The following is a 1,153,433-nucleotide window of genomic DNA, read 5'->3' as shown; positions in this document are numbered from 1 at the left end:
GGCGTCTTCTTTCCTCAATGTAGAGCAGACCACGTCAAGAGAAACAGAGAGAGTAGATGAGGTGTTTGGATATGCAGGAAAATCTCTGCTGGATGTGGAAGGATCCTTTGGGGCCTTGGACGGAGGTGAGGGGGGAGGTGTAGGTATACAGGTTTTACACCTCTTGTGGTGGCAAGGGAAGGTGCCCAGAGTTCTCTGGTATGTGTATACAGCACTCTGAAAGACCACACAGTCTTACTTTGTTACTCATGTTTAGAGTCCCTTGCATCTTTCACTTAAATTTAATTTTGAGTAATTCCCTCTCATGCTCCATAGCGTTATAAACCCTTTATTTACACTAGGATGTCCTTCTCACTGAGTAGCTCTCTACTTCATTGTTTCATTTCTTCTCTATTGAGTGTCAGTCACATTTTTCTCTCTGCCAACAACAGAGTAGCAATATAATCAATAATATATTCATTTCTCACAATGGTACAGACACCTCAATACCTAGTGATGGACTCAATGGGACATGAGGAGATACCAAAGAGTTATCCTTTGCCTTCTGTAAGAAAATGGAAATAACACAGCAGAAAGAATTGAAGTGGTGAGCCAAAGCAAGATCTGAAATTGTTCAACTCATATTTCCCTTTTTATTTGTACTTTAGCTGTTCTGTAAAGCTTCACAACTCGAATCAATTCTTTGCATTTTTCAAAATTGAAAGCCAAACCAATGTAAGTGCCTGAAATGTAAAGTGCTTTAATGTGATAAATGTGGAGTTAGAGCACATACTTCAGTGTATGAGAAATTGGTTTTGGTCAACTGGTTTCCCAAGGACCAATTGTTCACAGTCCAATTCACGACTTTATTTGAACAATGAGGGATGCTGGGAGGAGTGTTATGAACAAATTGCAAAATGTTACACAATATGAGAAACTGCTTAGTGCACAGAAATAAAGCACTTGGCCCATTCAGTGTTTGTGCTCTACTTGAGCCTTTTGGGTCCCTTCTCCTTCATCTAACCCCATTAATGTATCCTTCTCCTCCTTCCCAGACAGGTGCTCATCTAGCTTCTCCTTAAATGTCTCTATGCTATTCAAATACTTCTTGTTGTATTGAGTTCCACACTCCCTGAGTAATGTAGCTACGTCTGTGCTCATTTCTGGATCTTTTACTGGGAACTTGGACTTGTTGACTCCCTTGGAAGTGTTAAGAGCTTCTTTGTGTTAAGTCAATCAAAGCCTTTTATAACCTTAAAACTTGCTTCCTGACCACCCCTTCCACCTCAATTTTCTATTTGTTACAGATAAAAGTCCAAGCTTGTTCAATCTTTACCAAGGGTTAGGACCTCTCAGTAATTCTTCATTACCTCTGCATCCTTTCTTTGAAATAAGCTGTAAAATATCTTCAGCGACACACCTTATTTTCATTTTTCAATAATACATTCCACTGGTTAAGCAGTAGAAACAATGTCTAGGTGATTTTATTTCACAAGCCCTGTGCTGTATGTCCATCATTTCCCCACATTATTATGTAAAATGGTTACAGAAATTTCACTGAATTTACAATAAAGCCCTTGCCACAAGATAACTACAGATGGAAATGGCCATTCAGCCCTCCTTGGTTGAAAGATGCAAGAAGACTCTAAAGTGCCCACTGCTGCATCCAGTTGGTCCTTAAATGGTTCCTTAGTTTTACTTCGACAACAGCTAAAGATTAATTGTGTGCATTCAAACTGATTTTTACTGCCATCCTGAGATACTAATTGCTAAACTCCAAACAGATTTGATAATCTTACTGTCCCATGAACAGCATTTGGCTACAGTTTGAAAGTAACACCTGCTATATAATTAAACCTAACTACTATTCGAGGTGATAAAACCCCTTGTCCACGGCAACCTAAGGACTTTTCTAGTAGTATCCTTACCTTTGAGCCAGGACCCCCAGGGTCAAGTCCTACCTGCTTCAGAGGTGTAATAGCATTCCAGAACAGTGTGATTAAAAATGTATTTACGATAGTCGCAGCTCTCTGATGTACATGTAATTACCATTTTCTGACAGAGCTAGTCTGAATACAAAAGCTCCAACCAATTCCATATTGGCTTGACTATCAAATTCAAATGAAACTCAGGCCTCAATATTTGTGGAAACTTTGTCATCATTCTAAAATGTGATCAACCAACACTCTACCTGTCAGTTGACTGAAAGTCAAAATCATCCCCTTAATGCATGATTTCAGATTTGAATTTTGCCTTTGATCCTGTTATCCTTTACTCATACAATTACAATTTAGTTTAATGTTCCAAATTTACCACCCCCATATTGTTTGCTCTCTTATATTCATCAATAAGACCACTGGTTAAATGCCACATTTCTCTTCAAAAGTATCAAACTTATTTGAACCCTCCTCATGTCAGATCATTGACACTACAGAACAGCTATCCAGTTCTTTCCACTACCTCCCATTTCATAGAATTGCTACTGTGTGGAGATAGGCCATTCGGCCCGTTGAGTCCACACCGACCCTCCAAAGCCCCAGATCCACTTCGCTATCCTATCCCTGTAACCCTGCATTTCCCATAGCTAATCTGTCTAATCTGCACATCTTGGGACTGTGGGAGAAAACCCAAGCAAACAGGGAGAACAGCAAACTCCACACAGATGGTCACCTGAGGGTGGAATTGAGCCCTGGTCTCTGACAATGTGAGGCAGCAGTGCTGACCACTGAACTACTGTGCCATGAGAGATTCAAAAATGGAAGGTTCCTATTGAGTGTTTAGCAGTCTCCTCTAAAATTGGTTTTGGTCCTTCCATTTTGTTTCTCAGCTTTAATAACCATGGCCGCCATCCAATGAGGCAGTATCGGTGCTGCTGGTGGCATGTTGAGGTTGTCCTGCTCCTTAATCATCCTTTTTGTTCACTATTGTGCAAGTTAAATTTCAAGATTCAATGCTCTCAAAACAAAAATCTATTCACATGATTAAATAAGATTTCTAGCTCACATATTGGAGTATGTAAAGATACAAGAAAGCACAGCGGCAAAATGGTTGATAGTCATCTTTGCCATTCAATGCCAAATGACATAATGTACAAAACTAAAACTTAATTCAAAGCCAACAGATCCAACTAGTCTGTGCCAGTGTCCACATGAAGTAAATCTCACCCCCTCTATATCTAGCCTCCACTTCCTTCCTCTCCCCCCTGTGCTTACGTAGCTGCCCATACACTGAATCCATGCTATTCACCTTAATCACTCTTTCAGATAGCATGTTCCATAATATCAACACCTTCTGGGCAAATAAGTTTCTCTCGAATTCCCTCATGCCTTTACTGGTATCATAAAAATTAAGATGCATTCTCAGAAGCCTGCTGTACTGTGACACACTAACTAAGGCTGAAAAGAAAGACTTGCAAATAATCTGAGGTTTCACCTCTGCTGGAATTTGTACTATTTAGCCATCCTTGTTGCTCAGCAATCAGAACTGGACAGAATAAGCTAATAAAAACATTAGGAATAGGAGCAGAACAAGGCTATTCTATCTCTTGAACCTATTCTGGCAGTGATTATGTTTGTAGCTGATCTTCTACATCAGCCAAGCCTTTTAACATGTTCCCTAACTCCTTTAATTCCTCTGGAGTGGAAAAACCTACTGATCTCTGACTTGAATACTCAGTATTCATGACTCTTTGATATATTGAATTTAATCCTTTAATATGTAAAGTAAAATTGCCCTCGTCCTACTCTCTCATTAGAGAGACAACTGGTGCCAGTTCAACCTGAGGGTCACCATACCTCAGGCAAGGGAGAGGTTGAGAAAGAGAGTCCATGGTAACCTCAGCTGGTGTAAGGATTGAACCCTTGCTGTTGGTAGCACTGCATGTTGACCAAGCTGACTAACCCCCTGCTTCATGTGATGGCAATTTTTTTTTGTCATTTTTCTTATTTTGAGACTGTCACCTTGTTGTAGATGTCCTAGCCAGTAGAACAATTTCCTTATATACCTTGCCAATTCCTTAAGAATTTTAAAATTTTCACTGAGATCACTTTTTTTTTGGTGTAAAAGGAATTAAGGCATGGTCAACTCAATCTCTCTTTAACAGGTCAACCTCATTGTTCCAGGAACCAGTTTTGTGAAATATTGTAGCAGTCCTTGTAAGATAAAATGTTTCTCACTCTAACATTACCGATTAATAAAGACTAACATAACTATTTCCTTTCCTAACATCATTTAAAAGTGTCTCACCATAGAAAACATGTTCTGTTTTCAAAAGTGGATAATTCCATATTTTCCCACAATACATTCCATATTTCATGGTTTTTGTCCAGTTGCTTAACCTTTCTATAACATTTTGCAAGTGAACTGTGTTCCCATCCCAGTTTACTTTCCCCAATTAACCATTTATTCTCAAAGTTTTATCCGACCAGCCCACCTTGGCTTTGGTTGTGAATCCATCAAATTTTATTCCACAATTTTGACTGTCTAATTCCATATTTTATTGACTTTTTGGATTGTTGTTCTCCACAAGTTGATATATTTATTATTGAGTGCATTAAGACTGCTAGGCCTCAAGTCAATTTCCCACTTACTTTTTGATGAATTGGCACTTTGCCCATGTTCCAATGCGCCTACTTTACATTGGTTGGCGATAAATATAATCTGCCATTGTTCCTGCCAGGCACATCTTGTCTTGCTCATTTTAACATTTCTCTGCTGTCTTCTTCAATTTCTCTGAACTTCTGATTGTGGTAACCCTTGAGTTTCTATTGAGTTCCTAAATTCAGGACATGGGTGTAAATTTGAAACATGAATCATGTCAAGCCTGACCCTGGGCACAATCCCCTCAGTACCACCAGCGCACTGAATTTGATCTCCAAGGTGTATGTATTAGCCTTCAATTAATTTCTTAACCAAGTCAAAACCTGACCTTGGAGGCCCATGGTTTTGAGTCTAATTAGTACTTCTACCTGTGGAGGAAGGAATGGCATCAAATGCCTGTCAGAAGTATAAATATAGAATGTCAATGCCACTATTGTATATGTCTGACTAACAGGATTGGATGTTTTTGAATATGTGACCAGGTGTGAACACCTTGGTCCACTCCTGTTCCTCTCCCAACATCACCCTGCACCCTTACGGCACCTTCTCTTACAATCACAAAAGATGTAACCCCTGTCCATTTAATTCCTCCCTCCTCACTATCCACGGACCCAAACATACCTTCCAGGTGAAGCAGCATTTTACCTGTACTGCATTAAATCTGGTTTAGTGCATTCGCTGCTCACAGTGTGGTCTCCTGCACACTGGGGAGACAAAGTATAGACTGGGTGACTGCTTTGCAAAACACCTATGTTCTGTCTGTAAAAATGACCCTGAGCTTCCAGTTACCTGCTACTTCAACACACCACGGTGTTCCCTGACCAACATCTCTGTCTCAGGCTTGCTGCAGTGCTCCAATGAAGCTCAGCACAAGCTGGAAAAACAAAACCTCAATTTCTGCTTAGAGACCCTGCAGCCTTCAGGACTCAATATTGAGTTGAGTAAGGTTATGGCCTGAGTACCTTCTCCCAAGTGCTTACTCCAATCCTCACATACCAGGCCTTGTCATCACAAGGGCTGTAACTACAAACATCCCAATTTCAGCCACTAATGGTCCCCATTAGAAGTTATTGATTCCCTCAGGCTGATTTTCAACCATATCTTTATCAACTGTTCTTCTCTTTCTCTGGGCTCCATCACCACCTCTCATTTACTCCCCCTCCTCCCAACACCCCACCTTCAGCATATATACTAACCTTTTCCGAGCTACAATCGTTTCTGAAGTAGGGTCATTGGACCCAAAATGTTACCTTTGCTTTCTCTCACAGATACTGCCAGATCTGCTGAGTTTTTTCAGTAATTTCTGTTTTTCATTATGATTTTCAGCATCCACACTTCTCTTGTTTTTTTGAGATATGGGACACTTGTCTTTATTAGCTGAGGCATAGAGTTTAAAAGCAGGGAGCTTATGGTGGAACTCCATGAAACACTAGTTAGGCCACCATTTATTGTAATGACACTCATTGTCAGCTGTTCACAATGCTGTTTGTTCAAGCAGTCGGGAAACATTTATAAAGAGGCTAGAGTTTTAACCAGGAGGGTTATATGTCAGTAGTTCATAGTTTATACCAGTAGCGAGAACCGATTTTTTAATAATCAACAATAATTCTTGTTAAATAGAGAAGCCCAGCCTGTGTTTTTTTTATTATCTAAGTCAAAAAAGCAAGCAAATTGGGAAGTTTTACATGTTTTTATAAAAGCTTTAACCTTTGTGATTGCTCCAGGAATAGTGGGACATGATTTGAAGTGAGTTATCCCAGTGAGGTGTAACATTGATAAATGTAATATTTCTGAAGAAGGGTCACTGGATCTGAAATGTTCATTCTGCTTTTTCTCCATAGAAGCTGCCATACCTGCTGAGTTCTCCCAGCAGTTACCTTTTCATTTTCTGAGAAGTAATACTTCTTTTGTTGATGTAGTGCTGGATAAAGTTGTTGTGTTGATGTTCTCCTGTTGGGATTTATGGACTGCTGTAAACCAAGGGCATCTTGTTATTGGGTTTCTGAAATGTAAATTCCACAAAGGAATGGAAGGTCCATGTTGGGGATGCAGGTACTCCTTTCAACTGAAGTGAAGTCTCACCGTGACGTTCCTCTTCCTCTGTTCAGTTTCAGCTGGTGCATGTGGCCTCCTCATTCTCCCAAGGTGGCTGCTGGATTTTCAGAGATCGTGCTGGGTCCATTTATTCAGAGAAATTGAGATCAGACTCGAGAGGGTAGTGCTGGAAAAGCACAGCAGCTCAGGCAACATCCAAGGAGCAGGAGAATTGACCCCTGTTGAAGGGCTCTTGCCCGAAACATTGATTCACTTGCTTTTCGGATGCTACCTGACCTGCTGTACTTTTCTAGCACCACACCCGTGACTCTGGGCCTATTTATTGTCAGGTTATGAAGGAGATAGCACAAAGCCACAAGCAAGGAGATCCTCTTAGGTAGACTCAGTACAGAGATCCTCTGAGTGACCTGCAGGGAGAAAATATTCAATATGGGTGTTCCCCACAATAATTCACTGGTGAAAGGAATAAAGATAATCAGCAAAAGTCTTAATCAGAGTTAAGCGAGTATATTGAGAAGGACTAGGGAATTTAGTTAGTTCAACAAGAAGGATTCATTTATGTAATTCATTCATTGAAGTGTATCAAGGAGATAGTCTGGACTGAACCAGGCACACAGCTAACATGCTGATGTAGCACAGACACAGACCACACAGTGCATCTATGGCTTTAACCAATAATAACCTCTGAGGAGAAAGTGAGGACTGCCAATGCTGGAGATCAGAGTCGAGAGTGTGTTGCCAGAAAAGCACAGCAGGTCAGGCAGCATCTGAGGAGCAGGAGAATCGACATTTCAGGCATAAGCCCTTCATCAGGGATGAGGCTTGTGGGTCGGGGCTGAGAGATAGATAGGAGAGAGGTGGGGTTGAGGGGGAAAGGTAGCTGAGAAAGCGATAGGTGGATGAAGGTGAGGGAGAAGGTGATAGGTCAGAGGGGGGAGTGATGGACAGGACTGTCCAGCTACCTGTTTCATAGCAGCCATCCTATTGCCCTATCTTGGAGGCTTAGAGACTGTAAAACTTGCTGACTATTGGGAGGATAAAAGCAGCATGAAAACATTGTGAGCATTGATAAACTTTGATGGTCTGGATGTTCAATGCCCATCAATTAAGTGTCAGCACTCATGGTGGCGGTTATACTCCTTGAGGGTGAGTAGCCAAATGGATGCAGTCAATAGGACAGATGGGAAATTGAGATGTGTTGCCAATGCTGTCAGCTCTTGTCAGGAAGGATCCCATTCAGTGGAAAAGAAAGGACTTTGATGATCTTCACAGACATTGAAAGCGCCCCATCTGGTTTGAGGCTCCAGACCTTTGCAAAGTAAGGGACCACAGCTCCATCTCTACCTTCTACGTAAAGTGAAGTCCTCTGAGGCACTTTCTCTGGCTTGTTCCAAAATAAGAGGGATACTCCTGGAGGGTGCAGGTCTTTCTAAACTGAGCCCTCCTTCTCCCTTCTGTCAGATGTTTTCCTTCTGTTTCTTGTAAGTCCCACTCAGGTTTCACAGCTAGTTACACTGCTGCTACAGTGCCCGTATCTACACAAACCTGTCTAATTTTCTGCCATTCTGATATCAGCAAAAGCCTCCAAATTCCTCCAGCAGTGCATTGCAGTGCTTCATGCAACATTTCTGAACACTCGGAAGCCAAAAGCTATAACTTGTGGAGAAACCCTTTAAAGAGCCTCAGAATAAGAACCACTTTGCTTCCTCGCGCACATTTTAGGAGTGAAGAATGAGGACATTGCTAGCTTATTCTTTGACCAGTTTTAGTATTCTGGCAATTGTCAGTTTGCATGACCATTCAGTGGCGGCAGACACATGTTGGGTTGCTCCCTGTTGACTCATACCATGCCAATCACATAGCCAGTGGCCCAGTGGCACCTCTAATGCTACAAATCTGCAGGTGGTTGACTTCCCAGAAGCCTTAGCTGGCCAAACTACTCATCATCTTTGAATATGCTGCCATGGGCACATAGGCAAAGACAGATATGCCACGCGAGTCCTTACAATCATTAAAGGTTATTCTCCCCAAGCAATATAATTTTGGCATTTCTTTGCTGAAAGAAAGCTCTCTTGTTGCTCACTGAATTGACTGCTCTTAATTTTTGTGGCCAGCTGATTTGAATAATTATTCATAGCCGCTTGTCAGCTTTGGCCTTGCGCGAGAAGCAAGTTGAATCAAGAGAAAACAAATTAATTGCCTCAAGCCTTTTCCACTGGAGAGTGGAGGTTGGCCAGACCATCAAAACCATTGAAGTTGAGCCACTGCTGGAAGGGTAATGAAGCAGAGGAGCCAGTTTGTGAGCAATAAAGCTCTGTAAACAACTGAGCAATGTGACTTGGTCATTTCTTTGTTAAAACTGGTTGAGGGCTGTCACAACACTGAGAAAATATGGACTGCTCATTTTTGAATTCCATTCCATGGTTTGAAATGGGTTTACATTGTGGCTCAGTGGTTAGCACTGCTGCCTCACAGCACCAGGGATCAAGGTTCGATTCAAGCCTCGAGCAACTGTCTGTGTGGAGTTTGTACATTCTCCCCGTGTCTGCGTGGGTTTCCTCCGGGTGCTCTGGTTTCCTCCCACAGTCCAAAGATGTGCAGGTCAGGTGAATTGACCATGCTAAATTGCCCATAGTGTTAGGTGTATTAGTCAGAGGGAAATGGGTCTGGGTGGGTTACTCTTCAGAGGGTCAGTGTGGACTGGTTGGGCCGAAGGGCCTGTTTCCATATTGTAGGGAATCTAATCTAATCTAATCTAAAAAAGAAGACAAGCACTGTCTTAAAATGGCTGCATCAATCACCTGACCACAAAGCTTTGTGAGACCAATCTGAATTAAAGCTACTTAAACTGAAATTACCACTTTATTAAAAAGTACCGAAGCCAGTCAGCTCAGTCAGGTGTGAAAAGCCTTCATTTCAGATTTTGGTTTCTGAGTTTCTGGGAATTTTCACATATTGGAGATGGAATATCACATACAATCAGCAAACCAAAGAAAAAACTTCCACTGACAGAGGAATTTCTTCAGGCAGAAGAGCAGAAGAGATGAACCAAAGGATATGGGGAGAAAGGGTATTGAGTTGGATGATCAGCTGTGATCATATTGAACAAGGGGGCAGACACAGGAGGCCAAATGGCCTACTCCTATTTTGATATTCGATATTTCTCAGTTTCTATAATTTCTGACTGTTGAACTGTGACCAGCTGAATATAAGTGCTCTTTCTGCTTCTTGAGATAGAAAAGTGTTCAATCACAATTCTCATTAACAAGGAACTTCCAAACATCAAAAACTCAAAGGAAACCAAAATACTCACCACTGCTGGTGATTCAAGTTACCAATTAAACAATCTTAGTCTCAGGTTAAAACTTCATGCTTCAAGGTACTGTAAGGACTTAAAACTTCTTTCAGTTTCCTTTTTATTGGACAATCCCTTTTTAACTTTGCATATGTTTGACATCATATCACAATTATTTTTCTTGTATTTAGCAGACAATAAAATTGTTCTTTCTTTCACTCAAGAAAACCTTCTAATTGGCTCTTTACTGTTTCAGTGGAGGTTAGTGAGGCACATTTGTCACTGGCAAGTGGTATACCCTCATACCAAAAAGTACATTTTTGTGGTTAATCAGAGAGAACAGCTGATCTAGTCTTTCTCACAAACTTACAAAACAGAAACTGAAATAGACCAGTTAGCCTCTTCAACCTGCTCAGTCATTCAATAAGATCACAGCTGGTTTATTTATCTTTTGCATTCTATATTCCCATTTACCTCTGATAATCTCTGAGTTAACAAAAGCCCTGGTATACAATAATCTGTTTGTCTGTTTGTGTGTTCATGTGTTTAAAGCCAATCCTGCTGTGACCACCTTGAGACATGGCAGTGCAGTATCTCTGGATTGTAAGGGTCTATGCATACAGTGTACCTTAGACTGCTTGCTCCTTATTTCTAAGTGAAGCTCTTAAACTCCTTAAGCACTATAACACTCCCTTATTTATGTCTGTACATAGTAGGTTATCAAATACAGGTCTTAGTGTTGTAGCTAAGACCTGTTTGTAGACATGCTCATTCTAGACTGGTATGGTCTCTCTTCATGATGTCAGAGTCATGTGATAAATTACCTCATGTTGATTTTTATGGTTCACATTGTACCCCAAATCTGTTCTGAAATTATGTTCCATAAAGCCAAAATCATATCATTTTTGTGTATTGTGAGGTAAAGTGGAGTCAGCACTAAATCCTGAGATACACCATTTTTAGTCTTTATCTAATTCAACTACACCTCCTTACCCAAATTCTATGGTTTTTTTGTCTGTGACCAATCAGTCACACTTGCTTTGTTTATTTGATCAAGGATGTGAGCACAGCTGGCAAAGTCAGAATTTATTACCCACCCTGAATTGTCCTCGAGAAGGTAATGGTGAGCCTTCTTTGCGAACCCTACATTTGGAGTAGTATACGTATATCCACAGCGATGTAGTTTGGGAACTTCACGACTTTGCTCCATCAACCACAACGAAGAAACAGCTATATATTTCCAAATCAGTATGGTATGTGACTTGGAGGTACTCTTGCACTTGTGTCTATTGTCTGTTCCAATCTAGGTGATATAAGTCATGGGCTTGAAAAGCAAGCAACTATGCAACTCTAGTGCAACCAAGGTTTAAGATGGTGGATGGAGTGCAGGTCATATGAATAGATTTGTCTTGGCTATTATCAAGAACTGCAGATGCTGGAGGAAAAAAAGCAGAAGAGATGACCTGGGGTTACAATGAGAGGAGAGAGACTCACTGAGATCCTGGTAGGGAAAGGAGGAGAACTTCTTCAAGGCATGATTTGGAGATGCCGGTGTTGGACTGGGGTGTACAAAGTTAAAAATCACACGACACCAGGTTACAGATGAAGGAGCGATGCTCCGAAAGCTAGTGTGCTTCCAATTAAATCTGTTGGACTATAACCTGGTGTTGTGTGATTTTAACTTTCTTCAAGGCAGGAGGCATCCTTGGAAGAGGTTTCGCAATAGGGTTGAAATCAACCAGGAAAGTCAGTTTCATAAAGGTGAAGAGAAATTGTGCATGTTAATATTGAAGTTAGTTTTATGGCTTCCTCAGCATTCTACTTAATATGCTATCGTGTTGGAATAACAAACTATTAATTTTTGCTTTGCATTCTTCTCCCAGCTGTTACTTCATCCCGACAAACAAAGCGTGCAGAATGTGAATTGTTGGGAGGATTCTAACAGCACTCTGAAAGTATTTGACTGTACCTTTCACATTATACACACAATCATATTGGGCCCATGGTTTGGGCAAGATACTCCATCCTGGACACTTAGAATAAAATGATCAGACATTACGTCAAGGGTTATTTCCTGCACCATTTTTAACTCGAGTTTCCATTTTAAACTCGTTGTACACTTGTTCACTAATCTGTTCAACTTTGCCGAAAATTGACTTTTTAAAGCTTTCCGAAGGCTGAAACAAGGCAGTATGGTGGCTTAGTGGTTAATACTGCTGCTTCACAGCGCCAGGATCTGGGTCCAATTCCATCCTTGGGTGACTGCCTGTGTAGAGTTTGCATGTTCTCCCTGTGTCTGCATGGGTTGCTGCTGGGTACTCTGGCTCCCTCCCACATTCCAAAGTATGTGTAGGGTTAGGTGGATTGGTCAGGGTAAAATATGAAGTGTTCAGGGATGTGTATGTTAGTTGGGTTAGCCATGGAAATGCAGAGTTACAGAGACACGGTAAGGGTCAGTGTGGACTCGTTGGGCTGAATGGCCTATTTCCACACAGTGGGGATTCTATGGAAAATTTGTCTCTGTTTGCAACTGCTAACCTATAAGTTACTACATCCCTTCAAATATCAGTTGATAGCCAAATTTCCAATATTTTTCATGAGATTAGCTGCTCTCCAAAAACCATCTGTGCTAGGAGCTTGTGTTTATCTTTCAAATAAGCTACTGCCACTAAATAATGTGCATGACACAAAGTGTTATAGAGTGCTGGAGAAATGTCATTTTGGACTTGAAACTTTTACTCTTGGCAGAATCTTACAGCGGTCTGAATGATATGGACAATGGCAAGGTTTGTAGCAGAATCAGATGTGACATGGTGAAGCCTATCTCAATGTGGGGGGAGGCATACTCACACTAGCTTTTATGCTTTTCACAATTACTATAGTGAGATTCTCACTAAGTGGCAGTGGCTGTGTTTTAACAGCCTAACTCACCTCATTAATTGGCAGTCTCCTGTCTTCCCAAACTCACCAGAAAAGCTTGACAAGGAAACCAAAGCAGAGCTTGGCAGATTCAACTCTCCAAATGACCTCCACATTGAAAACTGGGCAATAACATCTTGGGGCTCACTCTATGGGCATTGGCCACACAGACCCCACATCTATGGACATTAGCATCCAATATGTACCAATCTATAAAAACACTTATGGCACATATAGTCAGAGTCATACAGCACAGAAACAGACCCTTTAGTCCAACCAGTCCATGATGACTATGATCCCAATTTAAACTAATCCAACTTGCCTGCCCCTAGCCCATATCCCTCCAATCCTTCCCTACTCATGTACTTATGCAAATGTCTTTTAAACCCATATCCACCATTTCCTCAAGAATTTCAATCCACACACAAACCAGCTTCTCTGTAAAAAAATCGCCTCTCATGTTTTTTCAAAATCTCTCCTCTCACCTGAAAAATGTATCCCCTAGTCTTGAACTCCCCCATTCTAGGGAAAACAAACTCCCATTAACCTCATCTATACCTCTCATTATTTTATTACCTTCTTTCAGGATGCCTCTCAATCTCTTAGACTCCAGTAAAAAAAGGTTCAAGCCTATCCAGCCTTTCTTTGTAACTCAAACCTTCCATACCCTGGCAACATCCTGGTAAATCACTTCTGAACCTTTTGCAGTTTAAATATATCCTTTCCCTAACTGGGGGGCCAGAACAATACGCTCTGTACTTCAGTGTCACACCTTGGGTTGCATAGGCAACTATCATTATAATGTTGCAGCAAAGACACTGCACACTCAGATCATAGACCAGACCAGGCTACCTTTCTGGGCTCTTGGCTTATTGGCTCTGGGCCTATGATGATCATTGCATCCCTTGCACTGCCTTACCTTGAATTTTTGTCCCTCTGTCAGAGATGCTTGACTCATATTACTGCTGCCTTGCCATGCCATTTAGTGCTGACACATGTTCAAAAAACAGAAGTTCCAGCCATCTATTTCTCTCCCCACAAATGCTAATGGACCTGTTGAGTTTCTCCAGCACGTTCTGTGTTTATTACAGTGTGCTCTAAGTTAGTTTGAACTTGTAGATGATTAAAGGTCTTCTTAGAAGCAGAATTAGGTCTCTAATAATTCTTTGGTAAGTTGCTTTTACGTAAGTGTCAATTTTCTCCAGATTTTTAGAAGTTTCTCTCTACAGGTCCAAATGAGTTCTCTCACCATATCTGACCAATCTTGCCTCATTAATCACCCATGCCACCCCTTTGGCATCCCTCCTGTCTTGATTTTACCCCCATTTTTCAATCATGTACCTAGAACAACTCGCCACTGCCAGGGTGTTTGGAATAGGACAACATCCTGGCACTAGTGCCATCTTTAAAAGTTTGGTGTGTGTTTGGATAGGTTCTGTTAAACCAGAGCTGCCCTGCACTGTTCCTGAGATTTGTCCCAGACCTGGCAGATAGGGTATAATTAGCACCTTGCACTACAGGCAGGAACTTGGTGGTCCTCATGGATGGTATATTGCAGAGGAAGAATGTTCTTCTCCCCCAGGACTGGCAGAGGATACCACAACACCAGACCATGTCAGCCTGGTCTGTGGCTGCTACCTGGGCCAGTGCAGTCTCAATCACCCCATCTAGTGGAATGCCCAGCACAGTAGGAAGAAGGACAAGTATCACCAGCTTCTCAGTGATACCTCACACTCACCCTATCTCTGCTGCTGCACCCACTACCCAGCATAGCTCATAGTCTACTGCTTCACTATTACCTCCAGCATCTTCCCTCATTGTCACCCACCCAACACCCCCAATACACATTAACCCTGCATGCCCTCTAGGCTGTCTAATCATTCATTTGGGAGACCTCCCCACCTGCATCAAAAGTAACGACTGTCCACTCACTTTCATCTTCCTTAATAGTTGCCTCTCGCTCTTTCGAAAAGGAAATCAGTGGAGTAAAGGGCAGAAAGGTTATGGCAGGTTGCTCAAAGTTCAGCTCCTCATTGCTTATAAGAAGAGGACCATGCCTCTGACTGCTCACTGAACATGCCCAACCCCTGAGGAAGGGTCATTCCACCCGAAATGGGAACTCTGGTTCCTCTCCACAGATGTTGCCAGACCTGCTGAGTTTTTCTAGCAATTTCTGTTTTTGCCCCAGGACTGGGATTGGAGGCTGCTGTTAACCTACCCTGCCAGCACCTCTGAGGAAAGGGGCCTTGATTAAAGGCTGCAATCAACTGTGACAAGCTTCTTGGCTTTGTATCTGTATGAAATGGCACTGCAATACTGTGAGCGTGGTATCCCCAGCCACGGGGAAGAGCTCAACAAGGCAAGGCAAGGGAAGGGAGGGATTCTGTGAGCATCCAGCTAGGTTCAAAATGAATGAGTGCTAAGGGAGGTCGCACGTATCCTGAAAATGCAGCCTCAGCAGTTTATAGCTTGGGTATGCATCTCTCTTAGTGCACTATGTTCTTGCTGCAGCATTACAATAGTTATCACTGCTCCCTGAGAGGTAGCATTAACCTGCAGGAGCGTACTGTCAAAGAATGGAGAGAGCAGGACTTATACACTTAATGGTAAAGTACTGGAGAGTGTTGCTGAACAAAGAGATCTTGGAGTGCAGGTTCATAGCTGCTTGAGTGTAGAGTTGCTGTTAGATAAAGAAGTGAAGAAGGCGTTTGGTATGCTTTCTTTTATTGGTCAGAGTATTGAGTATCGGAATTGGGAGGCTGTACAGGACATTGATTAGGCCACTTTTGGAATATTGTGTGCAATTCTGGTCTCCTTCCTGTTGGAAAGATGTTGTAAAACTTGAAAGGGTTCAGAAAAGATTTACAAGGATGTTGACAGGGTTGAGGATTTGAGCTACAAGGAGAGGTTGAATAGGCTAGTGCTGTTTTCCCTGGAGCGTCAGAGGCTGAGGGGTGACCTCATAGAGGTTTATAAAATGAGGGTCATGGAAAGGATAAAAAGATAAGGTTCTTCCCTGGAGTGGGGGAGTCCAGAACTAGAGGGGATAGGTTTTGGGTGAGAGGGGAAAGATTTAAAAGGGACCTAAAGGGCAACTTTTTCACACAGAGGGTAACATGTATGGAATGAGCTGCTAGAGGAAATGGTAGAGACTGGCATAATTACAGCACTTGAGAGGCATCTGGATAGATACATGAATAGAAAGGGTTTGGAGGGATATGGACAAAGTGCTGGATTAAATTAGGTTAGGATATTTGCTTGGCATAGATGAGTTGGACCGAAGTGTCTGCTTCCGTGCTATACTTCTCTATGACTCTGCGACTTTCTGTGCCAAGACAGTTCTTAAGAAGCTCACAATGTTGGATGCCAATGTCCATGGTGCATGTGGTTGGTGCACGATTAGTGTGTCCCAAGATGCTGCAGCGTTTCCTAGACAAGCAATAATTCCCCAAGATAGGCAACTCACCTCACCTCAATGCCCAGAACTTCATTATAAGACGCAACGATGCTACCAACATCAAGATACACCTCGTTGGATTCCTGACATGTTTATGCTACATAGCTCACATCATTCAAGCCTCAGTAAGATTCTGCCCTAGGACTTTGAATTGTCAAGTGCTAAATATGAGATGGATGTGAATTTCTATTTTTGCAGAATCCTGACACCACTTTTGGCAGGGACCATCCTCCAGCTCAAAGGAAGAGGATTAATCCTGTTCAGTTGATCCAGATACAGTTATTCGTACTTTTGAGTTGAGCTTCCAACATTAGGGATATCCGATTCTTCAAGGACTTGACAGGTAGATGCTGAAAGGTTGTTTCTGCTTGTGGGGTCAACCAGGACCAGAGGGTATCATCTCAGAATAAGGGGTTACACATTTAAGGCAGAGATGAGGAGCAATCTCTTCTCTCAGAGAACTGTGAATCTGAGGAACTCTTTACCACAGAGGACTGTTGAGAGTGGTTTGTTTCGTATATTCAAATCTGAGATTAACAGATTTTAAATCAGGCAGGGAATCAAAGTTACAAGGAAAAGGCAGAAAAGTAGAGTTGAGGATTACTATATGAGCCACGGTTAAAAATCACACAACACCAGGTTATAGTCTAACAGGTTTATTTGGAAGCACCAGCTTTTGAGGTGCTGCCTTTTCATCAGGTAATTGTGGATCAGGACCAGAAGACACAGAAGACCAGAAGAAAAAAAATTCTTGCAAAAGGGTTACAGTGTCATGGAGTTGTAATGATAAATTAAACAACGTTAGATTAAGAATGGGATATGCTAGTTTCGTTTTTTTTTGATATTTAAATCCCAGAATTCCTTTTAAGTTATATTCTCAAGATAGCTTCGGCTTTTCTCACAGTAGGTGCCATCTCAGCTCAGACAATGCATTAAAAGTGTGAGGTTAAGGTCTGTCTGTGTCCTAAAGTTCAATCAGACTGTCAGACTGGTACTATTTCTAAAGTGAAACTTACAGAATCTTACATGGATTAATGCAGTTTTTCAGCAAAATAAAATGTAATTCTGCAAATATAAATTCACCCCAAAAACCTATATGTATGCAAGTGACAGAAGAGGTAGAGTGAGTGTCTGCATGTGAGTGTGTGTGTGGGTGTGAGTACATGTGAAAGAGCGTGTGTAAGCTTGGTTAAGTATCTGTGTGAGAGTGAGAAGATGTATGTGTGGGTGTGAGTGCAGGGGATGAATGTATGTATGAGAGAGAGCTTGTGTGTGAGAGAGGGTCTGTGTGAATGTGAATGTTGGAGTGTGTGTCTGTTGGAGTATGTGTGTGTGAGAGAGAGCAGTGGGGTCACGTGTAGTGCCATTAAACCCAAGATCCTGGTTGAAGCCTTCCCCTTGGGTATCCAACTTGGCTATCAGCCTCTGCTTGGCCACTTTGCATTGTTGCTTGTCCCAAAGTCCCCCTTGAAGGATCATCATCCGGAAGACCGAGGCCAAATGTCCTGGACCAGTGAAGTGGTCTCCAACTGGGAGGGAACACTCCTGCCTGGTGATTGGTGCGTGGTGTCCATTGTTGTTGCATCTGCTGGGTCTCGCCAATGTACCTCAGGACATCCTTACCTGCAGCGTACGAGATAGGCAAAGTTGGCTGAGTCACATGAGTACTTGCAGCGTACATGGTGGGAGGTGTCCCTACATGAAATGGTAGTATCTGTGCAGTGGATGCCGTGACAGGGTTTTACAGTGTCCTGAAGACTGGGCAGTTTGTTGCGAACAATGATCTGTTTGAGGTTTGGAGGATGTTTAAAGGTGAGAAGTGAAGGTGTGGGGAAGATCTTGGAGAGTTGCTCATCCTCATCGATAATGTGTTGGAATCCGTGAAGAACATAGTTTCTTGGCTCCCGGAAAGTACTGGACAATGAAGGGTACGCTATCGGTTGCAGCCCGTGTCTGTCTCCTGAGGAGGTCATTACGGTTTCTCGCTGTGGCACTTCGGAACTGGCGGTTGAGCCATGATCTCATAGAATGGTGGGCTGAATGGTCTACTTCGGCTCTTCGGGCCTTTCAAAGCAGTAGAGATCTGGCAGGTTTCCAATGTTAATTGTTATTTAACAGGGATTATGTTAATATTCCATGACATATGTTAAGTTTTCCTATGTAGTTGTTCTGCTTTTTTTTAATAAAAAGTGCTGGCTTCCTTTTACTTTTTATACATTGATCTTTAATATTTTCATATATTTTTCTTTTGCTGCGACATGTGAAAACAATTTCTACTGTCAAGGCGGGGACAGGGATGCACATTCTATGCAGACTCTGGAACTTCAGGGATGGGGTTATGCATTCCATTACCACTGGGTTTGAGTGCCCTGTTCCCTGCTGTTGGTATTCTATGGTCAGTGAGGAAAGGCCTGTCTCAGTCAAAACATGCAGCAGCTTTAGCTGCGTGAGCTGGTGTTGGGCATGGGAGGGTGGGCAAATCTATTTTCAGCCTTCCTGCAATCTATCAGAAGCACTGCTGCTAAGATTAGCCCCTTCCTAAAGCCTAGAGGAGAAAGTGAGGACTGCAGATGCTGGAGATCAGAGCTGAAAATGTGTTGCTGTAAAAGCGCAGCAGGTCAGGCAGCATCCAAGGAGCAGGAGAATCGACGTTTCGGGCATGAGCCCTACCTGATCTCTCAAATCGTTTCTCTCACTGCTCCTCCCATGTTGCATTGGGAGCTCTCGACATAACCTAGAAAAACTCTGTCCTTGCCTATCAGCTGCTCTCTGTGATGTAGTAGCTCTGGGTGACGTTCCAGCAGTGGCTTCACAGTGCTAATGGGACTACAGATCAGCTCTCTAAAGCAGTGATTCTCAAATGCTTTTTGGTCCTGGCCCCCTTAGGAGCACTCCTGAGGTTCCAGGGCCCCCCTATCAAACAGGGATACAACATAAACAGATATTATTATTGAACACAGAGAAAAGTTGAACATTCCGATATACTGGATAAAACTTAAATAAAAACTTATGAAGTTAAACATTTATCAGGCCTAATGCGATCCTTGAGCTTGGCACTTTTCTGCAAGTTTTGTGATGTTGGGCTCCAAATTTGGTTTGGCTCGGGCATTTCATCGGTTCAGTTATCGGGTACCCCATAAAGCCTTGGGGCTCCCCTTCTCACAGTTTTCAGTCTGTGGCCCCCTTCAAATGTGCCTGGGCCTCTAAGGGGGCCATATGGCCCCCATTGAGAATGGCTGATCTGAAGCACAACTCCTTGCCAAGAGAGGAGCATAGGCCCTGCCTCCAATCAATGAAATTTCTGCAGATAAGTTGTCAGCATTGCAGGTGGCTTCCCCTCTGAAAGATTAGCTGAGTGGTGAGAGGTGCGGTAACTCAGGTCAATCCGACCCCAGCAGCTGGTAGAATTCAGTTAATACATCTGGACTATGAAACTACTCTCAGCAATGGGCACCATAATTAATTATTGAATAAAAAAGCTCATCTAGTTCCTTAATGTCCTTAAGGGAGAGGAACTCTGCTACCTTTATCCAACCTGGTCTACATGTGACTCTAGATCTGCAGATGTGGTTGATTCTTAACTCAGAAATGGCTGAGCAAGCCACTCAGTTGAAGGATGGGCAACAAATGGGAATCTTGGTGACAAGACACGTATCCCATGAAAAGAAAACAAGAAAGAAAATCACGGCATGTACATGACAGCAGCAATGTATCTTAAAATGTTGTCAGGCACTCAATGAGTGGTGATTGAGGAAACTAGGGCCTGTCAAGTTTACTTCACTGTATTAATGCAGGTTTTGAAAATACAGGCAAGGCACTCTCTGATCAATGCATTTATGATTTCTCTTATCTTCATTTCTTTGTAGTTTCAGATTTAGCTTTTTCTAATATTCCTGAGTATTAGAATGTGTTGAACTGAATAGATTCCATTGTTGCTTCAGAATCAAGTACCACAGTTCTGGATGTAGGTTTGCTCGCTGACTTGGAAGGTTCGCTTACAGGTCTTTCATCACCATACTAGGTAACATCTTCAGTGAGCCTCTGGATGAAGCGCTGGTGGCATGGCCCGTTTTCTCTTTACGTTTTTAGGTTTCCTTGGGTTGACGATGTCATACCCTGTGGTGACAACATTTCTTGTGGTGATGTCATTTCCTGTGGTGACAACATTTCTTGTAGTGATGTCATTTCCTGTTATTTTTCTCGGAGGGTGGTAAATGGGATCCAAGTCAATGTGTTTGTTGATAGAATTCCGGTTGGCATGCCATGCTTCTAAGAATTCTCGTGCATGTCTCTATTTGGCTTGTCCTACGATGGATGCATTGTCCCAGTTGAAGTGGTGTCCATCCTCATCTGTATCCTTACATACAGATGAGGAAGGACACACCTTCAACTGGGACAACACATCCATCCTCAAACAAGCCAAACAGAGACATGCACGAGAATTCCTAGAAGCATGGCATTTTAACCAGAACTCTATCAGCAAACATATTGACTTGGATCCCATTTACTATGCCCTGAGAAAAAGAACAGGAAATGACATCACCACAGGAAATGGCATCACCAACCCAAGGAGACCTAAATACATAAATAGAAAGTGGGCCATGCCACCAGCGCTTCATCCGGAGGTTCACTGAAAATGTTACCTAGTATGATGACAAAACGTCTGAAAATGAACCTTTCAACTCAGTGAGCAAACTTACATCCAAAACCTCAACCTGAGCTACAAATCTTCTCAAAAGCCACTAAGTACCACAGTGCTTAGTGACTATGATTACAAACATTATATCAGTAACACAACATGCGAGGTACTTCCAGATGGACCAGAAGGATATGCCAACTTAACATTGCTAAATTAAGACTCTATAATGATAAATTCAGGCAAGTTAAATGCTGTTGTGTATGGCCCATTGGGAATTGGACATAGAACTCTGAACCAAGGTTTAATAGAGGTACAGGGAGAGAGAAAATATCTACCCCATCAATTGAGTGCAAGTTGAAATTTGGTTTTAAGAGATGGGTAGAAAACAGTTAGAATATTCTACATTGTGCTCCCAGAACCCCAAGAATGTTCCTATAGTGAATGTGGGCTCCATTCTAATTGCAGACTACAGCTCAGTTAAAAGGATTCCATGGGATAAATAGACCCAATTGATATGAAGCATCAGAAGGTAACAATAAAACTCAGCATGGATTTGAAAGGTGAAATGAACGCATCTGATGGAATCTGACAGCTTGCTCTTACAGTTTGTGAATAATTTAATGACATGTTTGGCAGCAACAGCACATTGCCCAGATGCAGGCAGGTGGCGCATGACAGACGGAGGCAGCGTATCAAAGTTCAATTTATTGCTGCAAACACCAGCCAATGAGCAGTGGCAGAATACAGACAAGATGCCAAGCTGTGTTACAGCGATGTGAGCAGCTCATTTGTCAAAATGGTAAAAAGGAGATACATCATAGAGTGAAAAGCATCACAGCTTGAAGCTTTGTTTACTGAAACAGGAACAACATTTGGAAGCGTGTTGAAGGACACCTGTCTAGAATTTGGAAACTTTCTCACCATGTTCCATTCTTTGTGACTCTTTTTTATGGCTATTTTATAATTCAGGAATGGATCTGCAGTGCTGGATATTTTGATTTCCATGGCCACAAATTCAAATAGTCACAACGATGGAAGATGGGGAATGAATTTGAGAACCTTTCAAGCAAGAGGAAAGAACCACTTCAATGGAAACCTCAGGATTTACAGCTGTCACCTTCTAATGTGGAGATTTGCTTATAACTAGAGACAGATCTTTACAAGTCAGCAAACACTCTGACGGACTCTGCGGGTTTTTCGAGTGCTCATTACATCCTTGGCATGTGGTACTCAATTCTGATACCGTTATATTTGTTGTTTACACCAACATTGTTCTTCCAGTAACGTGAGAAATAAACAATTTTTGATGGAAGTACAGCATATGCCATTTTGTTGATGTTGCAGGGTTGTTGCTGGCATCAAAGCTGGCACCACCTTGGCATTGTAATCTGAAAGAAGGAACTTGCATTTGTAACTTCGGGAAATCACAAGGCACGTTGCCATCAATTAAGCCATTTTGAAGTGCAGATAATATTGTAGCAAAGCACTTTTAAAAATATTTAAATAGCAACTTCTGAGCAACAGGGATTAAATTACCACAGTGTCTGGTTAGTGATGTCAAGGATTATACAAAATAGTGACCAGAACATCAAAAGGGTTCTCTTTGTCGTTACAGATGCAATGGGCTTCTTTTCTAGTCCCATCAAATAGGGTAGACAGAAACTCATTTTAATATCTCACCCCAAATACGATATCACCAATAGCACAGACTCCCTTCATGTTCCAATGAAGTATACATTGCACAAATGATATGAATTGAAGATGCTGGTGTTGGACTGGGGTGGACAAAGTGAAAGATTACAGAACTCCAGGTTATAGTCCAACAGGTTTATTTGGAAGCACTAGCTTTCAGAGTGCTGCTCCTTCATCAGGTGGTTGTGAAGCAGGACCACAAGGCACCATGCACAGATCTCTGGAATGTAACTTGACCTATATCACCTTCAGACTCAAAGGCGAGAGTGCTTTCACTGAACACCTAAATAATTCCAGGATGGGTGACTTATGCAGAGCAATCTCCTCTTCATATTCAACAAATACATATCAGGACATTGTACAATGATGAAAATGATAGTTCTCAGATTGAACTGGATAATTAGTGCAGAATCTCGGTTTATACTTTAATTTATTGAACAAGGAGAAAAAGAAAATATGATTGGCTTGACATTCAAACTCACTGTTATTGTTCATTATCTAAACATAAGCAGGGCTATGGGGAAAAACCAGGGCAATGATAATAGGTGCATTGTTCTTGCCGAAAGGCAGTGCAGAGGCGTGGGCTGAATCACCTCTTTCTTTACTCTAACTATTCTGTGATTCACTAAGGATGCATAAATTGTCAGCATGTTCTATCAAATCAGTTTATCATTTTTCTGCTTAAGCCTCCATTAAATTGATTTTCTCCAGTAGTACATGCCGAGATTGTTATTATTTAATTATATAACTGTGGAACATGAGTCAGTGAAATATTTGTCAATTAGAGGCAGACAGAGAAACGACTCCAAGACCAAAATTCATTTCACTTTGATGTGATGTGGTTGTCTATGTACCGTATACCTCTGAAGCAAAAGCAAATGGAAACCTAAAATAAAACTAAAACTGAAACAACACAGCAGGTCTGTCAACATCTGTGAAGAGTTAACATTTTGATGCCCATTTGACTCTGCTTTGGAACATTGAATGTTTGAGGGAGAGTGATGTTGAACTCAAAATGTTAACTTTGCTTATCTCCCCTGAGATGCTGCCAGTAAATGACAGGACCCTTAGAAACATCAAAATACTCAGAGATCTAGGCATACGGTCCATCATTCCCTGAAAGTGACAATACAAGTGGATATGGTGGTAAAGATGGCATATGGTTTGCTTGCCTTCATTGGTCAGGGCATGGGGTATAAAAATTGGCAAGTCATAGAACTTTAATGAGGTCACATTTGGAATATTGCGCACAGTTCTAGTTGCCACACTACCAGAAGGATGTGGAGGTGTTGGAGAGGGTACAGAAATGGTTTACCAGGATGTTATCTGTTTTGGAGGGTGTTAACTATGACAAGAGACTGGATAAACCTGGTTTACTTTCACTTCAACATTAGAGACTGAGGAGCAACCAGAGAGAAGTTTACAAAATGATTAGAGGTTTGGATAGAATGGATAGTGGGAGTCTTTTCCAGGGTATAAATGACAATTACTAAGAGACATAGGTTTAAGGTAAAAGTGAATAAATTTAAAGGAAATGTGAGAGGTGAGTTTTTTTACACAAGGGGCTGGTAAATGCCTAGAATGTGCTGCCAGAGGAGATATTAGAAGCGTCTACAATACCAACATTTAAAAAGCATCGTGACAGATACATGAATAGGCAAGGAAGAACGGGATATGGACAGTGTTGAGGCAAACGGCTTTCAGTTAGAGAGGCACTGGCTTGGGCCAAAGGGCCTGTTCATGTGCTGCACTCTTCTTTATTCTTTGTTCACATGTCAGGTATTGTGCATTAAAATCGGGGGAGGCCCTTCAAAACTATAGAGGGGATAATTTTTAAAAATTTAGGACAGTAAAGAGGAGCCGCGAAATATCTTTGGCAGACAGGCTCATGGAAAAACCCAAGCTTTTTATAAGTATGATGAAGAGTAAGAGGATTACCAGGGTAAGAGTGAGACCTGTTAGAGACAGAAAGAAAATGAGGACTGCCAGTGCTGGAGATCAGAATCGAGAGTGTGGGGCTGGAAAAGCACGGCGGGTCAGGCAGCATCTGAGGAGCAGGAGAATCGACGTTTCAGGCATAAATCCTTCATCAGGAAGGGTTTCTGATGAAGGGCTTATGCCCGAAATGTCAACTTTCCTTCTCCTCGGATGCTGCTTGGCCTGCTGTGCTTTGCCAGCACCACAGTCTCAATCCTGTTAGAGACAGAGGCAAGCTTTGCATGAAGGTCCCAAATGAATACTTCACGTCAATATTCACAAAGGAGAAAAACATTATAGCTGGGAATTTCAGTTGAGATGGTGAGGTTCTAGAACAAGTTGAGATTAATAAGGAGGAGGTGTGAGATGTTTTAGATTACTTTCAGTGTGGAAACAGGCCCTTCGGCCCAACAAGTCCACACCGACCTGCCAAAGCGCAACCCACTCATACCCCTACATATACCCCTTACCTAACACTACGGGCAATTTAGCATGGCCAATTCACCTGACCTGCCCATGTTTGGACTGTGGGAGGAAACCGGAGCACCCGGAGGAAACCCACGCAGACACGGGGAGAATGTGCAAACTCCACACAGTCAGTCGCCTGAGGCGGGAATTTAACCCGGGTCTCTGGCGCTGTGCGGCAGCAGTGCTAACCACTGTGCCGCCCACAGTGGGCATGAAGGTGTACAAATCCCCAGGGCCTGATGAGATGTATCCCAGACTGCAATGGGAAGCAAGGGAAGAGATTGCTGAGTCTTGTTTATGGCATTGTGGTTGGAGTGCCAGGCCTCTCGGAATTCTCTGGCAAAGACATGCCTGGCACTCCAACCACAACGCCATAAACAAGCACATAGATCTAGATGACATCTATCAACCCCTCAGAAAACGAACAGGAAATGACATCACCACAAACCTCAGGAACCCCATCCAGGAGAAAGATATAAATAGAAAGCAGGAGACAACAGCTTCGCTTCACTTGGAGGTCGCCACTGATGATATTACCTAGCCAGGTAATGAAACATCTGGATATCAAACCTACAGCTCAGTGAGCAAACCTACACCCTAAACCTCAACCTGAGCTACAAACCTTCACAAACATTGGAGTAGTTGTTGAGGATGGTCTCAGGTTACAGTCTGATATTGATCAGCTGATATATTGGACAGAGTGATGGCAGATGGAATTGAATCCTGATAAGTGTAAGCTGATGCATTTTGAGAGGGAAGGAAATACAAAAAGAATGATAGGTCCCTAGAGAGCACCGAGGGAGAAAGGGACCTTGATGTCCAACTCCTTTGATCTCTGAATGAGTCAAAACAGGTAGACAGGGTGATGAAGAAGGCATATGGGGTGATGGCCTCCATCAGTCAAAGTAAAGAATATAGGAGAAAGAAAGTCTTTTTACAGCTTTATAACACACTGGTTAGGTCACAGATGGAATACTGTGTGCACAGTTCTGGTTACCATGCTTTTGCAAGGGTGTGACTGTACTGGTGCAGAGGAAATTCACCAGGATGTTGCCTAGGATGAACCGTCTCTGTTATGAAGAAGGACTCGATCACATTTGATGTCTTGTTTTCCTTGGAGCAGACAAGGCTGGGGGGCATCTGGTTAATATATACAAAATTATGAGAGGCATAGACAAAGTGGATTGTGAGAATCTTTTCCCCATGGCAGTCATGTCTAAGACCAGATGGCATACTTTTAAGTTGAGGAGTAAGTGGTTTAGAAGAGATATGAGAAAAAAAGTAATCACCCAGAGGGTGATAGATATATGGAGCGTACTGCCTGAGAGGGTGTTAGAGACAGGTATTCTCGCAACATTTATAAAGCAACTGGATGAGCAGTTAAAATGTCAGGACATATTGGACTATAGACCAACTGCGGGTCACTGGGATTAATGCAATTTGGTGTTTGTTGGTTTGCATGGATGTGGTGGGCCGAAGGGTCTGTTTCTACACTGTAGGACTCTATGACACAATGAATAATACCAGCTTAGTGATTCTACGTCCCAAGAATGAATACATTTATGGAATGTAGTAATTGAAACACAACAAAACAGCCATGGCTTTCTTGAATGGGAAAACAAGCTCAAGGGGCTGAGTGGACTCCTTCTGCTCCAAATTCTTATGTTTGTAGGTTAAAAAAAACAATAAAACTGACCAGTGAATCCTGCACTGATAACATGTTTGTGAGGAATATAAATTCTTACGGGAACACCATAAGACATTTGAGAAAGGTTATCCAATTTCTGTTAAATGAGAGAACATGTGTTAGAAATTAACAAGAATTCTGTTCCCTTGCACTGAGAAATTAGACATAATTTGCGTGAATAACAGAGTACAGAAGGAGAAATAGCTGACATCTATCAATTACCCCAACAAGAAGAAAAGCCTGTGGTGGTACCACAATCCTGTTCAGATGATGTGGCAAGTGAAGAAGATATGGGAGGTTCTACACCATTAGGTGATTTGTACAGAATAAGTGTCAGTGTTCAAGATTGTAGCACAACATACTTCATCATGGCCAAAACAGTGAAGAAAAGGCCTGTTAAAAAGTCATTGCACATTTTTTTCCCTGCATGGCTAGAGGCAGCAGGCAAGAAATGGATGCAATGCCAATATGTTTCCTAGTAGGGACAGTGAGCAGAAATGTGCTCACACCACCATTCCCTCTTCAATTTGCACTCACCAGATGGAATCATCTATGATTGATACAACAAGGTTAGTCAAGTGGATAATATGTGTTGCACAATGCACAAAACAGAGAGAGGAAAAAGATTAAGGAGGTAGAGTGGGATATTGTTGAACGGTGGGTGAGGAAATACCTGGCTGACGATCACTCAAATGTTGATCACACGGTGCTGGCACAAGAAGGCCCTTGGAAGGGCATTAAAGACACCCTAGGCACCGCACAATGTAGCAGATGGCTGAGATGTGGCAGAGTCCAATACCATACCATTCAGCAAGATCAGACGGAGCTTTCAGGAATGCAGAGCCAGCTGCAGGCAAAAGCGGCTGTAGGAACCAGAGGCATGGAAATAGAAGCATATTAGAAACAGGAGTAGACTGTTCAGTGCCTCGAACCCATTTGATTAGGTCACAGCATATTCCCTTCAATGCCGTATAATCAAATTTATTCAGCTCCTTCATGCATCAACTATCAAAAATTGACTTCAGTCTTGAAAGATTTATCTGCAGGGTCTACAGCCCCATGGCTAAAGATCCCTATTTTTATTATTTTTTTCAGTGTTAAAAAGCTACCTAATTAGGCAGCACGGTGGCACAGTGGTTAGCACTGCTGCCTCACAGTGCCAGAGACCCAGGTTCAATTCCTGCCTCAGGCGACTGACTGTGTGGAGTTTGTACGTTCTCCCCGTGTCTGCGTGGGTTTCCTCTGGGTGCTCCGGTTTCCTCCCACAGTCCAAAGATGTGCAGGTCAGGTGAATTGGCCATGCTAAATTGCCCATAGTGTTAGGTAAGGGGTAAATGTAGGGGTATGGGTGGGTTGTGCTTCGGCGGGTCGGTGTGGACTTGTTGGGCTGAAGGGCCTGTTTCTACACTAATGTAATCTAATCACTTTCAATTATGCAGGCATAGTCACAAGCATTACATTAGTTGTAATGAAAAGGAGAGAATGGGACCTATTGATGCTGAAATTTTAAGGGAATTATTTTGGGGGATTTTGCAGGGGAGACTAGCTCAATAAATGAAGCTTTCAGTGGAGCCATGCGCTAACTGAGGTCACTGATCAAATGCCTTTGGAGGCTAAAGATCACATTGAAGAGGTTTGTGGTTATCTGCGACTAATAAGTTCAACCTGAGACCATTGCAGGAGTTCCTCAGGGCAGCTCTGTGACGTTCATCAAAAATTTCCCCACACCAGAGGGTCAGAATTGACATTGTTCCCTGATGTATCCAGAGTGCTCAACTTCATTGGTAACCCTTCCAGCAGTGCAGGGACAGATGCTGACCTGCAATAGGAGAACAAGATCCATGTTTGACCTGAAGCCTTCCAGCCATTGACAGGGTTTAAGTCAGGGACGTCTGCAAATGTGTATCAGTTACTTGGAGTGATGCAATTACAGCAACTCTCACAAAACGTGACACCATCCAGAACTGAACAGTTCATTTGATCAACAGTCCTGTCAACTGGATTCACTATCCATTTCTTCCATCACCAGATCACACCGCACTTGTTATATTTTATGAAATATACTGATGAGGTGCACTGGCTTTCTTTTTGCTGGTAGCATAAAGTTGGACTTGAATAATAAAGATTTCCTGCAGATTTGGGATCGCGTGCGACTTTTGCTTTTAAAGACAAATAGAAGATTTCAAAGGATTGTACCTTTGAATTACATGGAACATTTGATTTGCTACAATACGATTGGATATGGCATTTTCCCTGTGGTGGCCTGGAAACCCACGTTGCCTCATCTTCAGGAAGTTCAGTCCTCTCCTCAGGAATTTCCAATTCTCAACCCTCCTGAAGAGAAACTGTGAAGGACACAGCAAAGGAGATGACTGGATCAAGGAACTATCTAAGCAGCTGATCATTCCCTTCAGCAACTTGGTGTCTGTTGCAATTTAATTGAAATGTGGAAGTGAGCACTGTCATCCCCCCATCGCCAGTGTTAAAAGCCAAACTAGACACTATGTCTCTCCGAAGGTATATAGTCTTTGAATTTGGAAGGTTGCTGTAAGTATTGGTGGATGAATGAAACATGCCTGAACCTTTCAAATAAAGGCTTGCTATGCAGAGACATGTACATGCAATGCCACTTCAACTTAATGCTAGGACAGCGAATTCCCTCTCACTTGGAATTTTTTGCATAGGTTAACACGAGGGGTCATTAAACAGAAGTGGGTACTGCAGATGCTGGAGATTAGAGTCAAGGTTAGAGTGGTGCTGGATAAGCACAGCAGGTTGGGCAGCATCCGAGGAGCAGGAGAATCGATGGTTCGGGCAAAAGCCCTTCATCAGGAAGGGTCATTATACCATTTGGCTCCAAGCAGTTGTGGAAAACCAGCAACATAATACCATAGAAACTGTGTTCACCTTTGCAATAAATTGGTGGTGAAAATATGAATCAGCACATTTTCCATTTATCGCCAGCCCTCCCGCTCAGCCGTCATGGAATTATTGGCAGAATATTTTATGTGGGAGCCCAAGAAGGTCTCACACACAACTGAAAGCCGTATAACACTTGGTTCTTTAAAGTGGTGGAGCAAGAGTGTTTATTACACATCTCTCACACATTTGTAGTTGGTACAGTTCCACAAACACTTCAGCATTGCCATTTTCTAGAAACTGTAATTGTGCCTCTCCTCCAGAGTTCAATAGCCTGGGTTTTATCCACTATCTTTAGAGTCAAGTATTGAGCTGCCGTCACCTATCTCCATATCATTCCGGTATCAAGATTGGGTAACACATTTTCTGCTGCTCACGAGCATTCTCTCCTCTGGCTGGTATCATCCACACTGACCAGTTCTGGAGAAGGGTCACTCAACCAGAAACTCTAACGCTAATTCCTTTCCATAGATGCTGCCAGACCTGCAGTTGGTACAGTTCCACAAAGCCCCTGAGTTTTTCCAGCAGTTTCTGCTTTTGTATGACCTATATTGATCTGTACATCAACACGCACAAAAGTCTGTGAGATCTCACCTCCTTCTGCCACCACTTGCCTGAGATCTTCCATAGGGAGTTCTAGACTACCTTTGGTTGCTGCTGATATTTAAGTCTGTCCATTCTACCACCTTACACAGAAACTAATGGCTGAACCTTACTTATTTTGATTGAGTGTCAAATGTGTGAGTTGGTTGCTGAGCAAAATGGAGACTGCTCCCAGGCAGCAGCAAGCCAAAGTCAGCAGGTACCCATTCTGACCACCATGCCAAGAATTCTGAGGCTAGCTTTGGAAGTTTTGATACGGTAGGAAGGTGAATATTAGTGAGAAAATTGTGCCATTAGCAAGCAAGGTTTTTAACAAGCAAAAATCCCCCTCAATTGATAATTTGTTGCTTCCCAGTGAGAAACTTGTCATCAGCAGATGCATAAAAGATGCAGTGAATTGCTTTTGATGTTGTGAAAAGCCTTGCCAATCTCATGATTCTGCCACAAATTTTTCTCAGGCCCATGTCATCCAGGTCCCTATGGTATGCGCTGAGTGTATTTCAAACATTACTAGTGCAATATAGTTTTTGGGTGGTTATAGATCACAAAGAGGGGAATCTTCATTAGAAACCTGTTAAATGACAAAGTTAATCTGAAGTCACCCTCATACACAGCGGTACTATGAATTCATTGCTACCACACTTGCTGTGTGCAGGAGAATAAAGTACGTACAAGAAAAACAGCTTGGAGAACTCAAGAAAAGAGTAGAGAACAATAAATTAATTCAAGCCTGGCAGAGAAGTGTGACTGCAGTATCAGATTATGAAAAGGAAAGTGCCCTTTACCAGAAAGGTCACTACTGAAGTGGTCCACAGCAGAAACAGATACATCCAACTGAGTTCTCAAGCGCTTACAATCACCAGTCAATTGTAAACTGCAAATTTCTGGCTCCCAATCAGAAAAAAAAAGCACAAAATGGCTGGCTTTCTTTCTCTATTCCTTAAAGATCGTATTGCATCTGTGACAAATATATTCAGATGATCCCTGGACTGTTTTATGCATCCATGAGTGAATTGATCATGGTTTTAATCACAGAGAGTTGGAGGGCTTGCTGTTTTATAAGAACAGAATTGCACATTTGAATTGCATGAATCTCACTATTCTATAAAAACCAGTGAACTAAAGCTATGCAACATAAATACAGGTTGCCTGATACAACTAGTCAATGTTGAGCCTTGTAACACTTTGCTTCCCTAGTACTGTTGGTATATCTTTCAATTCCTTTCTCCTTCATACATTTATCTAATTTATTTCAAATGCATCTCTGTTATTCACCTCAACCTTTCTATATGGAACCAAGTACCATTCCGCATTCTAACCAGCTTCAGGGTAAAGGGTTTTTTCTTGAATTCCTAATTAGATTTGCTATTAACTGTATTGCTTTTACAATTGTTAATTGAATAAATTTAGGAATGAAAACATCTTTCTGCCAATCCTGTCATATCCCTTCATTACTTTAAAGATCTCATAACCTCTCAATTTCTTTTTATTTGAGAAAACAATTTCAATCTGGTTAGGATTTCTTGATAGTTATAACCTTTCTAATTCTGACACTCTCTATGTAAATCCTTATTGCATCTGTTCTAGTGCCCCTGTTGGCTATATACAACTTAATTTGAATAGAATGTGTTTAAATGATTGGATTGCACAGTTAGACTTGATGCAGAGTTGATGCGTAATGTATATTCAATCACAGTAACATTTAGATGTCAGAGCTATTGGAAGATGCTTTGTTGTACTTCATTCTGATGCTTTGATTATTGCAAACAGCTGCATTACATGTTTCAAAATTCCTCTTCAGTTCCCAGGCCAAAGAAAGGTCTCACCAACAACACCAGGACGTCTATCACATTGGGGTGGAGAGACAGTACGTTGGACACAATCCAGCAGGAATGGGGATTGAATCTCCTCACATAAACACCAAACTGATCCACATTCTGCCATCCAGCCAACTAAGCAAACTAATCCCCCAGAAAGAGTCTGATGTGCAGTAGCAAAATACATTTCCACATGTTCATTGTAGACACACCTTGTGTATAGTGATGGTGGAAACTTCAACTTTGTTTCTATGACATGGTTATCCAAGAGTTTTTAATGTTCCTATCACCAATCATCCATTTCTTCAGAAAGATAGAAAACAGAAATAGGAATAGGCCAGTCTGCCCTTTGAGGCTGCTCTGTCATTGAATATGAAAATGGCTGATCATTCAACTGGAACCTTGTTCCTACATTTTCCCCATACTCTTTGATCCCTTCAACTGTAGAAATTATACCCAACTCCTTCTTGAAAATATTCAGTGTTTTGACCTCAAATGCTTCCTGTGGCAGAGAATTCCACAGACTCACCACTCTCTGGGTGACGAAATTTCTCGTTATTGCAGTCTGAGATGACCTATCCAGTATCATTAGACTAAAACTCTTGGGTCTGGATGCCCTGATTATTGGGAACAGTCTCCCTGTACTTATCCTATGTGGTCCTATGAGAATTTTATAGGCAGATAATCAAATTAAAGAATACAAAAGTAAAATGTTCAGACCTTACATGTGCTTTGAATTACTGGGGAGATTGAAGAGCCTGCTGCTTTCTCCATGGCAATGCATGAGCCATTCAGAGTCAACCTTCCAACCAATCTGCTGTCTTTATCCCTGTGATATAACTTGCGATCATTTGAAGCTTGACATTCTTGCGTTTGTCCTGATGAATGTGAGACAAAATGTTTCAGCAACCCTTCAGCAGAATTTAAGTTTTGTACCACCAATTATCTGTTAATATCATTTATGTTAAATGTTGCATTGTATCATGGTCTGAGTTTTAATTCTTTGGTAAACCTAGAATTTATCAGAAAATGGAAAGTGATGTTTTATGGAGCTTTACACCTGGCTTTTAACAGCCTTAAGGCTGGAGATTGCATGGTTTCTGAGTAGTGGTGTTGCAAAAGAGTAACATTGTGGGGTTCCACAGAATGGGCGGACATGTTACAGTTGGGTGCATCATAAAATCCAAGAATCACAGGGCAGTTACAGCACAGGAGGAGCATATACCTCTCTTCATACACCAACTCAGTTTATTGCACTCACCCACTCTCTCCTCTGAAGCCCCACAGGTATTTGGCATTCAGGAGCTTCGACAATTCTGATTTGTAAAACTCTGTTTGAATCTGACTTCACTGCACTCTCAGGTAATGCATTCCAGATCCCAACCTCACTGCCTGAAGATGTTTCTTTGAGTTTTGCCTCTTTTTTTGCCATTCAGCTTAAAATGGTATTTTTGATTATTTTGCCATTGCAGAGTTTTTCCCTGCCTAATCGCTCTCGACCTCTCATGATTTTCGGCACTTCTATCAAATTTTGTCTCAACCTCCTCCCCATGAATCGAGGTCCCTTATTGCTGGAACTGTTACTGGCAATATTTTCTGCTTTGTCTGACCCCTTTCCCCTTTGCAAAAACAGTGGCCAAACTTGGACACAATGCTAAAGCTAAGGCAGAACCTCAGCTTTATAAAGTCAAAGATTAGTTCCTTGCTTTTGTACTCTATCCAGATCAAACATATTTAAAATGCAAAAGCTTAAACATCTGAGCTGGATAAATAGATTGCAAGTTTCTTTATAGTATTAAACTAATCATTGATTTGGAATTCCACCTCTGAATGTAGAATCCCAACAGTGTGGAAACAGGCCATTCACCTCAATTGGTCCACACAAACCCTCCAAAGAGCATTCAACCCATACCCATCTCCCTATCTTATATTTCCCATGGCTAACCCATCAAGCATACACATCCCTGAACACTATGGGGCAATCTAGCATGGCCAATCCATCTAACCTGCACATCTTTGGAAGGAAACCAGAGCACCCAGCAGAAACCTATGCAAACACTGCATAAGACAGTCACAGGAAGGTGGAATAGAACCCAAGACCCTGGCACTGTGAGGTCAGAGTGCTGACCACTGAGCCACCCAAATTCAAGAATTATCTAATACTCTTATTTCCAGCTCTGTAGTTGTTTATATTTCTTTTACTGTTTTTAGATTTTTAAAAAGTTGTAGCAGTTTGTTATAAAAATTCATCTCAAACCATTTCAGAAATTCATATCCAACACTTTCAAAATATTTTCAAAAAAAATGGTGTTGTATCATTTTTGCAACTGAATGAATGGAGAGAAAATTATTGTCATAGAGTCATAGAGATGTACAGTACGGAAACAAACCATTTGGTCCAACTCGTCCATGCCAACCAGATAACCTAGCCCAATCTAGTCCCACCTGCCAGCACCCGGTCCATATGCCTCCAAACCCTTCATATTCATATACTCATCCAGGTGCCTTTTAAATGTTGTAATTGTACCAGCCTCCACCACTTCCTCTGTTAGCCCATTCCACACATGCACCACCCTCTGCATGAAAAGGTTGCCTTTGGGTTTCTTTTATATCGTTCTCCTCTCACCCTAAACCTATGCCCTCGAGTTCTGGACTCCCCGACCCCAGGGAAAGACTTTGTCTATTTATCCTATCCATGCCCCTCGTGATTTTATAAACCTCTATAAGGTCACCCGTCAGCTTCCAGCGCTCCAGGGGAAACAGCCCCAGACTGTTCAACCTCTCCCTGTAGCTCAAAATCCTCCAACGCTGGCAACATTCTTGTAAATCTTTTCTGAACCCTTTCAAATTGCACAACATTCCTTCTGATAAAAAGGAGACCAGAATTGTATGCAATATTCCAAAAGGCCTAACCAATGTCCTGTGAAGCCTCAATATGACCTCCCAACTCCTGTACTCAATACTCTGACCAATAAAGGAAAGCGTACCAAATGCCTTCTTCACTATCCTATCTACCCATGACTCTACTTTCAAGGAGCTATGAACCTGCACTCCAAGGTCTCTTTGTTCAGCAGCACTCCCTAGGACCTTACCATTAAGTGTAGAAGTCCTGCTAAGATTTGCTTTCCCAGAATGCAGCACCTCATATTTATGTGAATTAAACGCCATCTGCCACTTCTCAGCCCATTGGCCCATCTGGTCCAGATCCCGTTGTAATCTGAGGTAACCCTCTTCACTGTCCACTACACCTCTAACTTTGGTGTCATCTGCAACTTACTAACTGTACCTCTTAAGCTCACACCAAATCATTCATATAAATGATGAAAAATGGTGGACCCAGCACCAATCCTTGTGGCACTCCACTGGTCACAGGCCTCCAATCTGAAAAACAACCTTCCACCACCACCCTCTGTCCTCTACCTTTGAGCCAATTCTGTATCCAAATAGCTAGTTCTCCCTTTATTCCATGAGATCTAACCTTGCTAGCCAATCTCCCATGGGGACCCTTGTTGAACCCCATACTGAAGTCCATAGAGATTATGTCTACCACTCATCAATCCTCTTTGTTACTTCTTCAAAACACTCAATGTTTGTGAGACATGATTTCCCACGCACAAAGCCATGTTGACTATCCCTAATCAATCCTTGCCTTTCCAAATGCATTTATATCCTGTCCCTCAGAATTCCCTCCAACAACTTGCCCCGCCACCAACGTCGGTCTCACTCGTCTATAGTTCCCTGGTTTGTCCTTACCAGCTTTCTTAAATAGTGGCACCAGGTTAACCAACCTCCAGTCTTTGCTTTGGAGTTTAAAGATAAATAAGTGAAATTGAAGATGTGTAACCACTAGCCATTCATTTTCATTTCCTCACCTGTAGATCCTACCTATTTCAAGAGAGCTAATCCCTTACTGAAAGCACTTTCACATTTTAAAGATATATTTGTACATGTGGAATGGGTATAGTTAGCATTTGTTTCCCAGTCAAACAGCCCTTGAGAAAATGTGGCTGAGCTGCCATCTTGAAATGTGACAGGCCACGGAGCATTGGTACATGCACAAAAAAAAAGTGAGTTCCAGGATTTTGAACCAATGACTCTGAAGGAACAATGAGATTCTTCCAAGTCAGGATTGTCTGTTTAACCTTGCCCTTTTTATCTCAGTTACTGAAAGTTACAATGCTCCAAAAAGTGTTCTAAAAGGTATTCAAAAATTAGATATTTCACAAGATGCATTGGGAGAATCGCTTGTTGCCAACAATGGATGTGAGTTGCTTATCAATTTCCAAGGCAGAACAGCGAGCTGCTTTTCACTTAAACTTTCCAAAAGTCATAGAATCTCTACAGTGTAGAGGCAAGCCATTCAGCCCATCAAATTGATACTGACACTCTGAAGATTATCCCACTCAAACCCAACCCCCTACTCTACGTTTCCCATGGCTAACTCACCTGGCCTGTAAACCCTGGACACTATAGGCAATTTAGCAGGGCCAATCCATCTAACCTGCACAGGTTTGGGCTGTGAGAGGAAACCGGAGCACCTGAAGGAAACTAACGCAAACAGAGAGAGAATGACTCCACACAGTTGCCTGAGGGCAGAATCGAACCTGGGTGCCTGTTGTTGTAAATCACTTAGCCAGAATGCTGTCCCTAATAACTTTTCAGCTCAATTTTATATCACATCTTTGAAAAACAAAAGTGATTTCACTTTGCTGTATTAACTCCAGCATTTAAATGCAACTTACATACAAATCTTTTCAGTGGAATAAGTGTCCTGAAAGATGGCAGTTTTCTTTCGTGCCAATCTACAATTCCATTCTGTAGTGCAGCAATGCAACCTGTAGAGTTAAGGGTTAATTCGACTTTTACTGCAGGAATAGTGACTGAACATTTGTGAAAAGTGCTGTACCATCGTGATAACATAGAGCCTGTAGGGTGTGCATTAAGAGATCCTTTTGTTACCATCTTCTGCATAATGTTCAATAAAGTCTGCTGCTGTTCATGCACAGGAGTGTGGATTGTAGGCTATCTACAAAAAAATGTGAAGCCACAACTTAACATGATCATATGGATGGACGAACTCTATACAATGTGTTCTTACAGCAGGTTGCATTTTCCTCAGTGCTACAACTGACTATATGAAGACAGGCCATCATAGCCAATGCCAGGCCCTTTGAAATGGTTGATGATGTCTTGGCCAGTGCCGCTAGATAAACAAAGCTGTGTCTCGTCTGCTCTGGCACAACTTCTTTCATGCAGAACCGCAAAAAAAAAATGCAGGTCATGCTGAGGATTGAAATACTTCCAGCATGAGTTGATCAGACTGTTAAATTCCACAATGCTACCATCAGGGGTTTGCTGGCACAGGCTGTGGAATGGCCATGCTTCTACCAACAGAACATCTGCTCTATTGAAGTATGTGACCTCTTCCTTGGCTGATGTAGAGGTACAGGTACAAACAGAACAGCAGTATGGAGCATCTTTCAGGCAGTCTGACCTGTTTAATATCTTTTCGCACAGGTCCGTGTTCCTCCAAACACATCAGCACAGGAGATCTCTTTTGGTAAACCGTGTAGTGTGAATAAAATAGCTAGGAACAAAAGTAAATGAAAGACAGCTGGTACAAAGACTCATGGGAGATCAAGTGCCAGCAGAGAGAGAGAGATAAGAAAAACAACTTTGAAAATTCACGATCAGGACTTTTAAAAATCCTGAGAATCTGCTCCGTGAAACCTGCACCACCAAAACTTCCTTACACCAAGTTTTCATGGATATACTGTAACATGAAAAGCAAAATGTCTGCTAATTGGGGCACAGTGCAACTCAGCAGCCCGAATGCACAAACAAATATAGCACTGACCTGCTTTAGATGGATATTTCATATATATGTCTGTATGAGGTCCCAGCTGGCAGATTCAGCTTGATCCAAAACCAGTGGGAATCTTGTGACACTGGCTCACAGGAGATCTGCTGCACTGATTGCTTAACTTTATAATGAACTGTGACAGAAGGAACATGGGAATGAATCCGAATCGTCAAGCTCCGAGAGAAGTGAAACAGAAATGAACACTTCCACTATTTGAATGGACGGCAGAATCTTCCCAACTCCTGAATGAGGTGGGCAATGGTGAGAAAGTTGGGCAAACCAAATGAGATGTCCATCGAGACCATTCTACATGTCGAGATCCAGCATCACATTTCCCAACCAAGTGTTGGATGTCAAAACAAGACTCTCGCTGCTGAGTAACAAGAGGCCTATTAACATGGATTATCACTCTTTGTTACCTGCATTATTAATTAAACTTGCCTCATTAATGAGCAACTTCTCATTCTCCGACCAGCTACAGAGAAATGAGATGCCGCAAATTTCTGACTTGAAACTCTGAGTGGGTACCTAGCAACACCAGCTCACTGCTAACTCCTCCTGATCTACATCTTGAACATCTGGCACCAGCATCCCAGAGTACACTTCATGGGTAGTGACTGCTTAGACCCCACATCCACAGCTCGTGCCATCCGCTATGTGCCCATCTCACCTGACCCCTCATGGTACATCTCTGATCCAATTACAGTACAATTGTGAATGCCAATGTCCCACTTTGGAATGTACTAGCAACTATCATTGCAATGCTGTTCCTGGGCTGCTTAATGCACAGAGAAAGGCACCCAGTTAATGGATTTGACCAGGGAGCTACTCAGAGATCCTCATTTATGCTGCCAGTGCCCATTCACTTTCTTCCCACTTGAAGGTTTGTAACTTCTTTGTTTTGCTTTGCTATTTTGCACAATGCCCCTCAGCCAGAACTACCAGTACTTCTGCCTTGACTTTTAGAGCAGACACAAAGCCAGGCAGCTTGCCATGGTTGTCAGTTGGCCCCAGTCATTGGGATGGACGTTTGACTCCATGTTAATTTTACCCGTGCACCATGTGTCTGCACCAAACACTCTCCATGTGCTTCTGCAAATGAGTAGTCCTTAGTCTTTAAACGTATAGTATACTAATCCAAGTGGCAACCTCATACCAGGCTGGCAGGGTTTGATGTTGTGCCATCCTCTGCTGGTTTTGGGGAAGAGGATGACCCTTCTCTGCAACATAGCATCTGCTAGGACGTTGTCAGCAACATAGAGCACCATTTTCTCCTCCATTGCTTTGATCAGTATCAATGCCAGGAACTGTGCAGGACAGCTCCACAATGGTAGTGTTGCATCAGATACACAACCAGGTTTCAAAAGATGGCGCCAGTACCAAGGGTCCCAGGACATCCTGGTAATGGTAAATATTTTCACCAATGGCGAGTGGGAGAATCAGGCGAGCATCAAGCTAACAGAACATTCTTGGAGCATTGTAATTAATGGCACACATCCAGGATGAATAGCATGAGAAAACCCGTTGGGTCTTGCAGAGAGAAACCTCCTTCATGAAACTCAACACTTAACCAGTATCTGATAAGATTCAGACTGTAGCATCTCAATAACAGGAAATGACTGAAGATCGGAATAGAAAACTGGACTTAGCATAAAATTAGTTAACTTCTTGAAGGTCTGTGGTGTTGATAAGGCAGTTATAATACCTGATCTGTAACTGGTGAAGAGTATCCTTTACTATAGGATACGCAGGCAACCTAATTAAGTGAATACAACATTATGGAAAGAGATAGATAAGGTGAGGACTACATTTTACTAAAGTCAACCTGCAAATATCCCTTTAGAGAGGCAGACTTCCATGCATCCATGGGTGGAAACCCCTAAGAAATACTCCTGTATGAGCAGAGAGGAGTTAATGAGACTGAATGGGACTTCTTTCACTTATTGATTGCCAGCCCTAGTGCTGGAAAAGACCAATGACTCAACAAGGCTAGGTAAAGGAAATAGTACACCTACATTCCCTCTAAAACCACCAACACATCACTCACGGAATTATAGATTGGCTTCAGTACATGCTGCTTTATGTTTCAGGCTGACTCTGAAACTTGTTATTGGTGATGAATCCATCCTTAATGGGAATTTCAACAGAACAAAGTAATAATGCAGAACTTCAATCAGGTAACTCGTGGGCAGAGGACTGAAAAAGAAATGCCCCAGCAAAAATGGTATTCTCTTCTGTATTTTCATGATTAAATTCTTTTAAAAATGGACAACATTGCGAGATTAATAGGATGACCAAGGCTGATCACATGATTGTATTTCCAGAAGCTTCCGAGCTCCCTGTATCACATAGATGTTCCAGCTAAACCTTGCAATCAGTTGCGGATAAAGGAACACATCAAGACCCGTGATGTTAAAATGAACATTCACAGTTGCCTCATCACCTTACAATGGAAACTTTAGTGGGGGGAGGGAAAACTACACTTAGCCCACTGAGGTGGCTCAGCAGCAACCTCTCCTTGTCACATGGCTGAATTACTTAAATATACAGTTCTGAGATTCAAAATCAGGTTGGGTTTGACTTTCAGAGTGAAAGCAGGATTCCAGGTTGAGTTGGCAGTCTGCCTGTCTTGAACTTGACACCTCTGTCTCTGTTGTTGGATAGAAAGAGGCCTAGACCTCGCTCGCCAGAAGGAAAGTGACTGGGCTTACCTCACCATGGAAACTATTATTGGTCACGGACTTCTAGGAAGTTGTAACTCACATGAACTGCTGGTTTTCATGTGCCTTTGAATCGAGCAACACTTATAATTTATAACCAAGCTCCTAAGCTGTCTTGTATTTCTTAATTTCCTGAGTGCTTGTGTATTTGTATAAAGAACAATGAAGCAATTCCCCTACATTCTGAAATATTTTATTAATATCCCTGTCTTTAATTTCACCTTACAGGATTTTGCTGTGGGTTTATCTCACAAATTCAAATCCGAAAACAAAGATTTGGGGATCATGCCTTAGTCTGCCTCAATAAGGGATGAGCTAAAAAGGGAAAACATCAAACAATGTATCACTGTCTCATGCCGAAGAGGGGAAACTTAATCAATATTTAAATTCAACCCCATTGTTCTTTTCTTTGTGGGGCATGTACCTATGTGGTAACCCTTGTATTTTATCTTTTGTCAAATATGATTATGTTGAGAAGTTTATACACAATGCCTAAGGAAGGTAAGTGCCCAAACAGCACTTCAGTGAGTTAAGTGATTATGAGGAGCTGGTGAGAAGAAAGGATGTTCAAGTTATTGGACACAGTGACTTTATGATGGCATTGGGAATCTAAGCTGAAAAGTTTAAAATTAAAACTAGCCGAGACACTAGCCTAACCTGCATGGCTGGTACAGTTGAAGTCTTCAAAACAGCAATCCATTCTTTGCTATTCTTGTCGATAAGTATTAAATATCCCTGACTATGGAGGCTGGAAGGCTCTGGTAGTTTAGCTTCTGGACTGATCCTGACCTTGCTTAGGCCTGTGCACTCCAGCCTCATCTTCTGGGAGGGCTCCTCCTCATTGTCTGTCTGTCCACTGTCCCATTATGCATGATGTGTCCATTCCAGAGGCTCCAAAGAGTTTAGAACAGTTCACTTTGCTGCACTTTGGAGGGAGAAAATGCGGATGGAGATCGAGTTAAAAATAACTTTGAATTGTTGCGTACTGCAGTTAAGATCCAAGTTCTGGAAATGCAGAATTAGATGGTGCAACAGGTTGTACTTGTGTTTGGTATGGAAAATGCTGTTCACTATTAGCTGTCGGATTCTGATACTGAATTAATTTAAGTGTTCATAGTCATGTTCCTGCTGGGCACAGCTCCAGAGTGCAATCTGTCTTTAATCCAATAGGAATTGTCACTAAATTGTCAATCTCATTCGCAGAAAACAGAGTTAAGGGAGTTGTGGGAAATGAGGATGTTGAATTGGTGGCCATAGTTCGATCAGCCATGTTCTATCCTCTAAATCAATAGGTTGTGGTTTCAATTCCCAATTCAGAACTTAAACATAACCACAAAGTCTGTTGCTCCATTTTGAAAAAAAGCTGCACTTGTTGGTGCTGTGTTTTGGATTTGCCTAAACTGATTGGATCCCTTGCTGCTACCTTGAAGTGAAATTGTGAAGTTATCCCCAAAGTCCTGGTCGGTATTTATGCCTTAATCAACATCACAGGAACAGATTGTCTGCTGATGATCACATTGCTGTTTGTCAAAGTTTGCAAATGTGTTCAAATTGGTCACCATGCTTCCTCCATTTGGCAACAAATGACTACACTTCAAAAGTGCTTTACTGTCTGTGAAGTGCTTTAAAGCACCCAGTGACTACATTTGAATGCAAGACTTTCTTTCTGATGCAGTTAGGATAGTCTTCTGAGATTAAGGTTGAAAGGTTTGTTAGAGAACAGAGTGAACTCTGTATTAGAAAGGTTATAAGAGCCTGAATGGTGTGACTATGGTGGAAAATATGGCAGAACCATGCAAGATATCCGGTGAGGCGTATTTCAACACAGGGAATAGTTCACTGCATCTTTTAACTAGGTTTTGGGCATTGAGGTTATATTTCTGCTCGGCTGTGGTGAGTTACTAATTAAGGGGGATTATTGATGGTTGACATGTTATTAACTGCACATCTCACCTCATTAATATGAAGCTGCCAATCTTCCTACCTGCCATGAGTAAGGTAGACACCAAGAATTCTTGACCTGAAGTTTGAGCAGGTACCTGGAGACTTGCACTCATGAATGTTACTCAGCATGAAACAGTATTCCAGGGTATGATCCAAGGGACACCAGCCACACACAATCCTCATCCATGGACAGTGGCTTACGATCCTTACCAACCCTATAAAAGCCTCCTGCCACCTTCCCAGTTCAGATGCTTAGCAAGTTAAAGAGCTTTATTTCAGGGTACACTGAGAGCTGACATTGAAAGGCTGCTACACGACTCTTTGCGCACAGGGACACACACAGTTTATGGATTGGATCAGGCTGGATCTCAGAGCTTCTTGTCTGCTTTTATCATACTCAGTCACTTTGCACTTACCTGCAAGTTCACAGCTTCCATACCTTGCCTTGCCAGGCTTCACCTGGTAGTGCATTGGTCTTTCAACCAGGGCTCAACAACTATCAGGACTGCTATATCGACCTGCAGTTTTGTGCAGACACACAGGGGGGCTGGGACTCTGTCCTGTAGGGGTAATCTTGCTGAATTGTACACGGACACATCAACTGAACATCTACAGCGTGGACCAGATGACTGCATGTCAAAAATGCTGCCTGTTTATTCAATCAAATGGTCATGTCAGAACATAGGTAGGCCTAACATATAATGAATGGCTGTGGATCCTGGGATTGTATTTGTTCGAGTAGATTACTTACAGTGTGGAAACAGGCCCTTCGGTCCAACAAGTCCACATCGACCCGTCGAAGCGCAACCCACCCAGATCCATTCCCCTACATTTACCCCTTCACCTGACACTACGGGCAATTTAGCATGGCCAATTCACCTGACCTACACATTTTTTGGATTGTGGGTGGATTTTCATCTTCGACTCCATTTCCTTGGAATGAGGGAGGCACAGTCTTGACACAGGCTCTGTATGTCCTTTGGATTCTGAGATGAAAGTATACCCATTACTGAAACGGGAGCTGAGGGGAAGCCATCCTGTCCTGGTGGCTGTGAAGGTTGAGGCCATTTGAAAATTTAAGCAACTGGCACTTTCCAGGAAGTGACAGGTGATCTGTGTGGGATCTGTCAGAACATTGCTCAGAATTTACAAAACACTTGATCTCTGTTTCCAGGTACTTTTATGGTCTTTGGGCCTGATATTCTCTCTCATATCTTCTACTCTGGATTTCTGCACACACTATCAGCTTGGCCCAGTTGGATAAGAAACCAAAGACCTGGCTTCTAACCTGCCCCAGGTTTTCAGGGCTAGGCATTGGTCAGTTGTACCATCCATCAAGCTGCCCTTCTGGGTGTAAGGATTGCTACCAGCCTTTCCGTCAGGGTTCACTCTGCGAAGATTTACTGACTGTATTTCTTGCCTAGAATGTGTTAATAAACTCTCAAAGTCTTTAATCGATATGGTACACAAGCAACATTATTTTGGTGAGAAGTACAAAAAGAAAAGTTAGAGATTTGAATAGGAGACCAATGGCTTTTGATGTCCAGGTGGACTTATTGCCACCAGCATTCTAATAAGCAGCAGAAAGCTCAATAACTCTGGAGTTCAGAGCCCTGGAGTGCTGGAAATCTATATCTTTTGATTGCATCAAATCCACATTCCCAGAACATGTAAGTTCTGTGGACCAGACCTCTTGTGTGCTGAACTTAGTAAGAATATCTTAATAGGAACACCTTACTATGAATTATTCACGATTTTGTCCCTAGATTGGATAGTCAAAGCTCCCAAATTATGAGAAGCTGTCATCTCGGGTCTCTGTCAGGGCAGAATATTTGAAGGTTTATTTAAAGTAACAAGCACAAGCATCTCATTACTCTTCCCACACTGACAATGTCGGAGAACTTTTAAATTACTCCCTTGGACCACCAACTCCTCAATTAATGAACTATTCTGCAACCTGAGTGTACCGCATTGTCCAATTAAATCAGTGCCTCTGAGCTGTTCCAATAGTTCAAACATGTAAACTGAAAGTATAATACAAGTGTCAGGATCGCCTTACTCTGTGATGAGATTGTTAACCACAACTAGGATGTTAAAACTAACCTCAATACCAGAGGATCAGGGGAGAAACAGCAGTCAGAAATCTTGTTTCTGAGCATTGTTCAGTAACTGTTGCTGCAAAGTACATGTGTACATTATCAAGTAAAGCTGAGATTGACTGATCTTTCATGTTTACATTTGATTAAACAGCCTCCTGGTGATAATCGCCTATCTAACGTGGGTCTTGTGTTTTGGGACTGCATTCTAATTTACTGCAATTTTCTACATAGTCTTATTTAGCATTTATAGCACCGAAATAGGACTCTTGGCCCCATTGATCCATGTGGCTCTAACACCTCTCGCAAGCTTCCTCCCTGATTTCTAAACATGGTATTTATTCATTTCTCCCTCCCAAGTTTAGCTTCCCCTCAAATGTTGGTCACGACAACTATTCCCTGTGCTAGTAAGTTCCACCTTCTAGTCACTGTCTGGAAAATAATGAATTCCCTACTGGATTTATTACTGACTATGCTATTTTCCCTGGTTAAAGACAGATGGGTAACCTTTTGAAGTTTATAAAAACATGAGGGGCATGGATACAGTGAATATCCAAGCTCTTATTCTGAGGTTAGAGTTGTCCAAAAGTAGGGGGCATAGGTTTAGGGTGAGAGAGGAAAATGTAAAAGGGACCTAAGGAGTAACTTTTTTCACACAGAAGGTGGTGCATGCATGGAATGAACTGCCAAGAGGAAGTAGTGGAATTTGGTACAATTACAACATTTAAAAGGCATCTGAATGGATACATGAATAGGAAGGGTTTGGAGGGATATGGGCCAAATGCTGCAAATGGGACTAGATTAATTTAAAATATCTGGTTGGCATGGACGAGTTGAACTGAAGGATTTGTTTCTGTGCTGCACATCTTTATGACTATGATATTCTCAAAGCCTCTGGTCATTTATGCAATGAGAAACATTGTAATGCATTTTATTGAAACATATCCGTTTGCAATGGGGAGGGCAGCAGTGGACCAGGAAGCCACTTTTAATTGAAGTAGAATTCGATGGGGTTTACTAACTCAGTCTCTGCAGCAGCAACTTGCTTCCAGCCTTCCTGAGCAATCAGAGAATGTGGATGGAATTAAACATTAAATCTATCAATAGGTCAGTTTCCCTGTAAAGTTACCCCCAACTTGACTATACTTTAAATGGATTCATGTGGCTTCAGCAATAACAGAATTGATTGGGATCTTGGGAGGCTGCCTCAGATCTCAAATTCAGACTCAGTGCTCCTGTTGTGGTAATGAGTGTTACAACACGAAGTAAACCCTCCTGCTTAATTTAAAACCAGCAACACAGAAAAGATTTATCCCATGCAGGAATCTGTAAAAATTCGAGTGGCCAAGAACGTTTGAAAGTAAAAATTAGCAACTTTATTTCTTAAAGTATAACAGAGAGTAATTAACTAACCACTATTTACAATTTCTTCGTCTAACCTATCTTTTGCTGTCTCTTCTATAATACTAGCCTGATAAAACTCCAAGTTAAGATTTATACAACAACACTTCTTATCCCAAAACCAGGCAGCTTTCGTTCTTCTATTTGGATCTTCCTGTGTCCTCTTTTCTTCTTCTTAGGAATTTCTGCATCGCAGGTTACTGATCAAAAAGGTACCTTTATTAGAGAGCTACTTTCAGGCAGTCTGTTTACATGCTGGTCGTTGCAGTTCTCTTCTCAACTGTTCAATTTTCCCCAGTCTTATACCTTCAAAGCGTCGGATTGTGTCATTGGCTTTTAAGATTGTCAATATACTCAATTCAAACTGGATTGGAGTTTGATATTTTTCGGGATATAACTTAAATTGATTGGCTGAAACTGAGCTTGTTTTTGTCTCCAGGCAATGAGCTAAACGAGTTGTTTGATCAAGTGTTACATTGTTGCCATATTGCTGTGTCCGGTAGTTCTGCTGCTTTTAACTCTCTTAAAGTACACCCACATCTTCATAGCTGAAGTGAAGAACTGAAGTGATGGTGATGTGGCCAAAAACAGGAGATAGAACATTACCCCATAAACCGAGCAGACATGGATGGAAGTGGCCAGCAAACATAGAGTTTAGATTAGATTAGATTACTTACAGTGTGGAAACAGGCCCTTCGGCCCAACAAGTCCACACCGCCCCGCCGAAGCGTACCCACCCATACCCCTACATCTACATCTACACTTTACCTAACACTATGGGCAATTTAGCATGGCCAATTCACCTGACCTGCACATGTTTGGACTGTGGGAGGAAACCGGAGCACCCGGAGGAAACCCACACAGACACAGGGAGAATGTGCAAACTCCACACAGTCAGTCACCTGAGGCGGGAATTGAACCCAGGTCTCCAGCGCTGTGAGGCAGCAGTGCTAACCACTGTGCCACCGTGCCGCCCACTACAGTTCCTGTAATTTGGAGATGAGATGCAAGACCCTTTCAGGTAAACTGTCAAGAGAGCTAATTCTCTGACTGTACTGCCTATGCTGAAAGTCTTGCCTCCTTCAATCTGGATCTTCTCATCCATCCCATCTGCCCTGTGGTGTAGTATATGAGAGAAGGTAACTCCTGTTACACATTATCTTGCCTTGTTACTGCTGTGAGAAAGTATGTCATTGTTATCTTCTTGTTGTGGGGTGAGAATCCTGAAGTGAGGGAGATGTGGAGAAGGAGAAGGTTTCAGAGGCAAAGGACGGGTGTGCCTTTCAGAGCTTCCCCTTTGCCTCTCATCCACGCCTGCAATCCCGCCTAGGTTGAGGCAAATGGGGTCCCCCGCCAAGCCTGTGGATGGATCACAATGGTTTCCCAGTTGGGAAACTAGCCAGCTTCCTCACCCACCAGGAAGGAGGGCAATCAAGAGGTGGTGAGTTGAAGTTCTTAAGCAGCCAGTGGTTGACGATTTTAAGAGCCTGGTTGAGGGGACATGAAGGCCATGCTTTTCCATTCAGACCCAATTCACTCCAGGATTTTCCCATCACAGCAGCTCTCTTGGCATGTCCAGGGAGGGGAAAGCCATGCCCAATGTCTGAGACTCCATTATTATCAAATCTTACAGTAATGGGAGGAGGCCATTCAGCTCCTCGGGCCTATTTTGCCATTGAGATCATGGCTGATCTGTGGTCTAACCCCATATACCTACCTTTGGGCTATATCTTTTAATATTTTTACTTAACATCCTAAGGTGGAAATATATCATCATTCCTTCACTGTCACCGAGTCAAAATTCTGCAGCTCCTTCTCTCACAGGTTTGCGGGGGTACATATTACTCAAGGACTACAGCATTCTGGGTCTACCTAAATCAAATGGACTGCAGCAGTTCAGAATGTAATACACCACCACCTTCTCAATGGCAATTAGAAAGGAGCAATAAGTGCTGTCTAAGTTAACAATACTCGCAATTCATGAAAGAATCAATCAACTCCTGATACAGTTCAGACTGTTCATATAAAGTGATTCAAGCACGATTTCTTAAAGAATACCATTTCTCACCTTGTGCCCATTTGAATAATTCACTTTAACATATATTCTCCACTTTATATTTTATAGCTAGCTTACTATCCTATGTGGATAGTCCCCAGACTCCACTTATGCTAACATGTAATTATAAAGGTTAGATTCAACTAACAAAGGGTAAACTCCCAGAGGTACAGTTTTTTTGAGTAAATATTTCAACTCATCTAAAATGTTAATTAGGAGGGTTCCAGGGTGGGAACAGTTATTAAAGAGAGCACTTTGGCGTGCCATATTAGCTTTTGAGATGACAATTAGATGTGGTCCATAGGTATTTCTCATTTTTACGATATAACAGTTTTCATTCAATGTGCCCAACAGGGGGATTAACAGAACAGAAATACAAATACTTAGCTTCACCGTGTCATCGAGATAGCTTTTCTTTCAAAGTGGCCGTTTTGATTGGCAAATTGATTAGTTAGTCCTCAGCACACAGCTTTGTGGAGCAGTTCGAGGATAAAACCTGCACCTGGATTTCCCTGTCATTTTCCCTTGACTGTCATTCTGAGAATGTGGGGAAGATTAAAGGCTCCAAATTGGCTTACAATCATGTAGAGAAGAAGTTGTAGCAGCCAATGGAAAAAGATCCACCTGACCGTCTTGGAGTTATGCTTTTAAGACTTTCAATGACAGTAAGAATAATGGGAAATAAAGCTTAAGACTGAGATGAGGAGGAGCTTGTTCTCTCAGAGGTTTGAGCCTTCAGGACTCCTTGCTACAGAGAACTATGGGGGCGGAGTCCTTTTGTATATTTAAGATTGAGATAAATACATTTTTGATCAATCAGGGAATCAAGGCCTATGAGGAAAGGGCAGGATAGTGGATGTGAGAACTGTTGGAATAGCCATGATTTAACTGAGTGGTGGGGCAGGCTCCAGAGGCCGAATGGCCTACTCCTCTTCCTATTCTTTATGGTCTTTTGGCCTTAAATGGGTTTGGCTGTGCAAAATATTTTGTCTCCATGTAGTCCATGTTGATATTCATACTTTGTTTTACCAGGGTGTTTGCCAGAGCTGGAAGACATATATTTTCACATGCCAAGTCATTACATCCAGAATCTGTGAAGTTATGGTCACGAGTCATGCTATTGCTTCACTAGGTTTTCGGGGCTAAACCCTTAATCATCAACTGTTTCTTTCACTGGAGTGACTGATGACACTGAGCTTGAGTAAGTGTAGATCCCTGAAATCTATAATAATTGTTTGTGAAAACAGTTACTTAGCATGATACTGGAAGAATGACATATAGTTCTCCCTTTGCACTGCCGTGAATTATTTGTTTTCGCAATCATCATACCCTCATAATTGGCGCCCAGTCTGCCCAAATCTCTGTCACTTCCCATCTGATCCTTTCCTTTACTACTCATTTACCCTTTCCATTGCCATCTACTTTTCCTCTTGCTTTAACTTGGCTGACATTTCCCCTCCCCATTCCCACCTGAATCCAATTGCTCTCATCCTGGAGAGGTCATACCATGCTGTCAATTTATATTCTATTGTATCTGAATGCCTAATTGACAAACTGCAGGAAATAAATCAGCATTTGCATAAATGGTTATCTATACAGATCTGGGAATCTCTGTCATGAACGCTGGGCCATGGTGAGAGAAGAGCAATATGTTGGCCACTTGAGCAAAAGGAACTTGGCAAGGGCTGTCAAAAATGATGCCCTGTCATTGTGGGGTGGGAGAATAAGGCCCAAAAAGGGTGCTGAGCAAAAGGAAGGTAGATACCTAATATTGATTTTCATCAGCAATTAGCAACAGTCTGACTGATTACTCAAAGCACCGATTGTCATAGTGGCTCCTAATAATTTACATATTTGACACCTCAGACGAGACTGAGATGATAGAGAAGAGATTTGGTAAGAAAATGTGGCTGGGCAGGATACAACTTGTGACAATACTGTAGCTTTAAGAGGGTATTTTTGCCTTTTTTTCCAAGAGAGGTTGAATGAGATGTACAGAACTGTCTGTAAGAAAATAAACAGCTTGTGATGCTTTGGGTTTTTTTTAAAGTTGGATTAATAGAGACAGCCTGACTGGGTGTGACCAGCTCTCACAGACCAGGTTTTCTAGTTTTTTTTAAAATAGTTTTTCCGTTTAGCTTTAAGCTGTTGCTGTTGTGGGATGAAGAGATAGAATTGATCTTTTCCCTCTCTTGGTTACAGATAGAAGCTGGAGTTTCTCTCTGCTGCTGGGTTATCTGTAAGGCAAATCTATTTTTCCAAATTTTCCTTTTTTTGCCAAGGAGTGTGTTTATGGAACGTTATATATTGGAACAGTTAATTTGTAATTGTTACTGTATTTATTATTCTGTTAAGTGTTCCAATAGAATTAAATTATTTTAAATGATTCATTCTTTGTTTGCATTTAACTATAGCGTTTAAATAAATTGTATTTTCCTGAACATAGAGTAGTTTAACCAGTCACATTGCATCTGGAATATGGCACTTCACATCTGCTTAGAAAATAAGAAAATGTTAGGGTCTAGGCTACCTTCTTAAAATATTTTGAGGGAGTCTGGTCTGCTCCATAACAAACTGCCAGGCTAGAATGATAGCTGCTGATTTTCTTTTTCCTCCCAATCATAGAATAGAATTAGCTTTACTGTCACATGTACTCAAATGAGTACAGTGAAAAGTTTGTAAGTTGCTACTTACAACACCATCTCAGGTGTTGGGTACTTAGGTACAGTTAGGACTTAGGTACAGTTTCTTCAATTACAATGTCTTAGAATGATACAGAAATAAAATGTCCAACATTGCAGAAATAAAAGTTCAGAAACAACATTCTTCCAACCTAGAACACGCTGGCACCTAACCTCTAGTCCACACTGGGCCTTTGTTCCAGATTGTGCTGGGTTTCATCTCAAGGTTTATGAGACTGGGAGATCCACTCGGAATCACCTCAAGACCGGGATCACTAAAATGTTAGGCAGTTAACATGGATCAATAAGCAATGCTAGATTTGATTGTTCTTATAAAGTGTTATAAACATATAATATAACTTTTGAGATTAATCTTCAAAACCTCCACCACCTGGAACTCAAGAGCAGCAAATGCTTTGGGACGCCACCAGCTGTGAGTTCCTTTTCAAGTCTTTTACATTTCTGACTTGGAATTATACCACTATTCTTTCACTGTCACTGATTCAAAGTACTGCAACTCCCTTTTTGACAGCAATGTGAGCATACTTACACCCCAAGGACTTCAGCAGTTCAATAAGGCAGCTCACTACCACCTTTTCACAGACAGCAATGGATGGGCAATACATACAGATGCCTACATCACAAGAACAAGTAAAAGAAAACATAGGGACATAAAACTAGATGTACAGGTAGAGTGCACACGGTGACTTTAAACATCTCATGATAGCAACAAACAAATGTATTTGTCGTGTAACTTTAACCACATTTACATAACTCAATCAGAACTGCAGAAAGAATTATTATCCAAATTGATTTGATTTATTGTTGTGGCATGTACCTGGGTACAGTGAAAAGTTTTGTTTTGCGAGTAGTGCAGGCAGTTCATAGCAAACAAGGACATACAAATCATAGGGTGTTTAGACAGAGCGAGGCACATAAAGTTAGGACTGCACAGGAGGGGCACAAAAACCAGATCAATAGTAGGTTTGAAATTAGAGAGGTCTGTTCAGCAGTCTGATAACAGCAGTGAAGAAGTTGTCCTTGAACCTGTTGGCATGTGTTCAAGTTTCTGTATCTTCTGCCTGATGGAAAAGATTGGAAGAGTATGTTGTGGTTCTGTTCGCCGAGCTGGGAATTTGTCTTGCAAGCGTTTCGTCCCCTGTCTAGGTGACATCCTCAGTGCTTGGGAGCCTCCTGTGAAGCGCTTCTGTGCTGTTTTCTCCAGTATTTATAGTGGCCTGTCTCTGCCGCTTCCGGTTGTCAGTTCGAGCTGTCCACTGTTGTGGCCAGTATATTGGGTCCAGGTCGATGTGTTTGTTGATAGAGTCTGTGGATGAGTGCCATGCCTCTAGGAATTCCCTGGCTGTTCTCTGTTTGGCTTGCCCTATAATGGTAGTGTTGTCCCAGTCGAATTCATGTTGCTTGTCTTCTGCGTGTGTGGCTACTAAGGATAGCTGGTCATGTCATTTCGTGGCTAGTTGGTGTTCGTTTATGCGCAGACTCCTGCGACCACTAGGACTCATAACAGTACACAAACCAACAGCCACGCTCAGACAACAACTCACCAGAACGAAGGACCCGATACCCAATATGAGCAAAACAAATGTAGTGTACAAAATCCCATGAAAGGACTGCACAAAACACTACATAGGACAAACAGGAAGACAGTTAACGATCCGTATACACGAACACCAACGAGCCACGAAACGACACGACCAGCTATCCTTAGTAGCCACACACACAGACGACAAGCAACATGAGTTCGACTGGGACAACACTACCATTATAGGGCAAGCCAAACAGAGAACAGCCAGGGAATTCCTAGAGGCATGGCACTCATCCACAGACTCTATCAACAAACACATCGACCTGGACCCAATATACTGGCCACAACAGTGGACAGCTCGAACTGACAACCGGAAGCGGCAGAGACAGGCCACTATAAATGCCGGAGGAAACATCACAGAAGCGCTTCACAGGAGGCTCCCAAGCACTGAGGATGTCACCTAGACAGGGGACGAAACGTCTGCAACACAAATTCCCAGCTCGGCGAACAGAACCACAACAACAAGCACCCGAGCTACAAATCTTCTACCAAACTTTGAATTGGAAGAGTATGTTACTGGGATGGGAGGTGTCTTTGATGATGTTGGCATCCTTTCTGCAGCAATGAGAGGTGTAAATGGAGCCCATGGATGGGAGGTTGGCTTCCGTTATGGTCTGATCTGGGCTGTGCACACAACTTTCTGTAGTTTCTTACTGTCCTGGGCAGAGCAGTTGCCATTATGCACCCAGACAGTATGCTTTTTGTGATGCATCTGTAGACCTTGGTGAGGGTCCTTATGAACATGTTGAATTTCCTTAGCCTCCTGTGGAAGAAGAGGCAGTGTTGTGCCTTCTTGACCATCGCATTGATGTGGGAAGTCCAGATTGTTGGTTATCGTCACTCCTATGAACTTGAGGCTTTTCACCCTCTCCACCTCAGCTCCATTGGGCAAGATAGGGGCATTTCCCCTCCTTTCTTCCTGAAGTCAATGATCAGTCCTTTTGTTTTGCTGACACTGAGAGAGAGAATGTTATCATTGCACCACAACACCAAGCATTCTATCTCCTTCCTGTATTCAAAACCCTGTGTCTTTAAATTGGAATCTCTTTCTTTTATCAGTCCTCCTGGAAATAACTTATCTCGAGGTTACTCTGTTTCTACCTACTGCACAGAAAAAGAGCAGAGGAAATAAATCCTTGTTTTTATTACAGCATCCGAGTGGCAGAGTGACAATGCAGATTATTTGTTTTGACGGTCCTGGATGATAAAAATAATGAAAAAACACGAGTCTGTTCTAGTTTAGAAATGGTTGTAGATAACAGATGCAGAAGGTATTTTATGTCTCAGAGTAAGAATGATCAGCATTCTCTCTCACGAGGCTTGTAACTGTCACTTGTGAGTTTGTCAATCAGTGACACTTGTCCTGTTATTTATTGGATAGAAGCTGTTGGCCTGTCCAGGTCTATTCATCAATCTATTCATGAGAAAAACTTCTGTGTTCACAAATGATTTGCTCCCAACATGATAGTCATTTTGAGAAATGGAATCAACCCTGCATAGCAATGGCTCAGTGCACTCTCTGGAAAGTATGGAACCAGGAGGGCTTTGGGTTTGGAGTCAGGCCTGTGTTCTGTCCGGTAAATCCAACAGATTGGCAAAGTAATTAGGAATAGCTCCACTTTCTTTGAAAGGTTTTGGTTGAAGCAAAGCAACAAGCTGATTTAGATTAGATTAGATTACTTACAGTGTGGAAACAGGCATTTTGGCCCAACAAGTCCACACCGACCCTCCGAAGAGCAACCCACCCAGACATTTAAGTAGGATTTATTGGAAATGATTGGCCTTTTGAAGGACAAGGCTTTGGGATCACTGCAGGGAAAGCACAAGAAAGGCAGCTCTCTCACTGGAGCTGGCTGTTGGCAAATCTGCCTTACTTCATCTCAAGTGACCTCCACTTCTTTCAACATCTGCTGCCTCTGGTCTAGGTGCTGCTGTATCCCATTCCAGGCTTGTGTTCCTCATCAGGAATCTCCATTGGAAGGCCATCCGCACGGATAGCATTATCCTGCACACAATCAGAAATCTGGAAGCCTTGTGGGGTTTGTGCTGAAGAGGTTATCCAGATAGTTGGAGATCATAGAGTTTCACATTTTAAAATGACAGTGCTAATCATAAACCTTAGTGGAAGGTGATTATTTTGTTCCCAGAAAGTCACTTCACTTTCCTTCTAGAAATTAGCTGAGACACTGCAGTCCCTCAGGATGTCATGACATCTACCAGCACATTCAGCATTAAGATGAATGATATCCCAACAGTATGCTGCTTACCAGAGTAAAAATCCTTCAAAGTCCAAGCAACAGAGAGGTGAGTTGGACCTTATTCCTCAGGAATCAAGAGCTCTTCGCTCCTTACTGAATCCAGCCATACAGTAAATCCCATGTTCTTCCCTTGTTTTTCCTATAGTGACTGTCTAAAACGCATGAATGAGGGATGAGTGCATTAAAAAGACTGTCTGCAATGGGCTGATCATTTGCTTGATTGGCACTGCACAAATATTGACTTCCTCTGCCACTGACACTCAGTAGCAGCAATGTATACCATCTACAAGATGCACTATAGAAATTCACCAAGCATCTTTAGACAGCACCTTCCAAACCCATGACCACTTCCGTTTGGAAGGACAAGGGCAGCAGATACATGGGAACCTTGTCACCTGCAAGTTCCTTTCAAAGTCACTTACTACCTGAACTTGGAAACATATTGCTGTTCTTTTGAAGTCACTGGGTCAAGATTACCAAATAGTATTGTGGGTCTATCTAAACCAAATAACTGCGCCAATTCAAGAAGGTGCCATATTCCCAACAGCAGCCAGGGATGGGCAATAAATGCTGGCCCAGCCAGGGACACCTACATCTCATAAATCAATAAAACAAAAATGGCTGATTGTCGAACAAGTAACCAAAATGCTGGAAATCTGAAGCAAAAACAGAAATTTGCTGGAAAGTCTCAGCAGAACTAGCAGCATCTGTGGAGAAAATACAGAGCAAACATTTTGGATGCAGTGATACTTCCTCAGACTGATTATAGAACCTCCAGCTGTTGTCTGAAAGGACCCTTATGTGTGTGACAGTGCATTCCACATGGGATGGGAAATTTCACTATAGCAGAAAGACAAACACTAAAGTTTTCCAGGGAAGCCAATTATGCTGGACATCTTCACAAGAGTGACCTGATCCTTATGGTCTCACGGAGGGGTAGATGATTTCATTGGTGAAGTTTTATCCCATCTGCTGGTTTCAAGTCCCCTCCATTTGTGACTCCTCAAAGAAGTCACACAGGGGAAACACACAGGAGCTGTGACAGCTGAAAGGAATGAAATTAATTCAACCAGACAAAACAGAAAGGCAACTTATCGCAACCTTCCTGTCACACCAGAAGTAATCTTTGTAGCTCACCTCTAAGCCCTCTCAAGCAACTATTGTAAGATGAATTTTATCATTTCTCAGCTGCATTTCTGCCTTTGTGCTCAATGCTTACAGGCTTTCAGTGTCGGAATGGAAGAAATACTGTCAAAATCAGTCAACTATAGATCGAACAGCTCACCAATTAGACACTAGTTACTTTTCTTTCTCTTTGCAACATAAATTCCACAAATGTTAATCAACAGCTGAACGAGGTAGCACAGAAAAAGACATATAGAATAGGATTATCAAATGGTTGAGTGGGCATGTACACCTCCTATTGTGGTGCTGGTCTATATCAGCAAGAAGTGACCAGGTTTGATCACGAGACAGTGCCAAGCGAACTGGTCTTAGCCAGGTTTGCTATAGGTAATGGTATTAATTGGACAAGGCAAAATAAATTTCAACTCTGCTGACTAATATTGCTGTATGGGTGTGCCAAATTATTGTTGAATGGTGTGTGGGTGTACCAGCTCACTTTGGATTATGGGTATGAAAACACACATTGGGAGGGGGATTTGAGAAGATTTGTAGCTCACGTTGAGGCTCTGGATATAGGTTTGCTCACTGATCTGGAAGGTTCGTTTTCAGATGTTTCCTCACCATCCTAGGTAACATCTTCAGTGAGCCTCTGGATGAAGCACTGGTAGTGTAGTCCGCTTTCTATTTTTAAGTTTGGGTTTCCTTGGGTTGGTGATGCCATTTCCTGTAGTGACATAATTTCCTATGGTGACATCATTTCTTGTTTTTCTCTCTCAGGGTGTGGTAAATGGGATCCAAGTCAATGTGTTTGTTAATAGAGTTCTGGTTGGAATGCCATGCTTCAAGGAATTCTCATGCATGTCTCTGTTTGGCTTGTCCTAGGATGAATGTGTTGTCCCAGTCAAAGTGGTGTCCTTCCTCATCCGTATGTAAGGATACTAGTGAGAGTGGGTCATGTGTTTTTGTGGCTAGTTGATGTTCATGTATCCTGGTGGCTAGTTTTCTGCCTGTTTGTCCAATGTAGTGTTTGTTATAATTCTTGCAAGGTATTTTGTAAATGACACTAGTTATGGTTGTTGTCTGTATAGGATCTTACAAGTTCATTAACTTCTGTTTTAATGTGTTGGTGGGTTTGTGGGCTATCATGATGCCAAGGGGTCTGAGTAGTCTGGCAGTCATTTCCAAGCTGCCTTTGATGTAGGGGAGAGTGGCTAGGGTTTCTGGGCATGTTTTGTTTGCTTGTTTGGGTTTGTTGAAATTGCAGGACTGTGTTCATTGGGTACCTGTTCTTTTTGAATACAATGTGTAAGCGATTTTCCTCTGCTCTGCATAATTCCTTTGCTGCAGTGTGTAGTGGCTTGTTGAAATAATGTTCTAATGCGGCTTCATTTGTGGATGTTGGTGGATCCAGAACACACTATGGTGTATGGCTTTACCAGCTCATCATGGTGTATGGGTGTAAGAGCTCACTAGGGTGTACGGATGCATCGGCTCACTATGGTGTATGGGTGTGCCAGCTCACTGCAGTATATGGCCCAGGATGAGGGGCCGCCACCTATGCACAGATGGCCAGAGGTGGCAACACGAGCTGTGGACCTCATTAGACCAGCAAGGTACCACAAAACAGCATGGAAATGGTGTCTGGAGGCACCCAGATGGAAGGGCAGGCTGTAGCGGAGCAGACGGCAGACAGTGGGGAGGTGCAGCAGCCGATCCGAGCTCCTTCAAGACAGACGGGGGAAATGGAATTGGAGGGAACAAAGGAGGCAGAGGATTGGATTACTGTCAAAAGCAGGAAGAGGAAACCTCACAAAGCCACCTAGCGAAGGGGGAAGCGACACCTACACGACAAGGATACAGCCAGCTCTCCCGACGGTGAGGGACGTCACCAGAGGAAGAGACAGAGCGCCGTGGGGAAAAAGGAGGGCAGCACCGCCCAAACAGGAAAAGAGGATCCCTCTGAGGGGATGGGTAAAGGCCTCCCCCCCCACCCGGTGAGAACCAAGAGGTACCCACCGTCCCAAAGCTCTGGGTAACTGGGAGCAGCGGTCCTATGACAGCCCCGCTGTCAGACAGAGAACTGGACTGTGCGGACCCTGGACCCGACCCGAAGATACCAGAGCGGGAAAATGGCCCCAATGTGGAGCCGGACGGCTACCTCAGCCCTGGGAGGGTCCAGCAGTTTGCCGTCACCACGGGGATGCACACAGCTACCCCAGAGAGGCAAGACCAGCAGCAAATGAATGCTGGTAACCTCGTAAATTGTTAAAATGGCGATAAGAGTTGCCAGCATCAATGTGTGTAGCATCAAATCGGCTACGCGATGTGTTTCTACGATGGCCTTCCTGGCCAATGTTAAAGCCGACGTCCTGTTTCTGAAGGAGTGTGGGATACCGCACCTCAGCAACTATAGGAAATGGTCGAGCTTGTGGGCCCGTGGGCCGTCAGTTTGGTTGGTAGGCAACAATAGCCGCACTTCCGGCCTGGGTATCCTGTTGCGAGGAGGCAACTTCACCATCTCCGAGGTTAAGGAGGTGGTGGCGGGCATGTACAAGAATGCTCCCCTGAGACTGATTAATGTGTACGCCCCAGTGGGTAAGAGTGAACGGTTGGCTGTCGTGCAGCAGCTTCCACTGTTGCTGGCTACGTCCAGGCCGGTCATTCTGGCCGGAGACTTCAACTGTATCATTGATGCAGATGGACGATCCGGCGGGGGGGACAATAAACTGGACGCCATGTCCAGAGCCCTGATGGACATGGTAAAAGATGCCAAGCTGCACGACGTCTTCAGCACCCCTGCAGATGGAGCGCAGTGTAGATAACCCTGGTCACGGGCAGACGGGTCTATCCGCTCAAGGATAGATTACCTGTTTGTGTCCCAAACGCTCTCGGTCAGATCCACCGACATCAAGCCGGTGTTCTTCTCTGACCACTGCCTCCTGCTGGCCGACTGTCACCTACAGGACGAGCAGCGGGCTAGTAAGGGAATGTGGAAGCTGAACACAAAGCTGTTGACCCTGGGAAACATTGAGGAGCTCAAGAGGGACTACGCAGGTTGGAGAACCGTGAAGCCCCTCTTTGAGTCCCCAGCGGACTGGTGGGAAACAGTAAAAGGGAACATCAAGAGGATCTTCATCCTCCAAGGTGTTCAGGAGGCGAGAGAGAGGCGGGGAAAACTGTCCCAGCTCCAGGAAAGTATGCAGAACCTGCTCCTGCTGCAGATGATGGGGGTCGATGTCACGAGGACCTCAAGGAGGTGAAGGGCCAGCAAGCCTCGCTCTTTGCCTCGGAGGCCTCCAAGATAATCTTCCGGTCCAGGGTCCGCTCGGTGGAGCAGGACGAGACGTGCTCACGTTTCTTCTTCCAGAAGGTGCACGAAGAGAGCTCTGTGCTCAGCAGCCTGAAGGAAGAAGATGGCTTGATAACATCATCTCAGGCTGACGTCATGAGGATCAGCAAATCCTTCTATGCCAGCCTGTATGACGCGAAACCAACCGACAGCGCGGCCTCCCAGTCGTTCCTGTCCTCTATCACGGAGGTCTTAGATGACAGAACACAGGAGAGGCTGGACCAGCTGCTATCTCTGGATGAGTTGACCAAGGCCATTGAGTCCTTCGAAAAGAATAAAACTCCCAGAAGCAACGACCTACCAGTCGAGCTCCATTCTGCTCTGTGGGACTTGATTGGCCAGGACCTGCTGGAGGTGTATGTCAGTATGCTTCGGGCAGGTACCATGAGTGAATCCATGAGGAAAGGCATCATCACCCTCATCTACAAGTGGAAGGGGGAGAGGGAGGAACTCAAAAATTGGAGACCAATTTCACTGTTGAATGCGGATTATAAAATTCTGTCAAAGGTAGTCACCAACCGGGTCAGGTCTGCTCTGGGTTACGGTGATTCACCCTGACCAAACCTGTGCTGTACCGGGCAGGAAGATCACTGAGAGTCTCGCACTCCTCAGGGTTACGATCGCCTACATGCAGGATAGAGGGTTGGACACCTGCCTGATCAGCCTGGACCAGGAGAAAGCCTTTGACAGGATATCACACAGATATATGAGAGATGTTCTCTCCAAAATGGGCTTTGGGGATGGAATCTTCAATTGGATCAGACTGCTCTACACCAACATTGTCAGTGCAGTCTCAATCAATGGGCGGGAATCAGATAGCTTCCCAGTCAGATCTGGAGTCAGGCAGGGCTTCCCTCTCTCTCCTGCCTTGTTTGTGTGCTGCATAGAGCCATTTGCCAAGTCCATCATGAAGGATGCGAGCCTGAGAGGGGTGACTATTCCTGGCAGCGGGGGCCTGCAGGTTAAGGCCTCCCTGTACATGGATGACGTCGCCATTATCTGCTCAGATCCGCTGTCCATGCACAGACTCATGTGCATATGTGACCAGTTCGAACAGGCCTTGGGAGCCAAGGTAAACCGAGGCAAGAGCGAGGCCATGCTCTTCAGGAACTGGGCCAACCAATCCTCGATCCCCTTCACCGTCAGGACTGACCACCTAAAGGTGCTGGGTATTTGGTTTGGGGGGTGTGCGCCAAGTCTTGGGAGGAGCATATCAGCAAAGTGAGGCAGAAACTGGGCAGATGTAAGCTACGGTCTCTCTCCATCACGGGGAAAAAAACCTGGTCATCAGGTGTGAGGCACTGTCATTGCTGTTGTACGTGGCACAGGTCTGACCTATTCCCAGAACCTATGCCACTGCAGTCACCCGGGCCATCATCCAATTTATATGGAGGTCAAAGATGGACCGGGTCCGAAGGGACTCACTGTACAAAGATCTGGGCAATGGGGGAAAAAATACCCAATGCCACCCTCACCCTGATGGCCACCTTTGTGTATGGCTGCATCAAGCTGTGCATGGATCCCCAGTATGCAAAAACCAAGTGTCACCTCATACTGAGGTTCTACCTGTCCCCGGTGTTGCGAAGGATGGGCCTGGCCTCGCTGCCGTGGAACGCTCCGAGTAGTTGAACCGTTCCGTATCACCTGTCCTTCGTGGAGAAATTTATGAAGAAAAACACCTTTGACCACAAATCCATCAGGAAGTGGTCAGCACGTAATGTCCTTGAGACCCTTCGGTAAAAAGAGAGGGCGGATCCTGTCGAGCGGTTCCCTGAGCAGACTGTCAAAGCCATTTGGCAGAATGCCTCATCGCCAGAACTTTCCAACAAGCATCAAGACGTGGCTTGGCTGGTGGTGAGAAGGGCTCTGCCTGTGAGATCCTTCATGCACGCCCGGACTCTCAGCCGCACCGCACGCTGACCTCGAAGCAGCTACGGCGGGGGGGGGGGGGAGGTGAACGAGACTGTCACACACCTCCTTCTGGAATGTGCCTACTCAGAAGAAATCTGGAGAGGAATGCAGTGGTGTTTGTCAAGGTTCGTCCCGAGCAGCGCCATGACGCGGGACTCCGTGCTCTACGGCTTGTTCCCCGGGACTCACACCGAGATGAACATTAACTGCGCCTGGAGGATCATCAACTCAGTGAAGGACGCTCTCTGGGCGGTCTGAAACCTGTTGATCTTCCAGCTGAAGGAGTTGACCCCGACTGAGTGTTGCAGACTGGCACATTCCAAGGTCCAGGACTACGTGTTGAAGGACACGCTAAAGCTTGGGGCAGCTGCCGCCAAGGCGCGGTGGGGAAAGACCACGTGTAACATCTGTCTGCCTAAGAAGAACAGGGGGCCTCACGCAGTCATTTGGGCTTCGCTGATGCCTCAGCTAAATATATGGACATATGATTGATAAATGTACAGACCTGTATATACAAATGATAAATTCTGATCTCTGTATGTAAATGTTTACGTATGTATGGCATGACCAACTGTACAGACCATCAAATTATTATTTTATGAATAAAGTATATTTTTGAAATTAAAAAAAAGCTCACTGCAGTATATAGGTGTACCAGCTCACTACAGTCTATGGGTGCACCAGCTCACTACGGTGTATGGATGCACCAGCTCACTACAGTGTATAGGTGTACCAGCTCACTACAGTGTATGGGTGCACCAGTTCACTACGGTGTATGGGTGCACCAGCTCACTATGGTGTGTGGGTGCAACAGCTCACTATGGTGTATAGGTGTACCAGCTCACTACAGTGTATGGGTGCACCAGCTCACTACTGTGTATGGGTGCACCAGTTCACTACGGTGTATGGGTGCACCAGCTCACTATGGTGTATGGGTGCACCAGCTCACTACGGTGTATGGGTGCACCAGCTCACTACGGTGTATGGGTGCACCAGCTCACTACGGTGTATGGGTGCACCAGTTCACTACGGTGTATGGGTGCACCAGCTCACCATGGTGTATGGGTGCACCAGCTCACTATGGTGTATTGGTGTACCAGCTCACTACGGTGTATGGGTGCACCAGCTCACTACAGTGTATAGGTGTACCAGCTCACTACGGTGTATGGGTGCACCAGCTCACTACAGTGTATAGGTGTACCAGCTCACTACGGTGTATGGGTGCACCAGCTCACTACAGTGTATGGATGTGCCAGTTCACTGTGGTGTATGGGTGCACCAGCTCACTACTGTGTATGGGTGTGCCACTCACTATGGTGTGTGGGTGCACCAGCTCACTACGATATATAGGTGTACCAGCTCACTACAGTAGATGGATGTGCCAGCTCTCTATGTGTATATGTTCCAGCTCACTACAGTGTATGGACGTGCCAGCTCACTGTGGTGTATTGGTGCACCAGCTCACTACGGTGCATGGGTGTGCCAGCTCACTACGGTGTATGGGTGTGTCCCTCACTATGGTGTGTGGGTGTGCCAGCTCACTACGGTATATAGGTGTACCAGCTCACTACAGTATATGGATGTGCCAGCTCTCTATGTGTATATGTGTTCCAGCTCACTACAGTGTATGGACGTGCCAGCTCACTGTGGTGTATTGGTGCACCAGCTCACTACGGTGTATGGGTGTGCCAGCTCACTACGGTGTATGGGTGTGTCCCTCACTATGGTGTGTGGGTGTGCCAGCTCTCTATGTGTATATGTCTTCCAGCTCACTACAGTGTATGGATGTGCCAGCTCACTACCATATATATAGGTGTACCACCTCCTATGGTGTATGGGTGTGCCAGCTCATTGTTATATATATAGGTGTACCACCTCCTATGGTGTATGGGTGTGCCAGCTCACTATTATATATATGTGTACTACCTCCTATGGTGTATGGGTGTGCCAGCTCACTATGCAGGAAACTCCATAGTTTGTTTGTTCTAATCTGGTGAAGCAAAACATCTCCTTTATCAAAATAGAGGGTCTCTTATAGTTAGCAAGGTATTCTTTCTTCCGCATTAGGTTACAGGTTCCATTAACATTTCTACAGAGACATCAAGGTGGGATGAATGTTAGATCTTGCACTCCTTTGAGATTCTAAACAGTTCTGCCCATATGAAGGGGAGGTGAAGGCCTAATTGGTAGGCTATTAATCTAGAGATCCAAGAAATATTCTGGTGACCTGCATTCAAATCCTACTGTGGCAAATGGTGGAATTTGATTTTGGTAAAAAATATGTGGAATTAAAACTCCAATTGCTGATTATCAGTGGAAACCCATCTGGATCACTAATTTTTTTTAGTAAAGAAAACTGCTGTCCTTACCGGGCATGACCTACATATGAGTCACGATCGATAGTAATATGCTTGAATCTTAACTACCTATTGGGCAATTAGGGATGTGCAATAAATATTAGCCTACCCTGGAAAGCTTACGTCCCAAGTCTGCATTTTTTAAAACAATGTCCATATTATATCACCAATAGGGGGTAGTGTTTGTGTTTGTGGCATTCCTCGGAAATAAGCCTTTTAGATTCATATGTAACCAAGTTGATTTTTATCATGTGTGTATCTGTGTTATTGGTTGACTCAGCTTTGGTGCTAACTCCCTGATTTGCATAATACTGTGCCAAGTCACCATCCAGATGGTGTTGTGAATGCTGGGGGCACACCATAGGATATTAACATCCAAGAATGGCACTAAGAAAGATTGACAGCGTAGGGGCTCAGAAAAGGAGTGAAAATTAAAGTGAAAACATTGCAAAGTTCCAATAACAATGATGGTCTTTAACACCTGCTGGTGAATGTTAACATCAGAAATTGCTGGAAATATTCAGCAGCCTGGCAGCTTCTGTGGAGTGAGAAACCACGTTATTAAAACTGACAACATTTAAACAAAATTGTTCTGATTTTTGATTGTTATCCCAGATATCCAACAGCTACAATATTTTGATTTTCTAAAGGGGCTATAATTTTGATAGAAAGCGCTGCAGTGTTACAGATTTTCTTGTGAGTAACTTTGCTTTCACTTTGTTTGATGAACCGAAGTAGATGCGGACTTCTCGCTGGCAGAGCTTAAATATATTCTTCAATTTCATGCTCAGGTAGCCTCGCCTCACCTCAATAAGTCATAAAAGTAATTTAAAGATACTTCTATAATATTACACAATAACATATAACGAACAATGCTTTGAGCAATATATTCAAGAAAGCTTAAGCTGAGCTGAAAATTGCTCTCAGTGATTTTGGGATTCCGTTTCACTTTTGGTTTGGTGGGTGAAGGAGACGTTGACGATGTTGCTTTGCTGTACAGAGAGGGAAGGTCTCAGGCTTGGTATGAGCTCTGTGCTGTTAAGAATGTAAAATCTAGGAGGAGGAACAGGCATTCAACCCCCTCTGCCACCCGATATGAGCATGGCTAACTCACTCCGATCTCAATTCCACTTTCCTGCCTGCTCCCCATAACCCTTGAAACAGTTGCTCATTAAAATCTGTTTATCGGTCCATTAAATTTATTTGGAGTCCCCACATCAACTGCATTCTGGGGTTGTGAATTCCACAGATTCCCAAACCCTTGAGGGAAATAATTCACCATTACCTCTGTTTTAAATCTGCCAACCTTTAGCCTAAAACTCAGACTTCTCATTATAGATAACCCTGCTTAATTATAGATCTACACTGCTCAATCTCTCCTCATAAAACAAGCCTTTCAATTCTGAAAATAATCTAGTGTACCTTCTTTGAACTGCCTCCAATTCATTTGTCATTCCTCATGTAAGGGGACCAAACCTGTATGCAAGTCTCTACATAAGGTGTCACCAGTACTTCATACAAATGCAATTACACTTCCCTACTTTTATATTCCATTCCTTTAGCAATAAATACTAAAATTTAACTTGTCCTTATTACCTGCTGTACTTACATTTCAGCTTGTTTTTATTACCATTACCTCATTTGAACCTAGGGCCATCGTTTCCCTCTTCTTGTCCAATGCAACATTATCTATCATGGTTTCTCTCAGTTTTCATCATTGGTCAGAACAAAGTCCTAGGTTAATGTTAAACACCATTTATGAAGGCTATTGAACCAACACATCCCGTGCTGTATAGGGTCTAATCCCAAAACAAAAGAGTGATATGTGACTACTGAGATCACAGTATGACCACATCCTACCTTAGAGATTCATCTACATATTCATTCAATCCCACGTTCTCTATATTGACATTTTTTTCCATTTTAATGGTATCATGTGTTGTAAGCAGAAACATTTTGCCTTAGTATTTCAATAATATCTTGCCATTTCTTAACTGTTTAAAACTGTCCATGTGGATATTATGTTCATAAAATGTAAAATATTTGTAAAATAGCTATTGCTAAATAAACATAAAATATTGCTTTCCTCAAAAACTGAGTCTTTGCTCAACTTTTTCTCTTTGACTTGCAATATGTAAAGTTGACCTTAACCTCTGAATTGAGGCACTGCATTGACATCTTCCCACAGAAGGAAGAACTGTGACATTCTCAGGCACTTCACATAATCATAGCCCTATACAATGGCCAGGGGAAGTCAGTTTGATTCAACACTAGTTATTTCCTCAGAAATCCCAAAGTTACACTTCCTTTTTATATAAGTTTAACACTTATTGTTTTACAACAACTGAACTTGAACGTTGCTTTCAAGCAAATGACCAGAACTTGGAAAGTTGAACACGCAACTCAGGGAACTCTAACTTCAAAACCCGACATGAGACAATCTCTAAGATGGTTAAAATTGAAACTTTGTTCTGAAACAATGCACAAAATTAATGATCAAGCAACCTCATAACATTCCACGACTGATTCCCTTAAATTCTATTTGTAACAATGCCTTTCTGTTTCAAAACTTTCATCAAATTATCTCACCTGCCAGTTTGCAGAAACTTGGATCCCAAGATTTAAGTCCATTTGATGTAGGGGTATGCAGTGGAGTTATGAACTTGGATGTACAGGCTTCCTGAATACCCCACAGATCTTACTGACTGACCAGTTTTCTGAGGGCAGATTGGTCACCCTTGTCAGCCTGTAGATATTGTTGCCCAGGGTAACACTTTGTAAAGACATAATGTTAGGAACTTCATTAAACTCCATAAGATGTCATACAGACTTGAATGAGGGTAAAGCAAAGTATTTTAGCATGTCATGGAATGTTGACATGTATTCAAAGAACTCCTAATAGATCTTGTACCCTTGCCTGTTTTATAGATATAATTTGTATGGCTTATCATGCAATAAGCTCCATCTTGTTGAGGTCACATGGGTCATCAATGGTTCCCTCCTCTACCAATGGAAACCAAATCCATTTTTAACAGAATCACAGCATCATTATAGTATAGAAGGAGGCCATTTGGCCCATTGTGCCTGTTCTTCACCGGCTCTTCAAATGAGCCTTATCAGTGCCAACGTCCTGTTTCTTCCCCATAGCCTCACATATTATTTCTATCCAGATAATCATCCCAGGCCGTCTCGTTAGACCCAGTCAAAGAAAAGCAAAATAGTGAGAGCATTCTTCTACCCACAAATGTCACACATTTGAGTCTGGTTGAAGTCAGGTTTAAAATGTTATAAGTTTTAGTTTGATACCTGATATTATGTTAGTTTCTGAGAGTTCTAATCTCTTTGTCAAAGCTGCCACCGAGGAAGTTAATCCTTGTGCAGCAGTGAAGGGATTGGGATAAAACTGATATTGAGTAATCATGCAAAAGGAATAATATGGTTCTTATTTGTAGAAGTTGGTCATCTATATCTCATTGGTCTAATTAGTTGAGATCTTGAGATTGAAAGAGTTGAAGCAAACTGTTGCGAATTTTATGACATTTCTGAAAACTAGATTGAGGTTACGTGACTGCTTTTCCCAGTCTGCATTAGGCAAGAAGCCTTCGATGTCTCTTCACGGATTATCTCAGACCGACTCTGAGTGACTGAGTAACATCATCACTGTGGGTGCTGTCAATCACACTTTCATTTGTTAACCCTTTAGAGCCATACACAGCAGGTGATTGCAAATCTGCGACCTGTTTTACAGCCCACTCACTTTTCTGATCTGGAATTCTTCCTGAATGGGTGACAAGTTTAGATATATTTTGGTTACTGGTGTTGCCCCTGCTGGAGACGAAGTTGTTCTTAGCTCAGGTGGTCAGCCTAGTGTCTGAATGGAGTAATCTTGATATTGTTTTTCCCTCACCATCTCATGTTTTGATGTCAAGTGACAAAGAAATTGTGAACAGTCTGCAGGGTGGACCTGGATAACGCTTTGGTCCTGCTGTTTTGTGTCACCAGAGTGCACCTAACCCATTGCTGTGGAAATCCTTCGTGCTACAATCAATACTTGCAAGTTCCAATTTTCTCAAAAAGAAAGCATCTAGATGTTTATGTTTGCAGATAGACCCAGCTCCTCCACAAACCAGTTTTCATAGATGAATGAGAAACTAATTTTAAGCATCTTCAGATAAGTATGGTCACCTGAATGATTATTCCTGTGCCACCTCACAGTGCAGAGTCATAGAAAAACAGTCAATATTTTCTTAAGGAGAGTTCTCAGTCCATCAAAGATCAGCATCATAATGGACAGAAGCATAGTGTTCTTTCTTGCAATTTTTAGTTTTGATTATTTATACTTAACTCTCTCTACAAGTCACTGGAGACACTGGTGTGGAATTTTGCATCCCATCTCCCCTCCCCAACCATCCTGTGTGCAGGTGCCAGCGTGAAGTCAGGTGTCTTAGTGGTAACATTATGCCAATTGCAGGCCCACTACCACTTGCATTTTAATGGCGCCCTGGGAGGAATTCAGCAACTTCCCAACCCTGGGACAAATCAAGCTCTTAAGCCATCTTGCTCCATGGGAGGCCTTCTCCAGCTATTGCTTGTATTTTACGAGTGCTGGAGGGTCCAGACCACACTGGAACCTGACCGCACTGGAAAGGTGGGGGGGTGGGGGGAGGTGGAAGAGGGGATGTCTCCAGCGATGAAACATTGTGCTCAAGGAGTGTCTATCCACGTTCAACCGTCCCTGAAGCAGTGTGTGATCTTCCTTTCTGAGCCCTTTCCCATGTACACCTCCTAAGGACCTGCCAGTCTGCTCTGTCCAAAACCCCAAACGTGCCTTTTAACTTGGTTCTGGAGCCACTTGTCATTGGGGGTCTATCCCTGTAGTCCAAACAGTGCTACCTTTCTCAATGAGACTGAGAGACTAGAGAGCTGGGGGAGGTTGGTTGCACAATGGTAAAGATATTGGACTAGTAATCCAGAATCCCAAGTTAATGTTCTAGGACTGAAAACAAAAAATGTTGGAGGTCACAGCAGGTCAGGCAGTAACCATGGAGAGTAAGAACGTTTTGAGTCTAGATGACTCCTCATCATTTCAATATCTCCAGTAATTTGCTCCTACTTAATGTTCTGAGTTAAGGCAGACAGTGAAGTATGAAGTTAACAACATAATCATGAATAAGCAGCTAGTCTCTAATGACAGGTCTGTAACCAGTGTTTATTGTCTTAAAAATGGTTCACTCGCACTTGGTTCACTAATGTTCTTTAAGGAAGGAAATCTGTTATCTTTTATATCTTGTATCTGTTATCCTTAGCTAGTCTAGTCGACATTTGACTCCAGATCCACATCAATGTGACTTTTAACTGTCCCTTTGGTCAGTTAGGAATGTGCAGTAAATGCTGACCCAGGCTGTGATTGCATGAATAAATCAAACAATCTTTTTGGCTGGTAGTTCTAACTATTGGGACTTCCTCCTAGATCACTTTTAAACTGACACAGGGCTTTTTGACATAGTAGAGGCAGCTCATCACAAACTTTTAAGATGGGACTGGGGACACTTCCTCCATGTAGAATTCAGACGATGGTTCTATAATTGGCAACTGAACCTGTTAACCTGCCCAAAACGCTACTTCTGTGTGAGCTCAAACAGTGAGGCCTGAGGGATGTTTTAGGCAAAGGGGCATCAAAACAAATTTACTCTCACTTACTGGCCTTTTATCAATATTATGGCCCATTTCTGAAAATTATGGGTGACACTCAGAAACAATTGTTTAATATTTTAATCAGTTTAGCAGATGATATCACAACTCAAAATAAAATGTCTCAGTTCCTGAGGAAACTCACATCATCAAAAAAGAATTCGAAATCTGTCTTGACAAATTAATTTGGATCTTAAACTGCACGGCTGATTTCCTTCGAGTTAATTCTGATTCTTAAGTGACTGATTATCAAACAATACCACAGTTTCTCAAAGCAAAGTATAAATTTCACAAACAGCAATGCTGTTAGATTCACAGTCCAGACTCAAATTGATAATCCCACATAAGATGGATGAGCCTCAACAAATTCTGTCAGTGTTGAGATCAGAAATTTCCATTCTATCTGGAGTCAGATCAGGCTGTTTACATTGAAGAGAAAGGTCAGACAAGCTCATCAGATTAATTTTCAAAATGATTGTTGTTTGCATTCTTTTATTTTCTTTATAATTATAGCTGTGTATTTTTGTACTTTGGCTTATGCCCTTCTCATTGTCCCCTCACCCCCTGCTATCTCTTTCATTAACACTCAGCCTCAAAGGGGTTTATTTATAGTAAGATGGAGTGTAATATATGCACTGCATTGATGTAGTGCAACCTTTGTTGACTGACATTAAACAAGATTGATTGATTGTCATGCAGCCCCTGTTTATGGTATTGACTATCTCTGGATCTTCTGTATCTTTCAGCGTGGTTACTGAATTAACATATGCTGATGTCTTTCATGTGTTTCGCAAGCTTTCTTGAAAATCCATTATAATGGGTTCCAAAATCTGATAATATGATTAAATGGTAGATGCACATTTAAAGCATTCTGGAACCATGCTAAAGCATTCTGGAACCATGCTAGGTTTAATCCTTAGTTTCTGCTCAGCTGGCTGGTCCCTGCTGGAAATGATCAGAGCAATGCTATGTAGGGAAGGAGAAAGAAGTCAGTGAGGGCTCCACCAGCTAATTGCTAGCCAGAGATCTAAAGGATCACACAACACCAGGTTATAGTCCAACAGGTTTATTTGGAAGCATTAGCTTTCAGAACACTGCTCCATCATCAGGTGGTTGTGGAACTACCTGATGAAGGAGCAGCGCTCCAAAAGCTAGTGAGCTTCCAAATAAACAGGTTGGACTATAACCTGGTGTTGTGTGATTTTTAACTTTACACACCCTAGTCCAACACCGGCGTCTCCAAATCATAGCTAGAAATCCCCTTCCTATGTGCCTTGCATTCAGATAAACTTTAGCCTCAGCCGTGATGACCTTGAAAATTGGTTTGGAGATGCCGGTGTTGGACTGGGGTGTAGAAGGTTAAAAATCACACAACACCAGATTATAGCCCAACAGGTTTAATTGGAAACACACTAGCTTTCGGAGCGATGCTCTTTCATCAGGTGATTGGCTTCTTGCCACATTTCATACATTTGATTAGTACATTCTCCATTCAGCTCAGATTCACTGGAACTTAAACCAATCGAGTGTAATTGTAAAAGTGTCACTAAGGTCTGAATCTTACAGACTAGTCACAAACTACACGTTACGTCGGATTTGGTGCAGTGACAATATGAGCTATGAGTAAAAAGGAAATGCATTACAAGGCAGGGGAGGCTAAATTTTATCTGAATGCAAGACACATAGGAAGGGGATTTCTAGCTATGATTTGGAGACACCGGTGTTGGACTAGGGTGTGTAAAGTTAAAAATCACACAACACCACTTTATAGTCCGTCATCAGGTGATTCATCAGGTGACAATCACCTGATGAAGGAGTGTCGCTCCAAAAGCTAGTGTGCTACCAAATAAACCTGTTGGACTATAACCTGGTGTTGTGTGATTTTTAACTTTGAAAATTGGAGAACTCACCAATACTCACTGACTTGGCTCACACACATGGAGTAGGAGAGACATTGTATCACTGCCAGCTACTGTGGGAACAGCTGTAGCAATCCTCCTACATTCCCAGCTAAAATCAGTATCATTGCACGGAACAGTTACTAGAGCCGTGACCCAAAGCTCAACGACATGACACCAAGCTAGGTGATGTATTTGCTCACTGAGAAACCCACGTACATTACCTGAAAAGAAAGACTAAGAGCAGAATCTTACCAGGCTCTGAGTGACGTGGAGTCTGGCCCGATGAGTGGCAGAATGGCCAAAACATTCAATGAGGTCCATTTCAATTTCAAGATCATCTTGCCATGTCTTCTATGCTTCAAGTGGGCGTGGCAAGATTCTGGTCAGGGAGTTGTGAATTACTAATCGATGATTATTTCTACTGATAAAAGCCATTTTAACAGTCCAACTCACAATGCATTGGATTCCTAGCAAACTTGCTGGACAAACTAGCCATTGGGAAACTTGATATGGAAACCAGAGCGGGTTCATGGTGGGTTCAACTCTCTTCTTGTTCCAAAAGGTCTCCATGTTGGTCATCAGGTGGCAACGCTTTGGGCACACATCATGGGCAACAGCCACATACACACATACCCCATAGCCATGGAAACTGGCATCTGACCTATGCCAGCCTCTATGAACCATCATGGCACATCTCTGATCCATTTACAGGACACTTCTGCACTTCAATACATCACTTCGGGTTGTACCACCAACTCTCTGTAATGCTACAGCAAGATCATTGTGTACCCAGGGACACACATCCATCTCCTAGTCTGGGCTCAGCTGTATCTCCAGGCTCTTCGCTCACTGTTATAACCTCACTCACTCTGAGACAAATGGAATCTTACTGCATCCCTGCCTTGTAATACATTTCCTTTTTACTCACAGATAAATAGCTCATACAGTCACCAAATCCGACGTAACGTGTAGTTTGTGACTAGTCTGTAAGATTTAGACCTTAGTGACACTTTTACAATTACACTCGATTGGTTTAAGTTCCAGTGAATCCGAGCTGAATGGAGAATGTACTAATCAAACGTACGAAATGTGGCAAGAAGCCAAACTATAGAAAAAAATTATATTGCCCTTATAGCAGGAGGAATTAAGAGCTTTGCAACTAATTAAGAATTCTTGAAGTGTAAAATTGCAAAAATAATTTGAACACAAAAGCCAGGTGAAAATTTTATTGGGTTTCCAATTCAACCTTCAGATAAAAACTGAACATCATTTATGTTTCCAATTTGAGAACCAATTGCTGTTCACAAATCCAGATGTCTGAAAAACCATTACATTTCTATGGAACAGAAAGTTCCAGAAGCTGCTGAATCCCAATGTCTGCTCCCAATCTCTGGGCTGTAATCCATTTCTGTTCCAATTTTAGCTTCCATGACTCTTCAGTTGAGTCCCTTTCCACTGCTGCTCAGAAAAAATTAAAAGTATTATAATAAAGAGAAGATGTTTCAAAATTAGTTGAGGCATTTTGATTTGATTTGATTGGATTTGATTTATTGTTTTCATATGAACTGTGATGCAGCGAGAAGTATTGCTTTACATGCTATCCAGGCAAATCATACTGTACATAAATACATCAGGGTAATTAAACAGAGTGTAGATTATAGTGCTATAGCTACAGAGAAGGGTCAGAGAAAGATCAACTCTAATGTATGAGAGGTCCATTCAAAAGACTGATAAGAGCAGGGAAGAAGCTGTTCTTGAATCTATTGGGAAGTGCTTTAAAACTTTTGTATGTTCTGCCTAATAGTGGAGGGTGGGGGAGAGTATAACTGGGGTAGGAGGGGACTTTGATTATGTTGGCTGTTTTCCTGAGGCAGTGGGAAGTACAGATGGAGTCAATGAATGGAAAACTGGTTTGCATGATGGACTGAGCAGCGTTCGCAACTCTCATAATTTCTTGTGGTTTTAGGCAGAGCAGCTGCCAAGCCAAGCTGTGCTGGCCCCGGATAGGATGCTTTCTATTACACATCTATAAAAATTGGTAAGGGCCGTTGTGGACATGCTGAACTCCCATAACAAAATGAGGAATATTAAATTTTAAACTCTACTGAAGATAACTCTGCAGAATTTTTTTCATATAGAACACTGTAATACAAAATAATATTAACTGTGCAAAAGTCCTTTGTTCTGAGTCTCAGAGACTTCTCCAATAACAGATACATTCTGAGTCTTAATTTGAGCAGATTGTCTGTATCATAATGGATCTACCAGAGTTAAACTGAAACTGTAACTGAAACAGTCTTTAGGTCATGTTGAATAAGGAGAGACGGCATGGTGGCTCAGTGGGGTGCCACAGTGGCTCAGTGGTTAGCAGGGACCCAGGTTAGATTCCTGCCTTGGGCAACTGGCTGTGTGGAGTTTGCTTGTTCTCCTCATGTCTGCATGGGTTTCTTCCAGGTGCTCCAGATTCTTTCCACAGTCCAAAGATGGGCAGGTTAGATGAATTGGCCATGCTAAATTGCCCATAACGTTCAGGGTTGTGTAGGTTAGGTGTATTAGCCATGGGAAATGTAGAGTAATAGGGTAGGGGAAAGGGTCTGGGTGGAGTATTCTTTGGGGGGTTGGTGTGGACTGGTTGGGCCGAATGGCCTGTTTCTGACTAGATTCTATGACTTCTATGAAATCCTGCCAGTTCTTCTTTGACAGTTCCCTGAAAGGCAGTAAAACTGGAGACTTTTCCCCTTTAGACTCCTTACAGATCAGGATCGTTTTTACCTGGTCATCAGCATTCAAGGGCAATTGGAAAGGGAAATAAATGCTAGCCAGCCAATGATGCCCACATCCCACGAGTTAATAACAGAAATCTAACCAGGCAGCATTATCTGACACATCATCGGCTGAGTGTGTCTCAATAACAAAAGCTTCCACGTGTGTTTTGCAAACAATCCTTTCATGACTCTGACTTGATAAAATTATAACAAAATCAGATACTTGAAAACTCTTCATCTCTAGTATGTTCTTGCTGGGGTTTATAGGACTAGGAATTCGGTCCAGACCCAGACCCATTTAACTCTATCCCTCTTAAAAATCTAGAGCGTAGACCAATGTATGGACTGGAACTTGAGATAGAGGCCCAACTGGGAAGGAAGGGATGTCAAGGCTTTGAGTCTTCGCATCCATGACTTTGCTATTGAATGGTCAGTATACTGAGTAAGAAGAGACAATCAAACCCAGCAGCAGGTGGAATTGAAATCAGGCTGTAGAGTCTTCCTCCAGAGAATGGTATCATTACATTCAGGAGATTGCTTCTCTTTCTAAAGAGAACAATGCGAAATTTATAACATGTTCATGGATCATGGTGCTATTTGGTGACTGCCAATACAATCTGGCACCTCCCTCCTCCTCCTCACTATTCACAGCCTGCCCTTCCATTATTGGTGAGTTTCCAGGATACCCCCAGATCTCCCTAATTGAGTCAGCATTTGAGATAGCTGTTGATCCAGTCCTAATGCTTATCACGACATTAAAAGTCTGTGCATTTTCAGTCTGTGAATATTTTGCTGTGAATTGTATTGAAATTTATGGTAAATACTGCTATGTTTATATTACTTTACAATTGTAATTGTGTTTATTCACATTTGCAAATAAAGTACAATTCCATAATCATTCATCTACCTTTTCTTCGCTTACCTATTGTCTTGGCATTTTAAAATGCTTCTAATGCTGATTTATTGCTAATTGTTGCACAGTGGACATCTGATGAAGATGACACATAGATTATGACTGTAGCCACAAGGTATCAAGACAGCAGCAATATTTTATTTATATTCATAAATACAGCACATAACTCCAAGTATGGATTTATTTATGTAGCTACAATATGAAACACCTAGAATGTATTTCTTTGTTGACCTGAAGTGAACGAGGAACATCATTTATTTATATGCTTGATGAGATTCAGATTGTCCTTTGGTGAGAATTCAGAACACATGATAATTAATCAGCAGCTCATTTGACACACATTTGGAAAGCCTTGCAGAGAATAAACAGCTAACTTACTTACTGTTGAGTGTTTTGTGTTATACTGCCTTTTATGCTTGAGAAAAGAATTTAAAAGGCGACATACATTTATTTTGTTACTTTAGATATTACCTTGGATCGTTTTCTGACAGTTAAGTTAGTCAGCTCCTCTGCTCTATAACTACTATAGGAAATAACACAGTTAATTTTCAATTTTGGTAAATATTAAGTGGGAGGATAGTGTCTGGATGAATTACATCAGTGATAAAAATACAAAAATGCTGCAAGTATACAGCAGTGCTCACCACATGGAAGGGAAACAAGGGGGAGGACCTTCCTAGTCCCTGAATAATGTGGGCAATGTGAGAAAATTGGGAAACTGGCATAAGACAGCCAACATTGAGCTTCATGATGCACTTTCCAACCAAGTATTGAACAGTGAGATAGGATTCTTATTAATGAGGCCTATTTGAATGCATTAACAACACATTATTACCTAACATTTCCTCATTAGTATGATCCCACCTGCCAGATAGAAGCTAGATTCATAGATTCAAACTCCAAAGGAAAGGTCCTTTGGCCTGTCGAGCCTGCACCGACATAACTACCAATAAAAGTACACTAGTTCCAATCTCCTACACTTGTCACGTATCCTTAAATGTTGTGATATTTGAAGTGCTCATCCAAATTTTTTTTAAAAGGTTGTGAGGTCTCCAGCCTCCATTATCTTCCCAGATAGTACATTCCAGATTCCTCCAGCCACTGAGTGAAAATGAAGCAATTCCTGATGTGAACACCAGAGCGGTTACCAGTTTCCCGCTTCAGATCTCTAGCTTGAACACTTGGCACTAACGTCTCAGGGCATACTCAACGGGCAGTGATCCACACATCCTCTCACCGACGCCCCTCCCTTCCCCCACCCCTCCCACCACCCCCCACAATATCCACAAACTTTGGCATCTGACATGCAAAAGCCTTACTGCATCATCATTACACCATCTCTCAACACTGACAGTGTGGTTCTACACTTCAATGACGCATGTTGGACAGCACTGGCCCCTTTCATTCAAACCCTACTGCAAAGACACTGTGCATGCAGGGAGAGCACCTAACTCACAGATTGGCCATTCTGCAGCTTAGGGATCCTCGCTTGTTCTCTTAGCATTCACTCGCTTTGTATCTATTTCAATAGTTACAGCAACCCTGCCTTGCCTACTCGCACTTTACACCCTCAGACGGAACTTAAAGGCTTGCAGTACTTCTGGTTTGTTGCTGCTTAGCATAGACACGAGGCTAGGCTGTCTGCAGTGATCAGTCAAGTTGCTGCATGTTATTTTATGGCACCTTGTAATCTCATGCTTACAGCATATGTCAGCTGCCTATGTGGCAAACACAATGCATGTGCTTTAAACAAATAGCCATGTGTCAAAGGTTAAGTGGGGGTAGACCTTAGTCAGGTTAAAGGGGGCTGCTGACAATCAGAGGTTTGTTACACTACACTGTGGGGAGTGAGTCACAATCACTTCTCCAGCTCCAGTGACTACAGTCAGGAGATCAGTCAGGGATCTGGTCAGTCATCATTCAGAGCTGTCTGTCCATGTCAGTCAGGGCATGGGCAATGGACAGTCCTGGGGTCAGCTGGCCAGCCAGCTATGCCAAGTCCCATAAGTTATTAAAAGGAACCTACCCAGGTTTGTATATGAGTAGCATTATCTCATCCTTCATCAGCTGTGATGGCTATCAACAACAAAGTCTGTTTTCCAAACAATCCTTTCATGTCTTTGATGTAGCAAGAACAGATGAATGAAACCTCTGCATTTCCAGCATTTTCTTGCTGGAAGCAATGAATAAAAGTCCTGGGGAATTATCAGGAACAGTATTGTATTTGGGAAGTTGGGGAAATCAATGTTAGGGATTGGAGACAACAAGCTGAGATGCAAAGCGGGCAAGTATACTGGGGGGGAGGGGGGAGTTACAAGAGTGGAAGGGGATTACAGTACATTGTAGGATATGGGGTACTGTGGGGCAGTCATCACCACTGAGCCTCATGGAGCGTCAATGCAGCATGATGATGAGCAGAACTAAAATGAGCCCCAGTTCAGAGGGTAATGATGAGAGCTGTAGATGTCTGGAGGATAAGTGATGATGGGTGTCCAGTGAGTGCCTGGAAGAAAGGGACAGAGAGTTTCAGGCTGAGTCTGAGACCCACTATGTAAAACTCAACCCGTGTTGTCTACTATGTTCAATTCACTTGATTGACAGATCTGGCTCTCTGATCTCTGTTGTCAGTTACATAATACTTACACAAAATCAAAAACATCTCACGTACTTTCAGTTCCTGCTATTGACACTGAAAGAGTTTGGATGATTGGCAGTTTTATTGCCTTCTCGTTAAAGGTTGTGTTTTAATACAGTGAGTATTAAATAAATGACAACTTTTACAAACCTTTTTTCATTTAGACATATTGTAGTTACTGCAGGGTTTGTTCATTCTGTACCGGTTGGATGCAGGTTCCTGATCCAAATTAGCCCATGCTCTTACAAAACACCCTTTGAAATGGAAAGCCTGGTATCACGAAAACTGGAAATAGGAACCAGCCACAATGTTTATAAGACTCCTGAATCAGAGCGTCTTGGTGAAAATCCAGGCTGGAATCTTTGAACTTTGAGTAGTTCTATGTACTTCACTTGTTAAGTGCTTACATTAACGCTAGACATTATTATAAGAAATATCTAAAATGTTTCACAACAATATGCAATTGAGGAATGTTGTGAAGCTTAGATTTGTTCTCTGTGGAAAAGAGATTTTGAAATAATTTAACGTTTAAAAATTGTGCAAGTGTTTGAAAAATCTAAATTGTTTATTTTGGCAAAGAGTGAACTACAAAGAGAATAGTGGTTAACAATTCAAAAGCTTATCGTGTGGATCAAGCAAAACAGTTTGACAGGAATAGTAATGGGTAAGACCATTGAACTGGATTACAAGATCAATTGAAAGGGTTAGAATGGATTAATGAACTTGGGGCTTTAGGGTGATTCACAGAATTTGGATTACCAACTATGAAGGAATTTAAATGGTGAATTCAGGTGAGTTTTTGCAAATATTTATTTATTTTGTGGCGTGTGTACTTCACTGGCAGGGCCCAGCATTTATTGCCCGTCCCTAGTTGCCTTTCAGACAGTAGTGGTGAGCTGCCTTCTTGAACTGCTGTGGTCCACCTGCCGTGGGTTAACCCACAATATCTATAGGGAGGGGATTCCAAGGATTTGACCCAGCGTCAGTGAAGGAATGGCCATATATTTCCATATTAGGACCTAGAGGGGAACTTGAAGGGGTAAGAAATATCGCAAAGATAAGACATCAGATGATTTTCAGTAATATTACCAATAGAGTCTTTCAAGAGTCACTCTTCCTACTACGCTTTGATTTATTGCCAAGTACTGAAGGATTTTTGTTATGTCTTCTCTTTGCAGGCTGCTGACATGTTTACATGTTTATGATATCTATCCCAATCACTATAATTCTTTGAAGAGTCACATTCACTATAGGTTTTCCATTATTGCAGATATCATTGATTTTTTTCTTAGCTCCTGTCAAATCACAGTTCATGATCATCCTGGATGTATGGGATTCCTGAACTAATGGAAGCACTTAGTGTTTGTTTTATTGCAATCCTAATTGACATCTTTTCCTGGGAGATTACATGCTTGACAAATGTGGCTACATATTACAGAGAAGATCCAGCTCTTTTGATTTATCAGGGCAGTTTTTTATAGAACAATGGTTGTTCAGAGAGGTGGTATACAATGCTGCGGTTTTTGGCCACAGTTTATCTGTAACTAAACTACTTAATTAAATGAATGACACAGTGACATTATATGGCGAGGTCATTTCTAGTCAATGCATAATTGGGAAGTGACATTTCGTCGTGTTTGATTTCAGCTGATATAAGATTTTCTGGAGACCAATCTAAGTTGGTTGGCAATTCTGTTGAAATGTTTTTCAGCTGAATGAAGTCAGCTTTTGATCAAAACCATTGTGAAAAGGGCTGCAGTTTCTTTTCAAGAACTTGGCATAGGTTAGATGCTCATTGTGCATTACCAAAGACAACGAGGTGAAAAGAACAAGGCATAAGAGATGAAAAGAAGCAGCAGCAGCATCATTGATGAATATCTATGCCACACAAAAAGAAAGAATTGCGTAATGATTCTCACGGAGTGTCAGAAGTTGTGGTATTGAACTTGTCAAGAAAATCTTTAATAATACCAATAAGAAAATGCAGTTATCTTTGCAACTGATTAGTTTAAGGAGCACATCTGTTAGTGTATATTTGTTGGGCATTGTCCAATTCATGTGAAGGTACATGGGGCATCTGAAAGGCTGGGGTAAATGTGGTTGCCACTTATCGGTGGGTGTGGTGATGCAGTAGGAGCTTCCTGGAGGGTGACATAATGGAAGGTACAGGAAGTGAACAACAGTTCCCCAGGCTGGCGAGATTGTTTCTGAAAGGGTGGGATGGTCGGGATGGGGATGGCAAGGAAGGTTGGATGAGATAATGGAATTGGCTAAGTGTGACAACTATTTGATACAATATATTGTGTACAAAAATGACTTTTGTGCTAAAAATGAAGATCTACTAAATTTGAATGAGAAATGTTTTAGTAAAAATTAATAGGGTGCATCAGCAGTATCCCACCAGTGGATGGGTACAGAGCTCCTGCTAACAAAGACCTATGTTTAGTAAGGAAGGAGTAAAACAGGTTCAAAGAGCAGGCAGTGCTGGTATACTCTGCAGATGAGGGTTGCACACACTCCTCCATCCAGTGAGATATGCAGGGCCCCAATAATCAGGGCCATGTCTCCATCATTCATTCAGATCCAGCCTCAGTGTGTGCACCAACTCGGTGAAGGTGCTGGGTGACCAACACATTACATTAACAAGGGAGTGTCTGCTGTCTTCCAAATCCCCTCTCATCCCAAACCCACATCAACCATGAAACTTATCATTGTATTCAGTACAGTCCATTGTAAACTTACAATAACAGATGATGAAGTGGTAACAAATGTGGCTCACTTTTTGCCAACCCCTTCTCTTTTAAGTCATTGCTACTGATTTTTCCTTCATAGAGCTGCCAGTGTTGAATTTGCAAGCACCAATGGCATGGTGCAACTCGCTTTTGAACAACATTTGGATCCTAAGCACCTTCTGTCTGAATGCATTCATCTATTTGTCCTCTCAATGTCCCAGCATCCAGCACTTTCCCTGTCACATTGATACTTACTCCACTCACGCTGGAGTCTGTCCCAGTCATTGTCAGTCATAGTGTCTTGTGAACAGCAGGAGCTGGCTGGGAACTCGGAAGAATTCCCACTGGCCTCTGCCTGGTTGCCCTGTACTCCCCAGGGTCTCCATGTCCTGTTTTATTTTGCATTATTCTGACAGCTCGTTCCCACCAATCACCCTATGTGGAGACTCACACTATTAAACTTTGACTCAACTTTCTTCCTTGTCCCTCAGCCCCAACAATACACATTAACGGTGTCCTTTAAATTCTCCATGACCATGAAAGCCATGATGATGGTCACTGTTAATTTTGCCCCTCCCATACCCTACTGTACCCTTCAGTGCTCTTCTGCAGTACCCTGTCATACCTTGATGATTTCCCCCATCACCATCCTTGTCCCTATTTCAACACATGCCTCTGCTTTTCCCCTATCAGCCTTGATTGCTGCACCTCCTTTCTGGCAGTGAGCTTTACTTGTCCCTACAGCCCCTCCTTGCTATTTCTCACCATCAATGAATAGACTGCATTTGCCCCAGATCTCTGAGCTTGTTCAAAAGACAGCACCCCTAAGTGTGATGACCAGATCCTTGATCACTCTGTGCAGCTCCCTGACTGACAATCCGCCATTCCCTGACTGCTAGTCATGGAGTTTCAGGACAGACCATTGTGATTGCCCACTCATTCATTCTCAATGGTGGTCCCTCCCAGACAAGGATGACTCTCTTCCACTTTCAGGATGAGTCCGTATGTGGCCGTATGGTTCAATGTGACTTCCACAGATTCTGTTTCACTTGGGGGCAAAAAGTGGTCATGGGAAGGAATGGGTTGGGCTTTGATGTAGCAGAATGCTTCTTTCGCTGTTTTTACCTGGCTTCTACATTTTTCTGAGGTGCTGAATGCATTCCCAGATGCCCCTCCTCCATTTGGATAGTCTTAGGCCAGTGATTCCCAGGTGTCTGTGGGAAATGCTGCACTCTACCAGTGAGGCCTTAAGGGTATCCCTGAAGCACTTACCCTGTCCACCTGGGCATCGCCTGCCATTTCCGAGCTGGGAGAGCAGCTGCTTGGGAGGTCTTGTGTCAGTCATGCAGACAACATGCCCAGCCCATCGCAACCAATCAAGGGTGGGCAGTGCCTCGATGCTGGGGATGTTGACCTGGTCAAAGAAGCTGGAGTTTCTTCTCTCCTCCTGTGGATTCACAGGAACCTGCGCAGGCAAGTTGTTGCTCCAGTTTTGAGGTGTCTGCTGTGTTTGACGTATCCCGTGAATGTGCCCAGTTTGAGATGTACAGTTAATAAGGTCATTAATAAGCAATATGCTCCTTTAAAAGGCAATTTGCCACTTCCTTGATAGAATCTCACCTCAACACCCGAAATTTGCTCAAAATATGCAGTGAGTTTTTCCTGGAGTCGACTAGGCCTCACTGGATTTCCTGTACAACTCTGCCACCTATCCTGACATTGCTCACATCATTCAGGCCCCCATATGATCGCTAAGAAACTCGAACCCCAAAATAAAAAGTCTTGCCATAGACTAAGAAAAACAATTAGAAAACTGTTTAGTTCAATGATAATGTTAAAATTACAACAGGAAGTTTTGAAGAGAATAAAGCATAATCAATTGTGATTGATTCATGAGTGGAACAGGGTCAATGTCACCTCAATGTATTGGCTGTGCTGGACTACACCTTCCCTTCTTCAGACTGTGGCTGGTAAGATGATCTGAAACTTTAACAATTTTCCACAGTAATTGATTTTAATCACTCTGAACATTCTTGCTTCGCCCTGCAAACTTTTAAAGCCTGAGCTGTAATTGACATTGATTTGAAACTAATTTCGACTGAGTTTAAGCAAATTGTTGCAGCAGGAGATGCAGCCCTGGGCCTGAAGCTCTGGGTTCAATGGACTCTCCTGGTCATTGATAATTAATGCTGGACTCATTCAACCACGGCTTTGTGAGCACCCGGGAATCTGAGGGCAATGTGATTACTCCTCCGTCCCCCTAAACAAGTGAAATTGGCAGCAACTTCCAACTTGAAGAACCCAGGGCATTGATATGGGTGAAGAGACTTTTCAAGTATTTTTCATTTTTTTCATTGCTCAGACCTTTCCGTACAGGATATCATGCTGAAGTTGTCCAGGACATTGGAGATAGTGAGGATTGCAGAAGCTGGAAAGTCAGAGTCGATTAAATGTGGAGCTGGAAAAAGCACAGCAGGTCCAGCAACATCAGAAAAGCAGGAGAGTCACTGTGTTTCAGGAAGGACCCTTCATCAGGACTCAATGCCTGAAACACCGACTCTCCTGCTCCTCTGCTGCTGCTTAACCTGTTGTGTTTTTCCAACTCCACATTTTATTGACAGGATATTGTTGAGCCCTCTTTTGGAATATGTGTCTAGTTCTGGTTGCATTGATATAGGAAGGATATTATTTAGCTGGAGAAGGTTCAGAAGGGATTTACCAGAATTTTGCTGGGAATGGAGGGTTTGAGTAAGAGAGGCAGGATAGGCTGGGACCTTTTTCACTGGAGAATAGGAGGTTGAGAGGTGACCTTAGAGAAATTTATAAAACAATGAGGGGTATAGATCAGGTGAAAAGCAAGTCCCGTTTCCCTAGGTTTGAGGATTTCAAGACTAGAGGACATACTTTGTGAGGTGAGAGGAGAAAGATTTATAAAAGACATGAGTTGCATTTTTTTACAGAGAATGGTTCATGTGTGGAATGAACTTCCAGAGGAAGTAGTGAATGTAATAACATTACAACATTAAAAATAATTTTGATAATTACATGAATAGGAAATATTTGGAGTGATATGGGCCAAGTGCAGGCAGCTGGGACTAGTTTAGTTTGGGATTATGATAGGCATGATTCCTGATGAAGGGCTTAAGTCCGAAACATCGACTTTCCTGCTCCTCAGATGCTGCCTGACCAGCTGTGCTTTTTCGACTCTGACCTCCAACATCTGCAGTCCTCACTTTCTCCCATTATGACAGGCATGGTCTGGTTGAACCGTAGTGTCTATTTCCATGCTTTATGACTCTATGACTCTAAGTAGCGTAGAATACTATGTGAGTATAAAGTAGTTATGGCTGAAACATAGTTGCACTTAAAACATTGGATTCTACTGTGCTACTTGATTTTATTCTGCCCGCACTAATCTGTTACCTGGGCTAAAATAAAACTCAAGACATTAGCTATAACAGTATTGGTAAATACAAAAAGGAGTATGGGATATGATAAAGAGGAATAAACCATTGTTTAGAGGGTAGAGAGGAATGGTCTGTCAAATGCTAAGCTTTCCCTTGAGATTAGATATTGACTAAACTATACCAAGTCCACTGACTACAATCTAAAATGTTTATGATTTGATTTGCCTGAGCAAGATCGCATTATTTTACCCCTTTGTTATGTTATTTTTACAGGTAAGTCTGATATATCTCTTCACAGACTTTGCCAATATTCCCTCTAAGTTGCATGGTAACACAAATAAAATGAAAGTTCATTCAAGGCTGAATACACTTCAGCTCCTCTGAGTGACTACACATATTTATTCATAAAAACAAACGTAAAGGGCCCATGCTCTTAAATGAATTGGCCACACACAAAAAAAAACAAAATTAGGGGGAGATTTGTACTCCATCTCATCTACATAACCTCCTTAGGCAAAAGCTCACTAATAGTCAAAGAAAATTCATGTTTTATGCATTCATTTACCCAAGCGCTTACAGCTTCCATGGTGTGGTACAATATGTTGAATTGTCATTCCATGTTTGTGATGTCAATTCTGGGATATTTTCTAGGGTCCCAGTGATGCTTGACAGGAGTCAGACAAGTCCCACAGTGCAGATAGAGATCATTTAGCCCATCGAGTCTGCATCTGCACTCCAGAGCATCCCACCCAATCCCTGCATTTTTAACATGGCTAGCCCATATAGCCTGCACATCCCTGGATGCTACAGACAATTTAGCACAGCCAATCCATCTAACCTGCACGTCTTTGGACTGTGGGAGGAAGCCAGAGCACACAGAGGGTACCCACACAGAGACGTGGATAACATGCAGCATGGTTTCCAAATAGACAGTCACCCAAGGGTGAAAGTGAACCTGGGTCCCTGGTGCTGAGGTAGCAGTGCTAGCCACTGAGACACTGTGCTGAGTCTCAAATCTCGGTTCTCATTGAAAGGCTGCTTACGGACAAAGGGGGCACTCATCCCATTCGATTCAGGATGGCAAGCTGGATAGGCAGTAGGAAGTCCTCCACAGCACTGAGAGAGACGCAGCCTGCAGTTCAGAGAAGGGACAGAGGAGCTGGGGAGCTGGATTTAATGGAGCTTGCTGACTTGGGAAACATGGTCAGGAGGCATAATGTGGGAGTGGGATTGGTTGTGCACCCCAGTCCTGCTGAGGGAAGAGCTGACCCCAATGAAAACAGCGGCAGAAATGAGCTGATTAAATGTTCAAGTCAAGTGTGGGCTCAGTTCACTTTCAAACTGTTGTATCATGGCAGGGAAGATGGATAAATGAATGGTTTTGAATGTGAATTCTTTTTGAAGATCATGACTGTTTTGCCTCAGGAATGATGCAGATGAGAAGCCGATCAAATCTTTTTTTAGTTGTGTGTGACTGATTCACTGAAGAGGTTGGGCCATTTGTGCAAAATAAGATGGTCTCTCAAAAGGGCTACCTTATGGTCAACCTATGAATGAAGTCTGGGCATTTGGATTAATAGATCATTATTCCTGAGATACTAGGATTTGGTTGTAGCTCAGAGATTGTCCAGAGCATCCATATGTTTCCTCTCACTTTTGAAAAGTGCCCAGGAAATCCTACTGGGCCTGTCACTGCCCTTGGTGAGGTGGGTGGAAGTTCCTCCTTCAAGGTGCTTGTGTTGAGGACCTGGCTTTGGGAAGTGGTTGCTGACTGAGATTCACTCCCACTGACATTACATCCAAATCCACTCCCCCCCCAACTCCTCCCTCACTGGTGACACACACTGTTGTGACTCCTCATCCCTGAAATAACTGCATAGAGGCTGGGTCCCATCACCAAGTCACCCTTTATCTACCAGTACACAGTACACTGACTGTGGCCAGCCAGCTCAGAGTCAGTCCTCAATTGAGGAGATTCCAATCTCCTGGTTAACTTGTTCAGTCAAGGCTTTCCTGATTGGCCCAGGTTAATGACCCCAATCAAGAAGCTAGTAGTCAGTGAGGTCCACCTGGTCCCAATCACTACAATATTGTCCTGAGTCACCTGTTGAATGGGTCAGTAGTTGATCCTTGGCATATGGCAGATACACTACCAACACTCACCACTGCTTCCACTGGCATTGATTGGCATGAGGTTTTTGATCTTATTTATTATTGTCACATGTATCTGAGTAGAGTGAAAAGCTTTGTTTTGTGTACAGTTCAGACAGGCCATAACATACAAAGTGCATGGAAGTAATAGAATAGAGAGAAGGCACACAAACAGCGAGATCAACATTAGGTTCAAAATTTGAGGGATCTATTCAGAAGCCTGATAACAACAGGGAAGAAGCTGTTCTTGAACCTGATGGTACGTGTGTTTAAGCTTTTGTACTTTCTGCCTGAAGGTAGATGTTAGAAGTGATTATAACTGGGGTGGGAGAGCTCTTTGATAATGTTGGCTGTATTTGCGAGGCAGTGAGAAGTGTAGATGGAGTCAATGGATGAAAGGTTGACTTGTGTGATAGACTGGGCTGTGTTCACAACTCTCTGTAGTTTCTTACAGTCCAGGGCAGAAATTTGCCTCACCTCTGATTCATTGCCAGTTCTCATGGGAGGGAGGGGTATGGGATTTCTGCTGCCGTCATCTCATATCCGGAGAAGGCCAATGCTGACTATCTAAGTGCCTTAAACATTATTGTACCAATGTCCCGTTGGTTCTCCAGCCAGTGGGTAGAACCTGTGTTAGAATCTCTAAATCCTAACACGAACTCGAACCCTAATGCCTGCCCCAGGTGCCGCAAGATGGATGTGCCCATTTAATAAAACCTTGCATCTGGGTAAGTTACCTTGTACGTTGGCTCCAAGAGAAGAGGAGAGGGAATGCTTAAATAGTGAAACCAAAGGCTGTCTAAGGCCACTTTCTTTCACTGCCCAGGTTTTGGCCACTGCAGGGACTGTCTATGCAGAGAGATGAACTGTGAGGGTCAAGGGCCTCACTCCTACTTGAGGATGGGAAGTCCTTCTGTTCCCAATCCAGCCTGTTGGTGATTGGCCCAGAGCTTGGACCATGCTAACAAATCAATACACTGGGACAAACTGTCTCCAGTCCCATCTCACCAGATGATGGAAAAATTCAACTCGTCATGTCTTCTTATGCTGGTTGGCAGTGCAAGGGTGGGTCTACCAAAATTAAAACAGTTCAATAAAATATCAGCTCTCAACCACCATGGTCTTGTACCTATGGGTTTAGGAATTAACAGGAATGTTTCAGTTAGAAAGTAAAATGGATGTTCAAATTAATTCTTGTAGACATTTGATTCTGTTTGGATTAGTTTGCCCTGAGACAATTCTCCAGACAAGGCCAGCAAGCAGCCTAACCTGCAGTTCCTCACTTGGATTTTCTTTTAGCATGTTTTATGTATAATGTAATTATTCACTAAGTAAAACAACTGGTTGAAATAGTATTAGAATTACCATCAGTGGTGCTCCATGTGTGTTTGTAGGTTGCTTTCTAAAGTTTCATGGGCACTGGGTTTGACTTTGTTATATTTATTGATGTGTTGGCATTAGAATTAAGAACCAATATTTATTGTCCATTCCTAACTGCCTTTAAGAAGATGGCAATTAATGCAAGTTAGTGGCCTCTTTGGCAATGTCAAAAGGCAATGTCAGAAATCACATGCTTTGCTGTGGATCTGGAGTCACAGGTGGGTCAGATCCAGATAACGATGGCAGATTTCCTTCCCTGAACAATGTTTTGGAAGTCATTGGAAGTTAGGAACCAAGAAAATGCCGGACTCTATCCAACCAGATTAATTTTGTATCTCACTTCACTGATGTCTCCCTGACTGCTAGGGGGTGTGAAGAATCAGAGAGAGATACTCTTTCCTAGCAATAGGAGGAAGATATCTGCAGCAAGGACTTGTGGGTGGATGTGGTGGAAGTGGCCAGAAAGAGAAGAATGATATCATGTTTCTGGATTTAGTGCTTTAATGTCTGTAGGTGAGATGAATACAATGATTCACCACGTCCTGTTCTGTGTATCACAGATGGTTGCCCACATGGAAAGGATTTATGATCATTCTGACTGTGCACTGAAACCAGATACTTGTACTTTGGTGGGTCCAGTGAGAGAGTTGGGTTTGGAGATGGCTCACTCTATAGGAATTAGGAACAGAGTTGAGAGGCTGACAAAATTCCGGATGTGCTGCCTCAAAAGGTGCCTGAAGAAAATCCTACGCCTGTGCTTCCTAGCGGCGACTCGGAATGACTGTCCATAGTGTAGCGATGGGTAACCAGTTTAAATACTGGCAGTTTCAATTAAAGTCAATCTTCCAGGTCCTTTGGCTGTTGGATTAACTCAGCAAGTTTCCCCAAAGGGAGTTCCTAATTGGCCACCTCTGAACTGGCTGTTTCTGATGTTTAAGTCCCAATCATAAAATATGGTCAATGATACCTAAAGGTAGGCAGTGAAACCAGTCTGTGGAAGTGCCTGCTCATTCTGTCCTCACCTCACAGTGACAAAGTTGACATAATTTCCAGCTCTGGCAAGCAAGCCAACGTCCCCCTGGTTTATCCCTGCCAATTGGGATATTATCCAGGCCTCTGTGAAATGGCTGAGACAATTCACAGGCAAGTAAGGTTAACAACAGTGATGGTGCTGACAGCTGTAGAGAAGGTGTGGCCATTTGGTCCAGCAGACAGCAAGACTTCTTCTAGAAACCTATTGGATATCATCTGATATGAGATCTCGAAGCTTCCTGAGATACTGGTGCTCAGACATGCCAAAGAAATTGAGCCTTGGCCTGAAGAACTGTATCATGGGAAATGTTTCTTGCAAGTTGTGGCTTTCTATCCATCCCCTGGCTCCCACATTCCTTTTCTGCCAATCCCCTCTTTGCTGGTCCCTTGTGTGGAAAGTTTGAATATTACATAAGGCTCGGATTGGACTTGGCAGTGTTGCCTCTGTGAGTGGAAAGTCTTCTGGCATTTAGTTGGTAAATTCCAACAGAAGGTCACTTGCTTGTCCATTGCAGTTTTGGCAGAAGAGTCAGGAAAATCCAGACACTATTTCCCAGGGGTTTCCACAGCTTTTGCTAAACTTCTAAAGGACAAGCAGAAGAACCCACCCAAAACGATTCCATCTCAGACGTAAAATGGTTGCTTAGCCAAGTGCCATAGCTAGCTTGAACCTGTTATGAATAAGGACCATTTGGAGAGGCAGAGAGAAATTTAATGAGGAAATAATTTGTGCCATTTTGTTTTTACAACCAAATTTTTGTCTCCTTAGTTTGTCTCAGTGCCCTTATTTTCTATAAGGAATGAGAAAAGTACCCTTAGCTAAAGGAGTTAAGAAAGCACAAGAGTTCATTTTCATTCTGTGTGGTGCACTTGCATTCTGATGTCAGATCACACTACCTCAGGGAAACAATCATTCAGTCACATCAAGCAGATAAAACAATATCAGAACACACTGAGAGGCTTTGAATCTTATTACCAAATCCAAAATCAGCTCCATGTAATGCAAATGTGACTGAAGAACCCCTGCAGTGTGTGAAGAGAACAGAGCAGATCACAGGTTCCTTCTCAAGAGGTAATCACTTTCACATGTGGAAAGTGTATCAAACCTATTCCTCCCTCAAAGCAAAAAAAATTCTTTGTGCATTTAAACATAGTTGTGGCCTTTAAATATTTTGAGTCTCTCAAACACAACTGACAGCTATTTATGTCTCACCTCTATATTTTTGTGACCACCCCCAATAAACAATACAATTCTAATATATTTGAAGTACAATATGTAGATAGAGGTGCCTCTACATATTGTGCAAATAGGCCACTCTAGTATTTGACTGAGACACAGTCCAGGAAATTGTCTCTACTTTCATCGATTGGGCAAGTAGAGAAGAGGATGTGGTAGTACCATCACAGGACTAGTCATCCAGAGACCCAGGCTATTCCTCTGGGGCTTAAATCCTGTGAAATCTAGTGGAAGGCATGGGTTTGTCCAGCTGCCTCCACTCCAGTGCATAGTCATATTCCCTTTAGTGCCCTGTGTAAAGGGATTAGGAAGGGACAGAGGGTAGGTGCATTCCCCTGGACTAGATCACTCTATTAATGCTCCTATTTACCTGTTAGGAGCTTCAACTCACTTATCACAGGACTACACTGATTCACAACTGAAAGTAGCATTTGGAATCCTTGTCAAATACCCTTATTTTATATTGTTTCTCCTCCAGCCTTTTCATTCCATTCAATGTGATTTGTCCTATAAAGGATTAGCTGTGCACTCCACATTTAATTGTTATTCAGTGGCTCAGTGGTTAGCACAGCACCAGGGACCTGGTTTGATTAAATCCCCAGGCATCTGTCTGTGTGGAGTTTACACATTCTCCCTGTATCTGCGTAGGTTTGCTCCAGTTTGCTCCTACAGTCCAAAGATGTGTAGTTGAGGTGGATTGGCCGTGCTAAACTGTCCCATAGTATCCAGGGATCTGCCAATTATGTGGGTTAGCCATGGGGAATGCAAGGTTAGAGGGATGGGGGAGGTCTGGTAGGGATGCTCTTTGGGGGATCAGTGAGGACGTTATGGGCCAAATGGCCTGCTTTCATACTGTAGGTATTCTAGAAGAAGAACTTTGTAACTGGACCTGTGCCATTTTTCGATTGATTCAACCGTTACGGTGCTGGAGTTACAGTTTGGGGAGTTTTGGGTCAAATCACTGCAGATACCTGGGCCCTGAAACTTTAAACTTGAATGTAATACTAACTACAAATAATGATAACAGCTTGCAAAAACAAAATCACAACTGTGGCCAACCTGGTTCTGCAATATTTATGAACAGTTAAATGCGCAAAATCCACTCGATTTGGGCATAAAAAGCTGTAATGGGAAAAAGCTGAAGCAAAAATTGTGTCAAAAACATAGCAACAAGAATTCAAGTGAAGATAATGTCCTCAAATCCAACAGTTTTAATAGGAGAGAAATAAGACAGAGACACCAATGTTGATTTAGAAATAACACACCGTTTGTAAATTGCAGAGCAGAGTTGGCTTTCTCAACAGCCAGAGGGTTGTGGGGAAGGATGGAATATAAACATAGAAACATCAAACAATGGATTCCCAACTGACTGTGTTCCTTACATTTGTCAGGACTTCTGAATTCTTAGCCTTGGCCGTTTCTTCTGATCCATCTCTACACCCTCCTCATCACCCTATGTACAGAAATATAGAAAGACGTACAGTACAGAAGTTAATCTTGTATATTATTTCTAAATAGTCAGTCAACAATGAGTTATCAATTCCAATCCCATTTTTCTGCTCTTGATCTATAGACCTGTGTGTTTTGGCACCTCTAATCCATACACGTATATAGCTAAGCAAAACAGATGTAAATGTAGAAAAACCATTATGGCATATATTCATTCTAAATTCCCCCTCAAAAGCAAACTGATTTCTCTGGTTACATTCTTTTGGATAAGGTGAAGAGGGTTTTATGGGTTATATCATTTAGTCCTCACAGAATCTTAAATAACATTTCTCAACCTTCACTTTTGCAATGAAACATACTCAATTAACATAATCTTGATTTATTTTATCATCCCTGTTCCTTTGCTGTAAGGGAATAGTTGCATCTCAGTTAATGCTCCTCTGAAATGTCTTCACCTTTTCCTCTCCACCTCAAAATGACCCAGCCGACATTGAACCTGCTGCTAACTTTGGTTTTGAAAAGTCAACCAATGGCAAGTGGTCAATGAGATAGGTTGCTGCCATCAACTGAGTCTTAAGGAGAAGAATCCCTTGTCTTGAACAATATGTAGTTTATAGCATGATAGCCATCACTATACATGATATCAGAAAAATAAAAATAAGGCTGATTCTTAGGGGTTTTTTTTGGCTAGGGCTGAGTGACATCGAGAGCTTTGGAGGGTTTTTCACACCAAGGCCCAGCAAGGGTAGCATAATGGTTAACACTGCTACCTCACAGCACCAGGGACCCAGGTTTGATTCCAGCCTCTTACTACTGTCTGTGTGGAGTTTGCATATTCTCCCCATGTCTGTGTGGGCTTCCTCTGGGTACTCTCATTTCCTCCCACAGTTCAAAGATGTGCAGGTTAGGTGAATTGGCCATTCTAAATTTCCCATAATGTTCAGGGATGTGTAGGTTAGGTGTGTTAATCATGGGAAATGTAAGGTAATAGGGTAGGGGGAATGGGTCTGGTTGGGATACTTTTCGGAAGGTCGATGTGGACTTGTTGGGCCGAATGGCCTGTTTCCATACTGTACAGATCCTATGAAGTTCTTTTGTCATATCTTAACAAACTCATTGCATTGATTACCCATGTCACAGTCTCTCAAATCTGATTCTGGATTCGTCATAATGCTGCAAAAGCTCTTGATGAAGAGTCATGAAGACTCAAAATGATAGCCTGCTCTCTGTCCATGGATATTGCCTGACTCACTGTGATCTCCAGCACGGATTGTTTTCGGTACAGATTCCAGCATCTGCAGTAATTTGCTCCTGAATTGCAATTGATGCCTTTGCAAAGATAACGTTTCAAGGTAAATTTCAGTGGGCCATATAAAATAGATGGGAAACTTGGTATAATAACTTATCGATATAACAATGCTGTATGTACACACTGTTTAGCATGATATTATGTGGCCTCTATATTGGGGAGACAGGCCGCCTACTTGCGGAACATTTTAGAGAACACCTCTGGGACACCCGGACCAACCAACCCAACCACCCCGTAGCCCAACACTTCAACTCCCCCTCCCACTCCACCAAGGACATGCAGGTCCTTTGACTCCTCCATCGCCAGACCATGGCAACACGACGGTTGGAGGAAGAGTGCCTCATCTTCCGCCTGGGAACCCTCCAACCACAAGGGATGAACTTAGATTTCTCCAGTTTCCTCATTTCCCCTCCCCCCACCTTGTCTCAGTCAAATCCCTCGAACTAAGCACCGCCTTCCTAACCTGCAATCTTCTTCCTGACCTCTCTGCCCCCACCCCAACTCCGGCCTATCGCCCTTACCTTATCACCCTCACCTTAACCTCCTTCCACCTATCGCATTTCCAATGCCCCTCCCCCAAGTCCCGCCTCCCTTGGCACACTTTCCTCATTCCTGAAGAAGGGCTCATGCCCGAAACGTCGATTCTCCTGCTCCTTGGATGCTGCCTGACCTGCTGCGCTTTTCCAGCAACACATTTTCAGCTCTGATCTCCAGCATCTGCGGTCCTCACTTTCTCATCGCATGATAGCAAACAGGTATAGGTTACATTAGGAAGACAAACAATGTTGCAAAGTTCACTGGGAGAACTTCACTTGACAAGATCCCAAGTTGCTCTCCCTCGCTTCTACCCAAACCTACATGATATAACAAGATTGGGTGGAATATAACGCAGTCTCCAACATGAACCTTTTCAGAACAATTAGTTTACAGGATATACCTTATGGATTGGCTTCAAAATTGATTATATTGTCATTACATTATCATAAGAAAACTGTGGTACTGGATATAAGTTTGCTCACTGAGCTGGAAGGTTCATTTTCAGACGTTTCATCACCATACTGGGTAACATCTTCAGTGAGCCTCCGGACGAAGCTGTGACACTCCTTAAGCACCTCTCCCCCTCCCCACCACCTTCATTTCCTTTTCAGTCTGGAGGTTTTTGAATGCCCGGATTACATTGGTAAGCTACTATTTCCTGATTTATCTAATTTTCTTTTTTATTCTTTTCAGATGTAGTTGGGTTCTGCCTTTCAACCTTTGCCCTTAGCCAATTTGTTCCCCAATTTTAAAGAGCTGCAGGCAGATCCGTATGGTTGTTCATTTGTATTGGCTCCATACCAATCCTTAGCTTAATATGTTTATAATAATAAACACGCTACACCCTAAACTTTGAGCCAAGAGTCTTGCGTCACCACTCCAATGTGTTTGGAGCAGATGAATCGGCATCTGGCCAAATGTGAGTATTCACTCTGGTAAGAGCTTAAATTATATTAATGAGCTTAGCAAACTTTAATTAAAACAGCCTGACATTGTTTCTTCTAATAATGCAATGAAACATGCCATACATATGAGAAAAGACCATGTAACAAGGTGGGAATGCATTTGTTGGACTCCTCCATCATGACAATACATGACATTTACTTTGGCCTTGATATAATTTCTCAAACTCTGAAATGCCCTTCAGCAAATATAAAATGGAACCCATATGCTGCATATTTTCAACACTCAGACACAATCAGCTTTTAAGTACCAGCAGCTTTTGTATATATGTTCTGCTTAAACGTAGCATTTAAGGAATAACTATGATTCAGATTTTCCTCCAATTTCCTCAGTGAAACCTTTTTCTCTGCTTATTAAGGCATCATCATTAGGATACAGTTTCATGTCTATTGGCTTTCCTTCGGGTGCCTCAGTCAAATGTTAGCTCTTTGTATGAGGCACTATTTAGTGAGTGCTCGCAAATAATTTGAACATGTTGCATTTGAGTTGAGTTTAACCTTGCTGTGTTTATCCTTGTTTATCCATATCTGTGCAAATGCGATGAGATTAATTTATGGAAACTGGTTGGCATAGACAAGTTGGACCAAACAGTTTGTTTCCATGCTGTACAACTTAATGACTCTAGTTAGTCTTTCAAATTCAATGATGCCAAGTTCCACGATGCTCGGCTCCCATCCTAGCCTTCTTTGTTTTAATAAGTTAGTTCCACACACAGAGTTGGGTAATCAGCTTGCGTTCCTGTTTATCTATATCTGTTTGTGAATCATAGGGCTAAATAAATCCTCAATTACTGTACTTAGCAAGCTTTAAGCAGTGACGAATCATTCATTCCTTCTGATTCATTTGAGAAAAAGAAATAATTATTTTTTGAGAAATGATCATAATAGTGGCTACCTCACAATTTTTTCAGTTCAGCCTAGACTCAATATCAAGTGTTTGTGGAAGCTATGTTACTGGAACCAGTGAGGGGTGTTATTATTTTTGCATCTAGTCCCACTAGGCTCTCCTTAGACAATTGTGCCAGTTGACATGATATGACACCATAATGTGGCAAACTGATGATCTGCCACTATTATCCTGTGATACTTACGTTAGCTGTCATATCAGATGAATGTGACACGGGTCATGTAGTACCGACGAATGCACACTTTTATTGCGGTGCCTAGTATTTTACATGAGTACGTTACAAACATAGTCACTTCTATATTTGGGCTTTAGCTTAGCATTCTGGATGTATTGTAGCCTACTTCCCTGACCATGCCATACTTCAATAGGATAGAGCTCAGTAAGATGGAGACTGAGAGCTTTATACCATTCAGTCACGTGCCATGATGTGATGATGTCATTCTGAGCATCTCCTTAAAAGTACATTGCATATTTTCTGTGAGACATAACAAAACACCGGACACAAAATAACTGAGCTGCACTGGAGAAAATGGTTCTGTCTCTGGGGGAACAGCAAAGCTGAAATGGATAATGCTCCACTGATCAATTAGTTAATTATATTATCATAAGTCTGTCCTGTTTTATTTAATTGTGCGATGAATCCATCTTTACTGATTGCAGTCATTGGAACAAAGGCCAATCTCATTGGCTATAAGATCCTTGACTGAAACTGTTAACATGGGCCAATTAGGGAGCCCCCGTTGACAGATACAAAAGAGGAGATTCAGAGATTCTCCTCAGTCCAGGGACTTGCTTTGAGCTGGCTGGTCAGAGCCTATATACTGTGCAGATATAAATAAAGGATAAATTGGTGATGGGATACCAGCCTCTGCATGATTATTTCACTGATGTTATCTAGGTTTGCATATTTATTCAAAGTTACTTTTCATCCACCTTGCAGCTCAGGTCACTGAACATAGAATAAATCTATCTTGATCAATGTATACCTGTGTATGCTGATTTGTGATGAATTTAACTTTAGCTCTTTTCAAATTAAGATTAGTTCTTTACAAATTAAGATTATTTATAGTGAGCAACATCACATATTCTGCCTCCGCCATAATCAACACTCAATGTTTCTGAAGTCTTATTTGGCATGGTCAAAGGTTCTGTATTTCCACACTTAACTTCTGTTCCATTTAAAAACAGACAACTTTGCTTGACTCAAAATGGCGGAGGCTGATCTTATGATCAGTCAGAAGTTTCTGAACCATCTGTATTTTATAGATATGATAGCTAAAGCCGATATGAAGGATTTGAAGCTGAGCTGCCCACATTCAGCCAGCTCTAGGTTAAAGAAAACCTAAAAATGGGTGTAAATGCTCTTACAGTAAACTCTTCACCAACAGGTGGAAACACGGATAGATGAGGTAAAGTTACACCAGCAGCTTAACAGCATTCCAACTTATCCATCAAAATGGACCCTCAACGTTTGAAATGCCTGTCTTTGGCACTTGACTCAAATCTGAATGTGTTGAACTGCTAAAATATACAATTCTGGGATTCTAAGTCAGTTGCTTTTTGACATTAAGGGGGAGAGCAGCACTCTAGGATGAATTAGCAGCCTGCCTCAGACTTTCAATTTCTGTCACCAAGCTGCTGGCTTGAAGTAAAGTTATATCTTGCCAACAAGAAGGAAATCTACCCAGTTAAGCTCATCGAGAAAACTAATATCTCCCAGAAGTTATAACTCATGTGAACTAATTTTCAATGCTTTTTAATTTATCAAAACTTGAAGTTTATTCTCTCTCTCTTTCTTAGTTCCTGCTTGTGTGTGTGTGTGTGTGTGTATATGCACCTGTGTGCATGTGTGTGCCCTTGTGTGTGTGCATGCGTGTGCATATGTGTGTGTATGTGTGTGAGTGTGTGCATGTGCATGTGTATGTACGTGTGTACATACACCTCAGTTTGGGCAACACCTTTCAGCTGGCTTCAGTAAGAGAAGTGAGTAAAAAGGAAATCAAACAATATCGCGCTATCTCAGACTTAAAGTGGAAAAGCCACCATAATTTAAATTGACCCAATTCCTCCTTTTGTCCACAACATATTATTTAAAAAATAAGATGAGAACTAAACAAAGGGGTAATAACTAATATCATAACTGCAACAAATGTTTTAACAGGGGGTCCTATCCAACATGCCACTAGCCCATCCCCCCACCCCCCCGCTCCCGGGGTTGGAAGCAAAGTTGCACACCAGTTGCACACGGCAGGCTCCATGTTATCAAAGCAGTCAAAACGTCGGATGTGATTAAGCTATCTGTTTAGTGACAGTAATCTGATCATTAGTACTCCAAACAATTCTGTTAAACACCAAAAATACCAGAGGATCCACGATTTCTTTTGTCTCTTGAAGTCAACATTCATTGAGCCATCTCTTGTTGGATACATTCACATTCTCAGGATCTCTTAACTCTAAAACTGCATTCCTCCCGTGGTCATCCCTTTATCATGTAGGCATTATGTTACCTACTTATGTTCAGAATGATATAGATAATGTTTCCTAACCCTGGTACCATTGGGCACTCTTTGGACTTAACCTTTCACGAGACTTACTCGTTTCAAACGAAACTAATTAAATGTGTCTTATTTTTATCCTTTTGAAAGGGTGTATTTTTTATAATTAAAATTTCAAAAAGATAATCATAAAGCAGAGCAACATCATAAATAATATAAAAGGGTTGTATTAAATGTAATTGGGTTTGTGGAGAGTATTGATAATTATATTTCACATATATAACATTTAATAATATTAGACATCAGAAATGGTTCATAGATATGATACATTGCACAGTACTGAAGAGAAAACTAATTTGCACTTCCTAGAATGAATTTCTAAAAGATAGATATGCAGATAAATGTTCCAGATATAAATTTTAATTGGCTAACTTGTCAGTGAGAATATTTAAATCAGCAGACAGAGTAATTTATATATCTTGAGTTTGTACACAAGTGCACGCCTAACTTCTTGCAACACCATTTTACAAGTTAACTCGATAAAAAAAAATAGAGATAAAATTTAGAAAGGAACATAGATTGTGAGGAAGTGCAATGAAGGGCTGCAGCTCAAACAATCATTCTTCACCAAAGTAAATGGTATGTCATTATAACATCAAAGTGAAATATAGAACAAAAAAAGACCTTTTGTTCCATTTCTACAACCACATGCAAAGAATTCAATCTCGTAGGAACAGTGACAGCATGGGGTATGAAAATACCATTGCTGAATGGTATGAAAGTTATGAGATGGGTTCCTGATGATGGAAATGGTCACCAAAAAAGGGGAAGGCAAATGGACTAGAATCCCACTCTTCTGATTAAGAGAAATAAAATTTGTTTAAAAGCTTGTTCAGAACGTATTGAGAGGGAGAGTGCAATATTTAAATCATGGGTTCCTGATTATTGGCATCATACAGAAGTGGGAACTATATATTATTGATAGCCACTCACCCAGTATTCATTATAGGAAGGTCAAAAGAACCATGACATTGAAATAGAGATGAAAGAAAAACTTCCAAGAGCTCTGCACTCACACACACTTCACATTAAAACAATGCTCATAGAGAAAACCCATTCAAGATTCACAAATACACTCAAGGGGTCAGTCTGTGGTATAAGCTAATGTCTATTTCTCTAACTACTTCAATGACAGATAATCCTTTAAAAACCTCTTGAACTTTCAACCAAAAGATAAGCAGAGACTCTTGCCGAGATAACAAAAGAAAATTGAACCATCTTGCCTTGACTTTCAATGGCATCAATGAATATGCTCTAGTCAAAATACCTTGATTTGGAGATGCTGGTGTTGGACTGGGGTGTACAAAGTTAAAAATCACACAACTAGTTATAGTCCAACTAAACTTCCAAATAAACCTGTTTGATTATAACCTGGGGTTGTGTGATTTTTAACTCAAAATACCTTGGTTACAATTGACATGAAATTAAATTGAACCTGTTTTATAAATATTGTGGTTAAGTGTGTAAGTACAAAAATTGGGAATTCCGAGATGAGTAACTCATCTCCTGACTTTTCAAGGCCATCTCTTAGGAACAAGTCAGGAGTGAGGTGGAATACTCTCCATTTTCCTGGACAAGTGCAGCTTCAATACCACACCAGAAGCTTGGACGTGATTCCGGACAAAACAGAGCAACTGATTGACCACCGTCCCCCAAACTAAGTAGCATTCTTTCGACTACAAATGCACAGTGGGCAATATATATGCAAGCTGTAGAATAGCAGCTCAGCAAAACTCCTTCAATAACAGCTTTAAAACCTGTATTATCTGTCACTTAGAAGGATAGAGGCTGTAGATATATGGGAACATGTAGGTTCTTCTCCAAGCCACATATCATTCTGACTTGGAACCATATTATTGTTCTGTCACAATCGCTGGACAATATCTTGCATCTCCTTCCCTAGTGCCACTCATCTGAAGTGCTATGTGTGATGGTTTCTTACAGAATGGACTCCACAAAATTTGTGAGATGGTTTAAATGCCTTATGCCCACAATGGAACTGGTAAGAACGGAAATGCCGAATAAGTGAGGAGTATAAGCATGTTTATCATGTACCAATGAAAATTGCTGGAAATGGAAATTTGGTTAGGCATCCGGGAATTGGGTCCTACCTTCATTGTTAAAAGACACTGAGTCAGAAATTCAGCGTGAATTCCCAAACATGGACTGTATAGTATATCAGGTAACAGCTTTCATAAATATTTATTAATTCCACTCATTAAGATATTGAAGCATAACATCTGAACTTGCATTGATCTTCACATCTCAGCCAACAACCCAAGGTCCTCAGTTATTTTCCTCCTTTTTTTATATCCTGCTCCAGATCATCCAAGCATGTTGCAGGAACTTAGACACCAAAAGATCTCTTTGACCATTTCATTGAGTTAAAATTTATGACTGCACAAAGTAAAAAGACAAGACATTTGACCCACCAATTCTGTTCCAATGTTACTTTTCAACTAAGTCATCCAGTTTAATTCCAGACCCCTGGCATTCTTTCATTTTGTGAATAATAATTTTTAATTCTCCAAACTGCTTCATAAGTTCCATTGATGCCTAAGTTCTTGAGGCACATTTAGATGATCCAGGGCAAGATAAAAAGCTAAAATGGAAGGAGGAAAGTGTTGGAGGACCTTGGGTTGTTGGCTTATCTTGTGAAAGCCTTCATCATCAACACAGTGTTAGAGATCAGCTGGTGTTGCAGAGAAGCCCCAGTCTGGTATTGTAGTCTTAAGCCATGCCTGCTGCAGGTGAAGACACTGAGCTAAGACGCATTCTTCATTGGTCTGTATTTTTCTTGCATCTTCGTCTGAACTGGCTGATCTTTTTGTTTCTCCTCACCTTCTTTTGATACCTTCCAAACATTCCTGAGGTCACAGTTATCAGTGGCTGTTTTCAACCTTAACGCCTGGAAATGTTATCTCTCACTTCCAGGTGTCCTTGTCTGGACATCCAGCAAGTCATAACCCAGTGACCAGACACCATATAGAAGATATTTGACTACGCAGTCTTCATTCAACACCGATGTTGTTGTCTTAGTCATGGGTGTATGCAGAAGGAATTAGCATGTTCCAAGTCCTTCAACTTAGTGACTGTGTCACCAAGGATCTATCTGAGACAGTGAAGCTGGAACCCATTCAACCTTCTCTCTCTCTCGCCTGCCATTTATTGTCTGAGTTTTGGATTGGGGTTGCAGTGATATACCTCTACACATAACCTCTCCTATTCTCCACCAGTATCCAGTTGATCGAGGGCTAATACAGTGCAGGAAATTTCATGCTTTGATTCCTCATTTGGCAGCAGAGACTTCATTCATTTGTTTTACAGCTTTCTCTCCTTCAGCTGCTATTTTGATGAACTATGAATCTGTAACCACCAGCAGTCTGCATGTCTAGTCCATTTTAACCTTGGCACGTTGCATTCCCGTCCCAGTAGCATATATCAAAATTTACATAACTTTCCATCTTTTCTTTTAATGAACTAATTTTGTCACCAATCTTCTCACCTCAATGGCCTCTCTGATCATCATAGTCTGGCAGAATTCTCCCCTCCCCCCCCACCCCCGATATGGTGGGAGAGAGGGTGAGATAAGGGTAATCATTGGGTGGTTGACCCAGGCAGGATACTTTCCTTCTTCTTGTTACCTCACCAATTAGAATCTGGATGAGAAGGTCCATTCAAGGTTTTTTTTTTGTGTGTGCGTGCAGATGTGAGACACAGTGAAAGACACAAAGTGCACAAATCTTTATTCAATTTTCCACCACCAGGAAGATAGGAAAACACCCGAGTGGCCAGTGACAAGCACTGCCCTTCTCATCAAAGGGCAATGCTGTGTGAGCAAAACAGTGGAGGGGAGGGTAGGGACTAAATCAAAATAGAGTTGGACGGGGAAATAATACACTCCACTCCCTGCGGCGCCCACCTCTCCCTGAACAACTCCAGGGTGTTGGTGGACACCGCGTGCTCCTTCTCCAAGGACACCCGGGCTCTAACGTAACCCCGGAAGAGGGGCAGGCAGTCGGCCCTAACGACCCCCTCCACGGCCCGCTGCCTGGACCTGTTGAATCCATTCAAGATTTTATTGACTCACCACCAATAAAGGGCCTTAATGGTCAATTAAAAGCTTTCACTTGCCCCCTACCTAATTAACTGTCTCCTTCGAGATCAAGAAAGGTGTATAGATTCCTGATTGGGAAACCAGAGTGACCTGTCTGCTAAGCTTCAGTGGGGGGATAGCTCTGATGGAGAGAAAATTAGAGGCATGGATGGGGGGATGGGGGGAGAGATGAGGTGGTGGTATCTGGAGGCCAACTCTATCATTTCCTCTGACCTCTTTGACCATCCTCTCACAGCAATTCCTACCAAGAATAGGCCTCTGATTGGCTGGCAGCTTCTGCAGCCTGGGATACCTGTGTCAAGGCTAACTATTGGCTAATAGACTTATCCATCAACACTTAACCTGCTATTCGGAACACTGTCGAGTGAGTAATCTCCACTTTTAGTTGCCACTTGACACACTCATCCTCACCATACTCAGGGGAAAATCACACCATTGTTGTCACCTCCTGTGACTTATAATCTTGGGCTCATCACTCAAGCCTTTCTTTTGAATAAGTTAAAAGACTTTGTAACAATTTTTTTCCTCAGCATCAGATCCAATTTCCAACGATTTTGTGGGCAAAAATAAATACTTCTTCTGACTGTAGGACTGTTCATGACATAACTCTTATGAACCAGGTCCTCTGCTAACTACTCATGTTAACAAACTGGATTACACTGTCAAAGATTGACCATGAACCACCTTGGAACTAAAATTGCCTTTGTCACCCGTGAGATTCTTAATAGCCTGTTGTTTATGATATAGTTTAATTAATCACTCCAATTAATCACAGTCTAAAGTAGTGACCGTTCTGGGTAAAAGAAATGGAAATAGCAAAGAGTTCCTCCTTTCATTGGGGGCTGTAATCTATTTGACTAGTTAACCCAGTTCATACATTACTTTGGAGTAACCTCAATGTCAAGATTTGGAAAATAAACATTTATCAGTGCCATTCTAATGGCTTCACTTACAAAATGAACAAGACCTTCAAGGAAGGTGGAGAAGGAAGGTTGTCAGAGTTTGAAAAACACGCGGGCTAGAAAGGTAACTGATGTGCTCAGTTCCTGATGGTATAATCGATTGTGTGTCACTACTGCTCTTGCCTGTTTTTCCCACACGATTCTAAATTGAACTCAATATGCCAGCAGCATTCATGAGAAACACATGTGATTTTGCAATGGGGAAAACACTTTCACTGGTGAAAATTGCCTTCAGCTGACAATGCTGCAGTGACTAACATGCTATCTAACAGTCTCCTAGATAGAAAGAGAGGCTCTATATCATGGTCACTACTTGGCTGTCATTGCCAGCGTCTGTCTTTTATCATGACTTCCCTGGATGGCTGCATCTTGACCAGCCTTCCCACTCTGGCGCTGCCTGCTGGTGGTATACTTGATCAACAAGAGTCCTCCTTTCTCAATCCTCTCCTCCTTCTGAGCTTTCAGAAATATTATCTGTGTCAAACATATGAAACTTGGAAGAGGGACAGTGCTGTGAGAACATGTGTGTCCATGCTTTCACTCACAGAATTTATGAGCAGTGGGATTTTCAAACCCTTCTATTATGCTCAAGCAAACTCAATTCGCCACTCTCTGTCTGCAACTCCTCAAATTCCCCCAACCCCACTTCACACAAACACTTCACGCCCCCAACTTGTGAACCTGGTATTTTTTAATTCTTGTAGGCCCCTGCTGTTATCTTGAAGGTAGATGTAATCATAAAATGTTTCCCATTAATAAGTATTCATGACATACAAGCATATTATAGATACTGTGGTGAGCAATTAATGCTGTCCAGCCAGTGACAAGATAAGACCATAAGATACAAGAGCAGAATGAGACTGTTCAGCCCATCAAGTCTGTTTCACCATTTGATCAAGGCTGATATGTTTCTCAACCCCATTCACTTGCCTTCTTCCCACAACCCTTGATCCTCTTACTAATGAAGAACCTATATCTGTTTTTAATGGCTTCGCCTCCATAGCCTTCTGATGTCCATATCTTATGAACATAAATGAAAAGATTTCAACTCAGCACAGACTGGCATGAGTCTCAACACACTTCAAACATGTTGCTGTCTTCATCTTGACCTTTCAACTACTGTTTGGATATTAAAACTTTTAACACCTGCCTAATTCAGTCACCTCACTCACCAAGTTTCCCTCACTTGCAGGCTCACCACCTTCCCCAAACAGTTTTCATTTTGTTGTGTTTTACATGATCAGTTTGGTTGGCATATTTAAGGGTGGTATGGTTAGCACTGCTGCCTTACAGCACTAGGGACCTGGGTTTAATTCCACCCTCGGGTAACTGTCCATGTGGAGTTTGAACGTTCTCCCCGTATCTGTGTGGGTTTTCTCTGAGTGCTCTGGTTTCTTCCCATAGTCTAAAGATTTGCAGGCTAGATAGATTAGCCATGGGAATGCAGGGATAGGGTTGGGGGCTGGTCTTTGGAGGGTCAGTATGGACTCGATACGTGAATGGCCTGTTACCGCCCTGAAGGGATTCTGTGATGAGAATAAGTGGCTGTGGATAGGTAGAATTGTACAACACTGCAATGTAGCAGCTGAGGTTCAACCTCTTATGCTGTCTATAGAAGCCCACATATAGAGGCCCTAACGCTGTAGAAGAAGGGAAGATGGGTTGCAATTAGCTCCTGGCATTGCATAAAATCAATACAGAAAGCCACATGAGAAATAAAAGAAGCTGTCAATAGCAGTGATGATTAAGTCACCAACTGACAGTTTTTATGTTTCATCAGGATTTGTATTTTTTTCTGCTTTGTTTGCAGAGCCTGGCTGAGTGGAAGAGGTCCCTCTGTTGTAAATTTTTAACGGAGTTCGATTATTCACATTTTTTTGGGATGGATCCATGTGATCAATGTGCAGACTGAATTCACCAGTCCTCTGCAGAACCGTAAAAATATTAAGTTCCATCACATGGAATTGGATCAGCCTCCAGACTCTGTAATTACCTCCGTGCACTCTGAAACTCACATGTATTTTGACATTGGTGCATTCCCAATGGAGAAATCCAATCTTAACTAACGAGCAAGATGGAAGGCGATACAAAGGCATGTCATTTTGCTTTTATCTTTCACATGATTTGGTGGTGTAAGAGGTTGAGTCAAGGAATTCCAGAGGTTCTATATAGCCCATAGCATGGAGTCCAATTTTCAGGCTTCTTATGCCTCTGAGACATCTGTAAGAGAGAGGGGAATTTCTATTGTCTGCCAACAATTCATTTGATATTCTGAGTCTCAAGTGACAGCTACTTCTTGCCAAAATAACAGGTCACTCAATTTGTATACTACAGACAGAGCCCGGCAGCAACAGCAGGGCAGACATGTGTTCAATCAGATTGCAAGATTTCTGGTTGTTCTGGGACTAATCACTTGTTCACATGTGTCTCTCAGACCATCTGCCCCAAATCACGACAGCTTTCAGAGGCAAGGCGCATTCTGTGAATTACAAGTGCTTTGTAAATCCAAGTCCATGTTCATTCTTGTTGCTATTTAAGATTGTTCAGCTTAAAGATTTCTTACAATATTTAATTCTGCATGGTGAGTTGATATTCTATTAAGGCGTGCCTTTACTGATGGCAGGATGGGAACTGCCCTGGATCGCTACTGTAGCTGGTTCCCATTTAATGTAATTAGATTTTTTTTTAGATTACTTACAGTATGGAAGCAGGCCCTTCAACACAACAAGTCCACACAGACCCTCTGAAGAGCAACCCACCCAGACCTATTCCCCTCCATTTACCCCTTCACCTAACACTATGGGCAATTTAGCATGGCCAATTCACCTGACCTGCACATTTTTGGACTGTGGGAGGAAACCAGAGCACCAGGAGGAAACCCACGCAGACACGGGGAGAATGTGCAAACTCCACACAGACAGTTGCTCGAGGCGGGAATTGAACCCAGGTCTCTGGCGCTGTGAGGCAGCAGTGCTAACTACTGTGCCACCGTAATATTCCTTGTTGCATTGTCCTCATATATATTCTCATGGTCCTAACCTCCAAGTGAGTGATATTCAATTTCATAATCATATTAACCCCATCCAATTGATCCTCATCGAAGGACAGTTTATGATCTTCTTACTCACCATGTTATAACTGACAGTCAGATTTTGTAAAGCACAGCAGACCACCACCATTGTTGACACCATCTGTGGTGTGTAATGCAGAGCCCCTCGAGAACAGTCAAACCAGTGGAAGTGGAGCAAGCCAGTGATGGGTTCAATTATCTATCAGTTTCATTACTGCCTCTGATCTCTTTTGGTTTTTTTTGCTCGATCTCCAGTCAAAGTTTGGTGTCTAGCTGCTTATACCCAGGTCTAAGTCATTTATATCTCGAGATTACAACTGCACTAAATCCCAGGCATCAGTCAGGGTGTGGTATCTGAAAAAGAAATTGACAAGGACCAAAATAATTACTTCAAAACTTGAGATTTCTGTGGATAGATTTGGCAGCATCTGTGGAGACAATGTGACTGATGGAGGTAGTGAGATTTGTTTAATTGCGCCAGTTGGATTGGCTATGCCTGAGTGTCAGATCTATTAGGTCTGAGTCAGAATATTACATTCGTAACTCTCATCTAGAGATTCTACTGCAGTTCTGAGAGAATGTTATATGAATGGAGGCTAAAATGAGGCCCTGATTGTTTGCTTAGTTGGGTGTAAAGGATCCCATGTTATTAATTTGAAGATGAGAAAGGGAATTGATTTGAGTGATCTGGCCAACATTTATCCCTCAATCAATATCACTAACACAGATGGTTTGGTCATCATCACATTGCCATGCATGGTTTATGTGCATAAACTAGCTGACCTGTTTCCTATGTGAGAACGGTAACCACACTTCAAAAAGTGTTTGATTGACTGTTGCATGCCTTGGGATGTTCTGAAATCACGAAAGGTGCTATGTAGATGCAAGACTTTCTTTTCCATATTTTTCTAGGTTCTGTTACAAGCAATTTATTTTGTGCCTAATCATAATCTCATTCTGCTTGAAAATAAATGCCAGTAATTCAATGCTGCTTTTCCTGGGTAAATTTTATGTTAATCCATCAAATTCTTAAGTTGTTAATCAACGTTTAGAGCAATAATTGTGTTTATACAGAAGAACAAATAACCTTTTAGCAACTCCAAAATAACATGTAAGAAAGCAATTGCCATGAAATTCTCTTACCTCCAGCTTTCAAACTCTGTGTTCATCATGACCTTACTCAGTTTCCTTTGTTTTGTCTGTACTGCTAAAGTCATTATTCGTCCTTTCATATCCATTCTATATGCTTTCCCAACAAACTATTTTCATATTTTTTCTAACAACCTTAAAAGTAATTACTTTTCCCAGAGATACTTGTAAAATGTAAAAGAAAAGAAAATCACCATTGACAGTGCTTTCTAACTTATATTCCCATGTGATGTCATGTTCTATATTGAATGGTGTTCTATATTGAATGGGCATTCATGTAGCTTTTGCAATGCAAAGCAAAGATCTGGCGGTTTATAGTTTAGGATGTTGTACAAACAATCTGTGCTGCTGCTCATCACCTTGCAGAAGCTCTCCAGGATATTACTCAGTATATGAGGTAGGTATGCTGCCTCCATCTTCTTTCACACTGGGAATTACAGGATCTGCTTGGTCCAGCGTGGTTGAGGAAAAATACTTGCTAGTCAAATGTGAAGTGACTCTTGTCTTAAACATAGAAACATAGCAAATCGGTGCAGGAGGAGGCCATTCAACCCTTCGAGCCTGCACCACCATTCAGTATGATAATGGAACTTCAGATTCCAATTCCTTTCTTTCCATGTCTCTTGATCCCTTTAGCCACAAGGGCCATGTCAAGCTACCTCTTGGATGAACTAATGAACTGGTGCCAACAGCTTCCTGGGGGAGAGATTGCCATAGGTTCGCAACTCTCAGGGTGAAGACATTTTTCCTCATATCAACCCTGAATGGTTTACCCCTTATTCTTAGACTGTGACCCCTGGTTCTGTAGTTCTCCAACATCAGTAACATTCTACCAGCATCTAGCCTGTCCACCCCCATCAGGATTTTATATGTTATGAGATACCTCCTCATTCTTATAAATTCCAGTGAGTGCAAGCCCTGTCTATCCAGTCTTTTCTCACATGTTGGTCCAGCCATCCCAGGAATCAGTCTGGTGAACCTTTGATGGGCTCCCTCATTAGCAAGAACATCTTTCCTCAGACTAGGAGACCAAACCTGCACACAATACTCAATGTGTGACCACACCAAGGCCCTTTATAACTGCAACAAGACATCTTTACTCCAATCCACCCTACCAACACAAGGACAGAACGCCCTTGGTGCTCACCTTCCACCCTACCAACCTTCGCATAAACCAAATCATCCGTCGACATTTCCGCCACCTCCAAAAAGACCCCACCACCAGGGATATATTTCCCTCCCCACCCCTTTCCGCCTTCCACAAAAACCATTCCCTCAGTGACTACCTGGTCAGGTCCACGCCCCCCTGCAACCCACCCTCCCATCCTGGCACCTTCCCCTGCCACCGCAGGAACTGCGCCCACACCTCCTCCCTCACCTCCATCCAAGGCCCTAAATGAGCCTTCCACATCCATCAAAGTTTTACCTGCACATCCACTAATATCATTTATTGCATCCATTGCTCCCGATGTGGTCTCCTCTACATTGGGGAGACTGGGCGCCTCCTAGCAGAGCGCTTTAGGGAACATCTCCGGGACACCCGCATCAATCAACCACACCGCCTCGTGGCCCAACATTTCAACTCCCCCTCCCACTCTGCCAAGGACATGGAGGTCCTGGGCCTCCTTCACCGCCGCTCCCTCACCACCAAACGCCTGGAGGAAGAACGCCTCATCTTCCGCCTCTGAACACTTCAACCCCAGGGCATCAATGTGGACTTCAACAGTTTCCTCATTTCTCCTTCCCCCACCTCACCCTAGCTCCAAACTTCCAGCTCAGCACTGTCCCCATGACTTGTCCTACCTGCCTATCTTCTTTTCCACCTATCCATTCCACCCTCCTCCCTGACCTATCACCTTCATCCCCTCCCCCCACTCACCTATTGTACTCCATGCTACTTTCTCCACACCCCCACCCTCCTCTAGCTTATCTCTCCACGCTTCAGAATCTCTGTCTTTATTCCTGATGAAGGGCTTTTGCCCGAAATGTCGATTTTGCTGCTCCTCGGATGCTGCCTGAACTGCTGTGCTCTTCCAGCACCACTAATCCAAAATATTTACTCCAATAGTCAAGTGTGTGGTGCTGGAAAGGCACAATAGGTCAGGCAGCATCCGAGGAGCAGGAGAATCAACATTTCAGGCATTAGCCCTTCAATTCCTGATGAACGGCTTATGCCTGAAATGTCGATTCTCCTGCTCCTTGGATGCTGCCTGACCTGCTATGCTTTTCCAGCAACACAATCTCGATTCTGATCTCCAACATCTGCAGTCCTCACTTTCCCCTTACTCCAATACTCAAATCCTCTCGCTATGAAGGCCAGCATGTCATTGGCTTTCTACATCAAGATGTAATTTATTATATGATAGCAATCAGGCACAAGTTGCACAGGAGTGATAGACACTATTAGAACCTGATAGTAAATCATTCTTCAAAATCCTCTGCTATTCTCCCACTATGTCCATATATCATCTTAGTGCTTAAGGCACTCCTCAGTATTAACCCTTTCAGATACTTATACCTCTTTGCACTAAAAGAGACTGCCAAAGGTGTTGATCAATGATTTAATATTCTCAATATCCCAGCCACAACGAGGAAACGAAACACAGGAATAAGGAGGAGTTGTCAAGAGGAAAAAAAAATTGTTCAACTATCAATTTGCAGAATAGCTGGTATCCTAAGGGAAGTTGAACAAGATCTTATCTGATGAACATGGACATGTTCTACAATTTACTAAAGGAAGTCACACATGTTAACATTTTGCCCTTTTGTGTTTTTAATTAAGTTCTTTCTTTAGTTGGGCAAGCACATACTTAAATTTTCGAAACTAGGTGTTTGTGAAACATTCAACCTGTGGTAATGCTACACTGTGAGAAAGGTCACCATCCAATGGGGTGCTGCCTTTCTGAATTGTTCTCTCTGGGTGAAAATCATTGAATTTGGCTCAGTACCAGAATAGATACTTGTAAGATTGTAGAAGCAAAAAGTTGCATAAAAAAGACCCACAGGGAAGCTTATTTCCTGCAGAGTCCAATTGATGGGCCAGAATCAGTTCCATCAGTAAGTAAATTGTCAGATTATGGGAGTACTGATGTGTCCCTTTCTAATTCTTGAATGAAAGCATCATGTTCCTACAGATACCTCATGGAATATTGATCTTATCTTCTATTATCGTTGTGATATTTCTAACCGAAACTTTACCCTTACGTTTCCCTCTGGATTTGTATCTGTACTGCTCATTACAGCTGATCTTCATTTGAATGATGGCAGGAATTGTCCTCAACCTCTCGCTCCTGATCTGCCTTAGTAAATTCCATTTGCCTAAGGGTGGGATTGAGTTTCCTACATTCATAAAGTCAACTGAATCTTGATGTTTTACTTCAATGCTGTAGAATAGCAGTACTAGAAATTAACACTAACTTATGAAACTGTAACTTAGAGATGGTACCTGAAACAAACAACAGACTCGATTTTGCATTCCCAATACAGTACACATAGAGATCGCGAAAAATGCTGGAATTCTTCTACAGGGTTGGAGTTCCATGTTGGATTTACCAAAAGAAATAGGGGACAGGTATAAACAGCACTGTGTAAAGACTGCTAACTTGTGGGATTGATAGGATAATGATGGAATTGTTAGAAAGCCTAACATTTCCACAAATACTGCACTTGGCTTCACTTGCACTACATACATGAATGACAGTTGGAAATGGGTGCTTATAATATTTGTGGACATTTCAATTTATTATATGAATGTCACCAGCTTTGTAACCTCTTCTTTATGAATTTTAGCCCATCCAGTGCTTTAACTATCTTTTTTTTTTCACTAGGCATTTGGCAGCATATTCTTCCTTGGTAAACTCAGATGCAAAACTTGCATTTAGTACTTCAGTCACAACCTCTATCTCCATGCATTCATTGTTTTTTTTTGTTGTTATTCAGTATTGATCCTCCTATCATCTTTTTAACAATTTGTATGCCTACAAATGATGTTTTGATACCCTTTTTATGTGAGCAGAGCCTGCAAATCTCTGCTCATACTCCCTTTTTGTCACTCATAATTCTTTCTTTCACTTTCCTTCTGAACATGCTACACGTGGCCTGGTTCTCAATTATAGTATCAACCTGACATCTGCTATGTACATCACCTTATAACTTGCTGTCTTTTTTAACAACAGTGAGTTGTTATAGAATGGAACACACTGTCTGAAAAGGTGGTGGAGGCTGGTTCAATTCAGACAGTCAAGAGGGCATTGGATGAATGCCCTCTTGGATAATCGTGGGAGAAAGCAGAACATTTGAAATAGGCAATGATACTCATTTGAAGATTTGGTGCAGACACAATGGACTGAACAGCTACCTTGTGCACTGTGACACTTCCCTGACAGTTTTGCACCTCTCCATACTTAACATGCATAATTGCTCCCTTATAACTTTACTGTTCAACCTATAGAATACTGTTAAATCTATAGAAAATGAGGACTACTGGAGATGGTGCTGGAGATCAGAGTCAAAAAGTATGGAAAAGCACAGCAGGTCAGGCAGCATCCAAGGAGCAGGAGAGTCAATGTTTCAAGCATAAGCTCTTCATCACGAATTTGGGAGGGTTGGGAGGGGGAGTGCAAGGGTGCTGAGAGATAAATGGGAGGGGGACAGCACTGGAGGGGAGGTAGCTGGGAATGAGATAAGTAGATGAAGGTAGGGGTGGTGATGGTGATAGGTCGGAGGGTTGGGTAGAACAGGTAGGTGGGTTAGGAAGATGGACAGATAGGACAGTTCAGGAGGGCGGTGCTGAGTTAGAGGGTTGGATCTGGGATGAGGTAGTGGAGAGGACAGATTAGAAAACTGGTGAAATTGAGGTAGACAGGTAAAGTCATCACAGTTTTATCAGATTATTGGGCTGCTGAAATTGCCCAATTTTCTGTGCTCCAGAAAATGGCTTTGGTCCAGTTGAAATGCATCCCATGAATTAGATCTATGTCCATAGTTAGACAATGAGAACAGGCTTAATCTCTACTAAGAGCTAGAGATTTGTACCAGCGAAGGATAGCACGATTATGCTATATCTCACTCTAAGAATTGCATTTTCCCCTGCTGATTTAAATTTCACAACAAAGTAAATGTGAGTAAACAATCTTGAGTATTAACAAGAATATATGCCATTTTGAAAATTACTTCTATCCTGGAGTGGCTTCTGAAAAGCTGGCAAAAACAAAGTTCACAAAACAGCCTTTTGCTTGTTAAGCACGTGTTACAGGTAATCAACAACAGCTGGTGCAGAATTACATGAGGAGAAAGATAAATGCAAAGTGATTATTGAATTCCAGGTCAGAGCTGCTGTCAATCTATTGAACTGATGGAAATAACTTCAAAGTATTACTACAACCGCAAAGATACTGAAATGATAAGCAAGAGATTACCTGATAAAGTAAGAGAACAACAAAGTGCCTTGGCAGCTAATCGCAAATCTCATACATAAATTGACTTTGCAATTCCCTCAATTACTGTGCTGATTGTGCTCTTACTGCACAAATAATATCCCTTCCTTTCTTAGATCTTAATGAAAGCAATATCTTCTATTTTATCAGCAGTCAAATAGCTTATATCATAAAATGTCAGCCTTTGGCTCAGTGATAACAACTTTGTCTGTGAATAATGGTGGTTGAGCCCCACTCTAGACTTTCCTATGTAATCTGGCCCCTGAGACTTCAATGGAGTAAAAAGGTAGTGCTGTATTGGTACTGCAATGAGTGAGCTCCTTGGGTGATTCATTGAGTGAACTATTAAACTAAGCTCTCTTGACAAAAGACCAGAGTTCCCCTTGTCTTGTGACCAGAATTTGTCTTCCAGTCAAAACAGCTACACCAGCTTATTTGGTTATTACACTCACTGCTGTCTGTGGGACTTTGCTGTGTACTAATTAGCTGCCAACTTGCAGACAAGACAACAGTAACCACATTTCATTTGAAGATGCTAAACTGGAAAGTGCTTTGAGACTTCCATGATTTGGAGATGCTAGTGTTGGACTGGGGTGTACAAAGTTAAAAATCACACAACACCAGGTTATAGTCCAACAGGTTTAATTGGAAGCAAAGGAGCGTCGCTCCGAAAGCTAGTGTGCTTCCAATTAAACCTGTTGGACTATAACCTGGTGTTGCGTGATTTTTAACTTTGAGACTTCCAGACATTGTGAGAAGTGTAATATAAATGTAAATTCTTTCTTCTATCTGTTTTCTGCATGTGTTTAATGACATCAGAAGAAAGCATCAGGAACAGGGCGACAGCAGTCAATGGAAGAGGATTAGATTCAAAGATTTTCAGAAGAATCACAAACAAATTTGAGTAATTTAGAATTGTAAACTGACCACTGTTAACAGTATTGTAAGGGAGTATTGGATGGCACAATCGATAAACTGGAGGTATAAGTTTGATAGGCTGAATGGCCTACTCCAGTTCCAATAACTCACTGACCTGTTATATTTGGGTTTAGTTACATCTCTGAACTGATGGAATGAAAGTGATCTCTGTAAACCTGAATGCAGAAAAGCTGTAAAGTCTCAATTCACTTCTTTATTGGTGTCATAAAATCATAGAATAGAATCCCTTACATTGTGGAAGTAGACCATTTGGCCCACCAAGTCCACACCAACCGTCCAACCAGCATCCCACTCAGACTCATCCCTGTAACCCTGCATTTCCCATGGCTACCCCCCCTCCCCCACCTGCACATCCGTGGACACTGTGGGCAATTTGGCATGGCCTATCCATCTTACCCTGTACGTCTTTCGACTATGGGAGAAAACCAGAGCACCCGGAGGAAATCTGCACAGACATAGAGAGAATGTTCAAACTCCACACAGACAGTGATCTGAGGGTGGAATCAAACCTGGATGTGAGGCAGTAATGGTGACCACTGAGCTACCATACCACTCTTAAATATGAGCTGCCAGAGAAAGTGGTGGAGGCTGGTACAATTGCAACATTTAAGAGGCATTTGGATGGGTATATGAATAGGAAGGGTTTGGAGGGATATGGGCCGGGTGCTGGCAGGTGGGACTAGATTGGGTTGAGATATCTGGTCGGCATGGACGGGTTGGACCGAAGGGTCTGTTTCCATGCTGTACATCTCTATGACTCTATGATTCTATAAGCCGAGTGAAACAGTGAGGTCTATTTGTGCAATAGTCAGCACTATCACTCCGAGATTACAAGATAGTTAACATTGAAAATGCCGTTCAGCTGCCCACCATATGGCTGTTTGTGAAACATATCAAGAAAGAGTAGAAATTCCCAGTAATAGACACACACACACACGTTTTACCTGACCTCAAGACATCTGATCCTGGATGTGAATTGCAAGAATTGCTCAATTTTTGAACATAAACATGCTTCAACTTAATTAGAGCACAACTTATGTATCTTGTTATCTATTCTTCAATGATAACAATGATTAATTTTTCATTGGCTTTACAACTGTTCCATCAAGAGCAGCAGTCAAAACATGTACTGGTACTAACTCATGCCTCTTAAATTCACAATTTTATTCATGCATCTATGGAGAGACATTGAGGATTCATCAACTGAACTTTGAACCAGGCGTTAAGTTCACTGAATATTACTAAGCTACCCACTAAGATTAACAGGTATTTTTGTTCATTCTGTCTAAACAATTGTACAATCAAACCGTTTACCTTGCTCATTTTTACACTGAGGATCACAACTCAAAGTTCATTACTCTTCGCACACAATTCACTCTTAATTTCCATTGGTATGGATTCTTGTGTTTTCGAAACACAATTTTAATTCCCATCTCCCCTGCAATTTACTGAGAATGTATGAACCGTTGCTCTATAGAACAATAAAACTTTAGATTGCAGAAGGAAGCCATTTGGCCCCTAACATCTGTGCTAGCTCTCTGCTTCTGTAATTCAAAACCAATTCTAGAACTTTACTTCCCCAAAATTTGTATCACCTGGCGGTTCAGTGTTTCAGCACATTTCCCTTATAAGTTGGGATGATTAAATTACCCATTGTGCCTTGCTCTAACAACAGTCTGTAGAAAGCCAATACCTCCAGCATCAATCCTTATATTGATTTCTAAACTGGAAGAAATAATCATGATGTCTCTCAGAGGCATACGTCATTTAAAAAATTTAGTGAAATCTCACTTCAGCCTTTCTGTGGTAATTGTCCCTGAATGCTGAGTCTCTCTTTGCAGCTTATTTTTTAATATTTGATAAAATGTTGGTAAATCTGCACACACATCTTCTCTACAGTGTTAAAACCCTTTCTGGAACTGAATACCCAGAACCACATATGTGACCCAAACTGTAGCTTTTTGCATGCATACATTTATTATGATCCCTTTAATCATGTATACTCCCTCTTCTGCCTTGAAAGCAAAGCCATATTTCCGTTGTATTTTCTTTTAAATCAAGCTCCCAGAAACAATTCGATCAAAACAAGTGCAATTATTCCTCTGTGAAGGGAATACAGAAATCCCATCATCTTTTGAAGATGAGTTTTCAATAATTCTCCATGAAAAACTTAAAAACAGTTTGTCATTTACATGCAAATATTTATTTCACAACTTTCAGAAAAGATAATTAATTTCCTATTGCTTAATAATCATGAAAGTTAAAACTTGTAGTAAAGTTCCTTTGATCAATCCATTGAAAAAGGCAATTAATTACTGGTTTAAATATCTATGAAAGTTTAATTCTGATTATTTGCATGCTTTCCATTAAAGGCATGATACCTTCAAAATGTGAAAACTGTAAAACAACAAAGGCTTTTTAACCATAATGTTCATCACAGCCCAGCCGAATGTGATGGATTATGTTACCACTTTGTACAGCCACCCCCATTCAATCTGCGATCATGACTCCAACCTTTTAATGGCCTGCCATATTAACTCTCCACCTTGCCCTCAAATTGATGTTTCTGTCCTTCAGCCTCCCGTATGCTTAAGTCTTAATCTTATTTTTTACTGGCTTTTGCTTTTGGATGGGAGCTGTTCACCATTCTGTCAGTCTCGGCCTCGCTGGAAGTTTTTTTTTGTTTATTTTCTTTACTTACCCCATTACCATTCTCTTTGACTCTGCCTCTCCAACTATTTTATCAATTAATGTCTCCCACCTTCCACCCTATCACAGACCTTTTCTTTGTTTTCCCTTCCACCTTTCCAAGTTGACCTGCTTAAAACTTAAACTGTTTCAAACATTTCCCAGTTCCGATGGAAAGTGATCAACCTGGAACATTAACTCTATTTTTCTCTGTCTTGATGGTACAAAATATAGACTATTCAGCTTGAAAACCTTATCGACCAATTTAAAGGCCTTGAAATTTGGGGTTCATAGAAAAGTAGGTAAAATCAGGTGGGACAATTTAAATTGGCCACCAAAGTCACCTGACCTGTCAAACTCACAGGAACGTCTAATGGCTGACACTTACTCTCACACCCAAAAAGGTTATCCAAAGGTAACTACTTACCACTTAAATTTATCATCTGGAATGTATAACTCACAATGAGACCTTTGTCTCAAGATTTCTCAACACCATGTATTGCTGGAATGAAGACTTAAATCCAAAACTCATTGTACAAAGAGGAGAATTGCAAGGCCTCTGCCTATATCAAAGGATAACAGAGTAACTCTGATAACAAACCATTGAAACCTGTATGGGACTCAGGAAGACCTTAACAATTGTAAAGTACTAGATATGTAATGCAATGTCTGTCACAGATTCAGCCAAGGAACCTTTTGGAAATGTGTACAAGAACCTTAAAGAGAGTTTCTGAGAGCATTCTCAGAAGTAATTGAAGAGCAACTACCATCTCTCCCTTTTATCTATCTGAAGTAGTTGTTACCTAATTTCCACACAAAGAATTAGAGAAGGTCATCAAGAAACTAATCATTTTCAATAGTTGGTATCAATGACTGCATCCAAGGTAGGAAGGATATTATTAAGCTGGAGAGGGTTCAGAAAAGATTTGCGAGGATGTTACCAGATATGGAAGGTTTGAGTTATAAGGAGAGGCTGGGAATGTTTTCACTGGAGTGTAGGAGGTTGAGAAGTGACCTTAAAGATGTTTATAAAATATTGAAAGGTTAATGGTAGTTGTCTTTTCCCAAGGATGGGGGATTTTAAGCTCGGAGGCACGTTTATAAAGTGAGAGGACGAAGGTTTAAAAAAGGCATGAGGATGGTTCGCGTGTGGAATGAACTTCCTGAACAAGTGGTGGATGTGGTTACAATGTTTAAAAGGCGTTTTGCTAAGTACATGAATCGGAAAGGTTTGGAGGGATTTGGACCAGGAGCAGGCAGGTGGGACGAGTTTAGTTTGGGATTATGTTCAGCATGGACTGGTTGGACCAAAGGATCAGTTTTCATGTTGTTTGATTCTGGATTAGTGGTGCTGGAAGAGCACAGCAGTTCAGGTAGCATCCGAGGAGCAGTAAAATCGACGTTTCGGGCAAAAGCCCTTCATCAAGAACATAGTGGTGCTCTTCCAGCACCACTAATCCAGAATCTGGTTTCCAGCATCTGCAGTCATTGTTTTTACCTTCATGTTGTGTGACTCTATGTTAAAATGTTTTACCTCAAATACTCCAAACTGTACATTCTTTTACCTTCCTTTGTGTTGGACACTCTGCCCTTTAACTTGATATTTAAATATTGACCCAAGTCAGAGCACAAAAGTAGTATGTTGCATTTTCAAAATATTTTGCTCAAGTTGAACAGTTGATAAATTTGTTCTATTTTGACTCATGAAAACATCCTCACAGCAAAATAGCTAATTACATTTTAAATTAGCGTTATAGGCTCATAAAAAAATAAATCTTTGTGGTGACAAACTGAGGAGGTTGAACAGAGGGGTGTCAGTACAGCTCCTCTTCCTGGTCATACCAGAATACTGCCTGCCGATTATCTCCAGCATTTTTCTACTTTTACTGCAAATTTCTAGTACTTGCATTATTTTGCTTTTGCTGTGATTGATCTTCTCTGAGCTGTAAGCTACACTTTCCAGTGTCATCATTGCAATAACAAGTACCTGAGCTGATTTTCATCTTCTTTGCTGAATTCAGGCATTAGTGCTACAAGTTGCTAACTTGATTAGCTTCACTACAGTGTGGAAACAGGCCCTTCAGCCCAACTAGTCCACACCGACCCTCCGAAGAGTAACCCACCCAGACCCACTCCCCCTAACTAATGCACCTAACTCTACGGGCAATGTAGCATGACCAATTCACCTGACCTGCACATCTTTGGACTGTGGGAGGAAACCGGAGCACCTGGAGGAAACCCACGCAGACATGGGGAGAACGTACAAAATCCACACAGACAGTTGCCCGAGGCTTGAATCGAACCTGTGACCCTGGCGCTGTGAGGCAGCAGTGCTAACCACTGTGCCACCGTGCCGCCCTCAACTTGATTGGCATTGACTAGCTAAGTAAGGTACTCAGATAAATTCTTTGAATCTATGTGTCACAAAAACCGCACATTTACCCACCAAACAAATAGTTTACTAAGTTATAAAGCATTCTGTTCTTTGGGCACTTAAAGTGTCATAGCTATTTGAATCAATTTTTAAATCATCTCTCTCAATGCATGATCAAAAGAAGCCTGCAACAAGTTTCAGCTTTCATGTTTATTATGCAACAGGATTTTAATTATCTTTTCTGGACGGTAGGAAATAAATTAAGTATTTGCATACAAATGAAAATGGCTATGCAAATTCTTCAAGATGCAAATTCTTTAGATTTTAAAGTAACAGAGAATTGAAAACTAATCTTCTATAGATGTTGGGATTTGCATATTCCCTTGACAAAGATTATTGCACTTGTCTTCCTTGCGTTTGAAATTTTGATTAAACAAAACAAAAAAAACTTGGCTTTGGTTTAGAGACAGCAGAAGCAGCCAGTGTGTTTTATCAATCTGTTCCCCAACCCCAATCCCCTTTCCACTGAAGACATTGACTCACTGGGCCAGCATGATGGCTCGGTGGTCAGCACTGCTGCCTTCCAGGTCATTCGATTCCAATCTCTGGTGACTGTCTATGTGGAGTTTGCACATTCATCTCATGTCTCTGTAGATTTTCTCCTACAATCCAAAGATGTTCAGGTTCAGTGGACTGGCCGTGCTACATTGCCCACAGTGTCCAAGGAGATGTAAGCTAGGTGGATTAGCCATGGGAAATGCACAGATATGATAGGAGAGTGGGTATGGTGGGATACTCCTTGGAGGGTCAGTGTAGACTCGATGGACTGAATAGTTTACTTCTATAACATTCTATGATTTATTCTGTGGCTTAGTTCCATTGGTTCGATAGCCTACGTTCTGTAGCATGTACTTCAGTGATCAGATTAATGTGACAGTGTTAGGAATAGTCAGTTTAATTGCATCCTATTTATGGGCCCCCATTCTGGATCTCCAATGCTGCCCATCACTTTCAGCTTTGTTTCTTAGAAGTCACCTGTACAATGGGGACAGCAGGTAACTATCCCAGTTTGAGGCTAAACAAAGGAAAGATGCAGCTCTTGGATAGATATCTTTGAGTGACACTCATCGTCCTTCCTCTTGCACAACTTCGATATTTTGTTGGTATACTCATTTTCCAAATGAGAAAGCTACGTGAATAACTCGGATTGTGGGATGGGTATATCCACCACAGCTAACTTCATCTCCAAGTAATTATTCCCATTGAATTTAGGTGCAGGAAGTCAAGAAACAGGTAGAAAGTCTTCCTCAGTATAAATTAATTTGTGCATCAATTCCTTTTAGACGACCACAGCAACTAACTTAATGATGCCCATTCTGCAGGGTGTATTATTTTTAATCACTGCTCAATTAAATATTCCCTGGATTGAGCACGTGGAGACTGGAAGATCACTTGTTAATTATTTATTATAATTTCACCAAATGTTGGCCTCACTGGCATTTGTAAGACATTTGTAGTTGCCCTTGAAAATATGGTGGTAAACTAATTTCTTGCCTATTCACTCATTGAGGAGAAAAATCAGGTAGGTCCTAATATGTGTTGAGAGTGTGGTGCTGAAAGACACAGCAGGTCAGGGTCTGCGGAGCAGGGGAATCAATGTTTCGGGAATAAGCCCTTCTTCAGGAAGGGCTTATGCCTGAAATTTCAATTCTCCTACTCCTTGGATGCTGCCTGAGCTGCTGTCTTTCAGCACCACACTCTTCGACTCTGATCTCCGGCATCTGCAGACCACACTTTCTCCAGGTCCTGATATTTGTATGTGCTCCTTCTCATGATAAGGCAATGTTTTACCCAGACTCCCAGCAGATATACAGGAAGATCTATAAATACTTTTCAGCGCAGTTATAAAGAACAATATCACATGTGTTTTTAACATTAAACAGAATGCATGGTAATACCCAGGGAAAGGATTACTGCAAGATGCAGAATAGTAATAGAATGGGAAGGAATAAAACATCTAGGATCATTTTCTTATCTGGTTCATTTTCTAGTAGCGGATGGGAAAAGGAATCGAAATGGAAGGAGATAATGTTCACAAATCAAACCTTTAAACTGACCAATAGTTGTGTTTTCTCTCCTATGCAACTAAAGACACTAGAGAAAATAAACACTATCTGTTGAAGCCTCAAGCCTGACTGACTCTCTCACAGCATTGGTGCCCCATCTGCCTCCTTGCTTCCTCTTTAAAATCTGGCACCAAATGCATCATGGCATATGGCATTAAATTTTGCCCAAATTTCCAGAAGAGAAATGTCTTGCGACCAGACAAGGAAAGATCACCTTAACAGCCAAACGTTCTTGCTTCAAATGATCAAGCAACCAGCTCAGTACCTCCACTAGGAAATAACGAAAGAGAAATGATTTTAGAGTGGAATTGGCATTTAATTCAATGGGTCTTCATGCAAAAAAAAAATGGTGACATGGGTATCCTGCTAGCTCATCAGCTTGTGGGTGAGACACCCACTGTCTCCATTAAAGGCTAGCACTGGAATCCCATAGATGGTTTTTAAAAGATTACTAGATATTGGCTGAATGATTTTGCACAAGTTGGGGGGTGTATGCATTGTGAAGGAACAGTACAAGTGACCTTTGCAAGTTCTGAAAAAGAGGCAACTCAATGTCTGCACCTGATAGTTGTGTAATTTATTACCATAGATGTTTCTCATAGCAGAACACACTTGATCATACCTTTGAATCTCAATCAACTGCAAATCTTTTGATGGGTTGTGCAGCTACTGTTTTGTAGTCGGCAAAATCCAAAAGCATGCTTCCAATGAGGTCTCCAGTGAAGACAGCAGTGTTGTGTTACCATTCTGCCTTCCTCAATCTTTGGTTTTACCTCGGCTCTCTGTATTGTTGGTTTGAGTATGATGTTGTAGATTTGGAAAAATGCCTGGGTCACACCTGCACTAAAGCAGCATCCTTTGGCTGCATGGTTTGCTATTTTTGAAGGATACTCAATGTTCAGACCATGCAATCTTCTCAAACCCTGCTGAGGGATCACACTGAGACAGCTGTTCCTTTGGATTTGGGGAGTAAACTGACTTGAGAATTTGCCAATTGTGCCGTTCACCTCTTCGATTGCCTTCTTGCAGATCCTCTTCTTTCTCCACCAGGCTAAAACAAAACAGTCGCAGGCCAAATGAATTTCTCAGTTATTCCCAAGGGCTAGTCTACACAAAAAAAAGTGAAAGATTCTAAGTTTTTAAATATTCTTTTCCTGCTTTAAAAATGGTCATAGCTTTCATTTTTTAAAAAACTTACAAAACAACTTAAGTAAAAATAGAATTAAATTATGGAAGCACTGAGCAAAACAGATAGTATTTGGATGGAATCCTCCCAGCTACTGAATGTCATGGATAATGTAAGGACATTGGGAAGATTGTGTGTGATCAGCAGTAAGGAGATCCCCATATACTCAACTAAAAGTCTAATTTTTCAAGCAAGTGTTGAATGCCGAGATGAGATTCTCGCTACAGAGCAGTGAAAGGCCTATTTGCATGCTTCAGTGTCCATGTTATTGTATCATCTCACCTCCTCAATTTGCAGTTTCCCATCATACTTCCTATCAAACAGATACTAGATGGTGACAATTTCCCACATGAAAGGCAGGGCGGTTACTGGGTGACACCAGCTCACCAATTGCACCTCTGGCTCTTCATCAGTCATAGAACATAGAACATAGAACATAGAACATTACAGCGCAGTACAGGCCCTTCGGCCCTCGATGTTGCGCCGATCAAAGCACCCCTAACCTACACTAAGCCACTATCCTGCATATACCTATCCAATGCCCGCTTAAATACCCATAAAGAGGGAGAGTCCACTACTGCTACTGGCAGGGCATTCCATGAACTTACGACTCGCTGAGTGAAGAACCTACCCCTAACATCAGTCCTATATCTACCCCCCCTTAATTTAAAGCTATGCCCCCTTGTAATAGCTGACTCCATACGTGGAAAAAGGTTCTCACTGTCAACCCGATCTAACCCCCTAATCATCTTGTACACCTCTATCAAATCACCCCTAAACCTTCTTTTCTCCAATGAAAACAACCCCAAGTGCCTCAGCCTTTCCTCATAGGATTTTCCTACCATACCAGGCAACATCCTGGTAAACTTCCTCTGCACCCGTTCCAGTGCCTCCACATCCTTCCTATAGTATGGCGACCAAAACTGCACACAATATTCCAGATGCGGCCGCACCAGAGTCTTATACAACTGCAGCATGACCTCAGCACTCCGGAACTCAATTCCTCTACCAATAAAAGCCAGTACGCCATATGCCTTCTTCACTGCACTATTTACCTGGGTGGCAACTTTCAGAGATCTGTGTACATGGACACCAAGATCCCTCTGCTCTTCCACACTACCAAGTAGTCTACCATTAGCCCAGTAATCCATCTTTTTATTACTCTTACCAAAGTGAATCACTTCACACTTAGCTACATTGAATTCCATTTGCCACCTTTCTGCCCAGCTCTGCAGCTTCTCTATATCCCGCTGTAACCTGCCATATCCTTCCTCACTGTCTACAACTCCTCCGACTTTCGTATCATCCGCAAACTTGCTCACCCAACCTTCTAACCCTTCCTCCAGGTCATTTATAAAAATGACAAACAGCAATGGTCCCAAAACAGATCCTTGCGGAACACCGCTAGTGACGGCACTCCAAGATGAACCTTTGCCTTCAACTACTACCCTCTGTCTTCTTCCAGAGAGCTAATTCCTAATCCAAACCTCCAACTCACCTTCAATGCCATATCTCTGTATTTTCTGCAGTAGCCTACCATGGGGGACCTTATCAAACGCCTTACTAAAATCCATATATACCACATCTACCGCTTTCCCCTCATCTACCTCCTTAGTCACCTTCTCAAAGAATTCAATAAGGTTTGTGAGGCACGACCTGCCCTTCACAAAACCATGCTGACTATCCTTGATCACATCACTCTTATCCAGATGTGCATAAATCCTATCCCTTACAATTCTCTCTAAGACTTTGCCCACAACAGAAGTGAGACTCACTGGCCTATAGTTACTAGGATTATCCCTACTCCCCTTCTTGAACAAGGGAACCACGTTTTCTAGCCTCCAGTCCTCTGGCACTACTCCTGTCGACAAAGAGGACACAAAAATCAAGGCCAATGGCTCTGCAATCTCCTCCCTTGCTTCCCAGAGAATCCTAGGATAAATACCATCAGGCCCAGGGGACTTATCTATTTTCACCCTTGCCAGAATTTCCAACACCTCTTCTCTACATATCTCAAAGCCATCCATTCTACTTATTCGTGCCTCAGTATTTATATCGACAACAATGTCCTGTTCCTGAGTGAATACTGACGAAAAGTATTCATTCAGTGCCTCCCCAATCTCTTCAGCCTCCACACGCAACTTCCCATTACTATCCTTGATTGGACCTATTCCTTCCCTAGTCATTCTTTTATTCCTAACATACCTATAGAAAGCCTTAGGGTTTTCCCTAATCCTACCAACTAAGGACCTTTCATGTCCCCTCCTTGCTGCTCTTAGCTCTCTCTTCAGGTCCTTCCGGGCTACCTTATAACTCTCAATTGCCCCTATTGAACCTTCACGCCTCATCTTTACAAAGGCCGCCCTCTTCCGTTTAACAAGGGATTCCAACTCCTTATTAAACCACGGCTCCCTCACACGACCCTTTCCTCCCTGCCTGATAGGTACGTACTTATCAAGGACACTCAATAGTTGCTCCTTGAACAAGTTCCACATATCAATTACTACTAAAGTCTCAGGGCATGCCTCATGGGAAATGACCATAGGCACCGCAGTCTACCATAACCCCATGCAGCTCCCCCTCAGCAAAGCCAGGTGCCAATTACCCTTAGTCTGACATGTCTGGGGCAAGTTGATAGAAACTATCCAGGACAGCTGCAGGCTACCAGTGCTTGACCAGGTGAACACAGCTAGGCTTGCAAGATGACATCAATCCAAGGAATCCCAGCTGTGGCAAGTGGAAAGTGAGATTGGGAAGAAAAAGATAAGCAAGAGGAGCAAGTAAAGGATGTAAAATCTTGATGAGAATATCTTTTCGATTCATCTGCCATTTAAAGCCAGACTTACACTATGGAGGTGTACAGCACAAGTCCAGAAATCTCCCAATGCAGCAAAACTGTTTCCATGGAAACACACATGATGGGAGAGTGCCGAGGCAGACTAGCTAAAGACTTGCCTCAATTCAAATCAGCAGCCTTTACTCTTGGAGACTCGGACACAGTTCCATGAAATTTGTTAGCCCCTCAAATTCTCAGCCTCCAGTCCCTCACTGCACACATCCTTAAGTCCTCTCCATGTCACCTCATCATCCATATCTCCTCATACCAAAACCCACTAACCCTGATTCCACTAGGAGTACATATCAGGAGCGATGTGGGGATCAGAAAAAAAGACTTTGAACAATCTAATAAAGCTTACACTCATACAGTAAATAAACTCTCATTTTGAAGATCGTATGAGGAGAGGCTGAGGCACTTGGGGCTGTTCTCATTGGAGAAAAGAAGGTTTAGGGGTGACTTGATAGAGGTGTACAAGATTAGATTAGATTACTTACAGCGTGGAAACAGGCCCTTCGGCCCAACAAGTCCACATCGCCCCGCCGAAGTGCAACCCACCCATACCCCTAACCTAACACTACGGGCAATTTAGCATGGCCAATTCACCTGACCTGCACATCTTTGGACTGTGGGAGGAAACCGGAGCACCCGGAGGAAACCCACGCAGAAACGGGGAGAATGTGCAAACTCCACACAGAGAGTCGCCTGAGGCGGGAATTGAACCCGGGTCTCTAACCACTGTGCCACCGTGCCGCCCACGGTGATTAGGGATTTAGATAGGGTTGACAGTGAGAACCTTTTTCTGCGTATGGAGTCAGCTGTTACTAGGGGACACAGCTTTAAATTAAGGGGAGGTTGGTATAGAACAGATGTTAGGGGTAGATTCTTTACTCAGTGGGTTGTGAGTTCATGGAATGCCCTGCCAGTATCAGTGGTGGACTCTCCCTCTTTATGGTCATTCAAGCGGGCATTGGATAAGCATATGGAGGTTATTGGGCTAGTGTAGATTAGGTAGGCTTCGGTCGGCGCAACATCGAGGGCCGAAGGACCTGTACTGCGCTGTATTTTTCTATGTTCTATGTTTTAGAATATAAAACAGATCAGTACAGCACAGGAACAAGACTTTGGTCACCATGTGCTTGCCAACTATGATGCTAAACTAATTCCTTCTGGCTGCACATGGTCTATATCCCCCTACTCCCCACTTGTTTGTGAGTCTGCATCTGCTTTTACCACCTCCCCCAGCAGCAGGTTGCAGGCACTCACCACCCTCTGTGTAAAATACTTTTCTAACACATCTCCTTTAAACTTTCCCTCCCTCACTGTAAACCTGCGCGCTCAAGTATTTAACATTTCCACCCTGGGATAAAGACTCTTACTATCCAGCCTATCCATGCCTGTCATTGTTTTATATACTTCTGTCAGGTTGCCCCTCAGCCTCCGATGCTCTAGCAAAAGCAACCCAAGTTTGTCCAATTTCTCCTGACAGCTAATACAGTACAATCCAGGCAACAGCACCTCTTGCAAAGCCTCCTTATCTTTCCTATAATGTGGTGACCAGAACGGCCCACAATGCTCCAAATGTGGCCGAACAAAATTGATTTATGAAATCAATTAATGATTTGAAATTCCTTCAATCTGCTTGAAAGACAAGCAGATTTCTGTTTAATAATCACATCAAAGACAGCTGATTCTTTACGAGCCTCACATCTGTCAATCAAATTTTAACTTAGCTCTCTACTGGAACAAATAGTTTCTGAACTTTATGAACTCAGGAAAACATTTGTAATGTGCTCAGTTATAACAATAGCCCAATGTTAGCAATAAAGTCTGGTTTTAATTCCAAGTCTAGATATTAATGGGGTTTCTTCTAAACTGCATCAGATTGTCTGTCAATCTATGCATTCCAGCAGCATTTTAGTCAGATAGCTGCCTAGATTATATTTTAAAGGCTGGAAATTTAACTAACTTCATGTCATGGAACATAAATTGATCTTATTTACCCTTCAGGGGTTTAGGTTTGTGTTGCTTCTGTAAGTCCCTGATTCCCATTAAATAAAAGCAAATTACTGCGGACGCTGGAATCTGAAACCAAAAGAGAAAATGCTGGAAAATCTCAGCAGGTCTGGCAGCATCTGTGAGGAGAGAGAAGAGCTAACTGACCCTTTGTCAAAGCTAAAAAAAGGGACAAATAGGGAGGTATTTATACTAGGTAAAAACAATTACTGCAGATGCTGGAAAACAGAGTCTAGATTAGAGTGGTGCTGGAAAAGCACAGCAGTTCAGGCACTGCTCCTCAGATGCTGCCTGAACTGCTGTGCTTTTCCAGCACCACTCTAATCTAGACACAGGTGTTTATACTAGCCTGAGAGAAGGTGAGTCATGGCTCCAGAAGCAAAGGTAGCAATAAAGAGATGATAATGACAGTGCATAGAGAGATTATAGGGAGATTAGGAGCTGTGAATGACCATGGCTGAAGCCAGTGCTATGTGACAAAATATGTGGGGGTTGGGGGGGAGGGGTGAAGCAGAGGCAAAATGGAAAACAGGGGAGAAGGGTAGCAAAGAGGAAAGAGGAGAGAAAAAGGTGATGAGAGAGTGGGGAGTGAGAGAAAGAGAGACAGTCAAGAAATGACAGGTACAGAACAGTGAAGAAAAAATAGAAAAAGGGAAATAAAATAAATGAAATAAAATTACGGATCAGAATGACAACCGAGGGGTCGAGATGGGATAATCATCTGAAGTTGTTGAATTCAGTGTTGAGACCGGCAGGCTGTAACGTGCCTAGTCGGAAGATGAGATGCTGTTCCTCTAGTTTGTGTTGAGCTTCACTGGAACATTGCAGCAGGCCAAGGACAGACATGTGGGTACGGGAGCAGGATTGGGTGTTGAAGTGGCAAGCCACGGGAAGGTCTGGGACCTGACTGTGTACAGACCGAAGGTGCTCAGCAAAGCGATCACCCAGTCGGCATTTTGTCTCTCCGATATAGAGGAGACCACATTGGGAGCAACAAATGTAACAGACCAAATTGAAAGAGGTACAAGTGAAACGTTGCTTAATCTGAAATGAGTGTTTGGGGCCTTGGATGGTGAGCATGGAAGAGGAAATATCCATTACAAGCCCACTGACTCCCACAGCTATCTGGACTACAGCTCTTCTCACCCAACGTCCTGTAAGGACTCGATCCCTTTCTCTCAGCTCCTTTGCCTCCACTGCATTTGTTCCGATGAGGCCACTTTCTAAAGTGGTGCTCTTAATATGTGCTTCTTCTTCTCTAACCGTGGCTTCCCACCTACAGTTGTTGACAGGGCTCTCGACAGCGTGAGGTCCATCTCCCACGCCACGACCCTCACCCCCTCCATCCCCTCCCAGAACAAGGATAGGGTCCCTCTTGTTCTCACCTTTCACCCCACCAGCCTTCACATGCAAAGAATAATCCTCCGCCACCTTCACCAACTCCAACACGACGCCACTACTAAACACATCTTCCCTTCCCTCCCCCTGTCTGCATTCTGCAGAGATCATTCTCTCCAGGACAACCTAGTCCCCTCCTCTTTCACACCTAACACTTCTCCCATCACACACAGCACCTTCCCATCACACTTAACACTTCTACCATCACACATGGCACCTTCCCATCACACCTAACACTTCTACCATCACACACGGCACCTTCCCATCACACCTAACACCTCTCCCAACACACACGGCACCTTCCCATCACACCTAACACCTCTCCCAACACACACGGCACCTTCCCATGCAATCGCAGAAGGTGTAACACCTGCCCCTTTACCCCTTCAATGCTCACCATCCAAGGCCCCAAACACTCATTTCAGATTAAGCAGCGTTTCACTTGTACCTCTTTCAATTTGGTCTATTGCATTTGTTGCTCCTAATGTGGTCTCCTCTATATCGGAGAGACAAAATGCCGACTGGGTGATCGCTTTGCTGAGCACCTTCGGTCTGTACACAATCAGGTCCCAGACCTTCCCGTGGCTTGCCACTTCAACACACAATCCTGATCCCATACCCACATGTCTGTCCTTGGCCTGCTGCAATGTTCCAGTGAAGCTCAACACAAACTGGAGGAACAGCATCTCATCTTCCGACTAGGCACGTTACAGCCTGCCGGTCTCAACACTGAATTCAACAACTTCAGATGATTATCCCATCTCGACCTCTCTGTTGTCATTCTGCTCCGTAATTTAATTTAATTTATTTTATTTATCTTTTTTTATTTTTTTCTTCACTGTTCTGTACCTGTCATTTCTTGACTGTCTCTCTTTCTCTCACTCCCCACTCTTTCATCACCTTTTTCTCTCCTCTTCCCTCTTTGCTACCCTTCTCCCCTGTTTTCCATTTTGCCTCTGCTTCACCCCTCCCCCCTATCCCCCACATATTTTGTCACATAGCACTGGCTTCAGCCTTGGTCATTCACAGCTCCTAATCTCCCTATAATCTCTCTATGTACTGTCATTATCATCTCTTTATTGCTACCTTTACTTCTGGAGCCATGACTCACCTTCTCTCGGTCAAGTGTAAATACCTCCCTATTTCTCCCTTTTTTTTAGCTTTGACAAAGGGTCAGTTAGACTCGAAATATCAGCCCTTTTCTCTCCTCATAGATGCTGCCAGACCTGCTGAGATTTTCCAGCATTTTCTCTTTTGGTTCCTGACTCCCATTCTCAGCTTGGGACATGAAAATATGGTCTTTTTGAACTTAATACCCACTTTGGCCTAATTAATTTCTAACGGCCATGCTCAGCCTGAGCTTGTGATTCACAATCCGTCCTCTTTCACCGTCAACAAAAAAGGGATTTTCTGAAAGTGGGAACTTCTGGTTTGGGGTCCCACCTGTAATTTCGAAAGATCTTTAGAGTCAGGTTCAACTCTGCAACAATTTGGCATTGTGCACATTTGTTTCTACGAAATGAAAATTAGTGTATTGTAATTTGATACAATATTCCCGATACTGTGGGTAGATTTCATGCCTCATGGTATTCACATATTGAGTTTACTTTTAGAGCATTCACTTTAAATTGGAGAACTCCAGCTCCTGTGACTTTAATGGTTGCAATAAAGCATCCATCAGTGGAAGAGTCATTCAAGATTATAACATCAGTGGAGCAGACACATTTGTAACGCTTTATTGCTCCACTTGCTTCACGAAAATAATTTGAAGTTTCACCAAGATACGTGAGTTTCTGATAATTACAATTTTCAATTTCTCTCCTTCTAACATGAAGGTGGTTTCCTTTTTCACTCCATCTAGATAGCAAATGTTGGTGAGTAATTTAAGATTCCCTACAGTGTGGAAACAGATCCACACCATCCCTCTGAAGAGTAACTCACCCAGTCCCATTTTCCCTCTGAATAATGCACCTAACACTATGGGCAATTTAGCATGGCCAGTTCACCTGACCTGCACATCTTTGGACTGTGGGAGGAAACCGGAGCACACCCACACAGAAAGAATGTGCAAACGCCACACAGAAAGTTGCCCAAGGCTGGAATTGAACCTGGGACCCCGGTGTTGTGAAGCAGCAATGCTAACTGCTGAGCCACCGTGCCACCCCAACCTTAAAGAACTTTGTAGTTAATTTTAAACATTTTTAGACTTGTTTTGAAAGCATTCCAAGATCTCTCCATCCTTTATCCCTTTCACCTCCTGCACTGCTCTCTGGGATATCTCGGCTCCTCCCAGTTCTGGCCTCCTGAACATGGCCTCCTGAATCACTTTAATGATTCTGTTGTTTCACCATAATTTCAGTAGCTTGGGTCCAGAGAGCTGGAAGTCCTTGTGTAAGTCTCTGCACCTCTCTTTCCTCCTTTAAGATGCTCGTATAAGATCACCTTTAAACTCTAGGTCATTGTTCTAGCTGGTGTCAAATTCCTTTTTTGTATTGACCCTTTAAATGTTTTTTTACTGCATTAAAGGTGCTGTATAAATGTAACCTATTTGCAAGCCTGATTAATTTCTTACACAGATTTGCAAGAGTGGGTAGAATACTGAGTCACAACTACACATCCAAACATTACTCACACCTTCTGACCCTTTGACCCAAATGCTATTCATAAACATTGAATGTCCTGCATGTTTGCATTAAAGCTTCAAAGGGGTAAATCAGTTTCGAGACCCATAGGAATTTAGGGGCAATTAAATTACTGGTGAAAATAATTATTTTGACCTTTTACCCATCTATCAATTCCTTCACCTCAACATATATCCATTATTATTTGTTAATTCAGACCATTACACCCAGACTCTGGGACAAAGTTTCCCAATATTTGATCGTTTCAGATAGGTTACCTCAAATGCTTAAGTCCCTAGATAAGCAGTGAAGAACTGGGACTGCTTAGACTATCATAAGAACAGAAGGACATCACTCAACCCACTCAAGTCTTCTTCACCATTTAATAAGATCATGGCTAATCCACAACCCCACTTTCCTGCCTTTTCTGCATAACTCTTGAATCCCTTACTAAACCAAAATCTATCTCTGCCTTTAATTGATTTAACAACTCAATCAGTACAGAGCTCTGTGGCAAGCAATGCGACAAGTTCAATACTCAGTGAAGAAATTCTTCTTTACCACTGTCCCAACTTGGTGACCCCTTATTCTGAGATTATGCCATCTGCTCCTAGACTCTCTCACAAGCAGAAACAACCTCTCAAGCCTGGCAAACCTGCTAAGAATCGTATATGTTTCAATAAAGTCTCCTCTCTTTTATCTAAACTCCAGTACTGATGAAGGGTCACTGGACCGAAATGTTAACCTTGGTTTTTCTTCACAGCTGTTGCCAGACCTGCTGAGCTTTTCCAGCAACTTCTGTTTTTGTTTCCAGTAAGTATTGACTCCATAATATTCAAACTCTTCATCAATCCACAACAGCCTAGTGAATCTTCTCTGAGCTACCTCCAATTCCAGTACTCTCATTCCCTTTGAAATCAAGATCAACCATTCATTTGCCTTCCTTATTTGGTGCTCAACCTGGATGCTAGCCTTTTTTGATTATGCACGAGAATTTAAAAATCCTTCTGTACTGCAGCTTTCTTTAGTCTTTCTTCATTGAAGTATTATTTAGCTCTTCTATATTTCCTGCCAAGTGCATAACTTCACAATTTCTTACTATATATTCCATCTTCTAAGTTTTTGCTCTCTCATTTAAACTGTCTGTACTCATATGTCATCCTCAGTATATGCCTTTTCAATAGACAATAGACAATAGATAATAGGTGCAGGAGGAGGCCATTCTGCCCTTCGAGCCTGCACCACCATTCAATATGATCATGGCTGATCATCCTCAATCAGTATCCAATCCCTGCCTTATCTCCGTAACCCTTGATTCCACTATCCTTGAGAGCTCTATCCAACTCTTTCTTAAACTCTTTCATCTATTTCTGAGTCACCTACGTATTTTGTTTCCTCTTTGTTACTACCCTGTTGTCTCGATTGGATGCAGAGAGGCTTATTTAAAAAAATGATCCCTTGCCTTCTGCATGTCTTTCTTCAGACCCAAGTGAAACTCTTTTTTTTAAATAAGCAATTCAACAAAGCTTTGTTGCATTAACAAAGGGCGAGGTTATTAATTGCTAAACATGAGGAGAATGTGTAATACAACAGATATGTACACAGATTAGAAATAAGGGATGAGTCCAAAAAGATGAAAGTTAAGAAAAATATATATCAATCATTCTCACGATTCATAGCTTGACAGGTTGGTTGACATTCTATTATTCTATTTCGTTTCAACCATGACTAAATCCCAGCATTCAACGTGAGACAGAGTCCCTTCTTTTGTCCTGCTTCCTTTTGTCTGTCTTCAGTGGGAGATTCCCCTTTACCTGCAATGCAGAAGTGACTCAAGGAATGTTCTTCAGCTATGACCATCTCAGTAGGCTGGTATGTGTGACTGTTCAATCCCTGCCCTCATGTATTCTCTAAAGGGAAAAACATAAAATGTATCTGCAGTTTGGGACATAATCGAAAGGGAATAGCTTGCTGTTGAGTGGAGGTACGCCCAGCAGTGACCGTGATCTGTTGTGACTAAAAAGTTAACAAGGGACTGATTTGCTTATCATAAAAAAACTAAAAGAACTGTGGATGCTTTAAATCAGAAACAAAATCAGAAATTGCTGGAAAAGCTCAGCAGGTTTGGCAGCATCTGTTGAGAAAAATCAGAGTTAACTTTTTAGGTTGAGTGTTCCTTCCTCAGAACAGTTTGCTTGACCCAAAATGTGAACTCTGACTTCTCTCCACAGATGCTGCCAGACCTGCTGAGCTTTTCCAGTAATTTTTGATTTTGTTTCTGATTTAAAGCATCCACAGTTCTTTTAGTTTTTTTATTGCAAGTATATCAGTCCCTTGTTACTTTTTAGTCTCAACAGATCACAGTCACTGTTGGGCCTTAACTTTCCCCCTTTTTAAGGGTTGTTTTATGAATTTTCCTTCAGATATTTTAGATGTTTCATGTGCACCTCTCCCTCAATCACTTAACTTACTCTCTCACTCCAGACAGATGCTTAATCTGCGAGTGTGTTTGGCCCCATCAGTCCTCACAAAATACTTGCTGGATTTTGAAGTTAATAATGTCCACAGAACTTCAGGAGTCTGATCCACTGTCATGACAAGAATATCTTTTCAAATTACATCCAAATTTTCAGGTTGCACGGGGAAGTAAATCATTCTTTTGGCATTTTATTGTAAAGTTTTGCAGTGTTTAAAAAAAAAATTCTCATTTAGAGCTGACTTTATAGTTTTTTAAAATTGTTTTACAGCAGATGCTTTAAAAACAGAACCCTTTGTCAATTGCAAATCCTTAAACATGCTGTGCCTTTTTGTGCATGAAATGTTAAATGAATTGACATTTAAAACCTTAAGATTGAAAAGAGTAAATGCTGAGTTTAACACCTACTTCATGCTTAATCGCTTACACTGAATTATCCCCCTACTGCTTTTATGTTTGAGGGTACTCTAATGAGTGTTCTGGGAAATGTTAGCATTACTTGACATCATAAAATGACATAAAATATAGAACTCGGAATCCACACAGCCTAACTCAAGCTTCGTCTAATCCTTCCTCATCTGCTCTGTCAGTACTACCCAGTTATCTTTGCTCTTTTCCCTCATGGTGTTTCTCTATCGTTGGCATCAGTATGGGTACAGAAATCAGAGAATCACAGCACAGTAGAAGAGGCTGTTCAGTCCATCCTGCCTCAGCTAGCCTTTGGAGCATTTTGACTTTGGAGCATCCTGCTTTTTGCCTGTAACTCGACATCTTGTTTAGATTTAAATAATCACCTACTGATCTTGTGAATGTCTCAATGGAACCTACATCCATTACACCTCCAGGCAACAGTTTCCAAACCCGAACTAGTCACTCTGTGATAAAGTACACTTACCTTGCATTTGCTTCATTTGCAAAACACTTTAAACCTTGACCAAGTGTGAACTGCTTTTCCTTATCTATTCTGCCCAGGCCCTTCATGATCTTGAAAATCGTGATCAGACCTGGTCTTAGCTTTCTCCACTCCAAGATCAATAATCCCAATGCATCCAATCCTTCCCTGTAACTGAAGTTGCTCTACCCTGGAACTATTTTCCGAAAGCTCGTCTGCATTGCTCCATCATATTCACGTCCATCCTAAAGTATGGCACCTAGAAATTAGTCAACAAAGATGTTGAAATCCAAGACTGAGGCATTGGAGAAGATAGGTAGAAGTGGATACTGCAGATGCTGGAGATTAGAGTCAAGATTAGAGTGGTGCTGGAAAAGCTCAGCAGGTCAGGCAGCATCTGAGGAGCAGGAAAATCGACATTTCAGGCAAAAGCCTTTGATCAGGAATTCCTGATGAAGGGCATTGGAGAAGATGTTCAACTTAGCGACAAGCCTCAGTCAGCCCAATTTTGACCAGCAGAGGGTGTATGTAGAATAGAAGGGCACACACTGAGATTTGCAACTTGTTGTTTCTTGGCTGTGTCCCTGAGATTGAGAATCCAGCTCCTGCTTCTTCTAATCACTGGAAGAGAGGGTCCATCAGGCAGCTCCTTGTGCTTTTTACTGACTGTGGATCTTTTGTCTTGCCTCCAGAGGGCATCAGAGCCCACATGAGGGAGTGTTATTCCACTCTTTTCTCTCAGCAAATATCAAATGAGGAAGCCCACCAAGTTCAGTGGGAATGAGCTGCCATTGTTGAGCTTAGAAGCACAAGGACTTGCTGTTCATCCGAGCCTGGAGGAGCTGGCTCTACCAAATCTCCAGGACCAAGAAGGATGGGCTGACTGAGGATTTCCACAGGGTGTTCTGGGATATCCTGAGGAACGACTACATAGCTGGAGCCATCCAGAGACTCCTGGCTATGGTATCCACTGCCCAGGCTGCACGAAGAATCGAGGCGGTGGGCTTCCTGACAAAATTATCCCAGTCTGTCCAAAACTTGGCCTTGACCCCAGATATTGAACCCTCCATGGGACCTGGTGCCTCACAATCTGAGCATCTTAAGGAACTTCCATCCATGCCCTTCAATATGACATGGAGGTGCTTCCCGTGTGGGCTGCAGCTACCTTTCCTCACCTTTTTCCACTGTTCAGCTACACCCTGGTATAGCAACCCAATTTTCGAGTGTTGAAGAATACCAGTGGGAGGATCTCCATAAAGTGCTCCTCCCTCCCTCCATCCATTCATGAGGTTGAGAGCATTTGTACTCAGGCATCCCATGCAATGGAAGGTGAAATAGTTTCACCACGTGCCAGGCCACAAGTAGTGTTTGAGGACTGGGGAAAATGGTATTTCATGTTTATTCTGAATGCTATTGCTTGCAGCTCCTATTTAGTTTCTTAAAGGGCCTGCTTTTAAATCTTTGGTTGCATGTTAACCCCATGATCCTACTCTTTGGGCATTCTGTGCAGAGAGGGGATGAGCAGATCAGAGAACCTCATCCTCATGGATCTTGTCAAGTGTCCATCAATAGGGACAGACAATGGGCCTTGGAGAGGGGTGTAGTACCCAACTGTGTGTCCCTCTTTCCCAGTTACGTCTACACTCAGGTGTCCGCTGACTCAGGTGTCTATGGTCCTCCAGCACCATAGAGGCATTTAAAAACCAAAGGGAACTGCAGGGTGAGGGTGCATCAGCAGCCTGAATCACCATCTTTCACTCAAACATAGTTTTCTATTGACTGTTTGATTTTTGTTCATTACAGGATTCCACCACAGGTGAACTCAATTGATTAAGTTTTGTTTTAAACTTCCAAAAAGGAGGATTGTTTCTCCTCCAACCTTAGGGTTTGAAAGAAAAACAGAAATTGTTGGAAAAGCTCAGCAGGTCTGGCAGCATCCGTGGAGGGAAAGCAGAGTTAATGTTCCGGGCCCAGTGACCCTTCTTCAAAACTGAATATCTGCTGAAGATGGGGTGGGAGGGAGGAGTAGCCGATAGGTGGAAATGGAGCCCAGAGAGAAAACTGAAACTGGGCAGACAAAGGGTAAAGGTCAGCCTGGGGAAACCAATTGCTGCCAGCAGGGACCATTGGTGACTGACAATGGGCTGTGTGTGGTAGAAGTGAGAGTGCGGTGCTGGAAAAGCACAGCAGGTCAGGCAGCATCTGAGGAGCAGGAAAATCGACGTTTCAGGCTGGAGTCCTTAATCAGGAACGAGGCTGGGAGCCTCAGGGTGGAGAGCTATCTGCTCCTCAGATGCTGCCTGACCTGCTATGTTTTTCCAGCAACAAACTCTCAACTCTGATCTCCAGCATCTGCAGATCTCACTGTCTCCTGTTTGTGGTAGAAGCCCATGTGATGACAAGGTCTGGTGTGTGGAGGTTAGGGTCATATGGGAGAAGATGCTTAGGCCCTAAAATTATTGAAGTCAACATTGAGTCCTTAAAGGTATTGGGTAAGTTAACTCTGCCTTCAATCCACAAATACGAACAGACTTGCTGAGATTTTCCAGCAATTTCTGTTTGTGTTTTCGATTTCCAGCATCCATGATGCTTTGGTTATTTTTCGATTTAGATTTTATTGTCATGTGTATTCAAGTACAGAAGTCCAGGAGTACAGTGAACAGTGTACAGTGCCAACATTCCCAATGCCATCTTAGGTACAAAAGTAGAAAAATAAAGAAACAAGTTGAAATGTTCAACAGTGCAGTTCTTCTTCATATAAAGTAGAAAAATAAAGAAATAAAGTTAAAAGTTAAACGTTAACATTCTTATGGTGGGGGTTGATTAGCAGTGATTGAGCTGCTCAGATGCAGCCCATATCGCCTGTGTAGAGGGCAAGGATCAAGGTCCTGCAAAAAACACAGGCTGTCCCAGAAATGCCCATTGTCAGTGTAGTGAGCGATCACAACATCTGTAGCATTGTAAACTCTGATAAGTAAAAGCAAACATTCCACAGATAACATAGAACATAGAACATTACAGCACAGTACAGGCCCTTCGGCCCTTGATGTTGCGTCGCCCTGTCATACTAATCTGAAGCCTCCCACCTACACTATTCCATGTACGTCCATATGCCTGTCCAATGACGACTTAAATGCACTTAAACTTGGCGAATCTACTACCATTGCAAGCAAAGCATTCCATACCCTTACTACTCTCTGAGTAAAGAAACTACCTCTGACATCTGTCTTATACCTATCTCCCCTCACTTTAAAGTTGTGTCCCCTCGTGTTTGCCATCCCCATACTTGGAAAAGGGCTCTCCCTATCCACCCTATCTAACCCTCTGATTATCTTGTGATTATCTTGTATGTCTCTACAAGATGGTGGAAGAACATCATTTGTGAAGAAATGCAGATCTGCAAGATTCCCTCAATCAGTCAAAACATATAAAAGAATGATACGTTTGGAAAGCAAGCATTCCCACCTCCTTCTTCACCACGGCCACCTCTCTAATCTCCCCCCTCACCCCTTCCATTAGTTCAACCAACAGTTTGGCTCTTTGAGAAAACTCACTGAAAACATTCTTGTTTAACCCAGTGAAGGCCATCAGTTCCATAATGGATCGGTAATAGTAAAGGTTAATGAATACTGTGAATGCTGGAAATCTGAAACACAGAGAATGTTTGAGAAACTCAGCAGGTCTGGCAGCACCTGTGGAGAGAGAAACACAGAGATAACATTTTATGTCCGGTATGACTCTTCTTTGGAACTGAAAGGAGCTGGAAAATGCTGTGTTTGGTGCTGCAGCTGGAGGGTGAGGAGGAGTGAGTGGGTTAGTTTCTGACATAGTTCATAGCAAAAGACAAAAGGCAATGATGAACTGTGATAATGGTGATCACGGCAATAATGCAGCAATAGATAAATAGAACAGACAATCTGAATAACAGCGACTGGACTCAAAATATTAACTCTGCTTTCTCTCCACAGATAATTTGCTGAATTTTTCTAGCAATTTATATTTTTGTTTTTCCAGTTCCCAGCATCTGCAGTTTTTTTTTGTTTTTGTTCTTGTAAAATAGACATAAAGGTTAATTTGAAAAGGACAAAATGGGCCTGCTCTGCTGAGAGCAAAGTCAAGAACACATTAAATCAAGGCTAAGGGAGGATGGGGGATGTAAGAAAAACAAAGTACAGAAATTGTAGAAATCATTACCGAATCCTTCAGGCTATAAAATGCCTATGCAGGAAATCAGGTGTTGTTCTTTCAGTTTGTATTGAGATTAATTTGATTTGATTTGATTTATTATTGTCACATGTACTGAAATAGAGTGAAAAGATTATTTTGCATTCTAACCAGACATATCATACCTTATATAAGTACATCAGGGTAATAGAACAGAATTGAAAAGTATGGCACTGGGAAAGGATCCTTCCACATCCGGCAGAGATTTTCCTGCACATCCAAACAACTCATCTAATGTGTCTATTGCTCTCGATGTGGTCTCCTCCACATTGGGGAGACAGGACACCAACAAATATTTCAGAGAACATCCCCGAGACACATGCACCAAACAACTCCACTGCCCTGTGGCCGATCATTTCAACTCCCCCTCCCACCTCGCCAAGAATCTGCAAGTCCTGGGCCTCCTCTACTGCCAAATCCTCACCACCCGACACCTGGAGGAAGAAGCCCTCATCTTTCGCCTTGGGACCCTCCAACTACATAGCATCAATGTCGCCTTCACCAGTGTCCTCATCTCTCCTCCCCCCTACTGAACTGTTCTACCTGTCCATCTTCCTTCCCACTTATCCACTCCACCCTTCCCTCCGGCCAACCTCTATCACCTCTCACCTGCATCGACCTAATGCCTTCCCAGCTACCTTGCCCCCATCCCTACCCTCCTTTTTATGTCTCAGCCTCCTTCACCTCCCACACATTCCTGATGAAGGGCTTATGCCCGAAACATTGACTCTCCTGCTCACAGATGCTGTCTGATCTGCTGTGCTTTTCCAGCATCACACTTTTTGACTCTGATCTCCAGCATCTGCAGTCCTCACTTTCTCCTAATAGAACAGAATACAATATGTAGTGTTACAGCAAGAGACGGTGCAGAGATAAAGCAACTTTAATATATGACAGGTCTGTTCAAAAGTCTGATAACAGCGGGGAAGAAGCTGTTCTTGAAACTGTCAGCATGTGTTTACAAACTTTTGTATCTTCTGCCTGATGGAAGAGGGTGGAAGAGAATATAACCATATTCTGGTCATGGCCAGAAATGCTAACATGGGAGCAACATTGAAATGGCAAGCAACAGGAAGACCAGGATCATTTCTACTGACTGAGTCTGCAATGCTGTCACCCAGTCTGCTTAAGCACCCTTAGTATCTAACCCACTCACTCCTCCTCCTGCTTCCATCCTGATGAAGGGCTCTTGCCCGAAAGGTCAATTTTCCTGCACCTTGGATGCTACCTGACCTGCTGTGTGTTTCCAGTGCCACACTCTTGACTCTAATCTCCAGCATCTGCAGTCTTCACTTTCACTTTTCAGTTCCTTTCAGTTCCAAGGAAGAATCATACGATCTCGAAACATTACCTCTGATTCTCTTCCCCGCAGTTGCTGCCAGACCTGCTGAGTTTCTCCAGCACTTTCTCTTTTGATGAGGGAATGCTTTTTGACATTCGAAAGCCAATTCTGGCTGCTTGTTTCCACTCCATTCTTTAAATGTTAAATTATCAGAGCCCTTGCCTCTTTATTATTGGAAGGAGCTGATTTGCAGAGCTTTATGGCAAAACTGCTGTGCTCAATAAAAACCCAGCAGTGGATTAATTAGATGATGTACAATATTCAAGTTTATTCAGAGATCTTGATGGGGCACCAAGGCCCAGACTGTGACACCACGAGTAGCACAGAAGACAGGTTGAATAAAGACACAGCGGTTGTCCAATGTCATACATAGGTGCTAAAAGCCTGAACCTCCTTGGGAAGTAAAGCTGATGGATGTGAGGGGTTTGCCAGTTTAAGTGCAGGTAGCTGAGTATGGAAGCGAGTTCTTTTCAAAGGTGGATCAGATAGATTGTCTCAAGCTGTGCATTTGCAACTTAAGTAGTCCTGGAGAGAAAAGCTGAGACTGTACAGGTTCAAAAAAATAATTCCAGGAACCGCTGTGTTCAAATCTCACAATTGTATTCAATAGCCCTCGAATAATTATGTAGCTTTACGCAAGAATGAATTTCTGCGGGTGTTCAAAAGTTTTTTAAAGGCTGTAGACTAAGTGCTGTACATTATAAAACTGTGAGGAGACAGCAAATGTGGCCTTCTTTGTGATAATACAACATTTTGATACTTAATAACTTACTGGGAATTTGTAAAAAAATTCACAGATGTACATTCATGTATTTTAATAAAATCACGAGATTCAGAACACAATGTTTTATGGTAAGGAACTGTTACCTGAAAGAATAGAATAGTTTATCTATTTCTTTGTTCTTCTCTATGACTCTGAGAGATACATGCACCCTTGAGCACCATGTGGCAAGTATTGATATTATATGCTATTACGGAGATAACAGTATTGTAAGAATAGAGTGTGATTTGAATGAATCCTTTTAAATCAAATACTTTCATTCCCTAAAGGAAGTAAAGTTTTCTCGACTACACAAGGATTTGTCAAAGTGTACGCTGCAGTAAAAACTTCCAAATCAAACAGAAAAGTTAACAGTTTGAAAACTGGACCGTCTTTGTGATCTAAAAGGTAAGAGAATTATGGGTTACCATTGAAACAAAGGGCTTAATATTTAAAATATTAATTTGTTTTTACTGATCTGATAAGACTTAACTCCACTTTCCTGCCTTTTCTCCATAACAGCTGCTTCCTTATTGATTACAAAGCTGTTGATCTCAATGATCCAGCTTCTACAGTCTTCTACAATAAATAATTCTACAGACTCACCACCTCTTATTTTGAGATTGTGCCTTTTGGTCAAACCTCTCCCACAGGAGGAAATAAATTCTCCTCATCTCTCCTGTCTAGTCCCCTAAGGATCTTACACGATTCAATAAGGTCCCCTGTCATTCTTCTAAACTTCAATGAATACAGGCCCACATTACTCAATGTCTTTTCATGAGACAAGTCGTCTATAACTGGAATCAACCTGGTGAATCTTCTCTGTGGTGGCACAGTGGTTCAGTGGTTAGCTCTGCTATTTCACAGCACCAGGGACTGAGGTTCGATTTCACCTTCAGGTCACTGCCTATTCTCCCCATATCTGTTTGGGTTTCCTCCAGGTGCTCCAGTTTCTTCCCACAGTCTGAAGATGTACAGGTTAGGTGGGTTGGTCATGCTAAATTACCCATAGTGTCCAGGTATGTGCAGGCTATGTGGATTAGCTATAGGAAATGCAGGGATAGTGTATGGGGATGTGATGTTCTTCAGAGAGTTGGTGTAAGCTGAATGGCCTGGTTCCACACTCTCGGGATTCCATTCTATGATTCTCTGGACTGCCTCCAATGCCAATATCTCTTTCCTTAAATAAGGACCCCAAAACTGTTCTGTGTTCCAGCTAGTACCTTGTATAGTTTCAACATGACCTCCTATTTTTACACTGTATTTAATTTAATTTGAAACAAAGGCCAACAGTCCAGTTGCCTTCACTAGGACCCACTGATGATGCATGTTAGTTTTTGCGACTCATGCTTGAGGACTTCAAAAATTCCCAGTGCTGCAGATTTCTAGTCTTTCCCCACTAAGGTAACCTTTAGTTCTTCTATTCCTCTTTTCAAAATGCATCTGCCACCTTTGTTGCTAATTCACTTCATTTGTCTATATATCTCTCTCTCTCTCTTTGTATATATCTGCATCTTGCCTTCCCACTGACTGTGTGTCACCCACAAACTTGTCTCACAGTATATTCACTTTCCTCATCCAACTCATTAATATGTACTTTAGATAATACATAGGTGGTTTGATTTTATTTTTTCATGAGATATATGTGTCATTGGCAAGGCTAATATTTGTTGCCTGTCTTAGTTGTCTTAAGAAGGTAGTAGTGATCCATTTCCTGGATCTCCTGCAAGTCCATCTTGTGCAGGTATATCTACAAATACTGTTACTTTGATTCAGTGACAAGAAAGGAATAGCAATATAGTCCCACGTCAGGACAATGTGTGACCTGGAGAGCAATGTAAGATGGTAGTATTCTCATGTATCTACTGCCCTTGTCCTCCTAGGTGGTACGTGAGGACACAGTGAAGCCACAATATCTGTTTAAATCACAAGACTGTTTATATTTCGAGGTTGTACTATTAGAGCAAGTTACATGTTTGGAAAGTGCTCGAACAAAAGAGGCTTCACATATTGCTATAGCGTCTCTTGTACATGACACAGATTTCTGTCATCCAGTGGAGGGAGGAAATGTTCAGGGATGGGCAGCCATTAAACACAACTACTTCATTGTCCTGAACAGCATTGAGCTTCTTGTGTCTTGTTGGAGCTGCACCCATCCAGGCAAGTAGGGAGTATTCCATCCCACTCCTAACATGTTCCTTGTAAGTGGTGGACAGGATTTGAGGAGTAAGTGGGTGAACTACTTAACACAAGATTGCCAGTCTCTGACCTGTGCCTGTTGTATTTATATGCCTGGCCCCATTCAGTTTCTGGTAAATGATAACTCCCAAGATGTTGATAGTGCCACTGAATGTCAAGGGGGCATGGTTAAGTTTATTTTCTTTGCTGCAGATGCTCATTGCCTGGCAGTTGTGCCGCATAAATATTACCTGCTTCTGAGCAGCCCGAGCCTGAATTTTATCCAGGGGTTCTGCTTCATTACCAGTGGAGTTATGAACGATAATGAGTGCTATGCAATCATCAGTGAAAATCCCAACTTCTGACCCAATAATGGAATAAAGGTCTTTGGTGAAGCAGCTGAGAATTGCTGGGCAGTAGACACTATCCTGAGGAACTCCTGCAGTGATCTCCTGGAGTTGAGGTGATCTTCTCCCAATAATCACAGCCACCTTTCTTGGTTTGGTATGACTCCAAGCAAATAGAGTGATTATGGTCATTCAAGCGTATCCATTTTCAGCTCATTGCTATGCCTGCTCTAATAATGACATAGCACAGTTAGACATTTGTATTATTCAAATAGATATCGTAGACAGGAGATTCTGTGGTCATGAACGTGACTCCCGGATGATTGGAACCTCCTTAGTGCAAATAATTTGAATGGAGCAGATTTTGCCAGGAAGGATTTCTGACTCAATATGTAGATAGGCCGACTAGAGGGGAGGCCATATTGGATTTGGTGCTTGGCAAAGAACCATGCCAGGTGTCAGATCTCTTGGTGGGAGAGCATTTTGTTGATAGTGATCACAACTCCCTGACCTTTACTATAGTCTTGGAGAGAGACAGGAGCAGACAGTATGGGAAAGTATTCAATTGGGGGAGGGGGAATTACAATGCTGTTAGGCAGGAACTTTGGAGCATAAACAGGGAGCAGATATTCTCAGGGAAATGTATGACAGAAGTGTGGAGGTTGTTTAGGGAACATTTGCTGCGAGAGCTGGATAGGTTTGTCCCACTGAGGCAAGAAGGGGATGGTAAGGTGAAGGAATCGTGGATGACAAGGGACGTGGAATATCTAGTAAAAAGGAAGAAGGAAGCTTACTTAAGGTTGAGGAAGCGAGGGTCAGCAAGGTTGAGGAAGCAAGGAAGCTAGAGGGTTACAAGGTAGCCAGGAAGAAACTGAAGAATGGATTTCGGAGAGCTAGAAGGGGGCATGAAAAAGCCTTGGTGGGTAGGATTAAGGAAAATCCCAAGGCGTTCTACACTTGTGTGAAGAACAAGCAGATGGACAGAGTGAGGGTAAGGCCAATCAGGAATAGTGGAGGGAACTTGTGCCTGGAGTTGGAGGAGGTGGGGAGGTCCTTAATAAATACTTTGCTTCAGTATTCATTATTGAGAGGGATCTTCTCATTTGTGAGCACAGTGTGATGCACAGGCTGATACACTAGAACAGGTTGATGTTAAAAAGGAGATGTGCTAGTAATTTTGAAAAACATGAGGATAGATAGTCCCCTAGGCCAGACAAGATATACCCAAGGTTATTATGAGAAGATAGGGAAGAAATTGCTGTGCCTTTGATGATGATCTTTGTGCCCTCACTATCTACTGGAGTAGTGCCAGATGATTGGAGGGTGGCAAATGTTATTCTCTTGTTCAAGAAACAGAATGGGAATAATCCTGGGAATTACAGACCAGTCAGTCTTACGTCACTGGTGGGCAAATTATTGGAGATTATTCTGACAGACAGGATTTATGGTTATTTGGAAAAAAAATAGATTGCTTAGAGATAGTCAGCATGGCTTTATGAGGGGTAGGTCATGCCTCACAAACCTTATTGAATTCCTTAAGAATGTGACAAAACACATTGATAAAGGTTGAGCAGCGGATGTGGTGTATATGGATTTCAGCAAGGTGTTTGATAAGGTTCTCCATGGTAGGCTCATTCAGAAAGTAGGCGGGTATGGCGTACAGGGAAATCTGGCTGTCTGGATACAGAATTGGCTGACCCATAGAAGACAGAAAGTGACAGTAGATGAAAAGTATTCAGTCTGGAGTTCGGTGACCAGTAGTGTTCCACAGGGATCTGCTCTGGGACCTTTGTTCTTTGTGATTTTTATAGGTGACTTGTATGAGGAAGTAGAAGGGTGGTTTAGTAAATTTGCTGATGACACAAAGGTTGGTGGCTAGTATGGAGGGCTGTTGTAGGTTGCACTGGGACATTGACGAGATGCAGGGCTGTGCTGGTAGGTAGTACATGGAATTCAGCCTGGAAAAGTGTGAAGTGATTCACTTTGGAAGGTTGAATTTGAATGCAGAATACAAGTTTAAAGGTAAGATTCTTGGCAATATGGAGGAGCAGAGGGATCTTGGAGTCCATGTCCATAGATCCCTCAAAGTTGACACTCAAGTTGATGGGGTTGTTAAGAAGGTGTATGGTGTGTTGGCTTTCCTTAGTGGGGGATTGAGTTTAAGAGCTGTGAGATTATGCTGTAGCTCTGTGAAGCCCTGGTTAGACCACACTTTGAATATTGTGTTCAGTTCAGGTCACCTCATTATAGGAAGGATCTGGAAGCATTAAAGAGGGTGCAGAGGAGATTTACCAGGATGTTGCCTGGACTGGAGAGCAAGTCTTATGAAGAAAGGTTGAGGGAGCTAGGGCTTTTCTCATTGGAGCAAAGAAGGATGAGGGGTGATTTGATAGAGGTGCACAAGATGATGAGAGAAATAGATAGAGTGGATAGTCAGAGAATTTTTCCCAGGGTGGAAATGTCTATCACGAGGGGGCATAATTTTATGGTGATCGGAAGAAGGTTTGGGGAGATGTCAGAGGTAGGTTCTTTACACACAGAGTGGTGAGTACATGGAATGCACTGCCAGCAGTGGTGGTAGAGTCAGAGATATTAGGGATATTTAAGTGACTGTTAGATAGGTACATGGATAATAGTAAAATGAAGGGTAAATAGGTTAGTTTGATCTTAGAATAGGATAAAAGGATGGCACAACATCAAGGGTCGAAGGGCCTGTACTGTGCTGTACTGTTCGATGTTCTATGTTCTCTCTTCAGTGTGCACTCATCTGCATTTCTCCATTTGTTTTTTTTCTGACATTAGCCAGGGACTCCTTCAGAGAAACCAATCCAGATTCATCTAACTTCATTTCTTGTCATGAAAATTAGAACAGTTTGATAAATCTGTCGGCAAGAATAATTTATGATGACATTACCTTCCCTTCAAATAATAAGTGAAAAAATTGAACTCCTTAAGCTTTCTGCCTCAGGATAATGACTATCTCTCAATGTTGTTTTGGTCAAACTCTGAATATCTCATCAACAAGGATTCACCTCCCCCAACTTTTTTGTTTATTGTACTCCCAGTTGGGCACTAATTTTCTCACTTTCCCTATCCAAGGATTCACCAGAAATCTGTGTAGCAAACCCTTTGATTCTTCTCCCAAGGACATCCTCTCCCCATGCGTTTAAGCGGTGTATTTTGCCCAGGTTTCTTTTGTGAAGAAAGGTTGTGAAGAGGTCCCAGACTGTCTGCTCCAAAGCCACTAAAAGTAAATAGCTTGTGAGGCCTTGGTTCTTTTTTTTAAAGTTGTAACAATAGAAGCAGCCTGAATGGGTGGAGTCAAGCTCCCACAAAACCAAGATTTTTAGTTTTAGTTTTTCAGCCGCAGTTGCTAGGGTCTTGAGGCTGGGTTTAGAAACTGTAGGTCATCTTTCCCTGCTTCTCTCTCTCTCTCTCTCTCTCTCTCTCTCTCATTCTCTCTCTGAGATTTCATTTGATGTTTTTCCTCCCAGACTGGAGAATTGCATGTGGGCCAATCTGTTTTACTGAATTCGTCTTTGTCAAGGGTGTGTTGATGTGATGGGCAACTATATTGAAACAGTTACTATTTTATAGTTAAATAGCCTATTATTCTGTTAGGTTTTCCAAGAGAGCTATGTTATTCCAATTTCTTCTTTCTTTTGTTGTATTTTAATTTTGGTGTACAAATAAAGTGTGTCTTGCTTCAAGGCTAGCAGCTTGATCAATCAAATTGCATCTGGAACACAGCCTGACACTTGTCTTTAAAATAAGAAAAAAGCTAGGCCCTAGGCTAATCTCCGTAACATGTTTTGAGGGAATTTGGTCTCGTCCACAACATTTGTTGGCTCATCTGACTGCTCAAATGTCTGCCTCTTTAAGAACTTGGAGTAGAAGTACTTGCAGACAATCCTTTATCCGAAATTCTGAAATCCGAAAAGCTCCAAAATCTGAAGTATTTATCCTGAAGTTTTTTTCTCATTAACAAGGTTGTTTGGCGTGCAAACAGTTAATGCAACTCCACACCCATTCGACCTAAGTCACTCAGATGTGATTTAGAGGTGTGGCCAAGCACTGGTAGGAGTCAATTCTGTCTCAGTGCTCTCACTCAGTGGGTCTGCTGATCAGTAACTTTTTTATTTTACTATGAAAATGTCATTAAATTCTTTATCTGAAAAATTCCAAAATCTGAAAGACAGCAGGTATGAGAGTTTTGGATAAACAATTGCTAAAGTAAACATTGGTCCTTTAGAGGATGAGAAGGGGCAGTTAGTTACGGATATGAGGAAATGGCCGAGGCATTGAACAGATATTTTTTATCAGTCTTCACAGTAGAGGACTCTAAAAACATGCAAGTAATTGACAAAGAGACAAAGGTAGTTGAGGGCCTGGAAGCAATCATCACAGAAGAGGTAGTGTTGGGCTAGCTAATGGAGCTGAAAAATGTGTTGCTGGAAAAGTGCAACATGTCAGGCAGCATCCAAGGAGCAGGAGAATCGACATTTTGAGCACAAGCCCTTCTTCAGGAATCCTGCAACAGAATTCCAGCAACACATTTTTCAGCTCTGATCTCCAGCATCTGCAGTCCTCACTTTCTCCAAGCTAATGGAGTTAAGGATAGACAAGTCTCTTGGCTCCGGTGGAATGCATCTCATGGTGCTAAAAGAGATGGGGGTAGAAATAAGAAGTGCACTTGTGGTAATTTTCCAAAATTCGCTGAGCCCTGGGGCAGTTCCAACAGATTGGAAAATAGCAAATATGACACCACTATTTTAAAAGGGTAGTAGACAAAAGATGAGTAGTTATAGACCAGTGATGCTTGAGTCTATTATCAAGGAAGAAACAGCAAAGCATCTAGATAGATACTGTCTCGTTGGGCAGATGCAGCGTGGGTCCATGAAGGGCAGGTCATGCTTAACTAATCTTATACAATTCCAGACATCCTCTCTCAAAATGGTGTACCCCACCGCTTTTTAAATTTACACAAACTCACTGTAATAAAAATGCATCGAAGAATAACTGTCAAATTATGTCCACGAAGGAAAAAAAAAGGCTAAAAACTTTCAAATTATCCCAGGTGACAAGACAGAAGGTGGAGTTGTCATCTGTTTTGAAAGTATAATGTAGAGCTATAATATGTTTCTGTGTTCCTAACAATTCTCATATTTGTAATGTAACAGTTGGTCCTCTCTGGTTGTCTCAATGTTGGTAAAATTATCACGAGCGTGTTATATTGAACAGCTGGATGGTTCAGTTTAATGTTTGAGCTTGGTTTGGGAAACTGTGACTTCATTTCAATTCATGAGATTGAAATTTAAACATTACAGCAGTCTTTATATTATCAGTTCCAAAACTGTCAGAAATTGGTGTAAAAAGCACTTATAACACAAAGAAAACAATTGGATTCTCAATGAAATTATTTGATTTATTTTCTCTCATTTAAGATTTTCTTTTCAATTTAGATTTTCTTTCATCTGGAAGTTTTTTTTTGTTTGCTGGATACTATTGTCAGAAGTCAGCAGGGCTCCAGATCATCAGTCAGGCAACCACTTCCCATCTGTCAGCGAGGATAAAGAGCCTTTAATGGTAACCTCCCTGTCAGGGGGTAGGAGTGGGTCAACTACAGTGTCTGGGGTTGACATTGGGTATGGGTGCAAAATATCAGGATTAGGCAAATTAGCTACAAACATTCCTCCTTTCCCCACCTTTTCAAATGTTTACACACAGGTAGTCAGTGTGCCAAAAGGTAGAACATGGTCAAATTAATGTCTCCAAGTTGCGGTCTAATGATATCAGTTTAATTTTGACTGGGACTATGAGGGAGACCTGATTAATGTGACTTCCATTTGCTTAACTGAAAGAACAGATGATGGTTCCCATAGTGATTGTAATGAGGTCAGTCAGGTGGACCTCATAGAATATGAGTTTCCCGATTGAGGCTGTTAATTTGGTCCAATCAGGGAGCCCTGGCTGACAGACATTAACAGGAGTGTCAGACATCCTGTTCAGTCGAAGAGCTGGTTCTGAGGGAGCTGGATCAGTGTATTTAGCTTCAAGACTGATAGTTGGAATAAGCGAATTGCATCTGGAACATAACACCTCAGGGTGACTTGGTGTTGGAATACTGATATCCACCCCTACATCCAGAGCATGATTCTGTGTTTCATCTCCCGTCTAGCATGCAAGATGTCATTAAAAGGCAAATTCATGATCTTCCCGCCATACCATAGCAGGTGATCTGATGGTATAACAATATCTTCATCTTACTGAGTCCACTTGCTGCATGACGTGTTGAGGGAAATATGCAAGAGTTGACTTTGAATTGTTTAGCTTGAGCCCAAATGCACAAGTGCCTGTGATTGTCATAGATATCAGATACCAGAAGCTATGATCATTGAATCCTTCAGAGCTACATTTCCACATCTCATTTCTATGTTATGGGAGCTAATATATGTCCCTCTCGATCCATTGCAAGTTACCTACCAAAGGTTAAACAGCCCATTCCTGCCCTTAAGGCAGATTCTAATGACAGATACTCCTGATCCACTTCTCTGTCCTCGACATGCTATGATCCTCCAGCGAATGACTGCTAAAACTGAAGGAACAATATCATCTGTGTTTTTGTTTTTGCTGCTGTTTACCAATCATTTACTAAAAATGTTACTTAACTCTGTGATCAGCCTGCATTGCTCGCAAGACAAAGCTTTTCACTGTGCCTCAGTCCACGTGACAATCAATTCAATTCAATTCAATTCACTTAATTCAATCTCATCTTCAGACTCGTCACCTTACAACCTTCTAGAATCAATATTGAGTTCAATGCCTCACTCCAATTTCTTCCCTTTCTTTTCATTTTACTCGTTGCATTCTCTGTCACTTTGTCCTCTGTCCCCTCCCCCCACTCCAGTGGGACCACCTGCTCTTTCCAGTCTGGTAGTTGGACACATCGTTGTTCTGCCTTTCTCACATCCTGATCACTTAATCCACACTAACAGCACCCTTTTCTCACCCAGCACTCCATCCTCAAACTATAGCATAAATACTGCCCCCTCCACACCGTGCCAGCTCTGACAATGAGACATCTAAACTCGACACATTAGCTTGCTCTCTCTCACCGATGCTGCCTGACCTGCTGTGATTTCCAGCACTCTTTGTTTTCAGTCTGGGTGTGCAACGCTGAGCTGTTTATAAAGAAACAACTCCATTTACCATATCATGTCACATCACCTGCTGCCCCTTCCTATCATCCAGGAACCCCTCACACCCAAACCCAGTCCTCTATTCCCAACAGGCCTTCAGTGTGTTAGCAATACTTTACCGCTAAGAACAACTCTAGATTTGCCAAACTCTTTGACTGATTTTGATGACTCACAATGTTCCCTGCACACTCCCCCCTTACCTCCCCCCCTTCCTCCTCTCCTCATTCATATCAAGGTCTGAGTCTCAAAATAAAAAGAATTGCTCTATTACAGCAAGATCGTAAAAGAAAAGTGACCAAAAAGCTCCAGCAATAATGCTTTATAGTTCTTTAATATTATGGAAATAGCTCAACAGGGAGTGTGTTACAATGTAATCTGGTCCATTTGCATCCCATCCTTGCTCCATGCTAGTTTAATACATTGACTGCATACAAACAACAGTCACATGTGCACCTTCTGTTTGCAGACCTGGGAAGGACAGCACACTGGTGTTGTTAAAAAGCCGATTGCAAGACCCTAAATGTGACCTGAGAGTCAGCCTACTCCCACACCGAATAATGTTGAAGCCTCAATGCCAAGTAATTACAATATTGTCCCTGATAATAGAGCATTTTTATTTCTTTTGAAGGCATAAAACTAAAGCCCTTCCTGATCTGATGCTCCCTGGCTCCAAGGACAGTCGTTGGTCCCATTTGTGCTTCAGAACTGCCTCTAAGAGCCAGACTGGAGTACAAATGAGGTATTAGCATGGGATTCATTCTAAGGGCAAGGGAGTGAAGCAAAACAATACAAAGATTTTACAGATACCCAGAATGCTATGATTATGACAGTCAGCACTTGAGCTTCATTCACAATTACTCTGGAAATGACAATGGTTGTGAGCTTATGTAATGTAGGATAATGTTATGCTTAGTACACTGAATATTTCCTGGTGTGTTTGATGGTTTAGGATTCGTGAGTCTATCATTCACATTATCTTCTTCCCTTCTGGAATTCATTTTCACAGTTAGACATAATTTGGCAATCCATTGGAGAGGTTTAATTTTCTTTTTTGTCTGTGAATACAAACATGAGCTAAAAACAAAACATTTTCTATTTCTAGCACCTAGCACTAAGAACTTTGAGCTCAGGTACTCCGTTGTTTGATGAAAGATGGAAGATTTGGTTTCTTTGTGCCTCAGGCCTGCCATCCACCTGCTGCAGCCAAGCTCTAGCCTCTCTGAAGGAGAGTGTTCATTTATTTATACATGGGTCGCTCTAAAGCTAACGGTATCCTTAATATTAGCCCCCCCCCCCACTTTCCTCTAGGATATGGTTCAAGAAACCCTTTCCCTCGCAGCTCACATGCAGCACGTATAGCTCCCAATTGGAGGAACTCCTTTATCATATTAGTTTTGGAAACATTATCCTGATATAAACTGTTTTGTGTGTATGATTTTTAATGTTAGCTGTAAGTTTGGATTTCTGGCTTGTAGTTAATAATTTGTTGGGTTTTCTATGTGACTGAAGTTAACAATTAACTTGTAAGTCTTTCTTTTGTTTACAATTTCTTTAAAAAAAAGATCTTTAAAGTCTAACTTGTAGTGTGAATGCATTTTGTGCACTAATGCACTTTATATCAGAGTAATGCAACCTGGCATAGTAAATACTGAGGTCTCAAAAGTTTCTTCAGATTATTCTGGAATCTGCGATTTTTATGCTTCAGAGTAAGTCAGTATAGTTCCACTCTCTCATTAGAGAGAAAGAGATGACTGCTGTTGGTTTAACCTAAGGGTCACTACAGCTCAGGCAAGGGAAGTGAAGGAGAGTCCTTTATGATAACTTCAGCTGGTGAACTCACAATATTGGCATCATTCTGTGTTCCAAACCAGCCATCCATTCAACTGGGTAAACTGATTCCTAAGGTAAGAGAGAGAGAGAGAGAGACAAAGGATTAGTCCTGTGAAGACATTGGAATAGGACAGCTGTTTAGAAATTGAGCTGAATACAGCAGTTAGATCCTTAGTTAGTATTAGTCCCAGACCGGGTAATACGTGGAAGTTGTTGCTTAAGTTGTTTGCATTGAAGGTCAATTATATGATCTTGACAGGAAGTAGCTATCTGCAATTCCAGGTTAAAATTTAAATTCATAAGTGACAAACCCACCAAGCTGTTTGATATAGGAATTCTGCTGAGCATTATTAGAGTGGTGCTTTGCACACTATTGGAAAGCTGTTTTGTTATTTCTTAATTTATAAAGGAGTGTTTTGGGATTAATCAGAATATGCTTTTATTGTGTGTTTAAATCTGTGAGCTTGTATTATAAGTAGATGGCTTGGTTTATTCTATTTTATCTCTGTTATTTTTGTAATAATCTTCCATATCGTTGTTAAAACAAATCATTCAGTATTGCATGTTTATCTTTCAGAGAAGGACCACTTTGTTGAACCCAAAACAAATAAAAATATGATCTATCAAACCAGGGTCCTGTCTGGGTCTGACCCGTGCAGGAATAATATCAGCTGGGATGGTAACACTATAGATAGGTTAAAGGATCACGCAGCAAGTTCTGACCAACCCAACTAGGCTACACGGTTGAAAATGATCTGCCGGAGAGGCTATTGGAGGCTTTGAGAGAGTGGGCAAGTTTGAAGAAGCAATATCTATAATCACATCAATAAACTGTGAGATAAGAATAGTTGTTTGACAAAATGACTGAAAGACGCAAAGCTGTTGCCATGGTGACTCACTCAGGTTGGCACTATCCGAGCTTCCACTGCCTAAAGGTAAATGAAGAATTTTAGCCATGGCAACATCTTGTAGAAGTTTCAGTGGATAGCATACATCATCAACCATTTTAAAGATTGCAAAATTGGTGATTTTCTTTTGTCGTTAGAGCATAAGTTTAGGAATGGGGGCATACAGCCCTTGTAGCTTGTTCTGACATTCAATAAGATCTTGGTGGAAGTGTACCTGAACTCCTGCTACCATCACTAACAGCCCTTAATGTTCTTAGATTAGATTAGATTAGATTACTTACAGTGTGGAAACAGGCCCTTCGGCCCAACAAGTCCACACCGCCCCGCCGAAGCGCAACCCACCCATACCCCTACATCTACCCCTTACCTAATGCTACGGACAACTTAGCATGGCCAATTCACCTGCCCTGCACATCTTTGGACTGTGGGAGGAAACCGGAGCACCCGGAGGAAACCCACGCAGACACGGGGAGAAGGTGCAAACTCCACACAGTCAGTCGCCTGAGGCGGGAATTGAACCTGGGTCTCTGGTGCTGTGAGGCAGCAGTGCTAACCACTGTGCCACCGTCCGCCCAAATGTACTTGGCTATCAATCACTGCTTTTAAATATATAATTTTGACAGCTTTCTAGAGGGATCGAATTCCAGATTTCCACTAGTTTTTAATGTGAAGAACTGTTTTCTGACATTGCTGTTAAAATACCTGGCCCTAATTTTGAGGATGTGCCTTTTACTCTGACTCCCCAACCAAAGGAAGTTGCATTTATCCATCTCTTGCCTCCTTTGATAATCCGACACTTCTCAATAAGATCACTGTTTCCAAGGAAATTTTCCATCCTCAAGGAAGCACAAGCCTAGTCTTCATAATGTATTCTCACAATTTAACCCCTGTTTCATATTTGGTGACACTCTGGTGGTCTGCTCTGCAAGCCCCCTGCAATATATTCTTGCAGAGGTTTAATGATCACTGTTGAAAGCAGGACTCTACCAGAGTCTAGCCAAAGTTCTGTACAGCTATAATGTAATTTCTACCTTTTGTATTCCAACCCTATTGAGATCAAGTACAATTTCCATTTGTCGTTTACGCTGCCTTGTGTACCTGTCCACTGGCTTTTGGTGATGTCTGTACTTGGGACACATCCAAATGCGTATTCAACTTTCCCATCACTTAGGAAATACAGCATTCTTTATTTTAGGTTTAAAATGAATGGCCTCACGCAGTCCAAAATTCACGTCCATCCTCTACAGCTTTGTCAGCTCAAGTAATCTATCAATGTCCCTTTGCAATTTTCTCCTTTTAGCTGGCCTATTTACTATGGCCCATGTGAAACCTAACTCCATGTTATCAGCAAAAGTCACCCAAGTCATTGAGATATTTACTGAAAAATTGAGTTTTCATCATAGATTCCTGAGGTGCACCACCAGTTACACCTGCCAATTTGGGTTGCTGCATTACCTCCAATGTCTGACTTCTATTTCCCGTCAATCCTCTATCATAACAAACAAATTTACCAATCCTTCCTATTCAATTACTACCTCCAGTTCCATGTGATCTAATTCTTCTTCGTGGTCTTCAATGCGGAGTCTTGTCAAAGGCTTTCTTGAAGCACATATAAACAATATCTACACATACATTCTTATCTACCGTAGTGCTTCATAAGTTCAAGGACATGTTCTCACGTGGTTTAGAAATCCATACTGGTTCTTTTCAATCAACTCATGTTAGTCCAAATTTTACTCCATCATCCCTAGCAACAAATTGGTCAGTGCATTGAGTGTAGGGATTGGGATGTCATGTTTGATGCTGTACAGAACATTGATGTCGCCACTTTTAGAATATCCCATTCAATGCTGACTCCCTGATATAGGAAAAATGTGGTTAAACTTGAAAGAGTTGAGAAAAAAATTACGCAGATGTTGCCAGGATTGGAGGGTTTGTGTGAAGGGGGGAGGCTGAGTAGGCTGGGGCTATTTTCTCTGGAGGGTTGGATGCTGAGGGGTGACCTTATGAAGATTTATAAAATCATGAGGGAATGGATAGGGTGAGTAGCCAAGGTCTTTTTCCTAGAGTGGAGGAATCCAAAACCATAGGGCATAGGTTTAATGTGAGAGGGGAAAGAGTTAAAAGTGATCTGAGGGGCAACCTTTTCATGCAAAGGGTGGTGTGTGTATGGAATGAGCTACCAGAGGAGGTGGTGCTGACTAGTATAATTCAAACATTTAAAAAGCATCTGGATGGGTAAATGATTAGGAAGGCGTTGGAGGGATATGGGCCAAGTGCTAGCAAATGGGACTAGATCAGTTCGGGATGTCTGGTCAGCATGGACATGTTGGACCGATGGGTCCACTTCTGTGCTGTATAACGCTATGCATCTATGAACTTCCCTACTGCTGGCTTTTAAAACTATGCACCTAATCCCTATTTCATGTCTTACATAAATAATTAAGTGAGTTTGGAAATGTTCCAATCTGAGGAACTAATTCTGCAATCAAGAAAGTTTTGGAGGATCATAATTAACAAACTAACAATTTCCTTATCTATTTATTTTGATGCCCTTGATTGGAGACCACCAGGTCTGGGCAATTTGACTATTTTTAATGTCATTATTTTCTCCATTAACTTTATCTTACTTAATTGAATTTCATTAGTTTTGCTTAATGCAAGAGTCATAATTAGTTACAAACAACAATACCTGATTCGAAAGCCAAAATAAAAGCCTTGATGGTTATTCTTTGTAGGTGTTGGTGCACTACCACTCCTGTCTTTTCGATAATATCTGATGGAAAACAACGCTCAATCATAGGCAAAATGGGATCTTTTTATTTGATTTGATTTATTATTGTCAGATGTACCTAGGTATAGCGAAAAGGTTTGGTTTGTTTTGCGAACGAGGAACACAAAGTTACAGCTGCAAAGAAGGTATATAAAAAGGAAGATCAACGTGAGATTTGAACTTTGAGAGGTCCATTCCAAAGTCTAATAACAGCGGGGAAGAACTTGTTCTTGAACTTGTTGGTCTGCATGTTTAAGCTTTTGTGTTTTCTGCCTGACAGAAGAGGTTGGAATAGATTATAACTGGGTGGGAGGGGTCTTAGATAGTGCCCTTTCCGTGGCAACAAGTAGTGTCGATGGAGTCAATGGATGGAAGGTTGGCTTGCGTGATGGACTGGGCTCTCTTAACAACTCTCTGTAGTTTCTTATGGTTCTGGGAAGAGCAGTTGCCATACAAAGCCATGATAAATCTGGATAGTGTGCTTTCTATGGTGCATCTGTAAAAGGTGGTGAGAGTCTTTATAGACGTTTTGAATTTCCTTAGCTTCCTGAGGAAGAAGAAGGTGCTGAGAAAGGTGTGGTGCAGCCTGTTCACAACTGTTTAGACATAGTAAGAATCCTTGAAATGTTTCCTTTGTTAAACACTCTGTGTGGCTAAGCAAACAATATGCAGCAGGAGAAGAAATATTTGTGTAAATTGTTGGCGATATACTAATGACAATGAGCCTCCGTTAGTAGTTCATCATATCCTCTACTCACAGGATTTAAAGGTGGTTGGGGGGGAGGGAGAGGGGTGGGTAAGAGGTAAGAATTAAGTTGATGCAGTCAGGACATCATCTCAAGGCATTCTAACCCACTTTAACCACTATTTTCATGAGTCTGCTTATGGATAATTATAGCTTTTAACGAAGAGGTTTATTTTAAAATATTACCTTTGTGAAAGCTTTTGCTTCTCAAATTGAGAAATGACAGTTGAAAATAATAAAATAGAAGAGAAATGAAATGTTGGTTCAATAGCTGTCTGGTGGTACTTTTGCAAACCAACTTTCAACTGATTTTTTGAAAAGCATGCAGAAACATAACATGAGACTTCACAAAACTACAAAGTCCTGTCCAAATAAGGAGTGGTGGTCATGCTGATTGCAATGTTCTGTGTTTAAAACCTTTGAGATCACTCAGCCTAGTTTGGATGAGGAAAATCACCAGATACAATGGAATATTGGTAGTGTCCATTCACTTCCGTCAGGATAAGAAGGGACATCTGGTTGCCATTCCCTCAGTGAAGACTTAGCATCAAAGAGTCTGTGTGAGACTTGTCTTTGTACCAAAAAGACTCTGAATGCACCCATTGACAGAACTCAGTGAATTGAATCCAGCAATCCAATCAAGTTTACTGAAGTGGGCAGTATATTTGGTTTTCAGGCAGTTAGCCCAGTTTGGGAAAAGTTAACTTAATCTCATGCAAGAGTTGTTTTCTCTGACATGCAAGTGTTTTAATAAAAGGAAATTTGAACTGCAGTGCTTTGATGGTCTCGTGCCCCTGGGTAACTGTGTTTCATAAGTAATGAATTGGTCAGAATTGTCCATAAAGAATGTTTCACAGGCAACACATCGTCTCCGGGTGCAACTGTTCTTGTGGGTCTTCTAGTCAACAGCACATCATCAAAGAGTTGAGCTCATCCAAAACTTGGTACCTGAAATCCTTTCCCTGTCATCCACTAGCTTTTCACTTGCAAACATGCCTTCACTTCTGAATCTCCTCCATTCCTTTGACTTATCATCTGTTCATTTAAATTGATCTCTGTTTCATCTTTCCCTATCACCAAAACATCATGTAGCATTCCAAATCCTTAACTAGCTAGCCCTCCTAACTTGCTGAGTTAAACGTGAATGACTGTGCATTTGACCATCACATTCATAAGCTTCCTGCCTCAACTATTGTACCTCTTCACATCAGCCTCCACCGTCAAAAACTCATCTCTTCAGTCAAACCTTTAATCATTTGTTCTATTATTTGCTTCTTTCGGTCCAACATCCATTTCTTCCTTTATACCTCCAGGAGGTAAGTTGGGACATTTTGCTATGCTAAACATGCTATTTAAATGCAAGTCGTTCCTGTTGTTAATGACCTACTCAAATAAGGAGTCGCTGCTGAGACACATTGACATGGAAACTGCTTACTTAGATATGGTTCAATAATTTTGAAGCAATGGAAAAATCCTAGGAGATCAGTCATTTTAAATGGCCAAATAGGTTTGGTTTTATTTAGTCATGATAGCTAGCTCTTCTGGATTAACTAAACGGTGAGGGAAATGTCAGTTAACAGTCCTCATGTTGCTTCCTCCAGGAGACCCTACAACCAAGGAGTCAGACCAAGGTTCTGCAAATCTGTCCCATCTAACCTGTGAATCATAACCAACTGCTTCCCCATCAACCTATTCCCACTTGATTTGATTTGATTTATTTATTGTTACATGTATTTAGTTACAAATTACAATGGAATGTGTTGTAAGGTGATGCCACACTCTGGCGCCATGTTAAAACACAGCAATAAACAAAAACATAGGATACAAAGGCAGAAAAATTAAGAAATAAATATTTTACAGTCCTTCTTGTTAAGTGCTCGGCCATGGGCCTGCTGACCAGGCTTGAGACCCCTTTGCAGTGCCTCTTTGCACCATCTTGCCTTCACCAATACGAGTCCTCACTGGGTCTTGCCAATGCAGATGCCACTGATGCTGATTCGATTCCCTACAGTGTGGAAACAGGCCCTTCAGCCCAACAAGTCCACACCAACACTCCGAAGAGTAACCCACCCAAACCCTATATTTACCGCTGATTAATGTCCTTAACACAATAGGCAATTTAGCATGGCCAATTCACCTGACCTGCACATCTTTTTATTAGAGTCATAGAGCCGTAGAGATGTATAGCATGGAAACAGACCCTTCGATACAACCCGTCCATGCCAACCAGTTAACCCAACCCAATCTAGTCCCACCTGCCAGCACCCAGTCCATATCCCTCCAAACCCTTCCTATTCACATATCCATCCAAATGCCTTTTAAATGCTGTAATTGTACCAGCCTCCACCACTTCCTCTGACAGCTCATTCCATACATGTACCACCCTCTGCGTGAAAAACTTACTCCTTAGGTTTCTTTTATATCTTTCCCCTCTCACCCTAAACCTATGCCCTCTAGTTATGGACTCCCCCAACCCAGGCAAAAAACTTTGTCTAGTTTTCCAATCCATGCCTCTCATAATTTTGTAAACCTCTATAAGGTCACCACTCTGCCTCCGACACTCCAGGGAAAACAGCCCCAGCCTGTTCAGCCTCTCCCTATAGCTCAAATTCTCCAACCCTGGAAACATCCTTGTAAATCTTTTCTGAACCCTTTCAAGTTTCACAACATCTTTCCGATAGGAAGGAGACCAGAATTGCACATAATATTCCAACACTGGCCTAACCAATGTCCTGTACAGCCACAACATGACCTCCAAACTCCTGTACTCAATACTCTGACCAATAAAGGAAAGCATACCAAACGCCTTCTTCACTATCCTATCTCCCTGCGACTCCACTTTCAAGGAGCTATGAGCCTGCACTCCAAGGTTTCTTTGTTCAGCAACACTCCCTAGGACCTTACCATTAAGTGTATAAGTCCTGCTCAGATTTGTGTTCCCAAAATGCAGCACCTCGCATTTATCTGAATTAAACTCCATCTGCCACTTCTCAGCCCATTGGCCCATCTGGTCCAGATCCTGTTGTAATCTGTGGTAACCTTCTTTGCTGTCCACTACACCTCCAATTTTGGTGTCATCTGCAAACTTACTAACTGTACCTCTTAAGTTCACATCCCAGTCATTTATATAAATGACGAAAGGAAATCCACACAGACACAGGGAGAACATGCAAACTCCACACAGATAGAGGCTCAAGGCGGGAATCGAACCTGACTCCCTGGCGCTGTGAGGCAGCAGTGCTAACTGCTGAGTCACCATATCACCCTGATGCTGCTGGGTGCCACGGTGGCACAAATTCAATTCCACTGCCGCCATGATTCTACTTCAGGCCCGCCTCGCAGTCGCTGCTGGTGCCACAGGGTCTTGTACTAGGCCCAAACCCACCTCTGCCACAGCAGCCTATGAGTTTGCACTGCTAGTTCTGCTCCAAGCCAGGATAGGCCTTCTCACCATCCCTGCTAAGACCAAGACTAACAAGAAGTAAGTCAAAAGAAAAGGAAAATAAATGAGATAAAAAAAAGGAAATGAAAAGAAAAGCGAGCGATGCTGATGAGCTCCAGGCCCCACTACTATCTTACAGGAAGTAAATTCTGTCAAGATCACACATCTCTATATCTAAACATCTCTGCCTCTCTAACTTCACTTACATAGCATCAGTAACCTCACTAACATACCTCTTCTAACCTAATATCTCCTAATGTCGTTTAGTGTTATATCTTGCTTCATGATGCTCCTATGCAGCACACTGGAACATTAAATTAAAGATTCTATACAAATCTAAATTGTTGTCCTTATTTCAGACAAACATGGATCCAGGGGCTTGAATTTCAATGATGAGGTGAAATTAATGGCTCTCAACATTAAAGAAACCCCCTCCAGCTGAAAGTACCTGTGCAGTAAGTACAGGGGAAACTCAAAACTCCCATCCAATGTGCACATTTTCTTAGACACATATGGATATGCCTCTGAACTTCATCACTAGTTCAAAAGCATTTTAAATAAAAAGATGGCTGGCAACAATTCAAGAGTTCCCATCATCAGCTTTCGGATTAGACAATCCAGGGACACCCACAAAACCAAGCACTTGACGTTTAAATAGCAACTTATTAGACTGAGCTCAAGGACAAAGACTTAAGTAAACGGTCAGCATTTTTTTTCAAAGGCAAAAGGTTTGAATGACCTTGTGTAACTATTGACAGACAGAAAGGATCTGTGTGATTTCAAATATCCAAGCTTGAAAGTGAACCAATGCTTGAGGCATCACACCTTTCCATCTTGTTGCTTTCCATAACATGCGCTTGAGAACCTGACAGATCTTACTGTGACATCTATATTCTGTTCAGTCATGTACCTTATTTCAAATGAACCATTTTGTTCCTTTGTACAGTTACTGTTTGTTAATGGAAGTTTTGCGTGCATCAGCTGTGAAGAGAACATAGAACATAGAACAATACAGCACAGAACAGGCCCTTCGGCCCACGATGTTGTGCCGAACTTCTATCCTAGATTAAGCACCCATCCAGGTACCTATCCAAATGCCGCTTAAAGGTCGCCAATGATTCTGACTCTACCACTCCCACGGGCAGCGCATTCCATGCCCCCACCACTCTCTGGGTAAAGAACCCACCCCTGACATCTCCCCTATACCTTCCACCCTTCACCTTAAATTTATGTCCCCTTGTAACACTCTGTTGTACCCGGGGAAAAAGTTTCTGACTGTCTACTCTATCTATTCCTCTGATCATCTTATAAACCTCTATCAAGTCACCCCTCATCCTTCGCCGTTCCAATGAGAAAAGGCCGAGAACTCTCAACCTATCCTCGTACGACCTATTCTCCATTCCAGGCAACATCCTGGTAAATCTTCTCTGCACCCTCTCCAAAGCTTCCACATCTTTCCTAAAGTGAGGCGACCAGAACTGCACACAGTACTCCAACTGTGGCCTAACCAAAGTCCTGTACAGCTGCAACATCACTTCACGACTCTTGAATTCAATCCCTCTGCAAATGAACGATAATACACCATTGGCCGTCTAACAAACTCTATCCACCTGAGTGGCAACTTTCAAAGATCTATGTACATAGACCCCAAGATCCCTCTGTTCCTCCACCTGACTAAGAACCCTACCATTAACCCTGTATTCCGCATTCGTATTTGTTCTTCCAAAATGGACAACCTCACACTTGGCAGGGTTGAACTCCATCTGCCACTCCTCAGCCCAGCTCTGCATCATATCTAAGTCCCTTTGCAAACGACAACAGCCCTCCTCACTGTCCACAACTCCACCTATCTTCGTATCATCTGCAAATTTACTGACCCACCCTTCGACTCCCTCATCCAAGTCATTAATAAAACTTACAAACAGCAGAGGACCCAGAACTGATCCCTGCGGAACTCCACTTGTAACTGGCCTCCAGGCTGAATATTTACCATCTACCACCACTCTCTGACTTCGACCGGTTAGCCAGTTTTCTATCCAATTGGCCAAATTTCCCTCTATCCCATGCCTTCTGACTTTCCGCATAAACCTACCATGGGGAACCTTATCAAATACCTTACTAAAATCCATGTACACTACATCCACTGCTCTACCCTCATCCACATGCTTGGTCACCTCCTCGAAGAATTCAATAAGACTTGTAAGACAAGACCTACCCTTCACAAATCCGTGCTGGCTGTCCCTAATCAAGCAGTGTCTTTCCAGATACTCATAAATCCTATCCCTCAGTACCCTTTCCATTACTTTGCCTACCACAGAAGTAAAACTAACTGGCCTGTAATTCCCGGGGTTATCCCTATTCCCTTTTTTGAACAAGGGCACAACATTCGCTACTCTCCAGTCCCCTGGTACCACCCCCGTTGACAGTGAAGACGAGAAGATCATTGCCAACGGTACTGCAATTTCCTCTATTGCTTCCCACATAATCCTAGGATATATCCCGTCAATCCCGGGGGACTTGTCTATCCTCAAGTTGTTCAAAATGTCCAATACATCTTCCTTCCTAACAAGTATCTCTTCTAGCTTACCAGTCCGTTTCACACTCTCCTCTTCAACAATACGGTCCCTCTCGTTCGTAAATACTGAAGAGAAGTACTTGTTCAAGACCTCTCCTATCTCTTCCGACTCAATACACAGTCTCCCACTACTGTCCTTGATCGGACCTACCCTCGTTCTCGTCATTCTCAGGTTTCTCACATACGCATAAAATGCCTTGGGGTTATCCTTGATCCTATCCGCCAAGGATTTTTCATGCCCTCTCTTAGCTCTCCTAATCCCTTTCTTCAAGTCCCTTCTGGCTATCCTGTATCCCTCCACTGCTCTGTCTGAACCCTGTTTCCTCAACCTTATGTAAGCCTCCTTCTTCCTCTTTACTAGACATTCAACCTCCCTCGTCAACCAAGGCACCCTCACACGACCATTTCTTTCCTGCCTGATAGGTACATACATATCAAGGACACGTCGTATCTGCTCCTTGAAAAAGCTCCACATTTCCACCACATCCTTCCCTGACAGCCTATGCTCCCAACGTATGCTCCTAAATCCTGTCTTACATCATCGTAATTTCCCTTCCCCCAATTGTAAAATCTACCTTGTTGTGCGCATCTATCTCTCTCCATAACCAAGGTGAAAGTCACAGAATTGTGGTCACCATCACCAAAATGTTCACCCACTAACAAGCCCACCACTTGTCCCTGTTCATTACCGAGTACCAAATCCAATATGGCCTCCCCTCTGGTTGGACAATCTACATACTGAGTTAGAAAAGCTTCCTGGACACACTGCACAAACACCGCCCCATCCAATCTACTTAATCTAAAGAGCTACCAATCAATATTTGGGAAGTTGAAGTCGCCCATGACTACGACCCTGTGGCTTCTGCACCTTTCCAAAATCTGTTTCCCAATCTGTTTCTCCACATCTCTGCTGCTATTGGGGGGCCTATAGTAAACACCCAACAAGGTGACTGCACCTTTCCTATTTCTGACTTCAGCCCATACTACCTCCAGAGGCAGATCCCCCTCAAACTTCCTTTCTGCAGCTGTTAAACCATTTCTAATTAGCAATGCCACCCCCCCTCCTTTTTTACCACCCTCCCTAATCTTACTGAAACATCTGTAACCAGGAACCTCCAACAGCCATTCCTGTCCCTCATCTATCCATGTTTCCGTGATGGCCACAACATCGTAGTCCCAAGTACCGATCCACACCTTAAGTCCACCCACCTTATTTCTGATACTCCTTGCGTTGAAGTATACGCACTTGAGCCCATCTCTGTGTCCGCAAGTAGTCCCTGTCAGTGCTACCTTCTCCACAGCCTCCCTATAGTCTTGGGCATCCTGACACACAGCTAGCTTACTTGCTGGACTACAAGTCCGGATCCCATCCCCCTGCCAAATTAGTTTAAACCCCCCCGAAGAGTGCGAGCAAACCTACCCCCCAGGATATTGGTGCCCTTCTGGTTCAGGTGCAACCCGTCCTGTTTGTACAGGTCCCACCTTCCCCAGAATGCAGTCCAATTGTCCAAATATCTGAAGCCCTCCCTCCTACACCAGCCTTGCAGCCACGTGTTCAACTGCACTCTCTCCCTATTCCTTGCCTCACTGTCACGTGGCACTGGCAACAACCCAGAGATGACGACTCTGTCTGTCCTAGCTTTTAGCTTCCAGCCTAACTCCTTGAGCTCTTGAATGACCTACCCACCCCTCTTCCTACCTATGTCGTTGGTGCCAATGTGTATCATGACTTCTGGCTGCACACCCTCCCCCTTAAGGATTCTGAAGACACGGTCTGAGACGTCTCGGACCCTGGCACCCGGGAGGCAACAAACCATCCGAGAGTCTCGCCCATATCCACAGAACTGCCTGTCCGTCCCTCTAACTAGAGAGTCTCCTATAACTAGCCTCTCCTCCTCTCCCCCTTTCCCTTCTGAGTCTCAGAGCCACAGACCCCTTCACTGCAGCTTACACCTGCAAGGCTGTCCCCCACAATAGTTTCCAATGCTGTATACTTATTTTTTAGGGGAACGACCACAGGGGAACCCTGCACTGCCTGCTTCTTCCCCTTCCCACCTCTAACTGTTACCCAGCTACCTCTGTTCTCTGGCGTAACCATGTCCCTGTAGCTTCTATCAATCACCCTCTCAGCCTCTCGAATAATCCTCAGTTCATCCAACTCCAGTTCCAGTTCCCTAACTCGTTCGGTGAGGAGCAGGATCTGACTGCATTTCTTGCAGACGAAGTCGGCAGGAGTATCAGTGGTCACCCCTCCCTCAAACATCCTGCAGGAGGAACATTCCACCGCCTGCGCTGCCATGACTGTACACTTTGTCTCCAAAACAAGAACACTGAGTCACTTACCTGTGGACTTTAAAGTTAGGTTAAAGGAGGAGGGTGGGAGGGAGGCCCTACGAAAGTAGGACCTGGGGTCTAGAACACACCCACTCAAATACTAATCACTTACCTTCCCGACAGCTCTGCGCTCCAACCTCATTGTAATCCAGAAGTAACGTATCTGGCAGTGTATTGGTATTATTACAGCCATGCACACAGCAAGGTTATGATATCAGCTCTGGGCCATGCTACTGATTAAATGGATATTTTCAAGAAGAGGTAAGTTTTGCATTGTGTGTAAGAACAAAAGACATAGTCCACGAAGGACAATAGGCATCTCTTTCCATGAAAGAGATATACAGTTGGTTGGGGTAAGCTAAGGAAGCAGGCCTGTATGAACTGCCACCATCAATAGAGAGATCAAACCCATGCTGTCACTTTATTCTGCACGTGGTCTAGTTTTTTTTTGTCTTTTTTATATAGTGTGGAAACAGGCCCTTTGGCCCAACCAGTCTACACTGACCCTCTGAAGAGAAATCCACCCAGACCCAATTCCCTCTGACTAATGCACCTAACACTATGGGTAATTTAGCATGGCCAATTCACCTGACCTGCACGTCTTTGGACTGTGGGAGGAAACCCATGCAGACATGGGGAGAATGTGCAAACTCTACACAGACAGACCCCCAGGGCTGGAGTTGAGCCTGGGACCCAGGTGCTGTGAGGCTGCAGTGCTAACCACTGAGCCACCATGCCATCCAATTACATGAGTTCACCGAACCCTATCACATGGTGAATGTACAGGATTTGAAATTAGCTTATAGGAGTGACAGGTGAAATCAAACCGACAAGGCTATCTAGGGTAAAATCCAAACTTCATGATCTCTACCAAACATTTACTGATCAGACACTGACAGGTTTTAGATTAAAAGCTTCTCGGGCTCATTCCTATTGGTGTGTGAACTCTTACTTTCACATCTTAGAAAACTAGAAACCAGTATAGGTTCTGGCATCATGCTTCCTATTAAACCTCAGAGCACATTGTCCATTCCCCAATCTGCAGCAGATATGGATTATTGTGCTCAATGGTTTAATTGTCCTGTGTTTGATCATGAGTCCAGGAACTGACCTGTATGCACAGTGTTTGATTTGGTTTGATTCAGAGAAAAGTAAACAGACACCATGGATGTTCCTTGAACCTGAGCTGTAACCATGAGTATAAATATTTTTTGAATACAGAATATCTTAAAGCAACATAAATAAAACCTGAGAAATCCACTGCTATATCTACATTGCCTCTGAGGAAAAAACAAATATATATAACACATATTACTGATGATCAAAGCTCTTTTATGGCCTTGTAATGAATATAAGTCTCTGAACTGCACCAATGTGAAATGGTACATTGAATGCTTAAACACCAGATATTGTGCAAACACTCTTCCATGAGTCTTTTACAAGAATAAGACTTATTTCAGATTAATTTGTCCTAGGTTACCACCAATCAACATTTAAAGTGTTATTTTCCCTGGAGTGCCAGAGTCTGAGGGGTGACCTTTAGAAGTTTACAAAATCATGAGGGGCATGGATGCAGTGAAGAGCCAAGGTCTTTTTACCAGGATAGGGGAGTCCAAAACTAGAGGGCATAGGTTTAAGGTGAGAGGGAAAAGAGTTAAAAGGGACTTAAGGGACAATTTCTTTAAGCAGACGGTGATGCGTGTATGGAATGAGCTGCAGAGGCAGTGGTGGAGGCTGGTACAATTTCAACATTTAAAATGCATCTGGATGACAGTATGAATATGAAGGGTTTCGAAGGATATGGGCTGAGTGATGGCAAATGGGACTAGATTAATTTAGGATATCTAGTCAACATGGATGAGTTGGACCAAAGGGTCTGTTTCTATGCTGTACATCTCTATGACTCTATAAGTGTACTGACAAATCCAGTTTGGGAGATCATTCCAAACAACCTGACATTTTTATTGTATTGGAGAAGATACACTAAGATCCATTGGTGACCTAGAATGTGTAAAATAATCATTCAGTAGAGCAGTAAGGAAATACACAAACTCAGGATGACTCTTGGCCTATGATGGGTTATTAATTTCGGGCATCAAAACTGACTTCACCAGGTGTTATCAAACGATTTCTGATTGGCTAGTATTTAATGGAGGTGTGTGTGGAGGTTTGGGGTTAGTGTCTCACCTGCTGACTGGTAGCCAGTGAAAACCCTGTAGCATCTTTCATTGGGATTGTCCTCCATATTAATGCTACTTAACTGAGCAATGGTGGGCCTTCCTTGGGAGCAAGGAGCCCTGGAGCAAATGTGCAATAGGAGGTGCCACTTAATTAATCAGAGGTTAGCACCTCTTTATTGCTCAGTATGGCCAAGAGGAAGGCAGTGGCTGCACCTGGTATTACACCTGTTCAAGGCCCAAGGTCACTGAGAGTCCCATGTAATGATGGGTTAGTGGGGTGGTGTCTCAGTGGGGGGGGGACACACAACAAGAGCAAGTGTATCTCTCAGTCACATCACCTTGCTGATGTTGGTCCATTGATTGAACACTGAGTGCTCTTGAATCAGGCACTCACTTTCCCCTACCAGGCCTCTGTCATGGTGGTTCCTGTACATGTTAGTGTGAATGCCAGAATATTTAATGGTCTCAATGCTCTATGTATGCCCTTCCAGAATGGACTTAATTGGGCAACGGCAAGAGGGCTGAGGAATACATACTTACCATCCTACAGCCTGATTAAATACCAGCCATCAATTAACACATGTACTAGGAATTGTTTCTGGAAATTTTCTCAGTATAAAAACATCAAGTAAGAGTTGGAAAAATTTAGTTACAATATACCCAAGTAACTTGCAGTTTCTTACTGGGTACGATGATTGAGCAGTTGGGTCATCGGGCATTCGTGGTCAATAAGGAGTCAATGAATGAGAAATACATCCCTGTAGTAGAGCAAAAAACAAGATGTCACGTGGAAATATCACCCAGTATTCAGTTCTGAAATAATCAATGGAGTATAACTAGTGGAGAATCTATCACTACTCATTTTCTGTGACTGAGTTGGATTTCCACTCCACATGTCTCAAATCATCAAATTTTAAAGCATCACACTATGTCTGAGAGAGTTCCCCATTTAACCTAGTCCATCATTGCTTCACTTCCTGTTTTAAAAATATCCACCTCTGTTATTGAGAGATTAAAGATTCTCCTTCCATCTCTGTTCTTTGTGGGACTTACCATAGCCTATCAATTTTATGCATACAATCTCCTCCAGCTCTCTTTATATTTAGGTTTCCTTGAATTCATATCCTCTAGCTACTGCATAGTTGACTATTGGAAATGATCATGCAAAATCTCTCATGACATAGTACACCTCTTCACTCTTACCTTTCATGCTCCTGTTTCACCATTCTGTCCTTGCTTTCATCCCTAATAATGCAAGTGAATCAATCTCTAAGATATCCATAAATTTGAAAAGTTTGAATCAAAGATTCCTTAAAGTTTTCTGTCAAAAATAAAAATAATGAGTCAAAAGGAGGAAAATAACAAGATAGATTTAATAAATTGAAGAAAATTTCCCACAAGTTGTTTAACATTTCAAATGAAACATTTTAAAGTCAAATATGTATTTCCTTTGTTGTTTAATTCCTGAAAATTTCATAAAATATAATAAACATATATTTAATTAGGTTTTAGTCAACACAATTTATAACATCCATCCCACAACATTTATATTGTCCGCCTTTATTTATTCACTGTACTTGTTGTAATCATATAATTCATCTCCAAAATATAATTGACAAAAGAATATGATTAGTATTTTTTCGCAAATGGAAGAAATACATCAAACACAATGGTCAGGGATTTTATGACCAGCAGTTTCTTTCTGTTTAATTTTAGATATGAGTTTAATTACATTTGATTTTATACATTAATATTTATTTGATGGAAAGCTTAATGCATAATGCTGACTCTTTCTAAACCACCAGAGGGCACTGCCAACAATTGATACACAGCTCACAAAAGATATGGGGAGTGATTGCCTGTATATCAGGTAAACAAAACATTCCTTGGTGAACATTATTAGATACGGTGTAATGAGGATGCCTTCCCCTATGGCTTCTTGAAGATGTTTCTCTCAGATCTGTTGATGTGTAGAACAAGTTTTGCTGTAACATGCTGTAGTTTCAATTTCCTTAGCGTTTTTCCTTATCTGAAGGCCCTCGATTTTGCCAGAACCTGATTCCAGACTCAGTTATTGTTCAATACCCTGTGTAAAATGCCCACAGCTCTTGTGAAAAGGTAAAGTGTGTTTGCAGTATATTTGCAGGGGCGTCACTACTCAGACAGAGAAGAAATTGTAAAAAAAAGGTTAATATTGGATTATACTGGAGCCACATTTTGACAACAATCAAGACAAGTTAGACCAGTACATATCATTCACAAGTTTTATTGTTTTTTTCCCCTTCTTGGTAATTATCCAGTATTCACTCATGTGGACTTTCTCTGGATAATAATCCGGGCCATACCTGGACAGGATTGGATATCTTTGTGCAAGGAATTACAACTTAATATATGCTATCCAAAACATTAGTTTATAAAAACCAATTGGTTAGATTATTAAAACTATGTTTAATGGTTCTAAATATATTTACTCTGCTAAAATGTAATACAAATTGGTTTATTATGCCTTGATCTTGGATGTGACCTGTTAATGGAAATGGAACTGCTTCCTTTCATTCAAATGTATTAATGCTTTGAAAGAAGAGGGACTAAGGATGGTTGAACACTGTCACTCAAACTGCAGAAATTGTTTCAGAGCCATTCAAATTAATGGGATGAAATCCTGTCTTGTTGCCTGTGTAATGAGGCTGGATAGTCTCCATCTAATCTGTGATGTGGCTTACCCATAGCACAACATTGATTCCAAGTTGAGATGACTGATGAGAAATGGAGAATTGCTTTGCTGATGTAGGTTTTGATGGTGTTCTGAAGTTGGGTATAGTGTTTGAGTGAGGAATAAAGAAGCTTTACTGTACTGCTGTGCGTATTACCCGGTGTTTGACACTGACAAAAGAGGAATGATTTCAAACACAATTCCAGAAATACTTTTGCAGCAATAATATGGGACTTTGCAATTACTTTGAATACAAGCTTAAATATTGATGTTGTTTTCGAATTTGGATTAGAATCTGCCCCAGACACTGCTATTTACCAGATGGAAATCTGCATAATTAATTAGATTAGTTTTTTTTGAGGAAGAGCTGTTTCTCAAGAACGGGTCTGAAGTGTTGGATAATTTTCAAAACTGGATTTGAATCTTCTTGATTAAAAGGTTGTTTACAACACATCAAGGATCTTTGTGAGCTTTTGAAATTGAATTTTCAAGAATTTGCATGTGCTTCAAATGTAGATATTTTTCCACTGATTAAGAATGTCTGTCATGGGGACTGGAACACTTCTCCCTTATTTTAATCTGCTCAATTGTTCTTGTTTCCATTGATTTTTATCTACTCTGGTATGCTTACTGCTCCTCACAATTTTCCATCCTATTTCCGCTCAAAATCTACTATCCTACATATTCCTCCATCTCTAAATAGTTGAAATGAAAACTCAGTCCATCATTCTTTAATTTTTGACTCATTCTTTGCCAGTGACTTTTCCCCAAATCTCTCTTCCCTCCATTTGAGTTTACGAATCAAGCCTTAAATTGTCCAACAATTAATAATTGTTCCACTTTTGCCTTCTCTTATTGTTTTCAGCTTCCTTGGTCTCTGAAGTTGCATCTTATACAAGTCCATCAATATAAAACATCAGATTTAAGCATTTATAGTTTCAATTAGCAATGGGCAATCGTTATCCAAGCAACGTCTCCATCTCTAAAACTGCCATAAGACCAAGCTGACAAGAATGGCCTCTTCCAACACATCGTTGAACTAAATCAAGCAGAATTATCAATAAAATGCCATTGTTGCCCAATTATTCATTAACTAAGCCTTTAGGTGGCACGTGCGCATGTGTGTGAGAGAGTGTACACATGCGCACATGTATGTTATTTCTGATTGCAAAGAATGGAACCCTATAGATTTCATAGGTTTTAAGTCTGGATATTAATACAAGTGGCTTCCAATATGGGGATTTATGGAATACTGTGAACCGAACTGACACGCACTGTGCCTGTTTTAATTCAACAAAATAGGTTACAAACATTCTCCAGTTCCTTTCTCAGGACAATGCTTTGACCAGAGTCAAGCTGCATGGTTTAAAATTAAACAAAGCTTGGCAATTAACTGTCAGTCATCACCTAACTGGTTCACTGTCCACTATCAATCAGAGTCTATTTGCCAAAATGTCAACCTTCTCCTTTTCATGTTGCTTTTACTTCATTGCTTGTATAAATGTCGTTTTCCCTTTACATGATGGGGAAGTGCTGGTGTTGGATTGGGGTGGACAAACTTAAAAATCACACAACCCCAGGTTATATTTGGAAGCACTAGCTTTCGGAGTGCTGTTTCATGATGAAGAAAAAGCCCTTCGAGAGCTAGTGCTTCCAAATAAACCTGTTGGACTATACCCTGGTGTTGTGTGATTTTTAACTTTGTCCCTTTACATTAGCATTCTTGCAAATTGTCCTGATGAGTGCAAGACAAAAAAACCTCAATAAAATGTTTTCTTTACAACAATCCTTAAGTTCTGCACTACTAAACGACTCAATAATTTATTAGGTTTTTTTTGAAAAGTAAATTGTTTCACCAGGAGAGTTGTAACAGGGAACAGGTTCAAAAGGCACTCATCATTTAAATCGCAGTCTGTGATCCTAGTCATTGGCAGTAACTGGAATCAGGCAGCTAGCAAGGGATGAACCAGTAAACTGGAGACAGATGCTATATGGGCCTGTTGTTTATTACACTTGGGGGTTTGCTCTGTTGCCAGGTTTTCTACTGCAACAGGGTTTGAGGAGCAACAAAAGTTCATATTATTGGAGAGAATAAAGATACAGCTCTCAAAACCATTGCTCTGGCCATCGCAACGATCAGAACCATAGCTAGAACTAACATAAGGGCTGGATGTATTCTTTAACCATGATTTTAGCTAAAGCAGGGAAAGGGACTGCTGTGAATCATATTATAAGCTCCTGAAAAATTTATCTGTGTTATAGGTAGAAGCTACTTAATTTCTGCTCCTGGGTTTTACATTTGTCTGGAATTTAGAGATACAAGCACCGTATGAAAAACTCACACTAGGAAAGAACGCCAGTACAATGACTCACAGGCACACAAAGGAGATGGAGCTCACTCTACCACTGAATGGAGCCTCTCTCTGTGCTGTGCTTGTATCAGTTATCCTCTGGCATTGAACCCAAAATCAGGATGATCCTGGCATGATATTAGTAGGAAGGACTTACAGTGTCAAGTTTACTTCTGCACAGTGTTTGCATTGAACAAAGTCCAGCAGTGATTTGACATTTGCAAATCTGGTATATTAGGTATTTATTTTCGCTACTTTAGTCCATGTTTTATGTAAAAACTTTGTAGGAAACACAAAATGTGTTACGAATCTGACATGTAATAATGACTAAGCTGGTGCGGCTATTTGTGAATTCATTGTTTACATAATGGAGTTAGATTCAAATAATAAGGAAAATACACATGCAGTTGATCAAGAGTTTTTGACCACAGACTTTGGTGATATCTAGGAAAGTGAGGGACAGGGGTACTTATTTCCCAGGGAAACTGACTGCCTAAATGTCTGTCTTGTCACCAGAGGCAATGATTTATATTTGATACCACCTTTGCTCCTTGAAAAAGCTTCTTGGAAACACAACTCATGAGATAAAGACATGATTGGGCTAATCTATGGCATTCCCATGATTGAATATCTAACTAAAGGCCATATTGAAGAGAAATGAAGGTTTGGAACTAAGTATCGCCTTCCCACTTGCCTGTAAAATGTGCTTCTGTGTGTTGAGATAATAAGACACCTCTAGGCTGTTCGTTTTCTGCCTTTATGCCAGTACAGTACCATTTTCACAAACTGCCAATACATCATGTTACCAAAGTTTACTGGATTGTATGGCAATAATATCACTGGATTATTGATATTGCCATTGGTTTAATGATAATATCACTGGGACTGGTAATCCTGAGGACAAAGTTAATGCCCTGTGTTCATGACTTTGAAACTCACCACAGCAACTGGTGGAACCTGAACTCATGCAGTTAATAAATTCAGTTAATTCAAACAAAATCTGGAATTGAAATTAAGTCTCAATTTTAGTGATTGTTGTAAAAACCCATCTCATTCCATTAGTTAAGGAAATCTGCCACCTTTTGCTGATCTGACCAATATGATCCCAGTTCTAAGTAGTGGAGGCTGGTACAATTACAGCATGTAAAAGGCATCTGGATGAGTATAGGAATGGTTTAGAGGGCTACGGGCCAAGAACTGGCAAATGGGACTAGATTAGGTTAGGATCTGGACGGCATGGACGTGTCGAACCAAAGGGTCTGTTTCCGTACTGTACATCTCTATGATCCTACGACTTGAAAAGTGCTTGACTCTTAACTACTCTCAAGGGCAAATAAGGGCAGGCAACAAATGCTGGCCTTCCCAGCAATGCCCAAAGCCCATTAACATATCAAAACCCCCCATACTTTGCTATTGCTCCACCAAAGTATTGTTTGGCTTGACCGGAGTCTTGCTCATCCAGAGAGCTGTCAGGGAAAGTATTTACACAGCTCAGCATCAGATGTGCATTACCATTCCCCACTGAATTCACTGTATTAACCTCCATACCTCATCAGGTGTTCGTCCCCGATGAGGGGTTTCACCATTTTAAGTTTATGACTGCTGTAATTTATTGATCATTGCACAACGAGCAGTAGCTAAGGGATGAAAAATGGAATATTTCACTGAAACTTCTGTCTGTAACGTAGAAAAGGCTTTTGAGGCTGGGATTTGTAAAGTAAAAAGTTCATACTTAAGTAGGTAAATAATAAGATACATCAATTGTGATGTGAAAGATCACACAACAGAGAGATTCTGAAGAGAGATGCGACTGTGTAGACCTTGAGCTATTGCTATTCTTACCTTGTGGTACATAGGTATCGCTGGCTGGGCCAGAATTTATTGCCCATCCCTAGCTGCCCTTGAGAAGGTGATGAGCTACCTTCTTAAACTGCTCCAGACCATGTGCTGGAGATAGACCTATGGGATAGACCTTTATGGAGGAAATTCTAGGATTTTGACCCAGTTACATTAAAGGAATGGTAGTATTGTTCCAAGTCTGGATGATGAATGGCTTGGGGGGGATCTTGTAGGTGGTGCTGTTGCCATGTATTTACTGTCCTTGTCCTTCTAGACAGAAGTGATCGTGGGTTTGGAAGGTGCTGTCTGAAGATCTTTGGCAAACTTATTTGCTTTTAATCCATGGAGCCCATCATGGCTTGCCAGAGCTCTGAATGATGCACAGCACAGATCCAAGATCAAAATGAGGTCGGCAACATTGTGGAGAAAAGCTAGTTCCAAGAGCGTAGCTTGTAAAGAGCGATAATGGTATGATGTATCCAATTTAAAGCACACTATTGTGGATGCGATGGAAGCCTCAATGGGATGAGCCAATTTTTCAAAAGTCTAGTCACAACCCGAATAAAGAGCTGGCAGTTTCTGACAACTCAATCAGTAATTCACCGAGTGCAAATGAAATCTTGGAGAACAGAGATCCTCAGCTCCCTCCGAGAGAAATAAGAACAAAATTATGGAGATGGGTGAAGCTGCCACATTGTTTGCCTCTGTGAGGCAGAGATAATGACAGATGCTTGGATGAAAGAGGAGTGGAAGATGTAGGATAATGTAAATATTGTAAGGAGACAGCAATTCAGAGAGCTGAGAGTCGAGTATGGGGTTAATATTCAAAAATCAAAATAGTAAGCTACATCAGTAGTAATGACAGAGACTAAGTGATAGGGAACCTATGAGGAGAGACGTTGTTGTGTAGACCTCATGATAAGTAAATGAGTATTCTTAATTTAAAGAATGTTGAGTACATTCTAACATTAAACACAAGAAATCTGTCTTATTCCTTACCAAACATCCAGGAGTTGGTTATCTCAGTTGGCTGGATTGTTGCTTTGCAGAACAGTATGATGCCAACAGTTCAATTCCCATCACTAGCTTAAGGTTACCATGAAGGACTCTCCTTCTCAACCTCTCCCTTTGCCTGGGGTCTGGTAGCCCTCAGGTTAAGCCACCACCAGTATCTTCTCTCAAAATGAGAGCTGCCCCTATGGTCTGGTAAGACTATGGTGACACATGACTGTAATAACAGAGTAATGAGGAGAATAAACTGGAAGTAGAATCACAGGTTTGAAACTATCTGGGACATTTTTGATTTTCACCTTCATTTTTTTCACTTGAGTGTGAAAAAAACAATGTGCACAAATTGATATGATTAGAAGTCAGAATCTTCACTGCTGTTTAGAACAGTGAAAACACAAATAATGACAGACTGAATGCTTTGTTCAAATGTTTTGCTGAGAGGGGGAAATAGCATTGTGCAACGCCGCAGCCAGCCAGTCGAATATTTTGGTGTATATTAAATATCAATCGATAAACATCAGCAGGGGGAGTTGTGATGCCATGCCCTGTCACATGACTTGGAGAAACGGCTTGGTTCTGTCTGTCATAGCAGAATGTATTCAGTATGAAAACAACCTGTAATTCTGTTTGCAGTGTGTTCCACTTTCCCTTTGTTTTGTATGTGAGAAAATAGCATGCCCTCAACACAAAGAATAAGGAAATCAGCCTTTACCAGTCAAATATATAGCTTTTTAATTTACTCAATTTCTTCTTCCCTACTCCTCTCAGACTCTATGGTTGCAGGTTTTGACCTTTTGTTGAAGTATCTCAAAAAAAAACTGCAGTGCTTTAATGAGTTTTCAAGAATCTAAACAATGTCACACAACCTACACAGAACTCGGGTGAATCTCAATGAGATGCAATCATCAAAATTAACTTGACTCTCTGAGAATTCAACCAATATCATTTGCATTCGCATACTCTAAAAGTGGATGTATATAAAGTAACATCTGAATACTTATATAGCACAAGATCATTGAATCCCTACAGTTTGGAAGCAAGCCATTTGGCCCATCATGTCCACACCGACCTTCTGAAGATATCTCACCACCTTACCCTATCCCTGCATCCCTGCATTTCTCATGGCTAATCCACCTAGCCTGCATATCCCTGGACACTATGGGCAATGTAGCATGGCCAATCCACCTAATCTGCACATCACTGGATTATGGGAGGAAACCAGAGCACCTGGTGGAAACCCACACAGACATGGGGAGATTATGCAAACTCCACACAGACAGTCGCTCAAGGGTGGCATCAAACCAGTGTCCCTGGTGTTATGAGGCAGTCATGCTAACCACTGAGCCACCATGCCACCTGGGGGTGGAGGGAACAAATTCAAATGGGAAAAATATTATGGTGACTTGGGAAGAGAATTGTTTTTATCGTTTATTCTTTCATGGAATGTGTACTTTGCATTTTTTTTACCCACTCCTTATTGCCCCTTAGTCTGAGTGGCTTGCTTAGCTATTTCACAGTCACATGGATGAATGTTTATGTTCCAAAAGGCAAATGCAGCCTTTGATTGTTTGATCTCTGTTCGCTTTTGGTATTGGCAAACATTTTGAAATGGTTGAACTCCATGTATAATGCCACATTGAACAATAATTAGATGGTGGGTTATGGTGGGCATTGGGGTCATGGTGGCAGTGACTCAGAGAGGTTTGTAAGATGGGATGTGGCTCAGGATAGGAACAGCTAAACTGTGTGGATTAAACAGCAATAAACGTAAGAACATGCAGTTGTATTTGCAAGGAGTTGTCAGCTGTGCCACCTAATTTGCAGCTGCTATGCCACTGTATTGGTGATGAAGAGCACCTCCAGGATGCCAACATTTGACTGGGTGCTAGAGTTCCATGACAGCAGCAAGGGACAATCGTGGGGCGGCAAACCAGGGTAGCATCAGATGAGAGGACCACCATCGGGGCATGGTACCTAGATAATGAGGAACATAAGGGATGATAGCACAAGGTGGGCCTCAAGGAGCCAGACCTCAAGAGGAGAAACCTCCATGAAGCCCAATGGAAATGACACTTGGCATCTCTCAGATGCTGGAGATTAGAGTTGAGAGTGTGTTGCTGGAAAAGCACAGCAGGTCAGGCAGCATCTGAGGAGCAGGAAAATTGATGTTTCGGGCAAAAGCCCTTCATCAGGAATGACACCTGGTAAAATTCAGCCGGATTGCACCAGAGTCAGAGCTGAGACCAGGAAGCTGAAGCCATGTAAATACCTACAGATGATATGCTCCAGAGAATGTTTAACATGCATTGTCAAGGTAAATTGTAATTGTACCTGTAATTTTAGTCATAATTTTAAGTGGAACACCACAGCATACCATAAAAGCTCAATAAAGTAGATGCTCGAAATCTGAAATAAGAACAGAAAGTGTGGGATTAGCTCAGCAATCTGGCAGTGTCTGTAGAGACAGAAATAGATTTTATGTTTTGAGTTTGAAATTACTTCTTCAGAACAGCATACTACATTTGATTGAAGGGAATGAAATTATACTGCACTTTGTGCAACGTGTTTGAATTGTTGGACAGTGCATTCTTTTGTCAATTTTATGAATCTTTTTTTAATTAAAAAAGATAGCATTTGACTTATCTGGCCATCATAAATCAGCAGCCCTAAGGTTATGTCCAGTTGGATACAACATCCTAATTGTTATGAAACAGCATCTTATCTTACTCTGTGTGAGCATATCAGGGAATATTTGCTTGTTTTGTTAATAAGATAAAATGCTCCAACAAGAAATGGCTCTGTACTTTATCATTCATAACTATAATTAACGTAACAAACATAAATTCTACTTTATTCAGGCAATGATGTCAGTGATCAAAAACAGCAACCACAGAGTAATGGAGAAAGGCTTCAAGTGGTTGCACAGATAGAAGGGGGCATAAAAACTTGACAACTTGGTATTTAGGAGTGGAAATGTAACACTCCCTTTGGTGTTTGATTCTGGGAGTTGTCCAGCATCAGCAATATGTAACCAGAGAGCTGCAGACATTCTGACGACCCTGGCTCATAATCCAGCTCATATTCCAGGCTTTACAAATGCCAACAGGTTGATGTATTTGGCTGATGATGTCAAACATCCCTCCTGGCTCCAATCCCCAACACCCCCCCCCCCCCCCCCACCCACCCCCACCTTTAGCTTTCAGCCTTGAGCAGGAAACCTGAGGCCTGAAGCTCCTTGTGAATGAGAATAAACTTTAGATGTTTTTCCCAACATTTATGGATGGTAAATACTGATGCATTCAATGAGGGATGAAGTTTAAAGACTAGGAGAAGCTGTCCTGTTGGATTGTACTTCAAGGCAGCACTCAGTTTGGTACAGAGTTAAGTGGTTAAGAAGTCCCCAGGGTTGTGCCTGTCATGTAGTGAACTAATTAATCATGACCAGGTCAGCATTTAAAAAACCATGATTTCCCTGGAGCATCCCTGGAGGCTGCACTCATAGAGGTAACTGCAAAGTGTTGATCTCATGTAAAATGACACTGCAATCCTCCATACTAATAACCATGGCGGAGAAATCTGTTGAGGCACTGCCAATAGCTCAATAAGCTATCTGAGGCTCACAATTTCCTTCTCAATGCAGGGCTCCGAAAGTGAACAGTTCTGATACAATCAATCACCCCAAGGGGCTTTACAAGGGGAGAAACACAAACACAATTTGACACTGACATACAAAAGAAGAGATTAGGATGGGTGACCGAACCCTTTGTCAAAGAGTTAGGTTTTATGGAGTGCCTTACGGAGAAAGAGGTAGAGAGGCAGAGACAGTTAGGAAAGGAATTCACAAGCTTTAGACCTTGGGAATCCAATCTTGAAACAATTGAAATTGGGATTGTTCAAGGGTTACCATAGTGCCAAGGTGATTAGGCTGGAGGAGATTACAGAAGTAGGGAAGGACAAGGTCATGGCAGGGTTTGTTTATGGAATCACCATAAGTCGTGAGTACAAGAGAGATGGATAAGAGGGACGTAGTGTTATGGGACATTGATAGCAAAGCTCTGGATCATCTTCAGTTTGTGGAGGGTAGAACGAGGGAGGCCATCTAGAAATGCATTGGAGTAGTCAGGTCTACAGGTTTCAGACATACAGAGGAGGATTTCAAGTAAGGACGGATTTAAATAATGTCTATGAGGTGAACGTAGGCAGTCCTAATGACGGTGTGGATACCTGGAGAAGGTGTATTTCAGGGACAGGTTATTTTTATTCCTGTATGGGATGTGGGCATTGCTGGCAAGGCCAGCCTTTGTTCCCAATCCCTAGATGGCCTTGAAATGTTTGCCTGTCTAGGCCCTTTCAGACAGCAGTTAAAAGCCAACAGCATTGCTGTGGGTTTGGAGTTACATGTAGCCAGCTATCTTTCTGTAAAGGACTTGAGTGAAGTAAATGGACTTTTACCACAATTAGCAATGGTCACATGGATGCTACAGGCTAGCTTTTAATTGAATCTATAGGCCAGTGAGTGGGTAAGTTGTTGGAAGTGATTCTGAAAGATAGCATTTATATGCATTTGGAGATAATTAGGGATAGTCAGCATGGTTTTATGCAAGAGAAATCGTGTCTCACAAACTTGATTGAGTTTTTTGAGGCAACAACCAAGAAGGTTGATGAGGGCAGAGTGGTAGACATTGTTTACTTGGACTTTAGTAAAGCATTTAACAAGATTCCACATGGTAGACTGATTAGTAAAGTTAGGTCACATAGGATATAGGATGAGCTTGCCAATTGAATTGGCTTAATGGCGGGAAACAGAGAGGGCTGTTTTTCAGAAAGTAGGCCTGTGACCAGTGGGGTTCCACAAGAATTGGGTCCACTTTTGTTTGTCATTTATATAAACTATTTAGGTGAGAATATAGAAAGCGTGGTTAGTAAGCTTGCAGATAGCACCAAGGTTTGTGGTATAGTGGACAGTGAAGATTACAAAGAGATCTTGATCAATTAGGTCAATGGGCTGAAGAGATGGAAGTCAATTTGGATAAATGGGATGTATTTCACTTTAGTTAAAAAAAGACAAGGACAGGACTTGCACAATTAAAAATAAGTCCTCGGACAGTAGCACAGAGAGACCTAGGGGTTCAAGTACATAATCCTTTGAAGTTTGCATCACATATAGATGGAGTGGTTAAGAAGGCATTTAGCACGCTTGCCTACATTGCTCAGACCTTTGAGTATAGGAGTTGGGATGTCATGTTGAAGTTCTCCAAGACCTCTTCTGGAGTACTGTGCCCAGTTCTTGTCTCCCTGTGGTAGGAAGAATATTACTATGTTGGAGAAGGTTCAGAAGAGTATAAGCTCTGGGAATGCATCCACATGCTTTCCCGTCACAACAGGATTCCTTCATCGTGAGATGGATATAAATCTGTGACAAGCAGGTGTGGGATTCATCTGCCACTAGGCAGATGTTATGATGGGAATATCTCTGTAGGAAGGCAAACACAAAGAGACTGAGAGCTGGGATGACCCGTTCTGAAGAAGGGTCACTGGAACTGAAACACTGGCTCTGCTGTCTCTGCACAGATGCTGCCAGATCTGCTGAGTTTTCCAAGCACCGTCTGCCTTTGTTGCTGTGATGATCTTGGCTACCACTGACAAAATGGCGAAGGTCTTTGTTTGCTGAGAAGGAGATGATGTTCTAGTAGGCTGTGAGTGCCAGCAATCAGCTAATGGGTAAGTCTAAACATCACCCAGTCCACATCCTCCCAAGGCAGTGGAGTGAGTCACTTCCAAGAAGACGATCCTGTGCACCGTGTATTCAGGGCGTGTCCCCTCTGAACTGCAGGCTTGTACCTGTCTCCTTTGACTGTGGGGCTCACAGCTAACTGAAGAGAACATTGCTGCTGCTGTTGCTGCTACTGCTGCTGATCTTCTTGGTTCTCCTGTGATATCCAAAATTGATCTGCAAAATGGCCCTTCTGTTGCAAATGTTGATAGCTAGGAATCAAAGGCAAGAAATATGGCATTTCACATGATTGGCAACACCTCCACATCAGGGAAAAGGACACTCTCAGAACAAGTCCTGTAAGATTTTAAAAACCCTTTCCATTTAAGCAAGGAAGCCAATGTCACATCTCAAAATAAAACAAAAATCCTTACCTATTCATTTCTTAGATCTTTGTTGTCCTATCAACTTGCCCCCTTAGTTTGTTTCTTTTTCTGGTGAGTTCCCTGAAGTCCAGGGAACCTTAGTCACAATCCAGACTTAAATCTAATGCTAACCACCATTCTGCAGCTTTAAATAGGTGCCCTCCAGAGATTTCTCTTTCCTACACACACCACACACATACGAAACACTATACACACATCACACATGCACACTCATGCACAAAACACTCATGCACAAAACATACCACACACAGAACACACACAAACACAAATACGCAAAATAGACACAAAACACACACACAAAATAGACACGAAAAACATACACAAAACACACACACACAAAATAGACACGAAACACATACACAAAACACACACACAAAATAGATACAAAACGCACACACGCAAAATAGATACAAAACGCACACACACAAAATAGGCACAAAACACACACACACACAAAATAGATACAAAACACACACACACAAAATAGATATAAAACACACACACAAAATAGATAAGAAACACACACACAAAATAGACACAAAACATTCACACAAAATAGGCACAAAACACACACACACAAAATAGACACAAAACATTCACACAAAATAGATACAAAACACACACACAAAATAGATACAAAACACACACACACAAAATAGACACAAAACACACACACAAAATAGATACAAAATGCACACACACAAAATAGACACAAAACATACACACACAAAATAGATACAAAACATTCACACAAAATAGATACAAAACATTCACACAAAATAGATACAAAACACACACACACAAAATAGACACAAAACATTCACACAAAATAGATACAAAACATTCACACAAAATAGATACAAAACACACACACACAAAATAGACACAAAACATTCACACAAAATAGATACAAAACATACACACACAAAATCGATACAAAACATTCACACAAAATAGATACAAAACACACACACACAAAATAGACACAAAACATATACACACAAAATAGACACAAAACACACATACACAAAATAGACACAAAACACACATACACAAAATAGATAAGAAACACACACACACAAAATAGACACAAAACACACACACACAAAATAGACACAAAACTCACACCCACAAAATTGGCATAAAATACACACACACAAAATAGATACAAAACACACACACACTAAATTGACACGAAACACACACACACTAAATAGGCACAAAACACACAAACATAACACACAAAACAGATATGAAACACACACACATGACAGAACAAAACAGACATACACACACAAAATAGACATATACAAAAGCAGACACACACACATGCAACTGAGTTATAGTCAGCATACTCTTCTGACTTCCCAACATGTTGCAAGTGCTTTAACTTGCTGCCAGTACAGAAAGTTACCCATCTTGACAGACACAAATAGACACAAAACACACATACACAAAATAGATAAGAAACACACACACACAAAATAGACACAAAACACACACACACAAAATAGACACAAAACTCACACCCACAAAATTGGCATAAAATACACACACACAAAATAGATACAAAACACACACACACTAAATTGACACGAAACACACACACACTAAATAGGCACAAAACACACACACATAACACACAAAACAGATATGAAACACACACACATGACAGAACAAAACAGACATACACACACAAAATAGACATATACAAAAGCAGACACACACACATGCAACTGAGTTATAGTCAGCATACTCTTCTGACTTCCCAACATGTTGCAAGTGCTTTAACTTGCTGCCAGTACAGAAAGTTACCCATCTTGACAGATTCAAATCCACAGGTCCCCCCCCCACACCCCCACCATCTTTCATGCATAGCAGTGTCAGAGATAAGTGCAGACTGGAGGATAGATGTAAGTTATAAGCTTTTATTTTCCTTTGAAGTTCAAGAAAATTCTTTGAAACAGTCAGGCAACTCAAACCTTAATAGTCTTCACACCTTGATAGGTAATCACTTGCAACTGTCAGTTCACCATTAGCCCTCTTGTTTTAATACTTGAATTTAATTGGAAGAGGCATTTTAGTATGAAAAAATGCTGCACTCATTAACATTTTCAACATGCTTCCAAACATCAAAGCACCTTATCACGACTGATTCCAGATCAAAAAGAATTTCACTGTTCCCTCCCTGTCAGCTGTCTTCCTTTTGTTTCTCCTGAACAAAACATCTCCATTTTCAACCTCATTTGTTTGAAATTATAGAAACTGAAAGACAAACATTTCAATTTTTGTCCCAAAAACCTTCACAGTTTTGAGATTGAATATGTAGGTCAGGCTGCAGTTGGTGCATAAACAGCCTATCAACTGCCAACTTACTATAACTCAGTGGAAGTGGCCATTTCCAGAAATGAATTTCCCAGCCTGCTCCAGATGTTAGATAGAGAAAGATAAACTTGTTTCTTTTGAATTACCCACAAAGACTGCAAGTACACAGCTTTGGGATGTGTTGTACACTAGAATCTAGAGGCCCAAGCTAATTTGAGGCAGCATGGTAGCTCAATGGTTTGCACTGCTACCTTCCAGCACCAGGGGCCTGTGTTCAATCCTCGCCTTGGGTGACTGTCTGTGTGGGTTTGCATGTTCCCCCCTGTGTCTGCGTGGGGATTTCACCAAGCGCTCTGGTTTCCTCCCACAATCCCAAAGATGGGCAGGTTAGGTGGATTAGCCATGGAAAATGCAGGGTTATGGGGTCTGGGGTGGGGGGGGGGGGTGCTTTTTGAGGGTCAGTGCAGACTCGATGGACCAAATGGCATCTTTCTGCACATTTGGGGCAATTTCTTTACACAGAGTACAAACTTCCAGAGCAAATGGTGGATGTGGATACAATTAAAACGTTGAAAAGACATTTAGATAAGTCCATAAATAAGAAATGTTTGGAGGGATATGAGCAAAGCTCAGGCAGCTGGGACTAGTTTAGGTGGGATTATGGTCAGCATGGACTGGTCTGTTTCTGTGCCGTATGACGCGATGTAATAATTCAGCAAACATGGGTTGAGGTTCCACTGTGGGAAGTGAATTTTAAGTTCAATTTTTAAGAAAAATCTGAAATAAAAAGCTAGCCCAATAGTAACAGTGTAACCACTATCAAAAAATATCTAGTTCACAAATGCCCTCTCGGAAAGGAAATCTGCCATCCTCACATGGTCTGATTTCCAGGCCCACAGTAATGTGGTTGACTCTTAAATGTGCTCTGGGAAATTTTGGATGGGTAATAATTGCTGATCATAGCCACATCCCATGAGTACATCAGTAAAATTGTATTTGAAAAAAGAAGGCTGCATGGTGCTTCCATCGCAAAGTAAGAGATTTCATTTTTTGGTAAGAAATTGTTTGATGCAAAAACAGAAAGGTGAATGGAGGCTTTGTCAATGAAAGAGTCTGTTAAAGAGATTTTAAGGACACTACAGCAGTTTGGTTATTGCTTGGAAAGATTTCATTGAATAATCACATCTGCATTTAACGTCTGAATTACTGGACAAACCTGCTCAAACATTTGAACGAATATTGCAATTCCTTGGTCAGTTTGATTGAAATAGGTCAACAGCAGGACCTTGCTCTCTCAATGTTGTCTTTAGTGTGGGCAACTCTGTCCGACCAGCAGCAGGAAGGAAGCAATTGAACATGCATGGTTACTAGACATGTGATTGGCTGACTATCCATTTCCAGGGATTAATATACACCTAAAAGCACTGTAAGTAAAATGCAGAATGGGGATTGGGCAGGTGAGCTGCTCTCAACTCGAGAGTTAGTGTTGGCATTAAAGTCCATGTACTTTTGCAACAGTTCCTCTGACAGCATGGGGAGAAATCCCTCTCAACGAGGCCGCAGTCTTTGCCACAGTGAGTACCACCATGCACTGAAAGTGCTGATCTAAAAAATTCAGTAGTGAGTTCACTACACATTCATTGCAACATGGATTTTTTGGAACGAGCTATGAAATATGAAAGAGAGGCTAAGAAATTGTCATTTGAGAAGGCCAAGCTGTTCATAGAGTCCCTACAGTGTGGAAGCAAGACATTTGGTCCAGTGAGTCCACACTGCCCCTCTGAAGAGCATTCCACCTAGACCCACACTCCCATCCTATAACCCTGAATTCCCCATGGCTAACCCACCTAGCCTACACATCCATGCGCACCACATTGGAATTTAGCATGGCCAATCCACCTGACCTGCACATCTTTGAACTGTGGGAGGAAACTGGAGCACCCGGAGGAAACCCACACAGACACAAGGAGAAATTGCAAACTCTACACAGGCAGTCACCCAAAGTTAGAATCAAACCAGGGTCCATGGTGCTCTGAGGCAGCAGTGGTAAACACTGAGCCACCATTTCACTCATAACTATTTTCACTCGAAGGAAGGGAAGGATAGGAGCAATTGTTATTTTTAAATGCACTTTTTAAACCTTCTTTACTAGCTTGGCATGCTCCCTAACGGTTTAGTGTATTCTGTTTGCTGTTTTGGTATAGGTTATGTCTTTGTATTGTGGCAGCCTTGGGACTTCTGCTTCTGCTGGCCTGGAGATTATGAGAAACCATGGATGTCTTCAATCAGGGTTGGAAGTGGAATTTTAAACAAATTTAAAATGCCCTGTGCAATATAAAATGAGATGAAAAGCAGTCATTTTAAAGAATACTGGATGATCTCTTTCCAGGCCAGTTAAATTCTAGCTGCTTGGTCCATGATACAGTCTTCATGCTGCTATCAATTATTCAGCATTTTGGGTGGGAGTACTGTGGGTGTCAGACCATAGAGGTTTCAGGGAGTGCAAGGATAGGAAGGGAGGTCCAGGACTTTGAACCAGTGTCGGCGAAGGAAGGGTCAGGATAGTGTGTGGCTCAGAGGCTTTAACTTGCAGGTAGCGGGCAAATGGTGCCTTCTTATGCTACAAAAAAATCCTGGAACACTTTATTATTTTATGGGTGCTATATAAATGCAAGGCATTGGAGTATTTTTGCATGCGTGAACTTCAAGTGAGAACAGAATCAGATTTATTTGTGTGATGAATTGTCTGTTAACACCCCCATTTCTAGGGGCACCCAAAAGGAGTTGCCACTTGAGTGAGGGACTGGAAGTTATTCATTGGCCCCGAGATCACAGCAAGTTAGCAGAAAAAGCATTGGGCATTTCAACAGAGACCACATTTTAAAACCTAGTATTTTAAATACAGATCGGATTATCCAGATATATTTTATTTGATGACTTGCTGTGGATGACATTGACCAGGTCACTATTATTGTCTGTCTGAGTTGGTTTCAGAAAGTGGTCGTGGGTCTGCTTGAAATGTTTATAATCCCTGCTTTACCGGTGGCTCCACACTAATATTGATAGGGAATTTCTGGATATTGAGCCTCTATTAATGCAGAGTAATATATGTCTCAATCAATGTTCTGAAGAAGGGTCACATCAGATTTAAAACATTAAATCTGTCTCTCTCTTCACAGATACTATTAAGATCAGTTGAATTTCTTCACCTTTCTCTGTATTTGTTTCAGATTTCCAGTACCAGTGGAATTTTGCCTTTATATATGTCCCTCCCCACTCCTATCTGCATTCCACAGGGACCATTCTATCTGCAACTCCCTTGTTGGGTCCACTCTTCCCACCCACCCCCTCTCCACACCTGGCACCTTCCCCTGCCGTTATAAGAGGTGCAAAACCGCACCCACACCTCCCCTCTCACCTCAGTCCAAGGCCTCAAAGGGTCATTCCAAATCCAGCAAAGATTTACCTGTACATCCTCCAATCTCTTTTACTGCATCCGATGCCCTCAATGTGGTCTCCTCTACATCGAAGAGTCCAAGTGCAAACTCACGGAACAGGTCATGGAATATCTCTGGTCCATAGGCATCAACCAACTCTACTTTCCTGTGGCTATCCACTTCAACTCACTCCATCTCACTCCCCTGAGGATACATCCATTCCGGGCCTCCTCCACTGCCTACACAAACCACCTGCAAACTGGAGGAGAAACACCCCATCTTCAGTCTCGGGAGCCGACAACCACACAACATGAGCACTGAATTGACCAGTTTCCATATCTTCCCTCACCCCCCCACCCAAGACACTGATCTGCCCCCTTGACCTGTCCTACCTGTCCATCTTTCTTCCCACCTATCTGCTCCTCACTTCCCACTGACCTATCACTATCACCTCCTACCTTCGCCCACCCATCACCTACCTTTCCTCTGGCCCCATCCCCCATTTATCTATCAGTTCCATTCCCCCTCCCCAGTCTGAAGAGGGGCTCTGCCTGAAATGTCAACTCTCCTGCTCCTCAGATGCTGCCTGACCTGCTGTGCCTTTCCAGCACCGCACTTTATCAACGCTGACTCTCCAGCACCTGCAGTCCTCTCTTTCTCCTATATGTCCAAATCGGATCACGTGATTTGGATGAGAACTTAAGCTAATGGTATCCCAAAGTTTTCCATTAGATCATCAGTACTAATTTCTCCTTATTTGGCTTGGTGCCACTTTTTGTTTTATAATGTTCCTGCGAAGTGCTTTGGGATGTTTCACTCTATTAAATGTGGCAGCAAAGTGGTAGTGCCACGAGACTAGTAATCCAGCACACCAGTCTAATGCTCTGGGGACATGAGTTCAAATCTCACTATGGCAGTTAGTGAAATTTGAAATTAATAAAAATGTGGAATAAAAATACTAGCCTAATGATGTGAATGTAACCATTGGGAATTGTTGTCAGATCCCTGGTTCATTAATATCTTTTTGGAAGGAAATCTGCTGGCCTTGCCTGATTTGGCCTATATTTGACTCATTGTGATAGCCCTTTAACTACGTCTTGCCAGTCATGGAGGGGCAATAAGTATTGTCTATAATAGGGATGCCTGCATCCTATGTGAATGCATAAAATAAATAAAAATAAACGTAAGTTTTTGTAATTGTGGTGTTCTATTTCTTCTTTCTAGTAGAGTTTATTGGGCAGGGGACAGCTGTTAAGATATTGCATCCTTTGAAGAATTCTACTGTAATTACAATTTGCTGAAGGTGAACACAACAGAGAGACCAAATCAGATGGTAGGGACGCAAAGCAAGTTCATCCAACCCGACAGCAGCTTTCAGGAAACTGGCTCAGCTGAACCAATCAGCTTTATTGCTGCTTTATCACCAGAACACTGAGTGAAACCATGTACTCAAAACAGCAGAAATATTTTTGTTAATGTTAAAAAAAACACACAAAACAAAGTGAAGAACAAAACTAAAATGTTATACAAATACATTCCTTATTCACAATTCACTTTATTCCATGATTTCAAAATTCCTTCCCTTTTTCAGTTGCCCCATTATAAACACTACATGCTTCCCAAAACAACATTTAGCACTACCTGAAAACTTCTCTGGTACATCTCAGTTTCTCACCAATCCTACTGACCATGGGTATTGTTTTGGTTTGTGTTCATTCTCCTGATGTCTCATTGATAGAGACTTGTTGTCCTTGTGAAGGTGGTGGTGAGCTGCCTCCATGAAATATAGTTCATGTGGTGAAGGCACACCCATTGTGCTGTTAATTCAAGACTCTTACGACAAAGAAGAATGCCAATCATTCAGTATGTTCGGCCCTTGCACCTGCTTATTCCCGATAGCCAAGCCAGATTCTCCACTTCAAATAAATGGCCCAATTTAAAATTAATTCACAAGACTTGGGTGTTGCTGGCTGGGTGAGCATTTATTGCCCATTGCTCCTTGCCTTTGGGAAGGTATGTTCAACTGCATTCCTGACCTGCTGCAGTCCATCTGCTGTAGGTATACTGACACTATTCACTGGGGTTGTGTATTCAAAATCAAAATAGAAAGCAAGGAACAGGTTTCTGTACTCAACAAAAATGATTATTTATGATAAGTAATTTGACTCTAACTGCTCACATTTTATAGGGCCAGGCAATACGTGGTTCCTACACATAGGGTTGCTTGTACTGGACAGAGTGCTGTTTCTCAGTCTTCATTCTCTGGAGTCTTTCAACAAATTGCAGCTGGTACAAGGACCCGTTCACACTTTTAAAAGGTCTCGGTCGTATTCTTTGAAAGTGTGGGAATTACAACAACTGCTGGAGGAAACATATGATGTTTTTCTCACATTTAAATTAGCTCTTTCTGCAGAGAACAGAGAGAGAGGAAATCAGGGCTTGTGCCTGAAATGTCAACTCTCCTACTCCTCAAATGCTGCCTGACCAGCTGTGCTTTCCCAGCACCACCGGGAAAAGAAAACCCTCATAATTAGTGATTGTATCATCAGCATTAAATTGCCCAGTAACAATTCTCCTCTGTACTGGGGAGAATTGTTTTGTCTCCATTTCACTGAAGCCCCTTCTCCCTGGTACCATTCTGGAAACTTCCTCTTCAAAGACAGTTATGCAGTGTGTTCTAGGAGTTTGACTGAAATAAATAAAACACAGCAATATTTGCAAAAATCAGAATGATGAATAACCTGGAGCATCGTCTGCCCTTGTTTCTGATGTGCTAGAGGACCTGGGTTTGGTCTGAGATTTTAGTGAATTGTTGCTGTGCATTCTGTGAATGATACCCACTGCAGGCAGAGTGTATAGGCAGTTGTTGTTGTGGATGTTTAAGCTAGTGGATAGGCCTGCAGTCTTGCTTTCCCTTGAACAGCATTGAGCCTCCCTGGCTTTAATGCAGCTGCACCTATTTAGGCAAGTCGAGAATATTCCATCACATTCCCAGTCGTATCTTGGCTTTGGGAATCAAGATGTGAGTTACTTGGTGCAGCATACCTACCCTCTGATTTGCACTCATTGACATGGCTTTTAATGGTTTGACTGACTGAGTATCTGGTCAATGATGAGCAATGCTTGCTCTAAGTGGTGTGGGCAGACAGATGTACGATAACCTGGAAGATCAAAGTGGCAACACAAATATTTTAAAGGAATAACAGATATAATCCCTAAGATATTGATGTTTTTCCCGCTATGATTTTTGCTCCTTTATTTAGTTTCTTAATAAACAATAACTGCCCTTGTCCAGCAGAGTCCTCAATGTATCACATCACTTCCCACTAAATTCAATTTGTGATTCCTTTCTAAGCGTTAAATGTATTGACCTGACTCAAGCAAAACTGCCCTGAATCTGTTGGCTTGTCATTTCTCAGCACCTTCCTTTTTGTCAAATCAGCGTATGCCAGATGTCTTTCAGAACTGAACAGTCTCTTGTTGTCTAAAATAACAGCAGCTCTTTTAGATTCACTAAAAGAGCAGAAAAATATCGACACTGAAAATCTGAAATAAAAATAGAAAATGTAGCGAATGTTGAGACAATATCTGTAGAGACAAAACAGAGAAAAGAACTGTCTTATTTCAGTTTCCTTTGTCAGAAGTGCCATCAATAATATTCACTTTTAATGTGAAGCTTTGAATTGTCTCAAATACAATATCATAAACTGATCGTCTGCTTTACCACTTTAAATTTCTCCCACCTCATCCCTATTGTACTGAGCTTTGCTGAGATATGTTTTCATTTAACCTTTAGCCCCATGCACAAAATATCAATCTTCATTTTAGAAACTGGACAGCAAGAATGTTCTAACCAAGGCTGATTCTGTCTTCAGCTCAATGTTCACAAGTATGTTTCAACTGAACAAAGCCACAGCAATCAGGAAAAGAAGCTGCTTGCTGCTTCCTTTGCTCCCTGCTTAGAAACACTGAGGCCCAAGCTAACCCCTGGCCCAGCATTCTGGAGAAGATATGTGAACTCAGCACAAATGGACAGTGGAAGCTGGGACCTTTAATGGACATGGTACCAAGGAAGTAATGCATTTATGCTGGGACACTGGAGGTTTATTTAATCAAATAAGCAATCTCTGAATATCATACACAAGCATTGCATGTCTCGCTAAACTGGTTATTAATTTATAACATTTGATTTACAGCAGTCTATGTGCAATACTGAATGCTCTTATACACTAGAGAGCTATTATAATGATTTGTTAAGACTATCAAAGCTATAGAGAAGAGCTCTGTTGTTAGGGCTGCTTCACAATGCCTCCAGGCACTGTTTCACCTATTCTGATCCAACATTCACTATTCAGATTTCAGTAGACCTGTTTCCATATTCTGCCAGGGAAATGACCATGCCTGAAGCTGCATAATGGAGACTGCAGCAACCTCGCTCCAGGAGCCGACAATCGAAAATGGAAGTTGTATTAAAGTTCCTTATTTTAAGGTAGTCCAAAGATGTAACTTTTTTTCTCACTTCTCTTCAGCTCCATAAGTTGCTGCTTCATGCGGAGATTCAAACAAGCTACAGATTAATAGACCTCTTAGCCTAATTTTCTCATTTTAAAATTCAGATCTATTTTGAACACCTTGAATGTTTTTGACAACTTCTTTTGGCAAATTACTCCAAACAGTTTTTACCTGTCAAGAGGAGGGGTTCTTCCTGGTACTTAAAAGCAATTCCCTAAATGCCAGCAACTCCCAGCTACAGCAGTCATATGGCTATTCCTAATGTTTAAGTCTAACTAATGACAATTTATCTGTAGGAGGCATTGTCTTATCTCAACTGTCATTGCAGCCCAACATCTTTTGGCTGAGGTGACTGGATAGCATTGACATGCAATATAGGTTATTTTAATAAAGGCTTGAAATTATCAATTATATCAGTTATCGAATGGACACGTTTAACTGTATTCTCTAACACGAGTCTTACTGATGATTTGAGGCCATTGGAAGAATACTTTTTAATGCATAAGATAGCTTTGTGGAAACATTATTTCAGTTGCATCTCATGACAGGTGTGTGTGTGTTGTGTGTGTGTTGTGTGTGTCTTTTCTCACATATTCCTTGATAGAGCATTTTCAGTTGTTGCAACCATATAACATTCTCGGTCTAATTGTATTACTACAGAATGATTAGATTAGATTCCCTACAGTGTGGAAACAGGTCCTTCGTCCCAACAAGTCCACACCAACCCTCCGAAGAGTAACCCACCCAGACCCACTTCCGCCTGACTAATGCACCTAACACTATGGGCAATTTAGCATGGCCAATTCACCTGACCTGCACGTCTTTGGACTGTGGGAGGAAACTGGAGCACCCGGAGGAAACCCACGCAGACATGGGGAGAATGTGCAAACTCCACACAGACAGTTGCCCAAGGCTGGAATCGAACCTGGGACCCTGGTGCTGTGAGGCAGCAGTGCTAACCACTGAGCCACCATGAAATCTTTTATGAAATCTGGTAAAATAAGGTAAAGCATTAACTTTTATTTAAGAACAGAATCAACAACAACAAAATCTTTACCTTGAAGACTTGGTTTTTCTATGAGGCTAAAAGACAGCAACACCACGATCATATCATGAGATACTCTATTAATACCTGTGGTGATGTATACTGTGCCTTATTGCAAATCATGCAGTAAGGCTAATAGTACACTTTAAAGCCCCTGTTATGGGAAGAGAATCTTTGTAAATTTGTAAAAGAAAAGACAGCCTTTGGGAATCTAAGCCACTAGCTGGGCCTGTGTAGCCTTGTGTTAACCATACACTCAGCTTACGCAAGGGCATACAATGCCAAGAGCCCCATGGCCCGAGGATCCAAACCTGCTGCCTTAGTCTGCTGTTTTGTTAGGTTCTGATACTACCCAATCACTCTGTGAAGAATGAATGGAAGTAGATTTCCTTACAGCTCCAGAAATGACATGGAGGAGTTCTCTGGTGTTTCCCAAAGGGATGACAGACCATTTCATTTCCACAGCCAAAATCCTTACCATCTGGCAGGTAAGGTGTCAGTCCAAAAATGACATTTATCCGTTTGGTGCAGGGCAGTATAGATATGCATGGCTTGTCCAGAAATTTATCGAAAGGTATTCAAGAAAGCTTATATTTCTTATTTGATTCTGTGTTGCACCATGTAGAGAAATTGACAATAAAATTGTCAAAGAATGTTAAACATAAAGAAAGCAAACGTTATAAAACTAAGGCTTTAATTCCACCTGTGAACAATCTCTGTCCATTTTAGACTTGGTGAAAGTTGACTTTCGGCATAAATTTCCAGAAATGATGAGTAAGTTAAGGGTTTTGTCTTATGATGCATTGGTACTTTGTTTAAATTGTTTTTTTATTTGATTCTGAAGGTTGGCTTTTCTTGCTCTCATGCTGACTATTGCAAGTAAAATAGTTTTTTTTCAAAACTGAATAAAACTTTGGCTTCATCTATACATTACTATGAAGAGATTTAGTGGCAGTTCCCAAATTTTGGGAATGTAATGAATGCTCTTTACTGGTATTGGGTGTCACATTAATTTCCATCTGCCTGGAACCCACATTCAGCTTTCCAATTCAACTGTGAATATCTTGCTGAGATACTTATATATCAAAATCCAGAATGACCTGAAAATTGACTGAAAGATCAAACTGTGGTCCATTATCTGTCAGGGATCCTATGTGTAGCAAATACTTCATGCAAGATCCTGACAACTATATCAGTGCTGATGGTGTGCAACTTTTCACTTCTATCCAATATGAAAGATAATCGACGTCAATGAGATATGAGCATCCATCAAAAGTGAATAGTTTTTTTTCACCTCATTCTCATGGTCTCATGGGGTAAAGCATGAATAGGGTAAAGATATAAATTCTATTGCCCAGGGTTAGAGAGTCCAAAACTAGATGGCATAAGTTTCAGGTGAGATGGGAAAGATTTAAAAGGGATCTAGGGGACAAGTTTTTCACGCAGAGGGTGGTGCATGTATAGAATGAGCTGTCAGAGGAAGTGGTGGAGGCTGGTACAATTACAACATTTAAAAGACATCTGAATGGATATATGAATAGAACGGGTTTAGAGGGATATGGTCCAAATGCTGGCAAATGGAATTAGATTTATTTAGGATATCTGGTCAGCATGGACGAGTTGGACTGAAGGATTTGTTTCTGTATTGTATATCTCTATGACTATATGAGTCTAAATGATGGATATCACTGCTTTCGTTGCTCAAACCTGTGAATGCGACAAATTTCACAGTTAGCTAAAAGGTTTCCAATCTCTTTTGGAATCCCTAGCCACCACATCAGTGTCCAAGACCTGAATCTGTCCTTGCTAATCCCCACATGTCCCTGGCATTTATTTCATCCTGCACTGACACTGGAATGATCAACCTTTCATCAAACACCAATAAGTTGTTTACAATCATGAAATGCTACTGATGATCAAAGTGGGTTTTCATGGCCAACCTCCTGGGCCTTTTGTCTAGTCAATCTTCTCCACAACGGCAGTGAATAGTAAAACACTCTCAGTCTCTCTTCTGTTTGGTTGAGGCTATTTTGCCTTGTTGGCCACTGTTACATTGTAGCTCAAATTAGCTTTAAAGCTGTAAGTGGAAATTATTCCTGGGTTCACTGGAATTTATTCCATACAGGTAGCTCAAAGTCCAAGTATCATCGTTGCCACCATGTCACATGAGGATGCACTGCCAACATGTGACTTGGTAAATAGCTGCTGCCATCCCCTTTTTTGACTGGGTCTGCATAACTTACTCAGTAGAAAGTGACAGGGGAAAATCACTGGGTACTAATGAGAAGAGGGTCTTGTCTTAAACAATATGTAGTTTATTGCATGATAGTAATTAGGTAAGATCTTAAGATGTTCTGTCTTTCCCCACTCAAGCCCTTATTGCATCATCAAAAGTTAAATGGAGCTTACTACTGTATACAGCAATGACACTTTCAGAACAATACCCTATACAACAATTACTGACTTCCTCACACTTTAAGTGACATTGAATTGAAATATGTGCCACAGGCCTCCCTTGGAGAAGGAGACATTCACTGGGGTCCTTGCAAATATGCTGATGGGTGACCCAATAATGTGAGCAAAGAAATCAGACTATCATTGACAATATTTTGGCAAGTTAATTTTAACTTTAATGGCAGTGTACTGAGAAAATTGGACTTAAAAAGAAAAGCAAATTGGAAAAAAGGCTTCTTGATTGTCTGAGATAGTGCAAACCGTTCTCAGCATTCAACATCAGTAACATTTCGACTAACTGTTCCACTTTATGACAATTCCCTACATATTCAATATGAACATATTGCTGATCTGCCTTGAGGGATGTAACCAGAAGAATGTGTATTAGAAAACAGATGACTGGAACAAAAGACATCTGATTTCTCCAAAGGACAGGACATAGTGTGCTTCTTTAAATCTTGAAACAATATAATTGTGTGATAAACAAAGAATAATGAGCCTGTTACTACTGCAAGGCCTTGTTAAGCAGATCTTGCATCACGTGTTTTAATTTCCTCTAAAAGCAATGGGACTGTTAATAACTTATTGGGATCTAAAAGGGACAATTCTCCTATTGTACCATCCACCTACACTGACCTGAACCTGTCCCGATTCAAGGTTCAAATGATTTTAAAGAGGCCAACCAGAATGTTTCTAGCCCTGAAGATTGTCTTATCTGAAGAGATTACCTTGGGGAGGCAATGAGACACTGGATGGGTAATCCAAAGACCCAGAAAATACCTCTATGAACTTTCATGACGCATCTATGAACTACTTTTCTCAGGATGTCAATGATGTACCTTGGGTTACACCAGTAGCTATCATTGTAATGCTGCATTGTAATGCTGGACACTTTGCACTCAAGAGCACACACCCTGCTGATTGATTGGACCAGGCTGGGTCTCTGGGAAGGCAGAGTCACTCACCCTGACCCTATTTGGATGGTCAAAGCATCCCTGACTTGTTTGATTTGGTTAAAAATTACACAACACCAGGTTATAGTCCAACTGGTTTATTGGTAGTACAAGCTTTTGGACCGCTGCTCCTTCGTCAGGTAACTAGTGGAGCAGGATCATAGGAAACAGAATTTGTAGCAAAAGATCATAATATCATAGAACTGATGTGATATATTGAACAAACCTAGATTAATGTTTCATCTTTTATAATGGGTTGCAGGTTTCAATTCATTAAAATGCTAGTCCCAGAACTTCTTTCAAGTCACATTCCCAAGATAACTTAATGTTTTATAAAAAAAAGGTGACACCTCAGCTTAGACAATGCATTAAAGGTGTGAGATTAGAATCTATATGTGTTCCAGACTTGAGACAGACTGGCTCTATTTCCAAAGTAGGAATTTATAAAATGTCAACCTGGTGTTGTGTGATTTTTAACTTTGTCCACCCCAGTCCAACACCAGCATCTCGACATCTTGTTTGGTTTGATTTATTATTGTGATATGTACAGAGATACAGTGAGAAGTATTATTTTAAGTGTTAACCAGATAACTCACACCTTACATAAGTACATTAGGGTAACAGAACAGAATTTAGAATATAGCGTTACAGCTACAAAGAAGGTGCAGCGAAAAATAAACTCTAATATTCATAAGTCCATTCATCAGGTCTGATTACAGCAAGGAAGAAGCTGTACTTGAATCTGTTGGTACTTGTTTTCAAACTTGCCTTTTTGCGCATTGGGCCCTTAGACAGAGGTAGCTGTGTAATAGCTGTGAATCATTATTAATTGTCAAAAAGTGGGTTGCTGGAAAAGCACAGCTGGTCAGGCAGCATCCAAGGAGCAGGAGAGTAATCATTTTGGATAGAAGCCCTTCGTCAGGAACTTGGAGGGAGGGCACAAGGGGGCTGAGAGATAAATGGGAGGGGGTGGGGCCACGGAGAAGGTAGCTAGGAATGCGATAGGTAGATGCAGGTGGGGGGTGATGGTGATAGCTCAGAGTGGAGGATGGCCTACCATCATTAATTGGTTAATTCGCCATGAAAATGCCTCTGCTAATCACAGTCCACTGATCAACAAATGAGCACTGTCTTCTCATGAATATAAATACTGGCTTTCTCCTTGAGGTGGTAGTCTTGTGAACTGTCCAGGATGATTATATAACAAAAAGCATCAATAACATGTCATTTTTTCAGCCATACTCCCATTTTGTACTACCTAGTTGTTTTATAGAAGGTAGAGGATGGTTAGAGAATTAGAGATATATCAAAAGATCTAGCTCAGTTGATTTTTACATATGCCCCTCTGACTACAGTTGGAGTCTCATAGAAACCTCTTGATTTTTCAAGCTAGAGTATTTTATAGATTGTTGCTCAATGTAACCCTAATTTCTAGTTCAAATGATACAATAGTTCACAGTTAAACGCCCAAATAAAGAACTGAAACATGCATTTGGGACAATAGAAGTTAATTCTGTTGAGCATTGTGATACCAGTTCAATTGTCCAATGATCAAAGCTGTAAAGTGAATCTGCATCGATGTTGGTGAGCTAAGGGACAAGCTAACAGTGCAGCCTTCTGTAATCAAATAGTCTAGTTTCAACCTTTTGATGCTAACGATGTGGGTCAGCCATCTGGACAAAATACCCAAGAATTGTAACTTGTAACTATATCTCAGGATTCAGAGAAAATGGAAGGTTATTTGGGAGAAATGCATTTACAGGAAGATGCAACAAAACAGTGCAGTCCAGTTTATATCTTTTCAACAAAGAAGTGATGTAAAATAGTTACTTTGAATTCATTATGAAATGAGACATTTTATAAGTGGAAGCAGTTCAGGGGCCTCAACTGTATTCAACACGAAAGACTTTCTAGACTGGGAGACCAAGATGGGGCTGAGGCTTTTAAATGGAAAAAGGCAGGTAAAAGGCTTGAGTTATGATATCTGCCATCAACACAGTTGGAAAACAGCATGAGAATAAACAGACTGAAACATATCAGAAACTTTAAGGGTCAACAGCTGTGCATGAACTGTCAGCTTTTATCTGCGCTGAATTCTGTTTGTCAGATTCCAATACATTCACCAAAAAAGAACAGTTTCCTTCTCACTGGTGCATTGACCTGTGAAATACAATGTGGAACAGTTGATCCTATTTAGTAATTTTAGCTTAGTTATTGAAGTTGCTGACAACCAGTTGGAATGCAGGTTTTGGTTCTAACCAAAATTAAGTCCAATAAAAAGCTAATATCAGGAGACAGGAAGCCCAATCCCAGTTTATACCCTGACTCCACAATATTACTGGAACTTGGAAAGATAGTGCAGATTAAATTAGGAAACTTTGCATCAGATTGGGTAAAACCCTTGTCAGTCGCTTCCTGTGTCCCTCATTTGAATCGTATTTAAAGTTTGTTTTATGTTAATCTTCATCCCAAATTTCTTGACTGCCGCATTGCCTAAGTTCATTCGAAGTATAAGAAAAGTACTCTATTAGTATCTCTACAACGATAGATTTAAGGTGGAATTTTCCCTTCCTGAGATGCAGTTGGAGGGGAAGCTAATGACCTTCATTCAGGCAGGAGAGAATTCTGGCAGCCTTCCCAATGCATAAAGTAGAGTTGCCTTACTGCCATGTTGGGGAAGGTTGCATGTTCATGTATTTCTGTGTAGTCAGTATTCCTTTAAGAGACATATTCATCACTGCATCATAGCACATGACCTGAGGGATTCATCTTACCTTGGATCATTTGAATCATCTCATCCCAACAGTGTGGGAGCAGAGGCCATTCAGCCCATTGAGTCCACATCAATCCCCCCCCCCCCCCCCCCCAAGAGAATCCCACCAGATCCATTCCCCCATCCTATCCCTGGAACCCTGCACTTCCCAGGGCTAATCCATCTCGCCTGCACATCTGAGCACTTGGGCAACTTATCTGTTGTATCCAGTGTAAAGCCCAATGGGAGACCACTCGGATGCTTAATAGGCACAAAATCCAGTAGGTTTCTCCTTTCACAATGGTGAGCAGATATACTTGCTGCTGCACTTAGAAATAAAGTGGCAAATAATGTTCGTCATCATAAAAATATAGTTAGTCAGTGACATGGTTTCCCAGAGTGGTATACGTTGTGTCTCCTTTTTTGAGATACAGAATCTCCAGCTGCCCTTACACTTTTGGGCACAACCTGGTAGCGAATCGACTTGGAGGCCAATCTGAAGTTACAACTTTTATCAAAATGAAGGGATCTGCATCCCTGAATCCATCCTGTGCTGGTAAGAATGTTTGAGTCAGACACAGCTGTCACATAGCACATGGGTTCTGAGGCAAGCTTACAGACAACAGACACCTGCCATGGAACAAAACTCCCTCGCATTGAGGGAGCCTGATTTGCCGCCTTATGGTTTTTCAATCTTGATGGTACTTTGAGTCCCAAACCTCAGAAATATATGACCTGTTGGATCAGTCCGTGCCAATTTGCTCTTGGCCACACAGTGACTTCACTGAACTGGTCACGATTAACAATATTTTCAGCTCCAAGATCAACACTATAAGGAACTGTACTGATTGTTTAGATTAGATTATTTACAGTGTGGAAACAGGCCCTTCGGCCCAACAAGTCCACACCACCCCGCCGAAGCGCAACCCACCCATACCCCTACATTTACCCCTTACCTAACACTACAGGCAATTTAGCATGGCCAATTCACCTGACCTGCACATCTTTGGACTGTGGGAGGAAACCGGAGCACCCGGAGGAAACCCACACAGACACAGGGAGAACGTGCAAACTCCACACAGTCAGTCGCCCGAGGCGGGAATTGAACCCAGGTCTCTGGCGCTGTGAGGCAGCAGTGCTAACCACTGTGCCACCGTGCCACCCACGGTGTCATTGTCATTGAGATCTGGTAATGCTAATTAAAACTTTCTTTCCAAATTCGATGGTTGGATAAAGGTAGGCCATGCTTGATTTCTGAATGGTATTAACTGTTTTTTCCATCACCAAATCATCCATGTTCAGTATTCGGAAATGGGTTGGGGAAGTAAGAGATATTGGCCAATGCAGGCAGTCAATCCATGTAATATTTTATAAATTCCACTTTGGAAATAGAACCAGTCTGACTCAAGATTTGGATACAGACAGACTCTAACCTGACACCTTTAATGCATTGTCTGAGCTGAGATGTCATCTTTTTTTATAAAACCTCGAGAATGTGAATTAAAAGAAGTTCTGGAATTTACATATTAACGATCCGAATCCTACAACCCATTCTAAAAGATGAAAGACTTAGCTGCAATCTAGGTTTGTTCAATATATCATTTCAGTTGCATGACACTGTAATCTTTTTGCCATAAATTCTTATGGTGGCTTATGGTCCTGTTCTTTAGCTATCTGATGAAGGAACAGCGCTCCGAAACCTAATGCTTCAAAATAAACCTGTTGGACTATAAACTAGTGTTGTGTGATTTTTAACTTTGTCCACCCCAGTTCAGCACTGGCTCCTCCACATCATAGAATCTCTAAGTTAGCACATTAATAGTTTTATTACAGTCAGTCCCAGCTCCTGTAGATTAAGGAGAAGGAACAAAAGCAATCTGCGTTTATTTTTCTCATCGCTCCTCTTCCCCATTGGAGCATTCATGGGTTGCTGGACATTAGCTCAATGTCTGTGAGATATCGGCTGTCATTGAATTGTCCACTAACACCCTTTGGGTTTTGCCAGTATATTCAAGTCAAAGGCAAAAGTGAGGACTGCAGATGCAGGAACCAGATTTTGGATTAGAGTGGTGCTGGAAAAGGACAGCAGGCCAGGCAGCATCCGAGGAGCAGGAAAATTGAGATTTTGGGCAAAAGCCCTTCATCAGGAATAGAGGCAGGGAGCCTCCAGGGTGGAGAGATAAGTGGGGGCTGAGGAGAACTCACCAGCAGAATTATAGAATAGGAAGAGTTTACATATTCAGAAGCTGAGAACAAAAGAAGAATTTAATGGAAAAATGTTTTCTTTTCCACAACAGTACTTTAATTCTTAAATTAGTGGTTCTCAAAACTTTTGGCTTGGAGGGTCCATTATTAACTATATCGGTAATCATAGATCTCAACAGATTGTTGAGATTGTATGATATACACATTATGAAAGTGCAGTGTGTGTGACAGTGTTTTAACAGTTCTTCAATTAAAATAGATATTTATTTACAGATACAGATTTAGAGATGTCTGGAACTGCTTCTCACTGCAAGATCTGTTTATTCTTGGGAGTAGGTCCAGTGAGGGCAAGAGCCAGGGACAAGAGAATATGGGGAAAACACAGGAGGCCAGCAGCAGCATAGGGGTAATGGAAGACAGGGGAAGAGAAGAAGAGTAGAGAGAACAAGAACTTGGTGTGAAGAGGTGGGAACAGGAACACATAGAAAGCATGGCCCTGGGTGTGGAGGAATACAGCAGTGAGTACTGGTGGAGCCAATTTAATCGTGGAGTCACAGAGTCATTCAGCATGGAAACAGACATTTCAGTCCAACTAGTCCATGTCTCTACTTTTTGGGTGGAAGTTTTGAGTTCAAATTCTGCCTCAAGGAAGGTGCATCAAAATGCAGCCACACAGGTTGACCTACAGGTCATAGGTCTTTCTGGTAGGTTTCTGGCAGAGGGTAAGGATGGGAGAGTTTCCATTTCAGCCAGAACTGGATGTGAACAACAGAGCAGCAGCCTCCCTTAGATTTAAAGGTTCCACATGCAGGTTCTTACAGTGAGCAAGCCTGATGCTGAGGGACTACAGAATACACTGGAGGGACAAGGAGAAACAGGAGGGCAGGTTGGGTGCTGCATGACACATCTCGAGCCATTGGTCTTCTGCTTTCACTTTGCCAGACGATACCCATCTCTGAGGCAGTATCACAGACTGTCTGGAAAGTCTCTGCGAATCTAAAATTTGTGAACCGTACTCTTAAATAGTTCAAATAAGGGAAGCCTCCTTGAAAGCAGAATCATGGCAATGTGATGCCAGGATTCTAGACAGAACTGGCACCTTTAAACTTTTCACAGCTTACTTCAAAAATAAATAAATAGCACAAACGCAAAACACAATCAGTGGGTCACTTAATCTGCCAACTACATTTTAATACAAATAGAGAAAATTAATGCTGCAGAATGCCAAGCAGAAATGTTTTTAAATTACATGCTGACATTCTAGGCTTGCAGCCCACAGCAAAGGAGATTATGAATTTTGGACTGCACTGTATCTGCTGCACTGTTTGTGATGCTGCCAGACAGGTTAGGAAATACAGCCATTGACATTATGTGAATGAGGCTTTATGAGGCCAAGACAGATGCTTTAACTTCCTGTCAAATTTCAATTGAAATGTTCACTTATGAATGTTCAAACAGCAATAAAATATTCATTTATTTGCAATTATGCTTCTCACAATCAATGTTCTTTTATTTTCTGCTCAATCTGCAATGGCATCCCAGATTAAAACAAAAACCTGTTGATGCTGGAAACAACAGAAATTGCTGGAGAAACTCAGCAGGTCTAGCAGCATCGAGGGAAGAAAGCAGAGTTAATGTTTCAAGTCTGGCGAGAGAAGATGACACAGATAATCTGCTGACTCATGACAAGTTGGCAATTAAGACTGCATTCAGAAATAATCTCCTGAAGTAAAAGGTTAAGTGCAGGAAAAGCTGTGATTTAACTCCAAATGTAAGAAGGAACAGGGGAGCTACTTCTGATAAGTCGGCAAGCCACAGACTTAAGTTCAAAAGAGTAATCGATGTTGGGGATGAAAGGGTCTAACGAATCATCAATAATGTTACACAACAAACTTGAAAGAGGGAAATTTGTGGAAGAATCAAACACCAGAACAATTTCAGTAGAAATTCAAAGAAAACTCTGCATAAGGATCGGACCCTGGACATTTCCCAAGACAGATGCTGTTGGTGAAATCTTAGCTAAATTTCACCATCAATCGGATAATATTGTTGAGCTGTGAGGCTTAGTTTGTTTTCTTGTCGGATCTTATTCTGATTGCTACAAACAATAACTGTTAAATTATTGTTAAAGTACATGATTGTCTGTAAGATTTAATAAGTAGCTGAATTAAAGGTAACTTGTGGTAGTTTAGCCACAACACCAGGCTTCATTATCTTTGGGTGATATGCCAGCTTTAGATAAAGAGCTAGAGTTTCACAGACACATGGAGAAGTGTGTATTCAGCAGGCATGACTCTAGGTGTGTGTGACTATTGATATCTGGATGTGAGTTAATTGTGTAATTATAATACTTTTCTTTGCTAAAGAAGACTTATCTGATATTTTAAAATGAACACTGAATCTTACAAGATGGGTTCCAGAAGTCATATAGCTGCTCTGACTTACAGCCAAAAAAATAATTAGACTGAGATGTTATTCCACCATCAATCAGAAAGGGAGACAATTAGTCTTCCATTATCTCTTGGACAGAGTAATGCATTCTTGTGAATGTGAGAGAAATTAAAGGTTCTGAGAAAATTGGAGGCTGGAAGGGCACAACGTCAGAGGCTGAGGGGTGACCTTATAGAGGTTTATAAAATCATGAGGGGCATGGATAAGGTAAATAGATAAGGTCTTTTCCCTGGGATGGGGGAGTCCAGAACAGAGGGCATAGGTTAGGGTGAGAGGGGAAAGATTTAAAAGGGACCTAAGGAGCAACTTTTTTATGCAGACAGTGGTGGGTGGATGGAATGAGCTGCCAGAGGAAATGGTGGAGGCTGGTACAAATACAGCATTTAAAAGGTGTCTGGATGGTATATGAATAGGAAGAGTTTAGAGGGATATGGGTCAAGTGCTGGCAAATGGGATTAGATTAGTTTAGGATATCTGGTTGTTCTGGACGGGTTGGACTAAAAGGTCTGTTGAATTTGAATTGAATTTATTGTCGTGTGTACCAAGGCACAGTGAAAAGCTTTGTCTGGTGAGCAATACAGGCAGATCACAGAGTTAAGTAGCATAGATAGTAAATAATAGGTAAACAGCGGCAAAAACAAAAACACAGGTACAGGTGAATGTTAAGAGTTTGTGAGTCCATTCAGTATTCTAACAACAGTAGGGGTAGAAACTGTTAGAAAACTGTCTGGTGCATGTGTTCAGGTTTCTGGTCGAGGTTGTTGAGGTTGTAGAAAAACATTGCTAGGATAAGATGGATCTTTGAGAATGCTGGCGGTCTTTCCTTGACAGTGGGCCAGGTAGATGGATTCTATAGATGGGAGGTCAGCCTTTGTGATTATCCGGGTTGAGTTCACCACTCTCTGTAACCATCTCCAATCTTGAATGGTACAGTTGTCATATCAGATAGCGATACATCCAGACAGAGTGCTCTCGATGGCGCACCTATAAAGGTTGGCAGGGGAATTCGCCATCATGCCAAATTCCCTCAGCTGCATGAGGAAGAAGAGACGATGTTGAGTCTTTGTAACCAGTGAGTTCACATGTAGAGTCCAAGAAAGCTTGTTATGGATGACCACTCCCAGGAGCTTGACACTCTTCACTAGTTCCACCTCTGTGTTGTTAATGTGTTGAGGAGCATGAGTAACATCCCGCCAAAAGTCAATAATGAGTCCCTTGGTTCTGCTGGCATTGAGAGCTAGGCACTATTTTTCCAGGTTTTCCACATTCCATTTGTAGTGTATTTTGTCACCATATGAGACTCGACCGACGATGGTGGTGTCATCAGCGAACTTGTAAATGGCATTAGCCTGGTATTTGGTGATGGATATACAGTGAGTACAGTAGGGGGCTGAGTACGCACCTCTGGGGGGCTCCAATGTTGAGTGTTAGTGAGGATGAAATATTGTCCCCGATCTTCACTGATTGTGGCCTGTGGGTCAGGAAACTGGGGATCCAGTTGCAGGGAGTGGAGCTGAGTCCACAATCACTAAGTTTAGGAATCAGTCTCGAGGGGATAATAGTGTTGAAGGCTGAACTGTCATGAATGAGTAGGATTCTTACGTAGCTGTTCTTGGTGTCAAGATGTTCTAGGGAGGAGTGAAGGGCAAGTGATATGGCATCTGATGTGGATCTGTTGGTCCGATAGGCAAATTGGAGTGGGTCAAGAGTAGTGGGAGGCTGGAGTTGATTAATGCCATGTTCAGCCTTTCAAAGTACTTCATGACCACAGAAGTTAGGGCCACTGAGACAGGCTGCATGAGCCTTCTTAGGCACAGGGATGATGTTGGCCTCTTGAAACAGGCAGGAACAGTGGCCTGCTGCAGGGAGAGGTTGAAGATGCCCGAGAAGAGCTCTGCCAGCTGATCTGTGCATGCTCTGAGTGCACGGCCTGGCACTCCGTCTGGTTGCATCGCTTTCCTTGGATTCACACGAAGAAAAACTGATCTGACCTTTGATGCAGGGACTGTTGGGATAGATTCATCAGGACTTGTCGGAATGGGTGTTACCTCTCCGCCAAAATTCTGCTCAAAGCGAAGTGTTGAGACTATCTGGGAGGGATATGTCATTGTCTGCTATCTTGCACTGTCTCTTTTTAGAACCTGTGATGTCATTTAATCCTTGCCATAGTCTCCAGGTGTCTGTCTGAGTCTCTAGTTTGAATTGGTATTGGTACTTGCTCTATGAATCTAATAAACTCTACTTTGTGGAACAATAATACACTTATCATAGTCAAAAGCCATGGCACTGGAGAAAGCACAGAAGGTCAGGCAGCATCCCGAGGAGCAGTTGAGTTGACATTTTGGGCATAAGCATCAAACTTATCATGACGCTTATTTTGCTTTGGTTATGATATGATAGACTGTGAGGCATCCTTTTGTCCAAGAGAGGAACAGAATTAAAAACTTGAGTCCAGCAAGGCTTTCCCCAGTCTTTTGTCTTTATATTCCCCACTCTCATGAAGTGGGAGTCCAGCGTATCAGTACCAAAGGTAAGGCCGAAGTATTTGCAACAACCTTCAGCCAGAAGTACTGAGTGATGATCCATCTCAGCCTCCTGCAGAGGTCCCCACCCATCACAGAAACCAAGTCTTCAGTCAGTTCAATTATTCTACATAATATCAAGAAATGGCTAAAGACACTGGATACTGCAAAACCTTTGGACCTTAAAACATTCTGATAATTGTACAGAAGACGCGTGCTCCAGAACAATACCATACCCTAACCAAGCTATTCCAGTACAGCTACAACACTGGCATCTACCCAACAATGTTGAAAATTGGCCCAAATATGTAAAGTTTACAAATAGTAGGACAACCTAACCAATTACTGCCCTGTTGGTCTACTCATGATATAAAGTGATGAAAGGTGTTACCAATGCTGCTATCAAGCAGCACCTGCTCAGCAATAACCTGCTCACTGATGCCCAGTTAGCCTGGCATCAATAGCCTCAAACACACAAAAAAGAGCTCAATTCCAGAGCTGAGGTAACAGTTACTGCCTTTGACATCAAGGCTGGGTTTAACAAAATGTGACATGAAGGAGCCCTAGCCAAACTGGAGCTAATGGGAATCAGGCAAAAACTCTCTATTGGTTGTGCGGGAAGATGATTGTGATTGTTGGAAGGAATAGTCTCAGCTCCAGGACATCTCTACAGAAGTTCCTCATTGTAATGTCCTCAGCCTAACTGTCTTCAGCTTCTATATCAATGGCATTCATTCCATCATAAGGTCAGAACTAAAGATATTCACTGATGAATGCACAGTGTTCAGCACCACTCACAGCTCCTCAGATACCAACGCAGTCCATGTCTAAATTTAGCAAAATCCAGACAATATTCAGGCTTGGGATGAAAAATGGCTAGTAATATTCATAACAGGCAACTGCTAGACAATGGCCTTCACTAACAAGAGAGAATCAACCCATCACTCTTTGATAATCAATCCTATTACCATCATGTATCACTCAACATTAACCAGAAACTGAACGGCTCAAGCCATATAAATACTATCACTACAAGGGCAGGTCAGATGCTAGGAATACTGCAGTGAGTAACTCACCTCCTGACTCCACAAAACTACAAGTGTTGGAATACTCCATACTTGCCTGGATGGGTGCAGTGTCAAGAACACTTAAGAACACCATCCAGGACAAACCAACCTGCTTTATTGGCACCATGTCCACAAATATCCATTCCTTCCTTGACCGATGCTCAGTGTAACATCTACAAGTAGAAATTCACCCAGATGCTTTTGACAGCACCTTCCAAATCTATGACCACTACCATCCAGAGGACAAAAGCAGCAGAATCATGGGAACACCATCACCTGCAAGTTCCCCTCTGAGCCACTTATTCTCCTGACTTGGAAATATATCACAGTTCCTGCATTGATGCTGAGTCAAAATCCTGCAACTCCCTCCCTAAAATCAATATATCTACTTCAGCCGTTTAAAAAGCTCACCCCAACCAGATTCTCAAGGGTGATTAGAGATGGGCAATAAATGCAGGCCAGTTCAGAGATGACCTCATCCCTTGAATTAATTTTATAAAAAGATACCATACAATAAATCCTGACATAGGTCAGGCATAAAATGGCAATAAACTGAATTTACTTTCATCATTTTAAATATCATTTATTTGTATCTACATTTAATTTCTGTGTCCATGTCTTAGGAAACAATTGTATCACATTTTATGCAGTAATTAGTAGCAATTATTATGTTTTAAACTAAACTTTGAATATCTGCTCGTCCAAAGCTTTGTGGCTTGTAACCTTTAAATTTTGGAGCATTTGAAAAGTTAAAAAGGACTCTCCAAATTAGAGTTAACGAACCACACTGTGGACACAGTGATTATGGTCATGTCAGATGCTAGCAATGAGTCCTGCTGCAGGGTGATCAATATAATTGTGATGTTGTTAGTGTGAAAAGCATATAATGCTGTGGGTTTAGGATGTAAACCATATATCTACAAAGGTAAAGTTTACTTGCCAAGAGTAATAGGTAAAGAGGTTATAATATTAAGAGACACAGGATCCTCTCAATCTTTGATATTGAAAGATGAGGAGATAAGTACCTCTGAAGGTCTACCATCCAAGTGAGATAATCTAACATTTTTATGTTGTTTTGTCTGGGAGGTGACACTGTGAGCATTAACCACTCCTGTCACTGTCTCCCTTTCCCTTTTTGACCAGATTTAACTCCCCACCCCTCTCCCCACCCACAGTAGAAACATGGGTTCTCTCTACTTGTCTAACTAGTACCTTGAAAATCACTGAAACCTAGAGCCCTTATGCTGGTGGCGATGATATGTAGAGATTATCCAGGAGCTTTCAGTCCCTTAGTGCCACTTAGCTGTTATAGGGAATGTGTTTTTACAAGAGAATAGTCATCTTGGTCCACTTGGGACCTGATGTAATCATGGGAAAGATGTGGATGCACCAATTCTTCATGGTTAAAAATCACACAACACCAGGTTATAGTCCAACAGGTTTAATTGGAAGCACTAGCTTTCGGAGCACCACCACAACCACCTGATGAAGGAGCGACCCTCTGAAAGCTAGTGCTTCCAATTAAACCTGTTGGGCTATAACCTGGTGTTGTGTGATTTTTAACTTTGTACACCCCAGTCCAACACTGGCACCTCAAAATCATTCTTCATGGTGTTCATCTCATTCTGAACCAGTACGGGTATACCCCACACATGGCCTCCAATGTTCTGACAAGTCTTGCCACATCCTGGGTGATTTAGTTGACAATTCCTGTGTGCACCAGACCAGAATGACTTCAGGTTTGACCCCTAGTCTTCATCGAGTTGGTTTGACCTCAGCTGCAGTGGAACTGGATGGTGAGGTGAGAAAATATGCACAGGAATAAAACTAGGGACTTCTGCTGACAAATGGGTATTTTGTAAGGGACTGAGAGGGTAGGTGGCTGGTATTTACTGAATAATAATCCAATTGATATTATGTATTACAACATTGATATAAGATAATCCACTTATGTAGAGATAGCCAAACCCTGCATATCCCCATGGCAATGCCCTGAAAAATTGGAATCTATTTGAGAATTAAGACTGACAGTTAACTGTTCTTTCTGTATCTCCATGCCAATTATGATTCAACCAATCAGCATCCTCTTCTCATTCAGTATAAAATGATGTCTCTTTTTCTTTTCCCAAGTCTGTTTCTTGCATTTTTGTTTTGATGAGTACAAGAAGAAAAGCTTTACCTTCTAGTTTCATTTTGGCAATGCTTAGATTCTGTATGAACAAGCATTTAAAAACATCTGCGTGGAGTGTAATGAGAATGTGGTACTGACTACTACAAGGAACAGCTGAGGTGTATAGTATAAAGGTATTAAAATGGAAGCTAGATTAGAACATGAGGGAGAAAAGAACAGAAGGATAAACAGAGTCAGATGAAGAGGGCTCATGTGGAGAAGAAAGACATCAGCATACATAGTTGGGCGAGATGGTCTATTTCTGCATTGTACACTCGATGTTGTAAATTTTATCAGACCCCAAGGGGGCAGACTGGCATTCAATATCATTGAGACTTGTTGACATGGACCCATCATGAGGCATTTTGCTGATGGTGGGAGTGAACAGGTTACCTAGCCAAGGAAGTGGACAGTCAATGACTATAGTTAAAGGCCTAGTCAAACTCATTCTACATTATCATCTGCATATTGCTTATGGTGGGACAGTCCCACTCCTCAACCATCCGCCCCCGGCCCCCTCAGTAGTCATGGGCAGGAAAAGCATGACCCACAGCCCTGTCAATTTTCCCCAAAGGGTTTTCGCCACCAACCATGAATCTTTCAATGTTACCCTGGGAGGTGAGGTCTCTGCATTCTTCTGCAGCTGTCACTTCTTCAGAGTTGCCTGCTCTCTGATCAGCCTGACTGTTTGGAGAGCTTGCCCAATATTATTAACTGCTGTCCAGTCGACTCAATACGGGACCAGCTAAAGAATTTGACCTCGACTGAGTGTCACAGACTGACACATTCCAAGATCCAGGACTACGTTCTGAGGGATGCACTAAATCTTGAGGCAGCTGGACTAAAGCACAATGGGGAAAGACCACCTTCTAAAATCTTTCTGCCAAACTAAATGAAGGTCCGTTCAATTATTGGACCCTCCTGGTGTCACAAATATATGTAAATACTATCTTGCATAATAAAGAAATGGTTTTGGATTTGTTGTGGAGAAAGGAAAACTCCAATGTTAATTTGATTTCCATATGTACAGAACTGAACTGCTTTAGTAACTAGATAAACAGACAAAAGGTTTTTTTTAATGAACACAGTAGATTTTGCAAAAATAATAGGAGGCCATCTGGGGCAGGCTTGTCGGGCAGCACCCACTAATCGCCAGTGATGGTCTCAGAGCTACTGTTCACCCCACTACCAGCCAGAGAGGGTTTGGGAGCTACTGTTCACCCCACTACCAGCCAGTGAGGGTTTGGGAGCTACTGTTCACCCCACTACCAACCAGAGAGGGTTTGGGAGCTACTGTTCACCCCACTACCAGCCAGTGAGAGTTTTGGAGCTACTGTTCACCCCACTACCAGCCAGTGAGGATCTGGAAGATACTGTTCACCCCACTACCAGCCAGTGAGAGTTTTGGAGCTACTGTTCACCCCACTACCAGCCAGTGAGGATCTGAGAGATACTGTTCACCCCACTACCAGCCAGTGAGGATCTGAGAGATACTGTTCACCCCACTACCAGTCAGTGAGGATCTAGAAGATACTGTTCACCCCACTACCAGTCAGTGAGAGTTTTGGAGCTACTGTTCACCCCACTACCAGCCAGTGAGGATCTGAGAGATACTGTTCACCCCACTACCAGCCAGTGAGGGTTTTGGAGCTACTGTTCACCCCACTACCAGCCAGTGAGGATCTGAGAGATACTGTTCACCCCACTACCAGTCAGTGAGGATCTAGAAGATACTGTTCACCCCACTACCAGCCAGTGAGGATCTGAGAGATACTGTTCACCCCACTACCAGCCAGTGAGGATCTGAGAGATACTGTTCACCCCACTACCAGTCAGTGAGGATCTGGAAGATACTGTTCACCCCACTACCAGCCAGTGAGGATCTGGAAGATACTGTTCACCCCACTACCAGCCAGTGAGGGTTTTGGAGCTACTGTTCACCCCACTACAAGCCAGTACCAGTGAGCTACTGTTCACCCCACTACCAGCCAGGGAGGATCTGCGAGCTACTGTTCACCCCACTACCAGCCAATGAGTGTCAGGGAGCTACTGTTCACCCCACTACCAGCCAGTGTCAGTGAGCTACTGTTCACTCCACTACCAGCCAGTGAGGGTTTGGAAGCTTCTGTTCACCCCACTACCAGCCAGTGAGGGTTTTGGAGCTACTGTTCACCCCACTACAAGCTAGTGCTAGTGAGCTACTGTTCACCCCACTACCAGCCAGTGTCAGGGAGCTACTGTTCACCCCACTACCAGCCAATGAGTGTCAGGGAGCTACTGTTCACTCCACTACCAGCCAGTGAGGGTTTGGAAGCTTCTGTTCACCCCACTACCAGCCAGTGAGGGTTTTGGAGCTACTGTTCACCCCACTACAAGCTAGTGCTAGTGAGCTACTGTTCACCCCACTACCAGCCAGTGTCAGTGAGCTACTGTTCACCCCACTGCCAGCCAATGAGTGTCAGGGAAATACTGTTCACACCAATGAAGACATCAATATCCTACTCCCCTATTCATATTCATCCTGATATTTACATGTGTCTTCAAAGCAATGAAGGCCAATAAAGCTGTTGATGAAATCTATGTGACAGGGCAAACTTGCTGACTTTTCGTAAGGCATTTAGTGAAGCAAAAAGGTCACTCGTTACGTAAAACAATATTATTAACCTTGCTGGTAGTTTAAACCTGAGTCTGATATATATTTTCATTATGATAGTATCCAAATAAACTTCACTCCATTAATCAATTTCTTGCAAAAGCAAAGTTCAGTATAATATAAGCTCTTTTCCCCTGTGGAAATGGGAAATTAGTCTAACCATATACTCGATGACGAGCATGCAGGCACAAAGTAAGATATTAATTTTTGAGAAACAGATCAGGTCTTGGAAGTCTGATTCTGCATTCTTGTTTTATTCATTCACAGGATGCGGACGTCGCTGGCTGGACCAGCATTTATTGCCCATCCCTAATAACCCAGAGGGCAGTTAAGAGTCGACCACATTGGCGTGTGTTGGGAGTCACATGTAGGCCAGATCAGGTAAGGATGGCAGTTTCCTGCACTAAAAGACTTTAGACATTCATAAAGGCATTCTATTAATGCTTCCTACCCCCTTCCTACCCCACTGAATTTGCAGAGCACTTGTTGCTGTGGTTCAGTGAGACTCCTAGGAGGTGTTAATCTGAAATTGAATGATTCACCCTTGATTCAGAGATTAACTTTTTGAGTTGGACCCTGTGTCTTTGTAAAATGGGGAGCTGAGGATATGCTGGGTAAGCTCATTTTTATTTGATATTTTCAATCTTCTTTGCTTTGAATCTTTGGCTTTTGCTGTAGGAGTCAGACTTGAAGTATTGTTTGTGAATTAATTTGCCCATTTTATTTCATAATCCTTTTGACACCATGAGTGAGGGTAATGGTATGACATAACGTATTGGTGAACTATTTGTGTATTCTTTGAGAAGTATGTTCAAAATAGCATTCCACTTCACCAAGGTTCAAATTCATCATATATTCTTTGTCTGGCAGTAGAGAATTGCTTCAAGTTGAAGCTGTAGACTAATACACTGGAGCTCTGAGTGTTGGAAGTTTGGCTCTATTTACATTTATATAGGTACATCTCAATTCCATCAATCCTGTTTTCTGATGCATTCCCAAAATGCTCGCTCCCCAGAAATAGTTGATTCAAGAAGGTGCTTACACAGTGGTCCTCCAACATTTCATCAAGCTTTGTGGGAACACAGATCTGGAATACATTTGTTTCAATCTATGATGAAGAAAAGCTAGCTGATCATACGTGAGGTGGCAGTCAGGACATCACAAGAGAGCAAACACAGTCACTTGAGTTTCAGTGGCCCCTATCATTAACTACTGAATTATGAGCTTATTGAAATGGATGTATACTGGTTACAGGTGAGAATAGGCTTCAGTTTGGTTTTGGTGGTTAAACAGACTGCCAGACCACACTGTCTAGGTTCATACTAGACAATAGCACTTGGATGAGGTACTAGCAGGAAGTCAAATCCTATATATTATACTCACCTCACCGAAGGTCAATGCTTCTAGAAGTGGAAAGAAAATAGAGCGTAAAAGTTCAAAGAAACGTGTAAAAACCTTAAATATCTGCAACTCTACATCCTGTTAAATTTGAAGATCATGAGTTGAGAGTGTGGTGCTGGAAAAGCACAGCAGGTCAGGCAGCATCTGAGGAGCAGGGAAATCGAAGTTTCGGGCAAAAGCCCTTCATCAGGATCATGAGCCCATTCTCGTCATTTAAGTGTATAATCCAGACTGGTGGCTCCAGTTTTGTACATTTCAAACTGTTTTTGGATATGTTGCAAAACCAGCACCTTTCTCTGTCACCTTGTCGATTTAAAAATTTCCACAGCACTATTTGATGAAGAGCAGATTAATTTTCTGAATTGACTCACCAATAATTGTCCCTCAACTAATGATAGGGAAGTAGAGTTCCTGGCTAATTATCTGATAGCTATGATTTGGAGGTGCCGGTGTTGGACTGGAGTGTACAAAGTTAAAAATCATACAACACTAGGTTATAGTCCAACAGATTTATTTGGAAGCACTAACTTTCTGAACACTGCTCCTTCATCAGGTGATTGTGGAGTTTGAAGTATACTCCACCTGATGAAGGAGCAGTGCTCTGTTGATTCTTCTTTTAGGAATTTAGATGGTGCTTTCTCTTAGACATAGAGGAGGCTGTGAGAGGCAACGATTCTCTCTTGAGAGCTGAGGACCGTTAGCTGTGGCGGATGGCAGCTAGCTCAAGAGTCTTTGTCCAACTTCCCTCTTGTTTATACCCTTCATGACACATCAATATTTCTTAGAATAGGATTGGTCCTATGTTGTCAAAACCATCAGGTTTAAATTTAATAGACTTTCGGTATTTAAGTGCCTGATTCAAATTGATCAGCTAAATTCAAAAACCTGTCATCCTGGTAAAAGTCCTGCTGCTTGGCCTGCCTACTGTCAATACCTAGCCGGTCTTTTGATACAAATGCTTCAGTTTGGGCTCTCTGTGTACGAGCAAACTTTCAAGCCGCTACTCACAGACATCTATTTTAAATCTCTGGACACAGAAAAATCACTATCTTTTAAAAGGGACCACACAATGCTTTCCCCATTTCACAATTTTACAAACACCAAATTCTAACTTCCTGCCTCCCAATCCACAATTATTTTACCCAACTTCACAACACAAGTGAAAGGAGAACAAATTAATTTTTGTATTTCTTCTAAAATAAGTAATAATTTACCCACTGAATTATTAATTTGATGATGTATTTTTATTATTGACTCTTCAATAATTCTGTCACTACTTCCCTATGTGACTAAGTTGAAACCAGATACCCAGAGCATTAATATCTTTGCTATATTTTTACAAATGATGTTGTTAGTCAGAAACATTGTTTCTAGTTCTGGTCATCAAACCATATGGAACATATTGGACAAATTCACCTGGACCATCTCAGATCGTGCTCCCATGAGGAGGTTGAACTGTTCGTCAACTTCACTACCTCCTTTCATCCCAACCTCAAATTCGCTTGGACCATCTCAGACCATTTGGGACACCAGCCTTCTCTTCCTGGACCTCTCCCTCTCTATCTCCGGCGACTGACTAACCACGGACATCTACTACAAACCCACTGACTCCCACAGCTACCTGGACTACACCTCCTTCCACCCTGCCTCCTGTAAAAACACCATCCTTTATTCCCAAGTCCTCCGCTTCCACTGCATCTGTTCTCAGGATGACCAATTCCACCTTAGAAAATCCCAGATTGCCTCCTTCTTCAAAGATTGCAATTTCCCTTCCAAAGTGTTCGATGATGCCCTCCAGTGCATCTCCTCCACTTCCTGCACCACTACGCTTGAACCCCACCCCTCCCAATGCAACAAAGACAGAACCCCCCACCCCGGCACTTCTCTTCCACCTCACCAACCTCCGTATACTTTGCGTCATCCTCTGCCACTTCTGCCACATACAAGTAGACCCCACCATTAGGGATATATTTCCCTCCCCACCTTATCAGTGTTTCAGAGAGAGCTTTCTCTCCACAACTCCCTTGTCAGATTCACGCCCTCAACCAGCCCTCACCCCACTCCTGGCACCTTCCTTTGCCACCACAGGAAGTGCAAAACCTGCACCCACACCTGCCCCCTCACCTCCATCCAAGGCCCCAAAGAATCCTTCCATATCTGACAGAAATTTACCTGCATCTCCACAACTATCATCTACTGTATCCATTGCACCCAATCCTCTATATTGGGGAGACAGGACGGCAACTTGCAAATGATTTCAGAGAACATCTCCGGGACACCCACACCAACCAACCCCTCAGCCCCGTGGCTGAATACTTCAACTCCCCCTCCCACTCCACTCAGGACAAGCCGGTCCTGGGCCTCCTACCTCACCAAACCCAAACCACCCGATGCCTGGAGGAAGAACGCCTTATTTTCCAACTTGGGACCCTGCAACCACAAGGGATTAATGTGGATTTCACCAGTTTCCCCTTCCCCCCAACCTTATACCAGATTCAATCCTCCAACTCAGCACTGCCCTCTTGACCTGTCCATCATCTTTCCCATCCATCCGCTGCACACTCCTCTCCAACATATCAACACCACCCCCACCTTCAACCATCTATCACATTCCCAGCCACCTTTCCCCTAGCCCCATCCCCCTCTCAATTATCTCCTAGCCCCCCTCGGCCCATAAGGATCATTCCTGATGAAGGGTTTATGCCCAAAACATTGATTTTTCTGCTTTTCCGATGCTGTGTGACATCCTCTCGACATATGAAGGGGTGGTTTAATCTTTGTTAAGATATGGAGACGCAGAATGAAGGCAATTCAATAAATTCAATATTAACTTCTGTGTAACAGCTAATACAGTTGGTTTGTTCTATTTTCCTTGATATCGATGTGCCGGAGTTGGACGGGAAGGTGGTGGGGGTGGGGGGGGGGGAGGTGTGGGGTAGCAAAATCAGAAGTCACACAACACCAGGTTATAGTCCAGAAGGTTAATTTGAAATGACAAGCTTTCAGACTGCAGCTCCTTTGTCAGGTGAAGCCTTTTTTTCCTGTTCTTCGTGTGCATGTAGGTGGGGTGGTTCCGTGATCTTGTCTGCCTGGCAGTGTCTCATAGCTGGTCCACTGTGTCCTGAGGGCAGGCTGAGAATATGGATTCTATCCTGAATTCAAGGTTGCGGCATCTGTTGTAGAGCTGGTGTATGAGATGGTTGAGGAGTGTTATGGACCAGGCCCGACCTTTCAAAGCATTTTTAAGCAGGTAGCCCAGACCGTAACTTTGCTACTTGTTTTAGGTAAGTGTACAGTGAATATTCCTGGAGTGAATCAGCTGGTCCAACTGCCAAGTTTTAATCAGAGGCTTAGATAGGTTGGACAGTAAGAGCCGTTTTCCTGGGATGGTGATGGCTAGCACTGGGGGACATAGCTTTAAATTGAGGGCTAATAGATATAGAACGGATGTCAGAGGTAGCTTCTTGACTCAGAGAGTAGTTAGGGTGTGGAATGCACTGCCTGCAACAGTAGTAGACTCACCAACTCGCAAAACGGCCCCAATCAAACCCATCCTAGTTGGTGCCTTGGGTCATTTAGAACGTCCCTGAAGAAACCAAGGACAATCTAACCTTGTCAAAGGAACAGGAGTATGTGCAAGGTGTGACCGTAGAGTCTGTCAGTGCAATCCACGTTGTGGGTTGACTTGAGTGAGTTTGTGATCTGCAGTCCTTTCTGGATCTTCTCTGCTTTCTTGCACCTTCGTAGAAACTTGACGTTAAGGGCTTTTAAATGGCCGTTGGATAGGCATATGGATGAGAATGGAATAGTGTATGCTAGATGGGCTTCAGATTGGTTCCACAGGTCAGCGTGACATTGAAGACCAAAGGGCCTGTACTGCGCTGGAATGTTCTATTTTCTATGTTCTAAACAAATAATTTATTTACAAAATTACAGAATGAAGCACAAAGAACAGAAAATAGAATACGGGATAACTTATCTATCCAAACCCGACAGACTATCCCTGACTTAATGATGCTGTTGAAAATGTGTTGCTAGAAAAGCACAGCAGGTCAGGCAGCATCCAAGGAACAGGAGAATCGACGTTTCGGGCATCAGCCCTTCTTCAGGAAAGGAGAAGAAGGGCTGATGCCCGAAACGTCGATTCTCCTGTTCCTTGGATGCTGCCTGACCTGCTGCGCTTTTCCAGCAACCCATTTTCAGCTCTGATCTCCAGCATCTGCAGTCCTCACTTTCTCCTCCTTAATGATGCTGTTACAGTGATACTTGCGACAATCCTCATAAACAGACCCCCTAAGCACAAAGATTAAAAATGACACAAAAAGCTTACAGTTTTCAAGTCAGAGGAGAGAGTGCAGCAGCCTTTTCCACACATCCCCTGCTGCAATGGAACCAAAAAACTCTAATATAAATGAAGGCTCGCTACACAGCTAGCTGGCTACTCCCCTTTGATTATACCAGATTCTTTAAGACATGAAAGGCTTAGGCCGGAGGCATTATCTGTTAGGAATAAACAAAAACGGCCCCAATCAAACCCAGCCTAGTTGGTGCCTTGGGTCATTTAGAACGTCTCTGAAGAAACCAAGGACAATCTAACCTTGTCAAAGGAACAGGAGTGTGTGCAAGGTGTGACCGTAGAGTCAGTGCAATCCACGTTGTGGGTTGACTTGAGTGAGTTTGTGATCTGCAGTCCTTTCTGGATCTTCTCTGTTTTCTTGCACCTTTGTAGAAACTTGATGTCCGTGTTGACCTGCACGATCTTCTTGGTGATCCTCTCCACTTTGAGCGGGCAGTTTGTGGTCTGGACAGTAGCCATGATGTGGAGATGCTGGTGTTGAACTGGAGTGGACAAAGGAGCAGTGCCCTGAATGCTTGTGATTTTAAATAAACCTGTCAAACTATAATCTGGTGTCGTTTGTCTTCTGACTGCTGTTCTATTTGCAAAAGAGGAAACCTTGAGGTGACCTTCAATAAAATTCTCAAGAAAGTGAAAAGATTTGATGAAGTTCAGCTGATTGAATTGTTCACAATGACGAAGAGCCCAATACCAACATTCTGACTAGCCCTTGCTATCTTCCAGGCCTCCTCAATGTGATAACATTTACCGACTCATAGAATCATAATGATGCAAGGTACAGAAACAGACCCTTTGGTCCAACTCGTCCAAGCTAACCAGATATCCTAAATGAATATTGTCCCATTTGCCAGTATTTGGTCCACATCTCTCTAAACCCTTCCTATTCATGTACCCATCTGGATGCCTTGTAAATGTTATAATCGTACCAGCCTCCACAATCTCATCTGCCAGCTCTTTCCACACACCCACCACCCTCTGCATGAAAGAAAATTAGCCCTTAGGTCCCTTTTAAATCTTTTCCCTCTCACCTTAAACCCATGCCCTCTAGTTTTGGACTCCACTACACTCAGAAAAAGACCTTGGCTATTCACCCTATTCATGCCCCTCATGATTCTATAAACCTGTATAAGGTCATCCCTCAGCTTCCAATGCTCCAGGAAAAATAGCCCCAGCCTATTTAGCCACTTCCTTTCGCTCAAACCCTCCAACGATTGCAATGTCCTTGTAAATCTTTTCTGCATCCTTTCAAGTTTCACAACATCTTTCCTGTAGCAGGGAGACCAGAATTGGGTGCAGTATTTCAAAAGTGGCCTAACCAATGTCCTGTACAGCCACAATATGACACCCCAACTCTGATACTCAATGCTCAATACTGATTTTAAAATAAAGTGACCCCCCCCCCCGCCCCCCACTCCTGTCAGTACAAGAATGAGACTGTCAATTCAATCCTGCTCTGAGGCAAAAAAAATCTTTCCCACAAAATACAACAGACAGAATGCTTTCCTTTAGCAACAGCACTGAGGGGGGAAGAACAATAGACAGGAAGGAAGGCTCACCACCACCTTCTCAAGGGGCAGTTAGGGACAGGCAAGAAATGCTGACCCAGCTGGAGGATTGTGAATTTGTGGAATTCTTTACCACAGAGGCCTGTTCCAATTCGTTACCAATTGCTTTAAACTATTGCTGTCCAAACTGCACTTTTTTTTGTTTTCCTTCTTTTTTATTAAACTAAAATCCCATCAGTTATGAAGCACAAAAGTTCTTCAGTTAATGAAAACACGTACATTTAATTTGCTAAAATGAGGAGACCCAGAGTAAGGAAGAAAATGAAGTAGGACATTTTCATACAAATGGTCATTTGCTTATTGGGTCCATTACGAGGGAAGGTCATTGATACAATGGGTACCTCACAGCGCCAGAGACCCGGGTTCAATTCCTGCCTCAGGCGACTGTGTGTGTGGAGTTTGCACATTCTCCCCATGTCTGCGTGGGTTTTCTCCAGGTGCTCTGGTTTCCTCCCACAGTCTAAAGATGTGCAGATTAGGTGAATTAGCCATGCTAAATTGCCCATAGTGTTAAGTGAAGGGGTAAATGTAGGGGAATGGGTCTGGGTGGGTTGCTCTTCGGAGGGTCGGTGTGGACTTGTTGGGCCGAAGGGCCTGTTTCCACACTGTAAGTAATCTAATCTAATCTAATTTACTCTAATAGCTTCAAGATGTACTTCTGCAAAGATGGGATTGTGAGAATGTGGTAAGGTAACAAAAATAGTAATTGCTGGAAAAGCTCAGCAGGTCTGGCAGCATCTGTGGAGAAAAATCAGAGTTAACATGTTGGGTCACTCGACACAGTGCTACCAGACCTGCTGAGCTTTTCTAGCAATTATTATTTGTGGTTCTGATTTACAGCATCGGTTTTATATGTGGTTAGGTGAGATTGATCTGCCAAATGTTGGTGGGCTTATTAAAGCAAGTCAACTTGATCCTAACAATTTAAATGCTCTTAAACTTTGTGATTTGATGTAAATATTAAATGAATATTAATTTTTATTATGTGCAATGCAGATAATAAATTTTAATTCAAAATAATACATTACACATAATAAATAAATGAAGTGTTATTGTTAATATTAGGAGCCAACATCTGCAATTCTCAGAAAGATATTACATTTTAATGAATATCCTTTTGGGGCATTTTCTCTATATCTTGGAGAGAGGAAATCTCTGGCACATAATATATGGGTCCCATGATTTCACAGCATCATGACACAGTTCCTTACAATATGAGCAGGAGCTATTTTTAGAGAAAAGATATAGTTGGTCCTATACTCCACACCACTCCCAAACTTCACACCTCCCACAAACTATTAACTTAAGCTCCATCCAACTCCTATATCTACCCCTCCTCATCTTTCCTCTCCCATCTCTCTTTCACCAAGGTGTCATTCTCCAATGGGTGTTCTCAATTCTCCATGAGAGTGTAAAGGAGATCCATGTTTTCTTTATCACTTTGTGGAATCATAGAATCAATTCCTTGGAAGATTAACTCATTGTTGGAATGTGATGGAACCTTCCCATCATCGCTTCCATTTGAACTGTAACAATAATGAATATATTAGCTGGGAAGACCTATCAGGACTCAGACAGTAGCAATCCCTTGCAGAAACAGACCATTCAGTCCCTTGGATCTGCTCAGCCATCCAATAAGATAATGGCTAACCTTTTTGTCTTTCCAATTCCCCACATTCTCACCTGATAAACCCTGACTCTCTGCCTAACAAAAATCTATCCACCTCTGCATGAAAAATACTCACTGACTTTGCTTCCAACACTTCTGAAGCAATGAGTACCATAGTTGCACAACCCACTAGAGAAAACAAAATTCTCCTGATTGTTGTCCTAAAAGGGGATCCCTACTTTTAAAACAGAGCTGCCTAATTCTGGACTCATTCTTTCCATATCCACCTTTTCGAGGTCATTCAGGATCTTATACACTTCAGTCAAGACACCCATCTCCCTTTCTGAGCTCCACACAAACAAGTTTAGCCTGTCCAAACTATTGTTATAAAGCAAACTATTCACTCCAGGTATCAATCTGTGAAATGACTCTGAAACATTTCCCATACATTTGTATCCTTCCTTAAATAAAATGATCAAAACTGCACATAGGATTTGAAGTTTGAGCTCCCCAACTCCATATATATCAGACTATATAATTCTCATTTTTAATTCCATTCCTTTAACATTAAAGGATAACATACCATTAGCATTCCTGATGACGTGCTTTACCTGCATACTATCTTTTGAGACTCTTGTACCAGAAATCCCTTGATACCTTGGAATTTTGCAGTAGTTTTCTGTTTAAATAATACTCTGCTTTTACAGTCTTCTGGCCAAAGTGAGCAACATCACATTTTCCCACATTATTCTCTGGATGTTTGCCCACTCACAGCTTCTTGCCTTGTCTTAGTGTTACCTATGTATTTAGACACCATGCCTTCACTCCTCTCATCTTAGTTATGGATGCCAATTGGAAAAACCTGTGGCCTCAACACAAAGATCTACAGGACTTCACTTGCCACCATCTTTCCAGTCAAAGACCCATTTACGCATCTCTCTGTTTTCTGCCAGCCAGCCAATCTTCTACCCATTCTAACATGCTATGCCCACCACACTAGGAGCTTGGTCTTATGTGGCATCTTATCAAATATCTTCTCAAAATCAGAGTGTATGACATCAGTTGCCTCCACTTTATTCACAGCACATTATTCCTTTAAAATATTGCAATAAATTGGTTTAACATAATTTCCCCTTGATAGGAACCAAAACTGTTGTAGATTGTATTGAGTTTTCTCAATGTGAAGCTATAATTTGTTTGATGATCTCACACATTTCTCAATTGTCTTATAGTTTTCTGGGGGTTTTTTTGCCTTCCCAGGTTTCTTGAATATAAGGGGTCTTTTTTTTCTCTACTTGACAGTCTGATTGGATATTCTCTAATCAAAGGAAGTTTTGAATATTTTAACACCAATGCATCTATAGTCTCATTAGTCATGTCATTTATCAAAATGCTGGTCCTTTTTACAAGCTTACTATGCCCTTGAGTTTTTTCCCAGAGAGGGGGTAATTGGCCAGGCTCCAGCTTGGCTGCGTTTGAAAGGTTTATTAGAGCCCTTTTTGTTTACCCCTAACAGATAATGCCTAAGGCTTTCACGTTTGAAAAAAAACCCCAGTATAACCAAAGGGGCGTGGCCAGCTAGCTGTGTAGCTAGCCTTCATTTAGATTGGAGTTTTTGATTCAGTTCAGCAGCAGTGTGTGTGAAGAAAGGCTGTTGGGGTGAGTCCAGCCGGGTACTCTCTCCCTCTCTAACTTCAAGCCTGTAAACCCTGGTTTGTTTCATTTTTACTCTTTGAGTTAAGGGATGTGTTTATTGGGACTGTTGCAAGTACTTTCAGAACAGCATTATCAAGTCAGGATAGTCTGTTGGGTTTTAGATAGGATAAGTTATCCAGTATTCTGCTTTCTTTTCTTTGTGTTTCATTCTGCAATTTGTAAATAAATTCTGTTTGTTTAAAACTTGGCAGTCGGATCCACTATATACTTACCTCAAACAAACAACAAAGTTATGGTCTGGGCTACCTGCTTAAAATGCTTTGAGGGATCAAGCCTGGTCTCTAACACATTTAAGCCCTTAAAATGAAGTTCATCAAGGTATCAAGTCGCTGTAGTCTTACCAGACCATAGGGCTGCTCTCTCATTCCAGAGAGATGACTTGTAATTACTTAATCAGAGAGTCACCATGCCTCAGACGAGGGGGAGAGGTTGAGAAAAAGAGCCCTTTGTGATAACCTCAGAGGGTGATGGGAATTGAGCCCATGCTGGCGGCATCACAAACCAACTGTTCAGCCAACTGAGCTAAAGCAGCCCTCAAAATTGAGTCCCTTTACACCTGGAGATGTGACAGCTTGCAGCTCCATCAGTCTGCTTAGTTTCACTTCCCCTCTGGTTCTATTTTCCCATCTACCCCGTGTTTTACGACTATTCCTAAAATGCTGTTTGTACCTTACACCATGAAGACAGAAGCAGAATATTTGTTCATTTTATCAGTTACTTCCTTAATACACATGATAATTATTCATTCTCACTATGTAGAGGCTGCCCCTCAGTTTACCCACTGTTTTCCTTTTAAAATACCTGTACATGCGCTGGCTACACATTTTTACATTCCGAGCTAACTTCCTTTCAAACTCTAATCACTTCCTCCTTTTAATCATTCTCTGTTGTTCTTTATATTCTGACCTATCACTCATGTTTGTGAAATTATGCTTTTATGTTAAGTGTGATGTTTTCCCTAACTTCTTTAGTTAACCACGGCTGGTGGGTCTTTAATTTTTCATTCTAGTAGGAATATGCTTATTCTATTTATTCTGAAGTATCTCCTTAAATGTCAGCTACTGTCTCTCTTCTGATCTGTCCTCTAGGTTAGAATGCTAGTTCACTTTAGGTAGCACAACTTTGATGTCCACTTAGTTGCATTTATTTAAACTCTAGCTCATAAACTAAGCTGAAGCTGCTCCAACTTCAAACATTTATTGCAGCCATGTTTACTCTGGATTTCAATGGTGGCCTGGAGTTCCCATTTGCACCAGCCTTAACAAAACACCTTGGTGAAATTAATTAATTTAGTTATGTTATTGACCTGTGTCACCTTTTATATACTTGATTAACATCAACATGTTAATCAAGTATACCATGTTAAAACTTTGAATAGAAACGACTTTAACTACTCAGCAGAGACTCACCTAACAGCTAGCTCGTTTCACTGTAGAGCAAGAACTAGTTCCAATCAGCTCCAATGAGTCTTCCTGCCTTTCTTACTGCCTGTCATGGAGTCCCTTTCTTACTTGATCCTCAATAAATTGAAATTCTCACTTTTATTTTCCACTTTGATGAATTTTGTAGAAGAAATGAAGAACAAGCATGATCCTAAGAGGAGGTTGAAGAAAGCCAGTGTCCCACTGTCCCTAGGACAGAAGGCTTTTCTTCTGTAGACAGGGGTATCATGTTCGTAAGTGCTTAGGGCGAAGGTTGCTATGCTGCAGATGAGGAGATCTCTGGATCTGCAGCAAGCAGAAGGGTTGTGTCATCATCTACAATGGATTAAACATCCAGTTGAGGATCTATAGGAAGGTCTTGCATTGTATTCTGATCTGCAGATTGCATGAGCATTTCACATCAGCTTTGTACATGATTAACGTAAGGACTTTGTCAATAATTAGATGAAGAGCAAGGCTGCAATTGATGTTAAAAAAATGGCACATCTTAGATAGTTTTATATCCACCATGGGCCCAATCACACACTTCTCATCTCATTATCTATGCATGTGAGATGTTTCATGAAGTTGTTGACATATCATGTGGCAACAATAAAGTTTTCAGAAAAAAAAATCAGAAGTTGCTGGAAAAGCTCAGCAAGTCTGCCAGTATCTGTGGAGAGAGAGAGAACCAGAGTTAATGTTTCAGGTCCAGTGATCCTTCTTCAGAACAGTAACATTATCAGCTCTGGCAGGCCCCTTCCAGGTTTCCAGGCTTTGGAATCATATTAAAAGGCCAAAGAAATAATTCTTTGGATGCTGCAAGCCAGGAACCATCTCTCAGATATAGGGATCACACTTAGCAATGGGTTTGGAAGAAGCCAATGTTTACAGACACAGGTGCTGCTGGATAGGGTCACAGAGAGGATGTAAATCATCTTCCCATCTGACCATATTAATAGATCAGCCCACAACATACATGCAACCTAGTCAGAGGTCATAACATGTCCCGTGGCTTTCATTGTGGCCTCAGTTAAACAAAGATGATCGTGCAAGAAGCAAGTAAATATCTCCTCTGCTCTGTAAGAGTAAATGATCTGCTGTAGTCTTATTGAAAGACTTGGAGCATATTCAACTAGTAAAATGATTGGATGCATGTCAAATGGTGAATATTAATTATTCTCACATAATTTACCTGTCACACTCCTCTTCTGGGAGATATGGTCTTGTGTGTGATACCTTGAAACATTTCCCATGGTTCATTCTCTGAACAATCGTGTGACATTTTAATTGGTGAGACAGTCAATGGTCATCTCATTCTTGAACATTTACTCATGGTGCAACACGAATGCAAAATGCAACCTCAGCACTCTCTGATAGGATACCAAGACGTTATAAAGGACCAATGTGGTCTCATTGCAATGTGAATTATTGAAGGAATGATGATCAGCAATCTCTCATCAAAGGCATTTTCAGGATGTTTGACAACTTGGTAATCATTCTAAAGCAGTAACCTCCCTGAAATTACTCATATGTCTTAGGCATAAGGATCACATTGGCACTAACATGCAGTAAGAAATCTAATAGAGGTGCTCACTGTTTCACCACTGCTTTATCACTGATGTTGTTATGGGGGGAGCTTGGAGAGTGCATTTTACATTTCATAGAGGTAAGGGTATCAGATCCACAATAGAATCAACAACTGAGCTTTTTTATTGACAAGAGTAATGACCAGCAGTGCCGGAAATGAGTGAGACACAAAACTGAAGGTTGGTCATCCAGTGTGTAAATGACAGAAGAACTCACAATTGGGAAGCCTCCACCCAGCTCAATAATCACAGACACATCCGGGTATTAGTTTGCATTTGTCCTCTTGGGTTCTCTCACCCATTGTTCTGAATTCCTCTTGCCAAAGCTTCTCATCGGTCTGAACAGAAGGATCCTCACCCTCATCTTCTCCTCAGAGGATTCCTGTCTCTTTTCCATTTCTTCCTTATCCAATGCATTCCCCCCCCCCCCCCCCCGGCCATCTACTCAGATTGCAGAGGGCAACACAGCACAGTCATGTGTAAGATACCCCATCTGGGCAGAACTGAATGGGTCAGCCTGACTAGCCTAGGAGGGCCTTGGTCTGTTTGGGAAGTGAGGGCTGCAATATCCCTTTTCTCTGTATCTGACTTGATGATTTCTGAGCGATGTTATGAGTCACAATTGATGGAGAGTACCCCTTCACCTACCAGATATGGTTCTGCTGCAGAATCTTGCACTTCATTGGCACATGATGTTCTACTCCTTTGCCATGTACAGAGTGAGCATCAGTTGCTGGTAGCTGATTTTCTTTCTGATGTTGAACAATCTCTCGTCTCTGATTCCTTCTGGCCCTGTCTGATCTGGGAAGCAGAGGGAGGTTTGCATAAACCTTAGCATTCAGTGTGAGGTAGGTACCGATCCATGAGACAAATTACAGAGTGACAGTGTAGGCATTCCTGAGCCCTGACATCTTTCACAATAAAGTTCAATGTTAGACCCTTCCAGAGGGTACACTTGGGTCTGCATTACTGAACTGCTGTGTTGATGAATAATTTTAAGTGCTGTATCCTTAGTCTTGTAAGGTTGCCTTTTTGTATTTGCCCTCTGCCTGCAAATACACCCCAATCCTCTTCTCCATTCCACTCCATAATAAATTCATAGCAGGCTTGCTGTTTGTTGGGATACGGCACTGTACTGCAGAAGGTTCAAATCATGAGGACTGTGATTGAAAATGCTCTGTTACAATGATAGTAGTGAGCTATTAGATCACAAGATGGCAAACAGTGTAAGTGTTCATTATTACTTGTTTGAATCATATCATTTGAATAACAGGGACTTCCAGATTAACTGTAAATTGATGGCAGATAGTTAGCATTGTTTATTCGTTTGACTGATGATGATCATGGTGGTTCAGTGTTAGCACTGCTGCCTCACAGTGCCAGGGACCCGGGATTGATTCAAGCCTCAGGTGACTGTGTGGAGTTTGCACATTCCACCCATGTCTCTGTGGGTTTCCTTTGGGTGCTCTGGTTTCCTCCTACAGTCCAAAGATGTGTTGGTTAGGAGGATTTGCGATGGGGAATGCAGGGTTACAGGGATCAGGTAGGGGTGTGTCTTGTGGGATGCTCTTCAGAGGTTCAGTGTAGACTTGATGTACCGAATGGCCTGCTTCTACACTGTAGGGATTCTAAGAAAGTAATGGCCCCTCAGGGCCTCACACTCTAGAGCTATACTCTGATCCCTATAAAGCGCAAGTACCTACTCCTCCCAATTTCCCATTGGTTCCAGTTTTTGGACCTTATTGCACATTTGATTTTTGGAACAATGTGGTTCCATCCTTGCCTCTCTGTGAGTGACTTGCAGGCCTTGCTTGTGATTCATCATTTACCTCCTCTTCTTCCTGGCTCCTTTCTCAGTGCTGTGTTTGTGGCAACATTGACATTCTTATCGTTCTTGTGTGCCCCTCTATTTTATTCTTGCTGTTTTCATTTTACCCCTGGAAACCACCGTAGTTAAGGTTCCTTTACCCTTGCTACCCATGCTGCCCATAGAGGCCAGGATGAACATGACTTGCCTTGGCTCCTTGCATGCCACACAGCTTCCTCTGATATAACACCAGGTCCCATCCTACTATCCATGGTGGCCCCACTGTAATTATGTTCACTCCTACAGCGATCCAGTACAATGAGATCAAAACCCAAAGCTGAACAGCGTTCAGTCTCAATAATGCCATGGACCTGACCATGAAAAGATTCCAGATTACATGACCTATTTCCCTTCTACCAACTAATCATCTTTTTGTTTGATTTCTAGGCCTTGCAGTGGCCCATGCAATGGCATGAATCCCTGGACTTGAGTTAGACCAACATTATAGCAAATGATAGCTACATCTGGCTTTGTGCTCTTATGATGATACCTTTGCTTTTGAAGTTTGATGTAAGATAGTTGGAAAAATTAAGGTTCCAATCATCTAACTGAATCTGAGATTGCATGCTTGTGCCTACCAGTGTATATAATTTAAAAAAGAGATTTTTTGCCAGTAACCATTTTATGTGTATATCAGAAATCAACCTGTGGGTCTAACATTTCCTCAGAAAGGAACACATCTCTTTTGGTAGAACCTATTGATTAGACAGTACAGATTTTTTTTAACTTGTGGCTCACAGATTAAACTCTTCCACTGAGCCACTCAAAATGACCTGTCCAATGGATCTCTGCATTGCTGGCTGGATAGGGTTGGTATCATTGGGGAGCCTTCTCATCACAACACAGACAAGAAGCAGTGATATAATGGCAGCAAGTTCTCATTGTGTCTGTTGTCTCACTAGCACATTGGTAGCACTCTAAAAAATGAACTGGACTGAGTCAAAATCATTGGCCTGCCTCCAGGAGCACCCTCAGGTAAAAGGGTAGTTTTTCTCATGAAGATCAATTTGTCTGATGAACTCCACTGCCCTTGCTAATCTGAGATCACCTACTGACCATAAAACTTCAAACAGCGCTTCATCCAGCTGGGCAAGTGGGAGGACTTCATTGATAATACCAAAGTAGCGATCAATAGCTTTTTCTTATGTGTGGGTATTGAAACTAAAGTGAGTAAACTGAATTCATATGTAGATTGCCTATAGTTGTATTGAATGAAGAACAGGCTTGAGAAGCTAAAGAGATAAGTTTGTTCCTGTTCCTGTCAGGATTTGGTAGCTTCACTGATGTACTTTGAAATTTAGTAGATCACTTTTACAAATGTGTACTTTAACATTTAGGGTTGCTGAGACATTTTTGTAAAAGTTGTTTGTTTATTAGATGTTAGCACCATTGGCTAGGATGGCATGTATTGCCCATTCTTAATCACCCAAAGGACAGTTAAGAGTCAACCACATTTGTTGTGGATCTAGACTCACATCTGGTTAGGTAAGAATGCCAGATTTTCTTCCTTAAAGGGCATTAGTAACAGTTTATGACAATCGATTTTGTTGACAATGGTTGCGTAGTTATTCCAGATTTTAATTGAATTCAAATCTCACTTTTTACCACTGTGGGATTCAAATGTTATGCCCAGAATATAGCCTGGGGTTCTGCATTACGTGTCCAATGACTTTACCACTATACCACTGCCTCCCCTTGTAGCTTATTGTGGTCTATCAATGATTGACATCAGCTTAGGGAGCTCAATCAGGAATTGAGACTAGGATCTTAAGATTTCTTTAGTTTTTCATTGACTGCATTCAGGTTCCTTGCAACTAATGGAGCAGGAGAATCCTTTACTCAGAGAGTAGTAGGGGCATGGAATGCACTGCCTGCAGCAGTAGTAGACTCGTCAACTTTAAGGGCATTTAAATGGTCATTGGATAGGCATATGGATGAGATTGGAATAGTGTAGGTTAGATGGGCTTCAGATTGGTTCCACAGGTCGGTGCAACATCAAAGGCTGAAGGGCCTGTACTGCGCTGAAGTGTTCTATGTTCTATAATCAACATTTCAGGCATAAGCCCTTCATCAGGGTTTATGCCCAAAACATCGATTCCCCTGCTCCTCGGATGCTGCCTGACCAGCTGTGCTTTTCCAGCACCACACTCTTCAACTCTGAGCTCCAGCATCTGCAGTCCTCACTTTCTGCTTGGAACTAATGTCTATTTTAATGAATTTATTGGATGTGAAAACAGGAACATCACTTAGAGCCTGTGTGTCATGAATGGAGTAAGTATTCGATTTTAATTTTGAAATTTAAAAGTGATCAATGATATCAATTACTAAATCATCCTGCCCAGTAGATTAGGTTTTCGCATCAATTGCAGATTTTTACTTCTTCAAAAAACATTTAAAAGCAATGTTGCCACCAAGGACTTAAGTGAAGTTCAATTGTGGATGTTGAAATGTTGATGCATTACGCACTTAAATTGCAAAAAGATTCAGTGGTGCAATTGTAGAATTGGTCTAGCCAGGCTTTGTGACTGTAAGTAGTGCTTTTTATTTGAATTTTATGATATCAGGAGAACATGCTAATGGTTGAGGCTCTGATAGTTGTGATGGGAATCATTTGGAGTGATGAATTTAGTCCATTGTATGGCATTAAAGTGTAATTTGCCTTTTATTGTACTGGTACCAATACACTAAATGTGCTTAGGGAGGCCTCTAAGGCCTGGGACAGTCTATTACGTGTCGAGTGAAAATTATTACAATTTAGAAACAAACAACCTGAAAGCAAAATTGAACAAAATCTTAACTCCCAAGCGCAGGTGGCTTAGAGATCTGATAGAAGTCAAAATGCAACAAATCTGGAATAGAAACTTCCCACTCATAGGAAGCAGCTGGTAATGTGTACCTTAATATGAATCAATAATAAGGAATTTTACACTCCTTTCCAAAGGAGGATGATGGAATGAAAATGGATACTCTCTCAAGGTTAGAGTTACAGAGTTTACATTAGAGTACAGCAGATAGCCATCTATGTAGATCATGTTTAGGGCAAAGCTTACAGACATTCCTGGGAAATTTCACTGAACTCAGTCCACAGATGAAGTGGAGGAAGGCCATATACTGGAGCTTCACCTCACTTTGATTCAGATGACTTACAACCAAATTTCATTCCATAGTTTATGAAAAGTAATCTTCACACTTGTTATGTGAAGCTTTATATACCTCCAGTTCAGAGACTGCCTAAGAAGCAAGAAATACAGAAGTAGAGCACATTAGGTAGCACTACACGAGACTTTGATGCTGCTGCTAAAGTAATGGCTACCATCAGCTGCAATGCAATACGCTAAGGGATACTTCCATTTACCAGGTCACTGAAAGATCTTTTCTTGCTCTAGTTTTCAACACACACAAAAGGACACCACATTTCACTTTATTTGATGTATTTACAATTATCAACAACAGCTGCTTTCATCTATAATACTGATATCAACTGTAATATCATCAGAAAACAATGATATAACAGTAAAATATATTTCTCTACTTCTATAATCTTACAACAAAATCCTAAAACCAAGGTTAGGGCAAATACTGGAACTCCATCACCTGACCTTGCAGTAATTCATTTGATCAGCAGTTTGAAAGATTATTTTCAATTGCTAGTAAGATGACACAAAATATCTAATCCAAACATCTTCCAATGGAACATTGAACAAGCTTTCTGCATATGGGTAAAAGCCTTGTTGTTCTGATTATTCCTGTTGATTTCTGGAATGTATGTCTTTAAGTACAACTCAGCCAATGACCTGTACTGCTTTGTCTGATGTCAACCCATTGTGAGTAGGAAGGGCAGAGGATTCTGTGTTGAGTTTGGGGATTATGGAGCTGACAAGTGGTGTGATGGAAGAGTTCAGGCTGTTTCAAATCACCTCAATGCCCATCAACTTGGAAAGAGGAAAATACTCATGATTCCTGCTCCTGATTGCCATGCAATCACTCTTGCAAAAAGTGAGTAGAATCTTGTGGAGGCTATACGGGTCTCAACCAACAGATGAGGAGCTCCATGTCACTTACTTTTGGGAAGGTGTGCTGTATCTTCTTTCACTGACAGGCCACTGACAGACTCTCTCTTAAACAAAGAACCTCAGGGACCACCAAGATTTTTTTTTAGGTTAGATTAGATTACTTACAGTGTGGAAACAGGCCCTTCAGCCCAACAAGTCCACACTGACCCTCCGAAGAGCAACCCACCCAGACCCATTCCCCTACATTTACCTCTTCACCTAACATTATGGGCAATTTGGCATGGCCAATTCACCTAACCTGCACATTTTGGACTATGGGAGGAAACCAGAGCACCCGGAGGAAACCTACAGACATGGGGAGAATGTGCAAACTCCACACAGACAGTTGCCTGAGGTGGGAATTGAACCCGGGTCTCTGGCGCTGTGAGGCAGCAGTGCCAACCACTGTGCCACCATGCTGCCCATGCCCATACCAGTCAATTAGACATTTAATTGAATGGCAAAGCCACTGGCAATGATAACGAGCAAAATGACACCAATCTGAAGTTTAGGATTGTCACGAGACCCTGAACAGGGATGAGCGATGGGTGTCAGGGGGTCATGGTAAGGGAAGAGTGAAGGAGTCCACAACAAGTGCTGAGAGGTAACTCATTTTTGGGAATGAGTGTCAATGAATGAGGACTCTCACCCTTCTGGAAGCATCCAAGCAATCTTGACTATGTTTTTCTATTCTGTCCATCACATCGTGAGCCCACCCTTTGCTGCTGCTGCTGCTGCTGTGTTAATACAAGTGGGCGAGAGATGGCCCTCTAGTGGCTATTCTTTTCTCGCTTAAAGACCTCAATTGGTTTTAGAGTTAGAATGCCACCCCTGGGCTCTCTTAAGATGAAGGTGGGGTGTCCAGCTATCATTGTCCCACCTGATTAAAAGCATCTCCCTAGGTTTGTGGCCTATATGGGGATAGCAGACAAATGCATCAGTCCATACTTCAGTAGGTTGCTGGCCCTCACTACCTCTGCTCCTTTATGAAGACTGGGGAAGGAACACCAACATGATCAATGATCCTGAAATGTGAGGGCGAAGGAAAGAAAAATATATAATTCTTTCTGACTAGTTTGACAGACTCCTGACAGTGAGACATCTGCTGTGGAAAGCAATTTTGACATTTGGGAAGTAATTGTGCAGTTTTCACTCAGCCTGAGTCCCAGAAATAGCTTGATCTGAAAACTCAGCCAATTGTGGAAATAAAGTGGTGCTGCAGACTGTGGAATGTTCTGAGACACGACCTTTATCTTTTTGTTCCAATCTTTTAGAAATGAGAAAGTCCTTTCTTTAGTTCAAGAAGAGATGAATCCATGGTGTTTCCTACCTTCGATTTCTATCCAGTGGTAGAATTTCTCTGCTCCCTCATCTCTGAGTGCACGTGTGGATATTAAGTGGAGGTAGAATTATGCGAAGGCAAAACATACTGGCATTTTTCCACAGTCTTTTGAACCCTGATGTTGGCCCTGAGTGTTGTCCAGAAAGGGCCTGAGAGGGTTAATTTGTGACTAACTGGGGGAAGCACCACCCACTGTAATGATATAATAGAAAGCAGCCTGTCTGGGTGCATCACAGCATGGTTTGGCAACTGTTCTTTCCAAGACCGCAAGAAAGTGCAGAGAGTCGTGGACACAGCCCAGTCCATCATGCAAACCAACCTTCCATCCATTGACACCATCTATACTTCCCGCAGCCTTGGGAAAGCAACCAACATAATCAAAGACCCTTCCCACCCCAGTTATACTCTCTTCCACCCTCTTATGTCAGGCAGAATATATAAAAGTTTGTATACACTTAAGAATAGATTCAAGCACAGCTTCTTTTCGCTGTTTTTAGACTTCTGAACGGATCTCTGAAATTTTAAATTTAATGTTAATCTCACTCTCTGTGTGCTTTCCCTGCAGTTGTAACATTGTACTCCTTGCTCTGTTCTATTACCCTCTGCACTGTATGTGCTATGATCTGCTTGCACTGCATACAAAACTTTTCATTGTACCTAGGTACACATGACAATAATAAATCAAATCAAATCCAATCAATATCATGGGATTTGCACAGAATAATGACCAAGATTTCAGAGACAGACTTGAGTCTGGTGATCATCCATTGATCTCTATAGTAATGTATGGTTTACTCATGAAATCTTGTGCAGTAATACAATAGACATTTACTCATCAAGATTCTTCGAGTTAGATCAGAAACACGGATATCTTCGTGTTTGTGCTTGAAGTTGCAACATTGGAAGCACACTTACCAGCAGACTTCCCTGTGGTATAATCTTCGAGGAACTGACCTCCTAATTGGCTGCCTCTGCTCCTACCATCTTATTATAGATGGCAAGAGGATGCCCAATGAAGCTGAGCATGTCAGAAGATCAGCAGCTCTGAAGACTTGGCAAGTGCCATCCAGACAGTTGGCACTGATAAGGCAAGTTTGGAAACATGAGGGCACCATAGCATTGAGGCACCCACTGAAGTGTGAGTATGTATTCTGAATTATGAAGGATGAAGCTGTTCAGCCCGTGGGACAAGGGGGTGCATTTTGGTTGCAGGGTAAGGCCTTTCCTGCCAGCAACCCTTGTTTGGGGCGTGGAACCTCTGACACTGACTCTTTGCTTCTCCTCCCCACACCAACCCATCATCTACAACAGGAAGATGATCACCATTGATTTGTCAGTCACTGCACAATAGGAAACCATTCTTCCATTGCTAATATGCTGTGTTGCAAAATCCTCCCTAACTGAGACCTCAAACACATGAACTTACTGCTCATTTCCACAGCGCAGGCACACAATCTTAAACCACAGCCTAACCTTGGGATAGCTTCAGCATTGGAAACATATCTTATAGTCTGTGTTCTAACATAGGTCTTTTTAATGTAATCCATAATCACTTGTATCAATGCAATAAGTTTCATATTGTGAACTAAACAAGACTCTTGTAGTTAGAGCATAAAGATTGCTATCCTCATCCTCCATGCTAGATCACTTTCAGTTTGAAGGAGCCCACACTCACACACTGACTGAATGTATTACCAGCAGATACCTGAGGAGGAATCTTCACAAGAGGCAGTTTCCCAAATGGGAAACCATCCACAAGCATTTCCCACCCATTTTCCCTGCCCCACCCCATACCAAGTCTGCCATTATGGATCCAGGAAGACATAATACTTGTTTCTTCTTACACACTTAAAGAACAATTACTCAGCAAGACCGAGTGTTTGACACCCTTGAACCCCACTGTGCTACCTTTAGGAGAATGCATTGGAATATAAGAAGCTACAGGTGGTACCTATTTGTGTGGAAGCTTCACTCTCTTCAACCTTGGTAGCACCTCTCAACCTCTGCTCATTGCTACAAACTACCCCTTGAAAACAGAGACTGGGCAAAAAGTGGCGCCACACTTTGGCAAAGTCTCGCTGAAGCTTCTCCTGAGGCTGTTAAGAGGAAAGTTTTTTTTTTCTTTCCCCTGTAGATGGCAACAAGAGTCTATCCCAAAGTGAGGGATGCTGTAAGTCAGAGTCATAAAGTGTAGTGTTGGAAAAGCACAGCAGGTCAAGCAGCATTTGAGAAGCTGGAGAGTCGACGTTTTGGGCATGAGTCTTTCATCTATCCTAACTGATTCAAGTAGCCTCAACAAAGGGGGTTACGAAGAGTCAACTCAAAGGAACTTGGCTGAAATGCCTCAAGAAGATGAATGATCTACTACTCACTCCCCTAACTGTGTTAGTGTTTATACAAAGAAACACCTTGTTTATGAAGGAGCCAAGTAATTACATCGCGAGATATGCTTCATAAACATAGTTAAGATGGTAAACAGTTAGGTTTCCTTTGGTTTCCTAACAGGATTATGTCTCTGAACATAATTCCAGTGTTCACAAATGCAGAACAGATCGTGACAATGAAAGTAAAGCTGACCCACCTTAGAAGTTATTAGCAAACCTTTAGCCTGCCCTTAGGAAACTGATTTTTTGCTTCCTGCTCAATTAATTTATCCTGCTTTCCCTTCTAAAAGCTGTGTGCGGCCAGTGAATAATCCACTTGCAATAGTGATCTCACCCTGAATTAGGGAAGATTATGCTATGATAAAGCCCTGTTCCTTGATCATACTTTTGTGAGAGAAACTTGCTGATGCTGAACCTGTTTGATGTATATCAGTGCAATCTCTTGCCAAAAGGCTATCAGGAATGAAAGCGATTACTACGACCTGTGTTCCAAAAATAAAACCTGACATTTCCTTGAGAGCAAGCACCAATGAAAGCATGTCTGGTATACATTATCTCATATCTAACTGTAAGACCCTGGTTTCATCAAACATTAAATTAAATTAGAATCTGTTTGAAAAAGAAAGGAAGAAGAGTGAACTTTTACTTAGGATACCTTTAGGATGTTGCATATTGCTACCTAACCAATCAAGTCCCATTGATAAATAGCCACTCTTGTAATATTGCAAACAAAACAACTAATTCATACGCACCAAGTTTTTGCAAGTGGCAATGAGATAAATAACCAAATAATCTATTTAAATGGCATTGACTGAAGGCTAAATATTCACCAGATATTCCCCATCCATTCAATATAGGCATGGAATTTTTTTTCAATCTCCACGTGACCAAGTAAACAGTGACAGTTTCATATCTCATCCTAAAGATGTCATTCTCCTTCAGTATAGCTTTCCGTCAGCAATGCGCTGAAGTGTCAGCTAAAATTATATACTCCAGTCTCTTGAATAGTGTTAAACCCACATCATTCTGAGTCGTTAACAAGAGAACTACCACAGAACTAAATAAATATCCTTGTGTGTATAGAAGCAAAGAGACTACACATACAAACTAAGTTGATTACTAAGGAAGAATTCAATATTAACTTGGACTTATGTTCAGAGATAAATCATTTCATCATTAACCTTTTCCTAGAGTTTTTAAAAAAATGTTACTCTTAAGCAAATTCTCTGCTTTCTGATCTTAAAAGTTCAATGAGGGCTCAGGTCTCTGGAACCCCTTATCACCACTCGGCTTTCCATCCAGCAAAAACACAAGCTCAGTCTTCAGACTGAGTCATCTCTGTCCATAACTGGTAAAGAAGCAGTAATGGCTCATGAAGGTAGAGTTCAACTGTTTTAACTAAGAGAAAGTGAGGACTGCAGATGCTGGAGATCAGAGTCAAAAAGTGTGGTGCTGGAAAAGCACAGCTGGTCAAACTGTTTTAACATCCTGTAGGAAAAGTGAACTAGAATAGAAGGTAAGACAAATAAGTCTCTATTTTATTCTGTGGGAATACAGAGAAAAGGAAGAATAAGTAAAGGAGGAATCATCCTGGAGCTGAAGAAGTAAATGACAGAGAAAACTGAGCCTACATGAGTTAACAGTTAAAACCAAGCAACACAAAAGATTTCAGTTTTCAAAAGATCAATAAATTTGGAGTTTAATCTGAAAGGCCTGATTACATTCTACAAAATCTGAAGATCAAATACATTTTAGTACTCTGCTTTCTGAAAGTACAGAGTTACTAAATTGATTTCTCACACCAGACCATTTATTCAGGGGCTATCACAGTAAAGCCAATTGATCCACAGCATTCGCAAGGGAGAATTAATGAAGTATCTTGTGTATCCTTTAAGAGTTTCAAATTAACCAGTTTAAGCTGAAATCAGATAGAAAGGGAATGAAAACATATGCCCAGAATTTGCAATTTTGCAATCATACTGAAGCTGTCAGTATGACAGTGGTTATTGTGCAAAACTGTCAACAAGCTCTGACGTCAAAACATACACAGTTAAACATAGAAATTCATTGGTGCCAACAGTAATACCTTGTTCCCATGGGCTCCACAAAGGAATTAACACTAAATAAATGATTTGGCAGCAACCTCAATAGTTTAAGCACTATTCTTGTGATCACAAACCATTGAAAATGTTAAGTCTTGTAAAATGAGAAGTAAAGAAAGCTTTTAGCAGGGTACAATGTCATAACTGCTCTTGAGCATCTCTTTGACCCTGATAAATCAATTGTACAAGTTTGGAGCTGAATTCCATCAGAATAACAAATACTTTGTACATAATGCAAACCTCAAATGAAATCTATTTTCATGATGTAGCAACTTCTACTGTAATCCCACGCAGATGTTCAATTTTTTTAAAAATTCTGTAAAAGGATTAGAAAGTGAATTGTGATGCTTCCATTTTACTTCCTGTATTGATGCCTGAGAATTGTTCAATCTAATTGGATAATCGAGCTGTTTGCTGATGTTGCTGGGCATCGGGAAGCTGCATAAACAGTATTAGGCTGACAGCCATGCCGGGTTTTGTGCTGCAGTGGTAATCATCGTGACTCTGCATCAAAAGGCCCAGGTTCAAGTCCTGTCTGCCTCAGTGGCATGTAATACTATCTCTGACCAAGCTGATTAGAAAATATCCAGGAGAGAGAAAAAGAACACTTGAGGAGCTGTAGAAAATTTGTGGGTAATGTTTCTTGGTGTGAACAGCAAGCTGTACCATTGACCACAGAATTACAATTTCAACTGAAAGCTGTCATCAAAAAAAAACTTCTCCAATTGAGCTGATAAGTGAGAGTACAGTCATTAATTAATACCATATAATTGGAGATGTGTCATGCTCCCCCAACAAAGAGCTCTCCGTGATCACAAACAGGGTTCCATTATTGTATTTTTGCAACTCCCAACTTTTACTTTGCTTGAAATTGCTTTATTTATCATAGATGGTGACAAAATGTTGCAGGCTGACTGTGCTGATATTGATTACTTCCATTTCAATAGACACGGAAATGAGTGGCTGAAATGCTGCACACGGACTGAAGGTTGCTTCAGAATCTGAAGCAAATCAACTGACAATAAAGGAGAACAAAGTTCACACTTAAATAATAGTTGCTTTTACATTTAGGATGATGCTTTCAATTTTGAGGATAGTCGAAATTGAAGTCATGGGCTCCTGAACTCTACTATACACTTGCTCAGGGTTAATACTGGTCAAAATGTGCTGGAGTCTCACTGTGAGTCTGTTAGTTAGATATATTGCCATTCTTTGCATCTCAATGACTTTTTTTTTATTGCATTGCAGCCTATCTTAATGAACCAATCTTAATGTCACAAGGGCAGCAGAGTATCTGAGTGAAGGGCAGGGCCAGAGATTGTTCCTTAACCAATAAAACTTAAGGTATGAGTATGAAACAGTGGAACAACTGAGGAACAAACAAACTGAATTCACACCAAGGAGGAGAAAGTGAGGACTGGATGATGGAGATCAGGGTCGAGCGTGTGTTGCTGGGAAAGGAAAGCAGGTCAGGCAGCATCCGAGGAGCAGGAGAATCGACCTTTCAGGCATAAGCCATTCATCAGGAATGAAGCTTGTGGGCTCGGGCTGAGGGCTAACTGGGAATGGGGTGGGGTTGGAGGGGAAGGTAGTTGAGAAAGCGACAGGTGGATGAAGGTGAGGGAGAAGGTGATAGGTCAGAGGGGGCAGTGACGGATGGGTCTGGAGGGCGGTACCGAGTTGGAGACTTGGGACTGGGATAATGAGGGGGAGGGGAAATGAGGAAACTGTTGAAATCCACATTTATCCCAAGTGGTTGCAGGGTCCCAAGGCAGAATATGAGACGTTCTTCCTCCAGGTGTCGGGTGGTAACAGTTTGATGGTGGAGGAGGCCCAGGACCTGCATGTCCTTGATGGAGTGGAAGGGGGAGTTGAAATGTTCAACCACGGGGTGGTTGGGATGGTGGGTGCAGGTGTCCCAGAGCTGTTCTATGAAATTATCCACAAAAAGGCGTCCTGTTTCCCCGATGTAGAGGAGACCACATTGAGTGCAATGGATGCATTAGATGACATTGATAGAGGTACAGGTAAGTTTCTGACAGATGTGGTTGGATCCCTTGGGGCCTTGGACAGAGGTGAGGGGCATCGTGTGGGGGCAGGTTTTACATTACAATTCACACCAAACTGACCAGACGAAGAGAAACGAAGGGTTGGATTTCACCAGCTCAATGTTGGGAAATTGGTTCGGGCAAATGGCAAGTATGGGATCGTCATTGAGTCATACAGCACAGAAATCAACCTTCAGTCCAACCAGTCTATGCCAACCATAATCCCAAAGTCAACTCATCCCACCTGCTTGTGCTTGGCCCTCATGTCTTTGTTGAATCTTTCTCTTCTTATCTTAAAAATATGTCCCCTAGTCTTGAAATCCCCCTTCCTAGGGAAAAGTTGACTACTATTCACTTTATCTATACCCCTTATTATTTTATAAACATTACTTGGTTATTACGATCTCAGGAAAATATTCACAGCTTCCCAAGGTAACCAACAGCACCCACTCAGTGTGATGCAGCTGACAAAGGAGTAGGGAGAGGCATAACAGACAGAGAGAAGGTGGCAACTATTGATGTCAATGTTGCATGTAACCATTGTAACGCAGTATGTATAAATACCATGCACTTTATTGGGAAAGGTTCTAGGCATCTCTCCTAGGTAGTGTTAGTAAGGAGCCACTGTCAGCCCCAAACAGTGAGACCAGTGCAATAAATACAGCCCAAAGAAAGGAATACAAAGATTAGATTTAAGATAGTAAGATTATGGTTAGAAAGGGAAAATAATTTTAATATAAGTTAAAATTAAAACTTTAACTTATATCTCCTACTATTTACTATTCATACAAATAAGACACCTCATTTTAAATTGTATCTTTTTGCAGTAATTGTAATGAGGTTAGCCAGGTGAACCTCATAGAATATGAATTCCCTCATCAGGACTGTCAATCTGTTCCAATCAGGGAGCCCTGGCTGACAGACATAAAAAGCAGTGTAAGCACAGTTAGGTGGTAGTGTGGGGGTTAAAAAAAAATAAACAGGAGAGTCAGAAAAAAAGAAAAAATAAACAGAAAAGTCAGAAAAAAAGAAAAAAAAAGCAGTGTCAGACATCCTGCTCATTCTGAAAGCTGGCTCTGAGGGCGCTCAATCCATGTCAAAGATTCTTCACATATAAATAAAGGGTGACTTCATGGCAAGAATGGAGTTATTTCACATCCCTTCTGATTTTCATCACACTCTTTTGAGACATGGTATTACCCCATAAATTGGTCAGAGCTGTTTACCTCTGTTTCAGTGAAATGTTTCAAACCCGAGCCTGCATGTAAAGTTTTCAGTAGCTATACTTGACGTTCATGTTGAATGTGAACACTGATGTAATTGAATAAGGTTGTAAGTCTTTTTATTTGCTGTTGCAACTTTAAGCTGAATAGACTTCTGCAAACAGCTTTTGCTTGACAGACCATTGACAGGGATCTATCAACGTAGAAACATTTATCAAATCAAAACTTACTGCATTAATACTAAGCATTGGAGTTATCACGACCTGCTGCCATTCATTTCCAAGGGTTCAGTTCTGCTTCCCTCAATGTTGTGATACAAATGCTTTAAATCAGGTTTAGTCAATGTAGGTAGCGATCATTGTTTCATAAAACATGTTTGAACGGCTTCTCTTAAATTGAAAGTAGGCCATCCAAAGTCTATGTCAAACCAGAGTATACAATGTACAAGTGTATTTCTCCAACTATGTCCCTTATATCAATAAAACCAAGAGAAGATTGCATCATTTATTATTCCAGTAAGTCACATTCCCCAATACACTTGGTCAATAGAGAAAATGATCATGCATAATTCCTTGAAGAGGTGACAAGTAGGTTAGACCAGGGAAACCCAGTGGATGTGGTCTATCTAGACTTCCAAAAGGCCTTCAATAAGGTGCCACATGGGAGACTGCTGAGCAAGGTGAGGACCCATGGTGTTCGAGGTGAGCTACTGGTATGGATTGAGGATTGGCTGTCTGACAGAAAGCAGAGAGTTGGAATGAAAGGTTCTTTTTCGGAATGGCAGCTGGTGACAATCGGTGTCCCGCAGGGTTCAGTGTTGGGGCCGCAGCTGTTCATGTTATATATTAATGATCTGGATAAAGGGACTGGGGGCATTCTAGCGAAGTTTGCCGATGATATAAAGTTAGATGGACAGGCAGGTAGTACTGAGCAAGTGGGGAGGCTGCAGAAGGATCTAGACAGTTTGGAAGAGTGGTCCAGGAAATGGCTGATGGAATTCAATGTGAGCAAATGCGAGGTCTTGCACTTTGGAAAAAAGAATACAAGCATGGACTACTTTCTAAACGGTGAGAAAGTTCGTAAAGCCAAAGTACAAAGGGATCTGGGAGTGCTAGTCAAGGACTCTCTAATGGTAAACATGCAGGTTGAGTCCATGATTAAGAAAGCAAATGCAATGTTGTCATTATCTCAAGAGGGCTGGAATATAAAAGCACCGTTGTGCTACTGAGACTTTATAAAGCTCTGGTTAGGCCCCATTTGGAGTACTGTGTCCAGTTTTGGGCACCACATCTCAGGAGGGACATACTGGCACTGGAGCGTGTCCAGCGGAGATTCACATGGATGATCCCTGGAATGGTAGGTCTAACATACGAGGAACAGCTGAGGATCCTGGGATTGTACTCATTGGAGTTTAGAGAATTAAGGGGAGATCTAATAGAAACTAACAAGATAATACATGGCTTGGAAAGGGTGGATGCTAGGAAATTGTTTCCGTTAGGCAAGGAGACTAGGACCCATGGACACAGCCTTAGAATGAGAGGGGGTAAATTCAGAACAGAAATGAGGAGACACTTCTTCAGCCAGAGAGTGGTGGGCCTGTGGAATTCATTGCCGCAGAGTGCAGTGGAGGCCGGGATGCTAAATGTCTTCAAGGCAGAGATTGATAAATTCTTGATGTCACAAGGAATTAAGGGCTATGGGGAGAATGCGGGTAAGTGGAGTTGAAATGCCCATCAGCCATGATTGAATGGCAGAGTGGACTCGATGGGCCAAATGGCCTTACTTCCACTCCTATGTCTTATGGTCTTATAAACAACTGTGTGAATTCTAGTCAGCCCCACTTTCAGCAGTCTCTGCAAACATTGGAAGAATTCAGGTTTTTTAATCTCACATGTGTAAATTGGTATGATAGCCATTTTTCTGCTATCATACAATCCCTATAGTGTAGAAGCAGGCCATCTGGCCCTTCAAGCCTACACTGACCCTCTAAACAGCAGTTTATCCAGACCCATCCCCATCCATGTAACCCTACATTTCATGTGATTAATCTACCTAGCCTGCACATCTTTGGATTATGAGAGGAAACACACACAGATACAGGGAAAATGTGCAAACTCAACATAGCCAGTCACCAGAGGATGGAATCGAACCCAGGTCCCTGGTGCTGTGAGGGAACAGTACTAACCACTGGATCATCATGCCACCCTATCTCCTTGTTCCTTGGGTAACGTTTTTTTCTGGAGAGTGTCATTCCCAAAGCACCTACCTGATGAGAGCATGATGCTTGTTTTTTAGATTCAATGTCTTTGCTCGGCTGATGACCTCCAGACTGTTTTAAGTTATTATTGTTGTATGTTTAATTTAAGTGAATTCTGCTTTTCGTTCTATGCCTTAGTACCACTGCATATTTTTACATAGAGATTCATACTCTGATGACAAATTAGGCAGGAACATTGCAATCTGAAAAGATGTTCTACTCCTTTTATATCTGTTGGTTGCTGTATCTTCATTTAAGCTCCCACAGCTCCTTGGATTTATTCACACTTTCAGCTTTCCAATGTTTTTTACTGCGGCCATGTTACCAATCCAGTTTGTAGGAGCTGTCACTTTCTTGACCAGTCTTTTCTTTTCCAAATCCTCTATCTTATTTTTCAGGCTAGATTAGGTGGCAGCTGGAAGTGTCCTCGGCAATGCTGAGCTCGTCTCACACTCTTATCTACTTTGAGATGGTATTCAGCAGGAAGACATCCAAGATTTGTAAAAACGTCTTAGTAATAATCTTGGCTCTGTTCAACAGTCAATCACTTAGTGGCCTGCAAAACAATGCATATCTCTTCTGGCACATGCAAGGTTACTGGTTCAAGCTTTAGATTTGCTTCAGCTATGATGGCTTACTATCTGGATCTCCAGATGATCGTTCATCCCATTGCATTGGGCTCCTGCTTCAATTTCAATACACAGTTTTTTTTTGATTACTTATAGTGTGGAAACAGGCCCTTCGGCCCAACAAGTCCACACTGATCCTCCGAAGAGTAACCCACCCAGCACCATTCCCCTACATTTACCCCTTCACCTAACACTACGGGCAATTTAGCATGGCCAACTCACCTAACTTCTGCAGTCATGTTTTATATAAAATGTTTTAATGTCACCTCTTGAACTGAAACTCCTCTACTCAAGAAGTGAAGGTTGGTCAATTGATCTGTGTCCTTATTAATTCTGGCCAACCTCTTGTTTTTTTTTTGGTTTCTGCTCTTAATTATATTCTTATTACATTGTATGCATTTTTGACTAACTGACTAACAAAAAAAGTTGCTTGTTAATATAAACTATTTAATTGTACAATCCAAATGTTAACTAACAGAATGTACAGGAAATAAGATGCTAGAACTTCACATGTTATGGTAGTATCTAGCTTACTTAGAGACATATTACCTAGCTGAACTCTGTGCAATAATAACAACAGGTGAGTCCAGAAATACAGGAGGTTATTTGAAAATTAGCGATATCCCCCTGCAGAACAGAGGATGAAAAGGCATTTTTTTTCTCTGAGGTTTATACATCTTTGGAACTGTCTCTGAAGGCAGCACAATCAAATATCTTAAAGGTAGAGGTTGACAGGTTCTAGTTAAGCAATGGAATCCAAGGTTACTGCAAGGTGGGAATCGAGACTTCGAAATACGAGCCACTCTTCATTCTGACTTGGAAGGATATTGCTATTCCTTCGGTGCCATAGGGTCAAATTCCTGGTCCCACCCTCCTTAAAGACATTGTGGGTCTATCTAAACAGCAGTTCAAGAAGACAGCTCATCACCATCTTCTCAGAGGCAAATAGGTCTGGACAATAAATGCTGGCCCAGCCAACGATGCCTAAATCCTGTGAATGAATAAAAAGAACATATCAGCAATGATTATATTGAATGGAATAGCAGGCTTAAGGGGCTGAATGGCTAACATCTGCTCTTAATTCAGATATTTGTATGAAAATAAGACACTGAAGGTCACATGACTGTTATAATACAATGAATAAATGTATTTCTACCAACAACTTTACGCCAAGTTGCAATGAGGAGGGGAAGAACCTGTTTCATAATCGTATTTATTTTATCATGATGTGCCCAGCTGTATGAAAAGTTGCTGCAAATAGCTCTTGTACCATCTGCATTCAGCCTGCCTGGAAATCAATCCCTATGTAAATCAGTCATGTTGAGAATGCTGGATATCACGAGCTAATATTTTTCTGGTTTTGGACAGGTTAAGAGATTAATGCTCCTGGACAATTAATAATGAGGTTTCTATATTGTCCGCTGCCTTAAACAGTAACAGCAAGATGCACTTTTTAAAAATTCGCTCATGAGAATTGGTGTAGCTGGCTATCTATCATTTATAGCCCGTCCCTGGCTGCCTTTGAGAAATTTGTGCCGAGCTGCCTTCTTGACCTGCTGCAGTCCATATGCTGTAGGCAGATCCAAAATACCATTCGGGAGGGAGTTCCAGAATTCCGACCCAGTGATAGAGAAGGAACAGCGATATATTTCCAAAACAGGACAGTGAGTTGCTTGGAGAGGAACTTGCAGATTGTCAAGAATGTGGTATTAGAAAAGCACAGCAGGTCAGGCAGGAGGAGAAGGAGAATCAAAGTTTCGGGCATGACCTTTTCATCAGGAATTATGCCTGAAAAGTTGATTCTCCTGCTCCTCAGATGCTGCCTGACCTGCTGTGCTTTTACAGCACCACTCTCTGATCTCCATCATCTGCAGTCCTCACTTTCTCCAACTTGTAGATTGTGGTGACCGATGTATCTGTTGCTCTTGTCCTTCCAATGGAGGTGGTAGTGGGTTTAGAAGGTGCTGTCTAAGGCTCTTTGATGAATTTCTGTAACTTACCTTGCACACTGCAGCTACTGAGTATTGGTCGTGAAGGGAGTGGATGTTTGTAGATGTGGTACCAATCTAGTGGGCTGCTTTGTCTGGGTAGTGTCAAGCTTCTTGAGTATTGTTGGAGTTGCACCCATCCAGGCAAGTGAGGAGTATTCTATCACACTCCTGGCTGGTGCCTTGTAGATGGTGGACAGACTTTGGGGAGTCAGGAGATAAGTTATAAAGCACCTTTAACATTATAAAACATCAGTCAAAACCAATGCTTCACAAGAATGCTATGTAGCAAAATTTGACCACATAAAGAGACATTGGGACAGATATCTAAACACTGGTCAAAGAGAAATGTTTAAAAGAACATCTTAAAGAAGGAAAGAAATAGAGCAAAGTGATGAGGTTGGGAATGGAATTTCATAGTGTATGTCCTTGGCAGCCGACAGCATGGTCAGCAATGATTGAATAAATAAAATCAGGGATGTCTTAGTGAGCAGGTTTATCCATGGGAGTTGTGCTGCTGAAGGAGATCACACTATCACTCTGGTAGAAAGGGGGATAGAGATATTTATAAATAAAAATGAGAATCTTAATACTGCGGTGTTGACCTGACTAGGAAATTCTTAATCTGTAAAAAGTGTCAATGATGATGGGGAGATAGAAAATTGGAGTTAACATCACAATTGGATGAGCCATGATCTTACAGAATAGTAGTGCAGACTTAAGAAGCCAAATAGCCAACTACTATTCCTATTCCTGGTGCTCCTACGAGAAGTAGATCAGCAGGCCAGGGGATGAAGGGTGGATGGAACTTTATGGACTGGCAGCAAAGGTTTTGATCACCTCAAGTTTATGGAGAGTAGATGTGCAAGACCAGATAGGAATGGAATGGTCAGATCTCTATGCTCCAAGAATAATGATTTCAGCAGCAGGTGAGCTTAGGTAGTGATGGAGGAAAACAATGTTATGGAGATTCATTGCATTCTTCCTGTGGGCCCTCAAATGAATGCAACAAAGCATCTGATAACTGGAATCCTCTGCTCAACAATGCTCCTTTGGCCTCCTATCTTTGCAAACATCACTCCTGCATGCTTCTGCCTCATGTTAAAAATCCTCAAGTTGTGCAGCATCTCACTTACTGCTTCATGACGTTCAGCTCATGTAACTTTCATCTCCGTCCTCCATATGGAGCATACTTCCTGATCAAGCTCTACCTGGAGATATCTTGTGGTTCAAGGAACATGGAAAGTAACTGACAAATTCAGTGTGACAATCCCAATGTCAAATTGCAGGCTTTGAGCTGCTATGGTGAGAATAGTCCTTGCTAAACACGTTCAATACTAATCAAGCCCCTGCACAGATAACCTCCATCACTGGGGCCTCAGTACAAACCTATTATGCTCTTGTGGAGAGGCACAGGCAATACTGTTCATTACTGAGGAGTGTTGCCTCTGCAGACTAAGAGGAAACTAATCGTCCTAAAGTCAGCAAATGAGGAGGTATTCATTTAGCATCAGGGATTTGCATTAACTAAATAAAATACTGAGATGGAAATAGGTGGTCTTAGTGTTAATGCAGATATGTGGTCAGAAGCTCATGTCAGGGACAAAATGACATAAAACCTTGCAAACCTAAAGATCCAGGACAAGTCAGCTGATACGATTGGCATTCTGGATTAGTGGTGCTGGAAGAGCACAGCAGTTCAGGAAACATCCAAGGAGCTTCAAAATCGACGTTTCGGGCAAAAGCCCTTCATCAGGAATAAAGGCAGTGAGCCTGAAGCATGGAGAGATAAGCTAGAGGGTGGGGGTGGGGAGAGAGTAGCATAGAGTACAATAGGTGAGTGGGGGAGGGGATGAAGGTGATAGATCAGGAGGAGGGTGGAGTGGATAGGTGGAAAAGGAGATAGGCATGTAGGACAAGTCCGGACAAGTCATGGGGACAGTGCTGAGCTGGAAGTTTAGAACTAGACTGAGGTGGGGGAAAGGGAAATGAGGAAACTGTTGAAGTCCACATTGATGCCCTGGGGTTGAAGTGTTCCAAGGCAGAAGATGAGGCGTTCTTCCTCCAGGCGTCTGGTGGTGAGGGAGCGGCAGTGAAGGAGGCCAGGACCTCCATGTCTTCGGCAAAGTGGGAGGGGGAGTTGAAATGTTGGGCCACGGGCCGGTGTGGTTGATTGGTGCGGGTGTCCCGGAGATGTTCCCTAAAGCGCTCTGCTAGGAGGCGCCCAGTCTCCCCAATGTAGAGGAGACCGCATCGGGAGCAACGGATACAATAAATGATATTAGTGAATGTGCAAGTAAAACTTTGATGGATGTGGAAGGCTCCTTTAGGGCCTTGGATAGAGGTGAGGGAGGAGGTGTGGGCGCAGGTTTTACAGTTCCTGCGGTGGCAGGGGAAAGTGCCAGGATGGGAGGGTGAGTTGTAGGGGGGGGCATGGACCTGACCAGGTAGTCACGGAGGGAACGGTCTTTGCGGAAGGCGGAAAGGGGTGGGGAGGGAAATATATCCCTGATGATGGGATCTGTTTAGAGGTGGCAGAAATGTCGGCGGATGATTTGGTTTATGCGAAGGTTGGTAGGGTGGAAGGTGAGCACCAGGGGCGTTCTGTCCTTGTTACTGTTGGAGGGGTGGGGTCTGAGGGCGGAGGTGCGGGATGTAGACGAGATGCATTGGAGGGCATCTTTAACCACGTGGAAAGGGAAATTGCGGTGTCTAAAGAAGGAGGCCATCTGGTGTGTTCTGTGGTGGAAGTGGTCCTCCTGGGAGCAGATCCAGTGGAGGCGAAGGAATTGGGAATACGGGATGGCATTTTTGCAAGAGGTAGGGTGGGAAGAGGTGTAATCCAGGTAGCTGTGGGAGTCGGTGGGTTTGTAAAGAATGTCAGTGTCAAGTTGGTCATCATTAATGGAGATGGAGAGATCCAGGAGGGAGACGGAGGTGTCAGAGATGGTCCAGGTAAATTTAAGGTCAGGATGGAAAGTGTTGGTGAAGTTGATGAATTGCTCAACCTCCTCACGGGAGCACGAGGTGGCGCCAATGCAGTCATCAATGTAGCGGAGGAAGAGGTGGTCAGTGGTGCCGGTGTAATTACGGAAGATCAACTGCTCTACGTAGCCAACAAAGAGACAGGCATAGCTGGGGCCCATACGTGTGCCCATGGCTACCCCTTTGGTCTGGAGGAAGTGGGAGGATTCAAAGGAGAAATTGTTAAGGGTGAGGACCAGTTCGGCCAAATGAATGAGAGTGTCGGTGGAAGGGTACTGTTGGGGACGTCTGGAGAGGAAAAAACGGAGGACTTGGAGACGGTGGAGGGCGTGGGTGGTGTCTCGAACGTATGTGGGGAGTTCTTGGACGAGGGGGGATAGGACAGTGTCGAGGTAGGTAGAGATGAGTTCAGTGGGGCAGGAGCATGCTGAGACAATGGGTCGGCCAGGGTGGTCAGGCTTGTGGATCTTGGGAAGGAGGTAGAACCGGGCAGTGTGGGGTTCCCGGACTATGAGGTTGGAAGCTGTGGGTGGGAGATCTCCTGAGGTGATGAGGTTCTGTATGGTCTGGGAGATGATGGTTTAGTGATGGGGGATGGGGTCATGGTCAAGGGGGCAGTAGGAAGAGGTGTCCTCGAGTTGACGTTTGGCTTCAGCGGAGTAGAGGTCAGTGCGCCAGACTACCACTGCGCCCCCCCTTTATCCGCTGGCTTGATGGCGAGGTTGGGATTGGAGCAGAGGGATTGGAGGGCTGCACATTGTGAGGGTGAGAGGTTGGAGTGGGGGAGGGAGGTAGACAGGTTGAGGCGGTTAATGTCCCAGCAGCAGTTGGAAATGAAGAGGTCGAGGGCAGGTAATAGGCCAGCGCGGGGTGTCCAGGTGGATGCAGTGTGTTGGAGGTGGGTGAAGGGGTCCTCAGAAGGTGGGCGGGAGTCCTGATTGTGAAAGTAAGCTCAGAGGCGGAGGCGACGGAAGAATTGTTCGACGTCACGGTGTGTATTAAATTCATTGATACGTGGACAGAGGGGGATGAAGGTGAGTCCTTTGCTGAGGACTGATCGTTCGTCCTCAGTGAGGGGGACATCTGGGGGGAATGGTGAGAACTTGGCAGGGCTGGGAGCTGGGATCTGGTGTGGGTGTAGAGCTGGGAGGGGGGACGGAACCTGTAACTGGAGTGGGTGAGATGGTGGGGGGAATGGGGGTGGAGTCATGAGCAGGGGTAGTGTTCCCCTTGGGGTTCTGGGGGGGTGGGGATAGTGACAGTGGGGTCTGTGGGGGGCGTGTCAGCAGAATGAAGGTGAGTAGCGCTCGTGGGGGCGGAAGTGGTGGTGACCACGGCAGTAGGGGTGGCGGAAGTCACTGAGCATGTGGCATCAGCGATGATGTGAGGGGCGGAAGTGATGTCACGTGTGATGCATGAGGAATTGTGAGGGGTGGAAGTGGTTGTGGGAGTGGCCATGATGGGGGCAGAAGTGACATCGTCAATCAGCGTGGGGGGTGGCAGCTGCATCAGCCTCATGGCTAATGGCAGAATCGATTCTGAGGCCAGGGAAATCTTCTGGAATGTTTGAGGAGCACTGGTTATGGAGGTGGGTGGATAAAAGTTCGTTGTACTTACAGTTTTTGATGTTTGAGATGGAATTGAAATACTGTTTGTTGAGATTATGAATTCTCCTGAGGATGCAGTACAGAGTGGGTCCTTTGCAATTCTGAGAAAGTGTGGCCCTCAGCTGATGCAGGGCTGACTGGAGAGAGGTTAGGTGCCGGCGCATTGCTGCAAGCGTGGAGCGGAGGATCTTGAAGGAGAACTGTTGCTGGTGTTTTTGAATCTTTAGTCTGTACTGTTTGTCCTGTTCGGGTCCGAACTCTGCTGGTTTAAAGGTGGTCCGGAGTCCGTGTGGGATGAGTTGGTTCTGGAGGCAGGCACTGAGGAAGCAAATGTAGCTGTGGTAGTGAGTTTGTTTCACGACATGGTTGAAGAGCTTCAGGGCAGAGGAAATGACCTGGGAGTTGCAGTGGGAGAGGGACTCCCCCACTGGATATACAGTGGGGACGGTGAGTATCATCTACAAGAGGCACTGAGCTACTCATCAATGTGCCTTCAACAACACCTTCCAAGTGAATTCCTCCACCTAGAAAGCCAAGACCCCCATGAAAGCACCACCATCTGCAAACTCCCCACCAAACCAGACTCCACGCTGAACTGGGATTATATTGTCATTCCGTCACTGCCACTGTCACTGTATCAGGGTCTGGCAACAACCAAACAGCACTATAGGTATCCCTCTAACACATGGACGGAAGGGGTTCAGGAAGGCAGCTCACCACCACCATTGAGAGGCAATTCGAATGGAAAACAAATGCTGACCTAGCCAGCAATGCCCACTTCACTTGAATGTATTTTTAAGAAGCTATGAAGAAGAGTAAACATGAGGAAAAATCTAGTTCAGCCTCAGACAAATGATAGAGTAAGGGATGGAGTCAGTGGCAAGGTTTACTGTGGGGTCTCAAGGCATTGGCAGTGGTCTTCTTGAGATTTGATGAAAGAAAACTTTGAGTCATTCAATTCTGGATTTCAGAAGAAACAGTTTTGCAACTCAAGGCTTGGGAAGCGTCACAATATACCTTGAAGATGTGTAATGATGTTTTCAGTGTACAGCATCATGACTTCTGTGTGCTAGCAGTCTAAGGAGGAATCTGCACACTGAAGATCACTCTATACAGAGGAAGCTCCATTATCCGGCATTCGATAATCCGAATATCGGATTATCCGGCAAGATGGCAAAGTCCCGATGCTTGGCTAAATTATGTCATCCAGCATTTGAATATCGGGAATTCGGTTAACCGAACAAAATACTCCCCACCTGCGGCTTTTGGATAATCAATGTTCCTCTGTACATGGAGAACCGTTTCTGAATAAAGAATTGACATTGCGTTTCTGATCCTGTTCTTGAGTGGATGCTGCCTGAACTGCTGTGCTTTTCCAGCACCTTTAATCCAGAATCTGGTTTCCAGCATCTGCAGTCATTGTTTTTACCTTGAGTGGTCAGTGCCTTGTGCGGAGAACAAATTATCACCAGAGCTTAACAGTACACTGCAGAGGGAGTAAGAGATGTGGAGATGAGGTAGGATCAGGCATTGTCATCGCAATGGTGCATGATCATAGATTATACCCAAGGAGAGATCTTGAGGAACAAGAGAGGGAAGCCTATTGTGGGCAGGGGCAGTAGATGCAGGCCATTCTCCAGCTTTGATTAGATGGATAAGCATTAAACCACAATTCTGTCAACGTGAGGGAAGTTGTTGATCAGAAATTTGAAGGCTTGGCCATTGCGTTTGATGCACAGCTCCATTCAGTCATGCTAGTGGTGTTTTACATTCCATCTCATAAAGTAAGCAAACGATCTTACACACGCTGCAAAACTAGAAACATGCAGCATAAACATATCCTTAAATCAACCGTGTTGGTGGTAGCAAAGTCAATGCTAGGAATCCAACAAACATTATGAGGCTTAGAGGTATAACTGTAAATCTTTCATCATCAACCGAGTGCTTATCATTACCGAGAATCCAGATTCATGATCAGCACAAACCAATTTTGTGAAAGTTTCTCTTCAGATTGAGAAGTGTCTCTGCAAACTGAACACAATTCCAAATGAAGACATGCCAATTGCACAACCTGGATTTAACATCATGTTGTTAAAATGTACTTTGATGCCACTGACTGGCCGTTTATATTTGTTGTGCTGACTGGTGGCACAAATATGGGCACAACTTGAAGTTTAAGCCAAAACTGGTGAATAGTCAAGGAGCCTAATGTCAAGTAGCTGTCTACCTCAGCAGGCTGAGTCTGCTCTGTTAGGAACTGGTTTGTCCAGTAATGAGGGAAAAGGAGGGATTGAGTGAGATGAAAGTGGGTGGATGACTGACTATTCAACTGAGAGGCAAGGTTACTGAGGCAGGAATAGCAGACTGAAATGATGGTCTAACATGGCAACATTGAAAATGAATGCACAAAAGGCTGGCAATACGCAGCAGGTCCAGCAACATCAGAGGAAGCAGAGGTCAGTAACCTTTCATGAGAATGCTAGCTGAGTAGATACTGACTCAGAAATTATGATGGCCAGATAGTTGATTCTTCAGGGTAGATTGGAGTTGTGCATTAAGACCATGCAGAAATCCTGATGCAGCTGACTTGCAGAAATTGCTTGGGAATTTGCTGAGGCAAAATAATCCTGCTTATGGAATCATTCAAAAAAGTGCCTTGGATCTGAAAGTTGTTTTTAGTTATTGGTTAAATGCATGTCACACAGATCTTTTGGAAGGATTCTGGTTGTGAGACCTAGCAAAATGTCTTTGCAAACACATCTCATTAACTATCAAGTCCAGCCCTATAGTGTCCCTGAAACCTGATTCCAGCCCCATATTACCACACACAATTCCCAAAACAACTTACCACTCAGCAGATACCCGCAGAGAGAATGGCATCTCTTGCACCTGTGCTATCTACAGGGTATCCAGATGAGTATTGGCATTCTGAAGCTACCCTGCTCAGTCAAGGATATATCAAGATTTCTGAGAAGAATTCTCCAACCGGGACCTAGAGGTCCTAGTCGTCAGTGTGGTGCAAAGGAGAGGAGTCCTCTGGAAGAGGCCATGTTATCAGACTTGTTCCAAGATTGCCACATGGGTCAGTGCCTCATCCATCATCCAGAGGAACTTCCAACAATGCCATTTGAGGGCCAATGACATTCTCAACCATACCAGTGAAAATGCCACAATCTCCACTCTGCTACCTCGACCTCTCCCTCTCTTTGTTCCTGCTCCTGACTCTCACCAAGGTTCAACCTCTCCCACTGCCTAAAACATCTTTCCTCACCCACTCTAATTTACCAAATGCCCTCAGACTGCGAACCTTACGTGGCTGCCTACTCACTCACTGGGCCAACCTCATTAGCTTTCTCCCACATACACCAGCAGTCATCCACCCACTTTCAACTCACTCAATCCCTCCTTTTCCCTCATTACAGGAGAAACCAGTTCCTAACAGAGCAGAGTCAGCCTGTTGAGGTAGACAGCTACTTGACATTAGGCTCCTCACCCATTATGGAGACACAGCAACAGAATTCTGGGACCTCTCTGGCAGGAATGCTAGAACAGCCATGTCCTGCTAACTCAGTAAGTCTTTGGTTCACTGCACCTCTCCCATTAACTCTGCTGTCAGTGTTATTAAATGCACACCACATGAAACCATGACCTCAAAGCCTTGCAGCTACTACTGGATGTACACCACCTGCACAGTGGAAAAACCCAGCTCCTTCAGAGGCCACCATCTCAACATTTGAGGATGACAGTATTGAAGTCTCAGAGGAAGCTGCCTACATATACTCTCCACCAGTTCAGATAATCAGTGGAACCTAGAAAGGAGGGGAGCACAAGGTGGTCAGCACCTCACTGCAAGATCTCTGTGGTTGGTGAAGGAAGAATATCCCAGGCTGATGGCACTCGGAGCACTGCCAGACACCGGGCACTTGCCCAGCCCAAGGCAGGAGAGGACCCAGAAGTGTCAGCAATAAAGGAGATTGCATATATGCACAGAGAGGAACATGGACAATCTGCAGGTGTTGGGACCCAATGGCTCTCATTGCCCAGTAGCTGCAGCAGATTGGTGAGTTATGTAGTGTCCAGCTGCCACTATGGAAGAGCTCCAGAAAAGGTTGGCATGGACAACCCACCCAGCATTCTCAGAGTCTGCTGGAGAGGTGCACTCGCCTGCACTCCATTGCGCCAAACCACTGGGAAAACTCAACATGGAAACCTGGCAGCTTCAGTTTGTGGCACTTTTTTTGTTGAGATAATAGAGAGTGAATGAGGGCAATGCAGTTGATGTGGTATCGATTGATTTCCAAAAGAAGATTGATAAAGCGCTACAAAATTGACGTACCAGCAAAATTGAATGCAAGGGAAAGTGACAGCAATGTTTTGTAGAGATCTGCAGCGCAGAAAACAGTCCTTCATCCCATCAACTCTGCGCCAGTCAGAAGCAAGCCCTAACTATTCTAATGGTATTTTCCAGCACTTAACCCACAGCTTTTAATGGCTTGGGATTGCAAATATTGCAAATACTTCTCTAATGTTGTGAAGCTTCCTGCCTCGACCTCCCTTACAGACAGTGAGTTCCACATTCCTAACACTCTCTGGGTGAAAATGTTTCTCCTCACATCCTCCCTAACCTCCTGTCCCTTATCTTAAATCTTACGTTCCTGGCCATTCATCCTTCAATCAAGGGAAAATGTCTCTTCCTGTCTGCCATATCAATGCCCTTCATAATTTTATGCATCTTCGTCATGCCCCCCTTCAGCTTCCTCTGCTCCAAGTAAACAACCCCCTTCTGTCCAATATGTCTTCATAACTAAAATTCTCCAGTCCAAGCCACATCCTGGTATAGAACAAAAATTGGTTGTGTGACAGGAACTCGAGAGTCATGTTGAATGGTTTAGTGTCACAGACTGGTTGGAGTGTATTTCCCCAGAGTCAATACGAAGATTACTGGTTGATATTAAAAATGACCTTAACTTGGCTGCTATGGACATGCCTTTGATCACAAAATTTACAGGTGACACAAAATCCAGAAGTATTCTAAACCACAAGAAGGATAGTGGTAAACTTCAAATTGGAAACAGATTGGTCAGATGAGCAGACAAGTGGCAGATGAAATTTAAAATAGAAAAGTGTGAAGTGATACACTTTAGTAGGCAGCACAAGGAGAGGAACTATACAGTAAAGCAAATAATTCTAAAAAAAGGTGCATGAACAGTGTGACTGGGAGTTCTACGCAGAAATCTTTGCAAGTGACAGGGAAACTACAATACCGGTTAAAAAGTATATCGCGTGCTGAGCTTTATAAAAGAGAACAAAACCAAGCAGATTATATTGAGTCTTTATAACACACTGGAATATTGCATCCGTTTCTGGGAGTTGCTGTTTAAGAAAACATTCAGTTTTTAGAGAGCAAACAGAAAAAAATTTACAAGAATGATTTCAGGGATAAAGGATTAGAGAGGTTGAAGTTTGGGTTGTTCAGGAGCAAATGTTGGCAGGAGATTTGGAAGGGGTGTTCAAACTTATGTGGGTTCCAAGCAGAATAGTTAACATGAAACTGTTCTCATTGATGAAGAGTCCAGGTGTTTGCCAGAAGACTGTAAAGAGATATGAGATGAAACTTATTTATACTGACAGAAGGGATTGTCTGATAAGTGTTCAGTCATGATTTTCAAAATAGAATAAGAAAAGCTGCTGAAGTGAAGAAAAAAGCATGGCAAAGGAAGTTAAGTGGGAAGTGGTACCAGCTGAAGTCATTCTTGCAATGAGTAACAAGGAGACAATAGGCCTCCTTCGATGCTAGAACCATTAGCAGATTCCATGAGCTGACTGCACAATAGATAAATTGTTCCACTTCAAGGAAATCTAATAAGAGCAAGTTCTATTCAAAGAAGCAACATTTCTAACTTAAAAAAGAGAGATAATGTAAATAGTCCAGTATTATTTCCCAAACACAGCCAGATTGGTAAGTACAGGATCAATTGTTGTAGTTCAGTGCTTCCTGAAGAGACTGTAATGGTTTGTGGAACACCTATCAATCAATGTTGTCTCTTTTAAACAGCAGTTTATTCATTACTCATTCCAGACATATAAACCCTAGATAGCCTACATACTGTGAGCAGCAGTGGTTCTAAACCCAGGAAAATCTGATTCTATTGTGCAATATAACTATTACAAACTGATGTTCTCCTCCTGTCTTCTTTTGAAGGCACCAGTCCTTGCTGTACAATGGTCCCATGTTTTCTTTCTGTACCTCAGGGTGGCACAGTGGCTCAGTGGCTAGCACTGCTGCCTCACAATACCAGTGACCTGGGTTCAATTCCAGCAGTGGGTGACTGTCTGTGTGGAGGTTGCAAAATCTCCCAGTGTCTGTGTGGGTTTCCTCCCACAATCCAATGAAGTGCAGTTTAGGTGGATTAGCCATACTAAATTGACTATGGTGTCCAGGGATATGCACGCAAGGTGGATTAGCCATGGGAATGCAGGGTTACAGGTATAAGGTGTCTGGGTGGGACGTTCATTGGAGAGTCGGAATGGATTTGGTAGGTCAAAAGGCCTGCTTCCACACTAGGCATTCTATGATTCTCATTGAGTACTGTGAGCTGACAGTTGGGCACCCTCGCGTGCATGGTCAAGGAGGAATTGCTGAAAAATTATTAGAATTGTGAAACACGATTTATTTTTCAACTTCCAAGCTTATTGCTATTGTGTTGAATTGCAACACTCCTATCAACGCTCTGGTTGTGATAAGCACCGTATGCCAATTTTGGCAGCATTTTACAGGGTCCCTCTGCAGTGTGTCAGTAACCAGGCAATTCATAGGAAGGGACTTCACAGCAGAATGTCAGAGTTGAAGAAGTTAATATAATTACTGACAAATGGTAAGTCTACTTTCATCCCATGTCACAGCCTAGTTATCAAGTCAGGATAGCCTATAGATGGATGTTCCCAATTTTTTAATGGGTTTACTAAAGCAGCAGATGGCATATTTCCCTCATTGGTGGCTCTTATTGTTAACATGTTGTTTTCTTCAATTTTGACATTCAATTTTGCAACCCAGTTCCCAACCCTACTCACAAAAGGACAATGAGCCAGTTATTATAACAAGCATCATCACCATTGAGCTCAAATCTCCTTTATTTAGTGCCTGGTTTCTAACAAATCAATCAGCAGGAATGTTAGTTGATATCCCCATTGCCCTGGGACATTCAGGCCAACTGACCCCAACATACCTTCACTACAGGCCAGCTAAAAGTAGCGAACATAATGCAGCTCAGGAATTGATTTTGTGCTATTTTAAGTGTGTATTTCTAAGCTGAGCCTATGGTGATGCATATGCCAACTGAGACATACCACCAACTATGGAGAGGGTGGTGGTATACAGCTGAAAGTGGGATGAAAGAAATCGCTGATTAGAAGCTTTTTTCCATCCAGCTCCTAATATTAGTAAGCTCATACCCCTGTAGTGCAATTAGATGCAGACTGCCTGATCTGCTGTGCTTTTCCAGCACCACACTCTCGACTCTGATCTCCAGCATCTGCAATCCTCACTTTCTCCCAATTATATGCAGAGCAAGGATTCCTCTATAATGCAGATCAGTCATATCGGGCAATTTGCAAAGTTCTCATTAGTTGCACTAGTCCCTCGTATTGAACCTGAAAACTGCATTCAGTAGAACATTAAGCTGAATAAACATTTGCAGCCAGTTCTGTTTGACTGACTTCAATAACTAGGACATGGATCAATAACAGTGTTAAAGATTCATTATTGCTAATGATTAGAGGTGTGCACATGATCTACCGTTAATGTTTTCTCTCCCTTCTATTTTCTCCTCTCCTCATCTAAAATGCTGATGCTTACTGGGTCCAAGAGATGCCTGCAGGCCTCTGGTAGCTCACTTTCAGGTGTGAGACTGGAAAATTAGCAGCGTGCTATCAGAGTTGAGCCCATCCTGCTCTCATCTGATGTGCCGATATGTGCACTTTGTAACAGGGTCATTGGATTGCAGTCTGGAGAAAGGACAATGATTGATTCTCCCTAGTCCAGACACCCAAGCCTGAATCTTCATAATGGAGAAAGTGAGGACTGCAGATGCTGGAGATCAGAGCTGAAAATGTGTTGCTGGAAAAGCGCAGCAGGTCAGGCAGCATCCAAGGAGCAGGAGAATCGATGTTTCGGTAATGAGCCCTTCTTCAGGAATGAGGAAAGTGTGTCCAGCAGGCTAAGATAAAAGGTATTGAGGAGGGACTTGGGGGAGGGGCGTTGGAAATGCGATAGGTGGAAGGAGGTTAAGGTGAGGGTGATAGGCCGGAGTGGGGGTGGGAGCAGAGAGGTCAGGAAGAAGATTGCAGGTTAGGAAGGTGGTGCTGAGTTTGAGGGTTGGGACTGAGACAAGGTGGGGGGGAGAGGAAATGAGGAAACTGCAGAAATCTCCAGTTTCATCCCTTGAGGTTGGAGGGCTCCTAAGCGGAAGATGAGGCGCTCTTCCTCCAGGCATCATGTTGCTATGGTCTGGCGATGGAGGAGTCCAAGGACCTGCATGTCCTTGGTGGAGTGGGAGGGGGAGTTGAAGTATTGAGCCACGGGGTGGTTGGGTTGGTTGGTCTGGGTGTCCCAGAGGTGTTCTCTGAAACATTCCGCAAGTAGGCAGCCTGTCTCCCCAATATAGAGGAGGCCACATTAGGTGCAGCGGATGCAGTAAATAATGTGTATGGAGGTGCAGGTGAATTTGTGGTGGATATGGAAGGATCCTTTGGGGCCTTGGAGGGAAGAAAGGGGGGAGGTGGGGGCGCAATTTTTGCATTTCTTGCAGTTGCAGGGGAAGGTGCCGGGAGTAGAAATTGGGTTGGTAGGGGGTGTGGACCTGATGAGGGAGTCACGGAGGGAGTGGTCTTTTCGGAACGCTGGTAGGGGAGGGGAGGGAAGTATATCCCTGGTGGTGGGGTCCGTTTGGAGGTGGCGGAAATGACGACGGATGATACGATGTATATGGAGATTGGTGGGGTGGTAGGTGAGGACCAGTGGGGTTCTGTCCTGGTGGTGATTGGAGGGGCGGGGCTCAAGTCAGAGGAGCGGGAAGTGGAGGAGATGTGGTGGAGCATTCCGAAAAGATCACTCCCTCCGTGACTCCCTCGTCAGGTCCACACCCCCCACCAACCCAACGCACACACCCCTCACTACACTTTTCTTCCCCCTACCATCTGGCAGAAGATACCGGAGCATACAGTCTCTCATGGCCAACTTGGGCAACAGTTTCTTCCCCCAAGCCATCAGGCTCCTCAACACAGTATGATCCCATCTGGAATTCTTCACATGACTTTGAATTGTTGCTAGAAAAAGGTCTATAATTTATCATTCTTCTATTACACGGTAGCTTGCGTGTTTTGCACAACTTATGCACTTTATGCCGTGTACGATTATGTAGTTTGTGCTGTCCATGCAGCACCCTCAGTCCTGGAGGAACACTGTCTCATTTTTACTATATCTGTTGTATATGCTAAAACTGACAAATAAAAGTTACTCTATTCTAAGAGTATGATGGCATCCTGTCCATTTATCTGAATATATGTGCCTCCAAATACACTCAAGAAATATGAGACAATGCAGGACAAAATAAAAAGCTTGACTGATACTCTAACAATCAGCTTCGCCTTCAACATTTATGGCCCCACCACTGGAGCTCAATGACAGCCATCTTTAAAACGCACTGTAACAAGATATCAAGATTCCTTCAGCAATAGCTTCCAAACCCATGACCTCTATCACCTAACAGAACAGACGCGTGGCAACGGCAGCAGCTGGGCAAGTTTTCTTCCAGGTCACATACCATTGTGATGTGAAACAAGGTTATCACTCCTTCACTGTCACTGAGCGAAAATCCTGGAAGGCCCCTCCTAACAGCATGGGGTGAGTGTGGTTGCACCTTGTCGATTACAGTGGTTCAAGACATGGCTCATCCACACATTTATAAGGGCAGGTAGGGATGAACAACAACTGCTAGCCTAGCCAGTAATGGCCACACATGATGAATGAATGAATGAAATATTAGAATGAAATTGGCCTATGTAACAAGGTGCATATTAATCCAATCACCCATTAGTAATTTCTGACTTGCAGAAATTATCAACAATCTAATTTCATTGCTGTGATGGTGACCTTTCAACTCACCAGCTAAAAAAGCAGGTTTACCTCTATAGATAATAACTTCCTATCTGATAGGAATTCCAAACAATGTAAAATGAGAAAACCAGGAATTATCCCATAATGTTTATTTTAAAAATGTAAAAATATCACTTTTCATGAAATCTTAATTTGGTTTAATGTTCGTTCTACTTCTGGAATACATTGTCTACTGCCTATCTGAGAATATCATTAGTTTAAATTGACATTACTGCAATAAACATGACCCTCTCCAACCCGATATCACTCTACGTATTGTGCAAGGATGGGCGTCATGAATAGATGAATATAAAAATTATATTTAAACATAAGTATAATTAGAACACTTTTTTCTTTCCTATAATCTTATTGGTGCAAGATTCATTTCTGACTTCTTAAATTCCCCAAGTCCCACCTAATTACACATAATTCTGTCAAGTTTACCTGGCACCCTCAACTGCTACGTATAATTGGTACTCTTTATGTGCAATCTACATTTTCAAAGTTTTTTTTTAACCCAATGTCATTACCTAGCCTGTTGCCACAAGAATTTGTAGGCCTGTTCCCTGTGGTTGCCCATCCAGTCATCTGTGCTCAGTGTGGATTTGGTACTTTGCCAGTTGATAACTCAAACAATCTCCTGCTGAACATTGCTAATGTCTTCCTTCTTTAGCTCAGGGTCACTTGTGTCTTACTCCACTTATGCAAAGAATCTTGAGATAATTTCCAAAATAAATCTGCTACAAAATGTAAACTTCTAGGCGGCACGGTGGCACAGTGGTTAGCACTGCTGCCTCACAGCACCAGAGACCCGGGTTCAATTCCCGCCTCAGGCGACTCTCTGTGTGGAGTTTGCACATTCTCCCTGTGTCTGCGTGGGTTTCCTCCGTGTGTTCCGGTTTCCTCCCACAATCCAAAAATGTGCAGGTTAGGTCAATTGGCCATGCTAAATTGCCCGTAGTGTTAGGTGAAGGGGTAAATGTAGGAGTATGGGTTTGGGTGGTATACGCTTCGGCGGGTCGGTGTGGACTTGTTGGGCCGAAGGGCCTGTTTCCACACTGTAAGTAATCTAATCTAATGGCTCAGTATCTCTCACTAATCCATGAGTTATTTGACCAATTGAAACATCTTTCTGTTGCCCTTTTTGAGATTAGGGATTAGACTTGAGGCTTTCTAGTTTGCATGGAGCAGGACATTAAATGCCCCCTTTTAAGAATATAACTGAGAAATTGGACATTGAAAACTTGGACCTTGCTAAAAAGATTCACAAAGTCAAAATAGTTCATCTTGCATTCATAGGATGCAAGAGACTAAGTTTGAAAAAGAGATGCTAAGATATACAATATGCAAAGTGGGTGGTGTTTGATTGAGCTATAATTGGCATGGAGATAGCCTGACTAAAACCAGCAGACTCTCTTCTCATGTTGTATAAACTTGGGGTACCTTTTGGAACTCTAATTTCTTGCACCACCATCCTGAAGAGTGTCAGACAAAGAACTTTGACTTTGTGCCTCATTTTGGCAATGTTCATGTCCTGTACATTCGAGCAATTATTTATCTTCAACACCGTGGCCTAATGTACATTGTTGAATTGAGTTTCAAAACTCTACTTGTAATATTGCACACATACAAAACAGCAAAAATGAGAACATATACCCTTGAGATATATTGTACAGAACACCGAGGCATCAAATTATAAATATGCCAATACCTGTCTGTCAATAGTATTTATCTGAAGATATTAGTGTGTGTGAAAGCCTTGATGTGCTCTTAGAAATTATATCTCCTTGACAAACCTGACCCTTGACAATCTAGTCAAATCAAGAATGATAGTGCAGGCACTATAATCATTTTGTATTCTATTGTAAATTAGACAAGCACTATTCAGTAATGCCATCCTTTCTGTCATCCTGAAAACATTGTGTTGCCTTCTAAAATAATCAATAACACAAGAGAATCCTAAATTTTTCACTCTGATGAGTTTGGTTCTTATTTAAAACTTCACAATTTCTCATTGGAAATATAAATACAAATGATAACATTAAAAAATTTGGCCATTTAGCCCATTTAGGCTGATCTAACATTCAGTGTGATCACAGCTGATCCTTTCCCTCAACTCCCTCTTCCAGCGCTATTCACTCATCCTTTAAATCCTTTGTATCCAAATATGTTATCGATCACATACAATGGGAAGGGGCAAGAAGTAACCCTTTGCTGCTTCACTTCACTCTCTCCACTCTTACATGGGAAACCGAAAGTAAACTGTGTAGACAAGCTAGTGAGGAACATAAAAGCTGATAATAAGAGCTTCTTTAAATATGTGAAAAGGAAGAGAGAGGTCAAATGTAATAAGTCTCTTAGAAAATGAAACTTAAAAGATAATTATCAGGAACCAGGAAATGGCAGAAGAGCTAAACAGATATTTTGCATCAGTCTTTAAAGTGGAAGATACTTTGAACATCCCATTAATCCTAAAGAATATGCGAGGGAAAATAAGTACCATCAGCCCATCACCAGAGAAACTAATGAGGCTAAAGGCAGGTAAGTCCTCTAGCCCTGATGGTTTGCATCCTATGAGGTAGTGACAGAGACAGTGAATGCAATTTTCCAAAAATTCTTTAATTCTGGAGGAATACCAGTTGTGGTCATCAGTAACTGAGGGCCCAAAAGTGGACATTCTAAATTGACCAGCCAGAGAAAGTGGGCATGGCAGAAAATTGAACAAACTAAATTTATCAGCAGCCATCAGCTAATGGCTACAGACAACAATGGAAGTCAAGGTAAAAGAAAGTCACCAAGGTTCAAGGGAACCATTACAACCATCTGCAAGTGTGTATCAGAGAAGTTTCAATTAGACTTCTTAGCACCTTGACTTCCAGCTAATGCCTGAGACTGTGCACTTTACACCTCCCAGGCATGGCTAGGTTTTGGCATGACTAGGTTAGATGATTTGAACCTCACTCATGACCCCATTGGCCAAAGTGGGGTGGGGAGGGAGAAAGAACACACACCTGGAAACCATCCCCTCAGTGAAGATGCACAGTGAAGGTTAGATCTGGGTCAGCAATAGAACACTGACCATAAGGAGAGACAGAGAGAGAAAAGACCTGCCCTGACCTGGGTCACCCACCTTTGTGGAAGAGAGTCAGCCCTATGTCAGAGAGAAAGATTTCAATGTCATAATTCAAACACATGGATCAATGCAGATAATAACCCTTCTCAGATGGATTGAGCTAGATAGAGTCAACATTGTGGGAATTTATGGAATGCTCACTTGGTGTTTTTAATAAGGAATACTTCTTTAGTAAAATAGAGTTGAACTGCAAACTGATTTCTGTGTCCCTCCATCCATCTCACAGACAAGAACACTGGGTAAAGTTTTTTTAATAGATAAACTGCTCAAAATGTCAACAACATGGACAACACAGAGGATTGGAAAACTGCTAATGTGACAACCCAGTTCAAAAAGTGGGTAGTTATAGGCCAGGTAGCCTAATGTCTATTGATCAAAGTACCGGAATCAATTATTAATGAAGTAATAGAGGAACATTTGGAAAATGATAACCTAACTAAGAAGAGTCAGCATAGCTTTGTGAAAGGGAAATTGGTCTGACTAATTTATTCTATTTTTTTTGAGGAAATCTGGACCAGATTGGAAAGAGGGCAACCAGTAAATGTATAGTATTTGGCCTTCCAGAAGGCATTTGACATGGTGCTTGCAAAAGTTTAAGTCATAAGATCCCATGGTGTTGAAGGTAGCGTATTGGCATGGATTGGAAACTGGTGAATGGGCAGGAAACAGTGAGTGGGTATGAGGCATTCTTCTTTGCAAGTTGTCAACCTGTAACTAGTAGGGTTCATAGGGACTCAAGTGGAGTCCTGAAGTTGCTCAATTTGGAAGGATAACAGAAGAACACTATTATTCAAATGGAAAAAACCTGCAGAAAGTCACAACACAGAGAGACTTGGGAGTACTTATGCATGAAACACAGAAAGCTAGCACACAGGTACAACAGGTAATCAGTAAGGCAAATGGAATAAAATCAAATAAAGAAATGCAGGTGCTGTAAATCTGAAACAAAAATAGAAATTGCTGGTGAAACTCAGCAGGTCTGGCAGCATATGTGGGGAGAAAACAGAGTTAATGCTTTGGGTCCACTGATTCTTCTTCTCATTCTAAGTGGAATGTTGGCCCATGTTTCAATAACTTTTCAATCTACAGATAATCGGCAATAATTGCTGCTCCTCTACACAGAACGTCCGTGCCTTTTCGACACAAGGAAGTTTTAATTCTGTTTCTGATTTTCAAGTTATTTAGTGTTGTTGTTTCAAATGATCCCATGTTATCTGAACCACTCATTAGCAAAACGTATATCTAGAAAATGTCCGAATGTATTAAATTCTTTGTTCCCTTTTGTATCTTAATCACATAGTTTCATAGGTATGAAGTTTGGATGATAACCTATTGCTCATGATCATCCAGTATAGAAATTAGCTGGTTGATAGCCCCTCTTGTTTTGTCAGCTTCTCTATAACATTATGACTGGATGCATGCTCTCCTCTTTTAAGTTGAATAGCTGTTGAGAATTTGGTCAGCAGAGAGTAATGGGCAATGATATTTGATCACGGACAGTGCTGCCTTACGGTACAAGGCTTTACCCATGAATCAATATTTTATTGCATGAGTTATTACTCCAGTTTTACATTTGCTTGTAATTGAAATTGTAGCGATGGGGATTTGCCCCTCGTTTACAGATTGAGTCTTCTTAAAATAAACTCAAAGAAAGTGATGTGACTTATTTCAAAATTGTGCAGTATTTCAAGATAGAAATATAGAAATTAAAATCTGATTCATAGAAACCTAATGCATGATAAAATTAAAACATAACAGAGTCAATATTTATCATGTAATATTTGTTCAAAGATTGACAAATAGGTTTTAACGTGAGCAAATATAAGGCAATGTTTATTGGAATAGGAGCAACAAAGCCTGTGGAACACAAACATTTCCTAACATGTAATCAACTAATATAGATAATGAGCTTGGATGAAAAGGCTGACTATGCATCGGCTGGGAGGATCACCTTCAGGTGGAAAATGTTAAGATCATTTTGGATGGATGATTTAACTTGAGCTAAGTTGCCTTCCTCATCCACAGTTGTCATGATCTTGTGACAAGTAGTCAAAGTTGGGTCAGTTTTAACTTCTGTGATAATTAACAGATAACTGAATAGTTGGGAAAAGAGTTGCAAGTCATAGGGGTAGGAATATTGTGAGACAATCAGATACAACTGTTATCATATTTGCTTCCAGTGGACATTGAGGGAATCCATTCAATTACCTACATTTTCTTTCACTTTTAAGATGTAAATTGTAATTCAGAATTTCAATGATTTCTGTGCCCTGCTCGATTTTGGTTGTAAATGATTTAGCCTGCACCTAGATTTAGATTATTGCTTTATGTATGTTAGTTATTGATGGAGCATCTGAAGACAAATTTCTCTTCCTATGAGAAACAAAAGATCAATGTTATCAGTGCAAGACAGCACTAAGGTTAAGATAGGATGAGATAACTAGCATCAAGCTAGTTTGATGTCCTTGGAATTCAGAAGAAATGGAAGTTTGTGTGTGATTGAGAAGTGCTATTTTAAAATGAATATGTCTATAACATCTGTTGTTAAAACTAATTGCATTTCAAAGTATTTCACTCTAAGTCAAGAGAATTACAGTTTAATGGTAACAACCAGAGGTTCTCATGATCATAACAGCACAGGAGCAGTAATAGGCCATTTAACTCTTTGAGCCTGTTACACTAGTCATGACACCATGGAACACCTTCTACTTGCACACACTATTTTCCAGCTCTGCTGCCATATCCCTTAATGTTTTTAAGGTTTGGAAATCTACCAATTTCAGTCTGAACATGTTCATTGAGGACGCTGAGAATATCAACGATTCACCACCCTGTTGAAGAACTTTCTCCTCATCATCTAATGGATGGCCCTTTAGTCTGAAACTGGATTACCTGATTTGAGACTGGGTGGGAACCCATCATTCTTTTTGCATTTATCTTGTTGAACCCTATAAACATTTTTCATGTTTGAATGATATCGCTTCTCATTTTTCTGAATATGAGGTCCAGTTGATTTAATCTTTCCTCACAAGACAAATCCTTCATCCAGGAATTCAATCAATGAAACTTCATTCAATTTCTCTTCACTGAGAACATCTTTCTGTAGATAAGGAGATCAAAACTGCGCACTATTCTCCACATGTGGTCTCATAAAATTACGCTAAGTCATCACTACTCATATACTCAAATACTCTTGTAATAAAGGTCAACATACCATTTGCCTTATTAACTGCACACTGGACTTGCGCGTTAACAATAAGTGACTCATGATCAGGACACCCAAGTCCCTTTGAACTTCAACATTTTCCAGCCTCTTATCATTTAAGAAAGACTCTACATTTCTGTTTGTTTGCCAAGGCGAATAACCTTAAGTTTTTTTACACAAGGACCTCTTCTCTAAGAGGATGGTGAATCTGTGGAATTCTTTACTGCAGGGGGCAGTTGATGTTGAGTCATTAAGTATAATCAAGATTCAGGCACGCAAACGTTTAATCTTATAAGGGAATAGTGATAAGGTAGAAAAGTGGATTGTGGATTGATAAATCAGCCAGGGTTTTATTGAATAGCAGAGCAGAATCAATGGGCTAAATGGCCTACCTCTGCCCCTACATCTTACAGTATTAGAAAACCTTTGTTCTCTGTCACATTCGTCAGCTGTTGTATCTGTACTCCATGTTGAATACCAGCTGAATGATGCACTGAGGCACTAAGGGACTGAGGGTTGGCGATTTCAATGTGCATCACCAAGATTGGCCCTGGACTACTGCCAGAGTGGACCTGCAGCAGTGGATGAAGGAACAAGAGGAAAAGATAAACCACCAGACCTATGAAAAAAAACCCAGCAGAAACATAATTTACATGCCTGTCTGGGGTTCACGTAAGAATTATGCTGGTCAATTAACAGATCTCCTGAGGAAATTCCCAGTAGATCATTTTAAACTGGACGTGGGGAAAGTGACTGCACACTTCCACTGTGGTTTTGTAAACCTATGCTGAACATGTTTACTATCGTGCCCCTTCCCTGTTTGCTGTTTTTAAGTTACAATTCAGTTCAATTTGAAACACAAGTAACCACATTCTGAAGACATCTTACTGAAACAATTGTAAACTGCCAAAAAAAGAGAGTAAAAATTAGATATTCTGTCTTTTCTTGATTATCCATGCAGAATATCAGTACAGCGAAATAACAACTTGTTCTCACACATTAACTCACATAGATTATAGTTTGATTAAATTAGTATAACAAGTCTTTGCTAACAGCAATGAATCAAATAATCTCAGAGCTCAGTAACATAATATAAAGTGAAAAGGATGTGAAGTCAAACCCATTGGCTATTTTTTGGAACTGAACTTAAACAGTAGTTTGTAAAGTGCATATGTTTTTTTTTGAGAGACTTTAATGCAAAGTTTAAAATAAAATCTGAATTTACAAAAATTGCAGTTTTAATTTACTTCAAAGACAAAGATTTGCAGGTTAAATGGTTTGGCCATGCAAAATTGCCCATTGTGATCTGGGATGTGTAGGTAGGTGGATTAGCCAGGGGAAATGCTGAGCTATGGGAATAGAATGGGGAGGGGGTGTGGGAAGCGAGGCTGGCTGGGATGTTCTTCAGTGATTCACAGTGGACTTGTGGGGCTGAATGGCCTGTTTCCACACTGTAGGGATCCAATCCAATCCAATCCAATCACAAGAATAGTTAATTCTTCCTGATTTTCTCGGCTCCTCTTTTCAAGCTGCTGATTTATGTTAATCAGGAGCCCATCAATACCTTGCAAAGGGCTTTCATTCATTTGTAAACCTTGATATTGAGATTTCTGAAAGCTGCTGGATTGTGGAATTCCCAATACTGGGATATGCACTTTCCAGTCACTGGTTACTGGTTAGTAGATAAGTTTCCTGGTTGCTTACTCCTTATAGCCCAACAGTTCTGAACAAAATTCTAACACTCCTCCTTCTGACTTGACAGGGATTCTGGCAAATCAGCTTGGGCAAAAGGCCAAGTTAGAATTTTCCTGATCTGTATGCTTTACAATTGCATTTACTGAAACATTGGCCAATAAAGCCCAATCTTTCTAGGTATTTCACAAAGATAACTGTTTAATCCATTGCAAAATGTTGATCAGACATCCTAATAACTCAATGATTCATAAAATGTGAGCTCCAATATTATGTTTGCAGTTGAACTAGTATTGTCCTATTGAAGCCATTGACTTAACTATAGATGGAGTTATAGTGACACTGATCTAGCCATGTGGTCTAATTTTAGTCAAAAATGAATTACATTCTCAGGTAATAAAGACAATGCACTTTGTATGAACTTTGTATGGGTCTATTTCCTGAGCAAATATCTACCACTGTTGAGTGACCAAAAGAGCACTCATCATGATGAAAAAAAACATTTGTGTACATTGCTATTTTTCCTCATAAGTTTTCAAACACACAGTGTGGTTAAAGTACACAGATAGAGTAAATAGGATGTGTGAACAAGGCTATTGAGGTCACATTTCCAATAATAATTTTTATTGCTCAGTTTTATTTGTGAACCAGAAATATAATCAAACACATTGAGTCATATAGTTTTGATTCAAATTATCCACTACACCAGATATCCTAAATTAATCTAGTCCAATTGCCAGCATTTGGTTCATATCCCTCTAAACCCTTCCTATTCATATACCCATCCAGATGCCTTTTAAATGTTGTAATTTACCTGCATCCACCATTTCCTCTGATAATTCATTCATTACACACACCACCCTCTGCATAAAAAGTTGCCCCTTAGATATCTTTAACATCTTTCCCCTCTCACCTTAAACCTATGCCCTCTAATTATGGGCTTCCAACTATGCCACAAGATTAATATGAGCCCAATGTTGCACTTGTTCTGAATAAAATTATATTTAAAGCTGTTCAATTTTGAATGTCTCTTTTCTTATTGTTCACAAAGGGTCCAGCAGTGCTACTGCTGAGCTCCTTTTGGAATCACACCTTGGGATCTGCTACTCATCATGTTCTGCAAGTAGTGGGATAAGGACCATTAAAAACTCACGAAGCATTGCTTGCAATGTAGCTGTAGAATTCACTTACATTATTTATCTCCATGTCGCAGTTAGGTGCTCCTAGTACCTTTTTTTTGTGGCCTATGCATGGTGTAAAAGTGGACAGTGAAAGGGAAATTCGATAATATATGTGTGCTGACTTGAAATGTGAAACACGATTGGGTGAAAATATGGGTGATTAAATGTCTAATCTTTTGATTGGAAATTATTATCTGTAGGTCTAGTCAATTTGAAGCTTATATATTAAGATCTCATAAAATCTTTGTTTTGTCATAAAAATATGTACTGTATGTATATCTCCCATGCGTTTACCAATAAATAAACATTTAAAGGAACTTGAGTCTTGTCTTTCTAAGAAGTATTCCAGGGTTAACTTCACCCTTTCACCAGAGTTTTAGCCCATTTGTTATTATTGTACTGGAGAATCAGTGGTGATTAAAGCTGAGCTGAGGTATATTGATTTTAGGAGGGAGGGAAAATGGCAGAGATAAAGGCTTCTGTAGTTTTCAAGGTTGGGTGGATAAAAAAGGCTGAAGTTAGAGGACAAAAAATAATTACCTGGATATTCCCTATAATCATTGGCCAGTTGGTAAATGCACTTTCCCCGAAGGAAGGAAAGTGGAGCATCAAAATATCAGTCATTATTTCCCTGAATTCCATCTACCACAAACTTTAACCATATAGTCTGAGCTGCCCGTGGTGGATTAATTACCTTCTATCCCAGATAATAATACTTCTACAAAAGTAATGTTTTGGTCCATGAATAATATTCCACAGCTGAGAGAGCAGAACGGATGCAATTCTGAAGTCTACAGTTCTTTAAAAGATAGAAGAGCACTTCAGTTTACCAAACCTCTTGAGGCTTTATTTTGTAAGTTTTATTTGAAAGGTTTAGCGGATATTTATGGTAAAGGAATTATTTTTCTTCAGGGATTGCTTTGTTCTATTACTTTGAGGAAAAAGATGATGAGTCAGTGGTAGTGGAAAGGATGAGTCTATACATGGGTACAAGGATTAGACAGTCACACCTGGGTTTCTGACAGAGTGTACATTTCCTAACAACAGTTGGGAATGAGTTATGCTGCAAACTGCAAGCAATAATCACCAGGCCCACAAACCGCCATGGTTAGTCTATTTATTCCAGTGTAAGTAGCCTCAGTCACTGTCACAAAATTTAGATCTTTCTTGGGTACCTACTTGGCATTCAGTATGGTCAGCAATTGTTAAACCTTGAATTCTGCAACATGGCATTACTGCCCAATACCTCATCATACATATCCTCACTTCTGTGGCTGTCATCTTTTGCTAAGTGGACTGACAACACTTCAGTCAGGTAAGGCCAGAAATACTTTGATAAGCTATTTTGTCTTACAGGCAGCAAACTCTCAGCATAACTCTCAACTAACTTAACTTATGCTTCATTAATAAGAACAACATACAATATGTTAACTTTTCCGTTTCACTTTTCTTTTGTCCAGTGTTGGTTGCCGCAGCTTTATTGTTGAACCTGACCGTCTCTGTCCAGGTCTTGTTAGCTCCCTTTTAACATGAAAAATCTATACAACCAATGATCATTATTACTTAGATCTCAGAAAGACAATGTACCTTTAAGACAGCTAGATGACATCACAGCATGGGAATAATGGTCCTGGCCTCACCTTCAGTAGTCAATCAGTGGATCAGAGTTGGTGCATTGTGTAGCTATTCAAATCACTTATATCTGGTTATGGAAAGTGACTTCACCAAAGTTGACTTAGCTTAAAGATATAGTAAGATCACAAATGCAGTATTGTGTACAATTTTGGTCTTCTTACTCAGGGAAGGATGTAGTTGCATTGGAGGCTGTTCAGAGGGAGGTTCACCAGTTTGATTCTAGAGGTGAAAAGTTTGTCTTATGAAGAGGGATTGAGCAGTTTATACCTGTACAGTCTGGAATTTAGAAAATGAGAGGAGATCTTATGGAGAAATATATATTCTATCAATATTGAGATTGCTAGAATAGATATAAAGAGTTCATTCCTGATGAAGGGTTTATGTCCGAAACGTCGACTCTCCTGTTCCTCAGATGCTGCCTGACCTGCTGTGCTTTTCCAGTGCCACACTTTTCGAATCTGATCTCCAGCATCTGCAGGCCTCACTTTCTCCATTTCCTCAGGTAGGGCAATCTAGAACGAGATGTCATAGTTATAGAATAAAAAGTAATAGATTTAACATGAAATGAGGAGAAATGACTTCTCTCAAAGCGTTGTGAATCTGTTGAACTGACTGCCCCAGAGAGCAGAGAAAGTCATTGGCCATCTTTCTACATTCCTGGGAACTCTTCCAGGTATCTGAGACTGCACTGACCCGCGGGGCAACCTCAGACCAGGTTGGCAGGTGTGGTGTCATTGCCTCCTCTCCAGTCCTGGGGGAAGGTAATATTCTGTTATGGCACCGTCCTGGCCGCAAAACAAGATCGTTCACTGCCTTGTCGGGGCCAAATGTTGCAAACTGTACAGGGCAGCTCCAGGCTGACAGTGCCTGCCTGGGCACACAACCAGCTTTTAATGTTCACGCTGCTTCCAAGGATTCAGGTCAATTTCTGAGATACCCCAATAGCGACTCATGGTAGAATAAGGTTAAAATCAGATAAAAGGGGCACCAAATCAGGCAGGTAAATAGGCGAGTTCAGTAAGATGTGGTGAGAGAATTCACTACACCTGACAGATAGAAGTCCTCCAAGACACTGAGTGAACCTATCACTCAGCAAATGTCAGCCTGATATTCAGTTCCATGTATCTACTTGCATCCTTGCACTTGTTTAACAAACAAGATTCCCATTATTTCAAAAGAAAAGGGGGAGAAGTGTATTATTGCAGAAAGGTAGGTATCTTTCAGGCTGATATCACAACATATTATATTCTGGTACAAAGATCCTTCCTTAATCTGTCAGTGCAATACAGTCAGTGCAATGTGTAATCATTCCAGTCAGTTATGTGTAGTGTTACAATCATGTAATATCACATTAACAGCATTAAGTGCAGAATCTAGACAATGTGTAAATCTGAGATCTTGTCAGCGTAAATACTTAGTATTGTTTATAAACTTCAACACAAGTGTCTCACCAAGAAACTAGTCCTCGTGGTGTATGTTACATGAACAAACATATAGGGCAGCACTTAAGCAATAATCTAACTGTGCTGTTTCATCCAAGGAAGCATATTATCCATTTGATCAAATCTTACACTTAACTAACCTATGCGTTTCTGTCATTGCTTATTTCCTGGCTCTTGTACAGGGAGCAGACTATTGATCACTACCTCTCTTCCTTGTTTTGGAATTGGCCAAAAGGCCGCCATTTAAAATTTCTAATTGACACCCAGATATTAGTTAGCTATTGCTGCTGTTCTCAAAATGAATGAGACCAGCAATGGGATAGATTATAATGACAGGGAACACAGTCGAGAGAGGGGCTGGTCTTTCTGAGTTGGTGGTAGGATGATCTGAATAGACAGGTGTCATCAGCAGACTACTCCCTAACTCTTTGACTAAAATCAGAGAGCAACTGGTTGATGAAGAAAAAAGGGAATGATCTCCAGCCGCTAAGAATTCAGATGCAGTTTCACAGGAATTCTTTGTCAAGAAGGAAATAACTGTAGCTCTTCAGTCTAAGGGGATCCGAGGATATAGAGAGAAAGCAAGATCAGGGTACTGAATTGTATGATCACCCAGGATCATACAGAATGGTGGACGAGGTTTGAAGGGCTGAATGGCTTACTCCTATTCCCATTTTCTCTGTTTCTATGAGGTCGAGAGTGGGAGGTCCAGGGTAAAAGTTTATTGTTTTGGTAAAAGCCATGAGGGAGTGCTTGGCCCCTCCTCATTCACAAGGAAATGTAAAATTTGAAGCAAACACTTTCGGCCATATGTTGGTCCTTTGGTTTGACACTCACCACCTTTAACTGGAGAGGGAAGTCATCATTCTCTCTGAGTCCAGGCAGTGTGCTTTATCAGGATCAGTCAGTGAGCAGGTCATCTCCTCCGTATTCCCCACCATCCGTTTTAACCAGGCTGAGGCTAGACTTACCTCGAGTGAGTTCAGTGTATTCAACTTGCTCCTATGGTGCCAGTTCAGGCTGGTATGTACAGAAATATGTTGCCCATTAGCTCACCTAGCATCAATACATATAGTCTCCCTTGGACTCAGCAAAATTAGACTGTAAATTGTCAGGAGTCTTCTGAGGTTCAGAGTACCACTGATGGTATTAAAAGCTCTTTGAACACACTTTTGGTTACATTAATAGCAAGGGTTATCATTATTTAATTGTATAGTGATTGCCAGCCGCCCAATTTTACATGGGAACATATGCACTATAAACTGCTCTAATGTTTTTGTTTTGTGGTAATCCATAATGCATATCACACAACCAAAGCAATATACCCATATAACCACTTGCAGAGAGGGGTAACCTTTGTAATCATGTATGAGAATCACACTCTGGTCAACTGCGTATGGCAGTCATAATGAAACACTTGTGTCTATGCTATCATTAACCAGACAATTGGAATTTTAAAATGCCACTTCACACGCCTCAAGCACTGTGGTGCAGTAAGAATGTCAGAAAATATAGGGGCTGCTGCTGTCTGCACAACTCGACAATTCAGGAAGGATTGCTCTTTCTATCTACAGATGTTGAGGAGGAAGAAGTACCAAACCCCTTCAACTCCAGAGTATGCACAGGTCAAGCATTAGGGAAAGAAAGGGACTTAAATGCTATCAGCTGCAGCTTGAAGTCTAAGCTCAACTTCATTAAACTTCAGGAATATATTCAGCACAAAGCCATCATTTTGTGGTAAAGCTCTTTGCAATTGCCAACTACTAATTATTTTTGATGTAACCAATGTTATAATATTATGCAGTGACAACATATATTCAAAATATAATCTACAAAGGAAAAAGCAATCCACAGATTGGAATAGAAATATGGGCAAGGTCAAACTTGAACAGAACATTTTTAGAGTTACTGATTTCCAAATCAATTCTTATTATCTTCTTTGGGCTGAAACTTACATTGTTATTTGGTGAAGAGTTATGGAGGGTTTCTCACTATGTGCAGTTTTCTTTTTCCAAATCTTATCAAACCCGCCTCATTACCTACCTACTCTACTCCAATGGCATGCCTATTTGCAGGGCAAACCCCATTACTGACCCCATTTTCCCACTCACTGTACCTGGAAAAAGTCACCATTGTTGGGTTATCCTTGTACCTGTAGAATATATCTATACATATATGGCACCATCTTTAAAAAGCCTTTGTGCATTCAGACAAGCAATGTTACTCCAACCCTACTCTAAATTTGCCCAGAATATGGAAGACAAGAGGAAATTTCTAGCCTCCTGTGAGGGAAGCTGGAAGTCCTGCTGGAGAGGGTGGTGAAGATGTCAGATGTCCTCTTTACCCAGGACTGGCAGTGGACACCATAACAGCGAGCATGCCAACCAAGGCCAAGGTTGGCACATGGATCAGTGCACAGTAATGTAGGAAGAAGGTCAATGACCTTCTCCATTCTGTTTGCATGTGCACCACCATCCTCTCCTGTTTACCTCACATTCCCTCTATCCCTGCTACTTTAGCCATCTCCCACAAGGCTCATTCTCTACTACTCTCACTATTTCCCCCAACATTTTTCCTCACTTGCTGTCACGCACCCCAACCTCTGATGCCACTAATCCTGCCCTGCCTACTCACTCACCGAACTCCACCCAAACTTAACACCACTTACATTTCCCTTATTACCTGCTCTCATTCCATCAGGAAAATACTCCACAATAGGGCAGAAAGAGTCAAGACACATGATGGCCTGCCTGAATTTCACTCCTCAACTCAATGTGGACAGGATCCTGACTCTGACCACTCCAAACAGCTGCCTGACTGTGTCCAAGCCCCGAGACTTGTGTCAAAGGCTACTCTTGACTTGCTTCTGCCACGGTCCCTACCACAGGGATTTGACCACTGATGACCGTGACAAGCTTCCTGCTTTCTGTATGAACTAAATAATAAGCCAATAGAACAGTAAGGTGGGCCTTGTATCTCTGGCTGAGAAACAAGTTGCAAATGATAAGATGAGGCACCCAGATAGGCTTCTACAGAGTGAGTGCTATTACAGCAAATGAATAGCTCAGAGATATGGACTAGTCTAGAGCATGAACTGGGTATACCACCGAGCACCTTCTCTCTGTCCCTTATGATTTTATAAACCTCACTAAGGTCACCTCCCAACCTGCTATTCTCCAGTAAAAGAAGTCCCAGCTTTTTTGACCTTTCTTTATAACTCAAACCCTCCATTCCCATCAACATCCTGGTAAATCTCTTCTAATATTTTTCCTATAACAAGGCAACCAGAACTGGACACAATATTTCAGAAGAGGCCTCAGTAATGTCCTGTACAACCTCAACATAAGGTTCGAAGCAGCAAGTTGAAGTCACCAGGTACAGATTGTGACTTCCAGGTTGAGAATTCTCAGCATCTAGTTTGCTCACAGGGAGTAGGATAGGAAACTGCATATTAATGGAAGGTGATATGCAGTTAATGAGGTTGTGAACAAGCAATAATCCCCCTTAATAAGTTATTACCAAACAAGAATCTCACATTGACATTGGAACTTAGTTAAAAGATGCAGCAAGTTGCTATCAATGTTAAATGAGGCTTCATTGGATTTCTCAAATGATTCTGACACATCTTTTGCCATTGCCCACATCATTCAAGTCTCTATAAAATTCTGCTGCTGATCTTTATGACATGTCAACCTAATATGTCGAAAAGCCCGCCTATTTAAATAACTTAATTTTATTTGTCTGGAGATGGTGAAATGGGAGGCTGTCACAGTTCTATTTGCAGCCTTTGATTCTGAGTTGACATTCATCTCAACTTGGGTATGTGGTGAAAATTTGCAATTCTCTGTCTCAAAATGCTGTTGATAATTAATAAGTTCAGAAATTAGCTCAATAGATTCTTGCTATATATTGGGATTAAGGGACATGGAAGAAAAGGGAATAAATGGATTATGACACCTCAGCCATAATCTATTTGAAAGGAGGAACAGATCTAACTGAATGATTGGCCTACTCCCATTCTGATCCTCTCAATTAGATTAGATTACTTACAGTGTAGAAACAGTGGGGAAAGTGAGGACTGCAGATACTGGAGAGGGCTCATGCCCGAAACGTCGATTCTCCTGCTCCTTGGAATATTCCCGAATCCTTTGTCTCCGCCGCATCTGCTCCCAGGAGGACCAGTTCCAATACCGAACAACCCAGATGGCCTCCTTCTTCAAAGACCGCAATTTCCCCCCAGACGTGATCGACGATGTCCTCCACCGCATCTCCTCCACTTCCCGCTCCTCCACCCTTGAGCCCCACCCCTCCAATCGCCACCAGGACAGAACCCCACTGGTCCTCACCTACCACCCCACCAACCTCCATATACATTGTGTCATCCATCGTCATTTCTGCCACCTCCAAACAGACTCCACCACCAGGGATATATTTCCCTCCCCTCCCCTATCAGCGTTCCAAAAAGACCACTCCCTCCGTGACTCCCTCGTCAGGTCCACACCCCCCACCAACCCACTACCGGCACCTTCCCCTGCAACTGCAAGAAATGCAAAACTTGCGCCCACACCTCCCCCATTACTTCCCTCCAAGGCCCCAAGGGATCCTTCCATATCCACCACAAATCCACCTGCACCACCACACACATCATTTACTGCATCCACTGCACCCGATGTGGCCTCCTCTATATTGGGGAGACAGGCCACCTACTTGCGGAATGTTTCAGAGAACACCTCTGGGACACCCAGACCAACCAACCCAACCACCCCGTGGCTCAACACTTCAACTCCCCCTCCCACTCCACCAAGGACATGCAGGTTCTTGGACTCCTCCATCACCAGACCATAGCAACACGACGGTTGGAGGAAGAGCGCCTCATCTTCCGCCTAGGAGCCCTCCAACGCAAGGGATGAACTCGGATTTCTCCAATTTCCTCATTTCCCCTCCCCCCACCTTGTCTCAGTCAAATCCCTCAAACTCAGCACCGTCTTCCTAACCTGCAATCTTCTTCCTGACCTCTCCGCCCCAACCCCCACTCCAGCCTATCATCCTCATCTTATCACCCTCACCTTGACCTCCTTCCACCTATCGCATTTCCAACGCCCCTCCCCCAAGTCCCTCCTCCCTACCTTTTATCTTAGCCTGCTGGACACACTTTCCTCATTCCTGAAGAAGGGCTCATGCCTGAAACGTCGATTCTCCTGCTCCTTGTATGCTGCCTGACCTGCTGCGCTTTTTCAGCAACACATTTTCAGTGTAGAAACAGGCCCTTCGGCCCAACAAGTCCACGCCGAAACGCAATCTGCCCAGAATCATTCCGCTACATTTACCCCTGTCCCTAATACTACAGGCAATTTAGCATGGCCAATTCACCTGACCTGCACATTTTTGGACTGTGGGAGGAAACCAGAACACCTGGAAGAAACCCACGCAGACACAGGGAGAATGTGCAAACTCCACACAGTCAGTCGCCTGAGGCGGGAATTGAACCCAGGTCTCTGGCGCTGTGAGGCAGCAGTGCTAACCACTGTGCCACCGTGCCACCCATTTCTATGCAGTGTGTAAAAGTATTTTTCTCATAGAGACTTCAGAGTTCAATTTTTAAAAAAATTTGATACTCCTTAGTTGATATTGCTTGCATATTGAGCCAAGAGTCCTCCTCCCTATACAGTCCATCAGATTGGGAATGACTTATTTCTGAGGTGACTGAATAGTTCAATTCTGGATCCCCACGCTCTGCTATAGATGGGGCATATCTTGTTTTCACATACACCTTATACTGTTTGCATTTGACCCTCACCTGGACTTGTTGGAGATGTTCCGAATGGTTGGCATCTTCGTGGATGCTTTTTCTCCAGTTTGGGCAGTATTGGGCAAGAAATTCCTACAAGTCAATCTTGATATAGCATTTTCACAGGGAGGCTTTGAGGGCGACTTTGAAGCATTTCCTCTGCCTTTCTAGGAACCTCTTGCTGTGATGAAACTCAGAGTCGAGATCTTGGTTGGGAAGTCTTGTGTCCGGTATGTGGACAGCATAATTCACTCAGCATAGCTGATTCACAGTAACCAGTGCCTTGATGTTGGCAATGTAGGCCTGAGGGAGAACACTGATGTTAGAGTGCCTCTCTTGTCAGTGAATTTGTAGGAGTTTGTAGGGACACCAATGGTGATATTTCTGTAGGAATTTGAGGTCTCTATTGAACATTGTTCACACCTGTCATGCATAGAAGGCAGAACCAGTCTTTAAGAATGCAATTCTTATTGAAACCTGACTTTTGTTTCACCATTCTTGTTTTATTTATTTAAAACAACTGACAATATGTCACGGTCTCCCTTCTGCTGCAGGCTTGTTAACCTCTCCTTGCACCTCCTCTCACCCAAGCAACCTCCTCAAGATCTAGATAAGGAGAGGCATCATTTTTCTCCTGCCTCAGGATATAGTAAGCCTTTCTGCACTCTAATATTGTGCAAAATATAGCCAGCAGCAGCAATGTTTGGCATTTTTTCTTGGGGACTACACTGAAGGGCTCTGATATTTTCACACAGACATTGGAAACAAGGCTTCAAATTGCTAAAGGCTTGCTCTATCCCAATTCTTGTCATCCCCTAAGCCTCATTACATCTACTCTTACCCTTTAGCTGTAGATGCTATACAGTAGTCATTACCATGACTGTTATTATTCCTGATTATCTAACAACCAACATGATTCATGGCCTTAACGTACCAAGGTTAGTATGATAAATGAGAATACTAAGCATTAATGTTTTAGATCAGCTTTTTGTACTCTCATTATCTGGACATTAACTGAATAAAATCCCTACCTATTAATGAACTGGGATTTTGAAAGAGAGTTTCCACAACCTTATTGCAGACAATTTTTTCTTGAACCTGTGGGGACCTTGTTAGTTTGTAATTATACAGCTCTCACCCTTTGTCTTGTGGGATCTATTGGAAAGTAATAAATTGGGACACCAATAGCACCTCAGTGATTGACTTTGTGTAATGGTGAGCTGTTAATACTGAAGACAAGAATCAATGGACAAGAAATCAAAATACAGACAAAATCTCCATTTCATGTAGAGCCGTTCATAATCTACAGATATCCCAAATATTTTACAGCCAATGGAGTGTTTCTGAAGACATGCTGCTGTTGTAATGTATGAAACACTACTGCACAAAAATGTCAACCTCTCCACCTCCTGATGCTGCCTGGCTTGCTGTGTTCTTCCAGCCTCCTGCTTGTCTACCTTGGATTCCAGCACCTGCAGTCTTTTTGTCTCTAACCAAATTTGTGCACAGCAAGCTCACACCAACTAAATGTGATTATGGTAAGAAAATTTCATTTTTGCTTGGTCATCAGTTAAATACTGGCCACGATACCAGGGTTTAACTCCACTGGTCTTCCTTAAGGCAATGCAATAGGATCACAATTTACCAACTGCCCTGAAAGTCAACACCTCTGACAGTGCCACACTCTGTTGCACTGAAGTGCCAGACTTGATATTCATTCTCAAATCTCTGAAATGGGATTTGAACAGCAACCCACTCACTAGGAGGTCAGAGCTGTCCTTGCTTAATATCATCCAGCTCCTCAGGACCTGCAAAACATGTTGTGAGACCAACTATTAGAATCCCTTTGATGTGGAAGCAGGCCATTCAGCCCTTTGAGTCCACACCACCCTTCCGAAGAGCATCCCGTCCAGACCCACCTCCTCTACCCTACCCCCGCATTTCCCATGGCTAACTATCACATCCCTGGACACTATGGGTAATTTAGCATGGCCAATCTACCTAATCTGCACATCTGTGGGAGGAAACCCACGCAGTCACAGGGAGAATGTGCAAACTCCACACAGACAGTTGCCCAAGGCTGGAATCGATCCCAGGTCTGTGGTGCTGTGAGGCAGCAGTGCTAACCCTTGAGCCACTGTGCCTCTCTCTACAGGAAATAAATGTCATCTGCAATACCTCCATTCAAACCTCTTCAAGATCTTTACCATCCTCCTCTTCAAGTGCTTCCTGAACAGAAATCGCTTTAATGGTGAAATTTATTCTGGAATATGATTGGAACATCGGGTTAGCTCTACAGGGAGGAAGCAGAATCACTCCTGTAAAAAAGTCCTTTCTGGTTATATGCTTTAAAATAATCAGAAATGTTCTCCTCAAATCAAGATCTTCCACTGAGATGGGGAAATGGAGAGGGCGTGCTGCTAACACTGGCACTTTCACAGTGACAGAAGTTGATGGGTGTGTGCTGTCAATTTTATATAATGATCTGAGGAGTGTGACACATCTATTTGCTCCCGGTGGCATGTAGAACTTTAGAGTCAAGTCAGATGGTGACTGGTCATTTTTCTGGGAGTTTTGCTTTTGGGGTGGGATTACCATGTTGAACTAAAACGTCAGATTCTGCAATTTCTGTACATGTAAACAGCCCATGTGTAAGCAGTTTCATGCAGGAAAACCCAAAGAATGATCTCCTGCTCCATGCTGGCAACTGAAGCCTGTCCAAAACAAGATGATCCAGCCAATTTCTAATTCCTTCAAATGAAGCTTTCAAATCAAAACTAACACAAGAAATATATCCATTCAAACAGTCACCACTGGGCATTGAATTATGTTGAAATTGCTGAGTCCAACTGAAATGCTAATTTGCTTTCTCAGATCCCTAAACCCTGTTTAAAGAATGCATACAGTACATCGTTTTGCTTTTGTATCCATGGGGATAGTTTGACTGGAGTTCAGACTGACCAGAACTCAGGAAGCCAGATTTTTTTTTTGTGCTGTTCCAGTTTTGACAAATTGATGGAAATTTCATATTTGTCATTTTAAACGAGTCATCATTTTTTTCCCACAGTCTCATGATCAATTAAAAGGAATAACACTACAATTTCACTAATGGGTGAAGATAGCGCACAGGTGAATTTATATCCCTGTTTGAAAAAAAGAACCCACTCCCCTAGGCATCTAAACATTGCTTCTATTACTAGGTGTTTGAGGAATGAGTAACTTATGCTATTGCAGAATTTGGAATGTTACAAGATGACCTAATTGAAGCATTAACATTGATTAAAGAGTTTGAATGGGTAGATGGAAACTATTTGGCCTGGTGATGGAGCTCTGAGCGTGGCTCAATATAATCTAAAGCCGGAGGGGCTCCTGCAGTATTGTGGTGATGACCCTAACACTGAGCTCGGAGGTCTGGGTTCAAATCCCACCTGCTCCAGAGAAACATCTCTTAACAATTTGATTCAAAAGCACATGACACTAATGGAGCTATTTTAAGGGCTGCAGAAAGAGACAGAGCATGGGGTGTACAAACACATCTTTGAAGTACAAGTTAATAAGGCTATCAAAAAGGATCGGGGGACTTTTGACCTCATAAAGAGAGTCACAGACTTATGACTCATCATGATAGAGAGTTTATCTGTCATGTCAAGAGCTGGCGAAATGCTGAGAAATCAGAATTCTGACCATCACACAGGCATTTCCCATTTTTGCAAGAATGGGTAAGGGGGGAAGTTCGCATGTGATACATCTGCTTTCTGTGGAGATAACTGGCTATTCATGTCAGGTTTTGGAAACCTTGGTGTTTGAAGCCCCAGCAGCGCAGAGTCAACCTGGTAAGAGCAGCTCTGAGCTGAAAATGTGTTGCTGGAAAAGCGCAGCAGGTCAGGCAGCATCCAAGGAATAGGATAACCGATGTTTTGGGCATAAGCCCTTCTTCAGGAATCTTCGGGCTTATGCCCGAAACGTCAATTCTCCTGCTCCTTGGATGCTGCCTGACGTGCTGCGCTTTTCCAGCAACACATTTTCAGCTCTGATCTCCAGCATCTGCAGTCTTCACTTTCTCCTCAAAGAGCAGCTCTGAACATTTCCTGGGATGGCCAAGCATTGGATTTTTTTTTGGATTGGATTTTTTCATTCACTTTTAGGACTTTGACTTCACTGGCTGGGTCAACAGTTATTGTCAATCCCTAGTTGCCATTGAGAAGTTAGTGATAAGTTGCCATCTTTGAGCACGTGGACTGCAGATGTTCAAGAAGACGGTTTAGCCTTCACATGGGCAACTAAGAATGGGTAATAAATACTAACCAGTAAACAATGTTCCATGAGGAATTTTTTTTAAAAAAAATTCCTTTGGAGAGTGCAAGTACCCTTCCGGATATGATCTCAGAACATACTTGAGGGAGGTCAGGTGCCCTTATTGGGAATATTCCTGAATACGTTTAAAAATTGCATCAGTGCATTGACTGTCAAGCTGATTTGAACCATCAAGTTATCTGCCAAAACCAGTTGTCAAATTTATCAAGAGCTACTGACAAGAGGACATGTCAGGAAGACTGTCACGGTATCATGAAAAGTTATCAAAATTGTCATTGGTCGAAAGGAAGTACAAAGCTGTCAGCTCATTTAAAATCTCTTCCTTTCAAAGATTTAAAGTGCAAATATTAGGAGTATTTAAAAAAACAGTTTACATTTTCACTCTGTCTGTTGACATAAACCTGAGAGTTTTGATGACCAATTCAGTGCTGCCTTACTGATCCCATAATTACGCATTATTACAGTATGGTGCCTGCCATTTTCAGTTTGATTGACAGCTACAAATGATTATAGACTCTTGCTTGTTGTTAAAATAGGGATTCTGCGCTCGAATGAAATGATTGTTGTTACAAAAGCACTATATAGTTGAAGAAATGCAAATATAGCAAATGGGATGAGAGTGTTTATTTCAATGCAGGAAAATCTGTAATAGATACTTAAATCCTTATTGAATAGTACTTTACATTATGTATTTTATGCATGGGCCCTGAGGTTGTGAAGAATATGTCAACTGATTGCTGTGGAACTTTGGTGTGGTCTACCTTCTCCCAACAGTTCTGCACTGCAGAAGGACTATCAGAGAGGAAGCACATTCGTGCAAGATCCCTGATCAGAATCTTCTGTCAGAAATGCAGAGCTCTCTCCTTTCATGAAAAAAAGAGTGATGTGGTAATCTGCATGAGATTGGCAATGAGATCACTACCCCTTAGAAAGTCTGGCCCCATGTAAGTAGAGGGAAAGGCTGAATAGGCTGGGGCTATTTTCCCTGGAGTGTCAGAGGCTGAGGGGTGACCTTATAGAGGTTTATAAAGTCATGAGGGCCATGGATAGGGTAAATCGACAAAGTTTTTTTCCCTGCGTTGGAAAGTCCAGAACTCGAGGACATAAGTTTAAAGTGAGCGGAGGAAAGTTTAAAAGGGTCCTAAGGGGCAATTTTTTCACACAGAGGGTGGTGCATTTATGGAATGAGCTGCCAGAGGAAGTGGTGAAGGTTTGTACAATTACAACATTTAAAAGGCACCTGGATGGGCATATGAATAGGAAGGGTTTAGAGGGATGTGAGTCAAATGCTGGCAAATGAAACTAGATTAATGTAGGATATCTGTTTGAAATGGACGAGTTGGACCAAAGGGTCTGTTTCCGTGCTGCACATCTCTATGACTCTATATTAGCCTGATATCTCTAGAGAGATATTCTACTGTAATTTGCTATTTCTCTACTATATACTTTATCTTCCTTATTCAAGAACAAGCCTCTTTTGCCAATATTTCTTGTGAGCATCCTTTGCCATGTACTATTAATTCGTCCCCAGGTAGTATGTAAAAACAAGATAGGTGACAGTGTATCCAGCCAAAGAAGATTCTTTCAGAATGAGGTGCCAACTGTTGGAATCCTTTGCAACAGCAGTATTGGTGATCAGAGAACAAAGCTTTTGGGTTATCAGCTATAGAATCAGACGTGATGTGAACAGACATTTTGTATGTGCTGCAATACACTGTACTGAGTACAGTGGAAAGAGATTCAATCATGATTTTCAAAGGAGATTTGGATAAATGCTTGCAAAGGCAAACATTTGCTGGGTATGGAGAAGCAATAGAGAGTTGTGCATAAATGGACAGCTTATGAAATGTAACCTTGATGCTGAATCTACATTTGTCAACCTGAAGAATTTGACTCCTGTGTAAAAGAAAGATTTACCTTCATGTGTGAATGACAGATCTCTTGAAATGGGAGTGAGAGATTTTTAAAGGTTGTTTCACCAAAAGCAACCAAACAGCTCACAATGCCATTATACCTCTATTGGGACACTTGAAATGTTTTGTAATATTTTCACTGATCATGTTGACTCTCACACTCATAGTGCTTAAGTGTGTTCTCTCTCAATGGGTTTACAGCAATTTTTGTAAGTGCAGCTTATCATGCACAAACCAGAAGTTGTATAATTAGGGATAATTTGTCTTACAACAGATTTGTATCATCTTAGGCCTAGCATATTCTACATAATTCAGTAAAGTGTTTACAGAATTCAACATAATACTGAGTCGTGCTACAGGTCGGAACATTATGCAGACTGAAAATGCCTCAGATTTCTTTCGACGAGTCCTCGGAAAATGAGTCAGAAACAACTTTGTCATGTTAAAACCTATAAAACTGCAACATAAATATGATGGACAATGTCGATAATGCCTGTTTCAATAACTTCTGGAGAAAGACAAATTATACGAGCACTGCTTTCATTTGTGCTAATACTATCGGAGTTTATCCTTGTCTCTGCATTAGGTTTGCACTTTTACGACAGAAAAGCTAGTTTTTACATTATAATTTAATGTGACCTAAATTTTTGCAGCCAGAAGTTATAGAATCTTTCCTAGAAAATTTGTCTGATGTCAGGATTTACAAAAGAACTTTAAGTTGTATTTCAAAGGGGAAATGGATCTTGTCAGATGCCTTGACACTAAAGTAATGGGTAAAGGGCAAATATAATGATTTATTGCTTCTGACACAGAGCTTCATTATAACTTATTGGACAGAAATTGTGCAGGGAAAGGGTCAAGCATAATCACCTCTGCATGTGAATTCGCAATTTGTGCTCCCATTGTGTGAAGGTTTGTACCTAAGGTTCTGGTTCATGCTATTCATCTTTATTAAGATCTACTATTTTAGGAACACTTATTATGTCTCTCAAAAACATTTCAAAGGACTCCACATACAATGAACTAATTCTTAGAAGTGGATTTAGCTGTGATATGTGAGTGTACACAGCAGCTGGTATACACACAGCAAGATCCCACAGCAGGGATGAAACAAGTCTGTTTTTGTGTAGTTTAAATCATTGGCTGTTACACACCCTGATCTTTTAAACAGTAGTACATAGGGCAGCATGGTGGTTCAGCAGTTAGTACTGCTACCTCACAGTATCAGGGACTGGGGCTTGATTCCAGCCTCAGGTGACTGTCTGTCTGTGTGGAGTTTGCACATTCTCCCGTGTCTGTTTGGGTTTTCTCTGTACAGGGTAGGTGAATTGACCATGCTAAATTTCCCATAGTGTTAAGTGCATTAGTCAGAGGGAAATGGGTCTGGGTGGGTTACTCTTCAGAGGGTCGGTGTGGACTGGTTGGGCCGAAGGGTCTGCTTCCAAACTGTAGGGGATCTTTTTAAAAAAAAAACCTCTGTGGACAATCAGATTTGGTTGCTTAATGTTTCTGGATTGCAGCATCTACTTCTATAATAGGGGAGAAATTTAATCATGACCATCAGATTTTCTTGCATTAATCTTCTCAATTTTACATTGTATTCTGTCATGCATAAAATGCAAAACGTGAGTACCATATCAGTCTCGGGTTCCCCGGGATCATTTCAGTTCCACCAGGTTTGATTCAATTTCCTGGACAGCTCAGCACAGGAACCAGCAACATATCCACCAGCCAGCTGGCAACAATGTGACTCCTGAAGCTGAATTTGGTTTGGGCATCAAGTTGGCACGGATGGGCATGCAGAGTCGCTGCTCCATCAACTTTGTGCATATTTCAAACCCAAATCAAATTTCTCTCCTGTGTCTTTGAATGAGATGCAAAACCAAAAATTCAGACTGAGACATAAGAATGCTACTAGCTGAGCAAAGCTACAGTTAAGTAGGCCACCTCTACCACACACTTAATGGGGCACAAATCTGTAAAATCATAAGGGCATAGAGTCAGGAGCAAATCTGGGCTGTTGGCCCTATGAGTCTAGTCCATCATTCCATAAGATCCACCTCAGTTACACTGTTTCATGCTACTCCCACATCCATTGATTCCCTTAGTATTCACAAATCTGTCAAATTGATTTGAATATATCAAGTGTTGGGCAGTGATACAAATAAGCAGGTAGTCATGGATTGGCAGCCATTTTGTTCTCCATTTAGTTTTATTTTCCAAGTGACCAAAGCCCTAACAATTCTAGATAACTTTCTTCACCAGATTCAATCAATATTTAAATAAATTCTGCTAATAGTTGAACAAGCAGCTTACTATAATATTTGAAAATACTCATGATGATAGAGGCTTTTAAGTTACTGAATGAAAATGAGTGTAAACTGGTAGTTTTAATTTAGACAATTCAGGCTTGTAAACCCTAACCCCAACTGTCTTTGACATCTAGGTAAACATCTCAGAATAAGATCTGAACAGCTGAAAAACAGAAACTACAGGCAAAGAGCACAATAAAGAGATCGGGTTTGGTTTGCTCTGGGAAGATGCTAACATAGACAAACTGGGCCTAATGGACTCTTTCTGATTTCTAAAGCACAATGATTCTACAGATCCCTGTGCTGAAAAGGCACTCAATAACATTGTGAACTTAGCACACTTATAGCCCTTAGTAGATCAAACAGCTCTGTGCTAATTGGCAGCCAAGAGCTGTTTTAGTTTTGTTTGCAATAATTAATATATTAGTTTAATGAGCAGAGCAATTGCATTAAAACTACAAATTCTAAACATCTATCCAAATTGAAAAATCGTGTCGCTTGTCGTGTTCATGAATCGTAACTTCAGATCCTCCATGGACACATCAAACTTTAATACATGTGATTTTTTTTTAAAGAAAAGGACATATAGCCTTGGATGTAAAAATCAGTTACTGCCTGGAGAGAGGGAACATAGGAATGTCACAACTGATGAGCTTCAAAAGGATGGATTTAAAAGAGAGAAATGCATTAGAAATGGAACTGTAATCTCCTGGGAGTTATCTCAGATTCTTAGCATAACAGGGAAATAAAAGACAACAGGTGAGTGACATGTTTTGGGTCTTCCATTTTTCAATTATAAAGGGGTAGGGGATGATACCAGGCTTCAACCCTGCAATGCCTAATCTTAGTTGTGATCTTCTCCACGAGTTGGTGATAGAGGAGGAACCATGTAGGCCTCACTTGCTTTGGAGGAAATATTAGCTGATGTTGTTACCTGCTGATCTCTGCTGGGAAACGTACACGTCTGGATGTTCATTTAGAAAAAGCACATAAAGAACTGTGATGCTGTCCCCTTTAACTCTGGTCAATTTTTTAAATTCATTAGCAGGATGTAGGCATCACTGGCTTAGGCAGCATTTATTGTCCACCCCTTATTGCCCTGAGGTCAGTTAAAGTCAGCCACATTGCTGTGGGTCTGGAGTCACATGTAGTCCAGAGCAGATAAGAATGGCAGTTCCTTCTCAAAACAATGTTGTTGGTCCTTCCCAATAATGGCTTCATGGGATTCTTAATTACAAGACATTTTTAAACATCAAATTCAAACATCCATGAAGGTAGGATTTGAACCCAGATCCCCCAGAACATTATCTGGACTCTGTATTAACAGTCTAGTGGTAATACCACTAGGCCATTTGCTGTTAATAGTACTGCATGCAACCTGCAATGTTCTTTTTCAGCATTTTCTGTACAGCCCAATTGAGATATAGTAAATGTTTTGCACACAGCCCATAATTTTCAACTTTTACATGAATGGTTAGGTTCAGAGTGTTCATTATTGTTGGAGGTTCACACCTGTCAGGCTTACTAAAGTGAAATCCTGGAGATTCATACATGAAGAATCGTTCTCTAAGCACACAATCAAAAATCCTGCGACCCTAACATGAGTCACAAACTTCAGAAGAGGACAAGGAGCAAAGGGAAATATTCTGTGTTTTTTTGTTTATTGCTGACTTAACTTGCATGTCTGGATTAGTGGTGCTGGAAGAGCACAGCAGTTCAGGCAGCATCCAACGAGCAGCGAAATCAACGTTTCGGGCAAAAGCCCTTCCTGATGAAGGGCTTTTGCCCGAAACATTGATTTCGCTGCTCGTTGGATGCTGCCTGAACTGCTGTGCTCTTCCAGCACCACTAATCCAGTATTTGATTTTCAGCATCTGCAGTCATTGTTTTTACCTTAACTTGCATGTCTGTCAGCCACAGTATCCCTACATCAGACTAAGGAATATTAGCTTTTAGATTTCCCTAGATTGATGCCCTCTTTGATCCATTTTATCACATAATAAGTAGCATACTACATGCAATAGCTAAAATAATTGGCAGACAATATCGCCCAAATTTAAGTTACAGTGTGAAACTAAATGGCAGAGGATATAGATTGCCTTTTGTAAGGTTAATGGTACTGTGTATGCAGCTGTGACAATAGGTGAAGGTAATGTCAGCTCCAACTTTACACAAATCATAAGGCAGGTTATCATCTGTTCTTCAGATGAAAGTGTTAGATTTGCTTAAATAGCCAGAAGCTCGATGTTGCCTCTTTCCAGATGTAGATCGCCTCAAGGCAAGTAGAAGATTACATGAATGGGAGCTTTTACGAGAGACAAAAGCACTGTTACATTTTCCATTTCTTCAAATCTTCCACCTGCATGTCAACCAGCAGACCCTTCAAGCAATTTTAATTATATTTAAATGTCATCTTTCTTGAACTTATTTCAAATTGCTGTTCCTTAATATGTTAGATGTATTTTAGTACTGACCCATGAGGTTTGCTTCTCTATGGTAGTTGTGAGTTACAGGAAAGTAAAGACTCCCACCTCGCGTCATCCCCAGATTTCATCTTACAGCTCTCCCAGAACTCTGTGATTTTTATTTTATCCCATACCATTCACCACTTTATGCCTGAGCACCATTTGGGATGGCGTGGTGGCTCAGTGGCTAGCACTGTTGCCTCACATCACCAGGGACCTGGGCCAACTGTACATGTGTAGTTTGCACATTCTCCCTGTGTCTGTGTGTGAGGTTCCTTGAGGTTCTCTGGTTTCTTCTCACAATTCAAAGATATGCAGATCAGGTGGATGAACCATACAAAATGCAGGGTTGCAGAGATGGGCGTCAGTCTGGGTGAGATGTTATTTGGAGGTTTGATCTGGGCTGAATGGCCACTGGTTTCCACAGCGTAGAGATTCTCTGATTAGTTCACTATCCTCAACATATGAGCTTTAAAATGATATCTTTGTCTCCAAATCAGTTCTTAGTGTTACTCCAGCTCTGCAATCTTCCCCAGTGATGTGTGTCATAGCTCATCTCTCATCTGACTCTAGCCTATCCTCATTTCTCCTTCAGCTTCAGTTTGCATAAGAATGGGCTGATTCATGGTAAGGTGGTAGGATGTTTCAAGAATTAGCCTTTATTTACATAAGGTTAAAACAATAGGCATCAAGATCTGAAACTTCCTGACTTATAAACTTCTTCACCCAATGTAATGCATGACTACAGAGATCCCAATACACCCAGCATAATTTAGGACTTATCTGCATATTCATTAAACTTAATTCTACATTCACCACCTTAGATTAGATTCCCTACAGTGTGGAAACTGGCCCTTCGGCCCAACAAGTCCACACCGACCCTCTGAAGAGTAACCCACTTCCCTAACACTAATGCACCTAACACTATAGGTAATTTAGCATGGCCAATCCACCTGACCTGCACATCTTTGGACTGTGGGAAGAAACTGGAGCACCTGGAGGAAACCCACACAGACACAGGGAGAATGTATAAACTCCACACAGTCAGTCACTCAAGGCTGGAATCAAACCCAGTCCCTGGTGCTGTGAGGCTGCAGTGCTAACCACTGAACCATCATGCCACCCAGTTTATAGTCCAACAGGTTTAATTGGAAACACTAGCTTTCGGAGTGCTGCTCCTTCAACCACCTGATGAAAGATCCAAAAGCTAGTGCTTCCGACTAAACCTGTTGGACTATAACCTATTTGACTGTAGGTCTAGACACTTTCACTATCTCCCTCTCCTTTCTGGTGATCAACAAAGAAAACTCTTTTGGAACATTTTTGTTTCTGATAAACATTATATTAATATTCCGTAAGAAGCTTTTTAATTCTCTGATGATTTAAGCTCAGCGAGGAGGTAGGCAGAAGGAAAAAGTTAAGGAGGAACAGGAGGTGCATTTTCAGAAGAGCAATGAGTGCAGCATTATTTCCTTAAGTGAGACTTCAGTGCTGGAATTTGATGTTATAATATAAAGGTGATATTGAGAAAGATCAGAAAATGACGAATGGTCACTGGACCCAAACATTAACTTTGTTTTCTCTTCACAGATGATTCCAGGCCTGCTGAGTCATTCCTGAAATTTCTGGGGTTCTTTTTGTTTCAGTTCTTCAGCCTCCTTTGGTTTGTTCAAGGTCAGAAAATGATTTGTGCGTTTGCACACTCACTGGTGTGTGTGTGTGTGTACATATGTGGTGGAGTTAGTGTGTATGATGTGTGCACACTCACTGGTGTGTGTGTACATGTGTGGTGTGTATGCACTTGTGTGTGGTGTGTACACACACTGTTATGCAGCAAACTACATCTTCTTGCTAAGGCTTGGGTCCTTTCTTGTAAAGAATCACTTGTTCGGATATTCTGACGAGTGGAATCCTACTCTCCTGAACGTTCCAAACGTTCCTGAATCAGCAGAATTATTGAATATTCTCTACTCGCCTGGATGAGCACAGCTGCAACAACTCAAGAAGGTGTGTGCATGCATGTGTGAGAGAGAGAGAGAATGTGCCAAAGAAACTATCCCCGATATTGCTGTAATGTAAAACCTTGGATGGACTTCGCCTCGCTAAAATGTTCGATGATTGAGTGTGAACAAGAATCCAAGCTTCATCAGTTGTTCATTAGTGTTTACCAATTTCAGTCACTTAGCTGAATTACTATGTACTGCAGATGCTCAGCTGGACTCCCACTTTATTGAACGATTTTAATAACAGAAAACAATATTTCTAAACAATGCAATATTACTCCATATAACTGAAACAATGCATTTTAGATATTTTCATTGTTACTTGACTAGCATCTTCATGAGAATTTACTTTCCTTTTCATTTTCTGCAGCTCAGGGAGATTACGGTCTACACAAAGTGCTTGACAAAATAAATTTACCAATTATCATGCGTGTAGTACTTTATGTCAACTCACCCTTTATAGAATTCTTGAATGCATATTGCATTCTTCCTAAAGGAGTTAGAGCTTCTCCTCACCAATAAGCTGTTCATGTGGATTTTCAGACACTCTGGTGAGCAGCTGGAGAATGTGGCTGGCCCTGCTTTCCCAATTCAAACAGCAGTTTAATTGTGTCTCGACCTCCATCCCAACTGTAGTCATCTGTCTCAGCACAGGGCAAAAGTGAGGACTGCAGATGGTGGAAATCAGAGTCGACATTAGAGTGGTGCTGGAAAAGCACAGCTGGTCAGGCAGCATCCGAGGAGCAGGAAAATAGATGTTTCGGGCAAAAGCCCTTCATCAGAATCATTCCTGATGAAGGGCTTTTGGCCAAAACATTGATTTTCCTGCTCCTTGGATGCTGCCTGACCAGCTGTGCTTTTCCAGCACCACCCCAATCTGTCTCAGCACAAAGAGATTGATTATGGGACTTCTAACAAGATGTTTAACTCATCTATTCATTTTCTTAACAGCTGAATTATTAGAGAAACAGAGCCTTTCTTTAAATACCATTTGAAAGCATGTTCTTCTTGCAAAGTACTAAGAACTTTCAATGGATGTGCACTTGGTAAAATCCCTGTGACTTGTAATGTAAACACAAAGGGACCATCCAAATCCAATTCATGACTGTGATGAGTTGATTAACTTTAGATGGACAGCAATTGACATGAATGCAGTTATCAAGATCAAGAATCCCTGCAATGTGGAAACAGGCTCTTCGGCCCAACAAGTCCATACCAACCCTCTGAAGGGTAACCCAACACATTTCCCTATTACTCTGTGTTTCTCCATGAATAATGCACTTAACCTACACATCCCTGAACAATATGGGCAATTTAGCATGGCCAATTCACCTAACCTGTACATCTTTGTACTGTGGGAGGAAACCGGGGCACCCAGAGGACACCCACACATACATTGGGAGAACATGCAAACTCCCTGCAGACAGTCGCCCAAGGCTTGATTTGAACCTGGGTCCCTGGTGCTGTGAGGCAGCAGTGCTAACCACTGAGCCACCATGCCCCCACACCATACCTCATTTAAAAAGATGTTCCAGCGAACCTTAGACTGGGAAAGTAAATTGGCCACTGAGCAGAAGCTAACAGAATGGGTAAGAGAGTTTTTTTTGAGGCAGGGCAGAAGGATATTTGAAGACAGAAGTATTCAGGAAACTTTTGAAGACAAGCTTAGCAGAGAAAAGACACCAAGTTTTTATGAGGACATTACAGAGGAGAGGCTGAATGGAAGAGTTGCCACCGGTGACACATTAAAGGGGATGTGGAAGAAAGAACACATCCCACCAGCCAACTACAAGGAACAAGTCAGGAAGGTGATCGAGTATTCCCCACTTGCCTGGATAAGCACAGCTCCAACAACACTCAAGGAGCTTGACACCATCCAAGACAAAGCAGCTTATTTGATTGCCATAACTTCACAAACACTTGGTCCCTCCACCATTAACATTCAGTAGAAGCAGTTTGCACAATTTCCAAGGTGTGTTACTGAAATTCAGCAAGGCTCCTTAAGCAGCACTTTCCAAATCCACTGCCACTACCAGCTAGAATGGCAAGGGCAGCAGCTACATGAGAACACTGCCAAGTCCCCTCTAAGCTGCACACCATCCTGACTTGGAAGTGTATTGCCATTCATGTGGCACTGAATCAATATCCTGGAACTCCCTCCATAAGCACTATGTGTGTTCCTCGACCAAGTGGACTGCAAGGTTTCAAGAAGGCAGCTCAACTCCACCTTCTCAAGGGCAATTATGGAAGGAAAATAAATGCCGGACAGCCAGCAATGTCACATCCCATGAATGAATAAAAAAATGTTCACAGACATTACTTAATGCAGCAAAAGGTGGTGTTTTATAGAGCACTTTTGTTTATTGTTCACATAAATGGTTTGGATTCAGTATTCAGATGTGCAATTTCAAAACTTGGTGTTGACACCAAATTGAGGAGTGAATGTTAATGTGGATAGTAACAGTTCTGAAAGGGTTAATGTTTGGAACTTTATTAACCTCCACCCAATCTTATATATTACCATATAGTCTCGAATAGAGAATCAGGAGTTTACCTGGAGGTTTATCCCTGGTTACTGATAAACACAATTACTAAGACTCACTGGCTAATATAACGTATACCTATTGCTAGCATGCAGTAAACTATATCTTCTTGCTAATACATGTGTCCCTTCGTCAGGCTCAGATATTCTAAGGATTGGAAAGATACTCAGGGATTGCCACAGGCTCTTAATGTTTTCCTGTTAGTACTGAGCTCCACATTTCTAGCCAGGAATTTCTATTCCAGCTCCTGCAGAAATGAGGAACCTGTGTGAAACCAGTTTATTCCCACATAATCCAGCATATGCAGAGAAGTGAAACTATGCTCTTTTTGCTGCAGTTATTGCACTGTGCTCTGAGCTTAACGGTGTTCAGTAGTACAGCCAGATAGTTTGACTATGAAGGGTAAGGATGTAAGCTAAGCAGGAAGTCAGAGTGCAAAGGGTGGCAGTTAGGTCCAGGGTGCCAGGTAAATTGACTGCCAGGTGGTTAGGGTGCAAGGTGGGTAGGGTGGCAACAACTGACAGAGGTTCAGAATAGTTAGGACCAGGTGGGCATTGGGGTTGGCAATGGGCAAGGGTAGTTCAGGGCCACTGGTGGGCATGAGGATTTGGAGCAAATGAGTGTTGGGCAGGCACGGAAATCATGTTGACCTGGAGGGGTAAGATGTCTTATTGAAGGAGATGTAAGGCATCAGAGGAGCTGGGAAAGGGACTGGTAAGTTAGGAGATTAATATAAAAGTTACCCATGAGATTGGAAACATTGAGCATTACTTAACTTTACCTGGGTAACTGTAAATTTAAAAGAAGCGGAATATTTCAAATTCACCTCCTTTAAGGGAGTCTTGCAGAGGATTCCAGGCCTGGAGAAATTGCCCATCAAAATGTTCAATTTCCCAAGCAACTCCCATAGAGTCTGCTGCATTTGGGATTCTGGAAGGTCCTAATGTACAATATCAGTCTACGATGCTCCAATGACGATATGTCCATTAGAATATCTGGATCACTGTTAACTCATCCTCTCGGAAAGAGCGATCACAGGATGGGCATTCCGTTTCTAAAGCAGGTGAACTGTTACATTTCTGATACAGTGGCAACATGGAAAATTGGATGATCTCGAAAATAGAGTGTGACAAAAGAAGGTGGCTAGACGGATTTTAAGACTCTGATAAGATTGAGAGATAGTTAACTAAATTGTGGATTTTGTACGAAGACTTATTAAAGCCACAGACCCAGAGGTTTATTTCAAAAATTAGAAAAGGGGTGTTCAATGTTTATTAGGATATGTAAGGCAGTTTTACTACAGAAAAGTGGTTGACACCTATGTATAATGTAAAATGTAAGAAAACATCTATTTTACCTGCTCGAAGCAGAAAACCACCATTTTGATTGCAAAAGATAGCAAAGCCCCCCAGAACGCTGTACAGCAATACAGATCTCTACTTATCAGATTGTAAAGCTTTAAAATAAAGTAAAATACCATGCATTACCATTATATAGAATCAGAAGCTTTATTAAAAGAAAACAATGAAACATTACTGAAATTTAGAGTTTAACAGCTTGTAAAACAAAGAATAAAAGGAACCATTGCTATCATGCAGAATTCTTAAATCTAAATCTTTAAACCTTAAGTCTTTAATCCAAGGATTAAAACAGTACAGATATACTGTTAGGTTGAAGTTTTTAAAACCAACACATGACAAGCAGATTTGAGAGACAGTTGAGAGAGTGCAGATTTGAAGTGTCATTAAGGGAAGTAAAATAAGTAATCTAACTGGGACGATAATGTCAGTAAAACTAAAACTCCTTTAACAATTTAATATCAGAAATGGGTGAAACAGAATACATGATTGGACATCTTGGAGAAAACAGTTATTAAGCTCCAGAATTGTTGCAGTAATAAGTAGTACACCTCAAGCTGAGCAAGTAAATATAGTATTATATTCAATAGAATCTACAGCTAACAATATTATAAATCACCTAAAGATAGAAGAAAGCATAAATACTTCTGAAGAAATGTTTTAAGCATTTAATAATTACTTGAATGTAAAAACTAACAAATTCTTGGAAGAAAGGTTTAACAGAAGAGTTCAACATCCAGGACAATCCATAGATAATTTCAATAATTATCTCTAAAGCTCAGTGGAAAACAGTTACTGTGGAGTTTTGAAGTCAGATTTCATAAGATACGGAATTGTTCTTGCAATTGTTATTGAGTCTTTAGAGATTTATTACAGATCAATAAGGATTTGACTTTGGACAAAGCTATTCAAATTATGCTGGAGGCAGTAACTTGAAGAACTCAGAGAAATGCTGAAGGAGAATAACAAATTTACCACAGAACAGCAATAGAACTTACTCAGTTTATAAGGTAAAAATACTCTAAAGAGATACATGATGCGCCAGATAGCAGATAATAGAACTCAGTTCCAGTGCTGTGGGATTAAAAAAACCCTCACAACCACAAGCAGTACCCATTTATGACAAAAAGGATGCTATTTCTGTGCAACTATAGTTAACTTTCAGAAAATGTGGAGAAGTAGGATACAGCATCATAGCAGTCAAAACCCAAATGCTTATCCACACAAAAAGGTTACTGTGATTGAACCATCACCATTAGAAGAGATACCAAAGATATTCCTAGCAGAAATCAGTGACTCAATTTGTCAATTGTATTAATTTTCAGATCAAATAGGTGTGATTGTCACGATTTTATCAGATCAAGAGCCATGGTTAAAGAAACAAAAGTTAGAGCTTATAGACATGAAACTGTAAATTTCAGGTGGTTTAATGCTCAACAGTTATATGACAGGCAATGCAAAATACAAAGGACATCAAATTGTCAAAGAATTTATATGAAATTCAAAATCAGGAAACCTTACTCCTGAAGAAGATACTTTTCCCCTCATGTTATTCAAGAAGTTGAAGAATTGGAACAGTAGAGAAGTATAAATAAGATGAGGTACTGTAAATTGTTCACAAGATTAGGCAAAATCATCCCGAATATGGCATCACTTTACACGATGATGCCAATCCTTCACACATCTTGGATTATTTGCATTTCTTTCGTGAATCTAGTTCAAAGACAACTTGAGCAAATAACTAAAATAGATATAATTTCCCTGATAATCAAACCAACCAAAAGACATTCATTATGGTTACCATCCCCAAATTGATCACTGATGTGTTTACCAAACCCAACAAGGTAGTGGCAGGACAAATCCACCCTCTGTCTACATTTGAGGAGTTCAGCCAAATATCTAAATTCCACACACTCGCTCTGGTTTCCACGTTGAGTTTTCCCTGATGAAGGGCTTATGCCTGAAATGTTGATTCTCCTGCTCCTCAGATGCTGTCTGACCTGCTGAGCTTTTCCAGTGCCACACTTTTCAATTCTGAGTTTTCCTCATGTCAAGCTTGCTTGGTGAATTTGACAATATGGGAGGATGAATGTTAGTAATATGAGTTGGGCTGTTAACAATGTATTTAACAATCAGTAATGACCATCAATTGGCAACTCCCATTGTCTGGTGAGAATCTCACCATGCCGTTTGTGAAAAGGGTAAAAGATAAAGCATGATGATCACAGCAGTGAGATAGGCATCATTGCACTTGTCACTCAAGTCTGACACAAATCTCAAAGTACTGCTCAGATCCCTATAAGATTCTGATCATACACCTCGCAAGTATGTTTGAACAAGCTTGGACTCTTTTCTCTTGGAAAGAATTGATGACGGTGTGATGTGGTAGAGATTTAAGATGAGAAAATCTTAACTTTTAGGAAATTTTCTTCCCCTGTCTCTCTCATACTTACAAATCTAGATTTGTTCCCAATCCACAACATTTTGATCTTTAAATCCTCATTCTTGTCTCCAAATCTTTCCATGCCCGTGTGTCTCTCTGCAACTTCTATGAGCCCCATAACCCTCCCTAATTATGGTTTCTTGTGCATTGCCAATTAAAGTTGCATTATCATGACCATGTATTCCGTGGTCAAGACCCCAAACTCTAAAATTCCCTCCCTGCTCTTCTTCACCTTTCTCAATTTCCTCTTTTAAGACCCTTCTTAAAACATACCTCTTTGATCAAGTTTTTGGTCATCTGACCTATTACCTGTTTTGTGAAAGTTACTACAAGCTAGCTTTAATTCAGCTACTTATTAAGAAATCACACAATCAAATGCTGAAGCAATTATTTAAGGTTTGTTGCTCGTAGCAACCAAAATATGGCCCCACAATGAAGCAGGTTAAGCCTCATAACTCAACTTAGCTATTAAAGGCATCAAGCTAAAAAACTGGAATCAATTTAGCTAAAATTGGTGGCATAGTAGACAGTGAAAAAGGTTTTCTAAGATCACAAAAGGATCAAATGGGTCAATGGACAGAAAAATGGCAGATAGAGTTCAATCTAAATAAACGTGACATATTACATTTTGGTACAACAAACAAGGGTAGGGCTTATGCAATAAGTGGTAGGGCCTTGGGTAGTGTTGTAAAACAGAGGGACTAGGGTTACAGGTACCTAATTCTTTGAAGTTTGCATCAGCTTGGTTAAAAAGGCGTTTGGCACGCTTGGCTTCATTGCTCAGTCCTTTGAGTAGAGGAATTGAGGCATCATGTTGAGATTTTACAAGACATTGGTGAGACATTTTCTGGAGTACTATGTCCAGTTATGGTTGCCTTGTTATCGGAAGGTTGTTACCAAGCTGGAGAGGGTTCAGAGGAGATTTACCAGGATGTAGCAGCGTACGGAAGATTTGAGTTATAAAGAAAGGCTGGGACCTTATTCAATGGAGTGTAAGAGATTGAAAGGTGACCTTGTAGAAATTTATAAAATAATGAGAGAATATATAGAGTGGATGATAGTTATCTTTTCCCCAAGATTGGGAATTTCAAGACTTGGGGACACATTTTTAAGGTGAGAAGAGAGATACATAAAAACAGACATGAGGGGCATTTTTTTTAAAAAGAGGATGGTTCCTGTGTGGAATGAATTTCCAGAGGAAGTGTTGGATGAGGGTACAATTTCTACATTTAAAAGGCATTTGGATGAGCACATGAATAGTAAAGGTTTAGAGGGATATAGGTGGAGCAGACAGGTGGGACTACTTTAGTTTGGGATTTTGTTCAGCATGGACTGGTTGGACCAAAGGATCTATTTCCATGCTGTATGATTCTATTCCAACCAACAATGCCTGCCTGTGGATGTCCAGGGTTCAATATTTGCGGAGCAGGATTCTCTGGAGTTCTGTTACCGAATAATCCCAATGTTGAATTCTTGTAGGATTTTCTGTATTGTGAAGCTTATTGTATGACAATACTTATAACACTTATGAAGTCACCAAGTCTGTAGCTTACTTTCTTATCAGAAGTAGCTTCTCTGATCCTTGTTATATTTGGTGTTAGCATTCAAAACACAGTCTGTCCTGCCATTAACTCCTCAAATTCTTCTGCAGACAATTTTAATTGCCTATTTGTCACAATCCAGTTAGTTATCAGGCACTTGTTAAAACAGTTTGTTTAAGTTGCTTTGACTCATCCTTTTCCCAGGGATGGTTAACTGTTTTCAATTCCTTATCCTTTTCTCTCAGGAAACAGTTTGTTCCAGAACAACATTGCAGACTCTTTCATTCCCTGAACAGTTATTAAAATTCTGAAGCATACACTATCACAGTGGTATGGCATCACTTTGTTTTAGAACACTCTGATGAAACTCCTTGTGATGTTTTATTTCATTAAGGTACTACATAAAGAAATGGTAAATGAAGAGAAAGTGCCTCCACTTGTTATGAACTAGAAGGTCCCAAAATAGGATAATCACAATATGATCTTATAGGAATGTTGTTTATATGGAGAACAGTCAGAATGTGCGACACTTACACAAGGAAAAGTCGAGTGATCAAAGTAAATGCATCTGAGGTTAAACACATGGGGAGAATGTTAAGAGAATATATTTTTTGGATGAATAAAGATGGGATGAGGCTTATGTTAATGCAAACATTAACATGGATCTGTTGGGCTCAATGGCCTTTCTCTGTGCTACAAATTTGATGAAATTAAATAATCTGGCTGGGACCATAGGTCAAAATCGGAATACAATACTTGTTCATCTATGTCTGAGGTACTGAAGGTGTTTGCCTTGATCCTCTTTCTTTCGCTGCCATCTGCGTGAATTAATTCCAGTTTATCTGCCCATTCACTTTCCATTTTCTGAAATTCACTCCATTAACATTCACTGTACTTTGTACGATTGCAGGGAGCGGTTGCTAAGTGATATGTGATTTACCTATATTTCTGAGTTTAGAATGGTCATAGGAGCTGAACAGTCATCTGGTTCAGTCTTGGTTGTGTTACTGAAGTTTGTTTTGATGAATCTCATGTCTACAAAGAGGCTAGAAGATTCAAACTCATTGCAGATGCCTTCATCTTTCCCCTACCCCAAAGAATCCCCACAATCTTTAGAAGGAGAGCATGCTGGATTGCCAATCCTTTCTCGCCCCCATCTGCAAGTTATTTTGCACAGGTATGACAACAGCAATCTAAGCCACCAAGCTGCTTGTTTTACAGATGTCTGAAATTCCACTTCAGTACGCGGGTGACACAGAGCTTCTGCTTGATTCTGTTGGAAACTGGGACATTGGCCATCAGACATTGTGTCATAGCTGGCTCCACAAATGTGTTAATGGATTTGCTACAGTTTCCAAACTGGAAAGGAGGGGTGCCAAGCTGTGCATAAGTCCCTGTGCCAACTTGGTGCTGAATTTGTCCACACTACTTGACATGGAACACAAGTTTCCTGGCAGGCTGCCTGACTTCCAAAAATGCTGTTGCACAAATGTGTTCATCTTCATCTGTAACCCAATCAAATAGCATATCCCTATAACAGAACCTGTGTGCAGTCTTGCCCTCCATCAAGCTGGACTTTGTCCCCTGGCCTCCCCTCATGTCTGGGGTGGGTTTTATGTGCCACCCTACCCTCCCCCCACAACTGGGCTTATGATCACATATATGATAAAGGGTGCCCAGCCTAATACCTTCCAGTGACCCTTTTAAAATGGTTACCCTCATAATACAATAGGTGACCGGGCACCAAAATCAGCAGCTGACCCATCACCTTTATACAAATAATTAAGAGTCAAGTGAGTTAGCTAAAAGCTAATGACACTGATGGCCATGGGTGATGCACTAACTACAGTTTGCATGGGTAGGAAGGTTGGAGTGGATAGACTTGTTTGTTTATCAAAGGGCAGGAAGGAAGTGGATGTTCCATATTTGGGAGGGGGATGGGGCTAGTGCCTCTTGTTCCTCCCCCCACCCAGAGGGAGCATCCTCTCTTTCCAACCCAGCTTCTCTCCAACTCCCACTGACTCAGTACCCTCCCTCTGCTGCTTAAACTCTGTGCAATACCCTTGATTTCCATCAGACCAGAACCTGTTTGGTCTCCTCTGTGGGGTTGCCCACAGTCTTGGCAATGCCATTTACCAAGCTCTCAATGCTGCCAGGACTGCTGGCATCTCCAGAGGCTGGGACGTCATCCCAGGAAGGGGCAAAGTCCCCATTTCCAACATGGTATCTCACCTGCATCACCTCATGGCTGCAAACACATTTCTTTTTCAGTTATTTAGTGCCTTGCCAAATTTCCCTTCAGGAGAATTTTCTTTTATTCATTCACAGGATGAGGGTATTGCTGTCTGGGCCAGCATTTATTGCCCATCCCTAATTGCTCAGGGAATCAACCAGATTAGCTGTGGATCTGGAGTCACATGTAGTCCAGACCTGGTAAGGATAGCAGTTTCCTTCCCTAAAGGACATTTGTGAACCAGATGGGTTATTATAACAATCAATAATGGATTCATGGCCATCATTAGGCTCTTAATTACAGATTTTTAAAAATTGAATTCAAATCCCACCATCTGCCATGGTGGTATTCAAACCTGAGTCCCCAGATATTATCTGGCTCTCGAGATTAACAGTCCAACGATAATACCACTAGACCATTGCCTCTCCAACATATGCTGTGAACCCCTCCGTTCCCTGCACCACCTCCCACCCCAACAGGAAGGATATACAGAAAGGATATTATTAAATTGGAAAGGATGTGGAAAAGATTTACCAGGTTGTTACTGGGAATGGAAGGTTTGAGTTAAAAGGAAAGGCTGGACATCGGAGCATCGGAGGCTGAGGGGTTTATAAAATCATAAGGGGCATAGATAGGATGAATCCTCGGATTCTGTCTGACCTGCTGTGCTTTTCCAGCACAACTGTAATCTTGACTCTGATCTCCAGCATCTGCAGCCCTCACTTTCGCCCCCTGAATAGCCAAGGTCTTTTCCCCAGGGTAAGGGATTCAGAACTAGAGGGCACAGGTTTAAGGTGAGAGAGGTAAGATTTTAAAGGGATCTGCATCAGGTTTAGGATGAAATGGAATGGGATCCATGAAATTGGACTGTTGCTAATGGCTGAACCGTGGAAAATGACAGATGGGAGGACAGAGGACATCTCATTGTGAGCTGCTTCCAAATACAAGATCAACATTAAGGGCCATACATTTCCTTGGCTGGGGAATCTCAAAGCAGTGAACACATGCTTAGAATGAGGGGCAAATCATTCAGGATTGAGATGAGGAGGAATTTCTTTACTTGGAGGGCAGTGAATCTTTGAAACTCTCTGATCCAGAAGGCTGGAAACTCAGTCATTGGACAGGTTCAAGACAAAGATGGATAGATTTTCAAATGTGAATAATATCAAGGCATATGGAATAGAGTGGTAAAATGGCATGTAGAGTTCACTGAGAACGAGAATGGCAGAGGCAGGCAAAGAGGTAAAATGGCCTCGACCTGTTCCCAGTTTCTGTATTCTTAAATCGTGAGGTAATGATGACAAAATCTCCAGCCTCTCAGTTGAACTAGTGGGTTCCACTGACTGAATCTCATGTGACAATGGAGGATTCTTATTCCTGGAGATTTGAAAAACTTACTTCGAGCAAAAGAAAATCAACTCCTAGATATTCAAGCCCTGAGCTCCCTTCGAAGCTCTAAAGGATAATTTGCAGCTGGAACACGTGGTCCTTTAAGCCAGGGTTGAGATCCTGCCTGGGGATCAGCTAGTGTGGGGCTTCCAGAAGTGACTGCTGCTCACTATCATGTGATCCAGCAGCAAGACCCCATCACCTGCATTCCTGAAACTGAAATCAGTCAGTTGTCACACCTTCTCACGTCAGATTTCTGACTACTTTTGGGACGTAACGAAGGTCGAGCTAGCACATGACAAAATGACACAAGTCAGGCCACCAATTATGGAAAAGATTATCAAAATGATTCACTGGTTGTGAAGGGTTCATACATTTGGAGATGCGTCTTCTGAGAGAGGAAGTTAACATTAAAAAGGCAATTCAGGCAATTCTTTTTTACCACAAGAGTAATATAGTTTTGAAAAGCATTACCATGAGAGAACAGTCTTACAGAAAGAAGGAATTAAGGGATATGCTGAGAAGGCAGGTTACAAGCTGTCAGAAAGGAACAAATTTAATGGGCTTCATGCATAAGAGACATTGTGTGCAGCATAGAAGACTTATCTGTTGGATTAAAGATTCATGGAGAATATTTTGATCAGAACAATTTATTAAGTGTCAGAAGGCCTCCAGTGTCCATTGGAGCAATTTGAATGCTAAATGATTGCTCCAGTTTGTCTCTTTTCCAGCCTATGGGAGGCTGGTGACCTGGTGAAAGGGTCAAGGAGCCCTCTCACGTCAGTTCCTTGAAATGGTCAGGGCATTCTACTGAACAGTACCATGAAAACTGACCACCTTAATTTCCACAATGAACGGGACAGTTCATTTCATGACACCATCAGCATTTTGCTGACAGTGGGGAAATAAGGCAGCCAAGGCCCAGGAGGCTGGGGAGGTGAGGGTTCTGGGCACACGAGATGAGAGATAGATTAATTAGAACAAAAAGGGGGATAAAAGGCAGCACTCTGTGACCACAGTGATCACCTTTGACATTTCTCCATCCCAACCCTGGACAGAGGATCTTCTAAAAATGTTCTTGCATTATTTGGAGTTGAGCCTTGGCCTCCTGCAATCTCCAGCAGAGACAACCTTCCCCAGTGGCACTGAGGGGATCTCAGAGTTTAGATTAGACTAGATTCCCTACAGTAATGGAAACAGACCCTTTGGCCCAACAAGTCCACATCGACCCTTTGAAGAGTAAACCAACCAAACCCATTCCTTTACTCTATATTTATCTCTGACTAATGCACTTAAAAAGTATGGGTAATTTAGCATGGCCTGCACAACTTTAGAGCGTGGGAGGAAACCGGAGCACCCAGAGGAACTCCACGAAGACACAGGGAGAATATGCAAACTCCACACAGACAGTTGGCCGAGGGAAGAATCGAACCCAGGGCCCTGGCATGTATGAGGTAGCAGTGCTAACCACTGAGCCACTGTGCCACCCCTACCAAGTTGCCAACCCTTGTCTCTTCGAGCTAGTAACATTAGATTCCTACTAGTAACATTAGATTCCTGCTAACACCCTTATTGCCTTAATTATCCCATTGCCAGTAAGAGTATGCTCAGGCCTCACTTTTTACCCCAATGTCAGAGACTAGTCTGAACTCATCAACTTCAATTGTTTGTGTCCAATAGTTTTCTTCCTCGTTATCCTTAATATCAGCATCCTTCACTTTGTTAATTTCAGTTTTCAGAAGGAAAAAAAAATCAGTAAAACTTGATGGAACCCTGCTGAGCTTATCTTGTATAACTTACTGTGGGATCCCTGCTCAAATCGATGCTGTTGTTTCTGAGATTTACTTTTTTTTGCATGTTTTTTTCTCAGATGTCCACATATTGGGGTCAGGTGGCCAGCAGCAAAAATTCTTACAAGACTGGCTAAGAGTTAAAATCAACCATCCTGCGAATTTTGGTCACTGACCTTAGGTTAAAATTGCAACCAGGAAATGTTGTGACCTGGAGCTTCCTGTGTCCACCAAATAACACAAGAGTCATGATGTCTCTAGACATACTGGCACCATATATATATATGGGGCATGGAATGTCGCTCTTTATGACTTGGGGGTTGTTTACCAGTAAATTCCATTGGCTGGGATCGAACAATGTGATTGGGATTTGATCATTCATTGGTAAAGTGCCAGAGAAATTTCTGGAAACCGAGCACAGTTTGAGATAAATTAGCAGAACAAAATATTTTCATCTTTTGAGACCAACATTTGAGAAGTATGTGCCCTGAATGACCTTCAGAGAAAACAAACAACAATAAAGTGAGATCTATGTGGAGAACAAAATTGGCAACTTTACTTAAATTGAGTAGTCTTTGATTCAAGCCAAATTTAATGTGGTTAAAGTTAGGATTAAGTCTGAATTAAGTCACGCATGGTAATGTGAAGTTAAACAAAGTGAGTTAAAGCTGAAGTTGTTAGATTAAGTAAAAAGTAAATGTTGCAATGAATATATGTTTTGTAAAAAGCATTATACTTAAAGAGCTAAAATAAAGAAAGGTCTGTTTAATTAAATTCTGACTGTCACACAAGAGAAGATTATCTGGGTAAAAGGTTTGGATACTCCTTGTCGAGCAACTATATCCATGATAACGTTTCATTCTCTTGTAATCTGTATCCATTGCCTTTTGAGGAAGGAAATTCCAAAGATTCTGAAATCTTTATGAGGAATAGAATCTCATATCTGTCTTCAATCGGTGACCTCTTATTTTAAAATTATGACCCCTAGATCTAGACTCTTCCCAAAAGAGGAAACCTGTTTTCTACATCTACCTGGTCAGTCCCCTCAGGATCTTATACGTTTGACCTCTTCTAAACTCCAGAGGTTCCAGGCCCAGACTGTCTTTCCTCAGAAGGTAAACCACTCGTTCCAGGTATAAGTTCTGAACTAGTGACATGGTGGCTCAGTGGTTAGCAGGGAGATGGGTTTGATTCCACCCTTAGGCGACTGTCTGTGTGGAGTTTGTACGTTCTCCCCCAGTCTGTGTGTGTTTCCACTGGGTGCTCTGGTTTCCTTCAGCAGTACAAAGATGTGCAGGTTAAGTGGATTGGCCATGCTAAATCATTCCCTGGTGTCCAGGGAGGTGTAGGTTAGGTGATTTCATTGTAGCACATGTGGGGTTACAGGATAGTTCTGGGTGGGATACGTTGGGAGGGTTGGTGCAGACTCATTGGGATGAATGTTTCTGCACTGTAGGGATTATATGATCTGCTTCAATATGTTAACATGTAGTTACAAGTTGACGTGTATTGAATTCATTGATGCGTGGACGGAGAGGGATGAAGGTAAGGTCTTGGGCTTTTACCCGAAACATCGATTTTCATGCTCTCAGATGCTGCCTGACCTGCTGTGCTTTTCCAGCATCACTCTAATCTTGACTGCAATGTATTAACATCCTTCCAGCACTGCACATGGAACTATTTGATATGTTAGGGCACGGAGTGGGTGAGGAATGGGGGCGTGTAAAATATTTCAAGTCACCAGTCCACTGCCTCCAGTTCCAGCCCGACTTGGTCCACATAAATGAGGGTTGTTGGGGGGGAGGGGAGTGGGGTGGTCATAAAGAATGATTAATGCCAGCCAGACTGTCTGCCTTTGGGACTATTGAGGCTGTTAAGTGATAATCCACTTCCCCTGCTATAGTAGGCTGAGCGTGGAAAGTGGAAAAGAACAGGAATGCTAGCTCTTCACAGCATTTTCTGAAAGAACGGGAAGAGACGATGACCTGAAGGACCGTGTGTGGACCACCCCACCCAGTTTGGATTCCTGGATAATTGAGACTCATTCTGGGGAAGGTGGGAACTCGACAAACAGGAAGGTGCTCACCTGAACAAGAGGGATAGCAATATCCTGGGGTGGGGTGGGGGGTTGGGAATTTGCTAATGCTCTTTGGTGGGGGGCAGGATTAAACTAATGCAGCAGAGGGATGAGAACATGAATTGTAGTTCCACTATACAGGAGGTTGAGAGTACTGAGTCAGGGATAGGTTTACAAGGTCACAAGAGGGTACCAGCAATCAGCATATTGGTTTGAAATGTGTGTACTTCAATGCCAGGAGCATCCGGAATAGGGTGGGTGAACTTGCAGCATGGGTTGGTGCCTGGGATTTCAATGTTGTAGCCATTTCAAAGTCATGGCTAGAGGAGGGATAGGAATGGTTGTTGCAGATTCCGGGATTTAGATGTTTCAGCAAGAACAGAGAAGATGGTAAAAGAGGCGGGGGTGTGGCATTGTTAACAAGGGAAACATTACAGCAGCTGAGAGAATGTTTGAGAACTCATCCACTGAGGTAGTTTGTGCTGAGGTTAGAAACAAGAATGGAGAGGTCACCTTGTTGGAAGTTTTCTATAGACCTACGAATTGTTCCAGAGATATACAGGAAAGGATAGCAAAGATGATTCTCGATAGGAGTGAGTAATAGGGTAGTTGTTATCGGGGACTTTAACTTCCCCAATATTGACTGGGAATATTATAGTTCAACTAGTTTAGATGGACTATTTTTTGTTCAATGTGGGCAGGAGGGTTTTCTGACACAGTATGTAGACAGGCTAACAAGGCCATATTGGATTTGGTACTGGGGAATGAACCTGGCCAGGTGTTAAATTTGGAGGTAGGTGAGCACTTTGGTGATAGTGACCATAATTTGGTTATGTTTACAAGAGCAATGGGCAGGGTAGGTATATACCGCAGGGAAAGAAGTATAACTAGGGTAAAGGCAATTATGATATGATGAGACAAGATTTAGGATGCATAGGAAGGAGAAGGAAACTGTAGGGGATGAACACTTTTGAAATGTGGAACTTATTCAAGGAACAGCTACTGCAGGTCCTTGATAAGTCTTTACCTATCAGGCAGGGAGGTAGTTGTCGAGTGAGGGAGCTATGGTTTATTAAAGAAGTTGAAGCTCTTGCCAAGAGGAAGAGGAAGGCTTATGTGAGGATGAGGCATGAAGTCTCAATTAGGGGACTTGAGAATTATAAGTTAGCCAGAAAAGATCTAAAGAGAGGACGAAGAAGAGCCAAGAGGGGTCATGAGAAGTTGTTGACAGATAGGATCAAGGAAAACCTTAAGGCCTTCTATAGGCATATCAGGAATAAAAGAATGGCTAGAGTAAGATCAGGGCCAGTCAAAGATAGTAGTGGAAAGTTGTGTGTTGATTCTGAGGACATAGGGAAAGTGCTTAATGAATACTTTTCATCAGTATTCACATTGGAAAAGGGCAATGTTAGTGAGAATACGGAGATACAGGCTACAAGCTTAGATGGGATTGAGGTTGACAAAGAGGAGGTTTTAGCAATTTTGGAAGATCTGAAAACAGATAAAACCCCGGGGCTGGATTGATTTATCCTCGGACTCTCTGGGAAGCCAGGGAGGAGAGAGCTTTTGGTTTTAATCTTTATGTTATCATTGTCGACAGGTGTAGTGCCATAAGACTGGAGGATAGCAAATGTCGTTCCCTTGTTTAAGAAGGGGAGTCAGGATAACCCTGGTAATTATAGACCAGTGAGCCTTACAACAGTGAGTAAGGTGTTGGAAAAGGTTATAAGAGATAGGATTTATAAACATCTGGAAAGGAACAATTTGATTAGGGATAGTCAACACGGTTTTGTGAAGGGTAGGTCATGCCTCACTAAACTTAATGAGTTCTTCGAGAAGGTGACAAAACAGATAGATGAAGGTAAGTGTATATGGTGTATATGGACTTCAGCACTGTAAATGTGTTGCTGGAAAAGCGCAGCAGGTCAGGCAGCATCCAAGGAACAGGAGAATCGACGTTTTGGGCATAAGCCCTTCTTCAGGAATGAAGGATACTGTGGGTTACAGAGGGACATAGATAAGATGCAGAGCTGGGCTGAGAAGTGGCAAATGGAGTTTAATGCGGAAAAGTGTGAGATAGTTCACTTCAGAAGAAGTAACAGAATGCAGAGTACTAGGCTAATGGTAAAATTCTTGGCAGTGTAGATAAACAAAGAACTCTTGGTGTTCAGGTGCATAAATTCCTGAAAGTTGCCACTCAGGTTGATAGGGTTGTTAAGAAGGCAGAAGGTGTGTTGGCATTTATTGGTAAAGGGATTGAGTTTCGGACCATGAGGTCATGCTTCAACTGTACAAGACACTGGTAAGGTCGTACCTGGAGTACTGCGTGCAGTTCTGGTCACCACATTATAGGAAGGATGTGGAAGCTTTGGAAAGGGTTCAGAAGAAATTTACTATGACGTTGTCTGGTATGGAAGGAAGGTCTTATGAGGAAAGGCTGAGTGAACTGAGGCAGTTTTCATTGGTGAGACGAAGGTTGAGAGGTGACTTATTGGAGATATATAAGATAATCAGAGGGTTAGATAGGGTGGACAGTGACAGCCTTTTTCCTCAGATGGTGAAGGCTAACATGAGGGACATAGCTTTAAATTGAGGGGTGATAAACTTAGGACAAATATCAAGGGTAGTTTGTTTACTCAGAGAATAATAGGTGCATGGATCGGCCTGCCTGCAACAGTAGTAAACTCGCCGACATTAAGAGCATTTAAATGGGCATTGAATGTACATATGGATAATAATGGAATGGTGTAGGTTTGATTGGCATCAGATTAATTTCACAGGTCGGCATAACATTAAGGGGTGAAGGGCCTGTACTGTGCTGTAATGTTCTATGTTCTATGACCATTCCCTTTGTGCCTTTCTGACCGACCTCTGAAACCTAACACCCATTTTCCCTCGCTTTAAGTCCTTTTGTGTCAAACTCCATTCTGGCCAAGAAACCTGCTTCACCATGTCCGATGGCTGAGGTAGTTCATAGAACCATAATTGTGGATACAGGCCATTTGGCCCATCTGGTCCACACTGACCCTCCAAAGAGCATCCCAATCAGATCCATCCATATCCTACATTTCCCATGGCTAACTTCACTTAGCCTACACATCCCTGAGCACTATGAGCAATTTCCCATGGCCAATCCACCTAACCTGCACATCTTTGGATTGTGGGAGGAAACCAGAGCAGCTGACTGAAAACCACATTGACACAAGGAGAATGTGCAAACTCCACACAGACAGTCGCTCGAGGGTAGAATTGAACCTAGGTCTCTGACGCTGTCAGGCAGCAGTGTCATCCACTGAGCCACTGTGCCGCCCCCAGTAGGTCTCTGTGGGACCACTGGCGTTCTGAGCAGCACATGCAGCAGTGAGTTCTGGCATAATTCAGACTACAAGAGCAACCTCGTGGACAAACAGGTCTCAAGAGTGGATCTTCCTCTCAATGAGGGGATGGACTTCGGGCCTTTTGCTTGTCAAGACCACCTGAAGAATTATATTGCTACAGCGAAGTCTTTTTCAGAGTCTGACACCTCGCCTCTAGTTTTGGTGGAGTGGCAATACTCCCTGTCATTCCCCCAACCACTCCACAGCAGCCTCCATAATCCCACCATGCTGTAACATCCACATCCCTTAGCTCTCTTACCTTTCCCTTCTTCCCAAAATTACATCCTTGGAAAATCAAAACTTTGTATTATCTACATGGCTCTTTCACTTTGCCTTTCTCCTCTTGGTTTGAATCTTCAAGGAATTATGTCTTGACCATTCATGTAATTTTCTCTATAAAAAGAGTGCTCAATAGTAGAAGATACCATGCAAACCTTGGATGGTAACCATAGTTAGAGCAGGTAATGATGAAGTGAATTTCTGTATGCATTATTCAACACGGCTCGAACATTGAAAGATGCTTAGCCTTGAGCTAAACCTCAGTGCAATTTGTTCGGTGACTGTTTTGTATTTATGTAGTATCTATGAAAATAAAAAAACCAAAACAGTCCATATGCTAAAGTTCTAATGATGCAAACTGGACTTAAAAATCCATAGCACCCACAGCAATGTCTATTATTTTCTGGTTCACTCCAAAAGACTTTGTCTAATTAACATCCATAAAGGTTATGCATAACGTGACACAGCTCTGAGAAAAGGAATTATTTTGTTCTAATTTGTTCTTTAATTAAAATGTGGTTATTAAGAGAAACAGAAATCACCAGAAATTGTGAGCAATGTTAAACAGAATGGCAGATTTAATTTTTAACTATGGCTTTCGTGTCATGCAAACTTAGGCATTTTGTTGTGTTAGTATCCATTGTGATGTTGACATTGTGCCATTTTATATTCCTTTTTATTAATGTTGAAAAGCTTACATAAAGAGCCAACTGCAAATACAGGATGGAAACGATAAGCAAAGCCACAATTTAATTGAAGTGATACAGACAAGAAGGTCCCAGATTTAATTCTTGCTCCAGGGTTCCCTTGTTCTCATCTGGCTGGTTAAAAAACTCAGCATGTTTTAGATTTGATGAAGAAAATCAGCACAATTCCCATACTTTATAATAAAACAATCATACATATACTGAAGGAAGGTGATGTGTGTTAATGATAATATCACTGAACTAACAAACCCTGACAAATACTTTAGGGACGTAAGTTCAATATCAACATGTCTATTGGCAGAATTTAAATTTAATGAATAAATCCAGAATGAAACACTATTCTCTGTAATAAAAAAAACTATTACTGGAGAAGAGTAGGTAAGCAGTCAGTCCTGAGTCAGGCAGTCAGCAGTACTTAGATGTGTGGTAGAACAGAGACCCCTAAACAGGCAAGTTGAAAGAAACAGTGAAACATGGCACAGTGTATTGGGACAAGTTAAATATTCTTGTATCATTCAAGGAGACAAACAAACATTGGAGTTTGACTCTATCAAAGGAACCAAAGACCTCTCACACATAGAATACTATATTTGCAGACATTTAAACCACCAGGAAGGTTCAATATCTGAGCAGACCCCTATTTACCTTCAGCAGAAAGACCTCAGATGGTGGTCTTTCCCCACTGAACCTCAATGGCAGATGTACCAAGCTTTAGTGTGTACATAGTCCTCGACCTTGGAATGTGCCAGTCTGCTACACTCAGTCAAAATCAACTCCTGTTCTAGAGGACCAACACATTTCAGGCAGACCAAAGAGCATCTTTCACTGAGCTGATGGTCCTCCAGGCTCAGTCGATGTTTGTCTCAGTGTGCATCCTGAAAAACAGACGATAGAGAACAGAGTGCCATACCATAGACTATTTGGGTCAAACCTTGGCAAAAAAAAACACTGCCTTTTTCTCCAGACTTCCATTGCAAAGGCACATTTCAGAATGAGATGTGTGAAAGTCTCTACCCCATCCAACAGCTGCTTCAAGGACAGTGTGGGATGGCACAGACCAATCAGGCATATGTGAAGGATCGCACAGGTCTCACGTGACCTTCTCAGCACCAGCCAAGCATTATCTTGTTTATTTGTTTCCTTCATATGCTAATGTACAGAACAGGGTAAAAGCTATGACTGCAGATGCTGGAAACCAGATTCTGGATTACTGGTGCTGGAAGAGCACAGCAGTTCAGGCAGCATCCAAGGAGCAGTAAAATCGACATTTCGAGCGAATGCCCTTCATCAGGAATGCAGGCAGAGAGCCTGAAGGGTGGAGAGATAAGTTAGAGGAGGGTGGGGGTGGGGAGAAAGTTGCATAGAGTACAATAGGTGAGTGGGGGAGGGGATGAAGGTGATAGGTCAGGGAGGAGGGTGGAGTGGATAGGTGGAAAAGGAGATAGGCAGGTAGTATAAGTCATAGGGAAAGTGCTGAGCTGGAAGTTTGGAACTAGACTGAGGTGGGGGAAGGGGAAATGAGGAAACTGTTGAAGTCCACATTGATGCCCTGGGGTTGAAGTGTTCTGAGGCGGAAGATGAGGCGTTCTTCCTCCAGGCGTCTGGTGGTGAGGGAGCGGCGGTGAAGGAGGCCCAGGACCTCCATGTCCTCGGCAGAGTGGGAGGGGGAGTTGAAATGTTGGGCCACAGGGCGGTGAGGTTGATTGGTGCGGGTGTACCGGAGATGTTCCCTAAAGCGCTTTGCTAGGAGGTGTCCAGTCTCCCCAATGTCGAGGAGACTGCATCGGGAGCAACGGATACAATAAATGATATTGGTGGATGTGCAGGTAAAACTTTGATGGATGTGGAAGGCTCCTTCAGGGCCTTGGTTGGAGGTGAGGGAGGAGGTATGGGCGCAGGTTTTACAATTCCTGCGGTGGCAGAGGAAGGTGCCAGGATGGGAGGGTGGGTTGTAGGGGGGCGTGGACCTGACCAGGAGGGAATGAACTTTGCAGAAGGCGGAAAGGGGTGGGGAGGGAAATATATCCCTGATTGTGGGGTCTGTTTGGAGGTGGCGGAAATGTCGGCGGATGATTTGGTTTATGCGAAGGTTGGTAGGGTGGAAGGTGAGCACCAGGGGCGTTCTGTCCTTGTTATGGTTGGAGGGGTGGGGTCTGAGGGCGGAGGTGCGGGATGTGGACGAGATGCGTTGGAGGGCATCTTTAACCACATGGGAAGGGAAATTGCGGTCTCTAAAGAAGGAGGCCATCTGGTGTGTTCTGTGGTGGAACTGGTCCTCCTGGGAGCAGATACGGCGGAGCCAGAGGAATTGGGAATACGGGATGGCATTTTTGCAAGAGGTAGGGTGGGAAGAGGTGTAATCCAGGTAGCTGTGGGAGTCGGTGGGTTTTTTAAAAATGTCAGTGTCAAGTCAGTCATCATTAATGGAGATGGAGAGGTCCAGGAAGGGGAGGGAGGTGTCAGAGATGGTCCAGGTAAATTTAAGGTCAGGGTGGAATGTGTTGGTGAAGTTGATGAATTGCTCAACCTCCTCACGGGAGCACGAGGTGGCGCCAATGCAGTCATCAATGTAGCGGAGGAAGAGGTGGGGAGTGGTGCCGGTGTAATTACAGAAGATCAACTGTTCTACGTAGCCAACAAAGAGACAGGCATAGCTGGGGCCCATACGTGTGCCCATGGCTACCCCTTTGGTCTGGAGGAAGTGGGAGGATTCAAAGGAGAAATTGTTACAGGTGAGGACCAGTTGGACCAAATGAATGAGAGTGTCGGGAGAGGAAAAAATGGAGGGCTTGGAGGCCCTGAACATGGCAGATGGAGGTGTAGAGGGATCGGATATCCATGGAGAAGATGAGGCATTGGGGGCCAGGGAAATGGAAGTCTTGGAGGAGGTGGAGGGCGTGGGTGGTGTCTCGAATGTATGTGGGGAGTTCCTGGACTAAGGGGGATAGGACAGTGTTGAGGTAGGTAGAGATGAGTTCAGTGGGGCAGGAGCATGCTGAGACAATGGGTCGGCCAGGGTGGTCAGGCTTGTGGATCTTGGGAAGGAGGTAGAACCGGGCAGTGCGGCGTTCCTGGACTATGAGGTTGGAAGCTGTGGGTGGGAGATCTCCTGAGGTGATGAGGTTCTGTGTGGAAAGGGAGATGATGGTTTGGTGATGGGGGGTGGGGTCATGGTCGAGGGGGCGGTAGGAAGAGGTGTTCTCAAGTTGGTGTTTGGCTTCAGCGGTGTAGAGATCATTGCGCCAGAGTACCACTGCATCCCCTTTATCCGCTGGCTTAATGGTAAGGTTGGGATTGGAGCAGAAGGATTGGAGGGCTGCGCGTTGTGAGGGTGAGAGGTTGGAGTGGGGGAGGGGGGTCGACAGGTTGAGGCGGTTAATGTCCCAGCAGCAGTTGGAAATGAAGAGGTCGAGGGCAGGTAATAGGTCAGCGCGGGGTGTCCAGGTGGATGCAGTGTGTTGGAGGTGGGCGAAGGGGTCCTCAGAAGGTGGGCGGGAGTCCTGATTGTGAAAGTAAGCTCGGAGGCGGAGGTGGCGGAAGAAGTGTTCGACGTCACGGTGTGTATTAAATTCATTGATGCATGGACGGAGGGGGATGAAGGTGAGTCCTTTGTGGAGGACTGATCGTTCGTCCTCAGTGAGGGGGAGGTCTGGAGGGATGGTGAAAACTCGGCAGGGCCAGGAGCTGGGATCTGGTGTGGGTGTGGAGCTGGGAGTGGGGGCAGAGCTGGTAATTGGAATGTGTGTGATAGTGGGAGGAATGGGGTGGAGTCATGAGCAGGGTGGTGTTCCCCTCAGGGTTCTGGGGGCTGGGAATGGTGACAGCAGGATCTGTGGGGGGCATGTCAGCAGAATGCAGGTGAGTGGCGTTGGTTGGGGCGGAAGTGGTGGTGACCACGGCAGTAGGGGTGGCGGAAGTCACTGAGCGTGTGACATTAGCGATGGTGTGAAGGGCGGAAGTGATGTCACGTGTGATGCTTGAGGAATTGTGAGGCGCGGAAGTGGCTGTGGGAGTGGCCATGATGGGGACGGAAGTTACATCATCAATCAGCGTGGGAGTGGCAGCTGTACCAGCCGCATGGCCAATGGCGTCCGAGCAGTTCCAGAGGCCGGGGAATCTTCTAGAATCCAGTTACCGGCTCCACCCCCACTCCCAGCTTCACACCCACACCAGATCCCAGCTCCCAGCCCTGCCGTGTTTTCACCATCCCTCCAGACCTCCCCCTCACTGAGGACGAACGATCAGTCCTCAGCAAAGGACTCACCTTCATCACCCTCCGTCCATGCATCAATGAATTTAATACACGCTGTGACGTTGAACACTTCTTCTGCCGCCTCCGCCTCTGAGCTCACTTTCACAATCAGGACTCCCGCCCACCTTCTGAATGCCCCTTCGCCCACCTCCAACACACTGCATCCACCTGGACACCCCGCGCTGACCTATTACCTGCCCTCGACCTCTTCCAACTGCTGCTGGGACATTAACCGCCTCAACCTGTCTAACCCCCTCCCCCACTCCAACCTCTCATCCTCACAACGTGCAGCCCTCCAATCCCTCTCACCAATCCCAACCTCGCCATCAAGCCAGCGGATAAAGGGGGCGCAGTGGTAGTCTGGCGCACTGACCTCTACATCGCTGAAGCCAAACGCAAACTCGAGGACACCTCTTCCTACCGCCCCCTCGACCATGACCCCACCCCCCATCACCAAGCCATCATCTCCCAGACCATACAGAACCTCATCACCTCAGGAAATCTCCCACCCACAGCTTCCAACCTCATAGTCCGGGAACCCCGCACTGCCCGGTTCTACCTCCTTCCCAAAATCCACAAGCCTGACCACCCTGGCCGACCCATTATCTCAGCATAGTCCTGCCCCACTGAACTCATCTCTACCTACCTCAAAACTGTCCTATCCCCCCTAGTCCAGGAACTCCCCACGTACGTTCGAGACACCACCCACGCCCTCCACCTCCTCCAAGACTTCCGCTTCCCCGGCCCCCAACGCCTCATCTTTACCATGGATATCCAATTCCTCTACACCTCCATCTGCCATGACCTGGGCCTCCAAGCCCTCCATTTTTTCCTCTCCCGATGTCCCCAACAGTACCCTTCCACTGACACTCTCATTCATTTGGCCGAACTGGTCCTCACCCTTAACAATTTCTCCTTCGAATTCTCCCACATCCTCCAGACCAAAGGGGTAGCCATGGGCACACGTAAGGGCCCCAGCTATGCCTGTCTCTTTGTTGGCTACGTAGAACAGTTGATCTTCCGTAATTACACCGGTACCACTCCCCACCTCTTCCTCCGCTACATTGATGACTGCATTGGTGGCACCTCGTGCTCCCGTGAGGAGGTTGAGCAATTCATCAACTTCACCAACACATTCCACACTGACTTTAAATTTACCTGGACCATCTCTGACACCTCCCTTCCCTTTCTGGACCTCTCCATCTCCATTAATGACAACCGACTTGACACTGACATCTTTGACAAACCCGATTCCCACAGCAACCTGGATTACACCTCTTCCCACCCTACCTCTTGCAAAAATGCCATCCCGTATTCCCAGTTCCTCCGCCTCCGCCATATCTGCTCCCAGGAGGACCAGTTCCACCACAGAACACACCAGATGGCCTCCTTCTTTAGAGACCGCAATTTCCCTTCCCACGTGGTTAAAGATCCTCTCCAACGCATCTCGTCCACATCCCGCACCTCCGCCCTCAGACCCCACCCCTCCAACCGTAACAAGGACAGAACGTCCCTGGTGCTCACCTTCCACTCTACTAACCTTCGCATAAACCAAATCATCCGCCGACATTTCCACCACCTCCAAAAAGACCCCACCATCAGGGATATATTTCTCTACCCACCCCTTTCCGCCTTCTGCAAAGACCATTCCCTCCGTGACTACCTGGTCAGGTCCACGCCCCCCCTACAACCCACTCTCCCATCCTGGCACCTTCCCCTGCCACCACAGGAATTGTAAAACCTGCACCCACATCTCATCCCTCACCTCTAACCAAGGCCCTGAAGGAGCCTTCCACATCCATCAAAGTTTTACCTGCACATCCACCAATAGCATTTATTGTATTCGTTGCTCCCGATGCAGTCTCCTGGACATTTGGGAGACTGGACACCTCCTAGCAGAGCACTTTAGGGAACATCTCCGGGACACCCACACCAATCAACCACACCGCCCTGGGGCCCAACATTTCAACTCCCCCTCCCACTCTGCCGAGGACATGGAGGTCCTGGGCCTCCTTCACCGCCGCTCCCTCACCACCAGACGCCTGGAGGAAGAACGCCTCATCTTCCGCCTCAGAATACTTCAACCCCAGGGCATCAATGTGGACTTCAACAGTTTCCTCATTTCCCCTTCCCCCACCTCAGTCTAGTTCCAAACTTCCAGCTCAGCACTTTCCCTATGACTTATACTACCTGCCTATCTCCTTTTCCACCTATCCACTCCACCCTCCTCCCTGACCTATCACCTTCATCCCCTCCCCACCCACCTATTGTACTCTATGCTACTTTCTCCCCACCCCCACCCTCCTCTAGATTATCTCTCCACCCTTCAGGCTCTCTGCCTTTATTCCTGATGAAGGGCTTTTGCCTGAAATGTCGATTTTACTGCTCCTTGGATGCTGCCTGAACTGCTGTGCTCTTCCAGCACCACTAATCCAGATACTGTACAGAACAGAATTGTTTGTGACTATGTGCATGTATAAAATATTGCTTATAGTTTTGCAACTAATAAAAAATTGTAACATTTAAGTCAAACATTTATGTTTACAAATTTTCTGAACATGGATAGTCTTAGAAAAGAAATGGAGAGAAAAAGGAAATAGGGACATAAGAGAAAAGCTGTAAGGTGATTGTTTAGGGAAGGAGTCGACTTATAGAGTCATGGAGATGTATAGCACGGAAACAGACCCATCGGTCCAACCCCTCCATGCCGACCAGATATCCCAACCCAATCTAGTCCCACCTGCCAGCACCTGGCCCATATCCTTCCAAACCTTCCTACTCATATACCCATCCAAATGCCTCTTAAATGTTGCAATTGTACCAGCCTCCACCACTTCCCCGGCAGCTCACTACATATACGTACCACCCTCTGCGTGAAAAAGTTGCCTCTTAGGTCTCTTTTATATCTTTCCCCTCATGTTATGCAGTGGGGGTGGGAGGATAAATATGAAATTTCAAACATTGACATCACAGGTTGTGAGTTGATTGGCTGGTGAGTAACCACTGTTAGGATATTGTATTGTGCATTTTTGAAAGAAATTGGGACTGTTGCTTTAAGAGTCTGACCACATGCCACAATGATGATGTTATTGGTCATTTCGAAGGCAAAAATCAGTCAAATCTTGCTATTGCAGAGTAAAGACCTTTCTGAATAAAGTTCCTGTATTTTAAACATTACAGTCCTCCTTGTTCTTGTTGAAATATAACAAGTGTAAAGTGCTGAAATTGAGAAAAAACAACCTGTAATTACTAGCTTATAATTATTTAAGGCACACTCACCAATGTGAAGTAAGAAATTAGTGATTTCATTATTTATCTTATTCTTCAGTGGTAAATTTTGGTAGATTAGGTGGTTTAAGTTTGTGCAGTGCTTGATAGTTATGAGACATTATTTTATTTAATAATTACATATCATTAATTACTTAATTAAGTCATGCTGAAAGATGGCTGAGTGGGTGTTGTTTTGCAATTTCAGAATGTCGGACCTCCTGGACCCCAGTGTAATCCAGGACAATATGTCTGTAGTAAATGTTTATACCCTGAGCAGCTTCAGCCTCTGTGTGTATGAGCTATAAACTCTTACAGACATTGCAACACATCGGTGAGTGTAAAATCCAGGGCACATTACTCCTGAAAGCAGTCACACCCCCTTAGGATAGTGTCTGCTGATTTAGTCATTTGTCAGGGAAAGGGGTTGGGACTCCAACTGAGGCAAGCAAAGGGTCTTGAGGCAAGAATGCAGGCACTTCAGCCTTTGCACAATTGCCTTCACATCAGTGGTGTTCTCTATGCTCAGTCAGGCAGCACCCGAGGAGAAGGAGAGTCGATTCAGGCATAAGCCCTTCATCAGGAACGTTCTGATTATGCCCGAAACATTGACTCTCCTGCTCCTCGGATGCTTCCTGACCTGCTGTGCTTTTCCAGCGCCACACTTTCTGACTGATCGCCAGCATTTCACTGCCTCCATGCTCAGTCAGCGTGGCAAGGTGTCCACTTCCATCGGAATACCCTGCACCTCATAAACTCCATCTGCTGCATTTTCTAACGACAAAGCCAGGTGTAGTGCAGGTGTGAGGTTCCCTCAGCTTATTGGGAGTGAATAGTGCAGAGGGAATGAGCTAAATGACCATGGATTCCAGTTTAAAAAGACATTCAAACGAAGCGAGGCGAAGTCAAAAAGGCTGTAATGATCATATGGGACAGAATAGTGAAGGAGGTTGTTTGTAATTCTGTGCAGGATAAAGAAAGAGTTCTGAAGGCTGGGTTGGCTGCTTGGTGCTAGGGCCGAGAGGTGGAAAAGAGTTGACAATGGCGGGGAAAGGCTCCAGTCATTGTGGCTCATAAAGGTATCAAGATAGACAGAAAGAGGAAAGAGGTTCCTCATAGTCAGGACGAGGAGTTACAAGTCAAATTAAATAGCAAGAAATCAAAGGTGTTAAAATCTTTGAATTATCACCTCTTGCATGTGCAAGTAAGGTTGAAGATGTGCATGGATGGTCTGAGAGAAATGTGACGCAGCTTGTGACACTGGTGCCATAACTGAGGAAAGCAGGGGTCTTGAGAGTCTGTTCCTGAAATATGTTGTGACCAGTATTCTAGCGAGTCGCATAACAAGGGACATAGAGTGGGTTTTAAACTGCATTTTGGGTGTACGGAACAAATTTGGGAAGGTCTGGAAACAAGGCAAGAGAGAAAAGAATAAATATGCCACATACTCTCGTGGAGTGGGATAGAGAATACAAATATAAGAGTGAATTGATAAATAATGGGATTGAGGTTACAAAAATAATATAAAGACAATATTAAAGGCTGTATATCTGCTTGCATTTGAAATAAAACTGATGGCATAAAATCACAATAAATACATATCATTTGGTAGTTATTCCAAGCTTACATGGCTGCAAGGTGATGCGGATCTGGACCTGAATATAAAAGGGTAAGTGACATTTAGGAATGGCATAAAATGAAGAAAAGGTGGAGGGTGGGTCTATTAAATTATAATGGAAATAACACAGCAGAGAGGAATGACACAAACTCAAGAATTAAGTTGTTGAAGCATTTGGTCAGAGATGAGAAACAATAAAGATAATCACTTTTGGAAGTGATATATAACCATCCTACACTCCTTCCATATCCTGCAATGGTAGCCAAAGAGTAGGATGGCACTTAAAGGAAGAATTGATGGGAGTTTGGCAGAAAGATATGGCAATAATCATGAGGGATTTTCATTTGCATATAGACTAGAAACATAAGATGGGCAAAGATGGCCTAGATGAAAAGTACATCAAATGGTTTAAAAAGCAACATGTCTGGAGCCAATCATTGAACAAACTCTACTAAAGTTGGTGTTGTATAACTTATATACTTAACAATCATGTAGCAAAGGCACTTTAATTGACAACAACAGAGGGTGGTGGTGGAGGATTGCTTTTCAGACTGGAGGCCTGTGGCCAGTGGAATGCCACAAGGATTGGTGCTGGGTCCACTAGTTTTCATCACTTATATAAATGATTTGGATGTGAGCATAAGAGGTACAGTTAGTAAGTTTGCAGATGACACCAAAATTGGAGATGTAGTGGACAGCAAAGAAGGCTACCTCAGATTAAAACAGGATCTGGACCAGATGGGCCAATGGGCTGAGAAGTGGCAGATGGAGTTTAATGTAGATAAATGTGAGGTGCTGCATTTTTGGAAAGCAAATCTTAGCAGGACTTATACACTTAATGGTAGGGTCATAGGGAATGTTGCTGAACAAAGGGACCTTGGATTGCAGGTTCATTGCTCCTTGAAAGTGGAATTGCAGGTAGATAGGATAGTGAAGGCGGCATTTGGTATGCTTTCCTTTATTGGTCAGAGTATTGTGTACAGGAGTTGGAAGGTCATGTTGTAGATGTACAGGACATTGATTAGGCCACTGTTGGAATATTGCATGCAGTTCTGGTCTCCTTCCTATCAGAAAGATGTTGTGAAACTTGAAAGGGTTCAGAAATGATTTACAAGGATGTTGGAGGATCTGAGCTATACAGAGAGGTTGAATAGGCTAGGGTTGTTTTCCCTGGAGCATTGGAGGCTAAGGGGTGATCTTATAAAGGTATATAAAATCATGAGGGGCATAGATAGGATAAACAGACAAAGTCTTTTCCCTGGGGTGGGTAAGTCCAGAACTAGAGGGCATAGGTTTAGGGTGAGGGGGGGAAAGCTATAAAAGAGACCTAAGAGGCAACTTTTTCACTCAGAGGGTAGTATGTGTATGGAATGAGCTGCCAGAGGAAGTGGTGGAGGCTAGTATAATTGCAACATTTAAAAGGCATTTGGATTGGGATATGAATAGGAAGGGTTTGGAGGGATATGGACCAGGTGGGACTAGATTGGCTTGGGATATCTGGTCGGCATAGACGAGTTGGACCGAAGGGTCTGTTTCCGTGCTGTACATCTCTATGACTCTATCGCTATCTGATGACTGAATTTTACTTTCAGTTTGAAGAAGAGAGGAGTGGGTCCAAGACAAGTATTTTAAATTAATAAGTTCAATTATGAAAGCAGAGCTGGCTAAAGTGAACTGGCAAATTACGTTAAACAATATGACAATAGGGATGTACTGGCAGGCATTTCAGGGAATATTTCAGAATATACATAGTAGATATGTTCCAGGAGAAAGGACAATTCTCGAGGTTATAAAGTTAAATACATTGAATGTCAAAACAGGTTTGGGGGTTCATGTGCATAAAATGCCTTGAACAGATACAAAAAGTATCTGTAGGTTAATGGAATGCTGGTCTTTATATTGAGAGGAATGGAGTATAAGAACTGAAAAGTTATGCTGCAGCTACATAAAACCCTGATTAGACCCCACTAGAAATATTGTGAGCAGATCTGGGCACCACAATTTAGGAAGAAAATATTGGCATTGGAGGGAGTACCATGTAGCTTTACAAGAATGATACCTGGAATTCAGGGGCTTAGTTATGAGGATAGGTTAGGCCTATTTTAGATCACTTTACAGTGTGGAAACAGGCCCTTCTGCCCAACAAGTCCACAGCAACCCACCCAGACCCATTCCCCTACACCTAACACTACAGGCAAATTAGCTCAGCCAGTTCACCGAATCTGCACATTGTTGGACTGTGGGAGAAAACTTGAGCACCTAGAGGAAACCCACACAGACACATGTGTAAACTCCACACAGGGAGTTGTCTGAAGTGGGAATCAAACCCAGGTCTCTGACACCGTGAGGTAGCAGTGCTAACCACTGTGCTACCCAACTGCTGAGGTGGTTGAAGTCTTCGAGATAGTAGCAGGAAAAGATAAAGGTAAACTTGGTGAAAGAGATGGGAAAGAAATTAGAGGTGTTTACTCTAATTGAATGCTGATACAGGCTTATAGAACTGTGCCTTACTCCTACTCCCAATTTGCATGCTCAACTGATCATGAAGCCGTTGTTCATTGCCATAAAAACCGACATCCTTTAAGAAAGTAAATCTGCCATCCTGACCTGTTCTGGCCTACATGTGACTCCAGACCCACAGCAACATGGCTGAACCTTAACTGCCTTCCGCAATAGCCTAGCAAACCATTCAATTCCAAGGGAAGTAGGAACAAGTCACAAAAGCCGAGACCAATTGAGTATATTTCTTTAGATGCTCAATATCCGACTTGGGGAAAGGTTTGTCATACCATCAGGCTGGACTGGTCATAGAGATGAAAGGTCAATGTGGCATCCCACTGAACACCCCTATAGCTAAGTACCATTGTTTTTAAAAAGTGCAAAACGGTTTATACCATGATCCATTGCAATTGTACTGCCGCACAACAATACATTTCCAGGGATTAGGTTGCTCAGCAAAATATTGGCCATAAATGTTTAATTTAATTAATTTGAACAAATAGTTAATCTCCTAACAGCTTGCAGCAAGTACATCACTTTTTTCACTAACTCACTCAGCCATTTAGGTGGAATGTAACTGCAAGTGATTGTATGGTGTTTGATTAAATAATTAAAAGTAATTTGTACTTCTTCAGTATTACAGAACAGCCTCTGGTGAAACTATGACATAGTGGAGCTCCCAATAGGGTGCAGTTCTATTACTCTCCTCTCTTCATCTCTAGTCGTCTTGAGCTGTGGGACAATAGTTAACCAACTGTTAACTTGCATATGTACATTTACAAACTTGCAGTTCCAATGTGGATTGCTGGTTCCTGAACTATCTTGGTTTCTCATGATAGTTATACTGGATTACAATAGGACTGAGCCCTCAACCCACCCACAATAAGCTAAAGTAGTCATTAACATTCGTAATATTTCTCCACAACCATGTCTGCAGCCCTGTAAGAAACCCAGCTCCAGAACCAAGAGCTCTTTACATGTAACCCTGCTTTGATCTCTGGGAATTCTCAGAGGCAACACAGCAATGCAATATACAGTGGAAGTCCTGTATGCCATCTCCCCTGCAAAATATTGTGACTTGTTGTCAGCAGAGTAACAGGGCACTGGTAATTTTCAAGAGCAAAGAGTAATTAAAGAGCTATTAACATTCCAGCAGGTCTAGAATTCTAACTTCCACAGCACCCTAACCTTTCCATTCATTACTGCTTTATTATAATGTTTCAGGCCTTCAAAATACACCAAGGGAAAGAGTCCTGCTAATTACCTTTTCTTAATTAGACTGAGATATACCCTCTAGTCTCCAAGCACAGAATGTGCAATAATTGTACAACATGCATTCCCAATTAACTACAGATGGTCACGGCTGACGTTTCTTGATGACTATAATTCCTTCTGTCAGCATAATGTTTCTCAACCGACTTATGAGAGTGGGCTGTTTTGTATATTTTGCCATTGCGTGCCAGTGCCAATGTTTCATTGCGCACTCAGTAAGTAAATAGTACAACATAAATTTTACTCTCGCAGGAATTAAGTCTCATTTCCTCCTCCTTTGCTAACTAATTTGTTCCCAACAGTTTAACCCTCAGGAGTTTTGCTTTCCCACTACATTCTTTGAGCACTTCAGACCACATTTTGTGCTCACCAAAACATTCCACCTTGGTTTATTTATTTCCCTCTTCCACCAAGGGCTAATTTCACAAATTTGTGAATGGAAATCCCTGCTGAATGTCCCAATATGTTATTATAATGGAATAAAGTGTTGCTCAGTTTGTAAGATTACAACTAATCATTTCAAACCTGGGGGTGCACTACAATATGTGAACCATGGACCATCACCAAGTTAAAGTATAAAAGGTTGATAAAATGAACCGTCTTCTTGCACACAGGGAATACAACAACATAAATATAATTAGCAACTGTAGGGTTATATCATTTAGCGATACACAATTCTTAATATCTTAAAAATACATTGGATTGAAACTTTGTATCTGTTTTCAGGGCTTTTAATTTGGATTTGAGAGAGCATCCATCAATCTTATGCTTCTTTTCAGTTCTGTCCTAAACTTCATCAGACATAGGAAAGAATGTAAAACGTGTGTACGAACAGTGAAGATACAGCCATGCAAAGTGATGAGCTTAAATTAGGATGATATCATGGCTGGACATCGCCCTTTTCTGAAGAATCCTGAAGAAGCTCATTTCTGAAATATGATGAGCTCAGTATTGGAATGCTGCCCGCAAGGAAATGGTTCAAATTATGATAAGAACAACATGCCAGTGTGGTTGCTGAGAATAAAATGGCTCTTAGAGCAGGTTAATGTCATTGCCCTCCATGTTGTTGGAGTTTGAGTAACACTGACCATTGTGCTCTAGCTGAACAGAGAGAGCTTGAAGTGAACATTGGTCATTATGAGGTGAAGCCTTGTCACTACTCATCATGTTACATCATCTATTTGGGAGATTTGCAACCACATCTCCTTTCCTGGTAGGAATCCACAGGGTCTGCCTTCCACTTTGCCTGACGTGGTAGAGTCAATCTGCTCGAGATTCCAATGAGAAGAGACTCTTGTTTTGAATATGATACAATTTATTGCCTGACAGCAACTGAATTTACAAATTACATGAATGTTACAGACATTGTAATGAAAAATACAAGGAGGACCTGCCTGTTAGGTCTCACTCCTTCAAGATCTTAATTTATTTGCCCAATAGGTCTGTATGACTCATTTTTGATGAAGGGCTCTGGCCCAAAACGTCGATCTTCCTGCTCCTCAGATGCTGCCTGACCTGTTGTTCTTTTCCAGCAACACACTCTCAACTCTGATCTCTGGCATCTATAGACCTCACTGTCTCCGACTGCATTGTGGTTGATGGTGCTGAAGACATTCCTCAGTATGATCCCTTTCAGAACCTTACATCCTGATATGACATTGTGTGCCTCAAATAGAAAATGTTATATTCACCGGATTCAGCATCATTCCAATTCCCAGAAAAGAACAGATGGAGCCAAGTATTATTCCTTGCCTCCGGAAATAAGCTACAGAAATAATCAATGATAGCTCAAGAGTTTTGCCATTTATTTTGTTACAATATCTTGTAGTTGTTTTTTGTTCCATCCTGTACATTCTAGATTAAAACCATACCCCAGAAAATAGGCATATTGTAAGTGACAATTATAACAATGGTGTGTTCTACAGAAATGTAAGAATTGCACCCTTCAGTTTCCTTTGGAAAATACTCAAGCAGGTCTTGGAACATTTATCAATGTTAACTTTGTGTAAATTTAAAACATGTCACTTTCTTGTTGTAATTTATTCACTGGCTAGCAGTTAGTGTCCATCTCGCGTTGCCCTTGAGAATGTGGTAGCGAGCTGCATTCTGGAGCAACGGCAGTCCATATGTTGTAAGATAGACCCACAATGTTGTTGGGGAGGGATTTCCAGGAGTTTGACACAGTGACATTTAAAGGAACGGCAATATATTTCCAAGTCAGGATGTTGGGTGTTTGGTAACATGGTGGTGTTCCCATTTGTATGCTTCAAGATGGTAACAGAAGGGTTACATCCAAAACATTGACTTCTCCACCTCCTGATGCTGCCTGGCCGGCTGTGTTCTTCCAGCCTTCTGCCTGTCTATTCAAGATGGTAATAGTCATGGGTTTGGATAGTACTGTCTCAAGAACCTTGGTGAATTCCTGCAGTGCATCTTGTAGATGGTACACACTGCTGCTGCATGCCTCAGTGATGGAGGGAGTAGATGTCTATGAACATGGTGCAATCAAACAGGCTGCTGTGTCCTGTCAAGTTCTTGTGTTGGAGCTGCACTCATCCAGGCAAGTGGGGAGTATACTATCACACTCATCATTTATGCTTCAGATGGTGAACAGGCTTTGGAGAGTCAGGAGGTGAGTTACTTGCCATAGTATTCCTTGCTTTTGGCCCGTTCAGTTCAATTTGTAGTCAATGGTAACCCCAGGATGTTGATAGTAAAGAATTGAGTGATGGTAATGGTCATTGAATGTTGAGGGACAATGGTTAGATTCTCTCTTTTATGAGATGGTCATCACCTGGCACTTGGGTGTTACGAATGTCACTTGTCACTTTTCACCCAAGCCTAGATATTGTCCAGCCTTGCTGAATTTGGACACAGACTCTGAGAGTTTGCGAGTGATGTCAAACATTGTGTAATCAATAGTAAACATTCCCACATCTGGCATTGTGATTTGTGAGCAAGTTGTTGATGGAGCAACTGAAGATGGTTGGATACTGTCCTGAGAAACTCTCTCCAGTGGTGTCCTGGAGCAGAGATGACTAACCTCCAACAACCATAATCATCTTTCTTTGTGCTTTGTAGAGTTTCATCATAGATTCCCAGAATCCTTGTTTTGCCAAGGCTCCTTCATACCCCTTTTGGTCAAATGGCACTTTGGAATCAAAGACAGTTACTCTCACTTTACCTCTGGAGTTCAACTTTTTAGTTCAAGATTTATCCAAGACTTTAATGAGGCCAGGAGCTGAGTGGCCATGGCTGAACCCAAATTAAGTGTCAGCGAGCAGTTATTGCTGAGTAAGTGTTACTTAATGCATTGTTGATGACCTCGTCCATCTCTTTATTGATCCCAATGTTTTAATTGATACCATAAAATCTTGAGGGGTTCCAAGTCAATGCTGAGGAATTCCAGAGAAACTCCGTCCCAAATATATACCACAGTGCCACCACATCAGCTGGTTCTGTCCTGCTGGTCAGACATAACATACCAAGTGATGGTGATGGTGATGATTGAGGCATGGTCTGTAAGGTAAGCTTCCATGAATATAACTATGTTAGGACATTTCTTGGCTCATTTGCGAAACCATAAGACAATTCTCCCAATTTTTGAACTGGCCCCGAAATGTTAATAAGAAAGACTTTGCAAGGTCTACGGGACTGAGTTTGCCATTGTCATTTCCAGTGCCTCGGTGGATGCAGAGGTTGGGCCAGCTTCGTTCCTTCAAAGGGTTTGATACAGCTGAGTGGCTTACTTTGTCACTCTGCAGAAGAGTCAGACACGTTGCTGTGGGTCGTGGTCAGATTTCCTTATCAAAAGGGATTTAGTGAACTAAATGGGTTTTTGCAACAACCATTTCATGCTCATCATTAGGCTTCTAAAATCCACCATTTGCTGCAGTGGGATTTCAACCCCAGTTTTGACAGCATTAGCCTGGCTCTCTGGATTACTAAAATAACCACTTTGCTATCACCACCTCCTCTAGCTGCTGGGCATATTGTCAGAGGCCGATGCTTTCTGTTCCAGCAGAACTTCCTCAGGCAGTGCAGAACTCATACTTATGGAAATGTACCTAGCTGCTGTTCCCTATTCAACAACCATCCAACACACACTGGCGTTTTTTTAGCCTTATTACAAACCTTTTGTACTCATCAGGATGAAGGATATTGGGATAGAGGGATAGAAAGCTTTCTGTTTCAGAAAAGTGCCTTCGTTTAGCACTTCAGATCATGAGCAATCCCAACAGACTAGAATGAAACTCTTTTTTACACTGTCACAGTTAGTTTATTACCAACCTCAGAAGCATAATCCCTACTGCACTAGGGTAATATTGTTCCATTCCCTACACAAAACATCCTGCAGCCTTTGTGAAAGTGATCAATTAGGGGTGTTTTTTTGCTACCAGTTCATGTCCACTAGCCTCTACCAGCTCATGTCCACTAGATTGAAGCTGCTCAATCTTATTTAAGAGCATTCTTTTAATGTCTATTTGAGAATTTGTGGGGAGTTTTTATTTGTTTCCTTTTTGATTTTCTTCTGCAGTTTGCTTTCTGTCAGGGTACACTCTGCTTGCCTAGGTACTTCTTTCTGCATGTAACTCTTGAAAATGAGAGTATTCAAGCTCACAGCATCAAAACAGGCCAGACCCCTACCCTCAACCGAGGATCAGACAAGAGTCAATTGAGGCTGAAACCCTGAAAGATTTCCCCTTTCCGTGCTCTGCAATTTTAGACCAATTAGAATGTTCCTCTGCTCTGAATAAGGTCAATGAAACAAAAAGATGGGAACCGATAAGAATTTCCTCTCCTGATATTGAACTACACCCAAAATGGCGTCTTCCAGGTTTGTTCAAAAAACAACATCCACGGTAGTTGCGGAACCTAATTCACATGTGGTCTCACTGTGTTGCTCCCTGAAGAAACTTTGCTTCATTACCAAACCAGAAAAATTAAAATCGAACAATTAAAGTTGATATGTAAAGAGTTAGGAATTCCACCAGCCATTAGGAGCAGCTTCAAGTTGTGGCCCCATTCCAATTGACACTGTTTTCAGGATTTGGTAACTGACTTACATAATCATGAGGGGCACAGACAGGGTGAATAGTGGAGGTCTTTTCCCTGGGTAGGGAAGTCCAAAACTAGAGGGCATAGGCTTAATGTGAGAGAGGTAAGATTTAAAAGGGATGTAAGGGACAACTTTATCATACAGAGGGATGATGCATGTATGGAATGAGCTGCCAGAGGAGATGGTGGACACTGGTACAATTATAACATTTAAAAAGGCATCTGGATGGGTATATGAATAAAGAGGTGGGAGCGGGGTATGGGTCAAATGTTGGCAAACGGGATCAGATTAATGTAGAATATCTGGTCGGCATGGACCAGTTGGACTGAAGGGTCTGTTTCCGTGCCGTACACCTCTGACTCAAAACAGTAGACCAAATAGTCCTATCACGAGGAATCAAGAGTCCAGATAATTGTGCAAACTGTTCTTAAGATACTGGGTGGAAATACCTATGTGCACTGGTCTAATTCAATACTAACATACAAGTGATAATCTATGTTCTTCCAGATCTCTGCTTTTACCATGTATTGCTGTTTGTAATTACCCTCTGCTCAAACCTAGAAGACTGTAGTCTTTTTACTAAATTGCAATTGTTGTATATGGTAATAAATATGAAAGGATTGATCTGAGATAAACTGAAGCCCTTCCCACTTTGATACATTACATAGCCACTGGGTGGAATATTGGGTAATTAGGACCGACAGTAATTGAAGTCTGGCACAGTTTCCTCCTGAGCTGTACATGTCTTACCTACCATTTATTAGTAATCAACATTTATGCTGAAGAAATCAGATAAGCTGCATGTGGTTACCGAAATATAATAAACTGCATTGTTGTCTAAGACAATAGTCTGTTTTATGCTGAGATTTATTTGTGCTCCACTCTTCAACACAGGGTACCAGATAACCCCTAAACTGGTGCAGGAAAAAGGATTGGTTCAGCACTTTAACCTAGAAGTGGCTGGTACTCTGGCCTTCTCATTATAACAGCTATATATCTTAAACATCTTGGAACAATGCAGGAGATATCTGTAGGTTCTAGTCACTCTGATATATGTTATTCAGGAATAAGTGTAAGGAAATTGGTCTGGATGGGTTACTCTTCGGAGGGTCGGTGTGGACTTGTTGGACCGAAGGGCCTGTTTCCACACTGTAGGGAATCTAATCAATATGACTATTTGCCTTGTTAGGCTGAAAGTACCTAATGGTTTCTTTAAGTTCTGATCAAAATTAGTACAAGAAGACATTTGCATTTTAATATGAAGCAATTTTATTAGCTTAATCTACTTAACATATATCAGAGTGACTAGAACCCCATGGAATTCATTGCCACGGAGTGCAGTGGAAGCCGGGACGCTAAATGTCTTCAAGGCCGAGATTGATAGGTTCTTGTTGTCTAGAGGAATTAAGGGCTACGGGGAGAATGCTGGCAAGTGGAGCTGAAATGCGCATCAGCCATGATTGAATGGCGGAGTGGACTCGATGGGCCGAATGGCCTTACTTCCACTCCTATGTCTTATGGTCTTATGGTCTTATGGTCTTACTATTTAAAACATATCAGAACTAAGAACAGTTCCAATGCGCATTGTTTTCCTACATTCCAGGTTCTGTCTGGAATTCTCTGGAGTCAATCACTTCCCTCTCTTGGGTTTATACAATCACGATCAATGAACCAGAATACTCAGTCAAACATCAGTTGGCCAGTGAACGGTTTTGGGTTTGGGTAGGTGGCACGGTGACTCATTGGTTAGCACTGCTGCCTCACAGTGCCAGGGATCCAGGTTTGATTCCAGGCTCGGATGACTGTGTGGAGTTTGCACATTCTTCCCGTGTCTGTGTGGGTTTCCTCCCACAGTCCAAAGATATCCAGGTCAGGTGGATTGGCCATGCTAAATTGTCCATAGTGTTAAGTGCATTATTCAGGAATAAGTGTAAGGAAATTGGTCTGGATGGGTTACTCTTCGGAGGGTCGGTGTGGACTTGTTGGACCGAAGGGCCTGTTTCCACACTGTAGGGAATCTAATCAATATGACTATTTGCCTTGTTAGGCTGAAAGTACCTAATGGTTTCTTTAAGTTCTGATCAAAATTAGTACAAGAAGACATTTGCATTTTAATATGAAGCAATTTTATTAGCTTAATCTACTTAACATATATCAGAGTAAAATACAAACTAATGAGTAAACCTATTAGCTTAAAGTACATAATACATGTATGTGGACAAACAAGAGAGTCTCACACTGTCTTCTGTCCACTGGGGACTGTGGCACTAAGAGCTCTATCTCAGACTCTGTGGCAACAGTCTCGCGGACCCCAATCCGATGACGAAAAGTCCAATGAGTGATGCAAGGTAAGATCAGAAATGGGGACATTTGCCAATGATTGCACAATGTTCAGCACCATTTGTGACTCGTCAGACATGGATGCAGTCCATTTCCAAATGCTACAATATTCAGACTGACAAGTGGCAAGTGACAGTCACGCCACACATTTGCCAGGCTATGACCATCATCAGTAAGGGATAATCTAACCACTGCCCTTTGACATTCAATGGTGTTACCATCACTAAATCCCCCACTATCAACATCCTAGGGGCTTATCATTGACCAGAAACTCAACTGGACTCACCATGTAAACACAGTGGCTACAAGAGCAGGTCAGAGGTTAGGAATACTGCAGCAAGTAACTCATCTGACTTCTCAAAGCCTATCCACCATTTACAAGGCACAAGTCAGGAGTGTGATGGAATACTCCTCACTTACTTGGATGGGTGCAGCCCCAACAACACTCAAACAGCTTGACACCATCCAGGACAAAGCATCCACAAACATCCACTCCCTCCTTCACCAATGCTCAGTGGCAGTAGTGTGTACTATCTACAAGATATACTGTAGAAGCTCACCAAAGATCCTGAGACAGCACCTTCCAAACCCATGACCACTTCCGTCTAGAAAGACAAGGGCAGCAGTTACATGGGAACACCACCAACTTCACTTGCCCCTTCAAGCCACTTACCATCCTGACTTGGAAATATATCACCGTTCCTTCACCATTGCCAAATCAAAATCCTGGAATTCCCTCCCAAATGGCATTGTGGGTCAACCCACAGCAGGTGGCCTGCTGTGTTTCAAGAAGGAAGATCACCACCACCTTCTCAAGGGCAACTAGGGACGGGCAATAAATGCTGGCCCAGCTAGCAATGCCCACATCCCACAAATGAATCAAATTTATTTTGTATACATCCCTGATATTATTACTATTCTGAATTTAAGGTTGTGTGTTGAATGTCCATTTTGTCATACTTTCAGTGCTTTTGTAGACATGTAGAAAATGAGTTGTAAACCGCTGCAGGTGGCTCCATGTTAACTAGATTAAAAAATTGGTTTCTACAGACAATCAAGATATGCAGTTACCTTCCAGTCAATGTGGGACCTTCAAGAATTGCCTGGTGCCTGTGAATCCCCAATGCGATACTGTAATGTATTTCATTTGTTCTTTTACACCAGTCTTATATTTACATATTTTTCCACTTTGCTTCAATTGCTCATTGGCATGAGCAATTCTCACTTAATGATTAACTCTTAATGATCTGGTTTGAAGATAACATTCTTAAGCCCAACATGACACCATTGAACACTGCAAGAAATAGTTCATTCACAGAGGTCAATGGCCTACTCCTGCTCCTAAATCATATGTTCATGCTTTCCATCAGGGAAAGTAGATAGCGTGTAGCCGTGGTAACATTGGCTGATTTTTGTTCTCCCCACCTGGGAGCCAAGAGAATCATTCAATTCCCATTGGAGTTTGCTAAAGCATCCCGACAATTGGAAGATAGCTAACAACAATTAGCGGACAGGAGACAACAAGAAATACTGAGATGCAGAACCAAACTTAGCATTGGTTTATCATTACTCCAATGATGAACACATGACCCCAATTAATGTCTTGTGCATTGCTAAATATCAGTTCAACCAAATAAAGAAAGAAGTGACTTACAAGAATTAGCTTTATTGTCACACGTACTCCCATGAGTACAGTAAAAAGTTTACAGGTCGCCACTTACGGCACCATCTCAGGTACGTAGATACAGATTCTTCAGTAGAAGTTCTTGGGGAAAGAAGTTAGAAAGTTAAAGAAATAAAATTTCAGCAATAAATTAGAAAAATAGAGAGATGACAGTTCAGAATAACAGTCCTTCCAACCCAGACTGCACTGAGCTTCAAATGGAGGCCAGGAGGCGAATGCAAGCTGAGGCCGGGAATAAAAGTTTGTCAATAAACCATTAAAATTATGCAGAAAAACATTGTTGGCTTTAATAAATATGCAAGATTTTCACATTCAAATCTAGCATTGCATTTCAATTATGTCAAGTGAATTTGCATTTGTTGAAAAGTCTTGTGTGATTTGCTCTTTTGCATTGTGAACGGCATGCTGTGGACCTGCTAGAATTGCCTGATCCCAGTGAAACCCAACTGTGATACTGAAATGTATTTCATTTTTCATACTTTGACAGGTATGAAAAAAATTTTCTCACTTTGTTGAGGAAATATTGCAACAAAATATGTGTTCAATGCTTTTAAAATATGGCTGTTTCTTCTTCACATTAGAAAATTATTTTTGAAATATATACCAGATGTTACTGCTAGGAATTGCTGTCCTCTCTAAAGAGTGGTTAAAGCTATGTATTATTCACCAGCAAAGTAAAAGTGAAAACGTCATTGTGTAAGATTACCGTCAATGGGATCGCCCAGTGTTGAACAGAGAGATCTGAAGCCTTGGAGCATTCAAGAGACTGGGGATATTGGATGCATCTGAAGAAGAGGACCACAGGGGTTTGGAATTGTGGGTAGGCAGCAATGTCCTGATGAAGGGCTTTTGCCCGAAACGTTGATTTCGCTGCTCGTTGGATGCTGCCTGAACTGCTGTGCTCTTCCAGCACCACTAATCCAGCAATGTCAAGGAAGCTAGAGTTCAGACATGACTGACAGAATGGTTACATTTAGATTTAGATTTTATTGTCACTTGTACTCAAGCACAGGAGTACAGTGCAAGTGTACAATGTTGCCATACATGCTGCAATCTTAGGTACAAAGGTACCTGGGTACAAAACACTTAGGTGCAAAGGATTAAAAGAAACAAAGTCAAAAATGTTAAGCATTATGTTAATAGAATAAATAGAAAAATAAAGAGGCGTTGACCCATTGGCAGTGGTGAGGAGGACTAGACCTGAAAGCAAATGGTTCTGGCCCTGATGAACTTGGGGATGGGGACTAGGCAGGTCCATGAAAATGCTTCAGGCTTGACCTCTGGTCTAACCTGAGTCTGAAGAATGCAGCCACAGGAACAGTTTAAGTCCTACGGCTGTCCTCAGAACTCAGAATGGGGGAATGGAGCTGATAGCAGTTGCAGAGCTGTATTCCAATATGTGTTGTGCCATTAGGTCAGTAGAACATAGCATAAGTTTGTTAAAATTCCAGTCACTACTTCATAGTGCATTTATAACTGCATCAGAAGAAGCAATTCACTTCTTTAAATTGCTTGTAAATTACCAAACATCAGGGAACTCTGTAAAAGCCCCAGTGGAACATTAATATATTTCCCTCATATAGATCCACAACGACCCAACATGTCTTAATTTGTATGAATGTTTCACTCTGCTCTTATGGAATATGGGATTCTATCTGTCAAAGAATTCTGGTTGTTTGTGGGTTGGTCCCATTTGTGATTTTCTTGCATACTTTTAGATGTGTTCTGAAACACACTTTGCATCTCAAACTGTTGAGTGTTAATTAACTTAATTTTCACTGCAGTTAATTATCATGTTCCTGGATGATGGAATTATCACTGGCACCCAAAGAATAATGTACATTTGAAAATGTGTTTTGGGGGGGCAATTAAAAATCATAGCGAGGACTCCATTTAAACTCGTCAAATTCCACTCATTTGCAACTATATTTGATCCTTTTTGCTTTAAAAATATGACCCATTTAATGACGTGTGCTGAAAGACACAGCTCAATATATTTAAATAGGTTTGCAATCTGCTTCATTCTGCTGATGCACAATCTCAGCTCTAGTTTTCTTCATTGGTCCAACATGAAGGACATTACAATGGTTAGAAAGCATGTTGGACTAACGCCTAACTAAGACTTTTTGGATGTAGAAACTTTTGTTTTTGGATCAGAATGAGGAGATTTTATTACAGGTACAGTGTATAATACGAAAGCCAAATTGAGTCTTGGCTTTTATTGCAAAAGGACTGGATTATAATATGAGGAAGTGTTATTACAATTATATAAGATGGTGGGGAGGCCACACCTGGAGTATTGTGTCTAGTTTTGGTCTCCTTACCTGACAAAGGATGTGGTGGCACTGGAGATAGTTCAGAGGTGATTCACTAGATTGATTCCAGGGATGAAAGGACTGTCATACAAGGAGCGGTTGAATAGCTTGGGCTTGGACTCACTGGAATTCAGACGAATGAGGGGGGATCTGATTGAGGGATATAAAATGCTAAAGAGGATTGACAAGGTGGACATTGAACAAATTCTGGTGAAGTAGTTGGCCTTGTGGCATTACCACTAGACGATTAATCCAGAAACTCAGCTAACATTTTGGGGATGTGGTTTGAATCCCACCATGTCAAATTGTGGAATTTGAATTTAATTTTTTAAAAATCTGGAATTAAGACTCTCCTGAAGGCCTGAAACCATCGTCAGTTGTCAGAAAAGTCCAACTAAAGTCCCTCAGGGAGGGAAATCTGCCAGAGTTACTTGGCCTGGCCTACTTTTGACTCCAGAGCCATAGCAATGTTGTTGACTTTCAATTGCCCTGTGAATTGTACCCAGTTCAAGAGCAGCTAGAGATTAGATTAGATTACATTACATTACAGTGTGGAAACAGGCCCTTCGGCCCAACAAGTCCACACTGACCCGCCGAAGTGCAACCCACCCATACCCTTACATTTACCCCTTACCTAACACTACGGGCAATTTAGCATGGCCAATTCACCTGACCTGCACATCTTTAGACTGTGGGAGGAAACCAGAGCATCCAGAGGAAACCCACGCAGACACGGGGAGAACGTACAAACTCCAATGGACAAGATGAAAGTGGGTACTGCAGATGCTGGAAATTAGAGTCAAGGTTAGAATGGTGCTAGAAAAGCACAGCAGGTCAGGCAGCATCCGAGGAGCAGGAAAATCATTGTTTCGGGCCAAACCCTGATAAAGGGCTTTGGTCCGAAACATCGAGTATCCTGCTCCTCAGATGCTGACTGACCTGCTGTGCTTTTCTAGCACTACTCTAACACTGTACAGCCAGTGGCATCCATGTTCCATGAGTGATTTTAAATAAAATTGATGTTCCCCCTGGTGGAACAGTCTCAGACAAAAGATACAGGATGAGAAGAAGTAGGTCCAGAACTGAGGTGAGGAGAAGCTACTTCTCTCAGAATCTGTGGAACTCACTGCCCCAGGCAGGATCAATCAAGAAATTCAAGAAAGAAATAGGAAGGTTTTTGATGGAAAGCTAATAAAGATGATTAAGGAAGATGATAAAGGGCTAAGGTGTGCAGGCAGGAAAGTGGAGCTGAGACCAGGATAAGATCAGCCATTATCGTTTAAAATGGTGCAGCGGGCTCAAAGGGTTGAATTGCCTAATGCTGCTGCTAATTCCTATATTTCTATGTTCCTCTTAAATGATTCTGCAGTTGCCTAGGTCCATTTTAAAATAAGCTTTTTATTTACATACTAATATAACATACAGTGTTGATCTACACTAGCCCCAGCCTATTCAACGTCTCCTTAAAACTCAAATCCCCCAACCCTGGCAACGTCCTTGTAAATCTTTTCTGAACCCTTTCAAGTTTTACAACATCTTTCCGATAGGAAGGAGACCAGTATTGCATGCAATATTCCAACAGTGGCCTAACCAATGTCCTGTACAGCCGCAACATGACCTCCCAACTCCTGCACTCAATACTCTGACCAATAAAGGAAAGCATACCAAACGCCTTCTTCACTATTCTATCTACTTGTGCCTCCACTTTCAAGGAGCTATGAACCTGCACTCCAAGGTCTCTTTGTTCAGCGACGCTCCCTAGGACCTTACCATTAAGTGTTTAACTCCTGCTAAGATTTGCTTTCCCAAAATGCAGCACCTCACATTTATCTAAATTAAACTCCATCTGTCACTTCTCATCCCATCTGCCACCTGATCAAGATCCTGTTTAATCTCCTGAGGTAATCTTCTTCACTGTCCACTACACCTCCGATTAATAACTACGCCTCTTAAGCTTACATCCAAATCATTGTCCTATGAAGAGAGATTGGTTCAAGTGGGCCTGTATTCATTAGAGCTTAAGAGGGATTTTGATTGAAATGTAAAATTCTAACAGGGCTGGATAGGCTTGATGCAGGGAGGATATTTGCTCTGGTTAGGGAGTCAGTCTCCCAGGGCTCACAGTCTCAGGATATGGGATATAGACTTAGATGAAGAAAAGGTTTTTCATTCAAAGGATAGTGAACCTGTGGAATTCTCTACCATGGAAGGTAATGGAGGCTGACTCACTGAATATACTCAAGAAGCAAGAGACATTGTTTTAAATGTTAAAGGTATTAAGCAATATGGGGAGAAAGTGGGAATATGGCATTAGGATAGAGGACCAGCTGTTGAATAACAGAGCAAGCTTGAAGGACTGAATCGCAGAGTCCTGCTTCTACTTCTATGTTAAGGAATGTCTCAGATTAAAACATGTAGGCAGAGAGTCAAGGACCTTTAAGGGAATTCCCAAAGCATACAGCTATGAAAGCCACAGATGTGGTCACCTCATGATGGAATAATTAAAATCAGAAATGTTGAAAATACTAGTACAGGTATCACAAAGCATTGTGGGGTCTGTAGCAGGTAGGGAGGGGTGAACCCCCAGAGAGTTTTAATATCAAGGTTGACAATTTTAAAAATAGGAATGTTGATTAATGGAATAACTGTGCAGAGGCTGGTAAGCTGCCACCAAATCACCCTTTATTTACATGTGCACTGTCCACTGGCTCTGACCAAACAGCTCAAAGCCAGAAGGAGAAGATCTTCCGAATTTCCTGTTTATATCTGTCAGCAAGGACTCCCTGATTTGTTCTGGTTAGCAACTCCATTCATTGTGATCCACCGAGCCCTGATTCCAAACACTACCCTTAACTGGCAGTCCATTTAGGTCAATTAACATGTTGTCAACGAGAAGGTGATGAAATCACATAAAGTATTGGGGCTGTTGGCAAGTTTGAGAGAAAATAATGTTGTGAAAGCAGTAATTTTTTTTATCAATAGTTTGTTCAGTTGAAAAGAGAAATCTAAATATTTTCAACCTATATTGAATTTTCTGGAGCAGTTCTGTGACTCCCCAAATGATGAAAGATGCATCAAATATGACTTCACATCTGCTTAATAGTCTGCAAATCAAGCACATGAGGAAACAAGTATGATTCAACAATTATTTCCAGTCGTTTGTAAAAATAGTTAATTGAATACTATAAATTTCAACTAATTTCACAGCCTATCAAGATAGAATATCTTGTATTTAGTGCCTTTAAATAAACTTCACGGTGAAAGATGTGTTAGATTGCTAATGTAGTTTCTGAGTCACAACTGACTGCTATATATGCTCTCAATAATCAGAGAAGATAGAGAAAATAGTGTTTTGGTTTAATACCAACAATCAGCAAGACCAGAGGCAATTTTTTTCAATGCACTCCACTGAGTTGCATGAATGGTTTTATTCGTGCCAAGAAAATTCACTTGAAGGTCCATCTTAAATTAGTTGACTTGAATCAGGATCTCAGATGTAAAGTCTGAGGTTGGTCTTAAGGTTGTAGGGCTAGGAAGAGAAGGGTCAGATTGGAATGGCTTTAATCATTCAGCAGCGACTGCCACTTGATAGTGAATGTGAGCAGATATCAATTTTGGATGAGGTCATGCTCGATTGTGAATTCTCTACCTAGCGTGTAGATAATGAACAGATTTTGGGAGTCAGGAGGAGAGTTACATGCTGCAAACTCCTCAGCTTCTGATCTGCTTTTGTAGCTACTATAATTATGTGGCGAATCCAGTTATGTTTCTGGCCAGTGGCATCTCCCAGAATGGAACAGTTATAGGTTAAGGTTAAAGAAGGTGGTCAGTCTCTGACTGGAATGCTGCTTGCCACTTATCAGATTAAGCTTGTCAAGGTCTAGCTGCATGGACCGCTTCAGTATCTGAAAAGACTTGAATGGTGCAGACTAGTGTGCAAATCATCAGTGAAATCCCCATCTCTGACTTTGTAATGGAGGGAAGATCATTGAGGGAGCATCAGAAGATGTTTTGGCCTCGTCTCCATTGTTTGTTGGACATGGATCCACATGCAGTCATTTAGGAAGCTAACTGTGGGAATGCTACTTGTTTATGTCAGGGTCCTCTGCCACTCTTAAAAGTCAGCCCTATCCACATTTGCTAAGCAAGCCTTGCAAATGGCATTTCATTCTATTCGAGATAAATAGCAGGAGATCCAGAGAGGAAAATTCTGTCTAATAGCCAACAGAAAAATTGAATGTGGCAATATCTTACTGAAAACGTAACGCTGTTCTTTACAACTTAAAACATGGCTGACAATGCAGAAAATGACTCAACAGAGTCTAGGTATAGAGGAAAATGAAGGAAAGAAATCACTGTTAAAAAAATGCATTGACATATAAAATTCAGCTTGATTACAGGTACATGGATGGGTGCTTAATCTAGGTTAGAAGTTCGGCACAACATCGTGGGCCGAAGGGCCTGTTCTGTGCTGTATTGTTCTATGTTCTATGTTCTATGTTCTACAGCCAATAAGAGAGTAGAAGTGAAAATAACAGGACTACAGAACTGTGTATACCATAATTGGATAGATAATTTACCAAAGGAAGGAAGTGGTTAACCATATTTCAGTCTCCTATTCCTCTTCTGTTTAAAGCAAAAAAAATGTGATACAGGACATGATAAAATCCTGATATGGAACATCATATTGATTTATTAAGAATGTAGAGCCTTAAAGTATTTTGAGCTGTGAAAATTGGACTGGAACCAGAAACTATTGGTATCAGCCATATGGATGAAATATGTTTTGATTTGTATGTTGTCTTGCATGAACATACAGATGGCACACAAGTCAATGAGACTTCATGCATGGCAGTGCAATACCTTAGTGGTTGGCCATGTGTGTGTGTTCCTGATGTTCTGTCTCTTCTCAGTGTACAGTGGGACTTGCTGAATCTGAGGATCTGAGTGAACCCAAACAAAACCAGCTCAGTCAGAAAACAGCACTCATCTGAGCACCATCTTCTCAGGTATTGTCAGGAACAGGTGCGGAGGGATCATGGCTCCTCTCTTTTTTTCGCCCTTCTCAGGTAGTTGCAGCAAATATCTTTTTTGTCCCTTTTAACACATAGCTATCCCTATGTCTGTTCTCTGCATGCTCCTGATTCCTTCCACAGTCCAAGGATGTGCATGTTAGGTGAATTGGCCATCTTGAAATTGTTCAGAGATGTGTAGGCTGAATGGATTCACCATGGGGAATATGGTTACGGGATATGGTTAAGGGGCTGGGTGTAGGTGGGATTCTCTTTGGAAGGTCAATGTGGACCAAATGGCCTCCTTCTACACTGTAGGGTTTTTATGATTCCTTTGTTCTTGCTGTATTCAGTCTATGAATCTTTCTCTCCCTTTGTTGCTCAAGATGGTTTCGTCATATTTTCCCTGAGAAGCTCCATTGTCTTTTTCCAAACTGTATATTTGAGAGGTAACCTTTCATCTTCAATATGTGTTACAAGTTATGAAGCAAGTATGAGTAAAGCAAAATGCCAAGCTTTTGATGCTTCACTGAGTTTCAGTGCTTATTGATTAAAATGGTAATTCTGAGACAACCTTTTGTTCTGTAAATTTCATGTAAGTTATTCTAACTGATCAGGCAATCAAGTCAGCAGGGTCCTTTTTAGAACCATTTTTGCCGATGAAAGTCTCTGGTCTTAATGTCAAAATATAAAAATCGAATATTGCTAATCCATTTTCACTATGACCATAACAACATTAATTGAATATCTGCCAACACAGTCTCTCTCTCTCACCCATTCACACGCGCGCGCACTCTGGGGGAATAGATTCTGACAATATTTGGAATAACAGGGCAGGACACCAATATCTGGGGGATGATGAAGACCAGTGCTGAAGATGGATGAGAGGTCAACAGGTTATCTTCATTTTTCAGGAATATAATTATATAGTGGATCTGATATAATAAGAGGATGCCTGTTTGAAAAGACATCTTTACCTTACTTTAGGGTTTGAATTCTGATTTGCATTCATAGTTTCAAGTTTCCTGACAATAGTTGGAGGGAATCAGAGATGTTCATTATTATTTTGTCACAAGTAGCAGTGGCCATCAAGAGGAGATATCATCTGTAAGTGACAAATGTCACAACATTCAGACATCCAAAAGCCAAAGTGGCTAACTGTTGTGGTGATGGTCTGGCACTAAAAGGTAGGCCTGTGGTGGTGTTTATGCTGCTATTGAGATTCTTAGTAGATGGTTGACTGTCCTGTTAAGGCCCTTCTAGTCCTAGGCCCCTTGTTGATTTTGATCCCCATCAAAATTTCTCAAGTTCATTGCTCTAGTTTCTCCAAAGTAAAGCAGTCTGTAATTGCAGAATGCATATGCTACCATATTATTAATGATCTAAACAAGCAAAAATGGGCTTTTCTCACTATTTGCTTGTATACATAGAGAATTTTCTGAAAACCTGGGGACATTCTTCAAGAATGACACTGCACTATTTTGCATTCGCCTATGTATTTTTGCTAACATTAGCATAGGCAATAAAATATGCCTATAAATCATTATGAGTATATGCCCAGAATACACAGTATTCAATAGATCTAACTTACATTTTAATTTTAATGCTGATATTGAAAACAAAATCACCTAAGCATTGTTTAAATGTAAAGAATGCACAAAGAATTTGTTTGGCTATCCCCAGGAATACATTTTTACATTACAGGTGCAATTATAGAATTTCTTGCAATTGTGCAAAGTTGATTATTAAGAATATGGGCAAGATTAATATCAGTGTTGGATGTGAACACTTTCACAAAGAATTCCTTAAGGCCCCGAGCAGTTTTGTTCTGAATGTTCCGAAATGCATGATTGGATTAAGTTGTCTCTCATTTACTTGGCAACAAAGGTAATTTCTCATCTATCACTCAAGTGTACAAATTCTGCTTTGAACGATTCATAGACAAATTACGAACAAATATTTTTGCAGATCCTCTCCAGTGAATACCAAAGAACATATCGCATTCTTCCCTGTTGTTTCAAAGCTCCAATACATCATCTGAAGCTCTTTGGTCACATTGAAATGATAACGTCCTCATTATGCTAACTCAGTCAATTTTGGGGTGGCTCAATGGTTAGCACTGCAGCCTCACAATGCCAGGGACCCGGGTTCAATTCCAGCCTTGGGTCACTGTCCATGTGGAGTTTGCACATTCTTCCCGTGTCTGCATGGGCTTCCTCCAGGTGCTCTGGTTTCCTCTCACAGTCCAGAGGTGTGCAGGTTAGGTGGATTGGCCATGCTAAATCGCCCATAGTATTAGGTGCATTAGTCAGGGGTAAATATAGGGTAGGGGAATGAGTCTGGGTGGGTTACTCTTTGGAGGATCAGTGCGGACTTGTTGGGCCAAAGGGCCTGTATCCACACTATAGGGAATCTAATCTAATCAATCTTTCCTAAGTCCAAAATCCTCCATGCCCCTTCTTCCTGCAGTAAGCAAAAGAGTTTTAACATCAAAGCCTGGAACCTAACTGACAGCTCATTTTCCCCATATTTCATCCACGTCTTGCCACAGGATTCCACTTTGGTCCTAAATTTCTGAATTCCTGTATTAAAACACACAGGATCAGAAGCTTACCTTGATCATGATAGATCTGTGTTCCTTTACTGCATGAATAGGTTTTATATGCTTAATGATATCTGTGCTTGAAAGAACCAGAGGAATTAATTAAGAGAGTAATGAGCCTTGCATTGAGTGCTTACCCATGGTAGCCCAGCAGGCAACCCTGCAGTCTGCCACATCTTCCTCAAATAATCAGGTCATGGATGACTGAAGCAGAATGAGGAGTCAACTAAGAGCCTAGGTAATTGGCATAAACATGTGCAATGACATTTTGGGCATTACACACCAGCTGCACATTTATAAGATTAAATCCCTTTGAAATGAGGTGCGCATTATGTTTAGCTTTCCATACCTCGGCTTATATGTAGCAAACGGCACCAGGAAAATGCAGTAATGGGTCAAATTCTAGGTTTTACCGCTGTGTTTGTTGAATATATTTTTCCAACTTCCTGTTCTGTGAAAAGCTGCTTTTTACTAAACATATGAAATTTGAGAGCAGACTTACTGATGCATTTCTAACATCATAATTTCATTCAATTTTGTGTGACGGTTGTAGCAAGCAAAGGTTAGATTTTCACTCTTCCACCAACAAAATGGTTCAGAAATCAGTCAACCTCACACTTGTTTCACAGGCACAACCAGAAACATATGGAAAAGGAACAAGTGTAGACTATTTGGCCCTTAAAGCTTGCTCTACCATTCATGGCTGATCTGAATTTAACATCAAGTCTACAATCCCCCCACCCCACCCCCCACCCCGATAGTCTTTCATCCTCTCTCATCCAGAATCTATCTATATCTGCCTTAAAAAATGTTTAAAAGTTTCTACATCCATTACCTTTTAAGGAAGGGGATTCTAAGACCTACAAACCTCAGAAACAAAATCTCATCTCTGTCTTAAATGTACAACACCTTATTTTTAACATATGACTCCCAACTGTACATTCTCCCACAGGAGGGAACATCCTCTCTACATCTACCTGGTCAAGTTCCCTCAGGATTCTATCTGTCCTAATTAAATCACCTCTGAACCTTTTAGAGACCCGAGGATATAAGCCTAACCTCGCTAGCTTTTCCTCATAAGGCACCCCACTCATTCAAGGTATTAATCAAGTTAACCTTCCCTGAATTGCTTCAACTACATTAACATCTTTCAGTAAGAATAGTGACCAGTATTATGTGCAGTAATGTAGGTGTGATCTCACACTAGTATCCTGGAGAACTATCCCCTTGCAATAAGACATAGCTCTGACTAACTCATTGGTCCCTGGGGTCACTAGGCAAAAATAAGAACCGATTCAAAATAAACATTGCCATCCAAATTTATTAATGGAGTCAGACCATGTTGCAAACAAAGACAAACTAATCATCTTTGAGCATTGCTTTAGTGGCTGACTTCCACATAACCTTTGCCTGTCCTGGTACAACTTCACGCTGCTATATCAGTGGCAGGCAGACCACCTTGGCTGACAAGGTTGAGTAGCTTTTAGAATCCCAACAGTGTGGAAGCAGGCCATTTGATCCATTGAGTCCACATTGACCCTCTAAAGAGCATTCTGCCCAGACCTACACCCCTTTATCTATCACTGTAACTCTGCACTTCCGATGGCTCATCCATCTAACCGGCACATCCCTGGACTCTATGAACAATTTAGCATGGCCAATTCACCTAACCTACACACTTTTGGACATTGAGAGGAAACCGGAGCGCCTGAGGAAACCCACGCAAACATGGGGAGAATGTGCAAACTCCACACAGATGGTCATCCAAGGCTTGAATTGTACCCAGGTGCTGTGAGGCGGCAGTGCTAACCACTGAGCTACTCTGCTGCCTGTTTGGCTGAAAAAGATGGTGCTTCAGACTGCACTGTCTTATCACAGAAAGCAACAACAATGTGAACCTGGGCCAGCTGACAGATAAACCTAGTGGTACAAAAAGGCTGTTCAACATCACCTTTCAAGGGCAACTAGGGCAATAATGCTGGCCCAGCCAGTGACACCCATAGCCCATAGCCCATAGCCCTTGATTCCCCCACAGTTCAATGGATCTGTTTCACGCAGTTCCAGTTATTTTCAGTGACTCAGTTTTCACAGTTCTCTGGGTTAAAGAATTCAAAAATATTCATGACCCTCTGTGAAAAGAAATGCCTCCTCTTCACTGTCTTGTCTGGGAAAACCCCATATTCTTTAATAATTGTCTGTGTTCTTTTACCTTCTGCCCAGATGTCCGACATCTTCTGTGTGATAGAGGCTTCAGGAAAGGAAAGTCAATACATTGACTGATTGGCCCACATGGAGCTTCAGAGTGGCTGTGTAACCCTATGGAAACCTTGATTATTCTTCATGCATGATTGATCCAGCTTCAGTTGGCCACTGTTTCTGTGATGCAAAGGTTGGCCAATCACTACGCAAGGCATAAACAACAGATTTCTGAAATACAGCCAATGCACCAAGCATTTTGGAGCATAACCCCACAAGTCCTCTGAAGCTCTCAATTGAAGCTCTCACCAAAGATCTGTGCAGAAAACCCTGCAGGCAATCTCCCCATCCAATGAGCTGTCATCTATGCAATCCTTGTCTTGAGTGTATTATATATCTGTTTCATGTGGATCTCACTGGAACCAATCCATTAAGAGATGTCCTGTGTCACTTTCTATGTTTGGATACTCTCTCATGGGAAATGGATGTCTGTTCCCCATCTCTAACCTCTGACCTGAGTGACTTGTATAGCCATTTCAAAGGGTAGTTGAGCATTAATCACATTGTTATGGGTCTGGAGTCACATGTAGCCCAAATGTGGCAAATTTGTTTCCCTAAACAACATTGATTGGACAATCGGGCGAGTTTTTGGAAAAATGATCGTTTCACAGTCAGCGGTAATGAGACGAGCTTTCAATTCTAGATTTCATTGATCGAGTTTACATTCCATCAGCTGTTGTTGTCAGATTTAAGTCCAAGCAGACAGAATATTAACCTGAATCTGTGAATTATGAGTCCGATGGTATTACCACCTGTTTCCGTTTCACCACGTGGTGACTGAATATGAAATGAAATGAAACCAGCACTTTCATTGTCACTGACCTCTTGTTGTTTAACCACTTGGTGGTACTTTGGCTGAGAGCAGAAGGACACAGGACAATGTTGTGGGAAGGGGGCAAGGGTGAAATAAAATGTTCATTCTTCTACCAACTGTAGCTTGTAAACAAGAAGAGATGAAAGAATAAAGAAGGTCAGATGTAAAAAGGACCATTTGCTATGTGGATACCATCAATATAATAGGTTCAGTCCCATCACTGGGAGGACAGCCTGTGCAGCCAGGCCTGCTCCAACTCTGGTTATTCTCTGCATTCTATTTCCAGTCTGTGCTGTGCCACCTTCTTTTCAAAGAGAGGGGTATGTCAGTGCAGTATGTTTGTGTGATTCTGATATCGTGACTGAAAATCTGACAGAGCTTACAATCTGAGAGATGTTGGACGAGAGGTTTGTAACTATGTGAAAAGGGTTAACTCTATCAACGTTCTAGTAATAGCTGCTGAGCATGTCCAGAAGGATCTATCTCATGATAAGAGAGTTCACATGGCTCTGAGACCTGATGGTAGAAGTGAACTCCTATTTATGCTTATGTATATCGTCAGTAAACAATAAATATTAATACATTGGACTCGCCTTGTATTCAGCTCTCATCTGTCTAGACATGTGAGAATCTCGTAATGATATTCTGACATTAAGTGGATGATGGGAAAGTGATGGTAATGAGTCCTGATTGATAATGTTTGACAGTTAGTCAATGATGAGGTTGTGGAGATGTGAGGAATAGCTGAAGCCAATGGTGCTCTTTCTAAGGTGATGGCATTTGAAGATGGTTTACCAACCTTGAACAATCATGTTGAGTATTTCAATTTTTTACAACATTGCATCTAGGTCAATATCCTTTGTGGCCATCTATTCAAAGTGATGTTTTCCCATATCACTGGAGGCCTTCTCTCCTTCTGCAAATATAGGGCATCACTTGGGCTGTTTTGCCCACGAAACGGAGCACCACGTGACCTTCTTTGGCCCACGAAACGGAGCATCACGTGACCTCCTCGCCCGTGAAATGGAGCATCATGTGACTGCCTCGCATTCTTCCGGGGCGCGAAACGGAATGTCACGTGACCCCCTTCTGCGCGCGTTAAACAGCATCACCACAGACTTCCGAATGCCAAATACATTTACACTCACAGCCAGCCTTCTATTTTACAAGTAAGCCATATATTTACACAAGCAATGTGGGAAGACAGCATGCTCTCTTCTATCCAAATATTCTTCTATCTTTACCACGTCAGAATTCGCTCAGCAATGCATTCCCAAACAAGGCAGCTAACTTTAGTAGGTGTAGCCTGGTATTTAATTAGTGCATGTTATTGTCATGCTTGCAAGTATGGAATTTGATTCCCCTTCTGATACATACAGCAATGTGGCTGTACTGAGATATCATTCCAGTGAGCAGAAACATCAGGATCCACACCTGTATCAATTGGGCACAAACTGATGGCTTATTGATAGTGAGATCTACCTTACTGTGATTGGCAGTTAAAGGCTATCTACAGGACATGGAAAGAGAGAATATCTGATTTGGAGCCCTATAGACCAAGACTCCAGTTCTATGTCATTTAATATCACTGTCCCCTTCCACACAGCCTGCATTTGCCATGCCTGTTTCTGGACATTATCCAGTTTAGTCCTGTTCATCTTCAGTGCTGTATAGTAGCAGCAATAGCAGATACCACCCAACATCAGTGACACACACACACACACACTACATTATGGAATTCATTAACATGTGTTGGCCTCATGTTAAAATTTGGATTAAAAAATACACCCTTTAAATTTTGCTACTTTCAATGATTATGAAATGAAAATTATAAACCATTTTCATTTTGTATTTTACTTCAACTTTCTATGTCTAATTTAAGCTATAAATCTCCATGATTTGAATGTTCCTCATTGCTGGCAACCCTGCAGTACCTGACTCAAGTTTTCCATTTCCTCATTTATGAATCTAGGCAAGGATGGAAGCCGGGAGTACCAGGGCAATAACCTGGTATTCATTTGCCATTCCATTGACTTCAGTATCATGTTTGCTCATCAAATTGATGGTTTTACACAGTGAACCAGCTTTGTGACCTCGTGAAAGGGGGCAGAAAGATTAACTCTTAGTTATAGAGTCATAGAATCATACAACGTGAAAACAGCACCTTTGGTCCAGCCAGTCCATTCCAACCACATTCCCAAACTAAACTAATCCCACCTGCCTGCACTTGGTCCATATTCCTCCAAACTATTCCTATTCATGAACTTATCCAAACTCCTTTAAACATTGTAACTCTACCTATATCTACCACTCTCTCTGGCAGTTAATTCTAAACATGAACCATGCTGTGTGTAAAAAAAAAGGTCAACCCCCCACCCCCCGTCCATTCTAAAACTTTCTCCTCTCACCTTAAAAAATGCCCCCCTAGTTTTGAACTCTTCACCCTAGAAATAAAACCCTTGTCATTCATCTTATCTATGCCTCTCATTATTTTATAAACTTCAATTGGTCACCCCTCAACTTCCTATGCTTTACTGGAAGAAAAAGTCCCAGTGTTTCCAGTCCTCTTTTATATCTCAAACCCTCCATTCCCAGCAACATCCTGTTAAATCTTTTCTGAACACTCTCCAATTTAATAATATCCTTTCTACAGTAGGGTGACTAGAACTACACACAGTTCTCCAGAAAGAAGCCTCACCAATGTCCTGTACAACCTCATTATGACGTCCCAACTTCTATACTCAAACGTCTGAGCAAGCATGCAAAATGCCTTCCTAACCACCCTGTCTACCTGTGACACAAATTTCAATGAACTATGCACCTAAACTCCTAGGTCACTATTCTGCAACATCACCCAGGGCCCTAACATTAATTACACAAGTCATGTCCTTGCTTGTTTTACCAAAATGCAATACCTCACATTTATCCAAATTAAACTCCATCTGCCACCCCTCAGCCCATTGATCAAGATCTCTTTATAATCTTCGATAACCTTCTTCACTGTCCACTGTACCACCAATTTTGGTGTCATCTTCAAACTTACTAACCATTCCTTATATATTCTCATCCAAATCATTTACATAATTGACAAAGAACAGTCAACCCAACACCAATCTCTGAGGAATGCCACTGGTCACAGGCCTTCAGTCAGAAAAAAAACAACCTGCTCTGCCTCCTGCCATTAAGCCAGTTTTGTATCCAATTGACAAGCTCACCCTGTGTCCCATGTGGTCTAACTTTACTAATTAGTTTACCATGCAGACCCTTGTCAAAGACTTTACTAAAGTCCAAGTAAACAACGTCTATTGCTCTGCCCTCATTAATACTTTTAGTTACTTCATTAAAAATATTCAACCAAGTTTTTGAAACATGATTTCCCTCACACAAAGCCATGCTGACTATCCCTAATCATTCCTTTCCTTTCCAATGTATACAAATCCTATCTTTCAGATTCAATTCCAACAACTTACCCATCACCGATGTCAGACTCATAGGTTTATAGCTTCCAGGCTTCTCTTTACAAACTTTCTTAAACTACTTTCTTAGCCAATGTCCAGTCCTCTGGTACTTTTTTATGTGTTTATGGTGATACATGTATTTGATAGTTGAGCGAGACCTTGGCCTCATCTGGTCCTTATGTGAAATTCACAGCTGGGCCATTAGATGGCAACCAGGAGCAGACTACAAAGGGGAGAGTGCCATTTTTTGCTGCCCACATCATTGCTCCTCTTGTAATCTACTGGGGCTTTAAAACAAATGCTGTGTCACCCTAATTGTTTATCTTTCCATATTTATATCTAATTTGAGGAAAATATCTTCCCTGTGTGCTTAATTTGACTCATGATACCCGAACCAAAATCCTAACTAACAGAGGAAGAAAAATGTGAAATTATACAAATGTTAAGTCTCTTCCATTTACAAGCGCACATTAACTTAATACCAAACTGTGTAATATTTCACTCTGAAATCTTGATAAATCCCATTCAAGTGTAAACATAAATGTGTGAAAAATCTAACAAGAAAATATTATTTGATACTTCGCAGAAGGATTCAATAGCTTCTTGCTTAAGAAAGTCAATGAATGTGTAATCTTCTCTATAATCTCTGACAGTAGACTTAACCCTTGACTGAGACAGTGCCAGAAGTACAGTGTATAAAATGTTGGCACTATTTCATTTAAATTCTTTCACTGGGTATAGGCATTGCTGTCTGATCTAGCATTTATTGCCCTTTCCTAATTGTCCTTGAGGTGGTTGTGCTGAGTTGCCAGAGTAGCTAAGATATTGGAGCATGTTGACTGTGGTCCAATTAAATGGTTCTGACTTCATTAGAAGTTACAAGCAACTGCTTTTTTTTATATAACACAGTATTATTACAGAAAAAGATGAAGTGGAAATATACAGAAAGGGCTCAAAATATCCAAATAATGAAAAAACAGTGGGTGGAAATGTAACTGCTCTAAAAAAATTCCGAGCCGTTCCAACTGTTACTCTTCATTATTGTTCTGTGCAGTTAGCGCTAAACTTCCTGTTGAGTGGTTGCTGGTTTCAGCAGGAGCCCAAGTTCTCCAACACTAGAACCACTTAAAAACCAGCCTAGATTACTTAAAGACAGGAGGAGGTGTTGTAAGTGCTTGGGAAAGAGAGCCTACACAGAGAGAAGAATGAATTATGGAGCAACAGGAAAGAATGTGTGCTCCAGGGTTGTCAAAAGCTACTTTGGATGGAGCAGGGGAAGAATGGATGAGGCGTGGTCTGTCCACAAGGAGCCATCTGACTCTCCTGATATCCATTATGAAGGCAGATTAACCAGATGGTGGTCAATGCCAGTAATCAAGTCCTGAGAACTCAGATACAAAGCCAGAAAACTTTAATGACTCAACGAGTGGTCAAGATCAACCAGTGTACCTTCAAAGGTCTTTTCACACCCGACTACACAGCTGACCTCACAGACTCACCAATTTGCCACTTTCAGATCCTTCAATTTCTAACAATTGCTACCTATACCTAACACTCATAACTTACACATGTTCTCACACTTACATTGCTGTAAACCTTATATTCACATCTCACAGCCTCCATCTATTACCCTGCTCCTCGCTGACCTACACTGGTACATGATTAAGTAACATGGTAACTTTAAACACAAACAAAACCAGAAATTGCTGGATAAGCTCAGCAGGTCTGGCAGCATCTGTGGAGAGAAATCAGAGTTAACATTTCGGGTCCAGTGACCCTTCCTTGGAACCATAACTTTAAAATTCTCAACTTTGTTTTCAACTCCTTTCATGGCCTCATTCTCTCTTTATTCCTGTGTTCTGCTCCAGACTTGACTTTGATTTCCATATTGCTCTCATTCTGTTCCTTTGAACACCCCTGAGGTCAATGGGTGAGTGTGCCTTCAGCTACCAGGGTCTCACCCTCTGGATTTCCTTCCTTATTTCCTCTCCACCCTCTAGCTAAGGTATATCTTTTATTAAGATGTTAACTTCATTGAAAAAGCTTTTGGTCATCCACCTCAATATCACAGGATAGACTATCATAGAATCCCTCCAGTATGGAAACAGGCCATCCAGCCCAACAAGTCCACACCGACTCTCCAAAGAGCATCCCACCCAGAATCATTCCCCCACCCTATCCTTATAACTCTGTATTTCCCATACCTAATCTCCCTAACCCACACATCCCTGGACACCATGGGAAATTTAGCATGGCCAATCCATCTAACCTGCCCATCTTTGGACTGATAAGGAAACCGAAGCGCCCAGAGGAAACCCAGGCAGACACGGGGAGAACATGCAAACTCTACACAGCCAGAAGGTGGAATCAAAACCAGGTCCTTGGTGCTGTGAGGCAGCAGGGCTAACCACTGAGCCAAAATATGATTCAGTGCTTACTTGTGTTTTATCATTCTCCTGTGAAACACAATGGAAGTTTTATGTTGGAATTGCTGTATAAATAGAAGTTATTATTGCTATTCTTGGTTACCGCAGAGGAAGATGAGACTTTATTTTCAGTGCAAGTTCAGTTTGCTGCCATTCTCATTGTAGATACAACAGTGGCTTCGTGTGTATGTCACAGCAGTGCAGCAATTTGTCCGGTAGGGGCACTAACCCAGTATGATGACAGTGGCTCCCTTGACATGAACCTACTCTGAATGTCAGCAGTCATTATCTGTCACTCCACCAACACCCCCTGACTGTTAGCTGTTATTAACATTGAGATGCTACAATCCTTCTTGGATCTGATTTACCCTGAGGTGGACTTGAAAGGCTACCGCATTTTCTCTCCAGCGACAGCAGACATCTAGCTTCTACTCTGACGCCACTGGGGTCATGCAGGGCTGTTCAGACACAAATAAGAAATGCAAGTGTAAGTACATTAGCAGTACATTAGCCGGGCAATGAACAGAAGTAGGTCTGGCTACCAAGTGGGTGAAAGTGAGGACTGAAGATGCTGCAGATCAGAGTTAAGATTAGAGTGGTGCTGGAAAAGCACAGCAGGTCAGGCAGCATCTGAGGAGCAGGGAAATTGACGCTTCAGGCAGGGGCCCTTCATCAGTTTTCCTGCTCCTCGGATGCTGCCTGACCTGCTGCACTTTTCCAGCACCACTTTAATCCTGCCTACCAAGTGGACAGCTTATTGAGCAATGGTCCAGCCTGCTCTGTTGTACCCATGCAACATTTTGACTGTGTACCAGAATAATGCCAAGAAGCTCACCACCTTCACTTAAGTCACTGTTAGAAAGCTTTGGGAAATAAAATGAGCAAATGGTCACAACACTGAGCTGTTGCTCTGCGTTGGCAATGTCAAATATCCATTCCATACTGAGGTGATTGCAAGCAACTGGTCATATAGCCAGAATGTATCAAAGCAAATCTCTTCTGGAGAGCTTCAGGCTATCAAAGGAAGTGTCCCTAGCATATTCTGGAGAACTCGCTTCAGATTTTGATATTGACTTCAAAGCCTGGGGGATGTATGTCCAAGATCAATGGACTTGTCACAATCAAATTAAAGACAGTCTAGCCTCCTTCATGACAGAGTGTCTATCAGGGGCAGGGAGAAATGGAAGGAGAGGAACACTTGAGAGCAACTCATCTAAAACTTATTTGTGCCCATTGCAGCAGAACCTTATGGTTTCAGTACTGCCTTAACAGTCAGCTATGTACCTACCAGAACCCTATTTAACAGTCCACACAATAAACAGGACCAGCTTTACCTTCAAAGATAAACAAGAGCACTGTGTAGGAACACTATACAAGCAAGGGCAAACAGAAGATAGGCACTAAGGAAATGAACATGGGAGATTTGTTGACACTTTTATGTGCTATGGCCTGGCTTGATTTTTCAATTTTGTTTGAAATTCTTATATTGTGTTGAATTTTGCTTTTGCATTGTAGCCAAGTGGAGATTGTGATGGGCAGGAGCTGTGTGGGACTGTTGGCGAATGGGAAGTTGAGGCTACATTTATTGGTCTCCCAGTCCCATGAATCAATTCAGGGGGGCTCCTGGCTGTGGGGGCAAGTGTGTGTTCAGCGTAGGACCTGGCAATGGTGACACATTGGTGAGGCGGGTCCAGGAATGAAGTTTGGCACCTGAAGAGTGGCGACTCAGATGTTGATAGGGTGGTAGAGGGGTGGAAGCTTTGGCCAGCCAGCTCAGGGTTCAGGATCCATGATGGTGATGGCAGAACAAAGATGGACTCTCTTTCAGCTGTATCTTTTTATTCTTAAAGTATTCAAAATGGCACCTGATTGCAGCGACAATTGAAGCTTTTCACTGTATTTTATTGTGTTGTACAAGAGATAATAAATCATCATCCATTCCAAATCTAGGCTGCATGGTCCAAACGAGGTGGTCTCTCTTCTCTTCTTTTCTCCCTACTTTTTTTCCTTCATCTCCTGTTCCTCAAGTAGTCTTTGCTACTGGCAAGAGCTGTGCCCTTGTGATGGTGAACTTGTGCAGTATGCAACAGGTCCACACATGCATTAAAGGAAAGTGCTGCAGATGTGGAAAATTTGAAACAAACTCTGAGAATGCTGGAGAAACCCAGCAGGTCTGGCAACACAGAGGGAAACTGAGTTAATGTTTCAAGTCTGGCATGCCTCTATTTCAGAACTGAAAGGTTTGGAAAACAGGTTTTAGTTTATACGTTTGACAGAGCTGGAGGAGAAGAAAGAGGGGAATGCAAAGGACAAAGGGCTTGTTAATAGTGGAGAAAGGAACAAAAAGTGTAAAAGGGTGTAAATTAAGATGTGAAAGGGAGGCAATTGGTTCTTGCTACTAAGTAGAGAAAGCAAAGACTAACGTATGCACTCTGTTGAGTACTTCCAGCTGAGTAATTGTCGAGTCATAGCATTGTACAGCACAGAAACAGGCCCTTCGGCCCAACTCATCCTTGCCAACCAGATATCCCATCTCAATCGAGTCCCACTTGCCAGCACCCAGCCTATATCCCTCTAAACCCCTCCTATTCATATACCCATCCAGATGCCTTTTAAATATTGCAGTCAGACTAGCCTCCGCCACTTCCTCTGGCAGCTCATTCCACACATACCACCCTCTGTGTGAAAAGATTGCCCCTTATGTTCCTTTTATATCTTTCCCCTCTCACTGTAAACCTACTCCCTCTAGTTCTGGACACCTGCACCCCAGGAGAAAATACTTTGTATACATACCCTATCCATGCCGCTCAGAATTTTGTAAACCTCTATAATGTCACCCCTCAGTTTCCGACACTCCAGGGAAAACAGCTCCAGTCTTTTCAACCTCTCCCTATAGCTCAAATCCTCCAACCCTGGCAACATCCTTGTAAATCTTTTCTAAACCCTTTCAAGTTTCAGAACATCCTTCTGATAGGAAGGAGACTATAATTGCACTCAATATTTCAAAAATAGCCTAACCAATGTCCTGTATAGCTACAACTCCTGTACTCAATGTTCTGACCAATAAAGGAAAGCATACCAAATGCCTTCCTTACTATCCTATCGAGCTGTGACTCTACGGTACATTACTTCAGAATGCAATGATCTGCTTTTGCAAGTGGCAGCAATGCTTTTTTTAATTGACACATTGCCCATAATTGCATGGATAGTACATGAGAGACATTGATGGATATCCCTGTGACCCAGTAGCCACTCCTTAGCCACCTCTGGAGGCTAAAACATGGAATATTTTCAAGAAAGAGATAGATATACTTCCTAGGGCTAAAGGAATCAAAGGGTAGAGGGAGAAATTGGGAACAGGATACTGAGTTGGATAGTCAGCCACGATCCTACTGAATGGTGGAGTGGACTTGAAAGGTCAAATGGTCTATGCCTGCTCAAGTTTCCATGTTTCAAACAGCAGATTGTCAAAGAATGAATGCATCATATTTGGTGCTCTGATTGACCTATAAACATGCTCTCACACCAGTTTGAGATTGATGGACAAGTTGTGGAACATCTCAGAGTTGATACATGCAATATGCACGCAGTGAATAGTGAGAAGCACTGACCAGTGAAATAGTGACTTGGCAATGGCCTAGTGGCATGCCACTAGACTGTTAGTCCAGAGACCCCAGTAAAGACCTGGGGACCTGGGTATGGCAGGTGGTAGAATCCGGATTCAGTTAAAAATGTGGAATTAAGAATCTCATGACACTTCGTGACAACAGTGACAGAAAAATCCATCTGGTTCACTGAGGCCCTTTAGGGAGGGAAACTGAAATTTTCACCTGGTCAGGCCCACATGTGATTCCAGACTCATAGCAACCTGGTTGAATCTTAACTGCTCTCTGGGCAATTAGGAACAGGCAATAAAAGCTGACACCCTCACCCATCAATGAACAAAAAATGTAGTATCTTCACCTTGGAGAAGCTAGCAATTCTTTAGTGCTCACTCTGTTGCTGTCTTTTTGAATTGATCTTTCTCTGCACATTCTCTGTAAGTGTAACACTATATTCTGCCTTCTGTGTTATTACCCTGATGTACCCTGGATTCGTTGCCAGCAGAGGTGGTAGAAGTGGGCATGATAGCGTCATTTAAAATGTATCTAGGCAGATACATGAGTGGGCAGGGAGCAGAGGGATAGAGATCCTTGGAAAATAGGCAATAGGTTTAGATAGAGGATCAGGATCGGCACAGGCTTGGAGGGCTGTCAGGCTTGTTCCTGTGCTGTAATTTTCTTTGTTCTAAGAAAAAGGAGACACGTATCAGGTTTGGACACAAGGGATTGTGTGAATTTCCAGGGCAGTAGCTGTATATTGAAGAGGGAAATCAGGAGAGCAAAAAGGGGACATCAGATGGCTTTGGCAAATAGGGTTAGGGAGAATCCAAAGAGATTCTATAAATACACTAAGGGCAAAAGAGTAACTAGGGAGAAAATATGGCCCCTTAAAGATCAACATGGTCATCTATGTGCAGAACCACAGGAGACAAGTGAGATACTAAATGAATATTTTTCATCAGTATTTACTGTGGAGAAGGACACAGAAGCTAGGGAACTTGAGGAAATAAACTGTCATGTCTTAAAAAGAGTTCATATTACAGAAGTTAATATTACAATTCATATGATTTCTAGAGGACGTGGTGGGTGCAAGTACAGTTCCAACACTTAAAAGACATTTGGATATATACATTAGTAAAAAATATTTGGAGGGATATTGACCAAGCACAAGCAGACAGGACTAGTTTAGTTTGAGATTATGGTCAGCATGGACTGGTTGGACCGAAGGTCTGTTTCTATGCTATATAGCTCTTCAACTCTATGATTCTCTCAAAAATCACAGGTTATTGTCCAACAGGTTTATTTGAAATCATAGGCTTTCGGAGCGCTACTTCTTCATCAGGTGAAATCTATGATTCTCTGTAAGAGGTGTTCTAGAGATGTTAAAGTGCATAAAGGTGGATAAATTCATGGGATTTTACTAGGTGTTCCCCAGAACTTAGGGAAGTTAGGGAAGTGATTGTCGGGCTCCTTGCTGAGACATTAGTATCATCGATAGCCGCAGGTAAGGTGCCAGAAGACAGGAGGTTGGTTAATGTAATGTCATTATTTAAGAAATGCTGTAAGGAAAAGCAAGGGAATGATAGACTGGTGAGCCTTATGTCAGTGTTGGATAAGTTGCGATTGAGTTTTTTGAAAAGGAGACAAAGAAAATTGATTAAGGCGGAGCAGTAGATGTTATCTATCCGGAATGCAGCAAAGCATTCAACAAGGTTCCACATGGTAGACTGGTCAGCAAGGCTAGATCACAGGATCCAAGGGAAGCTCAGCATTTGGATACAAAACTGACCTGAAGGTAGGAGACAGAGGGTGGTGGTGGAGGGTTGCTTTTCAGACTGGAGGCCTGTGACCAGTGGAGTGCCACAAGAATTGGTGCTGGGTCCACTGTTTTTTATCATTTATATAAATGATTTAAATATGAATATAAATCAAGGGGGCGTAGCTTTAAATTAAGGGGGGGTAGATATAGGACTGATGTTAGGGGTAGGTTCTTCACTCAGCAAGTCGTAAGTTCATGGAATGCCCTGCCAGTAGCAGTAGTGGACTCTCCCTCTTTATGGGTATTTAAGCGGGCATTGGATAGGTATATGGAGGATAGTGGGTTAGTGTAGGTTAGGTGGGCTTTGATCGGCGCAACATCGAGGGCCGAAGGGCCTGTACTGCGCTGTAATGTTCTATGTTCTATGTTCTATAAGAGGAATGGTTAATAAGTTTGCAGAAGAAACCAAAACAGGTGGTGTAGTGGAAGAAGATCTCAGAGTACAAAGGGGCCCTGATCAGATGGGCCAACAGACTGAAGAGTGAAGGCTGGAGTTTAATTAGGTGAATGTGAAGTTTTGCATTTTGGTAAGACAAACTAGGGCAGGACTTCTCCAGTTAATGGTAGAGCCATGGGGAGTATTGCTGAACAAAGAGACCTCTGGATGCAAGTGCATAGTTCCTTGAAAGTGGAATCGCAGATGGACAGGATGCTGAAGAAGGCATTTGAAATGCTTGCCTTTATTACCATAAAATTGAGCATTGGTGTTGGGATACCATGTTTTAGCTGTGTAGGACATCGGCGAGGCCACTTTTGGAATATTGCATCTAATTCTGGTCACCCTTCTGCAGTGGTGCACAATACCATAGAATCCCTACAGTTCAGAAAGAGGCTATTCAGCCCATCAAGTCTCACATCAACCCTCCAACAGCATCCCACCCAGACCCAGTTCCCCATCCTATCCTTGTGACCCCACATTTCCCAGGGCAAACCAACCTAAACTGCACATCCCGGGACACTGTAGGCAACTTAGCATGGCCAATCCACCCAACAGGTTTGGACTGTGAGAGGAAACTGGAGCACACGGAGGAAACCCACACTGACACAAGGAGAATTTACAAACTCGCCTAAGTCTGGTATTAAACCCAGGTCCCTGGTGCAGTGAGGCAGCAGTGCTAACCATTGAGCCACTGTGCCACATTAATACTCCAGCTCAGGTCTAATAAGTGTTTTGTACAGGTTCAAATATCACTTCATTTCCTTTGTACTTCTTTTTCTGAGTTCCTTATTCTCCATCCCACCCATCACAAACCTTTAATCATCCCTCTCTCATCTTTGGGAGATCATCCTTAGAAATCATAGTCACAGTGAGGTGGAACTGTTATACATAAGGTTAGCAAAACTCGGCCTTTTTACTCTATGTCTCCATTTTTATAAAGCCCGTCAAAAGGTCACGTTCATTTTATAATTGTTGCTTTGTCAGACAATTACACAGAATTTGGTTGTTCATAATGTTTAACCAAGGTTTGCTCCATTGAGTGTGCTGGAAAAGCCCAGCTGGTCAGGCAACATCCGAAGACCAGGACAGTCAATGTTTTGAGCATAAGCCCTTCATTGGGAGTGTGAGGAGAAGGCCAAGGGGGCTGAGAAATAAATGGGAGTGGGGTGGGGCTGGGGGTGGGGAAGGTTGCTCGCAATGCGATAGGTAGCTGAAGGTAGGCTGTGATGGTGATAGGTCGCAGTGGAGGTTGGAGTGGATAGGTGGGAAGGAAGATTGACAGGTAGGACAGTTCAAGAGGGCGGTACCGAGTTGGAAAGTTGTATCTGGGATAAAGTGGGGAGAGGGGAGATCAGGAAACTGGTGAAATCTGCATTGATTCCATGTGGTTGGAGGGTTGCTCCTCTGAACCTGGGCAGAGATTAGCACCCAAAAGCCTTAAACTTACAAGCACTGCCAAATGTATAAAATGAGAATATTTTGAACTAACTATTCCCTATTGGCATCTGACTCATTGTTTCACTTGCAAGTTAAAAACGGCAAAACCTTCCAGTGAATTCACACCCACCAATCCACCCTCAAAAATGTGTCACTTCTATCCATGGACCTTGATAATAGAAAAATTGCAATTTGTGTTGAATAGTAAATATTATTGAAAAAATTTAGACTGAAATGAGCTGCAGTTACAAATGTCCAGCATGGAACATATAATGAGAGAGCAAAATACTGTAATTGCTGTAAATTTGAAAGAAAACTAAAATAGCCAGACAGGCAGCGACAGTAAGATAGATACAGAATGAAGACTTCAGATCCACGATGTCTAAAGAAATTGAAGGTTTGGTTAAGAAAAAGAAGGAAGCATATGTAAGGAAAAGACAGGATAGATCGAGTAAATCCTTAAATGAGTATAAAGGAAGTAGGAGTATACTTAACAGGGAAATCAGGAGGTCAAAAAGGGGACATGAGATAGCTTTGGCAAATAGAATCAAGGAGAATCCAAAGGATTTTTACAAATATATTAAGGACAAAAGGATAACTAGAGAGAGAATAGGGCCCCTCAAAGATCAGCTAGGCGACATTTGTGTGGAGCCACAGAAAATGGGGAAGACACTAAACGAGTATTTTGCATCAATATTTACTGTGGAAAAGGACAGGGGGGATATAGAATGTAGGGAAATAGATGGTGACACCTTGCAAAATGTCCATATTACAGAGGAGGAAGTGTTGGATGTCTTGAAACATATAAAAGTGGATAAAGTACAACATTAAAAAGGCATTTGGATGGGTATATGAATAGGAATGGGCCGGGTGCTGGCAGGTGGGACTAGATTGGGTTGGGATATCTGGTCGACATGGACGAGTTGGACCGAAGGGTCTATTTCCATGCTGTACATCTCTATGACTCTATGACTCTGTGTGCTCTAATTCTGACAAAGTGTCACTGCTGCCTGCTTCTCTCTCTACATGCTGAGTATCTGCAGTATTTCTCTTTTCTGTTGGAGTAAAACTGGCCTCTTTCACCAACCCTCCCAAAAGCAATTGGTCTACTTGTAAGCAATTCATTCCTCTTCAGCACGACACGGACTCGCAATTGCCTGAGATTGGGTTTGATACAACATTAAAAACAAATTTTAAAAATTGCTGATGAGAAAGGTTCAATGTCAAAGAAGTAAATGAATCATTTTTGAGATTGAGTTATTAATAAAAATAAGCTTTAAAATGTGCCAAACTGTAGAGCTAACTAATAAGACCTTTTCCTGAGCATTTTTTTGGTTAAGATGCAGAGATAGAGACAGACTAGGCTTCAAGTCCTGATCACCAGAGGAGGAGGAGGAAACTGGGATGACGATGGGGTCGGGTTTAAATATCAGTTACTTTGTGTGTTCACATCTGGTGGTGCATACTCTGAGCTGGTCTTGGTGCAATTCATACAAAAGACGGGTTTGGGAGTGGGTTACATTTCAAAGTGGAATTTTCCTCTGCTCCTGTCCCAGATTGTTAGTTAGCTGAATATCTGTGTTTTAGGTAAGAAGAGGAAGGTATGTGTGTGTGTGTGAGAGAGAGAAGAGGAAGGTGTGTGTGTCTTACACTTACATACTCACACACTCAGGTACTGTCTCACACACTCTCTCATACACATTCACGCTCTCTCTCATACACTCTCGCACACTGTCTCATACACTTTTACCTATTTAATGACACAAGGGTGATTATAGGATGAATGTCAACACTAAAGGCTGAATAACCCTCTGCAGGCCTCCCCTTCCCAATGTCAGGTTTCCTCACCAAGGAACTGAGTGTGCTTGAAATAAACCAATTTGTTGAGTTTGTAATACTTACCAGAAGTGACGTACATTTATATACAGGACGTATGCTCTGCAAACAAAAGAAATATATTCCAGCCTTATACCTTTTTAAAATTATTTTGGAGTCTGGGGGTCTGTTTTGCTTTCTTCATTGGTTTATCAGAGTCAACTGTAATCAATCAGCACCTTTTTCTCCTTTAGTGTTAATGATTGGAAATTAACATTCTTGCATTTGTCCTGATGAATGCAAGACAAAAAACTATGGCAACATGCTAGTTAGCTTAACATCTGTCTTAGGGAAAATGTTAGACCGTATGATTTAAGGAAATCATAAAGCACTTGGGTATGTTCATGCTAACAGGCAGAGTCACCATGGTTTTAAGAAATGGAAACAAGGTTTGATCAATCATTTGGAGTTCTTTGTGGATAACGGGAAATTGGTGGGTGTATTGTACTTAGATTTTGAGGAGGCATTTGAAAAGGTGGCCACATCAAAGGTTATTGTGGAAATAATATCTCATAGTATAGGTGTAGCATATTGGAAAGACAGAATATTGGCTGGCAAACAGGAAGTAGAACGTTGACATAAATAGATCATTGTCAGCTTGTTAAGATTCCTGCAAATGATGTGCTACAGGAATCAGTACAGGGAGCTCAACTATTTACAATGTATATACAACATTTATATAAAGGGACAAATGTGTTTGCCAAATTTGCCCACAAAACAAATGAAGGGAGAAAAGTAAATTGTGAAGATGATATAAGGAGGCTATATAATACAAAGATAGGTTATGTCAGTGGGCAAAGATCTGGCAAATGGAGTATAATGTGTGAAATTGTCCATTTTGACAGGAAGAAAAGAAACGAGGTATATTATATAAATAGTGAAGGTTCACAAAGCTGAGATAAAGAGGGATCAGAGGTGTCCTGGTGCATGATGTGCAGAGGTTTAGTATACAGGTACAGCAAGTATTAAGAAAGCCAATATAATGTTATTATGTATCATCAGGGAAGTTAAATACAAAGGGAGGGAGCTTATGCTTCACTTGTTCGGGGCACTAGTGAGCCCAAATTTGGAGTACTGAGCACAGAATTGGTCACCTTATATAAGGAAGAATGTAAATGTGTTGGGGGTAATACAGAGAAGTTTGCGAGACTAATATCTGGAATGGTGGTAGTTAAAGGGTTGTTTTTTTTGTTGGCTAAGCTGGTCTTGTATCCGCTTGGAGGTGTAAGAGGCGACATGATTGAAACCTATAAGATCCTGAGAGGTCTTTAAAGGATAAATGTGGAAATGCTGTTTCTCCCATGGGAGAAACCAGAACTCGGGCTCCTTGTTTAAAAATCTGCAGCCATCCATTTGAAACAAGAGATGTGGCAGAAGAAAAATTCTCTCATATATCACAAACCTTTGTATTTCTTTTCCTGAAAAAGATGGAAGCACAGACCCCTGTTTTTTTTTAAAAGACAGAGGTAGATACAACCTTTTCAAGCAAGGTGGTGAAAGGTCAGCAGGGCTAGGCAGAAATGCAGATTTAATGTTACAGCCAGATTAGTTTGTTGAATGGCAAAGCAGGAGCTAAACAGCCTGTCTCTGTTTCTAGTTTGTAAGGTTACATGTTTGTATGTACTTTGAATGTTTGAAAAAGCTAAGTGCTTTAAATCATTTCGAGGCTTTTCCAGTAAATATGATTGAGGACCATAAAGCCAGCAAACTTTACACTGTTCAGTCCAGGAATACTGAGGCTTGTTATAAAACTTAACTGCATCTTTTACTGCAATAGGATTGATATAGCTATGTATGTCGTATTGTGACTGGCAGCAGTGATAGCCTTGGCATTTTAATGAGTATGATTTAGAATTGTGCTTCAGGGTTCTGATGTGTACTAAGGTTAAAGACAACACTCCTGACCAGTGACCAACTGTAATATCAGGGTCAGTACACAGTACCAATAGAGAGCTTTGATCACCAGTACCACATGTCAGGAAATCTCAGGCATATAAAAGAATAATGGATGGAAACCAAGCATAAAGGAGTTGTGATTTCTCAGTATTCTATCCTGATGGACCAAGATTCTCATTGGTACACAATTTTACAAAATTGGCCCCAGTTACTCTTTCACCTCTAGCCAAACACTTGCCACTTTATAGATTTTCTGAACTTACCTTCAGTAAAATGGATGACTGGCTAAGTGATATATTGCTGTTTCCAGATCATTGTAAATTTGTAGCTTCTCACCAACAATGCAGACAGATGGATGGTAGTGTAGTGGTTGTGTTACTACAGAGTAGGTGAGCTTAAATTCATAGAATCCCTACAGTGTGGAAACAAGCCATTTGGCCCTCCAAAGAGTAACCCACTCAGACCCATTCCTCTACATTTAACCCTCTCTAACACACCTAACCTACACATCCCTGAACACTACCAGCAATTTAGCATGGCCAGTTCACCTAACCTGCACATCTTTAGACTGTGGGAGGAAACCTCAGAGCACCTAGGGTAAACCCACGCAGACACAGAGAGAACATGCAAACTCCACACAGATGGTTGCCTGAGGCTGGAATTGAAGCTGGGACCCTTCCACTGTGAGGCAGCAGTGCTAACCACTGAGCCACCATGCCGCCCAAATCTGACCATATTTGAAAATTGAAATCTTGTTCTAAAAATATCTGGGAATTGTCATGGACATACAGGATGTACCAGTTAGTGCTGAAGGTGTGATATCAGAAATCCCATATCCTTAGCAGTAGGCCTGACCTGAGGTAATTGGAATTATAAAGAATAAAATTGCTTTCTTTTGACCAATTGGTACAGTCGCTCAATTGGAAGTCATTCACAGAAACCTCAGCAAAATAATTTCCATTCCATTCCTAATGAGAGCACATCTTGAGGAACTGAGTGTGACTGGGTCAAGGCAGGTACTTTCTGATGATTCTGAGGTGACCCACAAACTCCCGTTCCAGAAGAAATGTTCCCATAGTCAACCCCAACCGACTGATAAGCCTCAAGGTGAGGCGAGCGATAGGACACAGAGCACTCACGGGACAGAGGGAAATGCTGAGAGCCCTCCTCATGACAATAAAGGTTGGACTGAAATGAAAAGCCTGTGGGAATAACCTACCAAAATGTAGGGCACGTTCGAGCCAACTGTGAGATACTGGGAGGAGAAGCAATATAAGATGGCAGTGGCAGAGGAGGCAATATCTGGGCACCTGTGCCAGGGCTCGTCTACTCCATTCACTTGCTTTTGTTTCCATCTTTTCTGTTTTTTTCACCTTATTCCGCGTTTTCAAACTTTTTTTTTCTGTTCTGCTTTTATCATTATTGTTTTGGCAAGTGTTCATAGGGGAGCATTTTGGGACCAGTGACCACACCTCTATTAGTTTTAAAATAGTAATGGAAAGGGATAGACCAGATCCAAAATTTGAAGTCCTAAATTGGAGGAAGGCCAATGTTGACAGTATTAAGCAAGAACTTTCAAAAGCTGATTGAGGGCAAAGGTTCGCAAGTAAAGGGATGGCTGGAAAATGGGAAGCCTTCAGAAATGAGATAATGAGAGTCCAGAGACAGTATATTCCTGTTTGAGTGAAAGGAAAGGCTGGTAGATAGAGGGAATGCTGGATGACTGAAGAAATGGAGGTTTTGACCATGAAAAAGAAGGAAACATATGTCAGGTATAGACAGGAGAGATTGAGTGAATCCTTAGAAGAGCATAAAAGCAGTAGGAGTATAGTTAAGAGGGAAATCAGGAGAGCAAAAAGGGGGCATGAGATGGCTTTGGCAAATAGGGTTAAGGAGAATCCAAAAGGCAATATGAAGGCATTTTTGTCAAGGTCCGGAGCACTGGTGGTAGCTGGTGAGCCCGAAGCGGGACACTGGTGGAGGGGTGAGCATGGGGACCCAATACTAACTGCTACATTGGCGGAGATCGGCAGCGGCTTCAGACCCTGATTCCTTCCAGGTGGATTTTGCAACGTCTTCCTTCACGGATCGGTGACAAGATTGGTCCTTGGCACAGCAGATTGGACAGCATCTGAGGAGCAGGAAAGGCAATTATTTTAGCCAAAACCCTCCAACAGGACCCTTCATTTGAGTCCAGATGAAGTTAACCAAATCGCTGAGAGGTATTTGAGATTTTTATATCCAAAAGTGGCCATATTTCCCATGGTGAGGTGAGCAAGTCTGTAGTGATACTGAGAGATGTCAAGGTCACCCAAACTCTCCCACTAGGAAAAGGGATGACTTTGACACCAGAAATGCAGGAAGTGTCAGGGTGCTGGTACAGAGACGAAGAAAGAGACCTGCTTATCCTTGTACCAGGTACATTTAAAGCATGACACCAGAGTCTGTGGAAGTGATGCCCTGTTTGCCAGTGGATGGGTTTATCTGCTCAATAATGGTCTGTTTGGATCAAAGATCAGGGAGACCCAACACCAACACCTGACTGTGTGATCATTTATATTCCGACAAATTCAGCTTATGGTGGATGAGATAGTACTGCAAGACCCTCCAACCTGGCATGGATAGGGTAAATAGACAAGGTCTTTTCTATTCTAGGGGGCATAGGTTTAGGGTGAGAGGGGAAAGATGTAAAAGAGACCTAAGGGGCAATGTTTTCGCGCAGAGGGTGGTACGTGTATAGAATGAGCTGCCAGAGGAAGTGGTGGAGGCTGCTGCAACTGCAACATTTAGATTAGATTAGATTAGATTAGATTAGATTACTTACAGTGTGGAAACAGGCCCTTCGGCCCAACAAGTCCACACCGCCCCGCCGAAGCGTAACCCACCCATACCCCTACATCTACATCTACCCCTTACCTAACACTATGGGCAATTTAGCATGGCCAATTCACCTGGCCTGCACATCTTTGGACTGTGGGAGGAAACCGGAGCACCCGGAGGAAACCCACGCAGACACGGGGAGAACGTGCAAACTCCACACAGTCAGTCGCCTGAGGCGGGAATTGAACCCAGGTCTCAGGCGCTGTGAGGCAGCAGTGCTAACCACTGTGCCACCGTGCCGCCCAAAGTGATTTAAAAGGCATCTGGATGGTTATATGAACAGGAAGGGTTTGGAGGGATATGGGCCGGGTGCTGGTAGGTGGGATTAGATTGTTGGATATCTGGTCGGCATGGACAATTTGGATCAAAGGGTCTGTTTCTGTGCTGTTCATCTCTATGACTCTATGGTTATCTGAAAACTACCTCAGGTGTGCAGAAGATCCCAAGGATGTAAGAAACAGGATTTCCTTCATACCTGTCCAGCAAGCTGTTTAAAATAATGTCAGATTGCTCACAGTGAAGCTGAGTAAAAGTAGTCATACAGTCATACTCCATGGATGTAGGTTTGCTCACTGAACTGGAAGGTTCATTTTCCGATGTTTCGTCACCATATTAGGTAACATCATCAGCGAGCCTCCTAATGAAGCAGTGGTGGTATGGCTCACTTTCTATTTATGTGTTTAGGTTTCCTTGGGTTGGTGATGTTATTTCCTGTGGTGATGCATTTCCTATGAGGATGTCATTTCCTGTTCTTTTTCTCAGGGGATGGTAAATGTGATTCAAATCAATGTATTTGTAGATAGAGTTCCAGTTGGATAGCCATGCTTCTAGAAATTCTCAGACATGTCTCTGTTTGGCTTGTCCTAGGATAGATGTGTTGTCCCAGTCAAAGTGATATCCTTCCTCATCTGTATGTAAAGATTCTAGTGAAAGTGGATCATGTCTTTTTGTGGCTAATTGATGTTCATGTATCCTGGTGGCTAGTTTTCTGTCTGTTTGTCCAATGTAGTGTTTGTTACAGTTCTGCAAGATATTTTATAAATTACATTAGTTTTGCTTGTTGTCTGTTTCAGGTCTGCTGTTGTAGTGTGTCAAGTTCATTAGCTGCTGTTGTAGTGTGTTGGAGTGTTTGTGGGCTACCATGATGCCAAGAGGTCTGAGTAGTTTGGCAGTAATTTCTGAGATGTCTTTGATGTAAGGGAGAGTCGCTAGGGTTTCTGGATGCATTTTGTCTGCTTGTTTGGGTTTGTTGCTGAGAAATCAGCAGACTGTGTTGATTGCGTACCCATTGTTTTTGAATACACTGTGTGTAGGTGATTTTCCTCTGCTCTTCGTAGTTCCTCTGTGCTGCAGTGTGTGGTGGCTCATTGAAATAATGCTCTAATGTAGCTCCATTTGTGGGTGTTAGGATGATTGCTTCTGTAGTTCAATATTTAGTCCATATATGTTGTTTTCCTGTAGACGCTGGTTTGAAGTTCCCCATTGGCTGTTTGCTCTACTGTAACATCTAGGAATGGCAGTTTGTTGTTGTTTCCTTCTCTTTAGTGAATTTTATGCCAGTAAGGGTATTATTGATGGTCTTGAAGGTTTCCTCTAATTTATTTCATTTAGTGATGACGAAGGTGTCAACCACGTAGTGGACCCAAAGTTTGGGTTGGATGGTTGGCAGACCACCATTGCTTCATCCAGAGGCTCACTGATGATGTTACCTAGTGCGGTAACGAAATGTCTGAAAACGAACCTTGCAGATTAATGAGTAAGCCTACAACCAGAACCTCAACCTGAGCTACAAATCTTCTCAAAACTTGCTAGTCATACTCCATGGTAATAAGCCCTGTGGTCCAACTTGTCCATATCTACCAGACATCCCAAATTTGACCTAGTCCCATTTGCCAGCATTTGGCCCATATCCCTCTAAACCCTTCCTATTCATGTACCCATCCAGATGCCTTTTAAATATTGTAACTGTACCAGCCTCCACCACTTCCTCTGGCAGCTCATTCCATACACACATCAGCCTCTGTGTGAAAACGTTACCCCTCAGGCCCTTTTTAAATCTTGCCCTCTCAACCTAAAACTATACCCTGTAGTTTTGGACTCACCCAACCAAGGGAAAAGACCTCAGCTGTTCACCCTATCCACGCCCCTCATAATTTTATAAACCTTTATAAGGTCTCCCCTCAGCCTCTGAGGCTCCTATAACTCAAACCATCCAGTCCAAGCAATATCTTTGTAAATCTTTTCTGCATCCTCTCAAGTTTAATAACATCTACTATTAGACCTTTGAACTTTCAAATGTCAATTCTGATCTCTCTCGCTCTGCATCTTCTCTGTGGCTGTAACACTGTATTTTGCCCTCTGGTCTGCTAGCCGGATGCACTTTGTATGGTATGATCTGACTGTATAGCAGGCAAAACAACACTTTTCACTGTATCTCGAAATATATGACAATAATAAATCAAACTCAACCTCATCTTTCCTATCGAACAGTGACCAGAATCCTATACAGTTTCCTAAAAGTGGCCTCACCAATGTCCTCTCCTGTCCAATGTGACATCTCCAATTTCTATACTCAATGTCCTGACCGATTGAGACGTGGGGGTTGCGCTGTTGGACTGGGGTGAACAAAGTTAAAAATCACACAATGCCAGTTTATAGTCCAATAGGATTGTTTGGAAGTACAAGCTTTTGCAGGATTTCTCCTTTGGCAGGTAGCCAGTGATACCTGATGAAAGAGCAGTACTCTGAAAGCTTGTACTTCCAAATAAACCTGTTGGACTATAACCTGACGTTGTGTGATTTTTAACTCTGACCATTTAAGGCAAGCTTTCTTCACCATGCTGTCTGCCTGTGATTCCACTTTCAAGGAACTACGTATCCATACCTCTAGGTCTCATTGTTTGAAAACACTCCCGAGGTCCCTAACGTTAGGTAGGTGGCTTGACCCGGTAGAACAGACTCTCGGCTTGCGATCTCTCCGTGGCCCAGCGTGGTGGTTTCTCGGCCTGGCACAGTGGTCTTTCAGTGGGACGTGATGGTCTCTCAGCTTACCATGGCCTCAGCATGGGATTCAGGTCTCAAGAAGATTCGTCAGTGTGAACCTCCGGTCTCAAGGGGATTCCTCAAAGTGCGGTCCCTGTACTATAAAACTAAGAAGGTGTCACTGTACTATAATTATGCAGTGTTCAAGATTTAACTGTGTTCTTTCTTTATACTTTGTTCTTTCTTTCTCTACCTCGGTAATTGTATCTAAGATGGTGCCTTGTGGGGTGACATTATACACTTCTCACTATACTCCGGTACTTTTGTACTTGAGTACATGTGACAATAAAACAAAATCAAATTAACTGTATAAGTCCTGCTCTGGTTCTACAATATTAAAAATCAGGCAATCGAGACCCCCTCATAACATCGGCTTATGAGGTTTAGGGAAATATTGCAGCTAACTCAATAAATAACAATGGCTCAGTCTAGGCAAACCCAAGCCCCCATCAGTCAGATTGTCTCCTGATCACAGCTTCACACAGATGTAGTGAGGTTTTGCTGAGCTCCCCACACCTGGACAAGCCACAACTTACAATAGGAGCTGCACTAATGGTTCCCATGCTGTAGTTTGGAGAAGCTTTTGTAAACACAGGGCCTCTTCGTTTTTTTTTAAAGCTATGGATTGAATGAGAAAGGACTGGTTTGAAAACCAGAGATTTAAAAGGATGGTTGCATGTTCTGGGACCATGAGAAATGGAAACAGGAGGAGGCCATTTGGCCCCTCAAGTATACTCTGCCAAACAATAGGATCATGGTTGAACCAAATAATTTGATTTCGACTGTGAACTCTCTTTGTGTAGCTGTGGGTTCCTGCAATATGCAGACGAACTGGAGCTGAGGGCTCATTACAAGTAAAGCTGATTGGTTATCGATCAACTGATTATCACTAGGAAAGATCCTCTCGCTGTCAACACCTATGTGATTGGTTGTCATGTAGCTGAATGGTTTGGCTTGAACGAAGTTAGTTCAGACCAGAGAGAAACCAACAGCTGGAAAAACTCTCCTTTTCAGTTCTTTGCAGGAAGCCACTCTGAGTCTAATCGAGGAGACATTTTTAGAACACAGGAAGAAGTCTACATGTTAGACTATGCAGCATAGTCCTAGGAGCAATGAGTAAAGGAGACTTGCAAAACTCCCAGACAGTGATGACCAACCTGCCAGGGCTGACAAACCTCAGCCAGGGGACTGTGTGAGTGCTCCTATCAATATCAGGAGAAACTTGAAAAGTGCAGTTCCGTGTGAACAAGAAACCTCAGCCAAGTGAATTGAGATCCTAGGCATTGAAAAATTTCAAAGGGCTGTGTCAAGTCAACACGATAAAACAATGTCACTGCCAAGAAGGGGAGAGGCAGTTTGCAGTCTATCTGATTGCCACTAACCTAGAGGATGAAGGTAACAGTGGGGTTGAGTTGGAGGAATGCATGGGTAAGGCCCACATTGAACCCTCTGGTACACAGCTAACCAACACAGATATACAAATAAACCTAGGCTCCTTATTCAAATAGAATAAAGCAGCTCCTGGATGCTGCCTGAACTGCTGTGCTCTTCCAGCATCACTAATCCAGAATCTGGTTTCCCGCATCTGCAGTCATTGTTTTTACCTCCTTATTCACCCATCTGGCTGCAGAACAGTGAGTAGACTTATGGAAGCTTCTCACTTTATTCAAGGGCTGACTAGGAGACTGTGTGACAAGGATGTGGGAATGGCCCCTCCCATCAGGCAATCTCCCTAACTGCAAGGTCCAGCCGATTAGCTACATGCTGGTTCTATCTAATAGTGCCTAGCAACAATAGCTGGTGCTTCCTGGATGCGCTTACGCCCAAGCCAATGACTCCACTTGGCTCTGCATTGACGATCACAAAATTAATGCAGTGATGAAATATTATTATTTAATGGTGTTTCGACAGCTCCTGTCAGGTTACCTCAGTTTATTCTGGTGGCAGACTGGATATCCCAAACAATCAAATTCCCTGGTGAGAAGGGATGAATTGCCTTCATTTGTTTAGCTACTTTACTCAGTTAGCTGCAATATGGTTAACCTAAAAAAGGATTCCATTCCTTGTGGATGCCTTATTCCCAACTCAAGTTAATTTGTTTTAAAATGAGTCAATTTGACCAGACTTTCTTGAGTTAATAAAAGAGCTACATACAGATTGGTGATAAGAAAGGAATGTGAATAGATGAGTTCCATGAAGAATTTACCATGGGGTACTCTGGCTATTATGTTGGATGAGATTGATAGCGATCAGATCACTTCTCTTTCCATCTCAGTCAGAGAAAAAGAATCAAATATGTAAAACACTTACATACACACATATTCATTCTCCTGGCCTGAGTCAAAACTGCCTTTGAGTTCTAATTAGGTATCTGTGTTTGGACAGGGTGTGTGCCTTTATATTTGATTTGGGAAGTGTGGATGATTTTTAGGTGATATCGTTATGTCACTCACATTGATAGCTTCTTTAAGTGCTTGGTTAAATTTAGGAGCTGCAAACACAGACTCACTTTATCAAGTTGACTTCAGGTTTTCAAGGTCAGGGGATCTGATACTTATCAGTCCACACTATCTTTGATTTTTTTCAATTATAATTCTGTCAGCCATGGTGCTGAGTTTGGGACAAACACTCAGTAGAATCCACACATCCCTGAGAACCTCGTGATTTCCCATTTTGTGAAAAAATACCTTTGTGGCACAGGCAGTAGTCACTCTTTCCCCCACCAGGGAATTTGATCGTTTGGGATATCCAGTCTGCCACCAGAATAAACTGAGGTACCCTGCCAGGAACATTAAATAATAGTATTAATATATGCAACTACAAGGTCTAGATTAGAGTGGTGCTGGAAGCAGGTCAGGCAGCATCCGAGAAGCAGAAAAATCGACGTTTCAGGCAAAAGCCCTTCATCAGGAAAAGAGGGCAGGGAGCCTGCAGGATGGAGAGATAAATGAGAGAGGGGTGGGGGTGGGCAGAAAATAGCATAGAGAACAATAGGTGAATGGGGGTGGAGATAGAGGTGATAGGTAAGAGAGGAGGGTGGGTGAAGGTCATGGTTGAAGAGCTTCAGGACAGAAGAGATGACCTGGGGGCTGCAGTGAGAGAGAGAATCTCTGAGATTCTTGTGGAGAGAGGAGGAAAACTTCTTCAAGGCAGGCATCCTTGCAAGAGGATTCACAGTAGGGTTAAAATCAATGAGGTAAAAACAAGGACTGCAGATGCTGGAAACCAGAGTCTAGATTAGAGTGGTGCTGGAAAAGCACAGCAGGTCAGGCAGCATCCGCAGAGCAGGAAAATCGATGTTTCGGGGATGCTGCCTGACCTGCTGTGCTTTTCCAGCACCACTCTAATCTAGACTCTGGTTTCCAGCATCTGCAGTCCTTGTTTTTACCTATGCAACTTCAAGCCAACACCAAATTGTTGACTCTGGAATGGCCTAGTAAAGCAATACTCAGTTGTATTGAATTGTTACAAAACACAAGGATTGTAGTGTTTCAACAAGAAGACCCATCATTCCTGAGGGCAACTGAAGTTGGACAGTAAAGTCAGCTTTGCCTGCAATACCCATATTCTGTCTCTATTTCTTTTAAATTGCCTTATTATAAATTCCATGCAAATTTGTCAATGAATTCCTAAAGATCCTTCATCAGGTAAAAAAAGTTACAAAAAGAAACAATCCTTGCAGCCCTGCCCATGCCACAAGTGTACTCTCCCTCTTTCATACCCTATCCCATGTTCCCTGCCTCTGTACTATTTTTAAAAATACATGTCATATCAAACATTTTTCAGTTTTCACAAAAGATTATTATCCTGAAAAGTTAATTCTGTTTCTATCTCCGCAGATGCTGCAAGCTTTTGAAAATTTCCATCAATTTCAGCTTTTATTTCAATATTACCTCCTTACATTTGTATGTTTGCCTCTGGATATAATTTTTCACGGTTTATCCATTTGCACTGTCACCTATCCTACCAGTCCATCAACATTTTTCTGCGTATCTGTTCCATTTCCTGTCACAAATTTGTCATACCTGTACATCCAGTTTATTGAAACAGTATTTCAATATTGTTTGCTCAATTCTGAAGCCAAGATGTATTTTTTAGTAAATAAAACAGCTCTCACACAAACTCCTGCTTTCCAGCATGGAAGAGAAACTACTTTTACATTTAGTCTTCACTTTCTGCCCTTCACCCATCTATAGAAAGGTAAGGTTATCTTGGTTAGAGAGGTGGTGGCCGGGTAGTATGATAAGACCATAAGACAAACAAGCAGAAATCAGGTCATTCAGCCCAGCAAGTTCACTTTGCCTTTCAATCATGGCTGATAAGTTTCTCAATCCCATTCTCCCGCTTTCTCTCTGTAACGCTTGATCCCCTGGCAATCATAAACAGATCTATATCTGCCTTAAATATGCTGAATGACTTGACCTCCACAGCCTTCTGTGGCAATGAATTCCATAGATTCCCCACTCTCTAGCTGAAGAAGTTTCTCCTTACCTCTATTTCTAAAAGGTCTTCCCTTTACTCTAAGGCTGTGCCCACAGATCCTAGTCTCTCTGACCAATGGAAACATCCTCCCAACATCCACTTTGTCCAGGCCATTCAGTATTCTGTAAGTTTCAATTGGATCCCCCCCCTCTTCCTTCTGAACTCCATTGAGTATAGATCCATAGTCCTCAAACACTCATCATATGTTAAGCTTTTCATTCCTGGGACAATTCTCATGAACATCCTCCAGGGCCAATAAATCCTTCCTGAGATATGGGGGCCCAAAACTTCACACAATATTCCAAATGTGGTCTGACCAGAGCCTTATTGAGCCTCAGAAATACATCCCTGCTTTTATGTTCAAGTCCTCTCAAAATAAATACAAAAGTTGCATTTGCCTTCCAAACTACTGACTCAACCTACAAGTTTACCTTGAGAGAATCCTGGACTAGAACTCCCAAGTCTCTTTGCATTTCAGATTTTTTTCTCCCCATTTAGAAAATAGTCCATGCCTCTATTCTGCCTACCAAAGTGCATGATCTCACACTTTCCCATGTTGTACTTCATCTATCACTTCTTTGCCCACTCTCCTAGCTTATGCAAATCCTTCTGCAGCCTCCCCACCGCCTCAATGCTACCTGTCGCTCTGCCTATCATTGTATCATCACAAACGTAGGCAAAATGCCTTCAGTTCCTTCGTCTAGATCAATAATGTCTGAAGTGAAAAGTTGTGGTCCCAACACTTGCAGAACATCACTTGTCACTGGCTGCCATCCTGAGAAGGATCCCTTTTATCCCCATTCTCTGCTTTCTGCTGAACAGCCAAGCTTCTATCCAACTTGCATCTAACACCATGGGCCCTTATCTTACTCAACAGCCTCCTGTGCGACACCTTGTCAAAGGTCTTCTTGAAGTCCAGGTAGATAACATCCATTGGCTCTCCTTGGTCTAACCTGCTCGTTACTTCCTCGAAGAATTCTAGCAGACTTGTCAGAAATGACCACCCCTTGATGAAACTATGCTGACTTTATCACTGGACTGTTAATCCAGAAACCTAGTTAATGTTCTGGAGACCTGGGTTCAAATCCTGCTCTGCGAGATCCAACAGAAATCTGGGTTTAAGAGTCTAAAGATGAACATGAACTGATTGTCAGGGAAAAACTAATCACTAATGTCACTCGGGAAAGAAACTGCCTTCCTGTGCTGATCTGGCCCACATATGACTCCAGACCCACAGCAATGTGGTTGACTCTTAACTACCCTCTGGGATGGGCAATAAATCGTGGCCCAGCTAGTGATGCCCACATCCCGTGAGTTGATTTTTTATAAGTCCCATTATTTATTAGAGAGAGAGAAATAAAGAGACAGAGAGAGAGAGATGACACTGAGAGTGGTTTAACCTGAAGATTACCACATCTCAGGCAAGGGGAAAGGTGGGGAAGGTAACCTCAGCTGGAGCATTAATTGAAGTCACACTGTTAGCATCCGCTCTGCATTGCAAACCACCCGTGCAACAAAACCGTCTCTCACCATCTCTCTGGCTGCTGACCATTATCTTGGTCATAAGTCTCTTGTTTGATATTTTTTTCAAGAATTTTTATCAAAACGAAATGGAGTGCCTGCATTTGTATTCTGTTATCCTCCTCTCTGCTGTCTTTAAACAATTCTATAAGCTTGGTAAAACACTGTTTGTCTATTTGAAATCAATACTTATTTCCCAACTAATTCACATGCTCTACAATTTCAGCCCATACTAAATTCGATCTACTGGAATTCTACTAGACCACCCCACCTCTCATATAAATCCTTAATGTTCTAGTGCTACCGAATATTCTCTAATGACTGGTGCCTCCTCATCTCTCTGGAAAGTTTTATATTGACAAATATTTGTCAATGTTCACTCAGCTTCAGCCAATGTTGTTGCTGCATCATGTGATTTTCTGTTTTGATGATTACTTCTTGTTGCAATCGTGTTTCTTTCTCCTGGATTCTAATGCACTTGTAAATCAGAAAGAGAAAATACTTGTTCTGGGGGTGGAAATGAGGCAGTAATCAGGTGGCAGAGTTTCCAAGAATGCAGCAGGTTGTGGATGGCACCCAGTTTATAGACTGTTAATGTCTGACTGTCATTTCCTAACAGCTGTCTGCCCATAATGATGCCAAACTTGGCAGCCCTCTTTGCCCTCACTTCATGCGCCCATCAGTTTGCCACCAATCAAGCAGGCTGTCAGATGTCACACTGCTTACAGACTCCATATTGTCTTTCTTTATGTTTCTTGGTGCCTGGCACATCTTCCTCTCCCTCACTCACCCCCAATTTCCATTTTTTGCAGCAATCATCCTCAATTAAAAGTCACCTCTGAATAAACTACAGTTCCTAATACAATGAAAACATATTAGATTGGATGCTTAAGAATTAATGTATTCTTGAATTTTGCACTTTCTTGACACACTCTGTTTGAGTTCAATAGCAAATCAGGAGCCGGGGCAAAAATCTCACTTTAGCACCCAGTCTATCACAAGGTTAAAAAATCATCATTGACATGAGTCTGATTCAATCACAGATCCTGGAGATGGAAATGTGGTCTGCTTATCTATTGTATCCAGAGAACTCCATCACTTCTGAGGAAGAGTCACTTGACCTGAAATGTTAACTCTGAGTTCTCTCCACAGATGCTGTCAGACCTGCTGAGCTTTTCCAGCAATTTCTGTTTTTGTTTCTGATTTACAGTGTCCGTAGTTCTTTCAGTTTCCATCACCTCCAAATTGGCTTCAAATGTAGATCAAAAACAATGAAGAACAGTGACAATAGTTGTAATTTCTCAGATAGTTGAATTAAGCAGGGCTATTCTGAGAGAAGCCAGTTTTATGTTTTGAGTATACTTCTCTAACTTTCTAAAATACAACATCAGAACCAAAACTGTAACCAAATTGCCATGTTGAATTAGTGAGTAAATTCAAGCAAGATGTGTGCTCTTTCTAAACAAATTGCTCTTAGGACATAAATTATGTTACCAAGGCTACAATTATTGCTCATCTTTGGTTTCCCTCAGAATTTGGTGTTGGGTCTTCCTCATCAAACTTTGTGGATCTTCAGTCATGGTAATTCCATTATAACAATCAATAAGGTGATCCACTCTGACCCGTAGATCCAAGCAATCAGGCAATTATTAAAGTTCTTTAATTTGGCTAAAGAGAGGAATAATTGATAGCAGCTCACAATTTAGGAGCCTATGCAATAAGCCTGTTTGGAAAGTGTCGGTGTCCGAATATTGGTTTGGGACTTAGCTGTCTCATTATGATAGGCCAATACTCCTTGTTTACAGTCACAAATAAAACATGGCTTTTTGGGTGAAGAATTATTGGTTTCACTTCCTGTGAAGGTACAATGCTGCAGGAACAAGCACCTTCAGAAGAAGAGAGGAAAAAGGCAGAAGAAATTGGAGGAAAGGTTCAGACTAATTTAAAATACTGCTCAATGATCTTTTTCACTGTTGCTATTTTTTAAAAAGCTATCATTGCCTCAATCTGGCTCAGACTTTATTGGCACATTCAACAACAATGACACATCAAGCTCGGATTCCAAGTAGGATATTGAATTAATCGGCTCTGGTACAACACATTCAGAGCCGCACAGATTGGGCATGTCCTCTGCCTTTGTTTATTTAACTAAAGGATCTCTTTCTGTTTTAAGGCTGCACTTTTCAGTCAGTTTGGCTGCTTTCAGACACTACCTCAGGTGAACATTCTTTGACATTTAATTTAACCCAAAAGTTATGGGGAACACTGGAACATAGCAGCAGCAGTTGGCCATTCAGTCTATCAAGTCTGGTCTACCTTCCAGTAGAATCTTGGCTGATTATTGACTTCAATGCTTTCTGACCCACTGTAACCCCATTACTTTACTTCATTGGTATGTGAGGAGCTATGTTTTAAATATATCCACTGACTGAGCTACCCTATGGAGAATAGAATTATTTTAACTCCCAAAAGTGGATTAAGTTCAAGTGAGATATAAAATCTTCAAAAATCACAAGCCAATCCCAGTTTAATGCCAACCCACACACTTCTGGATTTAATGTAAGTGTGTTAGGAAGTGGAAAGAAATGAGGAGGTAGTTATTCATTTGAATATAGACATATAATTATTGATAATGAATATTAGAATAAGGCTGAAAGCTTCATATTCCCTTCCATTTCAGGTTTAGTCCTGGCCATCTAAGTTTCCCAGGCCTTGAAAGACCCAAGAGGTTCCACGGGAGGCTTGAATAACTTCAGGGATAATGTAAATTCCTTTGCAGCACTGCTTGTGGGCCAGCACAGGAAGTTGGGCTGGTTCTGGGCCATCACCCTGATTCAGAAATCACCCCGAGCCAACACAGTCAGATCCTGAGTGGGACCACATCCACAGCTGATGGTTACAGATCTCAACCTCGCCCAGATTGGAGATTGCCCTTTACACAACACTTCACCCACACCCTGCACCACGTGCTGAGACTAACACATCCACCCCTTCCCCCAAATGATTGGACTGAACCCCACATTACCTCCCCTTCCCTTAGGAGAAAGTGAGAGCTGCAGATGCTGGAGAATCCTTACCCAAACAACAAGTGATGAACAATGCCCTTCTCCCTAACTACACTCACACTAACTCAGCACAAGTCTCTTCCCAACTCCTCCAGCTCCACTTTAAGCTTCCTCCTGACCGTTAACTGTCCAACAGGGTCACACGACACCAGGTTATAGTCCAACAGGTTTATTTAAAATCACAAGCTTTCAGAGAACTGCTCCTTTGTCAGATGAAATGTTCTTATACAAAGAAAACAGTACTCTTTGGGAATGTAAAATCCCAAAGGATGCAAGACTGAGGAGACTTCTGAGTTTATCACTCGAAATCTTCCCCTCTGGCTCCCTGCTTGTTAGTGTTGGCACTTGTGTGTATGCAGATCAGTCACGAATGTTGACAGAGTTTGACTTTCTAAAGGGCTCCCTTGGAAGTGACTGGGAGACTGAATGATGGCTGGTTTAATTCCTCATTTATTCCAGGATGCTGAGACTGAGAGAAGCATTCTAACCAACACTCTCCCGTGAAATGTCTTAAATCAATCAAGGCTGAAAATTAAACTTCTCACCCTGTTGGCTGGTATTATTCAGCAGCGTACTACACAGAGCTTTGAGGAGATGACAGCACTTCCTCCTATAGCTGTCTGAACGTCTACTGCTTGTAGCATCATAATTACTTTCAACTTTGAGACTGAATCTAACGATGAGATTATTTTGAGGGCAATTGTTATTTGATTAAACCAAAGCAAGTTTGAGTTGTTTACAGAATTTGATGCATGGAGTTAGAATAAATTCTGTAGCACAGTGACATTCATCAGTATTTTTTCTGATTTAATTTCACAATATAAAAATAGCTCACCAGGACAGTTTGCCAATTCCAGCGATGGAGAAGTTAACATTAATTAAGGTATGGACTGGTCTAAACTGTATAGCATTGAACAGTAGGTGCAGCATGACTCCTCATAAAAATTCACTCATTAGTATGGCCAAGCTAACTAATGTTAGTTAAATATTCATCACTACGATGATCCCCATGCTCAAGGGCTCTTGTGGTGCAGTGGTAGTTTCCATACCTCTTGACTAGGGTGTCTGGATTCAGTCCTACTAATTCCAGAGATGTATAATAACATCTCAAAACACACTGGTCAATGCAAAATAGTTAGAGACTAATACTGATTGCTGATTTATATAAGCTCAGTCAGAACAACAGTGGGACTGAACGGCAGCAGCAGAACTTCGGGATAACAGCCTGAAGAATGGGAGAGGGAGAGGGAGAGGGAGAGGATCAAGCTCAGTCAGAGAGGGAGAGAGAGAGGATTGAGATCAGTCAGTCAGGGAGAGGAATGAGCTAAGTCAGAGAGGGAGAGGATCAAGCCCAGTTGGAGAGGGAGTGGGAGAGGATCGAGCTCAGTCGGAGAGGGAGAGGGAGAGGGTCAAGCTCAGTCAGAGAGGGAGAGAGAGAGGATTGAGATCAGTCAGTCAGGGAGAGGAATGAGCTAAATCAGAGAGGGAGAGTGTCAAGCCCAGTCGGAGAGGGAGTGGGAGAGGATCGAGCTCAGTCGGAGAGGGAGAGGGAGAGGATCGAGCTCAGTTGGAGAGGAAGAGAGAGAGGATTGAGCTCAGTCAGAGAGGGAGTGGGAGAGGGAGAGGATCGAGCTCAGTTGGAGAGGGAGTGGGAGAGGGTCGAGCTCAGTCATAGAGGGAGTGGGAGAGGGTCGAGCTCAGTCATAGAGGGAGTGGAAGAGAATCGAGCCCAGTCGGAGAGGGAGAGGGAGAGGATCAAGCTCAGTCGGAGAGGGAGTGGGAGAGGATCGAGCTCAGTCGGAGAGGGAGTGGGAGAGGATCGAGCTCAGTCGGAGAGGGAGTGGGAGAGGATCGAGCTCAGTCGGAGAGGGAGTGGGAGAGGATCGAGCTCAGTCGGAGAGGGAGTGGGAGAGGATCGAGCTCAGTCGGAGAGGGAGTGGGAGAGGGAGAGGATCGAGCTCAGTCAGAGAGGGAGTGGGAGAGGGAGAGGATCAAGCTCAGTCGGAGAGGGAGTGGGAGAGGGAGAGGATCGAGCTCAGTCGGAGAGGGAGTGGGAGAGGATCGAGCTTATTCGGAGAGGGAGTGGGAGAGGATCGAGCTCAGTCGGAGAGGGAGTGGGAGAGGATCGAGCTCAGTCGGAGAGGGAGTGGGAGAGGGAGAGGATCGAGCTCAGTCAGAGAGGGAGTGGGAGAGGGAGAGGATCAAGCTCAGTCGGAGAGGGAGTGGGAGAGGGAGAGGATCGAGCTCAGTCGGAGAGGGAGTGGGAGAGGGTCGAGCTCAGTCATAGAGGGAGTGGGAGAGGATCGAGCTCAGTCGGAGAGGGGGTGGGAGAGGATCGAGCTCAGTCGGAGAGGGAGTGGGAGAGGATCGAGCTCAGTCGGAGAGGGAGTGGGAGAGGGAGAGGATTGAGCTCAGTTGGAGAGGGGGTGGGAGAGGATCGAGCTCAGTTGGAGAGGGAGTGGGAGAGGGAGAGGATCGAGCTCAGTTGGAGAGGGGGTGGGAGAGGATCGAGCTCAGTCAGAGAGGGAGAGGGAGAGGATCGAGCTCAGTTGGAGAGGGAGTGAGAGAGGATCGAGCTCAGTCGGAGAGGGAGTGGGAGAGGATCGAGCTCAGTCATAGAGGGAGTGGGAGAGGATCAAGCCCAGTTGTTGAGGTTGTGGGAGAGGATCGAGCTCAGTCGGTGAGGGAATGGGAAAGGGTCGAGCTTAGTCGGTGAGGGAGTGGGAGAGGGTCGAGCTCAGTCATAGAGGGAGTGGGAGTGGATCATGCCCAGTCGGAGAAGGAGAGGATCGAGTTTGTTGTAAGCAAGAGAGGCATGGACTGGGTGGAACCATCACTGGACCCAGCGGCAGAGTAACCGATGTGAGGTCAGAGGTCAAAAGTGACACCGAGCCAGAAGATTGGCTGCTTTGGAAACCAGTGTAAGGAGTGTATTCAAGAAGAAGACAGAATGTAAAATTCCTGTTTGTGCATGTTGCAGCTTATTTGGATGGGGAGAGAGAGATGCCCAATTTGGTGAGTAGTAGATGAGGTTGAGTAATTTGTTCCTAGATTATTGTATGTTGTTAATAACCCCTGTTCTGAGGAAGGTACGCATGACCTGAAACATTAACTCTGATTTCTGTCCATTGATGCTGCCAGACCTGCTGAGCTTTTCCAGCAATTTCTGTTTTTGTTGGTGTTATTAATAAGGTTCACCATGGCAGGACTTTTCGGTCCCGTGGAATGCTCCTCCTGCAACATATCGGAAATGAGGGAAACTGCCAGTGTCCATGGGAACCGCATCGATAGGACGTGTGTTTAGCTGCAGCTCCCGATTTGGTGTTTGGAACCGCTGGAGCTATGCACGGACTCATTCCAGAACATCATGAAGCTGAGGACATCATGGAAAGCACATTTAGTGAGCTGGTCACACCACAAGAAAGGGTTACACAGACAGAAAAGCATTGGCTGTCCACCAGGAAAATTGAGTAAGTGTGGGTAGGCAGTGCAGCAGTCCACTGTCCACTGTCGCTATTCCCCTCTCAAACAGATGTATTATATTGGATACTGTTGGGAAAATGGCCTCAGGAGAAAACAGCGATAGCCAAGTGCGTGGCATCATGGTTGGCTCTGCTGCACAGAGGGGAGGAGACAGAATGGGGAAGATTTGGTGACACAGGACAACTGGCAGGCCATTCTGTGGCAGCAAACAAGACTCTTGATTGGTCCATTGCCTCCCAGGTACCAGGGTCAGGGATGTCTCAGAGGGGCTGAAGGGCATTCTGAAGGGGGACAGTGAACAGCCAGTAGTTGTAGGTAGCTCAGTAACTTAGTGGTTAGTACTGCTGCCTCACAGTGCCGAGGTCCAATTCCACTCTCGGGCAACTGTCTGTGCACAGTTTGCATGCTCTCCCCGCGTCTGCGTGGGTTTCCTCGGGGTGTTCTGGTTTCCTCCCACAATCCAGGTTAGGTGGATTGGCCATACTAGATTGCCAATAGTGTTCAGGGATTTGTAGGCTATCCGTGGGAAATGCAGGATTACAGGGATGGGGAGATGAGTCTGGGTGTGGTGGGATCTTCGAAGGGTTGGTGTGGACTTGAAAGGCTGAATGGTCTGTTTGCACACTATAAAAATTCTATAAAACAAAAAAAAAGTTTAAAAATGTCATAATAACAACATAGAAAAAAGAGAAATGAAGTTCTGAAACTGAGTGAAAGAGTTGGGTAGTAGATTAAAGAGGAAGATGACTAAAATTGTCATCCCGGGATAATGTCCAGTGCCACGTGCAACTGAGTATGGTGTTATGAAGGTGTAGGCATGTACTGTACCTTTAAGAGAGAGTGAAAGCTGGCAAGGACTGACTGAAGGCACAGAGTATGCTGAACAATTTAAAAATGTAACGCTCGGTTGTGACACGGATAGCTGGAGCTGCGTTGCTATGGTACACAACAAATTCAAATTCAGCCGGTCATTTAAATTATGTCCCAAGATACCAAAATCTAATCAAATTTGAATTTTACTGTTTTGGATGACATCAAGCCAATGAGACGGTCAGTGTATTGGGGTATTTTGAACAGTTGGGGAGAACAGCAAGGAGCAGACAAGCACCAAATAACTGCTGGCCGCATAGCTCTCTGAAAGGTACCTGACCATAAGATATTTGTGCAGCAGAAGACTGGAGAAAAGATGATCCAGGAAAATCTACAGAGGAAAATCTACAAAGGAGAGTTGACACAGCTGGCTGGTTTTGAAATGTGACTTTTTTTTGTAAATCTTAATTGGGGTTTGTTTTCATCAGACAGGTATTGGAGAATGGGAGGTTTAAGGATAGGTTTAAGAGAAATGAGTTGTAAATAGTTGTTGGCTAAAGTTCTCTTTTGGACTTCAAAGAATAAAATTGTTAATTTTTTCTTTAAATAGTGATATTTGGGATAGTTCTTTGCCACTCGAAATTTAACACATTACAGCACAAAGTGAGCTTTTCTGCATGTCTGGTTTAAATGAGCAGAAGGGTTTACCCCGTGTCGTAACAATAGGAATAGGAAAATAGGTCCAATGACCTGTGGCTAAAGGATTGTGTAGGAGGCAGAGCTTTAAATTTTTGGATGATTAGGTCAGATTCTATGGTGAGCTGGACTTGTATAACTGGTCAGTTTGGACCTGAACTAGAATGGATCCAATATTCTTTCTGGGAGGTTTGTTCATGCTGTTGGGGGATATGGTTTCAAACTGATTTGGCAGACAGATGGGGCACAGGTGGAAGTAAAGTCAGGAGATTCAAACAGATGTAGAAGCCAGGAGCAAGATTCAAACAGATGTAGAAGCAATGCTGGGACAGTCCAGTAGGCAGAGAAGAGATGGGTAGGTTAAGGTACATGGGAGGTCCAGAACGTTAAATTGCATCTGTTTAACGCAAGGACCTTAACTGGTAAGATGGATGTGAAATAACTCCAGAGAGGTCGTTATCCATCACCAAGTCACCCTTCGTTGACATGTAGAGAGTCCTTGACGCTGATCCAGCTCCCTCAGAGCCAGCTCTCAGAATGAACAAAACCTGTGACATACCTGCTTCTTATCTGTCAGCCAGGCTTCTCTGAGTATAGAGAGGTGTTTAAAAAGAAATTAGGAGGGGGAATAGGGGCCATTAAATATCTTTGGCAATCAGGATTAAGGAAAATCTCAAACATTTCATAAATATATTGAGAGGAAGAGGCTTACCACGAAAGATTGGGACCTATTAGAGATCAAAGGGGTAAGCTGTGTGTGGAGGTAGAGGACATGGGTGAGGTCTTAAATGAATATTTCTCATCTGTATTGACAGAGGAGAAAGACATTGTAACTGGGGATTTCAGTTGGGTTGGCGAAGTTCTAGAAGGTGTTAAGGTTAGTAAGGAGGAGGTATTAGATGTTTTAATGGCCATTAAATGCATAAATCCCAGAGCCTGATGGGATGGATGCCAGGATGCCATGGAAGGTAAGGGTGGTAAGGGAGGAGATTTCTGGGTCTCTGGTGGAAATATTTAACACTTTCCTGGCCACAGGTGAAGTGCCAGGTGACTGGTGACTAGCTAACATGGTTCCTTTATTCAAGAAGGGCAGCGGCAGGGATAAGCTGAAGTCTGAAGTCAGGGGTGGGAAATTATTGGTTAAAATTATGAAGGATAGGATTAATCAACATGTGGAAACACAAAGATTCATCAGGAATGGTCAGCATGGATTTATTAGAAGGAGATTCGGTCTGACTAATTTAATTGAGTTTTTTTAAAAGGTGACTGAATATATTGATGAGGGTAGTGCAACTGGTATGGTTTACATGCACTTTCCGAAGGCTTTTGATAAGGTCTCACATGGAAGATCAGTCAAAGTCAATGGGACCAAACAAGTTGACAAACTGAATCCAAAATAGAAGGCAATGAGTGATGTTGGAGGGTTGAATTTGGGATTTGAAGCTGTGATGGGAGGTGGACCACAGGGAATAGTGCTAGGTCCCTTGCTGTTTGTTATGTACATTAACAACTTGGATGTGAATGTAGAAGATATAATTAGCAAGTTTGCAGATGACACGAAAATTGGTGATGTCGTTGTTAGTGGGAGGATTGTTAGTGGGAGGATGATCTCGGGCTGTAGTCTGATATTGATCAGCTGGTAAATTGGGAAAAGTAATGGCAAACTTAATCCTGCTAAGTGTGAGGTGATGCATTTCGGGAGGTCTAATAAAGGAAAGAAATACACAATGAGTGGTAGGTTCCTAAGGAGTAATGAGGAACGAAGGGACCTTGGTGTACAAGTCCATAGATCCCTGAAGGTTTCAGCACAGGTAGAGAGGGTGGCGAAGAAGGCACATAGGATGCTTGCCTTCATTAACCAGAGCATTGAATGTAAGAGCAAGGAAGCCTTGATACAACTTTATAAAACAGTGGTTAGGCCAAAGTTGGAAAACCGAGTGCAGTTATGTTCACCACAGTCTCAGAAGGACAAATAGTAACTTACCTCTTAACTCGCCAAAGCCTAACAGAGGTAATTCTTCATCAACTATATAGAATCATACAACGCAGGAACAGAGTCTTCATAACAGCTGCCCACGCTGACCAAGTTCCCCAACTAAACTAATCCCATTTGCCTGCTTCTGAGCCATATTCCTTTAAACCTCAGGAATCACAGCAGGCCAGGCAGCATCCATGGAGAGAGTTAAAAATCACACAACACCAGGTTATAGTCCAACAGGTTTAATTGGAAGCACACTAGCTTTCGGAGCGACGCTCCTTCATCAGGTGATTGACAATCACCTGATGGAGGAGCGTCACTCCGAAAGCTAGTGTGCTTCCAATTAAACCTGTTGGACTATAATCTGGTGTTGTGTGATTTTTAACTTTGTACACCCCAATCCAACACCGGCATCTCCAAATCCATGGAGAGAGGAAGCTAACATTTTGAGTCTAGATGATTCTTCATCAGAGCTGATGTGAAATGTGGAGGGGGCAGCATTTATGCAATAGTGCAGGGAGTGGGGATGGAGTGCTGGGTGAGAGAGGCTGCCAAGAATGCAGATTAAGTGATCAGAATGTGAGAACGGCAGAACAATGGTGTGTCCTGTTAGAGTGGGGGGAGGAGAGAGAGGACATAGTGACAGAGAATGTAGCAATCCCTCTAAACCTTTCCTATTCATGTTTTTTTAAATGTTGTAACTGTATCTACACTTACCACTTCCTCTGGCAGTTCATTCCACATGTGAACCACTCTATGTGTGAAAGGTTTGCCCCTCAGGTCTCTTTTAAATCTTTTTCCCCCTCACCTTAAAATATGTCCTCCAGTTTTGAACTCCTTTACTGTAGGGAAAAAACATTCACTATTCATCTTATCTATGCCCTTCATTATTTTATAAACCTCCATAGTGTCATCCCTCAACCTCCTATTCTCCAGTGGAAAAAATATCCCAGTCTATTCGGCCTCTCCTTATAATTCAAACCCTACATTCCTGGCAACATCCTTGTAAATCCTTTCAGAACCCTCTCCAATGTAGTGATATCCTTCCAATAGTAGAGCAGCCAGAACTGAAATGATTGCATCATCGTTTCTATTCAGGTAGCAATCCCTTTCGGAGGTTTTGGTCCCATTCAGAGTTATAGTTCCATTCAGAAAAGTAGTTTCTTCTCTCTGCTAACTCCTGAATAAGAAGCAGGAGACAAATATCTTCCTGTGTTAATGTTAACAGCAGGTTTCACAGCACTGATATTTCCAAACGGGGAACAGGTCAGGGAGTAAGGTCATCTATGTCTCACTGAGCTATTAAAGAGGTGACTGATGCATTAATTGACTGTGCACACGAATATCAACCTGAGTTTGAAGCAGTGCCTGCAATCTCAAAAAGGGGCAATGCTTCCTCTGACTCACATGAATCCCTAGGATTGTAGGGTCAATTGATTGCCCTTCCATTTCTATTCTGTTCAGCCCAAACCATGCTGTACATAAACTGGAAAAGAATTGAAAACGTATTCCCTTTGATGTGGCTTTGTGTGACCTCCAATTGATCACCGTAAGGTAATGGTAACTTTAATCTGAGCACCCATGGCTGACAGACCAGGGGGTGGATCCTGCAGAAGTGGGACAGACAGCAGGCTGACTGACTTAACTATGATGTGGGGCGGGTGGTGGAACTACCAGAGAGAAAAACCTGTAAAGCTAAACAGTAATACTTGGAATTGAACATTCTGGTCATAATGAACCCCTGTTCTGAGTAATACAAGACAAATCAGACCAGTACACACCATTTACTGGTTTTCCTGAATTTTCCTTCTGAAAGACACCCATTGTCAGCAATGGGAATGGACTGATCCAGTGAACCTTCCCAATGGCTGATTAGGTTCATTAACGAGTTACTTAAAGATCCTCCACAGGGATTATTCCTGATTTGGACCTCCTGCGCCCCCGAAAACCACCAAGCAAACCACATTAGTTTTGCCGATAGAATCCAGATACTTCCTCATTCAAAGACAGGATGACCAACATTGGAAAAGGATGTGTCAAATAAGGACCACCCTTTGTATCCAGCTTCATTCCTGCCATCCACATCCACCCCATGCACTTCTCTCCAGGGATCCCACAATGATCTCTATCAAGGACTCATTGTATTAGTGACTCACTGTATTACACTGTATCACTGTAATACAGTGACTTATTGCATTAGTGCATATTAGTGACTCACTGCTTCACACTGCACCACTGTGATAGTGACTTACTGCATTAGTGTATATTAGTGACTCACTGCTTCACACTGCACCACTGTAATACAGTGACTTACTGCATTAGTGCATATTAGTGACTCACTGCTTCACACTGCACCACTGTGATACAGACTTACTGCATTAGTGTACATTAGTGACTCACTGTATTACACTGTATCACTATGATACAGTGACTTACTGCATTAGTGCATATTAGTGACTCACTGCACCACTGTGATACAGACTTACTGCATTAGTGTATATTAGTGACTCACTGTATTATACTGTATCACTGTGATACAGAGACTTACTGCATTAGTGCATATTCGCGACTCACTGTATTACACTGCATCACTGTGATACAGAGACTTACTGCATTAGTGCATATTCGTGACTCACTGTATTACACTGCACCACTGTGATAGTGACTTACTGCATTAGTGTATATTAGTGACTCACTGCTTCACACTGTACCACCGTGATACAGTGACTTACTACATTAGTGCGTATTAGTCACTCACTGTATTACACTGCACCACTGTGATACAGTGATTTACTGCATTAGTGCATATAAGTGGCTCACAGCTTTACACTGCACCACCATGATACAGTAACCTACTGCATTAGTGCATATTAGTCACTCACTGAATTACACTGTATCACTGTGATACAGAGACTTACTGTATTAGTGCATTTTAGTGACTCACTGCTTCACACAACTAATCAATTGATACTGAGGTTTGATGACGCCCATGACAACACCAAGGATCTGATCAAGCTATTCTCAAACAGTACTTTAGGTGCCTGAACTGATTTTGGTTCTGCATGTCTTTGAAAATGTGGCTTAAGCGTTCTGGCTGTTGCATTGAGAAAGAAAAAAACTTAGCTATTTTCAATGTGTCAGAGTAGGATAAGAAAGAGTGCCTGTCTTGTGACAAAAAAAAACCTGCTGGCTTTAGGATAATGGATCAATACTTTCTTCCCTTAAGCTGCTGCAGTGGGACATTTGTCTCATGTTTGTAGCAATGATATATCTGCATTCCCACTGTTTCCCTGCATCTAAATAATAAGAGGATGTGCTCTTGCTGTTTGCAGATAGGCTTAGGACGACTGATGCTTTAATTAGAGGCAACAATTGTTTGGTTTTACTGTGCATTACTGTTACATTGTTTGCATCCTAGGTATTTCTCTAACTTTAATGCAATGTACACACAAAACCATGGGATATGAAAAGGAATGGTTCTGTGCACAGATTTTTGTGGAATGTTTAGTAAATTAGATAGCAATTAATTTTATGTTGTATCTACATTTCTGTATTCTACTTGGGTGCAATGCAATCTGTTAATCTGAATTCCTGAAATCTCCCCTGAAGTTTGTTTTGCAGTCTTGCTCCTAATGATTCAAAGCCTTTTACTCTCCTGCATATTGTCATCAATAGCACATTCATATTGTGAGATACACAGGGTTTCCATACAAAGAGGTCGCTACAAAACAACACAGATGCTAGCACTTTGGTGCTCTCTACACCTCAGCTTGGGAACATCAACCTCAGTTTACCCCAATCATGGTCCTCTGGTTGCTTGAGATGTAGTTGAGGTGATTTGGAGAAGTGATAAATCAGGCATGATACAATCTCCTAGCTGTTGATTCCCTACTGAACACTGTTGGACTTTGGCTCAATCTACCAGCTTACTTTCCTCTGTGTGTGAGCTGAGTCCTGCGTGTTCTTTCAATGAAGCAATAGGAGAAGATATGCGGTCTCAAACTCTTAGTTTATTTTAGCAGTAAGTGCATAAAGTATACAGAGCTCTGGGTCTAGGACTTCCCATCTCTGACAAACAGCAAAGTGTGTCAGTTCACGAAGTCCGATGTATTCCTGTCCCTGACCCAGTCATTTATACAGTAGAGAACGTCATGCAATCACTGAGGTGGGATTGTCTTCTGATTGGCTGTTGATCTGACTCCACTCTCCGCCCCCGCGCATTCCCCGACGTCCGACCCCATGTGACCTCCTTCTGCCCGCACCACGTGACCTCCTCTTGTGCAGGAAACAGAGCACCATCAAAGGCTTCTAAATGCCGTGTGGATTAAGCCATATATTTACAAGTCCCTCTTTTGGTCTCATGAAAATGAGTCCAACAAACCAGTTTTATACATCACATTCGCTCTCCGATGCATAGTCTTCCCTTCCTGCCAGAGCCATGGTTTCCATCTCCATCTGTGACATCTGGTAGGACAGGGGAGCTTTCCCTTCAATTGCTGTGATGATTACCCTGTTCAACAGAGATCTAATACAGGGGATACAACAACATCCACACAACACTAACGCAGTCATCATACCAACGAGGGACATAAACACAGACACGATCAATCCTTTCCATTTCCCAAACCATGAGTCGAAAATGCCTCCTAAGGGTTATCAATACCTGAATGTTCATGCATTTCTTAAGACAAGGTTCTTAGTCCTTCCAGGGCTCTGGTTACTGAGTGCTGTACTGACTCTGGTGCTGTATTGTTGGGGGTGAACGTACAACATTGATCTCCAAACATAGAGCACACTCCCCCCTTTTCTGCTAACAACATATCTAAGGCCATTCTATTTTGTACTGTCATCAATGAGGTCACTGCCAGTTGTTCAGAGAGTCCTGCCACCACGTCTCTAGTTCTATTGGCTAGCCTGAGTACATTGTAATGTACATAATTAATTCGGTCGACGTTTTTATTTGACGTGACTGGGAATAGAACACCGATAATTGGGAGATTCTCAAATCCTGCTGCTACCTGGTCTGCCAATTTATATTCATCAGGTACACCACGGGGAACACCTATTGCATCTATGTAAGTGGTTGAGCCAGATGTGACATCAAACAAATCCCTGCATTTTCGTGCATGCGGATTTACTCCCTGTTGTCGTTCTCCGAAGAGGAATAAGGGTACCCCTAGCCGGACCATTGCACAGGTTCCAGACCAATCTGGAGGTAGACTAACATACAGTGTTCTATCTCCACAGTACCAAAAAAGATCAGCTCTGGCCCAAACCATTGTGCTAGCATTCTGCCAGCCGGTTACATCAATCGTGTCCTGACAGCAGTCAGCAGGCATGTCTCCCAAGATTGTATTAGAACTCCGAGTTAAACAAGTATAATCGTTGGCCCTTGGGGTAAGCACTGGAGGTAACGTGGAATTCATTACAGGTGGGAAAATAGCACTTAAGGTGGTACAATTTGGAGGGTCCACCTGCATGGTGAGGGCCATCATGCAGTGAAATCCTGCTGGGTCGATATTAGGGAACAATGGGGCTGGGGTAGTAAATAGGGTTGGCCTAGCCGAGGAACACGCGATGCAATTACTCATATTCACTGAGATTGCGGTCGCTGTCATCCAGTCCAGCCATAGGTTCTTATCCCTGTACCCGGTGGCTAATTTAATAATGTCCCTTCTCGTGAGGTTGTTGTAGTCTATTACCATGACTCCTGAACTTGGTTCTACCACCATGCTTGTTGTGTTTTTGGTTTGTGGCTGGTTCATAGGAGGGTCCACTAAAGTTACCTTCACTAGTCCCATGATATCCAGTCCTGATTGATCTACACCGATTACAAAATTAAAGCTTCTGTCATCAATCCCACAGTAAATCTGTACCTCTTTAGGACCAGGGTTAATGTCAAATCTTGTCAGGGTTAACAAGAGTGGATTTTTTAGCTCTGAAGAATGATCGAGTTGCCCCTTAGTCAGGCTCACATGGTCTCGAACTTTCCATCTATTATCTGAGGGTGACAACTTCTTGGGTGTCCATCGTACCCCAGTCCATGTTAATACATGATCCCATGACGGGCATGGGTCATAGTAAATGGTGTAGATGCAAAGATATACATCATACCCCCTCCAGCTCCCTGTATCTCGGCCACAGTCAATTACTTTGCATAAGTCAAACTGGTATGTTGTACCACGCTTTTTATCATGTCTGATGTATACCCGGCTCCCCGCCTCCCTTAAACATTTGTCCGCCTCTTGTCCTGTTGATCTTTTGTTCCTGGGACTTTCTCCCTCGCCTGTGTGCTTGTCCCTTGTGGTTGATACCCCTATTAACAGCGGCATAACACTTATACATGAAATAATAGCAAAAACTCCCAACCACAACAGCCAAGGGTAGTGTGGGCTCCTTACAGAGATGAACATTATGTCCTTTACACAACTTTCCTATATGTTTTAAACAAAATGTTCTTGTATTCCGGTCCTGTCCTCACTTATGCTCTCCAGAAAAACCTTTCCTTGGAGATCTTTAGAACCTCTCCCCCTTTTTCCAGAACCCTCTTCCTGCAAGAGTTAAAAGTTTAAGACCCTTCTACTCTTTTTCTGTTCTTTCTATGTTCTAGATTTCTCATTGGCGGTTCTGTGGCTGCACACTGGCTCCAATGGTACCAGCTTTCTCCTTTCCCCTGTAGTCTGACTGCATGAGATGTCCTCTCTATCACCTTATAAGGTCCTGTCCACCTTGGCTCCGACTACTTCCATTTGATCACCTTCAGCAGGACCCAATCCGTGGTAGATGGTGGCTGGCTCAGTAGGTCCCCCTTTGCCGATCCAACCTGTTTGGAGAAAGCTGACACCAAAGCTGTTAGTTGGTCATAGCAAGGTTTGTACCTTAGAGAGGCTCCTCCTCCTCCCTCTACCATCTGTATTCCAGCTCCTGGTCCCGGGAACTGCTGCCCTGTTGTTAGCTTGTACGGGGTGAACTCTGTGATAGAGTTTACTGAACTTCTAATGGACAGTAAAGCTAAAGGTAGGGCATCCACCCAACTTAACTTTGTTTGTGCACACACTTTTCCTATTTTTCCTTTTATGGACTGATTCATTCTTTTCACTTTTCCCTGTCACTGAGGATGATACACTGTTCCAAACGCATGTTTCAGTCCTAAAGCTGCTTCAACTTCTTGCAGGTCTTTGTTCTTGAAATGTGTGCCATTATCTGACCTGACTCTCTTTGGAAACCCATGCATTGGAATGTTTTGGTTTATCAAGAATTTGATCACTGTTTTTGCGTCTTCCTTTTTCACAGGTATCGCTTCTGGCCAACTAGTGTATACATCCACTGCTACCAAAAGGTACCGGTATCCATTTACTCTCTCTATCATGTCAGTGTAGTCGATCACTATTTCCTGACCTGGCATTCTTGGGAGAGGGAATTTTCCCTCGTGTGGTTTCACTGTTGGTCTCACATTGTATTCTGTACACTTTTTACATTCTCTGATGTAATTTTCAATCATTGCTGGCAAGAATGGATGCCATCAATGTGTCAGATACCTCAGCATCTGTGTTTTTCCACAATGTGTCAACCCATGAGCTTCCTGAAGCATGGAACCTATCAAACCTGGGGGTAGGATTGGTCTACCGTCCGGTGACCTCCAAATCCCTTCTGACTCTGGGGCCCCTCTCTCTCCAAACTGTTAGTTCATGAGGAGAGGCTTTCTGCTGCTCTTTTATTAACACATTTACATCACAGGCAGGCAGCAGGTCGTACACTGTTCTCTTTGTTTGCATCATTATGTACTGGGCTGCATACCCTGCTGCTTTTTTTGCTGCTAAGTCTGCTTCCTGATTGCCCTTAGCTACTGTTGTATCAGTTTTGTCATGTCCTCTACACTTGACCACTGCCACTTCTGAGGGTTTCATTCGGGCCTCCGCTAATCTTTTCACATCTTTTTCATGTTTGATTGGGGTTTTTGCTGCTGTTAAGAATCCTGCTCTAATCCATTGACTGAGTTCTACCTGTATAGCCCCTGCCACATATGCAGAGTCGGTGTAGATGTTTACTCTTTTTCCCTCTGACCATTCTAACGCAGCTATCATTGCCTGTAGTTCAGCCAACTGGGCTGATTCTTTGCCTGTAACTTTTCCTGTCAACCCTTCCTCAAATCCCTCACTTGTCTGTCGCACCACTGCATAGGCTGCTTTAAGTCCTTCAGTTGGATGTCTGGAACAACAACCATCTGTGAACAGCACTTCTTCTGGGTCTACTAGTGGAATTGCCTATAAGTCTGCCCTAACTTTGACGTCTCTCTCTGTACCCTTTCCTCACACATGTGTGGCTCTCCTTCTCCCATGTTGTCAGCCATGTTAATTCCTTCGTGTGTAAAAGTTATATGTGGTGCATTCAGGATTTTCTCTAACCTGGTTTGCCGCAGTGACGTCATTGTCAAGGCTGTTGAGTTCACGTAGGCCACTATACTGTGTGTCGTCAGTACCGTTAGTGAATGGCCCATGACTATATGTGCTACCTTTTGGAGAATTTTTGCTACCCCTGCTGCATGTCTTGTACATGGCGGGTGTCTGTCTTCTGTTGGGTCAAGGGTAACACTTACATTCATCAGCACCTGCCTGCCTCCCCCTTTTTTCTGAAAAAGAACACCATTTATTGTGTGCAATTTTTCAGAAATATCGAGGAAAAATGGCTCTTTGTAATCTGGGACAGTACCTGATTAAACACCCCCGGCGACAAAATGAACCCTTGAGGGACACTTGTGTAATGTAGTTCTTGGCCTTTATAGGTGAACGAAAAAATGTCCCTCAAATGATCAGCTTGGGGCAAACAGAAGAACGCGTTGGCCAGATCAATGCATGAGAACCACTTATGGTCAGGGGTCAGCACAGACATCGCAGTGTATGGGTTTGGAACTGGAACTGTTGGAGTAGAGTATTGATCCGTCTAAGATCATGCGCCATCCTATATTTACCTGTATTCTGCTTCTCTACAGGTAAGATAGGGGTGTTCCAGGGTGACCGGGAGGGTTCTAGCACCCCTGCTGCTAACAATCCTTCAATTGTGTCGGCAATGCCGGCTTCAGCCTCTGGTTTGTGTGAGTATTGTCTCTGCCAAATCAGAGTGTGGTCTATTAAATCGAATGTGATTTGTGTGACGTGTTTGCAGTGACTAACGTCCGTTGAACTTGCTGACCACAAGGTATCTGGTAGAGTGTCAAGCATCGCTGCAGCCTGTGGATGGTCTGTCTTCTCTCTACCATGAAACCTTTCAATCTGCCTATGTTCCAGCAGTACCTTGTCAGTTGTCCTGTACATAATTCTGTAGGCTTCCTCTGATGGTGAATATTGTAAACCGGGTAGCTGAGTCCAAACCCAATCAGTTAGCGCCATCAAACGTTTGGACATAGGTCCCAGATCCTTGGCCTGATGTTTAGCATGCACGGCCAATGTGACATGAGGTATAGCTTTTCAGACATCTCATACCATTCCAACTGTTCTGCAGTTAGTTCAACAACACCCGCCACACCTTCTTTCCCTAGCAGAATACAACTGGAGGAAATATCCCATTGAGTCCCTTCTAGGTGCTGATAGAATGCATGCTGATAGATGTCATTATCATCTCGATCATAATACAGGGTAACATGGAGGGGATCTGCAGGAGGAGCATAGGGATGCAGCATCTGAACCCAGGGTCGCCATTGGTTGTATAAAGACTGTATGCCATTATTCTGCCTGTTTTCTGGTTCTAGGAGTCCCCAGTATATATTTGCCCACTGCCCTTCTGCCATTGGTGATGTGTCTGCTGATAGCATCATTTGGGAACCAGAGTGAATCATTATCATGGAACAGTTGACGGAATAGCCATTCGGAAAGGTCACTACCAATCCGTCTGGTCCACACAAAACCGAGACCCCACATCTCACCAGCAAGTCGCGGCCCATCAGATTGACAGGGCATGGAGGTGATGTAATATATCGGTGACGAAAGGTCTGTCCGGCCACTGGTGTGATCAGTGGTGATGTCAAAGGCAGATTTTCTGGTTTACCCAAGAACCCTACTAACTGGACGCTGGAGGATGACATGTTTGACCGAGGTTTGTCACAGGTGATGGTAGAAAATCTTGCACCCGTGTCAACCAAAAAAGACAGATTCTTGTCCATTACCCTCATTTGCATGTAGGGGTCTGCCAACCCCGCATGTCCCTGAGTCCTCGGGCCCCGTCAATATTCATACCCCTGCCCTTCCGGCATAGTCTGGGGGTACTGACCTTGCATCGAGGCTGCAGCTGCATTTGGGGCTTGGTAAGGCTGAGCAGCCTGTTGTGAAGGAGGCTGACTTGAGTGGACATACTGTCCTCGGATAAATCCCTGGCCTCCCTGGGGTCCCCACAGCATGGGACAATTCTTTCTCCAATGCTGCTGCCTGACCTGCTGCGCTTTTCCAGCAACACATTTTTAAGTTCTGATCTCCAGCATCTGCAGTCCTCACTTTCTCCTAGTGTATAAGTCTTGCCCTGATTTGCCTACTGCTTTGTTTGTGATGAACTTGAGATCCCATGGCAGGTCAACAGCTACTGGAAGTGTTGCAAAGAATGAAGGTCTTATACTGGACTGAAGGTCTCCCTTTAAAATAATCATTGATATCTTAACAAAGTATAAAATCACCAAGTAGGCTGGCTTCTCATACCTCACAGTAAATAAGGAATCTGGGTTAGAGGTTCTCATTTTTTCACATTTTAAGTGTCAAGCCCCTTAAGGCAGATACAAGCATAAATTGGGAATTCTGCCATCCTGAGCTAGTCACATAGTCCGTGAGGTTGCTAAGGAGAGGGGTCAGTTGCCGCCTGAAGCTCAGTATTCAGAAGATGCTTGCAGGTCTTGTGAAGGAAAAACAATGAAATAAGACCATCCTTCATACTCACAAGCAATGAAGATGCTTCATTTTTTTTTCAGGATTCATGTTTAAGGATTGTTCCCTTATATTTGAGGCAGCATGTTGACTCAGTGGTCATCACTGCTGCCTCACAGTGCCAGGACTGGGGCTTGAGTCCACCCTCGGGCGACTGTCTGTGTGGAGTTTGTGCCTTCTCCCCGTGTTTGCATGGGTTTCTCCATGATGTGCAGATTAGGTAGATTGACCATGCTAAATGCCCCTGGAATGTCCAGGGATGTGTAGCTTAGCCACAACAAATGCAGGACTATGGGGATCGAGTGGGTCTGGGTGCATTGCTCTTTGGAGGGTCGATGCAGACTTGGTGCACCAAGTGACCTCTACCTCTGACAATGGTTCATTAGAGAGCTTTTTTAAAAAACTTATCATTGAAAAGACAGTGAGGCACTGTTTTTATTTTCAAAGCCACTATGGAGAAATCACTGGTTGAAGCTAAGTAACCAATTATGGTGGTTAGCTGCTGGATCTACTGGAAGTCACATGCCTGAGTTTGTGGCTGTCTAGAGCTGTAGCTATTTTCATTTTGTTGGGAATACAATTTGGGATAAGTGTGCGAAGAGAAAGAAGCTATGTACCACATCCTCTGCTTTTCTCAGACAATCCTTTTGAAAGGCAGGTAGGATCGATCTGTTCTCCTGAAAAGCCTCTGAAAGAGTTATTCTTGCAAATTCATGAACAGTGGGTTATGGAAAAGTCCCGGTGACAAGTTCCATAACAGGATGAGACTCAAACCCATATTGCACAAATTGTACTTTATCCTTTTTTCCTTCAAGAACTAACATTTATTAGCCAATTTTTCGAATTAAACTCTGCAGAATTTTTTTTAAATTGGATTGAGTGCATTATTTAAGAGAATAAATACTTAGACTTACATATTTCAAATCGTGTTCATCAGCTTTACATCTTTGCTAAATAAGTCATGTTTTCACAATAAATCAATAACTTTATAGTTCATTTTTTAAACAACTTGCTTTTAAACCTAACACAGATAAAGTCTTTAATTGACCATATTGGTAATTGGGTAAAATGTTTAAGTTAATGTTGTAACTAGTGTTGTCATGGGCTTGAGGCAGGAAAGTGTAACTTCAAACCTCAGGCATAGCAAAATATGTGAGAGGTGTGGAATCACATGGACTGAGGTAGTGATACTACCATACCTGCAAGGGTTGTCCCTTCATGAATCCATCTTCTTCAAGTAGGTTATGGAGCACAATGGGAGCCCCTTGTTACTATCGCCTTATTTTTTCTTTCTCCAAAGCAAGCCGGATGCTCAATTATCCTACCACAAGACATGCTACACAATAGCTCATCCCAAAATAGCCCAAATGTACTGGAGATAATTATGAACAAGTAAGACAAATAAAAGGGAAAGAGTATAACAATACATACAAGTAAAATGTTCAAACATTTGTATAGAATTATGCTTTTTGAAAATCTTTACTGTGGTCTAAAGGTTAAATGAATCACTAATTGTTCCAATAAGCAATAGTTAAGGTGGTCAATAATTTGTTGTGATAAAATAGAAATAAGTTAATTATTGTGCTCTTACTGCGATCCCAGCTGATATCAGATAATAAGAGCAGGAATCAAATACGGATTCCTCTGGTCTGTATCTGTGGACACACTGTCCTGGAAATTAGGCAGTGAGCAAAAGGATCATCCTTTAGATATCCAGCTTGTCCTTTAGTTGATTAAAGAGTTACTGTGTAAATCTTTCACTCTTTAGTTGCATAACTGATGCACTAACAGTGAATTAAACTGAATCTATTGGAAGAGTGCTTGAAATCTCACAGGCATATCCTTCTATTTCTTAAAAAAAGGAGAGAACAATTTGAATGTTTTGGGGAAAAAAAAATGTTCCACTCTTTTCTCTTTTGTTTACTGTCACGAGATCCCAAAATCATCAGCTGCCCTGGCATCTTATCAACGGGCCATTCTTCACGGGGCCAGACAATGGCTTTGTAAGTGAATGGAGTATCAGAGTAGTGCATCACCAGCATCCTGCACCCTGCTTCACTTGTACTGATCTAACCAACAATGGAGTTCCTGCTGCTGAACCTGGGACATATTCATCTCCAGGAAGTCATGACAACTAAACTGGGATGTTGAGAAGAACCTACCTTGAATGGCATCCTATGCTAGAACCCTCTAATGTCCATAGGGAATGCATCCTCCTCAAACAGCACCACCTGCTGGCAGCTAATGAAATACTGAAATACAGGATCACAAAATGCACCATGTTTTTTTGAGACACTCCACATTCCCCACTGGAAACACACTCCCCACCCACAAACTCACACCATCCCCAATCTTGATAGTGTACCTCCTGACGGACTGGAAACTTTGCCATTTGCAAGCAAGGTGAAGTCAGCATTCTGCAGAAATTCTGGATAACCCACACCTGCTTGAGAATGGGCCAGGGGAGTTGTGGTCACTTGCTCCACAATGTGAGGAACTGCTTTAGAACATAGAACAATAGAACATAGAACATAGAACATAGAACAATACAGCACAGAACAGGCCCTTCGGCCCACGATGTTGTGCTGAACATTTGTCCTAGCTTAAGCACCCATCCATGTACCTATCCAATTGCCGCTTAAAGGTCGCCAATGATTCTGACTCTGCCACTCCCACAGGCAGCACATTCCATGCCACCACCATTCTCTGGGTAAAGAATCTACCCCTGACATCTCCCCTATACCTTCCACCCTTCACCTTAAACTTATGTCCCTTTGTAACACTCTGTACCCGGGGGATAAAGTTTCTGATTGTCTACTCTTATCTATTCCTCTGATCATCTTATAAACCTCTATCAAGTCACCCCTCATCCTTCGCCGTTCCAATGAGAAAAGGCCTAGCACTCTCAACTTATCCTCGTATGACCTATTCTCTATTCCAGGCAACATCCTGATAAGTCTTCTCTGCACCCTCTCCAAAGCTTCCACATCTTTCCTAAAGCGAGGTGACCAGAACTGCACACAGTACTCCAAATGTGGCCTAACCAAGGTCCTGTACAGCTGCAACATCACTTCATGACTCTTGAATTCAATCCCTCTGCTAATGAACGCTAATACACCATAGGCCTTCTTACAAGCTCTATCCACCTGAATGGCAACTTTCAAAGATCTATGAACATAGACCCCAAGATCCCTCTGCTCCTCCACCTTATTAAGAACCCTACCATTAACCCTGTATTCTGCATTCTCATTTGTCCTTCCAAAGTGGACAAGCTCACACTTGACAGGGTTGAACTCCATCTGCCACTCCTCAGCCCAGCTCTCCATCATATCTAAGTCTCTTTGCAGCCGACAACAGCCCTCCTCACTGTCCACAACTCCACCAATCTTCATATCATCTGCAAATTTACTGACCCACCCTTTGACTCCCTCTTCCAAGTCATTAATAAAAATTACAAACAGCAGAGGACCCAAAACTGATCCCTGCGGAACTCCACTTGTAACTGGGCTCCAGGCTGAATATTTACCATATACCACCACTCTCTGACTTCGACCGGTTAGCCAGTTCTCTATCCAACTGGCCAAATTTCCCTCTATCCCATGCCTCCTGACTTTCCGCATAAGCCTACCATGGGGAACCTTATCAAATGCCTTACTAAAATCCATGTACACTACATCCACTGCTCTACCCTCATCCACATGCTTGGTCACCTCCTCAAAGAATTCAATAAGACTTGTAAGGCAAGACCTACCCTTCACAAATCCGTGCTGGCTGTCCCTAATCAAGCAGTAGCTTTCCAGATACTCATAAATCCTATCCCTCAGTACCTTTTCCATTACTTTGCCCACCACCGAAGTAAGACTAACTGGCCTGTAATTCCCGGGGTTATCCCTATTCCCTTTTTTGAACAGGGGCACAACATTCGCCACTTACCAGTCCCCTGGTACCACCCCCGTTGACAGTGAAGACGAAAAGATCATTGCCAACGGCTCTGCAATTTCCTGTCTTGCTTCCCACATAATCTTAGGATACATCCCGTCAGGCCCGAGGGACTTGTCTATCCTCAAGTTGTTCAAAATGCCCAACACATCTTCCTTCCTAACAAATATCTCTTCTAGCTTACCAGTCCATTTCACACTCTCCTCTTCAACAATACGGTCCCTCTCGTTTGTAAATACTGAAGAAAAGTACTCATTCAAGACCTCTCCTATCTCTTCCGACTCAATACACAGTCTCCCACTATTGTCCTTGATCGGACCTACCCTCGTTCTCGTCATTCTCATATTTCTCACATACGCATAAAATGCCTTGGGGTTATCCTTGATCCTATCTGCCAAAGATTTTTCATGCCCTCTCTTAGCTCTCCTAATCCCTTTCTTCAGCTCCCTTCTGGCTATCCTGTATCCCTCCAACCCTCTGTCTGAACCTTGTTTCCTCAACCTTATGTAAGCCTCCTTCTTCCTCTTTACAAGACATTCAGCCTCCCTCATCAACCAAGGTTCCCTCACACGACCATCTCTTCCCTGCCTGATAGGTACATACATATCAAGGACACATCATATCTGTTCCTTGAAAAAGTTCGACATTTCCACGATATCCTTCCCTGACAACCTATGCTCCCAACTTATGTTCCTCAGATCCTGTCTTACAGCATCGTATTTATCCTTGCCCCAGTTGTAAAACCTGTCCTGTTGCACGCACCTATCTCTCTCAATAACCAAGGTGAAAGTCACAGAATTGTGGTCACCATCACCAAAATGTGCACCCACTAACAAGCCCATCACTTGTCCCGGTTCGTTACCAAGTATCAAATCCAATATGGCCTCCCCTCTGGTCGGACAATCTACATACTGAGTTAGAAAAGCTTCCTGGCACACTGCACAAACACTGCCCCATTCAATCTACTTGATTTAAAGAGCTTCCAATCAATATTTGGGAAGTTGAAATCGCCCATGACTACTACCCTGTGGCTTCTGCACCTTTCCAAAATCTGTTTCCCAATCTGTTTCTCCACGTCTCTGCTGCTATTGGGGGGCCTATAGTAAACACCCAACAAGTGACTGCTCCTTTCCTATTTCTGACTTCAGCCCATACTACCTCCAAAGGCAGATCCCCCTCGAACTGCCTTTCTGCAGCCATTCTGCAGCCAGTTATACCATTTCTAATTAGCAACGCCACCCCACACCCCCCTCCTTTTTTACCACCCTCCATAATCTTACTGAAACATCTGTAACCAGGAACCTCCAACAACCATTCCTGTCCCGCTTCTATCCACGTTTCCGTGATGGCCACAACATCGTAGTCCCAGGTACCGATCCACGCCTTAAATTCACCCACCTTATTTCTGATACTCTTTGCATTGAAGTAAACACACTTGAACTCATCTCTGTGTCCGCAAATATTCCCTGTCAGTGCTACCTTCTCCATAGCCTCCCTACATTCTTGGACATCCTGACACACAGCTAGCCTACTTGCTGGACTACAAGTCCGGATCCCATCCCCCTGACAAATTAGTTTAAACCCCCCCGAAGAGTGCTAGCAAACCTACCTCCCAGGATATTGGTGCCCTTCTGGTTCAGGTGCAACCCGTCCTGCTTGTACAGGTCCCACCTTCCCCAGAATGCAGTCCAATTGTCCAAATACCTGAAGCCCTCCCTCCTACACCATCCTTGCAGCCACGTGTACAACTGCACTCTCTCCCTATTCCTTGCCTCACTGTCACGTGGCACCGGCAACAACCCAAAGATGATGACTCTGTCTGTCCTAGCTTTTAGCTTCCAGCCTAACTCCCTGAGCTCCTGAATGACCTCCCCACCCCTCTTCCTACCTATGTCGTTGGTGCCAACGTGCACCACGACTTCTGGCTGCACACCCTCCCCCTTAAGGATTCTGAAGACACAGTCCGAGACATCTCGGACCCTGGCACCCGGAAGGCAACATACCATCCGAGAATCACGCCCATGTCCACAGAACCGCCTGTCCGTCCCTCTAACTATAGAGTCTCCTATAACTAGCGCTCTCCTCCTCTCCCCCTTTCCCTTGTGAGCCTCAGAGCCAGACCTCATGCCAGAGACCCAGTCACTGCAGCTTACCCCTGCTAGCCCTTCCCCCCCAACAGGATCCAAAGCGATATACTTATTGTTGAGGGGAACGACCACAGAAGATCCCTGCACTGCCTGCTTCCTCCCCTTCCCACCTCTAACTGTTACCCAGCTACCTCTGTTCTCTGGCATAACTATGTCCCTGTAGCTTCTATCTATCACGCTCTCAGCCTCTCGAATAATCCTCAGTTCATCCAACTCCAGCTCCAGTTCCCTAACGCGGTCTGTGAGGAGCTGGAGCTGGCTGCATTTCCTGCAGATGAAGTCGGCAGAAGCATCGGTGGTCACTCCTACCTCAAACATCCTGCAGGAGGAACATTCCTTTGAATTTTGATCACAGACATCCAAGTCAAACCCTCACCTACAAACAGCCCTCCTGCCCAAAGAGACCCCATTCCCCTGGTGGATTCATAGCCCTTCACACTGCGACAGCTGAAGCCATAGAGTGAGTGTTAACCTCCACAACGAATGAGATCGCCTTCCCCAGCCAGACAAGTATTTTGCAAAATGACGTTTTAACTCAACATCGAGAAACTCACATTGTAATCAGAGGTGATTTTATAGCTCAGGGACACTTAAGTAGTTGATTTTCTTTCCAATGCAAACCTGTTCAGGCATGTCACTGCACACCACTGCAGTAGGTGGGAATTGAACCTGAGGCCCCAGACCAGAGATAGAAGCACTACCATTGTGCCAGAAGACTTCATTGGCATGGCTGACCATCAAGTCGTACCTTCTACTTGTCTTCACCTATTCCCACTTCACCACCCTGCCTCAGCCTCCTATTTTATCTGCAGATTCCCCCACACCCACCTCCACCCACCCTGAAGAAGGGTTATACTCGAAACGTCGACTTCTGCACCTCCTGATGCTTCCTGGCTTGCTGTGTTCTTCCAGTCTCCCACCTGTCTAACGTGATCCCAAGTGTTGTGTGGAGTGAAGAGTTAATGTAAATCAATCAGCGATATAACTGAAGGTGGAATGATACAGAGAGAATGCTCAAAGAGTGAGTCTGAAATAGAGATTGGTGTAGAATCAGCTTTTTGCATCAGACTGTAGTAAAATATAACGTGCTCATAAAGATTTGGAACTGTCTTACTATGACTCTGTCCAGATTACTAGTATGGGACAGCAGGTAAGAACAACTAACTAGTTCAGCATTATAGAGGATGGAGATAGACTGAACCTTCAAGTGATTGTGGCCCAGATCTCTAACCCATGGGTAATTCCATTCTAAACCGGGTTATTCCAGTTGGTTTGTATCCCCAGTTTCACACTATGCAACCAGTCACCCAGCTGGAGGAGTGTCTGAAAACTAAACTTGACAAAGTGTTGCTTTTCAGTCTTGGCACTCAGTTTAGAGTTTTGGCCAATAATCAGTCAAAATTAATTTTGAGAAGCCTTTGATTGCAAAGTTAAACTACAATGAGAGTCTATCATTTCACACCGAGGCACACTTCAAAGCTAATGCTTTGTAGTCAACAGCAAGGCTTTCAGTAACATGCTGAAACCGTCCATGAGTCATCTAGCTTCTTGACAGAGCAGGTTCATCATTTCCTTCTGTATCAAACCGATAGTGATGATTAAAAGCGAGGATCGAGCCGAGTAAATTCAAGAAATAAGAATAAATAGGCAATTATCTGCTTTCCTTTTTTTGATTTTCAGGAGGTTTTTTGGCTAATGATTCTGCAAAGAATTCAATGAGTTATCCAGTTTTGTTTTATGCAAATGATTGACAAAAGAGCAGCAAGAGTAAGAGAGAGAAATTCCACCAAGACCACCACTCTAAAGGCCAATTATCACTAATGAGGGGGAGCATGCCTTTATAGAGTGAGTATCAATCACTTGTTACAAAGCGACCAGCAATGTAAGCCACTGTGCTGCTCCACAAATGCTCTTGTGTTTGCTTTGTCTCCTGTGAAAGAAACTCGAGCTGTGAAGTTGAATGAATGGGTCATCTGCTGGGAAGAAAACATGGAGTGGATTTAGTGGAACAGTCTCAACCTTTCTTTGAAATGATGAAAACATCTGGGGCTACCTCTTGGCAAGGGAGGTTGGGGCAGCTCCTGCTTCACCAGCAAAAAATGTGGGGTGGAATCTGGGTTGTATTGGGACACCTCATTTATGTGCATCTGAAATTCTAATAATGGGGTAGAGGGAGATCTTATAGTCAGGGTGGTCAATCTGGGTTGTGGCTGGAATATTCATCAGGGTTGTGATGCTGGGGGAGGGGGAGTCATTGTTAAGATTGTCATTGGGATGTTAGGTTTGGGAGAAGGAATCAATGGCTCGAGTTCTGGCTGGCTATTTCCCATCTAGAGTTCACATCCACAGCCAGTCGCGGAGGAAGTATCTCTTGTATTTGTCAGTACATTAGTCATTTCATTATATGTATATGCTGCTCTGATTAGATTATATACTTTACAGTATGGAAACAGGCCCTTCGGCCAAACAAGTCCACACCAACCTATTTCCCCTAACCTATATTTACCCCTGACTAATGTACCTAACACAATGGGGAATTTAGCATGGCCAATTTACTTAACCTGCACATCTTTGTGATTGTGGGAGGAAACCAGAGCACCTGGAGGAAACCCACGCAGACACGGGGAGAATGTGCAAACTCTACACAGACAGTCGCTCGAGGCGAGAATCGAACCCAGGTTCATGACACTGTGAGGTAGCAGTGCTAACCACTGAGCCACCGCGTCACCCTCCATTTGTATGTATCTGACATTCCTCACGTCAACTTTTCTGTCTTCCTCCATAACCCTTGATTATCCAACTTAGCCACCGTGACTGCAAGTGACAAGGAGTTCCAAAGACTCAAATTCCTCAAACGTCTCAGTTTTAAATTGGTGCCTGTTCATTCGGAATCTATGCCCTCTGGTCCTAGACTCAACCATGGCAGGAACATTTACCCTGTCAAGCTCCTTAAGAATCTGATATATTTCAATGAGATCACCCCTCATTTTTCTAAAACCCTGTAAGCAGAGTCTTAAACTTTGACCATATGATAATCCCTTCATATCATGAATTATCCCAGTGAACCTTCTTTGAACAGCCTTCAATAAAATAATATCTTCTCAATTAATGGGATCAAAACTGCTCACATACTCCAAATGTGGTCTCACCAACACCTTGGGACAGTTCCCGTAATACAGTTCCCTACACATATACTCGGACCCCCTTGTAATAAGGGCCAACACTCCCTCAGCCTCCCGGATTACCTGCTTGCAGCTGTGTGCTAGCTTTCTGTGCCTACTGCATAGTACGCTCAAGTCCCCTTGTGTTGCAGCTTTCTTCAGTTTCTTTCCACTTAGACTTCAACTTCCTATTGATCTGGAAAGAAAGTATATGGCAATTCTAACGGCTGCAGATCATTTGCTCTTAATGGGCCTAGTACAAGTCACATCCATTGGATGAAAGTCAATCAAAAAAAATCCCATTTGCTTTTTACTAAGTTACATGATATATTACTAATGAAGCTATTGACTAATCACAACAAATAATGTCATCAATGAATCAGCAACAGCTAAAAGAACACTGAGCTCAAGAGCTCACGCAGACCCGGGTTCAATTCCCGCCTCAGGCGACTGACTGTGTGGAGTTTGCACGTTCTCCCCGTGTCTGCGTGGGTTTCCTCCGGGTGCTCCGGTTTCCTCCCACAGTCCAAAGATGTGCAGGTCAGGTGAATTGGCCATGCTAAATTGTCCGTAGTGTTAGGTCAGGGGTAGATGTAGATGTAGGGGTATGGGTGGGTTACGCTTCGGCGGGCGCGGTGTGGACTTGTTGGGCCGAAGGGCCTGTTTCCACACTGTAAGTAATCTAATCTAATCTAAGCACTTGGCAGGACCAATACAAAGTTTCCTTTTTCCTTTCAATCATTGCAACATTCACTTCATGTTTCAAATTAGTATCTGCATCCCAAAGCCATAAACTCTGAAACAAATCTATCTAATTTGTGTTTGAATGACTCATAACTATTTACTTATACCATCTCCCCTGGAGTTTGTTCTGTCAGTAGTTCAGTGCAGGCCTTGTTCTCTGGCTATACTTTTCTGAACAAGATGGAATGTTTGTCAAAGTCTCCATTATCTAGTCCCCTTCAAATGCCTAAAGCAACGACTGCATCACTTCTCAAACTATTGTTCCTCATTCGATCATTCTAAATTTACATAATTTCATAAAAGGAAAAAACATACATATAGCTTTTTTTCACATTCGCTGGGCATCTCAAAGTACTTTTAGGACAATGATGTACTTTTGAAGCTGTGTCCTTGTTGCTACACGATTGCCCATTTGCAAATGTAATATGCTGCAATGTGATAAAACATAGCAGCAGAAATAGGCCATTCACTCCATTATGTCGACTCTGCCATTCAATGAAACCATGGCTGATCCTCAACTCCACTTTCCTGCCTTTTTCCCATCAATCTTGATTTCCCCTACTGATTAAAAATCTGTCCGTCAAAAAAAAAGATAAACTAATCTTTGTGGTATTCATGAAGGGGTAAGTATTGACCAGGCCATCACTTCTCTGCTACTTTACTGAGTATTGCTATGGTGATCATTATGTCCACCCAAGAGAGCAGACAGACATGGTGCCAGTCACGCAGTGCTGCACTTGCTTAGATTCCTTTCCCCAAATCCTGGAGTGGGACCTACCCTAAAGAAATCTATCTAATTTGTGTGTGAATGAGTCATAATTATTCACTTCCACCATCTCCCTACCCTAATCCTCAACTACCCTAACCCTAATGTCATTCTTTTGACTCAATAGGCAAGAATGTTACCAAGTAAACCATTCATTTCTTCAAAGCCTTTGATTGCTCTTTTTTGTATCCTTTTAATGGTTATATTTTCCTTTTCATGTTGTAGCGACCACAACACTTTGCAGTATTCTGGATACATCATTGAGTTCAGTGATTTCAAATCATAATGACTGCTTTCACGTTTTCAGACAGCAGCTGTTGGTGTTTTTGTTTAATGTTTTGGGATTTGAATATTACTGGCAAGCAAGGTCATCATCTTTGGCTGATCTCTTGAGAATATTCTGCTGTTACCCTTTACACCTCCTCTAGACTCATCAGTTGTTTCTTCAGTTATCCCATTACCACCCACTTCGGCCTTACACAATCATGCCTTTTAATATTCAATCGTTCCTGTGTCAGGGTTATTGTCGCTGAACTGCGTGATGTGCTGCACCATTTCGGAAAGTATCCAAGACTCAATCATATTCATGGCATAACTCTTACGATACTCCAGAATGACAAAGCTAGGTGAACAGAGAATTGAATCCTGCTGGAGGACAGAATTTCGGACAGTGGGATACTACAATATTAAGTTCTCATCTGATTGACAGCCAGGATGTTGCCTGGGATGGAACAATGAAGAGGGGCTGGATACGCTTAAGTTGTTTCCTTTACAGCAGAGAAGGGTTGAATGGAGAACTGGTAGTGGTGTATAAGATTGAGGGGCATGACAGGGTGTATAGAAAGCAGTTATTCCCTTTAAACAAAGTCAATACCAGTAAGGCACAATTTTAAGTGAAAGGCAAGAGGTTTAGTGGGGCTTTAAGGGAATGCTTTTCATCCAGAGAGTAAATGGGATCTGGGAGGGTAGTTGAGGTGGATAATCTTACAACCATTAAAAAGTACAAAGTTAAAATTCACACAACATCAGGTTTAGTCCAACAGGTTTATTTGGAAGCACTAGCTTTCTGAGCGCTGCTCCTTCATCAGGGGTTGTGGAGTATAAGATCATAAGACACAGAATTTATAGCAAAAGTTTGCAGTGTGATGTAACTGAAATGATACATTGAAAAGACCTGGATTATTTATTAAATCTCGCATCTTTTAGAATGACCATGTTGGTTTCAATTCTTTCATATGTAAATCTTAGAACTTTTTTAAAGTTGCCTTCTCAAGTGAACTTTAACAATAGACACCATATCGGCCCAGATAATGCAGTTAAGGTGTGAGGTGCCCTGTGTGAGGCTGTCTGTGCCCCAATGTTCAGGCAAATTCTGATCTAAAAAAGGCATTTACAGAATCTTACATGGATTCATGCAGTTTTTGAGCTAAATAAAATGTAATTCTGCAAGTACAAATTCACCCCACAAACTTATATGCGTGCGTGTGTACACATGGGTTGGGTGTGCGCGGTGGGGTGGTATGTGTGTCTGTGAGACAGTGTGTGTATGTGTGTGAGTGTGAGTGTAAAGGGGTATAAGAGGGTGTGTGGGAGTGTGGGAGTGGATGTGTGACATATGAGACAGGGTCTGAGTGAGTATATGGGTCTGTAGTTGTGTGTGTGTGTGTGTGTGTGTGTAAGTGTAGTGGGGTCACCTGCAGTGTGACATGAACCCAAGGTCCTGATTGAGGCCATTCCCATAGGTACCGAACATGGCTATCAGCCTCTGCTCAGCTACTTTTCATTGTTGCCTGTCCCAAAGTCCGCCTTGGAGGAAGGTCACCAAATGGTCCGAGGTCAAATGTCCCGAATCGCTGAACTGTTCTTTGACTGGGAGGGACCATCCTGTCTGTTGATTGTTGTGTGGTGTCCATTCATCTGTTGCCATCTGTTTGGACTCACCCATGTACCATGCCTCAGGGCATCCTTGCCTGCAGAATATGAGATTGACAACGTTGACGGAGTCACATGAGCACCTGCCATGTACATGGTGGGAGGTGTCTCCATGTGTAATGGTGGTTTCCATGTTGAAACTTGCAGTGTCGACTGTGACAAAGTTTTATGGTGTTGTCCTGAAAGCCGGGCAGTTTGCTGCGAACAATGATCTGTTTGAGGTTGGGTGGTTGTTTAAAGGCAAGAAGTGGAGATGTGGGGAATGTCTTGGCGAGGTGCTCATCCTCATTGATGATGTGTTGCAGGCTGCAAAGAACATGGCATAGTTTTTTGGCTCCTGGTTAGTATTGGACAATGAAGGGTACCCGGTCGGTTGCAGCACGTGTCTGTCTCCTGAGGAGGTTGTTACGGTTTTGCACTGTGGCACGTCAGAACTGGCGGTCGATGAGTTGAACATTGTATGGGTTACCTCAACCAGGACCTTGGGTTCATGTCACACTACAAGTGACCCCACTACACTTACAGACACACACACACACTCACACACACATAAGATTGTGGGGCTAAGTTGTACTTGCAGAATTGCATTTTATTTTGTTCAAAAATTGCTGAATCCATATGAGATTCTGTAAATCCCTTTTTTAGAAATAAAATCAGTCTGAACATTGGGGCACAGACAGCCTCACACAGGGCACCTCACACCTTCAATGCATTATCTGCGCCGACAAGGCATCTATTGTTAAAGTTCACTTGAGAATGTAACTTTAAAGAAAGTTCTGGGATTTACACGTAGAAGAACTGAAACCAACATGGTCATTCTAAAAGATGAGAGATTTAAAAAACAATCCAGGTCTTTTTCAATGTATAATTTCAGTTATGTCACATTGTAAACTTTTGCTATAAATTCTGTGTCTTACAATCTTACACTCCTGTTGAAGGAGCAGCGCTCCGAAAGCTAGTGCTTCCAAATAAACCTGTTGGACTATAACCTGGCGTTGTGTGATTTTTAACTTTGTGCACCCAGTCCAACACCAGCACCAACAAATCATTTAAAAAGTACTTGGATGCATACTTGAAATGTTATAACCCTCAAGACAGTGGGTTTTGTGCGAGAAAGTAGGACGAATGTAGATTTAGTGTCGCTTTGGCAGTATAGACGTGACAGACAAAAGTCTCTCTTTTGTACTGTTATGATTGTATGATTAGTGTCAAGAAATATTTTTGCAGACACTTGCAGAGTCATACATTCTCATTCAAAGACAATCTCACTCAAATTAAGTGCACCATTCCAATTAAGTAGTCTGTGAATGATAGTTAAGTGACTTTGTGAATCCTTAACTGAGGCTTTGCAAAGGTGTGATGGGCATCTCAATCAATTTGGAGTTAGTAGCAACAGCTTTCTCGTTTATGGAGAGCTTTGCTCCATTAACTGCAAGAATTTGTCCGTAATATGCTCACTGATGGTCCAGTGGTGTTATCGCTAGACTCCCAGGTAATGTCTGCGGTCCTAGGTTTAACTCCTGCCATGGGGTAAAAACAATGACTGCAGATGCTGGAAACCAGATTCTGGATTCGTGGTGCTGGAAGAGCACAGCAGTTCAGGCAGCATCCAAGGAACAGCGAAATTGACGTTTCGGGAAAAAGCCCTTCATCAGGAATAAAGGCAGAGAGCCTGAAGCGTGGAGAGATAAGCTAGAGGAGGGTGGGGGTGGGGAGAAAGTAGCATAGAGTACATTAGGTGAATGGGGGAGGGGATGAAGGTGATAGGTCAAGGAGGAGAGGGTGGAGTGGGTAGGTGGAAAAGGAGACAGGCAGGTAGGACAATTCCGGACAAGTCATGGGGACAGTTACTGAGCTGGAAGTTGAAACTAGGGTGAGATGGGGGAAGGGGAAATGAGGAAACTGTTGAAGTCCACATTGATGCCCTGGGGTTGAAGTGTTCCGAGGCGGAAGATGAGGTGTTCTTCCTCCAGGCGTCTGGTGGTGAGGGAGCGGCGGTGAAGGAGGCCCAGGACCAACATGTCCTCGGCAGAGTGGGAGGGGGAGTTGAAATGTTGGGCCACAGGGCGGTGTGGTTGATTGGTGCGGGTGTCCCGGAGATGTTGCCTAAAGCGCTCTGCTAGGAGGCGTCCAGTCTCCCCAATGTCGAGGAGACTGCATCGGGAGCAATGGATACAATAAATGATATTGGTGGATGTGCAAGTAAAACTTTGATGGATGTGGAAGGCTCCTTTAGGGCCTTGGATAGAGGTGAGGGAGGTGGTGTGGGCGCAGGTTTTACAGTTCCTGCGGTGGCAGGGGAAGGTGCCAGGATGGGAGGGTGGGTTGTAGGGGGCGCGGACCTGACCAGGTAGTCACAGAGGGAACGGTCTTTGTGGAAGGCGGAAAGGGGTGGGGAGGGAAATATATCCCTGGTGGTGGGGTCTTTTTGGAGGTGGCAGAAATGTCGGCGGATGATTTGGTTTATGCGAAGGTTGGTAGGGTGGAAGGTGAATTTACCTGGGCGGCACGGTGGCACAGTGGTGGGTGGCACGGTGGCACAGTGGTGGGCGGCACGGTGGCACAGTGGTGGGCGGCACGGTGGCACAGTGGTTAGCACTGCTGCCTCACAGCGCCGGAGACCCGGGTTCAATTCCCGCCTCAGGCGACTGACTGTGTGGAGTTTGCACGTTCTCCCCGTGTCTGCATGGGTTTCCTCCGGGCGCTCCGGTTTCCTCCCACAGTCCAAAGATGTGCAGGGCAGGTGAATTGGCCATTCTAAATTGCTCGTAGTGTTAGGTAAGGGGTAGATGTAGATGTAGGGGTATGGGTGGGTTACGCTTCGGCGGGGCGGTGTGGACTTGTTGGGCCGAAGGGCCTGTTTCCACACTGTAAGTAATCTAATCTAAAACATCTCTGACACCTCCCTCCCCTTCCTGGACCTCTCCATCTCCATTAATGACGACCAACTTGACACTGACATTTTTTACAAACCCACCGACTCCCACAGCTACCTGAATTACACCTCTTCCCACCCTACCTCTTGCAAAAATGCCATCCTGTATTCCCAATTCCTCTGCCTCCGCCGGATCTGCTCCCAGGAGGACCAGTTCCACCACAGAACACACCAGACGGCCTCCTTCTTTAGAGACCGCAATTTTCCTTCCCACGTGATTAAAGATGCCCTCCAACGCATCTCGTCCACATCCCGCACCTCCGCCCTCAGACCCCACCCCTCCAACTGTAACAAGGACAGAATGCCCCTGGTGCTTACCTTCCACCCTACCAACCTTCGCATAAACCAAATCATCTGCCGACATTTCCGCCACCTTCAAAATGACCCCGCCACCAGGGATATATTTCCCTCCCCACCTCTTTCCACCTTCCGCAAAGACCGTTCCCTCCGTGACAACCTGGTCAGGTCCATGCCCCCCTATAACCCACCCTCCCATCCTGACACCTTCCCCTGCCACCACAGGAACTGTAAAGCCTGCACCCACACCTCCTCCCTCACCTCTATCCAAGGCCCTAAAGGAGCTTTCCACATCCATCAAAGTTTTACCTGCACATCCACCAATATCATTTATTGTGTACGTTGCTCCCGATGCGGTCTCCTCTACATTGGAGAGACTGGGTGCCTCCTAGCAGACCGCTTTAGGGAACATCTCCGGGACACCCGCACCAATCAACCACACAGCCCTGTGGCCCAACATTTCAACTTCCCTCCCACTCTGCCGAGAACATGGAGGTCCTGGGCCTCCTTCACCGCCGCTCCCTCACCACCAGACGCCTGGAGGAAGAACACCTCATCTTCCTCCTCGGAACACTTCAACCCCAGGGCATCAATGTGGACTTCAACAATTTCCTCATTTCCCTTTCCCCCACCTCACCCTAGTTCCAAACTTCCAGCTCAGTAACTGTCCCCATGACTTGTCCGGACTTGTCCTACCTGCCTATCTCCTTTTCCACCTATCCACTCCACCCTCTCCTCCCTGACCTATCACCTTCATCCCCTCCCCCACTCTATGCTACTTTCTCCCCACCCCCACCCTCCTCTAGCTTATCTCTCCACGCTTCAGGCTCTCTGCCTTTATTCCTGATGAAGGGCTTTTTCCCGAAACGTCAATTTCGCTGCTCCTCGGATGCTGCCTGAACTGCTGTGCTCTTCCAGCACCACTAATCCAGAATTAACTCCTGCCATGGCAGATCGTAGATTTTGAATCCAGTAACAATTTTGAATTAACAGTCTAATGATAACCATGAAGCTGTTATTGTTTGCCAGGGAAAACCCCATCTGGTTCCCTCATGGCCTTTAAGGAAGGAAACTTCCATCCTTACTTGGTCTGGCCTATATATGATCCCAAACTCACAGCAACATGGTTAACTCATAACTACTCTGTGGACAATAATGTCACATGCTGTGAATGAAACTTAAAAAAAAAGCCTTGGGCCCAACTGGATTCACTGAAATGGTAGAACTTTAGGGAATTTGCTTGCTTCCATATGAAGAAGACTGAGACAGAAATGATGAACACCATCCCAAAAAATAAATTGTTGATCAGAAAATGAAGGCAAAAAGCAACCAGTTCATGGTCACTCCAGATTACAGTCAACTCCATCCATGCTTGGAGAATCTTTAGGGTGCTTCTTTTATAGCCCATTTTGTAAAGAGACAAAATCACTAATATATAATGTGAACTGAACTGCTAACAGCAGTGAAGTATCACAAAATAAGTGTTCTGGGACTTCTAATCTCCTGCTTAACCATTTTTGCTGTGTTCCCCATGCACTGCTCAGTGCTGTCAAAGAAATGAATCATAAGAATTCAATTTGTGCAAAAACAAAATGAATGGACACTCACTAAGGTGAATATCTCTCTCTGTGCTGGTGGAGAGCAGAAGGGAATTACATGACATTGCATCCTCAGATTTTATGGGATCATCCTCAGACATCGAGCTGGGAGAAGCATGCTATTTTCTCTTTTTTATGGGGACACAAAAGATCTAACACAGGGTTACATACACGCTTATCACACTTATGCTTTATTCGGTGCTTCTTTATGTCCATATGTGAACACAAAATTGGGGGTATCTGCACTTACCTGCAGGGGACCTCAGCCTCTCCATCAGGGCAGGAGTGCCAATGTTCTTGCTCAGACACTCCTCCTCAGCAGGGGTAAGGAGTGTAAAGCTGAGGATGCCTCCTCCAGTCATTTCAGTGTGATATTGATTCTCATGCTACAACCTTCAGACCACAAGTGGTGCTTACACATTCAATCAATTTGGTTCATTTCATAGTCAAACCTACAACCTAAACTCCTGTCAGCTATCCTTTTGTCCTCATACATTCATATTGCTTAGTGCCCTTATAAGTGCCAGCTTGCAACAATGTACCCTTGCAGAATGTGGCATCTCTTTCCTGCTCTGGAGCCAAGTTCCGGTGTGGACCCAAATGATGTGGCTATCAAGACCACCTTGGTGAGGCAGGGAGGGCTCGTGGTGCTGCATGTGGGAAACTGGATGTCTTGCCGTTCTTTGATGACATTGAGAAAGGTCTGCAGAGAGGCATCATGGAATTTTGGGGCCAGTCATTATCTACATTGTGATGTAGTGAGTAATCACAATCACCAAAAGGGGGTTGGCAGCAGTGTCAGAGATCCAGGTGGCACATGGAAAAAGAACTGCAGCACCTGCAGTTCTCAAAGAGTGCTTGGTCAAGGAGAATGATGCTGTAGGCTAAAGGGTGACCTTTACTGTCGGCCTCCTATCCCTTAGCCCCATTAAGTTCCCCACTGTGCTCCTCAACAATGACCAGCCGGCTTCCAGATGTTCATGGTTGGCTAGTTGTCCTGCACCATGCAGAAGTTGTGATCCAGTCTGCGGGGGGGACATCAATAGCGAAGGAAGATGTTAGATGATAAAGACGTCACTGTTAATAATATAGAGTCATGGAGTCATACAGCACAGAAACAGACCCTTCAATCCAACTCACCCATGCCAACCAAATATCCTAATCTGACTTACTATAAGCACAACTCTGCATAAAAAAGTTACCCCTTAGGTCCCTTTCAAATGTTTTCCATCTCACCCTAAACCTATGCCCTCTAGTTTTGGACTTTTGGACCTACCCTAGGAAAAAGGCCTTTGGATATTCACCCTATCCATACCCTTCATGATTTTATAACCTCAATGAGATCACCCTTCAGTCTCCAACATTCCAAGAGAAAAAGCCCCAGCCAATTCTGCCTCTCCTTATAACCTAAACCGTCCAATCTCGCAACATCCTTGTCAATTTTTTTCTGCACCCTCTCAACTTTAACAACATCTTTCTTATAGAGGGGTGTCCAAAATTATGCATAGTATTCTAAAAGTTGCCTTTCTAATATCCTGTACAGACACAACATGACATTCGAACTGCTATACTCAATGACCTGGCCAATGAAGGCAAGAATGCCAAACGCTTTCCCCACCATCCTGTCTACCTGTGACTCCACTTTCAAGGAACTATTCACCTACAACTCTAAGACTCTTTGCTTCACAACAGGCCCCTACCAATAAGCGCATGAATCCTGTTCCGGTTTGGCTTACCAAAATGCAACACCTCACATTTAGCTAAATTAAAGTCCATCTGCCACTCCTCCATCTGATCAAGGAACCCTTATACACTGAGGTGACTATCTTTACTGTCCATTACTCACTTATTTTGGTGTCATCTGGAAACTTAATAAAATGCCTTTATATTCACACCAAATCATTTATATAAAGTCATGGATCCAGCACCAATCCTTATGGCACCTTGTCATTCATAGTCCAAAAAGCAACCCTTTACCAGCATGTCTCCTACATTCAAGCCAATTTCGTATCCAATTGGTTAGTGCCCTCTGGATCCCATGTGATCCCACCTTACTATCCAGTCTAACATGCAGAACTTTGTAGAATGCTTTGCTGAAGTTCATACAGACAACATCTACTGCTCTGCCTTCATTGTCACCTCTTCTATAAATGCAAACAGGTTAGTGAGACACAATTTCCCACACACAAAACCTGCTCAGTCTTTGCATTTCCAAATACATGTAAATCCTATCCCTTAGAATTTCCTCCAACTGATGTCAGGCACACGAGTCTATGGTTCCCTTGCTTTTCCTTCTTGACTTTCTTAAATAATGGCACCACAATAGCCAACCTCCTGTCATATGGCAGCTCACCTGTGCCTATCAAAGAGGCAAATATCTCACCAAGGGGCTCAGAAATCTCTTCCCTAGCTTCCCACAAAGTTCTGGGAAACACATGATCACGTCGCAGGGATTTATCTATTTTTAAGACCTCCAGCACTTCCTTTTTTTTAACTTGAACTATTTTCAAGATATCACTGTTTATTTCCCCAAACTCCCTAGCTTCCATATCCTTCTCCAAAGTAAATATTGACTTGAAATATTTGCTTAGTATCTCCCCCATCTCCTGTGGTTCCACACATAGAGAGACATGTTGATCTTTAAGGGGCCCTATTTTATCCCTGGTGACATTTTTTCCCTTAATGTACTTACAGAATCTCTTTGGATTCTCAACTGTATTTGCCAGATCTATCTCATGTTCCCTTTTTCCCTTCCTAATTTCCCTCTTATGTATACTCCTACTGCCCAGATACTCTTCTCGGGATTCACTCGATCCCAGCTGGGTATACCTGACATATGCCTCCTTTTATTGACCAAAGCCTCAAATTCTCTAGTCATCCACAATCCCTACATCTACCAGCCTTGCCCTTTACACTAACGGGAACATACGGTCTCTGAATTCCCGTTATCTCATTTTCAAAGGCCACCCGCTCCCCAACCATCCCTTTCACCTGCAAATAGCCTCCCCAATCAACTTTTAAAAGTTCCCATATAATACAGTCAAAATTGGCCTTAATTTAGAACTTTAACTTTTTGATCAGTTCTATCAGTTTCCATAGCTATTTTAAAAGTAATAGAATTGTGGTCACTAGTTCCAAATTGCTCCCCCAACTGACAACTCATTCACTTGCCCTGCCTTATTTCCTAACAGAACATAGTGATGATATAACTTTGATATCAGCAATCAGATGCTATCAAGACTCTGAGAAGAGAAGACTGGAAGACACGTGCTGCAGTATTCTGTACATTAGTGCAGAAATAAAGAGTTTATTGGAACCTCTCAGAGTCACACTTAAAAAAACAGAGACAGAAATGCAGCAGATTCCAAGCAGCAACAGCATAGCCCAAGATGGCAGGACAGAAAACCAATGGCCTGGCTTGTACCTGTGATGGTTTGTGATGTGGGAGCAGCTCAAAGCACAAGAACCCACCCACAGTGACCATTACTGAGATGAGCTTTCAAATGTAGATGTTCCGAATTGAATGTAAATCCCACCAACTGCTCTGATGAGATTTGATAACCATGCATCCTCTGGATTACCAATGACATTATCATTACAGCACCTCCTTCCTTGTGCAGGAAGTCCAATATGAAGATTAAATGAAATTCCAACAATGAATTTGGAGCTGATTCTGGTTGGAGTTACACTGGCAGACAGAAGTGCAGATTTATTGCTCGCTATGTTCCAACTAGTTTTTTCTGCTCCTGTGGTCCATGCAATGTCTGGAAGCAGTCAATGCACCCTTATGCCAACTGATGTGACCATGGTATGGGCAGATCCTCCATGCTGCTTCATAGCCATGCAGCTCAGAGGCACTATTGATTGTTAGTATGGTGACAATTCTTAGCTCTGAATGTCCAGTTGTAAACCATTTGTGTTGCCAAACTTTAGTCCAGTTCCTCTCATTTATTCCTGAAGCAGTTCCCTGCAGTATTCTTTGCTGAAGAAGGGCTCATGCCCGAAACATCGATTCTCCTGCTCCTTGGATGCTGCCTGACCTGCTGCGCTTTTCCAGCAACACATTTTCAGCTCTGAAAATGGGGGTAATCAAGACGTGATTTACATTTTAAGAGCAGAATGGAATCTTTAGAGAATAATTTTTTTTGTGATAAAATCCTCTCCAAGAACCGACAAGAGTGTCTGAAAATTAACAAGTCCCTTTGAAACAAAGGATGACAAATGTATGGCAACTCTTGCAATAAAAAATTTCCTTTTTTTGGTGATTGATGTTTCACAGCAATGATAAGGAGTTTGCAAAGAAATGAAATATACATATTTAATATAAATATAATACAGAAAAAAAATCCACTTTGAATTATTTGGCATGGTCAATTTTTTTGGAAACCATTTTCTTTAATAGTATTTTTATAAAAGAAATTGATGCTGTTTCTAAAGGAAACTGGTTTCATGAGATTGAATTGTTCAAGGAGATGAGCTTCAACTGATTTATGAATATCTGCCAAACCTCATAATTATCCCAACAGGCAAACAGTCTTATACCCTCATAATTTGCATTGTTCTAGATCACAAACCTGAAAAGTATTGCGCTTTTTTAAATCTTACATTCCAACCTGCCTATACCCTGGCCCCAGTCTCTGCTTTCCAATGGGTAAAGTGATCATTTGAGATAGTATTAAACAGACCAGAAAGACTAAGGATTGATTCTTCTGCAAATGCAGACTTTGCATTGTTACCTTTGCCATGAATCAGCTTGGTCGGGCAGAAGGGAAAGTGCAGCATGCATTTTTGCTTGTGACGTTAATCCAGTTGTTTTTAATTCTTTCTGAAAGGACCCTGATGTGAATGTTGAATGGGAACCAGATCAGGCTGAGCAACACTATGCTCCCCTCTCTACTCCTTCCACCCCCATTGTTGGTCCGTACTCAAGAAGCCTGTCAGCACTCACTGGCCAAGCACATCCAGTTTGGCGAGGGAATGGATACTGGGGTTGCTGGAGTCAATACCAAAGATATGGATCAACAGCTATTGGACAAGAGGGGGACAAGCTAAATTTCTTTTGAAGATACCTATTAGCAGTCATCATTAGGAGTAGATACTTTTGAAAGAAGGGAGATCTACTAAACCTGTCGATCCATGTCTCTGTGTAATATTTAGCTTTTTGATGAAAGATGTATTATTATTTTGTTATTCATTCACAGGATGAGGGTGTTGCTGGCGAGACCAGCATTTATTGCCCATCCCTAATTGCCCAGAGGGCAATTAAGAGTCAACCACATTGCTGTGGGTCTGGAATCACATGTAGGCCAGATCAGGTAAAGATGGCAGTTTCTTTCCCTAAAGGACACTAGTGAACCAGATGGGTTTTTCTGATAATTGACAATAGATTCATGGTCATTGTTAGACTCTTCATTCCAGATCCTTGTGTTGAATTTAAATTCCACCAAGTGCCATGGCAGGGTTCAAACCCAGGTCTCCAGAACATTATCTGGGTCTCTGCGTTCACAGTTCAGCAATAACACCACCAGACCATCGCCTCCCCCCCTTATGTATCATTAAATAAAACATTTTAAAGGTTTGGTTTTCAAAATAATGACAGAATGAATACTGGTTACTTCTGTGCAGGTGATTTTTGTTTAACAGGTTGGAGAGTCATTTCGATCAGTGCAATGCAACAGTTCTAAAAACAAATGTGACTACAGTCAAAAGCCTGGCAGGAACTCCTGTAACATTAATGAATAAAATGTTTATATTATTGTGTTCATGATAGATAAAGTAAACACATCAAGGCCATTAGTCTAGTGTTACTTCAGAACAGAATGTTCAAAGTCTGAGTTCACAAGTATCAGGAGTTGAGTTCAGAGGTAAATCTAACCCCTCACCATAGCCAAAGTGTTTTAGTTTGTGAAACTTCCAAGCCAGGAGAGTTTGCATCAAAATCTGCAAGATATCCAAATTAAAAACAGGTTTCAGGCTACAGGGATTGATAAAGGTTTATGTTCACAGACACAAAAATAAATCATGAAATTGTCTCCTCAATTCAAGAAAAATAAACTGGTCAGAGTCAATTTATTACAACTGAAAGAGTTAAGACAGGAGTGGAATCTCACTGGAAATGAGTTTCTATAAAACAAGAGTTGAGAAACAGGTTGAACTTTGTTTTGCTGTTTTCATTCAGGTCTTTCTAATTGCAACACATATGGAGAGCTTTGTTTGTTTGTTTTCCTTCTTTTGTATAGCAACCTCTGTCCTGGACCCTTATATAAATTTGTTTCAGAGACTAGCTCCTATCATACCAACTGTAAAAACAAAATATGATTTATCAAGTTGGGTTTCATTCTGGTATCTGACTTGTCCAGCATAACAATTAGCTCGGATCACAACAGTTACAATTTATTTTTTGATTAACCTATAACAAGATGGCGGCAGAGTAAGATGCACCAACCAGAGCTCATTGCTCTGCCCATTCTTTATCATTTCTCATCTCTTTTTTTCTCCTTTTCTGCACTTTTTCTCCAGTTTTTGACTTGGACTTACCCGGAGAGGAATGGAAAAACTAGTGAGACCCGGAGGTGAGTCCCAGAGCAGAGGCTACAACGGGGAATCGAGTTTCAGGGTGGAGACCAGCTTGGGGAATCGAGTCCTGGACCAAAATCTGGCACAGGGAAATGAGTTCCAGAGCAGAGGCTGGCATGGAAATCGAGTGCTAGAGCTGAGGCTGGCATGGGGAATCGAGTCCCAGGGCTGAGGCTGATATGGGGAATCGAGTCTTGGAGCGGAAGCTGGCATGGGGAATCAAGACTCGGAGCAGAGGCTGGCATAGGGAATCGAGTCCCAGAATGGAGGCTGGCATGAGAAATTGACTCGCCAAGTGGAAGCTAGCACAGGGAATTGAGTCCCAGGGTGGAGGCTGGCACAGGGATCGAGTCCCAGGGCAGAAGCTGGCATGGGGAAATGAATCTCAGAATCGAGGCTGACTCAGGAAAGCAAGTCTCAGAGGAGGCAGGGGTGGGGAAGCAAGTCCTGGAAAAAAACTTGCCTTGGAGCAGCTGGGAGCTGGTGCAGAGTGGACTGGAGTATTGGAGCAGAGCAGGGACAGTTGTTGGTCTGGGGTCTGATGCAGGCAGTCAGACCACATGTGGAAGCCCCTATACTGAGCTATTGCAATGTAATGTTTATTTGTAATTTGTTTAAATGACTGTAGTGGTTATCCTTTTAACTGTGTCTTTTTCTAACTTATACAATGAACCACTGTAACAAAATGCAACAAATGTTTTTATTCCTCTTTTTGTATCTAAGATTTTTACCTATGTACTTTGTACCTAAGATGTTGCCATAAGAGGCGACATCGTACATTTTTCACTGTACTCCTGTACTTCGGTACTTGAGTACATCTGACAATAAAGGATATTCCAATTCTAATTCTAATTAAACTACCCCAATTTGGATGAGGATAAAATCCACAAAATACTTGGATGTTTTCAAACCTTTACACTTGGTGGGAACTAAGATGACAAATAGCTGAAGCTACCTACGGGACTCACCCACTGATATCCGACACAACACCAACAGGTTCTGCTTTTCTGAGCTGGCGAAAAGTTCCTTTCGCGAAAACCTTCGTTAACTTTGTAACTCTGTCTCCAATGATATGAATCATCAATATCCAGTCATAGATTTAAAATAGTTGGCCACAATGGGGAAATGAGGAGCCTTTCCTTTCACATCGAAAATTGTTATGATCAGAAAGGAGAACCTCAAAAGAGAGGCAGAATCAGATTCCATTGGACTTTTACAAGAAAGTGGACACATATTTGAAGAGAACAAAATCACAGAGCAATGGTCAAAAGGCCGGATTACAAGACTAAATTGGACACATCGTCCAAAGAGTGAAGGTAGATGTGACAGGTTGAACAGCATTAGCTATGCTGTACACCACACTGGGGCCCTTACTGATCTTCAATGCTGCTGCCCACCTTCCCATCCACTGTCTGCAAATTATCTACTGCTTCTATCCACTGCTGGGCAGGACGCTGACCATTATCCATGCTGATAAAATACCATTTATTTCACTTTCAGCCCATTTAAAATGAAGGCTAAAGAGCTCATGGTATCAGGTGGAATTCAAGTAATTTAAATTCACACTTATAAACTCAATGAAATAAGTAGCGAACAGAATATAACCCTGTTACCTGGGGCAATAAAATAATTAATTTCATTCTATTTCCAATTTGGAATGATTACTTTTTTACTTAATCATTACCTATCTGAAAAGCTGTTTATTAATTCTCTAATTAACAACACATTGGGTAGAGTTACACATTTGCCATTGTGTACTTCCTGTGTGAACTTCAAGTATTGATCTGAACAGCAATTACAGTATTAAAGATTTAAGATGGAAAACAAAATGATTGCGCCAATTAAGGAGTCTGTTTCAAACATTTATTGAAGGACCTAGTTGTGATGTGCACTCAGACTGAATACAAATGTTTGGGAGTGGACAGTGGAAGACTTGAATTTACACTGCACTATTCCCAAACCTTCAGTTAGTTTTCCATCAAGCTTTTTTATTCCAAAAGGACACGCTATTATCTTTTCTCTTGCATTCAGTTCTTTGTAACCTGATAGCTGAGAAAATTTGTTCCTTTAACAAGGCTAAATATTTCTGAATGGATAAAATAGATAAAATAATCTACTTTTGATCAACCTGTTAGAACATTTTCTGACACACCTCTGACTTGAATCCAGACATTCTGGACACGAAGGAACAGATGAGATAGTTATTCATTCAGGCAGCTCACCATGATTCCTTACCTGCCTAGGCTTGTATGAATGATATCCACAGAGGTTAGGCAAACTAGAAGCATTAAGTATTGGAGGAGGAATGATAGATGAATTTTGTGAAATTGTGGTTCAATATATTCAGGATATCAAGATGAATTTGCCTCAATTAAATGGAGCAGTTAGAGTTCACAACACAATATTTTGCATGTGCACAGTAGATGATATATGTGGCCCATTATGGCCCTTCTGAGAGCCAACATCATAGGAATGGACCTTGACTGTGGAATACTTGAAGAATCTCATTTGTACATGTCCTTGAAGCCTCTCGTCTCCACTCAGTACTCAGGCACAGCGTGAAGATAATATATTGACATGGAATGGGACAAAGTGGTGTAAAGTTTTCATCTTAAAAATTGCTAGTGACATTTGGAAACAAATATTCCCAATGCTTTTACATTCCACATCAAAGAATGAAATATTTCATGCACATTGTGCTTATTAGAAAAAGCATCAGATGCCATTAAGTCTACAATGTACTTAACATAAAAGCCTTTGTCTTTTCTTTGACATCAGCATTTATTGATTTCTCTTTTTGGCTTTTGTAGTTGGCAGTAGAAGTTCATTTCTACTTCTTGCACAAGTAAAAATATCTAAGATTGGAGAGGAATGGCAAGAGCTCAGACATCGCCCTTATATCTTCCGGACCTGAGTTCAGCATAGAATGGCTTGACAAATGACTGGAAAGGGAAGGTCAAACTGTGAGCTAGCTGATTCCCTCCTTCAGTTTCTAATTCATACTTCCATCACAGTTCACATAACTACATAATAAGAGTTTGCCAATGCTGTGGCTTTAAGAGGTTATTTTGTCCCTTTTCTTTCTTTCCATGTTCAAGATGCTTCATTTGCTATTGAAGTTTAGCCATTCCCAAAGATTCTGATGGCATTTCTGGCAATCATGACTATTGACATATTGCGGCAATTACTTCCCCTTCACACACAGACAAAGACAACCCCAACTCCAGCTGGTTTGCCAATTCCAACATCCTTGCCATGCTCACATTCCGTAAAACTCCCACAGTTTTCACTTTCTTCACCTGCAGAAAATGCTTAGTAACAGAAAGAGCCATTACTACACAAAGCATACCCTGTTTAAACCAACTGAATTCAACACCCGAAAAAAGGAGACTAATACCTACCACACACTACCTTTGAGTCTAACAATCCAACAACCCAACCTGGAATAGGAGCTTTTGATCCCAACAAGAGACCCCAATTTATTATAGACTAGGCCAGACCCCCTCAATATACTGTAAGAAAATCACTTAGACCCTAATTTTGTTTTTTGTTTTCAAGGTAAATGTGAAGTGCTATGTTCCAGATGCAATGTGACTGGTCAAACAACTCCATGTTAAGCAAAAACACAATTTATTTAAATCCTCTAGTTAAAATACAAGCAAAAGAAAGAAGAACTTAGAATAACTTTGTTAGAAAATGTAACCATTTAATGGACACAGTAACTATTACTAATTAACTGTGCCAAAAGAGTAATATCCCATAAACACAGCCTTTAGCAAAAAGACAAGTGCAGACACAAATTGTCACGTGTTCTCCAAACCAGAAGGAAAAAACCATCAAGAGAAAATCAAAGAGAGCAGCTGGGAGACATTCACTGAAGCTTCCAACTCTGCTGAGGCCCCAATAGCTTCCAATGCTACTTTAAAACTAAAACTCGGAAATCCCGATCAGTGAGAGCTGGCCACACCCATTCAGGCTGTTAAACAAAAACAAAACAAGGTCTCCCAAGCTGTTTACTCACCTGGTTCAGGAAGACCACTCGATACCTCTGTCTTACAATCTCTCTTCAAAAAATAAGACAAAATAAGCTCGAAAAGCCACAGCTTCGTCACAAGAGTGCTAACTCTTGGAAATGAACCTTAAACATAGATTACTGACATCAGGCTACCCATTAGCTCTATGGATTGGTGATCATCTAGGTATGAGCCTTTAAGGTTTCTTTAGTCTCCAGCACACTCCAAATCCTTTTGGTTTTAAAAATTAATCTGTAAAACTTTTACTATGTAATTGCTTCTTTGAAAAATAATGAGTGCAACTATTCTTTTCCATTTCGTTTGTTCCTTAGGTATATTAATAGCATTAATTTCCTCAATATTGAACAGGTTTGTGTCAGTATTCAACTATTAGTATGAGCAAGTATCCCTGCCTAATAGGAAAAGACAGCTCCTGCAATGTAAAGTACGTTCCTTTTGTTCATCACAATGAGGAAGCAAAATGCTCATGTAATCAGTTTTAAATGCAATAATGAAAATCTGAGCTATTGCAGAATATGTTCAGGCATGATAAGACATTCTGCAGCTTTTTTTTTGTTAATAAACACTTCCGTGTGTGAAATTGTGAGCGTCGTTGAAATAGCTAGGAATGGCATAGAGGCTTATTCTTTAACTCTCCTGCCGCTGAGTTTGTTCCTACTGTCTGGTCTCCACAGCCCACACTTTGGAGACCAAATGACTCCAGTGCACTGTGTATTTTAAAGAAAAAGAAAGAAAGGCTTTGATTTAAACAGCATCGCTTTATGCTTTCAGGCTGACCAAAAACATCAAAGCGCATTCACTGTTGTATTGTGGAAAACATCCAACATGCACAAACAAGGTCCCAAAAATAGATAATCTGGCTTAATATCGGTGATTGGAAATATATCATTGTTTCTTAATTGTCGTTGGATTACAACCTCAGAAAATATGATCAAACTGCAATGTGGGAGTTACTTTCACCACCTGATCTGCAGCAATCCAAAGCAGCTGCCATTATAATCTCAAGGACAATTAGAGATTGACAAGAAATACTCAACTTGCCAAGTGCATATTCATCCCATAAATAAATCAAAGCAAGATCGTAACACAGGAACAATGCAGGAGGAGTGTGTTAGATTTGGAACTGAAGATTAATTTTGCTTGATTGAGCATTCTGGAACTGGTCTGATTGATAGACTGATTCGTCAACAAACATGAAAACTGATGATTACTTTAAACTCAATGCTGCAAATGCACTATTATACTAAAACAGAATCCAAATTGTTTCAAATTATAATTTTTCATGTGAGTGTTGCCACATACAAAAATGTTTTAAAGAAAGGCAGAAGCCAATTTGCGCAAAATAAGGTTCCACAAACCGGCTAGAGACGCAGCACATGAAGAACAGGGAACTTATGGTGAACATTTATAAAACTTTCATTGTGCTGACATATTGAAATCAGGAGTAGAGTTGGAGGATTGTGTCCTGTTTCAGTCAGAACATTCTCAGAAGGATGTGAGGACCTTTGAGAGGGCACAGAGGAGATTTGCCAGAGTGGTTACAGGGATGATGGATTTTAGTGATGACGCTTGGTTAGGGAAGCTAAGGTTGTTCTCCTTGGAACAAAGGAAACTGGGGGATATTTGACAAAAGTGTACAAGATTATGATAGGCCTGATTACGATGGTTAAGGAAGAGGTGTTCCCAGTGGTTGATAATTTAAGGATAAGATAGGCACAGATTTAAGGTTTTGGGCAAAAAGCGCAGTGGGCAATGTAAGGAAGAATTTCTTTTTGCAGCAGGCATAAACCAGGAGGGTGGCAGAAGCAGAAATGGTCAATAATTGCAAAAGAAAATTAGTTGGACCCTTCAATGATGTAAGCTTGCAATACAATGGAGTCCACGTAAGAAAGTGGGACTGACTAAAATGTTCCAAGGAGAGCTGGCATTAATGTGGTCGGCTGAATGGTCTCCCTTATGGCTGTATGATAAGTTTCACTGATTGGATAACTTTCCTTGTTTAAAGACCCAATCCATCAATCAATTAAAATTCCACAACATGAGATAGATTCCCTGAATTAGAGACTGGCCAGGTATGATAATGTTGTGTCTTTAAGGGGTTTATTTTGTTTTGGTTTCTTCAAGAGAGATTGGGGGACAGGTATCGAGCAGTTATGAGAAGGTAAGCAACTTGTGAAGTCTTGGGTGTTTTTTTTGTTAAAAGATGGAATAATAGAAGTAACCTGAATGGTTGTAATCAAGTTCCCACAGAACTAGGGATTTTAGGTTTAGCTTTTAGCAGTTGCTGTTGGGGTCTTGAAGATGTGGCATGGTAGCTCAGTATTTAGCGCTGCTTCCTCACAGTGTCAGGGATCTGGGTTTGATTCCAGCCTCAGGCAATTGTCTGTGTAGAGTTTGCACATTCTCTCCATGTCTGCAAGGGTTTCCTCTGGGTGCTCTGGTTTCCTTCCACAATCCAAAGATGTGCAAGTTGGGTGACTTGGCCATGCTAAATTGCCCATAGTGTTTAGGGATGTGTAAGTTAGGTGCATTAGTCAGGGGAAATATAGAGTAATAGGGTAGGGGAATGGCTCTGAGTGGGATACTCTTCAGTGTGTTCGTGTCGACTTGTTGGGCCAAATGGCCTGTTTCCACACTGTAGGGATTCTATGTAGAATCTATTTTTTCTTCTCTCAATTACGGCTAAATCCTGTGGGTTCTCTTCCTGGGCTGTTTTATGAATTTGTCCTTTGCCAAGGGTGTGTTTCTGCGGTGTTACTATATTGGAACAGTTAATTGGTAATCGTTACTATAACTATTTTTCTGTCCAGTTTTCCAATAAGTTATTCCAACGCCTTATTTCTTTTGGTATATTTGTTTGAATAAATTGTGTTTTGCTTAATGTCAAATAGTTTGACCAATCAAATTGCATCTGGAACAAAGCACCTGACATAAGAAAAGGTTAAGGTCTAAGCTACCTTCTTAATATATTTTGAGGGGGTCAAGTCTGGTCCATAACACACGTGAATGGCTGTGATTCTAATGGACATATGTTGACACAGCCAAGCTATTCCCCATTCATCACAGATTGATGGTAACCTCATTCCAAAGCTCCACATGATGGCTAGAAACAGACAATTATCATATTCTCCTGAGTTATGTTGTTGGGACACTCTGAAAGAAACAGTCAACTGGCCGACCTACAAGTGCTAGATGTTAATACTGGGTGTTCGAAATGTGAAGTGGGTTCCAGTATCCGATATTGAAATCCTTCAACCTGAGCATAAAAGTTACCCACATATAACGTTGAAAAAACCATGAAAGGATAACCTGCAAATTCACTTGATTTTAAAAAAACCATGGTAATGAAGACAGCAAAGTGAGGAACAATTATCCATCTGTCACAATAGATTTGATTTGATTTATTGCTGTCACATGTAACTAAATATAGTGAAGGTTTTGCTTTGCGAGCAGTACAGGCAAATTATAACACCCATGGAAAGACATCCATTGAGAATAAAACATTAGTGGAATGTGAGGAGTGACACCAATGAGTTAAAAATTCACCTTCCAAGTGATGAACACACAGCCACTGCCCTCACCAAAATCTAATCTCAACATCCAATCGCTCCATTGTGTTGAAACTCCTTGATTCGTTTAAGTTCCTTTAGACCATCTTTTAAGGAATATTTGTGAAGAATTATGATCAGTTTAATACCCTTTACTTCTGTATTCACTTCTATTGATTTGAAAATGGTGTAATTATGTATTTGAATAGTAAGTGCTCATGAATGAAATGACTAATCTGCAAGGAAATTGCTCAGCGTGATAATCATTAACCCAGGGATCAATGATCTTGTAATTTCATCTATTTGTGATAATTCAGCTTCCTCTCAGTTTCAGATATTCTGATCCTTCCATCACCCAATGTTTAAATCCTCATAAGTGCACATACCTATTCCAGCCCAGTCATTTATTAGTGATCAAAAGTGAGAAATCTGAGGTGTTTTCTCAGCCATGCAGTAGTAGCATTAAGGTCAATTATAACATTACCATCAGTGCTGCTGAAATCATCTGATCCGCACTAAAGCAGTGAGGTAAGGATTCCTGGCCTGACCAGGAGAAAATGAGGACTGCAGATGCTGGAGAGTCCGAGTTGAAAAGGGTAGCGTTGGAAAAAATACAGCAGGTCAGGCAGCATCCGACAATCAGGAGAGTCAATGTTTCGGGTATAAGCCCTTCATCAGGAATCAGCTCACTGGACAAAGCACCTCCGCACAACTAGCAGCAGGGGAGCCAGGTCCCATTTCAAGTGAGCTCACAGGACACATGCATTCAACAAATATTTTACTGAGGCAAAATTTGTCTCGGTTACATTGTTTGCCATTGTTATATTACCCTCACCATAGAACAATGGGCTAGACCATTCTCTTGCAGAGTGTGAAATGGGTGCTAATGTTTTAGGAGCTCATTTTGTCTCCTTCCCAAAATGTTATTTTGACTGACTTCAGGATATATGTACACTGATGTGCAATTACTCTTTTTTGACACCAAGTTAAAAGCTCTCCTTTGTTGTGTGATTGTGGGCCATTCTTGTATTGTGGAGGGAGGTCAGTTGTTGATCAGAAGAGATGCAGGTCACTTTCATTTGATCAATGGCTGGACTTTTACAGCTGCCCCCCACCTAGGGATGGGCTGATAGGTGGAAGGGTCTGTAACATTGGGCAACACAGAGGCGACACTGTGCCTGTACCCTACTCCCAGTGGTGGGATAGGGTGTGGGGTATTGGTGGTGGAGGCATATGCACCATCCACCTGTGGGTCAAGTAGTTGTAACTTCAGGGCCTCATGACAACCCGAGGAGTTCATCAATGACAGGGAATCTCACAGGGAGTAGTCTGCCCATGAGGTGGAATCTGATAAACTGGTGCCTCAGGCCCGGTGGTGGAGGGGTGTGCTTGGTTCTCAGGCTCCTCGTGACCATCTGAGAACCTCCAAAGTAATTTGCTGTCATCTGACTTGTATGATCTCAGCTGCCCACTTTGCCTCACCAGTGCTGTGAAACCCAGGTCTTACCTTCACAGCCAGACATCTATTAGCATCTCAGTAGCGGCCATGTTGAACACTGCTCTAGGTCACATGGCTATGGCAAAGGTATTGCCAGCCCTTTGATTAGCAGGAGGCTCCCAGACACTGACTTCAATGGGGGCAAGGATTCTGCCCTTGAGTCAATTAATGGGGAAATAGCTATTAAGGCCACTTTTGGAATATTGCGTGCAATTCTGGTCAACTTCCTATGTTGTGAAACTTGAAAGGGTTCAGAAAAGATTTACAAAGATGTTGCCAGGATTGAAGGATTTGAGCTATAGGAGGAGGCTGAATAGGCTGGAGCTGTTTTCCCTGGAGTGTCGGAGGCTGAGGGGTGACCTTATCAAGGTTTATAAAATCACGAGGGGCCTGGATAGAGTAAATAGACAAGGTATTTTCCTTGGGGTGGGGAAGTCCAAAACTAGAGGGCATAGGTTTAAGGTGACAGGAGAAAGATTTAAAAGGAGCCTAAGGGGCAACCTTTTCACGCAGAGGGTGGTGTATGTATGGAATGAGCTGCCAGAGCAAGTGGTGGAGGCTGGTACAATTACAGCATTTAAAAGGCATCTGGATGGTTATATGAATAGGAAGGGTTTAGAGGGATATGGGCCAAGTGCTGGCAAATGAGACTAGATTAGGTTAGGATATCTGGTTGGTATGGACAAGTTGGACCAAAGGGTCTGTTTCAATGCTGTACATCTCAATGACTCTAAAATGCCAGCCAAGCAGGGGCGGGGGCTTGTCTCTGACCCTTACGTGATGGTTGGAACGAGATCCAAAATCGGAGAATGAAACATCCCTTCCTTACTCTTTGAGGGATTTCTCTTAATCTCCCCTTAATATCCATTGAATGGTGAATTGTTCTGGGAGTGGTGCAAGCTAAGATGGGATGGATATAGGAGCTGAAAAATATGTTGCTGGAAAAGCGCAGCAGGTCAGGCAGCATCAAAGGAGCAGGAGAATCGACGTTTCGGGCATAAGCCCTTCTTCAGGATATAGGACACGAGTGGTATGTACCCTGAATGAGAATGACTTTGACACCTGAAAGCAATCCAATAACTTGCCAACATTCAACATCTTACCACATGCAGGAATGATGGCTACCTGAGAGGACCCAGCACTCAGGATAGATCCTGGCGAGTGTCAACACATTAAGGAAAAAAAAGACAAGATTAGTGACTTCAACGCAACACAGTAGTAACAGTACTCTTCTACTGACCTCCACTCTTGACCTCATTGAAGCACCAAGAATCAATTCAGAGTCAACATGCTGAATCGTAACATTTTTTACCAAGTTCACATTATGTCAAGCATTTTGGAGGGAGTAGTGGTTGGAACTCATAGAATATGAGTTCTCTGATTTGGGGATTAACCTGGTTCAATACGGGAGCTCTGGCTGACAGATATGGACAGGAGCGTCAGTGTTCAGATCACACTAGGGGTTAAATCCTGCTCTAGCTGGATCAATATCAAGTAAATAAAGAGTGACTTAGTGATGGGATACCAGCCTTCGTGGAGTTATTTCAGTTGCCACGAAGCCTAGTGGGATTTCTCACCTATCTTAAAAATTCATCTTATTGATTATCTATGATGGCCCAATGATATCACTCACATCCTATAATTATCCCATCTGAGCACACACCACTGCTGGAACAACTCACCATTAAATGGCTATCCCAAAGGTCTGCCTGCATCCTTCATGCCTGTGTCATCTATAAAAGCCCATGATGCACCTGGACAAGCAGCTTCAATCCAAAGGTGCCCTGTGAAGCTCCTGACAGGAGCCCTGGTCATGGCAGGCAGGAACAAATTTGCATTGTAGCAAATTGGTGAGCTGCCTTCTTGAACCATGGCAGTCTCCTGTGTAGGTTGGTCTGCAATTCTTTTAGGGAGTGAGTTCCAGGATTGTGAACCAAAAACATTGAAGGAACAGCAAGTCAGGATGGTGAGTGGCATGGAGGGCAACTTTCAGGTGGTGGTGTTCCCATGTACCTGCTGTCCTTGTCCTTCTAGATGGAAGTGAACATGGATTTGGAAGGTGCTGTTTAAGGAGCCTTGGTGAATTTCTGCTGTGCATCTTCTAGATAATACACACTACTACTACTGAGCATCGATGTTGGAAGGCGTGAACGTTTATGGATGTGGTACAAGTCAGTTGGGCTGCTTAGGTTGTGATGATTCACATGGGACATTTTTAGGACGCTAGACGTAGACAAGAGGGATCTAAGAAGAGAAGAATTTATTTAGGATTAGATTAAATAGGGTGGGACAAAGCTTGTTAGGGGGCAATAAGGACCAGCACAGATCGACTGAACAAAATAGCCAGCCTCTGCGTGATACATTCTACTTCATATTAAGGAGATGAGAAGCTGGAGGAAAACAAGACTGTAAGAAGTGACAGTATTCTTGACTGACTTGATAGTCACTTTAAATGAAAAAAGGGAATAAATATTGTGGGGAAGGCAAGAATAATTGTTGGAAAGAGGTAGATATTTTGGAGCTCCTGAGAAAACAATGAGTTCAGGCAGCAGCCAGTGAAAGCCTGACTGACTTCAACACAAATGATGCACAGTTGGAAAGAACATGTTGGACCGTGGTACTTGAAGCTGAGGAATAATTATATCTGATCTTTAAAAACTGGTGCTCTGATGATTAATGCATGATAGTCAGCAAAGTATCAAAAAAGGAATTGCATTACATTTAATCTTACAATTGCTGTATTTTATTGTGGCAATCCTAAATGGATTTTAAATATGTAGTTTTTCATCCAGGTAAGTGCTATTAATTTGAAAAAAATAATTGCTCTATTTGTGAAACAAGCACTCAGCTTTAGCTTATCCCCTGTGTATATCATTTTATACTTAGAGATCATAGATGAAAAAATTTATAGCGTAGTATTTCCTGGTAGCTCAGTCATTAGGTACCTGTTTAGTGTAAGAATAGTCCTTAAAGACCACAAGGTCCCATGCCTCATCTCCTGTCTATGCCAAAGTAAGGGGAAACTCTTAAATATCTAGCAGCCATGACCTCAAAATGTCTCAAAGCGCTTATGAGCTAATGAAGTGTTTTTTAAGTGTAGTCACCGGTCTGATGTAGAAATAAGTGTGACAGACACATTTTGGTACAGCAATATCCCACAATCAGCAATGTGATAATCTCCAGCGAGTCTGTTTTAGTAATACCAGTTGAGGGATAAACTGTACTCTCTCAGTACTGAACTACAGTCTCAGCCAAGATTTTGTGTTCAGTCTCTGAAGTGGGACTTGTATTCCCAACTTGACTTTGAGGTGAGCTAAGTGAATCAGATGATATCACCTGGGACAACAATTGGAACATTACAGAAAACGTCTGTGTCCTTGAACAAGGGAATCAAGTTTTTAGAAAAAGGACTTGTATTTATATAACAGATTTTGCAACCGCTTACAGATTTTTAAAAAGTTGAGTCACTGTTGTAAAGCAGGACATGCACCAATGGATTTGTTTTTCACGATTTCCTACAAACAGCAGTGTGACAATGATTGTCGATGTGATCTTGATTGATGGTAGGTATTGACCAGGCCACTAGAGTTAATTTCCCTGCTCTTCTGCAAAACAGTACCATGGGATTTTGTTCTGTTTTGCATTATGCAGGCCTTGGTCCAAGGTCTCATCCAAAGGATGGCATCTCTGACATTGCAATGCTCCCTCAGTAATACACCGATAGCATCAGCCTTGATGCTATTGCTGAAACATTGGACTGGGATTTGAATATGGATCCTTGTATTATGAGCCAATTTAACTCAGCTTTCTTGGATTAACAGCAGAACCAGTTTTTTTAGTTACCATACATGAGGAAAATGAAGTAATATGCATTGGACATGCACAAAGATTAGAAATGCGAAATCAGTCAAAAAAGAGAAAAGTTTAAAAAAATACAGGTTAGCCTCTATGGATCATTGAAGAAGAATAGATGATGGAATGTTGCAAAGAGAAAAGTCCAATTTTGGGATTCTTGGTTTTGCAAGTAAGTTGTTGAAAAGTGTGGTGCTGGAAAAATGCAGCAGGCTAGGCAGCGTCCGACATTTCGGACATAAGCCCTTCTTCAAGTAAGTTGAAATGTTTTTAATAGTAGTTTGCTGGTAACACTCCGATTAAAAGTGTTCTTCTTGTCCTGTTCCCTTTTGGCTAGTTCTCTGGCTTGTTGGCATCTAGCAGTGCATGGGAGAGTCCTTTACCTGCAAACCAGGGATGATAATGGGCGGTTCTTCAACTGTGAGCTTGACAGCACACTGGTGTGAAACCCAGGATAGTATAAATGAGTTCTTCGATCCACAAGAACTTCTTTTTACAAATGTGTCTTCTTCCACAAGCACACAGTTCATGATTGAACTGGCCTTTAATTTCTGCCCTTGTGTCTTCTTCAAGATGGAATAATCAAAACATATCTCTTACTCACAGTGTTGTCTTTGGCCTCATCATGTTCACAGTCTGAGATAGGAGATTTACAGTTCGGTTTACATTGCAATTCTCTTCTTTTAACTCCATCCTTTGAAGCTTTATTGACACCTCATTAGCTGTGACATTTCAGGGTCTCTGTTTCCAATCAGCTCTGAATTTATAAATGCAGTCATTTCTCTGGTTATAGCTGTCCTCTTTTAAAAAGCATATGCTGGAATTTAAAGCTCAACGTGTCTTGAATTGACCTGGTGGTATGATCCATGGGTCATGACAATAACATCTGCATTGACCGTCTAAAGCTCTCACTCTCCATCTATTCCTGGGATCTCTTGGAGCATGACATGCTAGTAGAAGCATGCTGCTCCATTGTACGATAATATTTCTGTGTAATATTCAATGATACTAAACATCTGTCAAATTCTTCAATTGCAGATTTTTTTTATATAATGAGGGATAACAAGCAAAGTTGCATCAAGTTAAATACAGAACTCAAGGAAACATCATAAATCTAGTAAGAAAATACTTTGCTCTCTAAAAGAAGACTATCAACAATACTAAAGTTCATAATACGGCACTAAATAAAAATTCAGAGCACACCAGTGAGACTGAACCATGAACACTATGTGTAGATTTGGTTACCTTCTGTAAGAGAGAGAAATACCTGCATTGACAGTAGTTCATGAAACATTCATGAATGTAATTCCTGGAATCAAGTTGTTATCTCCTGAGGAGACGTTGCGCAGATTAGTCATATGTTCACCGGGCTTTAGAAGAGTGAGGGGTGACCTTATTACTGTTCTGCCCACACGCCGGCAAGGTTCCCCAATTTGTTACAGTTTCAGGCAGAATCCCCCAATTCTTAAGTTCCCAGGTGAGCAGGGATGATCCTGCTTCCCATTTTCATCTCTCCCTTGGTTGTTACAACAACCTTAATTTTAAAAATGGATTCTTTCACTCCTGTTTCAATTAAATTTCTATTTTAAAACTAACCAATTTAAGTGGGATTTTTTGAAAATGTTATGGACCAGAATAAATCCCCTAAACATATATTCAAAAGAGAGTCGAGACCCTAACTTTTTCTTACTTTAAAGGTAAGTGTAAGGTGTTGCGTTCCAGATGCAATTCAATTAGGCAATACTTTGGAGTTTAATTTAGATAAATGCAACGTGTTGCATTTTGGGAAAACAAATCTGAGCAGTACTTATACATTTAATGGTAAGGTCTTAGGGAATGTTGGTGAACAAAGAAACCTTGGACTGCTGGTTCATAGCTCCTTGAAAGTGGAGTCGCAGGTAGATAGGATAGTGAAGAAGATGTTTTGTATGCTTTCCTTTATTGGTCAGAGTATTGAGTACAGGAGTTGGGAGGTCAAGTTGCGGTTGTACAGAATGTTGGTTAGGCCATTTTTGGAAAGTTACGTGCAATTCTGGTCTCCTTCCTTTGGAATGATGTTGTGAAACTTGAAAGGGTTCAGAAAAGGTTTACAAGGATGTTGCCAGGGTTAGAGTGTTTGAGCTATAGGGACAGGCTGAACAGGCTTGGGCTGTTTTCCCTGGAGCGTCAGAGACTGAGGGGTGACCTTATAGAGGCGTAGGCGTATAAAATCATGAGGGACGCAGATAGAATAAACAGACAAAGTATTTTCCCTTGGGTGGGGAAGTCTAGAACTAGAGCGCATATGCTTAGGGTGAGAGGGGAAAGATAAAACGGGACCTAAGGTGCAACTTTTTCACACAGAGAATGGTACATGAATGGAATGAGCTGCCAGAGGAAGTGGAGGAGGCTAGTACAATTGCAACATTTAAAAGGCATCTAGATGGATATATGAAAAGGTAGGGTTTAAAGGGATGTGGGCCAAGTACTGGCAAATGGGACTAGATTGGGTTGGATATCCAGTCGGCATGGACGAGGTGGACTGAAGGGTGTGTTTCTCTGCTGTACATCTCTATGACTCCACTTGATGATAAGCCAAAAACATTTTATTCATATTCCACAGTTAAAATACAACAAAAAAGAAGAAATTGGAGTAACTTAACTCTATTGGAAAATATAACAGAATAATTACTACTAAACAGTAACTGTTCCAAGATAGTAACCCCATAAACACACCCATGGTAAAGGCAAATTCAGTAAAATAGATTATCTCACAGGAAGCAGGAAGATAACTCCCAGCTTTTAGCTGTAATGGAGAGAAAAAAAAAAGCTTCCTCACCCAACTACAAGACCCCAGCAGCAACTGCTACTGAAAATTAAAACTAAAAATCCTGGCTCAGTGGGAGCTTGACCCCCACCCTTTCAGGCTGCTTCTATTGTTCCAACCTTTTCTAAAAAAGAAGGCCTCACAAGCTGTTTAATTTATGGACTTTTAACATACAGGTTTTCACCCCTGCCTTAAAAACCTCTCTTCAAAAAAAACGACAAAATATACCTCTTAAAGCCATAGTATTTTCACAAATGAAAGAAGTAAGTTTATGAACTAGTATATGCAAGATGAATTAGCAATATAACCCACATGCAGACAGTATTGAAACAAGAGGTGAACCTAAAAGGATAAACCTTTTCAAAAAAACAAACAGTATTCAGATCTATTGCTGCATTGTCTGCAAGAAGTAGATAGTTATATGTTGCAGCTGTTGCAGTAGAGGTTACCAGTAGTTGAACAGTCAGTTTCACAATTCTTACTTTTACAGATTGTTTGAGATTCTGTAGTTTTTATGTCTTTTAACCATTATTGAATGCCAGCATTCAGAGTGAGAGAAAGTCTTATTGTTGTCCTTGCTTCATTTTATCTGGCTTCCAGCTAGATGACATCAAGCACTCAGAGTGAAAAACTCCCTTCACCTGCAACACGGGGGTGATTAGGACATAATTCTTCAACTTTGATCTTCACAGCATGCTGAAAGGCAAACCAGATTGGTACTTATGAGAGGGTTTAGCCCCACTAGCAGACAGCAATAGAGTTTAAAACTGGTTTCAAAACCCTATATTTATGTTTTTCCCTTTGGAAAACACACAAAAATGTATCTGCAGTTGCAACATGATCTGGAATCTGTTGATCAAGTGCTTATCGGTCCTTTGTATTCTTATAGTCACAAGAGATTACAGTCCAGACTGTTTTGACACTTTCTGAATGGACTGTTCTTTGAAGTTTTATTCGTATTTGTTCATGTGTCTCTCTCTGTCTCCGGACAAATGCTTAACTTATATCTTCAGTCATTTTTGGCAAAAACAGCCATTTTTGGGGGGGAAGAAAGTGCATTTGGAAATTGCCAGTTAAAAATGTCCACAGTACTTCAGGGTTCTGACTCATTACAAGATGTGTGTGATTCTAGTGAACTGGAGAGGTTAATGCCAATATCATTTTTCTCTTGTGGGAGAGCCTAAATCTAAGAAGCATTGTTTCAAAATTTATTTAAGATAGAAGTGAGAAGGAATTTTTTTCTCTCATGGAGTTCTTTGGAATTCTTTCTACTAATGAGCAGTAGAGGCTGGAGCAATGAATATATTCAAGACAGAGCTAGACAGAATTCTGAATGACAAGAGAGACAAGGTTTATGGGTGATAGGCAGGGAAAGTGGTTTTGAGACGACATCAGAACAAACATGGTCTTACTGATTGGTAAAACATGTTCAAGTGATCCAATGGCTTAAGCCATCATTGTGAAGAATTACTTCCCTTTAACCAGAAGAAAGAAAATCCTGTTTGGTTTCTTGCGATCATTATGCTCATCAAAGTGAAATATGTTGCTATTTGGAAACTTCAAGTATCAGACACCCAATTCAAACACTGTCAAAATCAGGTCATAGGCTAGCACAAACCTGTCTCAGATCTACTCTGGATGTTTCAATTCCAGCCTCAGAAATACACTCATTCCTGTAGCTGTGGAAAGTTGTTCATTACTAACACACATCATGCAATGACTCCTTTCGATAGGATTCTCAATTTGTGTTTTCAGACTATTTCTATTTCAAAATAGGTTACGACTACATTACCTCGGTTTGTAATCACAGATAAAGCGTTTGGACAAACAAGACTTTAAGCACAAGAATATGAGCTGAATTTTGACTCAAATCACAGGATTGATATTCCATAATCTCAGTCATTTTATTGCTCAGTCCTTGGATTGATGCAAGATTAATCAGGGTATGAAGTGGGAACCCGTATTATTTTGGGATTTTACATTATATCAGAATATTATTTCCATTTTGTGCTTTATTTGTCATTGGCCTTTAAATAGAAATGAAAGAATAGTTAGCTCCAAGAGGTCACCTTTGCCAAAAGGGTTTGAAATCTCAATGATGTTAAACAGCTGTCTGCATTTCTATTATGGATGAAGCAAAGAGGGTTTTTATAAATTGTCAATGCTTATGAAACTAATTGCTTGCCAAATAGCTACTTTCAGCTTGAGTAACATATTTTCATGTTTTGAAAAATATGTAATGTGCACTCGAAACATCGGATGGGTTCAAATCCTGGACAACGTTGCATTAAAACTGGACAGCAATTGGCGGTTTTCAATCAGTTGAGATGGGAAAGTATTGCTAGGTTTACGCCCAATGCCTACTGTGTGTGAGTTTTGAGATGAATATTTTTCTGTGATGTTTGACTCCAAATTTGGTACATATGATGGTGCCGTTGGTCTCAAGGGTCTAACAGCCCTTGAATGTTCGATATCACAATTCCCAATATGAGTGGAGCCCAAAAAGCCTGACCCTGGATCTCTCTTTTTCTTACTCGGATTATTCAGCAGAGAGGAGAGCTCTCTCAAAAATGAACAAAAGTGGATGACCTCTTCTGCCAAGATGCTGTGAATAAAAGTGGAGAAGCTTTGCCGGTCAGAAGCGAGATGATAGTAGAAACATCTTCTCAACATTTACCCCATCAAACCCCTCAGAATTTTGTGCTTTTCAATTAGATCATCCTTCATTCTTCTGAACTCTAATGATTAAAGGGCTAATCTGTTTAGTTGTCCTTGTTAAGTCATCCCCTTCATCCCAGGAAACAGCCTTGGGAACCTCTTCTGAACTGCCAACAATGCCAGCATACCATTTAAACATGGGACCAAAGATGTACACCGTACTTCAGGTGGTGCCTTACCAGCACCCTATTACATACAGTTGTAACAAGACATCGCTGTTGTGGTACCTCAAATACCTCGCAGTAAAAACCACAGTTCCATTTGTCTCCTCAATTATGTGATGCACTTGCATACTAACCTTTTCACATTTCATGTACAAGAACAGGCACTTTATCAGTTACCAGCAATTTGCCCCCCCACCCCTGGTCCAATGAAAAGGAGACTGCAGTTTTCAGCAGCAAGCTGACCTGAGCAGCTGAGCCTTGTAAGGCACTAGTGCCCGATACGTCAAGGGAGTCGATTCTTTGTCTGTCAGTACCGAGTTGACAGTTCACCTTCTTCCAGCGAAATCCTGCTGCCCATCTTGTGGGATGGCACAGTGGTTAGTGCTGCTGTCTCTCAGTACTAGGGATCTGGGTTCAATTCTACCCTTGAGTGCCTGTCAGTGTGGAGTTTGCACATTCTCCTCGTGTCTGCACATTCTCCTCGTGTCTGCTTGGATTTGCTCTTGTTTTCTCCTGATGGGCAGTTTAGGTGGATTGGTCATGCTAAATTGCCCATAGTGTTTAAGGAGGTGTTGGTTAGGTGAATTAGCCATGGCAAATGCAGGGATAGAGTGGGGGGAAAGCACTTCAGAGGATTGTGTGGACTTATAGGGCCGAATGACCTGCTCCACTCTGCAGGGATTCTGTGATTGCTTCTCCCCTGTCCTGTGTAGGGGGTGTGTAGTTAAGGAGAAAGCTGTGGGTGATCATGCTTTTTTCGCTCTTGCCCCTCTGCAGAGCTAGGAAATGGAAAGGTGTCTCTTCCATGCTGCAGTGCAGGTTGATGGCCAGGTTCTGCAGCTGAGATGGACCGTCACTTTGCTTTTCGATGCATTGACAATCTCCTGGCAAACAGGGAAATCTCTCTCTGAGAGAATGTGTGTGGTAGCCTGTTACCTGAGCATGCCTGGGGCTCTTCAGTTTCCTTGATCGAAGACTTCCCTGCTTCTTTGAAGAAGATCTTCTTGTGTCCACTTACCACCCTGGCAAGTTGACGATGATTTGGGAAACAATGCTCTGGCTAGGAATTCAGAAATCAGGGTAAAGATGTTCTTATTCGGTTCTTTAACTACCATAATAGCTTACCAGGCAGATCCAAGAGGGAGCATTCCCCATTTGCTGTCCGTTTATTCCGAAACAAATCAGATGAAGAAAGGGAAGATGTCAGAATCCTGAGCCAGTTTCAGAGGATTTAACACTGCACGTTGGAACTTCCCAGTTCCTGTCAATATTTCTCCCATTACTCTGGTTTCCATTTGCCACAGCAGTCAGGAAAACAACTGGAACCTCTCCTACCAACTTGGGAGTTATTTTATTGATTCAGTTCTGTGTTCTATGATATGGAAGCACTCATGCTTTCAATCATTTGTCACCGTCACTGAACCTCCATCTATGATCCCACACAATTTTGCCCTATTTCTGCCAATGGTTTTGGGCCTTAGCAAAGCTAATAGCTCTAGTTGCAACAGTTTTCCTGAATTTTCTCTTTCACAAGGATCCATCAAATGCTATTCAGGTTACTTCCCTTTATTTGTAACTCAGAAGATGTTAAATTAAATATCTCCTGCCTTATCCAGCCTTACAGGGCTTGTAATTACAACAATGCTTGAAAACTGGACTCACAAATGGGCTGGAGGCAATATCATTTCCTTCTTTACAAAGTGATAACCAATTGGAACTTAACAGAATGCGAGAAGTGTCAGCGTGTTTTGCTTCATTTCCAATCTTCCATTATTTATGATTTCTTAGCTTGCTTGCTAGATTTAATCATCTTTCAGCTCTTCCACTGACTGGTTTCTCAACTGCACCAGAAAAATCTATTTTATTCTATTTTAGAATGCATTTCACCTCGTTCAAGTTGCTACTATATGCTATGAATGCAGCCTAAGGCCTTTCTAACTAAATGAATTGGTGACAACGCATGGTCATTTACAACAGTCAATATATTTTTCAGGACTTTGTGGATGAGGATGTATAAAGTGATAAATAAAAATCCAACACAATGGGAAATTGAATGTCGATCTTTTATATTTCACTGAAACGATGACAGTCTTTTCTGAATGGTGGCTGGAACATTTGATTGGGAAATGCAAAACTAATTCCTGATAAGGATGGGCCCTCCCACCAAACTGAGAGTTCACTGGCTCTCTCTGTCAGTTGCTATAACTGAGATGGGAGGAATGAATTATTTTTCTCTCGTCTCACTACTCGACAGGCCACAATATAAATGCAATCAATTTACTCGGTTCCTGATATAGCCAATTGTCTGCTTACTCTATGGAAACCTATGCTTTATCTTAAGAGTAAAAGGAATCATTAACTAACTAGGTTCCTTTAAAAGCTACAAAATGTTTGATTTACTATAAAGTGGGAAAAAAAAGTCATTCAATGAAGATGTGAAACTGGCTAACACATACAACTTGCAATATGAATATTTAAATATTTACCATTCTAAATTATCACGTGCACATACACATGCTCGTGCGCGCACACACATACCTCCTAGTTCTTGAAGGTAAATATGACAAGATGTAATTCATTCAGTTAATTGTTGATCTGATGTTCGAGTGCACAAAGGCAGATGTCACAAACCCTTCAGAGACTTTTGTAAGAATAACTTGACCATGGCTCGAAACATCATATTGGACCCACAACTAGAATTTTTCAAAATCTAAAGAACCATGAACTACAACCAGAAGCTCCTTTCCTTCAGCTGGCTGATTACCAACTGCACCAAATAATATCTAAAACAGACATTGCAACCTGACAGTAATAAATGCAGTCAGGAGGTCTCCAGAAAACAAGCAGCTATCAAAATATATGTCATGTAGTCATATCAAAATATATGTCATGTAGTCATAGAGTCATACAGCATGGAAACAGACCCTTTGGTCCAACCAATCCATGCCGACCATAATCCCAAACTAAACTAGTCCTGTGCTTGGTCCATATCCCTTCAAATTTTTCCAATTCATGTCTTTTAAATGTTGTAACTGTACCTGCACCCACCACTCCCTCTGGAAGTTCATTCTACACACTAACCACACTCTATGTAAAAAAGTTTCCCCTCATGTCCTTTTTAAATATTTCTCCTCTCACCTTAAAAATATACCCCCCTCAATTCTTGAAATCCCCCACCCTAGAGAAAAGACATGTGCCATTTACCTTATCTATATCCCTTTAAAGATTTTATAAATCTTTACAAGGTCATCCCTCAACCTCCTACACTCCAGTGAAAAAAATTCCAGCCTCTCTAACCCATTTTTATAACTCAAACCCTCCATTCCCACCAACATCCTAGTAAATCTTTGCTGAATCCTCTCCAGCTTAATAATATCCTTCCTATAATAGGGTGATCAGAACTGTACACAGTACTCCAGAAGGGACCTCACCAATCTCAACATAACATCCAACATCCTATACTCAGAGGTCAAAACAATGAAGGCCAGAATGTTAAGTGCCTTCTCAACCGCCCTGTCTGCCTGTGATGCAAACTTCAAAGAATTATGTACCGGTAACCCCCGGATTGTCTGTTCTTCAACACAATCCAAAACCCTAGTTTTAATTGTGTAAATCCTGCCCTTGTTTGTTTTACCGAAATGCAAAGTCTTGCATTTATCCAAATTAAACTCCATCTGCCATTCCTTAACCAAAAATGCCTTATTAAAAGCAATGATCCAGATTATATGAAGAGTGGCATTCTCATTCACCCTGTCTTTCCTTTATGAAAGTGGGCAGCTCTGAATTTCTGAGAGGAGATTCTGTTCAGGACATCCTGAGAAATGTGGAGCTATACTTCCATTCTGAAATTTCTTTAGTGTATCGGGTTGCCATGGACGTGTATCAGATCAGGATACAGTGGTTGTAAGTGGTCTGAGGGAGGTTTAGTTGGAGGTGTGCAAGGGTAAGTACAGGCTCAGCTTAATAGTTACTCAGGAATTCTATTATGTATAATGGTCAGTCTTTTCCTGAGTAGCTATTACTTCATTTTATCAGAACCATCTGATGTCTCAGATGCTTCTGGAGAACTTTGGAGGGTTCCAGGTATGGAGGAATTCACCAGCAGAAAATTCAAGCTCACGGGTAATTGCTCAGGTGGATGTTACGTTCGGAATTCATTAAGGACCTCGTGCAGCTTGATGGAACAATGACTGTCTGGCCATTGAAAAATCTGCCTCATTGCTTCAGTGTCCTTTCAGCCAGTCTTCAGCCAATTGGCTTCAGCATTCAGACTTTGAAGTATTCCTTCAGTGTCGTGGGGTCAAAACCTTCAAACTCCCTCCCTAATGGCACTGTGTACCCACAGCAAATATTCTGTCGCAGTTCAACAACCAGCTCACCGCAGCCTTGTCAAGGGTGGGTAATGAATGCTGGCTCAGCCAGCAACGCCCACACTCCACGAGTGAATAAAACACACGCTAAAACACATGAGGCATGTGACCCAGTGTACAGCCACCCTCAAAACTTCTGACAGACGATCCTGATGAATGTGGGAGTGCTGAATCAACACTCCTGTAATTAAATTGCCTGTACATTATAATTCAGATCCTCCTCTCCTCCATATACATTGAGTGTCAACTATGCAAAACTAAGTTTACAAGCAAGATGTTGCAAAAATCCACATAAAGTCTTGCTGCCTGTGAAAATTGTTGAAGTCAAGATGATCAATGATTTCACAGAGGAATTTCAGAAGGAAATAAAAACTTGTAGATCAGATTAATAGGACTGATTGGATTGCCTGGTGGGCTTTATGACCACCTCCTGTGTTATAATGGCACTGCAACATTATGATTCTAGATAAAGTAGACATAGCAATATATCCTTTTTGAAGTAACGCAGTTTGATTGTGCAAACACACATATCAGTAGATGTTTCTTCTTCAGATGTTCATGATCCATGTCAAATCTTATCCTTAAAAATGTTACTTAGTTGGAATTTCATTACTCTTGCATGAATAAATGTTTGCTGGAGCAATAATTTATCAATCCTTATGATTATGGCTCAGCAGCTGCATATTACATGAGATATAAATTTACCATCAAGTTATGAAGACAGATCAGAATTGCCTGTGTTATTCCTGTGGATACAGTACCTGGCTTTTGGTTCAATTTTCTGTGGTCTAGTGAGCAGAAACTTTACATGAGAAATCATTCCATTTTAGCTGCCCATTTAGTATTTCTTCTCCTCCTCTCTTGAAAGCACAGCTCATCCTGAGTACAGTTCAATGAGTAATGGCAGACGTTACATGCTCACCTGGACGAGCAGTTTTGGCTGTCTATTCACCTACAGGGTATCTGGTGCACACCTGCCCAGTCAAAGCCGAGGCAAATTCTCTTCTCCACTGACACCTACTCAGACAATTTGCAGTGAGGAATTGTTCAACAAATTGTTCATGGGATGTAAGCTGTAGTAATTGGTTAGATCGCACTTAAGTATCAACCACATTATCCAACATCTAGAGTCACATACAAACAAAACCCAGATAAGGATGTCAGATTTAATTCAAGACAAAAGGTGCCGATGAACCAGACGGGTTTTTGCAACGATTGACAGTGGTTATATGCTTGGCGTTAAAGCAGCTCTTTATTGATCTCAAATTTCCTGAGGCGAGATATGAACATGTGACCCCAGAACATTAAACTAGGGCTTGGGATTACTAAGGTAAAAACAATGACTGCAGATGCTGGAAAGCAAATACTGGATTAGTGGTGCTGGAAGAGCACAGCAGTTCAGGCAGCATCCAACGAGCAGCTGCTCGTTGGATGCTGCCTGAACTGCTGTGCTCTTCCAGCACCACTAATCCAGTATTTGGGATTACTAGTGCAGGCAGTCCAGTAACTTCACCCCTTGATTGGTAATTTTTCTCCAGGTCAGGATATTGAAATCTGTCACAGTTAAGTTGATGTTTCAGCTGAAATTAGTTCATTCAGCACAGAGGGGAAGCAAGAAGAGTGCTCCGAGATGTTTTTTTTAAAAATAGACTGAGAGAATGATCAGTATTCAGTGCTTATAGTTGTCACATATTGTGGTACTCACCACTGGTGGCTTATGGTTGGGGTAAACTATTTTCCAATTCTCCTTCCTGCTATTTCAGATAAAGCCATTCAAACAAAGTAATTAAAATGAATGCCCTCAGGAGTACTATAACAAGAATCAAGATTGCAAAAGAAACTTAGAAATATAACGTTGATGGGTGGTGCCCCTCTGGCGCCCATTGATTACAGAAAGCTTGAGGCTGTGGATGGACACTCAGTGCTGCCTCTGTAAGACCACCCAGATGTGGATGTAACCATGAAAGAGGGTCAGACTTTCAGCTGCTATAACATCCTCCATAACACTCTGTCTGGACCTTAAAATGATTCTCTCGGCCCAGCCCCTTATGGAGACTGGCGTTGTAACAAGCGGCTAAATCACACAGTCACAAACTTAAATTATAATGTTCTTTTGGGACGATTCCTTCTTTCTACCACTTTCACATAAAATCATAGAGTGATAGAGATGTCCAACATGGAAACAGATTGTTTGATCCAACTTGTGCATGCCAGATATCCTAAATTAATCAAGTCCCACCTGCCAGTACTTGGCCCAAATCCCTCTAAACCTTTCCTGTTCAAATACCCACTCAAATGACTTTTAAATGTTGTAATTGTATCAGCCTCCACCAGTTCCTTTGGCAGCTCAGTCCATACACGCACCACACTCTGTGTGAAAAAGTTGTCCCTTGGGTCCCTTTTATATCTTTCCCCTCTCACCCTAAACCTAGGACTTTTGGTTCTGGACTCCTCCACCCCTTGGAAAAGATCTAGTCTATTCATCCTATCCATGCCCCTCTTGATTTTCTAAACTTCTATAAGGTCACCCCTTAGCCCGCGATGCTCCAGGGAAAACAGCCTCAGCCTATTCAACCTCTCCCTATAACTCACAAAATTAATGCAAACAGAACCTAGGAGGCAATGTAATGAAAATTCTGAATGAAACTCACTAAATTCAAAACATACTTTTGTGTAGAAATAATGCACCCTATCTCCCGGAGGTCATGGAAGTCCTGGGGTGTAGTGGGTGAGAACACCATGTGGTCTCTCCTCAGATACAATGACAAAAAAGAGACAGAGAGTTGGACATAACAGCCCTTTTCATGACCCACTTCCTTGACCTGTTAAGGACCACCTTGTGCAGGCTTACAAACAGACTCATGAGAATGTCCTTAATCTCCCTCTCTAATCTAGTAAATGAAAATCTTAATCAAGTTAAAGAGCCCCGGTGGTGCATCATAAGAAAAGCAGAATTTAACAGTAAATAGCAACTTACAAAAGCAGAATGGAAACTCTCCAACATAACAATTTCCAAGGTGGTGATGCCACCACCGCTTCCCCCCACCCCTGGCCCTGCTCTTGTGGTGCCCACTGATCTCAAAAGGCATCTATTGTGCCAGAGGACCCAGCATGCACTTTTACCATAGAAACCCAGGTGTGAACGTAACTGCAGAAGATAGGCAGGCAGACAATGCCAAGTGCTCGTTTCTAATCCTTGAAGGAAGCATTAATGAAGTTAAACAGCCCCAATCTTCCCTTGTCCAGGTATTTTCCTAACCAACCTGCTTAGATCTGTACACGCACCTCTGGGCAGATCTAAGATCTTGAACCTGGGTCTGCTAACACAGAGGTAGGGCCACTACCACTGCACCACAAGGCCAGAGTTGATTTGTCTTCCATGAGACCACATGCTAGACTACTCGTTCTCTACCCAAAAACTGAGTGATATCATCAGATTGGGTGGAGTTTAGTGGTATTTTAGAACCATTACATCATAGGATGGTGATATGTAAAGTGCAATCACAATAAGGGTTTATTGGTTATAAAACAATAATCTGCAATGATGCTACTGCATTATAGTAATTAACAGTCAGACAAGTAATTAATAGCAATGATTCCTCCTTGAATTCCAAACTGATCAGTCATGCAACTTCCATGGGCTATCATTAAAACTAAAGGTAATCTGACTGCCCACAAGAGCTCTAAACTCTGAGGGATCACATTCTAATCTTATACCATTCATCTACCTTGAGCTTCACATGCTCATCACAATATTCTACCAAGCTGATGCCAGAGGGACCTGTTAATGTCACGACAGCATTTCTTCTCCAATTCCATTCACAACTTGCTTCAGACTCTCGATTTTCTTTTTAAGGAGTGCTTTACTGCAGACATTAAACTGTTTGATTCTGACCCAAAGGAAAAGTGAAACGGTGTGGTACTCAAACATGAGATATACAACTACAGTGGCCACAACATCAAAACATTGTGTGATTAATTGTATTATTCACCTCCAACCCGATTTCTAGAAGTTCAGAACAACCAGAATGACCAGAGGACGATGTGGACATGTTTCCAAGTTTCAAGAGTGTGGTGCTGGAAAAGCACAGCAGGTCAGGCAGCATCCAAGGAGCAGGAAAATCGATGTTTCGGGCAAAAGCCCTTCATCAGGAAAGCCCTGACCAGCTGTGCTTTTCCAGAACCACATTCTTGACTCTCATCTCCAGCATCTGCAGTCCTCACTTTTGCCTATTTTTCCAAGTGTGCCAATCCTTCAGGATCACTCCAGGGTCTCTGAATATTAAAGACTGATTTCCAGGTCACTACTAAAAGCAAGCCAAGGAAAAAAAATCCTAAGAAGTTTGAAAACTATTTTGATTAACTGCTGTAAGTTCTTTCTTTCTCATTATAAAAATATTGGAGATTGGAACAAAGATTATTCACTAGTCCAGAGCATGTTTACTTTTCCGTTGGTTTAGGAAGGGGAAACTACGATGAGGATAAATGTGTTGGATGACCAACAACACAGGCTCGGTATGATTGGAGGGAGGAGCTCTTGTGGTGGGATGCCAGGAATATATTGACATGAAATTGAAAGCCCTGAGTTCCTGTAACCACTGACCACATAAAACAGAAATCCCAACCTCACCACATATCCTGTGCCACCTACAGGCCACCCTTCCTGTTCTATCTAAGTCCTCTTACCCACCCAGAAACAATTCTTGTCCAGTTATCCCTCTCCACAGCATTATTAACGTGCAAATTCAGGTCAATAAAACCTGAAAATTTGCTGAGTTGCAGCAAATTAAATCAATTGAGGAGATGGATGATAGTGATTGACGCCACCTTGGTAATGTTACACAGATTTTATTCTGTCTTCACAGTCTTAAATCATAAGACAGTAAAAACACATTGGAAGAATTCCTTCCGGAATTATTGTTAGAAGTGGACAAATGTGGACAACATTGGGATTGATTCACTGACTGGCCAGTGGATGAAACTGCCATAGTCAACAGCTTCTGACCAGTGACAGCAGCCTTTCTGGACCAACTATTACTGTCACTGAGGTAATCTCAGACAGGCCCTCATGGAACACAGTGTAAAGATGACAGGCAGAATTCCAATTGCAGAAGTTTACTTTGGAAATAGAAATAGACTGCTCAGCCCAAGAATTGCCATTATGCATTCTTCACACAACATCCTCCCCATTTGTTCTCATCTAACTATGCCATTGTAACCATCTCTCTGCCCCCTCCTCCTTCATCTGATTGTGCAGTTCCTCACTGAAAGCATCTATACTCACTTTAACCCCAAGGTATTGAGTTTCACATTCTCACCACTCTGAGTAAAGAAGTTTCTTGGGACTTCTGTATTGGATTTCTTGGTGATTACTTTATATTAATAGCCTCCATATTGGTGTTCTTCCCCACAATTATCGTCACTCTATCAAAATCTTTTATAACTTTAAAGACCTGTATGAAGTTACGGCCCACCCTTTGATTTTGAGAGAAAATAGATCTTGCCTGTCACTGTGTTCCTGATATACCTGCACATTTCTGGTATCATCTTTGTAAATCCACTCTGCATCCGGTCCAGTGCCTTTATATGAAAATGTGACCAAAACAGCATGCAGTCTTATGTGGTTAAGTGGTGTAGTGGTTAAGCATTAAGTGGTCTAATCTACTTAATGACAGAAGATCTCTGGGCATGCACGCAGACAAGCATGCATAGTGCTCTACAGAGTGAGTTGGTTAAATCTAACCAGGAGCGAGAAAAAAATAGTACAGGTTCTAAAATGAGAAACAGTTCAAATAAAGGGATTTCCCTTGCAGTAGCCTAATTTTAGTGGTAAACCTCACAGGATTGCCAGAGATGTAAGATCCCTCAATGGATGTTCAATGCCTGAGTTTCAGAAGGCATGCATTGGATTGCTCAGGAGCTCGATAAACATAGCATTTCGATCTGGCTGGAGTCCAGGCGCTGATACTATCTACTGGACCTAGTCTCAAATCTCTTGACTTCAAGGACCTCACTCCAATGGTACACTGCTGCTTTTAATGTGAATGCACATCTGGTGCTACTTTTCATTAGTAGAAACTTGACCTAACACACAAAATATATATGACTTACTGTGCTCGAATACTGAACTCATTTTATAGTTACTGGATAGTTTGTCAGAATTACCTCTAATCTCCCATCAGATAATAACCCCATCAGTCACTTTTTATGACAAGGTTTATTCATGAAACAAATTGTTTACAGAAGTAAGCAGTCTATTTAAATTACTAAAAATTACAACTGGGGCAAGATCGTAAAATGGAAAGAACAGTCACATCAGTTCGTCTGCATGCTTCAATGGAACTAGAAAAAAAACCTACTTTGTACTAAAATAACTATCAATGTGTTCATCAGCAAGTACAGTATGCAGTATTAGAATAAACAATAGATGTATGCTCCCACAAACATCTCAAATTAATTCACCATTTTTTTCTCAAAAGCCTCCCCAAAGCAATTCCTGTGTTTGATAGGCAAATTTTGAGACAAGGGTACTACATACCTTATATTCAGATCTTGCACTCACAAAGGTGATCACACTAGATGTGTTGTTCGTGTACTTTCCCTTTAAGAGAGTTCACCTTTCAGACCCCATGTGCTATATGTATACAATGCTATAGCTCTGTCTCTCAGTTAGGCTGTTGTGTGTTTGTGAGCTGCACACACTAAAACCAGATGGTTTGTTGTAATTCCACCTTCATAATTTACACTGTGTCTTATTGTTCTAAATACATTAACCCATAGAGTTGAAAATCTCTGATGAGCAATTGGCTATTAAACCATTGTCACTAACATGACAATATACATTGGCTGTGTTATGGATATTGCTGCAATCTGATTTCAAATCTCTGATTTAAAACAGTAGCCTTCCTGACTAGTTTGAGTTTGTACATCTGCTTGTACATCCACCCTTAATAAATCTAAAATGTTAACAGCAACTTATGTTTGTACACCATCTTTAACATAGAAACTTGCACCAAGATGCTTCAGAAAAGGTCGAATCAAATTGAAATGGTTAACAAAGCAGAAGGTTAAGGGGGTTAATAAAAATGTCTTCAAAAAGCCAGGTTTGAAGGAAGATTTTAAAATTGGAGAGGGAGCTAGAGTAGTGGAAGAGTTCAGCAAGGAGATTGTAGAGCATGGCGTCTCAAAAGATGGTGATTCACAAACAGCCATCAAAGATCCACCATTGATGCCTACATTTTCTATTTGACATCATTTTGGTAAAATGATTGAAACTAGATGAGTTAATGCTAACATGAAAATAACACATTAATTCGCAAAATCAAGAAGTTGCCTCCAACAATACTTAAATGAATACTAACTTACAGTATGAAAGTAATATTTTAAAATTAATTTAAAATGAGCATTGCAATCTGAGTAAAATCTATCTTTGACTCCTTTCATCCTTTATGCCCTACTACATGATACCTTTTCATGTGGCGTTTGTTATTTAAGAAAGCATTTCTACAGAAGGATTAAACTCACTTTGAAACTATGTATGGATTTACTGATTAACTGCAGCAGTTTTAAATAATTAAAATATCATTGCAAATCTTATTTTCAATAGGAATTTGGAGAAATGTGTAATGCTTGCATTGCCTTACAACTAGCTTTAACTACATTTGCAGATTAAATTTAATTTAATTCACCACCCTTCACTACTTCACTTAAATATACCACAGCTTCCACTACCTAGCATAAATTTCAGTCCACATGTCGGAAAATAATAGTTTATTAAAACATATTTGTTAAATACTAATTAAATACTACACTTGCATGGAACACTGACATTAAAGTTTAATTTACATTTTAAATCATATCAAAATTGTCATCAAGTCATAAATCACCATAAAGTGTTTCAAATTACACTAGTAATATCATTAGTACAAATCTTCCATGCAGCTCCATATTCTTTACTATCCTCTATTAGTGGTCCATATTATTGGCCCTTTCTTATTAATTTGTCTTGCTTCATCACTTTTTTTGTTTTATCTGATGGAGAATTATGTCCACACCATCCTTTAGACATCAAGTATACTGGGGAATTGGCACACATTTATTATAGATTGGAAGTCCATTATTTATCATATAACAGTACTGTTCCTACCTGAGATGGAAGGAGGGTGATGGTGTGTTGAATTGCCTACAACAAAAGAAAGAACATGTATAGATTGAAATAATGTAAGAGATGGCTATTTCAGCACACATATTTAATGCTCCTGTTCCATTGTCTCTTTGGGGATATTTCAGTCCATTGTTGTTTCAAAAGAGTAATGGATGTTTGGGCTCTCAGACATTAACACCTAATGTTGCTTTGTTGAGATCCCACAAATCTACTAGACAGTTGAAACATTACAGATTCTGCTTGACTGGCAGCTCTGGATGTCTGATTTCTGTTTTCAATACCATAAAGTTTATGTACACAAGCTTAAGGCATTTCAAATGTTTACGGTTTCAGCTATTGAAACTTGGAAGTTCCAAAGGGTGAAAGTTTTCTTGCGCGGCTATAAAAAGATTTTATTTTAACATAATGGTAAGTTATTTATGAATACCTTCTTTAAATAAGGTTTTCTTTTACTGTTGCAACAGTCACTATAGGTTCCATTGGTTCTAAATACTTTGTAGGGGAGAATTGGCTTATATATTTCATAGCTACAATATCATAGCTTGGCTTAATGAGATCATAAGATCGTCAGACATAGGAGCAGAAATTAGGCCATTCAGCCCATCGAGTCTTCTCTGCCATTCAATCATGGCTGATAAGTTTCTCAACCCCATTCTCCAGTATTCTCCCCATAACCCTTGATCCCCTTGATAATCAAGAACCTATCTATCTCAGTCTTAAATACACTCAATGACCTGGCCTCCACAGCCTTCTGTGGCAATGAATTGAACTTGGCAAAGATTCAGACCAATGTTATAAGTATACATTACCGAATGGAAAGCTGTGCAGAGCAGGTGTACTCCCCCATCAAACAGCATCCCAGTACCCCTCACCAACTTACAGCCACCCCTACCTCCACTGGGCACTGCTTCTTTACCATCTCAATCACCCTCTCTCTTCTCTGTCACTATCGGTCATTCCCCAGTTTCATCACTTACCTGAAAACCACTGTTGGGATTACAGCTGCATGATTCTTTAATCCCACTGCATTAGTGAGTTGCCTATCATTGGCCGCAATGCACCAGTTTAATAGTACTAATATACCCTCAAGGGTATCACAATTTACACATGGTTGCATAATAAAACCAGTCATGAAAATGGACGCAATCAAAATTCCATGCCTTTCAGTTAGGCATGAAGACCATAACTTTTCTTCACTATATTTTCAACGCTCTTAGCCAGAGCCCTTTAATTTGTCTCGTGTTGGAATTCATTTCCAAAACTGCCATTCACCTTCCAAACTCATTAAATTGGTCAGTCCCATTCCCAACTACAAAGGCAAAATGCTGAGGCTGCTGGAAATCTGAGCTAAAAGCAGAAAATATTGGCAATACTCATCAGCCCTGGCAGAATGTGTGCAAAACCAGTGAGTATTAGCACACCAAAAAAAGCTTTTTTCTTACAATACCTATGTATTTACTCTTTTCAACAGAGATTATTCATTTCAATTCAAGGATAGTGTCCACCAAGGTTTGCACCGTGGATCTTCATGTCACTGAAAAAGGCTGATTTTTCATCCAGAGAAATTTGGATACAGAAATATCCTACAGGATCATGGGCTCCAAAGTGCTGGTTTTATTTTTATTCAGTCATGGGAGGAAGGTGTCACTGACTAAACCAACACTTACTGGCCATCACTAATTGCCCAGAGGTCAGTTAAGAGTCAACCACATTGCTGTGAGTCTGGAATCATATGTAAGCCAAATCAGGTAAAGATAGCAGATTTCCTTCCATAAAAGACATTAATAAACCAAATGTTTTTTTTCTGACAATCAACAACAGATTCATGGTCATATTAGACTCTTAATTCCAGACTCTTCATTGCATTGAAATTCCACCATCTGCCATGGTGGGTTTGAACCCGGCACTCCAGAACATTAGCTGAGTTTCTGGATTAGTCGTCTAACAATAATACCACTCGGGCATTACCTCCCCATTTGCTTCCTTTTCTTTCCTTCCTTGACATCATTGTGCCTCAAAGGTCAGACTGCAACTTGAAGAGGGTGATCTTAATGGACAAATTCTTAACATTCTGACCAATCGGTTGCAAGTTTCATCTAACCATTAAGATCAAAAAATGATGCACATCACAGGTAGTTTCAGTATGTCCTTGCATCATTTTCTTTGCCTTGCCCAGGACTTCAGCCATTTGAGAACCTGATGGAGGAAATGATACTCAGATATCTAGACAGATTATCCAGTCCATCAAAGCTGATTATGCAAGAGTTTTGGATGAGTGTCTGGAGTTGGCTTTAAGAAGCATTTGGCCCATGGTCTTCCCATTCAATTTCGTAGATGCAACAGAGACATTGCTGATGGAATTTCTCTCACACTGTTATGTGTCACTGATAAACGTCATGGATTTGAAAGATGCTGTGGAAGGAGTCTTGGTGAATTGCTGCAATGCATCTTGTGAGTGCCATTCAATATTATCATAACTGATTTGAACATTTAATGAGTTTTACTCACCATGTCTCTATAGCCCTGCGAGTAATCAGAAATCGATCAATTGCTTCCTTAAACATATAGCCCTTTGTGACATAAGAATGAAAAGATTCACAACTTCATAAGTAAACTAAATTCTCCTCACCTTGGACCCATGTGGCAGTCCCTTATTTATAAATTGTTTCCAACTAGCAGATGCATCTTTAGACTTAAACAATCCTGACCTTCTTTTGTCAGCCATGGCTGCCTGACCTTCTTCAGTTTTTGCACTCATAGGTCATTTGATAGTTCTTCGAAGATTATCCATTGTCTATATCCAGTCATGCCTTGTAATTTATTTCCCAAATTTACTTCAGCCAATTTGTGCCTCATATCTCATAATTTCCCTTATTAAATTTAACACCCTTGCTTTGGAATGAACTACCTCATTTTCAAACATATATAATTTTAAATAATATTTTCATTCCTCATCCCTGATTGTTGCTTATCCCTTTTTTATTATGTATTACTAGATCTGAAATAGTAAGTCCTTTGGTCAGATCCTCACCATACTGCTCTGGAAACCCACCCTGACATACTCCAGAAACTCGTCTTCCACAGTTTTAGTGCTCAATTGGAAATATAGATCACTATTTCTCATGCGTCAGTGTAGTTTTGGTGCAGAAACCACTGAGGCTGAAGTCACTGGTCGCAATCAAAACCAATTGATATTTTTATTTAAAAAAGAAACCAAAAGAGCTGCAGATGCTGTTGTTATGACACGGGATGGGTCCCTCTTCTAGTTTAAACCTGACACACAGAGAAGCTCACCTCACGTTGTAATCTGTTAAATTTCAAGAGGCAAAGAATTATCCCAGATCTCACTATTTAAAGTAAAAATTAACAATTTTATTCTTTAAATCCAAAAGAGATCATTAAAACAAGAACTATTTAAAACTCCTTTCACTCTACAATACTAGTCTGATAAAATACTCCTACTAAGATTTACAAAACAAAACACATCCAAAAAACCAGCCAGCTGTCGATTCTCCTTTGTAGATTTCCCTCTGTATTTTCCTGGGTTGACTTTTCTTCAGTTTTCTGTGGCACAACTTTTCTTATGGACAGATACCGTTCAGACAGCTATTCAGCTAACAGTGCTCTTTGCTGTTCTCCCCCTAAACTGTTCAAAATGCCCAGTTTGAGATCCCAAAACATCGGATCATTTCATTGGTTGGATGTCATCCCAAAGAATAAAGTTCTAATTCAATTAGATTTTGGTATGGAGTCCTTGCAGATATGGAGGAATGTTTCTTTCTGTCTGTTTGCGACTTTGTTTGAGGGATAAGTATTGGCTCAGGGCCCACACCTCCCCATGGCTTCTTTGAGCCAGAAGTCACAAGGTCTGTAACGACATTTATCGCCTTTTTGTTTTATAAAGTTTATTCAGAGTAGCGTTGCTGGACAGAGAGATGTTTCACCAAAGCAGTTCACTTCATTCTCATCAGGAGTCGATGTAAGAAAGCCGCATTTTAAACCCTGTCCACAATTGGTACTACAGGAGAAAAGGGTGCTGACGGATTGGCTCGGGCATCGCCATGGACAATGTAACAACTGCTCAAGCACCTTAAAGTGAAATGGCACATAGGGGTGGCACAGTGGCTGGCACTGCTGCCTCACAGCAGCTGGGGCTTGGGTTCTGTTCCCACCTCCGGCCACTGTCTGTGTGGAGTTTGCACATTCTCCCCGTGTCTGCGTGGGTTTCATCTGGGTGGTCTGGTGTCCTCCCACAATCCAAAGATGTACAGATTGGGGTGAATTGGCCTTGCTAAATTGCCCATAGTGTTCATGGATGTGTAGGTTAGGTACATTAGTCAGAGGTAAATATAGGATAAAAGGTAAGGGAATGGATCTGGGTGGGTTACTCTTCAGAGGGTCAATGTAGGGACTGTAGGGAATCTATCTATGATCTGGGACATAATTTAAACTGATTGGCCGGCTTTGAATTTGTTTTGTACTATGGCAACACAGCACCAGTTATTTGTGTTAACCAAATGTTACATTTTTAAATTGTTCAGCACACTCTGTGCTTTTAGTCAGTCCTTGCCAGCTTCCTCTCTCTCTTAAAGGCACAGTACATACTTACATTTTCATAACACTGTAAAGCAGAATCAGAAACAGAAATTGCTGGCAAAGCTCAGTAGGTCTGGCAGCATCCGTGGAGAGAAATTGACCCGAACCATTAACTCTGATTCCTCTCCACAGATGCTGCCAGACCTACTGAGCTTTCCAGCAATTTCTGTTTTTGCTTCCGATATTTCGTCTTCCTCATCCAGGGAATCTAAGCTGAATTGAAATGTCCAAATTGCTCATGTGGCTAAGATCACTGAACTCAATGAAGACCAAGTGTCTCTGGGGCATTTCTAATGATCAGTAAAAGGCTCGATATCATATCACGTGATACATGTTCTAGTCCAGCTATTGCAAATGCTAATGAGCATATCTAGCTTCTCTGAGAACTTATTGAGTTTAAGTCTGTCATCAATGTTTGTGTACATAGTTTATCAATTGTGGGAAATGTTTCTATGTTGACTGGGACATCCTTTATTCCAGGAATTCCAGTTTTAATTGATGGTGGATTCGGAAATGGTAGTGAACATTGAAAATTCACGTTACTGGAGTGCAGAACTGCATGAAGCCAATTCCAGAATACAATACCACTTTCAAAGGGAGGGTGAGGTGGGGTGGGAAGAGTGAGAGGAATGAGAGTGGAAAACTTGTTTGCTTCCAAGTAAGGGCTTGTTAAACTCCTTGAGGCACTTATCAAGGACAAGAAGATAATTTTCAATTTGTAAATTTCCAAGCTTGGACAGTGTTATTATTTGATCTTTTTGATTTGATTTGTTATTATCATATATATCAGTTTACAGCTCATGCCGGCAGAGTTAAGAGTCTTTTAGATATTTTCTTATTCAGACATACCTCTGGATCAGGTGATACTCAAACCCAGGCTCCTGGCTCAGACGTAAGGATAATGCCATCACATAATAAGACCCTAAAGGCCTTTTTAAACTGAGGAAATTTGGGACCTGGTGTTTTTTGCATCAAATCTTGAGGCTGATTTATTGGTTTGGACATCCTTGCTTGCATGGAAGCTTCTCATTGTTCAAGGTGCTGCCTCCTCTCAACAAAATAACGTCAAACCCCATTATAGCTGCTGTTTGTCTCTGCTATTTGTGCTCCACAGACAACCCTACCTTCTGACCACACCCAGCAGTTCTAAATGGATTCAAAGGTTGTCTCTGACCCAATTAGAATGCAGATGTGAATTTTTGGATGTTTGGATCTAGAATTGGAAAACAAAGTCTCTAATGTTGGCTGTAAGCCTCCCCGATCACAGATAGTAAACTGATACAGAATAAAGCTCCTTATACTCTCTCTAACAATGTCAATAATAACGTCTGTATTCTATATACGACCAACACCACATCATCTCACTTCAGAATTTACACTTCTCTCAGGAAAATTGCCAATTGATTGTTAATTTGTGCTTAACAAGGTCAATGTAGCTCTGGCAATTGTGGTCTTCACAACTTAAGAAGGTCTTTTTTGATACTTGCACTTCATGCACAAGTGGTTAAAGTGAATGCAGAATATTTTGGAAATGTTTACATTTGTAACTTTTCATGTGAATTATGTGGAATTTAAACGTGAAGAATAAAAAGGGTACGTATACTCAGAATTTGGGAATTACAACTGTTTCCCATCCTCACAGATCTCTGGATTGGCACTGCTCAAAGATGTCTTCACCAAGCAGACACTATTATCCACTCATTCTTGAGCTAAATATGCAGCACGATGAGAAACAAGCATTTAATCCACTGCACTATCCAATCCCGTAGCCACAGACCTGCTTTCTGTTACACACGTAATCAATGTCTATAACACTTTTAACTGAAGAAAAAAGATGACTTTGTTATGGTTAACACAAATGATCATGTCCCATTGAGTATCAACCTGCAACTGCTAGCGTTCAGTTAAAAGATGATTACAAAATAGGCTATAAGACATCTATAAATTAACCTTATCAGCCTTTTACTCCATCCTAGGTATTCATCTATTCTTGTTTGGTCTTGTCAAATTTAAAAGCTCTCGGTTGTTAGTCTGGCATGGTGCATGTTATTCTAATTTCTAATCCCTGCTTCAATTTGATGTCGAGTTACAAACTATTCTGGGAAAGAAAATAATGGTTTGTTATGGTCTTCTCTTGTTCTGTGATTTATATGCACTGGAATTACATGCAGGAAGACAAAGAGAATATCTGTCTGCAGCTCCCATTGGGACTGACTCTTTACGATATGAGCACAAGGAAATTATTCAGGTGCAAGTGTATTCCTCTGCATTAGTTATCTCTTTGCCTCATTGACCTCTCTCTCTTCACGTCTGTTCTGATGTTGCCAACTGCTGTGTGGGCAATCTAAAACTGAGCATTACCTTTATCATGATACGTCCCCTTAGGCATTCTCAAACTAACTAAGGCTTCCTCTACCACAGCTCTTCAATGCTCCCAAGGATCCAATGAATTTAGGGAATTGCTTGTCCAATACACAGCCCATTCTAATGATAATTGTACATCTTTAGTAAACTCCTTTCTTCAGAATGTGTAAGCTTACTTTCTTGAAAAACTTCAATGTCAACTATAGAAACTAATAGTAGCTGCAATTGTTTCTTTCTTGATTCTTGTATTGTCTTATTTTCTATTCTGGTCTCTAAAAACTCTCCTATTCAAGTCCCTCTTCATAGGGGGCTTGGACACTAAATTTTGAAGATATGAATGAGCTACAGAATAAAGTATGTGACATATTTCCCACTAGCTAGCAAGGATATAGCTGAATCCCACACCCAGTAATGAGATGAAGATCAGACACACCATCAAGAACGGAATTGACCCTTGAACAAAGTCAAGAGGATTAAAATGAAACATGCCAGGAATTGAAATCTTTCACTCAGATACTTCCCCATCAGAGACTTGAACTCTCCTGACAACACTTCCTCAACAATGAAACCATTCTTTTCAATCAAAACGCACACATTCTTGCAACACGTTAACTATTCATTTAATTTGTTATTGCTTGTGGGACTTCGCTGTTTCCAAATTAGCAGTTGCATTTTCTGACATGTTAAGAGGGACCACTCTTCAGAAATTGATTGGTTGCATAATATTTTGGACTATCCTGATGTTGTAAGGAAGCTACATAAACACAAACTGGTTTCTTTCCCGCTGACCTTTGAGAGTGTTGGGTCATTTCTTACCACATTACTATGGATACCCTTCGCATCTGGCTTCCAATCAGACTTTTGCTTTCAGGTATCAGTTCCCATATGAAAACTCCATTCAACTTTCAAAGTGCTGCTAGACATAGATTTATATTTTGTTTGGTTCCTTCATGCTGAATAACTAGGTTCCACCCTCAAATGAAATGTTGATTCTTCCATTTGCAAGATGTAAAAGAGTCTTATCAGGATCCCGTCTGTCCCTTTACTTTGTAGTAATTGCCCTGTGCTTCTGTTCCTATGTTCCAAATAACATTGGTTCGAACGGAAAGGTCTTCAATTGGTCAAACCATTCATTGACCCTGAATGGCACCTAGACCAATTAAGTAACTATGGCAACTTCAAATGCTTTGAGAGCTGCTCTTGTGCCCACATTGTGAAGTGAATGTAAATATTAAGTGCAACTTTCGATGCAAGTTCCATTGCTAATTTAGAGTTGAGAGCCAAGAGTCATACTCTAAGCAATCACCAAGACTCTGCCAGCCATGCCTCCAAGTATTGACTCCTACAGCACGGAGACAGGCCCAAACTGGTTCATGCAGACCAAAATGTCCATCCACATTAACCCCATTTCCCTGCACTTGGCCCATATCCTTCTAAACCTTTCCTATTCAAGTATTTATCCAAATGCCTTTTAAATGTTTTTAATGTACCCACTTCAACCACTTCTGCTGCCAGCCCTGTGTAAAATAGGTGCCTCTCAAGTTCCCTTTTATTCTTTCCCCTCTAACCTTAAACTGATACCCTCTAGTCCTCGATTCCCCAATCCTGGGAAAAAGACTGAGTGCATGCAACCTATCCACGCCTCTCATGATCTTATACATTTCTATAAGATACCCCTCAGTCTCCTACACTTGAAAGAAAAATGTCCTAGTTTGTCCAACCTCTCCCTATAAGTCATAGTTGAATCCTGACAACATCCTTGTAAATTTCTTCTACACTTATTCCAGTTTAATAGCATCCTTCCTTGGCAAGGTGATTAAAGCTGAACACAAATCCAACAGCCTCACCAACATCCTATATAACTGCAACATAACGTCCCAAAGTTTTTATTCAATGTCCTGACTGATGAAGGCCAGTGTGCCAAAAGCCTTCTTAACTGCCTTGTCTGTCTGAGACTCCACTTTCAGAGAACTGTGCACTTGAACTCCAAGGTCCCACTGTTCCACTACACTCCTTGAGGCCCTACCATTCACCATGAAAGTCCTAACTTGATCTGACTTTCCAAATGCAAGACCTCATTGTTATCGAAATTAAACTCCATTTGTCATTTCTCACCCACTTCTTCAGCTGATCAAGGTCCTGCTGTAATTTCTGATAACCTTCTCGCTGTCCATGATACCGCCTATTTTAGTGTCATCTGCAAACTTACTAATCATGCCTTGTATACTCTTATCCAAATCATTGATATAGATACAGCAATGGGCCCAGCACTGACCCCTGAGGCACTCCACTAGTCATAGGCCTCCAGTCTGACAAGCATCCTTCCACTATTGCCCTCTGCTTCCTACCATCAAGTCAATTGTGTATCAAATTTGTCAGCTCCCCTGGATTCCATACAATCTAATGTTACAGAGCAGCCTAACATGTGGAACCTTATCAAAGACCTTACTGAAATCTTTATAGACTATGTCTACCACCTTGCCCTCATCAACCTTCCTGCATGATCTCCCATGCACAAAACCATGCTGCCTATTCCTAATCAAACTCTGTCTTTCCAAATGCATGTACAAGACAACCTTGATTATCTGAACAACTGGAAGGGGAGTATTTTGGTTGGATAATCATGTGTTTGGATATCACAGTTTATGCAAGCATCGAGACCTTGGGATCTTGTTCGGATAATCCAAAATTCAAATAATTGGTGTTCGGATAACCAAGGTTGCACTGTATATCTTATCTCTCAGAATTTTCTCAAGTAACTTACCTACTACATACATTAAGCTTACCGGTCTATAGTTCCCAGGTTTTTTTTTAAAAAGGGCCCAATATTCATTATCCTCCTGTCTTCCAGGATCTCAGCCATGGCTAACAATGATACAAAAGTATCAGACAGGGCTCCTGCAATTTCTTCTCTGGCCTCTTGTTGTGTTCTTGGATATATCTGGTCAGAAGCAGGAGATTTATCCATCTTCATACATTCGAATACATCCAACACCTCCTCTACTGTCATATAGACTGTTCTCAAGATGTCATCACTAACTTACCCAAGTTTCCAAGTTTTTTCATTTTTCTCCATGATAAACACAGAGGAGAAATATTGACTGAGGACCTTACCAATCTCCTGTTGTTCTAGACATACATATTCACTTTGGTCCTTGAGGGGACCTATTATCTCCCTACTTATTTTATTTCCTTTAATATACTTAAAGAACCTCTTTGGATTCACCCAAATCATCTCAGCCAAGGCTATCTTGTGGCCCCTTTTCACCCTTCTGATTTCCTTTTTCAGTAAACTCCTGTGTCCCCTATATACCTCCAGGAATTCCCTCAATCCCAGCTGCCTGTACCTGAGCCACACCTACTTTTTCTGTTCAAAGCCTCAATATCTCTTGTCATCCAGGGTTCGCTATTCCTGTCAACCTTGCCTTTCACCCTCAAAGGAACATAGAGACCATGAACTCTAGCTATCTCACTTTTAAAGACCTCCCACTTGTCAGTGTAGGACTTGGGAGGTCATGTTGTGGCTGTATAGGACGTTGGTTAAGCCACTTTTGGAATATTACAGGCAGTTCTGGTCTCCTTCCTATCGGAAGGATGTTGTGAAACCTGAAAGGGTTGAGAAAGGATTTACAAGGATGTTGCCAGGGTTTGATCTATAGGGAGAGGTTGAATAAGCTGGGGCTGTTTTCCCTCAAACATTGGAGGCTAAGGGGTGACCTAATAGAGGTTTTTAAAATCATGAGGGGCATGGATAGGATATGTAGACAAAATCTCCATCCCTGGGGTGGGGCAGTCCAGAACTAGAGGGCATATATTTAGGGTGAGAGGGGAAAGATATAAAAGAGACATAAAGGGCAACATTTTCATGCAGAGAGTGGTGCATGTATGGAATAAGCTGCTAGAGAAAATGGTTGAGGCTAGTCCAATTTCAACATTTAAAAGCCATCTGGATGGGTATATGAATAGGAAGGGTTTGGAGGAATATGGGCCAGGTGCTGGCAAGGAGGTTTAGATTAGGTTAGAACCTCTGGTCGGCATGGATTAGTTGGACCAAAGGGTCTGTGTCTGTGCTGTACGTCTCTATGACTCTATGGCTCTAACAGCATTTTAAAAAAAGAGGAAGACAGACAAATGTAGAGTGGTCAGAGAAAGAAACCTGTCTGACACAGCAGTGAATTTGCACAGCTACTGCCTTTGCTATTTAAGTTCAAGTATGTCTGGGCATCGGAGTGCATCTAAGCAAAATTAACAAACAGCAAAATTCACAGCAGAGTGGAATAGGTTCTTCTTGATTATATGTTTCATTCAGATCTGTCTCTTGATTAAATTTTAGAAGTGTTTTTTTTAGAGCAGTAAGACTGTGCTATTTTCTGGGTCTGTAGATTGCTAAGGAGCAAAAATGACCTTTAGTAGACTGATGAGATCTTCCTGTCGGATGTGGGAGATTAGGGAGGGTTTCCATGTTACTGATGATTGTCAGCAGGAAGTGTCTTTGGTTGTGAATCCAGTCATATTGTATGGAGCGTTTGGAGTGGCAGTTCGAGGCAGTGAGGAATTTACAGGAGCTGGGGGTGTGATGCATGGCAGTTATAGGAAGGGAGCAAAACCCACAGATATAGTCAGGTAGATGGTTACCACCAGGAAGGGTAGGAGAGAGAGGCAGGTAGTGCAGGAGTCTCTTGTGGCTATCTCACTATCTCAAACAAGTATGTTGTTTTGAAAAATGGAAGGGGTGATGGACTCTCAGGGAATGTAATATGAACAGCCAAGTTTCTGGCACCGAGATTAGTTCTAATGTAATGAGAGGTATGTCAGGTTCCAAGAAATTAATTGTGTCGGGGAAATTTCTACTCAGAGGGACAGACAGATATTTCTGCAGCCTGCAGTGAGAAATCAGAATGGTGTGTTGCCTCCCTGGTGACACAGTTAAGGATATCTTGTGCAGAATATTCTCAAAGGGGAGAGGGACCTACAAGATGTTGTTGTGCATGTTGGAACTAATGACATAGGAAAGGAAAAGGATGAGATTTTAAAGGGACAATATAGCAAGTTAGGCAGGAATGTAAAAGGGAGATCCTTGAGGGTGGTAATATTTGGATTACTCCCAGTGCTACGAGCTAGTGAGGGCAGGAATAGGAGGACAGAGCAGATGAACGCATGGCTGATGAGCTGGTGCAGGAGAGAAGGGTTCACATTTTTGGATCATTGGAATCTCTTCTGGGGTAGAAGTGACTTGTGAACGGACGGATTACACCTGAATTGGAAGGGGACTAATATTCTGGCAGGGAGATTTGCTTGAGCTGTTTAGGAGGATTTAAACTAGTAAGGTGGGAGGAGGTGAGACCCATGGAGATGGTGAGGAAATAGATCAATCTGAGACTGGTACAGTTGGGCAAAGGAGCAAGTCAAACAGTCAGGGCAGACAGAAACAAAGCACAGAATGAGGTAAATTACATTGCACTTTATTTCAATGCAAGACGCCTAACAGGGAAGGCAGATGAACTCAGGACATGGTTAGGAACATGGGACTGGGATGTCATAGCAATTATAGAGACATGCCTCAGGAATGGACTGGACTGTCAGCTTAATGTTCCAGGATACAAATGCTCTAGGAATGATATAGAGGGGGGCAAGAGAGTATTCACATACTGAGTCAGAATATTTTCTGGTATACATTTTTTTAAGGGATTTTAAGGCGCTTTTTATGAGGGATAATATTATAGCCGTACCTAGGGAGGATATTCCTGGTGATACATCCAGGGAGGTTATTTGGGTGGAACTGAGAAATAAGAAATGGATGATCACCTTATTGATCCCCCTAGTAGTTAGCAGGAAATTGAGAAACAAATTTGTAAAGAGATCTCAGTTATCTGTAAGTTATCTAGTTATGTTAGGGAATTTTAACTTTCCAAACATAGACTGGCAATGCCATAGTGTTCAGGATTTAGATAGAGGGGAATTTGTTAGATGTGTCCAAGAAAATATTCTGATTCAGTATGTGGATGTTCCAGCTAGACAAGGTGCTCTTGACCTACTCTTGGGAAATAAGGCGGGAGAGGTGACTGAGGTGTCAGTGGGGGAGTACTTTGGGGCTAGCGACCATAATTCTATTAGTTTTAAAATGGCGATGGAAAAGGAAAGACAAGATCTAAAAGTAAATTTGAGGAAGGCCAATGTTAATGGTGCAAGAAAGTTCAAAGTTCATTGGGGTGGATGTTTGCAGGTAAAAGGATAGCTGGAAAATGGGTATCCTTCAAAAATGAGTTAATGAGTCCAGAGTTAGGGAGAAAGGTGAGGGTGGTTGGTATTGGGAATGATGGATGACAAGAGAAATTGAGGTTTTGGTCAAGAGAAAGAAGCATATATTAGATATAGACAGCAGAGATCAAATGAATCCTTGGAAGAGTATAAAGGCAATAAGAGTTTATGTAGAATCATAGAGTCATAGAAATGTACAGCATGGAAACAGACCCTTTGGTCCAACCTGTCTATGCCGACCAGATATCCCAACCCAATCTAGTCCCACCTGCCAGCACCCAGCCCTTATCCCTCCAAACCCTTCCTATTCATATACCCATCCAAATGCCTCTTTAATGCTGCAATTGTACCAGCTTCCACCACTTCCTCTGGCAGCTCATTCCATACATGTACCACCCTGTGTGTGACAAAGTTGCCATGTTGGTCTCTTTTATATCTTTCCCCTCTCACCCTAAATCTATGCCCTCTAGTTCTGGACTCCCCAACCTCAGGGAAAATACTTTGCCTATTTACCCTATCCATGCCCCTCATAATTTTGTAAACCTCTGTAAGGTCACCCCTCAGCCTCCGACGCTCCAGGAAAAACAGCCCCAGGCTGTCAGCCTCTCCCTATAGCTCAAATCCTCCAGCCCTGGCAACATCCTTGTAAATCTTTTCTGAACCCTTAAAAGTTTTACAACATCTTTCCAATAGGAAGGAGACCAGAATTGCATGCGATATTCCAACGGTGGCCTAACCAATGTCCTATACAGCCACAACATGACCTCCTAACTCCTGTACTCAATGCGCTGACCAATAAAGGAAAACATACCAAACGCCTTCTTCACTATCCTATCTAACTGCGACTCCACTTTCAAGGAGCTATGAACCTGCACTCCAAGGTCTCTTTGTTCAGCAACACTCCCTAGGACCTTACCATTAAGTGGATAAATCCTGCTAAGACTTCCTATGCACAAAGCCATGCTGACTATCCCTAATCAGTCCTTGCCTTTCCAAATACATGTACATCCTGTCCCTCATGATTCCCTCCAACAACTTGCCCACCACTGACGTCAGGCTCACTGGTCTATAGTTCCCTGGCTTGTCCTCACCATCCTTCTTAAATAGTGGCACCATGTTAGCCAAACTCCAGTCTTCCAGCACCTCGCCTGTGGCTATCAATGATGCAAATATCTCAGCAAGAGGCCCTGCAAACACTTCTCTAGCTTCCCACAGAGTTCTACGGTAAGAGGGAAATCTGGAGGGCCAAAAGGGGACTTGAGATAGTTTTGGCCAACAGAGTTAAGGAGAATCCAAAGGGATTTTATGAATACATTAAGGGACATAAGAATAACTAAGGACACAGTAGGGCCCCTCAAAGATCAGCAAGGCAGCCTATGTATGGAACCGCAGGAGATAGGGGAGATACTAAACGAGTATTTTGCATGAGTGTTCATTAAGGAGAAGGACATGAAAGATACAGAATGTGGGGAAATAAACGGTGACATCTTGAAAAATGTCCATATTATAGAGGAGGAGGTTCTGGATGTCTTAAAACTCATAAAGGTGGATAAATCCCCAGGACCTGATCGATATACTCCAGAACTCTGTGGGAAGCTAGGGAAGTAATTGCGAAGCCCCTTACTGAGATATTTGTATTATCGATAGTCACAGGTGTTTGAATACTGGAGGTAGGCTAACATGGTGCCAGTATTCAAGAAAGGTGGTAAGGACAAGCCAGGGAACTAAAGACTGATGAGTCTGTCATCAGAGGCAGATAAGTTGTTGGAGGGAATCCTGAGGGATAGGATTTACATATATTTCAAAAGGCAAGGACTGAGCAGGCTAGTCAACATGGCTTTGTGCGTGGGAAATCGTGTCTCACAAACTTGATTGAGTTTTTTGAAGAAGTAACAAAGAGGATTGATAAGGGCAGAGCCATGGACGTAGTCGACATGAACTTCAGTCAGGCATTCAACAAGGTTCCTCATGGAAGACTGATTAACAAATTTAGAACTCGTGAAATTCAGGGAGAACTAGCCATTTGGATACAGAACTGGCTCAAAGGTAGAAGACAGAGGGTGGAGGATTGTTTTTCCGACTGGAGACCTGTGACCAGTGGAGTGCCACAAGAATCTGTGCTGGTCCACTACTTTTCATTATTTATATAAATGATATGGATGTGAACATAGGAGGTATAGTTAGTGAGTTTGCAGATGACACCAAAATTGATGGTGTAGTATAGCAAAGAAAGTTAGCTCAGATTACAACGGGATCTTGAGCAGTTGGGCCAATGGGCTGAGGAGTGGCAGATGGAATTTAATTTAGATAAATGTGAGGTGCTGCATTTTGGAAAGGCAAATCAGAGCAGGACTTATACACTTAATGGTAAGGTCCTAGGGAGTGTTGCTGAACAAAGAGACCTTGGAGTGCTGATTCATAGTTCCTTGAAAGTGGATTCTCAGATAGATAGGATAGTGAAGAAGTATGCTTTCCTTTATTGGTCAGAGCATTGAGTAAAGGTGTTGGGAGGTCATGTTGCAGCTGTACAAGACATTGGTTAGGCTATTTTTGCAGTATTGTGTTCAATTCTCATCTCCCTCCTCTCGGAAGGATGTTGTGAAACCTGAAAGGGTTCAAAAAAGACTTACAAGGATATTGCCAGGGTTGGAGGATTTGTGCTATAAGGAGAGGCTGAATAGGCTGGGGCTGTGTTTCCTGGAGCATTGGAGGCTGAGGGGTGACCTTATAGAGGTTTATAAAATCATGATGGGCATGGATAGAATAAATAGACAAAGTCTTTTCCTTGGGGTGTGGGAGTCCAGAACCAGAGGGCATAGATTTAGGGTGAGAGGGGAAGGATATAAAAGGGACCCAAAGGGCAACTTTTCTGTGCAGAGGGTGATGTATATATAGAATGAGTTGTCATAGTAAGTGGTGGAGGCAGGTACAATTACAACATTTAAAGGTTAAAAATCACACAACACCAGGTTATGGTCCAACAGGTTTAATTGGAAGCACACTAGCTTTCGGAGCACTGCTCCTTCATCACAGCGGTGAAGGAGCGTCACTCTGAAAGCTAGTGTGCTTCCAATTAAACCTGTTGGACTATAACCTGGTGTTGTGTGATTTTTAACTTTGTACACCCCAGTCCAACACCAGCATCTCCAAATCATAACATTTAGAGGCATCTGGATGGGGATATGAACGTGTAGGGTGTAAAGGGATATGGGCCAAGTGCTGGCAAATGAGACTACATTAGTTTAAGATATCTGGTTGGTATGGACGATTTGGACTGAAGGATCTGTTTTTGTGCTGCACTTCGCTATGACTCTATGAGAGTCAGACCTTATAAATGTGGCTGAGTAAAGTGCAGTGGAAGCCTTATTTACCTTGTTGTTATCAACATGTTTAGTACCAAGAGCTGCGTTTCTCTTAATTGCAGAATGACAGACTTCCATTTAATGTTCAAGATTTCTTGCAGTTTAGTGAGCTTTGGTTCAAAGTCTATGTTTTGAGTTTCACTGGTGTATATATCAGTGTTAAAGCTGTTCCTGGCTCGCACAAGTGTAAAATGACAGCTTCCTTTGAACCGCAGACTGGAGGTTGTGATATCAACTGGTATTCTCCTTACTGATGTTCTGAAAATGATGTTCACTACAGCACAGAACATTTTGGGGTAAAAATAATTTCCTTGACATTGGAAACTTAATGACCTCAACTGGCCATGAAATGAGTGAAGAGATCGATGAGGAGAAACATTTTTACTCAGAATTGTTGGTGCTTTGAATTAATAGGAATTGTAGTCATTAAGGGTAAATAGACTGGACATACCAAAGAATAAACTGAGGAAAATAGACAGCTACGGGAAGAAAGCAAGAAGATAAGGTTAATATTAAATTGCCTTATTTTAAAACAAAACTCTATTGTATAATGGAATGTGAGTAAATTAATTATGAGAATACAAATGATTATGTTATTCTAAAATCAGTAGACAAGGAGAGAATCATATGACTGAGATTTGAAGAGGAGCAGATGAGAAACCCTGCACCAGGGAGCTGTACTTAGTTTACTAATCAATCTGTTCAGAGATGTGACAACACACCTCAGGAGGAGGTGGGATTTGAACCAAGGCCTTCTGGTTCAAGGATAGTGACACTAACACTGCACCACAAAAGAGCCTTCAAACCAGAAAGCTGTATTCTGCATGATGTATATCTTATAATAACTGAAGAGGTTGCAATATTGCAGTGGGTGACAGAGCCTAACTTTGTTAAGAATAAAATCTACATGCAAAGGCTTCAGAAAAGTAGCAGCCCAGTGAAACATTGCAACCTCAAAAACGGCAACACTCAACACTCCAGAGAACCAAGAGAGCATAAAATCCATGAAGGAACCACCAGGCAGGTAAGAGTCTTTGGGAGAAATGCAACCATAACCCTGGCAGAAACAGACAAAGCCCGGCTGCCACAGAGTTCTCACAAAGCAGCCTCACCAAAAATAAAAGGGGCTTGATTTCTCTTCCTATGTTGCAATGTCTATTGTTTTGCAGGTCACATTTGAGCATTCTAGTTTAACGTCATCATCATTACTTTTCTTCTCAATTTAACTCAGCACTGTAAATTAGCTGCTTTACAATACTTCTCTTCGTGCTTTTGTACCATTAACACTACAACGTCTAAATAAAAATTAAAGAACTGTGGATGCTGGAAATCAGAAACAAAAAGAGAAATTTCTGGAAATGCTCAACAGGTCTGGCAGCGTCCGTGGAGAGAAATCAGAGTTAACGTTTCTGGTCCACTGACCTTTCCTCAGAACTTAAATGTTTCCCTCATTCAGCAAAATCAGCAAAAATGTCCAGAGTAAACTTGTCAGGATGGTTGGAACTGACAAAATGAATTACATTTCCTCATCAGAGGCTTTTTTGTCACACTTTAGTGTCCTATTGATTGCATTACTTAGCCATTGGACATTAACAAAACGATTACACTAATGCTTACTGAATGGAATATATTGACAATGTGCGGCTGATCTTAATCAAACTAGAATCTGGTGTATTTTCAGCTTTACAGTGAGTGAATCCCACTGAGGACGACTTAACAAAAGCTACTTTAGTTGTGGAAGCTTCATCATCACAATGAGTAGAGTAATTCAAAAGCTGATCACCACAATAAGTGCAGAATTGGCCACATGTTGAAAATAAACTATAAAAGCATTCTCAAAGTATCACCAGTGCACTGAGTGGCTGCACATTGTAATTGCTTATTCATCAGTCTTGGAAAGATATCATGATGTTCTGATACCAAAGCTACAATAGACTTTTTGTCAATAATGCATTCATTCACAGGACTACCTGCTTAAATGGTATCAACCACATGTTGTGAATAGATGAGGAGCTATGAGTGACAACCCACTTTTTAACTGCCTTTGAGTCAGTCATAGCTCGTACTTTTAATTTCTTATTTTTTGCATGTACCTATCACACTTCAATTACAATATATTTAACTAGATCAAATTAAAGGAACCAATAGCAATGATTTCTTGAAAGAAAGAAGAATTGTATTACTTGTGGTCCAAATAAAAATAAAGAAGTTACAATAAACATATGGACACAAACACAGCTTAAAAAGGTGGGGATAATGTGTCTCTACAGGCAAGAAGGTCAAGATATTTGGAGTTTAAAGTCCTGGAGGTATTGTATTTTAAACATCAGCTCTCTTTCAATTGTTTAGCTTTGTCTTATTTCTTCAGCAATGGTGAAATATGTAGGTCTTGAGTTCTTAGTGAACATTTATAGTCGCAAATTGCTTTTCCACAAGACACTGGTCTTTGTGATTGAGACAGAATCTAAGAGAGAGAGAGAGAGAGAAAAGCTTTCAGCATCCTTCCTGTAATCAGTCCATGTTGTTTTCTCATTCCCTCTGTTGCTCAAAGCAAATTTCTGAAAAAAAGGTCTTTTTGTAAATTCCACAATCAGTTCCATTGTAATTTTTAAAATGGAATACTCCACAGATAATCTTTCATCTCCTAATATGTAAATTTATAGTGCAAGTATGAATAAAGCAAGTGTTGCTTTTGTGTTGGTGGTTCATGTACCTTAATTAAAATTGGAAGTAGAATGCAGTCAGTTATGTATATTTCATGTAGGTTCTTCAGTTAGCTGATTAGGGCAGCCATTTTAGATCAATAATGTCCTTTTTAAAACCACTTTTAATCTGTGAAAGTTTGAAGTATTAAAGTCAAATGATGAAAGTTGAAAAGTGATAGTCCGTTTTCACAATAATCATAACACAAGGCATAAGGCCTTGTATTCTGAGCAGCTGCTTCCGTGTGCAATGGACTACTCAGAGATTTTTTGCCATATATCTCATGTTACTACCCTTAGAATAATCTTCATTTCTTAAATAACATGCCATGCTTTTCTATGTTTTAAATTGTATCTAGCATCTGCCTGTCCCTTCCGTTAAATCGTGTCCAATCACTCAAAATCCTTCAAGCTGTTTGCCAATTGTCGACCATTGTGGAAGATACTCTACTAAGTATGTCATCAAGAAAGAGCTCGACAGTTTCTCACCAGGGCAGGGATCACACCACCCAAAAGTTAAGTATCCCGACAGATAGCACTGATCTGACTTTGAAAGTCGAAGGAATCAAAAAGGCATTTCCCAGAGTATATCTTCTGTAATCAGCCCCAGGGTTTCTTCTGTATCTTCTTTACCTCTGCAGAGAGAATTGATGAGGAAGTGAGGCTGTTTAGTCAAGATGGCCTGGCCATCATTGTGAGGCAGGCTAAAATAGCTGGTCTTTTCTTGCCCATCAAGTTGTATCTTTGTTGCATTCCTCCGCCTTCAAATTTGTCTCTTCAGTCTGGAAAAATTACGACAGAAGATGTCCAGCTCATTGCACAGTCTGAGTTATTTAACCATGTTTAAATGAAGCATCGTAAAGCTTCCCATCGTAACAACAGCCAATGTATTCCTTGGGACGAGCATAAAAGCCGACTTAAAATAAAAACAAAGCTAATTCTGTGTAAAAGGAATGATGGGAAAGTGCCGTAAAATCCACAAAACAAATCAAAACGTGCAATGGTTAATTTTTAACTTGATGTCACAGTGTATAAATAGATACTAGACATAAAAGGTGTTGTTTAATGTTTTCCAGACCAAATATTTTGTAGCTTCACTCCCTGTCTAACTTCAGTAGTTAGAGTTTTGAGTTTGATTGAGAACATTTGATCCTAAGAATACAGTAAGCTCGAGGCCTAAGCAGTAACTTTGGAGAAGCAGTTTGCCTGTCATTGGACCTTCCAATGTTCCTTCTACTAAAATCAGTGAATTCCATACATAGGGAATATCCCAGACATGGAGTTTGATCATTACCCTCTGACTATTCAGACTGGAAAGATTTCCATTCTCTAATCTGCTATTTCTCAGCTCAATAAGTAATAGATTTACAGAAACATGCTTAGATTATGCATTAACATTTGCAAAACAACATTGAAACAATTAAATATACCTGAGTTATGCTCATCAGAACATGTAATTTGATTTTTGATTACAGTCCTCTAATTAGTGCCTGGAATGCACAAGAACAACATAGGTTTTCTGTTTGCAAGATGAAAGATAATCTAATTTTTGATCAGTCAATATGGATTTTGGAAAAAATAAGAAAATAAAGATAAACATTAGCCTCTGACCTCTGTGAAAGGAAATGAGTTTTTGTTATTAATGACTTGAAAATGGAGTTTCCCTGGTGCTTTGTTGGGTTAATAGATTGACTGATAAGTCACATATTACAGAAAGAATTTCAGCAAAATCCCTGGTCCATGCTGAGTTCAGTAATCAGCAACAGGAACATAAAAACTGGCCTCAGAATCCTTGGCTAGAAAGTAGTGTGCTTCCTGAATTACAATCCTTTAGTCTGAGCTGAAGACATACCTATGCTTATACGTTAAGTAGCCATTCTTTTCCAAACTCACTCGCTCATATATGGCTCACAAATGCAAGCTTGAACAAGACAGGGTCAAACAATCCTTCCCTTGACTTCCAACAGCATTACTATTGCTGAATATTGAATTATCAATATTCTGGGGTTGCCATTGACCAAAGATTGGACTGGACCAGCCATATAAATACATTGGTGATAAGAACAAGTCAGACTTGGAGTGTACAGTGAGTAATTCATTTCCTGACTTCCCAAAGCTTTGCCTACACATGATGGAATATTCCCCATTTACCTGGATAAGTGTGGCTCCAACAACACTCAAGAAGATTGACACCATCCAGGGCAATGCATTCACTTGATCAGTACCTCATCCACAACCATCCACTCTCTCCACCACCAGTTCTCAACAGCAGCAGTGTGTACTATCTACAAGGTGCATTGCAGCAACTCATCCAGGCTCTTTTCACAGCACCTGACAAATCTGAGACCTCTCCCACCCAGAAGGGCAAAGGCAGTAGTTTCATGAGAACACCACCAGCTACACCATCATACATGGCTCTGCATTGGAACTATATCACTGTTTATTTACTGTAACTGCATCAAAATGCCTGAATTGTCTTCAAAAAATAACTGGATGTGTACTTAAGCCCCATGTACAGCAGCAGCTAAAGAAAACAGCTCGCCATCATGTTCTCAGGGCAATTAGGGACGGGCAATCAATCCTGGTCTGGCCAATGATGCCCATTTGCCATATTGTTTTTCAAACGTGCATAGTCACTTAGTTGAATGGAGAAACCCAATCATGGATGGAACTTGCAAGACTCGATCCATGTTGAAGCATTTGGATCATGAGTAAGTTGGGAATCCATTGAAATCTGAAGTGGTTTGCAGTTTCTTTTAAACTGAGCCACAGCATTAGCATCTCACTTCCGAGTTCTCCAACCAACCAAAGGGGGTACACTGAGGTAAGCTGACCCAAGGAGGGGAGGAAGAAAATAACCAATGAAGTAACCTTAATGAAATGTCTTCCCTCCAACCTGGAGACAGTGCAGTGAGAGGATGATAGAAGAGAGTGATACAGCCAAGCCCCTTAAACTGAGTTAACAACAATCTCCTCTACCACATCTCTCTCTCTCTGTCTCTCTCTCACAATGTCAATAGTCCCTTTCAATCTCATCCTATTATTTTCTCAGGTCCCTGTCTCACAGTCAGCCTCCTCAAATATTGTCCCTCCTTCTTCTGCACATTAGTCATTATTAATAGTCACAACTCTCTGCTTTCTCATCTTGCAAGATAACAGGCATTCAACTCTGGAAGGATGTTGAGATCTGGGATGGGGTTAGAGTGTAGTTGGGAAGGGGATGTTTCCGGTAATACAGGGGCCACTGGCAATATGTGTCTACCTGGTCCACTGGAAGGAGGGATTTATTATCGGAGGCTGCAATTGGTACAAGCCACCCTGCTGTGAGATCCAGAGCTTCCTAAGGTGTGAGTGGTAAGACATATTGAGAGACCCCCTGCTTTCCTTGCAGATCCTATGTTGTCTCTCTCACAAACCCGATCTCCTGCGTCCCTCCCAGCTTGTGGTGAGGAGAAGGCTGCTGTGACTGGTCTTCATTGTCCTGTTGCTGGTGCAGTCAGTGTCAGTATTCATTTCACTCTCAGAGGGACAGTTCTTATGCTGTGGTGAACGTAGACCAAAGGGAAGTGCAACTGAATGTGAGTGAAGTGCAAAGTAGACACTGAGCCTTTCAAGGTTTTGGCAATCACTAGTCAAACAGTGAAGGAGACTTATGTTCAACAGCCATTCAATTGGAAATGACTGGCATTCTTTTAGTTTCACTGGTCGTTGATTTCTCAGCCCAACAGTTTTACTGAAGAGAACATCTTGCTGTGCACTCATCTTGTGAAACTAACAAGTTTTTTGATAAGTTACATAACAGTTCTGATGGCTGCCAAAGCCAGGTTACCTTAGTTAAAATATAACTTAATTGTTTAATAACTACTTAAATGAACTAGCTGGCTAATGCAGGGATTCCCATTTACCTAAAACACACCCAAAGGGAACAGATGGGATAATGTTCAGATCTTGATCAGACATCATTCTAAGCAGAATCAGTCCATGCGGGTGAATGCAGTCCTGTTGTTAACTCCCAGTTGATGTTACTTCCCAGCTGATGCTATTACTGGACAGTTCAGGCTTGATAGACCATATTTTGTTTATTTTTAATTCTGGTTTTAATGGTGTGGTCCTTCAATAAAATACAAACACACAATGCTGTAGATGGTTTCAGCACTAAAACAGAATTTGATTGTGAAAAAGAAATGAAGTTAAAATAGAGCAAACCAAAGTTGTTTACATATAACACAAGTTTAACGATTAAGAAACACACAGTAAAGTACATTACTTTTAATTCCAACAGTATTCCTTTACAGTACTCAAAGTTTAGAAATAACTCCTGACTCTATCACAGAAACAGTTTGACTTAGTTATGGTTTCAATTTCCAGTTTGGAGGATCTGATCACCTTTTCCTTGAGCCTTCACAAAACTGACCATAGGAATTACCCAAAAACTTCTGATCGAGAGCTTTATCACTAAACACTTTACACTCATATGACCGCTTGCTTAACAGTTCTAAATTATCTCCCTTTCTCAGAGCAACTGTTTTATACATCCAGCTCCAGCCATGACTGCTGCAAATTGTAAACTGAAAACAGAAACATTTTCCAAGCTGTAGGTTTTTCCCAAAAGCAAACCAAAAAAAAACTTCTGATGTTCTAAACTGAATGCTTGAGCACAATTTTGTTCACTCCAAGAACTTCTCCCAGTGGAAACCAAATCCCATTACACACCTGACAGTCCCTTTGTCTCTCTCTCTATCTATCTATCTAGCTCATACACACACCTTTTTAAAAGAAATCACCATGGCTACCGAAATATAAGTTAATCATTAAATATCTTCAGACACAGAGAAAACTCATATGTCACTAGTTCAAAATCCAAACACAAAAACAAATGATGTTAAAATATAGATAAATCACACATCTTACATCACACTGTGCTCTGTAAACATCACCCTTCCACCATCATGAGTTAATGCCTTCTGAAAGACATGGGAGAGAGTAAACAAGAACAATAATTGAACTCTATTTTGATTCTAAAGTAATTTTACGGAAGACACACTCTTAAATTCTATTTCAAAACCTTTCTATGCCCAAACAGTAAAGGATTCTCTGCACTAAATGTCATACAATTTCACTTTAATGATTGTTTTATATAAAAAACATTAAACTGTCCTCGGCATTGTATTAACTAATTCTGTTCAACATAATCACTGAATTAATTACTTTGTATTTAAAAATATGAATCTATGCTCAAAACATTTAATTTCCACATTGAATTTGAAATATAAACTGTCCCATTAATTTCTACTTCCATGGTGAGTTCAAACACAGCCCTGTTTGACTTTGACAATAACTAGTGATGCTATTAATTTAACACAATTTTCTTTAAAATGATCACAGCCTTATCTCTGTAGTACTACAAAAGATGTAAGCAATGAGCTTTGTAACCTTACTTTCTGTCTACTATGTAGAATTAATACGATTCCCTGATTTCAAAAAAATATATTGTTTACTCTGCCGATGGCTCTACTAATTATTAGCTGCTTAATGTTGAACTGAGCCATTAGGCCAGAAGACCCGAGCTTCAATGCCATTCTGGGCTGTACTGGTTCCAGGATTGGAATAATGATACAATAATGATGGGAAGGGAAGAACAGCAAATGTTCTACTTTGAGAATGCTCAATCAGCATTTGCTGTTGCATGCATAAATGCAAATGTTGGATGATCTACATCTTACTCATAGTCGCTGTCTAGGTACTTGTGAAGAATGATCATTCAAGAGAGAGCAGTGGTAGCTGTGGAACCGAATCTCACCAAGTGAGGGTCCCTTAAAGCAAATAACTAACAGAAGAAATCAGGTTAGCGATCAGGAAATTAGGTTTTTCTTTTGGAGCTTAGTGCTCAATAATCCTAGCCCAATAAATGTACAGGTGATGGGGTTTTATTTCCAATATAATTATATATCTGGAATTTATAAGCCCTTCCTGTGCAGACGAGAAAACATTAAAATCAAAGTTTGCCTGAAAAAAATGCCTTTGCTTCATTTCCTCCCTTTAAGTATTCAAATGAAAGTAGGAAATGGCAATTATCTCATTACAAATTGATTAAAAATGTTTCAAATTAATAATCTCTGAAGCTGATAAATTCTTTGTTTGCTTTGTTGAATCATTCATATGATGAAACTTATCATTAATTATGTCTCCTAGCAATTAATTATACAATCTTCAACTGATGCATTCAATTCATGTGGCACAGCAATATTGATCACATAACTGATAACTGTATACGTTCGTGTTAATGAGTTTTACCAGCAGATTTGAGAGGCCACAGATTTCTGGCACCAATAATACTTCACTAGCAGTTGCATTGCCATGGGGAGAAAACAGCTCCTGACTCCAACAGAAGCATTTTAAAGACTGAAAATTGCACTTTGCAGCTCAACATGAAAACCTACCTCATATAATTGGATTCTTCCAATTTCAAATGGAATTTGTGCATCAACACCATTGCTAAAACTGCCTTCTAAGAAATGTGTTTCTTCTTTCTTGCCAAACGTTTAGATTTCCTGATTGGAAAAAAAAAACAGGCCATCTTTCTATTTGCTGTTGGCAGTTTTGTAATGTCTTGAAGTTTCTTTTCTCTTCAGAGAAGAATAATAGAATCCATACAGTGCAGATTGAGGATGTTCGGCCCATCGAGTCTGCACTAACTCTCCAACAGCATCCCACCCAGTCACAGACCACACCCTATCCCCGTAACCCCACATTTACCATGGCTAACCCACTTAACATACAAATCCCTGGATACTATGGAGCAACCTACAATGGCCAATCGCCTAATCTGCATACCTTCGCACTAGGTCAGGCAGCAGCTGCGGAGAGAGAAACACTTAATACTTTCAGATTGATAACCCATTATCAGAATGGGTATTATGAGGGGATCCTCATTATGAGGGATCCTCATAAATCTCAGATTATTTAACCAGATCCATAAAATCTTACATAGAACATAGAACAGTATGGCACAGTTACAGGTCCTTTGGCCCTCGATGTTGTGCCGACCTATTATCCTACTCTAAGATCAAACTAACCTACATTCCCTTCATTATACTATTATCCATGTGCTTATCCAAGAGGCGCTTAAATGTCACCTAGTGTATCTGACTCTACTACCACCACTGGCATTGCATCCAAGCACCAACCACTCTGTGTAAATGTCTCCATCGCCCTTTTCTTCTTTTAAAATCCTCAGTAAAGCCCACTGTCATGATTTTGGTTACTGCTAGTAGCCATATGACTCAGTTTCTGGTTTCGTTATGCCACTTTGATAAGTCTCAAAATGTTCTTTCCACCCAAGATTCAGCTTGATGCTATCACAAATTGTTCTTTTCTTCCTTTCTGCTCCATCTCTTCTTAACTACTAGTATTCTTTCCAGTGAATTTTCATCAATGATTTCACTCGCAAGACCTTCCACCAGGCTATCTTTGATCTTCCATGTGTATGTCTAAGTCAGGCCCTGCGGTGATAAACTGGAGTAGTTCCATTGAATTGGCAACTTACACCATATTAACATTTGCTCTTGCAACATCTTTTACCATTGGGTTGTATTCAGTTGTCTTGACATTTTGCTTTCAATTGGTAATGTATTGTTAACAGTTTATTTTCGGAACATTCCTGACACACTCAATATTATACAACTCCAACTATCCACCAATACTATTGTAACTGTGCAATAATCAAACAGATCTGTAAAGACAGCACAGTGGGGGGGTTTATTTCTAGGGTGATGCTTACGCAATTTGAGACTTTATTTTAGAAGCTGTTACTTCTTTCTCAATTACTCATACTTTGGTGAATCAACCATTTGCTAGCAATAGTCTGTCTAGAACAGAAATTATGTTATATTCAGAAATAAGTTTGAAGGTTTTTCTGTGTTTCATCAACATTATTCCTTTGTCTCAACAAAGGTTCCCATAATTTAGAAATCACTATTTTAAGCAGTGAGTTTAAATACTTTAAAACAGTAATTAACAACACATTCCCTCACTGACTCTCTTACAGAGCTATGGAAAAGAAGGACCAAACTGATACAAAAGCAATACTGGGATCAGACTAACAAACACTGTTGACATCAGAAGAATAACTATATAACCCATTAATGTCCAGACCAGGATCATTCCTCTGCTCTTCTTTCCAATTCTAACATCAACAAAACATCTTTACCTGAAGTATTTGCACAGGGGGATTGGGTATTTTCATATAAGATTGGAATCAGACTTCCAAATGACAGGTGGGGACTGATGTATGCTAACAGTTGCCAGCTTGAGAAACTTGATAAAAAAATGGTTGGAGTCTGGGAAAGGAGGTTAAGGCCTATGCACCAAGAGGAGCAGAAGGTTTTAGACTGACCCCTCACGTGAACCTTCCACAGTTCACTGCCACCCATTACTCGGATTTGCAAGCTGGGCTTGAAACATTAACTTTGTTTCTCTCTCCGCAGATGCTACCGAACCTGCTGAGTTTCTCCAGGAAATTCTGTTTCAGTTTCGGAACTTCAGCACCTGCGGTTCTTTATTTAATTTTCATCTCAAACTGGTTAGCTGCCGGTGGGTAAACCTGATATAGAAGTCATAATGAGAAGCTACTGTCACTAAATTCCTATCTCTCACTGAGCTCCATCCCTCCCTGTAAATATCAGGGCAGTTCTATTAGCTGTTGCTTTTCAAAGTATCACATTACGAAAATAAAATAACTGTACCTGGAAGCATAACATCCTGGTTTGTTTTTAACCATCGAGAAGTCATACCAGCTTTTAATAGGTTTCTAACTTACAGTAACATGCAATTAATGTTGGTTCAATTGGAGATGTATCTGCCTCTTGGTTTGAAAGTTCTAGGGTTAGTCTTCACCCATGTTTCAGCATATCATGGAAACTAGTAATCAACTGAATGGGATTTTTGGAGATGTGATAAGTTACAATATATCTTTTTAATAGTTTAATATAAATTCCAAGGTTTGGGAAAAATATCAGGATGAAATGTAACATTGGTGATACAATAAAAAGTAGGGAGAAAATTTGCAGCAGATTTCACCCCCATAGAAGCCATTGGGAAAGGGTCTACAATCAGTTTTTACTTAATATCAACACACGGTGATGCAAGGAAGGTGGGTAACTGTAGCAGAATGTCTTCATCCAAAAGGGTAGAAAGCTGCAGAATAATAATGTTTATCTGATTCCCATTTGAAAATGCATTGCAGATCATTCCCAATTACTGCATAATAAGGATATGCTGATGTGGGCTTTGGTTCTTATGCCCGTCATTTTAAGTCAGCGTTCTTCAGTTCTTGACACAGCTGCCACTCAGCAGTTTTCTCTATCTATTCTGTGTAGAGTGCTCATAATTTTGAACAGTTCTATTAACCTCCTCTCTATCTCTTCTTTAAAAAGCACAAGAATCAACTTCTTCAATCTATTCATGAAGTTACCAGAAGGATGTTGAATCAGCAACTATATTTGGGTCAAAGGACAATGAGAGGGTGTTAGTGCAGCAAGAAGTTGAGTTCATGGGACTGAGATAAATCTGGTTTCATGTTTGCTTCTCATAAACCTTTTGTGAAACATAGGCAATGCCATGAAAAAATTAACTCGCTGGGAAAAAATAATTACCCTGTTGTTGGCACAATGGCACTCAGGATTCTGGGTTCGACAAGATGAGGAGAGTGTACTTGCGAAAGGTACATTTTTAGCTGATATTATCCAGAAGCTGAATTGCCACTGGCTGACCTATTACACTTCGAACATTTGGCAGATGGAGACACAAGATCCCTGTTATGTATTTGAAAACAGTTTTCATGAGGAAAAGACCAGTGTCCTAACTTTGTACCAGCCAGAGGCAGAATACTGTAATAATGTGATAGCTGTTGCTAGCCTTCAAAAAACATCACAACAATAATCTAAAAACCTGGTTCAATTCTTACTTTATGAGGGGTCCCTCTTAGACAATCATTACGGCTGTGTAGATAAATTCTCAACTATGCTAACCGTTTTATGGAATTATTTTATGTTCTTCTGATCACAGAAGAGTAATGCCCACTAGTATTTCACTTTAGATGCCATTATACCAGTATGAGACATATAATGCCAGCTGTTAGAGGCGTGCAAGCACATGGGACTGGCTTGGAATATTTAGACATCTGCAGTAAGAGGTATTAAAACCCTTGCACTCTACAATTATGTTATCCATTCTGTGCAGGTGAGACAATTTATATTTAAAAGGCCAGCGACTGAGGGAGAAAAGCAGGTATCCACCAGCCTTTGCAACAGTTTCTGAAGTCAACAAAATATCCATACAAGTTATCAGAAGCAGGATCCCAATCCAACCTGTAAATAGAATGCAGTTTCAAATTGGTTGTGAATTTGACAAGATATCAATCGCTGATCCCCAGCTGAGATTCAGACCTCATTCTCAATACAGCCAGGGAATGAATAATGAGTTTCACACCTCGTTTCCAGGATTGCTTACTTCTGTTCCTGCTTGACAGTTTTGTTGGTGTGAAGCTGATATTTGCATAAAAATCTAGGGTGTACAAAACAAAACATTCAAACATTGGCAAGTCTGCGCAGAAACTTGGAATTTAGAAAAAGGAAACAAATCATCACAGTTCCTTTGCAGGAGTTATTGCAGGGAAATACAGCACATCTTCCCCTACTGTTAGGCTATAAAGTTGTCATGTTTTTAAAAATTAATTCACCAAAAATATCTGGCTATCAATCAAAATCACAAAGCACTGGACTCAAGAGGTTCAGAGCTCATGTTCTATAAAACAAAGATTTTTTCACAAGTGAAATTGTGTCCTGCTCTCTCATCCTGCTATTAAAAGACAGCTTTAGAATGGATTTAGAGAACAGCAACAGGGATGATCTTAGATTTTAAATCATTCCACCATGTGGAAACTAAGAAAACTCAGTTCGCCCATGATGGGAAACAAAGATTAGGTGGATGAGCTTGATCTGAGATTTTAGCATAATGAAGCGAATCAATAAAGAGAGCTATTTTCCATAAAACTGGGTCAAAAGAATTAGATGGCAACTTCTAACTAAAGGCTCAGTAAACGTGCTGGCTTGTGTAGAACTAAACAATATAGGCCCATGAGGTCCAATGTTCGACCCCTGGTACATGCTGAATGGGAAAAGCTTTTGGAGTATTCCAGCCAGTCCAATGCTTGCTGCTGGAGAGGGAAAGAATTAAGGAATCAATATTGCTGTTTGTGATTACAGTCACCACAGCTCACAGATATTTGGGTACAGGATCAAGGGTTAATTATGTTGTCCTACAAATGCATGGTTTTCTAATATTTACTGCTCAGGCTTATATGTAAAAAGTGATGAAATGGATCATGTACACACAGAGCTATGGGAACCACTACAGCATGTGTCAGTACTTCAGGGAAAAAAAATGGAGAAACTAATGAAGCCACAAATCAGTTTAGGCATAATTTAGAATATGAAGACTGATTTCCAAGCCTGCACTTATGACTAAAAAGAAATTTAATTTTGTTCTTTTTATTATTACAATGGCTATTTATTCTTTTTGCTCTTAATTTGCCAATAAATGATTCCTTCCATTTCCTGTAAGTCTCCAGGACTCACCTCACTGCCCTCTCCCCAAATTCTTGTACCTAAAATTGTATAGAGCAGTTTAATGTTTTTAATTGAGTTAACGGTAGCATTCTCAAGTGAGTCAGATGGTTCTAGGTTCACACGCTATTTTAGGCGTACAGCACAGAATTTAGTCTGACACTCCAGTGTCATCCTGAGGCAATATTTTCTGGTTGAAATTGCAATGGCCTACACTGATGTCTGTAAAATATTCTATGCTCGAAGTATAGGGAAGTTTTTCTAATAATGTGTCCAGCTGTTGTATTGGGATGTAAGGGCCAGAAAGGGCAAGTGCTGAGGAGTGCCTTAAGCACTGGAATGATGTCAATCAGACTTGGTGGGAGAACAGGTCATCCTCATAGTCTCTCTAATAATCTCCATCTTATCAAGGTTACCTGTTGTTACCAAGAAATAAGCTAAGAGTGGGAACTTGTAAGGTCCAGAATAACATGGGCTATTGTATGAATATGACAGAATCGCACAAGAAAACCAGCAAGGCCCATCTTAACTTCAGAAGCAACTCTTTTAACTAAGTTCAGGATTTTGATGTGAGATTCTGACTAAGGAGGAACAAGTTGCCCAATAATGGGGATTGTTACTAGTTGCGGACCTGCATATCTCACCTCATTAATGGTCAGCTTCTCATCCTACTACTATACAAGCTTAACAACACTGAGAATTCGCAACATGGAAGTCAGAGAGGGTACCTGATGATCTCAACTCGCTGCTGCTTGTGAAGAATCTCATGTTATTCAGCACTAAACAGCATCTCAGAGCACGATCTATGGACATCAGCTGCACTAACCTCTCATCCATGAACATTGGCATCTGGTATTTGTCGATCTTCCGGAACTTGTGGTACCTCTTGAATCCATTTTTAAGATGCTTCAGAAACACAGAACTGCATTGTAAAATGTACCAGTAAGCAATGTTGAAAAGCCGCTGTAAGGGCATCTTCCCTAGAGGGTCAGGCTTCCAAATCAGGCCAGTAACATCTCAGGGCTGCTGATATGCTCTCTTAGCATTAGTTCACTTCGTACCCACCTGCCTGGGGTAAGTGCAGGCTCATAGAGACAGGTTGGGTGGGGATGTGGGGAGGTGCAAAGCCTATGGGGAACACAAGAAAGGTTGCCAGGAAATTGTTCTGCATCTTTGGAGCTCCATGAACTCACAGTTTAGAAGCTGGAATCCACTGTAGCCATCCACAATGCTCAAATGAGGAATTGTAATAGGATAGGCAATGGGAGCGGCCAAATGCAGAAAGAATGATGTAAGTGTCTCAACCAAGGCAAGACCCATTGATGTAAGGCCCTTAATGTTCCCATGACGCACCTTAGGAGATAGGTTAATATAAGCTATATTAATGAAATATGTTATTGTTGTTATAATGCATTTTCCAATAGTCTGAAAATATGTATAAAACATGACATACAGGAGCTAGTTTAATTTTGCCTCTTTCCTCATGCAATCCAATGGTTCAAAACTGAAGCTTAGTTTTAATGAAATGCTGTTCCTCAATTTGTCTTGCCTTCACTTTGTCCCTGTTAGCAAATGCATATACGAAGCTAAATATGTGCCACAACTAGCGTAAGACCACCAGTTGCAAAGAGACGGCCACCCTGCAACTTTCTGAGGTGGAGGCAGGAAGCTATCGAAGTCAAAGTCATCATGGCCCAAGGAAGTGGAACCCCAGTGGCAAAGGCCAGCCACTCCTCCAGCCCCACACTGCACTGGAGAGGTAACCTCTCCAATCTCTTGGGACTATCTCCTGACACATCAAGACAGTAGGGTTACTCCGTGAGTTGCAGTGATCACTTCTCTCGCTGCCAAACTTCTGCGTGGAGAGATTCAGCTGGCATCCAGGAAGGATATCACTGCAGTGCCAATGATGCCTGACATGTATTTAAGTTGAGAGTGGGAAAGTTCAAAGTTTTTACATAGAGAATGGTAGGAGTCTGGAACACACTGCCAAGGATCGTAATGGAGGCACAATCAATATGGTGTTTAAGGGACTTTTACATAAACACATGAATATGCAAGGGATATGGACCAAAGGCAGGCAGAAGGGATTAGTTTAATTTGGCAAGGGCAAAAGCTTCCAACCTCGTAGTTTGGGAACCCCGCACTGCCCGATTCTACCTCCTTCCCAAGATCCACAAGCCTGACCACCCTGGCCAACCCATTGTCTCAGCCTGCTCCTGCCCCACCAAACTCATCTCCACCTACCTCAATACTGTCCTATCTCCCCCCTAGTCCAGGAACTCCCCACATACATTCAAGACACCACCCACGCCCTCCACCTCCTCCAAGGCTACCATTTCCCTGGCCCCCAATGCCTCATCTTCACCATGGACATCCAATCCCTCTACACCTCCATCTGCCATGACCAGGGCCTCCAAGCCCTCCATTTCTTCCACTCCTGACGTCCCCAACAGTACCCTTCCACTGACAGTCTCATTTGTTTGGCTGAACTGGTCCTCAACTTTAACAATTTCTTCTTTGAATTCACCCACTTCCTCCAGACCAAAGGGGTAGCCATGGGCACCCGTATGGGCCCCAGCTATGCCTGTCTCTTTGTCGGCTACATAGAACAGTCCATCTTCCGTAATTACACTGGCACCACTCCCCACTTCTTCCTCCGTTACATTGATGACTGCATTGGCGCCATCTCGTGCTCCCACGAGGAGGTTGAGCAGTTCATCAACTTCACCAACACCCCGACCTTAAATTAATCTGGACCATCTCTGAGACCTCCCTCCCCTTCCATCTCCATCAATGATGACCGACTTGACACTGACATGTTTTACACACCCGCCGACTCCTACAGCTACCTGGATTACACCTCTTCCCATCCTACCTCCTGCAAAAATGCTATCCCGTGTTCCTACTTCCTCCGTCTCCCTGTATCTGCTCCCAGGTGGACCAGTTCCACCACAGAACACACCAGATGGCCTCCTTCTTTAGAGACCACAATTTCCCTTCCCACGTGGTTGAGGATGCCCTCCAGCGCTTCTCATCCACATCCCGCACCTCCGCCCTCAAACCCCACCCCTCCAACTGTAACAAGGACAGAACCCCCCGGTCCTCACTTTCCATCTTACCAACCCTCACATAAACCGCTTCATCCGCCGACATTTCCACCACCTCCAAACAGACCCCACCTCCAGGGATATATTTCCCTCCCCACCCCTTTCAGCTTTCCGCAAAGACCATTCCCTCCGTGACTACCTGGTCAGGTCCACGCCCCCCAACAACCCACCCTCCCCTCCTGGCACCCTCCCCTCCACTGCAGGAATTGCAAGACCTGCGCCCACACCACCTCCCTCACCACCATCCAAGGCCCCAAAGGAGCCTTCCACATCCATCAAGGTTTCACTTGCACATCCACCAATATCATTTATTGTAACGGTTGTTCCCGATGCGGTCTCCTCTACATTGGGGAGACTGGACGCCTCCTCACAGAGCGCTTTAGGGAACATCTCTGGGACACCCGCACCAATCAACCCCACCGCCCCGTGGCCCAACATTTCAACTCCCCCTCCCACTCTGCCAAGGACATGCAGGTCTTGGACCTCCTCCACCGTCGCTCCTTCACCACCAACGCCTGGAGGAAGAACACCTCATCTTCCACCTCGGAACACTTCAACCCCAGGGCATCAATGTGGACTTCACCTGTTTCCTCATTTCCCATCCTCCCACCTTACCTCAGTTCCTACCTTCCAGCTCAGCACCATCCTCATAACCTGTCCTACCTGCCAATCTTCCTTCCCACCTATCCGCTCCACCATCCTCTCTGACCAATCGCCTTCATCCCACCCCCATCCACCCATTGTACTCTTTGCTACCTTCTCCCAACCTCCTTCTGACCCATCCACCTTCATCCCCACCCCCATCCGCTTTTTGCATTCTTTGCTACCTTCTCCCCATCCCCACCCCCCTCCCATTTATCTCTCCACCCTGAAGGCTCCCTGCCTTCATTCCTAATGAAGGGCTTTTGCCAGAAACATCAATTTCCCTGCTCCTCAGATGCTGCCTGACCTGCTGTGCTTTTCCAGCACCACTCTAATGTAGACTTAGTTTAATTTGGCGGCATGTTTGGCACAGCATTGAGGGCTGAAGGGCCCATTCCCGTACTGTACTGTTCTATGTTCTATGTCTGGGTTCAGATGCTGCACATACTGACACAAGGACTCAACCCCTTCTGATAAAATCTCCACAAATGTGTCAGTTCAGGAAATTAATAGCAACAGCAAAATCTTTAACCTTTGAGCTGTGTTGCACTGACAGCTCTGGATTTCACCTGAGTTTCTCATCAAAAATATTCTATTCAAGATGACCTTTCGACTGCTAAATTCATTTTCTTCTGGAGAAGTATAATGCATCTTCTATATATCATCACTTCCCCAGTAGCATTACATGTGATAATTTTTAAACAGTGGAATATTTTCCTATCTAAAATTGTTAATACAGTAGTGATAGAACATTGGGTATGTGATGTCTTTTCACCATGGAAACAAGAAGTACCCAATCAAAAGTAATAATCTGAACTGTTACATTCCAATGTTGATGTGTTACTGTCTCTCAGTGCTATGTGAAGACCTCATGTCGATGTAATTTGTGAGTTAAACAAAAGTGCCTATTCTTATATTCATCTTGCAAGTGCAATATTTCTCCTGCAACTATCAAAATTAAGTACATTTTCCAATATTCATTTTAGCTTCAGTGATTAATTCAATATGATACAGTATTAAAGGTTATTTCTTCTATTCTCTGAACAGATGAAAGACAAGGCAAAAAGAAAATCTGTGAATATTTCAGTTCTGTAGTGGCAGGGGTGAGAATGCATTGGATGAGCTGGCAACAAGGTTGGAACCCAGATATACAGTGCACAGCTTCTCAGAGAGCAAGGATGGGGTTGGGGGAATGGTTTGTGGGATGGCATTACAGAGGTTTATAAAATTATGAGGTACATGAATAGGATGAATAACTGAGATTTTTTTCTGAGGGTAGGGGGAGTCCAAAGCTAGAGGGCATAGGTTTAAGGAGAGAGGGGAAAGATTTAAAAGGGACCTAAGGGGCAACCTTTTCATGCAGAGGGTGGTGTGTGTATGGAATGAGATGCCAGAGGAAGTGGTGGAGGCTGCTACAATTACAACATTTAAAAGACATCTGGATGGGTACATGAATAAGAAGGGTTTACAGGGATATGGGCCAAGTGCTGGCAAATGGGACTGGATTAATTAGAATATCTGGTCAGCATGGATGAGTTGGACTGAAGGATTTGTTTTCATGCTGTAAAACTCCGTGACTCTGTGACTCAAAGTTCAAACTATATCTTCAGGCCAAAGTGTGAAGCCTGGAAAATTTCTGTACGTTTTTATGACTCTTTGACTCAATGGTGGGTTGATGGTATTACCAGTGACTGTAGACCTCATTAAGCAAAGGGTATTGGATTGCCAAAAGGTGGTTTAAATGTTGGCTGTCCCCATCCATCTACTTCGTTGATGTCCAGCATACGAATATAAGGCTCTAGAAGCAGGTTCGGGTGTTGAGTGTGTAATCCTACTTATCTTGTGCTTGAAATTCTCACTATCATGATGGCAGTGATAAGCCCATTTAATTCAGTCCATCTGATATTAAAGATGTGGCTAAATACCCAGACACAGTGAGGCCTGTGGATTCTGCTACAGACTACATTTTGAAACCAGCCAACTTCTCTGCCACATTCTTGCATTCTAGTCGTTAACCAACAAGGTGAAAAATTACCCAACCATGCCCTGCCCAGGATGAATCTAGTCAGTCATTTATCCCCCTTAAAGTTGATTCAGACTCTCCCAAATCATTAGCAAAGTGATAGAAGATGACATCAACAGTGCTATGACACCTACTCACTTAGAGTCTTAGAGATGTACAGCATGGAAGCAGACCTTTCAGTCCAACCCATCCATACCGACCAGATATCTCAACCCAATCTAGTCCCACCTGCCAGGACCCGGCCCATATCCCTCCAAACCCTTCCTATTCATATACCCATCCAAATGCCTCTTAAATTTTGCAAATGTACCAGCCTCCACCACTTCCTCTGGCAGCTCATTCCATACACGTACCACCTTCTGTGTGAAAAAGTTGCCCCGTCGGTCTCTTTTATATCTTATAAGCTCAGTCTGCTTGCTTTCTGACTGACTAGACCACCATCTTGGGCTAGAAATGGATGCAATGCCTGGATGCCATAGGAAATGCCAGAGTAGCAACCTGTATATCATGGAGCTTGAGCAAACCTGAAGTCAACCTGCAGCAAATGGAAACCCATCAATGGTTATACATGACACAGTCGAAAGTTTTCAGATTTAGTCAAGGCCAATCATTGAAGTCTCAGGGTAACAATGAGGAAGCTCTTCAGGGAAATGTCCTCAGCTCTGCTACATTCAGCCACCTACCCATCACTGAGACTACAGTAATCCAATCAGAAAGCCCATCAGCATTTTCATATGGTAACTAAGGAGATGCAACGAATGATATCTTGCTCATGTTCCAAGAATGAGTAAAAAAGAACTTCAGAAATGCTGGTCAAAAGGAACGTAAATCTCTTTTTAAAAATTAGTAAAGGAAGCCGAGGAAGCAGGAAAGCGTTTTTCTTGTTGGGAGGTAGAAACTCAGCCTTCGAAGACCCAATATGTAAAAATAGTTTACAGTCACTTCTATGAGAGGGTGGTTTGTCCCTAGATGCTCAGACTATCACTATTAGAATATAAAGTAAGGAGGTCACTCCTGATCTCAAGAAATCCCATTAGGTCAACAAGTGAGGACTCTGGCAGACAAATCCTGATAGAAAAGTGTTAATATACTCTTCAACATATAGAGTCAAAAAGTTTGGTGCTGGAAAAGCACAGCAGGTCAGGCAGCATCTGAGGAGCAGGAGAGTCAACGTTTTGGGTATATGTTTGAAACATTGACTCTCCTGCTAGTCAGATGCTGCTTGAACTGCTGTGCTTTTCCAGCACCACACTTTTGACTCTAACTCTCCAGCATCCTCAGTTTCTCCTCTTCAATATACAGTAGGTTTCAACTTCTCATAATTATTAATTTTGATGTACTATTTTGAAATAACTCCACAAAGACCATTATCCCATGACCAAGTCACCCTCTAGTGACACACAAACAGTCCTTGACTATAGTACTGCCTCATACCAAGTCAGGCACCCAAGTGCCTGTATCTCTGACACTTACACTTTTAATTTTTTTCCCCAGCACCCATGGTGTGTGTGTCCAGGTGTGAGACACGGTGAAAGGCACAAGGTACACAAATCTTTATTCAGTTTCCACCACCAAGAAGAAAGAAAACACCCGAGTGGCCAGTGACAAGCACTGCCCTTCACATCAAAGGTCAATGCTGCGTGATCAAACAGTGAAGGGGAGGGCAGGGATTAAATCAAAATACAGTTAGAGGGGGAAAAATGCACTCCACTCCCTGTGGTGCCCACCTCTCCCTGAACAACTCCAGGGTGTTGGAGGACACCGCGTGCTCCTTCTCCAAGGCTCTAATGTAACCCCGGAAGAGGGGCAGGCAGTCAGCCCTAACGACCCCCTCCACGGCCCGCTGCCGGGACCTGTTTATGGCCAGTTTGGCCAGGCCCAGGAGCAGGCCCACGAGGAGGTCTTCAGACCTGCCCTCCCTCCTCCGTACCAGGTGCCCGAAGATCAGGAGGTGCAACCAAAAGCAGAGGAGGAGGTTTTTAAGAAAATCAAACGCCCACACCCAATATACACATGGCCCACGGACTCCACAGCGCCACAGAACAAGCAGTTGGGCTGGGAGTCCGTGAACCACCACAATCTGCGGTTGCAGGGGACCGCTGCGTGCAGCACCCTCCACCCCAGATCCCCGAGAGAAAGGGGGAGGACTCCCGCGTAGAGAGCCCTCCACTGGGGATCCCCACCGCCTGGTGGCAAATGGGCACGCCAAGGCGTGTCCGGATGGTGGATGAGGGAGAAGAGGTGGACGGTGTGCAGCAGCAGTCGATACAGGGCCCGCCTTTCTATGTCCTTAAAAGGGACAAAATTAAAATTCCGGAGGCGGCTCAGGTTGTGGGGCACAGGCTCCTGCAGGAAGTACGGGACCTTGGGGCCAATGTGAAATTCTGTCCGGGCTGGAGTGAGCGCAGACGGGATCCCACTGAACATCCTCCAACTGGTGCACTACGTCGGGTCCGAGCACCGCCGTCGGATGGCAGTGGCCAGGTACCGGATGTCTACCGCTGCCCTGCTCGCTATGTCCTGCAGCAGCGTCCAGCCCAGGCCCCCGGCACCCAGCTTGTCCTTGACCCTGGTCGCCCTCGCCGCCACGGCCCTCCCTTCAGACAGCCACTCGAACACGTGGATACGGAGGTGCGGATTCCTGAGCAACAGCTCCCTGATGACAGCCACTACTCCTGCCAGAGGGAAGGCACAACGTGATTCGACCATGTTCCAGACAGTGATCAGGTCCTGGTAAAAGACAGGAGGGCAACCTCCAAACCATCACGGTTGACGAACAGGAGGTGCATGTCGTAGTTGAGGTTATGCACCTGGCGGAAAAGTACGTCGCCAGGGCACACCACGTAGGAGGAGGCTCGACGTAAAAGTATCGCCGCAAGGTCTGAAGGCGGAACATTGCGATGCACACCAGCGACTGACCGCCCTCCTCAATAGGGAGACTCAGAACCTGCGCGGCGACCCAGTGCATCTTTTTGTCCCAGAAGAAGTCGACCAACATTCTCTGGATGTCAGCGTCAAAACCAGGAGGAGGGACCAAAGTGACCAGCTGATACCACAGCATGGCGGCCACCAGCTGGTTTATGACCAGCACTCGACTCCTGTAAGATAGCACTCGGAGCAGTCCTGTCCAGCGGCCTAGGCAAGCAGAGACTTTGGCCTCCAGCTCCTGCCAGTTGGCCGGCCAGGATTCCTCAGCGGGGCTGAGGTAGACCCCCAGGTAGAGGAGATGGGTGGTACTCCAGCTGAACCCCTGTAACTCCTCCAGTAGAGAGTCCACCCGCCACGGACCAACCAGTCGTCCGGAACATTTGGCCCAGTTGATCCTGGCGGAAGACGCTGCTGAGTCCACGGCCTGGCACTCATGCATCCTCCCCAGGTCAGCCGGGTCGGTGAAAGTGAGGAGCAAGTCGTCGGCATAGGCCGCGAGGACCACCCCCAAGCCCGCGCCGCGCAGAACCAGCCCCGACAACCTCCTCCGCAAGAGGCGCAGGAAAGGCTCCATGCACAGGGAATACAGCTGGCTGACGGGGGCAGCCTTGATGTGCTCCTCTCCCAAAGTGAAGGGGCACCGTCAGGGACCCATTAACTTTAAACAGACACTCTGCGGCGGCGTACAAAAGTCGGATCCAGGCGACGAACCGCGACCCGAACCCGAACGCCCGCAGAGTCCCGAGCAGGTACTCGTGATCGACCCTGTGGAACGCCTTCTCCTGGTCAAGAGACAGGAAGGCGCTCGGCAGACCAGCCCGCCGACAGAAATGGATCAGGTCCCGGATCCGGTGGACGTTTTGTGTATCCTCCGGCCCGGGACCGTGAAGGACCGGTCCGGGTGAATCATATGGGTCAGCGCGGAAGCCAGGCGAGAAGACAACACTCTGGCAAACATTTTGTAGTCCGTGCTGAGGAGGCAGACTGGACGACAGCTGTTCAAAGAAGGTCCCCCTTCTTTGGCAGCAGGACGATAATCACCCTGCGCCAAGAAAGGGGCAGCTCGCCGGCATTTAGACACTCCCCCAGGACCTGTGCGTAGTCGCTCCCCAGGATATCCCAGAATGCTCTGAAGAATTCCACAGTCAGCCCGTCCAGCCCCAGGGACTTGCCCCTTGAGAGCCAGTCGAGGGTGCTGGTCAACTCCTCTAAGGTGACGGGAGCGTTGAGCCTTCCGGCGTCCTCCGGGCTGAGCTGCGGCAGGTCCTCCCACAGAACTCTGTGAGCATCTTCACTGGATGGATCCAGAGAGAACAGAGCCGTGTAGTAGGAGTGAACCTGGGCCCTGATACCCACTGAATCCCGGACGAGGGACCCGTCATCGGCCAGCAGCACAAGGAGCTACTGACGGGTGCCACGCCTTTTTTCCAGCGAGTAGAAGAAGGGGGAGCCGCAGTCCAGGTCCTGGAGGAGCTGGATCCGCGACCTCATGTATGCGCCCTGAGCCCCGACAAGCTGCTGGTCCCAGAGCGCGGCATTCTTCTCTTTGTACACCCTGCGCAGGGCCGGGTCCACGTCGGGCTGACCGAGACGTGACTCCAGGTCGAACATCTCCTTCTCCAACACCTCGATCCTGGATTTCCGCCCTTTTGTCGACCGCCTCACGTACTCCTGACAGAAAACATGGACGTGACCCTTGCCCACGACCTCACCCATGTTAATCTGTCAGCCAGGGCTCCCCGATTGAAACTGATTAATAGACCCAATCAGGAAGCTCATATACTATGAGATCCAGTTGGCTGACCTTGATACAATGATTACATGTTGCTTTCAAGGTTTCAGTAAAACAGAATTGCTTGAGAATTCCATCACCAGAAAAGTATTAAAGGGATTAAGAGTTTTTGCAATGTGCCTGTTGGAACCATTAGCAAACAATGATTGTAACAAAAAGGAAAAGAGTCTGCTTGATGTTTAGCTTCAGGTAATTACCATATGTGTGCGCAGTAACTGAATTTTCATGAAGTATTCAATGCTTCAATTAAACATCTATTCTTCTCTCTTGAACAGAGTTGTTCGGGCCAGGACAATCCTAGCTTGTATGTCTAGGTAGTTCTGAATTAATTGACCTCAAACAAGTTCTAAAATATTGTCACTCCAGTCTTAAGAAAGCAACTAAATGAGAGCTGCATGGTTAATATTGGTTACACCTTTCCCAGGTGATGACAAATAGGAGGTTGAACCTTGTTGAGTCTATGGGGAAGATTTGCAAAAATTGATTTCAGTGCTGCACTCTGTGACACCATCCACTTCTGATGGTTGCACAATTATTCTGGCAAACTAATTTGATATTGATATATGAGTTCCCTGATTGAGGATTTAAATTTGGTCCAATCAGGGAACTCTAGCTGATGGAGAAAAAGAGGAGTGTCACCTGCACACACACACACTATGGGTGCTGGGGAATAAAAATAAGCACTACCGCACGTAGGCGGTAGTGTGGGGGTTAAATATAAAAAAGAAAAAATATATATATATATATAAACAAGGAAAAAATAAAAACTAAAAAAAATAAACAGGAGTGTCAACATGACATTCTGGCTTAGTTGGTCAAAGTACTAGCTTGCTAAACAGTGAAATTTGGGGTTCAATTCCTAGTTGTGTCTACACATCATGAACTATTTTTGATCACACAGCATTGCCTTATGTGAAGGGTCACTGTTTGTCACTGGCCACCTGGGTGTTTTGCCTATCTTGTGTGGAGAATTGGATCAGTGTAGGACTGTGACTCTCTGTGTGCGCACACGTGCAAGGACTCTCCCTGTTGCTGCTTGGGGCCTGCCTCCCTGCTGCTGCCTGGGACTTTGGAGAGGCCTGCCTCTGCTGCTGCTGCCTGAGGCCTGCCTCTGCCTTCGCTGCCTGGGACTCGCCTTGGGGCCCCTCCCCAAGACCGCCGTCTCCACCGCTGCTGCTGTTGTCTGAGGCCTGCCTTTCACCACCGCTGCCAGGGACTCGATTTTGGGGGCTGCCTGGGACTTGCCTTGGGGGCCTTCCCCAACAGGCCTGCCCCCCACCACAGCTGCAACCGAGGAACTGCCCAGGACTTGCCGGAGGCCTACTTTCCACCACTGCTGTTGCCTGAGGCCTGCTTCTACATCTGCTGCCTGGGACTCAATTTTGGGGCTGCCTGGCACTTGCCTTGGGGACCCTCCCCAACAGGTCTGCCCCACACCGCTGCGACCGAGGGCCTACCTGGGACTCGCCTGAGGCCTGCCTCCACCGCTGTTGTCGCCTGAGGCAGGTCTCCACCGTCGCTGCTTGGGACTCTCCCTGCGACCTCCACCACTGCCGCTGCCAGAGGCCCGACTCCACCACCGGCAGCAGAGGATGGCGAGCCCGAAGGTCGCGGGGCCCAGCCGCACCTACGCCGGGGTAGCCGCTGCCTTAGGCTCGGCTGGCCCAGCCCCGGCTGCAAACCACACCCCCTTCAGGCACCTCACGAAACGCCTGGGGGTCAAGGCCTATCCCCACCCCAATATGACCATCGAGGCCTGCAGCAAGGCTATGGCTAGTGTGGTCGGCCCACTGGCCATAGTCGCTGCGGCCCGGATGTACGGGAAGGCTGTATTTTTCCTGAAGACCGAGCAGGCGGTCCACCTGGCCGTGGAGAGGGGGCTCGCTGTGGGCGGGACACATTTGCCCGTGGACCCTCTGGAGGTCACGGCCCAGAGGGTCGTGATCTCCAACGTCCCGCCCTTTATTGCCAGCGAGCTCCTTCTCCCCCACCTCACCACCTTGGGGGAGATCCGGTCAGGGATCCAGCCGCTCCTGCTCGGTCTGAAGGACCCCGCCCTCCGTCACGTCTACTCCTTCCGTCGCCAGGTGTTTATTTGCCTGGCCCGGGAGGAGGTCACGGAGGGCTCCTTTACCCTCCTCCACGAGGGCGCGGCCTACCGCGCCTTCTGGACGGCGGACGGCGTGCGGTGCCACCTGTGCCGCGAGGTGGGGCACATTAGAAGAAACTGCCCCACCCAGAAGGCCGCCCAGCCCTCGCCAACGGCTGACGGTGGTGCCGCCGCGCCCACTCCCCCTCCCCCAAAGTCAACACCACAGGCCCCGGCACCGGAGCCTGAGCCGGAGGCTTCCGATCCTCCAGCCTCCGGCAGGGAGGGGGGTGAGCGTCCAGCCGGCCGGAAGGCGCTCAGGAAGGCGCGACGCGTCAGGCCCGCCCACGGGGAGACCACCCTATCCCCATCCCCGACACCCAGCCCACGACCTGCCCCGCCCCGGCACGACGATGCCCCTGCGGCCGTGCCAGCGTCGCCCCGGCGCGGGAACCCTGACCCCCAAACCCCCGGACCCGTACCCGACCCTGACCCCACGTCTACCCCCTGCCCCGATGGAGAAACCCCTGGGGCTGCGACGCCTGCCCCAGGCCCTGCAACACCAGGCCCCGGGGACCCCGAGCCCGAGCCCGAGCCCGAGCCCTGCCCCGCCCAGCCACACCCTGGCACTAACCTGGGGGGGACCACTGCTGCCCAATCTCCTGCAGCCACCGTGTCCCCGGGCCCCGGAGAGGGAACTGGGCCCCTGCCCCGCCCGCCGTCACCTGATAAACCAGGGGCGGGGCAGGAAGTGACACGGCTGACCCTCCCCACCCTGGCCACGCCCCCTGCCTTCCCCCAGCCAATCGTATTCAGGGAAAGGCTGGGGGGAGGGGCCTCAGGCCCCATGACCACCAAGGCGGGCGGGGAGGGAAAGGCCCATAAATCCCCCCCTGTCTCTCTAGGGAAGAGGGGCTGGCCCTTGGAGGGGAGAGACAGTCCTGCAGCGCGCCGGCGGCGCTGCCCCTCTCCAGGGGACGGGCCCACGGGACCCTCCAACGATCCCGCACCGCGGCCTGACCTGCCCAACAACGACGACGAGGGCCGCGGTGCGGGCGTCGACAAAGGACCCTTTACTGGGTCGCCGAGCGGCGGAGGGGAGGTAGGTGTTATCCCCGCTCCTCCCTCCCAGACTGTTCTTCCGGGAGCCTTGGCCCTGGGGGATGACCTTTTCCCCGAGGAGCCAGGCGTCCCGGTGTCGGGAGGAGAGCGGGGCCCCGAGCCTCCGCCGCCCGACGACCCGAACTCGGGGCGTTCCGGGACGGGGTGCGCCGAGGAAGGTACCGCCGGTGACCCTGGGGGTGGGGTCGCCGGGGGTTCGAGGCCGGTTGGCGGCGCCGGACCAGCCCCCATCCTCTCGGTGGGGGAGGGGTCGGCGACCGAGGGCGACCTCCCGGAGGAGGGTTCGGGGTCGGTGGCGGACACCGGGGACGACGCGGACTCTGTCTGCAGTGATGTTTTTGAGTCCCAGGTGCCCCCCGCCGATCTCCCCCTCATCCCCCTCGAGGAACTCCGGGAATTTGTCGAGGAAACTCGAGGTCGCCGGGATAGAGCCCAACTGGCGCTCGACCGCTGGAGCTCTTTTGAGAAAGTTTATTGGTCGGCCCACGCTGCTCGCCAGGCGCCTGGGCTCGACGTCAACGAGCGAAAGCGAGTCAGGAACTTCCTGGGGGCACTCCTGGTGAGGGCGAGGGACTCCTGTGCCCCTCCCTCGTCCTCCCAGTAATTGTACTTGTTTTTTAACTGTACTGGTGGTGGTAGCACAATGCTTCCGACATGGAGACTACTATAGCCAGCCTCAACATCAACGGCAGCAGGGAGTCACAGCGCAGATTCCAGACCCTCTCGGTCCTTCGGGACGGGAGGTATGCGGTGTGCTTCCTGCAAGAAACCCACACTACCCCGGGAGACGAAGCCACCTGGCTCCTGGAGTGGCGAGGGGGGGGTCTACATGAGTCACCTCACCCGCAGATCTGGCGGGGTGGCTATCCTGTTGGCCCCGCATTTTCAGCCCGAGATCTTGGGGGTCAGGGAGCCGGTGCCAGGCCGTTTGCTTCACCTGACGGTTCGGCTGGGGGGCGCGGTGCTTCACTTGGTGAACGTATACGCTCCCCTGGCCGGGCCGAGGCAAGCGAGCTTCTTCGAAGAACTGTCCACTCATCTGGCTTCCATCGACGAGAACCAGTGCGTCGTCCTCGGGGGAGATTTCAACTGCGTCCTCGAGGGCAGGGACCACGGCGGTACCCGCACTGGCTGCGCGTCGGGGAAGAGGTTGGGGGACTTGGTCAAGTCCTTCGACCTGGTGGACGTCTGGCGGACTCTCCATCCCGACTCCATCGCCTTCACCTTCGTGAGGCCTGGGGTCGGAGCGTCCAGAATCGACCGCCTGTACGTTTCGCGGGCGTACGCCTCCTGTTTTCCGAAGGCCTCCACGCGGCAGGTGTCGTGCACGGACCATCACCTGGTGTGGGCGGAACTCCTTCCGTTCGGCGCCAGGCTCGGCTCCGCGTACTGGCACTTTAACAACCTGCTGCTGGAGGACGAGCAGTTCCGGGACTCGTTTCGTCGTTTCTGGGCCGGCTGGAGAAGGAAGCGGGGAAGCTTCCCCTCCCTGAGGCTATGGTGGGACGTGGGCAAGGCTCACGTCCGCGTCTTCTGTCAGGAGTACGCGAGGGGGTCGACCAAGAGGCGGAAATCCAGGATCGCGGAGTTGGAGAGGGAGATGCTCGACCTGGAGTCACGCCTCGGTCAGCCCGACGCGGACGCGGACCCGGCCCTGCGCGGGGTGTACGAAGAGAAGAAGGCCGCGCTCCGGGACCTGCAGCTCGTCGAGGCTCGGGGCGCGTACGTGAGGTCGCGGATCCAGCTCCTTCAGGACCTGGACCGCGGCTCCCCCTTCTACTCGCTGGAAAAAAGGCGCGGCACCCGTCAGCAGCTCCTTGTGCTGCTGGCCGACGACGGGTCCCTTGTCTCGGATCCGGAGGGCGTCAGGGCCCACGTCCGAAACTATTACACGGCTCTGTTCTCTCCGGATCCGTCCAGCGAGGACGCTCGCAGAGTTCTGTGGGAGGACCTGCCGCAGCTCGGCCCGGAGGACGCCGGAAGGCTCGACGCTCCCGTCACTTTAGAGGAGCTGACCGGCGCCCTCGACCGGCTCTCGAGGGGCAAAACCCCGGGGCTGGACGGGCTGACTGTGGAGTTCTTCAGGGCGTTCTGGGACGTCCTGGGGAACGACTACGCACAGGTCCTGGGGGAGTGTCTAAATGCCGGACAGCTGCCCCTTTCTTGGCGCAGGGCGGTCATCGTCCTGCTGCCGAAGAAGGGGGACCTTCGTTCTTTGAAGAACTGGCGTCCGGTCTCCCTCCTCAGCACGGATTACAAAATTTTCGCCAGGGTGTTGTCTTCTCGCCTGGCTTCCGTGCTGGCCCACATGATTCACCCGGACCAGTCCTACACGGTCCCGGGCCGGAGGATACACGACAACGTCCACCTGGTCCGGGACCTGATCCATTTCTGTCGACGGGCTGGTCTGCCGAGCGCCTTCCTGTCTCTCGACCAGGAGAAGGCGTTCGACAGGGTCGATCACGAGTACCTGCTCGGGACTCTGCGGGCGTTCGGGTTCGGGACGCGGTTCGTCGCCCGGATCCGACTTTTGTACGCCGCCGCAGAGTGTCTGGTTAAAGTTAACGGGTCCCTGACGGCGCCCCTTCGCTTCGGGAGAGGAGTGCGTCAAGGCTGCCCCCTGTCCGGCCAGCTGTATTCCCTGTGCGTGGAGCCTTTCCTGCGCCTCTTGCGGAGGAGGTTGTCGGGGCTGGTTCTGCGCGGCGCGGGCACGGGGGTGGTCCTCTCGGCCTACGCCGACGACGTGCTCCTCACTTTCACCGACCCGGCTGACCTGGGGAGGATGCGCGAGTGCCAGGCCGTGTACTCTGCGGCGTCTTCCGCCAGGATCAACTGGGCCAAGTGTTCCGGACTACTGGTCGGCCCGTGGCGGGTGGACTCTCTGCCGGAGGAGTTACGGGGGTTCAGCTGGAGTACCACCCATCTCCTCTACCTGGGGGTCTACCTCAGCCCGGCTGAGGAATCCTGGCCGGCCAACTGGCAGGAGCTGGAGGCCAAAGTCTTGGCTCGCCTAGGCCGCTGGACAGGACTGCTCAGAGTGCTATCTTACAGGAGTCGAGTGCTGGTCATAAACCAGCTGGTGGCCGCCATGCTGTGGTACCGGCTGGTCACTTTGGTCCCTCCTCCTGGCTTTGTCGCTGACATCCAGAGAACGTTGGTCGACTTCTTCTGGGACAAAAAGATGCACTGTGTCGCCGCGCAGGTTCTGAGTCTCCCTATCGAGGAGGGCGGTCAGTCGCTGGTGTGCGTCCGCACCCAGGTCGCGACGTTCCGCCTTCAGACCTTGCGGCGATACCTTCACGTCGAGCCTCCTCCTAGGTGGTGCGCCCTGGCGACGTATTTTTTCCGCCAGGTGCGTAACCTCAACTACGACACGCAGCTCCTGTTCGTCGACCGTGACGGTTTGGAGGTCTCCCTCAAGGTGCTGCCTGTCTTTTACCAGGACCTGATCACTGTCTGGAACATGGTCGAATCGCGTCGCGCCTACCCTCCGGCTGGAGTAGCGGCTGTCGTCAGGGAGCCGTTGCTCAGGAATCCGCACCTCCGTACTCGCGGGTTCGAGTGGCTGTCGGAGGGGAGGGCCGTGGCGGCGAGGGCGACCAGGGTCGGGGACGTGCTGGGTGCCGGCGGCCTGGGCTGGACGCTGCCGCAGGACATAGCTAGCAGGGCAGCGGTAGACGTCCGGTACGTGGCCACCGCCATCCGACGCCTTAAAACGGCGGTGCTCGGACCCGACGTAGTGCACCGGTTGGAGGACGCTCAGGTGTGCGGTGGGATCCCGTCCGCGCTCACCCCGGCCCGGACGGAATTTCACATTGGCCCCAAGGTCCCGTACTTCCCGCGGGAGCCTGTGCCCCACAACCTGAGCCGCCTCCGGAATTTTAATTTTGTTGCTTTTAGGGACATAAAAAGGAGGGTCCTGTATCGACTGCTGCTGCACACCGTCCACCTCTTCTCCCTCATCCACCGTCCGGACACGCCTTGGCGTGCCCATTTGCCACCGGGCGGTGGAGATCCCCAGTGGAGGGCTCTCTACGCGGGAGTCCTCCCCCTTTCTCTCGGGGATCTGGGGTAGAGGGTGCTGCACGCAGCAGTCCCCTGCAACCGCAGATTGCGGTGGTTCACGGACTCCCAGCCCAACTGCTTGTTCTGTGGCGCTGTGGAGTCCGTGGACCATGTATATATTGGGTGTGGGCGTTTGCACTCCCTTTTTGATTTTCTTAAAAACCTTCTCCTCTGTTTCTGGCTGCACTTCAGTCCCACGCTCCTGATCTTCGGGCACCCGGTACGGAGGAGGGAGGGCAGGTCCGAGGACCTCCTCGTGGGTCTGCTCCTGGGCCTGGCCAAACTGGCCATCAACAGGTCCAGGCAGCAGACCGTGGAGGGGGTCGTTAGGGCCGACTGCCTGCCCCTCTTCCGGGGTTACGTTAGAGCCCGGGTGTCCTTGGAGAAGGAGCACGCGGTGTCCACCGACACCCTGGAGTCGTTCAGGGGGAGGTGGGCGCCGCAGGGAGTGGAGTGCATCATTTCTCCCTCCAACTCTATTTTGATTTAGTCCCTACCCTCCCCTTCACTGTTTTGCTCACACAGCATTGCCCTGTGGTTTGAAGGGCAGTGCTTGTCACTGGCCAAAAAAAAAAAAAAAAAATACAATATATATAAAGTTTAGGCTTTAACTTTCACGATTAACAGGAGGTAGATACGTGTTAACAGAAACACCCCACAGACTGCATTTTAAATGGCTGATGCAGACAAGATAAATCCAACCTAAAGGTGAGTCAATTGTGGGTCACCAAATCTCATTCGAACTTCGTTTCCTTACCAGAGGTTTTAAATTCTTCACTTCTGAAGATTTAGCTCCAGAAATCACGCAAAATCTCTCTAACTGGAGACTGCACTAATGACTCTTCCAGCTTTGTAGCCTAAGGGTGGCACGGTGGCTCAGTGGTGAGCACTGCTGCCTCATAGTACCAGGTACCTGGGTTTGATTCCTGCCTCAGGTGACTGTGTGTGGTTTGCACATTCTCCCTGTGTCGGTTGGGTTTGCACCAGTTTCCTCCCACTGTCCAAAGATGTGCAGGTTGGGTTAATTATCATGAGAAATGCAGGGGTGGGATGGTCAGCTTCCACACTGTTGGGATTCTAAGAATCTCTTTGCTTGAGACCTTGTTCTCCAGAACACGTGAGACTGCTCCCCAACACTTAATAAACAGTTCACTTTCAGCTTTTATCACACAGCCAGCTTCACTCTCACTGAATTCCTCTAAAGTTCAATTTTCTCAGCTGCTTCAGAAAAATACTGCATGAGAGCTCCCTTCACCCCAATTTTCAGCGGCACTTAGCTATCAAAGACTTGAGGGACTGCTCCTGCTCTTGTGCCTGGAGAATGCTAAAAGCAGACCTCAGGCTGCCTGAAGGTGCTCCCTCACTTGAAGTGCTCTTACCTTCAAAGTGCTTCAGTTCATTTTAGCCCATTTTCGAGTTGAAACCTTTTATTCCCGACGGCAAAAAAATGTTATCCAGAAGAACACATGATCCGTGAACTCAAAACATAAGGAACAATGACCATGTGTACAATGATTTTGAATTATATTTTGAAGCTTTGCTTTCTGGCTGTTGGATCTTCCCTTTTGTAAAGTAACAGCGTGGCCTATCTGGCTGGGCTGAAAAGGAAATGTTTCTATTCAGTCATATTTGAAGGACTCAACCAAAGTTCATCATCACCACACATGAAATGGAATATGTAGGACATTCCCCCTCCTCTCCATTCTCAGCTTTGCCTTTAACGTAAATTATTTTAGGCTGTATGTTTAGGGCTCCACTAAGGGTGGAAGGGAACAGTGCTCAAAAATATGAGCACCAATTGCCAATGTGGTTTTCTGACTCTGTTTCAGTCGATGAGGATTTTAGTCAATTAGAACATAGAACATAGAACAGTACAGCACAGAACAGGCCCTTCAGCCCACGATGTTGTGCTGACCATTGATCCTCATGTAAGGTTTACCTAATGTATGAACTCTCAAATTTCTGTGACCATATGCATGTCCAGCAGTCTCTTAAATATCCCCAATGACCTTGCTTCCACAACTGCTGCTGGTAATGCATTCCATGCTCTCACAATTCTCTGCGTAAAGAACCCACCTCTGACATCCCCTCTATACTTTTCACCAAACAGCTTAAAACTATGACCCCTCATGTTAACAATTTCTGCCCTGGGAAAAGGTTTCTGGCTATCAACTCTATCTATGCCTCTCATTATCTTGTACACCTCAATTAGGTCCCCTCTCTTCCTTTTTTCCAATGAAAAAAGTCCGAGCCCAGTCAACCTCTCTTCGTAAGATAAGCCCTCCATTCCAGGCAGCATCCTGGTAAACCTCCTCTGAACCCTCTCCAAAGCATCCACATCTTTCCTATAAGAGGGTGACCAGAACTGGACGCAGTATTCCAAGTGCGGTCTAACCAAAGTTTTATACAGGTACAACAAGGTCTCACGGCTCTTAAACTCAATCCTCCTGTTAATGAAAGCCAAAACATCATATGCTTTCTTAACAACCCTGTCCACCTGGGTGGCAATTTTAAGGGATCTATGTACTTGCACACCAAGATCCCGCTGTTCCTCCACACTACCAAGAATCCCGTCTTTAATCCTGTACTCAACTTTCAAGTTCATTCTTCCAAAATGCATTACTTCGCATTTATCCAGATTGAACACTATCTGCCACCTCTCAGCCCATCTCTGCATCCTGTCAATGTCACGCTGCAGCCTACAACAGTCCTCTATACTGTCAATGACACCTCCAACCTTTGTGTCATCTGCAAACTTGCTAACCCATCCTTCAATCTCCTCATCCAAGTCATTAATACAAATTACAAAGAGTAGAGGCCCAAGAATAGAGCCCTGTGGAATACCACTCACCACTGACTTCCAGGCAGAATATTTTCCTTCCACTACCACTCGCTGTCTTCTGTCGACCAACCAATTCTGTATCCAGACAGTTAAATTTCCCTGTATCCTATTCGTCCTGACCTTCTGAATGAGCCTACCATGGGGAAAGTTATCAAATGCCTTACTGAAGTCCATATACACAACATCCACCGCTCGACCCTCACCTTGTCTAGTAACATCCTCAAAGAACTCAATAAGATTTGTGAGGCATGACCTGCCCCTCACAAAGCCGTGCTGACTGCCTTTAATCAAGCCATGCTCTTCCAGATGGTCATAAATCCTATCCCTCCGAATCCTTTCTTACACCTTGCAGACGACAGACGTGAGACTGACTGGTCTGTAATTGCTGGGGAATTCCCTATTTCCTTTCTTGAAGAGAGGAATTACATTTGCCTCCCTCTAGTTTTCAGGTACGACTCCAGTGGAGAGCGAGGATGCAAAGATCTTTGCAAGCGGCGAAGTAATTACATTTCTCGCTTCCCAAAGCAGCCGAGGACAAATCTGGTCTGGCCCTGGTGACTTGTCAATCTTAATGTTTGTCAAAATTTTCATCACATCAGCTTCTTCAATCTCTATGTGTTCCAGCATGCTTACCTGCTCCTCAATGGTTTCATTCACTACAAGGTCCTTTTCTTTAGTAAAGACAGAAGCAAAAAACTTATTTAGGGCTTCCCCTACCTCCTCAGACTCGAAACACAAGTTTCCTTTGCTATCCCTGATTGGCCCTACTCTTTCTTTGATCATTCTCATATTCCTCACATACGTGTAAAATGCCTTTGGATTCTCCATAATCCTTCCTGCCAAGCCTTTTTCGTGCCCCTTCCTGGCTCTCCTCAGACCATTTTTGAGCTCCTTCCTCGCTTGCCTGTAATCCTCTCGAGCTGAGCAAGACCCTAGCTTCCTCCACCTTACGTAAGCTGCCTTCTTTCTTTTGACGAGAAGCTCCTCCGCTCTCGTCATCCAAGGTTCCTTTATCTTATCCCTTCTTGCCTGTCTCAGAGGAACACATTTGTGCATCACTCACAACAACTGTTCCTTAAACAGTCTCCACATGTCTATAGTGCCCTTTCCTTGGAACAATTGCTCCCAGTCCATGCTTCCCAATGCACGTCTGATAGTATCATAGTTTCCTTTTCCCCAATTAAATATCCTCCCATTGTGCCTGCTTTTCTCCTTCTCCATAGCTATGTAGAATGTGAGGCAGTTGTGGTCACTATCACCAAAATGCTCTCCCAGCGCAAGATTTGACACCTGCGCCAGCTCATTGTCGAGCACCAAATCCAAAATGGCCTCTCCCCTCGTTGGCCTGTCAACGTACTGAGTTAGGAAACCCTCCTGAACACACCTTACAAAAACAGCTCCTTCCAAATCATCTGCTTGAAGGAGGTTCCAATCAATATTGGGAAAGTTAAAGTCACCTATTACAACAACCCTACTACATTCACACTTTTCCAAAATCTGCCGACCTATGCTTTCTTCAATCTCCCTGCTGCTATTGGGGGGCCTGTAGTAAACTCCTAATGAGGTGACTGCTCCCTCACTGTTCCTAATTTCCACCCATACTGACTCAGTATGGTGGACCCTCCTCGACAATGGTAACTTCTGTAGCTGTGATACCCTCTCTGATTAGCAGTGCTACACACCCTCCTCTTTCCCCCCCCCCACCCCTATTCTTTTTAAATGTTCTAAACCCTGGAACATTCAGCAATCATTCCTGCCTCTGAGAAACCCATGTCTCTGTTATGGCCACAACATCATAGCACCAGGTACTGATCCACGCTCTAAGCTCATCACTTTTATTCCTGATACTCCTTGCATTAAAGCAAACACACTTTAACCAATCCCTTGGTTCTTTCCCAGGAAATTCCTCCCACTGGCTGCGCTACCTCTTGCTATTGCCTCATCTCCATCAACTCTCATCACCGGTATATAGCTCAGGTTCCCACCCCCCTGCCATACTAGTTTAAACCCTCTCCAACTACTCGAGCAAACCTTCCACCCAGGACATTGGTGCCCTTCCAGTTCAGATGCAACCCGTCCTTCTTGTACAGGTCCCACCTTCCCCAGAAGGCATCCCAATTATCTACATATCTGAAGCCCTTCCTCCTACACCAGCTGCGCAGCCACGTGTTAAGCTGCGCCCGCTCCCTGTTCCTCGCCTCGCTATCTCGTGGCATCGGTAGCAAATCCGAGAACATTACTCTGTTTGTCCTGCTCTGCAGCTTCCACCCTAACTCCCTGAAATCACTTTTTATATCCTCGATCTTTTTCCTGGCGATATCATTGGTGCCAATGTGTAACACAATTTCTGGCTGTTCGCCCTCCCCTTTCAGAATCTTATACACCCGATCAGAGATGTCCCGGACCCTGGCACCAGGGAGGCAACAAACCTTCCGGGAATCCTGATCCTGACCACAAAATCTCCTGTCAATTTTTGCAACAATCGAGTCTCCTACCACTAGCACAATGAGGTTTACTAAGAGCCTTGTTAAAGTTAGTTAAAGGCGGCTGGTTTAGTTTTTCCTAAAGATGAGGGTCACGGCTCCTCAGCAGTTAGTAACGCCATCTCACAAACCCGGATTCCATTCCACCCTCAGACAACTGTGTGTGGAGCTTGCGCATTCTCCCCGTGTCTGTGAGATTTTCCTCCGGGTGCTCCAGTTTCCTCCCACACTCCAAAGATGTGCAGGTTAGGTGGATTAACCATGTTAAATTGCCCATGTTGTCCAGTGATATGTAGATAGGTGGATTAGCCATAGGAAATGCAAGATTACAGGGATGGGTCTGAGTGAGATCCTCTTTGGAGGGTCAGGTGTGAACTCGAAATGCCCTCCACCACAGACCCCCCCCCCTCAAACTGTATTAAATAAGGGGGCACTACTGTGCAAATTTCAGGTCAGTGACAGTTTTGCTTTCAACATGAATCCTGGATCCAGAGAGAGGCACAACTCCTGTTTCTCCCTTCCCTCATTGAGTATTGAGTCCTGTATTTTAGTGATGAAGAGCTTTCCGTTCAGTGTGCATTGCCGGTGTGGAATCTTGTCTGGGATTGTTCAATGCCGGCAATGCACAGTGAATGGAAAGCTCTGGGGGCAAGGTCTGTGATAGATCAAAGCTCTCTGGACCTGATTTGTAGACCCTATCAGACTCCCAGTAGTGTTGGGATTGCTGAGGGCGGTGAGGGTGTGTATCAGCAAACCAATATGTCCAAGTAGGTGATGCACGTAAATAAGTGTCACCTACGGCCTGTTAAAGAAGGTCACGTGTGATTTTCCGGGATAGCAGGGTCCAGTTAAAGTAAATTATCCTTCACATTTTGCATTAGAAATCTTTTGGTGTTCTTTAAACTAAGTTGCATTATAATTTTTAAAAAAGAAAAATATAAAAATACATAGCAACCACTAAGGTTGTCTAGAGAGAATATTCATGCGAGCTATGCAGAACTTCACTAGTAGCAGAGAAAGAGGAATATGGCTTAATAAAGTCATCACAAAAGGAAGGGGAGAAGCTGAGGAAGTGTGAGATAAATGGTAACAATGCAATAACCAGAAATTTGATCAATCAGAAATTCATGGCTGGTTGAAATGATCCTTGCATTAGATAACAGAAAACTTCATCAATGAAGGTAAAGGCATGAGAGAAACAAAAGTAAGATAACAACTGCATTATGGAATAATGATCAAAAGGAGGGTTGGGAAGATGAACTGAACAGACATTTTTGCACAATATGGGTTAACTATCCAAAGAAGAGAAGAAGGGTGATACCAAAGCTGTGAACTCCCTCTCGCTATCCCCCACAACCCCCCAACTACTGTCAAAGATCTGACAAAGACCGCAAAGTTTGCATTTTGGCTGGGAGCACAGAGTTGGGTCAAGTTCCCATTTTGCAAACCCAACATGGGACGTAGTGCTCCAACATTTGATGTTTCATTCCAGATAAGGTAAGTATAACTAAGAATCATGGCTGTCACCTCTGGAAAGGGTATTCACCCAAAAATGGGTGGCTGCCAGTGACTGAGATGAGGTGGGCAAAAGGCTAGTCTCAATACTCCGTCACTTGGTCAAATAGAGTCATAGAATCACAGAGAAGTAAAACGTGGAAACAGACCCTTCAGTCAAACTTGTCCATGCCAACCAGATACCCTAAATTAGTCCCATTTGCGAACACTTAGCCCATATCCCTCTAAACCCTTCCTATTCATATATTCATTTAAATGTTGTAATTGTACCAGCTTCCTCCACTTCCTCTGGTAGTTCATTCCATACACACAACACCCTTCACATGAAAAAATTGCCGTTTCGGTCACTTTTAAATCTTTCCCCTCTTAACCTAAACTTATGACCTCCATGTCTGGGCACTCCCAATCCAGAGAAAAGATCTTGTCTATTTACCCGATCCATGCCCATCATGATTTTATAAACCTCTATAAGGTCACCCCTCAGCCTCCAATGCTCCAAGAAAAATAGCATCAGAGTATTCAGCTCAAATCCTTCAACCCTGGCAACATCCTTGTAAATCCTTTCTGAACCCTTTCAAGTTTCATAACATCTTTCCAATAGGAAGGAGACCAGAATTGCATACAATATTCCAAAAGTAGCCTAACCAATGTCCTGTACAGCCGCAACATGGCCTCTCAACTCTTATACTCAATGCTGTGACCAATAAAGGAAAGCTTACTAAATGCCTTCTTCACTATCCTACCTACTTGAGACTCTACTTTCAAGGAGCTATGAATTTGCACTCCAAGGTCTCTTTGTTCAGCAACACTCCCCAGGACCTTATTATAAAGTGCACAAGTCCTGCTCAGATTTGCCTTTCCAAAATACAGCACCTCACAATTACCTAAATTAAACTCCATCTGCCAATCCACAGCCCATTGGCCCATCTGAATTGTGATCTCATTGTAATCTCAAGTAACATTCTTCGCTGTCCGCTACACCTCCATTTTGGTGTAATCTGCAAATTTACTAACCATGTCTCCTATGTTCACATGCAAATTATTTATATAAATGGCGAAAAGCAGAGGACCCAGCACTGATCCTTGTGCCACGCCACTGGTCACAGGCCTCCAATCCACCACCACCCACTGTCTTCTACCTTCAAGCCATTTCTGCCTTCAAAGACTAGTTCTCCCTATACTCCATGTGACTTAACCTTGCTAACCAGTCTACCATGAGGAACCTTGTCGAACGCCTTGTCGAAGTCCATCTAGATCCCATCCACTGCTCTGCCCTCATCAATGCTCTTCATTATTTCTTCAAAAAAATGCATTCAAGTTAGTGATACCTAATTTCCCATACACAAAGTCATGTTGACTATCCCTAATCAGTCCTTGCCTTTCCAAATACATGTAAATCCTGACCCTCAGGATTCTCTCCAACATCTTTCCAACCACCAAATCAGGCTCACCAGTCTATAGTTCCCTGGTTTTTCCTTACCACCTTTCTTAAATAGTGGTACCACGTTAGCCAACCTCAAGTCTTCTGTCACCTCACCTGTGACCATCGATGATACAAATATCTCAGCAAGGGGCCGGACAATCACTTCCCCAGCTTCTAGGGTACACCTGATCAGGCCTTGGGGATTTATCCACCTTTATGCATTTTAAGCATCCAGCACCTTGTCCTTTGTAATCTGGACATTTTTCCTCTTTTTGCCCACATTTTGTATCTCCCATGACCTTCTCCAAAGTAAGCACTGATGCAAAATATTCATTGAGTATCTCCCCCATTTCCTGCAATGCCACACATAGGATCTTTGAGGGGTCCTATTCTTTCTCTTTTGTCCTTCATGTGGTTATAAAATCCCTTTGGATTCTCCTTAACCCTATTTGCCAAAACTATCTCATATCTCCTTTTTGCCCTCCTGATTTCCCTCTTCAGTGTACTCCTACTGCCTTTATACTCTTCTCAGGATTCACTCAATCTCTGCTGTCTGCACCTGACATATGTTTCCTTGTTTTTCTTTACCAACGCTGCAATTTCTCTAGTCATCCAGCATTTCCTAGACCTACCAGCCTTGTCTTTTACCCTAACAAGAACATACTGTCTCTAGACTCTCGTTATCTCATTTTTGAAGCATTCCCATTTTCCAGCCATCCTTTTACCTGTGAATATCCACCTGTAATCAACTTTTGAAAGTTCTTGCCTAATGCCATCAAAATTGGCCATCCTCCAATTTAGAACTTTAACTTTTAGAACTGGTCTATCCTTTTCTATCACTATTTTAAAACTAATAGAATTATTGTCGCTGGCCCCAAAGTTCTCCTCCACCGACACCTCAGTCACCTGCCCTGACTTATTTCCCAAGAGTAGGTCAAGTTTTGCACCTTCTCTAGTAGGTACATCCACATACTAACTCAGACAATTTCTTCTACACATTTTACAAATTCCTCTCCATCTAAACTCTAAACTATGGCAGTCCCAGTCTTTTATGGAAAGTTAAAATCCTCTGCCATTATCACCCTATCATTCTTATAGATAATTGAGATCTCCTTACAAATTTGTTTCTCAATTTCCCACTGACTATTGGCGAGTCTATAGTACAATCCCAATAAGGTAATTGTCCCTTTCTTAATTTTCAGTTCCACCCAAATAACTTCCCAGGAATATCCTCCCGAAGTGCAACTGTAATGTTATCCCTTAACAAAAACGCTACTCCTCCTTCTCTCTTGCCCCACTTTCTATCCCTCCTATAGCATTTGTATCCTGGAAAATTAAGCTACCAGTCCTGTCCAGCCCTGAGCCCCATCTCTGAAATTGCTATGATAGCCCAGTCCCATGTTCCTAACCATACTCTGAGTTCATCTGCCTTCCCTGTTAGGCCTCTTGTGTAATTTACCTCGTTCTGTGCTTTGTTCCTGTCTGCCCTGACTGTTTGACTTGCTCCCTTTCCCAACTGTGCAAGTCTCAAACTAATCAATTTCCTCACTATCTCCCTGGGTCCCACTCCCCCACCTTACTAGTTTAAGTCCTCCCAAGCAGCTCAAGCAAATCTCCCTGCCATTATATTAGTCCCCTTCCAATTCAGGTGCAATCCGTCCTTCTTGTACAGGTCACTTCTACCCCAGAAGAGATTCCAATGATCCAAAAATGTGAACCCTTCTTCCTGCACCAGCACCTCAGCCACTCATTCATCTGCTCTATCCTCCTATTCCTACCCTCAGTAACTTATAGCACTGGAACTAATCCAGATATTACTATCCTTGAGGACCTCCTTTTTAATTTCCTACCTAACTTCATATATTCACCCTTTTTCCTTCCTATTTCATTAGTTGCCATGTGTACAATGACCTCCTACTGGTTTCACTCCCCTATGAGAATATTCTGCACTTTCTCCGAGATTTCAATAATCCTGGCACCAGGGAGACAACACACCAGTCTGATTTTTCGCTGTTGGCTGCAGAAACATTAGTCTGTGCTTCTGACTAAAGATTCCCCAGTCACAATTGTTCATTTGGAACCTGACATACCCCTTGTTACATTTGCGCCAGTGTCAGTACCAGAAACTTGTCTGTTTGTGTTACATTCCCCTAAAAGTCCATCACCCTCTACATTTTCCAAAACAGCATACTTGTTTGAGATAGGGATAGCCACAAGTGACTCCTGCAATACCTGCCTCTCTGTCCAATTTTCCTGATGGTAACCCATCTACCTGACTATATCTGTGGATTTTGCTCCCTTCCTTTTACTGCCATGCATCACACTCCCAGCTCCTGTAAATTCTTCACTGCCTCCAACTGCCACTTCAACCGCTCCATGTGATCTGATAGGATTCACAACCAAAGACACTTCCTGCTGACAATCATCAGTAAAATGGAAACCCTCTCTAATATCCCACATCCGATAGGAAGTTCACGTCAGTCTACTAAAGGTCATCTTTGCACCTTATCAATCTACAAACCCAGAAAATAGCACAGTCTTACTGCTGTAAAAAAACACTGCTCCATGCTAACTTAGTACCGATGTTTTATATTTTTAAAGTTTAATCAAGAGACAGATCTCAATAAAACATATAATCAAAAATAATCCACTCTACTCACTATTAAAAAAAATAAAGTTGCACGTAAGATCCATGCACTTTATCTGTTCCTGTGCTGTGAGCTCTCCCACACAGGTTCCTCAAGGTCAGCTGTGATCTCGCTGTTTGTTCGATTTTCTTAGATGCACTCCAATGTCTAGAAACATTTGAACTCAAACAGCAATGGCAGTAGCTGCGCAGATTCACTGCTCTGTCAGACAGCAGTGTAGGTTTCTTTCTTTCTCTCTCTCTCTCTCTCACTAATCATGTGGTTCCTGCCTTTGTTCTCTTCCTCCTTTTCAAAGTGCCATTGTTTCGATCTTTTTCCCCACAAAGCCGCAAAACAATGTAACAGCTTATAAAACAGCAATTACTGCTCCTCGAATTCAAGGAAGTCAGTTCCTACACCTAAAATACCTCAAAAAAGGAGCAACTCTTACAGCCACAATTTTTTTCCCATCCTCCATCTTGGATTACCTATTTGAAGGGGAAAAAGGCAAAACACAGCTTCCCAGCAGTCACACTCTCGCTCCTTCACATATTCACCAGGCCACATCATGTCTCCCCACTTACCATCCTAGTTCCATATACTATCCATGCCAACCTATGCCCCTCTATCCACCATGATTTCCACTGACATTTTCTTTGCCAGTTAACTCAGTACCTGTCATGGGCAGACCTCAGGACTCCAATGACATGAAATACAGTTGGGTCACTGATTAAAAACATTCTCATTGGCAATCAATTCACTACATTTAATTTCCTTTAATCCATTACAAAACAAGCATTTATATTCATCATCCCACTTCAAAGATTTTATAAGTAGTCAGATCTGTCAATGAAACATGCATTTCAATGGCAGGCACCTCACTGTGAAAATGATAGGGTGTAAAACCAGACATGCAGCACTAATCTCAGGCCTATGTGAATCGTCAAAATGCAATAACAAGTGCTGTAGACATTTTTTAAATTGACTTAAAGGGCAGGAAATTTAAATGCTTTGACAGCTTGACATTTCTCTTGACAAGAGAAAGTGAGCACTGCAGATGCTGGAGATCAGAGCTGAAAATGTGTTGCTGGAAAAGCGCAGCAGGTCAGGCAGCATCCAAGGAACAGGAGAATCGACGTTTCGCCCGAAACGTCGATTCTCCTGTTCCTTGGATGCTGCCTGACCTGCTGCGCTTTTCCAGCAACACATTTTCAGCATTCCTCTTGACAATCCTTGCAACAGTTCTCTTGATAGCTCACTTGTCAGTTTCAACTGACTAGATTAGAGTGGTGCTGGAAAAGCACAGCAGGTCAGGCAGCATCCGTGGAGTAGGAAAATCGATGTTTCGGGCAGGAGCCCTTCATCAGGAATGAGGCTGGAAGCCTCGGGGGTGGAGAGGTAAATGGGAGGGGGTGTGGCTGTGTAGAGGGTAGTTCTAAGTTATATGGTTAAACCAACATATTTAACCCCCATCTCTGTTAGGTGCATCCCATATCAACAGCATCCATTGCAGCCTCACCCCCTCCCATTTATCTGTCTACCTCCAAGGCTTTCAGCCACATTCCTGATTAAAGGCTCCTGCCTGAAATGTCAATTTTCCTGCTCCTCCGAAGCTGCCTGACCTGCTGTGCTTTTCTAGCACCACTCTAATCTTGACTCTAACCTCCAGCATCTGCAGTACCCACTCTCACCTCATTTCAATAAACTAGACAGTTCTACTGGATTCAGGCACTGTTTATGGATGTTCAAGGACTACACTGCACATGTGTGTCTTTGGGACACTCACAGTGAAAATCCGATCATGTTGCAAGCAGCTGCAGTTTAACATGTGCAGTTTCCTCTGTGAGTCATGGATATGCAAAGTATGACCTGCCTCCCACTTCTGTGCCTCCCCACTCCCAAAAATGGTAGGAACTATGTCCAGGACAGGACGTCAGAATTTTCATGCCTACAGTACAATTTTAAGTTAAGTGGAGATCACCAGCTACAGTGCCATGGTGATAAGTCATATGGTTAAACCCATATATTTAACCCCCATCTCTGATAGGTCCATCTCATATCAACAGCATCCATTGCTGACATTGGGCACTATAATTAAGAGCTGAAGTTTTGAAAGTAATAAAAGGCCAAAAAGCTAGTGTTCAGGTGATTAGTCTTGAGTTATTGCATAGATTCTAGACCAGACTGGTAATGTAATTTACAACAGTTATATGACACAATGTCATTTAATGTACATAAAGGTACATATCTTACATTTAGATACTCTGTTAATGTGTTCAGTCAGTCAGTTTTGCAGAGCTCACAGACAATAATAAACAGTAAGCACAGGACCCACACTGTATCTATGATATTATGCCAAATGTTACGAAGCAGCTTAAACCCTTCTGCTAATTAAATCAACCACAGAAAGGCTTACCACACCTCGCAATCTCTTACAGGATGAGTGAGAGAGAACTACCAAAATTCCACTACTTAAAGAAAAGAAATTAGCGATTTATTCTTTAATTCCAAAAGAGAATATTAAACAATAACTATTTACAACTGTAGCCTCACCTTTCTTAAAAATTTGTGATCTACCTCCCACTCTAAAATAATATACTGATCCGATAAAGTCCCGATTAAATTTACAGCAAATCAATTTTCAAAATCAGTTGTCATCTTCAGGTGTTGAACTTCCTCTGTTTATAGATTTCCCTGGGGCATCTTCAGTCTTCTGCTACAAAGATGTTTCACATGAAAAAGCAAACTTTCAGAGAGAGGGTCTGCGGGTAGTCAGTTGATGGCAATAAATGCTCTTTATCTCTGGCTGTTCAAAATGCATGCTCTTTAATACATCAAAACACCAGGTCATCTCATTAGTTTGATGTTATCAAAATAGTAAAATTCAAATTTGACTAGGTTTTAGTATCTTGGGGCATAATTTAAACTGATTGGTTGAATTTAAGTTGTAGTGAAAACAACTCAGTATCTGAGTTACAGCTCAAATGTTACATCTTCAAATTGTCCAGTACACTTTCTGCCCCTGCAATCAGTCACATGACAGGTGTCGGCATTCATTCTCTCTTAAAGGTACATTACACAACTTCATCTTCATAACACAATGTAAATAGTTGCTGTTGTTAATAAACTTCAAGACATCTGTCTCAACAAGCACCTGATCTCTCTGGTATATGACGTTTTATGCAAGAAACTATGTGAGTCAGCACTAAAGTATTCTTCACTTTGTGAGGTTTAAACACGTATATCTGTATTCTTTAAAAGAGCAATATGTTTTCTTAGCTTGGAGATGACTGTTAATTAAACCATCATGAAACATTAGAAAAAGGTCTATTGAGAAACCCATTTATGTTTTGAAAATTGAAGTGAACACGTGTTAAAGTTGATAATTGGTTCAGCACCCAAAGGAGAATTTGTGCAAATTTATGTTGCTTTCCCACTTAATTCACAGATAAACAGGAATTGAATCTAAGTGTAATCTTTAATTCTATTTCTGCAGGCAACAGCAGGACATTTTAATGTTGTCAATATGGGCCTACTTTCAGGATCAAGTTTGAAGCCTCTCATTTAGAACCGTCACACCAGAAGATTTGATATTAACAGTCTTTGTGATATCCACCAGCACAAGCTCTGCTCCCCACCACCCCTCCCCCCCTCCCCCCAGCTTTCAGTTCCATTCAGATTTAGAGAATGAAAATGAAAGCTATAGTAAAGTAAACAATACAGACAAATGCGGGCTGACATGTCGGCTGAAGAAACTCTGTGGCAATGAGTTAGACAATAGCTTTTCAGCTCTGGGATCAGGGTTCATTGCTATCCAGCAGGATCCTGGTTGGTATAAACTCCAAATGCTGACAGTACATTCTTCAGAGTTTTGGCAGGCTCAATTATATTCCTCAAAGGTATGACCCATATAGCTAGGGATGAATGCCATATTTTTCTTTCACAAAGTGAGTAATTTGTGAAGATCAACATGCTACAAGTTAAATTTCACCAGTGAATATGCTTCAAGCACATGGAGTCAAGTGTTTCACTCACAATGAGTCTTTAGCCAATGGAGAAACAAGTAACCAGCAGTTACCAATCCAGTTTGAGAGCACCTCAATCATCCCATTGACATTCAAAGCCGTTTCTCATGTTTATCTGCAAAGGGCAAGACTGTCAAAGTACTGCGAGGGAGGAGAAGTGTTGAGGGAAAATGTTTAGAAGGTGGGACACATACAGGCAAATATTCGGACAATCTTATGAGGAGGCAAGTAGACATATGAGAAACATTGGTGTGCCAACTGCCGTTATCCGACTAGATGTGACAGAGAGAAGGGAAGGGGAGAATGGAATAAAATCCTTCAAAAAGGTGATGTGGGGTGTGGGGCATGGGGGAGAAGTTTTGTCATAGTTTCTGCAGTTTCCTGTTTTTAAAAATTCACTCTTTCATGGGACGTGGACCCATCCATCCTGAACAGTCCATCATTTATCATTGATTTCTCGCTGTGCTTGGGCAGTATGGCTTGCTTGGCCAAGAATCAACCACATTTCTATTGATCTGGAGTCAGGCAAAGATAGAAGATTTTCTTTCTTAAAAGACAGTAGTAAACTATGACAATTGGTAGTCACCATTATTTGAACTAATTTTGAATTCCAGATCTATCAACTGATTTTAAACTCCATCAGCTGTTGTGGTAGGGTTTGAGCTCAAGAAACCAGAACTTTAGCCTGAGCATCTGATTACTAGTCCAGTCACATTACCACTCTGACATCACTCTCACTGTTAATTAATAAGCAGCCTGAAACAGGCATACTACTTTCCAATGAGATTTGAAGTCTGTATGCTGATTGTGGAATCTAATGCAAAAGTTTACTTTAAATACAGGTAAGAGGTAGATTGTGCAAACTCCTCGAGTAAGACGACAAAATATAATCAGCTTTGCAACATTATATACTTTGAAATTCAAAGGGGGAAGGATTTTTGCAGGTCATTGCTGGTTTGAATGCATGTGCCTCAGTTTTGTTATCCTTGTTTTTTTCTCTTACCAATTGCTACGCTACTGCCCTAGACTAAGTGGATCCCTAGACTAAGTGGATCCGTGTGCTGCATCAGGTATCGGGTCCTCCATTCAAACACAGCCCAATGCTGAGTCAGAGCGCAGACCAGCAGAGACCAACACATGGAACAGTCACTTGCTCCTAGTTTTAACTCTACAATTTCTGACAATGCAATTGTGTTTGTGCCATTGAAATATTCATAATCATGACAAGAATCCTTCAAATCCTCAGAAACTCTATGATGGAAAATCACAGGGTATTGTTAATGGAGAAAGATGATTTTTGAATGGACAAGGCAAACCTATGAGTAATCACGGAGATGGAAAATGCCACAACTATGGCAGAACACTGTCACATAATTTGAACTTGTCACAAATGTAGAGCTAGAATCCCATATGTCTACCATTAATGGTAGTCCCAAAACATTTGACAATCAGTGGGGCATTAATTGGATTGAGGGGAAGTTTCCACCCCTCCATCTGAGTAGTTATATAGGCACTACTGCACCACAGGAGCCAGCAGCCACTACCATAGAACATAGAACAATACAGTGCAGAACAGGCCCTTCAACCCTCGATGTTGCACTGACCTATGAACTAATCTAAGCCTACCCCTCTACACTATCCCATCATCATCCATGTGCTGATCCAAGGATTGTTTAAATCTTCTTAATGTGGCTGAGTTAACTACAATGGCAGGCAGGGCATTCCACACCCTTACCATGCTCTGAGTGCAGAACCTGCCTCTGACATCTGTCCTAAATCTATCACCCCTCAATTTGTAGCTATGCACCCCTCGTACGAGCTGACGTCATCATCCCAGGAAAAAGACTTACACTGTCTACCCTATTTAATCCTCTGTATTGGGCTTCTAAACCAGTACTGCAGCAAGTCCCCAGTGCTGATCATGACTGGAGCCAGATGAGGAAGTACATAGTGAGAGTGCGTGTGTTTCTAACAGGCTAGGCTATCAAGGTGTAGCCTAGATGGAGCGGTGGGATGTGAAGTAATACTAGAGTGAACAGGCTGGCATGGAGGGGAATGCTGTGGGGAGGGCAAGTGCCTCCAGAGTGCCTATAAAAGAGGCATACACTTTGCCCACCAGGAGCCCAGTAAGTGAAAAATGGCTCTCCACTTGAGCCAGCCAAATCCAACTTCAGAACAGTTGCATTAATCGGCTACTTAAGAGGCTCAACTGGATCAGAAGCAGGAGGATCATCCCACACTTCCTTTATCATCTGGAAATTTTGCTGCAGAGTGTGGGGGGAAGCAAGTGAGTGCTGCCTGCCAACCCAACCTGCCGGGTATAGAGAATACTGCCTGCAACATAATGGTTTTGCCAATAACTTACAGGGCTAGAAAGCAACAACTTGGGTCAGCAACAGTGACTTTTATTAATCTCCACACAAAGATTTCCCAGGATGATTACACAATAAACAGAACAGGATTCAGTGAATACTGAACATGACAAGAGAGAGGCAGTAGAGATTCAAAGGTGGAAAAAAACCGAATGTCAGACAAAAAGGAATGCTCTGAGGTTTTATCAGGAAGAAAGGAGGTACATTAAATAAGAATTCAAAAGCTAGAAGAAGAATTGCATTTTTAAAGCTCTATTAAGAGGCCCAATACACTTTATTATCATATACATTCTTAATCTTGGAAATACTAACTGATGCAAAGCAAGTTCCAACAAGAAGCAGCAGACTGGAAATTACTCTGAATTAGAAAAATTGTCCCCAATATCATCTCAGTATCGTAGTATCCAGGTGGAAGAGCAGATGGCATGCTGCATTCCATTCCCTTTGAAGAAAAGCATCTGCAAAGTCCAGGAGTGCTGGAGTATCCAGGTAGATATTGTGCTGAAGTCCCTAAACTAAGTCTTGAAACCACAAACTTCGCGCTGAGAGGTCAAACTCTCAAGCACTGAGCCATGACAGTACCAGGCAGCTGATGCTGCTTCAATGGTTCCTCTTCTAATATTGGAAATCAACTTGTTTGAATTTCATCAGACCAAGGTCAGTAGGATCACAGAAACCCTGGTGAGAATGAGTCTCAGCTACAGTTCTACCTTCCAGGTATTTTGATCAATGGAGGAACCAGGCAGACTGCCTGCCTCAAACAGCCATTTTTCATTGCTGTCAGCATGTCACTGTTCCCTAGGCAACACCCTCCCTCTGTCAGGAAGAACACCAGCTTAGTACAGGGGCTGTGAGCAAGGAAGTCTGTATCAAAAGCCCCTGTCACTGCCCTAGAGTCAAAAAAACAATTTTGTTTCCCCTTCCCAGCTGCTGAGGTTTTCTGTTTTTCTCCACCTCTTCCCAGCACTGTGCGAAAGCCTCAATGCTCCCAATGCTATGTCTCAGTTGGAAGCATGGAAAGACCATTCACTTTAATTAGGAGGCCAAATAAGGTAAAGTTGCCCAATAGGTCTGTCCAGTAGCATGTGCAGCCTTGGGACATATCGTTCAACCACACCATTAGGGTCTCCCTTCACCTTGTAAAATCAATAGAAACAGAGAAGATAGGAGCACAAGCAGGCCATTTGGCCCTTCAAGCCTGCTTCTCCATTCAGTACGACTGTGGCTGACCATCCAACTAAGTATCCTGTTCCTTTTCCACTCTCTGCCCTTTGGTCCCATTCGCCATAAAAGATGATATGAATCGCCTTTTTGAAAATGTTCAATGTTTTGGCTTCAACTGCTTTCTGTGGCAGAGAGTTCCACAGGTTCACACTCTCTTGGTGAACAAATTCCACCTTATCGGAGTCCTAAATGGCCTTCACCACATCTTTAGACCATGACCCCTGGTTCTGGACTCGCTGGTCATCAGGAACATACTTCCTCAGTTTACCCTGTCTGGTACTATTAAAATGTTATAGATTTCTGAGATTGCCTCATGCCCACCCCCATTCTTCTAAAGATGAGTGACTATAGTCCTTATTGAGCCTATCTCAATTCATACATCAGTCCTGCCTTTCCAAGAATCAATCTGGTAAACCTTTGTTACTCTTCCTCTAGAGCCAGAACAGATAAGGAGATCAAAGCTTCCTCAGATAAGGAGATGAAAACTGCATTCAATACTTCAGTTACAGCTGCAGAAAGACATTCCTGATCCTGTACTCTAATCCTCTCACTCTGAAGGCCAACATACCATTTGCCTTCTTCACTGTCTGCTGCGCCTGCATGCTTACCTGGTATACAAGGACACCCATTACATCTTCCCTTTCCCAATACTTTTCCTGATGAAGGACTTTTGCCCAAAATGTTGATTTTCCTGCTCCTCGGATGCTTTTCCAGCACCACTTTAATCTTGACTCTGTTCTCCAGCATCTGCAGTACTCCCTATCGCCCAATATATCACCATTCAGGTAATAAACCATCCTCCTGATTTTGTTCCCAAAGTGGATAACCTCACATTTATCCACATTATAATTCAGCTGCCAATACAACCCAATATTATACCTTGTTATCTTGTGAAACTAGATCAATCCTTTGCTTATTCTGACAACGGCTAGAGTATTAATCTCCACATACTTGGCTGCATTCTGAGAAACCATTACTGCTGCTTTTAAATCTTGCAGCAACCAGTTTCCTACCTGACCCTACATCCTTCCAACTTTGCTGGAGAATTATATTGGTCCATTGCTGTTCAATACGTACATAAACTGTTCTTGTGAATTTTGAAATGGGGCAATTTTATATTCACTGGATGGCTCAAAGCACTTTGACACTACACCATCCAAATCTCCCTCTCTCAGCCCCACAAATGGCTCTTCAAGGCATTTAATTTGTGAAATTGAAATTATCATACACTGCTGCGATGGAGGGAGCTCCAATTAAATTCAAGCCAAAGGTGTATTGCCGCCCAATAAATGAAGTGTTTTCACTTTATATCAATCAATGTTAAGATTGGGGTCTATGACATCCCAGGTTTATATAATCAGTTCCTCAAAATACATTTCTACTTGATCACAAGGGAAGCATGCTTGTTTCTCTTGATTTCCACTCCTTTATTTTTGAGTGTTTCTCCACAGTTAATCAAGAGTTGAAAGATGTCATTCTCTACTTCTGATTGACTTCTTGTGCAGATGGTTTGGATTGGTTGGTGGTGGGGAGTGGCATGGGAGGAATCACAGGGTTAAAGAGTGAGAGACAACTTACAATTGGAAACAACTCCATGAGAGCATATGGAGCAGAGTGACCATGATCATAGGTTTGCAGATGACAGTATCAATCAATCATTGAAGAATGTTTCATCGAATGACCTGTGGAGCTCTCCTGCTCCCCACAGCCCATTAAGAATTCTCTAAAATGTAATATATTTTCTCATATTGGTTGGTCCCACCTCAAAGGGAAAACCAGCTTGAAACAACAACAACAAAAAAATGTGGACCTAAATGTTTTGTTGGTACTGGAGCGCCAATGTGAGGACTCCATCATGAGTCAAACCAGTACGTGTTATTTACTGGTTTTACTGGCTAAGTTGCCTGTTGGTGAACCATGAACTGTCAACGCTAAAGTTAAATCATTCTCATAACTGCACTGCAGGGATATGGATTAACTACAATGTCTCAACAGAAATATTATGCGACACATCATGTCAATATGGCAACTTGGTGTCATGTTGCATTATACTGAATTTTTAGTTGAACCTTTTTCTCCTTGTTTGTCTTGGGGATTAGGGCCCAAAATGAACACAGGCCCCTTAGGGAATAAGGCTGGGGAAATAATAATGGGGAGCCAGGAAATGTCTAAGGAGTTGAATAAATACACTTTCATAGTAGAAGATGCCAATAGCATCTCAATATAATTAATTACTCAATTGGGAAAAGGAAGAGAGGAAACAAATACAATAACTCTCACTAGAGGAAAAAGAGCCAGGGAATTAATGGAGTTAAATACCAAGAGGTCCCCTGGATCTGATGGGATGCATCTTAGGATATTAAAGGCAGTAACTATAACGATAGCAGTTGTGATCTTCCAAGAATCCTTAGATTCTGGGCAAGTCCCAGAGGAGAACTGGAAACCTAGCTATATGAAGGATGTTATTAAGCTAAAGAAGGTTCAGAAGAGATTTAGCAGGATACTGCTAGATATGAAAGATTTGAGTTATAAGGAAAAGCTGAATAGTCTGGGACTTTTTTCCCTGGATCATAGGAGGTTGAGACATGACCTTAGAGAGATTTATCATTAATGATAAGTGTCTTTTCCCTAGGGTGGGGTTTACAAGATTAGGGGACATATTTTTAAGGTGAGAGGAGATTTACAAAAAGCATATGGGGCAAATGTTTTACACAGAGAGTGATTTGATTGTGGAATGAACTTCCTGAGGAAGTGGTGGATAGGGGCACAGTTGCAATGTTTAAAAGACACTTAGATAAGTACATAAATAGGAAAGATTTTCATGAGCAGATAGGCAGGACTATTTAGGATTATGTTCAGCATGGGCTAGTTGGATCAAAGGGTCTGTTTCAGTGCTGTATGATTCTATAACTAGTAAACTGCCGATATAACAACTGTATGTTCAAAGAGAAGTCAAAAAGCAGGCAACCAGAAGCTAGTTCATGTAACATCTGGTATTGAGAAAACATTAGAGTCTATTGTAAAGGATGCAACAGGAGAGCATTTGTAAAGGAGAGCATTTAGAAATAATAAAATTTTATAAGTGATAACATGATTAAGCAGAGTCAGCATGGTTTCATGAAGGGAAAGTCAAACCTGACAAATTGTTTGAGAAGGTTACAAGTAGGATATATAAAGAGGAAGTAGTAGGTGTAATAAAGTTTGATTTTCAGAAGGCATTGTAAAGGTCACACATTATGCTACTTAGTAAGATAAGAGCCCATGTGTGTTGGGGCTAGTATATTAGTATAGGGTAGCAAACTAGCGAACTAATAAAAAACAGAGGCTTAGAATAAGGGATGCATGTTCAGGATCACAACCTATAACTAGCAGTGTGCCACACGGATGAGTGCTGGGGCCACAATTGTTTACGATGAGTATTAATTGACTTGGATAAAAAAAGTAAATGTATTATTACCAAGTTTGAGGATGACACAAAACTAGACGAGAAGGCAAGTGGTGAGGTTGACACAAAGATGTAAACAATTTAAGTGAGTGAGCAAAAATTTGACAGATCAAATACACTGTGGAGAGAAATGAGCTTATGTTCTTGGACCTGGAGATTATGTAAATAGATTAAGAGCTATATAGCATGGAAACAGACCCTTCAGTCCAACTTGTCCATGTCCATCAGATATCCTAAATTAATCATTCATATATCCATCAGATGTCATTTAAATGTTATAATTGTGCAATTACAATATTTTCTTCTTTGTGGAGAAAGGAGAAAGGCTCCAAAAAATTACAGAACAAACGAATTTAGGAATCCCCATGCATGCATCACAAAAAGCTAGCATCCAATTTCAGCAGGTAATAGTGAAGGCAAACGTTGACCTTTATTTCAAAGGAAATGGAGTAAAATAGTATGGAGGTTTTGTTAAAGCTAGACAAGACATTGTCAGAATACAGCTGAAATACTGTGAACAGTTGTCTTACATGAGGAAAGATGGACGGACATTGGAGGCAATCTCCGAAGGTTCACAGGTATGCTCTGACTGTCTTATGAGGAGGGGTGAAGTAAATTGGGCCTGCATGTGTTAGAAGATAGAAGAATGAAAGGCGACCATTTTGAAACACACAAGATATTTAGAGAATGTGACAAGATGGATGCAGAAAGGTTGTTTCCCTTATAGGAGAGCCTAGCACCAGAAGGAATCATCTCAGAATAAGAGGTCTTACATCTAAGACAGAGATGAGAAGGAATTTCTCAGAGAGTTTTGATTCTGTGGAATTTGTTACTACAGAAAGCTTCTAAGGCTGGCTCATTAAGTGCATTCAAAGCTGGGGTGGACAGGTTTTTATTCAGTAAAGGAATCAAGAGTTATGGGGAAGATGCAGGAAAGTGGAGTTGAGGATTGTCAGAGCAGCCATGATCTCATTGAATGAGAGAGTAGACTTGATGGGTTAAATGGCTTATTTCTGCACATATGCCTTGTTCTATTATGGAATGAAAATGGTTCTTATCGTGTGATTTTCCTAGTTGTAGTCAAAATGTAGCAGCAAGCATGTGAGGAGACAACTGAACATCACTCCCCACAATCAGCTCAGTTTCCCCCAGTCACCTGACTGTACACCAATACGCCCATTAAGAGCCGGCAGGCTTCACGGCCAATTGCCAGCCCAAACTCTGGTATTCCAGGTTACCAAAGAATGCTAGCCAATCAGAGCCTGGCAACTCCTGGGTTGTAAATGTCATTAGTTAAAGCCTACCTTCTTAGCAAATACCGCAATAAGAAAGTTAGTTAACATCTTGGGGCTGATCAGGGGGCTAACGAGTTTATCACATAAGAGCCTTAATTGGTGGCTGGTCAAAAAGTCCCCAGTCCCAGAACTTGAGAGAGATAGTGAGAAGGGGCAGGTATCCTGCCAGAGGCAACATGCTCAATTATTTTCCTTTCTCTCCACTACCTTCATTAACTCCAGGGAACAAGAGTCTTTGCTCTACAATTTCTAAAGTACTTGTTCACCTCAAGCTATATTTATTCCAATGACCATCAGTCTCATTTCTGGAACATTTTGCCAAATGACTTAACCCTTTTAGTCTCAATTTCAGTTTCTATAATTATTTTATGGCACTTTTCTCTTGAATATTTCTCACTTACACATTTCAATCTAAACTTGTGATAAAATATTTCTAACCTGCTGCTTTTCTCTCTGTTGCTGTTTATTCTACGTTTTTCTCTGCATTTCTTGTTATGCTGTTCATTTTTGGACTCTATTCCAATGTTGCTCACACTGGCTTCTTCTGCTGGCCTTTCTGACTATGTTTCTTGTTAAACTAAGTATTTTGTCTTGCCTCCTAACTTCTTTCTGCTCTGCTATTGTTTGACATCCCCTCCTATTAATAGAACTACTTTCAATGGGTTGGGATCTCTTCCCAGGGCCTTATTTACTCCAAGGCCCCCACTGTATGAGTTTATGTTTCTTTTTCCTGCTTTCCATCTTTGTATTTCATGTTCCTAACACCCCATGGGCTAACTTCTTGTCCCTCATCCTGTGCATTCTTCCAGCTTTGATATTTTCTAATGGCCTTCCCTGCTCTACTTATAATTGTTATATTGCTCCATTAACTTGTTGCTCTGAAATATTTGACTTTGGTACCCACTTGTAGTATTTGCCCTTTGGGATTAAAAGCCTCATAATTGACCATCAGAACAAATTTGTCTATCATCAAACAGATTACTAATTATTGCAGTTTGATCCTCAGTGCTATGATATTTGGCTATGCGAGGTACTTAGATGTTCATTATTTTCCATAACTCCTTCAAATTATGAAACGTTGTAATCCACGCCAAGCAACCTTGAAGAGTTTCAGAACCCAGTCTGGTTCCCATACAATTTACCAATAGTCTTCCTGAGAACTCTCTATTATTTAAGCTTATCTCTCATGTAATTACCCATATCTTCTTATAATTACCTATATCTGCCTGTCTGAAATCAGTTTCTGATGGCCTTACCTTCCATATTAAAGCACACTGAATCCTTTCTGTCTGCCGTCATGCTGTTCTTTCAAATGCTTTGCAAAAGCAAAACTAATTGTAGCTTCTTCGCAAGGTGGGGGCTGACAACGCATGACTGATACAAGGTTGCTACCAAAACGTATCCCCGCACTTTTGCCCTCATTTCTATTAGTTACAGTCCTTTCATACTGTCCCCACAACTGCATGACCATGCCAATTTATTGTTGTGTTCTCCATTTGTGTTGTACTGCCGACTGCCCTCTTTTTGGATTATGAAAGCTGTGGTATGGAATGCTTTCCTCAGAATATTTTTAATGCTTCTGACATTCATTCTAATAGCGTGTGTGTTTATCCACAAATTTAACTTGTGTCAAAACTCAAAATCTATCCATACTTAACATTCGGCTACAGTTCGATAACTTAAATGCCAACATAGACTGGTGAGTTTCTAAATGAAATTTGTGCTGTCTTGTATACAGTCTCTTGAGTTCCATCATGTATTCTTCAAGGATTCCAGTCCCTGTGTTTCTAAATTTGTCAAAATCTGACCAAGCTGTTACTGAATCACATTTTTTTGCAAAATGTTATCCATACGGGTTAACAGCCTGTCCAAACGTTCTTTCATGTTCAAATTGTTGGGCTCCAATTTCAATAAATCTGCGCTTCTCATCCAACTTCCGTAATGTAAGTGCAAAGGCATGCCCTCTTTCATCTTTGGTAAAGAAGTAAGAAAAACTCCATGGTTATGTCATTCTCTCACTGGTCAAATGGCACACTTTCAGAAAACAGGGTCAGACAATCATCCCCAAAAATGTAATATTTATACGCTGTTACCAAAGTTATACATTTGAAGGGAAGTGATTTGGAGAAATCGATGTCCACAATTGCAGGTAACAATCCATGAAAACGCACTCCCCACTGATTACTATCTCACCATACTTATCCAACCAACTAACAACTCTTATTGAATATACCATCACCCTGCTTCCACATTCCATTACATCACAGGCATTCCTGAAGACCCTATTAGATGGAGACGAATGCAGCCCAGGCCTGAGGTCAAGACTGAAGGCCAATGGATAATCAACTTACAAAATCCACAGGTAAAATTGGACAACATGGGGAGCTAGAATCAAGAATAACAGGTCAATGCATTGATTGTGTTGATTCTTATTGTGTGGTATTCTATGACGTTTTTTAGGTTTACCTGATTGTTAAATGTGGCTAAGCATTCCAGCTGCATGTGTAATAATACAGAGACACAGAAAACTGTCTCACACAGCATAGCAAAATTCATGCCATTACATTGCTTCTTATTTGTCTCACCAGCCCTTTTTACAATCAAGTGCAATTGAATTGAATTGAATTAGGTTTATTGTCACATGTATTCACTTGAGCACAGTGAAAATTTACAAGTCGTCATTTACAGCATCATCTTAGACACCGAGTTACAAAGCAGAAAAATAAGGTAAACAAAGTTAAGCATTACAGTTCCTCTTACTAAAAAATAGAAAAACAAAGAAACACATTTAATACTTTGAAACCACAGTCCATAAGCATCGAGCCATGCTGGGATCACAGTCCTCATAAGGGTGTGACCTCCTCCGCTTTGGGCTTGACCTCACCTCCTGCTGGGAGAAAGTGAGGACTGCGATGCTTGAGATCAGGGCTGAAAAATGTGTTGCTGGAAAAGCGCAGCAGGTCAGGCAGCATCCAAGGAGCAGGAGAATCGACATTTCAGGCATAAGCCCTTCTTCAGGAATGAGGAGGGTGTGCCAAGCAGGCTAAGATAGAAGGTAGGGAGGAGGGACTTGGGGGAGGGGCATTGGGAATGAGATAGGTGGAAGGAGGTTTGCAGATTTCTCCAGTTTCCTCATTTCCCCTCCCCCCACCTTATCTCAGTCCCAACCCTCGTCTCAGCACCGCCTTCTTGACCTGCAATCTTCTTCCCGACCTCTCTGCCCCCACCCCCTCTCCGGCCTATCACCCTCACCTTAACCTCCTTCCACCTATCGCATTCCCAACGCCCCTCCCCCAAGTCCCTCCTCCCTACCTTTTATCTTAGCCTGCTTGGCACACCCTCCTCATTCCTGAAGAAAGGCTTATGCCTGAAACGTCGATTCTCCTGCTCCTTGGATGCTGCCTGACCTGCTGCGCTTTTCCAGCAACACATTTTTCAGCTCACCTCCTGTTGGCCACCTCAAGTTGCTTGCTCCTGCTTTCTAGCATCTAACAGGAGGTTCAGCCCTGTTCTTGCTATCACACAAGATGATCTCTGATCACAGAATCTTCAAAAGCAATTCTGAAGTAACTTTCAAAAACATGAAACATTACCGTGGAGATCGTTCTACTAGAAGCTCAGCAGTCATTGTACTCTGAAGCGAAGCCTTAGGCTAGTCTCAACATTGGATTAAAAGTGGCATTTGCTAGGTCTTCTCTACATTCCAAAACGGATCACTGCTGACGATAGATATAATCAATCTAATATCAATGTTGTAGAACTGCTGGCTCTATTGGCTGTTGGCAATTAATGCTGAGAGTTTAAATCAGTTTCCCATTGCAAACTGATCATTGTTTTGTCGGCAGCTAGAGAAAGCATCTATAAAGAGTCAGCTTTATATTTTTCAATTTTCTTTCCCTCCTGCTAATCTCTGGCCTAAAGGCCTCAGTTGCTCTAAAATGATGGATTATGGTTCTATAATCATGAGCTATATTACACCATCAAAGGCTATTTTAGGGATGTGATTTGCAAGATTTCCATGCATGGAATTTGCCAGAGACAAGTACAATTACGTCTTCATTGAACCCCCAGCTATCTCTGAGAACCATGAGGAGCAAGTCCACTGACTGAAACTTTCTCCCAGCCAGTTCGAGATATGAAGAACCTCAGAGTTGCAATAATATCAGAACACCTGGAACAATAGATGTTTCTGGGTGTGTGGCCTGGAAAAGGACAAATTTGCATTTCTTGCTCTCAGCATCTTTCCCATCCTCAGGACCCTTTAATATACTTCACAAGCAACTGAATACTTTTGCAAAGTGGTTGCTCCTGTAATGTGGGCAATTTCTGTGCAGCAATTTCCCACAAACAGTCACAAAATAAATGCTGGCTAATCTTATCAGGTTGTTGGTCAAGGGACAATTACTGGCTGCGGCACCTGTAGAACTCAGCTGCTTTTCTTTGACTGGTGCTAGATGAGACCATTCACAGTTGCTGGGAACCAGACAATGTCAATGATGTAGTTGTATCCCTAACCGAGCAGGATGTCTTCATATTTGCACACATGGCCAGTGTAGATTGTGTGATCAAGACTCTTCAAGTTGGGCTTCCCAGTTCAGAGGCAAACACATGGAATCCAAATTATAACTAAAATCATAGACAGTACATTTATTTTTATTGTTCACTCATGGGATGGCAGCATCACTGGCTGGTCAGCATTTATTTTCCGTCCCCAGTTGCCCTTGGGAAGGTGGTGGTGAGCTGTCTTCTTGAATCATTGCAGTCCATGTGCTGTAAGTAGACCCACAATGCCCTTGGAGAGGGAATTCCAGGAATTTGACCCAGCTAGAGTGAAGGAATTGCAATATATTTCTAAGTCAGCATGGTGAGTGGCTTGGAGTGGAATTTGCCAGTGGTGGTGTTCCCATTTATCTGCTGTTCTTGTCCATTTAGGTGGAAGTGAACCTAAGTTTGAAAGCTGCTTTCTAATGACGTTTGGTGAATTTTTGCAGTACATCTTGTAGATAGTACATATTACCGCTACTGAGCACCAGTGATGGAGGGAATGGATGCTTATGGATTTGGTGTCGATCAAGTAGACTGTTTTGTCCTGGATGGTGTCAAGCTTATTGAGTGTTGTTGGGGCTGCACCCATCATGGTAATTGGAGAGTATTCCATTAAGGTCGAGGCTTGTGTCTTGTTGATGGTGGACAGGCATTGGGAGTCAGGAGGTGAGTCACTCACTGCAGTGCTCCTAGCCTCTGACTTGCTTTCGTAACCATTGTGTTTAAGTGGTGAGTCCAGTTGAGTTTCTCATGAATGGTAAGTCCAAAGATGTGGATAGTGGGAGATTCAGTGATAGTAACACCATTGAATGTCAAGGAGAGGTGGCCTGCATTTGAGAGGATTAAATATACAGGGAAAGGACAATGAAATGGGATCAGCTTAGAGACTACCACCTGAAACCAGTACACCTCAGAACTAGCAAGAAATGCATTTGAAATATGCTGTAATTTTCTGAAACTTACTTTCACAAGAGCATTTACCTGCATGCACCATGGATTATCATGTCAGTATTTTGTACAGCAGGCAAATACAGGTGTAACTGGCAGCATTGAGAAAGTCAACAAGGGAATGGTCTCATTTAGACCATGGTTGGAAACACAAATAGAGTGAGAAGGGCAGTTGGCCTGAAATAGAGATGTGCAGCATAGCCATTGAGATTTGCTCCTAGGCTGAGCAAGGAAAACTAACTGATCTTCCGGTTCCAGAATGAGAGACAGCTAGCATGGTTGTCAAATCATTCATGACAAGATCTATTGAACAATGACAAGTAGCAAATAATTGAAAAAAACTCAATTCTGTTTTTTTAATCATTCTTATGTGACATGTTTGATATTGCATTTCTATTATGACAAAACCCTGGTAAGAGTTTCTTTGAGGGAGTAAGGGAAAGGTGGTAATATACTACGTCACGATGTAAAGTGCAAATACTGACGAATGCAATATCAATTACACCCAGGTCAGGTAAAGGACAGCAAAATGCAAGATTGAATTTCCTCCTCTGGATCCGCTATGCCTCAAATGTAATGCAATTGCAGAAAGCCAATCTCAGCTCCATTTTTGTTCCCACAGCTTTGTGGTTTCTCTCAGTGAGATTGTTCATTTTGAGTCAATTAGCAGTATATTAAAGATGGTTCTCCACCCAGGGACAACATCCGTAGAGTTGAGTTAAATGTGTTCAAACTAATTTCCATTAGCAACATTGCCAGCAAAAAAAAATGCAAGGATTTCATCCAAAACCTCAAGTTCAAATCAAGGAAGTCAATGCCATAACCACAGTGGTCTTGCATAGTCAGTTTCTATTGATATAACTCTTAGCTTATAACTCAAATTGTATGTTGTCAGTTCTACAGAGAGCAACAAACTATTGAAATAAACATCACCAGATGCTGTTAACTTTGAACTGCATGTGCTCTGGTCCCTCCTGAGAATAGGTTCATGATATAACATTGTACCTAATTTGGCACCAGTAGATGGAGTAATGTTTTCGATAGGAAGCTATCACAGAATGTAAATGATTGGAATAGAAATCTTCACATTCACAAAAATTATTGCATCGCAATTCAAACCAGATGAACCACAGCCCCAAAAAAAGGGTGGAACGGTGGCACAGTGGTTAGGGCGGCACAGTGGTTAGCACTGCTGCCTTACAGCGCCAAAGACCTGGGTTCAATTCCCGCCTCAGGCAACTGTCTGTGTGGAGTTTGCACATTCTCCCTGTGTTTGCGTGGGTTTCCTCCGGGTGCTCCAGTTTCCTCCCACAGTCCAAAGATGTGCAGGTTAGGTGAATTGGCCATGCTAAATTGCCCATAGTGTTAGATGAAGGAGTAAATGTAAGGGAATGGGTCTGGGTAGATTGCTCTTCAGAGGGTCGGTGTGGACTTGTTGGGCCGAAGGGCCTGTTTCCACATCGTAAGTAATCTAATCTAAAAAAGCATCCAGGGTTATTTTTGGACTATGTTGTTATGAAGCAATAATATCCATTACCTGCATTAAACCTGGGTGTTGGCAGAAACACGAGAAGGGAAAATCATTTGCAAATCTTCTCACTTTGATTTCTAAATTGGTTTCATTTTATTAGCCAGTTTTATGGTAGCGAGTTTTGAGAAGATTTGTGGCTCAGGTTGAGGTTCTGCAAGTAGGTTTGCTTGCTGAGCTGCAAGGTTCATTTTCAAACCTACGTCCAGTAACCAAAGTCACTTTTGCATATTGAATGGTGCAATAGAGAAGGAGGCCATTCATTCCATCATGTTTGTGCTAGCAATTTGTCCAACCAATCGAAATGATCCTACTTCCCTGCTTTTCCTTAACAGCCTAACCTATTTTTTTTCTGCTTTAAGGATTTATCCAATTTTCCTTTTGAAGGTTATGAATGAATTTGCTTCCACCACCCTATCAGGCAGTGTTTTCCAGATCACAACACATCATCAATGAGGAGGCTTCTTATGGCCCAGATTGGCAATACAGAGTGACTGCCGTATCCACAGAACTGTTTTCTGCAGTTTCACTTACCCGCACTTTACTGCGGCCAAAACATATTATATGGAATGTTCCAGAACTGAGACTAGGGGTCTGTCCGGGAGATAAACTTCCGATTGAAATGAATTAGTTCACTCCAATCCGCGGTTTCGGGCCACCACGGCAGGTCTTGGAATGTACCCTGTATAGGCTTGGCACTTGGCAGGGTGGTCTCTCTTGGTGTGGCGGTCTTATCAGGAGGGGCTGTCTTGTGCTGATGTAGAGACCTCGTCCCTTTGTGGAGGTCTTCTTCGGCAGCTTCTGGGTATTCCAGCAGCCTGGAGGGTGGGTCTAGTCCTAGCGGAGACCCCGACTCGGTGTGCCCAGGGTAGTCTCAGCCCAGCCCTATTTCCCAGGGTCCCCCAAACCCCCAGGACCCGTTAATTGAACTGACGAACCAAACTTTTCTTATTTATGATTTCTGACAGTATGTTATGGCAACTTATAAAACTTTTCACTTTCGTTTTGTAAAAGTACATGTGACAATAAATTGCCATTGTATTCTATCCTATGCACCCCAGGAGCAGGAAGTTATCAGAGGCCAGCGACTCACGGATGTTATCAATTGAGGGCTGCACAAAAAACACAGCTTAATTCAATTCTTGAGAGGAGAAAATGAAACATGCCACTGTTTTGATGTAATGGATAACTTTGCATTGCCTAAAGAGAGTTTTTCTGCATCTGCTGCCAATGAAGGTGGCGCTTTTCTTAAGTGTTGTTCCAAAGTTTCCTCTGTTAATCTGGAATACAGATGGCTTTTTGCCAGAGAAGGTTCTGAAAAGGAATGCTCACAACATTATGGAGCTCCGGACAGGCTTGTAATTCACATCTCGAGTTCTGCAAGGTTTGAAAATTTTCTTGTACCTACACGGAATCTGTGCAATTACAGCAGATGCAGCTCACTGGATTTAGCTTTCATATACTGTTGCTTTGCAGGCCAAGTTGAAAGTTTTTAGGTACATTGGCAGCTTTGATGTTGAACAGTGTGGTAATAATATTTAATATCAGTCCTTACATTGTTAGGTCACGCAGAAGTTCTGGAGTAAATTTGCACACTGCCTGGCATACTGCTCCACTGTTGCAGGTTTTCTGTCTCTGGAGGATGGGAAAATGCATTTTGTCCCCTTTTCCGGCTGCATTTGGCACAGTTTTAAATTAGCTTCGAATGAATTCACATTCAGAAGAAATGAGAATCTGGTTCGGCCCTTGCAATTTGACATGGAGCTGAGACAAGTCCTGCTTAATGTTGACCATGAATGCCAAGTCAGATGTCCACCTGCACTCACTTAGCTCAGCTACAGGTTTCCCATGAAAACGTTCACTTCATTCCTCAGTTCATAAAATCGAATTAGCATCTTCCATTAGCTCAGCCCTATCACTACACAATAGCAAATAAATTCACTGTATTCTGATTCAAGTTCTCCTCTAAACTGTTGGTAGTTTAAAGCTTTATTTTTAACAAAGTTAATGCTTGATTCTTCTTTCAATACTACGCTGTTCAGCCACACGGATTGTGCACACAACTTCTTTTGTTGAATGAAGCAGCACATGCAATGAACTCACTTAGATCAAGGTTGAGAGTTATTTAAGGTTTGCATTTAGATTTATAGCTCAGGTTGTGGGTATGTTCGTCGAGGTGAGAAGTTGATTTGCAGACATTTTGTCCCCTGTCTAGGTGACATCATCAGTGCTTTGGAGCCTCCTGTGAAGCGCTGCTGTACTGTGTCTTCTGGAATTTATTTGGTTTCATTCCGGTTGCCGGTTCCGGTAGTTCATTGTAGCGGCCGGTAAATTGAGTCTAGGTCTATGTGTTTGTTGATGGACACACTAAACAGAGGACAGCTAGAGAATATCTAGAAGCATGCACTCATCCATGGACTCCGTCAATAAACAATAGACCTAGACCCAATATAGCAGCCGCTGCAATGAACTACTGGAACTGGCATCCAGAAGCAGCAGGAATGGAGCCAAATAAATTCCAGAAGACACAGTACAGCAGCGCTTCACAGGAGGCTCCAAAGCACTGATCATGTCACCTAGACAGGGGACAAAGCATCTGCAAATCAACTTCCAAACTCGGCGAACATACCCACACCCACGGAATCCAGTTATTTCTTGACCACAGCAGCTAACTGATTTGATATCTAGACATGGCTGCAGCACTATCAGTTGTAAGGCCATTTAATTGTCCCTTAGGTGGTGACATGTATTGCTGTTAATGGAAGTATATCATCTTATAGTGGCGTCACAGGTGGACAGGGTCCTGAAGGCAGCATTTGGCACTCTTGCCTTCTTTGGTCAGAGCATTGAGTATAAGAGTTGGGATGTCATGATGCAGCTGTACAGGACGTCGGTGAGGCCACTTTTGGATACAGTGTACAGTTCTCATTACTCTGCATAGGAAGGATATTATTAAATTGAAAAGTGTCTAGAAATGATTTACAAGGATGTTACTGTGACTGGAGCGTTGAGTTATAAGGACAGGTTGGATAGGCTGGGGCTTCTTTCCCTGAAACGTAAGAATTTGAGAGGTGACCTTTCAAGGTTTCTAAAAGCATGAGGGTCATAGGTGAGGTGAATAAGAAGGGCTCTTTTCTGAGGATAGGGGTGTTCAAAAGTAGAAGGCATAGGTTTAAGGTGATAAGTGAAAGATTTAAAAGGGATCTGGGGGACAACTTTTTTACACAGAGGGTGGTGCATATATGGAATGAACTGCCAGAGAAAGTGATATTTGCAGGTATAGTTACAATATTTAAATGACATTTGAACAGCTACACAAGTAGGAAAAGTTGAGAGGGTTCCAGGCCACATACTGGCAAATGGGACTAGTTTAGTTTGGGAAACCTGGTCAGCATGGATGAGATAGACTGCTGTTTAACTCCATAACTGTATAACTCAAAAACTACCATGATTCCATGCACAAAGCTGGCTGTACTTGTTATGACAAATGTCTCAGCAATAGCCAGAAAGTAAAACTCAAAATCTGTCACTGACTTTTCAACATCCCGAACCATATCATTAATCTGATCTGACATAGTCATAGAGTCATTGAGATGTACAGCATGGAAACAGACCCTTTGGTCCAACTCATCCATGCCGACCAGTTACTTACATTAATCTCGTCCCATTTACAAGCACTTGGCCCATATCCCTCTAAAACCTTCCTATTCATATACCTATCCAGATGCTTTGTAAATGCTGTTACATCCTATTTACAATTCTTATACTCAATGGTCTCACCAATAAAGGAAAGCATATTAAACGCTTTCTTCACTATCCCATCTACCTGAGACTCCACTTTCAAGAAACTATGAACCTGCACTCCAAGGTGTCTTTGTTCAGCAACACTCCCCAGGACCTTACCATTAAGTTCATAAGTCTTGCCCAGATATTCCTTTCCAAGATGCAGCACCTCACATTTATCCAAAATAAACTCCATCCACCAGTCCACAGCTCATTGACCCATCTGATCAAGATCCCATTGTACTCTTAAGGTAACCTTCTTCACTGTCCAATACACCTCCAATTTTGGCATAATCTGCAAACTTACTAACTATACCTCCAATGTTCACATCCATGTCATTTATATAAATGACAAAAATGAGATAAGCTCACATTCTGAAATAATGTGAGAGTTTCTCTGGAGTCAGTAAATTCACATTCAAAGTTTCTCTCTGAATGAGGTTTAAGGCATTTTTTTGCAATGTTTGTGGAGAATATTGGCACACTTAGAGAGAAGTTGGATGTGCAGCAAACAAATTTCACAAGGCCAAGAAAGGATAAAGACAGTGTTCCTCAGGGCCCAGTAATGTGGTGAGTGAACTTATCGTAAAAACACCTTCAGCTTCATTCAGAGAGAATGTTTGAAATTGAGTGTATTATTGCAATACAGATTTACTGGCTTCAAAGAAACTTAGATTATTTGAAATTCTTCATATTTGACTTCATCCTTTAATGTTATTCAGTGCTGCCTTATTTTTCATGACAGAGACTGTTTCTCTGCAGATCAGCTACACACACTGGCATCTCATCAAACATATGACATTCTGCATCTTCTGCTATTTGGAGGAGCCATTTTTGTGGTGTTTCTGTGGCAGGCTTTGTAATACAAACCCCTGCTTCAGTGTTCCTCTATTGGTGTCACAAGCTGCTCTGCTCCAAAGAGCAGTGGTTCCTGGCCATTCAGCCCTCCCGCCTCCTCCGTGCTTCTGCGCCGCTTCCCTGACCAGGATTCCCTCCCTCTGAAGTACTTCTCCACCTGATGTTCCAAGTTGCTGTTTCCATTTGAAGCTAAAGTTAGCCTTTGCAGCAGCCATTTGCTCCAAAATCTTGCGTAGGGACTGTGGGCCCTGAGTTAAATCTAGAAACAAGCTGCATCCAGCCAACTGCACAGTAGTTCCCAGCCCCTGGTGCCCAGCCATCCTTCCTCATATCACTTCTGCATTTTTCACCTTACAACTGTTCATTTCAATTTTAAGAGCAAGGAGTTGGCACATACATAATGGGTCAAATTTCTTCAGTCAGATGTTTGAACCTTGGCTATTCCAACCGATATTTAGATTGCACTGTTTATTACCTTGAGCAGTTTGAGCATTTTTAGTGAAGTAGTGTGACCTCACTGCCAGTTACTTTACTTTATAGTCACCTTGCTGATGGATGTAACAATACAACTCCTTAAGATCGAAATTAGATTTTATACCTTACATACACGAATAAACTCTTGAATCTTTCCAAGGACAGACTGAAACACAGCATAGTTTGATCCAGTTACTACTTGTTGAGGAATTTTACTTATAAAGAGCAAGTAAATGTAGAGTTACAGCAATACTCAAACCTCCCCTTAATTCAAATAATTATCGGACTCTTTTTGATAACAAAAATAAGGTAAAACCTAATTACTCAACCATGTTAATACACTCTGTTAACTTTTTACTAGTTGACTGTGCATTGTATTCCAATAGTTTTATTAATCTGGTTCTTCCTCTCTGATAATAAACATCTGAGATAATATTGACATTCCCTGTTTGAATCCCCAAAAATCATTGCCTCTTGATCCGCATTTCAGCTCAATATAATTTTGTATCGTATTTATCTCTACGTCAACACCAACTGCTTTGTAAAGCTGAGAGAATTTGGTAGCCAACTTAGCAATGTCTACTTAAAGGAATGGATCTGTGACAAACCTGATGATTTGTTCCATCTCATTTAATTCCTGAAATCACATATTGAATCCTAACAAGGTGACAGTGCTGGAACAGGCAGCGTCTGGCCTCCTCCGCTTGGTGGTGACATGGCATGGGCTGGTGTAGCCCAGGGTATGACTCGTGGTGATATGGTATGAGCTGGTGTAGCCCAGGGTACGACTCTGGTGGGTGGTGACACGGCATGGGCTGGTGTAGCCCAGGGTATGACTCGTGGTGACACGGCATGGGCTGGTGTAGCCCAGGGTACGACTCTGGCAGTGGAGAAAGAAATGTTGGACTCTCTTTTAAGTTAACCAAATACACATGACAATAAATGATTCAACTCAATTCAAATCAATGAATTTCTCTGCTAATATCCTCAGGTGTGCACTAACATTTTCTGGATGGAACTATATTTCTTTGTCTTTGATTTTCTTTCTAGCATTTTCTCCAGGATCAGATCGTGTTACAGCATTTCATTTTTTTTTAATTCTGAGGATCACAACCCAAGTTTCAATTGAATGCATTCACAGCACTGATTGTACTCACTAAGACTCTGTCCTTTCCCTGTACTTCATCATTCAGCTCATTCAGATCTGATATTATGTCTGTAAGGAACCCCAACGTCAAGAAAGCACATACTGTCTGACAGCGGACTGCATATTTCAGTCCTAGAATTAGTGTCATAGAGTCATATAGATGTACAGCATGAAAACAGACCATTCAGTCCAACTCGTCCATGCTGACCAGCTATCCCAACCTAATCTAGTTTCATTTGCCAGCACTTGTCCCATATCCGTCTAAACGCTTCCTATTCATATACCCATCCAGATGCCTTTCAAATGTTGCAATTGTACCAGCTTCCACCACTTCCTCTGGCAGCTCATTCCATACATCCACCACCCTCTGTGTGAAAAAGTTGCACCTTAGGTCCCTTTTATATCTTTCCCCTCTCAGCCTAAATCTATATCCTCTATAGGTTCTGGACTCCCTCACCCCAGGGAAAAGACTTTGTCTATTTATTCTATCCATGCCCCTTATGATTTTATAAACCTCTATGAGGTCACCCCTCAGCCTTTGACGCTTCAGGGAAAACAGCCCCAACCTGTTCAGCCTCTCCCTATAGCTCAAATTGAGTAATGACTTCAGGCATCAGATCTAAAAATCTTTGATGGACCATGCCTTGACATAACAAGTTCATGTTAGCATGGAGTATTGGTTCACTGTAGTCAGTACTGAGTTTGTTCGGTAAGGATTTAAACAAGCAGTGCTGAAGGATTCTTATTCAAATTGAATTTGCAGTCTTAAAAACTTCCATTACTTGGGAAAGGTTGACATAAGTTCTCACTAATGTTTCCTTGGGGATTATAAGGAGCGTTGATAGAAAAGGAGAAATCAGTATCATTTCTCCAAAATGCAACAAAGCCTGCAATTACATCAAGCATGGCGGGTGTACCATCTGTTGTAAAAGGGTGAAAAGATTTGCTTTAGTTATGTTATTAATAGCCAGCTGCACCAAAACAACTAGCTGGGCTGCATCAGTCATGTCAATGGATTTATTGAACTGCATTCAGAGTCCTTCAGGTCTTGCCTGTAGTTGCTGGTAGGCACTTTTGGACAAAGATTCTACTTATATTGCTACTGTAAAATTAGCAAGTGCCTTTCTCTAGATGGCTTCATTCTCTAAGTCTTTGAACTAAGAATCAGCAGCCATGCCCATTGCTTCTTCAATCACATCACCATCTGTAAATGATTTCTTGTGGTTTACCAGAAACTTCCAAAAGTAAGTGACACTTCAACGCAGACCTTATGTTTAGTTACTAATTTAGAAAAAAATAACTGTTAAGCTTTCAAAACAGCCTTCAGCTTGTCAACTTTCTTGGTCTAAAGCATAATGTTCAAAGGAATATGATCCTTGAACTTACTGTGCATGGTTGTTTAGTTAAAGGTTACACAACACCACGTTACAGTCCAACAGGTTTATTTGGAAGCACTAGCTTTTGGAATGCTGCTCCTTTAGATAGTGTGATTTTTAACTGTGTCCACCCTAGTCCAACACCGGCTCCTCCACAGCATTGTTGTTTAGTGTCATCCCAAACCCGTCTTTATGTATACTTTGGTGACATACAATGTGACCGATCATCCTTTACAATTGTGAACAGAAATTTATTTATTTTCTGACTCCACATAGAAGATACACAATTTTGGCTTCATTTTCGATGGTCTAGGGTCATCACTTTCCTTATTTTTCACCTTGTGGTTTGTGACGCTGCTCTAATGCTGATTGTGCTGCCTGGATATGTGCCTCTGGAACATCCAGAATGTCACTGTTTCTCTCAAGTGTGGAGGTGCGGGAGGTCACTACTGCCATTTGTTTCCAGGGCACCTGGTTGGTTTGTCTTGCTCAGATATTGGATGCAGGGTGTGGCAGCATTCCCCATAATTGTTCTTCATCCTGCACAGACCTAATGGATAAGGGAAGAAAGAAATCTGCAAGTTTACAGAGAATGAGCAGAGGAGTAGGACTAACTGAGCTGCTCTTGTCGAGAATCTGCAAGAACATGATGGGCTAAATAGCCTCGTATGTTTTCAGTACTGTAATATACTGGCCTCAAACATCAGCTCCTAGGACAATTGCTTGCATGCTAAAAAATTGCAGCATGCTGCTGTTATGCAGAGGGACCTGGGTGTCCTTGTGCATGAATCACTGAGGTTGGCCTGCAGGTACAACAGGCAATTAGGAAGGCAAATGGAATTTTATTCTTCATTGCTAACGGGATTGAGTTTAAAAGCAGGGGGGTTATGCTACAGCTATGTCAGGTCCTGGTGAGGCCATACCTGGAGTACTAGGTGCAGTTTTGGTCTCCTTACTTAAGAAAGGATGTATTGGCACTGGAGGGGGTGCAAAGGAGGTTTACTGGGTTGATTCCGGAATTCAGGGGATTGGTTTGTGAGGAGAGACTGAATAGACTGGGATTATAATTCATTGGAATTTAGAAGGATGAGGGGGAATCTTGCAGATATGGATAGAATTATGAAGGGAATAGATAAGATAGAAGTAGAGAGGATGTTTGCACTGGCAGGTGAAACTTGGACAAAAGAGCATAGCCTCTAAATTAGGGGGAGCAGATTTAGGACTAAATTGAGAAGAAGCTTCTTCACTCAGAGGGTTGTGAATCTCTGGAATTCCCTACCAGTGAGGTAGTTGTAATTTCCTTAGTAAATGTTTTTAAAGCTAAAATAGACAAGTTTTTGAACAGTAAAGGAATTAAGGGTTATGGTGAGAGGGTGGGTAAGTGGAGCTGAGGCTGTGAAACCATCAGCCATGATCTTATTGAATGGTGGAGCAGGCTCGAAGGGCCAGACGACCTACTTCTGCTCCCAGTTCTTATGTTCTTCATTTGTTTGCTTTTATTTATTCTTTCATGGGATCTGGGTGTCACTGGCTAGACCGGCATTTATTACTTGTTCCCCCAGTTGTACACAGGGCAATTAAAAGTCAACCACACTTTCGAATTTCTGAAGTCACACAGAGGCCAGACCAGGCAAGGACAATAGTTTCTTGCCCTAAAGGACATTAGTGATCCAAATAGGTTTTTCAGACAATTGGCAAAGATTTCATGGTCATCATTCGACTCTTAATTTCAGCTTTTTATTGAATTCAAACAATTCATAGACTGCACCACAAAAAGCATTCTATCTGGATGCATCATGGTCTGGTATGGCATCTACTTTCTCCAAAACCACAAGACAGAGAGTTGGAACATTGTCCGGTCCATTACAAAAACCAGCCTTCAATCCGTTAACTCCATCTATATTTACCACTGCCTCGGAAAAATAACCAGCATAATCAAAGATTTTCCCAGCCCAGTTATATTCTCTTCCACCCTCTTCTGTTCGGCAGACAATTTAAAAGTTTGCATACATAAACGAGTAGATTTGAGAACAGCATATTCCCCAATGTTATCAGACTTCTGAATGGACCTCTGAAGTGTTAATTTTGATCTCTCTCTCTGCACCTTCTCTGTGGCTGGAACAACATATTCTGCACTCTGTTCTGTTACCCTGATGCACTTTGTATGGTATGATCTGCCTGTATAGCACACAAACTTACACTTTTCACAGCATCTCAACAAAAAGAAATAAATCAATCAAATGCCACCACCAAACTTACTTTACCTTGTAATGATATTTTATCTGAAACAAACTGAAACACGATGCAACAAACTGGCACAGCCCATTATGAGCACTCTCACATTTTTTTCTCAGTTCCTGAAGCAAAAATCATCCATCAATAATGAGCAATGACAATTGATGTGTGCTTAGTGAGACAATACAGGCAGCTGATGAGGTCAAATGTTAGAGACTCTGCAATCAACTAATCAATTCAAATCTATACATTGGAGACCACAGCCATTGAGACTTGTTAGAGTAAAAGCAAAATATTGCAGATGGTGAAAATCAGAAATAAAATGAGAAAATCATGGACGTACTCAACAGATCTGGCAGCAGCTATGGAGAAAGAAACAGTATTTATGTTTCACGTCTTCTTCAGAACTGAACTGAGAATTATTAGGACTGTCTTGTTACAAGAGTTCTTGTCTTATCAGTACTTGTTTAATCTTGCAATCCATAGTTTCTTGATCATGACTTAACTTATTTTGCCTGAAGAACCTTTGGCAATATGTATAATGAGCTGACCTTTAACCCATTGAAGCAAAACAAAATTGACTGTTGATTTGTTTTAATTTGAATTAAAGGTAGCTATATTAGTCTAATATAAAACAAAGTACTGCAGTTGCTGGAAATCTGAAACAAATACGGGGAGTGCAGGAGAAACTCAGCTAGTCTGCAGAGTCTGTGGAGAGAGAAACAGAGTTAACGTTTTGAATCCAGTTACTCTTTGTCACAACTGAAAGTAACTTGGAAATGGTGGTATTTATACTGACCATGTGGAGGGAGTGTGGACTTGGTGGGGTGGGGGGGGGGAAGCAGGGGATTGGAAGAGGTGTGAAAGATTGAGACGGATAGATGGAGATTGTGTCCAAAGAGAGAGAGAAAGCTATATTAATTTGCAGTTCACTTACCATGTAATGGGGAACATTTATGCCCATGACAGTTAGTTAGAACCAATTTTAAATGAATATTGCTTTTAAGATTATCATGTCAGTTACTTTGATGTTAGCTCATTCTAATCTTCCTCACAAAATGGTACAATGCAGTGATGAACCTGGAATGCTTGCGAGCTGTAGAGGTAGAACAATGTTATACTCCCACTATATTCATCTGATCTCTGAATAACACTGAACAATGATGTGTATTTTATCTGCTCAAAGCAGAATGTCTGGAGAGGGGATTCGGAGCTGTAGAACTGTCCATTTCTGTGGTTCTGAATTTCTCTCATGTTCTAAACACAATTAATCATTCCATTCTCCAACTTTTGCTCTCCTCCACTTTTATTCTTGAGACAGCATTCTTATATGGTTTCCATTTTGTCCACTCCAGAAGAAAAGTTGCATTTTGCCAATTGTTTTTGTTCCAGGTTCACCTTCAAGAAAAGTCATTGCTGGTTCCTGTCAACAACACCAATTAATTCTGAAACAAGCAAGCACCAAAGCTATATGATGTTTGTTTAAGGCCCATCATGAAGTTGAAGATCTTGTGCATTTGTCTTTGCATGTAGAATGAACTTCCCGAGGAAGTGATGGATGCGGGTACAATCACAATATTTAAAAATCATTTGGAGAGGCACATGAATAGGCAAGATTTGGAGGGATATGGACTAAGAGTAAGCAGGTGGAACTATTTTAGTTTGGGGTAATGGTTGAATAGAAGGGTCTGTTTTGCTGCTGTATGACTATAAGAGTCAAATGATGACCATGAAACTGTTGCCAATTGGTTCACTAATGTCCTTTCAGGAAGAACATTGGCTATCCTTCCCTGATCTGGCCCACAGTGATTGATCCTCAACTGCTGGATGGACAATAAATATTGGCCTGGCCAGCCACGTACATATCTTGTCAATTAAAAAAAGCATTGAGTCCGCAGCTAAAAAAAATCTCTGCAGGGACTAGTCACACAATTTGATTTCTTAATCAGTGTAACCATCTTAACTTTTAGGAATGGATTTGCATTGTTCTGTGTATATTTGCACAACACAAATGTAACTGTTTTATCCTTCTACAGGCAAAACCTGACTATCCCATTTTCATTTGTTTCCTCAATCTCTCCAAAGGCCCACCAAGCTCCCATTAGATGAATTGAAGTTTGGTTAAAATTGTAAGCTATTCTGTTCCACAAGTAAATTAATCATTCAGCTCAATGAGTATTATACGATCATGTTGTTTAATTAGTATAATTACACGAGTGCAAAAGGGATATAAAATGAAATAGGACTTGCAAAGCTTTCTTACTTAATATAAACAGAATAATACCTTGCCTTCTGTCCAACAGTTTCGGGCAAAATCTTTTCTCTTCACAGTTTTTTGATGCTTAACTCCCAAGACAGCAACTCCTTCTTCAGAGAAACAAGTGGTCCCTTTTAGAGTCTGTGCTTTTGTTTTTAAAACTTCTGTTGCTGCCTAGGTTAGCACTTATTACCTATTCCAAATTGCTTTTGAGAAAGTGGTGGTGAGCTACTTTCTTAAACTATAACAGTCCATGTGGTGTACATACATCCACATGGTCTGTTAGGAAAGGAGTTCCAGGATTTTGACCCAGTGGACAGTGAAGGAAAGGTGGTTTAGTTCCAAGTTGAGACAGTGTGTCACCTGGAAGGGAACTCTGAGATACTGCCATGCATGTGCTGCCCTTGTCCTTCTAGGTGGTAGAGGTTGCAGGAATGGAAGCTGCTGTCTAAGAGCCTAAATAAGATAGTTATTGCCTAGCAGTTGCATGACAACAATGTTACTTGTTACAATCAGCCCAAGCCTGAATGTAACCCGGGTTTTGCTGCATTTGGACATGAATTGCTTCCAGGCTGGGAGCTGAAAATGATCCTGAATGTTGTTCAATCATGAGTGAACATTCCCACCTCTGACTTCATGATGGAAGGAAGGTCATTGATGAAGCAGCTGAAGATAGTTGAAGCTGGACACTACTCTGATGAATTCCTGAAGCGATGACCTGGAATTGAGATTATTGACCTCCAACAACCATAACCTTCTTTATTTGAGCCAGATGTGACCCTAACTCATGGAGAGTTATCCCCAATTTGCTTCAACTTCTGTTTTGCTCGGGCTCTTTAATGGTACTTGTTGCCTTTACATTGTGCAAGGTCATCCTCACTTCTCCTATTCAGTTCAGTTCTTTGTCCACGTAATAGGGTCAGGAGCTGAATGGCTCTATCAGACCCAGAAAGGGAGTATCAGTGCGCAGGTAATTCTCAAGTAAGTGTTGTTTAATTACACCTTCCATGAAATTACTAATGACTGAGAGTAGATTGATGCAATGGTAATTGGGTTGTGATTGGACTTCCCTTGCTTTCTGTGAGAAGGACAGACCTGGTCAGTTAGATGCTGGTTTTGTAACTGTACTGGATTAGCTCGACGAAGGATGCAGCTAGGTCTGAGACACAAGTCTCCAGTCCTATTGCAGGAATATTTCAGGGGCCCATAGGCTTTTTAGCATCTAATGCCTTCAGTGATATTTCTTGACATCACATGGAATGAACTGAATTTGGTGAATACTGAGATGCTCAGAAGATGATTAGGATCAACATTCACTTGGCATATTTGGCTTACAGCATTTGAAAATTCTTCAGCTTTGTCCTTTGCACTGATGAATTGGATTGCTCTATTATTTACAATAACTATATTTGTAGGGCCTTCCCTACCATTTATTAGGGTTATTAAGATGGACAAATCCCCAGGACCGAATGGAATCTATCCCAGGTGGCTAAGAGAGGTGAGAGAGGAAATAGCTGGGGCCCTGACAGATGTCTTTGTAGCCTCCTTAAACACAGGTGAGGTGCGGAGACTGGAGGGTTGCTCATATTGAGCCCCTGTACAAGAAGGTTAGTAGGGATATTCCAGATAACTACAGACCAGTGAGCCTGTCGTCAGTGGTGGGAAAGCTGCTGGAGAAAGTACTGAGGGATAAAATCTATTTATATTTGGAAAAGAGTCGGCTTACCAATGGTAGGCGATATAGTTTTGTGTGGGGGAGATTGTGCCTTACCAACTTAATAGAGTTCTTTGAGGAAGTGACCAAGTTGATAGATGAAGAAAGATGTCATATTCTTGGAGTTTAATAAGACGTTTGATAAGGTTTCCCATAGTAAACTAATGGAAAAAGTGAAGTCACATGGTGGGCAGAGTGTTCTAGCTAGGTGAATAAAGAACTGGTTGAGCAACAGGAGACAGAGAATAGTAGTTGAAGGGAGTTTCTCGAAATGGAGAAAGGTGACTAGTGATCAGTGCTGGGGCAACTGTTGTTTGTGATATACATAAATGATCTAGAAGAGGGCACTGTTGATATGATCAGCAAGTTTGCAGATGACACAAAGATTGGTGGACCTGATTGAGGTCTACAAAATCATGAAGGGTATAGACAGGGTAGATAGAGATAAGCTTTTTACCAAGGTGAAGGATTCAGTAACGAGAGGTCATGCTTTCAAGGTAAAAGGTAAAAAGTTTAAGTGGGATACATGTGGTAAGTCCTTTATTGAGTGGTAGGGTTTTTGCCTGAAACGTCGATTTCGAAGCTCCTTGGATGCTGCCTGAACTGCTGTGCTCTTCCAGCACCACTAATCCAGAGCCTGGAATGCATTGCCAGCAGAGGTAGTAGAGGCAGGCACGGTAGATTCATTTAAGATGTGCCTTAACATATGCATGAGTAGGTGGGGAGCAGAGGGATACAGATGCTTAGGAATTGGGTGACAGGTTTAGATGGTGGATTTGGATTGGCTCAGACTTGGAAGGCCGAAGGGTCTGTTCCTAAGCTATAAATTTTCTTTGTTTTCTTTCTTATTGAGTTGTTTAATTGTCAACAACCTTCACAAATAGATGTGACAGCCCTGCAGACCTTAGATCTGATCTGCTTGTTCTGAGACCTCTCTCTATTGAATGCTTTTAGGTTCTTGGAATGCAGGGAGCCCAGCTCTGTAGTTTCACCAGGTTGACTCTCTTTCTGTTATGTGGTTTTTATGCTCACACTGAAGGAGTTTGAGTTCAAGACAAACTTGTCAAGGAGAAGACAAGATCAAGAACTGCCTTTGGGCTCAGGCACCTTTAGAACCCTGTTTAGGGTATCATAATACTAAATGCAGATACTAATACACAGTATTCTGAGATTTATCAGGTCATTATCTTATTGTTACATTATTCTCTACATGCGCTTTTCTTTGTCTATCTAACATCATTACACTATGTTATTTATACCCAATGACAATCTCCATTACATCATTGCAAGGTTGCTCCAAGTTCCTAAAGCTTTTACACAGCACCTTTTCCCAAGCTTTTTTTCTCTCATTGATGAACAGTTACATGTATTCCCAAATGGATTACTTAGATTGCTTCTTCTTTACAACATTGACTCTACACTGTTTTCTATATAGCTCACACCCACCACAATCTTTGAGTTGATTCATTAGTTTTAGTAAGTGAATAAGGAAAACCTCTGGCAAGATATAGCAATACCTGAGGCAAAGTTGGTGAGCTTCCTGTTTCTCTGTGGACTTCCATTCACTCAGAGAGTTAACTGAAATGATGCCCTGACCACACGCCTTAAATGTGAACTACTTGCATTCACATGACTGCAGGAACAAATGGAGAATTTTGGTTGTTTGCTCTTTTCCCAACAATAGGATCTGGATCAGACAATGGTATTCCTTCTCCTCATATGTGTGATCTTTGAATATTAATCGAGATTCAAAATTCCTTTAACTGTAGGAATGGTACCATTGGTTTTAAAACATGGTCACCTTAGCTACCCACTGAGGATAATCCAAGACAACTGTAACATTCATACTACTATCTAGCTTAAATCTGGTCAGATAAACATTTTCAGAGGTGAATTCTGTCAAATCTAAATCAGGTGTAGTTCAATTCTCCGAGAGAAGGGTATTATTTATTTTCCATAGGCAATTATTTCTCAGACAAAGAAACTTGTCATGTTGCTGTCCTGACTCCCTCATCCACATTCAGTTTTAAAACTTGAATATACATGTCAGCCTATCTGATCTGTGCATAGTACCTTCATCAACATTTCTTCAATCAATTCAATTTATTTATTTTTTGACTGTGTCACAGAAGGCTGCTGCGGCATTGCCAATATCGATTTTTATGTGCATGAAATATTTTCACACATTATCATTCAGCACATGATCAGATTTGCACTATTTTTCTTTGCTTGCTCAAGAAAAGGTGTTAGAGACAAAGTTGATAAAACTTCAGAGTGACTAAATCATTCTTGTGTATCTTGCTCAAAGCATCAACATAATAAAGATTTAACTTCACTCTGAGTGTTCTGAAATTTCAAATTTAACATTACATTAAACATTTAACTACTGGAAGAATTCTCATGCCTGCCTTTTCCAATCAATGAATGTTAAGCCTCTTGCTGAAGAATTTTCTTAACTTACTTGTGGAAACACGTTGTAATCAAGTAAACAGTCTGAAGCTATTAAATCACTGGCAGAAGTCTGAGCTTGGCCTCAATGACTATTTTTTGGGGTTTATCTTTAAGGGATTAAACCAGCTTCAGGTAATCGGTAATCTGCCTCTTTTGTGGGTGCTCCATGCAGACTTTTCCTGTTGGCTGCTCGTGGGCTTTCACAACAATCACTGCCTTTTGTTTTCCCTTTAAAAAGATTGTTTCTACTGTTACTATCTATACAAACCTTTTATTGACTTATAGTTATTTTTGCTGGTTTCTCCGCAGTAGTTTCCTGTTCTGTGTTTTTTTCTTTTGCAGCAACTCTCTCAGCCACACCAACTTAAAGCTGAACTAACAATTTTTTTTGGAAAAGTTATTTTTGTTTGAGTTCTTCTCTTCTGCACTGGTCTCAAATCTGGTTCTCAATCTTCAATGCGGCCATGATTTTCTTGGCAGGGAATCCCATTGCTGCCGCCATCTTTTGCCATATGGTTTTAGACTCATATCTACATGTTTGTGTTCAGGACCCACTGGTCAAGAAGGCAAAGCCAAGAACTTTCTTCAATTATAAATGTCTTTCAAACTCTGTTTATTGTATATTAATATTGAATACAACTGTACATGGTGATTTGACAAAGTTAAAAATCACACAACACCAGGTTACAGTCCAACACGTTTATTTCTAAGTACATGCTTTCGGAGCATATCTTCTTCATCCACCCCAGTCTAACACCTCCACCTCCACATCATGGTAATTTGAGATATAGCAGACTCTACTCTTATTGTAGCATTGTTAAGAAATTACTCTCTGCATGTGCAGTAGCACAATAGGTTTAACAGAATTGTCATGAAAACAAGCAAAGGTCATTTGGTCAGCAGAGTGTCAAGCAGCCATAGAATCATACAACACAGAAATAGACCCTTCAGTCCAACCAGTCCATGCCAATCGTAATCCTAAACTAAACTAGTCCTACCTGCCTACATTTGGTCTATGTCCCTCCAAACATTTCCTCTTCATGTACTTATCCAAATGTCTTCTAAATGTTGTATTCATACCCGCATTTGCCACTTCCTCTGGAAGTTCATTTCACACATGAACTCCAGTGTAAATACATTGCCCGTCATGGTCTTTTTAAAATCTTTCTCCTCTCACCTTAAAAATATTCCCGCAGTCTTGAAATCCCCCAATTTAGAGAAAAGACACCAGCCAGTCACCTTAAATATACCCCTCATGATTTTATAAACCTCTATCAGGTCAACCTCCTGCGCTCCAGTGAAAAAGGTCCCAGCCTATCCAGCCTTTCAGAAGTTAATGCCAATCTTAATAAATTGACTGCCCCTGATTTTATGAAATCTTTTAAAATGGCAATTGACTTGTGGGTAGGTGCAGCTTTGTTGCAAGATAATGAATCCAGATTAGACAAAACAATAGAATACTTCTTTAAAATAAATTAAACCAGTGTCTGATTAAATACTTTGCAGTGAAATAGAGATTTTGGGATTATTATTGACTCTTCAACATATTGAAGGTTATGTCCATTATGGTTGCAAAGAAACGTTAATATATACAGATCATGATCCATTATTGTTTTCTGGAATTTAATAACTTGAAATGCAAGATTGTTCAAGTGGAGCTTATTGATTCAACCATTCAGTGTAAAGTTGTTCTTATTGTTGGAAAAGATAATATACTATGTGAGGATTGTGAATGGGCTAAAATAGTTAAACTGACCAGAAATTGTTTTAAGTCCTACCTAAGGAATGAGTAGGTGTGAATTAATGCACATTTCTTGTTTTTTGTTATATATGTATTTCACTTACCTTTATATTTTATTTAAGATTGAAGGCAGTAGCCATCCACTGGTTTATTTTTGAGAGCACTGCACTAGCCAATCAATTTCAACCTGCCTGGTATAAAAGGTAAACAAAGCCTGGCAGTTAACTGTCAATCATCATTAATTGTTGCATTCTCGATAGCAGGACCTCTACTCATTAGTATCCATTTGCTAACTAATCAGCACTCCATTCTCATGCAGTATAAATGTTGATTTTCACCATGAATTAATACTTTCACAAGTTGACCTGATGAGTGCAAGGGAAAAAGATTTTACAACTGTACATTTTTTCAGCAATATTCGATAGCTCTGGGAGAAGGCAAAGACAGAACGGGAGCTAAAGCTTCAAATTGAGGAAAAACCAATTGTACCAAGTGGAAGGTGATTTTGCAAAAGTAATCTAGAAGTAATGGAAATCAGTGTTAGAACAGTGAGAGGAATTCATAGGGAAGTTTCAAAGTATTCAGAGTCATAATTTTCATCAATGAAAATGGGCACAATGGCCCAATTCTGAGCCTGTAATATCATAAAGAATAAGGGTAAGATAAGGCAGGAGTGAAAGTGCATTTCAGATACTGAGAGGCCAGTACTGCAAAAACAAAAGCCCAGAGGAAAATAGACAGTTTAGAGCAAAAGCAAAAAGGAAATTAGGAGTGTAAAGAGAGGACAATACATAATAAACTCAAGGAGAACTCAAATGTTTTTTTAATATATTAAGCATAACAGGGTGACTGAGGAAGGAGTAGAGCAATAAAAGACCAAAATAGTAATTAATTAATGATATAGGTATGGGTCATAATGAATATTTTGTTTGTTTTTGCAGTAAAGGTTGATCATATAGTTAGGGAGGAGGATCGAGAAATATTGGATGAGATGAATATCAGGAGAGAGGAATTAGCATCCTTGAAAACGTATAAACTATAAAGGCTGACTGAAATATACACCAGGCTGTTTATAGAAGCCAGGGAAGTTGTAACCATTGATCTGACCATCATTTTACAATCTTTACTAGATGCAGTTGTAGTGCTGGATGAATGGAGGATGGCTTACCTTCTCCCTTCACCTAAAAATGGATTGAGGGGTATACCCCATTGTTCCAGGTTAGTCCGTCCATCCTTTGTTGCACTAAAATATACTATTGATTTGTAACTGTCAGGGTGTAACACTTTTATTTCAGCAAAACGTAGTTACAAGTATTTGCTACAATCACAAGTGCTAACATATCTGAACTTAAACTAAGAAAATTTCCCTTAGTATGTCATGCAGCAAGAAGACAGTGCTCAGTAAAATGGAGATTGAATGAATCATACAATTCGGTCACATGCCGTGATGTGGTCATTACATCATGAGCATGTGCTTTCAAGGTATATCATGCATCTGCTGAGAGACAGAATGCTTGGTCGTGGGCTAATAATTCGAGCAATTGTGAAATACAACATAAACTGTCACTCAGAAAGGCAAGATGTAAATCAAGAACAGTCAGCTGATAGGAGTTTTGATTAAGATGTGCAAAATTGTAAGGGGCCTAGATACAATAGATGGCAATGGCCTAGTTACCTTAGCAGAGAGGTCAGTGACTAGGGGAATAAATTTAAAGTGATAAGTAGAAAGAGATGAGGAAAAGTTGCTTTGACCCAATGGTTGGAAGAGTGCTAGAATTCTGTGCCTGAAATGTCAGGCAGGAACCCTCAACTCATTGAAAAAGATGTTTGGTTATGTACCTGAAGTCTCAATAACATTGAGGCATTTGGACAAGGTGCTGGAAAATGAGATTACGGTGAGGTGATTTAACTTTTGGCAGTGGCAGACATGGTCATACATTTTTCTACATGTTCTACATATCCTAAATATCTGAAAAGGAGAAATGTGCAGGGATGTGCAGAAGGGGAGGAAGAGGGGAGGCAGTGCATAAATTGTTCATTCAGAGAGTCAGCGAGGACATGATAGATTGAATGACCATTTTCCATGCTATACAGCTCGTATTACAGTTCCAATAGGCTTGAGTTTAGGCATTTTAAAATAACATTTATGTCTACTTTTAACAATTCAAAAGACCATCTTAATTCACCCAATGGTACCTGGTCTCCCCAAAGGTGTTACAAGGCCACATGGTGGCCCAATGGTCAGCACTGCTGCCTCTCAGCGCCAGGGACCCAGGTTCAATTCCTGACTTGGGTAACTATTTGTGTGAAGATTGCACATTCTCCCCATGTCTGCGTGAGATTCCTCTGGGTGATCAGGTTTCATCCCACCGTCCAAAGATGTACAGGTTAGATGGATTGGCCATGCTAAATTGTTCATAGTGTCCCGAGATGTGCAGGAGAGGTGGGTTAGCCATGGGAAATGTGGGGTAACAGGGATAAGGTTGGGGGCTGGGTTTGGGTGGGATTATCTTCGGAGGGTCAGTGTAGATTTGATGGGCTGAATGGCTTCTTTCCACACTGTAAGGCTTATGTGATATTCATATCCTTATCCTTCCCTCTTCAAAAAGGCTACCATGGTCATCCAAAATAAGCCACACACCCAGGACACCAAAAATGTGTGGGGTTAGTGCCTCCATGAAAATCATCTGTGTAATGTCCCTATTCTAGCCCCTTCCAAAATGGTGGGAGCTATGTCTGGCAGCAAGAACTGGGGTGGAGTCAGGGGGTGGGTGGTGAGTCTTGGTTCATGACCTCCTCCACTACTTTCACAACAACATAGGCTTTCACTTCTTGAAGGACCCATTGCTGTACATGGAGACCCATGAAAAAGTATGGTTTGTTTCCTCCTTTTTCCAATGTTTCTGTCGTTTTTCCAATATTTGAAATCTCTCTCCAGCTTTCAAACATTCGGAGGATGCAGTGAGGGTTATTCCAGCCTCAGTTGTGGGAGGGTGGGAGGGATATTTTTACTGGCATATTTAGCTCCAAATTAATGTGTGCAGCATTGTTTACTGCAAAACATAAATGAGTTCATTAACTACAGAAGTACTTGATCATAAAGCAGTGAAGTCATAATTCATGCACAGCTATGTGTTTTGTTTTAAAACAGCTGAAAAGTAACAAACTGTCAGATGCAATAATGCTCAATAAACCCCACGACCCACTTTCCACAAATCCTGTATCTTTTACCTCTATTCTTGCAATCATATTCCGGTGCTGATAATCCATCACAACCTATTTCATCTTGTTTTCCAATTCCCTGTTCACCTGGCACCTATCTCTCTTCTTGCCTATTTAGCTCTCATAGAAAGAAAGATTAGCATCTTTCACAACCTAAGGAAGTCCCACAGTGTTTCGCAGTCAATTAAGTACAATCTGAAGTGAGGCTTCTGTTCAATGTAAGTAATGTACATAATACACATATGAGCATATTATATTGAGTTTGTCACACGTCAAATGTCACAATTTAAATGGTCATAACTGTTACAGATGTAAAACAATATAATGACTCTTGAAAATGAAATTAGATAGGCACGTTCTGTTGCTGCTGCAACTGATAACTAATCACTAATTTGCCTTCAAAGTGTTTGAACCCGAAAATGGGCCGCCTTAAAATAGTTAAGCCTAGTTAAAGACAGTATTAAAATTATCACTGTGCGCTAATCACTTCCACTTATAAAACATACCCTGACCTTTGATCTACCACAAGAGAGCTCTTCATTATGTTATTCTCTCTTGAGATGCTAACTTTTCTCAAGATGTTGTTCAAGATAAAGGAATTTCCCTACTAGATTCCCTGAATAATCACTGTTCACAGCCAGAGAAATTAAACAGATTATTTTTCTTCTCTTTGCTGGAACATGGGCATTATTGTCAAGGCCAACTTTTGTTGCCCTCTCCCTAATTGCCCCTGAGCTGCCTGACTTGCCCCGCCATTTCAGAAGGTCATTAAGAGTCAGCAACATTACTGTTAAACTGGTGTTATATGTAATCCAGATCAGGCAAAGACAGCTAATTTCAAAATGTTTCATGGTCAGTATTACTGAGATTAGTTTTCAGTTTCAAGTTAAATCTAATTGAATTTATTCATTGCATTTTAAATGTCACCAGCTGTTGTGGTGGGATTTGGACATTGTTCCTTGTATATTGCCTTGGTCTCAGCCGTTTCTGCTTTGATATCATCTCCCTTATAATTGCACTTGTCCCTTATCCAGATATCCACAAACATATTGTTGTCCAGGCTTGGATACTTTGACCAGCTTACATTTTAAAAACACTTTACCCAAGCACTCATCAGTGAGGTGGATAAAGGGGCACAGAATTTGGTTTGTGGTTCAACTCGATTATATTACTAAAAAACCTTATTTGAAACTCCACATGAGCATTTTCCAAATTCCCATAATATTAACTCTGTGTCTAACTCTGTCTAAGCAAAGATATTGCTCACATGTTTGACCTGGCCATTGGAATCCCCTTTCTCTCCAACGTAGGGCTGGCTATCTTTCATGAAGGTGAATTGGTCTCCAGGTCAGGGCACATCTTCTCCTGGGTCTTAGATTTAGATTAGGTTACTTACAGTGTGGAAACAGGACCTTCAGCCCAACAAGTCCACACCGACCCACCGAAGCACAACCCACCCAGACCCATTCCCCTACATTTACCCCTTCACCTAACACTATGGGGCAATTTAGCATGGCCAATTCACCTGACCTGCATGTTTTTGGAGTGTGGGAGGAAACCGGAGCACCCGGAGGAAACCCATGCAGACACGGGGACAATGCGCAAACTCCACACAGTCAGTTGCCAGAGGCGGGAATTGAACCTGGGTCTCTGGCGCTGTGAGGCAGCAGTGCTACCCAATATGCCACCGTGCCACCCATGGTGCTGCACGGTCTTCCGCTATAAGTCTTGCTGTGAGTGTTCACTGTGTGTGTGGCTTCCAGTTGTGTGTTCTTACCCTCCCTCCCCTGCTCACCCCAAACCTTCCTGAATGTTCTGTGTCCTTTGGCTAATGAGATCATAAGCATGATTCGAAACATCAATGGGGTTGTGCCAATACCCTTCACTGTTGCCATGCCAGCGAGGTATAAAATGCAAGTCCTCAGGCACTAACTGTAAGCCAAGGTGCTAGAAAGTCTGATCGACATTTCTCCAATACACAACCCTCGGGCTGGTTGTAACTGGTTCTCACAAACCTTCGTGACCTCTTTGATTTTGGTTTCCACTGTTCCCTGTAGCTGATAGGTGTTGGCTACAGTTTAATTTAGTTTGGCCAATTTTCTGTTAGGTGTGATTTCTCTAGCTGTGAGCCAATTTAGAATGTCCACTTTTAGGCCCATGGTCGCTTGATCACACTTAGCTGGGATGATTACAACAGAGCACTTGGAATCAGCAATGCTTGCTCCCCCCTTTGCATTGACGCTCAAGCCAAGTTGACCTCCTTCTGTTTTATTTATTCATGCGTCACTGGCATTTATTGCCCATTCTTAATTTCCCTTGAAATGAAATCTGAAATAGCTCAACTGGGAAAAAAGTAATTTAAAAATAAAAGGTCACTGGATCAATCTTTCATTCTATTAAAGTTACTTATTTCTAAAATGAACCTGTTAAAATTCTGGTACCTGGAATAGGGGCATTATCTTATGAGGAAAAGTTGGGCAGGTCGGACTGTATCTGTTGGACCTTGGAAGAATGAAAGTAGGCCTTATTGAAATATGCCAAGATCCTTGGAAAACTTGACACAGTGGTTGCTAAAATGCTGGAGGGATGGGGAGCTTTATAAAAATAGGGCGATTTAAAATTAAGATGAGGAGGAATTATTTTCTCTCAGAGGGTCCCGAACCTTTAAAGCCTATCTCCCAGAAAAAAATGAAAGGGGTCAGATTATTACGGCAGAGGTAGATTGATCCTTGAACAAAGAGCGAGTGACAGGTTATTTAGGGTTGGTGGAATGTGGGGTTGAGGCTAAAGTGAAACCCTTAGTGACTGGTCGAGTGGTGTAGAAATGCTGACTGGCCTCCTCCTGCTTCAATTTGTATATTTGCATCTTGGTATGTTTGTAAGTATCTGAAGGATGTTGAGAAACTTGAAAGAGTTCAGGAAAGTTTTACAAGGATATTGCCAGGGTTGGACGGTTTGAGCTATCGGGAGAGGCTGAACAGGCTGTTTTCCCTTGAGCATCGGAGGCTGAGGGGTTACCTTATAGAGGTTTATAAAGCCACAAGGGGCATGGATATGTAAATAGAAAAGGTCTTTTCCCTTGGGTGGGGGAGTCTAGAACTAAAGGGCATAGGTTTAGGGTGAGAGGGGAGGAAGTTAAAAGGGACCTAAGGGGCAACTTTTTCCTGCAAAGGTCGTGCATCTATGGAATAAGCTGCCAGAGGATGTGGTGGAGGTTGGTACAAATACAACATTTAAAGGGCATCTGGATGGGCTTTTGCCCGAAACGTCGATTTCAAAGCTCCTTGGATGCTGCCTGAACTGCTATGCTCTTCCAGCACCACTAATCCAGAATCTGGTTTCCAGCATCTGCAGTCATTGTTTTTACCTCGGGTATATGAATAGGAAGATTTTAGAGAGATATGGGCCAAGTGCTGGCAAATGGGACTAGATTAGGTTAGGATATCTGATCAACATGGACGAGTTGGATCGAAAGGTCTGTTTCTACGCTGTACATTTGTATGACTCTTTGACTCTTAAGTACAACTGAGTTGTTTGCTTGGCCATTTCAAATGGCAAAAATTACCGGCTGTGGGTCTTGAGTCACATGTTGGCCAGACAGTGCAAGAACAGAGGATTTCTTTCCCAAAGGGCATCTATCAATGACTGAGATCACCTAATTCAGAATATAAATTTTGGTTTATATGGCTCAAAGGCACAATACCCAAAGCATTTATCCATTAAGCCACTGCGGGAAGCTTATCTTTCATATTTTCTGTGGTAAAACTTTCTCGACAAAACTTTTCGCATGAAATGGCAGCTTCAGGGCTTTTCTGACAGATCAGTTTCAAATGCACTGCACAGCGTGGTATTGAGTTAAATGGACAAGGAGGGTTCCAAATTCAATTCCAAGATCTGTAATGAGATAGTTGATCCCAGCTTGGTAATGTAAAGGTGTTGCAATCTATCTGAATGCCCAAGGCTAGGGAGAACAGCAATGGCTTATTCTCCTGATTATTTGATCTATGATCTCCCATTGGAAAGTGCAACATTTTGAATTTTGTGTGAACACATGGTTGTGATGCACCCCAAGCAGAAACGGTCTGTCAGAATTTACTATCTAGGGCTGCAGCAAAGTGGTGATGCAGCAGTCATTCAGCACTTGTGAAAAAAAACAACATTCTCCAGCAGTGAATCAGTGCTTTCTCACACTGGGTTTCCACAGGATCATTCTGGAACATGGTCCAGTATTAAATAACTTACTGAATGTCTGAGTAGTTGGAAAATAAGCCTTTAAGAAGCCATACATTTTAGCAGTGAACCAAAATCATATACACTATTATTAACTGTCCAATTGTCATTTAGTAACGATAATTATAAGTTAAAAAGACCTACCACATGATTTACCTTTCAAAAACTATTGTGTGACAAATAGGGGAACGGAACTGTGAATGCAGCCTTCTCACCTGGTGCTTCTTTGTTTTAGAAGAGATGAATAATGAAAAAAAATAGCACATGTAACAGACGTAAGAGTGAGGAATTATTTCGGTTCCTTACTAATTGATTGTTAAATTTACCACAGGATTGTAATAATACAACAGACTGTTCCCATGACTTAGTGAGGCATGAAGATTGTTAGATGAGACAAGCAATGCAAATGGACATAACATGACAGATTAGCATGCAAAAGCCTTTAGTCTTACATTATTTCCCAGTGTGGCTGGACAAAAATAATTTAGCTGTCTGGCCATTTCCCAATATTTTTGAAATCATAGTTATGCACCATTATGGAGACATAAGAAACCTTTTGCCAAAATTATATTTTTTTTAGTTATGGGGTGGAGGGCGATTGCTGTATTTATTTCCACTACTATTTCAAATTTGACTCATTTCAAAGGCTTAAACAGTTATAATTTATCGTCTATTTGACTTTGGAATGCTGAGCATGATGCTATCTGAGATCAGTGTCCACATCCGTTAATTTTTGATTTGAAAATCTGGAGAGGCCACTGTCAATGGCTAATGAACAAGAACAGGGACTCTGCCCTAGCCCCAGAGTGCTCAGGCCAGTTGAAATACTCCTAACATCGCCAAAGCTAAAAAAGGCCAGCTCACTGCAGACTTCAAATAAAGCCTATTATCTTCTGGAATTGTGTATTTCAGCACCCACAAAACCATCAGGGATTTTCAAATGTTAGTTTAAGAAAATGTGTTTAAAGCAAGATAAACATTTGGTCCATGTAATTGCATGAAGTCGTCCTACCACTTTATTCACATAAGAATGAACAGAATCAAATTCATTGGGGTTAGTAAAGCTAAAACAATGTGGTTATTTAATGAGTTCTCAAAGGATCAGACCTTCTTCAGAAGTAGTGTTAATTCAACTACAATTATATTTTGCCAGTTGGATATGCTTTGTGCACTGGATGTAATATTCCCAGCTTCCCAGTTGACTTAGTCTAGCAAAAGATACAGTTATACAAAATTCAGTTTGAAGAAGAGTCGATCTTCTCTATCCGCAGATGCTGCCTGGGCTTTTGAGTATTGGCAGCACCTCCTTTTTTCTATTTCTATCAAAATGTATGTCGGCTACTTCATTTTATATGTTAATATCAGAAACAATTCTAAGAGTAGGTGAAAGCCATTTTGTCCCTTTATTGGCTAATCACTGTCTCATGTTCTTATGCATTTAGCTCCTCGTACTCCAGTAACACATACAGTTGAAACTGAATCTAAATAACTGATTCCTACTGAATGCTGCAAAATTCAAAAGCTCACCTTCCTTAGCTTTCCAACAGTACGAAGACTCCAAACACCCAAGTTAACATCATGTAGTCATTACATTGATTTAACTTATTTCTATTTTCACCCTGGGTGACATCATAGGCAATGAGTCTTGGTGTTTTGATTTCTCAATTGTACATTAACTAGCCACGATTTTTGTTAGAATACTTGATTAGGAACTTGTTGCCATAGCCCTGTCTTTGTACTTCAGTTAATCGGCACAAATCTGATCTAGGGATGCCTTGGCTGAATTGCATTAAACCCAAAATTATTTCATCTTGTTTTTTGTAGTTGTAATCGCCCTAGATACTTTCTTGAATTAGATTCCAGATGAAGTCAGTTGTTGAAAAAGTTCATACATTGAATGCAAACAAACTGCAACTTTACAGAAAGCCATTAGTTGAGCTTTGAATAACATTGTGAATGGCAGCTGTATGAGTATATGGCTGTTGCAGCAGGTGATGAGTTAAGGGATATACCAGCGTCAGTTCAATCCAGCTGAGATCAGCACATGCATTTTGGGGGAGAAAGCATTTACTTGGCCTTGCCCTTGGCAACTAACCATAAACTGTCATCTCCTTATTATATATTTAATATATAATAGATAGCATGCACGTTATATAAATAAGCACAAACTCAATGTTGATACTAAACTTTCCAAACTGGATAAAGTTTGAGTTTCCTTGGATAAGAATTATGTAATTTTAGACATGTTGACTGATTAAAACCTTCCTTGGCTTAAATTTCCTCAGAGGAGAGCTCATTAAAAATTAATCAAAACTTCTGTTTATTCTAAATAGGCACTGGTTCCATCTAAAGGGCACACACACACACTTGACCAGAGTAAAATTTCTCCCCCTAGCTTTTTTACACCCATTTATTTATGGGTTGCTTGAACACTAAGGCTAACTATAGAGCTCATTTTTCTGAATTATGAACAGTTTAATGTGAGTGAACCCAAGCCTATAAAGAATTGAGTTCAAAATGCTCAATCTTTTATTTGATTGCAATTTTCCCTGATACTCAAATGTATTGTGTAGTGGAAGATTAGATTTTCACAATTTTTACACCGTGCGGAAATGTGAACTGAAAGACCTTTGCCTTTCACGATTTCTTATGTTCTCATTTATTTTGGTCTAACTTCAAATAAAATTCTAACATCTGGCAGAGAACAGAAATTTGCATTCCATTGACCAGGTCTAGATTAAAGGCCACAATCAACAATCAATCCAAGGAAAATGCTCACTTTGGCAAGAGGCAAATGCCTTGATAACATTGCAAATGGTAAACAGGTGTGCAAACAGGCTTAGGGTTGTGCCACTCTGAAAATTCCGTGAATGCTGACAGTTCACTGGAATCTTGTCAAAAATATAATTCTCCATGTATGAGCTGAGGCATGGAACACCAGTTGGCTATTGTGCTGTTGGGAGGTGAATACAGCTGACTGTGAAATAGCCCTCAACCAACAATACCCTAAAATCAGGATGCATCAGTGGTAGTGATCTGACTCTTCCGTGTTTGCTCCAGGAAAGTCAAGAGCAAATATAATCTTCCCAATCATCCAGGACATATCTACAAATTGCCTCTAGTCCGGGAACAAGATTTGGATTATTTCCAGTCTCCATGGTTTATTAAGACACCAGAGAGTGTATTTATCCATTACGTTTGTTTGCTGGTATAACCAACTCATGAGGTTCTGCAGCTACCGCAGTCCTCTGGGCACTCGAACTATCACCGAATGTCCTTTTCAATCATGTTTTTGATTTTCAGTGAGCCTAATTTTTTCTTAAGTATTTTGCATCAATGTGCAAAAATGCTGCAACCTTGGTTATTCCTCAGAGAATTCAACTGAAAGAAAATGATTATCTTCCAAATGAGTACCTCCTAGTGCACAATTATGCATCCATCCAGAAAGACAGCAGGCTATAATCTGGCCTCCTAGCAATATATTAAATGTTTCCTCAGGTTTTACTATAATGAGACATTAGCTAAAGCCACATAAATTACTCAGGACAGCTTTTCTTCTCCATTTGAAAACAAAGAAAACTAATAAACAACAACGTAATTGCTATATAACACAGGGGCATGCTATTCAACTTCATCCCTTCTCCTGCCTGGAAACAGGAGCTAAACTTTGTCAATAAATTAGTCAATACCTGCAAATGAGGTGGACAAGTACAAATTATACAGTGGGCAACAAGTCCTCCATAGTTGATAGCTTAAAGACTTTTAACAACTTCATGTATTGATGCTCATTGGGAACCCACATAAGTCATGTTGGGGACGTATCTATATTAAGGCAGACAAGTAGAGATGATTAAATGATCTACAAGACACCACAATCTCTCTATTTCTACAGGTTGGGTAGAAGGTTACTGCCAATGGAAAACTGCAAAACCAGACCAAATATTGGGGACACAAAGTGCAATAAACATTTTGGATTGTGTTTTTAACTATTTAATTTTTGATTTAAAAAGGTTTCAGTTTCACAAAGTTATTAATAAAGATTCTACCTCAACATCTTAACAGCTAAGGGATCAAGAGAAATCCAAGCTGTGAAAAGAAATAAAGTGGACAGAGTAAGCTGAAGATGGGGCGAATGGTGCATTGTCTGTTAGGAAGGATTCCTGGGACCTCCTGGTAGTCATTTCAGTTATTATATGCACAGGATAGTCCACCATTTCCCAATTGATAATTAAAGAGGCCAACTGGTAGAGTCCAGGCCAGTGAAGCAGCCTGGATCCCTGAACAAACTCTTTAAAAGTGATTTCTGAAAGGTCTGGTCACAAATCGGATGCAGGAAAATGAACCTGAGATTGGGCACAGGTGATTTTTCCCATTTGTCGATTGTGTCTCTAATTCTCAAAGAAGTTAAATGATTTTTTTCTTACAATTGTATCTGAAATGTGCAAAAATGTTGTAACTGTGGTGAATCTCTCTGAATTCAAATGACAAGTAAGGGGCACGCTGAGAATTTTCCAGCTATGCGGAAACAATGTACTTGCCTAATCTATGCTGTACTATGATGCCTAAGTAAATTCCTTTACACGAACTGTTCAAACTTTGGTCAGGTTACCACATGCATTGGATGCTGACTCATACAGGAATCCTTAGGGCAGCAGCCACAGGGATGATCATAGTTTCAATACCTGAATCCACTGGGAACGGTTCCAATGAGCTTATGTTAGTAACATCCAAAACAAAGCAGCTCCTCTTGTGATCATTCAGCAGTTGCAGCACAAACACCATAACACTGGACAGGATCCTCCAAATCTTGGAAGATGAAGGCCCCACTATGAAGGGCAGTGCAATGCTTCTAGAAGAACTTTGCACATTATAATCCTGATTCAATTACCTGGTGCTTAACCCTTTTAGCATACATACAATGGCAAATTGTAAATGAGACAGCAATAATGAGGGCCTCTCGCTGCACCCACAATCTCCACAGTTTCCAATAAAGGCAGCATCACATGTTGGGGTAGCAGTGTGGAAGGATTATAGTCCAAGGTCTGGATTAGTGGTGTTGGAAGAGCACAGCAGTTCAGGCAGCATCCAAGGAGCTTTGAAATCGACGTTTCAGGCAAAAGCCCTTCATCAGGAATAAAGCTTTATTCCTGATGAAGGGCTTTTGCCTGAAACATTGATTTCGAAGCTCCTTGGATGCTGCCTGAACTGCTGTGCTCTTCCAGCACCACTAATCCAGAATCTGGTTTCCAGCATCTGCAATCATTGTTTTGACCTTATAGTCCAAGGTGTTAAGCGAGCTACTCCTGCACCTTATGCAGACTATGGAGACTTGGAAGGTGATTGCTACTTTGGCAGCTAAGGTGAATCATTTCAGGCTGAGAAAGCATTGTCCTGACTGAGGTCTACTCACCTTCGACTTTGAGATGCGGGCATTTGGTTGAAGTTCCTTTGTCACATCGTCTGCTGTTATAGAAATGAGATCGGCATACCATGGAATCATTAAAGGCTGCCTGGCTTTGCATCTGTGCTAAACAGCAAGGCAAAAGAGACTTACTGTGAGTCCTTTAAGCTCTGGTGGAAATGTCAAAAGCAAAAAGTCAGGGCAAGTCAGAGATGATGTGAGCATCCAAGTAGTTGTAAAGTGAGAGAGAAAATGAGAAACTGAGATGCAGCCTGTTCTATGCACAAAGTAGCCTGGCAGCAATATTATAATGATAGCACTCTAGAATATGCAGCATTCAAGTAGAGACCTGTTTTGTAAGTGGATTGGTGATGTCCCATGAGTGTGCGGAGAGACAAAGCCAATCTTTGTTAATGGGGAATTGTGGATCAGTATCACTCAATAATGCCCAGGTTCAAATCCAGTCTCCTCCAAATTAGTGTAATAATATTTCTGAACCAGAGTTGATATCTACAATGGCTTTATTAAATATGCCAGCATGGAAGCTACTTTAATTTGACATTTAGTTGTACTTTGTGGGCAATTTCCATACTTAAGTCTTGAATTATTAAACAATCAGGAAAGTAATTCATTAATGAGTTTATATTTGAATCTAATTGTGTTATGGAACCTTCTAAATCCTCATAGAGATTCATGTTCTTGGAAGTTCGTTTGAATTCCATGTATAACTGTGCATCCAAATATAATTACCTAAGTACTTAAGTAATAATTCTCCAGTATAAAAGGCATGCAGTTAATGTAGCATTCAGTTATTTCTTCTGGTTTTAATTGCTTAACTGACCCTTGCTCCAAAAGTAAAGATATCTGTTCAGATGTTATACAGAGAGTTTCAGTCTACCTACATCACCCCGACTTCCTACATTTTCTTCGTGCAGAGCCAATGCACCTAACCTGCACATTTTTGGATTGTGAGAGGAAACTGGAGCACCCGGAGGAAACCCATGCAGACACAGGGAGGATGTGCAAACTCCACACGGACAGTCGCCCAAGACTGGAATCGAACCCGGTTCCCTGGTGTTTTAAGGCAGCAGTGCTAACCATTGAGCCACCGTGCTGCCCCCACTTCCTAGAGGAAACTGGACAGTTGTACCCCAGAACAACCGAACTCCACAGTTTCCACTAGCAATGTAACCAACCTGGAGCCCTGGAGGTATTTTCATTTATTTTCCAGAGGCCAGGAGGATTAGGAGAATTCTTCTAGCCTGATGAAGCATAAATTTCACTGCTGCACTAAGCCTACCCACTTCTCATTAACACTTCATATTAAACACAGTGTTAAGAGAGGCGGAAAAGCAAATTTTAAAATAGCACAGAGAGCAGAGGGAAATTTTATTCTGAACATAGTTCCAACAGAGAAGGGACAAAACACAATTGAGAGGGAGGTGTTATTAATGGTTTTAGTGGGCTTGAAAGTGGATAAAACCCCCAGACCCAGATGAAATGTATTGCAGGCTGTTGTAGGAGGCAAGGGAGGAGATTGTAAAGGCCCTGATGTTAATTTTAAAGTCCAGTCTGGCCAAAGGAGAAATGCTGAATGATAGCTAATAAAGTAATATTATTCTAGCAGGTCAGGAGGATGAAACAGGGAACTATAGGCCAGTCTAGCATCAGTGGGAGGCAAATCTTTCGAAAAGATTCTGATGGAAAGAATTAATCTCTTCCTGAAGAGGCCAGGATCAATCAAGGATAAAAACCGAAAGAACTGAAGATGCTGGAAATTAGAAATAGAAACAGAAGTTGCTGGAAAAGCTCAGCAGGTCTGGGAACCTCTATTGAGAGAAATTAGAGTTACAATTTCAGGTCCTCAGAACAATCAAGAATATTTAACATGGCTTTGTTCGAGAGAGATCCGATAGTCACCTTCTCAAAAGCCTCAACCAAACCGAAGTGTGTGGATGAGCATGGTGCAGTGAACATCAGTAAGGTTTTTTGACAAAGTCTCATGTAGGAGACTGACCAAGAAGGTAACAGTCTGCAGTGCAGGGTAATTTGGCAAATTGGTTCCAAAATTGGCTTAATGGCAAGAAGCAGAGGATGATAGTTGAAGGTTTTTTTTGAAGCCTGTATCAGGGTGTCCATATTGGGTGTACCAAAGTTATCAGTGCTGGATCCCTCACTTCTTCTAAAATAGGTTAGACATAAATGTATGACATTTGATCAGCAAGTTTGAAGATGGCACCAACAGTGGTGATGTGGTTAATAACAAGGAGGAAAGCCCTAGACAACAAGACAAATATAGACAGATAGAGCAAAAGGGCTTGTAGTGGGAATGAAATAAGATGCACTGAATTTGAAATGTTCACTGTTGCTTTCTCCACAGACGCTACCAGCCTTGTTGAGTTTCTCCAGCATTCTCTGTGTTTTGTAACACTCAACAAATCCTGCGCTAGGCTTCACCCAAAAAGCAACATATTGTTGTTAGCTGGTCAGTATTTTCCTAGTCCAAGCAACTTCCAACTTTCCTTGACTTCAGTAGAAAATAACTGCTGCTATTGGAAATTGTAATAACTGCATGCACTGCTGCTAACTGCATCAACACAAATGTTGTGAAATGTACCTTATAGTTTAAACAATACATCAGGAGCATCAGGAAAATGGTTCAAAAGCTATTGAGTTTGACAGCTTTAAGTGGGTCTGCTGTATGTATAAAGTGCACAGTCAGTTTATCTGCTGAAACGTTACTCTGGGGGACCTAAAACTCGTTCAGTTTACAGCACAAACATCAGGGCATAATGTTTCTGCTTTGGGTGTAATCAGCAATCTGGTCATGAATTGTACTCAAACTTTCGCTAGTTTTCTGAATTGATTTTATGGTTCATGTTACTGCTTAAGTTGTTTGCATAATCACAAACATACAATCTATCATGACCCAATACAATTGGGCATCGATTGAAATCATAAATTTTATACTTTGAAAAAAATGCTTTAAAAAATGCTTGGCATGACAAAGATCTGTAACATGGTGCAGTGCTTTTTTTTACAAAAATGAATTTATCACAAAAAATCTATTTTAACAAGTGTCCAGTCCATTACCTGCTAGTGATCCTATTCTGAATAATTAAAAACAACATTAATTCGGTGACACAGAACCTTTGACTAGTTTCATTGGTTTACAATAATTAGATTCTCCATAAACTAAATTTATTTTAATATTTAAAAACTTATTCGTGTCCTCGAACCAAACACAAACAGTTTAATTTGAAGAGTTTTTTCAGAGGCCCAGAAACGGGCACAGTTAGTGGAAACTTGCCATAATGATTAATTTAATCCTGCGCACAACCAGCTTTGGGGAGAGAAGGAGCTGATTTCCAGGATGATGCATTTTTAAACTAACTCAAAAATCATGATCATTTTATTTGAGTGACTAACTTAGACTTGATAGCTCCTTTGCGGAGACGCATGAGGATTGGATGCCATTTGTGCTTGAATTTCTTTGATCATATTCAATGCTCTGGTCAATTTTTGGCGAACTGTACTGGAACTAGCAGCACATGCCAACAATGGTCAACCTCTTTCTCATGACCCACAAGTGATAGGTCAATACAGACTTCTCTCATGCTTAATGCATTTAATTAAGCCTTCATTTCAAAGATGACAAGACAATTTCTGATCACATGCACCCACCACTTTGGCCATCGATACTGATCCCTCATCCAAATAGCTCAACAACATGTTTTGTCTGATTCCATTCCATTGAAACACATCAGTACATCTAATTATGTTAAAACAGCTATGTAAATGCAGTTTTTTGAGCCATAATTCAGCTGTACAGTGTTGATGTTAATGAATTGTCAGGCTCTACTTGTTGTGCATTATATAATCCCTAACACAGCAGATTCATAAAGCGGAACAAATTCTTCTTGCAGAAGTACGTGTTGAAAGCATCACAATTTGATTTTGCCAGAACCACGCTGGGAATATATTCAGTGTCCCACTGAAGGAAGGAAGGAAGATTACGATATATTAAATAGTGTGCTGAGGGATTTATGACATCAGCATCGCTAATGGCCACAAAGGGAAAGCAGAAAGAAAACTAATATTTAGGAAACTTAAATTGAGCCACCATAGACAAAGTGTTCACAAACACTTCTCCCTTCCCTGTTTCAATTTTCTTCTCTCTTGTTTCAAAGAATTAAAAAGATTAGAAAATTCAAGAAACCTTTACTCGATTCTATACTACAGATCATAGTTTTGGAACTATTACAGTTGATCCTGGTGGGCAAATGATTAATGATCCTGCACAACATTGCTCTAGCCCTGAGTTTAGCAGGAGAATTAACTCATTTAAACGAAATAAGTTAACTCCTGATTTATGGGAGGTCAGGAGGACACATTAAACTGGAACTATTCAGCATACGGTCACACTTCACATCTTTAGTTTACAAAGCTAATTACAACCCCAGTTAGTTTTACTGGGAGTTGTAACTGCCCTCAGTTGGATTCTGCTTTTCATGCTGAAAGTGCAGGACAATTTTACCTCAAACAAAGAGAATGGCTTCAGTCCTTTAAACTGCCTGCCTGAATCTTGTTCCCTGATGGATGACCAGTAAGCAATACCTTCCCAACAACCGAAGAGTTAAGGCTGAAGCCTCTCCATGAGCGAGGTGCAGGGAAGGGATAGAGCAGATGGATGGAGGGTTGGAGAAGATGGTACGAAGATGGGAGAAAAGTTTGGAGGTATCTCACTTACTTTTATTGTGGTGGTCTAGCCTTTCTCAGGATGGAAGGCATGTGGGTTTTGTGTGCATGTGGTGCCACCTTTTGGTGTCTGGATAACCTAAGTTTCTTACTTCTAACAGTTTTGGAATCCGATGCCATTTGAATCTCCAGTGTAATGGGATCATATATATGCCTAGTCATACTTCCTGATCTGGACAGGTACATGGCTTCTGGTACTAAAAGGTTAAACATCTCTCCATTAAGACTTTGTCAGTTAATTTTAGCAACAGCTCTCCCTAAGCTGTTATAACAATATTTTAGTACAAAGCAATTTTGAATGTCTAATGAACACTGACTATGTAAATAACCTAATAGATGCTGGATCCATTTAAAGTCAAGCAAGAATAATGAATATAATTGCTCTCTCCTCTGAAAGCACTGACTCATGCTGAAGTACAGCCATTAGCTACACTTTGGTATTTCATGCAAATGGTCACTTGGATGCTGATCCAGTGCAGTTTGTCTGGCTGCAAAGGTAGGCTGGGCTGGGCTGGGGTGATGTTTAACCTTTTAGTACCAGAAGCCATGTACCTGTCCAGATCAGGAAGTATGACTAGGTGGTGAGGCAGGTTGGAAAGGCAGTTGAGCTGAGCTTGATCCTTGCACAGTGTGAATCTAAGGATACCTTTGGTTTTGTTCATGTGTGGGATGTGGGAGTCACTGGCTGGGCCAGCATTTATTTCCTGTCCCTAGTTGCCCTTGGGAAGGTGATGGTGAGCTGCCTTATTGAATTGCTGCAGTCCACCTGCTGTGGGTTGATCCACAATGCCCTTAGCGAGGAATTCCAGGATTTTGACCAAGCGACTGTGAAGGAATGGTGATCTATTTCCAAGTCAGGATGGTGAGTGGCTTAGAGGTGGTGTTCCCATGTATCTGCTGCCCTCATCCTTCTAGATGGAAGTGGCCATCAGTTTGGAAGGTGCTGTCTAAGGGTTTTTGGTGAAATTTTACAGTGAACCTTGTAGATAGTACACACTACTGCTACTGAACATTGGTGGGGGAGGGAGTGGATGCTTGTGGATGTGGTGCCAATCAAGCGGGCTGCTTTGGTCTGGATGGTGTCAAGCTTCTTGAGTGTTGTTGAGGCTGCACTCATCCAGGCCAGTAGGAGGACTCCATCACACTCCTGAATTACCAGAAGGAGTCACTGGATCATAGAACATAAAAGAAATAGGAGCTGAAGTAGATCATTTTACTCCCTAAACCTGCTTCACTATATAACAAGGTCATGGCTGGTCCATTACCTCAACTCCAGCTTCCTGCTTTATCCCACATCCCAGAATTCCCTTTGCATCCAAACCTCTATCAGCCGCTGTCTTGAATGGATTGACTAACTCTCCACAGCTCTGTTTGGCAAAGAATTCCTATTTCAAAAATAACTTCAGTGAAGACATTTCTTATCATCTCCATTCTCAGTGGCAGATCCCTTATTCTGAGATTGCAACCCAGTGTTCCTGAAAACATACTCTCAACATCTTGACAGAGTGAAAAAAAAACACTGAAGAGGCAATAATGAAACGGAGGTGCTGAGACTCCATTTTAATGTAACATTATGAGTAAGACCTGATGTGCCATGATGTGGTTAGATAGACTGATGTATCTGCAACCATCACACTTATATGTGATACTTATGATAGCTCCAATAATGTAAGGACAAGGCATGGATCATGTAATATGAAGAGTTCAATGAACTTTTATTACAGGTAAATGTGAACTTTATTTACATAAGGACATTCAGTCACACGCATATTTGGACTCAACATAAGCAAATTGGATGCACCATGGTACGCTTCACTTAGTGTGTCGTGCTTCAAACAGACAGTTCAGTAAAATGGATATTGAGAGTTTTGTATGTTGATATCACATGCCGTGAAATGGCGATGACATCATAAGCATGTTCCTCAAAGGTATATCACATGTCACATCAGACATAATAGAAGAGGACCAGTCTTCATTCTTCACAGGTTTTACAGTTTTTTTTCCCCTTCTGGGCTCCCTGCCAAGCCTCTTCAATAACTTGGTATGTCTCAGTTCACCTCTCTTTCTTCTCAATTCCAGGGAACATAGGCCTACTCTCCTCAATCTCTCCTCCCTCTATTCACAGGAGCCAGTCTAGTAAATTGATTGTAAAGAGGGAAAATGTGAAATTGTTCTCTTTGGTAGAAGAGATACAAAAGCAGAATATTATTTAAATCCGGAGAGACTGGAGAATGCTGTAGATCTAAGTGTCCTTGTACATGAATTCCCCCAAAAAACTGCATGCAGGTACAGCAAGTAATTGAGAAGGAATACTGACCTTTTATTATAAGGGAAATGAAGTATAAATGCAGGGAAATCTTGCTTTAACTGCTATGGGAATTTGTGAGACCACACATGGAGTACTATATAAGGTTTTGGTCTAATTTACCAAGGAAACATAATCTTGCTTTGAAAGCAGTTCAGATGAGGTCCACGAGGCTGATTCTACTGAAGAGATTGTCTTCAGAAGAAAAGTGGAGGAGGTTGGGCCAAATTTCATTTGAGTTTAGAAGGATAAATTTGAATATGAATTTAATTTATTGTCACATGTACCGAGGCGCAGTGAAAAGCGTTATTGAAGCATTTTGATTTTGATTTTGATTTGATTTTGATTCATTGTTGCTACATGTACCTAATAACAGTGAAAAGTTTTGTTTTACAAGCAGTACAGGCAGATCATAGCAAACAAAGACATGCAGATCATAGGGTGTTTGGACAGAGTGAGGCATGCAAAGTTATGACTGCACAGGAGGTGCACAAAAAAGCCAGATCAACATTAGGTTTGAAATGAGAGAGGTCCATTCAGCAGTCTAATAAAAGCAGGGAAGTAGCTGTTCTTGAACCTGTTGGTGCGCGTGTTCCAGCTTCTGTATCTTCTGCCTGAGGCTAAAGGTTGGAGGAGAGTATTACTGAGGTTTGAGGGCTCTTTGATGATGTTGGCAGCCTTTCTGCAGCAATGAGGATTGTAGATGGAGTCTATCAAGTTAGCTTCAGTGATGGTCTGGGCTGTGCACACAACTTTCTGTAGTTTCTAACTGGGCAGAGCAGTTGCCGTATTAAGCCATTGTATGTTCAGATAAAATGCTTTCTATGGTGTATCTATAAAAGTTGGTGAGGGTCCTTATGGAAATGCCAAATTTACTTAGCCTTCTGAGAAAGCTTGGCAGCATAGAAGCTGACAGGATGTTTCCTCATGTATGGGGAATGCAGAACAAAGGGACCCAGTTTACAAGACTGCTATCTAAGATGGTTTATGGGAAGAATTCTTTCTCCCGGAAAGTCATTCATTGGAATTCTCTTCCACAGCAAACATTGGAGTCTAAGTCCTAGACTATACTCAAGGCAGAACAAGAACGTTCAGGTTAGACAAGATCTCTGATTGACGGGGAGTCAGGTTTATAGGAAATAGGTAGAAAAGTGGAGTTAAGGCCGCAATCACATTAACTAGGATCTTATTGAATGGTGAGGTAGTGCTGATGGGCTAAATGGCCTCCTCCTCCTCCTATTTCTGATAAGCTTGAGAATCTTCATTGCACTCCCTCTAGAAGTATATCTTTCCTTTGGTCAGGAAACTCAGATTGCATTCAATATTCCAGGTGTAGCTCTATACAATGTTAGTGTTCAATAGGAGCAGAAACATTGAGACCCATCCAGTCATCTGATTGATTGACTGATTGATTTGATTAATTGCCATGTGTACCTAAGTACAGTGAGAAGCTTTGTTTACGAGCAGCACGGGCAGTTCATAACAAGCAAGGATTTGCAGATCATAGGATAAAAAAAAGACTTGGACAGACTGATGCATGTGGGTTACACTGCACAGGACATGTGCAAAGTAAGATCAACACGAACAAGGTCAATATTATTTGAAGTTAGAGAGTCCATTCATCAGTCTAATAATGGCAGGGAAAAGCTGTTCTTGAACCTGTTGGTGCGTGTGTTCAAGCTTCTGTATCTTCTGCCTGATGGAAGAGGCTGTAGGAGGGCATTACCAGGGAGGGATGGGTCTTTGGCAGCCTTTCCACAGCAACAAGACATGTAAATGGAGTCTATACATGGGAGGTTTTCTTCCATGATTGTCTGGATTGTGCACACAACTTCCTGTAGTCTCTTCAGGTCCTGGGCAGAGCAGTTGCTTTACGAGGTGCTGTCATGCATCCGGATAGTCTGCTTTCTGTGGTGTATCTGTAAATGTTGGTGAGGATCCTTATAGACATTCAAATTTGCGAAGCCACCTGAGAAAGAAGGGGTGTGTTGTGTCTTTTTGATTGTCACATCTATGTAGGAAGTCCAGGACAGGTTGTCAGTCCCAAGAGCTTGACGCTCTCAACGGCCATATTTCCAGGATATGACATTCCAAGGCAATTCCTACTGTATGCAATAGGCAAGAAATTCATGGTTTTTCTCTCCTGCTCTGTTCTCTTTTTAAAGTGGATCAATTGTAAGGCGCACGAACATTAAATCAGTGGAAAGAGATATGCATCATAGTATAATCACTCTTAACAGTGGTACATTAAACTAGCTGACAGTGCAACAAACCTAAAGCACTCACAAATTTACAAACCTCTCAGATTTAATCTCACAGTCCCAGATTCAAAGCCTAACGACCAGGCCACAAACATGCAGAAGTTATTTTTCCAATAACCAGAATTATAACTGAACATCTTTCATTAAAGAAGATACCTTTCCCAAATAAAATTTTAGATTGTTCATGGCACTGGGTTAATTTCTATCTTACAACGGGTTTGTTTGTTTTCAAATCAACCATAGTAATGCTGAAACAAGCACTAATACTACAGTAATAAAATCCCTCAGATTATGAATAGCTTACTCAAATATTGGTTTAGAAATTGATCCTGTCAAGCCTGATTTCTTGAAATAAAACATGGTAACACAGGACCAAGAATGTGCCGCACCAATTCTCTCCTGTGTTTGCTGTTGTGCACAGTCCTCTGAAACTAGAATTAGGTGCCTTTCATCTGTCACTTGTGTATCCAGAGGTTGTCTTAGACTTCCCTATAAAACTTGATTTGGAACTGCATAAAACAGTTCACTTTGTTCTGATTCCTTCATAGTTGCTGTGCCATATGCACTGGCCATTTTGGAAATGGTCATTTTATTGAAAAAAAGTGAATTAAAACAATAATTGGGGAGACATTCAGGCTCAACGTGCATCATTGTAGAGGTGATGTGCTATTGCAGGTATGTGACAGACATTCATTTGGTCAAAGACAATAAACAAGGACCAATGTTGGGCTGGCCTCAGGTGTTCTGGTTATTTTTTTCCTGGTTGTAGCAGCCAGAATTAACCAGTAACCAATTTCAACCTCATTAGCTCTGTCAAGCGAGCATGCAGTGACATAAACAGTAAATTATAATATGAAAACATGTATCCCAGCCAATATTTCTTTGCTCTCCCATCCCATTTGTGCTTTAGTCCTACTTCATTTCTTGTTCTTAATTTAGCTCCTGCTTTGTGAAGTCACATGCATAGCTCTCCACATTAAAGGTATTAAACAATTGCAAATAATTAATTTCTGAATATTTATTTCAATATTTTATGCATATGAAATTTCTTCCTCTTGGCACCTACTGTACACATTAGGGCCACTTAACACCCCGTCTGTCATCTGGCAACTGCATTTCCTCCATTATACTTCTGACTGGTCTCTCATCCACCACCCCATTTCATATCATGAATAAATGCAAAGACAATACCAGTTTCAACATGTGAGACAAGTTTTATTCACTATGCTGTTAAATGTCTAGTCCGTGTTTCAGCTCTGGTTTCCAGCTTTTAGATTTTACTGATTTCATGCAACCAATCAAGCAAAGTGAGCATCAACAGGCAACAGAAACACTTAATCAAACACAGAACAATCGAACCATTAAACTCTACATACATTAGTCTTCCACCTATCGCAAAACCATCAGCCTTCCCAAAACCCACTCTCTGAAACCCACCTTGAACATCTCTACCTTTCAACTCTTCTCATAACCTACACCTCCAAAATATTTTTCAAATTGTTTCTTTGATCAAGCTTTTGCTCATCTCTCATTGTCTTCCCCGATGATCTTGTCTGTTTTCTTTCCTCTTTCTGGAATATGCCTTGGAAAGTGTTCCTACTTTAAAATTGCTCTATAATTTTAAAAATGCTGAGGACAGCATTGGGGAAGCACTATCGCAAAAGGACTGCCGCAGTACAGGTTGAAGGGCCATCATTACTTGCCAAAGAACTAGAAGCGGCAATAAATCTTGCCCAAATTCCATGCCCGAACCAAGTGTAAAGATTTGGTTTCGTAAAACTGAGCTTTTAGCAGAATATAGTGTAGTAATTGGAATGAGGTCAGCCAGATGGATTTCATAGAGTCATTTCATTTCATGAGTTCCCTGGCTGGGGTTGTTAACTTGGTCTAATCAGAGAGCTGTGGCTGACCGATTCAAACAGGAGTGTTGGAAATTCTGCTCACTCTAGGAGCTGATTCTGAGCTAGCTGGGTCAATGTCATGTACTATGCACGTGTAAATAAAGGGTGACTTGGTGACAGGATACCGGCCTTTGTGGAGTTATTTCATATGGTAGAAATATAAGTAAAACTTAATCAGAACAAAATGTTGGAAATTGAAGGTTCGAATGGTCAGATCAGATGTACTTTTATATATCAATCATTGGGGCAAAGGTTCTCAACAGGAAATTTCATTAAAAAATGTGGTCTGCATTTGACACAGTATGATTTTATTTATGTATGAAAACCAATAATTAGGTTAGCTTCCAACATTTAATGAATCCAGCATTATTTTAAAACCTAGAGACAAAATCAGAAATTGCTGGAAAAACTCAGCAGGTTTAACAGCATCCGTGGAGAGAAAGAGCTGAGTTAATGTTTAGGTCCAATGACCCTTCTTTAGAACTGAGAACTCCTCTCCCTCCACAGTTGCTGCCAGACCTGCTGAGATTTTCCAGCATCCACAGTTCTTTGATTGTTATGTTAAATATTAAAATCTAGCTTCTTTTCACTATAAAACAAAAAAGTTATTACATTATAACAAGGTAAATACTAAAAGGTTCTGGAGGCACAGTGCATGTCCATCTGCAGCTGTAAGGCGAAATGACAAGTTAATGGCTTGTGTACCAACAGTTGGCAGATTTTGGATGTCTTTTCACTTCAGAGCTGAAAAATAATATGTGCTGAGTTCTTCTGACAAAGCTGTTCAACGTAAGGTTTTGGCACTCTGAAGGTTCCAGATTCAGTCTGGAGTTTGGAGAAAAGATACTGTAAGCAATCTCCATGATCTTTGACAAAGAGAAAAATCATCATCTTGAGTGTCATCAAATAACATTACAGACAGTTCCCAGACAATATTCCCAATTTACTACAGTTCCAAACAAACGATACCGAATTCTCAAGCTCCTGAGTGCAGAAGGATGATTCGGCTCCCCTTTTTTATTACTCCCCCTGCCCCTCCCCCCCCCGGCTGGTCACAGCAATGTTACTCTGAAACTGAATCTCCTTCCTTCTGGGTATGTTTCCCCAAACCAAATGAATTTAATTTTTAAAAGAAGCCAATGTAATCAGACTTTCTTGAGTTAACAAAAGACTAGGTTATTAGACTAGGTGACTATAAGATGTAGGAGCAGAATTAGACCATTCGGCCTATTGCGTTTGCTGTGCCATTCAATCATGCCTAACATGTTTCTCAACCCCATTCTCCTGCCTTCTCCCCCTGACCCCTTATCCCATTACCAATCAAGAACCTGTCCATCTCTGTCTTAAATACAGTTGATGACTTGGTCTCCACAGCAATGTGTTTCACAGATGAACCATGCTCTGGCTGAAGAAATTCCTCCCTATCTCAGATTTGAAAGGTCATCCTTTCGCCCTGAAACTACACCCTCAGACCCGAGTCTCTCCTACTCGTGGAACATCTTTTCAATGTTCTCTCAGTATTCCATATGTTTCAATCAGATCCTCACTCATCCTTTTAAACTCCATTGAACACAGACCAGAGTCCTCAACCGGTCCTCATATGGCAAGTTCTTCATCCCGGGGATCATTCTTGGATGTCCCCCAATGCCAGCACATCCTTCCTTAGTTACAGAGCCCAAAACTGCTCACAATATTCCAAATGCAGTCTGCCCAGAGCCTTATACAGCCTCAGCAATTCTTCCATGGTCTTGTATTGTAGCCCTCCTGAAATGAATGCTAATTTTACATTTACCTTCGTAAATGCCATCTGAACCTGCGTACTAACCTTAAGAGAGTCCTGAACTAAGCCTCTCAAGTCCCTTTGTGCTTCAGATTTCCAAAGTCTTTCCCATTTAGAAAATAGTCTATGTCTCTGTGCTTCCCATCAAAATGCATAACCTCATACTTTCCCACATTGTATTTCATCTGCCACTTCTTTACCCACTCTCCAAGGCTGCCTTTTCACAGATTCCCTGCCTCCTCAACATTACTTGTCCCTCACCTATCTTTGTATCATCTGCAAACTTAGCAGTAATGCCCTCATATTGTTCCTTTGTCCAGATTGTTAATACACAATGTGAATAGTTGTGGTCCTTACATGGACACTTACAAAATTCAGTCACCAGCTGTCATCTTGAAAGTGACCCTTTAATCCCGAATAAATGCGAGAAGTAGTGATCACAGATCAGACACATGCACTGATTAGAACTGACAGGTGAGAATGAGGAAAGTTAAAGAGATACACAGATCAATCTCTGAGCTTTGTAAAGATAGACAATAGGATGTTATAGCCACTACATTGGGTGTTACATTTAACGCTGGTGTTAATAGGTGAGTGGTTGATTTTGAGATAGTTAACTTTCCAGATCAGTTGAAAGGCCTTTGTTCTGTTTCCTTTCGACTTGTTTTCTGGCTTTTAGCAAAGAGATTTTTGGATGACTCAGGTTTTCCCTCTGTTGTGACCCTCAGAACACGCGCCTTCACCAATGAGCACAGACCAGTTCAAAACTGTTGCATTCCTTGTGTATCCTTGAAAGGGGAAAACGGAACCATGTCTTTGTTCAGACTATTCTTATTTCCCAGCATGTTCCCAGTCTGAAATAACTCACAGGAGATTACAGGTCAGTTTGGAGTGCATTTCTTCCTTTGAAGCCTTTCTTTTCTAAGCTTAACATTGGCCAGAAGTGATACTGCATGGTCAACCTCAAGGCAGAGGATAATTCTGGTAATCCTCCCACAGTCACTGAATTACATTACATAGAATTTACATTCTCAGTTATTAATTTTTCAGTATTCCCTCTTGTAAAGAAGACATGTTATATTAAATTTCAATATATCTATAGGTGATTGGAGTTATGATCTATGATCATGACAATGCATAATATAGATGTTTCTATATATATATATATATACATGTACCAGATATGTAAATAAATGTATGTTTATAAATGTAAGTGTAAATTTTGCTCGCATTGTGTTAAGTATCAAGAGGTCTATTTGGCTTCAGTGCTTAAAACAAAACACCCAAGTTCAGTCAAAAAGCATCCCTTCTTTCATCTCATTTGCTGCACTAACTTTTCTTCCAACATCTTTCTCTGCATATACTCAAAAAATTAGGGCCATAGAATAGAGGAGCTGTAGCAGGCCATTTGGCTGTTTGAATTGAGGCTGATCATTCCACGCAGTGGCCTGTTCCTGCTTGCTCCTGAATCCTTTGAGTTCTTTAACCCTAATAACCATGCCTAACTCTTTGAAAACAAAGTGCGCTTCAGTATTCTTCTCCAACTCAGAACCTCAGATATGGATTGAACTCCCTTGCTGTTCCCTTTAGCCTTTTCAAAGCTCGGGTTTAGTTTGTTTATAGCCACACTAAGGGAATTGGTATCCTCCAGGCAAAGGGCAGAGGAAAACAGCATATAGGACATTTCCCTCTGATCCAGGATTTTCTGGCCCTTTCCTACATTAGATGATGAGATCTTGATCCAGCATTAAAATGAATTAACGTCCTGAGACTAGTGCTTCAGCTTCAACACCCCTTCCTTGAAAAACCAACAAAGAACCTGAGACCTCAGGCTCCAGTTTCCAACAGAGAGGCAAAAGAGTGGGCAGCAGCCCTGTCATTTCCTCCAGCATTGTTGAACACTAACTAAACAATGGCCCAGCAATAGAAACAACTCAAGGTATTTACAAGACTCAGAGAGAAAAAAAATACAAAGGCAGATATACTTCCTGATCTCCTACGCACTTTCCCTCATGGGCAGTTATAGAGAAAAGTCTTTCCTTTGTTGGTTTATCTCATCTCTACTGTTTACAACCTCAGTGTTTAGCATGGAATACAGGCTTTCAGCAGTCTGTTTTCTGCATTGAACACGGCATGGAAAATTTTCTCATTTTTCACATAATCCTGTCTTGTTCTCTCCCAGCAAGTTTCCAGTTTTATGTCAATTAGTGGTAGCTTTCTGCTGTGGGTTCACAGCCACAAACTGCAATGAGGTCTTACAGTTACTCCTGGGATTTATATGGAGATTAATATCACATCAGTTTGGGCTGCAAATAAGCATAGGTCCAGAGGTGAAAGGCCAATGAAGGAACATGGTCCACACCCAAGTTCCTCAGCAGCAAGTCTTAAAAACACAATTCTTTTTGGTCCAAGATTTTATTTCTATCATGAGGAAAATTTTCCAACATTGCAAAATTTAAACAAGAATAAGCAGCCAAAGTGATATAATACATACCTTTTGTGTTCCTCACTTTAAACTGATTGTTTTCAGCTGTGAAATCCTGTTAAATAGAGCTTTGTTTGCTCCATGTTGCTCTTTCTCATTAACAGCACAAATTACAAACAGACAAGATCTGTCCTGGATCTCCTGTCTGCTGTGTTCCCATTATCAATGTCTCACTACTAAAACAGCCAGTACAAATTAGTGAGTGAATTATTTGTGCGTCAGATTCAATAAAAATTCCATCGTTCTACACTTTGCTCAAACTCACCAAAAAAAAAATTTCTTCACACAACTGAGCAGTGTATACCCCAAGACAAGACACCTCAGTTGATAACTAGATGGGCAGGATTGGAAAGAGCTGGGTTGACTAAAAAGATCCCAAGTTTCATCCCTGAACCTTGCTTTATTAGCTGATCTCAGCGAGGGTAACAGTGGCTTGAAGGCATTACAAGTAATCAGCATTTCTTGAGTGAGGGAGGATAAAATTGACCAGGATTCAACACTTGAACTTATCCTTAAAAAACTAATACATGCATTTATATGATGTCTTCTTTTATCTTTCACACTCTATAAAGTGCATTGATTATTGTTGTATATTGCAGCCATTCTGTGTGTCTGTGTGTGTTGTTAGGCTAATCACTGATTTTTCTTTAATTTATTCAAAGGACGTGGGTGTCACTGGCTCGGCCAGCGTTCATGGCACTAGCCCTGAGAGTCAACCACATTGCTGTGGATCTGGAGTCACATGTAGGCCAGACCAGGTAAGGACAGCAGGATTCTTCCCTAAAGGACATTAGTGAACCAGATGCATTCTTTCTGACAATCAGCAATGGTTTCCTAGTCATTATCAGATTTTTATTGAATTCAAATTTCACCATCTGCCATGGCAGGATTTGAAACTCAGGTCCCCAAAGAGTTAAGACCATAAGACATAGGAGCAGAAATTAGGCCATTCAGCCCATCGAATCCACTCAGTCATTCAATTGTGGCTGATAAGTTTCTCAACCCCATTCTCCCACTTTCTCCCTGTAATCCTTGATCCACTATCAATCTCAGTCTTAAATACACTCAATGACCTGGCCATCACAGCCTTCTTTGGGAATGAATTTCATGGATTCACCACTCTCTGACTGAAGAGGTTTCTCCTTATTTCTGTACTAAATCATTTTCCCTTTACTCTAAGGCTGTGCCCTCAGGTCCTAGTCTCTCCTACCAGTGGAAACATTTTCCTAGAATCCACTCTGTCCAGGCCATTCACTATTCTGCATGTTTCAATTAGATTCCCCTGCCCCTCTTCCCCATCCTTCTAAATTCCAAGTAGAGACCCAGAGTCTTCAAATATTCCTCATATGTTAAGCTTTCCATTCCTGGGACCATTCTCATGAGCTTCCTCTGAAAACACTCCGGAGCCAATACATCCTTTCTGAGATATAGGGCCCAAAACTGCACACAATACTCCAAATCTGACCAGAGCTTCAGAAGTACATCTTTGCTTTGAAATTCAAGTCCTTTCAAAATAAATGCCACCATTGCATTTGCCTTCCTAACTACTGACTCAACTTGCAAGTTTACCTTGAGATGCTTCTGGACTAGAACTCCCAATTAATTCTCGTTACACTTCAGAGTTCGGAATTTTCTCCCAATTTAGAAAACTGTCCATGCCTCTCTCTGAAGATGCATTACCTGGGTCTTCAGATTAATAGCCTAGCACTAATACCTCGAGGGATACTAAGGGTGAGATATTGCCCATCGCAGTGCAGAGATACTCCAGACTAGATGTGATGATGTTATGCAGAAACCAAGGTGTGGCTGTTGTATGAGCAATCCTCCTGGCAGCCCACTGTGTTGATTCAGTCAACTGCTCATCACTGGGTAAGTTTGCTGCCACTATCCTCTTGTAGAGTAGGCATCTACTGGGCTTCATTGGTCTGGTGTGGTCGAGGAAAAATACCTGTCTAACAAGAGGAGGCTCTATCTTCAATAATGTGTAGTTGGTTGCATGTTAGCCACTCAGTACAAGGTGCACTGATATGATTGACATTCTAACAGAGACCATGAGATGGACTTGTATGATATCTCTAACTCCTTCGAGATCCTAAAGTATTCTCCCATGATGTCCACATGACAACATTTTAGTGGGTGGTGCTTAAGGCACTCCTCAATATTAACCCTTTCAGTGGAGTACAACTGAGACCTCTAAATTCTGTGCGCCTCAGTCTGGTAGTAAGAGTCAAGTGGAAGTTGTTTGAGGTGACAGATTGGTTCACATTCCCATAGGCCTTTGATTATACCTTATTGAAGTTTACTGACCATTGCATGTGGTTTCACATGCTAATAATCTGAAATGACTAATTGAAGAGCGGGTCATACAAATTCCAGATTATTTGCTTTTCCCTCCCATTAACAGAATTCTATTTCATTCACTTCAGTAACTTTGGCTTTCCCTCCAATATTTTGCCTTCTCCTGAATATGCTGATGAGGCAAGACTTACAACCCTGTCATCCTTCCAGTGCCTCAATGGGGTGTTCAGAAAGCTTACTGGATCGTAGAGACAATTGTGATTACCATGAGTGAACTGTTGTCTTTGCTGTGATACCCATATCCATCTTGTCTTTGGATCATTGTAGCAATCACGAATGGAACTGTGGTTGATTCTTCACTTCCCTGGAACAGGGGAACTGTAACGACCCTATTGACGGAGTTTAGCGAATTCAGCACAAACAGGGGATTGAACCTGTGACAGTTCTCACAGTCATACCGCATTTACATGAGAAATCTGAAATAGAGCTTGACGCTATTAGCCTATCCACTCGCATGCCCTTCCTCATGTTCACCATCAATTCCATACGTTTTCTTCGAAGCCAGCCAAGCTGTGGGGCCTCGGGCTCCCTGATGTGTGAGATGAAAGGTGACTGCAGCGGGCTATTTAATGAGGTTCATATGTATCTGCAGTGAAAGCTCATGAGAATTGCACTTGTAAATTTGATTTCTAATTGGCTGGAAAATAGAATAGACAACAATAGTAGCAGTTCTAATTGGGGAATTGCAAAGGGGTGAAACCTTCTGGGGATTGATCCTATTTATTAATAATCTTAATAACAGTCTTTTACATTAAACACTTGTATCTAATATTGAGAAATGCTTGTGATGAGTTAGAGAAATCCAATATCTGAAGAATATGGGTCGGTTGTATGGGAGCCTGAAACAATATTTTCACACCTAATGACTTAGTTTGCCAGTACAACACACTATTTCTTTAATGAGAACTTAAAAAGAAAGGTTAAAGCAAGTGGTAGAGGAGAAGGGACTAGGTTGAAAATTGTTGGTGGGAAGACAACAGAAATCATTGATGTTGGTGATGTTAAGTGTGAGAACCTGTAATTAATAGCAAAGATGGAAGATTGCAAGAGGTAGAATAGAATACAAATTTATTGTCACATGTATTTTTACATGAATACAGTGAAACGTTTTATAAAACCATTGTCTCACCACGGCACTTGCTTCAATAACAGAAGTCATACATAATAAAAAAAAAGGTAAAGTTAAGACAAAGTTCATCGCAGTTTAGTTAACAGCTCCTAGACTCGGGAAGAGCCGATTTAGAAGTGACGGAATACCCTGAAGATATAGCCGAGATGACACTGTCACACTGGGCTGCTGGATACTAGGCCGGAAACCATCACTGTGAAAGACTGCCATGCCAGGCAGAGACTGTCACTCCTGGACAAGATGTGGGGGAGCCAATGTTGGACTGGGGTGGACAAAGTTAAAAATCACACAACACCAGGTTATAGTCCAACAGGTTTATTTGGAAGGACGAGCTTTTCAAGCGCTGCTCCTTCATCAGGTGGTTGTGGAGTATAAGATCATAACACACAGAATTTATAGCAAAAGATTACAGTGTCGTGAAACTGAAATGATACATTGAACAAACCTGGTTTAAACAAATCAAGTTTGAAACAAACCTTTTGGACTGTAACCTGGTATTGTGTGATTTTTAACTCCTGGACAAGACCCACCTGCCAGCCGCTGTAATACTTGGACACTGAAGATGAAGGAGACATCCACACAGGGATAGGAAACCCCCCTCGCCAGGAGACCTCCACACCAGGAGACCTCCACACCAGGAGACCACCGTGTTGGGAGACCACCGTGCTGGGAGACCACCGAGCTGGGAGACCACCATGCTGGGAGACCACTGAGCTGGGAGACCACTGTGCTGGGAGACCACCATGCTGGGAGACCACCGTGCTGGGAGACTGCCACTCTGGGACCACCTTTCTCCTCCTTCAGCAGACTGGACCTAGCTGTGATCCTGGAGCCTCGACCGAGGCTGTAGGCCTAGGCTGCAGATCCAGGCCGGGAGACCCCAGGCTGGGATGGAGCTGTATCTGACTCTTCCTAGCATTGCTGCTGCTGCCACTGGAGGGCTCCTCCTTAACCCACCCTTTCCAAAAAAGAAAAAGAGCAGAAGTAAAAAGAACTAAAAAAAGAGAAAGGAAGTGGACGAGCCCCAGGCTCAGCCCCCACTAAGAAAGTCCCCACATCACCTCCACCGCCATCTTGGGGAAGAAAAGGTCAAGGGCTTGAGAAGTTTTGAAACATTGGAAAAGAATCTGTTGAAGTATTAGACTGTGGAATAGGTTTCATTCAGAGATGAGGAAGCACTTGCAAGATATTTAGAGTATCCAAAGAGAGGCGATTATTAAATGTTTCAATAGAATAGAATAAAGAGAATGCCAGGATTTAGTTAAGGGAACAATTGCCTATTGGTCAACAACTTCTTCTTGTATCCTATTATAGATTGAGAGGAAGCTCGCCAGATACCTAAGTTTCAAGAGAATACAAAGTTCTGTGAAGAAATATACATTTTTCTGAGGTGATGAACAACATTTTTTTTTAATCAAGCCTACCTGCATGCAATAACTAAGCAGAGGACAGGTATATAGAGAACCACTTTAGCCCTTTTGGGGTCACATTTACTGATGTGATCAGATTATTTCTCTGAGAGCTTTTGAAAAACACTTGCAGCAGTGACAACTCCTTTCTATTCTTCCCTGTAACAAAATGTTAGTGATTGACCTAGTTGAAACTATGGAGCAACTGTGTCAGACTTCACCATCCTCCTTTGAACTGCCTGAACAAAACAACCCAACGACCCACATCTAGGTCGAAAAGAAGTTTTCAATTGCCAATCAATTGATTGAGGTTTTGGAAGAAGTAACAAAGAGGATTGATGAAAGCAGAGCGGTGGACGTGATCTATATGGTCTTTACTAATGCGTTTGACAAGGTTCCTCGTAGGAGACTGGTTAGCAAGGTTAGATTGCTTGGAATACAGGGAGAACTAGCCATTTGGATACAGAACTGGCTCGAAGGTAGAAGACAGAGGGTGATGGTGGAGGATTGCTTTTCAGATTGGAGGCCTGTGACCAGTGGCATGCCACAAGGTTCGGTGCTGGGTTCACTGCTTTTCATCATTTATGTAAATGATTTGGATGTGGACATAGGAGGTATAGTTAGTAAGTTTACAAATAACACCAAAATTGGAGATGTAGTCGACAGCGAAGAAGGTTACCTCAGAGTACCACAGGATCTTGTTCAGATGGGCCAATGGGTTGAGGAGTGGCAGAAGGAGTTTGATTTAGATAAATATGAAATTCAGCATTTTGGAAAGGCAAATCAGAGCAAGACTGACACACTTAATACTAAAGCCTTGGGGAATGTTGCTGAACAAAGACACCTTGGAGTGTAGATTCATAGTTCCTTCAAAGTAGTGCCACAGGTAGATTAGATAGTGAAGGACGTGTTTGGTATGCTTTCCTTTATTGGTCAGAGTATTGAATATAGGAATTGGGAGTCATGTTGCTGCTGTACAGCACATTTCATTAGAACATTTTTAGAATATAGCATGTAATTCTGGTCTCCTTCTTATTGGAAGGATGTTGTGAAACTTGAAAGGGTTCAGAAAAGATTTACAAGAATGTTGCCAGGGTTGGAGGGTTTGAGCTATAGGGAGAGGCTGAACAGGCTGGGACTGTTTTCCCTGGAGCGTCGGAGGCTGAGGGCTGACCTTATAGAGGTTTATAAAACCATGAGGGACATGCTTAGGATAAATAGACAAAGTCTTTTCGCCAGGGTGGGAGAGTCCAGAACTAGAGGGCATAGGCTTAGGGTGTGAGGCGAAAGATATAAAAGAGACCTAAGGGGCAACTTTTTCACACTGAAGGTGGGTGGGTGTACGGAATTAGCTGCCAGAGAAAGTGGTGGCAGCTGGTACAATTACAGTATTTAAAAGGCATCTGGATGGGTATATAAATAGGAAGAGTTTAGAGGGATATGTGTCAAGTGCTGGCAAATGGGACTAGATTAGTAAATCTAGTTGGCACGGATGAGTTAGACCGAAGGGTCTGTTCCTGTGATGTACATCTCTATGACTGTGTGCGTGTGGATGTCAGGGAAGGTATGTATAATGCTCACTATGGCACTCCACAGTTATATGACTTCACACTTAAAGAAATGGATATATGAATGGGGGTGTTAGGGAGATGGTGTGTCCCTATTCATAGAAACAGATTTGAGCAACAATTAGCAATTTCAGGAAAAAAGGAAAAGGGCCATAGTCCTTAGTCACAGGAAGGAGGGAAATGGAAGGATTTTTGGAGCAGAGTAAATTTCTGCAGTAAATTCTGAGGCCACTAAAGTTTGGTTAATTCATTATCGTGGACATGGCAGCTCTCAGTTATTCTGCATACTATAAATCTCATGAGCCTATTCAATACAGCTGAAATCTGACAAATATGTAAGGGCAAGACACGACGTTCTGGGATGGGTATTTCTATGTGTTGCCTTTTCCTCATGTATGCTCTGAACAAATTTAATGTCCTGTTTACAATCTGTAGGCATGCTGTTAGAAGCAGTCTGGAAATGAACTATTATGCTGCACTGGGATCGAGACAGGGACATGGACTGTCTGCCTGCTCACTAAGAAAATTACCAGCCCATACAAATTTACTGTGCTCCAGAGAGCCATACTGACAAGTGGGGCAGCTTCTTGGGAGTGTGTATAATTTGATTGATTTAGTTGTGATTGGGAAGAGTGACACCAAGCTGCAATTTCCAGCAACAGGTTTGAAAGAGACAGAGGCAAATCCTTCAATGAAAGCAAGCCACTGGAAATTTGAAATAAAAAACCTAAACTGCTGAGAGCACTCGACAGATCAGAGAGTATCTGTGGAAACTGAAACAGAGCTAGATGACCAGAACAGTGGTTTGAACGGGGTTTCAGCATTGGACCAGGATGAACAGAAATGACCTCAACTGCTTCCTCAGTGTCCACAGTAAACCCAATGGCTGCTACTCTTGGTGGACATCACTTTTTCAGGTGCATTGCACTTGCTGCTTCATCATTACAGCCTGCATGCAACTTTATGTTGACTCCTGAGGACCCTATAGTGTACTGATTCCATTACTGAGGTGCAATCCTGTGCTTGTGTGTTTGTGCAACTGAAAGGATTCAGAGATGTTTTACAAGGATGTTGGCAGGATTGGAGGGTTTAAGTTATAGGGAGAGGCTGAATAATCTAGGGCTATTTTCCATGGAGCATTGTAATCTAAGGGATGATCTTATAGAGGTTTATAAAACCATAAGGGGCATGAATAAGGTGAACAGCCAAGGTCTTTTTTTCAGAGTAGGTGAACCCAAAACTAGAGGACATAGGTTTAAGCTGAGAGGGGAAAATTTAAGAAGGGACAATTTTTTTCATGCAGAGGATGGGGCATGTATGGAATAAACTACCAGGGGAAGTGTTGGAGGCTGGTACAATTACAACATTTAAAAGGCATCTGAATGGGTACATGAATTGGAAGGGTTTAGAGGGAAATGGGCCAGATGATGGCAAATGGGACTAGATTAGTTCAGTTGGATCGAAGGCTCTGTTTCTGTGCTGTACAACTCTATGACTCTAAATCTAACTGCTACTGATGGTCTATGTAGTGTAAAGGGTTAACTGTTTACATTAGAAGTTATGTCAATGATGGAGGCATGATCACCTGATAATGGATACACGCTAAAGAAAGAAGCAGTTGCTTCAATATTGTTCTCAATTAGCATTTACAGTTAGCATAATGTAAATAAAGAATTAATCTGAAAGCTCTTGAGAATCTAACTAAATTGCTTTTATTGCATGGAGACATCTTCAAGGACACCATATGACAACAATTTTGAATTCGTCCTTCAAAAAGTAAATCGCATAGTATAAATGCAGCCACCAAGGCAGACTGAAATTCCAAGACCTGAATGAGAGTTCCTGTAACTGACCCACAATGTGTTATATCTCATGGAGTCCCACATCTGTTGATGAGCTAAAGGTGAGTGGCAGACTTGCAGGGTCAAGATGAATAATCCTAATTCATCGCTCAGCAGGGAATTAGGGAGGAGAGGCAGAACATTATACATTTGATGTCAGGAATCCAAATGCAAGCACTGTGACTGAATCAGGAAGGTGGGAGCGGACAGGATGTGATTTGGTTCAATTGGAATTTTTGAGTTGAGGAAGAGTAAGCTCGGGGGAGACTGTGCAAATCACAGGCATGAGATTACATCACCTGCGTTAATGTTGCCCCCACCTCCTCAAGCCCAACTCAAACCATGTAAGCAGTAACTGAACTCACTTGTCAATTCCTTTAATTAATCTGCCACTGAAACAAAAACTCATCATTGAAAAACAAGCTTACAAAACTTCAAAATGCTCAGAATTTAAAATGAAATAGGTTAAAATCTTATTCTGAATTAATCATACAAAATATTGACATTATTAGCAGTGGAAGTAACTGCAACTGCTGAAATTGGGACAGTCTGATGGAGTGCATTAATGGTACCCCCAGGGATATGGTTCGATTCAATACACTGTGCCTCAGTGTGACGCCAATATCTCTTGTTGAATACACATTGCCTGTGGCTCCATCTCTGATAAGCTATTTATGAAGTGGGACTTCCGCCACTGGTAGATCAGTTGTTGGTCCAAATTTGCCTCTTTCATATTGCTTAATATTTTCATAGATCTGGCGACAACAACAGGACACGATTTATGCAGGCACTGCTGTTTGTAAGTTCCATTTGTGACTTCAGGTTCTGGCTGTTAGCCTACTCAGGCCAACAATCTGAAAACTGGCTGCTCAACCCACATGTTGCCAGTAAAATTATATGCTAGAACCCATTACCAAGCAAGCATAGGTCAATGACCTAACATCCAACACTGCCAGCAGCACAATTTAGAATAAAGACAATATAAAGAATATTCTTAGGTTCCCAGGTTGATAAGTTCATAAATAGTGCAGATCAGTCTGCCATGGTGCAGTATATTCCAGCAGCAAAGTTTCAGGTGCAATCACCATCCTGCACCAAAGGAAGATGGTGACATGGTGGCAATGTCACCAGCCTTGTAATCCAAAAGGCTTCAGCTAATGGTCCAGGGGAACTGGTTCAAATTCCACCATTGCAGCTGGTCAGTAATGGCGACCATGAAACTATCACCATTGTTGTAAGACCCAGTTAGTGTATTACTAACCTTTTAGCATAGGATATCTGCTGTCATACAGTCATAGATCTGTACAGCATGGAAACAGAGCCTTCAATCTTCCTTGTCCTTGGCATCCAGATATCCTAATCTAATCTATTCCATTTGAGAGCATTTGGACCATATCCCAGTAACTCCATCCTATTTATGCAGCCATCCAGATGCCTTTGAAGTGTTGTAATTGTAGCAGCCTCACCACTTCCTCTGGCAGAGCATTCCATTTCACCCTCTGTGTGAAAAAGTTGCCCCTCAAGTCACTTTCATATCTTTCCCCTCATTTTATACCTAATTTTGGTCTCTCCTACCCTGGCAAAAAGATTTTGACTATTCACCCTTATCCATGTCTCTCATGATCTTATAAGTCTCTATAAAATTACCCCTCAGCCGCTCTGCAGAAAATAGTCCCAGCCTATTCAGCTTCTCCATATAGGTCAAGCTGTCAACCCTAAAAACATTCTTGTAAGTCTTTTCTGAGCCCTTTCAAGTTTAACAATACCATTCCTTTGGCAGGGAGACTAGAATTTAATGCAATATTCCAAAGTGATCTGGTCTGTACTATATGTAACTCCAGATCCACAGTGATATTATTTACTCTTAACTTCCCACTGAAGGGGTCAGTAAGTCTAGTAATGACAATTAAGGAGCACCAACTATATTGGCAATATGCACAAAAATTAAGTTAGTGGATTGGTTGAGAGTTTTACTTGACTAATTGCTTCAATGGGTTCCTGCTACGAGGCTGAAAAACCCTAATCAATACCAGAATAATAATATTGGTTAAAAAAATTGGTGATGATTAAACTTTGTAGATGGTTTCATATTCTGTGTTGCGTTAGTAGAGCAGAAACATGATGATTATAGGAAGGCATCAGAGGACAAAAGCGGAAGCTGGAATCCCACTCATGGTCACATCTCAAACCTGAATGTACACGGGTGGGACTGTTGAGCAAGAAGGGGATTGGATTCGACTACGTTATCGCTCCATACACCAGCCACTTGGGTGAGCTGCCTATATGATGGCTGTGACGTGAGACTTTCTCGTGAGAAGGATTAGAACGTGCAAGAGAGGGGGGAGGGTGTATTGGAGCAGAAAATGTGACTCCTCTCATAGCTCAATCTGAGTCATGTTTTGTATAACTCTCCAAAATTAGCTGTTCTAATTATTAGTTTTAAAAAGCCATTTAACTTACGTAACCAAATCCTTGCTACTGTGCTAGTCGTTTAAAAACGTTCTACTGGGGGGAAAAAACACAGTAAATTTTGTTTAAACTCCTGAATTAATTTGTTTCGGTGGGTGAAAAGCTTAATTTAAATCTCAGATGTAAAACAGGATTATGTCAGTAAAAACTTTAGCATTTGTGTATCTCTTATGGACAAGAGGGAAAGAATGTCATGAATAAATAACAGCTGCCTGGAGGAATGGGAAACAAAACAAGAGCCAGTCCAGTTTCTGTGCAAGATCCAGTTCAGATTTTGGTGCAGGCTAGAGGCTGGTGCTCGGAGTAGCAGTGAGATGAGGGCACTGCGTGCGCTCCTGATATCACACAGAGGTATGAGGTGGGAGCTCAGCCCTAATCCCGTGCAGGGTGCCTCACAGACACTGAACAGAGAGAGAAAGGAGAGCCAGACAGCATCCGCAATCACAGCACAGGGGCAAACCACTTCCCCAACTACTCTCCTCTTCCACCACACACACTGCACAAGGCACAACACGACCAGGTGGCTTCCAACTGTATACAGTGGCGACCGGTAGACTTCCAGCACTGTTTCCCCTTAACCTTTGCACGGCGAGAGTCTTGCCAAAGGAGTGGCATTTGGACTCTCAAGAGCAGGACTGGGACAGTTGTGGAGACAACTAGTTCAGAACATGAGCTGAGAAGAGCCTATATAGATGGGTGATCAGTGAAGTCCTCTGTCATCGTTGCTGCCCGAATCTTTGAGATTGTCCAAAGCAGAGCGAAAAGGGCTAATCCAGGCAAGTGCTCTTCCCCGGTGCACGAAGGAGCCCTTTGACAAGCAAGGTAACCTAAAATCTCTTTATTTTCATTTTGACTTAGTCATAATTATCTAGTGATTTTTGATTTGTTGCCGTATTAACGGTCCCGTTTTCTATTCACAAATTGCTATTGGCTTGGAAAATCAGTAGTTTCAATGTAATTGTCTTTTGGCTAATCCACCGCATCTTTACCGAGGGAAAACCGGCTGGATGCTGTTTTTGGTTTAAAGCTTCCTGAAAGACGTATTTTTTAAAAAAGAAAAGCTAGTTTCTCTTAGACATCTGTGACTTGGCAAAAAAAAATGGAATTTAAAGTAAGTGTGTGTGTTTAAATATATATATAAATTCCCCATAGTACTTAAAGGTTGGGAAGAACTTGTAAATATTTGGTTTTGAAAGAGCTTTTGCAATCGTCTCCTTCCCGTCGCTTTGAGTAGCACAGTAGCAATGTTTTACTTGGTATTGGAATGGTTGCTTTGAACTACCCATTGGCAGCAGCTAATGGATAATCTATTGCAAAATGGGAAATGCATTCCCTTGGCTGTGATTGCCAGCTATTAAATACTTTAAAAATCAACTCACTTTATAAAAACAAGGCAATGTTTTGGGTAAGTGTCCCCTCATTTATTTTGAGGGGGCCGAGAGAGGTGGTTCTATTCAGGTGCGGTTTCTGAAGAACACTGTCTTTGACAGTGGCGTTCATCCTTCATTAGCTGGTTCAGTTGGTCGCCTGTTAGACTCCTTTGTGAGTCTCTCTCCCTCCCCGTTACTGTTAATGGGGCGGGTGAAGGGAACGTTCACTTCTTATTCTGGTACAGCTTTCTCTTCAGAGCAGAGTTAGCCTGTTTCCGAATGATCTGCAAATACCTACAGTGTATGAGAAACGCCAACATGTACCATAAAGGGCTCGCAACAATAGGACTCAGTCCTGTCCTCAGCCGGAATTTGCACTGACATACACTTAGCAGCGGCAGTTCACTGGGTTGGCATCGGGAATAGGGAGACTGTGTGATCAGCGTCGAATAAGGAAGGCGACTCAGAAACGTGTGGGTGAATACTGGGACAGGTGAGACAGGTACCCACATAGGGAGGGGAAAGAAAGCAAAGGAGCCGTGAGGCAATTTCGCTAACCTCTCCCTCAGTGAACGGGACCTGAAAATGATTAGTTGAGGACACTAAGAGAAAGTGGCGAAGTTTAAGTAGATTAATTTTCCGAACGTGTGCAATCCTTTTCCTAAAACATATATGCAACTGCTGCAGGCTCCGTGTTTTTGTAGCTTCTGAGCACAGATGTTTCCTTCCCAGTAGCTATCCTTTGTCTTGTTACTGGCTGCATATGTCAATTACATATTGCAAGGATGTCTTCCTCACTTGTCTATCTCTGTTTGGATTTCAGCACTGGCGTTTTACACATCTCCCAGTATGGTCTGCTCTGTCAAGAGGAGCTATCTAGCTTTTGCAGTCATCTTACTCTAATGGAAATTTTCCTAACTCTCTGTGTCCTTCTGGCTGTTAATCCCCATCAGGGCTTTGTCTCTTTTAATGCATTTTGTAGTGACATTGATACAAACCCTATTCACTTCAAGATTTGTGTCTTCAATTCGGTGGCAGAATGTAGGCAAAACTAAAGCAAGAGATTTGAGGAATACTTTGACTGAATACCCTCCCTGATTTTACATGGAGTTGGACTCTCATCATTCTCTGTGACTGTAATTTGTGGAATTGAAAACAAACTATACGACTGATTTGCTTTTGTTATGCTGTAACTCTAATGAATCAATATATTCAGAATCTGGATTCAAGATTAAGAGCAGACTGATTAGTAAACAAGGTGATGGCCAAGTGTTGTAATTAATTCCAGCTTTCCCTGTTCTGAGTGGTCAAGTTTGGAAATGCAGAGTCCAATTTTCTGTGTGCTGTATTCCAGGAAATGTTTAAATGTACAGCAGACACAAAAAGCCGAATGTTTCTAAAATATTTTTTTCTCTCCATGTTTTGGTTTCTGTGTGATTATCCTTTTTAAGGGTTTCACTGACTTCTCCCGATCAGCTCAGCAGAAATTACAACTCAAAGGCTAGACTGAATCTTTACCCTAGTCACGCCTCACCCCATGTCTAACTATGATCCTGATAAAAGAAGGTAACACTTTCCCAAATTTAAGTCAGTGGAGAGTAAAATCGAACAGTGTATGAAGCAGACACTCTGATCTGATCCTGTAGGTTCGCTTCTCAATAGATGAGATTAAAATTACTTCCTCAGTTAAGATGTTTCAGTTGAGGAACTAGGATAAGGGACAGAGTTAATCATGCAAGATGCCATCATGGTTGTAAAGAATGAGAATAAAGACAGGCAAATGCAGAACGATAAAGAAAAAAAAGCTTGCAGTTTATGTTGCAACTCGTCTTTTATGAGATTGTCACAAGGCACTTTACCTTCTATGAATTATTTTGATATGCTGTGACTGTTGTGGAGATAAGTGTTCCTCATTCAGCAGACAGAAAGCTATCACAGACAGTGATATTGGACAAGGAAGGACTGTTAGCTAGGATACTGTATAATTCTATCTTCAAAAATCCTTAACATCTCCTTGAGGCAAATGATTTAATGTCACAATCAAAAGATGGGGCTGGTGCCTCAGACAATATAGCACTCTTTCTATACTGCATGCAGTGACAGCCAGAATGATGCACTCAGGTACTGGAATTGAGCTTGAGCCCAGGGCGCAGTTCTGTCACAGAGACCATCTAACCCCTAATTACATCAATTACAAACTCGATGTTCCTATAACCATTAGGAGGAAGATTGGCAGTTGATCCTTTTTAAGAACATGAGCAAAGCCACTTTTGAAATTTAAATTAAGTTCTCAAAGTGCAGAAATCCAGCAAGGGAATTGATGGAGTCTGTTCATCAACCAATCAAATTATGTGACTTTAATAAAGCACCTATTAATAAAAATGAATTAAATTTGCATTTCTATTTTACTGAAGTAAATTCTGTATTGATGAAAACACACTGTGCCCTATACAGGCATCTAAATGCATTCTATTAAATATGAGGTTTGGATTTCAGCAGAATTATCTCTTTTAGACAGTCTGCATTGGTTAACCCTTTGAATGCCTGAGCAGAATAATTTTATTCCATCATGGCGGTTGATTGCTGTCTTACATTTCTGGTCATTAGTGTTAATTGGTGGTGGGTAATGTTAGGTGTTAATAATTAAAGTGCACGCTACACGCAACAGGGGATGAGTGGTAACTTTGTCTAACAGTTGATAACTTCAGCTCATTCCTCGCCTCGCTGAAATTCTGCTTCACAATGTCATTTTAACTTTTATTATTTTCTTTTACCGTCCCCTTTTAGATCTTCTGGCTGTGGTTAATCTAACAGCTAAGATGCAATAGTTTTGACCTGAAGGCCGATAGAAATAGGTTTCTCGCTTTTGATCACTATCCAATAATTCCACTTACGAAGTGAATGTGTGACACAAGCAGAATCCTGTTTCCACCCAATGTGATACATGCATCCGTTAAAGAGCCCACTGATCTTCCCTATGTAAAGTCTAACCTTCAAATTCTGGCATGAATCTGCAGGGTAGACTTTAAAGAGGTGAAGAAAGATTGGATTAAGATTTATATTATAAAATCTCCAATGACAATTAAAATCTGAAGGAATAAGATTCAAAATTTGTAATTAATATTAATATCATTGGCAGAAAGGGGATTGGCAGAAATTAGTGTCTTTTTTTAAAATGTGCATGGAGAATGGAAATGGACACACTTTAACTTGAGTTAGCTTCATTACCTCTAGTTTATATACATTCTGAAGAGCACCAAGTTCTCTTTATGAAGTAATATGTACAGTTCTGGTCACCCAGTTATAGGAAGGATGTTAGTAAATTGGAGGGGGTGCAGGAAAGATTTATTAGGATGTTACCGAGATTGGAGGGTTTGAGTTATAAGGAAAGCATGTGTGGGAAATCATGTCTCACAAACTTGATTGAGTTTTTTGAAGGAGTAACAAAGAAGATTAATGAGGGCAGACCGGTGGATGTGATCTATATGGACTTCAGTAAGGCGTTCAACAAGGTTCCCCATGACAGACTGGTTAGCAAGGTTAGATCTCATGGAATAAAGGGAGAACTAGCCATTTGGATACAGAACTGGCTCAAAGGTAGAAGACAGAGTGGTGGTAGAGGGTTGTTTTTGAAGCTGGAGGCCTGTGACCAGTGGACTGCCACAAGGATTGGTGCTGGGCCCTCTACTTTTTGTCATTTACATAAATGACTTGGATGCGAGCATAAGAGGTACAGTTAGAAAATTTGCAGATGATACCAAAATTGGAGGTGTAGTGGACAACGAAGAGGGTTACCTCAGATTACAACAGGATCTTGATCAGTTGAGCCAATGGACTGAGAAGTGGCAGATGGAGTTTAACTCAGATAAATGTGAGGTGCTGCATTTTGGGTAAGCAAATCTTAGCAGGACTTATACATTTAATGGTAAGGTCCTAGGGAGTGCTGCTGAACAAAGAGACCTTGGAGTGCAGGTTCACAGCTCCTTGAAAGTGGAGGCACAGGTAGATAGGATAGTGAAGAAGGCGTTTGGTATGCTTTCTTTATTTGGTCAGAGTATGAAGTACAGGAGTTGGGAGGTCATTTTACAGCTGTACAGGACATTGGTTAGGCCACTATTGAAATATTACGTGCAATTCTGGTCTCCTTCCTATCAGAAAGATGTTGTGAAACGCGAAAGGGTTCAGAAAAGACTTACAAGGATGCTGCCAGGGTTGGAGGATTTGAGCTATAGGGAGAGACTGAACAGGCTGGGGCAGTTTCCCTGGAGCATCAGAGGCTGAGGGGTGACCTTACTGAGGTTTACAAGATTGAGGGGCATGGATAGGATAAATAGACAAAGTCTTTTCCCTGAGGTCGGGACAGTCCAGAACTAGAGGGCATAGGTTTAGGGTGAGGGGAACGATATAAAAGACACCCAAGGGGCAGCTTTTTCACACAGAGGGTGGTACGTGTATGGAGTGAGCTGCCAGAAGAAGTGGTGGAGGCTGGTATAATTGCAACATTTAAGAGGCATTTGGATGGGTATATGAATAGGAAGGGTTTGGAGAGATATGGGCCAGGTGCCGGCAGGTAGGACTAGATTGGATTGGGATATCTGGTCGGCATGGATGGGTTGGACCGAAGGGTCTGTTTCCATGCTGTACGTCTCTATGACTCTATGAGAGGCTGGATAGGCTTGGGACATTTTCAGTGGAGCATAGGAGGTTGAGGGGTGATCATTTAGAAATTTATAAAAGTCGTGAGGGGCATAGGTAAGGTGAATAACAAAGATCTTTTCCTCTTGGATGGGGAGTTCAAACTGGAGGGCATAATTTTAAGGTGAGAAGAGAAAGATTTAAAAGGAACCAGAGAGGCAACATTTTCTCGCAGAGGGTGGTTTGTACGTGGAATGAACTGCCAGGGAAAATGGTAGGTTAGATACAGTTACAACATTTAAGAGGCTTTTGGACAGGTACGTAAATAGGAAAAGTTTACAATGATGTGGGCATGCAAGTGGGATTAGTTTAGTTTGGGAAATATGGTTGGCATGGACTAGTTAGGCCGAAGGGTCTTTTTCCATACTGTATGACTCTGAGCCTTGATCTCATTGTACCACATTGGCTTCCAATACCCAAGTGCCTTAAATTTAAAATTCTAATCTTGGGCATCTTTAGATGTAGTATCCTTGGAGGACTATATGCTCCTATTCTGACCAGTTGTGCCCCCTATATCCTACAAGTTGATGACAGCCATTGAGTTCCCGTATTTTAGAATTTTCAAATTATCTCCTGTGCCAAGTTTAAGAATTTCCTTAAAACCAAGCTCTTTATCAAAGCTTTCTTTAGCCCCCATCACAATGTATTACAAAACTGTGTTTCTCAGAGTTTAGCACACACTTCCACTGAATTATGGTCTCTCTTTGAATGTAAGTTGCTGTATTTCAACTGGCTTCAGCTCTGTAGTTCATTGCTGTTTTTCAACAGATCTTGGAATTGTAATTTAATTTGTGTACTTTATCTACCCGTGAACGTGTAGTTTGCTGATAATGATGCTAAGTTTGATCATGGAAGTCGAATGCTGTATTTTGCTGGATTTGAAAGAGGTTTGCGATTGTATTTACATTGGTTAGACCTGAGACGTTGACTTCTCCACCTCCCGATGCTGCCTAACTTGCTGTGTTCTTTCAGCCTCCTGCTTGTCTACCTTGTATTTACAATGCCAGCATTGATGGATTCCAGCCCTCCAGCATTTCCTTCATCCTTTGGCACCATACTTGGTGTCAGGTTAACTTACAATGTGTATTGTATCGAACCCAATGAAGCATTGACTGCCTAAACTTTGTCCTGAATCAAACCTATTTTCAACCCCATTTTAAGTTAGTGTCCAAAGTTGTGAGTAACACTGAGATCATATGATAATAAGGGATGTGAATGCTTTCCCACGTTTCTGGCCAAAAACTGACCATCCATTGCCATTTGAAAATAGATGCGCTTCCTGAAAATCTCAAGGGTAATCTAATGCAGTTGAATGTTTGTGCAATAGGGCTCAACTCAAACTTTACAAGCTGCTGAGAGTTGCCACGGAGGGTGAATTATGTATTTAACAGAAGATAACTGCTTTTGCTAGATTGTAGGGCCCAGTATGTGGGTGTAGCTTCAGGTTGTTCTTAGCCTTTTCTCGTTGCTTTGTAACTTTTTAAATACATAATTCTAAGTGCATTGGGGAAAGGCTAGGTCTGTACACAACATGTGGGAGTGAGTGCATTCAGTTGATTGTTCTGCATCACTGGGTTTACAAGACAACCCACGCGTTAAGAGCAGTCCACATCTTCACGAAGTTCTGCTAGAATAATATTCTTTGTTCTTAGCAATAAACTGACCCCTGAAACACCAATCTGAACTGGCCCAAGCTATCGCTGTTCAGGGAAACAAAACCAAAGCAAAATCTCTGGCTGCAGCAAACAGCAGGAGTGTTTTCTTAACACCCTACCTGCTTATCTTTACAACTTGAGTGTGCCATCAGTCATGAACTCCTGATCCACTTTTACCTGCCAAAACTAGGAAGAAGTTCTACTGGCAGGCATACATGATGACCCTCTGTGAGGAGGAGCAGGGGAGTGTCAAAGGTCATTCCAATGGAGATCCAGCAAGGTCAGGCTTTCCCGGTTTCTGAAGAAATAACGTCAGTTTACAGTGTAGTGGAATGATGTCACCAGTACTAACCATACTGGTGTGGCTCCCGACTTTGTTTTTACCTCCAGGTTTAAAAATAATGACTGCAGATGCTGGAAAGCAAATACTGGATTAGTGGTGCTGGAAGAGCACAGCGGTTCAGGCAGCATCCAACGAGCAGCGAAATCGACGTTTCGAGCAAAAGCCCTTCATCAGGAATAAAGGCAGTGAGCCTGAAGCATGGAGAGATAAGCTAGAGGAGGGTGGGGGTGGGGAGAGAGTAGCATAGAGTACAGTGGGTGAGTGGGGGAGGAGATGAAGGTGATAGGTCAAGGAGGAGAGGGTGGAGTGGATAGGTGGAAAAGGAGATAGGCAGGTTCGACAAGCCCGGACAAGTCAAGGAGACAGTGCTGAGCTGGAAGTTTGAAACTAGGATGAGGTGGGGGAAGGGGAAATGAGGAAGCTGTTGAAGTCCACACTGATGCCCTGGGGTTGAAGTGTTCTGAGGCGGAAGATGAGGCGTTCTTCCTCCAGGCGTCTGGTGGTGAGGGAGCGGCGGTGAAGGAGGCCCAGGACCTCCATGTCCTCAGCAGAGTGGGAGGGGGAGTTGAAATGTTGGGCCACGGGGCGGTTTGGCTGATTGGTGCGGGTGTCTTGGAGATGACCTGTCAATGTGCTTAATACTATACTGCCTCTTTGAGTTTCAACATTTCTTTGCAAAATACAATTATGGCAGTTTAGTTATTGATTGGTTTTGTGAATTAAAGGGTCAGAAGGGAGATCCACCCAAATAAGGCTTTAATGAGGCAATTCCATTGCACATAAATCAATTTTATACCAACTAATTTGAATTGAGGGAACACTTTATTTAGAAGCAAGGAAACAAGGTTTAATCTTATTAGCCCCTGCCTTTTCTTTTAAAGAAAAGTCTCCCCTTTTAGTTCCTTCCTTGTTCAAAGTTGCTTAAACTGTCTGATTCCTTGGTGCCCACAGCTCTCTGCTATCTCAAACAATCCATTCTAAATTGTCACTCATAGCAGGTCAGTAATACTCAGGTCCGAAATGATAGAATCTTATCCTTGCCTCACACAGACATCCTGGATGTGGAAAGAAAATCTGGACGCCTAAAATAAATGTTGGAAAATGTTGGGAAGATTCAGCAGGTCAGGCACAGCTAAAATTAAGCTCTTTGGGTCACTATGTGCAGATTTGAGTTCATGTTTTCACTTATTTTGCCAATGTATAGGGAGCTGCGACATTTGTTTCTGAGTGGATTTGTCAGAAGAGAGGTGAAGTGGGTGTGAGTAAGAAGAATTCTCTTCATTTCCTTATCCAGAGATAACTGAACATACTTAACCTAAACTATCAGATTGCAATCTTGTGCTTCTTTGTCCAGGCTGTGTACTTGCTACTCATTTTGGATGAGTATGTGGACATTAATCTCTGAGACAGTAGCTCAGGCCAGTTTGTCAGCACTGAAAATGTTAGAGAAGTGAAAATCCTGCATTTGACCAGGTCAAATGACAGTGCAATCAGCAATGTTAACTGTTTCCCTGTCCACAGATGCTGCCAGACCAGCTGAGTATTTCCAGTAATCTCTGTTTTTATTCCCAAGCTGTGAATGTGGGTTCTCTGTTGATCAGGAGAAAGCGAGGACTGCAGATGCTGGAGATCAGAGTCAAAAACTCCTACATTCCTGATGAAGGGCTAATACCCGAAACTTTGATTCTCCTGCTCCTTGGATGCTGCTTGACCTGCTGTGCCTTTCCAGCACCGTACATCTCCTCAGATTAAGAGAGGGACTCTGAGTTTTCTCCTTCCTAAACCTGAGATGCTGAGGTCAATCATAACGCTTCAATTGCCATCCCAGGAACTTCTTTGTTTGTATGCATCTGCTTTACAATGACAGTGCACATACAAATGGAATCAACTGAATGTAACGATTTGTCCTTTTATAATTGACAAGGAAACTGCTGTTATCAACTTGATGGATAGTGCTGTGCTGAAGTGGGTTGATAAAGTTGCTTGGAGTTCTAAAATTAAGCTCTTTGGGTCACTGTGTGCAGATTTGAGTTCATGTTTTCACTTATTTTGCCAATGTATAGGGAGCTGCGACATTTGTTTCTGAGTGGATTTGTCAGAAGAGAGAAGAAGTGGGTGTGAGTAAGAAGAATTCTCTTCATTTCCTTATCCAGAGATAACTGAACATACTTAACCTAAACTATCAGATTGCAATCTTGTGCTTCTTTGTCCAGGCTGTGTACTTGCTACTCATTTTGGATGAGTATGTGGACATTAATCTCTGAGACAGTAGCTCAGGCCAGTTTTCAGAGGGAATTTGAAAAGAGGAGTGAGCTATTCAGTCTGTGGCAGTATTCTCTCCATATTGCTTGATGCATTTATCTAACAGAAGTTCACCTGTCTCAATCTTCAGAACTCAATTTTTTTCTGCACCAACAACCTCCTAGACACATATAAACACAGAAAATAGAAGCGGGAGTGGGCCATTCAGCCCATCGAACCTGCTGTGTCATTCAACATGATCACAGCTGATCATTCAAAAGGGAATCAGCATTATGTCTAGTTTGCTTTTCCCAGCTGCACAAGCCTCCAAACTTCATGTTGGGGCAGTGACTTCTGGATCTGAAAGTCAATGGCATGATTGGCAAGCCAACATGAATTGCCATGCATGGAACCTTGAAGGGGCAGCACACATGCGCAACTGCTTAGGGGGAACATTACTCCCTTTAGGGGGAAAAATAATGTTCCTGCTTTCTTCCTATGCCCTTTAATCTCTTTAACCTTCAAGACCGTGCCTCACACTTTCTTGAAAACATTCATCTTTTTTGCCTTCAACAATTTTGTGGAGCAAATAATCCTGTGCTGATAGAGGATTCCAAATTTCATTTATGGAAAGTAATTGAGAAACTTTTATTTGAACCCAAGAATCTGAATGAAACAGGGAAAGACCTTATTGGGTACCCTTTATTTCAATAGTGATCTCATGCAGCAGGCCATTTTCCATTCTGTCTAAGGTGAGTATGTCCAGTTCCATGGAAATCAGGAGGATTCACTTCCATTTTCCATTGCAATTCAGAGATCTCCATTGAAATATAATAGGGAATATCCACGGGCGTTTGGTCGGTTCTTTGTAAGATGTCTGCCTGACTTTATTAACTTTATTAGTCAGTCTCAGAGGCAACGGGTGCTTCCTCTCCAAATTCTTGCTCTATTAAATCGATTTTGGCATTTAAGCAAATATCACTGAAATGTCAGCTGTTTGAGTGGCATTATTCTCTGATGATATCCCCTGTCCAAGTAGATGGAACAATTATCAATATTTGTGGAAGAGATATCTTTGTGGATGAGGCAGGGAATTCATTAAAACAGCAAACGCTGCAGTATAGACATTTAGCTGAAAGGTGAGCCTGACTGAGTTTTGCATGCTGACTGTATCCTGAAGGGGGCACTGAGAGGTTTCTTCAAATAAGAAGCAAACTACAGATAGGAAAAAGACCATTTTCAAACTTCCATCGTTAAGACAACAATCAAAGAGTTTAGGAAGCTCAGAAGTGTGAAGGGGATAATTCCAAAATGTGGACTATTGAAATTTAATCACATTTAAAGTGAAATCTGGTGCTAAAATTAGATATAGACCATACAAATCCATGCCCTTTGTTTTCTCAGATCAACCTTGGCTCTTGTTTAACTTTTTTTGTTGGTCTGTGGTGACATTTACTGTGAGAGGGGGTGGTTAGCAGATGGAAGCCGACTTGTTCCCTTGAGAGATGATGGTGCTGTTCAGTTCGTGTTATGCAGTTGTTTCAACTTTATGTCACTCTGCAATTTGCTGTTGCTCTAGTACTGCCAATTCTGGATATAACAAGGGCTTTGATCACAATGTCTCTCACCTTCAAAACCCTGCTACCACCTTCCCTTGTTAATTGGAAAGCAACCAGACCTATGTTTATTCAATTGGAACATCTTTTTTTATCTGCTCAAACAAACAATTTGGCATTTCTGATAAGCAGCAGATGCTGGATAACTGGTATGTCAGGCAGCCTCAGTGGAGAGAGAAGTGGGCTTTAACATTTTGGGTTGATTACTGTTCACAAGAGCTATTTGACAGTGAAGGACAGTTCCACAACAGAAGCATGGAAATGTAGCAAATCGGTGTAGGAGTAGGCCATTCGGCCCTTTTGAGCCTGCACCACCATTCAATATGAACATGGCTGATCATGTAATCTCAGTACCCCACCCCTGCTTTCTCTCCACACCCCTCGGTCCTTTTAGCTGGAAGGGTCACGTCCAACTCCCTCTTGATTATAACTAAAGGACTGGCCTCAACAGTTTTCTGTGAAAGAACATTCCACAAATTCACAAATCTCTGAATGAAGAAATTCTTCCTCATCTCAGTCCTGAATGGCTTACCCTTTATTCTTATAATTAGCAACATCAACAATTGACTGAAGTCAATGTCAGAGAGTCATACAGCTGTCCAGCATGGAAACAGATCCTTTGGTCCAACTCATCCATGCCAACCAGATATCCTAAATTGATCCCATTTGTCAGCATTTGACTCATGTCCCTCTAAACTCTCTAAACCCTTCCTATTCATGAACCCATCCAAATGCCTTTTAAATATTGTAATTGTACCAGCCTCCACCACTTCCTCTGGCAGCTCATTTCATACACACACCACCTTCTGAAGAAAGAAATTGCCCCCGAGATCGCTTTTAAATGTTTCTCCTGTCACCTTAAACCTATCCCCTCTAGCTTTGGACTCCCCCACCCTGGGAAAAAGACTTCTCTATTTACCCTATCCACACCCTTCATGATTTTAGAGTCATAGAGATGTACAGCATGGAAACAGACCCTTCGGTCCAACCCGTCCACGCCGACCAGACATCCCAACCCAATCTAGTCCCACCTGCCAGCACCCGGCCCATATCCCTCCAAACCCTTCCTAGTCATATAAGCATCCAAATGCCTCTTAAATGTTGCAATTGCAATTTTATAAACTTCTACAAGGTCATGCCTCAGCCTCTGACCATCCAGTGAAATTTTGTTTGGAGATCTTTATTACATGCTAATACCTTTCTCCTGGAATGAACCCAGTGGCCGAAGAAAATGGGGTTAGGATTAAGGCAAATTAACAAGAAACTGCATCCTCAGCCTGCTCAGGTAGTCTGAGAGTTTAAGTGAAATCTTGGCACGGACTACAAGTGGTGACCATTTGCATTACAACTCTAATCCTGCTGGCTCAGCAGGTGTGTGAGAAGCAAGCTTGAGGTGTTTTTTGCTTTTTTGCTCTGGAGGCAAAGATGCTATATCTTTTATCTTCCAGCACTGTCATTGAATTAGGGCATGCAGCGTACAAGGTGAATGCTGCATAATTCAATCTCAGGCCTGTAGTACGAAACATTGACTTCTCCACCTCCTGATGCTGCCAGCCTCCTGTTTGTTTACTGTAGTAGATGGCAGTCTCTGCCAGTGTAGACCAACACTGTCTTAGCCAGAGAAGAAAACATCAATACTTTTTAAAGCCATAGGAAGAGGCAGACATTGTGCCAATCCAAACGGACTGGACCAGGATTCATTCTGATTTTTCTCCACCATCGAGGATCTTCACAATTTTCACTGATTAGCAGCATTCTTCCAGGGTGAATGTAAAGTGGCAGCAAGCCATCAACTCTCCAGATTGTCCTGGAGACACTGCCAGTGAAAAATTAATTGTACTGCTTCAAGCAACCTTTATGAAAAATCAGATAGCATTTTTAAAAAAAACTTGTTAATTCATTACTTATATGGGAAGGTAAGTGGGGTGTGGGAGTTGCTGTTCTATTAACAATTAAACTATCTCAGCGAGCGAAGAGAATCTGATTGGTTCCAGCTGGATTAGGCTGATGGTTTGTACCAAGGTTTAATGCAGCATACAGGAGGATATCCCAAGAAAAGCACCAGCCAGTACTTAAAATTGAGGCATCAACCTGGTGAAGCTATAGCACAGCATTACTGGCCAGCAGAACAAACATGCAAAAGACACACAACCAACACATCAGAACCAAGCTCTGCAATTCGGGTACATGCCATCAGGAATAGGGATGGACAAGGAAACAACTCGCTGCAGGAGGAGGCTTCACTACTAATTCCAATGATGGGGAAGCCCAGCACATTAGCACAAAATACAGGACTAAACATATTTGCAAACCTCTTCAGCAAATTTGATAATTCATTAAATGGATGAAGGCACTGAATACTATCATAATCCAACAAAAGTATCAAAGATGCATTGGCTGTACCCCTAGCCAAGCTGTGATAGTACTGCTATAACACTGATACCTACCCCACAACATGGAAAATTGTCCAACTATGTCCTGTATACAAAAAGCAGGACAAATCCAACAAGCCAATTATCACCCCATTGGTCTACTTTCAATCATCAGTAAATTGATGGACGGTGTCATTAAGTCAGTGCTTTTAAGCTTCACCTACTCAGCAATAAGCTGCTCATTGATGCCGAGTCAGGATTTGGAGATGCTGGTGTTGGGCTGGGGTGTACAAAGTTAAAAATCAGGTTGTTGTCCATAACCACCCAATGAAGGAGTGGTGCTCCAAAAGCTAGTGCTTACAATTAAACCTATTAAACTATAACCTGGTGTCATGTGATTTTTAACAATGATGCCTAGTTTGGATTCTGTCAGAGCCACTAAGTTTCTGAACTCATTACAGTTTTGTTCCAAACATGGACAAGACAGCTGAATTCTAAGAGGTGAGGTGAAAGTCACTGCACTTGACATCAAGTGAATATTTGATAGACTGAGCCATCAAGGATCCTTTAACAAAGCTGAAATTAATGGGAATTAGGAGGAAGGTTAGAGTGGTACAAAGGGGGATGATTGTGGTTGTTGGAGTTAGGCCCAACAATTCTCAGCTGTTTCAGTTATTAACTTCCCTCTATCCTGAGGTCAGAAGTGGGGATGTTCACTGTTAATTGCACAGTCTTCAGCTCAGAAACTGAAGTAATTTCTTGTGGACAACATTTTTGTCTTGGACTGATAAGTAATGTTCATGCTACACAGGTGTTGGGCAGTGCCATCTCCAAGAAGAGAATCTAACCATCTCTCCCTGATATTCAGTAAACTGAAATCCTCCCACTAAGCACTGACCAGAAACTGAACTAACCATATAAATACTGTGGTTATAATAGCAGGCCAGAAGCTGGGAATTCTTTGGCAAGTAACTCGTCTGACTCTCCAAAACCTATCCACCATCTACAAGGCAGTGTCAGGGGTGTGATGGAATATTTTTCCATTTGACTGGATGGATGTAACTCTAACAACACTTAGAAGGTTTAAAACAATCCAAAACTAGAGCTACCTGCTTGATTGTCACACCATCTCACAACTTTACGTTTACTCTTTCCACCACCATTGTACAACAGCAGTGTGTATGATTTGCAAGATGCATTGCAGCCACTCACCAAGGCTCCTTCAACTTTATTCTCTTGTACCACATGTTGGGACATTATGTTGAAGTTGTACAAGATGTTGGTGAGTCCACTTTTGGAGTACTGTGTGCAGTTTTGGTTGCCCTGCTCCAGGAAGGATATTATTAAAATGGAGAGGATTCAGAAAAGATTTGCCAGGATGTTGCCAGCAATGGAGGGTTTGAGTTAAGGAGAGGCTGGAAGGGCTGGGACTTTTTCCCCTGGAACGTAGGAGTTTGAGGGGTGATCTTTTGGGGGTTTATAAAATCATGGGTATAGATAAGATGAACAGAAAAGGTTTTTTTTCTCCAGGGTGGGGAGTTCAAAACTAGAGGACATATTTTTAAGGTGAGAAAAGAAAGATTTAAAAGGAACCCCAGGGGAAGTTTTTTTCACACAGAATGCTTCATGTGTGGAACGATCTGCCAGAGGAAGTGATAGATGTAGGTATAGTTGCGACATTGAAAAGACGTAGGTACATGAACGGGAAAGGTTTAGAGGGATAAGGGCCAAATGCTGGCAAGTGGGACTAGTTTAGTTTGAGAAACTTGGTCAGCATAGACGAGTTGGACCGAAGGGTCTGTTTTCTAGCCAGCAAGGTCCACATTCTGAAAGAACGCATTTTTTTTAAAAGGTCAGGTATGTTGCTTGGTGAATGGCAGAAACTTGAGGGCAGGATGGTTGTGTATCATTTGAGGAGTCTTCCTGGGTTACATCTAACCAGAGTTAGCAATCCTAGGTGCCAGAATGTCTGCAGAGCTTTGACCTTCGTGGCCTGTACCTTTAGAATAGACAGGTGGGCAAAAAAAACTCAATTCTCTCTTTCCTACTAGTATTAAGCCCACAGCCATGGGAAGATTGTCAGGCCATTAATGGTTAATTGGCAAGAAGCCTGACATGTGCAATCCTTTGGAGATTAAATATTATCAAGCTTTTACTGACAAAAGCTATATTTAGAATCAAGCAAAATGCCTCTTCAACAGCATAAGACCATGTTTCGGTCTGAGCTGCTATCATCTTTCATTGGGAAGCAAAACAAATCCCATATCAGTGAGACAAGTGTGAAAGAAATAGCTTCTTTATTTTTGTATCTGTTGTTCAATAACTGGTTCAAAGTCCACGGAGGCATTTTGTAACGTAAGACGTGAACCTTCCGCTGCTGTGAAATTAGCAATTCTGCAAGTTCCACAATCTTGATTGTGGGTCTCCCTCACGGTAATCAGGCTCCTTTTCCTGGAACGATGAAGGAAACCTGGCTGCTAGTGAATGATTTGTCCTTTTGTTCTCCTGAAGCCGCTGGCTCATGCTGGGGTATGAATTCACTGATTTCCACTGTCTGTCAATTCCACATTCAAGGAGGTATTCTTCAAGGGAACACGAGTGTCATTAAGCTGTTCGACTGTATGAAGCTTCGCAACCAAATCTGAGCAGACTCTCTTCATCCACCCTCAACATCCTGTAGTTGCACTTTCCAACAGAAGTCACTTGATAGCAATCAGGAACAGATTTAGGGATAAAAACAATTTGCCTGAGTATTCCCAAACTGGCTATGGATGCTTCTTTTGAAGTACTTATCTGTCTGTCTCTTGGAAGAGTCAGTGACTGGATTAGATGATGTTTGAATGTGTCTTTTGTGGGTTGGTTCTAATTCAGAATTTAGGAGCTGCCTCGGGATGAGGGTGTGTGTTGTTGGCTGCATCAGGAAATATGAGTTTGTACTGGACAGACAGAGTTCTAGATAATGTCTCTCTCACACCAAAATGCTAAAACTAATTTGGAATATTCCCACTGCAGCATTGCTGAAACCAATTAACTGAAAAGCAAATTAGAAAATTTTCTGATTTGTGGGATGGAAAAAGCAAATAAATTTGAGATGAAAACGTCTGAGATTCAAGCTGTGATTTCATGGCCAGGAATTCAATGCACTGGCAGAGTGCTCCTATAACTAAGTGGTATATCTGCAGCTAAATACTTGCTTAGACCATCTGCTCTGACTAGGACCGGTTTCTGTTCAATCTTCAATCAATGTACAACAACAACTCTCAGAACACTCATCAATGTAATAAAATTCCGCAGAATGTTTCCCAAGAGCAAGCTAAAACAAAATATGACACTGAACCACACAAAGGGGCATTAAAGCCTGGTCAAAGAGGAGGTTTTCAAGAAGTGACTAAGAAGACAGAAAGCGAAGCGATGATCTGTCGGAATGGAATTCCAGAGCTTGGGGCCTAGGCTATCAATGGTGAAGCAAGTTTTAAAAATTCTTTCACTGAATGAGGAAAGTGCTGGCTAAGCCAGAATTTATTGCCCGTCCTTGAGAAGGTAGTCACCTTCTGGAACATCTGCAGTCCGTGTGACGTAATACTACTGTTCAGGAAAAGATTTCAGGATTCTGATCTAGTGACAATGAAGGACCAGAGATGTAGTTCCAATTCAGGATAGCTTGTGACTTGGAGGGAACTTGCAGATATTAATGTTTTCATATGTCTGCTGTCTCTATCCTTTTTTTAATAGTAAAAGATTGCTCGAGAGCATAATTAGAAGGTATTTTAATGGATTGTGGGTTTTAGAAGGTTGGAGAGGGAGGAGGTCATGGAAGGATTTAGAAACAAAGGTGGAAATTTTAGAATCAAAATGTTGTCTGCCTGGGATACAATGTAGGTCATTATTGTGGTATCCTTCCTTCTCTCCATAAGCTCGACAAATGTGTTATGTAACTGGAGGCTTTTCTGGGAACAATATATATAAATCTTGCTTAAGGAATGTCTTGAAGCTTCAGACCAATCAGTTGACTCTCGAAGAACGATGGCTATCGATTATATGGAAAAATATCATAAGCAATTGCCAACAACTTTGTGAAAAGAATTCCCAAATACTCAGAGTTGGAGGATCAAGTATCATGAAATTTAACGAAATATATAAAAAAGATTCAGGTTGGTAACTGCAGGTGATTTTGACTAACCCAAATATTTATTTGGACAGTGTTTTCTGTGCAAAATAGGAAAAGATAAATGTTCTTCAATATTATCCAAGAGAAGTTTACTGCCAGTATGTAGACAGGCCAACAAGTGAGGTTCTGGCTCTAATATTTAGAAATTAACCTGGGCAAGTGGAAAGTGTATAAGGAGCAGAGTGTTTTGGTGATAGTGATCATAACTGGGCGGTGGCTCACTGGTTAGCACTGCTGCCTCACAGTGCCAGAGACCCGGATTCAATTCCTGCCTCTGGCAACTGTCTGTGTGGAGTTTGCACATTCTCCCTGTGTCTGCTTGGGTTTCCTCCAGGTGCTCTGGTTTCCTCCCACAGTCCAAAGATGTGCAGGTTAGGTGAGTTGGCCATGCCAAATTGCCTCTAGTGTTAGGTGCATTAGTCAGGGGTAAATGTAGTGGAATAGGTCTGGGTGGGTTGCTCTTCGGACAGTCGGTGTGGACTTGATGGTTCCACACTCTAGGGAATCTAATCATAACTCAGTTAGATTTAGGTTAGCTATGGAAAAGTTTAAAGGTGGACCTGGAATAAAGGTTCTGACCTGAGGAAAGGCAAATTTTACCACAATAAGGTACAATTTGACCTATGGGGACTGGAAGAAGCTACTTTCAGATGAGACTGTCAGAGCGATGTGAGGTAGTCAAAGAGCAAGTAATGGGTGTACAAGGCAAACACATTCCCATAAAGACAGAGTGGAACCAAAACTGGAGAATCCTGCATGCCAAGGGACATAAAACTTAGGATTGAGGAAAGAAAGAGAAGCTTATGACAGATACTAAGGGCTCCGTGTAGAGAGTTCAGTGAAGTATATAAAAACATAGGGAGGAACTTGAAAATAAAGTTGGGAAAGTTGACAGAGTGCATAAGAAAGCACTGGTGGGTCCAACAAAGGAAATCTTAAAATGGACTTTTAAATATATAAGGAGCAAGAGAATAATTAGGGGAAGGATAGGGCCCATAAGGGACCACAGAAATATTATGGGTATACATCTGGAAAATATGCACACAATCCTCAATGGCTTCTTCACTATGGAAAAGAACCATGCAGGAATAGACATAATGGTGGGACTCTGTGTAATATAAGAAGAAATTAACGTGAAGAGGAGGGACAATTAGGTTTTGCAGCCATGAAAGCCACAGACCCAAACAATACATATCCTAAGTTGTTGAGGGAGGCAAAGGAAGAGATATCAGGAGTCCGAGTAGTACTTTAATCCTCTCTGGCCTCGTGCAATGCCAGGGGATGGCTAACATCTTCCCGTTTATTTAAAGGAAAGGGGGCAAGGGATAGATCATAAAACTACAGGCATCTCAGTTGAAACTTGATGGTCGAGATGTTTTCAGAAATCATTTTGAGGGGCAGAATCTTTATGCACTTGTCTAGACATGGATTAATCAGGGATAGTCGGAATGAATTTGCTAGGGGAGGTCATGCTTGACAATTTGATCCAATTTCTTTGAGGAGAGAGCCAGGAGGGTCACGAAGGATAATGAAGTTCCTTATGGTAGAGTGGTCACATAAGTATGGGGTCCAAGACAAAATGAAACAGTGGATTCAAAATTGGCTGGCAGGCTGGAAACTGGGGCTGATAAGTGATTGGAGACTGCTTCCAGTGAGGTTCTGCAGAGCTTGGTGCTGGGACCCTTGCTGTTTATGAAGCACATGAATGATTTAGACTTAAATGTGGGGGGCGGATCTGGTGAAGAGGTTGTGGTTGGCACTACAATTGGTTGAATGGTAATTAAGGAGGAGAATAGCTATTAACCTACAAGACTATATCAATGGACTGGTCAGGTGGGCAGAGCAGTGACAAATTAAATTCAATCTGGAAAAATGGACTTGTGAAGAGCTAGCAAGGCAAGGATTATATTGAGAATCGTCAGACCCTGTAAAATACTGAACATCAGAGGGATCCTTGAAAGTATCAGGGCTGGTAGATAATGTGATTAAGGAGACAGTCATACAGCACAGAAACAGACCTTTTTGGTCCAACCAGTCCATGATGAATTTAATCCCAAACTAAACTGGTCTCACTTGCCTGCTACTGGCCCATATCCCTCCAAACCTTTCCTATTCATGTCTCCATCTAATTTTTAAATTTTAAATTGTGTAATTCTATCCGCATCCACCACTTCCTCAGGAAGTTCATTCCATGCCCGAACCACACTCTTTAAAAAAAAATTATCCCTCATGCCTTTTTTAAATCTCTCTCTTTTCACCTTAAAATGTGCCCCCTAGTCTTGAAAATCCCCACCTCGGGGAAAAGACAACTCCCATCAACTCTATCTGTACCCCTCATTATTTTATAAACTTCTATCAGGTCACCTCTCAATCTCCTACACTCCAGTGAAAGAAGTCCCAGCCTATACAGCCTTTCTTTATAACTCAAACCTTCCATACCCAGCAACATCCTGGTAAGTCTCTTCTGAACCCTCTCCAGTTGGATAGTATCCTTTCTATAACTGGGCAACCAGAACTGGACAGAGTATTCCAGTTCAATGTTCTGCACAACTTCAACATAATGTCCTAACTCCAATACTCAAATGAAGGCAAGTGTGCCAAATACCTTTTTTAACCAACTGTCCATATGTGGTGCAAACTTCAAAGAATTGTGTACCTTTAGATACCTCTGTACTACGACACTGCCCAGGCCCTAACACTAATTGTGTATGTCGTACCGTTGTATGTTGTACCAAAATGCAATACCTTACATTTATCCAGATAGATTATCAGGGGCATGGGGTGGATGAAAAGGCACTTTATCCATGAGGAGAGGGGTCAATAACCAGGGGGACATAGATGGAAAGTCAGTGGTAGAAGACGTAAAAGGAAGGTTTTGAAGAAACATCTCTCAACTATAAAGCAATGGGGGTGTCTAGAACCCATTGCTCTGAAAGAGCAATTAAGTCAGAAACTAATGTAGCATTTAAGCAGCTACTCATTGCATTGCCTTAGCATCCAGGGCTATGGGCCAAGAACTGGAAAATAGGAATAGTTTTGTCAGAAACAGAGACAGAAAATGCTAAAGAAACTCAACAAATCAGGCATCATCTGTGGAGAGAGGAACAAAGTTAACTTTTTGAATCTGGTATGATGATTCTTCAGTTCTGAAGAAGCATTGTATAGGTCTCAAAGTTAATTCAGTTTCTCTGTCCACAACACTGTTTAGTTTCTTCTGCTACTGTGTTTCAGATTTCTAGCATCCCCGGTATATCGCCTTCATTTTAAGTTAGTCTGGTCTTTAACTGGCCTGGGCACCATGGGCTGAGTACTGTGAATATCCATTGGATGAATAACCAGTTAATCTGTTTTTGCGAGTGTCAGTTGAGGGCATGTTAGGGAATTTGGGAGAATTTTTTGTGATTTTTTTTTCAGTTTTATCATCATTAATGTTCATCTGGAACATTGGAAGATGGACTGGGTAGCGAATTGTGAAGATTGCTTGAGATCCAGGCCATATATAAACCATATTACCACTGGGACTGCTATTTCATTTATCAGCTATGTTAGTTTCAGCAGTAAACATTAACATCCATCCAACTTACCATCAAACTTACTTTGTCCATTCTCCCTTCTAGAATTTGTCTCCTTGTAAAAGACTGACTACTCAAATGAAGCTATTGGTAAATGGATTATTATAAGTGGCTTCTGTTTGATTTAAATCCATAAAGTCTTTGAGGAGGTCATACACCCCATTGAATCCATACTTGCCCTCTGTAGAGTAATAGTTTTTTTTTCCCCCACAATACCCCTGTGGCACAGCAAATGTATTTCATTCAAATACCTCCCTCAATTTGAAAAACATTTACACCACAGAAACTTGAAAGAAGTTTCTTCAAAGTAATTTTAGATGTTGCAAAATAAATTCATACCAGGTTTTCCTTTCTAATCTGTCGCAATGATTCCATAATTCAGAACAGGCAGTAATGTAAGAAATGTTTTGAAGATGATCAGTGGAACCGATTCACAATCCATGCGTCAAATAGTTCTTTAACTTTCTCTCTGTCACAAACTTTCCTGACTTATTTTTCTACTGAAAAATCTGATTCTTGGCAACCTCTCATTCTTCCAGATATAGTCCTCCCCTTCTCTGCATCCATATTTTGTTTCAAATATGTCAGCGTATCAAATGCACTATCGATAGCCACACGTGAGCTACCAGAAGCCTGGAGGTTGGCTAACGTGGTTCCACTATTTAAGAAAGGTGGTAAGGAAAAGCCAGGGAAATATAGATTGGTGACCCTGACATCAGTGGTGGTTAAGTAGTTGGACAGGTTTAAATGCATTTGAAAAGGCAAGGATTGATTGAGATAAACATGGTGTTGTGAGTGGAAAATCGTGTCTCACTAACTTGATTGAGTCTTTGGAAAAAGTAACAAACAGGATTGATGAGGGCAGAGTGGTGGATGTGATCTATATGGACTTCAGTAAGGCATTCGACAAGGTTTCTCATGGAAGATTGGTTAGCAAGGTTAGATCACGGAATTCAGGGAGAACTAGCTATTTGGATAAACAACTGGCTCGAAGGTAAAAGACAGGATGGTGTTGGAGGCTTGTTTTTCAGACTGGAAGCTTATGACTAGTGGTGTGCTACAAGGATCAATGGTGAGTTCATTATTTTTTGTCATTTATGTAAATGATTTGGGTGAGAATGTATGAGGTACAATCAGTACATTTGCAGATGATACCAAAATTGAAGGTGTAGTGGACAGCGAAGAAGGTTACCTCAGTACAATGGGATCTTGATCAAGTTGGCCGATGGAGTTTAATTTAGATAAATGTGAGGTACTGCATTTTGGAAAGGCAAATGAGGGCAGGGCTTATACACTCATGGTAAGGTTCTAGGGAGTGTAGCTCAACAAAGAGACCTTGGAGTGCAGGTTCATAGTTACTTGAAAGTGGAGTTGCAGGTTGATAGGATAGTGAAGAAGGCATTTCGTATGTTTGCCTTTATTGGTCAGTGCATTGAGTATAGAGTTGGGAGGTCATGTTGTGGCTGTACAAGACATTGGTCAGGCCACTGTTGGAATAATGTGTGCAATTGTGGTCTCCCTGCTATTGGAAGGATGTTGTGAAGCCGAAAAGGATTGAGAAAAGATTTACATGGACACTGCCAGAGTTGGAGAGACTTTCCCTGGGGTAGGGGAGTCTGAAACTAGAGGGCATAAATTGAAAGTGAGAGAGGAAAGATTTGAAAGTTGTCCCTTCGGTCCCTTTTTTCTTGCAGAGGCAGCTATGGAATGAACAGCCAGAGGCGGCGGTGGAGGCTGGTACAATTGCAGCAGTTAAAAGGCATCTGGATGGGTAAATGAATGTGTGAGTGGGATTTAGAGGGAAATGGGCCAAGTGCTGGAAAATGGGATGAGATTAATTTAGGATACCCGGTTGGCATGGACAAGTTGGACTGAATGATCTGCATCTGTGCTGTACGTCTCAATGACGATGACTTATAAATGGTCTTCTAATTTATTCTACCTCAAGGATGCCAAAAGTGTTGAACTCCTATGCTCATGGAGACTTTTCTTCCCCATAACATCTTGGATGCTTTCAAAATAAAAATTTGCCATTATCACCTCAAGACTTGATTTACTTTGTCTTTTTTTTAAAACAGTGTTGGTGAGGCTTTGCATATTTGGGACTCTCTCCAATGATTGAAAATAAAACTATGTCTAAATTCTATTTATTTGAGCTTGAATAAAGGGTCTATTAATCTTTCCAACTGAGGCTCACTATTTCCTTGTGGAATAATACCAAAAAGAGACAAAGTCAGACCTGAGGTTTTTGACTTTCTGCTGGTTAACAGCTTTCAGTGGCAGTTTAGCCATGTTTGCCAGGTTGCGTGTGCAATACAGACAAAAAAAAGCCTGTTCACTGAAAGTGCTGCCAAGATGTGAGCAATAGAAGGTTGAACTTTGGCCTAAATAATAATTTATCACTCTTCACCTTCTCTTGAGCTCCTAATTTTTTTTTGTCAAAGTTGCTCTCCCCCCTCAACAACAGAAGCAGGGAGGAAAAACAAGGTTAATGAAAGCAATTCAATCACTAGACGAAAAGCAGGTAAGGTATTTAAATTGTTATCTGCTTAAAATGGCGTTACTGATCTTCATTATGCTGGTCTGGTTGCTTCTGTCATAACAAATGCATTCCTGATCTGTGACTAAGGATTATTTCTGCATCATTGGTGTTTGTTTCAACGTAACAGTGCAGAAGCTAACAGCAAACAAAACAGATTGAAAGTTGGAGATGAAGGCTTCTCTGGACGTACTGGTAGTCTAAAGGATGGTTGCTTGCCTAAACTGAGGTATAAATACTCTGAGAAACTGCCACTTTTAACCTCAAATAAATAAATGGAATCAAAAAACTTGGGATTTGCTTCTGGAGAATTTAAGGAGTACAGTGAGGTAGCAGATGAGTATGGTTGACACCTATCCATTTGGGGCCAAGGTTAGAGTGGTGCTGGAAAAGCACAGTATGCCAGGCAGCATCCGAGGAGCAGGAAAATCGACGCTTCGGTCAAAAGCCCTTCATCAGAAAGTGAAGGGCTTTTGCCCGAAACATTGATTTTCCTGCTCCTTGGATGCTGCCAGACCTGCAGTGCTTTTCCACTCTAATCTTGACTGTAATCTCCAGCATCTGCAGTACCCACTTCCACCTATCCATTTGGGCCAAATGTTGCAAAAGATGCCCTTAGTTGAAATTGAGTGGAGAGTTCAACATTTTTATGACCAGCCTTTCTCCCTCTACATAGTCACCAAAAACAAGTAATTTTGTCACTCACTCACGCTGCTGTATATGGGATTGTGCTATGCACAAATTGTTTCTTGTGCAATTATAGTGACTACACTGATAAATGCTAATGCATTCTCGCCTTCCGGGTAAGTGCTATTAAACCTGTTAGATTACATCCCATGTTATTATTTGTTCAGAACAAATTCAGGTTGTGTTGCAGAACATCTAGGAGAAGACAGTTTTAGCGTACTTTAGCTGTGGTTGACTGAAGCTCTTTATCTTAACAAGAAGAGAGATGGAAGACTATTTTCCACATGAAAGGAATTAAAAAGTTCAATCACTACAGCTTAAAAACTGGCAATATAGAGAAACACTTCGACATTATCATGTTTGAACAGACTGTGAAATTCCAAAGCCACTAAACTAAATGGGTTTTGTAAAATTTGCTCCCTCATGTTTTATTTAGGTTTATGCACACAAGAAAGACTTCCTTTTGAAGTGATTTTCATTTAAATGATGAGATGTTTTATTTCCCAGTATCATCTCGTAGGGTTGCCGTATATTTTGACCAGATACATTTAGTCCTTCCACGGGATAGGGAAGCTGCTGACAAGGCCAGTATTTATTGGTCATCCTTTAATGCCCTTAAACTGAATGGCTTGCTAATCTTTTTCAGAGGACAGTTGAGAACTAATCCTATCGCTCTGGGTCTGGAGTTATATATAGGCCAGTGCAGGTATGAATGGCAGATTTTCTTGCTAACAGGACATTGTTTTAATTCTGGTTCACTAATGACCACCGGACGCTGGAAATCTGAAACTAAACCAGAAATTAGTTGTGAAAACAGTTCACCACATCCAAAACATAATCTCTGCCGTTTCTCCACAGATGCCACCAAACCTGCTGAGTTTCTCCAGCAGTTTCTGTTAGTGTTGGTAAACCAGATGTATTTTTACAGGAATAGATGATGATGTCGTGGTTTTCAGTACTGAGGCTCGCTTAATACTCAAGATTTATTAATTGCATTTAAATCCCACCAGCTCAGATACTACAGGTTGCTCAGAGTTTTTCTACAAAACTGGAGCCAAGATACTGCTACATATATTAATCTCTACATTTACCCAGATGCTTCAGCTTTTTGAAACATTTTCACGAGACAGCTTTTTTATTTTACATGAGTGGAACTTCACATCTTGAGCTTTGGAAGAACAAAATGGACAAGCCATGTTTGGTTGACTGGTTGGCGACACATATTGATGCTGACATTAGAGCCACAGAAATGGATCATCTTCCAGTAGCATGTCCCAAGAACTCAATTACATGGATAGGTCAGAAGAGCGAGCAGCTATTTTGCCATGAAAACCATCAGTTATTGCTGATCCAGATAAAGTAAGCAGGTTGTACTCAAGAATGGATAGTCTGGTTGCTTTAGTATTTTCCCTCCTAACCTAGGAATGCTAGAGCCAGTAATGTTATCTACTTTGTTATATCAGTTGTGTTGGAACTCCTATCAAATCTCTCTCCCTTAGGCAGCTTCTTGAGGTCAAGGGTGGTCACATATAAGAGAAACCTGCTCGTTACACACTTAGCTTTCATTTATAGAGATACATTTTGCATATCAAGCACTTCAAACTGACAATATGAGCATAATTGCAAGTCTCCAATTAATACCCAGCATCAAAATACAATTAACAGCTGCTCTGACCATCTGAGTGTTTGCTAGGACTTAGACTTGGAACACCGGCTTAGTCTGCACTATTAAACTGATTGCTACCCAGCTTCATTGCTGTTGAGCTAATCTTACCCATGTTCAGCTGTGAGGGAATAGATGGAGCCCAGTGGAGACCAGCTGTTACTTTACAGGACCTTAGGGAAGGAATCTAGGAACATGCATCATTTCATTTTTGCACATGAACTGGTATAAAACAGACAACAAGACAAAACCTGAGAAACAGGGTAAGTAGGCAATGGAGAATACAATGGGAGCAGGTATTATGGAGTTACATCAGTTGCTATATGAACAAAGAATGTTCTTGGATTGAACTCCTGTGGTGCTTATTTAAATTCCAAATTGCACATGCCAAAATTAGCTAGGTTTAGTAAGATGTAATAAATTTAGTCTAATCTTTTTCAGAGGACAGTTGAGAGCTAATATTATTGAGTCATAGAGTCAAAGAGATGTACAGCATGGAAACAGACCCTTCGGTCCAGTCCAACCCATCTATGCCAACCAGATATCCCAACCCAATCTAGTCCCACCTGCCAGCACCCGGCCCATATCCCTCCAAACCCTTCCTATTTATATACCCATCCAAATGCCTCTTAAATGTTGCAATTATACCAGCCTTCACCACATCCTCTGGCAGCTCATTCCTTACACGTACCACCCTCTGTGTGAAAAAGCTGTCCCTTGGGTCTCTTTTATATCTTTCCCCTCTCACCTGAAACCAAGATCTTTCCCCAAGATCTAGTTCTAGACTCTCTGACCCCAGGGAAAAGACTTTGTCTATTTACCCTATCCATACCCCTCATAATTTGTAAACCTCTATAAGGTCACCCCTCAGCCTCTGACGCTCCATGGAAAACAGCTCCAGCCTGTTCAGCCTCTCCCGATAGCTCAGATCCTCCAACCCTGGCAACATCCTTGTAAATCTTTTCTGAACCCTTTCAAGTTTCACAACATCTTTCCGATAGAAAGGAGACCAGGATTGCACGCAGTATTCCAATAGTGGCCTAACCACTGAACAGCTGCAAATGACATCCCACCTCCTGTAATCAATACTCTGATTAATAAAAGTAAGCATATCAAATGCTGCCTTCACTATCCTATCTACCTGCGACTCCACTATCAAGGAGCTATGAACCTATATTCCAAGGTCTCTTTGTTCAGCAACATTCCCTAGGACCTTACCATTAAGTGTATATGCCCTGCTAAGATTTGCTTTCCCAAAATGCAGCATCTCGCATTTATCTGAATTAAACTCCATCTGCCACTTCTCAGTCCATTGGCCCATCTGGTCAAGATCCTATTGTAATCTGAGGTAACCCTCTTTGCTGTCCACTACACCTCCAATTTTGGTATCATCTGCAAACTTACTTTACCTCTTATGCTCACGTCCAAATCATTTATGTAAATGATAAAAAATAGAGGACCCATCACCGATCCTTGTAGCACTCCACTGGTCACAGGTCTCCACTATGTAAAACAGCCCTCTACCACCACCCTCTGTCTTCTACCTTTGAGCCAGTTCTGTATCCAAATGGCTAGTTCTCCCTCTATTCCATGAGATCTAACCTTGCTAACCAGTCTCCCATGTGGAACCTTGTCGAACGCCTTATTGAAGTTCAGGACATCCCAAAGTACATCAGTCAAATAAGTGCTTTGGAAGCAAATTGTCAAATTACACGAGGCTTAGTCCAACAGACAAATGTGATTATGCCCAGGCAGTGAAAAATATTAAGCAGGACTCCATGGAGAACTCCTCGGCTCGTCTTTGAAATAGTCCTCTCTGAGTTTGCAATATAGGTCCAGAGTGGAATCTACAGTTGAGTCTTTGGAATGAGACTTGAACCCACCAAGTGGAAAGCAATAATGCTCCAACTGAACTACTGCTGCTATTGTACATATATTGTAGACAGTCAAGTGATTGCAAGGTAATAAACACTCCTTAAAATCCACCTATTTTGCCATGTGTAGCAAGAAAGGAAATGATAAAAAGTGTTTTATTAAGCACAAAAAAGCATTGATTTTTATGTCTTTAATCTTAACTTTTGCTAGAACATCATTTCTTTATTGTCACTGACAATAAGCAGTACAAGCATGCGATACAGTTGCAACACCCTTTCCTTTTCCTGAATGTGATGTGCCACCATATCTAGAAGAGAACATATACTTATCTGTATTCCTCAATCTGATACAGGTAACATCATACCAACACAATACATGAGTATAAGATTTAGATTATCAAGATATATCTTAGTTTAGTATTCAATAGTCCTACCATTTCTTCTGCGTTCAGCAGGAGAGTCACAAACGCGATTATGATCTTTCGCCTCCTGCTTTATTATCTGATGCATGTAAACACAATGCTGATAAATTCCAGCATCAACAACCCACAGGAATCCTGCTGCTAAACTTTGATTGCCACTTTAAGACATTCTGGATCTTTTGTAGTACTGTGACTGTGGTGTCTGTTTAAGCTGTGGCTGAAAATCAAAATCTAATGTTTTGACCAGTGTTGACAAATCTGATTTATCCTTAAGCCTGTGGCAACACCTACTGAAAAACACTCCTCTTGTATTCATGTTTGAATTGCTTCCTCATTTTCAAATTGTATAAAGTCCATGATGGTAAATGCAGACTCCTTTCCTCACCAATCTTTCTCTCCAACATTCATTCAGGGAAGGTATCAATTCCGTACTAACTCCAAGACATTCTCAGTACACCAGGATTACTCATGTAACTTTGCTAGTTCTTCTTCTGAAGAGTTTCATTCCACATTTCTCCTTTGTTTCTAGCCATGAAAAAAATTTACTTTTCAAGTACACATCCAAGTCTCTTGTGAAGGTTATTCATGAGTCTTGTCGCAAACTAACTGTTTTAAAAATATAATAAACATTCCAACAAAGATAGCTGCCATAATCATGTGATTGAACTTAATTGTGACCTTCCAGAAGCTTCTCTGAGGTCAAGTTCAGCCAGACAAACCACCTCCTCTTGTATAAAACAAAGAACTGTGTGGATGCTGAAGATCTGAAACAAAACACAGAAGTTACTGAAGAAACTCAGCAAGTCTGGCAGCATCTGTGGAGAAGAGTAGTGTTAATGCTTAGAGTTTAATGACCCTTCTTAAACATTTGGTATTCTGTATCCCTTGGATGTTTTATGTATTTTCAATCAATCTGCCCAAATACATTACAACACATCTAGAGGAAAGGGGATCTTCCAGTTGTAGGGATACTATCATTGAGTCACAAGACTCCTCCCTTGATTGCTTTATAATTCATTATGTTGCCAATTCAATAGGTTCTATCCTTTCCAGTTTGATCTCTTCTTGTAGGTTTGTAAACAAGCCTGTGTTGCAAAGTATCACACGTCTCCCCCCAAACCCCCACCCCTACTCTGTCTGAGTGTGTGAACAAAGTTAAAAATCACACAACACCAGTTTATAGTCCAACAGGTTTAATTGGAAGCACACTAGCTTTCGGAGCGACGCTTCTTCATCAGGTGACTGTGGAGGGCTGATGAAGGAGCGGTACTCCGAAAGCTAGTGTGCTTCCAATTAAACCTGTTGGACTATAACCTGGTGTTATGTGATTTTTAACTTTGTACACCCCAGTCCAACACCGGCACTTCCAAATCATGAGTGTGTGAAATAAGCCTTACTTATGGTTTAACTCTACGGCAGTGCTGCGATCTGTTCAAACCTGGAGTCCACAAACAGGGAGTGGCGAAATACACCACCACTGTTTTAGAAAGGGGAAATATTCATTCTCAATCTGTTTATGGACCAGTGATGACAACAGGGATCTCACAATGTGTCTCTAACAGTCTGCTACCACTACATTCTCAGGCAGTACATTCCTGATTGTAATGACTTGTTGCTTTTAACAAAAACATGTATTCCATCCCCACCCCCTACTCAAGTCTTTTGTCTATTATTTTCAAGTTGCATCCTCTGGTTACTGGACTGCCTGCAACTTGGATAAGAGTTTGGAAAGAGTTTTGCACCTCTGCTGTTTTGACCATGTCCTTATGCATGTGTGACCTTAGGCAGGGGATACCATTACAGCATGTGATTACTGACCAGGCGTTAATTCTTCAAGCAAATATCATTACAAGGAGCTAAAATCCTGGCTCTTGTTCTTCTCACCAGCCTTCCAAACTGTTTCCCTAGTAACACATTTAATGGAAGTCATGATTTGGAGGTGCTGGTGTTGGACAGGGGTGTACAAAGTTAAAAATCTTGCAACACCAGGTTATAGTCCAACAGTGACAACCACCTGGTGAAGGAGCAACGCTGCGAAAGCTAGTGCTTCCAAATAAGCCTGTTGGACTATAACCTAGTGCTGGGTGATTTTTAACCTTTTTAATGGAGTAAAACATCCTCAGGTACTTCTCAGCAGTATTATAAAGCAAGATATGGCACTGGACACATATGGCGGTGTTAGATCAGGTGACAAAAAGTTGGTCAAATTTGGATGACACAATGGCTCAGTGGTTAGCACTGCTGCCTCACAGCACGAGGGGTCCAGGTTCAATTCCATGCTTGGCCAACTGTGTGGAGTTTCTACATTCTCCCTGCATCTCCGTGGGTTTCCTCTGGGTGCTCCAGTTTCCTCCTACCATCCAGAAGATGTGCAGGTTGACTAGATTGGCCATGCTAAATTCCTATAGTGCCCAGGGATGTGTAGGTTATGTGGATTAGCCATAGGATGTGCAGGGAAGGTGTGGATCTGGGTGGATACTCTTACACAGATTGGTGTGCACTAGATGGGCTGAATGGCCTGCTTCCACACTGTAGGGATTCTATGATTCTAAGATGTCCGCTGACAGAGTGCCTTGAAGGAAAGCAAGATAGATTGCTTTCGGAAGCTAGGTTTGGGAATTCCAGAGATTTGTTACTTGTTATCAAGGGTGGAGTAAGTAAAATTGGGGAATAGGTCAATATAGGTTATTGAGCACATAACAGGGGTAAAAGATAACTGACTCAGTAATTAGTGTGAGTTAAGGCATAGGCAGCAGAGGTTTGGATGACTTCAGGTTTACAGAGGGTACGATGTGGGATAGAAGTTGGGAGTGCATCAGAACAGTGAGGTGCAGAGGAAGTAAAGGCATGAATGTGGGTTTCAGCAGCAGATGAGATGACACATTAGTTTACATCAATTAATTCAATGCAGACAAACATGTAGCTCAACTGAAGTCAGTATAGAGAAAGTAACCCTTTCAGTCAAACTGCTGATCCTAATCCCTCAAAATGACATGTCCGTGACCAGTTACTTTGTCACCAATATACCTGAGTAGCTTGTAAGCTTGAAGCAGGCAGCTCTTAAGTACAAGAGAGCTAGAGTAGAATTTGCAGAAGTCCAAATATATTTTGTGCACATATAACACTAACCAAGGTGAGAGCTGGAGAGGGATCAGCAAGTCAATGACATGTCGTAAATAAAGTCAGATAGTTTCAAATAAGATTTTACAAACTTGGAGGATGTAAAACTGAAGAGTTTTCACAAGGTTTGGATGGCACACTGAGTGGATAACTGGAGTTAAGACAGTTACAGTGGATATTGATCTCAAGCATAGAATATAATGTTCAGGGGTGGGTTAGCTTAGTTAACTTGATGGTCGGTTTGTGATGCAGAGTGATACCAACAGCATAAATTCAGTTCTGACACTGACTGGGTTATTATGAAGTTCCTGCTCTGTCAAGCCTAAAGGATAGGGGTCATCAGATTAAACTCACCACCAGTCATCTCTCTCCAATGAGAAAGCAACACTATGGTCTGGTAGGACTATGGTGACTTTACCTTACTAATCAGTATACTTTCCACTGGTTTAATGTTTATTTCAGCGTCTTAATAACTTGGTGGGTTAAACATGCCAAATGGTTTAATGTTAAAATCCAGGATCATTTTGGATCCACTATTTGGGCGATGCAGCATCCCTGACATTGATGACATTGAGGTTAGGATTTGTTTATTGGCTTGTTGACCCATCATCCTGAGTGGTGCACGGAAGTGATGACTTTTCTTTATTTACTTACAGGGTGTGGGCATCTCTGGCCCATTCCTAATTGCCCAGAGGGCAGTTAAAAGTTAACCACATTGCTGTGGGTCTGGAGTAACATGTAGGCCAGACTAGGTAAAGACGGCAGATTTCCTTCCCTTATGAGCATTAGTGAATCAAATGAATTTTTCCAACAATCAACAATGGTTTCATGGTCATCATCAGTCTCTTAATTCCAGATTCAAATTCTACCATCTGCCCGTGGTGGGATTTGAACCCATACTCCCAGAACATGAGCTGAGGTTTTGGATTAATAGACCATTAATAGATTAATGGCCATCACCTCCACATTCTTGAGTGAAATGTTACATTGGTTTTCAGTGCCTATGGAACTGAACCCCAGAATGTAACAACAGCTTTTAGGTGAAAGCAGCAAAAGAATTGAAAATTATTTCAGTCAATGCTTCCTTTGGTGGGGAACAGGAGAAAGTAAGCATGTAGTTTGTTCCCTGGGAATGTGCGCAGTTTTGTTTTCTATGTTGGGAGGAGAGAGAATCCATAGGTGGTGTTAAACAATGCTTTCTATATCTACTTCAATCCCTAATCAGCGGTGGAATTAACATTGACATTACACTTTACACAGGGTACTGGGGTATGTAATCTGCTAATAATAGGCTGGGAACAATCTTCCAGTGACACACATCTTTCCGTTGATCTTGAAACAGCCAAGCACTCTTCTGCAACAGAAATTTGCAATGCTTTTTGCAAACTCCATTTGAAGCTGCAGAAGAATCTGGGGAACTCTTGGGGGAAGTAGCACATTCCTCTTGTTACAGTAAACATCCCCTGCCCAGCATACTGTTGAAAGATTTTGAACTTATCAGGGGAGATTTAATAGTCAGCATTTGAGGCTGTCATAGATGGTGGGAATTTTGCTCACTGAAAGGCTGAAGATATATATATTCTGTCAGGCAGTGTCAAATGTTTCTTAATGCTGTCAAATAAATACTGAGGGATTGGGTGGCAAATTGAGTTTTAAACATAAGCTGCAGCCAAGAATATAGCTGTTTTCTAACATCTCATATTATAACAAACAATTCCTGGTTGCTTGGCAATGCAGTATAATAAGTTATAGAGAAGCAATCTTAAAGGTCTTGTCTACCCTCCTTGCCCAACTGTGGAATGTGTTTCTATAGAATGTTTCAGATTACGATATGTGATGGTGGGTACAAACTGGTTGTTGTTGAGATGGAGCCAGGGGCAAAATGACATCCTAGTGTCATCCACATTCCAACTATTGTTAAGACTCCATTCAACTTGCAATCTGATTCCTTCTTTTATTTAGGAATCAGTTATACGTTAATGGCTTCTGCATTCCCATTGTTGAACAACTAAGTGTACTCTAAATTGTAGATATAGCTATTGGGAATCAATTGAACCCACACACATTGTCAAAATACTTCAGAGCAGAACTCCTGAATTTTGTAACTTGCTTACACTATTAACTCCCTCCTACTTCAACTACTTACTCCCAATTTCCAAGCCCAAATGTTTCTGGAAAAGGAATACCTGCATTTTTATATCCCATCACTCATGATCACTCAGTGCCCCAAAGTACTTTACAGCAAGTGAAGTAGTATTGAAGTGTCAGCACTGTTGTGGTTTTGCAATACACTATAGGAGATTTAAATTTTAAAATGTTTCCTTGAATCTAAGGTGAAAGGAAATGTCCTCTGAAGAGAGGAGTGGTGATCATCTTTAATTGTGCCCCAAGATGGGTTCATGTTACCTCAGAGTATATTGAGATCTTGGTCAGATGGGCCAACGGGCCGAGGAGTGGCAGATGGAGTTTAATTTAGATAAATGTGAAGTGCTGCATTTTAGAAAGGCAAATCAGGGCAGGACTTATACACTTAATGGTAAGGTCCTGGGCAGTGATGCAGAGCAAAGAGACCTTGGAGTGCAGTTCATAGTTCGCAGGTTGATAGGAGTCACAGGTTGATAGGATTATGAAGAAGGTGTTCGGTATGCTTGCCTTTATTAGCCAATGCATTCAGTATAGGAGCTGGGAGGTCATGTTGCAGCTGTACAGGACATTGATTTGGAGGTGCCGGTGTTGGACTGGGGTGTGCTTGTCACCTGATGACGGAGCAGTGCTCTGAAAGTTAATGCTTCCAAATAAACCTGTTGGACTATAACCTGGTGTTGTGAGATTTTTAATTTCGTACAGGACAATAGTGAGGCCACTATTGGAATACTGCGTACAGTTCTGGTCTCCCTACTATAGGAAGGATTTTGTGAAACTCGAAAGGGTTCAGAAAAGATTTGCAAGGATGTTGTGTTTGTGTTGTAGGGAGAGGCTGAATAGGCTGAGGCTATTTTCCATTGGAGGCTGAGGGGTGACCTTATAGAGGTTTAAAAAATCATGGAGGGCATTGATCGGGAGAATAGCCAAGGTCTTTTCCCTGGGTGGGGGAGTCCAAAATTAGGGAGCATAGGTTAAGATGACAGGACAAAGATTTAAATGGGGACTAATGGGCAACTTTTTCATATAGAGGGTGGTGTGTGTGTGGAATGAGCTGCCAGAGAAGGTGGTGGAGACTGGTATAATTGCAGTATTTAAAAGACATCTGGATGGGTATATGAATATGAAGGGTTTAGAGGGATATGGGCCAAGTGCTTGCAAATGGGACTAGATCAGGTTAAGATACCTGGACAGCATGGATGAGTTGGGCAAAGAGTCTGTTCCTGTGCTGTACATATCTATGACTCAGTGAGTCTTGGTATTATCCGATTGTGGTGGCTGCCCTTTGCTACAATAATCTCAATTATTAAATAACAAAAAGAGTATACTAAACCAATTAGAAATAATTGTTAAATTTCAATTTAGCTGGAAGATGTTGGATCAATAAATGTGAGACCAACTTCTAAAAAATTCCTTCACAGCAAGTGGGTGTTGCTGGGATTTAATGCCTATCTTATCTGTAATTACTGTTGAGAAGATGGTATTGAGTGGTATTTTTGAACTGCTGCAGCCCATGTGGCTTAGGTAGACTGACAGTGCTGTTAAGAAGATACAAAATGTACAAATCCTTTAGTTTAGCTTGTCAAGTTATTTTCATGAGATTAACTACTTTGCTGAACAGCAGAAAGTTAGCACGAGCTGCAGTTCCCTTTGGGCATCCTGAGGCCTTAATAATTTAAACAATATTTGTTTTGGGAAAACAAATCAATGTTATATAGTCATCATTTTTATTAAAACACTTTTTCCTAAACATGCTAGCATCCAGTTTCATGGATTATTGGAGCAATATTTCAAAGTACCTAGTACCAATCAAGAAAAGAGAAAAGTCCAAGAAAAGGGTCCAAGTTAAACAAATAAACTGTCTACTTAATAATATTGTTTAAAACATTCATGTTTAATAATGAGTATCTAGTGGAGCAGATTAATGTTAGTTTCAAGACTTTATTGAATATTACTTTTCTGATTGTGAGAATTGGCTGAGTGATGGGCAAATCATTGATGGATTGCTCCCCTAACTGGTCAATAATATTGGTTATTACTTTTCCTTCGGTAATCTGATCTGGAATTTCAATGTCAGGGGGGTGGGACATTTTGACTTTCCTAATGGTCAGGACATCAAACTGAGGCGGTTTGGCCACCACAGTAACATACAGAGCAAACTCTTCTATCCCCACAATGTAATTAAGTTGCAATTTCCAATAAACCCGCCTGTGTAAGTAGGTGTGATGTTTTGCAATCACTGTACCAGTTATCCTTGTGACCTTCTGACAGAGAGTACCAATTAGCTGCCAAAGAGGGGGCTTTCATCTCAGTTTGATATCCATTTCCCTAGAGTGAAATATGATCCAAACCTACTATATCTGGAACAACTCACCTCGAAAATATCATGCCATAAGGCATATAGAAACCACTGCAGGTCTTCCAATCACTTTAAGATTGAACACGCCATTGATATTTTTACTGTTTTCCTTGAATCCTCCAGTTTGTCCTTGCCTCCCTGTTCCACCTTTCAGAGAATACTCCATCTACTTGATTGACAAGTCAAATCCACTGGCTGATATTAATTGACAGAGCACATAGCAAGGATTAAACTAACTGCTTTCATGCTCTGCGTAGCCCAGTCCATTGTCAGGAGTACTTTTAGCTACTAAACCTTTGTATTGATATTAATGACTAAATTCAATCCCCAGTGAGAATGGTGAGCTCTTTCAATGAAAATGAACAAAGCACCAAATGAAGGCTGTAAAGAAAGGATGTCACCTGAGGTATTCTTACTGCTCCATCACACACACACCAACTCAACCTGTTCAAGTGTGATCAAAGCAACAGCCTAGATAATGAGCAAATCGAGCAGAGAGAAATGTTGATTTCCAAATCACTTCATACTATACGAACATCACTGAGTTTCCATTTGTCTTGTATAGAAGGCACCAATAAACCCATTTAATCCTCCAAGTAAGAAATGTTGGCTACACATTTCTACTGATTGGTCACATCGAGAGTTTTGATGAATTGAGGTGCATAGCTGAAGGCGATTGGTGTTTCGGTCAGTCTGTACTTAAGAATTTTACTCCTGACTGTAGCCCTCAGTAATAGTCATAGAGATGTACAGCACGGAAACAGACCTTTCAGTCCAACTTTTCCATGCTGACGAGATATGCCAAATTAATCTAGTCACATTTTGCAAGCATTTGGCCCATATCCCTCCAAACTCTTCCTATTCACGTACATGTCAGGATGCCTTTAAAATGTCGTAATTATACCAGCCTCCATCACTGTCCTGACAGCTCATTCCATACAAGCACCAGCCTCGACATGAAAAAGGTGCTCCTTATGTCCCTTTTAAATATTTTCCCTCAGCTTAATCTTATGCCCTCCCGGTTTGGACTGCCTTACCCTGAGAAAAAGACCTTGGTTATTTACCCTATCCATGCCCCTCATGATTTTAAACACTTTTAGATTAGATTCTCTACAGTGTGGAAACAGGCTCTTCAGCCCAACCAGTCCTCCAAAGAGTTACCCACCCAGACCCATTCCCCTCTGACTAATGCACCCAACACTATGGGCAATTTAGCATGGCCAGTCCACCTCACCTGCACATCTTTAGATTGTGGGCGGAAACCAAAGCGCCTGGAGGAAACCCATGCAGACACTGGGAAAATGTGCAAACTCCACACGGCAGTCACCCGATGCTGGAATCGAACCTGCGACCCTGGTGCTGGGAGGCAGCAGTGCTAACCACTGAGCCACCATGCTGCCGGTCAACCCTCAGCCTCCAATGCTCCAAGGAAAATAGTCCCAGTCCCAGTCTCTCCCTATAGTGCAAACCCTCCAGTCATACCAACATCCTTGTAACTATTTTCTGAACCCATTCAAGTTTCACACCATCTTTCCTATAACAGGAACATCAGAATTGAATGCAGTACTCCAACATCCTGTACAGCTGCAATATGACCTCCCAACACCTATAATCAGTGCACTGACTGTGACAATGCTGGTCCTTTACCAAGGTTATTTTATCCTTGGTTTTTTTTTTCAAGAGGGGTTGTAAAGGCAAAGGTTCTGCTATGTCTGGAACAATCTATTTGAAAAGGCTTTAAGTTTTCTTTTTAAACACTTGAGTGATGAAAGGGGAGTGGCCAGTTCTCCCAGTTCAGGGTTGGATTGGGTTTAATTTGGTTTTAAGCAAGCTGTTTTGTTTGCAGCTACTGGTCAAGGTTTTAGCTGGGAATGCAGTGAAGCTGCTGGGGTCGCAAACAAGCAGTTCCATGCTGATCTTCTCTCTCTCTGACATCTCTCCTGTAAGAACCTGTGTTTGATTTTACATTTTTGTCAAGAGGTGTTTATGGGATGTTGCAAGAATTTGGAACAGCCTTATTAAGTTGCGATAGAGTCGATTGGATTTTCAGATAGGTTAAGTTATTCTAAATTTGGTTCTCCTTTGTTTGTGTTTAGTAATCTGTAAATAAATTCTATTTTGTGTAAAACTGAGTGGTTGGGCTGGCTGCATCACTCCTGTAATATCCACCTCACACCTACTTAAAACAACTAGAAATGTTAGAGTCTGGGTTACCTTCTGGAAATGTTTTGAGGGGGTCTGGTCTGGTCAATAACATGACCAATAAAGGCAAGCATACCAGCCAGTCTACTTGAGACTCCACTTTCAAGGAACAATGAACCTGCACCCCAAGCTCTCTTTGTTCAATAACACTCCCCAGGACCTTACCATTAACTATGGATTGGCTGTACGTTCAACAAGATGTATTTGAGGGACGTTGAGCTCATTAGACAGGTGGTTTTACCTGCAGCAAGTTATAATTTTTCAATCGGTGTGGGGGAGTTTTGCCATCAGACAATGGGTGGTTTACATCAGATATGAAAATTGACTGGTCTACTCCCCCCGCGTTACACACAGGGCCATTCAACTGTCTGTGAACAAGAGTTGGTGACTATTGGTATAAATGAATTAACCATTAACACAGCTTTGAACATTAAAACCTCTTCATAAGTTGCAATTATAATTCTTTCAAAATCTTCTGAAATTAAGGTCTTTCTGCAGATCTTGAGAAACTCACCGATTTAAACGACATGGAATAATGGGGAAGACTGCTAAACAAATTTTATAAAACGATATGGCATTGTTAAAACCCCACGTACACACCTGTGAATTATGACCTCTTCATATCACTTCCACAGTCTGCCCAGATTCTGATCGTTACTGCTGAGTTACTCTTATCATGTCATCACTGGGTTTTGGCGTTCCTGAGAGCCCTGACAAAGACTGCAGTAATAGGGTTAGGGTTAGGATCTTTAGCACTTTCCCAGATAACTGCTGCTGTTACCTTTGCCATATTCACCACCTCTATCTGTATGTGATACTGGGTAAGGTTTGTTTGCGTTAGGTTGCTGCTATCAATCCACCTTTGTCTTTGCTTTGCCCTGGGCCTGTCTTAGTATGATTAGTGGTAGAAGATACACCACTGTGGCTTATCTGCAGAAGATAAACTGTTCTTAGATAGCATGAGGTTTTACTACAGGAGAGCTTATAAGTACAGCTACATTATTTTCAGGTATAATTACTACGAGCTCGGGGAGCAGTTACAGATACATCTGTTCGATCTGAAAGCTAAAGTAGACCTTTGATTCCACTCATTGTGTGTCACATCAACTAAATGGATGGGGGCAATACAACCTGAATATTAAGCTCTTCAGACGTATTGCCTGATACATCATTTGGGAGAGCAGACTTGACCTTTGATAGATGAGATAACACTAGAGAGGAGGGGAAGGTGTGCAACAGAGTTGCGGGTGAAGTTCACACATCCATGTTGAGATTGTCCATCATCATTTCTCAAGGCCAGTGCCACATTACTCCTGTCACTCTGCTGCAGACCAGCTTGGTGCAGATCAATGTCACATTGTGAGGATAAGGATTTTGTTTAACTCTCTCACATGATAAAGGTGCCACTGACTAGGCCAGGATTTAAAGCTCATTCCTAATTTCCCAGAGCACAGTTAAGAGTCAATCATGTTGCTGCAGGTCTGGAGTCACATGTCGGACAGATTAGGTTGAAGGATGGTAGATTTCCTTCCCTAAAGGACGTTGGTGAACTAGATGAGTTTTTCCAATTGACAGTGTTTTTATGATCATTATTAGACTCTTAATTCCAGATTCTTCATTGAATTCAAATTCCACCATCTGTCATGCCGAGATTTGAGAGCAGATCCCCAGGACCTTAGCTAAGTTTCTGGATTAATAATCTATTGATAATACCAGAAGGCCATTGCTTTCCCAGGAATACCCAATATGGTCTCTATGACCCTGTTTAAAGTTGGAGAAGCTGGTTGGTAACCAATGTGTGCCCTGCAGTGAACATGGCCTTCATGAACTAATTTGAGAGTCGGCCATGAATCTTCATGGAGGTGGACTCTTCCTTCAAGGCAAAGGCTTCCTCAGTTACTTGTGCCGTCAATCCACTGCTCCAATCTGTCCATTGCTGCAGATGGCATTGGGCACATCAGCAATTTTGTTGAACACTGATGGATGTACCTGTCTAATTCTCCTCCTCAACATTCTTCTGCAAACTTCAACATTTGTGTTCAGATAACTGGAGCTTGAAGAGAATTCTGCTCCTTATTGCAGGTGCTACACAGATATCCAGATCCTCATATTAGTTTCGATGTACATGTGAATTATGACTCACTAGGTGAAAGCCTAACTAAGTGGATCCACCAACATCTGCATATTTGTGATGGTGCATGTTTATAAATCTTGGGATGACGCACCTTCAGAAGGAATGGAGTCTGCTTTACAATTGTCCGAATATATCTCTGGCTCAATACTTGAACACCCTGGAAGACAAAAGATTGAACTATGACAAAAATATGATGTAGTTGTGGACAAGTTTCAACTTGATAATCTTCTCATGGGTGAGTCATTGACTAAATAAAGTCAGGGTGCCAAAAATACATTTAATTCTGTCACCAGCCACCTGTGAGCTACTTGATTCTCCAACTCTGATTTGAGAGGGAAGCAGATTTGCCCCTTATCTCCATGGCATCTAGCATTGCACCTGCACCATTTGTGGCAGCCTACTTCTAATTCTCTCCTCTGTCCTCACGTTTTACACTTCTCTCACATTCATGGTACACCAGTCCAGTAAGTGAGTGAATTCCCAATAGTCATCTGATAGGTCACCGAGGCAGGGATATCCAATCAGACAAATACATCACACCACATAAGGATTGGATGAATGGGAATGTTGGAAAGGCACACGAGATGAGCAAATAGATTGAAAATGCAAAACAGATGGTGCTGGAACTCAAGGTTGGAATTTGCCCTTCTCTGGAATTGACAAGAAGGGGGAAATAATTGGGCGTGTTTGCCCTCAGGAGAAATTTCAGCCCCATCTTGCCACCACTGCAGTTAGGTTCAGTTCATGGGTGACACGGTGGCTCAGTGGTTAGCACGACTACCTCACTGCACCAGGGAGCTGAGTTCCAGCCTCGGGTGACCGTCTGTGTGGAGTATGAACATTCTCTCCGTGTCTGCATGGATTTCCTCTGAGTACTGCAGGTTCATCCCACAGTCCAAAGATGTGCAGGTTAGGTGGATTAGCCATGGGAAATCAGGGTTGTGGGTTTGGGTGGGATGCTGTTTAGAGGATCAGTGCAGACTTAATGGGCTGAATGGCCTGCTTCCACACAATCATTAAGTGTTAATTAATGGTTGCTAGAGAGCTCAAACACACCATCTCTCTCATTATTTGCTTCCTCAGGTGGTTAATTTCCAAACTGAGAAAGCAGGGTGAGGTGTAGTTCACTCCAATCTGGGGAATTTGAGACATGGATGGCAGACAAGGAGAAGGCTTCTAAAATCACCCTACTCTTGCAGATGCAGGAATCCTATAGTCAACAACATTTATCTCCAAGTTGTGAATAACATCCATTCTTCATCCATACCTCCAAAGTGTCTTTGATACTCATTCTTGCTGTCGCTCTCACTACATAGAAGTGCAGTCTCTGGTTCTGCCCCTTCGTTGGAGGGAACCAGCTCTGAATTAGAGCCCAGTTGCCCCCTGAGGCTTTGGCAGGGCAATTCCAGGTGTGCTGGTGTCTAGATGGGACAGAGGGTCTTTTTGTCAGGGGCTAATCAACCCTCCTCAGTGTGGACTTTGAACATGGCAGGCAGTGTGGAGGTGGAGCTTGAGGCTACGTCTACAGCGTGATTTGCTGAGGAACTAGTGCTGTGGGTCCTCCTCTGGCACAGTGCCTCGTGGCACCGCCCTGTCTCCTTGTAGGAGGGGGCACAAGGTCCAGGGTCAAGGTTCCCTGATCCCCATCACCATGATTTTAGTCCGTGAGTGTGCGTGCGCTGCCGGTCAATGACCCAATGCCGACCTGTCCGAGGAGGCAGAGAGATGACCGCAGGATTCACTGCTCTGCTACAGTCCCTGATCAATGAGGACCATCGTGTCCCATATGCCTATCTGCTGCCGCTCCTGCACCTGCTGCTCCCTGACCTGCCTCGAGCAGAACAGTTTGCTCTCTGGCATTCTGCTGAGTGCCAGCTATCTCCACTATTTCGTCCTATGCCAGCTACAGAGCTGCCACAGTGAGGTGCTCATCAGATTGTGTGCCCTCACTCTCTGTCACGACCATAACCCACCGATGTGTTGGTCTCGGAGTTGGGTTGAGGAGTGGGGACGTGTGTACAGGAGGAAGAGTCAGCAAAGATGCTGGTGCAGTGGGGGCTGAAGACTGAACTTTCTTTATTGGTCAGAGCATTGATTATAGGAGTTGGAAGGTCATGTTGCAGCTGTATAGGACATTGGATAGGCCACTTGTGGAATATTGTGTACAATTCTGGTCTTCCTCCTATAGGAAAGATGTTGTGGAACTTGAAAGAGTTCAGAAAATATTAACAAAGATGTTGCCAGGGTTGGAGGGTTTGAGCTACAGGGAAAGGCTGAACAAGCTGGGGCTGTTTTCTCTGGAGGGTCAGAGACTCAGGGGTGACCTTATAGAGGTTTATTAAATCACAAGGGACATGGATTGGGTAAATAGACAATATCCTTTCCCTGGGGTGGGGCAGTACAGAACAAGAAGGTATAAGTTTAGGGTGAGAGGGGAAAGATATAAAAGAGAACTAAGGGGCAACTTTTTCACGCAGAGAATGGTGCATGTATGGAATGAACTGCCAGAGGAAGTGGTGGAGGCTGGTACAATTACAACATTTTAAAGGCATTTGGATGGGTATATGAATAGGAAGAGTTTAGAGGGATATGGACCAAATGCTGGCAAATGGGACTAGATTAATTTAGGATATCTGGACGGCATGGATGAGTTGGACCGAGGCGTCTGTTTCCATATCTCTGCGACTGTATGATTCCTCTGTACTCTTGCCCCAAGAGGTTTTGGATTCTGCTTCTGGAAGAGCTGGCTGTTTAAATGCTGGGCGCAAGGTTAGGCTTGTGGAAGCCACAAAACAGAGAGAAGGTTTTGCAGCCAGTGGTTAGAAGTGGCATCCAATAACTGAGAGAGTGACATTGGGTAATGGGAGAGTGGCAATGGCATTCAGAGTGACACTTGCTTGCTTGGTGGGCGATGAATGTTTCACCATTCCACAGGGGCGATCCCGGTCTTCTCCTACGAGGGACACAATTCCCTCCTGGTAAGGATTAAGAGCCTGATGTCAGATACATGTCCTCTATGCCCTGCTATGAGCTGTCTTCTTCTGCATTGAGATAAGGGGGGAGATGAATGAAATGATAGTGAACTGTCAGTAATGGTGCTTGTGAGGGATAAGATGGTGAGATGTACTGAGGTATTATGAAAGCAGCATGGAAGGTGCACAGGTTTAGTGGTCAGGGCATCTGTGGGTGGGGCGAGCATTGAGTGAGGGAAGATCTTCAGCTCAATAGTTTGGATGGTGTAGCATTGCCTTGGTGAGAGTGATGAGGTGGCAGAGAGGAGAGTCTGGCACAGTGGAGAAGATCATTGACCTTTTTTAAGGTCTTGCTGGCCATTCCTCCCCCCACCCTTGAGATAGCACTGACCTGGCAGTGCTCTCAACATCATCTTATGCTGGCCCTGCAGGAAGAAGAGGTACCACCCAAACTATCAGGACCTCCTAGTCACTGACCTATAGTGTCATCTTCTCCTTTTCCAGCATCTCACGGACATGCCCTTCAACAAGGAAGGCAGCTTCAGAATGCCAACACACGTCCCAAATGCATTAAAGATGGCACAGAGCAAGTCTCTGGCTGGATGTCTGCTGTGTGGTGGGTTGTAGCAGGAAGGGTGATAGGTTAAAAAGGGGCATATATTAGATGTGAGAATCACCATAGAATTGGATAGGCAGTTATTGAGGCAAGTTTGGTAAGATGGAGTGAGAGAACTCATTTGCCCTCGCAGTGACAAATCCTTCAAAAATACACAATGCTACTTGGGCCCTAACCAAATAAAATCCCATAAGATTGAGCCCAGTTTGATATGGTGAGAAGGTCTATCCTTAAGGATACCAGTGAACCAGTTTGCTTTTTACAATCCATGAGACTAGTTCACAAATTGAGATTTATTAAACTCTATTTTACAATGGGCCTGCTGGAACCCCTGATCTCTAATTGCATGTAAGTGCCATAGCCACAAGGCTGCTGTGCCTTGGTATAACTGGAATATAAAGAGAAAATAGTTGGAAACTTTATTGCTCATCCCTTACAGAGAAACCATCACATCTTAAAAGATGTTTGTCATCATTTGTTGCCTTTATTTTTAAAAGGGATTGTTTTATCTGAAATCTTGCTGCTGTATTTGTCCTGCTGGCTGTTGTATTTGGAACAGTATGAAGTGCTAGATAGTTGCAGTCAAACTTTAAGCAAGAGATTGATGTGTTGAAAATTGGTTATAGTATGTCAACTGTGTTGATTCAAAGATTGTTCGCGTTTAATTACATACAAGATGCTCACCAAGTGGATTTTCACCACAGTGTTCTTTGAAAGGCTGCACCATTTACACGGTGGAAAATGCATCATGCAGTTCTGTCAACATCTTGTAAATAGTATGAACTTATTGTTCTCACTTGGTGGCACATTGATTTTGAAGTGTTGAGTGCTGTCTAACAATGTCCACATTAAGACGAGTCTAACAAAAACTGTGGTGTGACCCTTTGCAAGCTGCCTACTTAAGATGTTTTGTTGGTTTGGTGTTTAATAGTTTGATGGTACTGACAACATTGTTAACTGGTTCAGGTCATAGGCACACTTTCTGTGGCATCTTCTTTTGAATGAGAAGTTAGACTGAGGTAGGGCTGTGCTGTCAGCTGGATAAAGGACATCCCATAACAATATTTTGAGGACGTTATCCTCAGTGCCCAGGCCAATATTTATCTCAATCGACATCACAAGGAAAAAAATAACTATTATCTTGTCATTATCTCATTGCAGTTTGTGAGAGTTTTCTAAATGCAAATTATTTGTCATATTTTCTATATTACAACAGTGGCTACATTTGGCAAAAGTCTTTCAGTGGCTACAAAGAAGTGGAATACATCCAGATTTCACAAAAAGCATGATGTAAATGCAATTCTTTCTTTTTTATTGTTACTTATTCTATTTTTGTTTGGGCTAATATTCACAGCCAGAGTTCTATAATGCTCTGGACTATGAAAGTAAATGTTCTATGTCTGTGTTTTTTTGCACTGAGTTTCCAGTTTCATTCTCTCAAACTGAGCAGCCATTAAGTGGAGGCGAAGAGTTTCCCCACACAAAAAAAAACTGAATGTACCCAGTAGAGTCCTCTGTTAATCAGGCTTTTCAAACATTCATTTGTATGTAAATTGGCCTAACTTTATCCCCTGTTAGCATGCCCTTATCTTTTTCTACTGGTGAACAAGCACCGAATCTTAAACACTTCATCGCTGAACAAGCTTGGACAGACATTTTGCCAAAGGCTACAGATGAAAAGGTAGTAAAGAGGCCCAGTTCATATCATGGACACCAGCAATTTATGGTGAAAGTATTTGAGCCTATAGACAAAATATGTTTGTGAGAATGATTTGTAAAGACTTAAAAATAGTGGTAATTTTTTTTAATTGACCGATAAAAATGTCTTGCTGCCCTTGTGAAAAATAAGTAGCTTAGAACTTATGTTGCTGCTGTTGGGTTCAGTGCAAATTGCAGAGTATTCAATGGTGAAGACCTCAGGTTGGGACATGAACAGCCCAGATCTGGTTGGGGAGGGTGCTGTAATGATTTATGAAGGTCTTTAAAACCACCCTTATTTAAAGGAGAACCTTCTCCATGAGACAGAGTTAAGGATCACATGACACCAGGTTACAGTCCAACAGGTTTATTTAGAAGCACTAGCTTTCAGAGCGCTGCTCCTTCATCAAGGACAACCACCTGATGAAGGAACAGTGTTCCGAAAGCTAGTGCGTCCAAATAAACCTGTTGGACTATAACATGGTGTTGTGTGATTTTTAACTTTGTCCGTCCCAGTGCAACACCAGGCACCTCCAAGTCCATGAGACAGAACGGTCTTTTTAAAAAATATATGTTGGTCAGGGAAGAGTTCAGGAAGCCGTGTGTCAATTTCATCTCTGTGTTCTGTGAAACTGACATGATTATGATTTTTAATGTGATCTGCACCACACTACGATGTGTTTTCAGGCTATAATTAAAAATCGTTGTTGGACACTTTCATAAACATGCTGCTGCTTTGAAAGACCAATTTCCTTTTCTTGCAGAGTTTGTTATTTCGGGGATTAATTTATCTTCTGTGTTGCTGCCAGTTGGTAGCACCATTGCTTTTAAATGTTTGGTGTGTTGCATCAAATACTGCAGAGTATGCTATTTTTAATTAACCTGTTCATGCAAGCCCAGGATACACTTTTAGATCAAATGGGACTTGAACCTGGAACTTCTGGCCTAAAGGCAGAGGTACTCCCACTGCACCACAAAGGTCCAGACACATTCACGATCACCATTTGTCATGGGGGAATTCAAACCCATCTCTCTAGAACGTGAGTATTAACCTGGCACCACACCACTGTGACCTGAAGTGTAGAGCTAACATTCTGGTGTGAATTTGAGCCTGTGTTTATTAGGTCACAGGGTTGTAATTGCTGTTCCAGAAAGGTATCTTAGGAGGTTAATTGCTTTTGAAATTGACAGATATTTGTAAATTTCTGCTGCCTGTTCAGAAACCAGTATAAAGAGGTTTCCGTTTTGTTTTATTTAGCTGTTTCTGATGTACTTCACATAGTGATAACTGAAATCTTAATGTCTCTGCACTTAGACACACACTGAACTTGTCGTCCACGTGGAACTCAACCTCTGATGATGTATCAGGGGTGTTATATTTTGTGGCCTCTTGTTCTGCTCCTTCCCCTTTGAGGTACTGATTCACATCAGAGTGTGGGTTACCAAGCATTGGTCACACTTAAAAACAGTCAGTCATTCTTCATATTCAGGATTAGTCATCGGCTTTGGGAGAGTGCTCAGTTGTATGTCATGCTCTCAGCTGCTGAATGCACACAAATATATTCTTGCAGTCAAAAAGGTAAGCAATGTCTGATTTTACCCTTCTGACAGCAGCAAGCTCCAAATAGACTTGAGGGTTGGAATTTCCTGACTTGTCTGACATTATGCACATCAAATGCTACATCAACCCGCTAATTAATTGCCAATGTTCCTTTAACAATCTTGAAATAAAACACACATGCCTGCAACAAGAACCAAACAGGAGACAATCACAGTTAGATAAATTCATTTTATGATTGAGATATTTTAATTTATACATTTCTTTATAAATATCTCGACCAGTCGTCTCAGATTCAAATCCTACCTTCTCTGGAGGTGTGTCATAACATCTCTGACAGATTTATTTAAAAACTGTCTGTAAGTATTATTATATAACACGAACTTCTCATCCCTTCAATTCCAACTCTGAGAAAGATCATAGACTGTGCAGAGCGTTTAATGCAATGAATTTAGTTCTAGTACATCCAGGCTTTGTCCTGATAGATTATAACCGTTTTAGGGAAGTTTACCTCCAAGTGGGGGTTAGCCTTAATACACAAAAATGATCCAAAACAATGCAAGGCTCAAATGGTGTGTGAACACTCTGGTCTGAAATGAATGCAGGAATATAAACCTCTGGTTTTGATCTGTGCTGAGGTCACTGATGTAAATCAAGGCAGCATCGGGCTGCTACTGGTTGCTGGCAAGTGTACCCAGTGGGAAGAACAGTTCAAGACAGAAGGTTTATGGTGTTTCTTACCCCAAACACATCAACAATACTTGCTGTCATGGGCAAACTTGAGAAAGAGCTATTTGGGAAAATTGATGGACAAAGACTGACCCACGTGAGATCAGAATAAGCATAAATCAGGTGCTTCAGAGCAGCAGAAGAGACTAGGGGAATGTGGAAGGTATGCTGTACCTTCTTTTTGATAGTTGAAATGGAATGTACAGAATTGGTGCTTGGTCCTCCCAACTGCCAACCAACCCCTGCTTGTTCTGCAACCTAATAATTACATGATCAACTTGTACTACAAATCTATATACTGACCCCTTTGTACCACAAGATTACCAAACAAAGCTATTGACCTCCACTTGAAGATTGCAAATGTCCGAATGTCTGTTCTGTTAAGCCTCACAGTCTGTATGACAGTATACCTTTAGATTAGATTAGATTCCCTACAGTATGGAAACAGGTCATTTGGCCCAACAAGTTCACACTGACCTTCTGAAGAGGAATCCATCCAGACCCATTCCCCTAACCTATATTTAACTCTGACTAATGCACCTCACACTATGGGCAATTTAGCATGGCCAATTCACCTAACCTGCACATCTTTGGACTGTGGGATAAAACTGGAGCACCTGGAGGAAACCCACGCAGACATGGGGAGAACGTGCAAACTCCACACAGACAGTTGCCCGAGGCCGGAATCAAACCCAGGTCCCTGGTGCTGTGAGGCAGCAGTACTAGCCACGGTGCCACCCCCAACATGCTCAGAAACATGCTGATGACATTGTCATTGTATCACAAGGTGAAACTTGAAGATATGAAGATTTCATTTTATCTTAGATCACCTGAAGCATGCAATATTCCACCCTATTGGAATATTGTCGCTCTGTTGTAAATAATAGTCTACTATTAGCCCAGACACCTGTATGCCAGCAGAATGCAATGTTTGTATGTAATAGTGAGTTGTAATAAAGGTCTGTTGGATTCTTCAATGCCAGGTTATCCATGCCCCAGTTTGTGATATTACTGGGAAGTAACCTTTTTTTGCCACATCAGACAAAACTTCTGTTTGAGGCAAACTCATACCATTATTCATAGTTTTTTGAGAGGATGTGGGGAAGTTATAGATTTCAACTTTGGATAAAGGTCTTAATAGTTTCTCTCCAAAATGATCATTTTATAATTATACAGACAGCAATAATTGTCCATCCTTTTTGTCATGAATCTGAAGTCACAAGAAAGCCAGACTGACTAACGTTGGCAGATTTCCTTTTCCAAAGAACACGACGGAACCAGATGAGGTTTTGCAAATATCTAATAGTTGACTGGCCACCGTTACTGACTCTAGATTTACTTATTAAACTGAACTTAAATTCTCAAGATCTGTGTTGGAATTCTGGATTCCAGTAGTATCACCATTATGTTTTTGTTCCCATAATATAATGGTGAGAGACTGAGAACCCATTAACTCTGGTGGGACAATGTCTACCCTTCAAAACTTTGGGATGCAATATATAGCAGTACTCTTCTCACAATCTTAATGAGGTGATACTTGTATCCTTGCATGACCACATTTGTAGTGACCACAAAGAAAAATTGCAAGCGCTGGGAAGATGGAATAAGAAGATTGGTCCCATTTGTGCAGGAGATGAACTTTGAGGAAACAACAAATAAACTCTGGCTTTTCTTCATTTTGGTTTTGTAATTCAGGGATGTAGGCACCATTGGCGAAAGCATGTTGACAGTGCAGCAAACACTGAACAGAAGATGTTAACATTCTAGTATGAGTCATGCCATTTCTTACCACTTCAACTGAAAAGCTCATTTCTTCAGTGACAACCAGTGCACTCCCAGTCTCTGAATGTTGCTTTCCGTAAGCATGCCTTCCTCTTCAATTTTCTCCTACATGTAATCACTTTTCAACACTAGATTCCCTACCATAATTACCTCCGCAATGTAACATTTTCAAACTTAGATTTAAAGGACATCTGTTCTGGGAGCAGACAGATGCAGTGGCTTCAGCACCATCTTTTATTTCTTTCCAACACTAGGATTCAAATGCAGCCCATATTAATGGGTTGCTTAAACTCCTAATGTCAACCTATCAAATTGCATTGAGTTGCTTAAATTCAGTTCCTAATGGCTGTGGACTTAAAAAACTTGTCCCTAATGTGCGACCTCATTTAAAAAGGCCAAAGGGAAAGGGGGCATTTTGTGGCACAGTGGTAGAGTACTTACCCCAGATTGGGATGCCTAGGTTCAAGTCCCACCTACTCCAGCGGTTTGTAATAACATCTCTGCATAGGTTGGTTTGAAAAAGAGACGAGAAAAAGAAAGGAGACTCTTATGCAGCAGAGACCCTACTCCTGGAGCAGGAGGCCTAGGTTCAAGTCCTACCTGCTGTGTAAAATCATCTCGGAACAGATTGATTAGAAAAATAGGTTAATGAAAAAAGCCTTTTTAAAAAGACCAAAGGGGGGACCCCTCTTGTGCAGTAGTCGTGTCCCTACCCTGAACCAGGAGGCCCGAGCTCAAGTCACACCTAGTCCAGAAATATGTAATAACATTTCTGAAGAGGTTAATTATGAAAATAAGTAAAGCTTTTCAAAACAAAAGGCCAAAGGATGTATTATGTGGGAAATTGCAATAACACGTCACTGGTGCAATGGGAGATACATTTGTGAAGTTGAGGCTAAGGCATATACACTGCTTGAGCACAAGAGAGAGAACTTAATCATGCATGGGTAGTTCTACACCCTGACCTGGGAATAGTTGATGCTGTCTCGGAGTTCCTGAAAGAGGAAGTGTTCTCTTCTCCATCATTAACATCCTTCACCTTGACAAGTCCACAGTTTTTTTAAAACACAAGAAGAAATTAACAGCCGCCATCTGTCAACTTCTTGGCAAGATACTTCATCTGTGTGCTTTCAGGTTACCTCTGATAGTCATAAACCTCTCCAGCTGTATGCTTTATAATATCATCCATTCTATTTAATATATTTCTCTGTGGTACAATGCTCAGTAAAAACCGCCTGATAGGTTCAAGATACAAACAGAGAAATTACTCTTAGTGATATTAGCAGATAAATACTTAACACATTCAGATGACAATCCTTTTGACAGCCATTTCAAAGCAGATGTCAACTTGAATTTTTTAGATGCGTTACTGCTAACTTAGCAAAGGGATATCATGCAATGGGTTGTTTTCAAACAGACTACATCCAAGACATCTTCCTTAAGAACCCTCTAGATCATATATGCTGTAAATGCAAAGTGAGTTTATTTTAAACAATGAAGCTTTTCCAAAACATCTCAGAAATTCAGCCCTAGGGCAAGGATGTTATTCGACTTTAGACCGAATCTTCACACCTCATATAATCCCCTTCACCTTCATTGCTGACATCCCAACTGTGCAAATTGGCATCACTCCTGTTTGGCTGCTTCTGAAAATTGCATGTTCTCCAAATTGATCTGTTGTTATTCACTGATGAGGACAATTGGTAATCTCACCTTGTGGCTCAGTCCTTTGGGTTGTTATTGAGTGCCTGCCAACATTTTTGGGGCATCTGTCTATGGGGCTGCTGGCAGAAAACACACGGAAAAGGGAAAGGGATCCAACAACATTTCTCTCAAGCTTTATGGCCATGGCATTGTTGAATCTATTCTTGATTCAGGCAAGGGCCAGTTTATATCCAGCAAGGGAGACTTGAGATGTAAAAGAATGAAAAGTGAGTATTATAGCTGTCTTGGAGAAAGTGAGGATTGCAGATGCTGGAGATCAGAGCTGAAAATGTGTTGCTGGTGTGCTTTTCCAGCAACACATATTATAGCTGTCTGCCAGGTTCTGTTTGTGGTCTTTGTCCATTTGATGGAGAAAAGGTCAAACAATTATACCTGTGAGTTCCTCCAACCTCAAGGTGGTAGCTGCCCTGATGATATAGAGGTATTTTTAATTCACTTGTAGAATGGGGACATCGTTGGCTGACCATCATTTATTGACCATCCCTAGTTGCCCTTGAGAAGGTGGTGGTGAGCTGCCATCTTGAACTGCTGCAATCCTTGCTGTGTGGGGATGCCCACAATACTGGAAGGACAGTCCAGGATTTTGACCCAGTGACACTGAAGGAATGCCAGTGTCGCTGAAATTCAAGATGGTTTTTGGCTTTTAGGGATTTGAGGGTAGGAGAACCTGCAAATAGAGGTATTCACATGTATTTGTTGTCTTTGTTCTTCAAGATGTTAGGGGCCATGTATTTGGAAGGTACTGTCTAAGGAGCCTTGATGATCTCCTATAGTATGTCTTCTGGAAAATAAATATATTCAAAATATTCATTTATATTACGCCAGGAAAATAAAACCAAAAGATGTAAGCTCCATTTAATGAAAAGTGAATTATAAACAGATGTTGAGAAGGATTCCTTTGGGGATTGAAAATAATTTGCCTAGCAGAGATACAACAAAGACATTTTACAACACAAGTTGGGTTAGCACTGCTGCTTCACAGTGCCAAGGATAAGTGTGCATTGCAGGGCAAAAGTTATAGCTGGGGGCAGGGAAATTATGATGCGGTGAGGCATGACTTAGGATGCGTGGCTTGGAAAAGTAGGCTTCAAGGCAAGGGCGCAATTGATATGTGGAGCTTGTTCAAGGAGCAACTATTGAGTGTCTTTGATAAGTATGTACCTGTCAGGCAGGGAGGAAAGGATCGTGTGAGGGAGCCGTGGTTTAATAAGGAATTGGAATCCCTTGTTAAAGGGAAGAGGGCGGCCTATGTAAAGATGAGGCGTGAAGGTTCAATTGGGGCGATTGAGAGTTTTATAAGGTAGCCAGAAAGGATCTGAAGAGAGAGCTAAGAGCAGCAAGGAGGGGACATGAAAAGTCCTTAGTTGGTAGGATTAGGGAAAACCCAAAGGCTTTCTATAGGTATGTCAGGAATAAAAGAATGAATAGGATAGGAATAGGTCCAGTCAAGGATAGTAGTGGGACGTTGCGTGTGGAGGCTGAAGAGATTGGGGAGACACTGAATGAATACTTTTCATCAGTATTCACTTAGGAATAGGACATTGCTGCCGATGTGAATACTGAGTCACAATTAATTAGAATGGACGGCTTTGAGGTATGTAGGGAAGAGGTGTTGGAAATTCTGGAAAGGGTGAAAGTAGATAAGTCCCCTGGGCCTGATGGCATTTATCCTAGGATTCTCTGGGAAGCAAGGGAGGAGATTGCAGAGCCATTGGCCTTGATTTTTATGTCCTCGTTGTCTACAGGAATAGTGCCAGAAGACTGGAGGATAGCAAATGTGGTTCCCTTGTTCAAGAAGGGCAGTAGGGATAGCCCCAGTGAGTCTCACTTCTGTTGTGGGCAAAGTCTTAGAGAGAATTGTAAGGGATAGGATTTATGAACATCTGGATAGGAATAATGTGATCAAGAATAGTCAGCATGGTTTTGTGAAGGGCAGATCGTGCCTCACAAACCTTATTGAATTCTTTGAGAAGGTGACTAAGGAGATGGACGAGGGTAAAGCGGTAGATGTGGTTTATATGGATTTTAGTAAGGCGTTTGATAAGGTTCCCCATGGTAGGCTACTGCAAAAAATATGGAGGTATGGCATTGAGGGTAAGTTGGAGGTTTGGATTAGGAATTGGCTGGCTGGAAGAAGACAGAGGGTAGTAGTTGATGGTAAAGGTTCATCTTAGAGTGCAGTTACTAGCGGTGTTCCGCAAGGATCTGTTTTGGGACCATTGCTGTTTGTCATTTTTATAAATGACCTGGAGGAGGGGCTAGAAGGTTGGGTGAGCAAGTTTGCGGATGATACAAAAGTTAGTGGAGTTGTTGACAGTGAGGAAGGATGTGTCAGGTTACAACGGGATATAGATAAGCTGCAGAGCTGGGCAGAAAGGTAGCAAATGGAGTTCAATGTGGGTAAGTGTGAGGTGATTCACTTCGGTATGAGTAACAAAAAGATGGGGTACTGGGCTAATGGTCAGATACTTGGTAGTGTGGATGAGCAGAGGGATCTTGGTGTCCATGTACACAGATCTCTGAAAGTTGCCACCCAGGTAAATAGTGCAGTGAAGAAGGCATATGGCATACTGGCTTTTATTGGTAGAGGAATTGAGTTCCGCAGCCCTGAGGTCATGTTGCAGTTGTATAAGACTCTGGTGCGGCCGCATCTGGAGTATTGTGTGCAGTTTTGGTCGCCATACTATAGGAAGGATGTGGAGGCACTGGAACGGGTGCAGAGGAGGTTTACCAGGATGTTGCCTGGTATGTTAGGAAGATCGTATGAGGAAAGGCTGAGGCACTTGGGGCTGTTTTCATTGGAGAAAAGAAGGTTTAGGGGTGACTTGATAGAGGTGTACAAGATGATTAGGGGTTTAGATAGGGTTGACCATGAGAACCTTTTTCCACGTATGGAGTCAGCTATTACGAGGGGGCATAGCTTTAAATTAAGGGGTGGTAGGTATAGGACAGATGTTAGGGGTAGATTCTTTACTCAGCGAGTCGTGAGTTCATGGAATGCCCTGCCAGTAGCAGTGGTGGACTCTCCCTCTTTATGGGCATTTAAACGGGCATTGGATAGGCATTTAGAGGATAGTGGGCTCGTGTAGATTAGGTGGGCTTGGATCGGCGCAACATCGAGGGCCAAAGGGCCTGTACTGCGCTGTATATTTCTATGTTCTATGACTCTGGTTCGATTCCACCCTCGGGCGACTGTCTATGTGGAGTTTGCACATTTTCCCCATGTCTACATGGATTTCCTTCAGGTTGTCTGGTTTCCTCTTTCAATCCAAAGATGTGCAGCTTAGGTGGATTGGCCATGCAAAATTGCCCATAGTGTTCAGGGAAATGGGAAATTTAGGGGGATAGGTCTGGGTGGGATATTCTTTGGAGGGTCTGTGTGGACTTTATGGGCTGAATGACCTACTTCTACATAATTCTATATATATGAAATGGAGCTGGATGGTGTGGTGACAGAATCAAGTACTGTACTAGAGAGGTGAACCTGAATAAGCTGCATAGTGTTTCGTCATCTTGAGACAATGATATTAGTTTGCTGTGTTATGACAGGGTTTCGTATTTGGATTAAGTTTCCCTTCATGTTGCTCTGGGAAGCCCAAAATTTTGAAGCGATGACAGTGCAATACAGGCTGCTTCCCAGGGCTGATCGAGTGGTTTTATGGCTCAGGGAATCACTGTTTATTCCAAGACTAGAATATGACTGGAACACTCCCCAACATGATGGCATACATCTTTGATACTCTGCCAATAAATGTTCTTAATGAGTGTGTAAAATCTTGTGGGAAATAGTTTGTATACTTTGTAATATATGACGTACAGATTTCTGGAACATTCAGTTGCATTTTTCTTTTCATATACACTGGGCTACCCGCTTTCTTTGGCACAGACTCCAGTGGTTCCTTTACTCTTCCGCTTCACTTTCCCTTTTCATACTTCCACCCGACAAATTCTATATTCTGATTCACTTTACGTGGCTGTTTGCTGGTGGCTAAGTGTATGACTGTAATTCCCCCTTATAGCGTAAAATACCTTGAAACACCTGAAAACTGCAGTGGGAAGAAGGTTGTCTTTACCCTAGGAATGGATGGCTTTGGCTGGAGCCTTTTGGCCTACATTCCTTCTGTGATACTTCATTCTTTTCATACTTTCCAATTCCTCAGTGTTTTGTTTGCAATTATTTAATAGTTTCAACCTGACTTATTTTTTTTTAAAAAACATTCACTGCAACCCGCTCTTTTCCACATTTTTTTTATTATTGTTGGGAAGTTTCTCAGAAGTCAGGTTCCTTGCCACACTGGAAATTGCCATGGGGAACACAGGAGGGGATCACCAACCTCCATGATCTTTCCCTAAATGAAAGGGGCACAATGTACTGACAAATTCCTTTCACCCACAGAGGGTCTTGTAACCTCTGGCAAGCGCAAATGACTCACAGTATCATTCCTAACGCAGTTGGGATTGTTTAGTAAAAGCTGTCCAGAATCACATCCATAGGTGGGCCCTTTCGATGTTCTGAGGTTTATGAGTGCAGGCTGTTTGAGCATGGCTGCTATACCCATTATGTAGGTCAGCCGAGGGATCCACAAGATCATTAGGTTCATCACTAACTGAGACAAACTAGGGACATGCCAGAATTAATTTTAACCACAATTTAGTTGAACTTCTGTGTTTGAAGAGGCAGAAAATGGCTATTGTACAGTCATAGAGATGTGGAGCGCAGAAACAGAGTCTTCAGTCCAACTCCATCCATGCTGATCAAATACAGAGGAACCTCGATTATCCGAACGAGGTGGGCGGGCACTATTTCGTTTGGATATTGATTATTCGGTTAATTATTTTCGTCTGGGGCTCAGAGTTTTCTGTGAAGTCTGCTCCCTGTTCAGGAGACTAGGCAGTTGCACACTGCGTGCGAGCTCCCACCCCCCCCAGCCCCTCTGTATCCTAATCAGATCTAATTCCATTTGCCAGCATTTGGCCCATATCCCTCTAAACGCTAACATGTTTGCAACCAAATGCCTTTTAAATTGTAATTGTACCCACCTCCACTATCTTCACTAGTAGCTTGTTCTATACATGCACCACCCTCTGCCTGAAAAGTTGCCCCTCAGGTCCCTTTACCTTCTTTCCCTTCTCGCCTTAAACCAATGCCCACTAGTTTTAGACTCCCCTACTCTGGGTAAAATGTCACGTCAGTTTAATTTGCATGCAGTTTCTGACATGCAGTAATGTACGTCTTAGTTGTTTGGTAGTAAGGATCTTGAATATTGCTGAAAAAAAAAGATATTTTCTGAAGCTTTTCATCTTGTGCTCCTCAGGACAATTTACAAAAATTCCAGTTTATGGGTACGCAACATTTTTTTTTCGACTGATTCCAGCTCTCAGAGTGAGCAGAAGCTTTGACACTCCTGTTTACCTTTTTGTGGAGAGTCCTTGACACTGATCCAGCTCTGTCAGAGCCAGCTCTCAGAGTGAACAGTACGTCTGACACTCCTGTTTTTTTTTGTTTTTTTTCTTTTTTTATCCCCCTACACTACCACCTAACTGCAGTCGTACTTATTTTTCCCCAACACCCATGGTGTGTGTGTGCAGGTGTGAGACGCAGTGAAAGACACAAGGTACACGAAACTTTATTCAATTTCCACCACCAGGAAGAAAGGAAACACCCGAGTGGCCAGTGACAAGCCGTGCCCTTCTCATCAAAGGGAAATGCTGCGTGATCAAAATAGTGAAGGGGAGGGTAGGGATTAAATCAAAATAGAGTTGGACAGGGAAATGATACACTCCACTCCCTGCGGCGCCCACCTCTCCCTGAACAACTCCAGGGTGTTGGTGGACACTGTGTGCTCCTTCTCCAGAGACACCCAGGCTCTGGCACAACATTTTTTTATTGGATAGGAAAAGATGCTGATTGGTTAGCAAGTCAGCTTTAATTGATTGAGACATTGCTGTGGAATTATGCAATGATGTTCAATCATGGAAGCACATCTCAAGTTGGACACTGTTCTTTGGGATGTGCATGCATGAGTATATTGGGATTGGTCACCCTTATCAACCCAACAAAATAGATGATGGCCATTCTCTGTCAAGGCATTGCCCTAAGGAATTAACTGATCAACATCTATCTTGGCTTAACTTTAAGCCAGACTTGGCAGTTAACTGTCAGTCATCCTATAACTGGTGCATTCCCCATAGTAAAGCTGTGCTAATCAGAGTGTACTTGCTGACCAATCAGGAAATTCTTGTAATATAGCAAAAAAATGTTATTCTCATTTATATTGCTAATCTTGGGAACAATACTGATAAATACAAAGATGAAAAGCTTTAGACAATGTGTCATCTCTTTAGCAAAACTACATCTTGTTTAAGATGAGCTGAACTCATTAGATGAGCAAGTGGTTTTCCTTGTCACCACCAGACTAGATAATTCCTGTAGATGCCTACCAAAAGAGAATGGTGACAGCAAACCTACCAGTGGTGGGCAACAGTGCACACAGCCTCACACAATGCAGTAGGTCAGCAGTGCAGTAGCTCATGCAATGTTTGATATCACTGCACTGCACAAATATCAATCCATATAAATGAAAATCCTTGTACAGTCGTCCTGCTGGTTCATTAGGCAAATAGACTCTCAGTTTTGAAACTGAGCAATACAATTTTTTAAAATGACGTTGGTTCCATTCCTAGGCTGTACTGTGTTAGCTGATGTCTGTCGGGATAACAACATAAAGCATTATTTTTGTTGCTAGTTGATCGGACTTTGCAGTTGTAATGATGATCAAAGTTGCAGGATCTGGTGTCATTTCGCTGTGAAACCAACAACAACTGCTGATATCCCGATGTGTACAGTTAAATACAGAAATTCATCAGTTGGTATGAAGAAGTCTTTGCTCCCCTTTAGAATGCAATGCTAAGGCCCCCACAAATTTAAATGAAGTAATTGAACTGACAGTATCTTCCACTTTTATGTAATGTTGTATGAAACCTTTTAAAAATGTTGCTGTTTTTCTGGTGAGGCATACCTCACTTTTTCAGTGTTCAAGGCATAATGACTCCTGAAAAACCTATCTGGCTCTGAAAATCTGATTTTTATATTCTTGCCATGTCATTTTTTTTTCCTATTATCAGTATTCCTCAGACTTTCAAGTTTTTAAAGCTTGTTTGATATTTCAGATTTATATTCAAACCTTTTATTTAATTCTTTTAAATTTGAATGAGAAGTGAATGATAATCAGTTACAGAGTAACCATGTAATACAGCATGGAAACAGGCCTTTCGGCCCAACTTGGTCCATGTTGACCATGGTGCCCACTCAGCTAGTCCCAATTGCGCGGATTTGATCCATATCTCTCTCAACATTTCCCATCCATGTACCTATCCAAATGTGTTTTAAATGTTGCTTTGTACCTGCCTCAACCACTTTTTCTGGTAGCCCATTCCACACTCTGTGAGGAAGTTGCCCCTTAGGTCATTCTTAAATCTTTCCCCTCTCACCTTAAACCTATGCCCTCTAGTTTTCAATTCCCCATCATTGGGAAAAAGATTATATGCATTCATCCGATCTATGTCCCTCATGATTTTATGCACCTCAATAAGATCACCCCTCATTCTCCTTCATTTCATTTCCTGGCTTTTGTGAGAATTTTTCAATAGGATTAGTATGTGATTAAGAGTCAGATTTGAATCCAGTGTGAGACAATTTGAAATGCACACCATTGAGAAATCACAGATATTTAAATCTTTGTGGGCAGCTTTTGTCAAGGTGAATAGCTAATTATCACTAAGCAAGGGAGGGGAAGATTCACTGCATTTATTTCCTGATTGTATTGTAGTGATTTCTCTGCAAAAGAAAATATGTTTCTGGATAACAGGTGGGACCAGCATTAGGCTAGCTCTCACCCCTTCCAAAGTTGGTCCATCACCACCATCCTCTTCCCAATCCACTCTAGCCTCCCTAACTCCCATTGGAAGTTTAAATGGAACATAGATATTTGTGTGAAGTGTTGGAAGTAGATCAGTAACTGTAGAAACCAGCTGAAGTCGCATCGTTAAGGTTGGATTTGGCTGGGGCTGTGGTGGGTGGGAGAGTGATGAAAATTGGTTTGAATTTGACAAACACTTTTTGAGAGTTTAAAGTTGTGGAAGACATTGTTGCATTGTTCAATTCAGTGGTGTCCAATGCTTGTGCACGCACAACACGTTGGTGCTGTTCTCAAATTGTCAGTGCCACTAAATATTTTCAGCTGTTGCACAAGTAAGCTAAAACTCAAATCATTTATGAGAGACTGCACTATGAGAAAATTACATCGCTGAGGATTGAATTGCCTCCTTTGCAAAGTGCTTTACTGTCCTGTGGGAGAAAGCAGCAAAAGCATGGTATGAGCTGAGGAGCTTGAGAGAAACTGTGTCCAGACAGTCACACAGCCAGGCCAGGTCGTTAAAAAAAGGACAAGAAAAATGTTGGAAACTGGTTGAGGAATGTCAGCTAAACATCTGAAAAATATGCCAACTATAAAGGTTTGAAGCCTGGATTTTCATTGTCAGGATAATTTGGAAAATATTGGATGGGCCACAATGGTGGAAAAACAGTGGATGGGTCACAATGCCAAGATGCCTGGCCCCATTCCCATATGTTCTAAAATTGAAGGGTTGAGTCATGACCCAACACTCAGTCCCAATCTGACTGGTTCAATTGCTGCGAAACGGATGTCCAAGTGTAGTCATGATTTTAAAGAATTATGGTTTTGAGCATCTCACAACTGTTTTGAAACATACTCTGCAGGAGGGAACCTTTTAAAGTGAGTTCAAAGTATCCTTGTCATGCCTCTTAAGAATTTCCCTCCAACTCTATAGCCCACTTCACCAACTCCCCCTTGCCTCTTCGCTAGACTATAGCTCTCTACCCATGTCCCCAGTGCCAGCCTATACCTGTCTATGTATCCTTCATGGCTCATCATGTATTCTTGGCCAAGCAAGGATACTTCCATGTTCATTCACCCATTATACATCGTATGGAACCAATAAACACTCTGTATGGAACTAACAAACAATATAGGAACAATAGAATGCATAATTTTTTTTAAAAAAAGATTTTACAAAAAGAGATTCATTCATTTCTTCCAACAATATTTTAAAATTAAGTCAGTTTAGTACTGGGCAATAAAAATTACCAACCATTCATACCCTTTAAAGTACTGGTAGAAGAAACTACAAGCACTTGAAAGCTCTTGGCATTGTGTAAATAAAGGCGAAAGTATGTCAAGTGTGATGTTGGAAAAGTACAGCAGGTCAGGTAGCATCCGATGAGCAGAACAGTTGACCTTTCAGGCAAAAGTCCTTCATCCTTTGTTTATTTATACGTTGTTAAATTGACAGAAAATATCAGACAGACACAGCTGTCAATCAAGCAATATTTTGCCTAGTTTTCTGGTGTTTCCACAGAGTAATTGAGGGCGTTCAGACAAGAATGTTGATTAAGATCTCCTTTTGTCAAATTCAGGAATGAAACACGGTGGCACAGTGGTTAGCACTGCTGCCTCACAGCGCCAGAGACCTGGGTTCAATTCCCGCCTCAGGCGACTGACTGTGTGGAGTTTGCACATTCTCCCCGTGTCTGCGTGGGTTTCCTCCGGGTGCTCCGGTTTCCTCCCACAGTCCAAAAATGTGCAGGTCAGGTGAATTGGCCATGCTAAATTGCCCATAGTGTTAGGTAAGGGGTAAATGTAGGGGTATGGGTGGGTTGCGCTTCGGCGGGTCGGTGTGGACTTGTTGGGCCGAAGGGCCTGTTTCCACACTGTAAGTAATCTAATCTAACTGTTAGACTGACCTATAGAACTATTGATTTCTCCAAAACAGTCATTGTTGTGGAGGTTTAGTGGTGGATACTGCTAAATTCAGAGGTTAAAGGTTGAGGGTATAAATTTTCAGGGGCATTGCAAATAAGTAGAGTTTAATTCCCAGATGAATCCATCTTCACTCAGTTCATTTCTACTGATTATTTGGTAGCAACATTTTTGATTAAACAAATATACTATTAGAAAGTGTGATTTGGCATAAAGAATTTGTTGCCTATGATAAAATTCACCACTTGTGTAATTAATACAGAAGTCATCTGTAAGATGAAGGGAGGGATGAACTGGGAAAATATTTATATCTGTCAAAAGGCAGTCAAGTAATTGTGCTCAATTTACACATAAATTTATCATGTTTAAAGTGTCCCTCATTTGAGGGTTTGTCCTTCAATGTTTCTCCTCATCTGCTGAAGGGTCTTACTTTTGGCTGGCGTTGGATTTCTGCATCTTTTTGCACATCACTCAAAATGGCCATTCCTAGTGTATAAACACAGTAGTGTGTATTTGTAGACTATTTGTCTCAAAGGAGAACTTGCTCCAACTGCCCAAACCTGCACTTTTTCAAGCAGAAAACACTTTCGACTGGAGTTGGGGGAGGAAATGGGAAGACAAAGAAATGAAGGGAAGACAAAGAAATGAAGGGAAGAGAAAAATCGATGCAAAAGAAAACAGCTTGAAAGTAAATTTAATTTTTAATTGAAGTCACGCATTGGTGGTGGAGGGTGTATGTTCCAGTCATAAATCTACTTGTGATATTTGTCAAACTTTCTTACTGTACGTTACCAGTTTTCTGATCGCTGTGCATATGGTGAAAACTCCTCAATTATGAACAGCCTGGGGTTTCAGGCAGTGATTTCCCTGGACGCAGCCCAGTTGAAAGGTTACGGATTGTTTAGATTCTTTTGATAGGCTTTTCTGAACCCATAACACTAGATAAAGGCAATTGGGAAATTTAGTCTTGTTTCCTTTTTTGATCTCGGGCCTTTACTGATCTATTTTAACCAAATCTTGCTTAACCAAACAATCAGCACCATTACCACTAACCAATAAATCATAGTCACACAATAAAAGGGAATTTACTGCAGAATCCAGATGATCTGTATTTGCATTAACTGTGGTAAGTTTAATTTTGTGTTTTTTTTAAATGGGGGTTGATCCTGAGTCTTGCAAAAATCTGACATTTTGAAATTATTCACTGCTGTTTCTGATCTGGTTTGGTGCTTATCTGGAAGTCAGATTAACATCACTCTGCAGACAACTTTAAAATGATCTTCAGATTGGGAAACATGCAGGGGTCACTGCTTGAGGGCCAGAGAAACAGTGAGAGTTGGGCTGTCAGCACTTAATTATGTATAATATACATACATATAATTACGAAAAACCTTGGGTCATGTCTACGGATGCTGGGAAAGTGATTAAATAATGTAAATAAATCAATCAGAAGTGAATACCATGCTCTGTCAGATGAAGCATAGGGGATCTTAAATAAACATGCTCAGGGAGTACTTTGATTCTGACAGATACTGAGCATTCCAATGTACTCGAGAAGATGAGAGTGAGATGATACATTTCTTCAGTGGACAAAACCTTGGAGATTGCTAATGAGATCCAAACTGTCACCTATTAAATTGTGTGCACAAAAAATAATAACTGACATTTAATGGCATGTTTGCTTGCAATGGTACAGATTTTTTTTTCCCTGAAGTGATAAGTACATTGTTGGTCTGAATTCTTTTTAAACTTGAGAAACATAACTTAGGAAACCGGTGACATTATTACGGTAATCCTGTCAGTACGGAATTGCAAAGTGTCTCATTTATTTCAAAAAGCAACTTCACTTGTCATGTCCCAGGAGATCACCCATAAACTCAGTTGACCCATACAGACCATTAGTGGTCAAAGCTACAGTGCTAACCTGCCAGAACCAAATAATGACGTCAGCCCTATATGATTGATGTCACAAGTGTTTTGCCTTTGAGTATTCAATAAGGGTGGTTTCCCATGAGGAACAGGCCATTTGACCTAACTGGTCTAAGCTGCTGCTTATGCTCCATATGAGCCTCCAGTCCAGAACCATGACTGTTTCAACCTCTCACATTGTGTTGTGTATGCAGACATTGTTTGCTTGTGTTTCCACACAGAGCCTGCATTCCAAACCATCATTAATGCATTAATGGAGGCTCAAAAGAGAATAGGCCTTGGCTAACTGTCCTCTATTCCCACCATGCAACAGTGTCTGCTGCTATCAGGATTCACGTGAGCCACTGGACAAAATGTATCAATTCTTAAATGAAGGAAACCTCATTTAGCAAGGGTAGGCATTAGTGATGAAATTCAATATTGTCTCCAATGTGCCATTGCAACCTAAAGCTGTCTTGACAAACATCTCAAATCCAGCACTGAGCTCACGGTCTGCAGGGCAGTAGTGTTACCAGTCCTTCTGTATGCATCTGAGACATGGACTATAAACAGTATACACTTTAAATCTTGGAGAAATATCACCAGAGAAGCCTCTATAATATTCTCAAATTCAGGGTGCTCCATTTTCAGTCTCCTCTCTCCGGTCTTCAGCCCCAGTACTGAGGCACTGATTAGCCATATTGAATGGGCCACGTTGTCCAAATGCCTGACACAAGATTCCAGAACAAGCTGTCTTCTCATTGCAGCAACTAGTTAGCAGGACGGCAGAGAAAACATCTCAAGGATATCCTTGAAGCCTTCCTGAAAGGAATGTAATATCCCACCATCTCATAGGAGATGAAGCATCTGTGAAGGTGCCAACTATTTGTGGCAGGGTGTGCAGATGCAGTTACCTCTGGGCGCACAACATTGGAGTGAGTAAAAGGCATTAAGATTGCCAATGATGACAGGAACCTTTTCCACCTTACTTCATTTCACTCTACCAGCATTTTCTTTACCTCATGTACTGTCAGAGCTTTGAATATGGTTTGTTTTACAACTAGGAGGTAACTACTGAATGCAGGGCTTTCACAAGGGCAAAGGGAGTATTGTGACTTAACGCTCATTTTTTATTATTGGTCTTCATAGGGACTGTTTGATGTTCAGAAGTATGCCTGCTGCTCAGTCAAGGCATATCACATACACTCCTTAAACTGACAGACAGAGTAACAGAAGCAACATACAGAGATTCATGTGGACACTATTGGGAGTGAGGTGGGGTACTAGACTGTTTTACTTTAATGAACTAACTAATCTTTGGCATTGTTGATTTTTTTTAATATATGTTCTTGATAAACTAGTTATTGCTCAGTTCACCTGAATCATTGAGGCTTGATTGTGTTACCCCAGTTACAATTCCAAATGAGATTGGGATGACCAGGAATTAAACTTGAACTGTCTTCCTCAGCTTTGCATTAGACAGTACATTTGCCGAATGATCTTTTGGAATCAATTTAATCTTTGACAACTAATGTCTTCTGACAATGTCACTCCTTTGGCTGAATAATCTAAACCCATTTGATGTGTTAATGGAACTGTAGCTGCTGGGTTGGAGAAATCTCCAATCTCCTTTTCATCTTCCATTGTGCTTCTCATGTTTCTGTGACAATGTTGGTTTATGATTAGTCAGCAGTAACTGCCTGAGATTTGGCTGGCCAAGAAATTCAAGAATCGTTCATTCTTTCCTTTTGACATCAGTAAATTGTTATTTTTTCCCAACCCTCTGCTGTTGTTTGAGACCCTGCAACTATTTACAAAATTCTTGAAAATATTAACAAAATTCTCGATGGAAATGTAATTAGTTACAATGCGATCCCCAATTAGCTGTGTGACTGACATCTCAGATGACATTGGTTTAAGAGGACAGACTTTAAACGTGGTCAAAATGTACTAAGCACTCAAATAGTTTTTGTTTAGATGAAATATATTTCTCCGGTCATTTCCGATGATCACAAAGGGTACTGGTTAATGTTTTAAACAATGATGTCAGTAAATGTGTAACCTGATTAAGGCATATTGATCATTGTGAAAGTGTTCAGATTTATTCCTTAAATTCTCAGATGTTAAGAATAAGAAAGAAAGCCAGTAATTTTTGTTGTGTTTGAGTTGAGGTGTAACTAATTACGTTTCTGATAAAAAAAACAAATGAACGATGATTACTATCTTAGGACATTTGATTTCAATTCAGACTTGGAAGTATATCAGTGTATGTTCAGTGTCACTGGGTCAAAATTCTGAAGAAGCAGAGTACCAAATAGATTTAAGTAGTTCAAGATGGCAGCTCATTAGTGTGTACCATGGCAACGAGGGATGGGTGATGAATGCTGGCCGAGCTAGGAACATCCACATCACTTGAGTGAATTAAAAATATATATATATACATATTAGATCATAGAATGTTTTATGTTTTTTGTTTCTGAATGTTGGTGGAATTTTAGACCAATATGTATGTTTAAAGTACATATATCTGAAATTTGTGAGTTGATATCAAGTTGCAGTATTGCCATATGATAAATGTGGTGTTGCTCTAGCAACCCATAGTACTTTCAATGAGATTTTAATACTATTTCAACTCCTAAGCTTGTATAGACCCACGTAATGAAGATAATTGTACTTATGTATTGTTACTACTTTTCATTTTGGATCATTCTTAAGGTTCCATAATTGGCTTTTTGAATATCTCTGAAACATTTTTATTTCCTTTAAAAAAGGTTTAAATGCTTCTAAGAATTTGTCCATTGAAGTAGCCTTCCTTAATACCAACAATACCTTGTGAAAAGATTCCAATTGCTTTGGCTTTACTCTTAGCTTCAGAGATATCTATCCCCTTTGTATTTGAATAACTGCCCAAAGTGAACAATTTACCTCAATCAGTTGTCAGTTCTTTTCACAATCACGAAAATGTCAAAGTTAAAAATCACACAACACCAGGTTATAGTCCAACAGGTTTAATTGGAAGCACACTAGCTTTCGGAGTGACGCTCCTTCATCAGGTGATTGTGGAGGGCTCAATCGTAACACAGAATTTATAACAAAAATTTGCAGTGGGATGTAACTGAAATTATACATTGAAAAATTGATTGCCTGTTAAGCCTTTCATCCGTTAGAATACAATGATAGTTTCACTTTCATGTGTAAATCACAAAACCCTTTTTTTAAAGTTGCATTCTCGGGTTAGCTATTAACAATGGTGATAGCTAGACAATATGTTGAAGGTGTTAGCCCCCTGTGTTCTCTGTCTATGACCTGATGTTTAGATTGGTTCCAATCTAAAAAGTGAGATAACAGAGTTTTACATAAATTCATGCAGTTTCTGAGCTCAGAGTTCTACATGAATGTATGTGGTTTTTGAGCAAAGTGCAATGTAACTCTGCAAGTACAAATTCACCCCACAAAATATATGTGTGCATGTGGGTCTTTGTCTGTGTGTGTGTATATGTGCGTCTGTCTGGGGTGGGGGTTGTGAGTGTGAGAAAGTGTGTGTGTGTGTGTGTGTGTGGTGAGTGCAGAGTGTCTTAAGTCTGTGAAGGGTGCATGTGTGGAAGTGTGTGTGTCTATAAGGGTGTGTGCGGGTGTGTGTGTGCGTGTCTGTGTGTACCTGTGTCCGTGTGTATGTGAGAGTGTGTGTGTGTAGAAATGTGTGTGTGTGTGTGTGTGGTGAGTGCAGAGTGTCTTAAGTCTGTGAGGGGGTGCATGTGTGGAAGTGTGTGTGTCTATAAGGGTGTGTGTGGGTGTGTGTGTGCGTGTCTGTGTGTACCTGTGTCCGTGTGTATGTGAGAGTGTGTGTGTGTAGAAATATCTGTGTGTGTGTGTGAGTGTGTGTAGTGCAATGGTGATCACCTGTAATGTGATCACCATTGCACTACACAAACACACACAGATATTCCTACACACACACATGCTCTCACATACACACGGACACAGGTACACACAGACGCGCACACACACACCCACACACACCCTTATAGACACACACACTCCCACACATGCACCCCCTCACAGACTTAAGACTCACTATACACACACACATACACACACACTTTCTCACACTCGCAACCCCCACCCCAGACAGACACACACACAAAGACCCACATGCACACATATATTTTGTGTGTTGAATTTTTTTTGTACTTTCAGAGTTACATTGCACTTTGCTCAAAAACCACATACATTCATGTAGAACTCTGAGCTCAAAAACTGCATGAATTTATGTAAAACTCTTGTTATCTCACTTTTTAGATTGGAACCAATCTAAACATCAGGTCATAGACAGAGAACACAGGGGGCTAACACCTTCAACATATTGTCTAGTCTATCACCATTGTTAACAGCTAACCCGAGAATGCAACTTTAAAAAAAAGGGTTTTGTGATTTACACATGAAAGAAGTGAAACTATCACTGTATTCTAACAGATGAAAGGCTTAACAGACAATCAATTTTTCAATGTATAATTTCAGTTACATCACACTGCAAATTTTTGCTATAAATTCTGTGTTACGATCGAGCCCTCCACAATCACCTGATGAAGGAGTGTCGCTCCGAAAGCTAGTGTGCTTCCAATTAAACCTGTTGGACTATAACCTGGTGTTGTGATTTTTAACTTTGTACACCCCAGTCCAACACCGGCATCTCCAAATCATGAAAATGTCAAGTATTTGGCTCGATCAGTAGCACCCCCTCCTTGAAAATAAAAGGTTTTGCGTTTTCGTTTTGCTTTATTTCAGCATTGTTCCTCAAGTATATGGAATTGTGATTCTCTCCACTCCACAGTGCACTATCTTTGTGACCAATATCTAGATAAATGAGAGGGTGGACCATGAATTCTAAAGAGAGACTCTTACATTATGTACCAGATGGTGGAATGCAGCATGTGAATTCTCTTCTCTCTCTGAGTAAAGTAAATCAAGAGTCAGGATTAAATCAAAATTGGTGTCATTTGATAAAGTAAATGAATGAAATGTGCACTGTTTTATACATTAAGATGTATTTTTCTGTACACTGCGCAGTATGTGAAACAACAAAGGCTCAATGCACTTTCTGTTTTTCTCCTATTTCCCACGTCAGCCCATTGTGTATGGATCCTGCCAAAAACTTTGGTCCTTAGCCTTTAACTTGGGGCTTTCCAAAGTGGGGTCAGGTTTCCATGTGGGGGTCGGCAAAGGTGAAATCTTGGTCATAAGTTCTGAGAAAGCCATCACTGAATAACAATGACATAGCGATGACAATGAATGTCTGCAAGGACTCTTACCAGTTTTAATAGAATGCATCATTCTGTCTGGATCACCACAGTTTGGCAACTGCTCTTCCCAAGATTGCAAGGAACTACAGAGAGTCGTGAACATAGCCCAGTCCACCACACAAACCATCCTTCCATCCATTGACTCCATCTATACTTCCTGCTGCCTTGGGAAAGCAACCAATATAATCAAAGACCCCTCCCACCCCGGTTATACTCTCTTCTGTCAAGCAGAAGATATAAAATTTGAATAGATTCAAGAACAGCTTCTTCCCCTCTTCTGAATGGACCTCTTAAATTTTAAATTTACTGTTGATCTCGCTCGTTTTGTACCTTCTCTGCAGCTGTAACATTTTATTCTTCACTCTCTATTCTGTTACTATAATGCACTTTGTATGGCATGATCTGCCTGTACAGCACACAAAACAATACCTTTCATTGCACCTGGGTATATGTGACAATAAGAAATCAATCAAATTCCCCAGCTCACCCCACCTTCTCCCCATCACCCACTGCAACTACCACTATTGCTTGCCTAAGGTTCACAACAATTTTCAAGGCTCACAATAGGGAAACACTGTCCTCATTCTAACCATGTCCCTGGCACCTACCAGAGGATGACTCGGGCTTGATATCACATTTGACTATGAACTGAGCTTCCAATCCCAAACTTTTGAGCTATTCTATCTCTAAAACAATGTTGACCACCTCTCCTCCTTCGGTTCTCTTTCTCTGCTGTTTTCTTATCTTACCCTTGGGTATCTTATGGAATTCTGTCCAACCTCCCACATGTGAATCCTTTATTAACTTCCATAATTCTAACTTTTGCTGCTCATGTGTTCACTCACCAATAGTTGCTTTCAGCGAAGCAAGACCTAATTAAAATTCTGAGCCGAATATACAACTCCCTCCATTGGCATCACCCCTTCCAAATTCTGAATTCCTGCAGCCCTACAATTTTCAGTAGTGATACTGCTCCAATTCCAGCCCCTCAAGCATTTCTGATTTTAAGTATAGCACCACCAGCAATTCTATGAAGAGAGATTAAACAGTTTACACCCACATTGCCTGAAGTTTGTAAGAATGAGAGAAGAGGTGAATTGGCCATGCTAAATTGTCCATAGCGTTAGGTGCATTAGTCAGAGGGAAATGTGTCTGTGTGGGTTACTCTTTGGAGGGTCGGTGTGGATTGGTTGGGCCGAAGGGCCTGTTTCCACACTGTAGGGAATCTATTCTAACTATACTAAAGGGTCTAGACAAAGTAGGCATAGAAATGATGTTTCCTCATGTGGAAAAATCTAGGACAAGAAGTAATAGTTTTATGATAAGGGTTAACAGATTTAAAACAGATGAGGAGAAATTACTTCAGTTAAAGAGTTGTGAATCTGTGGAATTCACTACCCGAGGATGGTGGAAGCTAGGACACTGAGTAATTTTAAGGAGGAGATAGGCAGATGTTTAATTGGTAACTGGGTTGAAGGGTTATGTAGAGTGAGCAGAAAAGTGGAATTGAGGCCCAGATAAAATCGTTGTATCAAATGGAGAGGCTGAATTGCCCATCTGCTCCTAGTTTGTACGTTCTTATGAGGGGTCCTGGGATTGTCGTGACTCTTGGGAGTACAAATTCCAAGTGCATTTGAATTGGACCTTGCCTCCATTTGGAAACCCAGCCCCATAAGTTGACAAATGCAAATTCTTATCATGCTATTATCTTTCTCTATCTGGGGGAAGATGGTGGTAATATCACTGGACTAGTCATCCAGAGGGTCAGATTAAAACGTGAGCATGTGATTTCCTATCTCACCATTGATGCTAATGGCATTTAAGTTGAATTGATAAAATCTGAATTCGAATGCTATCCATGAGTATTGCTGATCTTAAAACTAGCATTGATTTCCCCCTCAATTTCTAATCTGCCATCCTCATCTGGTCTGGCTACTTGTGGATTGAGACCCACAACATGGTGTTCACTCTTAACAGCCTTCTGAATTCCTGTATGAAGCCATTCAGTTCAAGGCCAAACAGGAAAGGCAACAACCAGAAATGCCAAAACCCATAAATCACTCTCCGAGAACTCCCATCATGATTCTGAGAAACAGACTTTTGCCACTCACTGACCCATCCTCATTATAAAGAGCTGTCAATCAAAGTCATTAGCCCAAGATAGAAAGCCTGTCACTAATGTAAGCCTCCAGGAGTGTGTTCTGTTGTGCACACTGAATAGAAGGAAACTTCATAACTATGCATTTTAAAAAAAGAAAACTTCAATGGGGTGACTGACAGTGGAACTATGTATTAAACAATACTAAAAGATGTCAGCAATTGTAATAAAGCTGCCAAATGATGAATTGACACAACAACCTACAATTAATGGGTCAAAACAAACAATTTGAGGGAAGCTAACACATCACCGTCTGATTCTAGCATTATAAGAATACAAGTTTTTTTTAAAAAAATCAACAGAAGAGTCTTGTCATGAACTAATTTCTGCTTCGTGCTTCAAACATTTTCGATTCTTCCCTAAAAGAAAATGATGATATGATATATCTGCCTCAGTTACCCTTTCACTTGTTGATGTTTATGTCTAGATCAGCTGTATTTGTTGTAAGTGTTGCAGAAGTAACCAGTACCAGGTAATGGTTGAGGTGGATTACTGCCACCAGTCCTCTTTCCCACTCTTTTAAATGTATAATAGCAGTTCACACAGTTTCTGGTGGTAATCCTGTTTTAAACAACTTTAAATAACTTTAACAACTGTGTTATTGACACACCTCTGGGACTTAAACCACTATCACTCGACCGCAACAGCCCCATCAATCCACCTTTCTGTACTTTGTCTAAGAAACTATTTGATTAAGTGATAAAAGATGACTGTAGTGAATCTCAACATGAAGAGGCACTTGTCTTAACAACAAGGTATGGTTTATTTCATGATCACAAGAGGTACAAGTTGCAATAGTTAGACATAATTGGCAAGACTTTTAGGAGCTGCGGTGACACACGTCACCCCATCAAGATCTCTGGCTCAACTATCTTTCTGCAGAAGTGTTTGCCTTCATCAGGTTGGGTGGAGCTCAATGCAGTCTCCAACATTAACCCTTTCAGGATCATTACTGCACAGTGGCTCAGTGGTTAGCACTGCTGCCTCACAGCACCAGGGACCCAGGTTTGATTCCAGCCTCTGGCAACTGTCTGTGTGGAGTTTGCACATTCTCCCCGTGTCTGCGTGGGTTTCCTTCAGGTGCTCCGGTTTCCTCCCACAGTCCAAAGATGTGCAGGTTAGGTGAAATGACCATGCTAACTTGCCCATAGTGCTAGGTGCATTAGACAGAAGGAAATGGGTCTGGGCGGGTTACTCTTCAGAGGGTCGGTGTGGACTTGTTGGGCCGAAGGGCCTGTTTCCACACTGTAGGGAATCTAATCTAATCTAATTTGCCTGCATAACAAATAGCATTCCACTTCAATTGAGTGGCATGCTCTGAGCTGCATCCAATGGAGTTGATTAGTTCTGCGTTCTTAAACAATTTGTTCATTTGTGGGTATTACTGACCAATTGTTGTGGTTCTGTTCGCCGAGCTGAGAATTTGTCTTGCAAACGTTTCGTCCCCTGTCTCGGTGACATCCTCAGTGCTTGGGAGCTTCCTGTGAAGCGCTTCTGTGCTGTTTTCTCCAGCATTTATAGTGGCCTGTCTCTGCCACTTCCGGTTGTCAGTTCCAGCTGTCCACTGTAGTGGCCGGTATATTGGGTCCAGGTCGATGTGTTTGTTGATAGAGTCTGTGGATGAGTGCCATGCCTCTAGTGCCATGCTTCCTTCCTAGCAGCACTAGAATGCACATTCAGGAACAATGGACTGACAGAAGAGACACAACAAACAGTGAGACAAAGTATCGTACCTCTGATAACAAGAAAAAGACAAACACATAACCTCAACACCAAGGAGAGGGAAGCACTAAGATCACTAAGAAATTATAAGAACATAATCATACTACCAGCAGACAAAGGCAGAATGATGGTCATCCTGGACAAAGCAGAGTACATCCAAAAAGCACAACAACTACTTGCAGATACCAACATCTACCAAAAGACCGAGTTTGACCCCACCCCACAGCTCACCAATAGGATAAACAACACACTGAGGAATCTACAAAAAAACGGACAGATAACCAGGTCTGACCTACAAAGAATGAAATCTGAAAGCAACAACACCCCCAGATTCTATGGACTACCTAAAGTGCACAAACCAGACATCCCACTCAGACTCATAGTATCACTACCAGGGACACCATCACACAAACTGGCTAAAGAACTACAGCAGAAACTGAAATACCTGATCAGCGGATCCAGACAATCTATACAATCAACACAGGAATTCTTGGACATCATCAGAAATATACACATAGACAAGGAAGAAACTATGGTCTCATTTGATGTAACGGCACCGTTCACATCTATCGACAAAACCCTAGCCAGAGAAACAATAGTCATCCTGCTGGACAGACATAACAGACAACAGGACGTTGAACCTCTCAACAAAGACGGCATACTTAAACTACTGGACTTGTGCCTCACAACACACTTCACATTCAACAACCAGATATACGAACAAATCAACGGAACACCCATGGGCTCACCGATCTCTGGACTCATAGCAGAAGCAGTAATGCAAAGGTTAGAACAAACAGTCTTACCGCAAATTCAACCCAAACTCTGGGTCAGATATGTGGATGACACCTTTGTAATCATTAAAAACACAGAAATAGAGAACACACACCAGATCATCAACGCCACACTCACAGGAATCCGATTCACTGGAGAGGAAGAAAAGGACAACCAACTCCCATTCCTAGACGTGATGGTACAGAGAACACCGAACGGAGAATTCAGCACAAAGGTTTACAGGAAAGCCACACACACAGACCAAGTCCTGAACTACGAAAGCAACCACCCCAACACACACAAACGAAGTTGCATCAAGGCACCATTCAAAAGGGCCACAACACACTGCAGCACACCAGAACTACAAAAAGAGGAAGAGGAACACCTATACAAGGTATTCGCCAAAAACTGATACCCTCGCAATTTCATCAACAGATGCCTAAGGGAAAGACAATGGAACGAGGACATGCTGCAACCCAAAGGACTAGCCACACTACCATACATCAGGAGCATTTCCGAACTGACAGCCAGACTACTGCGACCACTAGGACTCATAACAGCACACAAACCAACAGCCACTCTCAGACAACAACTCACCAGAACGAAGGACCTGATACCCAACGTGAGCAAAACCAATGTAGTGTACAAATTCCCATGCAAGGACTGCACAAAACACTACATAGGACAAACAGGAAGACAGCTAACGATCCGTATCCATGAACACCAACTATCCACAAAACAACACGACCAGCTATCCTTAGTAGCCACACACGCAGAAAACAAGCAACATGAATTCGACTGGGACAACACTACCATTATAGGGCAAGCCAAACAGAGAACAGCCAAGGAATTCCTAGAGGCATGGCACTTATCCACAGACTCTATCAACAAACACATCGACCTGGACCCAATATACCGGCCACTACAGTGGACAGCTGGAACTGACAACCGGAAGCGGCAGAGACAGGCCACTATAAATGCCGGAGGAAACAGCACAGAAGCGCTTTACAGGAGGCTCCCAAGCACTGAGGATGTCACCTAGACAGGGAACGAAACGTTTGCAAGACAAATTCCCAGCTCGGCGAACAGAACCACAACAACGAGCACCCAAGCTACAAATCTTCTCCCAAACTTTGATTACTGACCAAGCCATTGCCCATAAATTGCCCATGCTGAATTTCTCTGAAATGTGGTAGTGAGCTGCCATCTTGATCGTTGCAGGCCTTGGGGTGTGGGGACATCCACAGTGCCTTTAGGAAGGGAGATCCAGGATGTTGACCTGGAAATAGTGAAGGAATAGTGATATACTTCCAAATTAGAAGTATGTGTCACTTGAAAGGTACCTTACAATTTGTGGTGTTCCTGTGTATCTGCTGCCCTTGTCCTTCTAGATCTCAGAGGTTGTGGGTTTAGAAGGTGCTGTTATATCTTGTGGCACACACTGCTGCCACTGTACATTGGTCAAGAAGGTGAAAGTTGAATGAGGATGAGGCTCCAATCAAGCTGCTTTGTTCTGAATAATGTTCAGTTTCTGGATTGTGGTTGGAACTGCACTCATCCAGGAAGTATTTCTAACTTGTGCCTATAGATGATGGATAGACAGTGGGGAAGTCAGTTCCCCACTACAGAATTCCAAAACTCTGATCTGCTTTGTAACCACAGTATTTATATGGCAGGTCCAGTTCAGTTTCTGGTCAATGGTAACCCCCAGGATATTGGTAGCACAGGTTCAGTGATGCTAATACCTTTTAACATCAAGTGGCAATGGCTGGATTCTCTTTTATTAAAGATGGTCATTGCCTATCACTTGTGTTGCAAAATGTTGCTTGCCACTTATCAGCCCAAACTTAAATGTTGTCCACTGTCAATATAGACACTGACTGCTTCATATTTGAGGAAGCTCAATTGATTGTAATGGTGCAGTCATCAGGGAACATCCACACTTCAGTTTTTATGATGGAGGGAAGGGCTTTGATGAAGCAGCTGAATATGGTTGGGCCTTGGATACTACCCTGAGGAACTCCTGAGAGATGTCCTGCATTGGAGTTGGTTGATCTCCAACACTTGCAATCTTCGTCTGTTTTTTCAGTTGTGACTCCAGCCAAAGTGTGGGAGTTGCCTATGCAAGTCATCCAGGAGCTTGCCCACAATGCAATTGACCAATGCACAACATCATGGCTGAAGACGTGTGATAGAAGATAGACCTCATATTTCCACCACATGGATAATTGGCTGTAACCATATATGTCTCTGTCAAAAACTGCGAGCAACAACAAGTTCATTTTGCAAGCAAGATTTCTAATTCTGTTATAAAATGCAACTTGTGAGATTGGATTTTTGGCTCTTGGGGCGAAAAGCAAAGAAGAGACTTTGCCAGAAATCCTGGCAACAGGCTGATGGGTGCCCAACTTAGAATTAGAATTAGAGACTTTTTTGGTGTCTCATTGAAAACCACAAGGTCCTTGACATTATTTCTGAGTAACTTCTGTGATGGCAAATAAAAATGGATCAGGTACAATTTGGTGAGTGGTCCACAAAGTCTTCTCTATTGCCAATGTAGACTGAACAAAAATATTGAGAAATATTGGATCAGCAGCTGGATTCCTGAAAGATTTCGTCTTTTATCCTTGCATTTATCCAACAAAAACAAATCTGATGTTTGTAAGCCTCCTTTAGAACTTGATCTTTTTCCAGTTCTTGGAGTAACTTGGCTGTTTGTCTGTCTTGAGTGAAAAAGCATTGTTCTGTGATTAGACGCCCATATGGAATGTCACCAATTCCTTATACAAAGCCAGGCCAGCACTTCCGAAAAATTCTGGCCAATGCCTGTCTTTGGGGTTACTCTCTACCATGCTGCAGCTTTCTCCACTAATTCGCTGCCTTTGATCCCATATGTAATTCCAAACATGATTTTTACAAACTGGATGCCAGACAATTTGCATGGAAAGAGAAAGGAATGACAATATTATAACATTGGTGCGCTATTGAAATTGTCAAATTTAATCAGGCCCTTGAACTTGCTGATTAGATGACAGGATGACTCTGCCTTTTAATCACGTCGCTTTGATTGCTGGAAATCAAACTTAGTATTACTGACGTGAGCCCTGAAGCACATGTTGATGAATAGGCCATGGACAGGCAGGCTATGAATGGAAATGCAGAGACTGAGGAAGCAGCAAGTTTGAAGAATGCCAGAGGGGTAATTTTAACTTCTGGGGTTTGTTTACAGTTGGCAATATCGATTTTAACCAGCCATTAAAATGAATAGGAAAGTCATAGCAGAGTGACAAATAACAGGCAGCCAATCAATATGGTCCATTTTAAAGTTAAAATTATCATCAGAAGAGGAAGATGAACTGGACTAACAATAAACTCAATCTAATCTAGCACAAACAAGGCCATTCAGCCCAACAGTCCTGTGCTGGGAGTTATGTTCTTATCTTCAATCATCTAACCTGATGTGAGTTTGGCAGCAGCAGTGTGTTGTACCTCATGCAGTAATGCTCATGTTATCTCACATAACATTAGAAACCAGATGTAGATGTCATGGTTTTGAAGAATCAAACAGACATGTTTCACAGCTAACTATTACATACAAACATGATCTTCCTCAAACACCTAAGTGTTTGAGTGAATATTGAGCTATTATTTTACAACAGAGGAACATACTTCAGTAGTATGCCATGATTCAAGTGGACAGTGATAAACTGGAGTGTGAGACCTTTCTACCCTGAGGTAACACGTACAACAATGAAATGAGGAACTGTGTTCTCTGTAATGTTTCCTGCAGCTACACAGACCAGAAGTTAATGTGTTCACATGTCAAGGTGTGTGTGTGTGTGTGTGCGCGTAAACCTTCTGTGCAGCACAGAGGGAACATTGATCATGAGCATTTCTTTTAAAGATATACTGAAACACTAACAGTGACAGATAACACCACATAACTCACCATTTTCTTTTGATACCCCACCCCATTTGCTTATCTAGCTTCCCATTGAATATTATTTGCCTCAGTAACGCCTTAGGATCCCTACAGTGTGAAAAGAGGCCATTCTGTCCATCAGGTCCACACTGACCCTCCGAACAGCATCCACCCAGACCCCCACCTTCTCACTGTAACCCCACATTTTCCATGCCTAATCTACCAAGCTTGCACACTACGGGGCAATTCAGCATGGCCAATCCAACTAACCTGCACACCTTTGGATTGCGGGAGGAAACCGGAGCACCAGGAGGAAACCCACGCAGGCACAGAGAAAACGTGCAAACTCCACACAGACAGCCACCAAGGCTGGAACTGAATCTGAGTCCCTGGCACCATGCTAACCACTCAGCTATCCTGAGGCCCCACAGGAAGCAGGGCTCTGGGTCTGGGTGAGATGCTTTTTGGAAGGTAAGTGTGAAAACCCCTTGTAATTGTCAGTTTCACATTCATACTACTAAAAAAGAAGCCCCTTCTGAATTCCCTCTTACTGACTATCTTATATTGACGACTGTTAACATTGCTATTTACTACACCTTTAAGCATCTGTATAATTGTACCAAAAATGTACATATATTTAAAGATCACTGTTCAATCACCCTTCAGGCTCTGTTCAGTGGAGAAGGGGCCCAGTCTATTTCATGAGTTCCTGACGGATGTAACCCCTCTGTTCCGGTTTACAACCCCTCTTGTAAATTCTTTACGTACCTTCTCCAGTGCCTCTTTATGGCAGAACTATTCACAGTACTGAATTCAGTGTGGTCTAATCAAAGTTTGATACCAAAGTTTAATTCCTTTATTTCTTAATCCTATCCATTTAGAAGTAAATCCTACTTCAATAGAGTTTACAAAAAATAATACTTTAAAAGGCTTTTTTTTTAAGCAGCATTCTCCTCTTGGCTGGTGTACTGATTGATGTAAGTAATAAGAATGACTGACTGTATGTGACTTCTTGCCGATATTTGTGCACCATAATTAAATTAAATTGGCAACAACAAAAGAATTGAGGGTAATACACAATAAAAAGAAATGCCAGCATTAGCAAACAATACCATTTCATAGAATCTCTCCAGCATGGAAACAGGCCCTTCGGCCCTACAAGTCCACACCGTCCCTCTGAAGAGTATTCCACCCAAACCCATTCCCCTTTACTCTACATTTACCCGTAACTTACACATCCCTGGACAATATGGGCAATTTAGCATGGTTGATTCACCTAAGCTGCACATCTTTGGACGGTGGGAGGAAACCGGAGCACCTGGAGGAAGCCCACGCAGGCACTGGGAAAATGTGCAAATTCCACACAGACAGTCACCTGAGGCTGGAATTGAACCTGGGTCTCTGGCACTGTGAAGCCACAGTGCTGTCTCATTAAATCGATGCAGCCTGGTCTATCGGAGGCAAAGGGAATGATAATACCTTGAAATATCTGATAATCTAAGAGCAGTTAGAGGCAATCAGCAACTTTAATAAAGTTAAAGAACTCTTCTATTAGAAAAGCTGAATGTGAGGAAGTACACATGCCTACATAATGGCTGTACTTTTACCTTGAGGATGTAGTTCTAAATCCTACTTGACCAGATGGGATCCAGTCTTAACTATAACTGTTTAAAGGTCTGCAATAAACTTAATTGGGACATATTGCAGACCTGTCCAGATGTGAGTGCATGTCTCAGGTTTGAAATTCGAGCATCCTGTAAGTGAACTTATGCTTTCAGGTGAATGCTTCCACTGTGAATTAACAGCTGTTCAGCCATTCATTGATGGTTCTGTTTTATATAAACCTGGTTGGAATTATCAGGCTACCAAGCCAATTACCCCTCCTCAACTCATGACGTGACTGAAAGAACTTTTGATTAAAGTTTGCTCCCAATTCTGAAATAGATAACAGTAAGAAATCTCTCAGAGAAGGGAAAGTAGCAAAAAGGTTAAATTTTAAAAATAGAAATAAGAAAGGTCAGATGGAAGTAAGAACAAATTTGTGAGTACAATTAAAATGCTTAACTTTAAAAAAATTAAATCTGTTTACACATGTTTGTACTTTGGAATTTTCCTCTTTCCCCAGGAAGGAAACCTCCCCACTCCAAGTTCGATTAAACCTTGGACCATTCTAGTCAGGATTGCTATTATGTAGGGGAGTGGAGATTGTCATTGAGGCACATTACAAAATTGGTTGAAAAAAATTTGTATTCGTTCAGAGGTCAGGTTCTATAGATCACTCAATGAGTGAAACAACTCCATTGAAGTCATCTCAAAATTAGGATGTCGCATTTGCCCTTGACAAGGAGAACAAGCATTGAACCACAGTTACTGTTCTTCAACATTATCCCACAATGCCTACTGGAAGGTGAGTGTGTATGGAATTTGAAAGTGGCCAGAAATAGATTAGCCTGGGATGCTTTCTTTGGATAAATGGCCTACTGACACTTTAACGATGAGACTCGCAGATGAGTGGCAATTTGGCTGAAGTAATGAAGGGCTCCTGACAGGATTGGAGACTCATGTTAGCATGAGCCAACATCTTTCGGAGAGGAGAAGCAAATTTGATGGAGGTACAACATTAAGAGTCATTTGATAGAACATAGCTGACAAAAGATATGTTTTTCTCAAAGCTTTTTGACTGGTCTTCAAACAAATATTTGCACGAATACTCATGTTAAGACAAGTGACGTTGTCTATCGTGTGAGAAGAGTGTTTTCAGCAATATTCAGATACAATATTATTGGTGCTGAACAACTGGCTTTATTTCACAATCAGGAAAAGAATGTATTCTTCACATCTGAGTTCTAACATTTGCACAGACAATTACTCACAACTACCAATGCAATATCCCTGTGTGCAGTAAAATTATAAATGATTAAAGAGAACAGTGAATTGTCACTTAATAGTCCTGTCTGAACTGCTGACTGGGTTCCATAATATGCTTGAAAGTTGCTCTTTTCTCTGCTACGGTGAGCATTTTTAAATTTAATTAATACCATCTGTCCTCTAAATCTGTCAGGTGTTCACGTGGCCAGTGTTAGTGAATACACTGGTGGATCTGAACCACGGAGGCCAGAATCAAGCATTGTTTAATTGCTGGCTTATGCTGAGAAGGCTGAAGTTAACTGGAGTGGTAATTAAATGACTGCAGTGACACTCATTGCCTCCTTGAGTGTGGAGAGAAAGAAATTCTACCAGGGTTTCTCCTCCCATGTTCCATCCTGAATAGGGGGCCATTGATGGAAACTAGGTTTGACTGTAGAGCTTTCTACAACTGAATAGGCTTGCTAGTGTTCATTATATAGGATAAAGCCCTACCAGGATAAGCGCTGTTAGGTGCAAAGGGATGGAAACTGGGAAATAGAAACCATGGCTGAGTTGATTCAAATGTCAAGGCTGGAATTCTGACCTTTCAATTGCCTACCATCTTCTCCCATGCTCATAAGCTTTGGCCATTTAATTTATGAAGCAGCAGAATAGAAAGATACAGATATGACATTGTCCAGCTGTTTACTCTGGACACTGTTCTATGGTTTACCTTGGAATGGTGCCCCATAGAAAATAACATGAGCAACGTGCACTTGTATAGTGCCTTAAGCCAAGTAACCTGGCCCAAGGCAGCTGGTAAGAGTATTATCAAAACAAAATTTGATACCAGCAAAGGAAAAACTACATTATTAATAAAGCATCTTTGATGACTGCTTAAGTGTCTGAAAAGCTTCAATGCTACTTTCTAAGTACTTTCTAAAGCGAGGTCACTTCAGTAAGTTAGGATTTGCAGCAATCAGTTTGCACACAATAAATTCACACAAATAGTACAGCAACAGATAGGGCCAATCAGCCCTTCCAGCCTTTCCCGCCATTCCAGATCACAAATGACCTTCTTCTCAATGCCATTTTTTCCACGCTATGGCCCCTTAAAGCCATTGGTCTCCAGTAACCATTGATCCCTGCTCAATGATTGAGTTTCCACAGTGCTCTGGGCTAGAGAATCCAAAGGTTCTCTGTCCTTGGAGTGAAAGAAAAGTCTTCGTCATCACAATCTTAAATGGTCTAACCCTTATCCTGTGATTACATTCCCTGGTCCCAGAGTCACCAATCAGAGGAAGCACCCTATCTATAATCAGCCTGTAAGAATTTTGTAAGTTTCTCTTACACCATTTCTCATTCTTGAAAACACTATAAAATACAGGTCCAGTTTTTTCAATCTGCAGTCATAAAATAATTCCATTGTTCCAGGGATTAATCTGGTGAAACCCTATTGCGCACTCTCTATGACAAGCATAACTTCTTATAGATAAGGAAGCAAAAACTGTGCATAATGTTCCAGGTGAAGTTATGCCACAGCTCTATTCATGGATAGGCTGAATAGCCAAAGTCTTTTTCTGAGAGTAAGGGGAGTCCAAAACTACAGGGCACAGATTTAAAGTGAAAGGGGAAAGATTTAAAAGAGAGTAAAGGGGCAACAGTTTCATGCAGAGGGTGGTGCATGTGTGGAATGAGCTGCCAGAAGAAGCAGTGGAGGCTGGTACAATTACAACATTTAAAATGCAGCTGGATGGGAAGGTTTTAGAGGGATATGGCAAATGCTGGCAAATGGGACGAGATTAATTTAGGTTATCTGGTTGGCATAGACAAGTCTGTTTTTGTGCTGCACAACTCTATGACCATGACTGCAACAAAACATCTTTACTTCTATACTGAAATCCCCTTGAAGTGAATGCCAACACACCACACAGTGCAACGTGATAATGTTCAAGTGTTGTGTCTTATGGTATTGATTGTGAAATGAGAATTGATCAGGTCACTGGATAATTCCTCTGCTTTTTTTCAAAGTTATGGCAAGTGAGATGTTTTACATCCACCTGAGCAGGCAGATCGGCCACTGTGTAACACACCACCTGAAGATGTAAGGTAGCATGAAGGAATAGAAGGGCAGGTGACCAAAAGCTTGACCATGTCAAGATATCTTTTAAGGAGTATGCTAAAGAAGGGAAGGGGCAGAGAGATTTAGAAAAATAATTCCAGCTGAAGGCATCATCATCGATAGAAACATAAAAACATAAGAGTAAGAGTAGGCCATTCAGCCCTTCGAGCCTATCATTCAGTATGATCATGGCTGATCAATCAACTCAATACCATATTTCTGCCTTTCTTCACACACCCTTTGATCCCTTTAGCCCTAAGAACTATATCTAACTCTGTCTTGAAAGCACTCAATATTCTGGCCACAACTCTTCTCTGTGGCAGAGTGTTCCACAAGGTCACCACCCTCTAGGTGAAGACATTTCTCCTCCTCTCAGTCCCAACTGGCCTGTATCCCTAAATTGTGATCCTTGGTTCTGGACTCTCCTGTCATCGGGAGTATCTTGCTTCCATTTTATTTGGCGCTTTTGTTTTGGCATTTTGTAATTCTGGCTCTCAAGTGAATAGTATTTATTTTCATGAAGAAATGACATGCATTTTTAATGCATGGACTTCAATAAAACTTTATTGACCAAGGTTGTCAGTGGGTTAATATCTCATGAAATAATGGATTGAGGAAATATCAGATGTACACATTAAGCACTAAGGTTTTGCTATTCTTTTCAACTTTCAGAAAGCTCTCCCTGCATTGAAACTAACAGAATTATTACTTGTTGTTATTCTTAAATAACTGAAATGCACAGGAACACAATCATAGAATCCCTACAGCGTGGAAGCAGACCATTCAGTCCACATTGGCCCTCTGAAGAGCAACCCACTCAGATCCACCCACTACACCTGTATTCCCTATAGCTAACCCTACCTTACCTGCACGCTATGGTCAATTTAGCATGGCTAATCAACTCAACCTGCACATCTTTGGACTGTGGGAGGAAATCAGAGCACCCAGCAGAAACCCACACAGACACAGGGAGAAGGTGCAAACTTCCCACAGACAGTTGCCAAGGCTGGAATCAAACCCTGGTTCCTGTTGCTGTAAGACAGCAGTGCTAGCCACTGTGCTGCCTGCAGGAATAGATTTGAGCAGCAATATTTTCTGTCCCAGGTTGATCTGACAGCAAACAGAGAACTGGAAATATTCAATCTGTCCCACATCTTCCAGCTGTCTAATGTGAAAGGGACAGGATCTGTTGGCAATGAAGGGACCTCCATCATTTACATTGCAATCAGTTGACTGAATATAATCAGTTGCTGCAGCTTCCACTTAGACAGGTCTGAAGCCAAATCCATTCACATGGTTATTTCGAAATCATCGCTGTTCTATCAGTAAATTGACAAGAATGCTTAACCAAAACCGGTTCATTCCTTCACCTTCTTTACCTCAGAAATACAACTGCAACTCATTTCGAAGAAAATAAGTAGTTACCTAAAGCAAAGGCACCAGGAATACCCTTGTAGAAATGAATAGAAGCTTTGAAAAGTTGCCTTCTAGCAGTTTATGTGATGCAAACCCTAGGGATGCATGCTAAATAAAACATTAGCAGATCTTACTCAAATTTGCATATAGCCAACAAGATAGTAACATATGGATTTAATGGATGGAGTTATATCATCCAACTGCTCTGAATTGTTCATCTTTAATGATAATCTGAAATTCTTGACAAAAACAAAGGCTTGCTTTATTTCATCAGAAACACTCATGGTCGTCTTAAAATCGGGCAACTATATTGCATAACAAAGCAGGAGGAATTTGGGGTACACTATAGTTTTCTTATTTATGTATGGGAGATGGGTGTCCTTGTCAAAGACAGTATTTACTATGACTCCCTAGTTGCCCTTGAGCAGATAATGTTGAGCTATTCACTTGAACTCCTTTGTCCATGTCGTGGTGTAGGTACTTGCACAGTGCAGTTGGTAAGGGAATTCCAGGGTTTTGAACGAGCAACAATAAAGGGAAAGTAATAGAATTCCAAGTCAGAAAGGTGTGTGGCTTGGAAGGGCTTGCTTGTTACATTCCTTTATTCCTGTGTCCTTATTTTAGACCGGAAAGATCATGGATTCAGAATGTACTATCAAAAAAGCTTTGGTGAATTGCTGCAGTAGATGGTGCTTACCATCTTGTTAATCGTGCAGACTACTTTGTTCTAAGGCCCAATTGAAAATGCATCATTTATAAACATTTTGATGATTTTTCTATTTGCATGTCAACAGGGGTTAGGTAGGCAAATACAAAAGATTTCCAGTGGACAAGCGTTTCAAAATTTGACCTATTATAGAGCCAAGGAAATATTCAATCATCAGCAATCTTTTAAGTAAAACAGTCCAGTTGGGGAAGGATAACTCGAGATTATTGCAGACATGACGTGGAGGGAAGTGACAGATTTGAAAAGGAGCAGAGGGCAAGTGAAACCAGTGATAACTGAAAGTGTGTGACCTTCTGTGGGAGAGAATTTATGCCTCAGAACTCTGGCTTAACTAGTTTGTGAAAAGTAGATGCCAACATAATAGGATATGTGGCAGAAATAGGCAGCAAATATTTGAAGAGAAGGATTCACAAAAAATTAATAAAATGGGAAATAAGAAGTTGGAGGGAGAGAGATGAAGGGAGATTTGAGTGGAAATGAGGAACACTCATCAGATAATTTGCTTTTGTTTTCTTCCATGGAAAAAAGTGATGGAAAAGCCTCACTAGATATGGGACTAACACTCAAACTTGGAGAAAGATAGATTTTACACAAAGCCAAGAGGGGTGAAAAGAGAGGAAATTATTTGGCATAAATTTCCACTGTTATTTTAGCCAACATATATTAAGCAGTATAAGGAGCAGCCGCAGTAAATTAAATATGAAAAATATGTGCTCCACAGAAGTAATTATAAATGTGGAAAAACAAACTTGTGTCAGAATTGGAGCAAGCACATTAAGATTGACATCTTAATTCAGCAGAAATTTATTTATTTTCTGAAAAATCTCTCCTTTATAGGTTAAATCTACATTAATAAATTACTCTAGAGACCTTTTTTAAATGTACTATTAAATTAAAATTCACTGAATCGTGGTTGGGAGAGAAAACAAGTACTTTATTAGTGAAGTTTCAATTAAGATATATTATGTAATGTCATGGTCAATTACTAAAGCATGATTGGTTGCTCAAATGTAAAGTGTGTCAATTCTTGGATGAGAAAATCATGTATTTTTCCTTCCTCTCCTACTGGTTTGCAATTCTACAAGTGCTCAGCAGCATCCTCCAGGTGACCATGTTTTATGAGAATGAGGTTCAGCAGTCATTTATGTCCACAGCCCATCATATTCTAGTTCAGATTCAATTTGCTGCACCAGTGGTGGTTGACTCCATTTCAACATTAACCACGTGATTTAATGTCATCTGATACCCGTCGTCATCCCCAAGTCTTGATTGTAGTCTTTCAGAGCTCCATTCATGTGTACTGCAGTGCTGTTATTCCCACATTTATGTCTTTATTAAACTCCCTTCATGAAAGACCAAGGCTGAAAGTATGGGACACTAACAGCATTGAAATGAGTAAGCTCACAGAGCAAAGAAGCCAAGAAATAGTAATACAGTGGCCCAACATTATGTTAATAATGTCTGCAAGTTGTAGAAGCGACATTTTGCTCTGAGCTGTGAGGTTGAATTGAATTTGGATTTGATTTTGGCATCTCGTTTCCCAGAATGGACCGTTATTCAATCAACATTTTAATACTGATTAAAAGCCGAAAGAACTGCGGATGCTGGAAATCAGAAACAAAAACAGAAATTGCTGGAAAAACTCAACAGGTCTGGCAGCATCTGTGGAGAGAAATCAGAGTTAACATTTCAGTTCTGAGGAAGGGTCACTGAACCCGAAAATGTTAACTAATTTTAAAATTGATGTTTCTTGTTGATTATTTGGTTTATGTTCAGTTATGTTTGAAAGTGTTATGGAGGAAAACTGTATATTATGCCTTCTGTTAAAGGGGAAACTGTGAGATTAAAGGAATTAACGCTATGCTTATAAATCTGTAGTAATAGTTTACTTGGAATTGAATGCTTCCAGGCAAGGGAAGCTAGAGGAAAGAAGAAGGTAAGTTAAATTTTGAAAGTAAACAAATCCTCTTTGAAGATTGGAGAGGAAGGGAAAATAGCTAAGGTTGAATTGAATTAGGTTTATTGTCACATCCACTCATGTGAGTACAGTGAAAAATGAATAAGTCGCCACTTACAGTGCCATCGTAGGTACAAAAGTACCTAGGTACAGAATCTTGGTACAAAGCAGAACAATAAAGAAAATGAAGTTTAAAAAGTTAAACATTATAGACCTTCTTACTAAAAAGTGGAAACATAAAGAAGCACAGTTAACAGTTCAACACCACATTCTGCAAGCACCTGACCATGATGGGCTCGCATTCCTCATAAGGGCTAAACCTTCCCAACTTCGTGCTAAGCCTTGCTCCCACTGAACCCCCCCCGCCCCCCCCAGTCTGCCTGTTGCCTCTCTCACCCCTGGCTGCCCCAGTCTGCCTGTTCCCCCTCTCATTGCTGTCTGCCCCAGTCTGCCTGTTCCCTGTACCATTGCTGTCTGCCCCAGTCTGCCTGTTCCCTCTCCTCACTGCTGTCTGCACCAGTCTGCCTGTTCCCTGTATCATTGCTGTCTGCCTCAGTCTGCCTGTTCCCCCTCTCACTGATGTCTGCTCTAGTCTGCCTGTTCCTTCTGTCATTGCTGACTGCCCCAGTCTGTCTGTTGTCTCTCTCATCACCAGCTGCCCAAGCAGCTCTTCCCTTTCTCACAGCCAAGTCACCCCAGTCTGCCTGTTCCTGCATGCACCGCCTGCTGCCTCAGTCTGCCTGTTCCTGCTTGCACTGCCTGACACCTCAGTCTGTCTGTTCCTGCTCTTGCCGCCTGACGCCTCAGTCTGCCTGTTCCTGCTCTTGCCGCTGGTCAGGATGACTGCCATAGACACCTGGGATCTCTCTCACCGCTATGTTGGATGGCGCTCCCTGTGTTGGATCGATCTCCTTCATGCTGCACAATTTACATTTGGCATAAGGTAAGTCAATTAAACTAAGAAAATAAAGGTAGTTAAAGAAGAGGAAAGAAAAGTGAAATAGAGAAAAAAGTAAAAGTGGCTGGAGCAAACAAGCCCCAAACAGAAGGCTGCACACTGCACTGATATCTCATCGCCATCTTTAAAAGGGTGTGTTGGGAGGGGAAACTGGTGAAAGTGAGACCAACATCTGACCTTCTTGCTCAAATACTTGGCTGAGGTGACTTGGATAAGTTTGATGAAGAGCAAAAGGGTGGCAATGAGTGGAGATTATAAGGGCAGAGTGAGTTATTTGATGAGGTAGAGATTAATAAGACAGAGGGAGAGATGGGTAAGACCATTGATGGTGGGAAGGTGCAGATTTAGATATTTTCTAATCAACCTAATATTATACACTTCTGGAGCAGGTAGGACTTGAACCTGGGCCTCCTGGCTCAGAGGTTTGGACACCAGCACTGCACAAATGTGCAGATTTAGAGATGTGGCAGAGTCATGGGGGGTTTTGCAGGGGAATGGAGAGCAAAAGACTGGGAAGTGAGTCATATTTTTCCTACATACCCAACACTAAATGCGGTTTTTAGCCATTGATAGTTTGTGTCCTCACCATTCCACATCTGATAGGCAGGGAGAAACAGAAAGAGACTATGAAAGGGCAGAGACAATCAAAAACAATAAAAGGGAAATGGAAATGAAAGGAAAAGAAATAAATAGTATCAGGAAGGCAGGGCATCCAAGCACCTGGATGTGTATATGGATAGGAAGGGTGTAGAGGGACAAAAACAGAAGTTGCTGGAAAAGCTCAACAGGTCTCTGTGAAGAGAAAATCAAAGCGAACGTTTCGGGTCCAATGATCCTTCCTCAGAACACTGAGCTCAAAACATTAACATTCATTTCTCTCCACGGAGACCTGCTGAGCTTTTCCAGCAACTTCTGTTTTTATTTCTGATTTACAGCATCTGCAGGTCTTTCAGTTTTTATATAGGGTTTCGAGGGATATGGGCCAAATGTTGGCAAATGGCACGAGATTAATTTTGGATATCTGGTCAGCATGAACAAGTTGGACCAAATGGTCTGTTTCTGTGCTGTAGAACTCGATGACTGCATGTGTCAGATGATTTCTGACTTGCAATGCCATGACAGATCATGTGTATGTAAAAGATTTGAGATTATTGTACATTGGATTTCACATTTCACAGTGTTAAAAATATATAACAGACAATTGTTTCACGTTGATTTCTTCTGCCCAGGGTAAAAACTTTGACAATTAGCTGTCTATCGGCTGATTTCCCCCAGAAATAGGGAGCCTGTAGACTTTGTAGAATTAGCACGATGGTCCAGATTAAATGCATCTCCATGTGAACAGCAGAAAAAATACATCCTGTTAACTGGTGTCATATTTCTGCTATATTATTTGAAATCTGAAATCTCATCACTATTAAGAAAGCTCATTGGAGACTAAGAATGGAGCTTTGTGAAAAGCAAGGACTCCTTGCATTTTACGTAGTGATTGCCACAATCACTGAACAGCTTGGTGCTTTGCAACCAGTTAAGAATTGTCAGTGTAGTCACTATTGCAATCTGGGAGGCCAGCAGCAACTTCAAACATAGTGAAATCCCACAACCAACTGACATTGATTTGAGAGAGAAATATTTGCCAGCATGCAGGATTACTGTCTTGCATTTCTTCAGAAAAATATCATGATATTCCTTGATTTTTGCACTTGAGTGTAGTGCAATCTTATGGAATTATTGTCCCTTATTCAACAGGGACTCTTGTTTGAAGTTTAAGATGAATGTGTTCTGTAGGTGGTGGCTGTTTAGGATCCTAAACTTAGACAGTCTAATCCTATTCTCAGTGGATCAGACCCCTCAGCAATAAACAGAATACAATTTATCAGTAATCAACAGCCTCACTAAGGGACAAAGAGCCGAGGTAAGATATGGACATTCTATGTAAGTGTAGAATTAGTGGCTATTTTTAAAATTTGTGTTGTGATATATTGCTGAAATACTCTTGAAGGAGCTCTGAAGTCTCTCTGATCAAGATGAAAAGTCATCAGTTGATAGCATTCCTGAATGAAAATAGAAGAAAGGTGTTCTAAAATCACATAAAGAATGGAATCTCTGCCATGCTGACAAAGGCATACACAAATTGTGCAGAATAGAATCCCTACAGTGCGGAAACAGGTTATTTGGCCTAACAAATACACACCCACCCTCCAAAGAGTAACATACCCAGACCCATTCCCTTACCCTATTACTCTACATTTCTTTCTGACTAATGCACCTAGTCTACACATCCCTGATCACAATGGGCAATTTAGCATGGCTGATTCACCTAATCTACATATTTTTAGATTGTAAGAGGAAACTAGAGCACCAAGAGGAAACCTATACAGAGAATGTGCAAACTCCACACAGATACCTTATGAAAGAGCAGCGCCTCAGAAGCTAGTGCTTCCAAATAAACCTGTTGGACCAAATAAACCTGGTGTTGTGTGATTTTTAACTTTGTCCACCCCAGTCTAACACCAGCTCGTCCGCATCATGTCCACACAGACAGTCGCCCGAGGCTGGAATCGAACCTGGATCCCTGGTGCTATGAGGCAGCAGTGCTAACCACTGAGCCACCGTGCCACTGTGCTACCCCAGTGTGGATCGATAATCTTAAAAATAGGTAAATGGATAAATGCAATGATGGTTCATCAAATCTTACTGTAATTTCAAAAACAATGATTAATTCAGTACAATACAGTACAGTACAGGAACAAGCCCTTCAGCCCACCAAGCCTGTGCCAATTCCAATCCGTATTAAGATCTGCTACTTATTGCCCATACACATAATTTCTACCCTTCTATTAGCCTCCTGTACATGTGTCAACTAAAATACACCTTAAATGTTGCTAACATGTCTGCTTCCACCACCTCCACTTGTAGTGCATTCTAGGCACCCATCACTCTCTGTGTGAAACCGTTTCCCTGCACTTCTCTCCTAAACTTTCCCCTCTCACCTTGAAGCTGTGTCCTCTTGTAGTTGACCTTTCCGCCCTGGGAAAAAGCCTCTGACTATCCATGCTATCTATGCCTGTCATAATTTTGTAGATCTTCATGAGACTGACCCTCAGCTGCTGTTTTTCCAGTGAAAGCAATCTGAGTTTATCTAACCTTTCCTCTCAACTAAAACCCTCCAGGCAACATCCTGGTAAACCTTCTCTGCACCCTTTCCAAAGCAGCCATGTTGTTCTGTTCATGTGGTGACCAGAATTGCATCCATTATTGCAAATGTGGCCTCACTGAAGTTTTATATAGCTGTAACTTGCCAACTTTTATATTCGATAATCTGGCAGATTCAAAATCTTTTTGTTTAAAAATAATATCATCTAAAAATCAAATAGTGCATTTCCCAGTGCTGTGGAATTTGTCCCATTTCTATCAGAGTCTTTTGTAGCTCAGCCATAACAATAGGCAGTAGCTTAGCTGAAGGATAATTTCCAGAACAGGAGCAATCAGTATGTGAAAGAGCAGCTCTTGAGATGGATTTTGACAATCAGATTGGAAAAAATGAAGAATTGTAATTTCTTGAGAAACTTAATGAGATTTCATGTCCCACTGATTAACATCTGGGAGGGCTTGCTAAGAAACCCATGGGATCTATCTTGATCATATTTGTTATTTGATGTGTGCCTGTGTGGTGTTCAAGCATTCTATTACCCATATTTATCATGTGTTACTTCTGGATGTTAGAACGAAGTTGTGCGTAGGTTATGTTATTGTTCTAAAGTTATATAGTGAAATCTATTGTTTTTGTTCAAAATTGTGAAATCTTGTGGTTTAATTTTTAGTAGGCCCCTGGACATACAACTTTCTTTCTTTGTAAAATAAGTTACTAGTCCCTAGTCTGATTGTAACATACATTTTGGTGGACTGGTTCCAAATCATAAAACACCTAATTTTTAGGTGTATCCTGAAATGGCTTCCTCACTGAACCATGGTTGATCCCTTGGTTTCATGACAATAATAGAGTGGAGGATATCTTCAGCCATGTATGAGTTTGCAGCTTGTTTGAATGCAACATTAATGCTACTGATGGCTTACAGTATCTCATGGATGGTTAAACTATTAGTCTGACCATTTTAAGGAACAGCACCTTAAAGCATTTTGGCACATGGCTTTATATGAGATATTTCTGGGTGCCTTGACAAAAGGTGGCTAATGTTGGTTGCTGCTCAGGTAAACTGAGCATTCTGAAAGTTGCATGAAATAAAATTATCATTAGATTAATGTGGCTGCTATCACTGGAGACACATTTTAGAGGAAATGAAGTAAGAGAGCTACACACCAAATGGTTTCGCTAGCACAGATTGAGGTGCAACTTATAGTAGTAGACAAAGATTTATTTTCTACGCTGGAACTCTGAAAACAAGGCACTAAAAATCTATTTGAAGTGATACAATAGAACCTTGGTTGTCTTGTGGATAATGTTACCAGAAGTGGCTTCAGCAGAATACCTTTTCATGTGAGAGGTTGCTGCAGTTACAATCAGGGTGACCTACATTTCATGTATAACAGAATATACATATGTGTGTATTGTATCAAAGTATTATGTATTAAATATAAAAGATTAACACAGTCCTACCAGATGTTTGCGTAACAGGAAAGTAGCACTAGTTCCTCTGGAGCACAGAATATCATCACAAGGTCTTCCTCACCACCTCCGAAAGAGGCCGCTGTGCTACTCATTGATACTAAAAACATCTATCAGCAAAAGTACTGGATACATTTATTTTACCTATTTTTCCATTGAATGTCTTTGCAGATAATCTCCAGTTAGTGAAGGAAGCTAACAGGTAGAAACCAGAGGAACTGTTGAAATCGTCAACAGTCCAGCACAGCTGTGATGTTCCATTGTTTACAGAGTTAAGTGATATCATTCAGGGCCTTGGGAAGATAGCATCGTACAGACTACATTAAGTAAAAGCAATTCTACACTATAATGAGCCCCAGCAATGCAGCCAACAAACATTGTAGCCTAGATTATCACAGACTCTGAGTGACTCCAGACCATTTAAAAAAGTGTGGACAGTATCTTGTGTTGGGACTCCCTTGCTGATACTCAGCCTCCCCACAACTTTTGTGAGCATGAGATAGTACATACATATATGTATGGTCAGATTAATAATCTAACCATCCATGAGGTACTGTAAGCCATCATCAGCAGGAATATTGGACTCAAACAATCTGTGAACTCATGCATGGCTCAAGATCTGTGGGTTAAGAAATCAAATGTAATGTTGTTGTTTATCTCTAGAGGGTTGGAATATAAAAGCAGCAATGTGCTTCTGAGACTTTACAAAGTTCTTATTAGGCCCCATTTAGAATACTTGTCCAACTTTGGGCCCCACACCTCAGGAAGGATATACTGGAGCATGTACAGTGGAGATTCACACGGATGATCCCTGGAATGGTAGGCCTAACATACGATGAACGGTTGATGATCCTGGGATTGTATTCATTAGAGTTTAGAAGGTTGAGGGGAGATCTAATAGAAACTTACAACATAATGCTTGGCTTAGAAAGGCTGGGTGCTGGGAATTTGTTTCCCGTAAGGTGGGGATACTCGGACCTGTGGGCACAGTCATAGAATTAGAAGGGGTAAATTTAGAATGGAAGTGAGGAGACATTTCTTCAGCCAGAGAGTGGTGGGCCTGTGGAATTCATTGCCACGGAGCGCAGTGGAGGCTAGGACGTTAAATGTCTTCAAGGCAGAGATTGATAAATTCTTGATCTCGCAAGGGATTAAGGGCTATGGGGAGAGTGCAGGTAAGTGGCGTTGAAATGCCCATCAGCCATAATTGAATGGCAGAGTGGATCGATGAGCCAAATGGCCTTACTTCCATTCCTGTGTCTTATGGTCTTATGGAGTTCTCCTCCAAGGGTATGGGTAAGTACATATATGGGATGTACATAATGAATGTGTGATGGCAAGTATGAAAACGATGAGAGAAAGTGGAACTCCCTAGGGATAAAATAAACACCAATTCACAAATATTCTTTTGAAAAAAAAAGCCTTCTGTTCCTTCAACCTTGAAAAAGTTTTAATCAAGGAGGCTAAGAAAGTCTTAATAACAGGCTTCAAACACTCCTCACTTTTTAACTGTTCAGACAATGACCAAAGAGATCATATAAATAGCAACTGATTATAAAGATGTCTGACAAGACAAAGTCAACATTTTACTTCAGTTCTCAATACAAGTCCCCTGCTGTACTAATGATTTTGATGGTTTGGGCTCACAGTTAAACGTGCAAAACAAAGAACCGCATGGTGCTGATCCAGGGATGACAATATGTGGCCAATCCGAACGATGTGTGGGTTAGTGAAGAAGAGGCCTTTTTGATAGAGGTCACAAGAGCAGAGCGTGCAGTTGTAATGAGTTGCCAAGGTGTATTCAGTATGCATCTGCTGCATCATTGCCACTGGTAGAAGTTCCAGTCAAATTAACTGGCACCTTTTGAATGGTTAAAACAGATGATGAACATTGCACCACATTCCAAGCTTGCACCTTGTAGATGATTGACAAGTTCTACAGGGTCAGAAAATATACATTTTATGAGCTCAATAGAAATACTATCTAGGGTCTCCAGCAACCGAGCTTAAGATATTTCATTATTGGAGGAGTTATGAATGTTTAAGATCATCAGAAAACAGCCTTATTCCTAATGCTCCGTTAGAAGAAAAATTGTTATTACCAGTTGATGATAATTGGGCTCAGGACTCTGCTCTGAGACACTCTGTCAATTATGTCCTGATGCTGCAGCAAGTAGCATTCTGCAACCACAATCATTTCCATTTATGTTTAGTTTGAGACTGACCATATTGCCCCTTACTGACTTTAGTTATTCTCATGCTCCATTGGACCATCTCAGGTGAATGTTTACTTGGAACCGAGGAAAGCAATGCAACCTTCCCCGTGGCCTTCGGCTTGTTTCTCCAGTCTGAATCGAGGCCTTACCGAAGTCTAGAGGCAAGTAATTCTGCTGCAATGTGCAGTGTGTGACTAGATACTTTGTAGGTAGTTGTCACCTGATGATACAATTGAAAACTTCACTAATTTTCTGATTTTTCCAGGAAAGGCTAAAAGGTCATTAATTGGTCAGGTTTGATTTACCTTACAGATAGGAAATACCTGGCAAGTTGTCATTACTATCACATTGGTACAAATGTTGTAGCTGTTCACCACAATGTTATTGAAACAGCCAATTCTGGAACACAGCTGGGATATTATCAGCTCTTTGTTGTTTTGAGTACAATCAGCTGCTATTTAATGTCAAGTAGAATGAATTAAACTGGTGAGAAACTCAAATCCAATGGTGATGAGGACCTTTGAAGCAGAGTAAGTGTAAAGATACTTGAAACTAGTTTGTTCTTTTGCATCTTGTATGCTTGCTGTCTGTACCATTGTTGAGTACGCAGGTGTACAAGATGTACTCCTGGTAGCTACTTGATATTGCATTTTTTTCATCTGGGTTTTGAATAGCTGTCCAAAAGGCTGTCCAATTGAGAATGATGAAAAAATTCTACCACAGTAAAATACAGACCAGATCTCTTGTCTTTGAACCAACCCACTCTGGTGGTTACTCATTTGTGATAATCATACTGCAGAATGAAAGGATGATCAGGGATGTGCCAGTCTCTGAGGCTATTGGTTACTTCTACTAAATTACCTGCATTTATTTTTGATACAGTGTACTTCAAAACTGCTTTTGGTTCCCAAGTTCAAAAGCTTAAAGGTTCACAATAAGGTTTTTGAACTTGAGAGTGCTGAACTCAGTGTGCAAGTGTTCTGGTTAAATTTTATGAGATGTAAAGGGAATATTCACATCACAAAATATTAATCAGTTTTTGCTACATTATATCTAAATATAATATCTCAAATATCTATGAACTATGCTAATTAGAAGTAATATTTGTGCAAGAAAGAAACCTTGGATTTGGTTGGATACTTTGCATTGTGGCCGATTGTTGGTTCTTATGTTTCACTTTTTTCTTCATTTCTTTACATTTTCCTGAAGACCTTGGCTACAGCCCTCCAATAACTCAGCTAATTGGCCATTCTTTATTGGTGTATCAAGGCGAAAAGACATTGTTGAGGCAGCTCAGCTGAATCCTCCCTTCACATAAGCCCAGAAATAATTTCCTGCTGCTTCTTGTGACATTCGTTATATTAATGAGGTCTTTAACCTATTTAAAATAAATGGGCCAGCACCTTTGCTAATTTCTAGCCTAGAAGTGCTAATTGTTAGAATTCACATTCATTATAGAGAACTTTACCCACCAGCAAGCAACACATTCGGGAGAATTGTTGGCTCACTGCATCCAAGGTTACCTGTTATCTCTGGTTGGTGTGTGTGTGTGACACTCATCCCAGCAGCACCAACACAAAGTTTTGAATTGCGGCAACACCCATACAGCTTGCCAGTCTGAGTCACTGACTAAGTTCCCAGAAATGGTGACTACCTTTAGCTCCCTTTAAACTGAAGTTACTTGCATCCTCATGGCCATAAACCAATTCAAGACCAATCAAACTTTGGCCACTCTAGAATATATAACCATTCCGACAAAGAATTTGCAAATGAAATCATCAGCAAAGCCTGAAGAATGGCCCTTTACATATAATGTCTTGCCTTGGTTTACACAAGTCTGCCAGTCTGATACATGCTACATAATTTTCTTGTCTCTCCCGTCAGATAGAAGTGTTTGCAGCTCCTTCTAAATGAGGCATGTAATCAAAATCACCAGTAAACTGCGGCACCAGGCACTGCAAAGAAAAGGAAGCTGAATCATTTGACAGTGATTTCCTTGCAAAGTGTGTCACCTCGACTGTTTCTCAGAGGGAAGGCAAAGCATTCGGTTCAACCCTCTCACCATCACTTTATGTTTCCTGTCACTCTGGGGCTGGCAAATGGAGGGCAGCAATCATTTCATTGGTTTCAGCACTGCCAAAGCACGCTGTTCTCCAAGGGAGTTCCAAGACAATATTCAAGTAGTGGGGTTGAAGCAATACTCAAGTGGAGCCAAAGAATTCATGCTGGTCTCACTTTGTTCTCCTTGAAAATGACTTTGAGAATTACATCAGCTAATAATGGTGTCTCCTAACTTACGCATTTGGCTTGAAGATGCATTGGAATCATAGCATTTACATGTGCTTAGACGCAAGTTATATTCTGATCATAAGTTGCAAATTGGCTCAGATGTGTACCTACAGCAACTAACTGAGCACAAGTCTTATGGGTGACAGGAGTATCGCATGGGGGATGGTCATTGGCAATGTTAGGCGTTTTGGGCTGAGAAACAGCAGGGAAGTAATGAATGTTTGCATGCCTATGTTGATTATTAGGTGGCTGTATTCTGAGATTTATGGCAGTTTTCAAGAAAGTCTTCAAATAGAAGTCCTGGGAAAGGTAGCCAAAATAAAGGCAGTACAAGCTGAAAGCAACAAAACCACTTCTCTGTAGTCCTAGAATATATCTTCCACTGGAGGAATTATAATTTTTCAAACACAGTGCAATTGCAACAATGCCACGGTTTTAAAAGAAGAGATTAAGAAGATAAGAACACTTGATGGATAAATTGATTTCAAGTTATCAGGTACGACAAGACTGAAGAGTTTCGAGACCATGAAGTATAAAGCAATCCATCTGATCGCCACTCCATCCACAGGCTTAGCCATCCACTCCCTCTGTCATCATCAATCTTTGGCTTAAAAGTGTGCTATCTTCAGAAAACCAACTATGGCTTCATTGGCTGCTCCCAGCACCAGGGAGGACAAGAACACTTGGGTGGTCTATAGCCTCCAAGCCAGAATCCATGATGAGCTTGGTCTTCTATCAGTGATCCTTCATTGTTGCTGGAAGTCCCAATCTAGATACAGTATTCACTACATGACAGTGGCTCTTCGTCAGGGAGGCCACTTTGAATGGGGAATGGGTCATAAATGACAGTTTCACCAGTGATGACCATATGCCTAGATCTTCCTTTAAAATCTGACCGCTGTTGATAGTTGTTTAGAGTAATAAGTGGCGATTTATGGTTGAAGTTAGCACAATGTCGCTATTGAATTAATGAAGAGGCACTTTTTTCACATGCAGAGTTCCTCATGCATACAATACTGGTAACAGGGACACCACTTCTCTTTCAGTCTGATTTATCCTTAATCCATTTGAGCAACATGCGATGAGAATCACTGTTGGACTGATCATGTCAACTTATAAATATTAAAATGATGTTCCCTACACACAAACTGCCACTACAGTGTCCAAACACTTGGATATCCCCAAGTCCAAAAATAAATGTCTTTGTAGCCATTATAGAAAGATACAGCAACACATCCTGTCCAAACTGAAACCCAGAAATAGCTGTCCAAATTAAAGGTGAAATAAACCTGAGATTTAAATTTGTTTTTTTTTCTCTAATTCCATCTGCACAATCAAAATCTGTTATTCTCATTGACCCGGTTCATCCAACATAATTTAACATGAGAATAATTTTTTTTAAATCTCATTTTAAGTGGTCTGTACAACAAAGACATCTCTGCTAATCAGGAGAAACACCAGCACACAAGTGGGAACGGGCGTACTTCCAAAGTTCTCTACCTCAGCCACTGGTACATAGGATCCCTCATCTCCCACACAATTAATTTTATCCTTCATTCTCCTTCTCTAGCAGATTTATTCTAACCGAGACTCTCACAGACAGTTGACGACAACAAACCCTCTCTCACTTGGGTCCCATTAATCCTAATGACGTGATTCTCCAGAGATCCTTTACAACCAACCAATCAACAATACCCAGTTCACCATCTAACCTCCTAGTTTTTTTGCATGTTTGAGATATTCATGCTGCTTTTAAGATTCAGTCCCTTTAAAGCTTCGCTGAGAGCTTCTGGAAATCTGTTTTTCTTCAAACACCCGAAACACAAATCTAATATTTTTGTCAAGCTTTGCAGGCTTCTTTTACGAATTCTGTGTTTCCCCTTTATGAATCTCTCCGCTGTTTCCTGATGTCTGTATCTATTGATCACCTCCTGTCTCTAACTCTCCTATCTATCCTTTGCATCTGCCCCATGGCTTTCTGCATCTTAACTTTTCCTGTTGTCATGGCTCTAGGCCAAGTGTCATTAGGCCACATGGATTAGTGTTTGTTTATAATTGTCTTCAAAAAGGAAAGTGATTCATTTACAAAGTCTCAGGTCCTTTTAAAAGGTAATTACAGATTTCCCAAACCTGTAGGTCAAAGGTCATTGTGATAGCCCTGCCATTTTTCTCCCCAACCTATTCCAAAGACACTGACTTGCCTGTTACTTTTGTTTCTTTGTATGAAGGCAGGGAACTTTAGCATGCTGTTTAACTAGGGACTTATCATCACAGTCAAACTCAAAATCTATGCTTCCTTGGCATGCATATCCACAGATCTCTACATATGGTTGCTAGTAGGAGCCACCAAACTGTAGACTTGAATGGGACACTGAGCCCATTGTAGTGTTCGTACTGAGCTATAGCACTATTTCAGGAACCTTCCTGTAAAAACAAAAGGAAAGTGCTGCCGTTGCTGACAATAAAAATAACAGGAAGTGCTAGAATAAAATCAACAGGCCTGACAACACATGTGGTAGGAGAAAAACATTTGTATGTTCAATATGAATCTTCTTTGGAACTCAAGGACTTGAAAAGTATGCTCCTGATAAAGATGGGGGAGATGGAGATGCAACAGATGGTGAAGGTTCCAAGGACAAAGACAAAGAGGGGCGGAGGCACTAATGGTAGCAGAGGGGAATTACTGATACAAACTCAATGTCAATGGCAAGTATAAATAAGCAGAATATAAGTCAGCTCTGCTGAAAGCAAGCCACATGCAAACAAGACACCAGGGCAGAAGCAGGTAAAAGGTTTGTGCTCAAACTGGAGGGTACTGTGTACTGTCTGAAGTGTTGAACACAATGTTCCATGCTGAAAGCCTGTAAAGCGCCTAATAAAGTGTTGTTCCTCCAGCTTGCATGGGGCCTAGCACAGAAAGGTTCGCAAGTTGGTGTATTCAAGTAGCTAGCAATTTGGAAAGTAAGGTTCATCCTCATGGATGGAAGGATTCCATGAAGCAGTCACACAGTCCATGTTTGGTCTTCCCACTGTGAAGGAGATTGCCATGTGAGCAGTGAACACAGTTTCCTGGATTGAGAGAACGGCCGAAGCATTCATGATGAAGGGCTTATGCTCGAAACATCGACTCTCTTGCTCCTCAGATGCTGCCTGACCAGCTGTACTTTTCCAACACCACACTTTTTAACTCTGATCTCCAGCAGCTGCAGTCCTCACTTTCTCCCTGCATTGAGAGAAGTACAGGTAAAACTCACTTTACTTGGAAGGTGTGTTTGGGACCATGCACAGTGAGGAGGAAGGAGTGTGCTACACCTCTTGTGATTGCATGCGAAGGTGTCAGGAAGTATTAAGAGTAAAGAAGTAATTGACCAAAGTGTGGAAGAGGGAGCAGGTCCCTGTAGAATGCTGATGAGAGGAGGGGAAAGTAGGTTTGGTGTGACACCCTGCTCATGCAAATAACTGAGGATAAACCTTTCGAATGCAGCAGCTAGTGGTGTGGACCAGGGGAACCCCACTGTTGTTCTGGGAGGGAGGGGAAGGGATGAGGGCAAAAGTGTGAGAAATGCATCAGGCTCAGCTGAGGGCCCTGTCAACCCATGGTAAGGGGAAAACATTGACTGAGGAAAAGGATGACATGTTGGAAGCAAAATGAGCATCATTGGAACTGATGGGAAGCAGGAAGCTGAGTGCGAGGAAGTGCAGTCAAGGTAACGGTGATAGCAGCCTTTCCCTAGAAATGGAAACCGTGAAGTAAAGGAAGAGAAGGGAAAAGTCAGAGATGGACCAGGTGAATGTGAGACATGGATGGACATTGGGGGTAAAACTGTTGAATTTTTCCAATTCTGGATGAGAACAAGAAGCAGCTATTATGCATGTACGAGAGGAAAAGGTGGGACAGGAGAACCGAGTAAGACTGCATCATGGAATGTTTGAATACCTCTCAAGCGGACAGGCATTGCTAGAACCTGTTTGGGCTCACATTGCCATAGCTTTTAACTTGTCTCACTTTCTCCAAGTAAAGGAGAAGGGGTTCAGCCGGATAAAGGAGGGTGGAAATAGATGGAAATGGTTCAGGCTTCTTTTCACTGATGGCTGATGTTAGATGATCATTTCGAGGGATTACACATTCACAGTGAAGAAGACATGACTAAGGCCAGGAAATTGGGAATTGCGGAACCAATAAAAAGCATCTGAAAAATAGTGACTATAAGCGGGTAGAGACTGGATGAGGGGAGAGAATCACCATAGGAAGAAACAAATGGGTCCGTGATATAAGTGACTGCAACCTTCCAGTTGCTTGCTATTTCAATACAACCATTTCTGTTCTAGGCCAGCTATAATGCTTCAGTTTAGCCAAGTGTCACTGAGGAGAGCTACTTCAATTTCTCCTCATGCACTTTACAGCTTTCAGAACTGAGCATTGGTTTCAACAACATAAAGGAGTGAAATATGTAGATCAGTGGGCCAGGAACAAGCTGAAATGATGGATATAACAAACCTTGTGGATTTAAGGGAGAAGGTAGCAGCAGACTGTGTAGGTTTAGGGGCTATGCAATGGGAAGCTGCTGACGGGTGGTATTCACAGGGAAAGAGGTCAGTCCTCAAAATAACAGCTTTACATTCGATAGTGGGATCTTGGGCCAGGGAAAAATAGGAAGAAGTATCTGAGAGTCAGCACCTCCCCTCTACCAGGTAGATATGCCAACACACAAGAATATTACCACTGACAGAAAGTTTGATAACAAAGTCAGAGTTTGATCTGTGGGAACAGAGTGCAGTAAGTTCAGAAGGAGACGAGTTACAGTAGGTGAGGGAAGCAGAGATAGCTTCCTGTTGGTTCTGTTACCTTTAAGGCCATTTGAACCTGACAGAACAAAGCTGCTTACAAGTGCTACAATCCCTGTGAGGGAGCCATTAGCCAAATTAACAGATTTAGTCATTAATCCCCAAACATGACATTACCAAACATATTTAATTCTCTTCGATGTCACAAGGTTTGTAGCTCAGGACAGGAAATGACATCATCACAAACCTCAGGAACCCCATCCAGGAGAAAGATATAAATAGAAAGCAGGAGACAACAGCTTCGCTTCACTTGGAGGTCGCCACTGATGATGTTACCTAGCAAGGTAATGAAACGTCTGGATATCAAATCTACAGCTCAGCGAGCAAACCTACACCCTAAACCTCTTAAATGTTTTCTTCATGCAACTTTAAATCAACATAAATTACACCTCATTAACAGCCAAATAAGAAGGGTACATTTTACTTTGTATAGTTGACACTTGCAACAAAAATGTATCTCCAAAGTCACAATTATTGACATCACTGCTTGCACAAACGTGGCAGTATGGAGCTGCATCATTTCACAAGGTATCATTCTTTACTCTCACAGGATGGGTCAGGACACCTATTGGACAATGGTTTGCACCTTCATGTTTCTCAGGTCCGATTATAATCAGCAAGGTACTTTTCTACAAACCTTTTCTCCCTGGGGCCATGATAGTCCTGAGTGACACTTTCAAACTTCCAAAGGTTTTTCAACCAACCAAACAATAACATCATGGTTTTGTCAATTCTCTGAAATGACCCAGCTCTTTAGCATCTCTGTATGATAATCTCATTCAGCTTTTCAACGTTTTTAGCCAATGCAAATACTCCAAATACTTCCAGAAGCTCCAAGTTTCTTTCCTGGCAACAGAAATACTGAACTGTTCCTGACAGTAACTTCTCCTGTCAAGAATTGTGTTCCCTTTCTATTTATCTTTTTGTTTCTTTGTATCTATGCCTAAACCCTCCAGCTCTTCTGATTTTAGCCCTCCTTTGTCTTTGCACCTTGCCTTTGCGTCTGGCCTCTATATCATCATGACCTTTTTGTCAGTATTGATTGCTGATCATGGGTAACTAGGTCACATGGGTCAGCATTTCTTATTATGTTTAGAATTAAAATTAATCCTCTTACCATTGATGCAAACTCATAAATGTTCTAAAAAGCAATTGCAGATTCCACAGGTATTATAAATACGTTAGAAAATTTCCTCACTCGTGGTTTTGGCTCTAAGATCACCACACAAAGGCGTCATTTTATTGTGTCTAACCAAGTCATGACACATCCAGTATCTTCAAGCAGTAGACATAGAGAAGAAGAAACACAATGACCTTCCTGACCTTGTGCAGAAATGTAACATTTGTTGATCATTTTCACACTGACTGTCTCAACAAATCTTGAAGAGAATGGTTCAAGATCCATTTAAGTCACGAATCATGCACAGTGACCTTACAGATTCCTGTGGGATGACAACTTTTGACAAGTGTAGTTGCAAAACTGGATTTGCAGAAATGAAAGTATGAAAACAAAAGAATAAGACAACCTGTTTCGATCCTGGTCTTCATCCCATTTTTTAATAAGATTGGCAGGAACTAAAGGCAACGCCTGCAATTTTCCAAATATTGATCGAAATAAATTTTGGCCCTTCCAGGATTGCATGTTAGACAAGGGGCCAGACAAAACACTGAAAGTGGAGTGGTCAAAGTATGTGATGCAGATTTGTAGCCCCAGCTGGAATTGATGGTATTGATTATTTTTAAATTTTGATTTTATTGTCACTTTGTACTCAAGTACAAAGGTGTGGTGAAAGTTTGCACACAGGCGCCATCTTAGGTTCAAGTACCCAGGTACAGAATCTTAAAAACAAGATAGAAAGAAAGAACAAAGTTAAACATTGCAGTGATTATAATATCATGTAAAACATACAAAATAAGTTTAAAAGTTACACTTTGCAGACCTTCTTAGTTTTAAGTAGAAAATAAAGAAATAAAGCTGAAAGTTCAAACATTACAGTCTTTCTTAAGTGCTTAGCCTCGGTGGGACCACACTTTGAGGAATCACCTTGAGACTGCTGAGGCCACATCAGACTGAGAGGCCACCATGTACCAATAAAAGAGGACTGTGCCAGGCTGAGACACTGCCAAGCTGGGCCATTGAGAGACCACCATGCCAGGCCGAGAGTCCGCCATGCCAAACCGGGAGGTCACCTTGCTAGGTCTGCACTGAGCCCAAGACCGGGAGTCCGAGATTGGGCGTCCGCGGCCAGGAGTAGGAAGAAGAAGGGAAAAAATGCAGCGTAAGAAGAAAAAAGTGAGAAAAAAGACAAGGAAACATACAGAGCAAGCGAGCTTACATCTGAAGTGCACCACTCTGCTGCCATCTTGGACCAATTGAATATGTATCAAAATGACAGAAGTACAATAGTTTAGTCTGTGTGGAAAGCTATTGTCACAAATTGAGAGTGGAACCTTTGAACACTGCATTAATATTCATATATTATAACCAATTTGACTGGGTGAAATATGACTGTTAACTCCAAAAATGTCATTAATGAATGAAGTTGAACCAGAGGACTGCTTTAGGGGGTTGTTTTAAATTTGGATATTGCACTCTCACCATGGCATTAGAAAGAAGAGAAGTGGAGGGAGGTATTGTTTTGTAAATAGCCTGTCTCATCTTTGAGAGATTGCTGCAAATCCCCAGTGTGATGCCCAGATTCTTTAAGCATAAACTTGGGCAGCAGATGTGAGCATAGAGGGTATCAAACCCAAATCCAATGTGTTCCAAATAAATAAAGGCAAAGTAGTGTGGATACTGGTAATCTGAAACAAACATAAAGAATGCCAGAGATACTCAGGAGGTCTAGCAACCTCTGTGGAGAGAGAAAGAGAGTTGACATTTCAAATCTGGTGTAAGTCCTGACTGAAAATGTTATCTCCATTTCTGTCTCCCCACAGATGCTGCCAAGTCTGTGGAGTTTTTCCAGCATTCTCTTTGTTTGGTCCATTACTGTGCATGTCCAGCATATAACAAGCATGTTTTCCATCATTGTTCCTGAAAGACCGACTTGGAGTGGAATGGAAACTCTCATTTCTTTTTCTCCTTAACCCAGCAAGACTAAACACCACTGTTGTCTTGGCTGAGCTCACCTCTATTGATCCAGCACAAGGAACTGTAGATAATGCAATGATAAGACAGACAACTTGTGATAGGAGAGGCGAGAGATAAGGGAAAGCATGGCAATTATTACACCAACAGAAAGCACAGTGTGATTGTTACTTCAGAGTGATCATGCTGATAATACAATTGCTGGATGATCAACCATTGTTTCATTTAACTTGTCCCACAATTCTTCAGGTGCCAAACAAGTGTGCAATTTTTTTAACAAATTATCCTTCTTAAATTATTTTGGGGAGTGCTAAGCTTGCAATCCATTGAGCTCTTTCAAGAGCAGTGACCCTCTGAAGGCTGATACTTCCTGGTTATAATATTGCTTTTGTCCTCCCACAATCTGCAGCCAAGTTCCCCATGAGTTTTACCATATTCTGTTATAATCATTGAATCAGAAAGAAAATCGCACTGAGGGCTTGGATTCCTTAATAATCTTTACACGTGCATAATACAATATCATGTGAGTCTCCATTAGCTCTTCTTTGTTCTTCTTAATTTTATAAAACCTTTTGTGTCTAATTCTATGCATTGGTCTTCACAATTACTTCATAGTTCCCACAGTACAAGCTGCAAACTGTTCATAAATGGAAGCAATTATCTGGTTACAATTTGTTGATTGTTTTCAGTGATTACCTCAGAGTCTTCTTTTTCATCTTTTTTTCCTTCCTTCAATTACCTTCAGGACTGAGCAGTTGGCAGTTTGTAGATAGAAAATGAAATATTTCTCACAGGTACTAATTGAAAACTTTACTTCACTATCCCAAAAGCAAAGATTTACAAATTGGTGCAGTGCTGAAGTAATTTCAAACACTGATACTATTGACGTAAAATCTCCTGTTCTATTTGACCTTGGTCATGTAACCCTCCAAGTCAACTTTGATTTGTCCCATTTCCAGCCTCTGAGCATGCTCACACTGTGTTGTGGTTCTACATATATTGTCAGCTGACTGGCCAGGAGTATCATGGCATTCTTCATGTGTGAGGTCCTGAAGTTAGAATGGGATCATAACTTAACCCACTGCACTCATCAGAAATCAAACTTGCCTACATTAACCTTTGGGTTAATGGCAGAATTTATAGAATAATTTCATGTGGTGAGTGATTTAGGCACTACAATAACTTCTCATCATTATTGGGTATGTGCTGCTGTAAAGTTGCTGCATGTGGAAATCTGCTGAGGAAAGGACTAGTTTACCTAAAATATCAAATATTTTATGGGTGGTGTGGGGAAGTGAGGGCACTTGTTTTCACAGCTTGCAAGTGAATCATTTAGCTGAAGTATAAATGTTATCAACATATATAGAAAAAGTGAACGAATTGGAGGAAAATGTTAACCGTGTAGAACAAAGTAAAGCTATTACATTGAACATAGAACAGTACAGCACAGGAACACACCCTTCTGCCCATGATATTGTGCCGAACATTACACAAGTTAAACTAATCTCTTCCGCCTTCTCTTGGTCTATTTCTCTCCATTCCCTGCAGATTCATGTGCCTTATCTAAAAGTCCCTTAAATGCCCCTATTGCAGCTGCCTCCACCATTACCCCCGCCAGCATGCTCCAGAATCTTACCACTCTCTGTGTAAAAAATGTGCCCCTCACATCTCCTTTGAACTTTGCTCCCTCATCTTCAGTATTAGACATTTCAACTCATTAACTCATTACTAACAAGCAACAGACTTGAGACGCATCTCAGCCTCTTTTGAGGTCCTGAACCTTCTCCTGCTATAATCCCATGGTTTATGATGTCTTTCAACCTGTACGGTCAAGTTACATTTTATAATTTACAGGCAGCCATCGATCACCCTCTGTTATGATTCATTCCTGTGTGTCAAATTTTGACATATGGTTAAAAAGCCATTGCCCCATTCGTATGACATGGGTCAACCAGAAAAGGGTCACAAATTAAATTTGACCGTGGTGTATTATTAAAGAGTTCTGCCTTTTGCGAAATGCATGTGCCACATTTATCATAATTGTTAAAAGATCTCTTTGAAAGAACAGCTACTCAAGCAAGAAAACGTTGTTCTAACTTTTATCAAAAGAATAGAGCTAATTCTGTGTAATACAAAATATAAACCTTTTAAAAACCTTGAAGAAAATATCCATAGATGTACTTCAGAATGCTGCTTTATTTCTGTGTTAGGAATGGAACATAAGGGTTATTTTTGTTACCATGTTTACTTTGTAAAATATACATTAGAATTTATCCGAGCTTCTATTTTTATCATGACTAAGGTTTGAGTCTGTTTATTTAACCTGATTTATATTGTACAGTTGGTTCGACCAGAACTCATAAGAAGAATTTTCATTAAAGTATATTAACACAACATCAGGGTGTCTCAAAGTACTTTGCAGCCAAGAAATAAAGACTGTCACAGGATCGCAAGAGAATATGGATGAGGACGTTCATTGGCCCATATTCCCATACCCACTCAAAATAACCCTACTGTCCTCTTATTACAGTATCTAATTGTTTAAGTAGTTCTAAAGATATTGTCTCCATTGCTTTATCTAGCAATTTCTGCGAAATGGCACGTGCTCTGCATTTGAAAACTTCCTGATATCAGTCTTTTTATTTACCTTTTACTGATTTGATCCTGTGTCCCCCATTGTTATCAATTTATATATTCTATTCTCTTGATTATTATATATGCTCTGGAGATCAGCCACCAGACATGTTTTTTGAAGGCTGTAAAGAGCATTTATCTTCAATCTTTCCTCATAATTCAGAATGCAGTAATGAGTCCTGTGCCTCCTCTCCTTAATCCCGGAGTATTGGGAAGAGAACGTAGTATTTCAGGTGCAATGCACTATTATTAAGTGGACAAAGACAGCAGTTTCTTTGTACACAATAAGGCCTTCACAAAACATGCCATTAAATGAAGAAAGAGTTATTCTTTGAGACATAGTAGTTATTGAAGAATGTTGGGTAGGACACTAAGAGAACGCCCTGCTTTTAGAATACAGGTTTTTTCGGATGTTTCATAGACTGAGTGTCAGTTTAATGTTTCATCTGAGTCAATGCCCCTAATATTTCCAGCACTTCTTTGGTTCTACATTGTGCAGATCACGTGCTGCAGACTCCACGTTGGTCTCAAAACCACTAATTCGCTACAAAGAAGCAAGAATTCTATTACTGATTCCTAAAGTCGTGAGCAATCATTGTGTTTGGGATTTTAAGACAATGATGCTTATACAATCATGCTGCAATCACTTTTAAATTTCTGGTTGAGAACATTTCAACCTGCAGTGTGCATTCTTTTTAAAAAAAAGCTCCATTCTTCACGGAAGTAAGTACAGCTTTATGGTGCATCCTGACCAGTCCTCTTGTGGAAGTACAGCAGCATTGTAAATGCATTTGGCCTTGGGTCAGCGCACATTTTCTGTGGTGTTTCAAAAGGCTATTTAAGGGCTTATGCCCGAAATGTCGAATCTCCTGTTCCTTGGATGCTGCCTGACCTGCTGCGCTTTTCCAGCAACACATTTTCAGCTATTTTCTGTGTCACACAGGCCCAGCAATGCGAGCACAGCAGTACAAGCCTGTGTAGATAGACCCAGTTATAAAATGAATGACAGCATCTGAGACTGCCCCTTCCTGCTAATGTTGGCGGTTTTAATGCAGTGCTCCTGGCATTGCATAGGGCAGCAATTTATCAAGGTGGGTCTCCATTATCACTGCAGGGATGTGTTTCTGTCTTGTTTCTATTACAGTACTGAAGGTTTAGTCTGCCTTTGGAGGCAACACTGCAGTATCAATAGAATAAGTATTTGAAATAATAACTGAGAATGCTGGAAACAGGCAGTTTTTGCAAAGAGAATGGCTAAGTTACCAGTTTGGGCACTTTCCCACCATTTATTCCTGATCCTGGGTATTTATAAACCAGATTTAGTTGGCATGCAAATGAAGTCTAATTCTCGCTCAACTTTGCCATAAGTGCCTTTGTATTTGGTCAGCAACTCCCACACGTGGCTCTTCCAGCTCTCATGAGTTGAAGTTTATGCTAAGATAAATTAACAATTGGGCAGAGAGTGGGGCTATTCTTAGCTTTACAAAACAATATTCCGAAGGTGGTTCTTGTGGCCAACTGTGCAAACATATCAGAAGCTCCAGAAGACAGGCATTGCTGGAAGGCTTGACATAAAGATGGCAGCTGATGTTTGATAGCTGACATGCTGTCATATGAATCCATATTGATTTACTAGCAGATCGGTTACACATCTGTGCTTTTTGTATCAGAGGATTTGAGCATTGGACAGTTTGTCAGTTCCCAGGTTCTCATGTTTCATTGAAATGTGTTAAAAAGGAAACATATGTTATGTTGACCCAGTGGCAATAAGTGATCAGTTTTGGTTACACAGAATGTATATAATAACCTTCAAATGCTTGTATGAATATTACCCCCAAACATGTTTAACAGACAAAAATGCATATCATGGGGAGAATGGCTGATGCTTTTTATTAGACACCTTTTAAAGAAACTACAAGTGGAATCAAATATAATCTAGTCTCTGAGTCATGGTCTCCTCTAGCTTCGATCCTTGTTAATGGAAGTGAAGCAAATGCTGAGAAAATGGAAATGATTCCATTCCAGGAGTCCAATACCACCACAAAATGTTCCTCCAACAATTATGTTTATTGAGATCGAAAGTGTGGTGCTGAATGATGCCAATGGCATGTGTTCAGTCTCCGTCCTGCCTGTGTTAGTTCATGGAGCCTTACCTCTTTATCTTGTGCCATCTTTGTGGCATTTTGTCCTTCAAGCTGTGTATCACCAAGTGTCTCAGTCTCATTCATTTGAGTGTGGTGACGCTAACATTTTCTGATTATAAATGTATGTTGTGTTGTGCCTCATGCACTGTACGTCTTTGTACCTTTCAGCGAAATGCTCATAATTTCATCACCACATCATAGAATGTGACCTTAGGGTACAAAGATCCTGTTGGCCATCTTACTTTGGCTTACATGAAGCATTGCACATTATGTACAAAAATTATACTGCTCTCTATAACGTAATAGCTTAATGTTAGCCCAGACACTGATGCACCTGTAAAGATAATCTCTACACCCAACAGTTAGCTGGAAGAAATGTTTGTTGGACAATTCGATATAACATTACCAAATAGTAGTTTCTTATGGGACAGAGCTAATTCCTTTTTTATTTAAAATCGAAATCCCTTCAAGATACAAGAAATTTCTAAAGGTCACATTATTTAAAAAGGCTAAAGTTACAAATACAAGCAAAATTAAGGAATGATGACCTCTTACAAAAACCCAAGAATTGGCTGTTTTAATTTAATACAAAATGCCACTTAAATGGCCTTAACAGCACAGCTCCAATGTGCTCAGAGAATAACATATAGCCATGAAGCTACAAAAACCAGATTTCTACATTAAGGAGCCAAAATGTGTGGTGCTGGAAAAGCACAGTGGGTCAGGCAGCATCCGAGGAGCAGGATAATCAACGTTACAGGCATAAGCCCTTCATCACATTCCTTATGAAGGACTTATGCCCAAAACATCAATTCTCCTGCTCTTTGGATGCTGCCTGACCTGCTGTGCTTTTCCAGCACCACATTTTCAGCTCTGATCCCCAACATATGCATTTCTCACTTTCTCTCTTTCTACATTAAGGAGCCTTACCTGTATCAAGATCTCATTTGATTCCACTGTTTTCTTTCTCCAAGTTGGCACTGAGGTAGAGGTGACATCAATCCTTATTTGGTGCAAAGACCACCTGAGGCAGAAATCTGTAACTGCAAGTCTCAAATGCTTAACCTGGAAGCCTACAGTTCGTAAAGCGATAACTTTAATGGAAGCAAAACAAATAAAGGAGCAGTAACTTTGAAAATTAAAGGAAAACAGAAGAAGGAACTACATTAAAAAAAAGTAAAAGGAGAGCAAAGCAAAACTAGACAAAGAAATGAATAAACACTGCAGTGCGTGATATTCCTGAGAAGAGGGAAAGACCTGCAAACAAATATGGAAGGCATACATTGAATTATGACTTTATTACTCTCAACCTAACTGTAACTGTTCAAACAATGCATGCAATTCTATTTTACAAATCAAATAATAGATAATCACATCTCTAAAACTCTTGCTTGCCACTGGCAAGGATAGGCTTCACAGAGTTAACATATCTGGTTTTTGTGGACAATTATAAAGATCTGTAAAAGATCAGGAACATTCCAAAAGACCAGCTTAAACTAAGGATCAACTTCAGATGAACAGATTGCAATTTGTGTCATACAGATAGCAACTTGAAGAATCTATTGATCCATTTGTCAGAAGATGCTGCAGTAAAGGGCGTGAATGTGACTTTTCCAAAGAGGAACCATCAGAGAAACTCATTGAGTTAGTCATTGCTGCTGCACCAATTAAAATTTTTCGGCAAGATCTTTTTTGATAGTGCAGTGATGCATTCTTTGAAGATGGATTAAGCATCGAGCCATAGTAACAGACTAACGGGAATTATACAGTTTAGGTGCAGCTAGTACTGTTGTTACAGTCAGAAATGTACACAAAACCAACAAAAATCTATAAAAGATATGGTTTGTCACACTTACCCAAGACCTGACCAGCTTTTCCTGATGTGTGTGAAGCATGTAGCACTAAGAGACCATATTTATTGCACGTGCATGTCTGAAGGCCAAGCCAGAATAAGAAGAAAGTAACCAATAGAACAGTTCAACAAACAACCCCGACAGCAAGGGAAATGTTAGGAAGGTCAGTAAGTGCCAAGACATCAGTGAAGTTCAGAGTCGGTCCAAGTGAAAGCCAAATTTCAGAAGATGAGCAAGCTTTCCAAATTGATGTGCTATTAACATGGAGTGTGAAATTGGTGATAGATATAAGACAGGTGTCAGAGGTAGTTTCTTTACTCAGAGAGTAGTAGGAGCATGGAATGCACTGCCTGCAACAGTAGTAGACTCGCCAGCTTTAAGGGCATTTAAATGGTCGTTGGATAGGCATATGGGCAAGAATGGATTGGTGTAGGTTAGATGGGTTTCAGATTGATTTCACAGGTTAGCGCAACATCGAGGGACAAAGGGTCTATACTGCGCTATAATGTTCTATGTTCTAAGTCAATTAGAAGCTTTAAAAACCATTTGGTATCAAATATCCTCAAAAGGTGGGATAATACACCCTAAAATGTAAAATCAACATGGGGCTAGTGCCAATGTCTGTGACAGCAAACAACAGTGAGACCACTAAGGTGTCAAATAAATGCCATAGAGAACACTGTTGAATTGATAGCAGATGCCTATGTATAAGCAAAAATACCTGTTTGCAATAAGTTTGAATAAGACGGATGTTGTACTGTCTCACAATCAGTGTAACATTGAGTCATGGCCATATTATTACTGCACCATAACATTTGGCCTGAGCATATAAACCACCTTATACCATCTTCCTTTGACTCATTTGAAGCATGATACACAACATAAAGCATGCTGCTGTATGTAACTTAATAGTTTAATAATATGACAGGCATTGAAGAGCTGTGTCTGTATAAGATAGTTGTTATAAATGTTGTTGGATTCTTCAGTACCACATTATTCAGATCCCAACTTCTTATATTATGAGGCAAAACCTAAGCATTGTTGCTGAAGACAAAACCCACATCAGTGCCTAGAACAGGAGATACCTGGCCATCTCATGATTCCTTTCCATGTTATTTATTTCAAAGCGTGAGAGGACGGGTAACCAATCTTTTGCAATCTGTGCTGCTGTTGGGTAAAGCTCTGAGACAGAAGCATGCGATAGGACTATTTACTATGAGACTAAGGTTTGTGTCCACACTCCTGTATTTCTCCAAATGTTGTTTGATCCACCATCCACTTTCCAGTTCTCACTTCATCCATCCTGTGGACTCTAAGCGAGATTGCCAGTTTAATGCTAGGTGCAGCTTTGAGCTTGGGACATGCCCTAGTTGGAACTCATTTCAGCACGAAGCTCACTGCATGTTATTTCATATACAATTAGCCAGCAGCCAGGGAGACACATTCCATGTGCCTGGTCTGGATTTATAACCGCTCCCAAGCTAGCAGATGTTGCAAGGAGTGCCAACCAGGAAACCATGGCTTAGCAGTGTTTATTTTCCAGACATTTAAATTCAATGGATAGAAATTCAGGAACTGCAAGCATGCAATATCCTGGCCAACATTCCCTGTGAGTGCCATTGCATGCCAAAAGTGTCCTACTGCGCGATCGCCTCTTAAATACCACATATATCATTTTGGAAAGGTGGCAGGCAAGTGAATATTCCAGTGAAGGGAGTGTGTCTAACAGTTTATGCTGGATACAAACCATCAATGTGCCAAAAGCTCATATCAGAGTGTTGTACAGTTCAATGCTTGTTAAATGTTGAGTGATGTCTCAACAAGGATAGTGGTGGTCACCACTGTACTGGCAGGAAAATATACATGTGTTTGTTGCAGTGTAACACATTCTTCACCCGTATGGTCCGCAAACACTTGCTATCAAAGGTGAAGTTTTACCAAAAAAAAATTGTGGATGCTGGAAATCAGAACCAAAACCAGAAATTGCTGGAAAAACTCAGCAGGTCTGGCAGCCTCTGTGGAGGCAAAGCAGAGCTAACATTTCAGGTCCAGTGATCCTCCTTCAAAATACTAACCCACTTGGTTGGATGTTGCCTGCAGAACTACGCTACACCACAGTCTCAACACTTTCTCAATGTGTTCCTCTTATTCCTCTCCTGAAACAAAATAAACTGATATAAGATCACGTTACATTTGAGAGAAACATTGATTGCCAGCACTGCGTGTCATTAATTTTGCATTTGGTTTTATTTGAGGTATATCGATGCTGATCCTTTTTTGTGTAGGGTAACTGTTCTTCATACGTCAGCCTAGAAAGCAACACTGAGAATCTCCAAATGATTCATCTCAGTTCGCTGGCAACGCTGTTGCAGGAATCAGGGAGCCACAATTGATTCTACTTTTTGTGTACTGTTCTGCTGGTCTCATGGCAGGATGAAACCCCAAAGATGGTTACTGCTGTGAGTGTCAGCTGTTGTGGAATCTCTCAATATTCATAGCATTGGCCAGCAGAGCTGAGATAGATATAAGAGTGGGATCCCTGGTTGGTTGTTTTTCATCAATACTTGGGTATTGAGGTCATCTTTTTCAACAGCACCCAGTCTGAAATCAGTGCACTCAGATCAGCGAACAAACTCGGGACTATCAGGATACTATTCATAACCATGTACTTAACATTTGAACCATTGGAGACGACAGACAGTAGAAATCCCAGTGTCCTAAGTTTCAAGTTACATCTGCTCACTATTATCGGGGGGACAGAAGAGCAGAGCCCACCCAATACTAGCTTGTGGTTTTGTAAACTCTCTCTAATCAAGTACAAGTAGTATGAGCTTTATTAAACAGCATAATTCATTCTTATAATTGGAAGATTTCTAGGTTCCTATGATGTCAAAATGTATTTAATCTTATTTGTATCATCACTCTGCGAGATCTAACAAAGATTCCATTTTGAGCATGATTGAACATTGCAAAAAGGGAAATGACTAGAAATTTGAAATTAATTCTACAAGGAATTAATTGTATTCCATACACTGTGTTCTAAATGTAATTTGTATGTCAAGATTAGAAACCTTGCACCTTGTATAACCAAAGAAATGGACAATATTTCACCAAAACACCAGCTGGATGGTAAGTGTTACGTTTTCTAGTCACTGGGATCGTCGACACTTGATTGAAACTTGCAGATGAGGTGTTGGAGATTAAATGATGATCCATCCCACTGGATTCATAGGTAAACTGTCCACCACTATCTTCCAACTGACTGACCTGCTCGGCCACAGATTCTCCTTCATTTCAATACAATACACGGAAGTGCCATTTTAAAAAAAAGAGACACATGAATTTCAGTGTGCTCAAGTCAATTGTACAAGAAGGAGAAAGGTATAGTCTGCACTTTGAGGAACAAAGCTTCAATCCCGGAACTTCGATGATTTGTTCATAGAATCATAGATAGAACCCCTGCAGTGTGGAAGCAGGGTATTTGATTGAAAGAATCCACACTGACCCTCTGTAGAGCATTCCCCAACCCCCACCACCCCACCATGCAACCAGCCCCCAGCCATATCCCTGAAATGCTGTAGTTCTCAGGGCCAGTCCACATTTTTGGACTGTGGGTTGCTCAAAAAATGTTGGGGTTGAAATCAAAACTTGGAATAGTGCAAGTCATACAGGAGTTTCTTTCTCTTTGATACTTCTGGAAACTGTTGTATTATGGCACAGATTCCAGACATGACGGCTTAAGACGGTTTTATGACATGTGACATTCCAGTATCAAGGTGCCCATCTCATCTTCATGCACCCTGCTTGTGTGATGGAGTCAACAGACTTAGTTGTATGTCCATGTGTTACATATAGCAATATTAATAAGCATAAAGCTCAGCTTAGAGTATGTGGCTATGCTATTATAGCTTTGCAAATAGAGTTGTAAATAAACTTCATATTTCAGATATCTGACTCAAGAAGAACTCAAATATCTGTGCATATAGATTAACATACAGTAAACCACAAATAACATTTGAGGCAGAAGTGAATAAGAGAAGGATGCAAGACATAAAGTTTTAAGACATGTTCTTGGGAGACTGTTTACTGTCTAGGGAGACTGGCTCTAAATAATTTCTTCCATTTCCATTGAAATGAACCAGTTTTGTTTCATTGGTACTAAGTGTCTGTTAGTTTGTTGCTAACCTGAAATTCTCTCTCAGAGTAGACACACAGGAAGTTATCTCACTGGTATTGTTGCGGGTGCGTTCTTAAGGATGCAAATATGAAGTGGGGGGTGAAGCTGAGGCACATTTCAGATGCAAAGTAGAGGGAGCTGCACTCAAACCTACTAATGCTTTGCCTGACCTGGGCGAGAGGGAGATTTTGGTGAGACATTGTATGAAAGACCCATGAAAATTCACAGAAAGGGAACCGAATTCTGTACACTTTTGTTTACATCAGAAAAGGGACGAGATAACTGAAGAAGAAGATATAGTTGGGCCCCTTGGTTTCTCATGAAGCAAGTGTATATTATCCTGTCACTCTGGCTTAGTCAAAGTCTAACTATTGGCTGTCTTTTGCTTTGTGATACTTATCTGGGCAGCTGTTTTTGACAGGCCGCAGGGAGAGGGAGGCGAAGGTTAACCCTCTGAGAGATCATGTGACTGGAAAACTGCATACAGGGTCAGAGTAATGGAGTCAAATTGCAGAGCGTAGATCCTTATGAAAGGAAGAATACTTAATTCACTGACAGGCATTAGAAGAAACTACGACGTTAATTTATAAAATCCATACTGAGAGTTTTGGTGTTTTTAAAACCTCCTTTTATTCACATACTATGAATATTTCATAAGCAACATATTAATACATCATGTATTTGCTTGTGTTATTTAATTAGAGATGTCCTTAATTGGAAAAGTGCAATTGCATTAAAATTATCAATATGCTTGTCTAAATGTAACCTTTAATTATTGGCATAATAAAGCATGCAGCATTTTCAAATGCCTTTCCAGAGTTAGCAAACAAAATCATAACACAATCTGAGAAGTTACATCACGAACCTATGTCATCATTAAAAAGGCTTTAATTGTAGAGTCCTAAGTAATGGACTTTGAATGAGTTTAGTAAATTAACTATATTTCTGGCACTGCCTCCCATCTGCAGGTGCCAACATGCTATAAAGGGAAGCGCAGGTGTTGTCAACCCTATAGTTTTTTTTTGCTGAAACTCCAAATCCCCATTTATAGGTGGGAATTAGATTAGATACCTGACAGTGTGGAAACAGGCCATTTGGCCCAATCAGTCCACACTGACCCACTGAAGAATAACACTCCCAGACCCATTCCCCTATATTTACCCCTGACTAATGAACCTAACACTATGGGCAATTTAACATGGCCAATTCACCTGACCTGCACATCTTTTAGACTGTAGGAGGAAACCGGAGCACCCAGACGACCCCCACACAGACACAGAGAGAATGTGCAAACTCTACACCGGCAGCCACCCGAGGTGGGAATCAAACCCAGGTCCCTGGTGCTGTGACGCAACAGTGCTAACCACTGAGCCACCGTATCACCCATGAAGATTGTTATCGCATTGGGTACCATCCAGCCTGTGCTCAGTTCTACATCTGTGCAGTTTAAAGCAGGAAGAAAAACTGGGATTCTGTTTTCTCCCCACTTCTTGCACTGTGGCTAATTGTAGCACTAACTGCTGCCTGACTTGAGTTAATTTAGCACAGGCTTACACAATCAAACCTGAGACCTTCCTACGTTCAATTGGACTCAACTTACTGGAAGAACTGAAAAAAAACAATGAACTAGACTTCAAGCTCATTGTTGCAGATAAAATATTAAAAAGAGTGAATAATGGTAACTCTTTAACCCTCTAACTTAGCAGACCCTGAGGTAAATGAGCTTATTAATGACAAATATTCAGGAAGTATTGTCGGGATCTGAGGTGCGAGTGGGAAGGTTACTGCCTTTAATTTTCAGAATCGGAAGCAAGTCCAGGTTCCATTGGTCTATCTGGCTGCCTCACTGCACAATCTGAACAGAGCTGGCCAGTTAAGAGGCCTTCCCTGTGGGTGTCGATTGATTCTGGCAGATAGAACATGAACCTGGTTGGACTGTTTCCAAAAGCCCATAGACACTGCCCCACAGGGAAGGTTGGTGTTGTTGCGAAGATTGCAGGTAGGCCAATTCAGGGTCACCGTGCTCTTTGAAGTTCGAATGCAATTATTAAAAATAATTCTTAGGCTAATGTTCAGCAGATATTGGTTCAAATCCCACTACGGTAGCTGCTGGAATTTGAATTCAATAAAGGTCCTGGACTAAGGGAAAGCCAGCCTCATGGTGACTGAGCAGTGTCAATTGTTATGAAAATCCATCTACTTCACTAATGTGCTTTAGGACAGGAAATCTGCCTCCAATTAGCTGGTCTTTGTGGGACTCCAAACACACAGCAATATGAAGGATGCATTCAATGCTGGCCTAGCCAGTAATGCCCATATCCCATCAATGAATAAAACACAATGGTCATTGGCCACTTAGAGTCACAGAGATGTTTAGCACGGAACAGACCCTTCAATCCAACGTGTCCATGCCGACTAAATATCCAAAATTAATCTAGTCCCATTTGCCAGCACTTGGGCCCATATCCCTCTAAATCCTTCCTATTCACATACTCATCCAAATGCCTTTTAAATGTTGTAACTTGGCAAGATGACCCTGAGGTGGCAAAGACAGCTGACAAGTTGACAATGGCTTTGGCTGCATCCAAGGTGCAATGTGTTAGTTTGAATAAACGTTTTTAAATACTGCCTTAACATCAACAGGTGTGAAGGTAATAATTGTTTTTAGACAGAAAGTAAAATACTACAGATGCTGGAAATCAGGAATAAGCATAAAATGTTGGAAAAATTCAGCAGGTCAGGCAGTGTCTGTAGAGAGAGTCTGGATAAATGTTTCAGATCGATAAGTTCGATGAAAGGTCATTGACCTGAAAAGTTCACATTTTCTGGAAGTTGTAGTTTGTAAACTGAGATTGCACTGCTGATTGATGTTTTCTTCTACAGGCCTTGAGTGATATGAAAGGATTTGAGATGTCCATAAGACCATAAGACATAGGAGTGGAAGTAAGGCCATTCGGCCCATCGAGTCCACTCCGCCATTCAATAATGGCTAATGGGCATTTCAACTCCACTTACCTGCATTCTCCCGTAGCCCTTAATTTCTCGAGACAACAAGAATCTATCAATCTCTGCCTTGAAGACATTTAGCGTCCTGGCCTCCACTGCACTCTGTGGCAATGAATTCCACAGGCCCACCACTCTCTGGCTGAAGAAATGTCTCCGCATTTCTGTTCTGAATTGACCCCCTCTAATTTTAAGGCTGTGTCCACGGGTCCTAGTCTCCTCGCCTCACGGAAACAATTTCCTAGCGTCCACCCTTTCCAAGCCATGAATTATCTTGTACGTCTCTATTAATCTCCCCTTAATCTTCTAAACTCCAATAAATACAATCCCAGTATCCTCAGCCGTTCCTCATATGTTAGCCCAACCGTTCCAGGGATCATCTGTGTGAATCTCCACTGGACACGTTCCAGCTCCAGTATGTCCTTCCTGAGGTGTGGGGACCAAAACTGGACACAGTACTCCAAATGGGGCCTAACCAGAGCTTTATAAAGTCTCAGTAGCACAACGGTGCTTTTATATTCCAACCCTCTTGAGATAAGTGACAACATTGCATTCGCTTTCTTAATCACGGACTCAACCTGCATGTTGACCTTTAGAGAATCCTCAACTAGCACTCTCAGATCCCTTTGTAATTTGGCTTTACGAATTTTCTCACCGTTTAGAAAGTAGTCTATGCTTTTATGTCCATGTTTAAATAATACAAACAGCCCCTTGCCTGAAAGGGGCACCTTCTCCTTTCCACTTGCAATATACCTCCTTCCTGATGGCCAAGAAGGGACAATCATGAAGAGGGTATCTTGCATCTGGAAAGGAGAAGTTGCCCTTTTCAGCAATGGGGCTGTTTATATTATCTAAACATGGACGTCTCAAATATTTGCACTGAGATTCGCTGGAAACAGGAGTGAATGCAGAATTGAGAGGCTAGTCGCTCTGCATCTCACTGCTTGGCATCCTTTGGTTGCTGAAGAGAGTCTTGGGTGAAGAATGCTAGAAACATTTCAGATACCTTTTGATTTTATCTTAAGACTGTCACCTCTACTGTCTACCTGACTGGCAGAAGGTCCTGGTGCAGTCTTCCCTTGGGCACCTCCCTGTTTGCCTACTGAAAGGATAGACAAGCAAGAAGCTCGGGTGCCCCTTGTTGCTTGATCTGTTTGATGGACTGGGACTGTGGCAAATGCCATAAACCCGATAATGCAGGTTTGTGGAAGTTCCAAAGTTCCTGAGGAAGTGTGCGATGAATGGCAGCTTGACTCTTACACTTCCTCTGTAAGGTCTTGGAACTGAGCAAGGATAACATAGAGGAGAATTTATGTAGCAGTTCAATTAGTAGTTAATCCATTAATCTCATTAAGTTTTGACATAATTCGATGCCAAAAATATGAACATCAGACCAAACAAGTTAAGTGGTAGGCCGGAGTTTCTTTCATACATCAAGCATTGTGTGAATCTTACCACGCCCTCCCCCACCTCCCCCCAATCCTAGGTAGAGCAATCCAGATCCTCACCATTCACTGTGTTAAATATTTTATTCCCTCAATTATTTTGATAGCTTAAATCCGTCTTTACATTGGTGGCTGCATTAAGAATTAAAAGAATTTCTCTCTATCTACCTGTGTAGATCCTCATGATGTTGAAGACCTCTGTCAAAAAAATCAACTGCAGCTTCTCCAGTCTACATTCATAACTAAAGTTTGTCGAGCACAGGACCGATCCCATCGATTGTAGAAGTTTGCTTTGCAGACAAGAATTGAAAGTGGGATTTGCCAGACTCTATGGGTTAGTCAGATGTTGGGTGATACCTTTCCTGGGGCAGCCATCGGGGGGCCTGAAGCTTTATACTGTTAATAAAGAAGGAAAGCAGATATTCTGTTAATGGCTGGAATTTGAGAAGGCTCCTTAATCTGATACTGGTGCAGCCACAAAGCACTGACCTCACTGCATATTCTGGGAATTAGAGGAAGCCACGGAAACTTGTCAGTGAATGAGGAACAAGGATTCTCCCAACAGCATCAGCAACAGCAGACATACCCTCAAATCAGAATTCAATGAAACTGCTTTTATTTCTTTTCAATAATTAATCGAAGATGACATTTTATAAGATGAACTGGTCTTCCCTTTCTGAATTGAGTGATTAAATGTTTCTTATAGACATGTTAAAATCTGTAAAGCTCATGCTTTGATTTGTGAATGAAACTTTTGACAGATTTTAGCCTTCCCCTTCCTTTGAAGAATTGAGGCCCACAGTGTGCACCATCACCCTGGGTGAAAAGAGTATTGGAGAAGATAAAGCAAGTGCTGAAGTAATAATTCAGTGGTGCCTGGGTTGAGTTTCAAATAAGCTGTAGATTGTAGGCCTGAGGTTATGTTCCAAACAAACAAAAGCTCTTGACCTGCCCTATCTCACAACACTTTTGTTTGAGAAAGATTCCATTTTTTTCTGTTGGTACTGAGATGTCCCTGGAGAGAAAATGAACTCTCCTCAGCAGACTAGTATCAGATTATCTTCAGTCCAAACAGCAGACACGATTTGAATTTGGTCACATTCACACTGGACCAGAGAGAAATAGAAAGGCTGAATCAGAGATAACAGGCACAAAAGCTATTGGTCCCTCTTTATAATAAACTGTACAAGCAGCTCTTTAACTGAGCAAGTCCACAAAGGAGCACCTTATTTTTTTATTTGATGAAGTCCACACACTGTTAATGTTTGTAGTGAGGAATGGCAAGGAACTTTAATCATCCACACTTCTATTATCTATAAGAATCCTTGCAAGAATCATGATTTAATTTTGCATAAAGCAGCTGAAACATAACTCTGCATTCTTAATTTAGTTTTCACACTCCCAGTCCATGATCTAGAGGAAGCAGCCATCTGTATTTACCGAAACCATTTACACGTGATGCTTTGTGTCTAGGTCCAGCAGGAATTGACTCTGAGTCTAATACGTAGGCAACTTGTTGTAAGTAGGCCAATGGTATGCCAGTGTGCTGAACTCTGAGTGTCGGGAGATTCCTGATTATCCTAGAAGTTGCACTACCCACTGGGAGAAGACATAGCCATTGAAATTCTCACTTCTTCTCGGATGGCCTATTTGGTGAACAACTGGTGCAATTCTGGTCTCCTTGCTATTGGGAGTGTTATGGACCAGGTCTGACCCCTCAAAATATTTTAAGGAAGTATCCCAGACCGTAACTTTGCTATTTGTGTTTAGTAAGTGTATAGTGAATATTCACAGAGTGAATTAGCTGATCCAACTACCAAGGTTTTAACAAACAGAATTTGTTTACACAATTATGGAATGAAACATAAAGAGCAGAAAATAGAATTACTCAGACCCCTTGGCATCATGGTAGCCCACAAACTCACCAACACACTCAAACAGCAGTTAATGAACTTGAAAAACCCTATACAGACAATGAGTAAAGCTAACGTCATTTACAAAATACCGTGCAAGGTCTGTAACAAACACTACATTGGACAAACAGGCCGAAAACTAGCCACCAGGATACATGAACACCAATTAGCCACAAAAAGACATGACCCTGTTTCAGTAGTATCCTCACATATGGATGAGGAAGGACACCACTTCAACTGGGACAATACATCCATCCTAGTACAAGCCAAACAAAGACATGCATGAGAATTCCTAGAAGCATGGCATTCCAACCAGAAACTATCAACAAACACATCGAGTTAGACCCCATCTACCACCCCATGAGAAAAGGAACCGGAAGTGACATCACCACAGGAAATGACATCAGCACAGGAAATGACATCATCAACCCAAAGAAACCCAAACATTTAAATAGAAAGCAGGAATTTTCAGCATTGCTTTGCATGAGGTCCACTGAAGATGCTACCTAGTAAGGTAATGAAACATCTGGAAATGAACCTTTCAGCTCAGCGACCAAACCTACATCCAAAATAGACTGCCGATAACTTATCCTAGCCAAATCCCAACAGACTATCCCAACTTAATGATGCTGTTCCGAGAGTAAAACTGAAACAAACCAGGGTTTACAGGCTTGAAGTTAGAGAGAGGGAGAGCAAGAGTACCAGGCTACACTCGCCCCAGCGTCCTTCGTCACAAACACTGCTGCTGAACTGAATCAAAAACTCTAATCCAAATGAAGGCTAGCTACAGAGCTAGCTGACCACTCCCCTTTGATTATACCAGATTCTATTTTTCAAACGTGAAAGCCTCAGGCTGGAGGCATTATCTGTTAGGGGTAAACAAAAAGGGCTCCAATAAACCTTTCAAACCCAGCCAAGCTGGACCCTGGCCAATTACCCCCTCTCTGGGAAAAAAAACTCAAGGGCATAGTAACCTTGTTAAAAAGACCAACGTTGTGCCGCAAGGGTGTTGTGAAACTTGAAAGAGTTCAGAAAGATTTACAAGGATGTTGCCAGGGTTGGAGGATTTGAGCTATAGGGAGAGGTTGAATGGGCTGGGGCTGTTTTCCCTGGAACATCGGAGGCTGAGGGGTGATCTTATAGAGGTTGATAAAATAAAGGGTCATGGATAGGATAAACAGACAAGGTCTTTCCCTAGGGTGGGGGAGTCCAGACCTAGAGGGTATAGGCTTAGGGTGAGAGGGGAAAGATATAAAAGAGAACTAAGGGGCAATGTTTTCACGCAGAGGGTGGTGCGTGTATGGAATGAGCTGCCAGAGGAAGTGATGGTGGCTGGTATAATGACAGCATTTAAAAGACATCTGGATGGGTATATGAATAGGAAGGGATATGGGCCAAGTATTGGCAAATGGGACTAGATTAGGTTAGGATATCTGGTTGGCGTGGGCAAGTTAGGCCAAAGGGTCTGTTTCCATGCTCTACATCTTTATGACTCTATCTGCTATTTTGTTACAATTCACTATTTTGTTTTCTTTTAATTGCCTCCTTTTCAGCAAATCTCCATGTTTTTAATTCGGACCCGGAGGATTAAGTGATTTGTTCAGCATTAAATCAAGGAGACCCAGTGACATCTAGGTGGATCTGCACTCTGCTGAATTTAGTGGAATACACTCAAGTCATTAGAACTGACATCACTTTACATTTGTGCAGTATCAGGAGCAGAAATCTCTGACTTCAGCCCAGCCAGAGTCAGTTCTTTCACACTAATTTGGTCTTCCAGACTGTATTTCATACTGGTCAGTGTACATTGTAAGTTAGTCAAGAGCCTCTATCTTTGACATTTATCATCTTATAATTGGGAATTTCTCCATAGAGTCATACAGCATGGAAACAGACCCTTCTGTCCAACCAGTCCATGCTGAACATAATCCAAAATAAACTACTCCCACCCACCCGCTCCTGGCCCATATCCCTTCAAACCTTCCCTGTTCACATACTTATCCAAGTGTTTTTTAAACATTGTAATTGTACCCACATCCACCATTTCCTCAGGAAGTTCATTCCACATGCAAACCATTCCGTATGGAACAAAAATTGCCCCATACATCTTTTTCAAATCTCTCCCTCTCACTTTAAAAATGTGCCCCGGTCTTGAAATCCCCTATCCTAGAGAAAAGACACTTACAGTTAACCCAATCTATACTCCTCATGATTTTATAAACTTCTGTAAAGACACCTCTCAACATCCTATGCTCCAGTGAAAAAAGTTCCAACCTATCCAGCCTTTCTTTATAATTCAAATAGTTTCCATACCCAGTAACATCCTGGTAAATCTCTTCTGAACCCTCTCCAGTTTAATAATATCCTTCCTATAACTAGGGATTCTTCTACTCTGTTGCAACTTTGATAGGGGCTTGGAAGAAATTTTATGTGGACACACAAATGGCATTCATTCTGAGGTTAAAGGCAGCAGAGCAGATGAGCCCCAAAGGAACTTCCCACTGCTGGGCATCTTGGCTGAGACAACATCATCAGTCAAGCGATGTAAGGAGAAAATGGTCACTGTGTTCACGAAGCTCAGATTGTTGTGAGTGGAAAGGACATGGGAGCCTGATTTACTTGAAGGGAGAGGCCTGTTGATCCCATCAACAAAAATATGCTGAGATTTCACTGTCAAAAGATATCAACCCTGTGGCCAGGGGTAAAAGCACAAATCTCTGGTAATTTAACACTAAATTGTCAGTCGTATTCCAAGGCAACTTTGTGACTGAAGTGGAAAATGGGAAATTGTTACAATGGTGCAGTAAAGGCTGCTGTTCTAAATGTGGTGCTGAAATATGTTGTTGGAGCAGCGCAGAGGGAGCTTTCTAGTCTGTGCTGTCTCTGACCTAAGAGTGCTATGTACTGCTATGGGCTGCCTGAAGGAAAACTTTCATTTGCCCAGCACTAACATTTTTCAATTTGATGAGTGCAATGTACAGAAAAGAAAGATTTGTTTACCAAATAAAAAGACAGACTGTCTTCAGCTGAAGTACAAGTGAAAGCCCACGAACAAGCAGAGTTCTACTGTTTGTTAGTAATGACTCACAGTGAGAAGCTCAGAATGGGCAGGCAACAAAACAAAATTGTGCCTTTGCACTGTCAGAATAACAACAAAAATGCATAAAAAATGAACAAATGTACATTTGAAAGGGACAAATCCATTTAAAGCTTTGGTCAAGTGACTGGTTTGTAATGAATCTGAGGCTTCTAGATCAAAGAAAGCCTATTTTAACCCCTGTTCTGTGCTGAGTTGATGGTGCAGCTCGGCAAAGACCAGCAATTTTACAATTGGGCTCGGTGCTCCCAGGTTAGAGATTAAAAAATACTCCATTCAGACAAACGTAATTATTCACTTTTCATGGTCTCCAGCCTGAAACGACAGACCTGCAAATGTTAGCAAAGGACAGGGTGATGTTGCTGACCCCAGTAAGTAGCCAGTTGGCATTTGCCGTCTCAAGTGGCTCAGGGAGGATAACCAGCTGCACACAGTGGATAGCAGTTGTTTGCAAACCATAATCCAGTGGCAACTGCACTTTCAAGAGAAGGAAATTGGGGGAATAATGCATGGGTTTCAACAATTCAGGCCAAAAGAAACCATTTGAGAATACCTTTTATTCAGAATGAGCTCCCCTCCTAATTACTTCTTTTTGGTGAATCCAATTATTTTACAATTTGACATTTCTGAAAATGTTGGGCTTTCAAGTTGCTGAATATTCTGCCAAGTTAGCCATGCCATGCTGCAGGGTGGCAATGACCAGCTGTAGTTAACTCACAGCAACGCCAGTCCAATCACCAGGACCCGTGGTCTTGGGTCAGCTCAGGAACTGAGAAACATCGGTTACTACATTTGTTTCAAAGGATAATCTATGAGCTATCAAATGCAGACTGAATCTAATAGACTCAAAGATTGTGCAACGTGCCCTGTTCAATGTAAGAATCAGACTTTAATGGGCACCACCTTTATGCTGGGTGAGCATGTCTTTGATTGATGTAGCAACTATCCATCCTTTATTAGAGAATAAAAAGCCTCTATACTGCATTAATCTGCAAATTTCGATCCTTGTCATGTTTAGTGATGCGATACAAAAAGGCTGTTGTCTTGTTAGCTGCTGTCATCAGTGCACATTGCAACATATTCAGAACATAATTACATCCTGGTCCATCAGAAATCAAGTAAGACTTGAATTAATTATTTATCGCCTCAAGTTCCCTAAAGACTCGGTAAATGCACTGCTCTGTGAGAAAATACGTTCCGGCTGGGATTCCCACTCTGTGTTACATTTGCCAATGCTAGCAAGGGTGGAGATGCTGTTTAGCCTTCAGTGCTGTTGGCAAGCTGCTATCCATAGATTTTTGCTGTACGTGTGTTGGGAAGGTAGAGCTTGGCTGCCTTGCTCCCCAGGAGTAAGTGAGGACTGCAGATGCTGAAGATCAGAGTCCAGGGTGTGATGCTGGAAAGCACAGCAGGTCAGGCAGCATCCGAGGAGCACGAGAATCGACTTTTCGGGCTTAAGCCCTTCAACAGGAAGGCCTGATGGAGGCCTTATGCCCGAAACGTTGATTCTCCACTCCTCGGATGCTGCCTGACCTGCTGTGCTTTTGCACCACCACCACACTCTTGACACTGCCTTGCTCCCCAGGCTTTTTGTTGATACCCTCGCTCTAACAAGAAGTCTCCGCAGTCGGCTTAGCAGCAAGAATCCTGCTCAGGTTAACCTCGCTAAGTCGACTTCTACCAATTGCTGTTGCCCAGCTGAAACTAGGCTCTGGAAATTTGATTACATCTGAATGGGATCAGCATCAACGATGCTTCCAGCAAATGAGGTTGGGGGCAGGACCATAGGAAGTTGGACTGCTGGCTTAATTGTGAGGGAGCTGCAGATGCCAACCAGAGCACTAAAGACAGAGTCACAAAGTCTGGCTTGCTGAGCCTACAGAAGAAGAGGTTAAGGGACCCCTGGGGAATAGAGAGGCAGGCAGAGGTCCATAAATTGACTGTGGATGATTTGGGTTTCTCAAAATGATAACTACAATATCAAAACCTGACCTTTCCCAGGGCAGTGCACCATAGTCCTTGTATTTGAAGAAGTCAGCCAGCATAAACAACTGCACAAACAGAAATATGATAAGTGCCAATAATCTAGTCACTATTGTATCACTGTTTGTGCACCTTGCTCTGCATAACTTGATTGTGATGTTGGTCGAGGGTTAAATATTATCTAGGCACCTGGAGATAACTCCTCTGTACTTTTTGAAAGTAGTGCGTAAGAGATCAGGGCCTTGGCTTAGTGTTTCATTTGAAGGTGTAGCACTCTCTCAGCACTGCCAGCCTATAGTATATCCATAACATAATGCAGAGAGATGTGAATCTGCAAACTTTCTGATTCAGAACAGGGACACTACTGTACAGCCATTACCCATAGAGAGGTAATAAATGGTTATTATAATTCCTTATCCATAGGATTATCAGTCAACCTTTTGTGTAGATAGGATCACAGGCTGATACCAAACTAGCTCTTGGCATCATTGACAAGCACAGGGATGGTTGATTGACACTTCCAAAGACAAACACGAGGCATTCTGGGAACATACTTCAACTTGAAATAATGGAAAATTGTGAGGTCAGGGCATTTGAAGAGCCTGGAGGTAGGCAGATGTCTTCTCCATCAAATGAAGCAACAATGCAGTCAGCCTGTACAGCATGACTGATGTCTATACTGAAGCAGCAATTCCCAAGGAGTAGTCCCGTCAGTTCATTCTGTCAGCTGGTGCCAGTTCAACAACTCCCATTCTCACTCAGTGAAGGAGCTTCCACCAGCAGTGAAACATCAGACAAAATGAGTTCTGATGAGCAGGCTCCCTGTAGGTTTGATAGAACTCTGTCGCTTCTCTACCTTTGTCTCAGATTAAAATGATTTTTTTTTTCTCTCTATTTTCTCCCCTTCTCTGCTATGTGAGTTAACTCAAGTTGTGGTACACCTTCGTAAGTTGAGTGCTGCATACGTTGTAACAGAACTTTTGTCATTATGACTGCACAATTTCAATATGAAAGAGCTACTCACAGGCTTTATTGATGGCTTGGTACTGAAGTTTATTTGATTTTATCAATATTGCTGCTATGGACCTCCTTTCCTTTTGTGTGCTATTCCTCAGAATCTCACTCTGAAATAACAACTTTTCGCTCCATCTATTACAAGAACTCATTTCATTTCCTCAGACTATCCAAATGTAACAGTCCTTACCTTGTTCAATTATTTTGTTCTTTAGTAATTGAGTTGTGGATGCCCATTGGTCCTCTTTTAAAAGTAACAATAAGATGCAACATGGTGACTCAGTGGTTAGCACTGCTGCCTCACAGCGTTAAGGACCTGGGTTTGATTCCTGCCTCAGGTGACTGTCTGTGCGGAGTTTGTTCATTCTGCCCGTGTCTGCAGGGGTTTCCTCTGAATGTTCCGATTTCCTCCCAAGTCTAAAGATATGCAGGTTAGGTGGATTGACTATGGGAAATGCAGGGTTACAGGGATTGAGCTCTTTATGGTTGGGGGGAAGGGAGGGTTAATGTGAACCTGATGGGCTGAATGGTCTACTTACACACTGTAGGGATTCTGTGAATAATCAGTGTTCAGGCTGCCCTCCATGTCCTGTTGATAATTGAAAAAAAACTACAGTCCTGAAAGCAAATCCCAGGCTGGACACTTTGCTGTAGCGTGGACGGTGATTGAGAATGCTGGCTGACAATTCCCACAAAATACAGCAGGAGTATGGAAGATATTTGATCCACTTCCCCATTTGTTACTACAATTCGATCGACTCAGGCTGCTGGCATTAAATCTAGAACCTTCTTCGACAGTCAATTCTGCTGCATAGCTTCGGCGTTTTCAAACCTTCCATGATGAATCTGAAGTCACTAGGAATTAGGTCTGCAGAAAAACTACTGAGCATTAAAAATAAATTATTTCATTTGTTTTTACACATTATGAAGATCTTGGACATGGGAAACGGGGAAGGATTTTCAGGCTGGGGTCAGGACCCCATGTGTGAATCATTTCCAGGTCCTAACACCACACCATGGCAATAGTCCAGTTGGAAAGCTACTTCAATATGTAAAGCCTGTAATATGGACTGTGGTGATTTTGGTGCCAAATTATTGGCACCCAACATTGCCTGGAAACAGAACTTGGCTCTGGAGGTCTCCCAATTCACAAAATCCTGACAGAGTGGTAGCAGGCCATTTGACCCATTGAGTCCACACTGACCCTCCGAAGAACATCCATCCCAGACCCAATCCCCCACCTCATCCGTATAACCCTGCATTTCCCATGGCTAATCCACACATCCCTGGAGACTGTGGGCAATTTAGCCCTGCCAATCCACCTAACCTGAATGTCTTTGGACTTTTGGAGGAAACCAGAGTACTCAGAGGAAACCCACATAGATAGAGGGAGAATGTGCAAACACCACACAGCCAGTCACCCAAGGCTGGAATCGAACCCAGGTCCTTGACACTGTGAGCCACTATGCTGACCTTACAAAGAAGGCAGCAGACATTTCTGGTCTTTGCCCTTGCCTTGTAAAATGGAGCAAGTGGGGAAGCAGTGAACAGGAATGCTCACTCATCAACTTATTTTGTTTTGAGACTTTAAATCGGCAGTAATCAAAGATGGCTCCTCACTGTGCTCTGCACTGATGTGCCCAAGATCCATTCTTCTTCTTGTCCTAAGAACAAAGAACAAAGAACAAAGAAAATTTATAGCCCAGGAACAGCCCCTTCAGCCTTCCAAGCCTGAGCCGATCCAAATCTACTGTCTAAACCTGTCACCCAGTTCCTAAGCATCTGTATCCCCCTGCTCCCCACCTACTCATGCATTTGTCCAGACACATCTTAACTGAATCTACCGTGCCTGTCTCTACCACCTCTGCTTCTGAATTAGTGGTGCTGGAAGAGCACAGCAGTTCAGACAGCATCCAAGGAGCTTCGAAATCGACGTTTCAGGCAAAAGCCAAACTGCTGTGCTCTTCCAGCACCACTAATTCAGAATCTCATTTCCAGCATCTTCAGTCATAGTTTTTACCTCTACCACCTCTGCTGGCAATGCGTTCTAGACACCCACCCCCCGCTGTGTAAAGTATTTGCTGAGTGTATACCCCTTAAACTTAACCTTTGAAAATGTAATTCTGTTCCCCTCCAGTCCATTAATAAGCTCTTCCTGAAGCAGTTAATCAGAGCTGAGCGGGTTGCCACCCCCACCAACTTTGAAAAGCGCAGTATGTCATAGAAGCGTTTGGAATGCTAGCACACCATCCGTCAGTGTTCCATGCAATGCGTGCCAATACTCAACCTCACCGCAATTGGCATTTGAAAATCCAGAGCAGGCTGTTGAACTTAGTAAAGAAGAGGCAGGAGAGGTGATGTATTTGTAAGTTGTTGTGTTGGATAACCAAAGGGTGGAAGCTTGGGGGTAAGACTGTTGGAAGGCGTATGGTAAAATTTCCAGGAATACATTGGAGCCAGAGTTGGTAACCCCTGAGCAATCTGGTAATGAAGGAGATTATTATACTTGGGCCTGGCAGCTGTTGTTTAACCTGAATGTTGCAAACTTCAAAAGACATAATGATTACATTGGGATATTGTAGTGTAGCGGTAGTTTCCCTATCTCCAGGCTAGAAGTTCTGGGTTCAAATCCCACCTGCTCTCAGTAGTGTGTCCTATCATGTGCGAACAAGTTGTTTTCGACAACATTTCTGATAAAGTGGCCAACAGTTAAAATGATGGTTCACTGTGCTGTGTACACTTGGGTTCGAATCCAACCCTTGTTGAATGTTTCTTTGCCTTTCTTATGCAAGGTGTTGACATATTGGTATTGCTGCTGGTCGAGTAATCCAGAGACCAGGGGTGTGGGTTTAAAATCCAGCTCCAGCAGCTGGAAATATTGCATTTTTGGATAAAAAAAACTGAGGAAACTCATGGCACAGTGATATGTTCAAGTCCCAGCTACTCAGAAAAGGGTTCATACAGGTTAATTAAAATAACCTGAAGATCGGCTCTCAACGGAGGTGAAGGCAACCTAGTAATTTGAATGGGTTAGTGATGAGCTCACAGCATGTCTATTTGTTTGTTGCAGATTGAAGTCCAGCTTTTTCTAACTCTCTGCAGCTCTGGGCACTCCAGTGGAATGAGCTTTATCAGCCACCTTCTCAGTTCCTGGGAGTAGGTAGGACAGCTTGACAGTTTTACCAATATTTCTACACTTCCCATTTTTCATTTGGGGGAGAAAGCATCACCACTGTTGGTTAGTGATTTACGTGACTGTGTTTTGTCTGCCTCCTCCTCCCCACCTCCCTCTCACCTTCCCAAGCCTCATAAGGCTCACTCTGTAGTGGATGAGCCTCATCAGTCAAACCAGCAGGGAGCCCAGCTTTCATATGGAGTGAATTGTGCTCTATGCCGTTAACGTACAGTCTTGTGAACTCACTTCCACAATTTAAATGCACTAAAATGGCAGGAATTTCAGTCACATTTTGTGTGCTGCATGCTAGTCTGCTTTGTTCAATCCCATTTAGCTTTCCAAATGTCTTGTTATCATATCCTCCAGAACAGACTCTCACATTTTCCCCACTACTGTTGTTTAACTAACTAGTCTGTAACTCTCAGTTTTATTCTTTCCCCTTTTAAACAATGGAGTTACATTTACCACCCTCCTTCTGTAGGTTTTTCTCCAGAGTCCATAGAACTTTGGAAAATGACCACCATTATCCATTCATTATTTCCAGGGCTAGACACTGAAGAGAGTCAAGGGGCAGAGTTGAATATGGTGGTCATCACCACTGAGAAGGTGCTAGAAAAACTGAATGGCTTGAAGGTGGATAAATTACCTGGACCAAATAGACTACATCCAGTACGCCCTGAGTTCTAAGGGAGGTCCTGAAGAGATAACAGAGGCCTTAGGGGTAATCTTTCAGGAATTAATAGAATCAGGAAGGGTCCCAGAGGACTGGAAAATGTGACACCCCTGTTTAAAAAGGGAGTATGGCAAAAGACGGAAAATTACAGACTGATTAGCCTAACCTCGGTTGTGGGGAAGATCCTGGAATCCATTGTGAAGGATGAGATTTCTGAATACTTGGAAGTGTACGGTAAAATAGGGCAAAGTCAGCATGGTTTCATCAAGGGGAGGTCGTGCCTGACAAATCTGGTAGAACTCTTTGAGGAAGTAACACACAGGTTAGACCAAGAAGAGCCAATGGATGTTATCTACTGGACTTCAAGAAAGCCTTTGACAAAATACTGCACAGGAGGCGACTGAGTAAGATAAGGGCCAAGTGTATTAGAGGCAAGGTGCTAGCATGGATAGAAGCTTGGCTGACTGGCAGAAAGCAGGGAGTGGGGATAAAAGGGTCATTTTCAGGATGGTAGCCAGTGACAAATAGTGTTCAGTAAGGATCAGTGTTGGGACCGCATGTTTCAACTTTATACATTAACAATCAAGATTAAGGAATTAAGGGCATTCTGGCTAAGTTTGCAGATGGTACAAAGATAGGTAGAGGGGCAGATAGAATTGAGGAGGTGGAGAGGATTTGGACAGGGTAAGAGAGTGGGCAAAGAAGTGGCAGATGGAGTACAAAGTGGGAAAGTTGAGGTCACTTTGGTAGGAAGGGTAGAGGCATAGACTATTTTCTATATGGGGAGAAAATTCAGAAATCTGAAGTGCAAATTGACTTAGAAGTCCTAGTCCAAGATTGTCTCAAGGTAAACTTGCAGGCTGAGTCAGTATTTAAGAAGGCAAATGAAATGATGGCATTTATTTTGAGTGGACTTGAAAATAAAAGCAGGGATTTACTTCTGAGGCTCTATAACGCTCTGGTCAGACTACATTTGAAGTATTGTGCACAGTTTTGGGCCCCATAATTCAAGAAGGATGTACTGGCCCTGGAGTATGTTCAGAGGACGTTTATGAGAATGGTCCCAGGAATGAAAAGCTTAACATATGAGGAACATTGAAGGATTCTGGGTCTATCCTCAATGGAATTTAGGGAGATGACGGGGCATCTAATTGAAACGTACAGAATACTAAATAGCTTGGACAGAGTAGTTGTTGGGAAGATGTTTACATTGGTAGGACCCAAGGGCACAGCCTTTGAGTAAAGGGAAGACCTTTTAGAACACAGATAAGGAGAAACTTCTTCTGCCAAAGAGTGGGGAATCTATGGAATTCATTGCCACAGAAGCCTGTGTAGGCCAGGTCATTGAGTATATTTAAGATTGAGATAGATAGGTTCTTGAGCATCAAGGGGATCAAGGGTTATGGGGAGAAAGCAGGAGAATGAGGTTGAGAAACCTATCAGCCATGATTGAATGGCGGAGCAGACTCGATGGACTGAATGGTCTAATTTCTGCTCTTATGTCTTAAGGCCACTTTTTTCAGTGCTCTGGGATGTCGGTTATCAGCCCTGGTGATTTGTCAGCCTTTAACCTCATTAATTTACCCAACACCATTTTCTTCATTGTACAGAAATCCTTCAATGCTGCCCTCTAACTAGACCCTCAGTTTCCAAACATTTCTAGAAAGTTATTTGTGTAATTTTTGTTAAGACAGAACCAAAGTATTAGTTCAACTGTACTTTAACATGTTGATTACTGTTGCCTATAACTATCCTATACACCACTGCATTGAAACCCAATGGGATACTTCATTTTCTTGTATGTTCACTGAATGTTTAGGTTGTTGGACGATGAATAAAATTCAAATCCCTATGATGTTTTTGTTTTACACATTGTACATTGTCAGAACAGTAAAAAACACACAGGTGATGAGAAGGTAATGCACCCAATTAAAGAAATACTTCTCTAGTAACCAGTATGTCAGTGTCTTAAATATACATAATCTTTTTTCCTGTAGTACAGAAGACTACTTCAAACACACACACCTTTTTAGTGAAGAACTTTTCTTTTACTTCGTAATTTATTCCTTTCTCCAAATTGCCTGATCTGCTTTGAAGTAATGTTCTCAACAACTCCGCAATCTTGAATGTTTCCAATTGCCTGTTGACATTTAGTCCCGGATGAATAGAAGTTTATTCTAACTAAATATTGGGAAGATTGAAACCATATTCTTTGGCCCTGTCACATACTCTGTTTGTTAACCAATGGCCCTATTCCCTCCATGGGTCGCTATCTGAAGCTTAGCCAGACCATTCACAACCATGAGATTGTGTTTTAACCCTGAGGAATCGTCTCCACATATCCATCACCACGTTTTCCTAGCTCCCATTTCTGTAACATTGCCCACTTGTCTTAGCTTATCTGCTACTGAGCCCTTCAGTCATTCCCATGTTGCCCCTAGAGTTGACTATTTCAATGTTCATTTAACCCTACCTCCCATTTCCACTCTCCATAAACCTGAGCTCATCTAAAACTGATAAGTGTAACCCAATGCATCAATATCTACTTATCCATCATCCCTGTACTGACTTGAACTGGTGAGATCTTGATTTTATAATTCCAATTCCTATAATCTCCTATAACTTACCAGGATATAATGTCATAAAGCATGGAAACAGACCCTTCAAACCCACTAATCCAGGCCAACCATGTTCCCAAACTAAAGTAGTCCCATTTGTCCTTGTTTGGCCTATATTCCTCCAAACCTTTCCTATTCATGTACTTATCCAAATGCCTTCTGTGTGTTGTAACTACCTACATCCACTATTTCCTCTGACAGTTCATTCCACACGCAACCACTCTGCATAAAATAAAGTTGCCTCTCATGTTCTTTTTAAACCTTTCTCCTCTCACCTTGAAAATATTGCCCCTTATTTTGAATTCCCCTACACTGGGGAAAAGACCCTTGTTACCACCTTGTCTATGCCCCTCATGATTTGTAAACCTCTATAAGGTCACCCTTCAACCTTTTACACTCCAGTAAGAAAAGTCCCAGTCTATCCAGCCCATTTTTATATCTCAAACTCTTTATTCCCAGCAACATCCTGGTAAATCTTTTCTGAACCCTCTCCAATTTAATAATATCCTTTCAATAGCAGGGCAACCAGAACTGCACACAGTACTCCAGAAGAGGCCTTACTAATATCCTATGCAACCTCAGCTTGACATCCCAACTTCAATGCTCAGAGATCTAAGTAATAAAGGCAAGCATGATAAACATCTTCTTAAGCACCCTGTCTACCTGTGACACAAATTTCAAAGAATTATGCATCTGAATCCCTAGGCCTCTGTGTCCTACAACACTACCCATGACCCTACCATTAAGTGTTAGAAGTTTTGCCCCTTGTTTGTTTTACCAAAATGCAAAGCTTGCATTTATCCAAGTTAAATTCCATCTGGATTGGGCAAATTGGGCCATATTCTCTAGAACTTTGAAGAATGAGAGGTGATCTCATAGAAACTACAAAATTCTTAAAGTTTGCTTTCTTCAATTCTTGTGCATTCAAAGTCTTAATCTGTGTAACATTGGCAACCACGCCTTAAGGTGTACCATTCTTTACTTCTTTTAAAATAGTCCATAAAACCTGCAGTTTGACCAAACTTTCAGTGATCTGTCCTAATACCTCCTGATGTGTCAGCATTTGTTTGGTAGTTTCCCCTAGGAAGCACTTACATTTTATTATTTTGAAGGTACAAAATAAATATCTGAGTTTTTGTAAGCTTTTTATAAGGCTGCATAGTCACTCTCTGATTCATTAGAACTGAAAATATTATGGAAGAAAGGGCAGGATCAGCTTTTAATATATTTAAATCTATTTATGAATCTGCATTTCTGACAGAAAACTGCCTCTGGTTTTCTGATATCACTTCCTACATCTTCAGAAAATTAGCTTTGTTGGCTTCATTTAAAAAAAAATGTTTTGTTCATTCTCCTTCCATTTGGAGATTGACATTTGTGCTAGAGATTACCTCAAAATGAATCTTCATTTGACTTGAGCACAATGCCATTGTGACATAATGTGGCAGCTCATCTGCCTTTCCAGACAGTCAAATGCTTTCTTGTGAAGACCAGGCCCCTTTAAGATGTATGAAAAGAAATGTTTTCCATTAAATCATTTTCATACTCATCAGTATGAGAAATGTCAGTAGTTTTTTTTACTGCGGCAACATCAAAGTACATCAGCTGAAATTAGTTTTCAAAAGCCAGGCAAACCAGAGAATGTGACGTTTCCCTTGACCTGTCTGCAACTCACGGTTTAAATCAGGAATAATGTGTCTTTTTGGAGGGATAATGAGGACCACAATAAGGAAAATATGAGGAGTTTAAAAATAGAATTTATTTTAATGAACCTAACAGAAAGAAACAGGAAATACTATCAAGAACTACATATCTGTCCCATTTTGACACATGAACTCCACCAACCTACCATTTCTTTGTTACTCGTAATCAATTCCCCCTCAAGAAATTCAGCAGTCTGTTGAACACACTGATGTTACATGCTTCAACGGCTTATTCTTCAGACCACATTTGCCTTATCCTTTGTGATAAACAAAGGTTCTTCATTCCCCCCCTTGCTTCCAACTTCTGAATCTTTCACTTGCACACTGGGACTCAGCCCTTCACCAAAGCATTACCTATATCAATTCCCTTCTTATCTTGAAAACTTTCATTTATAATACATCCTGAATTTTTAATTGTTAATGTAATGAAACTTCAGGACTCTCTGCCTGGTCAGTATTAATCTCTGGCAAGGAGTCCTTCAGATCTGTATTGCCTGAGGAAAGATGATGTCGAGAGGGTTGGATGTACATTGTCCCATGGACCCAAGTGAATGTGACTTTTTTGCTGCAGAGATCTCAAGTTCTAGTGTATTTTAGACAGGTCAAGAGGAAGCTGTGGAAAACTCACAACTCATCAGTGAGGAAGATGTACCCTTTTTTTGTGAATATCAAACAAAACATAGTCACAGTTTTCTTTAAATAAAGGCAATATACAGAACCACAAACAAAGGATCTGGACATACAGATCCACACATCCAAGTAACTGGCAACGCAGATGGATAAGGTGGTCAAGAAGGCATACAGCACGCTTGCCTTCATTGGTCGGGGCATCATGTGTAAAAAAATTGGCAAGTTATGTTGCAAACCTTTATTTAGGCTACATTTGGAATATTGCATACAGTTTTGGCCACCAGACTACCAGAAGGACGTGGATGCTTTGGAGAGGGTATAAAGCAGGTTTACCAGGATGTTGCCTGGTGTGGAGGGTTTTAGTTTGAGGAGAGGTTGGATAAACTCAGATAGTTTTTACTGGAAAGACAGATGCTGAGGGGCAACCTGATAGAGGTTTACAAAATTATGAGAGGCACAAAGAGGGTGGATAGTCAGAGGCTTTTTTCCCCAAGGTGGAAAGGTCAACTACAAGAGGGCACAAGTTCAAGTCGAGAGGGGGAAGGTTTAGGGGAGAAGTTTGGGGAATATTTCTCACCCAAAGGGTGGTGAGTGCCTGGAATGGACTACCAGTGGAGATGATGGAAGTAGGCACTTTAGCAACGTTTAAGGTGTTTCTTGATAGACACAAGAACAGGACGTCAACAGAAGGATAGTATCTGCACATGGGCCATAAGTAACAGGTCTTAATAAGGGTTAGGAATCAGTGCAGACTCAGTGGGCCAAAGGGGATGCTCCTGTATTGTATTGTATTGTATTAATTCTATTGTATAGAAAATGCTGTAAAAAAAATCAACATGGTGAGAGAGAAAAACAGAGTTAACGTTTCATATTTGATACAACTCCCCTTCAGAAATGAAAGGAGCAGGAAAATGGTGCCTTTTATGTTGTTAGCAGAGTGGGAGGAGGAGTGAGTCGAACAAAGGATGAGTTGAATAGAAAGTAGAACAAAGTTGAACAGACTTGTGGGCAGTGCTTGTAATTTGATGAATATTTAAGAAGTGACAGAGGTCTATTATTAAAAAAACCTTGAGAAACTCCTACAGTGATATCCTGAGACTGAGGTGAATGACCTCCAACAACCATCGTCATCTACTTTCATTGCTAGGTATGTCTGCAAGTGGAGAGTTTTCCCCTGATACATATTGACTTCAGTTTTGTCAGGGCTACTTAATGCCTTGCTCGGTCAAATGAGGAATAAAAGCAAGAGCAATTATTCTCACCTCAACTCTTTGAACAACAGTTGTAGTGAGGTCATAGGTTGAATGGCCCAGGCAAGTCTCACTCTGGATATCAGTGAGCATGTTCTTGCTGAGTGAGAGCTGCATGACAGCACTGTCAGTGATTACTTCCATCACTTTGCTCATGGTCAGGAGAAGACAGGTTGGACAAGAATTGGCTAAATTGTATTTGCGATGCCTTTTGTTTGTAGAACATACACAAGCAATTTTGCACATTGGTGGCTAGGTCCCAGCATTGTAACTATACTGGCTAAGGGCATGGCTAGTCATTGAGCAGCCCAATTGCTGAAGTGGTGTCAGAGCTCGTAGCCTTTACAAGGTAAAGTGCCTTCAGCTGTTTCTTGATATTGCTGTGTATTAAATTAGTTCAAGACTGGTCTCATTGAAGTTGGAGACCTCAGGAAGAGACCAAGATGTTTCGATCACTTGGCATTTCTGACAGAAAGTGGATGCATATACTTCAACGTTATCTTTACACTGATGTGGTAGCCTTCCACATCATTGAAGACAATAGATTTTGATTTTATTGTCAATGTGTATTTTACAGTAAGAATACAACAAAATTCAGTGAAAAGCTTTAATTTGTCACCATGACATGAATGATTTAAGAATAGGGAGAGAAAGAGTGTAGCAGTTCATCACCATCAATGACACCTGCTCTGCCATCCTCCACCACTGTCTACACTGGAACCAACTAACATCAAAGTCACCAATCCTCAGACACCATCTTTGCCACTGGGTTGATACTCCTCCACCAAAGCCTCATCACCTCGCCAGAATAACCAAATTCAGAGTGATGTCTCTCATCGCTAGGCCCACCTCATTGATGTTGCCATGATGCCCTTCCATCACTGCTTTGCTAACACCACACCCAACCAGCAATGAAGTGGCCAATGCTCAGGCACCATCTTTTGCCACTGGGCCTACCTCACCAACATCGCCCCTGCCAAGGTAGCATCCCCAAAAAGGAAGTAGGGGCTCACTTGAGGTCCATGCTTGGCCAGCCTGAGGTCCATGCCCTGGGTCCACTTGAGGTCTCTGCACTGAGCTCTCAACACCACTGATATGTTGATCATAGGAAAGGATAAGTAAATAAAAAACAAAGACAAGAGAGGAAACAAAAAGACAAAGAAAAGTGGTTGGAACGGACGAGCTCCAGCACAGGAGGCCTACAGCACCGCCATCTTGGATTGGAAGCCAACCAGAAGACAGGGACATGTGTGGAGCCTCCTCCTCCAGTTAGTTCTTTCATTGCCCACTAGCATTCACAACTGGACAGGCACATACGCGGAGCTTGGGTCAGTTCCATTTGCTTGTGCATTTGCTCAGCACCGTCTATCACATGCTGCTTTCTGCCTTTTGGCACCTAAGTCATCTTGTCGTAACTTCACCAGGTTGGCACAGCTTTTGTATACATGCCTAGTGCTGTTCCGGACATGCCCTTCAGCACTCTTCATTGAGCCAGGCTTGGTGGAAATGGAGTAAGGGATTTGCAGGGGCATGAGGTTACAGATTGTTCAATGCAATTCTACTGCTGATGATGGCCCACAGCCTTTCATAGGCATTCAGTTTTGAATAGCTAAATCTGTTTGAAATCTGTCCCATTTAGTGCAATTTTTGTTTTAAATTGTTCACAGGATGTGGGGTGCCATGGATAAGCCAATATTTATTGCCCATCCCTAATTGCCCAGAAGTAAATTAAGATAAAAACATCTTTTCTGTGCCTGAGTCCAAATAGGTAAGGATGACAGATTTCCTTTCCTAAAGGACATTAATGGACAACTAATGGTTGCCATTAGACTAGATATTTTTATTCTGATTTTTAAACCTGAAATCAATCTTCACTGTGGGAATTGAACTCACATCCCCAGATCTTTAGCCGACAGCTCTGGATTGCTAGTCCAGTCTCAGTATCATGACACTACCCCACCATCCCCCAATGCCACACAACATGATGGAGGGTACAATCAATAATGTCAACCAGAAATTCAGCAAAGGTCCTCAGACAGCTTCTGCCAAACCCACAACCACTTCCATCTAGAAGGACAAGGGCAGCAGATACATGAGGACACCATCACCTGCAAGTTCCCTACCATCCTGACTTGGAAATATATCACCATTCCTTCACTGTCTCTAGGTCAAAAATCGTGGAATTCCCTCCCTAACGATATTGTTGGTCAACCCACAGCAAGTGGATTGCAGTGTTTCAAGAAGGCAGCTCACCAGCAACTTCTCAAGAGCAAATAGGGCTGGGCTATCAATGCTGGCCCAGCCAGTGATGCCCACATCCCACAAAATGAGTAAAAGAAAAGTGAAGTTGAGACTGAGCAGTGGTGACTGCTATCCGTACCATATGGACAGGTGCATCTGGAACAGGAGGGTTCGTAAGCATAAGGTCAAGTAGGTTTTTCTCTCTCATTGTTTCCCTCACCACCTGCCACAAATCTAATTGAACAGTTCTGTCTTTTAGGACTTGGTTAGTAATGGTGCTAGAGAATCACCTTTAGTGGTGGCCAGTGAAGATCCCACACGGAATCCATTCCACCCTTGCCACCCTCAGCGCTGTTTCTACTGGTGCTCAACAGAGAGGAATATTGACTTATCAGCCGAGGGATGGGTGGTAGTTGAGGCAGTGCGCAGCGCTGTTTGGTAATCAGCAAGACCTTTCCTGGTGTATGTTTGACCGAACACCATGACACATCACAGGGTCCATAGTCAGCATTGAGGACTCCCAGGCAACTCTATCCTGACTATCTAACGCAGTGATACCGTCTCTCATGGCTCTGTCCTGCCTGTGGGACAGGATCTATTTTATAGGCATTGCCTTAGACACCCGAACACCACCCCAGTAATAATTCTGTGAGTAGAACTATGCTAGTCTATTGCTTGACTAGTCTGTGAAACAGCTCTCCCAGTTGTGACACAAGTCTGAGGACTTTGCACGGTCGACAGCGCTGGATTTGCCATTATTGTTTCCAGGGACTTGATTGATGTTGAGTGATCTGTCTAGTTCCTTTAGTTTTTGTAGCAGTTTGATACAGTTGAGCGGCTTCCTAGGCTATGTATTAATGCTGGAATATGGAATACTTGCCTCTGTGAAAAGCACTGCCAAGTGTCTTCTAGCAGTTAGAAGGAGAGTAAATCCCCTCATATTTAAATTCAGAATTATCTTCTTATATCAGGAAAACCTTTTTCCACATCCTTCAGGAGTCACTATGTAGTCTCTTGGATTTAATATTAGTCTTCTGCAATAGGTACATCCCCAGTAGGAACTGAATCAACACAAGTACTAGTGCACCCTTTCTAGTCAAACGTTAGCCTGCAAACAACAAAAACAGTTTAGGAGGGTCAGGTGTTTTAATGATAATGCAAGCAAATAGATAAAAAGACTCTGGCCCCACTGCAAGTCTCATGTGGGCATGTTCCTTGTATACCTGTCTTGTCGGCCATTCTTCTTGTGCCAATCTTTCCCACCCTTACTTCCACGCTTTCACAGGTTTGTAGCACAGAATCCTTTATTTGTTGCAGCCTGCCATTTCTGTCAGCCAGTGGCCAGGGTTTATTTAGAATTAATGAACCTCTTGCACCATTTCAAATGAATCTTCAGTGCATCCTTGTAGCATCTCTTATTGTTGCATTTCCTTGCTGATGACACCAAAATTGGTGGTGTAGTGGATAGTGAAGAAGATTATCTCAGAGTACAGTGAGACCTTCATCAGATGGGCTAATGGGCTGATGAGTGACAGATGGATTTTAACTTTGATAAACATGAAGTGTTGCATTTTGGAAAGGCAAACCAGGAGAGGACTTATGCATTTAATATTCGGGCCTTGTGGCGTGTTGCCCAACGAAAAGACCTGGCGGGTGCAGCTGCATAATTCCTGGAATCGCAGGTGGACAGGATGGCGAAGAAGGCATTTGACATTGGTCAGAACGTTGAGTACAGGGCACTTTTGGAATACTGCATACAATTCTGGTCACCCTTCTATAAGAAGGATACTGTGAAACCTGAGAGAGTACAGAAAAGATTTACAAGGATGTTGCCAGTCTTGGAGGATTTGAGCTACAGGGAAAGGCTGAATAGGCTGCTGCTTTTTTCCTTGGAGTTTCGGAGGCTGAGGGGTGACTTTATGGCAATTTCTAAAATCATGAAGAGGATGGATAGGATGAATAGCCAAGGTCTATTTCCTGGTGGGACAGTCCAAAACGAGAGGGCATAGATTTAAGATGTGAGGGAAAAGATTTAAAAAGGACCTGAGGGGTAACTTTTCCATGCAGACGGTGGTGTGTTTCTGCAATGAGCTGCCGGAGGAAGTGATGGAGGCTGGTACAATCACAACATTTAATGGGATGAATATGATGGGTTTGGGGGATAGGGGCCAAGTGCAGTATATGGGACTGGGTCAAATTGGGATGGCTGTTCGGCATGGATGAGTTGAACTGAAGGCTCTGTTTCTGTGCTGTATGACTGTACTTGAGAACAGCTCTCCAAATTAAATTGAATAATTTAAGTACCTGACAGAAAAAAAAATGCCTTGCTTTCATGTGATCCAACTTTCATAGAGATGAAAGACTGCTGTACATTTGAAATATCTTACAATAAAACAAAGCAGCAATGTTTAACAGACTGTGGCACAGACTGGTAGAACATGGATTGTGCTTGAGAATTCTGGATTTTTTTTGCTGATTAGAGTAAGATTGAATTCTTTAAATTGTAGATCGCCAGCAGCTACATACAAACTACAGCCTTCTCAGAAGATTGTTTTGTTTTGTTTTCAGTGCAGGAAATGCAATACTAATAAGAAAAAGGCATAGTTTAAAAATGTTTTTGTCTTCCTTTGTCTTCATCCTGCATGATTCCCGCCTTTGCTTTGGGGTGAATGCAAATTTTGAAACCAAGTGCTATTTGATTGGCTAAATAAAGACACCCAAAAGTTTCAGCTATTTAACATTGGCTGGGTTGATTTACAAACCTGGTCAGCCTTTGACTATGACAGTAGCCAAATAAGGGAATGTTGCTAGCCACTGCAAGTTAAACTTCACCCATCACCCATCACCTGGACATGTAAACTATTCTCAGTATGCGAAGAGTTAAGAGTTTGTACTCTTGAAGGTGGATTTCTGAAGATTGAAGATTCTGGGATGGTTTCTGATCATGGGGCTTGATTTTTAGTTTAGGGCCAGAAAGTTGCAGTTCAATTCATTTAAATGCGGTCTTCATTCATCTGTGACATTGCTAATTATCATTCAGATAATTGGGCCATTACAGTGTTTGTGCCATTGCAAAACTCCTCATTATTTCTCAGTCACTTCACCAAAGTGCTTTGTGCACAGTCACCATTCTTGTTAGTTCAACTGATTTCTGCTAATTTGGAGCGGTTTCAGTCAGACACATTAAAACAGTCTGCCACTCATTTTGGACAAGACACCAGTCAGCTGCCAGACCCATTAAACCATAACCCAGCAAAAGCCATCAGTTTCAAGAGAGGGAAGGATAGTGGCAAGTTGACCTTAGATGACAACTAACAATGTCGGATGCATTAACCATGAAGGTTATGTGTACCGCACATACATGTCAGGAACTTTGCAGGCTGGAGTTCTATGCAGAACACAACATTGCTATGCAAACACATAATGCAATTGTGTCAAATTCAACACTGCATCTTGACAGATTTGTTAAAACATCTATTAGCAGCTTGCTAAATGTTGTGTATTTTAAAAGGTTTAAATGCATTCGTCTATGATGGCAGGGAGCAGAAGAGATTCCAGGTTCAAACAGAAAACACAGGAGAAAATTGGGAATTTAAAATTCACAATATATCCCTGAAGAGGTGGAATGAAAATATTTCATAGCACCTCATTTTATTTCCCAGAAATACTCTAAAGAGGCACCCTTTAAATACTTCTTTTTAATGCAGGCTGTAAAGGGAACTGGATTTTTATTTAACTGCCTTGCATTCAGAAATGGACGATTTGTCTGAGAAACGGCAACCAGATGCATAATTAGTGACCCACTTAAATATGCAAAGAGAACATAAAAAGAGGAAGATGGACCATTATGTTTTTTCCATGAAGACACGAGTAAATCAGTGTAAACCTACAGGGTTAGCACAATAATAACAAGAATCTTAAACGATTCTGAACATAAACAATTTTTGGTTGCATAATGAGAAATATGTGTCAATTCTGTAGATTGACTTTGCATTGGTAAAGTAGGTGAGGTGGGGCTGGTGTCTGGACTGTGGTCAGAAAATCCGGCCATGACTGCATTTCCCTTTCCAAACTTAAAGGCAACCCATAGCTTGAAGGGCGTCCCAATTGCACTGAGTCCGACTAACTCAGAACAAATCAGGAACTGAACATGTGATCAACCTGATTTACCTCATGATAAATCACTGGAATGTTGATTTACTAATTGAGTCATTGAGGAAACAACCCGTTCGATTTGTGAAGATGGGACCTGGAGCTCTTTAAGGGCTGTTCAAGAGAATTAAGTCCTTCTTTAATTCTACTCTTTTCATCCTTACACCAATTTACACTGATTTAAACCAATCATCCAATACAGTAAATCTTCAACAGATCTCAGTGCAACTCTTAATGACTTTTCTTTTGCTGCTGGGGTTTTAAACCGTACAAAAGCCCAGGTCCAATACCATGAATCAACCTATTATACACATCTTTGGGCTTTTCTGACAACACATAATTGCACTGAATTGCATTGAAAGATCTGGTTACTGGGAATTCTTGCCAATCAGAAAGACAATACTATTAAACATAATTGAAGCCACCAAAAAGAATAAGTGGAAAAGCAACTTACCTGCTGGGCTGCTGTGACTGAAAAGTTCAGCATCTTTATCCAGGAAACAATTCCTGGTGAAACCTGTAGCATTTATAACATACCTTCCCCTCATTAAAAGCACAGAGAAGGCCTTCATCATTATGTGCAAGGTCACATTCACGAGCAAGTTCTGCCAGCATTGCAAGAGAATTTTTAGTTTTTTGTCTTTCAGTTTGCTCCCTTCCTCTCTTAAAGGTGCTGACTGATGCTGAGATACCATGTCAGCAAAACCAGCTGCCAGTTGTTAAGAGAAATGTGCTGACTCAGCACTGCTGTCAAGCTACTTCGTATAGTTACTCTTATTTGGAAAAACACAATGACCATTTTTACATGAAGCAAGGTTTCATCAAGAGCAGCCAAATACCGAGCTGGTTATGGGCAGAACATTTGCTGGATAAATTTCACATACATCTTCAAACACTGAGCTGCTCAATGTCCAACTGTATCACCATCCAGTGCTTTGATCTCCATTTGTTTGACCCTGAAAACTCCACTTCAATGATGGGTGGTGTTTAGTCCAGGAAATGGGGGGTTCTCCTGTCAGCTGATGAGGCAGCCAGGAACTTGTGTCTATTCCTTTAGAAAAGGCCCATTGTTTCTTAAATTATGTTCATTTGAGTAGGGTCACTGGCTAGGCCAACGTTTCTTGCCTAACCCTAATGGCACAGAGGGAAGTTCACATTGCTATGGATCTGAAGTCACATGTAGGCCAGATCAGGTGAGGACAGCAGATTTCCTTCCCAAAAGGATATTTGTGAATCAGATGGCTTCATGGATGTAGATTTGCTCACTGAGCTGGAAGGTTCATTTCCAGACATTTTGTCACCCTATTAGGTGATGTCATTTCCTGTTATTTTTCTCGGGGGTGGTAGATGGGATCTAACTCGATGTGTTTGTTGGAATGTTCCAGTTGGAATGCCATGCTTCTAGGAATTCTCCTGTGTGTCTCTGTTTGGCTTGTCCTAGGATGGACATGTTGTTCCACAGGAAATGACATCACCAACCAAAGAAACCCAAACATATAAATAGAAAGCAGGAATCATCAGCAGTGCTTTGCCCAGAGGCCCGCTGAAGATGTTACCTAGTAGGGTGACGAAACATCTGGAAATTAACCTTCCAGCTCAGCAAGTAAACCTACATCTAGAACTTCAACCTGAGCTACAAATCTTCTCAAAACTCACTCAGATGGCTTTATCTCATAGTGATTTCATATTTGCCAATAGGCCAGATTTTGATTGATTTCAAATCTGACATGTTGGGATTCAAATCCACATCCCAAAAACATTAGCCTGGGTTCTGGATTACTAATCCGGTGATGATACCACTACACTGCATCTCCAGGCATTTAAGTGACCAGCAACTGGCGTTCCTCAGGATCAAGGACCCAAGCTCTGACCCCAATTGACTGCCAGCATCTTATTGGATTGAATGTGGTCCCAGAGAAGTAGTGGTGGCTTCTAACATTACACTCCCCAAATGCACATTGCCAGTGAGGGACCCAAGCCACATGTAAGTGACAACAGGATGATAGTCAGAGGCAGGGGTGTCTGGGGTGTGGGGACTGGGAAAAGGGGCACTTATAAAAAACTCCAACTCTCTTCCCAGTGAAGGGTCATTGGATCACGGAGTGCCTGACAATATGGAACCTATTGTCTTCAGGCTGCTCCAGTGGCAGCAGTCCTCCCACTACTGGTTGGATACCATTAGCAGGGGATGAAGCATGTGGTCGGTGGCCAATGAAGACTCTCAATTGATGGGGTGATGGCAATCCTGTCCTTCCTGATGTAGGCCTAATCAGAGCTAAGATGAGCATCAATTCGGTTCCCACACAGCACCCTGACCCCTAATTAATTGAATCTTACCTCCAAGCCTGCCTTGAGGAAGGGATTAAATTCCATTGGATGTTAATACCTCCAGTCGTAAGCTCTGAACCTTCACCATTCTGACTCATTAACCTGGATTTTCATGGAGTAGGGACAACTCTGTGGAGAAAGTGAGGACTGCAGATGCTGGAGATCAGAGCTTAAAAATGTGTTGCTGAAAAAGCGCAGCAGGTCAGGCAGCATCAAAGGAGAAGGAAAATCGACGTTTCGGGCATAAGCCCTTCTTCAGGGCTGACCTGCTGCGCTTTTCCAGCAACACATTTTTAAGCTCACAACTCTGTGGAGGGATGAAATTGGTAGCCGGGATTCAAATCTGGGATTCTCAGTCCTATTCTTGGGATTTCTGATGCTTGGTATTACCTCAAAATTGTTGGCATACACCTGCATCTCTAACCCAATGGGCATTTCTTGCTCATCCACAATTTTAATGGAGTCAGGTCAACCTTAAAAAAACTCAGAGTTAATGGTATCGCAAAGATACCATTCACCATAGGTGTGGCACGGTGGCTCAGAGGCATAGTGGCTCAGTGGTTAGCACTGCTGCCTCACAGCGTCAGGGACGTGGGTTTGATTCCAGCCTCAGGAGACTTTCTGTGCGGAGTTTGCACATTCTCCCTGTGTCTGCATGGGTTTTTTCTGGGTGTTCCAGTTTCCTCCCACAGTCCAAAGATGTGCAGGTAAGGTGAATTGACTATGCTAAATTGCCCATAGTGTTAGGTTCATTAGGTTAGTGTTAGGTAAATATAGGGTGGGTTACTCTTCAGAGAGTTGGTGTGGACTTGTTGGGTCGAAAGGCCTGTTTCCATATTGTAGGGAATTTATCCTAATCTAATCATAGACTGCATGATTATCCCACCCATACCAAGTATGGCATCTCCATGTCTTTCACCCATTGAATATAATCTCGGAATGCTATTGTGAAAATAGAAAGTGTTGAGAAAAATATTTTCATAAAAAAGTCATTCATGCAAAACCTTACACTTTCTGAAGAAAGTGTCACTTATCTCAAGAGGGTTGGAATATAAAAGCACCGTTGTGCTACTGAGACTTTATAAAGCTCTGGTTAGGCCCCATTTGGAGTACTGTGTCCAGTTTTGGTCCCCACACCTCAGAAAGGACATACTGGTACTGGAACGTGTCCAGCGGAGATTCACACGGATGATCCCTGGAATGGCAGGCCTAACATATGAGGAACGGCTGAGGATCTTGGGATTGTATTCATTGGAGTTTAGAAGATTAAGGGGAGACTTAATAGAGACGTACAAGATAATACATGGCTTGGAAAGGGTGGACGCTAGGAAATTGTTTCCGTTAGGTGAGGAGACTAGGACCTGTGGACCTTAGAATTAGAGGGGGTCAATTCAGAACAGAAATGCGGAGACATTTCTTCAGCCAGAGAGTGGTGGGCCTGTGGAATTCATTGCCACAGAGTGCAGTGGAGGCCGGGACGCTAAATGTCTTCAAGGCAGAGATTGATAGATTCTTGTTGTCTCTGGGAATTAAGGACTACGGGGAGAATGCGGGTAAGTGGAGTTGAAGTGCCCAGCAGCCATGATAGAATGGTGGAGTGGACTCGATGGGCCGAATGGCCTTACTTCCACTCCTATGTCTTGTCTTATGGTCTTAAAAAGTTACTTCAGACCACTACAATTTGTCAGCCAACCAACTACTTTAAAGTACCGATAGCAGAAATAATAAGCACTTGAAATCTGTTTATCCTGTGAAAACAAGTATTGTGAAATTGACAGAAAAGATGATAGCAGTAGAGATGTCAGCCAACTGACCATTGTTTACCTGGGGGCTCAACTGTTTCAGTGTTCTAATGAACAGACTGTCAGCAAAGCTTCACTAACGGAGAGGGGAGCAGATTGCCTTGCTTAGAAAGAAAAACAGATAGGAAAGGATGCGCAGAACAGCAGAAGATGGAATGGAGGACCATGGATGGAAGGTGGTGCTGAATAGCATGGCGGGACATAGGAAGTGAACGGAGGTGAGTGTGTATGAGAGGTGAGTGCTAGAGGGCCTCATATTCATTATAACTGGAATAACGTATCACAGCATTTCACCTTGGCAGTGAGCAACGCATGTGCCTTTTTCTGAGTACTTTTCTGGGTCAGCTGGGCCAACCAGAACTTGCACCCGCCCCCACCATTACACAGACTTTTTTTCAAGTGATGCTAGAAATTCTTTTGACTCCTGCTACTCACTGCCTCAATAAAAATCCAGTCGGATGTGTTAGCAGTTGAGGCAAATTGATTTGCAAAACCCAAAACATAGAGAGTGATTACTGTATTTGGAAAGTCTTGACAGACACCATAACCAGGATCCAAACCCTGTTCTACTGGATGATGAGCAAGAGTTTGGTTTATGTCTACAAATGTAGCACTGCTTCTAATAATTCTTTTCTGATTTCAGCCTTCCCTTTTCTAGTTTTCTCCATGACTGTTCCTCTCTAACAATGACAGCAGACTAACCTTCAGCTTTGTGTACAAACCGACTCAATCCATGTGAGCAGGCCACTTATCTGGTTGGCTATCTAGGTTGGAGAGACATGAAACAAATTGCGCATTGTGGTAATTTTCAAACAATCATGTGTGGTTCAGACTCCGTCACTAACAGCACTGCTGAATTCACAATGGAAGGCAATAGGAACATGCTGGATACCGCAGTGTTTTAGAGCGTTCTGTGATACAATGGCTTAAGTCTGAGGCCGCACATAACATTAGTGTTTGTCTCCTGTTCCAAACATTCCCATGCGGCTTTGTGAGAATTCACTCCTTTCTGAAAACGAAGTGTCAGCAACATGAACTTCTGTTCAAAGCATTCCTTTATTTCGATTGAACAAAATAGAGAGACTGCACATTTGGAATCATGCAATAAAAAAATGATACAGACTTGAAGGAGGTTTTTCAATCCATTATGCCTATGACTTTTTAAAGAGCTATCTGTATGCTCTCTGGCCCTAAAACCTCAATTTTCTTTCTCCTTTTCAAGTATTTGTGCATTCCATTATACATGTCTTACCTCATTTAATCTCTAGTTCTTTTACATCTGTGCTTATGCGCAAATTTATAGGTATGCATATATGTACATGTGTATTTATCTTATCTATATTTATACATAGAATCATAGAGTTATACAGCATGGAAAAAGACCCTTTGGCCCAAATCAGCCATGCAACCAAATATCCTAAACTGATATAATTCCATATGCCTGCAGTTGGCCCATAACTCTCTGAACCCTTCCTATTCATGCACCTATCCAGATGCCTTTTAAAAGCTGTAATTGTACCTGTACCCACCTCCAACATCACCTCTGGCAGCTTGTTCCATACACGCACCACCTTTTGCATGAAGAGGTTGCCCCTTCGGTCCCTTTTAAATCTTTCCCCTCTCACCTTAAACCTACGCCCTCTAGTATAGGTGTGGCCTTACAGTAAGTCTGCAGTAGTGAGTAGAGTGGATTCTTTCTTGATTATGTTTTATTGAGGTATGTCTCTTGATTAAACTTAAAAATATAAGCCATAAGTATTAATTTAATCTGGAGCAGTGTTTTTTAGAGGAATACTTGCTATTTTCTGGATCTGTAGATTGAAAGAAGCAAAAATGGCCTTTAGTAGAGTGATATGCTCTTGTTGGATGCAGGAGTTACAGGAGAGTTTATGGGTTACTGAGGATTATATCTGCAATAAATGCCGTTGGTTGCGAATGGATCAGTTGGAGTGACAATTCAAGACAATGAGGAATTTAAAGAGCAATGGTGTGTGACGGATGGCAGTTAGAGGAAGGGAGAAAAGATACAGTCACATAGATGGGTTAACTCCAGGAAATGTAAGAGAGGTAGGCAGGTCTTCTGTGGCAATCCCCATTTCAAACCAGTATGCTGTTTAGGCAGATGTAGGAGGTGATGGATTCTCATGGTAAAAAAAAGAAAAGTTTCTGGTATTGAGACTGGCTCTAATGCAATGAGGGATACATCAGGTTCCAAATGATCGATTGTGTGAGGGGACTCTCTAGTCCAAGGCACAGACAGACATTCCGTAGCCAGCAGTGAAAATCAGAATGGTGTGTTACTTCCCTGGTGCCAGGATCAAGGATGCCTCAGAGAGGGTGCAGAATGTTCTTAAGGTGGAGAGGGACCAGCAGGAGGTCATTGTACACATTGGAATCAATGACATTGGAAGGGAAAAGGATGGGATTCTGAAGAAAGAATATAGAGAGTTAGGTAGGAATTTAAAACTGAGATCTGCGAAAGTAGGAAAATCTGGATTACTCCCAGTGGTAAGAGCTAGTGAGGGTAGGAATAGGAGGATAGAGCAGATGAATGAGTGGCTGAAGAACTGGCGCAGGAAGAAGGGTTCACATTTTTGGATCATTGGAATCTCTTCTGGGGTCGAAGTGACCTGTACAAGAAGGATGGATTGCACCTGAATTGGAAAGGGACTAATATACTGGCAGGGAGATTTGCTAGAGCTGCTCAGGAGGATGTAAACTAGTAAGGTGAGGGGATGGGGCCGAGGGAGATAGTGAGGAAAGAGATCAATCTGAGACTGGTACAGTTGGGAAAAGAAGCGAGGCAAACAGTCAGGGCAGGTCGGGAAAAAGCAGAGAACGAGGTAGGACTGATAAATTAAACTGCATTTATTTCAATGCAAGAGGCCTAACAGGGAAGGCAGATGACCTTAGGGCATGGTTAGGAACATGGGATTGGGATATCAAAGCAATTACAGAAACATGGCTCAGGGATGGGCAGGACTGGCAGCTTAATGTTCCAGGATATAAGACAAGACAGATCAAGTGAGTCCTTAGAAGAGCATAAAGGCAGTAGGAGTATTTAAGAGATAAATCAGGAGAGCAAAAAGAGAACATGAGATATCTTTCTCAAGCAGAGTTAAGGAGAATTCAAAGGGTTTTTACAAATACATTAAGAACAAAAGGGTAACTAGGAAGACAATAGGGCCCCTCAAAGATCAGTAAGGTGGCCTTTGTGTGATGCCACAGGAGATGAGGGAAACACTAAACAAGTATTTTGCATCAGTGTTTACTGTACAAAAGGACATGGAGGATATAGAGTGTAGGGAAGTAGATGGTGACATCTTGAAAAATGACCATATTATGGAGGAGGAAGTGCTGAATGTCTTGAAACGCCTAAAAGTGGATAAATCTCCAGGAACTGATCAGGTGTACCCTAGAACTCTGTAGGAAGCCAGGGCAGTGATTGCTGGGCCTCTTACTGAGATATTTGTATCACTGATAGTCACAGGTGAGGTGCCTGCAGACTGGAAATTGGCTAATATGGTGCCACTGTTTAAGAAGGGTGGTAAAGACAAGCCAGGGAACTATAGACCAGTGAGCCTGAAGTCAGTGGTGAGTAAGTTGGTTGGAGGGAATTCTGAGGGACACGACGTACATGTATTTGGAAAGGCAAGGACTGATTAGAGACAGTCAACATGTCTTTGAGCATGGGAAATCATGTCTCACAAACTTGATTGAGTGTTCTGAAGAAGTAATAAAGTAATAAAGAGGAATGATGAGGGCAGAATGGTCGAAGTGATCCATCTGGACTTCAGTAAGGCATTCGACAAGGTTCCACACGGGAGACTGATTATCTAGGTTAGATCTCAGGGAATACATGGAGAACTAGCCATTTGGATACAGAACTGGCTCAAAGGTAGAAGACAGAGAGTGGTGGTGGAGGGTTGCTTTTCAGACTGGAGGCCTATGACCAGTGGAATACCACAGGGATCGGTGCTGGGTCCTCTACTTTTTGTCATTTACATAAATGATTTGAATGTGAGTAGAAGAGGTATAGTCAGTAAATTTGCAGATGACACCAAAATTGGAGGTGTGATGGACAGCAAAGAAGGTTACCTCAGATTACAATAGGATTTAGATCAGATGGGCCAATAGGCTGAAGACTGTCAGGTGGAATTTAACTGCAAGGTGCTGTATTTTGGGAAAGCAAATGTTAGCAGGACTTATACACTTAATGCTAAAGTCCTAGGGAGTGTTGCTGAACAAGGAGACCTTGGAGGCAGGTTCATAGAGTCGCAGAAAGTAGAAAATAGAAAGTAGAGTTGCAGGTAGATAGAATAGTGAAGAAGGCATTTGGTATGCTTTCCTTTAATGGTCAGAGTATTGAGTACGGGAGTTGGAGGTCATGTTGCAGCTGTACAGGACATTGGTGAGGTCACTTTTGGAATGTTGCATGCAATTCTGGTCTCCTTCCTATTGGAAGGATGTTGTGAAATTTGAAAGGGTTCAGAAAAGATTTACAAGGCTGTTGCCAGGATTGGAGGATTTGAGCTGTAGGGAGATGTTGAATAGTGTGTGAGAAGATTTGTAGCTCGGGCGCTCATTGTTGTGGTTCTGTTCGCCGAGCTGGGAGTTTGTGTTGCAGACGTTTTGTCCCCTGTCTAGGTGACATCCTTAGTGCTTGGGAGCCTCTTGTGAAGCGCTTCTGTGATGTTTCCTCCGGCATTTATAGTGGCTTGAATCTGCTGCTTCCGGTTGTCAGTTCCAGCTGTCCGTTGCAGTGGCCGGTATATTGGGTCCAGGTCGATGTGCTTATTGATTGATTCAACCAATAAGCACATCAACCTGGACTCAATATACTGACCACTGCAACGGACAGCTGGAACTGACAACCGGAAGCGGCAGATTCAAATCACTATAAATGCCAGAGGAAACATCACAGAAGCGCTTCACAAGAGGCTCCCAAGCACTAAGGATGTCACCTAGACAGGGGACAAAACGTCTGCAACACAAATTCCCAGCTTGGCGAACAGAACCACAACAACAGATGTTGAATAGCTGGGGCTGTTTTCCCTGGAATGTCAGAGGCTGAGGGGTGACCTTATAGAAGTTTATAAAATCATGAGGGGCATGGATAGGATAAACAGACAAAGTCTCTTCCCTGGGGCGCGGGAGTCCAGAGCTAAAGTGCATAAGTTTAGGATGAGAGGGGAAAGAAATAAAAGAGATGTAAGGGGCAAAATTTTCATGCAGAGAGTGTATGTGTATGGAATGAGCTGCTAGATGAAGTGGTGGAGGCTGGTACAATTGCAACATTTAAAAGGCATCCGAATGGGTATATGAATAAAAAGGGATTTGGGCCGGTGCTGGCAGGTGAGACTAGATTGGGTTGAGATATCTGGTCGGCATGGATGGGTTGTATCAAAGGGTCTATTTCTGTGCTGTACATGTCGATGACTCTGTGACTCTATGTTAGCTATCAGGATCAATTACCAACACAGCAGCCTCATCTTCATCATTTTGTATTTTGACTAGTTGTCTGTCATACCCATATCCCTGTTATGGAACAGGCTTGTTCCACAATGTGACTCAATTTAGTTCAAATGAGCTTTGCACTTTGGACCATTCAGCCCTTGAGAAAACTGAATAGCAGGGCATGGCTCCATAGTCAGCCAGCAGAGGGCGTGTACATTTGCAAAAGTATATAATAACTCAAGAGAGAGCTGAGTGAGGAAATCTGTTTAACACATTGAAAAAGGCTCTAGTGAAAGTGATCTGAAAACCAAATATGTTGGCTTTCCTCAGCTGGTCTAGTGGCGTCTGTGGAAAGAGAGAGAGAGAGAGAGAGTTGATGTTTCAGGTTGATAATCTATTTTCAGTTCTGCCAACTCACAAAACCCCCAAGGGTATGGATGAAAACAGCTCATTCTGTCATTTCCCTGAGGCTTCCAACAGATTCCCCAAATCTCCACAGTTCCCGTGGTGTCTCCACGGATCGAGGATTAATCTTTAAGTGCAGCTGCCAACTGGGAGAAAAAACACAGACATTTTTGAAGAGTCATGTCCTCAGAACATTTCTGCTAGCTATACACATATTGGAAATGTGAAAAGGGGCAGTTTTCCTAATAGTTAATGAAGAATTGCAGTTTCCAATTACAGTGTGAAGGCAATAAACTGTGAGTGTGACTGTAGCTGGCTAACACCAGGCAGGTGTATGGATGGAAGAGGGGCAGGGCAATGATGTAGGAGTTTAGCAGCTGGAGACTCCAGGTATACAATTGGTCACATTTGTTAAAACCATTCCACAGTCTCCTGACAAAGTAACTGCTGGAGACAGTAAAGCTAGCGGGGAATTTCACTGACTTTGGGCAGTGTGCAAGGAAGTCAATGGAGGTTTCACTAACCAACGGGGAAGCTGTTCAGAGTCTTACACCATGTCATAGTGGAAACGTTCACTATATTAAGTGGTATCGCCACACATAACAAGACATCAGTGAGTCATCCCTGGTATAAACTAACTTGGCAACACAAGTCCAGTTTGTTAAGAACTGCCAACCAACCAAACGTCAAGACTGATGAAACTAGTACAAAACCAACGCAAGATCTCGTGCTGTTGCTGAATCTCATGGCACAATTACTTATGTTGGCATCAGGTGCTGGGAGTCACGTGGTGTATGGCAGGGAAGGGTTCTCAATGGGCCTCCCTCTTTTGCCAATACCTGTAAGCTGCAATTCAGTGCCTTTGAAAAGGGCCACCACACACCCCCTAATCCCTGGGACCCGATTTAAACAACACTGCAGAGGTTTGGTTATTTTGCACCCGACAGGGCAAGGCATCAGGGAAGTACCAGTGACAGCAGGACGAGGCACTTAAGTGCAAATTAATTTCCTGCCAAAAGTCCCCAGTTGGTGGCACGGCATGGAGGGCATTTATGGGCCTTCTCAACTTAATTGGAAAAGGAGAAATGGCAGGGTCTCAAATTGCTGACCTCTTGCATGACTAAGTCCTTCCTGTCTGCCAAACTCACCACAAGAGAGGATGTTAAATTCTCTTTGTGTTTGAAGAGGAATGTCCTGACATCCATCCTTTCAGTTCTTGAATCTTTTCCTCCCATTTTCCTGAACCAATGTTCAAGATTTGCCTTCTCACTGCTATTATCAATTATTCACCTCACTTCAAAGTTGGAGATCCCAGATTTCTCAAAGTTTTCCGCACAACTCCATCCCCTCGCAATCCAGGATCAGTCTCAAGACTCTTCTCTGTACTATTCCAAACCTTCAAATGAAATTTGAAAAGTTTCTGGAAAGATTTACAAGGATATTGCCAAGGTTGGACAGTTTGAACTATAGGGAGAGATTGAATAGACTGGGGCTGTTTTTTTCTGGCGCATCAGCAGCTTAGGGATGACCTTATAGAAGTTTATAAAATCATGAGGGCATGGATATTGTGAATATTCAAGATGTGGAGATGCCGGTGTTGGACTGGGGTGTACAAAGTTAAAAAATCACACAACACCAGGTTATAGTCCAACAAGTTTAATTGGAAGCACACTAGCTTTCGGAGCACCACCACAACCACCTGATGAAGGAGCGACCCTCTGAAAGCTAGTGCTTCCAATTAAACCTGTTGGGCTATAACCTGGTGTTGTGTGAATAGTCAAGGTCTTTTCCCTAAAATAGGGGAGTCCAAAATTAGAGGGCATAGGTTGAAGGAGAGAGGAGAAAGATTTAAAAGGGACCTAAGGGCAACTTTTTCATGCAGATGGTGATGCGTGTATAGAATGAGATGCCAGACAAAGTGGTAGAGGCTGGTACAATTGCAACATTTAAAAGGCATCTGAATGGGTATATGAATAGGAAGGGTTTAAAGGGATATGGGCCAAATGCTGGCAAATGGAATTAAAATCAGTTTAGGATATCTGGTCAGCGTGGAAGAGTTGGATTGAAAGGTCAGTTCATTTCTATAAATTTCTATGACTCTATGACTTTGATGTAATTTTTTTTGTAAAAGTGTAGAATGTGGTTGAATCATTTTATTGTATATTAAGAAGCTTCATGTCAATGTGTCTGGTTCTAATTATTCTCAATCAGTGTGTTCAGAAATGTTATCTTACAGTTCCACCATGTGTGGGACCAGATCCCAGACCTTCAGAGCCAGAGGTAGGGACACTACCACTTCACCACAAGAGCAGTTGTTTTATTCTAAACCTGCAGCTTCCAAATCCTCATTGAAATAATCCGCAATGAAAGTAAACCAGCTTTTATCTTTTGTTTCCTGACGAACAATTTGTATTGAGCAACATTGAATGTTATGTCCGATAAAGCATATATTTAATTCTGGAGAGGTCGAACATACATTCATGAAAAAACTTCTGTATAACACCTTCAAATAGATTACCTCAGTGAACCAGCTGAAAGCTAAAATAAAGTAAGTGCAAAATATCCTCAGGAGGCTGTTAATGGTGAACATAATTCAACAGTTTGAAGACCCAACTCAATGGTGTGAATAATTAATAAGACAATATGAAGATTTTCATAATCTGAAAACATTCTAAATAGTCCTCCCACTGTCAGTATGATGCTTTGAATTAAGATGGTTGACAAATGGTTCCTTCCAATTTGTCTTCCTAAATGGAGTCGGGGAAAGTCCCGGATGATTGGAAGATCGCTGTTGTAACCCCTTTGTTCAAGAAAGGATCAAAACAAAAGATGGAAAATTATAGGCCAATTAGCCTAATCTCGGTTGTTGGTAAAATTCTAGAATCCATCATTAAGGATGAGGTTTCTAAATTCTTAGAAGAGCAGGGTCGGATTAGAACAAGTCAACTTGGATTTAGTAAGGGGAGGTCGTGCCTGACAAACCTGTTAAAATTCTTTGAAGAGGTGACAAGTAGGTTAGACCAGGGAAACCCAGTGGATGTGGTCTATCTAGACTTCCAAAAGGCCTTTGATAAGGTGTCACACGGCAGGCTGCTGAGTAAGGTGAGGGCTCATGGTGTTCGAGGTGAGCTACTGGTATGGATTGAGGATTGGCTGTCTGACAGAAGGCAGAGAGTTGGGATAAAAGGTTCTTTTTCGGAATGGCAGCCGGTGACAAGCGGTGTCCCGCAGGGTTCAGTGTTGGGGCCACAGCTGTTCACGTAATATATTAATGATCTGAATGAAGGGATGGGGGCATTCTAGCAAAGTTTGCCGATGATACAAAGTTAGATGGACAGGCAGGTAGTACTGAGGAAGTGGGGAGGCTGCAGAAGGATCTAGACAGTTTGGAAGAGTGGTCCAGGAAATGGCTGATGGAATTCAACGTGAGCAAATGCGAGGTCTTGCACTTTGGAAAAAAGAATACAAGCATGGGCTACTTTCTAAACGATGAGAAAATTCATAAAGCCAAAGTACAAAGGGATCTGGGAGTGCTAGTCGAGGATTCTCTAAAGGTAAACATGCAGGTTGAGTCCGTGATTAAGAAAGCGAATGCAATGTTGTAATTTATCTCAAGAGGGTTGGAATATAAAAGCACCGATGTGCTACTGAGACTTTATAAAGCTCTGGTTAGGCCCCATTTGGAGTACTGTGTCCAGTTTTGGTCCCCACACCTCAGGAAGGATATACTGGCACTGGAACGTGTCCAGAGGATATTCACACGGATGATCTCTGGAATGGTGGTTTAACATACGAGGAACGGCTGAGGATCCTGGGATTGTATTCATTGGAGTTTAGAAGATTAAGGGGAGATCTAATAGAAACTTACATGATAATACATGGCTTGGAAAGGGTGGACACTAGGAAATTGTTTCTGTTAGGCAAGGAGACTAGGACCCGTGGACACAACCTTAGAATTAGAAGGGGTAAATTCAGAACAGGAATGCAGAGACATTTCTTCAGCCAGAGAGTGCTGGGCCTGTGGAATTCATTGCCGTGGAGTGCAGTGGAGGCTGGGACGCTAAATGTCTTCAAGGCAGAAATTGATAAATTCTTGATGTCACAAAGAATTAAGGGCTATGGGGAGAATGCGGGCAAGTGGAGTTGAAATGCCCATCAGCCATGATTGAATGGCGGAGTGGACTCAATGGGACGAATGGCCTTACTTCCACTCCTATGTCTTATGGTCTTATGGTCTTATGGTCTTAAATTTTGAAATTTGTATTGAATAATTTAACATTGGAGATTTTGTGGCATCCTAGATAGCGCCCACCTCTGAGACACAAACTTAAGTCCCAATTTCCTTTTTGCACATGGCTTTGCCTTGCTCTAAGTAAATTATTGTTAGCTATTTTTACTGTAAGCAGTAAAGGACAATCACAAGCTTTCTTTAGTTAAAGAAGAACCAAGTTATTGCCTGTTAATGCTGGGAAAAATTATAACTGCAACATCAAGCATTCAACCTTTCTGTAGTCATTTGGCCCCATACATATTCACACACTGTGCAAAGTGAAAAGGAGGATAATTTCCATTACAAAGTAAGATAAAATAATATTCAGTTTAATGTCCTTTGGGCGTCCTTGTGATGTAAGGCTTTCACCTGAGACCACGGTTGGTTAGTTGACTTCTTGGAGCATCAGCAGTTGTGAATATTGCAATTATCTTTTAAGTTCTCAATTCTCTGCTCCTTTCCAGTCAATGCTGTCAGATTGATTGCTTTGCTTAAGAGAGAGCAAATGAGAGAGAGAAAAAGAGAGAGAAAATGAGAGAGAAAAAAGCAAGAGAGCCTTGTTAGCCTGCTGTATAATTCTATCTCCTCTTGCCTGTCAATAACAAAACAGCTTGAACTTACAATTTGTTTCTATATTTCATGAGTGCTCGAGTTACATTTTAAAGCTTAATAATTGTAGTTTAAAGATTCTGAGTAATCCAAGGTGCAGTAATAGCTGCTCCTCTTTTGAGGTATTTTAGGTGCTGGAGGTGATTTCCTCAAGTTCCAGGAGCAGCAATTACTGTTGTATATGCTGTTCCATTGTTTTGGAGCTTTGGAAAAAAAAGTCAAAACAACAGCAGTTTTAAAAGGGAGAAGAACAGACAAAGGAAGCACATGGTGAGGTCAGTGCAGGAGAGAGAGAGAGAAAGAGCGAGAAAGAAACTGATACGGCCTTTGCTGTTTGGATTCATGTATCGCTGGACATCGCAGTGCATCTGGGAAAATTAACAAACAGTGAAATTCACAACAGAACTTGAAGGAACTGTTTGGCGAAGTTCACAGCACAGAATCAGATAAGTTAATTGTTTTAAGTGGCCTACAGAAAGTCTGCAGTAATGATTGGAGTAGGTTCTTTCTTGATTATATGTTTTTGAGATACGTCTCTTGATTTAACTTTAAAAATAAACTGTAACTACTAATCTAACCTGGGGCAGTGTTCTGTAGAGGAATAAGACGGTGTTACTTTCTGGGTTTGTAGATTGTGAAGGAGCAAAAATGGCCTTTTGTAGAGTGATATGTGCTTCTTGTCAGATGTGGGAGTTTAAAGAGAGTTTAAGCATTCCTGTGGATTATACCTGCAATAAATACTGTTGGATGCTAATCTCATCATATTGAATGGATCGGTTGGAGAGACAGTTAGAAGCAATGAGGAATTTGCAACAGTATGTGGTGGATGGCTGTTTTTGGAAGGGGGGAAAGTCTCAGATACAGTCACATAGATAGGTTAACTCCAGTGCTATCCCCATTTCAAACAAGTATGCTGTTTTGGAAAATGTAGGGGGTGATGGATTCTCAGGGGAAAGTAGCACAAACAACCAAGTTTCTAGTATTGAGACTGGCTGTAATGCAATGAGGCGTACGTCGGGTTTCAAGAGATCAATTGTGTTTGGGGATTCTCTAGTTCGAGGTACAGACAGACGTTTCTGTGGCCAGCAACAGAAATATCAGAATGGTGTGTTGCTTTCCTGGTGCCAGGATCAAGAATGTTTCAGAGAGGGTGCAGAATGTTCTCAAGGGGGAGAGGGGCCAGCAAGAGGTCATTGTACACATTGGAACCAATGACATAGGAAGGGAAAAGGTTAAGATTCTGAACGGCAATTATAAAGAATTAGGCAGAAATTTAAAAAGGAGGCCCTCAAGGGTAGTAATATCTGGATTACTCCCAGTGCTACGAGCTAGTGAGGGCAGGAATAGGAGGGTAGAGCAGATGAATGCATGGCTGAGGAGCAGATGTATGGCAGAAGGATTCACATTTTTGGATCATTGGAATTTCTTCTGGGGTAGAAGTGGCCTGTACAAGAAGGACGGATTGCACATAAATTGGAAGGGAACTAATATACTGGCAGGGAAATTTGCTAGAACTGCTTGGGAGGATTTAAACTAGTAAGGTGAGGGGGTGGGACCCAGGGAGATAGTGAGGTAAGAGATCAATCTGAGGCTGGTACAGTTGGGAAAAGAAGCGAGTCAAACAGTCAGGGCAGGCAGGGACAAGGTAGGATTAATAAATTAAACTGCATTTATTTCAATGCAAGAGGCCTAACAGGGAAGGCAGATGAACTCAGGGCATGGGTAGGAACATGGGACTGGGATATCAAAGCAATTACAGAAACATGGCTCAAGGATGGGCAGGACTAGCAGCTTAATGTTCCAGGATACAAATACTACAGGAAGGATAAAAGAGGAGGCAAGAGAGGAGGGGGAGTGGCGTTTTTGATAAGTGATAGCATTACAGCTGTGCTGAGGGAGGATATTCCCAGAAATACATCCAGGGAAGTTATTTGGGTGGAACTGAGAAATAAGAAAGGAATGATCACCTTATTGGGATTGTATTATAGACCCCCCAATAGTCAGAGGGAAATTGAGAAACAAACTTGCAAGGAGATCTCAGTTATCTGTAAGAATAATAGGGTGGTTATGGTAGGGGATTTTAACTTTCCAAACATAGACTGGGGCTTCCATAGTGTTAAGGGTTCAGATGGAGAGGAATTTCTTAAGTGTGTACAAGAAAATTTTCTGATTCAGTATGTGGATGCACCTACTAGAGAAGGTGCAAAACGTGACCTACTCTTGGGAAATAAGGCAGGGCAGGTGACTGAGGTGTCAGTGGGGAAGCACTTTGGGGCCAGCGGCCATAATTCTATTTGTTTTAAAATAGTGATGGAAAAGGATAGACCAGCTCTAAAAGTTGAAGTTCTAAATTGGAGAAAGGCTAATTTTGATGATTTTAGGCAAGAACATTTGAAAGCTGATTGGGGGCAGATGTTCGCAGGTAAAGGGACAGCTGGAAATTGGGAAGCCTTCAGAAATGCGATCACAAGAATCCAGAGACAATATAGTGAAGAAGGCATTTGGCATGTTTTCTTTTATTGGTCAGAGTAATGAGTACAGGAGTTGGGAGGTCATGTTGCAGCTGTACAGGACATTGGTTAGGCCACTGTTGGAATTCTGGTCTCTTTCCTATCGGAAAGATGTTGTGAAACTTGAAAGGGTTCAGAAAGGTTTTACAAGGATGTTGCCAAGTTTGGAGGATTTGAGCTGTAGGGAGAGGCTAAATAGGTGGGGCTGTTTTTGTCTATGATTCAAGGTTGTTTCATTTTTAACCTTCAAAGATTCTCATAATGTTGTAAATCAAATAGGAAATGAGGACCCTTACATACCTCCCATTGGGGTGTGGGCTGGAGTGGGACAGCTGTCTGTTTTTGTTTTGCTCTTGAAAGAAATGTTAATTTCAGTCTTTGGTTTTCAAAGATCAGTTGTCTCATTTTATGTCATTGTGGTATTCTCTTGTCACTATAGGGTTTGTTACTTTCGTTTCGTGGGTGTGTTGGCAAGAAAATGTGTGGAGGACATGAGGGTCCATGATTTGGCTGGAGGAGCGGAGCTTGGCATGGAAGGCATAAGGTGGCAAGAGGTTGTGGGTGGGTGAATAATGTGGCATGGCAAAGACTCTTTGAACTTGCTTTTCGAGCAGCTCCCTCATCTTGATTGGGTTCATGACACTTCTGTGGAGCATGACCCACAAGTCTTCTAAAAGCTGACCTGACTTGGTAACAAGGGTGTAGGACATGCTTATCCTAGTTGGTTCAACAGCCCAAAGCAGCCTGCATGTTTAACTATGGAATTCTGGAATTGAATTCCAGAATTTGATCCTGGCCACGACATTTACCTCTCCACAGAATCTCCCTAATCTTCCTGGTCTGTCTGCCATAGTTTCACCTGACCTCTGAGCTAAGGGGAGGAGAAGCAATTCCCTGACAGGAGAAAATGCCACCTTTTTTCTTTTAATTTGGTAGCAAAACGATTCATACAAGGTTTCTCAAGATAATGCTCCTCCGTAAATAAAATTCAAGTACAGACTCACTTCAGCAGAAATGCTTATTTTCTAGCCAGTATGTGTCAACTATCATCAGGCAAGATCAGAAAATGATGTTTTTTTTCTCTCTTAAGGCAGCTTTTGATCAAGGTTAACATTGAGAAAATCAAAGCTTTTAGAAACCAAGGCAACCATAATGTGTGAAAATCTGCTTACAGTTATCTTTTTTTCATTAACAGTGCTATACAGTTTATTTTGAGACGTCTATCTGCATTGACAAGACCCATTATCTTGAGGGAAATGCAGGAATAAGGCCAAATGAAAAATGGCGATTAGGTGACACTAAGATCGGATGCGAAAGATAACGTAAATAGAAATCTGAAATAAGAGCAGATGATTCAATGACTGTGCAGCTCATCTGAAAAAGGAGAGACTTCTGATGAGGATTCTCCACATAATGCAGCTTCATCTCTTCTGTGTTCTGTTTAATTCCAGCTATTTCTATTTTACATTGTCAACTGCAGAAGTGAAGACTCAAATAGTTGTTACTTGCACTTTTGACTTTTAATCATAGGTTCATGACCTACTTTAAGACATTAGCCTAGATTCAGTGCTAAACACTCCCATGCAGAGCTGAGGAAGTTGCTTCTGGGATATTGTGCAGAGAAAGATCGGCATATTGTTCACAGAACAGCAATAACTGCACTTCAAAATCATTCGTATTCTTTCTGCGCTTTGAGTGATGTGGTAAGGTGGCTAGATGAATGCTTTAAGCTCCCCACCTTCATGAAAGGGAAACCAAAGGCTGTACTTCCAGGTGAGGAAACGGTCAGGCTCACATTTTGTGCTAAGTTTCACACTGACTGCTGTACACACATACACAGGTACACAGGTACACAGGTACACACGTACACACGTACACAGGTACACAGGTACACACGTACACACGTTCACACGTACACAGGTACAAACGTACACACGTACACAGGTACACACGTTCACACGTACACAGGTACAAACGTACACACGTACACAGGTACAAACGTACACACGTACACACGTACAAATGTACACACGTACACACGTACACAGGTACACACGTACACACGTACACACGTACACACGTACAAACGTTGCTCAGTCTTTAAAGCAGATGGTGCAGTGCCAGGAATTTATTTTTAAGATAGCTTTTCGCTGTTTGGCATAACAATGATTTGGGAACGTTGTTTCACTGGATCAAAAAAATGCTGAGTATCTAATATTTTTCCATCAATGTTTGGCAGCACTGGTCTTATTTATAACGTACCTTTTGAGAGTTATGCCAATGCTCTTTCAAAACTGTCTATTTGCCAATTCAAAATTCATTGCAATCAATGTATTTAAATAATTTCACATATAATCTAAGCTTGATAGCTGATCTCAGCTAGGAAATGAGTAAAGGACTCTACAGTGGTTTACTGCCCCAGGTGAAGTGAGGGTGATGAGTATTGGACATGCCCCTGGTACCTGGCAGGAACCCTGTTAATGCCCAATTTGGGTGAAGTATCCTTATGCTTGCATTGCAGTGAACAGGAGACGTTAATTGTGCATTGTGATTCATGTGCCCATTTTCATATCTGATCCAGTTTTCCACCGTATTGTTTTTAAAAATGTCAATTTTCTCCCATTCCTGAATCTTTAGCCTCTTGCTTCAGAATACGATTCCATTGGCACTTGCACTTGTTTCGCACTCTGCAAAAGACTATTCCTGTCACTTAAACTTAGACAGTGAACCTTAACATGACTGAGAAAGCACCACAGTGAACCTTGCTCTCGATAGGCACAGATGTGTTCTTTCTGGAAGGGCAATTGGAATCAAAAGTCATAGAACCAGAATCGTAAAGTCATAGAGTCATACAGCACAGAAATACACCCTTTGGTACAACCAATCCATGCCAAATATCATTCCAAACTAAATGAGTCCCACTTGCCTGCTGTTGCCCTGTATCACTCCAAATGTTTCTTATTTATATATTTATATAAATGTCTTTTACACATTATAATTGTACCCATACCCATCATTTTCTCTGACATTTATTCCACTCACAAACCACTTTCTGTGCAAACACATTTGTCCCTCGTGTCTTTTTAAAATCTTTCTCCTCTCACCTGAAAAATATACCCCCAGTGTTGAAATCCCCCACTCTAAGGAAAAGTCAGCTGCCATTCAACTTATTTATACCCCTCATGATTTTAGAAACCTCTAAGGTCACTTCCCAGTCTCCGATGCTCCAGGAAAAAGAGGTCCCAGCCTCTCTTTACGACTAAGGCCCACCTGACCTTTTCCTTAATATAGCTAAAACCAATTGCAATATGTCTATTGCTAACTTAGTAAAGACTAGGTTTATTTAATTTCTTCAACTGCAGAAAACAGCTATGATCTCTAGTTGGGATTTATTACTCTGAGGAGAAAGTGAGTACTGCAGATGCTGGAGATCAGAGTTGAAAAATGTGGTGCTGGAAAAATACAGCAGGCCAGGCAGCATCCGAGGAGCAGGAGAATTGACATTTCAGGCATAAGCCCTTCTTCCTGAAGAAGTACTTATGCCCGAAACGTCGATTCTCCTGCTCCTCGGATGCTGCCTGGCCTGCTGTGTTTTTCCAGCACCACATTTCTTACTCTGAGTAATGTTATTGCTGGAAAAAGAAACATGCTTTTGTCTTGGGCTCATCAGGATCCTCACAAGAATACCCCTTTTAAAGGGAATAATGATTTCTACTGCATGAGGAAAAGTCACTGATCAGTTGGCATGATCATCCTCTGATCGAAGCTCAGTATAATTTGTTGCTCCCTTTAAAATGTGCAATCATTGCGTCTGCCCTGATGAGTTCAGGACAAAAAGCTTGTCAGCATGTCTTGTCATCTTTCTCACTGATGCTCAAGTTCTGTGATACCGACCGCCCATGAGTGTGCTGTGTTATCTTCAAAATATCCGCCTGTGTGGTCTTCTCGTATTTCACCAGTTTGTTTTAATTAACATTTACAGTGTAACTGGGACTAATATGTTTGGTAAACAGCCTGCTTCAGATCCCTGGTTAAATTCTGAGCTGAGGATAAAAGCTAATGTCCATCTGGAAACTCGATTAGCAATTGCTGCACGGGGGGGCTCAGGGAACAAGCAGACAGTGTTGAGCCTGGACATTAATGGGTCATATTCAGGAAATTTGATATACTATTGTTAACAGAGTTAAAAGAAATGTAGTTCTTTAGCTCTCAGCTAGTACAGCTCAACCTATGTGATTCATGCAGTTAACCCGAGGCCTCAGAATATTGCAGGCAATAATCATAGAACATAGAACAGTACAGCACAGAACGGGCCCTTCAGCCCACGATGTTGTGCCAAGGATTAATTCTAATGTAAAATAAAATAACCTAATCTACGCACCTCTCAATTCACTGCTGTCCATGTGCATATCCAGCAGTCTCTTAGATGTCCTTAATGACTCTGCTTCTACCACAACTGGCAACACATTCCATGCATTCACAATTCTCTGCGTAGAATCATTATTACAAAATTTTCAGACTGACCAAAACACAGAAGTATGTAATATGAAAAGTAAGGATATTCCCCTCAAAATCGAAGGGTGTTCAGAGTTGCAAGATTGGGTCGGTGTGCAAGGGTCAGTGTGGACTTGATGGATCGAATGGCCTGCTTCCTCAGTGTACAGATTCTATGATTGTTAACAGCCTTCTGACTGATGCATATAATTAATTTACTGATTGTATTGGTCAGGATTATAAACAGCTGGAGTGAATAGAGATATTGATCATGTTTCATTGAGGCTTTACGAGCTGGATCAGATTCCTTGATCTATTTGTGAGCTTCCAATCATGTTCCTGTTAAGACAGTTTCCTTTCCCATTGCATCCAAAGTTGGTTAACACCGATACTTCTGAAGAATACAACTAACTAATTGCAGATAGATTTTGAATTTGCATTTTATTTTTCCCTGAATGATTTTCAGTGCTTTCAGTACTATCATTGATTTAATGTGTTTAAATGTTTTCAATTTGAATGTGCTTCAATTTGAATTTTGAGATTTACCTAATACTAGTGAACACATAAACACAATGGACAGAAGAAGGGTCACTGGATTCGAAACGTTAACTCTGCTTTCTCCACAGGTACTGCCAGACCTGCTGAGTTTCTCCAGCAATTCCTATTTTTGTTATGGATGGATAGACGATGTGTGACTAATAAAGTTTTTTCCTTGATAGGGACTGAGGAATTGGAAGCTTCAAGTGTTCAGTGGTAGTAAATCAGGAAGGACATAAATGCTATCACATGGTTAGGTAGAGTAAGCTACCCTAGTGGAGCCTTACTCAATGGGTGGGAATCAGAAAACCTTACTGTCCAAATCCGGAGACAGGCAGGGACTGCCCACTCTGTCCTACCTTGTGTGTGTGTTACATGGAAGCTTTAGTTGGATCCATCAGAAAACATATCGGAAGGATATTGTGAGACTTGAAAGGCTTCAGAAAAGATTTACGAGGTTGCTGCCGGGGTTGGAGGATTTGAGCTACAGGGAGAGGCTGAACAGGCCGGGGCTGTTTTCCCTGGAGTGTCGGAAGCTGAGAGGTGACCTTATAGAGGTTTATAAAATCATGAGGGGCATGGACAGGGTAAATAGACAAGGTCTTTTCCCCAGAGTTGGGGAGTCCAGAACTAGAGGGCGTAGATTCAGGGTGAGAGGGGCAAGATATAAAAGGGACCTAAGGGGCAACGTTTTCACATGGAGGATAGTGCGTGTATGAAACGAGCCACCAGAGGAAGTGGTGGAGGCTGGCACAATTACAGCATTTAAAAGGCATCTGGAGAGGTATATGAATAGGAAGGGTTTAGAGGGATATGGGCCAAGTGCTGGCAAATGGGACTAGATTAGGTTAGGATATCTGATCAGCGTGGACTAGTTGCCCCGAAGGCTCTGTTTCTGTGCTGTACATCTCTATGACCCTGTGAGCTTGATGAGGGTTGACTATCTCAGACATTGTTTGCTGCTTGGATCTGCTGTCAGTGCACAGACTCATGAACATCTGTGACCAGTTCAAACTGGCCTTGGAGGATGAAGGGAAATCGCGATCAATAGTGAGGCCATGTTCTTTGGGAACTGGGTTGAATGATCCTTTGTCCCCATCACCGTCAGGTCAGGCTACCTGAAGATGCTAGGCAACAAGTTTGGAGGGGCCGACACTTCACCAAGGAGCAGATCACCAGGATGAGGCAGAAACTTGGTATTTGGGGATATGGCCCTCTTTCTGTTGCTGGTAAAAAAAATCCTGTTATCAAATGAGTGGCACGGTGGCACAGTGGTTAGCACTGCTGCCTCACAGCATCAGAGACCCGAGTTCAATTCCTGCCTCAGGCGACTGTGTGGAGTTTGCACGTTCTCCCCTTGTCTGTGTGGGTTTCTTCCCACAGTCCAAAAATGTGCAGGTAGGTGAGTTGGCCATGCTAAATTGCCCGTAGTGTTAGGTGAAGGGGTAAATGTAGGCAAATGGGTGTGGATGGGTTGTGTGGATTTGTTGGGCCGAAGAGCCTGTTTCCACACTGTAAGTAAGTAATCTAATCAGATGCTGTCGGTGTTGCAGATCTGGCCCATTCCCCGAGCATGCTCCACAGCAGACAACCAAGTCATCTTCCACATCACCTGATGATCAAAAATGGATGGCGTCCACAGGGACACCATGCACAAAGCTCTGAGAAGAAGGTATTGAATGTTACCCTCATCTTGATGGCTACCTTTGTGTGATACTGAATCAAAATGTGCATAGACCTTCAGTATACACACACCCAAGTGTCACTACATGCTGAAACTCTACCTGCCCCCGGGGTTTTGAAGAATGGATTTGGCTGTGTTCCCGCAGAACCCTCCAAGTAGTCAGGTTGTACCATACCACCTGACCCTTATGGAAAATGTTGTTCAGGAAAGCACTTTCCACCCCATTTCCATCAGCACATGACATCATCTGGGGCCTGTGGGGAAAGGAGAAGCTCAATCCTGAGCAGACTGTCATCGTCACTTGGCAGAATGCCTCAAGACCAGAACTGTCCAACAAGCAGCAAGACACCACTTGGCTAAATGCAAGAAAGGCACTACTCTTCTGATCTTTCACACAAGCTTGGACTCTCTCCGCCACCTATGCTACCCTCGAAGTGGTTACTGTGATGAAGAGACTGTTGCACATCTCCTTCTGGAACGCGCCTTTATAAAGAGAGATGCAGTGGCTTTTGTGGAGGTGCATCACAATACATTCATGACTCAGGACTCTGTTCTACAGGCTGTTCCCCAGGAAACATCAACTGCGCCTGAAGACCATCAAATCAGTGAAAGACGCTCTCTGGTCTGCCCAAACCTTGTTGATCTTCCAATGTAAAAAGTTGACCTCAACTGAGTGTTGCAGATTGACACATTCCAAAGTCCAGGACTATGTACTGTGGGGCATAGTTTAAACATTGGGGCAACTGCAGCCAAAAGGTAGAGAGGAAAGATCACTGTCTAAGGTTTTTTTGCCATGATATTCTGATGATCTGTTAAATTGTAGAATATTTTCAAGCTCGTATTGAAATATTTGTAGTTTCAAATGATATTCCAAGTTTTGCATTTGGATGGAGGCAGCAAAGAGCGTAACACTCGAATGAAAAGTACAATTTCAAAAGTTGTATTTTCTGTAATGTCCAACTTAAATCATTCATAATGTACTCATAATTTATGAATAAAGTATATTTTTGCACATAAAATTAAGCAGATCCTTATTCCACTCTGTGCTTAACACTTGCTAACAACAAGGACAGCAAATCCTTCTCCCACTGGCCCTGAACTTTGCTGAGCAAAATGTGAATGTAAGATCTGTAAGTCGGTGCCCAAAGCGAACTGTGTTGAGACAGCCCTTTTTTTTATTTCAATAGTAACTTCACAGCCAGCAATCAGGGCTAGATTAAAACTTATTTGTCAAGGGGGAAAGATCAAAGTTGTACCCCACTGTTCTCCTGGAATGATAAAATACCAATCAGTCTCCTGTGAAATTGTAAAAAGGGGATTTGGTGCTGTTTTTAAAAATGTTTGTTGCAGCATTGGCGGTTATGTACGCTTTACCTGAGACCTGGGAGTTCAGTTTCAGAGACTCTGGTGCTGAAATATGTAGCTGGTCCTCCCTGAAATGGAAAGTGATGGCAGAAGTCTGAACTCATGAGGATACATTGGAATGCTGTGAACTCTTGAATTCGGGAAGTGACAGTGTGTGGGAGCTCTTCTAAAGTCTGAGACCTTGGAGCATTCAATACAAGCAGTGTCTGCTCTAACAGTTCTTAGTGGTTAGAGAAATCAAGAGGAAGAGAGGAACAGCTGAGCCTGAGAGACAGAAGATGAGGAGTAACAGGGCAGGTGAGAGATAACAAAGAGAAATAGGAGAGTGATGCTTCAAGTATAAAGAATAAGCTATTAAGATATATTGTTAGCACAATGGCAGAGGCCAAGGTATAGAAATTGGCTGTGATGGATTATTCTTACAAGTTACAAAATGTATATGAAGAATCTATCCATTTACTTCAAGAAATAAACTCGTTAGGTCAACTCAGCCACAAAATTTGTATACTTTTTCTCTGTCAGAGCTTTGAACAGTAATCTGAACAGAGTTTTAAAATATAGTCTTGGATCTCATAGTATGAGCCCTGAAAGAAATCTCTGACTGGCCTGGATATACGGAGCTCTCAGATTCCTGGATTGTTATTGATGAAGTGGTGTCTTTGGTTAACCTCAACTATAATAGAGAAGAGACTACTTAATGAACCTAAGAATGAGTGGTGACAAAGTATGAATAAAGAGATAGAGTCAGGAATCCAAAATGGAAGTGAGAGAGTCATGAGTCCAAAAGCAACAACAAGAACAATGGTGCTGATATATGGTGGGGGGAGAGGCGATGGAGGGATTCGAGTCGTACATTTGTACAGCGTGGAAACAGACCCATTCCCTCCAACTTGTCAATTTGGACCAGATATTTTAAATTAGTCTAGTCTCAATTGCCAGTTTTTGGCAAATGTCCCTCTAAACCCTTCCTATTCATGTACCCATCCAGATGCCTTTTAAATGCTGTAATTGTGCCAGCCTTCAATACTATCTCTGGCAGTTCATTCCATACACGTACCATCCCCTGCATGAAAACGTTGCCCCTTGGGTCCCTTTTAAATCTTTCCCCTCTCCTCTTAAACCTATGCCCTATAGTTCTGGACTCCCTTACCCCAGGGAAGAGACCTTGGCTATTTACCCTGTCCATGCCCCTCATGATTTTATAAACCTCTATAAGGTCACCCCTCAGCCTCCAATGCTCCAGGGAATACAACCCCAGCCAATCAGCCTCCCGCTATAGCTCAAACCCTCCAACCCTGGCAGCATCCTTGTAAATCTTTATTGAACCCTTTCAAGTTTCACTATCTTTCCCATAGCAGGGAGAGCAGAACTGTGCACAGTATTCTAATAGTGGCCTAACTAATGTCAAAAAGTGTGTCAAAAATACAGCTGGTCAGCATCTAAGAAACAGGAGAGTTGACATTTCAATCATAAACTCTTCATCAGGAATGATGAAGAGCATATGCTTGAAGCATTGATCTCTGCTCTTCAAATGCTGCCTGACCAGCTCTACTTTTCCAGCATCACACTTTTTGACTCTGATCTCCAGCATCTGCCATCTTCACTTTCTCTCTTTTGGCCTAACCAATGTCCTGTACAGGATTGTGGTGGTGGGTAGGTGGGGCTTGAGTAACATGGCCAATTCACCCATCGTGCACACCTTTGGACTGTGAGTGGAAACCAGAGCACCTGGAGGAAATCCATGCAGAGAATGTGCAAACTCCACACAGACACTGAGCCACCGTGCTGCCATATCCACGCAGGTGAGCAATCGTGTCAAAGGTCCTGGGGAAAAACATGAGGAAATGACTGTGAACTTACAGGAATGTACATTTTCTACTGCAGTTTTGCTGGTTGCAGGCATGTATCTAGAGATTCCCATGACAGCAGTGAGTGTTTGAAGTGGACTAACAGCTCTGGTGATGGGGCTAACATTTCTGATCAAAATTCACAGCATAAGAAATGAATGAATGTCTCTGCAGTATCGGTGTAAGGAATAAGTTGACTGAAGGAGAAAAAGCAGCAGCTACTTGTTAGCACAGTACTGTCAGGGTGCAACATCTACTGAGCGCAGTGCCCTCAGGCATCCACTGCTCCTAATCTGCATTAATAATTCACATCGAGAAACCCAATGCAAATGGATCAAGATTGACAATGATAGTCTGAGGGGAGGGGGTGGGGAGGAGAAGAGCTGTCAAGATAGATGAAGCTGCCAGGGGCCTGTGAGGCCAGTTAGATAAAAATTGCAATTGTTGCAATCAGTGGAAATGAAATTCAATATCAATAAGTAAGCATGAGGCATGGCAACTTGGAAGGAAGATTGGATGTCACGTGGACACAGTCGTCGGTGTGGATTTAACTAAATTTACAGCAGAAAAGGGATCGGAAATATATTCAGACACCACATCTCAAATCAGAGTGAAGTGTCAAAAAAACAAAGCAACTAACATGTTGAATTATTTATGATGCTACATCAGTATTCATTGGAAGTTGCACAGCATCCTCACCACTTCTTAACTACCCTGTTCACTCTTAACCTTAAACTCAGGGAAACACTCAACCCGTAGGAATGGCAGAAAGGGCCAAATGTGACATTATTCAGTAAACCCCAATGGAAGTGCCTCCGTGAGTAACATCGGGTCCAACTCAGCTCAAAACAACCCAGTTAGAATCACTTGCCAACTCTCGACCCCTGGCCTCTCAGTTGGAGTCGCTTGCTGGTGAAGTTAGTAAAAATAACCGGGAATTAGTCTTCTCATGAAAGAAGATGGGAACACAGTTTAGGGGAGAAGCCTGGGGTAGAATGGAGCAGTGTGACTGGATTATTGGTCACCACCAGGCAGCAGAGTGAAGATTACCCAAGCTGGAAATGAGCCCCACAAATCTCCACGGCAGTTCCGCATCTCCATCCTGCAATTCTGCCGAGGTGGAATTGGGAGCCTGCACTGACATTCTTCTCTCCCCACTCCCATGGTCATTCACAGCTTACCAAGGCCTGAGGCTGACTGGAATCTCCTGATCATTCTCCAGATTCCCACAGACAATGACTAGTGAGATGCAGGCACCCAGCAGTAGGCCAGAAACATGGGAGATGAGTATTCAAGGTTTCCTTGTTCCCCTGCCCTGCCCTGGTAGTCTTGCTGATGAGTTGATTTTAATTTAATATAAGGCTTTTTTTTTAACAAGCTTATATTTTGTTATAGGCTGAAGCTCCCTTCCAACTGGAAGGTTTCTGATCAGCTGCCCTACTAGAGAATTTATGGGTGTTATCTTTTGTTTTATTCACTAATGAAATATTGACAATGTTGGCTGGGCCAGCATTTATTGCTCATCCCTAGTTGCCCTTGAGAAGGTGGCAGTGAACTGCCTTCTTGAACTACTGCAATCCATTTGATGCAGACACCCGACAACGTAAGTCAGCAGAAAATCCAGTGACACTGAAGGAACAATATATTTCCACATTTGAATGGTTTGTGATTTGGAAGGAAACGTGGTATTCCCATATATCTATTTCCCTTATCCTTTTGGATGGGAGTAAGTTTGTAAAGTGTTGTCTAAAGTGCTTTGGTTAATTTTGGCAGTGCATCTTTTAGATGATACACACTGCTGCTATTTAACTCTGGTGATAGAGGTAATCATTGTGGATGTGCTGCCAATCAAACGGGCTGCTTTGTTCTGGCTAGGATCAAGCTTCTTGAGTGTTTTTGGAGTTGCACCCATCCAGGCAACTGGGGAATATTTCGTTGTGCTTTGTAGATGGTGAACAGGATTTGGGGAGTCAGGAGTGCGTTCCTTGCTTTGGATTCCCAACCTCTGACTTGCCTTGTAATACAGTAATTATATAACTAGTCCAGTTCCTTTTCTAGTCCGTGGTAAACCTCAGATGTTGATAGTGGGGGATTTCAGTGATGGTAACGCGACTGGATGTCAGTGTTTGGTGACCAGACTCTCTTTTATTGGAACTTGTGTGACACAAATATTATTTGCCATTTGTCAGCCCTAACCTACGTGTGTACCATGTTTTAGTGCATATGGACATTTACTGCAAACATGGGCAATATTCAGGCTTGGACTGTCAAGTAACATTCGCGCCACACAAATTCTGCCACTCAAATAGCTGCCCTGGGGAAAAATCACAGGTAAGTGACTGTTTTGCCCTTAGGTGCAGGTTCGTGACCTGGAAGCAATTCCAACCTCTGTTTTCTTCCCTGGGAAGGAAGGTTGACCCTGCTTTCTGATGCCATTCTCTGGCAAAACACGTAGTCAAGCAGATTATGAACAGAAGGAAAGAATGATTCAGAAAGAAGAAATAAAATAGAGAGACAAACAGAACTATATATGGCAAGAGAAATAGAAAGAGGGACTTTACATTGTTCTAATTTTTCACAAATGGTTACATTCACCTCATAATTGAAAATATCAAATCCAGGATTAGTTTGATTTTGACAGCTTTGATAATATGTTATTGCTAAACACAGGGAAATTAATTTTGGATTAAGTGAGATTAGGATTGTTTGTATAAACTAGGTGATGTTGTGGGAGAGCTTTCTTATTTGGACAGCCTTCGTAGGGAAATAATCTGATTTATTCCATTTTAATGTTGCATTGTGTTGGGGTTCATGCGAAGGTGAGTTCGATCATATGAATTTGGCATTTGATTACTGTATGAGTATTCAAAAATAGTCATTTCTAGAATGTTCAGCTGAAAGACATAAAAATAAATCCTAGAATCTGATGCCTGAGTATGTTTGTCTCAATTTGAGTCAACTATGTGGCTATTTGAAATATTCACTCTTAATAAATTGTGCACTGTCTACATATTGGAATGATTTGGAGGTGTCAGTGTTGGACTGGGGTGTACAAAGTTAAAAATCACACAACACCAGGTTTTAGTCCAACAGGTTTATTTGGGAGCACTAGCTTTCAGAGCGCTGCTCCTTCATCGGGTGGTTAATAGATTAGATTACTTAGTGTGGAAACAGGCCCTTCGGCCCAACAAGTCCACACCGACCCGCCAAAGCGCGACCCACCCATACCCCTACATTTACCCCTTACCTAACACTAGGGGCAATTTAGCATGGCCAATTCACCTGACCTGCACATTTTTGGACTGTGGGAGGAAACTGGAGCACCCGGAGGAAACCCACGGAGAACGTGCAAACTCCACACAGTCAGTCGCCTGAGGCGGGAATTGAACCCGGGTCTCTGGCACTGTGAGGCAGCAGTGCTAACCACTGTGCCACCGTGCCACCCACTAAAGGAGCAGCACTTTGAAAACTGGTGTTCCAAATAAACCTGTTGGACTACAACCTGGTGTTGTATGATTTTAAACAGGTTGGAAGTCCTTCCTCAATTGTATAGAATACTAATCCTTTTCCCAACGTTCATTAGTTGTGTATTAAGTCAGACTGCTTCTGAAGTGTGTTTTGTTGGGAAAGGTATAAGGTGTTTGACTAATAACACCAGCAGTACAATTCTAGCTGCAGACTTCTTTTTCATGGTTTCGTCATGCTTGTGAGATATGCAAAACTTGACAGGCAGCATCAATGGAGACAGATCAACAGAGCTCAAGCTTCCGGTCAGTGACCTTCGATCATGTGTTTGCTGCTGATCAGGTGAAATATTGATGGTTATTCATGCCTGTCACTCATTGAGAATGATGAGAACAACTTGCTTTCATTATTCTTTCACTGGATGTTAGTATTGCTGGTAAGGCTATCTTTTGTTGCCCATCTCTCATGCCTAGCAAACCACTCAGTTCAAGGGCAATTGCAGAAGCTGGTTATGAATCAGCTACATTACCATGGATCTGATGTTCTATGTTGGCCAGAGCAGGTAAGGAAGGCAGATTTTCTTCCATAAAGGGAACCATCTGGATTTCTTCTGATAACAATCATGATAGCAGTGGCATTGAAGTGTGCTTTCAATTCCACATGTTTTAATGGAATTTAAACTCCACCTCTAATGGCATGATGAGATTTGAGCATTACCCTGAATTAGTAGCCTTGTAGCATAGAGTCATAAAGTCATAGAGATGTACAGCACAGAAACAGACCCTTCGGTCCAACTCGTCCATGCCAACCAGATATCCTAACCTAATCTAGTCCCATTTGCCAGCACTTGGCCCATATCCCTCTAAACCCTTCCTATTCATATACCCATTCAGATGCCTTTTAAATGTTGTAATTGTACCAGCCTCCACCATTTCCTCTGGCAGCTCATTCCAGAACACACACACCACCCTCTATGTGAAAACGTTGCCCCTTAGGTCCCTTTCCTCTGTCACCCTAAACCTATGCCCTCTAATTCTGGACTCCCCCACCCCAGGAAAAGACCTTATCTATTTATCCTATTCATGCTCCTCATGATTTTATAGACCTCTGTAAGGTCACCCCTCAGCCTCCGACGCTCCAGGGAAAGTAATATTGCCACTGTGCCACTGCCTCCCCAGGTTAAGTTACTGAATGGTAAAAAGAAATCATAAAAATTAATTAATGCTGTAATAGTGGAGTGAGAATTGTATTGATTATAGGTAATGCACTTGTTTTTAATCAATGTAATTCATTGAAAAATGACTGTAGTTCTTCAGTTTGTGAAGGTAATTCATAAAAGGTCATTCACAAGCCAGGGAACTATAGGGAAATCATTTGCCTGGGCAATCATTTCTCATGAACTTGATTGAGCTTGTTGAAAAAGTAACAAAAAGGATTGATGAGAGCAGAGTGGTGGATGTGATCCATATGGATGTCAGTAAGGTGTTCAACAAGGTTCCCCATGGGAGACTGGTTAGCAAGTGTATTTCTCATGGAATATTGGGATAACTAGCCATTTGGATACAGAACTGACTCGAAGGTAGAAGACAGAGGGTAGTGGTGGAGGGTTGTTTTTCAGACTGGAGGCCTGTGACCAGTGGAGTGCCACAAGGATCGGTGCTGTGTCTACTACTTTTCATCATTTATATAAATGATTTGGATGTGAACAAAGGAGGTATTGTTAGTAAGTTTGCAGATGACACCAAAATTGGAGGTGTAGTGGACAACGAAGAAGGTTACCTCAGATTACAATGTGATCTTGATCAGATGGGCCAATGGCTGAGGAATGGCAGATGGAGTTTAATTTAGATAAATACAAGGTGTTGCACTGTGGGAAAGCAAATCTTAGCAGGACTTATACACTAAATGGTAAGGTCCTCAGGAGTATTGCAGAACAAAGAGACCTTGGAGTGCAGGTTCATAGCTCCTTGAAAGTGGAGTCGCAGTTAGATAGGATAGTGAAGAAGGTGTTTGGTATGTTTCCTTTATTGGTAAGGGTATTGAGTTGGGAGGTTATGTTGTGGCTGTACAGGACGTTAGTTAGGCCACTTTTGGAATATCGCATGCAATTCTGGTCTCCTTTCTATCAGAAAGATGTTGTGAAACTTGAAAGGGTTCAGAAAAGATTTACAAGGCTGTTGCCAGGGTTGGAGGATTTGAGCTAGAGGGAGAGGCTGAAAAGGCTGGCGCTGTTTTCCCTGGAGGTTAGGAGACTGAGGGGTGACCTTATAGAGGTTTACAAAGTTATGAGGGGCATGGACAGGGTAAATAGACAAGGCCTTTTCCCTGGGGTGGGGGAGTCCAGAGCTGGAGGGTGAGAGGGGACAGATATAAAAGAGACCTAAGGGGCAACCTTTTCATGCAGAGAGCTGTACGTGTATGAAATGAGCTGCCAGCAGAAGTAGTGAAGGCTGGTACAATTCCAACATTTCAGAGGCATCTGGATGGGTATATGAATAGGAAGGTTTTGGAGGGATATGGGCCAGACGCAGGCAAGTGGGACTTGATTGGGTTGGGATATCTGGTGGGCATGGACAAGTTGGACTGAAGGCTCTGTTTCTGTGCTGTACATCTCTATGCTGTACATTCTATAATACAGAATCCCCCAAATTCCTGCTGCTGTAAAGCCTGAGGACAACAAATGAGGACAGGATTACAGGACAAGTACAATGACCTTTCTGCTTGAGTAGTGAGTGATATTCATTGACTGAGTCAACTAAAGTACTACAATGCAGCAGCAGCCATTGTGATAGTTCCCTCAATTCAAAGCAAAATAGAAAATTCAACAGTTCAGTGTTCAAAGAGTTAAAGGTATCCTTTGCATAATTCCCTTGATGTTTGCATGTTTGTTGCTTTTGCTTCCTCTCTGCATCTGGGCAAGTGAAGTGATGGCTGAATTAGTTTCAAATTTCCTTTTCATGTGTTACCTTTCATAAACAGAGTGACTTTATACTGTACAACTGGAGAGTTTGTAAATCCATCAGATTAATGACTGACCTGCAGACCAAGTCACCAATTATACAGTTTTGTTCGCAGTACTGAAGGCATAGTTTGTTTTCCACTTGTCATTTGCATCCCAGAGGTAACACTTCCCTTCAGGTCAACACTGTCAGTGTTTTACAGAATGCAGGTTAGGCTCCTGATGGAAAGTTTGGGAGGAATGCGAAAGGGTTCACATCGGTGTTGGATTGATCATTCTCAAATTGTGATTGGCAAATGCATCATCTACTTCCTTTGCAACCATTAACAGAAAGAAGGCAATGATTTTGGATTGTTAGTAATGAAGTTGCTCATCTCGACTGCACAAGACATGGATTCAGCTTCCATTAGTGAAACCCATCTATGAGGAAGGGATCAACAAAGGATACAGTCGGTGCTGTCTAGTGACCCTTGTTGGAAAATACATGTGAATGGGCAGTAGAACCAGTTTAGGTTCCTCTGAGTTGACTTCTACAGTTTGAAAAAAGAATGGCAATGCTCTCTACCTCTCGAGAGATATGCATGATGAATGGCCATATTGAAAAATTGTGCGAACTTCTGCTGTTACACCCTGGTGTCCTCACAGCAGATAGATAAAGGAAATTGGAGAACAAGCTATTTTGAAAAGTATGCAGGAGGGAAACTGGGCTGAGAAGTGCCCACTTATCAGGCTGTATGAGAACCCTTGGGATTCCAAAATGGAACCTGCAGTCAGCTGTCAACAGGCTTCGGAGGGGAAGTGTGCCAGACACTACAATGGAGTTAACATGCACAAACATCTTTCAGAAGTATGTTTGATGCTCCTTTCAAGTTTCACAATCCAGGTAACGTCCTCTCAATCTCACTCAGCTAACCACAACCTCCAACATCAGTGTCATTTAAAGGGATCTTTCTTGCAGATTTGTTTTTGGTTCATTTCCTCTGGCTGTTACTACAATTTTGAACATTGGTTTGCTTTCTACGTTTGTTTCGTAAATCTACTGGAAGTGTTTGTCTTCTATGTGCCTTTCACCCACGCCCTCCACCTCCTCCAAGACTTCCGTTTCCCTGGCCCCCAACGCCTTATCTTCACCATGGATATCCAATCCCTCTACACCTCCATTCGCCATGACCAGGGCCTCCAAGCCCTCCGTTTTTTCCTCTCCAGACGTCCCCAACAGTACCCTTCCACTGACACTCTCATTCGTTTGGCCGAACTGGTCCTCACCCTTAACAATTTCTCCTTTGAATCCTCCCACTTCCTCCAGACCAAAGGTGTAGCCATGGGCACACATATGGGCCCCAGCTATGCCTGTCTCTTTGTTGGCTATGTAGAACAGTTGATCTTCCGTAATTACACCGGCACCACTCCCCACCTCTTCCTCCGCTACATTGATGACTGCATTGGCGCCACCTCGTGCTCCCGTGAGGAGGTTGAGCAATTCATCAACTTCACCAACACATTCCACCCTGACCTTAAATTTACCTGGACTATCTCTGACACCTCGCTCCCCTTCCTGGACCTCTCCATCTCCATTAGTAACGACCGACTTGACACTGACATTTTTTACAAACCCACTGACTCCCATAGCTACCTGGATTACACCTCTTCCCACCCTATCTCTTGCAAAAATGCCATCCCGTATTCCCAATTTCTCCGCCTCCGCCGTATCTGCTCCCAGGAGGACAAGTTCCACCATAGGACACACCAGATGGCCTCCTTCTTTAGAGACCGCAATTTCCCTTCCCACGTGGTTAAAGATGCCCTCCAAAGCATCTCGTCCACATCCCGCACCTCCGCCCTCAGACCCCACCCCTCCAACCGTAACAAGGACAGAACGCCCCTGGTGCTCACCTTCCACCCTACAAACCTTCGCATCAACCAAATCATCCGCCGACATTTCCGCCACCTCCAAAAAGACCCCACCACCAGGGATATATTTCCCTCCCCACCCCTTTCCGCCTTCCGCAAAGACCGTTCCCTCCGTGACTACCTGGTCAGGTCCACATCCCCTTAGACCCACCCTCCCATTCTGGCACTTTCCCCTGCCACCGCAGGAACTGTAAAACCTGTGCCCACACCTCCTCCCTCACCTCTATCCAAGGCCCTAAAGGAGCCTTCCACATCCATCAAAGTTTCACCTGCACATCCACCAATATCATTTATTGTATCCGTTGCTCCCGATGTGGTCTCCTCTACATTGGGGAGACTGGGCGCCTCCTAGCAGAGCGCTTTAGGGAACATCTCCGAGACACCCGCACCAATCAACCAAACCGCCCCGTGGCCCAACATTTCAACTCCCCCTCCCACTCTGCCGAGGACATGGAGGTCCTGGGCCTCCTTCACCGACGCCTGGAGGAAGAACGCCTCATCTTCCGCCTCGGAACACTTCAACCCCAGGGCATCAATGTGGACTTCAACAGCTTCCTCATTTCCCCTTCCCCCACCTCATCCTAGTTTCAAACTTGCAGCTCAGTTACTGTCTCCTTGACTTGTCCGACCTGCCTATCTTTTTTTCCACCTATTCACTCCACCCTCTCCTCCTTGACCTATCACCTTCATCTCCTCCCCCACTCACCCATTGTACTCTATGCTACTCTCTCCCCACCCCCACCCTCCTCTCGCTTATCTCTCCATGCTTCAGGCTCACTGCCTTTATTCCTGATGAAGGGCTTTTGCCCGAAACGTTGATTTCGCTGCTCGTTGGATGCTGCCTGAACTGCTGTGCTCTTCCAGCACCACTAATCCAGTATTCTATGTGCCTTTGTCTGTCCTATTGGTCCAATGCATTGTTAATAGCTGTTTCTATTATGTAAACCTTTTAGAACCCTGGATCAACCTTATGATTATGTCACAGAGTGACTTCCCACAGGTTATTAATAGCTTGGTGTGGGCAGAGCTGGTTAGATAGTGAGTGGAGAGGTTGAAGATGGAAATTTATTTGAATTCAGGGAACAGTCTCTCCACAATGTAACAATAAGCTCTGCACCCAGTATCTCTCCAACTGCCAAGTAGAATTGTATTAATTGTTAACACAAAATAAATAGAGTTCTACAGAAGCCTAAGTTTTAACAGAGTTCTTGATTTTGAATTCTTCTTGACCAGACTGTCTCAAGCACAAACTCCTAAAACCACTCAGGAGACTTTGGCAATGATGGGAATCATTACCTAGAAAATTGTGGCAATGGTGCAGATTGGGAAACAGACCTGAAATTGCATGGAATGGAGAAGAGAAGAACTTTTTAAAAACTCACTTTTCCAAAAAAATGATTGGTGGGCCTTAAGATCAGCTAAAGAGTCATTGAGCTGAACGGCAGCTGTGAAGGAAGAAATCTCAGAACATAAAACTCCTGCAAAGAAATTACCAAGACAACTGTAAGTTAATGGAAGTCTTTTACAGCCAGTAATATTAGAACAAATGTTTTCTGGAAAGGAAAAAAGCAGTGAGTAGTGTAAAATAAAACCCTAACAGCCGAAGCTATAAATCCAGAGTGAGTAAGTACTTAGAAAAAGAAGCCAATTACCAGATACCCAAAACAGAGAGAGTTGATCTCTTAAGAGGAAGCACTCAAAAAAAAACTAGGCTGGGAGTTAAAATTTCTGGCAGTCATTTCACAGCTTTAGATTATTTATCAGCAAAGAACAACAATTCTTCAGTAACAGGCTTTAAAATCAGAAGAATCACTGTCGCAGTTCAAACTTTTAGAATCCTAACAGTCTAGTTAACTAAATCTTTATTCTTCCAAAGCTTTTGGTGAAAAATTGCAAGTTTATTCAGGAACTGCAAAGTTTGATTTTAAAATCAAGTTTATCTGGCAAAAGAAGACTTGAAGTCAAAGTGGGAGAGTGCGATACCTCAGATGTAGAAAACTATCAGATCTGGACGCCATCTTTGATACAGTCAACAAATCATTGAATTTCATTGATGGAACCCAATTTGGGAAAGGTTTTAACCACAGATGCATTTTGAAAAAGAAATGTCTACATTCATCGAGAATAGACCCTGTTGAAAAAGGAATACTGAACTTTCCATTGAAATAAAAATCACATAAAAACAGCAAAAGATTTTAACAGTTATCAATTTAGTATTACTACAACAATCTTTAAACTTCATTCACAAAGAGAAATTCAAGACAGCAATACAAGTGTGGTACAAGAAGAACAAAATCCTAATAACCAGCTTCAAAATCAATAAAATGGTCCACAGCCTTAAGAACTAGTCAATAATCTACTAATGTGACAACTATATTTCTGCCAGAGAAATTCAAGCTGAGATTCATTTGATAGATCAGCAAATTTGCAAATGTGGAAACGATTTCAAACAGCTTCAGGATTGGACATGAAAACAAATGCAGAACAGATTGGTGTACTTCTTTGCTACATGAGGGGAACATCAGGTCATCTGTTACATGGACAACAGATCAATGAGAAACAGATCAGACTGATAACCTCGTAACAGCCTCTGATCAATATTTTACTTAAAGGCACTGGCAAGATCACGTTTCAATAGCAGATTCCAATTTCCGGGATGGTTAGTCAATGTACAATCTGAAAATGCAACAATTGAAATTTACGATATGAACCACTTGCAACCAAATTATTGTTGATCCTTTATATAAATCAGCCATTGCACTTCTTCAAGTTCAAATTCCTGAAGAAGGGCGTATGCCCGAAACGTCGATTCTCCTGCTCCTTGGATGCTGCCTGACCTGCTGCACTTTTCCAGCAACACATTTTTCAGCATTGAACTTCTTCAATCAACTCTAGGATCAGCAATGCAAATAATAGTGGATACAGAATCGAAAACATTTTTCAACAGCAAATATACATAGAAGTTCCATTGAATTCAGAATATTCAGAGGAGACAGACCTCTCTTCTGAAAAATGTATCAAATGTGACAACGGCAAATTGAAATGCTAGATAATCTAATGCTGCAGTATCTTGTTGCAGTCACATCAGTGAAGGCAAAACTATTCAGGTTTAGTCCAACAACATTTTAGGAAAAGAGGTCACTTCTCGAAGATGTGCTGCAGATTAAGCACATATCAAATATCAAACCAGCTCATTTTCAAGCTGGAAAATGATATATGTTCATACCTTGGAACAGAGTCTTGAAGAACAGGTCAATTCTTCACTGAGATGTGTCTCTTTATGGAGGGAAAAGCTATTTATAAATGAACATTCTGCCTCATCCAGATGCTATTGACAGTGGAAAAGAAACAACCCATACATTCCTGCAGTCACACCAATGCAAGTACCTCAGCATGTACTGCACATATAAGGCATGTTGTGGCTGTCAGATCAATTAAAACCTTTAATGGAAGCCAGCAGAGAAAAAAAAGCACCCCATCTTTACTTATCATACCTTGTCATAGACTTTTCTGACCCACCTAACATTGCAGGTGAGTCATGTCAAATAGTTGGGGAGGGAAAGGCGAGGTGAAAGAAAAAAATGTGTAATAAATATTGTAAAAAGAACTAATCTAGCCAACTCATTTGAGAATGCATAAAAAGGTTAATTAGTGTTAGGAAGATTGAGTGGGAGTGTTGTGCAGGGGAATTAGGATCCTTGAGTAAACTTATGATGGAGCTGCTTCCTCCTGGGACATAAATAGCTCAGTATGTGGACTTAGATAGAAAGAAGAAAGATCGAAGAAGGAAAGACCCTTTGAGTTCAGGGAACGGACTCTTCATAATGTAACAATGAAACCAGGACCTGGCATATCTCAGATTAAGATGTATAGACACATATCGTGTTAACATGCAATAGATAGAGGTCCATGGAATACTGAACTTAAAATTCTTGTCTTTACCATCTCCTTGACCAGACTTGACTTGGATTTAGATACAGTCAAAGACCACAAGACAAAATGTTATATCATAACTGGTGGAGGGGCAATGCAGATGGCCTTGGAGAATGAGTCTCAGCAACTCTCGGCCTAGGGAGCCCAGCTGTAGAATACTCAAAACTGCATCATGCCCTGTGTCAAATTGTTGGTGCCAGGCTCCTCCTTCATTCTTCGCAAAGACCACATGCTTTACCAAGCATTCTTTCATAGCTTGGAAAGTTGAACACTTTATTTGAGTCCATTGGAGTAGAACTTGTGTGTGACTTCACCCGCTGTCAAACTGGCACTGTGCTACCTGCTCCCCTTCCCTTTGCCCTGTTCTCAGGATACTTGTACCCAGTGGCTGATTATGTGCCAATTTTGCCTCTGTGCCACCCTCTGGATTATACACACCATCTAAATTGGTGACTGTGCATGTAAACTTGAGTAGTGATGAGTCTTCATCTTCTACCATTCTATAATATCCGAAAGATTAAATGGAGAAGAAATGTTTGTGAAATAACCCCACAAAGGCCAGTATCCCATCACTAAGTCACCCTTTATTTACACATGGAGAGTCCTTGACACTGATCCAGCTCCCAAATGAACAGGATGTCTGACATCCCTGTTTATTTCTGTCTGAGAGAAGGTGAGAACTGCAGATGCTTCAGAGTCAGAAAGTGTGGCACTGGAAAAGCACAGCAGGTCAGGCAGAATCCGAGAAGCAGGAGAGTCGACATTTTGGGCATAAGCCCTTCATCAGGAATGTCATCAGGAATGTCATCATTCCTGATGGAGGGCTTATGCTCAAAATGTCGACTCTTCTGCTCCATGGATACTGCTTGACCTGCTGTGCATTTCTTGTGCTACACTTTTCAACTATGTTTATATCTGTCAGCAAGGGCTCCCTGATTAACAACCCCAATTGGGATTTAAATTCTATGAGGCCCACCTGGTTGACCTCATTACAATCACTACATTCCTCCCACTTTGAATCTGAAGATATATTTGGGAAAACAAATCTTAGCAGGACGTATACACTTAATGGTAAGGTCCTAGGGAGTGTTGCTGAACAAAGAGACCTTGGAGTGCAGATTCATAACTTCTTGAAAGTGGAGTTGCAGGTAGGTAGGATAGTGAAGAAGGTGTTTGGTATGCTTTCCTTTATTGGTTAGAGTATTGAGTACAGGAGTTGGGAGGTCATGTTGCGGCTGTACAGGACATTGGTTAGGCACTGTTGGAATATTGCATGCAATTCTGGTCTCCTTCCTATCGGAAAGATATTGTGAAACTTGAAAGGGTTCAGAAAAGATTTACAAGGATATTGCCAGGTTTGGAGGATCTGAGCTACAGGGAGAGGCAGAACAAGCTGGGGCTGTTTTCCCTGGAGCATCGGAGGCTGAGGGGAGACCATATAGAGGTTTACAAAATTATGAGGGGCATGGATAGGATAAATAGCCAAAGTCTTTTCCGTGAGGTTGGGGAGTCCAGAACTAGAGGGCATAGGTTTAGGGTGAGAGGGGAAAGATATAAAAGAGACATAAGGGGCAACTTTTTCACGCAGAGGGTGGTGGAGGCTGGTACAACTGCAATATTTAAGAGGCATTTGGATGGGTAAATGAATAGGAAAGGTTTGGAGGGATATGGGCCGGGTGCTGGCAGGTGGGACTAGATTGAGTTGGGATATCTTGTTGGTATGGACGGGTTGGACCGAAGGGTCTGTTTCCATGCTGTACATCTCTATGACTCTATGATTCTTTTTTTTGTAACTCCTCCTGCATTGTTTTAGCACCAGGTCAGGTTACTCCAACTCTATCTCTGATGCAGGTGACGAGTAACACACAGTGGCTTGCCTCTTGTGCCTGGAACATCTTGGAAGAAATTTGTTCTCCTCAATGCAAAGGCATCGAGGCAGCGACATCCACTGTGTCCATCTCAGATTCCAAGGTATCTCCAACACTTGATTGAGAGAGAGACCCCATGGATCTGGAACAATCGGAAAGGCAGTTGAGGAGTCAGGCTCATGTTGCTCCCTCACCATCTGCAAGTTGGCAGCTTTCATATGGTCCATGTGCTTGTTCAGGGCCGTCACACCTACCCAAACTTTACACATTACTGGACCTGATCTCATGTTGACCATGCCTCTTATCCATGCAGGGCCATTCCCATAGTTCCTACACCAAACTTCAATCCCTGAAGCCAACTATCTCTCTCACTTAGTGGAGTTTTGTGTCCGACATTAAAATTCCTGACGTTATTTCACCCTGCCCCCAGACCTAGCAGGACCAGATTTAACCTGGTGCAGATTCATCTCCCTATTAGCAATTCTGGAGCTATCCCTTTAGTTGCATGAGGGATGGCCCTATAATCAAACAGAGACAGCTTGGAATCTCATGAAGCTGTAGACTGTTACTTTTTAGAGACAAAAAAAATCTGCATATGCTGGAATCCAAGTTAGACAAGCAGGAGGCTGGAAGAACACAGCAAGCCAGGCAGCATCAGGAGGTGGAGAAGGACAACATTAAGCAGGGTTATACCCAAAACGTTGACTACTGCTTGTCTACCTGGGCTGTGTCTTCTTGCCTGCCTTCAAAGTTTCAACGGGTCTTTCTCCCAGACTGTCAGATGATCGATGGTATGGAGCTGTCCATATATGTCAAAGACTTTAGAAAATGCTCAAATTCCCTGTCTGCATCCAATCCTGGCCACCAGACACAATGTCTCACCAAACATCTTCACTTTGGAAACCCCTGGATGAACTGGTGAAGACCTTTGCTTGGGACAATCACGCTTGTTCCTCAGAATCATATACAAAACTCTTCTGTGATCTGGTCTCTCCTTGTCCAAAAAGGTTACAATTCAGGTTGTGATGGTCCTTTGGTTTCCCCATCATCACCTGAGAGGTCCATTCGAAAGTCTGATAACAACAGGAAAGAAACTGTTCATTAATCCATTCATATGAGTATACAAACTTTTACATCTTCTGCCCAACAGAAGAGAGTGGAAGAGAATATAACCGAGTGGGAGACGCCTTTGCTTATGTTGGTTGCTTTATGAAGGCAGCAGGAAGTATAGACAGAGTCAGTGGATTGAAGGCTGGTTTGTATGATGGACTGGCCTACGTTCACGACTCTCTGTAGTTTTTTGCGGTCTGGGGAAAAGGAGTTGCCATACCACGCTATAATGCATCCAGATATGATGCTTTCTATGGTGCATCTGTAAACATTAGTAAGAATCTTTGTGAACATGCGAATTTCCTAGCCTCCTGAGGAAGTAGAGGTATCATTGTGCCTTCTTGACCATTGCGTGACGTGGGTGGACCAGGACAAATTGTTTGTGATATTTACTCCTAGGAACTTGATGCCATTGAGCATTGCCACCTCAGCACCACTGATGTAGATAGATGTGTATCCTCCCTTCCACTTCCTGAAGTCAATGACCAGCTCCTTCATTTTGCTGACATTAACGGAGAAATTGTTGTCTGTACACCATGCCACTAAGCACTCAATCTCTTTGCTGTATTCTATCTCGCCATCATTTGAGATCCAACCTACAAGGGTGGTGTCATCAGCAAACTTGTAAATGGGGTTGGGGTGGAATTTGGCCACATAGTCATGAGTGAATCAGGAGTATAGTAGGGAGCTGAGTACAGAGCCTTGCAAGGTACCAGTGTTGTGGGTTATGGGGAAGGAGGAGTTGTCACCTATTCTTAATGACTGCGATGTATGGGTCAGGCAGTCGAGAATACAGTTACAGAGGGATTTTGTTTGGAATTGTGCTGTTGGCACCAGGCTGGTCACGAGACTTCTGGGTTGGGGGGGGGAAGGGGCGTGGTGGGTTAGGGCCGTGTCTTTGAATTGGTCTGGTCGGGCCTCCTCAATGTCGTGTTACCGTGGAGTCGGCGCTTGTGCCCGTGCTGGTCAGGCCTTGGTTCTGGGTTTCCATGAGGATGTTGACCTTGCAATTCTAGCACTGGTAATTGAACCTTATCAGTCGTAGAATCTTTTAATGTGAAAGTACATTTCAGAGAAGAAGGTTAGTAATTCTGACAGAATTGAGGTTGAGAAGAGCAGAACAATTATAAGATGAGTGAGAAGAAGATCTGTTGTCGACAGTTTCACAAAATTTCGCTATACTCCAACACCATCTTGAAATTTCCAATGTAGCATCTGACATTTTGTGTATGTGCACTCTCATTGTCTGCCATTTCTTCACTCTTTGCAGAACAGTTCTCAGCTCCAGCCTGATGAAGGGCTTTTGCCCGAAACGTCAATTTCACTGCTCCTCGGATGCTGCCTGAACTGCTGTCCTCTTCCAGCACCACTAATCCAGAATCTGGTTTCCAGCATCTGCAGTCATTGTTTTTACCTAGTTCTCAGCTCCAGTCACAATGTACCTCCCCTTTAAGAGTTTCAGGCTAACTTTAAGTAGTGCTATAGGATGTAACCATACTGGGCCCCCTGCTGATACATGCCTCAATGAGTAGTGCAGTTGCTGCTGGCTGCACACAGTGATCATGCTAATGAGCAAGCAGCATGAAGTTGGCACACTGAATACCTTATCGTGAAATAGCATGGATTAATTGCACATCACGCTCCCATATCGATGTTCAGGGGTAACCCAGTTTAACCCCTTGGTCTTTGACAGGTTTAATTTGCAATGTTTCTCTGAGCTTGGAACAGAAGATCACTATTGCAGAGCATACACCTATATTTACAAGCTGAATACAGAGATGTCAATCACAGTAAAGTCAGTGACAACAATATCAGGCTGGTGCTTTTGTTCCTCCATTTGTCAATCAATCACTGAGCAGAGGTGCACTATGGAAGGCATTATATAGGAAAGATTAGCTAGGCTTTAATTTAATATCCTACAGTGATAATACTGAACAGTACATAGCAGCACCTGATTCTGCTCATATCTCGAAATGCACATATCACATCTATAACAGGTTGTAACCCTTCAGTTTCTGCTTCACATTTGGATGATCACTCTGTCATTACCGGTACAATGCTGCACACTAACGGGAGACTCTATCATTTCAGCAGCAAGATTGTTCCTGCAAAAAGCACCCCGAAAAGCCTTTGGTAAAACGATTGCTACTGGGGTTTTGCCGGCTGCGCCGATTTTAATTTCTATAGAACACACCTGATTTTTGATGGCACAAGTTGGCCAGGTAAGGAAGACTGCAGCAGGACCCTGTATGACAAGCTCTTTGATTCTCCCAAAATGCACTTTCCCGGATTAATCTTGGCACATCCTTACAGCAGAGCTATCAGTTCCCTGTAATGTTGGCCCCATTGAAATGTAAATAGAGTTACTGAAACATTTTAATTCAGTTCAATGACATGCAGGGCCAATGAATACTGGCAGTTAGGTAGCTTAACCAATTTGTGTGCTTTAACTGTGAACCATAACCTTTGCATAACATTGTAAGAAGGAAATGAAGAAAGGACCATTCCTGAATTTTTCAACAAATGTTCTCTCCTAATTTTGCATTTTAACTAATTGATATTGACAATAAATGGCTGGGGCCTCGACAATGATGTTGTAAAGCTCTCTACACACTGACATTTAAAAATGGAATGTTTCTCTTTATTTTATGTCTAATGACCAAACTTCAATTAATGTTCATTTATTACCCATTAAAATCCCATTGTCCGAATATTGTGTCAGATTCTCTCAGGCCAATGGAAATTCCTGGTTGCTTCCCATACAACATCGGGCCAGTTTATTTTAAAGATCCCAGTTGGCTCTCGCATTGGTCAGAGGAGTTGCTTGGAAGGTTACACAAGATTTGTGGTAAAACCTCGATGTGGAGGAGCCAGTGTTGGACTGGGGTAGACAAAGTTAAAAGTCATACAGCACCAGGTTAGAGTCTAACAGAATTATTTGTAGGCACTAGCTTTTGGAGCACTGTTCCTTCATCAGGTAGTGATGATGGACCAGCACTCCAAAAGCTAGTGCCTACAAATAAACCTTTTGGATTATAAACTAGTGTTGTGTGATTTTTAACTTGGTAAAACCTCATGTTATGTTTCACTGCGCTCTGAGAGAGAGAGAGAGACAATAAATGAACACTGCAAAAACAAAACAATAGATTATCTAATTTAAGAGATGGTAAAGAATGATTTAATTTTTTTACTGACTGAATAAAATGTCCTCACTTAAGTTTTATAGAGTTGCTTAACATATGAAGAACTGAATGTGGAGGAATGAAAACAAATGAGCTGGGACTCAATGAATAATTTACTTAAAATTTATTTAAGGGATTGTGGTGGGTTGAGTTGCTGGGGGGTGAGTTGGTGGGTGTAGGAAGGAGCAGAATGTAAAATAAGAAGCATTGTGTTAGTATTAGTTTCTGTAGAACCTGTGTACATTGGTTAATAAATATGGTACGTAAAACAATCAAAATTCCGCCTACCCCTTGTTTCCTCCCTTCTCTCTGAAAAGGCATTTAGTCTTTCTGGGCACAGTTCCATGAATGCTGGCTCATCTCCAGTACCTGAAGCATGTGTTGATCTTTGAGAGTGAATCACAGTAATCGCTGAGAGAATCACTGGTATGTCTGATCATGCCCTCACCTGATTACCTCATGGATACATTTTCCTGCAAGAATTCCAAGCCAGTGATTAGTGCGACAAACTCGGCTCCTCTTCAGCCAAAGTTCTGCAGCCAATAGGAGCACCTAAACATAGACTCAAGCTGGGAACGAGCCACAACAAAAAAAATTCTTATACAAAGGGTTGAATTTTATCAGCTGTCTGCAGATGGGCTGATGACTGGGAAGGCTAGTAAAATCGAGGTGTGGGGTCACAGAAAAGCATCCTTCAGCCCATTATGTCCCTGCCAGTAACAAGCACCTAATTATTCTAATCTCATTTGCTAGCCCTTTTTGATTTGATTTATTATTGTCACATGAATCGAGATGCAGTGAAAAGTAATGTTTTACGTGCTATCCAGGCAAATCATATTTTACATAGTATATCAGGGTAATAGACAGAATGCAGATTATAGTGATACAGGTACAGAAAAGGTGCAGAGAAAGATCAATGTTAATGTATGAGAGGGAGACTCAGCTTGATTGTCTCATGCTCATTGCCAGATCTCCTGTAGATTTCACATAACCTGGGGGCATGGTCTAATCCAACATGTTCTGAGGACCGAGTGCTGATACCAATAGTGACCGCAAAATGGTAGATTACTTAAGTGCCTTTTGTGCCTTTATTCCAACATTTGAACCCACACTCTCTCTCGACCCAACCTCTCTCTCTCTCCCCATCTCGCTCACACACACACAAACAAACACACATTGCACTCGGAGGTCAAGTGTGCAGCATTAAAATGGAGTGACAGTAGAAAAATGGGAAGCGTTATCTTAGGTACCTCTGTTGTGGTAATGCAAAACAGACTGACCTCTAAAATAATCATATAATACATTAGGGTTTCAAGGACGCCTTAATTAGACCATGAGGTTATGCATTTCCAGTAAAAGACAGCCCTGAACAGGAGTCAGAGTGATCATTTCCTTCTTTCCTAATGTAGACCGTGCCCTGGAATGATCATTAATCACTGGTGCAACAAGTCCACTAAGTCTCCAGAAGTCAGACGAGATTCTTGCTCACTCTTTAGGCTGTGCTTTGATTTAAAAGGGCAGCTGGAACTATCTTGAGGAGTTTCAGGACAAGCCCGGGCTCTCATTCCAATCTGCTCCAGGAGTTCTGCAACTTGCGGCTTCTGGAAAAAATTACAACAGCTGCACTTAAAACGCGTCTTGCTTTGTTATGGAGACTGACTCAACACTTCAGGGTCCAGTTACGGGAAAGACGTGAGCTTGTTGCTGACTAGGATAGGGGCACACATACTGCGATGTGCAAACATGCTGCAAAGTATTCTTGTTTTAATTTTTACCTTGACCCCAAATTGGCTTGGTTCCAAAAATACATTATTCTTATACCCTGAGTACTTGAGTTACATTGATATGCTGGTAATCTCTTTCTATTGTATCTCAATGTGAAGCTCACTCTGTTTCATTCTGCTTAGACCATCATTGCACATGAATATATGCAGTCCTATGCATAACATAAGCCAAAAGTAACATGCTATTGCTGCTGGAAGTCTGAAGTGAAAACCCAACAGGCTGGAAATTCTTAATAAATCTGGCAACATCTGTCAAGAGGAATTTTAACTCTCTTTCTGCATCCACAAATGGTGCCATTCCTATTGAGTATTTCCGGCAATTTCTGTTTTTATTATTTGTCTTCATACCTGTTCTGGCAGTGTTATTGTGCATTTGGGTGTGAGTTTCTGGTTTTACATGCATTATATGTCTGGCAGCTTTTATTAAGGATAATTTTATAGGGTATTCCGCTGAATTTTCTCCTGTACTTGAGGTTTTGTTCCTTACCGCCTGCAGCCACCGGGTCAGGATGCCAGCATCTTCTATTGCCAGCCACCAGCTTCCAAGCCCCAGCTCAGAACAGTTCAGACCAGGAGCGAAGCGAAGCTGAGCTAAAGCTCACCCCTCACATCAAACCTACTCTTCCCCTACCCATTATGCAGCTGAACTCATTGCCACCCAACCCTGCACTTTTTATTATCCAGTGCCATAGGCTTTTCAACATCTCTAATGCTTGTCTCAGTCCAGATCCATTCTCCCAAGGTGGGAGTTCTTAACTTTCTGCAGCAGTAAAGACTTGGCACCATTTCCCCTAAAGAATGTTTCTCCCATTAATTCACACTCCTTTAATAAATCAAAATTGTACATCTGGAGTGCAAATAAGACTTTAGAAATAAAACACATGCTCCATCCTGCTCTGTGTCAAATGGCCCTGCTATCAGTCAACTCACAGTGCAGCTTAGAGCTGAGGCATCTTACCTTTTGCTTGTTAACACAAAAAGACTAGGAGAGAGGTTGGATGGGTGGGTGGAAAAGTATAATATGGATAGATTTAAGATTACTTACAGTGTGGAAACAGGCCCTTCGGCCCAACAAGTCCACACCGCCCCGCCGAAGCACAACCCACCCATACCCCTAACCTAACACTACAGGCAATTTAGCATGGCCAATTCACCTTACCTGAACATCTTTTGGACTGTGGGAGGAAACCGGAGCACCCGGAGGAAACCCACGCAGAGAACTTGCAAACTCCACACAGTCAGTCGCCTGAGGCGGGAATTGAACTCAGGTCTCTGGCGCTGTGAGGCAGCAGTGCTAACCACTGTGCCACCATGCCGCCCTTCTGCATACCCAATTGTGAACTTTTACTCCTTGTCCTTCTTGTTTAACCCCATCTTTCCTGAAACTGCTAATGCATACTAGGAATCAGATTCAGCCTACATTTTGTCTTTATATAGTGCCTTCAGGTGAACAAGTATCCAAAATCAAAATCAGAGAAGAGGATCTTGGGATGAGTGGCTGAGGTTTGGCCAAAAGAGGTTGGTTCTCAGGAGAGCCCTAAAGGAAGGGTAGTTGTCACACAGAGGAGTTTAGGGAGTGAGTTCCAGAAACCACAAGGCCATGAGACATCAGAGCAGAAGTAGGCCATTCAGCCCATCGAGAATCTTTGACTTCACTTCCTACTTTTTCCCCATAGCCTTTGACTGCCTTACTGATTAGAAATCTGTCTACCTCAGAGGTGGAAGACCCAGTGTTAGACTGGGGTGGACAAAGGTAAAAATCACTCAACATGAGGTTAGAATCCAGCAGGTTTATTTGGAAGCACTAGCTTTCAGAGCACTGCTCCTTCATTAGGTGGTTGTACATTTGGGTGTGAGTCTCTGCTTAATGCTGTATTTTGTGCTTTTGCATAGTTCTGGGTTGACATGCATTGCCTGTCTGGCAGCCTTTATTGAGGATAATTTTATAGGGTGTGCACTGAATTTTCTCCTCTACTTGAGGTAATATGCACAACTACCTGATGAAGGAGCAAGGTGCCAAAAGCTAGTGCTTCCAAATAAACCTGTTGGACTATAACCTGGTGTTGTGTGATTTTTAATTGAATATATTGATATAATGTGTATTACATTTAGAGATTCGAACCTAAACAGCAAAATGGGGTAGAGCAATAGAAGGTTCCTGAAATAGACAGGGTAAGGCCATTAGAGAGAGTTAAGTTGGAGGATGAGAATGTCAGATTTCAGGCTTTGGCGAATTGAAAGCTAAATGACCAAGGACAGGATCAGTGGGTGTCAAATTCTTCCTTCTTTCACCGACCATTAAACACTCAGATACTGAGGCCAAAGGGGGTACCTGACTCTTGCCAGAATAGAATGGGAATCAACTGTTACTATCCTGTTCTCTATACCCATTTACCAAAGGAGACAATGAATTCACTCAAAGTTGGCTGGGGGTGGGGGGGGGGGGGGGAGAAGAAATTCATCGTTTTAATTGTGTGTGCATTTTCTGTCTACATAACCCAAAACAGGCCAATGGGGAACAATGGAGCTCCCACCGTCCGTTAAGTAAAGAGCAAAGTGTAAAAAGTGTGCAGGACAATTTGATGGAGCACTGTTTACTCCCGTTGTCCTGTTAAAGTCCTACAGCTGTTTTCAGCTGTTAGGAGCTTGCTCTGGTGTGAACAGTTTTCTCATCTCAGTTGTTCGCTACAAGACAACTGTCTGAAGTTGCTGCAGCGTCTGCGTCACCCGAAGACGTCTCCAGTCACAAGAGTGAAATTGTCTCTGGAAACAGCTGATGAGAGGAGGAGATTAAACTCGAGAGTATTTGAGGAGTTGCTTCCACAGAGAGAATTGAAATTCAAACAAAAGCAGACTGTTTGAGAATATCAGGCTTGTCCTACTGAGGAGGGACAGCTGATCAAGTCAGACGATTAATAAGGAGAAAATGTTGATAAAATCTGGAGATTAATTAGTGTTTGTTGGAAAGTCAGAGCCAATCCTGTTGAGTGCAGCTGTTGGGATCATACAATGCACACGCACTGGTCCTGCTTTAGCGCAGTTTCTGAGTTTTCGTTTCTAGTCAGGCCGTGTTAATGTCAACCTCTACGTCACTGTTCAGTTCCATTCAGTAACCTTCGACTCAGGCGTTGCGTTGGTGGACGATACCTGCTCAAGTAAGTCTAATCAGCATGGCTGCAGTTTTCACAACTGTCCTGAGGACTTGTTGAATTGTTTTGCTGTCTGTTGTGAAGTTTGGCCATGCCTTCCTAACAGGTCCCAGGAGGAACCTGGTTGATGGTGATGGTTCACAGTAAGATTGGTAGGTAAGGGAGCTACATTTGATCCCCATGGCTGGAGGGTTGGGTATTCAGGAGGAGAAGGTAAGCTGCTTATTGTTAATATTCAGTAGCCCCTGCTGGAAACTGCATGGTTGTGATGCCTACCATGGTGAACCATCTCTTACCAGCTTGTCTGACAGAATAAAGAATGACCACAAAGGGAAATTACAAGAGGACTGTTGATGTCTCTCATCGAGAGTTAGTACCTTTGGGTAAAGTATAGAATTTGACATTCTCTAATCGACTCATTTTGGTGTAATGTATAGCTTGCAGTATGTTATCAGTGAGGACACATATTTCACATGTAGCTGGTTGCCATAGTAACTTTTCTGCATTTGTTTAAGAGAAAAGGGCAAATTATCCTAAGATTGTCCTTTTGTATTGGATTTAGTGTAGAAAAGGAAAACTGGGTTCACAGGCAGATTACTGTTTCAGCTTCATCAAGAATAGCAGGGGTGGCACGGTGGCTCAGTGGTTAGCACTGCTGCCTCACAGCAGCAGGGACCCGGGTTCAGTTCCCACCTTGGGTAACTGTCTGTGTGGAGTTTGCACATTCTCCCTGTGTCTGTGTGGGTTTCCTCCGGGTGCTCCGGTTTCCTCCCACAGTCCAAAGATGTGCAGGTTAGGTGAACTGGCCGTGCTAAATTGCCTGTAGTGTTAGATGGGTTAGTCAGAGGGGAAGGGGGTCTGGGTGGGTTGCTCTTCAGAGGGTCAGTGTGGTCTTGTTGGGCCGAAGGGCCTGTTTCAATACTGTAGGGAATCTAATCTAATCTCTTGTAAATGTTGCATTGCACTGTTACCTATCTTATTTTGCAAACAAAAATTGAAACTTTGCCAGACGTCTTTCCCAGACAATGGTACACCTTTAATGAGTCTTTCTGTTTGCTGACAAAAAGCACATTTCCCCAGAAAAGCTGCAATTGGACCAGCAAGGGAAGGTAACGTTCAGGAAATAAAACAACAGACAGGTACAGTTATTCTGTTTTCCGTGTGGAATGGGTAACTTGCCTTTCGTGCATTTTGAGGTCTTGTGGATTCGAAAAGCACCATGAAGTCAGGGTTTTTCTCTGAACGTTATAAAGTAGGGTTTAGCTCAATGGACCAATGACTGTTTATTCTAATGTAAGATTTCTAGTAAATATATCTCTCAAATCATTGCTATTTCAGAACACATGGGAGGGTTTAGTGATTGCTGCTGTGACAATAGATTTTTAATTGACGAGTAAGAACATGAAATATTAACCCTAAAATTCTAACCTGTCTTTCTTCTACAAATTGATCTGTCGCATATCTCCAGTACTATTTCAAATAACGTTATTTGCAGGGTTTTTTTGCAATTTGTACTTTGACTATTGAAAGATTTCCGCTAATCAGTTAGAGTCATAGAGTCATAGAGTCATAGAGATGTACAGCACGGAAACAGACCCTTCGGTCCAACCCATCCATGCTGACCAGATATCCCAACCCAATCTAGTCCCACCAGCCAGCACCCGGTTCATATCCCTGTAAACCCTTTCAGTTCATATACCCCATCCAAATACCTTTAAAATGTTGCAATTGTACCAGCCTCCACCACTTCCTCTGGCAGCTCATTCCATACACGTACCACCCTCTGTGTGAAAAAATTGCCCCTCAGGCCTCTTTTATATCTTTCCCCTCTCATCCTAAACCTATACCCTCTAGTTCTATTATTTGATTTAATTAACATTGGAGGACTTCGAGCATTCTAACAGAGGATTTTAAAAACCCAAACATTTTGAGCGTAATCTCAGAATTCCTCCATCCCAGATGTTGGGGTGAACCATTTTGACGGCTGTTACGGCCCCAATATCTCATCACCGTCTAATGTGTGAACGTATTCAGTGGGTGAAGCATTCCTTTGATCACTAAGTATTTATCACAAATAACCAGGAAGATGTCTTTCTGTCACTAGCTATAGTGACATTGAAAATGTATTTCTTCATGTTGCATTTAGACTCAGCATCACATGTACAAGAGTGATGTGGAGGAGCCAGTGTTGGAGTGGGGTGAACAAAGTTAAAAATCACACCACACAGGATTATAGTCCAACAGATTTATTTGGAAGCACTAGCTTTTGGAGCGCTGCTCCTTCATCAGGTAGTTCATCAGGTAGTTCATCAGGTAGACAACTACCTGATGAAGGAAGAGTGCTCTGAAAGCTAATGTTTCCAAATAAACCTGTTTGACTATAACCTGGTGCTGTGTGATTTTTAATATATAAGAATGTCTGAGGCTATATTAAAAATCGCTAACCAATAAAGACTAACAGAGGGCATCCCTCCTAATCTGATTCCAATCTCACTTGATGTCAACTCACACAAATCCCTCCCTCATTGTTGACAAATTGCATTTTCACCAGTAGCAGAAAGGTGTCGACTCTGACTCTCATAGCAACTCAGCAGGCTTATTTGAATTCATGCTGAGACCAAATAGATCACATGGGGGAAGACAAGTGATTTCTATTTAAACGGGTGTGTAGGAGACAGTGATCATAATATGGTAGAGTTCAGTCTGCAGTTTGAAAGAGAGAAGGCAAAATCAGATGTAATGGTATTACAGTCAAATGACTGTAATGACAGGGGCATGAGAGAGAAACTATGAAAATTGACTGGAAGCAGAGCCTAGCGGGGAAGATAATAGAGCAACAATGGCAGGAGTTTCTAGGTGTAATTTAGGACATAGTACAGAGGTTCATCCCAAAGAGAAGAAAGATTATCCAGGGGAGATTTGATAGCCATGGCTGACAAAGGAAGTCAGGAGACAGCCTATGAAGTGGCCAAGAGCACTGGGAAATCAGAAGATTGGGAAGGCTACAAAAACAAACAGAGGATAACAAAGAGAGAAATAAGGAAGGAGAGGATCAAAGATGAAGAAGGCTAGTCAGTAATATTAGAAATTATAGTAAAGGTTTCTTTCAATACTGTGGAAACTTGATTATCCGAATGAGATGGATGGACACTATTTCGTTCGGATAATCGATTATTCAGAAAATCAATTAAGTGCCTTTCCTCTGGCGCTTGGAGTTTTTAAAGTCTGCTCCCTGTTCAGAAGACTGCAGCAGCACAGCACGTGAGGCCCCACCCCCAACCCTGCCCCTGGCCAAACCCACCCCACTGCCCCCAACCCAGTCCAACCCCACCCCCCGCCCACGCCCACAACTCAGTCCAACCCAGCCCCCCCGCCCCCAAACTAGTCCCACCCCGCCCCCCCGCCACCAACCCGATCCAACCCCCGACACACCCGCCCCCAACGCGGTCCAACCTCATCCCCCTGCGCCCAAATACAGTCCAACCCCACCCCGCCGCCTCCAACCCTCCCCCCTGCCCCCAACCCAGTCCAACCCCACCCCACCGCCCCCAACCCGGTCCAACCCTGCCCCTCACCCCCAACCTGGTCCACCCCGTCCCCTCACCCCCAACCCAGTCCAACCCCGCCCCCTCACCCCCAACCCAGTCCAACCACACACCCCCCGCCCTCAACCTGGTCCAACCACATCCTCCCCGCCCCCAAATCCAGTCCAACCCCACCCCACCGCCCCAACCCGGTCCAAACCCGCCCCCTCACCCCAACCCGGTCCAATCCTGCCCCAACGCGATCCAAACCCGCCTCCAACCCTGCCCCCGCCCCCAAACCAGTCCAACCCCGGCCCCCTGCCCCAACCCAGTCCAACCCCACCCCTGCCTCAATGCAATCCAAACCTGCCTCCAACCCTGCCCCCGCACCCAACAATGTCCAAACCTGCCCTCGCCCCCAACCTGGTCCAAACCCATCCCCAACCCCCAGCAGAAAGCACGTGATCCTCCACCCCCACGCCATCCCCCCCCCCCTGTCCACCCCTGGCCCATCTCTGGGGCATCCAGACTGCACATCAACAATAAGACTGGTGCTGCAGCTGCCTCTGTGGGATAAGTCTCCAAATAGCGCACAGACACAGCCACAGCCACACATACAACTTCTTACTGCAAACTTTTGACGGGTTCCACGTTTGCCCTGGACAAGACAATGTTGGAGAGATTACTCCTGGGATGCGGGGTGGGGGGAGGAGGTTTAGGGTACACCCCTGTGTAGGACTCCAGGGAAAGTGTGGGGAGAGAGAGAGGGCGGGCAGTCAGTCTTTCAGAGACGGTACCTGTTTAGGCACTGTAAACAAAAGACGCGATCACTGTTGGAAACTTTATAATGTCTTTGATGTAATGTTTCTACTGGGACCTCGAGATCTCCTTCAGATAATCCGATTTTTAGATAATTGGTATTCAGATAATTGAGATTCCCCTGTACATAAGAAACAAACTAGAGGCAAAAGTGGACATTGGGCTGCTCCAAGTTGATGCTGGAAGGCTAGTGATAGGAGTTAAGGAAATAGCTGAAGAACTGAATAAGTACTTTGCGTCAATTTTCACAGGGGAAGACATGAGTAATATCCCAAAAATTAAGAAGAGTCGGGGACAGAGTTTAATATGGTAGGCATTACAAAAGACAAAGTGCTAGAAAAGCTAGAAGGCCTAAAAATTGATAAATCTCCTGGTCCCAATGGGCTACATCCTAGAGTTCTGAGGGAGGTGGCTGAGGAAATAGCGGAGGCTTTGGTTGTGATCTTTCAAAGGTCACTGGAATCAGGAAAAGCCTCAGATGATTGGAAAATCGCTGTTGTAACCCCCTTGTCCAAGAAAGGATCAAGACAAAAGATGGAAGATTATAGGCTGATTAACCTAAACTCGGTTGTTGGTAAAATTCTAGAATCCATTGTTAAGGATGAGATTCCTAAATTCTTGGAAGTGCCGAGTTGGATTAGAACAGGTCAGCATGGATTTAATAAGGGGAGGTTGTGCCTGACAAACCTGTTATAATTCTTTGAAGACGTAACAAGTAGGTTAGACCAGGAAAACCCACAGGGTGTTATCTATCTACACTTCCAAAAGGCCTTTGATAATGTGCCTCTCGGGAAGCTGCTGAGTAAGGTGAGGGCCCATGGTGTTCGAAGTGAGCTACTGGCATGGATTGAGGATTGGCTGTCTGACAGAAGGCAGAGAATTGGGACAAAAGGTTCTTTTTCGGAATGGCAGCTAGTGACAAGTGGTGTCCCGCAGGGTTCAGTGTTGGGGCCACAGCTATTCACTTTATATATTAATTATCTGGATGAAGGTACTGGGGCATTCTGGCAAAGTTTGCTAATGATACGAAGTTAGGCGGACAGGCAGGTAGCACTGAGAAGGTGTGGAGGCTGCAGAAAGATTTAGTTCAGGAGAGTGGTCCAGGAAATGACTGATGAAATTCAACATGATCAAATGCAAAGCCTTGCACTTTGGAAAAAGGATACAGACATGGATTATTTTCTAAGTGGTGAGAAATTCATAAAGCTGAAGTAGAAAGGGATCTAGGAATGCTAGTCCAGGATTCTGTAAAGGTTAACTTGCAGGTTGAGTCCATGGTTAAGAAAATGAATGTAATGTTGTCATTTATTTCAAGGGGGTTGAAATATTTGGGCCCCACACCTCAGGTAGGACATACTTGCACTGGAGGGGGTCAGGATGATCCCTGGAATGGTAGGCCTAACATATGTTGAATGGTTGAGGATCCTAGGATTGGATTCCTTAGTATTTAGCAGGTTGAGGGGAGATCTAAGAGAAACTTACAAGATAATGCATGGCTTAGAAAGGGTGGATGCTGGAAAGTTGTCTCCATTAGGCAGGGATACTAGGACTCGTGGTACAGCCTTAGAATTAGAGGGCGTCAATTGATAACAGAAATGAGGGGACATTTCTTCAGCCAGAGAGTGGTGGACCTGTGGAATTCATTGTCAAAGAGTGCAGTGGAGGCTGGGACGATAAATGTCTTCAAGGCAGAGATTGACAAATTCTTGATCTTACAAGGAATTAAGGGCTACAGGGAGAGTGCGGGTCAGTAGAGTTGAAATGCCTATCAGCCATGATTCAATGGTGGAGTGGACTCAATGGGCCGAATGACCTTACTTCCACTCCTACGTCTTATGGTCTTATTTCTGCTGAAGCAAGGGCACTAATCTCCATGTGGATGTCACAAATTTATGGCAAGAAACAATGTTAGTGAAGGGCAGATAAAATATGTAAAACTGTCAAGTTGTTTAAACTCTCATTCCTTTAAAATTAAAGAAAGGCCTGCCTGTGTCAGGGTGAGTCGAAAAAAATCTATTTTGGCATTTAAAACATTTTATAGTTGACAGAACCCCAAAGGGCTATCATTATAATACTAATAAAAACCAAAAGAACTGCGGATGCTAGAAATCAGAAACAAAAGCAGAAATTGCTGGAAAAGATCAGCAGATCTGGCAGAATCTATGAAGCGAAATCCGAAGTTCTGAGGAATTGTCACTCAACTTGAAACATTAACTCTGACTTCTCTTCACAGATTCTGCCAGACCTGCTGAGCATTTTCAGCAGCTTCTGGTTTGTATCATATTATTCATGGTTGACTGTTTTCCATAGCTTGAAATTATCCCAACATGTGCAATTGAGGAAGGTGTTATAACTTTTCAGTTTGATTGACAACTCAAAGTGGTTATGAAAGGACTAGTTGTCTTTGTTATGAGATTATGAATGCACTCTGTTTGCTTTGGTAGAGGATTAAGGTCTTGGGCACCTTGTTTATACTGGGATTTCATGAAGGAAATTGTTTATTTATTATAGTGAAAACTGCAGTTGATATGAAAATTTTAATTTCATTTCATCTCAACATGGCTGCTAAGGTCTGTCATCGTGGATTCTGGGTGAGTTGGCATGAGGGTATAGGTAAAAATGTTAAGGGTCTCAGGTTTATGTTCCATTAGTATTGAGGCTTTAAGGGGACATGGGGTCTGGGTTGGCATAGATAGTATTAGTCACGAGTGTGGTACTGGAAAAACTTCATCAGGAGTGCTTATGCCTGAAATGTCGATTCTCCTGTTCCTTGGATGCTGCCTGACCTGCTGCACTTTTCCAGCAGCACACTGTGAATTTGGGCCGTGTGCTGGCAAGTGGGACTAGATTAGGTTGGGATATCTGGTCAGTATAGATGAGTTGGACCGAAGGATCTGTTTCCATGCTGTACATCTCTATGACTCTATGACCCTGATCGCCAGCATCTTAAGTCCTCACTTTCTCATAGATGGTATGAGGAACTATGGGATAGGTGAGCAGTATCAATTGGCATTGATGGGGCATGAGAAAGGAGTGGATGGGTGTGAGATCAATACAGGGCATAATATTTAATAAAAACAACTGTAACAAAGTTCCAGAGAAGTAAGGTGAACCTTTTAAAGAGCCTGTTTCAGTGTTTGGCAGTACCTACAAGATGTATTATCTGCTTCTGGGCATAATGTCCCAGCTCACCCTCTCCCTGCATATGAGCAAAACTAGGAAATTTCCCGGCTCTAACTATCCACCTTCAGAGCAAACATCCGTCCTGTTAAATGCGAACAGCAATCCCAACTTCAGGCTCAGAACAGGTCCCTTAATTCAGCACAGACAATACCCAGGAGCTATTACCCATGAAGGAACCAAAGTCAAACATGGTCTTGCTTTATTCAAACCACGCAGCTGTAATCTTCTCAGATGTAGTGTAACACTAACATTGTTTGCCTGGGCTTATGTGGGTGCAAGTTCTTATTACAACATTGACAGCTGCGGTTGAATATTTAGTTAGGACTCAAGCCAGCTCAGGCCGCATGCTGCCTGGTCTATATGCAGCCTGTGGGCATGAGTAAGGAAGGTACTCAGTTACTTGGTCTCTGTAACAGCAGTGCCTCGACATAAAGCAGACTGCCGGAGTCTCTTTCCTGGACTGAATGGCCAACAATAAACTTTACAACCAATAGTTGTATCTGGAATTCCAAGTGAAAAGCCTTACTTACAGGAAATGAGTACTTCCTGGAAAATGGTGGGCTGCATTCCTTTGGCTTCCTGAGAGGCTCTCCTAATTGGCTAAGAGTGCATTCTATCACGGAATCACTCCTCTCATACCTAATGCCTCTTGTGTGATTGTGTAATTGTATCCAAGGGCGGACATTGTCCATTTTTCTTTTAAAATGTGGGGGCAAGCATGTTAGGTGGTGACTAACACACCACCCTCATGCCAGTAAACTACCTCAAACCCACTTGCTTGCCAATCAGCTCATTAAAAGCTAATAAGTAAGTGAAGGCAATGAACCCTTTCACAGGCTTCCACAGTGGTGTCGTGGGTTGCCAGAAGCTACCTACCAGTCAGTGGTTGGCAGCTTCTGGGTCCTAAAGTCGGCCAGTCCAGAGGTCACTCTTTGTCTGCTATCCATTGTCTCTGGATGGCCTCAGACTGGGGAAACAGAGACATCATACTGCCCCCTGATAACCTCAACACTAACTGAGCTGGCAAGCCAATGCAAGGTTACAGAGATAGGGTAGGGGTGTGGTTCTGGGTGGGATGCTCTTCAGAGAGTTGGTGTACACTCAATGGGCCGAATGGCCTGCTTCCACACTGTAGGGATTCTATGATAATTCCATGAGGTTGCTCTGGTTTCCCATTTGGTAAACTAACTCTGCTTCAGATCATTGGGGAGGCAGATAATTAGATATCGGATTAGTAGTGCTGGAAGAGCACAGCAGTTCAGGCAGCATCCGAGGAGCAGTAAGATCGATGTTTCGGGCAAAAGTCCTTCATCAGAAATAAAGGCAGAGAGCCCGAAGGGTGGAGAGATAAGCTAGAGGAGGGTGGGGGTGGGGAGAAAGTAGCATAGAGTACAATAGGTGAGTGGGGGAGGGGATGAAAGTGATAGGTCAGGGAGGAGGGTGGAGTGGATAGGTGGAAAAAACGATAGGCAGGTAGGACAAGTCATGGGGAGAGTGCTGAGCTGGCAGTTTGGAACTAGGGTGAGGTGGGGGAAGGGGAAATGAGGAAACTGTTGAAGTCCACATTGGTGCCCTGGGGTTGAAGTGTTCCGAGGTGGAAGATGAGGCGTTCTTCCTCCAGGCGTCTGGTGGTGAGGGAGCGGCAGTGAAGGAGGCCCAGGACCTCCATGTCCTCGGCAGAGTGGGAGGGGGAGTTGAAATGTTGGGCCACAGTGCGGTGTGGTTGATTACCTAGATAATTAGATATGTTGCAAGTTGACATCCTCAAGGGGCTATTAATTTACCAGTTAAGGGCCTTGAGTGCTGTGGTGAGTTGAGAAAGTCATCTATGGACCTTCCTGCCCAGCAATTAGTAGCTGGATTGACAAAAATTGAGTGCAGTCCTCCCCAACGTCACCACTCCCCCTCCACCTCCACCTCCAGGGAAGGGGAAAATCACACTTAATCTTTGACTATGTAAGGATTGAATCATGCTATTTTATTTGATCACACTGCACATCTTTGCAGAAGCTATTCAATGTGGCATTGCATGACCTGTGAGTGATGTAGAATCCAGTCGGTTCATGGTGCAGGGCAGAATGCACAGCACTCTAGCAACAAACTGTACGAATACAAGGCAATAGTTTGGAAACTGTCATTCATAATCTCCTGCCATTCTTGCCAGAGGGCTTCCAATAGGTGGGACACAGGGCAATACTGGAAATTCAGATTGCTGCTGGGCTACAGCTCCTGAGAAACCTGGCATCTGTAAAAGTGATGATGTGCTCCGACAATTTTGTTGGCATCTTGATAGCATTATTAACTATTCAAATTTGAAAGGACAAAGAATTTAGATTTTATTTGCAGCTTATCGCAGCCGCAGGATAGCTCAGAGTGTTCCATGTATTACAATTTGTTCTGTGAAGTGTGGTCATGATTTTTATACAGGCAAATCCTGCAGCCAGCTTGCTGACAGACAGCAAATGTATTTCATGGTCGAACATAGAGGAAGGAACATGAGCCAGACTGCGTGCAAAAAACCTCTGATCATTTTCAAAAGAGTGGACTGGATGTTTTATGATTCCCCCAAGCAGACAAACAAAGCTTCAATCCTATGATGTATCGAAGGCAAATGATTAGGACATTTAGCCTTTTGAGTCTGTTCCATGATTGTGGCTGATCTGTGAACTCCACATTCTTACTTGCTTAATATTTTTAGTTAACAACATCCATGAATTTCCAATGTAAAAGTAAGAATAGCTCTTGCAATAATTGCCATTCTTGGAAAACGTCTGCCATCCTGTGTGTGGAAAGTATATCCTAATTTCAATCCTGAAATGTGTGCCTCTAATATTTAAACTATGACCTTTAGTCCTTAGCTCAACAAGTTGAAGAAGTTTATCTACGTCTAATCCATCTGTTTCTCTTAATATAGAGACAGAGTCATACAGCATGGAAACAGACCCTTCTGTCCAACCAGTCCATGCTGTACATAATCCCAAACTAAACTAGTCCCACCTGCCTGCTCCTGGCCCATATCCCTCCAAACCTTTCCTATTCATGTGGTTATCTAAGTATCTTTTAAACATTGTAACTGTGTCTGCATCCACCACTTCCTTAGGAAATTATGCATCAAATCACTTCTTAACCTTCTAAGTTCCAGCGAATACAAGCCTATCTTGTATAATAATCCCACCACATAATTTAAACCTTTGAATCAAGATATCACTCTGGTAAATCTACATTGCGTCCTCTCCAAAGTCCTCCCTAAGGTGGTGTGCTCAGGACTGCCTTCAGTACTCGAGGTGTGGTCAGACCAGCACTCTGTATGATTGCAGCATGATTTCTATATCACATATTCTCCTCCCCTGGATCTAAAGGCCAACATTCCATTCATCGTTTTGATTATTTTCTGTACCTTCTCGTGATATTTTGATGATTTAATGGGCCTCTACTGTTCCGTAAATCAGAAAGAACTTCAATCTAATTTTATTAGTTCCAAACTGCCTCCATTGAAATCCAACTGCCAAATGTTGTCCGTTAATTTGACCTATGAAGTGTCTTCAGTATTTTATGTTACATTTATTCTGCTCATCAGGTAATCTATGTCATGAGAAAACTAGGAAATGTGAGTCCTATCTTTTCATGTAATTTGTTAATAAATATGGTGAACAGTGGGGATCACATTTGTGTGGAACACCGTGCTGCTAATTTGAGTGGTTGTCCACTCAGCCTACTCTTTGTCTCCAGCTTCTCAGCTAATTTCCTAACCAGATTGATAATTTCCTTTAATTTCATGAACTTCAGCTTTAGCAAATGAAGCTCTTGATTAAATGGAAATCCATAACAGTAAAATCCTTGGCATTCCCTTCTCTATTACTTCATTCATCTCTCAGATTTGTAGTGCACCTACACAAATCCATACAAGTTTCTCCGATTGACTGAAATATTTGAAAGTGTTCAGTCTCCTCCTTAATCATGGACTCCAGTAATTTCACAACAATAAATTTTAGAATTAGTTTTTTTGTCACATGTACTCATATGGGTACAATGAAACGTTCACAAGCTGTCAATTACGGCACCATCTTAGGGACCAAGGTGCAGATTCTTAAGGACAAATTCTTAGGGAAAGAAATTAGAAACATAAACAAATAAAATGTCCAGCAATAAATTTGAAAATTAAACAAATAAGAGTTTGGATTGAAAGTTGGTTGGCTGATAGGAAACAAAGAGTAGTGATAAACGGCTCCATTTCAGAATGGCAGGCAGTGACTAGTGGGGTACCGCAGGGATCAGTACTGGGACCGCAGCTTTTTACAATATATGTTAATGGTATAGAAGATGGTATTAGTGATAACATTGGCAAATTTGCTGATGATACTAAGCTGGGTGGCAGGGTGAAATGTGATGAGGATGTTAGGAGATTACAGGGTGACCTGGACAAGTTAGGTGAGTGGTCAGATGCATGGCAGATGCAGTTTAATGTGGATAAATGTATGGTTATCCAGTTTGGTGGCAAGAACAGGAAGGCAGATTACTACCTAAATGGAATCAATTTAGGTAAAGGGGCAGTACAGAGAGATCTGGGTGTTCTTGTACACCAGTCAATGAAGGTAAGCATGCAGGTACAGAGCAGGTAGTGAAGAAGGCTAATAGCATGCTGGCCTTCATAACAAGAGGGATTGAGTATTGAAGCAAAGAGGTTCTTCTGCAGCTGTACAGGGCCCTAGTGAGACCACACCTGGAGTACTGTGTGCAGTTCTGGTCTCCAAATTTGAGGAAAGACATTCTGGCTATTGAGGGAGTGCAGCGTAGGTTCACGAGGTCAATTCCTGGAATGGTGGGATTACCTTACACTGAAAGACTGGAGCGACTGGGCTTGTATACCCTTGAGTTTAGAAGAATGAGAGGGGATCTGATTGAGACATATAAGATTATTAAAGGATTGGACACTGTGGAGGCAGGAAACATGTTTCCGCTGATGGGTGAGTGCCGAACCAGAGGACACAGCTTAAAAATACGGGGTAGACCATTTAGGAGAGAGATGAGGAGAAACGTCTTCACCCAGAGAGTGGTGGCTGAGTGGAATGCTCTGCCCCAGAGGGCAGTGGAGGCCCAGTCTCTGGATTCATTTATGAAAGAGTTGGATAGAGCTCTCAAGGATTGTAGAATCAAGGGTTATGGAGATAAGGCAGGAACAGGATACTGATAAAGGATGATCAGCCATGATCATATTGAATGGTAGTGCAGGCTCGAAGGGCAGAATGGCCTACTCCTGCACCTATTATCTATTGTCTATTCAGAATAAAAGTCCTTCCAATCTAGACTGTGCCGGGCTTCACCTCAAGACCGGGAGTTTGAGTCTTCGCTGAGGCCGGGAGTTTGAGGTCTTGCTGAAGCCGGGAGTTCAAGTCCTCGCTGAGGCCAGGAGTTCAAGTCCTCACTGAGGCCAGGAGTTCGAGTCCTCACTGAGGCCGCGAGTCCGACTCCTCACTGAGGCCGGGAGTCCGAGTCCTCTCTGAGGCCGGGAGTTAGAGTCCTTGCTGAGGCCGGGAGTCCGAGTCCTCACTGAGGCCGGGAGTTCGAGTCCTCGCTGAGGCTGGGAGTTTGAGTCCTCGCTGAGGCCGGGAGTCCGAACCCTCGCTGAGGCCGGGAGTCTGAAACCACGCTGAGGCAGGGAGTCCGAGCCCTCGCTGAGGCCGGGAGTTTGAGTCCTCACTGAGGCAGGGGGTCCGAGCCCTCGCTGAGGCCGGGAGTTTGAGTCCTCACTGAGGCTGGGAGTCCGAGCCCTCGCTGAGGCCGGGAGTTTGAGTCCTTGCTGAGGCCGGGAGTCCGAGTCCTCACTGAGGCCGGGAGTTTGAGTCCTCACTGAGGCTGGGAGTCCGAGCCCTCGCTGAGGCCGGGACTTGGAGTCTACACTGAGGCCAAGAGGCATCGCTGAGGCTAACTTAGCTATAATTCCCTGATTTCTTCTTTCATTTTGCTTAAGCAACGGAATGGCAGGCACAATTTTCCCCTCTAAGATAATAGTTCAGAAATCTAGAGAAAAGAATATTCTGCATTTATTATCACACCTTTGCTGACTGCTGACAAAGTACATCGCTTAACTGTTCTTGAAGTTTACTTTTGCAGAATGAAAAGCATAACCCCAATTTTAGAAGTTTCCATAATGTGATAATCAGTAGATAATTTTATTAAAGATGTTATAAAAGGGGTAAGTATTGGCTTGAGCACTGGGGTAATTCCCACTGCTCTTCTATGGAAAACTCCCATATGATCTTTTGCATTCATTTGAGAAGGCCTGGATGGCCTGTTCCAAAAAATGATGGACTTCTGACAAGGCAGCACCTCCTTAACATTGCATCAGCCTTGATGTTTATGTTCAAGTCTTGAAATGGTTGTTGGACCACAATATATTTGCTCAATACAAAAAGGCCTGCTGACTCAGCTATAGCATTGAAAACTTATAGTTTTCTGCAATGTTCTCACCTAATTTCATTAAACCTTTACAGTAGAAACTATCTGGCCCTGGAAACTTGTCACGCTTTAGCATTTTTGTTGTCAGTGTTATTTTCAGTCGGTTACAGTCCCTGCCATTCCCTCATTTCCATTGTCAGCATCACCACTCTGTTTACTCGGGGCCTTCATTGTTCCTGAATATCAGCCATTTCTCAATATCACTAAACAAAGATCTTTGGTTTTTCCTATTTTTGCAAACTTTTTCTCTTGACTCTGTGTTTCCCACAGCTTCTAGTCAGCCGTGCACACCCCAAAGATGCAGCAACACACTGTGCTACATGAGACAGTTAACGTTGATAATATGCCCCAACAGCATCTCTGTCAGAGATCACTGGAACAGGATTGAGAGAGAACCTGCAGAAATTCTTGTTAAAAATGCCTGATTTTAATTTGTCAGGAAATATTCGATTTAGCTATTTCAGAGAATGAGAGTAAAGCATGGGGCTAATTTCAAACTTGAATTCTTCCTGATCTACACAAGCCAGTATCTCACTGGGTTCATTCACTCAAGAACTGCAATGCTGCTCAGATGAGCAAATTTACAAGGAAACAAAACGTTTTACTATAATGTTTACCACACTGTGCTTCTGATAACTTAATAATGTATTGATTATACAGCAATTGGGACAGACGCATTCTCTTTGCCAATCATGCAGTTTAATGACAAGGTGTAATTATGCATTAATGACTTTGTAATTCTGTTGATATCTGAGAGTTTGAATTAAAACATTAGCAATTCTCCTAATGAATTGTTTTCATGTTTATGGATTTAAGAAGGAATTTTACAGGTTCGATGGAGTGGTATGTTTAAACGGTCTGCTCTTTCCATGTCAACTGTGCAGATTGTTTCAACAAATTTTGGAAAAATTTTGTTTCAGAGTTTAGAGCTAAATTTAAGATGCCTGCTTCTCCTTCCTCTGCGTATTCATATGGTCCTTCCTCATGCAAGGCCCGGGTTCATTCCCTAACCTGCATGTTGTGGAAGATGGGCAGGTCAACGAGAGCAAATCTAGTTTTAGGCCAGGTCTGTTTGTTCTCAGGATATCAGCGACACTGCTACTTAATATGCAACCGCAGATGTTCTGAAGACATTAAAAGGCGGCCGCAGACAGTGGAACAAAGACATATTTGGACCCAGCTGGGAGGTCGCAGGTTTCCTGTAACTAAAGGGCAGTAGTGAAGCAATCATATTATTACAATATTCTTTCTTGTTTCCATGGCTGTTTATTATTGTTAACCCAATTATAGCTATACTTCTTTGAAATTCTTTGTTCCCAGATGGTATTAAAACTCCTCAGCTGTGTGGCTGTAGCTGCAATAACTCCTTTGGGAATGTGTGTGTATTAGTGAGTGATGACAGAATCAAGCACAGCTTTGGTACCCTTCATCACTGGATAGCCTGCAAATTGGCCAAAATCCCACAATAGTTGGTAGTGTCAAACTGTCCTGTAGCACAAAGCAACAGTTTTGAAATATTGAGAGAAAACTTCTGAGTACCAAACTAACCATTAGAGTGGGTGGGGAGTGAAATAGGAATTGGGAGCATCTGTTTTAATCATAGAATCCCTGCAGTGTGGATGTAGACCATTCGACCCATTGAGTCCACACCAACCATCCAAACAGCACCACACCTAGACCCATCCCATCCCTGCAATGCTGCATTTTCCATAGCTAACCCAGCTTGCACATCCCTGGACACTATAGGCAATTTAGCATGGCCAATCCAACTATCCTGTATACCTTTGAACTGTGGGAGGAAAGTGGAGCACCTGGAGGTAAACCACGCAGACATGGGGAGAATGTTTGTGTGGAGTTTCCACAGTCATCCAAGGTTAGAATTGGAATCGGGCCCTGACACTTTGAGGCAGCAGTGCTAACCACTGAGTCTAGGGGTTTTATGGGTGTTGTGAGGCTCCATAGTCCAGCGACTAGTCCTGGAAGTGCTGAAGTATTTTTTGGCTGACTTAAGACGTGTAAATATGTCACTTTCCGGACTTCAGTCACCTACTAACATATGCTTTCAGTCTTCATGATGAGTGGAAGAACTGGAAGGAACCATGCAAAACAAGGACAGCTAACGCAAGAGAAACGAGGTGCAGGAGAACAGGGTTTTCAGTTGGAAACCCCGTCTGTAAAGGAGAACAGATTTGGGAGTATCTTAAAGTAATTTTTCACACAGATATCCACAAACATGATTGTGACAAATTAAGATCCAGCACAAGATCTTGTTTGCATCACTGCAACATGAGTTGCAGGACGTTGTATTGCAATTGACTTTGAATTGCTTTGATGGTGGTGGACACGAACTTAGTTTCGAAAGGATGCATTACCTGCTTTTGTGCAAAGTCCTGTAGCAGATTGATGCAGTCTCCTCTGTGCATCTCAATACTGAATGGAGGCTTTCCTGAGCAGTTTCACGTGCACCGCGCATTTGGTACACTATGAGCTTTCCTCTGCAGCTGAGTCCATCAAAGTCGTCAGCCGAATGAGAATGTGTGCGAATTCATTCTCTGGCAAGCTGGTACCTATGCTATTCTTCCCCTTCGCAAATGAGAAAGAGATCAACTGTGTCGCTTCACCTTTGTCACTTCCTTTTCTTCAGCCACTGCTGCTGAAATGAGAATGAGTCATAGGGTCATACAGCATAGAAACAGACCCTTCGGTCCTACCAGTCCATGTTGACCATCATCCCAAATTACACCAGTTCTACCTGCCTGTGCTTGGCGCATATCGCTCCAAACATTTCTTGTACACATAAGAGAAGTAAAAATGAATCAAAATAAAAATCTTGTCCTGAAATGTAAGAAATATAAGAAATCTAGAAATAGGTCTGAATCTTAGGAGCAGCTGCAAGATCCACACTGTTCTCAGTGAATCCAAAAGAGGCAAGTGTATGTTGGTGGTGAGGAGAGAAGAGAGATTAAGAAATATATGCTTACACCATCAGTAGTGGCCAAATCCCAAGTGACTTCAGAGTGCAGATTGAAGGAGATTCAGGAGTGCCGATCCCCTCATCTTCAATGATGTGGAGGGGCCAATGTGGGACAGTGGTGGACAAGATCAGAAGTCACATGACACCAGGTTATAGCCCAATAGGTTTATTTGAAATCACAAGCTTTCAGAATGCTGCTCCTTCGTCAGGTGAAGTCCATTTCACCTGACAAAGGAGCAGCATTTTGAAAGCTTGTGATTTCAAATAAACCTGTTGGGCTATAAGCTGGTGTCATGTGACTTATAGAGTCATAGAGATGTACAGCATGGAAACAGACCCTTCGGACCAACCTGTCCATGCCGACTAGATATCCCAACCCAATCTAGTCCCACCTGCCAGCACTCGGCCACATCTTCAATGGTTTCAGCCTCCTGACCTTAAATAAACCTTTTCATGTTCAGAACATGCAATTGTGTCTTGCTGATTCCAGTTAGTCCCTGCTACTCTCAGTTTGTGTCTTACATTCTGCAGGAGAGTGCAGAATCTGTCACGGAGTACTGCACAGTTTTTTTGGATGATGTGGCTGTCATGCTTTGAGTAGTGGGTTTGAGACTTCAAACACTGCCAAGGTGTTTGAGGGTAAGGTCAATGTTAGGGATTAGTCTTGATTGATAGAGACTAGTGAATGAGTGAAAGAGATATGGAAAACTGACTCGGATAGTGGTGAGGTATGTTGGATATGACATTTGATAATACATTGCCTCGACCTTGGCCACGTGTGTGACATATTTGAACTGCTCTGGCGTTGTGTCCTTGAGCCTAAAACAAGCAATAATCTCACTAATCCATAGCTATCTGTTCATAATGCTGCCTATAGAGTGGTTCAGTAGTTTGCAACACTGCCTCACAGCACCAGAGACTTGGCTTTGAATCCCCCCCTTGGATGACTGTGTGAAGTTTGCACATTCTCCCTGTGTCCGTGTGGATTTTCTCCGAGCGCTCTGGTTTCCTCTCTCAGTCCAAAGATGTGCAGGTTAGGTATACTAGCCATGCTGAATTGCCCATAGTGTCCAAGGATGTGCAGGCTAGATGGACTAGCCATGGGGAATGCAGGGTTACAGGGATGGGGTGAATCTGGGTGGGATTTGGAGAGTTGGGGTGGATTCGATGGGATGAATGGGCTGCTTCCTAATTGTAGGAATTTTATCATTCATGTATCCAGAGGATCTCCTGCTTCCCCAAGAATATGCACATTTCTCCTCCTTCCCATTTCCTCGAACAAATCTCCCAACGACGTGTCAAATACTGGGAAGCCTGCACCATTGGCCATTCTTGATCGAGCTGAAGGTTACATTTTAAGTGACGAATGTTACTAATATATTGGACCCCTTCTGCTTCATGGTAATCAGTGAACAATGTGCAAAGCATGATGTGGTACCTCCATTCTGTTCAGTGGGCATGGGTTAATTGAGCAGCACAATTCCTCTGTCTGGTTTCAGAGGTGAACCAATTTATTGTCACAACATTGCATCAGATTAGATTCCCTACAGTGTGGAAACAGGCCCTTCAGCCCAACCAGTTCACACCAACCCTCTGGAGAGTAACCCACCCAGACCCATTTCCCTCTGACTAATTGACCTAACACTATGAGCTATTTAACATGGCCAATTCACCTGGCCTGCACATCTTTGGACTGTGGGAGGAAACTAGAGCACCCGGAGGAAACCCACGCAGACACAGGGAGAATGTGCAAGCTTCTCACAGACAGTTGCCCGAGGTGGGAATCGAACCCAGGTCCCTGGTGCTGTGAGGCAGCAGTGCTAGCCACTGTGCTGCCCCTGTACACCAACACCATAAATTCTGAGTGAGATGTTTACTTTCAGTAACTGCCTTTTAAATCACATGTAGGACCTGAAGCTCTGATAATGGTTGGCACCCATTTTAATGAAGGAAAAGCCGAGATTTCTCCAGTGGCTTTTTAAGAGCGAAAAAAAAACAGCCAGTATTTTAATGCTGACAGTTTGTGAAACCATTCACTAAATCCCCAACATTTTATGCATAATCCCAACCTGAAGACACAATGGTCATGCTGATAAATTAAAATCGTGTTGTTTTTGAAAAAATTGACTGGTTAATTAAAGCCTGCGTGTCTTTCAGGATTACTTGTCAGCAAGCAGAAGATTCTCCTTCTAAATCCTGAGGGCATGAAGCCTTAGTTCCTGGCTGTTTCTGAAGTGTGATTTTTTATTAAAGCAGCGGTTTATCATAAAACATGCAAAGGTGAAAGAAAAGAATCCACTTCGGTTGAGCAGGCAGGATGAAATGGAATGTGCCAAAATGACACGAAATGAGCCTGATTAACTCTGAACTCAGTTTAAAGAGCACCTCAGTTTAAAATGTACCAAAGCACACATTTTCCAGCCGTAATTAATCAAAATGATGGGAGTGACCTCCGCGTGATTTAAAATTCAGAACTAGATTGCTTCTTTGACAATACCTTAGTGATGTTTAGATTTTAATTTCATTTTTAGATCAGTTTTAAATTTGCAAGTTGTTACCTGGTCAAGTCGATTTGTTTTCCAAGTGCTGATGCCAACCAACTTTAGGTACGATAAAATGTATTGGAGCAAATTTTATATGGATAAATTGTACCAATGAAAGTGGGACAGATGTGTTATTCAAAGGCTAAGTTAACGTTTTGGAGCACTGTAATTTATCAATGCCTTGAAGAGTGTCATTTTGTTTGCTCGGTGACTTATTATTCAGGGTCACCATCCCAATATTTTCCATGAGCTGTGCTCAGGTACAAACTCTACTGCATCATGAAGTGATGGGCTACCCACAGTTACAGCTTCATTCCAGAACACCTCAATAGCAGCTCGAAGGACTTGAACTATGTGATCGGTATTGGCGGCAGCAAGAGACCAGCACGTGGACCTTGAGTGGACCCAGGGTGGAGACCTTGAGTGAGCCCTACTTAGTTTTCCGGAGCAAGCACAGGACCTGGAATTGGTGACTGAGGTGACGCTGGCAAGGCAGGCCTCATAGCAAAACGTTGCATCTGAGGATCGGCGAGTTCATTGTTGGTTGGGTCTGGAGCTGGTGGCAGTGAAGCGGTGGTGAAAGGGCATCGTGGCAGCATCAATGAGCTAAGCCCAGCGGTGAGCAGCGTGACTCTGCCATTGGTTAGTTTGGTGCAGGCAACAGCGAGGCGAGGGTGGAGGAGTATCAGACCAGCGGCAAAGAGGATGGATGGCTTTGACATTGGTTTGGTGCAGTATAGACAGTGGCGAAGCAGTAGCGGAGGGGTTGTGCCTCCGGACTGATGAAAGCTGTAGCTTTCTTTTCCCTTATTCTTAAAATATTCAAAATGGCACCATATTGTGGCAACAAATGAAAGCTGTGTTTTATGTTATCATTCTGTAAAACACACATGGCAATAAAATCAAAAATCAAAATCACCTTAAGAGCCTCCCTTCTTCTGATGAACCATCCTTTATACTGGTGTTTTCTGGTGGAAATGTAGTGAGTTACATTAATCACCAGCCCAACTATTTATGAAATTGGAACATGTCTAGCTCTTGTCCTTTTAGGTGGTAAAGGTTTAAAGTGCTATGGAAGTACAAGGGGGCATAGCTTTAAATTAAGGGGGGGTAGATATAGGACTGATGTTAGGGGTAGGTTCTTCACTCAGCGAGTCGTAAGTTCATGGAATGCCCTGCCAGTAGCAGTGGTGGACTCTCCCTCTTTATGGGTATTTAAGCGGGCATTGGATAGGTATATGGAGGATAGTGGGTTAGTGTAGGTTAGGTGGGCTTTGATCGGCGCAACATCGAGGGCCGAAGGGCCTGTACTGCGCTGTATTCTTCTATGTTCTATGTTCTATGTACTCTGGCATGTTTCTGCAGTGTCATTTGTAGATCTACACTGCTGCTTCTTTCTGTTGATGGTGTAGGGAGTGAGTGATGGAGGTGGCCAGGCTACGTGTGTGTCACAGAGTCATCGATCTGTACAGCACGGAAGCAGACCCTTCAGTCCAACTCGTCCATGCTGACCAGATATCCCAACCCAATCGAGTTCCACCTGCCAACACCAGGCCCATATCCTTCCCAACCATTCCTATTCATACACCTATCCAAATGCCTTTTAAATGCCTCAATTGTACTAGCCTCCACCACTTCCTCATTCCATACATGTACCACCCTCTGCGTGAAAAAGTTGCCCCTTAGGTCTCTTTTGTATCTTTCCCTTCTCACCCTAAACCTATGCCTTCTAGTTCCTTAATGGTATTAAGTTTAAGTGTTACTAGAGCTAGACATAGCCAGGCAAGTTGATAATATCACATCACAACCCGGAGTCACACCTTGTGGATGGTTTTCAGGTTTTAAAAGAGTCAGGCGATACATTACTCACTGCAACATTCTCAGCCTCTTGAACTAATCTCATCACAGTATTTGTGTGACTGGTTTTGTTGATTTTCTCGTCAACGGTATTCTGGATATTGATGGCATGAATTTTCCAGTAATACTGTTGACAGTCGTGGAAAGGTTTTTAAATTCCTTCCTGTCGGAAACGGTTCTAACCCACCACTTGTGGGGCACTTGTACGTTGCTTCCCACTTCTGAGTGCGAGACAGAATGCTATCTGGGTCTTGCCACGTGCAGGCATGACTCTTTCAGTATCTGAGAGTTGTGCAGTCATTCGCAAACATCCCCTGACCTTAGGATAGAAGGAAGGTCATTGATGAAGCAGCTGAGGATGGTGTGGACTATGAGCTCGCCAGCAATGTTCTTGCACTGTGATGATTAGCCTTGCACCAACCACAACCGTCTTCCTCTGTACTAAATGTGACTCCAAACTTTCCTTCAATTCCCACTGACTTCAATTTTACAAGGATTCCTTGGCTCCACATTCAAATCAAATCCTGTTTTAATGTTAAGGGCAGTCACTCATCACCTTCACCTTATCTCTGGAAATCAGCCTTCTGTGCATATCTGGACTAAGGCTACATTGCGCTGTGGAGTGATGCTGAATAGGCAAGCAGGAGGCTGGAAGAACACAGTAAGCCAGGCAGCATCAGGAGGTGAAAACAGGGTAAAAACAATTACTGCAGATGCTGGAAACCAGAGTTTAAATTAGAGTGGTGCTGGAAAAGCGCAGCAGTTCAGGCAGCATCCGAGGAGCAGTAAAATCGACATTTCGGGCAAAAGCCCTTCATCAGAAATACAGGCAGAGTGCCTGAGGGGTGGAAAGATAAATGAGAGGAGAGTGGAGGTGGGGAGAAAGTAGCATAGAGTACAATAGGTGAGTGGGGGAGGGGATGAAGGTGATAGGTCAGGGAGGAGGGCGGAGTGGATAAGTGGAAAGGAAGAGAGACAGGGAAGACAAGTCATGGGGACAGTGCTGAGCTGGAAGTTTGGAGCTGGGGTGAGGTGGGGGAAGGGGAAATGAGGAAACTGGTCCACATTGATGCCCTGGGGTTGAAGTGTTCGGAGGCGGAAGATAAGGCATTCTTCCGCAGGCGTCTGGTGGTGAGGGAGCGGCGGTGAAGGAGGCCCAGGACCTCCATGTCCTCAGCTGAGTGGGAAGGGGAGTTGAAATGTTGGGCCACAGGGTGGTGTGGTTGATATGGAGTAGTGATAAACCGAGTAGTGATAAACGGCTCCATTTCGGAATGGTAGGCAGTGACCAGTGGGGTACCGCAGAGATCAGTACTGGGACTGCAGCTTTTTGCAATATATGTTAATGATATAGAAGATGGCATTAGTGATAACATTAGCAAATTTGCTGATGATACTAAGCTGGGTGGCAGGGTGAAATGTGATGAGGATGTTAGGAGATTACAGGGTGACCTGGACAAGTTAGGTGAGTGGTCAGATGCATGGCAGATGCAGTTTAATGTGGATAAATATATGGTTATCCACTTTGGTGGCAAGAACAGGAAGGCAGATTACTACCTAAATGGAATCAATTTAGGTAAGCATGCAGGTACAGCAGGTAGTGAAGAAGGCTAATAGCATGCTGGCCTTCATAACAAGAGGGATTGTGTATAGAAGCAAAGAGGTTCTTCTGCAGCTGTACAGGGCCCTGGTGAGACCACACCTGGAGTACTGTGTGCAGTTCTGGTCTCCAAATTTGAGGAAAGACATTCTGGCTATTGAGGGAGTGCAGCGTAGGTTCACGAGGTCAATTCCTGGAATGGCGGGATTACCTTACACTGAAAGACTGGAGTGACTGGGCTTGTATATCCTTGAGTTTAGAAGACTGAGAGGGGATCTGATTGAGACATATAAGATTAGACACTCTGGAGGCAGGAAACATGTTTCCGCTGATGGGAGAGTGCCGAACCAGATGACACAGCTTAAAAATACGGGGTAGACCATTTAGGAGAGAGATGAGGAGAAACTTCTTCACCCAAAGAGTGGTGGCTGAGTGGAATGCTCTGCCCCAGAGGGCAGTGGAGGCCCAGTCTCTGGATTCATTTATGAAAGAGTTGGATAGAGCTCTCAAGGATTGTGGACTCAAAGGTTATGGAGATAAGGCAGGAACAGGATACTGATAAAGGATGATCAGCCATGATCATATTGAATGGTGGTGCAGGCTCGAAGGTCAGAATGGCCTACTCCTGCACCTATTGTCTATCGTCTGTTGAGAAGTCGATGGTGTTTCGGATATAACCCTTCTTCAGGAATGTAGATGGGGGTAGGGACTGATGCTGGCAAAACCCAAACTGGATATTGATAATTGGCTTATTGGCGAGTCATTGCTATTTTGTTGCACTGTTGATGACCCCTCTTGTCACGTTAGTGATGATAATTGATGGGACAGTAAGTAAGCAGATTGGATTTGTGCTGCTTTTTAAAGTTGTCCACATGGACAACTTTGCATCTTGTTGGGTAGATGCCACTGTTGGAGATGTTTGATAAGCTTGGCCATTGTCCAACTTGTCCATGCATACAAGTGAACCGTCAATAACTCATACTGATAGTTAGCATTGACTAGCTTCTGTCTTTATTCTTTCTTTGGAATGGTGGGGCCAGGGAAGGCCACAATTTGTTGTCTATCACTAATTGGCCTTGAACTGATGGACTTTTTAGACCAGTTGAGATGACAAATTAAGGCTCAACGCAATGCTGTGGGTCTGGAGTCACATGTAGGCCAGACTAGAGAGGCAGGGAGGTTTCTTTCTCTAAGGATATTAGTGAATCAGAGAGCTTTCTTTATGACAAATAAAACTGTGACAGGCTTTCAATTCCAGATTTTATTAACTGATTTCACATTCCACCAGATACAAAAATAGAACTTGAACCCCATATGTACACCTTGGGGTGAGCTCTGGTTTACTAGTCCACTAAGCTATCACCTCTCCCTCTGCCTTGTCACAATATCAGGCTTTCCCTCAAAATCTCCATAAATTCCTTCCATGCATTTACAGTCTTTTGACCAAGTCGGACCTGCACCTCCCTGTGATCAAAGCATCTAGGATCTGTACATGGATTGGCACCACATCCCTGGAACACTCTAGTGACAGTCTTTATCCCGGTGCTGCATTCAGTTTACAAAGATGCTGCAGAGACAGCAACAGCTAATGGAGACTGTAAAGATTCAGTCGGCTTGCTGCAGACGTAAAGCAACCGTCAACATCTGGATTGCAATAGACATTGTGCTCACCCCCTATGCTGCTCAATGAGTTCTCAGAAGCACTCTTTCAAGAAACATATTCAATCAATGAAATTGTAGTTAGATTAAAAAAATGTATTTAACCAATCCGTCTACTATTAGACCACAAACTCATTACTGATCTCAGCAAACAGCCCAGCTAATCCACAGCATGAGCCAGACAGAGAAATGAAAGGGCTGCTATCTGATTTCATTGCTCAACTCACAATTTCCCTTATGAAAATCACACAATTAAGTACTGTTTAGTTAATTCCGCTGGAATTAAATACATACCATTACCACCAGTTTAACTGGTTGATACAGTCACAAACATATCCTCAAAACTATGCATCTGTTTTGAATTTGTTTATAGTTTGCCACAGTGTTTGAATCTGTTTTTCTCTCTGTATTTTTTTTTCCCTTTCTCGACTGAAAGCATCAGCTCCCTACTGGGACATAGTACCTCAGGTATGAACAGCCTCATTGTTAGAATACAGTTCTGCAGGCATTGTTAATGATCAGATACCTGGCCCAATTAAGTGCCTGTTGTTCATGTATGAATCTTGATAGTGCACAACAGTAATGCTTTAGACCATCGAATCGTATGCATCACATCACAACTAAACCCACCTCTATCCTTATCACACACCCACCATCTGCTATTCTCATGTGTAATACCTTTGGGTGCTATTTTAGAAAATAACATCGGTTGAACTGTGCAAAAATGTTAAAAATTATTGTCAGCTTCAAAGTCAAAATGACGCTAGATTCCAACAAATAAGTGTCATAAATCAAAATGTCCTTGGGGACACCACAGTCCTCTCGAGGGAATAAATCTTGCACCTTGACTGCTTGCTTTATCCTTCAGAAATTCATAAAATCACCATTGCAAAAAAGAAAGCAGTTTTGTGTGTGTGACAAAAATTAAGTATTTTCGAGCCGTGTTTTGACTTTTGACTATGTCGTTATCACTAAGAAACTAAGTAGCTTTTCATCTCAGGATTATGAGAGATTTGTAGTTAGTCGCCTCTGAAAAGGTCTGTGAGTGTATGAAACACAAGTTTTCAAATATTATGCACTCTGTGATTGCCAGGACTTACATTTGACTGACAGTTACATTGTCTCATGTTCAAAACCTGAAGTTCAGCAAACTAGTTCAATTTTTTTTTAAAAATCAGTTTTGATTTCAGGGAGATTTCAGTTTTTTGAAATGACACGAGGAGAGACCATTGGATAATCGCTTGAGAGACAGATTAAAAATCTCAGAAATGCAGCCTCAGTCAAATAAAATTATTTTCAGGTTGATTTTTCTGCAAGAAAGGAAACAGCAGTACTCCTTCAAAATTTATCTAGAATGATCTTTACTTGAGGCTGAGAATTTGACGTCTGTTGTCTACTCAAGAATTTAGATAAAGAACGTTTTAATATTTTTTGAATCATCATATAAGATTCTTAGCAGGTTTGACAGGGGAATTGCAGAAAGGATTTTTCTCCTTGTGGGAGAGTCTAGGACCAGGGTAAAATCTCAGAATAAGGGGTCATACACGTAAAAGAGAGACGAGGAGGAATTTGTTCTGTCAGAGGGTAGGGAATAGTGGAATTGTTTACCACAGAAGACAATGGAGGCTGGGTTAAGTTTTTCCAAGGCAGAGATAGACAGATTTTAATCAGTAAGGGAATCAAGGAAGGATCATTAAAGCAGGAATATAGAGTTGAGGATTGTCAGATCAGCCATAATCTCATTGAATTGCAGAGCAGACTTGATGGGCTGAATGACCTACTTCTGCTCTTATGATGTAACTATGTAATTATTATATACTCAACTATCCGGTTTATTTCATTTAGGTAACACAATAAAGTAGTGCCAGTTAATGAAACATGCCATTTGAAGGGATTTCCAGGAATGCTGCCATTAACCTTGCCCCTTCTTCTCTACAGTTTCTTAGTCATGTGACTTAACTGCACAATTGATCCATGAATCTCTGACATTAACTTTTCAAAGCCATCCAATTTTATAATTCTGAGATGTGATTTCTCGAGAAATAGTCCTTCAGTAATAGATTTTTAAACAGAGAGGATGTAGCTGTCCAAATCCCGAAATTCCAGTGAACAGAGGATTCTGGTTGGCATCGCTCCAAGCAACATAAATGTTTATGTACGTTTATTTGTTGTTTGAAATGATAACTTTATCCAAGAGTCTGTAGTGATGCAGTGCTTGAGATGAGATCATATGGAGGTGCTGCCTAAGATAGGTCATTGCCAAGTTAGCAGATCATTAACTTGGGCAAGTTATCAGATGTTTGCTTGAAACCTAAGACAAGAATAACATCTTGTGGAGTGAAGAAGTCACCTGAGGCAGTGATCTAAGACAAGTGAATCAAAATAATTCAGGACGGAGCAGCTCCATGGTTAAACTGACTAGATTAAAAGAAAAGACAATATGTTACATATGCCAATGGAAACCCATGGAAACTGCAGAAGTTCAGAACTATTATTAGTGAGTTCCAAAAAAAGCTAAACATGGTAAGTTTGAGAAAAACAATCTGCATAAATTCCACTAGGTTTAGATGGGCACTTGCTCTACGTGATAGGGTACTTATTTTAATTTTTGCACTGCTCAAGAATATTGAGTCTGTTGAGGTTAGGAAAACACAAGCTTTATTTACAAAACGTTTTACTGTGGCTTCACCTTGCGCCGATGAATCTGTTCACCATCGTCTCAAGGATAATTAGGGACAGCCAATAAATGCTGGCCCAGCCGGTGATACCCATGTCACATGAATGAATACAAAATGAGACTGCAAGGGAAAGCAAATGTCATGTGATTTCCTTTCTATAATAAATACTGTCTCATATTCAGATCTTATGCTTTGTTATGGAGTTAAAAAGAGCAGAAAAGTTTCCATTTCAAATTCTGTCTATTCTGAGTTGACTGCATAACGATTATTATCTGTGCTCCTAGGTTAAAGAGTAACTAAAACATTCTGCTTAATTTCCTGCTTCATATTGGTGTCCAGTGACATCTGTTGGAAATAGCACATTTTCAGAAGGTCACATATGGACAGAGTCCAGCTGTGACATCTTCCAAAGTCTAATAGGTTGCAGGCATGTGCTTTCTATTGACGAGAGTAGGCACTTATATGTGAGAGTTAAAGATGAGCAATCATGTATATTAGTGCCTGTGATACCTAACTGGAATGAGATAGTGTTGTGTGGAGAATTGCAGAGGTAGTGGCATGTAGGGTTAGATTTACCTTGGGACATCAGAAGTAATCAACTATCACTCTCCCTAGCTCCTAGTCTGCCAAGGTACAATGATTAAAATCACTCAACATCAGGTTATAGTCCAACAAGTTTATTTGGAACTGCTAGCTTTCGGACCGCTGCTTCTTCATCAAGGAGGGGCTGTTGACTATACCCTGGTGTTGTGTGATTTTTAACTTTGTCCTCCCCAGTCCAAAACCAGCACCTCCACATCAAGGTACATTGAAAATAATTCATTGGTTGAAAGAGCTTGTTTTGAAATTGTTCAGACAGAAGCCAGATCTGCATATAAGTTTGCCAAACCTGATATCTATTTGAATTCCAGAAGGGTTCTACGTTCCTTAGAACAATCTATTTTTGATATAGTTGTTTATGTGATAAAAATGGGAGCCTCACTGTCTATGGAAAACTCACACTGAGACTAATGAAGTTTGTGTTATATTTTGTGCTTCCATTGTTTTTCTGGAGAGTACACAGCCTGTGCTTTGTTAGTAGCATCAAAATTAAACCTGATATATTCAAATAAATTATTTGCAACAGAAAGTAGCAAAAAAATAGAAAATACAGTACATGTCAATAGGAAGGAGGCTAAAATGCTCCCAGAAAGATGTGCCAACATATTGAGAGCTCAGCAAGTACTCAACAACTTCTGCATCGAACACACTCATTAGCGAATGGAAAATCCCCCTGGGTCAGGCAAGACTTGCAGTCACATGTGCTGAAAAGAGACTGAGGAGGGTGTACTTTAACCCTGGAATTTGTCTTTAAGTCTGAGCATAGTAGTTTCTCAGGCTTCAGAGGTCATAGCAGCTTCAATAAGATGAGGGGCAGTGGGAATTGATGGAGCTGGGCAATTGGTGAGCTAACAATATTTAAATATGACACGACTTCCTTACAAAAATGAAAAAGGAACAAGAAGCAGGCTGATGACTTGCCTCTTCTGTTTGTCCTGATGTTCTTCTTTAATGTCTTCTCAGCTTTAGAGCCATGAGATCTCTAGCAAAGTGTGTCCCACATGAAACTATGTGAACTATTGGCATCTTGGAATTTAATTGAAGGGTGGAGGGGGAGAGATGGGCAGAAGAGCTTGGAACCAGGGCCAGAAGCACTTTGGAATAATTTTTACTTCCATGTGAATTTTCTCCATCTTCCCTTTCATGACCCATCCATAAATCTCCCTCTGCCAAAGCTAGGGGGAGACACTTGTTCTACTTCATTGAGTTGCTCAATGGCTAAAGAGAGGCTCCATTCTTAGAGTGGGTGAAAGTGGGTACTGCAGATGCTGGAGATTAGAGTCAAGATTAGAGTGGTGCAAGAAAAACACAGCATGTTAGGCAGCATCCGAGGAGCAGGAAAATCAATTTTTCAGGCAAAAGCTCCTCATCAGGAAGGACTGATTAAGGGCTTTTGCCCGAAGCGTCAATTTCACTGCTCCTTGGATGCTGCCTGACTGGCTGTGTTTTTCCAGCACCACTCTAATCTTGACTCCATTCTTAGAGTGTGCAGGCAGTGACTGAAGACCACTTTAACAAGTGGTCTGCTGCATCTGAGGCATCTGCTGCTCCATGATCCACTTTTTCATTGCTGTCACCTTGATGGCTTGAGTCATGATGATAAAGACAGGTTCCTCCAAACGTACTCACTGCCTATGGCAAGGCCGACAGAACCTCGGACGCTTTCCATTGTTGTTCCTAGATAATCCTTGTCATCAGTGATCCTAAGGGTCAGCATTGGCAACCAGCTGGAAGAGTTTGGAGGGTCCTACACACTCTGACACGGACTCTCCACTATCATTTCAGTCTCCAGCTCTGCCCCTGCTCACTTATGATGTATGCTTCACTATATGATGTCTAAACTACCCATTTTGGCAATCTAACCAAGGCATCTGTATCTGAGTAGAGGGTACATGAGTCTTCAGAGTGTCTAGCTTTGAGGATGCTCAGAGCTGCTTCTGGGACCTGTCGGAGTTGAAAGGATGGATTGGAACTGGCAAGGTAAGGGGTTTCTAAGTTGTCACTGTGAATATCATCACATTGCAACATGAATGACAACAAGTCAATGTGAGTGAGCATGTTTCTCACAATATAATCTGTCAGACTATTGTTACAAATAGTCCCTAGGCAAGTTTCCTCAATTTATGACAGTTCCAGATTGGATACTCCAAATCACCAAGCTCACAGATGAGGACGGATAAATTGGCTCTCATGTTTTCTCCCCCATCCCCTCTCCCATTCCTGGTTTATCATAAACATCATGTGTAGGTGGGTGTTGTCCCTTTAAGAGAGCTACCTCATGTTATATTTATGGCTCCAGTGAACTGCAAAGTTAATTTTTAAAAAATTCTCCTCTCCTTCCCTTGTGAATTTTTTTTTCCACCAGACCCAATGAATTTATGTTCTAAAAGGAGTCAAATTAACAAAGTTTTTTTGAATTGATGAAAGAATGGATTTGTTTGTTAATAATCATAAAAATGAGCAATAACACTACATATATAAACACAGATTAGCAATGAGAGATAAGTGCCAATAAAACATAAGTTCAAAGTCATGTAAAAACATAAAAAAGTTCAGAGTTCCATGAAGGGTAGACAGTGGGACATTATTGGTTAGAGACATTTGGGGCATTATGGCTGTTATACGGGTGACACTTGTAATGTTGGCGGGTAAGCAGTTAATTTTGAAATGCTTATCTTTGCTGGTCAGCTGAAAGGCTTTTATTGTGTTACTTTCAGACTGCAATTTCACTTGTTTTCTGGCTTCTAGTAAAGAGAGCGAGAGATATGTCCTTTCCTTTTACGTGCAGCACAGGGATAACTAGATAATTTCTCAGTTGTAACCCTCTCAGCACACACAGACTAGAAGTGGCACTGGCGTTTAACCCCTCTTCATGCATATTCTTAAAAGGGAGAGTCACTAGCACTTCTTTCACCTCGTCTGCTCTCCTTTCTCTTTTCATGCTCACTGCTTGAGATAATTCACAGGAGATTACAATTCCATTTGCAGAGTATTTCTCCTTTTGAAGTCCTTCTCTTTGAAGTTTTCTTGACACCTGTCAGATGTGCTATTCCAGGATGTCCCTCAAAACTGGAGGTCATCCTCCCAAACCATCACTGAGGATTACAGAGGAATCTCAATTATCCGGCATTTGATTAACCGAATTTCAGATTATCCAAATAAGATTGCAAGGTCTGGATGCATGGCTAACGATGTTATCCGGCATCAATTATCCAGCATTTGATTAAACGAATGAAATACTCCCTGCCCGTGTCCTTTGGATAACCAAGGTTCCTCTGTACATTGCTTAAAATTTATATTCTCAATCATTTTTTGCTGTATGCCATCTTTAAAATTAAAACATGCTTGCTTTGTCCATGGGTAATCTGGGGTTATGATCTGTAGTCATGACACTGTAGAGACCCAGTCTACCTCTAGAGTTGCCTCCCCCACTGCTGACATGTTGGCTATAACTGTAAGTGCCATTCCTTGTATTCAACCTGTCCCTTATACCTGTGTTCTGTCCTTTGGCAAGGGCATTACAAGCTGTAGAATGCTTTGGGAGGGTGGAAAGGCAATCGTGAAGGTTCAATGTGAAGGACGTGACAGTGCAATAAGATGAGGGCTATTGTCTGTGATGGCTAGGAAGGAAGTGCCTTGAGAGAGGGATTCTCCTACATGCTGTGCTGGTCTGACAATTGATGTGTAAGAAGTGGCTGAAAAAAGGCAGAATGAGGAGGTTTGCACTTGAGTAGATTTCCACTTGTCTCTCCTTCCCTAATCAAGACATTTAAGCCTCTTCTGGCAATACATCCAGCAGTGAGGCATCCAACTCTGACTGTTTCTGACCTCTACCACCTCCGGTTGTGTCTGGTTGGTCTCACATGACTTTATACTTCCTCCAGTCGCAGGGAAAACAAACTTCTCATCGATACAGGCAAGATGGTCTGGGATATATCTCTCCTGCATTGACCCGTCATTTGTACAATTTCTGGCTCAACTCCAGAATACTTTCGATTGGACCCTTGCAGAGTCCCTTTCACGAGCAGAGCTGAAGCAGACAAAGCAGGTAGTCATTGTAACCACCCACTCGAATTGTCAGGAAATCCAAAAGCCAGATGCAAAAGCCATGGCTGCATTTGAAATAGAGAACATAACTAAATGTGCTGCTGAAATTTCCACGTTCTCAACCGATCGTTGGCTTCTTCCACTGCAAGTGCTTTAGAGTGGTGAAATTCAGCCCAAAGTCTCTGAACTGTACTCAGTAAATTCCTGCTGCCCACAATGGACTTTGAATTTAAAATAATATTTGAATACCTCGTTAATCACGAGATGTTTGCAGAGGCTTCAACATGTTCAATGCAAAGTTACATTTCATTCAAAAAAACTACATATTCATTAAACTGAGCCTCCCACAGGGTATCACTGGGCGTGTTTTAAAGCTTGCTAGATCTGGCCTTTCTCTCTGTTAATTGATCAGCCCCATGGATTCAAAATTCCCAAATGGATAAAATTTGGGTCCAGCTTCCAAATGTCCTGAGTGGCCCCCAGCCAAGAATGTTTGCAAAAAGGAAATAGGATCTTCTGTGGGAGTCTAAACTCCATTGTGGAAAAGCTCGACTTAAAAAAAAGGCATGTCATTTCACCTGTGTGCTGACAACGAAATATATGAGATATTACGTAACAAATGGCATTCATTTAAGGTAGGGCTGGAAAGTTGCATAAAGTAACACGACTTTTGGTTTACCCATTCAGCTTCTTAGAGACAGAAGTCTGTCCATCCCTCTCTCACTTGCTCTTTCTCTTGATCTGAAATTGCCAGAAGCAAAAACATAAGATTTTTTTACAGAAAAGGCAATTAGGTCGAACAAGCCAATTTTTTTTTATTTATCTCAACTGCAACTATTTGCATGCTTGCCCTCCCTCGATTCCCTCTCTTTCCAGAAACACATCAAACTGTCTCTTGAAACCATTTACAGTTTTTACTTTAATGTCTTTCCTGGTTATTTATTCTGCAAATCTACTCTTCCTTGCAGGCAAAAAAATTTGCCTAACTTTATTTCCTATTTCACTTGCATCGCCATGTATTTGAAGCTATAATCGCCATTAGTAATTAACTTCATTAATCACCAGCATTATCTTAAAAGAAAATGTTTTCGGTTCGATTGTCTCAAAACTTATTTTCAAGGAGAACAGCGTCAAATTTCTTGAAATTTATAGACATATGGACCACTTCTAATACCAGATTCCTGATAACTAGATTCTTCATTAATTTCTCATCTTTTTACCCTCTTAATGGAAATTTAATCCTTCCCAAGTTTGCCTGATGAAAACTTTCCATATGTTGCAGACAGGATGTGACTAATGCATCACACAGCAATAATATGGCTGCCTTTGATTTGTAGTTGACTGAGCCTTCAAAGATAGTTTATAAGGAATCCCTACATGCTATGGTTCTTATTGTTAGGGTAACAGCACTGCCCTCATATTCCTCCCCCAAAGACTTAAAGTTACATAGATCTAATTTTTGCCATGGAGGCCAGTCTGTCACTTCAGTCATATTACTCGACTAATAATTCAAAGGTTTGGATTGATATGCAAACACAACGGCGTAATATATCAGGCAACCACAATGGGCAATGATCATCAACAAAGTCGACATTCTGTGAGAGACTTGTAAAAGCTGCTTCAGCAGCACTAAATCTGTAAACAGTATCTGACCCAACGTCTGCAGTATAGCACTAAAACAGCATGTATGGTTACATTTTTATAGCTGTGATTATCATTCTTGATTCGAGAATGTGGTGACCTGTGCTTCCTACGCTTTTGGTATCTGCACATATGCATTGCATTAGCGCCCAATGTTTCTTCCACCTGTACATTCCATCATTCAGTCAGCTGGTTCACTGACTTCTTGACCTATTACCCTTGTAGCAAGTGATAACTGGAATAAATTACCTCCAGTTCCCAATTAAGGTACTTTTCATTCCCCTATTGGAATCAATTCACTTTTGCTCTTGTGTTAATTCAAGGATTTTCCTTGAAGTTTACTGGTCAGCAGCAGCTGGTAGGTCTCTTGCCCCTGAATCACAAGGTCCTGAGTTCAATTTTGACTTCAGTGCTTCAGTGCATAAAAACCATGGATGATGTTCCTGTTCCCAAAATATGGAGGTTAGTCTGTCAATGTGAGAGATATACAGCAGAATGAAATGGTCTTGCACCACAATATAAATTTCTTCAAACCCCATTTTGCTTCAGAGTTTGAGGTGCAATTTTCACAAGTGTGAATGTGTAACCTCCCACACTGACAAGGGGAGAATATGTAACCTCCCACACAGACAAAGGGAGAATGTGCAAACCCCACACAGACAAGGGGAAACTGTGTTACCCCCCAGACAGGCAAGGGGAGAATGTGCAAACTCCACACGGGGAGAATGTACAACCCCCATGCAGACACGGGGAGAATGTGTAACCTCCCACACAAACACGGGGAGAATGTGCAAACCCCACACAGACACAGGGAGACTGTGTCACCCCCACACAGACACAGGGAGAATGTGCAAACCCTACACGGAGAGAATGTACAAACCCCACACAGACATGGGGAGAATGCGTAACCTCCCACACAGACAAGGGGAGAATGTGCAAACCCCACACAGACACAGGGAGAATGTGTCACCCCCACACAGACACGGGGAGAATGTGTCACCCCCACACAGACACGGGGAGACTGTGTCACCCCCACACAGACACGGGGAGACTGTGTCACCCCCACACAGACACTGGGAGAATGTGTCACCCCCACACAGACACGGGGAGACTGTGTCACCCCCACACAGACACAGGGAGACTGTGTCACCCCCACACAGACACAGGGAGAATGTGTCACCCCCACACAGACATGGGGAGAATGTGCAAACCCCACACAGACATGGGGAGAATGTGCAAACCCCACACAGACGCAGGGAGAATGTGCAAACCCCACACAGACACAGGGAGAATGTGTCACCCCCACACAGACACGGGGAGAATGTGTAACCTCCCACACAGACATGGGGAGAATGTGCAAACCCCACACAGACATGGGGAGACTGTGTCAACCCCACACAGACACAGGGAGAATGTGCAAACCCTACACGGAGAGAATGTACAAACCCCACACAGACACGGGGAGAACGTACAACCCCCATGCAGACACGGGGAGAATGCGTAATCTCCCACACAGACAAGGGGAGAATGTGCAACCCCCACACAGACACGGGGAGACTGTGTCACCCCCACACAGACACGAGGAGAATGTGCAAACCCCAAACAGACACGGGGAGAATGTGTAACCCCCACACAGACACGGGGAGAATGTATCACCCCCACACAGACACGGGGAGACTGTGTCACCCCCACACAGACACAGGGAGAATGTGTAACCTCCACACAGACACAGGGAGAATGTGCAAACCCCACACAGACACGGGGAGACTGTGCAAACCCCACACAGACACGGGGAGAATGTGCAAACCCCACACAGACACGGGGAGAATGTGCAAACCCCACACAGACACAGGGAGAATGTATCACCTCCACACAGACATGGGGAGAATGTGCAAACCCCACATAGACACGGGGAGACTGTGTCACCCCCACACAGACACAGGGAGAATGTGTAACCCCCACACAGACACGGGGAGAATATGCAAACCCCACACAGACACAGGGAGAATGTATCACCCCCACACAGACACGGGGAGAATGTCCAACTTCACGCAGACAGTTGCCTCAAGGTGGAATTGTACCCAGGTCCCTGGTACTGTAAAGCAGCAGCACCAACCACTGACCAACCATGTGCCCCTGAATTGCCCTGAAACACTTTCAGGTCTGTAATCTGTTCTCACGAAATCACTTGGGCTATTCAGAGTTCTGTAGATTTTTCTGCCTCAAACACAAGAGAGGAAGCACAGTGTCAAATGTTTCACCTTTCTCGACTTAACAATGCTGCCTCATCTGGATGATGCAGTTACTTTTGGGCTGGCAAGTTTGAGAGGCAATGGGTCTCTGGATATAATGTATACGTCTCAGCCTACTCTGCTGCAGAGGCAATTAAGTTTCATCATTAATAGAAAAGCAGAATTAAACTCCACAAATAATCCAGATTGAGATTGCAGAATGTTGTGTGAAATTATAATGATGTAACCGATCAGATGATTGACATCTGAGAGTGAGTACGCAAGACGAGTCATGCAATAGCCTGACATAGTCATATCCACAGAATCACATCTTACAGACATTGTCCGAGATACTGCCATCAGCATCCCTGGATATGTCCTGTCCCACCAGCAGGACAGACCCAGCAGAGGTGATGCCACAGTGTATACAGTCAGGGGAGAGTTACCCTCAGAGTGCTCAATGTTGACTCCAGACTTCATGAAGTCTCATGGCATCAGGTTAAACATTGGTAAGGAAACTTCCTGCTGATTATTATGTACTGTCCTCCCTCTGCTGATGAATGTGCACTCTTCCAGTTGAACAACACTTGGAGAAAGCACTGAGGATGGCATGGCCACAAAACATACTCTGGGTGGGGAACTTCTATGTTCACCAGTAAGAGTGGCTCGGCAGCAACACCTAGTGGTGGAGCTAGTAAGTCTTCAAGAAGACTGGGTCTGCAGCAGGTGGTGAGGAAACCACCTGGAGGGAAAAACATACTTGACCTCATCCTTTCTAATCTGCCAGCTGCAGATGCATCCGTCCATGACAATATCGGTAAGAGTGACCACTGCACAGTCCTTGTGGAGACAAAGTCCCATCTTCACATTGAGAATTCTTTCCATTGTGTTGTGTTGTGTCGCACGATCGAGTACTAAGTGGACAGCCTTCAAATAGATCTAAATACTCAAAACTAGTCATCCATGAGGCCATCAACAACAGCAGAATTGTAACCTGATGGTTTGGTGTATACCCATTCAAACATTACTATCAAGCCAGGAGATCAACGGAGAGTGCAGGAGGGCATGCCAGAAGCAACACCAGGCATACCAGAGGATAAGTTGTCAACCTGGTGAAGCCACCAAATTGGACTACCTGCATGCCAGACAGCGAATGCAGCAAATGATAGAACGAGCTAATCGATTCCACAATCAACAGATCAAATCTAAGTTCTGCAGCCTTGCCACATCCAGTCGTGAATGGCTGTGGACGATTAAACATCTCACTGGAGGAGGAGGCTCCACAAATATCCCCATCCTCAGTAGTGGGAGAGCACAGCACATCAGTGCAAAAGATAAAGCTGTACCATTCACAAATATCTTCAGCTGCAAGTGCCGAGTGCATGATCCATCTCAGCCTCCTCCAGTGGTCCCCGGGATTACAGTTCCAGTCTTTGGCCAATTCAATTCACTGCACGTGCTATCAAGAAACAGTTGGAGTCACTGGATACTGCAAAAGCAATGGGCCCTAACAACATTCCAGCAATAGTACAGGAAGACTTGTCGCATCCATAACCAGGCTCTTCCAGAAGAGCTACAATACTATCCAGGTAGGTCCTGTATACAAATCCAACTAAGCCACTTCCAACCCCATCTGAATCCTCTCGATCATCAGTAAAGTGATAGAGGTGACAACAACAGTGCTATCAAGCAGCACCCGCTCAGCAAGAACCTGCTCAGTGACGCCCAGTTTGAGTTCTGCCAGGGCCACTCAGCTCCTGACCTCATTACAGCTTTGTTCAAACATGGTAAAAAGAGTTGAATTCCAGCGGTGAGATGAGAGTGACAGCTCTTGACATCAAGGCTGCATTTGACCAAGTGTTACATCAAGGAGTCCGAGCAAACTGGAATCAATGGATATTGAAGGGGAAAACTCTCCAATGGTTGGAGTCATATCTGGCACATAGAAAGACGGTTGTGGTTGTTGGAGATCAGTCATCTCAGCCCCAGGATATCTCTGCAGGAGTTCCTCAGGGTAGTGTCCTTGGTCCAACCATCATCCGCTGCATCATCAACAATCTTCCCCCTGTCATAAGGCCAGAAGTGGGGATGTTCGTCTGTGATTGCACAATGTTCAGCACTATTCAAGATTCTTCAGATACTAAAGCAACCTATGTTCAAAGGCAACAAGATCTGAACAATATCCAAGCTTGGGCATGTAACATTAATGCCAAACAAATCCCAGGTTGTGACCATCATTAATAATGGACAATCTAACCACTCCCCCTTGACATTCAATGGTGTTAACATCACAGAATCCCCTACTGTCAACATCCTGGGAGATACCATTGACAGAAACTCAACTGGACTCATCACATAAACACAGTGACTGCAAGAGCAGGTCAGGGGCTCGGAATACAGTGGCGACTAACTCGCCTCCTGATCCCTCAAAGCCTGTCCACTATCTAGAAGGCACAAGTCAAGAGTGTGATGGAATACTCCCCACTTGCCTGGATGAGTGTTGCCAACAACACTCAAGAAGCTTGACACCATTGAGGACAAAGCAGCACACTTGTTTGGCACTGTCTCCAGAAGCATCCACTCCCTCCACCACCGATGCTCAGTAGCAACAGTGTATATTATCTAGAAGATGAAATGCTGAAATTCACCAAAGATCCTCGGAGAGCACCTTCCCAAACCACAATAACTTCCATCTAAAAGGACAAGGGCAGCAGATACATGGGAACACCATCACCTGCAAGTGCCCCTCCAAGCCACACACCATCCTAACTCGGAAATATATTACCTTTCCTTCGCTGTCGCTGGGTCAAAATCCTGGAATTTCCCTCCCTAACGGCATTACGGGTCAACCCACAGCAGGTGGACTGCAGCGATTCAAGAAGGCAGCTCACCACCACCTTCTCAAGGGCAGCTAGGGACAGGCAATAAATGCTGGCCCAGGCAGTGACCTCCCCAATCCATGAGTGAATTTTAAAAAATGAATATGTGAAGAGAGAGGAAAATCTTAGTTACTACATCAGAAAGTTGTATTTAAAAGACTACTAAGTACCAGTGCCAATAAAATGGTGTTACAGTGTAGTGGGGAGTTGAAGCACTTTTCTAAGTGATGAGTAGTCACCTGCCTCAGTGACAATGTACATACTGATACCCACAGCCTGAGATAACTTCAGACTGGTTTCTCAGAGCGGCATGGTGGCACAGTGGCCTCACAGCGCCAGAGACCCGGGTTCAATTCCCGCCTCAGGCAACTGACTGTGTGGAGTTTGCACATTCTCCCCGTGTCTGGGTGGGTTTCCTCCGGGTGCTCCGGTTTCCTCCCACAGTCCGAAAATGTGCAGGTTAGGTGAATTGGCCACGCTAAATTGCCCGTAGTGTTAGATGTAGGGGTAAATGTAGTGGAATGGGTATGGGTGGGTGCGCTTCGGCGGGTTGGTGTGAACTTGTTGGGCCGAAGGGCCTGTTTCCACACTGTAAGTAATCTAATCTTAATGTACAGGTAGCAGTATTGGCTTCAAGCCTAAGCTAAAAGATGGTGGCAGGGAACAAGACATAGAACAAGGCAGATGTGAAGTTAAAACAGAGTCTAAGGGACACAGCTGAAAAGGGAATATTCTGATGGCAGGATTAGAGCTGAGAAGACTTTGATTATGGAGGGAAGACTCCATGTGGAAATACAGAATCTTTGAAGACATTGAAGCCTGGAATAAATGAGCAATACTCTCAAGCATAAAAACACAAAATTGGAAAACTTTGGCAGGTAAGGAGGAAAAACCCAAGTACTCATCCAGGTCAGACAAGTGTGATATTCCAGTAGAGACTTTACTGGTATGTCAACTATTTGTTAACAGGGAAGGCCCACAATGAGGCATTTCAGCATTGAAGAGAGATTAGTCCAGGCTGAGATTGGTTTCCTTACAATGCAGAAGGCAAAAATGTTGATGGGGGGAGAGTATTTGTGAACCTGATTGAAGGTACTCAATTATGAGGGGCATCATAGGATCAATAGGAAGAACTCTTTTCCTTTTAGTAAATGGATCATTAACCAAGGGCATAGATTTAGGGTAAAGGGCACATGCTTTCAAGTGGATTTAAGGGAAAAAAAAATTCACCCAGAAGATGGTGGGTATGTCACTCCTCGAAGCTTGGTAAAGATTGCAACAGAATTTAGGTATTTCGACTTGAAACATAATAGTTTATCAGGCAAAAAGGCCAAATGCTGGAAATTGGGATTAGTGTAGGCAGGTGCTTGATAATGGATGGAGACACAATCCATATTTTAAAAACTCTATGACTCAAATGAGGGATGGGCAAGAAATGTTGTCCTAGCCAGATCTGCTCACGTGCCATTCCTGCTCTGAGTAAGATCTGAGTATTTCTGCATAAGTATCTCCCAGTTTACTCTTTGAGTCCCATTTCAGTTGAACCGGAAGCATTGCTTCAAATAAGGCTTATTTCTTCAGGATCAGTGAAATGAAGCTCATGTTTTGCGATTTCACGTCACAGGTTTTGTTCTGGTTAACAAGTAAAGTCTGAGGTGATGGACATTTGCAGCCCTTTTCCATGAGGAAATACTGCAGTCAAGCACTTTCTCTCATCTTCTTACCTTTTACTCGACCCTTACTGTCATCGTCACCGTGTCATAGATGCTAGTTACACTGCGGCTGTAGTTTTAAGTTGTGGCATGAAATGGAGAGTTAAAATTGTGCTAATGGAGTGATTCAGGCAGTTAGACTGGTAGAAAAATTCTCATTTTGCTGTTGATTAGCTCCTCAGCGGGCGAGGTAGAAGAAGGTCAACTTTCACAAGGAGGAGTTTTGAATGCTCACACACTGATAGTGTTCCCATCACATTTGAAACATTTTCTTCTCCCTAACATTGCATTCAAGGGTGCTGGAGAATGGCTTCCATTTCGTGCTCCATAGTAAGACGTTTCAGCTACGAGGAGACATTAGATAGGCTGCGATCAATTTCCTTAGATCCAGAATACTCAGACCAAGCGCTACCCAATTAGGTGCTGACTAAAGCCTCATTCATTCTGTTCAATTTCAACAGCACCCATACGATGCCTGCTGGACAGTTTCCCATTTACCACACCAGCTAATTGAGAACCAAAGCAAAAGAGAAAGATTATGACCTCTAGGAGATCAATGTTGTCATATTCTGTTGCTCTGTGTTTGGTTGTGAGTCTGGAAACTGATTTGAGCTTACTGTGCTTGATTGCTTAACCCTGGACTAAAACACAATGTTAACAGATACCACTGCAATCATTAAAAGTCGAACTGTAAGCATGAATCTTGTAATTGAAGAAGTATTTTGAAACTTTTGTAAGTAAATCTGTTTCCTACTTGAAAACTAGTGGCATCTTGCATTGCTCTGAGAATATATTTAAAAAATCAACCAATAGGCACAATTACAACATTTAAAATACATGATTGGATAAATACATGAATAGGAAAGGTTTGGAGTGATATGGGCCAGGAGCAGGTTGGTGGGACTAGTTTAGTTTGATTAGATTAGGTTAGATTCCCTACAGTGTGGAAACAGCCCCTTCGGCCCAACAAGTCCACACCGACCCTCTGAAGAGTAACCCATCCAGTCCCATTTTCCTCTGACTAATGCACCTAACACTATGGGCAATTTAGCATGGCCAGTTCACCTAACCAACACATCTTTGGACTGTGAGAGGAAACCGGAGCACCTGGAGGAAACCCACGCAGGCACGGGGATAACGTGCAAACTCCACACAGACAATCGTCGAGGCTGGAATTGAATCTGGGACCCTGGTGCTGTGAAGCAGCAGTGCTAACCACTGAGCCACCATGCCACCCAGTTTGGGATTATGTTCAGCATACTAGTTGGATCCAAGACTCTGTTTCCAAGCTGGATGACTCTATGACTCAATGACACAAGCACCTGAAATTACAGAATGTAGAACCAATAGATTAATATCATAGCTGGCAGAAAGAGGAATCTTTCAACTTGTCACTTGATCTTTTGCTGTGAAGTTAAAAGATCAGTGTCCAACCTGGTCTTCCTTGTGTGTTGATGAGTCAATTATGAAGATTATTCTGATTTGCAATGCCTGTGCTGTTACAACTACATGCATACTTCCAATATAAGTGACCATGAAGCATCTAAAACTTGAATAAAATATTTCCCATTTTCATTTTCAATAACAGAAAAGAATACAGCTTTAATAAGTTTTCAAGTACACATCCTTAGCACATTCTCCAGCCATTATTGCCTTTGAAACCTAATCAGCATTGCTGATATTAATTTTGCAAGGACAGCATGCTGTTATTCTGAACAAAGATTAACACAAATCATTGTGGTTTGAATCAATTCAAATGGCAATCCTGTGAAATTAAGAGGAAATCTTTCAGAAGCTCAGATTTTATTGTTGTACTCTTTTGTTCCTGAGGGTGTGGAAGGAACAGTTCCAAAGGTACGTGATTCATATCTCATCTGTGACCAGTTTTCATATGTAAATTTATAAATGTCAGGCTTATTTGTCAAAAGATGAGGAGAGAACTCCACAACAATTTACATTTAAATAGCGTATTTAATGTAATAAGAAGTTTCAAATTACTTCACTGGATGGTCATCAAACAAAATTTGACATCAAGCCACTTTTGGGATATTAAAACTGGTGGCCCAAAACTTGATCAAAGAATACCTTTAAGCTGCATCTGGGAAGATGAGGGACAAATACAGAGACACTGAGGTCGAAGGAGGCAATTTCCAGAGCTTGCGATCTAGTAACTCAAGGATGTCAAAACAATATTACCTCTAACTTGGAACCAGTTGGCATGAAGTTGGCATACCCACTTGAGGGACACAATATCTGATGTGAGAAGTTAAAAGAAGTTACTTTGGTAATTTTGTGTGCCAAATGTGCATGTTCACTTGAGTTATTTATTGCGACAGGGAAGAAAAGGTTTCATGCGTAGTCTGCCCAGAAAGTGTTTGATGCCTGAACTGGAAAGCATTCAGGTCCTCAGTATCAACATCCCTTACCTCAATGATCACGCAACTTGCACAGCAACAAAACAGGAGATTGCATTTTGAAGTCTTTAGGAAATAGTGCGATTGTGTACAATCGATGTCATATACTACTAAAGTATTGTTAAAATCTGGTTTCAATGAACATTATGAAAATGCTTTTGTGGTTAGTCTTCAGTGAATAATGCAGTTGCTAACTATACTGCATATAAGCAGCATTTCCCTCAGCTTTTATTCCAGTAAATCTGTCATGACCAAAATTAAGTCAATTGAGTTGGATTTGTGAGACTTTGCATATAATTTCTTAAAAGCCCAGAAAATGCTAATTTAACTTTAAAAATCCGGTTAATTTATGGATCTATGTTTTTATTTTCCTTTCTAAGGGTTTTCCGAAGATAGAAGTGAGCACTAGTTGTGAGAACAGTACAGGCCAAATCCTGATAAATGATATTAGTGTTGGTATTAATGATATCAAAGTGTGTTTGCATACTGTGTACATGGCAGCCTAATGAGAAAGGCATGATTAACGCCTACAAAGATCATATTTGCAAGCCATTCACTGTCATAATTAGACAGCCAACAATTCCTAAAACTTCTACAAAAATGAGATGTCTTGGCTCCGGCCTAGCAAATTCCAGAAGCTTCTACCATGGGAAGTCCAGCTTCAGAAACCAGCAGCTAAAATTTACTATAAAGACACGTTTAGATTGACTCAGATTCATCAGAGATCATTCTGTGATTGGTTTGGAGGTCTTTCCTGTTTATGATAAATAAAAGGTCTGACCATTTCCAAGCCAGGTTCACCCCATGGCTCATGGATCTGATGGTTTGTGCTCAGAATGTTCCCAAAGGTGCAACCACCTCACATGGTCCTTTTTCACAAATGAATCTACACTGTCAGGATGAAATTAGACTTAGGTGTGGACTCAAAACAGACCACTGCATTTGTTAAAATGCATGTCCAATATTCCACCTATTAAAGTCACTTAGACTGAGTATCTGGGTTAACTGGGATAACAGCTGTTTATGCCACATTAATGCTTAATTCACCCCATCAAGGGGCAAAAATCCTGTCCTCGCTTACAGTCACAGAGTCATAGAGGTGTACAGAACAAAAACATGCTCTGATCCAACTTGTCCACACTGGCCAGATATCCTAAATTAATCTAGTCCCATGTGCCAGCAGTTGGCCCATATTCCCTCTATACTCTTCTATTCATATACTCATCCAGAAGCCTTTTAAATGTTGTAATTGTACCAACCTCCACCACTTCCTCTGACAGATCATTTCATACACACACTACCTTCAGCATGAAAGCGTTGCCCCTTTGGCCCCTTTGAAATCTTTCTCCTGTCACCTTTAACCTATGCTCCCTAGTATTGGGTTCCCCCACCCGAACAATTCACTTGTTGTCTGTGTATAAACTGATAAGTGGTAAAAGCATTGGATTAAAATAATACATAATTAATCTGTATATAATCACTGGTCAAAATGGCACCAAACATTTTGCAAGAAGAATTAATTTGAAAGTTACTAAGCAGAAGATTAAGGACGTATTGGGAATATCACTGTTCACTATCTCGGAGGTACTGCAGTCCACTCCTTAACAGCCCAGCCCAACACTGATTGAAAGTAATGACAATACAAACTGGAGATAATTATTTAAGAAGTAACTATCCATAAAGTTATGCTGAATAAAAGGAGTACCTTTCACAGTTCTGAGCTGAACCGACCAGAACAGGTCCCAGATTTGGTCTTAAAACATTGTTCTCAGGTGGAATTGCAACTTGTGTTTAGAAATTAAGCGTAACAGAGGAGGCAGTGATCAGCTGGCTTTCCCAGACTTGAATTTCCAACGGTAACTCCGGTTGAACTGTACAAACATGCTGTGATAGGCAGTCCATTCCTAACTAAATAATCTAGTGTACAGACATTGAATAGCAGGGATTACAATGGGACTGAAGAGAAAGAGGTCACCATCCCCTGACAAAAATCTGGCCATTGTGTAAACAGTAACCATTGGTCACTTAGATAAGGGTGGCTAATGCTTATGGAGGGGTATCTCATAAAAAGCTAACTCCTTCAACACAAGAGAGAAAAAGAAGTAAACTAGTCCAAGAAAAGCAAGGTTCCATGTCAGCAAACAGAATTGACTGAATCTGCTTTAGCTTAGATTTTAAAGTCAGATTATCCCAAACTGATCCAAGCTCAACAACTTTGATCTGGATGCAAATTTGTGTCACTAATGGTTCAATTAAAAGACTGGTTGAGCTCCAACTATTCAGCTTGTGTTGGAATTCCTGCTTTGGCAGATTTTTTTCTAGTACTCCCGACCAACTCTCTCCTTGTATGTCTCAGAGGGACTGACTACTTACTGGAGTATAATTCTATGGCTGCAAGTTGGCCCAAACCTCCTTGCCTATGTGGCCATTCCCCAAATGGAATGTACTGGCAAAATATTAGACTGTGGAAGTCATCACTGCTGAGCTGGGTCCTGACAGTAGACTGCTTCCAATGGGCTCAGCATCCAAACTGTGATCCTGCTGGTCAGTGTCTGTTTCGCATGTTCTTTATCAAGTTGAATCACTCAGGGAACACGTGCATTTCTGCACAGATACCATCTCAAGGCAGGTTAAGTGAAGTGGAGTTGCTCGAGCCAGTCAAGCAGGACCAGACGGGTTGGAAGGGATGGCATTGATGGTGAGGACAGTGAATGGTGTTGCTGCGAAGGCAGTAGACTGTTACATAAAACCCACTTCAGAGAGGCTGGGGGCAATTATATGAGTATGCAATTGGAAGTGAGATATTTCACCCACCACCAGCACACATCGGAACATAATGGCCAACGTTTATTGTTGGGATGTTTTCTGTATTTTTTCACAAATGCAACCTTGATGGGATTTTTACTTTCATTTAGATCATGATGTTGTTATGAGGTGAAATGTAAGTCACAAGGAGTTAACCCCTAGAATGCTACAAACAATCTGAGAAGCTGCTTAGTTGGGGTACCAGTCACTATGTTGGCTGGCCTTGTATATCAGGTTAAGTAAGGAGTGTTCTCCAATACTTTCAATGTTATGGGCCATCAGCAACTAGCCCAGCTAATTAGGATTCATTTTATTTTGTCTTAATTTGACTTTTTTTATTATTATGTAAGACTTCTGACATTAATATAGGCACTGTGGTGTGGCGACTGATAAAACCCTTCATTGTTCACATCAAGAGAGGTGGCCTCTTATTCAAAGTGGTTGATTTGATTAGCTGGCCATTGAACTTGTCCCTTAACAGTGAAAATAGACATTAACATTTACCATTCTCTCTCTTTCTGGAAAAAGGTGGTGAGCAGCTTAAATGTGCAACAGTGAGGGAGGTAGAAACACAGAATTCTTACTTTCTCACCAGTTAGATTAGATTCCCTACAGTGTGGAAACAGGCCCTTCAGCCCAACCAGTCCATACCGACCCTCTGCAGGGTAACCCACCCAGACCCATTTCCCTCTGACTAATGCGCCTAACACTATGGGCAAATTAGCATGGCCAATTTACCTGACCTGCACATCTTTGACTGTGGAAGGAAACCCACACAGACACAGGGAGAATGTGCAAACTCCACACAGATAGTCACCCAAGGCTGGAATCGAACCTGGGACCCTGGCGCTGTGAGGCAGCAGGGCTAACCACCGTGCCGCCCCAAGTTAGTGAAGAGTGTATGGAGCTTGAGGCCAAAGCATGAATATATGCAACCTTCAGAGTAAGATTAGTTCCAGTCACTTCAGGGATTGCTGACTCGTAAAGTGAATTAAGCTGATTAGCAAAGGTAGAATGGTATATTCTGTTACTTTTTATGATGTAAGAAGCAAGTAGGGAATTGATTGAATCTTAATGAAACTTGTATTTTGTTCATTGATATATTTAATGAAAGACGAATCCGTTCATTGTTCACAACTGGCTTCATCTCACAAGAGTGTTTATAAATTCATTATTAGATGTTATGGGAAACAGATGATGCATGTAAGATTTTATCATTCAGCACACAGTACACTTATAGGCATCTTATTGTTACAAATCCTCAGCCACACTTTTATGTAACTAGATACTGGTCAGCAAGATGGAAGCACCAAGGGACACAAACCTAAGACTGGCAAATAATATAGCAATAGAGATTTGTCAAGATCTAATTAATGAGTGACCTGATCCTTGTGAAATATTCTTTAAGTCCATAGAAGATAAAAGGTGGCCTTTAAGTTGGTGGCTGATTCATTGAATGCAAGATAATAACAGTTGGACCTTTGACATTTGTAATGATTACTATCATTCATATTTATCCTTTAACTAATCTTGCTCATTCAGTAGGGTAACCTATTTCTTCAAGTACCGCTGAGAGGTGATGTCAGTGAGGGAGATAATAGAGGATGCAATGCTGGACTTAACAGCTAGAACCTTGCTCACAAGGTGGGGAGAATGAGTCAGGACATTTCACCAACTTGCTGTAGCCATCTCAATAGAAAACCCCTTGTCAGTCCTGACTTTCTTACTCTGGGTTAGCAGGTCTGAGATAGAGCATAGAGATAGACCCACTGCCTCCTAACACAGTTCAAAGACTGCCACGGGGACTGGTGTGTGTGACAAGCTCACTGTTCAAAAGATCTATCACAGTGCCCAGACTACTTGCCCTCAAACCCAGCACGGCCCATGCATTTTTTATTCCACTTTTGTACCTCCATGCCAGTCTATGATTCTATGCACTCCCCAATACTGCTTATAACTAGCCTCCCTGCCAATCCAAGTCCAACACTTGCTCTTACACCTTACATGACAACATGCCAACTACTAGATCCTCAAGAGCATGTGAAATATAAGTCTAATTATCTATTTCAGCTTTCACTATATTAAAAAAAAGCACGCGCATTCACAAGAGCCTAAATTCATTTGAATCTCCACAAGTATTTGCTCCTTTATTGAAAACAGATTTGTATTCATGACTCACATCAGAGACAGCTAATCCTTTCATGCTGAGTTCAAATGGCCTGTGGAATTTGGGATAGCCTCATGTGGAAGTCATGCTTAACCCTGTTCGACAGATTCTTGGGTGAGGGAAGGGTTTCCTGGACCCTGCTTAATGCAAAGCACACTCATGTGGTAATGTCAGGCGTGAGACAGCACACTGGCCTAATGAGTGGGTATGATCGATGAGTGTCAGCCTTGGGGATGAACTGAGGCTGTGTTTCGATAATAAAGGGTGGGATGTACTGCTAACACGAATTTCCCATTGCAGTGCGTGGCCCATTTGGAGCACTGCACAGACCCTTTAAGATTGTTGTGTGACTGTACAGAAGCATTTCTTGAAAAACCGCTACTTTCGTGAGGCTAGTTTGTCCCCTGGGTGGCCTGTCTCTCCTATCGTACACATCCGTGCAGGTTAGAGGAGACATTGGTGGGAACTGCACCTGTAATTCCCTGGTATGGAGAAGGGGATCATGGTTTTGGGGGAATGTTGGGGTTTTGGTGAGTCAGGGCACTCATTTTGAGAGTAGGTCAAATGCTAATTATCAACAAAAATGTATTCAAGACAACCACAAAAACATCTGTGGATGATAATGAAACATACATCCATTATTTTGTGGTTAGCTTTCTGAAAAGTGATGATGCTTCACACAAGGAGATGATTTTTATCACATCTTCTGTTGCTTAGGCAGAGATTATTTTGAAAACATCTTTGCTGTTTTCTTCCAGTTTCTGAACCTTCCATGGCCTTGCCCCCTAGCATTTATTGCCCAGAGGGCAGTTAAGAGTGAACAACATTGCTGTGGATCTAGAGTCACACTTAAGCCAGACCAGGTAAAGACAGCAGCTTCCTTCCCTGAAGAGCAGTGGTTTTTCCCCAGCAATCCACTCTTGGTTCAAATTGTGTTCAGTTCCACCAAGTACCATGATAGGGTTTGAGCCCAGGTGGCCAGAACATTGCCTAGGTCTCTGGGTTAACAGTTCAGTGATAATACCACTAGGCCATTGCCTCCACTTTGTGTGAGCTTGAATAAAGGACAAGTCAACCCTCAATGAGGCCCTGAACCAAATTCCAGTGCAGGAATCATCTGTCCAGCAGGACTCACTGGATAATGATCAGAGAAAAATCCCTGGCTGTTAGCTTGATTGCCCAAGGAGCACAGGGCACAGTTACAGCATCCCCACTGTTGCCACTGGTGGGAACAAGCAAAAAGCAGAGATCAAAGCTGGTGCTGTTCTATTCTGTATCAGTCAGCTTCTTGTCAAGCCAGCATGTTTATTGAGACTGCTCTAATTGTAAGCCAGCAGCAGATCCCCCTCTCCCCTTCGTACCATTCTCTGTGGAATACTTCATCCCTCCAGTCAGTTATCAAGAGTTTTGTTTCCTTGAGAGGATTAAAAAGCTGAAGTCTTTATTATTGGAAAACAAAGACATTTTTATTACCATTAATTTTTCATTTTGTGGACAATTATGACCAGAATCTCTTGGGATTTCCTTTTTGCATATATGTTTCTTTTGCAAATTTTAACATTAAATAGCTGGAATCGACCAGAGTGTTAACGTTTAATGTGTTCGGTGACAGTCATTTCCAAACCTGGTGACAGCCACAGAGAGCCTTCAGCCAAAATAATGAAGATAATGAGCGGGTCTATGGAATGTATATCTTACCTGCAGGCAAATCCACAAACAGTGCAAGGAGAACTCTAAGCTGATGGTTCTTATTCACCTCTCAGTGATAGGCAAGAAAGGAAATGAAGGCTGCTACACAGTCAGGATAAAGTATGAAACATTTTATTAATGTAAACAAGATAATTGAATAATTGCCTTGTAAAATACTCTCTAATTATGATTAATACTGTGCATTCAGTTATAACACTAAAATTTATGATACACTGGAACCTTGCAATAACCTATTGCTGCTTTGAATCTATCCACTTTAGTAATCGAGGTAACTGAGCAATGCTTAGCATGTTTTCTATGGCCACAGTGCTACTGGACAAACGAATCAGAGTTCCTGCCCTGATTTTTGTTAAACACAGAGAGACCTCGGGTTGAAGTGTCTGTTCCTCACGTAAGACCATGTCAGTGAAGGATAGCAGTGCTGAAGTCATAACATAAATCCCTATTTTGGGTCATCCTTTCCAATATCTCCTTTGGCTTAGCATCTAACTTTTAGATTATGAGTCCTGGAACAGGAACATTTGCACCAATAACAATACCGTATAAATGCATTGTTGTTGACTTCACCTGACCTCCTCACAACAATAACGTACGTGTTATTTTTAATAATCCAAAGCAGTTCACAGGTGAGAAAAGAATTAAATACAAAAGTATTTAAAGGCAGGACAATACAGTAAGAATTCAGTTGAGGAGATGGATTTTTAATAGCTGAGTTTTTAAAGGCAGAGACAGGAAGCAAATTTAGTAAACAGAGTTACAGACTGGTGCCTCTGTCACCCATGTTGGAGACAAAGGGCAGAAGACAAAAGATTTTAGAGTTAGAAGACTTTGTAGTTTTTAAGATATATCTGGTGAAACTATGAAAAATTTGAAGATGAAGGTAATAATATTGTTGGGCTGGGAAACAAGGAGTCAATACACATCAGTGAGACTGAGGTATTGGATCGATTGCAGCGCAGAAGGCCAGTGGCAAATTTTAGATCGTCAGGAATCTAGGGAGGTCAACGAGTTCAAAATTGGAGAAAACAAATGTCGAGTTGATGAAGACTGAAGTAAAAGGAATTACCACGATTTCAAGCAGGTGATGCTATGACAATTAAAATAATTAGATTCAGTGAATGATAAGATGGTTTTGTGCTAGATTATAGGCTGTCCAGGTTATCAAAAATCTATATATTCTGAGTTAGGCAGGACACACAAGAAAACAAACAATAACCTGTTCCTTTTTGTTGTGTATTTATCTTCTCTTCCTCCTGGAAAAAGTGTTGAGCCTGACTCTTAAGACAGAGAAACAAATGGTGAAGTTATAGGATGGCCCTTGAGTGTGATTAGGGGCTTTCCGTGCAGCGTAGAATTCAGTGAAGTTTGAAACTCAGATATTTAGTGAGCAAAGACACACCTTCAGCAAAACTGTAAAGGCAATCAGACCAGGAGCTCTAGCCAACTTTCCTGTTGCTAGCCAATATGGTGCCACACCAGCAGTAATCAATTCCAAATGGACAAAGATGGAGATTATATGTAGTCTGTGGGAAGAAGCTCTCCTTCCATAAATAATTCATTCCACTCATTTAATTTCGTCATTCTGTAATTCCCAATGGGATGGCTGGTAAGGAGAATGCAGTTCTCTGCTGTTGTAGACAAGAGTGACCTTTCGGTTAGATAGAAGGGATGTGAATTCCAGTTGAAGATATTTCTGAAAAATTCATTAAATAATGTCTCACCACCCACCCAGACTTCAATTCTAATATTTTTAGACACTAAACAATTTTTAAAAAAATGTACAGCATGGAAGCAGACCCTTCAGTCCAACCCATCCATACCGACCAGATATCCCAACCCAATGTAGTCCCATCTGCCAGCACCCGGCCCATATCCCTCCAAACCTTTCCTATTCATATACCCATCCAAATGCCTCTTAAATGTTGCAATTGTACCAGCCTCCACCACATCCTCTGGCAGCTCATTCCATACACGTACCACCCCGTGCATGAAAAAGGTGCCCCTTAGTTCTCTTTTATATCTTTCCCTTCTCACCCTAAACCTATGCCGTCTAGTTCTGGACTCCCCAACCCCAGGGAAAAGACTTTGCCTATTTATCCTATCCATGCCCCTCATAATTTTGTAAACCTCTGTAATGTCACCCCTCAGCCTCTAACATTCCAGGGAAAACAGCCCCAGCCTGTTCAGCCTCTCCCTGTAGCTCAGATCCTCCAACCCCTGGCAAAATCCTTGTAAATCTTTTCTGAACCCTTTCAAGTTTCACAACATCTTTCCGATAGGAAGGAGACCAGAATTGCACGCAATGTTACAACAGTGGCCTAACCGATGTCCTGTTCAGCCGCAACATGACCTCCTAACTCCTGTACTCAATGCGCTGACCAATAAAGGAAAACATACCAAACGCCTTTTTCACTATCCTATCTACCTGCAACTCCACTTTCAAGGAGCTATGAACCTGCACTCCAAGGTCTCTTTGTTCAGCAACACTCCCTAGGACCTTACCATTAAATGTATAAGTCCTGCTAAGATTTGCTTTCCCAAAATGCAGCACCTTGCATTTATCTGAATTAAACTCCATCTGCCACTTCTCAGCCCATTGGCCCATCTGGTCCAGGTCCTGTTGTAATCTGAGGTAACCCTCTTCACTGTCCACTACACCTCCAATTTTGGTGTCATCTGCAAACTTACTAACTGTACCTCTTAAGCTCACATCCAAATCATTTGTGTAAGTGACAAAAAGTAGAGGGCCCAGCACCGATCCTTGTGGCACTCCACTGGTCATAGGCCTCCAGTCTGAAAAACAACCCTCCACCACCACCCTCTGTCTTCTACCTTTGAGCCAGTTCTGTATCCAAATGGCTAGTTATCCCTGTATCCCATGAGGTCTAACCTTGCTAATCAGTCTCCCATGGGGAACCTTGTTGAACACCTTACTTCAGTCCATATAGGTCACATCTACTGCTCTGCCCTCATCAATCTTCTTTGTTACTTCTTCAAAAAACTCAATCAAGTTTGTGAGACATGATTTCCCATGCACAAAGTCATGTTGACTCATCTACCAGATTTCTCACAGTATTGTCTAGGGCGGATCACCATTCATTTTGAGAGACTCCAGGGCACCTAATGGGGATCGCTCTCAGCAAAGCAGAAAGTAACTCTTTCCTGTATCTAACGTGGACTCTACCTGACCAGGAACTACTTGAAATATTGCTCACCATAAAAGAAAATTTAAAATAAATGTAGATTCAAGCTTGCAGTGTTCTTGCTGCTGGGAGAGTTGCATTACCTCATAGCTGTGGTCTTAGTGAAAGGTTTCGATCACTTCTGAGATGTCCTTTATGTGCGAGGATTTATTTGAAGTCGATCAGAAGAAGTTTCTTTCGGATATATTATGGGAAAATATATAGCATCAGGGTGATGAATGCAGAGTAATTCAATTTGTAATCCAACCACTGAAAGCCACAAGTAGCTTGTTACCCATGAGTTATATGGCAGGTCACTTGTGGTTTTGTTCTTAGTGAAGAGCTGAATTGATTAGGGAATGGAGTAATGTTCCAGTTTGCTCCATAACACTTATGTCATGCTTCAAGAGCATTATATTTTAAATAATCCAAAATGGAATAATTGGTGTCAGGTTGGGTGGGATTTGAATGAGGTCTAGAAACAATAAATGCCAGCATATAAAAATCTACTTCTAATATTCTCACTGTTTAAATTTCACCTTCTTTTCCTCTTAATATGGTACTGTTTTGTGTCCTTTACAGTGAATTATGAGAACAGAACTTTTTTTTCCAATTTCAATCACCCAATGGCAGTTGCAACAGATGGGTGTTTGACCCTTTATGTCATGTGGCAATCCTCAACCTTCATGACTGTGCAATGCCAGAAGTCTGCAAATGCATGGCTCTGAATTTCCAGTCACCTCTCATTTCCAGCTTGACCAAGCTATCCTCGGCCTCTTAGACCTTTCCAATGAAAGGAGGAGCATCACCCTGTCTTTCCATTATGCACTATGCAGCTTCCAGATACAATGATTTTAGAATGTAATCTCTGGTCCATTTTCTCCGAGAGGAGATGTTACTGATGACTCTGCTGTTCGCATTTCCACCTCCTCAGAACAACTTTTGCCTCTCATCCCTCTACCATCCTCATTCACCTTTGCACCATCATTTCTTTTGCCATTTAATCTCCTTTGCTCCTACCATGCCACAGACTCTTCCTTTTGTTCATTTGGCATGTCCCCTCTTTGCCTGCCTCTGTTTAAAACCTATTATCTCCCTTGCTTTTTCCACATGCAACAACACCATTACTCTTTCTACTCAGGCTGCCAGACCTGCGGATTATTTCCAGCACTTTCTGTTTAGGTTATGGAAGATTCTCTCCCTTGTTTTTACTCCTTTTTCTCTTGAACATTATGTTCTGTCCTGCTTACTCCCAAAGAACTTAATATTGAATCCATATCAACCTCCAAAGAGTGATAAACATCATCAACTAGATCAATAGTTGATAACTGCAGAATATCCCCTTTGTCTTTGTATTTGTTGAGGTGACCCTTTGGATTTGGAGTGGCTCAATGGGTAGCTGTCTGCCTGTAAGCCAGAAAGTCTGGGTTCAATACCCATTCCAGGAATTGCTGGTTTTACAGAAACTCAACCTGTTACTGCAGGCAAGCTAGTGTGTATTGTTGCTAGTCTCCAACCTGAATAAATGAAGAGGGAGGAAATTTGTAAAACCATTCACCAAATACCAAACTGCTGGCTGATGTGAGGGTGATCAACCAGTATTGTGAGGACTGCGTGGATGGTGTGAAAAAATCGAGAAGGGAACCATCCATTAGTTGAGCTGTCCTTTTGCACAAATGTCTGGCCTCAGTGGGGTCTCCTGGCCTCAGCGTAGACTCCCAGCCTTGAGGTGAACCCTGGTGCGGTCTGGATGTTAGATACCTGTGCAGACTGGGTTGAAAGGACTGTTCTTCTGAACGTTTATTTCTTTATTTTTCTAATTTTTTTCCGAAGAATTTGTACTTAAGGCACTTTGGTACATAAGATGGCACTGTCAATTGTGACCTGTAAATTTTTCACTGTACCCACGTGAGTACATGTTATAATAAAACTCATTCTGAGTTCTTTGGAAATGTCTAAAGGTGATTCGTAACTTTAACGCTCAGCAAAACAGGAAGTGTATTTATTGGCATGTGATTTTTTTTTTCTTACTCCTGTGGAATTAAGTTTGAATGCACAAACTCCCTGGGGAGTTTCAGTTGATGTGAGCAGGTACACGATTAATGAATTCAAGGTGTTCCCTGATGGATGGCCATCATGCAGGGATATTTGCTATCTGCGGAACTGAAGCCAGATGTAATGAGGGTGAACCACAGGGGCTACCATACTGCCTGCTCCTGTCGGTTTGAATATTTTTAGAAACATATTCCCAAATTCCCTCAGCAAGTGTGCGCAGTTACCAAATAGATAGTGCAACTCAGGAGTGTAATGAGCACGTGTAGTTTTTGTAACCTGAATTGTTATTATGATTGCAAGACAAGCAGGGACAATGAAGCAAGAGATAATAGTGGAACAGGTTATGTGGTAGCAATCAAATCTGCTCACTTCAGTATTTTCACTACTTCCAATATATTTCATAAAAAATCATGGGTACGTTGGCAAGATATCACTTGGTGCACCTTTAACGGTTGAAGTTTGCAGTCGTTAACAAGGATGTTACACCACATCAAGTCATTTTCCTTTAGAATCCTAGCAGTCCGTGCCTGGTTTATCTTGTTTGCTTTTTGGAAATCTACCAAACCAAAGTAAGTACGCAGGGAGAGATTTGATTCATAGTTGATGTAAGAACACGCAGTGCAGCTCATCAATTAGGGCAGAAAAGTTGATTGTACGGCACAAGATAAACAGGCAATGTTTGAAGGGAACCTATGAGATGCAGGGAATCTGCCACTGATGACTCAATGTGTACCTTGGGCTACTTAGAATTAATGAGACATAATGATCTGGAAGTTGCCAAGTTCAATCCCTGTTCAATGCAGAGTTAGCTGATTCTAACAGATATAGCATTTGCATTCCCATCATTTGCTTGAATGTTCTTCAATGGTGAAGGTGGAAATTAGGAGGGAGTTTTCAGTTCCTGGTTGCCATTGAGTAATTCATGGCAGAATATGGCTGCTGGGAGAGAACAAGTTGTGCTTTCTTCACCAACCCCCCATAGCCAGAGCGTAATCCCTATTGCCTAGTGCTCAATGTCAACACTTATACGTGAGGGTTGTATACATCAGCTGCATACTGATGCTCACCTTACTCACTTGGAACCCATATCCTGGCAACATGGAGTATCTTAAGGAGTGAAGGGGGGGAATGGGAATGGGAATAGGAACTGGGGGAAAAGAAAACTCAAGAAGAAAATGTAAAGGAGTTCTATACTGAGCACTGAGGGGACGATTAAATGATTGTGTGAGTTCAATGGGATGGAGTGCATAGGAAAAAGGATGAAATTGAGGTTGAAAGATGTAATGAAATACACTGCAATTCACTTTCTGATCTCAAATTATTGCACACAACCTTTCCTCAGAGATGTAATTTCATATTTTCATGCTTTGTAGAAAATATCTAAGTTATGAAAATGTACAAAGCTATATTCTTATTGAATATTTATTTGTCTAGCTTAGTGTTGTCTAGATGTGAGGTTGTGCAAACAAAAAACAGCAGAAAAAAGAGGGCAGAATGATCAAAACATTCTTTTACCTTGGCAGAACCAAAGTGATTACAGAGTAATGTAAAACAGGAAGATACATATGTGCTGTGATAAACTATATGTTTGTAGCAGTGAATAAAGGAGGATGACAATTCAATCTCTTTCACAATTCTAAAGTAATCACTGACTCATGTCTGTTCAGGTAGTTGATTGACACACTGGACATCAATTTTACATAAGAAACTAAAGCAAGACAAAACCATCTATTCTTCACCCTACTCCTTTCAGTGTTTTTGTACAATCTACCTCATCACACATGATCCCCATCAATTTAATTTCCTTCCATAGATCATGTACTATCTTACCATGGATTTTTCCCATCTATTAATATCTTTCTCCATGTAAAGTCTTTCATAATATAAACCCATTAATTTCTAGCCATAGATATATATAATCTATTTTGTCATGAATTGCATCCACCCACTTAATCTTCTAAGTGTAACTTCTACGACATTTATTCTAAAACATGGAAATTATTAGGCTGAACTTTGTGCCACCTTTAGATTACACACTAGATTGTGGCACCAGATTACACACTATCAGTCTGAAGATGTCCTGCATGGTTAATATCTTTTGCCCCAGATTTGCCAGGCTCTAACCTTTGTGAACAAAAGACAATCTAACCCCCAGCCCTTGACAGTCAACCGTATTGCCATCATTGAATCGCCCCAGTATCAACATCCTGGGTGCTATCATTGACCAGAAACTCAATTGGACTCGCCACATAAATACTGGCCAAAAGAGCAGGTCAGTGGGTAGGAATACAGAGGTGAGTAACTCAACTGACTCTCCAAAGCCTAGCCACTATCTATAAGGCACAAGTCAGCTGTGTGATGGAATACTCCCCATTTGCCTGGATGAGTGCAGCTCCAGCAACACTCAAGAAGCTTGACACCATCCAGGACAAAGCAGCCCGTTTGATTGACACCATATTTGCAAGCATCACTCCCTCCGCTATCGACTGTCATTAGCAGCCATATTTACCACCTACAAGATGCACTGCAGAAACTCACCACAGATCCTTGGATAACACCTTCTAAATGCATGACCACTTGCATTCTAGAAGGGCAAGGGCAGCAGATATATGAGAAACACCACCATGTTCAAGTTCCCCTCCAAGTTACTCACCATCCTGACTTGGAAATATATCACCTCCTTTACTGTGGCTGTGTCAAAGTCTTAGAATTCCCTCCGTAATGGCATTGTGGGCCATCCAGAGCAAGTGGATTGAAGCAGTCTAAGAAGGTAGCTCACCACCACCTTCTCAAGGGCAACTAGGGATAGGCAATAAATACACACAAATAAATGGAAAACAAAAAGGTGAAATTGGCACCTGGCTTTGCAGACAGGGACCTGGAGACACTGATGGTTGGATGGGGTGGTGCAGAGGAAGGATGTCCTCTTTCCCAGGACTGGAAGGGGTGAACAACTGGCAACCATGCCAGCCTGGTCTGTTGTTGCTTTCTGGGTTAGTGCCATCTCAGCTGTCTGAAGGAATGTCTTGTTCTGTAGGAAGAAGGTCAATGACCTTCTCTGCTCAGTCATGGTAAGTGTGGCCTCAGACTCACTCTGTTTGTGCTACCGCACCCACCTCCCACCAAGGCTTGTGCTCTACCAATCTCACTATTGCCTGCAACCATCTTCATTCACTTGCACAATTGCCCGAACCATGAACCCTGCAACCCCTCCCTGCTGCCTACTCATTCACATAGAACTTCTTTCCCTGAGTTGCATCAGCCACTAACAGCCGTGGCACTCAGTTTCATCTCAATTGATCCTTCCCTTTTTCTATTTCCAGCACAATAGGGCAGAAGGAGCCAAGTTGGGTGGTGGGCTTACCAGCATAGAGCTCCTCACCACCTGCAAGTAGACAATCCTGACCCTGACTACCCCAAGCAGCTGACCAGCCATGACTGGTATCAGAGCCCCTCACTGAAGGATATCCCCATCAACTTAACTAAGGACTACCTACCTCAAACTTTAAGACATGGTAATTGCTTGAAGCACTTAATGTGTTTGCAGCGTTTACTGCTGGAACACAGTGCAGGAATGAGATTCATGTTGAATGATGCTGTACAGCAATATATCCCCCCTTGACTGATCACTGCTGACAATCATGACCAGCTGCTGGCTTTGTGTCTGCATTGAAAAGAAAGGCAAGACAGAAGTACTGTGAGCGCTTAAGTTCCAGTTGATTAGCCAAAGCACAAAAGGCCAGAGTTCTGTCAGAATCCAAGGAGGCTCAAAGGGAGTGAGTGTTGAGAGAGTGAGCAAGCAGCCAACAACGCAGCTTTGTCCAATTCCTGAGCCGGATGCCAATCCAAGCACACACCGTGTCTCTTGCAGCAGCTTTGCTGGTGCATCCCAAGGTACAGCATTAAAGAGCAAAAGTGTAGTGTGAGGGAATCAGAGATACACTATGAGGTTGCAGTGAGGTTGGTACAAGGTGCCAAGGTTGGTGCATGCAGCCACTGACCATGAAGTGTACACTGAGGCATTGGTATAGATTGTCCAAGATGGAGGGCTGGAGTCACCAGTATTTGCTCCAACTTTAAAATAACGAACTCTTGGCATCTAGTTTCTGTCCAGTAGTTGGTGGAATAGCAGAGCGATTACATCTAGACTGGAAATGTTAGCTTGCTCTCTCCCCACGGATGCTGCCTCACCCAGTGATTTCTAGAACTTTTTTTCTTTTCACTGTTTATTAGTGAGCTGAGGCTCAGTAATAATGAGGAACAATCCCAGTTTATAAGCTTTGTACTGCTCACTTGTGAGATCCCCATGGTGATATCGTCAACTCGAGAATGGTATCATTTGACATCTAATTTACCGAAATTTCTCACCATAGCCTGTTTTGTTCAGGTCCTGGGAAGATTCTGCCCACTGTGCTTTTATTTTATCATTTTGTTCTCGCCTCAAAGGTCTGACTAAAGCTGGGATATGTACATGTGGAGACTCTTTGATTATTATTATTATTCACTTGTGCAATATGGCTGTCACTGGAAGCCCAGCATTTATTGACAATTCCCAATTGCTGTTGAAAAGATGATGGTGACCTACATTGTTAAACCATTGCAGTACACCTGGTTAGCTCACCCAAAGTGAGATTTATAGCATGGAGAGAGACCCTTCGGCCCATTGTGTCCGTGCCAGTCATCAAGCACCTATCTATTCTCGCCCTGTTTTCCTGCATTCGGCCCATACCCTCCATTGGTACGTCAAATGCAGATCTAAATACTTCTTAAATACTGTGATGGTTCCTGCCTCTTTCACCCTTTCAGGCAGTGAGTTCCAGACCTCTAGTTGAACAAGTTCTTCCTTAAATCCCCTCAAAACATCTTGACCTTTACCTGAAAACAATCCCTTTAATTATCGCTCTCACAAGTAAAAGAAAACATTCCTTCCCATTTATCCTATCTATGCCCCTCACCATTTTGTACCTCAGTCACAATACAACCCCACCCTTCCCCACCCAGAACTACTCTCAGTATTTCAACTGTAGTCTAACTATGGTTTATACAGCTTCATCATAACCCTGCTATTAGATGGGGAATTTTTTTTTTATTCATTTGTGGGACTTGAGTGTCATTGGCTGGCCAGCATTGATAGCCCATCCTTATTTGCCCTTGAGAAGGTAGTGGTGAGCTGTCTTCTTGAATCGTTTCAGTCCACTTGCTGTGGGTTGACCCACAATGTCAGTATGGAGGGAATTCCAGGATTTTGACCCAACAACTGAAGGAACAGGGTATATTTCAAAGTCAGGATGGTGAGTGGCTTGGAGGTGAACTTGAAGATGGTGGAAGTGATCATGGATTTGGAAGGTGCTGTCTAAAGATCTTTGGTGAATTTCTGCGGTGCATCTTGTAGATAGTACACACTGCTGCTACTGAGACCTGGTCGTGGAGAGATTGAATGTTTGTGGATGTGGTGCCAATCAAGCGGGTTGCTTTGTCCTGGATGGTGTCAAGCTTCTTGAGTGTTGTTGGAGCTGCACCCATCCAGGCAAGTGGGGAGTATTCCATCACACTCCTGACTTGCGCCTTGTAGATAGTAGATAGACTTTGGGGAGTCAGGAGGTGAGTTACTGACTGCAGTATCCCCAGTCTCTGACCTGTTCTTGTAGCCACTGTGTTTATGTGGTGAGTCCAGTTGAGTTTCTGGTCAATGGCAGCCCCAAGGATGTTGATAGTGGGGGTTTCAGTGATGGTAGTACAATTGAATATTAAGGGGCAGTGGTCAGTGTTTCTCTTATTGGTGATGGACATTGTCTGGCATTTGTGTGGCCTGAATGTTACTTGCCACTTGTTGGCCTAAGCCTGGGTATTGTCCAGATATTGTTGGAATTGAGCACAGACTGCTTCAGTATCTGAGGAGTTGTGAATAGTGCTGAACACTGTGCAATCATTGACAAACATCCCCACTTCTGACCTTATGACAGAGGAAGGTCATTGATGGAGCAGCTGAAGATTGTTGAACCTAGGACACTTCCCTGCGGAACTCCTGCAGAGATATCCTGGAACTGAGATGACTGACCCTCCAGAACTATCTTCCTTTGTGCCAGGAATGACTGTAACCAATGGAGTGTTTACCCCCGATACCCATTGGTTCCAGTTTTGCCAGGACTCCTTAATGCCATATTCGGTCAAATGCGGGCTTGATGTCACTCTCACCTCCCCTCTGGAATTCAGCTCTTTTGTCCATGTTTGAACCAAGGCTGTAATGAGATCAGGAGCTGAGTGACCCTAACAAAACCCAAACTGGGCAGGTTGTTGCTGAGCAGGTGCTGCATGATAGCACTGTTGGTGACCCTTTCCATCACTTTACTGTTGATGAAGAGTAGACTGATTGGGCGGTAATTGGCCGAGTTGGATTTGTCCTGCTTTTTGTGAACAGGACATAGCTGGGCAATTTTCCACATTATCAGGTAGATGCCAGTATTGTCACTGTACTGGAAGAGGTTGGCTAGGGGAGCGGCAAGTTCTGGAGCACGCCTCCTCAGTACTATTGCCGGACTGTTATCTGTTTTTGCAGTGTCCAGTGCCTCCAGCCATTTCTTGATATCATGTGGAGTAAATCGAATTGGCTAGAGACTGATTTCTGTGCTGCTCGGGTCCACAGGAGGAGCCCGAGATGGATCATTCACTCTGCACTTCTGACTGAAGGTTATTGCCAATGCATCAGCCTTAGCTTTTGCATTGATGTACTGCGCACCTCCATCTTTGAGGATGGGGATATTTGTGGAGCCTCGTCCTCCTCCAATGAGTTGTTAAATTGTCCACTATCATTCACGGCTGGATGTGGAAGGACTGAAAGCTTAGATCTGATCCCTTGGTTGAAGGTTTGCTTAGCTCTGTCTGTCAGTGGCTGTTTATGCCATTTGGCATGTAAGTAGTCCTGTTTGGTAGCTTCATCAGGTTGACCCCTCATTGTTAGGTCTGCCTGGTGCTGCTCCTGGCATGCTCACCTGCACTCTCCATTGAACCAGGGTTGATCCTGTTGCTGGATGGTAATGGTTGAGTGGGGGATAGGCCAGGCCATGAGGTTGCAGATTGGGCTGGAGTACAGTTCTGCTGCTGTTGATAGCCTCATGGATGCCCAGTCTTGAGCTGCTAGATCGGTTTGAAGTCTGTCTCATTTAGCACGGTGATAGTGCCACACAACATGATGGAGGTTATTCTCAGTGTGAAGGCAGGACTTCGTCTCCGTAAGGATAATGCAGTGGTCGTTTTTCCTTATACTGTCATGGACAGATGCTTCTGCAGCTGGCAGATTAGTAAGGATGAGGTCAAGTATGTTTTTTACTCTTGTTGGTTCCTTCACCATCTGCCACAGTCTAGTAGTTATATCCTTTAGGACCCAACCAGCTCAATCAGTAATGCTGTTGCTACCAAGCCACTCATGGTGGTGGATGTTGAAATCCCCCACCCCAAGTACATTTTGCACCCTTTGCCACCCTCAGTGCTTCCTCCAAGTTTTGTTCAACATGGAGGAGTACTGATTCATCAGCCGAAGGTAACCAGTAAGAGGTTTCCTTGCCCATGTTTAACCTGAAGCCATGAGACTTCATGGGGTCTGATGTCAAGGACTCCCAGGTAATTCCATCTTTACTGTATCCCACAGTGTCGCCACTTCTTCTGGGTCTGTCCTGCCAGTGGGACAGAGCATATCCAGGGATGGTAAAGGTGGTGTTTGGGGTGTTATCTGTAAGGTATGATTCCATAAGAATGATTATGTCAGGCTGTTGCTTGTCTAGCCTGTGAGACAGCTCTCCCAATTTCGGCACTAGACCCCAGATGTTGGTAAGGAGGACTATGCATGGTTGACAGGGCTGTTTGTGTTTTGCAGTTCCATGGTCGATGCCAGGTGGTCCATCCGGCTTCATTTCCTTGTTGTGACTTTCTAGCAATTGATACAACTGAGTGGCTTGCTGGGCCATTTCAGAGGGCAGCTGAGTCAACTACATTGCTCTGGCTCTGGTGTCACATGTAGGCCAGACCAGGTAAGGATGACAGATTTCCTTCTCTAAAGGACATTAGTTATCCAGATGGGTTCTTCTGACAATTTACAATGGTTTCATGGTCATTAGTCGACTCCTAATTCCAGTTTTTTTTAATTGAATTAAAATTCCACCATCTGCTGTGATGGGATTTGAACCCAGGTCCCCCAGAACATTATTCTGGGTTTCTGAGTTCATCATCGAGCAATAATACCACTAGGCTATCACCTCCCTTGTCAATTTCTGTTCTTGGTATTAAACATTTCTCTTGGAATTTGATAACAACAGCGTTGTTTATGAGACATTTCAGAAGATGAATAAGGGCCTGGAATTGAATGTAGACAGTAACTCTAAGGGCAGTGATATCCATCCTGAAAGGGCATTAGTGAAGCAGATAGATTTTTAATGACACTCCAGTAGTTGTGCAGTTAACATTACTGATATTAGCATTTTATTTTAGATATATTTAGTTAAACTATTTAATTTCCCCATATGTCATCTGCAATGCCCATCCCTCCTGTAACGTAAGTAGCTACAACAAAGAAATTGCATTTAAATAGCTTCTTTTTTATAATTAAAAAATGAAAATCAAGGCTCAGTAATGAAAAAAATCATCACCAAGGAAAGACAGCATAGCCAGCTGGCACTAGTGAAACTATACACTAATGAGGATTTGAATGATGAAAAGGGAAGGGTATATAATTAGAGGCTGATGGAGAAAAGAATGACGTCTTACTAGAAGATCCAATTGCTGTGACCTAGAAAGATACAGCCATTCGAAACTTTGAGTAAAGAGCCTTCTTCAGCCATTGATCCTGCAGTCAAGCCCACGGAAACTGTAAACAACGAGATCTTCTGGATCAGAAGCGTTGTTGAGATTGATTTTGTGGTTGTGTGTAGTATTGCCATTGTTCATGTATGCTTCGGCTGTTTTGAGAATTAGATAATATTGGTGTTCACCACCATTCACCTTGATGATAAATTGAGTGCTGCACGTGCTGGAAGAAATTGAAATCTCCAAGATTGATTTGTCTCAGAATTCTGAACCTGACTATGATTTATGATGACCATGATATAGACTGGCCATAAATCCCTGGCTTCAAAAATAATAATCAACTTCAGTGAATTATCACTTAATGCTCTTCTACACAATGCCCATTTCTGCAGTGATTTTAATCCTGACCTGTAAGTTTGCTTATACATAATAAATAGAATCTTACTGCTATTACAGTGTATTAACACCATTCTTTCAATGTTTGTCTCTTCAGTGACCTTCAGAATTCAATGTGTACCTAGCGACACACAAGATGTGCATTTCTGATACACAGAAAGGAGCAGCCCATAAAAGTCCCATTGGCATTGTGCTGGGCTTCCTCACTTTATCCTTGCATTGGTCATTCAGAAGTTCACTGCTGTCAGTAGTTCATCTTCACCATGTACATCCAGTCCCTATACATATCCATCCACCATGACAAAGGCCTCCAACCCCTCAGTTACTTCCTCTCCCGCTAACCCAACCAGTATGCCTCCACCAACACACTCATTCAATTGGCTAAACTGATCCTCATCCTCAACAACTTCTCCTTCGAATCCTCCCGCTTCCTTCAGACCAAAGGGTTAGCCATGGGTGACTGCATGGACCCCAGTAATGCCTGTCTCGTTGTTGGGTCTGTGGAACAGTCCATCTTCCATAGTTACACTGGCACTATTATCAGTGTTGATTTCACCAGTTTCCACATCTCCCCTTTCCCCATCTTATCCCAGATCCAAGTCTCCAATTTGGCGCTGCCCTCTTGAACTTCTCCTACCTGTCCATCTTCTTTCCCAACTGTCCACTCCACCCTCTGCTCTGACCCATCACCATCATCCCCCACCTGCATCCACCTATCACCTTCCTAGCTGCCTTACCATCCACCACCCTCCTATTTATCTCTCAGCCCCCTTGGGCCCCCCTCCCACATTCCTGATGAATGGCTTATGCCCAAAACGTCTTGGTCCTTGGATGTCGCCTGGCTTGCTGTGCTTTTCCAATACCACATGTTTTTACACTGAATCTCCAGCATCTGCAGTCCATTATTGTACACTTAATGGTAAATCTGCTTTGTGCGCAATTTAGAATGGCCAACGATGGATTGGAGGGAAAGAAAAACTTGTATTTAATAGTCCCCTTGCCTCAGAAAATCCCAGAGTACTTAAAATCAGTTTGGTCCTTTTTGAAATGTGGTCAACATTATAATAGGAAACATAGCAGCCAATTTGCAAGTGGCAAGCCATCTGCCACAAATAGCAACATGATTGTGATGAGAAATATTGGTCAGCATGAGGAGAAGATTTTTGCCCTGTGTCAGGATAGCATATTGGGATTATTTATATCTGCCTGAGGAAACAAAATCCGTTTGACACCTCATATATAAGTTATCAAAATGCAAGGTTCACATATTGATGAGTGGAACCTTAAAGATAAGATGGTTCAGGGAGGAATGATATAATGATCTCACTCTTTGATTTTGGGTCTGGAGTCACATGTAGATCAGACCAGGTGAGGATGGCCAATTTCTTTCCAAACCCAGATGAGCTTTTTTGACAGTTGTTGAAATGGTTGTGGTTTCATTGTCATCATTAGATTCTTAATCCCAGATATTTAATTGAATTCAAATTCCACCATCTGCCATTATGGGATTCAGACCAAGGTTCCCAGAACATTAGTTGAGTTTCTAGATTAATAGTCCAACGATAATACAACTAAGCCATTTCCTCCACAGTATACCTACCAATGTCTCTACCTACCCTATATCCCCTTACAGCCCTATACTAATTTAATCCAAACTTATTAATTCATTCCCCACCATGCCAACTCAACGCCAACTCAGCACCAACTCATATCCTCCATGCACCTCCTACGGCCTCTCCTAACCTCTATGCTAACTCAAGGTCACCCAGTATACACTGTATACGCAGAACCAGTGAACCCTGTAGTAATAATGATTCATAATTAATAATTCTTTAAAAGGAAACTGGTGTTACAACAACCCAATAAAGATAGCAAGGAAACAGACCATTGACGTATCAATAACAAATGCATTAAGTATTTTACACCTCTTAATCTTGTGCAAATAATCATTGAGACATTGATAAAAGAGACCAGAGAGCAAATTTGATTATCAAATAAAGATGTCAATCGAGCAAAGTCAACAGTTCTCTCCAGCTGTGTAAACAATCTCTCACAAACAAAACACCATAGTTTTTATTTTTTGTGCCATCAGCAGCTGGTACAAAAAGCAAATGTGCACTCTATCGTGACCCAATGTCACCGAAGCAACAGGTGGAAGTGGTGCTGCTAGTGATGTGAATAATGGGGGGTGGGCCCCCATTATTCCCACCTTTATGGGTGGCAAGGCAGTAGCAGCATTCTGCTCTGGCCTGCCCCTACATCTCCCTGGTCCTGGCAGAACCCTGTGCTCCTCTCGATGGCACCCCCGCCACTGCAGCACCTCCCTGACCCCTCTTTAGTGGTGCGTGTGTTGATAATAACTCCACCACATGCCAGGCACAGTGGCGTCGCTGGCACAAGTGTATACACTTTCTGCAGCCTGACCAGTCACTGCCAGGTGAGGTCGCTGATCACCTCTGTGTATGTCTGGTGGCCATTTTGCAGCGTTCAATGTTAGTACTCCAAATCATTTAATAGAATGGGTAGATGGGTGTGTGTAGAAGTTAAGATCTGGAGAATCTAAAATATAAACATCTAGGTAAAAGTCTGGCCTGAACACTTCAGCACACAGCTATCCCTTACTCTTTCGTGCACCCGTCCCACTTGAAGTAAATATTCAGGGATCTTTTTCTATCAAGCCAGGAGCAGTGAGCCAAGACATTTCTGACTCAAGCTCCTCACTCAGTAGCATTAATGGATATCAATTTTTAACATTTCGTTTTAAGTTGTATCAGGCATGTCAATTAGCCACAGAAACAAAAATAAAAATTGCTGGAAAACCTCAGCAGGTCTGGCAGCATTTGCGGAGAGAAATCTGAGTTAATGTTTCAAGTCGAGTGACCCTTGCTCAGAACAGACTGGTCAATTGTTGTGCGTAGTCCATTGACAATTCATACTTCTTTTTATCTGGCTGAGTCCAGATGTGCTAGGGCTCTGAAGTAAAACAAGCCTGTCTGTAGGGAAAAAAGGATTAGGAGCATTCACTGTCTTCTTATAGACAATCGTGTTGGCTTTAAAGCTCACCACACGTCATTTCCTGCAGACAACAAGAACTGACTCGCCTGAATTTAATATGAAGCCCATTGTCCACCGACAGGACCTCTGCCATTCCCACCCATTCAACAACACTGTACTCTGAACAGTATGTGCTATGTACCAACAAGATGTGCCAGAAATTTGAGCCAGAGTGTGACTTTTCCAGGCATGCACTGAAAGTTAGAATTATAAACAGCACAAGGCCAGAGTCTGCAATAAGAGTCTCAGCTGGCAAAACCCCCTACTGGAACAATTATGTTGGAAAATTAGCCCCTTAATGTAATAGCCAGCAATTTTAAATAGCTATTAATTTTCCAGTTTCACTCTCAAGTCTGGTATAGCACAGTTAGATATAGAGTTTTCTCTGTTTGTTATCTCTCTTAGCTCATAATGTAGGTCAGCTGAATCTCAAAAATGAGATTAAACCTGCTGTACAAATATCATATTTTAGCATTTCCCATGCTAACTTCCCAGGGTATATTTGTGTGAGATTAGCATGTGATATCTGATTAAGAGACTGTTCCAATTTATTTCATTAGTACAGGATATACAGTTGCAGTCATTAGTACTTCATACAAGTGGCTAGGGACAATGTTAGCTTCCTGGTACTTGAGCAACTGACCAACCTTCCTGTGAGAGTAGGCAATGACTCAGAAGACAGCTGAATGGTCCTAAATTCTCTAAGCTAGAAATTTAATGGGGATTATTTCTATCTCCTGCCGTGATCTCTGCAGAACTTTGGAAATATTTGGTAGGTTATACCATCTTGGCAAGGTTTCCAACAAACATCTGCCAACGTTACAGTGAGCTTTTAGAAAGTGACCGTTCCAAAGCAGATGTTCTACGCTGTGGTACCTGCATTTGTTGCACCTTCCACCAGGTAGCAGTCAGAGCCACCATTAGTTTTACCCTCTTCCATCCCAAAGACTGGGGGTGCATGGTGTCTCAGTGGTTAGCAATGCTGCCTCTCGCTGCTATGGACCTAGATTCGATTGTAGCCCCTGGCTACTGCCTGTGTGGAGTTTGCACATTTTCCCATATCTGCATGGGTTTCCTCCAGGTGCTGTAGTTTCCTCCCACAGTCCAAAGATGTGCAGGTTAGGTGGATTAGCATGGGAAATGCAGAGTTACAGGGATAGGGTGGGATGCTGTTTGAAGGGTTAGTATGGGCTGAATGGCCTGCTTCCACACTATAGGATTCTATGACATGAAGGCAGAATGTAGCATAAAAATCAGCAACATAGCATCCTGGATGGAGAATGAATCTTTTTTTTTCATATCCTCTGCATGGCTGCATGGTGTTTATTTAAGTGTTGCTATTTATCTTAATGAACTTTATTTTTAACATTTCTATTCCAATTTTGTTTTGTTGAAGACTTTGTTTTGCAAGTACTTGCCTAGCATATACGTAAATTTGGATCGAAATGGATACTTGTACAGCGTGGGTGATATCAATAGTCTCTTGTAATACTTCCAAACATCAAAAAGAATCAGAATTGAAGTTTTCAGACCAAGCCTAAAGCTTGAAGGCCCAGTTTTTATTCTCTGGTGGTCAAATATTTGTGATTTCACAAATCCATTGTGGAACCCGCGTTCTCTTCCTTGCTATATTCTATTATCTCCCTTGTGTAAGCAGGAGCTTATCACTGCTTCACTGTATGTCATATAATTATTATAGTGTCATTCCCTTGATTGCATTACATTAAGAAAGAACCTTCTTAATTAAAAATAATAATAAATTACTTGGAAGTTTTCATTTTGACTCTCCAATTAATGTTGTTCTGGTTAATAAGCAGCCTGGAAACCAAGTCAGTGTCCATCAGCATGCCTATAAGAAAATAGATAAATTAATGTGGAGGTTTACTGACCAGCTTCCAAGCTTCAATGTATTCAGTGAGGGGGTGTTTGTGAATGTAACACAATGCGTGCATGATATGAACTGACTTGTTGGGTGCTATAGCAATGTCAATATATATCAGAACTGCTGGATTTGCTCTCTCCCCTGAAATACAGATACAGCTGAACCAGTTGAAAATTGCAGTTGGGGGAGATGCATTTCAGCTATGCCTTTGATACCAAAGGGTCAATCCAGTGCAATAACAGTTGAACAATATTTAGCCCATCTGCAAGCATTGTGAGATTTAATCTGTGTGAAATAACCCTGATTGACAGTGGTGTAGCATCACTTGCAAAATGTTTGCTTGTCGTGTTGAATAAAGCTTGGTGTGTGGTTCCTTATTTCATCATAACCACTTCCATGAAGGTCTTGTGGAGTGGTGATAAGTCTACCTCTGGAATCAAGTGTCCGCTAGGACTGATTAGCCAATGGAAGGCATATCTGTCCCAGTTCGATGGACTAAGCTGCTGGCAAATGTGTTCCCCAAAGAGAGAAAAGTGTGTGTCAAGATAAAATCCCTTTCAACAAGTTGGCTTCCAGGAACAGTTTCTCATTTGTTAATTTTTAAAACTCAAATTGGAATCCAATCGCACATCACCCAGGTTTTCAAGTGCAACAGTGATTCTGCAAATTATTCATCAGGAACTGCACAGGGAGCCTGAGCATTCGCTGCTAAAGTGGAGTGTTGGTAGTTAGTGTGTGAGCTCAGTTGGAAGTGGGTTTTGTGAAACAGAAGTCAGGTGAAAAGGCTGTAACATGTGAGGAGCTCATGTCCAGTTGATGATACGCTGTGGCTGTTTCCCACCCATTTTTTCAGTAGGATGGAGGATGGAACCAGGCATTTTAAAAATCTTTATATTGCAGGCTGGAGATTCAGAATGCTGTCGGCAAATCCTCAAATCCAATTCAGTCCTTTGTTCTTTGAAGGAAACAAGAAAGAGTTTCCAAGCTAGATATGACGATGAAAATTTTAGTCGAATAGAGCTGGACTTTTACAATTATTCATAAGGGCTCAAGTGTTTTTTCTCCAATTATTAAATAAGCAATTGCCAAAATGTTTCCATTTCAGTAATGACTAAGGTGTAAAAGTTACAGGTTTGCATCTCAGTACTGCCTCAAAGAACCAGCCTCCAGTAATTTCTAATTATGCTAATTTACTGCTGTATCCTAACACGCCATCATAAATTATTAACACAGCACAATGCGTCTCCTGTGTAATGGTGCTGTTGCATCTCCTTCAATGAATTGAACGAACTGACACACCAAAATTGCTCTGGGTTAAAACTTAGTGAGCTTAATTCGTGTCACAGACTTGGCGAGCTAAGGGTGTTAGATCATGTATCAATCCAACTTAAAATATTGAATTAAACAAGTTGACTTGTCTTTGGGTGAGACTACTTCACACAAGGTAGTGTGGTACAGCTATTTTTAGTCAAGTTATCATATGAAAAGGGTTAACGATATTGCTGAATTACTCATTGTAAAACTGCAGTTTAGCCCTCCAAATCAAACTTGTTTTTTTTTGTTGCTTGAAGTTGTACAAGGTGACAGCTGGATTAACAAGGATGATATAGAAGCCCTCCCTTCGCTAGTTCCAATGCACACAGGGCTGCACTTTTTTTTTAAAGTTATGTTTTATTCATCATGGCATGCTACCTAGTACACAGCAAACCTAAAACCCTGCTTGAAATGCGCTACATATATTAATGACAGGGAAGGCTAAGTGTAGACAGTTCTTCTTACCACTGGGACACTATGTGTCCTTCAGGAGTTGTTCGGTTCATGGCTCGCATTGCTGAATGTGACAAGGTTAGTGCTTGCAGCTTTGTTGAGACCTGTTTAGAGTATTTTTTAAAAAATCTTGATCTGTTGGTGTTCTGCTCTCGACCATGGCTGGAAGCATGTGGCTTTGTCTAATTGTACTTTAGCAGACCACCTGCAACCAAAAGATGTTCTTTCTGACACCCTCGCTGCCTGATACACAGAACTCTTGTGTTTCAAATAATGTAAACCGTGGAGAGCCAGTAACATCAGTCATTGCTTTACAATCTCATGGGACTTGCTGCCTGCTGTGCCTCTCCTTAAGTGGGAAACAGAGTTGGGTCTTTGTCCAATGGGAATTACCAGGTGTCAGTGATGGTTCTAGATTGTGTAAATGGCAAAAGCAGCACACAGAGGTCAGAGCTTTTTCTCGCCACACTGGATAGCTAATTACAGCTGCCTCCAATCTGGATAGGCCAAGCCATTAACAAGAACCCTTCCAGCAGCTGCTGGAAACAAACCTTCATTTAGAAGTTGTTTGCTTTCTTCATTTTCTTCTATTAAACCAAAATAATTATTATGTGTTTCTTTACGAATACTAAATGCAGCAACAGTCTGCTTTTTTTTCTCAAGTTTATTATTAACATGCCTAAAAACTGACATGTTCCATGGTGAAGATTTGGCACCCTGGTGTTATTTCTTTCTACTGTTTGTCCTGTTTTGCATCTTTGTCCTCTGCTGAACACTTCCTTAACATACATATTATTTTAAGGACTTTTCTTTTCCTTAGATTAAACCATCAGCAGTTTTCTCACTCCACTCAGAGAGCAGCGCTATGGTCTGGTCAGACTATGGCAACTTTATTTCACTGTACTGTTGATTTTAATACCGATTCTCTATTTTTCAAGTCTAAAATCTTTTCAATTTTTCACTTGCCTTCTTGCATCCAGCAATAATTTCAGAACAAATTCAATCAACAGGTGGAATTTTCACTTCTATGTCAGTAGGCAGTAGGTTCAAGGCCCATCTAGGATAGAGTCATAAAGGTCGACAGCATGGAAACAGGCCCTTCAACCCTACTTGCATATGGTGCCCAGTTTTCACAATTCAAACTAGTCCTATTTACCTGAATTTGGTCTATAACCTTCCATACCTATTCCATCCATGTACCTGCCCAAATATTTCTTAAATAACGAAATTGTATTTGCCTCCACCACTACCTCTGGTGGCCTGTTCCAGACATTCATCACGAAGATACAATCTAATCTGATGACTCAGTGGAGTATTGAAAAGGTGTAGCACTGTAAAAAATGTAGCCTTTATCAGACTAAAACCAATCTCCATGCTTTGTAGATGCAACAGGTCTTGTGGTTCTATTGAAAACAGAATGCAAAGATTTCCTGGTAAGCTCATCAACTTTCTTCCATTGGACCAACCAGCAAAAGTATATTATTTATTCCATTTAGTGTTTGTGAAATCTTGCTCTGTGCAAACTAACTGCTAAGTAATAAACATAATAGTGATTGCACTTCAGAAAGAGACACATTCACAGTGAAGTGTAAGGCTTGCTCTCAGAGATGTGTACCGTGTATTGTAAGGAACTAGAATCAGGACTAGGCTCTTTGACCCCTTGTGTCTGTTCACCCATTCAATATGGCTGTGGCAGATCTGATCACTCCACACTCCTGCCAACTGCCAAAACGTTTCACCCCTTTGTTTCTCAAGAATCTGTCTACCTCTGCTTTACAATATTCAAGCATTCTGTTTCCAAGCTTTTTGAGGAAGAGAACTCAAAGACACTCAAACCGCTGAAAGAGTAAAAACTTCTCTTTATCTCGGCCTTAAATGGGCAAAATCTTATTTTTAAACAATGGAGTGCAGGTTCATAGCTCCTTGAAAGTGGAGTCGCAGGTAGATAGGATAGTGAAGAAGGCGTTTGGTATGTTTTCCTTTATTGGTCAGAGTATTGAGTACAGGAGTTGAGAGGTCATGTTGCAGCTGTACAGGACATTGGTTAGGACACTGTTTGAATATTGCATGCAATTCTGGTCTCCTTCCTATCGGAAAGATGTTGTGAAACTTGAAAGGGTTCAGAAAAGATTTATAAGGATCTTGCCAGGATTGGAGGATTTGAGCTATAGGGAGAGGCTGTCCATGCTGGGGCTGTTTTCCCTGGAGCGTCGGAGGCTGAGGGGTTACCTTACAGAGGTTTATGAGAGGCATGGATAGGCTAAATAGACAAAGTCTTTTCCCTGGTGTCAGGGAGTCCAGAACTAGAGGGCATAGGTTTAGGGTGAGAGGGCATAGGTTTAGGGTGAGAGGGCATAGGTTTAGGGTGAGACCCGAGGGGCAACTTTTTCACACAGAGAGTGGTACGTGTATGGAATGAGCTGCCAGAGAATGTGGTGGAGGCTGGTACAATTGCAACATTTAAGAGGCATTTGGATGGGTATATGAATAGGAAGGGTTTGGAGGGATATGGGCTGGGTGCTGGCAGGTGGGACTAGATTGGGATATCTGGTTGGCATGGATGGGTTGGACCGAAGGGTCTGTTTCTATGCTGTACATCTCTATGACTCTATGTCCCCAAGTTCCAGATGTACCCACAGGAGGTAAGTACCCTTTCCATATCCATCCTCTCAAGACCCTTCAGGATCCAGTGTCTTTCAGATGTGATGAGGAGTGAGAGGGTGCAACTTTTGTCTTTGTTCAAAATTTCTTCCAACGCTGAGTAAACGTCAGCCTCCAAAATGCTTTGCAATTGCAAATCTCAAAAGTCACATATACAAACGTAACCAAAATTTACTCCTTTTTTTTGATTATTAAGTGTCAGTGGCCACTTGTCTTATAACCCCTGCCCAGCAGACTGTCCAAGTAAACTCATTAATAGAGCACTAAGGGTTACTATTACAGTCATAAGTCTTGTGCTGACATTTGAGAAGCTTTTCTCCTGTAATATTAGTGTTTCAGTCTCACTGTGTACCGAGCTGAAATACCCTTTAAAGAAGCAATTTCTTTCTGTCAAATAAGTCACCTGGTTACATTGTTGTGGGACTGAGAATTTCAAAGAAAAGAGTTAGGCATAGGAATATTCGTGGTCTGATGTGCTGAGTTGATTGGTCTCAACTGAGTGACATCAGTGTTGCAGCAATTAGCCTGAGCACCATGAGTTGGGGAAGTAATGATTTCAACCGTTTCCCTGACTTTAGGGTCTCTCTCCTGCTGACATTGATTGTCATTCATAAATTACAATGTTTTTGGGTGTAACCTATGGGCGGCACGGTGGCACAGTGGTTAGCACTGCTGCCTCACAGTGCTAGAGACCCGGGTTCAATTCCCGCCTCTGGCGACTGTGTGGAGTTTACACATTCTCCCCATGTCTGCATGGGTTTCCTCCGGGTGCTCCATTTTCCTCCCCCAGTCCAAAAAATATATGTGCAGGTTAGGTGAATTGGCCATGCTAAATTGCCCATAGTGTTAGGTGAAGGGGTAAATGTAGAGGAACGGGCCTGGGTGGGTTGCGCTTCAGTGGGTCGGCGTGGACTTGTTGGGCCGAAGGGCCTGTTTCCACACTATAAGTAATCTCTAATCTCTATGGTATCATCACTCAGTGTGTGTTAGAAGTTGAAGAAGAGGCGATAGCTGCAAACAAAATGAAGCCATAAATGAGGAGATAACCAGAATGACATATCTTTTGATCTTTCAAAGAGCTATCAAACCTGAGGGTCTGTTGGGCACAAAAATATTTTTTGTCAGAAACCTAGCTAATGTTGTTAGCTCCTTGGTTGGAAACATCTCAGTGATCTATTGAATATTAATACACTTCTCAAGAAATGAGGAGCTGGGGGAAATAAATGAATTCATTCTGCTGTGACTTACTTACAAAGGTGACTTTAGGTTTGCGTATAAGTCAGCAATGATTTGACATGCGTAGTTTCCCTGCTACATTATCTCTGTCAAGTCTCTTTCCTTGCTATCCCTAAGGCATTGACCCACACTGAAAAAAAGAGTTACAAATGCTGGCCACCCTCTAGTAACTCTCCAAAGTCATAATTCATCATATGTGAGTTTAGACATTGAGCACAGGCAGGCTTGTTTGATAGGTACCAATCACAGCTGAGGAGAACCATCCCTCACTCAATGAGCACGCACCTTTGTGATCAAACAAGGTGTCCTGGATACTGCCCCGGTGTAAGAACCTTGGCTTGCTTCCTCACATTAACAAACCAGGGCACTGTGACCACTTCACATTAGATTCACCCAGAAGTACACACTGCTTCAATCAACCTGGCTAAAGCAATTCTCCTTATTTTCTTTACAGAACAAATCCTGTACTTCATGTAAGGCAGACCAGTTTCTGTTGAACAGTTGTCTACAAATCTCATTCAGCATAACGAGAGTATCGTGTACAAATTCTCAAAGGCATTTCCTGAGTTTGTTCATTTTACAGTTTTGTTTTACACTTTTCCTTCAAGAGTTGACTATCACTGGAATATAATTAATGAAGAGCAGCTGATTTACAAACCCTCATAGATACTGTCTAATCAACCCTGTTTTGGGAGATTACAAAACACCTCTGGAGCAAGCGGGACTTGAACCCAGGGTTCTTGGTCCAGAGGTAGTGATGCTATCATTACATCACAGTGCCTCCTTTTTGATTGACCTGTTAAGGCATGTTGTCACATCTCTGGAAGCTGGGGAGATTTAAACCCAGGCCTTTTGGCCAGTAGCTAGGTATGCCAACACTGAACCACAAGAGCCCATTATAATGGGAAAGGAGTATTCCATATCTGTACAACAGCAGCACAGGACATTTGTCTTTTGTATATATTTCCGAAACAACCTGTTCACAGAGATTAAAAATGGTTGAAGCAGGTGGGACTTGAACCAAGGCCCCCTGGTTCAAAGGTGGGCACACTACCACTGTGCCCCAAGTACTTACACCCCAAAATATCCCATAACATTTTTTTATTGATTCACAGGATGAGGATGTCACTGGCTGAGCCGGTATTTATTGCCCAGAGGGCAGTTAAGAGTCAACCACATTGCTGTTTGTCTGGTGTCACATGTCGGCCAGACCAGGTGAGGATGGCAGTTGCCTTCCTTAAAGGGCATCAGTGACCCAGATGGGTTTTTCCTGACAATCAACAATGGGTTCATGGTCATCATTAGACTCTGAATTCCAGATTTTTTAAATTGAATTAAAATTCTACCATCTGTGGCGAGATTGGAATCCAGGTCCTAGAACATGGTCTGGGTCTCTGAATTAATAGTCCAGCAATAATACCCCTAGGCTATTGCCTTTCCAGTTGACCTTCTTAAAATGTTGGTAGGCTTTAAGGTGCATAAGAAAACAATTGAAACTAATGGAAGTTTGTCTCCTGACCAGTACTTACACCCCAGTGTTTGCAGCAGGAATGCCGTTTTTGTGGAACCAAAGTCACAAAGACAAACTTACCGCCATCTTGGTATCCACTGAGGTAGCTTCCAGATATAGACACTCATTGGCTGATGGAAAATGCCACAAGGGTGAAGCTGCAACCATGTGAAAAAGAAAAGATTCCCATATGATGCAAAAGGATCTCGATGACTTTTTCAACTGATGTATACACTGCCGAAATCCTGCTTGTTGACACTGACGTGTGAAGAGCTCAAAATAGAATTTTTGGAGGTGTCCTGAGCTTAGCAGAGGAATGTTAGAGCCAGGCTAAATGTGAATATCCCTCACCACTGCCTGACCTCCCTCCTTCAGCCATTTTGCTCTGGGTTCTTCCATCCTGTCGATTTTCCATCCCTGCCCTCCAATCAGTCTTGATAATGCTGAACCTTTCACCAGTTCCATGCAAGCTACTAGTTTCAGTTTTCAGTTCCACTGTCAAAATGCTCCAGGCCCTTCCTCAGGCAGGCATCCTGTTTGGTCAATTGTAATCAGCCACCAGATCTGTGGTACAAATGAAAACTCCCTCCTTCCCCCTCACACACCCCCACCCCAACCCAATGGTACCTGTACCTCAACCTCACCTCTCCCTCAGCCACTTCCTGTGTGAGAGGAGCCATTGGCTTCTCCTCCAACATGGATCACCAAACTCAGAATAAAATTGTCATCAAACTGTTGCCCCACCTTCTCTAAATGGATGGGTTTTCAGAAAGCCGAGTACTTCACAACTGAGTCACGCTGGAGAGTGGGAGTTCTGTGAACATTCAAAGAGTGGCTTAATTTATCCTTTGCCAGAAAATATTTTTTTCTGTCTCTCTGTGGTGTAGCAGTTAAGCATCTGCTTGCATTTGACTGACATTTAAATAAAACATACACAAGGGAGATTCCTAATAGCTCAGTGTGTACTGCTCCATGAGGTACTGAATCACGCATTACAAGAAGGCCCCCACCCTTTGCCTGTGGTCTTTGGTTTGTTGCTACAACTGATCACAGATAAACAAAGGTAGGAAGGCGAAATCAATTGAAATGATTGCTTTTGATTATGAGTCCGTGGCCAATGCTTGCAAATGCATGCATGAGATGCCTTCAGAGTCATTTTTATTCACTGAGTAATATATCTGTATTTCCAACAAGGTCAACATTTATTGCCCTTGAGAAGGTAAGGGTGAGCTGCTTTTTCAACTGATGTAGACCATGTGTTTAAGTTTCTAAGACTTTGACACCAGCTCATGCATGCTAAGAAAAGCAAGATATCAGTCTCCATGCATGATGTGGAGCTAAAGCATCTTCTGATTGGACCAAAAGTTGAGGAAAATTGAAGGAGGAATTGCAACCAAAATGTGCAGGTAGCTCAGAATGAGGCTGCTGTTGGAGATGGCGTTTAAAAATAGCCTTGCACATTAAAGAGCCATGAGACACAGAATTATCCAAACATTCAACAGAAACCTGATAGCATTGCTTGAGGATTAGCCCCTGACATCCTGCCTGCCTATCATGCATACAGTGCAACACACACCAACAAAAAGACAGCAATGCTTCCATTTCAGATATTGTGCAAGGCTCAGTGTATGCTGCTGAGTGTACAGATTGCTATCTAAGTTCCACAGCTTTTACAGTTCAGTCCCTTCCACAAATGAGCATGTTTTCTTGCAACTGGAAAAGCAACAGCTGGTGGCACTCAGTCCAACTCCCCCTTCTCCATCCCAGAGGCACTCAAACACATTGCAGTACAGTTCCTTAAGGAACCCTTCCTGTCACCCTACTTTGTGCATATGGACTGGCTACCCAACTGAGAGATGTTTCAGAATTAAATCTGATGCTGTCAGCACAAGTTCATCTGTTCCCAGTAGATGTGACTGACCACTGTCAAGAGGAGAAAATCTGCCTGATCTTTCTTCACTTTGAGGACACTGAAGCCAATTCTAATACCGTCAAAAATGCGTCCAGGTGAGGCAGGTTTGTTAAACCCAGTTCCGATGTAGATCGTTTCCTAGTTTAACATAGTAACATGTGCAATGGTACCTGTACCCAGTGAGCACACCAGGAGTAATACTTCTTTCCACTTCAATGTGACCGATTGTACACTTCATGAATGACTGAGTTGTTGAAATGTGGACAGGGACACTGGGGTGCCATGGTTTGCCTTTACTCTCAGGACCTGGCTGTGATTCCACCGATGTGATGAAATCTTATTTTTCTGTTGGCCGTGAACATTCTACACGATTGGTACAGTTGGCTCCATAGCATGAATGCCACCATAAAATGTGAAAGATTGTTGATCCCTCAGCAATACCCTGACTCGGGGCATTCCACTCCAAGGGAATGACTGATGTGAGACTGAAGGGGAGTTAGGACCGTTGATGTATGTGAATAGGTATCTGCTATTGGGTTGACATCTCACTAGTGGAGGTTCTTTTATTAATTCTAGTGGGCATCACTGGTAAGACTGGCATTTGTTGCCTGTCCCTAATTACTCTTGTACTGAGTTGTTTACTAGGAGGGCAATTTATCCCATTGCTGTGCATCTGGAACCACATATAGAATCATAGAACTTCTCCAGTGTGATCGCAGGCTATTTGGTCCATCAAGTCAATACTGACCCTCTAAAAACCATCCCACTCAGACTCACCTAAACCCCACATTCCCACCTTATCCCTGTAACCCTACATTTCCCATGGCTAATCTATCGAGCCTGCCTATCCCTGGACTCTGTGGGCAATTTAGCATGGCTAATCCACCTAACCTGCACATCCTTGGACTGACCAGATAAGGATGGCAGATTTCTTTTCCTCAAGGATATTAGTGAACTATTTGATCCAAGTAGGCTACCATTTTATTTTAAATTCCAGATTTTTATTGAATTTGGATTCTATTACCTGCCATTGTGGGATTCGAACCTGTCCCACCCAGATGTTAGCCTGAACCTCTGGATTGCTAGTCCAATGTCATGACTATCCTGCCTAGACCTCTGCAACTATACTTTGTGTTTTCAGTTTGTATTGAACTCTTTAGCACAACTGAAAGTGAAAGCACATTTTCTGGAACTGATCTTGTATATTTTAAAATGGAACACCAGACTGGGAGCAACCATTTGAGTTTTACTGGGCTTTCTTAATCGATCCCAAGAATGTATTAGGAAAACATCTCAAGCCTGTGAACAGCACCTTTTAACACAAAGCTGAACTCAAAGCAGGAGAGGGGAAAGGAGTTCTTGATGTATTGGTGACCACAAGGGGGAAAGATTGGTGCACCATTCAGTAAACAAGTATGATACCAAAGGGCAGAACCAGTTCCATTCAAGGAGGTCGTAAAGCCTAGAAAAATCGTGAATCACAAATTCATTGAGTGATCAATAAAAGGTATGCATTGGCATTTCAGTGCAGGTGGCATTTTAAATTTATTCTTGATAGCGAATCAGCATTGCAAGTTCAATTAACACGTCTTTATAGTGATTGTAAAGATCAGCAAACTGCTAGTAGATTTAGTCCCATTGTTTTTGCACTCTGTACAATCCAGACAGAATAATGACAAGCACAGCAGTTGTAAAACTAATCAGATAAATCATTTTAAGACTTAGAGTCAAGCAGCCACGAGGGATTTTTACCCTGCCAGAATTTAGTCTTTGCTCACTCTAACACAGAGTATCAAATGAAAGTTGCATAGTTTGTACTGCATCACCTCAGTTAAGGAAAATGTTTGTGTGTGTGTATGTAGCAATGAACATATTCATGAGGATTGGTGAGGTTTTTAAACACCATCAGAGAGAGAAAACTGGACAATCAGCTTCTTATTAAGATTAAAATACAAAGTGAAGCCTAGAAGTAGAAGAACAGGCATCAAGCCAGCTGACAAAATTCAACTTGGTCTTTGCACATCTGAGATTTGCAAAAATCTTTAGATCAGACTCCCAGCCTCAGTGTGGGACTCAGACTCGCGGCCTCAGTGTGGGACTCAGACTCGCGGCCTCAGTGTGAACACAGACTCCCGCCCTCAGTTTGGACTAAGACTCCAGGCCTCAGTCTGTGTTAAAAGCTGCTGCAGCTTCACAAAGTACCATTAATATTAATAGCAATTCATAAAGACTGGATCTTGGTTACTGGGGGTCCATTTTATATGTATGGAGCACCAACTGTGTGGACAGAGAGAGTCTGAGAGGTAAGGAATTCAGCAGGGAATTTTTTAACTAATTAAATTAGGGCTTTGTTGGCTGGGGCATTTATTACTAGGTCACTAGGTCAACAGGTCTTTGGGGTATTTCCTTTCCCAGTGAACTGTAACATGGAAACAGGAGCAGTGCAGAAAGCCCCATGGCTGACCTGTGACTGCTTGCTGCCCATATCCCTGATATATTTGGTGAGCCAAATCTCAAGTTTAAGATTAACTGATCCTCAAATGCAAGAGATCTCAAATTCTGTGTGGAATGTGTGGAGACCCACAATGCCTCTTTTTGGGAAGTTCTCTCAAACGTCAAGTCAATCAGGGCCTGCAGCAGAGCTTTCTCCTGAAATCAAGGAGTCTGGAGATGTAAGTCTCAGCTACCAGTGTCGCGGGGGTAAGGTGTTTGATGTAGAAAAAAACTGACATTGGAACCCCGGATCACAGACCAACCTTGGCCACAGATAAATACTGGGTTCACAGTGTAAAGGGAGAAAGGTGTGAGGAGAGAGCTGTGACTGTCAAAGCACAGAATGTGGCTCTTAGCAGCCTCACATTTCCTGGTGTCAAGTCCCTCAATCAGGCAGAGTGACCCTGATAAGCAGTCCACATAGTTTATCTGTTATCCATGTCACATGGCAACAGGCCCTCTTGGACTGGGTTAATGCCAGTAATGGTGGGAGTGAAGCTTTTAAATGGTCATTAATTGATGACTTAAGGGCCCCAATTGGCAGTGGAGTGGGAAGGTCAAACATGAGCCTTTTGTCTCTTTCTTAAGTCGAAAGGAGTCGGAGTTCAGGTATACCACTGTCTTGCCTAATTCATGTCTTTTACCTCCAGACTTACCACCAGAGAGAGCAGAAGATTCTACCAATTTTGTGTAGAAATGCTTTCTAATTTTAACCCACAAAGTGTGGCTCTAAATTTCAGACTATTCGAGACTACCCAGCTCAGGAATAATTCAAAAGCAAAACTACAGATGCTGAAAATTGGAAATTAACCCAGAAAGTTTGATGGAGCATCTGAGAATGGTAAAATAGGCTTAATATTTGTAATCTGTGACCTACAGCACCCTCTCCAAGACCAGTAGTGGCCTCTCTGAGGTGTGGTGTCCATTGCCCTAGTGAGAATCAGTACTCCAGGTATGGTTGCTTTCCACACTCTTTCAATCCAATTGTCTGGGATATAAAGGCCAGCAATCCCATAAACTTTTTTTTCTCTACATGTTCGTAATATTTTAATGACCTATGTATGTAAATCCTTAAGTCTATTTGGCTTCCATTGTTTCTAGGTTTTCACCGTACAGAAGGTTCTTTTTAGGTCTAAAGCAAGTGACCTTATAATATGTTGCATTAAAATCCATTAAGCACAATTCTGCCCATTATCTTCATCTATCACTGTCTCTTTCTAATGTATTGCCTCTACCTGCACCACTTACAACATCACCTATCTTTGTGTCATTGGTAAATCTGGATATGTGGCTTTATATCACTTCATCTACATTGCCAGCAGATATGGTGAATTGTTGAGAACCCAAGACAGATCATTGTGGGAACACCGCTAGCCTCATCCAGCCCACTTGAAAACCTGCCCATTATTCCTCCTCTCTGTCTCCTGCCACTCAGCAATTGCCTAACCAGGTCAATAATTTTCATTGTAATTTAGCTAGCAATGTCATATGAGGGACTTTATGAAATTACTTGTGGCAGTCCATATAGATATCACCGAAGATACACCTTGATCTACGACTTAGTTCATCTTCAAAAATATTCAATCAGGTTTGTTCAACACAACCTGCCCTTTACAAATCCGCGTAGGAGCTAATTACTGCAGATGCTGGAATCTGTACTGAAAACAAAGAATGTTGGAAATCACAGCGGGTCAGGTAGCATCCATGGAGAGAGAGGAAGCTAGCATTTTGAATTGAGATGACTCTTCATCAGAGCATACTAGCTCATCCTAATCCACGGAACATTTTTAAGGTTTTCAGTTCCTCGATCCTTGATGACAGGCAGATAATTTCTTGGAAACAGATGTTAGCCTAACCCTTGTTTCCCTCTCTCACCTTAAATTACAAAGTGGCCAACAAAATTTTCAAATTTAAAGAAATAATTCCCTAATCAAGAGAATGCTGCAAGATTATAAATTGGGCATCAGCAATGTTTTTCACCTGCTCTCTTTAAAGCCCTGGGATAGAAACTCCGAAAATGGAAAGAGTCTAACATAATTCTAACACTTGTAATAACGTGATGTACATAAGCAATTTTAAATGCTACTCAATGACAAATGAACATATAAGGATAGTTAGCCTGTTTCATTATGGAGCTTAGCGATCATTTTTTTCTGCAATTTAATTGAAGTATTAGGATGGTTAGAATTTCACTGCAGCAAAAGTTGGTTTTCTAAAGAAGTTAAGAAGATTTCTCTCTCGAGTATTTGTATGAGGGAGTGTGTTGGATAATAATGATCTAAGAATTGAGATGCCTGCTATCCTCCCTCCTTCCCTCCCTACCTCCACCATCCTCTTACCTCGTCTATCCTGAAGATGCTGACACTGGGTTTGAGCTCTGCAATTACTGATGTATCAGGCATCTTACCCAAATAACCATTCTTCTCCTATTAGGTAAAAACAATGACTGCAGATGCTGGAAACCAGAGTCTAGATTAGAGTGGTGCTGGAAAAGCACAGCAGATGAGGCAGCATCCGAGGAGCTTTTCCAGCACCACTCTAATCTAGACTCTATTCTTCTCCTATTGCCAAGAGAGCTGTTTGATTGTAGTAGGTATAACAGGGTGTTTGCCTGACTTTGTATTCCATTGATATCTATAGATATGTGTTCTCCAGTTGGAGTCACTGGATAGTGATTAAGAATAGAAACTCAACTGGTTTCCACCCCAGCTCTCCGATCCAGAGGTACTTTAGGGCCAGTTGTTTCATGAAAGTTGGTGTAGTGTTAAATCAGCAACCTCCATGCAAACCAAAGAATTGAATCTTTATTTGGCTGAATACCACACTGAGCACTGCACTTACCATTCAAAGTTTGTGTCAGCTTAGTTTTGATGTTTAATGCAATCTCTAAGACAAAGAAAATCATTCATTCGTTCAGAAATCAGAAATCTACCATTCCATTTCAAGCTGCAATCAAAGCTAACTCCTGGGGGACACTTCTGTCTGTATCCAATGTAACATCAAGACTTTTGTTCTCACAGAAAGCTCACTGGAGAGCCTGTACCCAAACACAGCCTTTTCATTAAGTAAAACTGTTCCAGGGAATGACTAGGTTCACTAACTTTAAATTAATATGAAGCTCCTCTGCTAACTGCTGTGTTTTTGTGTCCTTGCCCCCAGACATCTCTGAAGAAGGCCACATTTCCTCTCTCACTATGAAGTCGTTGACCTTCCTGTTCTTCACAGTGCTGTCTGGTCTGGCTGCAGCCACTTTCCCAGATGATAGTGGGCCCCTGAGCACTGGCTCTGTAGACTGTAAGTATATCGCATCACATTTATTGTTTGAAAGAATAGTAAATTTGCAAGAGGCTAGAATTCATTTGGCAAGGGTCAAGCCCATCATTGACCTTCCTGGGAAATCCTTAACCTGCTTTTATTGGAGGGGCAGAGAGAAACTTATTGTTTTCTGAACTTCTGCTGAAGGTGCCGTTATAAGCTGAGGCACTGTTCAAAATGTGCAGGTGCCTGCTGAGAGACCACTTTGCAATCTTCAATGCATTGTGGCAGCTGCTCGATTATAACAGTTAAAAATCACACAACACCAAGTTATAGTCCAACAGGTTTATTGAGAAGCACTAGCTTTTGAAGCACTACTTCTTCATCAGGTAGCTGATAAAGGAGCAGTGCTGTGAAAGGTAACGCTTCCAAATAAGCCTGTTGGATTATAATGTGTTTTGTGTGATTTTTAACATTGTCCACCCCAGTCCAACACTGGCTCCTCCACATCATTATTATAGCAAGCATCACAACCAAGCCTGCTTCATCCGGCCAACAGACATTCGTTCTAGCAGGAGTCACTAGGCAGGCAAGAGAAGGTTTTCAGAAGTTAATTACTTCTCCGAATAACAGCTACAGGGGAGAGAGGTGGAAAACTTAGAGGATGCAAATGCCTATGGTGTTTTAAAGACGTAATGACACAAAAGAGTTCCATCGAGTCTGTTCTAGGTCTCTGTAGAACATTGCAATTAGTCACAGTTCCCCTTCCCTGCAAATTTATTTCCCTAAAATGCCCAATAATTTCCTTCCGACATCCCTGTCTCCGCTTCCATTACCCTCAAAATTGTTGAGTTCCAGGTAATCATCTGCACACGACAGAAAAACAGCTCTTCCACAAATCAGCCTGAACCTCTTACCTAAAATCTTACATCTGAACTTTCTGATCCTTTTGCCATCAGCAATTAGAAACAGCTTTTCCATATCTACCTTATTTAAACCTGTCATAATCTCATCGACCTCTATTAAATCCACTTTCAAACCTCATCTTCAGAACTAAAAGGGGGTAAAAGATGGAACAGAAGAAGGTCAGGGATAGTGTAGAGGGCAGGAGCAATGTGGGCGGCACAGTGGCACAGTGGTTAGCACTGCTGCCTCACAGTGCCAGAGACTCGGGTTTAATTCCTGCCTCAGGCGACTGACTGTGTGGAATTTGCACATTCTCCCCGTATCTACACAGGTTTCCTCCGGGTGCTCCGGTTTCCTCCCACAGTCCAACAATGTGAAGGTTAGGTGAATTGGCCATGCTAAATTGCCCGTAGTGTTAGGTGAAGGGGTAAATGGGTCTGGGTGGGTTGCGCTTTAGCGGGTCGATGTGGGCTTGTTGGGCCGAAGGGCCTGTTTCCACACTGTAACCAATCTAATCTAAATGATAAAGGTGTCCTAAATGAAAAACAAGGGAAGTGGTAATGGTTGCAATAAAGAGACAACGGGAGGATAGGGTTCATGGTCTGGAACTGGTGAATTCAATGTTGAGTCTAAAGGCTGTAAAGTGCAGTTGAAGTGTCATCCCTTGAATTTGTATTGAATTTTACTAGAATACCATAGTTATTGAGCTTGAAATCAAGGTGGTGAATTAAAATGGTGAGCAACTGAAGCTCAGTGTCAAGCTTCTGAACTGTATTGGTCTCACCAGTGTTGAAAGAACCTCACTGTCAGCAGTAAATGCAGGATACTGAATTGAAAGAAGACTGCTTCACCTGGAGGGAGTGAGTGAGGTTTTGGAGGGAGTGAGTGGGGGAGAGGGGAGGTTGAAGAGCCAGTGTTGCATCTCCTGCAAGCTGCCATGGGAAAATGTCACGATACTGGGGATGGTTGAGAAGAGATTGGTCCCTTTGAGGGGAAGGGAGGGTAAAATGTCTGAAGTGGTGAACTCTGGAGGTGGCAGCAATGATGAAGGCTGATGTTTTGAATGTGGAAACCTTCACATTTCTCCACAAATCCCTCATTTCTTTAACCTTTCAAATATATTTCCCCTCAAGCATCCCTCACAACTAAATATCTAAATGTAGGCACAACATTTCTCACCCACTCAAATGGAAAGAATCTGCAACTTCAAAAATAAATCTACAAAGGCCAATTAATCACTCCTAAAGGATGAGACAGGCAGCCACACCTTCCTTTCATCTGACATGGTCTATCAGTTTTGAGTCTAGGTTTAATCCTTAGGAATTTTATGGAGATGCTACGAAGAGTGCTTGACCTTAGTTCATTGTCCACGCTGCTCGTTCACTGTTCAGGCAAAGACCACCCTACCATGATATCAGATAAATGACCTCTTGAATTCATACCTTAAAAAGCCTTCTCATCACTCACACAGCTTCTCATTCACTGCCTGAGAGCTGTATTTGCTCTATTTATTGTGGGAAGGTGCTCACTCAACAGCAACAAGTCATGACCTTGGGGGAGTGGCATTCCACAGTGAAGTGAGGCTTTGTTTTATTGACAGGTTTGGGCAATGCATCATTGTTAAATTAAGGGGCTTCAAACATAGTCTGATGAATTTCAAATGAACTAATGGAAATATATATGATAGACGTGAGCCAGAACACTATAAATGGTGACATGAGGAGATGGTGGAAATGTTACAGGGCTTATTTACATATATGCTTTGAGTTATGGGTGGACTTAAAGGGTGGGAACTATTTTGAAGCCCACAATAGGCTGTGTGATTTCCTTTGACCTTCGTGTCCTATGTTGACCTCTGACAGAACTGTTGTCGGAATAGGGTAACAAAGAGCCGAAAAGTGAAAGGCAGGCTACATGACGGTCAGTGTAGGGACTGAGCTTTTTAGTGGATATACACTGGAATATTATATTAAAGAAATGTACTTGATCAATGGAGTCGTATACTGTGTATTGTAACATGTTTGATACACTTGATTTGTCCTCTCAAATTACTCCCATTGCCACCACAGTAACAAACATAACAATAATTATGAATGCCTATTTAATTTGCCACTCTTTGCAGATTAATTTGAGTTTCTTTCACAATCTTTATCGTATTTTAAGTCAATGTTGTATTAAAATTTTATCCAATCACCAGAGGTAATATCTTTCTGACAATTCAAGGGACACAAAATGTCTGCGTTCCATTACTTTGAGTTACAGACTGTCACAATATAGATTTTAATATAATTCCCTGCACATCAGGTACCTGATTGTTGCTGTATGGTCAGGGCAAGTAGTGCTAAGTGCTCTCTTAAATGGCAGGGGAGGAAATCTGTGCATGTATGGCCTAAGTCTCTCACAAGCATTGGTTAATGAATAGCACTGGGACACATTATTAAGAAAGTGCTCACTCATGTTCATTATTTGTGGCTGTTTTAGTTCCACCATCTTTTTGAAGAGCTGGTCCACGCTGTAGTATGATGCACAACTGCTTGGAACTTTTAAGATTCCTGCATCTACATAATAAGAACCCTGACATGATAAGATATTAAGTGAACAGGAATGCTTTTCACCTACTCGGCCAGGAGTGGATGGGTTGGTGGGGGGAAGAAGGGACCATATTTGCCTCTATTTTACGGGCAGGCTGACAGGCCAAAGGACTGTCAGTCAGAAAGGCCAGCCTGAGAGATAGACAGGGCCATTGTGGTGGGAGAGATAAGAGATGTGGGCAGCACGGTGGCTCAGTGGTTGGCACTGCTGCCTCACAGCAGCACGGTCCCAGGTTCGATTCCAGCCTTGGATAACTGTCTGTGTGGAGTTTGCACATCTCCCTGTGTCTACATGGGTTTCCTCCAGATGCTCCGGTTTCCTCCCACAGTCCAAAGATATGCAGGTCAGGTGAATTGGCCACGCTAAATTGCCCATAGTGTTAGGTGCATTAGTCAGAGGGGAGGGGGGGACAGTGGGTTACTCTTTGGAGGGTCAGTGTGGACTTGTTGGGCTGAAGGGCTTGTTTCCACACTGTAGAGAATCTAATCTACTCAAATCACAGGGAAAGTGAATGGAGGTCACTTCCAGCAGCTTCTGCCTCTTTTTAGCTGTTCTATTTCCCAACCCTGAGAAAGTCAACCATTAAATTGCAAATGGCTGCCGAAATCTGAAGTTGATTAGAATTAGCATGTCATAATTCCTAACCCGATTCTTGAGAGCAGTTTACAATAGGGTAATCAAAAGTGAGACTCTTCACCATGAAAGATTTCATTGTCCCAGAGGGTTTACAGGCTGCTCCCTCATTAGAGAGACACAGGCAGTGATGAGTTTAACCTGGAGGTCACCACACCTCAGGTGAGGGGTGAAGTTGCAGAAAACGGTCGTGAACTCAGCAATTGAACCCACATTGCTGTGGACCACAAACCAGCCGTCTCGTCAATCAACTTCCAAGTTACGTTTCCCATTTTAAGACTTTAATTCCACCCCTCTCTCCTACCCTATTCTGGTTTAAAATTCCCCTGAGTAGTGCAGAATTTCTTATTAAAATAGACTCAGTACTTGCTAGACATCGAAGTGTAACATTGGAGAAATATCAGGAGTATGGACCCAGTTTATTTCTCTCCATCAGCACTGAGGTTATTTCTACCATCCCTGACCGAATTCAGCATTGAGCTGTGTAACATCTGAAGCTTCCCAACTCTGTATGGTTCAATAACATACTTTTTACCGTAATCCATTGAAGGGAACCTTTAGCTAAGCAAATAGTGTTTTTGATGTCCAATCTGGAGAAGATAGTTGAGATTTTCGTTGTTATTCAATCGACCCTGTTAGTTGATGGCAACACTACCTGGTGTCAGATTTGTTCCATGTCCTGTTTTCATCCTGGCAGTGGTTGTAATGTTACAATTGACCACAGTGACTCTGGTTGCAATAAAGTGAATTGAAGTTAGTCAGAAAACTGCACCTTATTGATATCTCTTGGAAAGGACAGTATAGCAACAACGTGTCCTGACGAAAGGGTTTCAACCCGAAACGTTGACTTTCCTGCAGCTCGAATGCTGTGCTTTTCCAGCTTCACATCTATTGACTCTGGCTACCAGCATCTGCAATCTTTCCCATCTCCTAGTCTATCAACAAAATAAATTCATGAATCCTATGCTTCAAACATAGAGCTCCACTTGAAACATGAATGCAAGTTAAAGCTGGGACTCCTGATTCCTTCAGCCAGACTTCATTCCTGCTGGATCGGTGAAAGTACATCCGTATCCATCCTAGATGCAGAGACATAAAAAAAATCCATTGCGCAAATAAAACTACATTTAGGTTTTTTTTAACATGTCACCTGTCGTATGTGCATCTTCAAATAGATCTAACTCAAACATTTATTTGGCTGCACAGATGTTTGCTTATTAATTACTGTGGTCAATAGGGGTAATTTAAATAAATTTTCAGGAAATTACCCCATTGTGCTTTGTGACATCTTTGGCAACGAATCAGGATTATATTACATGCATAAGAGTCATTCCAATTCTGTTAAACATGAGTAAAGTTAGACTGCATTGCAATGAATATAAATGACCCTCATCAGCTAATTCTCTTGTTATAATTGCATTCTTTATAGTGCAATTGGAATTTTCACCGATATACAGTTCCTAATAATGCTTCGGGTTGTTGATTATTGGAACTGATTCAGAGCAGCATTGCTGGGCAGTGACCTTGTGAATTCACCCAATAAAACACACAAGACTGAAATTAAATCTCTTAGCAACATTCTTCTTGGTTGTGTTTGTGTGTTTAGTTTTGAGTTATGTAAATTCCAGTTGAATGAGGCCCTTGTGAGGTCCTGTCCAGTTCTGATTCTGGTTGTTATGTTTTTGAAAACACCTTTGGTGTGTGTCAGTAATGCATTGTGTTAACGTGGTGAACAGATGTGAAATTTTAATGAGCAGACTCTGGAGTCTGTGGGGTTGGGAAATCTACCCTCTTTTGCTGCAAAGCTACCCCATCTCTGGCAATTAATATGCAGTTATGAATTAATTAATTTAGTATCAATAAATTAGTTGACTGAAATACATTTTTCCCTTAAAAGTTTTCATTTCCACCCATGCATTTTCAGATTCATTATGTTTACCCTGTGGTAACAGTTTATCACCTAAGAATTTCAAATGGATACACTGCATGAGTGAGCCTCAACAGGGCATTTAACATTTGCTCAAGCCATTCAGCATTGCAACACGGTGTTTCAATCTATTCAGTCATAATGTGTTGGACTGGGGTGAACAAAGTTAAGAATCACACAACACCAGGTTATAGTTTAATAGGTTTACAGAGGAACCTCGATTGTCTGAATATCAATTATCTGAATTTCGGATTTTCCAAGGAAGATTTTGAGGACCTGATAGAACCATTACATCAAAAATGTGTTTCCAACACTGCTGTCTTTAAAAATGAACCTGGCTTACTGAAATGCTGCTGACAACAATCCTGGACATCGATGGGAGCCCAGGCACAGTCTAAAATGACTGACCGCCCACTCTCTCTCTCTGTCTCACGTGTATGTGTGAGAGAGAGAGAGAGAGACGCCCCACAAAGGCAGCAGCAGTCTTACTGTTGGTGTTCAGCCTGGCTGCCCCGGAGAAGGGGTGAGGGGGCAGGCGGGGAAGGGGAGTAGCGGCTGGGTCAGACATGGGAGTGGGGCCATGGACAGGGGTCACATGGTGGGTGGGGTCAGACGGGGTGGCAGTGTTGGATGGGGTTGAGGAGGCGGATGAGGGGGTGGGGGGCTCGCGCACCGTATGCTGCTGCCTAGTCTCCTGAACGGGGAGTGGACTTTACAGAAAATTCAGAGTCCCAGAGGAAAGGCATTGAATCAATTAACCAAATAATCAATTATCTGAACAAAACAGTGCCGGCCCATCTCGTTCAGCTAATCGAGGTTCCTCTGTATTTGGAAGCAGTAGGAAACACCACCAGTGGCAAGTTGCCTTCCAAGCCACTCACCATCCTGACTTGGAAATATATCATCGTTCCTTCAGTGACATTGGGTCAAATTCCTGGAACTCCCTAACAGCATTGTGGGTGTAGCTACAGCACACAGACTGCATTGGTTCAAGAAGTTCACCACCAACCTCTCAAGGGCAACTAGGATGGATAATAAATGCTGGCCTGGCCAGTGATGCCCCAGTCCTGTGAGTGAATTATTTTTTTAAAATTATAATTTAAAAACAAAACTTTTGAAGACAGGTTACTCGCCCAATATCCAACCCACCCAGGATAATCAGAAGTGAGATTGTTCACTGTGAAAGGCTCCATACTCCCAGAGATTTTATGTGCTGCTCCCTCATTAGAGAGGCACAACCAATGATGACTTTAACCTGGGGGCCACCAGTCTTGGATGAGGGGTGAAGGTGAATATTGCAGTGGTGAACTCAGCTGATCTGGAAATTGAGTTCACACTGCTGCCACTTTGCATTACAAACCAGCTACCCAGCTGTTGAACTAGCCAACCCCCAATGGAGTCAAGTTCGATTTCCCACTTTTAGAAATTTAATTCCATTCTTCTCTCCTACTCTCTTGAGGTTTAAAATTCCCTGAGGGTCTGCAGAATATCTGATTACAATAGGCCTAATTAGTGTTGGATGTCCAAGTGTAATGTTGGACAAATATCAGGATTGGGAAACCCAACTTATTTCTCTCCATCAGCTCTGAGCACCACGGAGGTTGTTTCTGATCTGGAGGTGCCGGCATTCAACTGGAGTGGACAAAATTAAAAGCCACACAAGAGGTTATAGTTCAAAAGGTTTATTTAAAAGTATAAACTTTCTAACATCCCTGATTGAGATCAACACTGACCTGGATAAAACTTGAAGCTTCCCAACTCAGTTTGGTTCAATAGCATTCGATTTACCCCTGAGCCATTGAAGGGAGATGTGAGCTGAGAGATATTGTGCAGTTGTTGGAAGTGCTGCCTAATGTCAGGTTTGAGCCATGGCCTGTTCTCTTCTGGACAGTGGCTATAATGTGGTGCAATTCTTGTGACTCTGAGCAAAATCAAATTCTTTGCTGACAACCTCATCTTCCTCCATGAATTTTCCCTTCTCTTTACAAATGTTATTGGAAATCCAGAACTCTCCTTACACGCGCAAAAACACACTTAGAAAATCAATTATGGCTGGTGTCAATTTAAATTTTAAAACTGGGATAGATGGATTTTTGTTAGGCAAAGTGATTAAGGATTATTGGTTAAGGCAAGTAACTGGATTTAAAACACAGATCAATCATTTTCCATGACGGTTATATTAAAAGGTTCAAATTCCAAAGGGCATAAGTTGTCATTAGGAAGTTAGTCTTCTTACTCCTTTCATACAATGGGAATATTTTAATAGGACAGATCATCAAAGAAATCTATTGAAGTCAATGGTGTAAGTAAATTCAAGAAGGAAGGAAATTATCAAGCTAGAGAGGGTTCAAACGAGATTTACCAGGATGTTGCGAGATATGAGAGATTTTAGTAATAAAGAAAGGCTGGATAGGTTGGTACTTTTTTCAATGGAGCATTGGAGGCTGAGAAGTGATTTTATAGAGGTTTGTAAAATCATGAGGGGTATAGTTAGGGTTAATGGTGGGTGTCTTTCCCCTAGGATGGGAGACTTCAGGACTGGGGGCATATTTTTAAAGGAGAAAGATTTAAAAAAGGCAAGGGGGCAATTTTTTTACACAGAGAGTGGTTTGCAAGTGGAATGAACTTCCTGAGAATTGGTGGATGCAGGCACAGTGACAAATTTTAAAAGACATTTGGATAAGTACATGAATAGGAAAGGTTTGGAGGGATATGGGCCAGGAGCACGTAGGTTGTGTTGGTTTAGTTTGGGATTATGTTCAGCATGGACTGGGTGGACCGAAGGGTCTATTTCCATGCTGTAAGATTCTGACTCTATAAGAGGGAGAGGGTAATGAGAGATGTGGTGAGAAAGCAGGAATATCTGGTTAGGATAAAACAGGGATAAATTTTAGGCCTTTTTAAAAATCTCAGATCCTTAAATTTTTGCAAGAGATTGCTAAAAATGTCACTTTAACATTGTGAGGAAGAAGAGTTACAAGAACTGACATATTGTGGGTAATTGGGATGGGGAAGAAGGGCATCTGCACCATGCCCAACAAAATTGATACAAATTATTTATAAACTGAGTAATGATTTCATTTCTACGTGGGGAGCTTTCACCACATAACTGTAGAGTGAACCTCAAGCGAGGGTAGGATATTAGAAAATTATAACTAATGACAGTAAATTGGGTATTATTGATTATGCTGGTGATAACTGTTAAGTTGTTTCTGTTGGGAAGTAGGCACTTGATGTTGGATGCGAATAGGATCAAGCTTGGTTTGGTGCAACCTCCCTCTTGTGATGAGCTTTAAATGAAGAGATTTAATTCTGAGTGGATGTTCTGTCTGAGAGGCTGATAATGGCTAATGCATAAAAGCAATTGTATCATAATTACAGGCATGGTGAAAAAGCCAATGTTATTTTAGGATTGCCAGTCATTGGTTTAGTAATTGCAATTAAAAACAAGGTTGTTTATTATACATTTTTACCGTATGTGCTTCAATTATTATCAAGGTTAACACATTTTACATGGCCCCCATCGTATAATAATGTTTTCCCACTCTACTTTCACTCACTGAACTACAATCTAATTACCTTATTCTATGAATGCAGATTAACATATCACCCCAGTTCCTCAGAAAATGTAATTAATCCTAGGACCTGTGGTCATTAACGCTGACTCTGTAAGAACTCCCTGTATCCTTATCTCTAACCTACACATCCAGTTTGATTTACATTATCAGCTCCTGCTTTTCCATTTCTGAACTAACTGGCTTCAAGACAAATTCAGCCAAAGTAGCCAGTTTCTTGCTTTGTTTGGCGAATGATAACATTCTCAGATCAACCATATCCATATGGGTCAGATGCACAATATAGCTCCCTCAAAACCCACTCTTGATTGAGTACAGTTTAAACCACTGCCCTTCTAGTACCTCATCCAAACCACCAATCCTCACAGGTGAGCTCATTATTCTGCGTATGTGTGAGTTCAAAACAAATGGATAGTGACCAGGGGCCAGTGACCCAGTCAATGTTTGCCCAACAGTAAGTTGTTAGCTGTGACAGTAAGGCCAAGAACAGTATCCGCCATTCTGGTGGAGGGTAATTGGGAACAGAGAACCTCCATGTAACTGTACTCCAGCATGAATTGAACCTTCAGAAGAGACTGGGAGACAAACAAAATCCTGTGAATTATATTTGAGGCTGCAATGAACTGTGACATGTTTAATTATTTGTGTTGGTAATCGGAAGTTACTGGCTGAGCCTATTTTTATTGTTGTGTTGTGGTCGAGTTATATAGAATGGAAACAGACCCTTCAGTCCAACTCATCCATGCTTCCAGAAATCACAAATTAATCTGGTCCCGTTTGCCAGCACTTAGCCTATATCCTTCTCTTCCTATTCATATATCCATCCAGATGCTTTTTAAATGTTGCAATTGTACCAGACTCAACCATTTCCTCTGGCAATTCATTGCATACTTGCACCACCCTCTACATGAAAAGGTTAGCTCTTAGGTCCCTTTTAAATATTTCCCCTCTCCCCTTAAATCTAATTCCCCTAGATTTGAACTCCCCTACCCTGGGAAAAAGACCTTGGCGATTCACCCTATCCACCCCCTCATAATTTTATAAACCTCGATTAGGTCATCCCTCAACCTCCGCTCCAGGAAAAACAGCCCCAGCCTATTCAGCCTCTCCCTGTAGCTCAAACCCTCCAACCCTGGCAACATCCTTGTAAATCTCTTTTTCTGAATCCTTTCAAGTGTTTGTACTTATATTTTGTGATGCTCCTTATTAAATGGCTGTTCTCTAATCTTCATTTGCTTTATCAATTCTGTTAATGCTAGACCACTCTGACAGTCACATAAAAACGTCTCTCCTTGGGTTTGGCTGGAATCTGGTAACTTCAGTCACTTGTAAAATGAGGGTGCTCTGCGAAAACCCCTAGTGCAGGCCATGTTCCTGGTCTATGTTCTCTAGCTCTACCAGAGCAGCAGGGCTGTTGCTGTTCCACCTGAGGAAGTCAATCAGCAAAGAACTGATTGGAGGAACTGATGGATCAGTGTAACAGGAGATCAGTTCCAAGCTAAAGCCATTTTGTTTTTTTTTGAGCACCTCTTGGGTAAGCGGGACTTGTGCCCAGGCTTTCTGACCCAGAAATAAGGATCACCACGCCATAAGTGCTCTACACGTAAGCCATTTTGGACAGCACAGTAGCTCAGTGGTTAGCACTGCTGCCTCACAGCACCAGGGAACCGGGTTCAATTCCCACCTCGGGCAACTGTCTGTGTGAAGTTTGCACATTCTCCTCGTGTCTATGCAGGTTTCCTCCGGGTGCTCCGGTTTCCTCCCACGGTCCAAAGATGTGCAGGCTAGGTGAATTGGCCATACTCAATTGCCCATTGTGTTAGGTGCATTAGACAGGGGTGAGTGTAGGGCAATGGGTCTGGGTGGGTTGCTCTTCAGAGGGTCGGTGTGGACTTGTTGGGCTGAAGGGCCTATTTACACACTGTAGGGAATCTAATCTAATCAAAAATTCCTTATGCAGTCCATCTTGAAAATGTTCCAAGACCCTAATCTCTTCTGAAAGAACATGTTTTATTGTTTTTAATTTGGCATTTTTATTCCTTACATTAGGGTTTTATTTGCATCAGCATTTTGGTGCCAAGCTACCGAAAACCAGAATATTTCACTTTAGTTCAGTTCTGTGCTGACTGAGTTCCTCTCAGCCAAAAAAAGGCCTTAATACCATTGGGCCCCTTATCCACTATCCACTGACCTTCAGATGAGGGAAGCACAATTGGACTGAGCTGTGATGCCATTCCTAGTCAATAAGCCCATCTGCACTCAGTATTTAAGTCTCTCATGAGAAGATTGGTGATTGAGTAGGAGAGCAGAGGTGGACTGCTGAACACAAAACCTCAACCTACCACGAATCAGAAGGTGAGGACAGAGTAAAGTTAGAATCAACTACCCTTTCTTTTCTCCGCAGATGTGAGGCAGAGTGTCGCCTTTGTAGGAAGTGGCCCCGGAACAAATCCCGGTCTTGGAGAAAGTCTGGATGTTCAGCGGATACTGAAAGTGAACAGGACCCTCTTCATAGGTAGCAGGTAAATACATTGAAGACTAACTGCGATTCAACTCTTATCAGTTACTGGTTTCAGAAATTTGTAGTAATTCGCAATTTTGTTTGTCAATGAGACTGTCATGCTCTGCAATCTCTGCAGGGCATTTTTGTTTTTCAAGCGAAATGTCAGTCTGTTGGCATAAAAATGTTCAAAAAGCTTTGGCTGCATTAACGTTGGCAGAGAATCTCTGATTTAAAGTCTATTTTCTTTCAAGTTCCTCAATAGTTTAGTGTGTCAATACATGACCATGCTGTTCAGGAAGATCTGAATTTCAGTGGCCTAACCTGTGCTGGCCTTACCCAGAACATACCTTTACATATTTAGCAAAGCTAATGGCAGCTAGATTAAAATTATAGGAAGTATGTTATAGGTAACATGCTTCATGCAAGAACGATGCTTTATGCTGCTTTTATGAGGCAGTTTCTTATTTGTCATAAATAAACAGCATTAATTTGTTCAAGGAGTAAGATTAGCAAGATGATTCAGACAGGCTGCAGAAAATCATGTTTAGGAAATGAAAATGTCTCAGTGATTCAGTTGAAGGTGCTGGAACAAGTGTTCACAATCTCACTTTAAATAATGGCTCTTGATGGTCTCAAATATACTAACAGTTGGATTTTACTGGGTTTACTCCCAAATGTGCCCTGGTAACCAGAATAAAAGAATAATTTAGCAAGATCAGAATGATGTGTAGAGCATCAAGTGTACTCCTTCCACAACAAAATATATTTGGATTCCATTCATCTGTCCCATATGAGAGAAACATAGAATGCGTATTAAAAATGTTTGTTTAGTGTTACCTATATAGAATGCAGGTGATTCCCCATCAAAACATTTATCTGTCTAACTCATTATAGGGAATTAAGTTAAATAATACTATTCTAGTGCAACAGCTTGCATTTATGTAGTGCCTTTAATGTAGGAAGACATCCCAAGGGATTTCACAGGAGCAAAATTAGCCAACTGATTTTTGGCCAAAGGGAAAGATATTGATGCAGATGATTAAAAACGTGTCTAAGTTAGGTTTGCGGATTATTTTAACAGAGGAAGGAAAGGTGGAGAGATTTAACATTTTAAATTCCAAAGCTCAAGCTCAAGATCAAGACAGCTGAAAGCGGGGTAAAGGGAGTGTTCAGAGGTTGAGGAATGAGGGGCTCTTGGAGGATTGTAGGTTTGGAGAAGTTACAGGGATAGGACAGAGTAAAGTCTTGGAGCAGTTTGAGGAGGAAGATGTGAACTTTTAAATAGGAACAATGATAGATACAGTTCGACAATATGGGGCAGCAAACACAGTGGTGACAAATGAATGAGACATTGTATTAGGAAACTTGAAGCAGGTTTAGATGAGCTCCAGTTAAGAAGGGTGGAAGGTCAGAAGCAGGAGGTTATTGTTGGAATGTTTGAGTCAAAAACTAACAAATGCATCTATGGGAGATTCAGTAGGAGAAAGGTTGTGTAAAGACAGTGATGGGGTGAAGGTACAAGTGGATGGCTTTTATGATGGAGAAGATGTGGTCAAGTAGGACCTAGGTTCAGTCTGTAACAGTGGCTAAGGACTGAGTAGTTGTGTTGGTGAAATGGGAGTCTATATCTCTAGAATTAAGGCATCCAAAGTAGAACATGATTGTTTCACCATTACTATCATTAATATTGACAGTTCTATGTGGCAGGAACATGGAGATCTCCAAGTACTCTCCTCTGCTGTTAGTCATTCCTGCAACATCAACAGTGGGATCAGATCATGGCTCAAAATGCATCTTCAGGAAAGCATGCTAAAAGTTGGGAAAGCAATTTTCACAACCTCTGTCTCTGGGTACCTTTTTGGTCAAATTAAACTTGTCCCGTTTCTTCCCATTACTGCTGTTCTATTAGTAATGAATGTTTCCTTTAATTAATATCAGTTGGGCAGCCAATCAGAAAGAGACCTCCGCTTGGGAGTTTCCTTGTCTGCAAATCAACAAGTCCACGCCAACTCTCTGAAGAGTAACCTAACCTGACCCATTCTCCTGCCCTAACATCCTATATTTACCCCTGAACAATGAACCTAACCTACACATCACTGAATACTATGGGCAATTTAGCATGGCCAGTTCACCTAACCTGCACACTTTTGGATCATGGGAGTACACAGAGGAAACCCACCCAGATACGGGAGAATATGCAAATTCCACATAGACAGTCGCCCGAGGCTGGAATCAAACCTGGGTCCCTGGCGCTGTGAAGCAGCAATGCTAACCACCGAACCACCATGGTGCTCGGTGGCTCAGTGGTATACAGTAAGCACAACACCCACTACCACCTGATGGAGGAGCGATGCTCCGAAAGCTAGTGTGCTTCCAATTAAACCTGTTGGACTATAACCTGGTGTTGTGTGATTTTTAACATTTACATTAAGCCAACTCTTTAGTAAAACAGCTAATATTATGAACAGAGGTAGCTCCTGTACAATTTCTTCTCCTTTAAGTTCCTTGTGATATCCACTTTGTTCATTTTCCCTTCTTTTGTTGAGCAAGCTCTGTATAAGGTTTATTAACGCATTACATGAACGATTTGACACAAATGAATGATTTTACAGTCATGTCCTTAACCTCTGCCAGGCGATCACCAAGAAACAGTATATTATTTGCAGGAAAGCTTTGACAAAGGTGTATGAAATGCAAGTGACATAAAAATGTTAAGTCTACTTAAGCCAAAGCTTTATAAATAACCAATGACTTTTACCTGCTGGCAATTAATCATGTGCCTGTCGCGCATTCTAATGAATTAGGTAATAAATTGATGAATCGTTCCAAACCATTTTGCCTCCTTTAATTTTTTCCCCAACTCCATTTCTGTTGAATTGGTGATTGAAGTCAACTTACACAGACACTAGTGCTCGTTTACCTGGCAGTTTCCATTAGTGAGTTCCTGAGTAAGTGTCAGGAGGCAAATCAACACAGAGGGCATCATAGAAAGTGAAACAAAAGACTTGCGTTTCATAGACTCCCTGCAGTGTGGAAGCAGGCCATTCACCCCATCCACACCGACCCTCCAAAGAGCATCCCACCCAGATCCTTTCCCCCCGCCAATCCTATCCCTGCAACCCTGCATTTCCTATTGCCAATCCACCTAACCTACACACCTTTTGTCTGTGGGAGGAATCCAGAGCACCTGAAGGAAACCCATGCAGACCTCAGGAGAATGTGCATACTCCATGCAGACAGTTGCCTGAGGATGGGATCGGACAGGGTTCCCTGACGCTGTGAGGCAGCTGTGTTAACCACTGAGCCACCCATTTATAGCGCCGTTTACAATCACTGAATCTTCCAATCGATATTGCATTTTTGAAATGTAGATACTTGCTGTAATGTGGGAACTGGAACAGCAAATGAACAAAGAGCCACAAGCTGCAATGTAATAGTGATGAAATAATCTGCTTTTTGTGACACACATTGAGAATTAAATATTATTAGTCAAGGCAGCAGGCATAACTCCCTTAGCTTTCCAAAAATAATGTCATTCATCTGTTTATAGCCATCTGAATGAGCAGATGGACCCTAGTTTAAGACAAGAGCAGAGAAACCCAGCAGGTCTGGCAGCATCTGTGGAGACAAAGCAGAGGCAATGTTTTGGGCCTAGTGATACTTCTTCAATTGTAGCCAGGGAAACATTTGGTATATATGCTGGAAAAGGGAGGAGTAAAAGGGGTGGGGGGGGATGGGTGGAGTGGAGTCCAGAGAAAGAGAGAGAGAAAAAACAGAAGTTGAATAGAGAAAGTAATGGGTAATGGCGGGCCAGGGAGAAAGAAAAATTGCTCATGGAGATGATTAGTAAGTGAAAATGGATCTGTGATGAAAGCAACTCATGTGATGACAAGGTCTGGTCTGAGAGGTTTGTGGTAAGGACATGGAAGAAAGTGCTCAGGCCCTAAAATTATTGAATTCGATATTGAATCCTGAAGGCTGCAGGGTCCCCAAGTGAAAGATGAGGTGCTGTTCTGTTAATGAGATTCACTGGAGCAATGCAGCAAGCCTGAGACAGAGATGTTGGCCAGGAAACACAGTGATGCGTTGAAGTGGCACACAACAGGAAGGGATCATTTGTGGACAGAACATAGGTGTTTCACGATTGCCCAGTCTACATTTTGTCTCCACACAGTAGGGGAGACCACATTGTGTAAATTGCTGTTTTACCTGGAAGGTGTGTTTCGGGCCTTGGGTAGTGAGGAGGCAAGGAGAAAAACAGGCTTTCTGTGATTGCATGGGAAGGTGCCCTGGGGGTTTGGGGACGTATTGGGACCGAGAAATCAGCTATTTGGTTTTGTGAGAGAAGCCTTTTGATTTTGTGCGGGAGGCACAATTAAGAGAGGAGAATCAAGTGCCATTAGTGTTGGGCATGAGCTATGTCTAATGAAAATATTGGTCGATGTATTGTGGAATTTGCTGAAACATCAAGAAAATGATTTTAAAATGCAATCAGTCAACTAATGAACAACTATTTGACAAATGAACATTATGCTGTTATTAGCCAAGAATAACTTTATTGACCATCTCCAGGAAGAACATAATGTATCCAAATAAATCTCCAGGAAATCTTGATGAAAAGGGAAGTCATTGTTTTTCTTTATGATTGGTTCACTATTTATTTCCACAGAGTTGCCATGGAGGTTACGATAATTTCAATGTATCCACCCTCACCCAACAATCGCTATCTCTTCTCGTAACTGTTGTAATAATAGTTTTTCCAGCTTTATTTCTTCCTGCATTCTAAAAGTAATTACTTCAATTTTATTTGCTTTAACTTATTTTTCCTCTTATGGGATTAACATTCCCATTCCCACCCTATGACATCAACGGCAGTGACAATAGAGCTACTGTAATTGGCTTCCACTCTGGAATGGTATGTTCAAGGAAGGCATCAACCTAACCCCCTCTTCCTTATCCAATTTGGGCAACAGAGGGACATATGACTAAAAGAAAGCTTGGGTATTGTATCTGACAGTCTATTAACCCTCTGGTCACCTGAGATACTGATGGAATTGAACGTAACTGAAGTATCAGCAGAAGGCAATAACTTGAGAAAATAAAGAGATGGAGGTCTAGAAGATTCAATGAACATCAGGCCTGGTACAGGTACTGCCTATATTTATCCCAAATTTGCTCTGGCAAATCCTACATCCATGAGAGAGCTTGAATTTTTAAATGATTGTTGACTCTTAGTAGAGACAGGGATAAAAAGAAAGGAAGGATTTAATGGAAGTTGAAGTATTGAATTATAAGGCCATGGCTGGAACTGTAACGGTTCTTCATTCCTGTCACTGTACACAGTATGAAAACCTCAGCATGTTTTTTTTCCTCTGTACTAGGCAAAGAGCATTCAGTCAGTTCAAATCAATGAGACAATTGATTAATGACTAAAATGGTATTTCTTTTGAATTCCATTTTAACAGGATACCTGTTTCATAGGCATCACAGAAACAAGCATTTGGCAATTATTTATAGTTCGGAGCTGCTTTTAAGAGCATCTAAATAGATCATAAATAAAACTTAATTTATATATTGCTTTCTGATGTCAAAATATTTCACAGCATTGATTACTCTGAAGTTCAGTAGCGTTTTAAATTTTTCTGAGGGTATGGCCAACACTGACAAAGCCATTCCTAGTTGCCAGATTAGCAATTCTGGGTTTAATCAAAGCTGCAGATCACTCATGAGTTAACCATTTAGCATCGAACAGACTCTAGTGCTAGCCAGACTGAATAGGCAGGGCATTATGGAACCAGATGAGCTTTTCCAAGGAGCTCTCCTGTAAAGGAAATAATTGAAATCCAAAGGGCTGAGATTAGGTTTCTTTTTTGGCTAATGTTTGGAGGGATTCTCACCACAGGGCCCAACAAGATCCCTGGCTGTATTCTACCAAACATGCCTCATTAACTACCTACCATACCATCATGGCATCCCTCTTGATTGATTCTACCCCCTTCTGACTATGTGTCGTTCCCAGAACAATTCACTACTCAGGCAGGTATCCACTGAAAGATCAGAATTCCTCGTACCACCTTTTAAAGACCACTTTACACATGGACAAGAATCTGCAATCTGCCATTGCCCCTCACCATCACTGAAATGGCACAATGGCCATGCTGCCCATTGCACGCAACCAATATAGCTGACACTCACGTACATATAACCCCATTCTCACACCATCTACCTGTTCTTAACTATATTCCATCAAAGTCTCCTCTCTAGGTCACTGCCTCCCTGTCCTCAATGCCCATTGGACACCCGTATCTTGCCACTGTCCATTAGGGGAACGTTACATACAGACATTAAGACAAGTCCAAACATGAGCTTTTATACTAGCCGGGAAAATGGAACATACATAAAATGAATGTAGCTGCAGCTCAGTCACAATGTGAATGAAATGCTGGTAGTCTGTCAGGGTTTTCTGCAGCCAGCTCCCATCTACTGGAACAGGGGGTCAACCAGATCTGGTCTGTATTGTTGGGCCCGGTGCAGCTGAACTCTGTCATTCACAAGGAAAGCTTCCTCCAGCTCAATATTCTTATGCTTCCCCTTGGCTGACTGCTCCCATTCCTCCAGCTCCTCAGCATCTCTCCCATCCCTTCATTGCCTGCTCCAACTGGGCAGAGTACAGCCCTAGTCACAATACGTGCACCAACTTAGTGAGGGCATCATTCCAGCTGAGTGACCAACATGTTACACCTTGTGCTGCAACCCCTTTCCCATCCCAGACCCACATCAACCATTCCACTTTCCATTGCATTTATTACAGTCCATCGTCAAACTGCAACGTAGCGATGTTCCCCTTGTCTCATGACACTCTGAGAATTCGGAAGTGGTGGACGTGTTTTTGTCCTTTTAAGTTACTGTAGCTAAATGACAACGTTACCTAAGCTATCACCAATGGCATGCTCCTTTGACCTGTATTTAACATCACTCTGCAAGCATTGTATATGTGAAAAGAAATGTTTGCAATAGAATGTAGCTGGAGTTTGCAAACACCCCAACAAAGAGACACTGATTGACTCCGCACATCCTGGCTGCTGTCCCAGCCATTTTCCGGTTCCATTTCACATCCACAGAATGGCAACTGGTGGCAGGGAATGCAGCTCGCAGTGCACACTGTCGAAACTGGCCCCCACCCAGTCACGAAATATTCCCCCGCCAGAGCTGCCATGTCCCCTTTACTGTTTCCATGTGGAAATCTAGCACCTTGAGCATTGTTTCTGACTGTCCTTGCTGCCCCTTAAGCCCCAACATTGCACCTTTCACAATGTCCACAGTGCTCCTCAATACTCTTCCTGTGGAGGCTACAGTGGTGCTCATTGCCAATAAACTCTCTCCTGCACCATACCATGCCCTCTAATCTGTTCAGCATAACACCCCACACTCCCACACTCACTGTACCTGTTCCCACCTCCACAATGACTCTGGTTTACTCCACCAGCTTTATCTCCTCCACTTCTTCCGGCAGTGATGTTACTGGTCTTACAAAACAGACCATAACCCACTCCCCAAACTGAGGTGGGTCAGGCCCCCTGACAATGAGCATCCTAAGCTAACAGTGGACCTGGCTGAAGCATAACAGGCATGACAAGGTAATGCTACAAGCATGCAGCCAGGCGCCATGTAAGCGAGCACTTGGACAGCAATTGAGCAGCCGTGAGATGCAGGCTGGTCCAATGGATTGGGCCTTGAGACGCTATTTGATGCTGAATGACATGCTGATTAGTCATTGCCAATGGCTATCTGAAGTCACCAGTTACCCACGCTCATTTCCAGGTTGAGATTTCTCACCCTCTAGCACGTTCAGCGTAATCAGTAAGTTAGGAATACCCCATCACTAGCAACTCGCCAATGCTGAGTGAGAAACTTACTTGGAAAATGCATATGAAATGCAACAAGAAGTTCTACATCGGCCCTGTTGCACATCTTGCCTGCCATAGTCCTCATTGTTCAGGCCCCTCTTGCAAGGATGCCTGCCTTGAAGAAGTTTTCCACCTCTCTCCACATTGTTCCGGCCCCTACCACTTTCAGCCCAATATTACCAAATTATTGAATTTAGTTTTGCAATCTGCTTCAGTTGGATTGTGAACCACGAGTCTCCTGTTGCCTGTCAAGTGTCTAACTACGTGGGTGAATTATTGTTACATGAGAAAACATAGTCACCATCCTACACCAGCTACAACACACAAACAGTTAAATCTGTGTGTTGGGGCATTAATTAGAGGAGAAATACTGGCCAAGATGATAGGCAAATCGCACTTTCTTTTGACTCATTCTGTGGAAGATTTGGCATCCACCAAAAAGATCTTTAATTTTCTACCTCATTCGGAACAGCAGCATTTCTAATTATAACCTAAACTAACCTAACCTAACCTAACAATGATTTTTTTAAGACGTTAGGAATTTAATTCAGTCAGTGTTACTTGCACATAGAGGTTTATTTTCTACTGTTTAAACTGGTTCTAGAATATTTTCCATACAGGAGTTATGGGATAACTGGGAGAATCCCACAGAAGTGCCACATTCCTAATACAACGATGAAGAGAGGCAGTTCTGAATGGCTCCAACCCTGTTTTTAATTCTATCAGATCTTTCACTGGCAAGTGCTTGCTCACACATTCAACTCTCAGAAACCCAACAAACCACACACATTGAAAATTGCAAACACAAGCCAAATGATAGTTTTGCTAACTTCCTATTCATACCGCAAATCAATGGTTGCACATATGAACTGTGGGGAGCAAGCTGTATTGCGTGAAGTGAAAATGTGTGGATGAACAATTACCACAGAATCGATATATGAGGGAAAGAAACAGGAATTGGACATTGTAGAATTTATCAGTGTCCAATTTATCTGGACATTTATCAGATGATAAATGTTTTCTTTCATTGCATTGATTAGGGCAAGGGAAGTTATAAAAGAGCCTCCTCAGATGTAGGAGTAATATGTCAGATATGTTGTGTTATATCTCATGGTCAGTATATCATTAAGAGACATGCTCATAACATTATCACTGTATCGTAGCATGTGAGCCAAGGGTCTTATGATCTCGCCATCTGAACTCTGATTATTAGAAGCATGCACCTCTGTTGTAACCAAATAGCATAGCCCAGACACCTGTGTGCCTGTAAATGTAATAATTGTACATAGTAGCCAACTATAATAAATATCTGTTGGATCTTTCAATACCGTGTCATCCACTGCTGGTTTCTTACATTACAAGGGATGACATGAGCACCACTACATCAGGTATAATACCCTACTGGAGCCAAAGCCCACATCAGGATGAACTTTGACATTAAAAAAAAACTCCAAACAAAACTGCAAACCAGAGCAGAGTTTCAATAAATAGGGTTGGGATTTGGCGACGTGACTCTATTATCCTATCCCCACTCTAGCTGAGTAAAACTCCATCCTGGAGACACTACCCTACTAAATGTGCCCTTAATGCTGAATTGGGGGACAAAAATATGTTGGATGTAAAAAATATATTTTACAAAGGGAATTTAGGCTAATGATGTAATTATCCAAAATCAGATGGGAGTAATATGAGTCCTAGATTCTCCATAGATGAAGGATTGAAAGTTCAGTGATCAAAGTTGAGCACACAGACTTAGTAAAAATTGAATGCAAACCGTTCTCCCTTGTGCTTAATTATTGGTTGCATATTCAATGAATCATAGCGTTATGCGATATTTTAGTTGGCCAAATATTTTTAAATCTGCAGTCGATTGAGTGTCATTAAACATGTGCATAAATAAGAATGATTCAAAACAGAATGATCAAACAGGGACGGGACAGTTAATTAAATATGTAATAATGAAATGCAAGAATGAAATGTGCATGAATAAAAATGTCTTATGAAGGATAAAATAAGATTGCCAACTGTTGCAATAAAAGAGACGTGAGATACAGTGCAATGTGCAATGGCCATCTGAAATAAAACAGCAGTTTGGAAGTCATGTTCTTTGGCACAAATGTATGTGTGCTTTGAACCAAGTTCTTTTTGTCATTATGAGTCACCTTGCAATGGCCATCTTTCAGCTGGGGTCTGAACAAGGAGAAGCATGAGTCCAGTACACGTTCTGCTTTTAGAGTGAGTTTGGTAACCATCGAGCATTGCACTGAACCAGGCTCATGCTCATGTACAGGAAACCATTCTGAGGCTAACTTTACTTACACCTACCTAACAAAGATGGCAACAAAGTAAAGCTCTGATACAATGTAGTGATGACAAAAAATATTAGAGCAGACATGTTGGGGGATCTAGTGCGAGAGTTCAAGTTCAGAGCAAAGTTCACTGTACTTTGTCCCACTATGTAACACAGCCTCAACATCAAAAGTGTAACACCCATTTCACAGTGTAGGTGCATTGGACTATATGGCGGGGTCCATAACGCTCCTGTTTTTGAATGATGAATCAGGAGGTGAGGCATCTGGAAAGAAGAGAGAAAGCACTTCTACATTTTAATGTCAGTTTTTCCTTAGTCCTCACCCTTCACCACTGGAGTAAAGTTCCAAATATCATATGTGAGCCTATATAGTTAGAAAATAGGGATATAACAACTAGGAGGAGACAATTCAGATCTTCAAGCCTGCTCTGACATTTAACATGATCATAGCTGTTCTCATCTCATCCCCAACTTTCCTACCTGTTCCCCATAATCTTTAATCCATTATTATTTAAGAATCTGTCTGTTCTTCTAGTGAATGCATTCAGTGTCCCAGCATCTTCTGCACTCTGGTGTAATGAATTGGATAGGTCCATGATGCTTTGAGAGAAGTAATTCCTCCTCATTTCCACCTTCCCTTCGACTAAACGATGACCACTCATTCTGCTTATTGCCAGAAAGGATTTATTCGGGATGAGAGTTCCTTTATTTTCCTGTGGTGTCACTGAGCCTCAGTTAGAAGTTGAAATCTGTGGTGAGCACTTCAAATCCTATTTCAGGACTTGACCATATGAAATTTGCGGGCATTTTGGAATTGTACCGTGTGGAGAAGAGATCCCTGAAATTGTAGGTCCCAGTCACCAACTTAGTTAACATTATAGAATCTCTGCAACGGGTAGCAGGCCATTCAGTCCATTGAGTCCATACTGATCCTCTGAAGAGCATCCCACCCAGACCCCCCCCCCCCCCCCCCGTCCTATCACTGTAACTTTACATTTCCCATGGCCTAACCTCCTTACCTGCACATCTTTAGACTGTGGGAGGAAACCCACACAGGCACAGGGAGACTGTGTAGACTCCACAGAAACAATCTCCTGAGGGTGGAATTGAAGAATTGAACCTAGGTCCATGGCGCTGTGAAGCAGCGGTGGTAATCAGTGAGCTACCATGCCACCCCCAATCTAATTATAATCTAATTTAATAATCCTGGTTGAGGAACAAATTTTGGCCAAGTCCCCGGGATAGCTCTCTTGTGCATTCACCTGACTGGACAGATAGATCCTTGGTTCAATGCTTTATCTGAAAGATGGCATCTCATACAATGCACAACTCAGTCAGTACTGCACTGATGTGACCAGTTGAATGATGTCCTTACTTATTCGGATTAGGACTTCAATTCATCATCTTCTGGCTCATAGTCAAAGTTAGTCCCCCCAGCATTAACTAACACAAATAAATAGTTGAGAAACAACTTGGTATAAAGATTAATTGTTATTTCTTTTGCTGAGTTTGGAGGTCATGCCAGAGATGTTTACCTTCCTAATAATAACAAACTTGGGCATCCTGTTCACTTTGTTTCAGGATGTGACATTCTCTCTGAGCTGTTTTAAAAGTGACGGTCTAGCATCTAAAACGCAGTTTTGTAGAATTGCAGTAATGTCCTTCAACACTCCTTCTTCCAGGAATTATTTCAAATCGCTCCCAACAAGTTCCATGTTTTCGTTCAATCCATTTTAAGTCGCAACCAACATTTGTTGCCTCTGCATTGTTTGAGTGTGATTTAAGTGCTTTGCCGTGTTTTTGTCCTCTGTTCTCTCATCTTATTAATGCAACCAGGTCATTGGTTCTCAAAGGAAACACAGATCAGAGATAATTTCAGTTATTGATTTCCATCTCTCTTCCCCTCAGTGAATTTTATGCTTGTCAAATACAGAGATCTTAGAACTGAAAATGTAATGGCACTTTGCATCACATCAGGAACTCCTGTGTCAGGTTAGATGTAGAATAATCTGCTCATGTTTAATCTCAGGATTTTGCTTGATACTGTACTCATTTCTCTGTCAATTGGTTTTTATTTTGTAATCCATCCTAAGCACTCATCTCCATCGCTGTGACTGTAATTTAACATTACCTTTTTTAGCTCAGTATGAGTCTTTTTGTTTGGAGAGTTTCTCTCACAAGGCTTAGTGAGCTCTATTGCTCTCTTTGACCAAACTCACCACCTTAACTTCCTATCATGCCCCATGCAACCTCTCATATCTGATTTCCACCCCATCCTTTTCTTGAACAGCTCAGCACACATCCTGGAAATCTTTGTACCTGTGCCATCTTTTAAAACCCTGTGGCGCACCCTGGACAACCTTCATCAGTCCAGAGCTGCCCTGACATTTGCCCTGGACAGAGCAAACATAGGGAAATCTGCACCGTGCTCTGCGGACAGAGACCTGGAGATCTTACTGATGGGCTGGTGGACAGGTGGGCTTCCTCCTCCCACCGCACTAGCTGTAAAGGCCATGACACCAGAGCATGTCAGCCCTGAGGCTGGCCTTCAGCAACAGCAATGGCTGTGCCACCCACCTTCATCTCCCATAATGCCTTCCTTTCCCTCATTCAAGGAGGAACCTTATGAGGTGAGAGTCCTGACTGACTGCCACTCGGAGGATCTTGACTGCTGTCAGAGGCTGTTCTAGTTCAAGGAGGGCAGGAAGCCAAAATGTTAAACAGCAGGAGTTTTATTTAAATCCCATGAATGAAGAAAAGTAATTTGGCTTTTAGCTGCTTAAACATCATGATCTACTGCTACACATCTTGTGGAAGTGACCCACATTTTTGCAGATGTAACTTTTTTGTTGTCATAGTTGGGCACTGAATTGAATTGAATTTATTGTCACGTGTACTGAGGCACAGTGAAAAATTTTGTCTTGCGAGCAATACAGGCAGATCCCATAGTTAAGTAGCATAGATAAATAAATAATAGGTAAACAGCAGCAAAAACAAAAACAAAAACACAGGTACAGGCAAATGTTAAGAGTTTGTGAGACCATTCAGTATTCTAACAACAGTAGGGTGGAAACTGTTACAAAACTAGCTGATGCGTGCGTTCAAGTTTCAGTACCTTCTCCCCAGTGGTAGAGGTTTTAGAAAAACATTGCCAGGATGGGATGGATCTTTGAGAACGCTGGCGGCCTTTCCTTGACAGCGGGTCTGGTAGATGGATTCTATAGTTGGAAGGATGGTCTTTGTGTTTGTCTGGGCAGGATTCACCACTCTCTGTAACCGTCTCCAATCTTGAATGGTACGGTTGGCATACCAGGTAGTGATACATCTGGACAGAATGCTCTCGATGGCGCATCTGTAAAGGTTAGCAAGGTTATTCACCATCATGCCAAATTTCCACAGCTGCCTGAGGAAAAAGAGACATTGTTGGGCTTTTGGTAACCAGTGCATCCACATGAAGTGTCCAAGAAAGCTTGTTGTGGATGACCACTCCCAGGGGCTTGACACTCCACTCGTCCCACCTCTGCGCTGTTAATGTGTTGGGGGGCATGAGTAACAAAAGTCAATAATGAGTTGTATGGTTTTGCTGGCATTGAGAGCTAGGTTGTTCTCAGTGCACCATTTTCCCAGGTCTTCCACCTCCCGTCTATAGTCTGTTTAGGTGCCATCTGAGATTTGACCGACTATGGTGTCATCAGCCAAGTTGTAAATGGCATTCGTCTGGTATACGGCACTGGCTGTGCTTGTGAGGCGTTTTGCTCTGAAGCATCAATATTTAGTCTTAGCACCTGCCATTTGGCCTTTCTTTTCGGTTAATACATATGACTGTGGAGTGTTTATAATTTATAAAGTAAATAGGTTCTATTGCTCTCTGTGCGCTTTTTCCTTTCAGGATTTGTCTGTCAATCTTCTTGGTTTCTGCTGCCAGCACAAATTGAAGGCATTATCCAAGTCCGAGCTTCTTTGCAATGATATAAGTCTACAAAGACTCATTAATATTTCCAACGACAACCCCATGTCTTATGAATTCTGATTTTTGAGCTCCACAGCTACACTTTCCACTGGTATTTAGACACTGTTCATTAAGCTATCTATGGATTCTCTGGGTACTGAACTTACTTGTCAAATCTTTCTCTTTCAAGCGCTTAATTTGTTTAAGAATAAACTAGTTATCAAAAACTATTAGAACTTCTTCAAATGTATCTGTGCCCACTTGTATATTTTGGTAATTTATAACGTCCACTGGAAGACTTATTGAATGCAATCATGTATTTACTTGTTCAGCTTGAGATTTAATATCTAATTTTGAAACAATTCTTAAGTATTTTAAGGATCTATCTGGCTCACTAATATCCTTAAGGGAAGGGAAAATGCCATCTTTACCTGTCCTGTCTCACATGTGACTGCAGACCCACAGCAATATGGTTAATTTTTAACTGCCCTGTCAACAGTTAGGGATGGACAATAATTGTTGGTATAGTCATTGGCACCCACATCCCATGAACACATTTTTTAAAAAACTGCTTTCTCCAAAATGTTCAATACTGCATTCAATTAAAGAACAAAGAACAAAGAAAATTTATAGCCCAGGAATAGGCCCTTGGGCCTTCCAAATCTGAGCCGATCCATACCTGTCAGTCAATTCCTAAGCATCTGTATCCCTCTACTCCCCACCTACTCATGTATTTATCCAGACACATCTTAAATGAATCTACCGTGCCTGCCTCTACCACCTCTGCTGGCAACGCGTTCCAAATGCCCATCATCCTCTGTATGAAGTACTTGGCGTGTGTATCCCCCTTAAACTTTCCACTTCTCACCTTGAAAGCGTGACCTCTCGTTACTGAATCCTTCACCCTGGGAAAAAGCTTGTCTCTATCCACCCTGTCTATACCCTTCATGATTTTATAAACCTCAATCAGGTCCCTCCTCAATCTCCTTTTTTCTAATGAAAATAAACCTAACCTTCTCAACCTTTCTTCATAGCTAGCACCTTCCATCTCTTATTTGACTCATCTCTTATAATAACCCTTCTCCTGCTATTTATTCTTGCTTTAGTCCTCCTTTAAATCTGTCACATCCCAATGCTGTTTCTACCCATTATATTGGGTAGACCTTAACGCAGCTTGAACATTAACCATTTCAGAACTATTACATTAGCTTGTGGACCATTACATTAAGAAGCACATAGGTAGTGAAGATTTATTGTGAGAGCGCCTGAGAGGCTTAACACAATGTAGGAAGCAAACAGTTTCTATTATGCCTAAAATATTGAAATTATCCTAATTTAATTTTCATGGTTTCTTCAGCCTGTGAAATGCAACACTCTGTGACTATTTAAATAGGCCCTGGCACCATTAAACAATTCTTTCTGCCAGCCTTAGAGTGCCAGCTGTCCAGAAATAATTGACAACCTCTGTGCCCAGAGTTTAAACAAAACAAATAGTCCTCTGGAGAACATATTTCCCTCATTTGCATGCCATTGGAACATGCTGAGCAAGTCCACGCCCAGAGATTGAGAATTGCTACTGACCCAGCAGCAGGTGGGCCTGCCAAATGGTGTGTTCTTTGAGGAATTCTCCAACCACTCCACTCACCCCAGATCAAATGAAAAATCAGCAGGGGTTAAGTGGGAAATCTGAGCCATTTTACATAAGTTCCCAAAGAGGAGATAGCCATTTTGTACGGGTGACGGGAGGATTACCTGTTGAATTAACCCAGCGCGGGTCTGTGAGAGGACAGCAGCAAATTGAAAGGGAGTGGAGTGAAAAGTTTTAACCTACTGTTGTGTCAATTGAATCCGGAATGAACCTTGAAGTACCTCAAGCCATAGACCTGTTCTTTTGTTTCAGAACTGCTGTTCTGAAACTGCAGTGCACACAGTGAGGAACATAGTATTAGACCATTTACACAGCATTTTTCGCAGAAACTTGGAGTGATTGTGGTTCATCTTAATGAGAAATGTGCAATAAAATCAAGTGTAAAGTTGTTGAACAAACTTTTCCCTAATTTAAGAAGTATTGTCCAACAAACCTAATGATGGCAGAGCCAAAACATTTCCCTCCATTTTATACAAAAGATTGACAAAAATAGAGAAATAAAATTTAAAGATTTAGTGCCAATTCGTGGTAGATCTTTTTGAGTCCCAGAGCTAGACGATTATACTGATGGTCTGGTTTTGCTAAGATAGTTCTAATTTCTGGTGAACTGTCAACAATTTCTGAAAAATATGATTTGGAGATGCCGGTGTTGAACAAAGTTAAAGTTCACACAACACCAGGATTATAGTCCCACAGGTTTATTTGGAAGCACTAGCTTTTGGTGCGCTGCTCCTTCATCAGGTGGTTCAAGTGTCCCGAGTTTTTACCTTTTCTCTTTTGTCACAAAAAACATGTTGTGAACTCTCATTCTTCTTCCTGTAAACACCCACCACGTTGCAACCTTCAATCCCTCCCCAAAAGCCCCTATGACATTTCCAAAAGAATTGTCATTGCTTTTTTGGCACTGTTTGTAATTATTTTTTGTAATCTCTTATAAACAATAGTGGAAGTGGCATTAACAACGCTGCTATTGGCTGCCCAATACACCAACCATAACAGAGTTGCATCTTCTCCTGGCTTCTCAATGTGTTCACTTTCTGACTGATGGAAATCTGGTCAAGTCACAGAATGTGTTTTCCAAATAATCAGTCAGATTTGTTAGTTTGTAAGCTTTTTACTGTTTTGCAACTGTTTCAGCAGCTGTTTGTTAGGAATATAATTTAACCCTCTTTGTCCCCAGACGAGTTGCACTCTGCACTTTTGTTGCATGTGCCTGGACATACAATGCAAACTAAAAAAAATATACCTCCAGACTATACAGATCATAGATTGGGTCACTTTTGCAATACAGTGTTCAATTCTGGTCTTCCTGTTACAGGAAAGATGTCAGGAAACTTGAAGGGATTCAGAAAAGATTTATTAGGATGTTTCCAGGGCTGGAGGACTTGAGCTATAGGGAGGGACTGAATAGGCTGAGGCTGTTTTCCCTGGAGCGTTGGGGGCTAAGGAGTGAACTGATAGAGGTTTATAAAATCATGAGGGGCATGGAGAGAATGAATAGCAAAGGTCTTTTACCTCAGTGTAGGGGAGTCCAAAACTAGAGGGTAGAGGTTTAGGGTGAGAGGGGAAAGATATAAAAAGAACCTCAGGGGCAACATTTTCAAGCAGAGGATGGTGTGTATCTGGAATGAGCTGCCAAAAGAGGTGGTGGACATTGGTGCAATTACAAAACTTAACAGGTATCTGGATGGGGATATGAAAAAGAAGGGTTGAGAGGGACATGTGCCAACTTCTCGTAAATGGGACTAGATTTATTTCGAACATTTGTTCGGCATGGCCAAGTCAGACTGATGGCTCTGTCTCCATGCTGAACATCTTTATGGCTCCAACTGTTGGCTGCTAATTGTCAGCAAGTGGTCTTTGACAACTCTATGACTCTATAAACCTTTAACTTTCTCTAGCTGACAGCACTAAAGTCATGCCTTTCTGGTGTTTCTAGGGTTTTGTAAAATCATGGCTTTAGCTTCTTCTTTGGAACTCTCTCTTTGAACCACTGAGCCTGCCTACCTCATCCTCCTTACAACCTCAACTTGGCCAAGCTGTTGATCACCTGTTCAAATACCACCCACTTTGAGTTGGCATTCATATTTTTTATTTTCAAATAAAGTGAAGTACTGTGAAATACTTTTTGTATGTGAACAGCAATATGTAAAAGCAAGCCATTGTTAGCTGTTTCCCAAGATATGCTTGATAATTTAATTGATATAAAATGTTACAGCATCGCTGTTCTTGAGCCTTTTAAATAACAGAATTGAAATCAATACTTAAACTAAGTAGGAACGTATGGGCCTAATCAGACTGGGAATAAAGGTCATATTGTATTTCCAACATAATCTATAAAAATGCTTCATTAACTTGAGGCATTTTACTTTTGTAATGGAATTTTCATTCCGCTAGGTAATTATTGTTCATATATTGCCAAGTACTTGCGTATTATTTGTGTGTCAGTCATTGATCAAAACCAGGCACCAGACAGGAATGCAGGATACAAATCCAGGTGCCCTTCCACTTACACCTATTTGTGGTTTGTTTTCTGCAAGAGAGAAGGGAGGCCTCCATTTACTGGAAGTAATCATCAAAGGATCCCCTTCATACACTCAACTGGTCCTATATGAAAGATTGAGGGCAGCTATGTCATGCACTCCCTCACTGGGCTGCCTCTTCCCTAACCTGTATCCTCCAGTGAATATCCACCGACACTGAGATTTCATCTTCTGCACTGTTCTGTTCCATTTCTTTGTCCATATAAGCTTCCATTCTTCATCAATATCCCAATACTTCAATAGAGCTTCTTTCTGGAAATGTTGGCTCTGTAAATGCTACTTATTTATGGGACACTATTACTGATATTGCTGATGAATTCTAAAGTGGAGTCTCTTTTTCAGACACCTTTCTATCCCGTAAAAACAGCTAGGATTGGGTCTACAATCTCCTTGGTGAAAGTGAGGACTGCAGATGCTGGAGATTAGAGTCAAGATTAGAGCACCACTCTAATCTTGACTTTACAATCCCCTTACCAGTCCTGCAATTCGTGATGTTGCACACACTGTACTCACAAGGCAGAAGGGGGAAGCTGGTTAGATGTGACATGTTGCAAGTGTTCGCTGTCATTATTAGTGCCTTACTTTGAAGCCTGACCAGTAAAATAAAATTAAACACTGGATTTGAACAAGAGCTTTTAAAATGTTTTTCAGTTTTGCCTTGCCCGCCAATGGAGTTGGACTTGTCACTGATAGCCTGAGACACCGTGAATATATTTCAGCCTTTATCACAGTGATGTGGCTGGCATTTGGGACTTTAGATCAGGACATTTTCTATGAAGTCATATAAAGTTCCTGGAAAAATGGGCATGGATTTGGTGGTTTTAATTATTTCACTACAGCAAACACATGCTTTTTTATATTCATTCATGGGATGAGGGCATTGATGGCCAGGCCAGTATTTGTTGCCCATCCCTAATTGTTAAGGGCCAACCACATTGCTATGGGTCTGGAGTCACATGTGGGCCAGACCAGGGAAGGATGGCAGTTTCCATCCCTAAAGGCCATCAGTGACTTAGGTGGGTTTTCTTTCTGACAATTGATTCATGGTAATCATTAGACCGTTAGTACCAGATACCTATTGAATTTAAATTCCACCATCTGCCATGGCAGGGTTCGAACCCAGCTCCCCAGATACTACCTGGGTCTCTGGATTAACCATCCAGTAGTAAGACCGTTATGTCATAGCATACCCCATTCCCCATTCCCCATCTAGCAGAATAATCATGGAGAGATCTCTATGGACCTTAAACAAATATTTTGGTACCACTAATAGATTTGTGACAGAGCAGGTTTGCATTGCAAGGTACTTGCTACTAGGGGAGTTACATGTTTACTGCCAAATCAAGAGGTCTTGGTCCCATATAAAGGTCAGTATAGTCCTACTGGACCGCTATCCCAGGAGAGACATCATCATTAGAGGGTCACCTGAGGCAATGGGGAATCGGTTGAAAAAAATATTTCATAGTGACCTCAACCAGTGCGGGAATTGAACCCTTACCCACTCTTCATTACAAACCAGCCATTCAGCCATCTGAGCTAACCACCTTGTATAGCTGATGAATTTATAGAGAAAGGAAAGAGGAGACATTAGCTAGCTCATATCATTGGCTGCTCTAATCAGGTCTTACATTTTCCCTAGCATTAGTTTGTAATTCCACTCAATATCAGTGCCATATCCCACTGCTTGGCACACAAATAACATTTCCTCACTGGTATTCAATAGTCTGTGTCAGAAATGGTTCTTGACACTCTTATTTTTCCTTTCTCTGATGGAGCAATCTAAGATAAAAAGTAATAAGCTTAATTCCATAAATTTCCTATTGGCTCCAACTCTCTAACAAGGAAAGACAGGCAAGTTGCTATCAAGCCTTACAGATAAGAAAGGAAAGATTTGGAGCAGGAGTAGGCCATTTGGTCAATCATGCCTAGTCCACTATTCAGTAAGAAATTTAAATTGAGTGGTGATAAAATTAGGACAGATGACAGATGACAGTATCTTTACTCAGAGATAAGTAGGAATGCCTGCCTGCAACAGTAGTAGACTCACCAACTTTAAAGGCATTTAAATGGTTATTGGATAGGCATACGGATTAGAATAGAATAGTGTAGGTTAGATGGGCTTCAATTTGGTTCCACAGGTTGGTGCAACATCAAGGGCCAATGGTCCTGTACTGTGCTGTAATAGAGTCATAGAGTCATAGAGATGTACAGCACGCATACAGACCCTTCGGTCCAACTCATCCATGTCGACCAGATATCCCACCTGCCAGCAGCTGGCTTATACCCCTCCAAACCATTCCTATTCATATACTCATCCAGATGCCTTTTAAATGTTGCAATTTTACCAGCCTCAATCACTTCCTCTGGCAGCCCATTTCACACACGCACCATCCTCTGCGTGAAAAAGTTGCCCCTTAGGTCTCATTTATACCTTTACTCTCTCACCCTAAAGCTATGCCCTCTAGTTCTGGACTGCCCCACCCCAGAGAAAATACCTTGTCCATTTACCTTATCCATGGCCCTCATGATTTTATAAACCTCTAAGGTCACCCCTCAGACACTCCAGGGAAAACAGCCCCACCTATTCAACCACTCCCTATAGCTCAAATCCTCCAACTCTGGCAACATCCTTGGAAATCCTTTCTGAACCCTTTCAAGTTTCACACCACCAGAAGGATGTTCAATGTTCTATGTTTGAAGATAACAGCTGATTGATTGCAGCTTTAACTCCACTTTCCATCCTAACCCCCAGTACCTTTGCAATCAAAAATCCATCTTGCTCATCGTGAAAATATTTGATGACCAGTCCTCCGATGATCTGTTGAGATAGAGTTCCAAAGATTAATTAATCTCTGAGAGATGAAGTCCCTCCTCACCGCTGTTTTAATTGACAGTCGCTTACTTTGAAATTATGCCTCCTTGTTCTCGCTTCCCCCCCCTCAAAGTGGAACAAATGGTCTCAGCATCTATTCTGTAAAACCCCTCCACCCCTCAGAATTGTAGATGTTTCAATGAGCTGTTAAAAACTGAACTGAGTAGAGGCCCAATTTGCTCAATCATTCTGCCTAGTCAGTGGACATTTTCATTATTCGTTGAAGTAGAAGTTATAAAATACTTCATAGTTATTTCATCTATTAGCTCAAAGTTTGACTTTTTTAAAAAAAGAGTTTTCAATCTCAATGAAGATCATTACAATGAAAGGGCTACAAGTGAATAAAATACCAACAGTATTCACTGTTGTAATGTAGTAAGTGTAGCAGACAATTTGTACACAACAAACTCCCACAAAGTGGATTGTAGCAGTGCCAAAGTTACCCAGTTTTATATGTTGGCCAGGAAAAATAGAGATGGATAGATCAGAAGCAGAGAGGACCTTTGCTATGACTGGGGACTTTATAACACATTCTCAGGATATGGAGTAGGCCATTTAGAAGCGAGATGAGGAAAACTTTCTTCATTCAAAGGGCATGAAGCCTGTGGACTTCTCTCCCACTGAAGAGCATGGAAGCCAGGTCATAATGGATTCAGGAGAGAGATAAATTTTTAAATCTTACTGTGACAATACGGTGGCTATAAGAGGCCTATTTTGTCCTTATGTTTGAAGAGAGGTTTTAAGACAAAGGTGGAGAGCTGTCAATTTAAATCCATTGAAGTAAACAGCTTGTGAGGTCTTGGGTATCTTTTTCAGTATTGGAACAATAGAAAAAGCCTGAATGAGTGGGATTAAGCTTCCATAAAACCAGGATTTTCACCTTTAGTTTTTTTTAAGTAGCAGTTCATAAGGTTCTTGAAGCTAGATATAGAAGCTGTTTTTCCTTTCTCTGTTACAGCTAAAAGTTGCAGTTCTCCTATTAGTAGAATTGCCTGTGAAACAACCTATTTTACTGAAATTGTCTTTGCCAAGGGTGTGTTTATGGGATGTTACTATGTTGAAACAGTTTACTGGTTAAATAATCTATTATTCTGTTAGGTTTTCCAACAGAGTTCAGTTATTCCAAATTATTCTCTCTTTTGGTGTAATTAACTATTGTGTATGAATAAAGTGCATTTTGCTTCATGACTGGGAGTTTGACCAATCAACCAGAATGCAACGCTTTTTAAAATGAGAAAAAAGCTAAGGTCGAGACTATTTTCTTGATCTATTTTGAGGGATTGAATCAGGAATTCCTGATTAAGGGTTTATGTCTGAAACGTTGACTCTCCTGTTCCTCGGATGCTGCTTGACCTGCTGTGATTTTCCAGCACCACACCTTTTGACTCTGACTCTCCAGCATCTGCAAGTCCTCACTTTCTCCTATATTTTGAGGGAGGTTGGTCTGATCCTTAACAAAAGGCAACAAGTGGTAATGGGAGAAAGCAGAAATATTGCATTGGGATAGAGCAGCAACTATGATCATTTTGAATGGCTAGGAAGACTCAAAGATTTGACTGGCCCCATCTTGTGACTAATATCAAATTCTATCGCCCTATGTGTCATAATGGTGCTGACCATTTCAGATCTCGTGCCTTGAGATCTTTAAAAGCCACATGTCAGTGAAGATAGAATTAAAAGTGTAGGGGAAATGAAGCAATGTTTATGATTTCATTGGAAGTAAAGATCACAGGGAATTTTCCCAAGTTTCTGTAGATGCAGTAAAAAAATCACTCCTTTGTTAGAATCTCAGAGGGATTAACACAGTCCTGGGAATCCTAGCTGGAATTCTTATGATTGCTTTATTCTAATTGAAAATATGCACCTTCAGGCACCCTCCATGAAATAATTACGTGAAGTGCTAGTCCAGTTTATATTAAAATATTTTCTGAAACTTTGCCCAAAACAAAGATCATGGGATCCAAAAGTTGGCAGGTGGCTGTCCTGGTATGAATCAGTAAAAAGCCACATTGGTGCCAAAGCATTATGAAGTCGATCATCAAACTAAGGCTGTTAGAGCAGTTTGCTTTGTAACTGCAATTCAATACTGTCCTTGTTAAATGGGATACGTTTATCTCCTGTCTGACAAATGCATGTTTTATCATCTTACTATTCTCTATTAAATTAAACTAGTCATAAATACTCAACTCTATTTATATGCTTACAAACATCAAACAGTTTTTCTTTGCTGAGACTGAGTTGCACTAATGGCCACGTTATGACCTTTGATTTTCGAAAGAAATTTCCATTGTTATCCATGAGATAGTGATCAGCCTCTCATCTGCAAATTAATTTACACGTTCCTTTTGATGCAACCACATGAAGGAGATTATACAATGGTGCTTTCAGGATGACACACTTCCACTTGAGCAATCAGGCAGAAAGTTCACAGCAAAAGCCCTAAATCATTAACTCCAGTGGGGACATGGGTGCAGTCCTGTCAACACAACAGACAATGAAGCTTGCTTTTTAATGGTGAGCCGTCAATTTGAGCTCAGCAAAAATCTAACCCATTACAGCCCAAGGCAGAAGACAGATTCTCATAACTAAGTCTTTGTATTTCCCTCAAAGAAAATACAGAAGCTCATTAATTGATCCTAATCGAACTGAAGTCCCTTATCTCAGCCTGATGTCATGGTACCAAGTCTTCTGGAGTTTGGAGCCATTTACAGTGCTGCTCTGCCTGGAGCTGCACTGATATGCCAATTGATAAATTGATAATTTCATAGAGGTAGGTCATAGAGTCATAAAGATATACAGCACAGAAACAGACCCTTCGGTCCAACCCGTCCATGCCAACCAGACATCCCAACCCACCTCTAATGGGCCCATACCCCTCCAAGTCCTTCCTATTCATATACCCATCCAAATGCCTTTTAAATGTTGTAGTTGTACCAGCCTCCACCACTTCCTCTGGCAGCTCATTCCATACATGTACCACCCTCTGCATGAAAAAGTTGCCCCTTAGGTCTCTTTTATGTCTTTCCCCTCTCACCCTAAACCTATGCCCTCTAGTTCTGGACTCCTGACCCCAGGGAAAATACCTTGTCTATTTATCCTATCCATGCCCCTCATAATTTTATAAACCTCTATAAGGTCACCCCTCAGCCTCTGACGTTCCAGGGAAAACAGCTCCAGCCTATTCAACCTCTCCCTAAAGCTCAAGTCCTCCAACCCTGGCAACATCCTTGTAAATATTTTCTGAGCCCTTTCAAGTTTCACAACATCTTTCCGATAGGAAGGAGACCAGAACTGTCTGCAATATTCCAACAGTGGCCTAACCAATGTCCTGTACAGCCTCAACATGACTTCCCAATTCCTGTACTCAATACTCTAACCAATTAATCAAAGCATACCAAATGCCTTCTTCACTATCCTATCTACCTGCGACTCCTTTTTGAAGGAGCTATGAACCTGCACTCCAAGGTCTCTTTGTTCAGCAGCACTCCCTAGGACTTTATCATTACGTGCATAAGTCCTGCTAAGATTTGCTTTCCCAAAATGCAGTACCTCGCATTTATCTAAATTAAACTCCATCTACCACCTCTCAGCCCATTGGCCCATATGATCAAGATCCCATTGTAATCTGAGGTAACCTTTTTCACTGTCTACGGCACCTCCAATTTTGGTATCATCTACAAACTTACTATCTATACCTCTTATGTTCACATCCAAATCATTTATATAAATGATGAAAAGTAGTGGACCCAGCACTAATCCTTGTGGCACTCCACTGGTCAGAGGCCTCCAGAAAGAAAATCAACCCTCCACCACCACTCTCTGTCTTCTACTTTTGAGCCAGTTCTATATCCAAATGGCTAGTTCTCCCTGTATTCCATGAGATCTAATCAGTCCTTGCCTTTACAAATACATATACATTCTGTCCCTCAGGATTCCCTGCAACAACTTGCCCACCACCGACATCAGGCTCAGTGGTCTACAGTTCCCTGGCATGTCCTTACCTTTCTTAAACAGTGGTACCACATTAGACAACCTCCAGTCTTCCAGCACCTCACCTGTGACTATCGATGATACACATATTTCAGTAGGAGGCCGAGCAATCACTTTCCTAGCTTCCCATGGAGTTCTAGGATATACTTAGAGTGATAGAATCATAGAGATGTACAGCATGGAAACAGACCCTTTGGTCCAATCCGTCCATGCCGATCAGATATCCCAACCCAATCTAGTCCCACCTGCCAGCACCCGGCCCATACCCCTCCAAACCCTTCCTATTCACATACCCATCCAAATGCTTCTTAAATGTTGCAATTGTACCAGCCTCCACCACATCCTCTAGCAGCTCATTCCATACACGTACCACCCTCTGCGTGAAAAAGTTTCCCCTTAAGTCTCTTTTATATCTTTCCCCTCTCACCCTAAACCTATGCCCTCTAGTTCTGGACTCCCCAAACCCAGGGAAAAGACTTTGCCTATTTATCCTATCCATGCCCCTCATGATTTTGTAAACCTCTATAAGATCACCCCTCAGCCTCCGACGCTCCAGCTAAAACAGCCCCAGCCTGTTCAGCCTCTCCCTGTAGCTTAGATCCTCCAACCCTGGCAACATCCTTGTTAATCTTTTCTGAACCCTTTCAAGTTTCACAACATCTTTCCGATAGGAAGGAGACCAGAATTGCATGCAATATTCCAACAGTGGCCTAACCAATGTCCTGTACAGCCGCAACATGACCTCCCAACTCCTGTATTCAATACTCTGACCAATAAAGGAAAGCATACTAAACGCCTTCTTCACTATCCTATCTACCTGCAACTCTACTTTCAAGGAGCTATGAACCTGCACTCCAAGGTCTCTTTGTTCAGCAACACTCCCTACGACCTTACCATTAAGTGTATAAGTCCTGCTAAGATTTGCTTTCCCAAAATGCAGCACCTCGCATTTATCTGAATTAAACTCCATTTTCTACTTCTCAGCCCGTTGGCCCATCTGGTCAAGATCCTGTTGTAATCTGAGGTAACCCTCTTTGCTGTCCACTACACCTCCAATTTTGGTATCATCTGCAAACTTACTAACTGTACCTCTTATGCTCGCATCCAAATCATTTATGTAAATGACAAAAAGTAGAGGGCCCAACCCTGGTCTGTTAGAATCAACCCATATCTTGTTCAGACTTACTGGAAAGTGGCACCGAGAGAAAATCAGAGTTATAGCATTTGGGAATGCCCCCTCTATTCCTTATACATGATGTGGTTGACCCTTCAGCTATTGCAGGTACAAGTTGCAGGAGCAATGACAAATGGGCAAAGGACAGGTCTCATGGCTCCCCTGTCATGAGATTTACATCTAGTGAAAAGACATTTAATAAATTTCAGGAAAATTGGTCCCTGATTGTTATCGAGAGCACCTGCACGAAAACAGATCCTATTTTTTCATAACAATTCTTGGGTGGTGAGGAACGTACTTATTCCACAATTCCCAAAGCCTTGGAAAAGTTGAAATTCATCAAGGTTTGATACAGCTGAGTAGCCTGTAACTTTGCAGGAATGTCATCATAGAGTAATTTCCAGCAGGAATCACTGAATGGCAGTCAGGAATGAGGAATTATCCTTTATGTTCCAACTCACACATTGCACTTCAACTGTTCGACAGCCAGAATCTGTTCATTCAGCAAGCACCAGCGATTGGACCTGGGATTGGACCTGGGTCCCACCTCTTCCCCCCCCCCCACCCCCCCACCACCTTACTAGCTTAAATCCTCCCAAGCGGTTGTAACAAATTTCCCTGCCAGTATATTAGTCCCCTTCCAATTTAGGTGCACTCCGTCCTTCTTGTACAGGTCACTTCTACCCCAAAAGAGATTCCAATGATCCAAAAATGTGAATTCTTCTCCCAAACACCAGCTCCTCAGTCATGCATTCATCTGCTCTATCCTCCTATTCCTGCCCTCACTAGCTCATAGCACTGGGAGTAATCCAGATATTACAACCCTCAAGGACCTCCTTTTTAAAATTCTACCTAACTCTCTGTAATCTCCCTTCAGAGTCTCAACTTTTTCCCTTCCAATGTCGTTGGTTCCAATGTGGACAATGACCTCCTGCTGGCCCCTCGCCCCTGTGAGAACATTCTGCCCCCTCTCTGAGACATTCTTGATCCTGGCACCAGGGAAACAACACACCATTCTGCTTTTTCTCTGCTGGCCACAGAAACGTAAATCTGTACCTCGGACTTCGGAATCCCCTAACACAATTGATCTCTTGGAAGCCGACATACCCCTCGTTGCATTAGAGCCAGTCTCAATACCAGAAACTTGGCTGTTTGTGCTACATTCCCCTGAGAATCCATCACCCCCTCCATTTTCCAAAACAGCATACCTGTTTGAAATGGGTATATCCACAAAAGCCTCCTGCTCTAGCTGCCCACCTCTCTTACCCTTCCTGGAGTTAACCCATCTATGTGACTGCATCTGAAACTTTCCCCCCTTTCTATAACTGCCATCCATCACATACTGTAGATGTTGCAAATTCCTCATCACTTCTATTTGTCTCTCCAACTGACCCACTCGATCTGATAAGATTTGCATCCAACAGCATTTATGGCAGATATAATCCGCAGTAACCCTTAAACTCTCTTTAAACTCCCACATGTGACAAAAAGTACATGTCACTGCAAAGGCTATTTTTGCTCCTTCACAATCTACAGACCCAGAATATAACAACGTCTTATTCCTCTACAAACACTGCCCCAGATTAAATTAATAGTTATGGCTTATATTTAAACATATAATCAATAAAGAATCCACTGTACCCACTACTGCAGCCTTTCTATTGGACAGACTTAAAACAACAATTAACTTATCTGATTCTGTGCTGTGAACTTCGCCCAACAGTTCCTCCAAGATTAGTTGTGAATTTCACTGTTTGTTAATTTTCCCAGATGCACTCCGATGTCCAGAGATACACGAATTCAAACAGCAAAGGCGGTAACTGTGCAGGTTTTCTCTCTCTCTCTCCTGCACTGTTCTCACCATGTGCTTCCTTTGTCTGCTCTTCTCCCTTTTAAACTGCTGTTGTTTTGACTTTCTTTTCCCAAAGTTCCAAAACAATGCAACAGCATATAAAACAGAAATTGCTGCTCCTGGAATTCGAGGAAATCACCTCCAACACCTAAAATACCTCAAAAAAAAAGGAGCAGCTCTTACAGCCAGAAATTTTTCCCATCCTCCATCTTGGATTACCCAGAATCCAATGATCAGGTCCTGGGGATTTATCCACTTTTATGAGTTTCAAGACTTAGGCTTCCTACCTCTAAATGAGAAGGTCCATGTGTAAACCCCACTTGCCCTGGAGGTATGCCATTACCTCTCTAAACAAATTCATTCAAATAACTACAGAGTAGAAATGAAGAACATATGAACAGAGTAGAAATGAAGAAGCTGAGGAAAACATCTCTCCAATCATGGGATCTTACAAGAAAAAGGCCAAATGAAAGAAGGTCAATGCAATATGTAGTGTATTTTATATAGGATAGTATTCCTCTAAGCTACATGAATGAGGGGCCATGCAATAATTTGGAATAAGAACATAAGGCCATTCAGCCCATCAAGTCTGCTCCACCATTCAATCATGGCTGCTAAGTTTCTTATCCCCAATCTCCCGCTTTTTCCCCATAACCTTTGATTCCCTCGATACCCTATCTATCTCTGTCTTAAATATCCTCAATGACCTGGCCTCCACAGTCTTCTGTGGCAATGAATTCCATAGATTCGTCACTCTCTGGCTGAAAACGTTTCTCCTTATCTCCGTTCTGAAAGGTCTTCCCTTTATTCTAAAGCTACGCTCTCGGGTCCTTAACTCTCCTACCAATGGAAATTTCGCCTCAACATCTATTCTGTCCAGGCCATTCAGTATTCTGAATGATTCAATTCAATCCTCCTCACCCTTCTAAACTCCATTGAGTATAGACCCAGGGTCCTCAAAAATTCCACGTACGTTAAGCTTTTTATTCCTGGGACCATTCTTGTGAACATCCTGTGAACACACTCCAGGGTCAGTACCTCCCTCCCAACATATGGGGCCCAAAACAGCGCACAATACTCCAAATGTGGTCTGAGCTGAGCCTTATAGAGCCTCAGAAGTACATCCCTGCTTTTCTATTCTTGCCCTCTCAAAATAAATGCCAACATTGCATTTGCCTTCTGAACTGCTGACTCAACCTGCAAGTTTGCCTTGAAAGAATCTGGAGTAAGACTCTCAAGTTTCTTTGCACTTTAGACTTCTGAATTTTCTCCCCATTCAGAAAATAATCCATGCCATTATTCTTCCTACAAAAGTGCATGATCTCATTACCAAAGTGTACTTTCCCATGTGGTATTCCATCTGCCACTCCTTTGCCCACTCTCCCAAACTGTCCAAATCCTTCTGCAGCCACCACCCCCCCCCCCCCCACCTCCCCTCCCCCCCACCTCAATGCTACCTGTCCCTCTACCTATCTTTATATGGTCTGCAAACTTAGCCAGAATGCACTCAGCTCCTCCATCTAAATCGTTAATGTAGAAAGTGAAAAGTTGTTGTCCCAACACTGTGTTACACAGTGAGCAAACAGCATTTCCTTGAATGTGTGAGTATATGTAGCCTCACAGCAATTGAAGGAGGTGCTCCTTACAGACAGTCCATGCTCCACAAAGAAAAATTAGTGAGAACATTGTCTCAGAGTGTTCCAAAGTATTTCCCAGCCGGGTTGTTTAGTGGATAGATGCATTTGGCAATTTTGGATGTAGTAGGGTCCCTCAAACAACAATGAAATGGGTAGCTAGCTTACCCATTTTTAGTGACATTGGTTGAGGGATTATTGGCCAGGACGTTCAGTAATGCCATCAAATCTTTTTCATCCACCTAACAGGAAAGACAGATGCTTCGTTTAATATCTTATCCAAAAGATGTCAACATCTTCAATAGTGCAGTCACCCCTCAGTGCTGTATTGAAGTGTCAGGTTAGATTGGGTACTCCAGTCTTAGCTGTCACAGGGATTAACCCACAAACTTCTCACTTCAAGCTGAGATTCCTGCAACTAAGCCAAAACTGACATCAACATCTCACTTCTTACATGTCTGGGTCAGCAATCCAAGCAAGTATATAATATAAGTTGTGTCTGGGAAATACTTTGCACTGAATTAATTGCATGGTGCAGATTGATTTTTGGCTGGTTTTGAATAAAAACTCAGGCCAAATGTAATTTCATCAGTTAGCATGGATAGGGGAATGAGAATTCCACGGGCTAGTTGCACTGGATTGGAGCCAGAGTCTGGAGTTACGCTTTGACAGCAGAATCTGCCACTCGAACCTGTTCATTCAACCCAGTTAAATAGCAATTGGCAGTTCTCCAGTGAAAATGTGGTGTAAAATGGGAGTACTGGGCTGGGATGCTTGGAAATTGGAGTACAGCCTTTCAAAAGGCAAATTTAGTTGGAGATTGCACGATAAATAAGAAGGAGATTGACTGACTAAGTAGTCTGTCAGAAAGCTCCACTAGATGCCTTATTTGATTTTGTGCCACTTTTCAAGACACTTCCAACTGGAACACACACTGTTACAGAAGGGAGCCAGGACCTTGTGAAGAGAAATAAAGAAGAAAGCAAAATTCTTATTCAACTTGAGACAGAGGATGGACTGGCGGATGGGAAGAAGTCTGAAAAAGGTTACCTAGGTGCCCTCGGAAGGCAATTGTGTAAATGCCTACTCTGCCACCCCAAGATTGTGGGCTAGCAGCATAAGAAATTTAATGAGCTCATGAGGGAAGACCCAATAACACCAAAAGATGCTCTCTTCTTGCACAGAGGAAGGGGAGCAGACAAGGATAATCCATGTTCCCAGTGAAGGATGAGGAAATGAATACACAGGAGCGGCAGAGAAGGAGGTGAAGGAGGGGATCCATGCATGGCCTTAGTGGTCAGCCTTCAAGAATGTCAGTGAACTGGTGTGACTTGAGATATTGGCAGCTGTCCCTTAATTTAAGAATGCCATCACCTCAGGGTTGTGGATTTCTGCCATGTGTCCACAGATCTTTAAGCACCTGGAATATGATGAAATAGGGAGATCCAAAATGTAGTGTTTTCTTAATTTCTTTCCTTCTCTGAAACCACTCTGCTTATCAAACTCTGTTCACTTACAACACATCTGAAGGTCCCTGTTCTGGCCTGACACCCAATATTTGGTCCAATTATAGGTTCTGAATAAATCTCTCATTTTTACACACAATGTAACATTTCACAATGCAACAGGTCTGTTAGTTTTTGGTGATAATCACAATGGAACACTTTTTTGCAATTTATGTAAGTGTTTTGTCTATGCAATTGTGTACTTCTTGTTTCTACTCCAGGTCCGAATGGACTCTCATCAAATTCTGGTTCAAATGTGTTGTTATGTTTTTTTCCCGACTTGTGACTGTACATTTAACAATCCTTACTGCTGGTGGCATCAGGGAAGGTTTCTCATTATTGTGGGCATCAATTGTCAGCTTTATTAGAATCAGCAACAAGTACCCATTGAAGAAGTTGGCAGGGCCTCATCCATGCTTCTTCCATCACTGAAGGTCTGCAGATCTGGTGAGAGTAGGACAGACAACACCCTGCACATTGACTTTCGGACTCCAGTGGCTGGGATACAAATCACTGTGCATCAGGGTTTTCAAGACCTGATAGCTGCCATTAGACCAGCCATCCATTTCAGCTCTGAGCATATGGATAGTATCATTTGGAACCATGGCACAGTATTTCATCCCTGGTTAAACCCAAACGTTTCACTCAAAGTTGAGCCCGTTTTGCTAACATCAAAAACAAATCAAAGAACCCTCCTGATCTCATTGGCATGCTCCCACAATTGGCATAAACAATTAGTAACAATCAGACACCCAGATACCTCTCTTATATATATTTTTCTTCAATCTTAAAAGTTAAAGCTGCAGCTCATTGAATTAGTTCTCCTGCATATGAGGAGCATTAGTTCTCGGTATTTTTAATGTGACATATCTTCCTATTAAAACCTCGGTAAAGGAAAATATAATAAAGAGAAGGCCACATTTTCATAAAACATTTTAAAAATTGCCAGTAAAAGATCAGAGAAATACATTTGTTTCTGAAGTTCCTGAGTATCAGGAATTGGAGGTCACTTATATAGAGTGGTACCCATTCGGTTCCTAATGGCTATGGGTTCTACTCACAAAACAACTCAATACCAAAGATGCAAGTTCACGCAGAAAGAGACATCAGATAGCTGATATTGTACAGTCAAAAGGTGATACCGTTCTCCATTTGGAGCAGATTTGCAATGATAGCAGGAACTTTCTAAATAGGATCAACTGAGCCAGGGAGGTTTTGATGGAATATTGTGGGGGGTATCTCACTTAGCACTTATCTGTGACTTTTTTATCTTGAAAGAATTGGACAAGTTAGTATAAGGGCGCTTTGTGTTATTTTGTGATATAAACCTCTTCCCTCTGGGATCCAGACTGATTCTGGTGAAGCTCAATTTATATCAGAAGCTTATATCATTCTATGTGAAATCAGAACTCAAGCAGCATGACTTGAAAGGCCAATTTCTAAACATTGCCCAGCCCAAAAAGCTAAAATAATAGAATAAATTAAGTTACCAAATGTTGAGAGCTGAACCTGTATTAATCAAATCCAGTGGTGAAATTATATTTTGCCTTTGACCTTTGGAATAATAATGTTTGTGAACTTTTAGAAATATACAATCCATTTTAGATCGTTTATGTGAAGGTAGCACTTATAAAGTTTTACGCCAATAAAATTGATTTTAACCACCTCAGGGGTGAGGTCAGGAAATATGTCAGTATATTAAACCCAACCCACCCAACTAGCTTGGGAGGGAATTCTGAGTGAGCTGGTCTGAACAGACGGGTCATTCATCATAATATTTTAATGAGGCTCCTTTCCCAATGTCTTGGCATTGTTTAGAATTTAATGCTAGCAATGCAGGTCCCCTGGGGCATGGGGATACACCAGCTGAAGGGATATGGGAGCTGCTGGACCAGGTAAATAAATGGTCTATACAGCACATAGGCCAAGATGAACAGGAATTTTCCCTATCTACACTCCATCCCCCAAGCAAATCGTGTACCTTGTGGGGCTGAACATATAGTGTACCTTAGTCTCCTCTCTTTCCTGAATGACTGTCAAACACTGCACACCCCTTCCCCAATTCTCATCTTACTACCAGCCCCAACAATAAGTGTGATGGTTCCTGCTCTCCTCCCCTGATTTACTTCCCTCCCGCTAAGTTATGATCTTTGTCAATTCTCACTTCTTTGTGATTCCAAGCAGACACTAACTTGCCCTCTCACCTTGCAAATACCTGAGTCACTAATCTCTCTCAGTGTGGCAGCGAGAACTTCCTTCACCCAATGGATTCCTGAATTTACCAATCAAAGGAACTATCAAGTTCAGTTCTAAGTCACCGTTGAAGTTGACTGCTCATGAGTTTCAGTGTCATTAGTATGAGGGACCAACAAAATCAACCAGGATTCCTCTCTGCTCATCTTTTATTTTTAACGTGTACGAAGCTGAAATCCATGTGAGGTTAGATATTTTTAATCAGCCTGTTCAGACATCTGTAGCAAGTAAATCTTGACCCAGTCTTTCTAGGACCACTAGCACTATGACACAAGGCCCCTAGCTGAGTATTCTATCACTGAACCACCAATGCAACGATTTAAGATTAAGCTGTCTTACTCTAATTCAATACCCCTCTACATTCACTGTGCACAGCCACATTTGAACAATAGCAATGTAAGTAAGAAGTCAGAAGACTTCCATTATTCATGGTGCTGTGCCTCAGTGCAAATTAGCACCTTCAGGACAGAGCTAGAGATAAGATGTGGAAAAGGAGGAGTAAAGTGCAATTTGTAACATCTCATCCTATCCCTTGACCAAATCCTAACAAATACTCTACAGCAATAAAAATGCTGAAGAAAATATTAGCTGTCAAATGAAAACATGTTACTCATCACTTTAAAGTACTGCATATTAGAATGCTTTCCATCTCTCTTTAATGCAGTGTTAGTAATCAGATGTAAATATTGTATTAGTTCTTCCACAAGCTAATGAGGCTCTGGTTTCATTCACAGGGATCACCTATACAGTGTCGATTTAGATGCACCAGCTGTAGATGAGATGTTCTATAATAAGGTAAGTACAAAATCAACATAAAAAGCAGATTTCTGATTATGGATAACATTAAGACCCAAAATGTTTGACATTATGGAGTAATATTACGGTGATAATCTCAAGGAATGGCTCTTCATTCCACCATGTTTTGTGGTCAATGACTAAGTGTTGAAATGGTTATTGTGACTTGAATTATAGCTAGTCTGTCTCTTTGGTGTATATTAGATTACAGATAGCGTTGTTTCCACACTTCTCCACTTTCAGCAATTTTCATCCCTTGCCATCAAGGAGCTTGATGAGAATATCAAGACCACGAGACTTTCATGACTCCATTCTTCCACGATTAGTTAACAAATCATGTAATTTTAGTTGGTCAACAGCTTTTGCTCAGAATTCTCGTCAGATGTTGACTCCTACTGGACTATGATTCCACATCATTCAAACTTCATAGGATTTTAAAACACAAAGTGAGGTCATTTGACCCATTCGGCCCATGCCTGTTCTTTGAGAGAGTTATTAAATTTGTTTCACTCCTATTCCTTCCCGATTCTGCTGAAATACTTTTCATTTTCCAATTTCCTTTGAGAGTTACAGTCATAGAGTCGTAGAAATGTATAGCACGGAAACAGACCCTTCGGTCAAACTCATCCATGCTGACCAGATATCCCAACCCAATCTAGTCCCACCTGCCAGCACCCAGCCCATATCCTTCCAAACCATTCCTATTCCTAGTTACTAATGAATCTGCTTCAACCAACTCCTTCAGGCAGTGAATTTGAGATTATGACCACTTATTTCCAAAACACATTCTCCTCTCCTTTCACATGTTTTGTTTTGATAATTACCAGAGATCCATGCTGGTGGGAATAGATTTTCCTGTTCACTCCATGAAATGTTCCGACAATTTTAAACATCTCTGGTTGGAAAATTTAACAAAACCTTCAGCTAAACTCCTTTGCTTTCATCCTCTATACTTTTATGTCTGAAACCCAAGTAAAATTTTGTCTCGCCACCTTGTGTATGCCAAAGTGTAAAGACTCTCTAACTTCTTTTGTGTTTTTGAGTTGATTGTGAAATGTGAAAACAACCATTGTTGAAGGATTATTGCAGTTTTTAAAAGCAAGCAACCTAACACTCATTGCAGGTGCTACTTACACAGCTTCTTGTTCAGGCAGTAGTGGAAGGCTAATTTGCAGATAAGTTGGAAGTAAAGGGGGTACAGGAATGGAGCTTTGGCTAATAATGAGTAACTGATTAGCTGTGGGAAGTGGAATCTGTTGCCTCATCAGTCTGGATGAAGAGAAGGCTTTTGACAGAATATCCTACATTTTAGTAATGGATGTACTGTCCAAAATGAAGTTTGGGGAGTGAATCCATAATTGGATTTGTTAGCTTTGTACAAATATCATCAATACAGTTTCTGCAATGGCAGCAATTTGAAAGATTTCCAATCAAAATACGTTGCCCTCTCACATCTGTCTTACACATGTGTATAGTATTAAATCTTTCGTCAGGTACATCAGAAGGGACGTGGGCATAAGGGGGTTGATGATCCTCAGTAGGAGGGTCAAAGCTCCCACGCACATTGCAAAGCCACCATGTCCTGTTGAGACCCATTGTCAATGCACAGACTGGTAGTACCTGTGAGCAACTTAACCTTGTCTCAGAAGCCAAGGTAAATCGTGACAGTGTGGCTAAATTGTTTGGGAACCTCACAGAAGGATTGCAGTAGTTCAAGAAGGAAATTCCCCACCATCTTCTTGAGGGCAACTAGGAATGAGCAATAAATGCAGCCCCGGCCAGCGATGACTCCGGATGAATAATTTAAGTGAAAACTGGGCTGATCGAATCCTTTGTTCCTTTCACCATCAGGTCATACTGCCTGAAGGTGCTGAGAGTATGTTTCAGAGGGTTGGATAAGCATGTAGTTGTGGTTCTGTTCGTTGAGCTGGGAATTTGTCTTGCAAACGTTTCGTCCCCTGTCTAGGTGACATCCTCAGTGCTTGGGAGCCTCCTGTGAAGCGCTTCTGTGCTGTTTCTTCCGGCATTTATAGTGGCCTGTCTCTGCTGCTTCCGGTTGTCAGTTCGAACTGTCCGCTGTAGTGGCCGGTATATTGGGTCCAGGTCGATGTGTTTGTTGATAGAGTCTGTGGATGAGTGCCATGCCTCTAAGAATTCCCTGGCTGTTCTCTAAGAGACAAGACAAATTCCCAGCTCGGCGAACAGAACCACAACAACGAGCCCCCGAGCTGCAAATCTTCTCCCAAACTTTGAATAAGCATGTAGTCAAAGTGAAGCATTTGGAGTGATACTTGCTGCCTGTTGTGCGTAAAACCCTGACCATCAGGTGTAAGTTGCTCAAGGTATTGCAGTGTGAGGCTGTAGTCTGGCCCACATCTCACTGTTGCACTGCAACAGCCACTCAAACCATCTTCTGCTTTATCTCGAATTCATAGAGACACCCTATACTATTCTCTAGTTAAAGGTAGGACAAACAGAACCAGTATTTGAAAAGATTCTAGATTCCCTACAGTATGGAAACAGGCCCTTTGGCCCAAGAAGTCCACACCGACCCTCTAAAAGAGTAACCTACCCAGACGCGTTCCCCTGCCCTATATTTACCCTGACTAATGCACCTAACATTATGGTCAATTTAGCATGGCCAATTCACCTGACCTGTACATCTTTGGATTGTGGGAGGGAACCGGAGCACTCGGAGGAAACCCACACAGACACAGGGAGAACGTGCAAATTCCACACAGTCGCCTGAGGCTGGAATCAAACCCGGGTCCCTGGTGCTATGAGACAGCAGTGCTAATCGCAGAGCCACCATGCCTAATTTTATCCTTTCAATGGCCTTCCAGCCATAGTACATTAAGGGGCTAGAAACAGTGTAAATCTTCTTGGGGTTGTATGTTGACAGCTTATAAGTGTCAATTGTGGATGTACCGAGTAACATCCAGCATTGGAAAATGTTGATTTTGTTTCCACAATGTGTTTTGTCAACAACGAATGATCACAATTCACTTTTATTGCATTCCATGAATACAGTTTATTTTGGGGATGGGAAATGTCTCAGAAGTCAAAGGGTGTTTCGGGCAATGTGTACAATTGCAGTAAATAAGAGCCATTTCTGTAGAACTGCATAATAGGTTTTAATACCCCACTGCAAATCAAAGGAACTGAGACCAATAGTAACCTCTGACGATGGTCTTTTAAGATCAACTAACTCCACAGCCAGGATTAAAAGCAGATACTTCTGAGTTTGTGTCCATCCGTTGCTTATTAGGCAGTACACTCATTGCCTGAGCCTTCCTGTTCAGAATTTATCACAAATGCACAAATGAGTCAATAAGCTCATTCCAAATGCAATTGAAATTGTAATTGGCACACCCTGGTGAAAATCAGGTTGTATAATTTGCATACTCTGCTCGTTAAGGAAAGCCCAGCAGCGCTGATTTAAATAAAGTCAGAATCAATCCTTGGTGCTGAAAAAAAAGTCTCCATTAAACACATCCCCGTATGCTGGTGTCAGCTGTCAAAATAACAAAAATTTAAAGTAATAATATTATAGATGAATGAAACCCTGGGGAGTTAGGTATGAAAAGTTGCTTGTTCTTCCAATCTGGCTCTTGCTGAGTAAATGGAATATCTCTGCTTGGCTTGGCAGCTCCTTGATTTGCTTTGTACTTTTATTTCTCACACCCGCAGCATGAAGTGCACATTGAAGGGACGAAAATTGTTTCAATACATCAATGTTTCACATATCTCTGTCAGCTGCCTCACTGGCTGTGGCCAGATTAAAGCCTCACAGAGTTTGTGGAATGGACGTTGTGACCTTTGCCAGGTCTGTAGTTTGATGTCCATTGCTTAGAATAAGAAACAAGCTTCACAGCAAAGAGGAATTTTTTTTATAGGGTGTCTCACAGTGCTTGCAGCTGTAGCAAAGAACCAGGATAGATATAGAGAAATGGATTACCCCCTGTGCTGTAAGCATCTCTAGTCCTGTTAATGATTTCACTAATGCACTGTAGATAATGGATAAAAACAAATAGCCAGCATGTTTATACCCTAATACCAGACAGTTTTTAGTATTTCAGATCCATGTCAACTGGACCCAACAGTTTGGATTCAAAAGGATTCTAGTGATTGGATTTAGAGTGGTTGGTCGAAGGAAGGAAACACTGAGGGAGGCAAACAGTTCCGCAGTCTCGCGAGCCTGGGAAAGAATGACTTGGAGGAGAAGACAAGATGAATCCTAATTTTAGGAATGTTAAGAATGCTGAAGAGAGGATGTATCAGTAGGTCTCAGAAGGGGGAGGGGAGAGTTCAAAGAAACAGTGACCCCAAAATTATAAGTAATATGGAGAATAAAAAGATTGCAACAGTGCAGGACAAAGGTTGCAGATAAGCAAGCACTGCATAGGTCATGTGAGTTTTACTTTTTAAGTTGTATCTCCTGCTTATAAGTTCAGAAAAGGGCCATTTGAGAGTAATAGGTTTCATAAAGACTTAGATGTCGAGTTCTGCAAAATCAGCCACATGAATAACTTATTAACCTTTCCTTTTTATAACACTCTTGCTTATTTTGTTATTAATGCCTTGTCATCATTATCAGACTATCTGAAATCTGAACTATGTATTGATTATAATTGCACAAAATTCAGCTGAAAATTAAATGGACTATTCCTTTCAGGTAATATTTGTCAAATGTCTGCAATATGTTTTCTCTCGAGGAAAGAAATGCCAGGTTCCAGTTCGATATGTTTGCTCTGATGGGCTGTGGTTAATGAGGACACTACCTGTCATCAACCGCAATGTGTCTTGACTGCTGTAGGTTAAGTTTAGTTGCTCGTTCATTCACACCTCCTCAAAACAACATAAGAAAGCATGGAACTAGAAGGGGAAATTTATCACAGCAGGAGCAGTCTTTTCATATTCTGTGTACACACTAACCCGTCAAGGATCATATTCATTAAATATCCAAAAGGCTGATTTTATATAAATGCTTACCGATTCCCAAAGGTTATAAACTACCAATTCCAGACTATTCATTCAGATTCACATCTCCATTTATCGCTGTTAATCCAATGCCCATAATTTCCCATTGCACATTAATTCCTGAACTCAATACATCTAAAACTTCCAAACTCTATTTTATGGTGGCTCAGTGGTTAGCACTGCTGCCTCACAGCACCAGGGTCCCAGGTTCGATTCTAGCCTTGGGTGACTGTCTGTGTGGAGTTTGCACATTCTCCCCATGTCTGTGTGAGTTTCCTCCAGGTGCTCCGGTTTCCTCCCACAGTCCAAAGATGTGCAGGTTAGGTGAATTGGCCATGCTAAATTGCCCATAGTGTTAGGTGCATTAGTCAGGGGTAAATGTAGGGGAATGGATCTGGGTGGGTTGCTCTCCGGAGGGTCGGTGTGGACTTGTTGGGCCAAAGAGCCTGTTTCCATACTGTAGGGAATCTAATCTAATAACAGTACACTCCCAATACCTGCACAGAAAAGAAACTGCCTTAGATGAACAATCTACATTTAGCACTATTATGTGTCTGCACTCTGCTGTTTCAAGGCTGTGTTGTATGTTTTGTCTCCTAATGTCCTACCTCAGTGATGCAGCGAGAATTCTTACAGAAGTATTTAATTATGTGTTTTTTGTGAGTGTTCCAACTCCCCTCTTTACGAACTCAGTAGTTGGCTGGAGCAACTGTTTTAAATTCCTTTCAGCATGCAGTCAAATCTCCCACCAGCTACAATGTAGATTGCTAATTTCTACTGTTATCAGTCAGGAGTCGATCACAAGGTTTATAGATGGTAGAATGAGCAAATTTACTGTTTACTAATCCTGATAAAAATAGTAAAGAATGCAACATCAACAGAAGCAAATGTACAATGTTGTAAAGGGATACTGTCCAATACAAAGGAAGACAAATGGAATATGCAGTTAAAAAGCCTTAGGGTGCCCTTGAGGCAAAAGGTTTAACCTGGGACCATGGTTTAGTGGTGGCTTGGATCATTAGCCATACCAATTGTTTCAGTTATCCTTTGAATTCCCAATGTTCTGATGTTTCCTTTCAGTCTATGTTGCCACTGGGCACATTGTATTCTTGAAAGGCCAAGCGAGCGTTCCTCAGTTTTAAATTCTGCATCCTTAGTTTCTCCTCTTCCTCTCTCAGCTAAAAGCAACTCCTTGATATACAAGCTTATTCGTGTGTTTCTGCGTCTGAGGTCATGAGGAATGAACTCCATCAGATAATTGCCAGTGAGCGATTCATCTCTGACATATGGATATTCCCAAAGGTGCAGCAAAAAATAGGAGATGAGGGCTTTCTCATGTATTTCCGGGACAGTGGCATTCCCTGCTGTTTGGTTTCAGTTTGATAAAATTCAGCTCAATTCAGTCTGTTGTCTAAACCACACTGAAACTTAATCGGATGTGGTCAGCTAAGTCTCATGGCCTTTTTAAGTCAGGATTTTCAGATTTCTTTTAAAAAGCTAGTGTTATCGTGGAGAAAAAGGCCATCCCACAAATGCATTTCTTTGCTTTGGCATTGTAGTCCATTAAGGTGCCAGGCACTAAATTGGAATTTGCAGATGAGTAGTCCATATTTTATTTCATTATGGCTGTGTGTTTTTGCTCAGCACAAGGCTTGATACCTTTGCCAATTGTCAGAGTAATATCATCAGATCGACACACAATGACAGAGCCAAGAAAATTACCATAATCTGATTGAAAAGGATTGAAGGAGTAGCCATATGTTATAGCAATGATGGACACAGTGGCTGTTTTTCAATTAAGACTAGCCTTCATTAATGAGTTTTGACAACAGTTGCTCCCAGCAGCAAGTGGTGATGAGGATGAACATTATCAGTCTCACCCCACTGGAGTCCCATTCCCTCTCCATCACTTAATTTATACCGCAGAGTTAGGATTGGCTCAAGGCAAGTAAATCTTCCACAAATTAAAGAAGCTTTTCTTTCTCATATCAAAATGGCCAAGTAAAGGATTGAGCTCAAAAATGTAAGGTACTTTCACAATTACAAAGTGTTGGATGACACAACGCAGAAAGTAGTGATTATTTGACACTAATCTTAAATTTTAAAAGTCTGTCAAATGTCGGAGAGGAGAGCCAGCTGAGGGGAACAATTTGTGGAATCCTCCAGGGAAGGTAAAAGCCTCAGAGACTGATGATTCAATGACTCTTTCTTTCAGCCTGTTGAAGATGTAAGGAGAAAACAAATGTTTAGGTCAATGTAGTTAGAGCTTAGGACCAATTAGAGACTAAACTATTTGATAGCAACAGCCATATCATCAACAAATGGTGAGGTTATAGGTTGGGGGTGAGAATAAACTTGCTGCATGAAAGATATTGTAGAAATTATCTCAACTGATCTAAGCAGGAGGATTGGGCAAACAAAAAGTAAAAAAAAGAGGAAAACCAATTAGAAGGGAACTTGAGTTTTTCAGAGGAATTATCTATTGTAAAAGATCGCTCTCAATTTTACCATGGTTCATCATCTTGGAATGTTAATCTCAGAGGCAGTAACTCTTTAAAAACTATGAAAACCTGTATCTCCCCCAGGTTCAAATCACCTGTAAAAACAAACACAAATTACCACAAGACCAGTTCTATTTGAGAGCCAGATGGAGGAACACTTGGGATGGATTAGCACTAAATTGATTGTTCTGAGTTCACACAGAACTCCTTAGAGAGCTGGTGATGCAAAATTCCTAACCTATGGCTGTCCTGCAATGAGACCTATATTAACTTGGTCTTTGTTAGAATTTGCAAGACAAAGTGTAAAAAAAGCTATTGTTAAAATGAACCTATTGTATTCCATGCTGTCCTTCACAGATGGGATGCCAAATGCATCCCAATTTTAGTTTTCATGAGAACTTGCAACATGTTTTTTTGCAATGAAGTTGCAAAAGTGGAAAGGAAAAAAAGTACTCACAGAGAGGCTTCGAGCACCCTTGCTGTGATTTAGACTTTGGAAATGAGATTTTGTTAGGATTTAAAGATAGAAAATTGAAGATAAATGGTGTAAACCATTGGGTTCTCTCACTAAGCCATTGTAACAGAGCAACAATGGATTTGTGGGGAGAAGCCAGTAAGCAACCTACAGAGACCAAAAAAAAGCATTGTCTTTAATTGTTATGGGCTGGCTGAGTTCAGCACTGAACAAAACCTGTCATTCTTGAACAAAATGTGTGGATGCAGAGATAAGCTTTATGCCAGGAAGGCTACCCATAGCAACTGGTTTATTTCGATGAGACTTACCATAGCAACAGCCTGTCATTGACAACATTGCCCAGATTTGCTGCTTGCAGCTCCACTATCATAGGAGTGGGTACTCTTGTCAACATGAATTCTGAAGTGCATTCAGTAACTCTGTCATGTTATTGTGCAAATGGAACCATGACAGTCAAAAGTATATGACACAAAAGATACTGCTTACAAAGTGGCACCAGACAGATCTCATGCATGGAAAAAGAGAGCAACAGAATGTGTTATCAGGTATGAGTTGTTGGGAATGCTGTGGTTTCATCTGTAATGGGTCTATTGTTTTTGGTTCATTTTTTAAGATTATTAACACTAGAATTGAAACATGCTTCCATGTATGTACATAAACTGGATGCAGAAGCAAATCCATTCCAATCTGCCATGACACGAGAAATTTTTAATTCCTCCTTAATTTGTGTTGTTTCATCATATGACTCAAAATTAGAGTTTCTTTGGCACTTTGTTCGCTCAGTTGTGTTGGTGCCTGAACAAGTTCAGTTAAAATTTGTTCAATAAGCTCAAGTGGGCTGTAATTGCTCATTCTATTTCTCCTGGTTTGAATTGTCTTGTAACTTTGCTGGTTTCTGTCATCTGAATTTTCTTGTATTTCAGTCCTGTATAATCAGAGAGTTTACAAAGGTTTCAAAGTGGTGGCATGGTGGCTCAGTGGTTAGCGCTGCTGCCTCACAGTGCTAGGGACCCGGGTTTGATTCCAGCCTCAGGCAACTGTCTGTGTGGAGTATACACATTCTCCCCCTGTCTGTGTGGGTTTCCTCCAGGTGGTCTGGTTTCCTCCCACAGTCTAAAGATATGCAGGTTAGGTGAATTGGCCATGGGAAATTGTCCACAGTGTTCAGGGATGTGTAGGTTAGGTGCATTAGTCAGAGGTAAAAACAGGGTAAGTGTAAGGTCCAGATGGGTTACTGTTTGGAGGGTCTATGTGGACTTGTTGGGTGAAAGGCCTGTTTCCACTCTGTAGGGATCCTACAAAAGTGTTTAGAGATCTTCAATTTATCTGTGGTCTCCAGACTGCTACCTGAGCCCTGGCTGAATACCTGATATCCAAGTGCATTCTTTCCAAGCAAAGCTCTCATAACTAGTCTTCAGTCTTATACTAGTAAGTCATTTATGGTGGTGACATGTCAGTGTTCAAAATAGGTGTTTTTGGCCAGCTTACTGGACCACAATACCAGCAATGATAGCACATTTTAGGTCGGTCAAATTTGTTTGAGCTTACTTTGGGTTGCAAGCCATTGCTTTTCTCTTGACCTGTTCGCCATCATTTGCAACTAGTTGAATTCCCTCTTACTTCAAGATGTCAAGAAAAGTTTCTGATTTATGTACATACTTGCTAATCTCTAACATCTGTTGCAGTGTTGTTTGTGGCCTATTCTTAACCTTGACAGTAATATTTCTTGGACCATGTAGCTTAACAATTGTAGATTCAAATCTTTGTTTCTTTACTTATGGTGTGTAATCTCATAATATAGTCACCCTGGTATCAAGCATAAAATCCACGAGATGACCATTGACGTGAATTTCTTCTTACCAAAATATATTGGTTCGACTGCCAATTTCCTTTAGGAACACAATGAATGTCTCTTCAGTTTAAAGTTGCCCTACCTCATTAACATCTTTGTGTTATGATACATAGTGTGTGAGTTTTATATGTTTTAATGTAATGTATGCTAGAATTTTTATTTTGAACTAGTGACATGGAATTTGTTCTGTATGTATAAGGGTGTTTAATGATTAACTTCTCAGTATTTTTGTAACCAAGATTTTTTTAAAGCTAATATGAGAGAGGGAATCCCTGATGTGAGAATATTCTCACAGCCTCTCTCTAAGCTCTGCATAGCTTAACTTTATATCAGCAATTTTTTATAATTTGCATTTGATCCCCTCAGTTAAATTATAGATGTAGACTACAAACAGATAAAGTGTTCCTGAAGAAGGACTGATGCCCGAAACGTCGATTCTCCTGTTCCTTGGATGCTGCCTGACCTGCTGTGCTTTTCCAGCAACACATTTTCAGCTCTGATCTCCAGCATCTGCAGTCCTCAGTTTCTCCTACAAACAGATAAAACCCAGCCACTTATTCTCACAGCTTTCCAGTAGTTAAGATTTGTGGTCCTGAAGATAACTAATTTTTTCCTACTCTCTTTTTCCTGTCTATTAACCAAGTTTCAAACTAGGTTAATGCATTACTTAATTCCGTGAGCTCTAATTTTGAGTAACTGATTGGATTCACTCAGATCAGTGGATTTTCCTGGACATTGCCCATAGTTTCAGACCTAATGAGATTAATTTAACATTATTAGGATACAGTGGTAAAGGACATTGGGCTGGTTTTAAAAGTGAAGGCTTCCACATTCCTAATCTGGGTTGAATTATTGACCAAAACTGACAAGGCAGTGGGGTGGCCCTCTATATCAACTCGTATTTCCACTGGATGTCAGTCAAAAGGTACACAATGCATCCATCAGAAAAGAATCTAATAATGTATAAACCCCTGTATAATTCAGGGATATTTTAATTTTCATCTTGCTACATTTGGGACCCTGTTGTAATTGTTGCATCCAGGCTCAGTACAGCAATCCAGACCACCATTGGTCTGGCTTTTTGTTAAGTTCAGGGTAACGCTGAATGTTATTGGATTCAAGATATTCAGCTTTAATATCTTGGTATATTACAGTGAATGAATCATCTCATATAATGTGAACCGACAGCAGTGTCAAACCAAAGGAAAATTAATAACCTTTACAAAGAAACAACACCTACAGTTTTAGACATCGCTCAGAAATGAAGTCACTATGTTCAAAAATAAATACCAAGAACATGATCGTGTAGATAAAATCTTTCATCTCTACCCTCCTTTCCTAACTGCAGCTGAGCTTAGATATCACAGACAAGCAGCCCTTTGGTATATCACCAACTGGCCATTCTACTTCAGTAAGCCAAGAAAAGGAAGGTGACAGGCTATTTATTCCCATCGATGTTATTGCTCTTTTCTAGTTCTGAAAGACATTAACACTTTGTTGAGCCATTATGTAGAATCCCACTCCTACACTGGGATATATCGCATAATTATCCCTTAGCCTCTGTAACCTTTTCCCATTAAAATGGATGGTGGGTCATCAGCTACAGCCTTATCCAAATTTACAGGATGTGCTCTTGTGTGTCCTGGTAGTCCAAAGTTGGATATGGACACTGGTCACTCTCCAGCATCTTACTCAAGGACGCATTCTTGATTTGTGAGCTTTCACAGTTAGTGTCTCAGGCTTCTTCAGTCCTGGACACTTTTGGAAGCTCCTATTAATCAACTGTACATGCAGAAGGAAATTAGTAACCAAAGCTGAAATACTTGATGATCCAATTAACTTATCATGAGGCACTGAGTCCAACTGTAATAGATGCAATGCATTGCTGACTGAGATTGGTTCACCTAGTGCTGAGAATTATCAGCACAAAACCAAACCATTTCACCATCACACTAACCTGTGGTTCTCCTGGTCTGTAGAGCTCAGCCCCTCAATGATTTATTGAGCCATTAGTGAAGAAGGGTGATGGTGAGAATTTGGTAGAACTCTTGGCCACATTGGGCTGGATTTTCTGATCTAATGATCTAATGATAATACCACCAGGCAATTGCCTCTTTTCAGGTCCCAGGAAGATAGGATGTTGCAGAAAGGGGGAAGGGTGCCAAGTGGGTAAAGATAGGGTGTGAGAGGGTTTGGTGCCTGGTGGTAGGGGGAGGTCAGATGCAGAGCAGGGGCCTATTAATAATCTTGATAATACCACAAGGCCATTCCCTTTCCCAAGGTCCCAGGTATATAGTGCTTAAAGTAAATAGAGGGATAGACTGCCAGGTAGGTAGGGTAAAAAAAAACTGCAAATGCTGGAATCCAAAGTAGACAGGCAGGAGGCTGGAAGAACACGACAAACAAGGCATCATCAGCAGGACATGGAGAACTTGCCGGTTCGATGTAACCCTTCTTCAGGGTTGTGTTTTTCCAGTCTCCTGCCTGCCTAAGTAGGTAGGATGGCAGTTAGGTAGGTGATATGGTGCCAGCTCAGTAGAAAATCAGATGGTTAGGGGTATTGTGCCAGGTAAGTAGGGTTCTAGCTGGATAGGTGTTAGAGTGGCAAGGGGTTGGCTTTTTTTATTCAAATACTGGATATGAACATGTCTGACATGACCAGTATTTATTAACCATCCCTAATTGCCCAGAAGGCAGTTAAGAGATAACGACACTGCTATGGGTCTGGAGGTCGCATGTTGGCCAGATCAGGTAAAGATGGCAGTTTCCTTCCCTAAAGAACATTAGTGAAACAGATGGGTCTTTCCAACAATTAACAATGGACTCATGGTCATCATTTGACCCTCCATTCCAGATTCTTTATTGAATTCAAATTCCAACATCTACTATGGCAGAATTTGAACTCGGGTCCCCAGAACATGACCTGGGTCTCTGGATTAATAGTCGAAAAGCGTGGCGCTGTAAAAGCACTGCTGGTCAGGCAGTATCCAAGGACCAGAAGAGTCGACATTTCGGACATAACTCCTTCATCAGGAATGTGGTGGGGGGAATGGCTGAGAGATAAATGGAGGCAGGGGAGCAGGGGAGCAGGTGTGGGCTGGAGCGAAAGTAGCTTCCAAAATTCACAGACTTGACTGTCTCAATCGACACATTGTCTCCACCCTAGCCCCACCGAACGTATCTCTGCATACCTTGACACCGTCCTGTCCTCCTTGGTCCAGGAACTCCCCACATACATTCAGGACACAGCCCATGCCCTCTAACTCCTCCATGACTTTTGATTCCCCAGTGCACAATGCTTCATCTTCACCATGGACATCCAGTCCCTGTACACATACACCCGCCATGACAAAGGCCTCCAAGCCCTCTGTTTCTTCCCCTCTCACCAACCCAACCAGTACGCTTGCATTGACACACTCATTCGATTGGCTGAACTGGTCGTCACCCTCAACAACTTCTCCTTCGAATCCTCCCACTTCCTTCAGACCAAAGGAGTAGCCATGGGCACCTGCAAGGCCCCAACTATGCCTGCCTCTTCATCAGATACTTGGAGAGGTCCACATTTATACCAGCACCATTCCTCCGCTATATTGATGACTATATCAGCATCACATCGTGCTCCCTCAAGGAGGTGGAACAGTTCATCAACTTAACAAACACCTTCCACACTGACCTCAAGTTCACCTGAACTATCTCGGACCATCCCCCCCCCCCCCCCCCCCCCCCACCACTTCCTGGACCTCTCCATCTCTACTTCAAAGACCATAATTTCCCCTCCCACATGGACAACAATGCCCTCCAGCGCATCTCCTCCACTTCTTGCACCTGTGCCCTTCAACCCGACACCTCCAACCGCAACAAGGATAGAACCCCTCTGGGGGTCCTCACCTTCCACCACGCCAATCTCCGGATACAACGCATCATCCTCTGTCATTTCTGCCATCTACAGTCAGACCCGACCACCAGAGATATATTTTACTCCCTACACCTATCAGCATTCTGTAGTGACCATTCCCTCTGTGACTCCCTCATTAGGTCCACATCCCCCACCAACCCACCCTCCACTCCCAGCATCTTCCCTTGCCACCATAAAAGGTGTAAAACCTACGCCCCACACCTCCCCCATCACCTCTGTCCAAGGCCCCAAAAGATCTTCCACCTCTGACAGAGATTTTCCTGCACATCCAAACATCTCATCTACTTTGTCTGTTGCTCTCGATATGGTCTCCTCTACACTAGGGAGACAGGACCAACTCACAGAACATTTCAGAAAACATCTCTGGGACACATGCAACAAACAACCCCATTTCTCGGTGGCCGACCACTTCAAATCCCCCTCCCACTCCATGCAAGTCCTGGGCCTCCTCCACCGCCAAATCCTAGCCACCCAACACCTGGAGGAAGAACTCTGCACTGGGACCCTCCAACCGCATGGCACCAATCGTATGGGAAATGGCACAGTGTAATGTTTAATTTCCTGAGCAATTCCTTCTGGGTATACCAAAAGGGGATTCTGCAGGGTCCCCATGTGCAGCTCTACACCTGAATAATGAATGTCTGATCAGAATACCCCAGCCAATGTTCTCATCCCTCGAGTGAGTAGGCGGGGGGGGGGGGGGGGGGGGGGGGAAGTAGAGCTGGAACTGCATTGGAATGGTTCTATGATGAGTTCCTGTCACCAGGACAGTAGGGCTCAAATGGGTAGGGACCAGGAGAAAGTTCTCACTGAACAGAAGTGGATAGCCTTTTACACACATTAAAGAACCCAAAAAGGGGTCATTTAGATGGGATTGTTGGCACCAGGGTGGCACGTTGGCTTAATGGTTTGCACTGCTGCCTCACAGCACCAGAGTCCCAGGTTCGATTCCAGCCTCAGGCGACTGTTTGTGTGGAGTTTGCACATTCTCCCTGTGTCTACGTGGGTTTCCTCTGGGCGCTCTGGTTTCCTCCCACAGTCCAAAGATGTGTGGGTCAGGTGAATTGGCCATGATTAATTGCCCATAGCGTTAGGTGCATTAGTCAGAGGGAATTGGGTCTGGGTGGGTTACTTTTCGGAGGGTCGGTGTGGACTGGTTGGGCTGAAGGCCCTGTTTCCACACTGTAGGGAATTTAATCTAATCTTTGCCAGCAGTGGGACAGCTCCTGCCACATGGGCAACCAACCAACTATATAGCACTGAGGAGGGATTGCATGTAGAAAGGCTAATTCTCACGGCCCCAAAGAGAACTCCTTCCTTGGCCTTTCTGAATTTCTGACTTCCTTCCCTAAGGATGCCCCCATGTTGAGACACCCTCTCAATTGCCAACCTGCCTCAAGTAATGCCCATCTTAGTGAAAGGATTGTTGAGATTCCAGAACTCCCAACCTTCTGATTGGACCTGTATCATCAGCTACCTATCTCTCTTTAATTGTAAAACGACAGAGCTGCCATTAGGAGGTTGCCTCAGACAGAGAGAGAGAGAGAGAGAGAGAAAGTGTGTGTGTGTCTGTGTGTGTGTGTGTGTGTGTGTGTCTGTGTGTGTGTCGGTGGGGGGGGGGGGCAGCGGTGAGGTGGGGACATTGGCAGCATTGGGATTGACACCTCACCTTCTATCCCACATGGGGACTTCTCTACTTCTCTTGATTGGTGACAGAGTGGCAGTCATAAGCAGGAAAGCTGGGGAAATTTCTTCAACCAAATCAGGAAACTGACACGAGAGTTGGTAGCCCAGATTCCACCTAATTCAGTGCAGCCTGGGAATCCAGCCTGGGAATGCACACGAATTACTAGTGCAGCTTGTGGTGGATTTACCTTTGGGAGAAGGAAAGGTGAGAGCAGGTTAAAATCAATGCAAATACTCCAGTTACAGTGGACGCAGTTTATTCAAGCAGTCAGGACTGCTCACATCTGCCAGAGCCAAACACAAACACCAGTTTGTTCATGAGAGTTTTGCTTGTGGTGCACCATGCGGTTTTATCACTAAATAAAGAAATGCGCAAAATACTAGAATCCAGATAAGAACATGAGGAAGAACAGAAAAGAAGGACGTGCTCATAGGATGAAGTGAGGTAGTGTATTGATGTAGGAAGCTAAACACGAGCATAGAACAGTTGGGCTGGTTTCTGTGCTGTAAAGGTCCAGGGAAGAAGGTACAGTTCAGAATGGTGGAATTAACAATAAATTGTCACAGTTGGACTGGACAAGCAAGTGGAATGTCTGACACTTGGTCACCAAAACCAATCACCTATGGAGAGCTTCCATCTGGACTGTGCTCTCATGGGAGATGAAGGAAGGATTACAGGAAACTCTGAATGAGTTTGGAGGCTCGACATCAACCCTGACTCCTATCCCCGATTCACTTCCCCTGGTGCCACCAAATGAAAGATTGTGTCACTTCCTTCAAAAGCAAGTATATATCAGAGACAGAGAATGCAGGCAAGGAGAGGGAATCTCAGTCCCAAAGCTTCCAAAACTTAATCATCTGTGATAGCCTTCCCCATTTACAGCAGATTGTATCCATGAATCGTAGCAGTCCATGACATAACTTTGTGAATTCTACCAATCACTCCAGATGATGAAATGTTCATTTTCACCTTGACAGATTGCTGAATAACCAGTGCCCACACAACCTGTTCCAGCTATATCTTTGCAGGCTAGAATGAAAAGGAGAGAAAACTTGAGGCAAAATAGATTATTGCTGAATAGTTACTGCTGACAGGAAACATGTTCCAAAGCCAAGACTCAAATCATTACCCCTGTCTTCTGTTATCACATCTAGTGATAAATTGGTGTAAATTGGGCACTTTCAGTTTCCAATAGTCTCCTTTAGATCTGTTTGTTATTACTTCTCCTACAAGACTAAGTTTTGACAAGGGAAAGAACTGTTTGGTTTCAGAGCTTCTAATACCATGGCCCTGGTAGCTGGATTGCTGTTTTCCAAGCTTATTTCACCTAAAATCTCTCCCAAGCTTTACAAAAGATTCCATGAACTGTGAGACAAGTAGCCAAGGGACATTGGGTCTGGGAACGTTTAATTTGTCCAGGATGGGCTGGGGGGAGCAGTCCTGTTGGTCCACAGGAACATAAAACATAAAGAACATAGATGTCTGACAGAATCATTTTAATGACTACTGTTCATCCTATCTGAGCAAACAGCAGCTGTTCAGGTGCAGATGGTGATAGATTTTGTATCTGGGTCTGAAAGGGTTAAAACTTGTCTATTCTAAATGACTGTTATTAGATCAAGGGTGGTCTTTCTCTCTGACACACACTCTCTCACTCTCACTCTCTAGACTATACAAGCACATAAAGAACCCAAACACTTAGAAGGTATGATGGCAGTGCACACAGCACTGAAGTCCCCAGTTCAGGAGTCCCAGCTAGCTGAAAAGTGAACTGAGATGAAATGGTACCAGGTGGGAATGGAGTGGCTTCAGGCCAAAGCATGGTTTGATTTTAACACCTCCCATTCTTATGAGGCAAAGGGAGTTTGAATTGAGGCAGTCAGAGGCAATGAAGGGTTTGCTCACTTTTAAAACTCTCTGGGGCCCTGAACAGAGGCAGGCACGATGGCTCATTGGTTAGCAGTTCTGCCTCACAGCACCAGGGATGCGAGTTCGATTCTGTCCTCGGGCAACTGCCTGTGTGGAATTTGCACATTCTCCCTGTGTCTGCTGGGGTTTCCTCCGGGTGATCCTGTTTCCTCCCACAGTCCAAAGACGTGCAGGTTAGATGGATTGGCCACATTAAGTTGCCTGTAGTGTCCACATTAAGTGGATTGGTCATGGGAAATGCAGGATTATCAGGATAGGGTGGGGGATGGATATGGGTGGAAAGATCTTTGGCGGGTGGTGTGGACTCGATGGGCTGAATGGCCTGTTCCACACTGTAGGAATTCCATGAAATAAAGGCCAACAGTCCCATTTCCCAACAAACTTTTCATACTAGTTTTCTTTCGTGATTCATGGGCGAGGACTCCCTACATCCTTCTGTCCTGTAGCTTTCTGCAGTCTTTCTCCATTGAAATTACATTCAGCTCTTCTACTATTCCTGCCAAAGGGCATAACCTGACATTCTTCCACATTATCTGCCATGTTTTTGCAAACTTGCTTAACCTATCTACATCCCTTGGCTGACTCTTTGAGATGTCTTTACCACTAATCTTTGTCCATGCACTTTTCCGACAAGACTAAGACTCTTCATCCAAGTCATTGATATATGTATTTGTGGGCTTTGATGCCTTTCTTCCTGCCAGAATAATTTGCTGAGACTCACTGTTAAGGCTTGTACCAACCTCACGGACAGCGACGACAAGAAGGGTCAGATAGTAGCTGCAAGGTGATACAACCTTTGTGACAATGGAGAAGAGTAGCACACCCAAACAAGTTGTCTCTTTATGGCAGAATAGCAAAGTCAGTAAATATTAAAATTTCATGGGGAGAAAGGCAAAATAATTATGAAGGTGGGGAAAATAAAACTGCTGTAGAGGAACTGCTTATTTCAAAAGACCGTTAGATGGATGAAAATTTCCAATATAAATTCCTGTTAAAGATGATAGATCTTCCTGCCATACTTTCTGCCTGTTTGATGCTTTTCATTTTAATAACCCAAAAGACAGCCAAATTCACAAAATAGAAAGCAGAAGCAATTAGAAATATCAAAACAAATTAGAAGTGAAGCTCTTTAAATGACAGAGCTTCTAGTTTTATTTTTTTAAAAAATCCATTACTCTTAACTTGAATAGAATTACACCACTTTTGTGCATTCCTATTTCACAGCTCAATGTTACCAGGCTTTTATTGCACCACTGTAGTTCAGTGGGCTGTCAATTAAAGCAGAATTCTTCACAGCTCTCAAATATTGTCATCTCAACAATTTTCTTTGAAACAAAATCGGAGGAAGTTGAATTGGTTTTTGCAGTCAGTGAATCAATCTAAATCTATTCCCCAATTTCTCGACACAGCACACTTTGAATGGAGTGAGTTGTAGGTTTCTGCAATTTGACAATGTAATGACAGTTTATATTAAGCATTGTGCGTGCATAGTTAAATGTGCTTTAGAAATTGCAGCATGCATTTCATCCTCTTGTAGTTTATTGATGAGATTTCCCACTTTCGCCAGTCCATGATCAATTAGAAATGGACAAGTCAGGACTCCCCAGCTTTATTCACAGGCCAGTGCAGAGTTAGCTGATCAGAGCGAGCAACTATTCAGGGAGCAACTCTCTAAGGCTTCTTCAACAGCATCTTTGACATCTTGTCACCTAAAAGGACAAGGGCAGCAGATGCATGGGAACATCATCACTCACAAGTTCCACTGCAAGCTCCATACTATGCCTAAAATGGCACTACATTTCCTTTCCTTCACTGTCGCGGGGTCAAAATCCTGTAACTCCCTTCCTAACATCACAGTGGGAGCCCATAAGCCCCAAAAGCTGAAGCAAATCAAGATGGTAGCTCACCATTACCAGCTCCAGGGCAGTTAGGAATTGGGAATAAAAGTTAGCCAAGTTAGTATTCATTTTATCTGAAAGATTTTACTTTAATTGTGTTTTAGCATCACCTAAATAGTGGAATGAGGAAAACAAAAGTCAACAACAAGAACATGAATTTCTACAGTACCTTTAATGTAGTAAGACATTCAAAGGGGATATCAATCAATCCTGAACATCAAGTTGCATGTGAAGATTGGTACATTTATGTCAAAGGGAAGAATGTAAAAATTATACAACAAGGTGGCACTATGGCTCAGTGGTTAACACTGCTGCCCCACAGCACCGGGGACCTGAGTTTGCTTCCAGCCTCGCAACTGTCTGTGTGGAGTTTGCACATTCTCCCTGTGTATGCATGGGTTTCCTTTGGGTGCTCCAGTTTCCTCCCACAGTCCAAAAATTTGCAGGTTAGGTGAATTGGCCATGCTAACTTGCTGAGGGATGTGTAGGCTAGGTACATTAATTTGGTGAAAAGTAGAGTAATAGGGTAGAGGAATAGGTCTGGGTGGAATACTCTTCGGAGGGTCAGTATGTACTTGTTGGGCCAAATGGCCTGTTTCCTCACTGTAGAGATTCTATGATTCCAAGGATTTGTTGAAAAATAAAGAATCCCTACAGTGTGGAAGCAGCCATTTGGCACATCAAGTCCACACGGACCTTCCAAAGTGCACCTGCCCAGACCCAACCCCCTATACTATCCCCATGGCTAACCAACCGAGCCTTCTCATTCCTAGACACTATAGGCAATTTAGCATGGCCAATCCACCTAACCTGCGCATCTTTGAACTGTGGGAGGAAACCAGAGCATCCAGAGGAAACTCACACAGACACGGGGAGAATGTGCAAAATCCACACAGACAGTTGCCTGCAGGTGGAATTGAACCTGGATCCCTGACGCTGTGAGATAGCAATGCTAACCACTGAACCACTATACTACCCCATGTTAGTTCTTTACTTCAAGAAAAGACAATGTGTGAATAGAGTTAACTGTGAGACTAGTTTTTGGTTTTCAGTTAAAGTGTTTTGTCACATGAGATTAATGGCACCCGGTCCACCTTGGCTTGGAGTAACCTTTCTCTCACAATCCTCCACTCTTCACCCCATTAATTAAACAACCAGGCTCTCAGGCGAGGGAATTGTACGACTTCAGAAATACTTGCTACTAACAACACCTTGTCGCATTCGCCACTGGCATCACATTTAAAGCTTAGCTACACACCATTTTGGATGCTGCAATGCAGGAATTACCCCTTTCCCTGTTATACTCAAGCCTCCGTAATCAGAGGAGAAAGTGAGGACTGCAGATGCTGGAGATCCTGAAGAAGGGCTCATGCCCGAAACGTCGATTCTCCTGCTCCTTGGATGCTGCCTGACCTGCTGCACTTTTCCAGCAACACATTTTCAGCTCCGTAATCAGAGCAGAGGAAAGGGAAGCTGCACTCTTCGTGCATGGACAGGGACATGGAGGTGTTGGTGGAAAGAGCAGGGGAGTGGAGGATAGTCCTTTATCCAACAGACTGACACAAGAGGTCATGCCACTGGACCAAGACAGCCTGGACAACAATTGCAGCCCAGGTTAGCACCTTAGCCCAGGTGAAGTGGGAAAGCCCAGCAGGGTGAAGGAAGATGCTCAATGGTCTTCGAACCCGGTAAAGATAAATGCCACACCTTCTCCCTGCTACCTCATCAATCCATTGAATTTGCAACGTCTTGTTTCTCAGTGAAGGAGAAGAGAATTGGAAATGTCATATACATCAGGTGAATTGGAACTTTAATAAAATGCAAATACTTGGAAATAAGGTAATTGGTGGGATTCTGAGCCTCAAAGTTTAGAAGAAAAATCAATTATTCTTGATATCGAGAATCTGATTTATTTTCAGTCTCACCATATTTTCCCACCTGTCTCATGATTATCCACACTACACCAGAAAATTTTTGAAAAACTCCAACCTATGTATGATATATCTAATATCTAATTTCTCCCAATGTGACCATTGGTTTGGTCCCATTTCATCCCCCTGACCAAAGATGTGCAGGTTAGGTGGATTGGCCTTGCTGAGGTGCCCATACTGTCCAGGAATGTGTAGGCTAGGTGGATTGGTCGTGGGAAATATGGGTCTACAGGGATGGGATGGGTCGGGGTGAGATGGTGTTTGGAGGGTTAGTGGGAACCTGAGCTGAATGGCCTGTTTCCATGCTGTAGGCATTCTATAATTAAAGGGGTCAATTAGCTCATTTGGCTGGACAGCTGATTTGCATTGCAGAGTAATGGTAACAGCATAGGTTCAATTTCTGCACCAGCTGTAGTTGCCATAAAAGACTCTCCTTTTCAGACTTTTCCCTCACCTGTTAAAACACCATCAGTCATAGAGATGTACAGCATGGAAACAGACCCTTCGGCCCAACTCGTCCATGCTAAATCGATATCCTAAATTAATCTTGTCCCATTTGCCAGCACTTGGCCCATATGCCTCTAAACCTTTCCTATTCAAATACTATCCAGATGCTTTTTAAATGCTGTAATTGTATCAGCCTCCACCACTTCCTCTGGCAGCTCATTCCATACACGCACCGCCCTCTGTGTGAAAATGTTGCCCCTTAGGTCCCTTTTAAATCTTTTCCCTCTCACCCTAAACCTATCTCTCTCTAATAAGAAAGCAGTTCTATGGTCCAGCAGGGTAATGATAATGATTTTTACCTTCATGAAGGAGTAGCTTAAAAAACAGGTAGAGAGGATAATATGTTATTAGACATGAGCACCATCCTCAAAGGAAAGTGTATGTTTGATCAGCTTCTGGCTGTGTTCTCATGGCCTGACAGTACTCACAGATTATTTGCATGAAAATACCTCCCAGTGGATGAGCTAATGGAGGCCAGCTACCAACTGGGAGATAGTAGCTTCTAAATTTCTGAGCATTTACCTTTTATAATGATCCTGAATGTGAATGATTACATTTGAGGGGCTCTGGATGATGGACCACATTTACACACATAGTCTCAGAGTGGTGGAGTGGAGCAGATGATGCGCCATGATCTAGGATAGCAAGGTTTTGGGGCATGGCAGAGATCAGTGCCTTTATATATGGGCAGGGAGAATAACTGGAAGCAGCCAAGGGAATTGAAGTTTGGGTCAGGTATCAAGGAGCAGTCAACTACTCGGGGAATAATTGAATAATGTTTGGGTGGAGAGGGTGAGGTGCACGCATGTGGGGTCCTGGAGATCAGGAGTAGCAGTCACCAGGGGACTGGTTGACATTCGTACAATTTCTAGATTCAATCATCCAATGTGAAATTACTTCGTCTTTTTATTACAGAGGCTCAGTAAGGCTGGTTTTCCTGAGTACATTGAGTGATTTATCTAAACCAGTTGTAACAGAATACTCAATCTGGCAACTTGCCTCTTCCTTCCTGTGTGTCCTGACCCAGTATGACCATCAACACTCTTCAAGTCAATAGTGCTGCATGCTCAGGATACCACACCATGCCAAAATACACTGTGCTATGTGGTTCATTTGCCAGATCAGTGTTTTTATGAATGACCTAAAAAGGAAAATGAGTTGATACTTAAGGTGAGTGAAATTGAGAGCCTGTACACTAGATGGATTCTTGTTGGCAAAGTTGCACAATATAATTAAGTAGGATTTTACTTGTTGATAAACAGAAAATTATTTGATATGGGGATTATGAACTGCTTTTGCCTCACTGACAATCATCAAATATTATTTGACAAATTACATGTCCGCAACTTATATCCAGTATTAATATACCTGTTTTAGTGAAGAGTCGACACAGACGTAAAATAGCACTTCTCATTTTACCTGCCACTTAATAAAAGAAAACCAATTTAAAGATTAGAGTTAGGATGGATTGGATATCACTGGATGAAAAACAAAACCCTTCTGTATATTTTCTTGCACCAAATACACTTGATCTTGCCTGTAACTGCTGGGATCAGAATGTATTTTCTTTTGCAATTCTATCAGGTTCCTCCCACCCCACCCACTTCCCACCCCCCTGCTAAAGCTGTCACTGATCGGATTCATCAGTTTTATAAGCTTTGATTTGCTTTCCTCCATCTCACTCACTTTGCCATCCTTCACATGCCAATGTTCATTCATTTAGAATCCTAGCTCATCCTGTCCTGGCACGTGTGCATACATACATGTCGCAGTTGGGGTGGGGGTGATTGAAAACCTGTGCATGAAACCTTATTGGCAGCTGAATGCAAAATAATTAACTGGCAAAGGGAAAACTGTTTAATGTACTCTAAGAATTTTGACTGAACTACATTAGCCAGTAGATATTGTTTAACACATTTCATGCCCAGTATTAAATATAACTGCCTTTGGCGGAGAGTTGACACATGAATATATCAGCAGACCTTGGCTGTGACCAGTTGTAATTTACCAGTGACAGGTAATGTGACCTGGGAAGTGACTGCATGGTTCGTTCTCATTCCATCAGCTACCTCACATACTCACTCAGCAGTCACTCAGCAAATCCATACGACGTGCCGGCTAGAGAGGGAGGGTGCAATTTTCCTCCCCTCTTGCAATGCTTGAGCATTGGAAAAGCCAGAATTGTCTACACTCAGCTGTTAACACAGCCTACTGCATGCCTGATTCAGACCCAAACTCAAGCAGAACCAAGTGTCTGAAATGAGGCTGGAGCTTGAGCTTATCCACCATCATCCACCTACTGGATTGGGCCATTCTCAAGACCTCCAGAAGAGACCAATGCTGAGAAAAGACTTTTACCACTGACCTAATGTCTTTGTCATAGAGTCATAGAGATGTACAGCATGGAAACAGACCCTTTGGTCCAACCCATCCATGCCAACCAGATATCCCAACCCAATCTTGTCCCACCTGCCAGCACCCAGCCCATATCCCTCTTAAACTCTTCCTATTCATATACCCATCCAAATGCCTCTTAAATGTTGCAATTGTACCAGCCTCCACCACTTCCTCTGGCAGTTCATTCCATACACGTACCACCCTGTGCATGAAAAAGTTGCCCCTTAGGTCTCTTTTATATCTTTCCCTTCTCACCCTAAACCTATGCCCTCTAGTTCTGGAATCCCCAAACTCAGGGAAAAGACTTTGCCTATTTATCCTATCCATGCCCCTCATGATTTTGTAAACCTCTATAAGGTCACCCCTCAGCCTCCGACACTCCAGGGAAAACAGCCCCAGCCTGTTCAGTCTCTCCCTGTAGCTTAGATCCTCCAACCCTGGCAAAATCCTTGCAAATCTTTTCTGAACCCTTTCAAGTTTCACAACATCTTTCCGATAGGAAGGAGACCAGAATTGCATGCAATATTCCAGCAGCAGCCTAACCAATGTCCTGTACAGCCGCAACATGACCTCCCAACTCCTGTATTCAATACTCTGACCAATAAAGGAAAGCATACCAAACGCCTTCTTCACTATCCTATCTACCTGCAACTCCACTTTCAAGGAGCTATGAACCTGCACTCCAAGGTCTCTTTGTTCAGCAACACTCCCTAGGACCTTACCATTAAGTGTATAAGTCCTGCTTTCCCAAAGTGCAGCACCTCACATTTATCTGAATTAAACTCCATCTGCCACTTCCCAGCCCATTGGCCCATCTGGTCAAGATCCTGTTGTAATCTGAGGTAACCCTCTTCGCTGTCCACTACACCTCCAATTTTGGTGTCATCTACAAACTTACTAACTGTACCTCTTATGCTCGCATCCAAATCATTTATGTTCATTCAGCAAGCACCAGCGATTGGACCTGGGAGCTCCTTCTCTGCATATCACAGTTCCATTCTGACCATTGCATTTATCTCCTTGTCTTGTTCAAAACCACATTAGTAAAGGGTTTTTTATCTCCTTTAATGGTGTGTGGCCCTGTTATAAGGAGGAAATTATTAAGCTAGAGAGGATTCAGAAGAGATTAACCAGGATGTTGCTAGCCATTGAAGGTTTGAGTTATAAGGAGAGACTGGGATTTTTCTCACTGGAGCATAGGTTGAGGGGTAACCTTATAGAGATTTATAAAATCATAAAAGGTATAGATAGGGTTAATGGTAAGTGTATTTTCCTTAGAATGGGTTATTTCAAGACTAGGGGGCATATTTTTGAGGAGAGAGTAGAGAAATTTTAAAACTACATGAGGGACAAATTTTTTACATAGAGGGTGGTTCGCACCTTCTGGAATGACCTTCCTGAGGAAGTGATGGGTGTGGGTACAATTACAATGTTTAAAAGACACTTAGGTGAGTACATGATTAGGAAAGGTTTGGAGGGATATGGGCCAGCTGCAGGCAAGTAGGACTAGTTTAGTTTGGGATTATGTTCGGCATAGACTGTTTGGACCAAACGGTCTGTTTCCTTGCTGTATGAGTCTATAAGAAGAGAGTTATACAGCACAGAAACAGACCGTTTGCTCCAACCAGAATCGATAAGAAAGAGTTCAGACGATTTTACTTCTGTATGTAGAGAATGAATACTCAACAGCAACAAGCAACTCCAAATGTGAGGTTAATTTGAAGCTAATTTGACAACTTTGCCATCGCAGTCTAAGAATAGGGGGTAATCCATTCAGGACTGAGATGAGGAAGAATTTCTTCAATCAGAGTTGTGAACCTGTGGAATGCTGTACCACAGAAAGCTGTTGGGGCCAGTTCATTAGATATAATCAAGAGGGAGCTGGTCAAATTACTACCAGCTAAATGAATCAAGGCGTGTGGAGAGAAAGTGGGACTGGGATACTGACAATTGTATGATCAGCCTTGATCATATTGAATGGTGGTGCAGGCTTGAAGGGCCGAATGGCCTACTCCTGCACCTATTTTCTATGTTTCCATGTTTCCGTTTCCTAAAAACAGCTCTGTTTTGGAATGCTTCATTCATTTTGAAGTTATTTCAGACAGGCCTTCAATGTATTGATTATAAACATGACAGGTTTTCATTTGACAAGAATGGCCCTGAAAGCTCAAGACATCAGTATTTTCACTTTCATTTCACTCCTTCATTTTATGGTGGAAAATGATTTATTCTTAACATCTAGTTTATTCGTAAAGAAATATATTTGATTATGTACTGTTTTAACGAGCAATGGGTGAATAGGGTTAGTTGCAGCCACAGTTTGGTTTGCAGGCATGGTAGGTGAATTATTCAGTGGTGCCCAGCATGATTAGTAACTCAATAATCACATAACATAGTGATCACAAGCATGGAGCTTCCAGGAGTTGTGAAAAATGCTAAGCATTAAAAACCTTCAGTCCAAAACTACAAATTAATTTTTAAACTTTTAGAAAAAAAATCAAGAATTAACTTACTGTTTATTTCCAATTATACCTCAATTTATTTGCATAGTATATGTGCACGAAACTTAAAATTGCCAACCAGTAATTATTGATTAGTGAGGCAATACTATATCATTGCAGCAGGCCATTTTTCTTTTGTAGTCATGGAAACCTCAATTAAAACAGGCACCATTGCTTTTATGCTTTCCCCCCTGCTGTGATGCCTGTGTTAGCACATGACATAAGGGTCAATTAGATGTGTCTGATAACAAAATCATGAACACATTAACAAGCATGTGACAAATTGAATGAAAGCTCATTTTCAACATATTGCACTTAATTAATTTCTGTAAATGAGATTTTTCTGCCAATTTCTTTTCTCTTTCATTTTCTCTTTCAAAAGCATAGTAGGGGGCTCAGTAATTAATTCTAGTGTCCCCACTTCAGGAAAGAAAAATAGACCAGTGTTCTCATTAATGATTGCTCATCAGTGATCCCAGACTGAAAGCAGGCCCTGTATGGAATATAGAATGTACATTTCAGGTGTGCTGTAAAAGGATCAATGCACGCATTAAAAACAGTGCACAGAAATGCATTATGAGTGACTTAGGGGAACAACATTCATCAGAAATTAGACCCAACTGAATAAAGATAGAACAACTATCAGTTGTGACCCTGCACAATTGAATGGTTAGTGGGACCCTGCATGGCTAGTTTCAAGTGGATGAATAGAGACACTGAAAAAATACCTGAAGGCATCAGGTGGTAATGAAACCACCATTGTCCCTCTGCAACAGTCAGATCCTTCAGGAGAACAGGGAAGAAAATCAGGAAGGAAAAGTAACAATTGATATGGTTGAAGTTAGAAGATGTTCCACTTAACAGCACCATCTTTCTGTTTTTCATCAGGGAGTAAAAGGGAACTGCAGTAATTATGAATGTTAAATGCATTTTTGAAAAAATTGGTGGTGAGTTTTGCCACTCCGTAAGTGTTATGATGATGTTAACTCAGTGTAGTGTTAATGTAGAAGAAAGCACATTAATGAATGCTAAGTGCACCCTAAACAACTTTCCATCGCCTACCAAGCTAATTATGCAACGCCTGCTGCCTGAACAGTAAATCAAGAAAAATGAACTCCTTCACCAAATTCAAATGAACTCTTCTGTTGAGTTGTTGTACCACAGACCCGAGACAGGCGTCACAGCGGGGGGAAAGCATAAAAGCAATGGTGCAAGTGATGTCTTGATGGATCTAAGCTCCAGTGCAGTTGCCCAGGTTGTTCACAACCAAGGAGAAGCTGAGTGTGAAGAAATGAACTGGACAGAGTGCTGGCTGTTCTAGCTCAAACATAATCCAAATGAAAGCTCATGGAATGTATTAATTTTAACCTCATCTGGTCAGTAGGAAATGGTCAGGCTAGATCAAAAGCCTAATTTTGAAGTCCTTTAATTCCTCGAATATGTAAACCCAGGCAACTTATACAATGCTCCAGATCGAGAAACCAGGTCTGTACAACTCAATTTTTCACTAGAAGTTAGACTTGTCCCAATAGTGAGGAGCAAGCACTTCATATTGAACGTATCTTTGTGCAACAAAATTTGGCATTTCAGTTAAAAATGAAGTTAGAACACACAGAGAATGAGAAAGTAGAAGAAAGAGTACATGACAGGCAAAGTGAAATAAAAAGAATTGATAATTTTATTTTGAGTTAAATCTGTATTGATTTGCTTATTTTAGCAACTTCAGGAATAAAATGTTTAAATATTTTTAATACAATATTAAAGTTTGTTATGCAGTACTGTTTGTAATAAGGAATGAATGTGAGAGGAATACATAAGGAGTAGCCAATGCAGAAAACAAAATACTGTGGTGAGGGTAAGAAGGTTAGGTGAGAGATGATGAATGAATGTGATCAGGCTGGAGAAAGGTTTGGGAGAAATATAGCAGAGTGACTGTGCAGGATACTGAAGCAAATCCTGCAGCAACCATACAATTATCTCAATTCTAAATTACAGTTGAGACATAGGACCTGGATATTTCAAGTCAGTTTGGAGCTCAGTCTGTACATCGAACAAAAGGCATGGATTTATTTATATTTATAGAGGGTTCTGATAACCACTTTGTCTAGATTATTTATTGTTTTGATTATACGTGAGCCACTAGAAAATTGTCATACCTTACCCGAGCATATTAGTCAGGACAGATTAAACATTCCATGCGGCATACCTAGGGTGCATTATTAAAAGGATGATTAATAAAAAATATTATCAGTGAAGAAAATAATAAGACATGAACTTTGCCATTATGCTATTAGATACTTTATTGGATTATAATTACTTGAGTGATTCATATCATATTCATTTGAATCAGCACTATTATTTTACATTAACCATTCTTCCCCTGAGAAAATTATTTTAATTTAATAGTATTAATTTATTTAAATCCCCAATCTACTTACTTACTTTTCTCCCCTGTTCTCCAGAAGGTACTGGCTCCTGCTGGGTAATTCCTTTTCTTGTTTTATTTTTAAAATATTGAGCTTATGGTAGTCAGTTCTTTTTTTAATCATTCCAATTGTAAAGTAGTTTTGTTAAAGCTCTATCCTTGAGGCCATGTTGAATGCCTTCATGTAAGGGTTGAAATTCATTTACATGCAAAAGTAGTTCTATTGTAGAAACAACTAAATGATCCTCTGAAATTAATAAATTTCAACATTCCCATTATTCATTCTCCTTCCAATAAACTCAAAAGGTTAGAAATGTTCTAGATTGTTTTATACTTGCTTCTAAATATTGTCTCTTTAATTTCTCTAAATGAGAACTCCCCTCATGTTTTTCAGCCAGTGTGAACTGGAAGGTCCCTTGTTCATTTTTTGATCTTTACTGTGTTGTCAGTGTCAGCCATGGTTCAGTGATTGGCTGCCTTATCTCCGGATCACAAGATTGTTGATTCAAAGCTCCACACATGGGCTCAAGCATATAACCTACACTGACACCTCAGTACTGCAACTGAGTGAAAACTATGTTGCCCAACAGATAAATAGTTGACATCATTGAAGTGGGTGGAAAAGATCCTGTTCTACTATTTAAAAACGAGCAGGCGAGTTCTCTAGGAAACAGTGCCAATTTTGTATGCCTCAGTTAGTATTATTTTGAAGATATTTATCTGGTCATTATATGAGTATCATTTATTTGTCCTTGAAGTGTGTATATTCACTGCCACAATTCCAACATTACAACAGTGACTATATTTCAAAACTACTCCATTGATATAAAACCCTTTAGGGCAATTTGAGCTTGTGAAAGGTGCTGCAGAAATGCAGCTCTTTCTTTATCTGATTTGAGCCTTGGGAGAAGTTTATGCAATTGAATTGTCTGCATTTCCTCTTGTTTACAGAAGGTTTAACCAATTAGGGTTCCAATTGATGATCACTGAGGTATTTATGGGTAGCATGTTGCCACCAGTCTGATTTCTTTTGACTGGGTCACAGGACCGAGTTGTTTTGCAGCAATAAAGAACAGCCCCAAGAAGAAGCTCTGGTTTTAACAAGATGTCATTCATTGCTCCTAAGGTTATGAGGTCTTCACTGCATGAGATCTGAAGATGTTCTATCTTATTCCCACCCAAGCCATAATATCATCAGAATAAGTGGAGTTTAAAACTGCAGCCTCAAATATTAACCCTTTCAAAACCATTGCCATACACATCTCTTCTCAAGATTTTTCCCATAGATAACACTTGTATATGCAGGAGATTCCCCTACACCTTGAATGCTGCCTGACATGCTGTGCTTTTCCAACACACCCTCTCGACTCTGATCTCCAGTATCTGCAGTCCTCACTTTCTCCTAGTATATAATTACTGCCCTATCTCCCGCTCAGTCTCTAATACATCAATTCCAGTAGTGTGGATGTTCATCCAGAATGTGTTCTTTCATTCTCGGAAGATTGGGACATCTTTGGCTTGAGTACTGTTGACCTTGATTCTGATATGGACTATGGTTCTGATCTGACCTTGAATGGTCTCTTCATCATTGGGTATGCCCCAAACAGCTATTGTTCTGCATTGAAATAAGCTTCTTGTAGTTCCTCTGAACAACTCCCTCAGTTGCACAGATAAGGTATGATGACCACTGGTCTGCTGCCTCTTGAATGGCTGCACTTTTTCAGTTAAAGTCCCCTGTTCATACCTGCCCTTGTCCAAAGTATGGCAATGACCATGCACAAAGATGTTCATTGTAGTTTACCGCCTACTGCTCCCAGTAAGACTACTCCTTCTTACAGACATTCTTATAGTCCCATGGACTCAACTGTGAAATCAACCTTTTCAGTAGGATAGGGAGGAGTCTTCAGATTTCTAACCGTCAACAATCCTGAGAATGATAAGCCTTACTTGAGCAGGGTTTTCCAGTTGTTTACCAACCTAACTGCTATAAAAATCAGTGTTTTGCTTCAAAAGGGATTTAACCATCTGGACTCTACACCCGGCTTCCCCATTAGTTTGGGGACATCTCAGCAAGCTTGTTACATACTCAGGTCCAGACTGCAAGCAGGCTAAAGGATCATTAGGTAAAAACAAGGACTGCAGATGCTGGAAACTGTAGTCTAGATTAGAGTGGTGCTGGAAAAGCACAGCAGGTCAGGCAGCATCCGAAGAGCAGGAAAATCAACGTTTCAGGCAAAAACCTTTCATCAGGAATAGAGGCAGGGTGCCCGAAGAGTGGAGAGATAAATGAGAGGGGGGTGGGGGTGGGGAGAAAGTAGCATAGAATACAATAGGTGAATGGGGGTGGGGATGGAGGTGATAGGTCAGAGAGGAGGGTGGGGGAAGGTAGCAAAGAATCATTAGCCAACTATGGTCCATTGTTTAATACACCAGGTTTCTTTATGGAGCACATATTTCATGAAAAATGCCTCTGTGGTGATGATATGAACCTTTTATAGTTTTTAAAAAATAGTTATTTAGCTTTCTCATTGCAATCCACCAAGAAAAATAGTTAACAGATCTGTCGAACAGAAATAAACCTGTTCCTAATCATTCCCATGGTCAAGTGCGGGATGCACCTGGCATCAGTGACTGGTACTCCTCAGGCCTTTGACTGGTACAAATTTTACAGTCAACTAAGAGCTCCTCAATCTGTTTGAGATGCCTGGCCTTCACACAAATGCTTGAGCCTTGGCTCTGTGTTTGGTGATCCCAAAATGCCCCTGATATAATTTGGCCAGGATATCTTGTGGCAGCAAACCGTTCATCAAATACCAACAAATTGTCTACAATCATGATATTGCCATTGATACTTAAATAGGTCTTTCTGGCCAGTTCATTGGGTCTTTGGACGGGATAGCTTTCAATACATTACCAATGAAAGGCAACATATTCTTGGTCTTCCTTTCGTTGCTGTCATATTTAATTGAGGCTGTTTTGGGTTACTGGCCCCTGTCGACCAAATATATGATTCATTCTTACTCGCACATTCCTCCTTAATCATTGTAAGGCAGTCAGCAGTCACTTTGGAGGGCACATCCATCACTGTTTGCAACTTTTCCATCAGACCCAATGAGGGGTCATGTTGGACTCAAAACTTCAATTCTGTTTCTCTCTCCACAGATGCTGCCAGACTGGCTGAGTTTCTCCAGCGTTCTTTAAGTTTGTTTCCGAATTGCAACATCCTCGGTATCTTCCTTAAAATTGGTTAGGGATGTGGGTGTGGCATTCCTGTTTGTAGTGGTTGATTTTCATGTTGGATTAGGTTGAAATCCTAACTACATCATTGTCATACACCCTCCTCCACATTCTTCTCCCAGTTTGGTTACTTAAGGAGAGAGGTTTTTGAAAGGAACTTCTTCAATATGAAATGTTGTTGGGCGCACTGGATAAACATCAAAAGTTGATGTTTTAGATTAGATTAGATTAGATTAGATTACTTACAGTGTGGAAACAGGCCCTTTGGCCCAACAAGTCCACACTGCCCCGCCGAAGCGTAACCCACCCATACCCCTACATCTACATCTACATCTACCCCTTACCTAACACTACGGGCAATTTCGCATGGCCAATTCACCTGACCTGCACATCTTTGGACTGTGGGAGGAAACCGGAGATACGGGGAGAATGTGCAAACTCCACACAGTGGAGATAAAGGAGGATGGAACGAAGCTTTAGGAGAAAGTAAGGACTGCAGATGCTGGAGATCAGAGTTGAGAGTGTGGTGCTGGAAAAGCACTGCAGGTCAGGCAGCATCTGAGGAGCAGGAGGATCGACGTTTCAAGCATAAACCCTTCATCAGGAACAAAGCTTAGCAGTTGGGCTGAATGGTCTGTTTTCTGTGCTACATTTTGTCTATAATTCCTGAGAAGCAAGCAAAAGCTTTACAAACATGATGATTGACAGAACTCTTTGGGAAACCTGAATGTGTGAATTATTTGAGATATTTGCAGTAAAGATGACAGCGAGACTTCAATTAGGCTGCAACAACAGAGAGAGTCACCCTGACTGATAATGTAAATTGTCAGATAATTGACACAGCTCCATAATTAACAAGATGACGCATTGAGTTTCTAGTTTCAGGTTAACTAATTTGTATCGCTTAATCAAGTTGTGCAGTTAAGTGCCCGCGTTTGTTTTTACATTTAAAAGGAGGTATTTTTGAAAGAAGTTGCTGGCATTTAAACTCCTGCTGATCAGTCCTGAAGCCAAATTACAACCGCAAAAAATAGTAAATTCTAGACACTAATAATTGGGCATATAGATAACCACTATTAGACTTGCTGGATGAAGAAACCAGAGTCTTTTTAAAAAGCTTCAATTGTATTTTGCTACAATTTTATTTATGCAGAACTAGATTTCTTATAAATAAACAAAAGCCCACATGATAAGGGAGCAGCCTAGCAAGGTTGTCTTTGAACTGATGGGCTAAACTGCATTACTCATCCTGCTGAACATGATGTAATGCCTTCCTTATTCCACCCGCACTGACACCCAGCAGTTGTATTACATTAATGAGGCTGTCTGGGCTGACTTGGTGTAGCTGAATAATGTGTTTCCTTTCCTTTTTGACCATGCATTTTCGTCACCCCCATGTTTTTTTTTCAATTTTCAAACATGATCTCAAACCATTTTGAACCTTCCCACTTTCGGCTCTAACAAAGGGAAGGGAACAGATACACCAGCTATTCCAATCCTACAGATATTTCAACTTTAATCCTTTTCATTCAGTATTCCTTACATGTAAACAAAGACTAGAAGGATCAAACAAAGAAGGTAAATTGTTTTTTACAGAGTTAAAAATCACACAACACCAGGTTATAGTCCAACAGGTTTAATTGGAAACCTGTTGGACTATAACTTGGTGCTGTGTGATTTTTAATTTTGTACACCCCAGTCCAACACTGGCATCTCCGAATCATGTTTTTTTACAGCACTGCTTGTGGTCCAAGAGAGAAGTTGAAGTGTTTGTTCCTGGCCCAAAAAAGCTTGCTTATATTGCTGACTCCATAATTGTAGCAGTGACTTAACCTGCACTCCCTTGCCTAGTTATGAATAAACCGTGATCCCAATACTTCCTTCCCTACTTTCACTCTACATTTGCAAAGCAGCCTTCTGTCTGAGACTTTCCCCTCACACACAGGCAGTTTTTAAGTCAGGTTGACTGCTGGGTGAGAATTCTGTAGAGTAAGATTGAAAGACATCCTAAAGGCAACATCTGAGAGGCAGTTAGGAAAACCATTTCAGATCTCCTCCACAGGACCAGATAGTTATCAGGACTCAAGACTCTTACTCTGCTGAAATCCAGGCATCGTGTTATTAACCTTGATGCATATTGTCTTTAATGATGAGCTTTAGCCCAACACCTAAGGTTTTCGATTTGAACGATTGCTGTGACATGGATGTTTTAGCTTTTTCTTCTTCTCAACTGAGTTTGCTGCACTTTCGTGTAACCTTAGAAAAATCCATTTAGCTCAACAATGCTGTCCTGTTTTGATCGATTACAGGCCACAAAAATGATATTCTCACCATATCTTTCATTCCCTTCTCCATCCAGAAATGCATCTAATTGTTGCATTCACTTATACTGCCCCATCAATGTTCCACTGCGTTACCCAAGCCAATTCCCCTTTGGATGTAAGTGGTTCCACCTCACTGACCATCTGACTTGGAACTTCCAAATTTTGTCCTTCAGATGAAAGAAACAAAATAAAAGTGACAAGTAGTTTTTCTACAGTGAAGGGCTCAAGCACTGTGTGAAGCTTTTAAAGCTACTGAATGGGAGAAGGTATTTAGTGACCGACAATGGCTGCAACTTCCCTATCAAGAATGAAACATGTCCAAAAATGTGCACATTAAGTGAATTGGCCATACTAAATTGCCCTATAGTGTGTAGGTTAGGTGCATAAGTCAGGGGTAAATGTAAAGTAATAGGGTAGGGGAGTGGGTTTGGGTGGGTTACTCTTCAGAGGCTCAGTGTAGACTTGTTGGGTCGAAGGGCCTGTTTCCACACTGTAGGAATTCAACGCATTTGAAGAAATCATTCCCGATGATTGTCCAAAATTGTTCCATAGGCTTTATTGCCACAAAGTAAGTCAGGACTAGACATTGCAAAGCCTTTTGGTCATCAGGAAGGGTAAGAAGTGAAATGAGGCAGGGGTCGATGTAACTGCAAGTTGGTATCAGGCATCAGGTCAGCATCACTTGTTCCAATTTTATATTAATTACCTTCCACCTGCTTTACTTTACCCACTTAAATTCTTACATATGAAAGGCTTCACATATGAGGAATGTTTGAGGACTCTGGACTATACTAGAAGGATAAGGAGGGATCAGATTGAAACTTTCAGAATACTGAATGGCCTAGACAGAGTGGACGTTGGGAAGATGTTGCCACTGGTAGGAGAGATGAAGACCTGAGGGCGCAGCCTTCAAGTAAAGGGAAGACCTTTTATAACGGAGATAAAGAGAAACGTCTTTAGCCAGAGAGTAGTGAACCTGTGGCATTCATTGCATTAGAAGACTGTGGAGGCTGGGTCATTGAGTATATTTAAAACAAAGACAGATAAGTTCTTGATTGCCAAGGGGATCAAAGGTTATGAGGAGAAAGTGGAGAAATGAGGTTGAAAAACCTTTCAGTCATGACTGAATAGCAGAGCGGATTCAATGGCCCAAATGGCCTAATTTCTGTCCTTGGTCTTATGGTCTTCTCTTCGACTGCTCAGTTGTTTTGAGTTGCACAATTATTTTGCCGGATAAAGGAGCCTGGCCCATATTTCAAGGTAACTCAACCTGATCCATGTTAAATTCAGGATATCGGAGTCGGGGCTGTGTCACATTCAGGATAACACAATCTGGACCATGTTCCCTGCAGCACATCTTATTATGCAGGATAACCTGGTCCGGGCCATGTTATATTCAGTATAGAGCAGCCTGGATTGTATTACTTGCAGGATTATAGAATTTGGTCCTGTTACCTGCAGGATCTGGAATGGAACATAGACAGGTTCATGAATGGGCAGATGAATGGAATATAATGTAGGAAGATATAATGTAGGTTACAGATATTAGTGAGACGAATAGAGGAGAAGAATAATATTTAGATGGAAAAAGATTGCATAAAGCTAAAGTTCAAAGGTATTTGGGAATCTTATTTGAAAGTCAGAAAAAAGCTAACAGTCATGGGTGACACAGTGGCAAAGTGGTTAGTATTGCTGCCTCACAGTGCTAGGGACCCAGGTTCAGTTCGAGTCTTGGGTGACTGTCTGTGCAGTTTGCACATCCTCCTCATGTCTGTGTGGATTTCCTCTTTGTGTTTCAAAGATTTGCAGGATAGGAAGATTGTCCATGCTTAAAAATTGCCAGGTAGTGTCTACAGGTATGCAGGTTAGGTGGGCTAGCCATGACGAAAAAGTCCCATGTGTGTTTATGAGTCTGGATGGGATGCTCTTCGGAGGGTCAGTGCAGATTCAATGGGCCAAATAGTCTCTTTTTGTGCTGTATGGATTGTATGATTAATGTAATATGGGTAGTATACCAAACAAAACACTAGATCAGACCATAGCTGGAAAGCTGCAGATAGTCTTATGCCCTTTAACTAAGAAAAGGTATGTCCATGTCCAAATGCAGCCAAACCTGGCCAACTTCCAGATAAGTGGCAAATAACCTTCACCCACACAAGTGCCAGGTAATGGCCATCTCCAACAAGAGAATCTAAACACTGCTCTTGACATTCAAAGGTGTTACCATTGGGTGTAACTCCCACAACACTCAAGAAGCTTGACACCATCTTGGACAAAGTGGCACACCTGATTGACACCACATCCACAAACATTCATTCCATCCACCATCAAGCCTCCAAAGCAGTGGTGTATACCATCAATAAGATGCATTGCTGAAATTCAAACTCGGCCTGGACAATCACAAAGGCTAACCTCCCATCTATAGAATTCATCTACCAGGCCTGCTGTTAAGGAAAGGCCGCAAGTATTCTCAAAGATCCATCCCACCTGGCAATGTTTTTCTACATCCTCTACCATCGAGGAAAAGGTACAAAAGCCTGAACACGCACCAGCCGGTTTCGTAACAGTTTCTACCTTACCGTTGATGGAATACTGAACGGACTCTCAAACTCTTAACATTCACCTGTACCTGTGTTTTTGCTACTATTTACTTACTATTTACTTATCTATGCTACTTAACTATGGGATCTGCCTGTATTGCTCAGAAAGCCTTTCACTGTGCCTTGGTATACGTGACAATAAATTCAATTCAATTCTATTCAGTTCCCCTCAGATCCTTAAACCACCTTCCAACCCACAACTACTTGCATCTAGAATGACAGGGACAACAATCATTTGGGAATACCACTACCCCTGAAAGTTCCCCTTCAAGCCATTCACTATCCTGACTTGGAAATATATTGCTGTACCTTCAGTGTCACTGGGTCAGAAACTTGAAATTTCCTTCTTAATGGCATTGTGGGTCAACCCACAGCAGGTGGACTGCAGTGATTCAATAAGGCAGCTCACCATCTCCTTCTTAAGGACAACGAGGGACAAGCAATAAATGTTGGCCCAGCCAATGTTGCCAATAACCCCGAATACATAAAACAAATGCTGATGTTTATCCTATTAATTCAGTACAACAATAGAGAGAGAGACACTGTCATTTTTATCGCATTTTTCATGACCAATGGATAACTGAAATTTATTTACAACCAATTTTGCAAGTTTAGTCAATGTTACAATATAGAAAGCATGGTCACCAATTTACCCATAGCAAACTCCCATAAACAGCAATGCGATAATTCCAAATAATTTGTTGATGTGATGTTGTTTGAAGGAAAAGCATTGTCCTGGATATTAGAGGTAGCTGTTCAAATATTGTATGGAATTTCTACATCACCAAAGTAGGCTGATGGGGGATCTGTCTAACATTTTATCAGGAAGGTAAAATCTTTGACAGTACAGTAAGTATGTAGCACTGCATTGGAGTGTCAATCTTGACTTTTTGCTCTAGAACTGAAGTGAGATTTGAGCCCAGAACTTGGTGATTCAAAGGCAAGACTGAGCCACGGCTGGCAGTATTAACTTTGTATTAATTTCTCCCTCATGTGTTTCTTTTTATTTAATCATTTTGTGGAATATGGACATCATCATCTGGCTAGCATTTATTTCCCATCCCTAGTTGCCCTTGAGATGGTGGTGGTAAGCCACCTTCTTGAACTGCTGCAGCTTGACCCACAGTCCTGTTAGGAAGAAAATTCCAGGATTTTGACCCAGTGACACTGAAGGAACAGATATATTTCCAGAATGGGGAGTGGTTTGAAGGGAAAGAAGCAGGTGATGGTGTTCCCATGTATCTGCTGCCCTTGGCCTTCGAGATGGAAGTGGGTTTAGAAGGTGCTGTCTGAGGATATTTGGTGAATTGTCAAGCTTTCCCTTAAATATCTTTGTCTCAACTATTTTTTATGGCACTAATTCCATATTCTGACCACTCTCTGGGTAGGATTTCTCCAGACTTCCTGATTGGATTTATAACCAATTTTCTTATATATTTGGCTGCTGGTTCAGATATTCCCAAAAGGAGAACTGTCTACTCTACATCTGCCCTACAATATCCTTTCATAATTTAATAACCCCGTATTAAGCCTTCCCTTCCCTAGACAATAGAGCCTGGTGAAATTTGTTTGATACATACAATCTACTGAATATAAACTCCACATCAAAACTTACCTCCTAGGACCCTTAAAGTGAGCATTATTACATAAATCTGGGTTTGAAGCTTTGATCCAGAAATTGAAAGTTCGTTTCTAAACTAAAACATTCACAGCACCTTACTCTTTTTAAAAATGTCAAAGACGTGAAGGGGGCTTGAGATTGGAAGAGCACAATTCAGAGAAATACAGATGTATCCTTGACCCCTTTGTAAGTTGTACTGAGATCACAGAGGACTTAAAATGCACTTACAGTAAATGCATTTGAGAAATTCTTTCCCAATGACTCCCATGGAGAAATGAGGCAAAACACATTTTAATGGCATGGACTCACAAAATAGAAAACCCCCAAATTTGGAATGAAATTGGCAATCTCACTCAGGATGGCTGATGTAAGAAATGGGAAAATGTTGAATTGAAGGAGAGGAGTTGAGTGAGATTTTCTCTGCATTTGACTCAGCTTTAGATACTGTAGCAGGGTTTGTTGATGACGCTGGGAACTATTTCCCGGCATTAACATTGCTTACCACACTTAGCACGATTATCACAAAAATAAATATTTAAGGTATAGAATTTGCGAAGTGAATGGGAATGATTGGCTCTGTTATGGGGGATGCATTTAAAATGAAATATTTATTGTGATAGGACAGTTCCAGAAATGCTTTCAATAACATCCTTGTCCCTTCTAAAGGTTATTTGAAATCCATTAGTCGCTGGGTAAGTATTGTTATGGCTCCAGTAGGGAAAGACACACAGTAGGCCGAGCATTATTTAAATGGCTAACTTTGTAAAGTATAACTATGTCATAAATACTAACTTTTTCCTGTAAAACACGTTAAGTAAGAAAAATGTTTACAAGTGTATCACTTGAATGTATTCCATTTAAATCTCCATGCTATCCAATATGTCATACACTGCAGCCTTAACATTACTCCATATTCCTCATAGTGCAAACCAGGCTGTTACTGTTTGGTTCTAAACACTCTAGTCTGGGTAACATCCTCAGTGTAACACAGAACGGACCGTGTTAATCCTACATATTACATGGCCCAGACTGCATTATCCTAAGAACGTCAGGCAGCTACAGGTTAAGTGCTGGAAAATGGAATTAGAATAGTTATGTGGTTGTTTTTGACCAGAACTGACCTGAGGAGCTGAAAGGCATTTTCTGGATAACACTGGAGCAGAAGAAGGCCATTAAATCTAGTCCACCCTTGAATGAGACCTGAGCTGACCTGATAAGCCTAAACTGCACGTTACTGCCTTTTCCCCATCCTCACCTCTGTCTTAAATGCTGCTTATTCTGCTCTCTGGTTGAGTTTCTCCCCAAAGAGGAAACAACCTTTCCATACCTGCCCTGTCAAGTCCTTCTTGTATGTTTCAATAAGAATACTTCATATTCTTCTATATCCTACTGAATTCAGAGCCAACTTACTCAAATTCTCCTGATAAGACAGTCCCTCTGTACCTGGGACTAGTGTAGTAAACCTTAACTGGAGTTCTTTGAAATTAATTTATTGGACATGGAATTGTCCTTTCTCTGTGTACAGGTCACAACTGGGCAATTTTCCACATTATCAGGTTGTCGCAAGTCTTGAACAGTTTGGTTGAGGGAATGGCAGGTTCTAGAATACAAGTCTTCAGTACTATCACTGGAATGTTGTGGGGCCCATCAACTTTCAGTATCCTGTGGCTCCAACCATTTCTTGATATCATGTCATAAGAACATAAGAACTTGGAGCAGGAGTAGGCTATCTGGCCCTTCAAGCATGCTCCACCATTCAATAAGACTATGGCTAATATTTTTATGGACTCAGCTCCATCTACCAACTCTCTCACTGTATCCCTTAGTTCCTTTATTGTTCAAAAAAATCTTTCTTAGCTTTACAAACGTTTACTGAAGTAGCATCAATGACTTCACTGGGGAGGGAATTTCTTAGATTAACAACCCTCTGGGTGAAGATGTTCCTTCTCAATTCAGTCTTAAATCTGCTCCCCCTAATTTTGAGGCTATGCCCTCTTGTCCTAGTTTCACTGCCAGTGGTAATATCCTGTCTACTTCTATCTTATCTATTCCCTTCATAATTTAATGTGTTTCTATAAGATCCCCCTCATTCTTCTAAATTCCAATGAATATAATCCAAGTCTACTCAGTCTCTCCTCATAAGTCAATCACCTCAACTCCAGAATCAACTTAGTGAACCTCCTTTGCACCCCCTCCAGTGCCAGTACGTCCTTTCTTAAGTAAGGAGGCAAAACTGCACACGGTACTCCAGATGTGGCCTCACCAGGACACTAAACAGCTGCAACATAACCTCCCTGCTTTTAAACTCAATTCCTCTAGCAATGAAGGACAAAATTCCATTTGCCTTCCTAATTACTTGTTGTACCTGCAGACCAACCTTCTGTGATTCATGCACAAGGACACCCAGGTCCCTCTGCAAAGCAGCATGTTCCAACCTTTTACTATTCGAATAATAATCCTTTTTACTGTTACTCCTACCAAAATGGATGACTTCACATTTATTAATATTGTATTCCATCTGCCAGACCTTTGCCCACTCATTTAAAGTATCTATGTTCCTCTGCAAAGTTTCACAGATCTGCACACTTTGCTCTGCCACTCATCTTAGTGTCGCCTGCAAACTTAGACACATTACACACAGTCCCCAACTCCAAATCATCAATATAAACTGTGAATAATTGCGATCCCAAACTGATCCCTGAGGCACACCACTAATTATGGATTGCCAGCCAGAATAGCACTCACTTATCCCCACTCTTTACTTCTTGTTAGTCAACCAATCCTCTATCCATGCTAATACTTTACCCATAATGCCATGCATGTGTAGCTGATGCAGCGGCCTCTTTGTGTGGCACCTTGTTGAAGGCCTTTTGGAAATTTGGTACACCACATCCACTGGGTTCCCTTGTCCATCTTACTGGTAATGTTTTCATAGAATTCCAAAAGATTCTTAAGCATGACCTGCCCTTCATGAAGTCTGCGTCCACCCAATGGGACAATTTCTACTGAGATGCCTTGCTATTTCTTCCTTGATAGTAGACGCAAGCATCTTCCCCACTGCAGAGGTTAAGTTCACTGGTCTATAATTCCCCATCTTTTGTCTACCTCCCTTTTTAAACAGTGGCGTCACAGTTGTTGTTTTCCAATCTGCTGGGTCTGCCTCCGAGTCCTGCAAATTTTGGAAAATTACTACCAATGCACTTGCTATTTCTCTCCCCATCTCTTTTAGTACCCTGGGATGCATTCCATCAGGGCCAGGAGACTTGTCTATCCTGAGGTCCATTAGCTTGCCCAACACTACCTCTTCCATAATATTTATTGTTTCCAGGGCCTCACCTACCTTCATCTCTTAGTCAGTTACTGGCATGTTATTAGTGTCCTCCACGGTGAAGACTGATACAAAATACCTGTTCAATGCCTCAGCCATTTCCTCATATCCCATAAGTAAGTCCTCCTTCTCATTCCCTACAGGGCCAATGTTAATTTTAGCCACTTTCTTTTTGTTTTATAAATTTGTAGAAACATTTGATATTTTTTTCTCGTGTTCTATCTTACTTGTCCTTGTGGCTCTTTTTGTGGCTTATTGGTTGACCTTTAAAGTTTTCCCAATCTTCCAGTTTCATGCTGTGTTTGGCCACTTTGTATGCTTTCTCTTTCAATTTTTCTTTATTTCCTCATTTCCTTAGATCCCCATGGCAAATTACACCTTCTCTGACAGTTCTTCCTTTTCACTGGAATATACTTTTGCTGAATGCTTAGAAAAATTGCTTTGAACATCCTCCACTGCTCATCAACTGTCACACCATAAAGTCTTGTTTCCAGTCTACTTTAGCTAAATCCTCCCTCATCCTACTGTAGTCTCTCTTGTTTAAGCGTAGGACCCTGGTATTGGATTTTATCTTCACATTCTCCATCTGTATTCTAAATTCAACCATACTGCAATCGCTGCTTCCAAAAGGATCCGTAACTATGAGGTCATTAATTATTCCTGTCTCATTACACAGGACCAGATCTAGGATAGCTAGCTCCCTCGTCACTTCCATTACAAACTGTTCAAGAAAATTATCACGGATACACTTAACAAACTTCTCCTCAAGCTGGTTCGACTAACCGACATGTAGATTAAAATCCCCCTTTGATAATTGCTATACCATTTTTACAGGCGTTAGGTTTTTTTTTCGTTCATTGCCCACCCCAAAGTGATGTTATTATTTGGAGGCCTATAGACTACGCCTATCAGTGACTTTTTCTTCTTAGAATTTCTAATTTCCACCCAAATAGATTCAACCTTATTCTCCATCGAACCTATATTATCTCAGCACCACCCTGATGTTGTCGTTGAACATCAGAGCTGCACCACCCCCCCCTTACCTCCCTGTCAGTCCTTCCGAATAGTCTGATATCCCTGAATATGTAACTCTCAGTCATGACCATCCTGTAACCATAGGACATAGAACATTATAGCACAGTACAGGCCCTTCGACCCTTCATGTTGTGACAACCTGTGGAACCAATCTGAAGCCTATCTATCCTACATTATTCCATTTTCAGGCAGGGCATTCCACGCCCCTACTACTCTCTGAGTAAAGAAACTACCTCTGACTTCTGTCCTGTATCTATCACCCCTCAATTTAAAGCTATGTCCCCTCATGCTAGCCATCACCATCCAAGGAAAAAGGCTCTCACTGTCCACCCTATCTAACCCTCTGATTAGTTTATATGCCTCAATTCAGTTGCCTCTCAACCTTCTTCTCCCGAATGAAAACAGCCTCACGTTCCTCAGCCTTTCCTCATAAGACCTCTCTCTATACCAAGCAACATGCTAGTAAACCACCTCTGAATCTTTTCCAAAGCTTCCACATCCTTCCTATAACACGGTGACCAGAACACTACATAATGGCTACTAAATCATACTCATTTGTGATGATTTGCACTGTTAACTCATCGACTTTATTACAAATGCTACAAGCACTCAGGTAATGTGCCTTTATGCTAGCTTTCTTACCCTCATGATTTCCAACATCTAGAAAAATATCTTCTGAGTTATCCTTCCCTTTTACTTCATTCATAGTCGGTCTTGTACTTAAACTTCCTGCACACATTCTAACCTGCTGCTTCCTTTTCATTTACCATTATACTTCCTGTTGTTTTCCCTTCCCCTCCCCCACCCTGGCTCACTAGTTTAAAGTCCTGTCACTGCCCTATTTATACTTTCGCTAGAACACTGGCTCCAGATTGGTTCAGGTGGAGACTGTCCCATTGGTAAAGATTCCCCTCGGTTCCAAAACTGATGCCAATGCCCCATGAAATGGAGCCCCTCTTTCCCACACCACTTCCTTAGCCACGTGTTTACTTCCCTAATTTTCTTATCCCTAAGGCAATTTGACATGGCTCGGGTGGTTTTCCAGAGATTATGACCCTCAAGGACCAATTCCTTCATTTCGTTCCTCATGCTTGATAATCCCCAAACAGGTCATACATCCTGACGTAGGGCTTTTGCCCAAAATGTCAATTTTCCTGCTCCTCAGATGCTGCCTGACCTGCTGTGCTTTTCCAGCACCACATTCTCGACTCTAATCTCCAGCATCTGCAGTCCTCACTTTCGCCCAGGTCCTCAATCCTAGACTTGCTGCTGATGTTTGTCCCAATGTGGACTGTGACGACTGGATCCTCTCCCTCCTGCTCCAATATCCTTTCAAGCCGGTCAGAGATGTCATCGGGCAGGCAACACACTACACAGGACTTCCAATCCGGCTCACAAAGGATACTATCCATACCCCTAATTATAGAATGCCCTATAACTACCACTTGTCTTTTTGCTCCCCCTCTTGAATGGCATCCTGGACCATAGTGCCATGGTCAACTGGCTCATCCTCCTTGCAGCCTTTTACCTCATCCACACAGGGAGAAAGTATCACATTCCTATTGGATAAGGTCAAGAGCTGAGGCTCTTCCATTCCTGAACTCAGGATCCCCCTATTGGCCTCATTTGCAATCACACCCTGCTGTCCCTGATCGCGCAGCATGATGAAGGGCTTGTGCCTTAAAAGTCAATTCTCCTGCTCCTCGGATGCTGCCAGATTTGCTGTGCTTTTCCAGCACCACACTCTCGACTCTGATCTCCAGCATCTGCAGTCCTCACTTTGTCCTCTCCCTGATCACTGACTGTATCTGAAATACTTAATCTACCAGGTGTAATTGCCTCCTAAAACAAAGCGTCCCGGTAACTCTCCTCGTCCCAAATGTTCCGGAATGTTTGAAGCTCAGATTCCAGCTCTTGAACTGTGAGCCAGAGTTCTTCCAGCAATCAACACTTGCTGCAGTTGTGATCACTACCATTCACAATGGGATCAGCCAGCTCTCACATCACCTGCACAGCCATCTCTACTTCGTGAATTACTTTATTAGTAGCAGCCACTGCCCAAATATATCAGTTCATTCACCTTCCCAGAGCACAATTCAACCGCTCCCATTCAGCTCCTCACTCTCACTGCTGCCGCTGCTGCTTAAAATGAAGGCGCCTGACTCTCGAGGTAAGTCCCTCTTAGAGGGAACTTACCTTCCCAGCAGCCCCTTGGTCCTCTTGTCAAGTGAATCAAATTGGCTGAAGACTGGCATTTGTCATGTTGGGGGCCACTGGAGAAGGGAGTGATGTATCACCCACTTTGCGTTTCTGGCTCATTACCAAGGAAGTAACACTTGAGTAAATTGTTGGACTTGTGAGTTGACAACTCCTCAGGTTCTAGGGTCCTAAGAAAAATAACTAGTGAGATAGTTGATGTGTTAACTTTAATTTACCAAAACTTGTTAGATTTGGGGAGTGTTCTTTCAGACTGAAGAATACCTAATATTACTCCTTTTATTCAAAAAGCAAGGCAGACAGCAGAAAACTACAGCTTAATATCTGTAATAGGGAAATGTTGGAAATTATTGTTAAAAGTTATATAATGAAGCAGTTTGGTAAGTTGAAGTAACAGGCAGAGTCAACGTAGTTTTGTCAAAGGGTAATCATGTTTAACTAATTTAGTTGGAGTTCTGACGAGGAAACTTAAGCTCTGACTAAAGAAGAATAACTGGATGCTGTGTACTTCAGATTTTCAGAAGGCATTTCCATGAGCAAAAGGTCATTGTGGGAAGTAGAAGCTCCAGGTTGAGGGAGTAACATATCGGCATGAATAGAAGATTGGCTGGTTAACAGGGAGCAGAGAGTAGAAATAAATGGGTCTGTTTCAGGCTGACAACATGCAATGAGAGATACGCCACAGGAATCTGTGCAGGGTCCTCAATTTTTACAATTTATATAAATGATTTTGACAAGGGGACTGAAGACATGGTGGCTAAGTTTGCTGATGGCACAAAAATGGGCAAGAAATTGGGTGATGAAGAGAACATGAGGACAAAAAGATGTTAATAGGTTAAGTGAGTGGGCAAATGGAGTACAAGGTGGGAAATTGTGAAATTGTCCATTTTGGCAGAAAGAATTAAAGAAGTATATAATCTAAATGGTGAGAGGATGCAGAGAGATCTAGGTGTCTTAGCGCATGAATCACAGAAGGCACAGCAAGTAGTCAGGAAAACTAATAGCATTATGGTTTATTGTGAAGGGAATTGAACGCAAGAGTGTAGACGATATATTTCAGTTCTACAGGGCACTGGTGAAACTCTCTGAAGTATTGTGTGCAGTACTGGTCACTGTATTTGCAGAAAGATGTTAATGCATTGGAAGCAATTCGGAGAAGGCTTGCTGGACTAAGACCTGAAATGGATGATTGACTTATGGGGAAAGCCTGGACAGATAGGCCTGAATCCTCTGAATTTTAAAGGGGTCAGAGGTGGCTTAATTGGAACATATAGAATCCTGAGCAGACTCTGGTGTCGAAAGGTTGTTTCCTCCTTTGGGAAAATCCAGAACTAGAGGTCATTATTTGGAAAAAGAGAGGCCACCCATTAAGACAAAGAAGAGGGAAAAAAATTCTCTCAGAGGTTTGAGAGGCTTTGGAATTCCTTTCCACAAAAGGCAGTGGATGCAGAATCCTTACATATTTTCAATAAGAGGTAGATAGATTCTTGATTAACAATGGGATGAAAGATTATCAGGGGTATGCAAGAATGACAAATTGGGGTTAAGATCAGATCAGCCATTATTGAATAGCAGAGCAGGACAGAAGGACCAAGTAGCCTACTCTTGCGTCTTGTTTGTTTGTTTGTTCCTTTGTTTAATATTGCACTGCTATTCACAGCCCTTTTGGGCTGAATGATCAATTTTTGATCTGAATGTGACAGAACATTGAAAATAGAATAGTACAGAACAGAACAAGCCCTTCAGCTCTCAATGTTGTGGCGACCTTTCATCCCACTCTAAGATCAAACTAACCTATATACTCTTCATTTTACTATTATCCATATGCCCACTCAAGAATCACTTAAATGTCCCTGATGTATCTGACTTTACTACCACTGCTGGTAGTGCATTCCACGCACCCACCACTCTCTTTGTAAAGAATCTACATCTGACATCTCTGCTAAACCTTCCTCCAATCACCTTAAAATTATGCCCCCTCTCTGCCCTGGGAGAAAGGCTTTCCACTCTATCTATGCCTCTCATCATCTTGTAAGCCTCTATCAAGTCACCTCTCATCCTTCTTCACTCCAATGAGAAAAGCTCGAGCTCCCTCAACCTTTCTTCATAAGACATGCCCTCCAGTGCAGGCAGAATCCTGGTAAATCACCTCTGAATATTATTCCACATAATCAATGCCTAGCGGACATCAGATTCCAGAGCAGAATTGACAATCTCACTGAAAAAGGCCACAGGGTGGCTGAAGTGGACAAGGGATCCATTCACATTCGTTCAGTACAGGGAGTTGTTCTGAAGTAATGGGACACTTGTATATTTCTGCTGATAAGATGACAATATTTTCGGCACTTGACTTAGGAGAGCAAAACACACCACCAACCTATTCCCATCTATGATGATTCTGTCAAGAAGTCATCAATTAGCGACTAAGATTGACCTTTATTACCAGCAATGACTGTCTGTGGGGGTGGGAAGAGGATTTTGAAAATACTGTAAAGAAATCTATTGGTAGCATTTGCAACATTTTAATGATGCAAAGGAGGAGCGAAGTATGTATTGCTCACTCAGTACAGCCAATATTCTGTCTATTGCAATGTTGTATAGATTTAAAGAAACTACAACTGAATATAAACCGTAGCAGCATTGTTTGTTGAAGTCAGTTCATTTCTTAAAGAATTGTCAGTGAGAGTTACAGAGCTGGCTGCTTGGTGCCCTCAGGTCATACAAAGAAGAGGCGTCCAAAGGGTGATGGAGCTATTAGTATTTGCAAAGAGAAGGGAGTCTGCCTGTATGAAGCTAAATCTATAAATTGTTTCAGGTGCACTAGTACAGAGCTGAATCTTTGCGTGAGGTTCTATCCTCTAACTGGCTTCTCAGAACGTGACCTTCACACCCTCGAAACATAGCTCAGTAAATATTAGTATGTATAAAAGTGTACTTTGATCTATTACAAAAATAGAATATATGAAAAATTCAAGAAGTCAGTTAGTATCTGAAGGGGAGAAAAAAGCAAATGAATTTTTCGAATGGGAACCTTGTTCAGAAAAGATATTATTGTATTTCAGCACCAGTTCTGAAGCACCTGATACATTAATCTTTCTATTGTCTTTCGAATCCCACTGTCCTGCTTTGCATTTTTCCACTTTGATTCCAGATTTCTGGTTTTTCATTTTATCTGGCAAGCTACTGTACTTATGGCTGACAGCGGATAGGAATATTTCAAATGGATAACTCAAATGTGAGCTGAAAAGCCTTTGAATCTGTGTCCCACTGAGTCGCTTTGTATTTTATAATTGTGAAGTCATTTACGATATATTCAGCATATCAAACCTTCACCAATAACCTTGGGAATTAGAAAATGTTTAGTTTGCACATTCTGATGTTAAACTCTGCAACACAATAAACCTGTCATTTATCATTTTAACTGTGGTACATTCAGTACCTGTAATTATTAACTGTCACCCGCCCCTTTGTGCAATCTGTTCAATGTGAGGTAATGCAATGTGTGCAATGTGAGATATATATGATATAGAAAATAAGATGTTTTTGCTCAAATTAATAAGTCATATTCTATTCTTCTCCTCCCTTGATTTGTATATGTGGTGTGTAGCTCTACAGATGTCATCTACTCCAAGTATTCCACAGATAGGGCTGCATAGACAACATTAGCATACAATTTAAGGCAAGTCTTCTTTCCCCACCATACTTTACACAGCAGCAGTTCAACTCCATCAAGTCTACAGTGGCTTGAATCAGTAGGCATCTCACAATCAGGAAGGAGAGATCACATCTGGAGTGAGTATATAGTTCAAGGACTTCCCCTCAGTGCTTCCCTCAGTGCCAGGGACCTGGATTCGATTCCAGCTTCGAGCGACTGTTTGAGTAGAGTTTGTACATTCTCAGTGTGTCTGCGTGGATTCCCTCTGGATGCTTCGGTTTGCTCCCACAGCTCAAAGATGTGCAGGTTAGGTGGATTGGCCATGCTAAATTGTCCATAGTGTCCAGGGATGTGCAGGCTAGGTGAATTAGCCATGGGAAATAGGGGGATGGGGTGGTGGGGTAGGCCTCGGTGGGATGCTCTTTGGAGGGTTGAGGCTCGTTCTGTTGGGTTTCTATGATTCTAACTCTTTGGAGGCAGCTAGGGAATAGAACTCCATTTTAAAAGTTGAAAATTCAGTAGTGTAGTTATACGTTTAATGAGGTAGCTGGCTCAGCCAGTTGAGGGACATCTATCAGTCAATCATCTGAAATCTGAATAGGGCCTCTCTAGGTGTTGATTACTATTGAAGCTTAACTAGGATGGGTCATCTCAGCTCACCTCAGCTCTATTCAGGAGAGGCCCTTTTGGAAGTGCATGATCAGTAAGCTGTGCACAGTCAGGAAGGAGAGATCACATCTGGAGTAAGACACAGCCTGAGTGAGTCTATCATTCCAGGACTTTGGAGGCAGTGTAGGAATTTCGTGCAGAGGGGAAAAGGTGCTTTTTGCTTTTCTGGTTCATTGTTTCTCAAACAGGATAAGTTGAAGCCCAGGAACAGGGGCCCATCTCAAAACAAAGCATGACATCAGAGGAAGACCATAAGTTTTCCATTGGTGACGGCTGCTCATGTGACTATCTATTATACATTGCTTTCAGATTGAAGGTAAATAGGAGAAATGTTTTAAGGCTACAAACTAAAAGACCAATAGGAATTATTCTTTCAAATATCACAAATTGATGACTGAGTAATTAAAATTGAGATGCCAGGCCAGACAATTTGTTGCAACTGTATGATGTGGAAGCTCGTCTATATTGAGTGTTGGTTGTTGACGAACTCTGGCTTAGAGCTGATGAGCTGGACTGTGGATTTTGAAAAATTTAAACACATCAGGGGAAGAGTTACCTGAACAGTGTTTCCAGAGGCAGTCACACCCCTTAGCTTAACTGCCTTAAATTTGGTCAGTGTTCAGGGACAGGAGGGTGTGACTACAAGCGAGGCAGGTAGAGGATTTCAGGAGGTAATGCTGAAGGAACCTCAGTCCTTGAGCTTGTCTAACAGGTTTGAGATTCTCCTTGCTCCCTGTGTGGACAATAGTGAGGGTTATGAGGAGGATGAGCAACCTACCCTCTCCCCGTGGTACAGAGAACCATTCAAGAAAGGGGAGAAAAGAGAAATGCAATTGTAATTGAGGAGAGTATAGTCAGGGAATAGACACAGTTCTCTGTGGTCAGGATTGAGAATACCAAAGCCTGTATTGCCTACCTGGTGCCCAGGTTCAGGATGTCTCATCTGAGCTGCAGAGGAACATGGAGTGGGAAAGGAAAGATCCAGTTGTCATGGTCCATGTAGGTATCAATGGTACAGATGGAAAGAGCTTCTAGTGAGGAAATATGAACAGCTAGGGATTAAATTAACAAACACCATCAAAAAGATAATAACCTTTGGATTACTACCAGACCCACAAGCAAATTGGCACAGGGTCAACAAGATGAAAGAGGTAAACCCATGGCTCAAAGATTGGTGTGGGAGAAACGCATTCCAATTCAAGGGACATTGGCACCAGCACTTGGGGAAGGAGGAAGCTGTGGGTTCAGTTGCATGGAAAATTATGGACAAAGGTAAAGTGGGGGGATCACAGGAGAGGTTATCCCCAGGATAAATAAAAGGGCAAAGAGTACGGGAAGGATCAGGAATCTAATTTCAGGCACAGCAGATAAGGGGACAGCTATGAGAAGAGGCGGTCAATTCAGAACTGAGGGTATTGTATTTAAATGCATGCAGTATAGGAAACAAGATAAATGTAGCACAGGTTAAAATTGATAGATTTAATGTTGTGGGTATCACAGAGACATGGCTGCAAGGGGATCAGGGCTGGGAATGAACTATCTAATGATCCTATCAATAGGACAGATAGATGGGCAGAAGGCTAGTGATTACTTGAGTTCGACAGGGGTCAGTTATGGAGATCACAACTATTCCCATTATACATTAATAACCTAGATGAAGGAACTGAGTGTATTGTTGTAGTGTTGAGGAAGTGGAGAGGCTGCAGAAGATGTTGGAGAGTGGACAAAGAAGTATCAGATGAAATACAAAGAAAACAATCCTAACATAACATTTTCCATAGCTGCCATTGTCCTTGAAAATCTCCTCTCCCCCCTCTGTAGCATAATCCAAACACCTTGTAATGAGAGGATCAAGAAACAATATTGCAGATGTATCTTAACTGGTGTTTTCCCCAGCCCCTTCCTCTTAGGTTATGTGTCTTGGTTAATAAAGGGAAGTATCCTATTATCCTTCTTAATTACATTAACAACCTGCTCTGTTATATTCAGGGAATGTTGAACATGCACACTCAAATGTCCTTTGGTCATGTTACACTTCTCAACTTGCCATCATTTATTGTGCATTCCCTTGTCTGGGTTTCCTTTCTTAAAATGATACGTTCCTGCAACCTTTCTCACAATCAACTACATGATTATTTTTTGTATTACCACTTCATCATACCCTTCTACTTAAGTTTAAGTGACTAGTATCTTCTAGAAAAACAACGGGCCCCATGCTGGGCCCTGCAGAATCCCAAATGGAAGCAGCCTTCCAGTCACAGAACCATACCTTACCATCTCTAACGAAGAGTTGCTGGATCCAAAATATTGATCCTGTTTTCTCTCCACAGATGCTGCCAGATCTGCTGAGTTTCTCCTGCAATTTTCTTTTAATTTCAGATTTCCAGCATCCACAGTTATTGGTTTTACTAACCTGCCACAGAGTCAGTTTTTGATCAATTTGCCACTATCCTTGGATGTTATAAGCATGTACATTTCTGACTTATCTTCCGTAAGGTTTGATAAAGTTTGATAAGTGTTTGATAAGGTTACCCATAATAGGCTGTTGCACAAAATATGGAGGCATGGGATTGAGGGTGATTTAGCAGCTTGGACGGGAATTAGCAAGCTGAAAGAAGACAGAGGGTGGTGGTTGATGGGAAATATTCATCCTGGAGTTCAGTTACTAGTGGGGTACTGCAAGGATCTGTTTTGGGTCCACTGTTGTTTGTCAATATTAAAAATGAGGGAATAGAAGGATAGTTTAGTAAACTTGTGGATGGCACCAAGGTCGGTAGAGTTGTGGATAGTGACGAAGGATGTTGTAGGTTGCAGAGAGACATAGATAAGTTGCAGAGCTGGGCTGAGAGGTGGCAAGTGGAGTTTAATGCGGAAAAGTGTGAGGTGATTCACTTTGGAAGGAATAACAGGAATGCAGAGTTCTGGGCTAATGGTAAGATTCTTGGTAGTGTAGATGAGCAGAGAGATCTCGGTGTCCAAGTACATGGATTCTTGCAAGTTGCCACCCAGGTTGATAGGGTTGTTAAGAAGGTATACGGTGTGTTAGCATTTATTGGTAAAGGGATTGAGTTTCAAAACTATGAGATCATGCTGCAGCTGTACAAAACTCTGGTGCGGCCACATTTGAAGTATTGCGTATGGTCTTGGTCACCACATTAGAGGGAGGATGTGGAAGCTTTGGAAAGGGTTCAGAGTTGACTTACTAGGATGTTGCCTGATATGGAGGTCTTTCAAGGAAAGGCTGAAGGACTTGAGGCTGTTTTCCTTCGAGAGAAGAAGGTTGAGAGGTGACTTAATTGAGACATATAAGATAATCAGAGGGTTGGATAGGGTGGATAGTGAGAGCCTTTTTCCTCCTATGGCGATGGTTAGCAGGAGGGGACATAGCTTTAAATTGAGGGATGATGGATGTCGGACAGATGTCAGAGATAGTTTCTTTACTCACAGAGTAGTAGGAGTGTGGAATGCACTGCCTGTAACAGTAGTAGACTCACCAACTTCAAGGGCATTTAAATGATCATGGGATAGGCATATGGACGAGAATGGAATACTGTAGATTAGATGGGCAGCAAATTGGTTCCACAGGTCAGCACAACATTAATGGCCGAAGGGCCTGTACTACGCTGTAATGTTCTATGTTCTATATGGGGAACAGTGAAAGAAAAGAAAACAAGTGCCGAAAATTATTGACACAAGTCATGAACTAAAAAGACCTTGAGGTGGAAGGGGAGTCGAAGACTTGGATTTCATAAATGAGATGAATCAGAGGGAGTTTCAGGAATATGATGAAGAGCTGATGAAGAGTGTGTGCACGAAATGTCGACTCTCATGCTCCTTGGATGCTGCTGGACTGGCTGTGCTTTTCCAGCACCACACTTTTTGATGATTAAGTGACACCTTTGGTTGGTTTGTTTCTTATTTTGTTTGGTTCTTCAATGGTGGAATCTGCGTGGTGCTTGGAGAAGGATGAACATGTGACAGTTACAGTTTGCTATGTCACTGCTCTCCCTTCCTACCCTGACCCACTCATCTGATGATTGAATTTATGGCATTAATTAACAGGTTGCTGTCAATACAAAGTACTCCATGTGAATCTGTTTCGTCTTGCAACAGAATTCAGGATTTCTTCCAATTGTAAAACTGATAACGATGTGTCAGTTGACACCTTTTTTTTAGAGAAAAAGGAGTTGATGAATAATGAATCAGAAGTGAGATAAAGATTATGGAGATACCTGGTGATTTTAAATGTCAGGAATGGAACATAAGGTTTCCCATCCTGTTAGGACCAGGAAAGTGCCAAGAGAGAAACCTTCTAGCTTAAGAAGTACAAATGTAGGTTGGAAGATTACTGTCCAAATTTGCTTTCTTAATAGCTGGAGACAAGGCAACCAACAGGTTGCAGAAACCAGCCTCTTTGAATGAATTGTTTGCAATCTGTGATAGGAACACTTGATTCTGACACGAGAGGTTTCCAGGGGAAGACAATCATTGAGATCTCACTGACTGATCCCTCTCAGTATATTGAGTCTAAACTATTAGCTGTAAAGTGAAAACAAAATAAATCAATAAATTACTTCATGCATGGTTCTTGTTAACAAAGCAATTTGATGGTTCATCGTCCCCGGTTATCCATTGTTTCTGAGATATCAAGTTCAGATTAGGAAGTACATTTTCAGGCAGTTTTATTGCCATAATGTACTTGACTCAGGAATGAAAGTATTTTTTTCCCCTCTGAACTGATATCTATTATCTTGGTGGATAAGTTAAATCATAAAATTATGTTTAAAAAAATGGTATTTGTTGCACCAAGTCTATGCATTCCGTAAAACATTTGCAAGCTCTAATTCTTTACAAATAAATATGTCCAACCCAACTGCCAACTCATCTATTCATTCCATTACCCAGCTTGCTTATATGCTCAGGTGATCTTATGTAGAAAGGAAAGTTCTGCGAGATTCATCGAATGCTTCAAAACATGAAATCTACTTTGGTTCAATAAAACCTGAGGAACTAACATTTCTTTTCATTGGTTATGCTTTTTAATTCCCTTTAGATTTGTGTAACCTACATTTCATTATGGAATCTTTGCGAGCAGAACATGTTACTTTGCCAGTTTGTAGAAAGATGGTTGCTTTGTAAAACTGAGGATCCAAAGTAATCATGATCTTTTTGCAGATTTCAAGGAAGACTTTTCAATTTGCCCTGTTTTTTAACCTGTAGTTCTCTTTTTCCACAGAAGCTGACCTGGCGATCGAATCAACATGACATTGACATCTGCAGAATGAAAGGCAAAAATGAGGTACACCTGCAAACAAATTGGCAGATTTTAAGTTCAGCAACTGTGTCACTCTGTGCCTGAGGGGCAGTACCTTCCATTTTTATTATCACTGAATTATTTTGTCAAACATGATTTATTAGCTGTCCATGTAATTGGTTTTGCAATTAATTATTTCTAGTTCACTGATCAAAACAGAGGCATCTCAAAATTCAGGGAAATTCAATGATCTAATTCTATTACACATATCCCTGGTCTGACTGCCCTCACATTGGGTCCTGGTTGTGAACTAACCTTGCATATCAATTGGTTCTTCCCAGTTCCTACACAATGTGTTGAGTTCAAATAAACCCTGAGACGTTGTTTGGAGTAATAGGATGTTGCTCTGGGTCAGATTATTACATGTTTGACAGCATTTACATCTCTATGAAATGGTCATCTTTCTCCTCCTTGTCATCTTTATTAACTAACAAAACGGGATGCTTTGGCAGTATTATTGCTGAAAAGTGAGTTATGTTGCCAAACCACCTCATCTTGTACTCATCAGGTCAAACATAAAAATGGCAAATTTCATGCGATCACAGTTTATGTTAAGGAGTTATACAAATTGTTGTGATTTATAATTAGGCATTCTTGTGGTTGTCCTGCATGCAACACAAAATACTTAGACAACACTTTTCTCCTTGTTGCAATATTAAAAACAGATTAGGTCCAGATATAAACAGGCAACTCGGGTATGCTGTGCGAATAGCCATTTTTGGTGATCAACATGAAAAAATGCAAAAGCAAAATATTTGCAAGTGCTAGCAAACTGAAATTAATACAAAAGTTGTTGGAATTTCTGAGCAGAACAGGGACATCCACGAGAAGGGAAAAGTCACTGAAGTTAATGTTTCGGATGTCATGGCCCTATGTTGGAATTAGAAGATGTTCCAAAAGAACATCTTATCTGGAAACACATATGTCAAGTCTCAATGATTATTTCCCTGCAAAATGTGTTCTGCTTTTCAGAGTGCTTGTAGTTTAATGACAATAAGTGTTAGATTTAAAAGCTTACAAGATATTGTCCAATGCTTCATGTTTGAAAATTAAGGTGAGTGCCAAGTGCAGCTGAGTTTATCCAAGGATTCAAGATGAAGTCTTCAATGGCAGTGTGAGGTGATGAGTTTTAAGAGGGGAAGAAAGGATTGGGGATGTACACCAAATGAAACCTACAGATGTATGTCAAATTGCCAGATGTGCTTTATTGTGATTTAAAGTTTGTCTTGTCAAGTTCTCATAGTTAGAGATTAAAAAAAAACTGCAGATGCTGTAATCCATCATAGATAAGCAGGAGGCTGGAAGAATACAGCAAGCCAGGCAGCATCAGGATCTAGAGAAGTCAATGGTTCGGGTGTAACCCTTCTTGGGGTTACACCAGAAATGTTGACTGCTCCACCTTGTCTACCTTGTCAAGTTCTCTTAGCAAGGTAGAAGTAAAAAGGAAACTCGAGTAGAATTTTATTTACATAAAGTATTTGAATTTTAAAGGATAATAAATTAAAAGGATATATTATCAAAGAAGGTTATTGGGTCAACTGGTGCAAACAGATTTTACAGATAAGATTAGTTCCTGAAATGGGAAGCAGTTGAATGGTGAATGAAATTAAGGTCGGCCAAAATGTTTATATTTATTGGGTCCCGCATTCTGAAAATAATATTCTTTTATGCAATCATTGGGTTCATGATTCTCACTGTACTACACAAATTCAGATGACTATGAAGGAAAGGCAAGCAAAGAGGCTGCCTTTGCATCAATGGCTCAACCTCAGTGTTCCTCCACCCTCATAAGCCTGGCTTCTTGTAAATAACAGTAGGTGGACCATTGCAGAGAGATCTTCCAAATTCCCTGTTGTACACAGCAATTCAGTGACTAGTGCAAAATCAGATGGTCGGTGTACCAGTTTGTTCATCCCGCTTTTGTGACCTTTTCTCTTCAGTTGTTCTAACAGAAAAGGGTGGACTAAAGCAGTCCATATGGAAATGCAACAAAACCTGGACAATGTCAAAGCTGACAAGTAAAAATAAAATTTATACCATATAACTGCCAGGTTCTAATCATCTTCAGTAAGATTGAACCTAACAATCATCCTTTAATAGTCAATGGTATGACCATTACAGAAACCCACATTATCAACATGCTAGGAGTTACTGTTGACCAGAAGTTGAACTGACCTAATTATGGAAACACTATGGCTACAAGAGCAAGTCAGAAACTGTGAATTGTGCAAAATGTAACTCACCTCCCAACTCCCCAAAGTCTGTCTACCATCTGCATGGCACAAGTCAGGAATGTGATGGAATACTTTCACTTTCCGAGATGAGTGCAGCTCCATAAACACTTGAGAAGCTTGATATCATCCAGATGTAACAGGTGCTTGATTGGCACTACATCCGCAAACATTTACTCCCTCCATTACCACCCCACAGTAGCAGCAATGTGTCTAGTCCTAAAGATACACTGCAGAAATTCAAGTCTGATTCAGAGACATTACCCACCAAATTCACAACCACTACTGTCTTTAAGGACAAAAGGGCATCATTTACAAGCTCCCCTCCAAGCTTCTCACATCCTGACTTGGAAACATATCATTGTTTCTCTTCACTGTCATTGGGTCAAAACGCTGGAATTCCCTCCCTAACAGCATTGTGAATGTATCTACACCAAGCCGACTACAACAGTTCAAGAAGGCAGTGTCAAGATTAGAGTGGTGTTGGAAAGGTACTGCAGGTCAGGCAGCATCCGAGGAGCAGGAAAATCGATGTTTCGGGCAAAAGCCCTTCATCAAGAATCCAGATTCTGATCTCCAGCATCTGCAGTACTCACTTTCACCTAGTTCAAGAAGGCAGCTTACCACTATCTTCTCAGGGACAATCAGTGATGGACAATAAATGTGAGCCCAGCCAGTGACACTCACATCCCATAAATAAATAAAGTCATGATTTGGAGACGCTGGTGTCCAACATGTTTTTGAACATTGTCATTCTAAAAGATGAGAGACTTAATAAACAATCCAGGTCTTTTTCAATATATAATTTCAGTTACATCACACTGTAAACTTTTGTTATAAATTCTGTGTCTCACAATCTTATTCTCCACAATCACCTGATGAAGGAGCAGCGCTCCGAAAGCTAGTGCTTCCAAATAAACCAGGACTATAACCTGGTGTTGTGTGATTTCGAACTAAATATTAAATCTAGCTTTGTACTTTTGTCTAATGGATGAAAATAGAACTAGGAAAACTCAATGAATGGCTTCCTTTTGAGGGGAAATAAAACATTTCTTAGCCTGTTTAAAATTTAGCTTTTCACTGTCTAACAAGTGAGTGAGTAGTTTTTCAGCTTGCAATTAATAATGCAAAGCTTGACAAGTCTAACAAAGGATCACAGGCTCAGTTGCAGAGATGGAATACCTCTTCAGGAAATTACTTTAAAAGATTTTAAATAAAACATTTTGAACAGTTAGAAATCCTGCCAGGAAAATAAGGTGTTCTGCTCAGGTTTCTTTCTTAGCGCTCATTTAAGAACAAATATACTGGAGAATTCGACTCACCATTGTCCATGTGAGATCACAGACAAATAGCACTAGTGGGTTTTTGACCATGATAGCATTACAATTGTGCCTTTGCTCATTTAATAGCCATCTCCTGGTAAGGTCATTGAATAAGAATCAGGAACTAGAGGCTTGACAGTTTTAAAATCTCATTCTATCCAAGAGAGACTGAAGCTCGCTCCGACTGAGATTGACCGTGGGTGTCTGAGTTTGGATAGTTCAGTACCACCCTAGAGATTTTGTTCATTATTCCTCTTGCAGGGACCTTAAATTCCTGTAAACAATGAACCTTATTAGTACTTTTCAAGCACATTTCACATTGAAATGTCATGATGAGGTTTTACATAATTAATTGTTATGTAGTCAAACAAAATAATCAGCTTTCCTCGGCATTGTCCCACAAGGAGCAACGGAATGAAAAGTGAATTAATCTGTTTTAAGATGATAAGAGGAAGAAATATGAACCAGGGCCAATAGCCTGCTGTGCCTCTAATACTATACCTCACATGTACACTTGGAGTGATTAGAGGAATGGGCAGATGTGTGTAAAGTACAACACCTTTCACTATGTCCCTGTGTAACATTGGAGATTCAGCATAGTTGCATGAACTGACAGCCTGGAGGGATTCACTTTCCAGTGTGATTGCTATCAACAAAGCCTTGCATAAACAGGGTTTTAAACAATATTTAATACATTTTTTTACAGCATGGATGTATGAAAGGCCATTGAAGCCATAAAGACTGTTTCTTTCATACCTCACATGCGCTCAAGAATCAGTTAATCTTTGTGTAATTACAACTTGCTCTCCTCCAAGCTCTTAAAAAGGTAAAGTTGCCATAGTCTTACCAGACCATAGGGTTACTCCTCATTAGAAAGGGACAACTGGTGATGCTTTAATCTGAGGGCTGCCATGACTCAGCTGGGGGGAGGGGTTGGGAAGGAAATTCCATTGTGTTAATCTCAGCTGGTGTGGGAAATGAACCCATGCAGGTGGCATCACATTGCCTTGCAAACCAGCCACCCAGTCAACTGAGCTCACCAAATTCCAGCAAATTCTTTAAACACCAAGTTATAATAGAGGGCCATTTCAACATTCCTGCTACTGAGCCAGAATCCTCTACAGATATCAAGATCACTGCAATGAATACTTCTTCACAACACAGTTCCAGCAACATGGGACATAGTCAGTTCATTTGGAATACTTGGCGATCTCCCATGTATTATTTCTCTCTGTAACTTCCAATTCAGTTTCCAACTCACATTTTGCAGACATACAATGACAGCACCAATACTTTTAATAAGCATTTGTCGATCTATGTCCTGAATGTAGGAAGGACTTCCAAAATCTAGCATCTATGATGTTTGTATAAACCTATATCTTTTACCTCTATATTATCTAGTTCTGGGTAAATTCTTTGAAAGCAAATAATCTGCAAAAATTGGTGTGTTTCAGATTTTCACAAGCCCTTGTGTTTTGATTTTACTCACATCTAAAATGTCTATGTCTTACCACCTTTTTAAGATGGATATTGTGTCTTTGCTCAGTGAATGAAACTCAAGTCTGTTCTATCATGAATTAGAACCCCAAGTACTGAAATTGTCCTTCTCATGTATCTTTTGTGACAGAAAGTAATGTGATAGTATGATAACTCTTGATTGTACTTTTGATTTCAATGATAGCCTAGACTAGACTGAAGAATTGAGTAGTTAACAGATTAGAAGGTGCAGATTCAGTGAAGAGGAGTTGGGTGTTGGGAATTCTTTGAAGTTGAACTACCATTGCAGAATGATTCATTTTTGCTCTGTGGACCTGATCTCTGAATTGAAGGACCCTTCTTTATCCCTTCGTCTGTAGCTTGCCATAGTGAAAGTCCATTGTTTGATTCTCTGGTTAAAAACAGAAGCAATCACTATTGCTCACCAAATCACTCTTCATCTTTTTTACATTTGGAACTCGTGAGCAAAACCTAAATGAGGGAGATAATATTCAACATTAGAAATTCACCAGAAATCGTACCTAAGAAAAGGTGCCTTGATAGGATGTGTAAATCCTGAAAGCAGTAAAAGACTTTAAAGTTCCTGAATTATAGATAGCACTAAATGCCAGAGACCTTTAGGGCATGCATGTAACTTGTTTCTCTGTACTGTATTTCTACTCAGATAAAATGTTCTACAAGATATTTTTCCTCCCTTTTGTCTGTCATTTGCTTGAAAGTGGTGGTTTTATTCTACTAAATATGAAGAACAATCCCCTCCTCGACTTTTGGAACGACAGCCATGAAAAATAAATGGAAAAAGTAATTGAAATATAATAGCTGAGAATTAATGTATTTTTTTGCTCTGAGGTGATGAAGTAGCATTTTTGAACAGATGCAGAGACGTCTATTTTTGTACAAATTTACAAGCTGCTTGGCTCCAAAGGACTGCTGATTGCAGCAGAACAATTCAGTGAAAGCAATCTGAGACAAGAGGATCCTGACTGGGATCGGTTATGTACCAACCTCTCATTGAGCAGAATGACATTAGCATGCATCAGATCACAAATGCATTTTTTAAAAATTCTAATATGCTGGAGTTTAGTTCCAGAGTCCCCCTGGAGCCCTCTAGAATTTCACCCGATTGGCAATTCTTCCTGTGAAGGCCTAGACACTGAACATAGTGAGCTACTTAACTAAAGAAAGCTATCATAGGCAAGCAGCTATCATAGGTATTTCCTTCAAGTTTGACTGATGTTTCCTGTCCTGAACTAAGAAATGCTCAAGTCAATCATAAGACTCCACTTGCTGAGAACAACAAATTTAACCAAATTATGGAATAAACCTGGAAGTCTCCCCCCTGCTTTTGTGAGCTGATTCACAAAAGCATTTTGGTTCCCCAATGACTCAGTAACTCCAGTTGACCTGTAAAGACTGGCAAGTGTGGCTTTGCCAGATATATCTCCCCAATCTCTGCATCTGTGCTAGTCTACAACTCCACTCTATCCTCCCTGTTCCTACCTGAAAAGTAGACCAGCTTCTCTGAGGATGACAGTCAAAATGAAAAGGGTACAATGTAGTAACATCCACAACAAACAGCCACTAAAACCTGGACACTTTTCTTTCATTGTAATCCAACTGACACTGACATGATGCCCCCTGTCAAAGGTGTCATCTATTGAAGGACATTAGGGGGCGATAGGAGGTTGTTGCTGGTGCACTTGACCAATATTTAATGTTCAATCAGCTCCAATAAGAAAATGGTCATTCGGTCAGTATCATATTCCTGCTGGTGGGAACTTGCTGTGTGCAAATTAGTTGCCTCGTATCTTACGTTACCACAGTGATTGGACTTTAGAAGTGCTTCATTGGTTGTAAAGAGTTTTGAGGTTGTGAATGATGCCACGTAAATGCAGGGGACGGGGGTTTGGCTGTTTCTTTCTCATTCCTCAGACTTCAGGGGTATTTCTATAGGCAGGACTAGAGACGTCAGTGATATGGACTGGATCAGTTACAAAAGCGAGACAGGTTGAACATTGAGGCTGAATGAGGACTCAGTCACACATCAAAGTTGTTGAGGTTTAGATTAGCTGTAATCAGGCCCAGTTGGGCAGAAAATCTGGGGGAATAAAATGTTGTCAGGAGAGAGATTTCAAAAAAGACATAAGGGGCAATTTCTTTACACAGAGGGTGGTTCGCATGTGGAATTAACTTCCTGAGGAAGTGGTGGATACAGGCACAGTCACAACATTTAAAAGGCACTTAAGTAAGTACATGAATAGGAAATGTTTGGAAGGATATCATCCAGGAGCAGACAGTGGGACTAACTTGGTTTGGGATTTTGCTCAGTATGATCTGGTTGGACTGGAGGGTTTGTTTCCATACTGTATTAATTCAGCAGACAAGCATTCAGGCAGACAAGCCACTTAGAAATTTGCTTGACCAGTGAGATTGAATGAATTGGATAGGACTGGGCTTTTGATGCAGAACTACTGTTAAAGATACCTTGCTTTGGAGCCTTTAACCAACCAATTTAATGACTGTAATAGAACCATACAGCACAAAAAAGAGACCATTTATCCCATTGTGATTGTGCAAGAAGTGAGTAATACCCCTTCTCATAACTATTATTGGGAGGAGGAAAGCCATTTTATTTGTTTCATTTTACTTTTGATTTTACAGTACCCCTCATTTGACTACAAACCAAATATTTCTGGCAAATCTTGGTTATAATTCTGTTGCAAACTGTGGAAAGGTGTTGAGTATTCAACAGTTTTCTTTTAATATAAGAACACCTCATTATTGGCCTAAGTGGGAATGATAAGGCAGGTTTCAATTCAACATGTGAGCTCATGAATGTAGATTGACACATCAGTACTGAGAGTGTGGTATATGGTCAAAGATGCTGATCCTCACTTGAGGCATCAAACAGAAGCTGAGGGCAGGGCTTCATCAATTTATTCCAGTGTTCTAAATAAACTGAAATGTACCTTGCATTTATATTGCCCCCAGCAATGTGTTATGACCTCAAAAAGTGCTTTACAGCTGTATAAGCTCCTTTTGAGGTGTAGTGGTGGGATAGTGGATAGGTGTGGACTCAGTGGGTTGAAAATTATCTTTCCATGCAGTAATACATGATGACTAGTCACAGTTGTAATATAGAAACTGATTTTCCCTCATGCAAATGTTAACATGATAAGGACCAGATAATCCATTGTAGTAACATTGATGGAGTGATGATATTGGTCAGGATACATCCCCTGCTTGTCAAAGTGGTGCCACGGTGTTAGATTTAGCTGAGAAGGCAAACAGCACCTCGGTTTAGTGTCTAATCTGAAAGAGTGTGAGACCGCACCATAGTGTCAGCTGAGATTGTTGCACTCAAATCTGAGGTGGGGCAGTGAGTCACAACCTTATGGTTCAGAAGCAACTATCCATGCCTCCTCAGTTGGAATGAGTGACATACAAAACAATAACTGATAACCATCCATCTGAACTATGGCTGAACTCATTAGTCTTCCAAGAATATACAGTAATTTAAAGTCAAAGATTATGGGCAAGAAGGGCAGGAAGTTCACTTGGCTTTGTGGCCAACATGAATCCCATACTCATGAAAATCAGAGCAAGTGGTCAGCCGTCATTGTTATTCTTCATTAGCTGTGTGCAAAATAGATGCTGTGTTTGTCTGTAGCAAATTGGCTGCATTTCAAAGTGATTCATTTCATGTGAAACTCTTTGGAACGTCTTGAAAGCTGTGATAAGATATAGAAGCATTGAAGCAAGTTCTTTGTTCCATCTTCTTGTGTCTTGTCCATCCATCAGACTTCAACTAAAGCTTAGCTCTAAGAATCACAATTACCAACAGTTTTCCCCCTATCACTGGGCATTTGAAAGACAAACTGTCAAGGCATCTTATTGCAGAGCGGCTTAAAATCTGTCTTCCTATTGGGTCTCCTTTTCTATTGATTTTTGGATGACGGTGAGAGCTGGAATAATTGTTACTGTCAGTTACTAGACCTCACAACATATTATACCTTGTTATTTTTGTGAGTTCGCTGGAGTACTAGATTCCAATGTTATATACACATGACCTTGAATTATATTGGCGGGAGACATATACACTCATGATTCTACTGATTCCCTCTGTCACTTCAACAGTTTCTAGTTTCTTGACCCTAACCATTTATTTTTCATAACAGATATCCAATTTGACTACATTTCTGTCTCCTACAAGGATGATCTGAGCTAGCTCTCCCTTTCTTCCTTAAAACGTGGCCAAACCTGTCCTCATCTACCAACCTTCTCTGTCGGAATAAATTTGTTCTCACATTGAACAACTCCTTCAACTCGACATGTTCCTCCAAATAAATGGGAACTTGCATGGGTCCTAGCTATGTTTATCTCTCTCTAGGATATGTGGAACATTCTACCATCCATTTATAGCCTTCCATCACCTCATTCACCAGTGCACTGAAGACTGTATCAATGGCATTTACAGCTCTCGCCTTGAACTAAAATATTTCATGGACTTCCTTCCAGTTCCCATCCTTCCCTTGCCTTCACATGGTTCATCTCCAACACTTCCCTTCCCTCCTTTGATTTTACTATTTCCATTTCTGGGGCTAGACTATCCACAAACATTCACTATGAGCTCACTGACTCCCAGAACCATCTCGACTCCACTTCCTCAAATTCTGCTTCTTGTGAGGACTCCATTATTGCTGTTTCTCTCTGTATCTGTGGGTCAAAATCCTGGAATTCCCTCCATAAGGGCATTGTGAGTCAACCTAGAACACATGGGCTGCCATGTTTCAAGAAGGCAGATTACCACCACCAAAGGCAACTAGGCACAGGTAATGAACGCAGGCCCAGTCAATGATGCCTACATCCCACTAGTGAATAAAACAAATGCCATATGTGCCAATTACTTCTCCTGTATTTCTCACCATCCCTGGCCAAACACATTCCTTCCAGGTTTAATGATGAAAGTACAGGGAGAGTAAATAAGAAGGAAAAATTGGATTGTAGAAGCAGAGTAAGCAAGCAGATAGTAAGAGGTTTTATATCTTTGAAAGCAGAGAAATCAGCAGGCACTATATTCCAAATTAGTAAGAGAAGCAAGGGAGCAAATAACAGAAGCTCCCACCATCATTTTCTAAATCCTCTCTTTTTAGAGGTGGGGAGAATAGGAGCACTGTTATCCTTGTACCATTGCTTATAAAAGGATGAAGGGATAGACCAAGTGATTAAAAGGACCATTACCCTAACCTCTGGGATGAGCAAGTCTTTGGATCAAAGTGTAAAGGACATTTAGGAGAGGACAGATTCATCAAGTATAATAGACAAGGAGTTGGAAAGGAAAGGCCACATCTAACTAACCTGATGAAATTAGTTGGAGGTAACAAGGAGGATTTATTCAGGTAGCTACTTGATGTGGGTCTCACATGACGGACTAGTCAGAGAAGTAACAGCCCGTAGGATTCAAGGGCAAATAGTAAATCTGGCTCAATGGCAGGAAGCAATGGGTTATGTTTGACAGATCCTTCTGGAATTTGAAGGCTCTTTCCAGTGTGGTTCTGTAGGACTCAGAACTAGATCCCTTGGTTTTCAAGGTTTCAATCAATTTAAGTTAAAATTCAAGGGGCATGATTAACAAATCTGCCTCTATAGAATCTTGGAAGATGGCCACTAATGCAACCACTATTTCTAGGGCCACTTTCTTAAGGACACTGGGATGTAGATTATCAGGTCCTGGGGAATCATCAGCTTTTAATCCCATCAATATCCCCAACACCATTTCCCTACTTATACTGATTTCCTGCAGTCCCTCCCTCACACTAACAGCTGGTAGTGGGTTTGACGTGAGGAAGAAGATCTAGACTGGAAGAAGATATTAATGAACTGATGTTAAGATATTAATGAGCAGGAAAAGTGGCAAATGAAATTTAAACTTGAGAAATTGAGGTCATCCATTTTGGGAGGGCATACAATGCAAGGTAGCACTTCATAAATGATCAGATATAGAGAGGAGTAAAGGAACAGAAGGATGTCTGTACAAAGAGAGGAAAGGAACAGCAAGCAGAACTGTACAAACCACTAATTATGTCAGGATAAGGGTCCTTCCTATAGTTCTGATCTTCACATTGCAGGAAGTTGTGATCACACTAGAGAGGATAGAGAGATGTCTAAGAATGTTTCTACAAATGGAGAATTCTGACTCTGAGGCTGCAACAGACAGGGCTGTAGGGAGAATTAACAGGGATTTATAAAGAAGCTAGATAAGAATGGATACAAAAGAATGTCAGAAAGCAAGGTGCAAAAAAATGTAAATAATTCTCAGGAAGATTAGAGGGGAATAGAGGATAAATATTTTCATCTAACTGTTAGTCTGAGATCTGGGACTCACTATCTGAAAGGGTGGTAGAGGCAGAAATTTAAAAAGGAATTTGATGTGCACTTGAAATGCGATAATCTACATGGCTATGCAGCTAAAGCTGTAAGGTGGAGTTAGGCTGGACAGCTTATTATAGCCAGCAGCAATTGTGTTCATGGTCTCTTGAACATCTCCACTTATAGTTCTACCAATGGCAGCTGTGCCTTCATGTGCCAAGTCCTGAACTCTAAATTTCCCTTCCTGAATCTCTCTGTATCATAACCTATCTTTCCACTTTTAAGGTATTCCTGAGAACTCATCTTTCTGACTAAAATTTTGGTCCATTTGTGCTGTTATCTCCTGATCTGGATCATTGTTAAAATTATGTTTGGTAATGCCCCTTTAAATTGCCTTGGAATGTTTTACAAAATGAAAGGTGCCACATAAATACCAGTTGTTGCTTATGTGCTTGAGTCAAGAGTGTGTTGCTGGAAAAGCACATCAGGTCAGACAGCATCCAAGGAGCAGGAGAATCGACATTTCGAGTATAAGCCTTTCATCAGGGCTTATGCCCAAAACATCGATTCTGCTGTTCCTCGGATGCTGCCTGACCTGTTGTGCTTTTCCAGCAACACACTCTCGACTCTGATCTCCAGCATCTACAGTCCTCACTTTCTCCTGGTTATGTGCTTGACAGTGATAACAGCTGTATATAATTTAACACACAGGACTTTTTATTTTTTGTGTCGTGTTGTCAAATGCATGATGGTAAATAAGTGCCATATTTTGTACTGTTCCTGATGGTTTTTCAAGTTGATTTCAATGGAAATAAAATTGTGTTTAAACAATATTAACTTGCTGTGTTTTTTGTGCAAGTGCTATATCTCTCTCCCCACATTTAAATCACTCCTTAATTCTGAACTCTTTAGCCAAGCCTTTGGGCATCTCTGGTTCAATATCAGTTTGTCATCTTCACTCTGTGAAATACTGGGACTTTTTAAAAATATGCTAAAGGTGTTCTATAAGTCCAATTTTCACACCTTGTCATTGTATTTTATATACTATACAGAGCTGTTTAATGCCTGGATGTATAAAATCAAAACAAAATGTGGACAGTTTGTACCCAGCACCATTAATCATCTTATTCTCGAGTTTTTAGTGGCTTAGACAAACAATTTTCGCAGACAATCGTCTGCTCTAGCTCTAGGTGAGCCAACTGCTAATCTTTGAGTAGATTTGTTACGATAAGATTTGTGCTGGTTTCAGCTTTAAGCCATGAACCCAAAACAATAACAGAAACAGTTTTCATGAAGCAACTAGCATCATGAAAGTATACTTTATATTCTCTTTCATTAATAGAAATTACAGAACAAAAAAAATCATAAATGTGGATTGTTTAGGAGTTGTAATTGGTCATTTTGTTCTGTTTTCAGGCAGAATGTCGGAACTTTATCAAAGTACTTCTGAAGAGGAATAGCAGCACGCTCTTCATATGTGGAACCAATGCTTATAATCCAGTGTGTGCAAATTACACAGTGAGTGACTGTTGCCTCCTGTAACTTTCCTGTATGTGCTTGCTATACTCATTAGTCCTCGTCTCCTTTACAGCCTACACAACACAAGACGCCAGCTACCTAATGAGCCAGGGTTGTCAACTGAGGGATATTGACCCTGGCAGCCTATACAAGGCTTGGCAGCTCTGCAGGACTTGTAACATTTTGGCAAATTAACTCAGGGGACGGAGCGGAAATAATCCTGTTGTAGTGCTTTATCTCTAGATGTATATTTAGACCAAAAGGAATCACAAAAATTTCAGGACAGAAGGAGGCCATTTTGCTCATTGTACCTGCACTAATACCTGTGAAATAAGTTGAATAGGACAGAATTTAGCAGGACTGATCATAAATCTAAATCTTTACTCCACTCAGGTTTGCAGGAAAACCAGTCACTTGAGTACCAGACTGGATTTTACCAGATCTATTGAGATGAGTTGAAACTTGTGTAGTTTGGCAAGATGGTGGCAGAAAGCATTGTGGGTGGACCCTGATGTTTCTTCCAAATGCTGCACTGTATCATCAGTGGTGAGAAAACAGTTTGGCCACCTACCAATTGTGCCATTAGGTACTCAAGAAAAGCCACTTGCTGCCCCTGGCATTTTACTACAAAGCTTGGTGGCATCCCAACATACTGCCACATAGACCCTTTCATTATGGCTGCTACATGTTGTACAGAGTGGCCCACAACACATACTGGCTTTATTTGTAGCCACCAGCGACACTGCTTGAAGGTTTGCCATTGCCAGTCGCCTGGGCCTACCTGCCAGAGCCAACTCATTAAAAGCAGCCTACCTTGTTATCAAGGGCAGTGTACCCTGGAGGCTTTCCACCTTTCAGCTGAAAGACTGGCCACTTTCAAAGACGATGCTAAGGATTCTGTCAGCATGGTGGCTCAGTGGTTAGCACTGTTGCCTCACAGTACCAGGTTCGATTCCAAACTCGGGCAACTGTCTGTGTGGTGTTTGCATGTTCTCAGGTTTCCTCCAGGTGCTCAGGTTTCTTCACCCAGTCTAAAGGTGTGCAGATTAGGTGAATTGACCATGCTAAATTGGCCCATAGTGTCCAGGGATGTTGGGGACTAGGTGGGTTAACCATGGGAAATGCGATATGAGGATAGAGTAGAGGGCAGTGGTTTTGGGTGGAATGTTCTTTGGAGGGTCTGTGCAGGCTTGATGGGTCAAATGGCCTGCTTCCACACTGTAGGGTTCTATGATTCTGTCGAGTTGATGGCCAGCAGATTTGGGAGATAGGCTGCTGTCCCCAGTTAGATGGCAGTGGGGAACCAGCCTGTTAATTGACTGCCTCCAGTTGTTGCACTGGGATACTGCCTGTAGCTGGGGCTGACTCCTCAGCTTTTGGTGCTGATAGTGGGGACTAATCATTTCCCTGAAAACGTGCTGCCAACAGTTATTGCATTGCCATAGCCTCCAGAGGTTTGGGCCAAAAGCTGCAAATGTGATTTTTGCAATTCAAATTTTTGTGACTGGCACAGAAATGATGGGCCAAATGGCCTCCTTCTGTGCTATAAACACCTATGAACAGTTATATGTTGTAGGTAAAGGAACAACACAAAGTAGAAATGATTTCAAGTAGAGGAAAAGTGTGTAATAAAGCCTTTGGTTAAGCTAGGAAAGCCTGGACTGGAGATGGTCTTGTTTCTATTTAGTTTCACAAGAGTGGACGTTTAATTGTGGAGCTTGTTTCTCACACTTGTGTAGCACCTAATGAAATCTGTCAAGTTGTTCCGACTGTGGACTTCAAATCTTTGTTACTTGTCAAAACCTGTTACCGATTCACTGACCAGAGAAAGTAATCGTTCATTGTTTACCCTTTCAAACTCTTTCAAGGATTTTGAGCAGTCCCGCATTGATCAATAATGTGCTTCAGTCCCAAGCACAAAAGAAAATCTGTGCATCTGACAGTGTCATATGTTTTCCTACAGCAGTGAAGAGTAACCTCCACTAACAGGCAAGCGAGCTTTAAAACGTTGACCCAGTTCAAATTTACTGCTGCTTTCCCTGGTTTTCATGCTTACCAGCAGAGCGAATGCAAGCCAATTAGGAGCTGAGTTATCTTCCTATTCCTGCAACCCCTATTAAAATTATGGAACTGACAGAATTATATATAAGACATTCCTAGTTGTCCTATATTTACTGGATCGACCATTTTGTGAGTCGACATTTTCAAGATGTTAACCACAAGGAGACTAAAACCAGTAAGAATGTGTGAGGACTTCATATGCTAGGGTCAGCTTAATGATAACTCCATTCTTCACTTTGATATTTTACTCTGCAAAAAGAAAATGAATTATTGATTACAAAAATATTTGCTGTGGAGAATTCGTAATTTTTTCCAGATTTTATGTCTCCTGACTTATTTCGTGTGGCCTGTCTCCTTCCATTTTAGTTCTATATTCCTTTATGTGAAAGGGTCTGACATTTCTACTTTGTGATGAGCAGACCTTTCCACATGACAAGAATGGAATTGATCTGTCCCCTGTAACCTTTCCAGCACATGCTTTTCTTTTTGCATTCGGCAAAAATAAAATCTATAATCCATGCAACACACCAGTTTATTCAAACTTCAGCTCACTGGAAGAATTTTGGAAAGCACAAGGGCTTTTGCCACAATTTTACCTGGTTTGAGTTTCACTGAAACTTGACTTTGTTATTGTACATTTGTGTGCCCTCAGATACAATTAAGTAGGTGTTTATATTACTTGGTGAGACTGTATTTGATACGTGGGTATCAAATTCTGATTACTGCTCAATTCTGCATTTTCTTCGATACCTCCCATCCCTTACAAGCTTCTAAAAATAGCTCAGAATGATTGTCGATGGGGTTGTATTTTTTATAAATGAGGAAGGAATTTAAAGAGATTGTGAAGTAACTTAATGAACCATCCACGTAAACGCTTCATCTGCTGATACAGCAATACAGAAATGCGGGCAAATATTAATTTACAACCATTACTGTAGTCGTGTAACCATGAGTCACTTAGACCTGAAGTGGTTGAGGCTCTATGTCAGACACTAGGACTTAAAACCTTGCACATATTCCTCATGTGTTCTATTTTTCACCCTCCTCTTCGAGGATAGTAGTAACGAGTAAGCTAAGCTAGTTCAGTGCACTCCTGACTGGTGTCCCCCATTCCACCCTCTATAAACATCCTAAACACAGCTGTCTGTGTTTCCACCAAGTCTCTTCTGCTCAGGGACCTACAGTGGCTCCTGTTCAAGCAATGTCTTTCCTGTTTTCAAATCTCTCCATGGTCTCTTCACTCTCTATGCCTACGATCTCCTCTAATCCCACAACCCAACAAGACAATTGCACATGTTTAATTGAGGCATCTTACACATTCCAATTATAATTCCTTCACCATTGGTGGCCATGCCTTCAGCTGTCTCTAGGCCCAAAACTCAAGGGTTCCCTCTCTGTACCTCTCTACATGCAAACATTAATCCACAAGTTGTACAGAGCTGAGGTGGCGAAGACTGATAGCAGTGTGATCAAGTGGTAGCTGAAAATCCATCCCAAATGCCTGGAGATTTTCAGAAAAATGTTTGAACACTGCCTTTTGGAGTGCTCCATTGCCAAATCTATACTTTTTGGATTTATTGAGATTAATGTATCTGATTTGGATGCAGTGCTGGAATGATAAAATATGATAATGAAACCCTCTCAGGTTTCACAAGTTGACACCTTGCTTAAAATGAGCATTGATAATTACTACAGTTCTTTGAGAGGCAGACTATTAGGGAGTGGGCTCAGGTTGCCTGGTCATCATTCAGGCTATCAGTATAGATTGGGCAAAGTGCATCACAGTAAAAGCATGTTACTGCCAAAGTTATTCTAATATATTCCATGGAATTAAATGTCCAGGTAGTGGTCTTTGGAGTAACAGATTATTGAACCTTGGCATTCAGTAACATTACCATCATTATCAACATCCCGGGGCTTAACATTGACCAGAAACTGAACTGGACTAGCCATATAAATACAATAGTTACAAGAGCAAGTCGGAGGCTAGGAATCCCACAGTATGCAATTTACCTCCTGACTCCCAAAGTATGTCCACCATCTACAAGGAACTAAAATAAAACAAAAAACTACAGATGCTGGAGATCTGAAACAGAATTGCTGGTGAAAATCAGCAGGTCCAGTAGCATTTGTGGGGAGAAAGCACAGTCAGCCATTTCCAGTCTGGTGACCTGTCACTGGACTTGAAATGATAACTCTGCTTTCTCTCCATAGATGCTGCCAGACTTGCTGAGTTTTGCCAGCAATTTTTTTTTGGCTGTGATGGAGTACTCCCCATTGGTCTGAATGAGTGCAGCTCCAACAACACTCAAGAAGCTTGACACCATCCAGGACAAAGCAGCTGACTTAGTTGGCGCCACATCCTCAAAAATCCACTCTGTCCAGTACTGACATTCAGTAGCAGCATGGCATCGCATCTCTGAAATGGAAATTTACCAAAGATCCTTAGAAAGCACCTTCTTAACCCAGAAGTCCACTTCCATCTAGAAGGACAAGGGTAGCAGACACATGTGGACACCTCCACCTTCTCAAGGGCAATTAGAACTGGGCAATAAATGCTGGGTTAGCCAATGAGACCCTCGTTCCACAGGTGAATAAAGAAAAGTTGGTGGTGTGTGTGTCTGTGTGTCTGGATGTGTGTGTGTGTGTTTATGAGACAGAGAGAGAGAGTGAAAACTCAAGTCAGGAAAATAAATTACCCAAGTCATGGCAATGATTAAATGCAGCTTCTACGCTCCTAGAGAAAGGGATTCTGTTGCTTTAATTTGTTTAATTGACCGTAACCTGAGCAAATTCCATAGTGTGAAAAATTCTGGGAGTTAAAATTTTATAAACACAGTTAATTATAATTTAGGATTCCTTCCACTTCTTTTGAACTGAATCTAGATTTCATGAAGAGAAAAAAATGCAAGAATAAAGAAACCCTTGTTCCCACCCTAAAGAACGGCTGATTAGGACAGGATTCACCAGTTGTGTTTATACTAGAATGTGACAAGTATTTACCTAATCAGGTAACGAGTGCTGGCAGGCCTGAGGATTACATTTCCTGTAGACTTTCAGAAAACACAAAGACCTTGTCTATCATTCAGTTTTGCAAGAAACTGAAAAGGGAGTGAGGTAAGGAGGAGTATTGGTAGTTACTGTCTGTGCATAAAAAATGGAGGAGACAGAAAATTATAGTCAGCATACCAAGACAATTGATACCACAATTCTGTTAACAGTCACCCATCATGTCACTCCCCCAGCCACCTCAACACCACTGTCACTCTTATAGCTGTTTCCCCCTTATCATCCTTCTATGGAGATTTTCTTATTGTAAAGACTGACCGTCACAAACCTGGCCTTCAAATTATCTTTTGCTGTTATATCTTCCTTCAGAGGGTATTGATTTGCAGTTTGCAGTTAAATGTTCATCCCTCCCAACACAAGATACAGTTTGCAAGCTTTTAAAGTCAAAGCTTGATGTCAGCAAGATTTGCTCGCTCTCTTTCTCTTTTCAATCTTGATGGTATTCTGCTGTTTTGGCCCTAGTGCTTCACCAAAAAGTCTCATCATAATGTGCACACGAACTAATTACTGCGAGCCTGCCTCTCTGTGTCTTCCTGATGATACACAGCATACTCCTGTGTAGTTCATTTCAAATCAGACTGTATGCAGCCTTAGAATCATATGGTCATAAGAATGACTAAGATTGCCCCTTCACAATCTACACAGTGGATTGTTTTAATTGGCATTCAACCTCTGTATAGGTCCATGACTTCGTTTTATTAATTCATAGGATGTGGGTGTCACGAGCAAAGCCTGCATTTATTGCTGATCCCTAATTGCTATTAAGGAGATTAGATTAGATTCCCTACAGTGTGGAAACAGAAAACAGGCCCCTCGGCCCAGCAAGTCCACACCAACCCTCCGAAGAGTAACCCACCCAGACCCATTTCCCTCTGACTAACATACCTAACCTATGGGCAGTTTAACATGGCCAATTCACCTGAACTGCACATCTTTGGACTGTGGGAGGAAACAGGAGCACCCGGAGGAAACCCATGCAGACCCGGGGAGAATGTGCAAACTCCACACAGATAATCGCCCGAGGCTGGAATCGAACCTGGGACTCTGGTGCTGTGAGGCATTAGCGCTTACCATTGTGCCACCATGCTGCCCTAAATGGGGGTGAACCTTCTTATTGTCAACTTGGTGGCTAGCTGTGCCACATCAGAAGGCACTTAAGAGCCAACTAAACTGTTGTGGGATTGAAGTCAAAACTAAGCTGAAAATGTGTTGCTGGAAAAGCGCAGCAGGTCAGGCAGCATCCAAGGAGCAGGAGAATCGACGTTTCGGGCATGAGCCCTTCTTCAGCTCCTTGAATGCTGCCTGACCTGCTGCGCTTTTCCAGCAACACATTTTCAGCTCTGATCTCCAGCATCTGCAGTCCTCACTTTCTCCTTGAAATCAAAACTAGCCTAGACCAGATAGGAAAGACAGATTTCCTTCTGAGAAGATTATTAGTGACCAATATGTTTTTTTTTCCCAACAATTCAACGTCACATAGTCACCATTATTGATATTGATTACAAAAGCTGAATCTTTCAGCTTAATTTAATGAATTAAATTTATGTTCCCTTGCTGAAAAGTCCAGATTTGAACTCTTGCCCCTGAATAATTTGTCTTGATCTCTAGATTAGTCATCTCATAATTGTGTTACTGTTCCAAACTTCCTTTGTGCTTTGGCTTCCTTAGCATCAGATAGTTGCAAATTGCAGGACTTTTCTTGGGTAGAAAGAAGACTTGAACCTGAGCTGTGAATTCAGTTCTCAGAAATTTCCCAGAAATGAAAAGTCCTCCAGTTCCATATCCAAATTATCAACTGAATTGAGTCATTGGATAATTGAAAAATGCATGAAGAAAGAGTAGTTCATAAAGTAAATGAGTATTTGTTTTAACTCTCTCACATTATGAATGGAATTGGAAAGTATGCCTTCAAGATAACATTGAGACATTTGCATGATGTAAACCTTATTTCATGGTTCAAAACATTAGTCAAGGCTAAAATCAAACACTAAATGATCTGTAGAAATGCATAATGATAAATAATTTCCTATTCCTTCCAACGTACTGTCATTGAACAAGGTGACAGATTAGCAACTAGCTCCACAATTATATTTGTAAAATACTGGAATCTTTGCTCATTCTCTTTCAGTTATTCAGTGACACAGTTAAACTGATAGTCTACCAAGCAATGTGTCGAAGAATTAATTTCAGGTTCTGAAGTCAATCCCACTACAGAAGCAATGAATGGGAATGATTTGGGGCCAGTTCCAGTCCAAGACCATGACATATGGGATCATACTATGCATGTGCATATGTACTGCTTTGTTCCTACAAACCAAATTAATAACCAACCCACAGTCTGTCTCCCTGTTTCCACCCGACTTTAAATTTCCCTTTAAGTAATGACATCTCCTTTAAAGTGGCTCAATCCAAAGATGTAATTTTCATCTGCATTAGAAGATGCTTTTGGGGAAAATAATACTTATGGTTTTGGAGAGTGTTTAATTCCTCCTTCAAAATGTGAGAGAAACAATACAATAGCATTTATTTCAACCCCTCGGCTGTCACTAAACTTAATTCTGGAATTAAAAGCTGTAGTTCAGAAAGCAAAGTGGGAAAAATTGTGCAGGTCTGTTTGGATCTTTTTATAGCAAAATTAAATAACAACTTTACACTTCAGGAAATTAATGTTAGATTACAATCAGAATGTTGTAGGGATAAGGCCAACAGGTTAGAACACTGAAGCTAGGTTTTTATGAATTATCAAAGTGCCAGGTAACAGAGAAGAAAGGAGCAGACATATTGGCTATACAAGGGAAATGGCCATCACATAGAGCTAGTGATGGTTTCCATGCCAATTATTCTCTAAACTCCATTTTGGATGCCTCCAATCAGCTTTCCACCCCTATCACATGACCAAAACAGCTCTTAACAAAGTTACAAAAGGTATTCTATGTGACTATTCCAAAAGTAAACTACCCCTCCTTGTCCTTTTGTGACAGCTTTGCAGCATTTGACACAGTTGACCACAAGATCCTCCTCCTGTACCTCTCTACTGTCACCCTGTTCAATAGGAATACCTAGATAGCTCTCTTCTGAATCCATTCTTAACTGTGTAAACATTGTGGGAAAATCATCCATAATCACTTCTCACTTTTGCGCTGTTATCCCTAGTGACTCCCAAGAACAGTCTTTAACTCGTCTGGTTTCTCTCTTCAAAGATATCATCCAAAAACACAGCATTGGTTTCCACATGTACACTGACAGCACCTGGCTATACCTCACCCACTGCAATCCTTTAACCCTCTACTGTCTCCAAATTGTTAGACTGCTTCTTCAACGTTCCATAGCGATGTGCAAAAAGCTCTTCTAATTAACTATTGAGAAGCGATTGTCTTTGGGCCACACTACAAACCTCAATGCCCAGGTACTGACTCCATCCCAAGGAAAGGGCTGATACTCTGCAGGCATTCATTAAAATTAAAAGATGCTTCTTACAGGGTTCGCTGTAACATCCTCAGAAGATGTTTCATTGTGTTGAAGGCACTCTATAAATACAAGTTGCAGTTATTATTTCCAACAACAGATGGTGAGCCTGACATATAAAAGGAAATGAGAAATTTTACTATGGGACTTCAAGCTGAAGGAATGGTGGGGAATCCAAAGCTTGGTTGCATTGCAGTCACTATCGCTCTGTGACCAGTTGAATTACACTCTTGCCTTCCAGGCAATGCCTAATTTATATTACAGTTTTGTAATCACAGTACCGTACACCATTCATTTTGTGTGTACATCTGAGTGGAGCTAGATACTTGTTAACTGCTGTTGGGCACTTTCCCACTTGCGTTTGAATTATCCAATAACTCAGCTGAATTGATAGATTGTGGTTTATGTGCAGAAATTGCATACAAACCATACCAATTTTGTCCAGTTCTGTTCTTTTCTGCATCTTTGCCCTCAAGCTTGTTTACTTCATTTGTGCAAGATAGTTCCTCTCTCTTCTGGTCTTGAAGCTGTCGGTAAATCTATTAGAAATGAATTCAGTAGTTGTTTGTGAAAAAGCATTCTTAAAGGGAGTGAAAGGCAAGGTTAGACTAGACTAGACTAGTCTCATGGAAAAAATGACCAGTGATGATTTGAAGGGCCAAAAGCCCTGTTTCTCTGCAGTAACTTTCTACAGTTCTAAATTTCTGAATTTGTGCACAATTGTGAGCAATTCTGTAGCCTATGGCTGATGAGTCCTTTTCTCTTCACAAACAATTTGTCAGACAATTGAAATCTACTCTCCAGAGATAGGTTCTTATTCTTAAAGTGTTTAGTTTCCTTTGCCATGATTGTCAACAAACAGTTTCCCTCATTTGCTCTCTCACCGAGATTCACTGGAGGTCTGTTTACCTGAATCCTTGTCATGTTGGGCCAGCATGCTCCATATAATTCAAGTGTACGGAGTAAAGGCAGGCTGAAGACAATGATGTTCATTTAACAAGCACGGCGAGTCAAATGGTCTCCTTTTGCAGTGTAACAATCCTGTGATTCGGATTTGATGGGCTGAAGGGGCTCTTCTCTGTTGTCCAACTGTAATCTGCCTCACTCAAAACAGAAGTGTGATTATGAGAGCAGTTCACAATTGGGGTAAGATTTTACATGCACTTAGTTCTACCAAGAGTTATTATATCTCCATTTTCACGTGACATTTTGCTAGCTATTCCCACTACAGCAACAATTCATACTTCCATCGTAACCTTACTTTAATATAGCATCCCAATGCATTCCATGGGAGCGTTATTAAACAAAGTATGATATCAAGCCACATTAGACAATATTAGGTCATATGACCAAAAGTTTGGTCACAATGCTGGCATTCCTTCCCTGATTGCATTGTGGGAGTATTTATACCAAATGGACTGTAGTGGCTCTAGACCTCCATTTAGCACCACCTTCTCACGGTCAATTAGGGATGGGCAGTAAATGCTGATTCAGCCAGCAATGCTCACATTTCATGAGTCATTTCAAAAAAAGTACCTTTCTTGCGATTAGTTAACAGTTGGTAATAAAATAATTACTGCTTAAAATATAGAAATCTCCATATCTTTCCTAATTAGATCAGACTAGTTCTTAAGAGGACCAAGTTTCATCACAAGTAGTGCAGCCATTAAATTACAGGATACACAAAGGATCAATATTAGAGGAATGCAGATATTGTAAATGGTTGTGGGACTGGAGGAATTTACAGAGGTATAGGAATTGAAAGAATGGAGAGATTTGAAAACAAGAGGATTTTAAAATCGAGTTGCTGTTTGTTACATCAGCAAGGACAGGCACCATAGGTGAATGAGGATTGCTGCTTGGTAAGTCAGTGGAATTTTGGATGACATTTACTGAGGGTAGAATGTGGAGTTGTGTTGGAACAATCAAGTCTAGAGGTAATAAAGGCATGAATGAAAGCTTCCGCAGTGGATGGCATGAGACTGGTGTGAAGTTAGACCATGTTACAGAGGTGGAAACACATATTCAAAGTGACAGCAGCAACTTGAAGTTGTAAGTTCATCATGGAATCAAAAGTACACTGAGGTTGAAAACAGACTGGGTGAATTGTAAACTGTTCCCAGGGTACAGCCTGAAGTTGATAGCAAGGGAATGGAGTTGAAGTGAAAATCAAAAATAGCTTTGACTTTGCCAGTGTTGTATGCCTGGAAGGCAGCCTGACCATACAGTGACAGTGAAGGAGTGGAGAGAGAGAACTCTGGGTGAAATAGATCTGAATACATCAGTGTACATGTAAAACTAATGCTTGTCTTTCTGATGATGTAGCCTCGGCAGCATGTCAAGGAAGCCAACATTAGATCCTTGGGAAACCCTGGATGTAATGGTTTGGGAACAAGAAGTGCAGCCATTCTAACTGACTCTTTGTCTATACTCTGATGCAAAAATGTTCTTGCAAGTTGGTGGAACGTTTCAGAGAACATCTCCAGGACACATGCACTAAACATTCAATGACTGATCTGATAATCCTCAAGTCCACTTTGCTGCCTTTTCCTTATAACTCTTCATTCCCTTACTGATTAAAAATCTCAGCCTTGAATATACTTAATGACGCAGCTTGTACACCCTGTATGGTAAAGAATTCCACAAATTGACTACCCTTGAGAAAAGAAATTCCTCCTCATCTCTATCTTAAATAGGTGACTCCATACTCTGAAATTATGCCTTCTGGTCCTAGACTCTCCCACAAGGGAAAACAAACTCTCTGCATCTACTATGTCAAGTCCTCCAAATTGTACATTTTAATAAGGTCACCTCTCATTCTTCTAAACAACAATGAGCGCTGACCCAATCTACTCAACCTCTCTTCATAAGACAGTCTCTCCATCCCAGGGATCAATCCAGTGAGTATTTTGTGCACTCCCTCCAATGCAGTTTATCTTTTCCTAGAAAAGGACATTAAAACTGTTCACTATGACTCCAGTTGTGTTTTGACTAGTGTTTTGTATAGTTGTAGCAAGGACTCGCAATTTTTATATTCCATTGCCTTTGACATAAAGACTAATATTCCATTTGTCTTCCCTATTAGCTGCTGAACTGTTATGCTAGCTTTTGGTGATTTATACACCAAGGCTCCCAAATTCTTCGGTGTTGTTGCTTTCTTTGGTGTTGTTGCTTTCTGGAGTTTCTCTCCATTTAAGTAATTTTCACCTCCTGCATTCTTCCTGCTAAAATGCACTACTTCACATTTTCCCACAATATTTCAAGTTTTTGCCCACTTGCACAACCTGTCTATATCTCCCCATTGACTTTTTTGTGTTATCATCACCGCTTGCCTTCTCATCTATTTTTGTGCCATCATATATGTGACTCTAGTATGTTCTCCTTCCACATCCGAGTCAATAATATACATTGTAAATAATTATGGCCCCAGCTGATCCCTGTGGTACTTCAATAGTTACAGGTTACCTTCCTGAAAATGCCTCTATAATCCCTCCTTTATCTTCTATTAGTTAGTCAATACTCTATCAATGCTAATATGTCACTTCCATACCTGTGGATTGTTATCGTAAGTAGCCTAATGTGTGGTACACTATCAAACATCTTGCGGAAATCTAAATGTAAAACATCTACTGATCCCCTTTTATCCATCCTATTTATTAGCTTCTCAAAGAATTCTAATATGTTTGTCAGGCATGATTTCCCCTCCATGATCATGTTGGGTATTTCTAAATACTATGTTACTACATCCTTTATTATAGACTCTAATAGCCCCGTAGTTACATGTCTCTTTCCCTTTTTGAATAAAAGTTTTACGTTGGCAGTTTTCCAATCATCTAGGACTTTTCCAGCATTTAAGGATTCTTACAACATGTGCAATATGTACCAGTGCATCCACAATCTCTGTAGCTACACACAGTCATAGAGTCACACAGCACGGAAACAGACCCTTCGGTCCAACCAGTCCATGCCGAACATAATCACAAACTAAACTAGTCCCACCCGCCTGCTCCTGGCCTATATCCCGCCAAACCTTTCCTATTTGTGTAAATATCCAAATGTTTTTTAAATGTTGTAATTGTACCCGTATCCACCACTTCTTCAGGAAGCTCATTCCACATGCGAACCACCCTCCACGCAAAACATTTGCCCCTCATGTCTTTTTAAAATCTCTCTCCGCTCACCTTAAAAATGTGCCCCTTATCTTGAAATTCCCCTATCCTAGGGAAAAGAGAAATACCATTAACTTTATCTATACCCCTCATTATTTTATAAACTTCTATAAGATCGCCTCTCAACATCCTATGCTTCAGTGGAAAAAGTCCCAGCCTTTCTTTGTAACTTAAATTTTGCATACCTGGCAACATCCTGGTAAATCTCTTCGGAACCCTCTCCAGCTTGATAGTATCCTTCCAATAACTGGGCAACCAGCAACCTGACACTTTCAATGTCCTAGACGTATCACATCAATTCAAAGAACACATTGATTTTTAGTTTCCCTAGTACTTTCTCTGTAGTGACAGTTATTACATTTATGTCCTCTCCCCTTTTGCCCGTTAATTAAGTATTTTTTTTTGGAATGCTATTAGTGTCTTCTACCATGAAGCCTGTTGCAAAATATTTATTCAACCCTCTGCTATTTACTGGCTTCCCAGTATTGTTGCCTTTTCAATGAATCCATATATGTCACTGAGTCCAGGGATGTTAGCTCAGTGGGACTGAACACAATTTAAGATACAGGCAGCAGAATTTGAGTGAGCTCAAATTTTAAAAAGGTGCAGGTCATTGAGTTATATGGACATACAGAATGGTTTGGCATTGTACTGATTCATAGCATTCTCACATTTCCTGCAGTTCTATATTGTGTACCTTTTTATAATTAACGTCAATGTTCATTGAGAAAGTACACTGCAAACCTTTAGTGTTATCCAGAAAGCTGTGGACGAGTCTGCAGTAACTGCTGACCTCCACCTGGTTTTCTAAAGAAATACATAATGAGGTGCTACAATAGCTGGTGGAGAAAGTTGTGACAGTTGAAAATCACCGGCAAAGAAATAACGTGAGGGGATTGAACCATTTCTTGATTTCAGAACTCAATATCGACCTGAAGTGCTTCAAGTAACCTAAGTAATTTGCTTTAAGGAAAAATTAAGGCTGGCTTTTCTTTATTCCCACTATGTATCTAAGAATACAGTGTGGACCATTCCCCATTGCACAACTACAACATTTTCTTATCTCTATAAGTAAAAGTGTCAATCTAAACTGAATTACTAGCATTTTTGACCCAAAGGTCATTAGATTCTAAATTGGAATTCACCAGTTTATTTCTTGTTTATTTGTTAACTCTGTCCGTTTTCTCCACTTGTGGACTTTACATCTTGCTGAGCTACAGCTTCTGACAGATATTTCATCAATATCGCAAAGTAACATCCATAGCATTTATGAATGGGACAACATTGTGATAAGGACCAGATAATGTACACCTTGTGATGGTGATTGAGAAACATGCATTGACCAGGATACCAGGGCTAACTCTTCTCCCTCAGTGCTGCAATGTACTGTCAGCCTCGATTTCTGTATTCATCTCTGGATTGGAAGTAAAATATTTGTGATTCAGAGATAAGTACGCTACACAAGTGACACCCCAAAAAAACTGGGTACTGTGACTATTAATTGGTCATCCTTGGCATTGAATGTTGTTGGACTAACCCTAGACCTGTCATCTATGTTTGCACACTTTCAAGTAGGCAGAACCAGATAATCTTCTGCTCTCCAGATTCTTAAAAAACTGTCATTGTTGCTGGAATCTTCTCATGCATCTCATCGAAGGTAGCACCATCTCTGATCTCAATGATTAAATACAACCACTGGGCGATTTTAACGGGCAGGGTCACACTGGATCATTTTTTGAAAATGAAAAATTATTTTGGATCGAATTGGTGAATCTAGAATAACAGAAAAGAAATAAAGAACGGGAACAGGTCATTCTTTCTTTCTCAGTCAAAAAGTGTAGCATTGGAAAAGCTCACCCGGTCAGGCAGCATCCGAGAAGGAGGAGATCTGATGTTTTAATCATAAGCTTTTCCAGCAATTTTTGATTCTGATCTCCAGCATCTGCAGTCCTTACTTTCTCCATTGGATCTTTCATACGAGTTCCACTGTCATTCAGTAATTTGTGACTGATTTCCTCCCACAGCTTGACTTTCTTGTTCTCCCCATTTATACATTGCTTTCCCTAATTTTTTTAAAACTCTGTTGCTCCTCCAAGAATGTATTCAATGACTGAGAATTCAAAATCCTTTGGATTAGAAAATTCTGAAGATTCACAGCCCTCTGCATGCATATATATCTCCTTACTTCTGTCCTAAATGGTTGAGAAACCATTTTGAGAAACTAAATTCTGAGAAGGTGACCCATGTTCTAGATTCCCCAGCCTGAATCTCTCTCAGCATTTCCCTTCAAAAGCCGAAGGAAGTCACATTTTGTGTTTTTCAACCCTAGAGAATAATGACCCAGTTGCTTAGTCTGACCTCATAGGATAATCCTTTCCTCCTCTGACACAGTTTAATGAATCCTATCACATTCCCTCTAAGTCAGTGTTTCCCAAATCTACTTCTCTCAAATCCTACGACTATGAAAGGGGAATGATTGGGAAAGGGTCTGAAGGAACAGTGAGGATGCAGTTATTTAATACACAGGGTTTATAAGAGAAAGCACCTCGCTTTCCATTGTGTGTGTCAGGCCCAGAGGAAAAGACAGTTAGTCGACCATCACAATTTTCAAAAAGCTGCAAGATTTAAAGCACTCAGTCAGAACTCCACAGAAATTTTGCCTTGTAGCTCCCACCCGCAAATCTTTATCACAACCCATAATTCAGGAAGCACTTTCACTTTGTGAAGTTAACTTTGGCTCTGTATTTTTAAAATATTTTTTTTAATGTCCTAAGATTAATTTGTCATGGGTATGTACGTGGCTTGCACTCTGTTCATCTGTCTTTCGAAATTCTCCCATTTATTTATCCACAGTTTTATCCCATCACATTGCATTTCCAATCAAACTGCTCCAGTTCAACTTTTAGACTCCTAAAATCTCCTAAGATCTTAATCCTTTACTGATTTTCAACTTAATATTGAACCTTCCTATATTATGATTGCTATTGCCCCAAATGGTCATTAGATTATCATAAAAACCATTTTATTCACTGTCGTCACTTTAGAGAATGAAATCTGCTGTCCTTAACTGGTCTGGTCAATACATGACTCAGACCCACAGAGAGGGGGTTGACTGTTAACTGGCCTCTGGAATATTAAGGATGGGCAGCAATCACCATGATAGCTAGTGATTCCCGTATCTTGTGAAGCAATTTTTAAAAAAAATTGTTTTAAAGTCACCGATTCCTGCACAATGAGTCTTGGAAATTATCATTGAACAAGTCATACAAATATGATGGCTACAACAGCAGATCAGAGACTGGAAATTCCATGATAATTGTCACTCTTTCTGACTTCTGAAAGCCTATTTATCATCCACACGATACAAATCAGGACTGCACTGGAATACTCTGTTATGACCTGGGTGGATGCAGCTCCAGCAACAATCAATAAGTTTGTCACCATCCAGGTCAAGGTACCTGTCTCAGTAATTCCAATCTCCACTTGAAACATTCACTCGCTCCACCACCAACATACAGTGGCAGCAATGTGTTCCATCTACAAGGTGCACTGCAGAAACTAGCTAAACCTCCTTTGGCAGCATCTTCCAACCCTATGATTCTATCACCTAGATTAAAAAGGGCAGTATGTGCATGAGAACACCAGAACCTGCAAGTTCCCCTCCAAGTCAAATACTGAACTGGCTTGGAACAGTATTGCTGTTCGTTCACTGTCCCTGGGTCAAAGTCCTGGAGTTCCTTCTTCAACAGTATCTAGGTATGCCCACACTATAAATACTACAACCGTTCCTGAAGAAGGTTCATCCTCACCACTTCAAGAGTAATTCAATATTGGTGATCATTTCTGGTCTCATCTGTAACATCCACATCTCATAGTCAAGGAAAAACATAATAATTCAATGTTTCTGGTCAACTATTTTGTTCCCATGATATTTTTCTTTGAAATGTAATGGGGCTGCTTTTGTTTTCACTCATTTCTTCCTTTTTGCATGCTGAGAGAACATTTTGCAATCAGTTTTTTATGTTTCTGGTTAGTTCGCTTCATTCTAGTTTCTCTCTATCCTTTTCTTTGCCACTCTTTGCTGAATTTAACAATCCTCCCATTCATTAGACTTATGACCTTTTTGGGCAACTAGATAAGCTTCTTCTTTTAATCTGACATTATTTGTCATTTTCTTTCACCACGCTTGTCCCATTTTATCATGTTTTTATGGTCCTTAAGGAAACCAATATTTGTGAATTCTTAATTACTACAGTTGCTGATTTACCATCATGTTTTTAATCTAGTTTCCCAAATTGCATAAGACAACTGATCCCCATATATATCTACGTTGTTTGCTTTGTTCATATTTATGACTCTAATTTCAAATATTAGTTTTGAACTTAACTCTTATCAAATTGAATCTCTTCCAAGAGGCTCCTTTACCATAAGATTATTCATTAATCCTGTCTCACTGGAGTACTACCAGGTGATTGGAGGATGACATATATTATCCCCTTGTTCAAGAAAGGGAATAACGATAATGCTGGAAATTACGACCAGTCAATCTTATATCGGTGGTGGCCAAACTATTGCAGAGGATGCTGAGATACAGGATTTGTGATTATTTGGAAAAGTGTAGTTGGACTGGAGATAGTCAGCATGACTTTGTGAGGAATAGGTCATGCCTCACAAGTCTTATTGAATTCTTTAAGGAAGTGAGAAAACAAGGATGTGAAGGCAAAGCAGTGGATGTGGTGTATATGGATTTTAGCAAGGTGTTTGATAAGGTTCCCAATGGTAGATTCATTCAGAAAGTAAGGAGGTATGGGATACAAAGAACTTTGGCTGTCTGGATACAGAATTGGCTGACCCATAGAAGACAGAGGATGGTGGTAGGTGGAAAGTATTCAGCCTGGAGCTTGGTGACGGTGGTGTCCTGCAGGGATATGTTCTGAGACCTCTGCTCTTTGTGGTTTTTGTAAATGAATTGGATGAGGAAGTGGAAGGGTAGGTTAGTAAGTTTGCCAATGACATGAAGGTTGGTGGAGTTGTGGATAGTGTGGAGAGCTGTTGTAAATTACAGTTGGATATTGACGGGATGCAGGGCTGGGCTGAGAAGGGGCAGTTGGAGCTCAACCTGGAAAAGTGTGAAGTGATTGATTTTGGAAGGCCGAATTTGAATGCAGGTTATTGGGTTAAAGGTAGTATTCTTGGCAGTGTGGAGGAGCAGAGGGATCTTGGGATCCACATCCACAGATCCCGTAAATTTGCCACCTAAGTTGATAGGGTTGTTAAGAAGGTGTATGGTATGCTGGCTTTTATTAGCAGGGGATTGAGTTTAAGAACCACGTGGTTGTGCTGCAGCTCTATAGAGCCCTGATTAGACCACACGTGGAATATTGTGTTCAGTTCTGGTCGTCCCAGAAAGATGTGGAAACTTTCGAGAGAGTGCAGAGGTGATTTACCAGGATGCTGCCTGGACTGGAGAGCATGTCTTATGAAGAATTTTGAGGGAGTTAGGACTTTTCTCATTAAAGCAAAGAAGGATGACAGGTGACTTGATGGAGGTGTACAAGATAATGAGAGGCAGATAGAGTGGATAGCCAGAGACTTTTTCGCAGGGTAGAAATGGCTATCAAAAGGGGGCACAATTTTAAGGTGATTGGAGGAAGGTAGAGGAGATGTCAAAGGTAGGTTCTTTACACAGAGAGTGGTGTGTGCATGGAAAGCACTACCAGCAGTGGTAGTAGAGTCAGATACATTAGGGACATTTAAACGACTCTTGGATAGGTACATGGATGATAATACAATGATGGGTATGTAGGTTAGTTTGATCTTAGAGTCGGATAAAAGGTCAGCATAGCATTGAGGGCCAAAGGGCCTGTACTGTGCTGTGGAGAAAGTGAGGACTGCAGATGCTGGATATCAGAGTCGAAAAGGGTGGTGCTTGAAAAGCACAGCAGGTCAGGCAGAATCCTAGAAGCAGGATAGTCGAGATTTCGGGCATAAGCCTTTAACCAGCGTCACACCTTCCAGCTGTTCTGTGCTATACTGTTCTGGGTTCTAATACTAGATCTAAACTAGCTGTTGCTTTCAAATACAGATCTAGAAAAATACCTTGAACTCATCTTTTGCTTTGTTACCGCAAACTTTGTTCTAGGCCCCTCTGATTACTGCAGTACTTTTGTTACATTCCGTTCTAATTTCCTGATTTATACTCTGCCTGACATTGCAACTATTATGAGAGGTTACAAATTACTCCCATTTGTGTTTTTTGTCATTGGTTATTTCTTTGGTCTGCTCAAACAGAATCTACCTCTTGATATTCAGAGCCAAGGTCCTTTCTCTCTATTGTCTTTATTCCATTCTTTATCATTAAGCAGCCCCTCCTCCTACTCATTTTACCTGTCTCATAAAAATCACGTTTACTGGGCTATTTACTCGTAACCTTGGTATTCTGCAACCATGCCCCTGTAATTGGTAATAGATCAATCACTTTTATTTCTGTTGTACTTTTAATTCATTTATTCGGTGTCTTTAATGCACCTATTTTGTTGCAAATAGCATATTAAATTAGATATAGTGCCATAGCTTTAACTCTTTTATTCTTTCCTGATGTCACCTTACTTACTAATTCCCTTTTATATTTATTATTACTGTCCCTACCTGACCTTCTGCTCTGAAGCATTGACTTCTTTCTTGGTGCTTTTGAATTTGGCCTTTCCCTCATTCTCACACACCTGCTGTGACTGCTTCATTAGTTTAAACCTCTATCTACCACCCGAGTTATTCACTTCACCAGCACAGTAATCGACTATACTGCAATTTAATTTACACTGTCATTATCATCCAGCACAAAGGAGCACATTACTGCAGGTACTTATAGTTAGAATCCAGGGACTACAATTTTTTGTGCACCTTATAACCTACAAACATGTTCGACATTAATGAAATGTACAGGAATGATAATATGCTTCATTAATCAGTGTCAGTACTCACTAACAATGCAACATTGCTTTTGAAGATACGCAGCAGCCTGGTATTATGGTAAATACTTACTTGATAGCTGACAGAATATTGAACAATCAGAGGATTCAGTCACAATTAAGTGTTTGTTTGAAGGGAATATTTTTGCTATGTTATCAATCCCACAGGTGAACCATCACCTGCCTCTATTGCCCCTTGTCTCTCTCTTGAACTCTGGGTAAAACTTCCAGATCAAAGCCAGACAGGTCTGACAAATAGTTTACTTATTAAATTTCCAGTCGGCACATGCAACTCATTGAAACGTCATTCCTGCAACAGACAATACCTTCAGGAGAAAAAGAGGCAACATACTGGGGAAGATGTGGAAATAGAAGCAGATATTCACAGTGTAGAATATTGTCCGCAGGCTGTGTCAATGCAAGATGTTGCTTAGAGATTGATCTCAACATGTTGGTCATCTAGGCATTTTATCACCACTGTGTTACCGTAATGGTAGGTGCAGGAACTTTGGTTCCAGCAATACAAAAAGGAGAACTGTCCATAGGAATTCATTAACTGTCAAAGAGTCAATAATCATAAACAATGCTGCAATATTATAGATACATAATGTCTTCTCCAAACATTATTTTTTCTCTCTGCCATTTCTGTGGGAATATCAATGTGTCATGTTTCACTATTTTCAAAAAATATGTTTCTGCTAATGTGATTGTTAGCTGCATTACTTGGTGTAGAACTGACGGTTCAATTTAGAATAGCCAATTTCAGCTGAGGGAGGACCAGACACAATATTAGTGCTTGGTCAGGGGTAAGGAGAAAATATCTGGGTTCTAGTCCTTTATTGCAATCATCCCTGCAATTCCTGATACATTTCATTGCTTGTGGATTTGCTCTTTACTCCATTTATTAGCTGATCATATGTATTGTTCACCTTTTGTAAACTTTAATAAACTGCTAAGCTGTGCAAAGGTTGCTGAGTTTCTCCAGCAACTTCAGTTTATTGCAAATTTACCCTTACAAGTACACCACTACCATCATGTGGCGCTCCCCCAAAACCACACTGACTTGTCAACCAAGTGTTAATTCATCTGAAATGGAACTTGAACCCGTGACCCTCTAATTCAGAGGTAGCAGTACTGCTGAGGATCTGAAATCTGAATACAGGCTGAAGTAACTAGTTATAGTCAGAAACAACCATTTAATTCATGCTCTTACTAACATAGGAAGCAATAAAATGGCTTCTAGACAATTCTGCTTAAAACTGCATAAAATGGATTTTAACCCTGCTAAAAGCTGCATACTTGAAATAACCATAATTTGTCTCAACAAAGGTTAACAGACAATGCTTCCTTTACAGCATGGAAATAACTAGACTAGCTAAGACATTACTAGCCATCCTAACTGACATTGCAAGTCAGGTGCAGGGACTAGGTTCGCAAGATAGGAGTACTTGAATGTTGGAAAACAAGATTGGTTCCCAGAAAATATCATTGGGCTAAGTTGCTGTCAATAAAGTTATTTCATTAAAATGGATTGGTAATTGTTTGAATGTGCTCTGTAATGATGCACTGTACTTCTCTCAACAAAAAGTATAAAAATGTCTTTGTCTTAAACCATATGCGCAGTTTGTCCGAGGAACACGAAGGTGTTTAACCTCTATGTTACTGGACAACCTGTGCCTGACCGATATTGAATAAAGTGTGAAATGTTACAGAACCAGTCCGAATTGCTAGTATTTATTGACCGATTGTGGAACAGAGGCCCACCGGGTCCTGATCCTGCAACATGGTCACAGGACTAACACCTGATGACTCACTCACTTGGCCAGCAGTTTAAGCTTAAATCCTGTTTGAATTTTGTAACTTTTGAATCCTCAGTGCCAAACCTCCGTGGCTTTAAGACGGTGACTAGCCATGGCTTTGATTGATATAAATGGCACTGCACATTACCATCTGTGCCAGTGCTAACCTCAGAATTGTCTATTTGCTCTTGGCAATGGATTACCATTGTACAGCTTTATATATTTTATACAGATGGGGAAGATTTGAGTTCAGTATGAGGACAATTGAAAGTGTTCATCACAATGATTTATTCTGAAGCTATTGCTCAGGATGTGTATAAATAATAAAAATGTTAATCAGTTATGTCAAAAATATCACCCCCTCCAGAAGAATGCTCACTGTGGAAGCTTGTTTTATTGTTCTTGTCTAGCTTTTCTGGGATAGATTAAAGCCATCAAAGGGCAGAGCTTACCAGAGATAGATCGGTAGATGGCAGGTGAGCATGTAACATTAGGCATAATGCTATGGACACCTTTTCTAGCATCAACCTGCCTGCTCCTAATGCCAACATAATTTCATTAACAAAGATGGAGGCACCAGGCAGCATTCTTGCCCTTGAGACAGTTGAAGCCAGTAAGCTTCAGATTAATGTTCATTACAGGGCCTAATCTCACTTTGCGACCATTCTTCATCTAACCGATGGTAGGAGGCTGGTTCAAAGTCTGTCTAGCTCTGGGGCAGCTGGTGAAAAGGAGCTGAAGATAGCTACAGTATAGCCCATTGGAACAAGGCATGTTCACCATTGATTTCTTTTTGCCGAATGAGTGGCAGGAAATTCATGCATACCTAAAACCACATCCCAAGCATTTGCAAAGAGTTGGGAGCTAGGAAGAAACTGGGAGTAAGGCTGAACAAAATAAGCATTTGCAAATTTTTTAGCGAAAGGAAAGTAGCACATTTTGAGTAAGCAAGAGTCTCAGTTGTTTTGCTTTCCTAATTTTCTCATGTCCATACAAAATTTGCCGTCCATATTTTTCATTGATGTATTTATTTTGTTTCCTTATTTTCACTTGTTGCTATTTTCCTGAAAGAAGCTATTGGTAACTCACATACTCACCCATTGTGGTTAATGCGGTGGAATGAGACCCAAAGTGCTAACACAGATGGGTTTCCAGCACTTTAACCCAGTGACAATGAAGGAGGGGTGATATATTTCCAAGTTAGGATGATACGTGACTTGGAGGAAAAAGTTGCAAGTGGTGGCTTTCCGATGTCTCTGCTCCCCTTGGTTTTCTGGCTGGTAATGACTGGCAGTTGGTAGAAGCTTTTGTCAACTGGGCTTTGCTGGTAGATGGTACAGATGTTTATGTTGTTGAATATGGTGCAAATGAAGAGGGCGGTTATCTTGGGCATTGTGTTTTTAAAGTGCTGTTGAAGGTGCACTCATCCAGGCCAGTGCAGAGTATTCCATCACCTATAGGGTGGCACGGTGGCACGGTGGCACAGTGGTTCGCACTGCTGCCTCACAGCGCCAGAGACCTGGGATCAATTCCCGCCTCAGGCAACTGACTGTGTGGAGTTTGCACACTCTCCCCGTGTCTGCGTGGGTTTCCTCCGGGTGCTCCGGTTTCCTCCCACAGTCCAAAGATGTGCAGGGCAGGTGAATTGGCCATGCTAAATTGCCCGTAGTGTTAGGTAAGGGGTAGGTGTAGGGGTATGGGTGGGTTGCGCTTCGGCGGGGCGGTGTGGACTTGTTGGGCCAAAGGGCCTGTTTCCACACTGTAAGTAATCTAATCTAATCTAATCTAATCTAATCCTGATTGTACCTAAATAAATGGGAAACAAAGAAGCTGGTGATAGGCTTTGGAGAGACAGGAGGGAGTTGTTTGTTGCAGTGTTGCCAGGTATTGTTTGTATTCAGTTTTATACGGTGGGATTAATAGGTGCCAATTATCAGCCCAAGCCTGAGGACTTGCTATATTGTCACAGCTGCTGCCTTTCAGATGAATCATTAAACTGAGGCCTGACCGCTTTGTCATGTGGACACCGAAGATTCCATAGCACTATTCAGAGGAAAGCTCCCTGGATGAACTGCACATCAAAAAGATGCGATGAAGGGCTTTTAGAACATGCTGAGATTGTGAAAGCTGTTCTATAAATACAAGATTGATTGCTCATTCAGAAGGGAGACTGGATGTCTGATGTTGCCAGTCAACCTAACCGTGGAGGTGAACGTTGATTGCCTTGTCTCTTGCCTGTCTTTGGGAGTGCCAACTGTGTCCAAAACTAGCCTTGTGTCTGCCTGTGTGCAGTGTACAAGGGACAGGGTCAGGGGAGAGGAAACAGAGTGAAGTAAAAAAAGAAACAAGAGTGGAATTGAATGATTTCACAATCCATACTGTGATCTGCCTTATGAGTTGAATTTTACATGCCCGATGATGAGAGACAGGGCAATAAGGGTTTCAATAATATTGAATTGAATTGAATTGAATTCATTGTCATGTGTACCGAGGCACAGTGAAAAGCTTTGTCTTGCGAGCAATACAGGCAGATCACAGAGTTAAGTAGCATAGATAAGTAAATAATAGGTAAACAGCAGCAAAAACAAAAACACAGGTCCAGGCAAATGTTAAGAGTTTGTGAGACCATTCAGTATTCTGACAACAGTAGGGTAGAAACTGTTTCGAAACCAGTTGATGAGTATGTTCAGGCTTCTGTACCTTCTCCCCAATGGTAGAGGTTGTAGAAAAACATTGCCAGAGTGGGATGGATCCTTTCCTTAATAGCAGGCCTGGTAGATGGATTCTATCGATGGGAGGTTGGCCTTTGTGATTGTCTGGGCTGAGTTCACCATGGTCTGTAACCGTCTCCGATCTTGAATGCTCCAGTTGCCATACCAGGTAGTGATACATCCAGACAGAATGCTCTCAATGGTGCACCTATAAAAGTTGGCAAGGGTATTTGCCGTCATGCCAAATTTCCTCAACTGCCTGAGGAAGAAGAGACAATGTTGTGCCTTTGTAACTAGTGCGTCCACATGAAGAGTCCGAGAAAGCTTGTTGGACCACTCCCAGGAGCTTGACACTCTCCATTCATTCCGCCTCTGTGTTGTTAATACGTTGGGGGGCCATGAGTAATATCCCGCCGAAAGTCAATGATGAGTTCCTTGGTTTTGCTGGCACTGAGAGCAAGGTTGTTCTCAGTGCACCATTTTTCCAGGTCTTCCACCTCCCGTCTGTAGTCTGTTTCATTGCCATCTGAGATTTGACCGACTATGGTGGTGTCATCAATGAACTTGTAAATGGCATTAGTCTGGTATTTGGCGATGCAGTTATGGGTATACAGTGAGTACAGTAGGGGGCTGAGTATGCACCCCTGGGGGGTTCCAGTGTTGAATGTTAGTGGCAATGAAATATTGTTCCCAATCTTCACTGATTGTGGCCTGTGGGTCAGAAAACTGAGGATCCAGTTGCAGAGACTGGGGCTTAGTCTGAGAACACTAAGTTCAGTAATCAGTCTTGAGGGAATAATAATGTTGAAGGCTGAACAGTAGCCAATGAATAGGATTCTTACGTAGCTGTTCTTGGTGTCAAGATGTTCTAGAGAGGAGTGAAGGGCGAGTGATATGGCATCTGACGTGGATCTGTTCGTCCGATAGGCAAATTGGAGTGGGTCAACAGTAGTGGGGAGGCTTGAGTTGATTAATGCCAGCCTTTCAAAGCACTTCATGACCACTGAAGTTAGGGCCACTGTGTGGTAATCATTGAGACATGCTGCATGAGCCTTCTTAGGCACAGGGATGATGTTGACCCTCTTGAAACAGGCAGGGACAGTGATGTGCAGCAGAGAGAGGTTGAAGATGTGCGAAAAGATTTCTGTCAGTTGATATGCGCCTGGTCCAGTCGCTTTCCTTGGATTCACATGAAGAAAAGCTGATCTGACTTCTGATGCAGTGACTGTTGGGATAGGTTTGCAAGGACTTGTCGGAATAGGTGTTACCTCTCCGCTGAAATTCTGCTCAAAGCGAGCATAGAAGGCGTTGAGATGATCTGGGAGGGATGTGTCATCTGCCTCAGACAACTGTCTGTGTGGAGTTTGCACATTCTCCCTGTGTCTGCGTGTGTTTCCTCTGGGTGCTCCGGTTTCATCCCACAATCTAAAGATGTGCGGGTTAGGTGAATTGGCCATGCTAAATTGTCCATAGTGTTAGGTGCATTAGGTTACTCTTCGGAGGGTCAGTGTGAATTGTTGGGCGAATACTGTGGGGAATCTAATCTAATCTAATCGTGTGCTATCTTGCACTGTCTCTTTTTAGAACCTGTGATGTCACCGGGTGTCTGTCTGGGTCTCTAGTTTGGATCGGTATTGGTCCTTGGCTGTCTTAATGGCTCCGCAAAGGTCATACTTGGATTCCTTATATTTGAGTGGATCTCCTGATCTGAAGGCCTCACGCCTGGTTTTCAGCAGGTTCTGTATGTCCTGATTTATCCAACGTTTCCTGTTGGGGAACACCTGGATTGACTTCCTCGCTATGCAGTCCTCCACAAACTTGCTGATAAAGTCTGTGACGGTAGTGGTGTACTCTCCCAAAGTACGTGCGGCCTGTTGAACATGGACCAATCAGCCGATTCCAGACAGTACCGGAGTTGATCCTCTGCCTCCTCCGACCAGCATTGAACTGGTATCGACCAGGGGGTCTCCTGCTTGAGCTTTTGCCTGTAAGCCAGGAGAAGAAACACGACACTGTGATTGGAGTTCCCAAACTGAGGGAGGGGGATGGAGTGTTAGGCATCTTTCACAGTGGTGTAGCAGTGGTCTAAGATACTCTGACCCCGGTGGGGCAGGCAATTTTCTACATGGGCAATACCTTCCTTAGATTGGCTTGATTGAATATAAACAGGGCCTCGGGGTGTTCTGTCTCCAGGGTCTTAGTGATGGAGTACAGCACATCCAGAGCTTCCTCAACCTTTGCTTGTGGCGGTATGTAAATAGCAATTAGTATAGCAGCATTAAATTCCTGTGGTAGATCGAAGAAGCGGCATTTGATGGTGAGGAATTCAAGGTTTGGGGAGCAATGGCTGCCCAGGGTTGCAATGTCCATGCACCACAAGTTGTTGATTAAAAAGCAAACCCTTCCACCCTATAGGGAGCATATTTGGACATTCATCGAACTCTGTTACATGTCAAAAGTGATAGCAACCCAACAATCATTCACCCGGTGACCAAATCAGCCATTCAATTATAGAAATATCGAATCAAAAAGAAGGTGTAGGAGAAGGCCATTCAGTCCTTCGAGCCTGCACCACCATTCAATGTGATCATGGCTGATCAAACAATCTCAGTACCCCCTCCTGCTTTCTCATCATACCTCTTGATCCCTTCAGCCTCAAGGCCCACATTCAGCCTCCTCTTGATTATATCGAATGAACTGGTGTGAACAGCTTTTGATGGTAGAGAATTCCACAGATTCACAACTCTCTGAGAGAAGAAATTCTTCCTCATTCAGTCCTAATGGCTTACCCATTATTTTTAGACTCGGGGAACCCCTAGTTCTGGACTTCCCCAACATCGGGAACGTTCTTCCTACATCTAGCCAGTCCAGTCCCATCAGGATTTTATGTGTTGCTATGAGATTCCCCCCTTATTCTTCTAAATTCCAGTGAGTACAAGCCCAGTCTATCCAGTCTTTCTTCCTATGTCAGTCCTACCATTCCAGGAATCAGTTGATAGACCACTCCCCAGCTCTACCAGCATTTTGTAATGCCCAGGAGGGCCCTTTGAATGCTGGGAAGACTCACCAGGTAAACCCTGATGTCCCTTCTGCATTTTCCTGAGGTGGTAACTTCATAGAATCTCTACAGTGTGAAAACAGGCATTTGGCCCAAAAAGTCCACACCGACCCTTCGAAGAGTAACCCACCCAGACCCGTGCCCCTAACCTGTTACCCTACATTTGCCCCTGACTATTGCACATAACCTACATATCCCTGAGCACCATGGCCAATTCGCCTAGCCTGCACATCTTTGGACTCTGGGAGGAAACCGGAGCACCCAGACGAAACCCACACAGACATGGGCAGAATGTGGAAACTCCACACAGAAAGTCCCCCGAGGCTGGAATCAAACTCAGGTCACTAGTGATGTGAGACAGCAGTGCTAACCACTGAGCCACTGTGCCATCTAATGACCATTTAATGGCAGACAAAATGGTGCCTTGCCAAGTTGGTAGCTCACCTTACTGGAAACTGACCCCAATGACTGCACCTGCCTAGGTATACCTGAATTAGAAGGAATTTACCTGGTTTTCAAGAATTCCTCACTGTGGAAGTACCAGCTCCTTCCTGTTGGACCACAACTGTGGCCATGGCTACCGGTGACCCTGCCAAGCTGCTGGCCTTCTGATTGGGTTGGCAGCTTCAACAGGTGGATTGGCATCCTCAGTTGGATGACAGCTCCAACCACAATCTGTGTTTGGTACTTGCCAGCAACTTCTACCGCAAGTCCCACTGCTCACCAGTGTGGGGGCAGCTCCTGTCAACCCATGGTGGGATTTAACGTTGGACAAAAGTCATTCCTTACCTCATGAAGTCATAGAGTCTTAGAAATGTACAGCACGGAACCCCTTCAGTCCAACTCGTCCATGCCGACCAGATATCCTAAATTAATCTAGTCCCATTTGCCAGCACTTGGCTCATATCCCTCAAAACCTTTCCTATTCATATACCCATTCAGATGCCTTTCAGATGAAATAACTGTACTACCCTCCATCACCTCCTCTGGCAGCTCATCTCATACATGCACCACCTGCTGCGTAATAATGTTGCCCCTTAGGTCACTTGTAAATCTTTCTCCTCTCACCTAGAACCTATCCCCTCTAGGAAAAAGGCTTTGACTACTTACCCTATTCATGCCCCTCATGATTTTATAAACCTCTGTAAGGTCACCCCCTCAGCCTCTGACGCTCCAGGGGAAAAAACCCCAGCCTATTCAGCCTCTCCCTAGAGCTCAAACCCTCCAACCCTGGCAATATCCTTGTAAATTTTTTTCTGAACCCTTCCAAGTTTCACAACATCTTTTCTATAGCAGGGAGATGAGAATTAAATGCAGTATCCAAAAGTGGCCTCACCAATGTCCTGTACAGCCCACAATATGACATCCCAACTCCTATACTGAATGCACTGACCGTGAGAATACCTCATGAGAATAAAACACAGTGACTGCTCCTACTGGTACTGACAACCTCCAGCAGCTCAAAATCTGATGACTTAAAACCGACAAAGAGCTTCATACAAAATTGAAACAATATGCATTACAAATAATGGCAGTTACCAGGGAGTAATCCTGTGTTTACTATGAAATTGAGATGACAATTGTAAATCACTTGAGCTTTGATCTCCCAGTTTATTACTACATCTGAACTCCTTGATTAGATTACAGCCTTGTAATCATAGCCAGGTATACATTTTTTTCTCTATCTGCAACCCATTTAAAAGTAATTGTGATTTGTAGGAACAAATTCTTCTTGTCATGAAATACAACACATCCCCGGTCCTGTCCCCAGTCTGCTAGACAATTCAATGATTTCAAAGGAAAGTTCGGTACTATTTGAAGAAGGTGGATACATTTTATTATCTTGCCCCCAACCTGGATTATATCACAAAGAAATCCAGCTGATTGGATTGCAATTTTTTTCACCAGATGGCCAGTGACATTATGATATGTGACAAACACATTGATAAAGATGCAACCTGCTGACAGTACTGTGATCCAATGGGAATATGAATTCAGCCTTATAACCTCTTCAAAAAGAGTTAATCCTAATTCTATATTGGCTTGGGATAAAATAAGAATGTGATTTTCTTTTGGAAAATCAAAAGTGAGGGCTATCCAACAGGGCTGAGAAGAGGAGTCAAATCGAACAAAAATAATCATTTGGGATTGTCCAGTCTGATCTTTGAAGCCCGTACATTATTGGAGAAAAAGAAGATGAGTCAGTGTCCTGGTTGTCGGATATTAGGAAAGTAAAAATCTGGGTCTCACCAAAGGGCAAAATGATGAGGAGACACAGATAATTGGACTACAGGATGGTCAAAGATCACCTGCTTGACAACTTTTTTTTCTTATCTAGGAGCTTGAAAGATGCTCCAAATCTGTTATCAGTGTAATATAGAGAGCAGCTAATTAGATCAGCTTAGCCCCTTAGAGACTACAGTTAAATATAGAAGGAGAGCTCTCTATTAAGCAATGAGTTTTGTGTATGATTTTGATTTGAGTTATTATTGTCATATGTACCAAGGTACAGTGAAAAGTTCTGTTTTGCATGCAGTGCAGGCAGATCACACCATTACAAAATGCATTAGGGTAGAACAGAGGGAGGAATACAATGTTACAGCTGCAGAGAAGGTGCACAAAGAGTGAGATCAATGTTAAATTTAAAATTTCAGAAGCCCATTCAGAAGTCTAATAATAGCAGGGAAGAAGCTGTTCTTGAACTTGTTGGTTTGTGTGTTTAAGTTTTTGTATCTCCTGCCTGACAGAAGAGGTTGGAAGAGATTATAACAAGGGTAGGAGGAGTCTTTGATGATGTTGGCTGCCTTCCTGAGACAGCAAGAAGTGTCGATGGAGTCAATGGATGGAAGGTTGGATTGTGTGATTGACTGGGCTGTGTTCACAACTCTCTGAAATTTTTTACCGTCTTGGGTAGGGCAGTTGCCGTACCAAGTTGTGTTGCATCCAGATAAAATGCTTTCTGTGATACATCTATAAAAATTGGTATGAGTCATTACTGACATACTGAGTTTCCTTAGGTGCTGTGCTTTCTTGGCTAGCATTGCAAAAGATTTGTAATAAAGTATCATTATCCTCTCTTGTTTTCAAGACAGCTATTTAGATCCTTTACCAGTGTGTCCCCTTCCAATGTTCATGCCTCCTTCCGAGGCTACAGTTCCACAGGCACAGGCCACGTTTCAAGCTGTAAACATTGTTTAGCTCATAGTTTGACAATATCAGTTATCTGTCTGATCATGTTGGGTATCAGGCCAAAGCAAGATTTCCTTCACACAAACTGCAGGATTGGCCCGGTGACTCAATGATTAGCACTGCTACCTCACAGTACCAGGGACCCACGTTCAATCCCACCCTTGGGTGACTGTCGGTGTGGAGTTTCATGTGTTCCCTGTGTCTGCATGGGTTTCTTCCCGCAGTCCAAAGATTTGCGGGCTGGGTGGATTGGCCAGGCTAAATTACCCATAGTGTTCAGGGATGAATATATTTGGTGGATTAGCCATGGAAAATGCAGGGTGATAGAGTAGCGAGGTGGGTCTAGGTGGGATGCTCTACAGAGGGTTGATGCGGACTCGATGGGCCAAATGGCCTGTTTCCACCCTGTAGTGATTCTGTGAAACAATTGAGACAAGCTGTTTCTCACAAGCTTGCTGCAATCAATAAGGCTGGGGAAAAGATCATGCCACAGCAATATTAATTATCATTAACCAATAAGATATAACTGATTTTTTTTCCAAAAAATTTCTGTCAGACAATGAACACCCATCATTCTTTTAGTATCATAATCCAAGGAAAAGAACTGACCTTCATTTGGCTGAGCTTTTCCAATCATATCTAATAGTCCAGATTTATATCCTTTAAGCATATATTTAACAGGCTGTAGTTTTTTCTTTGGAGGTCATTATTTTTCGAGCCTCACAGAGACAATTGCACTGTTATCAATTTCTATTACCAGAGTTTTGTCAGGTGTCTTGATATGCACCACATTCAGTTCTTTTAAAGTCCTCGGTGGGTCAATACACATAGCATTGTGTGGAAAGTTTGATTTCAGGAGATCATGCTCCATCAGGTTCAATTTTCTCCATTTCACTTCCTTTCTAACTGTGAGAAACTGCAGATATTCAGTGCGTTAAATCTAAGACACACTGAAAAAACATTTAAAGTTCAGTAGTATGAGCCGAGGGATCACATCATGAGCCACCAACTTGTAGACAGTTTGACTGAAATTCTTTTCTCTGCTATTTCAACCTATTTTACATAAATGGGCTACCGGTTGCAGTAAAATCATGCAAAGTGGAAATTCAATCGAGCACATTAAGCATTTGTATGCTCTTTTCCTACAGGGTCATTTCAAGGCCCTGGTATATAAACTGTAACATGGCATTTATACATCTTTGGCCAAGCTCCCAAAATGCCTGCTGACCTTAATTTAACACATATTGAGAGATACCCAACAATAACATTAATTTAACATGTTAAGGAACTATTAAGTATAAATTCAACACAAATGTGTAAACTTCAATAAGAATCTGCCGTCCAGCTCTCAATATTTAAGGTCAAAAATCATAAATTTTACAGTAGAGAAACATTACTGAAAGGCGTAATATTTTTGAAGGTGTAGTGATTGTATTGAGGTCAGCCAGGCGGATGTCATAGAATATGAGTTCCCTGATTGAGGCTGTTAAACTGGTCCAATTTGAGAGCTTTGGCTGACAAATATAAACAGGAGTGTGAGAGGTTTTGTTCATTCTGAGAGTTGGCTTTGAGAGTTGGATCAGTGTTAAGACTCCACATATTTAAATGAAGCATAACTTGGTGATAGAATACCAGTCTCTCTCGAGTTATTTCAGAGAGGAATTTAATTCACATCAGAGAATCACAAGTGATAGTTCCTCTCATTGATCCAAACCCATCTCCTCTTGTGTTCTCAAAGGATCTATCTTTTGTGCCCTCTTGTGTTTCATCCGACTGCTGCCCTTAGTGACACTTCAGAAAAAAACAACATTAAGTTCCTTGTGTACATTGATGGTAGCCAGCTCCCTAATCACCTTTCTGTCAATCACTCCAGTGTCTCCAAATTGCCATGGCACTTGCCCCACATTGTTGGAAAAGTGCACATTTCCTCCAGTTAGATACTCGTGAGTCTTTGATCCCTACGACAAACTCTATAGTCTAGTTGCTGATTCGATCCCTCTACCTGGCAACTATCACAGAATAAACTACACAGTTACCAAGCTTGGGGTCATTTTTTGATCTTTAACCTCAATGAGTTTCCAGTCACATAACTGTTCCCTCACTAGAAGTGCAGATTTCCATTTCTGCAACACTATATAATTGTGCCTTTCCCAACTCATCTGTTGACGACACCTCTAGACTCAACTTTTCCAAAGCACTCATAGCCAGCCTTCCATTTAAGACCCTGTAAAAACTAAAATTCACACAAAAATCTGCTACCCGTATCCTAACTTGTGACCAGTCCTGTTCATCCATTATTCCAAACCCATGTTTGTCATGGTTAATCAATTCCTCACTCTTAAAACTCTCATCCTCATTTTCAGATCCCTCTGTGGCCCATTCCTATGGCACTTTGTAGTCCTAAAACCATCTGAGAATTCAACACTCCTTCAGTTCTGTGCATCCCCTATTTTGTCCATCATTGGCAGCTGTGCTTTCAGATGTCTAAGTTCCAGAATTCAAAACCCATCTCACTTTGTTTAAGATACTCTTTAAAACCTGCCTCTTCAACTAAGCTTTGTACGACATCTGTCCTATTATCTCCTTCTCTGCCTCAGTGTCAAACTTTGTAAGGTAATGATGCTGTGAAGGAAGTTGGACAATTTATGTTAAAAATATTATGTAAATGCAAGTTAACATTGATGCTTCATTCAGCATCTGAGAGATTAACTCCTTTTAGGATATTGAGGTGTTCAAGATAATTAAGGTAGAGCGAAATTGTTTTCTCTGGAAAGGATATCCAGGACCACAACCAATTCCCGAAAACACCATTGAACGTCTGCTTGGAGACATGCCTCTGGGATCAAGCTCATCAGCCACACAGGGACCTACTGAACACAGAATTTCCTTGGTGGACATTTGTATCATACTCACAGTGAACTGGTTTCTGCATTATTGGAATGCAGTGATCACAAAGGAGGCTTATGAGGAAGAGACCAAGAATGGGGAAATTTTAGAAATTGGATAGGCTGGTGTTCATTTCACTGGAGCAAGAAGGCTGTTGGGAAATTTAGTTGAGATATATTAAACTGTGTGGAACCTAGGTAGATACCCTTAGCAGAAAGGTCAATAATCAAGAGACATATATTTCAAGTAATTAGAGGGAGATGGGAGAACATTTTTCAATTGGCCTCAGTTGGCCTTAATTGGCTACCCACTAGAATTCACAGGATATGTTGCCTGGAGCGCAGACTTGAATTTTTTTTTCAGCAGCTAGGTTTTCCAATTATTTTGATTTCTAGGGGAAGTGCTGGTCCCACCTTGCAGAAAAGAGAAGCACAGCAGGTGAGCAAAGTCAGGATATCTTGCTTAATTTAGATTTTCTAAATCCATAAGATTACAGGCTGAAGGAGTTCTATCATGCTGAAATCTTAGAAATGAATTAACTTGAGGAAGTGACAGTGTAAATCATCCTGATTTTGTCAGTGGGGATGAAATGAAGAGAAAGAGGCATATTCAGAGTGACAAGTATATACACAGTACAATTCAATTAGATATCTACACATTAATTAGAGACAGAACACAACACTGGGAATGCAGGGGGTGCAATCGCTAGGCCATTAATCCAGAAACTCAGCTCATATTCTAGGGACCTGGGTTCAAATCCCATCATGGCAGATGTTGGAATTTGAATTCCATAAATGATCTGGAATTAAGGATTTGCGTGATAACCATGAATCCACTGTCAATTGTCGGAAAAAAAACATTTGGTTCACTAATGTCCTTTAGGGAAGGAAATCTGTCATCCTTATCTAGTCAGACCTACATGTGTCTCCAGACCACATAGCAATGTGGTTGATTCTTAACTGCCCTCTTGGGAACTAGGGATGGGCAATAAGTGCTGTCCTAGACAGAGATGCCCATATCCCATGAGTGAATATAAAAAAGTCCTCATTCCTGTGGTGCTGGAGGGAGTGTGATGGAATGGATTCCAACAAATTCCAGTGCTGATCCTGCCATGATATCCAGAGGCAGAGTGGATCATTTCAGCTACCCCTGGCCATGGACCCCTGTTTGAACTACATCATGGACATTGATTAATCAAAAGAGAGGAAAAGGAGACAATGTCAGACAGGCAGTCAAGGTAGAGAAAGAACTGGCAGGAAAAGCAGCAGTCAGCAATATTCTTTTCCAATTACCTGACGACTGAAAAGAACTCAAATGCCACCTGATCTAGAGGTTTAGGTGGGCCCCACTTCTGCTGTTCAAAAGATCTGAACCCTGGCTCGCTGCTGGTAATCAGGTCACTGGGCATTAGATCTACCAGGGCAGAGGGCACTGCTGGCATGAAAGTTCTCTTACCCTTTCAGCCCTGTATCCTCTAATATCGTGGACATTGGGAAGGACAAGTGAAGGGCTTGTTCCAAGCAATTCTCATTGGAAAACCTGATCTTAGGCTAGGATCCAGCATATCTGAATTCCTTCCAATTCCTCTTCATAGGGTCATACAGTCATACAGCATGGAAACATACCCTGCGGTCCAACTAGTCCACACCGACCATGTTCCAGAACTAAATTAGCCCATCTGCCTACATTTGGCCCAGATTGCTCCAAACCTTTCCTTTTCATGTATTTCCTACTCAAATGTATTTCACACATAACTGTAAGCACATCCACCACTTCCTCTGGCAGCTCATTCCATATACGAGCCACTCTGTGTATAAAAAAAGTTGCCTCTCTTCATCTCCTTTTTAGGTCCTCTCACCTGAAAAAAGTCTTCCCCCTAGTTTTGAACTCTCCCACCTACCTCCCAATTCATTGTACACAAGCCTCTGGCCCCTTAGAAATTGTGAGGGCTATATCTGCTCTAATATATATTGAGGGAAATCTTACAATTAACTCAAACCTGCATTAATTTTATAGGGCATTTAACCAACAATGGCTACCTAAAGACTAACTGAAGCAAAGCACACAAGCCCAAGATTTGTTAGTTCCCTTTTAGCTTAAAGAACTATGAAATGAGTCACCTTGGAATAAGTTAGCACGAGTAACTGAAACTAAACACATTTTTAAAATAATACTTTGTTTGAAGGGAATGTGTTTTTTTTATCTTTATCCATAAACACTTGCAGTGGCATATTAAGTACGATGACAGTCTATAAACAAAAAATATTAGAGAGATGACAGCATCAAATTCATTTATATGAAGTGAGCTAGCTATTTCTGCCTGCCTTTCATTTCGTGTTTATATATTCTTAATCTTGACAAGCATGAGTTTCTTTGGGAGATAAACAAAAAAATAATCTTTTCTTTGGTATGTAAAGACTTTGACAGAAAAAAAGAATAAGGTAGCTGTATATCTTCCAACAAAGCATCAACATACATAGTGAAGGCATAATGGAAGCATATTGTATTAGTATCACTACAGTGTACACAGTCAGTATAATATTTCAACATTTGCACAAAGTCAACACAGTGATGTACTATTGACACAGCAAAGAAATATCCATGAAAAAGTGTACGTACACAATCTTTTTCTCTTCCTCTTGTTTCTTTTGATTCCAGAGACGCTGACTGCCCTCTGTTCTTTTGTTAAAGAGTTTTGCAACTCTCAGCAGAATATTTGGCCAGGGAGACATAACAAAATTAGTAAAATGCATTGCTAACATATCGCAAACTGCCAGCACTGCACATGACAACTAAGGGACATGGCACTGGCACACCAAAGATTTGGGATCAGGTTGGAAGTTGAGTCACACTAATTGGCTTCACTGAACCCGGACTAAGCATAGAAAAGAGATCAGCTAAGTCTCATTCCCCCTTCTGTGTGATCCATCCTTGTAAAGCTAGGGGTGGATTTTCTGCACGCTACCTTTGTACAGAACATTGATAGAAACACATAAGTTGCCAAAGATCTTCCATTGAAATTACAGCAGAAGATTGAAAAAAACTCAGGAGAAATTCTCTCAGCAAGTATCATGGCAACATTAGTGACACTAATTGGTTCCAACTTTTAGTAATTGAAGTTTCACCAGCTACAGTAGAGAGTTTTAAATCCATTTCCCCAGGGCATTCACATCGGCTTCAACGTTTTGAGTGTAGTGACCTTACCACCATAGCATCACCTCTTCTGTTAATCCACACTGCTTTCAAAATATCTCACTGACATTATCCTTGTTACTGCACCTCCCCTTGCTAACTCTCCATCTTTGCATCCCATGTTTAGCAAGCAACACAATACTCTTCGCATAACCCCTTCCTCCTGAAAGTTATCCAAGGACAGTCTGAACTCATGGGCTAGTATTTGTAGAAGGCATCCTGGAAGATTGTAATATCATTTCTTCATGTTTGGTGGTGGCCCATTCCAGAATAAGCAGAGGCAGAGAGATTTCATAAAAAGCAGTCTGGGTGTCATTCAATGAAAGACAGCCCACCTATCAGAGGACAGAAGGAAAAAAAATGGATGTTAGGAATGAAATATCTATCATGTTAGTCTTCTACTCTTTCACTACATGACCAACTGTAAGGAGAGGATGACTTCCATAAATGGAGGGATGTGAATAGAGAGGGGTCAGTTAGTTCAGTTGGATGGTTAACTAGTTTGCAAAGTAATGCCAGCAGTGTAGGTTAAATTCCGATTGAGGTGATCATGAAGGACTCTCCTTCTCAACCTCTCCCCATACCTGAGGTGTGGAGAAGCCTCAGGTTAAACCAGCACCAGTTGTCTGTCTCTCTCCCTTTCTAAAAAGAGTCTATCCCCCTCTGGGACTATGGCAACTTTACTTGCTACCTCTGATTGATAATGGTAAATTGCAGACAGTGATCAATTCAGCGAAAACAAGGCGGCTGCAGTTAGGAAATGTATTATTGCAGTGTATAGTTACAAAATGTATCAGTTTGGTTATCCTGAAGCAGCCTATTAATTGATTCTAGAGAAAGCAAGTACTCAGATCACCTTCCTCAACATTTATGTACTTTCAGGACCTCTTTTATTTGAACTAAAACCTTCATTCCTTCTTTATTGGATTGGAGAGAGTAGAGGAGTCCCTACATTTCTGAGTTTGTTATCTCACTTAGAGTCTAAGGGATGTACAGCACAGAAACAGACCCTTCAGTCCAACTCGTCCATGTCGACGAGGTATCTTAAATTAACCTAGTCCCATTTGCCAGCACTTGGCCCATATCGCTCTAAATCCTTCCTATACCCATCCAGATGCATTTTAAGTGTAGTACTAGCCTCCACCACTTCCTCCGGCAGCTCATTCATACACACACCACCCTCTGCATGAAAATGTTGCCTTTAGGTCCCTTTTGAATCTTACCACTCTCACCCTAAACCTATGCCCTCTAGTTCTAGACTCTCCCCACACCAGGGAAAAGACCTTGTCTATTTCCCCTGTCTATGCCCCTCATGGTTTTATAAACTTCTATAAGGTCACCTCACAGCCTCTGACACGCCACAGAAAACAGTCCCCGCCTATTCATCCTCTCCCTATGGCTCAAATCCTCCAACCCTGGCAACAGCCTGGTAAATCCTTTCTGAACACTTTCAAGTTTCACAACAGAATTGCACACAATATTCCAAAAGTGGCCTAACCAACATCCTGTACAGCCGCAACATGACTTCCCAACTCCTAAACTCAATGCTCTGAACAATAAAGGAAAGCATACCAAACGCCTTCTTCATTATCCTATCTACCTGCGACTCCACTTTCAAGAAACTATGAACCTGCACTCCAAGGTATTTTTGTTCAGCAGCACTCCTCAGGACCTTACCATTAAATGGATAAGTTCTGCCTTGATTTGCCTTTCCATCTGCCACTCCTCAGCCCATTGGCCCACCTGATCAAGATCCTGTTATACTCTGAGGTAACCTTCTTCGCTATCCACTGCACCTCTAATTTTGGTGTCATCTGTAAACTTTCTAACTATACCTCCTATGTTCACATCCAAATTATTTATGTAAATGATGAAAAGCAGTGGACCCAGCACCGATCCTTGTGGCACACCACTGGTCACAGGCCTCCAGTCTGAAAAGCAACCCTCCACCATCACCCTCTGTCTTCTACCTTCAAGCCAGTTCTGTATCTAAATGGCTAGTTCTCCTTGTATTCTGTGTAATCTAACCTTGCTAACCAATCTCCCATGAGGAATCTTGTTGAACGCCTTTCTGAAGTCCATGAAGATCATGTCCATTGCTCTGCCCTCATCATTTCTCTTTGTTACTTCTTCAAAAACCTCAATCAAGTTTGTGAGACACGATTTCCCATGTACAAAGCCATGTTGACTATCCCTAATCAATCCTTGCCTTTCCAAACACATGTAAATCCCCTCCCTCCAGACTACCCCCAACAATTTGCCCACCACCGAAGTCAAGCTCGAGTTCCCTGGCTTTTCCTTTCCATCTTTCTTAAATACCACATTAGCCAACGTCAGTCTTCTGACACATCACCTAGAACAATCGATGATGCAAATATCGCAGCAAGGGGCCCAGCAATCACTTCCCTAGCTTTCCACAGAGTTCTAGGGTACACCTTATCAGATCCTGGGGATTTATTCATCTTTATGCATTTCAAGACGTCCAGCACTTCCTCCTCTGTAATATGGACATTTTTCAAACTGTCACCATCCATCCATTCTTTATCTTCCATGTCCTTTTCCACAGTAAACACTGATGCAAAATATTCATTTAGTATCACTCCCATCTCCTGTGACTACACACAAAGGCTGCCTTGCTGATTTATGAGGGGCCGTATTTGCTCCCTAGTTACCATTTTGTCCTTAATGTATTTATAGAATCCCTTTGGATTCTCCTTAACCCTATTTTCCAAAACTATCTCATAGCCCCTTTTTGCCCTCCTGATTTCCCTCTTGAGTGTGTTCCTACTGGCTGTACACTCTTCTAAGGATTCACTCGATCTCCGCTGTCTATTCCTGACATATACTTTCTTTACCAAAACCTCTATTTCTCTAGTCATCCAACATTCCCTGCATCTACCAGACTTGCCTTTCACCCTAACAGGAACATACTGTCTCTGGAACTCTCTGTCTCGTTTTTGAAGGATTCCCAATTTCCAGACATCCTTTTACCTGTGAATATCCACCACCAATCACCTTTTGAAAGTTCTTGCCTTATACCATCAAAATTAGCCTTCCTCCAATTTAGAACTTTAACTTGTAGATCCTGACTCTCCTTTTTCATCACTTTTTAAAACTAATAGAATTATGGCCCCTTGCCCCAGAATGCTCCCCCCCAACATCTCCTATCTTATTTCCTAAGTGTAGGTCAAGTTTTCACCTTCTGTAGTCGGGTACATCCACATTCTGAATCAGAACAGTTTCTTGTACATACTTAACAAATTTCTCTCCATCTTAACACTGTGGCAGTCCCAGTCTATATTTGGAAAGTTAAAATTCCCTGTCATAAACACATTATTATTCATACAGATAATTGAGATGTCCTTACAAACTTGTTTCTCAATTTCCCACTTACTATTGGGGAATCTGCAGTACAATCCCAATGAGGTGATCATCCTTTCTACTGCAAGAAAACGACATTTTAGCCGTAGTGTCTGCTTTAGCTCTTTCATGTTGGTCCAGCCTTCCTTCACAGGATGTTAACAGTATTTGGGGTCGACCATGTCAGTGTATTAAAGAGGATCTCAAGAAAACTTTACCATTCCTGAAAAAGACTATCCATTTAACACTGAGAAAAATCTAGATCCTGCCGCTGGTCAACTAGTACTTGTCTAAATTCAAGATCTTTTCGTCTAACCCACTCATCTCATATTCTTTTCTGCACTGCTCAGTCATGATGTTGTCCAGCACCAAGGTGTCCATGTTTGTGTGTATATCTGTATGTGGCTGTATAATATATATATATGCGCGTTTGTGTGTGTGTGTAGCAGCAGCATCAGCAGCAGCAGTAGTAGGGAGTTGTATTTTCAGCAACATGTTATATCCCAGCACATTTCCAAAGATTTGGCATTGGGAAACAGCAGGAGTATGCACAAAAGGGAATATTGCAATAAACCCTATGGTACAGCTTTGTCACTGGCCTGTATCCCTGATGAAATTTCATGAGGAGATGCAAAATTCTTCTGATTATTATTCCACAAGTATAACCCAGGTCTTTATATGGAATGAACATTGCTCATTTGTGGCATGGTGGCTCAGTGGTTGCACTGCTGTTTCACAGTGCCGAGGACCCAGGTTCAATTCCACCCTCAGGTGACTGTCCGTGTCAAGTTTGTACGATCACTCCATGTCTGTGCGGGTTTCTTCCCACAGTCCAAAAGTGTGCAGGTTAGGTGGATTGGCCATACTAAATTGCCCTATAGTGTCCAGGGATGTGCAGGCTAGGGGGATTAGCCATGGGGAATGCAGGGATAGGGCGGGAGTGGGTCCGGATGGGATGCTGTTCGGGAGGTTGGTGTAGACTCGAATGGCTTGCTTCCACACTGTAGGGATTCTGTGATTTCTTGTGGGCATCACATCTTAAGGAAAAACAAATGTAGCTGTTGAGCAGTTGATTCAATTTTTCACACAGTTCAGTATGAATCCAGTTTAACAACAAGCAGCCCTTCCTGAGAGGAATTTCAAAAATTGCTGTAATTCATTGCTGTGCCTTGTTTTAATCTCTTGATAAAGTTAAGTTATAAGGGGGCTTGGTACACATTTTGATAGTCAAAAGTGTGATGAGATCAAAGGAAATTGAATTTTCTTCAGGTTTGTAATCTATGTTCAGTGTTTCCTGAATTCTGACAGCCCATTATAGTAACAATATGCCTAGAATGTTTTATTCATACAAACTGTTATTTATATTCATAATAACTGCTACCTCTAGTAAGTGTTCTTTGAAGGATAAAATAGCAATTTTTTGACCAAACATGATATAATAAAATCTCAATTGGCACCAGCCTGTTACGTGAATACAGCAAATGGTTGTGTTTTCTTGTACCTCTGCATCAGAGTATGGAAATATAGTTTGTGGACTGCGTGTAGCCAGTATCCATTCACATGCAGCTCTCCGAAGACTTCCCGTATGCCTCTGAGATTACTCTCACAAATCGCCTTGCTGGACATTGGCAGATCTCTGAAATAAAGCAAAAACCTGTGGATACTGGAGACCTGAAACAAAAAAATGGAAATTGTGGGAAAAAATCCAACAGGTCTGGCAGCGACCTGAGGGGAAAAAACACAGGGTTCACATTTTGAGCCTAGGGAGTTATGAGAAAGTATTGCGCCTGGTGGGTAGCGTTTGTTAATTGTTTTTTTAAAATTGGTGACAAGAGTAAAAGAAAATCAAGGAGCGGGGGTGCTGGAGACATTTGAATGCTGTTGGTGGCACAGTGACTGTGTCCCTACCTCTAGGCCAAGAGGCCTGGGTTCAAGTCTTAGTCGTTCAGGAAGAGTGTGATGGCATTCCCAAATAGGAAAAATATCGGAAGAAGCACACCTCTTTTAAAAAAAATCTTCTGATTTGACATGGATGGTTTAGTTACAAAGAAAACAGAGGATTCTGTGGTAGTGTCACTCTTTGTCAAACTTGAAACCTCTAGAGGTGTGCTATATAAAAATAGTTGGGCTATCACAGGGGTCCCCAGTAGAGGGTTCTCTACATGGGACTGCTCTCACTGGAGACGAGGGGCGGAGGGTTTTATACACAGCAGATACATGCAACCAAGGTGATTCCCAGCCAAACAGAGCCGGGGAGGCCGTAGACACATAGACGTTAGTTGTGAGTAATTGTGTTCCCTGTTTAATTACTTAAAAAAGCTTATTTTTGTTCTTCTGGTTGTACCTCAGCCCCACACCCTTGATCTTTGGGCTCACAGTGTGCAAGCGGCAGGCAGGTAGAAGGAACTCATTATGAGTCCCTGACCAAAGTGGGGTCAGCAAGCCATGGAGGGGATCAGAGTTTCCGACTGTGTGCCTCTCTTCCACAACTATTTGAATACCCGATGTCCTTGGAAAGGGAGCACATAACGCCCACCAACATCCTTCGGGTATTTTGAGAGAGGTTGTTCCCCTATCAATTTTTATTTTGTCCCCTCCCTTGTTTCCTCCCCTTTTTATTTATCTTCTTGCTGCAAATCCCCTCGTGGGCAGTGTTTGTAGTAATATGTTAATTAGGTGAATGATAAATTGAGTTTATTTTCAGAGGAGGTGGTGGAGATGGGTATAATTATGACATTTAAAAGTCATCTGGATGGGTACTTGAATGAGAAGGGTTTAGAGGGATATGGGCTAAGTGCTGCCAAGTGGAATAAGGTCAGTTTAAGATAATTGGTCAGTATGGATGAGTTGGAATGAAGGGTCTGCTTCCATGCTGTATAGCTCTATGACTATTAATAAAAGGACTCAGTTCTCCCTCAGTGTGGGGTTGGATTCTGGACAGGCAAGTGGAAACCTGCTAAGCTACAAATTGACAATAAAATGCTTGTAAATCTCTGGATGTCTTTTGCTACCTCATTCAACATGGACATTGGTCTCTTAAACGCACAATTCTTCCCCAGATGGTCAGCCAAATGGAGTACTTTGGGTGTGGTACTGGACTATAGCTGAATTTCATTGGAACTCTATTGAGCAATGGATGTTCTGTCTTTCATGCAAGGAAGGGAAAAGATTGTGTTTTTAAATAAAGAACAAGGAACACAAACTAGTCAGCCAACAAGTAAGAGTTCTTCATGTCACACATTTTAATGCACGAGCAGATTTCCCAGTGCATTCAATGAATTTGTCATTTTATAATGATTAGGACATCGTCGTCAGAGAATGTTGGGGCAACTGTGACAGACTGAAAGGCACACACCGCACATAAGACTTTTAACGTCAACAAGTATTTGCTCACATAACTAGTGCAGTACTAAACTCAACTAAACGACTTGGCTAAAACAATATAAGTATAATGATAAATGTATGAGATTGAAATTTGATTTTAAATTGTAGTGAGGGTGTTGCAAGCAAACAGGGTTCAAATTGCATGAAGGCCGCAACTGAGGTCACTTTTAGAAGCCCCTAAAAAACCCTCAGAAATTCAATCATTGGGCCAGCCAGTGAGAGGGAAGTTAAAAATCACACAACACCAGGTTATAGTCCAACAGGTTTAATTGGAAGCACACTAGCTTTTGGAGTACCGCTCCTTCATCAGGTAATTGTCACCTGATGACAATCATCTGATGAAGGAGCATCGCTCCGAAAGCTAGTGTGCTTCCAATTAAACCTGTTGGACTATAACCTGGTGTTGTGTGATTTTTAACTTTGTACACCCCCGTCCAACACCGGCATCTCTGAATCAGTGAGAGGGAAGTTAGCCTCCTCTCTCCCTGCTGCCATATGTGGGAGAGTCTGTGAGGACTGTTCCATCATCCACAGATTATTCTCTCCTCTGCTTGCTGCTAATAGGCTCTGCTGGTTCTCATTAGTGTGTGGGTTAAAGAGAGAGTGAGACACCTGCTGACTTTGAGGGGATGTGAGAGAGAGAGAGACACACACACACACACACACACACACACACTGCGACACTGCGAGACTGCAAAGGTTGAGAGGAAAACAGAGACAGACAGACAGACTGCCAGGCTGTATGAGAGAGAGAGAAAAAATAAGAGAGACAGACTCCAATGGAATGAAAAAAAAAGACATAGCCCCCATCAGTGTGTGTGAGAGGGAGAGGGAGAGGGAGAGGGAGAGGGAGAGAAGGACTTCAATAAGACGACAGGCAGACTTAGATTTCAACACGAATGAGTGAACAAGTGTGGTAAATTGAGTCTTTACATGTGGGTTTGTTTGTTTAGATAATTTCATGTCTATAAGACCATAAGACATAGGAGTGGAAGTAAGGCCATTCGGCCCATCGAGTTCACTCCACCATTTAATCATGGCTGATGGGCATTTCAACTCCACTTACCCGCATTCTCCCCGTAGCCCTTAATTCCTTGTGACATCAAGAATTTATCAATCTCTGCCTTGAAGACATCTAGCATCCCGGCCTCCACTGCACTCTGCGGCAATGAATTCCACAGGCCCACCACTCTTTGGCTGAAGAAATGTCTCCGCATTTCTGTTCTGAATTGACCCCCTCTAAATTTAAGGCTGTGCCCACGGGTTCTAGTCTCCCCGCCTAACGGAAACAATTTCTTGGCATCCACCCTTCCCAAGCCATGTATTATTTTGTAAGTTTCTATTAGATCTCCCCTTAACCTTCTAAACTCCAATGAATACAATCCCAGGATCCTCAGCCGTTCCTCGTATGTTAGACCACCCTTCCAGGGATCATCCTTGTGAATCTCCGCTGGACACGCTCCAGTGCCAGTATGTCCCTCCTGAGGTGTGGGGCCCAAAACTGGACACAGTACTCCAAATGGGGCCTAACCAGAGCTTTATAAAGTCTCAGTAGCACAACGGTGCTTTTATATTCCAACCCTCTTGAGATAAATGACAACATTGCATTTGCTTTCTTAATCACGGACTCAACCTGCATGTTTACCTTTAGAGAATCCTTGACTAGCACTCCCAGATCCCTTTGTACTTTGGCTTTATGAATTTTCTCACCATTTACAAAGTAGTCCATGCTTGTATTCTTTTTTTCCAAAGTGCAAGACCTCGCATTTGCTCACATTAAACTTCATCAGCCATTTCCTGGACCATTCTCCCAAACTGTCTAGATCCTTCTGCAGCCTCCCCACTTCCTCTGTACTACCTGCCTGTCCACCTATCTTCGTATCATCGGCAAACGTCGCTAGAATGCCCCCAGTCCCTTCATCCAGATCATTAATATATAACAAGAACAGCTGCGGCCCCAATACTGAACCCTGTGGGACACCACTTGTCACCGGCTGCCATTCTGAAAAAGAACCTCTTATCCCAACTCTCTGCCTTCTGTCAGACAGCCAGTCCTCAATCCATGTCAGTTGTTTATTCCATGTCAGTATTTATGTGTAGATGAAGATATAGCAACACCCATGCCCGCCTAGAGCTTTTCTCATTCCAACCTTCAAGCAAAGGCTCTGTCGCATCACCACTGAGATCACAGTTTCATCACAGCATACCTCCAGTGATATCTACATACTCTTTAATCCCTACTATTACATGTGGCTGTGCACTGCTCCGGAAATCAACTACCTGACGTCCCATTTTAACTTTTCAAAATTATTCTTGACTGCTTTATTTATTTGCTGGATCATTGATCGGTATGCTGGAGTAAATAATGTAACAATGATCTTGGTGTCAACCTACTTTGCAACAGTGGGTTGACTAGCTCTTTTGTAAAATTACCTTTGATGTGGCTGAGGAACCATTTTGTGTATCCTCTCTGTTTTAAGCAGCAAGAAGATAGTAAAAGCCTAGTTGTAAACTTCAAGATTTGTGCATATGTGATGAAGTTGCATTGGCTATGATTTCACTGGCCTGTGGAAAGTGTTAGAAAAAGGCCAGTGGAACTAAAAATGTGGTTCTTAAGAAAATATCAAGGAGAGTCCTTGAAAACAGAATTAGATTGACCCCTGCAAACAATGCATTATTCCTGCATCTACAATCTTTCAAACGTACATCTGTTGATCACACAGCACTGACTAGTGGAACAATAGCTTATTTATAGCTGTTTGCTTTCCACCTTAGAGTTGATTTCTTCGTTGCATTGAAATATTATAAAGACAATATGAGTCGATTATGAAAAAGATTCCCTGTAATTGACTTTCTTCTCAATTTCAAATGAAATATGGTCATTGAGCTCAACCCTAACTGGTTTGCATAGCATTGATGTAATCTATTTCTCACAAGCTGATGGTCCTTATTTATTTCAGATGGATACGCTTGAATCTCTCGGACCTAGTATCAGTGGTATGGCAAGATGTCCTTATGATCCCAAACAAGCCAATGTTGCACTCTTTGCTGGTAAGAGTAGAAACTTTAGTCTTATTGGCTAAAACTCTAATTATTTAAACTAATTTGGCAACCACTCACGAAGAACTACATTTAATAAAATATTTTAATTGGGCTAGATTGCATTGAATATGTCTCAGTTTCACGTTTTTATTTGTTGGCTTTAATACCTTCATAAGACAATAGATTGTCAGGCATTGTTAGAGACAAAAAGACCAGAAAGATCTTGGGCTTAGCCTGCAGTATGTGGAGAGATTCCTGAAATAAGGATGGGCATTGGGCAATTTGACCATGGTCTGAGGCATTATTGGATTGAGAGGAAGACTGAGTCAGTATCCACAAGAGTGATGGTTACAATGGGTTTGATGTAGAAAAAATCTTTGCTTCACAGGGGCAAAAATCAGAAAAAAATAACAGCCAGTCGAAGATGTTAGGGGGGCTAAAATAAAGCATAGAGTCATACAGACATAAGCAGAAACTTCGGTCCAGCTGTCCGTGCCAACCAGGTATCTTAAACTAATCTAGTCCCACTTGCCAGCTTTTGGCCCATATCCCTCAATCCTTTCCCATTCTTATACCCATTTGGGTGCCTTTTAAGTGTTATAATTGCACTCACCTCTACCACTCCCTCTGGCATATATACACCACCTTCTGTGTAAAAAAGTTGTCCCTCAATTCCTTTTTAAATCTTTCCCCTCTCACCTTAAACCTATGCCCTCTAGGTTTGGACTCCCCTTCCTTGGGGCAGAGACCTTGGCCATTCAACTTATCTACGTCCCTTGTGATTTTATAAACCTCTATAAGGTCACCCCTCAGCCTCCTACACTCCATGGAAAAAAGTCCCAGCCTTTTCAGCCTTTCTTTATAATTCAGACATACCAAGGGTCTTAGTAACATCCTTGTGAATCTTTTTTGTATCTTTTCCAGTTTAATAACATCCTTCCTACAGCAGGGTGACCAGAATTGTAGGCAATACTCCAAACATGGCCTTGCCAATGTTCTGTACAGCTGTAGCATGATGTTCCAAATCCTGTTTAAGTCCTGCCTAGGTTTGTCTTATCAAAATTCAACACCTCACATTTGTCTAAATTAAACTCCATCTGCCATTTTTCACTCCACTGGCCCAGTCAGTCAAGATCTTGTTGTACTTTTAGATAACCTTCTTCACTTTCCACTAGATCATCAATTTTGGTGTCATCCACAAACTACTAACTATGCCTCCTATATTCTCATCCAAATTGTTTATATAAATGACAAACAACAGTGAACCCAGCACCAGTCTTTGCAGCACACTGCTGGTCACAGGCCTCCAGTCTGAACAACAATCCTCGACCACCACCCTCTGTCTCCTAGCATCAAGCTAATTTTGTATCCAGTGGCTAGCTCTCCCTGGATTCTATGCGATCTAACAATAGACAATAGATGCAGGAGTAGGCCATTCTGCCCTTCGAGCCTGCACCGCCATTCAATATGATCATGGCTGATCATTCCTAATCAGTATCCTGTTCCAGCCTTATCTCCATACCCCTTGACTCCACTATCTTTAAGAGCTCTATCCAATTCTTTCTTAAATGAATCCAGAGACTGGGCCTCCACTGCCCTCTGGGGCAGAGCATTCCACACAGCCACCACTCTCTGGGTGAAGTAGTTTCTCCTCATCTCTGTCCTAAATGGTCTACCCCGTATTTTTAAGTTGTGTCCTCTGGTTCGGCACTCCCCCATCAACGGAAATATGTTCCCTCCTGCCAGAGTGTCCAGTCCTTTCATAATCCTATACGTTTCAATCAGATCCCCTCTCAGTCTTCTAAACTCAAGGGTATACAAGCCCAATCGCTTCAGTCTTTCCGTGTAAGGCAATCCTGCCATTCCAGGAATTGACCTCGTGAACCTACGCTGCACTCCCTCAATAGCCAGAATGTCTTTCCTCAAATTTGGAGACCAGAACTGTACACAGTACTCCAGTTGTGGTCTCACCAGGGCCCTGTACAGCTGCAGAAGCACCTCTTTGCTTCTATACTCAATCCCTCTTGTTATGAAGGCCAGCATGCTATTAGCCTTCTTCACGACCTGCTGTACCTGCATGCTTGCCTTCATTGACTGGTGGACAAGAACACCCAGATCTCTCTGAACAGCCCCTTTACCTAATTTGATACCATTGAGGTAGTAATCTGCCTTCCTGTTCTTGCCACCAAAGTGGATAACCAGACATTTATCCACATTAAACTGCATCTGCCATGCATCTGCCCACTCACCTAACTTGTCCAGGTCACCCTGAAATCCCCTAACATCCTCATCACATTTCACCCTACCACCTAGCTTTGTCATCAGCAATCTAATCAGTCCACCATGTGGAAACTTTTGAAGACTTGCTAAAGTCCATGTATACACCTTACCCACCACTGACGTCAGGCTCACAAGTCTGTAATTCCCTGGCTTTTATTTGCAGCCTTTCTTAAATAATGGCATAACATGAGCCAGTCTGCAGTCTTCTGGCACCTCAGTCATGGCTATCGCTGACACAAATATCTCTGCTGAAGACCCCACAATTTTTTCCCTAGTTTTCCACAATGTCCTGGGATATGCTTGATTAGGTCCCAGGGATTTATCTACCTTCATACAACTTAAGACTCCGGCACCACCTCTTCAGTAATGCCACCTCTTCAAACTATCACTATTTATTTCACTGAGTTCCCTAGCTTCCATGTCTTTCTCCACTGTAGATACTGACGGAAAATATTCATTTTAGGATCTCACCTATCTCCTGTAGTTGCACACATAGGTGGCCTCACAGATCTTTAAGGGACCCTATTCTCTCCCTAGTTACTCTTTTGTCCTTAATGTACTTGTAAAATCTCCTTGGTTCTTCTTAGTCTTATCTGCCAAAGCTATCTTATGTCTCGCCTTTGCCCTCCTGATTTCCCTCTAAAGTCTACACCTACACTTGCTATGCTACTCAAGGTATTTACCTGATCCCAGTTGGCTATACCTGATTTATGCCTCCTTATTTTTCTTGACTTTAGACCCTCAATATCTCAAGTCATCAGTGTTTCCTATTCTTGCTAGCCTTGCCCTTCACACTAACAGGTCCCTGAATTCTCATTATCTCTCTTTTGAAAGCCTTCCACTTACCAGACATTCCTATACTCACAAAAAGCCACCCCAGTCAACTTTTGAAAGTTTCTGTTTAATACCGTCAAAATTGACATTGCCCTAATTTAGAACTTTAACTATGGACCTAGCCTATCCTTTTCCATAACTATTCTAAAATGAATAAAATTATGGTCATTGGTCCCAAAGTGCTCCCACACTAAGACCCTACCCTCTTGCCCTGCTTTATTTCCCAACAGGAGGTTGAGATTTGTCCCTTCTTTAGTAGGGCCCTCTATATATTGATTGAGTTTTCTTGAATATACTTAACAAATACCTCTCCATCGAGGCCTTAACACTATGGCAGTCCCAGTCTATGCTTAGAAAGTTAAAATCCCCCAATATTACAACTCTATTGTTCTTACGGCTATCTGAAATATCCCTACATATTTGCTCCTTGATTTCCCACTGACTATTGGGAGGGGCTTGTTGTACAATTCCATCAAAGTGATCACTCCCTTCTTATTTCTCATTTCCACACAAATAGCTTCACTGGGCGATCCCTCAGGAATATCCTCTCTAACTACTGCCGTGATGTTTTCTCTAATCAAAAATGCCACACTCCCTCTTCTCTTGCCTCTGTATCCTTCCTATAGCATCAATATTCCAGAACATTGAGGGATGCTGCCAGTCCTATCCCTCTGAGTCGAAAAGTGTGGCACTGGAAAAGCACAACAGGTCTGGCAGCATCCATGGAGCAGGAGAGTCAATGTTTCGGGCTTAAGTCCTTCAACAGGAGTCCTATCCATCCCTCAGCCATGTTTGTGTAATAGCTATGAAATCCCAGTCCCATGTTCCCAACCATACCCTGAGATCATCTGCCTTACCTGTCAGGCCTCTAGAATTGAAAGAAATGCAGTTTATTTCATCAATCTTCCCTCGTTCTCTGCTCTGCTGCTGCCAGCCTTGTCTTTTTAATTGCTGTCTTTAACTTCAGTAACAGGTTCAACATTCTCTCCTGTCTGATTACTGCTTAGTATCTCACCACCCTGCCAGACTTGTTTAAATCTTCCCGAATGTCTCTAGCAAATCTCCCTACTAGGATATTGGCCCCCCTCCAGTTCAGATGCAACCCATCCCTCTTGTGCAGGTCACTTTTGCCTCAGGGGGGATCTCAGTGATCCGAAAATCTGAATTCCTACCTCTTGCCCTCTCTCCTCAGCCATGCATTCATCTGCCCTATCTTATTACCACTCTCATTAGCACTTGGCACCTCAAGATTACTACCCTTGAAGTCCTGCCTTTTAACCTCTTGCCTAACTCCCTCTGTTCATTGTGCAGACCTCATCCCTTTGTCGATCCATGTGTTGGTACCAATGTGTACAACGACCTCTGGCTGCTCACGTTCCCCTTTGAGAATTTGTTGTAACTGCTCCAAGATGTCCTAGATCAAAGATTTGAAAGGAAGATCTTAAAGAAAGCGAGAGAGATGTAAAGTAGAAATTTCAGAGAGAATTTCAGAGCATGAGGTAGCTAAATTCGTGACTGAATGGATTGGTGGGTTGAAGTGAGCAGAGAATTTGCAAGGCCACTTATAGAGTACTGGGGTGGACTGGAACATCTGTCATGCAATAGGACTTTACAAAGTTATGAATGGATGAGACAATGAAGGGATTTAAACAGAGGATGAAACTTTCAGATTAGAATATGGAAAGGAACGGTCTCTTGTAGACAAAATTGATGAGTTTGAGGAATATGATGTAACCAGGAGAGTTTCAAGTGAGCTAAAGATTATGGAAAGTGGGAAGCTAACTAGAAAATCATTGGAATAATCAAATCTGGAGATAACATTGCAAATATGTGGTTAAGATATTTCATCTGCTCGTCTATCTTTACTCCTGTCATTTAAGGAGGGCAAGGAAGGTTTTCAAAAGTAGGAATCCAAGTTATCAGGAAAGAACAGAAAGTCTGGGCACTCGAAATGATGGTCTTATAAATTTGAAAGGAATTGATGACATTGTTCCAGGTAAATGTTTCACAATAAAGGTGATGAAGATTAGAGAGACTTAGAACTTCAGATGTCAGGAATGTTGAGGGAAGCAGAGTTGAAAGGAGCTAATAACTGTGAAACCTTGCAATATTACATCATTGTTGAGGCACTGCATAGACAGTTTCCAGTCAATCAGGTCAGAGGTGTTACTACACACCTCTAGAGCAGCTGGGCCTTGGAGCTGGAATTCCTAGTTCAAAGGTAAGAACACTACCACTGCACCGTATGAGTCCCTCAGGCACTCTATACTATTTGCTAATCATTGAGTTCAGAGATATGTTATTACATCCCTCTGGGCCAGGTGGGACTTGAACCTGAGACTTCTGACTCAGAGGTAGGGACATTAACACTGTACCACATGAGCCCCTTAGGCACTCCACAATGGGTTGAAAATCAGGTGAATTCTACAATGCTGAAAATGTATTGCTGGAAAAGCGCAGCAGGTCAGGCAGCATCCAAGGAGCAGGAGAATCGACGTTTCAGGCATGAGCCCTTCTTCAGGAATGAGGAAAGTGTGTCCAGCAGGCTAAGATAAAAGGTAGGGAGGAGGGACTTGGGGGAGGGGCGTTGGAAATGCGATAGGTGGAAGGAGGTCAAGGTGAGGGTGATAGGCTGGAGTGGGGGTGGGGGCGGAGAGGTCAGGAAGAAGATTGCAGGTTAGGAAGGTGGTGCTGAGTTCGAGGGATTTGACTGAGACAAGGTGGGGGGAGGGGAAATGAGGAAACTGGAGAAATCTGAGTTCATCCCTTGTGGTTGGAGGGTTCCTAGGCGGAAGATGAAAGAGCGCCTCATCTTCCGCCTAGGAACCCTCCAAGGAAGAGCGCCTCATCTTCCGCCTAGGAGCCCCCCCAAGGAAGAGCGCCTCATCTTCCACCTAGGAACCCTCCAAGGAAGAGCGCCTCATCTTCCACCTAGGAACCCTCCAAGGAAGAGCGCCTTATCTTTTATCTTAGCCTGCTGGACACACTTTCCTCATTTCTGAAGAAGGGCTCGTGCCCGAAACATCGATTCTTTTGCTCCTTGGATGCTGCCTGACCTGCTGCGCTTTTCCAGCAACACATTTTCAGCTCTGATCTCCAGCATCTGCAGTCCTCACTTTCTCCTTGAATTCTACAATGGCCAGGCAATCTGCTACTCCAATGTCAATCCCTCCTCGTGTAAAATTTGAAAACTGTTCCAATTTTAATCGATTATTGAATGCTTTTCAATTAAATGCTGAAATGTTCCTAATTTTCTGACACTAGATAATAAACTTTTCACTGGGACGGTCACTGATTTCCTAGCGATTGATGCTGTCATTTATCGAAGCTTGGGTGGCAGTCCAACCCTCCGAACAGTCAAACATGACTCCAAATGGTTCAAAGGTAGGTCATCTAACAATAAGAGTACGTAACAAAGAGAAGATATGTAAAAAATCTTGTAACATGGCAACTCTTGAGTTTATTGTCGGCCCTCACAGCCAAATTTCACCAGAGACATTTATAAGAATTATACCCAACCATAGCAAAGCAAGGAGGACAATCGTTCAATATGGATGGTTCTTTTGGCACTGACAAAATCATCAAAATTGAATTGACATTAGGAGTGTTGCAGTACCTCATTGGGGTTACATTTGATAAGTCATTTAGTGGAGGGTCCAATAGTGGTCATCTCTCCTTTTCTGTTCACTGTCATTCACCCTGTATAGGTCACAACTCAATTCAAGGTCTTAAGTTAAGTTTCAGTGAGAAGCTTCAGGACTGTTCTGCTCCTTTATGATAGGGCATCCTTTTTCTTGGATGTGGTGGATAATTCATGACGACACCATCATAATCCTGGCCTGGAACTGATCACCTTCCCCTCTGTGGCACAAACTCACAGCTCATCCTGTATTGCTGTTGAGCCTAATCCAAGAAAGTGTAGTTTGGATATTGAGTGGTGCTGACACCTCTGGCCTGGAAAACTCCAGCTCCCACAGTCTAAGAGCATGCTTAAAAATTGCCTGTTAATATAATGTAGCCAAGGCTGATTGCTCAGCAAAACTGAACTCAGTGGATTCATCGGAAGAGAGTAAGAAAGCAAAGTGACTTTAAGGCCCATGGGTGAAATGAGCTGATATGTTTGTTGCATTTTCTGGACTCTCAATCATATCCCTGCCTTGCAATCATTTCCAAGTATCTGCTAAACTCTATATAATGCATATTGTTGGTGACTGAACCCTAAAATCTTCTGAATCAGCGAGGGATGAGATTTGTGGAGCCAACAAGAGTTCACAGAAACAGCCGTGAACAGATGATGGGAGACAGCAAAAAAATCAACACAAGTTGATAGGAACCATTTTGGGAGTCATAAAATGGAATATGAAATTGCCTAGAGCAGCTGGAGAGATCAATAAAATTTATTCTTTTATCTATACTGCAAGGAACACAGGGAATAAACATTAATAATGTTATTATGCCAAAAGTATCACGGTAACTGCACTTACCCCTGGAGTACTTTCCTGAAGTATAGTAGATTATTACAAATTTCCATACACTGAATATTTATTGCATCTCTCATCAAACAAATATTTTGGCCAATAATCATTGCAGAAATGTTAGTCACTTCTATGGATCAGTGGGTAAGGTGTTACACTGAGCATTACAAATCAACAAGGTACTAGGGTTCAGCTCTGATGAAGAGTCATCTAGACTCGAAACATTGGCTTGCGCTCTCTGTCCATGGATGCTGTCTGACGTGGTGTGATTTCCAGCATTTGTCGTTTTCAGTACAGATTCCAGCATCTGCAGTAATTTACTCCTATTAGATTTTGATCCCTGGTCTGTACTGACTCAGATATACTCAGCCAGATCAATAGTTAGACTAGGGCTCAGCAAACCTGATCTAGGAAGGGAAGATCCATCCAATCAATCTACATACCCCACATCTGATTAGACCAATGACACTGGACTGGAAAACATATATATGATGCTTCATGAGGTTAGGCTTAGCACTAATGGCATAGCTTGCTAACACAGTGGTCCAGTTACTTACAAAAGAAAAATATCCACTTGTAATGGAGAACCATTTTACAGAGTAAGAATATAATAATATACATTACTTTCATTCATGCCTATCCGTTCATAGGCATGTTTTTCCAAATTCAATTTTTCTGATTAAATGTAACTGAGTAATATATATGTTTATATATTATATATAGGTAATAATTTTTGACTTGTTAATAATTCCCATGGCAATTTAATCAGGAGTGCAATATTTTTCTTTCAAATCATTCTTTCTTTGTAGCTGGCTCTGAGTTTCTGTTTTTTTAACATCTATACTTACCTCCTAAAAATATCATACATATTAAAAAATATCAAGTGTAGTCTCATAATAAATGTAAACTTTGATATTAATGTAGCTTCTCTTCACTGCACCTAATTATGTTTGTGCAATTTGTGATGATTAAAGGGAATTACAATGAAAACTGAGTCAATACAATCGCAGTAAAATATTCATTACTTTGAAAGGTGTTCAACCAATTTACAATTAGATTTTTTTTGGCTGATGGGTTAATAAGTGATTAATATGATGTTTTACTTGATGTCATTGCTAAGGAAAGGCGCTCGATTAAATCTTACCTAATTTCCTTCCAGAACCATACTTTATCCACGCTGTAGAATATGGTCGACATGTTTTCTTCTTTTTCCGAGAAATTGCTATGGAATTTAACTACTTGGAGAAGGTCAGTGGGAACTTTGGGGTGACGTGATTGCTGAGGTGTACACCAAATGAAAATTATGTAGCAAGAAAAATATTGCCAGTATGGATAACAATGCTTTGTCCTTCCTATATGTGGGAATTGAAACGCAATCTCAATACCTTTTAAGAGCCTCCTTCCTTTACTTGCCATCCAAGTGTGGGGTAAAGCTCACAAAACTGGAATGGGAACAGACTTTTTTGGCTTTCAGGTACAGTCCTTCAAGTGTACTAAGTATAGTCAGGTTTTCCCAACTTGTTTGAATTGGTTGAGGTAAGCGATTAAACATTAGTAATAGATCCAAGAGGTTTGGAAGAACTTTGACCCAGATATTGTTGACATATCCTGATGGGTTATGTGACCCCATACTGCGTAATTATATATCATTATGTTTGACCTCATAGCTGGCATCTCACTTCTTACTAAAACTTCCAGTGCTACAACTCCAGATCAACAGCTTATCCCCATGTAACTTGATTAAAGGATCTGTTGTACACAGTTGATCTGTGCAGAGAACAGTTCTGTGGATCTCAAATCTTGCCTGCAGTTTGACTATTTCATGTTTACATCATTCAGACTTGCAATCACAGTGTGTTTAGTGGATCTGACAATTCAGTTTCTACATCACCCCCACTCTTATGTGAGTCCTTCCTCAGAAATATGGGAGAGGGTGGGCATTTCATAAATTTGGGGAGTTGGATTGGGGGCAGACAAACAGCATTGAGTAACTATGGAAAATTACATCGGTCATAATCCTGTTCTCTTTCTGTATTGTCTATGGGCACAGCAGTGCCAACTGTACCAGCAGCAGCAAGACTAATACCAGTAGCAACAGTCTACCCAGCTACGTGCCCCTCTATGGTGAAGATGAGATGGAGACCATGTTTGAGCTAGAAGAATGCTATACCCCTACTCAAGATGAGCAGATGATTAGCTCTCTCAGCGTACCCAGTGTCCTAGGTCAGCCTCTCACTACAGGTTGTTGCTGTCCTTTTTTGCAGCTTTGTAAAACCATTGTATAAGACCAACACATATTGTCAATGATTACCTGTAGCGAAGGAAACTGAAGGATAATGGAGATCTGAAATGGGATTGATGAGTAAGTCATTTAGAAGTGGGCAGGGCTGTTGAGAAATTACTTCTGAGGACATTTAGCACCAAATTCTGGATTTCCCAGCCATAGAGCTTATTTTTGGAAGGGTCACCAGCTTCGGAGAGTAACAAAGATGGCTGCTCAGCAGAAAAAAACTTTTCAATGAGACTGACAAGCTGTAAAGACAATTCTAATAAAATGAGGTTGTACTGAAGAGCTCCAGCCATGGCCAGGTGAGAGAGAACACAGTTGAGAGCACATCTTCTCAGGAAGTGTTCTTGCTGCTTGACAGATGATCCCAGCTTCTGAGAAGGCACTCGACCTGCTTAGCCTGTCACCAACCTGTAGCTGAATTTTTGTGCGTACTTCTACCTTGTAACTCTAGAAGGGATCGAGGGAAGAGGGCACAGCTGTGCCATCTGTTCCAGCAGCAGCATGAGCAATGTCAGAGCATCAGTCTTGCCTACCCATGTGCCCTGTACAGCGAAGATGGAATGGACACCGTGTTGCAGCTACAGGACTACAACAGCCCGCTCAGGATGATTTAACTCTCTCGGCAGGTCTGAGCAGAGTGCCACAGGAGCTCAGCCTTTAACTGTCACTTGCAGCTTTGTGAAGTATTGCATCAGGGAACATGTATTGTCAATGATTCACAAGGTGTCTGTCAGAAGATCACCCCCTGTTCTCCACTCCAGGGACTGCATTATCCAAATTCTGTTCTCCATTTTGCAAGAAGCAAAAGCAGAAAGGTGTGTCTAATACGCGGAGAAGGGAAGCACACCGTTAATAGAAGTTGAATGTGAGACACAGATCAGAAGGCACGTGTGTGTGTGTGTGTGTGGCAGGTCAGGTAGGAGGACATGTGAAGTGATTGTAAAGAGAGGAGAAGAATTGACCTGAGAAATGTCACGAAATGACTGAGAAGTTAGATTTTAAGGTTTGGCACATGAAATCATTGCACAGTCACCCTCTGAGGCCCTGAATCAATCTACCCTATCATTGACCTTACCCCAGCCAGGTGATCCTCAGTCTATGGCACATTAGCTGTGCTTAGCCACAGTGATGCTAGGGTCGTACAGTTGGCCTCAGCAGTTCAACTGGGATTGTTGCTCCTGATCACATTTCATTAATACCATCAGCAAAGTGAGGAGAATATCAGAATTGCCTGTGATGTCCACTACAGCACCATTTAGACTTGCGTGTCCAATTGCCACTTGTACTAACTAGCTGAGGATGGCCAGTGGAATGGGACTATAGCTCAATACGAATAAGTGCCTTCAGGAGATGGAGGGAGAAAATTGGGAAGTTAACAGCATCAAAACGTCACCTGAGACAGAGATGAAAATTTCACCAAAGTTTCTCTTTCTGATATGCAGGTTGTTCTCTCCAGAGTTGCTCGCGTCTGTAAGAATGACATGGGTGGTTCTCAGCGGGTGCTTGAGAAGCAGTGGACATCCTTCCTGAAGGCGCGCTTGAACTGCTCAGTGCCAGGAGATTCCCACTTCTACTTCAACGTCCTCCAGGCCGTGACAGACACCATTCAGATTAATGGGCACACTATTGTGCTGGCCATATTCTCCACTCCCTCCAATAGGTAAATGCATTCTCTACTAATGAAATGCATATTCCACCATTTGAGATTTTTCAAGGAAACAATTTAATAAGCTGTCTAAGTAATACTCATTTCATCTTCATAAAATACATCTGCTTATACATATTGCCCACATTTCATTTAGAATTCAAAGTGTAGTTCTAATTTTGGGAAGATTTTACTGCCTTTGAAGGGCACAGTGAAGGACAATAGAGGTGATTAAGAATATAAAGAATTTCAGTAAAGAGCAAAGTTTTAAAAAGTTAGGTATGTTTTCTTTAAACAACAGATTGTGGAGTGATCTAGCTGACTGTTTCAAGATTATGGAGGAAATAGGCAAAATCTGATGGGAGCAAATGTTTCACTTTGGCAGATTGGGTTAAAATACATACAGCACATGTTACAAATTAGCAAGTTTGAACTATGGAGGGAGGACAAATGTATATACCTGTAGAATAAGTTACAATGGAAGATGATTGAAGCTAACAGGATAAATGGATTTAAATATCAAGAATGTGTTTATAGTTTAAAAAGGGTTTAAGTGATATGCTGAGAAGCAAGTTTGTGGGTTACAGATCAAGCAATCTATAAGTAAGCATGTTTGATTTAATAGTCTTCCGATGCTGATATAAATGTTGATTATTTATACAACCAAACTGTATTTAAAGATAACATATTGTGATATCCAAAAATTCCTCAGTTTTCAAAATTGAATTAGTGGACCATGTATATTTTGGTGAAGTTTATATCTACAGAGCTGAGGGATGTTAATTTTAGGAAAAGGATTACTGTCTTTTACGGACATTCAGGTGCTGGCTTTATTGGAGAGTTGGTTGAAGGAGGATGGAGCAAAGTGAACTTAAAGGATCTCTGACTCAGAAACCTGACGCCTGGGCAATTTTAACTCCTGGATCTCCTCTATGTATTTCCAGTCAGCTGTCAGCTAAAAGAGACAGGCTGACATTCAGCAATAGGATTCTGGGTGGGAAATCACTGACTGAGACTAACAAGCTAGCAAATTAATTCAGGCAGGTTCTCACAGGAGCAAGGTACCCAATGCAGTGAGGACCTGAGCCTTTCTTAAGAGAGATGTGTTTAGTCCAAGATCTGCTTCCTGTGGTCTTCTTGATTTAGATTTAGATTTTATTATCAGGTGTACACAAGTACAGAAATGGAGGAGAACAATGAGAAATGTATAATGTCACCACACCTGGTGCCATCTTAGGTACAGAAGTACCTTGGTACAAACATTTCTATACAAAGTAGTGAAAGAAACAAAGTTTAAAAGATTAAGTATTACCATTGTTGAAAAAGTAGAAATGTAAAGAAATAAGGTAATAATTAACATTAATTGATATAAACTAGAAAAATAAAGGAATACGTTAAATGTTCGACAGTCTTTGATGAGCCACTTAGCTCGCTGTCTGGGAGACCTCAGCTGCCTGTTCTTGACATCGTCACCATAGATACCAGGCGACCTCCCACACTGCTCACTCTTCCCACATTGGACCGTGATACCATTGCTGCTGCTCCCTCCCCAGTCTCCTCCTGGTGCCACGGGAACATACCCAGGCAGGAGCCACTCACACACTAAAATACCACTTCGCCAGGCTGGGAGACTACACGATACAAATATAACCCTTATTTAAGCAAGGTGACAGAGAGCAAATGGGGACTATAGAACTGGTCGCCTGACATCAATAGCAGGGAAAATGCTGGAGCCTCTTACAAAGGACATAACAATTGGACTCTTAGAAATTAATGGTAGGACTCAACAGGGATATGAAAAGAAATAGATTTATGAAAATAAATTATATTTGACAAACCTGGAGTTGTTTGGAGATGCACCGAGCAGAAAAGATAAAAGGGAACCAATGGATTTGATGTATTTGGATTTCTAGAAGAGTTTTGATAAGGTCCTACACAGGAGGTTGGTAAGTAATATTAGAGCAGATGGGATTGGACTACTATACTTGCATGGATTGGGAATTTGTCAATGGATCAACCGAGTCCGAGTAAATGTGTCAGACTGAGGTCAGCAGGCTGGGACTGGTGGGAAACTGTAAGGATCGGTGCTTTGACCACTGATACACTCAATCAGTGATTGAGATATGGGAACCAATTCTAATATTAATTTTGCTGAAGACAGAAAGTGGGAATGTGAGTTCTGAGGAGAATGCAAAGAGGCTTCAAGGCTGAGTGAATGAGAAAGAACGTAGCCAATGGAGCATATTGTGGAAAAATATAATGTAATTTACCTTGATAGAAAAAAATACAAATTTCAGATCTTAAGTGGTGAGAAATTGAGAAGTATTGATATCCAATCTGATTTAATTTGATTTGATTAGATTTGAGTTATTGTAGTCACAGGTCCCAAGATACATAGATTTGTTCTAAGTCACTGAAAGGTAACATGCAGGTGCGGCAACAGTTCAATGCTTTGTCGACCTTTACTGCAATAGGCTATGAATACAAGCGTGAAAAAAGTCATGCTGCAATTATATGGAGCCTTGGTGAGATATCTCCTGGAGTATTGTGTACAGTTTTATTGCCCTTATGTCAGGTTCACCAGATAGCTCACTGGAAAGATGGGACTTTCCTCAGGAAAATTTGAAGATAGGGCCTTTCATTCACTAACGTCTGGAAGAGTCCGAGATGGTCTGAGTGAAGCATGGGCTTGGCAGTGTATGTACAGATATTTCCTGGGGGGGGGGGGGGGGGGGGGGTTGGGTATTGGACAGGAACTGTCTAGAAACTGAGGACACAGTCTTGGAATAAGGAATGGACCATTTAGAACTGTGATGAGGAGGAATTTCTGGACTCAAGCTGTGATAATTCTTTGAAATCATCTACCAGGAAGGGTTGTGGGGGTTCAGTCATTGAGCATGTTGAAGGTGGAGATCAATGGATGTCTAGACATTAAAGATATCATGGAGTAGTGCAGGGCAGTGACATTGAGGCAGAAATTCCGACAAGATCTGGGTGAACGGTGAAGCAGGCTCAAAAGGACAAATGGCTCACTCCTACTTCCAATCATTCCAGTCATTCAGGTTTCACTTAATGGGAAAAACATTGGTTTCCTCCCAGAAAGCCATAGATTAAAGTATGAAGAGGCCTGATGACTAATCCAATTCTCCATCTGCAGATTTAAAGGAGGGCTCCACCACTTCACTTGGTTCTGCATGCCCACTGCTTAAAATGGAAGAGTGTGGAATCTGCACAGGGCACTGATGAATAAGTTACCCTGCTGGGAAGTGAGATTAAAACCTTCACCCCCACCCCCATCATTTTCAGTATGGAGCTCTCTCACATTAGAAATAGAGAGCACATACAGTGTCCAAACCCTTAGCAGTAAAATTTCACAGAGCTCTGTGAAGTCTCCCATGATAGCCATTCTATGGGGCTCCTGATTGAGACTGACATCTACATTCAGCTTTTTTTCTGTTGGTCCCTGCACAAAAAGCTGAATTGAGATGTCAGATGTATTTTGTGTGGATAGTGGATATAGGATTTTCACATTAATCCCGGGCAGGAGTGGGTTGACCTGTGGAAAGTGATTTAATATCAGACAATTGCTTCAGACAGAAGTGACTACCTGTTAAGAGAGGATACACCCACTTTCTCTTCACATTTAAAGGCATCACCATCATGGAATCCACTTCTAGCAATATCGCGCAGGTTAACATCGATGAGAAACTTAACTAGATCAGCCATAAGGACTGAAAGGGCAGGTTAAGGCTTGGGTAATCTGCTGAGTTAGAACTCACCTGGCCACAAGGCATAAATCAGGGGTGAGATAGAATATTCTCTACTTGCTTCAGTGGCTATAACTACAACTACACTCACAAAGCTCTCCATCATTTAGGACAAAGCAGCCAACTTGATCGACACCCTTTCCACATGCCTTCAATATTCACTCACGCCACCATTAGCACACAATGGCAGTAGTATGTAACATCTGCACAATGCACAACAAGAAGGCTCTTACAACAGCACCTACCAAACTTGTAACCCCCTACCACCTAGGTCAAGGACACCAGAGCAGGGGAGAACCGTAGGAGACATTGCCCCATCCCCACCTCGGCCCTCCCCCAAATCACACAATATCCTGACTAAGAAATAAAGTATCATCATCATTACTGAGTCAAATATGCTGGAACTCCACCCTTTAAAGCAAAGGAAGAAGATTACCTGCACCTAATTGAGGACACCTAGAGATGAATAATAAATGTTGGGCTAGCAATGCTGCACATCCCATGAAAGATATGTGGTTGGGATTTGAACCTGAATCCCAGCAGTGAAAGGACATAAGAACAGAAGATCACAAGAACTAGGAGCAGGAGTACGCCATCTGGCCCATTCAATCTGCTCCACCATTCAATAAAACCATAGGCGATCTTTTCATGGACTTAGCTCCACTTACCCGCCCGCTCACCATAACCCTTAATTCCTTTCGTGTTCAAAAATCTTAGCCTTAAAAACATTGAGTGATCTAGCCTTAACTCCTTCACTAGGCAGGGAATTCCACAGATTCACAACCCTTTGGGTGAAGGAGTTCCTCATCAACTCAGTCCTAAGTCTGCTGTCCCTTATTTTGAAGCTATGCCGGCTAGTTCTAGTTTCACCCACTAGTAGACACAGCCTCCATGCTTCTATCTTTTCTATTCCCTTTATAAATTTAAATGTTTCTATATGACCACCCTTCATTTTTCTAAATTCCAGTGAGTAAAGTCGAAGTTAACTCAATTTCTTCTCATAAGCCAATCCCCTCAATTCTGGAATTAACCTAATGAACCTCCTCTGTATCCCTTCCAGTGCCAGTACATCCTTTCTCAAGTAAGGAGACCAAAGAAAAGTTTACATTTAACTCACTGTATAACCAGTTCTTCCGTTCCATTGCATTTTGTACTGTATGTTGTACCTATTCTGGCAGCTAAACCTACTATAGTGGTAAGGCTGTTACTTTGGACTGTGTGTTTTGTTTGAGTTTGTGTGATATTGGCTACTGAGTCTGTCAACGTCAAGTAAATGAGATTAAGCCACTGTTTAAAATCTGATGCTCGTTCCTATAAGCAAAGCAATTTTCAAAATTGGTTTGTGCAAAAATACACCATCTCTGGGTTGAATCAATGACTGTCAAGAATGGATATGTTGTACAGCCGAAACTAAATGGGCTGAATCAGAGAAATAATGACTGTAAAATGACTGCCGTGGTGTGCACATTGTTCCCCAGTCATTCATATGTCCAAACAAGTCTTTATTTCTGCAGCAGTCCATTTTGGTAATGGATTTGAAAATGGGAATAAATAACATGTTTAAATCCACAGTGAATACAGGGTCGGTATCTTTGATTTTGCAGACAGCTTTGTGTAATCCAGTCTTTTTTCAAAGTGCGTAACATGGAAACCTAGAGCTTTGCAACATAGAAAGTAGAACTCCACAAAGATTGATTCAGAGACCACTTGTTCCTAATTTATTATAATGATTTATATTAATACATGTTTAGATATTAAAGGTATCAAACAGTATGGAGAGAAAGTGGGAATATGGCATATGGTGATGAGGGTTTCAAGGGCCAAGTGCTCAAGTTTGCATGTTTCTGTCAACATATGAGCAAAAGTAGCCATTAGGCCCACCTAGTCTGTTCCACCACTAATGAGACCGTGGCTGATCTGATAATTCTGAATCCACTTTCCTGCCTTTTCCTCATAACCTTTAATTTCCATACAAATTAAAAATCTGTCTCAGTCTTAATATATTTAAATGACCCAACCTCAATAGCCTTCTATGGAGAAGAATCTACAAATTCATTACCCTCAGAGAGAAGAAATTCCTCCTCATCTCTCATAAATGTGCAACTCCTTATTCTGAGATTAGGCCCTCTGGTCCTAAATACTCCCACATGGGGAAATAACCTTTCCACACCACCCTGTCAAGTCCTCCAAGAATCTTATACATTTTAATTAGATCTCTTCTCATTCTTCCATATTCCAACAAATACAGGCCTCAATCTACTCAACTTCTCTTCATCAGACAGTCCTTCCATACATGTATCAGCCTAGTCAACCTTCTCTGGATTGCTTCCAATGACAATATACCTTTCCTTAGATAAAGGGCCCAAACAATTTTTTTAATGCATTCGTGGGATGTAGGCATCACCAATCAGGCCAATATTGATTGCTAATTCCTAATTGCCCAGAGGGCTATTAAGGGTCAACCACATTATTGTTGGTCTGGGGTCTCGTGTAGAACAGTAGTTCTTTTCTGAAAGGACATTTATGAACCTGATGGATTTTTCCTGATAATTGCCAATGATTTCATGGGCTTCATTAGCCTCTTAATTCCAGATTGTTATTGAAGTCAAATTCTGCTGTTGTGGCATTCAAACCCAAATCCCCAGAATGTTACCTAGATCTCTGGATTAACAGTTTACTTATAGTAACATGAATCCATCACTGCCCTGTACTGTTCCCTATATTCCAGCTATGATCTGAACTTGTGCCTTGTATATTTTTAACAAAACTGCCATACTTTTTACTAGATATCCTTTGAATAAAGGCCAACATTCCAGTTGCCTTCTTCCATTACCTGCTGAACTTGGGCGCTAGCTTTTTTTGATTGATAGTCAAGAACTCTCAAATCCCTCTAGCTTTCTGCAGTCTTTCTCCATTTAAGTAATATTCAGCTGTATGTTTCAATGATTTGAACTCAGTAACACATAACCCAGTGTCAAAATCTGCAAATAATAGCAAATATTGGGGAGCAGGTCAGAATGTAGAAACAGATGGTAGACGGTTTTTATAATACGTCCATAGGATGCTTACGTCAGCATCAAGGAAATCATTTTTGCCCAAACATAATTAGTCTGGAGAAGGTGATGGTGAGCTGGTTCCTTAAGCCACGGCAGCTCTTGGGGATGAAGGATACCCACAGTGCCATTAGAAAAGGAATTTCACGATTCTGTTCCAGCAACAGTGACAAATAGATATAATTCCAGATAAAAATAATTTGTGACTTGGAAAGGAATTTGCAGGTGACAGTGTTCCCAATCACCTGCTATCTTTGCCTTTCTAGGTGGTAGAGTGAGAGGATTTGGACAGTGTTGTTAAAGGAGGCTTGGTGAGTTACTGCAGTGCGTCTTGTGGATGTGATAAAGTGCCGACACTGTGCATCGTGGTGAAGGGAGTGAAAATTGAACGTGGTGGATTGAGTTTCAGTCAGCTGGGCTTCTTTGTCCAGGGTGTAATCCTAGCTGTCCTTCTTGATTGAACAGAGAGCTCAGAAAGGGAATTGTAATGCCATGCTGTAGTTAAAAGGCCACAGAATTTCAGGTGAAGAGCCCAACCGATTCCTGACCCACGTCAGTCCACACCGTTTCAGCAGCCACTAAATTTTTCTGGGACAATTGAAAATTAGAGGTCATATATATATAAGGCAATTACTTAATAAATGCAGTGGGGTAATAAAGAGAAATGTCTTTGCTCAGCGTGTTGTTAGGATGTGGAATTTGCTAGCACAAGAAGTGGCTGAGGCCAGTGGCTTTGATTCTTTGGAAAGGAAATAGACAAATACATGTGATGAAATGAAAAAGATATACTGATAGGCTGACATAAGACTGGAGTGAGAGGAGGCAATGAGAAGCATGAATACCAACACAAGCCCTTTGGGCCAAATGGCCAGTTTCTGCATTGTCATGCTGTGTAATTAAGAGTAGAATAGAGGGTTAAGAACACTCATTGTTTGAGAGCCTCCAAATTCTGTTCTTCTTCACAGCCATCTGAATTGGAAAATAAATATTGTCTCTAGAGTGGAATATATCGATAATTTCTTTTCTACTTAGTCTTCTAAACAGTCTTGCTTCTATTCTGAAATATGTCAACAAAAGTTAACAAAGCAAAAGCTCAAGAACTAGTTATAGCTACTAATAAATGACATGTACAAAGTTAATTGAGAATGAACCCACACTCGCTAATATTTTGTTAGCCACTGAGCCACCTGAAAGGAATATTATAAACTCATAAAAAGGTAAGTGCCTTTGTAACACTCCTAACTTCACTTCAGAATGGTCTATCTTCACCCCATTCCTCTGCTCTTTCCCTATATTTCAAATATTTTTCCTTCAATTTTTTTTAATCTAACCATTTCTCAACTATAACGGTTCACATGATTTCAGTACTCATATATAATGTATTCTGTAAAATCATCTAATTTTGTATTAGCAAAGTGGGCGGCACGGTGGCACAGTGGTTAGCACTGCTGCCTCACAGCGCCAGAGACCCGGGTTCAATTCCCGTCTCAGGCGACTGACTGTGTGGAGTTTGCACATTCTCCCCGTGTCTGCGTGGGTTTCCTCCGGGTGCTCCGGTTTCCTCCCACAGTCCAAAGATGTGCAGGGCAGGTGAATTGGCCATGCTAAATTGTCCGTAGTGTTAGGTAAGGGGTAGATGTAGGGATATGGGTGGGTTGCGCTTCGGCGGGGCGGTGTGGACTTGTTGGGCCGAAGGGCCTGTTTCCACACTGTAAGTAATCTCATCAAAGCTTCTCAAACCCTGCCTACCCCAACCACAGTTGTATTGGTTTCTTGACAAAAGGGCTTTTGGCACCCTTCAAGAATTAGTGCCAAAGTCAGCATATGTCAAATTCACTTTGTTGATAGCTCCATCACCCCTGACTCAAAATGTAGGTAACTTCCTAAACTATTACATGTCTGCATGTTACGTGCAGACTAAAGACCTTCCAGTCCTACTTGTGTAGAAGAATGTTCTTGATTTCTTTTGTCTCTTTTTCACTGTATTTTGTTTTATATCTCTGTATATCCAAAAGTGCCCTTACACACAACTGAATGTAAGTTTCCATCATCAAATCACCTGTGGTATTCTTTCACCTCTTACCTACCATCAGTAAATTGGCCTTGTTTTCCAGTTGAATAATTTATTTGCAGATCCCATTAAGTGCAGTGTAATGGTACTAAAGGTGAGAGAGGGGGGCAGAGAGAGGGAGAAGGGGCTATGTCAAAATGGAGTTGGAAAGGCAGATAAAGCACTGCCATGCTAGCACTCATTTCTCTCCAAAGTCTTCACTGGTTTAAAACTGGTAGGGTAGTAGACTTCAGCACTCATTGATCTTTCTCTGGTTAAAATCTCTGTTTCTGCCTCACAATTTAAAATCCGAATAAATCTTTTGACTGTACTGCAAATCTCACACTTTCTCTGTCATCTCATATTATCCAGTCCTTTGGGACTCAGCTGTTAAGTTTCCGTAACTTGGGATCTATTAGCATTTTTACATTTATGAGTCGAAAATTATATGTTATTTTAAAAGTTCACACTTGCCGGTTGAAAGCAAAGCCTTTATTTGGTGCTTATAGAAAAATATTCCAAAGGTTAAATTAAATCCTTGATGTAAATTGTCCACAGTATTGTATTTATTGAAAGCAATTTAACATTATACTTTAGTAAGGTTCAACAAGCTCTACTTGGAATAGTATTTAGTTTTAGTTTTAACTAACATGATCTGATGATATATCTTCAAGTGGTATAGAGGATCAAAGAGGAACACTTTATGTTGGAAGTGGTCCTCCAAACTCGAATATTTTTTCTAAATATTGCTGGCACCCTTTGTTTTTCGACATGACAAATTATTTGGCCAATGAATCTCTTTTGAGTCTTTTTAAACCATTGTGATGACCTCGCTAGCTGGCATAAGCTGCCAGTGCACCTGATGGAGTCTGTCATTTTAATGAGGGCTGGCAAAGCCTAAAAAACAATGCTAACATCTCCATCTCTGCAGAGAGAAAAAAATAAATTGCTAATCTTTCTGCCTTTCTTCTCTTCCAACCAATTTTGCCATCAAACTCCAGTCATGGCCACAAGTTGAATCAGTCAGTAATAAGACAGAAAGAAAAGCAGAAATTGCTAAAGAAACTCAACAGGTCTGGCAGCATCTCTGGAGGGAAAGCAGAGTTAACATTTCAGGTCCAGTGCTCCTTCTTCAGAACATTCTGAAAAAGGGTCACTGGACTCTTATTAAAACATAATGTTAATTGTTTTCAATAAATACAGTATTGTGGACAATAAGGATTTAATTTCAAAATGTTCTCAGGAAGGATCACTGGACCTGAAACATTACCTCTGTTTCTCACTGCACAGATGCTGCCATACCTGCTGTGTTTCTCCAGCAATTCCTTTTTTATTAATTTCTAGCTTCCACAGTTTTTGTTTTATTTAGTTCATCAAAACCAAAAGCACTGGAGAAGCTCAGCAAGTCTGGAAAAATTTGTGGATAGAGAAAACAGAATTAACATTTTGAGATCAATATGGCTTATCTTCTAAACCATATCAAACTCAAGATATTAACTCTGTTATTCTCCCCCGAAGATGCTGCTAAAACTGCTGGTTTTTCTGTATTTTTTATTTCTGATAACATCGTCCACAGTATCCTGCTTGTAGTATGTTCTATCAGTCAGTACCTCAGGAAACTTTCTATGGCTACATTTTGCATCAGTTGGTGTGCGTACTTGATTGATCCTGTTCAGGAATCCTCATTCCTGACAAAGGGCTTTTGTCCGAAATGTTGATTTTCCTGTTTCTCGGATGCTGCCTGACCTGCTGTGCTTTTCCAGCACCACTCTAATCTTGATCCTGTTCAAAGCCCTGGCACTAATTCCAAATGGCTTAATAAATGCGCTTTGGGGTTAGTTTTGTGATGTAATGTTATGTCAGACTGGCTGAAATATTGAAGGTTCAATGTTGGCTCAGCTACCTGATCTTAATCAACACATGATTTAGGGCACTACAATTGCTTTCACCGTTCCTGGAGTTAGAAAAGAGAAAAATCGACTGGGGTTTCTACTTTCTGCTGTCAGTGTGGGAAGTGTGCACACATGAACAGCAGGCAAGAACATTTCCAATCTGCTCTACAATGGCACCCCTATCGTGCTGCTAATTTGTAAGTTGATAATGAACAATGGCCACTAGGGCAAAATATTAGAGAGTAGTAGTTGCCTGAGAAAACAAAACCATATCAAGACTCAAGGTCTTCCCAAGAACAGATGAGAACTAGAAGAAACAGTGCTGGTTTTCACTAATGTGTCTTGAAATACAATTTGAGAGCCAGGACAGGCTTGTTGAGCACAAACCTTCAAGGAATTTGACTACATGTGAATAGCATTAATTTGGTTTTTCATAAAATGTCTTTTTTTAGAGCAAGATAGAAGAACAGTTTTGGTTTCTTGCCCATTATATGGAGCAGATCTTCCGAGGTCTGTAGAACTTGACGTTGGGCAGTAACTTGCTCACACTTGCTTACTGCTCACACTTGCTTACTTAGTCTTCATGATTACAGTGATGTTTGGCTATACTAATCCAACAAATTGTTCAAGATTCAAATATTGTGACTTAAATATTATATGCTGGGAGTAGCAGATGTAACAACATGGAAAATATATAGTCAAAGTGTAAGAGATTTGGAATAAATTAAAAGGAATTGTTCATAGAACAATAGCATAAAGCTACATGGAGACAACTCAGGAAATTGTTCTGTTAACAAAGAAGACAGAGATTGTCTGTTTTCCTCTTTGTTACTTGTCAATTAAATCATGGCTTTGAACCAGGCAATTCCTGAGATCTTTGTCCGCAGTTTTAGAGAGCAGTGGGTTTGAAGGATTTGGTGAGAAGGCAGGTTTGTGCAATTGAGAAAATGAAATAAAGGATGGGTTCATTGTGGGTCATGACTTTGTCTTGTCTCAGCACATCACACTAAATCATATTAGCCCACTCTTCACATTCCATTGATAATACGTCTGACCCTGTTTGCGTCACCTACAGAAAATTGGCACTATACCTTCAGGTTTCTATCGTCAAACTGCAAACTATTGTCTATGATTTTCTTTTTATATATATATATATATATGTGTAATATATGTATAAAATGATTTATCCTCCAATGTTGGACCTGAGAAAAGCAAGAAAAGTATATTTTTTAAATGATTTCAAATGTCTTGCATCTTTTCACTTTGTTATGTCATGTATTTTTCATAAATATTATGATGTGGTCTCCCCCAACGTAAAGTACTAAGCTTATGGTTCATCGTACGCTTGAAATTTACCTTGGCCTTTGACCCAGGGCAGAATTGTTGTTAATTCCTTAACTTAACTTAAGGAATTTTGTTAATTCCTTAACTATCTAGTGAGAGAACAAGAATTCAATGCTTTCAGAAGCATGGGTATCCTAGCAACCATGGAGAAAACTAAAAGACCTCTGTTAAATTTTCATTAATTTCCTTGACCTTTAGTGAAGGTGGTGTCTTGTACTAGTTTCAGCCTGATGGGAGAGAGATCAGCCTTTAATGTCTTCATGTGTTAGTCTTGACAGTGAGCATTCATAGAGTTCCCAGCATCTGCAGTCCTCATAGAGTACTGAACTACAAAGTCCGACACAGCCTCACCTTATCATCCAGCTTCCATGCACATTCACTCCCAAGAAAGATTAGTTCACTGGTCTATGAGAACCCTGACATCAATCAAAATAGATTGTGAATCAAATTTAATACCTAAATGTAGTATAACTAGCAATAAAATTTTCACAATTGCAGCCAATGCAGAACACATTGGTATTGGAGTAATTCTGAGGGCCACATACAGTCATAGAGTCATAGATATGTCCAGCATGGAAACAGACCCTTCAGTCCAACCCATCCATGCCAACCAGATATCCCAACCCAATCTAGTCCCACCTGCCAGCACCCGGCCCATATCCCTCCAAACCCTTCCTACTCATATACCCATCCAAATGCCTCTTAAATGTTGCAATTGTACTAGTATCTACCACTTCCTCTGGCAGCTCATTCCATACCCGTTACACTGTCTGCATGAAAAAGTTGCCCCTTAGGTCTCTTTTATATCTTTCCCCTCTCACCCTAACCAATGCCCTCTAATTCTGGACTCCCCCACCCCAGGGAAAAGACTTGCCTATTTACCCTATTCATGCCCCTCATAAATCTCAAGTGGCGCTGGGAGATGCTGCAACTGGCCTGTGAAATGATTGACTCAGAGGTTAGAAAACTGTCCAAACTTTTAGTCTCTCTTTTTAATTCATTCACTGGATGACAGCGTCACTAGCTAGGCCAGCATTCATTGCTCATCCCTAATTACCCAAGGTCAGTTAAGAGCAAACCACATTGTTCAGGGTCTGGAATCACGTGTAGGCCAGACCAGGATGACAGTTTCTTTCTCCAAAGGACATTAGTGCACCAGATGGTGTTTACTGACAACCAACAATGGGTTCATGGTCATCTTTAGAATCTTACTTTCAGACTGTTTTTAATTGAATTCAAATTTGTGCTGTAGCAGGATTTGAACCTGGGTGCGCAAAACATTACCCAGATTTCTTGATTTGCAGTCCAGGGATATTACCATCAGGCCATTGCCTCCCCCCATCCCCTGTTCTAAACAGCACCTCTTTACTCTTTTGAGGGATGGGAGCAAATATGAGCTTATATTATGATCAGCTGTGATAGCTTTCATGAGAAAATGCACAAAGGTGGGCCATATGCTTAAGTAAACCAAAGATTTTCAAATGCTGGAGATCTGAAACAAAACCAGAGCGCTGGAGAAACTCAGCAGGTGTGACAGCTTCTGTAGAGAAATACACAGTGTTAACGTATTGAATCTACTGACCCTTCATCACATTTGGACCATATACCCGCTGGTCTCTTACCTTCAGCTAAGTGCACAAGTAAAATCTCTGTTTCAACACGGCCCCTAAACAAGATACTGTCGAAGTTGGGAAAGGGAGCTTCTTCTTTTGGTATCCTCTTCTTCAGGAAAATTATCTGCCTTCCCTGAATTGTTCCCCGCCATGTGGCAGAGCTGTGAAATATATGAACTTCTTTATGCTCTAGTGGACAAATTGGGCCAATGGATAATTTTTGGTGCTTAGCCTCTGCTGAAGCCAGTGTGTAGAAAACATATTGATTCATTGGAGTCAGTTCAGAGAATATTCACACGATGATCCCAGATATGACTGTTTTACGAGCAAATTGGAATTTAGAGGAATGGAAGATGATGTATATAGGATTCTTAAGGGGCTTGACAGGGTAAATGCTGAAAGGATATTTCCCATCGGGGAGAATCTAAGACCAGAGGACATAGTCTCAGAATCTGAGACTGAGATGAGAAGGAATTTCTTTCTCATTGGACTGTGAGTCTTTGGAACTTCTTGCCACAGAGAGCTGTGGGCCAGAATCCTTGTTTGTATTTAATTTTGAGATAAGTAGGTTCTTGATACATAGATTCTTGGTGGGGTTATGGAGAAAGGACAGTAAAGTGTGCATAAGGATCTGCCCTGAATCAGGTTCAATGAGCTGAATGGCCTCTTCTTGTTCCTATTTCTTATGGGGTTCTTTCATTTGTATAGTTTGGATCTTGAGAAATTGATGTGTCCAACATACCATTCTTTAATTGATAATTCCCCCTACTCTCTCATGGAAATGTTGAAAGATTCCTTGATCTTACAGCAACAATTTTCACTTGAATTGCATTCTGTCATACGCAAAGGGAGAATAAGCATAAAACTAAATTCTCAATGCTTTTCCCCCTTAAGCTGGAAATAGTGAGTATTGTTTGATTTAATTCTTTCCCTTTTTGTTTCTCATCCCTTACTCAGATAGGCCCAAATTGCGTTTCCCAAACCTTAGAGTTTGGACTCCAACTCTTGAAATAAACCCACAGCAAAAATTTTAAGTTGAAATCAACAATAGTCTTGATGACCAAAACATAGGGAATTATTTCATTGCTCTATCCCTACATTCAAACATTCAGGAAATTAAGCAAGACAGGATAAGAGCCAGGATATGTTATAAATTACAAGTTTAGTAAATCCAGGGGTATTTTAAAATCAGTTGTGAATTACAAGTTCCGAAAAGTCACTGTTCAATGTTAATTTCTTCAGGGAGTTGAACCCAGTAGACTTGCCTTCCAGCAGGTGAAGTGAAGACTCCCTTCCAGCCAGAAACATGGAGACAGAGATGGAGAGTACAAGTCAGGCTGTTAACCCAGCCTAGAGTCCGGCTTTCCCACTCGAGGTCAAACAGCAACTGACTTTGAATCCCAGAATTGTGCATTTAAACTATTTAACCAGCTCCAACTTTCAGTCATATGCCAAGGACAGGCATTTCAGGTGCTAATGACTCATCTCAGTGGACTAATTTGAAATTTGCTAAACTAACAGTGTAGCATCACCTCCCCATTAGAGATTCTATTGTAAGATGATGAAGTAAGTATTATTGCATTATACCATAAAAAGTCTTGGGAGATTTCCTTTCTCTCAAGCTGGCTGGAAGCAGATGGCTTGTCTTCAGGTCTTTTGTGTTAACCTTAGCTGGATATTTACACAATGCAGCGAGTTCAGCAGTTTATAGAAATATGATCGTGTGATGAACTTTGATTATTTTAACTATGTTAATTGCCCATTTTTAAAAGAAACAGAACTTAAACACAAAAATAAAGAAGAGAATATAGTATTTTTGGGGATTTCTCTTCATGCCAGCAATGCACTCTTGATGGAGAAAATATCTCAAAAGGCTTTACTGAAGCATAACCTAAAGGGAAACAAATCAAACAAGCGGACATTAGGCACATGAGCAAAAGGTTAGTCAAAGAGGTTCATTTTCAATAGGATCTTTACGGAAGAGAGGGAGATAGAAGGTTGATGACGCACTTGAAAAATTATGTATCTTACAGAAAAGGAACAACTCATTCTGCTCAAAGTTGCTGCTTACCCCCTACACAAACAATAGTCCTGATTCCAAGTTCCCACCTTGTCCCCACTTTGCTTTTATCAATAACCATCAAACCAATTCTTCAAAGTTGAGTTAATGTCTGCTTCTATTATTATGCATTACACAGCTTTATGACTCTCAAAGCAAAAAAAACTTTTAAAATATCTGAACCTATATCAAGAAGAGCAAAAAAGCCCTTTCCAGTGTTCATCAGCGGATAGCACTCTTGCTCCTGAGATTCTCATCCCAAACCAGGGCTTGAACATAAACATCAAGGCTGGCAGTCCAGTGTAGTCCTAAGTGAGTGTAGCACTCTCCACAAGACTGAGGGAGTATGCATCGTCAAAGGTGTTCTTCAATGAGATGTTAATCAATTCTCTGTAGGCCACTAGGTGGTTCCATACAGACCACGCCAAACTGACTCCCGATAGTGGAAGTTGCTGCCATGCACAGACTTCCAAGATCTGCGCAATGGAAAAAATAATTCTGGGATCCCAAATCATATGTAGATATTAAAGATCATTTACCACTGCTTGGGGAGAGCTTTTCTGGTCTTCTTCAAATATCCTGGCTAATTTTTATTCCTAAATCAGCACCACACAAAAAACGTCATTCTGGATTTCCTGTTTGTGGGATTTGCTCTGCATAAATTGGTTCCTATGTTTTCCTATGTCATGACTACATTTCAAAAAGTACTTTGTAGACTTAAGAGCACTTTGAGGCAATCAGTAATTGTGAAAAGTATAAATGCAATTCATTCTTTTCTCCTTTATTCCTTTCTTGACTAATATGACCATTAACTGATTCATTAATTTGCATTTTGGCGGTCCTTGCTTTAATTGGCTGCTGTATTTGCTGAATGGTAAAAGCAGGAAAAGCATTGAGGAGCTTTTGATAGATGTAAATGTTAATATGTGAATCAAGTCTTTTTTCTTCTTTCATTTATAGTTGTTAGATGCAGGCTGTGTACTGGAACATACACTGAGCTCCTTAACCCTGAGACTGTGAAGTGCCAACATATGCTGTAATTCTCCCAGCTGTAGTAATGATGCCAGCATGCAGATCACTGAGCATGCACACACAAATTATTTATAAGACTCTGGCTTGAAGAAAGAAGATCTCAGTTATGCAGTTTGTACAGTAATACTAGAAATAGATATGCATGTCAGCACGGACCTTGATGTCTAAATGTGCCGCTGATCCATGTTATTTTTAATACTGTGTGTTGTAATTTGCAGTTCAAATCTTGACTACTCCTTTCCACAGTCTACAGCTCAACATTTTCACACTCCCTGTCAACATGGATTGATAAAATCACTCTGCAGTTACTCCTTGCATTTCTCAATCTGGTCATGGACTTTCCAGCTCAGGTTTTCCCTCCCAAAGTAGATGCAAAGTATCAGAGAAATTCCCAGGATATTTGTTCCATGGGTGGTGTAGAGAGGCAGATTTGTGCTGGAGTCAGACCTACCACCCCCAGAAACAGGATGTAGACCAGCCTAGCACGCCCCTTTTAATTTGGAAAAGGACTTGGGAGTTTTAATAGGTCACATGATTACGACAGCCATGTTTTTACCTGCTTTTAAAAATGAACAGAAGCTGTTCAGATTAGAAAGAACCGCCATGCAAGATAACATCTAAAGCATAGTGTGAAAAAGCATTGGATCGGCTGTTAACTTCCTAATTCACCAAGGCAAAACAGGTATTCCACGAAAAATTCAAAGGTGGTCACGGGGCTGCTGAGTACCCAGATTGGCTGGTTAAATGTTCCTACATTGGTGCTTCAGGTTTGTTCCAGTTGTTTTATTTAATATTACACCCTCTAGGTATCACCCTCAACCCCCACACCTCTTTCCACCCTTTCCCATTTCAATCCATGCTGTCCCATGCTCCTCCATTTATCCCCAAATGCCCCTCATAACCTCCATATCAGCCTATGGCCCATGAACTTTTATGGCTGCAATGGCAACTACATCCTAACTCTTGCCAAGAGATTACCTCCGCTCATCCCCATCAATCCTCACAGATCCTCCATCAAATTAGTACCAAAGCCATAAGATTCCCCCTCCTCCCACACCAAATATCCTTTGCTCCAAAATCCTGCATGCCACCTCACTAAGTACCCTTCATGGGTGAACCTTAAGACTAACACTAAGAGGAAATAAAGTAATGTTCTATGTACCTTTACAGAGTATTTGGCAGGAAACATTTCTGTATATTTACACTGGAACAAGTACCTAATCCCTGATAAAATATTTGTACTCGTAACACCAGACCAAAGACAGTTAATCCCTTAATAACCTTGAGGATCTGCCAATCAAGTTGTGAGTTTCCAACTCTTGCCCCACTGTGATAATGATAGGCTTTCAAACAGTCAAGAGGCAATAATATTTTAATCATTACCTTTAAGCTATTGAAATTGCAAGCACTGACTATTTTCAACTTTTTTAACATTCAAAGCACAGGAGATTTAAATAACAACAGCTTGAAAGTGGCAAACTTTTTTTCTGTGTTTTATGATTGATCTCCTGAACATACAAATTAAGGACAGAGGTCTAGGCCATTTTGCCTCTCAAGCCTTCTCCTGCATGCAATAAGGTCAGGGCAGATTTGTTTGTGTTTTGAAGTCCATGTTTCTAGCTATCCATGAATAATCTCTTGCCTTACAGGAGTCTATCTCTGTCTTGAAACTATTCAATAATTAGAACCAGTTATCCTAACCTAACTTAGTCCCATTTGCCAGCACTTGGCCCATATCCATCTGAACCTTTCCTATTCATACATCCATCCAGATGCCTTTCACATGCTGTCATTGTTCTAGCCTCCACCACTTCTTCTGGCTGCTCATTCATACACACACCACCTTCTACATGAAAAAGTTACCCCTTAGGCCCCTGTTATATCTTTCCCCTCTCATCCTAAATGTGTGCCCTCTAGTTCTGGACTCCCCCACCCCAGGAAAAGACTTTATCTATTGATCCTATCCACGCCCCTTATGATTTTATGAACCTCTATAAGGTCAACCCCTCAGCCTGCAATGCTCCAGGGAAAACAGTCCCAGCCTATTCAGCCTCACCCTATAGCTCAAACCTTCCAACCCTGGCAACATCCTTGTAAATCTTTTCTGAACCCTTTCAAGTTTCACAACATCTTTCCGATAGGAAGGAGACCAGAATTGCACATGATATTCCAAAAATGGCCTAACCAATGTCTTTTAGAGCCACAACATATACTCAATACTCTGACCAATAAAGGAAAGCATACCAAACACCTTCTTCACTATCCTATCTACCTGCAACTCTACTTTCAAGGAGCTATGAACCTGCACTCTAAGGTCTCTTTGTTCAGCCAAACTCCCAGGACTTTACCATTAAGTGTATAAATCCTGCTCTAGTTTGCTTTTCCAAAATGCAGCACCTCCCATTTATCTAAATTAAACTCCATCTGCCACTTCTCAGCCCATTGGCCCAACTAATCAAGGTCCCGTTGTACTCTGAGGTAACCTTCTTAACTATACACTGCATCTCCATTTTTGGTGTCATCTGCAAACTTACTAACCATACCCCTTTGTTCACATCCAAATCATTTATGTAAATGATGGAAAGTAGTGGACCCAGCACCGATCCTTGTGGCACTCCACTGGTCACAGGTCTCCAGTCTGAAAAGCAACCCTCCACCACCACCCTCTGTCTTCTACTTTCAAGCCAGTTCTGTATCCATATGGCTAGTTCTCCTTGTATTCCATGAGATCTAACCTTGCGAACCAGTTTCCCATGAGGAACCTTATCGAACACCTTACTGAAGTCCATATAGATCTCATCCACTGCTCTGACCTCATCAATCCTCTTTGGTACTTCTTCAAGAAACCTAATCAAATTCATGAGACATGATTTCCCACACACAAAGCCATGCTGACGATCCCTAATCAGTCCTTGCCTTTCCAAATATATGTTAATCCTGTCCCTCAGGATTCCCTCCAACAACTTGCCCACCACCAATGTCAGGCTCACTGGTCCATAGTTCCCTGGCTTTTCCTTACCACCTTTCTTAAATAGTGGCGCCATGTTAGCCAATCTCCAGTCTTTCAGCACCTCACCTGTAATTACTGATGATATAAATATCTCAGCAAGGGGCCCAGCAAATAGTTCAATAGCTTCCCTTAGAGTTCTAGAGTACACAATCCTGGGGATTTATCCACTTTTATGCATTTCAAGACATCCAGCACTTCCTCCTCTGTAATATGGACATTCTTCAAGATGTTACCATCTATATACCCACATTCTATATCTTCCATATCCATGTCCACAGTAAACACTGATGCAAAATATTTGTTTAGTATCTCCCCCAACTCCTGCGGCTCCACACATAGGCTGCCTTGCTGATCTTTGAGGGGCCATATTATCTCCCTAGTTACCTTTTTTAGGGTCCTATTATAATTGCTAAATAATGGTCAAATCTACTGTGTCCCTAATCATCAGATTGAATAATTTGTTTGGGTTGGTGGTGACCTAGAAAGATTTCAGATCTGATTCCAAATCTGTACTTAAGTCTTCCTTTAAAACTCTCTTTAATATCATCAAATTTGCTAAACTTCTCTTCTTCCCTTGAAATATTTCATCCAATGACTTTCTGTCAATTTCTATACTATTACAATGCACCTGGGGTTGATTTCCTACCTCTTTGATGCTATTTCTTTCTAGAAATTGCCATTGTCTGCAAAGATATAACTTGGGAATGATATCATTTGTTATTGGGTTATGCAAAGAAAAATCAGTCCTATGCTCTATGTTTAATATTGGCCATTGATCCTGCTGCCAAGTGTGATTTTGGTGGTTGTTGAGTGATGACAGCAGTTCAATACTTTCTATAAGGACATTGTTGTTCATGTCTGAAGAACAGGCAGTCAGATGACATAGCAGGGCGGTGACAGTCGGGTCCCCTCAGCTGGATTACCTTCACCATCCCACCAACATCCAGGGAGAAATCTTTACTTCAGTGTCATGGGGAAGCCACCCAATTTAGCCATCAATACAGGCAACGTATCAATCCTACTCATATAGAAATGGATTTAACTTCACACTGATGCTATTGCTGAGGTGAACCAAGAGGACACAACCACCCACTAACCAGGTATTGCCAAAAGTAGTGATTGTGACAAGATCAACCATATGGATCTCATAAAATGTGTTGTGCTAGTCCAATCAGGGACCCTGGATGGCAAGTACAAACAGGAGTGTCAGAGGTTCTGTTTATCTAAGAGCTGGTTCTGAGGAAGTTGGATCAGTGTCAAGGACTTTCCACATGTAAATGAAGGGTGACTTGGTAACAGGACATCTGTGGATTTATTTCAGTGGTGATGAAAGAAAAAAATACACTCCTAAAGAAGTTTGCTCACAACAGTCATCTTTGAGTTGGGGTAAGCCTTTGTAGTATCATGTCATGATTTGGGAAGCTTGACTCGTTTGATCCTGCCATCGAAGACTGTGGAAACTTTCCAGCAAATGAGATTGGGGCAGATGAAAAGCAACAATTAATTCTCCTGACAGCTTGTGGACCCATAGCTTTCTCAGTTATTAAAAGCCCAACTTTCCCTGAGGCAATACTAAAACTTTTCAAAAGTTAACGGATTTAATTCAGAAATATTAAGACACTAAGCTTCCTATAATTGTGAGATGCTATTAGTTTTACTCAGCAATTCAAGAACCAGGGGAATCTGCATTGGGATTTTTGACTAGACTGTTTAGTATGTGGGATTAATGATGTAACCATGCAAAAGCGCCTACTAGCTGAAGCCCAACTGGATTTCAAACAGGCACTACAACTGGCTTTATTATTGGAAAACACGGCAAGTGGAGCATATGAGTTGCAGGGTATTCTGTTGCAAATGGACACCCTCACCAGTCTGACTGAGCTTGGGGAACACAACTTGAGTGAAGGCAATTGCATATCCTAAACAGACGGACTCTAGGTCAGCCCACAGCAAACTCCAAAACAAAACTAAACCGCTGCCAAACAGTTAAAACTTTCATCAGGATTCTGGCCAACCCACCACTGTCGTGGCTGTTGGTATGTGGACTCGAGACAGCAACAGAGTCTTACTAAACCCAAATTGAGTAAGTGAACTAATTGGCAGATATCCAGGAGAGTGCACACCCTGGAAAGTCCACCGACAGCTGGTTTGGAACAGTTAAATTGCTTAGCAATAGGAACCAATCAAAGTAAATGTCTGGTTAAATGGTCACCCAGTTCTAATAGAGGTTGATACCGGCGTGGCTGTTTCAATGACTGCAGAACTGGTCTTTAGCAAAATTCGCTCTGAACTCCAAACCTAACGTTTGCTCAAGACCTTGGCTAGACTGAAAACCTATACCAAGGAACCTTTGCAGATTAAGGGTCCAACTTCAATTCCGGTCTCTTATGAGAAGCAGCCTGTTCAGTTCCCAGTGATTGCAGTAAAATGCTCAGGCCCAAGCTCGATGGGCAAAATTGGTTAAGAAAGATTCATTTTTCATTTAGAAAATGGCTGCCTGAGTGAAGTCCTAATTAAATCCCTGGAATATTTCAGGAATGTCTAGAGACTGTCAAAGGAGCCAAGGCCACCTTGCATGTTGACCAGGAAGCAGCTTCATGATTCTGCAAGGCCTTATGGGCAAAGGTAGAAGCAGAAATCAGGAAGCTGGAAAATGAAGGAATCATCACACCAGTCCAGATTGTGGAATGGGCAGCACTGGTTGTGCTGATTGTGAAGCCCCACCGGCCTGTTCACTTTTGTGGGGATTTTAAACAATCAATGAACTGCTTTACACAGCTGGATATGGACCCAATCCCTCGCAAAGAGGATTTATACGCAAAGCCGGCAGAGGGGCTGTCCTTCACGAAGCTGGACAAGAGTCATGAGTACATGCAATTCTTGTTAGATGAGGATTCCCAGAAATTTGCACCCAAAGATTTATACCAATATACAAGACTAGTATTTGGGCTATCGACAGCCTGTGCAGTTTTTCCGCAGGCAATGGAGACCATTTTACAAGGTCTACCCCAGGCCACCATTTATCTACATGACATGCTAATAACAGGGAGGACCAATAAGGAGCACTTAGGGAATTTGGACATTGTCTTTAGATGTTTCTCCCAGGTGGGCATACACCTTAGAAGGGAAACTTACGTGTTCCAGGACTCAAATGACCTACTTGGGCGACAGAGGTGGGGTATACCCGTTGGAAGACAAAATGAGGTGGATCAAAGGTGCCAGGCTCCTACCACTGTATTGGATTTAGGTCTTTCCTTTGGATGGTGAACTATAATGGAAAGTTCATCCATAATCTGGCATCCATCCTGGTACCTTTGCATCAACTCTTAAAAAAGGGTAAGCTTTGAAAATGGTTGTGGAGCCACGCCATGGCCTTCAGGAAAGTGACGATAACAGCTAACATCCTCTAAGGTGTTGGCACATTATGATCCCAAGTGAGATGTGATTCCATGTGATGCTTCCTCTGTATGGTATTGGGGTTGTATTAGCTCATAGCTCAAAGGAGAGGAATGCCCAATAGTGTATGCGTCCTTGACTTTGGCTATAGCAGAGCGTAAATGCACCCAGATAGAGAAGGAAGGTTTGGCAGTCATTTTTGGAGTCAGGAAGTTCGATCAATATTTTTGCAAGTGTAAATTTGTAATAATAACAGACCACAACACCCTGTTCGATCTACATGAAGAGGATAAGGCAGTGCCAGCCATAGCTTCAGGCCAAATTCGATGATGGGATCTAATACTAAGTGCATATACTTACAAGTTGGAACACCGTCCAGGAGGCCAAGCAGCAAATACATTGATGTCTCCTGAATACATTGAGCCTTCACTCACTGGCACATACATTACCGGTGGTACCACCAATAGAAGAGCTCGTAATAGTGTTAAACATTCTGAACACACTTCCAGTCACAGCTGACAATATCAGACTTTGGACCCAGAAAGATCTGGTCTTGGTAAAACAGAAGCAGCTGGTGGTGATGGGGGAAATCAAAGGGCTGTCACAACCCAGAATTGAAACTTTTTTTGGACCCAGTGAGTTCAGATCACTTTAGAGGATGGCATATTGTTATGCAGAGCAAGGGACTGAACAAAGTCTGCTGCCAGATACTGGCTGAACTCCACCAGAGTCATCCAGAGGTTTCCAAGATGACAATGTTGGCAAGAAGTTATATCTGGTCGCCAGGATTGGATGCAGACATAGCTGCATTGGTAGGGCAGTGCCCAGAGTGCCAACAAGGACAAAAATTACCACCACCAGCTCCCCCACATTCGTGGGAATGATCGGGTGAACCCTGGATTTGGTCACGCATTGACAATGCAGGTCCTTCATGGGATCAATGTTCTTAGTCAGTGTGGATGCCCACTCAAATTGGCTGAACATGTATAGAGTTCATTCATCAAACACGAGAACGACAACAGAAAAACTGTGTGCATCTTTTGCAATACAGACTCCTGGATGTGTTGGTCACAGGTTACGGGTCATCATTTACCAGCAGGGAATTTGAGTATTTCCTAAAGTTGGATAGTAATCGACATATAAAGACAGCTCCACACAATCCACCATCCAAGGTCTGGCAGAAAGAGCAGTCCAAATTTTGAAGGCAGGCTTAAAGAAACAGCCTACAGCTTCACTTGATACCAAACAGTCCCGGTTCATCTTTGAGTATAAAACCACCTCTCATGTAACGACAGGGATAGCTCCAACAGTTACTAATGGGGAGAAGTCTCCACACCAGGTTAAATATGGTCTTCTCAGACATGAGGGAGAGGATGAAATGGCATCAGGAGCTCCAATGCAGGACATAAGACTCCACTGAACAAGAGACACAGTTTGCTTCAGGGGATGAAGTTTGGTGTAGGAACTTCAGGAATGGCCCTGCATGGGAAAGAAACATGGTTGATGTGAGGTCAGGTCCAGTGACATATAAAGTTCGAGTCGGTGCGACGGCCCTGAACAAGCATGTGGACCGTATGAACACTGCAAACTGCAAACAGTGTGGGAGCAAAAAGTGCCCAGCTCCTCAACTGCCTTTCTGACTTTTCCAGAACCCATGGGATCTCCCTCTCCGTCAAGCATTGAAAATACCTCGGAATCTGAGATGGACATGGCAGATGTCATCTTTGTGGCCTGAAGAGGAGAATTGAATTTCTTGTAAGACACTCCGAGCACAGTAGGAGAGCTACTCCACGTACATGCTGTCTGTATCAGAGGCAGAGTTGGAGAAACCTGACCCAATGCTAAAACGCCCCAGGAGGAGCTATATAAAAAAGAACCAGCTAATGTTCTTGAATTCAGAAGGGAAATGAATTATTGATTGTAACAAGGCAGCCATATGGACTTCATTGACTTCCCTGATTGGGGCTATTAATCTGATCCAACCAGTGAGCCCTGGTTGACAGTTATCCAGGGCCTTGGTTGATCACACAGCATTGCCCTTTGATGTGAAGGGCAGTGCTTGTCATTGGCCACTCGGGTGTTTTCCTATCTTCCTGGTGGTGGAAATTGAATAAAGATTCGTGCACTTTGTGTCTCTCACTATGTCTCACACCTGCACGCACACACCATGGGTGCTGGGGAAAAATAAGCACTACCGCAGTTAGGCGGTAGTGTGGGGGTTTAAATAAAAAGAAACAGGAGTGCCAGGGGTTCTGTTCACTCTGAAAGCTGGCTCTGAGGGAGCTGGATCAGTGTGAAAAAAAAGAATTCAGGGCCTTGGTGAGGCCACACCTAGAATATTGTGCACAGTTTTGACCTCCTTTTCTGAGGAAGGATGCTCTTGCTCTCGAGGGAGTACAGCGAAGGTTTACCAGGCTGATTTCTGGGATGGAGGATTTGACAGATGAGGAGAAATTGAGTAGGTTAGGATTGTTTTCACTGGAGTTCAGACAAGTGAGGGGGGGGGGGGATCGCAGAGAGACTTATAATATTTAACAGGACTAGACAGGGTAGATGCAGGGAGAATGTTCCTGATGGTGGGTGTGTCCAGAACCAGGAGTCACAGTCTGAGGATTCGGTGTGGACCATTTAGAACAGAGATGAGGAGACATTTCTTCACTCAAAGAGTGGTAAGCCTGTGGAATTCATTACTGCAGGAAGTGCCAAATCATTGAATGTATTCAAGGGGCAACTACATATAACACTTGAGATGAATGGGACCAAAGGTAATGGGGAAAAAGCAAGATTAGGCTATTGAGTTGAATGATCAGCCGTAATAGTGGTGAATGGCAAAGCACGCTCACAGGGCTGAATGGCCTCCTCCTGCTCCTACCTTCTATGGTTTTATATAAACAGGAGTGTCAAAGGTTCTGTTCAGTCTGAGAACTGGCTCTGAGAGAGCTGGATCAGTGTTGAGGACTCTCCACAGGTAATTAAAGGGTGTCCTGGTGATAGGATACCTGTGTCTGTGGAGTTAGTCTGTCAAAGATACCACTGTAGTTGCTAACCTTCTATTTAGTTCCTATAACCTTAAAACAGTCCAGCTTTCTGTGTCAGGCTGCCACAGAACTTCTAAAGCAAAAATCCTTACCCACTACTGAGTTTGACCTGGCCTCATAATTGACTTTCTGTTCCCACACTCTCTGAACTGTAAGGTGAAATCACTGTGTGTCAAACTGTCAATTACATAGGGCTCCAGCCAATTGAGAGCTTGCTCTTTCTGTCATTGGTCTCAGTAACAGCTGTCAAGCAAGTCTCTTCCAGCTTGATCATTCTCAGTGTGTGTGAAGCCAAGGCCATCCAGGAGTCTGTTTGAATGAAGTAATATCTTTAATGTGCAAAATATTTAGAGGGCTTGACAGGATAGATGCTGAGATGTGGTTTCCCCTGTCTGAAAAGATTAGAATTAGGTGACAAAATGACATGTTGAACATTTAATAATAGAACAACTAGTGAGCCCAACTAGACATTCCTTCACTTGGATGGTTGTGAAGCTTTCAAGTTCTTTACTCAGAGATTCTCAGTTTTGTTAACAGATTTTGATATATAAAGAGATTCGAGGGATATATGGACTGGATGGGAGTTGAGATTAGGAGAGCAGACTTTAGGGGCTGAATAGCCTCCTCCTGCTTCTGATTCTTATGTTCTTAAGCAGTTTGGTGCCACAATGAAATTTGGTGAACAGAGTCATCTTAATATTACAATGATAATATGATTTGTGTTATTTATCTGAAGATAACCAAAGACTTCAAACTTCAATTGTGCAGTCTAGAAAGAAACTATGTCTTGTTCCTACTCAAGTCAACACTGGTCATAATTGTGAAAGTTTATTCATGTTTATTCAGAATTATAAGAACAGTAGTTTTGAACATTCAATCGTGCAAAAATCACTTGTGTCCCAAGAGCCCTGAGAAAAGCAAATGAGTAAAAACAGAAAATGCTACATTCTGCACAGGTCTGGCAGCATCTGTGGAGAGTGATCCAAGTCAATGTTTCAGATCGATATTAATATTAAAACAAATCAGCCGTCAGCCCAATCCTTATCAGTTAAATGACACCTATCCCTGTGCACAGCAGTGGTAATTAGATAATTGTGCAAAGTGTAACAGTATCTTGTGAAAAGTCATGGCCTACCTCTTAAAATTATTGATCCTGTTTGACCCAGTGTTTCAGTCTGATAGGATGCTGAGTCAGAAAGGTGAAGATTTGAGCCTGAATTGGAGCTCAATCTTCCTAATACCAGCCTCATTGACTAAGCTTTAATTCACCCCTCCAAACATATCCTTACTACGAATTGGCTCTTGATCCCAGACTCAGTTCAATGTTGTCCACTCTGGTTCCTGAGATTGGCTAGCCTACTCAGAGGAGTCCACACAGGTACCCTCCAGGCTCTTGGCAGGCAGACCCCCATCCCCTCCTTAGACCATCCCCACACCCAGCCCCTGCATGCCTCAGTAGGCATTGTTAATCAAATATTTTAACAAGGCCCCCAGTTTCTTGTGCCGTTCATAGATCATCTGCAGTGGGCATAAATTTCCTTTAGATTTCTATCAGTGCAAAAACCCACTGAACATCCCTGAGTGAGTGTGTGTGTAATATTTATCCATAAGATCTGGGCATGAAGATTTATATTTACTGTTTCATCATTGCAACATCTGATGATGTTGTAACATCTTATCTACTAAGAGATAGAGACCGATACCAACCAAATATCAGTCATGAAATTTGCTTCCAAGTTCCATCCATCCATTACTTTCATCTAGTCCACCTCTGCCTCTTCCCTTCCCTTTCTTAATCACTCCATTCTCATTTTCTGGGAATACACCAGTAGACAGTCTCCACTACAACCCACTGACTCTCACCATTACACTTCCTCACGCACTCTTGGGTTTTGGCATTTCTGCCTCTACATCAAAGCTGTCTGTATTATATCAAGTCCTCAAGGCACAGAAGCAGGGCATTCAGCTCAATTCATCTGTGCTGTGTTTATCCCCAACAACAGCCACTTCTGACGTCCTCTTCATCTAACCGTATTGGTATATTTTTCCATCCTTTTTTTTTTGACCTCATGTGCTTCCTGTAAGGATCCCATTCCATTCACCCAGTTTCTCCCTTTTTATTGCATCTGTTCCAGTAATGTCATATCCAGCATGTACATCAGCCATGTACCATGGGAAGGCTGGAAGGTTATAAGCAGTTTAGATTCCCACAGCTATCTTTGCTGCCACCTTGCTGTTCTCCCTGCACCATTGTATACAGTGGATGTTTTACTGGTGCAAATGTTCTTTGACTTGATTTTTAAAGTGGGACTTCTTTTAGAGAACAGACAGCTTTAAATTGAAAGCCAAATACTGGGGATTGTGAAAATCTCAAATAAGAGAGTATTGGAGAAACTCAGTAAGTCTGGCATCTATGAGAGAGAAACTGAGTTAATATTTTGAGCCCTGAATGACTTTTCTCCAGAGTCTTCAGTTCCTTCATGCTGACCAGGTTCCTGCGCTGAACTAGCCCCATTTGCCTGCATTCCTTCAGTTCCTCTGAAGAAGAGTCACACCAGACTCAAATCATTAACCGTTTTTCTCTCTCCTCAGCCGCTGCCACTTGAGTCCTGCTGAGTTTCTTCAGCGTTCTCTGTTTTTGCTTTAAATTAAAGTAAGGCGAAAGTTAACAAATGAATTTAAGAAATAGAAGCAGGAGCAACTCCCTTGGCCACTGAATCTTCTCTGCCATTCTGACTGGTCTCATTGTTGCTTTAATTTCTCTTCCTGTCTGCCCCACCCAAATGATTCCTTGAAAATTTAGAAAATCTACATTCTAATATCTTAGATCAGGAGCCCTCAAATTGTGACTCCACTGCTTTCAAGTTATTTCCAAATGGATTTCAAGTGTTGCACACATACTGATGAGGCAGTCAAGTTAACAAGGCCAGGGGTTTGGCAGGTAATTTGAATTGAGTTTTCTCTCCACGAGCAATTTCTGTGCTGGATAAATAATGGCAGCCTGACCCTGAATACATTAATCTGCAGACACCACATGCTGGCTGGAAATAAGGCTTTAAAGTCTATTCTTTGTCAATTATTTGCTGACCTCCCAAGTTATGCACAGCAACTGAGGTTAGGGAGAAGGTCACGAAGTGTTGTGAGAATAATGGCTTTTGGCATTTCTGCCTCTAACATCAAAGGTTTCTATATTACTTCGAGTCCTCAAAGCACAGAAACAGGCCATTCAGCTCAATTCATCTCTGCTGACATTTATCCCAATAATAGTTCCCTCTTACACCCACTTCATCAAAGCTTATCAGTATATTCTTTTATCCCTTTCTTTTACCTCATATGCTTCTAAGAATTAGCACCCTAAAATCATCCATTTCAAAACTAATTTTGAATTAGTTATTTAAATTGAAATCTTGTCAAATTTCTTTTATATCTTCCCTACTGTCTAGAACTGAAGTTTTAAAAGTGAATTTGGAATCAGCAAGCAGCTATTCATTATTCATTCATCCTATTTTGAACCTGGGAAGTATCCAACACACTGGATCTCAGTCTTTCCCCGTGAAAAGTTTTAGATTAAGATGTTCAATGCTAATGAAACTACACCAGAATATTTATCCATCCTAACGTGTCCACAATCAGTTCCACAATAGGTCATTCTCCAGCTGACTGCTTCCTCCACAACTCTACCAAACCAACACGGGAACTTTGGGTTCCATACAGGGTTTGACAACCTGAGTCAATGTATGAAGTGAGTATAGGTGGACCATCAAGCAATAACTGCTGTAGTCACAAAACCATACATAATAGACAATGCTCAGGCACCACCAACATTATCTCTACATATGTCCTGTTCCAACAACATTAGCAAGGTGAGAGCACAGTCAGGTAGAAGTTTCCCTCAGACTCCTCAGTGTTGATTCATGGTTGTGTGAAATCTCATGGCTTCAGGTCTAACTCGGGCAAGGAAATCTCCTGCTGATTCCTAGCTAGTCCGTGTGCCTCACCCCTCTTCAGATGATGAATCAGTTCTCCTCTACTTTGAGCATCCCTTGAAGGAAGCATCGAGAGTGGAAAACTTGTACACTGAGTGGGGGAACTTCAAATTCCATCAGCAAGAGTGGCTCAGTCGTGCCAATACTGACCATGTGCTAAAAGACATAACTGTACAACTGGATCTGCGGCAGGCGGTGAAGAAACAAACAAGAGTGAAAAGCATGCTTGGCCTTGATCTCATGAATCCACCTCTAGCAGATGCATCTGTCAATAACATTATTGATAGAAAGGACCACAATGCAGACCTTGAGAAGGTAATGTTGCATCTTCACATTGAGGAAAAACTCCATTGTATTTTGGTGTTTTTCCATAATGCAGGATGAGATACATTTCAAACAGATATAGCAACCCAAGAATGGGCACTTACAATGCTCAGTTTGGGTTCTGCCTGGCTTACTCAGCTCTCTACCTCATTACAACCATGGTCCAAACGTGAGTTAAAAAACAGAACTCTGAGGACTTTTGACATCAAGGTGGCATGTGACCAAGCATGGTATTGAGGAGCCCCAATGGAAATAAAGGGAAAATCACTCTGCTGATGAAGTCATTCCTCACACAATGGAAGGTAGCTGTGATTGTTGAAGCTCAATCATCTCCCCTTCAGGACAGCACTGCAGTAGGCCGTCCATGTGGACGTTTTTAAGTAGCCTGTTCAGGCACACCTCTGGAGCAGCTGGGATTTGGACTTAGGGACCAAGGGACACTACCACTGCTCCATAAGAGCAATAGGCACTAGTGAAATGTCCTAGGCCAAATGAACTTCAGCTGCTTCGTCAGTCTGCTTTCCTATATCAAGAGGTAAAAAAATGGGGATGTTTATTGGTGGTTGCACCATTCATGACTCCTCAGATACTGAAGCAGCCCATGCACATAGGTAGCAAGACCTGGACAACATTCCAGGCTAGCCTGATAAATGGTAAGAAAGATTCAGACTGCACAAGTGTAAGACAGCAACCATTTCAAACAACAAAGTTCAACCATCTCCTCTTGATACTCAAAGGCATTACCATCACTGAATTCCAACTATCAACATCCCTGTGAGTTACCATGTGCAAGAAACTGATATGGAGCAGCCATATTAATACCATAGCTACAACAGGCAATTCTAACTCAAGTAACTCACCTCCTGACTTGTTAAAGCCTGGCCACCGTCTGCAAGGTACATGTCAGGAACGTGGTGTGATACTCCTTTTGCCTATTGAGCTGAACTCTACCAACATTCAAAAAGCTCAATGCTACTTATGACCAAGCTTTCCAATTGCTTAATACCCCATCCACAAACATTTATTTGCTTCACCATGAATGCAGTATGTATCACCTACAGGCTGCACTACAACAAATTAGTAAGGCTCTTTTAACTGCATCTTCTAAATCCACAACCTCTAACAGGAGAAAATGAGGCCTGCAGATGCTGGAGATCAGAGTTGAAGAGTGTGGTGCTGGAAAAGCACAGCTGGTCAGGCAACATCTGAGGAGCAGGAGAATCAAAGTTTCACGCATAAGCTCAAAATGTTTCTGATGAGGAGCTTCTTCTCGAAATTTCAATTTTCCTTCTCTTTGGATACTGCCTGACTGGCTGTGCTTTTCCAGCACCACACTCTTCGACTCATAACCTCTACCACCCAGATGGACACTGGTGGCACCATCTGAAAGTCCACCTCTGTTGTTCCCCTCTGTTCATTAAGTAATGTCTGTTGTTTACTTTATGCCTCTCTAACTCTACAGTCTAATTCACTCCAACACCTCCAAGCCACACACCACCTGATTTTGAACTGTATCATTGTTCTTTCATTGTGACTGGGTCAACACCCTGGGACTCCCTTGCTAATAGCACTGTGCTTGTATCTACAACACTTTGACTGCAGTTCATAACCATCTTTTCAAGGGCACTTAGGAAAAAGCAATGTGACCATAAGACATAGGATAAGTAGGCCATTCAGCCCATTGAGTGTGCTCTACCATTCAATGAGGTCACGGCTGATCTCATAATCCTAAACTTTACTTTCCTTCCTTTTCCCATAACCATTGATCCTCCTCATTAAAAATCTATCTCAGTCTTGAATATAATAATGACCAAGTCTCAACAGCTCCCTGTGTAAAGAATTCCACAAATTCACAGCCCATTGAGAGAAGAAATTCCTCCCCATCTCTGACGTAACTGTGCGACACCTTATTCTGAGATTATGCCCTTTGGTTCTAGACTGTCCCACATGTGGAAGCAACTTTTCTGCATCTAGCCTGTCAAATCCCCAAAGAGACTTGTATGTTCCAAGAAGGTCACCTCTCATTGTTCAAAATTCCAACGAGCACGAGGAAAAAATGTAGCCCAGTCAGCTATGGTCACATCCCACAGCTGCATAATAAAAAAAATCCAAAATCAGAACACCAACCTATGATTATGTTATCAAATTCAAAATGAGCAAATCCATATGAATACGAATGTAAACATTATTTGTGAACTTTGATGCTGCATGGAACACAGCTAAGTAGACTATGAACCCCACAAACCTGGACACTCCAAGATCAAGCTCAACTTCCAGAATCTCCTCTTCAGGTTTCAAATGTATAGTTATGCAATTACTTTAAAAAAAATGTTCATTTTTATCCTGTGGTCTGTCTGTTTCCCCCCGACTGCCATTTGGAAAACAATGTTTTTCAAGTCCCTTTGAGCATACCATCAGGACTGAAACTCCAATACAGCACTGAAGGAGGACGTTCTTGTCAGAGATGTTGATATTCAGTGACACATTAAATAGCTCCGGATTAGAGAGTACTGGGTATACAAGTAAGCAGGAGAACTTACATGGCCTCAAACCACTCCATCAAGACCAGATCATCTCACCATTTTACAAATTGGTTCCCATGTTTCCTGAGTTATAACAATTGTAACATACTTGGCTGTGAAGTACTGTCACCCTGAGGTACTGAAAGCTGCTGTATAAATGCAAGTTGTCTAGCACTCTTCTTTCCATGTTACATGCAATTCCTAAACTAGAACGCAGTGCCAGAGTTTATATGTAACCAGTCACTAAGAACGTACTTAGAGAGTGGACCGCTTTGATTATATCTTATTCCCACACCCCTCTTTTATATTCCATGGAGAGTATTTTGTTGTTACACATCCATGTGATTGTCCGCCAGTGTCCTCTTTCCCCCATCCCTTTATGTATGTTCTGATTTATAACATAGCATTACAGATTAGTAAGCTTATGTTCAACAAATGATTGATGAATTTATTTAGTGAATAGTGGAGTCACACTGACCAGAAAGTTCCCAGGTTTGATCCCTGGTTTAGTCTGAGATACCTGGGGTGAGATATTGTATTTTAGGTTAGGGCACTGCTATTGGGCACGTAGAGTCTGATCTCCCGCAATGTCAGGAGGAGCAAACCGGTATAGATTTTGGTTGGATTGGTGAATCAGTCTGATAGCCATCCAGTGGAGGACATTACCTGGTCTCCCGAAGTTGGCAAACCCATAGAAGGCTCTCCAGCTGCTGAAGGAGTCTGCGGCTAAGAAAGACAGGGTGTCTATGTCATGAACTGTCCTCTCAGTTCTTAATGGGCTTCCTGGACACTTTGTGCCACAATGAACAGATGAAGGGTTACACCCGAAATGCTGATTTCCACACCTCCTGATGCTGCCTGGCCTACTGTGTTCTTCCAGCCTCCTGCCTGTCTACAATGAACTGATAAACCCGAAACGTCGATTTCGAAGCAACTTGGATGCTGCCTGAACTGCTGTGCTCTTCCAGCACCACTAATCCAGAATCTGGTTTCCAGCATCTGCAGTCATTGTTTTTACCTGATAAACAGGGAAGGCCTATTGCTCTTTGCCACCCTCCACTATACCATTCGCAAGGCCACCTCCCACTCAGCCTCTGACCATTGCCTTAACTAGCCTGATAAAGACCTTAACATGGAGAAAGTGAGGACTGCAAATGCTAGAGATCAGAGCTGAAAAATGTGTTGCTGGAAAAGCGCAGCAGGTCAGGCACCATCCAAGGAGCAGGAGAATCGACATTTCGGGCATAAGCCCTTCTTCAGGAATGAGGAAGGTGTGCCAAGCAAGCTAAGATAAAAGGTAAGGAGGAGGAACTTGGGGGAGGGGCATTGGGAATGCGATAGGCGGAAAGAGGTTAAGGTGAGGGTGATAGGCCGGAGAGGGGGTGGGGGCGGAGAGGTGGGGAAGAAGATTGCAGGTCAAGAAGGCAGTGCTGAGTCCGAGGGTTGGGACTGAGATAAGGTGGGGGGAGGGGAAATGAGGCAGCTGGAGAAATCTGCATTCATTCCTTGTGGTTGGAGGGTTCCTAGGCGGACCTTAACAAGCTGCCTGCCAGCCATAATGCCTCTGATCCAGTCTTCCCCAAAGTGGCTCAGGGTCAGGTCAGTGTCAGAAACCCAGCACACTACCTCAGAATTGTGTGTATACCCATTACCATTCCCACCACCACAAACCTGAGAAAATCTGACCACACTCAAGGCATTAGTTATTAGAACAGACCTTTGTAATGCATGTGGCATTATTTAGGACTGTCACTTCTGATCACTAAATTGTGACTCTGCTGGGAATCGGTCACAGCTTTGAATGTGCTGCACTTCAAAGTCAAAAAGCCTCCGATAGCCACTGATCACTTAGGTACATATCAAAGAACATGTAGCGTTCATGGAAACATTTCTCAGTGAGCAGAGCATATCTGACAGGAGCTGAGTGACATCTGAGCCCAGATTCATGAGATCTGTTCTTGGTGGACATCATTTCAAATTGGAAGATTGAGTTCAGAACATTTACCTTTAGAACTGAAGCACTGGTGACAGCAGTGAAAGCAACTTGATATTCTTGCCTTTTACTTCCCTTCATTGTGATTCATTGATTGTTCTGTGGCATTAAAAGCACTGTTGTGAATGACGCATTTTCATATTGTTTAACCAAAACACATCAACCCCTTAATTGTGTATGAAAATTGGTAACTTGCAGACCTAAATGTCGAATGGAAAGGGTAATACTCTCCTTACTCAAATGTACAGAAATGAATTAAACATTTTAATGTGATATTGGGCAATATAAATGGGATCTATTGACAAGGGTCTAACCTGCTACCTTAGCAACTGACCCAAATTGCTGCACTATCCATTAATACTCCATATTGCCAGCATTATTGCTTAAACATTGTAACAACCAGTACATTAACGTATCTTATGAAAATGTCCTCTGAAAATTCTTATGTAGAATTTGAACAAAGTGTCAGAATGTGAGTTGTGCAGAATTTTCCCTTATACTATTGTTTATGCCTGCGTGAGGTTTTAATTTTAAACTTTTATCTCCTTCTCTGCCTCCTGCCAGTGTACACTCTCCACAGAAGCTCCCAGCCTTTTTCTACCTCTCTATGTACACTTAGAGATATAGATAGATGGTACGTCTTGTGTCTAAAGCAGAAATTTCATAATTGAGCCCCATTCTAAATATGAGATTTTAATTTAATTATCTGGTGCATGATAAGAGTCCTGCGTGGGCAGAGATGATGGTTTGTGGATGAGCTATTTTAGACGGGCATATCGAGATCACATAGCAGGTTTGAGGAGGGGTCAATGTGTTCTCCCAGTAAACCTGGCCAAAGCCATCTCTTTAACCAGCAGGTTGGTGCTTGTGAGTGTCTTCTGTCACAGATTGACTGCTGCTCTTATTTATTTAGTAATTACTGCATCAAATCATTGCATTCATAGTGATTTGGGAGCTGCTTCTTTCTTTTAATTCTTTCAGGCTTTCTTGCTTTCTTTCTTACTTTCCCTCTTTCTTCCTTGCATACCAGCAAATTATTCACAACCTATGGCCAATTATAGCAGCTCTCATACTGTTACATTCATTGAGCCGAGACTGGTGAACAAGCTGGATGAAGAGAGGCCAAGTGATGTCTATGAACCTGTAACCCAGTATGGGCCTTAAAGAAAGTAGTGGTGCAAATTAGAACATTGGAAAATAAACTTTAACATTTTAATTGGGTGCTTATTTTCTTTGTTACCAGCTTATAACACAAGGCAAACCAATCAAAGTATTTTGAGGTGATGCATCTTGTAGGAACAGGGCATCCACGTGAGTGCTAATTAAGTGTTGTTTTACATCCTGAACCCTCTCTTATGGTCAACACAGTATCAGAATTTCAAAACAATGCTGCAGCTAGCTCTATTCCTACCTTATTAGCTGTAGAACAAAGTAATGGAAGATTCAATTGATCTTTCTCTATTACAATTGTAATATGTTCAAGCACATATACCTGTCAACTTATTTTATTGGCAGCAAGGTGTGGAGAGAGACAAAGTCATTAAAATTAACGTATTTCAATTAGTGTGACACTGGGAAACAGATTTCGATACAGGAAAGATGTGTACCAACGGGGAAATTAATCAGCCTTGACACCGAGTTTCATTTAAGTCTCTGCATGCCCTTAACTGTCAAGACAGTTTTTTTTATATCTTGTCTGCTACATTTGTCAACACAGCTCTATGGAATCATCCAGAAGTAATGAGCATTCAACTACAGTGACTTTTTTCTGCTAGACTAAGTTACGATTAGGGCAGAGACAAAGTCATTAAAATTATTAATAAAGAAAATAGAAAGTTGTGCAGCCAAGCTTTAGCTTTTGAACTTCAGGAGAACAGACAAACAGTTGTTACACGGTAAAGAGACTGTCAAAAGGCAGGAGGGAAATGTACAATTTTCAAAAAAGTACCTGCATTTATATAGCGCAGAAGGAGATGCTTTCCAGCGAGTTAAGTGTGTTACCAGTATTGATATCTCAGGAAACATGGAACCAATTTGCAAAATGATGAGATAAAGTGTTCTTGATGATGTTGGGTTAAATTTAGGCCACAGATGTTCTTCTGCTAATTTTTGTTAAGGTTTTGAACACCCACCAGTGAGGGAAATTGGGGCTGTCTAGTGCGACATTAAATTTGATTTGGAGGTGCCAGTATTGGACTGGGGTGTGCAAAGTTAAAAATCACACAACACCAGGTTATAGTCCAACAGGTTTATTTGGAAGCACTAGCTTTCGAGGCGCTGCCTCTTCAACATCTCTAACAAGAAAGTCCTCCTTCAGTACTGTATTATACGATGCAATATTCATGACAACCAGATGTTTCAAAGTGCTTTACAGCCAATTAATTGTTTTGGAGTGTCATTGCTGTTGTGATGAGGGAAACACATCAGTCCATTTGCACACAGCAAACTCTCCCAAACCATCGTGACCAGGTATTCCCCTTTTCCATGATTTTGATTGAGGGGTTAATATAGACCAGGATCCCATGGATCCATTTCATCCACTGGAGCAAGCAGACAGGCCCTTGATTTAAGTTGTATCATAGCCCCTCTGACCGTGCACTATTCCCTCAGGACTGTGCTAGTCACGTGGTATTGTGTGCAGTTCTGGTCACCATACTATAGGAAGGATGTGGAGGCATTGGAACGAGTGCAGAGGAGGTTTACCAGGATGTTGCCTGGCATGGTAGGAAGATCGTATGAGGAAAGGCTGAGGCACTTGGGGCTTTTCTCATTGGAGAAAAGAAGGTTTAGGGGAGATTTGATAGAGGTGTACAAGATGATTAGGGGTTTAGATAGGGTTGACAGTGAGAACCTTTTTCCGCTAATGAAGTCAGCTGTTACTCGGGGACACAGCTTTAAATTAAGGGGTGGTAGGTATAGGACAGATGTTAGGGGTAGATTTTTTACTCAGCGGGTTGTGAGTTCATGGAATGCCCTGCCAGTAGCAGTGGTGGACTCTTCCTCTTTATGGTCATTTAAGCGGGCATTGGACAAGCATATGGAGGTTATTGGGCTAGTGTAGGTTACGTAGGCTTCGGTCGGCGCAACATCGAGGCCGAAGGGCCTGTACTGCGCTGTATTTTTTTATGTTCTATGTTCTATGTTCTATAAGCCCTGGAGTGGGGTTTCAACCTGAAACCTTGTGAGAGGTTGAGACAATGAACCATAGTTGGCAGGTCATATTTTCTAATTAATCCCCTTCACCCACCCCATGCCTAACTACCTGTACCAGGTTTTGCTGGGATCCAATCCATATGGGCTGACCATCCTGCAGTGCCATGCCTAAGTTCCTATATTCATTTGGGAACCAAGGCATAGAGTCCCTGCAAGGTATCACTGCCAAAGTACTCCTATGCTTCCAACAATTGAATCACAGACCTTTCTGCCTCCAACCAATGCATACAATCAACTGGACACTTCTTCCAACATTTGCAGAACTGAGGGATAGAAATGCTCTTAATATTGTTCTCCCTGGTTGCTTACAGCAGAATCCAGGGGACTAACATCTAACACCAGAACAATCCTGGAAGATTGGAGATCCCACTCCAAACACAGATCACTGGATGGGATATAGGACTGGAACTAGGCTAACATCTCTCCTCATTGAGAAATAAACCTGTGATTTTCCTGTTGTCTTTTAATCAGGGACACACTGTGCAGTGTCATTACCCAAAGAGTATAATAAACTCTGCATAATTAAGTTGAACAAATCTTATATTTTGTCATATTTTAACTGGAGGTGAATTGTTTTCTCAGTTTCTGAAGTGTACTGTGGCCAGGCAGGCCAGCTTAACTGTAACTGATGTAACCACACTATAAAAAAAAGACACATTATACTGGCAAATCATCCATGGTATTGCTCACGGTAGGTCAGATGATAAGCTATTTTATAAGAATGAGAGCATTAGACTACTTAACACACCATACATCATTCTACTGCTAAAGAGGATCAGTGTGTAACGTGACCCATATATTGTGAATCTGCAAAACCTTATTGTTGGGAAGAGGTACATTTTGAGGTCAGTTGAAGGACATTTCCTTTTCCTCTGATACCAATTGAAATGCTAACTTCCTTTCCTTCCTTCTTTTTTATTGTGACACAGGAATTTACATATGTGACAAAATAAGACATCTGAATTGTCACAGGCACATTTCAAAGCTATTTTAATATGCACTGTGTACTCATCTTTATTCAAAGTTACTTAATTAAATTCTGTGAATTTACATTGCAGTGTTGCAAGAAAGAGCTTCCCCTTAATATTAAAATTGCTTGTTCTGTGCTGCTCGCTAATTCATTATTTTTTCAAGCAAAGCAGAACTTCAAGTTAGCAGAAATAATTATACAAGATATACGCATGTATGTGTGTCTAAACATATATACTTTAATTTGCATAATTTTCATGGTAGTTACTTCAAAAAATATTTTGTCTCTCACATCAAAACTGGTCTGTTTTTACCTTTGCTATTGTCACATGAAGCATTCACAAGAATGCCTCTGATCAAGAATGTGTTGCAGGCCAATTGATTACATTCTTCGAGAACTCCAATGTTGCATGTGAATTCAAAAGGTGAAATATTTGACTGAGTGCAGAACACACCACCCAATGTGTGGTCAGAGTAAAGAAGGAGCTACCAGAGGATAGACATAAGGTTATCATTCTCCCAACTGCTCTGATGAAAAGTCGTCTCGACTCAAAACGTGAGCTTAATCTCTCTCCATGGATGCTACCTGACCTGCTGTGATCTCCAGCATTTGTTGTTTTCAGTATCTCTGTAGCAATCTAGGTCATTTTCATGAAAGCTGTAAATAATATAAGTAAGGCAATAAGTTGCAATAATGTAAGTTGCAATACACAACAAGACTGTTCCAGTTAGATCAGAAAGGTGCCATTCCTCAGCTATACTATATGCTTCACAATATCCAGTTGTGTCATCTTTCTGTTATAGATACTGACTATTTCTCAAGAGTCCAGTGGCTTTTCCCAAACTTTCTTGCTGTGTAAATCAATGCTTTCTGTCATCTGCCCTAAGTGTCTCCATCACGTCCAATATCTCTAACAGCCCTGGCCTATTTGAACTTAATGTGGAGGTACCAGTGTTGGACAGGGGTGGACAAAGGTAAATATCACACAGCACCAAGTTATAGTCCAACATGTTTATTTGGACGTATTAGCTTTCAGAGTGCTGCTTCTTCATCAGATAACTAGTCAGGTAACTAGTTACCTGTTGAAGGATCAGTGCTCTGAAAGCTAGTATTTCCAAATAAACCTGTTGGTCTATGACCTGGTGTGTATTTGAACATACTAATATGCATTCATTTCTTTATCCTATTAGATTTTTTTCTACTATTCCAATAAATTATTTCTGCTATGTTCCCTAAGACTTTGAGAACAAATGTTTATCAAGTCCTTAAAGAAAACTGAAATTTCTGGAAAAGCTCAGCAGGTCAGGCAGTATCCGTGGAGAGAGATCAGAGTTAATGTTTCGGGTCCAGTCATCCTTCCTCAGGACTCCACAGTATGATTTCTAATCTGATTTCTCTCCACAGATGTTTAGACAGCAGAGTCTTTAGGAGCATTGAAGCGACTGCTGGACATGCACATGGATAGCAATGAGTTGAGGGGTGCATAGGTTAAGTTATTTTATTTTACATTAGGATTAACCCTCAGCACAACATTGTGGGCCAAAGGGCCTGTTCTGTGCTGTACTTTTCTATGTTCTATGTTGCCAGACCAGCTGTGTTTTTCCAACATTTTATGTTTTTGTTTCTGATTTCCAGCATCTGCAGATCTTTCAGATTTTATCAAGACCTTCCTTATTTCTGGTGCTTTCAACACTCATAATTTGTACATCTTCCGGGGCCACTTCTATTGCAGCTGCCAATTTCTCTTTCTGTTCTGTTGACATTGTACATGATAATGGCAGGCACACTTTGTACGTAAACTAGTTTAAGATAACTCAGCTTGAAATACTGCCAAAGGAACAGTATGTTATGGTTAGAGTTGTGTAGTGGATCAAAACTGCAAAAAAATGATTCTGTTTGAACCAGAAATGCATGCCTTTGAGCATGTTATCTATAAGTAGATGGATGCTGAGTCAATTGGAATTTCCAAGATTAAAATAGCATATTTTTCTTAGGTTGGGGTCTCAAGGGGATTCAGATCAATGGCCTTTAGATGCATGATCTAAATAAATGGCAGATTCAAAATGTCTGAATTGTCTTTCCTGTTCCTAAAGGCCTACATTAAGCACACCTCAGAGATAATAAGTTTAATCCCAGTTAAAGGTTGATTTCACGAAAGTACTTGACTTGTTTTGCTGGGTCCCAGAAAGCCATAATTGTTGGTGAATCCCAACTTATCCCATGAGGACCCAAAGTTGACTTCGGGACAATATAAAGTATTCGATTAACAATTAGTTTAAAAGAACTTCAATGTAGATGAAAAGAGAGATATGTAGCAGAAGTGTTTTGTCTTGCTCTCATCAGGACAAACACAAGAATGCCAAACTTTAAACGTAAGGCTCCCAGGGAGAAGAGATCAATCAACAGCAAGTCCTAGCAAGGAAAAGGACGATTTCGGAAAACCCCATGATAGGGACCATTGAATTGTTTATGCAGTTTTTCCCTCCACTCATAACACCAAATACTTTAATTGGCTTTATTTGTATGCATAGGAGGAGTTTTATACAAGGATAGAATTTTTAACTAATGGAATTATACATCAATGGTTGTTTAATTGTAGTTAGAATCCATTTATTTGTAATAATGATTCATGTCAAGTACAGAGATCTGATCTGTGTTTTCTATAACCTGCATTTAACAAGATTGGGGAAACCAGTATACTTTGATATAAAAAAACCCCTCAGCATTTGTGATGACTGTAATAATAGCAGAGCTTGATCTCCAGTGCATTACCCCAGTGACAGAAGGAACAATGATGTAGATCCAACTCCAGGAGGTGTGCAACTTCCAGGAAGACAACTTCCAAGTAATAGCATTCCCATGCATCTGCTGCAGGTCCAAGTTGGTAGGGGTCAAGGGTTTGGAACATGCTGTCTAAGGAGATTCAGTGGTGAATGGAGTGAATGTCGAAGGTGGTGGGTGGAGTGCCAATCATGTCAACTACTTTGACCTGAATGGTCTTGAGCTTGTTGAGTGTTGCTGGAGTTCAAATGATTCAGGGAAGCAGACAGAATTTCATCAAAATCCTGATGTCTGCATTGTAGATGATAGACTTTGGGGAGTAAGCAGGTGAGTTACACACCACAGAATTCCCAGCCTCTGACCTCTCTCAATACTTACAAAGCTGGTCCTGTTCAGTTTCTGATCAATAGTAAACCCCAGGATGTGATGCAGTGAATGTTTCAGAGAGGTAATACTATTGAATATCAAAAAGTTTAGGTTTTCCATGTTGGAGATGATCATTGCCTGCCACATTGGAACAGAACCACGATGTTGTAAGCAGCAATTTCATGGTGGGTTGGAATCGGCAGTATATTTGATCTTGGGGAGAATTGTGAAAGTACATGAAAAGAAATCATCCTCCTGCACTGACTGTTCTCTTACTGCCATGACAACTTTCCAGAATCAAATATTCTTGTTGCCATTGGAGAGTTTCTTTTTGACTTCATTAATTTCAATCTTCCTTCAAATCCTTGTTGCTGGAATCAATGAAAAGGTATTATATTTTGAAGGGTTGCCATTCTTATCTTTCCCTTGGCATTCAGGTCTTGCATCCGCATCTGGATCAAAACTGCAAAAAGGTTCAGCATTAAATGATTCTGTTTGAATCAGAAATGCATGTCTTTGAGCATGTTATCGAAAAGTAGATTCTACTGAATGCCAATAATTAACACATGTCCAATCAGAGAAATTTACACCTTTAAAATGAATTTCTGAAACATTACATACTTTGCATTAATTGCTGTCACTTCATGTTAGTTTAAACAGAAGTTTAATCTGTAATGATGAACTTGCAGCAAAGAGCCAGTTATGATATGCTATAATGAACCCAATGTTCCCACACAGCTGAATTGTATACTGGGTGCAGCTTACCCTTAGAGGGTGTGGTGAACCCCCAGCAGGTTAGCTGAAAGTTTACTTGATTATTCCTTTAATAGAAAAACTAATGCCATCACAATTAGTATTTGCACTTTTATAAGAAAGCTAAATAAAAATATTTTACCTCTTTAATTTTTCCAAATCAGCCCAAGGGAATGAGATAAAAATTCCTTGCTTGTAGTCTGTTGAAAACCCCAAGTAAATGCGATCCTGAAAGAGCTACACTCATTTACTGTTGGCTCGAATCCACAGCCCAGGCTGTGATTTTGTTATAACTGCTCTATAGAGATTCAGGTTGCTTTGCTGATGTGCCAAGGATTTCCCATCTTCATAAACTGGGCTTCTCCCAAAGTAACACTATACATGGCCCACTCCCAGCAGCACTGTTTACATAATGAGGCTTAATTTGAATTTGATTGGAATTAAATATTTAATACCCAAATCAAACAAATGCTTTTGAATGACCTCCACTACCTGCACCCAACCCCATTGCACCTTTGATGAATCCTGTTAAAAGTTTGAATTCTTCATTGTAAACTTCAAATTCTGCTTTGTGACAGACAATGACCGTACTTTCAATTTTTGACGTTAAGAAACAACTCAGTTGAATACAGGAGAAATAGATATAAATAAAACAAAATATCTACAATTTATTTTCCTCAAGCTTTTAAATAGGCTCTCACTTGCATAATCTGTGCAGTTCCATGACAGCAGTGAACAGGACACAAAGTTGCAAGCTGATAATCGCAGACTGAATTAATAGGTTACCAGTTTTCAGGTGGAGTATAATGTATTCAAGCATGAGTTATTAATCTCGATAGTAAGATTGGAAAAGCAGAATACTTTTTAAATAGCACATAACATTGAAACTTTGATATTCAGAGACTTGGGTTTGTTTGTCCAAGGAACACAGGAAGTCAGCAGCCAAGTACATCAAAGCATTAGAAGCTGATTGACATGTTGGCCTTTGCTGCAAGAGCATTACAATACAAGCAAAAGGAAGTCTTCCTAGAATTGTAAAGGATTTTTCTGAGATAACACTTGGAATACTATGTATAATTTTTGTTTATATATAAAAGTATACTTTACTCAGTGTTTTATATATGTAAAGTTTATATATGAGTATACTTATATTATTTGTAACTCCCTCACTAATGATATTGCCTGCATGGTTCAAAACGTTAGCACACCACCACTGTCTCAGGGCAAATAGGGATGGACAATAAAATGCTAGCCAGCCAGCAACGCCAATGTGCCACAAGTAAATAGACAAAAAAGGCTTTACAGTGAAGTTTCATGAGAGGCTTGACACTAGAAAGGCTGAGTAAATTCATCCTGTATACTCGCTAGCATATGAGGAGAATGACAAGCAAGGTAGCATTGTTTATAGACTCCTAATATGAACTACATGCATGCAGGAAAAGGCCTACAGGAAGAAATAATGGGAGATTGTGAGAAATGTACAATAATAGTCATTGGAGATGACGATCAATAAACAGATTGGACAAATCAAATTCGCAAAGGTGGCTTGGAAAATGAGTTCTTTGCGTGTTTTCACAACAATTTTCACAAAGCCAATCAAAGAGCAGATTATTCTTGATTTGGTAAAGTGCTATGGGATGTGATTAATTGATGGCCTCATATTAAGGGAACTCCGAGGGAACAATGAATAACATAAATGAATTTTGCATTCAGTTTAAAAAGGAACAGAAGAATGGGTTTAATAATTAGTCTTTTTAAAATGAAAACTGGCAATTTAGCTTAAGATATTTGTCAATAACAATGCAATAGAAGACATTTAAGGAGCTATTTCATAACACTAAGCAAAGATACATTCAAATGAGAAAGGCAAACTCAAGGAGAAAGATACATCATTTGTGGTGGACTAAGTTAGACGTGGTAACAAATTGTAAGCAAAGGCGTGCAATTTTGCAAAGCTGAGTGGAATCTCAGAAAATTAGACTGAATATAAAAATAGCAAAGAATGGTAAGGAGGAAGAAATTAGAGCATGAGAGAAGATTAGTTGGAAATATGAAAGCAGATAGTAAGAGTTTCTATAGGTATTCAAAAAGGAAAAGAGTAACTGAAATGAACATCAGTCCTCAAGACAGTGAGCCAAGGGGTTTGAGATGCACTGAATAGGTATTTTGTATCTGGCTTCAATGTAGCAGACCCAACTAACATTCCAGAAATAACTAAATAAAAGGTGAAAGGGAGGGAGGAACTTAAAACAATTACAGTCACCAAAAAACTTACTGGAACCAAAGCTGGCAAGTCTGTTGGGCTTTATCCTAGCTTATCTTTGCAAAATTGCATGCCTTTGCTTGCAATATCCTCAGGTTTTAAAATAAATGGTTGATCAGACAATAGATGCAATTCTCTAAAATCCTTAGATTCTGGGAAGGTCCTATCAGATGAGAAAAAAGCAAATATTACTCTTCTGTTCAAGAAAGAAGGGAAAGAGATTGCAGAAAACTGCAGTTCAGTTAGCTAAACATCTGACAAGCGGAATATATTCAAACCTATCATTAAAGAAGTTATAGCAGGACATCAGCCTTAAACAGGCTGAAGGGGCCAGATGGTCTTTTTATGCTTTTATTCCATGTACTCTTAAGCACAGTATCAGGTGATTTGGCTCAACTGGGCCATGTTGATGTTTATTTTCCACAGAAGTCTCCTCTCACCTATCTTAATTTTATCCTCTCTTTTCCTGTTTCCCTCATGTGTTTATCTAGTTTCTCCAACTTTTTGTCAGGAATTCATTTTACAGTTCACTGGTAACTTTTGGATTTGTAAACAATAAGGAATCATTACTATGGACAAATGAACATTTTATCATTGTTAATCAATGAATCTCATTTTTCAAAGGGCAGGAATAGACACAGATTTTTTTCTGGATGAACTCTCCTGATCCACCTCTGAGTGCATGATTGAAGGAGATTGAAGGTGGATTGAATGATTCTGCATTTTCTTTTTCTGTTTGTTGAAGCATTCCTGGATCTGCCATCTGTGCCTTCGACATGGAGCAGATTTCCAGCATTTTTGATGGGCGTTTCAAGGAGCAGAAATCCCCAGAGTCTATATGGACACCAGTTCCTGAAGAATTGATTCCAAAACCAAGGTAAGAGAATCCTTCAAGAGCACGCGGCACATTACAACAAGGAAATCTTGAGTTTGTCTGAGGTTGAAATGATGGTGTGGTAGGTATGATGTTTGAATATTGTCAGCATTGAGGTCTCGAAGTTACAATTCAACACAGGTAGAGTGTAGCTTCCTCAACTTTGTACCAATATTACAACCCTGCAGGAATGTCACCGAACACTACTCACTGCACCAGTATAGCATTTTTATATTTTGCAAAATCTAAGAAACTTCTTTGTGTGGGATTGGGAACATAAATCTGATTTAGGGACAAAGAGAGCCCACATGTAACAATTCCATCTTGCCTCCTTCATTATCTTATTCATTCACAGGATGAGGGCAGTGCTGGCCACGTCAATATTTATTGTCCATTCCTAATTGCCCAGAGGGCATTTAAGAGTAAAACACATTGCTGGAGTCACATGTAGGCCAGACCAGGTAAGGATGGCAGTTTCCTTCCCTAAAGGATATTAGTGAACCAGATGTTTTTTCCAACACTTGGCACTTGGCAATGGACTCATAGTCATCATTAGGCTCTTAATTCCAGATATTTTTGTCTAACTCCAGTTCTAACATCTGCCATGGCAGGATTTGAACCTGGATACTCACAACATTGGCTGAGTTTCTGGATTAACAGTCCAGCAATAAAACCGTTAGGCTATTGCCTCCCTGTTTGGTTGGGAGGGGGTAAACATCTTCAAAAGGAATGAAAAACCAAGGGAGCAGTAAAGTCATCAAGAGACCTTTTGGTTAGTTTTAATTGACAGTTTTAGGAGTAGTTAATAGGATTAGAGTTTTTTGAAGGTTTTTAAATGGCTGTTTGTCTATCTTAACAGTTTTATGAGTATTTCAGAAACAACTTTGTTTCAATGAGAGTTTGAATGGCTGAGTTCAATTCTAAATGTTATGAGATTCCAAAAGGATTAAAGCCTTCTTTAGGAGTTTGGACTTTAATGGTTGTTTGTTTGACAATTTCATAAGATTCTCAAAAACTTCCTAGTTTTAATATAGGACTGCTAAGTTTTGTCCATAGCTGATCCTGAGTGAGAGGGCTCAGAGAAATAAAGAGAGCATGGGTTAAGGAAAATGTATGAGGGATCTCAAAAGGAGAGGCAATGTTATCACTAGACAATTAATCCAGAAACTCAGCTAATGTTCTGAGGACCCGGGTTCAATTCCTGCCATGGCAGATGATGGAATTGGAATTCGGTAAAGAATTTAGAACTAAGGGTCTAATGATGACAGTGAAACCATTGCCAATTGTCATAAAAAAACCCATCAGGTTCACTAATGTCATTTAGGGAAGGAAGCTGCCGGCTTTACCTAGTCTGGCCTTCATGTGACTCCAGACCCCACAGCAATGGTGGCTGACTCTCAACTGCTCTCTCTGCAATTACAGATGAGCAATAGGTGCTGGGCTAGACAGAGATGTCTACATCCCATGTGTGAATATAAATAAAAAAGAAAATAAGCGAGATGAAGTGGAAGTGAGTGGCCAGCACTCAATTCCAGAATTGGTTTGATGTGTCGGTATTCAGACTTGGGTCTCCTGACATCCCTGCCCAGGCATGCACTACCCTCCATTGCTGCCTCAGACCTGATTCCAAAGGCAGTACCATGTGACCCTGCCATAGCATTAGACTGGGAGAGCAAAAAGCCCCTGACTCTCAATTTCCAAGAATGAAATCTCTGACCAAGACGTCAATTAAAATGCGAAGCAGGGAATAAAAGAGGTGCAATCCAAGAATTAGTGTCAGGCTTTTAAAGAAAGAAATGGTGCTTATAATATTGTGGAGAGAACTCTAAAAACAGACAGCATACTACCTGAAAGAACAGACAATAAACGTAGAATTGACCGTGGATGCACATCAAAGACAAGATGCAGTTCATGGCTTTGTGGTGTTATGAGTAACAATGCAATTGAGAGAAATTACCTTTTTGTATGTCAATTCTGCAGGCAGATGGCATAGAGCAAAGTTGGCACAACAACAAGGTGAAACAAATTGGAGGAAATTAGTTCTGCCAATTAAAATAAAGGAAATTTGGCAGTGTGAGAGTGACATAATATGTTTTTTTTTCACACTTGCGTTAGGTCTTTAAACAGTTTGACACTGCAGACACCCACGTTGGGATTTTCTCCCCGCCTCCTGCTGGTTTGCGGATGGATGCTGGAGAATTGTTTGGAAATGTTCCTGAGTTGATGGCCAAAACTCGCAGTTGCCCCATCCCGTTCTCGCAATCCTGAACACTCCCATCTGCTCACTGACACAAACTGACAGAAGAAAGCACATGAAGTGCAAACCTGAGAAATACGCCCTTCAATATATACTCCTCATGGTTTGTCTCTTCAGAATGTTGTTTATTCCAGATGTCCCACAGTTCTAACACAGGCAAAAATGATGTATGTGAATCTAGTTTCTGAGTGGTAAGGGTTGTGTATCATGAAAAGTGACATAACTATGGGCATGATGCATATTTTGTCACCAAATCAACAGATTTTCCTCGATTGCTTGGATGAGTAAGAAAAATTGTGGCACAGAAATGGTTAAAAAGTCCCTTTGTGACTGATTACAGATAGAGTAAGTTAACCGATGATTTGCCTGGTCACCTGCATTTACCTACAATGCCATGAGTGATTTTGCTTTGTGAGCATCCTGTTTTCTCTAAAGTCTTGCCTTTCACACCTATAGGCCTGGCTGCTGTGCAGGACCTGGAACAAAATACAACTCCTCCAATGGGTTTCCAGATGAGATGCTGAACTTCCTAAAGACTCACCCCCTGATGGATGACACGGTCCCATCGCTAAATCATGGGCCATGGATTATAAAGACAACGATCAGGTGAAACTTAAAGACACAGCCGCCAGAATTATTTTAAAAGAGGAACCTTAGTTCTGTGCCTTTTGATGGGGTAACATCAGTGAACAGACATTTTGAATCTGTTTTAGTCTCCAGCAAGAATTCAGGGTATGGCCCTGTTCCTTGTTTCCATTTAGTTTCTGTACCTGTGTGGCATTTAACTTATTCCATCATAAGAGCAATGTATCAATGGAAGCAGACAGGTACACTACAATTGTACCTCAATATATGTCAGTTTCAAAATGGCCAGATGAGTCAGGTCCAAATCTAACTCTTAAATTCAATCAAGCCAAGCCACATGAGAGCCTGTCTAATTGAGGGCTCATGTGGTGCAGTGGTAGTGGCTCTACCTTTGAGCCTGGAGGCTTGGGTTCAAGTCCCACCTGCTCCAGAGATGTGTAATCACATCTCTGAACAGGCTGATGAGGAAAATATTGGGAAGCCTCTCCAAGAGGTCACTTCACCCTGCTGCATGTCTCTTACAGCTATAGTACAGTTAGCGCAAAACTGCTTCTGAGGCAAGCCTAGGTTACTCTGGCAGGTTTTAGGCTTTCACATAGAAACTTTTCCATGTTAAGACACTGGGGTTACTTTGCTGAAGGCCAAGAAAAAGATATTGTGCTCATAAAGATTTAAAAGTCTGTTTCTTTGTTTTGGATTTCCACATATCTGTGCCTTGTAATATGTGATGATTCAGTTAACCGGGATGTGAATGGTCTCTATACAAGATGACACTTTCAGACTGTGCACTAATAAGCTATTTTTAATCAACCTTTTTGGCATATCAAAGGTGGAAGGTGAGGGTTGAACCTGGACCTTATGACCCAGAGGGAGGGATACAACCCACTATGCCACAAGACCCTGAAACTCTGGTTATTGCACATGATTTTCATCCTAATTATTAATTACCATGACTTAAACTTGCTGATCAGGTACCATCCAAATTAGCAGTATGTTGTAAATGGACTACACTCACCCACTTCCACTGTTTGTGATTTTCCCAGGTTTGTGAAGATGAGCTTGGAGGTGTGGGCAAGGGTTGGGTTGGGAATGCCACACTGCATAATTATGCCACCTCTCCCTTTACCCAGAAGCAAGGGAAAGTCAATTGAACCTTTCAAAGACCCGATGAAGTGGAATTCTCTTTTTTCCATCTTGGAGGCATTATTCATTTGCACACCGACTGATCAAAAATGCTACACCATGTGCCTCTTCTACCCTCCTGCTGTCCAGCCTTCTTCAAGTTCATCACCTCCAACCGAGAGAGCTCTCATTGATCCTGCTCACCTCCTCTGCCACTAGTTGCTCAGTTGAAGAAAATGCACTGTGCTGTTGGTCTTATTGGAGTTCAGCTCACTGCAGCTCCCTCAGCATGACCATCAAGTAAGGGCTAGTGACAGCAAACAGCCCTCACAGGTTTCCCTCACTTGTGTGGTTGCTGCAGGTATAGAAATGCAAGTTCCAATGAACCTGTCTAAGGTGGGTCATGTTCCCTTTCATCTTTGCTCTGACAAACCGTTCTAATCAGTCAGAGAGCCTAAAGAGAGACTCATTATAGTTTTCTCCAGGGAGTCCCTATTGCACCGGATATTGGGGTTGTGACCTGAAAATGGTCCGAACAACTAGACAAAAGACCCTGGGACATTCATTGCTAAAGAATTAATCCTCAAGCACATAACTGGTAGGCTACATCAGTAGTGATGTAGGAGATCTCATGGTGGAGGGACTCTGAATATTGCTGTGTAGACCTCGTGCTAAGTGCAGGACTCTAAATAGTTCACGGAATGGTGAATAATCAGTCATTATGAAAAAGACTTTAGATTCCAGCAATCTCTCCAGGCAATGGACAATACGTAACCTCTTCCACATTACTACCTCAATAACTGAGAGTGAGCTGGTAGACAGTTTGTTTCAGGATGGCAAGAGCACAAAGGTTCTGGGAAGGGGCATTGGGAGATCCTAATGGAAGGGGGGTTGCGGAGAAGGAATGACTGACAATTGCAGGAAGGAAGAGTCCTGTCACTCCCTATCGAGCAGCTGGTGCTGCTTTATGTGAGCTCATCCCCTGTTCCTATTTCAGGTGAAGGTTCTGGGAAGGATCGAGAGGTCTGTTCCCAAGCAAGATGTAAATGAACGAGCATTTCCTTTCTCCTGCTGACTCCCATGAGGTATCCAATAAGGAACAGCACAGTGCTCACTCTTTTGAAATGAAGTCCTGAAAGGATTTGCAGAGTACCTGGTGAGAAAGTGTTGGTGAGGTTTGAACATGTTTCAGGAAATCTCTCGCTATGTTTCAAGGTTAGTTTCCTAAGCTCTGGAAGCAAACAGACAGTGAAGTGTCACCGGACCCAAAACGTTAACTTTGATCTCTCTTCACCAATGCAGCCAGACCTGCTGAGTTTTTCCAGCAACCTCTGTTTTTGTTTTTCTCAGCAAAAAATGATGGATGTTTGAATAATGCTCAAAATCCTTTTTTTCATTCATGTGTGGGAAGTGGGTGTCGATGGCTGGGCCACCATTTATCATCCATCCCTAACTGCCCTTGAGAACATGGTTTTGAACTACTTTCTTGAACCACCCCCATTATCCATTTGGTGTAGGTACACCCACAGTGCTGTTGGGGAGGGAATTCCAACATTTTGACCCAGTGACACTGAAGGAATGGTGATACATTGCCAAGTTAGGATGATGAGTGGCTTGGAGACAAACTTGCTGGTAATGGCATTTCCATCTCTCTGCTGTCCTTGTCCCTCTCGATGGTCATAGTTGCAGGTTTTGGAATGTGCTATTTATGGAGCCTTGCTGCATCTTGTAGATTGTACACACTGCTGCTACTGAGCATCAGAGGTGGACAGATTCTACTATCTGCCATTCAGGTTTTGAACCCAGGTGACCAGAGTTTACCTTGCTGTCTGGTTTCCTCATCCAATGACAATACCACTAGGCTATCACCTCCCCTGTGGAGGAACTCCAGCTTTTTTAATGCCAGTTTTTAATTGATTTAAATTTTGCAACCAGCCATGGTGGAATTTGCAGCCATATTCCCAGAACATGAGCCTAGGTCTCTGGATGACTGACCCAGTGGCATATCACTGCACCACTGCCTCTCCTGTCCTAATGTGGAGATGCTGGAGTTGGACTGGTATGGACAAGGTCAAAAATCAAATGACACCAGGTTATAGTACTGCAGCTTTGTTTGAAATTGCAAGCTTTCAGAGCACAGCTGCTTCCCCGCGCGTGGTATAATAGAGACATAGGTGACTTTAGATATTTTTAATAAACCTGTCCAGACATGTAGCAGGTGAGACTTGAACCCAGATCTCCTGTCCCAGAGGCAGATCTCTACCACAAGAGTCCTGTGGAGCGATTGTACTATTTTAATCTCCAGAAGCGCTCTTACATGCAACTGAACATTTTTGTTTCCCCATCATCCATGTTTTTTGTTCCATCTATTAACGACCAGCAAATCAACCCTTGTTTCAAATGTAATAATTTACAAACAAGACCCATTAAGGGCAATGCTGAAAATGTGTTGCTGGAAAAGCGCAGCAGGTCAGGCAGCATCCAAGGAACAGGAGAATCGACGTTTCGGGCATAAGCCCTTCTTCAGGAATGAGGAAAGTGTGTCCAGCAGGCTAAGATAAAAGGTAGGGAGGAGGGACTTGGGGGGGGGGGGGGGGGGGGGCATTGGAAATGCGACAGGTGGAAGGAGGTCAAGGTGAGGGTGATAGGCCGGAGTGGGGTGGGGGCGGAGAGGTCAGGAAGAAGATTGCAGGTTAGGAAGGCGGTGCTGAGTTCGAGGGATTTGACTGAGACAAGGTGGGGGGAGGGGAAATGAGGAAACTGGAGAAATCTGAGTTCATCCCTTGTGGTTGGAGGGTTCCTAGGCAGAAGGTGAGGCGCTCTTCCTCCAACCATCGTGTTGCTATGGTCTGGCGATGGAGGAGTCCAAGGACCTGCATGTCTTTGGTGGAGTGGGAGGGGAAGTTGAAGTGTTGAGCTACGGGGTGGTTGGGTTAGTTGGTCCGGGTGTCCCAGAGGTGTTCTCTGAAACGTTTCACAATTAGGCGGCCTGTCTCCCCAATATAGAGGAGGCCACATCGAGTGCAGCGGATGCAATAGATGATGGGTGTGGAGGTGCCTTCCCCTGCAACCGCAAGAAATGCAAAACTTGTGCCCACACCTCCCCCCTTACTTCCCTCCAAGGCCCAAGGGATCCTTCCATATCTGCCACAAATTCACCTGCACCTCCACACACATCATTTACTGCATCCGCTGCACCCGATGTGGCCTCCTCTATATTGGGGAGACAGGCCGCCTACTTGCGGAACGTTTCAGAGAACACCTCTAGGATACCCGGACCAACCAACCCAACCACCCCGTGGCTCAACACTTCAATTCCCCCTCCCACTCCACCAAGGACATGAAGGTTCTTGGACTCCTCCATCACCAGACCATAGCAACACGACGGTTGGAGGAAGAGCGCCTCATCTTCCGCCTAGGAACCCTCCAACTCAAGGGATGAACTCGGATTTCTCCAGTTTCCTCATTTCCCCTCCCCCCACCTTGTCTCAGTCAAATCCCTCAAACTCAGCACCACCTTCCTAACCTGCAATCTTCTTCCTGACCTCTCCGCCCCCACCCCCACTCCGAGCTATCATCCTCATCCTGTCACCCTCACCTTGACCTCCTTCCACCTATTGCATTTCCAATGCCCCTCCCCCAAGTCCCTCCTCCCTACCTTTTAATCTTAGCTTGCTGGACACACTTTCCTCATTCCTGAAGAAGGGCTTATGCCCGAAACGTCGATTCTCCTGTTCCTTGGATGCTGCCTGACCTGTTGCGCTTTTCCAGCAACACATTTTCAGCTCTGATCTCCAGCATCTGCAGTCCTCACTTTCTCCATTAACGGCAATGCAAACCATCATGGGTGAGGGAGAGGGAGAGCAGGTGGGGACCATATTAAAATGTAGCTGTAAGGAGAGATAAAGCACTTGACTCTCTACAGTGCCCATCTCTCTCTAAAGGCATTGGTGGAAGGACACAGTACACTTTCTATTCAGAAGAGCTTGAAATTGGGCCTCTCAGTCCAGAGATAGGGACACTACCACTGTGCCTCAAGCCCCTGGTGGAGGGACTCTAAATTCTTTTTTTATTTGATCTATTTTTCCTAATCAACCTGTTCAGAGGTGATATAACACACTTCAGGAGCAGGAGGGATTAAACCTGGGCCTCAAGTGTCCAGGGTCAGACACTACAAGAGGGCCAGATAGACTCTATTCAATCTAGTTTCTGTCCAGTCACCATTAAAGAGGACATTTGTTCCAGTGCTAAGCAACATTACCATGCACTCTCATTAATGAGCACAAGCAGGCAATCTAAGTGGCAATCAGCTGCTGAACAATCTTCTGAGATGCTGTTCCTAAAGCAAGCTGCAACTCCTTTACCTTCCATTACTTGTAGATGACACAACTGCCATGTCAGCTTAAGCTGCTATTCAGGCAATCCCAGTGACAATATCAATCTATCACTCCCCACACATGTTCCCATTCTTGTTCTCCTAATATAAAAAGTGGCATGTCAAGTGTACTTCTTAACCACAGTGATGAGTTCCACATTGACTGCTCCAGAATCTCTCCCATTTGCTCATAAAGCAGCAAATATAAAGGACAGGGCAGGAGTCAGCTGCAGCACTTCAACACCAGTTTTAAATTCATTAATGGGATGTGGGCACCGCTGGCTAGGCCAGCATTTACTACCCATCCCTAATTACTCAGAGAGCAGTTAAGAATCAGCCACATTGCCGTGGGTCAAGAGTCACATGTAGGACAAACCATGTAAGGATGGCAAAATCCCTCCCTAAAGGACTTCAGTGAACCAGATGGACTTTTACATCAATTGACTGATTGTAAGGTCCACATTAGACTGGCTTTTGTTTTGAAATTTTGATTGAATTCAAATTTCTCCATCTGCCATATTGGGATTCGAATCTATGTTTCCAGAATATTTGGGCGGCACGGTGGCACAGTGGTTAGCACTGCTGCCTCACAGCACCAGAGACCCGGGTTCAATTCCCGTCTCAGGCGACTGACTGTGTGGAGTTTGCACGTTCTCCCCGTGTCTGCGTGGGTTTCCTCCGGGTGCTCCGGTTTCCTCCCACAGTCCAAAGATGTGCAGGTCAGGTGAATTGGCCATGCTAAATTGCCCGTAGTGTTAGGTAAGGGGTAGATGTAGGGGTATGGGTGGGTTGCGCTTCGGCGGGGTGGTGTGGACTTGTTGGGCCGAAGGGCCTGTTTCCACACTGTAAGTAATCTAATCTAATATTACCTGAGAGTCATGGATTTCTAATCCACTGTTTCACAGGCTTCACAACATTGTGTTACATAGTGTCAAAATCTTTGGGCTACCTGAAAATGACTGAGGCCCCACTGTAACAGATTGTTCCTGCTGGTATTGAATTTTATTCAAAGGATTTGACTTAATATAATTCATTATTGTCACATATACCTAGGTACAGTAAAAGGTTTTCTTTTGCGTGCAGTACAGGCAAATCAGACCATATAAAATGCATTAAGGTAATAGATCAGAACAGGAATATAATGTTACAGCTGCAGAGAAGGTGCACAAAGCTCAACCTTAAATTTAAAATTTGAGAGGTCCATTCTGAAGCCTAATAACAGCAGAGAAGAAGTTGCTCTTGAATCTGTTGGTATTTGTGTTTAAGCTTCGTATCTTCTGCCCAACAGAAGAGGTTGGAAGAGATTATAACCGGGGTGGGAGGGGGCTTTGATGATGTTGACTGCCTTGCTGAGGTAATGAGAACTGTCAATGGAGTCAGTGGATGGAAGGTTGGCTTCCAGCAACACCAGAATCATCTTTTTGCACATTCTGACAATACTAATCAGGGAATGGTAGGGTGAGGCGGGGGGGAGGTGGGGGGAGGGTTAATCACTCCCATCTGGTGATGAGCCCTTCAGAAGCTGACGTTCAAAGTTGTGGAAACCCTTTTCGAAACCTTCCCATCTCTTGACCCATCTCTCTTTCGAGAAGCTTCTGAAAATCTATCTGTTTGAACAACCTTTTTGGTCAGCAACCCTAATGTCTCCTTATGTGCTCAATGTGAAACTTCGCTTTGACATTCTGCAAAATATCACCAGGCATTTTATGATATTTAAGGTGCCACACAAATACAAGTTGTTGTTGTAAACTTTCAGACTCCCATTCCACATTCTGCACAATTTCTCTTCACTTTTATTCCAATGTAAGTTAAACTTCAGTTGAATTCTATCTGCCTGCTGACTTTTACTGCAATAGTGCAGGACATATTCTCCATCAGTTTTAGCACATTGGCTGACAGCAGAGCTACAGGGAGCAATGAAAGGCAACAGCAATGAAGTCAGACATCGTATCAAATTGACCCCAGTGATTGCTGAGGCTGTGCAGAACCCAACTGGAATTGTATTCACATCCCCAAGGAATAAGTGTTTCCTCAGTCTTGGTCCAGTCAAGTGTTTAAGCTTCCATATCTGAATTTGATTCAGGCATCAGCCCTGTCTGGGGAATGTTCATGAGGCTGGGGCAGTGATGCATGAAGCTTCACTGTTGCCATGTTATATGTGTGTCTTAGGTTGATGATGACCATTGAGATGCAGCCTTAATGCTCACACTGTAACTGAAAATCTAGCTCAAGTACTCCTAACTGTTATTGCTCTACAGAGAGTCGATCATACAGCCACATCTCTACAACACTGTTGAGCATATGACCTGGTAAGCTTGCCCATCCAGTCTGTTTGTCTCATGCCATGTTCATGCTGCAGAAAGCTTTCACTTGAAGAGTCCGTTAATGTACTGAGCTGCTGACGCTCCATAGTCTGCCCTTTAAATAGTGAAGCAGAGAAGCATCAGGATGCATCACAGTTGTTTCTAAACTGCAGTGATGACTCTTAAGTTACTGGGTAAGCTAACAATGCAAAAGCCACGTTAAGACCCATCTGACTGAAACCTGAAAAATAGCAGCTGGTTAGTTTTTCCCACCTCAGGGCAGGAAACAGTTCTGGAAAGATATCTCTCGCTCTATCCCAGCGACAGTTTCACCTCTATCTCACTTGTACTAATGAAAACAAAAAAAATGCTGACAATCACAGCGAGTCAGGCAGCATCCATGCAGAGAAAGCAAGCTAATGTTTTGACTCTAAGTGACTCTTTATCAGAGCTGATCTGAAGTGTGGAGGGAGCAGCATTTATGCAGGTGGTGGGGGGGGTGGAGTGCTGGGAGAGAAAAGGGGGGGTGGAGTGCTGGGAGAGAAAAGGGGGGGTGGAGTGCTGGGAGAGAAAAGGGGGGGTGGAGTGCTGGGAGAGAAAAGGGGGGGTGGAGTGCTGGGAGAGAAAAGGGGGGGTGGAGTGCTGGGAGAGAAAAGGGGGGGTGGAGTGCTGGGAGAGAAAAGGGGGGGTGGAGTGCTGGGAGAGAAAAGGTGTGGACAGTGCAGGTGAAGCGGTCGCAATGTGAGAATAGCAGAACATGGTGTGTCTAACTGCCAAACAGGAAAGAACAGTCATTCCAACAGAGTGGGACAACACCTTCAGATTGTGAACCTAACTCCCATTGCTCCCCTTTCTTTTCACTTTATTTGTTACATTCTCTGTCACCATGTCCTCTCCCCCACTCCCTCCACCCCAGTGGAACTGTCTGTCTGAACAAGAAATAGGTAGACATTGCACAATACTGTGTCATTGAAGGTGTTGAGTTGGCCCTTTCATTAATCTATTCTCTCTTTTTCGTCATGGACATGCTGTTATTTGGTGACACTATCTAAGGACATTGAGCCAATTGACATAAACATCAAGGGCATAATGTTCTATATGTTGCCCATGAGGTTCACCCCTGTATTTTGTCATTCTTTTTATCTGAAAGCTAGAATTAGATGAGTCAAAACTACTTCCAGCTTAACTTTTGCAGTCCTAAAACCATCACTGATTCCGCTTTTCCTAACCCTAACCCTAATCCACTAATTCCCCTTTTCCCTTGGCAGCACATCCGCTAATTCTCTGTTATGTCTGGGCAACGCAGTGGCTCAGTGGTTAACATTGCTGCCTCACAGTGCTAGGGACTTGGGTTTGATTCCTTGGGTGACTGTCTCCCTGTGTCTGTGTGGGTTTCTGCTGGGTACTCCGGTTTCCTTTTGCAGTCCAAAAATGCGCAGGTTAGATAGATTGACCGTGCTGAATTTTCCATACTGTCCAAGGGTATACAGGCTAGGTGCATTAGCAATAGTTAAGGGACAGGATGGAGGATTGGGTTTGGGTGGGATGCTGTTTGGAGACATGGTGCAGACTTGATAGGCCAATTGGTCTCTTTCCACACTGTAGAGATTCCACTTGAAGATTTGGTGTTGAGTTCAATGCTTGAGATAGTTCACAGGGTCATTTTATTTTAAAAAAATGTCCTTTCAGGGTTGTTCAGTGGTTAAGGTCAGTGCCAGGGACCCAGGTTTGATTCCACCCTGAGGAATCTGTCTGCATGAAGTTTGCACATTCTCCCTGTGACTGTGAGAGTTTGCTCCAGTTTCATGCCACAGTTCAATGGTGTGTAGGCTAGGTGGATTGGCCGTAGAAAATGCAGATTTATAGGGATAGGGTAGGGGGGTTGGAGGCTGGGTGGGATTGTCTTCGGAGGGTCTGTGTGAGCACAATGAATCAAATGACCTGCTTCCATACTGTGTAGGGATTCTATGATTCTTTCCCTAGGTACTGTCCCTGGACAGCAGCTCCACTGTTGTCTGTAGCTTGCAGTCTATTTCATCTGGTAGATAAATCTCACTGGCAGAATCAAGATCCCTGTATCCTCAGAGACATCCTTGCCAACTCTTTCTCATCTTATAGAGAGGCCGATGATTTATGATCAATCTTAAAGAGCATCTTCAGGCTAACCATATAACCTGAAAAGCTCCAGCTTGCCCACATGATAGAGATACCCTACTTCGCTCTAACGAATGTATGCGTAATGTATCAGAAAGTCTGATGGTGCACTGGAAGTGGGATAAGCCAGTTATGCCCAAATTAAGTCAACACTGGCGTAACACAGTTCCTATTCAAGTAGCTGTTATCTGCAGTTAAAGTGCAGTGGAAAGAATAGATCGTAGTGGGCCGCAACATCTGTGAATGTCGACATGTGTTTGATCTGTCAGAAAGAGCCTTTCTGATCCAAGTCACAACACCATCCTTGCCTCATCTTGAGAAGCTGTCACAGGGTCCAGTCACTTAAAAGGCAATTGGAAGGGTATGTGAATGGGAAGGGTTTAGAGGGACATGGGCTAAGTGCTGTCAAATGGGACTAGATTGGGGTAGGATATCTGGTCAGCATGGATGAATCGGACCTGAAGGGTCTGTTTCTGTGCTGTACATCTCTATGACCCTTCCTTAGGAATGAGGCTTATGCCTGAAACTTTGACTCTCCTGCTCCTTGGATAAAACTCTGCATAAGAAATAGTATCTCACTAACTTGATTGAGTTTTCTGAGGACGTAACCAGGAGGATTGATGAGGGCATAGTTGCATTTACCAAGACTCCTTAGACACTTTCTCCTCGTGGTAGAAGTTGTCTACATGGACATTAGTAAAGCCTTTCACAAGGTTCCACGTGGTAGACTAATTCATAAGTTTCACATGGGATTTAGGTGGAGCTTGTCAATTGAATACAAAATTGGCTTGATGGTAGGAGACAGAGTGGTGGTGGAGGGTTGTTTTTCGGAATGAAGGTCTGTGACCAGTGGTGTTCCACAGGGATCAGTGCTGGGTCCACAGTTGATTCCCATTTATATAAACAACTTGGAAGAGAATTTAGGAGGTATGGTTAGTAAGTTTGCAGATGACACCAAAATTAGTGGTATAGTCAACAGTGAAGCAGGTTATCGAAGATCTTGATCAGTTGGGTCAATGAGCTGAGGAGTTACAGACAGAGTTTAATAAGGATAAATGTGAGGTATTGCATTTTGGTAAAATAAATAAGGACTTTTATAGTTAATGGCTAGGTCCTGAGATCCAGGTGTTCAGGTACATAGTTCTTTGAAAGTTGTGTCACAGGTAGGCAGAGTGATTAAGAAGGTTTAGCATGCTTGCCTTCATTGCTCAGACCATTGAGTATAGGTGTTGGGACATCATGTTCAGGTTGTACAGGTGATTGGTAAGGCCACTTTTAGAGTACTGTGTACCATTCTGGTCACCCTGCTATAACAAGGATAAAGTCGGAGAACGTTCAGAAAAGATTTACCTGGATGTTGCTATGTCTGGAGAGTTTGCGTTATTGGGAGAGGCTGGATAGGCTGAGACTTTTGTCTCCTGGAGCATAGAAGGTTGAGGTTTGACCTTGACGAATTGAAGTTTAATTAGCAGGGATCTGTGAGAGCAAACTCAATACTTAGAGAAAGATGCAAAAACAAGCTTGAACTGTAAACATTCAGTTTTTATTAGAAGAAATACGACATGCAGTTTTTTTCTGACTAAAAAGAATTATGAGAAGGGGAAACTAAGGATCCCACCACTCTCCAAGCTTTTTGCACCTTTACAAAGAAAGGTGTGCATTATATACTTTAAAAGATGCTGAGAAATTACAGATTATCATGAAATGTACGTCATCCATGACACTGATCTTTAGCCCTAAAAACATTAATCATTTGCATCATTCCATAACTCTGTTTCTGTTGTACAGATGTTTTGTTTCGGCTAAAATTTGCAGTTCAAAATATACAAGGAGCCATTACGAAGATCACTGAAGTATTATCAAGTTTGTATAATTTGTTTACATTCAGTCTGACCCTGAAAGCTGTTTCTGACCTTTTGCCACAGTCCTTTTCACTTACTGAACTATAATTCGAGAGTTGGCCAGTTTTTTTTCCCATCATGCAATATGAAATGTTCCCCACAATACTACAACCTTATAGAGGCTTATAAAATCATGAGGGGGCATAGATAAGGCGAATAGAACGGTCTTCTCCCTCGGGTGGGGGAGTTCTAATATTTTTAAGGTGAGAAGAGAAAGATTTGAAAGGGATCTGAGGGACAACTTTTCCACACAGAGCATGGTTCATGTGTGGAATGATCTGCCAAAGGAAGTAGTAGATGTAGGTATAGTTACGAAATTGAAAAGACATTAAGATAGTTATGTGAATGGGAAAGGTTTAGAGAGATACGGGCAAAGTGCAGACAAGTGGGACTAGTTTTGTTTGAAAAACTTGGTCAACATGGATGAGTTGGGCTGAAGGGTCTGTTTCCATCCTGTAGACTCTATGCACGATAGGAATTTACCAAGGCTCCTTAGACAGGACCTCCCAAAACCACAGCCACTACCATTTAAAAGGACAAAGATAGCAGATACGTGGAAATATCACTTGCAAGTTCCTTGTGTCACTGAAAGTTTTTTATTGTCACTGGAACTTCCTCCCCAACAGCATCTTGGGTGTAACAACATCACAAGGACAGAAACAATCCAGGAAGGTAACTCCCCACCACCTTCACAATGATAATTAGGGATGGGCAGTAAAAGCTGGTCTTGCCAGCTAAGACCATATCCCTTGGATGACTTAAGAAAAACTAGGGATGGACAATAAAGAGCAACCTTTCCTTTCCAGTGATGCCCACACCCCTTTCCAAGAATGAAAAAAGTCTTTCTCAACAATTTTGTCATTGTCTCAGAATTCTTCTGCTTTCTCCCTCCAGCACAATTTATTTCTCTTTGGACTGTAATAGGTCTAACCAAGACTCAACAATAATTCTAACCAGAATTCTGTCTATTGAATTCTGATAGCAAATCTCCTTAGTCAGTTTTCAAGTAAGATGAAAGCAATTATTACATAAACTATCTATGGATCCCCCTGGATCCTGGATGCCTCGATGCTTCATTCCTGGTGAAGGGCTTTTGCCTGAAATGTTGATTTTCCTGCTCCTCAGATGCTGCCTGACCTGCTGTGCTTTTCCAGCTACACATTTTCGACTGCTGAACTCTGAAGTTGAAGTCTGGCTGTTTCAATAATTTTATTTGCTCTCAGAACAAAGTAATTATCAAAAGCTTGCAGAGTATTTTCAAAAATATTCGTCTTATTTTACATTTTGGGAATTTTGAACTTAATCTACTGTGAGTCCTGTTGAATAAAATATTGAATTGACTTGTTCAGCTCATGATTCAAGTTCTAAGCAATTTTATAGAATTACTTTCCCCAAGATCTCCAATTCTGTGTTCTACTTCATATTAAATCTTGCAGTTAGTATTATTTCTCCTGCCATTCTTTCAATATGATTATTTACACTTCCTTTCACAAAATTTAAGAGCTTTAAATTATCTTAAGGTTGCTATAATCTCTTCCCCTTGAAGAGATTTGCTTCTGTAAATAGTAAGGCTATTTTAATTTCCTCATCTTAAAGCATTTAAACTGTCTTTTTAAATTTCTTTAATTATATTAAATAGTAATGCCATACATTTGTACTGATTTGGAGAGTTTTCATGCCTTCTGCGGATAAATGAAGATTTCCCATTTCTTTACGGGTAGAATGCATGATCCCCTGCCATTCATGGGTGAACGTATAATGCATGTTGTGTTCCATAATTTCCCCAAATGAAGCCATGTGCCTGGGCCCTCAGTAAATTCTTCCCAACAGAAATGTAATTCAAATTATGGATCTCTTACTTGTAAGGGCTTCAAAAGTCTTGTAACTATGTTCTTCTGTTAGGCTCAGTCTGCTTTGCCTTTTAAATTATCTTTTTTATTACATTAATTCAGTTCCACGACATTGCCAGTGCTGTGACCTCAGTGTAAATTTTGTCTATGACCCTTGGTTACCCTACTGTAGCTGTGCCTCCTGGGGTCCACCTCCGATGGCAGCAGTCCTTGGTGTCAGCCTGTTTTTTTTTTGTCCTTTTAATTTGAAATTTCTCCCCTTGCTCAGCAGGGAGTTTTAACTTGCCTACCAAGGTCCAATATGTTCATTTCTGAGCTGAACATCACTTCCCAGTAGAAGCTGTAACTGTCAGGCCTGATTAGTATCTAGCCCACACTGCTTCTCATCCACTTCTTCCCAGGTCTGAATTAAAGGCTTTAATGGACTGCTGTTCCTGTGTTATTGGTCTTTCCATAGGCTCCTGCTGACTTGCCCTTGTAGCTTCTGACTATGTGTGTTCCAATTTATATACTGCCGATTGAGTATACCCTGCTTCGTGTCCTGTTCATCTACCAACTTAATCCTTGCTGAACAACACTGGATCCCATGTAGTTCCCATTTCAAACAGTTTTATGACATAGAACAGTACGGCACAGTACAGACCCTTTGGCCCTCAAAATTATGCCGGCCTTTTATCCTACTGTAAGATCAGACTAACCTACATACCCTTCATTGTACTAATTTCCATGTGCCTATCCGAGTCACTTAAATGTCCCTAATGTATCTGACTCTACTACCACTGCTAGCAGTGCATTCCACACACCCATCACTCTCTGTCTAAAGAACCAACCTCTGGCATCTCCCCTCAACCTTTGTCCAATTACCTTAAAATTATTCAATTTTCAAATTTGAAACAGGCCTTTTGGCCCAACAAGTCCACACCAATCTTCCAAAGAGTATCCCATTCAGACTCATTCTCCCTGACAAATGCACCTAGCCTACACATCCCTGGACACTAAGGGCTATTTAGCATGGCAAATTCACCTAACCTTCACATCTTCGGACTGTGGGAGGAAACTGGGGTACCCATAGGAAACCCACACAGACTTGGAAGAATGTACAAACTCCACACAGACAGTCACCCGAGGCTGGGATCAAACCCAGGTTGTTGGTGCTTTAAGGCTGTGGTGCTAACCACTGAGCCACCATGCCATCCTATTCATAGCTCATTATATTCCTTATCTTACCATCTTCCTTATCTATAGCTCAGTCTATGTACTTATTGCCTTATATCCTCATTTGCATGTCATCACCTTGAGAAAACTTTAGGTCACATCTTCTACAATCTTCCTCACATTTATCTCTGAAGCAAATTAGGACTGTGTTTCAGATCCAAGATACTGCATAAATGCAAGTTGGCATTGGTTTGCATATATTCTGAGTTTGTGGGGCCTAGGGGCAGAGCTTGACCTCACAAAAGAGTACAAGTTGTGAAGAGGTTATTCATTACTGGGAACCATTGAGAGAAACCAGAGTTGATTATCTAAACAGAACTTCATTCCACAGCAATATCTGTCAATTAGCTTCTCTAAAAAGGCCCAGAATGTGACCTATTTGGTAAGCATAGTATCATCTGTTTTGAAAGGTGCGACATTCAGCAAATTATAGGGAGATTTTGCAGAATGTTTTGTTTTCTTCTGATTCATATTTGTGTATCGTGTCATCAGATGATCATACTGACCCCTAGTGTCTTTATAAGTAACAGCACCTTCAACACAAATGCTCGAGTTTTAATTAAACTTCTCACATCTTTCCTCTGGATCGCACTGCCGGAAAAGTAGCTTTTGTTTTTATTGACAAAAATATTATTTTAAAGAAATGCATTCTTATTTTTCAGAAACCCAAGTACACAAATAGCTAAGTATTTGGCACCATGTCCAACTTCAGATTTGACCTATTTTTCACAAGAAGTTTTAATAATATAACTGCTCTGGCAGATTTGAAAGAAAAGGTTGCTTCGATCCTCTTTGTTCTCTGAAACTCCAAATACACAATTCTAGACATTTCTCACCTTCCTGAATCCTCCTCGTGATGAAATCAAGAGTCATTCTTCCTTCTCCTTTTCTGAATAGACAGGCGGGAGGCTGGAAGAACACAGCAGGGCCAAGCAGCATTCGGAGGAATTGATGTTTCGGCGGTAACTTTTATTCAGCATTTTTCTGAACCATTTCCAGAGAAATCTCCCTACTTCCTGCTTAAAACATCGCAGTTGCGGGCTTGAAGTATCTCAGTTTGCAATTGGCACTTCTTCTTTGATCTCAACTTTTATGCTGCATTTTCTGTTTGTGTCCTGCATTAAAGGTCTTGTTGCCTCATCTTCAGATAAAATCGAATGAAATACTTACATGGTGAATGGTAAGGCCTTAAGGAGTGTAGTGGAACAGAGGGACGTTGGAGTTCTCTGAAAGGGGAGTCACAAGTAGACTTTGCAATGAAGAAGGCTTTTGGCATGCTGGCTTTCATCAGTCAGGGCATTGAGTAGCGAAGTTGGAAAATTATGTTGCAGTTATGTGGGATGTTAGTGAGGCTGCATTTGGAGTATTGTGTTCAGTTTTGGTCACCTTGTTATAGGAAGGACCTTATTGAACTGGAAAGAGTGCAGAAGAAATTTACAAGGATGTTGCCAGGATTCAATGGTCTGAGTTACAGGGAGAGGTTGGACAAACTAGGACTTTTTTCTTTAGAGTATTGGAGACTGAGGGGGGATCTTATAAAAGTGTACATGAGAGGCATGGATAGGTTGAATACACTCAGTCTTTTTCCCAGCATTGGGAAATTAAGGACTAGAGGGCATCAGTTTAAGGTTAGAGGGAAAAGAATAAAAGGGAACCTGAGGGGGTAACTTTTTTACACCGATGGAGGTATACATATGGAATGAGCTGCCAGCAGAAGTGGTTGAGGTGAGTACATTAACAACATTTAAAAGGCATTTGGACAAATACATGGATAGAAATGGTTTAAAAGGATATAGGCAGGGAAATGGGGTTAGCGTGGATGGACATTTCGGTTGGTATGGACCAGTTTGGGGCAAAGGGCCAGTGTCTGCTGTAGGACTCTGTGAGTTTATGACTCTCCTTCACTTGCAACAAGTCTGTGAACTCCTTCTCTACATTATGTGCAGAATACTGATTACAGCTCTCAAGCTGTAATCTTCTCCCTTTCAAGTCTCAATGGCATGTGACTATTAATGTACCATTATCTTCTTTGTTATCATTAACATAGTTATTTTCCTTTATTGCTAACTAGAATGTTCTAACAGAATACGCTAGGAAAGTTCTAAGTGGTTAGTCATTAGACAGCATTGGATGCATTGGGTTCAGTCTGCTTAATAATTTATCTTTCACACACACACACACACACACAGAGACATTTACAGACATATGCACACATAGACATACACTTACACATACATGTGCACACATGTACATACACATGTACACTTACGAATATATGCAAGCACACACATACACACCCTCTCTCACACAATTCCATTCCATCAAGTTTGAAAATAAAAACCTTGAACTGACAGGTGATAGATTTGATTAATAAATTCTGCAAAATTCTAACAAATATTGGCTTTAAATGTTAAATAATCTGATGAGGGGCTAATATTTAATATGCAAATTAATGAGCAATATCTGGGTATTTTACAGGTGGAACAAAAATGTAAATAGAGTTTCTCTTGTATAAAAAATCTCTGGCAACTTTTCAATTTTTATCTTTACTTTAGCCTTTTTTTAATACCTAGGGATCGACTGAACAAGATTGTGGTGGATACAGAGGCTGGTCCCTTTAAGAATTACACAGTGGTGTTCCTCGGCTCGGAAACTGGAATTATTCTTAAATTCCTCATTAGACCAACTGCAAATGCAAACTTTGCCAATCGCAGTCTATTTCTGGAACATTTTGATGCTTACAGCCCAGAGAAGTAAGTAATACTTTATTCAGTTCATGCACTTGAAAAGATGCTTGTGATTAATTACAAAAGAAGGCACAAATATCAGAGATTAAGAGATCCGTAATCCAATTTAGTAGCTTCGGACAACGTTTTAGCTTCTAATCTTTGTCTCTCCATTGCAACCTTTCTTTTCTGTCCCTGTCTCTGTGTATTTAATATGTATAATGTATTAATACCATTAAATTATTACTTTCATGAAATTATCGCCTTCATTCAATTCAAATACAAATACTCCATTGTATACTATTTTCACCCCTCCCTACTCTATTCCTAAGGCTTCACTTAATTGTTACTAAAATCATTGCACACCCCTCACTCCAACTCACTGCTTCCCAAGATCTCAAATTTGTGCCACTTCTTACCTTCCCAAAACGTGCCTTCTTCCTTCAATTTACAGGCATAATTTGGTTTATAGCATTCTCTTGTGTTTTGTCTCGATCAAACATATTTCCTCACATCTTCACACTGTCCTACCACCCTTGGTCCAGGAACACCTCACATCTATTCAGGACACCACTCACGCCCTGAACCTCATCCATGACTATCGTTTCCCCCGCCCCCAATATCCCATCTTCACCATGGACATCCAGTCCATCTGCCATGGCAGAGGCCTCTAAGTCCCCCATTTCTTCCTCTCCCACCGACCAAACCAGTAACCCTCCACCGACACACTCAATTGTTTGGCAGAACTGGTCCTCACTCTCAACAACTTCTCCTTCGAATCCTTCCCTTTCCTTTAGACCAAAGGAGTAGCCATGGGCACCCACGTGGGCCCCAGCTATGCCTGTCTCTTCATCAGATACGTGGAACAGTCCATCCTCCACAATTACACCAGCACCATTCCCTCCGCAACATTGATGACTTGATCAGTGCCACTTCGTGCTCCCACAAGAGGGTTGAACAGTTCATCAACTTCACGAATGCCATTCACCTGACCTCAAGTTCACCTGGACCATCTCAGACACCTCTCTCCCTTTCCTGGACCTCTCTGTTTCCATCTCCAGCAACTGACTCAACATAGACATCTATTTCACACCCACCAACTCCCACAGCTACATCTCCTCCCACCTCTCCCCTGTCCCCAGCTCCGAAAAAGCACTATCCCTTAATCCCAATTCCTCTGCCTCTGCTGTATCTGCTCCCAGATAGAGCAATCCAAAGATGTGCAGGTCAGGTGAATTGGCCATCCTAAATTGCCTGTAGTGTAGGTAAGGGGTAGATGTAGGGGTATGGGTGGGTTGCGCTTCGGCGGGTCGGTGTGGACTTGTTGGGCCAAAGGGCCTGTTTCCACATTGTAAGTAATCTAATCTAATCAATTCCACTCCAGCATATCCCAGATGGCCTCCTATATCAAGGACCACAATTTCCCCTCACACATGTTCATCAGTGCCCTCCGGGCATCTCCTCTACTTCCCGCACTTCTGCCCTTGAATCGATTCTCTCCAACCATAACAAGGACAGAATCCCTCGGTCCTCACCTCCCACCCCACTAGTCTCTGGATACAGTTCATCATCCTCTGCCATTTCTGCCACTTACAGTCAGACCCCACCACCAGAGATATATTTCCCTCCCCACCCCATTCAGCATTTCGCACAGACCATTCCCTCTGCGAATCCCTCATTAGGTCCATGCTCACACCAACTCACCCTCCATTCCTGGCACCTTCCCTTGCCACTGCAAGAGGTATAAAGCCCGCACCTACACCTCCCCCTCCCCCTCCCCCTCACCTCTATCCAAGACCCGAAAGGATCCTTCCACATCCCCCAGAGATTTTCCTGCACATCCAAACAACTCATTTACTATGTCCATTGCTCTTGATGTGGTCTCCTCTACATTGGGGAGACAGGACGCCAACATGCAGAACATTTCAGGGAACATCTCTGGGACACATGCACCAGCAACCCCACCGCCCTGTGGCCTGTCACTTCAACTTCCCTCCCACTCCACCAAGGACATGCAAGTTCTGGGCCTCCTCCACCACCAAATCCAAGCCACCTCAGAGGAAGAACACCTCATCATCTGTCTTGTGACCTTCCAAACACACAGCTTCAATGTCATGTTCACAATTTCCTCATATCCCCTCGCCCCCACCTCATCCCAGATCCAACCCTCTAATTCAGCACTGCCCCCTTGAAATGTCCTACCTGTCCATCTTCCTTCTCATCTATCCACTCCACCCTCCCCTCTGACCTATCACCATCACCCCCCCAACTGCATCTAACAATCGTCTTCCCAGCCAACTTCCCCTCACCCTCACCCTCCTATTTATCTCTCAGCCCCCTTCTCCCCTCCCCCCCCCCCCCCAACATTCCTGACAAAGGGCCTACACCCGAAACATCGATTCTCCTGCTCCTCGGATGCTCCATGACCTGCTGTGCTTTTCCAGCGCCACACGTATTGACTCTTACAGTCCTAAACGATGTACGTGGACTTTTCTCTTTATGTTCTCATTTACCTCCACTGCAAATCATATCTTCATGTTTTCACACCCAGATGACTTACCATGTCCTATGCTCCATAAACATAAAATTGTCCAAAACTCCAATGCTTGTATCGTAACGTATAGCAAATCCCTAGCCCTACCATCCCTGTGCATCGTCATATATTGATTCCTTTTCAAGCAACGCTTTGATTTTAAAATTTTCATCCCTAATTTCAAATTCCTCCATGGCCTCAGGCCTTAACAGCTTCGTAATCTCCCCCAAACCCACGAGTCTTCAAGATATTGTCTAATTTTGGCTTGCTGTGTGTTTCCAATAATAGTTATACATTCACTGGTACCTTTAGCTGCATAGAGTCCAAAATCTAGAATTCCATTCCTGCACTTCTCTGCCTCTCTACCTCCCTTTCCTCCTTAAAATTACTTTTTGACCAAGCTTTAGGTAATCTGACCTAATATCCCCTTACAAAGCTGTGTGTCACTCTTTGTTTTATAATCCTCCTGATAATGAATGTTTTGTTCTATGTTAAAGGTGCCATTTTAATATAAGTGTTGTTGCTTTTTTTCAAGCAATGTACTGAAATGCATGGTAATAGGAATATTTGTTTATTTGGACTCGCCAAAAATATTGCAGCAATGCTGTCTAGAAGCTAAAATACAAGGAAGTAAATGTGAAATTCATAATGAAATAGAAAAATAGTTAGTAGGTGAAACAGCAAAGAGTGGGCTTTCTGGTTGGCAAGAACTGAGAGGCAGAATGCCTTTGGGAGCAATCTTAAATCCTAAGTAATCTTCATGAATGTCCTGATTGAGGTCCATTTATTAATATGACAGCTAACTTTGCAGATGACAAAACATTATGTTGAAAGGCTAACCAGCAGCAATTAGTACCTGTAAAAATCTGGGACAATTACGAACTTGCGCATTTTGATCGTAAAAGATGTGCTGCATGAGTTTACAAAAGATGAGGCTTGGCGAACACATGGGAAATTACTTCAGGGTCTGCTTTGAATGGTTGAATAAGTATTATACATCCCAGTGTGATAATACTAACCAGGGAAGTACTATTTCCAATGCACGGTGTGTGTTTTGTTCACTGATCAGAGGGAGGCTAAGGCTGCAACAAATTGCCAAAGTATTCCTGGATGACTATTTTTTTGACCCATGCAAGCATTTAGGTTTGACAGTGAGCTTTGCACACAACTATCCTGCCAGCCACTAGTGTCCAGGCTCCAAGAAAAAAATACTTTCACTACAACAAATTACTAGACAACTTCCAACAACTACCCAACAAAAGTCAGCAGGGGGTGAAGCTAGACAGGAAAAGGGACACAAATCAAGTGAAATCACATTTGTTGAATATGCCCTGCCTCAACGTTTACCCCAAAATACCTTCAAAAGTGAAAACAAAACAAGAAGATAGAATAAACACTAGAACCGGTAAACAGCAATCTAAAGGGGTGAATTAAACCTTTGAAATTAAATTCAGATAATTTAAGGAATTAAACACAACTTTCACTTTCCCTTGCACCTTGGTATCTTGGTCTCCGTACATATGAAAGTCAATGACCTAGAAAAATTGCAAAAGGTTCCTCCAAGAACTCTGAAGAAAGGTAAGGAAGATTTTACATCTTTCTCCTCAGAACACAGGATTAGAAAGGACCACTGACACGATTATTTAAAATTAATGTTGATAGGTATTGATTGAACACAAACTGCTCTTCTTCAGACTGGATGAGCAGCAAGCTTTTGAAAGAAAGGTCTAAACAAGGAAATTAAGGTCAATGTATTTCAGAAGACAGTCAATATGCAGATTAAACTGCAGTCTAATGTCACTAATGCACTTTTAAAATGGTACCCCACAAAAAAAAATCATCATTTCGGGAGGAAAGGGTAAAAAATTGCTGATCGATTGTGTCAAATTATAACCGTTGATAGATTCATTGCCATATTATCAGTACTCATCATTCATCTAGTTGCTTTTTTTTGGAACAATACAGAATAGTTGGTGACATCTTCTGTGTAGTCACCCTTATTTCAAGATTACTTCATTGTGTGTGACCCACGTTGATGTGCCCTGACAAAAGGATACTATATAAATGTAAATTTTCTTCTTTTTAATCATGCCATCCCAAAAAGCTGATTCAGAATTACTTGAGGTAACTGTTCTTCATTCCAGATGTGACAGTAATGGACGACAAAACCGGAGGATTGTGGGAATGGAACTCGATAAGATCAGTGGGACACTGTTGGTTGCGTTTCCCTCTTGTGTCATGCGTGTGGCATTTGCCCATTGCCAGCAGCATGCTGTTTGCATGAAGTAAGTCCCAATGTATCAATCTCTGCAAGTCTTGGACGTTTTGAAGCACAGGAGTAGCATTTTCAGATGATTTGGAAATGTATTTCCCCAGTTCTGTTTCCATTTTCTTTTCTCCTGTCTCACCCAGGCAATCTTCATCTAAACCAGGAGGTCGTGTTTTCACGATCCATTTATCATTTAAATGTGTAATGAAGGCTGACACCGCTTTTGCAGTATTGGGAAAGCGCTGCACTGTTAGGAATGTCAGCTTTTAGATGTGATATTAAACTACCTGTTTTGGAGATAGTATTATTGAAGAAAACAAGAAAGATTCATTCAATGAGACTCCGAATCAACACTCACCTCTCAACCCAACATTGCCAAAATCATAGATCTGTTTATTCATCTCATTTGCTGTGTGTGGTGCATTGATGAGAGCAATTAGTTACAGTGTTTGTCTAAGTAGCTACAGTGATTACACTTGCATAAAGCAATGAAAGAAATAAATTTAACTGAAGTGAATTGACCGTACTGCACTTTGCAACATCCAAACTGTGAAAAGGCATTATATCAATGTATGGTTTCTGCCTGCTTCAGCAAGCACAGCTGAGATCGAGACAACCTCTCTCAAGCAGCTGTATATTGTGAGCATTAGTATTGTGTCCTGGTAATCCATTTTACAATGGCAAGTCTAATTCTGAACTTGTCAAGCATCCACACACACACATTTTCCCAATCGACATTACTGGATAATGGAGACTAGCTGCAGGGGAGGTGATGGCCTAGTGATATTATCACTGGACTGTTAATCCAGAAACCCAGATAACATTCCCAACATCCAGGTTCAAATCCTGTTACAGCAGGTGGTAGAATTTGAATTCAATAAAATGTCTGGAATTAAGGGTCTAATGATGGCCATTAATCCATTGTTGATTGTCAGGAAAAATCCATCTAATTCACTAGTGTCCTTTAGGGAAGGAAACTGCCTTCCTTACCTGGTCTGGCCTACATGTGATCCCAGACCCATAGCAATGTGGTTGACTCTTAATTGCCCTCTAGGCATTTAGGGATGGGTAATAAATACTGTCCAGCCAGCAACACCCTCATCCTGTGAGAGAATAATCAAAAAGTTACAGCCGGGAGAATTTCTCCCACAGCCCTTTGCATGTGATAAAACACAGTCAACAGCAAGACTGTCAAATTGTGGTAGAATGGGAAGATTTATTTGGCATGTAATGTGACTTGGTAAAGTTAGCAGTTAATAGCGCAGCTTAACAGGTAATATTTCCCTGTTTTAGCTATAGACAATGAAGCGTGAAAACTCCAGACCTGAGTGGTTTTGTAGTCCTCTCAAATTCTGATGTCTTAAAATCATTTTGCCTCTTCAGACTTTTTGTACACAGATCTCAAGTAGAGATAGTTCCTTTTATTGATCTGTTTCCTTTCCACCACAAAGAACATGGATTCAACCTTCTTTCAAAGACCATATGATTCGTAACCTCCTTTCCAAATATTTGAGCCAATTGACCCCCAAGTACCAGGACATGTAATTGATTTTCAATTCATTTTCAATATCTGGCATTAGCATTTATTCCTAAAGATAAAGTTCTTACACATCAGACGTTTTATCAATTTATATGGTTCAGACTAATACAGTTCCATGAAGTCACAAACATGCTTGCAAAATTACAAAGATTCACTTAGAAACTGTGTTATAGTGTTTAAACTTACACAGAAATGCATTAAAGAAACAGAATTTAAATACATTCTTTTACAAACTGTTTAGCTTTTTCACAGGACTACCGACCTTAACAGCGAAAAACACTATTGATCCCTCCCTAATTACTATTTTCCACTGATTAATGGAGCTATCTCTAAGCTATTAGTTTGTTTATTTAATTTGAAGCCAAAGATCTCAGGTAACAGAGCATAATAATGCCATCAATTATCATCATCATCAAAGCTTGAACCAAGATCATCAACATTGGTCACATCCCGAGCCATGGGTGCTGCCCAGGATTATAGATAGTTCTCATCATGATTTTTTTCTGAATTCCTTCATCTTACTGTCTCTTGGTTTTCCTGTTTAATTTTGATTCAATGAGGTTGCTGTCCTTTTTATTATGGGGTCTTAGACTTCATGAGAGAAGGGTATTGAATGTCTGAATTGTGCAACCAGTTAGATGTTACCAACATTGAGGTGAACCCCTCTGTTAATTAACCCAAAACACCCAGAAAACCTTGCGTTACCTCATAATCTGTTAAAATGAGTGACTGAACTCCCATATTCCACTATTTAAAGAAAAACAACAACTTATTTTCTATCTCTAAAAGTGACAATTAAACAAAACTTATTCACGAATCTAAGTTGCTTTCTCTTAACTGCTTACTATCTTCCTCCTACTCTACAACAATATGCTGTTTCAATAAGACACTCATTAAAATTACATCAACTTAATTTCAAAATCACACAGTCAATGTCTTCTTCTGTGTCTTCCCTCTTCTGGCTGCTGAGTACTCTGGATCATCTTTTTTTTTACTGCAAGTGTGTTTCTCATGAAAAAGTACCTTTGATAGAGAGTTTTCTAATTTCTTTGAGAGCAAGCTGTTAGATGGGCAATTAACTCACCATGAGTTTCCCTCTTCACAGCAGTTGCTGACAAATTTTCAACATGTCCACATTTTATCCCACCCCCACCCCCAATATCGGATTGTCTCATTGGTTCAATGTTGGCAAAACAATAAATTCAAACTTGATTGGGGTTTAGTATCCTGGGACATAATTTAAACTGATTGGTTAAACTCAAACTGTTGTCAAAACAGCAACCAAAACTGAGGTATCCATTTCACAGCTAAATGTTACGTGCGTGTTTTCAATTTTCCAGTACACTCTAAGACTGCCATCTAGTCATACACACAGGTGCTTGTAATCTCTCAGTTCAGAACAGAATTCACTCTCTCTTAAAGCTACAATAAACACCTTCAATTTTATAACACATTGAAAGTTCACTGTTAGCTCAGTGATGTTGTGAACTTGCACAAGCCTCAACTCTTATAATTTGTGATGGCTCAACAAATATGGGTTGGTCCTAATCAGTGGCTTGTTGGAAAAATTCACATGAAGACAGAATCAACTCAACTCTGACTTCTCCTTCACTTAGATAGCCTGCCACCATTGACAATTTTCACAGGTGGAGAAAGGGTTAGTGGATAATGGACCGATTGTATTGAAGCCAAATGCCAGTAAAAAATTGGTGCTTTCTGAACAGAAGATAGAAATGAAAAATAAGGAGATCAAGTAAAAGTTTGAATGGAATTTTGTGAACCCCTCCCACCCACCACAACAGGTTTGATGGCGGGAGTGGGCATATAACCAGTCAGGTGAGGACTTTGTCTCTTTTGCACAATAAAGAGGTCCATGGATGGAAGGCCCTGCTGCCAACTGAGCCCCTTAAGTGGGTACTGAATGCCAATGGCAGGCAGGACCAGCTATGCAGGGAACATGACAAGCAAACCCTGTTGTGTTTGAATGCAGCTCACAGGGGTTAACTAAAGGGAATGGAGAGAAACAGGGGATAGAGATGGACAATTGTATTGAATGATGGAGCAGGTTCAAGGGCCAAATGGCCTACTCCTGTTCCTTTTTTCTCTGTTTCGATATCATTAAGATTCAGCTGCTATTTGCTCAGTATTTAAAGAAACTTGAATTCAATCCTTTCAAGTTGGGCTTCATTTTAGAAAACACCCGAACAATGGAACATTAAGTATCCAGTAAACTGAGTAGCAATGCCACTTCAGTTCTGTGCATTTACTTGTCTATTGCAGAATGAATTCTGTAGTTGCAAAGATAATTCTCATCCACATGAATGTGACTGGATTGGAAAGCCCCCTCTTCAGAACTTGGTATTTTGAATGAACTACCATGGTTTGCAAGGCCTTTAAAAAAATTACTCTGCCAACTTTCACAGTGCGATTCAACACGAATCCAGATTGTATGTCAATAGCAGCAAGCACACTGTTCAAACCACAGAGAAAAGCCCTGTGCTGAACAGCAGGCCCACATTAGAATTCACTGCTTCATTACTCTGCCGAATGAAGCTTGACACGTTTTTTATTCATGCCTTTTTTTCACTTTGTAATGATGTGAAACTCAGACTAGAGGGGGAAGGAACGGGAAAACAAAATTGGCTCAAATCAAAATTGGTTCGAAGCTGAATGTGTCTGGCGGAGGTTTTGGAGGGCAGTGGGAAAGCAAAATGAGTTTGTACTGCTTCCAACTGAAAAGAAAGGTTAACATTGAGAGAAGATTACATGAGGTCTGATCAGCATTTAATTAAAACGTGCAAAATGGAAGCTTTAACAAAGTTAGTTTGTTGCCAGATTGCTAAAATAATGCTCAGTTCTAAGGAAATTAAAAGTTCAGCAAGTAAATTTAATCCAGTGTGAAACATTCAGCCCACTTCAAGTCAAAAGTTTGGAAGAGTTGGGGTTTCTAAGTATTAAAATGATTAAGAAATGTTGTCCTTTCACTTTTAGATCAGGGCCTGAATCATATTGTGATTGCACTGGAATTTGAGGTTCTTTGTAAAGTAAATCCTAACAGTTTTAAGGAAAGTTTCAGCAGGTCAGACCAGCCCAGTCAACATTTATTAATCGGCTAAAAAAAAAACACATACTACTCAGCACGATCTTCATCACAACCTTCTGCTGAAAATGTGCATGTTGACTCAAGGCTGAGTCAGATCTGCACAGTTAATGGAAACTGTCAGCCTCCAGAGTCTAATCTTCGCTAAGAAAAGTGGTCATGTCAGTGCGATACCAAGAGAACTGTAAGTGCTCATCATACTGTTGTCCATCTGGAGTTGATACCTAGAGTCCTAAGAGTCCACTAAAAAGGTTGTGGCAGGTTGAAGGGAGAAGTTCATTAATAACTATGGGTCATTGGCTTAATGGTAGCCCTCACTCACTTGGTAGCTTTGCAACCTCTAAATCAGAAAGTTATGGCTTCAAGTTTCACCCCAAGTGACTTTAGATCCAAAATGTACAATGCAGATTGAGAGACTGCTACACTATCAAATGTCTTCTCTTTTGTTTGTTGTGTTAAACTCGGATGAACCAAAAAGATCTTGGTACTATATTGAAGAAGAACACAGGAGCACTCCTTAATGTCCATCAATCAACATCATTAAAGCAAATTATGTGGTTATTATCATGACTATCTGTGGGACCTTGCTTGTGTGAGAATTGACTTCTGCATTTCTAACATTAAGACGGAGGCTACATTTGAAAAATACTTCAGCTGAAACCACTTTGGGACAATCATAAAAGTTCAAGTTCTGGTAATGGAATCCATAATTAAGGATGAGCCACGTGGGAGACATTACTAAATTGGTTGCTGGGGAACCGTTTAATGTTGGCACAAGATGGTATATATTTTGTCAGCAGGAGCATAAGACAGTAATAGAATCAGGAAACATTGCTGCATCTTCAGCCTTGATTTGCTGTGCTGACCCCATCAGCTTCTGTATCAGCTCAGCAAACACAGCTTGTTTGGGTACTGGCTGAACAATTAGCTGTGAAGAGTTTTACAGTATCAGCCAAATGTCAAGATGGAAAAGTGAGTTAGCTATGAATTTCCTAAGGTCTAAAACTTCTCAATCACTTAATGAACTGAAAGGTATTCACGCCTGTTACCCATTTTCTCAACCAGAATTACACAGCATGGAATCAGGAGGGGAACTATCAATTTCAGAACCAAAACTAAGAAGTAAAGTGAGTAAATCAATAAGCGTCTAGGAACCCATGTCGAATATATAATCATTGGCATATAATCATTGCTGTGCAATCATTGGCATGAGAGATCATCAAAACACACAGAACAAGCAACAATTACATGGTCTATCAAACCTACTACTTCCACAGCTTGTACATCTACTCTAGTATTGACTGCCACCCTACTCATTTAATCTCTTTCCACACACTCCGAACAATCTATCCATGATTCAATGCCGCTCATTTAATATGTTTTGATCTATAATCCATCTCAGTTAAGGAATCCATCCTATCCATTTAATCTCCTGTGACGTAGTTTTGCATAAGTGCTTTCTGATCTTTACGGCAACATTCACAATATCCTCACAACACCATTACCTAATCTAAGTAAACTGTTTTCAAGCAATGTACACACAAGCCAGAAAAGAAATAAAACCATTGCATCCCAATATTATTTGATGGTCTTGGCATATAGCTATCAAAATCTGCAGTCCTACTCCAGCCCAGTATTCGACAGTTTAGAAAAGAGTTCATTGTGTCAGGTGTTTTGTTGGGAATCTGCCTCATCACAATTGTACAAGTCATAAATGTATTAATTCACTCCTTGGTCTGTGATGAGTTATCTCATTTCAACTTCTGCATTTATCTTCAGCAACCCTCGGGTTAGGGTGTAAAAATCAGCCAATGATTCCACTGTTTAGGACTGCTCGCTGCAAATTCATGGAGAAAGTGAGGACTGCAGATGCTGGAGATCAGAGCTGAAAATGTGTTGCTGGAAAAGCGCAGCAGGTCAGGCACCATCCAAGGAGCAGGAGAATCGACGTTTCGGGCATGAGCCCTTCTTCAGGAAGGGCTTCTTCCTGAAGAAGGGCTCATGCCCGAAACGTCAATTCTCCTGCTCCATGGATGGTGCCTGACCTGCTGCGCTTTTCCAGCAACACATTTTCAGAGCTGCAAATTCATGTTTGGACACAGGTTGAGATTAGCGTGAACTCCTCCAATCAAATAGCTTACCAAAGCTTACACATAAAGATGTGCTGCTTGGTTGGATATTCTGTGGAACCATATCTGAGCAGATAGTAATACATTCAGGAGAGTGGATGAAATAAACTTTGTTGCATTTTGTGTAACTGTCATACCAAAGAAAAGAGAAGAAACATTACTGCAACAAATCTCGCAATGTGTTTCATTAGCTGCACAGTTTTGGAGCTTGTTCAAGGTGCGATCTGTATACTGTACTATGTTTTCTCTATATCACATTGTAGAATTAATGACATTGTCCAATGTTGTTTCTAAAGGAGCTGCATCGGTACTCGTGACCCGTACTGTGGCTGGGTTGGAGATGGAGTGTGTGCATACTTGGAACCAGGAACCAGGTAGAATCACATGAACATTTGTGGTTTGAACTGTGTTTCACAATGGGAGGGATTCACTGTTGGATGGTGCAAATCCCAAATCAATCAGACTGGCCTGTTATGATAATGGTTTAAGGTCACTTTGCTCCACAACGTATGGTCGCTTTGTGAAATTTCCAGAGACAAAACATTTTAAAATGTGTTCAAAATGCACAACTTATCCATAGTCTTTATTTTACATTAGGGTTTCCATGTTTCCAATTCAAGTTTTGGAGTGGCTGTTATGTGTTTCAGAATTCCTTCAGTTTATCATGATAAGTTAATATAATATTTAATATAGGCAGTGGATCAGTTAGTCCATGTCAGGATACAAGTTCACATCTTTTGGCTGAGATAGTGCATACCTTTTGGCTTGTTCAGTTGACTGAGATCCTTCTTCTGTCTTCCTAGTGCTGTACACGGGAATATTGTTAGCTACCACTCCTGTCGGGACAAGTGACATGCCTGAATTCTAATTAGCTTGCCAATGCATGCATAGCACATAATCAGTCTCAGATTTGCTTGTGGTATGTGTTCAACTTATAATTGGTTTCTTAAGGGTATCTCACTTCCTATTGTCTTCTGTCTGGTTCACTAAGGAGTCACCCACTTACAGGACCATTCTTGTCCTGAAAACTTTTCCCTGTTATTTTACTAACTTAACAGATCTACACAAATAATGAAGAATCACTAAATATTTTGTGTCTGTAGGGTTTGTAGTTGTCATTTGATAATGATTAATATTGTGCCCACTAATTGATGTATTTAAATGCAAATTTGTAATCTTTCGTATGTTCAACCTAATTTAGGATCACTTATAAAGTTACCAATAGAGAAGGTAATAATGTATTGTTACCCAAATTGGGCATGAACTGTTAAATGTTTCTTGTTGCCCCCCTGCAGTATTCCATTTGAACAAGATGTCGAGCATGGAAATACAACACACCTGGGTGACTGTGAAGGTAAGTTATTGCTGGACATCGATGAGATTTAAAATTAATTGCTTTATCCCTAATGTCACCATGAAGCAACAAACTGTCCTATTTGATAGTGAGCAACACATATCTTGAATGTCTTGGTGTGGTCTCTCAAAGATTGGCCAAGTGCTTTATCATAGGAAACCTTGAATATCAGTAAGGGTTGTACCTCAGTCACTAGAAAATGCCACTCTGTTATTTCACTGGATATTGAAGGTATTCGATATTGTTCCAAAATGGTGGACTGATAGTAACATGTATCTTGTAGCTGCTCCTGAGATTCAGGCTTATTTCCAGATTTATTTCTGGATTTCTCACGGTTACTACATTTCAGTAATTTGAAGTTTTTATTTTGATTCATTTTTAGTTGTTTTATACTTAAAATCTCAACAACTAACTTTTAAAAAAGCATTATTTTCTAAACTGAGTTATGTCAACAAATCTTTTGGAGAGGCCTATGAGTTGATGGCTCAATTTTTTTCTCCATAAAGTTATACACCAAAAAATTTTTTAACATCGCTAAAGTTTCTTTTTAAATTGAGGAGGAGAGTTTTTTTTAAAATACACTTATGTTTATGAAGCTTTTGGAGAGGCCTACATGCAGACAGCTCTGGGGTAAGAATTTTTTAATCTGAAAATTTAAAGCTGTCTGGTGGACCACTTGCTGCATTAGTGGTGCTGGAAAAGCACAGCAATTCAGGCAGTATCCGAGGAGCAGTAAAATTGACGTTTCGGGCAAAAGCCCTTCATCAGGAATGCAGGCAGAGTGCCTGAAGGGTGGAGGGATTAAAACAAAAATGTTTTATCTCTCCACCCTTCAGGCACTCTGCCTGTATTCCTGATGAAGGGCTTTGCCCGAAACGTCAATTTTACTGCTCCTCGGATGCTGCCTGAATTGCTGTTCTTTTCCAGCACCACTAATCCAGAATCTGGTTTCCAGTATCTGCAGTCATTGTTTTTACCTGATGGACCACTTGAGCAGGAATTTTTTTGAAATTCGATTATTCAGCTAAGTGGTTGATTTTATTTAGAATTTTTTTTATTTATTATTTTTGCAGGCTTAATAGTAACTCTGTGGATAAAGAAAGGTTGTTTATTTTATATATAAGGTGCTATTGTAGGTTGTTTCATTTTTAGGCTTATTGTCATTGAGCGTTAGATGGCTAGTAGTTTTAGAGAAGTGATTACACAGCAGGAGCAGTCAGGTAGATGGATGACTGTCAGGAAGGGTAAGAAGGTGGTTCAGAAGTCTCCTGTGGCTATTCCTCTCTCAGATAGTTACTCAGTTTTGGGTACTGTTGAAAGGAATAGTCTCTCAGGAGAAAATAGAAAAAATAATTAGATCTTGGGCACTAAGAATGAATCTTACGTTAAGTGGGATTTGACAAACCTTAAAAGAATAATTGCTCTGGGAGACTCTCCTGTCAAAGACACAGTAGATTCTGCAGCATTGAGCGTGAATTTGCCAGGATTAACAGCGTCTCAAGATGTTTGAAGTATATTGTTAAAGGAAAGATTAAGAAACTGGAAGTTATTGTACACATTGGTAGGGATGACTTGGTTAAGGAAAGGATTAAGACTTCACAGAGTGAACATAAGAGGTTAGGTAGAAGATTAAAAAAAAAGAACCTCAAAAGTAAGAATCTCTGGTTTACCCCTTCCCCCCCCCCCCAACCCCCAGTGCAAACTTCAAATGATGGAAAGAATAAAAGGGCAAACAAGATAGACTCAGGGCTGAAGAGGCAACATAATGTTCAGGGATTCAGGTTCTTGGATCATTGGGATGTATTCTGGGGCAGAAGAAATCTATTCAAAAAGGATGGGTTTCACGTGTACTGGAAATGGTCCAATACCTTAGCATGAAGATTTGCTAATCTATTAAGGGAGGAGATCCAAGATGGTGACGGTGTGAGAGATCTGCTGTGCTGGGCTCTGTGCTATACCCCCAGGCAAGTTGAACCTTTACCCCCACCCACCCCCCCCCCACCCCCCCCGCCAACCACCCATTAACCACCCCTAGGAGAAATAGCGATAATTTAAAGTTATTGAACATCTAGAGCTGCTAAGTGTTTTGACAGCTGTAAGATTAGGATGAAGGCAAATAAAGGAAAAAGGGCAAAAGGAGTCCAGGAGGCAGGGAATTCCCCTACTCTGCCGGGGGAGCCTGCAGCCATTGTTCAAACTCCCGGGGTGCCCCCTTTGGATTTAATAGGGCAGCAGCATTTGCTCTCAGAGTTTGCCAAACTCCGAGAAAAGATTGAAGCAGCAATGGAGCCGATATCTGCCATGCAAAGAAGCATGAGCTGGAGATTCAAACAACTGGACTGAAGAGTGGAAGCAGTGGAACAGAGGACCGCAGCATCAGAGACCGTGGTGAAGGGAGAAAGGATCCAAATGCTGGAAGAACAGGTTTGGGTCCTTCAGGAACAAGTGGACGACCTGGAAAATAAAAGTAAAAGAAAAATCTTACGGCTCGTGGGTCTCCCAGAGTGCGGGGAAGGTGAGGACCTCGTTGGATTCTTGGAGAAATGGCTCCCGAACTTCCTAAGGCTGGAGGTGAGTGTGGGCCTGGTGAGTGTGGAGCGGGCCCACCGGATCACAATGCTCAGGTCCAACCAGACCCGTGCCCCTACCCGGTCCTGGTGCGATTCCAGTACTATAAAGAAAAACAGTTAGTGATTGAAACAGCAAGAAGACTCGGAAAAGATCCACAGGCTTCAATATACAACAGCTCAAGTTTTTTCAACACTTCTCAGGAGCCATAATTAAGAAGAGAAAGGCATTTGATGAAGTTAAGAGAAAATTAACTGATCTGAACATTCAATATTCCTTGAGGTACCCGGCAGTGTTGCGTTTTGCTCACAGAGGGACGGTACATAATTTTGATTCGGCAGAAAAAGCAAAGGACTTTGTGAACTCTTTGAAATAAAAGACTTGGGTCAGGACAGGGGCAGTGAGGTGGGGAAGAGGGAGGGGAACCATTACAGACAATGATACAGTTTTTCTTTACTTTTTTCTGCCCCTTTTTTATTCCTCTATCCCCTTTTTTGGTTGTCGGTTTTATAGCTTTTGTACTGCCTTGGTGTAAAACCTGATTTATTAAACCTTTTGGTCAGTTGATTATTGTCTGGGGTTTTTATTTTGCTGCTGTCCTTTTTTGGATTGGGGGTGGCTATATCTGTGGTTAAGATGTATGGAGAAGAGATGTGGAGGGGGGAGGGTGGGTGTCCATTGTTAACTCTCAGAATATCAATACATGTTTCCTTTATCTGTGCATTTCCTGGGACTGGGGCATGGCCTCAACTGGAAGGAGCCAGGATGATAGCATGGATTGGGAGGAGTGCTCCCTATGGGCAAGGGGGGAGATCTCTAGAGAATTGGTGTTTCTTTGGGTGTATGTTTAAGTTAAATGTAGTGGTTAGTTTTTTTAGTTACAGTAGCTTTTATAGGTGTAGTTTTTAGACTTTATAGAGTTAATGTCTTCTTCGCTCGCTGTTCCTCAGATAAGCTTCCTCTTCTTGGGAAACCACGGACTGCCCTGGACGACCATGGGTAATGATTTGTTTAGGTGGTGTACCTGGAATGTACAAGGGAGCCATCTCCCCATTAAAAGAAGAAAGGAGCTGTCAAGTCTTAGGAAGGAAAGGGTTGACATCGCCCTGTTGCAGGAGATGCATTTAACCAATAAGGAACATCTGAAACTGCAGCAGGTGGGGGGTTATAATGGGGTATTCTTCTCCTCCTTTTGCGAAGAAGGAACATCCCATTCCAGGTAACTGAGCAAATTAAGGATGAACATGGACGCTTCATCATTCTTAAAGCTCTAATACATGGAGAAGAGTATGGCGTCCTGAATGCTTATTGTCCCCAGCGCACCCTCTTAAATTTCTAATTAATGCAGTTGCTAATTTAGTCAATCTTGGGTTGTACCGCACAATCATAAGAGGGGGGTTTAACCGCAGAATGGATCCCGGGGCAGACAGAATGCCAAGAGGCCTGACAGGTACACCTGCAGAATCTGGACAGTTGGTGGACATGGATGAGGAACTGGGATTAGTGGGTGTGTGGAAGCATCTCCATCCTAATGGAAGAGACTTTACTTTTTATTCCAACCCACACAAGTGCCACACGCTAATTGACATGTTCCTTATGCTGTTGGTCTGTTTGGACAGAACATTGGCTTGCAAAATTAGGAATATAACTATCTCGGACCCTACGCCAATGTATTTAGATGTTAAAATCAAGGCTGGTGGAATAAATGTGTGGCACTGGCATGTGGACCCATTCCTGTTAAGGGATAGCAAATTTGTTGAGTACATCACAAGAGAGTTCGGGGCCTTCTGGGATATCAACTCGGGTACGGCCAGTAATCCGGCAATACTTTGGGAGGCCATTAAGGCATGTATACGAGGCCTGATCATTTTATATTTAATCACTAGAAGGAGGCAGAGGGAGGAGCTGCAACAGATGCTGGAGGCCCGTCTGAAGGTAGCTGAGGAAATATATTATAATAGGCCTTCATTGGTCAAGCTGCAGCGGGTCACAGCTCTCTGGGCTACTCTCGACTCATTACACACACAGGTGTGCAAAAAAAGGTCTCCATTGCTAAATAAAGATTGTTTGAATTTGGAGATAAGCCAAGTAGATATCTGGCCAAAAAGAAAAATGCTTCCCAATCCATTGTGTCTGTTAGAGAGAAGGCTGGCACAGCTCCCCATGAGTTGAAGAAGGTCAATGTTAGATTTAGGGAATACTTTGCAGAGTTATACCGGTCGGAGGGCAGCGAAGATGGTGCAGCGAGCATGCAGTCCTTTTTTGAGAACATGGACCTCCCCAGTATAAACACTGTTAAATGTGCCTATGAAAATACAAGAGGTGCAGGAAACAATAAAGTATCACCAGGGTGGCAAAGCACCGGGGCCAGATGGATTTCTGAGTGGGTTTTATAAGGGCTTCATAAATGTGTTGGTGGAGCCACTTTTGGGGATGTGTATACACAGGATTGTCTTCCACCCTCTCTTCAGGAGACTAATATCTCCCTCATTTTAAAGAAGGGGAAAGACACCAAAGAACGTGCTTCGTACAGATCAATTTTGTTGTTGAATGGAGACTTTAAAATCCTGTCAAAGGTGATGGCCCTGAGGTTGGAAAAGGTATTGCCCTATATTAGAAAAGAAGATCTGATGGGTTTTATCAAGGGCCGTAGCTCCTCCAACCATATCAGGAGGGTACTTAACATACTGCAGGTATACCAGCAAAGATTGATCCTGGGTTTGGTGGTCTCCCTCTACGCAGAAAAGACATTTGATGGGTAAAATGGTCGTACCTGTTTGGGGTCCTAGAATGCTTTGATCGGGGGGAGCTTTTGCTAGTTGAGTGGCTGTGTTGTATAATGATTCTAAGGTAGCAGTCATCACAAACGGTACTAAGTCGGATAACTTTAGCATTGGGAGAGGCAGCCAACAGGGATGTCCTCTTTCACCGCTGTTATTTACCTTGGTAACTGAGCCGTTAGCTGCAGCTATCAGGAGGGACCCAGAAATAATGGTGCCAAGAGTGGGAATGGGGAGCATAAGATCATCCTATACACTGATGATGTCCTTTTGTTCTTGGCCAATCCAGAGAAATCCATTCCCCAATTGATTCAAAAAATGTATTTATTTTGCAGTTTTTCACAATACACGATCAACTTCCCAAAATCGGAAGCCATGTCAGTGGGGGTATTAGTGGAGGTGCCTGATCTGAAGGATGGAATGCAGTTCCTATTTAGATGGTCATCAGAAAGTTTTTTGTATTTGGGAATTTTTATTATCCCTGCCTTCCACCATCTGTATAAAGCTAACTATGCACAACTATTGGAGAGGATAAAACAGGATTTCCAGCGGTGGGAGGAGTTACTGTTGTCATGGTTAGGCTGAATAGCCCTGATTAAAATGAATGTTCTTCCTCGCCTGTTGTACCCCATGAGAATGCTCCCATTGTTGCTACCCAGACAAGTATTACAGAGGCCCAATGGGTGGCTAGGGTCCTTCATTTGGTGTCACAGGCACTCCCTAATTAAACTTACTAAATGCAGCTCCTGCAGAGTGAGGGGATGGACCTTCTGGACTTGAAGAGATATCAAATAAACGGCCTGTTAGCATATGTGGGTGACTGGGATTCAGGGACAATTTGGCTTGATATTGAAGCCTCACAGTCAAGGTGTCCCCTAGTTAATCTATTATTCATGGTTAAGATGAAAACCGTGATCGAGCAGTGTAAGAGCCCAATCATTTTGAAAATGGTGAGAGCTTGGAGGATAATGAGGCAAGACGAGGGTAATTGGCTTAAGACCTCACCATTTACCCCATTGGCAGGAGCCCCAGGATTTAAACCTGGGTCAATGGACACCGGCTTTATGACATGGGAGACTAAGTGTATCTCCTGTTTGGGAGATTTATTCGAGGGGGAGGTCTTGATGTCATTTAGCCAACTAAGTCAGAAATATGGATTGTCTAATAGGGACCTTATCCGGTACTTTCAGATAAGGGATTATATACAGAGGAGGACCACGTTCCTGGCTCAGCCTTACAAGTCAGACGTGGAGAAAAGAGTGTTCCCGTGCACGGGCGCTCTTTAGGTTAGTACTCTGTATCATTTACAGAAAGGGCGTGCCTTAGGAGATGTGGAGAGACTCTGTAGGACTTGGAATCGGCAACCAGGAGAGGATATTTCACTGGAAACATGGGAAGATGTATGCGAAAATGTAAAGAAAATCTCAATATGTACAAAGCACAGGCCATTGAAGATTTTACACAGGGCCCATATGGCACCAGAGAGGTAGCTGAGTTCAGGAGAGGAGCGTCTCCAGGGTGTCCCAAATGTAAGATTAGCATAGGCATTCTTACACACTGCGTTTGGTCATGTTGTAAAATCCAGAGATACTGGAGTGCCATAGTAAGGGAGCTGAAGGAAATCCTGGGAACTGAAGTCAAGGTGGACCCGGTCTTTCTTCTTCTGGGGTTGCCAGACTTGCCCCCTTTAGGGGAACATGGGAAGAGACTGTGTAACATTCTCACTGTGCGAGGAAGAACATTTTAATGAATTGGATGTCGAAAAAAAAACCAGGTCTTACATGGTGGCGCAGGCTGGTGATGGAGCATCACCCCCAAGATTACCTCACAAATATGGTGCACCATAAAATGGAGCAGTTTTGTAAGACATGGCAGCCCTTTTTAAATTATATAGACACAGACTTATTGGCAATATTAATTGGGGCCGTGATCTGGCCATGGGAGTCAGTTTGGGCACCTGTGGGGCCCTGAGAGGAGGAAGCTGAGGGAAAAAAAATACAAATACACCAACTGGTCCTTTCAAGGGTAGGTGCTCTAGTGGAGGTGTGGTGAATGAAACAGAATAAAGTAATGTGATATAATTTAATTTAAGCTCATTTGAATTCAACTGAATTTAATTTTTATTTAATTTTATTGTAGTTTAGTTTGAATAGATATGTTTGTTCTGGTAGAATAGCAGGTAGTTTATTATTAATATTAATGTGATATGACACTGTTTTCCTACCTCTATTTTTTGGTATTTTGGTATTATATTTTATATATAGTTGCTTTGTGAAAGATTTGAAAATGTTTTTGATGAAAGGAGTTTGCACGTTCTCCCCGTGTCTCCGTGGGTTTCCTCCAGGTGCTCCAGTTTCCTCCCACAGTCCAAAGATGTGCAAGTCAGGTGAATTGGTCATACTAAATTGGTCCATAGTGTTAGGTGCATTAGTTGGAGGGAAATGGGTCTTGGTGGGTTACTCTTTGGAGGGTCCGTGTGGACTTGTTGGACCGAAGGGCCTGTTTCCACACCGTAAGGGATCTAATCTGAATTGCAACTCTTTTAGGGGTGGCACGGTGGCTCAGTGGTTAGCACTGTTGCCTCACAGCGCCAGGGACCCGGGTTTGATTCCCATCTTGGGCAACTGCCTGTGTAGAGCTTGCACATTCTCCCCATGTCTACATGGGTTTCCTCCGGGTGCTCCAGTTTCCTCCCACAGTCCAAAGATGTGCAGGTCAGGTGAACTGACCATACTAAATTGCCCATAGTGTTAAGTACGTTAGTCAGGGGTAAATATAGGGTAGGGGTCTGGGTGAGTTGCTCTTCGGAGGGTCGGTATGGACTTGTTGGGCCGAAGGGCTTGTTTCCATACTGTAGGTAATCTAATCCAAAAATACTTATTTAAAACATTCTATTAAGGGATACTCTAAACTGTTGGCGGGGGTGGGTGTGGTGGGGGGGATGGGGGCGGGGTGGTGGGGGGAGGTAGTGGAAGGAACCTAAGTAGCAGAGTAAATAGAAAGATAGATGAGAATGGTTTTGAATTCGAAAAGATTTTGTTACTTGGAAAAGACAGACAAGAGCAAGTCAGCGAACAAAGTAGCTCTGAAGAATTAAGCTGCATTCATTTCAACCTTAATATCTTATTAATCTTACAGACTGGGCTGATAAACTCAGGGCATGGTGGGAACATGAGATTGGGGCATCAAAGCTATTAGAGTAACCAGACTGAGGGATTGACAGGAGAAAGTGATTACTGCAGATGCTGGAGATCAGAGTCAAAAGTGTGGTGCTGGAAAAGCAGAGCCGGTCAGGCAGCATCCGAGGAGCAGGCGAGACGACATTTTGAGCATAAGCTCTTCGTCAGGAATGATTGACAGGACAAGCAGCTCAATGTTTTGGGTTTCAGAAACTATAGGATGAATAGAAAAAGAGGGAAAAGAGGAGGGGAGTTGTGTTTTTGATTATGGAAAACGGTGGCACAGTGGTTAGCACTGCTGCCTCACAGCGCCAGAGACCTGGGTTCAATTCCCATCTTGGGCAACTGCCTGTGTAGAGCTTGCACATTCTCCCCATGTCTACATGGGTTTCCTCCGGGTGCTCCAGTTTCCTCCCACAGTCCAAAGATGTGCAGGTTAGGTGAATTGGCTATGCTAAATTGCCCGTAGTGTTAGGTAAGGGGTAGATGTAGGGGTATGGTTGGGTTGCGCTTCGGCGGGGCGGTGTGGACTTGTTGGGCCGAAGGGCCTGTTTCCACACTGTAAGTCATCTAATCTAATCAAAAAAAAACATTACTGCTGTAACTAGAGAAGATACTTCTGAAAAATCGTCTAGCAAAAATACATGGGTCAAAACTAGAATAAAAAAGGGAATGATTGTCTTGATGGGATTATACTATAGACCCATCACCCCAATAGTCAGAGGGAAATTGAGGAGCAAATATGTAGAGATATCTCAGATGTACGTAAGAATAATAAGGTTGTACTAGTAGGTGATTCTAATTTTCCAAACATTGACTGGGACTATCATGGTGTTAAAGGTTTGCATGGTGAAAAATTTGTTAAATATGTTCAAGAAAATGTTCTTTATCAATATGTAAATGTTCCTTCTAGAGAAGGAGCAAAACGTAACCTTCTCTTGGGTAATAAGACGAGGCAAGTGACTAGGGGAATACTTTGGGTCTAGTGATCATAATTCTATTTGTTTTCAAATAGTTATAGGAAAGGTTAAGGCTTCCATAAAAATTAAAGTTTTTAATTGGAGTAAGGCAAATTTTGTTGGTATGAGACAAGAACTTTTAAAAATTGATTGTAGTATACTGTTCACAAGTAAAGGGACATCTGATAAGACGGAGGCTTTCAACAGTGGGATAGCGAGAGTCATGTTAGAGTGAAAGGTGAGGCTGGTAGGATTAGGGAACAATAGATGAATAAAGATATTGAGGTTCTAATCAAGAATAAAAAAGCATCATATACTAGATATAAACAATAGGGTTCAAATGAATTTCTTGAACAGCATAAAGAGTGTAGGGGCATTCTTAAGTGGGAGATTGGGTAAACAAAGAGAGGATATGAGGATATAAGGTTTTGGATAATGCAAAGAGATTCTACAAGTGCATTAAGAGCAAGCAAGTATCTAGAGCAAGAGTACAACCACTTGAAGATCAAAGACTCGTCTTTGTGTTGAACCTCAGAGGATGACAAAGATATTAAATTAATATTTCACATCAGTTTTTACTGTGGAGGAAGAAATGGAGGCTAAAGAACTCGGGAAAATAAATATTGATGTTTTGAAAACAGTTCACATTACAGAAAAAGTAGTACTGGAGTTCTTAGAAAATGTAAAGATGGATAAATTTCCAGGACCTGATATAGTGTACCCCCAGACTATGTGGAAAGTTAGAGAAGAAATTGCAGGGCCTCTTGCAGAAATATTTGTATCATCTACAAATATGGATGAGGTGCTGAATGACTGGAGAGTGGCTAACGTTTTGCCTTTGTTTAAGTAAAGATGTAAGGAGAACCCTGGGAAATATCGACCTGTGAGTTTGACATCGGTGGTGGTTAAATTGTTGAAAGTGATTCTAAAAGACAGAATTTATATGCATCTGGAGAGGCAAGGAATGGTTTGGTTGCAGGGAAATTGTGTCTTACAAACTTGATTCACTTTTATGAAAAAATAAACAAGAAGATAAGAAAAAAGAACAAAGAACAATACAGCACAGGAGCAAGCCCTTAAGCCCTCCAAGCCTAGTCATGAGTTCAAGGTGTGAGAGGAAAAGTTTAAGGGAGATATGCATGGAAAGTTCTTTTTGCAGAGGGTGATGGGTGTTTGGAATGCATTGCCAGGGCAATTGGTAGAGGCGGGCATGATGGCAGCATTTAAAATGTATCTAGACAGATACATGAATGGGCAGGGAGCAGAGGGATAGCGATCCTTAGAAAATAGGCAATAGATGTAGATCGACGATCTGGTTTGATGCAGGCTTGAAAGGCCAAAGGGCCTGTTCCTGTGCTGTAATTTTCTTTTTCTTTATTCTTTGCACCAACACATTTTGCCCTTCCATACTAAAACTGTCCTCACTTAAAGGATCCTTATCCCTCTATTCCCTTCCTATTCATAACTTGGTGCAGGTGATTTTCGAATGCTGCTATTGTGTCTACTTCCACCACTTCCTCTGGCAGCACGTTCCAGGCACTAACCACCCTTTGTGTGAAAAACTTGCCTCTCACATCACTTTTAAACATCTTGCCTATCCCACAACTTGAACCTGTGTCCCATAGTAACTGACCCCCCCAACCCCAGGAAAAAGCCTCTAAATTTCCATTTTGTCCACGCCATTCACAATTTATAAACTTCGATCAGATACCTCCTCAACCATCTGCATTCCAGTGAAAACAAACCCAGTTTGTCCAACTTTTCTTCATAGCTAAAATCCCCCCTACCAAGCAACATCCTGGTAAAACTTCTCTGTACCCTCTCCAAAGCATCCACATCCTTCTGGTAGTGTGATGACCAGAACCGTATGCAATATCCAAGGGTGGCCTAACTAAAGTTCTTTAAAGCTGCAGCATAAATTTGTCTATCCTTATGCTCAGTGTCCCTTCCAATGGAGGCAAGCATGCCATAGGCCTTTTTTACTACCTGATCTACCTGCACTGCTAACTTCATGATCTGCACTTCCTCTTTGTTCATGACCTGTACACCCACATCAATACTCCTAAGGGTTCTTCCATTCACTGTGCAACTTCCAGTTGTATTTTACCTTCCAAAATGCATCACCTTGTCTTGATTAAATGCCATCTGCCATTTTTCTACCCATGCCTCCAACTGGTCTCTTTCCTATTTTAGTCTCAGACAATCCTTCTCACTATCTACAACTCCACCAATCTTGGTATTGTCAACAAACTTACTAATTAGACCAGCCACATTTTCCTCCAAATAATTTATGTACACCACAAACAACAGAGGTCCCAGCACTGATCCCTCTGGAACACCACTAGTCACAGCCCTCCATTCCAAAAAGCATCCTTCCACCGTTAGCCTCTGTCGCCTATGATTAAGCCAGTTCTGTATCCATCTTGCCAGCTCACATCAATACCATGTGACTTCACCCTTTGTACCAATTTGCCACGAGAGATCTTGTTCAAGGCTTTACTGAAGTCCATGTGGATACCATCAACTGCTTTTCCCTCATTAATAATTTTTGCCAGCTCCTGAAAAGACTCATGTTAGTGAGGTACCACCTCCCATACACAAAACCAGGCTGTCTATTGCTAATAATTCCATTTGCTCCTAAATGTGTATCGATTCTTGTCCCTGAAAATCTTTTCCAATAATTTCCCTACCACTGACGTGAGGCTCACAGGCCTGGAATTTCCTGGATTATCCCTGTTACCCTTGTTAAACAATTGGACAACATGGGCTATTCTCCAGTCCTCTGCAACTTCACCTGTGGATGAAGAAGATACAAAGACATCTGTCAATGCTCCAGCAATTTGTTCTCTTGCCTTCCTCAATATTCTGAGTTAGATCCCATCAAGTCCTGGGGACTTAGCTGCCTTGATACTTTAAGATGCATGACACCTCTTCCTTTTTAACAACAGCTTGGCTTAGAAATTCAACACTCCCTTACCCGAGATCATCTTCCACCAATTCCTTCACTTTGGTGAATAATCACAGAAAGTATTGTTTTACATTTTGGTAAAACAAAGACAAGTGTTATATAATTAAAAGTATAGCCTTGGGCAGTGTTCTAGAACAGAGAAATCCAAGGGTTCAGGTACATAATTCTTTGAAGTTTGCATCACATATAGATGGAGTGGTTAAGAAGGCATTTTAGCACGCTTGTTTTCATTGCTCAGACCTTTGAGTATAGGAGTTGGAATGTTATATAGGATGAGGTTGTACATGATGTTGGTGAGACCTCTTCTGGATTACTGTGTTCAGTTCTGGTCTCCCGGTTATAGGAAGGATATTATTAACCTGGAGATGGTCAGAGGGTTCAGAAGAGATCTACCAGGATGTTATCAGAAATAGAGGGTTTGAGTTATGGAGAGAGGCTGGATACGCTGGGATTTCTTTCACTGGAGCAATAGACAGCCTGGTTTTGTGTATGGGAGGTTGAGAGGTGATGTTACAGAGATTTGCAGGTATCCTTTCCCTAGGATGGGGGATTTCAAGACCAGGGGACATATGTTTAAGGTGAGAGAAGAAAGATTTTAAAAAGACATGGGGGGGCAATTTTTTTACACAGAGTGGTTCATGTGTGGAATGAACTTCTAGACAAAGTTATGGATGCAAGTGGAATTACAAAATTTAAAAGACATTTGGATAAGTACATGGATAAGAAATGTTTGAAGGGATATGGGCCAAGTGCTGGCAGGTGGGATATAGTTTAGTTTGGGATTATGGTCAACACGGACTGGTTGGACTGTAGGGTCTGTTTCCCTATTACTCTAAATGTGGACAACTGATGAACCCATAAAATTGGATGCTGTTGCGCAGCTACCCAGATGGTTTTGGGTTCTCTGACATTGGAATTAGTTAGGTGTGGTTTTATGTTGCACTTAGATCAACAGGAGTGACCCTTCAAAGTTCAGGCCTTCATTGTCTGAAATGGGGAAATGTTCCATTCACGAGCAACGCCATTCTTTACTTGGAAAAGTACATATTCCATCTATGTAAATTCTAATATTTCAGCTAAGTTCATATTAAAGTACTGAAAATATACAGTTAGTATATTTCTTAATGAATCTAATGTGAATAAAACAACTTATTTTTATCATTGGAATTGACTATTGCATAGAGGCGAACCATTTTTAAACTGTCAGACACCTTCCAAAGTAAGTGAGGCATGACAAATCTGTGTAATACTATCTTATACCAATGCAGAAAAGTACATCTAAGGAGAACTGTGATGAATATTTATGTACTTTTCTAGATTTCTGCAGTGTACAATTCAAAAAAACAATTAATTTGGAAGTTTCATATGTATAAAAGATAATATTTTAAAGGAGCATTTTTGTATTATCCCGTGCATTCACTGTTGATAAATGTTGGATTTGGCTTTAATCCTCACTTTTGATGTATGGAAATATCTTTTCTAAAAAAAAAATCTCTTTGCAATTTTCATTCATCATTTCAAAGCAGTTATATTGAACTACCAGAAATGGAACAGGAAATATTCTACATACTAGGTAGTCACTATGCAGAGAGAAGCAAAATTAATGCCTTGGCCTTGCATCAGAACTTCATCCAGATATTTGTGGAGTTGTGAAAATTCAGTGGACCTTCAAGAATGGGGCCGTGGGTGACCCAGATGTGGAAATACTGCCCTCATTTCTGACAGATACAACTTTTGCTGGTATGGAAATGGGATCAGGGCATGTTTCAGACAAGAGGGAATCCTGAATTCAACAGAACCATTTGAACTTACAGCTGATTTCAAATAGATGCCATTTCAGCTGTTACAACTGCCTTAGTCTGCAGTGTGGAAGTCAAAAATTAATTCAACACATATTAATACTGTTGAAGGACAGATAAGATCAGTATTAAAATCATCATCTGAAGTTTTTTTTAAATACTCTACTATTTAAACTTCAAAACAAAGGTCTACAACTGAAGGTGAAAACCTCATCTCTGGATTGCTTTGATTGACAGGTGTAGATCATAAGAAAAACTAACAGCTTTTCATGTATTTTTAATGGAATTATTTGTTGTCATTTCCTTAGGAGCTTGTTTTACACCCTTATGAATTCATGGCTGAGTTTCAAGTGCTATAATTATCTCAGCAGCAGGTTCAGGGTTCACATTTTTATTGACAGCTTAAAGAGGAAGTGATATGATGTCTCAATAGAAATCTGTGTACTCTTATAAAAGATTGACAATTTGAGATGTAAAAAAGTATTCTATGAATGTCTTTTTCACTATTAAATGAGTAAAAGTGACAGCTACATTTGATAGAAACTTTGTTTTCTTCCTCCACATGGTGAAACTGGGTGAGTGACTATGGGGACACTATGAAGGTAATGAGGAGCCATGGTAATTGGGTATGGCATAGGTTGACATTCAGACTATGAGGGACTTTGGGTCGAGTGGTTGTCAGGGTGAGGGCTAGAGTTCCTAACAACTCTCAATCACCTTGGATGAAAGCAGGTTGATGGTGTTACAATACAAAAGAGCCAAATTCTAATTGAATTAAGGGACAGATTAAAGGGATTGAACACTTTAGCACTGTTCCAATGGTCTTACACCAGTATGAGTCAGTACATTCAGGAGAGGAAATGATTGAAAGGGAAATAAACTGAATCCGTTGCTCAATGATTCATGTAACTGCAACTTTATTTGATGTAAAGTAATTAAAAGAAATGAACTATACCCAAGAGGAAAAAGCTAATTAAACTTCTGTTAATGAAAGTTAAGTAAGTGTTAGTTTAAAAAGTGAGATCAATATAGCTCTGAAAATTTCAATAACAAAAATCACGATCTACATGCCTGACTAATTTATGGCAGGGTCAAAGAAGTTTAATGGAGGTAGCCTGTCAAGTAATTGTCACCTCAGCGAATGAAACAATAAATCGTTAATTAAGTTTATGTAAGAATTACAGAGAGATCTAAAAGAATGCAGGAGGGAACCAATGGATTTCAACATGTAGGCAACAGTAACTTATAAAACTATTCCACTTTATACTTCACAACCTGTCTGCAAACTGTGTCATGTTGATCATACCAACCTCCTCCAATTCCTCTTCATCAATATCGAGATAGATAGGGCTGACTTCAGTTAGATGAAATCTTACCTATCTAATTGCAGCCAAAGAATCAATTACAAGAGTTTTGGTCTTGCTCCCACACCATTGCTTTAAGTGTATCCCAAAGATAGAGCTTTAGCCCTTCCCTATTTCTCACATGCATCCTGCCCATCGGTGGCATATTTGAAAAGACAGGTTTGCCTAGTAAACCAGTGACACTTAATTACACCTCCCCACCACTTGACACCTCCACTGTGTAGATTGCCAAGCTGCTTCTCAAGCATCCAGTCCTAAATGACTACAAATGTCCCCCAAATAAATATTGAAAAGATTTAAAGCCATTGTCACTGCCACAGACTCAATTTCATAACCATCAATTTCTTCCTAAATTAGACTGTTAAGAACCTTGGTATCTTATTTGATCACAAGGTGAGCTTCGCACCATATAGCCATACGATCACAAAGCCTGCTTATTTTCAATGCCTGACCCCCTACTGATTCTGCACTTGCCTGATCATCTCAGCTTTTGCTGAAACAATGGCCCATTCATTGTCTCCCCGAGCTTTGTCTATTCCAAAGGACACTTTGCCATGTTCTATCATCTCAAAACTGGAGGAGATCAAATTCCCTGCTGCCCACATCCCAACTCACACCTAGCCCCATTCTCGCATCAACTCTGTGCTCATGGGCTTATATTGGTTGCCAGTTAAGCAACTCCCCAATCTTATAGTTCTCATCTTTGTTTTCAAACATATTCATGGTTACAGCCCTCCCTATCTCTTGTAATCGCCTGCAGCCCCACAGTCCTCTGAGCTTCTGCTTTTGTTTACATCTAATATCTTGAGGGCTACAAACTGCTGCCAAAGTTTGTTCCTATTTTGCACTTTGGGACATTTAGCTGAATGAATATTGGAGAAACGAGATAAACTTTGTCAAAGTTTTTTGTCTTGCACTCATCAGGACCTTTCACAAGAATGCCAAGTAATACCAAACTTCTTTACTGTAGGAAGGGAGACCGATTGGTTGGAAAAATAACTCGAATTGGTAGAAACATGGCCATGGAGGCTACACCAGTTAATGATGACAAACAATTGCTAAGTTTTATTTACTTTTTAAAGCAACCATGTTGAAAGGTCAGGGCATTGGTCTGAGAAATGAACCAGAGAATAGATGTCACTATTTCATTGAGTTGAAACAGGCACAATGCATGTATATATCCTTTCTGGCTGGAAAGAACAGGGCCTGATGTATGTAGCTTCCTTTAGTGCAAGTATGCCACACTGAGAGTCGGACTAACAGTTGTAAATTAGTTGTCAGTATAATACTTCACACTCTCAGCATTATCCAGCAAATGATGCCGACTCATAGAATCATATCCAATTTTGGTGTTGTGTAGTTAGTTTTGCTTGCTCTGATATATAGTGTTTGATACAATTTTCCCGTGTTTGGAACATATGGCCTCAATGCCTACAGATTACCCTGGAAGGGTGAGATGCCTCAAAGGCTTGATGAAAAGGTGAAGTTAGTTGTTTCACACTGCTACTGTTTTGCAGCAACGCAAGTAGTGCTTGTCACTAATAGGATGCTGCTGTCAAGTCAAAATGACATGCCGCCAATCACAATAATGAGTAAAGTTAAAAATCACACAATACCAGGTTATAGTCCAACAGGTTTAATTGGAAGCACACTAGCTTTCGGAGCGACGGTCCTTCATCAGGTGATTGTGAATCACCTGATGAATCAACTGATGAAGGAGCATCGCTCCAAAAGCTAGTGTGCTTCCAATTAAACCTGTTGGACTATAACCTGGTGTCGTGTGATTTTTAACTTTGTACACCCCAGTCCAACACCGGCATCTCCAAATCATGACAATAATGAGTAGTGTGGTATATGAATTTCAATACCATTGTGATGCCAGGTATGCAGACGATGTGTCCCAAAGACTGGTGGATTGTATAAACAGCATTTGCCCGGTGAACTCGCCATGGCAGTGCCTCTACCAATCAGAGTACACTAGCCAACTGACCAGCATTCTCCCCGCATATTGTGTAAGAATTGGTTTACCCCTTGAATTGTATATTGCAAATTGTCCTGATGAATGCTAGACCAAAGAAGTATACACTTCTTCAGTAAGTAATATATTCTTCAAATTCAATATACAAATGCCTATTTACATTTTACTATGTTAGACATGCTACATAAACATAACTTTTTTTAAAAATAAGGTCAAGTTTTCTACAGCTTTGTCTGCAATCAGGTTTGGATGTTTTCCATGACTGATTGCAATGGGAGATTAGCTTGACCCTGGGCATTAAAGCATCTGGTTAATCAGATACAGTTTGAAGCTGTGGATAAGTTGGATTTACCGTGCCCTCCAGTGGATCATAAGCCTGAAAAGGCACATAAAATCCAGTGGGCAGTGTGCCCACTGCCATCCCACCTCTCCACAGTGCCGTTTCACTCAAGAGTTTCAAGTCAGAATATTAAATTTCAAACTTTTATTGACTAAAGAGGTTGGAAAAGCCTGGGGGAGGTGTAAGTTCCACAGTTTTGTGGTCCCAGGAAAGACAGTTGAGGTAAGGGTTGGTGTGATGATTTCAAAAGATTGACACACAATGCAAGCCCTTGGAGTGGACAGTCACAGTGTAATAGGAGGAAATGTATTTGTGACAGTGGGAGGCTGAGCATATTGGTCCTAAAGCATTGGGAAAAGGAGCCAATTAAATCCGTGATGTATGTCAGTCAAATGAAGGAGAATAGAAATGAAAGTAAATGAAGGGCAAATATGATTAGAATAGCCTGACTTTTTTCCTGATCATTAAGTGATTTGTTTACTGCTACTCAATTTGTATCACCTTGTTCCTATTACAGGCCTGATACATGAAAGCTTTGTTGAAGAGCCCAATGGCCTGGTTTCTGTCAACCTCCTTGTGATATCAGCCATTGCTGCCTTTGTGATTGGAGCAGTCATCTCCGGATTCAGTGTCTGCTGGTTCATTGGCCATCGAGACAAAAAGGATACAGCCCGGAGAAAAGACAAGGAAACCATCCTTTCACACAGCGAGTCTGTAGTCAGTGTCACCAAGCTAGGCGGCATGGTGGAGCGACGGTCCAGGGGACAGCCAGAAACCTTACTCGCTCCACTGATGCAGAACGGCTGGTCAAAGAGCTTGATCAAAACCAGCCAGCATCACCTTGACTCGACAGTATTACCAACACCTGAACAAACGCCATTGCAACAGAAACGCAGTACAGGCATGAGAAGCTGTGAATGGGAGCAGAACCTGATAAATGCAAGTCTAAGAGATCAACCATGTGCAGGATCACAGATGATCCTGGTTGATTCCTCGCATCAAGCAATGTCCCATCACCTTAGCAATGTGCGGGTCATTCCAACTTCCCGCCACTCTTTCCAGCGGGATCAGGAACTGACAAGTGATAATAAAGACGTCGTGGACAATTATCTTTCACACAGTATGAGAGAACAACTTGAGACTCCAGGTTCTCACTATAGGTCATCTTTAAGTGGCAATGGAGGTAGCCATGCTTTTGTGGAATATTCAGTGTCTCCTCATAGCAGTCCCAAAAGGAGAAGGGGTGCATCAACACCCATAATGCCTCAGGACTACATTGGGGATGACCCGACATGTTCCACACAGTGGAATTACGAGAAAGCAAGTGCACCTGTACCTTCACAACACGTAAGGAATCAGACTTTTAGCAGAGGGGAAAGTTCGTCATCCCTGCAGAGAAAGGACCCAGTGCCTGTACACCATGTACACCTCCACCAACCAGTCCCACCTGTCACTGGGCAGCCTGACCGGGCAGGCTTTAAACCACCAAAAAAGTCAAGTGTCGAAAGGACATCCTTAGCAAAATGAGACACCTTGTGCTTTCGTATCTCTTCAATAACCTTTGTGAAAACGTGGGATAAATATTTAAAAACAAAAGTTAAATACTGGAGGAAATGGAGTGTGAAGACAACAGCACTCCTTAAGATAACAAAGACCTGTTCTCAAAATAAGGATGCATTTCCTTTGCAAAAAAAAATACATGAGCTTCAGAAGGAAGGAGTAGTTTAGAGAAGAAATGGTGTTGAGGAATTTTTTCTGGATTTCTCTCTACTGTTAACTTTTCAGGAGCCATGGTAATGAAGGGAAAATTATCCAAGCGTTTTAATTAGCAATTTTTCTTACAATTTTTAGCAGTAAGATTTTTATTGCAGATGACCTAGTAAAACAAATTCAACAGCTGAAGACACTGAATGTGCTGTTCATAAAATCATTAGATCTGTATTATGAGTTTATACAGTTAATTTACTGCTATAGTTTACCATTGGTGAAATTAATTTAGCATGATCTATTATTTGGACAAGCTATCTTGGACTTATTTTCAGGTTTATGCAGATTGGATTTATTGCAACACATATTTTTCAAGCATTCATGAATCCCAACACCAGAAGATGTAGGAGGCTGTTCAGATCATCATACCTCCTGCAGCTCTTTGAAAAATGCTTTACAATTAGTTCCACTTCCCTTCCCCATGCTCCAACAAATTGTTGCCCTTACAGTATATATTCAATTCCCTGTTGAAATTTACTGTTGAATCTGCTTCTTGCTACCCTGAGAGGCAGAGCATTCTAAACTGCGTAAAACCAAATCCTTTACCTTAAATCTGTGTCCTTTTGTCACAAACCTACTGGAAATAGTTTCTCCTCATTTATCCTGTCAACGTATTTTGCGTTTTGAATTATCTCCCCTTAAACCACTCAACTTTGTGAGAAAAATTCCAATTTCTCAAGCCTTCCCAAATCATTGATATCTTGTACAGCAAGTACCATTCCAGTAAATCTCCTTTGCACCCCCTCGCAAATTATGTCAACCTTGCCAAAATATTGAGCCTAGAATTCGCACAATAATCCAACTAGGACTTAACCAGTGTCTTGTTCGTGTTTAGAAGAATTCCCTTGCTTTGATATTCCAAGGGAGGAACTTAAACAAGGAGTTTGAATCAGGTGTGAGGGATAAAGGCCCAGATTTTCATCCTTGAGTTGGATAGTGGATGCCAGGAACATTCCTGTCTCGGATTGCCTGTCTCCAGAGATATTGGTGGGAAAGAAGGCATTTTCATTGCAGAGGTGCAGGTTGCAGTCAAACCAGCCAATCCAGGATAAGGTTTGGAGCCAGCCAAAGGGCTTGGCAGCTGTTGAGGCTGACTGTTTAAAAGCCTTGGTGCTCAGAGGCATGGTCCCATTTATAATGGAAAATATTCTTTTATCCCTTGCACTTCATACCTACCTCACTACCCATAAACTTCCAATGCCCGGTCTATGCCATCTAATGTCCTTTCACCAACCATGTCCACATACCCCCATGTCAAGTAATACATCCACCAATTCCACATGGCTATCATGCTGCAAATGCTAAGGTCGGCACACGCACCGAATATATGCCCCTCTCAGCCCCCATACCAAGCTAAAGCAGGTCCATGACCATTTGCCCACTCTGCGCTATATAAATGTCAATAAATGAAGAATTCTTTTATACATGCCACTATCCCCACTACAGGGTTTAGTGATTCATCCTCCTTCCCAAGTCTCTGATCACCTGCACCCCAACCAATGATCTACGCCCCCATATACTTTGAAATGTCTACCCCATTACCCGAGGTGCTTTCACTCCAAGATCTCCCCCATCACCCCTTGAAGATGGCCTTGTCCCCTCACTCCTGTTTCAGCCCCCTTCAACTGAGTTCTTGACCAATGTTTTCCATCTGACTGGAAGCAAAACATATTGATCAAACTTGGTTATGTACAACGAACCAGCTGGAGACATCAGACACACAGGGAGTCCCATCCTTTGAGTTCCCATCACCTTTCCTACCCATCTCCTTCCACTGGGTCAGGAGTGTAAAAGACTTGGTCAATGTTACTATTTCTAAAGCAAGAGATATTTAGCTGCTTGCCTTTTTGAAACTGCCTTCTCAACCTGTTCTGCAACCTGTAAGGATTTGTACACGTTCGCACCCTGAGATCTGTCTGCTCCTGCACACCATTTAAAATTGTACCACCTGGGTAACGGTTTTCTAGTGCTTTTCAATTTGTCCCTTTTATCAGAATGGTCCTTTGCCGACAATAAAGGGGAAGGCTAATGAACAACCCGCCAAATTGTCATTTCAGGTGTATAGAGGTTAGATTTAGATGGGTTACTACCATCCTTCGAACTTTCACCAAGGATTCATTTCGAGAAATTTCTTCCATTTTCTTTCTCTTTCCTCGCATCTGCAGATGGCAGCAGTCATGTTTTACGTTGTAATGCCAGTGGTGCTGTTGGGTTGACAAATAATTACAAACAAGTTGACCATTCAAGGGTGTGGACGCACCATAGATGACCACATTATTGTCCTTCATCAAGAATCCAGAAACAGACTACTCTTATCATTGGTCAATGACTGGTGAACAGAAACAGGAGCCATTGTTGACATCTCTCCTCCCTGAAACCAGCTGTAATGTACACAGTTGGCCCATCAATTGAGCCAGGTTCTGTACCCCAGGCTGGTAATCATATGTCAGCTCTTTGCAAAACAAATCATCAGAATAAGTATTCAGCTTTTTCATGCCCTGTCACATGACTATTAAGTACGATTACATTGAATCTACAATGTTAATCTAATTTAGATAAAACCTACCACCTTACAGAATATACAAATTTTAATACATTTCCACTGGAATCTAATTAGGGGAGGTAATGGTTTAGTGGTATTATTGCTGGACTGTTAATCCAGAGGCCCAGGTAATAATCTGGGGGCCTGAATTCCAATCCCACCATGGCAGATGGTAGAACTTAAATTCAACAAAAATCTGGAATCAAGAGCCTGATGATGACCATAAAATCATTGCCAATTCTTGGAAAAATCCATCTGGTTCCCAAATGTCCTTTACGGAAGGAAACTGCCATCCTCAGCGTGGTCTGACCTACATGTGTCTCCAGACCAAGCAAAGTGATTGACTCTTAACTGCCCTCTGTGTAACTAAAATCTGGGATAGGCAATAAATGCCCAGCCAGCAATGCTCTAATTCTGTGAGTAAATTTAAAAAATGAGAATAATACCTAGCTACTGAAGTGTGAAAGATATTGACCTGAGTGATTACCAGAGATATTAAACAGTAACAGAAATGGATTGTACAAAGTTCTAGAAAGCACATTTATTATACTACAATTTTGATTATTCCATTATCAGATATCAAATAAGTTTCATATGTAATGATTAAATCTAATCAGGATTTTACTCAAAGGAAGAAAATTCACAAATCCCATTTCTCTCCCACTGCAAAAAGAAACTCCAAGGAAATTCATTTTTGTTCATCATCTAATCAGATACTACAAAATTATAAAGCTGATTTTGATTTTCTTTTAATCTCAGCATAGTTGTGTCTTATTGATTTTACATAATAGAGAATTTACAACACAGATACAGACTCAGTTTTCTGGCCTGTAGCTGTTCTGCTAATGCTAACCCAGAGGGCCTTGTGCATTGGAGAATGACTTGCACTTCGAAAGTTCAACTTTTTTTTAAATGCTGCCCTATATTTATTTTATGCATTTTAAAAAATTAAACAGTGAAGTATTTTGAACAGTTTTCCTCTTTGTAGTCTAAACTTTACAAACGTAACAGAGATGCAGAAGTAGACCATTTGGCCCCTTAAGTCTGGTCTGCCATTTAATTTGATCATGGCTGATCTCAGCTCCACATCCCTACATACCTCTGATACCCATTCACCTGCAGTGTTTACGAAGAATCTATCTACATTTGCTTTAAAATTATTCAAAGATTCTATTTCCACCACCTTTTGAGGAAGAGTTCACAACTCTCTGGGACAAAAAAATTATTCTCATTTCAATTTTAAATGGGTAAGCCTGTATTTTTAAACAGTGACTCCTTATTCTATATTTTCCCACAAGAGGAAACATCCTTTCCACATCCATCCTGTCAAGACCTTACATGTTCATATGATTCTGATGTATGTATCTTATATGTTGCGATCAGATCAACTAAACTCTAACAGATCCAAGCCCAATCTCACTTTTTCTCATTAAGCAACCTGCCCATTCCAGACATGAATCTAGTAAACATCTTTTGAGCTGCTTCCAACACATTTATATCCCTCCTTAAATAAAAGTCTAATACAGTATTCGGTACGCCAGATGTGGTCTCACCAGTGCCCTGAAGCATAATCTCTGTACTTTTGTATTCAATTCCCCTTGCAATAAATTATAATGTTGGATAGCTTTCTTCATTGCTTGCTAAACCTGAATACTAGCGTTGTATGATTCATGCACTGGGTTATCCAGATCCCATCACATCTCAGAGCTCCTCAATCCCTCACCACTTACATAACATGTTTTTTTTAATCTATGCTGCCAAAATGGATAACTTCACATTTTCTGGCGTTATAGCCCATTTGCCAGATGTTTGCACATCACCTAACCCATCTCTATCCTTTTATGTCTCCCTTACGTCCACTCCACAACTTAGTTTTCTACCTATCTTTGCGCCATCAGCTAATTTAACAACAACAATTTTGACCGCTTCATCTAAATGATTAATATAAATTGTAAAAAGTTGAGGCCCCAATATTGATCCCTGTGACACACACTTGTTACATTTTACCAACCAGGAGATGACCTATTGATACCTAACCTCTGTTTTCTATTAGTTAGCCAATCTTGTATTCATACCATTATTGCACCCTACACCATGAGTTTTTATCTTCCATATGACTTCAGTGTGAGTTCTTATTAAATGCCTTCTGCAAATATGCATGCAGGACAACTATTCATACCCAAAGTATATTATTTATTCAAAGAAGTCCAATAAATTGGTTAGACACAATTTTCTTGTTGCAAAGTCATGTTAATTCTCATGGAATCTTACAGTATTACAAAATGGAAGGAGGCCCTTTGACCCATCAAGTCTGCACTAGTCAACAATCCCATTTCCCAGTCTTTGTACCACAATGTTTCAGGTGCTCGTTTAAAGACCTCTTAAATGTAGTAATGTTTCCACATCTCTCACTCTTTCAGGTTGTATGTTCCAGATACACCACCCTCTGGTTGTAAAAATTCTCCTTAAATATTCTGTTATCCTCCTCCCTAAATTTATGCCCTCTCATAATTAGGGAAAATATTTATTCCTATCAATCCTACCAATGCCCCTCATAATCTTATAGCCCTCAATCAGGTCCTCCTTCAGTCTGCTCTGCTCCAAGGAAAGCAAGCCCTAAACTGTGTAGTCTCTCTTCATTCACTTCAGTACTGGCAACATCCTTCTACCCCTCACTAGAACAATCATATCCTTTCTGTATTCTGTACACTGTATTCCAACTATAGCCTAACAGACATAAATACAGCTCCATCATAAACTCCATGCTCTTGTATTCAATGTCTCCATTAATAAAGGCAAGTATCCCATATACTTTCTCAGCCACCTTATCTACCTACCTTGTTGCTTTCAAGAATCATGTTACAGCTGTACAAGACATTGGTATGGCCACATTTGGAATATTGTACACAATCCTGGTTGCTCTGCTACAGGAAGGATGTTGTTAAACTGGAAAGCGTGCAAAAAAAGATGTACAAGGCTGTTATCAAGACTGGATGATTTGAGTTCTAAGGAGAGGCTAGATAGGTTGGCACATTTTTCCCTGAAGTGCAGGAGGCTGACGGGTGACCTTATAGTGGTTCATAAAATCATGAAAGGCTTGGATAAGGTGAATAGCCAAAGGGTGAGGAAGTTCAAAACTAGAGGGCTTGGTTTAATGTGAAAGGGGAATGATTTAAAAGGACCCGAGGGGCAATTTTTTCACATAGTGTGGTGCGTATATGGAACAAGCTGCCAGAGGAAGTGGTAGAGGCAGTTACAGTTGTAACATTTAAAAGACATTTCGACAGGAACATGGATGGGAAAGGTTCAGAGGGATATGGGCCAAATGCAGACAAATGAGACTAATTCAGTTTGGGAAATTTGGTTGGCGTGGATGAGTTGGACTGAAGGGCCTGTTTTCATGCTGTATGACTGTACATTCATATCAAGGTCCTGATGATCCTCAGTTTACCCAGGATCTTACCATTCATCACGTATTCCATTGCCTTTGTTAGTCCTTCCAAAATGCATCACTTCACACTTCTCTTTTTTTCTTCTGAAGATTAGTCTCTAGGTTTTGTGGTTATAGTTGCAGCCCTTTAAAGGAAGTGAAAAACTGGTAGCATTGCTTGTCAAGATTCATTTGGTTTAGATTTTCCCAAAAGTTATATTTTTTAAAAAATCAAAGAGAATGTTAACTACTCAGTAATCAATATAGGAACAGAAAATTTGTCAATCTTCAATTGCAGTTCCAATGCAATACCCTTCCTACCAAATTACCAATGGCTTCTGGAAAACTGCAGTAAGAGTCCTGTTATAATTACTGTAGAAGATTGCAAGCACAAATTTTCATGAAAAAAATATCATTTTATAAAATTTTAGATAAAAATTACAATTTTAGAAGCACTGATAATTTTGATGATGGTGTGATGGTTGAACTTTGCAATGACTGTGAAAGAGTTTCTCAGTATTCATGTATTTATGGACTGCACGTAAGCTATTGCATTAGGTTGAGTGCATCTAGAAACTTCAGAGCACTGAGGCAACAGAAGGACAATTACTACCAGTTTCTCACTCAGTGTGTTGGCACTTGAAATTCAGCAAAGCATAATAATGGGCACATGAAACTTTCATTCTACACCCACTTGAACTGTGAAAAAAACCCAGCCATATTATTACGATTTTGTCCCTTTGCATTTGGGCTGTGTCTGGAGGGAGCATTTTGAGCTGTACAGTACTGGAGTGAAGCTCTGATGGTTACACGTCAGTCACTGGCAGTGGTATTGGCACAAGATTAAAAAGTACATTTTATGCTGAAGTACAGTTTTTGCACTCGCACATTGATAACAGCTCTCTAAATGCTTATTTTCAGGCCAATGCTACTTCTGCAGCTTTAATTTTCTACTGAGAAACTAGAACAGCTACACACAAAATGGCTGACGAATAAGTGTCCAATTTATAACGTGTTTCAACCCAAATGGCCTTAGAACAAAGAGGACGTATATTAGTGGTGCTGAATTAGTGTGTGGATAAAAATTCAGTCATGAATGAAAAGCGCTAGTGTACCATCATTTGAATGGTAACTTATATATATATATCCAGCAGGCTTTTCTATGAAGGATCAACACTTATTTATTTCCCACTCATTTCACTCAATGTAATTTCCTGCACTGGTGGCAAAAGTCTGCGTCAGACTCAGTGTATCTGCCTTATACTCAGTCAAAAAGCTTGTCCTAAAGTCTAGTTTTAGGTCCATCTAGTAACAAATGGTTTTGGGAATTAAAATTCACTGCAGTCATATTGATTATATATTTAAAGAACAATTTGAACTTAATTTATGGCAGATAAATTAATTTTCCATCCTACTGTAACTCCGATAAGTAACAGTTCAAAATATACTTTTCAGATCAAAGTTTACTTTGCTGCTGAGTTCCCAGTTATCTTGAACCTTGAAGGGCCGACTGAAGGATGCTTAAACTGCAACAAGGCCTAGTCCATTGGCACTCATACAAAAAGTGTGTGCTGCTTCCTAGCCAGCTGCCTCATTCCTTGCATTGCATGATGCTGTGCATGCCTTGTGTTGGCCTATGCAAAAATCTTTTGACATAGGCTTCGCTTTGGGCATGGAATGTAGTCATACCCAAGCCAAACTAAACAATTTGCTCAAACCTGCCAAGCAGGGCCCTGTGGGCATTGTTTCTGAGCTGGGCTTAGACTCTAAGTCTGAATGAAAGACTTTAGGAGCCAGCCTCTCTCTCTCTCTTGTACATAGTGCATCATTTACCTGCATTGCACTTGACAAAGATGAACACTCTATGACAGATTCATGGCTGTCCTAATTGAACATCTGGGAGTTCAGTTCTGTCATTAACCACAGCTTATTTCAGCCCATTCGCTTAATTATAATTGTTAGTGCATGATGTGCAAAGGGGAATAAATACAATTTGCCTTCGGGCTGCCAAATCTGTATTCTTGGACCCCAATTGGATGCACAGATCGTACTAAACCTCGTGTACACTTTTCTTGTTGGTTGGTCTTCACATGGTGTATGTCAGATCTCCTCAAAGTAAGTCCAGTCTGATGTCCAATGATTTGATGCATTGGCATAAGCGAGAAAAAACTTTACAACAAATCTGATTGGCGTCAATATTGATAACTGGTTTTCAAAAGATGGGAAATGCTGCTAGCTTGAAAGCAAGCCCATATTTAGAACATTTTATTGGCTAAGATGACAAGCAATAAACACTCCACCGCTTCCCCCACATAAAGAATTATTGGGGCTTTGGGGGGACTTTAATAGTTTATCGTTTGTTTTCTAGCCAAAAGTCGCAGGTGGGTCCCAGGGCAATCTGATACTTATTTTTTTGTGGAGTGAGTGTCTTACTATAGCCACTAGATGGAATGCCACTCAGAAGCAAGATGTTGCTATTTGGGGAAGGAAAATGGTGAGTGCATTGCCACGTCTACTTCCTTTGAGCCTCTCTTTGCTTCAGAACATGGAGGTATTGTCATTGATGGTTTTAGAAAAGCCCTCAGCTCAGAATATTCCAATTGAAGATGGGTGGTGTTGAGATCTTTGAAGAAAGAAAAAAAACCTCCCAGTTGTAATGGGAAGCTCTGTGTGTGCGCGTTTGTGTGAGTGCATTTGTGTGTCAGTGTGTTTCCTCTTTTAATAAAGGGACTGGAACAACACAATTCAGTTTTTGCTCTTGTCGTAAAACATGGTTACAATGAAACTCGAATGATGAAAAAGGCTTTGTGGTTGGAATCTACTGGAATGTTCACATCTACGCATGAGATACACAAAGAATCAAAAACGTTTACGTAGTGTGCAATATACCAGCTGAGAAACAACATGCAAAAATGTCAATACATTCAGAGAAGGAATGAGATCCCTTCCATGTGAGTCACTGATAGTATCATAAATGGACATTAATTGAATATATTAGATGTTCTTACTTTCTGGTCAAAATGGTACAAATTTGGAAAACAGATCACAGTGAACCTGAACAAAATGTAGCACAAGACAGGAAATCAGACTAATGAAAATGTCTTTTTGTTAACTGTCAGGATTCTAATGTCAGACAAGCTTCCAGTTGACATGTACCCACACACAAAACTACCACTTAATTGGAGACTAATTGACACTAAATTAGCAATCCAATACTCGGGAATATGTAGAAGTGGCTACTGAAGCCAAATCGATCAGAACATTTAAGAGAGAATTAAATGAGCAATTGAAGAATAAAATTATCAAAAGAGTGCGGAAAAGAGCAGGGGAGTGGCTTGGAATAGATCTCTCCACTGTAGAATGAAGGCATAATGAACAGAATGGCCTCTTGCTTTGTCATTTCCATGATAGCAAATGGATAAGGCAAGTACAGGATACAGAAAATGTCACACTGGCTGCAGTAGTGGGTCCAGCTTCTAATATTGGAATGAGTAAGCATTGTTTGGGTTAGGAAGACCTACTTACTCATCTCGCTGTGCTGTCCCTGACAAACAAATATTTGAAGATACATCATAAATAGGAAAGTGTACTAACTCTAATCATCTCTCACTTCATCAGATTAAAATTCTTAAATTTTCAAACTGTGATTTCTTCCAAATTGCTTCAATTCTGAAAATAATACAGCATTGAATGTCAAAGGTTTCACACAGTCTTGTGAATGAATAACAGGAATGGTCCTGCACTAAAAATACACACAAAACTACTATTTAAAAAATCAGAAAAATCTGTCAGTTAAGAAAGATTCCCACTTTTAGAAGGTAAATACACCATTTGATTTGAGGCTGAGTTACAACAGACCCAAGTGTCAAGCTATGACCCCAGAGTTCATTGATCTTGGCTAGGCTAACAGTTGCAATGTGACATTTGGCATTATTGTACTTCTCATGAAAACCATTACATTTTTTTCTGTTCGTTGATCACTGTTCATTGAGCCTGCATGTGTGCAGATTATTAATGAGCTCACATCCAATACCCAACATGATGGAACAGTATGACATTCTACAAATGCCTACACATGATCAGTTGCTATCAGGTGACATTTTAATGGATATCCTATGCCTGTCAAGCCAAACATTAGACATGATTTGGTGTCTGAAAGAAAGGAAGAGATTAGGGAGCAAAATTGAGAGAAAAAACCAATTTGTACCCAAAATGGATCTGATTTCCATTGTTGAGTGACCTTACACCCCTTTTCAGACTGACAGGCTGCCATAATGACTGATAGATTCATCTGAACAGGGCATCAGGCCGATCTCAGGCATCAGGTGAGGTATGAGAACTTTTCTGCCTCTGAAAACCTGGCTGCTATTTTCTGAAGCTCAAAATGGACAACCTTGAGTCAAATTTCTTCGTAGATTTAAGTTGCAGTTTTTGTGAAATACATTGGTTGGAAATTGCATCCATTCCAACTATTCTTAAACAACTCCAATTCTGAAGGGGCTGATGTGTTTAAAATTGAAATGGATGTTGCAGGCCATCAAGGGGAAGGTATCTAATTGTTTCAGTCAGCTAAAAGCAGCACAATTATCATCACTGCACACTGGCAGGACATACTGAATGATCTACATTACTGGATTGATCAAAGTCTTGAACAGGAATTCTCACAGCCAGAAGCCATTAGATCAGCTAAATCTCTATAATTAAACTCATTGAGTTGGTCGCTAACACTCAGCAATCCAAGTTCTCAGTTGCAATGGTGCTAGGTATTTCTTAATCATACAAGAACAGAATGCACAGCCCTCTGCTGTTCCCAGGTTAATAGCTTTCTTCTCGTGTTTTATTTGAATGTAATTAATTTTTAAAGGGCAAGCAGTTAGAATATTGGGGGAAACTGGCAGCACAAATGTACTATACAAATGGGGCATATACTAGACTCTCTATTGTCCTTTTATAAACTCTGCACATAGATCTTGCATGCATGAGGATTTGTCTATCCATCTCGACAGTTTAGGATTTTAGTTACTAGGCTGTGACCCATCTGCAAATTAATGTAACGTGCAAAATCCCAACCATGTGTTACTTCCCATTAATTTGTAAAAGAAATGCTGTTCCAGTCTCTTTTGAAGTCTGAAACAGATATGCACTGGCTTTTTCTAAATATTGTGTTTTCTTTCTGAAATGTGAATTTAAGATGCTTATAAAGGTCTTACATAATAATAAAAAAAAGTCGGGTGTTGTAGCTTTCATTTATTTCATGCACCATTCTGATGTTACAAAAAAGTAAAAATATGTGAGGTAACCGAGTAATGTTGCAATACTAATTACATGCTGCCTTAGGTGGTGTTGGTGGACGCATTACGGTTATCTGTGTAATTCCCAGTTGTTTCAGGTTTCATATAAGTAAAAACCAACACTTGAACTCATTAAAGTCTGTTATTTTGATAAATACATATAGGATGTGTAAGACGTTTGTAGGATATATGTCCTTTTCATCATCCCTTAGGAAGATCACTAGCCTATTGGATGAAAAATTCAGGAGTCTGGTAATGAGCAACAAAGGATTTGTGAAATTCAGGTGCAAGAAGGTATTATTCCAGACTGAAAGCATGGCAAAGGAACATTGAATGGTGCAATGGGTTCAGCTCTCTGATATTAATTCAAATCCTTCCAAGTCTCACATGATGTAAGTCATGCATTGTGCAACTCTATGAAATGCAATTGGCTAATCACAACCCATTTTGTGTCTGTCTTGGAGCATAAACCTGGCAGTGTGGTTCTGGAAAAGCACAGCAGGTCAGGCAGCATCTGCGGAGCAGGAGAATCAACATTTCAGCCATAGGCCCCTCATTCTTGATGAAGGGCTTATGCCTGAAACATCAGTTCTCCAGCTCCTCGATTGCTGCCTGACCTGCTGTGCTTTTCCAGCACCACTCTCTCAACTCTGATCTCCAGTCCTCACTTTCTATTGCATAAACCTGGCAGTAAATTGACAATCCTGGACGGGTGTTGTGAGAAGTAGAAAAATGTCACACTGGTACAACAGCTGTTGATGCTGAGTCAGACCTGTACCATTCCAGAACTGGAAAGGCTTGATGCACAGCTTAATGATTTTTTTCAAAAATCTGCCCCAAAACATTTCTTACATATTTAAAAATTACATTTTACAAACACAAACTCACTTCATTGATAATTAATTTTCAGTACCTGCGGGGCCTATTCCTCCTCTAAGTGTATGATTTTTCAGCATTAGAAGTTTCACACTATGTGACATATTAAGGCTGCCACGTTATAACACCCCGAGATTCCATATTGTGATCTCTTGGCTCCAGAAGATCATTCAAGTGCTTGTTTGAATAAAAAATTCTACTGCAAGTTCTTTTTCTCTCAGTAACTAAAGTTTCAAATATTCAAAATAAAGGTTTAAACAATTCTTTTTGATTTTTTTTATTTCACAGCGATGTTATTAGATTTTATTTTCCATTGAATTGTCTTTTGTGTTATTTAATATAGTCATATTCATGGAGGTTTATTGCATAGAAACAGGCCCTTCAGCCCAATTTGTCCTTGCCACTCAGTTTTCACAATTAATTCAGTCCCATTTGCTTGTGTTTGGTCTAAATCAATGGTAAGGAAAAGCCAGGAAATGGTAGACCACTGAGCCAGACATCAGTGATAGGTACATTGTTGGAGGGAATCCTGAGGGACAGGATATATATGTATTTGGCAAGGCAAGGACTCTTAGGGATAGTCAACATGGCTTTGTGGTTGGGACATTGTGTCTCACAAACTTGATTGAGTTTTTTGAAGAAGTAACAAAGAAGATTGATGAAAGCAGAGCAGTGGATGTAATCTATATGGACTTTAGTAAGGTGTTTGAAAAGGTTCTTCATGATCGACTGGTTAGCAAGGTTAGATCACATGGATTAGAGGAAGAACTACCTATTTGGATACAGAACTTGCTGACAGGTAGATTGATATGCAGGTGTTAGTGTTAGACTGGGTTGGACAAGGTCAAAAATCACATGACACCAGGTTATAGTCCAATTGATTTAGATCATAAGACATAGGAGCAAAAATTAGGCCATTCAGCCCTTTGAGTCTGCTCCACCATTCAATCAAGGCTGATATGTTTCTCAACCCAATTCTCCCACTTTCTCCCCATAATCTTTAATCCCCTTGATACTCAAGAACATATCTATCTCCATCTTAAATATACTCAATGACCTGGATGTAGATGTTTCTCCTTATCTCCATTCAAAAAGGTCTTCCCTTTACTCTAGGCTATGCTCTTGGCTCCTAGTCTTTCCCACCAATGGAAACATCTTCCCAATATCTACTCTGTTCAAGCCATTCATTATTCTATATGTTTCAACTAGATTCCCCACTTATCCTTCTAAACTCCATCGAATATAAACCCAGAGTCCTCAAACATTCCTCATATGTAAAGCTTTTAATTCCTGGGACCATTCTCATGAACCCCCTTTGAAACATACTTCAGGGCCAGTGCATCCTTCCTGAGATACGGGGCCCAAAACTGCACAAAATACTCCAAACATAGTCTGAGCAAAGCCTTAAAGAGCCTCAGAAGTAAATCCCTCCTTTTATATTCAAGGCCTCTTAAAATTAATGCCATCACCGAAGATGGGTGTGTTCAATTCCTTCACATGAGTTGTATGACTCTTTGATCTTTTCCTCATAAATTCAGTGAATAAGGTCTTCCTCTCTCACTAACACCTGATGAAGGAGCAGCGTTACGAAAGCTAGTGATTTCACATAAACCAGTTGGACTATAACCTGGTGTTGTGTGATTTTTGACCTTGAAGGTAGAAGACAGTGGGTGGTGATGGAGGCCTATTTGCTTTTCAGACTGGAGGCCTGTGACCAGTGGTGTGCCACAAGGATCAATGCTGGGTCCACTGCTTTTCAATATTTATATAAATGATTTGGATGTGAACATAAGAGGTCCAGTTAGTAAGTTTGCAGATGACACCAAATTGGAGGCGTAGTGGGTAGTGAAGAAGGTTACCTCAGAATAAATCTTGCTGAGAAGGGCCAATGGGCTGAGGAGTGGCAGATGGAGTTTAATTCCGATAAATGTGAGGTGATGCATTTTGGAAAAGCAAAATAGGGCAGGAACTTATACACTCATGGTAAGGTCCTGGGAGTGTTGCTGAACAAATCGACCTTCGAGTGCAGGTTCATAGTTCCTTGAATGTGAAGTCACAGGGTAGACAGTTGTGAAGAAGGTGTTTGGTATGCTTGCCTTTTTTGATCAGTGCATTGAGTGTAAGAGTTGGGAGGTCATGTTGCAGCTGTACAGGACATTGGTCAGGCCACTTTTGGAATACTCTGTGTAGTTCTGGTCTCCTTGCTAGAGGAAGGATGCTGTGAAACTTGAAAGCATTCAGAAAAGATTTACAAGGATGTTGCCAGGGTTGGATTGTTTGAGCTATAGGGAGAGGCTGAATAGACTAAGGTTATTTTCCCTGGAGCATCGCAGGCTGAGGAGTGAACTCTTAGAGGTTTATAAAATCAAGAGGGCCATGGATAGGGTAAACAGACAAGGTTTGTTCCCCAGGGTGGGGTAGTCCAAAGCTAGAGGGCATAGGTTTAAGGAGAGAGGGGAAAGATTTAAAAGGTCAACTTTTCACACAGAAGGTGGTGCATTTATGGAATGAGCTGCCAGAGGAAGTGATGGAGGCTCGTACAGTTACAGCATTTAAAAGGCATCCAGATGAGTATATGAATAGGAAGGGTTTAGTGGGATATGGGTCAAATGCTGGCAAATGGGATTAGATTTATTTAGAATATCTGGTCCGCATGGATGAGTTAAACTGAAGGCTCCATTTCCCTGCTTTATATCACTATGACTTTATATCCCTCCATACCCATCCCATTCATGTACTTGTCCAAATGTTTCTTAAATAACAGAATTGTACTCACCTCCACCACTGCATCTGGCAGCCCATTCCAGACACTCACCACCCTCTGTGTAGAAAGAAACTGTCCCATAGGACCCTTTTGTATCCTTCCCCTCTCACCTCAAATCTATGCCCTCTCGTTTTAGACTCCTCCACAATAGGGAAAAGCTGTTGGCCATTGATCTTATCTATGCCTTTATGAATTTCTATAAAGTTACCCCCTCAGTCTTGTACGCTCCAGGGGAAAAGAGATCCCAGCCTATCCAGCCTTAATTTAATATTGTTGCCCAAAGTATGAGGCAGCGTGCTTTTCCTTGATACTGCATTATGCAGTCCATAGCCCATCAGGCTCAAAACTGGGTCTGTGCTCCCAAGCCTCGAACTCAGCACTACCTTCCTAACCTGCATTCTTCTTCCTGACCTCTCTGCCCCACCTCCACTCCAGCCTATCACCCTCACCTTAATCTCCTTCCACCTATCGCATTTCCAACGCCCCTCCCCCAAGTCCCTCCTCCCTACCTTTTATCTTAGCCTGCTTGGCACAATCTCCTCATTCCTGAAGAAGGGCTCATGACCAAAACGTCGATTCTCCTGCTCCTTGGATGCTGCCTGACCTGCTGTACTTTTTCAGCAACACATTTTTAGCCCTGTGCTCTCATTGTCAATTACATGGAAACTGGAAGCCATGCCGGGTATCTCATCGATTTACACAGCCTGATAATCTGGTCATTTGACTCACCAGCAGTGACCTGAAGCAAAGAACTGGGATGGGGTCCCCAGCGAGGCAAAAGTCGACAGGAAGAATTAAGGTGAATGAAAAGGCGAAGATCATAGAAGGATGAGGGGCAACCTGATAGAAGTTTACAAAATTATGAGAAGCATGGATAGAATGGATAGCCAGAGTCTTTTTCCAAAGGTATAAATAAATTAAGGGACATAGGTCTAAGGTAATGGGGGTAAGTCTAAAGGAGATGTGACAAGTAACGTTTTAAGTGGAATGCAATGCCAGAAGCAGTGGTGTAGGCAAATACAATAGCAATGTTTCAGAGGCATCTTGTCAGATATGTGAATAGGCAGGGAATAGAGGGATATGGGCCATGTGGAAGCAACTTTTTTTTTATTTTAGAAAGGCATCATGTGTTAATGCAGTCTTGGTGGGCCAAAGGCCTCTTCGTGTGTTTTACTATTCTTTGTTCTTTGTAAGAAAAGAAAGATATAAAAACAGAAATGGATGTACTTAGAGAGATAGCAACACAAAAAAAAATCCATGACCTTTTAAGAAATGTTCTTAAACTTTGCAAGTTACAACATATGGCAGATCAAGTAATATTATCATAAACCTATAAAGGTCCTACATATTGTGTACATTCTGCGTCACACTTACTTTCTCTCAAGCATTAGTCATTACTCTTTACATAACACTTTTAAACTGAATTCTTACATAGATCTTGTAAGCAATGATATGTAATAGCTGCTTGTAAGTACATACGATTTTAATATGGATGTATATTCTTGCTTTAGCATTGTTTTTACAGGTTTTTCTGTGTCATACAGCTCTTTTATACAACTTGATTATTTGTTTTAAATCAGCCACAAAAGAACATAAGGTTAAACTGTATCTCTCTGGTGGATAAATATACAGTTCATAGTCCTC

General features: G+C 42.0%; 1 protein-coding gene across 8 annotated transcripts; it reads left to right on the top strand.

The window, feature by feature from the left end:
* Nucleotides 1-586,335: 586,335 nt before the first annotated feature.
* Nucleotides 586,336-1,145,602, top strand: sema6bb (sema domain, transmembrane domain (TM), and cytoplasmic domain, (semaphorin) 6Bb). 8 transcript variants are annotated; one of them, XM_072593856.1, is made up of 18 exons: nt 586,336-586,868; nt 717,352-717,441; nt 864,995-865,129; nt 877,128-877,245; nt 911,599-911,659; nt 966,581-966,643; nt 979,494-979,595; nt 1,025,867-1,025,957; nt 1,032,327-1,032,446; nt 1,034,697-1,034,785; nt 1,037,270-1,037,487; nt 1,083,643-1,083,774; nt 1,086,485-1,086,634; nt 1,104,107-1,104,286; nt 1,108,937-1,109,077; nt 1,116,127-1,116,204; nt 1,117,126-1,117,184; nt 1,135,637-1,145,602. In XM_072593856.1, the coding sequence occupies exons 3-18, from the start codon at nt 865,030-865,032 to the stop codon at nt 1,136,644-1,136,646; spliced, it is 2,712 nt and encodes a 903-aa protein (XP_072449957.1). In that variant the 5' UTR covers nt 586,336-586,868; nt 717,352-717,441; nt 864,995-865,029; the 3' UTR covers nt 1,136,647-1,145,602. The 8 variants fall into 8 exon arrangements, with proteins under 8 accessions (XP_072449957.1, XP_072449958.1, XP_072449964.1 ...); XM_072593857.1 differs by lacking the exon at nt 717,352-717,441; XM_072593863.1 differs by lacking the exon at nt 864,995-865,129.
* The last annotated feature ends 7,831 nt before the right edge of the window (nt 1,145,603-1,153,433 follow it).

The sequence above is a fragment of the Chiloscyllium punctatum genome, chromosome 24 (assembly GCF_047496795.1).
Source record: "Chiloscyllium punctatum isolate Juve2018m chromosome 24, sChiPun1.3, whole genome shotgun sequence".
In the NCBI taxonomy this organism is placed as follows: domain Eukaryota; kingdom Metazoa; phylum Chordata; class Chondrichthyes; order Orectolobiformes; family Hemiscylliidae; genus Chiloscyllium; species Chiloscyllium punctatum.
Note: the sequence above shows the minus strand (reverse complement) of the source record. Positions and strands in the feature narration are given on the sequence as shown.

Coding starts and splice junctions, on each gene's coding strand:
- sema6bb (XM_072593857.1), top strand. CDS start 865,030: ATGAAGTCGTTGACCTTCCTGTTCTTCACAGTGCTGTCTGGTCTGGCT. Junction 979,596..1,025,866: donor CAGTGTGTGCAAATTACACA/GTGAGTGACTGT, acceptor TATTTATTTCAG/ATGGATACGCTTGAATCTCT. Junction 1,034,786..1,037,269: donor AATTTAACTACTTGGAGAAG/GTCAGTGGGAAC, acceptor TCTGATATGCAG/GTTGTTCTCTCCAGAGTTGC.